Source organism: Eurosta solidaginis, chromosome 5 (genome assembly GCF_040869045.1).
Source record: "Eurosta solidaginis isolate ZX-2024a chromosome 5, ASM4086904v1, whole genome shotgun sequence".
In the NCBI taxonomy this organism is placed as follows: domain Eukaryota; kingdom Metazoa; phylum Arthropoda; class Insecta; order Diptera; family Tephritidae; genus Eurosta; species Eurosta solidaginis.
Window position 1 is genome coordinate 190,452,694 of NC_090323.1, and position 883,163 is coordinate 191,335,856.

General features: G+C 37.9%; 12 protein-coding genes, 1 long non-coding RNA gene, 1 other non-coding gene and 1 pseudogene across 31 annotated transcripts; 9 read left to right on the forward strand and 6 right to left on the reverse strand.

Moving 5' to 3' along the window:
- Nucleotides 1-4,547: 4,547 nt before the first annotated feature.
- Targ3 (Terminal ADP-ribose protein glycohydrolase 3) lies at nt 4,548-82,035 on the reverse strand. Of its 2 annotated transcripts, none has more exons than XM_067787047.1 (3): nt 81,834-82,035; nt 81,601-81,775; nt 4,548-4,742 (listed from the first exon to the last, which is right to left on the reverse strand). In XM_067787047.1, exons 1-3 carry the CDS (start codon nt 81,953-81,955, stop codon nt 4,548-4,550), a joined length of 492 nt encoding a protein of 163 aa, XP_067643148.1. In that variant the 5' UTR covers nt 81,956-82,035. The 2 variants fall into 2 exon arrangements, with proteins under 2 accessions (XP_067643148.1, XP_067643149.1); XM_067787048.1 differs by lacking the exon at nt 4,548-4,742 and adding an exon at nt 80,714-80,981.
- Nucleotides 13,490-78,853, forward strand: LOC137251947 (ADP-ribose glycohydrolase OARD1-like). Its single transcript, XM_067787005.1, has 3 exons — nt 13,490-14,046; nt 78,088-78,461; nt 78,532-78,853. The coding sequence occupies exons 1-3, from the start codon at nt 13,902-13,904 to the stop codon at nt 78,676-78,678; spliced, it is 666 nt and encodes a 221-aa protein (XP_067643106.1). The 5' UTR covers nt 13,490-13,901; the 3' UTR covers nt 78,679-78,853.
- Nucleotides 13,906-76,014, forward strand: Targ2 (Terminal ADP-ribose protein glycohydrolase 2). 7 transcript variants are annotated; one of them, XM_067786998.1, is made up of 6 exons: nt 13,906-14,046; nt 57,934-58,034; nt 67,851-68,247; nt 74,319-74,468; nt 74,544-74,846; nt 74,922-76,014. In XM_067786998.1, exons 3-6 carry the CDS (start codon nt 67,948-67,950, stop codon nt 75,159-75,161), a joined length of 993 nt encoding a protein of 330 aa, XP_067643099.1. In that variant the 5' UTR covers nt 13,906-14,046; nt 57,934-58,034; nt 67,851-67,947; the 3' UTR covers nt 75,162-76,014. The 7 variants fall into 7 exon arrangements, with proteins under 7 accessions (XP_067643099.1, XP_067643102.1, XP_067643101.1 ...); XM_067787001.1 differs by having other exon boundaries at nt 67,878-68,247; XM_067786999.1 differs by having other exon boundaries at nt 13,908-14,046; nt 57,918-58,034.
- Nucleotides 82,036-86,350: 4,315 nt separating the features above from the next.
- Nucleotides 86,351-90,245, forward strand: park (parkin). The gene is made up of 6 exons (XM_067791713.1): nt 86,351-86,751; nt 86,805-87,039; nt 87,657-88,002; nt 89,238-89,574; nt 89,638-89,745; nt 89,807-90,245. Exons 1-6 carry the CDS (start codon nt 86,494-86,496, stop codon nt 90,011-90,013), a joined length of 1,491 nt encoding a protein of 496 aa, XP_067647814.1. The 5' UTR covers nt 86,351-86,493; the 3' UTR covers nt 90,014-90,245.
- Nucleotides 90,246-118,444: 28,199 nt separating this feature from the next.
- LOC137251963 (dnaJ homolog subfamily B member 13) lies at nt 118,445-597,435 on the reverse strand. 6 transcript variants are annotated; one of them, XM_067787043.1, is made up of 5 exons: nt 248,497-248,719; nt 246,411-246,762; nt 245,880-246,280; nt 241,882-242,039; nt 118,445-118,987 (listed from the first exon to the last, which is right to left on the reverse strand). In XM_067787043.1, the coding sequence occupies exons 1-4, from the start codon at nt 248,717-248,719 to the stop codon at nt 241,900-241,902; spliced, it is 1,116 nt and encodes a 371-aa protein (XP_067643144.1). In that variant the 3' UTR covers nt 118,445-118,987; nt 241,882-241,899. The 6 variants fall into 6 exon arrangements, 2 of the variants coding, with proteins under 2 accessions (XP_067643144.1, XP_067643143.1); XM_067787042.1 differs by lacking the exon at nt 118,445-118,987 and having other exon boundaries at nt 241,700-242,039; XR_010953404.1 differs by lacking the exons at nt 118,445-118,987; nt 245,880-246,280; nt 246,411-246,762; nt 248,497-248,719 and adding exons at nt 389,525-389,707; nt 597,032-597,435 and having other exon boundaries at nt 241,915-242,039.
- LOC137254354 (transcription factor kayak) lies at nt 173,934-228,641 on the forward strand. The gene is made up of 5 exons (XM_067792003.1): nt 173,934-174,126; nt 176,708-178,904; nt 201,419-201,612; nt 215,873-216,439; nt 221,343-228,641. Exons 2-5 carry the CDS (start codon nt 177,146-177,148, stop codon nt 222,036-222,038), a joined length of 3,216 nt encoding a protein of 1,071 aa, XP_067648104.1. The 5' UTR covers nt 173,934-174,126; nt 176,708-177,145; the 3' UTR covers nt 222,039-228,641.
- Patj (patj crumbs cell polarity complex component) lies at nt 272,876-276,452 on the forward strand. Its single transcript, XM_067787039.1, has 2 exons — nt 272,876-274,692; nt 274,866-276,452. The coding sequence occupies exons 1-2, from the start codon at nt 273,022-273,024 to the stop codon at nt 275,934-275,936; spliced, it is 2,742 nt and encodes a 913-aa protein (XP_067643140.1). The 5' UTR covers nt 272,876-273,021; the 3' UTR covers nt 275,937-276,452.
- Nucleotides 276,214-283,980, reverse strand: JTBR (jumping translocation breakpoint protein JTBR). Its single transcript, XM_067787049.1, has 3 exons — nt 283,395-283,980; nt 281,337-283,336; nt 276,214-279,814 (listed from the first exon to the last, which is right to left on the reverse strand). The coding sequence occupies exon 1, from the start codon at nt 283,877-283,879 to the stop codon at nt 283,406-283,408; it is 474 nt and encodes a 157-aa protein (XP_067643150.1). The 5' UTR covers nt 283,880-283,980; the 3' UTR covers nt 276,214-279,814; nt 281,337-283,336; nt 283,395-283,405.
- PolE2 (DNA polymerase epsilon subunit 2) lies at nt 288,420-290,336 on the forward strand. The gene is made up of 2 exons (XM_067791719.1): nt 288,420-289,247; nt 289,301-290,336. The coding sequence occupies exons 1-2, from the start codon at nt 288,545-288,547 to the stop codon at nt 290,182-290,184; spliced, it is 1,587 nt and encodes a 528-aa protein (XP_067647820.1). The 5' UTR covers nt 288,420-288,544; the 3' UTR covers nt 290,185-290,336.
- LOC137254355 (uncharacterized) lies at nt 397,100-404,104 on the forward strand (annotated as a pseudogene).
- On the forward strand, nt 400,340-400,421 carry TRNAS-UGA (transfer RNA serine (anticodon UGA)). The gene has a single exon. It is a non-coding gene; the product is annotated as a tRNA-Ser (tRNA).
- Spindly (spindle apparatus coiled-coil protein 1 spindly) lies at nt 400,907-852,806 on the forward strand. Of its 2 annotated transcripts, none has more exons than XM_067787040.1 (7): nt 400,907-401,273; nt 836,054-836,782; nt 836,855-837,020; nt 841,981-842,196; nt 842,261-842,402; nt 843,541-843,639; nt 851,769-852,806. In XM_067787040.1, exons 2-7 carry the CDS (start codon nt 836,243-836,245, stop codon nt 852,601-852,603), a joined length of 1,998 nt encoding a protein of 665 aa, XP_067643141.1. In that variant the 5' UTR covers nt 400,907-401,273; nt 836,054-836,242; the 3' UTR covers nt 852,604-852,806. The 2 variants fall into 2 exon arrangements, with proteins under 2 accessions (XP_067643141.1, XP_067643142.1); XM_067787041.1 differs by having other exon boundaries at nt 836,130-836,782.
- On the reverse strand, nt 479,122-480,660 carry LOC137233574 (PR domain zinc finger protein 8). The gene has a single exon (XM_067756675.1). The coding sequence runs from the start codon at nt 480,658-480,660 to the stop codon at nt 479,170-479,172; it is 1,491 nt and encodes a 496-aa protein (XP_067612776.1). The 3' UTR covers nt 479,122-479,169.
- Nucleotides 597,450-601,922, reverse strand: LOC137251967 (uncharacterized). 4 transcript variants are annotated; one of them, XR_010953411.1, is made up of 3 exons: nt 601,699-601,922; nt 600,792-600,897; nt 597,450-597,832 (listed from the first exon to the last, which is right to left on the reverse strand). It is a non-coding gene; the product is annotated as an uncharacterized lncRNA (long non-coding RNA). The 4 variants fall into 4 exon arrangements; XR_010953408.1 differs by having other exon boundaries at nt 600,792-600,900; XR_010953410.1 differs by having other exon boundaries at nt 601,286-601,922.
- On the reverse strand, nt 717,608-750,497 carry LOC137251955 (lopap-like). Of its 2 annotated transcripts, none has more exons than XM_067787016.1 (6): nt 750,362-750,497; nt 737,175-737,289; nt 736,917-737,050; nt 734,944-735,017; nt 734,775-734,870; nt 717,608-717,966 (listed from the first exon to the last, which is right to left on the reverse strand). In XM_067787016.1, exons 1-6 carry the CDS (start codon nt 750,382-750,384, stop codon nt 717,791-717,793), a joined length of 618 nt encoding a protein of 205 aa, XP_067643117.1. In that variant the 5' UTR covers nt 750,385-750,497; the 3' UTR covers nt 717,608-717,790. The 2 variants fall into 2 exon arrangements, with proteins under 2 accessions (XP_067643117.1, XP_067643116.1); XM_067787015.1 differs by having other exon boundaries at nt 734,935-735,017.
- Nucleotides 852,807-883,163: the final 30,357 nt, after the last annotated feature.

Here is an 883,163-nt window from a genome sequence, read left to right on the forward strand (position 1 = left end):
AAATATGGTCCAATTAACATTGCGATGTCCTAGGACTAGACCATATACTCCAGCTTAGCATTACATCAGAGTAATCCATGGAGTACTCCAGTATGACACAAGTGGACCACCTGATCCAACGATTTTTGCAGGGAAGGTATGTTGTTGCTGTAGAGATGAGCCAACCAGCTATCAAATTACTATTGTGTAAACTAAATTGAGTTGTATGAACACCACTCAATTTAAATCGAAATTGCCTCAATTTATTTTTCTGTTTGAATATAGTATTAAAATTTAAAATTTTTTATTCTTACTTAAATCCCTATACATACATACATACCACATGTGCCATAACCTAAAATTCGTTTTATCTACGATTATTTTTCTGAAGTATTTCATTTAGTTCGGACACCTCTGAAGTAATTGGTTTCAAAACTTTTCAATTTACTCACTTGCCGACAGTACTGTTATGGCGCTTGGCCAATATGTACCTAAAAATAATACATTCCGAGGGCTTTTTACATATGAAACAGGCGCAGAGTTTCCTCTAAACTGGGTACCTCCGCGAACAGAGCGTAAGATAAAAATAAAATAAATGTAAGGCGCGATAACATCCGAAGAGATCTGAGGCCGAGCTTCTCTTCCAATTTGCGTCTTGCTCCTCTTGATTTTCCCTACAAATTGGCCGGACGGGCCCTACATGATTTTTATGCCGACTCCGAACGGCATCCGCAAGGCAGATGAGTTTTCACTGAGAGCTTTTCATGGCAGAAATACACCCGCAGCGCTTGCCAAACACTGCCGAGGGGCGACCCCGCTTAGAAAAATTTTCTTCTAATTGAAAAACCTTATTTCTAAAATTTTTGATGTTGCTTTGCTCGGGGTTTGAACCCAGGGCATCCGGTGTGGTAGGCGGAGCACGCTACCATCACACCACGGTGGCCGCCAGCGGAGCGTAAGATACGGCGCCCAAAAAACAGGCTTGAGACGCGTCCGTGTGAACATTAGAGTACAATCAAAGTCCATCGAAGTTGAATAATCCAATCTTCCTAGGGAGACTCGCTTAACTTCGATCTAAATACTGTCATAGGCTAATACTTAATCCGTCAAAATTAAATCGTGACATGCATATTGCGTCTAAGGAAAGGCTCTGCGTAGTGTGAAACATGTCTTACCATACTCATTCCAAAAATTGCTTAAAACTATCGTGAGCCAATGTTGGAGACTATTACGCAGGTAGAAACTTGTCTTAGAGCCAGTATTAAGGCTATAAAAAAATGTGTGTGGTTGAATTTTTACTTGAAAACTTATCATCCAAGCTTAATCACAATGAAGCTTAAACCCAACAGCATTAAAGAAGGTGTAGCAGCAGACTTGCAACCTTCATCACTCCATGCTTTCTGACATCGTCATACAGAAAAATAATTTGTCAAATGAACTCATAAAGGCTTAATCTGAAATACGAAGGATCCTGAATGTTACAAATATTTTTTTAAGTCGCAAACTACATATTGTTGGGTTTGGTTTCTTTCTAACAGCGACGCTGCGGAAGAAATGTAAAACGGCCGAAATTTTGCTAAACTCGTATATTCTAATAGGAGCTCAGAAATTAAACACAAGAGGAAGCAATTGCATTATGAAATGCTCCTAAATGTATGCTACATATTAACAACGTAAAGCGGAAGCAATTCTGCTGCATTAATTATAAGTCGTACTGCTTATATAGAATTTTATGTTTATCCCCATTTGTTTGTTTTTGTAAATATGCTGTCCTTTTTTCCTGTCTTTTTCGATTCATTTTTGTATCGTTGCACTTATTTTTTATGTCTGTCTAAAATTTCTAATTTTCCATAAAAATTAGAAAATTGTAAGTTCCTAGATACCTGGTCCTCAAAACAGGCAACTGATTGCTGTAGCCTCACCTCTCAGGTTAATAAGGAGACGTGTTGGTAAACACTATAAAGAAATTCGGCAACCAAGAACTCATCCGATTATTCTAACAGAGCCGAGAAGACCCTCAGCCTTATCCTTGCACGGTCGGTAAATTCTTACGTCGAGCTATGGACGGTAAGAGGTCTTAGAATTCACTACCCAATTCTTACATTCTCAGGAGGAAAGTATACCACACAAGGACTCGCACCTCACCCTCGGCCAACCTCAATCTGAATATTGGTATAGACTAAACTTATTACTTGTACTGAATCAACCCTGACATACGTAACGTATTATATTTCTGTCTCCGCCAACCATCTGTTCAATGGTATTATAGAACCTTCACCTCTAACACCATTGTCAGCTTCCTTGGACTTATATTAGAGAATATGGGTATTGCCACAGCTATTGGATAGGGCGAAGATGGAAGAAACAGAGAACTTATCAAATTAAGCACTGAATAAATAATCTGTCTAAATTGAATCGTAACATGAAAACGCATGCTGCGACTAGGAAGTCCTTGCATTGTGTGATGTGTGGACCATACTCATTCAATAAAATGTATTAAAACTATCATGAGCCGAGTGTGTAATAGACTGTGTGGCTGTATTCTTATTTGAAAATTCATCATCACATCCCAATCTCAGATTAGCTTAAACCCAGCAGTATTAAAGAAGGTGTAGCAGCAAACTTGGAACCTTTGTCGGTCCAAGCAAAGTGTGAAGTTAAGCTGCTTTCTGACACCGTCATAGAGATAAATAATTTACCAAACGGACCCATAAATCCTTAACCACAAATTGGAAGGATCCTGAATGTTACAAATTTGTTTAGTACCAAACTATTGTCGGGTTCTTTCTAACAGCGACGCAAGAGAATGTAAAAACGTCCAAAATTTTGCAAAACTTGTAAATTGTAATAGGAGCTGAGAAATCAAACACAAGCTGCAGCGGAAGCAATGGATTATTATTTGCTCCTAAATGTATGCTACATATTAATAACGTAAAGCAGAACCATGTGTTCCACAAATGAGTAAATTTGTAGCATACATTTAGGCGCATTTTGTAATGCTTTGGATTCTGCTGCCACTTGCATTTAATTTCTGGGCTCCTATTATATAACAGGTAATTTTTGCTAAAGATTTTTTCGGAATTTCAACGCAACAACAACAACAGACCTAGACCCACAGCTTTACTGCATGACTAATAAATTTACTAGAAACAACCCCACACATTTTTTGATAGCCTTAATTGAACCATTTTATTTTTTATATTAAATCAGCTGTGAAGGCTTCTGTGAAAACGGTTTGGAACAAAAAAGGTAAGGGTAAAAAGGAATTCAACCGAAACCGTAACTATAACCGTTTGAAACTGCTTCAAAACCTTGGCCGAAATCATTATTTTCATTCAAAAAAGGACGCCACTGAAACCTCTTGAAACTGACTCCTACCGATTTTGGGAGAACTAAAAAATCAACAGCTTAATACTTCGTGTGTTATCTCATTGGATAATTGGATAATTTTTAAAATATATGAATTCCGTATTCTTTGTTTATTCAATTGAAATAAAATAAATTAAATTAATTAATGCTTAATCGCTAAATAAATTTACATTTCCATGCAATTGCGTTTTAATTACAATTTCAAAATTACGGATGCCAACAGCGGCGTGGTGGCCAAGGCGCAAGTGCGCTGACTCTGTACTCGATGACAGCAGGTACTTCGTTTTGTCCTCATTCATCACCAAACCCATATTTGCCCAATTAGGAGTAAGCTGCACGTACAACACGGGTACTCAGGCCGATGGTGTCAATTTCGTCAGCATACGCCAGTGATTGCACGCTTTTATAGAAAATTGTTCCAGAGCCGTTAAGTTATGCAGCTTGTACTATTTTCTGCAACATCAGATAGGAGGTCACCCTGTCTGAAAGCTCGCTTTGATTTGAACGGAGAGATCCGTCCCAATTCTGACTGAGCTGTTGAGGGTAGACATAGCTGCATATAGGCTGCGCTTTTTCACTGTGTTGAAGGCGGATATAAAATCGACGAAGAGATGATGTGTGTCAGTTGTTATTTTCCCAGGTCTCAAGCCGCATAACGTCCAATCAGCTGATTCACGGTGGGCTTCAATCTTTTAACATGCTTGACAGGACCGTATATGCGCTTCTACGAAGGCTAATCCCGCATAAGTTGGCGTAGTTTGCAGGATTCCCCTTCTTGTGGACTGGCCAAAGAACACTTAGATTCCAATCGTCGGGCATGCACTTGTTCGACCATATTTAGCATAGAATCTGACGCATGTGGCTTACCAAGTTCTCGCCGCCGTATCCATCAGCACCGCGGGCTTTCTAATGTGATTAGCGCTATTCCTACGTCGTCACAGTCGGATAGGGGAAGTTTATTCCATCATCATCGATTGCGGGCTCAGGTTCATCATCTTCCCTGTGCATTTCTTCGCTCTCTCCAATTAGCAGCACAGATTAGTGTTTCCTCCATATTATAAGCATCTTCTGGACTTCGGTTACCAGGTCGTCTTTTTCGTTTTTGCAGGAGTTTATGGGCGTTATTCCTGGTGGCTAGCAGCTCAATCTCAACTCGCTTACGCTTTCTGTCTCTGCCTTTTTCTTCCTGTAAAGGCGTCTCACTTCCATTTTCGACTCGTGGTTGCGTTCACTCTTCTTGTTGCTTTCCCTTTTAAGGTAGCCTTATAGGCAGCGTTGTTTCTTTTGGTTGCAACGCGGCATTCATCGTGCCAGTTGTTTTCACTTGTGCTCTCAGAAAGCAGGTGTGAGAGTCGAGTTGCGTAATAATTGGCAGTCTGTTGCAATTGCGATCCCTGTCAACAAAAATGAAAATGAATATTAATAAAAGTGAAAGAATTAAAAGAACTATATGCTTACACAACCATAACCACATACATATGTATGTTTATATGCATATACATATAGGTTTATATCTAGGTTTACATCTATGACATCAAGAAATTTGTCCTATCCTCTGTCTCCGCAAGACCCACTTTGTTCACTTTAATAAAATCTTCTGAATTACGCGCACTCCAGCATTCTGATCGAATCTGACTTTATTATTGGAAGGACAGACTACTGTATTCCTGTTGGTTCATTCACCTCAATGTTCTTTTAAGGGATGAATAGAGTAGGGAAATAATATGAGATGGGAGTCTGGTGAACTGTTCATGGATGGAGCGGGGTGGACTATCCGCCGCTGTTATTGTTAGGGAATCTAACATCTATTCAAGTTAGGCGGCTATGAAAGCGGCAAGCTTTGCCATCGTGAAGTCGGGGGCTTTGAGGGATTGCTTGACCTTGCTTGCAGTGGCATCTTATTACTTTTTGATAAAAATCATATGGATGCCAGCCCATAAGGACATCCCTGGCAACTGTCAGGCTGGTATCTTTGCACTTCTTTATCCCTGCTTTTTGCACAGTTCGGCCTCGAGTCGGTTTACAAAACGCTGGGCTGACGCCACTTCTTGCAGTGTGTTTGAAGCTGGTTGGTTGGCACGTTGTTGACTCCAAGCGCTTGGCGGAGCTTTACAGTCTACAAAAGCTCATCTATATGTTTTGAAATTTTAACAGGACACTGCCCAATGGGAGTCCATCAATGGCGGATACAGGGGGGGGGCGCTGGGGCGATCGCCCCCCCCCCCCCCCAGACCTACCTGAATAAATATTGGGCGTGCTTAATTTGCCAGAAATTGAAATGCATTTTTTAGATTTCCGTAAAATTGAGATTGAATGAAATATTTCTTATCTTCTTTTGTCTGCTTGTCTAGCGAAAAAAGGTAAATAATAAATAAGTGAGTTTTGCTTTTTCCGCTTATTGCCGCAGATATGCCATGGTTTGTGAATAAAATAGTTGAAACATCGTGACCTTGCAAAACATAAAAAAATTCTTCATATCACCAACCAACTTCATTTTTTTTTTATAAAAGTTCCGGAACACACCTAATATGTCGTTTCATTTATGCAATATCAGAGCCACTGATGACCTGATACGAAACTTTTCTTCTCTGGGGCTCGAAATCAGCTGTCTGTTCATTCAATTGTAAACAAAAGTTCATTCGTTTCCAAGAATGGGGCCTGAAGTCTTTTTTTCCTTTTTTGATTGCTGCAATAGATATAGATTCAAAATAACTCCACTTAGTTAAAGCCACAAGTGAAACTCTCTTATCAGAAAGAACTAGCTTCTACCTTTGAGCTGTATAAAATCATTTCTTGATTGTTTTTTGTTCGAATTCTTTCAATTAGTTGAGCTAATTTGAGTGCTTAAAGATAAATTCGATACGTTTATTTGTAATTATGTCAAAATGGTGTTCTGAAGTTAATCATTAATTTATATTACTGACTTCCATGGCAAAAATGGATTTTGAGCTTTCGGCCATGATCGGCCCCCCTCATCTGGAGACCTGTATCCGCCCCTGGAGTCCATGCGATACGCCTTAATATACTGGACAGCCCTAGGCTTGCCAGCGGTATAGCTGCCCAGCCTTTGCGAGGACGAGGCATAAATATTTTGGTCGGGACGTTTTCGACTCCTTAGAAAAGTCCCAAAATCTTAGTGTGCTGTATTCGTAGCTTTATCATTATATCATAGGGTAATAAAGGCAAACGTACAGGTGTTAGCAAACGTCGTAAGAAGTCGACCACAGTGGGTTCGTCAGCTGCATCTACATCAACTTCTGCATCTACATCAACTTCAACATCAATTTCTGCTTCGACAGTGGGCTCATCACCTGCATCTACGTCAACTTCTGCATCCACATCAACATCTATTTCTGCTTCGACAGTTTCCGTGGTGCAACCTGTTGGTCCTAGGGAGGTGACTGCCGTTCCGCCTCGCAGAGCAATTTTTGTTTCTCGGTTGCATGCTTCATTGACTGTCGATGATATTTCAAATTATATATGCTCTAAACTTAATATTAATAATTCTAGTGTTGAAGTTTTCAAATTTAACTTTAAATATGAAAGGGAAATTTCATCTTTTAAAATAACTGTGCCACACCTTTATGTTGATAGTGTTCTTGACAGTTCTTTTTGGCCGGAGCATTCTGTGGTGCATTTGTACAAGAGAAATACCAATATAGTGCCAAAAAACTCTATTACCTTCACCGCGGGTACAGCAAAAAAGCACCGACTCACTCTCTATAGTCGTTCATTACCAAAATGTTCGTGGTTTACGATCTAAATTAAATACCTTTTTTCTTAACAGTTTCGCTTTTACAGCGCAGGTTGTTGCTTTCACCGAGACCTGGTTAAAACCTGACAATTTTAACGCTGAGCTTTTTCGAGTAACTACGTCGTTTACCGGCGTGATCGTATATCTAGAGCAGGCGGTGTTCTTATTGCTGTGGACTCAAGTCTTTCATCCGAGTTGCTGTTGTCGGACAACGCATTTGATATTGAGTTTATAGCAGTAAAGATTTCAATGCGATGTTTTAACTTATATATTTGTTGCTCATATATTCCGCCCCGGTCGGATATGTATGTTTACAATTGCCATAATTTAGCTATTCGAAACTTGTACTCTCAGTTGCGAGACAAAGATCGCTTAGTCGTTCTTGGTGATTTCAACTTACCCTCGGTAAATTGGATTAGCCTGAGCGACTCAAACACTTTGACTCCCACCTGTCAGCATGATTTCGTTAAGAATATTTTAGATACATCTCTCGTACAGATCAACAATGTTTTAAATTGTAAAAACAAGATTCTTGACCTGGTATTTGTGGATGAATCAGTGGGTATTGCTCTCAATCGTATTTCTCCTTTATCTTTTCCAGAAGATCCCTTACATCCTACGCTTGAAATAGAAATTGATATTATTCAGCCTCCTATGGAGTTGTGCTTTACAAAATTAAAATCTCGATCCCGCTCAAGATGTTTTTATAAGGCGGACTTCATAAAACTCAACGAATTGATTGCTACTCATGACTGGTCAGATCTTTATTCGAGTAAGGACGTCAACTCAGCGCCTTCATTATTTTACGGTATTCTTGATGGCTTCTTTGAAAGCTGTGTCCCCCTTCGATGTGTTAGTGCTGGAACAAGTAAACCACCTTGGTTCAAAAGACAACTTATTAGACTCAATAATGTTAAATCTAGGCTTTATAAACGTTTCAAGAGATCAGGATCGTCTGCCGATTTTTCTAAATATTCGGTTGCTCGTTGCAACTTTCATTGTCTAAACCAACAATGTTATAAATTGTACTTAAGCAGTTGTAAATTTCAATTTTTCAACAATCCGAAAAGATTTTACAGTTTTGTTAATTCCAAGAGGAAAACATCTGGTTTTCCAGCTACTTTTTCTTTTGGTTGCAAGAATGCTAGTTCTGATAATGATATTGCGGAATTATTTGCAGAATTCTTCAGGTCGACCTACTCATCAAAACGTTTTCAACTCGGCCAACACTCCTACAACTTGGAAAGTTTTAATTGCATTCCTAATCCAGTAATTGATGAGAATACTGTTCTTCAGAGCCTTCTCGGTTTGAAACCGATTTTTTCTCCGGGTCCAGATGGTGTTCCTAGTTGTGTACTCAAATACTGTGCAGTTAACTTATCTGAGCCGATACATAAATTATTCCAATTATCTGTGGAATCTGACACTTTTCCATTGATTTGGAAGAAATCATTTATTATACCTTTACACAAAAAAGGTAGTAGGTCTAGTATCGAGAACTATAGAGGTATAGCTAAGCTTTCAGCTATTCCCAAAACATTTGAGCGAATAATTACATGCCAACTTCAACACATGTGTAGCTCCATATTATCGCCCTGCCAGCATGGGTTTGTGCCGCGTAGATCAACTACTACCAACTTGCTAGAGTTTACTTCTTTTGTAATGGATGGATTTTTAAACAATAGGCAAACGGATGTGATCTATACCGACTTCAGTAAAGCGTTTGACTCTGTCAATCATGAGCTTTTAGTTTACAAACTTGATTTACTTGGATTTCCAAAGCATTTGCTTGCATGGCTCGAAAGCTATCTCGCGAATCGGACTCAACAAGTTTTGTTTAAAAACAGCTTTTCTAGGTTGTTTGATGTAACGTCTGGTGTGCCTCAGGGTAGTCATTTGGGTCCGTTACTTTTTACCTTGTTTATAAATGACTTACCACAAACTCTCATACATTCCCGAACTCTTATGTATGCAGATGATGTTAAACTTTGTTACTCATACTTGCCTTCGGAGTCTTCCCGTGTGGAGTTTCTTCAGGCAGACTTGGACTGATTTCAATGTTGGTGTACTGCAAATTTACTAGTTTTGAATTGCTCGAAGTGTAAACTAATGACATTTCACCGAGTGAAGCCAAGTTTGACATTGTATACGTTAAACAGCACGCCTTTGGAGCGTATATCTGTCGTAAGTGATCTAGGCGTTCTTTTTGATCCTAAAATGACTTTTAATACGCATATCTCATCAATGGTAAGCAAAGCAACGGGTATACTCGGTTTTGTGAAGCGATGGGCTAAGGAGTTTAATGATCCGTATCTGACTAAGACCCTCTACACATCGTTGGTACGACCAATCTTAGAGTATTGTTCGTGTGTCTGGTGCCCAGGGTATCAAAACTTTATAAAGCGTATTGAGTCAGTACAGAAGCAATTCATTATATTTGCACTACGTGGTCTTAACTGGGATTCTAGTGTGCATTTGCCACCATATAGAAATAGGCTTCTCCTTATAAATCTGCCAACTTTAGAAAATCGAAGAACTTTACTCGGGGTAATGTTCATTCCCAAGCTCATTATGGGCGAGATCGACTCATCTGATCTTGTTAGTCGACTAAATTTTGCTGTTCCTGGTAGAACGTCCAGGCACTTTGTGCCTTTTTATTTACCACTTTGCCGGCAAAATTTTGCCAAAAATAATCCACTGCGAAGTTGGTGTTCGCACTACAACAACTTGTATAACTGCATCAGTTTTGAATGTTCGTTTTCCGAGTTGCATAATTTAATACTGTCACGTCTGGCCTGATATTTTGTACTTTCTTTCCTATGTATGGTTGAATTTAAATATTTGTAATTATAACATTAATTTTATGTTTTATATATCTTAGTAGTCGACCGCATTGTGTCTGTGTCGACTTTAATCCAAATAAATTAAATTATCACGCATCCATTTGTTAAATAACTGGAAGTCAGTTTCACTGTTAAAGTATGATGCAACACAACGGATCAACAAATAAGTATACCCCAAAGGGTTAAGGGACTTAGAATGTATCCTCGGCAGGTATACCTGTCATAAGAGGCGACTAAAATACCAAATTGATTCAAGGGGTTGTGTAGCGCAATCCAGTTTTTTTAACAGGCAAGGCTCTGACGACCACGTGGATCTAGGGGGTGGGAGGGCGGTATGGCCTAGAAGGCTTCATGTAGTCATACCAAATGTTTCCCGAGATGGTCGGGCTAGTACCCTAATGGTGTTTGTTACCGGAACGTACCGGATCTGCATCCAGCAAGGGACCATCAACATCGATAACACTCCCCACGGCCTTCAGGGAATGTCCTTATCGCCAAAACAACAAAAAAGTATTCTTAATTGGACAACTGCCACCCAACCTAGCCTAACTTAACACATATGAGCGTATTCAGTCTATGTGAGGTCTTTGCGACCGTTCAGTTCAACTTAACCTATCCATGCAATATAAATTTTTCAAAGCATAATGTTTTGAATACTGATTGCAACTTACTAAATAAAACAAAAAACTGCACTGAAGATGACACAACGCCGATACTGGTTTATATCCCAATCAAATTTGACAAGGACCGTCAAAGACCGTTCCAATACACATCAATTTCTAAAATTAAACTGGAAAGGTGAATAACGTTATAAGTACAAAACGATTCACCACTAATTTGTATCTAAAATGATCAAAGGACGCGTTTCGACCTCCTTTTTTTGAATTCGAAAGCGAAAATTAAATTCAAGGGGTTGATAAGCGCTATACAAAGCTTTATAACTGTACAGTTTCCGCAACCCAATTGTCAACCTCCCCTACCCGAGGAAAATCCTGTTACAAGTATGATTGTATCATACACATACATATGTATTTAGCAGGCGAGGCTTTGGTTCTTCATAGAACTAGGGGTGGGCTGGAAGGGGGCGGTATGGCCTAGAAGGGATAAGTGATATTAATGATTCCCGAGATGGTAGGGCTAGAAACTCAAAGGTGCTTGTTGCCGGAACGTACCGGATCTATATTCAGCAAAGGGCCATCAATATCGATAACACTCCCCAAAACCTTCGGGGAGTGTCTTTATCGTTAATACAACAACATCAACATGTGTTTTTGTAGTTTTCCAGATTTGTTGTACGCACACACACACTTATGCAGAAAGGTGTTCTGCACAGATATAATTTTGATCCTCAAACCGGTGTTGTTGTTGGGTTATTTTTATAAATCGCGGCCGAAGGCGCCAGCACAGAAAGGTTTTCTGTGAAAAAAACTACGGATTTCCCCCGATTTCGCACCCCCTAGGTGTAATTTTTTGGTTTTTTGTAAATATCATTCGACAGAAATATAATTGCCGCTTTCGGATTCTAAAAAAAGAGTTCGAAATGCGTGTTTTGATACCACCTTTTTTAAGTTTTGATGAAAATTAGGTGGTGCACTGTCTCGTAAAACGTTACCTAAAGGCTTAATTTCCTCGAAAGCTGTGCCGCTATACAGCGGCCGTTACATAGCGGTAGAGTACGTTGTGAAAAACATTGCAATGTAAAAGTAATTATGTGGAATCCAAGAAGACGGTACGTAACGTAATGTAGCGGCAGTGCAACATATATTACGGCCGTCATGACGGTAGAAACTCGTTCATCGACCTTTTTTCTCACCGCTATACTGAAAGCGATGATCATTTTGTCAAATAACTAAAAAATTAACAAAAATTCAGACCGCTAATGACGGTGATTATTTTTTTAGCAGTCGAGGGAACAAGCCTTAAATGTGAGCATTATGTAATAATAAAGGTGATGTCACCAACATAACCTCACTTTTTCGGTAGCTCTACTTTTCAGTATTTACTTGTATTACAAACGTATTAAATTCTGATTGCTTCTTTTTCCGTACAAAATTCCCCAAAAAAATTATTTTCTGAAAAATTTTTGCCATTTTCTTTTGGGGAACACAAAGTTACGTTAATCTTTTTGGCTAAATAATTCTAGTAGCGGCTTATATAGTTATAATCAGCCCAATTCTAAACAAAAATTCTGCGATAGTTTTTTCCCTTCTCCCATTCCTCGTATTCTAAATAAAAATTCATTGCGAGTTCTTTCACTTCTTACTTTCCTCCTATTATGAACAATGTGGAAATCGGTTATGGGAGAAAAGTAGGTATTATGAATGCGAGGGTTCCCCCCATTAATGCAGAAAACAAAAATTCGGAAACACATTTTTTCAGAAAACAATAGTCAGAACCCTTTTTTCAGAACGCCAAAATTCAGAAGTCAATATTCAGAAGCCAAAATTCAGAAAGTAATCAGACAGCAAAAAATCATAAAATTTTGCGCAAAATTTTATGTGAGTGAGAGGGAGATTTCTCTGCCATTTCTTAGGAGTTGTTTCACTTGTTAAATTAAAGGGAATGCATCAAAATAGTTAAAGGAAATTGGATCTTTTAAGAAAGAACACTTATTTGTACGAATTTGTGCTAAAATATGTACATTCTACCACAATATTCTTTATTTTAAGTCGAAAAGTATATCATAAGCAACGGAAGAGCTTTTGGTATATTTGATGCAGCCATCCAGAAATTGTGCAAGGAAATTTTAAGAAGCCTCAAATAGATTTTGGCATATGACCAATTCAACTCGACTTGGCAGCCAGAAAATTGCTTTGCTGAATGGAAGCAGGCAACTCCTGGTGATTTGTGTTATCCCGCCGTCTTCTTCTTATTATGCTCCTCTCTTGATGTTGCTGACACCAATTCATTACTCATTTCAGTGAATACCACATGAAATGCAATACTGTGTATGGTTTATATTTTATTTCGCAATTCAAACAAATTCGCAACAGTAATTAAACTTTTCAATTTTTTAAACAAAATAAGAAATGCGCAACGAAATTGTAATTGACAAAACAGCTGACTTCGAAAATTCGAAAATCTTATTCCCCAATTATTGTTCTCCCTAGGAGAAAAGAATTGGAGAGGAATTTTTCCGCGGGAATAAAAAAATCCGCGAGAACAAAATTCCGAGGGAAAATTTAGAATTGGGCTGAATATTTCTAAACGTATAGTAAAATCTACTCCGATCGTAGTACAAGCCTCTAAAATATGCATGCCGTGCTTGTCAGAATAGGGGAAATCGTCAACGGGATGAGAACACCTGAATATTCATCTCATCATGAGTGTGAGTTTTAAAATGTACACTTTTTCTTCATATAATTTGTATGAAAGAAAAATGTAAATTTCAAAACTAATACTGATTTGAATATTTTTTTTTTTAAATTGTTCGATATTATTTTTCTATGCTCTGACAACCCTGAGCAACTCTCATTTTACGGCGAATTGAAATGACAACGCACACATGCACATAAACACTTCCATTTAAAGAATTTTAAAAACAAAGCAATAAAATTCATATTTGCGACAAATAAATTAATATAATGAGCGACATTACTCTAATTAATTTTTTGCTCAAATGCTAATCTGTGTTGCCGACCTAACACACAAGCTAGTGAGCAAATTTTAAATTATTGCAAAGTTAATTCGCATTTGACAGTGAAACAGAACAAAAGAGCTGCTCGGAACGGAATCGCGTAAAAATTCTGAAATAAATAAAAAAACGTGTATTAGCGGGACTGAGCTTGTTGTTCGTAGCGTTTGCATTTAATTTAGTTCACATTTTTGGGTTTATAATAAAGTGAGTGGGCCATAAGAAAGTCAACAACAATTCTTGTATTACATTTAACCCACAAAAAGTGCATTTAAGGATGTTTCCAACGCGACAAATTTGTACAACAAATAATTCAAAGTAAATGCACGGAAGGTTAAATTCATCTTTATTAAATAAATATCGAATTGGTTGTGAATTTGTAAAAAGCCGCCAGTTTGGAACGCGCATGTGTCTGCCCGCATCAGTATCTGGAAGGAATAATCAGCAACAGAAGCAGCGAAATTTGTGTAAGTCCATTATTGAATTAACTTTGAAGTTAATTTTGCACTAATTAATGCTCTTTTTGAAACACAAGCAAGTACCTACATACACATATTTACGGTAATATATTATCTAATCCATTACATATTAAAACGCTAACTTGCAGTAATGACTCGGCTTTTGACCGGGCGTACTTGAACTTTTGCTACGCATACACAAGATTGTATGTACATATGTCAATATTCATTGTGGTACTTCCGCTCTCTTCCGTTCTCCAATGATAACACTATGCGACAAAATCAACTTTTTTTTTGGGTATTGGACCAAACCCACTTTTTTTTAGAGTTCGAGGCTTATGTAGACAAAGTACGATCTCCGTTTTTCGAAGTTAGGCTCCAAAAATTAGATATCGGCTTTCGAAATTCGCAATTCTACATTTCGAAATTTTATTTTTTTTTTGTTAACGCGTTCAGCAAATTAAAAAAGTAAAAATGTGGTCGTGGTCCGCTCTTTTCCCTTATTTGAAGGGTTGAATTCTCTTTTTGAGAAATTTAGTGTAACAGCTCTTAAACGAGGTAAAAAGTCTCTGCACTGGAATTGATCGTACTGTAATTTTTCAAAAAAGGAATTCAGCCATTCAAATAAAAAAAAGGCGGACCACCACCACATTTTTACTTTTTAATTTGCTGAACGCGTTAAAAAAAAATAAAATTTCGAAATGTAGAATTTCGAACTTCGAAACCCGATATCTATTTTTGGAGGCTAACTTCGAAAAACGGAGATAGTACTTTGTATACATAAGCGTGGAACTCAACAAAAAAAGTGGGTTTGGTCCAACACCCTGCCGGCTGTTGCACAGTGTAATGCATACACAACATACATACATACATACTTAGTTCTTATGCAACATAATTAGCTGTTTACACCATTCGCCGTCTAACATCTGCTAATAAAAAAAAGCTCCTAAACTCACATACAAACTAACAAAAGCTAACGCTCTGTTCTTGCACACTCAAATGTAGGTATGTTTAACGTTAACTCATTCATTTTTTGTTTTGGCGCTTATTTCGTATTTTCGTTGAATGCGTAAAGCTGGTTTTTTTGGCGTTTGTTGTCTTTGTTTTGTGCATAACTTCGTTTGCGCCCATTCACAATAGTGGCTTCCGTATAAAATTTTTTAACTTACCGCCCATACCATAGGTGGGTACAGTGCACTCATTTTGTGTGTAAACATCTTTGCTCACTATAAAGGGGAATCCTCATTGTAAGCGCAATGAATTTATCATCGAAAAATTGTCGATATGTTATCGGAGCGTTATCGATATATTATAAAAAGGATATCAATTTTTTTGGAAACATAAAGATTTGTTATCGCTTTTGTTATCAAAAATGTATAGAGTTCTTATCCGAGTGTTGTCAGTTTGTTATCGGCATGTCATCGATTTGTTAGCGACGACTCATCGGTTTGTTACGATACAGATACCTATAAAGCTTTAATATACATAAAATCGATTACAAATGTGTAGCCCTTCTATGACGAAAAGATACCAATCAAAAGCCGATGACTCGGCCATAACTAACCGGTTACAAACCGAAAAATCGGATATAGTTTTTCGTAATCTATAATAAGCCGATCATAAAACCATATGGGTTGCTACCAATAAGTAGCCTTCAAAGCTCTGTTCAAAAAGCCCGGAATTATTTGTTTCATTAAACCACAGCGAATTTCACGAGTGCTTGGTAGTCACGCCTTTTTTTCTACATACTGGCGGTCCTACAAGTTTTTTATGCAGACTCCTACTCTCTAACCGCAAAACATCAACGAATGTTATTGAGTATACTGAAAATTTTTAAAAACTTGTCCTTTTAATCATAAAAAAAATGTTATAATTAGAGTGTTAGATTGAATGTAAATCTAGATGTTAAGTATACTTTAGCCACATGTCTGTAAACTTTCGGTGAAGGAGATGTTGATCGAAAAACTGAGCAACTTCTATGGTCCAGTATAGACCAAACTGCCTTATCACTGCGCTATAAATCGTCTTCAGCAGTCGTTTTATCGGCAATTTGGCAGTTCAAATACGATTGTAGCAGAGTTGTCAAGGAATGCAATCTATTTGGAACAATTATTCATGTGATTGTAGCCAAAGGGGATTGCAATACTTTATTGTTAGTCCAGAATAATGAATAAGAACTTTTAGTCATTGTTCTTTTTTGCATTCCGAACTAATTATTCCTATTTTATTCCTCTTTTTTTATTCCATGGATTGCATTCATTGGAGTGTAATGGTTGAAGTATTGCATTCCTCAATCCTTTGCATTCCTTTTGCTTTTCAATATTATTATTCACTTGCGGAATGCTTTTGAATTTTGTTATTCCACATTAGAAATAGAAAAAGTAATAAGTAGTCTAAAAAGGGAATAATGACTAAAAATATGTGTTCATTATTGCAAAAAAAGGAATAAAGGCTACAATACAAAAGTGTTAGTTCAGGAATAGGAATGCAAAGATTTCATTCCGGGGTCGACATCTCCGTTTTACCGCTGGAGTAGGTAATTCACAACTTTATAAATAAATAAAAAAATAGCTTTAGTAGCATATAAACCGGCGAATAAGAGTCAATTTTCTTCATTGGCGATCCACACTATAACATTACCTAACATGATTCAATCACAAGAGGTTTGCTCCGCTGACAAAATTTTTGACAATTGCAGCCATCTTGCTCCCAAATATTAACATCCATTAAATGTGTTGTATCTTTGTAAATGTGTGAAAAAGATTAGTAGCAGGAATAGGAGGTAAACAGTTTGTAGAATACAGACTGAATTGCATTACTCCTTAATATTACTTTTTTTGATTTTATGGTAAGTTTATTAAATATATAAGGATCTATTTATTTGTGGGGGCCGAACAAAGGAAATTTTTATTTGAACTAACCCTACGAGGCATTCGTAACCTAAATCAAAATTCAAATTCATGGTTGAACGTCAAAAACTCGACTAGAAAATCGACTAATTAAAAAATCTCATTAGAATTATTGGAAATGCAATAACGAATCTTTTTGCTCATTGGGCTGTTACTTTATTCATTCGTCTCCATCTTGAGGAGTTCCGAATATTCTAAATTCGCGGTTTATCCAGAACAATGCCATGAATACATTTTTTAAATATAAACGACCTCTAGGCCGTTTATATTTAAAAAGTTATAATTCAAAGGCCGTGAACAACAAAAAAAATTCCATGAACACTTAAACGGAAAAGAGCTCTCCGAAGTTTCAGAATAAAAAGGTAGATGCTCCCTGTGTAGCATGACCGGCCAAAAGAAGAGTTTCCGTAAAAGTCAATGCCGGAATATAAAGTTCTAAGACAACAAGTAATTTTCTTTTATTTTTATATACAGCTGAGCAGAGCTCACAGATATTATTAATTTTGTTCGCATAACGGTAATCCGTGGTGTGATGGTAGCGTGCTCCGCCTACCACATCTTATGCCCTGGGTTCACACCCCGCGCAAAGCAACATCAAAATTTTAGAAATAAGGTTTTTCAATTAGAAGAAAATTTTTCTAAGCGGGGTCGCCCCTCGGCAGTGTTTGGCGAGCGCTCCGGTGTATTTCTGCCATGAAAAGCTCTCAGTGAAAACTCATCTGCCTTGCAGATGCCGTTCGGAGTCGGCATAAAACATGTAGGTCCCGTCCGGCCAATTTGTAGGGAAAATCAAGAGGAGCACGACGCAAATTGGAAGAAAAGCTCGGGCTTAGATCTCTTCGGAGGTTATCGCGCCTTACATTTATTTTATTTTTTAACGGTAATCCATAACGGCATAAACTAATCGAGATAGATATAGACTTCTATATATCAAAATGATCTGGGCGAAGAAAGAAATTCATTTAGCCATGTCCGCCGTCCGTAAACACGATGACTTGGGTAAATTGTGAGGTATCTTAATGAAATTTGATATGTGCACTCATCTCAGATCGCTATTTAAAATGAACGAAATCGGACTATAACCAGGCCTACTTTTTCGATATCGAAATTTTCAAAAAACCGAAAAAATGCGATAATTCATTACCAAAGACAGATAAAGCGATGAAACTTGGTAGGTGGGTTAACCTTATGACGCAAAATAGAAAATTAGTAAACTTTTTCCCGATGGGCGTGGCACCGCCCACTTTTAAAACAAGGTAATTTAAAAGTTTTGCAAGCTGTAATTTGGCAGTCGTGGAAGAGATCATGATGAGATTTGGTGGGAACGTTACTCCTATTACTATATGTGTGCTAAATAAAAATTAGCAAAATCGGATGACGAACACGCCCACTTTAAAAAAAAATTGTTTTAAGTAAAGTTTTAACAAAAAATTTTAATATATTTACAGTATATAGGTAAACTATGTCAACATTCAACCCCAGTAATGATTTGGTGCAAAAAATAAGAAAAATAAAAGAAAATTTCAAAATGGGCGTGGCCCCGCCCTTTTTCTTTTAATTTGTCTAGAATACTTTTAATGCAATAAGTCGAACAAAAATTTACCAATCCCTGTGAAATTTGGTAAGGGCATAGCTTCTATGGCGATAACTGTTTTCTGTGAAAATGGGCGAAATCGGCTGAAGCCACGCCCAGTTTTTATACACAGTCGACCGTCTATCCTTCCGCTCGGCCGTTAACACGATAACATGAGCAAAAATCGATATACTTTACTAAACTTAGTTCACGTACTTATTTGAACTCACTTTATATTGGTATAAAAAATGGCCGAAATCCGACTATTACTTTCGATATCGAAAATTACGAAAAATGAAAAAATAATTCTATACCAAATATGAAAAAAGGGATGAAACATGGTAATTGGATTGGTTTATTGACGCAAATAGAAAATACTTTGAAAAAAGGGTGTCACACCTACCATATTAAGTAGAAGAAAATGAAAAAGTTCTGCAGGGCGAAATCAAAAGCCCTTGGAATCTTGGCAGGAATACTGTTCGTGGTATTACATATATAAACAAATTAGCGGTGCCTGACAGATGATGTTCTGGTCGATATCTCGAAAACGCCTTCACATATACAACTAAGGGCCACTCCCTTTTAAAACCCTCATTAATACCTTTAATTTGATACCCATGTCATACAAACACATTCCAGGGTTACCCTAGGTTCATTTTCCTACATGGTGATTTTCCCTTATTTTGTCTCCAAAGCTCTCAGATGAGTATGTAATTTTCGGTTACACCCGAACTTAGCCTTCCTTACTTGTTTATTTTTGGTTAGTTCATTGCGGCTGCTGAGTAGAGTATCACCCTATGTCGGGTGGCATCGAAATAGTGCTAGCTGAAAATATTTTTAAAAAATTTCTCATTACAGCATTTGTCACAAGAATTAGATTGAATAACGCCTAATCTCAGAATTTTTTTCATTAACTCCCCCCCCCCCCCCCCCCCATTTCAAAATGCATAAAATTTATAAAATTTTGAAGTACGGCATTCTTCAAACAAATTCTAAAAGAATGACCAAATCAATATATGTAACTCTTTATCAATTCAAAAAATATTTAGTAGAAAGTTAGTAATTTCCCTAAAACCTGTTGGCATTTACAAATTTATTATCACTACTAAAGGCAGTTTTATACTACAACTTTCGCTTAATGGAATTGAATTATTCCTCGTTTTCCTAAAAGCAACCCGGCCTGATTTTTGATTCTGGGAGTGGCAAAGCTTTGTCATCATTGGCGAACAAACCTCTAGTAATTAAATCATAATTACCCAACAAACTTTTCTTTTGTTGTTTGAAATCTTCCTTGTTATTTTGTACTGAAAGTTTTGACTTCACTGGAATGCGAGTCAATCGTCTTGGAATGAGCGGGAAAAAATCTACTAATAATTTCTTTACGAAAGTAACTAACAAATATTCAGCGTACTGAAAATCTTTGTTAAGAGCCACTTAATGGTGACTTATAACCATAAAACCATAAACAGGTAAAACAGTTGATCGAAGCTACCTTATGGAAATCAATGTAATCGATTAATGGTGCCATACCATAACGCTAACGCCATAACCATACCATAGCCAACCAATTGGTTTTTGGTTTCTCGCCATATCCATAACCTAAAAATATTTGAGTTGGTGAATTTAATAACTTTTTGTAGATTTTATTCATTGTTTGGGATACGTTATGACTAAGAGACTTATTTTTGTGGAATATGTGTTTAATTTTTTGCGTTTTCTTAATTTTTATGAAATTTTCAAAATTTTTAGGTTAAGGTACTATTTATCGATCACATTGGAGATGGTTATGGATATGGGTATGGTTACGACCATAGTGTTAGGGTTAAGGAAGTTTAATTCACCCTTTAAAGTATAAAGACATTTTCTGAGTTCAAAACTTGTCGGCATGCGTAATTGTGAATTTCCTCTTAACAGAAATGCGCTCCACATTGGTTCGAAACAACAAAAGAGCACCAACTGTCGGACAGACTAATCAACCAACGTTCGTTAATTATGTGGTTGTTTTGTGTATGAACTTACTAAGTTGGCAAGTGGTTGGAAAAAGTTAAGCAACACTTGTTGAATTCTATTTTAGACAAAAACGTTGCGAGTGTTTCGCTTTTAATTTAAAATACGAGTAAAATACCAGAGTTACTAAGTATAACAGTGAAAGCATACAGTGTTGAATGCAAAATAATGAAAAAATTTAGTAAATGGTTTTTGTGTGACTAAATTGTTAATTAAAATGAATTTCAGTTGTTTTGGTTTGGTTAATTTGCGAAATTGAGCGAGTTTCTTTTTAACGGTAGCTGAGATCATCAATTTAAGAATAAAATTCTGGGTCACACGTCGCATCATAACAATGAGATTCACAACAGCGATTATAAACAATAGCCATAAACGTGAACATGGTGACATCTTTTTTTATTACGATATACAACTGTAGATATGTATGTCTGTATATTTATCCAGTTGTATGTAATCGAGTTCTCAAAACCAAAAAACAAATCAATAACCATAAATGAAAAAAGATCAGACAACAATTAAACTCACTGTTCGAAATTTACCATATAAGTAGTGATCGAGTTTCTGAAAGAAAAACAAAAACAGCTACGTATATAAATATGTGTAGTATGTAACATTGATGGAATTTTTGAAACTGAGTTAAATCAAACCAACACTGCTGGGATGTAACAAGAAGTTTAAGTAAAATGTCTTATCTACTTTTAGTCGAACAAAATTCTTTTCCAAATGTATATACATCGTATGTACACTGTACATTGTACAGTTGTGAACACGAAAATAGCAGCAGAAATTATTGAGAAATTTTATCCGTTATTTTCTTTTATAAATCTTGGTTACAACGTTTCTAAATTTTGAAAAAACTTGAATGCAATAACACGAAAATCAATTTCAAACTTGTTTTCGAAAAAATTCGAAAATTTCTAAGAATCTGCACAAAAATTTCCAGATTTCACTTAGAATTTCCAGAAACTTTTTGAATAGTAAATTTTTAGAACTTACCATTTCTTCTGGAGCACAAGCCAAAATGTCCGTAAAACCACAAGTAAAAAACCCCGAAATGTATAGAATATTGCCAATGCAGCGACTGAATTGAAAGTCGAGAAGATCGCGAGTATTACGAGTAATTCGAGATGCAAGAATCTCGCGTGCCTTACGAGAAATTCGAGATTGGAGAATCTAGCGAGCCTTACGAGTAATTCGAGATTCGAGAATCTCGCGAGAAGCCACTGGGCCACTCCGTCATAATCGGTTTAAAGGCTAGCTGGGTGGTTGACCACTGTAAGTTCCAGTTCCAAGCGGGAATCTGTCTTGGATTAACCCAATGGCTATTATTTTCTCGGCTTGAGAAACACCATTTTCTCTATGACTCTCAAGTTTAACCACTGTTGATAAACAACGCTTGAGATTCGTGAAGTATGCTAGTTATCAAATTGAGCTCTAATATGACTCAAACCCCAATGTTTATTGGGTAGTGGGTAGTTTCCACCTTGGAAAACATTTTTATTTTCAACTTCACCTCAACTTGATATCCTATGTATTAACTGGAAAAATGTGCTGGGTATAGATGTGAGAACTACAAGTTAATCAAAATTTCTCTTAGGTTTGAGAATAATTTGAGATCGATGTTGGGGATCAACTCGATAATTATAAATTTCACAAAATTTCTAAAAGGTTGGAGAATAATAATTTGGGAATGATGTTCGATATCAATTGGAGAACTGTATGCATTAGACTGGGTCCATTTATTAACCGATATCGCGCCATCGATTTTTCGATAGGATTTGGGCTCAAGAAAAAAAAGTACCACTACGCATACCCAAAAAAATAATTTTCGAGCCTGCGAAATTTCATTTTTTTTACTTTGATTTTTAAGCTTTTTTTCATGACCTACTAAAAAAATTTTCATTTAATTGTAAAATTTTCATGTATACCCTACCCTGTCCGACCCATATAAACAGTGCTGCTCAAATTTTTATACTCAGCATAAACTAATGGATATAGATATAGACTTCTATATATCAAAATGATCTGGGCGAAAAAGAAATTAATTTAGCCATGTCCGTCCGTCCGTCCCTCCGTCCGTAAACACGATAACTTGAGTAAATTTTGAGGTATCTTAATGAAATTTGGAATGTAGGTTCCTGGGCGCTCATCTCAGATCGCTATTTAAAATGAACGAAATCGGTCTACAACCACCCCCACTTTTTCGATATCGAAAATTTCGAAAAACCGAAAAAGTGCGATAATTCATTACCAAAGACAGATAAAGCGATGAAACTTGGTAGGTGCGTTGACCTTGTGACGCAAAATAGAAAATTAGTAAAATTTTGGACAATGGGCGTGGCACCGCCCACTTTTAAAAGAAGGTAATTTAAAAGTTTTGCAAGCTGTAATTTGGCAGTCGTTGAAGATATCATGATGAAATTTGGCAGGCACGTTACTCCTATTAGAATATGTGTGCTCAAAAAATTTTGCAAAATCGGATGACGAACACGCCCACTTATAAAAAAAAAATTTTTTTTAAGTCAAATCTTAAACAAAAATTGAATATCTTTGTAGTATATAAGTAAATTATGTCAACATTCAACTACAGTAATGATATGGTACAACAAAATACAAAAATAAAAGAAAATTTCAAAATGGGCGTGACTCCGCCCTTTTTCATTTAATTCCTCTAGAAAACCTTTAATGTCATAAGTCGAACAAAAATTTACCAATCCTTGTGAAATTTGGTAGGGGCATAGATTCTATGACGATAACTGTTTTCTGTGAAAATGGGCGTAATCGGTTGAAGCCACGCCCAGTTTTTATACACAGTCGACCCTCTGTCCTTCCGCTCGGCTGTTAACACGAGAACTTCAGCAAAAATCGATATATCTTTACTAAACTTAGTTCACGTACTTATCTGAACTCACTTTATCTTAGTATAAAAAATGGCCGAAATCCGACTATGACCACGCACACTTTTCCGATATCGAAAATTACGAAAAATGAAAAAAATTCCATAATTCTATACCAAATATGAAAAAAGAGATGAAACATGGTAATTGGATTGGTTTATTGACGCAAAATACAACTTTGGAATAAAACTTGGTAAAATGGGTGTGACACCTACCATATTAAGTAGAAGAACATGAAAAAGTTCTGCAGGGCGAAATCAAAAGCCGTTGGAATCTTGGCAGGAATAATGTTCGTGATATTACATATATAAACAAATTAGCGGTATCCGTCAGATGATGTTCTGGTTCACCCTGGTCCACATTTTCATCGATATCTCGAAAATGCCTTCACATATACAACTAAGGGCCACTCCCTTTTAAAACCCTCATTAATACCTTTAATTTGATACCCATATCGTACAAACACATTCTAGAGTCACCCCTGGTCCACCCTTATGGCGATATCTCGAAAAGGCGTCCACCTATAGAACTAAGGCCCACGCCCTTTTAAAATACTCATTAACACCCTTCAGAGTGACCTCTGGTCCACCTTTATGGCGATATCCCGAAATGGCGTCCACCAATAGAACTATGGCCCACTCCCTTTTAAAATACTCTTTAATACCTTCCATTGGAAACCCATGTCATACAAATACATTCCAGGGTTACCCTTAGTTCATTTTGCCTTATTTTGTCTCCAAAGCTCTCAGCTGAGTATGTAATGTTCGGTTACACCCGAACTTTGCCTTCCTTACTTGTTTTATATGGAAGTGCGAATCACAATACATGTACAAAATTGTATGTGCACTGAAACTTTTTTTGTATTTAAAATTTTTTTATTGTTTGAGTTGGAAAAAGTTGAATATAAAGTTTCAAGTTACAAAATATTTGATTAAAATAGCCAATAAATTTAATTCTTAAAGTAGCGAGAAATTACATTAACCTCTAGCCTCAAGTTTTGTGGGAACATACTAAAAGTAAATGTAGAGATTTCCTCGAATGTTGCATTGGAAATTGAATTTTAAAACTTTTGAAATGCTTAATTAGAGGGCTCCGCGTGGTTTGGTTTAAATTTGTGTTTTAATTTGCACACATATATTAGCAACAGAGATTACTGAGGTGCTGAAATACTACTTGGATTTAATAAAATGTTTAACAAGTAAATAATGGGCATGGTTGCGTTACGGTTCCTCCCACTTCCAGTCAAAAAATGTCTCATAACCAAGAAAAATAATATAACGAATTGAAATATAAAGTCATAGAAACTACCCCATGAGGAGAATCTCTAGTTCAAAAATAAGTTCATTTCTACTGCATTCTGAACCACTAATTGTTCGCCATCTATCTCTTTTACATGTTTTCAAATGGCGAATTCCTAGGCGGTTGAAAGTGTCCCCGCTGCTTTTACTTTTCACTAGTTCCTAACTATGTATATACAAAGTTCTTTTCGGTACTTTTTGAATTAGAATAAGCTCCTCTTGTTTCAATTATCCTCCTCTTGTGTCAATTATCTATTTTAATATTATTTATAAATCAATTTTGATCACAAATGTTTTTCAGTGCTATAATGTTTTTGAATAATTTTTAGTTGTCAAATTGTTAGTGTAAATTTTTTTATCATACACAAGTGCCTGAGCTTCATACGGGAGTGCTTTTTCTTGGCACTTTTATAAGAATTTTCATATGATTCGAAATTATATGTGAGGGCATATGGGAGTGCTATGCAATTTTTTTTTATATTCAAAGTGTGAATTTCAATCTGTGCCTATGATTCAGGGCAAAACAAAAACAAAAGTGCTACAAATGTATAGGGGTTGAGCAGCATAAATATTTAAAAATATTAATATTTTTTTTTTAAACTGTTATCGCCAACGTTTTTAGCGGACACTTTTGGGTCGCACCCTACATATGCAAATTTTTTTAGTAGTAAAAAAAATGAAATTTCGCAAACTCGAAAATTATTTTTTTTGGGTATGCGTGTGTGGAACTTTTTTCCTGAGCCCAAATCCTATCGAAAAATCGACGGCGCGGTATCGGTTAACTTTCGCCCATACAAATCGACCCACCCTAGTATACATACTTCTCGAAGACTGGAGAAGTATTTTTCAGATGTTTGCTGTAGGTCGCTATCAGTGAGCTGCAATTATTCATCTTTTAAGGTTATTAGTGGACTAACCAAAAACGGAGTATTAGTGCGTATGCAAACAAAAAATATCAAGCACTTATATCCACAACACACATTTACATAGGTCATGCTTCGTAAAATAAATAACCGCTCATAAGCTACGAAGCACTTCAGTACTCAATTATTGTCTTATTGAGCAAGAATGTCAACTGTGTTACACGAAAACACTAATTGGAATAAGTAAGACTAACAGTGCAATAAAATGAATAAAGTCATATCAGCCTTCTGACGCTAGCAACACAACGATGAACACGAAACTAAACTGAATACAGCGCCAAATTAAAACCGATGACAAACGAAGTATACAGTGCTACTGAGTTAAAGCGACTATAAAATCAGTTTATACTCAACAATGTCATATACGTATGAGTCATATGTCTTACGGGCATTCGTATGTATTTTCTATTTTATGTGCTAATCACTTATTTGTCTGTACTTGACTAAGTACACATTTAGACACAATTTTTTGGCTCATGACTAAGTGCACTAATTTTATTAGTATTCAAAGCAGATCTCTGGTCGCTATTGAAAGGCTTGGCAGACGCCACACTACAATTGAAAGAAGAAATAAACATCCTAGTATAATGAAACAACAAATTTTTACAAGGGCATTTGCAAAATCCGTTTCCCATATGTGGATGGTGCACCGTGCACCTGTTATCCAAGACCGCTAACAAAAAAAAAAAAAATACAAGTTGCGACTACCTCCGAAGAGATATTAGGCCGAGCTTCTCTTCCAATTCGCGTCGTGCTCCTTTTAATTTTTCCTGCAAAATGGCGGGACGCGGCCTACATGTTTTTTTGCACCTGCAAGGCAAATGAATTTTCACTGAGAAGCTTTTCGTGGCAGAAATACACTCGGAGTGTTTGCCAAATCACTGCCGAGAGGCGACTCCACTAAGGAAACTTTTTTTTTAAATTTTCGATATTACTTTGTCCGGGCTTGAATCCAGGATCTTCGGTGTGGTAGGCGGAGCACACTACCACCACACCACGGTGGCCGCCAAAAAAAAAAAAACCTTACAACCCGTAACCTTTATTGGAGTAGTCATGCAAATAAGCACAGCTTGGGTGTCTGGTTTATGTAGGGACTCTCTCCCTTCGTCACCCAATACTGTTCACGCCTGTTGACGAACGTCTCACTGCTATCCGCTTAAAGGTGAAATTTAAAGGAGAGGAGTAACGATGGGGTGAGCACCTGGATTGCACATACGAGCGCGCTGCCTTTTTGTCTTGCTAGGCGACTTTAGTGACGGAGAGGGTAAGGGAGGTGTATTTTGATTTGATTGAGATTGATCGATTTCGCCGATGCCCGAAACACGAATTTTCAGAATTTAGAAAGTCTAAAACACCCTTCGGGAAAAATGGTCAAAAATCAATATGAATTTTGAGAGACTATAAGCTTGTACTTTGTTAAACTAAAACTGATTAAGCTACAAAACTGCATACTCGGAAAAAAATCGAAATTTTCTTTAAAGATTTTCGAGATTTCGAAAACGTTTTTGAGATTGAATTATCGAAAAGTTCTTATTAGTATTATATAATATCAATTAGTATTTAACGGCGTTAAGTATACGAATTCTTAAAAATTAAAATAAATAAATAAATGTAAGGCGCACATCACAAAAACCAAGATTGCCATGAATGCTGACAACGGGAACATAAATTCCCCTCTTTTTTCTTTAGTTTAATACATACATATGTGCGTTGTTTTGTAATTGATATAATATTGCTAATATTTTCTATTTTGTTTATATTCTTGACTCCTTTGTTTTAGTAGCGCGTCGCTGATGATGGACAGCAGGTCTGTCCGAAATGCATTTGTTGTGCCAAATAAAAAATATATGTTGTTAGTGTATCAGTGTGTTTTTTATTTGACAAACTTATTTTGTAGTCAATAAAGGAAATTGGAGAAAAATCATTTTACGTGTTGTCAGACTACAAACCTTAGGTTCGGCTATTTTAATAAATAAATAGTTCTCACACAGTTTATGTAAGGCGCGATAACCTCCGAGGAGATTTTAGGCCGAGCTTCTCTTCCAATTTGCGTCGTACTCCTTTTAGTTTCTCCTACAATTTGGCGGGACGGGACCTACTTGTTTTATGCCGTCTCCGAACGGCATCTGCAAGGCAGATGAGTTTTCACTGAGAAGCTTTTCATGGCAGAAATACACTCGGAGTGCTTGCCAAACACTGCCGAGGGGCGACCACATTTTTTTGTAATTGAAAAAACTTGTTTCTAGAATTTTGATGTTACTTTGACCGGGGCGTGAACGCAGGGTCGTCGGTGTGGTAGGCGGAGCACTCTACCATCCCACCACGGCGGCCACCAAAATTAAGAAAATAAAAAAAGTATGAAATTTAAAAATCAAAATGTTACGACTGCTATTTTCTTTCGCATTCACACCTGTGTGTATTGCGAATAGTGTACAAATTTTTTTATTTAGTCACTACTGTCAATTCTTTTCGATGAAAGTCATAACCGTTTAGATCCCTGGTATGTTTACTTTTTCAAGTAGAGTTTATTTGTGCAATATCTTTAAATACTTGAACTAACTTTACTGTAGCTTATAATTATGTTAGTATGGCAGACTAAAATAATGTTTACTTTAGAGGAGGTTTTAGCTTTTTAAGTTCATATTCAACTACACAAAAAAAAATTGGTGCTTTTTTGGATTCAAGAAAAACTTAAAATTTAAGGGACGGCAGCAAATACGTCGGCAAATACGGTGACTTAATACCTACATACATGTGTACAGAAACTTATTTACCAAAAGGTATGAGGCTTTCCACGCCAACTCAACCTACCGATTTCAATTAAATTTGGACCGCTTTATTCTTTCAACCCAGACGTGTTAAATTTCCATTAGCATTAATAATCCTTAATTTCTTTGGCTTTTTTTAATTTTAATGATTAATTTTTTCACATGACCTAGCAATTAATAATTGAATGATTAAGATATAATCAAAAATAATCATGATTATTGGCCATTAAAAAATAATCCAAAATAATTGGAAAAATTAGCGATCGTTTTATATAAAAAATAATCAAGTAATTAAAAACTACTAAATGATTAAAATTAATCAACTAATGAAAATTAGTCAACAAATTTTCATTATTTTAGTTATTTAATTAAAACAGTGAAATATATAACTAAAATAATCAAAATTAATTGTATTAATCAAATAATTATATTAGTTCTCTTTTTAAATAATCAAAATAAATTAAAATAATTAAAAAATTATATTAATCATGCAATTTAAAGTAAATAATTCATTCATTTTTGGATGAAATTTATTAATTATTAACCGCTAAAAAGGTATTCCTACTGGCAATTTATTTATCATTAAATAATTGCTTGCAAACTACTCAATATAATTAATAATCATTAAAACATTTGATCATTAGTTAACAGGCTTGTTTCAAGCAAATGGGGGGATATACATCACTAAAAAAATTTGCGCCTGTGTTAGGTAGGTTATCATTTTTTTCTGAAACTGACACTAGTCAAACAATTATATCAATTTTGATTTTTTATAATCAAAACAATGGATATAAACGAAAAATTATACTAATCATTCAATTAAAAGTAATAACTAAATTAATTTTTGGGCGAAATTAATTAATTATTAATCATTAAGTAATTGCCTGAAGACTACTCAATATAATTCATTGAAATTTTTGATCATTAGTTAACATGGCTGTTTCAAGCAAACAGGAGATAAGATTTGCTTTTAATTTCAAAATTATTTTTGAAATTGCTGTCTCCTAGGTTGAACTGGCCGGTCCATGAGGTCCTTAGAGACTGAATGACTCCGTAGTGTGGACAAAAAAAATGTGGAACGCTTCACGATTTTGCGTGTCATGGTGCATCACTTAAAAAAATGTGCTCTCTGTCTTAAGTGGTTATCATTTTTTCTGAAACTGACACTAGTCGAAGAATTTATTTTAAAAAAATTCCAAAATTTTTAAAAACTCATATCGCCCCATTGGTTTAAAGAAACCAATTAAGAAAGAAATTATAAAAACATACAAAAGTGTATCCAAGTTTCAGCTACTCATAAGGCAATAAAATCGTTAATTACTAGGTAAAGCCACTTTTAAGTGAGTGTACTATTGTACACTCAATGCCTAGTTAGATCAATAGATATATCGTTAGCTTAATGGGAAAATGTGCTAAGTCACTTTTTACGAATTTTACAGGAGACGAAAAAAACTGAATCATTTTTTAAATAACATTTTTTTTCAAAACTGTGAATGAGGATACCTTAGTTGCAACACTTTTAAGTGTAGAAGCTTTGAAAAAGATAAATAAAAATGATGTATGCTAACCCAGAAGCTATTTTATGACCTGGCACAATTTTCTCACTCAAAACAAATTTTTTCTCCTGACTTAGCACTTTTTACTTAATATGTTTCCCCATCACTCCTCCCCTTTAATGATTGAAATATAACACTAAAACTATATATTTCACAAAAAATACTATTTATTTGTCAAACTATTTCTAACTATTGGCGACCACCGTGGTGTGATGGTAGCGTGCTCTGCCTACCACACCGAATGCCCTGGGTTCACACCCCGGGCAAAGCAACATCAAAATTTTAGAAATAAGGTTTTTCAGTTAGAAGAAAATTGTTCTAAGCGGGGTCGCCCCTCGGCAGTGTTTGGCAAGCACTCCGAGTGTATTTCTGCCATGAAAAGCTCTCAGTGAAAACTCATCTGCTTCGCAGACGCCGTTCGGAGTCGGCATAAAACGAGTAGGTCCCGTCCGGCCAATTTGTAGGGAAAATCAAGAGGAGCACAACGCAAATTGGAAGAGAAGCTCGGCCTAAAATCTCTTCGGAGGTTATCGCGCCTTACATTTATTTATTTATTTTATTTCTAACGGTTTTGATCTAAACTCTTTTGCCGGATGGTGCGCAGACAATAACTTATTTTTAAATTCAAACAAATGCTGTGTTGTGTCTTATTCCATAAAGACAACTGCCACATACTTTATCTACAAACTAAATGCTAAATCTCTTAATCGTTGTCAAGAGAGTAAAGATTTGGGTGTAATATTTGACTCCAAACTCTCCTTTTCTAGTCACATTAACTTCATTGTTTCAAAGTTTGTTGCAATGGTTGGGTTCAGTAGACGTAACACCAGTGACTTTACGGACCCTATGCCGTTGAAGGCACTTTATATATCCTTGGTCAGAAGTGGTATTGAATATTGCTCAATAATATGGAATCCTTTCTATGAATCTAACTTCTATAAAATTTAGAAAGTTCCAAAAATTTTTACAAAATTGCTTTACGTATGCTTCACTGGCCAGACGGCCTCCCATCATATACCATCAGTCACAAATTTCTTGGTCTTCAGGCTTTGCATGACAGAAGAACTTTTATCTCACTCATGCTTGCCTATAATGTACTAAACTTGAGCATAAATTGCTCTGATTTATCTACTTTGTTCAATCCAAATATTCCACTGCGTGATCTTCGGCAAAATAGATTATTTATCGAAATAACTCATAAAACGAATTATGGTATGAATGAACCTATAACTATGACTATACATCTAACAAATCGATTCAGTAGTGTTATTAATTTTAATAACAGTTTATATAAGTTTAAGCTTGAATTGTTTTTTAACTAGTCTATAAGAAAGCATGTAGTTATCGACATGTAAGAATTGAAGTAGATTATAGTCAGCGCAAAGCATTTATCATACACCAAAGGCATCTCTCAATTGATTAAATTAAATTTCAAGGGGTTGCCAGCACAATATATAGCTTCTCCAACCCAATTGTCAACTCACCTAACCGTGGGGAATCCTGTGTCATTGACAGCCGAGGCTCTGGCGACCCCAAGTTCCTTATGGAACTAGAGGGTGGGGAGGGCGGGTTGGCCTAGAAGGTTTAATGTGGTCATATAAATCGTTCCCGAGATGGTCGAGCTAGTAGTACCTTAATAGTGCTTTGTTACCGGAACGTACCGGATCTATATCCGGCAAAGGGCCATCAACATCGGTAATACTATTTTCACACAGACGGCTTATTGAATAATAAAGGCAGTTTTCTACATTAAGACGCTTATTGAGCTCAATCTTCCCTACAAAATTCGAATCTATAATTATTTCATTAGTAGCTAATCGAATGCCTAATGAAGTCGAAAGCACAATGCAACTCTGTTGGCCGCGTTCCGCTTCTTAGTTTTTGGTGTGTTCAGTGCTTAAAAATGTCATTTTTCAAAGTAAATGTCATTGTCTGCATGGCGGAACGATACAAGGCATTGTAAATTTTACCAAGTAGCGCAACTAACAGCTGATCGGTGAAAATTCGCACATTCACACGCACAGTTCTCGACTCAGTTTCAAAAAAAAAACTTTAGATTATTTAACTAAAATTTTAAAGTGAGATAATCTTTACGAATTTATGTATATAGAATATATAAGGTATTTTTGTTGTTATTAAAACAATAGTTTTATTTATATTAAAGCTTTTATCATTTTTTTTTGTTAACTTTGAAAAAACTCCGAACACCATTCCTTCATTATATGACATTCGACTGCCTAGTCCACCGCCTGCCACTCTATTCGCAACATAACCTCTATTTAAGCTGCCAAACTATATAGTAAACAATGATACAAGGTGGCCGCATCGAACAGCTGATTATAACCTTTTTTATTTGATTTAATACATCAACTACCGGCGCAGTACGATTTTGACATTTGTCCATCGAATTTACAAGTACATGGAATTTTTTTTGTTTGTAGGTATGTCACCATGCTGCCACCTTGTATCGTTCCGCCATGATTGTCTGTCATATAGCATTGTCATTTTATTCGCTTGACATTTCATCCTTCATACTAATCGAGCAGTTACTTCTGTGTGAAAGCAAAAAATTTACGATTTCATTAGAAGGTGAAATGAGATCATTAAGTTTCTGTGTGAAAACAGTATTACACTCCAAAAGCCTTCGGGGAGTGTTTTTATCGTTAATACAACCACAACAACAAAGCATGTACTTTTAGACTGAATGAATTAAATAAATAAATAAAATGCGCGCACAATGAAATGACTAGTAATTCAGATTGATATTACTGACAGATTGATTTAGCTTATTTTTTTAACAGCTGACGATTTAGCACATTTGCACATGAAAAAATTAAATATTTTTTGTTTTTTGTGATCGATGTATTTTGAATTCAGTTTTAAAACTGCATTAAAATTCAATTTTTCAAAAAAAGTGACTTAGCACATTTTCACATTAAGCTAACGACATATGGATGTAACTATGTAAACAAACCTAAAAGTTTTAACACAACTAGATATGTACGACAAATAGCCATGTAAATATGTATGTTTTGGTAGACATAACATTTAACCCAACTTCTTCACATTCGTCAATGCTTTCCTAAAATATTCTCGTAACTGCATACCCACATGCTTACGTAGTTTGCCATTGACTTCGAAATTTCAAGCGAAGAAGATAAAAACATAAGAATAACTTCATGCCATTAAAAAAAACTAGTAGAATTTAAGAGGTAAGTAAAATAAATTAAACAAGTAAGGAAGGCTAAGTTCGGGTGTAACCGAACATTACATACTCAGTTGAGAGCTGTGGAGACAAAGTAAGGGAAAATCACCATGTTGTAAAAAGAACCTAGGGTAACCCTGGAATGTGTTTGTATGAAATGTGTATCAAATGGAAGGTATTAAAGAGTATTTTAAGAGGAAGTGGGCCATAGTTCTATAGATGGACGTCATTTAGGGATATCGCCATAAAGGTGGACCAGGGGTGACTCTAGAATTTATTTTGTACGATATGGGTATCAAATGAAAGGTATTGAGTATTTTAAAAGGGCGTGGGCCTAAGTTCTATAGATGGACGCCTTTTCGAGATATCGCCATAAAGATGGACCAGGGGTGACTCTAGAATTTGTTTGTACGATATGAGTATCAAATGAAAGGTGTTAATGAGTATTTTAAAAGGGCGTGGGCCTTAGTTCTATAGGTGGACGCCTTTTCGAGATATCGCCATAAAAGTGGACCCGGGGTGACTCTAGAATTTGTTTGTACGATATGGGTATCAAATGAAAGGTGTTAATGAGTATTTTAAAAGGGCGTGGGCCTTAGTTCTATATGTGGACGCCTTTTCAAGATATCGCCATATAGGTGGACCAGGGGTGACTATAGAATTTGTTTGTACGATATGGGTATCAAATGAAAGGTGTTAATGAGTATTTTAAAAGGGAGTGGGCCTTAGTTCTAGAGGTGGATGCCTTTTCGAGATATCGCCATAAAGGTGGGCCAGGGTTGACTCTAGAATTTTTTTGTACGATATGGGTATCAAATGAAAGGTGTTAATGAGTATTTTAAAAAGGAGTGGGCCTTAGTTCTATATGTGGACGCCTTTTCGAGATATCGCCATAAACGTGGACCAGGGGTGACTCTAGAATTTGTTTGTACTATATGGGTATCAAATGAAAGGTGTTAATGAGTATTTTAAAAGGGAGTGGGCCTTAGTTCTATAGGTGGACGCCTTTTCGGAATATCTTATAAAAGTGGACAAGGGTTGACTCTAGAATGCGTTTGTACAATATGGGTATCAAAAGAATAGTGATAATAAGTTTTAAAAGGGAGTGGCCCTTAGTTGTATATGTGAAGGCGTTTTCGAGATATCGACCAAAATGTGGACCAGGGTGATCCAGAACATCATCTGTCGGGTACCGCTAATTTATTTATATATGTAATACCACGAAAACAATTCCTTCCAAGATTCCAAGGGCTTTTGATTTCGCCCTGCAAAACTTTTTCATTTTCTTCTACTTAATATGGTAGGTGTTACACCCATTTTACCAAGTTTTTTTCTAAAGTTATATTTTGCGTCAATAGACCAATACAATTACCATGTTTCATCCCTTTTTTCGTATTTGGTATATAATTATGGCATTTTTTTCATTTTTCGTAATTTTTGATATCGAAAAAGTGGGCGTGGTCATAGTCGGATTTCGGTCATTTTTTACACCAATACAAAGTGAGTTCAGATAAGTTCGTGAACTGAGTTTAGTAAAGATATATCGATTTTTGCTCAAGTTATCGTGTTAACGGCCGAGCGGAAGGACAGACGGTCGACTGTGTATAAAAACTGGGCGTGGCTTCAACCGATTTCGCCCTTTTTCACAGAAAACAGTTATCGTCCTAGAGTCTAAGCCTCTACCAAATATCACAAGGATTGATAAATTTTTGTTCGACTTATGGCATTAAAAGTATCCTAGACAAATTAAATGAAAAAGGGCGGAGCCACGCCCATTTTGAAATTGTCTTTTATTTTTGTATTTTGTTGCAACATATCATTACTGGAGTTGAATGTTGACTTAATTTACTTATATAATGTAAAGATATTAACTTACCTTTTAAAATTTGAATTAAAAAATTTTTTTTTTAAAAAGTGGGCGAGGTCGTTCTCCGATTTTGCTAATTTTTATTAAGCAGACATATAGTAATAAGAGTACCGTTTCCGCCAAATTTCATCATGATATCTTCAACGACTGCCAAATTACAGCTTGAAAAACTTCTAAATTACCTTCTTTTAAAAGTGGGCGGTGCCACGCCCATTGTGCAAAATTTTACTAGTTTTCTATTCTGCGTCATAAGTTCAACTCACCTACCAAGTTTCATCGCTTAATCCGTATTTGGTAATGAATTATCGTACTTTTTCGATTTTTCGAAATTTTCGATATCGAAAAAGTGGGCGTGGTTATTGTCCGATATCGTTCATTTTAAATAGCGATCTGAGATGAGTGGCCAGGAACCTACGTACCAAATTTCATCAAGATACCTCAAAATTTACTCAAGTTATCGTGTTAACGGACAGACGGACAGACATGGCTCAATCGAATTTTTTTTCGATACTGATGATTTTGATATATGGAAGTCTATATCTATCTCGATTCCTTTATACCTGTACAACCAACCGTTATCCAATCAAAGTTAATATACTCTGTGAGCTCTGCTCAACTGAGTATAAAAATACCAAATAAAGAATACTCGCGGTCATGTCGAGCCTTAACCGCCGAATGGGTGTAAGGGACAAAATATTGATTTTTTTTTTTTATTATCGAAGTCGATAGTGTTTGTCCTGATCTGTCATCTCCGAAAATTTCATAGTTCTATGTCTTACCGTTATAAAGTTATAGCAGAAACAATTTTGGTGTAAATGCGCAATACACTTTGTTTATATTTTTCCATGACCGCACATTGTTACTTACGTCAAAAATATATAGTGTGCTTTGTTGCTTGCAGCAAAAAATATTTAATTCTAATAAACTAAATGCGCTTCACGGAGATAAGTTATATATAAAATAACATAATAAATAGTTCTTTGTGCGAATAATGGAAGCTTTTGAACTAGAGGTAATTATTTTGGCTGCAAGCAATAGCAAAAATTATACCTTTCTATTTAGGGTTTAGTAATAAATGAGCCTATCGTTGTTTTCTTTAGTTTGCAAAGATACATGCTCTCGTCCCGTATAGTGAAAGTGAGTCCAATATTTCCATTGATGATGAAACGTGTGTTGGTAATAGGGGCTTTAAAAAGTCAAAAGTTATCCGAAAAAAACCGCAAAACAAGAGACGGAAATCCACTGGCATTAAACCGAACCCCTGTTTGAATAAAAATTGTGGAAACTCATGTTACGGAATCAGATCGTGTGGCAACAAACGAGCACTTCTGGGGTATGGGGAATAAAATAAGGCAGCGGGACTGGATACTTTCATGTACGACACGTAAGTGTATTAAAAGAAGAAAATCCGAAAGTACTAAAAGGAAGGGGAGTTTTGAGTACACAATAAGTTTTAATAATATAAAAGCAAAAGTATGCCAAAAGTTTTTGCTTAACACTCTCAATGTATCTCAAAACATGCTAGTCTATACTAGAAATAATGCACAGTGTCTACAAACAACCAATAAAGCAAACAAAAAATTAAAACCACACAATAAGTCTGATGAAAAAAAGCAGCACTTTTGAAATCTTTTATTACACAGTTGCCTGCTATACCTTCACATTACTCTCGTAATAAAAGCAGTAAACTTTATTTACCATCAGAATTCCAAAAAATATCAACTCTGTATAAGTATTATTTAAGTCATTTAAGTCACATTAATAAGGAATCATCTAAGTTATCTTTAAGAGTGTTTAGACAAATTTTTAATACCGACTTTCACATTGGCTTCTATATGCCCAAAAAAGATAAATGTGCTTTATGTGAAAAATTTAAGAACTCGGACAGTGAAACTCAGATTCTTTTAAGGCAAACTGAAGAATTTCAAAAGCACCTTAAGGATAAAGAAACGTCAAAACAAGTATTTTTAAATGACCAAAAGCAAGGTCGAACAAATTCTTCATTCTTATGTGCGAGCTTTGATTTAGAAAAGGTTCTTAATACGCCCTATTCAAAAAGTGTAAATTTGTTTTACTCGAGGAAATACGCCTACTACAATGAAAGCATTTATGAAAGTGTTACAAGTAATGGTTGTTGCTTTTTGTGGGGCGAAAAGGACGGAAAACGGGGATGTAATGAGATATGCACAGTAATTTTTAAGTACTTAAAACTCCTTGATAAAAAAGGAACGTATACCTTTATTAGCCTTTACTGTGACAGTTGTGCAGGACAAAATCGAAACAGAGCCATGCTTGCTATGTTCGCTTTTTTTTAAATCCTGTACAAATATAAAAACCCTAAAAATAACCTTTCTGTTACCCGGCCATACCATGATGCCAGTCGACTCTATTCATAGTACGATAGAGTCATTTACGCGCCAAAGAAATATTTGGGCTCCCAGCGAATGGTATACCGTTATTTCCAATGCGAGAACTAACCTAAAAAATTACGAGTGTATAATAATGGAATATTCCGATTTCAAAGACTGGAAAAACTTTGCGCGTACTATGTTCCCTACCTCAACCAAAATAGAATTTAACTCTCTTCGATCTGCTATGTTCCAAAAGGATTCCTCTCTTATGACTTTAAAGCATGGATACTGCAAAACTCACAGATAAAAGAATACAATCTAGCTTCAATGCGTCAATCCAAACGCAATATTTCCATTAGAAACGAAGGACCCCTTTCTCTGTATGATAAGCCCTTGAAAATTTCTTTAAAAAAGTTTAACGATTTAAAAAAACTTTGCGAAAAAGGCGCTATACCAAAACAGTTTCATAATGAGTTTTTAAATATGCAACAAAGCGCAACAATTACAGATGAGTTACCTGAAACTGACGAGGAAGATACATTTTAGGTTTTAAATAACAAATAATAAGTTAATTTGTGAATTTCGGATTTTTGGTTTAATTTTGGTTAGCAATTGTTATTTACGGTCCCTGACGTGCTTAATTTACGTTTAATGAACTATTCTTAATTTTATAAAATATACTGTAACGTTCTATGAATGAAATAAAAGTTTATATGTGAAACAGCTTTATGATTATTTTGATGTAAGTAACATAACATTTCAGCAGCAGGTGGTGAGTGTGCCAGCGAAATTGATGTAAGGAACAAAAAACACAACTACGACTTATTTTAGCTACTGAAATTGATTGCGTTATGTACTTAGAGCACAACTAGGGCCGTGTACAAAATTTAGTTAAAATTCTTTGCTTATTAACAGAGATAATTAAAAAAAACCTCCCCCTATATAATTTGTTATTTGTCCCTTACACCAATTTGGCGGTAAAGGCTCGATGTGATCGGTACGTTATAGAGGGTATATTTTTAAACGGTTTTATTTAGCTTGACTTGACAGACTGCACGGCCGTTGTGAACGAATTTTGTAATTAAAATTTTAGTGACTTCACGATAAGCTATAACCTTGAAACTTGGAATATAGTCCAGGGCCCGATGACAATGCAATAATATGAAAAAAACTCCGATAGGTCGTGCATGGATCGAAATATTTCAAAAAATCGTATTTGTGGTCCGATTTGGTTCATATTTGGAACGCATATTACATATATGAATAGAAAGCCACATATAAAAACAAGTAAGGAAGGCTAAGTTTGGGTGTAACCGAACATTACATACTCAGCTGAGAGCTTTGGAGACAAAATAAGGGAAAATCACCATGTAGGAAAATCAATCTAGGGTAACCCTGGAATGTGTTTGTATGACATAGGTATCAAATGGAAGGTATTAAAGAGTATTTTAAAAGGGGGGTGGGCCCTAATTCTATAGGTGGACGCCATTTCGAGATATCGCCATAAAGGTGGACCAGGGGTGACTCTAGTATATGTTTGTACGATATGGGTATCAAATTAAAGGTATTAATGAGGGTTTAAATAGGGAGTGGCCCTTAGTTGTATATGTGTAGGCGTTTTCGAGATATCGAACAAAATGTGGACCAGGGTGACTCACAACATCATCTGTCGGGTACCGCAAATTTATTTATATATGTAACACCACGAACAGTATTCCTGCCATGATTCCAAGGGCTTTTGATTTCGCTCTGCAGAACTTTTTCATTTTCTTCTACTTAATATGGTAGGTGTCACACCCATTTTACAAAGTTTTTTCTAGTTATATTTTTTGTCAAAAAACCAACCCAATCACCATTTTTCATCCCATTTTTCGTATTTGGTATAGAATTATGGCATTTTTATCATTTTTCGAAATTTTCGATATCGAAAAAGTGGGTATGGTCATAATCGGATTTCGCCCATTTTTAATACCAAGATAAAGTGAGTTCAGATAAGTACGTGAACTAAGTTTAGTAAGAATATATCAATTTTAGCCCTAGTTATCGTGTTAACGGCCGAGCGGAAGGACACACGGTCGACTGTGTATAAAAATCTGGCTTGGATTCAACCGATTTCACCCATTTTCACAGACAACAGTTATCGTCATAGAGGTGAATTTTTGTTGGACTTATGGCATTAAAAGTATTCTAGACAAATTAAATGAAAAAGGGCGGAGCCACGCCCATTTTGAAATTTTCTTTTATTTTTGTATTTTGTTGCAACATATCATTACTGGAGTTTAATCTTGACATACTTTACTTATATACTGTATAGATATTACATTTTTTTTAAATTTGACTTTTAAATAATTTTTTTTTAAATTGGGCGTGTTCGTCATCAGATTTTGCTATATAGTAATAGGAGTAACGATCCTGCCAAATTTCATCATGATATCTTCAACGAATGCCAAATTACAGCTTGCAAAACTTGTAAATTACCTCATATTAAAAGTGGGCGGTGCCACGCCCATTGTCCAAAATTTTACTAGTTTTCTATTCTGCGTCATACGGTAAACCCACCTGCCGAGTTTCATCGCTTTATCCGTCTTTGGTAATGAATTATCGCACTTTTTCGGTTTTTCTAAACTTTCGATATCGAAAAAGTGGGCGTGGTTATAGTCCGATTTCGTTCATTTTAATTAGCGATCTGAGATGAGTGCCCAGGAACTTATATACCAAACTTCATTAAGATACCGCGAAATTTACTCAAGTTATCGTGTTCACGGACAGACAGACGGACGGACGGACGGACATGGCTAAATGAATTTCCTTTTTCTCCCAGATCATTTTGATTTATAGAAGTCTATATCCATCTCGGTTAGTTTATGCAGTTACGGGGTACCGTTATGCGAACAAAATTAATATACTCTGTGAGCTCTGCTCAGCTGAGTATAAAAATCGCCGGCAGGTGGCGCAAGGAACAAGATCTTCAAAAAAATCGTATTTGTGGTCCTATTAGGCTCATATTGGGAACACATATTGCATAATGAATAGAAAGCGACATATGAAAAAAATCGCCACCAGGTGGCCCAAGGATCGAAATATTTGTGGTCCGGTAGAAGTGACATCAAAATATTTTGGAGTTTGAGGAGGGACAAGCATACGTGGCACCGAGTAGACTAAAGTCTTTGGGAGGATTATATGACCTAGATTGTAACAAATTGTCAGGAAGGAGTCCTTGTAACAATGCGTCACTAAATGAACTAAATAGAATGAGAAATAATAGGCAATTAAATAAAGATTAAAAGCTTGAAAATAAAATAATTTAAAAAAAAAAATTTTAAGTTAAACGGTTTTATTGAAAACAATACATAAAAAATAAATAAATGTAAGGCGCGATAACCTCCGAAGAGATCTAAGGCCGAGCTTCTCTTCCAATTTGCGTCGTGCTCCTCTTGATTTTCCCTACAAATTGGCTGGACGGGACCTACATGTTTTATGCCGACTCCGAACGGCATCTGCAAGGCAGATAAGTTTTCACTGAGAGCTTTTCATGGCAGAAATACACCCGGAGAGCTTGCCAAACACTGCCGAGGGGCGACCCCGCTTAAAAAAAATTTCTTCTAATTGAAAAAATTTATTTCTAAAATTTTGATGTTGCTTTGCCCGGGGTGTGAACCCAGGACATACGGTGTGGCAGGCGGAGCACGCTACCATCACACCACGGTGGCCGCCGACAATACTTACATTAAGTAATAATAATATGTACTAAAAGCCAGAAAATAATTAGGTAGGTCCTAGGTACTAATCATCACACTCCTCATCAATCTAGGGCGTTGATCAGACAATAAAAGCGTTGGACGCGTAAGACCAACTGAACTTTAATCAGGTTATGCTACGCCTAACTTAAAGTTTATTTTTTTAATTATTTTATTTATTTTATATTTATCTTAAAATATCTTAGGTATGTACATCTGTTCACTATATATTTCTTATCTTATACAGCCGATTATTTGGATATTACGAATGGGATAAGATTACTGTTCAGCCCCATTCATGAAAGGTATGAGTCCAGTCCTTACTTTTTTATTCTGGTTATTGTTATTCTCACTTCTTCATAATCGGGTGTGGGAACATTAATACCATCATCGTCGATAAAGGAATCGATCTTCATCGTGCCAGTTGCTTTTTCTTGGTCTCCGGTAGCTAAATTTTTCCTCGGCGGGGTACGAAGTACTTTACAGATATGCTCCCACGACTTCTGCATTCCGCCAGATTGACGTGAGCTCTCAGAGAGTCAAGTTACGAAATCATTGGCAGTTTGTTGCGATTGCAGTCTTTCGACGTCCAACTTTCCTACCGTGAAGCCAAAAACACATCTAACTCTCATTGTGTTTTTTGTTGCTTGCATTTAGCCTCGCTTGACTGCGACGAGGAAGTGATCAGTGAATGTAAGGTTATCGGTTCGTGCGCACATCTAAGACACTGGAGGCATGACGTCCGCCTATAATAACGTTGTCGATCTGATTGCGTGTACTTTCATCGGTGGACAGCCATATGGCTTGATTTATATTTTTTGCATGACCATGGTTAGAGCATCGGCGAAGCCTATCAGCATTAGTCCATAAGCAGAGGTTTCATTGTTAAGGCTGAACTTTCCGACCGTGTGGCCACCCTGACGTTAAAGTCGCTAAGCACGACTTTTACATCATAGCGGGGGTATCGCTAGTATGTGCATTCTAGACGTTCATAGAAAGCGTATTTCACATCTTTTCACTTTTATCCGAATAGTGGTGAGACGTTCGTCCACGGTCTGATCGCCACAGTGTGAACGTCAGTACATGTGCGATAAAGTCTATCCCACCACACATCCTCCGCCAAAGCTGCGCTTACTTGCATGACCAGTAAATTACTAACTTTTTGATTTTCTTTCATCTCTGCTTCGGGCATCACATTTCTCGGATGGCGGTGACGTATTCTTTTGCTTACACCAGGACATCAACCGGCCGGGCATCCGCACCAATCCCATTAAGAGAATGAACATTCCAGGTGCATATAAATGTTGCAGTGGTCGTCATAAGTAAAGGATTGTATTCTTCTCCGATGCCTTGTATTCCTTTTCATTGGAGTGTGGTTTTATGTGGCGGGGCCCAAGCCCAGCGAACAACCTGTTCAGATGGGATGAAGCAAGCACGTTTATATAGCGAGCCGCTGGATCAAAGACAGACGCCCGCTTGCAGCCGCATCTTATGGTGATTAGACGCTGATGATGAAGTCCCTCAGCTAGCCTTTAAATCATTTATGACTGACTGGCCCAGGTAGGTTGTCGCCTTCTGACCTGAGCTCACCACCCAACGGATGCTCAGTATCTACTCAGAGGATACTTGGCGGCAAGGGACCGGAAGAAGTGAGCTGCTTGAACCGCATGCAAAATAAATTCCTAGTTTATGGCGATCATAAGTTTTTCCACTTATGTTGTCTTTTACACACGGCTTTACCCTCCCTTTTAACGTGTCTCTTTTACGAACTTTTTGCATCGCCAAATCGATGGTATGATACTATAGGAGGGTGTCTGACTTAGACTCCCTTTTGGATCGAACGCTGGATTTTCTTAGTTAGAAACTCAAGAAGAACTAATAATACACACTCTTTTAGAAAATTATGTACATACATAAATGGTTTACAGCTGCCAGGCGTCCCGTGGGGGCTCCCATCTTAAATGATTCTTAAGTATTAGAAGCCCTCACGCGCGTAAAAAATTTCACACACACTTTTTTTATTGCTGTTGTAAGTAATCGTACAGAGATGTCCTATGAAATGGAACCAGCCCCTTTTCTCGGCAACCGGTGGTGAATTTATATATATTTTTTTTATAATAGATAGGCTAGGTTCGTTTATGGGACTTACATCGATGTGTTGATTCGAAACAGAAGGCTTAAGTTCTAGTGCCAAAAGTAAAATCTTTATAAGAGTAATTTATTGTAACTGTGACATAAAATGGAGCCTGTTGCAATTTATTAAGTTTTTCAGATAAGTGATTCATGGTCATAGCTTTCTCATGCAGATCACAAAAAACGTGAAACTTTGTTTCCGCTCAAAAAGTACCGATCTATTTTTATATTTTTTATATTTCTCGAAAATATGGCTTAAGTTGGTACATATGTTGTCCATATATAATATACTAGCCTTTACCCGCGTTCACGTCCGCAAGGAGAAAATGAAATATATGGGCTGTTCACGTTAGCCTGCTTATGAAGTTATCTGTTTAAAAAATTTTGTATGTCTAATGTATTTTATTTTTGTAATACCTTAAAAAAGAATTAAGTTAGCTGATAACCTGATAGGGTCCTCAAATGATCCCGAAATTATCCAGAAAAAGCCACGAAGTGACCCCGACGATATCGGTCCAGGAATAGTCCATAAAAATCCCGAAATGGCAACGACGCGATTCTAGACTGATCTAGAGACACACAGAAATTATCGCTGAAATGACCCTGACGGACTTCCGGACGGATCCCAAAGACCATCCAGAAAATATCCCGGAAGGGTCCCTAAATTATCCCGACATAGTCCACAAATGTCCCCGACGGGATCCCAAACGGATCGCGAAAGCAATCCAGAAATGATTCCGGAAGGGTCCTAAACTGGTCCCGAAATAGTTCCGAAATTACCTCGACAGGATCTCGAACGGATCCAGAAATGATCCCGAAATTGTCCCGAAATGACCCCGACGGAATCTCGGACGGATCCAGAAATCATCTCGGAAGGGTCCCTAAATGATTCCTGAAATAGTACAGACAAAGCACGAAATGGCCACAACGGGATCGGAAGGATACCGAAAACCATCCCGGTATGATCCCTGAAGGGTACCCAACTGATTCGGAAAATGTTCCGAAATTATCCTGACGGGATCTGGGATGGATCCCGAAAACCATTTAGAAATGATGCCAGAAGGGTCCCCAAATGATGCCGAAACAGTTCGGAAAAAGTTCCGAATTTACCGTGACGGGATCCCGAACGAATTCCGAAAACCATCCAGAAACGATCCCGGAAGGATCCATAAATTATCCCGAAATAATTCCAAAGAGTCCCCAAACGATCCCGAAATGACCCTTACGTGATCCAGGACGGAGCCTGAAAATCATCCAGAACTGATGCCGGAAGGCTCCCCAAATGAACCCGAAATAATCCAGAAAAAGTCACCAAAGAAAGGATCCCTGAAGGGTCCCCAAATGATCCCGAAATAGCCCCGAAATGACCCTGACGCGATCCCGTAAGAATCCCGAAAACCATCCAGAAATGATGCCGGAAGGGTCCACAAATGACCCCGAAAAAGTACCAAATAATCCGAAATGACCTGGGCGGGATCCCGAAAACCATCCAGAAATTATCTCGGAATACTTCATAAAAGGTCCTGAAATAACCCCGACGGGATCCCGGACGGATCACGAAAACTATTCAGAAATGACCCCGGAAGGGTCCCAAAATTATCCCGAAATAGTTCCTAAAGCTACCGAAATGGATCTGATGGGCACCCGGAAGGATCCCGAAAACCATCCAGAACTGATGCCAGAAGGCTCGCCAAATGAACCCGAAATAATCCGAAAAAAGTCTCGAAATGACCCCGACGGGATCCCGAAAACCATCCTGAAATGATTCCGGAAGGATCCCCAAATTATCCCGAAATAATTCCAAAGATCACGAAATGCCCTGATCCCGAAATAGTCCCAAAAAAGTCCCGAAATGACCCTGGCGGGATCCCGGACGGATCCCGAAGACCATCTAGAAATGATCCCGGAAGAATCTCGATATAACCCTGACGGGATTACAAATAAGGTGAAGCTAATTATAAAAGCATGTTAATAAGGCAGCAGGCGCGTTGAAGAGAATGAAGAGTTACAAACAAACATACAGGTAAAGCTAATAAAAGCGTGCTAATAAAAACAATTGAAGTAGAGCGGATGGCGAGAGGAGAATAATTTTTCCAAAATTGTTTAGATCTGGATTTGTATGAGCCATATACCAAAAATTATTGTTTTAGGAGAAAATGTATATTGAGTTATAACAATTTATAGATTTTGCAACAGAGGGGAGAGGGGAAAAAATTTTCGCAAGTAGAATATTGTCGATCTGTGTCCCAAATTTCATCAAAATCCTTTTAGCCGTTCGGAACAGCCGAAGACAATCCCGGCCTTTTTTCTTCTTTTTTGTTTTTGAGTGCAAATGTAGACTTCACTGACCTAAAATAGAAACCCAGTTCTGCGCACCTTTTTTTTACGAAAACAGGTGCAATCTAAATTTTAAACCAAATTTTCGTTGGTCGTATATGCAGTACGAAAAAGGTAAAGATTTATGCCCAAACTTTTAACCGTGTATTTAAAGTAGCTTCATAAAATACAAATGAGTCAGTTATTTTTCTGTTTCTTGTTTATTAAATCACAAATCGTATGATAGAACATAAAATTTCAATCTTATTGAAAAGGTTAAATCAGCACTTTATTTTCAAAAGAATAAAAGAAATTTAAAATTTTTCAAAGGTTAATTACAATTTTTTGTATACATACTTTCCACAGTTTATAAGATAAATTTTATTCGCACCAAAGTTTACTCTCATGGAACCTCCCTTCTAAATTCAATATATTTAGACATGAGCTGAAACGTTTATGAAATAAATCTGAAATGGAGCGTTCAGCCGAGATAGAGTAATAATTCACTCAGCACTGTAACAGTTCCAGATTGTTTCGAACAATCAAATCATTTATGAAAGCGTAAAAATATGGATTATTTACTTTTACATACAATTTCGGATTTTCGTGAAACTCGCGCGAACTTAGTCCCACGGCACAAAGTTGTCCACTCATGACGCCCGGTATCCCAACAGTTCCATCAGTAATTCCATCGCCACCTTTAACACAATACATTTTATCTCCTTCGGGAAAATTCTGACATTCCCCTGGTGCTACTATAGTTACGTCTTGTTGTAGGAAACTCTTCCATGTGTTTTTCCAACACTTAATCCTTTCTCTAATTTGCATCATATTGCCCACCTCAAGTTCTTTTTCGCAAAGTGGTATTGTCCCCATTCCGTAATCACTGCTAAAGGCTTGCTCCAATTTAACTGCAACTATTTCTTGATTCCATTTGTCATTTGGAAAAATTACCTCCTTCACTTCGCACCATACTTTGGGATAACCTTCTGCAAAGCCTACAACCTCCATATGCTTTAACTCACATTTAGTTTCCCAGTCTTGATTAGCTGCGATCACTATTTGCATAGTGACTAAAGAGCCAGCGCAAATGTAATGCTTCTTATAATATATCGATACCATATACTCGCCAAATTGCGAATTTATTTCGGTTAAAAGACCGCCGAGTACGACAACCAGTATTGCGAAATAATTGTAGAAATTCATTTTAGTGTCTTACTCTTTTCGGTGCTTGCGAAGTATAAAGTAACTAAGGCAAGAAAAGTTTTGTGGGCGCTATTTATATACAGTGGTGAAGCTGAAGAAATTGGGTGCAAGTGCACGGTTAAAAATCTGAGCCTAAATTTTTAACCATTTATCGGTTTAAACACTTTTTGAAACATTTTGCTACTAAATTGGAAACCTATAAATTTAATATTTTATTATAATCAGCTGAGCAGAGCTCACAGAGTATATTAATTTTGTTCGCATAACGGTACCCCGTAACGGTATAAACTAAGCGAGATAGATATAGACTTCTATATATCAAAACAAGTAAAGGTGTCTAAGTTCGGTGTAACCGAACATTATATACTCAGCGTGAGCTTCAATTGTACATTTCATTTCAGATAAATTACTTTTCTACATAACACGTGGCACCGCGTCTAAGGAAAATATGTGTACACAATTTCATTACGATATGTTAATTTTTCTTCGAGTTATGGCTCCCGAAACATAGAAAATTGCTTAGGCATAAAGGGGCGGTGCCACACCCATTTTCAAAAAATTTGAAGTTTTTCCTATTTATTGTTATAAATCTACTTGGGAAATGAAAACCATTGATATAAAGCTCTTTTTTGCAAAGATATAGCTTATCTTATTCGTCCACGATCCTTTTTTAAAAGTGGGCGTGGTCCTTAACAGATTTCGTTAATTTTTCTTCAAAGCATTCCTTATAATAAAGGTAATCTCTCTGCCGAATTTTGGTACGATAGGTTTAATGATTTTTGATTTATGATTAATTGTATTTGTAAAATTGATTTTACCACAAGTGGGCGGTGCCACGCCCATTTTAAACAAATTTTTATCAAGAGCCTCAATATCACTCCACATGTCAAATTTCAACTTTCTAGGCATTATTTATTAAATAATCAGGTTTTTTGTGTTTTCCAAAAGGTTATATATATAAAAAGTGGGCGTGGTTATCATCCGATTTCGCTCATTTTCAATACCAGATAAGCTCGTGTACCAAATTAGGCGAAGATATCTCAATATTTACTGAAGTTATCGTGTTAACGGACAGACGGACGGACGGACGGACGGAAATGGCTCAATCAATTTTTTTTTTTTCGATACTGATGATTTTGATATATGGAAGCCTATATCTATCTCTATTCCTTTAGACCCGTACGAGTAAAACCAAACGTTATTCCAAATTGGCAATTTATACTATTTGGGCAATTTATTACGCAATTTGTCATATAATAAATTGTAATAATAAATTGCCAATTTAAAAAAAATTGCGTAATAAATTGTTTCAAACTGCAAATGCAACAATGCAAAGTGTGTTTATTGAGTATATTTAAACGTCAATTACGCATGGCTGAACTATATGGTTGGCTCATCTCATCAGCTGATTTTACGTCCTTCATTTCACTGGAGTAGGGATTGTCAAAGGAAGATGGCAAACTCAAAATGAAACCAAAACATTGAACACGTTTTCTTACAACACACAAAAATTTCAAAGTTTTATGTTTTCATTCCATTTCATTCGCCCTATACCAACACGCACATTTTGACAGTATGAACAAAGGTATGTTCTTGCTGTAGAGATGAGCCAACCAGCTATCAAATTACTATTGTGTAAGCTAAATCGAGTTGTATGAACAGCACTCAATTCAAATCGAAATTTCCTCAATTTATTTTTCTGTTTGAACATAGTATAATATACTCTGTGTGCAAAGCACGCTGAGTATAATGATCTGGGTGAAAAAAAGAAATTCATTTAGCCATGTCCGCCCGTCCATCCGTTTGTCCGTAAACACGATAACTTGAGTAAATTTTGAGGTATCTTAATGAAATTTGGTATGTAAGTGCCTGGGCATTCATCTCAGTTCGCTATTTAAAATGAACGAAATCGGACTATAACCACGCCCACTTTTTCGATATCGATTCTAAAAACCGAAAAAATGCGATAATTCATTACCAAAGACGGATAAAGCGATGAAGCTTGGTAGATGGGTTTACCGTATGACGCAGAATAGAAAATGTGTAAAATTTTGGACAATGGGCGGGGCACTGCCCACTTTTAAAAGAAGGTAATTTAAAAGTTTTTCAAGCTGTAATTTGGCAGTCGTTGAAGATATTATGATGAAATTTGGCAGGAACGTGACACCTATTACTATATATGTGTTAAATAAAAATTAGCAAAATCGGATGACGAACACGCCCACCTAAAAAAGAATGTTTAAAGTCAAATATTAACAAAAAATTGAATATCTTTACAATATATAAGTAAATTATGTCAACATTCAACTCCAGTAATGATATGGTGCAGCAAAATACAAGAATAAAAGAAAATTTCAAAATGGGCGTCTTTTTCATTTAAATTGTCTAGAATACTTTTAATGATACAAGTCGAAAAAAAATTTACCAATCCTTGTGAAATTTGGTACGGACATGTCTTCTATGACGATAACTGTTTTCTGTGAAAATGGGCGAAATCGGTAGAAGTCACGCCCAGTTTTTATACACAGTCCACCGTCTGTCCTTCCGCTCGGCCGTTAACATGATAACTTGAGCAAAAATTTATATATCTTTACTAAACTTAGTTCACATACTTATCTGAACTCACTTTATTTTGGTATTAAAAATGGACGAAATCCGACTATGACCACGCCCACTTTTTCGATATCGAAAATTTCGATAAATGAAAAAAAATGCCATAATTCTATACCAAATACGAAAAATGGGATGAAACATGGTGATTGGGTTGGTTTTTAGGTTATCGAATCTTTTTCAAAAAATTTTGTGATACATATAAGGTGTTATGAAATGGTTTCTTACACAGTAGGTAGATCAACGATGTAGGAAAAATCTCTAGTTCAAAACTGGCGAGTTTCTAGTACATTCGGAATCTCTAAATTCTCCTTCTAGTACGATATTAGAGCATTTATCGAAACCTTCGAGCCAGTGGGAAAGTTTGGGAAAAGAAATCATACTCATAGTCGAAGTTACTTTAATCTGGTAGCAGTTTTTTTTGTAGATAACATATTTCTCAAATTAAATATGAAAAATAATAACCCACGCTGTCGGTTTTATAACTGAATAAAATTTTGTTAGTACCGAACTTGTACTTATTTGGCAATTTAGGTCTAGTTCCGAACTAAAAATGTGTATCACTAGTTACTGACTGAAAGGATTTCAGGGAAGCGCCCACTATTTTTATTTATTTATTTTTTTTGTTACAGCTTTAAGTTTAGACTTCTCCAGTTTCAAATTGAAACCCAGTTCAATGCACACACTTTCAGGAAGACCCTTATAATCTATATTTAAACAAAATTTGGTTTGATCTTATGTCTCAAACTTTTTACCGTGTACCTGCAAAAATCTCAAACCACTTATTAATAAAAAGTGGCCGCCGTGTTGTGGTGGGAGCGTACTTCGCATACCACACAGAAGGTTATGAGTTCAACATGAAAATTTGGAACAAGTTTTTAAATTGAAAAACAAAACAATAACAAGTAAAGGTGTCTAAGTTCGGGTGTAACCGAACATTATATACTCAGCGTGAGCTTCAATTGCACATTTCAGATAAATTACTTTTCTACATAACACGTGGTACCGCCCGTTTAAAAAAATGTCTCTACATTTCCTCTTACAATAAAACTTGATAAGTGAAGTATCATTGATTCAAAACTATTTTTTTAAGTATTTTTTGCTAAGTTATAGCTTATTATTCTAGTCTACGACCCTTTTACATGTTTTATATCCAAGTTGCCCTGGTCTTTGACCGATCCCGTTCATTTTTGCTAGAAATATTTTCTGCTATAGGGAAAATATGTGTACACAATTTCATTACGATATGTTAATTTTTCTTCGAGTTATGGCTCTCGAAACATAGAAAATTGCTTAGTCGTAAAAGGGGCGGTGCCACACCCATTTTTTCAAATTTGAAGTTTTTCCTATTTATTGTTATAAATCCACTTGGAAAATGAAATACCATTGATATAAAGCTCTTTTTTGCAAATATTTAGCTTATTTTATTCGTGCACGCCCCTTTTAAAAATATTTTATATAAAAGTGGGCGTGGTCCTTAACCGATTTCGTAAATTTTTCTTCAAAGCATTCCTTATAGTAAAGGAAAGCTCTCTGCCGAATTTTGTTACGATTTTTGATTTATGATTAATAATATTTGTAAAATTGATTTTATCACAACTGGGCGGTGTCACGCCCATTTTAAACAATTTTTCCAAATTTTTATCAAGAGTCTCAATATCAGTCCACATGTCAACTTTAAACATTCTAGGTGTATTATTTACTAAATTATCAGGTTTTTTATGTTTTCCAAAATTTTATATATATAAAAAGTGGGCGTGGGCGATTTCGCTCATTTTCAATACCAATCTATTCTGGGTCCAGATAAGCTAGTGTTCCAAATTTGGTGAAGATATCTCAATATTTACCCAAGTTATCGTGCTAACGGACGAACGGATGGACGGACGGACGGACATGGCTCAATCAAATTTTTTTTCAATACTGATAATTTTGATATATGGAAGTCTATATCTATCTCGATTCCTTTATACCTGTACAACCAACCGTCATCTAATCAAAGTGCAAAGCACGCTGAGTATAAAAATATGTCCAAGCGCGGTCGCTCGGCAGGGATTGGGCATACGCTCCAAGCATATTGCTACTATGAAAAGCTTTTCAGTGGAAATAGATCTTCCTAGCATCAGCTTCCGTTTGGAATCGGCATAAAACATGTAGGTCGCGTCTGCCAATTTGTACGGAAAATCAAGAGAGCAAGACGCAAATTCGAAGAGAAGTTTGGCCCAAATCTTCTCGGAGATAAATCGCGCCAAGCATTAATTAAGTTGTTTTTCTTTTTAATTTTTTTGTGGTTAATGCGTCAAGTGTTATACAAATTCTAAATCATTCAACAAACAGCTTTTGTTCTACCAAAATAACAAATTCAAGGTTGTTATGTTTATTCCACCGAAATGCAATTAGCGCGTATTTGTTAAAATATTTTCCTATTCTTTTTCAAAGAAAAATTTAATTGTACTTAGTTGCTCGTTTCTGTATTTGTACAGTTGAATTAAGTTATACGTGTACGTTAATGATAGGTGTACAATATGACCGTTTTTTTAACCCTTTGCCGCATATGGGACACCGGTGTCCCAAAAATATTTCCACGTATAGCAACATGTCAGCAATATTTTACTAGTTTTTTCGTTACAAGTTACTTAATCTTTCTGAATGCATACACCTGAACCGATTTTCATTTAAAGTGTTTATTATAAAAACAAAACGAAAGCTCATGGCAATTTATTATATATCAAGGAAAATTACCAGTGAAATACCATTTCGAAGAGTCCTTTATATTACGAGTTTAAACTACATAGGGACCCGATTTCTTATTGGATCTGTAAGATATCTAATTAGTGTTTTAAATTTTTTAAGCTGAATTAGTTCATTCAAGGACTGGTATATAAAGTTCTGGAAATTTAGAACTCGACTTTCAGGACGACCGTTATAATCTATATTTAAACAAAATTTGGTTTGATCACATGTCTCAAACTTTTTACCGTGTACCTGCAAAACTCTCAAATCACTTATTAATAAAAAGTGGCCGCCGTCTTGTGGTGGGCGCGTACTTCGCACACAACACCGAAGTTAATGAGGTAGGGGTTTGGCATACACTCCAAGCATATTGCTACTATGAAAAGCTTTTCAGTGCAAATAGATCTTCCTTGCATCAGCTTCCGTTTGGAATCGGCATAAAACATTTAGGCCGCGTCTGCCAATTTGTAGAGAAGAGATAGAGAGAGAAGAAGAGGAAGACGCAAATTCGAATAGAAATTCTAAAAATGTGAGGCGTAGCATAACCTAATTGAAGTTCAGTTGGTCTTATATATGACTATCAATAGAAGTTTGACGCGTCCAAAGCTTTTATTTAATTGTCTGATCAACGCCCTAGATTGATGAGGAGTGTGATGACTAGTACCTAGGACCTACCTAGCTATTTTCTAGCTTTTAGTATTATTATTATTTCATGTAAGTATTGTTTTCAATAAAACCGTTTAAGCTTAAACATTTTTTTAATTATTTTATTTTACGTTACATCATGTTGTACCCATTCTCGGTAATTTTCAAATAAAAAGTAGACAAATTCAAAGTTCAAAATTACCTGAAATAGTATTTATTGATTCCATATCTTTTTTAAAATACATTCCTCTACTTCGCCCACGGCAGGGGGTAACCCAGGATGTAAGTATAGGACTACACGCTTGAGTGGATATGAATGCAAGTAGACACCAAGCCAGTAAATGGAAACGAGCGAATTCAGAAAAAGAAAATCGAAGAATAAGTAAAGGAATAAGGGAAGAGGGAAATGAAAATGAAAATGTAGACGAAATGAAACAGAGGAAGGGGAGGAGAAAAAAATGTGTACAATTATGCGGAAGTCCTTGATATAACACTAACAACATCTGACTCCCGGGACCTTACGGTAAGAAACTGGGAGGTATTGAAAAAACTTTCAGGTGGCCTTTAAAGCCGCCTGTCCAATTTCGAGGAGCAGAAATACCTTCCCACCGTGGTGGGACAAAAATCTCAGCAACCTGAGGTCAAAACTGAGAAGGGTCTTCAACGACTGTCACTTCAGGAACGATTTCCAGGAGTACAGGAAGGCTCTGAGGGAGTATAAGAAAGCCATATGGACAGCAAAATCAAACTCCTGGCGAGAACACTGCGAGTCGATTGAGTCCACGAAGGACGCAGCCAGGCTGGGAAAGAACCTTGCCAAGAGTCATTCAAACAAGACATTTGTCAAGCGCGCCGATGGAACATGGCCAGGATCGGCGGCTGTGACTCTAAACATCCTTGTAGATGCTCACTTCCCGGATGGATCGGGGGAAGGAGTACGCGATACAGAGACAGCACATTAGGAAGTAACTGTTGTCCTCATAGACTATCTTTTAGCGGAGAAGAAAATTGCCTGGGCAATAGATAGCATATCTCCATATAAATCACCGGGTGTGGATGGTATTCTACCTATTATGCTACAGAAGACTCAGAAATCTTTGGTTAAGGAACTAAAGGAGATCTTGGAGACATGCATTCGTCTCAACCACATTCCGGTCTTGTGGACGAAAACAAGGGTGGTTTTCATCCCTAAGGCCGGCAGAAGGGGGCATGAAGTAGCCAAAGACTTTCGGCCAATAAGTCCCACGTCCTTTGTTCTGAAAACGTTCGAAAGGCTACTAGATATACATATACGGGAGCTTCTAGGCGGGGCTCCACGGCACAGCACGCGTACCTGAGAGGGAAATCCACAGAAACCGCGCTACATGAGGTAGTTCGAGCGGTGGAAAAGTCCCTTCATCACAAGCAGTTCACTCTGGCTGCGTTTGTTGATGTGGAAGGCGCGTTTATGTAAGAACCGAAGCGATTGAGGCTGCCCTCGGTAGGGCAGGGGTTGAAGAACCACTACGGCTTTGGATTTCAACCCTGCTTCGCAACCGCGAAATAACAGCAGATCTAGGTGGAGCTAGTGTTGGCAAGTAAGTATGCAGAGGTACACCACAGGGTGGGGTGCTTTCACCTCTGCTTTGGGTGATCACTATAAATAAAATCCTGGGAAAACTTAACGCAGGGGGGTTCAGATCGTGGCGTATGCCGACGACGTGGTGATCTTGGTTTCTGATCCTTTCCCCTCCGTAATGAGCGAAATCATGGAAAGGGCCTTGGCTAAACTCAGCAGGTGGGCACAGGGATGTGGCCTTAAGTTAAATCCCGACAAGACGGAACTGCTTCTCTTTACGAGGAAGTACAAGCCACTTGCCTTCAGACTACCATTCTTAAACGGCCAGCAACTAACCCTGTCATCGAGTACCAAGTATCTGGGACTAACAGTTGACTGCAAGTTGAATTGGAAAGTATGCATCCAAGAGCGGGTACGGAAGGCTTATATCACCTTCTATGCCTCCAAAGCAGTGTTTGGTAAGAAATGGGAACTCAAGCCAAGCATGGTACTTTGGATGTACGAGGCGGTGGTGCGACCGGTGCTTATCTATGGTTGCATAGTCTGATGGGAAGCTCTAAGTAAGGGCTACAATATCACCAGATTGCAAAAAGTCCAGCGCACTGCGTGTGTTGGTGCCATAGGGGCTGGACGCAATTGCCCCACAGCTACTTTGGACCCCATTTTCCATCTGATTCCGATCGACTTGCATATACTTTGTACATCGTCACAAACCGCACTGAGACTCAGGGAGTCTGGGTGTTGGAAGAATACTCAGCAAGGGCATAGTAGTTTCCTAAAGAAACTTCCGGATGGTACATGTAGTACCGAGACGGATTACTACCCTCGCAAACTGAAGTTTGAGTACGGTTGTAATACCGCCATTCCAAGCAGGAACGAGTGGAAGAGAAACTCGGGCATAAGGGTCGACGACATCTAAATCTACACTGACGGCTCCAAGATGGAATCGGGAGTGAGGGCCGGAGTCTACTCTGAGTCCCTAGATTTGTCTGCATCATTCAGACTCCCATCGCACTGCAGCGTGTTTCAAACAGAAATACTCGCGATTTGGCAAGCCTCAAATCACTGGAGGGCTTGAATGTAGCTGGTAAAGTTTGTATCCTGTGGGATAGCCAAGCAGCGCTAAAAGTGCTTTCCTCGCCACACATTAACTCAAAATTAGTGTGGGCTTGTAAGCGACTCATATCCCAGTTATTCACCACTCTATAACTATGCGTTGTCTGGGTCCCGGATCATAGGGGGATAGAGGGTAACGAGAAGGCCGGCGAGCTGGCACGCAGGGGCTCATCGGAGATGAGCGAGGAAATAACCAGTGTCGAAGTAGGCATACCCTTAGCAGTATCCAAGGGGAATATCCAAAGCTTCGACTTGAAGAAAGCACAAACAAAGTGGAATAACATCACCACCTGTGCAATATCAAAATCCATTTGGCTAAACTATGATGGAAAGAGGACAAGAAGTCTTCTGAACAAATCCAGGGCCAACACTCGCAAACTGATAGTAGTCTGCACCGGTCATTGGGCAGTAGGTACGCATGCGGAAAATATGGGCATTCCGTATAACGACTACTGCAGAAGCTGCAAAGATCCAAATGCCAGGGAGACAGTAGAACACTTTATATGTAAATGCCCGGCTCTAGCTACAGCCCGACTAAGGTTCCTTGGAACCCCGTTTCTAGAAGACCTCAGAGGTTTATCTGTGATAGCAATCCCGAATATTCTTAATTCTCTGGCTGGTTGTAATAAATTGACCGTAACATTCCGTAGGTTTTTGACGAGTTACATGGCATCAAAACGGCTTCAAATAGCTACTTTGGCGACCAGGGTCGCAGCCATTTCACCTACCTACCTACCTATGCGGAGGGAAAGGAAAGGAAAAGAAGGCAAAGGAAGAATATGAAAGGAAAGGAAAGGAAAGAAAGGAAAAGGAGGGGAAAGGAAAGTGATGAACGGAAATATAGAAGTGAAATAAGAGAAGGCAAAAAAAAAAAAGAGAGGAATGAAAGTAATGAAAGGAAAGATAGGTGTTGTCTCAACAGCTGGCGGCCCGTGAAGAAAACAATATTCGAGTCTCCGTATCATGAATTCAGTAAGCTAAAATCTTTATTCATTTCAGTTAATAAATATGACAATATGTGACTTATTTATACAAATTATGTATCTTACATTTTGTTTAACCACGGCGCCTGTGTATTCTTGGACAATCAGAAATTTATGACATGAAATTTGCAATTGATTTGACGTTTGCAATTAGCGAAGGTGGGAGGTAGAAAATTACGAAATAGCAATATGCAATGGGTTGCCAACGTAACTTTCGTAACAATAGGGAAAGGAAATGAGAGAGGGGAAAGGTATGGAAATGAAATGAAATAAAATGGAATGAAAGGGAATGAAACAAAAAAAGGAAAGGAATGGAAATTGAATGAAAATGAATCAAGAGAAAGGAAAGGAAAAGGAAGGTTGGTAAAGTAAAGGAACCCATAAGTCGCGACTCAAAACTAAATAGCAATCCCAACGGGGCCCAAACCCGGAATAGATACCTAAACTGAAACAAGAAGTGAAACCGAATCCTATACCGGATCCTAAACTGGAATCTTAAAGGAACATAAAACCGAATTGGAACCGACAACGGACTGAAACCGATAACGGAACCGAAACTGGAACATAAACCATGATGGAAACCGAAATTGCACTTGAAATTAAGACCTAAAAGGATACTGAATCCGAAGGTAAAGCAGAATTTGGGACTGAATTTGGAAGACAAACCATAACCGAAATCGAAACCGTAGCCGGAGGGAACATCGGCTTTGTGACGCTGTTTAAAATGAATATAAATTATTTTTATTTAGAGGGTGTGTAATGAAATTAAAAAAACGAGTTTGAAACAAGTTACACGCGAATACAATAAACGAATGTAAAAGAATATCATGCACATAGAAAATCATCATCGTCGTTAGGCTTCCTTCGGAATATGGAAGCGAATTCCACACTCCAGCAGCGTAGCCAGCTCCTGGTGCCCTTTAGGGTTGTTTATCATCTCCAAATGACCTTCTCCTTATCACATTCAGCTCCTACCGAAAGGATTAACCACTCTTTCTATAGATTCCCACACTAACTGAAAAGTTTTTGGAGAAAAATAATTTGGTAAAATTTGGCCTACCTTAACGTACATCAGTGTACGCATATGTATTGACTTCCTCTTACTTCCGTACCTTCATGTGCAAACGATTGCGCACCAAAGTGCTCACCCAACCAAACAACCGGCCGGCTTCGTCATCAAACTGTGTGCGTATGCAATTCATGCATTCGGTCGATGATCGTTTTTGTGTTTTTTCTTTTTTGGTATGTAAAAATGTCTACAGACCAGTATTAACTTTGTAATTCTCATTGGTATTTTGGTGATTTCAGTATTAAACCAACTCGCACAGTAGTAGCAACAGAACCAGAAATAACAGATACACACTCACACGTTTTGGTAGTTTAGCAGCCGAAAAGGCATCAATTAACCAACCAACTATACAAACAAGTTATAAAATAATAATAACAAAACAATTTAAGTGTTATGATTTTTATTTGTATGTTAATGAAATAGTTGCAAACAATTTCAGAGTGTGTGAGGACACAGCCGAACAATTAAATATATTAAAAAAAAACTTTGATAAAAGGTTAAATTATAGTGATTAAAAAAGTGCTTGGAAGCTGAAAAAACGTAAGTACGAAATAATTATTCCTAAATAATAACTTTTTTATGAAAAATATGTGAGCTCTAAATGCTGACTTAATGATGACACATTTGAAATGAATATTTCCCCTAACAGTATTGTGTATCTCAGCTTTGGTTGTTTGGAGAGCATTACCCCCTTCCCTTCTTCCTATATCATTTAAGTTGTATTCGAGGATGTAAAGTAGGCGATCGCCTTACCCTCTTCGCCAGTCTATCAGGTATTTGCGCTGTACTCGACGCATCTGGGGTCAATCAGTCGTGCCGATTTCCTGAAGCTAGCAGTCTTCCAGGCGGATATTTATGCCATAAAGAGAGAAGTTATACAATTGGACGAAAGTAAAGGCTCAAAGACCAATGTAACGATGCTTACTTACTTACTTAATTGGCGCTTAACCGTCTAAACGGTTATGGCCGTCCAACAAGGCGCGCCAGTCGCTCCTTCGCTCCGCCAACCGGCGCCAATTGGTCACACCAAGGGAGTTTAAATCGTTTTCCACCTGGTCCTTCCAACGGAGTGGGGGCCGCCCTCTACCTCTGCTTCCATAGGCGGGTTCCGATAGAAACACTTTCTTGGCCAGAGCATCATCTTTCATTCGCATAACATGGCCTAGCCAGCGCAGCCGCTGCGTTTTAATTCGCTGGACTATGTTGATGTCTGCGTATAGCTCGTACAGCTCATCATTAAATCTTCTTCGGTAATCGCCATCGTCAACGCGTAGAGGTCCATAAATCTTTCGAAGAACTTTTCTCTCGAACACTCCCAAAGCCGCTTCATCTGCTGTTGTCATGGTCCATGCTTCTGCCCCATATAGCAGGACGGGTACGATATGTGACTTGTAGAGTATGATTTTCGTTCGGCGAGAGAGGACTTTACTTTTCAATTGCCTACCTAGTCCAAAGTAGCATTTATTTGCAAGATTGATTCTTCGCTGGATTTCAGTGCTGATGTTGTTGCTAGTGTTGATGCTTGTTCCCAAATAAACGAAGTCTTTTACTATTTCGAAATTATGGCTGCCAACAGTAGCGTGGTTGCCAAGGCGCATATGCGCTGACTCTTTGCTCGATGACAGCAGGTACTTCGTTTTGTCCTCATTCACCATCAAACCCATCTTTACCGCTTCTTTTTCCAGCTTGGAGTAAGTAACGATGAACGATTATTAAAAGCCCAGCTGCTTTAAAATCAGAATCTTGATTAAATGGGATAACGTGCAGAAGTACTGAACTTGGCTAGAGCCCAAGAACATCTTGATGTCTCTTCTCGGATCGTCGAGCACAGCAATTTTAAAAGGAATGAATTCGCTGATGGGAAGGCCAAGAAAAGGAATACACTATGTTGTTGTTGTTGTATTAACGATAGACACTCCCCGAAGGTTTTGGGGAGTGTTATCGATGTTGATGGTCCTTTGCCGGATACAGATCCGGTACGTTCCGGTAACAAAGCACCATAAAGGTACTAGCCCGACCATCTCGGGAATCACATTAAACCTTCTAGGACATTCCGCCCACCCACCTTCTAGTGTGATGAGGAACTTGGAGTCGCCAGAGTCTTGCCTGCTAAATATGTGTATGATACATTCATATTTGTAACAGGATTCCCCTCGCGTAGGTCTCTTAAGCTAGCCCAACCTTTTCAGCCCAATCAAAAAACGAGACCGTACTAAATTGCACAACATTTAATGCTAATTTAATACGGGTTAATTAAATTTATTACATTTGTATTTTAAAAAATATCGAGGTCGGTTAAGCTTAAACTTAACTTCGTTTTTTGATTGGGCTGAAAAGGTTGGGCTAGCTTAAGCGACCTCCCCGTAGGTGGGGTTGACAATTGGGTTTCGGAAGCTTTGTATTGCGCTTATCAATCCTTTGAATCCCAGGAATACACTATAAGAAATGATTGGGAAGTATCAAAGTCTTTATGGCCATGTTTTGGATAGGAAAGAAGTGATCTTTCTTCTCAAGTTAACTAAGTATGCAGTTATAGTACTTACGGCGTCATCACAAGTCAATCTTTATTTGCACAGATACTTTTACGATGCTTCAGGGTGAGAAGGAAATGGAGTCTGTCTGGGAAGCAGAGACGTAAAGGTAAAGAGAACCGTCAACAGAACGAAGAGTGGGAAACAGTAAACAATCAAATCGCGGGAGATAATTCACCATTGGGGAAATGTGGCATAAAATTCGTCAATTCCAATGCTAGAAAAATTTTATTTTGATATAATAACCACAATTTAACTATTTTTTAACGTTTTCAATAACTTTTTTGTGAAATTTTAACGAAAACATCACGGATTTTGCTAATCTTCAAGTAGGTAATGTGGTGAATTACCTACCGCCAGTTTGACAATTTCTATTGCTGTCCGTCGTTGGCGATTCTCTATAGCTTTACGTCTCTGGTGGGAAGTTGAATTTTTCGCTCCCACTTGAGTTCATATGAAATTGCAAGTGGTTTGTTGAAGGTCAATTAGGAAGTACCTGGTTGTAAGAAAAATCACGCTCTAGAAGGTGCTCTGCACACCTGTCCTGATGTATATAGACGATGTCGAGTGAAAACGGAATGTTGAAGAAAAAATTTTCTCTAATATCAATAAGTTCTCCGTGATGTCGACAGCGAGTATCGAAGGAGTTATCATAATGAGCTGTATGGGCTGTACGTAGATATGAAGAAAGTGCAGCTAAGGATTCGGCTGGCTAGATCATGTTATGCAAATGGATGAAGAGGCTCCAGCCAGATAAACCAATTTCATACATAAATCTCTGTTTGAAAACCCCATTTTATTTAGTTATACCAAAATATATTAAACAAAGTAATGAACTTGACAATTTTCTCTTTTCTGTTGAAGTTCCTGCGTATTCGTAAAAAAATATTGGAGATCAAGAACATTGATGCCTTGCACTGTTTGCGGAGTTTGTCAGGATACAGCAACCATTCGGTGCTTCTAGGCTCCTGGTTCTAACGCCAGTGAGTAAAGAGCTGTGGTCTGGCATTAAGCAACTCTTCCCGTATTCGCGAAAAACATTTTAGTTTTAAAGATTTTATTTACTTCTCAACGCAGGCAAGTGCTTTCAAAAAGGCGAGTTTATTCCCCAGTGCGGTACCTGCACCTTGCCAGTCGCATGTGTCTGAAGGGCTAAAAGTATTTCTAGATGAACCGCCCCTTTACGTATATAAAGAGCTATTGTAAAGACATGCGAAGACGTAGACAGTGCATAAGTAAAGTACTTAGGCCATCTTTTACTATCCTATATGCACATACATATGTATATAGCTTGAGGACTCCGAAACCACTTCACCGATTTTGTTAAAATTTTAATTCGATACAAAAAGACGAAGTCCTACACAAGTACATTGTTCTGCACCTATTCAGTGCATGACCTCCTTTTTGCCCCTTTCTCTAAACTTATTAGTTAACTTGATTCATTCAGGGACTAATCAAGTGAATGCAATAATAGAGCAGAAATATAACTCGAAGAAGCTTCTATGAATACTCTAATACTCATCTGATGTTGATTTCTATACAATATGACCCCTGTTTGGCTAACAAGGACTTTATTGCTAGATTAAGTACCTCCACAGTTGAAATTAGTACTTGTTAGCAAGAAGAGTTTCCCATGGGATTTCTAAGGGAAAATTATGGAGATGTGGGTTGCCAAGGAGACGAAGTTTTTGTTCCTTCCATAAAAAAGTAGTAAAATAAACGTATATGCTGCAATTAATTGTTCTCTAAAAACCTCTATTTCAATCCCTTTTGTAGGATTTAGCATACGTGATTTGCTTTTCGTATCAAATATATACGATCCGGACCCGTGCGCATCTTGCGCGACCAATATAAAAATCTCTTATCAAATATCAACAGAAATCAGCTGTTCTATCAATAAGTTAAAACTTACAGCTTGTGCTGCCATCTAGCGCATGATAGCAACTGCCGATAATGCAGTGCAAATATTTACAAGAGTGTCATTGCACAAATAGATTTTATTGTGTGCTCACAATCGTTTATTTTTAACAAATTATTTTAATAAAATATAGCTGAACAAAAGCACTACGACCAAAATTGCCCAAAGCTCGGTAATAGCCGAATCTCTATCTTTACAATCAAAACTGGTCATAGTCGGATTTCGGCCATTTTTTATACCAATACAAAGTGAGCTCAGATAAGTACGTGAACTACGTTTAGTAAAGATATATCGATTTTTGCACAAGTTATCCTGTTAACGGCCGAGCGGAAGGACAGACAGTCGACTGTGTATAAACACTGGGCGTGGCTTCAACCGATTTCGCCCATTTTCACAGAAAACTGTTATCGTCATAGAAGCTTTGCCCTTACTAAATTTCATAACGTTTGGTAAATTTTTGTTCGACTTATGGCATTAAAAGTATTCTAGACAAATTAAATGAAAAAGGGCAGAGCCATGCCCATTTTGAAAATTTCTTTTATTTTTGGATTTTGTTGCACCATATCATTACTGTAGTTGAATGTTGACATAATTTACTTATATGCTGTAAAGATACTGAATTTTTTCTTAAAATTTAATTTAAAAAATTTTTTTTAAAAGTGGGCGTGTTCTGCATTCGATTTTGCTAATTTTTATTAAGCACACATATAGTAATAGGGGTAATGTTCCTGCCAAATTTCATCATGATATCTTCAACGACTACCAAATAACAGCTTGCAAAATTTTGAAATTACCTTCTTTTAAAAGTGGGCGGTGCCCCGCCCATTGTCCAAAATTTTGCTAATTTTCTATTCTGCGTCATAAGTTCAACTCACTTACCAAGTTTCATCGCTTTATCCGTCGTTGGTAATGAATTATCGCACTTTTTCGATTTTTCGAAATTTTCGATATCGAAAAAGTGGGCGTGGTTATAGTCCGATATCGTTCATTTTAAATAGTGATCTGAGATGAGTGCCCAGGAACCTACATACCAAATTTCATCAAGATACCTCAAAATTTACTCAAGTTATCGTGTTAACGGACGGACGGACGGACGGACATGGTTAATCAAATTTTTTTTCGATACTGATGATTTTGATATATGGAAGTCTATATCTATCTCGATTCCTTTATACCTGTACAACCAACCGTTATCCAATCAAAATGAATATACTCTGTGAGCTCTGCTCAACTGAGTATAAAAATAGAGATTTAATTTTGTATTTTTCAACCACTATTGGAAGGTTTACTTTTGTAAACCACTAAGTAATGTTAATTGGAAAATGATTTTTTAATTTTTTTTTGTTAAAATGCACATTTGTTGGTTTGGCTTTGCAAAATTTGACATATATAATATTTCGTTTAAACAAAAATGGCACATTCGTGAAAGGTGGCTTATGACTCAAAAAAGAAATTGCGAGAAACAGCTGTTAAAGATAAACAATGCATTTCTTCAGTTTCCTAGTAGTAGTAATTTTTTTTTAGTCACAAGCCACCTTTTCATAGGCCGGGTCACATATTATGTATATAATACCCGAAAATATGCTTAGATCACAAAGGGTTAAAGCGCTTGTTTCCAATTTTTTGAACTAAGAACTCCTACAAAACAAACTCTAATACTGTCCTTTCTACCCATTTACTCTCAACTACCTTTTCTCTTCCGATTTTCTCACTTTCCTCGTCTTTATTTCTTAAGTATGTATTAGGGAAAGTAGGTTTTCAAGACTGCCTGAAACGTGTTGTATAAGATAAAGACATCATCCATGACGTAAATTGTGTTGCTTTTGGCCTTAATTTTTCAGCCCGATCTCTCAGTGTATCATTCCATTTTACCTTAGTTCCCTATCTGTACTTAGTTAATTAAAATTATCTTATGAAAGAACTGCTAACCAAACTTTTTAACTTTGTTTTTTTAATTTTTTTTTTTTTTTTGGTTTTGAAGCCTTCACCAATCATAGGTTTAGTTTAACGATCATTTCGTTTTATGCTTTAATTTGTGTTACCTTTCTCTCTTTTTTTGACACCGTTGGTGGCCGCATATGCAAATGTTAAGCTGGCATATAACAATTAACAAAAGGAATGTTAACTAGCTTTAAAATAAGCCGGCTTAAACTTTTGTTTTAAAGCGATTGGCTTGAGAAATTTTTCGACTGATTAGATTTGTATGTAAATTGTCGTAAAAGCTATCCTAGAACTTGTTTTGAGACATACTAAATTAATTTTGAAATGAATGCATGTTGGGAATATTTTTTTTGGAGCTTATGATTGCGAGCATTTCGGTCTCTTCGGAACTATATTGGAATAATCCCGGTAGGTCTGTAGGTATTTAAAAGCTATTTTGATTTCATAAAACGCCTCTAAACCCACTTCTGCCTGGTTTTTCAGTGCGGGCTTAAAGTTCAGTTAAAGTTGACTAGAGTTTAACCTTGCCACTTTGTTCGATAACATAAAATTTTGCTGCTCATCTCAGCTTAAGCGGCCAAAGTGGCAGGGTTAAACTCTAGTCAACTTTAACTGGAGTTTAAGCTCGCACTGAAAACCCGGGCATTAATGTTAAATGAATGTTTTAAAAAACTCAATAATATTCGTATTTCCGATATCCTTCGCAGATTTTTCAAAACAGTCCTTTTGAATGATTTTAAACGTGTTCTGGCTAAGTAGAACCGGGAATTTATACAAAAAATTCTCAACAGTTTATCTGGTAGTTATCTTTTTACAAGTTCTGCGGAATAACTTCCAATGACCTGTAGAGACCGTTATAAGGCGCCTCTAGATCTGCCCAGAAGACTCCTTGTTCTTTTCTCGTTGAAGTCTGGTCGTATGGTTTTTGATAATGCACTTCTTTCACTTTTATTGTGCTTTGTTCATGTAAAAATTTCGAATTTGCCACTTGATCACAACTTGGCTATCGCCTCATTTCTTTCAGCTGAGCCGCTACCTAACTTTACGTCGATTTACCTTATGACCCGAATCCCAGATAGTGTATATTACTACAGTGTCGGTGGCGCAGCTAAAAATGTCTATCATGCACCTACTAAGCTTGAAGCAACCATTTCTACTTGAAAGATTAGTATTGATTCCTTCAAACTTTAGTAGTGATGATAATGATCTTTATTGGAATTAATTTTGCCCCCCTGAAGTAGTACACTGCTAAGCAGATTTTAAATGCGCTGACCACTGGTCGAAATGTGGCTGCGATGCATTCTTGCAGTACAGTTCGCGTTTAGTATCTCAACCAATGATTGGTGAGTTTTATGCAACGGACTGGGAAGAGAGTACCATATAAAATTATTCATTGCACAGGAAATTTTCCCCTCGGCTAATATCATGTTCATTATCACGCTAAGGACTTCCTAATGTGCTGTGTCTGCTATTTCCGCTGCCTTCGAGGTGTATTTTGGAAAGAGAATCTCAGAATACTAAGGATGTGAAAGGTCAAAGCAGCTGAGCCTGCCCATGTTTCATCACAAAGGCTTATTTGGCAATAATCTTACCAAGCCTTGCCAAGTGCTCTGTGGCCCTATTCTTTGCACTATTTTGTTTTCGCAATGCGTACGTTATTTTGAAAATTTCTCTCTGAGGCTCTATACACCTGAAAGTATCTCCCCAAGTAGCTATCGTTGAAAACCGTCTTCAGGTTTGACCTTAGGTTGGGTTGCGCTCTCTCAACCCCATACTTCCAATTGCTTTCTCTGATTAACTAAGTAGAAGCGAAAAAACCACCCTCCCTACCTCTGCCAAACTGTCGAAAAACTATGTGCACAGAAATCTGAGTCGTCTTGTCTCCTCATTCCGACAGCTTCCCCATGGTCCCCATGGAGTCCTTTCCTATTCAAACATAACCATAAGAACCTTGAGACATCGCAATCATCCCGATTAGTCCAAAGCAAGACCCCTGCCCTAACATTATATTCCCGATTATCCCCAGGCGATAACACAGCGGTGGTGGTACGGAACTGTCTTTGGCATAGACCTCCTCTTGAAAGAGACTGCATGAGTAAGGAAGTCGGTGCGATTTGACCTGAAGTCGCTAAGGTTTTATCTCACTACAAAGGAAAGATCTTCCAAACATTGAACAGGCAACTTCGTATGCTGTCTGAAAATATTTATCTAGAGACCTTACCCGGTCGTCCAGATTTTCTGTAGTAGGGATGTTCTATAGTAGTAATGTGCCTGCAGAGTCCCTCGCTGACTATTCTATTTAATAGGCTCCAGGATGTTTTTTGTTTGGACTTGACCCAAAAATCATAAAAAGAGGCGCTCCATTTACGCATGAAAATGATACAAAGCGCTGGTTTTGAAAATTTAACTTTTTTAATTCTGTTTTTTTCTTTTGTTTTGTTTTGAGTTTTTTTGAATTATATTTCTCTTTAATAGCTAAAATATTATAACTTTGAATTAAGAACCGAGTACTTTTTTTAGAACGGCATACTTATTCAGACTGTGTACTTTTTAAGAACCGGATACTCTTTCAGAACAGGGTAGTTTTTCGGATCTGGATACTCCTTTAGAATCGGGTACTTTTCCAGAACCATGCTTTTTTCGGATCTGGGCACTTTTTAAGAATCTGGTAACCTTTCAGAACAGGGTAGATACGGGTAGTTTTTTGAAGCCAAGTATTTTTTGGATCCGGGCACTTTTTAAAAACGCATTCGAGTACTACCGGGTACTTTTTCAAATTCTTGTACAAGGCCTCGCCTTTCGTGCAAATACATATAATGGTGGAGAAGATAATTCTAGCAGCAGAACTAAACTTTGATGGTACAATCTATCATAAGACCATAGTGGCGTATGCTGACAATATTGCTATTATTGGCCTTAACAGACGCGCCGCCGTGAGGTCTAACTTCTCTGGATTAGATAGAGGTAAAAAGTTGGTGTTGCGGTAAATAAGGAAAAGACGAAGTACTAGCGCTGATCCAAGAAAGAACCGGCGCATTAGCATCTCAGCAGCCACGTTGACGGATATAAATTCGTGACTGTGAAAGATTTCGTCTATTTGGGAACCAGCATAAACAATATTAGCCTAGAAAGCAAACGGAGAACACTCTTGCCAACAAGAGCTACTTTGAACTGAGTACGCAATTGAAAGTTAAGTTAAGTTCCCCCTCGACAAACAAAAATTACGCTCTAAAAGTCCCTCATCATGCCTGTCCTGATGTATGGCTCAGAATTATGGACGGTGACGAGAGAAGACGAGATGGCTCTTGGAGTGCTCGAGAGTGCTCGAGAGAGAAGTTCTTCAGAAGATTTATAGTCCATGTCCGTGATTGCGACTGCGAGTATCGAAACAGGTATAATGTTAAGCTGTATGAGTTTTATGCAGTTATAAAGATAGTGCAACGAATAAAAACCCAACGGTTTCGCTGGTTAGGTCATGTTATGCGAATGCACAAACGCGCTCCGGACGAGTCGATGTCGATACCGCAGTTTGGAAGCAGAAGAAGTGGGAGACCTCCACTGAGTTGAGAGAGGCAGGTGTAGGAAGATTTGACCTCGCTTGGTGCTCCCAATTGGCGTCAGTTATCACGAAATAGGGGTAGGCAGTTAATTAATTATCGACTTGTCGATCAACCGAATAATCGATTGTAAACAAAATCCCTAGTGCGTACAACCATTCTTAAACTAATTTAATACAAATTTATAGTTTCAAGTCACTGCATAAAAGCGCTCTACATATTTTTCAATTCCCACGAAACTTTCGCAAAACCATTCACTTTTTCCAATTATTTAAATTTTCGTTTTTCTTTTACTTTCATATTTAAATTTAACTACATATATGAATTATACCTTCGGTGATTGATTGATGCCCCCATTACAAACGATTACACTTATATATGAATTGATGTGACGCTTGGCGCAAATAAGAAAACTGAACTAATCCATAATAATCAGCCAACAGTAGCAACAATATAACATTAAAAGGAAAAACAACTGTATGCTATAATATACAAAAACAATAAAAATGCATCAATTTAAATTAACTGAAATGAAAACGAATTTGCTGTATGCGCCCGAATCATATGCGCTGGCGCATGCCGTCTCAGCTGATTTGAATACCGTCAAAGGTTCACTCGCCTGGCAGTTCGCCGTAATATTTGGTAATTTCGAAGAGCTCAGCAAACAGCCGATGACAGTGGGCAATGTCGCCGTTATGGAGAATCAATCACGTTTCATTTACTTTTTGGTAACAAAAGAAAATGTCTACGAGACGACAAAGTATGGCAATTTGGAAGCGGCGTTAATTTGTATGCGCGAACATATGGTAAGTTAATTAATATCGTCTTTATTTTTATTTTATTATTTGAATGACTAATATTCGGCAGTCAAAAATTCGTGATCATGAGAAATAGGAAATATTTAACGGTTAACATGGCACGTGAGGTGCGCACGATTTGGACGATTTGATTAAAATTTTAGTTTTGATTACAGTTTTTGATAACCCTTGTTCAAACTCTAGCCGCGCTGCTGCGCACTTTGAAACTCGTGGAAGACTTGTCATCACGTGAAGACTGAAATAGTTTCGTCTATTTGGGAACCAGCATAAACAATAGCATCTGTCAGGCTGCCCTATGCCTTCAACTTTTCACATTAAACATCTCGGCGTTATCTTAGGCAAAAATCTGAACTGAAAGTAACTGTTTAGGTTAGGATAAGAGGCTTGCAATATTCTCGCGAAAATGCATTCCTGTCGTAAGCCACCACCAAAATACCACAGATCCAAAGGCTTCAGGGGTCAAAGATCGTTCCCACAGCAGTCGAGCTAATACTATAACGTAACAGCAAAGGGCTGTACATATTCGTAACACTTTCACAAATTTTCGGGGAGTATTTTTGGGGTCAAAACCACAACACAACCACAACAAAAACAGGATAAAACCAGGAAGCTTTTAACTGGCCTCTAAGTTTCCAAAGGATAAAATTTGGGGTCTAAAGCCTTATACCAAAACATCAAAATTTGGTGGTTAGTAAACGAAAAAAACAGCGGAATCTGCAGTAGTACGAAATTCTGCAGCTGCAATGCTTACCCGAGGAGAACATCCTTCAACGCCCACAAAGGCTCTGGAGTATTTGCTCAATCTTCTCCAATTAGTTCCATATGGCAAACTCTAAGCCCTACAGCACCATCAGATGTGGCCACGCCAAACACAGTTTCTCCCTCTTTAGACAACAAGTTCTCCATTAGGGTCCCAGAGATGTGCCAATGGGACGATATATCTATTCTAGTCAGAGTATCCAGGGATGGCTTCAAACAGGCCTGCCAAACCCCAACCCCATACCCCAGAACCGCTACAGCCTGTCTTCTTATGTCCCCAGAACACCATGAGGCGAGAGTACTTCCCATTGGGGAGAGAATGAAATGCTGAACAAACAGTTTCTCATTGAAGAAGCCCCACCTCCCAACGGCTTAAAGTCATCTCCGTAAGCATTATGAGGAAATATGATACCTGACAACGCAGCCGTATGAAGTATAAAAACACAAACAGGTCCTCAGAAATTTCCCGGCTAACCCAGTTCTTAAAGAAAAATACCCATTACTCGAAGAAGATGAACGCACTCTCCCCAGGGAGACGCGCGTCACTCTAGCTCAACTTCAAGCTGGATAGGGTAAACTCTTATCTGTCCAGAAACAACCCCGACATACATAATGTATGGCCTGCTTGCAATGTGTAACCACATGACACCAACCATCTCCTTAATTGCAATGTGGAAGCAACGCCTCTAACATCCCTCTCACTCTGGTCCACCCCTGTTGAAACTGCAAGTTTCCTTGGACTCCCGTTAGAGGATATTGATGACAATTTGTGATCGCTCGCGCCCATTGAATGGGGCGAAGCACTGCTACAACAACAACAACTTGTCACCATACGAAGACTGAAATAGTTTCATTCAATACGGGCTACACAATAGCATCTGTCAGGCTACCCCTCATAAACTGAGTATGCCTTCAACTTTTCAGATTTAACATCTCGGCGTTATCTTAGGCAAACCCCTGAACTGAAAGTAACTGTTTAGGTGCAGCGGGCTAAAGGCAAAAATCCACAGATCCGAAGGCTTCAGCGCAGCAGTCGAGCTAATACCACAACGTACCAACAAAGGGCTGTACATATCCGTAACACTTTCATACATTTTCGGGAAATATTTTTACGGTTAACACCATAACAACAACAGGACAAAACCAAAAAGCCTTTGACTGAACTCTGAGCTTCCAAAGGATACAATATGGGGTCTAAAGCTTTATTCCAAAAGTCAAAACTTGGTGGTCAGCAAACGAAAGAAACAGCGGAATCTGCAGGAGTACTTATCTGAGGACAACTTCCTTCAACGCCCACAAAGGCTTTGGAATATATTTTCAATATTCTCCAGTCAGTTCCATTTGGAAAAGTCTGGCCCTGTAGGAGTTATACATTAGAGTCCAAGTGATGGCTCCAAAATTAATGACAATGTGGGTGGTTTCTGCTAAGAAAGTCCTTCAATCTTCTCAAGTATAAGGCAATGGGCCCATTCGAGCGTCTTTCAGACGAAGTTAATAGCTATAAAGGAGACCGCTCAATAGCTGCTGTTTAAGATTTCCACATCCGTGGCAATTAGCTCTGACAGTCAAAAAGCAATACAAAACATTTGAGAAGACACCTCAACAGAAAGAAGGTCGCAAATGAGAAAAGGTACACTTTAAAATATAGGTTCTTAGTTCTAAGCGCCGTATTCTCAATGTCTACTTAACGCTGAAAGTTTACTTAACAGATCAGCGAACGATTTCTTTCAAATAAACTACCTCTCTGCATTAACCGCACCAAAAGGCAATATGAGGCGTATTACCACTGGTGAGCGCTAGGAAACCTTTCCCTCTCTTGTCACATTTTGGTTCGGAAAAGGTGATATCTACTATGTCATGTAAATAATCACCCTTACCGCGAGTTTTATTTTCACCCGAAAATATTCACAGTTTTCGTTCACCCTATCGCAGAGAGTGGCGAAACAATTTTTCATGTTCGAAAAACATTTCACCTTATCGGCAACTCTTTGTTCGGGCGAAATTAACAGCGGGGAAATCCAAATTTGTTCACTTATATTTTACAGGCGAACGAGAGGAAAACAAAATGTTAATAATTTTTTGTTTTAAAATTTGATACTCTTATAATTATATGTAGTTTTATTATTAGAAATAAATCAATAAATAATGCACAATCGGAAGCTGAGTGGAAAAAAGTGAAATTCCTGTATTGCTAAGTATGTAAATTATATTTTTTATGACAACGTATCAGTCGGCCAAGTTATCTATAGTGGACAAAGCAACGGTTCCAAAATGTTGAGCACCTCACTGAAACAAGATTGGCTAAGATTCACTTCATGGTCCTTTCCAACGCATTTTCCCTATGCGAAAAAAACGAAGGCATGTACTCAACTTTACAATTGGTGGAACTCCAAATTTTTGCTCCAATGGTGGCAAGGAGTTAGTAAGAATATCTAGCAAATATTAGAATGCCGGCTTGTTTAGCCTGTAATATTGGCGAAAGCTAATTGAAAAAAAAATTAAGTTGTTATTCAAAAGTGCTGAAAAAAGTAATTTTTAGCTTACAGTAAATCATTCAGCTCCAAACGGTTAGAACTGTCCCTTAATTGCCTCCGAATCGCTTTCACATTTATATTCTCCCCGCGCTCATTCAATACCAACCCAATTTCAATACTAAACATTATTTTATAATTCTTTTATCTCTGTTTTTGTTGTATTTTAAGGAAATATATGCTTGGTTACAAAATTTACGCAATTGTAAGTAAATTATTTGTTCACTGTCAATTCACAATATAGCATCAGCTGTTTCGAAGTGAACTTTTGTTCGTCCGAAATTGCCGATAGGCGGAAAAAGTTCACCCGAACAAAAGAAGTGAAGGCGAACACTTTTCCGCGTGAACTTCGCGATAAGGGTGAATATTAGTTTATGAAGCGGTACTATATCCTTGTGCTCTGCACAACATGTTGGTTGTAGCATCAGTTTCCGGCAGAGAATCAATCCCATTTTTATCAAAGTAAAAGCTAATTTTTGTTCTGTTTGCAATTTTAGTTTATATTTTTCCACACTGCTTCAATACTGGTTTTAGCTCGGCGCCAGTTAAAGCTTTGCGCTTCTTTCTCAAAAAAATTTATTAATTAAGTGTCAACGTTCCTGCAAAGCTTACTTAATTATTTTTACGTTATAAAAGTAGGAATTCTTTTTATCTGCTGATCCTGCACGGGCGCCGACTAGAGTCTGACTAACTACAATAAAATATCGACGGGAAACTGTGTTCTGGAAAGAACGAAGGATTAACATTATTTTAAAGTGTTGAACGCAACATTTGCTGGTTGAAGAATAAGATTAGTTCTAGTTTTTGCACTCCTTTTTGACTTCACCGTTTAATATTCCTCATTACTCCATTACCGGTTCCTGCTCGGGCACCAGCTAAGTACTGAAGTCTGACTTCAAAGTACAAGTTATTTCAAGCCTTAAAACTTCTGAAAGATCAAATGGTCCCTTTTTATTCGGTGATATAAAAAATGAGCATTCTTTGAAAGAAATTACTTTTGTCACGGTTATGGAGTGCCGATCATCTGCTCGGAAAGTGATCGTTTAGAATTTTTTCATTGTCCTTTTTATGTGGCAAATGGAATAGAATAGAATTGTTTGAGGTACCTCGTCCAAGCTAAATACCTTCAGAAAATCTGGTATAGCACTCGGCTTCATGGAATGTATGTCTTTGGCGTCAAGCTTGAGTGACCCGAACATGTTAAGTCTTCTTCGCGCAATGCCATCGTAGTCGAACAGGATATGCTGTTGTCTCATCCGCGTTGTCGCAGAACCGACAGATGCTGCTGCCATAGACTTTTGAGTGTGCAGTAACCTATAAGTATCACTGTTAGCATTCCTAATTTACTCCTTGCCTGTCGCAGCCCTGTTGTTGTTGTTGTAGCGATAAGGTTACTCCCCGAAGGTTTTGGGTAGTGTTATCGATGTGATGGTCCTTTGCCGGATACAGATCCGGTACGCTCCGGTAACACAACTCCATTAAAGTGCTAGCCTGACCATCTCGGGAACAATTTATATGGCCACATTAAACCTTCTGGCCAACCCTCCCTCCCCACCCCCAAGTTCCATGAGGAGCTTGGGATCGCCACAGCCTCGTCTGTTAGTGAAACAGGATTCGCCGCTCGAAGGTGAGGTTGACAATTGGGTTTGGAGAAGCTATATATTGCGCTGGCAACCTGAAAAGGTTGCGCTACACAAACCCTTGAATCCGGTATTTTAGTCGCCTCTTACGACAGGCATACCTACCGCGGGTATATTTTAACCCGCTAACCCGCTGGGGGCCTGTCGCAGCCCTATTTTATGGTTTCTCATATATGCCTCTTCCCTCCTCAGATCATTCTTTACTGTGTGACTTTTCATTACTATAAAGGGTTTAGACCTATTGATTTTGCCTGAAAGGCGCCTGACTAAGTGTAACGATGCTCTTGTTGGAGTACCTTGTGGCGAATACGTCCACCTGAAAATGCTTGGTAACTTTCCCATGGGTACACAATATGTCCCAATATTCCTGCTCAAATGCTTCTGATGTTTTCAAGGCATCTGTGTAACATACAAGTGTATGTTGCCTATTGAAACTCTCAACTTTAGAGGTGTCCCGCGTAACTTGATCTCCCAGCGCTATTTTAAACCTCTTGTATATCTTATCAATGTCGTCTCTCGATATTGCATTAGTAGGAGTTGCTGAGTGTAACCATGTTATGGCACTATACAAATACTTCCTACAGCTTAAAGACGAGTTCAAAGTGAGATGTTGTTATTGTTGTAGCGATTAGGTCACTCCCCGAAGGTCTTGGGGAGTGTTATCGAGTTGATGGTCCTTTGCCGGATGCAGATCCGGTACATTCCGGTACCAAGCCCGACATCTCGGGAACGATTTATTATGACCACATGCGACCTTCTAGGCCATACCGCCCTCCTGCCCTCTAGATCCGTGAGGAGTTCAGGGTCGTACCCTCGGCTGTTAATGGAACAAGATTCGCCACGGATAGGTGAGGTTGACAATTGGGTTTGGAGAAGCTATGTTTTGCGCTGGCAACCTGAAAAGGTTGCGCTACACAAACCCCTTGAATCCGGTATTTTAGTCGCCTCTTACGACAGGCATACCTACCGCGGGTATATTCTAACTCCCTAACCCGCTGGGGTTCCAAAGTGAGATAAACCTTCATATTGGTCGTCAAACGCCAATCTTGATAGGAACAAATATATTTCAAATTGAAATGTAACGGTGAAGTATTCTGAATTAATTTTACGATCACATTTCTTTTCACAGCGCATTCATGAGATCACAAAAATTGCTATGCCACGAATTTGCTGTGGCAGCGATAGTTTGGATTGGCAGCGAGTAAAACAGATAATACGTGCAGTTTTTGCCAAAGAGAACAACGTTGAAATTTTAGTCTGTACATACAATGAGCCAGTGGTAAGTTGTAATGGAGAGGCAAACGTTTTTTTATTGCAGCGAGTATAATTAATAAAATTTCACCTTCTATTGCAGAAAATTCCACCAAAATGCCAGATTATCGAAGTTAAGGGTAACATATTCAGCGCACCGCCAGATTTCTCAATGGTAAATTCGACTGGCGCCGATTTTGCTATGTCCAGTGGCATTGGATTGCATTTTAAATGTAAATTTGGACAAGTCAGAGAGTTAATGAAACAAAATAAACATGTTGGACATGTGGCTGTATTGAAGGATAACAATCGTTTCATTTACAATTTAATAACAAAGGAACGCAGTCACGATAGATGCACTTATCCAGTACTCTACTATGCGCTCATGGCAATGCGTGAACATATGGTAAAACAACTACAAAAAAAATTGCTTTGCTAATTGAATAGAAATCTTAATTCCTTTCTCTATTATTTCGCATAGGAACAAAATAATGTGACCAAACTTGCTATACCACGATTTGGCGGTGATGTCGATCGTTTAAGTTGGTTACGTGTCAAAAATATTTTGGAATTTGTTTTTGCTAATTATGCAGTGGAAATCATAGCTTATGTAATTGATCCACCTGAAGTGGTACGAAAACGTTCACGCGATTCGCGCTCACGCTCAAAAACAATGGAGTCTATGGTCAGCCGACTATCCTTGTCACGTGATCTTCCATGAGCTGGTCGGAAGTGTTGACTGCTGGTTTGATGGCATCAAATAAAACTTAATGTTAAAATATGAAATAATAATAATTTTAATTTGTTTAAGTAACATTTTCTCCAGGGACGGAATATAATTATTTTTTTCGAAAAAGTCCGGGTCAAAAAATTGTCCTAGGTCAAAATGTTTGAGTTCTCAGGTATCCCTATAGCAATATCATGTCGAATCATGTATCCTTTTTATTTTTCGAATTTTTTCCATAAAAGTCCACATATAAAAGTAAAATCTGTATTTTTATTTTTTGACTCCGTTAGTTAAACTCGGACTTTTAAAAATAAAAGTCCGGAAATAAAAGTTAAATCCGGACTTTTACTTTTTAAGGCCAAAATAAAACTTCCGCTTGATAACAAAGAAACGGCTGATCCGAAATAAAAAAAAAATGTTAAATATAAAATAAAAATTTTAATTCGGATAAGCCGTTTCTTTGTTATCAAGCCGGACTTTCATTTTGGCCTTAAAAAATAAAAGTCCGGATTTAACTTTTATTTCCGGACTTTTATTTTTAAAAGTCCGAGTTTAGCTAGTTCTATCGGACTCAGTTAATAAAAATCGGAAAATAATTTTTATCTTGATCCAAATATATTAAAAGTCCAAAATTAATAGTTTTGCAAGGAATTATTAATAAAAGGAATAAAAGTTACCGTCCCTGCTTTTCTCAAATGAACACTTAATTTATTAATATCTTTTAACTAAATATATAGTATGTAGAATATATTTTTATACCTAAAAAATTGTATTTAAATGCACAACAAGCTTGGGTTAAAAATACATTCCGCTGAGTAAATAAAATTCGGATCGATTTTGGAAGAAATAGTTTTTTGTGTAAATTTAGTATGCGGTTTTGTAGACCGATTTTTTAGTCTGATAAGGTTTAACTTGAAGTATCTCAAAATTTTGATGAATTTTTAGTTTTTTTTTTCCGAAGGGTGCTTTAGATTTTGTTTCTTATAAACAACAAAATTTCTCACACTTTGTTTGAAAGAAAAGCTCTGCTATAAACAAATATAGACCGCCCCTGAAGAAGATAAGGATAATTATCGAAACGTTGGGCTAAACGGTGGACTTGGCCCTAATAGATCAGTAAAGCTGAAAAACTACATATAAATAAATCAAACTGACCGGAAATTACCATTAAAAAGCTACTAAATGGTCAATTTTAGGTTGCGTTGAACTGGGCGGTCCGGGCCGTGAGCATCTCACATAGACTAAATGAGTCCATAGTGTTAACAGAAATTTTCAAAACGACCAAACTGAAAACCATATCAAAAAGCCAAGACCCTTCCTACATCCGATTAGGTCTAATTTAAAACAAGTAAAGAAGGCTAAGTTCGGGTCTAGCCGAACGTTATATACTCAGCTGAGAGCTTAGCTGTGTTGGTTTCGTAGGGTTTCGTAGATGGTTTATAAGGGACTTTTAATTTCATATCACATACGTTTGGGAAATATCGACCTAATTGTAGACCAAGGGTCTTTTCCAAAGGGTTTTTTGGAACGATTTTTCTTCATCCTTTGTCAAATAGGGGAAAATCACCATGTAGAAAATGAACCTAGGGTAACCCTGGAATCTGTGTGTATGACATGGGTATCAAATGAAAGGTATTAAAGAGCATTTTAAAAGGGAGTGGGCCTTAGTTCTATAGGTGGACGCCTTTTCGAGATATCGCCATAAAGGTGGACCAGGGGCGACTCTAGATTGTGTTTGTACGATATGGGTATCAAATAAAAAGTATTAATGAAGGTTTTAAAAGGGAGTGATTCTTAGTTGTATATGTGAAGGCGTTTTCGAGATATCGACCAAAATGTGGACTAGGGTGACCCAGAACATCATCTGTCGGGTACCGCTAATTTGGTTATATATGTAATACCACGAACCGTATTCCTGCCATAATTCCAAGGGCTTTTGATTAATATGGTAGGTGTCACACCCACGTTACAAAGTTTTCTCTAAAGTTATATTTTGCGTCAATAAAACAATCCAATTACCATGTTTCATCCCTTTTTTCGTATTTGGTATAAAATTATGGCATTTTTTTCATTTTTCGAAATTTTCAATATCGAAAAAGTGGGCGCGGTCATAGTCGGATTTCGGCCATTTTTTATACCAAGATAAAGTGTGTTCAGATAAGTACGTGAACTAAGTTTAGTAAAGATATATCGATTTTTGCTCAAGTTATCATGTTAACGGCCGAGCGGAACGGCGCAGACGGTCGACTGTGTATAAAAACTGGGCGTGGCTTCAACCGATTTCGCCCATTTTCACAGAAAACAGTTATCGTCATAGAAGCTATGCCCTTACCAAATTTCAGAAGGATTGGTAAATTTTTGTTCGACTTATGGTATTGAAAGTATTCTAGACAAGTTAAATGAAAAAGGGCGGAGCCACGCCCATTTTGAAATTATTTTTGTATTTTGTTGCACCATATCATTACTGGAGTTGAATGCTGACATAATTTACTTATATACTGTAAAGATATTAAATTTTTTGTTAAAATTTAATTTAAAAAAATTTTTTTTTTTAAGTGGGCGTGTTCGTCATGCGTCTTTGCTAATTTTTATTTAGAACACATATTGTAATAGGAGTAACTTTCACGCCAATTTTCATCATGATATCTTCAACGACTCCCAAATAATATGCGACGCCAGAAGGCAGTGTCCAGGCAGAATACCAAAAAAATTATACGAATTATAAGAGACCTCAAACTTGTACTTCGCTGCCTAAAACTAATTGCACCACAAAGCTGCATACTAAACAATGTTTCCTATAAACTTAAAAAAAAATCATAAAGAAATTATAAAACTTCACTAATTTTTGAATTTTTCGGTAGAAATTTTGAAAACACAATTCATTCATCAACTTTACTATTTCAAATTGTATTAATTCCAGACCTACAATCATTTCCCAATCACTACCTACTTCACACAACTTCTCAACATTTACGCGCCAAAATGTCAACAGATGCAAATGCGAAATTCAAATTAACAGAAATCGAAGGTGATCTCTTTACTGCACCACAAACCCATTCACTGGCGCATTGTGTTGGCGCTGATTTTGCTATGGGTGCTGGCATTGCAGTAAAATTCAAACAAATCTATGGACAAGTAGATGAGCTGTTAGCACAAGGCGTACAATCTGGCGGTGTTGCCGTGCTACAAGATAAAGATCGTTACATCTATTATTTGGTTACAAAGCCACAAAGTTGGGATAGCCCTACCTATGATAGTCTACGTTCATCTCTAACGGCTATGCGTGAGCATATGGTAAGTTAGTATTACAACTTTCCAATTACATGCAAAACAATTAATTTCTCTCTTTTATTGATTTAAATAGCGTAAACACAAGGTTCAAAAATTGGCAATACCCCGCATCGGTTGTGGCATTGATGGTCTTGAATGGGACAAGGTCAGCAACGAATTGTGTACAGTTTTTGGTGGGGAAGAACTTGAAATTGTTGTTTATAATTTTGTTCCTAAATAATGCACAGAAATTATAATTTGAGAAGTAACGATGGCTTGTTTTACATAAATTAATGTTAAACATCATTGAGTAATTTATATATGTCTATACTAATTGCATACATATCTACACACTTAAATTAATACTACATAGCAATAAATGAAAGACTTAATAAATGTTAAAGATTATATAAAAATTTATGTGGAATTTTATTTAAGAAATTGGAAATTTGTTTGGTAATAGATCATCTGCAACTTCCATACTGAATATGGCCTTCATGGAGTAATGGATATTTCTGCTGAACTGTCTGGTTAGTGGTGAGTTTGACGGAAAGTGGTGACGGTATTTAACTGCATCCGGGCCATTTCGATGCTTTAACCAAATATTCGTGGAGATGGCTAACGTGTAATATCATTGATCTCTTTCTTACCCACGCCCGTGTTATGAATCACGATATCTCACCAGAAAGTTCGTGGAGATCCTTTTCTCATGACATTCTACTTCAAACAGATAATGCTTACTGGCTTTTCAATCCCGAAGCTCTTATTATAATGAAAAATTAAAGCGGAGGAAATGGGAGAGAGCTTTGAGAGATATTAGTAGCATTCTGAGTTTGATCTCATAATACAACTGAGATTTCCTGACCACATATAAGCTGACATATAAGCATATAAGCTGTTATACAGTCAGCCCGCGCTCATGGCAATATCGGCAGTTGAGATTAGATCCTCAACATTGAGTGCGTGGAGAGTTTCAATCGTTTAGAGGGTAATAACACTATCAGTTTGGCTTGGATATCGGGCCACAGAGGGGTGGAAGCGAGCAGGCTGGCCTGGAAGGCATCGGCAGAAAGACCTATAGGGCCTAATGCCATCATGGCGAAATGGTCTCACACAATTAGGGAAGAATTCAGGCAGGAGGAGGCACGCCTGAGAGAACGACAATAATGTGATATTCCAGGATTTCGGCAACCAAATGCACTGATAGGAGGATATAACACAAAACGTTATAAAGCCATAATTAACCTCCCGAAAAGCAGCCTTAGAATTTTGAGAGGCATACTCACAGGTCACTGCACTTATTAGTCATATGATCACACACATCCTTCTTAAATGTGATGCCGCCACAAGAAGATGACCAAGGATCATTGTATCGCTAAATCTGGAAAAATAAGGAAATACATTCTCTGAAGCCGAGCCGAACCTTACGAAGCTTGGCTTGGATAAGGTGCTGTGAAGAGAATGCGGGCACAATAGACCTACTGATCCCAGTGCATTGCCTCACAATAATCTATCTAGCTATCGTGCCACGCCTTATAGCTCACATTGTAAGCTGTAATTTTATTTACATAGCTTCCAGTTGAGTAAACACCGACCTACCTAACATCTGTGAATTATCGAATTGAGTATCCGAACTTGGCTATTGTAAGTATAAATCAAGTGGAAGATATAAGAATAGAAAACATCTGCCTTCACACCTTGGCAATCAATAACGTTCTCTGTAGAGAGCATTGTATACTTGTACCATGGTAGAGAGACCGAATTGATTCATTTATTGCGATATATATTAGCTGCTCTCAGAAATGTCGTTTTGACGTGTTAGAGGGCAAGACAATATTAATGTCATTAATACAGGTATGCGGCGGCCGCTGTAGTGTGGTGGTAGCGTGATCTGCCTACTAGACCGAGGAGCCTGAGTGGGTGGTAACCTTATCGCTACAACAACAACAACAAAAACAAATTGCATTTCTGCATTAAAAGCTTCTCAGTGAAAATGCATATGCTTTTGCAGATGCCGATCGGAATCGGCATAAAATGTGTAGCTTTCGTCGCACCAAATTGTAGGAAAAATTGAAAGGAGCACGACGCAAACTGGAAGAGGTGCTCGGCCTAAAATCTCTTCGGAGGTTAACGCGCCTTGCATTTATTTTTTATTTCACATACATGTATATAAGAAAGTTCCGATTGATCACGATATGCTTAGCTATATTGAAATTGAACTTTATTAAAATAAAAGTTTTGGAAAGACACGTTCTTTCTTATATGATGTTGCGTTGTGTATGGATGTATAGGAATTCAACTAAACAGATGAAAATAAGTTATTTTAATTTTAATAAATAAAAAAGATTAAATTACTATTTTATATTATGCGTTACATTCAACAAAATAGTTGTTTAATATTTACGGTACGTAGTTATAGACAATTATTTCAACTGGAACTTCTTCGAAGACTTTATGCAGCATATTCTTGACTTTTTGCCAAACCAGACCGTCTAACCCGCAACCAATTCGTGGTATAGCCAATTTGTTAATATTATGTTTTAGCTAATTGAATGCAAAAAAGGTGTATATAATATGAAAGAATATCAACTGCAGGTAATGAAACAAGAAAAACCACAACAAAGGATTAACAGGTTCCCTGTCCCATATAAAAATATGCGTGAAGTGCTCCACGTCCAACGAGTTTTTTCAAGATTCGTAATTACGTTGGAACAAATATTGAAGATATAAGCTTTTTAAAGATTATAGTAAAAAAAAAATATACAAAAACAACAAAAAAAATTTGACGAATTTTAGGAAGTATTTGAAAATCACCTAATTTTTTTTAAGTTTTTTTTTTAAGTTTACAGTTTACAGTCTATACAGCCACGTCCCATACGAAAAACAGAAATAACTCACCACGTTTAAGTAATTTCCGTAGTATAAGGTATATATAAGGTTGCTAATATATGATACACGAACGTAGCGGACACGGTACAAAATTGCGAACATGAATCATATATGATACACGGGACAGGGAACCTGTTAAGAAAAGTTGGGCGTTACTCTATTTGACCCATTCGCCATGAAGTCCAACAACAGACTAATTGGAAACTTGTGGTAGTTAATAACATATTGCGATCACCAATTGTAAATATTTCTTAAATCAATTTCATCAGCTTACCATATGTATTTTCATAGCGTTCAAAGAATCATTCAGACTTTGGTATGTCGGTTTAGCCCAACTGCTCTCCTTTGTAACCAAATAATAAATGAAACGTGATTTATCTTGCAGCACTGCAACACCGCCAGGTTTTTGTTCCTGTTGCTTTAACGTGTGCATTTGGCCGAATTTCGTCCTAACGTTAGGGAAAACGAATTAAGCTGCCTAATAAAGAAATTTACAATAACATTTACCTAAACTTTACAGCTATTCCCTTCCCAAGTCGCATATCCGCGGCTACACAATGAGCCATTGAGTATGACTCATCTGCGCTAAAAAGATCGCCATTGACCTCTTTTATAGAACAAGTACACATTTTTTAAATAAATGTTTAAAATATCTAATTCAAACTAAACAAATCGAACTGGCAAAAAACCGCGAAGTTAAAATTTGCAATAACAGCTGTTTTGTCAAGTGTTCTCTTCACAACGAGTACGACGTAAATTTATAAAGGCCCACTTAAGCGCCAAATACACGACACGAACATTTCCGTGAACATTACGCAATCTTGTTCGCAGCTTTGGCCATACACCATACGAACTTTCGGCCGAACATTTCTTCTCTTTCAGAGAGCGATGAATACGGACAACAATTGTGCTGCAGCAATATTGCTCGCTGTGGCAATTAAGCGTAAAAAAAAAAGGGAAAATATCGCAAAAAAAGACATACATTTCAATAAATTCACTCAGAAAATTTTTATTGTCCATTTTACTTTTCCGCGCACGCCTGTTCCGTTCAGAAATTACTACGATTATGAGCTATTTCGCCACACACGCACGAACAGTTCAAAATATTTTAATTTTTGGCGAACATTTGCGCGAACTGGCAAACACCACCATACACGACAGAAAAGGTCGCAGAAACATGACATAACGGGAATGTCCTGGAAATGTTCGTGTCGTGTATTTGGCGCGTAAAACAACATACTTCAAATTAGAGCTGGATTTCAATTCGATTTTTAATCGATCTTTTTTCGAAGAATGAAGAATCGATTGTTTAAGCCTTCCAAGTTTTAATCGTCTTACTGTTATAATAAGTACAATTTACTATTGATTAATCAAAATGGGCAGAAAATATATTTATTGTAATTTACCTTATATAGCTCATACTCATAACAAAATAAAATAGTTTCGGCTTTATTTAGAACCATAAACCATGACTATGCGCCATTATGTTGGTGACTTCGAGTGAAGGGGGAAAGACGAGGAAGTTTTATCATCACCATCGACTAGCGTTCAACCGCCTAGAAGGTTTTGGTGTTGCATAAAAAACTATGCCAGCATCCCTGTTTCAACATAACTGACACCAAGGCAGACCAAGTCTTCTTACTGAAGGCCTCCCCCTTCGTCTGCTTCCAAATACGGATGCCGATAGGTATACTATCTGTGCCAGAGCGTCTTCGGGTGTTCCCTCAACATAACGTAGCGGTTGGCATCATAGCGAGGACCATAAATCGTCGCCAGGAATTTTCTCTCGTACACTGGACCATCCCATTGTCTCTGAACAAGGTCCATGCTTCCGACCCATACATTAGAAGAGGTACGATGGGAGATTTATACAGCCTTATTCACAAGAGCTTTTCTCTGCTTGATTTCTAAGCTAGCAGTGCAGAGAAGGCAGAATTTACTGAATAAGATTCTGCGTACAAAATGGAATATCCTAAACAAAAACTGTTCATGCACCTTGGTTGGTTTCTCTACTACTGCTATAAATTAACTTCAAAAGGTACAAAAAATAATGATATTTCAGTATCAAATTCACTAATAATCCCACTCCGATAGGACCAAGTGGAGAACCAGGTGTTACCCCTTGATTTGCAAGTTAGCGCCAGTTAACCAAAGAGTCAGAAACTGTCGGCCTTTTTAAACGATGAAAATCGTGCAAACAATTAAGCAGCAATCAAATTTTTTCGACTCGATTTAATCGATTAATTCGATTTTTTAAGAATGGAATCGAAAAATTCGATTTTTCAAAAAATCGAATCGAATCCAGCTCTACCTCAAAACTACTAGTTTCCGGTTTTGAGAAATGGCCAAATTGATGAAAGCTTGTGGCGAACTTGCCATATTGGATAATTGCCGTACACATTAAAAGAAGAAAATCCCAAAAATTGCTAAAGGGCTAATTAAACTTCCTTAAGCAAGGTGCACATGAGGTCACGCGTATTAGACGCTGCAGGAGAAATCTGTATGCTTTGAACACATGCACTTGAATGGAGAGCTGCACACTAGGCGTAAGCTGCATGAAAGCGACAAAGCATGAAAGCTTCATGTAGCTAAGCGTACAGCAGTGTTGGTCGCTGAACGTACGTACGCTTGAAAAAAAGGAAGAACAAGATGTTTTTTTTACATTTTTTGTATGCAAATTTGTGTAATTGGTTAGAAAATGTTATTTCAGTTAACAAAAGTGCGTGAAAGGTATATTACCAAAGCGAAAAAGAGTATTCAACACCATAAAAGCTTACTTAGACATTGTTGAAGTGATTAAAAGGCTAAAAAGTGTTGGAAACTAGAAATAATAGATAACCTCCGAAGAGATGTAAGCCCGAGCTTCTCTTCCAATTTGCGTCGTGCTCCTCTTGATTTTCCCTACAAATTGGCCGGACGGGACCTACATTATTTTATGCCGACTCCGAACGGCATTTGCAAGGCAGATGAGTTTTCACTGAGAGCTTTTCATGGCAGAAATACACCCGGAGCGCTTGCCAAATACCTCCGAGGGGCGACCCCGCTTAGAAAAATTTTCTTCTAATTGAAAAACCTTATTTCTAAAATTTTTGATGTTGCTTTGCCCGGGGTTTGAACCCAGGGCATCCGGTGTGGTAGGCGGAGCACGCTACCATCACACCACGGTGGCCGCCACGGTGTAAAATTGCCTTTCATAATTTACAAAGCCACGGGGATGCAAACAACTTCTAATACCTATTTTTCTTTCGTTTCGGGGCGGATATACCTGAAGAAATTTAATTTCTTATTTTTTCAATAATGGTTTGCTTTTTGTAGCGACGCTCGAAAGTAGCTTCGTGTGCAGATCTTGAGGCGTAGGGAAATCGTAGCTACATGTCATATCTTGTATGCGTCTTTTAAGCGACGACTCGTGTGCATCTTGCCTTAACCCTAACGCCATAGTCATAACAATGCCCATATCCATATCCATCTCCAATGTGATCGATTAATGGTGCCTTAACCTAAAAATCGTGAAAATTTCATAAAAATGAAGAAAAAGCATAAAGTTACAAACATATTCCACAAAAAAAAGTCTCTTAGTCATAACGTATCCAAAACAATGAATAAAATCTGCAAAGAGTTATTAGATTCACCAACTCAAATATTTTTAGGTTATAGTTATGGCGTTAGCGTTATGGTATGGCACCATTAATCGATTACATCGATTCCCATAAGGTTTTATCTGGTTATGGTATGGTTATAAGTCACCATTAATTGGCCCTTAACCAATTGTTTGGCTATGGTGTGGTCATGTCTAAGTCGTAATGGAAATGCGCCAATCCATAAGGTTGGTTGGATTAGCCGTATGAATATTGTTATGGCAAGTACAACTGTGCTTTAAGCAAAGAGGATACATATAATAAGAGACGTCACCCGTTACTTGTAGCCATTTGCTCGATGTTTTTTATGAGGTAGTCGCTGCTCTTTTTTTAGATGTGCATAATCGATTTGGTACTGGCGGTTTCTAAGGCAATTATGTTTTCACTAAAATTTTTGTTTTTCATTTATTTTTAACAGCCGGGAATACCAATTTGGATGCTTGATTATTATTGGCCGCTAATCAACATTTCAAACTTAGTCTTAGTCTTGTGCGCTAGTTGATAAATCGTCACAGTTTCACGTAATCGACTAATGGGTACGCTTACACAGCCACTGATAAACCGAAAAATTGCAAGCTGCTGATGAAATCGGCCGGGCTTGTTTTAAAATTGCAACCGATTATGGCCGGCAGCTTCTTTTCTTACATATCACTTTTTTGCAAAAGTAAGCTTGCGTTTATGCTTTTATGTGCTTATCCCATAAAAGGGTCCGTTTTTGTACACAATTAATCAATTTTTCAGTCCACCGCACAAATAATTAATTTTTCCCAGTAAATGCACACAATTTATCGGACGATAAAATTGAACACGCGCAAATTTATCGGCAGTGAAAAACGACCACGGCCGACAACAATTCGGTAATCGGTTGAAATGTACACACGCTCATCTAAATACATGTGTTTATTTTTATCGAACGATTACGACCGGCATCGGGCGATCAAAATCGCTGTCTGTGTAAGCGTACTCTATCTCAATATGCAAACAATTTATCTTAACGTTTGCTGGGTTGGAGCTGTTTTGGTCGATATGTATAAAGAAAAAAACCAAGAGTTTTTTACATTTCTCTTCTCTTCGTATCGCTGTATCCGTATCCCTAACGTAATCAGCTGTTTATCGTTACGACGGTAAACCAAAACCCAATTGGTTGGCTACGATACGGTTACGACCTTAGCGGCACCAATAATCGATTGCATTGATTCTCATAAGGTTGGTCGAATCAGCTGTTAAAAGGTTACCAATACGGTTACCGATAAAGCACCAATGTCTCCAGCTATAATGTATCTTAACGTTAACTTGTAAGTCTTTGATGTCTAAACGGGGACTTAGCGAACAAATACGAACCTTTTGCCTTAATATGGCAGCATCGCAGTCATATGGCGTTTGTTTTGGAAATTCATTAAACAGCTGTGTTTTTCTTACAAATGTTTACAAAATATATATTCCTACATTAATAAACTTTATTGTTAAAATAAATACAAAACAAGCGGAAATTCTAATGAATCAACGGGCATCCAGCTAATGCAAGTGAAATGAGTTTTGTGTTAGGGCTTTTACAGGCTTTTATCCAAAAGATGCTTGCGCTGTTATCATTTGGCCAAAAAACCATAACAAACTCGTTAAGTATTTATATAAAAACAAATACAGGACGCACTTTATCTGTAAACTTGGAACCACAATGGGATATAAAAAATGTTAAAGAGATTGTAGCACCACAGTTGGGCTTGCAGCCGGAAGAAGTAAAAATCATATTTGCCGGCAAAGAACTCAGTGACGCAACAACTATACAGGTGAATGCGCTTTGCACTATTTTTAAATCAGTATTAATTTGAGTACTTTAAAGGAATGTGATTTGGGTCAGCAAAGTATATTGCATGCAATACGTACGCGACCGCAACCACAGCGACAACGCTTACAATCCACGGTATTGGAGGAGGAGGTACCAGAAGCCACTGGCACAAGCACACCCACAGGGCGAGCGACGCCCTCACTCACAGAAGAACCATCAAAACCTTTATGTGAGACTTTGGTGGATTTGCAGCTTTTAAGTGATGAGCGAATTAATATAAACGAAGAAGGTATATGGATCGTATGCTTATCAGTGAACTGCAAAAATCACAATTTTCTTTATTTAATCAAACACTAAAACTTGCATTCACAATCAATCATGCGAATAAACTCATAATTGAATAAACTCTGCATCTGTCTTTACAAGACTCTGTTAGCATGATTGCGATCGAATTACCGAACAGGTTTTGCGTAAGATTGTATCGATCAAACGAAGGCAAGCTGAGAATAAAATCAAAGCACGAGAATTAGTATCGTTTAGTTCGGCAAACAAACAGAATATATAATTATATGTATATTTATATGTAGCTTGTCGCCGTGACGTAGGGGCAGAAGAATCATGCAAATATTCAGACGCATGGAGTTTTCATATTTGCCTTTTCATTCCGATGAATGTAATCGCCGTTGAGGCAAACGAGCAAACGGCTGAATTGAATATATTTACGCATGCAATAAGTTGGTTGATTTTAAATCAATGTCGATTATGTTCGTTTAAGCAAGTTGGATCATTGAACACGATCATGTTGCCGAATGTAATCGAACGTTGTTGTGTTCGATTTTTGCAGTTCATTGATGCTTATACAACGCTATGACACCCGAACTATTTTAAATAATCAACATCTTGCAGATCGTCAACGCACAAAGGCGCACTTTTATGTATACTGCACTCAATGCAATAAGCTTTGCAAAGGTAAATTACGAGTGCGTTGTTCACTATGCAAAGGTGGTGCATTTACAGTGCATCGCGATCCAGAATGTTGGGATGATGTTTTGAAAGCGCGACGCATAACTGGCCATTGTGAAAGCCAAGAAGTGGCTTGTTTTGACAATGCAACAGGCGATCCACCATACACTGAACTCTATTTCAAATGTGCCGAACATGTGTCTGGTGGTGAGAAAGATTTTGCTGTACCGTTGAATTTAATAAAAATTAATATAAAAGATGTGCCTTGCCTGGCGTGCACAGATGTTAGGTGAGTAAACCATGTATTTAGTATTTATGTGTATATAGCTTCTACAACAACTAAAAATCTTAAAGTCAATCATATGCTATAATCGGAAACTTGTACAACAAAGTGTTGACAACCTGTAAGTTTGCTCTCCAGTCGGAAGGACCAGGGTTGAGTGGCGCTCTGGGCGAAATTTTGAAGTATTTACCCTGAAACCAAATAATCCGTTGTTGCTCATTAATTGTGGGTTAGCTAGAACTAGTTGGTTTGGCTTATAAACCTACTTATATCGCGCATGGAGCATTTTGACATTTCCTTCAAGTCAGACATGCTCATATCTATGTTGTTGTTGCAGCGATAAGGTTTCTCCCCGAAGGATTTAGGGAGTGTTATCGATGTGATGGTCCTTTGCCGGATACAGATCCAGTACACTCCGGTAACACAGCACCATTAAGGTGCTAGCCCGACCATCTCGGGAACGATTTATAGGGCCACATTAAACATTCAGGCCATCCCCCCCTCCCCACCCCCAAGTTCCATGAGGGGCTTGGGGTCGCCAGAGCCTCTTCTGTTAGTGAAACAGGATTCGCCACGGATAGGTGAGGTTGACAATTGGGTTTGGAGAAGCTATATATTGCACTGACCTGAAAGGGTTGCGATACACAGCCCCTTAAAATTGGTATTTTAGTCGCCTCTTACGGCATACCTACCGCGGGTATATTCTGACCCCCTAACCCACTGGGGCCTCAAATCTGTCTAAGCTCTACAGAATGACACTATAAGAGAAAGTTAGTTACTGTTTCTTTATAAATCCTAATTCTAAAGAATTTTATTCCTAGTTCTCATTCGCAAGCCCTAAGTTATCTTTTTGTTATAGTCAGGCCGTGTTTGCTTTGTAATCTTATAAGTGTCCAAAGAGTACTAATGCAAAATGGCAAAGGGATTGCCTTGTTTTATATGTCCCTGTGAGTTGATGAATCACCGTGACTACCTTTTAAATTAATCTGAGGCACCCTGCTTTGACACTGCCTTTCGCTTTGTGCGGCAGTGAGATTAACTTCTCTTTACAAACTCTGTCGGTTCTCCAATCTCTCGAGCTTCTGTTTAATTGCAGGGAACGCGAGAGGGTATAACAACTGTTTTTGCAATCTTTATGAAAAAGTCTTATACAACTTAAGGGTGTAGGGATTTTCAAATTATGCTATAGATCTCCGTCTTAAGTTCTAATTGCAATAATAATATTTTGATTTTCTATTTAGTGAAACCATATTAGTCTTCCCTTGTGCATCGCAACATGTTACTTGCCTTGACTGCTTTCAACAATATTGCCGTTCACGTTTGTCAGAGCGGCAATTCATGCCACATCCCGATATCGGTTATACGCTGGCATGTCCAGCGGGATGTGAAAATTCGTTTATTGATGAAATACATCATTTTAAACTTTTGTCACCTGAGGAGTATGAGCGTTATCAGCGTTTTGCTGCCGAAGAGTATGTATTGCAAGCTGGTGGCGTATTGTGTCCGCAGCCTGGTTGTGGTATGGGTTTGTTGGTTGAGCCAGAGTGCCGAAAAGTCACCTGCCAAAATGGTTGTGGTGTAAGTTTTACATTTGCTGGTGCAAATTGTTTTTTATAACTAATATTTATATTTTGATTCTAGTATGTATTCTGCCGTAATTGTTTACAAGGCTATCATTTGGGCGAATGTTTGCTTGAAGGCGCAAATACGAATGCTAGCGGCTCTTGTGAATATGCTGTTGATCCAAATGTAAGCGCTTTCTTAACAAAAGAAACCCCTTCTAAATTAAATGCGAATCTCCTTAATATAGCGTGCAGCTGAAGCTCGTTGGGATGAAGCAAGTAAGGTAACTATTAAAGTTATGACAAAACCATGTCCGAAATGTCGTACGCCTACGGAGCGCGATGGCGGGTGTATGCATATGGTATGTACGCGTGCTGGTTGTGGCTTCGAATGGTGTTGGATATGTCAAACCGAATGGACGAGAGACTGCATGGGTGCTCATTGGTTTGGATAGGAAAACTAAATTGCATATATCATAAATGTATAGCTTATGGCTGCGAAAGTACACTTATACACAGATTTATATATTTATTATGCTATTTTATTAGTATGTTTTATGAATTCGATATAAATGCTCTTCTAAATCAAACATTTGTATATATTAAATCGTGTATAGTTGACATGTTTAAAGTTTTAAATCAGCGAAATAATTGTGCAATATAAAAAAGCAAAAAAAAACAATATAAGTTGTTTAAACCCTTCATATTTTTAAAAGCACTAGGTTTATTGTTAGAAAAATACCTTATTATTTAGTGAATTTGTATATAGTTGAGAGTTGTTACTTTTGATTGTCTCCCCAAAGCCTTCGGAGAACGTGCTTATCAGCAAAACAGCAGCTTCCAAAGGCAGCCGGTTCTATGTACCGGAGCGACTCGGCCATTTTTCGCGACCAAGTACTGTCATTTCAGTGTAACCCCATTTAATTTGTTGCGTCCCTCCCAGAAATTGTCATCCTCTCAGCAGCTCCTTACAGCGCGACTGCGCCATACTCTCCTGCTCCGGGAAGGTATCGAATCCAATCCTGAGAAATGGTTTTGCTGCGTCTGCCGGAAGAGAATCTTTTTAGGACGGTCATACTCTTGTCAGTGTGTCACGTGCAAGGGATGGTTGCATCGGACATGTTGTTCTGGGCTAGATCCCAAAACCAAACGTCCTCGTAACTTTTATAAATCTTTTGTGGCCCCAGCGCTATCCACTACCTTCCAGCAGCTCTGCTGCTCAGCAAGCCACAACAAGTACCCGCTGCTGACCGCGCCCTACCACGCCTCCAGCTCATACGGCCGCTCCCACTCATAACTACAATCTCCGTCGTAGAGTCGGTAGCAATGCCGAGCATCAGCCGCCGCCCCGTCTTCTTCCCACCTCTTTTCCGGCAGCAATCGTGCAGGTCAGGGAAACATACTCTTAGTCCCTACCACCTTTTGCACCGTTTGCCAGCACAGAATACATATGTTTGCGTCATCCGCTCAATGCAGCTCCTGCCTTGGACGGTGCCACGTTCATAGATGTTCTGGTCTCCGCGACGGCAACCCACCGACGGACTTCATTGCGCCATGTTGCCAAGCCGCAAACCCAACTACACCGGGCACCCTCGTGCTTACCCAGGGACGTCCAGTCCAAGGGCCACAACAGCAATTGCGTCCTGGCCTCCAGAGATATACGCCGCCGGTAAACGCCGCCGCCTCTGCTGATTAGCGTGGTTTTTCGCACGCCGCCGCCGAATGTCAAAAAACCGGCGTGGCGCGGCGGCGGCGGCGTTTGGCGGCTTACTATATTTTCTACTCTTTTGAGCCTGTTGTTGTTGTAGCAGTGCTTCGCCCTACCTAACAGCCGCGACCGATCACAAATTGTCATCAATATCCTCTAACGGGAGTCCAAGGAAGCTTGCTGTTTCAACAGGGGTGGACCATAATGAAAGGGGTGTTAGAGGGATTGGTTCCATATAACAATTAAAGAGATGGTTGGTGTTATGTGAGGACACATTGCAAGCGGGGCATACATTTTGTATGTCGGGGTTGATTCTGGATAGGTTAGATTTAACCTGTTACAGTATCCAGAACGAAGTTAAGCAAGAGTGACACGCGTTTCCCTGGGGAGTATGCGTTCCTCTTCCACAAGTTTTGGGTACTTTTCTTTGAGTACTGGATTCACCAGGCAATTCCTGACATAAAGGTCCGACGCCTGTTTGTGGAGTTTACCAAGGACCTGCTTGTGTTTTTTTGCTTCATACGGCTGGGTTCTCAGGTGCCGTATTTCCTCAAAATGCTTACGGAGATGACTCCTTAAGCCCCTAGGCGGTGTTGGCTCATCAATCAGATGTCTGTTTGGATGCCCAGGTTTCTGGGTGTTGTTGTTGTTGTTGCAGCAATGCTCGCCCACCCTAATAGCCGCGACCGATCACAAATTGTCATCAATATCCTCTAACGGGAGTCAAAGGAAACTTGCCGTTTCAACAGGGGTGGACCATAAGGAAAGGGGTGTTAGAGGCGTTCGTTCCACATTACAATTGAAGAGATGGTTGGTGTCATGTGGGGACACGTTGCAAGCGGGGCATACATTTTGTATGTCGGGGTTGATTCTGGATAGGTAAGAGTTTAACCTGTTACAGTATCCAGAACGAAGTTGAGCAAGAGTGACACGCGTTTCCCTGGGGAGTATGCGTTCCTCTTCCGCAAGTTTTGGATAATTTTCGTTAAGCACTGGATTCACCGGGCAATTCCCGGAATAAAGGTCCGACGCCTGTTTGTGAGTTTACCAAGGACCTGCTTGTGTTTTTTCACTTCATACGGCTGGGTTCTCAGGTGCCGTATTTCCTCAAAATGCTTACGGAGATGACTCCTTAAGCCCCGAGGCGGTGCTGGTTCATCAATCAGATGTCTGTTGGGATTCCCAGGTTTCTGGGTATTCAATAGGAACTGTTTGGTCAGCATCTCATTTCTCTCCCTGATGGGGAGTATTCTCGCCTCATTATGAAGATGGTGTTCTGGGGACATAAGAAGACAGCCCATCTGAGACAGCGATTCTGAGAGCAGTATTTTGGCAGGCCTGTAGTTTCTTCCAGTGGGTGATTTTTAGGCTTGGCGACCATATGGGTGACGCGTAGCACGTAAACGGCTGGCCAATTGCTTTGTATTTAGTAATGAGCGTTTCTTTATCTTTTCCCCAGGTACTGCCAGCAAGGGATTTGAGGATTTTATTACGGCTCTGGATTTTCGGAACAATTGCGGCTGCGTGCTCACCAAAATGTAGATCCTGATCAAACGTCACACCCAAAATTTTGGGGTGTAGGACAGTCGGTAGCGTAGTGCCATCGACGTGGATGTTCAAAATGGTCGACATTTTGGACGTCCATGTTGTAAATAAGGTCGCGGAAGATTTAGTTGGTGATAATACCAGGTTTCGCGAGGCGAAAAAACTGGAGAGATCAGGGAGGTAGCCGTTTATTCCTTTGCAGGGCTCATCGATCTGTGGGCCTGGGCCTCGGCGTATGAAACGATAGTGATTCCTTCTGGTGGTGAAGGTAGCTTAGATATGTAGAAATTAAACAAAAGTGGGGATAGGACACCACCCTGTGGCACTCCTTGTTTAATTCTTCTTGGTTTTGATGTTTCGTTTCTAAATTGCACCGATGCCTGCCGACCACCCAGATAATTTGCGGAGCAAGGGTAGACCCTTCCAGGTCTTGCAAAAACGTGCCATGGTTGACCGTATCAAAAGCTTTTGATAGGTCTAGCGCTACGAGTACTGTTCTATGGTGGGGATTTTGATTTAAACCGCAATTCATCTGGGTGCTGATGGCATTTAGCGCGGTGGTGGTGCTATGGGTTTTCTGAAGCCATGCGGATGAGAGGCTAGCTGCAAATTTGCTTGGAAATAGGGGAGCAAAATGGCTTCAAACGTCTTTGCTACTGGCGATAGGAGAGATATCGGACGATACGACTCTCCTATGTTAGCTGGTTTCCCAGGCTTTAGTAGCGGGACCACCTCTGCCATTTTCCATTTTTCGGGTATGACAAAGGTGGAAAGAGACAGGTTGAAGACATGTGCTAAGTATTTGAAACCCCTTTCCCTAGGCTTTTAAGCATCGGCATGGCTATGCCGTCTGGGCCCACTGCTTTGGATGGTTTAGCGTGACCAATGGCATCTTCAACCTCTCCGGCGGTGATGGTAATTGGTTGCGCGCTGAATTTATGTTTATGTGCGTGTCTGTTGGCCCTCCGTCTATCTTTGTCGACCGTAGAATGCATTACATATTGACGGCAGAAAGCGCTCGCGCATTTTTTCGAATCCGACAGCACTTTATCGCCGAAGGCGATGGAAACTTTGTCATTGTGCTTAGACGGATTCGATAGGGACTTTACGATGGACCAAAGTTTACCCCACCGGCAGAGAGGTTACAACCTCTTAGGTGCTCCTCCCATTTCGCCCGCTTGTATTCATCATTCAAGTGGGCCGAATTTCGGGAATTCTCCCGTCGGGAATGAAACGTGCCGAGGCGGATTCAATGACCTTGCGGAAAGCACGCTCCCCTTGGCGGGCATCAGTCGGGATAGGGAGGGCAGCAAAGAGGTTGTCTGTAAAATATTTGAATTCCTCCCACTTTCCTTTTTTAAAGTTTATGAAAGTGCGTTTTTCTGTAACGATGAAGTCGGCGGTACGCTCGAACGAAATTAGTATAGCCAGGTGGTCGGATGCCAATGTTACCATCGGCTGCCAGTTGACGCAGTTTACGAGTTCTGCGCTCACGATTGAGATATCCGGCGAACTGTGACAGCTTCCTACCATACGTGTCGGGGCGTCTCCGTTTATTGTGCAGAACGTTGTTTCTTCATTTGATCCACCAACATCTCACCCCTACTGTCCGCCCGCAAGTTTGAATGCCATAGATCGTGATGGGCATTAAAGTCGCCTAAGATAATGCGATTGTTGCCAGTGAGTAAGGCGCTAATATCAGGGCGGTATCCACTGGGGCAACAGGTGGCAGGAGGGATGTAGATGTTGATGATTTCTAGGTTTGCATCGCCTGACCGGACAGATAGGCCTTGACGTTCTAAGGCATTGTCGCTGCGGTCGATGCCAGGATCAAATATATGATATTGCACAGAGTGGTGGATGACAAACGCGAGGCCGCCTCCATTTCCGCTCATGCGATCTTTTCTGTGGACATTATACCCAGAACAGGTTTGCAGTGCAGATCTTGCTGTGAGTTTAGTCTCTTGAATCGCATCAATGCGGAGGTTGTGCCGCTTCATGAAATCGACTATCTCCGTGATCTTCCTAGTTAATCCATTACAGTTTAACTGCAGAATTCTGAAGTGCATAGGGGAGACGACGCCACTCTGGGAGTAAGTGACGGGTGACTACGCCTGGGTTGAGGAAGGCCAGGACGCAACTGCTGTTGTGGCCCTGGGACTGGGCGTCCTTGGGCAAGAATTGGGGTACCCGGTAGATTGGGGTTTGTGACCTGGCAACATGACGCAATGAAACCCGTCGGGGGGTTGCCGTCGCGGGGACCAGAACACCTAGGAAAGTGGCACCGCCCAAGGCAGGAGCTGCACTGGGCGGATGTCGCAAACATATATATTCTGTGCTGGCAAACGGAGAAAGAGAACATGGAGCAGTCCCGCTACAAGGAGCTGCTGGGAGGATGACAATTTGTGGGAGGGACGCAACAAATTAAATGGGGTTACACTGAAATGACAGTCCTTGGTCGGGAAAAATCCCGAGTCGCTCCGGTACATAGAACCGACTGCTTTGGGAATCGCTTTTTTTAAAAGGGAGTGGGCCTTAGTTCTATGGGTGGACGCCTTTTCGAGATATTGCCATAAAGGTGGACCAGGGGTGACTCTAGAATTTGTTTGTACGATATGGGTATCAAATGAAAGGTGTTAATGAGTATTTTAAAAGGGAGTGGGCCTTAGTTCTATGGGTGGACGCCTTTTCGAGATATCGATATAAAGGTGGATCTGAGGTGACTCTAGAATTTGTTTGGGCCTTAGTTTTATAGGTGGATGCCTTTTCGAGATATCACCATAAAGGTGGACCAGGGGTGACTTTAGAATTTGTTTACGATATGGGTATCAAATGAAAGGTGTTAATGAGTATTTTAAAAGGGAGTGGGCCTTAGTTCTATAGGTGGACGCCTTTTCGGGATATCGTTATAAAGGGACCAGGGTTGACTCTAGAATGCGTTTGTACATTATGGGTATCAAACGAAAGGTGATAATGAGTATTTTAAAAGGGAGTGGGCCTTAGTTCTATAGGTGGACGCCTTTTCGATATATTGCCATATAGGTGGACCAGGGGTGACTCTGTAATGTGTTTTTACAATATGGGTGTCAAGTTAAAGGTATTAATAAGAATTTTAAAAGGGAGTGGTGGTAGTTGTATATGTGAAGGCGTATCGACCAAAATGTGGACCAGGGTGACCCAGACCATCATCTGTCGGGTACCGCTAATTTATTTATATGTGTAATACCACGAACAGTATTCCTGCGATGATTCCAAGGGCTTTTGATTTCGCCCTGCAGAACTTTTTCATTTTCTTCTACCTAATATGGTAGGTGTCACACCCATTTTACAAAGTTTTTTTCTAAAGTTATATTTTGCGTCAATAAACCAATCCAATTACCATGTGTCATCCCTTTTTTCGTATTTGGTATAGAACTATGGCATTTTTTCATTTTTCGCAATTTTCGATATCGAAAAATTGGTCGTGGTCATAGTCGGATTTCGGCCATTTTTTATACCAATACAAAGTGAGTTCAGATAATTATGTGAACTGAGTTTAGTAAAGATATATCGATTTTTGCTCAAGTTATCGTGTTAACGGCCGAGCGGAAGGACAGACGGTCGACTGTGTGTAAAAACTGGGCGTGGCTTCAACCGATTTCGCCCTTTTTCACAGAAAACAGTTATCGTCCTAGAATCTAAGCCCCTACCAAATTTCACAAGGATTGGTAAATTTTTGTTCGACTTATGGAATTAAATGTATCGTAGACAAAACAAATGAAAAAGGGCAGAGCCACGCCCATTTTGAAACTTTCTTTTATTTTTGTATTTTGTTGCACCATATCATTACTGGAGTTCAATGTTGACATAATTTACTTATATACTGTAAAGATATTAAATTTTTTGTAAACATTTCACTTAAAAAAATGTCTTTTTTAAAAGTGGGCGTGGTCGTTCTCCGATTTTGCTAATTTTTATTAAGCATACATATAGTTATAGGAGTAACGTTCCTGCCAAATTTCATCATGATATTTTCAACGACTGCCAAATTACAGCTTGCAAAACTTCTAAATTACCTTCTTTTAAAAGTGGGAGGTGCCACGCCATTGTCCAAAATTTACTTGTTTTCTATTCTGCGTCATAAGTTTAACCCACCTACCAAGTTTCATCGCTTTATCCGTCTTTGGTAATGAATTATCGCACTTTTTCGATTTTTCGAAATTTTCGATATCGAAAAAGTGGGCGTTGTTATAGTCCGATATCGTTCATTTTAAATAGCGTTCTGAGATGAGTGCCCAGGAACCTACATACCAAATTTCGTCAAGATACCTCAAAATTTACTCAAGTTATCGTGTTAACGGACGGACGGACGGACATGGCTCAATCAAATTTTTTTTCGATACTGATGATTTTTATATATGGAAGTCTATATGGGGTATTCCATCCCATTTCGACCAATTTTGAACGGGGTCGGCCTTTAGAATTGGCTGAAAGTTTTTCTTCTTTTTCTAGCTTACGAAAGACGTTTTTCAGAAGTTTTTCAAATTTTTTCATCCAACTCAAAAAAAGTTATGAATTTAAAAAAAACAAGGTTTTTGTTTTCAAAATGCTACACCTTTTTCAAAAATTGACAGTTTGGGATCTTTTTTTTTAAATTTGTTTTTAAATGTACTTTTCCGAAAAAATTCAAACAAATTTTTAAAGTTTTTTTTTTGTAATTTTTCAGTTTTTCGAGATTTTTCGAATTTCGCCCTTTGTTTTTTTTTGTTTTTCTCATAAAAAACTTCAAACAATTCTGCAATCATCCCCACTAATCCCGGAGTGGGTCGAGAATTTTTTTTGTATTTTTTCCGAAAAGTACATTTAGAAACATATTTAAAAAACTAAAAATGATCCCAAACGGTAAATTTTTGAAAAAGTTATAGCATTTTGAGAAAAAAAACACCGTTTTTGGATATCTACCTCGATTCCTTTATACCTGTACAACCAACCGTTATCCAGTCAAAGTTAATATTCTCTGTGAGCTCTGCTCAACTGAGTATAAAAACAAGCGCTTACAATGGCGGATCTCGCATTACTGAATTCACCAAGTTATTAAAACAAAACACTTAAAGTAAGTTATATAATAAATTTAAATGCTCACTTGGCAAAATTTTTTCAAAAAATTAATAAAGAACAATGAATTTAAATAAAATCCCCCAAAATGTAGAACACATTTTCAAAATGTCCTCAAGTTGTTAAAAAAGCAAGTTACCCGCAAAAGATGCCGAATTGTATATCCCGAGTGGCTTAAAGAATAAGGGGGAAATCAGTGATGCAAAATCCTTTATTATGCTCAAGTGGTTTAAATTCTCCTTTGAAATGATTTTCAGCTCATACTTAAGTTGCATGTACATATCTTCAACATTGTATGAGAAGGGTTGGAAAACTCACTTTATTTGCTTAACTATAAAATAGCGTCTGAAATCTTAATTTTGAGTTTCACACTTCATCATTCGACACCCAAGTCTCCCGGTTTGGCATTTCCTAAAGTTAGTGGCCCTATCCCCAACTAGTATCTTGGAGTGAATCACATTGGATATAGCCTATCAACCGTGTTTATATCTCACCTACACGTTACGGCTCCTGTTACAAATGTGAATACGTAAGCACATATATTTACCAGGTGAGGAGGTGTCCTTCGCAAGAACACTCAAAGTGGTGAAGCAAAAGCTTTCTCAAGACAGTCGAAGAGTTGACCGGGTGTTCTTCTACCCTAACGTAGGGGATAGTCTGAAAACTGAAGGCGGTCTTCATATATAGGCGGTCATCCATAATGAGCTCTTATATCATAAGGTCGGAAATGAAGACTATTGAAGTAAATTTATCGAACACAAACGTATGCAAATTTTGATCTACATTTTAAAACTTTTATCCACGGTCCTTGCAAGTTTAAATAATGTAGATGCGCCAAGGATTATACGATTTTCACCCATGAGTTACGCAACTTAGAACCACTTAGAATGCTTATGATGTCGAGGGCGGCATCCTTGGCAGAATAGTTACTTCCTAATGTTTCAAGGTGTTTTTTTGGTTTAGCTCGGAAGCATAGCGCGACAAAAACATCCGTCAGAAAGTCTTCGGAGCTACACCTAGAGCTTCTAGGAAAGTGACGTCGACAAAGGTATGAGTTCGAAGTCGCAGTCCTATAGCTTCTGTGCTGGCATATTGTATAAGGGCCAGGATGCGTGGTAGCGACTGGTGGTCGGGATTGCTACTGTTCGCACGTCGGGAATTGTAGCTCTTAGAAACAGCCGAAAAAACTGAAGGCGCCCTTTGGCTCGATCAACAATAAGCCAGCATTGATGCCAATCGTTAAAACTGTGCCACGAGAGTCATGACTTTTAATAGACCATCAATAGCAACCGTCAGTCGCCTTTGTGCGTAACCAACAAGGGGCCATAAATGATTTAAGGAAATCGTGCCGACGACGGGTATTATTGTAAGCCCAGAACATCTCCTTCAGTGAAACTACGCTACAAAATGTTACCATTTTAAGTATTACTCCCTCTTTCTGCAAGAAAATTTTCCGAACGATCCGCGAGAGGCATCTTTCCGAAATGGCCGAAACGTCGTTTTTCTTAAATACATATAAACAAAATCTTTCCAAATATTATTTTTTAAAATTTTCGCTTTACAAGCCTCCCTGATACTCATCCGCAAGTTAATGATGTTGTTCCAGATGGTCAAACATACCATTGACGTCAGCAGTATGTTTCCATATTCATTAGTTGTGGACAATGTGAAAATGAAGTCCAGCCATTCAATTCAGAGGTTTACGCCGATCACTTTGTCGGCGCGCCGGACACGCCGCCGCCGCCGGTATATAATAGAGCCTACGCCGCCGCTGCTGATTAAGTGAGCGGCGTAAACCTCCACTGGCCTCCCACAACTCAGGCTTAGTCAACCGTCACTTACTCCTAGAGTGACGCCGTCTTAGCCGCCGCACTTCAGAATTCTGAGTTAAACTGTAATGGATTAACTGGGAATATCACGGAGATAGTCGATTTCATGAAGCGGCACAACATCCGCGTTGCTGTGGAAATGGAGGCGGTCTCGCGTTTATCATACACCACTCAGTGCAATATCATATATTTGATCGCGACATCGGCCGCAGGGACAATGTCCTGGAATGTTATGGCTTATCTGTCCGGTCAGGCGATGTAAACCTAGAAATCATCAAACATCTACATCCCTCCTGCCACCTGCTGCCCCAGTGGACACCACCCTAATATTAGTGCGTTACTCACTGGCGACAATCGCATTATCTTAAGCGTCTGGCCATACGAAATGTTACACTTTGAACTTTATCCACAAATATTTGAATTTTTATTTAAATTTTGAAGAAAACTCGTCGCACACTGTGATAAGTTTGAATTTTTATTGATAAATTTTGAAATGAATTTGATCCATGGCGGAACGATACAAGGTGGCGGCATGGGACAGCTGATTATAACCTTTTTTTATTTGATTTGATACATCAACTTCCGGCGCAGTACGATTTTGACATTGGTCCATCGAATTTACAAAAACAAAATACATGGAATTTTTATTTATGTTTGTAGGTATGTCACCATGCTGCCACCTTGTATCGTTCCGTCATGATTTGATCTATGAGGTTTTATAGCTTAAAAATATGTTCGTCTAGCCAGACGACAACGCTAAAATGTGACATAATCAACTTTGGTACAAAAAAAAAAAAAAAACATAAAATAATAAATAAATTATAAAGACCGCCTCTAAACTTAAAAACACACTAAAGCTTTTAATGATCGGGTGGGTAGCAGTAAAGTTATTCAAGAAAATAAAGCCTTCTCGTCTGACCAGACGCCACAATCTATCGGAGGGTTAATGAGGAAAGTTTAAAGATAAGAATAAATATTGATCTCACAATCCAAGGCATTTGCATGTGTCACACATTCAATGCTACCAACATTAAAAAATATTTTTTTTTTTAAATCGCAATTATAAACATTTATTTGTAGATAACACAAAAAGAAATATCGCCATTTCGACTGCTGATGGGAATATCACCATAACTCAGCTGCCGTTTCGGGACAGCTCTATCTTAGAATAATTTCTATATGCTTTGACGTGAGCTGCAGCGTGAATGAAATGGTGTGCTCAGCCGAGTATTGGTGATTTTCCACTCAGTAGTCGATTTATAACAACACCCCGCATTTAGCAACGATCTAAAAAGGCAATAATATCTGGAGTATTTGTGCGTGTAAAAACAATAGTTTCACCGATATTATATTGCATCACCGCACAAAGTTGTCCTCGCACAACGCCCGGTGCCCCAATAAATTCAACGTCCGCAATACGTGTATCAAAAACTTCAGGGGTCATTCTTTGTGTGAAAAATCCCACATCCATTAAATGCTTAACCTCATGTCTTCTTAAAGTAAGCACAGTAGATTGGAGTATATTCGAAGTTATCCCATTTACTGTAGTTGGATAACCCCATCCAGTAACTCGCATATGTGTGGTATCTGGAAATTTGCAATCGCGATATCTTATTGTTCCTAATGTTGGGCCCATTCTAAACATTTCACGTACTTTCACCACAGCAATACGCATATCTCTTGTGTGGGGATTAGCAGGACCTGGATGAAGTATTGTCTCCACATTGAGAATTTGTACATTTTCGTCACATAAATTCGTCACACCAGCTGCAACTTTGTAATTTGTATAGTCAGGATAATATGCCACGCAATTTGCAGCTGAAACCGCCTTGTCCATCTTGATTAATGACCCAACGCAGTGAGGTTTGTTATCATAAAGTATCGCCACCACATGAGCCTGATTCTCTAAATCGAAATTAGTGCTACCTATCATGCGATATTCCGAATTCGTGAAAGTCAAAAGGTAGCTAGGTATGACGAACAAGAGTACGATATAATTGCAAAAATACATTTTAGCTTACGACTATTTCCACCGATTTTTAAATTTAAAGTACAACAAGATCAATTTTGTGGGCGCTATTTATACATAATTTGGCCGTGTGAATAACAAATAAGCAAAAACGTTTCCTCCAGATTCCAGGAATTTGAACAATAACAAGTAAAGGTGTCTAAGTTCGGGTGTAACCGAACATTATATACTCAGCGTGAGCTTCAATTGTACATTTCCTTTCAGAAAAATTACTGTTCTATATAACACGTGGCACCGCCCGTTAAAAAAAAAGTCTGCCCTTTCCTCTTACAATAGAACTTGATAAGTGAAATATCATTGATTCAAAACTATTTTTTGCTAAGTTGTAGCTTATTATTCTAGTCTACGACCCATTTAAACTTGTTTTATATCTAAGTTGCCGTGGTCTTTAACAGATCGCGTCCATTTTTACTAGAAATATTTCCTGCTATAGGGAAAATTTGTGTATCCAATTTTATTACGATCCGTTAATTTTTCTTCGAGTTATGGCTCCCGAAATACAGAAAATTGCTTAGTCGTAAAAGGGGCGGTGCCACGCCCACTTTTTTAAATTTGAAGTTTTTCCTATTTATTGTTATAAATCCACTTGGCAAATGAAATACCATGGATATAAAGCTCTTTTTTGCAAAGATATAGCTTATTTTATTCGTCCACGACCATTTTAAAACTCTTTTATATAGAAGTGGACGTGGTCCTTAACAGATTTCGTTAGTTTTTCTTCAAAGCATTCCCTATGGTAAAGGAAACCCCCCTGGCGAATTTTGTTACGATAGGCTTAACGGTTTTTGGTTTATAATTAATAATATTTGTAAAACTGATTTTATCACAAGTGGGCGGTGCCATGCCCATTTTAAACAATTTCTCCAAATTTTTATCAAGATTTATGATTAATAATATTTGTAAAACTGATTTTTCAACAAGTGGGCGGTGCCACGCTCATTTTAAAAAATGTTTCCAAATTTTTACCAAGAGTCTCAATATCAGTCCACATGTCAAATTTCAACATTCTAGGTGTATTATTTGCTAAATTGCCAGGTTTTTTGTGTTTTCCAAAATTTTATATATATAAAAAGTGGGCGGTATTATCATCCCATTTCGCTCATTTTCAATACCAATCTATTATCGGTCCAGATAAGCTCGTGTACCAAATTTGGTGAAGATATCTCAACATTTACTCAAGTTATCGTGCTAACGGACAGACGGACGGACGCGAATTGGGGACGAACTTTTCAAAACCATATCACAAATATTAACCGATTTTAATTATTTTTGTACAGAAATTTTTGTAATTGAATTCTGAAGAGACTCACACCGCCCGATTTTTAAAATTAATTAGAAAAAAATTTCTTTAAAAAATTGTTTAAACAAATTAATTTTGCAAAACGAATGTCAATTAGCAATACCTACTATCTTTTAAAGTGTATATCATTCTCTTAAGTATTGAGCAAAAATTGTATGTCACGAAAGTGATACATAAATACGTATATAATATTCATTTCTGCAAAGAATAGGCTATTTTGCAACAAATTGTTTAATAAACAAATTAATTTGAAGAATCAAGCGATGTGAGTATCTTCAGAATTCAACTACGAAAATTTCTGTGTAAACATTGTTGCAATCGGTTGATTTTTCGAACCTGTAAGTGGTTTTGAATGAAAATAGTGCTTAACCCCCAATGTGGGGCAGACGGACATGGCTCAATAAAATTTTTTTTCGATACTGATAATTTTGATATATGGAAGTCTATATCTATCTCGATTCCTTTATACCTGTACAACCAACCGTTATCCAATCAAAGTTAATAAATATACTCTGTGTGCAAAGCACGCTGAGTATAAAAACACTTCCTCATTTGAATTAAATCAACATAATTTTTTTTTTTTCACTCAACCAAATGAGTTTTTGTTTAGAAGTGCCTAATTAAAATTTCAATGCCCTTAATGATGAAAAATACAAAATATTTATACAGCTTGTTAAATAGACATTTCTATAGAAAATTTTTATTATATAAGCTTTTTTATGAAGAGAACAAAGCGTACACTTAATTTTTATACTCAGCTGCGCAGAGCTCACAGAGTATATTAATTTTGTTCGCATAACGGTAATCCGTAACGGCATAAACTAATCGAGATATATATACCTAGACTTCTATATATCAAAATGATCTGCGCGAAAAAAGAAATTCATTTAGCCATATCCGTCCGTCCGTAAAAACGATAACTTGAGTAAATGTTGAGGTATCTTAATGAAGTTTGGTATGGAAGTTCCTGGGCACTCATCTCAGATCGCTATTTAAAATGAACGAAATCCGGCTATAACCACGCCCACTTTTTCGATATCGAAAATTTCGAAAACACGAAAAAGTGCGATAATACCAAAGACGGATAAAGCGATGAAACTTGGTCGGTGGGTTGTCCCTATGACGCAGAATAGAAAATGGGCGTGGCACCGTCCGCTATTAAAAGAAGGTAATTTAAAAGTTTGCAAGTCTGCAAGCTGTAATTTGACAGGCGTTGAAGATATCATGATGCAATTTGGCAGGAATGTTACTCTTATTACTATATGTGTGCTAAATAAAAATTAGCAAAATCGGATAACGAACACACCAAACTTTTTAAAAACAAAAAAATTTAAAAGTCAAATCTTAACAAAAAATTTATTATCTTTGTAGTACCTATATAAGTAAATTATGTCAACATTCAACTCCAGTATTGATATGGTGCAATAAAATACAAATTAAAAGAAAATTTCAAAATGGGCGTGGCCCGCCATTTTTCATTTAATTTGTCTAGAATACTTTTAATGCCATAAGTCGAACAAAAATTTACCAATCCTTGTGAAATTTGGTAAGGATTTGGATAGCTGCTATCCCGGTAACTGTTTTCTGTGAAAATGGGCGAAATCGGTTGAAGCCACGCCCAGTTTTTATACACAGTCGACCGTCTGTCCTTCCGCTAGGCCGTTAACATGATAACTTGTGCAAAAATCGATATATCATTACTAAACTTAGTTCACGTACTTATCTCAACTCACTTTATCTTGGTATACAAAATGGCGGAAATCCAACTATGACCATGCCCACTTTTTCGATATCGAAAATTACGAAAAATTAAAAAAAAAGCCATAATTCTATACCAAAAACGAAAAAAGGGATGAAACATGGTGATTGGATTGGTTTTTTGACGGAAAATATAACTTTGGAAGAAAGTTTGAAAAATGGGTGTGGCACCTACCATATTAAGTAGAAGAAAATGAAAAAGTTCTGCAGGGCGAAATAAAAAGCCCTTAGAATCATGGCAGTAATACTGTTCGTGGTATTATATATATAAATAAATTAGCGGTAACCGACAGGTGATGTTCTGAGTCACCCTGGTCAACATTTTGGTAGATATCTCGAAAACGCCTTCACAGATACAACTAAGGGCCACTCCTTTTTAAAACCCCCATTAATACCTTTAATTTGATACCCATATCGTAGAAACACATTCTAGAGTCACCCCTGGTCCACCTTTTTGGCGATATCTCGAAAAGGCGTGCACCTATAGAAATACGGCCCACTCCCTTCTAACATACTCTTTAATACCTTCCATTTGATACCCATGTCATACAAACACATTCCAGGGTTATCCTAGGTTCATTTTCCTGCATGGTGATTTTCCCTTATTTTGTGTCCAAAGCTCTCAGCTGAGTATGTAATGTTCGGTTACACCCAGACTTAGTCTTCCTTACTTGTTATACCTTTCATGAAAATGAAATGGTATATTAATTTCGTCACGAAACCGAAAATTGTAAGTCCTTAAAGGAAAATAGATAGACCCACCATTAAGTATACCGAAATAATCAGGTTGAAGAGCTGAGTTGTTTTAGCCATGTCCGTCTGTCCGTCTGTCCGTCTGTCTGTTTGTATGCAAACTAGTCCCTCAATTTTTGAGATATCTTGATAAAATTTGGTGAGCAGGTGTATTTGGGTGTCCGATTAGACATTTGTCGGAACCGACCGGATCGGACCACTATAGCATATATCCTCCATACAACCGATTTTTCAGAAAAAGAGGATTTTTGTAATATCTTACCCAATTTAACAGATTGAAGCTTCAAACTTCACCATATACTTTCGTATATTGAACATATTGTTGCCTGAAAAAATTTATGAGATCGGTCGTATATATAGTATATATCCCCCACAACAGATTGTTCAGATAAGGAACTTTTCGTAATTACTGCCCTATTTTAAGAGCTAGAGGCTTCAAATTTCAGCGAATGCTTACGTATATAGCATATATTGTTGTCTGAAAATATCATAAAGATCGGTGGTATATATAGTATATATATGGTGGTATATATAGTATATATATATATATTTTCGCAAATTTTAGCCCCATTTTAACAGCTAGAAGCTTCAAATTTCACCGAATATTTACTTATATAGCATATATTGTTGTCTGAGAAAATCATAGAGATCGGTTGTATATATAGTATATATCTCATACAACCGATTGTTCAGATAAGAAACTTTTCGCAATTTCTACCCCATTTTAACAGCTATAAGCTTCAAATTTCACTGATTGCTTACGTATATAGCATATATTGTTGTCTGAAAAAATCATAGAGATCGGTTGTATATATAGTATATATCTCATACAACCGATTGTTCAGATAAGAAACTTTTCGCAATTTCTACCCCATTTTAACAGCTATAAGCTTCAAATTTCACTGATTGCTTACGTATATAGCATATATTGTTGTCTGAAAAAATCATAGAGATCGGTTCTATATATAGCATATATCTCATACAACCGATTGTTCAGATAAGAAACTTTTCGCAATTTCTACCCCATTTTAACAGCTAGAAGCTTCAAATTTCACCAACTGCTTACGTGTATAGCATATATTGATGTCTGAAAAAATCATTGAGATCGGTGATATACATAGTATATATCTCATACAACCGATTGTTCAGATAAGAAACTTTGCGCAATCTCTGCCCCGTTTTAACAGTTAGAAGCTTCAAATTTCACAAAATGCTTTCGTATATAGCATATATTGTTGTCTGAAAAAATCATAGAGATCGGTGGTATATATAGTATATATCTCATACAACCGATTGTTCAGATAAGAAACTTTTCGCAATTTCTACCCCATTTTAACAGCTATAAGCTTCAAATTTCACTGATTGCTTACGTATATAGCATATATTGTTGTCTGAAAAAATCATAGAGATCGGTTCTATATATAGCATATATCTCATACAACCGATTGTTCAGATAAGAAACTTTTCGCAATTTCTACCCCATTTTAACAGCTAGAAGCTTCAAATTTCACCAACTGCTTACGTGTATAGCATATATTGATGTCTGAAAAAATCATTGAGATCGGTGATATACATAGTATATATCTCATACAACCGATTGTTCAGATAAGAAACTTTTCGCAATTTCTACCCCATTTTAACAGCTAGAAGCTTCAAATTTCACCAACTGCTTACGTGTATAGCATATATTGATGTCTGAAAAAATCATTGAGATCGGTGATATACATAGTATATATCTCATACAACCGATTGTTCAGATAAGAAACTTTGCGCAATCTCTGCCCCGTTTTAACAGTTAGAAGCTTCAAATTTCACAAAATGCTTTCGTATATAGCATATATTGTTGTCTGAAAAAATCATAGAGATCGGTGGTATATATAGTATATATCTCATACAACCGATTGTTCAGATAAGAAACTTTTCGCAATTTCTACCCCATTTTAACAGCTATAAGCTTCAAATTTCACTGATTGCTTACGTATATAGCATATATTGTTGTCTGAGAAAATCATAGAGATCGGTTGTATATATAGTATATATCTCATACAACCGATTGTTCAGATAAGAAACTTTTCGCAATTTCTACCCCATTTTAACAGCTATAAGCTTCAAATTTCACTGATTGCTTACGTATATAGCATATATTGTTGTCTGAAAAAATCATAGAGATCGGTTGTATATATAGTATATATCTCATACAACCGATTGTTCAGATAAGAAACTTTTCGCAATTTCTACCCCATTTTAACAGCTATAAGCTTCAAATTTCACTGATTGCTTACGTATATAGCATATATTGTTGTCTGAAAAAATCATAGAGATCGGTTCTATATATAGCATATATCTCATACAACCGATTGTTCAGATAAGAAACTTTGCGCAATTTCTGCCCCGCTTTAACAGTTAGAAGCTTCAAATTTCACAAAATGCTTTCGTATATAGCATATATTGTTGTATGAAAAAATCATAGAGATCGGTGGTATATATATTATATACTTCATATAAACTGTCATATTGACCCCTTTTTTACGGCTAGAAGCTTCAAGATTCATCAAATTTCATCAAATAGTTACGTTTACGTCTTATATTTTTGAAATACGTGATTCGTAGCCATAGTTTTTACATGCAGACCACAAAAAACGTGAAGCTTTGCATCCTCACACAGATTACCTACCTATTTTTATACCTTTCATGAAAATGAAATGGTATATTAATTTCGTCACGAAACCGAAAATTGTAAGTCCTTAAAGGAAAATAGATAGACCCACCATTAAGTATACCGAAATAATCAGGTTGAAGAGCTGGGTTGATTTAGCCATGTCCGTCTGTCCGTCTGTCCGTCTGTCTGTTTGTATGCAAACTAGTCCCTCAATTTTTGAGATATCTTGATAAAATTTGGTGAGCAGGTGTATTTGGGTGTCCGATTAGACATTTGTCGGAACCGACCGGATCGGACCACTATAGCATATATCCTCCATACAACCGATTTTTCAGAAAAAGAGGATTTTTGTAATATCTTACCCAATTTAACAGATTGAAGCTTCAAACTTCACCATATACTTTCGTATATTGCACATATTGTTGCCTGAAAAAATGTATGAGATCGGTCGTATATATAGTATATATCCCCCACAACCGATTGTTCAGATAAGGAACTTTTCGTAATTACTGCCCTATTTTAAGAGCTAGAGGCTTCAAATTTCAGCGAATGCTTACGTATATAGCATATATTGTTGTCTGAAAAAATCATAAAGATCGGTGGTATATATAGTATATATATGGTGGTATATATAGTATATATATATAGTATATATATATATATGTTTTCGCAAATTTTAGCCCCATTTTAACAGCTAGAAGCTTCAAATTTCACCGAATATTTACTTATATAGCATATATTGTTGTCTGAAAAAATCATAGAGATCGGTTGTATATATAGTATATATCTCATACAACCGATTGTTCAGATAAGAAACTTTTCGCAATTTCTACCCCATTTTAACAGCTATAAGCTTCAAATTTCACCGATTGCTTACGTATATAGCATATATTGTTGTCTGAAAAAATCATAGAGATCGGTTGTATATATAGTATATATCTCATACAACCGATTGTTCAGATAAGAAACTTTTCGCAATTTCTACCCCATTTTAACAGCTATAAGCTTCAAATTTCACTGATTGCTTACGTATATAGCATATATTGTTGTCTGAAAAAATCATAGAGATCGGTTGTATATATAGTATATATCTCATACAACCGATTGTTCAGATAAGAAACTTTTCGCAATTTCTACCCCATTTTAACAGCTATAAGCTTCAAATTTCACTGATTGCTTACGGGTATAGCATATATTATTGTCTGAGAAAATCATAGATACCGGTGGTATATATAGTATATATCCCATACAACCGATTGTTCAGATAAGAAACTTTGCGCAATTTCTTCCCCATTTTAACAGCTAGAAGCTTCAAATTTCACCAAATGCTTACGTGTATAGCATATATTGTTGTCTGAAAAAATCATTGAGATCGATGGTATATATAGTATATATCTCATACAACCGATTGTTCAGTTAAGAAACTTTGCGCAATTTCTGCCCCTTTTTAACAGCTAGACGCTTCAAATTTCATTAAATGCTTACGTATATAGCATATATTGTTGTCTGAAAAAAGCATAGAGATCGGTGGTATATATATTATATACCCCATATAAACTCTAATTTTTGCCCCCTTTTTACGGCTAGAAGCTTCAAAATTCATCAAATTCCATCAAATAGTTACGTTTACGTCATATATTGTTGAAATACGTGATTCGCACTCATAGTTTTTACACGCAGACCACAAAAAAACAGAAACTTTGCATCCTCACACAAAGTACCTACCTGTTTTTTATTTTATATTTATCTTAAAAATCGTTAAGGTATGCAGATCTGTTCACTATATATTTCTTATCTTATACATCCGAATATTCGGAGATTACGAACGGGATAAGATTATTGTTCAGCCCCATTCATGAAAGGTATGAAGTCTTCGGCACAGCCGAAGACAGTCCCGTTCTTACTTGTTTTTATTTGTTTCCAAACTGATTTTATGTTCTACTCGTATCGTATTTTGCCATACAACCCGAGTTGGGAGCAGTGCAATCAATTTTGAGTAACAACACTGCTCGAACTTAAGTGGAATGACATAATCAAGATCTTGTTCAAAGTGTTAATGAGACCTTAATTTGTAATGGATTAAAGCATCTTTCTTATGTTCGTAAAATTAATTTTAGACGGTTTCTATAGGAATTTGGAAAATGAGTTCACGTCGCCTCAAAAAAAAAAGAACTTTGCTACTGTGAGCTTTTTGATGTTTTTGCAGGAGAATGTAGGGTTCCAACTCCGGGAAAAGGCGCAGGTTCCACATTACAATTGAAAAGATAGTTGGTGTCATGTGGACACATTGCATGCAGGACATACATTATATATGTCAAGGTTGATTATAGACATAGTGTTTATTAATGAAGGGGTTCACCGAGCGCGTCCTGACAAAGGTGTTCACAGAATCTGTATGGATTTGGCTTAGGGCCTTTTTATGCTCGTCTGGATTAAACGGCTGCGTTGGCAGGTGCCGGATTTCATCATAGTGCTTGTGGATACTTTCCCTTAACCCTCACGAAGGCGAGGCTGAATCTATAAGTTGTTTGCTAGGGTGCCCCGGTTTGGGACAATTTAGCAAAAAATGCGTCTCCAGTATTTTGTTATGTTCTTTAATGTTGAGTTCTTTGGCCTTACAATGTAGGACATGTTCAGAGGTTTAAGGAAAATTACGGTGGCAGTTCTGATTGCAGCATTTTGACAGACTTGCAGCCTTTTCCAGTAGGTGTTTTTAGGACCATGTGACCAAAGTGGTGACGTGAAGCACATAAGCTTTCGTTTCTTTATATTTTCCCCAAGTTCTGCCGGCACTCAAGTCACTCGAAGATTTTGCTGCGGCTTTCTACTTTAGATACAATTTCGATGGCATGCGCCTTGAATTATAGGACATTACAACTGAGATCTTTGGGTAAGTGACGCTGGGTAGATCGTCTAATATTTACGTCATCTGTTGCTTTCACCTCGTAAACAGGGTGGCCGTGGAGTTGATAGGTGACAATGCCCGTTTGCGCAAGATGAAGAAACTAGCTCTTTATTCTAGAAACTAACTCATCTATTGAAGGGTCAAGTCCCGTTGCAATTAGTCAGCAAATGATTCTATCGCTTTCTGGAGGGGAAGGGAGCTTTAAACTGTGACGAATATTATCATCACTAAGCGGTACTATCATCACTGAGCCAATACTAAGCAGCCACTCGTATGTACGTAAACAAATCAATCATCATTTACACACATACATACAAGGCAGCGGAGAGATGCTCACAAATGCATGCCGACACTAGTACTCACATATACACACGCATATATGTAGCTACAAACTACAAATATACATGTATATGGTTGGTAACCAAGCATGAAATTCACGAAATTACTAGACCTTAGGAGAATGGGTGAACGAGGACACCGAGAGTATAAAAGCAGCGCAAGCTGAGGCATGACTAAGCAGCTTGATTTAAACACGCTATTGGTTGTGAAGTTAAGTGTTATTGTGAAGTACTCTCACAGTAGTCTAATGAAGACCAAATTTGCATTTTTGAATATTGGAGTTATTTATTCAACAGCTTAGCGATTCGAACGTTAGCAGAAGGTTTGGAATAAATGGAGTTTCACGAAATTCGTTACAATATGTAGAAGTGAAACAGAAACGGGGATAGGAAACCGCCTTCTGATACTTCCTGTTTAATTCTTCAAGGTTGACGAACAGTCAGATAATTTGCGTTCCATCTTTTTAGACAAGAGGGAAGGAACGAATATTCTTTGTCTTGAAGTAGCGTGAGGTAGTTGACTGTGCCAAAAGTTTTTGACAAGTCGAATGCCACGGACACCGTCCTGTGGGTTTTTCCTGAAGAAATGATCGCCGGAGCTATAGCTGTTGTTTCCAGTTCTTATCAGGAGCTTACCGTCCAAAAGCTTGCGGGCTAACAACAACACCACCAGCAGGGCTTTCGAAAATTATATAGCACAGTAGCCTCACTAAATGTCATTTTAGCTCAAATAAGTTACGTATTAAACTAAGATTCCCACTTAAGAACAGTACTCGTGGCTTAAGACATGCCAAAAGCTTTTGTCACGATTAATCAAGGCAAGTTGTTGACGGTCTGTCACCTTTCAATTGAACACATTTCTTAGTTGTGGTTGCATAACTTATGAACTGACTGCAAGATTTCGAAGGATCTACCTTTCGACCCAGTCTCATTTGAAAGGTCGCCATGCATCGGTCCAGTTTAGAAATGCAACATTCCAACCAAGGCGAACTAAACAAGGAGTACCTCAGGGTGGTGACCCTTTCTCAGTTTGGTTTAATTTTTATATCTCGAAACTCCCTTCCACAAAAAAAGGAGTTCTATTATTTCCTACGCCTATTACAGCATGATATTGGCAACAGATTTTGGTCGTGCATAGATGAGTTTTGCAGTGAAATTAGTAAATATCTCCTTGGTATCTCCAGTTTTTTTTGTCTCTCGTACTTGGCACTATCACAGGCGAAATTCCTCGTGACTTTGTTTATCACGCGGACGTAGCAAATGATGGCAATATTCGACACTCAACGGAACGGAACTGCGTTACCGAATGTCCGCGAACCAAAAACACTAGGTGGTCGCTAATGATCGTTAAGTCCCTCGCTACATGATCACAACGTAAAATTTTAACATTATTATTACCCTTTTCTGAAATGGTCATAAAATGAACTAATAAAGCATTCACATTGCGCCATTAACTCGAGTTTTTGGCCCATTTTGGAGCTTAACAGTACTGGTAACTTCCAAAATGGCCCATAAATCCGAGTTCATGGCGCAATGTGAATGCCATATAATATTTTCTCAAGCGGCCTTTAGATCATTTAATTTGTTTCGCATCTAGATTACAGGACATTGAACAATAAAAACACTTCCTCATTTGAATTAAAGCTACATAATTATAGAAAGGAAATTTTTTTTCACTCAACCCATTTAACCTTGAGTAAACTTTTGGTTAGAAGTGCCGAATTAAAATTTCAATGCCCTTAATGATGAAAAATACAAAATATTTATACAGCTTGTTAAATAGACATTTCTATAGAAAATTTTTATTATATAAGCTTTTTTATGAAGAGAACAAAGCGTACACTTAATTTTTATACTCAGCTGAGCAGAGCTTGTGAGCTCTATATATATTAATTTTGTTCGCATAACGGTAATTCGTAATGGCATAAACTAATCGAGATATATATACCTAGACTTCTATATATCAAAATGATCTGGGCGAAAAAATAAATTCATTTAGCCATGTCCGTCTGTCCGTAAAAACTGGAGCAAATTTTGAGGTATCTTAATGAAATTTGGTATGGAAGTTCCTGGGCACTCATCTCAGATCGCTATTTAAAATGAACGAAATCGCGCTATAACTACGCCCACTCTTTCGATATCGAAAATTTCGAAAAGCCGAAAAAGTGCGATAATTCATTACTAAGGACGGATAAAGCGATGAAACTTGGTAGGTGGGTTGTCCCTATGACGCAGAATAGAAAATGGGGGTGGCACCGCCTACTTTTAAAAGAAGGTAATTTAAAAGTTTTACAAGCTGTAATTTGGCAGTCGTTGAAGATATCATGATGAAATTTGGCAGGAACGTTACTCCTATTACTATATGTGTGCTAAATAAAAATTAGCAAAATCGGATAACGAACATACCCACTTTTTAAAAACAAAAAAATTTAAACGTCGAATCTTGACAAAAAATTTAATATCTTTGTAGTATATAAATAAATTATGTCAACATTCAACTCCAGTAATGATATAAATGAAATAAATGTAAGGCGCGATAACCTCCGAACAGATCTAAGGCCGAGCTTCTCTTCCAATTTGCGTCGTGCTCCTCTTGATTTGCCCTCCAAATTGGCGGGACGGGACCTACATGATTTTATGCCGACTCCGAACGGCATCCGCAAGGCAGATGAGTTTTCACTGAGAGCTTTTCATGGCAGAAATACACCCGGAGCGCTTGCCAAACACTGCCGAGGGGCGACCCCGCTTAGAAAAATTGTCTTCTAATTGAAAAACCTTATTTCTAAAATTTTTGATGTTGCTTTGCCCAGGGCATCCGGTGTGGTAGGCGGAGCACGCTACCATCACACCACGGTGGCCGCCAGTAATGATATGGTGCAACAAAATACAAAGTAAAAGAAAATTTCAAAATGGGCGTGGCTCCGCCCTTTTTCATTTAATTTGTCTAGAATACTTTCAATGCCATATGTCGAACAAAAATTTATCAATCCTTGTGAAATTTGGTAAGGGCATAGCTTCTATCCCGGTAACTGTTTTCTGTGAAAATGGGCGAAATCGGTTGAAGCCACGCCCAGTTTTTATACACAGTCCACCGTCTGTCCTTCCGCTCGGCCTTTAACATGATAACTTGTGCAAAAATCGATATATCTTTACTAAACTTAGTTCACGTACTTATCTGAACTCACTTTATCTTGATATAAAAAATGGCGGAAATCCGACTATGACCACGCCCCCTTTTTCGATATCGAAAATTACGAAAAATGCCATAATTCTATACCAAAAACGAAAAAGGGATGAAACATGGTGATTGGATTGGTTTTTGACGGAAAATATAACTTTGGAAAAAAGTTTGTAAAATGGGTGTGGCACCTACCATATTAAGTAGAAGAAAATGAAAAAGTTCTGCAGGGCGAAATAAAAAGTCCTTGGAATCATGGCAAGAATACTGTTCGTGAAAATACAACTATATAAATAAATTAGCGGTACCCGACAGGTAATGTTCTGGGTTACCGTGGTCCACATTTTGGTCGATATATCGAAAAGCGTCCACCCACTCCCTTCTAAATACTCTTTAATACCTTCGATTTGATACCCATGTCATACAAACACATTCCAGGGTTATCCTATCTTCATTTTCCTAATTGGTGATTTTCCCTTATTTTGTCTCCAAAGCTCTCAGCTGAGTATGTAATATTCGGTTACACCCGAACTTAGCCTTCCTTACTTTTTTTCATTTGTTTCAAAACTGATTTTGTGTTCTACTCGTATCGTATTTTGCCATATAACCAGAGTTGGGAGCAGTGCAATAAATTTTGAGTAACAAGACTGTTCGAACTTAAGTGGAATGACATAATCAAGATCTTGTTCAAAGTGTTAGTGAGACCATAATTTGTAATGGATTAAAGCATCTTTCACGTCGCCTCAAATAAAAGAACCTTGCTACTGTGAACTTTTTGATGTTTTTGCAGGAGAATGTAGGGTTCCAACCCCGGTAAAAGGCGTAGGCTCCACATTACAATTGAAAAGATAGTTGGTGTCATGTGCGGACACATTTCATGCAGGAGATTCATTATATATGTCGAGGTTGATTCTCGACAAGGAAGAGTTTGACCTGTTGCAGTATCCAGAACGAAGTTGTGCCAGAGTGACTAGTGTCTCCCTTGGAAGTGTGCTTTCGTCTTATGCTAGAGTAGGATAGTGTTTCTCAATAAAGGGGTTCACCGGGCGCGACCTGGCAAAGGTGTTTACCGAATCTGTGTGGATTTGGCTTAGGGCCTTTTTAAGCTCGAATGGATTAAACGGCTGCGTTGGCAGGTGCCGGATTTCATCATAGTGCTTGTGGAGAGGTTCCCTTATCCCTCATGGAGGCGGGACTGAACCAATAAGTTTTAAGTGCTAGGGTGCCTCGGTTTGGGACAATTTAGCAAAAAATGCCTCTTCAGTATTTCGTTATGCTCTTTTATGTTGAGTTCTTTGGCCTTACAATGTAGGGGATGTTCAGGGGTTTAAGGAAAAATGCCGTGGCAGTTCTGATTGCAGCATTTTGACAGACCTGCAGCCTTTTCCAGTAAGTGTTTTTAAGACCATGTGACCAAAGTGGTGACATGAAGCACATAAGCTTCCGACCTATTGCTTTGTACGTGGTTAGCAACGTTTCTTTATATTTTCCCCAAGTGCTGCCGGCACTCAAGTCACTCGAAGATTTTGCAGCGGCATTCTACTTTAGATACAATTTCGATGGCATGCACCTTGAATTATCGGACATTACAACTGAGATCTTTGGGTAAGTGACGTTCGGTAGATCGTCTAATATTTACGTCATCTGTTGCTTTCACCTCGTAAACAGGGTGACCGTGGAGTTGATCGGTGACAATGCCCGTTTGCGCGAGATGAAGAAACTAGCTCTTTATTCTAGAAACTAACTCATCTATTGAAGGGTCAAGTCCCGTTATAATTAGTCAGCAAATGATTCTATCTGTTTCTGGCGGGGAAGGGAGTTTTAATATTGTGACGAATATTGTCATCACTAAGCGGTACTATAATCACTAAGCCGATATTAAGCAGCCACTCGTATGTACGTAAACATATCAATCATCATTTACACACATGCATACAAGGCAGCGGAGAGATACTCACAAACGCATGCAGGAGAATGTTGGGTTCCAACCCCGGTAAAAGGCGTAGGTTCCACACTACAATTGTAAAGATAGTTGGTGTCAAGTGGGGACACATTGCATGCAGGACATACATTATATATGTCGAGGTTGATTCTAGACAAGAAACAGGTTAACCTGTTACAGTATCCAGAACGAAGTTGTGCTAGAGTGACTCGTTTCTCCCGTGGTAGTGTGCTTTCTTCTTATGCAAGAGTAGGATAGTGTTTATTAATAAAGGGGGTTCACCGGGCGCGTCCTGGCAAAGGTGTTTACCGGATCTGTATGGATTTGGCTTATGGCCTTTTTATGTTCGTCTGGATTAAACGGCCGCGTTGGAAGGTGCCGGATCTCATCATAGTGCTTATGGACACGTTCCCTTAACCCTCATGGAGGCGGGACTGAACCAATAAGTTTTTGCTAGGGTGTCCCGGTTTGGGACAATTTAGCAAAAAATGCCTCTTCAGTATTTCGCTATGCTCTGTAATGTTAGCTCTTTGGCCTTACAATGTAGGGCATGTTCAGGGGTTTAAAGAAAAAATACGGTGGCAGTTCTGATTGCAGCATTTTGACAGACCTGCACCCTTTTCCAATAGGTGTTTTTAAGACCATGTGACCAAACTGGTGACGCGAAGCACATGAGCTTCCCACAAATTGCTTTGTACGTGGTTAGCAACGTTTCTTTATATTTTCCACAAGTGCTGCTGGCACTCAAGCCACTCGAAGATTTTGCTGCGGCTTTCTACTTTAGATACAATTTCGATGGCATGCACCTTGAATTATCGGACATTACAACTGAGATCTTTGGGTAAGTGACGTTCGGTAGATCGTCTAATATTTACGTCATCTGTTGCTTTAACCCCGTAAACAGGGTGACCGTGGATTTGATCGGTGACAATGCCAGTTTGCGCAAGATGAAGAAACTAGCTCTTTATTCTAGAAACTAACTCACCTGTTTATTCTAGAAACTAACTCACCGTTGTCATTAGTCAGCATAGGAAATGATTTTATCTCCTTCTGTTGGGAAAGGGAACTTTGATATGTAGACATTAAACAGAAACGGGGATAGGACACCGCCTTGAGGTACTCCCTGTTTAATTCTTCTCGTTACCAGTTCAGTACTTTTCGTAAAATAAGGCGTGGATGACTCAAAATATATGGACATCGATACTGACACCTTTTGACAAAGAAATGACTCTTCAGAAAAGAAAGGTTATTTTATACGTCGACAATTCCGCGCCTCACAAGTTAGTAACTTTACAAAATGTATACCTCCATTACCTTCCAGCTAACACGACATCAATTTTTCAACCGCTCGATCAAGAAATTATCCACGCATTCAAAACTTATTATCGTAAAATCATTATAAGAAAGCAGATCATTTCTCTGGAGAGTGGAAGAACCATTGAAGAATTTAGGAAATCGATTAACTTGTTGACAGCAATTCAAATGATGCATCGTGTTTGGTGGTTGGTGGTTGGTTAAGCCCGGAACCATAGCTAACACCTTCAAAAAGCTATGACCATCCTTATGTTTTTTTGCACGATGTTTATTTTTATTTTTACAAAATGGAAATGTTTCAATGTAAATTCCGAGATAGTAGAAGGCGAGGACGAACTAGATGAGAAAAACGTTATGATATTTGAAAATGATCAGCGAGAACAAGAAGAGTTCAGAAATTTCGTTAGGATTGATAACAACCTTGCCAGCTACGAAGAATCTACTGACGATCATACGAGGGTTGCTACTCGTATTTATATTTTCAGCCTAATAATGAAAATACAGTAATTTATTATCGAAAATGGCTTTATTGTTTTTGGAAGTATTCTCCATGATAATCAATACACTTTTGCATGCGTTCAAACCAATTTTCGTAGCACTTTTTCCACGACCTTCGTCTCTGAGCGAACGGCGGCCATGATGGAATTCGTTATACCAGCGTTTCACAGTGGCAAAGGATGGGGCTTCATCACCAAAATTAGAAGTAAGTTGTTCAAAGCACTCCAGTCTTGATAATCTACGTCCAAAGTCGTAAGAGATCATCGCACGAATATTTTCACGAGTTAATTCCATTTTTTCGCTGAGATTCAATTTTTAAGTAACTGTAAACAATACAAGTTGTGCTCAAATGCCAAAGTTTTATGAAGAAGATTATGCTTAAAAACGTCAAACTTACAATTGAAAACGTCAGATGGCGCCGGCAAACAATTCGTGTTGCCAAGGCTCAAAATATAAATAGCAATCCCAGTATAATCGAAGAATCGTCCGATGATGAACCTCCTAATAGTGTTGCAGATAGTATTCCAAGCCGTAAGGAATACATTGTTTTCATTAATACTATCCGTAGGGCACTTATACCTACAAATAAATCGATAAAATTGAGCAATACTATTTCGAACTAGCTAAATTGAACATTCAGTCGAAAATGACAGACTTTTTTAAAAATAATTAATGAATTCGTAAATGCATCATATTCAGTACTTATATGTTAATATATATTAAATGAATTATCAGCTGTTCCTTTTTAAATTGGTTGTGTTTGAGGTACTGGTAATTGTGGCTTTCAATATAAGCACAGTTAGCGCTTATAAGCGGTCTTTCTATATAAGCACTCCCCGCTTATAAACACGGATGAATTAAATCAACATAATGTTTTTTTTTTCACTCAACCAAATGGGTTTTTGGTTAGAAGTAGGGCTCGAATATCCGGATATCCATCTGGATATCCGTTGACACGTATAAAATCCGGACGGCATGGATATCCGGTTAATATTCCTTTGTGAAACTATCCGGATTTATGAAGATCGGGGTAATTACCGTATTTTTGGATATCCAGTGAAAGCACCAAATTGATGTACCATATATGTTTATTTAACATTAATAACAATAAATTCGTGGGGCACTGAAATAAATTAACAGCGTTTTTTTCACAATATATAATATATACTGTTCTTATTTTCACTTGTTTGTAAAATTGTAGCTTTTTAATTTTTGACGTTAATTTAATAATCTACAAACATATTTTGTGAATAATTTTTCGATGTTTGCTTCGTTCAATTCTGATATGCAGATATTCAACTTTTATATTCCAGTATCCAGACATACGGATATCCGGATTTTCCGTTTGTGAATCCGGATATCCGGATAGCCGGATTTTTTGCTTAGCTATCTGGTTATTCGAATATCCGGTTTATCCGGATAGTTTAAAAATCGGATGCAGTTCACAGCCCTAGTTAGAAGTGCGTAATTAAAATTTCCGTGCCCTTAATGATGATAAATACAAAATATTTATACAGCTTGTTAAATAGACATTTCTATAGAAATTTTTTATTATATAACCTTTTTTATGAAAAGAACAAAGCGTACACCTAATTTTCAGCTGAGCAGAGCTAACAGAGTATATTAATTTTGTTCGCATAACGGTAATCCGTAACGGCATAAACTAATCGAGATATATATACCTAGACTTCTATATATCAAAATGATCTGGGCGAAAAAAGAAATTCATTTCGCCATGTCCGTCCGTCCGTAAACACGATACCTTGAGTAAATTTTGAGGTATCTTAATGAAATTTGGTATGGAAGTTCCTGGGCACTCATCTCAGTTCGCTATTTAAAATGAACGAAATCGCGCTATAACGACGCCCACTTTTTCGATATTGAAAATTTCGAAAAACCGAAAAAGTGCGATAATTCATTACCAAAGACGGATAAAGCGATGAAACTTGGTAGGTGGGTTGTCCCTATGACGCAGAATAGAAAATGGGCATGGCACCGCCCACTTTTAAAAGAAGGTAATTTAAAAGTTTTACAAGCTGTAATTTGGCAGTCGTTGAAGATATCATTATGAAATTTGGCACGAACGTTACTCCTATTACTATATGTGTGCTAAATAAAATTAGCGAAATCGGATAACGAACACACCCACTTTTTAAAAACAAAAAAATTGTTAAGTCAAATCTTAACAAAAAATTTTATATCTTTGCAGTACCTATATAAGTAAATTATATCAACTTTCAACCCCAGAAATGATATGGTGCAACAAAATACAAAGTAAAAGAAAATTTCAAAATGGGCGTGGCCCCGCCCTTTTTCATTTAATTTGTCTAGAATACTTTTAATGCCATATGTCGAACAAAAATTTACCAATCCCTGTGAAATTTGGTAAGGGCATAGATTCTATTCCGGTAAATGTTTTCTGTGAAAATGGGCGAAATCGTTTGAAGCCACGCCCAGTTTTTATACACAGTCGACCGTCTGTCCTTCCGCTAGGCCGTTAACATGATAGGTTAGGTTAGGTTAGGTTGGGTGGAAGGTCCGTTGTGATACCACATATAATAAACTAAACTAACGGTGACGTAGATATAACTACTTAGAGAATCGTTGGGTAGCAACGATAAAGTTCCGAATGATCCCGATCTCAACCTTGGATAGCTCCTCGGGAGATCCAAGTGAGTCACGACCAAAATACTTTCGCCTAGTTCTGGCAAAAGCTGGGCAGTCAAGCATAAAGTGATTTGGTGATTCCACCTCATCATCCTCCATACAGCTACAGCAGGATGGAGTTTCCAATATATTGAGACGTACCGCATGGATACCCATGGGACAGTGCCCTGTCAAAACCCCAATGACCATTGATAGGTGAGCCTTAGTGAACCCAATTATTTCAGCAGACATGATAACTTGTGCAAAAATCGATATATCATTATTAAACTTAGTTCACGTACTTATCTGAACTCACTTTATCTTGGTATAAAAAATGGCGGAAATCCGACTACGACCACGCCCACTTTTTCGATATCGAAAATTACGAAAAATGAAAAAAAATGCCATAATTCTATACCAAATACGAAAAAAGGGATTAAACATGGTGATTGGATTGGTTTCTGACGGAAAATATAACTTTGGAAAAAAGTTTGTAAAATGGGTGTGGCACCTACCATATTAAGTAGAAGAAAATGAAAAAGTTCTGCAGGGCGAAATAAAAAGTCCTTGGAATCATGGCAAGAATACTGTTCGTGGAAATACAACTATATAAATAAATTAGCGGTACCCGACAGGTAATGTTCTGGGTCACCGTGGTCCACATTTTGGTCGATATATCGAAAAGCGTCCACCCACTCCCTTCTAAATACTCTTTAATACCTTCGGTTTGATACCCATGTCATACAAACACATTCCAGGGTTACCCTATCTTCATTTTCCTAATTGGTGATTTTCCCTTATTTTGTCTCCAAAGCTCTCAGCTGAGTATGTAATATTCGGTTACACCCGAACTTAGCCTTCCTTACTTGTTTTTATTTGTTTCAAAACTGATTTCGTGTTCTACTCGTATCGTATTTTGCCATATTACCAGAGTTGGGAGCAGTGCAATAAATTTTGAGTAACAACACTGTTCGAACTTAAGTGGAATGACATAATCAAGATCTTGTTCAAAGTGTTAGTGAGACCTTAATTTGTAATGGATTAAAGCATCTTTCTTATGTTCGTAAAATTTATGTGTTTTAGACGGCTTCTATAGGAATTAGAAAAAAGATGTTTACGTCGCCTCAAATAAAAGAACCTTGCTACTGTGAACTTTTTGATGTTTTTGCAGGAGAATGTAGGGTTCCAACCCCGGTAAAAGGCATAGGTTCCACATTATAATTGAAAAGATAGTTGGTGTCATGTGCGGACACATTTCATGCAGGAGATTCATTATATACGTCGAGGTTGATTCTCGAAAAGGAAGAGTTTAACCTGTTACAGTATCCAGAACGAAGTTGTGCCAGAGTGACTAGTGTCTCCCTTGGAAGCGTGCTTTCGTCTTATGCTACAGTAGGATAGTGTTTCTCAATAAAGGGGTTCACCGGGCGCGACCTGGCAATGGTGTTTACCGAATCTTTGTGGATTTGGCTTAGCGCCTTTTTATGCTCGAATGGATTAAACGGCTGCGTTGGCAGGTGCCGGATTTAATCATTGTGCTTGTGGAGACGTTCCCTTAACCCTTACGGAGGCGAGGCTGAACCAATAAGTTGCATGCTAGGGTGCTCCGGTTTTGGACAATTTAGCAAAAAATGCCTCTTCAGTATTTTGTTATGCTGTTTAGTGTTGAGATCTTTGGCCTTACGATGTAGCGGATGTTCAGGGGTTTAAGGAAAAATACGGTGGCAGTTCTGATTACAGCATTTTGACAGACCTGCAGCCTTTCCCAGTAGGTGTTTTTAAGACCATGTGACCAAACTGGTGTGACGCGAAGCACATGAGCTTCAGACAAATTGCTTTGTACGTGGTTAGCAACGTTTCTTTATATTTTCCCCAAGTGCTGCCGGCACTCAAGTCACTCGAAGATTTTGCTGCGGCTTTCTACTTTAGATACAATTTCGATGGCATGCGCCTTGAATTATCGGACATTACTACTGAGATCTTTGGGTAAGTGACGTTCGGTAGATCGTCTAATATTTACGTCATCTGTTGCTTTAACCCCGTAAACAGGGTGGCCGTGGAGTTGATCGGTGACAATGCCCGTTTGCGCGAGATGAAGAAACTAGCTATTTATTCTAGATACTAGCTCATCTATTGAAGGGTCAAGTCCCGTTGCAATTAGTCAGCAAATTATTCTATCTGTTTCTGGCGGGGAAGGGAGCTTTAATATTGTGACGAATATTATCATCACTAAGCGGTACTATCATCACTAAGCCGATACTAAGCAGCCACTCGTATGTACGTAAACATATCAATCATCATTTACACACATGCATACAAAGCAGCGGAGAGATACTCACAAACGCATGCCGACGAAGTACTCACATATACACACGCATATATGTAGCTACAAACTACAAATATACATGTATATGGTTGTTAACCAAGCATGAAATTCACGAAATTACTAGACCTTAGGAGAATGGGTGAATGCGAGAGTATAAAAGCAGCGCAAGCTGAGGCTTGACTAAGAAGTTTCATTTAAACACGCTATTGGTTGTGAAGTTAAGTGTTATTGTGAAGTACTCTCAAAGTAGGCTAATAAAGACCATTTTGCATAATTGAAAATTGGAGTTATTTATTCAACAGTATAGCGATTCGAATGTTAGCAGAAGGTTTGGAATAAGTGGAATTTCACTAAATTTGTCACAATTGGTGTCAGAATAAATTCCGAAGATTTCGAATACAACGTGGACCTGACAAAGTTAAGTGAATTAAGGATCCATCAACTGAAAAAGGTGTTGGAGAACCGTGGATTGAATACAACCGGCAATAAGATCGAACTTCAAGCACGGCTACGAGAGGTAATGGAGTCGGAAGTAATTAATGTGGACGATGATGTCTTTCATCCTGATGGGGACGAGACAATAACAAAAATTTAAGAGAAAAACGAAACATCGCGGTGAGTTACGAGCACAGACTTGAACACGATTGTGGCTGCAATATCTGCTCAAACATCTACAGTAACATTCAAGATGGAAGCACAGGAGGCACGCATTTCAGAAATGTCGTCGCAAATGTCATCTCAACTGGCAGAACAAAAGACATATACGGCATCCCAGATGGCGGAAACACAGGAGGCACGTATGTCCGAAATGTTGTCAAATAACATCCAGTATTGAAGCACAGGAGGCACGTATATCCGAAATATCGGGACAAATTTCAGCACAGGTATCATCGCAGATCTCTGCACAACTGGAAGCCCGTATGGACAAAAAAATAATGCAGTTTGAGAAGAAAACTGTTTGGTAAGACCGCAACAGTGAAGAATTAGAATGCTGAAGATAAAGTTGCTGCATTATTCGTGGCATTGAAAGGACCTGCAGCTGAAATCTTACAGACCATTCCAGAGGGAGAACGAAACAATTACGAAACATTGATGGGCGCACTAGAGAGGCGATACGGAATCGAGCATAGGAGACAGATATACCAAACGGATTTACTGAACCGGTTCCAGAGGCCTGGTGAAACATTTCAAGAGTTTGCGTCGGATGCTGAAAGGCTGGCACATTTAGCGAATGCGGACGCAACCGTGGAATACACCGAAAGGGTAAAAATCCAGAGCTTTATTAATGGAATACGGGATATCGAAACGAAGCGAGCGACATACGCAAACCCAAAACCTACATTCACAGAAACGGTATCACATGCTCTGATTCAGGAAACAGCATCGCTTCTGTGTAAGCCAGCTTTCAAAGCACGCCGTGTGGAGGTAGAAAGACCAGACTGGGTGAACACAATATTGCAAGCACTGGAGGGATCGCAAAAGCGGAGTGAAAGAGTTATCAAATGCTTCAAATGCAGGAAGCCAGGTCACATTGCACACCATTGCGATCTGCATCCTAGTGGTTTGAACAGCATGGGTGGTCTTAAGGAGGAGGAGGAGATGAACAAGAGCGAGTCAGATGTAAAGATCGAGAACTAGCTCCCGCTATTGAATGTCCTGTGATATCTATCTCGCAAATTGGAAGAAAATCTAGCAGTCTTACCATCAAAGGAAATGTGGATGGCAAGGAGCGTGTACTGACTGTAGATACGGGCGCATCGCATTCTTTAATCCGATCTGACTTGGTCAACAGGAGAGTAAAGCCATTACCTGGAGCAAGGTTGTGTATGGTCACTGGCGAGTATAACCCAGTCCAGGGAGAAGTGATATGTGAAGTCTTAATTGTAAAAGTCAGGGTTCTACACAAATTCGTTGTGGCGGAGATCGTTGATAAAGTCATAGTGGGAGTGGACTTCTTAGTTGACCATGACATCAGGATCGATATGCAGAGAAGCATTATGCGCTATAAGAACAAGGATGTGCCACTTAACTTCAGTTTGGAGAAAGGGTTCAGCAGTAAGCGAGTGCTGGTGGAGGAGCTTCAACAGAAACCGCAAAAGTCAAAGAAAGTAAATCGGGCAAAGGTTGATGGAATGAATGGGCCAAACAAATCAAAACCGAAGGTACCCGCGAGAAAAACACTGACATTGACAAACCCTAATGGATGCACTAGGCGGTAAACCACGAAATAGAAGGGTGGTTCATTTGGAAAGGCTGGCAGCGTTTAGATCAGGAAGTTTGTATCGGGACGATCAGACTTAGGTGGAGGGCAGTGTGACGAATATTATCATCACTAAGCGATACTATCATCACTAAGCCGATACTAAGCAGCCACTCGTATGTACGTAAACAAATCAGTTGTAAAATACCCACTTTGTAACAACCCTGAATTACAAAACAGGTTATTGATATTGTAACAACCCTGTGGCGAAACATAAATGTAATAAAACCCTGAATAGAAGAAAAGAAAATAATAAAAAGAAGAGGAAAACACTTCCGGTTAATCGAGAAAAGAAAAAAAAAGAAAAGGCGTGTTTGATTTTCAAGGAAAATCCTAGATCGATTTGGATCGTTTGATAACCAACCAAAAAGTATTATATTTTATACAATCATCATTTACACAAATGCATACAAGGCAGAGGAGAGATACTCACAAATCATGCCAACGTAGTACTCACATATACACACGCATATAGCTACAAACTACAAACGTACATGTATATGGTTGGTAACCAAGCATGAAGCTCACGAAATTACTAGACCTTAGGAGAAATGGGTGAACGAGGACACCGAGAGTATAAAAGCAGCGCAAGCTGAGGCATGACTAAGCAGTTTGATTTAAACACGCTATTGGTTGTGAAGTTAAGTGTTATTATGAAGTACTCTCACAGTAGTCTAATAAAGACCATTTTGCATTTTTGAATATTGGAGTTATATATTCAACAGTTTAGCGATTCGAACGTTAGCAGAAGGTTTGGAATAAGTGGAATTTCACTAAATTCGTTACAATATGCAGAAGTTAAACAGAAACGGGGATAGGAAACCGCCTTGTGATACTTCCTGATTAATTTTTCAAGGTTGACGAATATTCCGATAATTTGCGTTCCATCTTTTTAGACAAGAGGGAAGGAACGAATATTCTTTGTCATGAAGTAGCGTGCGTTAGTTGACTGTGCCAAAAGCTTTTGACAAGTCGAATGCAATGAACACCGTCCTGTGGGATGTTCCTGAAGAAATGATCGCCGGAGCTATAGCTGTTGTTCTTATCAGAAGCTTACCGTCCTGCTCCCTTATTTCACAAAAAACTTGCGGGCTAACAACCACATCACCAGCAGGGCTTTCGAAAATTATATAGCACAGTAGCATCACTAGATGTCACTTTAACTTAAATAAATTACGTATTAAGCTAAGATTCCCACTTAAGAATAGTGTTCGTGGCTTAAGACATGCCAAAAGCTTTTGTCACGATTAATCAAGGCAAGTTGTTGACGGTCTGTCACCTTTCAGTTGAACACATTTCTTAGTTGTGGTTATGCAAATGCTTCTTATGAACTGACTGCAAGATTTCGAAGGATCTACCTTTCGACCCAGTCTCATTTGAAAGGTCGCCATGCATCGGTCCAGTTTAGAAATGCAACATTCCAACCAAAGCGAACTAAACAAGGAGTACCTCAGGGTGGTGCCCCATTCTCAGTTTGGTTTAATTTTTATATCTCGAAACTCCCTTCCACAAAAAAAAGGAGTTCTATTATTTCCTACGCCTATTACAGCATGATATTCGCAACAGATTTTGGTCGTCCATAGATGAGTTTTGCTGTGAAATTAGTTAATATCTCCTTCGTATATCCAGTTTTTTTGTCTCTCGTACTTGGCACTATCACAGACGAAATTCCTCGTGACTTTGTTTATAACGCGGGCGTGGCAAATAATGGCAATATTCGACACTCAACGGAACGGAACTGCGCTACCGAATGTCCGCGAACCAAAAACACTAGGTATTCGCTAATGATCTTTAAGTCCCTCGCTGCACGAAACGATCACAACGTAAAATTTTCAATCGTCACAATGTCAACAACGTAACATTATTTTTACCCTTTTCTGAAATGGTCATAAAATCAACTAATAAAGCATTCACATTGCGCCATTAACTCGAGTTTTTGGCCCATTTTGGAGCTTAACAGTACTGGTAACTTCCAAAATGGCCCATAAATCCGAGTTCATGGCGCAATGTGAATGCCATATAATATTTTCTCAAGCGGCCTTTAGATCAACTAATTTGTTTCGCATCTAGATTACAGGAATTTGAACAATAAAAACACTTCCTCATTTGAATTAAAGTTACATAATTATGGAAGGGACATTTTTTTTCACTCTACCCATTTAGCCTTGAGTAAATTTTTGGTTAGAAGTGCGTAATTAAAATTTCATTGCCTTAATGATGAATAAAAAATGATAAAAAAAATATAAGGTACCTTTATATAAATGGACCAAAAAATAGAAGGCAATTTTTCCTTTAATATAGACATAGTCTTGTTCAATTTTGACTAAAAAACTTTAACAATAGCTCTTGTAAAAGAAGTTTGGGATTTAAAACTATAAAGCTGTTCGATGTTCTTGATATTGGAGGAGAGGGTGAGTTGGACAAGGAGGATGAATGTGGTGAATGATTCTTGTTGGCGAGTATTCTCATAATTGGCGAAGTCGGATAGTGCAAAGCAATTATTGTTGGTGAATATGATCACAATTGTTGAGGAAGTATGTTCAACACAATTGATGATGTGGTGAATTTTCATTGCTGGTGAATGTGCATCATAACAAGAGAATTCCACCTCGTTTGTCAGCTACTTAATTTGGACAGCTGAAAATCGTGGTGAAATTCACAGACGACTGAAATTTTAAAAGAATCGTGGTGAAAGTCACGTGCGCCTAAAAGTATGCAAGGACGTGCATTGAGTTGGGCCTTCAACGCGGTGGAATTCTACAACGCCTGCAACACTCAGAAGGCTAGCCACGCAGGTATGGCCTAATCTTCTAAATAGTTCGACTTGTGCGTTACGTAGCTCGAATTTTTTGATCAAACATTGCACTGTCACCGAGTTTTAAACTATATTTCAGGTTTCAAATCTCTAGATATCCAGGAAATTTGTTAAAAATCGATTGCAAGATTTCCCATTTAAAACCAGTTTTCTCAATATCTCGACCCATGAGCCACCTAGCGGAATTTTTTTTGATAAAATATTGTATTGTCACTGGGTTCTGACTTACGGCCCAAGTTTCATGTCTCTAGCTCATCGGGAAGTTACTCGAAAGTCGATCGCAAGATTCCCCCAATTTTTAAAGGATTTGCAGTTATCTTGACTAGCGCGCGACCTAGCGGCACTTTGTTTTCTATAAATTTTATTGTCAGAAGGCCTCCAACTAAGTGCCAAGTTTCAAGTCTCTAGGTAACCGGGAAGTTAGTTAAAAATGGAATGACAGATTCCCAAATTAAAATTAATTTTCCTAATATCTCGATCCATGCGCCACGTAGCGGATTACATTGTCACCGGGTTTTGGCTTACGGCTCAAATTTCATATGTCCAGCTCACCGGGAAGTTACTCAAAAATCGATTGCAAGATTCCCCTCGTTTTTCAACGATTTGCAGTTATCTCACTTATTAAATTAAATTGTATTGTCACCATACACCTGGCTTTAGAGAAGCATTAAAAATATTCGTTAAGGGCCGATACAAATATTCCGCGCAACTTTTTAGAACAACAGAAGGAATGTTGTCGGGACCACTAGCATAAGAAGTTTTTAGGTTTTCTAGGTGTAAAAACACGTCGTTACAGGATATCGAAGGGGCTCGTACACCGCAAAGTAGTGGCGAGCTGAAAAGCACATTCGGTTGGACGGGCACGCAATTTTGTGCGTAGTTTGATTTAAAGAAATCAGCAAATATATCGGCAACTGTGCCATCGTCACTTGAAACCAAGTCTTTAAATTTCATGACGGATGGGAATCCAGTAGTCTTGCGTTTAGTGTTAACAAAATTGAATAATGACTTGGGATTAGAGGAAAGTTACAGCTTTATCTAATTAATGTAGACTTTGTAACACTCTTTGTTCAAAGAATTATATTTATGACTATAGTCATTTGGAAGTCCAGATTTTTTATATCTCTTAAACCAACGCGTTTTCTGATTTTTAGTAATTCGTGGACGTGATTTAGTTCCTTGGTGCACCAATAAGTATTTACTGAAACTCTAACGCTATTAGTTTGGGGATACAAGCACGGAATATGAGGTGTAAAGCACTAGTAAAATGATGAACGCTCTCGTCAACATCTCTACTATAATCGTGCCAAAATAGAACGGAAAGCTCATTTCTTAACTTCCTGAAGTCAGTTATCCTAAATAAAAACCAGCAGACGAATTATTATAGGTGTTACGTTGTTTTGGAAGGCTAAAGGTTTCAGCAATTAACTCAAATGCAGGATGATATACATCTTCAGGCAGTACCAACGGGTCAGTCCGGACTAAAGAGAATCTAGAATTATCACTATATGTGTCAGTCCAGGTCCAAGCATTTACCAAGCTTATTCAGAATGACGTTAACCTGATAAAGCTCACTATCTGCAAGGTTGTTTAAGAACTCATTAAAGATTTCTCGAGAAGAACAGGGAACAAAGCAACCATCAATCATATTCCACGTTACACACGGTAAATTAAAATCACCAAGAACTACAATCAAGTCAGGAGAAGTAGCCAAAGAAGTCACAGACATTATAATCGAAGCGAGTTTGTTGTATAACTGTAGGTCAGATTGCGGAGGAACGTAGCTAATAGTAATGTATAAATGCATAGATAAGAGTTTGATACGAACGCAAAGAAATTCGATTTCGTCAGCTTCATGAATCAGAATTTCTTCAGCAGATAGGCTAGCATCCGTTTCTTGCTGTTTTAAAGAGCCTAAAAAGATCCACCTCAGTAGACCGACACTTTGGACATACCCTCATTCAAAGCGTCAGCCACTCTTCCAGTCAAACCAGCACGTTTCACATGCCCGAGACTATCACATAACCAACATGCTACAAAACGCTCAGAGTCGCTGCTCTTCACATTACAATTTTCAAATACACAAGAAGTTGCCATTATAGTCGTCTTAAACATTTTAGCAAATAAAATGTAAATATAAACTTGAATATGGTTACTTTCGAAAAGGGTTAAAAACAAAAGTATGAAGTTTGAGAGCCACTGATATATCAAAGAAAGCTGAGGAATTTAACAGAATTCTTGTGTTTTCAGACGAATAACAGAATTCAGAATGCTTGTGTTTTGGCTGAGGAAAATAACAGAATTCTTTTTAGAGGCACTGGATTATCAGCTTTAAGACAATGACGGCTGGAACGCACTGAATGCACGCAAACAGCTGTTCCTAGAACAAAAAAGAAAGAAGAAAAGAAAATACGCAAAAATTAATGCACAAATGAATGTAGATATATGAACGTATGTACATACATATGTGTATTCTTGTGGAATACAAATGCAAACAACAAAAAATTTATAAAATTAAAAGCACTAAATTAGCAAAATAACTTCCCGAAGGCAGGATTTTACTTCACCACAATGCACAGAATTATGTAATGAACTATACTTAACAAAATATTTGGTATCACGGCACTTATATTATTTAAAATAAGAATATGAACTTAGGCAGCGACAAAAGCGACCGCACACAGCAAAAGCAAACAATTTTGCTTTATCTATATATATAAAAAGAAGTGTACATTTTGATTGTCACTCCATAACTCGAGAACGGATAGAAAGATTGCCATGAAATTTTTAGGAAAGATACAGGAAGGAGAGATGAAGGTTAGTTGATTTTGAAATCCCAAACTGGGAGGCTAGGGTCTCGAGATATAGCCCAAAACGTGGATCTGGGTGCCCCTAGAAGTGTGTGTATTACGGATATAAAATGAAAGCTGTTGCTGAGAGCTCTAAAGTTCATTGTGATATTCGATTTAGTCGCATCAACCTGGAAAAACTTATAAATATGCATGCGAAGCCGAAATAAAGACAAGAATTAATAATACCCACATACCTATTTACATACGTCCTATTCGATTTGCCTGAAATTTCGTATATAATTAATTTTTCGTATATCGTAATTTACGATGCTTTTTTCTGGCAAGTATACCAGAGACGGACTGGCACTGGGAATAGGACTAGGACTGGGACTGGGACTGAGACTCGGAATAGGACTGGAACAAAATACATACTGCCCTCTGGGACTGGCAATAAGAGATAAAGAAGAAGGAGAAAAACTTGAGAGAAGAGAAAAGAGAGGAGAAGACTGAGAAAGAGATAGAATGAGACGAAGATGGAGATGAAGCGAAAAAGACGGAGGGAGGAGTGAATAAAAAGATTAGGCAAAAGTGTAGAGGGGTAGGTCAGAGTTAGACGGAAAAAGCTTATGATCGAAGAACTTTACTAGGGGTAATGTTCAATTATAAGCTCATTATGGGCGTAATTGACTCCTCTGATCTTGTTAGTGGACTAAAGATTTCATAACAAGTCTGAGAAATACCTGTACATATGTGAATGGAACTGAACGAAAAATAAGAGTTAAAAAATAGAATATAAAGAAAATTGTTTTAAAAAACTCCACAACCGCCATATCATAGCCGCTGGGCCACTACAACTACTTTATAGCTTGTGCCAAATTTTGTATTTAACAATGTAGTGCACACGAATTATACCGTTTCTTTTTTCTAGAACTTAATTTAAGAACAGTGTTCACATTAATAGAACATTTGTTCATATTTTAAGACCAGCCGTTCTATTTTCAAGAAAATGGTTGTTAGTTGAAGAACAAGGTTGTTGTTTTGAGAACAAGTCGTTCGTTTTTCAAGCACAAAAAAGTAAGAATATGAAAAGCTTGAATATAGTCCGGTGGTGCTGGATTTTAGAACTGCGTTGTTCTCTGAGTGCAGCTACTAGGGGCGGTAGTGTTGCCACGCAGCAATTTGGCTAGGTCGTAGAAAACTTCTGGTATTTGCCAAGAGGACGGAGTAATTCTATACCATAAGTCCTGATACCTAATTGGGGGTTTTTTCCGTTTGGCCGTCGAACAAATTCTGGTAACAGTCTATGTTTGGACTTTCTTGACCGACCAGTTCAACCTAGCCTAACCTACTATATTAAAGCGCCGAGGCCGCGGTGGTGTGATGTTAGTGTGCTCCGCTTACCACACCGAATATCCCGGGTTCACGCCCAGCGCAAAGCAACATTAAAATGTTAGAAACAAAGCTTTTCAGTTAGAAGAAACATTTTCTAAGCGGGGTAGTTTGGAAACCACTCCGAGTGTATTTCTGCCATGAAAAGCTCTCAGTGAAAACTCATCTGCCGCTCGGAATCGTTAGTAGGTCATGAAAAAACCTTAAAAATAAAAAAAAAAGTCAAAAAAATTAAATTTCGCAGGCTCGAAACTTATTTTTTTTGGGTATGCGTAATGGAACTTTTTTTCTCGAGCCCAAATCACATCCCATCACTCCTCACCTTTAATGATTGAAATAAAACACTAAAACTATATATTTCACAAAAAATACTATTTATTTGTCAAACTATTTCTAACGGTTCTGATCTGGACTCTTTTGCCGGATGGTGCGCAGACAATAATTTATATTTAAATTCAAACAAATGCTGTGTTGTGTCTTATTTCAAAAAGACAACTGCCACATACTTTATCTACAAACTATATACTAAATCTCTTAATCGTTGTCAAAAGAGTAAAGACTTGAGTATAATTTTTAACTCCAAACTCTCTTTTCCAATTACCATTGACTTCGTTGTTTCAAAATTTGTTGCAATGGTTGGGTTCAGTAGACGTAACACCAATGACTTTAAGGACCCAATGACGTTGAAGGCACTTTATATATCCTTGGTCAGAAGTCGTCTTGAAATATTCAATAATATGGAATCCTTTCTATGAATATATCTCCTATAAAATTGAGAGAGTTCAAAAATTGTTTACAAAAATTGCTTTACGTATGCTTCACTGGCCAGGCGGCCTTCCATCATGCACCAGCAGGTGCAAATCGCTTGGTCTTCAGGCTTTGCATGACAGAAAAACTTGAATCTCACTCATGCTTACCCATAATGTAATAAACGTTAGCACGAATTGCTCTGATTTATCTAATTTGTTCATTCCATATATTCCAATGCGTAATCTTCGGCACAATATATTATTTATCTAAATAACTAATAAAACGAATTATGCTATCAATGAACCTATAACTAGGACTATACATCTAGAAAATCGATTCAGTAGTGTTCTTAATTTTAATAACAGCTTATACAAGTTTAAGCTTGAATTGTTTTCTATTTTTAACTAGTCTGTAAGAAAGCATGTAGTTATCGACATGTTAGAATTGAAGTAGATTATGGTCAGCGCAAAGCATTTATCAAACACCAAAGGCATGTCTCAATTGGGTGAATCCAATTTCAAGGGGTTGTGTGGGCAACCCTCTCAAGGGGTTCCTAGCGCAATATATAACTTCTCCAACCCAATTGCCAACCTCACCTACCCGTGGCGAATTCTGTTTCATTGACAGCCGAGGCTCTGGCGACCCCAAGTTCCTCATGGAACTAGGGGGTGGGAAGGACGGGATGACCTAGAAGGTTTAATGTGGTCATATAAATCGTTCCCGAGATGGTCGGACTAGTACCTTAATAGTTCTTTGTTATCGGAACGTACCGTATCTATATGCGGCAAAGGACCATCAACATCGGCCCAAAGCCTTCGGGGAGTGTCTTTATCGTTAATACAACAACAACAACAAAGCATGTACTTTCAGACTGAATGAGTTAAATAAGTAAATAAAATGCGCGCATAAAGAAATGACTAGTAATTCAGATTGATATTATTGACTGGTTGTCTTAGCACATTTTTTTTGAACAGTTGACGACTCAGCACGTAAAAGTTAAAAATTAAAATATTTTTTTCTTGTGATCGATGTGTTTTGAATTCAGTTCTAAAACTGCATTAAAATACAATTTTTCAAAAAAAGTGACTTAGCACATTTTCACATTAAGCTAGCGATATGGTAAAAAATGCCATGCGAAGTAAATACTGCAGAGTCAAAAAGATAAGGAAATTGTATTCATAATACTACATACTTACATATTAATCAATAATTTCTGTTATATTCAAGTTGTCTGCCAAATATTTATTTATTTATTTAAGTCTACAGTAACAAATACCTTACAGACTAGAAAAATATATTTTGATAAATCCCAAAAAGGGAAGTAAATATTATATAGAATAATACAAAACACAAATTTTTTACTAACAAATTGCATTAAGTGGTTTTACAAAGTGTGATTTTGAGGAAGCAAAGTCAACATGGTTTGTGATTGAAAATAAAGCGTTCATTTCACGTAATGCCCGAGCAATAGGCGCCATACTCGCATATTTTGTTTTAAAATTTTCTAAATAAATGGGGAACAATGTACGCAGATTTCTTCGCGGAACATTAAAATTAATACTCTCAAGTAAAACTGGACAATCAATTACGCCATTAATAACGATAAACATGAACCCAAGTGAAAGAACTTTCCGTCGTTTTTCCAAAGTATCCAAATTTATTAGCATACGTCTAGCATCGTACGAGGGAGCTGGATCCACAAACCGAAGGGAACGTAATGCGTGTTTCAGAAAAACTTTTTGCACCCGCTCGATCCTATTGATAGAAATGTGATCATATGGACGCCAAATAAAGACTGCATACTGCAAGTGTGACCGGACAAGCGACGTAAAGAGTTGTTAATGGGTGTAAGGGTCGGCAAATTCAGACGAGTTGCGATGAATGAAACCAAAAAGAGAATATGATTTCGAAATTATACCATTTAAATGACTGTTGAAATTAAACTTTGCATCAAACACAACTCCTAAATCCTTAAATTCTGTAACGGATTGCAGTACACCAGTACCAATAGCATACGATGTACTCAGATTGGACTGACGCTTGGAAAAAGATAAATGGAAACATTTTTTACTATTTAAAGAGAGGCGCGATTTCACACACCATCTATAAAGATTGTCGAGATCCTTCTGTAGGTTCATCGCGTCAACTAAGTTTCTAACATTACAAACAATTTTGAAAACGTCGGCATAAAGCAAAAACTCTGCATGTAAGAAACAATCACTTATGCCGTTAATAAATAAATAAATAATATAATAGGAGTGGTCCTAAAATACTACCTTGGGGGACCCCTGAATAGGCAACAAATTGGTTAGAAGACACACCATCAATCGTAACTACGTAGCATCTATTCATTAAATATGAATTGATCCACAATAAGAAAGATGAGTGAAATCCTACGCAGGCCAATTTACTAAGTAAAATTTTGTGGGAGACTTTATCGAAAGCCTTAGAAAAATCTGCATAAATACAGTCAACTTGGAGTAGAAACTGTTGACCGACCTGACACAAATCCATGTTGATTTGGGTTTATCAAAGTCGTAACAGCAAATTAGATTTTTTCCTTGGCTATGTATTCAAAAAGTTTTGAGATACATGAGAGCTTCGTTATAGGCCTGTAGTTGCGAACATCACTTTTACTTCCATTTTTTGAAAAATGGCGTTATGGAAGTCAGTTTCCAATCATTTAGGAATGTACCTGCGGATAGGGATTTATTAAAAATGATCAGGAGTGGACTAACTAATGCTGCACAACTTTTAAATAAAATAGCTGAGAAACCATCGACTTCTGTCTTAGAAGAAGGCTTAAGGTATGCTAAACCATCAATAACATCCTTTGAAGAAATCGCCAAGTTCCCAAAGTACAAGAATGACGGGATTTCAGCAGAAAAATTAGGGGGCACCCCGTGGATATAGTTTGACTTAAAAAAGTCTGCAAATTCTGTGGCAAATTTTCGTTCTGCTTCATACATTTTGGTAATTAACGGTATAACTGAAATCGATTTGAAAAATGTACATGCGTATATATGTTTGCAACATGCACAACCCGCTCACTCCCATTCCAACCATTTTTTGCATTCTTCAAACTTCTCTCATTTAATTGATTTTTGCTCTCCACATCAACCCTCGAAAAAAAACATTGCGATTCTCTGTTTTTGTTTTGATTTTGTTGCGTTGATTTTCGTAATCAATTTAACAATTTAGTAGCGCGCAATGTTACGAAAATGAGTGCAAAACATAACTGTAAAATTTGACTTATCTAGCTTTGGAGGGTTGTTTGCCTATACGTCCATGCACTTGAAAGAGAACTTTATTCGAGTTTTTGCTTCTACATACATTTTCTCTCTCTTTTTGCAAATTTTTCTTTGTATCTTTTTTAGCCCGATAGCTCGAACTTTTTTTGTACATACGTATTTATGTACTTGGCGCTCTTTATCTCAATCAATGCTTTATCAGCCAGCTTCCGGTTTGCTCTCACGCTTGCGTTTTTTGTGCGTTTGTAAAATCGTTAGACCATCGTTGGTTTCATATTACATACGCGCAGCACATAAATCGGGTCATAATTTTTGGGCGCGTATTTTGCACGGTTGTTTCAATATAGACAGTGGGCTTGTATCGATAAAATAGTAAGTTTTTATTTTGCGTAGTGGATATTCGATATATGTACATAAGTCAGCAGGCCTATTGTGCTATCACAATTATGCAGCCCTTTCTCATTTAGTTGTGGAGAAGACTAAACAATTTCGCCCGTCTTATAATTCGTAAAATATTGCCGATTACAACTCCGGTAAAACATTCCATATGCATTATGGTAGAGCATGGTATTGGCAAAGTGCTCGATATTAATGATATCTTCCTCGTCCTTGCATTATTTCACCATTTATTATTAGATAGTGCTCCGTTAGTACTGCAACCAATTGATATATATTGACCTCACCAATAGGGGCTGGCCTAGCTCCATATGATGTTTGATCTCTAAGTGATAGCACTTCTAAACAGGTAAGTACTTGCACGTAGCTAGAGAAAGAACGATGCTCCACCGAATTAACCACGACCGGATCAGTTTTAGTTAAAGTAGTGTTTTTTTGCTTTTCTTGTTATTTTTCTTTTTATTTGTTTTTCTGATTCATTTTGTAATATGTATTGCCAATAGAAAATTTTCCTTCAAAACATTTCTAGACATTTTTTCTTCCAACAATAATTTTATTTTTTTGTATTTAAGTTTAAGTTTTAGTTTTAACTTAATATTTCCTTTTGCTTCCCTATTCGGTTCGTGTTTCGGTTAATGTTTGGGTTGGTTTTTATTTAAGTTTTATCATTTTTTTTGGTTTTTTCCTTTTTATTTATGTTTTGTTTCTTCCTTTTTAAATATAACTTAATATAATTCAATAAAAAATGGTTTCTCAAAAAAGTTTCAGATTTTGTTCAAAGATTTTTTTGTATAGAATTTCAATAGAAAAAGTTTTAGTTTGTTTATGTTTATATTTACATATGTTTATCTTTAGGTTTACGTTTATGTTTATGTTTACGGGTATGTGTATGTTTATATTTACATTTACGTTAATGTTTATGTTTATATTTATATTAATCTTAATGCCTATGTGTTGAGTTCGAATTTTCAACCATGAGACATATGTATTTATTTATTACTACAAGGGTTAATGCACAATCATGCCAATCCTGTATTTATTGACATTTGCATTATCTCTATTCCTTTTGTTCACAATTCTTTCTTACATTCTGGCATACAGTCCACTTTTCTTATATATACCGCTCGCTATCGAATAATTGCTTTTGCTAATACTTGCCAATATTTTTGAGTACATTAATTTGAATTAATAAAGTTATTTGTTGTTAAGAATTAAAGTATTCTCGATTATTGATTTCGATTTGGAAACCACCGCATCAGAGCAGCAGAAGCATTTCTTGCCGTACTGACAACCCGCTACAGGTATTAGCCGCAAAAGGTAAATCTACAAGAGAAGGTAATAATCCGCACCATTTTTGGTCCTACGAACCGAATTCGCAGTAACAAGTGCAAGTACAATCGTATATACATTTTAATCGCCATATACTTGCATACTATTGTCAACGAAAAATCTAAAATTTCCCGCAATTTCGTCAGCAAGGTATCATACATTTTACATCTAAAACCGGCGTGACATTCATTTGCTCTTTTAACACTTTCCCTATTGCCGACCTTTCGAACATTTCGAAAGTTAATCTCGCCTGTGATTTGGCCTCTGCAAGCAGCAATAACGAAAACATCAGTGGAGAGCCTTACATACATACATATTCATTGTAATTGTTAACCACAATAAATAAATTTTTGCAATTCAATTATTAGTTAAAGAAAATGTCTACTTTCGTCAAAACGCGTGATTCTGCCCTCAACGCCACTAAGCGGTACATGACGAAAAGTAAGGACGACGATTTTATTTTGGATGTCGATAATGTTGAAAGTTATCTGACATTGTTGAGTGAGCAATGGGCTCGTTTCAACACCGCGCAAGATGCAGTAGAGGTTTCGTGTGTAGCCGACAATATTTAGGTGGAGGAAAATGCTCGCATACAGGCCGAAACCTGGTATTGCACGGCGTTGGCAAATTTTAAGCGCGTGCAGAAATGTAGAGCTGAGTCTGTGTCGCAACCAATTTCGTCGTCAGCAAACTGTGTCTGCATCCATTCGACTGCCCAAAATGGATCTTCCAACATTCGCCGGCGATTCAACTGAATGGATCGCGTTTTACGATGCTTTTTGTTCGCTAGTCGCTTGTCGGGCGGGCAAAAGTTGTATTATCTGCGTAGTTGTTTAAAAGGAGACGCCCTTAGCATAATAAGTGGCTTTAAGATAAGCGACGCAAACTATACTGAGGCGTGGAACCTGCTCAAGGCGCGTTACAAGGTTATGCGCGTCATCGTTGAAGCGGATATTAGGGCCTTAGGTGAGATTAAAAAGGTCACGAATGACTCTGCTGATGCCATCAAAAGCGTTCTTAATGCATTTCATCAGCACATTCGAGAGCTCAAAGCGTTAGGTAGGCCGGTCGAGTTTTGGGACGATTGGCTAGTCCACGAGATCGTTAACAAACTAGCGTTCGAGACCCGGAAGCAGTGGGAGTTGTCGCTGGTAAGCGATGAACCACCAACCCTTGATCAGTTGACTACCTTTTTAGAAATACGATGCCGCTCGTTAGCGATGCTAACTACGCCTGATTCCCAGACCACAGTAGGGAAGGTAACCCCGTCAAAATCAGCTGGAAAGTCAACAAAAGTTTTGCACGCGATCTCGGAACGAACCAATACGCGATGTCTATACTGCAATGCAAGTCACAGGATTTATGCTTGTGCGAAGTTCCGCAATCTAGATGCCACCGCCAAATCGAAATTCCTTAAAGAATCCAAAGCCTGTCTTAACTGTTTGAGTCCTGAACATTTCAAAGACCGCTGTAACAGTACCTCCGCATGCCGTATATGCCACCAACGGCATCACACACTGCTTCATGATATAGGAGTATCAACCGCTAGCACAACAACAGCTTATTTCATCGCTGAGGCTGACTGCAATGCAACGACTGCTCCATCTGCTATCCCCCTTACAACTTCGTCGACTAGTACCGCATCCACTATCGTTAAACCACCATGAACTTCCGCTTCCACATCTGTTTCGTCATGCCTGAGCTCTAAGGCTGACCCATTAGCCATAAGGCAACACGTCGTTTTGCTTTCAACCGCTGCCGTAAAGGTTCGCGATAGTTCCAATAGATGGCAGACAGCTCGTCTGTTATTTGATTCGGGTTCACATGCGACGTTCGTAACCGAAGCGTGTGTGCAGCGTTTAGGACTACCCCGAATATCGGCTTCCGTAGTGGTCACTGGGATCGGTTTATCCCAAGGAGGTCGCTGTAAGGGTGAGGCATCACTTTTACTCTCATCGAGTTTTTCGGATGACTGCTACTCAATAGATGCCTTGATTTTACAAAAAATTACAGGCGACTTGCCATCACAAAAGCTGGACATCCCTAAATGACCTCATATTCGGGGATTGATTCTGGCAGACCCGGACTTCATGAAACCCGGACGCATCGACATTTTGGTTGGAATGGATGTCATGGGCCGTCTCATCTGTACCGAACTTCGCAAAGGTCCACCCGGCACACCGATAGCGCGAAAACAGTATTCGGTTGGACTTTGTGCGGAAATGTTGATACTTCGCCGTCGTCAACCCAACAAGTACAAACGCACTGTGATTTGCAAATCGATCGAGCTCTGACTAGGATGTGGGAACGTGAAGAGTCTCCACGTAAACAGCATTTGGCGTTCGAAGAGCGCTTCTGTGAAGATCACTTCGCATCTACGCACTGCCGGTTGCCTGATGGTCGCTTTCTAGTGGATTTACCGCTGAAATTTGACGTGCCATTGGGTGACTCTCGCGACTTCGCAGTCTGCTGCATATGAACGCAGGATGACTCGTGACACCAAGTTGCAGGCACATTACAACGAGTTCATGCAAGAGCTTATAGAAATGGGACATATGGAAGCCGTAACGGGAACAACGAATAATGCTGTCTATTACATGCCGCATCATGCAGTGTTGAAGGAGTCCAGCATCACGACGAAGCTAAGAGTCGTTTTCAACGCTTCCGCCAAAACTTCGTCTGGAAATTCGCTAAACGACGGGCTGTTTGTTGGAACGCAACTGCAACAGGATCTGTATTCCATACTTTTACGCTTTCGAACTCATCGCTATGCTGTAACAGCGGATGTTGCTAAGATGTATCGTCAGGTATGCGTATCGTCGAAGCACGTGGATTTGCAACGCATCGTTTGGCGTTCTGATCCATCTTTGCCTATTCAAGACTACCGCATGCTACGAGTAACCTATGGTGTGGCGGCCGCGTCTCATTTAGCTGTAAAAGCCCTACAACAAACCGCTAAAGATTCGTCGAACAGCTGCGAAAGATCCGTTTCAGCGATTCTTAATGATTTTTATATGGACGATTTGCTCACTGGCGCATCCTGTAAAACTCATTTGCAATCATTACAACGGAACGTGTCGGAGATTTTGAAGGAAGGTGGTTTCGAACTGCAAAAGTGGGCAACGAATTGCAAAGAGCTGAACGAAAGTATCTCCGAGTCATCAGGAAGTATATCACACTACGTGGTGGATGGTAAGGACGTACATGCGCTTGGTTTAATGTGGGATACCGAGCAAGATCATTTCACCTTTGCAGTCAACCTGAAGGAGGAACCTACACGTTTAACTAAAAGATCGTTCTTGGCCGATGCCAGCACATTGTTCGACCCTTTGGGCTTACTCGCTCCGGTAACAATCAAATCGAAGATGTGGTTCCAAGCCGTTTGGCGCTCTGCAGTTAGATGGGACGACCTGATCCCAGACTCAATCTCCAGGGCGGGGCTCGATCACCGGTTTCAGCTGCAGAAACTGAGAGAATTGAGGGTGAATCGCTGGCTTGGATCTGGAACAACCGGTGCACTCACCGAGCTACATGTTTTTGTTGACGCTTCGGAACGCGCTTATGCTGCTGTTATCTACGCTCGCACCTTGCAATACGACGGCACGGTCACATTTTCTATCATTTCGTCGAAAACTAAGGTGGCCCCGCTCAAAACGACCACACTGCCGCGTCTAGAACTTTGTGCGGCGCATTTAGCTTCAAAGTTAGTTCGTAGCGTGTTGAACAGTTGGTGCGATCTCTGTTACCCGCTGTACGCTTGGGCGGATGCGACGATCACGTAGGCTTGGCTGCAAGCATACCCTAGCAGATGGATGACCTTCATAGCAAACCGAGTTGCCGACGTTCAAGAAATCTTGCCTCCCGAGTGTTGGAATCATGTGCGTACAGCATTGAATCCTGCTGATTGTGCTTCAAGGGGTATATCGCCTTCTGATTTGCTTGGACAATAGCTGTGGTGGAACGGTTCTGATTTTTTGAAGGGTACAAACCAGTTCTGGAAGGAAGGTTCCTTGAAGCCACACACAACCGATCTAGGCGTCCGCAACAAGGCCGGATGACCACTGGCCAGTCATTAGGAAATATTCGTCGTTTTCCAAGTTGCGTCGTGTCATCGCTTACATATTAAGGTTTATATCAAACTCTCGTGCTGCTGTCAAACGCCTCGATGAACAAAGAGCTGGGTCTTTAAGCGGTCTGGAGTTAATGGAAGCTGAACGCTGCTTAATAAAGTATTCCCAAACCCTTTACTTTGCTAACGAGATCTCCTGTTGCACCGCAAATCGGCCGATCCCGGTACGCAGTAGCTTGTTGCGCTTGCAGCCCTTTCTCGAGCCGAACGGTATCCTTCGGGTAGGTGGACGACTAAAATCCGCAGAGGTCACGAATGATGTCAGGCATCCAATAATTTTGCCTAAAAACTCCCCGCTATATCGATTAATAATTTCTGATATTCACCGTTTTACGTTACATGCTGGGCCGCGCATAATGCAGGTCGTATTGCAACGTCGCTACTGGATAATTGGCCTCCGCAGTTTAATCCGTAGCATTTATCATAAGTGTGTTAAGTGCACTTGCATCAATCGCAACGCCTCCAAACAGTCCATGGGTGACCTTCCAGCGTTTCGTACGACTTACTCTCGCTGCTTCACACGCACTGCGCTCGACTTCGCCGGCCCCTATTCGGATAAGTTTACCCATGGAAGAGGAGCGAAATCCATTAAGGGATATATTTGTTCTTTTATTTGTATGTGCACGGGTGCGATGCATCTGGAGTTCGTAGGAGATCTGTCGACCCCTGCATTCCTCAACGCGTTCAAGCGTTTTATTAATCGTAGAGGATACTGCAAGACGATGTTTTCCGATAATGGCACGAATTTCGTAGGAGCCGAGAAGGAGCTTCGTGTCATGTACGAAAAATGTATGGAAGACGATACGCTGCAGAATGATTCGCACACCGACCGCGCCTCACATGGGCGGATACTGGGAAACCGGTATAAAACGGATCAAGTACCATCTGAAACGCGTTTTAGGAGAAACCCTCTTGTCCTATGAGGAATTCAGCACGATATTAACGGAAGTGGAAGCTTGCGTAAACTCCCGTCCATTGTGCGAGGTTTCTACGAATGCACTCAACCTCGAAGCTCTAAAACCGGGGCACTTTATTATCCGCGAACCGCTTAAGTCTATCCCGGAGCCTGAGGGTCAAAGGTTCCGGGGAAATCTGCGGCAACGGTGGCAGTTGATATCATCCATAAGACAGCATTTCTGGCATCGTGGGAGAGACGATTATCTCGTGAGTTTACAACGCCGCACCAAGTGGTTTAGACCGACGCGTAACTTTGAAGATAGAGATGTTGTGGCTGTATTCGACGAAGCTACCCCTCCCACAAAGTGGACACTAGCGAGGGTAGTTCGTTGTCATCCGGGAGCTGACGGTCGCAAAAGGGTCGTCACGGTAAAGACGCCTAATGGCGAATACAAACGGCCGATTACGAAAATATGCCTTCTACCTACGAAAGGTGATTTATTTTGCGAGAACGAAGAATCATGAAGACACATTTTTTAACCATGTTAAAATTGCTCACAGTTTATATATTTTAAATATTGCTTTGTTAGTCGAATCTGAACATAATAGTCTAATTCTGTTAAACCTTTTTTTTATATAATGATTAAATTCTGTTAAGTTTATTTTTCTATTTTGTAAACATAAGAAATGTAAAATCAAATGTAATTTAAAGTTGAACGTATCATACGTAACTAGATAGTTCAAGGGCGGCGGTATGTTGAGTTCGAATTTTCAACCATGAGACATATGTATTTATTTATTACTACAAGGGTTAATGCACAATCATGCCGATCCTGCATTTATTGACATTTGCATTATCTCTATTCCTTTTGTTCACAATTCTTTCTTACATTCTGGCATACAGTCCACTTTTCTTATATATACCGCTCGCTATCGAATAATTGCTTTTGCTAATACTTGCCAATATTTTTGAGTACATTAATTTGAATTAATAAAGTTATTTGTTGTTAAGAATTAAAGTATTCTCGATTATTGATTTCGATTTAGAAACCACCGCATCAGAGCAGCAGAAGCATTTCTTGCCGTACTGACAACCCGCTACAGGATTTAGCCGCAAAAGGTAAATCTACAAGAGAAGGTAATAATCCGCACCACTATGTTTATTATTATGTTTAAATTTATGTTTATGTTTTTATTTTGTTTTTTGATTTTATCTCCAATTTTTTCTCCTTCTTTTTGTAGACAATATCTAGAAATTTTTTCTTCAAATAATTTCTTTTTTTTGTTTTTTGTCTTTAAGTTTAAGTTTTAACTTTATTTTTATTTTTGCTTCCTTAGCGGATCGTGTTTCGGTTAATGTTTAGGTCTGGTTTTTGTTTAAATTTTAGCTTTTGGTTTGGTGTTTTTCTCTTTATTATGTTTTGTTTCTTCCTTTTTTTCATTTCTAAATATAACTTCAATAAAAATGGGTTCTCAAAAAAATTTCAGATGTTTCTTCAAAGTTTTTTTTTTGTATTATGTTTATATTTCTAGGTTTATGTTTACGGGTATGTGTATGTTTATATTTGTATTTACGTTAATGTTTATGTTTATATTTATCTTAATTTTTATGTTTTTTCTTATATTCATGTTTTTATTTTGGTTTTTAATTTGGTCTTTAATTCCTCTCTCCTTTTTTTTTGTAAATTTTTGCTCAAAACAAATTCTAGAAATTTTTTCTTCAAATAACACAGGTTTACAGCCAAAATGCACCAGAGACGCCATTATGAAATTCCTATGTGAAATCACCCCCTTATTCTGAAAATCAAGGTTAGTTTTAATTCTATGGTAACGTTTTTGAGATATTTACGATGAACGGGTTTAAAAAAAAAAAAAAAAAATTGGATCCACTTAATCATATATATCTCAAGAACGAATTGAGCAATTCCAAAACGGCTTTTAAAAGCTAATAAAATATGCTATAAACTGCGCATACAACACTTTTTGCTAGGCCCTGCAGATTCAAAGATAACGAACAATCATTATGGATTTTTTCGATTTTTTTTGTAAAAATATAAAAAAATTTGTACTTTGCAAGGAAACTCGAAAACTTTTCATTTTTTTTTTCTCTCTCTAAGCTCTGTTTTATTACAAAAAAATAAGCTTTCACTCAACAAAATCGATGAGCCAATACAATAGTTATAAGCATTCAAATAAATATATCCATATAGTAAAACTTAAGTACCCTACAAATACTAGCATATATACATATGATTCTATCTTAACTCTATGATCTTATTTTATAATTGAAAAAGTTATGCGTCTTGTTTTGACGCTTATTTAGATTAGGATCGGTTTCCCTTATGAGAAACCAACAGTAGTCACTCATCATAGCGACATCCCAGAATCCTTGATACCGACTTTCAATCGTTTTCATTTGCTGGTGAAACCTTTCGCCATGCTCGTCACTTTCGTCGCCAAGATTTTGCGGGAAAAAATTTAAATGGGAGTATAGAAAGAGAATTTTTAAAGACATATTTACTCCTGAAAGAAAATAAAAAAGTATATTAGATAAATACATAAGTGACATATTAGTATGTCGGATCTGTCAATAAGTTTAGAGTATTGGGACATACTTTGATGAAGTGACGCGCACATAAAACACTTGTTGTAAGTTTACATACTAAAAATTAGTAGGCGAGAAAAACAATAATGAAAATATTGGAGTAGTAAAAAATATGAGGCAAAGTAAAATTCTTATTGGTTGAAAGTGCGTGCGCGTCAATTCCTCTTAGACTTTTGATAATGACTTCGCCTCCTGCGTCATCAGAAGTGGGCAATGAGCCAGAAGAGTTAAATAGTGAAAATAGTGTATGGAAAAAATTATACGAACAACAAAATAAAGGGTTTGTTTCGCTGTTAAAAACATTTGGTTCGACTTTTAGTCCAAATAGTGATGTGTAGCTACCGGAATTTGATCCAGATGGATTTAATGTAAGTGCACGAGCCTGGATAGCCACCGCAGATATGTGCATGGTAGAGAAGCCCTTAAAGGGTGCATCTTTAATGTTGGTTCTTAGTCGTGCTTTAAAAAGACAAGCTGCAAATTGGCTAACACACATTTCGTACCCCGATATGACTTGGAATGAGTTCAGAGATATTTTCGTTTCAAGATTCGACTTTTCGGAGACAAATGCTGCTTTCCTTATCAATTTAAGCAATAAAAAACCAAAAGAAGATGAGTGCCTTTCATCTTATGCAGCAACAATAATGACGTCATTCGACCAAATGGAAAAATTTGTCCACGGAAGAGATAGTCATTTCAACAGTGCTGGCACATGTGGCTCAGTTCGATCCTCATATTCATCGATTGGTTTTCACATCAAACGTGGGAACAAGAAAGCTTTTACAGCAAGAAATAAATTCGAATTCGTTTATCAAGAGGAAAATTTCAACAATGAGCAGTGGATGTGAACGAATTGATACCAAACGTCAGAAGCATTCCCCAGTTCCATTTGCTGACAAATGTTTCATCTGTGGTAAACCAGGACACAAAGCGGTGATGTGCAAATATAAATTGGATAAAGCCACACAATTAACACCCAAGAAGGAATTACCAAATAGAAGTTCTTTTCTTTTTCCAAACAAGGCATCAGTCAAATGTTATCGTTGTCAGGGTTTGGGGCATTCAAATGAGTTGTAAAGAATTAGTTTTTAGTAAAGTCGAAATTTCAGTAAATAGTTGTAAGAAGCACATAAAAACCTTCAGCATTAAAGATCTTAATACTGATATTCCATTGAAATTTCAATCGAAATTGGTGAATATTTTGAACAGGTTCAAAGAAAGTTTTACGGAAGGTACGCCTTGTACCTCTGCTGCTGTTACTCCTATGCAAATACGCCTTAAAGATCCGAATAAGACCGTTTGTAAATGGCCTTATAGACTAAGTTTTGAAGAACAGGGCATTGTTCGCGAAAAAATTAATGAACTATTATGGGTGGGAGTAATTCGGCCCAGCTGCTCTCCTTTTGCTAGCCCCATTTTACTGGTCAAAAAGAAAGATGGTTCAGATCGCATGTGCGTATATTATCGCCAATTAAATGATAATACTATTCCTGATATATTTCCTTTGCCTTTAATATCAGACCAAATTAATAGACTTCATGGAAGCTATTATTTTACTACTTTGGATATGGTTAGCGGTTATCATCAAATACCGGTGCATTCAGATTCTATAGAAAAAACGGCTTTCATAACACCAGAAGGTCACTTTGAGTACCTGGCCATGCCGTTTGGATTGCGAAACGCTCCAGCAATCTTTCAACGGGCTGTTATGAAAGTTCTTGGGGAGCTAGTTCATTCTTATGTGGTGGTTTACATTGATGACATTTTGGTATTAGGAACAGAAGATGTGTTGAGGAAAGTATAAAAAGGTTTGGCATTGTTTTACAAATACTCACTGACTCAGGATTTTCGCTTAATGTTAAGAAGTGTACATTTTTGAAGCGAAAGGTTGAATACCTTGGGTATGAAGTAAGGGATGGTCAAATTAGACCCAATCCAAAAAAAATAGAAGCTTTGGTAACTCTTCCTCCACCAAAAACGGTGACTCAACTACGTCAATTCATTGGTTTAGCTTCATATTTTCGGCAATTCGTTCCAAAATTTTCCCAAGTAATGTCGCCCTTATATGCCCTAACGAGTTTAAGTAAAGGAAATCTTATTTGGAGGACATCACATGAATATATTAGACAAAAAATTATAGCAGTGTTAACCGATTCTCCTGTTCTTATTATATTTGATTCAAATTTTCCTACTGAATTGCATACAGACTGTAATTCCCTGAAATCGGCACGTAGCAAGCTGGACTTGACACCTAGGGTACACAGATGGTGGGCATTTCTGCAGTCATTTAATTTTGATATTATACATAGGAATGGCGATCGTATGGCCCACGATGATTTTATTTTCAAGAAACCCCCAACGTACTTTAAACAAGCACGTAGATAAAGTTGAAAGAAAAGAAGTTAACATTGCGGATATTTCCGGAAACTAGCTAATTGCTGAACAGCATCGCGATGAGGAAATTCAGAAAATAATTTCTGATTTAAAAAATGGAAAACTTAGCGACAATTTATCCAAAACTTATGAGCTGCGGTCAGGTGTGCTACATCGCAGTATACAACGCAACTGCAGTACGAAGTGTTTGCCAATCCTTTCTCGCACCCTAAGATGGTCGGTTATAAATTGCGTTCATGATTCTTTAATTCATCTCGGATGGGAAAAGACTCTCGAAAAACTTTATGATATGTACTGGTTTGAGAACATGGCAAAGTATGTCAAAAAATTTATAGACAATTGTATTACATCTAAAGTTTCTAAATCTCATTCTGGTAAAGTTCAGGCAGAGCTACATTCCATTCCAAAGATCTCGACTCCGTGGCACACAGTGCATATTGATGCAACCGGTAAGCTTAGTGATAAGTGTGACCAAAAGGAATATGTTTTTGTGTTAATAGACGCATTCACAAAATTTGTAATTCTGCACCATACCTTACATATTGATTCAAAGAATAGTATTCAGGCAGTAAAATTCAGTTTATCACTTTTTGGTGTTCCTAAACGCATAATTGCTGATCAGGGTAGGTGTTTTTCTAGTTCTGAGTTTCGAGATTTTTGCAAATCTAATGGCATTGAATTGCATCTTATTGCTACTGGCAGCTCGCGGGCGAATGGTCAGGTAGAACGAATAATGAGTACTCTTAAGAATATGTTTACTCCTGTAGAGACAAGCAAGGGTCATTCGTGGCAAGATGCCCTTCCCGATGTACAGTTGGCTTTAAATTGTACGATTAGCAAAGCGGTAAATAGGTTCTCGGTAGGAGATTTTGTTTTGCTGCAAAATGAAGAACGCAACCAGACAAAGATTGATCCTAAATATAAAGAACCTTTTAAAATTATTGAAGTTTTGGATGGAGATAGGTACACTCCATCCGCTCCAAATTTATCCGTACTTATAAGTATGCACATGATCGTTTGCGTAAAATGCCTGATGGTACTATATTTATAGATGGCGAAGATGAAGAAACTGAAAGGAATGACATAGAAAAGTAAGAACACAATATCCGAAAATTGAACATATTCGAGTTATCTATTTAGTTTATTTTTAATGAAAAACAAGCAAGGAAGGTTAAGTTCGGGTGTAGCCGAACATTACATACTCAGTTGGCAGCTATGGTGACAACATAAGGGAAAATAACCATGTAGGAAAATGAACCGAGGGAAACCCTGGAATGTGTTTGTATGACATGGGTATCAAATCGAAGGTATTAAAGAGTATTTTATGAGGGAGTGGGCCATAGTTCTATAGGTGGACGCCGTTTCGAGATATCGCCATAAAGGTGGACCAGGGGTGACCCTAGAATTTGTTTGTACAATATGGGCATCAAACGAATGGTGTTAATGAGTATTTTAAAAGGGAGTGGGCCTTAGTTCTATAGGTGGATGCTGTTTCGAAATATCGCCATAAAGGTGGACCAGTGGTGACTCTAGAATGTGTTTGTACGATATGGGTATCAAATTAAAGGTGTTAATGAGTATTTTAAAAGGGAGTAATCCTTAGTTCCATAGGTGGACGCCGTTTCGAGATATCGCCACAAAGGTGGACCAGGGGTGACCCTAGAATTTGTTTGTACAATATGGGCATCAAACGAATGGTGTTAATGAGTATTTTAAAAGGGAGTGGGCCTTAGTTCTATAGGTGGATGCCGTTTCGAAATATCGCCATACAGGTGGACCAGGGGTGACTCTAGAATGTGTTTGTACGATATGGGTATCAAATTAAAGGTGTTAATGAGTATTTTAAAAGGGAGTGGGCCTTAGTTCTATAGGTGGATGCCGTTTCGAAATATCGCCATACAGGTGGACCAGGGGTGACTCTAGAATGTGTTTGTACGATATGGGTATCAAATTAAAGGTGTTAATGAGTATTTTAAAAGGGAGTAATCCTTAGTTCCATAGGTGGACGCCGTTTCGAGATATCGCCACAAAGGTGGACCAGGGGTGACCCTAGAATTTGTTTGTACAATATGGGTATCAAAAGAAAGGTGTTAATGAGTATTTTAAAAGTGAGTGGGCCTTAGTTCTATAAGTGGACGCCGTTTCGAGATATCGCCATAAAGGTGGACCAGGGGTGACCCTAGAATTTGTTTGTACAATATGGGTATCAAAAGAAAGGTGTTAATGAGTATTTTAAAAGGGAGTGGGTCTTAGTTCTATAGGTGGACGCCGTTTCGAAATATCGCCATAAAGGTGGACCAGGGGTGACCCTAGAATTTGTTTGTACAATATGGGTATCAAAAGAAAGGTGTTAATGAGTATTTTAAAAGGGCGTGGGTCTTAGTTCTATAGGTGGACGCCTTTTCGAGATATCGCCATAAAGGTGGACCAGGGGTGACTCTAGAATGAGTTTGTACGATATGGGTATCAAATTAAAGGTATTAATGAGAGTTTTAAAAGGGAGTGGTGTGAAGGCGTTTTCCAGATATCGACCAAAATGTGGACCAGGGTGACCCAGAACATCATCTGTTGGATACCGCCAATTTATTTATATATGTAATACCTGCCAAGATTTTAAGGGTTTTTTATTTCGCCCTGCAGAACTTTTTCATTTTCTTCTACTTAATATGGTAGGTGTCACAACCATTTTATAAAGTTTTTTCTAAAGTTATATTTCGCGTCAATAAAACAATCCAATTACCTTACCATGTTTCATCCCTTTTTTCGTATTTGGTATAGAATTATGGCATTTTTTTTCATTTTTCGTAATTTTCGATATCAAAAAAGTGGGCGTGGTCATGGTAGGATTTCGTTCATTTTTTATACCAAGATAAAGTGAGTTCAAGTAAGCACGTGAACTAAGTTCATTAAAGATATGTCGATTTTTGCTCAAGTTATCTTGTTAACGGCCATGCGGAAGGACAGACGGACGACTGTGTATAAAAACTGGGCGTGGCATCAACCGATTTCGCCCATTTTCACAGAAAACAGTTAACGTCATAAAATCTATGCCCCTACCAAATGTCAAAAGGATTGGTTAATTTTTGTTCGACTTATGGCGTTAAAAGTATCCTAGACAAATTAAATGAAAAAATGAAAATTTTACTTAAAAAAAAAATTTTTTTTTAAAGTGGGCGTGGTCCTTCTCCGATTTTGCTAGTTTTTATTAAGCGTATATATAGTAATAGGAGTAACGTTCCTGCCAAATTTCACCATGATATCTTCAACGACTGCCAAATTACAGCTTGCAAAACTTTTAAATTACCTTCTTTTAAAAATGGGCGGTGCCACGCCCATTGTCCAAAATTTTACTAATTTTCTATTCTGCGTCATAAGCTCAACTCATCTACCAAGTTTCGTCGCTTTAGCTGTCTTTTGTAATGAATTATCGCACTTTTTCGGTTTTTCGAAATATTCGATATCGAAAAAGTGGGCGAGGTTATAGTCCGATATCGTTCATTTTAAATAGCGACCTGAGATGAGTGCTCAGGAACCTACATACCAAATTTCATCAAGATACCTCAAAATTTACTCAAGTTATCGTGTTAACGGACGGACGGACGGGCGGACGGACATGGCTCAATCAAATTTTTTTTCGATCCTGATTATTTTGATATATGGAAGTCTATATCTATCTCGATTTCTTTATATATGTACAACCAACCGTTATCCAATCAAACTTAATATACTCTGTGAGCTCTGCTCAACTGAGTATAAAAAAATTAAGTTTAACCACTGGTGTAAGTGGTGGAGAATGAAATTGTGACCACTGGTGTAAGTGGTAAGATTGGAGATATAACCACTGGTGTAAGTGGAGGAAAATGATAACGTGGCTTAGCGGAGCGATATTTGTAATGAATTTAAATTTGTTTGTTTATGTTGAAAGAAAATTGTAGTCTTATTATAAAATGAATAAAAGAAAAACTGAAGGTAAGACTTTGAGTCAGTAATTGCCGAGTGAGAGACTCTTTGAAGTATATCACAAGGGGACGTGTGACTTGTCAGTATGGCCGTGTCAGATCTGTCAATAAGTTTAGAGTATTGGGACATACTTTGATGAAGTGACGCGCACATAAAACACTTGTTGTAAGTTTACATACTAAAAATTAGTAGGCGAGAAAAACAATAATGAAAATATTGGAGTAGTAAAAAATATGAGGCAGAGTAAAATTATTATTGGTTGAAAGTGCGTGCGCGTCAATTCCTCTTAGACTTTTGATAATGACTTCGCATCCTGCGTCAAGTATATAATTTTCTTAGGCTGGATTTGCCTTTCAATTCAGAACAAATTTTTTGTTTATATTTTTCTTGTTCTTGTTTGTTCGGAACTGGACGATGAATTTACATTCAGGGCTATATATTCTCATTTAAATTTAAAAATTTACATAAAAATTTTTTGTTTATCGAGCAGATAGGTTTTAAAGTTAACTGAGAAAGCGGTCTCAAATGTGTTTTTTTATTTACCCATTTCCGCATAGTTTTTGATTAAGTCGTTCACTATCATCTCGTAGTTAGGACTTTTGTGTTTGCCTAAAAAAGAAGTAACGACCTTTTCAACCCTTTTTTTTGAAATGGTTATTGGTCATTATTTTCCTTATTTGCGGTCACACAAAAATCCCTTCCTTTATTGTTGCTTCTGCAAAGATCGTCTTCAAATGATGAAAAGCTTCGCATTCTTTGTCCAAAGCCTTGAAAAAGTTTTGGATAAGGCCGAGCTTGATGTGGAGCGGAGGTAGAATTTTTTTTTCCTTCTTTATAAGTGAGGAGTATTTTATGTTATCCACCCCAACTTGAAACTCGATTCGTTCTGGCCAATCCTTTATGATATAGTGGTCTTGGCGAGCTCGGCTATCCCATTTGCATAGAAAGCAACAGTATTTTGTGTATCCACTTTATAGACCACATAGCATTCCAACGACTTTAAGATCGGGACATATTTTCCAATCATGTGCATGCGCGATCGGGATAGATGGCTTTTGGTTGCCAATATGCAATAATACGGCCTTTAAACTTAATTTATTGCCGTCTATGAACAATCGCCACTCTTTTAAATCATATGGTTCACCAAACTGTTTGAATAGACGCAATGTCTTTGCAGTAACAAGCACTGTCCTCCTTGGTATAGTACTTGGAAAATTGTTCGTGACGATTTCTATAATATGTTACCTTAACATCGGACGAAACAAATTTAAATTGCTGCATACGAGAGGCGTGTAGTTCGGCCTTTTCTTTGACAATTAAAAACCCTTATCCAATCATTGAGTTGTGCTTGTGGCAAAGAGTTTCTTTCGTTTTCCGTTTGAAATCCTGTACAACATGATGGCGCGTAATCAGATAATGCTGTTGACAATAAAACTGGAGCCGGCTAAAGTTAAATTTGATTCTGGCAATGTAGCTTCCGTTGAATTTAGTTCTGGTAATGACACTGTAGATATGCTCGCATAGGTTACTTTTATTGACTTTCCAACCCCAAGTACTTTTGTTGTACAAATATAGCAGTCCGTTGAATGGTAAGTTGGTTCCCTCCACTTCATTGGTGTAAAAAATTTCATATGTTGCCTTAATAGACAGTTTCAGAAATTTGTCAGCTATGCATTAAAAGGCAGCAAATTCCTAATTTTTACAACGCTCCTTTTTGTTCCGGTTTCCGAAAAAATCAATTCGACTCGACATGTGGTGCACACAGTGTTCGGTTTCCGTATTATAGTATATAACTTTCAAAGGATTTGAAAACACACGTCGCATCCTTTTAAGGATAAATTGACCGCAGATGAAACAGAACATATCTGGATCATTTGCAAACTCAAACTCTCGCGCCCTTTTAATCATGTTATATTTTTAAGTAAATGACGGGTTATAAACTGTAATTATCAACTGAACAGTATACGGCGAGCCTTGCAGATATTATGAAGGAACAAGGCGCATGTACTATTATTTATACATAGATCAAATAAAAATTCAAACCTACCTAGACAAAAAGGTTCCTTAGTTCTACAAAGAAAACACTACCTGCCTTAAAAATATGCTCTTGCCTGAAATGTACCTGGGTTTGAGAAAACGACACTAACAGTTTTTTGTATCTAATAACCCTTCGAAAATCTACCTGCTAACTAACTGATATACGAATACTAACACATATGTACCAGTAGGGTACTTAAGTATTAAATTGATATATTTACTTGAATGTTTATAACTTTTGTATTAGTTCATCGATTTTGTTGATTGAAAGCTTATTTTTTTTGTAATAAAACAGAGCTTAGAGAGAAAAAAAATCTGCAAAAAAATAAAAATTTTTCGAGATCCTTATTTGCAAAGTACAATTTTTTTATATTTTACAAAAAAAATTTAAAAATCGTAATAATTGTTCGTTATCTTTGAATCTGCAGGGCCTAGCAAAAAGTGCTGTATGCACAGTTTATAGAAAATTTTATTACCTTTTAAAAGCTTCAAACCGTTTTGGAATTGCTCAATTCGTTCTTGAGATACATATGATTAAGTGGACCCATTTTTTTGTTTTTTTTTTTTGGAAAAACCGTTATTCGTAAATATCTCAAAAACGTTACCATATAATTAAAAACAACCTTGATTTTCGGAATCAGGGGGTGATTTTACATGGGAATTTCATAATGCTGTCTCTGGTGCAGAAAAAAAATTGGAATTTGTGATCCGGCGTAACTTGTTTTTTGTGTTTTGTCTTTAACTTTAAGTTTTAGTTGTAACTTTATTTTTATTTTTGCTTCCTTATCGGATCGCGTTTCGGTAATGTTTAGGTTTGTATTTTGTTTAAGTTTTAGCTATTGTTTTGGTTTTTTTTCTCTTTATTTATGTTTTTGTTTCTTACTTTTTTTCATTTTTTTTAAATATAGCTCCAATAAAAAATGGTTTGTCAAAAGTTTCAAGACATTTTTTTAAACAAATTTTTTTTTGTATAGAATTTCAATAGAAAAAGTTTGTTTGTATGAGTTAATCGGGGATTGCCCGTATTGCTTTAAATGTATGAAAACATTTCAAGCAATTTTTAATTTTATAATTTATTTAATAATTTGGGAACAATTTAAACAACGTGACATCAGAACGGACAAGGCGACAGCTGTTTCGATTATACCTTGTAAATCTCTTCAAAGCCTTTTCTCCCGGGAGTGGGATTACATTTGAAAAAGTTTAAGTTAACTTATGTTTACATTAGATAATGTTTATCTTAAGGTTAACGTTTGTGCCTATGTTTATGTTTCTATGTTTAAGTTTACGTTTATGTGTATGTTTATATTTATGTTTACGTTAATGTTTATACTTATGTTTAAGTTTATATTTATCTTAATGTTTATGTTTATATTTATCTTAATGTTTATGTCTATGTCTATGTTCATGTTTATGTTTATGTTTATGTTGAGATTTCTATATTTTTATTTACGTTAATGTTTATGTTTGTGTTTACGTTTATGTTTATTTTACTGTTTATATTTATATTTATATTAGTGTTAATGTTTATGCTCATGTTTATATTTATGTTTATGTTTATTCTTTTGTTGATATTTATATTTATGTTGATATTTTTATTTTGGTTTTTAATTTTGTCTCTAATTTATTTCTCCTTTTTTGTTGTTTTTATACCCAGCGTGCTTTGCACACAGGGCATATAAACTTTGATTGGATAGCGGTTGGTTGTACAGGTATAAAGGAATCGAGATAGATATAGACTTCCATATATTAAAATCATCAGTATCAAAAAAAAATTTGTTTGAGCCATGTCCGTCCGTCCGTCCGTCCGTCTGTCCGTTAACACGATAACTTGAGTAAATATTGAGATATCTTAACCAAATTTGGTACACGGGCTTATCTTGACCCAAAATAGATTGGTATTGAAAATGAACGAAATCGGATGATAACCACGCCCAGTATTTAATATATAACATTTTGGATAACACAAGAAACCTGATTATTTAGTAAATAATAAACCTAGAAAGTTGAAATTTGACGTGTGGACTGATATTGAGACTCTTGATAAAAACTTGAAATTTTTTTTTTAAATGGGCGTGGCACCCAATTGTGATAAAATCAATTTTACAAATATTTATAATCGTAAATCAAAAATCGTTAAACCTATCGTAACAAAATTCGGCAGAGAGGTTGCCTTTACTATAAGGAATGCTTTGAAGAAAAATTGACGAAATCGGTTAAGGACCACGCCCGCTTTTATATAAAAGAGTTTTAAAATGGTCGTGGACGAATAAAATAAGCTATATCTTTGCAAAAAAGAGCTTTATATCAATGGTATTTCATTTCCCAAGTGGATTTATAACAATAAATAGGAAAAACCTCAAATTTTAAAAATTGGTCGTGGCTCCGCCCCTTTTATGACTAAGCAATTTTCTATGTTTCGGGAGCCATAACTCGAAGAAAAATTAACAAATCGTAATGAAATTGTGTACAAATATTTTCCTTATAGCAGAATATATTTCTTGTAAACATGGACGGGATCGGTTAAAGACCAGGGCAACTTAGATATAAAACAAGTTTAAAGGGTCGTAAACTAGAATAATAAGCTACAACTTATCAAAAAATTGTTTTGAATCAATGATACTTCACTTATCAAGTTTTATTGTAAGAGGAAATGGGGAGACATTTTTTTAAACGGGCGGTGCCACGTGTTATGTAGAAAAGTTATTTATCTGAAATTAAATGTACAATTGAAGCTCATGTTGAGTATATAATGTTCGGTTACACCCGACCCGGTTAGACACCTTTACTTGTTTTCTTTCTATTTAGCGCGTTATTTTATTTAAATTTTTTTTGTTTTGTTTTTTTTTTTTTCATATATAGCTCCAACAGCGAAATTTTCCCAAAAAAATATCTAAAAAAATTTTCTTTAAAAAGTGTACATTATTCTCAGTAAAAATAATTCTTATAAAAAATTGTATTTTTTTCGAAATATTCCCCAAATTATTTAACGCAATCACGCTATTCTTTCCTCTTCATACCACAGTGCACAACACGAAAATTTGATGGGGATTTCCCAGAACTTTTTGCATGTTCTTATGAGGAAACACACACGCATACAAACATACACTCGTACATACATATGTATTTAAGCCTGCGTGCTCAATATCCTCGCCGACGCACAACAACGAACTATACGTCACGAATTACGAATGTCGTGAATCGTGCGCAACGGTATGCCCCATTAGAGCTATGACTATGTGGTCGATGCCTGCGTTTGGGGATGACATTTAAAACAAACACACACATGCATACATATTAACATACATACATGTAAATGAATGTATTCGTAATAAGTATTGTGTACATTAAATGGGACAGCCGCTAGCAATCAGTTAGCCGGGTCGCCAAACATCGAATCAGTCTTCGTCGTACTTTTATAACCAATGGTCGTACTTTGGCGGATAAATCGCAAACTTTTTTCTACATTTACCATTTCATTGATTGTAGGTGCTTTGGTGTACCGTTATGTGAGTGTGAAAAGGTCAATATTTTCGGTAGTATTCTCTGGTTTGTCACTCAGTTGCGTATCCGTGACATAGTATGTAGATGCAAGTGTTTATAACTTTAGTAGTGATGAAGGTAAAGAATTGGGAATTTCGATCGCGTTGTTCCAACTTTTAAACGAGAATAGAGCAGCACATATATATTGTATGAGAATGTCAAAATGCACACATACATGTGCACATATGAGTGTATAGGGATTCAACTTCAAATGTAAGGTTGTTATACATAACGGTTAAAAATTTGAAATTAGCGTTGGAAACTGCGACTAAAATCAATATCGATTTCAAATATTAAAAATTCGTAAAAAATGTTAAATATTTTGAGTGAATAAAAGTGCGATAAAATGAGGATCGTTTGAGCTGCCACAAGAAATTAAAAAGGTAAATATTTACTAGTATAATGTGGCTTTTGGTTATCATTCATATACATATGTACAAATACTTATTAGCTAATATATATTTAAATTTATTATACTTCTAATGCTTCTATCAGAAATTCGAATTTAAAGGAAACACTTTTTGCTTAGAAACTCGCGGCGTGCGTTGCGTATGAGAGACATTTTCAGGCAGTAGCCAAAGCTGTATGCCAATAGCATTTATCAGAAAGTTTGTTTCAAACATGTTTGTATGCTTTTAAATAGTTTTTGTGTGTGTGCATACATTTGCATTGTCCCTTTGCAAATATGGTGTTTTATTTGGTAATACATTGCGTGATAGTCACTCAACATTGCGGCGGACAACACCCTTTTATCGCTTGTGATATGCCTGCGAGCTGAATTCGCATACAAATTTACCCAAGCCAAATGGCATATTTACATTCAAATACATACACTAGAGTGGGTCACCAAAAAAAAAAAACAAGGTGCATCCAAAATGTTTATTGATTTTATTAGTTTTGTTTACCTCTTACATATTAAGCTTTTTAGTCACACTGGAGTTAGTAATGAAGATGTGGTCAAAACATAAAACTTCTGAAAAGTTTTTATAGTTTTTTGTTTTTTTGAAAATTTTGCTTGTATTCATCCTCAAATTGTGGTACTGACCTTTCCACACACTAGTTTGCCTTTTTATACTCATTAGAGCAGAGCTCACAGAGTATATTAACTTTGATTGGATTACGGTTGGTTGTACAGGTATAAAAATCGAGATAGATATAGACTTCGATATATCAAAATCATCTGGATCGAAAAAAATTTGATTGAGCCATGTCCGTCCGTCCGTCCGTCCATTAACACGATAACTTGAGTAAATTTTGAGGTATCTTGACGAAATTTGGTATGTAGGTTCCTGGGCACTCATCTCAGATCGCTATTTAAAATGAACGATATCAGACTATAACCACGCCTACTTTTTCGATATCGAAAATTTCGAAAAATCGAAAAAGTGCGATAATTCATTACCAAAGACGGATAAAGCGATGAAATTTGGTAGGCGGGTTGACCTGATGACGCAGAACAAAAAAATTTGCAAAATTTTAGACAATGGGCGTGGCACCGCCCACTTTTAAAAGAAGGCAATTTAGAAGTTTTGCAAGCTGTAATTTGGCAGTCGTTCAAGATATCATGATGAAATTTGGCCGGAACGTTACTCCTATTACTATATGTATGCTTAAAAAAAATTACCAAAATCGGAGAACGACCACGCCCACTTTAAAAAAAATTTTTTTAAAGTGAAATTTTAACAAAAAATTTAATATCTTTACAGTATATAAGTAAATTATGTCAACATTCAACTCCAGTAATGATAAGGTGCAACAAAATACAAAAATAAAAGAAAATTTCAAAATGGGCGTGGCTCCGCCCTTTTTCATTTAATTTGTCTAGGATACTTTTAAAGCCATAAGTCGAACAAAAATTTACCAATCATTGTGAAATTTGGTAGGGGCTTAGATTCTAGGACGATAACTGTTTTCAGTGAAAAAGGGCGAAATCGGTTGAAGCTACGCCCAGTTTTTATACACAGTCGACCGTCTGTACTTCCGCTCGGCCGTTAACACGATAACTTGAGCAAAAATCGATATATCTTTACTAAACTCAGTTCACGTAATTATCTGAACTCACTTTGTATTGGTATAAAAAATGGCCGAAATCCGACTATGACCACGCCCACTCGATATCCAAAATTACGAGAAATAAAAAAAATGCCATAATTCTATACCAAATATAATAAAAGGGATGAAACATGGTAGTTGAATTGGTTTATTGACGCAAAATATAATTTTAGAAAAAAAGTTGTCAAATGGATGTGACACCTACCATATTAAGTAGAAGAAAATGAAAAAGTTCTGCAGGGCGAAATCAAAAGCCCTTGAAATCTTGGCAGGAGTACTGTTCGTGGTATTACATATATAAATAAATTAGCGGTACGCGACAGATGATGTTCTGGGTCACCCTGGTCCACATTTTGGTCGATATCTCGAAAACGCCTTCACATATACAACTAAGGGCCACTCACTTTTAAAACCCTCATTAATACCTTTAATTTGATACTCATATCGTACAAACACATTCTAGAGTCACCCCTGGTCCACGTTTATGGCGATATCTCGAGAAGGCGTCCACCTATAGAACTAAGGTCCACTCCCTTTTAAAATAATCGCTATCACATTTCGTTTGATACCCATATCCTGCAAACAAATTCTAGAGTCACCCCTGGTCCACCTTTATGGCGATATCTCGAAAATTCGTCCACCTATAGAACTAAGGCCCACTCCCTTTTAAAATACTCATTAACACCTTTCGTTTGATACCCATATTGTACAAACACATTCCAGGGTTACCCTAGGTTCATTTTCTTACATGGTGATTTTCCCTTATTTTGTCTCCATAGCTCTCAACTGAGTATGTAATGTTCGGTTACACCCGAACTTAGCCTTCCTTACTTGTTTTATTTTCATTTTGCTTGTGTCTTTTGTCATTTCCTTTAACTTTCCCTCTTCCTCCTCCTTCCCTTTTTCCATGCTACTGTTCTGTTCCCTTTCTTTTAAAGTTTTTTCATTTTTGTTTTCGTTTACTTCTCTCCCGTTCCTTCATCCATTTTTTTAGTACCTCTTTGGGAATAACTCAGTGAACTCATCCATACGCAAAGTTGGTTAAACATAAAAATTGTACTATCTTAGATCCACCTTAATATTTATGCGAACAATAAGCAAGCGAAGAGCCTAAAGCGGCTAGTGAAGCTTGTTAAGGCCCTTGTAGGGAGCATTAGTAGCAGTAGATTATCTTCCGCCTAAGTTCAATGGCATGCCTCCGCTTTAGCTACTCTCTTGTATGTTGGTACATCAAAGATCCTTGGGCTGAACATCATACATGAATTAACACCTAAAAAGTTAGACCGCTTCAAGTTATGAAGAAAACAACAATCAAATTTTAAAACTTCTTTTCTGTTCAACTTTTCGATTGATTTACCAATTTTTCATATCTTCAAGGGTTTCACTCTTACAAAAAGTTTAAAGCCATATGGAACAAAAAAAAAAGAGGCGTAGGTATATGAGCATAACAAAATCAATAAACGTCGACACTCTCATTCAGGGAAGGGCAAAAAAAAAAAACCAGAATAAAGCCAACACAAAATGCAAAAAAAAAAAACGTTAAAATATATCCAGAAGTTGTTGGTTAATTTCTTTTATTTTTGCAATTTGTTGCTGTTATTTGTAAGCTTTTTAGTTGCTTTCTCAGTCAAATATACATACATATTGAGTATTATTTTCCTACGACATTTTTGCTTCGTTATTACATGGTTGTTGGTTGCTCACTTGTGATACTAACTTGTAAAACATACATATTCATAATCATTAGGGTGGTCCTTGAAAAAAATAAAATGACCGCGATTTTTTAGGACCAAAGTGATCTGTGACTTAGACACAGTGATTTTTATACGGGACCGTAGCTGGAAAGTTATAGAAGAGTCCAAAATCATCCTTTTTAATAATCGCAGTCGTGAACATAATCTGAAATACCAGGTATTTGCTCCTGTGACGAAGGCTGTGATTGCTGTTATTGATAAGCGTCATAATAAAAGTGATGAAGATGTGATTTAAGACCTTCACCATACAGTTTCGCTTCATAGGTGGACGGCGTATTGGATGATTTCGAGGTATATCAAGGAAGCTTTCTTGATTCCAGGTCATCTCAAGAGGTAATGGTGACCATAGAACTGCTGTGGTGGACAGGTTTTCTTCACTATATTCAATATAAGACAGTTGAATCCGCCTTGTCAGACAGGTGATGTTGCGACTTATTTACGTAAATCAAATAGAAATCACTTAGTACAAGAATGATGAGAGATTGAGAAAGTGCTGCAAGCGATGACTTCGACTTGAAGAGAAAAGGTTGCAGGATTTATTGAGCTGCGTCAGGGAGTGGCGGGTGAGTCCGAACAGAGAGGAGTGGATAAGGATATGAAGAGGGGCTTAAGATATTTTCTTCCACAGTACCGGGTAGCAATATGAATCATCCAACGCTATGGAAATGTTGATACGACCGGGAAAGTTTTTCGCTTCTGCAACGCTTTTAACAAGCTGGAAGAACATAGACCCAAAGTCCTTACACAGGCTAGTCGCTTCAACAAGACATTTAGAACTAAAAATGAGGATATAGGGACCCCAACAGCGAGGAAACAACTACCTAGAAAAGTTCAATTCAAAACCGAAGCTTTGTAACTTCATAATCAAAATTTTGCGCAAACGAGGTGATGGCTTATACTGTCTATACTCATGTGGATCACAATTGAGATATCTTCCGAAGGCAAATATAATGGAGTAGTCCTGATCACCATACTGCTCTGGAGGTTTTCAGATAAGCAGACATCTGCAAAAATTTTTTTGGTAAAATATGGCGCCTGTCCACTAGAGGACTCTACACCTGGTTTACCAGCAAAGAGGTGGATATTGCTAAGGGTTGCTATTCATACTCCCGTCTTCTTTTAATATCACAAAATTTCATGGGACCATTGACGTAACTGAGAAGATCCTTTAATGTCAAGTTCATTGATGCCCAGCATTTGCTTACCTTCAATACTGAGCCTGACTCTTTCCACAACTGATTTTGTGTTAGGCTATGGGGTATGTATTATTATGGGGTATTAATTCTGACGAAAGCCACTTTTCTAACGAGGTGGATGATCCGAGCAGATTTAAGCTGAGCTTACCTTCCAATTTACGCGTGGTACTTTTTAATTTTAAGCAGATGAATTTTCGCTGAGAAGCTTTTCATGAGAGAAATACACTAGGAGTGTTTGCTGAGGCAGAAACAGAAAAATAAATTGAAGCAATTTCGATTTAAATTGAGTGGTGTTCATTCAACTCAATTTAGCTTACAAAATAGTAATTCGATAGGTGGTTGGCTCATCTCTGCAGCAACAACATACCTTTGTTCAGACTGTCAAAATGTGCGTGTTGGTATTAGGCGAATGGAATGGAATGAAAACATAAAACTTTGAAATTTTTGTGTGTTGTAAGAAAATGTGTTTAATGTTTTGGTTTCAATTTGAGTTTGCCATCTTCTTTCGACAATCCCTACTCCAGTGAAATGAAAAAAATTAAATCAGCTGATGAAATGAGCCAACCATATAGTTGAGCCATGCGTAACTGACGTTTAAGTCTACTCAATAAACACACTTTACAAGGTTGCATTTGCAGTTTGAAACAATTTATTACGCAATTTTTTTAAATTGGCAATTTATTATTACAATTTATTATTTGATAAATTGCGTAATAAAATGCCCAAATGGTATAAATTGCCAAATTGGTGTGTGTTTGTACATAGTATAAGGTAACTTAGATCGAAGTAAAGGTGTTTCAACAAAAAATTTCCTTTAACCCTTTCACCCCTGAGTTTTTTTTTCGAAACCAGGCGGTGTTTTAATCATTACGACAGCTAATCTTGTAATATGACTAAAATATAAGATGTTTGGCATACCTGAATCCTTACCGTTATCCTGGGATATATAATCCCAATAACATTTATAGGTGGGACGAATAAGTCCCAATAATACCAAAAGGGCCAAAAATGTGTACACATCTAAAGGTATAAACAAATATTGGGATATTATTATCCCACACAAATGCATTATTGGGATTATATGTCCCAATGCAGTTATAAATATAAAAAACTTACTTTTTTCATTATAATTTCTTTCCAATTTCGAAGGAATAATATTTATTCACACCTAAACTTTACAGCAAGCGGTATATTACGAATAAAAACGGTACCAGATAGACGCTTCACACTGAAATACAACGCGTTACTGATGAAATTTCGCGACATGTATGTGCCAAATATTGCGTAACGGGAAATTTGATGTCAATAATGACGGAATGCGGTTACTGATCATCAAAGAAGGCTTCAAGGTTTTATTGGGCATATTTCAATGCGTAATTGGATAAAAATTAAAAGTTATACACATATTTGAAGTTTGCTGGGACGTATTGTCCCAGTAGGGGCGAAAGGGTTAAGTATAAAAAAAATAACGCGCACTCTAATGTACACTTGCTTATTTATTTCGTTTTATTCCTTTATTTCGCATGTTTCATTTTACGCCCTCTTACATACAAACATACACTTTATGTGTGATGTTTATTGATTTATTTATTATTGTCGTTGTTATTGCTTTTGCCAAAAACAAAAAACAACATTTCCTCATAAAAGTTTCTAAACAAAAATTTTGCAAAATTACTACAAGCTGTGCTGATATCACTACATTCAATAAAGTGTTGATATCAAAGAGAAAATACAACAAACTATGTAACGCATACACACCACACGCAAATACACATTCATACATATGTATATACTTAGGTCCATCCACGTGTTATGAGTAAGTTGGCGTGAGGAAATTCCTTTCTTTAAAACCTTATATCTCACAAAAAAAACATATGTACGTATACATACATATGTACATATGTATCAGCATGTATGGGACATCTTGTTTGATCTGCGAATTTCTTGCTAATTTACCGTTAAATCTTTACCATCTGTACAGCGTCATCTAGAGATGGTGTTAGAAGCAGATATTGTTATTTATTGACTTTATCTTCAGCAGCTTTATCATGGCTTTTGGATATATGTATGCATGTGTATATGCTCTCTTTTTCTTATGTTCGCGCCTAATGCTCAAATGCACCCGAATTACCAACGTATAAATATTTGTATTGCATAAGCGAAACAAAGTTAACATTCAAATTGCTCTCTGAGTGGTGTTATATTCATGTTGTATGTGTGTATAACTTGGTTTTATTCTTCTTTTCTCTTTTCCTCATACATTTTAGCTCTTTTATGAAATTCTACTAATCAAACTTGTATAAATCGTTCTCATTTTGTTACTCTCCCTAGTAAAAAGGGTTGTTTTGGCTCCTTCTTTTATCATCATACCTCCTACCCTATATTTTTGGTTTTATTTGTTTTTGTAAAACATTTTTCAGCCAAAACTAAAATGATGGAACTAAGCTTATATAGTGAAACTACATATGCTAAGGCCTAATGCTCCAGCGAAGTGAGGGACTTAGAATATATAAGCGGTAAGACAAGGTTGGTTTAAGATCGTATAGTCTAAAAAATCGTCGTATATCTCCCAAAGCGTTTTAGCTGATAAACTTCACCTAGTTTGTTCTTCTATCATGTCGGCAATGACGGCAGGCATATATTATCAGTGTTCTGAATGTGCACACTATACAGGTATACTTTTCAACTCGCACCAATACCATCTGAAAGCGCAGGAAGTGACACATTTTTGAGATTTACTGTAAAATTGAAAACTATCTCTAGAGTCTTTTCAGTTTTATCACCTAACGTAACTTGACGGAATCACCGACCAAGTCTTCGGCGACCTTATTTATATTAAGGAACTCTTTTAGCCAATTATAATTGGCAATCCGCTTGTGTGCTACGCGTCTCCGATGTGTTCGCTGAACTTAAAAGAAACACGCTGAAAGAAGCTAGGTCTGTCGCAACACCGCGCTCAGAACTGCCACATGGAACGGATCAGTGAAACACTTCTGCTCTGAACATCATAGCATTTAACCGAGCCCGAAAAACCACTGGTACGATAAGGGATGTTGCGAAGAAAGAAGTACGCTGCCTACACGGTAATGTGTTTTTTGTGACACATCAAGGAAAGAGAGACAGCTACTTAGAACAAGAAACGTGTAAGTGCGCGGGTACACCGTATGTTTAAGTAATGAAGGGAATATTTATCCTCACTGGTGGATGGACCCCAAAGCCATAACATTTTACGAGGTAGGCGATGAAAAATCACAGACCCAAGACTTGGTAAACCTACATGTTGCATGTATGCTCCTATATTTTATTTGGAGCTCTTGTAAAGCTTACAAGAATTTGCCACGCCCCGTTGAGAAATGCCATCATACAGCTTAGAGCTATAAATGTTACCCAGGCAAGATTGAATAGTTATTGCTGTATTCGTGAGAAAGGGAAAATCGTAGGATTTGCAAATGATTAAAAATTATGCAGCCCCACGCTTTTGTTCACGCCTTTCCTGCTTTATGCAGCCCCTGTCTCCTTTTGGCTCACCAAAAGGGTTTGGAACGTTTATCGTCGGCTCAGCGAGTGCTGCACCTTCCTTTGTCAACTCATCAGCCATCTCGTTACCTTCTATCTCTTTAAGATCGAGAACCCAGTATAGATATATAGTACAGTCTGAACGAAGTCTCGCTAGTGCTTCTGAAAGCAGATAAAGGCGGAGAGCTTCATTCAGTTGGGAGAAACATATGGAGGGAAGCTTGATCTTGCTTTGTGCTCTCAAATTGCATAGGTTATCACGCAGCTGCTAAAACTGCCGGTATATTATGATATAGTGAAGATATCTACAGCGCTAAACAAAACACTAAGCAGTGAGAATTATTACCGAATTTCGTCAAATTATTTATTTTTTCTTTTATTTTTGAAAGTTTAAGAAACTAAGTTCAATAAATTGATAATTAAAAGTATGCAAATCAATTCCAAACATTTTTCGAAAAATTTGGAATATTCAAGAAAGCTCTATCAAAATTTCGAATGTTTCATTTGGAGTTCTCTGAATTTTTTTGAGTATGCAGTTTTGTGGCGCAATCGACTTTAGCCAAGCCAAGTACAAGTAATAGGTCTCTTGAAATTCGCACTGAATTTTGTGAGACCTTTTTTTAAGGAACATGTTTTTCCTTATACAAATTGTGACATATTTCTTTAAAAATTCCCGAAAATCAATGTAAGTTTTAGGAGACCTTTAACGTTTTAAGTTTGTTTGACTAAAATATGATGATGTTGTTGTTGTAGCGATAAGAACAATCCCCGAAGGCCTTGGAGAGTGTTATCGATATTGATGGTCTTTTTGTCAGATGCAGATCCGGTACGTTCCGATAACAAGCATCATTAAGGCATTAGCCAGACCATCTCGGGAACGATTTTGTTGGACCACATAAAACCTTCAAGGCCATCCTAGATCCATTAGGAACTTGGGATCGCTAGAGCCCCGGCTGTTAAAAAAAAAAACGGGATTTACCACGGGTACGTCAGGTTGACATTTGTATATTCCAGGCCTCCTAACCCGCTGAGGGGAGTTTAATGTGATAACTTTTTTTAATGTTATAAAACTTTCCGCTGCTATTTTTTAGTTCGCTGCTGCTGTAGCGAATAAATATTCGATTAGCTCCATATTAACACACTTTGTAAGTGGCTAAGTATGATATCGAATTGACAACTACTTTTGGATTTCTACTAGTTTACCATGTTGGCTAAGTCAGTTGGTTGTGTTCGTCGTTTAAGTGCTAAGTAAATCACTTAAAAATATTTCCGGTTAGGGGTGACATTATGTATGTATGTATGTAGCTGCAAGTGCTGTATAAATTTTTTACCGTATGATTGTGTTAGTATTCACTCTACTCAATATCCTGCGTTGCAGCAGCTGTAACCACAATTCAGTCACAAACACTATGCAAATTGAGTAGAATTTTTGCTTACCGCGGAATTTATGTGGAGCTAAGCAAAAATATCATGTTATGTGTGGGTGTGCATTAAAATCAAATATGATAATGAAAATTTTGTTGACTGAATTGTGGCATTGCCTGTGTGTATTAGAGTGGGATGTTTTAAATGAAGTAAAGCGATGTCAGTGAAGCTGTGCGTACAATAAAGTGGCCAATAGTTCATAAATGGATGTACATACTTATATACATATGTAAGGCCACAATGAATATTGAGGATCAATATAAAATATTGAAAAAAATAGAATAGAATTTTATTGGACTCATTCAATCTATGTAAATTCCTCGCGGAACGGCCAGGTCAACCTAACTACCCTGTTGTGCTATAAACTTATCCCATTTTGCATTAACTATTTGCTTTACTATCAATCCAAGTCCAATGAACTTTAAGTTCAACATTCTAAAGTTTTTGGCAAACACTAATCAGCCAATTAAAAAATTAAATCAAATCAAAAGCCTATTTTCACTGAACTAATTGAATTTGAACTTCCTACATACAAACATAAATGAGCAGATGACAGTTTAACTACCATAGAACTTGCTTTGATGTGGTTGCTAACTATGGTAATGGAGAAAGCACTAAGTGTGTGGTTTCGGCTAAAAGCTGAATAAAAAAAATTGGAATTGCATAAACATTTGTCAACTCTATTTGTCTCCCTTAATAATGTTAATTGCCCTTTTACTAAATTTGGTGAGAATGGGAGACTCGGAACGAAAAAAATGTCAACACATTTCTTTACATATGTATGTATGAAAGGGCTAAAACTTTTCAAGTGCGTTATCCAAAATTTTGTATAATCTCCGATTTCGATGTAACATTTTAGAATTGTCGTACTATTGGACCGCAACTCATACGCCAAAAAGCAAGACTTAATAACAGCGGCTTTATAATTTAATATTCAAAGTGTTAACAAACTACTTTGTTAGTACACAAACTAAAATAAAATTAAAAAACAAAAAATATATATAAAATGAGAATAAATTATATTAAATAAAATCAAACTAAATAAAATAAATTAGAATAAAACAAAGTAAAATTAAATAACTTTTAACAAAATAAAACAAAATAAATTAGCAATAAGTGAGACAGCTGTTATTAACACTACTTCTTTCTTGGATACTCATAAGTCTAATTTAAATTATACGTCTAATTTAACTGACTCTTTTTTTAATATTTTTTTATCAAAACGTTAGGGCTTGAACACTAAACTAACGGTTACTTTTCTCGAGAGTCATGATACTTATTATGACGTTCTTGTGTTTACTGAGACATGGTTGAAGCCAACTGTTTTTAACTCCGAAATATTATCCGAGTCGTTTGAGATTTTTAGAAAAGTTCGACTGGACAGAATTGGTGGTGGCGTGCTGATTGCCGTTCACACCAGTTTTTCTGCAGAGGAATTGCATTTTGCTGACTCTGTTGATATCGAGTATCTTTGCGTGCGTATGAAATTCTTCACAGCGTTTAAATATTTTATTTCCACCTATATACCACCCCAATCCGATATTTCCATTTATTTGAGACATTCCTCTTTAGTGAAATCAGTTGTTTCTATGGCTAGTTCCTCTGATTCTATCATATTGCTTGGAGATTGGGTTAATGGTCCCTACTTCTTCCCGGGATATATTCTTTCAGTTCTTAAATGAGCTGGAGGATGCAGGACTTTTCCAATTAAACAATGTTCGCACCAAATACGGGAAATTCTTGATTTGATGTTCACAGACGACGCCTCGAATTGCTCCGTTCATAGATGTGATCCATTTGTATTGCCTGAAGATGTTTATCATCCAGCTCTTGCTCTTTATTTGGAGTCGTATAGTCTTTCTAGTCAAAGTCAGAAGGTCGTGTGAGAGACTTCTCTACGGGTTCCATTCAAGAAAGCTAATAGGTCTGTGCTAATCAATGAATTGTCGAAAATAACCTGGCCCGATTATACCGGTGATATTGATGAACGTACATGTCACTTTAACAATGTACTCTACGCCTTATTTCATAAATGCATACCGCTAGCAAATATCTGTACGTTAATTAAGCAACTAAATTTTAGACTTATTTTATTTTGACTATGCGAATATAACTTTTAGTTAACTGTTTGCTTTTTGGTTTGCATAATTGTTTATTTGATTCGTTGACCGGTAAAAAAATAAATTATGTATATAATGCGCTGCATCTGAATTCTATGTATTTTGGTCTTATAATTATATAATTTTATTGTAATTTGTTATTTTTAATTTTTCTTGTACTTCAAATGGTTACCTATCTGTGAGGACTGCGTCCTGTAGGTAAATAAATAAATAAATAAAAAAACAGAAAATAAAAAAATAAAAATAAAATTATTTAAAATAAAATAAGATAAACTGAAATAAAGGAAATTAAAACTAAAATAACAAAAAAATAAATTAAACTAAAATATTATAAAATAAAGAAGATCAAATAAAATAAATTTAGACAAATTAAAATAATATAAAATAAAATAAAAGTAAAAATAAAATAAATTAAAATAAAATAAGAAATACTGAAATAAAATATATAAATATAAAATAAAATTAAATTAAATTAAGTATATTAGAACAAATTTATATAAAATAACATAAGATAAAATAAAATAAAATGAAAAAAGAAACAAATTAAAATAATTTATTATAAAATAATGTAAATTAAATTTAAATAGAATACAAGAAAACAAAAAAAAAAAAAAGGAATTAAAATAAAGTAAACTAAAATAAAACAAAAATAAAATAAATTGAAATAAAATAAAATAAAACAAGTTTAATTAAATAAAATATTATAAAATAAAGTTAAATAAAGAACCAAAAAAAATAAATTAAAATAAAATAACATAAAAAAATAATATGAAATAAAATAAAATATAATATAATAAGAAACATTCCAGGTAGAAAGATTCTGGAAGTCAATCTGGGCTGAAAGTGTGAGGCATAATGAAAATGCTCCATGGATTGGGAAAGAATACCAAAAGGCGAACAAATTTGAAGTTATGGAAAACGTAACCGTAAGTGAGAGGAATATAAGTGAAGCAATCAAAAACACCCATAACTGGAAGGCCACAGGCCCCGATAACATTCATAACTTCTGGATTAAGAAGTTCACATTACGCATATATATATATAGCGCAATTCTATACATTGTTTTTACAAAATAATACTTTGATACCTGGTTTTCTAACAAAAGGTCAAACATATCTGTTGCCAAAAGATAAGGATGATACTAAGGACCCTGCGAAATATCGACCAATAACATGCTTGTGTACGCTTTACAAATTGTTAACAGCATGCATTGCTAATAAGATCTACCACCATCTAAAGACGCAAAATATACTTGCTATTGAACATAAACGTTGTGCAAAAAATTCCCAAGGATGCAAAGAGCAGCTTCTTTTAGACTCCATTGTAATGGAACAAGCATACCACAAACAAAGAAATATATATACGGCATACATCGACTACAAGAAAGCCTATGACAGTGTACCCCACTCATGGTTAACTGAGGTGCTAAAAGTGTATAAACTAGCCCCAAACATAATAACTATTCTTGAACATCTTTCGAATACATGGGAGATAACACTTAATCTAAAAACAAAAAATGGACTCCAAAGTATTTCCACGATACCCATTAGAAGAGGCATACTACAAGGAGACAGCTTAAGTCCTCTTTGGTTCTGCCTCGCGCTTAATCCACTATCTACCTTGATTAATGATACCAAAAATGGATTTAACATAAAAGGAAGAGAAGGTGCATCGTATAAGGTATCACACCTCCTCTATATGGACGATATTAAGTTATACGCAGGGTCCGAGCGGCACATGAATGAGCTCCTTCAAATAACCGAAGATTTCTCATGAGATATTTGTATGACATTTGGGCTAGATAAATGTAAAAGACTGATTGTTCAGCACGGAAATGTAGTAATGCATAATTTTCCCTTAGCGAATAATGAAAAGATAGATGCATTAGAAGCAGATGAGTCCTATAAATACCTAGGTTATATGTAGGCCAGAAGAATACATCATAATGTCATGATACAGAACATCACTGACTGCTTCCTAGATAGAGCAAGATCACTCCTTAAATCCGGTATTAATGGCAGGAATTTATTTAAGGCAATAAACACGTTTGCGATACCAGTGCTAACGTATAGTTTCGGAGTATTAAAATGGTCTGACACGCATTTGGAAGGTGTTAAAAGAGCGACTCGAACACTGCTCACAAAATACGGAGCACATCACCCGAAATCTGCAGTGGAGAGAATAAACTTATCTAGAAGTCTAGGAGGGCGTGGCCTGATAGATATCCAACATCTTTGTAAAAAACAGATCGAAAACCTACGCCAGTATTTCTTAGCCAGCATTTTCACAGCACTACACCAAGCTGCATGCGGAGCGGATAAAAACTATAAGCCTTTAAACCTGTTTAATCTCGACATACAGAATGAAGAAAGCGATTCTATTCATTCAGCACGACTCATTGATGAATGGAAAATGAAAACACTCCATGGCAGACACCCCCATTCATTAAGTCAACCAGGGATCGATCCCGTTGCTTCAAACCTATGGCTGAAAAATTCAGGAATCTTTAAACTGAGGGCCTCACGATAGCAATACAGGACCAAGTCATCGCCACAAAAAATTACTTAAAGTACATTGTACGCGCTGAAATAGACAGTGACAAATGCACGAAGTGCCAACATACAGCATACAGCACATAACAGGAGCTTGCTTTATGCTCGCAGCAACAGACTATTTAGCACGACATAACAACGTAGCGAAAATCGTTCACCAGCGCTTGGCAATTCGTACGAATCTGCTTACAGAAGAGGTCCCGTATTATAAATATACTCCCTCGGCAGTGCTAGAAAGTAGCGAATATAAGCTGTACTGGGACCGCACTATACTTACACATAGAAGTATACCCCATAACAGGCCGGATATAGTCCTATTAGAAAAGAAAGAAAAGAGCGCGTATTTAATTGATATTGGGGTTCCCAATACGCACAACTTGAAAGACGTGCACACAGAAAAGAAAAGAAAGTACACAGGACTTTCTCAGGAAATGAAGCTGTTATGGCACCTTGATAAAGTAAGCATAGAGCCAATAATCATTTCATCAACAGGCGTGGTACCCAAAACCCTTATGACGACCCTGGAGAAACTAAAATTAGAAAATAAGCTTCTACCTATTCAAAAGGCAGCAATTCTATCAACAACATCCATTGTTCGTTCGTTTTTAGACATTGACATGTAATTTACAGATTATTATGAATTTACCTATGTATATTTAGTATAAATAGCTTTATATGTCTTGTTGTATACAACCGATGTATAATGTATAGCCCAAGGTGGAGCTCAAGGAAGAGATAAATGTAATAAAATAAAATAAAATAAAAATAATAAACTAATTAAAATAAAATATTATAAAATAAAATTAACTAAAATAAACTAAATTTAAATAAAGTACAATAAAACAAAAAAAAATTAAATAAAATAAATTAAAACAAAATAAAATAATATAAAATAAAACAAAATTAAATGGAACAAATCAATATAAAATAAAATAAAACACATTTAAATAAAATAAAACAAGTAAAATATAATAAAATAAAATCAAATAAATTACAATCAAATAAAATAAAACCAGCTTAAATAAAATTTAAAATAAATGAAATAAAAATTAAATTAATTAATTTAAATTAAATGAAAAAAAAATAATAAAAAAGTAAAAAAAATAAAGCAACATGAAATTAAATAAAAGTAAATTAAATTAAATAAACTAAAATAAAATAAAACCAAATAAAGTAAAATAAAAAAAAAAATGTAGGCCAGAGTAAGATTGTAAATTCTGCTATAAAACATATCTACTTTTTGCAGATGGTCTATCTCGACTGCCTTTTCTAATACATGTTTTGTACGTATAGATATGTGCATCCTTAATAGCCATTTCTTAATCTTTCCAAGCCATTAACAAACCATTACTTTTTTTTTATTTCTTTATAGAAAAATTGCGGTAACTTCGTGTATGGTGAACAAAAAAACCATACAAAATGGACACAAAGCCAACCATTGCTAATCAAAACTTTCAATGTGTAGACTGAAACAAAACAAACAAAAGATTTCTAAATATTCGACTCGATTAAATCAAAGTCAATGGATCTAAAAGGCGTCACTAAACGAAATCAGCGAGAAAAAAGTTCAACCAAAGTGTATGAGTGAGTGAAAATTTGCTTTGATAAAAAGAGTATGAACACAATGGTCAACGTCACTATGAAGAGCAAAAAGAACTCCTAGCGGAAGGGAAACCACATTTGTTCTTCTGTACAACAAAACAGAGAAAAAAGGAAACCTATGAAGAAAATTGAAATATACAGAGGTGTGAAATACGTGAAGTGAAGAAGTTAAGCTTAGAAATTGGATGTGTGGGGTGTACAAGCATGTAATACACCGAAGCCAATGAATTGAGTAAAGGAAAAAAAAATTGCACAACCTTCTGTATCCAGAAAATTAGTAGAGTACTCACACAAAAGGGGTGTCCGTGCATACCGCAAGAGATTTACTTTGGACTGACTTAGTCGAATGTGTTAGTGTATGTCCTTTCAGCATTCGAACGCTGCAATATCCTGCAGTCAAAACCACAAGTTATAAACTATGTACGTCTCATCTGCCATGAATCTTAAATATATTTCAATAGTTAGGCAATTGACTTCTTCCTTATAAGCACATATTCATATACTAGATACGAAAGTGACCTGCTGTAATAAATATACCCGTATCATATTAGTTCAAATGGACCTAAATAAATAACCCTGCAGAAAAAATGGGAGACTTTCACACAAAGCGACAGTTTCGCACCACTATCGGAAGCACAACGGGACAGCTGGTAGTCACACTTGTACCAGTAGTGCTGAAGTCTGAGCTAAAGTATTTAAGTTGGAAGTACTGCTAGAATTAGCACTAGTACTAGTACTTAATCCTTAAGTAGATCAGCCCATATCCCGTCGCTTTTTTATACTCAGCTGAGCAGAGCTCATAGAGTATATTAATTTTGTTCGTATAACTGTGCCGTTACGGGACATGTAAACTGTTCCGAACGTCCGGTCGTCTGTCCGTAAACGCGATAACTTGAGTAAATTTGGAGGTGTCGTAATGAAATTTGGTATGTAAGTTCCTGGGCACTCATCTCAGATCGCTATTTAAAATGAACGAAATCGCGCTATAACCACGACCACTCTTTCGATATCGAAAATTTCGAAAAACCGAAAAAGTGCGATAATTCATTACCACAGACGGATAAAGCGATGAAACTTGATAGGTGGGTTGACCTTATGACGCAGAATAGAAAATTTGTAAAGTTTTGGACAATGGGGTGGCACCGCCCACTTTTAAAAGAAGGTAATTTAAAAGTTTTGCAAGCTGTAATTTGGTAGTCGTTGAAGATATCATGATGAAATTTGGCAGAAACGTTACTCCTATTACTATATGTGTTCTAAATAAAAATCAGCAAAATCGGATAACGAACACGCCCACTTAAAAAAAAATTTTAAAGTAAAATTTTAACAAAAAATTTTATATTTTTACAGTATACAAGTAAATTATATCAACATTCAACTCCCACATTTGTCTCCAAAGCACTCAGCTAGGATATGTTCGATTACACCTGAACTTAGCCTTCCTTACTTGTTTTTCTTTGAGCTGAGATCATGCAATTTTCACTTCACATTACTCGGCAGGTGGAGCTGGTGGATTGTAGACTCTATCGGGGAAGTGTTTCATATTCAACTTAAGACTGTATCGAGGGGAATACTGATCTGAACGTCTGGTGCCAGGTCAACCATATTATTTCTGCCCTAGTTCTAATATCGTTATATACAAAAACAAGGTTTTATTAAGATGGGTTCCCGGGCATCAGGGACATGAAGGTAACAAACATACAGACTACCTTGCCAAGCAGGGTGCTTAACAAGCATTCTATGATCCAGAGTTCAGACGACACTGGATTGAATGCCCAGGTCAAAAGCAGGCCAAATATTATGATACTATAATTAAATGAGCGACGTTTACAAGAACCGAGCACTTTTTAACAATCGGTTACGTTATCAGAATCGGGAACTCTTTTAGGACCGGATACTTTTTTGAATCGGAGACTTTATTAGACTCGGAACTTTTTTTAATCGTTTAATTCATTGGAATTGGGCACCTTTTTAGAACCAGGTACTTTTAAGAACTGGGCACTTTTGCAGAACAGGGTAGTTTTTGGAATCGGGTACTTTTTCGAACTAGGTACTTTTTTAGAGCAGGGTATTTTTAAGAACCGGGTACTTTGGCTGAACTGGGTACTTTGGATGAAATACTTTTCTTAAACCGGACACATTTTTGAAACTTGGTACTTTTTAGAACCTGGTACATTTTCAGAACTGTATACTTTTTAAAACCGGATAATTTTTTAGAACCGCATAATTTTTTTTGAACCGGGTACTTTTTTCGGCCAACCAAATTTTTAATAAAAAAATTTTAAAAACAATTAATCAAATAACGAAAATTTTTCTCCGAGTTTAAAAAAAATCATAATAAGAGCCAAAATATTCAAAAACTCATATCTCCCGGTTATTTATTTTTTAATTACATTATCGTTTCATTCGTCCTATATATGGAACGTGGAACAAATCGTGGAAACCTTTTCCGATGAGTACCAAAAGAGGTATAAATTTATCCGAAATTGGTCATACAAAGTCCATCGGAAGGAGGAGTGGACATGGAATGCCCCAGATACAATTTCAAAATTTTATTATATAGGTCAAAGGATCTGATTTCAAACAAAAATGGCGAACATCTTCCATGTAAATCAATTAAGAAGTATAAATTATGTTGAAAAGATTCAAAAGAAAAATTACAATAACAGCAAAGACTAAAAACAAAAGAATTAAAAAACGTAGATTTTAACAAAATATGCATGTCTATTTAAATCAACAAAATTCGTTAAGCTTTGATCAGAATCGATGAGCAACTCCTTCCACGAAACCATGACTTACGAAGCTGTAAGTATATAAAAGGATATTACAGCAACATAGTGCGATCATGTATTATGGACATAATGAAAACATCCATAGCCCAATGCGTATTTGATAAGCGTTAATAAACAAGAGCAGTTACAATAACAACAAAAACAACTAAAATCACTTAAGGCCACTTCCGCATTTAGCTGAGAAAAGGCAAAATATAAAACCATAAACGATGCACTTCCCAAACGAGCTTCAACAACAGCAACAACAGCAACAGGAACAACAACAGCGCATTAAAGATTACCCTCCATCACCACAAACACCCAACATGAGTCAACCAACCAGCGCATTTTCACCGCACCAACGTTCTTCATATTCTCCTGGCTATGGCGCATTTGGTGGCGCTACTGCACATTTTAGCGGTATTCCAGGATATCCAGTGCACCAGCAACATTACTCTGTTGAACAGCAACAACAACTACAACAACAATTACAACGACATCATATGCAGTTACAGCAACAACATCACCTTCAACAACCACAACAACATGGACATTCGCATTATGAGAACACATTTGATGGTCGATTAATTGGCGCTAGCAGCAACCCAGCTAGAAATCCATACGCAAGTTTCTATAGCAATCGCTCACCACGTTACTTGCCATATCCGCAGAGCTTACCAGCACATCATATGCGTGGCATGTATACACCAGCTGGGCAACAGCTAATACCATCGAGCGTATTGCATTATCCACCACGTGGGCCGCCATATCAACAAAATTCAGCAACATTACAACAACAGCGCTTGATACAAGAAGAACAACTCGCACAACAACAACTGCAAGCGCAAACGCGACAGCAACAGGAGTCGCAGTCGGAGCCACATACGGAACCGCGTCCCGAGTCGCGTTTTGAGCTACAACCCAACCACAAAAACCCTTGTGGTGGAAATGAGCCACAAATTCGACATTGTAATGACATTACAAATAGTGCACAAGCAACACGGCCAACATCGAGCTTAAGTGGTAGTTCACCAGCGGTAACACCAAACCCTCCACCATCTCCTGCTCCGACAGTGTGCACATTGAATGCACAAAATGTTACGCGCCCGCCATCAGCTGATTGTAGTGAAAGCGCTTATTTGCAAATGCAAAGACAATTTCAATTGCAACAAGAGCAACAACACCACCAACAAAAGCTACAACACCAATTCCAGCAACAACAGCTTTACCATCAACTACAACAACAACAATATCAACAAACATCACTCGCTTCCTCATTAGCCCCAATCAACCAAGCCAGCATACCTACTACCAATTCACAGGAACCCGAACAAGGCACCGACACACCACCTCTGCGGTCCCCCATTGTGCAAGCACAACCTGCAAAGAGCTTATCTTCCAAGTTGCCAACTAAAATCGAAAACGCACAAGTGAATTTACACGAATGCCACGCGTCAGAGCAGCCAACAAATGCACCCCCGCATACGCATTCTGCTGCCAGCAGTGCGATGGCTTCGAGTGCCACAAATGTGCCCAACACAAGCAACATTTATTCACCACAGCTGACACCGAGTACCGATTGTTTGACCACATCACCACCATTAATAAGCGCCACCGGCACAGACAGCGGCATCAGCGTGAGTAGTTGTAGCACACGCGGCCGCAGTGACAGCACACAAAGTACACCAGTCTATAATGGCGAATATCCAATGTCGGTGGGCTCATCATCGGGTGTATCCTATCATTGTGCGGATATAAAAGATTTTGAGGAATTTGGAAAAGATAAAGAGGGACCGCCTACGTTAGCCAATACGCTGAGTGTAAATAAAGGCTTGCAATTGAAACAAGAATTTGTGGAGGATGAAGTCAACGCCGAAAGATTAAGAGAGAGTGCGGCCAATGGGCCTAGTATGTCCGGCGTTAAAGTGGAGAACGAGGAAAAGAGTAGTGTGACGGATGGTGTGGTGATAGAGACAACGAAACAATTAGGTGAGTAACTTTAATTTATAGTAAAGTAAGGCTAGGTTAGGCTCGATTGGGTGGCATGTGCTGCAGGTATAGATGAGCAGCTCACTTAATGACTTTTACGGACGTTGCGATGCCACATTATCTAACTCCGACTCTGATTTCCAGTAATTGAACTATAAACTGCGTAGGAGGGATGAGATAAGATAAAGGCCATTACGTCAATTGATCTTATGACCACTTCAAAAGGGCACAAGATCAATTTATGTTATAATCCCATGAAATGGTCACAACGTCCAATCTGAAATGATTATAATGTCAACGATATTGACATTATCGCAATTTTGTTTTTCTGATATGGTCATAATATGGTCACCCACTGATATAGCTTCAACAAATATTGATCTTGTATATTCTCTCCGTGGATTCGCATACATCCAATACGAGATATTTATACCTTTTCATTGCAAAAACTAGGCCACCCCGCCATTTTCGATGCATGTAACTTATATAGTTGGGCTTGACCAAAATATTGAGTCATACCGCAAGAACTCACATCGAGCAGTAAGCTGGCAACACATCAGTTACTGTTAAAAGATGTGCCTTGTTGAACCCTAGTACCTTCTTTGAATGCATGATATTAGTAACCCACCGAATAGATCATCGAAAACTGAAAAGAAATATTGTCAGTGTAGCGCTTGCTTAGTTATCTAAAGGCATACGGGCTAGAGAGTTGATTACTTGCGGTCGCGTTGAGAATAATCTCCGGTATGGAAGAGCTTAATGATTTATGCTCCGCCTGACTATCCGATGGATGCTAAGGAGTTTACCTGACAGCTAACGCGTTTTAAGCCGAGCTTTTAACAAAATTCTCCCCCTAGACGGATAAATGGTGCACTTGTGTTCAATGGGCGTGGCCTTTGCACAAAGTGCTTTTGGCCGTCTTACCCAGAAACTTTGGGAAAATAGTCAGTAGCGTTATGCCATCAACGTAGATGTCTACATGTTTTGTCTTCTGAAGGGTTCACGTCGCGAAAAATCTGACCGTCGATTTAATAAGTCGGAAACCCGGGCCCGTTTTCATAATTATGAAATGGTCTGCGTAGAAGTTGAACAGAAGTGGGGATAGGAAACCAACCTGTTACAGGGTCAATCCTTCTTGTATTTTATTACTTCCGTAGGTTTTGGGAAATGTTTCGATATTGATGGTCCTGTGCCGGATATAGACCCGATACGTTACGATAATACCATTAATGTACTAGCCCGAGTATCTCGGGAACGATTTAATATGACCACCTGGAATCTTCTAGATCATCTCGCCCCACTCCTAAATTATATAAGAGCTTGGGCTCAACAGAGCCTCGCCTGTTAAATATGTGTATGATACATTCATGTCTGTAACAGGATCCTTTGCGGTAGGTGAGGTTGACAATAGAGTTTATTGCGCTTAACTTGAATCCCACTGGATAACTTCTCTCTGAGGCCGTTATGGTAATGGGCGTAATGTTGTTTTTATATTTGATATAATTTCATTGTGTTACGGTGGGTTTCACGAGGCCTTCACGGTCGGCCAGAGCTTACGAGCAACAGCGGAGAGGTTGCAGTTTCTGATATGTTTCTCACATTTGGCTCTTTATTTAAGGTGCTCTAATCTAAGAATTTAGCACCTTTATTTGGATCTCTTGTGGGTTTAGTCGCACAAATCACGTTTCCTCGCTAAGGCTGCAAGTTCAGCTGGGAAGGTTGGCACAACCGATGATCATGCGAAACTGAAATATGTTCTTTAAGCCGTGCCAAGTTGCTATTTTAAATTGAAAGCTTCCCATCATCTATACGATTTACAAAGTCATGCCTCCCACCATGATCTTGCATATGCGAAAGCCAGAGGTCATCGTGTGCATTAAAGCCGACGTAAATTATACGACTTCCCACCATGAGTATACGTCTATCAAAGAAGTTGGAGCTTATTTTGGTGATGTAAAAACAGCAGCTAACTTATAATTCGTGTTTTCTTTACGCTTATTTAACGTGTCGAATCGAAAACATAACCTACACTACAATAGCCACGAATGTCATGACATAACCGGCAACAACAGCTTCCGTTCAGTGAAAGTGAAATTACATATTTATAATTCGTTCCTACATTTTATGCAAATTTATTCATCCGCAAATTTGTTTCAATGTTGTTGCGATTCATATATATCTAGATATACATACAAGCATAGTTCAATTGCATGTTAACCCAGTCAACAAAAGGAAAAAAGTCACAAAAGTTTTCACGCACCTTAACTACAAGTTACGAAAAATGAAAAAATATTATTTCGGTTACATAGTTGTTCAGTCATGTTTGATATGGGTTTGAGAAGATGAAATTTTTTCCCTGTTTGGACAAGTAAGAATATAACAATTGAATCCATTTGAATCGATAGTAGCTTACATTAGAAGATCAAACTAATTGCCAAATTATCAAATAACTAACGGATGGTCATATACGGGCCCGTTTTCATTATTATGAAGTGGTCTGCGTAGAAGTTGAACAGAAGTGGGGATAGGAAACCAACCTGTTACAGGGTTAATCCTTCTTGTTTTGTATTACTTCCGTAGGTTTTGGGAAATGTTTCGATGTTGATGGTCCTTTGCCGGATATAGACCCGATACGTTACGATAACACCATTAATGTACTAGCCCGAGTATCTCGGGAACGATTTAATATGACCACTTTGACCCTTCTAGATCATCCCGCCCCACCCCTAAATTATATAAGAGCTTGGGCTCATCAGAGCCTCGCCTGTTAAATATGTGTATGACATATTGATGACTAACGGATGGTCATATATGGCTTACTTTTTTGCTATTTTTATACTAGTCGTTTTTATATATGTATTAATATTGATAATTTACAACACAGTTTGATTTGATTACAGTCATAATACCTTGTAATCTTAGCGTAACTACCTTGCAGCAGCGAATCACACTAGTTTCCAAATAGCGCAGAACTATTTCTGTTGCCTCGCAGTGCTTTCAACTGACCCACATGGTCATGTCCTAAGAAATGACAGTTACTATTATTTGCAGACCTTTAGAAGACATTACTTCCATTCCATTAACGCGTGAACCAGATACGGATAGAAATGTATCATGCAAATGCAACAACAACGTTGCGATCATGATATTTATCTGGTTCAATTTCTGATCCGTATAGCAGTTTTGTTCGTTTCGTTTTCGATAGTCGATTTTTTGACAGCTAACCACTTTTGAGTTGTTAGGACCAGGCATGCTTAACCAACGAAACGATATCATTTCGTTACGATAATCAACGTTAATAAACGAAACGAAGTCATTTCGTTTCGTTTATTAACGTTAAGATCGTCAAATTAACGAAATGATTTCGTTTCGTTTTCTGCCATATCAAAACGAAATCAAATCGTTTATGTTGATTATTAATTTCAAACTATGCTGGCAAAGCTGATTGATGGCGGAGTCATTAAAGGTGAAAGCATTATCCAAGCTGATTGCAACTTTTCTCATGAATTTTGACAGTACGAACATTTCTCAGAGTATTTTTGACATTACCACCAACGAATTACACAAACAAATTACATAGAGTTTGTGTGTGTATGTGCGCTCGTTGTTGCCACCTTACGGCTTCACCATGGCTATAGCATTGCCAGCACAATTCAAACATAAAGTATCACGTTTCTGTTAACGTTTTTAACGCTAACGAAAGCTTTTCGTTTCGGTTAAAAACGAGAGACAATATCTTGATAATTTCTTTATCGATAATATTTCGAAGTGTTTCAACGGAAACGGTGGACATTTTTTGATAAACGATTAGCTTAACGTTAAGGTGCATCCCTGGTTAGGACTAATGCTCAACCATATGGTTGGCTCAGTTCTACATCAACAACATACCTTTGTTCAGCGTGTTGGTGTTAGACGAATGGAATGGAATGAAAACATAAAACTTAACAGCTTTTGTGTGTAGTAAGAAGATGTTGTCAATGTGTTGGTTTCATTTTGAGTTTGCTATCTCCTTCTGACAATCCCTACTCCAGTGAAATGAAAAAAATTTAAATCAGCTGATGAGATGAGCCAACCATATAGTTGAGCCATGGAAGCACTGAAATAAATATGTCTACATATGTGTATACATAAAAGATTTTGCCATATTTAAAAGCAAAAACACGGAAAGAGTAAACAAATTGAAGCAAATATAAAGAAAATAAAGAGTTTACGTGCGAAACTATTTACATGTTAATAATTCTATTAGTACCTTCAATTTTTGTGTACGTTTCTTCTTCTTATTTTCAACAAAACTGATTTTTTATATTAGTGCTCCAAGCTCTCATTAAGTTGATCCAGATCGTTTCAATGAGATTTGTTCGTGAGCCAGAGCTCGATAACTCAATGGAACGCTCCTATTAATTCCGTTCCAATGACGCGTGAATCAGATACGGATAGAAATTCAACATGCAAATGCAACAACAACGTTGTGATCCTGATATTTATCTGGTTCCATTTCTGATCCGTATAGCAGTTCTGTTTCGCTTTCGATAGTCGATTTTTTGACAGCTAACCACTTTTGAGTTGTTAGCACTAATGGCTCAACTATATGGTTGGCTCAGCTCTACAGCAACAACATACCTTTGTTCAGATTGTCAAAATCAGCGTGTTGGTGTTAGACGAATGGAATGGAATGAAAACATAAAACTTAACAGCTTTTGTGTGTAGTAAGAAGATGTTGTCAATGTGTTGGTTTCATTTTGAGTTTGCCATCTCCTTCTGACAATCCCTAATCCAGTGAAATGAAAAAAATTTAAATCAGCTGATGAGATGAGCCAACCATATAGTTGAGCCATGGTAGCACTGAAATAAATATGTGTACATACATAAAAGATAGTATCTTCAATTTTTGTGTACGTTTCTTCTTCTTATTCTCAACAATACAGATGTTTTACATTAGTGCTACCAGCTCTCATTAAGTTGATCCAGATCTTTTCAATAAGATTTGAGCGTGAGCCAGAGCTCCTTAACTCAATGGAACGCTCCTATTCTTAACTTGCTGAAACGAACGTGGTTCAGATGTAGTCGCTGCTCGAATAATGATTAATTTAAATACATATCCTGTAGGGAAGTTAGTAACTAGTAAAATACATTTTTGGGTCAGAACTATAGCTGAGAAACCAAATTGGAACTACATAGTTCGATTGTAGTAAAATTTCCACTTGTGCGGAACTATAGAAAAGGCAATGCAGTGGGGGACTGTTTTCAACGCTTAGGACAGCGATATGTTAAATTCGCCAGTTCAAAGCATCTAAAACGGATTCGGAATGCACTAGAAATGGACCGGTTATGAAATAAACATTTTCGTTTAAAAACTGTCTCGCTGTGCTTTCCATTAGCACCAGTGCAGAGGTATTCGTTAAACCTGTATTGCTTAACTGTCGATTGTCATGACTGTCTAAAATTTTTTAGTAGGATCGGTATAAAAGTTCGCCTTAAACCTTGCAAACGTTATCAAAAGTGTTTCAGGTTGGACAAAAATGTTTATTGTGTTGCGCAAAGAGTTCGAGGATGTTAGATTTGACGGCCGTTGTTGGCAGGCGAATTATTTGAGTGCAAAATTGTGTTTTGATGATTTCCTAATATACATCCTGTTTATTTTTTTTTGTGCATTTTGATTAAGATAAATAATAATACGTAGTGGCGCGTGTTTACTTCGTTTATCACGCGCTTCTATTTTTAATAGCATTACATTCACCTATGAGCAGGACCACATTTAGAATTTTGAGGCGGAGGGGCCGAATGTGTTTGGCATCTTCAACATTTTTTAAATTACAAAGGTTTTGAAAGAACAATATTCATATGACAACCCATTTGATATAAACTGGTATTCCCTTTGAAACAGCACTGCCATATCCTTAAAAAAGGCCTACGATGACATTTTCATTTGCAATTATGTGGGCCTATTTCTTATATCAAAATAAAGCGAAAATCATCTGAAATATGTATTGAAGGATAAGAAAAGTTATTACGTAAGACTTAGGACCTCTTTGTACGAACCGCTTTTTGGTCTAGGGGGCATTGAACACAAAACCAATCCAAGGACATATACCTATTCGGTTCAACTAACAGACTGCTTGTTACTGGTGTGAGGGTTTAGCCGAACTCCACAGTGCCCTCCTGTGTAACTGAGCGCCCTGATGCATGTATTGCGCGGTATTTGAACAGAGCCTTCCCTTCACTGGGCCACCATGCGAATTCACTTTACCGCAGCAAGCGGCGCGGCCGCCACGAAGGGATTGATAAGTTCAAGGGAGTTAGCAAAGCGACTCCGGTGTACTAATAAATTTTGAAAAGGAGCCAACGCCACGACTCCGGTTGTGACCAAGAAGATGAACGAAGCAGATCCTCAGTTCCTGACTGTGGCAATAATAAATCGCAATTATACCTTAAGGGCAGATATCTATCAAAACTTTCGAGATCTGAGGAAAGAGAGATGTTTAATGACATGGTCAGAACGTTGCGGGACAAGCCAAATAAACCGCTATCACACTTCGATCGATTCAGTAAGGACAATGAAGTTAAGCTTTTTTTTGAGCAATATTAGCACCTTGAAATAGCTGGAGGGAGATTTTCCAAACTTCCAAAAGGCAAGGGCTGAGCCAAATGTGGGGTGAATTCGAAGCATCCGAACATTAATATACCTACACGGGATTGGAAGGCGGTTCGCATATATCTTCTTCCTAATTAGAGCTTAACCGCTAAAACGGTTATGGCCTTCCAACGAGGCGCGCCAGTCGCTTCTTCGCTCTGCCAACTGGCACCAATTCGTCACACCAAAATTATTTTCCACTTGGTCCTTCCAGCAGAGTGAGGACCGCCCCGTTCCTCTGCTTTCGCCTATAAAAATATTTTCTTAGCCGAAGTGTCATCTTTCATTCGGAAAAAATGTCCTAGCCAGTGTAGCAGCTGCGTTTTAATTCGATGGAATATGTTGATGTCTGCGTAAAGCTCGTACAGCTCATCATTAAATCTTCTTCGGTACTCGCCATCGCCAACGCGTAGAGATCCGTAAATCTTTCGAAGAACTGCTCTATCGAATACTTCCAGAGTAGGTTCATCTGATGTTGTCATGGTTCATGCTTCGCATATATCCATCCTCCAAATAAACAAGAAGGTGGAGTATATGTTACACCCATAGCAAAAAAAAAGGCGTAGTCGCAATATCCGAAATGTTGGAGGGGGACTAAAATCAATGTAGCGACAAGTGTTAAAGATCAAATTCCTACACAGTAAAGTGGTTTGGAGCGAACTTGTCTTTGCTATTGAGGAATGATCGGTGTGATTCTAATAAACTGGCCATGGTTCTGATCTGATGAAAAGATCGGACCTAAAGTTCATGTCGAAGGTGAAGTTGGGTGCAAGATAGTCTGATTGAGAATACTGCTTAGCATATCATTGTGGCCAGTGGAAGGTAGACAAGGATTCCATGCATGTAACGGGGTCTTTGAACAAGACCTGAGTGCCCTTTGCTATTTTTTGCACAAGAAATAAACACGACATTTTCCTTAAGCGTTTTCTTCTCATGAAAAACTTTAGGCTGGGGCCACGGCAAAACGAGCCCTGTACAGAAAGTTAAAGTTACCTGCACTGTGATGTGTTATGAAAATAATTGCTTAATTAATTTGACAGTTTTTGCCGTGTTATGTTTGTAGAAGGAAGTTGGTCATGCGTTTAATTGGAAAAAATTTACATCACCTAGAAATATGATAATGTGAAAATGAAGACTTACACGATTCGTTATATATGTGAAAGAAGAGGAAAACCCAGACTATTCTATTTAAAAGTGAATCCACTGAAGAGGTTCCGGAGGAGAATTACCGGTAGGTGGCGCCGAGATCGAGGTATTGGAATTTATATATTTTTTGTCACATTTGAGTCATACTTGAAAACACACGAGGAAAAGGAAGGAAATCCATGAAGTGAAATGCATGTCACCGTGATTGAAATATTGACAAAATGTTTCTTTATCATCTGCGTGGAATAAATATTAGTTTCAACAAGAAAGAAAAATTATTAAAAGTGTCTAAGTTCGGGTGTAACCGAACATTATATACTCAGCGTGAGCTTCAATTGTACATTTGATTTCAGATAAATTACTTTTCTACATAACACGTGGCACCGCCCGTTTAAAAAAAAAGTATCCCCTTTCCTCTTACAATAAAACCTGATAAATGAAATATCATTGATTCAAAACTATTTTTTGCTAAGTTATAGCTTATTATTTTCGTCTACGACTCTTTTAAAAATCTTTTATATAAAAGTGGGCGTGGTCTTTAACCGATCTCGTCCATTTTTCTAGAAATATTTGCTGCTATAAGGAAAATATATGTACCTAATTTTGTTACGATATGTAAATTTTTCTTCGACTTATGGCTCCCGAAACATAGAAAATTGCTTAGTCATAAAAGGGGTGGAGCCACGTCCAATTCTTAAAATTTGAGGTTTTTCCTATTTATTGTTATAAATCCACTTGGGAAATGAAATACCATTGATATAAAGCTCTTTCTTGCAAAGATATAGCTTATTTTATTCGTCCACGACCCTTTTAAAAATCGTTTATATAAAAGTGGGCATGGTCCTTAACCGATTTCGTTAATTTTTCTTCAAAGCATTCCTTATAGTTAAGGCAACCGCTCTGCCGAATTTTGTTACGATAGGTTTAACGGTTTTTGATTTATGATTAATAATATTTGTAAAATTGATTTTATCACAAGTGGGCGGGGGCACGCCCATTTTAAAAATTTTTTCAAATTTTTATCAAGAGTCTCATTAGTCCACACGTCAAATTTCAACATTCTAGGTGTATTATTAACTAAATAATCAGGTTTTTTGTGTTTTCCAAAATCTTATATATATATAAAAAGTGGGCGTGGTTATCATCCGATTTCGCTCATTTTCAATACTAATCTATTCTGGGTCCAGATAAGCTCGAGTACCAAATTTGGTGAATATATATTAATATTTACTCAAGCTATCGTGTTAACGGACAGACGGACGGAGGGATAGACGGACGGACGGACGGACGGACATGGCTCAATCAAATTATTTTTCGATACTGATGATTTTGATATATGGAAGTCTATATCTATCTCGATTTCTTTATATCTGTACAACCAACCGTTATCCAATCAAAGTTAATATACTCTGTCTGCAAGGCACTCTGGGTATAAAAAGATATATAAGCTTGGTACTGTTTAATAGGCATGTGTAAGCATAAGCGTAGTCTTTGGAGGTGGTATGCTGTATCCCCATGTAAACGTAAGTGTAGTCACACACTGAACCGAAATCATACAGCGTGTAATCAGTTTGTAATCGAGATGTTAACGGATTGTTATCGACGAGTTATAGACATGTTATCCATTTATTATCGTCAAGGTATTGATTTGTTATAGGTGTGTTATCGATCACGTATAGACAATATATCGAATCGTTATCGATGACAGAGGTTATCAATGATTTACCGGATTTTTTATCGATAACTCGGTTTTGTCGAATAGTTATCGATTTATTATCGGAAAGTTATCGACTATTTATCGAAAAGTTACCAATATGTTATTATAAAGTTAACGATTTATCGTAAAGCTATCGATATGTTATTGGAGTGTTAGCGAGAAAAGTGTTCAGTTTCTTATCGAAAAGTTTTCAATTTCTAAACGAAAATTTATCAAATTTTTATCAAAAATTTATCGATATGTTATCGAAAAACTATCGATTTGCTACTGAAACATTTTTTTCATCAAAACATGATAGGCTGGATATCGCAAGGTTATTGATTTCTTATTGGAGTGTTTTCAATATGTTATCGGCGTGTTATCGATTTGGTATCGACGACTTATCGGTTTGTTATGAAACATATACAATTTAAAACTTCAATATAAACTCGACGACACATTTGTCACCCAGCGATGGCAAGTCGAAACCAATAAGAAGTCGAAGACTTAGCGATAAGAAGCCGATAACAAATTGATCAAACATTGATAAATCGACGATATTAATTCGTTATGGATAATTTGTCAATAATAACACACAAACGCATATTTGAATAATTCTAGGAAGTATTTTACCAAGCCTAGCTGAATTTGTCGTGGCCTCAAGCATTTCACAAAGTTCTTGGTAGAACTATTTATTCCATCTGGGAAGCCCCATCCTCCTGAAAGTCACACCGCAAAGGGCAGTCGTTGGAATTCTGCTTGAGATATGACCTTAAGTCACTATATGCCATCATGAGATAGGCCTTCTCATTTCTAGCCCTTGCTGCATACAAAGAGATCATTTGAAGGGCATATTGCGGATTCCAAAAATTATATACCTATCTTAAACATAAAGGGCTGGCAAAGTAACTTATTCTGTAAGTAAATCGATAAGTCATTTAGAACTTAGCGCCAGTTTGTGCAGTTGTTGCCTTATCATCTAACTCTCTACTCTTATGTGTATGTGGTCTATATATGAAAATTGCACAGTGCTAAGTACTTTGTAATACATACGTTTACTTTGAGCCATAACAGTTGCATTGATAGGTAGGCAGACCATTTGACAGTCAACTGGACATACACATAAGCATATATGTATGTACATATGTGTGTATATTTACGTATTGCACTTGCTTTGAAGCAACCATTATATGGAAGTATGTACATATGCATACATATTAACATATATGCGCTTAATATCATAATGTCCTGCAAATGAACTTTCAAAAGGCAAACAGAAAAACTAAGTATTTGACTAGGCTCACAAAAATCCATATAAACCCTGAAGGCGCATGTCGTCAAACTCGGACTGGATTCAGTTTACTACAATCGTGAAAACATAAAAGCAATTTAAAAAGTCTGTGCGACAGAAAAAATCAATGACAGAAAAGTGTATAGACAAAAAATGTGAAAGGGATGACATTTCTTTTTTAAATAATTTACACTACACATATTAATTTATGTATGCATGAAGCTTAAAACTGGAAGTAAATTGCATTTATAAGTGCAGTGGTGGTGGATTCAAAAAATGCTATTTGTGTTCATGTCTGTAGACATTTCAACTCACTCACTCTTGTATCAAATACATGCATACTTCCTTTTCCATAAAAAGCGTAGTAAATTGCCCGTATTGTATGAGAATGTTATATGTGCAGGCGTAAAAGAGCGTAACTGTTGGATGGAAGTGGAAAACGATTGACTTTAACGCCTCCACAGTTTGATGCCATAGGCAATTCATTCTTAAGCCCGAAGCTATTTTCTACTGCATTCGAGTGTATTGCAGTTTTGTTGGCTTCTAGGTGATCGAAGGATTGTAGTATGACTACGATTGCATGAAGAGTAATAAAAGCTGAATATTGTAAAGAATTCTGTGGATTTCTGATATTTATGCACCTTCTGCTAACGTTCGTATCGCTAAACTGTTGAATAAATTACTCCAATATTCAGTATTGCAAACTGGTCTTTATTCAGATTACTTTGAGATTAGTACTTCATAATTATACTTCACAACCAATAGTGTGTTTAAATCGAAACTGATTATTTATTACTCAGCTTGCGCTGCTTTTATACTCTTCGTTGCTTCATTCGCATATTTCTACTAAAGTCTAGACGTTTCGCCTTCTAGAACTGCTGTATCTCCTGCTTGGTAATTGAGCTACATATATGCGTGTGTATGTGTGAGCAACTACTTCGGCTGATGATTACATGTGTTTGTGAGTATCTCTCCGTTGCCTTGTATATGTGTAAATGATGATTGATTTGTTCATGTACACAAGAATGACAGCTTGCTTTATTGTTGTTGCGCGATTATTTACTAACAGCCCAGTGATGCCAATATTCGCCATAATATTTATAAGACCACCTTTTTTATAAGCGAGCCAAAACGGAGGGTTAATTTAATTCCGACCGCGAAGTTTTTATATTTTATATCAAAATCATCAGTATCGAAAACAAATTTGATTGAGCCAAGTCCGCCCGTCTGTCCGTCCGTTCGTTAACACGAAAACTTGAGCAAATATCGAGATTCGATTTACAGCCTTATCTGGGCCCAGAATAGATTGATATTGAAAATGAGTGAAATCGGATGATAGTCACGCCCACTTTTTATATATATAACATTTTGGAAAACACAAAAAGCCTGATTATTTAGTAGATAATACACGCCGAATGTTGAAATTAGAAGTGTGAATTGATATTGGCACTCTTAATAAATATTTGGAAACAATTTTGAAAATGGGCGTGGCAACGCCCACTTGCGATAAAATCAATTTTAAAAACATTATTTATTATAAATCAAAAACCGTTAAATCTATCAAATTCAGCAGAGAGCTTGCCTTTACTATAAGCAATGCTTCGAAGAAAAATTAATGAAATCGGTTAAGGATCACGCCCGCTTTTATATAAACGATTTCTAAAGGGGTCGTAGACGAATAAAATAAGCTATATCTTTGCAAAAAGAGCTCTATATCAATTATATTTCTTTCCCCAAGTGGAATTATAATAAGAAATAGGAAAAAATTCAAATTTTTGAAAATGGGCGTGTTACCGCCTCTTTTATGACTAGGAAGTTTTCTATGTTTCGGGAGCCATAACTCGAAGAAAAATTACCGGATCGTGATAAGATTGGGTACACATAATTTCCTTATAAAATAAGAAATAAATACACAAATGCAAGGCGCGATAACCTCCGAAGAGATCTAAGCCCGAGCTTCTCTTCCAAGTTGCGTCGTGCTCTTCTTTATTTTCCCTACAAATTGGCCGGACGGGACCTACATGTTTTATGCCGACTCCGAAGGGCATCTGCAAGGCAGATGAGTTTTCGCTGAGAACTTTTCATGGCAGAAATACACCCGGAGCGCTTGCTAAACACTGCCGAGGGGCGACTCCGCTTAGAAAAATGTTCTTCTAATTGAAAAACCTTATTTCTAAAATTTTGATGTTGCCAGGGTATACGGTGTGGCAGGCGGAGAACGCTACCATCACACCACGGTGGCCACCGCAGGAAATATTTCTAGAAATAATGGACGGGATCGGTTAAGGACGACCCACATTTATAGAGACTTTTTTGAGTTTTTTACGGACAATGCAAGTCCGGCATAAATTAGTTATATCGTGATCATAAATATTAATTCTGGCATTATCTCGACACGTGTGCCATCCAGGGGAATTTTGTCTCCTTTTTAGTACGTTGTCATAACCCTCTGTAGATTGAAACAAGTTTCAATAGCAAGATTGTCCAATTTCGCACTCAAAACATGAGTTGGGTTGAAGAGCCACGAAGCGTCTCAATAAATTTACTATTTCAAATTATAACTTTTATAAAGATCTGTTGAGGATCTACAAGCGCGAAATCCGGCGAAATTCGGCGAAATGAGCGTCATTGAAAAATGTCTGCGCAGGCGATGTGCTTCAGCGAAACATCGTGGGTAGGGGGGGCTCATAAAGAAAGAAAAGGGGGACTGGCACCGCAGTGATGAAGAGTCCCTTGAAATGCTTCTCGATGCACATCCATCAGGGAATTGTGCGGGGTAGAGATGCGGACCGGGTTTTGACGGTCTGGTGACTGATACCACGATAGAATGGGCGGTGAAGATTTTTTGTAAGTTTATATCGCAGGGTCCAGACGAAATATTCCCTGTCATACTATAAATATCTCTAGCAAAGCAAACGTGGTATGGATAAGAATAACATTTGACGGGGCGGGGAAGATCATTCATTTGTATCCGACAGACTACAAACCAATTAGCTTAATATCGTTTCTGCTCAAAACCTTTGATAGGCTAAAAAAACTGTTCTCTAAACACAACATGTGTACACCAAAGACAAGTCTGCAGACACGGCAGTGCTTAGGGTGGTTATAAACAGAAGTCATCCTAGACGTTGCCGGGGCTTCCATGGAGGGTCTTAAGTACATTGAAGTACATCCAGCCCTAAGAAGGTCGATCGGCTGCATGCCTAAATGCAGGAAAATTACATCGCAGGGGGCGTTGTATGAGGCACGACGTAGGAGGGGTGACCCTGCAGAAGACACCATGTACAAAATATCAAGGAATCATTCTATACACTAAGTTATAGTAAAAGCTCTACGTGGAGGAGACAGTGAATAAATCCTCGACAACACCATTGCTATTATTTCTCTTCTTGTCTTCCAACGTCGTCTAGCTTTCTTCTATTTACCAGCTGCATTTTCCTTACCTTTGTCGGTTGAATCCACCCCTTGAGTCTTACTTTTGGTGTATAATTGCGTTTATATAAGCTTTAGCATTTAGTAACGCGTAGTTCGCTGCATTCAACCATGCCGTTAGCAAGGATGCTTACATATCAAAAGCAGGAATGTCAGTGGCAACAAAGAAAACAAGCTCAGAAAACGGTCGTCACAGAAACGAGTTCAAATTGATTGAATTTCATATAAAATATTTATTTTGTGCTCGCCAAGAAGATTATTTTTATTGAACCAAACAACCGCACACAATACTGATAAACATCTGCTTAACCAAACCAGCTAAAGACGCATTCATATTATTGATTTACGTCACAAGTATGGGTACTTATGTACATATGTACATCATTACGGTGACCATAAATAAGATGATGCAAACGATTAAAGCGGCTTATATGAGTCGTTTATTTTGAAAGTGGTTTAAGTCCCTTTTTTTCTTATATTGAGATATTTAAGATCGCGGGCTTGAATCGAGCTCAAGGCCTAACAATAATATTTTTTTCTTTATTATTTTTATGATAAATTTTTTCTTAATTGAAAAAATTATTAAATTAGAACAGAAGAAAGAAAAAATTTAGACAACTGCCAAAGCTCTTTGTATAGATCCATTTCGGGAACTGCTAAATTCCTACATCGGCAACGTTTAGATATTTAAGGGTTTGTGTTTGATTTGTTTCAAAAATATTGTTAAGTAGTAATAATTTTTTTATGGCTTTGTGACCTTAAACATGTTAAGCTGTGTTTCAGAACCTCAAATGAACTTAAAACACTTCCAAATTAATAAAATGACTATTTTGTTTGTGAAAAGGTATAAGTCCACTTATTTTTAAGCAAATAAATAATAGAAATTGTAACTATTTTATCTTTTTGAGCTGATAGCCTGAGTAGCCAATGCTCTTTTAGTTAGTTCTGATATTCATACCAGTACCTAACCAATAATAATAAAATAATAATATTTTATCTTTGACGTAGATGAATATAATAGCTTTAAAATAAATAGGAAAGTTTTCAAGTTAGATACAAATTTTTATTTATGTAATTAAAAAAATGTTTTTGAAAATAAATATTAATTCATTTATTAAAAATTAAATTTACATTCATACCGCATAACATCAAACTCTGCTTTTTTATATGTACATATATTATATATTTTGACTTACCAATATTTGAATTCCTTAAAAATAGATTTCAAAAACATATCAAACACTAAACGCAAAATTAATTGGAATGAAAAATTTTAAATGGGTAATTCCAGCCTATAGTATAAGGAATTGTTATGACAATTAGTGAAATCGAGAACTAAGTTATTAGGTCGAGTATCTTCATGCGCCGAATTATTAATTTCAAACATTTTTTTAGTTATAAACTATGAAAGTCTCACAATTTTATAACATTCCAAAAACTTGTAAATTTCACGAATGACAACTGTCAGTTGGTTTAATTAAATGTCAACTTACTTCCCTAAGCGCCATCTGTTGGTAAGTAGTTAAATGGTTAAATGTCGTTTTCAAATTGAACGTAGGCCTCTAGTGTTCAACGGTAGCAAATTACCATGGTGAGATATATTTTTGCTATGCTGAGAAATCTTTCTAATAGCAATCTGTAACAAATTGCAATTATTCATTTGATATTTGCCAAAAATATGCATTTAAATATATTTTCCTAGAATTATCCACGGTGCCTTCATATTGCATTTCAATTTTATAAGCGTGTGTGAAAATAAGAAAATTAAGTGGAATCATGTGTAAGATTTTTTACGAAGATTTTTAACTTTAATGTTCTCCTTTAAAGCTTTAATGGAATATGAGTAAGTAGAGTACTATTTCTAACTACCCCAACCCTAAATGGAAACCCTACTCAAAAATGTCCCTATTGTAATGAGGAGTGAAATACCTTTCGTTTGATACCCATATCGGCATATCTCCTGCAATATTTTTTAATTTCAAATAGATGGCAACCCTAAATGGAAACCCTTCCCAAAAATGTCCGTATTGTAATGCGGAGTGAAAAAACTTTCGTTTAATACCCATATCAGCATATCTTTTTTTATTTCGAAAGGTATTTCACTCCGCATTACAATAGGGTCATTTTTGAGTAGGGTTACTAAATGGTAAAAAAAATAAAATAAATAAATGTAAGGCGCGATAACCTCCGAAGAGATCTAAGGCCGAGCTTCTCTTCCAATTTGCGTCGTGCTCCTCTTGATTTTCTCTACAAAATGGCCGGACGGGACCCACATGTTTTATGCCGACTCCGAACGGCATCTGCAAGGCAGCTGAGTTTTCACTGAGAGCTTTTCATGGCAGAAATACACCCGGAGCGCTTGCCAAACACTGCCGAGGGGCGACCCCGCTTAGAAAAATTTTCTTCTAATTGAAAAACCTTATTTCTAAAATTTTGATGTTGCTTTGCCCGGGAGTTGAACCCAGGGCATACGGTGTGATAGGCGGAGCACGCTACCATCACACCACGGTGGCCGCCAAATGGTAACCCTACTCAAAAATGTCCCTATTGTAATGCGGAGTGAAATACCTTTCGTTTGATACTCATATCGGCATATCTCATGTATTTCTTTTTTATTTCGAATAGGTGGCAACCCTAAATGGCAACCCTACTCAAAAATGTTCCTGTTGTAATGCGGAGTGAAATATCTTTCGTTTGATGCCCATATCGGCATATCTCATGTATTTCTTTTTTATTTCGAATAGGTGGCAACCTTGTGAAACATTCTGAGTGGCAACACCTAGGTAGAAAGTCTTAGAAGGTGATACATTATCTTTGTGCCAAATTGCATTTAAATCGGTTGAACCGTTCTCGAAATCGTTCGGCTATACAAACATACAAATATACGAATATACAAGAATTGCTCGTTTAAAGTTATACGTTATTAAAATATTCATGGTGCGTAGGTTATATATTAGGGTGGGTCGATTTGTATGGACGAAAGTTAACCGATATCGCGCCGTCGATAAAAAAAACTGTAATCGCCAACGTTTTTAGCGGACATTTTTGGATCGGGATTTGGGATAAAATGGGACGTATAATGGTGTTAATTTTATTTTGTTGAAGTTCCTTCGTCTTCCCCGACAAGGTAATAAATCAAGTATTTTGAACTCTTTATCCACTTCCGTACATTATTTATGAATAATTTTATAGGGTGCATTTTTTATAAATCGCATCCAACGAATCCTTAGCAAATTTACAGGTTCGCCACTAGAGTTTTTTAATCTTTTATGAATTGCTTCTTCCAGATAATAATTAATAATAATAAATTTTAAATAAATATTAAATAATAAGTTTTATTTCAGTGGATTTAAACCAGTTTCAGAATATTATTTTTTGGGTATTTTGTTAGCTGAGTAATTTTCAAGTTCCCAAAATCATAGCGATTTTAATGATACTAGACTTAAATTGTTTATAAAAAAAAGATTATATAGGATTGTGATTATTATTATCATTAACTCCATTTTTTTTTTAACGGACTTAAACCACTTTCAAAATAAACTACTCATATTATGATCAGTAAAATTCAGATTATTAATAATCAAATATATTAATCCTTCACAAAAAATGAAAAAGAACACAATGTTTTTCAGTTAAAGATAAAGGCGCATAGTCATAATAAATAAAATAGATTTAACATTTAGTTGCAACTTCTTGACATAATTTTCTATGAGCTATCTGTCAAAGGGCTGCATCTAAATATAAAACCTATTTTATTTTGACTATGACTATGCGCCAAAGTATACTGAACACGCGACAGCAAAACAGAAGTCTTGCAAAAAAAAATAAAACGTATGGTCACCGCATATATACTACATATAAATGTGCACGTATCCCCTTGCAAAATAAAAGCCATATGCAGTTATCTTAATATTCATCTTAGCATTTACAATCGCCATCATCTTCCCTATGACCACATACTCTGCAGGTGCTAGCTGCGACTAAGAGTTAATCGATATCTCCTAGAAAAAAATTCTGCCTGCCAACGCACAGTTTTTTAGATGTGTATGTATGTACGAATATATATAAATACATTAGGGTGGTTCTCTGCGTTTTGGTAAATGAAAGTATACAAGTATGTGTACAAAGCTTTTATATAATAACGATTTTCATTCGTCCTAAAGAAACCCCAAAAAAATTTTATGGAAATTTCGGTCCTCTCTGGAAAAGCATAAATATGTGGTTAGAGAAGGAATAAGGGTTAAGAGAGTAGAAAAGAAGGGTGAAATGTTCGAAAATTAAAAGCCAGTAGTTGCACTGGATTGGGTATATGTGTCTTATAGACAAAGTAGCACCCAATTTTAGGAAAGTGGGGATTTTCCCGACGCTTATAGAACAGATTCTAATTCACAACACTTTATGAATATTTCAGGTAGATATCCGAAATTTTGTGATCCTATATGTGAAGGAGTGTGAGAGGATGAGGAAAAGGAAAATGGGCAAGGGATGGAAAAGATGATGCAGCGAGATAGTGGGGAAGAAAGGTCAGGACGATGTGGAAAAAATATAAGCAAAGCGAAGGGCAGGTGTAAAGAAAGGGAATAAGGAACAAGGAGGAGAACGGTTAGAGAAAGGCATATTATAATGGAGAGAGAGACAGGATGAGGGAAATTATTAGAGATATAAGAAGAGTAAGAGAAAGAAAGTGAGAGAGGAGTGAAAAAGAAGCGTGAGAAGAAAGGGAATGGTATATTAGTAGAACAAAAAGAGGGAGGGGGAGGGAGAAGACAAAAAGAAGTAAGACACGGATATCGAAAGGAGAGGACGATCGCGGGTTCGAATCGAGCTCAAGGCCTAACAATAATTAGTTTCTCTTATTATTGTTATGATACGTTTTTAAAGGAGAGAATAAAATGGGGAACAAGGGGAAGGGATGGTTAACAAAAAAGCACCGAAGGGTAGAGCATGGTAGGGAGCTGAAAAACGAAAAGAAGAAGGAGGGAAATATAAAAAACAAGGCAAAGAGAAAAAGAGTGAGGAAGGGGAAGCAAACCGGATAGAAAAGAGCAGAAGAAACTCAGGAGCAGTTAGTGGGGAGGAGAAGGGAGTGAAATGGAAGAATAAAAAACAGAACTAAGAGAGTTAGACCGAATGGGAGTGTAGGAGAAAAATGAGGAGGGCGGGGAAAAGAAAGCAAAAGAAGACGAAGAAAAGAGGAGGGATAGTGAAAATAAGGACAAGAGTTCAACTACAAAGAAAATGGAGCGGCAGCTGGAGGAAAATCGGCAGAGGGGAGTTATTTACAATGATTTAGATAATTTAGGAATTCTTATATTAGACTAAGCCAATACGAAGCGAGAAAGGGGTTGCTTCCTACCGAGTACATCACATGGGTCCTTGGGAACTTACTTATTTGACGCTTAACCATTGAAATGGTTTTGGCAGACTCACAAACTACGCCAGTCGCTTCCTCGCAGAGCTAACTACCGGCAGAACATGAAGGTAGCTTATATCGCCTTCCACATGCAGAGCCGCCCTTTCCCCCTGCTTCCCTAGGCAGATTCCGGTAAGAATACCGTTTGGGTCGTAGCATAATTTTCCATTCGCATTACATGACCGTAGACATAAGAACCATCCAATTAACGTGTGGCAGTCTTTATGAATCGCGCAGTGTCTTACATTATTGGGCCATATGCATAACAAGCGAGCATTTGGCCAGACTCGACTTTTTAAGTAAATGGTGGTTTGTTTATTTTTTTTTTTTTTTGTTTGCTGCAAAAACCAGAAAACCAGCTTTTTCTCATAAGCTCGAGTCTGAGCAAATGCTTTTTATGTATGAAGCGCATTGTCTTGATCTAGCATCGGATCAGTCGATTTATGTTAGGTTATTTAGTCCTATAGGCGAGCAGAAAGCTTCTTAATATTTTTGGCGGGTTAACTGAGCATGCTATGTGGAAATATGTAATATCCGGGGAATGTTTTTAGAACTTTTTACAGCACTCTTCAGGGAGCTCGAATTGCATACCTTGACGGCTCTTCTGTTGCGTTTTATTATATGTTCACATATATATAAATATGTAGGTATGTATGATATTGTACATACATATTTATATATAGCTAAATATCTTCAAATGCTTACTTAGTATTGATTACATTTTTGTGCGCATGTCGCTCTCTAAAGAAGTTTACATTTTTGCAGATAACAAGTCACGAGCTTCTTTCTCCCACATTACAAATTCTCTTACTGTTTCTTTCATAACCTCTCTACTATGCACTTATTCATTCTAAACTTTGGTATGTTACACATGCGCTTTGAACTTCTTAGTGAATTGTAAGTTTAACACCTTGTTTGACATACATTCATAATAAATGACACACACACACACACGCAAACACGCACAGCCAGCAATCATAACGAAACAAACTTAAAAAGGACAAATGCATAGAATGAACAAACAAACAAAGAAATATAAAACTGATGGGGCATCTTGTGCAACAAGTTGTGAAAATCTCTCTTGGAGCTCAATGTGATGGCTGCGTGGTGTATCAATAAGTGGATGAGCAGCGACAAGCGATTGGGGAGAGTAATGCTGCGTTTTGAAGGGAAGAAAATTCAATATTACTCAACTTTTGCCGAAAGCAATTCGGTTAGATTTTTTGGCGTTGCTTGTGAAGAATATGCCATTATATATCCCTATTTTAATTTTCTTCTCGGTACGCACAGTGGTCCATTTGGCCTCGCTTGCGATGGAACATTTTTTACTCCCAATGGATTCAAATTTTTTTAAACTATTTCATAGATGAGTTAAAGAAAAAGATTATATCGAAAAAAGTCGATAAGTTATCGAAAAGTTATCGGGTTGTAATCGATGTTTTATCAAGAATTTACCTATTTTTTATACAAAAAAGAATCTATTTGTTATCGAAAAGTTATCGATATGTTATCAAAAAATTTTCGGTTTGTTATCTGAAAGTTATCGATTTGCTAACGAAAAGTTTTCGATTTTTTATGTGAAAGTTATCGATTTGTTAACGAAAAGATGTCGATTATATATAGAAATTTGGCGATACATTATCAAAAATTTATCTATTTTTTATAAAAAAGAAGCCATTTGTTATGTTGTTATGCTATCTAAAATTTATCGATGTTTTATCGAAAATTTATCTATTTTCTATAAAAAAGTATATATTTGCAATCGAAAAGTAATCGATATGTTATCAAAAAGTTTTCGATTTGTTATCTTAAAGTTATCGATTTGTTATCGCGTCAAAGTACAAGAGAAGGTGGGACTCCTGCCAAACTTCAAATTAGCTTAGTTCTACCATATGCTTCAACGAGACCGATCTGGAGCCTTCTCGGCCATTCCAACTTCTGTTCCATTAAGATTTTAGAGTCGCCAAAGTTGTCTGCTCGGCACAAACTCATTATTTTGTTTTCAGTGAAACTAGAAAAATAATCTACTTAAACTTTATCTTTTATATTTATACAGATTTTCTGCACTCCCCTCTTTCTGTGTCAATTAATTTTCCTTTCATCTAATTAGTTATCGCTCACTTACCTGTACCAATTCTGGCGAAAGTTGTATGGATAGTAAGGTCGATTATGACTCGCTTTATATTAGGTCGTTTTCATGTTTCCATTTCAGTACAAAATTTGGAAATCTTGCAATATATTTTTGAGGTGCAACTAGAGTCTTAAAATTTGGAACATGTCCCAGAGCCCGATGAGAATGCAGCTAAGAGGAAAAGGAATTGTAACGTCTTGATAACATTTCTAATCCTTAGAATAAAAAAAAAATGTTCAGATGTGGCATAGATCGATTTTTTGAGTATTTAGAGAAGCCATTGAACTAGAAATCTTATTAGTTCAGGGCAACATGGCACCGTGACAATGCAACAAAAGAAGAAAATATTTTCGCTAGGTGACGCACCAACGAGGCTCAGTACCCCGGGCGGCTTAAGCATAGATCATACGTGGTATAGCGTCATCAATTACAGGACGAAGAGACTACCTGATTTCATACGTGAGCTTCGAAGGGGTTCTTAGAGCCATAAAAGAGTTGGATGGTTAACGCAAGGGTACCCAAATGGCGGACGAGGCGATATACTTGCACACCGATGGTTTCAAAGTAGTGGTAGTGGTCTGCGGTATACCGTGCTCATGCGGAAATTTACAGATCTTACAAGGAATTAAGGCAATAATGCCGCTTAGATAGGTGGCGCCCAGGAAGATTATCTAAAAATTTCGTACCAGACGGGGGGTTTTGCGACCGACTTTTTTAGTATTTTCAAACTTTCCCAAATATGTATTTTAAATAAAAATAAATTTTTATTTGCAGATGATAAGAGAAACAAAATCGATGCTGAAGATGTAGCTTCCGAATGCCCTGTAGTATTTAAACCAGCTAATGCGAATACACCCACGGACTTAACATATTATTCGCGAATGAATTTATCAGCAATTGGAAATAGTAGAGCACAAAATGCAGAATCCAATAGTACAATAAAGGCAGTAAATAGCGGTGTACAAGAGGTAAGTTGAAAAAACTACACACAAAATAGAAGTTAAAATCAACTGAAAGTTCCCCTTTCGGATTCGGAAAGGGCGCTACGTAAGTAACATTCCGTGTTTTAGTGGCCATGCGCTTTTCTTAACATTTTCAGAGAGTCGCCAGATTCCAATGTCATACAGATCGGCAATTTTTAATGACAATAGATCTACTGGGATTTTCCGAGATAAAACAATGATCGCGTCATCGGATACCTTCCGATGAGCACTTGCTATTCGTATAGCAGTAGCTTGGTAGGCTGCCAGTATATCTTTTTAGTAAATCCGTGTCACACTGGTGCAGCGTATAATATTGCAGAGATGGTTACGTTACGCCACCTGGTCCGCCGATATTGGGCACTATTCGCATTAGGGCTCCACTAACATCAGAAACTTTCTCTCGCCCCGTTCTGAAGTGGTACTTAAAAGTAAGTTTAAGAATCAATATTTCAAGTATCGCTCTGAATTGATTTGGTTTTCTCTCATGGTTAGGACTAATCCATCCACAGCCTGCTTTGACGTCACCAAAACCTCTTCTGTCTTATCGCTAGCCATATCCGGCCCCATGTTCGTCAGCGATGCCTCTATTTTTTCTACGGCGTCAGTTTCTTGGCCAGTGCTACTAGTACAATATCATTTGCATAGTCCATAATTTGTGTTCCTCCGGGAACACACCGTTATGCATCGCATTCCATATCGTTGGCCCTAGAAAATATTTCTAATGGCAGCCGCCTGTGATGTTGTGCTTTCTTGGTCCCTCGTACGTTTCAAAGAAGGGTACTATGTCGCTAAAATGGCTACCAACTATTCTTTTAAGGTAATCAGCTGTGCGAAAGTTTTGTAGCGCTGTCATTATCTACATCCAGTGCTTAAAAGCATTCCTAATATCCAAAGTAATCAGTGCACAGAGCTTCCATTTATATTAACCTCCAATTATGGCGTCATGGGCTACATTGGCAATTGTTTGCATTACATTTATCGTCGATTTTGATTTTCGAAATCAAAACTGACTATTTGACAAGCCAGTTGGGCCTTCCAGGGTCTGCAACAGACGTTCACTGATAATACGATCGAGAATCCCTCCTATGGGTAATGTGGGATCAATATCACTCATACGCCATGTCATCCCATATATTTCCTAAGATGTAATACAACAAAATATTGCTCGCCGTTTTTTCATTATTTTACAGTAGCAATTTTCAATCGATAAATAATTTAACTGCGTTGTGGCCAAGCTATCAACCCTGCATTTACTTTTCTTCACTCATACGGAAATGCACTTCAATACATTCACATCATCCCATTATTCCTTTACCTCTTCCTACCCACACAAATATGTGCTCCACAAACGCAACGAACTTCATCATAAAAAAATGTGTTTTTAGGCGTGTGCATGTGTATGAAACAAAATTGCAAAACAAAAACAATGCATAGCGCCAAATACGCATGTGCCTGTTTAATAGCTTGAAAAAGTAGAGCAAAAGCGCATTTCGTGGGACAATCAAAAGTCAGGCATCAAAAAGGGAACCCAGCGTGATGATAGTTTCAAGCTACTGGTTTGATGATGATGATGATGATGATGACGAGTTCTTGATTTATATGACAACGCCAACGAGTACGTGCACCTACACGCATACGAGCACGTTCGAAAAAAGAGCATTCCCAGGCACTAACTGCGTTGAGATAGCGAAGGCTAATACTAGCTTTATCGACCGGCAACGATTTTTTTTTTGCACCAACTTGTGTCTTGTTGATTTGTTTTTGTGTTTGTTTTGTGGGTAGTTTTTTTTGCTTTAAGCATTTATTAGCAGCAACATTTAATTGCATGACTGAGAATGAATAAATAAACCAAAATATGTACAAACATATACACATACATATATACATGTATAAACCAAAGAGAAATATTTAGTAAAGAGGCGATTGACTGCAGAGAGTTTTTGGAAATAATGATAAGCTAGTAAGAGAAATAAGGCCGGCAATAACCTGAGTATGTAGGGTGGTGTAGTAAAAAGTCAAAGGGAAGAGGTAACCAAAATCAACAAATTAATTCCGTTATCGATTTCTCTTTAAAAAGGGAGTAGGTGGATGCTGTGAGCTTCGTCTTCGAACAGCAAATTCACAATTGATGACGTGAGACAAGCGCGTAAAATGTTCCAATGGAGCTATTATCAGGACTGTTATATAAAAATATGTATTTACGCATTAGGGTGGCATGAAATATATACTTCACGTTCAAACATCTTTTCTTGCGGTATTGGGAAGCCCATTGATTTACGCATAACTCTTTATAATTAATCGAAAAAGTTCTGATGTGTTCTAGGAAAAATTCCTTGCAGATGCTAAAGATTGAAAAAAATCGCCGATTACAATAAAGTGGTCGGTTCCAAAAAAGTAACCTGCTCAAAAAAAGTCACCGGTTCTAAAGAAAATCTGTTACAAAAGAGTCACCGGTTACCATATACTGGAAACTCCATCCTGCTGCAGCTGTATGGAGGATGACGAGGTGGAATCACCAAATCACTTTACGCTTGATTGCCCAGCTTTTGCCATAACTAGGGAAAAGTATTTCGGTCGCGACGCACTTGGATCTCCCGAGTATTTATCCATAGTTGAGATCGGTATCGTTCCGAGCTTTATCGTTGCTACCCAACGATTCTCTAAGTAGCTAGATCTAAGTCACCGTTATTTTTGGTGTATGTGATATCACAACAGACCTTCGTGTTGTCCAAGTGAGCTCTCCTCATCAGGGCAGCTACCACCTAACCTAACATAACCTAACCGGTTCCCAACTAAGTGCAGACTCAAAAAAAATTGATGAAAAGTCACCCTTTACAAAAATTTGCAAAAAATCACCAGTTCCAAAAAAGGAAACTGTTTCAAAAAATCATCGGTTCCAAAATGTTACCGGTTTCAAAAAAGTAAATGGTTCGAAAAAAATTTCCGATTCCGAAAAAATAACCTCTTATATTATAAAACTAACCAATTTCGAAAAAGTTAAGTAACTGGCTGAAAAAGTAGCCAAGACCAAAAAAGTAAGCGGTTCAAAAAAAAAAACCAAGCGGTTCGCTCGAAATGCGCTTGTTCCGATTTCCACTAAACTAATCGATTTCAAAAAAGTAACCCGTTTTGAACCGGCTCCAAATAAGTAACAGATTTTGAAAAATTAACCCTTTTCGAAAAATTAAACGGTTCGAAATAAGTAACAAATTTCAAAAACTAACCGATTCGAAAAAAGCTGCCGATTCCAAAATATTGGCCGGCTGAAAAAAGCTACCAGTTTCAATAATAAAATCGGTTCCAAAAAAGAAACCGATTGCAAGAAAGTTACTGGTTCCAAAACAGGAACTGCTTGCAAGAAAGTTTCAAATAGTAACCCGTTTCAAAACATGACGGGCTCAAAAGTAATCGGTTCCAATGTAGTAACCGGCTCCAAAAAAGTTTCTCTAAACGTTATGAGCAACAATCCCCCTAGTAATTCCTACATTGTGGAAAAGCCATGACAGGGAACCCTTAAATTTCAAATTTAGGCGAGTTTACAAAGATTCAGTAAATATCTTCAACAAGACATGCAAGAAGGACCAAGGTGATTCTTGGAAAAAAATTTGTGACAGTATAAAAGACAAATCGGAGACGAACAGGCTACGCCTAAATGCACCGAGCAACATATACCGAGAAGTCCGAAGCCATCGAGCAGGAAAATGTGAGAAGTTCTATCGAATACACACTTTCCAAACTGCTCCATAGAACCATTATCAGCTGTCAATCCCCGGTAAGTTACCAATCTTTGTGGAATTTGATCACTCTTCAGAAATAAGATTTGAGCATCAAATCATGTGACCCATTTACATCTTTCCGACCTGCTAACATATAAGTGTTAGGCGCTTCCTGTGCAGATGCTCTTATCTGACCCGGACACATATGGAATGTCCGATCGTACACTTCATTGAGGACTGTGCGGCTCTTGGCTCTCTTGAACTTCAATTGAAAACTATCACATATTTATGATGGCATCATAATAAGCAAGCCGACCTAAATGTCCCCCTCACTATAGAACTGGAACGATGATGAACTCAGAGATTCGGATTTACAGTTGTCATGGACGGATCTAAGGTGACCTTCGAAGTAGAAATTTGCAATACTCCCGGCTGCGCTTGTATTAATGCGGCTCCCGAATTCAGCAAGTGTATATCTCTATCTCCCTGGTTTTTCGTTATCTAGACGCTTCAAGAGCTAATAGGTTCTATGTTTCATCGAGGGTTGAAGTTCTCAGTACTGCCATAACAATGCTGACGGAAGGCTTTTATAACCTGTCCAATCCAGTTTTATATTCGAGTCTATGGCCTTACTTGAGATGTATAGCACTGAACTATTACGGCTCGTGCCACCTGGATACAATGTTTCAGTTCGTGGCCGAAATCTTTCGGAGATGCTAGTAACCGTGGAACAATTACTGTTCCGATTGTTTACAATACTGCCGTCATTGAATAAAACTCATTCCGGGGTCTCAAAAGGATACTGAAGCACTTAAAATTCAATTGATGGCCGGGGGTACGCTTATTACGAACCATTTTCAGGACCTGATGAAGGCTACCAATCCATTAATATCCTACTCCCCGATCTGGCGCAGATTACACAGAAAGTGAGCTCCCAGAAAGTCAGTCGTCCGCCACTTAGCGCCAGGCAATTGCTTTGAGGTGACCCACCGTTTCCTTCTGTTCGTCCTCTTTACAACCCTAGGGAGTGGGTGTAGTGAGATGAGATCTCCATTAACGCTTTTAAATATTCGTTATTCCTCTTGCAATATTTTCAATTGCTTAATTCACGAAGACAAAGAAGAAAACATTCATTTTTATTCTCCGGACCGATAACTAAACAATAGGGATTGCATGAGGCTACGAAATCAGTAGAAAAGGGCACGTCAAAGGGGGTTTTATCACTTCTGCTGTGGATGATGATCATCAACCAACTGCTCAGGCAGTTCGATGAGGGATCCCTGATACTTACAGCTTATGCAGATGATGTTGCAACTGTCACAAGTGGAAAGTGACTTCCAACGATTAGCTCTTTTATGGATCGGAAGATTAGCTATTTTATGGAGAGGGCGGATAAGGTCTTGTTATCTAAGAGGTACAAGGTCCTTAAGTGGACTAGGTCTTAGCCTGGAGAGATGACCCTGAATGAAGAAGCCTTGCACAAAATATCTAGAAACCGTTCTAGATAGTAAGTTGTTGTGGAAGCTCAACGCAGAGGGAGTGAAGAAGGCATATAAAATAATAGTGAGGTGTACGTGGGGTATTTACAGCGATTATAAAGCTTACTACATACTACGGAGTCCTTGTTTGGTGGACAGCCATGCAAACTATCAATTCTTATCATTATGGAGGCCCCGACAGCTGCACTGTATGCCATACTGCATATTCCACCTGCAGACCTGGTGACTAAGAACATAGCGTTAACAACTACAAAGAGGCTTAGTACCTCTGGGCAGCTTGAGTGCAGACCATACGGCCATAGCTGTAATTGCGTCATCAATTACAGGATCAACGGACTTCCTGATTCCGTATCTGCACTTCGAAGGGGCTCTAAGATCCACAATAGAGGTGGATGGTTGGTGCAAGGGTGCCCAAATGTCGGACGAGGCGATACACGTGTATACCGATGGCTCCAAAGTAGTGAAAGGAGTACTGTCTGTGGTATACAGGGCTGATCCGGAAATAAACAGATCCTACAAGCTGCCAGATCACTGTAGTGTTTTTCATGCGGAATTAGTGGTCGTAAACAAACCTGTATAAATACTGGAGGAAAATAGCTTAAACCGCAGCCGCTTTAACTTTTATATTGACAGCAAAGCAGCAATTAAGGCAATAATGTTGCATAGCCCAGCATCTAAAAGTGTGTTAGGGTGTAAGCAAGCCTTGGAAATAATCAGGACAGGGACAACCATACATCTATGTATATTGCGTCCCAGGGCATATGTGAATAGATGGGTATGCGAATGAACTAGCACATCTCTCGAAGCTTGCTCCATAGACGTCCCAATTAGATTGAGCGAGATTCAGTGAAGGCGTGAAGTGCACATGATCGACCAAGCGGGAAAGGCGTGGACCCAAGCGCGGGACTGCAAAGGGTCAAAAGTTATGTGATCTTTCAACCTTGGAATAACAAAGTTACTTCTACCGATAAAAAGAGATGACTGTAAACTCGTGACGGATATTCTGACCGTACACTGCCTTCCGGCGTCACATGCTTTTATGTTAGGCTTGGTTAGTGATAGCAGATGTAGGAAGTGCAGGTTAGAGGAGGAAAGGCTAAGACTCCAGCTATTAGCAGTGATAAAGGTGTCAGATCTAGAACCGCAAGTGGCAGAGGCCCTAGAAAGTGGCCTTGAGGACGGAGTTATATTATAACATACGTCCTGGTATTTTATAGTATTTTTCAGTTTGATCGCTAAAATAAACATCTAGTAACACTGCGGACTCATTCAGTCCATGTAAGGTCCTCACGGACCGCCCAGTTTAACCTAACCTAACCTTACCTATTCTCCCGACCTAATATATCTATAAGTACATAGATATTTGGGTGACTCGGTCTTTCCTCACAATATTGCATATTCAGCAAATGGCCAAAGAACCCTTCTGAGGAACTGCATACTTAATATGTCATTACAAATCGCATGGTAGAAATCGGTTTTAGAGCACAGTTGCTAAGATGGGTCAAAAAAAAAATCGACGCCTCTAATAAATATAAGTAGAAATTTATTAACTGACTGACATATAAATTAATGTGACAAAAGTTTATTTCCCTCGCTTAACTCACAGCTGGCAACAATAATTTACTTTGAACATGTTTTTCTCTCTCCTGCAATTCGCTTGGGTGGCATTGTCTTCTCCATCTCTTAAAAACTTTTCTTTTTCTTCCTTTCTACACTCTGACCTCTTCAGTTTACGTTGCACGCGCTCACGCACTGTAAAAGCAGAAACTTTTTATTGTATGCGTCATCGTCGTTAAAACAAGCGCAAAGTAATAGTAATGAATATTGACGGTTTTTCAAACTCTTTTCGACTTCCAACACCACTCGCATTTGTGTGATGATTTTCATGCGATTGTATTTATTATTGGCTTTGAACTTAAGTACTTAGTTTTTCACAGTCATCATTAAATTGGCATTAATAAATTATATCTAAAGTTTGTTGAGATTCTGGTTGATTTAATTAAGGTAGATTGACTGTTAAACAGAGCATGACACCATGTCGTATGAGTAACTTTTGTTTGAAGGCTTTGCAATGAATATGGCGATATGATAATAAGAACGGTATAAGTTGGACACATTGTGCTAGCAACACTAATTTCATCTAACGGACGTAGTTATTGGTGTTTCGAGAAATGTCACTATAATAGCAAAGTGAAATTGTTACAAAGCCATTACTTTGACCAAAATGGCCGCAATATGTAATTTTGTCCAGAAATAAGCCTGAAAAACAATTGACCTTTAGATAACCAACCCTAGTGCAAACCATGCTTCCCAATATTGGTTGATTGGTCACCGAAATATTCTTTAAACTGTTGTACTCTAAGGTCGACTTACTCAAACCATGTTCTTTATGTAGCATTTTGATACCGCCTTTAGATCGGACCTAAAGTTCTTGTCAAACTTCGAATTGGGTGCAAGATAGTCTGCACCGCAATCACAATGAGAAGACTGCTTAGCGTGCCATTGTGGCCAGTGGAAGGTAGTCAAGGATTACATGCATGTAACGCGGTTGTTGAACAAGACCTGAGTGCCCTTACCCTCCTTCAGCAGCAAAATACTTTGTTTATTCTTGAGCATTACTGACGCGGCCGCCGTGGTGTGATGGTAGTGTGCTCCGCCTACCACACCATATGCCCTGGGTTCACACCCTGGGCAAAGCAACATCCAGATTTTAGAAATAAGGTTTTTCAATTAGAAGAAAATTTATCTAAGCGGGGTCGCCCCTCGGCAGTGTTTGACAAGCACTCCGAGTGTATTTCTGCCATTAAAAGCTCTCAGTGAAAACTCACCTGCCTTGCAGATGCCGTTCGGAGTCGGCATAAAACATGTAGGTCCCGTCCGGCCAATTTGTAGGGAAAATCAAGAGGAGCAAGACGCAAATTGGAAGAGAAGCTCGGCCCAAAATCTCTTCGAAGGTTATCGCGCCTTACATTTATTTTTATTTTTTACTTATTGCTGACGTATCGACTGCTGACAATGATATTATCTTATTTCGAATGTCTTTTCTAGAACGTTCTATCTCACAAAACTTTTGGAAAACGCCTAATTCCAGATCGTTAGTTCGGCGTTTATAAAGGAAATATCTTGGATAGCGGGCGCTCTTCAAATAGTTTTGACGTAAAGTGGTTCTTATTTTCAATTCAACAATAAAATATATAGACAAACAAACGGTCTTGGAATGGGAAGCCTCACATCAGCAATTCTTATGGAAGTGTTCATGCAAAATCTGGAAGAAAAGTACACACAGGAGATGAAGTCCAAATTAGGCGTGTCATTTTATGCTAGATACGTGGATGACATAATATGCGTTTTAACTACTAATAACGAAGATCTTGTACTGGAGTACCTCAACAAACAGCACGGAAATATAGAATTTACAATGGAAACCGAAAAAGACGGAGGAATCAGCCAAAGATATAACTATGACATATATAGACAGCTAACGGCCAACGGCCACCGACACAATAATACACAATACCTCAAATCACCCCCAACAGCATAAAAATGCAGCATTAAGGCACTTGGTACATAGACTTGAAAGAACACCTCTTACACAAGAGGCCTATAAGAGAGAACTTGAGGTCATGTATAATATCGCTGCAAACAACGGATATAAAAAGGCACTAGTAGATAAGCTCAGAAGGACAAATGGAGAACCAAAAAGAAATAATGAAAAGGAAATAAATAGCTGGATGACTATGACATATACTGGAAAAGCAACATATAAATTGGCAAACTTCTTTAAAAAATACAACATTAACACAGCATTCAAAACATCGAACAATCTAGGGCGAAAACTAAGAACTAACACTAACTCAGAGGATCCGTTTTAGCAGACACGGTGTATACAAGCTTACTTGCGGATGCCAGCATAGTTACATAGGACAAACAGGACGGCAAATATGAACGAGGTTCAGAGAACATATTAGAGATTACAACAAAAAAATACGGAATCCATACATTATACCCGAGTCTAACTACGCGAATCACATGGTCGAGAATGAGTGTTCCCCAGCAAACATCAATAAAACAGTTAGGGTTTTTCACATACAAGCAAAAGGCCAACGTCTCAACAAACTCGAAAACTTGGAAATCTACAAACAGAAAACATTCGACGGTAGAATAATAAACGAGCATATAAATACAATTTCTGACACAATATTCAAGCCTTTAAAACTTGTTTACAAGAAACAAAGTAATCACACAGGTACAACACATGAACCAATAAACAGATCCCGCATCAAAAAATGAGAGAGCAAAAAATCATAGTTAGCCGTGAAATAAATTTCCTCGGCGTGACGTCACGCTTTTGACAACATGTTTCATTACTGACGCAGTGTTCACACTTTATTCCAATCGGAGTATTTTGCTCCGTTCTTACCTCCTACTACATTTTTTGTATCTCAAAGGTTTATTTGGGTCGAGTTGAAAACTAAATAGTATTACTACCTAATATCTTTTGGTTGAAGTTTTTATTGTATACGTATGAAAAGCCGATAGTTTAAAAGTGACAATTGGATGAAATGACGTGAATTCTATGTTTATGTCTTCATACATGTTTCTTCACATTTTACTCACAGTTTTGTACTTTTTTCGTACGGAATGAGAAAAGAAGAAGTAAAATGTAAGCAAAAAATGTGTCCGGACGCGATCTGTAAATCCCGCCAAAATTCAACATACAGCACTTCTTGAAATTTTATGTATATAATGAAGTACGTTGTGTCAGTGAGGTAAGCTAACCCTGTTTTGCGATAACAGTCGCCAGTTGGGAGCACCAAGCGAGGTCAAAGCTTCCTCCAACTCTCTCCCCCAACTCAGTGAAGGTCTACCCTTTCCTCTGTGTGACTTGTAGAGCGAGAATTTCGTTCGTCGAGAGAGAACTTTACTTTTCAATTGTTATTCTCCGTTTGATTTCTAGGCCAACGTTGTTTTTGCTTTTAATGCTGTTTCCCAAATGAACGAAATCCTTCACAGTCTCGAATTTATATCCGTCAACAGTGACGTAGCTACAAAGGTCACGATGACAGCAAGTACTTCGTCTTGTCCAAATTTACTGCAAGACCCACTTTTTTTTTGCTTCTTTATCTTCGTCTCCATGTTTGAACAGCCCGGCGGGTATCACGTCATTACTTGGCACCTTGTGATTTTTTAGCCGTGATATTGGATGCCGGGGAGTGTTTTTCATCATCGGCGATCGGGGTATCGGGTTCGTCTTCTCCCACACTCTGTACGTCAGTTAAGAGGTCGCCATTATAGTTCCTACAGGAATCTGCCCCGGTCCTGAAACCTTCTGTCATTAAAAGAGCATGAAACATGTATGGTAACCGAAAATAATAATATTTTTGCGCGATAAATATCCGGGGATATAGAATTTGGTGTATTAATGGGAGCACTAATTGGGCATCCTACACGTGCATCTGATAAGGCAGATAACTTTTTTTACTAAGAAACATTTTATGGCAAAAACACAATGGAAAGGTTTGCCAAGCCACCAAATCAATTGGATGTTAGTTGTTCGCCCGCTTTCAAAAAGGAAGAAAAAATATACTCCGAAAATTTTATTTTACTCCGGCGTAGTCGTTTGCTCAGGTAACAGTTTTAAATACTCCGAACACTGGTAGCGAAATGCGAAATATGAGAGAAATGTAAAAAATCGAAAAACTTCAAAAGCGCTACGTCATCAAACTTTTTTTCAAATTCGATTACAAATACAACAATTCCTGAATACGGGATCTTGGCTCATTCGATTATGGGTACAACAGACAAACACACAACAACAAATAAGCACAAAACAATTAACACGCCAAAACAACAAACCCACAAAGAAGGTCGAACGATTAAAATCATGGACTTTTACCTACCCCAGTCAGCCACACAAATCGATTAGTAAACCACCCTCGGTTCTGAATGGACACGCAGCATATACACAGACATCAATTTTGATAATATCTGCTCATGTACCTACGAAGGACAAACGACAACAACAGATCAGAACGAAAATCGACACTGATGATGGCACAACGCCGAAACCGGTTTGTCTCAAAACTAAATTTGTCAAGGGATGACGGAAAATCGTTCCAATATACATCATTTATCCACCCTGTCGGAAAATCAACAAAACGAGATATAAAGCTCGTTTTTGCAAAGATATAACTTATGGCGGCCACCGTGGTATGATGGTAGCGTGCTCCGCCTACCACACCGTATGCTCTGGGTTCACACCCCGTTCAAAGCAACATCAAAATTGTAGAAATAAGGTTTTTCAATTAGAAGAAAATTTTTCTAAGCGGGGTCGCCCCTCGGCAGTGTTTGGCCAGCGCTCCGGGTATATTTCTGCCACGAAAAGCTCTCAGTGAAAACTCATCTGCCTCGCAGATGCCGTTCGGAGTCGGCATAAAACAAGTAGGTCCCGTCCGGCCAATTTGTAGGAAAAATTAAAAAGTAGCACCACGCAAATTGGAAGAGAAGGTCGGCCTAAAATCTCTTCGGAGGTAATCGCGCCTCACATTTTTTTTTATAGCTTATTTTATTCGTCCACGACCTCTTTAAAAATCTTTTTTATAACCGATTTCGTTAATTTTTCTTCAAAGCATTCCTTATAGTAAAGGCAACCTCTCTGCCGAATTTTGTTACGATAGGTTTAACGATTTTTGATTTATGATTAATAATATTTGTAAAATTAATGTTATCACAAGAGGGTGGTGCCACGTCCATTTTAAACAACTTTTTCAAATTTTTATCTATAGTCTCAATATCAGACCACATGTCAAATTTCAACATTCTGTATTATTTACTAAATAATCAGGTTTTTTGTGTTTTCCAAAATGTTATATATGTATATATAAAAGTGAGCGTGGTTATTATCCGATTTCACTCATTTTCAATACCAATCCATTCTGGGTCCAGATAAGCTAGTGTACCAAATTTGGTGAAGATATCTCAATATTTACTCAAGTTATCGTGCTAACGGATGGACGGACGGACGGACATTTGAGCCATGTCCGTCCGTCCGTTTTTTTTTCGATACAGATGATTTTGATATATGGAAGTCTATATCTATCTCGATTCCTTTATACCTGTACAACCAACCGTTATCCAATCAAAGTTAATATACTCTGTGTGCAAAGCATGCTGAGTATAAAAATAAATGCAAGGCGCGACAACCTCCGAAAAGATTTTGAACCGAGCTTCCCTTTCAATTTGCGTCGTGCTCCTTTTAATTTTCGCTAAAAATTGGCAGAAATGCACTCACTGCCGAGGGGCGACCACGCTTTGGAGAACTTTTTTCTAGTTGAAACAACTTGTTTTTAAATTTTGTAGGTTGCTTTACCCGGGAATTGAACCCAGGATCTTCGGTGTGGTAGGTATTTGGGACCATTTAAGATAATTTCTAGACTGCTTGGCATAATTTCGAGACTTTTTTGTAATAATGTTATAACGACTATTTCGGTTCATTACGGAATCACTTTGGAGTCATCATGGTATTGTTGGGAAAAATTTATTTATGAACACCAAAGATTATCGGGCTGATATTATTATCGCCTTGTTATCGATAATTACTGGTATCGAAGACTTATCGGTACCAAGCCGACGAGCTATCAACGTGCTGTCAGTTTATTATCGGAAAGCGATCGATTTGTTATCAAAAAGTTATCGATTTTTTATCGAGAAATTACCGATTCGTTATCGATTTTTGTAGAAAAATATCGATAACTTTACCGTAAAATTGTTTTCTTTTTCGATAAAAACGCCGTAATTTTTAGATAACAAATCGATAACACATCCATATTTTTCATTAAAATATCTATAAGTTATCAACAACTTTTTGATAGCAAACTGATAACATTACCTTTTCCTTTCCTTTCCTTTCCTTTCCTTTCCTTTCCTTTCCTTTCCTTTCCTTTCCTTTCCTTTCCTTTCCTTTCCTTTCCTTTCCTTTCCTTTCCCTTCCTTTCCTTTCCTTTCCTTTCCTTGCCTTTCCTTCCTTTTCCTTTACTTTACTTTTCCTTTCCTTTGCGTTCCTTTCCTTTCTTTTCCTTTCCTTTCCTTTCTTTTCCTTTCATTTCCTTTCCTTTCATTTCCTTTCCTTTCATTTCCTTTCCGTTTATTTTCTTTTCTTTTCCTTTCCTTTCCTTTCCTAACCCTTCCGTGCCTCTCCTTTATTTCCTTCCAATTGTTTTTTTGTCCTTCCCATCCTTTTTCCTTTTCTTTTCTTTTATCATTCTTTACGCTATATCCCCTTTTCGAATGAAAGAAACATTAAACCTTCTAGTTTTTGAAGCATCACCAGGTTGACGTCATAGAGAGACTGTTGATTGCGAAACTTATAATTTTCTATGTATTATCGAGTCCGGCAACCCCTCTGAGGGCCAAATTCTGTTTTTGGTGTCATAGCATTCCGCAAAGTGCGTATTTATGAGGGTGTCCCCAGCTAAATCCTTCGAAATTGATCGCAGTTGGAGCTGTTATGTCGTTATTTGTTTTTGTGACAAGGCCCATGGTTTTTTCCACAGTATCTCGAACATCGCAGAATGGGTTTGCTAACTTTATTCTCGATTATGATGTTACCTTAGTAGACCAGTTAAGGATCAGGGATCTATAAGCTGGCCAGAACACGCTAAAAAAAAATAATAATAAATATATGTGACCGGCCTATGAAAAGGTGGCTTATGACTAAAAAAAAAAGAAGAGCACAAACGTCCTGAAGAAATGCATTGTTTATCTTTAACAGCTGTTTCTCGCAATTTTTTTTTTTTTGAGTCATAAGCCACCTTTTCATAGACCGGGTCACATATATATATAAATTAACAGCAGACTACAAACATAAGGTTCAACAATTTAATAAAAAAATAGTGATAATATGTTTCAACATGGTGTTCTTGTTAATTCTGATCCCCTCCTTTGGCACACCTTCATGAGCCATGTTCCTGATTAACATAAATACATATCTATATTTTACTTCCTTATTTCATACACTTTTTCTTATTTCAGATTGCTTCCAATAGCCCACAAATCGACAGCGGGTCTATGCAACAAATAAAGTTGGAAATAAATCAGCAGAAAAAGCAAAACGAATCTGACGAAATTAGCCAACACCACACACAAGCAATTACGAATATCCCGCTGCATGATAATAACAATGGATCATCAATGCAGCAGGCACCACCACAAGGCTCACATTATGTACCAACGCTCTTACAACCACAAGAGATATCATCTCCGCCCGTAACTCCAGCACCACCGCAAAACTCACCAGTAGATTATTGTCTAACAAGAGCCAGGCCTAGTATGAATACATTCTCATATGCTCCAGTGCCAAATATCATCAGGCCTTCAAAACCATCTACGTCGGCAGCTGCCGCAGCAGCAGCAGCAGCGGTAGCGGCAGCGGCGGCTGCAGCAGCAGCGGCTTCAATACGAACAAATAAAAGTCGCATTACAGAATCTGATTTGATACCAAATAAAAAAGCGAAACGAAAGATGCATTGGTTGTCTAATAGTAGGCATAAAGATTTGGAGGGAGGAGAGGCGGGCGGCGAGAGTGGCAAGGAGAAGAGGGTAGGTAGTATATATGTAATTATGAAATCTAATACTGTTTTCACACAGAAACTTAATGATCTCATTTCATCTGCTAATGAAATCGTAAATTGTTTGCTTTCACACAGAAGTAACTGCTCGATTAGTATGAAGGATGAGACAGCCAATCATGGCGGAAAGATACAAGGTGGGAGCATGGTGACATACCTACAAACAAACAAAATTCCATGTACTTGTAAATTCGATGGACAAATGTCAAAATCGTACTGCGCCGATAGTTGATGTATCAAATCAAATAAAAAAGGTTATAATCAGCTGTTCGATGCGGCCACCTTGTATCGTTCCGCCATGCAGACAATGACATTTGCTTTGAAAACTAAGAAACGGAAACGGAAGCGGAACGCTGCCAACAGAGTTGCATTGTGCTTTTGACTTCATTAGGCATTCGATTAGCTACTAATGAAATAATAATAGATTCGAATTTTGTAGGGAAGATTGAGCTCAATAAGCGTCTTAATGTAGAAAATTGCCTTTATTATTCAATAAGCCGTCTGTGTGAAATTAGTATAACATAACTTGTTATCTTTAACCTTGGCTCTTTTGGCAATAGCGTTTTTGGCAGTGATCGAGAACAAGCGATTACCGAAAAAAATAAATCACGTTCTTTTAAGACGTAGAATGCATGTATGTTAGCTTTAAGAGTTGTTCTGAACGAATAACATATTTTGTAAATTATCGACGTTCATGGGGATGTTATGCATTTATTTTTGATCGGTAATCGGTTATTATCCATTTGTTTTCGATTTGTTATCGGTGAGAGTTATAAATTTTCTGTCGATAGCAAAACGGTATCTATAAACGGTAATTATAAATTTAATATAGAAAATTTAATGTAGAAAAGTTATTGAAAAATTTCTCATACAAAACTCATACAGCTCGTCACTATACTCCTTCGAAACTCGCCATCGGACAGGACTATAAATCTTCCGAAGAAATTTTCTCTCGAACACTCCAAGGGTCATCTCATCTTCTCTCGACACCGTCCATGATTCCGAGCTATACAACAGAACACGTATGATAAGCAACTTGTAGAACGTAATTTTTGTTCCTCGAGAGAGGGCTTTACTTTTCAATTGCCTACTCAGTCCAAACTATCACTTGATAGCAATACTTATTCTCCGTTTCATTTCTAAGCTGACATTGTTTTTATACTCAGTTGAGCAGAGTATATTAAGCAGAGAGAGTATATTAAGTTTGATAGGATAACGGTTGGTTGTACAGGTATAAAGGAATTGAGATAGATATAGACTTCCATATATCAAAATCATCAGGATCGAAAAAAAATTTGATTGAGCCATGTCCGTCCGTACGTCCGTTCGTCCGTCCGTTAACACGATAACTTGAGTAAATTTTGAGGTATCTTGATGAAATTTGGTATGTAGGTTCCCGGGCGCTCATCTCAGATCGCTATTTAAAATGAACGATATCGAATTAATTACCAAAAACAGATAAAGCGATGTAACTTGGTAGGTGAGTTGAACTTATGACGCGGAATAGAAAATTAGGAAAATTTTGGACAATGGGCGTGGCACCGCCCACTGTTAAACGAAGGTAATTTAAAATTTTGCAAGCTGTAATTTGGCAGTCGTTGAAGATATCATGATGAAATTTGGCAGGAACGTTACTCCTATTACTATATGTACGCTTAATAAAAATGAGCAAAATCGGAGAAGGACCACGCCCACTTTTAAAAAAGAATTTTTTTTAAAGTAAAATTTAAACAAAAAATTTAATAACTTTACAGTATATAAGTAAGTTATGACAACATTCAACTCCAGTAATGATATGGTGCAACAAAATACAAAAATAAAAGAAAATTTCAAAATGGGCGTGGCTCCGCCCTTTTTCATTTAATTGGCCTAGGATACTTTTATACACAGTCGACCGTCTTCCTTCCGCTCGGCTGTTAACACGATAACTTGAGCCAAAATCGACATATCTTTACTGAACTTAGTTCACGTACTTATCTGAACTCACTTTATCCTGGTATAAAAAATGAACGAAATCCGACTATGACCACGCCCACTTTTTCGATATCGAAAATTACGAAAAATTAAAAAAATGCCATAATTCTATACCAAATACGAAAAAAGGGATGAAACATGGTAATTGGATTGGTTTATTGACGCGAAATATAACTTTAGAAAAAACTTTGTAAAATGGGTGTGACACCTACCATATTAAGTAGAAGAAAATGAAAAAGTTCTGCAGGGCGAAATAAAAACCCTTGAAATCTTGGCAGGTATTACATATATAAATTATTATAATAGCGGTATCCAACAGATGATGTTCTGGGTCACCCTGGTCCACATTTGGGTCGATATCTGGAAAACGCCTTCACATATACAACTACCACCACTCCCGTTTAAAGCTCTCATTAATACCTTTAATTTGATACCAATATCGTACAAACACATTCTAGAGTCACCACTGGTCCACCTTTATGGTGATATCTCGAAAAGGCGTCCACCTATAGAACTAAGCCCCACGCCCTTTTAAAATACTCATTAACACCTTTCATTTGATACCCATATCGTACAAACAAAGTCTAGAGTCACCCCTGGTCCACCTTTATTGCGATACCTCGAAATGGCGTCCACCTATAGAACTAAGGCCCACTCCCTTTTAAAATACTCATTAAAACCTTTCGTTTGATACCCATATCGTACAAAAAAATTCTAGGGTCACCCCTGGTCCACCTTTATGGCGATATCTAGAAAAGGCGTCCACCTATGGAACTAAGGATTACTCCCTTTTAAAATACTCTTTAATGCCTTTCATTTGATACACATGTCATACAAACATATTCCAGGGTTTCCCTCGGTTCATTTTCCTACATGGTTATTTTCCCTTATGTTGTCACCATAGCTCTCAACTGAGTATGTAATGTTCGGTTACACCCGAACTTAACCTTCCTTACTTGTTGCTTTTAATGCTATTTCCCAAATAGACGAAGTCCTCCACAGTCTCGAGTTTATATTTGCCAACAGAGATGTGGCTGCCAAGGCGCGAATGTGCCGATTCTTTCTTGGATGACAGCAAATACTTCGTCTTGTCCACGTTTACCGCAAGCCCCACTTTTTTCGATTCTTTATCTAATTTGGAGAAGGCAGAACTCACAGCGCGTTTGTTCAATTGGGTTAGTTATCGAAGAAATATATTGATTTACTAAAGAAAAAAAAAACAGACTTGTTATTGAAAAGCTGTCGATTTGTTATCGAAAAGTTTTCGATATTTTTCGAAATCGATAACAAATCGATATTTTTTTCTAAAGCATTAATATTTATTATAATAATTCCATAACAAACCAATAACATGCCGATAAGAATCTGGTAATATTATTATTATTATTATTATGATTTATTAACATAATTAAAACAATTAATTAGTTACCTTAATTAGTGAGCATTAGCTGCCAGGGCTATCGGCCCGATAAGTTTTCGTATTCATAAATTAATTCCCCTTTTAGTCTCGAAATTATCCCGAAGTAGTCGTGTAAATAATCCTGAAATGTTCGCGAAGACCTTCCCAAAGTTATCTCGAAATAGTACATAAAACAGTCCCGAAAAAATCAAAAATAAATCCGAAATGATCTCAAAATAGTCACGTAATGATTTCAACATTACCACAAAATTATTCCAAATTACTCCGGACCAGTCCACCAGCGATATCGAAACGGCCCTGGGGATAGTCTCTGTACGACCCCAAAAATATACTATCGGGACGTAGTTAGGTTTTTCTGGTTTAAATTTTGGGGAATAAAAATTATTTGTAGACCCTGGTAATAACATAATGTTTTATATCTTGCTAATTCTGGCTGGACAGAAGAGAGATTTACCATTCCCGAAACCTATTTCGGTAATTTTTGGAAATCGGTTGTTATTCGTGATAAACCGTACTGTTGTTCTTGGTTAACCGTTAGATGCAATCTCTGCTTAAATCCGTCCAGACACAGTCCACAAAACAGTCACAATATAGCCCCGAAATTATGCTAGTCGAGGATATACTAAATACCATTCAGAGTTTTACTGATTAAAAATACTAGAGTTGAAGAGCACCTATTCCAAGGGGCATGGGACCCTTTCCCCTTTTTCATAGTCAGGGCTGTTGAGTAATTGTTTGGAGAATTTCATCCAAGTCTGTCGAGCCTGGTGTGATTTAAGTCCCAAAAGAAAAAACATCTGAACAGCCAGACATTCAAAAAATCAGTAGGGCAACTGATAAAAGCTTGCAAACCTGTTGGAAAGCTCTTAAACCGAGTGAACCTCGCAAACTTATGTGAAAAAGTCCTATCACCTGCTTTTTTTTCATGGTAGGGAGGCAATGGCGAGTTTGAGTGGGTTGCCTTTTCAGCTTTATTCACAGATAATGGAATATTCGTAGTCTTAAGCATGCCCGTAATAGCGTATAGGCATAACGCTAATTATATAAGTAAAATAGTATATAGCACAGGGGCATATTAGCAAGGTCGTAACAGCATACATATATGCTCAAGGCTAGAAGCATAAAGGCGTGTGAACGTGAAAGCGTATCGAAGCATTAGCGTAAAAGCGAACTAGCGGTAAAGTATACTAAAAAGGACACTATCGTAAATGTGCATATGAGCGTGAAGGCGTATTATCGTAGTGTCGTAAAATCGTATTAACGTAAAATACATTGGCGTGAAAGTGTAACTGCATATTAACCCGAATCCCGTCAGCTTTTCATTCAATACATGTAGAGCTCTGCTGACAAAGTGTTTTAGAACCCTTAGTAACCCAAGCTTCCCATTTTTATCTTAAGTTATATTGAAACGAGTTAATATTTAGTTGGCCCCCAACAATATTTTCATATTAGCTCAGAGTTTTTTTTTCGCTCTTTCCAGGATATGACACCATTACCCGGCTTCCAACAGGCATTTGGCTCTACGGAAATTGGGCGCTTTTTCGATACATTTCTGCTCAATCCGCCTGATTGTCATAGTTGTGGTGACAGTTATGAGTCATTTGCGGTAGACGAGCAATTGCAGCAAATTCAACAACAGCAACAAAAACAAAAAGAGCAACAACAACAGCAAGAGAAATTGCAAGATCAACTAAAAATACAGCAAGAGCAGCAACAAATGAAAACCAGTCAAATTCAAGAACAACAACAACAGCAGCCGCCTTCGCACTATGCATCAGCACATGATTATTACAATCGCAGATATTCCGAACTTAGTAATTATCACACGCAGCGATTACATCCTCATTACCCACAACCACATCCACAACCACACCCACATCTATATCCAACGCATCCCTCCTACTACAGAGGTGGACATGCGCATCCGTATGCATACAATAGTGCCAACAACAACAGCTATCGTGATAGTATGTGGGTGTATGGACGTGGTTCGCCATCACCTTATAGCAGCACGTCTTACGATTATGATGGTTCACGTTCGAGTAGTAGCGGTTCGCCTTCTTCACCTTACGAAATGCCGCTGAGTGTACGATCGCCGTATGCTTCCTCCTATGATCGTTACAGTTATGGACGTATGAATGGTAGTTTTAGTGGAATACGTTGTAATGGTTATTGAAGGGTGCAAATGTGTGTGAAAAATAACGGTTAAAGATGAGTATGAATGAAAAATTTTCAAATTACAAAAGAAATCCAATATCTCTGAATTAAATATCGTTGACTGAGTAAAAGATTGCGCTATTTGGACTGCCGATGGAAAAATATTATGATTTTTAAGAACTTTTTTAAAAGTGTTCATAATTTAATTTAAAAACAAAGAAATGTTTTTAAAAGTTATTTTCGAAATTTAAATTCAAACAGTAAGATAGAAAATGAAACAGTCGTTTTATTTAAAAGATTTGTTGTAGCCTTTGACAGAGCGAAAAGAAGTTGCTTGTATGCTGCGTTTAAGTTTCATGCAAAGTTAATAAGGCTCCGTGAAGATTGGGAGAGACCTCTCCGAGCCATTCGAAACGAAATGAGGCTGTGAGTTCTGCCCTCTCTGGGTTAGATAAAAGAGCAAAGAAAGTGCGGTAAATGAGGACAAGACGAAGTACTTGCTTATTCAAGGAGGAATCGGCGCATTTGCGCCTTGGCAGCCACGTCACTGTTGACGGATGTAAATTCGAGTCTGTGAAACCAGCATTAACAGCAAAAACAATGCCAGCTTGAAACCAAACGAAGAATAACTCCTGCCAACAAGTGCTAATTTGGACTGAGTAGGCAATTGGAAAGTAAAATCCTCGCTCGGCGAACAAAAATCTCGCTCTACAATTCTCTCATCACTTGTCCTGATGTATGGCACGGAGTCATGGACGGTGTCAGGAGAAGATGAGCCGGCTCTTGAATCGGCTTCGCTGGCTAGGTCATGTTATGCGAATGGAAGTAGGCCATCCGGCCAAGAAAGTATTTGAGCCGACACCGCAGTTTGAAAGCAGAGGGAGACGGAGACCTCCACTGAGTTGGGAGGGGCTGGTGGAGGAAAATTTGATCCCTCTTGATGCTGGCAATTGGCGTCAGTTATCGCGGAACAAGGATAGCTGGCGTGACTTGTTACGTATCGGCAAAAATCGCTCGGCGGTTAAGCCCTTAATGTTAAGTTAATCAAGACAATCTGAAAGTTTTTCTATGCTATTTCTGAATAATTCAGGATCGTTTCGAGATAATTTCGGGGTCAGTTTAGGATTTTTTCGGTGTCATTTTGAGGTCGGGTTTGTTTAGGGATAATTTTGGAATTGTTTTCGGAGATTTTTCGTAATCAATGCGAAACCATTTCAGAATATTTAGGGACTGTTTTCAAGACAGTTTTGGTTTCCTTTTTTGGATTACTTCGAATAATTAGTTCAGGAATTTTTCGTCATCAGATATGGATGATTTCGGGACTCTTTTGGTTTTTTTGGCATTTTTTTAGACAGTTTTGAGACTATTTCGGAACCACTTCAGAATCATTATGTATTGTTTTCGGCATCATTTTGGGTCCACCTTGAGATGATATTAGGAGCAATTCGATATCATTCAGAACTCATTTGGGGATTGTTGCATCGTTTTGGGATCATTCCTGATTGTTAACGAACCAGTTAAAGATTATTTTCAGTATAATTTCGGGCCTACTTTGAGATGACCTAAGAAGCATTTCGGGATCATTAAGGATTAGTTTCGGTATCAATTCCGACAATTTCGGGATTATTTTTTGCATGATTTCGGAATGAGTGCTCGTTTTTATTCGGCATAATTTTTAGTGTTTCTTGGGAGTACTGCAAGGTAGTTTTGGTTCTTTTAGGAATATTTAGAAATCAATTCGGAACCAATTTACGATCATTTAGGGATTGTTCTGAAATAACTTAAGGATAATTTCAGGATATTTTGGGATCAGCCAGGATTTTTCGGGATCATTGTGGGACTATTTCAAAACTGTTCCGAGATGAATTCAGTATCATTTCAGAATCTTTAGGGATTGTTTTCACGATAATTTTGGAAAGATGACTTAAGCAACATTCAAGATTACGAAGTTTTGGGATGGACTCGGGCCTATATACTAGATATAACTCTGGAAGCTTTACAGATTTTATTTCGGCATCACTTTTCATAGAATTTCGAGATGAATTCAGAACCATTTCAGACTTATTAGGGATTATTTTCAGGATTATTTTCAGGATCATTTCGGGACTACTTTGTGATGATATCGGGAGCATTTCGAAAACATTTAGGATTAGTTTCGGGATATACCCGGACCAATTTTGGGATTATTTTCTGCGCAATTTCGGGATCAATTGAGGGGATGTGTGGAATAATGGTATAAGTCGAGTTACACCGTTTTTCCATAAATCAAATAAATAAAAAGAGCACGATTACATACACATACCATATTAATCTTAGAAAATAATAGTGATATTTAACAAAGATATTAGCTTCATTTATGGAAAAACGGTATAACTCTCTAATAAAATGTTGCAGTAGTGAAGCATCGAAATAATATGAAAATATATTCAATGTCGTAGACCAAAAAGAACTGAAAAATAAAAGAATTGAAGTGGTTTCAAAAACGACTAAGCAGACAGAGAACTCCATTGTTAAAAATAGAAAAAGTTTAAAAATGATAAAAGTAGTAAAAAAAAGATTGCTAAAAATAACAAAAGGAAATAACAAATAGTTATAAGCATTTCTAAATAATAGAATATAATGTATTTAACAATGGTTATTAATGTATCTACTATTTTGTTTAATAAAGTATCTCAATCAAAATATTTGATATTCGATCTATGGAATAACGGTATAACTCAAAAAAAAAACAAAAAAGAAATCATCCATTTTCTAATCAAATTATGTATATATAAAATTTGTTACTTTTTCTTATCAAAGAATCATACTATCTAAACTCCTACCAAGTAGGATTATTATAAATTTATTTTTACCTGCATTGTTAAGTTTTTTTCACTTTTCTCAAAAGGTTGATTAATTAGTTATACTGTTATTCCACACATCCCCTCCATTTTGGATTTTATTCGGCGTCATTTTTGGATTAATTTTGGACTATTTCGAGATCATTTTGGAATTGTTCTGAGGAATATTTTGAAATTTATGCGGCCCGATTTCACGATAGTTTATAGAGATTGTTTTTAGATGTTTTTGAGAACAGCTCAGAACAATTTCGGGATCATTCAGATTTAGTTTAAGGATAGTTTCAGGATCAGTGCAGATTTTTTTTCGACACTATTTCGGAATGATTTCGGGACTGTTTCAATATCACTATGGAATTGGTCTAGGGACTTTATCGAGATTGATTCGGAATAATTTCAGCAACACTTACATACTGGTTTCAGAATAATTTCGGAACTATTTTGAGATGACATCAGGGATGATTAGTTTTGGGGAATTTTTCAAAATAATTTCTGCATTGTTTCCTGGATGCGTTCGGGATTATTTCGAATTCAGTTCTATATTGTTTTCGGCATCCACAAATTTGGGGTAAGAAGCAAAAGTTTACCTTTTATTTTTGACTTTTGTAAAACGATAAATTGTTTACGATAATTTTTTACTTTTATGACGAAATTCAAGCTTAAACTTTTATTTCTGATTTTTATGATAAAATTCAAATTTTAATTGCCATTTTTTGTGTTTTTAAATAAATGTTTAAACGTCATTTATACCCGCTACAGCAGCTGGTTGAAATTTTCAAAAGATTACCTGAGATACACGATTTTTGACTACGTCGCCTTGATAGCGCAATCTTCTACTTCACTCATTCTCTTAAAATAAAAACAACAAAAACATGTACATAAGTAATTGTTAACAGTAATAAAGCAAATTAATTGTACTATAAATGTATTTAAGCATCGTTTTACCGCGATCATTTTAAATATTGATCATGTGAACAGTTAATATATGTGCCTTTTCGGACAAAATTCTGGAACATCCTCTTCAGTTCAAATAAACACTATCCAACAAACAAAAAAAAAAAAAAGAATACCAAAACTTTTGATCAAAATTTAACAAAATTGAAATTATTAAAAATTGCATTTTTGCATGTATTTATAATATTTTACTTCAAATCTTAATCGTAAGTTGGTAAATATGTATTTACAGTTACTTAATTGAAAGAAAAATTAAATATTATGGAAGCGCTAAATGTACATACCAAAAAAAAAAAAGTTGCATCGATCGAAAATAAAAACACATATTTATGTGGTAGAAAAAAAATAAAGAAAAAAATAATTAAGACTACAATTTTAGGACGATATATGTAGATATTCAAAAAATAGTATTACGAAATTTCAAAAATAGTTAAATGGTTTTACATTGTATTGAGAGATATGAAGTTAATAACCTTTTCAACTTTGACATCAACATTTCTATATTGCATCAATTGTATTCATTCGCCGTTATTTTTTAGATTATTCATACTAGGGGTGTTGACTGTTATTTATATTGTAACAAATTTTGGAGCGCTAACGTTCCAATCGCTGAACTGTCGAGTAAATAACTCCAATATTCAGTAATTGCAAAATGGTGTTTATTTAGACTAATTTAGGAGTAGTACTTCACAATCACAATTATACTTCACCAATAGCGTTTTAAATCAAACTGATTAGTTATTCCTCAGTTTGCGGTGCTTTTATTCTCTCTGTTGTCTCGTACGCATATTTCTCCTAAGGTCTAGACGTTTCACGACCATGCCTTCTAGAACATTTGTATCTCATGCTCAGTTATTTAGCTATATACATGCATATCTGTAGTTTATGTTTTTCTTCTAGCCATATGCGTGTGTATATGTGAGTAACAACTTGTGCTCTTAACTGCCGGCTACATATACATATGTATGTGAAATAATCTCCCTGCTTTAAGCTGCTGGTTATGTGTATGGAATATTCTTCGTTGCCTTGTACATAAGTGTGGCTGCTTGCTGTTTTTGTTGTTATGATTATTTACTAACACCATAGTGATGCTAATAATCACCACAATAAGATGTCCACACAACTTCCCTTATTCACAGTTCACTCCTCTAATCGTAGATCGATCTCGAACTACGTGTCGAGCTACATTAAATTTTATATACAATTTTTAGCTCAAAAGATCGATAATTTCTCTTTTTTATTAAAATTTAAAAGAAGGTCCATACAAACAATTAAACACAAAGAAACAGAGCAATGAAATGAAAATGAACGCCGAATGAATTACGTAGGCCGGCGCTGTGTGACTACGGCGAGCTCCATGAATTACATCTCTCAATATGGCGCCATCCGGACAGCATATAAATATTACAAGCTTTTTAAAGAGTGTTGACACGACCTTTAGTTTGGTGTAAGCATTTGATAATCTCCCGGCGCCACAATGAATGCGCTGTGTGGACAGAACATTAATTTCAACGTACAGCTTTTTATACTCAGTTAAGCAGAGCTCACAGAGTATATTAAGTTTGATTGGATAACGGTTGGTTGTACATATATAAAGGAATCGAGATAGATATAGACTTCCATATATCAAAATAATCAGGATCGAAAAAAAATTTGATTGAGCCATGTCCGTCCGTCCGTCCGTTAACACGATAACTTGAGTAAATTTTGAGGTATCTTGATGAAATTTGGTATGTAGGTTCCAGAGCACTCATCTCAGATCGCTATTTAAAATGAACGATATCGGACTATAACTACGCCCACTTTTTCGATATCGAAAATTTCGAAAAACCGAAAAAGTGCGATAATTCATTACAAAAGACAGATAAAGCGACGAAACTTGGTAGATGAGTTGATCTTATGACGCAGAATAGAAAATTAGTAAAATTTTGGACAATGGGCGTGGCACCGCCCACTTTTAAAAGAAGGTAATTTAAAACTTTTGCAAACTGTAATTTGGCAGTCTTTGAAGATATCATGATGAAATTTGGCAGGAACGTTACTGCTATTACTATATGTACGCTTAAGAAAAATTAGCAAAAACGGAAAGGACCACCCCCACTTTTAAAAAAAAATTTTTTTTTAAGTAAAATTTTAACAAAAAATTTAATATCTTTACAGTATATAAGTAAATTATGTCAACATTCAACTCCAGTAATGATATGGTGCAACAAAATACAAAAATAAGAGAAAATTTCAAATGGGCGTGGCCCCGCCCTTTTTCATTTAATTTGTCTAGGATACTTTTAACGCCATAAGTCGAACAAAAATTAACCAATCCTTTTGAAATTTGGTAGGGGCATAGATTTTATGACGTTAACTGTTTTCTGTGAAAATGGGCGAAATCGGTTGATGCCACGCCCAGTTTTTATACACAGTCGTCCGTCTGTCCTTCCGCATGGCCGTTAAAACGATAAATTGAGCAAAAATCGACATATCTTTAATGAACTTAGTTCACGTGCTTACTTGAACTCACTTTATCTTGGTATGAAAGATGAACGAAATCCGACTATGACCACGCCCACCTTTTCGATATCGAAAATTACGAAAAATGAAAAAAATGCCATAATTCTATACCAAATACGAAAAAAGGGATGAAACATGGTAAGGTAATTGGATTGTTTTATTGACGCGAAATATAACTTTAGAAAAAAACTTTATAAAATGGTTGTGACACCTACCATATTAAGTAGAAGAAAATGAAAAAGTTCTGCAGGGCGAAATAAAAAACCCTTAAAATCTTGGCAGGTACTAGATATATAAATAAATTAGCGGTCTCCAACAGATGATGTTCTGCGTCACCTTGGTCCACATTTTGGTCGATATCTGGAAAACGCCTTCACATATACAACTACCACCACTCCCGTTTAAAACTCTCATTAATACCTTTAATTTGATACCCATATCGTACAAACACATTCTAGAGTCACCCCTGGTCCACCTTTATGGCGATATTTCGAAACAGCATCCACATATAGAACTAAGGCCCACTCCCTTTTAAAATACTCATTAACACCATTCGTTTGATGCCCATATTGTACAAACAAATTCTAGGGTCACCCCTGGTCCACCTTTGTGGCGATATCTCGAAACGGCGTTCACCTATGGAACTAAGGATTACTCCCTTTTAAAATACTCATTAACACCTTTCATTTGATACCCATATCGTACAAACGCATTCTAGAGTCAACCCTGATCCACCGTTATGGCTATATCCCTAAATGGCGTCCACCTATAGAACATGACCCACTCCCTCATAAAATACTCTTTAATGACTTTCATTTGATACACATGTCTTACAAACACATTCCAGGGTTTCCCTCGGTTCATTTTCCTACATGGTTATTTTCCCTTATGTTGTCACCATAGCTCTCAACTGAGTATGTAATATTCGGTTACACCCGAACTTAACCTTCCTTACTTGTTAACTTTTCGGTTTAAAACTTTCTTTACAATACATACATACGATCACGGATCGAAAACTATTTGCACTCAAGCGATAAAAATTAGGCTATCCAACTATCTAAAAAAATAATAATGTATTATGGATCTAGTGAGTAGGCGTTATCCCTAGTTCAAATATTTCATTTATCCGATACACCATTCCGGAGCTATTATGATTTAAAAACCTGCATCCGATCACGGATCGTATGTTTCGATTCGGCTCCAGTTTACATTAATCGACTTCTGAATCAATTTCTGAAAATTGCATGGTATAAACGAGTGTGCGATAATTGCATGCAACAAAGTTGGTAGGCAGTCAACTTTTGAATCAACTAAATTTTTTGATTTATGCAACAATGCGTTTATTTTCATTTTGGCACTTACAAAAACAGTTTAATCAATTTCGACGATTTAAAAAAAAAATTGTTATTGTTTGCAATTTGGAATGGTAAATTTTTTTTTATAAATTGTTGTGCCTGAAAAAAAGTATGTACGTTTAAGAAAACAAGGTAGATCTACATTAACGTTGTTGGACATAACTGTAGCTGCCATTCAGTGAGTTTCTAGCTCCATATCAGGCTCAATTCACACGGGAATGGTATGATGCTCTGGATCATTGGATTGGAGACTTTAAAAGCAGAGATCGTGATATTTTTATACGCCTGAGTTGTGACAGGCAAATGTCGCCGTTGTGTTTAATTTACGCCTAAAGGCCAAGAAGCGACATCTATTTTTTAAAATTACACCGTGGTGTGATGGTAGCGTGCTCCGCCTACCACACCGTATGCCATGGGTTCGCACCCCGGGCAAAGTAACATCAAAATTTTAGAAATAAGGTTTTTAAATTATAAGAAAATTTTTCTAAGCGGGGTCGCCCATCGGCAGTGTTTGGCAAGCGCTCCGGGTGTATTTCTGCCATGAAAAGCTCTCAGTGAAAACTCATCTGCCTTGCAGATGCCGTTCGGAGTCGGCAGAAAACATGTAGGTCCCGTCCGGCCAATTTGTAGGGAAAATCAAGAGGAGCACGACGCAAATTGGAAGAGAAGCCCGGCCTTAGATCTCTTCGGAGGTTATCGCGCCTTACATTTATTTTTATTTATTTATTAAAGGCAGTGTTGCCAAACTAAAGACCAGAAATTAACAAATTATTTGGCTCACAAATTTAACCAGACTTCTATTTGGATTTATCTGGCTTAAATCGTTGTTGTTGCATTGACATGCGAAATTATTTATTATGCTCGGGATCTTTGCAACCGGATGATGGCTTGTGTTTGTTTTCAGTGATAAAATTCAAATACTGAAAACGCAATACCACCTTAACAAAATTATGTTCTGAAAATTTTTAATTTATTTTCTTTTTTTGGTATTTCTATTCAACTATCAATTTTAACATCACTAAAATGAATATCTAAAAAAAATAAAATCTGTATAGGATTTAACGGAGAGTAAAGCATTTTGCTTGTCCTCCTCAAAATATAAATATGTCGTCTTTGCTCCGGGTACAACATATACTCCGTCCATTTGCTTTCTTCAGATCTTTAAGTTGCGATAGACATTTGGCCATAGGAATCTCTGCGATCTATTAGATCCAAAGTCAAGAACTGCTTCGTCGTTTCGTTCATCTTCTTATGGCCAAACGGAGTTGCAGCGTCTGGCTTTTTCTAGAATCTCAGAATAAAACCAGAGTCTGCGGGTTACCTTCTTTTAAGTTATCCAACACTTTGTAGTCGCAGCACGCATTTCTGCGACGGGGCTACCATTACTGCACAAAGGCGGCCCAGTGAGGGGAAGACTTAATTCAAATACAGTGGAATGCACGCTTACAAGTACCTAAGCCACTCAGCTACATAGTACATGTTCCTGGGCCGGTGTTGGGATCACATTAGAGATCTTAAATCGTACGCAATACTTTTTGCTGTACTTTCCGCTTCGTATAAGTATAAGAAAATTCAAGTAGAATCTCAAAAAAGTATATCATTTTGGGACATTAGGGGGACTCATGTAACCTTATAAATGCCTCATAAAGTGTATAAACGTATAAATTTATCTAGTGCGTAAACGAGCTGTCAAATTTTGTATGAAAAATCGTTTACACAATTTGTATAAATTTACACGCAGATTTCATTTTGTAAACACGGTAAACTCAAAGGAATGCAACCTTGCAGACATTACAGCAGGCATTTTCATCAGAAATCTCCAACATCTGCAAGTCATTTACTAGTATATCTTAGTAAAGACGTTTTAGTTTTGATTTTTCACTCAGTCTTGGCATTTTTTAATTTGTATAACAATCAAAAAATTTTGTTTGCCAATAATACAGCTGATAAACAATTAAGTTTATCAAGAAGATTACCAGGTGCGTTCATATAACAGCGTGTGTAAATGGATATAATTTTACACCTTATAAGTTTATATGCTTTCATGAGTCCCCCTATTTATTTTTTTAGGATATGGTAGCGCTACTACAAAAGGGTATGTCAAAAACACATTTTTTGTCAAATGGGGGCAATGGCGGTCAAGAAGAAGAAGTGGAACTACCTATACATACTGTATCATAGTTTGTACTGATATTACTTTTTCTTCAAATTTAATTCAGTTTCTTTTCCAAAGATATTTCATTCTATCAAACAATTTTCTAAAAAAAAATCGATCAATGTAAACGGGTGAATCAATTGTTTGCATCAACTTTTTTTATGCATCGCCAAATTTATGCGATATTATTATTTATAAACAATTAGTTTTTATCAAAAAAATAAAAACCACAAAATAACAGAACTTGACGCATTTGAAACTCCAATTTATAAAAAAAAAATCGTTTAAACAAGGAAAGTTTTTAAAACTCAAAATATTATAATAATTTGTTGTATAAACTATTTAAATAAAAAAAATGCAGTTTATACTGAAAATTATAGCAAAAATCAAAAAACTAGATTAAGCAAACTAAATGAGCGTATATCGAATTCTCTCAGTAAATAAAAAAACTTAGTGGTAAGCAAAATTTTAAGGTGTAAATCATATAAATTAATATTATGATCATGAATGTGCCATTTAAAAAATTTAATAATTGTATGAACACTTACTTTTTTTTATAGAATTAAGAAGAAAAGTAGACAAATTTATGTGAATATTTATGTAAAAATATGTGTTGAAGTTAAATAAATTCATACATACAGTCAATTCGATTTTAAATAATATATTCGAATATGACAATAGACGACAACTGTTATTCGTTTAACAGTATTTGATTAGCAATTTGCTCACACTGCAATATCGTTTTGGGGGGGACAATTATTACAACTTAGAACCATTTTCACCATATTCAGTTAGTCTCTCATCTATAAGTTATCCGAATTCTCGTGTAAGGCAAAAGTATACACAAAATTCATCTGTTTTGTTCGATTTTAATCGCACACCAAAATATAACCGCTCGCTCACCATCAAGATATCTCAAAAATTTAGGGACACGTTCAAACAGAAAGACGGACATGGCTAAATCAACTCGAGGATCTGATTATTTGGGTATATTTCTTGGTAGCCCTAACTCTTTTCCTTCATGGATTTACAATTTTGAGATTGCGGACAAGCTTAATATACCATCTCATTCATTAATATACCAATTCATAAAAATTTTCCCTCTTTGATAAAGTAAAAATATTTTTCCGGACATTGAAAAACTTAGTATGTGCAAATTTCAACATCTACTTTTAATGTTCTGAAATGCCTCATCGAAATTTTCGTTTATCCATACAGTTTCTATGGGAAAATGTGTCTTTTTTTAACGGTTTTATTTAGCTTGACTTGACAGGCTGGCTGGCCGGCACGAATTTTGTAATTGAAATTTAAGTAACTTCCCGATAAGCTACAAGCTTGAAACTTGGAATATAGTTCAGAACCCGAGGACAATGCAATAATAAGAAAAAAATCGCCGCTAGGTGGCGCAAGGATCAAGATATTCACAAAAATCGTATTTGTGCTCCGATTTGGCATATTTGGAACACATAGTACATATATGAAAAGAAAGCGACCTATGGAAAAAAGTCGCGCTAGGTGGCGCAACGATCGATATATTCAAAAAAATCGTATTTGTGGTCCGATTTGGTTCATATTTGGAACACATAATACATACATGAGTAGAAACCGGCCTGTGAAAAAATCGCCGCTAGGTGGCGCAAGGATCGAGATATTCAAAAAAATTGTATTTGTGGTGCGATTTGTTCCATATTTGGCACAAATATTACATACAGTCCTGTAGAAGTGACAACAAAATATTTTGGAGTTCGAGAAGGGACAAGCATACGTGGCGCAGAGTCGAGTAAAGTCTTTGTAAGGATTATGTATTGAGGACTTAGATTGTAACAAATTGTCAGGAAAGAGTCCGTGTAATAATGAGTCACTAAATGAACTAAATGAGAAATAATAGGAAATTAAATAAAGACTACAAACTTCAAAAAAAAAATAATAATAATTAAAAACAAGTAAAGGTGTCTAAGTTCGGGTGTAACCGAACATTATATACTCAGCGTGAGCTTCAATTGCACATTTCATTTCAGATAAATTACTTTTCTACATAAGACATGGTACCGCCCGTCTCCCCATTTCTTCTTACAATAAAACTTAAACTTAATAAGTGAAATATCATTGGTTCAAAACTATTTTTTGCTAAGTTATATCTTATTATTTTCGTCTACGACCATTTTAAAAATCTTTTATATAAAAGTGGGCGTGGTCTTTAACTGATCTAGAAATATTTCCTGCTATAGGGAACATTTGTGTACTCAATTTTATTACGATCCGTCAATTCGAGTTATGGCTCCCGAAATATAGAAAATTGCTTAGTCACAAAAGGGGCGGTGCCACGCCACTTGGGAAATGAAATACAATTGATACAAAGCTCTTTTTTGCAAAGATATAGCTTATTTTATTCGGCCACGACCCTTTTAAAAATCTTTTATATAAAAGTGGGCGTGGTCCTTAACCGATTTCATTAATTTTTCTTCAAAGCATTTCTTATAGTAAAGGCAACCTCTCTTCCGAATTTTGTTACGATAGGTTTAACGAGTTTTGATTTATGATTAATAATATTTGTAAAATTGATTTTATCACAACTGGGCGGTGCCACGCCCATTTTAAAATTTTTTTCCAAATTTTTATCAAGAGTCCCAATATCAGTTCACATGTCAAATTTCAACATTCTAGGTGTATTATTTACTAAATAATCAGGTTTTTGTGTTTTCCAAAATATTATATATATAAAAAGTGGGCGTGGTTATCATCCAATTTCGCTCATTTTCAATACCAATCTTTTCTGGGTCCAGATAAGCTCGCGGACAGACGGACGGACATGGCTCAATCAAATTTTTTTCGATACTGATGATTTTAATATATGGAAGTCTATATCTATCTCGATTCTTGTATACCAGTACAGTGTACAACCAAACGTTATCCAATCAAAGTTAATATACTCTGTGTGTTGAGGCGAATAAAAGAAGACTTTCTTTGAACGCGCGGTACAACTGAATTCAAATTTTATTTAAACAATAATATACATATAAGACATTGAAAAAGAATTTATTAAGTTATCAGCGACGTTAAAAAACTTGTCTTCTCTTGCCTATGTCTGAAGTTGCCAAAAAATCCGCTATTTTTTCTTTCGTATGTATATCAACTGTCATGAATTACAATTTTCTCACTCCTTTCATTGCCCAAGCAGAAGTTGCCACGTTGACAGAAGCGCGAAGTTTGGCAGGACACAAGTTTATCCGTCATTCATAGCTTGTCACTCACGATGAAGAGTTACCAGATCTTTCTCAACACTCTCCCCTGGTGTAACCTGACCAGGTTCCACCAACTCCTTTACCTCAATAACGGTTAACTTGGTTGCCGGTCTCTCATATAGCCCGATTATCGTTTGAACGGTCGCACTCCTTACCTGTCCATCGCTGCTTAGCCGACCGTTTGTAACTTTGCCTTTAGGCCAACAGTTGCGTGGACTGTTAGAGTCAACAATATAGACATGTCCCCAGATTCTATGGGCTTCACATTCTCGAACCATTTCGATCGCCGTGTAATAACTGGAAGATATTCTTTGAGCCACCGCTTCCAAAAGGTATTTGCCAGTTGCTGAGATGCCTTCCATCCCCTGCGAAGTGTGGTTCCATCTGCTAAGAGTTCCAAAATAGGCTTGGAACTGACTGGACCACCAAGGAGGAAGTGATACGGGGTAAGGGCTTCGTCTTCGTCATGAGTTATCGGCATGTATGTTAAAGGTCGAGCATTAATTACAATTTCTGCCTCTGCTAGCGCTGCCCGCAATAGCTCGTCGTTTGTTATACGCCCGTTTAGTACGTAGTATAATGCATTTTTCACGGAGCGCACTAGCCTTTCCCATACACCACCCATGTGCGACGATGCTGGTGGGATGAATTTCCAACTCATAGCCGGACCAGTAAACTCCTTGATGATCTTATCTTTATCCATTAGATCGAATATCCCTTTCTGCTCCTTTCAAATTGGTGCCGTTGTCACTATAAATCTCCACTGGATTACCTCGTCGTGCTATGATATTCCTTATTGCGATTATACAGGAATCAGTCGAGAGGCTGTGAGCGATTTCAATATGAACTGCCCTTGTCGTAAGGCACGTAAACAATACACCATAATGCTTCTCTTGGCGTCTTCTAATGGATACCGCCAGTGGTCCAAAGTAGTCTACTCCAACGTATGAGAAGGGCCGATGAAAGGCGGCAACCCTGACCGTGGGCAAAAGACCCATTCTCGGGGGATGCGGTCGTGCATTGTTGACTTTACACCATTGACACTGGTGTTGTATCTTTCTAACAACAACTCTCAACCGTGGCACCCAATACTGTTGACGAAGTTCATTCACGACTGTTTCCGTATTACCATGATGATATTTTTCGTGAAAGTCAACAATGATAAGTCGTGTTATTTGGTGGTCTTTAGGGAGAATGACTACGTCGTATTCACCATTCGAAGATAACCGCGAGCTGATTCGTAAAACTTTGTGATCATCTAGGTAAGGGGATAACTTGTAGAGTGAACTGGATTTTTCAACATATCTATTATCCATCAGTGAAAATATCTCGTCTTTGAATGCATCAGCCTGTGCTAGCCTCCACAAATTTATTTGAGCAGATCGGAAGTCCTCCGCTTGTGGCGCGGTGTAACTTATATCTGATGTGGTGCACTTGGCGCGTTGTTTGACCCGGCTTAACCATATACGGGCACAACATACTACCGCTGCTGTTATTGCTAGAAGACGCCGCCAAGATGAGTAACGATTTGGTTCTAATATAGTAAATGCGTTCAATGTTTTTGCATGGTGGACACCTATATACTGTGCTCGAAGTTCTTCCGTAGTGACAACCTTCAGTGGTGTGGTCGGTGTTGGCCAATCTTGCGTACACCAGCGAGTATCTGAGCTGATGTCAGGAATCTTCTTCCACTTGGTTTCTTCGTCAGCAACATTGTCGTCTGTGGATATCCAGTGCCAATCAGAAAAGTCTGTGGTTTCCAATATTTCGCTGACGCGGTAAGCGACGAACTGCTTATAGCGGCGGTGATCGCTATTGATCCATGAAAGAACTGTACTAGAATCGGTCCAGAAGTAGCGCTTCATTATACGAACTGAATGAGAGTCAACAATATTATTTGCAAGCCGAAAACCCAGTACTGCGGCTTGCAATTCCAACCGAGGAATTGTTAGGATTTTCATCGGGGATACCCTAGTCTTCGAGGCAACAAGCGTACATCTGACCACACTCTCTTTTCTATATCTAAAGTAGCTTACTGTTGCATAGCCATTTTCGCTGGCGTCTACAAACGTATGTAACTCCAATTCCGGATACACACAGATCGACTGTACATAACATCTTGGAATTTTAAGAGACTCCATTTTCGGAAGATTTTGTATCAATCGTAGCCATTTTGAGTATACGTCATCAGCAACTTGTTCATCCCAAGCGCAACCACTTCGCCATATCTCTTGCATTATTACTTTTGCGTACATAACGTAGTGTCCCATAAGGCCTAAAGGGTCATATATAGTCATAATCAAACTAAGAACCTCTCTCTTTGTTGGCCGCCGGTTATTACGTAGTATGTCGCTATCTTTCATTCGTTGTGACATTTTAAATGTGAGCATGTCTTCTCTGGTCGACCACCACATTCCTAGCACCTTTTCTGTACTCATGTCATTTTCAATGTCGAGATTAATGTTGTCTTGGATATTGGCGTCAAGAGCCTTTAGTACCGTTGCAGAGTTTGACACCCAATTTCGAATTAGAAACCCACCGTTGGCATGTATATGCTGCACGCTTTTAACTAAGTACAATGCATCTTCCTCGGTGCCTACACTGTCGAGCATATCGTCGACGTAATGGTTCTCAATAATACTCTGCACGGCCCTAGGATACTCATTTCTGTATTGTTCGGCATTTTTATTTTTAATATATTGCGCACAGCTGGGGGAACAAGGGCACCAAACGTCATAACCCTCATGACATATGTTTAGGCCCTTTGTCGTTATGGTCATACTATAGAAAGCGCTGGAACCTTTGATCCTCTGGTCTGATGCCCACTTGGTGGAACATTTCGGCTATGTCACCACCGATGGCAATTCGTCGTTGTCGGAACCGATACAATACTGACATTAGAGACGTTAGTTGGTCCGGTCCCTTTAGAAACAATGAATTCAATGAAATTCCATTGACCTTAGCAGCAGCATCCCAAACTAAACGCACCTTGTTGGGTTTGTTGGGATTTACGACCGGAAATATAGGTAGGTACCAATATGTTTGTGATTTCTCTTCTTCCGGCAGTAATTTCCGTATATACCCTTTATTGACGTAGTCTATAATCTTATCCTGTAAGATTTGAGACAAGAGAGGGTCTTTTTGCATTTTGTTGCGCAAGCAAAGCGCTCTACGTTTAGCCATTGGAAAGCTGTCGGGAAGTCTTATGTCGGTTTCATCGTATTTCCATAGCAAGCTAGTCTCAAAACGATTTCCAATGCGTTTGGTGTTTTTATCTAGCTGGTATGATGCGTTTTGGTCTTCTTCTGACATATTCGCTGCGGGTTTAGCAGCAACGCCCAAATTATCCATGCAAATATAAGTCTTAAGCGTGTCGAGTAACTCTGAACAAGCGGAACTTTCGCAGTCACATATGTGAAAAACATTATAATGGCTGTAGAAACAGTTTTTCCCAATTGCCCTTTAACTGTCCAGCCGATACGCGTTTTCTAAGCTACTGGCTCGGATAATGCTCCTATTCGACTCTTTGTGGTTGCTAGTAACGCACTGTTGTTAACACCGATCAAGAGTTTTGGTTTTATGTTGTGGTATGAATAAAGCGGAAGATCTCTCAAATGTTTGTGAACGGACTTCAGGGACGCGACATCAAGCGACTGGCTTGGCAAATCCAAATCACGTATAGAATGCACGTCTTTAAGTGTAAAATGTTTTCCGCTTGATGAAGATAATATTATATCGCAGACTTCCGACCTCGTACCGATGGGTTTGGAACAACCATTGGCTAAAATGTTCCAAATTGCTTTCGTTCAATGTTAATTTGTGCATTCCCCAGAAAGCTTGGAAGATGCTAGGCAGCTTGCCCACCAACCTTTGTTCCAATTCAGGGTTATTCAGATGAGACTGTAGCCCAGATGCTTTCATGGTTGCGCATACGTTTTGTACCTCTAAAGCAAAGTTTACAAGGGTCTCTAAGTTGTCAGACGTTGGGGGTCGCATGTTTTTAATTTGCTGTAGCAAAACGTGAATGATGAGTTCGGCTCTGCCGAATTTCATTTTTAAAGTTTCAATTATTTGTGGCACGCATTGGACGTGCAATAACAGATTTTTAACTGCTTGCCGTGCTGGACCATCTAGGGCTTTTCTCAGACGTAGGAGGTTCTCGTCTTGTGAAAACCCACAAATTTCTATGGTCTGGTTGTATGTTGCTAAAAATAAGGGCCACTCTTCCGGTTTCCCAGTAAACTTTTGAAGCTCTTTACCTACACTGGTGCGCGCTGCTAGTTGGTTACGTGTTAGCCGGCGATGTTGAGTTGGTTGTGGTTCATTCCTGCGTGTATTGGCTACGGCTGGTTCACAGTTTGGTGGGAGTAAATTTGATACCCATTGTGGAGGTAGTGTCAGATTATTTAGCTGGCGTGGTTGGTTCCGCTGGGATATTTCATTTGGTCTACCCTGTTGGAATGCTCCCTCAAAGTTGTCGTCGTCGCAGTCGCTATCGGAGCTTATTTCATCTCTTTGCTCTAAAATTTCCTTTCGTCTATTCAAAAGTTCTTGCCTTTGCCTTAGAATGTCGGCTTCTTCTTTTAAAATCTGTTCTTCTTCGAGCAAACGACATTTGACGGCTGATGAAGGACGCGATGCATTTGATCGGACGGATCTCGTTCTGCTCGGAGGACGTAGCTCTTCCATTTGCGCTAGTAGGCTTCGCAATGGTGATGTCGCTGTAGCAGCCTGGCCCTGAAGTGCTGGTAGGCTGGGAAATAATGGCAATGAGGCTGCATGTGTCAAGCTAGCTCGTTTACGTAGCGATTTTTCCAAGTGTTGGTTGTCTACGAACAACTTCGTTGTTTAAATGTGCGCTGCTGTTTCAGTTGTAGTGGTAAGTGAAAGACTTGTATCTGCATGTCCCGGCTGAGTTGCTGATGCGCCATTGGCAGGATTCGCTTTAGAATCATGTGTGACTGGTGCTCTAGTGATCTGGCTAGGAGATTCGAGGGTGGAGCAGGTATTGCACACCCATTCCGGTCTACTCACACTTCTGTCGACCACAGCGCACTTTTTATGGTATTTTCGGCTGCATTTCATGCAACGAACCATGTGCGGATTGTCTACTGCTTTGCAAAGACCACAGCTATAGATTTTCAGGCTTGCGCGGCTGCTTTTCTTGTCGTCAGACATTTGTGCAAGAAAAAGTTTTTTAAGATGTTGAGGCGAATAAAAGAAGACTTTCTTTGAACGCGCGGTACAACTGAATTCAAATTTTATTTAAACAATAATATACATATAAGACATTGAAAAAGAATTTATTAAGTTATCAGCGACGTTAAAAAACTTGTCTTCTCTTGCCTATGTCTGAAGTTGCCAAAAAATCCGCTATTTTTTCTTTCGTATGTATATCAACTGTCATGAAATGCAATTTTCTCACTCCTTTCATTGCCCAAGCAGAAGTTGCCACGTTGACAGAAGCGCGAAGTTTGACGTTCATCGATTACTGCTGACTTGTCAATCGCAGCTTGACACGTTGGCAGGACACAAGTTTATCCGTCATTCATAGCTTGTCACTCACGATGAAGAGTTACCAGATCTTTCTCAACACTGTGTGCAAAGCACGCTGAGTATAAAAAAATTTTAAGTTAAACGTTTTTATTGCAAACAATACTTACATGAAGAAATAATAATACTAAAAGCTAGAAGATAATTAGGTAGGTCCTAGTCATCATACTGCTCATCAATCTAGAGCGTTGATCAGACAATTAAATAAAAGGTTTGGACGCGTAAAATTTCTATTGATAGTCATATATAAGACCAACTGAAGCTTAATAAGGTTATGCTACGCCTCACATTCTTAGAAATTTCACACGCCCAATGCTTTTATTCAATTGTCTGATCAACGCCCTAGATTGATGAGGAGTGTGATGACTAGTACCTAGGACCTACCTAATTATTTTCTAGCTTTTAGTATTATTATTGCTTCATGTAAGTGTTGTTTTCAATAAAACCATTTAACCGTTTTTTAATTATTTTATTTTAAGTGTAACTGACAGTTACTAACTGTGCTTTAACTGATAGTATCTCCCCAAAAACTAAATTCTTCTATGCCCTGAACAATATTTGCCCTACTTCAATACTTTAAAGGAAATATTCTTTTTATACGGACCACCCTAATACACAGTCATTCTATGTCGCTACCTTAAAGGCCAATTAATGCTGACATATAACCATAAACCATAACCAGATAAAACAGCTGATCGATCCTACCTTATGGAAATCAATGTAATCGATTAATGGTGCCATACCATAACGCTAACGCCATAACCATACCACAGCCAACCAATTGGTTTTTGGTTTTTCGCCATATCCATAACCTATAAATATTTGAGTTGGTGAATTTATTAACTTTTTGTATATTTTATTTATTGTTTCGGATACGTTTTGACTAAGAGACTTATTTTTTGTGGAATGTTTGTAATTTTTTGCGTTTTCTTAATTTTTTTGAAATTTTCACTATTTTTAGGTTAAGGCACCATTAATCGATCACATTGGAGATGGATATGGATATGGGTATGGTTACGACTATGGCGTTAGAGTTAAGGAAGTTTAATTTGGCCTTTATTAGGTATGTACGTGTGGACTAAAACATGTATTAAACATTTTATTTGAAAAGATTCGGTCGTAATACTTCTTTGCAATCACATTCAATTTAAATTGAAACCAAATTAAAAATTAATTAATAATTTCCGAAATAAAATTATTTAAAGTTTACATTTGAGGTTTTCAAGTTATTTGGTTAAAAATAATTTGGTTCTGGTCCTACCTGTTGTTCTTTTAAGAATTATTTATTTCCTTTCTTTTTCATTAGTTTATGTATTGGATGTGGTGCCTCTTCAGCCTCATTTTCTAACTCTTGCAATTCCTTAAAGAAATTTTTGGTCAAAGCACGCATTTTGTGAGTCATCAATTTTGGAAATTCAACTGAAAAAGAAAATTTTAATTATAGTTTGTTCTAATAACATTTCTTAAACAAATATAATGAAAACAAAATTTAAAACTTTTGAAATTTGCAATCACAAAACATAAAATAGATTGCAATCTCTTGTGATTGCATTCAAAATTACTTACTTTTATTGAGATTGTAAAAATTAAAATCGCAGATTTTTTTGTATATATGTATAAAGTCAAAAACATTAATCAAATTTTACTATTGCAACCTATTTTCAAACAGGTTTTTTTGTTGGTTTTTTTTTACTGCAAAACCGAAATGATTACAAAGTTCCCATACAGGAGCGTAGTGATCCACGCCACTAAGAAAAACCACACCCACTCTTGCCAACACAAAATTCGGCAAACGGACTATAAATATCATAGGGAATGTGCATAACTTAAATGAACGTGATCGTCACTCCCACTTTTCTATAAAAGATTTTTATAACGATCGTGCGCTGGAATAATGGGCAATTTTTTTGGCGAATAATAACTTTAAGCCAATGGTGTTTAACTCTCAAAGTTTCTTTGTAGTAAGAATTGGGAATAACACAATTTTTTAAAATTGGGAGTGGTACTCCTTTTTTTGAGAAAAGACTATGTTTCTGGAACCCTAGCTCGAAGAAAAATTAACCTGTCGAGACAAAACTTTGTACAACTAGTTCCTTTATAAATATAAATATTTCTCGTATGTTTGTTTAATGGTGTGTTCAGTTTATACTTATATTTTAAGAATTCATGAGCTTAACACCGGCTTATAATAATTGAATTTCAATTATTATGTTTTCTAAGAGAAACTGAAAAGAAAGAAACATTTAAGCTCATGAATTCTTAAAATATAAGTATAAACTGAACACACCATTAAACAAACATACATAAATATGTAAAACTGAGCCCGAGTTTACAAAGCTTCTCATTCGCAACGAAGAAGAACTTTACAAAAACAAATCTACATGGCACACAAATCAATACAGAGACAAAATGTCTCAATTGTGTTGTTAGTGTAGAGATGAGAAAAACTGAATTAAGCATGAAAACAAATACCAGCAGGATGGCCTAGTGGTTAAAGGCTACTGCAGTTTCACCATGTGATTCACGGTTCGAATCCCGGTGAAACCTTTGATAACATTACAAAATTGCCTGATGATGATTACGTTGGCGGTTTTCGAAATGGGTCCATCGCAATATGCCAGTAAATGTTTCTTTCTTTTCAGTTTCTCTTAGAAAACATAATAATTGAAATTCAATTATTATAAGCCGGTGTTAAGCTCATGAATTCTTAAAATATAAGAATAAACGGAACACACCATTAAACAAACATACATAAATATGTACAACTGAGCCCGAGTTTACAAAGTTTCTCATTCGCAACGAATAAGAACTTTACAAAAACAAATCTACATGGCACACAAATCAATATAGAGACAAAATGTCTCAATTGTGTTGTTAGTGTAGAAATGAGAAAAACTGAATTAAGCATACAAACAAATACCAGCAGGATGGCCTAGTGGTTAAAGGCTACTGCAGTTTCACCATGTGATTCACGGTTCGAATCCCGATGAAACCTTTGATAACATTACAAAGTTGCCTGATGATGATTACGTTGGCGGTTTTCGAAATGGGTCCATCGCAAGATGCCAGTAAATGTTTCTTTCTTTTCAGTTTCTCTTAGAAAACATAATAATTGAAATTCAATTATTATAATCCGGTGTTAAGCTCATGAATTCTTAAAATATAAGAAATATTAAAGTGAGCAAATCCAGTCAAGAACCACGCCCACTTTTCACAATATTTAGTGTCAAAAAACTGATGCTAGATGAACTGAATGAAAGCTTACAGTTGAGTATATAATTTTCGGTTACGTCCGAAATTATACTCAATTAATTCCATCTCTGTTTATCTGCCTTCGCTCTTTCTTTTGACTTTTTCCGTCATTTTGCGCCTCCTATTTGCCTTACCATATGCATGCCTCTCGCCGGCCCTGACGATAGGTATGATGAGAGGCTTTTAGAATGTGCTTTTAAATCGTCAGGAGGTGTTAACGTTTAAATCACCTGCGCAGTCTAAAGTAACACTTTTTAGTAAATGATTTTTATCAGGTAAGCTGCCTTAAAGTTGAAGAAGAAATGGTGGCCGCTGATTCAAGGATTGGGTTTTCATGTTCAAAATCTCCTTCGCCATCTAGCAGTGAGTATAAGTGTTCCATACACAACTTAAGCACACTCTGTATGCCCATTATCAGTAGGCGTCTACCTTCTCTCTTCGGGTAACCTTAACGCCGCGTGGCGCGGTAGACAACGCTCCTTTCTTTCCAGGCGGGCCGTCATTCCTCAAAGTATCAGTTTTTTTGCGTGCACACTAAAGCCTTTTTGTCGCCAGACCAAAGTTTTAATGTGAAATCTGCTCGCACTGCTCGGTTACATCACCAAGTCGAAAATTTCTCTCAGTGAGAAAATGTTAGAGCTCAGTTGAAATCTAATCAGCTGTCTGTGCCGTGGGCGACTACTGGATGGAACATTTTCTGCCATTTTTTGTCATTACGTGCGAATTTTTCGCTGCACAGAGACGTGTGCATATTTTGACTGTTACAAGGTAATGGTGCGAATGCCAAGTCGGTCGACTGGTGTGTAGTCCCGTTATTTTGACGAAGGGATCTACACAGATAGCTCGAAAATGGAAAAGCGAACTAAAGCTGAAATATACTCAAACCATCTGCACATAAATCAGTTGTACAGACTTTCTGACCCATGCATTGTCTTCCAGGCGAAGGTATATGGCATAGAGAGAACAGCCCGACTTCTTCAGGACTGTTCGGTCAAAGACGCCATGTAACGATCCTTGTCAAAGTTATTAGAATGCAACATGATAAAGTATGCTAACGTGGGGAGGTGTGGAGCATCGCTGGCGTCAATAAGGCATCTCAATGTCTCCCTTTGCTGGATTCCTGGGCACAGCAAATATTGAAGAGAATGACTTGGCAGATGAGAAGGATCCGAAATGGATATAAGCGAGGCGGATAGCTCTGTACCACCACCGCTGGGTTATCTTCAGAGGAATATTTAGGAATATGAAATTGGGGAAACGGACTTGCTGTGAACCAAGCGGGGTGATAGCGACGTATCGAGCTCCTTATGCTCATTTTAGGATATTAAAGGCGCTAAATTCCATCTTAAGCTAAACAAATCTGCAGTGAGAGGACTTATGGGTGCCATCACAGATCATTGCGATTTTGCAACAATACTCTGGCGGTGGCGCATACAACAAGTTCCTTCTGCAAAAGCTGCCAACATAAGCAGAAAGAGGAGTCGATTCATCATCATCAGGTTAGACTGAGAAAAAAGTGGAGGAGAAAGGGGATAGTAAATGGTGGGAGAGAACGTAGTGCGCGGGTTGACAGTGCAATTTAAAGCATTCCCAACTCAACTTTCAACCTCACTTACCCATGGTAAATCCTGGTTATTTAGCATGCAATGCTATGGCAACCCCATGTTCCCCATGGAAGGAAGAGGTTGGATGACCTAAAGAGATCTACGTGGTTATATGAAATTATGATCGAAACTGTCATATCCAGTTTCCCGTTTCCGTTCTTAAGTTATGCTCACAGCTCAACACTCCTTGAGTGTGAAAAACTTTACTTTCTCCTAACTATTCGCCTGACCAGTCCGTACATGGTATCGGCGGCTAATATGAGAGAGATCAGTTCCATTTAAGAGAATTTTTTTCGAGAGCCTTGCAATTCGGGTAACCGTAACCTACACGTCTCCCTGCGAACTCCGTCGATTGCTTGGGAAAGTTATGTCAGACTGATATTAACGGCACCCATCGCCTTACCTTCAAATTTAATAATCAAGTCGCCATATCTGCTCTTCTTCGCACCGGTAGGCTTCATATCAGGAGCTATTGATATATCTGCACATATCGGCAAACCTTCTTCTGGCATCACCTTTGTATAGTTGGGATGAACCACATCGGATATGCTTATTTTTAGGTTGCGCTTATCCAAAGTTTTAATTGTAAAACTAAAACCAGCCAATGCATCCTTCAACGAAATTTTATGAGTGTATCTTAAATGATGTTGGTGATAACGCTCGAAAACGGGATGTGGCTTATCGGCAGTAATAAATATAATATCGGCTGGAATTTTTGTAGGGCTACGATCTCCTTCCTCTTTAAAACAATATCTAGTACCTTCGGTAGTGCCGGGTTGTATTTGAAGTTTAAGCGTTTTTTTCCTAATTATAGTTATTATTTTAGCAAAATGAGGTGAACTGCTTTCACAAACAAGTAAGAAAGTTTTAGTTCGGATGATGACGTTGGGGACAACCTGATCTTCAACTTTTTACTTGTTTGATTTGCACTTACTTTTTCTCTGTGCGCGTTTCTTTGGTATCTATAAATTCCTGTCTCCAGACGTGCATTAATTTTGTACAACCCTTATAGACTTCTTCCAGCTCTATGTTTATTATTTTCTCGACCGGTGCATCCTTCTTTTTGACACCAATGCCATGTTCCAATGTTGAATACAATAAAGGTGGATTAGTTACCACATCGATGATATTCGCATACGGTGAGTAACTACCAAAGACGTCATGATAGACTTTCATATTATCGCCATGATATTGATAAGGTGGGAAATAACCATTGGGCAATTGTATACCCTGAAAGAGACCAGCCTCGCCAAAACGATCGTAAATGGCGCGATACATATCGTTGCCTATATAGACTGGACTATATTAGCATGATATATCATTGGCTGGATATTAAAACTTGGTTATGCATACTCATCAGTGTAGTGAATGAATTAAGGGCTGTAATTTTGACAGGCTGACCAGAGTGTTTCCGTCTTTTAAGTTCTGAGCTGTTAAAGGAATGTAAACTTTCCAGGGAGTAGGCAACATAGACGTCGATTCCAATGCTTTTCCCTGAGGTCGTGTAGAAACTTTTTATAAGGACTATCCAAAGAAGTCTGAAAGATTCCACTATAACACGGTAAATGTCGAGCAGCATATCGCAGCCTAACAGAGCAAATCTGAATAAAATGACCTTACTAATGAAACTTGAAAGGACTAGTTGCCAAATCGTTGCAACCGCGTGGAGTGCTGATGATTTGAAAGCGGCCTCTAATCTGTTTACCCAGCTACTACAAAGATGGTTCTCAAATATTCACCGGAGATTAAATACTTCGGCGTTCGCTTGGACAGTAAGCTGAACCAGGCCAAGAAGGTTGTAATATCTACGGTTCTAAAATAGATGTGAGGAACTAATTACTACACCGCCCAATATCCTCTCGATAGATTCGCAAGGTAGTGTAGACCCGCCCTGGAGAGACATTAGATTTGGTCTTGCGGGCATAATGCGGACCATTCCCGAAAACTTGCATCAATGACATTATGCTACACTGACTCTCCCTACAAACAAGTTCTCCAATATAGCCCCAGAGAGGCTGAAATTGGCCGATATCTCTACTTAAGCCGCTGAGTTCACAGCCGTCTTCACGCATGGCTCCTAACTTAATACCAATGTGAGTAATGATATCTGCTCAGGGAGTCCTTAATTCGCCTTAAGTGTAGGTCTGCCGGGCCACTAAAGCGTATCTCAGACGGAAATAACGGGCAATAATTTGGCCGCCCATCGCCTGTTACCTGAGAACATCACATCCGTTTCATTCATACTGACAGACAAGCAGCTATCGAAGCCTTTTAAAGCAGGAACACTTTATCGGGGGAATATTCCGTCAAAGGTACCAAACCGTAAAAGAACTGGCCCTCGTTGCATTACAGCGTTGATATGAGTTCCAGGTGGCTGTGGTGAGCTTTTAAATTATGATGTTTCTGCCTTGAAATAAAGTATCTTGTCTGTAATACCATATGGACTCTAGAACCACCAAAACTGGACCCATGTAAGTGAGAAACGCAATAAGCTCTTTACTAAACTTATTCGCCTCTACTCTGGTACATTGGTTGAGATGTATGTTAGGAGTACACGGCGAGGGGCCGAAGAGATGGAAAGTGTTGATCACTATCAATGTGCGGTTTGTTAGTGCCTTCCCGAGGAGCGGACCCAGCCCTTCTTCACAGTTCTTAAAGTCGTATCCTCATCATTAATTAATTGGTACAAAACCGCCTACGCGATTTTGCCGTTTCGTAACAAGTCACACCTATCCGTGTTCCCCGATAACTGACGCCAATTGAGAACACCCACGAAGCTCAAGTCTTCCTTCATCTGCCTCTCCCATTTCCTTAGAGATCTTCCCATACCTCTACTTCCAAACTACGGTGTCGATTGAAATAGTTCCTCCGCCGGAGCATCTTAGTCCATTCGCATAACATTACTTAGATGGTGAAGCCTTTGGACGTATCCGCGTAAAGCTCATACGGCTTGTTATTATTGTCATATGCGTCATCCTACCTTAATATGCATACCTAATAGTTTAGAATTTTTACTTTACCTAAAACATCGTATGCTATATTTATATAGTCCCATTGGCGATTTTCCGATAATGGTTGCATATGTGTTGGGCCCAAATTGGGAACAAAGTCACGTTCATATTTCGGATCACGATGTGGACACAATTGTATGGCTAACTTACGATAAGCCAATGTTATATCCTCTTTGGGTGCATCTCGTGGAACATTTAAAACGGCGTAATAGTCGAGTTCCATGCGATTCATATTGATTGATCGATTTTTGAAAGTTGGGAACGATGAACGATATGGAGATGAATTAATTCCTTTCTGGAATATTTTGCTTTAATTTATTTGATAAAGTCAACAATTTTTTTTTTTAAAGAATAAAATAAAAAACTTGAATGACACTGCAGCTATTATTTGAGCAAACCAGTTTTGGAAAACTATCCGAAGTCAGGGACCGATGAAATTTTCTTGAGCGAAAAGTTCTTTACTTTATTTATTAGCTCAGAACATCTTCCGCATCGGGAGATCCCAAAGATCTACTTCTTGCTTTAAATTAGGGCTGTGAACTGCATCCGGATTTTTCAAATATCCGGAAAAACCGGATTTTCGAATAACCGGATAGCTAAGCAAAAATCCGTATATCCGGATTCGTAAATGGAAAATCCGGATATCCGCTGTTCGGAAATACGGTTATTAACCGGATCTTCATAAATCCGGATATCCGGATAGTGTCACAAACGATTATTAGCAGGATATCCATGCCCTCCGGATTTTATCCGTGTCAACGGATATCCGTATGGATATCCCGATATTCGAATATGAGGATAGTCCCAGCCCTACCTTAAAGAAATCCGTATTTGTCTTCAATTTTTGAATCTTCGGTATGCTCGTACTCCTCAAAGCCTGCGTAGCAAGGCATTCAGCTATTGCCCCTCCATGCCTGTTGACTGTAATGAAGTATATCGAGCCCTTCCCACAATTTAAGTGTAACCAACAAAAATACAAATATTAGTTTTTTGCTGGAAACCGATAGTTTTGCATGATTTGAATCATCTCACAAATTTTTATACTCAGTTGAGCAGAGCTCACAGAGTATATTAACTTTGATTGGATAACGGTTGGTTCTACAGGTATAAAGGAATCGAGATAGATATAGACTTCCATATATCAAAATCATCAGTATCGAAAAAAAAAATCGATTGAGCCATGTCCGTCCGTCCGTCTGTCCGTTAACACGATAACTTGAGTAAATTTTGAGGTATCTTGATGAAATTTGGTATGTAGGTTCCTGGACACTCATCTCAGATCGCTATTTAAAATGAACGATATCGGACAATAACCACGCCCACTTTTTCGATATCGAAAATTTCGAAAAATCCAAAAAGTGCGATAATTCATTACCAAATACGGATTAAGCGATGAAACTTGGTAGGTAAGTTGAACTTATGACGCAGAATAGAAAACTAGTAAAATTTTGGACAATGGGCGTGGCACCGCCCACTTTTAAAAGAAGGTAATTTAGAAGTTTTGCCAGCTGTAATTTGGCAGTCGTTGAAGATATCATGATGAAATTTGGCAGGAACGTTACTCTTATTACTATATGTCTGCTTAATAAAAATTAGCAAAATCGGAGAACGACCACGCCCACTTTTTAAAAAAAAAAAATTTTTTATTCAAATTTTAAAAGAAAAGTTAATATCTTTACAGTATATAAGTAAATTATGTCAACATTCAACTCCAGTAATGATATGCTGCAACAAAATACAAAAATAAAAGAAAATTTCAAAATGGGCGTGGCTCCGCCCTTTTTCATTTAATTTGTCTAGGATACTTTTAATGCCATAAGTCGAACAAAAATTTACCAATCCTTGTGAAATTTTGTAGAGGCTTAGATTCTAGGACGGTAACTGTTTTCTGTGAAAAAGGGCGAAATCGGTTGAAGCCGGGCCCAGTTTTTATACACAGTCGACCGTCTGTCCTTCCGCTCGGCCGTTAACACGATAACTTGAGCAAAAATCGATATATCGTTACTAAACTCAGTTCACGTACTTATCTGAACTAACTTTGTATTGGTGTAAAAAGTGGCCGAAATCCGACTATGACCATGCCCACTTTTTCGATATCGAAAATTACGAAAAACGAAAAAAATGCCATAATTATATACCAAAAAAAGGGATGAAACATGGTAATTGTATTGGTCTATTGACGCAAAATATAACTTTATAAAAAAACTTGGTAGAATGGGTGTGACACCTACCATATTAAGTAGAAGAAAATGAAAAAAGTTTTACAGAGCGAAATCAAAAGCCCTTGGAATCTTGGAAGGAATACTGTTCGTGGTATTACATATATAAATAAATTAGAGGTACCCGACAGATGATGCTCTGGATCACCCTGGCCCACATTTTGGCCGATATCTCGAAAACGCCTTCACATATACAACTAAGGGCCACTCCCTTTTAAAACCCTCATTAATACCTTTAGTTTGATACCCATATCGTACAAACACGTTCTAGAGTCACCCGTGGTCCACGTTTATGGCGATATCTCGAAAAGGCGTCCACATATAGAACTAAGGCCCACTCCTTTTTAAAATACTCATTAACACCTTTCATTTAATACCCATATCGTGTGTAGCGCAATTCAGGTTGCCAGCGCAATATATAGCTTCTCCAAACCCAATTGTCAACCTCACCTATCCGCGGCGAATCCTGTTTCACTAACAGACGAGGCTCTGGCGACCCCAAGCTCCTCAAGGAACTTGGGGGTGGGGAGGGAGGGATGGCCTGAAGGTTTAACGTGGCCATATAAATCGTTCCCAAGATGGTCGGGCTAGCACTTTAATGATGATGTGTTACCGGAGCGTACCGTATCTGTATCCGGCAAAGGACCATCACATCGATAACACTCCCCAAAGCCTTCGGGGAGCAACCTTATCGCTACAACAACAACATTTGATACCCATATCGTACAAACAAATTCTAGAGTCACCCCTGGTCCACCTTTATGGCGATATCCCGAAAAGGCGTCCACCTATAGAACTAAGGCCCACGCCCTTTTAAAATACTCATTAACACCTTTCATTTGATACTCATATCGTACAAACAAATTCTAGAGTCACCCCTGGTCCACCTTTATGGCGATATCCCGAAAAGGCGTCCACCTATAGAACTAAGGCCCACGCCCTTTTAAAATACTCATTAACACCTTTCATTTGATACCCATATCGTACAAACGCATTCTAGAGTCACCCCTGGTTCACCTTTATGGCGATATCTCGAAAAGGCATCCACCTGTAGAACTAAGGCCCACGCCCTTTTAAAATACTCATTAACACCATTAACACCTTTTAAAATACTCATTAACACCTTTCATTTGATACCCATCCCCCCAGCGGGTTAGGGTATACCCGCGGGTCAGAATATACCCGCGGTAGGTATGCCTGTCGTAAGAGGCGACTAAAATACCAGATTCAAGGGGCTGTGTAGCGCAATTCAGGTTGCCAGCGCAATATATAGCTTCTCCAAACCCAATTGTCAACCTCACCTATCAGCGGCGAATCCTGTTTCACTAACAGACGAGGCTCTGGCGACCCCAAGCTCCTCAAGGAACTTGGGGGTGGGGAGGGAGGGATGGCCTGAAGGTTTAACGTGGCCATATAAATCGTTCCCAAGATGGTCGGGCTAGCATTTTAATGATGCCGTGTTACCGGAGCGTACCGGATCTGTATCCGGCAAAGGACCATCACATCGATAACACTCCCCAAAGCCTTCGGGGAGCAACCTTATCGCTACAACAACAACATTTGATACCCATATCGTACAAACAAATTCTAGTCACCCCTGGTCCACCTTTATGGCGATATCCCGAAAAGGCGTCCACCTATAGAACTAAGGCCCACGCCCTTTTAAAATACTCATTAACACCTTTCATTTGATACTCATATCGTACAAAATAAATTCTAGAGTCACCCCTCGTCCACCTTTATGGCGATATCTCGAAAAGGCGTCCACCTATAGAACTTAGGCCCACTCCCTTTTAAAATTATCATTAACACATTTCATTTGATACCCATATCGTACAAACAAATTCTAGAGTCGGGCCTGATCCACCTTTATGGCGATATCCCTAAATGGCGTCCATCTATAGAACTATGGCCCACTTCCTCTTAAAATACTCTTTAATACCTTCCATTTGATACACATGTCATACAAACACATTCCAGGGTTACCCTAGGTTCTTTTACAACATGGTGATTTTCCCTTACTTTGTCTCCACAGTTCTCAACTGAGTATGCAATGTTCGGTTACACCCGAACTTAGCATTCCTTACTTGTTATAATAGAGAATAGTACCGTTATCAAGCTTAATCAAAAAGAAATTTTAGTGTAAGTGAATTTTGAGGTTTGTTTACTTTTTTTGTGACCGCAAATTGCTACTTACCTCAAAAGTGCTTCTCTGTGATATCTTACGAGTAATGTTTATTTTCACTTTTATCGTGTATATTTATATTGTTCGCAAAAGCACTTGTTGCAATTATACTGTATATGCATGATTTAAGCAACCATTTTGCAAAACGAAAAAAATATGGCTGAAAACCAAAATATATATTTTAGTTGGATACAAATCATTTCTGCTTAAGTTCGTGAAATCCAATAAAATTGTTTTATTATTTTAATATGGAGCTTTTACAAAATAAGGTGATTAATTATTTTTTTATATTATCTTTAAAATAAAATAACAAAACTGTGTTTTTATACCAATGAACGATCAAGAATAACTCACTGGTGCCATATAGCGATACTGAGTCTAAAAAAACATATTCTGGGGAATTAGAAAACGAGATATGCGTTGGAACAAAAGGGTACAAGAAGAAACGAAAACATAAAATGCACATACGGGACAGAGATAAATCAAAAGAAATTTTCATAGAGGACCAAAGAAAATGCAAAGAGAATGGGACGTATATCTGCGCCAGCTTCGATCTTCAGAAAGTATTAAATACACCACACGGAAAAAGCGTAAACCTTTTCTATTCAAGAAAATATGCTTTTTATAATGAAAGCGTTTACGAAAACGGCACAAGAAACGGTTATTGCTTTTTATGGGGTGAATCGGATGGAAAACGTGGATGTAACGAAATTTCCAGTGCAATTTTCCAATACTTAAATATCGTGGATGAAAGGGGGACTCATTCTGATATAAGTCTATATTGTGATATTTTTGTTGGGCAGAACAGGATCAGAGCTATGCAAGCAATGGTAATATATATCTTAGAGAAGGCTGCTAACATAAAACACATTAAAGTGTTACAATTATTCGGACGCAAGAACTATCCAGAAAATTATACATGCATTTCAATTCACAATTCGGATTTTTTTTAAATATATATAATAATAACGTAAAAAAGGAAGAAAAATTACAAATTAGTAAAAATCCGAGTCAATACAAAAAAAAGGACGTGTGGCACTCGGGGACTGCCGCGGTAAAGATATTGCATATTATCAACTTATGCAATTATAATATTTATGCAACATTTTGTTTTCTTTGATATTAATTCAAGTTTTGTCTTTAATATTAATTCAAGTTAATCTTTTTAAGCGGGGTGACCGATAAGAACGCAAATTTTTTACTTTTATTGAATAAATGAGAAGTTAATATTTAACTTTCACTTTAACTTTAACTTTATTTTTAAATTTAACTTTAACTTTCACTTTAACTTTAACATTCACATTAACTTTAACTTTAACTTTAACTTTAACTTCAACTTTAACTTTAATTTTAACTTTAACTTTAACTGTAACTTTAACTTTAAATTTATCTTTAACTTTAACTTTAACCTTAACTTTAACTTTAACTTTAATTTTGACTTTGACTTTAACTTTAACTTTCATTTTAACTTTAACTTTATTTTTAACTTTAACTTTCGCTTTAACTTTAACTTTCACTTTAACTTTAACTTTATGATCCGGGGTGGGCGTGAGCTTAGCACCTGCTAACAAGCCAACCTAATATAAACCCACGCAAGTCATTTTCTGCCAAAAATGTCTCATGCACATACAACTTGTATGAGAGCAACTCAAATTGAATTTGCTGCGTGAAAACCTAACTCGATTTCCAATTTTTGTTCTGCGTGACATTTAGATTTGACGTTTGCCCACATGCTTTACATTGTCGCAACGCATGCTTATTTGGGTTAGGGCAAAAAACGCCGGTTGTTTGCGTGCGCTAAAAAAACGTAGTGCGGTTTTATTAGGTTGGCTTGTAAGCGACCATATATGTATACGATAAGCGATAGCACAATGGCAACTTCGTGAAAATCAACGACAGCTCTTTTAGTTTGATTTCGATGATCGTACGGTGAGGAAGTGTCGCACGCGCGCTTAAAACAGAGTACCAAAGAGTGCGTGTGACACGTCTTCACCGTTCAAGCATTGAAATCAAACTAAATAAATAATTGATTTTGCTTTCGTGCTCGCTACGCGTTCGTGTTTACTAACACATTCTCAATTTGGTAACCTGCCCACCGCTGATTATGATAGAGGTGCAATATTATGTATTTGGCCTGTTGCTAACACCGAACCTTTACGAACCTTTTCGAGCCTTTTCGGATCTTTTTTGACAAATATCCGTTACGATTTTTTTTTGATTTAGTCGCCAAGCCCGCGATAAAATCTGTGCAATAGATATGAATGAGTATTGGAAGTCTTGCAACTTCCTCCAGTGAGTCGTGTTTAGATAGAGAGTTCATATTTGCAACGCGTAGCACAAAATCGGCTAGCTAAAGGCTCTATATGTCATCAGCAGTGTGGCCTTTGGTCTTGGTCTTTTCCCCAAATCCTTTCAGAAAGCGACTTGGGATTTACTTCGACCTTGTACTCTGAAGGCAGTTGCGGGTGCATGGCTTAAGGCAAAGACTATGATCGAAAGATTTTTGGTTGTTATTGTTGTTGTAGCGATAAGGACAATCCCCGCAGGCCTTGGGGAGTATTATCGATGTTAATGGGCCTTTGCCAGAAGCAGATCCGGTAGGTTCCGGTACCAAGTCCGACCATCTCGGAAACGATTTGTTATGCGACCTTCTAGGCCATACCGCCCTCCCACCTCCTAGATCCATAAGGAGATCGAGGTCGCCAGAGCCTCGGCTGACAATTGGGTTTGGAGAAGCTATATATTGGGCTGGAAACCTGAAAGGCTTGCGCTATAAAACCCCTTGAATCAACTTGGTATTTTAGTCGCCTCTTACGACAGGCATACCTACCGCGGGTATATTCTAACCCCCTAACCCACTGGGGGAAAGATTTTTGGTTCTGTACATCTGATAGCGGTCCCAGCACATGATTTGACAGTGTCGTTTTGACAGTGTCGTTTTTACAGTGTCAAATCACGTGCGGGGAAATCCCTAGAGAGACATTAGAGCACAGCTCATCATCGGAAAGCCCATGTCCATTGCCATTTTAGCACAGTCGTCTGCATAAAAAAACTTTAGTGACTCCTTCTGGTGAAGTAAGAAGTTGTTGTTGTTGTTGTAAGAAGTCTGGATATATAGTGATAAAACAGAAGTGGAAATAGGACACAATACCCGAAGGCAACCCCTGTTAAGTTCGATCTGTTTTACAACGTTTGATTCAAAATCATGTAGCCGTCTTCCTGGCTTTCAGATAATTGTCGGACCACCAGGGGAGAGAAATTATTTCTCAATGGCTTGGATTAGAGTGCAACTGTTCACAGATCGAGTGCCATTAACACTGTCAGGTAGTTTGATTTTTTTATGTGGTATGTTTCGGTACATCCAGTGAGAAGAATTTCCTCAAGTCTCTGTACTCTTTCTCGTTTTGGAAGGCTTCATGAACCTACGAGGTCGTGGTGGTTATGGCATCGTTTTTGCGTTTGTGCTCCTTTTCCGCATCCCGCAGGAAATGGCGAGTATTACCAATAACGAAGGTCCTTTGCCGGATATTGATTCGGTATGTTCCAGGTATCAGCACCCGACCACCTCGAGAACGATTTTATAAGATCGAGCCGACCTTCAAAGAATATTCTCAGCCCCTTAACCCACTGTGCACTAGTTTTATGGATTACCGCCTGACTTTGTCAACAAAAAGATATAAGTTGTTGCCAAAAAACGCTCAGACATTTTACAGGGTCCGACAAAACTTTGTCGATAAAGACGATTGATATTTTGTTAATCAGATCTATGAATTTATCTTCCTTATTTGGGTTCTGTCAGTTCGGCCGTCGCATAGCGGGTTCTCCAGTACTAATTGCCGCTTGAACTGGAAAGGCAGTGCGTATGAAGCGAGTTGAGACGGAATCGATAATCTGACGGAAGTTTGTTTTAGTTGGTATGGTTGTTGTTGTAGCGATAAGGTTTCTCTCCGAAGACTTTGGGAGTGTTATCGATGTGATGGTCCTTTGCCGGATACAGATCCGGCAAGTTCCAGTAACACAGCTCTATTAAGGTGTTAGGCCGACCATCTCGGGAACGATTTATATGGCTTCAGGGACGCATTAAGCAAACAGGCTAGAGGTCGATATAAGTATCAAGCACAAGATTTCAGCACTACCGACGGAATTTGATCCGGACCACTAGAGTAAGAAATTTTTAGATTTTCCAGATGAGTTAAAACATCATCAGTACATATATATGGGACTGCCTGGGAATCCACAGGAGACAATCTGAAAGGATAATTCGATGACGGGTAATCGTAGGTGTTTGAATAACTAGATTCGAAGCATGTTAGCAATTTCGAAGCTATCGTTGGAAATCTGATCATTTAGCTTCATTGTAGAAGGAAACCCTTTTATCTTCCTTTTTGAATTAACAAAGCTGTAAAACGACTTAGGATTGACAAAAATTTGGCTTTTAATCCTACTGATATTCAAATTCTGTTCAATGTGTTATATTTGTGAGGTAAAATTGAGTAGGCGGCATAGTCAGTCATTGATCCAGAAAGTTTGTAACGTTTGAATGAACGCGTCTTCTGATTTTTCAGGCGTTTCAATTCTTTAGTGCTCCAAGCCGATGATGATATAGCAGTGGTTTCGGACGTAGGTATGCATTTTTTAAATATTCCGTATAATACATTATTAAAATGGGATATACTCTCATCAATATCCCCATCGTACTCAAGCCAATTTATTCTCGATACTTCGAATATTACTTTAGACCAATTGGCTTTTCTAAACAGAAATCGTTGAGGGGTCTTTCGCTCTACGTTGGGGGAACGTTCAGATAAATTATGAGATTCCATAAACATCTCGAGAGCAGCATGATACACATCTTCAGGCAGGGCAAGGGGATCGCATCGATTTACAAAACAATTTGAATCGTCTGAGAGGATTAAATCCAAGAATTTACCGAATTTATTCTGAATGTTGTTAACTTGAAAAAGTCCAACATCTGCAAACTCGTTTAGGAAATCTTAGTGGATAGCGTGAAAAGAAGTAGGGACTAGCTTCCCGTCGATAAGACTCCATGACACACATGGCAGATTAAAATCGCCAAGTACAGTGACAGAATCACAGGCCCTGGCAGTACTGCACACAGATTTCACCATTGAGGAATGATTCAAATATAAGGAAATGCCAGATTGTGGGGGAATGTAGTTGGCTATAAAATATTTGTAGGTTGAGGAAAGTTTTACTCTCACACAAAGAAGCTCAGCATCCTCAAAGTCAGGAAAATGTAGTTCCTCCGCGGAAAACCTAGTGTGAACGGCAATTAATACACCTCCACCAGCTCTGGCCAGTCAGTCATTTCTAAACACTTGAAACGAACTCGATAAAACTTCAATATTAAAAACTTTTGGTTTTAGCCAGGTTAGGTTAGGTTAGGTTGAACTGGCCGGTCCATCCTCACATAGACTGATTGAGTCCGTAGTGTTACCAGAAGTTTGTTTTAACGACCAAACTGAAAAACCCTATCAAAAACCAGGACCTATGTTATAAAATAACTCCGTCCTCTTGGCAAATACTAAAAGCTTCCTAGGACTTAAGCCACTTGCTGCTTCTAGATCTGACAGCTGTATTACTCCTAATAGCTGGAGTATTAGCCTGGCAAGTGCAGGGCACGAGCACAGAACGTGCTCGATTGTTTCCTCCTCCAACCCCCACTTGCTACATCTGCTATCACTGACCAAGCCTAATTTAAAGGCATGTGACGCCAGAAGGCAGTGTCCAGTCAGAATACCCGTCATGAGTCTACAGTCCTCTCTTTTTAATGATAGAAGCAACTGTGTTAGTCTAAGGTTGTAAGACCTACACATAATCTTCGACACTTTACAGCCCCGCGCTTGAACCCACGCCTTTCCCGCTTGGTCGATCATGTGCACCTCTCGCCTTCGCTTAATCTCGTCCAATCTAATTGGGACGTCTACGGATCAAGCTTCAAGGGATGCGCCCTTTTAGCTAGTTCGTCCGCTTTTTCATTCCCATCTATTTCCATATGCCCTGGGACCCAATATAGATGTATGCTTCTCCCTGTCCCGATTCTCTCCAGAGACTGCTTACACTCTAACACGCATATAGATGCTGTGATATGCGAGATTATTGCCTTAATTGCTGCTTCACTTTCAATATAAAAGTTAACACGGTTGCAGCTTAAGCTATTCTCTTCCAGGGTTTCTACTGCTTTGGTTACGGCTAATATTTCCGCTTGGAAAACGCTACAGTAATCCGGCAGCCTGTAGGATCTGCTTATTTCCGGATCAGCGCAGTATACCGCAGAACCTACTCCTTCCACTACTTTGGAACCATCTGTGTACACATGTGTCGCCTCGTCCGCCATTTGCGCACCCTTGCGCCAACCGTCCACCTCTATTGTGGCCTTATGAACTCCCTCGAAGCGCAGATAGAGAATCAGGTAGTATGTTCGTCTTGTGGTTGATGACGCTATACTACTATAGCCATATGGTCGGCGCTCAAGCTGCCCCGAAGCACCGAGGCTGGTTGCGGTCGTTAATACTTTGTTCTTTGATACCAGGTCTACAGGTGGAATGTGCAGAATGGCATACAGTGCAGCCGTCGGGGTTGTTGTCAGGGCTCCCGTAATGCTAAGCATCGATAGTCTGCATACCCCCTCTAATTTTTTGAGGTATGTTGTTTTTTGTGTAGCTTTCCACCAAACAAGAACTCCATAGTATAGAATAGGGCTTACAATCGCTGTAAAAACCCAATGAGAAAGAGAGGGCGATAGGCCCCACGTACACCCCAGCATTCTTTTACATGCATAGAGTGCCGTTGAGGCCTTCTTGAACCTCTCCTCCACGTTGAGCTTCCATGACAGCTTACTGTCTAGGATGATTCCTAGATATTTTGTGCAAGGTTTATCCTGTAAAGTCACCCCTCCTAACTTAGGCCTGGTCTAATTTGGGACCTTGTACCTCTTTGTAAACAAGACAATATCCGTCTTCTGCGCATTGACTTTCAACCCGACATTAGATGCCCAGGTATGAATATCCCGAAGCGCCCGATCCATCAAAGAACTAATCCTTGGAAGGCACGTTCCACTTATTACAATTGCAACGTCATCTGCCTAAGCCGTAAGTTTTACGGGTCCCTCATCGAATTGCCTGAGCAGTTGGTCCTGGACAATCATTTTCCCGATGTCCCAGTTGCGCAGGGATCTTCGCCTGCATGGTCGGCGGTCGTTGGCCATGCAGAAGTGCCTGCCATTCCAATACGGGAAAGTCAGATAACCTGGGCTATAGGGTCGTTCAAGCCCTATAAGTCTCCGGGCCCGGATGGAATCATTCCTGCGCAGCTTCAAAGGTCTTTGGGGATTTCCTGCCGCTGGTTGGCCATCATATATACTAACTGCCTCAGGCTTAACTATATCCCGAAGTCTTGGCACACGGTTAGGGTTATTTTCATTCCGAAGGCCGGCAGAAGCTCTCATGTATCACCTAAGGATTTCAGGCCAATCAGTCTCTCGTCGTTTCTTCTTAAGACGTTTGAGCGGTTGATTGACCTGTACCTACGGGAAAGGATACCTCGGGGGTTACTGTCGGCTTCACAACATGCGTACTGCAAGGGCAGATCGACGGAAACGGCTCTCCATTCGATTGTAAAGCAAATAGAGGGGTCCCTAGAACACAAAGAGTATGCTCTGGGTGCCTTTCTAGACATCGAGGGAGCTTTTAACAATGTCTTACCGGGGTCAATCGAAAGAGCTCTGGTAGGTTTAGGAGTCGAGGCGGCTCTGGTTGAATTTATTAGCAAACTTCTATGCGGCAGAATTGTCGCAGCGGAGTGGGGAGGGGCCATAATTAAGAGGAAGGTGTGCAGGGGCACGCCACAGGGGGGTGTCCTATCTCCTCTCCTCTGGGTTGTGGTAGTCAACGAGCTTCTTGTGGAGCTGGAAGCCAATGGTTGTCGGGTGGTTGCCTATGCAGATGACCTCGCTATCCTAGTCAGAGGCAAATTTCTGGGCGCCCTGCACGATGTTCTTCAGGGCTACCTGGATACTGTGGCTAGGTGGGCTGAATCATGTGGATTGGCGGTCAACCCGGGAAAAACGGAATTGGTCCTTTTCACAAGAAGATATAAGGTGCCCGATTTCAGAACTCCCTCGATTGGAGGGGTACCGTTGGTACTTTCTGATAGGGTTAAATATTTGGGGATTGTTTTGGACAAGAAACTGTCCTGGAGACCCAATGTGGAAGATCGGGCCAGGAAGGCCGCCATTGCCTTGTACTGCTGCAGAGGAGCTATCGGAAAGAGATGGGGACTCTCGCCAAGAATAGTACACTGGCTTTATGAGATGGTGGTCAAACCGATTCTGCTATATGGGGTGCTGGTCTGGTGGAAAGCACTGGACACGGCGAGCACCTCCAAAATGTTAGTGTCAGTGCAACGGACGGCGCTGATCGGTATCAGTGGCGCTCTCAGAACAACGCCTACCTTGGCACTGAACGTCATGCTGAACATATACCCAGTAGATATTGCGGGAAAGGCGGCCGCGGCAAGGTCGTTGGTCAGGCTTCGTGATATGGGATATAGACTTTCTGACCGCGGACACTCTAGCCTTCTTACCAGTTTCGACTTCATCCCGGACAGAACGGACTACTGTATGCCGATAACAGCTCCCTATACAACCTTCACCCCAGTTATTCCAGAGAGAGAGGATTGGGGAAGAGGAATTATCTGGGGCATGGGACCGGTTAACTTGTTCACGGATGGGTCAAAGCTGGATGGAAAGGTTGGGGGGGGGGGGGGGGGGGGGGGTCTTTTGTCAAGAGCTAAATTTAAGCCGCAAGTTTAAGTTGGCTGATCACTGCAGTGAATTCCAAGCGGAAATTGCTGCGATTAAGGATGCGGTGGATGGAATGCTATCCAGTGCTACCACGGTTAGGGAATTTAACATCTACTCTGATAGCCAATCGGCTATCAAGGCCTTGAGCTCAACTACAGTGCGATCGAGGGTGGTCTGGGAGTGCCTGACCTCGCTTGCGATTGCATCGAATTATTTTACAATTAAGATTATCTGGGTCCCGGGCCATAGTGATATCCCGGGTAACTGTCAAGCGGATCTCTTAGCCCGCATCGGTACAACTGAACCGGATGAAGATGGCTGTAGGGACTTCGGGATCCCGCTGGCCACCTGTGGATTGCTCCTCCATAGCTGGGCCTCGAATCAGCTCAGCAAACGTTGGGCGGATACCACGTCTTGCAGGGTAGCAAGATCTTTCTGGCCGAAAGTGGATGGCAGGAGGTCTGCTGAAATAATTGGGTTCACTAAGGCTCACCTATCAATGGTCATTGGGGTTTTGACAGGGCACTGTCCCATGGGTATCCATGCGGTACGTCTCAATATACTGGAAACTCCATCCTGCTGCAGCTGTATGGAGGATGATGAGGTGGAATCACCAAATCACTTTATGCTTGATTGTCCAGCTTTTGCCAGAATTAGGCGAAAGTACTTCGGTCGCGACTCACTTGGATCTCCCGAGGATATATCCAAAGTTGAGATCGGTATCATTCGGAGCTTTATCGTTGCTACCCAACGATTCTCTAAGTAGCTGGATCTAGGTCACCGTTATTTTTGGTGTATGTGGTATCACAACGGACCTTCGTGTTGTCCAAGTGAGCTATCCTTATCAGGGCAGCTACCACCTAACCTATCCTATCCTATCCTGGTTGATGACCAGCGTCCACAGTAGAGGTGATATCACCCCTCCCTGCGGCGTGTCCACTGATTTCGTGGCCTCGTACAATCCCCATTGTGATGTAATCTTTCTGCAATTTAACATGCAGCCGATCCATCTGATTAAGGCAGGATGAACTTTCACGTAATTAAGACCTTCCATTATCGCCCATTTAGCAACATTATTGAAAGCCCCGGCAATGTCCAAGAAGACTCCTAGAGCATACTGCTTATATTCCAGGGATTTCTCTATGCTTATTACCACCCTATGCAATGCGGTGTGTACCGACTTGCCTTTGGTGTACGCATGCTGTGTTGTGTAGAGCAGCTTTTCATCCACGTTGGACTTTATGTACACATCTATCAGTCTCTCAAAGGTTTTGAGCAGAAATGATGTTAAGCTAATGGGTCTATAGTCTTTGGGATACACGTGACCAATCTTCCCCGCCTTTGGTAGAAAAGCTACACGAGCAGTTCTCCAAGAGTGCGGTACATGATTCAGTCTTATGCACCCATCGAATATTATTTTAAGCCATTCCACGACCGCCCTACTTGAGATTTGTAGCATGGCCGGGAATATCCAATCTGGGCCCGGCGATTTAAACTTAGAAAACGTCTTCATTGCCCACTAGATCTTGGTATCGGTCACCAAGCCCGGCACTACTATCTCCGTGATCGAAGTGTGAGTGATGTCTGCTGGCTCCTCTAAACCGTCTCCCGATGGGAAATGGGTATCGAGAAGCACCTCAAGGGATTACTCACTATTACGTGACCATTCCCCGTTCTCTTTCTTTATTAGTCCCTGGACTATGTTTCCCTTTGCTAGGACTTTTTTCAACCGTGCTGTTTCACTGGAGCACTCTATGTCCGTACAGAAACTTTTCCATGAGTTTCTCTTCGCCCTGGTAATTTTACGCTTGTAGATCCTCAGTACATCCCTGTACATCCCGTCCCGACACGCTTCGCTTTCCGCGGTCTTTGCGAGCTTATACATTTCTTTTACTTGTCTTCTTAGAAGACTCAGCTCATTGCTCTATTATGGCGGCTTTGCTTTTCCTCTGAATCTTCTTAGAGGGCAAGCTTTGTTATACGCAGTCATAAGCGTCCGTGTTAGGAATTCATTCGACTCCTCCAGTTCCTCTACATTAGCAACCTCTTTGGGTTGTCCCAGTTTTGTTTCTACATGTTTCTGGAATTTAGTCCAGTTCGTTGACCTAGGGTTTCTAAAATTCCTCCCTTCTCTACCCTCTTTAGGGGGATGCTGAAGCTGATATACGCATGGTCGGAGAAGGATGGTCTATCAAGAACCATCCAATCATACCTTGATATATCACGCTCGGAGTTCAATGTAATATCCAGAACATTGCTGGACGTTGGACCAATGTATATAGGGACATTTCCCCTGTTGTCTATCTGCAAATTGGTTTGCAGGATGTAACAAAACAGAGATTCGCCTCTCTCGTTCGTATCTGCTATTCCCCACGCATTGTGGTGCGCATTTGCATCTGCGCCTATGACCAACCGCCCTTTGCGCTCTTCCTCCTGTACTAGCTTTTTGCACTCCATCGGTGGAACCTCCGCAGCATGGGCCATGTAGCAGGACGCCAGGAAAAATGCCTGCTTATTCTTTTGCTCGACGGCCACCGCTACGAGATCCTCAGTGGTGTAATTAGGCAGCATATATGAATGCAGCTGTTTCCTTACCATTACTACAGCTCGCACCCGTCCTTCCGTTTGCGCGTAGTAAACGCCAAACCTGCGCGCGCTAAGTCCAGAAACCTTTCCTCCCGATGAGAGCCACGGCTCCTGGATCAGCGCCACGGCTCCTGGATCAGCGCCACGGCTCCTGGATCAGCGCCACGTCAAACGAACCCTCCTCAAGGGTTAGGTGGAGTTCGCTCGACGCCACTTTACTGTGTGGGAGGTTTATCTGTAGGACTAGCAGCACCATTGGGCTGTTTGTCCCCCTCCAGCACCTTCGTCTTGACGTCGTCGTCCTCCCCTTGCCCTTTTGGTTTAGAGTATTCGAGGCCCCCTTCAGCCTCTCGTGACTCTTGTGCCGGGTGTTCCTCTGTGCGACTCACAGCACCATTTAGCGGTTTGTCCTCTTCTAGCACGTTCGTGGTGACGTCGGGGACCTCCACCTGTCTTTTTCAACTTAGGCTTTTGGGGTCCTTTTCGACTTCGCCCACCTCTAGCGTGTTAGGGTTTTTATCCTCGGCACTTCTTTTCCTGAGTCGCATGTAAATTTTGCCAGTTCCAAAAGCATTTTGCCAAGCTGCGTGTACAAAATATCCTCCGCCTGCTTGTTTATTTGGAAGATGTAGAACTGACCACCCTCGGTAGGCCGAGATACAGTAAGTAAGGTGGTTTTAGCCAAGTTTCAGTAAAAACGAGTACATCATAAGAACTCTCAAGACTCAGTAGAAAAATTTCCGTTAGTTTGGTATTCAACCCCCTAACGTTCTGATAAAATACACTAAGTGAGATATTATTTACCTTTGATACGACATAATTTAAGTTTGTACCACTTCTGGAGTGTAGCTCGGTCACGGTTCGACTTTCTAGTAAACAAATGCACCACAGAGTGTTTCGGCCAGAAAGTAGAATCGAGTACCCATCAAAAAATTTTTCAGGCACTAAGATTCTGAAGAAGAGATCTCTCTCCCAGACTTAAAATTAAACTTATAAACATTAATATTGCTGTTAAGTTCAACCAAAGTTCAATTTCTCTGGTTGTATTGAGAATATCATCAGTATTAACAGGTGCTGTCAATCGTTTAGCATAACACATTTGTGTATTGAAATCACGCGAGGGGGTGGCTGAGTGTACACAAAAAGGCTCACTATTGTTATCAGCAGAAATTGAACTTGCATAAACAGGTGATCGGGCGAGCAAATGGCAATGTATACATGGCTGCATTAGTGTAGGTGAAATCGATAGAGTATGAGGTTTGAGCGCGAGTTATGAGTCCGTGTTGAAAGTTGAAATAAAAATATAAGCAGAAGCTTCTTTCAATCTTCGTTTATTTTCAGAACTAACTACATTTTTGTGTTTACTTCTATTTATACTAATTCTAAATATTGTTTGTTTATTGATAAGGTTGTTATTCGAAAGATGTTTACATGTTAAGTATAATGTTATCAAAATGCTTTGTTACTTATGAGACAAACAAGATTATGTTTCTTTGTTTGTTCTTCATTATCTCTTGAAGGGAAAAAGGTTATTGTTATTGCTTACAGATATTTTAATTCGTAAACAATAATTATGTGTGTGTTTGGTATGTATATATGTATATATCTATCTACTTAGGGTCTAAAGGTATTAACTCTCCCCTGTGTTGAAAATGAAATGTCCTCATTTCAACAGCTTAGGTTTTGTATTCGTTGTAATTCGGTTAGATAAGCTAATTCGAAGTTTCTTTGGCGGTTAATATTTAATTGCAATTGCCGATAAGCATAAAATTTTATAATTGAGTACGTAATTAAAATTAATATAAATATTGCTATGGTCATATATAAAGTAAAATTCCAAGGATGTTCCTCAATTGGCATTAATAATTTATATATTTTTTGTATGTTAGTAAACTTATAATGTGTTTCGGAGTTTAGAATTCTTAGTACATTGACCATTTCATTCTGGTGAGCATGTATTGCATTTTTTATTTCTTGTTTGTGGTTAACATAAGTTTTATTATCAATTGTTGTATTAAAATTAAATTGGATTAAATGTGGACCATTTATTTTAAGTCCGTTCCATGTGTGTTCATAGTCGATAATAATGTTACCGTCGTCTATTACTTGTAAGGGAATATTATTTTCTTGAATTATATTACAATGTGCTTTTTGTTTTAATAATAAAGGAATGGTACAATTATCATTTGGTTCTTTTTTACAAATATAAGTCCCTACATAATTTTTACATTTTGATAAGTTGGTGAATTTATTATTACATAAAGCAATTCTATTATAAAGCTGATATTTTCCATATTTAAAGGCTAAAGGAGTAAGATTATACATTTTACATTTTTCGATTATTACAGGATATTTGTAAATTGTAATAATAGCATCATTAAAGGTACATACGTGTATGTCGGAATATTCTAGTACATTTATTATGGGAATATCATATATTTCGTTTTTTATTACTTGCTGTATATCTCTAAAATTAAGTGTACCAGAGAAGAAATTTCCTGTTTTCGCAAAGTTAATGGTATTTGTAATAGTTAATAATTCGTTATATATTTCTGTAAGTACTGACTGATCAAAAATTAATTCTGGATTTAGTGTTGCTAAAATTTTTTCAAACCTGGAATTTATTTTCCTTTGTTGATTATTATTTTCAATAAGCTGGTTAAGTCCTGTTTTAATTTCTACAAGATCATCGTGATCTGGTATTCCTGTTACAAATTTTAATACTGATCCTAAAAGATTTATGATACGTTTGACACGATACTCGGATGGTTTTAACTGTGACTTCAAAGCTTCTATTTTTTCAATTAATATATTTTTTTCTTCGTTTTGAGTAGGGTCATAACTAGTTAGCACAATTTTTTCATACGGTTCCAATATTATAGATAAGTTCGATATATGGTAAAGGTAGGATGAACTCTCGTAGGTATATACACTATCTAACTCTGTAAGAACATATTTCTTACCAGACAAGTCTGTGATCTTATCGCAAAATCCGTAGGTAGCTATTATTAAAATTAGGAAGCCTATTCGTTGCATGGTGTGCTAGTTTTCCTTATACTGTCCTTGTGAATGATTTTTCCCCTCGCTGTTAGGATTGTGTCCCCACGATCTTCTTTTACTTTGTGATTATTGTACTTTGTTGCAAGTTTATTACGCCGATCTCTTCGGCTATAAATTGTATCACCTGGTTTATATATAATTGTTTTCGTTTTTTTATTATGGTGCCTGAGGAGTTTCTCTTGTTTATCCACAAGTATGTCCTTGATATTAGGATATTTGTCTCGGTTGTAAAAAACCTCTTCGGGTTTATATCCTGTTGTGGAGTGTATCGTCCTATTGTATTGGCGAACTGCGTTGAATAATTCGTCACCGAGAGCAGTATTATTTTCTGCAGCTAAACTTTGGCAAAGTTCAATTAGAGTGCTATGTATCCGTTCAACTTGAGCGTTTGATGTTGAATGATGTACAGGCGTAACTGAGTGTGTTATTTGTAGCCGGTTGTACAAGAATTTCGTTATGTTGCTCTTAAATATACTTTCTTTATCAGTCATGAGGTACTTGGCATTTGAGTAGACTTGTGTGAGTACTTCTTCTATGTATTCGTGGCAGTTTGTCCTTGTGTCCAATTTTCGTAAGAAGCAGTATTTGGAATATCTATCTGTAGAACTAAGGTATTGTTTGTTGTTGATATGGAAAATATCCATCTGTATATACTCTCCTACTTGTGTTGGTATTGGACTTTTTCCAATAGGTTGTTTATTTGGCTGTCGTTCGTATTTATGCTGTAGACATATTTCACAGTCTACGGCTAGTTTACGGCACATTTCTTTAATATTGGGCCAGTATTGAGTCAACAATATTTCTTGCGTGTTATTTTTGTAGTTCCTATGCGCACGTTTATGTGTTTTTGTGATGATTTCTCTTTGTTCGTTTGGAGAAGTTACGTCGTTTAACTTCTTTTGGGCTACCACTAGGTTATAATTAGGGAAGGCGGAGACAATTTCTTGTTTTAGGTGAAACAGTATTTCCTCATCTATCTTTATCGCATTAGTAACTTTTGGGTTAAGTACATCTTTAAGTTTAGATAGTAAGTCCGGGGTTTCTCTATAAAATATTGTATGTCTAAACCGACCAGGAAATATTGTTTGACTGAGGACTTCATTCCTTTCATTATCTTGTAACACAATTATTTAATTTCTGAAAGCGTTAAGTGGTTGTTTAACTTTCTTCATAATTTCTACAGGAGAACTTTGTTGCGAATGGCCGGAACAATTCGTTGAAGTATTTATTTGTTGTCGCGAAAGCGCATCTGCAACGACATTCTGGTGTCCAGGTTTATATACAAGTTTGGCACCGTATTCTTCTATTCGGTTTTTCCAACGCTTTAATTTAGCATTCGGATTTTTTTCGGAAATTGAAAATATTAGCGATTGGTGGTCCGTGTAAATTGTCAAGTTTGCCACACCATACAAATAATTTCTAAGTTTTTGCAAGGACCAAACGATTGCTAGTAGTTCTTTTTCATTGGTACTATAGTTTTGTTCTGTTTCACTTAGAGTGCGTGAAATGAATGCGATCGGGTGACGATTTTGTGACAGAACTGCCCCTATAGCGAAATTACTAGCATCGGTTGTTAGACTAAATGGTTTAGAGAAATCAGGCTGGAACAGTTCAACTTGCTCTTGTAGAGCGTTTTTTATTTTTTCCAAGGCTTCTTCGGCTGCTGTATCTAATTGTATTGGTATTTTAGCACTTTGATTTTTTGATACCATTCCTAATTCTCCTCTCAAATTAATCGTTAAAGGTTTCGTGATTTTAGCAAAATCCTTTATAAACTTCCTGTAGTAACTAGCAATTCCTAGGAAAGATCTCAATTCTTTCAAATTTTTTGGTTTTGGGTATTTCTTTATAGTTTCGATTTTTTTTTTGGGTCTACCGTTATTCTATTATGTTTTATAATGTGTCCAAGGTATTCAACTGAATCCTGGAAAAAATTTGACTTTTCGTCAGAAATTTTCATGTTAGCATTATGAAGTGCGTTAATTATAATCCGGATGTGTTCCATATGTTCTTCTGGTGTAGATGAATAAATTAGTACGTCATCAATATAAACATACGCGAACTTTCCGATATACTCTCTAAGGATGTCGTCAACGCATCGTTGAAATATGGAGGGAGCATTCCTTAACCCGAATGGCATTCTGATAAATTCATACTTTGCGCCGTTGACAGAGAATGCTGTCTTTTCTCGATCAGGTTCTTTAATTAAAATCTGGTGAAACCCTGATTCTAAATCTATTGTGGAAAAAATCTTGGCTTTTCCGAGGTTTTGTATTGTCATATTAATATCTGGAATTGGATATCTGTCAGTGATCGTATGAGAATTTATCTTTTGGAAGTCAACAACCATTCTCCGTTTGGACTTGCCTTGGTCATCGGTGCCCTTTTTTGGTACAGTCCATATAGGTGAATTATATGGGCTTTTGCTTGGTTGTATTATACCGTCGTTTAAGAGTTTCTCAATTTCTTTCTTGACAAAGTCGTGATCGGACATGGGATACGGGTATTGTTTTGTCCATATAGGGTCTTCCGATTCGGTCTTGATAGCTGCTTGTATTGTGGTTGTAAAATGCAATTTACCATTTGTATTATTATTTCTATTCATAAGCTCTTCCACCTGATCTTTAAATTTTTGTTATTTATTGTATAATTAATCCTTGGTTCTGCTGCCAGGATCTTCTTCTTCTGATACTTCAAGCTATAGTCAAATAACCTAACTTCTGCCTTCATTTGGCGTAATCCCTGTTCTCCGAGTATCATGTCAAAGTCGTTTAGTTCCCTTATTTCATAGAACGTTAAATGATGCCCGTACATCGTTATAACTTTTTTAGAATTTACAATTGAGTAACCATGTAAGGTTTTGGTTTTAAATGGTTTTAATTTAATAGATTTTCCTATATTACAATTTATATTAAAGTAATTGTTAGTGGAGCCTGTGTCAATTAATAAGGTCAATTAATAAGGTAACGGGTGTGCCGGTTAGGCCGCATTTTGTTTGTAAGCAAGGCAACCCGTTTATTCGCCTAAAAAAGTACTGCCTGTTTCAAATTGTTCTTCATAATTAGGTACATCCACTGACTCTAGATCTTCTCTATTTAATTGGTTAATTCTTTGGAACATCCTATCTGGCGGAGAAGTGGCGTTATTGTAGCTAGATGCCCTATCTCTTTTATATACATGGTTTGATTTAAAAGTATTTTGACTTACGGCATTATTGTACTTGGTTGTCTGCATGAATTGTCTGGATTGGTCTATGTCCATTGGAGTAGGTGTGGGTTGTTGTTGTCGCTGTGGTGGTTGTTGTTGGTGTTGTTGATTAAAACTACTTGCCTGGTAGTTGTGATTCTGCATCCTTACGTTTGGCTTGTAATATCTTTCCTCTTTATGTTGTGAGTAGGTGTTTCGGTTTGTGCTGTGTTGATGCCGTCTGCTGTTACTTTCTAGTCTGGGCCGTGTCTCGAATTCCGCATTCTCATTGTCGTGAAAAATGGTAGAAGCTATCGCATATGCCGATTCCAAATTTTCTGGGTTATGGCTGTACAATGTACCGCTTGTATATTTGCAGTTTAACCCAAGAATAAACGTCCTTATTGCCTCCTGATTAGCGTATGCTATCATTCCCTTGCGATCATTGGACATCTCAATTTTTGATAGGGCTAAATTAAGTGCCTTACAAACATCGCTGTGGAATTCTGCAAGAGTTTTTCTACCCTGTATGATTCGCTTCATTTCATCCAGAAGCACATATAGTGGGCGTTGGTCTGCATATGTATAATCCAATCTATTAATGATTGAATAAAAATTCAATTGGGTGTTGTGGTTCGTCAGAACGTTAGTCCAGTAATTTTTGTGCGCATTATTCCCAGAGCACTGTAATATTTGGGGTGGTCTTGGAAGGTCTTTATAGCTTCCATGAATGTCCACACTTGCGATCTCCATGATCGGTATTGCTCCGTAGCCCCGTCAAATTTTGGTAGGAATTTGAAAAGCTCAAGGTCGATATCCTTGGCGTCAGTAATATTTAGTTTTACCTCTTCGTACAAAACTAATGCTTCCGGAGCGTTTCGTTGTTCTAGTGAGGCAATTTTCTCCATGAATTCCGTTTTTTGTTGCTGCATCTGGTTCGTCAGTACGGTGAACTGGGCATTTAGTTGGGCCAGTTGTTGTTCCATTGTACACTTATTTATGTTTCTGTGTTCGTCGTAGGATTTTTGCTTTTTTCCGCTCCGAAATCTCCGTAAAGTATCCAGATTTTCACTTCACTTTTTTGTCTCAATTTTTCAGAGATTTATTTTTTTTTTATTATTATTTATCCACTTTTTTCAATAAACGAGTGTTGGAAGTCTTTCTTCCCGTGGATTGATTTTTTCAATAGAAAAAAGGCTTAAGGTTCGGTTGAGCCCCCAGTTATGAGTCCGTGTTGGAAGTTGAAATAAAAATATAAGCAGAAGCTTTTTTCAATCTTCGTTTATTTTCAGAACTAACTACATTTTTGTGTTTACTTCTATTTATACTAATTCCAAATATTGTTTGTTTATTGACAAGGTTGTTATTCGAAAGATGTTTACATGTTAAGTATAATGTTATCAAAATGCTTTGTTACTTATGAGACAAACAAGATTACGTTTCTTTGTTTGTTCTTCATTATCTCTTGAAGGGAAAAAGGTTATTGTTATTGTTATTGCTTACAGATATTTTAATTCGTAAACAATAATTATGTGTGTGTTTGGTATGTATATATGTATATATCTACTTAGGGTCTAAAGGTGTTAACTCGCGCAACTAATATTACCACTACTCAACGAGGTCGGATTACTGATAGAGCTGACATTTTTTATTTTATTTATTCATTCATTGTTTTTGTTAGAGTCGTCTTCATTATCTTTTAAATGTTTTATTGTTTTAGTTTTATAATACAATCTGTTTTATTATTACCAAAAAATTTTTTACAATTTATAAAGATTTCCTAGAGCGCGCGACTATTAACGTTCCAAATAGGGGCGCGCCTACTGGAGTGTTAACCTAAAAATCGTGAAAATTTCATAAAACTGAAGAAAACGCAAAAAATTACAAACATATTCCACAAAAAATAAGTATCTTAGTCATAACGTTCCCAAAACAATGAATAAAATCTACAAAAAGTTATTAAATTCACCAACTCAAATATTTTTAGGTTATGGATATGACGAGAAACCAATTGGTTGGCTATTGTATGGTTATGGCGTTAGCGTTATGGGATGTCACCATTAATCGATTACATTGATTTCCATAAGGTAGGTTCAATCAGCTGTTTTATCTGGTTATGGTTGTATGGTTATGTCCCCATTAATTGGCCCTTAAATGCCTAAATTGAAATGTCCCATAAAAATTTCCTACGGAGTTTGACAGTCAAATTCCAATGTTTCGAGCGTATTTACGAATGATGCATGGAAAATTTAAAGCAAAAAAACGTCAATACAAAAGAACACACTGTTCTCAAAATGTTTGGCCACACTTTCTATTGGGTTTGGCAGCACTTTTCGTAATTTAATTAGTGAAACAAATCGAACAAGTGAACATTAGAAAATTTTTGCTTATTAGCTAAAGTAATAAATAAATCAACATTAAAACAAGTTAATTAAATACTTAATTAAGTAATTACATAAGTACAATATTTTGCAATGCATTTGGGAGCGGACATATCAAGTGCTCTACAGCAAATCGAGGCTGTTAAGAAGGGCATCGATGAATCGGATGATGCAAAATTGCAAATGCAAACGGCCGAGAGCCTCAAAACAATTTTGGATATATTACAAGATCCTGTTTTTCGCACAATCGTACATGTACAGGATTCGCTTTCGGAATTGAATGCACAGCTGGCGCAGCATCCATCAATGCTACCCAATGATTTCGATATAGACGTGGCTGGTAATTTGGTGTTGAGCATCAATGGTGGTGACGTGATGTATGATTTCTCGTCCGCCCCACTCTCACCACGTTCAGGACCCAGCAGTCCAGGTAGTGGAGAATTGACGCCAACAGCTTTGGGAAATGTAATCGATGGCGTCGATGAGCAAGGGCGTCCACAATCGCAAAATTCCAAAATGGCTAGTGCTGATCTCTTTGCAGCAGATTATGCGCAAATACAAGCAATTGAGTTGGTTAATGATGGTACTGGTTTGGGTTTTGGCATAATTGGAGCGCGTACAACAGGCGTAACAGTGAAAACCATTTTAGCAGGCGGTGTTGCTGATCGCGATGGACGTTTACGTTCAGGCGATCACATTTTACAAATTGGTGATGTAAATTTACATGATATGGTATCTGAACAGGTGGCAGCAGTGCTGCGGCAATCGGGTACGCACGTGCGTCTCGTAGTGGCGCGTCCTATAGAACAGTCTTCGCCTGGGCAATTTGCACTTGAACCCGGTAGTGCTATTGTGCCTACGCGAGTACTTGTCGATCCGGTTGAATTGGAACGCTATCTTATATCTACTGGCTTTCCAGAAATATTTGGTGAGAGCTCCACAGCGTCTACTCCGCAAACAACAACAGAAGATGAACGTTTCATTTATCGTTCGGATGATATTTCAAAACGGCCACCAATGGCTGTTCCCACCACAATTAATTTGGATGATTTGTTGGCTTTACCAGAAACTGAAAAACTGCAAGTTGAATTAACAAAAGATGCAAATGGTCTTGGTATAACCATTGCAGGTTATGTATGCGAAAAGGAAGAGCTGTCTGGCATTTTCGTAAAGAGCGTATCACCAGGATCTGCTGCGGATATGAGCGGACGTATACGTGTTAATGATCGTATTATTGAAGTGGATGGCCAATCATTGCAAGGTTTCTCAAATCATCAAGCTGTTGAGTTACTCAAGAAGTCTGGTCAAGTAGTCAATTTGCGTTTGGAGCGTTATTTACGTGGTCCCAAGTACGAACAATTGCAGCAGGCCATTGCTGCCAATGACAAGATACCAAATATGCCACCTACACCCGCAAGAGTGAATTTGCCGTCACCAATAGCACCTGTAACTGCCGCGCAACGTAACACATCTGTGCTTAAATCACTGCCTTCTTCGTATGCCCTTGACGAGGTGGCGCATGATGCTTCTTTGGATAGCATTGGAAATTTGTCATCACCACTTGCAGCACCAGATGCATTCATAGTTGTTACAACGTCAACATCTTCATCGTCGGTGGTGCCCACGACTACTTTTAGCAGTTTTGGTGCAGGCAAAAAAATGGTAGCTGTACGCGACTCTATTGATGGCACACCCAAGATTATACATACTGATATATCATTAAGCTCAATTGGCAAGTCGGAAAGTGAACTGACCGAAGTAGAGGTACGTTAGGAATCACATATACTAGCTTACTTATTTTTAAAGTGAAAGCTCTTAGGGACTTTATTTGTGATAATAAATTTCTCAAAAAAGTTTCACTTGCTAGCCCTGTAGGGTCTACATTCTTAAATTTTTTTAATCTTGCATTTATAATATATCATTAATCAATTTTCAAGGACCCACTGCATGCTAAGAACGCCACTTTAATTTCACGTCACAAATACTATACTGATCCAGAACTGACACCCGAAGCTGAGCAAGAAATCATACGAAAATGGAAAAAAATCGTTGGTACTGATATTGATGTTATTGTTGCACAAATTAAAAAGTTTGCTGTCGGCGGTTTGGGCATATCTCTGGAAGGTACTGTTGACGTCGAAGGTGGACGTGAAGTGCGCCCACATCATTATATACGCTCAATATTGGCTGACGGACCGGTGGGTGTAAACGGTGTATTGCGCTCCGGTGACGAACTACTCGAAGTAAATGGTGAACGTTTATTGGGCATGAATCATTTAGAAGTTGTTGCTATACTCAAAGAATTACCACAAGATGTACGCATGGTTTGTGGACGTGGCAAGACAGCATTAATGACTTTCTCCGATGATACACTCAAGAAATTGAGTAGTAATTTTGAAAATTTATTACCAACATCAGATCGTTTGGTGAAAGCCAAATCCGATGGCAGCTTAGCCACTGCAGGCTCGGTAAACGACGATTCATTCAACAAATTAAAGTCACGCTCACTCGAGCCACTTACTGGCTTGGCAATGTGGTCGTCCGAGCCGCAGATAATTGAACTGGTCAAGGGCGATCGTGGTTTGGGCTTCTCCATATTAGACTATCAGGATCCATTAGATCCAAATGATACATTGATTGTTATACGGTCGTTAGTGCCTGGTGGTGTAGCACAATTAGATGGACGCTTAATACCCGGTGATCGTTTGCTTTTCGTAAATTCAATAAATTTGGAGAATGCTTCGTTGGATCAAGCTGTACAAGCTTTGAAGGGTGCACCAAAAGGTGTGGTGCGTATTGGTGTTGCCAAGCCATTACCAATGACAGATAATTCTTTGAAATGTGCAAATGGCAATACGGCGAATGAATCGAAATGTGAAGATGCTTCGATGGATTCAAATGGTGGTGGTAGTGGTGTTGGAGGTAGCGGCGAAATGATATCAATGCAGCTTAGTAATGCTTCTACATTAATGATGGAACCGGATTTAATACCCGATTGGAGAAAATAAAGCAGCAACGAAAGCAATTAATTATATGTAAAACCATTTTGTGCACCTAACTGTATTCGCTTGTCACTGCTGTTGCGGTTGACCTAGCACGAATTAGACTTGAATATCACATTTCTTTAGAATTAGTAAATGACCTATTGATGTTTGAAATGATGTATTAAAACATGTAGTTGGTTTTTTGTGCAAGCGAGTAAACTCATGTTATTGGCCTTAATTCGACTTGCTATAGAAATGCACTTATTTAACAAGAATATTAGATCTATCTAAAGCGAATGTGAATTGTAAATGTACATCAAGTTATATTCTTACACGCATATGTATTATTACGTCTTATACATGCATTCCATTTGATAATACTTTTTAATGTCCATTTTTTTACACTTTTCGTTATTACAACACTGGGGGTATTTCCCAGTTACGTTTACATTTATTATATGCACCTAATTCTCTTTTGTTTATTTTGTTTATACTATTCATATGTAGTAATATTATTATATATCATCTAAAATAATTAAAGAGTTTATTTCTAATTGGTTTTAATGCATGAAGAGCGATAGATGGGATGGGGGAAGGCTTAGAAGGTTCCATGTGGTCATATTAAAACGTTTTCGAGTTGGTCGGGCAAGTACCTTAGTGATGAACTGGAACGTACAAGATCTATATCCAGCAAGCTACTATCATTATCGATGACATTTCCCAAAACCTTCGGGGAGTGTCTTCATTGCTACAACACCAAGAGGGATAGATAAATTTACGCCTGTGCTGTAGCGACGATCGCCAAATAACGTTATGCTACTGCAGTCTCCTCTGGTCTGACATAAATACTATTGAGCATATGCTACAACAACAACAACATGCTGTTGTTGTTGTTGTTGTCGTTATAGCGAATCGGTTGCTCCCCGAAGGCTTTGGGGAGTGTTATCGATGTGATTGTCCTTTGCCGGATACTGATCCGGTACGCTCCGGTAACACAGCACCATTAAGGTGCTAGCCCGACCATCTCGGGAACGATTTATGTGGCCAAATTAAGCCTTCAGGCCATCCCTCCCTCCCCTTGCCCAAGTTCCATGAGAAGCTTGGGGTCGCCAGAGCCTCGTCTGTTAGTGAAACAGGATTCGCCGCGGATAGGTGAGGTTGACAATTGGGTTTGGAGAAGCTATATATTGCGCTAGCAACCTGAAGGGTTGCGCTACCCAGCCCCTTGAATCTGGTATTTTAGTCGCCTCTTACGACAGGCATACCTACCGCGGGTATATTCTGACCCCCTAACCCGCTGGGGGAACAACAACAGCATCAAAGGAGTTTGCTCATCGAGTTGATTGAATTTATGTAAGCATTCATTGAACGTTGAATTTCAACTTCTTTGATTGAACCCATGCGATTTTATGACCCTGCCTCTTTCCTTAACCGAATCTTATTATGGGCAGACTCTTACGTGTCGACTTATTTTTGATGCGTGCCAATGTTACCAAAACTCTCTTGAAATCCTCATTTACTGCTTAGTAGCGTGCACTTCCAGCCGCCGTTATGTGGTGAAGGTCCTGGATTCCAGCCCCGGGCAAAACAACATCTAAAATTTAGAAACAACTTTTTTCAATTATAATCAGGTTTTTCTAAGCGGGGTTGCCCCAATTCAGTGAATTGGTAAACATTCCGAGTATATTTCTGCCATGAAAACTCCTCAGCCTTGCAGATGTCGTTCGGAGTCGGCGTAGAACGTTTAGGTCGCATTCCGTCAATTTTTAAGAAAAACAAAAGGAGCAGACGCAAATTGAATGAAAATCTCGACCTTAAACATTTTGGACGCTATCGCGCCTTGTATTTATTTCAGCGTGCGCTTGACCGTTGTTGTTGTAGCAGTGCTTGGCCCAGTGCCGACCACTCCCAAATTCTCATCAATATCCTTTAACGGGAATCCTAGGAAACTTACAGTTTCAACAGGGAGGTGAGGGGTGTTAGAGACATGTGGGGACACGTCGCTGGCAGGACATGCATTATGTATGTAGGGGTAGATACTGGATAGGTAAGAGTTTTACCTGTTACAGTATTCAAATTTTATTTGCTGATTTCTTTAAATCAACCTATTCATCTCAATGGGCCCAGTCTAATGTTTATCCATATTGCTTGGAAAGTTCTAATAATATTTTAAACCCATTTATTGATAAATATACTGTTCTTAATAATCTTCTTGCATTGAAACCGATATCTTCACCGGGTCCAGATGGTGTTCCTAGTTGTGTACTTAAGTACTGTGCTGTCAGCTTATCTGAGCCTATCTTTAAATTATTTCAACTGTCTCTGGAATCCGCATCATTCCCATCTATTTGGAAACAATCGTTTATTATACCTTTGCATAAAAGGGTAGTAGGTCTAATATTGAGAACTACAGAGGCATAGCTAAGCTCTCAGCTATCCCTAACTTTTGAGCAGATAATTACATACCAGCTTCAATACCTGTGTAGCTCTTTAATATCACCTTGTGAACATGGTTTTGTGCATCGGAGATCAACAACTACCAACTTGCTTGAATTTACGTCTTTTGTTATGAATGGTTTTTTAGATTGCAAAAAAACAGATGTAATTTACACTGACTTTAGTAAAGCATTTGACTCTGTTAATCACGAGCTCTTAGTTCACAAACTTCATCTTCTGGGCTTTCCAGCTCCTTTATTAAGTTGGATTCCAAGTTATCTTTAAAATAGGAATCAGGAGTTTTCTTCAACAACAATCTTTCAAAGTCGTTTGATGTAACTTCTGGCGTGCCCCAGGGTAGCCATTTGGGTCCATTACTTTTTACCCTGTTTATTAACGACTTACCAAAGGTTATCTTACATTCTAGGGTTTTTATGTACGCAGATGATGTAAAACTTTGTTACACATATCTGCCTTCAAACTTGTTCTGTTTTAATCAGCTTCAGGCCGACCTTGACTCAGTTTCAAAGCTGGTGTACTGCAAATTTACTTTTTTTGAATTGCTCTAAATGTAAGCAAATGACTTTTCACCGTATGAAGCCGGTCCTGTCATCTTATATACTTAACGGCAACCCTTTGGAGCGGATATCTGTTGTAACTGATCTAGGTGTTATTTTTGGGTGCAGTGTTATAAAGCCATAAGCAATAAAGCCATATGGTCTTATCTCTCAATGGAGTGTGAAATAAGGCCATATGGTTTTATTTCCATGTAAGGAGTGAAATAAAACCACTATGGTGTTATTTCACATTAAAATTTTTTTTTAAATAATTCATATTTATTTGATTTCTTTTGAGGTGAAAGGTGGTCTACGCAGAATCCGCATCCGCAGAATCACTGTGCATGTGTTAAATATTGGGACTTGTATCATTTTCTTCTTTTGGCAGTTTGTAACCGTAATAATTACACTGTTATGGCGTTATTTCCACTTTGGTCCCTCAACGATTATGGTGATATTGCACTTGGGTGTATGCAATAAAGCCATATGGTTTAATTTCTCGTTTCATTGAGATATAAGGCCATATGGCTTTATTGCCTATGGCTTTATAACACTGCACCTTATTTTTGACCCGAAATTAAGTTTTACCACACATATTTCAAACACTATACCATTAGGTTTTATAAAACGTTGGGATAAAGAGTTTGATGACCCTTATTTCACAAAGATCCTTTATACCTCGCTGCTACGTCCTATTCTCGAGTACTGTTCATGTGTTTGGTCTCCAATCTATCACATCCATGTTGATCGGATTGAGTCGGTCCAGAGACAGTTTTTAATTTTTGCATTATGAGGTCTCAACTGGGAATCAAGTACTAATCTTCCACCATACAGGAAGAGGCTTCTTCTAATTAATTTGCCATCTCTGGAGAATCGTAGAGTATTATTGGCGTGATCGACTCCCCTGACCTAATCTTACTTACTTACTTACTTACTTAATTGGCGCTTAACCGTCTAAACGGTTATGGCCGTCCAACAAGGCGCGCCAGTCGCTCCTTCGCTCCGCCAACCGGCGCCAATTGGTCACACCAAGGGAGTTTAAATCGTTTTCCACCTGGTCCTTCCAACGGAGTGGGGGCCGCCCTCTACCTCTGCTTCCATAGGCGGGTTCCGATAGAAACACTTTCTTGGCCGGAGCATCATCTTTCATTCGCATAACATGGCCTAGCCAGCGCAGCCGCTGCGTTTTAATTCGCTGGACTATGTTGATGTCTGCGTATAGATCGTACAGCTCATCATTAAATCTTCTTCGGTACTCGCCATCGCCAACGCGTAGAGGTCCATAAATCTTTCGAAGAACTTTTCTCTCGAACACTCCCAAAGCCGCTTCATCTGCTGTTGTCATGGTCCATGCTTCTGCCCCATATAGCAGGACGGGTACGATAAGTGACTTGTAGAGTATGATTTTCGTTCGCCGAGAGAGGACTTTACTTTTCAATTGCCTACCTAGTCCAAAGTAGCATTTATTGGCAAGATTGATTCTTCGCTGGATTTCAGTGCTGATGTTGTTGCTAATGTTGATGCTGGTTCCCAAATAAACGAAGTCTTTTACTATTTCGAAATTATGGCTGCCAAGAGTAGCGTGGTTGCCAAGGCGCATATGCGCTGACTCTTTGCTCGATGACAGCAGGTACTTCGTTTTGTCCTCATTCACCATCAAACCCATCTTTACCGCTTCTTTTTCCAGCTTGGAGTAAGCAGAACTAACAGCGCGGGTGTTTAGGCCGATGATATCAATGTCATCAGCATATGCCAGTAATTGCACGCTTTTATAGTATATTGTTCCAGTGCGGTTAAGTTCTGCAGCTAGTATAATTTTCTCCAGCATCAAATTAAAGAAATCGCACGATAGGGGGTCACCCTGTCTGAAACCTCGTTTAGTTTCGAACGGCTCGGAGAGGTCCTTCCCAATTCTGACTGAACTGATGGTGTTGCTCAACGTCATTTTGCACAGCCGTATAAGTTTTGCGGGGAAACCAAATTCAGACATAGCGGCATATAGGCAGCTCCTTTTCGTGCTGTCGAAGGCGGCTTTAAAGTCGACGAAGAGGTGGTGTGTGTCGATTCTCTTTTCACGGGTTTTTTCCAAGATTTGGCGCATTGTGAAAATCTGGTCGATGGTAGATTTACCAGGTCTGAAGCCGCACTGATAAGGTCCAATCAGCCGGTTCACGGTGGGCTTCAATCTTTCGCACAATACACTTGAAAGGACCTTATATGCGATATTAAGAAGGCTGATTCCACGATAGTTGGTGCATTTTGCAGTATCCCCCTTCTTGTGGACTGGGCAAAGAACACTTAGATTCCAACCGTCGGGCATGCTTTCGTCCGCCCATATTTTGCTAAGAAGCTGCTGCATGCGCCTTACCAACTCCTCGCCGCCGAACTTGAATAGCTCCGCAGGAAATCCATCAGCGCCCACGGCCTTGACCTAATCAGTCAACTAAATTTTGCGGTTCCTGCTAGGGCCTCCAGACATTTTGTGCCTTTTCATTTACCTCTATGCCGGCAAAATTTTGCTAGAAACAGTCCCCTGCGTTATTGGTGCTCGCGTTACAATGATTTGTATAACTGCATTGGCTTTGAATGTTCGTTTGCCGCTTTACATACTGCTATACTCTTAGGTTTAGCCTCATATTTTAATTTTATTTTTTCTTATACAATGTGATGTCAAATTTTTATAACATACTAATTTGCTATGTACATCTTTTAAACATTTTAATTTTAAGGATGGCTTTGTACATATATATCTGTCTATTACAATAATTAGTCGACCGCTTTGTGTTTGCGTCGACTTTAAATAAATAAATAAATAAAATAAATAAAAAAATCAAAGTTGAGCTAGAGTGACGCGCGTCTCCGTAGAGAGATTGCTTTCCTCTTCTGCGAGCTCAGGGTAATTATCTTAAAGAACTCAGTTCGCGGGGCAATTTCTTCACATTTCTCTCCCTAATGGGGAGTACTCTCGCCTTACTGTGTAAGTGGTGTTCTGAGGACATAAGAAGACAGCCCATAGCGATTCTGAGAGCAGTGGTTTGGTGCGCTTGACTATCTTATAGTGGTTTTAGTTCGAGAGGCGACTGAATGGTTCCGGACGAACATGTGCGGTGTCCTTTTTGATATTGTTGCAAATTATGTGCGGTTTTTTTTTGCAAATGCGGGCTTATTCATATAACAGTTCAATTTGGAATTAAACTTTTTGTCTGGATGTGAGGGTGAAAATAATTCGTTTGAACATTACATAAACCTGGAAATATTAGTAATGGAAACAAATTCGGCTCTTCTGATCACCATTAGGATCTAGGCAAACACCTGCATAACCACATAATCTCGTATGTACGTATGACTTATTTCCTTTTGTGCTGAAGATTCCTATCAGTTGCCGGATATTGATCCGGTTCGCTCTGGTAAATAGCACCATTAAGGTACTAGCCCTATCAATGCGAACGATATGACTTCGTTGAACCTCCTGTGCAATCGAAAATCTCATTCCGATAACCAAAGACTCACGTTAATGTTTGTTTGTTTAATGGTATGTTCAATTTATACTTAATATTTAAGAATTTATGAACTTAACAGCGATTGAATTCTCGATTCGAATCTCGGTGAAAACTTTGATAACATTACCGAAATGGTACCATCGCAATATGTCAGGAAATGTTTCTTTCTTTGCACTTTATCTTAAACAAATATAATAATTGAATATTCAATTATTAAACGCCGATGTTAAGCGCATAAATTCTTAAATAATAAGTGCAAGGACTCAAGTACTAACAGGATTCGCCACGGGTAGTTGGGGCTTAATCGGGTTGAAAGAGCTATACGCGCTACTCAACCCCTTGAGGCTCATCATACAAGGGATTTTCCCGCACATTATATGCTGAGTAATTGTTTCTAGAATTGGCTTCCTTGGAGAACGTATTTAGGTATTAGCGTAAGGTTCTTTCTAATTTGTTGGTAGTGCAGACTAAAAAAAATAAATGTAAGGCGCGATAACCTCAGAAGAGATTTTAGGCCGAGCTTTTCTTCTTTGTGTCGTGATCGTTTTGATTTTCCCTACAAATTGGCCGGACGGGACCTGCAAGGCAGATGAGTTTTCACTGAGTGCTTTTCATTGCAGAAATACACTCGGAGCGCTTCCCAAACACTGCCGAGGGACGACCCCGCTTAGAAAAATGGCCTTGTAATTGAGAAACCTTATTTCTAAAATTTTGATGTTGCTTTGCCCGGGGTGTGAACCCAGGGTATACGGTGTGGTAGGCAGAGCACGCTACCATCACACCACGGTGGCCGCCAAAATAAGGATAGGATTTATTACAGCTAGTAGGTAAGTCCAAAAATATTTACTTAATACGGGAAGCTTAGCTTACAAATCTCATTAATAAATATATTTATGTTAATCTACTTAAAACTACACTACAATATTGGAAGCTGAAAAATTAACAACGATTATTACAATAATACAAGGAAGGATTTCACCCTTACATACCTCACTCAATGCTATTTTATGCGATTTAATTGTCGTTCGATTTTTAAATGTGTCCGTCGTGTTAATATTCGATCTCGTGTATATGATATTAAATAACTAAATAATCCAATAACAAAGCATGTTATTTCAAATTTAATAAAATTTCGCTGATCAATGAGTGCTACGCGATCACAGCTACGTGTTACCGTCTCGCCACTTTTACAACGTAAAACCTCCTTGTAGTGTGTGTGTATGCATACACCAAGGCTTTTACTAATTATATCAAATTCTGTACAAGGATGACATTCTAGTATGACTGTATACTCCTCGCGTTGCCAGCAAGTGGAATTATTTTCGATGATGAATTGTTGTGCTCTTGAACGTCTTGAATTTTCACTATCGGGAAAACGTGACTCAATGATGAGCACAACTATGGTGGCGGCCACTAAAAGGCTGAGTCCAAGTAGCATATGTCGAATTTGGCAGGTTTCCAGCATCTTTACCATGTTATTTGTTGATTAAAAATACTGAATATGCTGTTTTTTATTTTTTTCTTTCGTTCTCAAAATTTTGCAATGTTTATATATATCTACCAAAAAGAAACAGCTGAGAAAGAAAGTGATGCCAAGTTTTGGAGTTTATACCCTACAAGAACATCTGCGAGTTCATTGTAACGGTCTACAAGTAGGATATGTAGCAGCACGCACATACACAGCCATGCTCACCTGATAAAATGCTTATTCTGCTGGTTCGGGTTTTCGTGTGGATGCTAATTGGCACTGTTGTATTTCTTAGGTCCAAGAAAAGAGTAGTAGCTGCTAACGAAAACTGCGCAAAATTTTTATTATAAAATTACAAAGAAATATCCATATTTACTTTCAAACGAGCACTTAATTACATATCTCTTTAAAGCCATATGTGTTGAACAATCTTAATTAACAAATTGTGATACCTACAATTACATATACAATTAACAAATTGTGATGATTACCGGGACGAATGCTAAAACATGACCAAAACCGTTGGGGGGGGGGGGGGAAGTATTAATTGACGCATTTTTGCCTCACTTCCAATAATTGCAATACTTTTTCGCCTTTGAACTATTGATAACAGGACAAAACACGTCTTTTCATTTCTCTTTCCACATTTTTGGATGGGTTATTGCAGTCGACCTCGGTTTCAAACTGTTTTTCGCGGAGAACTTTTGAACGGGTAGATAAGTTTAGCACCCATGTTTGTATTCTTAATACGCGTCCTCAGATACCCCAATTCAAGACTTTTGTATAATTTTCCGTTGGACCCATATAGGTGCACTACATTTTCATACTAAATTCTTTCAAAAAAATTTACCATCACAGCAACCCATATCTGATATTCTGCTCCTTTTTTTTGTTTCCCTGCGTCGCTTTCCACGACAGCAACCCCGGTAATATTGACACTGACCGAAGTGTCAAATGGCAGTGTGTTAGAAAGGAATTGTTTCCTTCTCATACATATCATACTTATAAACCTGTACTATGTTCGAGTTGATAGCTTTGGTTGGTCCAACCATAGTGTACAATACCAAGTGTGTCAACTAAGCGATAAATGTCAAAATTACAAACAGCTTCGCTCACCTGATGCAAATCTCAGGTCCAGAGTTGCAATTTTGGTGCGTGGGAGTATTTTGAGCTGATTTGCATTTGATAGTTTAATAAAACTTTGTACTATTTACAGTTGAAATGAGATTCATATATTTCCACGGAAATATAAATAACAGAAGACTTGTAGCCTCCAACAATGCGGAAACATACGGACAACAAAATTTATGTAAATTAGAGTCAAAAGTTTAGAAAAATTTTACGAAATATAAAGCGCCACACGTGTAACATTGTATTACAAAAATATAATGGACTAGATTATTGTATTGCACAAATATAATGGACTTGGGTACAGAAATTTAAAAATTATAGAAATTATTTTACCCATATACTTTGTTGTTGTGTTTAAAAAGTTTTTTCACAATAATTTGAAAAACTCTATGTTTTTATGCTTTTTACACTTAGAGGAGTAACCTCATGTAACACATAAAATTTTCAATGAAAACCATAACTCTGAATTAAACGATTTTCGCCATGAATAAAATTAAAATGCTGTGTAACAGGAGCAACACTTTTGTGACTACATAAACTCTGTTTCAGTCTTTTACGTCCTTGCACAGAACCCTAATTGACCGTTTTTAACCGAAACAACAATGGCAACCCAGATCTTCCCGTTCCTTGCAAAAATCGCGGGTACTCTAGGCATGCATGTATGGAGTACTCGCTATGGATCAACCGAGTGCTCCAAAATTAACCACAATTCATACAAAAAATATGGTCCAATTAACATTGCGATGTCCTGGACTGGACCATATACTCTAGCTCCGCATTACATCAGAGTAATCCGTGGAGTACCCACAATCCAATAAACATTGTGTAGTGATTACAATCGTTAAAAACGAGCAATGATCGGCTTACAATATGTTCGTGTAGAAACATGAGTTGTCCATTGCTGCATTACAGTGGAGTATAATGGTAAGTACTCCAGTGGACCACATGATCCAACGATTTTTGCAGGGTTATGTTAACTTAAGCGAAGAAGGAAGTCAACATACTTGTACTTATCCACAATGGGTCCAACCCTCTTCACACAAAAACTTGCACATTCTAGAACAGTGGTGGATGGAATCCACTAACTTTTTTAACCACATTTGCAATCGCTTTATTTGCGAATCGATAACTATAACGATTTCGTTATTCAGTAACTATTTTGTATCGATATTTGTTTATTGACGATCAGCTGTGTTGTTAAATAAACGGCAAGTAAATTGGCTGCGTTAAAAATCACGAAATTAATATTTCTGACAATTTGAGTTAAAAAAGAAAATCCGAGCTTTAATTAAATACTTTCACGAAAAGCTGCTTTATTTATAGATAAAATGGGATTTGAGTACTGGGCGTACGTTTTATCACAAGATGAAGAATTACTAAGTCCATCGCCAGTGGACATACACCTTTTTAGAAAAGTAGATAACTTGAATGCAACGGAGTTTCGAAAGCTGTACCGAATGGATCCAGACTTGGCTCATGTTGTTGTTGTAGTATTGCTTCGTCCCATCCAATAGGTGCGACCGATCACAAATTGTCATCAATATCCTCTAACGGGAGTCCAAGGAAACTTGCAGTTTCAACAGGGGTGGACAGACTGGGATCATGATGTTATATCTCAACTCGATGGTCATATAAGGGGTACAATAATAATAATAAGAAATTAATACCGCATTTACTTACCTTTTGTTAAAATATGTAAAAACTTGCACAATAATGACTTTTAAAAGCAGTTAGTGTACGGAATTTATTTATTTTTGGCATTCCTTTTGTGCTTTTCGCATTTTTTAAGTTTCGTTGAGCTGTGCTGCCACCTTTCTACTATTTAAACGAAATTTAAATGTCATTTATTTCGAGTCGTTAAAACTAAATTATCATTTCATTAAAATCTCGACAAGTCGGATCGTTAAAAGTTAGTGAATTCCACTTCAGGTTTGGCTACTATACGAGTCCAAAAATAATGGAAGGGGTATAAAACGACGCGTCTTAGCATCAGTATAAATTATTGGAATTTTAATTGGTTAAAAAGATATTAACGAAAAACCGAAAAATTGCTCTGGATCCTTCTGAAATCGGTGGTGGGATCAATTTGGCCGTGCTTATAAAAAAATACCCTGGCCAGTCTACCAATGGGGTAGGATCAAAATTAAATCCGTGCAAAATCCCTTTGGACACGAAATTTTTTCAGTGCACAACAACATTACACCAACCACATGAAAATTGCCAACTTCAACTACAAATATCTTCAGGCAGAGATAAAATGTTTCTTTTCCGGCTTCGGATGATTGCTGTCGAAGTCAATACGCGTCTTTTAACACCTCTCCCGATATTTTTAGATGCGTATTATCAGTCGAATTGTGTTCTAGACTTTAACCTTTTCGTTTTCCTGTGAATATGCTTTTATGGAAGCAAAATTTTTCTTCCACTTTAGAATTCTTGATCCTAGGACCAAAATGAAGTTTTTGGTATCTACCCATATTGCCATTTTATAACAATCCTTTTCAATAGATGTGAGCAAATTTCGGAAAATTATCAGCCCAATTCTAAATAAAAATTCCGTACGAGTTATTTCCTTTCGCCCATTCCTTGTATTCTAAATAAAAATTCCTTGTGAGTTTTTTCACTTCTCCCTTTCCTCATATTCTGAACAACGTTCGAAAAAGCGGAAACTGGTTATGGTAGAAAAGTAGGTATTATCAATTTGAGCGAGAGGGAGATTTCTCTGGCATTTCTTAAGCGTTTTTTTCACTTAGTAAATTAAAGGGAATACTTCAAAATAGTTAAAGTAAATTGGTTCTTTTAAGAAAGAACACTTATTTGTACAAATTTGTCCCAAAATATGTACATTCTACAACAATATTCTTTATTTTAAGTCGAAAAGTATATCATAAGCAAAGGATATATTTGATGCAGCGATCCAGAAATTGCGCAAGGATTTTTTAAGAAGGCTTAAATAGATTTTGGCATATGGCGAAAGGCGACTTGGCCGCCAGAAAATTTCTTTTTTGAATGGAAGCAGGCAGCTCCAGCGCATTTATATTATCCCGCCGTCTCCTTCGTTTTCTTATGCTTCTCTTCTGATGTTGCTGTGGCACCAATTCATTACTCATCTCAATGAATACCACATGGAATGCAATATGTACTTTGCATTGTTTATACTTTATTTCTTAATTTCGATGAAATTCGCAACAATAATTAAACTTTTAAATTTTTTAAACGAATAAGAATTGCGCAACGAAATTGCAATTGACAAAACAGCTGACTTCGAGAATTAGAAATTCCCATTCTCCAATTATTGTTCTCCCTAGAAGAAAATAATTGGAGGAATTTTTCCCCGAATTAGAATTGGGCTGCATATCTTTTTACGAAAGGAGTACGCGAACACACCAAACCACTTTTAAAAGTTTATTTACGACTTGGCAGCACTGTGTAGAACCAATTTATTTTGGCGGTTTTTTGCCAAGTAAATAAAAATAATACCTTTATGTTGTTGACGAGTTATTAATAAATTAATATCCTACTTATTGGACATTTTACGGCACAATGGATGAATTGACTAAACTGAAAAGGAAAATCACTACCTCATTCAAATTAAGTGGATTTGTAATACGCTCGGAGAACAGCGCTTACTTGGCGGAGCAGCTGCTTCCATTTGATGAGGCAGAACGTGAAAAGTGGTTGACGGTTATCACAGACAACTTGCAAGGACAGCGTCTGCAAACGGCGCAAGTAGAGCGAGGCGCACTTGAAAAGGCAATAAATGAAATCAACCGAGTTGGCTTGGATGAAGGCGAAACTGTGTTTGCGGTTATTGACGCTTTCAAGGTACCACGGTACCATTACAATACACAATATAAGAAATTCGAATTAAATCAAGAAGCACGATGCATTCTGGCGCGGCCGGCATTAAAGGCGGCACATTTGCGTGACCGTTATGCCATGTTGTTACAGAAAACTTTGCGACATGAACTTTTTGCACCACAAATAATACAAGGCGGGGTGTCGACAGAGTCGCAAGTAAAAAAGTTCAAGTTGCTATATGCAGAAAATTTGCTTGCGTCCTCCACGGTTAAGGAAGCTGTTATACTTGGATTGTTGACACAGCTGAAAGAGGGCAAGTTTTATTTGGAAGATCCTACAGGCAGTATTGAATTGGATTTAAGCGCAACGCGTTTTCATTCGGGTTTCTTTTGCGAAGGTAGTTTCGTGTTGGCTGAGGGTTCCTATAATAATGGTGTGCTTAAAGGTTTGCATACTTGGGTTTTGCAATATTCTTTCTTACTATTTCATTAATTGCAGTTGACGGTTTGGGTTTCCCGCCAGCAGAGCCGGCAACAAGTTCACGTGCCTTCTTTGGTACCCAAAATAGTTGGGGTGGTGACTCTTTAAAGCTGCTAAAATACTCCGTGCGATTGCAAGAGTTGGAAAATACCAACACAGAAGCTACGCTTGTCTTCCTTTCTGATGTGCGTCTGGATAATCCTGTTGTCTTAGAGCGCTTGCGTATGTTATTTGTCGGTTATGATTCATGCCCACCAATTGCAATCGTCTTAATGGGCCCATTTGCAGCTTCAAATAGTAATTATCATGCTTTATCACAACATTTAACTGCGCTGGGCGCTTTAGCTACTGGTTGTGATGAGTTAAAGAAACAAACTGATTTAATTATTGTTCCATCGTGTGAGGATCCAACGGCACCGAATATTTTACCACGTGCGCCTCTACCTGAATCGCTTACGAGTGGTCTGCGTAAAGCGTGGTCACGCACAATTTGTGCAAGTAATCCTTGTCGTTTACAATATTGTACACAACAGATTGTAGTTTGTCGGTTGGATTTGATGGCGAAGTTTTGCCGTAATACTTTACATTTTCCCACCGACACTGATAATATCGAACAACATTTTGCACGCACGCTTATATGTCAAAATCATTTAACACCTATACATCCGATTGCTATGCCAGTTCATTGGGGTTATGATGCAGCGTTGTGGTTATATCCTTTACCAGATTTGGTGGTGATTGGGGATTCGTGCCAAAGTTTTTCTACAACTCAGCATGGCTGTACAGTGCTTAATACGGGATCATTTGTTAAGTCGAAATTTGCCTTTAAAGTTTATATACCAGCGACGCACGTTATTGAAGACTCGGAAATTCCAGATGATATGACTTCATTGTCAGCGTAAAGCAAACTGATTTTATGTTAATTTTATTTAGATGAAGCTAGTATGTAGCATAAATGTTATATGTTTGTTTTTGTGAAATAAAATTATAATTAATACTTAACTTTGCATATTGCACCTACATAAATAAAAAATCTTTTTAAAAAATGTCTAAATGCTATGAGGGTTTCTCGCTCATCTGATCAGTCATTATACTTATTTCTTCCTCGGACCACCGTCGTACCGACGCGACTGCTCTAACAACAACCTTAGAACCAAGCCATGCTTAGCGATTATTTAACCGCGAAAATACTCTCCGAAGTTTGTAGGGAGTTGTTGTAGTTAGATAGTTGTCAAATTATTTATCTGGGGAACTGGGTTGGTCCGCCGCGGCAGAGCCCTTAACGCGGTAAGGCCATGATTACTCCCCAAGGTGGCCCGGTGTTGGGGAGGCGCCGTTACGTATCCAGAACGAAGTTGAGCAAGAGTAACTCGCGTTTCCCTGGGGAGTATGCGTTCCTCTTCCGCGAGTTTTGGATACTTTTCTTTGAGTACTGGATTCACCGGACAATTCCCGGCATAAAGGTCCGACGCCTGTTTGTGGAGTTCACCAAGGACCTGCTTGTGTTTTTTCGCTTCATACGGCTGGGTTCTCAGGTGCCGTATTTCCTCAAAATGCTTACGGAGATGACTCCTTAAGCCCCTAGGCGGTGCTGGTTCATCAATCAGATGTCTGTTGGGATGCCCAGGTTTCTGGGTATTCAACAGGAACTGTTTGGTCAGCATCTCATTTCTCTCCCTGATGGGGAGTATTCTCGCCTCATTATGCAGGTGGTGTTCTGGGGACATAAGAAGGCAACCCGTGGCGATTCTGAGAGCAGTATTTTGGCAGGCCTGTAGTTTCTTCCAGTGGGTAATTTTTAGGCTTGGCGACCATATGGGTGACGGGTAGCACGTAATCGGCTGGCTAATTGTTTTGTATGTAGTCATGACCGTTTCTTTATCTTTTCCCCAGGTACTGCCAGCGAGGGATTTGAGGATTTTGTTACGGCTCTGAATTCTCGGAACAATTGCGGCTGCGTGCTCACCAAAATGTAGATCCTGATCAAACGTCACACCCAAGATTTTGGGATGTAAGACAGTCGGTAGCGTAGTGCCACCGACGTGGATGTTCAAAATGGTCGACATTTGGGACGTCCATGTTGTAAATACGGTCGCGGAAGATTTAGTCGGTGATAATGCTAGGTTTCGCGAGGCGAAAAAACTGGAGAGATCAGGGAGGTAGCCGTTTATTTTATTGCATAGCGCATCGATCCTTGGGCCTGGGCCTGTGGCCATTATTGTGCAGTCATCGGCGTAGGAAACGATTGTGACACTCCTTCCGGTGGTGAAGGTAGCTTAGATATGTAGAAATTAAACAAAAGTGGGGATAGGACACCGCCCTGTGGCACCCCTTGTTTAATTCTCCTTGGTTTTGATGTTTCGTTTCTAAATTGCACCGATGCCTGCCGACCACCCAGATAATTTTCGGTCCACCTTTTAAGACATGGGGGAAGGGTAGAACCATCCAGGTCTTGCAGTAACGAGCCATGGTTGACCGTATCAAAAGCTTTTGATAGGTCTAGCGCTAAGAGTACTGTTCTATGGTGGGGGTATTGATTTAAACCGCAATTTATCTGGGTGCTAATGGTATTTAGCGCGGTGGTAGTGCTATGGAGTTTTCTGAAGCCATGCTGATAAGGTTAGGTTAGGTTGCAAGGGCTGAGCTGAGCACTATGGTAACAAGCTCACTACTTAGGCCACTAATGGGCCCATTGTAATACCCTGTACGGTCTCAAAAAAGGACCCCTACCCTGCCTAAAGCGGGTCAAACCACCTCGTGGAAATTATAAATGTTGCCAGAGCTTTTATTTCATAGCAAGATACCTCAGCGAGGTCATGTAGAAAAGGTTTACCGAGGATAGCCAACCTACGCCTACTAAGCGCTGGACAGTGACAGAGAAGGTGCTGGACGCTCTCTTCCTCTTCTGTACATCCGCAGCTGCGACATTAGTCGAAGGTCGCTACCCCCATTCTAGCACCGTGCGTGCCTATTAAGAAATGCCCTGTTAGAACCCTTATCAGGGACGATAGAATTGATTTGTTTAAAGTCAGAAGCGCTTCTGTGCGCCCCTTGTCATATGAGGGCCAGGTTTGCCTGTATGTCTCACACGAATATATGGCTGACCATAGTCCATTTGCGATTCTTAAAGTGCTTGTGCTCACACGAAGCCTGAAAGTGGCCATGGGTATGCCTACCGAATCATTTCCCGGAAGGATATGGTCGGTGGTGCCCCTTCTGGCCAGCTCGTCTGCTCTGCAATTGCCTTCAATATCCCTGTGCCCAGGTACCCATATAAGGCTGATACTGAAGTGCTGAGCCATCTCGTTAAGAGATCTGCGGCATTCAGTGACCGACTTTGCGTTGTCGACGAATGAGTCCAGGGCCTTTAATGCGGCCTGGCTGTCAGAGAAAATAAACATCCATTTACCATCCTTAGGCATAGACCCGAGATGGTTCACAGCCCTGTGTATTGCCAGCATTTCCGCTTGGTAAACACTACAGTGATCTGGTAGGCGAAATAAGACCCCTAGACCTTCCCGTCAAGCTTAGAACCATCCGTAAATATGTTGATGGCACCCGGTACCGTATGTTGCCTGGTATTCCAGTCCTGTCGCGATGGTATATATATACTATAATTTTTAACGAAGACGTTATTTGGCGTGCAGTAGTCAGTGCGCGCCGGCATTGGGACTGGGGCGCTCGTGCCCAGGATTTTCGCATGTCCACTAGATCCATTTGACCAGAGACCTGTTTCACTTATGCGTAGAGCGGCGATGACCGCTATTTCCTTCGCCACCAGGTCAAGAGGTGGAAGGTATAGCATTGTGTTGAGTGCTTCAGAAGGAGTGGAGCCGAGAGCCCCGGTGATGCAGAGCTCCGAACTCCGTTGCACCTTTTGAAGCGTCTTAAGATAGGTAGTTTTAGCTAGTGCAGGCCACCAGACCAAGGCACCATAAAGAAGAATCGGGCGCACAATGGCTGTATAAATCCAGTATGTCACTTTGGGGGAGAATCCCCAGGAGGTGCCAATTGCCCTCTTGCAGGTGAACAGCGCTGCTGCTGCCTTCTTGCATCGCTCCACTATATGGTCACTCCATAATAGCTTCTTATCAAGAATTATTCCCAAATACTTGACTCGATCGCTAAACGTTAAAAACGTACCCCCAATTCTTGGCGGTGTTAGATTTGGCACCTTATACCTCCTCGTGAAGAGGACAAAGCCTGTGGCTGTGGCCCAGTGCGAGATTTTGGATAGTGCCCCTTCCATTAGGTTGCAAAGAGTTTGCGGAAATTTCCCCCGCATGGTGACACAGATGTCATCTGCATACGCGATCACTTGGTGACCTTCCGATTCCATGAGGCGGAGTAGTTGGTTGACGGTAACCACCCAAAGTAGCGGAGAGAGAACACCTCCCTGCGGAGTGCCTCTGCCGACCGGTCTGCGGATCACACATCCACCTAGCTCAGTTCTAATCTGCCTACGCGTAAGCAGATTGTATATAAACTCCACCAGGCACGCGTCCACCCCCAGATCGGTCAGCGCCGAGGTGATGGACTCAGGGAGAACGTTGTTGAAAGCACCCGCTATATCTAGAAATGCCACCAATGTGTATTCCTTGAGGTCTAGTGACCTTTCGATAGCGGATACCAGTGAGTGCAAGGCCGTGTCAGTTGACCTGCCCTTAGTATAGGCATGCTGTGCTTGCGAAAGAAGCCACGGCTCAATCCTCCTCCTGATGTGGTCCTCTAGAAGTCTTTCAAGCGCTTTAAGCAGAAAAGAAGATAAGCTTATAGGCCTATAATCATTTGGTTTAGAGTGGGAGGGTTTCCCTGCCTTGGGGATCAAGACCACGTTGACTTCCCTCCACGATACTGGTAAGACTGCTGATGAGGGGCTAGCTGCAAATTTGCTTGAAAATAAGGGAGCAAAATGGCTTCAAGCGTCTTTGCCACTGGCGATAGGAGAAGTATCGGACGATACGACTCACCTATGTGAGCTGGTTTCCCAGGCTTTAGTAGCGGGACCACCTTGGCCATTTTCCATTTCTCGGGTATGACAAAGATGGAAAGAGACAGGTTGAAGACATGCGCTAAATATTTGAAACCCTCTTTCCACAGGCTTTTAAGCATCGGCATGGCTATGCCGTCTGGGCCCACTGCTTTGGATGGTTTAGCGCGACCAATGGCGTCCTCAGCCTCTTTATCGGTGATGGTGATTGGTGACGCGCTGAATTTGTGTTTATGTGCGTGTCTATTGGCTCTCCGTCTATCTTTGTCGACCGTAGGATGCATTATATATTGTCGGCAGAAAGCGCACGCGCATTTTTTCGCATCCGACAGCACTTTGTCCAAAGGCGATGGAAACTTTGTCTTTGTGCTTAGTCGGATTCGATAGGGGACCAAAGTTTACCCACACCGGTAGAGAGGTTACAACCTCTTAGGTACTCCTCCCATTTCGCCCGCTTGTGTTCGTCTACAAGCAATCTGGTGCGTTGGTTTATATCCCTTATTTGGGGGTCGCCTGGATCAAGCTGTCTTATAAGGTTACGTTCTCTCGCTAAGTTTGTGGCCTCCGCCGGGAAGTGGGCCGGATTTCGGGAATTCTCCCGGCGGTAATGAAACGTGCCGAGGCGGATTCAATGACCTTGCGGAAGGCACGCTCCCCTTGGCGGGCATCAGTCGGGATAGGGAGGACAGCAAAGAGGTTGTCTGTAAAAGATTTATATTCTTCCCACTTTCCATTTTTGAAGTTTATGAAATTTCGTTTTTCGGTGACGATGAAATCGCCGGTACGCTCGAGCGAAATAAGTATAGGCAGGTGGTCGGATGCCTATGTTACCATCGGTTGCCAGTTGACGCAATTTACGAGTTCTGCGCTCACGATTGAGATATATGGCGAACTGTGACATCTTCCTACCATGCGTGTGGGGGCGTCTCCGTTTATTGTGCAGAACGTCGTTTCTTCTATTTGATCCGCCAACATCTCCCCCCTACTGTCCGCCCGCAAATTTGAATGCCATAGATCGTGATGGGCATTGAAATCGCCTAAGATAATGCGATTGTTGCCAGTGAGTAAGGCTCTGATATTAGGGCGGTATCCACTGGGGCAACAGGTGGCAGGAGGGATGTAGATGTTGATGATTTCTAGGTTTGCATCGCCTGACCGGACAGATAGGCCTTGACGTTCTAAGACATTGTCCCTGCGGTCGATGCCAGGATCAAATATATAATATTGCACAGAGTGGTGTATGATAAACGCGAGGCCGCCTCCATTTCCGCTCTCGCGATCTTTTCTGTGGACATTATACCCAGAGCAGGTCTGCAATGCAGATCTTGCTGTGAGTTTAGTCTCTTGAATCGCAGCAATGCGGATGTTGTGCCGCTTCATGAAATCGACTATCTCCGTAATCTTCCCAGTTAATCCATTACAGTTTAACTGCAGAATTCTGAAGTGCATAGGGGGAGACGTCGCCACTCTGGGAGTAAGTGAGGGGTGACTACGCCTGGGTTGAGGTAGTCCAGGACGCAATTGCTGTTGTGGCCCTGGGACTGGGCGTCCTTGGGTAAGCATTGGGGTACCCGGTTGATTTGGGTTTGCGACCTGGAAACATGGCGCGATGAAACCCGTCGGGGGGTTGCCGTCGCGGAGACCAGAACATCTAGGAAAGTGGCACCACCCAAGGCAGGAACTGCATTGGGCGGATGTCGCAAACATATATATTCTGTGCTGACAAACAGGGCAAACGGAAGTAGGGACTAAGAGTCTGTTTCCCTGACCTACACGATTGCTGCCGGAAAAGAGGGGGGGGGGGGGGGGAGAAGACGGGGCAGGGGATGATGCTCAGCATTGCTACCGACTCTACTACGAAGATAGTAGTTATGAGTGGTAGCAGCTGTTTGAGTTGTTGGCGCCGTGGGGGGTAGCAAGAGAATAGGGTGCAGTCCTGCTGCAAGGAGCTGCTGGGAGGATGACAATTTGTGGGAGGGACGCAACAAGTTAAATGGGGTTACACTGAAATGACAGTCCTTGGTCGAGAAAAATCCCGAGTCGCTCCGGTACATAGAACCGACTGCCTTGGGAAGCGATGAAAGATGTGTTAGAGGCGTTGGTTCCACATTACAATTAAAGAGATGGCTGGTGTCATGTGGGGACACATTGCAAGCGGGGCATACATTTTATATGTCGGGGTTGATTCTGATTATGTAAGAGTTTAACCTGTTACAGTATCCAGAACGAAGTTGAGCCAGTGACTCGCGTTTCCCTGGGGAGTATGCGTTCCTCTTCCGCAAGTTTTTGGTACTGTTCCCTGAGTACTGGATTCACCGGGCAATTCCCAGCACAAAGATCCGACGCCTGTTTGTGGAGTTCACCAAGGATCTGATTGTGTTTTTTTTTTTTTTTTGCTTCATACGGCTGAGTTCTCAGGTGCCGTATTTCCTCAAAATGCTTACGGAGATTACTCCTTAAGTCCCTAGGCGGTGTTGGCTCATCAATCAGATGTCTGTCGGGATGCCCAGGTTTCTGGGTATTCAACAGGAACTGTTTGGTTAGCATCTCATTTCTCTCCCTGATGGGGAGTATTCTCGCCTCATTATGTAGATGGTGTTCTGGGGACATAAGAAGACAGCCCGTGGCGGTTCTGAGCGCAGTATTTTGGCAGGCCTATAGCTTCTTCTAGTGGGTAGTTTTTAGGCTTGGCGACCATATAGGGGACGCGTAGCACGCAAAAGGCTGGCCAATGCTTTGTATGTGGTAATCAGCGTTTCTTTGTCTTTTCCCCAAGTACTGCCAGCAAGGGATTTGAGGATTTTGGATTTTCGGATCCTGATCAACCGTCACACCCAAGATTTTGGGGTGTAGGACAGTCGGTAGCGTAGTGCCATCGACGTGCATGTTCAAAATGGTCGACATTTGGGACGTCCAAGCTGTAAATAAGGTCGCGGATGGTTTGGTCGTTGGTGCCAGGTTTCTCGAGGCGAAAAAACTGGAGAGATCAGGGAGGTAGCCGTTGATTCTGTTGCAAAGCTCATCGATCTGTGGGCCCGGGCCTGTGGCCATTATTGTGCAGTCATTGGCGTAAGAAACGATAAAAACTCCTTCCGGTGGCGAAGGTAGTTTTGATATGTAAAAATTAAACAAAAGTGGGGATAGGGCACCACCCTGTGGCACCCCTTGTTTAATTCTTCTTGGCTTTGACGTTTCGTTTCTGAATTGCACCGATGCCTGCCGACCACCCAGATAATTTTCGGTCCATCTTTTAAGACATGGGGGAAGGGTAGACCCTTCCAAGTCTTGCAGTAACGTGCCATGGCCAAAAGCTTTTGATAGGTCTAGCGATACGAGTACTGTTCTATGGTGGGGTTTCTGATTTAAACCACAGTTTATCTGGGTGCTAATGGCATTTAGCGCGGTGGTGGTACTATGGAGTTTTCTAAAGCCATGCTGATGACAGGCTAGCTGCAAATTTGCTTTGAAGTAGGGGAGCAAAATGGCTTCAAGCGTCTTGGCTACTGGCGATAGGAGAGATATCGAGCGATATGACTCTCCTATGTTAGCTGGTTTCCAGGCTTTGGTAGCGGGACCACTTTTATATATCATCATCATCATCCTCCTCAACTCCTATTGGAGCATAGGGCCTCGACCACCAACTTAAATCTTATTCTGTTAGGTGCAGTTCTTGTGATGTCATTCCACGTATATCCTGCGTCTTCGAGTTCTTTATCCACAGTTCTGCGCCAAGTTTTCGCAGGTGCACCAGGTCGTCGGCTTCCTTGTGGATTCCATCGCAATGCTTGTCTGGCTATATTTACTGGAGGTCTTCTGAGAGTGTGACCAATCCACGACCGTTTACGCTTGGTTATTTCTGTGGCAGCCTTAGGTTGATTTGTTCTAGACCATAAGTCGTCATTTGAAATTCTTTCCGGCCATCGAATTTTCAGGATTCGGCGCAGACATTTATTAATAAAAACTTGTAGACGTTTCTGAATTGAAGTTGAGCTTTTCCACGTCTCGCAAGCATAAAACAGTACTGATTTAACATTCGAATTAAACAGTCGAAGCTTCGTTTTTAAAGATATTTGGCTGGACCTCCACACGTTTGCCAGTTGCCCAAAAACCATTCTTGCTTTGTTTATGCGAGACTGAACGACCTCATCTGCACCGCTCTTATTTGAGACAATACTACCAAGATAAACAACGGACTCTACACCTTCGATTTCATTTTCGTCAACCGTAAGTATCAATGGCCTTGATGAAATACTATAGCCGCATCTTATGACTTTGGTTTTCGCTGTATTGATGCTTAGTCCGGCCTCCTTTGCATGTGTGTTGACAGCTGTTGAAGGTCAGTACTTCTGTGGCTTAGCAGACAGACATCGTCTGCATATTCTAAATCCCCTAGCTGAGTGAAATGCGTCCATTGTACACCGTGTCCACCATTTTCTGCGTTCCTCATAATCTCGTGTAATGCCAAGATAAACAAGAGCGGCGAGAGTATGCATCCCCGTTGCACCCCGCTTTTAATTTCGAAGGGTTCTGAGAGGCACCCATCGTGACTGACCCGGCACTTAAATTCGGCATACATTGCCTTTATAATGTTGATTATTTTATTGAGCATCCCTCGTTTTCGTAGTATTTCCCAAATATATTTCCTGTCGAGACTATTAAAAGCCTTTTTAAAGTCGATAAAAAGTAAATAAGCTGATGGTCTGTATTCACAGCATTGTTCAACAATGATTCGGACGGTATTTATTAGATCAATACAGGACCGGTTTTGTCTAAAGCCAAACTGATTTTCTCTTGGAGTTCCGTGCACCGCCTCTTGAATTCGGGACAGTAAGATCGTGGAGAACACTTTGCTAGGAATCGAGAGTAAGGTGATACCTCTGTAGTTGTTACAATCAGAGATATCTCCCTTTTTTGCGACTTTTACAAGTATGCCCTCATTCCACTGACGAGGGTATGATTCTTCTTCCCATACCTGACGGAAGATTGGAAGTAAGGTTTCAGCTGCGGTATCTGGATCTGCTATGAGGTATTCAGCATATATGTCATCAGTTCCTGGGTCCTTGCCCTTTTTTAAGGACTTGATTGCTGAAATTATTTCATTTTTCGTAGGGGGCGCGCTGTTTACCCCATTGAAGTGGGGTTGGTTGTTGTAGTTTGCAGCAATAGTGTTGGAATTTAAGGTCGCTTCACCTGCAGGATTCTTGGTAGATATTATTAACGGAGTCTAGCCTGTCACCTGTACTACCACTCATGTTTACCTGTTCAACACGTTCGCGTACTGCGGCATTAAAGGCATTTTGATAATCTTCATGCTTAAGTTTCTCAATATCAATTTTCTTGCTAATTTTTTGAAGGTTTTTCTGTACTGCGGCTACCTTAAATCTTAAACTACCAGCTACAAGGTTGTGATCGCTACCAATATCTGCTCCTCTTTTAACGCGCACATCTAGCAAGGATGACCTCCATCTGCTGTTTATTAGTACGTGATCAATTTGGTGATTAGTGCGTTGATCCGGAGACGTCCATGTTGTTTTGTGGACTAATTTATGTGGGAATAAGCTTCCACCGATCACCAGACCGTTTTCACAACAAAATTCTATAAGCCTACTACCATTGTCATTCCGGGTACCAGGGCTGTGTTTACACATGTATATATCTATATATGAGTGTTTATTTAATTAATGAAATAACTTAATTGTTACATTTTAAAGTTAATGCGTCAAAGTATATCAATTGAAAGATAAAAAAGTAATAACGAAGAAGATAAAGAATGTTCTAGCAACACAGTTGCCAGATGTATATATAAATAATTTATTGTCGTGGCGCTGCCATCTCGTTTCATACATAACATTTTCCCCTCCTCTGCAAGGGCTAAGGTGAGTATCCGACAGGTGCCCTTCTATGTCTGGTTGATCGCCGTGGAATTTGAGGTATCCTACTTGTTTCGGGTGTTGTATGCGGTGTCGATGTACGATTTTGCCCGATTGTAATATTGGCCGAAGCAAAGCCTTCAAAATCTTCCGATCCCCACGATTCGTTTTGCGCCGTTTCAGTAACCACCGGTTGCGTTATTGCTTCAGTGCTATCTACTTCAGCTGATGCCTCGGTTTCATTAGTGTTGTCTTCAGTTGACAGCCTCGCCTTGTAATAATCAACTTCCCGAGCTGTTTTATCAGGTCCCATCGGGGCTTTGCGTATTTGGTCCACATGCCGTTTTACAATTTTCCCATTGAAGAGTATTTCATAGTGCAGATCACCTAGACGTGCGTTTATGGTTCCCCTGAGCCACTTACAAATTCGTGGATTTCCAGACAAAAAGTAAACATTTTGATTTGGTTCAAACTCTCTAATAGTTTTCTTGGACTTTACGTATTGCTTCTCTTCTACCTTCTTTGAAATTTCCTCTGGTCGAATCAGATTCAACCTTGTGCGCAACTGTCGCCCCATAAATAGTAGTGCTGGTGATGACCCTGTGGTTGCATGCGGTGCGTTTTTGTATTGCCTCAAAAATTCATTCAAATTTGTCTTTAATGAACTACTCGTAGTACCCATCGCTTTCAATGCTTTCCTGACTGTTTGTACGCTACGCTCTGCTTGTCCGTTAGTTGCTGGGTGATACGGCGCTGAATATTTGTGATATTTAACACCAACTGCTGTCAGAAAGTTGTTAAATTCTGCAGAAGTGAAATTTGTTCCATTATCAGAAACGACAGTTAGCGGCACGCCGTAAGCCGCCAACACTTCGTCCAACAACGCAATTGTCGCCGTTGCTGTTATAGATTTAGTAACTCTCACTTCTAACCACTTACTGTATGCGTCCGACATTACCAGTAACATCGCTCCCTCGAAAGGTTCCGCATAGTCGATATGAATACGTTCCCATGGTCCCTTGGGGTATTCCCAATGATGATCCTCACTTTTTGCCGGTTTGTTTGCTTGTCTTGCACATGCATCACATTGGTTCGCAATATTCTCGATATCATTGTCTATGCCCGGCCAGTATATGAATGAGCGAGCAATCCCTTTCATCTTAACAATTCCTAAATGCCCCGTGTGTAAATTGTCAAGCAGTTTGTTTCGATATTTTGGTGGAATAACAACACGATGTTCGAACGTCAAACATCCGGAGGACAACTTATAATTGACTTCTGGGGATTTGTACCCTGCCCTTTTCAAGCACTGACCACTTTCCAGTAGTTTTATTATTTTACCCATTCGTTCATCTTTTCTGGACTCTCTGTCCGTGTGTCTGTGTGTTCTGAACTTAGTGGCAATTGGTTGATTTGGCGAATCATGAAGTGGTCGAACTCATCATATTCGTCTAGATTCGTCATGGCTGTCTGCTGCAACTGCTTAGTGTGTAATGATTTCGGTGGCTGAAAGTGGGTGCGTGAAAGATAGTCGGCATTCGCGTTCGCCTTTGAGCTCTTGTACACTACCTCGTAATCAAATCTGCTTTAAAATGTCTGCGTAGTTCGCCATTCTACTTATGCATAATACTGGAAGCGATTTGTCAGGTTGTAATATTTGTGACAATGGCTTATGATCGGTGATTAGTGTCCAATGACGCGCGTATAAATATTTGAAAAATTTCTGAACCGCCCACACAATTGCCAATGCCTCTTTGTCTATCTGTGGATAGCGTTGTTCAGTAGCATTCAACGTTCGACTTGCGTATGCAATTGGCCGTTCGGTCCCGTTCTCTAAACGGTGTGAAAGCACGGCTCCTAGTCCTGTTGGACTCGCGTCTGTTGCCAGTAGTACAGGTAGTGTTGGGTCGTATAGCATCAACACTGGAGGTGAAACCAACGTCTCTTTCAATAGGGCAAATGCTGGGTTTGCCTCCGTAGTCCAGAAAAATTTCTCTCTTTTCTGCATATCCCGCAATGGTCGTGCACTTTTGGCCAAATCTAGAATAAATGCGCTATAATACGTGGTTTTTCCTAAAAACAGCTGTAACTCTTCGAAAGTCGTTGGCTTGGGAGCGTTTAGTACCGCTTCAATGTGTTTTTCGGATTTATGTATGCCCTGTTCGTCGATGCGGTGGCCAAGGAACTCCACCGATGGTGTCGCAAAGACACACTTTGACTTGTTCAAATGCAAGCCATGTGATTTAATGCGATTTAGTGTCGTTTCCAAAACTATCAGTAGCTGCTCGAAGTTTTCAGCAAACACCAAGATATCATCAAAAAAATTTAAAACATTTGGGACTCCCTGTAACACAGTCTCCATTTTTCTTTGCCAGATAGCTGGAATATTTGCTGCTCCATATACCGCACGAGTAGGTCGTATTAACCCATGCGTCTCTGTATTTAATGTCAATACATGCGCAAACTCATCGTCAATTGTTAAATGCGTATATGCATCTGTTATATCTAAGTGACAAAATATTGTAGCGTTTTTCATTTTATTAAACAAATCTTCTGCTTTTGGAATCGGGTGTTCGTCGATGATCATTTTTGGATTGACAGTGGGCTTATAATTACCGGTAATGCGAATACCCCCATTCTTTTTTGCTACTACGTGTGTTGTTGAGGCCCATTCTGAATGCTCCACTCTCTTGTAAAAACCTGACTGAATTTTACGATCTATTTCCTGGGCATACTCCTCTCTCAGCGCCATCGGTACATCGCGCGCTCGCGCGAAAACTGGTGTTGCTCCAGCTTTGAGCTTTAATTTTGCAGGTGACCCACTCAACTTCCCAGCTGTCGTACTGAAGATGTCCTCAAAACGTGTAATGAGATGCTGCAGTCGCGTTTGTTGATTTATTGATAGTTTTGGTGCTGTTGAATTTATAGTATTGATTCGGTTAGACGATGAAAACAGTTCAGTGAAGTTTATTTCTCGTGCGAATTGCGATATCCATTCTCGGCCGCAAAGCGTATCACAATCTCCTTGAACGACATACAAATTAAGTCGTCGTGAAGTTTTCCCCATTGTCGCAGTTACTACGACCCGTCCAATGCAGTTCACCTTGTGGCCCGTATAGCTTGTAAATCGTCGATCTGTCTTTAACAACCTGAAATTTGGTTTAATCGAACGCAACGTTTTGCAATTCATTACTGCACATGGTGCACCCGTATCTAATTCCATCTGAATTTGTTTCCCATCTATATATATAGGAACTATTTTTCTACTACTGCATGTCATGCATTAATACTGTTTAGTTTTTGAACTGGTTCACATTCATCCTCTGAAATCTGATCTAATTTGGTCTTACACACTTTGGCGATGTGGCCCACTCTTCCACATGCAAAGCATTTGGAATTGTTAAATTTGCAGTCTTTTCTAAGGTGCTACCCCCCACATCCGTAACAATTGGACCCTTTCTCTTTTGTCCTCTGCATCGGTTTTTCGCCACTCGGGTTTTTCGAATTTGTATTTCTTTTTGTTTTAACTAGTGCGTATCCCAGTTTATACGTTGGCTCGCTTGTTTGTATCACTTCTGTGCACTTTAGGTCTGTTGTGGCGTTTTGTGTTAATTCGATTGTACGCGCAATTTCGTATGCTTGAGCAAAACTTTTTGGTTTCTTTGCAATAACTTCATTACAAATAACTCGTGATTCTACACCATACAACAATTGCTCTAGTAGCATTCTATCTAAGAATTCTCCATACTCACAGTGTACAGCCGCTTCTCTTAACCGAAGTGCGAACTTGCAAATCGGCTCTCCCTTTTCTTGTTTGTTTTTCCGGAACTTGATACTTTCTGAATACTTATTCCTACAGCCATCAAAATGGCGAATCAAGATATTTTTTATTTCGCTGTAGTTGAGCGAGTCTGGTGTTTTTGGGCTAACGAGAATTTTTAGCGCTGTATTAAGCTCTGCCCCCATGTGTACACATACGAACTTGTGCTGTTCCGCTTCTGGAACCTTGCTCAACTGTAATGCCCAATCTACACGTGTGAAATAATCATGTACTGAGGATTTATCTTCTGATGTGTATTCCGTAATACTAAACGGTGGCGGTTTGGGTGATACCGAACGATTTACGTTTGTATTTGCCGCATCATTCTGTGCAGCCTCCTCCACAGCTCCTCGGATTGCTCATGCTAGCGCATACAACACTGTTTTTAAATCCTCCGGTGTAAGGCTCATTTTAAAATACACTTCTGACACCACTTTTATATATGAGTGTTTATTTAATTAATTAAATAAGTTAATTGTTACATTTTAAAGTTAATGCGTCAAAGTATATCAATTGAAAGATAAAAAAGGTAATAAAGAAGCAGATAAAGAATGTTCTGGCAACACAGTTGCCAGATGTATATATAAATAATTTATTGTCGTGGCGCTGCCACCTCGTTTCATACATAACAACCACCTTGGCCATTTTCCATTTTTCGGGTATGACAAAGGTGGAAGGAGACAGGTTGAAGACATGTGCTAAATATTTGAAACCCTATTTCCCTAGGCTTTGAAGCATCGGCATGGCTATGCCGTCTGGGCCCACTGCTTTGGATGGTTTAGCATGACCGATGGCATCCTCAACCTCTTTGGTGGTGATGGTAATTGGTGACGCGCTGAACTTATGTTTACGTACGTGTCTGTTGGCCCTCCGTCTATTTTTGTCGACCGTAGAATGCATTATGTATTAGCGGCAGAAAGCGCTCGCGCATTTTTTCGCATCGGACAGCACTTTGCCATTGTGCCTAGACGGATTCGATCGGGACTTTACAGGGGACCAAAGTTTACTTACACCGGCAGAGAGGTTACAACCGCTTAGGTGCTCCTCCCATTTCGCCCGCTTGTGTTCATCCCCAAGTAATCTGATGCATTGGTTTATATCCCTTATTTGGGGGTCGCCGAGATCGAGCTGTCTTATAAGGTCACGTTCTCTCGCTAAACTTGCGGCCTCTGCCGGGAAGTGGGGCCGAATTTCGGGAATTCTACCAGCGGGAATGAAACGAGCCGAGGTGGATTCAATGACCTTGCGGAAAGCACGCTCCCCTTGGCGGGTATCAGTTGGGATAGGGAGGGCAGCAAAGCGGTCGTCTGTAAAGGATTTGTATTCGTCCCACTTTCCTTTTTTTAAGTTAATGAAAGTGCGTTTTTCTGCGACGATGAAGTCGGCGGAACGCTCGAGCGAAATAAGTATAGGCAGGTGGTCGGTTGCCAATGTTACCATCGGCTGCCAGTTGACGCAGTTTACGGGTTCTGCGCTGTGACTGCTTACTCCCATACGTGTGGGGGCGTCTCCGTTTATTGTGCAGAACGTCGTTTCTTCTATTTGATCCGCTAACATCTCACCCCTACTGTCCACCCGCAAGTTTGGATGCCATAGATCGTGATGGGCATTGAAATCGCCTAAGATAATGCGATTGTTTCCAGTGAGTACGCCGCTGATATCAGGGCGGTATCCACTGGGGCAACAGGTGACAGGAGGGATGTAGATGTTTATGATTTCTAGATTTGCATCGCACGGCCGGACAGATAATCGTTAACGTTCTAAGACACTGTCCCTGCGGTCGATGTCGGGATCAAATATATGATATTGCACAGTGTGGTGTATTGTAAACCCGAGGCCGCCTCCATTTCCGCTCTCGCGATCTTTTCTATGGACATTATACCCAGAACAGGTCTGCAATGCAGTTTAGTCTCTTGAATCACAGCAATGCGGATGTTGTGCCGCTTCATGAAGTCGATTATCTCGGCGATCTTCCCAGTTAATCCATTACAGAATAACTGCAGAATTCTGAAGGGCATAGGGGGAGACGTCGTCACTCTGGGAGTAAGTGACGGGTGACTACGCCTGGGTTGTGGAAGGCCACAACGCGATTGCTCTTGTGGCCCTGGGACTAGACGTCCTTGGGTAGGCATTGGGGTACCCGGTGTATTTGGGTATGCGGCCTGGCAACATGGCGCAATGAAACCCGTCGGGGGGTTGCCGTTGCGGAGACCAGAACATCTAGGAAAGTGGCACCGTCCATGGCAGGAGCTGCATTGGGCGGATGTCGCAAACGTATATATTCTGTGCTGGCAAACGGTGCAAAACGAGGTAGGGACTAAGAGTCTGTTTCCCTGACCTACACAATTGCTGCCGGAAAAGAGGGGGAAGAAGGCGGGGGCAGGGGCTGATGCTCGGCATTGCTGCCGACTTTATTATGGAGATTGTAGGTATGAGTGGGAGCAGCCGTGTGTGTTGGTGGCGCTGTGGGGCGCGCGAGCAACAGCGGGTACTTATTGTGGCTTGCTGAGCAGCGGGGCTACTGCAAGGTAGCGAGGGGGAGGGGGGCGGCTCTAAGGCGCAGATTACGGGACGTCCTAGGACGTGAACAGCAAGGAGCCACAAAAGATTTATAGAAGTTACGTGGACGTCTGATTTTGGGGTCTAGCCCAAAACAACCTGTCCGATGCAACCATCCCGGCAGATGCAGCAAAACCATTTCTCAGGACCGTGGTCAGGAGATGAACCCGGATTGGATTCGATACCTTCCCGGAGCAAGAGAATATGGAGCAGTCCCGCTGAAAGGAGCTGCTGCGAGGATGACAATTTGTGGGAGGGACGCAACAAATTAAATGGGGTTACACTGATATTGCAGTCCTTGGTCGGGAAAAATCACGAGTTGCTCCGGTACATAGAACCGACGGCCTTGGGAAGCGTTTTTAGTGTGTTACAGTCCTTTGCAGAATACAAAGCTGTTATGCTATTCTAGTACGGCTGCCATTGAGTCTTCAAGTATATGGGTTTTTGTCGCCTTTTACGTCAGTTGTTGTTGTTGTTGTTGTAGCGATAAGGTTGCTCGCCGAAGGCTTTCGGGTGTTATCGATGTGATGCTCCTTTGCCGGATACATATCCGATAACACAGCATCATTAAGGTGCTAGCCCGACCATCTCGGAAACGATTCATATGGCCACATTAAACCTTCAGGCCATCCCTCCCTCCCCACCCCCAATTTTTATGAAGAGCTTGGGGTCGCCAGAGCCTCGTCTGTTAGTGCAACAGGATTCGCCACGGATAGGTGAGGTTGCCAATTGGGTTTGGAGAAGCTATGTATTGCGCTGGCAATCTGAAAGGGTTGCGCTATACAGCCCCTTGAATATGGTATTTTAGTCGCCTCTTACGCAAGCCATACCTACCGCGGGTATATTCTGACCCCCTAACCCGCTGGGGGTAAGTCTAGGGCGTTGACGAAACGAAGTTGTCGCCTCGTATCTCTGGGCTGCTTAGCGCTCTGCTCGTGTTAAACTTTTACATTGTGTAACTTAGGTTGGGTTAGGTTAGGTTGAGTTGTAGCCACCTTGGCAGAGTGAGCACAGTTGGACGACAATGAAGGTCAGTTATAAATAAATCTCCATTTAGAAATGAGCTTTAAACCATCCAATAAATGCGGCTTGCTATCCTAAGCCAGGCAGGACTTTTTGATGGCCTGAGACAGGACAGGACGGCTGTGCTAGCTAGGCCATGTTATGCGAATGAAAGATGACGCTCAGGTCAAGAAAGTGTTTCTATCGGAACCCGCCTATGGAAGCAGAGGTAGAGGGCGGCCCCGTTGGAAGGACCAAGTGGAAAACGTTTGAAACTCCCTTGGTATGACCAATTGGCGCCGGTTGGCAGAGAGAAGGAGCGCCAATTAAGTAAGTAAGGGACAGGACATTGTAGTTGATGTCTGGGGCATATTTGCTTTGACAACTTTAGGAACAACTACGGAACAGTAACCGTTTAAGATAGCCATACCGGCTATGAATGGATGTGCTGAGTGCCATGGTGAAGCACTGATACAACAACAACAACTAAGTTATCAAGCGGCTGGAAAAGAATAGGAACAAAAACATCTCCAACAAGAACTATGACAAATCTCTGTTCACACAACAATCGGATCTAAGCAGCCATATTTGTAATCACAAACTTCCATCACATCGATAACACCCGAAAGCCTTCGCAGAGCTTTCCAAATTCGTTTGGAAGTGTTTTTCACCATTCTGATTCATGTCCGGCTTCTAATTCATTGTATCTCGGCTCTGCCTGCAGCAGTTTGGATTATGATTTTAGCAGTCGTTCGAACCCGCTATCACCACAACACGGCGGCCGCTCATTCGGTATGACTTCAGAATCGCTTTCAGGTTTGCTAGGCTAGATTAGGTTAACAGGATGTGCAAGGAAACTATTCACATTCCCAGAGTGTCGAAATACCGTGCGTCGTGTCCTCGATATCGGCAGAAAAAGTAATGAATGTACTCTTCCTCCTGATCCTAACAGCTTCTGTAGAGGAAGCTTGTTGGTACGCGGCACCGTCGGAGTATCGGTGTAATAGCGCAAGGTGAGGACACCCGTAATTACTCTCACTACATATTTCTTTAGCTTGAGAAGGAGATCAGTCTCTTTCCTGGCTAAACATGGCCAAAGGGCTTTAAGACCTCGGAATCGTCCTGGTTGGCCCACAGCAAATCCGTTGCCCTAACCTCAATTACCTCGATTTTCCTCAGGAGATAACCAAGCGGTAGCCAACCTCCTTGCGTATGTCCATTTCGGAATCTTTACTGATCTTCCCATCTGCAAATTCAATTCATTCAGTACCGCTGTTTACAGGGATTTAGCAAATGCAGATATTTGGCGAGAGCGAGGCTCAACACCTTTGTATGACATCCGCCTTCTCTATAAAAATCGTTACATTGGTGTCTGAAACCGTGCTATCCTGGAGCAGTCTAGCTGCTCTCTCTATGGCATAGACTTCCCCATGGAAGACACTGCATGAGCCAGAAAGTACGTACGACTAATTTACCTGCAGATGCTTTGAGTACAGCCCAGCTCTAGTTCCCTTTCCCATTTTCGAGCCATCTGTGTAGATTTTAATACCTCTACCAATGTCTAGGTGTTCCACCCATTCCTCCCTCGAAATATAGAGTAAATTCGATTTCAAATGGTTTGAAGGATATCCAAGCCATTCTATAACTTAGTTTATAATTTTTTCTTTTCGCCCTTCCATATGAAGATATTCTCATACTCAAGTCCCTTTCGTGTCGCCACTACCAATCTCATGTGATTCCATATTTCGTTTTTTGACTACGAGACTCCATTTATTGTATTCCACCCCCCTGTATATGCATATCCATAGTATACTCACATGTTCAATACGCAAGTGTTTAGCTAGCAATGGGCCAAACCATCACCACCAAGGACGAACCATTAGTTCCTATTTTCCATGTGCAACTGAAGAAACAATATTTTTCTAAATCGGCTTAAGGACATAAAAAATAATAAGTTCCTAGCACAGCAGCGCATATGCGAAACAAAAAATTAAGACACACTCCAGCTCTAAACGTTTCTTGACAAATATGTATACCAACAAACTAAAAGCTTTAAGCCATTAGAAAAGGTCTTGCTTGCTCTCTATGTCTTATCGAACTTAATCATGAAAAGTGAAATGTATTAATAGAACATTCTTAATGAGACTAAAAGTGTATCCATAGATCTGCTGTGGGGAAGCGTCCTCCTCGAACTTTGCGCTGCAAAGCTCGTGTTTGTTGGCAGTTTTCTTGGAGTAGGACAACACATCTTCGACCACTCTTTGGGAGGCATGTGGCCGCTGTGTCGCCAGTAGTGATACAGCTCCCAAATGCGCCAATCATTGTCTTTAATATGTCGTCCTCTTGCCACATTTAATGTTCCATGATTGTTTGAGGACCAAACGAAAGGCTCTAATGTGGCCGCATTACTCGCTAAACTATCCCTCTGCTCATTTCCGTCTACCCATTTGTTGTCCGTAAACCAGTTCAGCATTGGTTTTTTTTAAAGTTATTTCAAGACTGTCCCTGATTTCATGTTTCCCGAGAAAACCGCCAGGAATTCGGTTTGACTGCCGACTGCTCATACTGGAGCCTATAATGCCAACCTACTTCCCCAACCCTAGTCTGAATCTTAATTCAAATATTATCTCTCAGAACTTGTGAAATTGAGATCTTCCGTGTAACCCAAGCTGACATCTAGCTAGCCCTCCTGGAGAACTACTGAGCGAAGTATTCACCTGTTGTAGTGATATGATTACTCCCCGAAGGCTTTGGTGAGTATTATCGATGTGATGGTCTTTTGCCGGATACAGATCCAGTACGCTCCGGTAACACAGCACCATTAAGGTGCTAGCTCAACCATCTCGGGAACGATTTATATGGCCACATTAAACCTTCAGGTCATCCCTCCCTCCCCACCGCCAAGTTCCATGAGGAGCTTGGGGTCGCCAGGGCCTCATCTGTTAGTGAAACAGGATTCGCCGCGGATAGGTGAGGTTGACAATTGGGTTTGGAGAAGCTATATATTGCGCTGGCAACCTGAAGGGTTGCGCTACACAGCCCCTTGAATCTGGTATTTTAGTCGCCTCTTATGACAGGCATACCAATCGCGAGTATATTCTGACCCCCTAACCCGCTGGGGGACGAAGTATTCACCTAATTAGGTATTCACCTAATGCCTGGCCATCAGTTTGATGGCCAAAGTCGAAAGTTAAAGCTAGTTGTGTGCCCACAAAGGGATATTCAGAGCACACTCGAGCATACTATTTAGGCCTCGCATTGCTAAGTAACCTTATATGATTCGACACGACAGACTTTTTTGTTAAGCATCAACTCACATTTCCGAAGCAATTTTGAAACAGACAGAGGACGCCAGTGCCTTTGACGTAGTTTCACTCTGCAATTCCACTTCTTATTATTCACTCAATACCTCTGGAGCGTGACCCAGATAAGATATCTTTATTATCATAATGCCAGTGTTGAGCCTTCGTTATCCTTAAAGGAACGAATCTTTTCAGTAAAGATAGTAGGGCCGTTTAATCCTCCTTCTTCTTCTTCTTGTAGCAGTTCTTCGTCACTTCCAATAAATAAAAAAAAAACCCATTGCAATTTAAAAGAGGATTGGTATCATTTTACAAGCGGGGCATACATTGGGTTTGTCGGGGTTGATTCTGTATATGAGAAGAGTTTAATCTATTGTAGTAACCTGATCGAAGGTGGGCCAGAGTGACTGCATCTCCCTGAGAAGTCTTTTTTACCATACAACGAGTTTCCTGTATTGGACACTGGACGGAATTTGCTGGGCATTTATGGGCATAATACTTTCCAGCTTCATTGTGGATGAGGTTCAGAGCCTGTTTATGCAATTTTTGGCTCAAACGTCTGAGTTTAGTATATCGGATCTCTCAATAGTGCTTTCGGATATGATCCCTAATGTTCTTGCAAGCCGGGCCCTCTTCAATTAGTTATCTGTTCGGATGCCAAGGCTTCTGAGTATTTAATATAACCAGTTTGTTCAGCGATTTGTTTCTCTCCTTTTTGGGGTTTTCCCGCTTCACTGTGTAGATAATATTCTGGCGACATAAGAAGACATCCTGTGGAAGTTCCGAACGCGGTGCTTCGGCCTGCAGCTTATTCCAATATATTTCTTTTAAGCTCGGCGCCCATATCAGAGACGCGTAGCATACAAGCGGCTGGGAGATTGCTTTATACATAGGTAGCTATAAGCGTGTCTTTGTCCTTCCCCCAAGCGCTGCCAGCGAGTGTCTTGAGGATTGTGGACAAAAGCTTTTGATAAGTCTAGCGCTAAAAGTACTGATCCATGGTGGGGTTCGTGGTCCGATTCGCAATATATTTGTGTGTTGATAGCTTTTAGCACCATTTTGATGCTATGTAATTATCGGAAGCACTGCTTGTGGTTGGCAAGTCGCAGGATTTTTTACAATAAGAAACCAGGGCGAAATGTCTTGGATACAGAGATGACAAAAATATTCAGAGACGGGCTTCTGTTCCCGTTTTACAGCTCGCTCCACTCTTTTAAATCTTGCACACGACCTTAATTAGTTTCAGGTGTCTTGTGTGAAGTATCAGCACGTCTGGTTGTTGTTGTTGTAGCAGTACTTCGCCCCATCCAATAGGTGCGACCTATCACAATTTGTCACGATCACAATATCCTCTAATGGGAGTCCAAGGAAATTAGCTGTTTCAACAGGGGTGGACCATAATGAGAGGGGTGTTAGAGGCGTTGGTTCCACATTACAATTAAAGAAAAGGTTGGTGTCATGTGGGGACACATTGCAAGCAGGGGAATACATTTTGTATGTCGTGGTTGATTCTGGATAGGTAAGATGTTACAGTATCCAGAACGAAGTTGAGCTCGAGTGACTCGCGTTTCCCTTGGGAGTATGCGTTCCTCTTCTGCAAGTTTGGGGTATTGTTCTTTGAGTACAGGATTCACCGGGCAATTCCTGACATTGAGGTCCGACGCCTGTTTGTGTAGTTCACTGAGGACCTGCTTGTGTTTTTTGGCTTCATACGGCTGAGTTCTCAGGTGCCGTATTACTTCATAATGCTTACGGAGATGACTTCTTAAGCCCCTGGGCGGTGCTGGCTTTCATTCAGATGTCTGGGTTTTTGGGTATTCAACTCGAACTGTTTGGTTAGCATCTCAATTCTCTCCCTCATGGGGAGTATTCTCGCCTCATTATGTAGATGGTGTTCTGGGGACATAAGACGACAGCCCGTGGCGGTTCTGAGAGCAGTATTTTGGCAGTAGCTTCTTCCAGTGAGTAGTTTTTAGGCTTGACGACCATATCGGGGACGCGTAGCATGCAATCGGCTGGCCAATTGCTTTGTATGTAGTAATGAGCGTTTCTTTTTCTTTTCCCCAAGTACTGCCAGCAAGAGATTTGAGGATTTTATTACGACTATGAATTTTCGGTACAATTGCGGCTGCATGCTCAACAAAATATAGATCCTGATCAAACATCACACCCAAGATTTTGTGGTGTAGCACAGTCGGTAGCGTAGGGCCATCGACGTGGATGTTCAAAATGGTCGACATTTCGGAAGTCCGTGTTGTAAATAAGGTTGCGGAGGATTTTTTCGGTGATAATGCCAGGTTTCGCGAGGCGAAAAAACTGGAGAGATCAGGGTGGTAGCCGTTTATTCTGTTGCAAAGCTCATCGATCTGTGGGCCTGGGCCTGTGGCCATTATTGTGCAGTCATCGGCGTAGGAATCGATAGTAACTTCTTTTGGTGACGAAGGTAGCTTTGATATGTAGAAATTAAACAAAAGTGGGGTTAGGACACCACCCTGTGGCACCCTTGTTTAATTCTTCTTGGTTTTGATATTTCGTTTCTAAATTGCACCGATGCTTGCCGACCATGGTTGACCGTATCAAAAGCTTTTAATAGGTCTAGCGTAACGAGTACTGTTCTATTGTGGGGGTTTTGATTTAAACCACAATTTATCTGGGTGCTAATGGCATTTAGCGCGGTGGTGCTGCTATGAAGTTTTCTAAAGCCATGCTGATGATAGGCTAGCTGCAAATTTGCTTAGAAGTAGGGGAGCAAAATGGCTTCAAGCCTCTTGGCTACTGTCGATAGGAGAGATATCGGGCCATATGACTCTCCTATGTTAGTTGGTTTTCAAGGCTTTAGTAGCGGGACCACCTTGGCCATTTTTAATTTTTCGGGAATGACAAAGGTGGAAAGAGACAGGTTGAAGACATGTCAGCACGTCGTAATGGTATTCATCGCATTGTATGCATTTCTCCAAAAACAAGCATTATTATATCCATAGGCTCGACTAAGAAAAGTCAGAAGTGAATCAATTACCAACGAATATAGTAAGAAGAAAATTCGTATTCTTTGGGAATAGTTCCATCTATGTGAACCTTGGTGTTGTTGTTGTAACGATAGGGACACTCCCCGAAGGCCTTGGGGAGTGTTATCGATGTTGATGTTCCTTTACCGGATGTAGATCCGGTACGTTCCGGTACCAAGCCCGACCATCTCGGGAACGATTTGGTATGACTATATGCGACTTTCTAGGCCATACCGCCCTTCCACCCCCTAGATCCATGAGGAGTTCGAAGTCGCCAGAGCCTCGACTGTTAATGAAACAGGATTCGCCACGGATAGGGGAGGTTGACAATTGGGTTGCGCTACACAACACCTTAAATCTATTTGGTATTTTAGTGGTCTCTTACGACAGGCATATTTACCGCGAGTATATTTTACCCCCTAACCCGCTGGTGGGCGGCTATCTAAACCCTAGTGACCCTCTGTGAGAATTTCGCAAGAAATACTTCGATTAGTATCAACAAGCCGGCAATCACTACTCAACTTCCTGAAAGAATGCGATGAAAATTGACTTTCGGCTGGAATCACTTCTCTGTAGTAGACCCGACAATGATCAGAATATACTGATTATTGTAAGAAGGAATTAATTTTCTTCTAAAACTTTCCTCATCATTTTTTTGTCACGTGGGATATACCACATCTTCGTTTACTCACTAAGGAAGGTGAGTGATATCACACCAAACACAGCTACCCGGCAGTAATACTTGACACAATTTCTTTCGCCCGCTTGGAACCGTAACAGATTGTGCGATGCGTACAAACCGCGTTAAGATGATTTTTTACAACATTTTCACATACTGTTTGTGTGCTAGGGAACACATGCTGTGCCCTTGTTACCGATTTCAAACCTTCTGATAGTGAGCCACCGCCATACACATTGCTAATATGAGTTTGTTTATAATGATGATGATGATGGCACAGCTAATACTCGTTGATGATTATGCAATGACTTCCTATTCTTATCATAGTCAACACACGCCTCTGGTTTGACGTAAAAATATGCCAAAATATATACCAACATATAAAAGGGAGATGGTGCGGGGATGGTAATAATTTTTGCAATTTTAAGCAGAAAACATATGAGACAAACTTTGATTACTCATTCGGATTTAAAAAAATGGAAACATTAGACCAACATTCATACTAACATGAACGTGGACATATGTGCATATATCTTCTTGCTTCACAATCTTTTGACAGTTCTTGCCTTTGTGTTACAAATAAAAAGTGAACCACCGCCTTCTCTGAACTTTTCAGCGGAGTAGCATCAACGGCTTAGCGAAGCTCTTCAAGTCAATCTTTACATCCTGTCATTGAATCTGGTTATCGAGCGGCGGCAACGTCAGCCCTGCACTTAATGGAGCTATCCTTTTGGAACAACAAGATCACGGGACACTCTAGTATACTAAAAAAATACAATTTTCTTCCTCCCAGCAAGGATCGCTGTGCGACCACAACAGTTGCGGAAACCAAGTTTAAGATAAACATTCCCAGAGATGACTGGACGGAGTCGGATAGGTGCCTTGATGTTGACAGCAGTATTTCCATATACACGGACGGCTGTAAGCTATGTAAGCTAAACGGTAGAGTTGGAGGTGGAGTATACTCAAGGAACCTTGACCTCGAGCTCTCCTTCAGACTACCCAACCACTGCAGCGTATTCCAGGCAGAAGTTTCAGCCGTAATGGAAGCCACAGTTAGGATAGCGACACACAATGTCGGCAAAGAAATCTTCATTTTCAGCGACAGTCGGGCTGCCATAAAATTTCTTGGCTCCTACTCGTTCAATTCTGAACTAACACTAAACTGTCGCCGATCTCTTCAAGAGATGACCCAACAGAACAGTGTACACCTCACATGAGCGCCTGGAAATAGGGACATCGAGGGAAACTGAGGCATATTCTTACTGGCTAGGAACTTTAGGTATGCCCCTAACCATATGCAACCTAATGCTAAAAGAACATATCCACCGTCCAGCCGACGAAAGATGGCTACAAACACCGGGGTGTCGGAAATCGAAGGATACCACGGCAAAATGGGATCCTAAAAGATCCCGTCACGTGTACAATCTAAGTAGGGATAAAATTTCCACACTTGTGGGGGTACTAACTGGGCATTGTCTTATAGGTAGACATGCAGAAAGATTAGGAGCGCCTCATACTAGATGCTGCAGGAGTTGTAAAGAGGATGAGGAAGTGGAAACGGTGGTTCACCTCATCTACAACTGCCCGGCACTAAGTGGCGCACGACAGCGCTTTATGGGTGTTATTTCTAGATAACCTGAGCCAGGTTGCGGAGTATGACGTCAAGGACCTAATAGCTTTCATCAGGCCCTCAAAATGGTTCGAAGAGGAAAGGTAATGGTGTATTTTTGTGGTATCACAAAAGACTTCATATCACTGGCCTATGTATGCTCTCAGGCAGCCACCACCTAACCTAACCTAGCATGAAGGGCGGTTAGTGTGTGTTGGGCGCAGTGAACAAAATCAAAATAATGATACCGCTAAAGACTGTTACTCCGACAATTGAATATATATGGCTCTGAACGTCTCTTTAGCCTCAACCTCACTGTGTCAAACACACAGATCTAATTGCATAATCAGTGGGCCAACTATCGGCTCCATGTTCCCTGATCATAGCCGAAATATTGGTACCAAATTAACTTGCAGTCGGGTGTACAATCACAATGCCTTATCTTGGTAAGATACGGAGTCTATCAAACCTCCTTACCATTTTAAGAATAATGACATCCGGTTGCAAGGTAGCTCCGCCGTGAGTTCCTTTACCATTCTATTTTAAACGTAAATAATTTGCTGCATCTGTTCTGACACTTGGAACACCGCCAGATACATGAAACCGTTCCAGAATTTTAATACAAGTATAAAGGGATGTAAACAACATTTTCTGAGCACCGGGGTGTCGGTGATTACAACCTTTCCGACACATTGAATTGAAATGTCCGTTCGCTGTAAGATAGTGTGATTTCCCAGTTACTAATCATATTTACTCTAGATGCGATGCCACCGTTCAGCATAGCCTAACGCAGTTTCAAAACATTTCAAAAAGAAGAGTGAGCACAAACCCACTCTTAAAATGTATAACTTTTATCCACAAACGATAGGCATTTGCTTCCAGGTTACACCCCACAATTTAAGGATGTGTTCAATATTTTCTTTTACCTTTGGCAGAAAAATCTTTCCAACGAAGAATACCGCATTACACCGAAGAGAATGCTTTATTGCAAACTTCCCAACGAAGAAGCCGGCATTACTCTGGAGAGAATACTCTATTGCCAACTTTCCAACGAAGAAGACCGCATTACACCGAAGAGAATGCTTTATTGCTAACTTTCTTACGAAGAAGACCGCATTACTTCGAAGAGAGTTATTTATTGCCAACTTCAGCGGAGAAGAGACAGCATATCTTCATTAAGTATGGTTCATTGGCAATTTCTCCATAATTGAACTCCCCCGCCCCATGTAAGGAAAAAACCAACTATGCGAGATGAAACCACAGCGTACCGTGAAGCTCCCACTAGGGGGACGATCCCAAGGACAGGAGATGAGACCTCTATACAACCATCAATCTATACATTATATACAGGTCACAATTGGATTTTCCTGCTGCCCACGGTACAGATTTTATAGACCGTGATAGGGTCGCGCAAGTGGTGCACGTGCCCACATTGCTCCCTCTGAGTTAGCACCATTCGAGATTGGATAGCCTTTTGTTATTTTATTCGCCTTTTACTAACGATGTATTTACCTCGGGCATATTCTTAGCCCCATGTCCATAGGGGGATATTACTCCGACAGCAGTCCACGGTTGTATCTGCATCATCATTCGTTATTTTGCCCTAAACACCCAAGGCGATTTTGGTCGCTACATAACAAATCACGCCAGTTGACCCTTAACTGCGGAAGCTGAAGGTAATTGGGAGTACGAAGTGTTTTTAATTCTTGCTCCATCTGTGCCTCCCAACCTACTAGATGTTTTTACTTCCTCTGCCTCCAAATACCCTCCAAGCCGGAGGATCTTCTTTCATTTTCATGAACTCTTTAGCTATTATTCGTTGCACGGTGCTCATGTCTGCATAGAGCTCATATAGCTCATTATCGAAACACCTTCACGGACATGACTATAAGTCGCCGGTAGAACAATTCTCTCAAATCTCCAAAAGGCTATTTTATGCTCGGCGAATCTTTCGTTGTTACCAGGCGCCTGCCTTTGCCTCACTCGGTATGTAACCAATCTAAGTTCGTCATAAAGGCGTGGCGGAAGTGAAGTATCGGTTTCGTCATCCCCAATGACATATAGCAAAGAGATAAGTGTTCATTATTGTTATCAGAAGCTTCTCATACCGTGTGCACATACATTGCACTGGTTCTATGCCTGTTGTCATTAACGATGTTATGGATTTGGTTTCGTGTCCCTCGATCAAGAGATAGCCAAGTAGCTCTCGTACTGCAAGCCGTGAACGACATGACTGTACTTTGCGATACGAAACACTGACGCCCTCAACAAATTCATTCGCCCTTTTGAGTGCGACTTCAGAACGGGTGAATCTTTTGTAGACCAGATCTTCATAGCCTGGAGAAGACTAATAAGAGAATCAACACTCAGTGTCACTAATCGGCCAAAATCGCTTAGGCCATTAAGCGCATAATAATGAATGAGTGATGAAGATATTTTAGGTTAGGTTAGGTTGAACGGGCCGGTCCATGAGGACCTCACATAGACTAAATGAGTAGATTACGAAAAGTTTGTTTTAACGACCAAACTGTAAAACCCTATCAAAAGGCAGGACCTATGTTATAAAATAACTCCGTCCTATTGGCAAATACTAGAAGAACTTAAGCCACTTGCTGCTTTTAGATCTGACAGCTTTATCACTCCTAATAGCACTTCCTACATCTGCTATCACTGACCAAACCTAATTTAAAGGCATATGACACCAGAAGGCAGTGTCCAGGCAGAATACCCGTCATGAGTCTACCGTCATCTCTTTTTAACGATAGAAGCAACTTTGTTAGTCTAAGGTTCTAGGACCTACACATAATGTTCGACAATTTACAGCCCCGAGCTTGAACCAACGCCTTTCCCGCTTGGTCGATCATCGCCTTCGCTCAATCTCGCCCAGTCTAATTGGGACGTCTACGGAGCTTCAAGGGATGCACCCTTTTTTAGCTGGTTAATCCGCTTTTTCATTCCCATCTATTCCCATATGCCCTGGGACCCAATATAGATGTATGGTTCTCCCTGTCCCGATTCTCTCCAGAGACTGCTTACACTCTAACATGCATTTGGATGCTGTGCTATGCGATATTATTGCCTTAATTGCTGCTTGACTGTCAATTTAAAAGTTAACACGGTTGCAGCTTAAGCTATTCTCTTCCAGGGTTTATACTGCTTTGGTTACGGCTAATATTTCCGCTTGGAAAAGTTGAAGTTACTTTCCTACCACAAAACCGTCATCGTGTCTCTGAACTGCATTTCTCGTCTTTTGGTAGACGTCGCAATGTTCTAATGTAGTTTTGCCTTGCATCGTCCAACGTGTTCCCTGGCATCATCCTGCTGGGATAAGGACACATCCAGAAGGTTTTGGGAAATATTATCGGTGTTGATTAATACGGTCCGTTGCAAAAAGGGCGAGCAATAAGGTAGTAAGTAAGTAGTTCTAGGTCATTCAATCTCCTCCTTGCGGGATGAAGAGGATACGCCACGAGTGAATGATGTTGACAATTGGGTTTGAGAAGTTTTGAATTCCTCTGGCAACGGACAACTGAGTTGTATTTTCGAGGCAAATCACCTTGTAACTTAATCGATTTGGGGTTGTTGAAGTTGAAGTCTTAATGCGCTCAAGCAGGGTCATAAAACTCGTAAATTTGCTATGGCATATAAAATATTTTTTACTGAAGTTTTAATCGTTTTGCATTTGAATTTCATCAGACAACAAAATAGCGTTCCCGTACTTAAAAATCAAAGCCGACCAATTCAAAGGACCAAGAAAAACAAGAAAAAAAATGATTGAATGAAAACCGCAAAATTGACTCTTTGGAGCATTTAGAAATGTTGTAAAACAAAACAAGTAAGGAAGGCTAAGTTCGGGTGTAACCGAACATTACATACTCAGCTGAGAGCTTTAGATACAAAATAAGGAAAATCACCACGTAGGAAAAGAAACCTAGGGTAACCCTGGAAGGTGTTTGTATGACATGGGTATCAAATGGAAGGTATTAAAGAGTATTTTAGAAGGGAGTGGGCCATAGTTCTGTAGGTGGACGCCTTTTCGAGATATCGCCATAAACATGGACCAGGGTTGACTCTAAAATGTGTTTGTGTGATATGTGTATCAATCAAAAAAAATAATAAAATCAAGTGTGGCCCTTAGTTGTATAGGTGAAGGCGTTTTCCAGATATCGACCAAAATGTGGACTAGGGTGACACAGAACATCATCTGTCGGGTACCGCTAATTTATTTCCATATGTAATACCACGAACCGTATTCCTGCCAAGATTCTGAGGGCTTTTAATTTCGCCCTGCAGAACTTTTTCATTTTCTTCTACTTTATATGGTTCACACCCATTTTACAAAGTTTTTTATAAAGTTATATTTTGCGCCAATAAACCAATCCAATTATCATGTTTCACCCCTTTTTTCATATTTGGTATAGAATTATGGCAAGTGGGGTCATAGTCGGATTTCGGCCATTTTTTATACCAAGATAAAGTGAGTTGAGGTAAGTACGTGAACTGAGTTTAGTAAAGATATATAGATTTTTGCTCAGGTTATCGTGTTAACGGCCGAGCGGAAAGACAGACGGTCGACTGTATATAAAAACTGGGCGTGGCTTCAACGGATTTCGCCTATTTTCACAGAAAACAGTTATAGTCATAGAATTTATGCCCCTACCAAATTTCACAAGGATTGGTAAATTTTTGTTCGACTTATGGCATTAAAAGTATTCTAGACACATTAAATGAAAAAGGGCGGAGCCATGCCCATTTTGAAATTTTATTTTATTTTTGCATTTTGTTGCACCACATCATTACTGGAGTTGAATGTGGACATAATTTACTTATATACTGTAAGGATATTAAATTTTTTGTTAAAATTTGACTTAAAAATTTTTTAAGCTATTGCATAGATTTTATCACGGGCTTGGCGAAAAAAGATCCGAAAAGGCTCGAGAAGGTTCGAAAAGATTCGAAAAGGTTCGATGTTAGCAACAGGCCAAATACATAAAATTGGATCTCTATCATAAACAGCGGTGGGCACCACTACATTTACACGGTTACCAAATTGAGAATGTGTTAGTAAACACGAACGCGTAGCGAGCACGAAAGCAAAATCAATTATTTATTTAGTTTGATTTCAATGCTTGAACGGTGATCACGTGTCTCACGCACTCTTTGGTTCTCTGTTTTAAGCGCGCGTGCGACAATTCTTCAACGTACGACCATCGAATTCAAACTAAAAGAGCTGTCGTTGATTTTCACGAAGTAGCCATTGTGCTATTGCTTATCGTATACATATATGGTCACTTACAAGCCAACCTAATAAAACCGCACTGCGTTTTTTTAGCCCACGCAAACAACCGCCGTTTTTTGCCCTAACCCAAATAAAGCTGGAGACATTAGTGCTTTATCGGTAACCGTATCGGTAACCGTATCGGTAACCTTTTAACAGCTGATTCGACCACCCTTATGAGAATCAATGCAATCGATTATTGGTGCCGCTAAGGTCGTAACCGTATCGTAGCCAACCAATTGGGTTTTGGTTTACCGTCGTAACGATAAACATCTGATTACGTTAGGGATACGGATACAGCGATACGACATACGGCACCAATGACTCCGGTTTAAGCATGCGCCGCGACAATGTAAAGCATGTGGGCAAACGTCAAATCTAAATGTCACGCAGAACAAAAATTGGAAATCGAGTTAGGTTTTCACGCAGCAAATTCAATTTGAGTTGCTCTCATACAAGTTGTATGTGCATGAGACATTTTTGACAGAAAATGACTTGCGTGCGTTTATATTAGGTTGGCTTGTTAGCAGGTGCTAAGCTCACGCCCACCCCGGATCATAAAGTTAAAGTTAAAATTAAAGTTAAAGTCAAAGTTAAAGTTAAAGTTAAGGTTAAAGTTAAAATTAAGGTCAAAGTTAAAGTTAAAGTTAAAGTTAAAGTTACAGTTAAAGTTAAAGTTAAAGTTAAAGTTAAAGTGAATGTTAAAGTTAAAGTTAAAGTGAAAGTGAAAGTTAAAGTTAAAGTTAAAAATAAAGTTAAAGTTAAAGTGAAAGTTAAATATTAACATCTCATTTATTCAATAAAAGTAAAAAAATTGTTTTCTTATCGGTCACCATGCTTAAAAAGGTTAACTTGAATTAATATCAAAGACAAAACTTGAATTAATATCAAAGAAAACAAAATGTTGCATAAATATTATAATTGCATAGCAATAGCTTTACCGCGGTAGTCCCCGAGTGCCACACGTCCTTTTTTATACTCAGTTGAGCAGAGCTCACAGAGTATATTAAGTTTGATTGGATAACGGTTGGTTGTACATATATAAAGGAATCGAGATAGATATAGACTTCCATATATCAAAATAATCAGGATCGAAAAAAAATTTGATTGAGCTATATCCGTCCGTCCGTCCGTCCGTCCGTCCGTCCGTCCGTTAACACGATAACTTGAGTAAATTTTGAGGTATCTTGATGAAATTTGGTATGTAGGTTCCTGAGCACTCATCTCAGATCGCTATTTAAAATGAACGATATCGGACTATAACCACGCCCACTTTTTCGATATCGAAAATTTCGAAAAACCGAAAAAATGCGATAATTCATTGCCAAAGGCGGTTAAAGCAATGAAACTTGGTAGATGAGTTGACGTTATGGCGCAGAATTGAAAACTAGTAAGATTTTGGACAATGGGCGTGGCACCGCCCACTTTTACAAGAAGGTAATTTAAAAGTTTTGCAAGCTGTAATTTGGCAGTCGTTGAAGATATCATGATGAAATTTGGCAGGAACGTTACTACTATTACTATATATGCGCTAAATAAAAATTAGCAAAATTGGATGAAGAACACGCCCACTTTTTAAAAAAAATTTTTTTTTAATTCAAATTTTAACAAAAAAGTTAATATCTTTACTGTATATAAGTAAATTAAGTCAAAATTCAACTCCAGTAATGATATGATGCAACAAAATCCAAAAATAAAAGAAAATTTCAAAATGGGCGTGGCTCCGCCCATTTTCATTTAGTTTGTCTAGAATACTTTTAATGCCATAAGTCGAACAAAAATTTACCAATCCTTCTCAAATTTGGTAGGAGCATAGATTCTGTGACGGTAACTGTTCTCTGTGAAAATGGGCGAAATCGGTGGAAGCCACGCCCAGTTTTTATACACAGTCCACCGTCTGTCCTCCCGCTCGGCCGTTAACACAATAACTTGGGCAAAAACCGATATATCTTTACTAAACTTAGCCCACGTACTTATCTGAACTCACTTTATCTTGGTATAAAAAATGGCCGAAATCCGACCATAACCACGCCCACTTTATCGATATCGAAAATTACGAAAAATGAAAAAAATGCCATAATTCTATACCAACTACGAAAAAAGGGATGAAACATGGTAACTGGATTGGTTTGTTGACGCAAAATATAACTTTGGAAAAAACTTTGTAAAATGGGTGTGACACCTACCATATTAAGTAGAAGAAAATGAAAAAGTTCTACAAGGCGAAATCAACAGCCCTTGGAATCTTTGCAGGAATACTGTTAGTGGTATTGCATATATAAATAAATTAGCAGTACCCGACAGATGATTTTCTGGATCACCTGGTCCACATTTTGGTCGATATCGCGAGAACGCCTTCACATATACATCTAAGGGCCACTCGCTTTTAAAACCCTCATTAATACTTTTAATTTGATATCCATATCGTACAAACACATTCTAGAATCACCCTGGCCCACCCTAATGGCGATATCTCGAAAAGGCGTCCACCTATAGACCTAATGCCCACTCCCTCTTAAAATGCTCAGTAACACCTTTCGTTTGATACCCATATCGTACAAACATTCTAGAGTCACCCCTGGCCAACCCTAATGGCGATATCTCGAAAAGGCGACCACCTATATACCTAATGTCCACTCCCTCTTAAAATGCTCAGTAACACCTTTCGTTTGATATCCATATCGTACAAACATTCTAGAGTCACCCCTGGCCCACCCTAATGGCGATATCTCGAAAAGGCGTCCACCTATAGACCTAATGCCCACTCCCTCTTAAAATGCTCAGTAACACCTTTCGTTTGATACCCATATCGTACAAACATTCTAGAGTCACCCCTGGCCCACCCTAATGGCGATATCTCGAAAAGGCGTCCACATATAGACCTAATGCCCACTCCCTCTTAAAATGCTCAGTAACACCTTTCGTTTGATACCCATATCCTACAAACATTGTAGAGTCACCCTTGGTCCACCTTTATGGCGATATCTCGAAAAGGCGTCCACCTATAGAACTAAGGATTACTCCCTTTTAAAATACTCATTACCACCTTTCATTTGATACCCATATCGTACAAACACATTCTAGAGTCACCCTGGCCCACCCTAATGGCGATATCTCGAAAAGGCGTCCACCTATAGACCTAATGCCCACTCCCTCTTAAAATGCTCAGTAACACCTTTCGTTTGATACCCATATCGTACAAACATTCTAGAGTCACCCCTGGCCCACCCTAATGGCGATATCTCGAAAAGGTGTCCACCTATAGACCTAATGCCCACTCCCTCTTAAAATGCTCAGTAACACCTTTCGTTTGATATCCATATCGTACAAACATTCTAGAGTCACCCTTTGTCCACCTTTATGGCGATATCTCGAAAAGGCGTTCACCTATAGAACTAAGGATTACTCACTTTTAAAATACTCATTACCACCTTTCATTTGATACCCATATCGTACAAAAACATTCTAGAGTCACCCCTTTCCCACCCTAATGGCGATATCTCGAAAAGGCGCCCACCTATAGACCTAATGCCCACTCCCTATTAAAATGCTCAGTAACACCTTTCGTTTGATACCCATATCGTACAAACATTCTAGAGTCACCCCTGGCTCACCCTAATGGCGATATCTCGAAAAGGCGTCCACCTATAGACCTAATGCCCACTCCATCTTAAAATGATCAGTAACACCCTTCGTTTGATACCCATATCGTACAAACACATTCTAGAGTCACCCCTGGCCCACCCTAATGACGATACCTCGAAAAGGCGTCCACCTATAGACCTCATGCCCACTTCCTCTTAAAATGCTCAGTAGCACCTTTCGTTTGATACCCATATCGTACAAACATTCTAGAGTCACCATTGGTCCACCTTTATGGCGATATCTCGAAAAGGCGTCCACCTATAGAACTAAGGATTACTCCCTTTTAAAATACTCATTACCATCTTTCATTTGATACCCATATCATACAAACACATTCTAGAGTTACCCCTGGCCCACCCTAATGGCGACATTTCGAAAATGCGTGCTCCTATAGACCTAATGCCCACTCCCTCTTAAAATGCTCAGTAACACCTTTCATTTGATTCCCATATCGTACAACTGGAGACACCCCTGGTCCACCTTTATGGCGATATCTCGAAACGGCGTCCACCTATGGAACTAAGGATCACTGCTTTTCAAAACATTCATTAACAGCTTTCATTTGATACCCATATCGTACAAACATATTCTAGAGTCACCCCTGGTCCACCTTTATGGTGATTTCTCGAAAAGGCGTTCACCTATAGAACTAAAGCCCATTCCCTTTTAAAATACTCATTATCACCTTTCATTTGATACCCATATCGTACAAACACATTCTAGAGTCAGCCCTGGTCCACCTTTATGGCGATATCCCTAAATGGCGTCCATCCATAGAACTATGGCCTACTCTCTCTTAAAATACTCTTTAATACCTTCCATTTGATACACATGTCATACAACCACATTCCAGGGTTACCCTAGGTTCATTTTCCTACATGGTGATTTTCCTTATTTTGTCTCCATAGCTCTCAACTGAGTATGTAATGTTCGGTTACACCCGAACTTAGCCTTCCTTACTTGTTTTTTTTAAATTGGACGTGTTCGTCATCCGAAATTTCTCATTTTTAGTTACGGATTACCGTTCTGCGAACAAACTTAATATACTCTGTGAGCTCTGCTCAGCTGAGTATAAAAATAAGAGTCGTGATAAAACAACAATAATAAAAAACAATATTTAAATATTTTCAAAATAGTACTTAGTATGTATGTATGTGTGTGTGTTTATACAGATATTTAATGCCACCACAAAGGCGACAAAAGAAAAGTGTTTACGAATTAAATGAACCAGAAGCAAGATTGTCACAACGACGAAGGGTAATTTATTTAAATTGGCCTTTGCCATGACAATACGACATTACGCCACTATATCATAAAACTTTAACTCACAGCATTGCATGTGATTGGATTCAGAAGTTCAGTTGAGCGCAGTGGGTGGTGGGTGATTGGTGGTTGGTGTGATGTGATGTCTGCTCTTGCTCGTCCTTGCAAAAAGCTTAGAATGGTGACAAAGATAAGAATTGAAAATATGTGTTTAAATTTTTCAGTGAGCTTCTTACGCCATTATTATTACTCGAGCATATTTAGTGCTTTTATAATTTTTTTTTTTTTTTCATATCAACTCATTCAACTTATGTCCTGCTCGCATACCTTTTTTTCTTACTCATAATCAATGTGTGTGTGTCTGTAGTGTGTTGCGACAAAAAGGTGTCTAAATTGAATTTTAAGCTGAAGTAAGTCGATTTTTTTCTTCTATGAAATTGACACTTTGTTCCAAATCGCCTTTCAATTTTGCGCCAATAACTCATAAATCAATAAAACACTTGTCCTTTTCCACCACCACCACTAAGCAAACATGTATTCACACATATACATACAACACACCCTATGCGTACATATGAGTTCGCTGGCCATGCCAAACGATATTCAGGATATTCTCTCAATCAATTGAATTGTTGGTAAGGGGAGGTCAAATCAATACTGCAACAAAAAAGTGTGTTAATGATAGTTTCGAAAACGATTTTGGGGGATAAAAAATGTTTTATTTATACAGATTAAACTTACTTGCTTGTGAGTTTTCAAACCTGTAGGAAAACTTTACTTTGTTAGGTTAGAAATCCTCAATTTGAATGATAACTTCATACACTTATGATCCTGAATACTTTCTCTATGAGAACTTTCTAACTAAGCTAAAAAGATCCTAGTCCTAAGTACAACGCATGACAAAGGCAGTTCGTTGACAGAAGCTTGTAGGATGAAGTGATTTCAGGTGGATGAAGAGGCTTCAGGTGGAATGAAAAAGCAGTGATTAGCTGAAGGCAATAAACACGATTTATGGAACGGAATTGACTGCAAGATAGTGGACACAGGTCCCGGACATCGCATCGGTGAGCTATGTAATAAAATAAACAGCTATCTTTCTGATTTTTCCAGTTTTTTCGCCTCGCGAAACCTGACATTGTCACTGGCCAAATTATCGGCGACCTTACTAGCTAAAAACAAAAATACGCTCATTACCACTTACAAAGCAATTACTCTCAGCAGAAAATACAGGCCTGCAAAAACACTGCTCTCAGAACCACTACGGCCTGTCTTCTTGTGACCCCAGAACACCACCTACAAAATGAGACGAGAATACTCCACATTAGGGAGAGAAATGAAATGCTGAGGAAACAGTTTCTCTTGAATACTCAGAAACCTGGTTATCCCAACAGACATCTGCTTGAAGAGGCCACATCTCCCAGGGGTTTAAGAAGTCATCTCCGCAAGCAGCCGGATGGAGTAAAAAAGCACAAATAGGTCCTCTGTGATATTCAAAAACTGGCGCCGGACCTTTATGACAGGAATTGCCCAGCGAACCCAGCTCTTAAAAATAAATACCCTGAGCTCGCGGAAGCGAAAAGAACCCTCCATAGGGAGACGCGCATCACTCTAGCTCAACTTCGATCTGGATACTGTAACAGGTTATACCCTTACCTATCCAGAATCAACCCGACATAGACAATGTATGTCCTGTTTGCAATGTATCCCCACATGCCACCAACCATCTCTCTTATTGAAATATGGAACTAATGCATCTAACTCTGGGCCACCCTTGTTGAAACTACAAGTTTCCTTGGACTCTTATTAAAGGACATTGATTACAGTTTTCGAGTGGTCGCCCCTATTGGATGGGGCGAAGCAGTGCTACAACACTGACAACAACATTTATAGAATCTTAAGGATCGGTCTATTTATATACCGCTCACTATATTGTTTAAATTGTAAATAATTGATTTACTACATAGTAATACTTGCCAATATTTTTGAGTACGTTAATTTTTTTAATAAAGTTTTTTATTAATAAGAATAAAAGTATTCTCACTAGTATTGAAACATTTCTTGCCGTTCTGATAACCCGCTACAAGTATTAGTCGCAAAAGGTAAATTTCCGCTACGAAAAGTTAATAATCCGCAACATTTTCTGGAATCAGATCCGTGAGTTCAGACTCTTTGATAAGACATGCAAGGCTACGGTGTTATCGAGTAAGTCAGAGAAGGTAACGCTATGACCATGGCTTTCTTCGAGGTGATAAATGGCATGACGAAGCATTCTGTGATGGTGTCGATTGGGCCGATATCTTCCAAGAGTTTGAAAACTTCAAAAAGTGGAGAGAACCGAGTAAACTGCTATCCTTCGATTCACTGGGCAGATACAATGGAATAAGGCTCCCCACAGGGGTTTCGAATGTTCCCGCGGTAGGCATGCCTGTCGCGAGAGGCGACTAAAATCCACAAACTCGAAAGTTTCAAGAGTCTCAAAATTGGTACCAAGGCAGTAGCGCTAATACCAGAAGGCTCTAAAAACGAATTTACGCACAATGGTTTGTAGATTAATGTAGCAATCTCATGTTAACTGTCGCTGTTTTGACCCTGATCCCACCAGAATCGAAGTTAGACCGAACAGGGCTAAATTCAGCTAGCTTTTTACACTCAGTCAGCTGTTAGCTTGGATTTTCCTACATGGTATCACCAAAAAAATGGAGCACATACCTACATATGCCTATGAAAAAGCAAATGAGAGACAAAAATTACTTTTTAAAAGGTTTAACATCTTGATGCCAATATAGGACAAAATATGTCCTTAGGTCATAGCGGACATCAGGTTGCAAGAAAAATGTAACTGGGTTATTGGAGATGTAGACATATCATTTATGAAATCTCATGAGAATTGGCCCAATCCTATTTACTTATTGTGCGATTTGATATGAGTTTTTAACTGCATTTATTGAGATAAATATGTATGTATATGTGTTTGGTTGGTTAGGTAAATCTTGTATGCAACATGGTTCCTCGCAGGTTAGGATTATATATACATAGGTACATACAATTCTATGAAAAACTTTTTCGCCCAAAGTTAGGTGGTTGCTGCCCTGGTAGGAGAAGCTCACTTGGATAGCATGAAGGTCCGTTGTGATACCACAAAAAATAACAGTGACGTAGCTATAGCAACTTAGAGAATCGTTGCGTAACAACGATATAGTTCTTATGAGGCCGATCTCAACCATAGATAAATCCTCCGGAGATCGAAGTGAGTCGCGACCGAAATACTTTCGCATGGCAAAAGCTGGGCAATCATGCAAAAAGTGACTCGATGATTTCACCTCATGATCCTCCAAAAAGCTGCACCAGGATGGGACTTTCAGTATATTGAGATGTATCGCATGGATTTCAATTGGACAGTGCCCTGTCGAAACCCCAATGACCATTGCATTGCAGGAGTTGACCACAGGTGGCCAGCGGAATCTCGAGATCACTTCAAAAGTACCGATGCAGGCTAAGAGATCCACTTGACAGTTGCTCGGGATATCACTATGGCCCTGGACCTAGATAATCTTAATCATAAAATAGCTCGATGCAATCGCAAGCGAGGTCAGGCACTCCCAGACCACCCTCGATCGCACTATAGTTGAACTTAAGGCCTTGATAGCCGCTTGACTATTAGAGTAGATGTTAAATTCCCTAAACGTAGTAGCACTGGATAGCCTTTCATCCACCGCATCCTCAATCGTAACAGCTTCCGCTTGGAAGACGCTGCAGTGATCAGCCAACTTAAACTTGCGGTTTACATTTAGCTCTTGACAAAAGAGAAGACAACTCTAAAAACACTGTGGAACAAATACAGGTTAGCAAAAGTTAGGTCGATTCTGAGATTGAGGGGTGAAAATAGAGGCTAACTTGGAAGACCCGTATCGCGGCGTTTGTTTATGTTAGTTCGAATTTTTTTAATCGAACTTTGCAGTCAATTGCCGACTTTCAGTATATTGTTTGTATGGATTTGGCTATAACTCGTCGACTAATTGATATTTTTTCAATCTGTTAAAGCCAAATTATTGCTAGAGACCTGTGTAACAATTAAAATTAAAAAAAAATTGATTTAGAAAATTTTTGCAGTGCTTATGAAGCAAAATGTTGGACATTTTTTTTCATGCTTTTTGAACAAATTTTCCACAAAACTAATTCTTTTTTCTTTCTGTTTGATTTATATTATGTTTCTCAGTTTCTTCATAAATTTCATTTGAAAAGAAAACAATCATAATACAAAATTTGCGTTTTCCAGCTTAATATTAATTTACTTCTCATTTCTTATGTACCAATTTTTTCAGTGTTGGTTTTGAAGAAACATTGAAAAAGAAATTATAAAAATACGGAAAACAAGTAAGGAAGGCTAAGTTCGGGTGTAACCGAACATTACATACTCAGTTGAGAGCTATGGAGAAAAAATAAGGAAAATCACCATGTAGGAAAATGAACCTAGTGTAAACCTGGAATGTGGTTGTATGACATGTGTATCAAATGGAAGATATTAAAGAGTATTTTAAGAGGGAGTGGGCCATAGTTCTATAGATGGACGCCATTTAGGGATATCGCCATAAAGGTGGACCAGGCCTGACTCTAGAATTTGTTTGTACGATATGGGTATCAAATGAAATGTGTTAATGATAATTTTAAAAGGGAGTGGGCCTAAGTTCTATAGGTGGACGCCTTTTCGAGATATCGCCATTAGGGTGGGCCAGGGGTGACTCTAGAATGTGTTTGTACGATATGGGTATCAAATGAAAGGTGGTAATGAGTATTTTAAAAGGGAGTAATCCTTAGTTCTATAGGTGGACGCCTTTTCGAGATATCGCCATAAAGGTGGACCAAGGGTGACTCTAGAATGTTTGTACGATATGGGTATCAAACGAAAGGTGTTACTGAGCATTTTAAGAGGGAGTGGGCATTAGGTCTATAGGTGGACGCCTTTTCGAGATATCGCCATTAGGGTAGGCCAGGGTGACTCTAGAATGTGTTTGTTCGATATGGGTATCAAATGAAAGGTGGTAATAAGTATTTTAAAAGGGAGTAATCCTTAGTTCTATAGGTGGACGCCTTTTCGAGATATCGCCATAAAGGTGGACCAAGGGTGACTCTAGAATGTTTGTACGATATGGGTATCAAACAAAAGGTGTTACTGGGCATTTTAAGAGGGAGTGGGCATTAGGTCTATAGGTGGACGCCTTTTCGAGATATCGCCATTAGGGTGGGCCAGGGGTGACTCTAGAATGTTTGTACGATATGGGTATCAAACGAAAGGTGTTACTGAGCATTTTAAGAGGGAGTGGGCATTAGGTCTATAGGTGGACGCCTTTTCGAGATATCGCCATTAGGGTGGGCCAGGGGTGACTCTAGAATGTTTGTACGATATGGGTATCAAACAAAAGGTGTTACTGAGCATTTTATTTATTTATTTATTTATTTATTTATTTATTTATTTAAGCCAATTAAAAAAGAATCTTATAGGCTAATTATAAAAGTGTAAAGTAGTTAATAATGTATAATAATATAAATTACCTTACTTATAAAAAGTATTTAAAATACTCAGAAAGCCATCTTTCGAACAAGAAAAATCTATCTCACAAAATTTAGAAATTCTATTGAACTCAATTAAGGCTCTAGTAATTGGAGCATTCCGCGCATAAAGAGCCCTGAGAACACCAATATGAAAAAACTCAGAAGCACGAAGAGCTCTAGCCGGTATATTAATGAAAATCCTCTCCAAGAGCACAGGGCAATCAACAACCCCACGTAACAAATCGAAAACGAACGACAACGATAAAATTGTCCTCCTGTCCTGCAATGATTTTAAGTTGATCAATAAGCAACGAGCTTTATAAGTCGGGACAGGATCCGAGAAGCGCAGACTGCGTAATGCAAAGCGTACGAATACTTTTTGGATTCGTTCAATTCTTGCAACATGGCAGGAATAATACGGAGACCAGATGAAACAAGCGTATTCAAGTTTGGATCGCACAAACGCAGAATATAAAAGCTTTGGCGTATACGGGTCACTGAAATCCAAGGTATGACGCCTAACAAAAGCTAGCATGGCATACGACTTAGCAATGCACACATTAATATGACTTGAAAACGAAAACTTCGTGTCAAATATTACACCCAAGTCCTTAATTTCACTAACCCGCAACAGGGGCGAGTTTGATATTTGATACACGGTATCAATCAAGTTGACACGCTTCGAAAAAGTTATTTGAAAGCACTTTTTTAGGTTAAGTGATAACCGATTATTATTACACCAGTTACTAAGTTTATCCAAAGCTTCTTGCAACAATACCGCATCATGAAGGCTATGAATAGGCAAGTATATCTTCAGGTCATCTGCATACAGCAAGAATCTTACTTTAGAGAAGCAAGAGCGAATATCATTAATAAACATGACAAAAAACAGTGCACCCAGGATACTACCTTGTGGAACACCGGAGGAAGCAACGAATGGACGAGACCTAACACCATCAACTACAACCATGCAGCGACGCTTAAATAAGTAGGATTCAATCCAACTCAAAAATACTGAGTGAAAGCCCAAACAGGCTAACTTTTTTATCAAAATAACATGGGAAACCCGATCGAATGCCTTGGAAAAGTCAGTATACACAGCGTCAACCTGATATCCTGCCTGAAAAGCTGCAAGGCAGTCATCCGAGAAAATAGTCAGATTAGACACAGTTGAACGTCCTGGAAAAAATCCATGCTGCTCAGGACACACAAAATTCTTTACACAGAAACGTAATTTATCTTGGATGATACATTCAAAGAGCTTCGCAATGGTGGACAGTTTTGAAATAGGCCTATAATTAGTAATATCATTTTTATTGCCGCTCTTGAAAATAGGTGTAATGAATGCTACTTTCCACGCATCAATAAAAGTACCTGTAGATAACGAATTATTAAAAATTAACAACAGTGGATAGACTAGGGAATCACATTGTTTAAACAGAATTGCAGAGAACCCATCGATATCGGTAATATTCGACGTCTTAAGCCGAATAAGCCCATTAAGAACATCTTCCTTAGACAATACTACATTACCGAAGTCAATCGAAGCCTGAATATTAAAAGTAATGTTATCATGATTGACAGAGTCAGAAGTGAAATTGTTCATAAAGTATTCAGCAAAAAGATTTGCAGCATCCTCCGGAGTATCGACAGCTTCTTCAGCAAGAAAAAGAGAGGACGGAATATTCGAAACTGATTTCTTCGAGTTGACAAAGTTCCAAAATGATTTTGGGTTAGATTTAAGATTTTCCTCAAAATTTAAAATATAATTTCTGTGTAAGAATTTATCCAGACACGCGAATTTCTTATCATACTCTTTATACAAGTTGAAAAACGTTGGATTTTGAGTTCTTTTAAATTTACGGAAAAATTTATTTTTCAACTTCCGGAGTTTCATCAAGGCTCTATTATGCCAGGGCACCTTGTACTTCTTTTTGGAAGCCAAGGGAATGACATTTCTACAAATTTGCAGAACAGTAGACTTAAATATCTCAAACCTTTTAGTGGTATCAAGACTGCAAAACAAATTATCCCAATTTATTTCCAGCAAAAGATTGTTCAAGTTCGAAAAATCACATCTCTTAAAATTAAAAGAAAAATTAGAGCTGGTAGTACTCGCTTCGGCAAATTTATAAAACTCAAGATCAAGAACTAATGGAACATGATGCAAATCGGATTTTTTAATAGGAGAAATACATTCAAAAAGTGAAAAATTTAGATTATTAGATAAAAATATCAAATCCAAAGTACGACCTAGTCTGTTTGAAAAACGATTAATTTGTTTAATATCAATACTTAAAAAACTATCTATTAAATATATTTCACTGGAGCCAATGACCTCACATGCTATTAAAGCCGAGTTTGATAGAGTCTGTGACCATTTAACATTACCCAGATTAAAATCACCCAGCACGCAGAGATGATCACCACCAACTTTGTTCAATGCCAGTGACGTAATATTATCGACATGTGCAGTGTATAAGTCGTAGCTACTATTAGGCGGTATATACGAAGTACAAACAAAAACAGTGTCTGATGAGCCTCGAATGCATACACATAGCTGGTCAAAAAGCGCACTGTTATTTTCCAGTATGATTTCAGAAGCATGATGTTTGGAATGTACCGCAATGAGAACTCCACCACCTCGTGCACAACCAGTAAAGTTTGAATTTCTGTCTTTGCGAAAAACATTGTATAACATAGGATCAAAATATTCCTCGCTGAAAAAGTTTTCATTTAGCCACGTCTCAATGAAGACAAAAACATCATATTCTTCATGGCAGCTAAATAGCCGCACCAGCTGGGATTTTGTTCTAACACCAGCCATATTCTGCATATATAATCTTAGGTGATTATTTCTTCCATCTAACCCAACCGATTGCCGTCGGACATCGGTTGGTTTTCGTCGTTTTTTGGCTTGAATTTAAATGGGCGCACAACAATATTTGCAGGCCATAGTTCAGGCCGCAACAGCATCGCATATGAGTTGGCATTAACGCCTAACTTGAAATTAAGGTGTCTCAAAGAGCTCGGATCCACACCTTTCTTGCTAAGACTACTGCAAATAATGGAGTTTTCTTCCATACCAGTATGTCTAGCAATATATTTTTTTACCTGGTCAGCTGTTGCTGAAGTAGAAAAGGGAGATATATGGAGCCATTTTCTTCTGACAACAGCTCGTAACTCATTACTCATTAAGAGGGAGTGGACATTAGGTCTATAGGTGGACGCCTTTTCGAGATATCGCCATTAGGGTGGGCCAGGGGTGACTCTAGAATGTTTGTACGATATGGGTATCAAACGAAAGGTGTTACTTACTTACTTAATTGGCGCTTAACCGTCTAAACGGTTATGGCTGTCCAACAAGGCGCGCCAGTCGCTCCTTCGCTCCGCCAACCGGCGCCAATTGGTCACACCAAGGGAGTTTAAATCGTTTTCCACCTGGTCCTTCCAACGGAGTGGGGGCCGCCCTCTACCTCTGCTTCCATAGGCGGGTTCCGATAGAAACACTTTCTTGGCCGGAGCATCATCTTTCATTCGCATAACATGGCCTAGCCAGCGCAGCCGCTGCGTTTTAATTCGCTGGACTATGTTGATGTCTGCGTATAGCTCGTACAGCTCATCATTAAATCTTCTTCGGTACTCGCCATCGCCAACGCGTAGAGGTCCATAAATCTTTCGAAGAACTTTTCTCTCGAACACTCCCAAAGCCGCTTCATCTGCTGTTGTCATGATCCATGCTTCGTCCATGCATATCGCCATTAGGATGGGCCAGGGGTGACTCTAGAATGTGTTTGTACGATATGGATATCAAATTAAAGGTATTAATGAGGGTTTTAAAATGGAGTGGCCCTTAGATGTATATGTGAAGGCGTTCTCGCGATATCGACCAAAATGTGGACCAGGTGATCCAGAAAATCATCTGTCGGGTACTGCTAATTTATTTATATATGCAATACTACTAACAGTATTCCTGCCAAGATTCCAAGGGCTGTTGATTTCGCCTTGTAGAACTTTTTCATTTTCTTCTACTTAATATGGTAGGTGTCACACCCATTTTACAAAGTTTTTTCTAAAGTTATGTCTACTTTGCGTCAAACAACCAATCCAATCACCATGGTTCATCCCTCTTTTCGTATTTGGTATAGAATTATGACTTTTGTTTCATTTTTCGAAATTTTCGATATCGAAAAAGTGGGCGTGGTCATAGTCAGATTTCGGCCATTTTTTATACCAAGATAAAGTGAGTGCAGGTAAGTACGTGGGCTAAGTTTAGTAAAGATATATCGGTTTTTGCTCAAGTTATTGTATTAACGGCCGAGCGGAAGGACAGACGGTGGACTGTGTATAAAAACTGGGCGTGGATTCAACCGATTTCGCCCATTTTAACAGAGAACAGTTACCGTCCTAGAATCTATGCCCCTACCAAATTTGAGAAGGATTGGTAAATTTTTGTTCGACTTATGGCATTAAAAGTATTCTAGACAAACTAAATGAAAATGGGCGGAGCCACGCCCATTTTGAAATTTTCTTTTATTTTTGTATTTTGTTGCATCATATCATTACTGGAGTTGAATTTTGACTTAATTTACTTATGTACAGTAAAGATATTAATTTTGAAGTTGTTAAAATTTGAATTTAAAAAAAATTTTTTTTTAAAAGTAGGCGTGTTCTTCATCCAATTTTGCCAATTTTTATTTAGCACATATATAGTAATAGTAGTAACGTTCCTGCCAAATTTCATCATGATATCTTCAACGACTGCCAATTTACAGCTTGCAAAACTTTTAAATTACCTTCTTGTAAAAGTGGGCGGTGCCACGCCCATTGTCCAAAATCTAACTAATTTTCTATTCTGCGTCATAACGTCAACCGATCTACCAAGTTTCATCGCTTTAACCGCCTTTGGCAATGAATTATCGCATTTTTTCGGTTTTTCGAAATTTTCGACATCGAAAAAGTGGGTGTGGTTATAGTCCGATATCGTTCATTTTAAATAGCGATCTGAGATAGTGCCCAGGAATCTACATACCAAATTTCATCAAGATACCTCAAAATTTACTCAAGTTATCGTGTTAACGGACAGACGGACGGACGGACATGGCTCAATCAAATTTGTTTTCCATACTGATGATTTTGATATATGGAAGTCTATATCTATCTCGATTCCTTTATACCTGTACAACCAACCGTTATCCAATCAAAGTTAATATACTCTGTGAGCTCTGCTCAACTGAGTATAAAAATATAATTTTGAAATGTAAGTTACGAAAAGTTTTAAGTAAAAAAAATTAAATAAATTAAATTAATGATTTGGCCAGTCGCCGTTAGCAGGCGGCTGTGGATCAACATCACTGCTCTCTCTAATATCTTGGTCATCGTCATCATCATCAGAAAGGTCGATAAATTCGTCCAACTGATATTCTGGAATTTCGTCTTTGTCTTCCCCTTCTTCCTCGTCTTCCTCTTCTTCAAAGGTGCTTTTATACCACCAAAAAATTTCAGCGAGTATTGCATCTGGAGATTTCTTTCCTCTGTACCTGAAACGAAAATAGTTTTCAATCGTTAACATGTTTAAATTATGCACTCTGACAAAGATATTAGAAAAATCTAGTTACCATTTGATTGGTGATAACGTTCGCCTTGCTCATCAGATTCAGTTGGCAACTGTTGAGCGGGTTGATCCAGATGCTGATGCAAGAGATGAACATTTTAGAGAGAGACGACATTTTAACCCAATTTCGTCGAAAGCTGCCAACATGTTTGCAACAGGTTCCTTGTAGTTGTCTCTGCGTTTTTTACCCAAAAGTCCTTTAATGACTGCTGTCAATGCGAGCCATGCATTAATTCTCGGTCTGTCAGAACTTGGTCAAAATCTTGACGACTCATTAGTTTCCGTATCTCGGGACCATTAACAACCCCTTTCTGAATTACTTAGTCTTGGGAAAATGTCTTTTAAGCGGTTGAATACTGCTTGTCTTTTTGCGATACATTTCAAAAAATTTGTAGCAATGCCATGTTTAATGTGGAGCAACGGCAACAAAATTTTCATTTCAGGAACAAGACTTTCCGTCCAATGCGACTATTCCAGTTATGCTGTTTGTACTGGTTTCTTCCTGTAATACCTACTCCGTATCGTGAATCCCAATCGCACAAAAAACACGAATATTTTGGACGGCCAGATGCTGTTAAGCCTGTAATCAATGACACCATTTTCAGGTCGCAGCAAATGCGCCACTGGTGTTGGTTATATTTGACTACTTCCAGAATGTGTTTCAAATTATCGAAAATTTCACTAGTGTCAGTGCTATACGCAATTGGAACAGAAGGCATTCTATTCGTCTTGCGCAAAAGCACAACTTTTAAGCTGATTAGTGAACAATCGATGAAAAAACGCCAATCATCTTTTTTATAGGTTAACCTTATCGTCTCGATTAACTTTTCGATATCGTTGCAATAAGCGACATTTTTTGCACCATTCACATTGAAGAACTTTTCTAACTTGTTTTGGCGTTTTCGATATGCTGCTACTTTGGTACCTTTCGCCAGCAAATTATTTCCTTTCAAAAATGAAGCCAGTTCTTCTGATTTCTTCTGAGTCAAACACAAAATTGCAACAACTTCATCCAATTGGTTTTGTGTGACTAGGATTGGTCCTTTGATGTTTCATAGGATGTACCTTCACCATGGTCGTATTCTGAGAAGAAATGCATGGATATAGCAGCGGCGGTTGTAGTACTGATATCTGTTTGAAGATCAATACTTCGGTATCTTCGCTTGCTATGAAACGTCCACAAACATTACAAAAATGGTCGATTTTACATTTTGGTTCCGACATTTTTAATCTGAATATATAAAAAACACGTGTCACAACATTTTCGGCCGCGATGGACTCCTAAACTACTGAACCGATTTTGAATTTGTTTTGCACCCCGTGTGTAGTTTGATCTAACTTGAAACATAGGATAGGTTATATCTCAGTTTATAGTCGTAATATTATTTTATTGCAATTTTTGTATTTGTTTATACGTAATAATAAAATGTTACGTATACGCAGTGGCACTCATATTTTCAGGTGGTGCGGATATACTTCCGTGTAATTGCTTGGTGTTTAATTAAACAACCTGCTTATCAATAACAAATATTATAGCGAATGATATCAAGTATAGCACATCTCCAGGCCCGCCGAGGGGGGAAGGTTCTGAGGGGGCCCGCGATTTAGAGGTACTATGACATTTTTTTTTAATTCAGGAGAGTCTTTAGTTGTGTAGAGGGTAAGAATGAGAAGAAATTGAGAGAAGAGTAAAGAGAGCAGGAGAAGGAGATTGAGAAAGAGATAGAATGAGACGAAGATGATGATAGATGAAACGAAAAATACGGAGGGAGGAGTGAATAAAAAGATAAGGAAAAAGTGAAGAGGGGGAGGGCAGATTCAGACGTAAAAAGCTTATTAAAATGTATGCAGATAGGCCAAATTTAGGGCAGGACAACGTCTGCCGGGTCTTCTAGTACAATATATATTATACAATGTTGTTTTTGTTATTTTTATGAAATCGATGCACTTAACTTAAATCACTCACAAAATGAAATAAGTTCCAAAAAAATTAATAGCGAATTTTATCACCACCGAGCGAAAATTAAAAGACATCAGCTTCGGCTGAGTTTCGAGTCTTAACTGAATCTTTATTTTTGATATTAGTTCGCATGTACGAAATAAATAAAAATCGCTACATAACTTTAAACAGGGAGAAGGATTTATCTAGATTGCGCACATACTAAATCTTGACATGACATCAGGCCGCCTCGGGAAGTAACGGTGAAAGCAGTTAGCTGACGAGAGCTTTATTGATCATAAACAAGTTGGGATGGAAATGGTCTCGGGCGGAGTGAAGAGACAGGCCTGCTCTCAAGATGCGCATGGAATAGGAGAAATAACCCTGCGATAGAAAGTGAGGTTTGCTGCTATGACGGGTCCTCTAAAGCTACATGATAAAGAGGTAGGGAGAACTGGTGTTAACAAAGATTCATATACCACGAAATATAAAACGCAAAATGACGAGGGAGATAGTTGTAGAGTCCCAACAGAAATGTGGTGGGTTTGAGTGATTGATTTTCCAAAGGAAAGCAACGTTGACAGTACGGGTTATGCCAAAGGCAGGCAACGGCGTGTTTCCAGAGCAACTTTCTATGTAGTTGATCGCAGCTATCCTTACGAGGAGATATCTTCTCCCAAGAGTCTACTTACTGGAAGAAGAAAAGGAAGTGTGAGATGCAGGATGAAATGATTTAGAATTTTTGTGTTCGCGTCCTAGGCTCGACAGATTAAGATTTTCGCTATAACGAGTGGAAAATTCACTTATATAGAAGCAGCAAGTAATGTGGGGCATTCAAAACGTCTAGTATTCGAGGATATATATACTTAAATACATAATCGTGGCTTAACAGCGAACATAACAGAGTTATTTCATGGCATGAGTTTAGGTATTTGATGGGGTTTTAATTTGGTCGTCAAACAAACTACCGTTACCAGAAGAACACATTTCACCTACTTAAACGCCGGCCAGTTCAACCTAACCTTACCCTCGAAAATTTTTGTTTCAAGTGTCTCTCATCATTACCGACCTGATATATTTCGCAGAAGCTGGGACGAAGATGATATATGACTGTGGTGCCTACGAATAGTACCGAAGCAAATTGCGTATGCTTTAAACAAAAATATGTTTAGTTCAGTGGTCTGCACCAGCGACTGCGCTGGATAGGCCATGTTATTAGAATAAATGAAAATACTCCGGCCCTAAAGTGCTTTCATCGAAACCCATCGATAGCAACCGCTCTTGGTATTGTTAACTGGTCTCAGTGGTCGCAAAGCTAAAATGAATGGCGACATTTTTGTTGAGCTTGGACAAACCGTCTAAAGGCGTATTTACATAAACGCTTTTGTCGCGTTACCTCGCTTTGACGCGTTGAAATCGCCATAACATAACTAAGAAACACCTTGCCGTTTTTTCCCCTGTGAAGAGACCAAAGCGTTTGTGAATATCCGCTTTAAGCGAGCAATAAAATAATATGATGTTTGGTCAATCTTAGCGACGGCGGAAACCCTGTTAATCTAACCAGCATAAATTAATGTGTGTACGCACTTTTGAACCAACTGCTGAAGTGGAAGCTGCGAATTCATACAGGAGTGGATAAATTTATTTAAAAAATCTAAGTTTGAACAATTAATAATTAAATTGTCTTTATTAAAGAAAATAGAGTAGATATAAGTGAATATAAGTGAATAAAACACAACAAGAAAGAGAAGAAAATCATTTTATATAAATAAAGCTTTGCCAAAAAAATTTCTTTATAACACAAGGCGGTAAGTTACAATTAAAGCTTAGTGCGTTCAAAAATAGAAACAAAATGGCGGACGCTTCGGCGTCTACGCACGCCGATAGTGAAGATATAGGGACACATAGCGGTTCTAAGAAAAAGAAAAAAAATAATGCTGCGGCCCATGAAATGCATCCATATAAAGAGAACAATTCGAAAAATCAAAAAAATTTACAAAAAGATACCCCAAACATGGCTGCGCTGCAGATTCCCATGCAGGGCATGCTTGTACCTAGAGGTACGTATAAAAATTTTTTAGAAAAGATTGAAATAAAAGACATGCGCCCCTCTAAAAGTGATGTGCAAAAAGAGACACAACACATTCAGTTATCTGACAAAAATAAACCTGATCAAACTGTACCTGAAAGGATGAGTACTGATATCAGCAACAAAAAGTTAATGGTACAGCCTGCAAAGGACATTACCAATGAATCTTCAGAAATACTACCCAAATGTGACGAAAAAACTAACAACTTAACTGACATTGAAGTAATAAAATATGACAAAAACCACAACGGTGAATTTTGTGTATTTTTTGATACGAGTCAAAGTGAAAATTTCAACAACACGTCCATCAAGAATGGCCTTTTCCTAATAGACAAAATAAGAAAATTTAACATACCAGGAATCAAGAGAGTAAGGGCAATTGGACGTTCCTTATACAAAGTCTTCTTTAATACACGTATAGATGCCAATAACACAATTGACAATAAACAACTAAAAGACAATAATATCAGAGTTTTCATACCAAAAAGCATGGTGGAAACCTATGGTGTTATAAAACAAATTCCTCAAGACTTCTCCGACAAAGAAATTATGGAAAACATAATTTCAGAAATAAAAGTTACGTCTGTAACACGAATTCTTAGAAGAGACATAGACAACAAAGACAATTTCATACCAACATTCACAGTCAAAATAAGTTTTGCAGGAGTAGAAATACCTGAGTCAGTAAAGATTTTCTTTGTAGACATGAAAGTCCACTACTTCATACCCAAAGTAAGACAATGCTACAACTGTGGTAGACTTGGACACACCAAAAAAACATGCAAATCAAAAAACATATGTATACTTTGTGGAAATGAAACAGGTTGTGAATCAAAATGTGTAACAGGGAACAACAAATGTATTCTGTGTGGTCAAAATGGACATGATTCACATCAAGACAAATGCCAAAAGTGGACTCAGGAAAAAAACATTACAGAAATTATGGCTATAAAAAAACTCTCCAGAAGGGAGGCCTATGACACGTACAAGCAACTGAATAACTATACAAATCGTTTCGATTTGCTTGATGAAGAACAATTCCCAAATCTTCCAACACAGAAACCTAAAACTGTCAACAGAGACAATATAATAAACAGGAAATTTACGAAAATTAAATATAGCAAGGTGGTAGAAATGCCAGAAAATAATAACAGAGCAAGGGAAAGAGATATGGTTGCAAAAGATGCTCTGAAACACAATCCATCATTTGCCTCAAACGAATGGTTTAAAGTATCAGAAATTGAAAAACTAGTGACACTCTTGTGTCAAAAATTTCAAATAAACTCTGAAGAACCTATTGTAAAATTGTTAAATAATCTGTACAAAAAAAATGCAAATGAGAGACTAGCGTCAATCAGCACAGAAAATTACATACTAAATGATAATGCGTATTCTGCAATATAACTGTCAAAGCTTGAAATCCAATAAAAATTACATTGACTTTTTCATCCAAAAATATAACATTGATATAGTAGCACTACAAGAAATATTTTCACATGACATTGACACTAATAATCACAAACTAATTGATTTTAATCTTATTAAAAAAACTCGGCCTGATGGTTACGGAGGGGTAGCCATAGGCTGCAGGAAAAATATTCTTTTTAAAAAAATTAAATATTCTACATCGTATGACATCCTTATGATAAAAACCACTAGTCTACAAACCAATTTAACTGTATGCACAGCATATTTCCCACCAAATTTAAACTGTAACATTTTTCAACAGGAAGTAACCAAGCTTTTTGACAAATTATCCACACACTCTAATGTACTTATCCTGGGTGATTTTAATGCTAGATGTCTGACATGGGGTGATACAATAACAACGACGAAAGGAAAAATTTTGGAAAGCACGGTTCAATTATACAATTTTATGTGTCATAATGATGGCACTATAACACACAATATTGACTCAAACACTGGCTCAGTCTTGGACTTGAGTTTCTCTAATCTCAGACAAAATGTTCTTTGGACTTGCAGCCAATCCTTCATAGGAGGAAGTCGCCATCACCCTATTATAGTTGAAGTTGAAGACATAAGAAAACAGCCTATTCACTTTATTGCCAAAAACAAACTTAGTGCTAAACTAACAAAAATATCTAATGCCAACTGTTCTTCAAATATAGAAAACTCTATTAAAAACGCAATCAAAAAGGCTACAATCCATCTGAACAATTTCAAACACACCCCAAAGGCATGGTGGGATGAACAGATGGAAAAAAATTATCGAGTTCTTATTGCAAAAACCAAAAAAGCAAGACTAACAGGAAGAATTGAAGATATAAATGATGCACTAGAGGAAAAAGTAAAATGGAAAAAGGCTGTAAAAAGGCAAAAAGCCAAAGCTATAAAAACAGAATTGAAGAACTCAGTCGAGATCCTCATAGTAAAAATGCATGGAAATTTGTACCCAATGTGAAAGGAAATGCCAGCTTTGCAAAATGTAGCTGGCCGGAAGAAAACAATACTCCCTACCTATATTTCCTAAAAGAACAAGTCACTAATCTTACAGACAACAACTTAGTCATTAGACAAATTGATAATGATGACTATATTAATTTCACACAAGAAAAATTCGATGATATACTTATCAACAAAAGATCGACAGCTGGAGGACTTGACCGGATAACATATGAGATGCTGAAAAAATTGCCAGTGGAAGCTAAAAAAGCACTAGCTCAAATGCTAGAGAATCATCTAAACAGTAATAATGTCAAAGACAGTTGGAGGAGAATAAAAATAGTACCTATTCTAAAACCAAACAAAAATCCGGACGATATTACAAGCTATAGACCAATAGCCCTAATCTCTGTCATTGCAAAGACTGTGAACATGTTAGTGAAAGAAATCCTGGTACAACATTTGGACACAAATAAAGTGATACCAACCAAAAGCTATGCATACAGAAAAAATAGATCTTCAGTCATGTGCATAAATGAAATAACACATTATATTGCTGATCAGAAAAGAAAGAAAAGGCATGTATTTGTATGCGTATTAGATCTTAATAATGCGTACAACTGTGTAGACCTAACAGCTCTAAAATCTATGTTAATTGAAATACACACCAATCCTACTATAACAACGTGGATTCATAACTTCTTTTCAAGAAGGTACTATATCTTAGGAAAAGAGTCGATAGAAATAAATAATGGACTGCCTCAAGGCAGCTGTCTGTCACCAATTTTATTTAACTTATACACAAGATATCTACATAATATCAGTGATGAGTCTACGCAACTATATCAATATGCAGATGATTTTGTAATAATATGACAATATTGAATCATGACAATATCAAAGAAAGAGCACTTAATACACTACAAAACAAAATCATTAATTTTCAGGACATATGTAATTCACTTAAACTATCATTTAATTTCTCAAAAACAGAATACTCCAATTGTACAGGCTGATGAAATAAAAATATTAGGTAGAGTTATGAATTTTAGATCCACTATAAAAGATCATGTTAACAAAATCAAAAAAGAAGTTCAGAAAGCAGTAAACCTTATATCAAAGCTAACTACAATTAAGGCAGGACTAAGTCCAAAATATAGTTTAAACTTCTACAAAGCCTTTGTGAGAACAAAGACTGAGTATGGTTGTACTACCTTCGCAAATGCGCCTAAAGGTTACAATTCAAAACTTCAAATAATCTCTAATGAAACTATAAGGAGATGCTTAGGAGTACCTCCAAGTACTCCAATTCACAGTAGATATGCATTGGCAGGAGAACTACCGCCATTAACAAGAGCTAAATGGTTGACAGCAAAGGAGCTAACCAAACAATGGTTTATTAATGACTCACTTATATCTCAACTCCAAAACAACCCGGAAATAAACTCTAGTTACAGCTACATATACAATAAGTTTAAAAATATCTTTGACAAAATAGACACAAACATCACATTCCGTAGACACTGTACTCTACACCTATTAGGCACGAACCTTGACAGCTCAAAAAATCAGTATTCTAAAGAACAACTTAAAGCTATGTACAATGAAATAAAGACAGACTTACATAACAAAGGCTTTTTTATTCTTGCAACGGATGCTTCGGTAACAGAAAGCAGCACAGGCTGCAGCATACATGATATATACAAAAATTTATCATACTTATACAGGCTTGATGATAAATACTCATCTACCTTTGGGGAACTGACAGCCATCAAACAAGCGATAAAAATTGCAACAATGGAAAAATGTAAGAAATTGGCCATCTTCACAGACAGCCTATCCTCAATAAATGCTCTAAAAAAGAAAACAACAAATAATTTCATAGTTGCAGAGATTCATAATAAATTGAATAGCTCAAACCTGGATGAAATCCGAATTATTTGGACGCCCAGCCATGTTGGAATTTTGTTTAATGAAAAGGCGGATATTGCTGCCAAAGAAGCTGCTACAAGAGGGGCAGCAATAGATACTGCTCTGACACCTCAAGAAGCTCTAATAAAAATAAAACAGATTTTAACAAATGAATGGAACCACGAATTTCAAACAATAAGTATCTCCAAAGGTACTTATTTTGCAACAATATGTTCAGACACGTATCAGAACCCCTGGTACAATAATAAGCAAATTCATATGGATCCATATGAAATTAAGCTCATTAATAGACTCATTACAGGACACACGTACTCGCAAACAATATTTAAGCAGCTTCAGGCATGATGTGTCTGAAGTATGTTCATTTTGCACCTCAATAGAAACGCCAGAGCATCTTTTATTTGAATGTACTAAGTTTGACACGCTGCGAAACAATTACAATATTTTTAAAAATTCCACATCCTTATTAGAACTACTCATGATTCAATTACTAGAGGTTTGTTCTTCAATGATGACAGATCTTTGACACTCCCAAATTGAAAAATCTGGACGGGTTGCTTTTACGAAGTACGGAAAACGGGGAATAATTCAATCCCCTTCAGTGAAATTGTAGTAGACAAGTATCTTTGGTAGTATATTAGTAGTGATAATAAATTTATAAATGCCAAAAGATTTTGGGGAAATAATTCATTTTGCTCTAAATATTTCGTGTTATGTTGGTTTGGTCCTTCTTTCAGAAATTGTTTGAAGAATGCCGTACGTTAGAATTTTATTCAAAAATGCACTATCTCAAAATTTGTTCCCAGAACTCCCTACATGAGCATAAGTTCAATGCATTTTGTCATAACAGGTGGTTAATGAAAAGTATTCTGAGATGAATCGTTCTTCAATCCAACTCTAATATAGGGCGATTTTGTGTCAAATCCTGAATTGGGAAAATTTTGAAAAATATTTTGAGATAGCATGATTTTGAACAGGCAGCCGACATTGGGTGATATGCTACTCAGTAGCCGCAATGAACTGACAAAAACAAAAATAAAAGCAAATGGCTTATTGTCTTAAAACTTTATACCTACCTTGACTTTGACAGAAGAGTTAAGCTTTTGTTCGGTCCTGCTACACAGGGAGTATTCACCTTTTTATTCTGAAATTTCGGAAAGCTCTTTTCCGTTAAGTATTCATGGAAGCGTTCCGGATAAACCGTTAATTTAGAATATTCGGAATACGTTCATTTGATACTACCTCACGAGGTCCGAATATGCATAATATTCCAAATATAATCCGATTATCCAAATTCTAAAATGAAGACGAATGTTCCGAACATACGGAATTAATAGAACAGAAGATCGACATTTAATAAACGCCCAAAAATATCGAGGGAAGTGTCGAAAGACGCGTATTGACCTCAATAACAATAATTCGAAGGCGGAAATTAAAATTTTAGCTCGTTCAAAAGATATTGACGAAAAACCGCAAAATGACCCCGGGTTGCGGCCTTCAGCCGAGCTTATAAAAAATTACCCTGGCCGGTCCACTAATGAGGTGGGATCAAAATAAATGCGTGCAATATGCCTTTGTACACAAAATCTCTTTCAGTGCACAAAAACATTACAACAACCACATGAAAATTGCCAACTTCAACTGCAAATATCTCCGGACAGAGATAAAATTTTTTCTCTTTCGCCTTAGGATTATTGTTGTCGAGGTCACCTCTCTCGATATTTTTGGACGCGTATTAGCAGTAGACTCCTGTTCTAGACTTTTACCTGAATAAGTTAAATGCACAATGAGTACATTTCGTTATGGCGTCTCCATTGTTTACTAATGACATTTTTACGTGAATCGATTTAATAGTCGAGGTTTTGACGTTGAACGATGAATTTTGAATTAGTTTAGGTTTGTATGTTCATAGGTATACGAAAGTGCACGATTCCTTGGTGTCCGTACTTTTCATAAAACCTATGTTCAGCCACACTAATAGATCATGGCATAGTTAATAAATTCATCATAAAATTAAAATAAATGTTGTAAGGAATTATGCAGTTAAGTACTTATCGGGTATTTGTAAACTAATTGCTTCCTATTTCTACTACTATTATTTTTCAAAAACTCCCAAAGAAACAACACAGTTAACGGATGTCAATTCGATTTGGGAGCAAAATGGCTGCAATTGTCAAAAAATGTGTCTGTCGAGCAAACCTCTTGTGATTGAATCATGAGAACTACTTAAATCAAAAAGTATAAATATATATGAAGAACTTGTTAAATTTATATGTGAGGCACAGCTTTCTAAAAAGTTATAAGGTGTGTTTAATAACCAACACATAAAAATTTTTGAATTATTAGATTTAGAATAAAATCACAGATTTTCTTTTCTCGCTTTACATACATAAAAATATAAAATACAAATACACAATGTAAATATATATTAACAAACATCTAAATGTAATGTAATCATAGAATATAAGTTATAATTAATATCGAAATGAAGAAATTAGAGTAGATATAAAAATATTATTAAAAAGAAAAATTCAATGTAAATCCACTCCAAAACATCCTCTGTTGGTTTTTTGGCAACATAAACAACTCTACAAAAATCTTGTTACATGGTGTATAAGGTGATATCAAAAACATCTTAACCAACCAGCTGTATTCAGATGAATACAGAAAAATCCACAAAAAAAAAAATAATGTGTGTACGCTTTATAGGCGCCCAAGGTTTTTAACCGTTCTCGCCGATATTTTTACAATAAGTTTATGTGATTACTTGCTATTTTTAAGCCTATATGTGATTTTGAAAAGGTTGGGCCTCTACCCCAGCCAATTTAAATTAATTGTTTGCAAAAATTCGCCTACCCTACGGAAGGTCCTAGGTTCAAGTTCCAGACAAAGCAACATCAAAAATTTAGAGACAAGTTTTTTCAGTTATAAAATCGTTTTTTTTTACGCGGGTGGTGCCTCGACACTGGTTTGGCAATCTCCGAGTGTATTTTTTTGTTTGCTCTGAAAAGCCTCTCAGTGAAAGCTCAGCTGTTTTGCAGCTGCCATTCGGAGTCCTAAAAAAAAATTTAAGAAAGAGGCACGACGGAAATACGAACAGATGCCCGGACTTAATCTCTCGGAATTAAATCGCGGCAAGTCTTTATTTATTGCGGCCGGCGTGGTGTGGTGGTAGCGTCTACCACACCCGAAGGTCTTGGTCCCTCGGCAGTGATTTGGCAAGCACTCCGAGTGTATTGCTGCTATGAAAAGCTTCTCAGTGAAAACTCATCTGCCTTGCAGATGCCATTCGGAGTCGGCATAAAACATGTAAGTTCTGTCCCGCCAATTTGTGGGAAAAATTAAAAGGAACATGCCGCGATATGAAGCTCGGCATAAAACCTCTTTGGAGGTTATCGCGCCATGCATTTATTTATTATTTATTATATGTACCACGGCTGGCATTTATTTTTTTTTACATCAATCAGGTTAACTTTACCATGCCTCCCTAAATTTTTGAAGCAGGTATTCAATTTTTGTTGTAGAGATTCTACATATGTGTGAGGGAGTTATATTAGAATAGGTATGAGAATGGAAGTAGGGATGGGAGTGAGAGTTAGAATGGGGGTGACAGTGGGAGTGAGGGTGACAGTGGAAATGGAAGAGGCAATGGTGTGTGTAGGAGTGGGAGAGAGTAAGAGTGGGAATTGGAGTGGAAGATGGGGAAAATGCGATGTCGAGAACTAGAGAAAAATAGGCAGGGGAAGAGCGTAAAAGGAGCGAAGGAAGGTTCAAAAGTGGACAAGCCAAATTCAGTGCAGGACAATGTCTGTCGCTTATGCTAGTATTGAAATAACTTTGTCCTATAATGAATAAGATGGCATCTAAAAATACACCGATTTCTATTCTCGAATTGTATGCCAATCAATCACCATCTTTATTATAAAAAAAAAAAAAAAATCACACAAATCCACACACTTATAAAACCTGTAAGTGATTGAGTTCCGTTTCCAATTGCCAACTCAAATCGATGCATGAGAAATTTGAACAATTGCCAATTCGTTTCAACATCCTTTGCTTTGGTTAAATTGACCGCTGAAGCATAGCAAAAGGTGTTAACAAGCTTGATTATAATTTGCCAGTAGAGAAATCTTAAATAATGAATGATATACAAAAACATAAGTAAAAGGAATGTAGAGAGGTAGGTGGGTAGATAGATTATTGACATGTGGTAAATGAACTTATATCGCCAAAAGCGAAATATGCTTAGTACAAGCACACATGAATGAGAAGCCAAAAAATCAAATCCTGACTGTTCGCAATCAATGATCAAAGTAAATCAAAAGGAAAGGGTGAGTCCAGCAAGGAAAGGAAATCCGTATGGAAGGGTTGAATATTACACTTGTGTAACCACAAAACGAAAATCTATTTCTTAGCATGTGTATTTTTTACAGTTATTTGCTTTGTGATCGCCGCTAGGGCAACCCCTAATTTGAACATCTTCACGCACCATATGCCAAATGCCACAGACTAACTGGGTACTAATGTCCATAATAAAAAAATATAAAAAATTGTATATGACTTTGCGAGAGAACCAAAAAATAAAAAGTCATGCTCTAATTTTTTTTTCACATTTTGAATCATAAATAATTAAATGTTTAATTATTTGAAGTGTGTAATATGTTCACAAAATGATATACTCTTACCTTTTGTATATCCTTCCATAAAACCCCACCTCGTGCGGTTTTTTTCTTTGTTGTTTCAACACATATGTTCATATGTTAAGAAAAATGATTTCGAGTTGATTTTAATATGCCGTGATTTTATCTGCTTTGAAATGATTTTCTGAAGTATAAAATAGGAGGAGAGTTTCAGGCGTGAAGTAGATGGGATTTCGAAGGAATTGAAGGCATATCCGAATTCTTCACAGCCACGGTATAAGTTCTTGTATTCAGCATCCAAATTCCAACTTTCGCTAACACTAAAACTCCATCGATAAATATACCTAAAACAGTATTGCGCAGAAAAGTATGCAACAATTTTAGCGAGGGAGTTTTAGCGTTAGCGAATGTTGGAATTTGGGGCAGCTCTATTTATACAGAGGGTACTAAACGCTAACCGCATAACGGTGGTTGGTAATGAAGTAAAGAAATTGAGGTAACTCAGACTATATATAGCATTTTCAGGTAGAATGAAACTTTCTTCATTTCAAATTAAACTTTGTTTCTAACCAAATTAAACATTTTTCTTAGCAAATGAAACGTTTTTCAAATCAAAGGAAATTTTTTTCAAATAAAATAAAACTTTTTTCAAATTAAATTAAACTTTTTTCTGTAAATCAAAATCAAACTTTTTAATATCAAATAAAACTTTTTTCTTATCAAATTAAACTTTTTTCTAATAAAATTAAATGGTTTTCAAATCAAATGAAACTTTCAAATCAAAGTAAAATTTTTTCTAATCAAATGAAACGAGTTTCAAATAAAATTCAACTTTTTTCAAATCAAACAAGTAAGAACGGGACTGTCTTCGGCTGTGCCGAAGACTTCATACCTTTCATGAATGGGGCTGAACAATAATCTTATCCCGTTCGTAATCTCCGAATAATAGGATGTATAAGATAAGAAATAAATAGTGAACAGATCTACATACCTAAACGATTTTTAAGATAAATATAAAATAAGAAATATGTAGGTACTTTGTGTGAGGATGCAAAGCTTCACGTTTTTTGTGAACTGCATGTAAAAACTATGACTACGAATCACGTACTTCAAAAATATATGACGTAAACGTAACTATTTGATGAAATTTGATGAATTTTGAAGCTTCTAGCCGTAAAAAAGGGGCAAAAATGACAGTTTATATAGAGTATATAATATATATACAACCGATCTCTATGATTTTCTGACACAACAATATATGCTATATACGTAAGAAATCGGTGAAATTTGAAGCTTATAGCTGTTAAAATGTGGTAGAAATTGGGAAAAGTTTCTTATCTGAACAATCGGTTGTATGATATATATACTGTATATACAACCGATCTCTATGATTTTTTCAGACAACAATATATGCTATATATGTAAGCATTCGGTGAAATTTAAAGCTTCTAGCTGTTAAAATGGGGCTAAAATTGCGAAAATATATATATATACTATATGAATATACTATATACACCACCATATATATACTATATATACCACCGATCTTTATGATTTTTTCAGACAACAATATATGCTATATGCGTAAGCATTCGTTGAAATTTGAAGCCTCTAGCTGTTAAAAAAGGGCAGGAATTACGAAAAGTTTCTTATCTGAACAATCGGTTGTGGGGGATATATACTATATACACGACCGATCTCATCAATTTTTTCAGACAACAATATGTGCAATATACGAAAGTATATGGTGAAGTTTGAAGCTTCAATCTGTTAAATTGAGGAAGATATGACAAAAATCCTCTTTTTCTGAAAAATCGGTTGTATGGATGATATATGCTATTGTGGTCCGATCCGGCCTGTTCCGACAAATGTCTAATCGGACACCCAAATACCCCCGCTCACCAAATTTTATCAAGATATCTCAAAAATTGAGGACTAGTTTGCATACAAACAGACAGACGGACATGGCTAAATCAACTCATTTCTTCAACCTGATTATTTCGGTATACTTAATGGTGGGTCTATCTATTTTCCTTTAAGGACTTACAATTTTGGGTTTCGTGACGAAATTAATATACCATTTCATTTTCATGAAAGGTATAACGAACTTTTCTCGAAAATGAAATGAAACGGGTTTCAAATCAAATGAAACATTTTTCAAATCAAATGAAACTTTTTTCCTAATCCAATTAAATTTTTTCTAATCATTTCAAACTATTTTCAAATCAAACGAAAGTTTCACATAAAAGGAAATTTGATTTGATGAAATGAAACTTTCGAATCAAAGTAAATTTTTTTCATATCAAATACAACTTTTTTTTTATCAAATTAAACTTTTTTCTAATTAGAAGAAACGGTTTTCAAATCAAATGAAATTTTTCAATCAAAGAAATTTTCTTTTTAAATAAAATCGGGCGGAAGTGGTAGACGTGCTGCAACCGCGTCAATCGATTACATTGGCAGGATCATTAAAGCCACGCCTCCGCAAACGGAAATCTGAGTCAACAAGTAAGTACACGACGGTACTGTCATCTACTGGTACTAGTCCGACCCTTTCAAACCTCCAAAAAGTGGATTTTAGTCGACTATTACGACAGGCGTGCCCATAGCGGAAAATATTTTAAGCGCTGCTTGTGGCGTACTAAGAATATCATATATTGATGGTGAAGTCTTTAACAAATTTTCACTTCTATATCGCACCAGAGATTCTTCAGATGCCGTTCTGATATCTGATATTGCTTCTTTGCAACCTGATCTCCTGAAGGCTTTTGAGTTTAAGTCACCACATATATTGGAACCGTGTTCTTGAAATCAACGAGCTTCTATTGGAACTCCAGTATGATATCGCTGGTTGTGTTGGCAGCAGATTATTGTTTGACGGGAGCCGAAGTACTGCGGTACCAGTTTTCCTGCGTAAAATTAAAGATTTGTATTTTATTCTAGGATATCTTTCCAAATCATTTAATCAATTGCTATTTTTTTAAATTAATGGTTCCAGAATTTATGAGCCATTATTAGAAAAACTCATTACGCTTCTAGAATGTGAACGGGCCTAATTAAGCGTACCTGTAGAAAAAAAAAAAAAAATCGTGACTAATTAAGTTCCAGTCAAGTCTTCACTTAAGTCATTCAAGTTTAAGAGCTTCAGGAGAAATAAAACAATAAAATGCTAAACCTAACCGCTTATTATGATTTCTTTAAAATTCAATTAAGTATGAACAGAAGTGTGAGAGATGAGCGTTGTCGCATAGCTCTCCAAGGAGTAATTATTCAATATTTACTGTTTGTCTCATTTTTTTTCATTTGCTCATTTCTTATGAATGCACGAAGCGTAGACTGAAAACGTGTCAGCTTGAAGTGAGAGATAAAAACAAACTAAGTACGCTACAAACGGATATCCTGTATTACGGTAATTTGTAATATTTCCTTTTAGTATTGTTACAACAACAATGAAAACAATGTAGTGGAAGGTGCGTATTATGTAAGCAAACCTTGCCACCAATGGACTATAGGCACGTGTCCTGGTTTGCAGCAAATCTCTGTAGAAATGGTATATTGAGAAGGAGTAAGTATGTATGTACATATGTGTGTGTGTATTGTGACAAAGCTCGCACAAGCTCAGCATTAGTATTCAATTGTTGGGTATTGTGGTGCGATTTGATTGTTAGATTGGTTGGGTGGCTATAAATTAATGGGCGGCACGTGCCACCCACCAAATGGCAAACGTTATGACAAATCTCGGCTACTCGTAAATATAAGTGGTAAGTTAAAGCGCTAATGGAGTTGTACTATGAGCTGTTGGCACAAAATGGATATTTGGAAAATGTTTCTAATAACTAAATCTTATTTTTTTTTTACTTTTATGATACCAAAAAGGTCTTTTTAGCATTCGCACAATTGAGAGGTGGTTGCAATGGGCCAAGTGTAGACATACTATTTCAATTGAATATGAGTAGAATGGGTTATCTAACAAAGCTGAAGGCCACCCATGGTCAGTGTATGTCGTGTGTGTTAATCAGTTTTAAATAGTTACCACACTCTTAGATGTTATCATGAATACGATTTGTAGATAAGCTTATGTTCATTAAATTGTGCTGATTTTTATTTGATGGTTTGTGGCTTAACTTGGTTTTGACAACCTGTCATCTATTGATAACGTATGGAGATGCGTCTCAGAGGTGCTCATTCTTGCTTAAACCCTTTTAATTCTATGCCGGATGCTTATATTCCAACACGTCAAAAAGTGGGAGTTAACAAGCAGGTTGACAGGACAATATCTCTTTTGTAAATGATACATCTAAGACATTACAAAGTTTGCTCGGTAAGAAAGCACAAAGTTGTTGGTGGGTTTAAATCCAGTTCTAATCGCGTGGAAGGTTTGGTAAGGTTGACCTGCTCGGTCCGCAAGAACCTCACATAGATCAAATGAGCATATAATGTCACTAGAAGTTTATTTGATCATCATCATTAATTAGCGCTTAGCTGCCTACACGCCAGCTATGCCTCTTTCGTGATAGTTCATACCAAACAGAAGCACTCTGGGAGTTCAAGTCTTCCTCATTCTCTTCATATGACGTAGGCATAGCGGAGCCTCTGGGATTTTACTCTTTGCTCTGTGCTTCTATCGGTGGCCGCAGTGATGTGGTGGTAGCATGCTCCGCTTACAACAACGAGGATCCTGGGTTCAAGTGCCGGACAAAGCAACATCAAAAATTTAGAAACAAGTTTTTATAATTAGAAAATAGTTTTTCTAAGCTCGGCAGTGTTTTGGAAAGCATCCCGACTGTATTTCTGCCATGAAGAGCTTCTCAAATAAATTCCATCTGTCTTGCAGATGCCGTTTGAAGTCGGCATAAAACATGAAGGTCCCGTCCCGCCAATTTGTACTAGAAATTAGAAGGAGCACGAACCAAATCGGAACAAAAGCTCGGCCTAAATTCCTTCAGAGTTATATCGCGCCTTGTATTTATTTACTTTACTATGCGCGTGTTTGCCTAAAGCTCTTAGAGACAATCATTAAATCTCGTTTGGTACACGACGATGGCATCACGGATAGGGTTATCTTTGAAATCTTCTAAGGAAATATAGCATCAAAGAATAAAATCAACTATTTAGGAGTCAGATTTGGGCGCAAATTTAACATGCGATTTGAGAAGGCATATAATCAGATTTCTTGGCTAAGCAGTTTGGTGGCAAGCAACAGAAGATCAACAAAGAGCAGAAGGAAGCTGCTAATGGGCATTACACCATCCATATTACGGCTCCGATTTGTGAGCAAAGACACTTAAGAAGATTTTGTAATCTTCTAATAGCTCTGAGAGTAGCCTTCGGTTATTGCACAGTATCAGAACCAGCCGTACAAGTGATTACGGGAACAGTCCCCATTTACCTATTAGCGCTAGAAAAGTCGTAAGTAAAGAGACCAGCAAAGTATGTTTAGGGTGGGACAAGAACGATGGGAAAATGAATAAAAGGCAGATGGACAGCTAGATTAATCATAGACGATGAAGCACCAAAAGCTTTGTTGAGGTAAATTACTACGTTGCTGTCCTGAGACAGGTACTTAAAAAAATACCTGCATAGAATAAAAAAACCTTAAGATACTAAGTGCGTTTATGGTGATGCAGACGCGGACGATACTGAACACACTTTCTTTTAAAGCTCGCAATGGAGCCGGAGCCGACAAATGCACGAGGAAAGAATCAACCATATCACAGTCGATAATGTTACAGAAAAAACAAGTAAGGAAGGCTAAGTTCGGGTGTAACCGAACATTACATACTCAGTTGAGAGCTGTGGAGACAACATAAGGGAAAATCACCATGTTGTAAAAAGAACCTAGGGTAACCCTGGAATGTGTTTGTATGACATGTGTATCAAATGAAAGGTGTTAATGAGTATTTTAAAAGGTAGTGGGCCTTAAATCTATAAGTGGACGCCTTGTCGAGATATCGCCATAAAGGTGGACCAGGGGTGACTCTAGAATGCTTTTGTACAATATGGGTATCAAACGGAAGGTGTTAATGAGTATTTAAAAGGGAATGGGCCTTAGTTCTATAGGTGGACGCCATTTAGAGATATCGCCATAAAGGTGGACCAGGCCTGACTCTAGAATTAGTTTGTACGATATGGGTATCAAATGAAAGGTGTTAATGAGTATTTTAAGAGGGCGTGGGCCTTAGTTCTATATGTGGACGCCTTTTCGAGATATCGCCATAAAGGTGGACCAGGGGTGACTCTAGAATTTATTTTGTACGATATGGGTATCAAATGAAAGATATTAATGAGTATTTTAAAAGGGCGTGGGCCTAAGTTCTATAGGTGGACGCCTTTTCGAGATATCGCCATAAAAGTGGACCAGGGGTGACTCTAGAATTTATTTTGTACGATATGGGTATCAAATGAAAGGTATTAATGAGTATTTTAAAAGGGCGTGGGCCTAATTCTATAGATGGACGCCTTTTCGATATATCGCCATAAAGATGGACCAGGGGTGACTCTAGAATTTGTTTGTACGATATGGGTATCAAATGAAATATGTTAATGATAATTTTAAAAGGGAGTGGGCCTAAGTTCTATAGGTGGACGCCTTTTCGAGATATCACCATAAAGGTGGACCAGGGGTGACTCTGGAATTTATTTTGTACGATATGGGTATCAAATGAAAAGTATTAATGAGTATTTTAAAAGGGCGTGGGCCTAAGTTCTATAGATGGAGGCCTTTTCGATATATCGCCATAAAGATGGACCAGGGGTGACTCTAGAATTTGTTTGTACGATATGAGTATCAAATGAAAGGTGTTAATGAGTATTTTAAAAGGGAGTGGGCCTTAGTTCTATAGGTGGACGCCGTTTCGGAATATCGTTATAAAAGTGGACCAGGGTTGACTCTAGAATGCGTTTGTACAATATGGGTATCAAACGAAAGGTGTTAATAAGTGTTTTAAAAGGGAGTGGGCCTTAGTTCTATAGGTGGACGCCTTTTCGGAATATCGTTATAAAAGTGGACCAGGGTTGACTCTAGAATGCGTTTGTACGATATGGGTATCAAATGAAAGGTGTTAATGAGTATTTTAAAAGGGCGTGGCCCTTAGTTGTATAGGTGGACGCCTTTTCGATATATCGCCATAAAGATGGACCAGGGGTGACTCTAGAATTTGTTTGTACGATATGGGTATCAAATGAAAGGTGTTAATGAGTATTTTAAAAGGGAGTGGGCCTTAGTTCTATAGGTGGACGCCTTTTCGGGATATCGCCATAAACGTGGACCAGGGGTGACTCTAGAATGTGTTTGTACGATATGAGTATCAAATGAAAGGTGTTAATGAGTATTTTAAAAGGGAGTGGGCCTTAGTTCTATAGGTGGACGCCGTTTCGGAATATCGTTATAAAAGTGGACCAGGGTTGACTCTAGAATGCGTTTGTACAATATGGGTATCAAACGAAAGGTGTTAATAAGTGTTTTAAAAGGGAGTGGGCCTTAGTTCTATAGGTGGACGCCTTTTCGGAATATCGTTATAAAAGTGGACCAGGGTTGACTCTAGAATGCGTTTGTACGATATGGGTATCAAATGAAAGGTGTTAATGAGTATTTTAAAAGGGCGTGGCCCTTAGTTGTATAGGTGGACGCCTTTTCGATATATCGCCATAAAGATGGACCAGGGGTGACTCTAGAATTTGTTTGTACGATATGGGTATCAAATGAAAGGTGTTAATGAGTATTTTAAAAGGGAGTGGGCCTTAGTTCTATAGGTGGACGCCTTTTCGGGATATCGCCATAAACGTGGACCAGGGGTGACTCTAGAATGTGTTTGTACGATATGAGTATCAAATGAAAGGTGTTAATGAGTATTTTAAAAGGGCGTGGGCCTTAGTTGTATAGGTGGACGCCTTTTCGATATATCGCCATAAAGATGGCCCAGGGGTGACTCTAGAATTTGTTTGTACGATATGGGTATCAAATGAAAGGTGTTAATGAATATTTTAAAAGGGAGTGGGCCTTAGTTCTATAGGTGGACGCCTTTTCGGAATATCGTTATAAAAGTGGACCAGGGTTGACTCTAGAATGCGTTTGTACAATATGGGTATCAAACGAAAGGTGTTAATAAGTGTTTTAAAAGGGAGTGGGCCTTAGTTCTATGGGTGGACGCCTTTTCGGGATATCGCCATAAACGTGGACCAGGGGTGACTCTAGAATGTGTTTGTACGATATGGGTATCAAATGAAAGGTGTTAATGAGTATTTTAAAAGGGCGTGGGCCTTAGTTGTATAGGTGGACGCCTTTTCGATATATTGCCATAAAGATGGACCAGGGGTGACTCTAGAATTTGTTTGTACGATATGGGTATCAAATGAAAGGTGTTAATGAGTATTTTAAGAGGGCGTGGGCCTTAGTTATATATGTGGACGCCTTTTCGAGATATCGCCATAAAATGGACCAGGAGTGACTCTAGAATGTGTTTGTACGATATGGGTATCAAATTAAAGGTATTAATGAGGGTTTTAAAAGGGAGTGGCCCTTAGTTGTATATGTGAAGGCGTTTTCGAGATATCGACGAAAATGTGGACCAGGGTGATCCAGAACATCATCTGTCGGGTACCGATAATTTATTTATATATGTAATACCACGAACAGTATTCCTTCCAAGATTCCAAGGGCTTTTGATTTTGCCCTGCAAAACTTTTTCATTTTCTTCTACTTAATATGGTAGGTGTCACAACCATTTTACCAAGTTTTTTTCTAAAGTTATATTTTGCGTCAATAGACCAATACAATTACCATGTTTCATCCCTTTTTTCGTATTTGGTATATAATTATGGCATTTTTTTCATTTTTCGTAATTTTCGATATCGAAAAAGTGGGCGTGGTCATAGTCGGATTTCGGCCATTTTTTACGCCAATACAAAGTGAGTTCAGATAAGTACGTGAACTGAGTTTAGTAAAGATATATCGATTTTTGCTCAAGTTATCTTGTTAACGGCCGAGCGGAAGGACGGTCGACTGTGTATAAAAACTGGGCGTGGCTTCAACCGATTTCGCCCTTTTTCACAGAAAACAGTTATCGTCCTAGAATCTAAGCCTCTACCAAATTTCACAAGGGTTGGTAAATTTTTGTTCGACTTATGGCATTAAAATTATCCTAGACAAATTAAATTAAAAAGGGCGGAGCCGCACCCATTTTGAAATTTTCTTTTATTTTTGTATTTTGTTGCAACATATAATTACTGGAGTTGAATGTTGACATAATTTACTTATATACTGTAAAGATATTAACTTTTCTTTTAAAATTTGAATTTAAAAAATTTTTTTTTTAAAAAGTGGGCGTGGTCGTTCCCCGATTTTGCTAATTTTTATTAAGCAGACATATAGTAATAAGAGTAACGTTCCTGCCAAATTTCATCATGATATCTTCAACGACTGCCAAACTACAGCTTGCAAAACTTCTAAATTACATTCTTTTAAAAGTGGGCGGTGCCACGCCCATTGTCCAAAATTTTACTAGTTTTCTATTCTGCGTCATAAGTTCAACTCACCTACCAAGTTTCATCGCTTTATTCGTCTTTGGTAATGAATTATCGCACTTTTTCCGTTTTTCGAAATTTTCGATATCGAAAAGTGGGCGTGGTTATAGTCCGAAATTGTTCATTTTAAATACCGATCTGAGATGAGTGCTCAGGAACCTGCGTACCAAATTTCATCAAGATACCTCAAAATTTACTCAAGTTATCGTGTTAACGGACAGACGGACGGACGGACATGGCTCAATCGAATTTTTTTTCGATACTGATGATTTCGATATATGGAAGTCGATATCTATCTCGATTCCTTTATATCTGTACAACCAACCGTTATCCAATAAAAGTTAATATACTCTGTGAGCTCTGCTCAACTGAGTATAATTATGAGTGGCCCATAAGTGTGCCTTCAACTTCATAGAAGGCACACTCAAATAAAAAAATAGCGACTTTGAAGCGGAGACAACAGAAGGCTCTTAAAAACCGAGAAAAATAGAAAGCCACCCTGAAGTAAAGCGAAAAAGGGGTGGTTTTTAGTCTACGTACACGCAATTGCTATGACGACAGCAATTATGGTGCATTATTCGTTTTTCATCCCAATACACAAGAAAAACTTCCGTCTTCTCTCGACAGGTATGATGAGAGAATTGTAGAGCGTAAATTTATTTGAGTTTTAATTGCCATCTTATTGGTGGAGATATGCTTCGTTTGATATCAATATTGAAACTGTTTTTGATGTTAAAGCTGGTTCTCAGATAAACATAGCCTTGCACAGTTTCTAATTTATATCCGTCAACAATGACGGCGGGCAATAACGCTGGTTCGTTCCTTGGAGACAGCAAGTCCGCAACATCCAATTTCTTATCCTCTTTATGTAATCTAGAGAAGGCAAATCTTACAACGCATTTTTTAAGGAGCTTTGACCATGAGTTAAGCTTTTTTTCACTACACTTTAAAGACTTTCCACTGACTTTCTTACTGGTTCGAAACTATCAAAAACGGCCCGCCTTGATTGGTTACAAATGGTTCGCAGAGGTCGTTGGTAAATTTACCAGGTTTTAAGGCGTACTTATAAGGTTCATTCGACTTTGGCACAATACAGTAGAGAGATCCTTATATGCGATATTGCTTAGGCTGCTTCCCCCGAAGGCCTTGGGGAGTGTTACCAATGTTGAGGGTCCTTTGCCGGATGCAGGTCCGGTACGTTCTGGTAACAGGCACCATCTCGGGAACGATTTAGTAAGACTCCATTAAACCTTCAAGGCCAGACCGCCCTCTATATCTATGAGGAATTTGGGGTCGCCGTGGCGGCTGTTAAAAAAACAGGCCTCGTCACGGGTAGGTGCGGTTTACAATTGTGTTGGAGAAGCTATATATTGCGCTGGCAACCCTTTGATAGGGTTGCGCTACACAACCCATTGGATCAATTTGGTATTTTAGTCGCCTCTTACTACAGGTATATTCTAAGCCCCCTAACTGGGGCTCTTCGCTTCGTCTGCCTTCCAGTTGCCGTTCGGCGGCATGAAATAGGTATATAGGAAATTAAAAAGGAGCCAGAAGCAAATAGAGAAGCTCGCCCCAATCACCTCGGAGGTAAATTGGGCCAAGTAGTTATTTATTTAAACTCGCCAAGCAGAATTTTGATGACTTGTTATCTCACAAAAGCAGTCCTCATCCACTTTGATCACATCAGCCTGGGATCTTTACCATCTGATACAAGCGTTCGAACATTCAGCTACATGCCCTGATATCGTAGTCTGTAAAACATTTGATGTGCCTATCATCATATAGAGATCTCCTTCCAGTCTTGTTAGGTTTTTTTTTATCGGTAGGGGTATTTGAATTTTACTTGTCTCTTACGCTTGGCATGCGCGGACAAATTCTAAGCCTCCTTAACACACTACCTTTGGTAGTACCAGTAGAAAAATTTAAACCTTATTTTCAATGCAACATTGTTACTTCTCACAATAAATAATTTAGTACGAAATAAATTTTCGCACACATTTTTTATTGCCCTACTTTTCAACTCACTAAACGTCAGTAAAAAAATTATTAAACAAAATTTACTATGTCATTTTTAAGGTTGCATAAAAAAGTACTAAAATATGTGAAACTTCACGATTGCAGCAACTAAAAATTTTGTTACATTTTAGCATTGCCAATCACACAAATACACACATTGAAACAACAAAGTTGCATTTTCATAATGCCATTTAAATACTACGCTCACTTCCTGCCCTTTTATGCCTTTTTTATGTGTGCGACTACTAAAAAAAGTTATTCTCATTGAGCCACTCAACAAAACTAAAATTTAATATTGCAATCGAAAACAAATCTGATTTAAGAAGATAATAATAATTGTAATAGTAATAAAAAATAATAAAAAAATAATATGACCACATCACTACCAAAGAAATAGTAAAAGTGAGAAAAGCAATTAATTTTATATTTTGTTATCGCACTTAATCGGATGGTGATAAATAAAAAAAATGAGTGGCGAAAAAAATGTGTAATATTCAATCGAAAAACAAGTAAGGACGGGACTTCATACCTTTCATGAATGAGATCATGAATAGGGCTGAACAATAATCCTATCCCGTTCGTAATCTCCAAATAATGGGATGTATAAGATAAGAAATATACAGTGAACAGATGTACATACCTAAACGATATTTAAGATAAATATAAAATAAAAAAACGGCGAAAAATCCCTTATCTGAACGATCGGTTGTATGGGATATATATTATATATAGCTCCGATCGAAATGATTTTCACAGGAAATCTTCTATGATATATTCGCATAAATATCACCAAGTTTAACGTTTTTATATTGGAAATTAAGGGAGAAATTGCCAAAATCTTCCTATCTGAACAATCGGTTGTATGGGATATATACTATATATAGCTCCGATCAAATTGATTTTTTCAGAAAATCTTCTATGATATATTAAAATATATATCACCGAGTTTCACGTTTATACTTTCTAAATTGCGGCAGGAATGACCAAATTCGTCTTATCTGAAAGATCGGTTGTATGGGATATATATTATATATAGCTCCGATCGAAATGATTTTTACAGGAAATCTTCTATGATATATTAGAATAAATATCACCAAGTTTAACGTTTTTATACTGGAAATTAAGGGAGAAATTGCCAAAAATCTTCCTATCTGAACAATCGGTTGTATGGGATATATACTATATACAGCTCCGATCAAATTGATTTTTTCAGAAAATCTTCTATGATATATTAAAATATATATCACCGAGTTCCACGTTTATTCTTTCTAAATTAAGGAAGAAATGGCCAAAAATCTTTCTATCTGAACGATCGGTTGTATGGGATATAACTATATATAGCTCCGATCAAAGTGATTTTTTCAGTATATCTTCTATGATATATTAGAATACATATCACCGAATTTCACGTTTATACTTTCTAAATTGCGGCAGGAATGACCAAAATCGTCTTATCTGAACGATCGGTTGTATGGGAGATATATGTTATAGTGGTCAGATCCTACCGTATCCGACAAATGTCTCATATAATACAAAAATACATCTTTGTGCCAAATTTCATTGAGATATCTCAAAATTTGAGGGACTAGTTTGCGTTCAAACAGACAGACATACGGACGGACGGACAGACGGACATGGCTATATCAACTCAGTTCGTCGCCCTGATCAATTCGGTATACTTAATGGTGAGTCTATCTTCTATATATCTCAACGTTACAAACATCGGACCAAAGTTAATATACCATTTCATGTTCATGAAAGGTATAATAAATAAAGCTGGCTGACTACAACAAAAAAATCAGTGCTGCACTTGTCGCACGAAATATTTATTATGTAGGCACTTAAAATGCATGCGACACAAGGTTAAGGCGATTTCATCAACCCCCAAATGCAACACTTCATCACTCAAGCAATCTTTTTACTCTGACTCTCTCTTTGCGTGAAATCATGTTAACCATCATCACAGTTCAAAAATGCGTAAAATTGAATTTGTTGGATTTTACGCAGCTTATGTTTTTTAGCAATTATCAACCACATTGCAAATCATGTCCGCTTAAGCCGCAAAAAGGACAACACTTTTCATTTGATATTTGTCGTTGTCATCATTTGACATTTTGATGGGATGTTGTGAGTGATAACATCATGTCAGACACATAAATCGCGTGATGTGGCAGATTTTTTGTGTGGTTATATATAGATCGATGGAGATAGAAAGAGTTGGGGTATATAGCATCGTAGATGCTATACATGGCTAAAAGGAAATTACCATAGTTGAAGCGCTCACCCTATGCTACCATTAAGCAATGCATTGGTAATATCACCAAAGGTACATCTAGAGATGTGCGATTATGAATAATAAAGAACTTGGGTCTGCTCTCATTGATGCAACGCGAAATTTCCACATCTCGGATCTGATATTTCAGTGGCGGCCCAAAGCAGTCTATGCACACGGCAATATGACACTCGCTGTTCCTCAACTGGTTAAGCTCAGCTGGATCAGGGGCGTTTCTTACTAGATCATTGAAAGTGCAATTCACACTCATACCGTTGTAACCTGGGACCCCCACAGTAGTGCCCAAATGAAGTCAATTGGTTTATTGAATGCTTCATTCCATTTATTTAGTTTGATCCTTACGCGCGTTCTCTATGACGTCCTTAGTGGTATAGGGATTAGCGCCGTTTTGGAAAAATGATAGTGACAACAGAACTTGGCCCACTCCTATCAATGGGAGGGTCACAGCACTTCACCAGGTGGGAGATCTTCTGTCGTCTTCAGTATTAAGATTTTAACTGTAAGATTATGCAAATTAGAGTTTAGCAACATAACATAACCATTGCATTGAAGCGCTTCATCGGCGAAGACTACTGAATAGAGCGTTGTAAGGTATGCTTCCTTATAATGAATAAATCAAGCCGACTTTAGAAACTTACAGTCCAAAGAAGATAAAACTAGAAGTTTCTTCTCCTTCTGAAACACACATAAGCTTTAAAATATTGTGACGAATATTAGCATCACTAACCTGATACTAAATAAATAATCCCGCAACAATAAAAAAAAAACATGAAGCAGCCACTCGTGTGTACGTAAACAAATCAATCATCATTTACACACATACATATAAGGCAATGAAGAGATACTCACAAACACATGTAATCATCAGCCGAAGTAGTACTCACGCATACACCGTCATATGGCTATAAGATAAACATATACTACATTCATACATGTATATAGAAATTACCAAGCACGAGATACAGCAGTTCGAGAAGGCGAAACGTCTAGACTTTAGTAGAAATATGCGAATGAAGCAACGGAGAGTATAAAAGCAACGCAAACTGAGTAGTCAGTAATCAGTTTGATTTAAACACGCAATTAGTTGTGATGTATAAGTGCTATTGTAAAGTACTCTCAAAGTAGTCTAATAAAGACCACTTTGCATTACTGAATATTGGAGCAATTTATTTGACAATTTAGCGATTCGAACTTTGCAGAAGGTTTCCAAGAAGCGGAATTTCCTAAAATTCGTTACAATATATTCCCATCTTTTTATACCTTTCATGAAAATGAAATGGTATATTAATTTCGTCACGAAACCCATAATTGTAAGTCCTTAAAGGAAAATAGATAGACCCACCATTAAGTATACCGAAATAATCAGGTTGAAGAGCTGAGTTGAGTTAGCCATGTCCGTCTGTCCGTCTGTCTGTTTGTATGCAAACTAGTCCCTCAATTTTTGAGATATCTTGATAAAATTTGGTGAGCGGGTGTATTTGGGTGTCCGATTAGACATTTGTCGGAACCGGCCGGATCGGACCACTATAGCATATATCCTCCATACAAACGATTTTTCAGAAAAAGAGGATTTTTGTAATATCTTACTTAATTTAACAGATTGAAGCTTCAAACTTCACAATATACTTTCGTATATTGCACATATTGTTGCCTGAAAAAATTTATGAGATCGGTCGTATATATAGTATATATCCCCCACAACCGATTGTTCAGATAAGAAACTTTTCGAAATTACTGCCCTATTTTAAGAGCTAGAGGCTTCAAATTTCAACGAATGCTTACGTATATAGCATATATTGTTGTCTGAAAAAATCATACAGATCGGTGGTATATATAGTATATATATGGCGGTATATATAGTATATATATATATTTTCGCAAATTAGCCCCATTTAAACAGCTAGAAGCTTCAAATTTCACCGAATGCTTACATATATGGCATATACTGTTGTCTGTAAAAACATAGAGATCGGTTGTATATATAGTATATATCTCATACAACCGATTGTTCAGATAAGAAACTTTTCGCAATTTCTACCCCATTTTAACAGTTATAAGCTTCAAATTTCACCGATTGCTTACGTATATAGTATATATTGTTGTGTCAAAAAATCATAGAGATCGGTGATATATATAATATATATATGATAGTATATATAGTATATATATATAGTATATATATTTTGTTTTGCGATTTCGGCCTCATTTTAACAGTTAGAAGCTTCAAATTTCACCAAATGCTTACGTGTATAGCATATATTGATGTCTGAAAAAATCATTGAGATCGGTGGTATATATAGTATATATCTCATGCAACCGATTGTTCAGATAAGAAACTTTGCGCAATTTCTGCCCCTTTTTAACAGCTACAAGCTTCAAGTTTCACCAAATGCTTACGTATATAGCATATATTTTTGTCTGAAAAAATCATAGAGATCGGTGGCATATATATTATATACTTCATATAAACTCTCATTTTTGCCCCTTTTTTACGGATAGAAGCTTCAAAATTCATCAAATTTCATCAAATAGTTACGCTTACGTCAAATATTTTTGATTCGTAGTCATAGTTTTTACATTCAGACCACAAAAAACGTGAAGCTTTGCATCCTCACACAAAGTACCTAACTATTTTTTATTTTATATTTATCTTAAAAATCGTTTAGGTATGTAGATCTGTTCACTATATATTTCGTATCTTATACATCCGATTATTCGGAGGTTACGAACGGGATAAGATTATTGTTCAGTCCCATTCATGAAAGGTATGAAGTCTTCGGCACAGCCGAAGACAGTCCCGTCCTTACTTGTTTTACTTTGCAAACATTTCTACCTGTACTTTAAGTAAATGCTCCGAAATCAATGAGTATTACCACATTTAGGAATAATCTTAATCGAAAGCAAGGACAGAGTGACAAACAATAAATTCCGCAATTACACAAAGTCTAATTTATACCACACTTTTGACCCTTTTTGTTTGCCTTTGTTTTCCTAAGGCAAAATGAAAAAAGTAATAATTACATATGCAAAAAAAAAACAACAAAAACAATTGCTACAACACTAATATGTCAGTGATACAAGAAACATCAGCGCCACAAAATTTGGGCAAATGTGTGTATGTGTGCTACCGATTAACATTCATGATGCTTCAAAATATTTACTTTGCTACTTGTGGAGGGTGGTGGGCTTTCGAGCATAAGTCTTTGCATTTGCAAGGTACCTACATACATATATCACGATGCAGGCTGGTGAGGGTTGCTATTGCGCTTGCGGCTTGCTATCATAAACCCTCATCACCATCGCATCGCTATCGTCCTCATCAGCTTGAGCAGCTTTTGCGGCATCGACAAATAGGCAAATGCAGGTAATCGCATTTATACGACAATGAAATGTTCATATATCATATTCAATAAACATACGAACATAGGTGCATTAGACAGGGCCAAAAAAAATACAGCGCCTATATTTGACGCTTAACCTTCCTATACTCGCGCCAATTATTGCAACATCTGTACTCGCGTACGTTCTGACAGACCGATAGTTCATACCCCCTACAATATACATATTTTTTTACATACTTTGTTTTTTTAAATATTACAATTATTTTAAAATTTAGGAGATATTGAAACAAAATAGTGTGCATAATAATTCATTTATTAATTATTTTACAGACTTTCAGTCTATCACAAATCAGTCTTCAAATTTGAGATATTTTCACCTTAAAAACAAAATAAACTTCTTAATAAATTAAAATACATATCAAAGTATATATATTTATCAATGTTTGGCCAAGTTTTGAGCTTCACCGTAACAATCAAGGCATACTCGCGTCGGTCTCATGGACCGATTGGCGCCAAATCTAACAACACGACGCACAGCGTGTACTAAAACAAAGTAAGCCACAAATCCGACAGCCAACATAGAGTTCGGCTTCTCCAGATCTTCGTGCATAAAAATAATTACGAAAATGTGTTTCGTCGGTCTGAGAGACCAATGCGCGAGTATAGGAAGGTTAAGTGGAGAGGATCATATCGTTAGCTTAATGTGAAAATGTTTTAAGTCACTTTTTTTGAAAAAATTAATTTTAATGCAGTTTTAAAACTGAATTCAAAATACATTGATCACAAAAAAAAATATTTTAATTTTCCATTTTTACGTGCTGTGGGCAATGATCAGAGAGCTGTTAAAAAGGATGTGCTAAGTCAACCTGTCAATAATATCAATCTGAATTACTAGTAATTTCTTTGTGCGCGCATTTTATTTATTTATTTAATTCATTCAGTCTAAAAGTACATGCTTTGTTGTTGTTGTTGTGGTTATATTAGCGATAAAGACACTCCCCGAAGGCTTTGGGGAGTGTTACCGATGTTGATGGTCCTTTGCCGGATATAGATCCGGAACGTTCCGGTAACAAAGCACTATTAACGTACTAGCCCGACCATCTCAGGAACGATTTATATGATCACATTAAACCTTCTAGGCCAAACAATTTTTGGAACTCTCTCAATTTTATATGAGTTAGATTCATAGAAAGGATTCCATATTATTGAACAATATTCAAGGCGACTTCTGACCATAGGGTCACTGGTGTTACGTCTACTGAACCCAACCATTGCAACAAATTTTGAAACAATGAAGTTAATGTGACTAGAAAAGGTGAGTTTTTTTTTTTTTTTTTTTTTTTTTTAATGGACGTTGTGGCAGCGCGCTGCCCTCAAGTGGCCCAATGAAACCAGGCTAATCCTGTTCACGCGATCGATTTAAATATATATATAATAACTTTTTTTTTTTTTTTTTTTTTATTTTGCCGAGTCTTTGATGGGCAGCGGTTTGTCAAGCGTCACGATCTGAGACTGCTCAGCTACAGAAGAAATTTCATCAGCCAAGCGTAATACTTAAAGAGAACAGAAGCAAACGTATTATACATTAATTTAGAGAGGTGAGAACAATCTTTTTTATAGAAAAAAGGGAGTCCGAGCTATCAAATGTGTGTGAGTGAGAGTTATAATCTTGGCATAAACGCCGAAAAGGTTCATTTTGTTCGAAATTCGTTCTACATTGTTTCAGGAGAAGAGGTTTGAAGTGTCTCGATGTCCGAGAGGGAACGCAAAAGTTCACTTCATTCAGAAGGAATGGGCTCGAAATTGATCCATTTAAAAGTTTTGTCATAAATATCACACCAAGCATTTCCCTTCGACTAGCAAGAGTTGGAAGATTGATAAGCTTTAATCGATTAGTATAAGGTGGAAGATTAGTTAAAGAGTCCCATTGGAAATTTCTTAAGGCAAATAGTAAAAATTGTTTTTGTATTGATTCGAGACTGTCTGCATGGACTTGATAACGCGGATTCCAAATTATCGAGCCGTATTCTAATATTGGCCTAACTAATGTTGTAAAAAGTGCTTTAGTTATGTAAGGGTCGTTAAATTCTTTTGACCACCGTTTAACAAATGCAAAAACACCTTTGCCTTTATTCACTGTAGCATTAATATGAAGATTGAAACTAAGTTTGGAATCCATCATGACTCCCAAGTCAATAAAATTATTTACAGTTTCTAGACTATAGTTGTTAATTGTATATGAAGCTGGTGGCGAAACTCTCCGAGAAAAACACATGAATTTACATTTTTTGAGATTGAGCGGCATATAATTTACATTGCACCAGGTAACCAAGTGATTTAAATCCATTTGAAGCAAGGAATGTTCCTCAACCGAGGCACATGATTTGAAAAGTTTTACATCGTCTGCGTACATCAAGATTTTTGAGTATTTAATTGTACCAGATATATCGTTTATGAACAACAAGAACAGAATCGGACCAAGATGGCTGCCCTGAGGAACACCAGAAGAAACATTGATGACCCCAGAAAGTGTATTTTTAAAGATTACTTTTTGCGTACGATAACCAAGATACGAAGAAATCCAACATATAAGACGGGGTTGAAAACCGAGTTGACTGAGCTTATGAATAAGTAATGGGTGTGATACTTTGTCGAAAGCTTTACTGAAATCGGTGTAAATTACATCAGTGTGAAGGCCTTTTCTAAATCCATTAGAAACGTGGGTGGTAAATTCTAGTAAATTGGTGATAGGTGATTTGCCCTTACAGAACCCATGCTGCGAGCTTGCAATTATGGGGGAAATAGGGAATGTTAGGTGGTGGGTAACAATAGCCTCAAATAACTTTGGGATAGCGGATAACTTTGCTATGCCCCGGTAGTTTTCTATTGAAGACCTGCTTCCATTTTTATGAAGCGGAATAAGAAAAGATTCCTTCCATATTGTTGGGAAAACGCCATAAATTAAAGATAAATTAAATAAATCTGTTAGCGGCTGATAGATGTTTGCGGCACATTTTTTAAGAAAGTGTGTCGGGATCCTGTCGGGGCCGTATGAATATGATACTTTTAAAGTTTTTAAATAAGATAATACATCTTCTGAAGATATAAATGGAGCTCTGATTGAATAACATGAATCAATATGGTATGGGTATTCATTAGGTGGAACATTGGTCTCAATAGAGTAATTTGATTTGAAAAATTCCGCAAAGAAGTCGGCGATCTCTGGAGTCAAAAATTACACTCAAATCTTTACTCTCTTGACAACGATTCATTGTAGATAAAGTATGCGGCAGTTGTCTTTATGGAATAAGACACAATACAGCATTTGTTTGAATTTAAAAATAAATTATTTTCTGCGCACCATCAGGCAAAATAGTCCAGATTAGAACCGTGAGAAATAGTTTGACAAATAAATAGTATTTTTTGTGAAATATATAGTTTTAGTGTTATATTTCAATCATTAAATGGGGGAGTGATTCGAAAACATATTGAGTAAAAGTGCTAAGTCAGGAGAAAAAATTTGTTTTGAGTGCGGAAATTGTGCTAAGTCATAAAATAGCTGCTGGGTTGGCATACACGATTCTTATTTATCTTTTTCATGTACCAGTATGGTTCTTAAGTATTAAATAGATATATTTACTTGAATGCTTACAACTTTTGTATTAGTCCATCGATTTTGTTGAATGAAAACATATTTTTTTGTAATAAAACAGGGCTTAGAGAAAAGAATCTGCAAAAAATAAAAAGTTTTCGAGTTTCGAGATCCTTCCTTCCAAAGTACAAATTTTTTTATATTTCTACAAAAAAATTGAAAAAATCCGTAATTATTGTTCGTTATCTTTGAATCTGCAGGGCTCAGCAAAAAGTGTTGTATGCACAATTTATAGCAAATTTGATTACCTTTTAAAATCTTCAAACCGTTTTGGAATTACTTAATTCGTTGAGATATATATGATTAAATGGACTAAATTTATTATTTTTTTTTTGTAAAAACGGTTATTCGTAAATATCTCAGAAACGTTACCATAGAATAAAAATAACCTTGATTTTCGGAATCAGGGGGTGATTTTACATAGGAATTTTATAATGGCGTATCTGGTGCATTTTGGCTGTAAACCAGTGAAATTATTCATTTTTTTTTCGTCTCCTGTAAAATTCGCAAAAAGTGACAGCACATTTTCACATTAAGCTATTTGTTGATCATTGTAACTGCCGGTGACATTTATTTATTCACATATTTCCCCCGTTATATCCTTTTGCGCTTCGAGGACGTTTTACATATTTGAGAAGAGCTCCATCAGCTTCTTATCGACAACAACAGAACCTACCTAGATATTGTTGTATTATCAGCTTATTATCTGTAGCGAATTATTATTTGATTTTTTATCGGCTTGGTATCGTCCAGTCCTCGGCTTCGCATTAGCTTCTGATGCGCCCTTTATCAACGGTTTACAGATATGTTATCGATTTTATATTGTTCTTTAAACTATCTATCGATAACAAATCTATAAGGCTCCGATGGCAAATCGATAATTTTTGCGATAGCATGTCAATAACACGCCGATAAAAAGTTGATGGCACTCCGATATAAAATCGATAACATTTTGATATTATATCGATCAACTTTTAGATACATAATCGATAACTTCTTGATAACAAATCGATGACTTTTTTGATAACAAAAATAAAGTTTTTCTATAACGAATCGATAATTTTCTGATGGCATATCGGTAACGGCTTCTCATTTGTTTCTTATCCGCCCTTTATCAACGGTTTACAGATATTTTATCGATATTATATTGTACTTTTATCGGTATCTGTTACATAACAAACCGATGGATCGCAGATAACAAATCGATAACACCCGATAGGAAATCGATTATTTTTCGATAGCAAGTTTCTAACGCACCGATAACTATCCGATATAAAATCCTCTAACTTTTTGATAATATATCGATAAACTTTTCGATACTTAATCGATAACTTTTTGTTAACAAATCGATGACTCTTTGGATAACAAATCGATAATTTTTCGAAAACGAAGCGAGAAATTTGAGACAAAAGTCGATAACGATGAATTTACAATTATTTATATTTAGTCGATAACTATTCGATAATACAGCGATAGCTTTTAGACAACAAAGCGCTAGCTTGCCGATAAAAAATTGGTTACTCATTGATAAAATTTGCTGGCGATAGCAAATTTATAACACTCCGATAACCAGTCGATGACTCGCCTTTACCTTGTATTCCTGTGTACAATATGCCGAAAACTCGTCGATATGAAATGGATAATAAGCCCATAACCAGTCGATAATAAACCGATAACTCATCTATGGAAAACCGTTAACACTTGGTAGGGGGCGGGATTGCCTGCAAAGTTCAATGTGGCCATATTAAATTGCTTCCAAGATCGTCGCGCTATTAGCTTAATGGTGCTTATTAGCGGAACGTACCGGTTCCAAAGGACCACCAACATCGATAACACTCTCCAAAGCCTTCGGCGAGTGTCCTTAACGCTACAACAACAACAACAACTACGCTTGCACTTACATTTTTGATCTGCCCATATCCTGAGCAAAGATGACGAAGAAGACGAAAAATGCAGTGGTATTCAACAAGGATAAAAATAAATTTCCGACATCATCTCAACTTTTCAATCCAGTCTAATATACATACATAATAAACTCATCTGCAAAGGTACACATACGTACATTGTTTTCAAGTAGCTAGGAAAATCTGCTGAAATGCCAAGAAAATATTTTCCGAAAAATCATCAAACCTTTCCGCTCTTAACCTGTCGTATTTAGCCCAGCGGCCATTTATCCGTTTATGGTGAAGTGTCACTAGAACGATAGCATTTCATTGTTGTTGGTAAATGTCATTCTTACCCAATGGACAAACGTTGGTATCTTAAATCGGCTTATGTCACCAATGGTGATGGGTTTCCAAAGATTCTGTTTGTAATGCAAAAATACAGCTGTGAAGTAGACCACGTGTTGTTGGTATGGTTGTGGGTATAAATGGGGATTTATGAGGAGATCGCAAATATTTTTGGACAAAATGGACTGTTGTTGGATATCGTTGGTCACTTGTTCACATTTGATTTATTACATGTAGTTTTTAGGTCTTTGAATTTAGATTTTTTGAAATTTGTAGGTTATGTATGGACAGTGCACATTTTGGTGGTGGCTGCTGCTGCATAACACACTGGAATTTCAATCTTAAAGCATAACCGTCCGACCCTTTTGTGCATCAGACTTGATTAGATGGCGTGTGCCAACTCTACTACTACTCAGTTCGTCATAGTCGGGTGTCGAAACGTTTATCTGTCGTCAGGAATTGTGGTACTGTATTTGTCATCTCCCTCGCTATCTAGCAACAGGGAGAAGTGATCTCTCCATAACTAAAGCACACTCGCCATTATATCTCTAGCAAGAATATACCTCCGTCTGGAAACCTTTTAACCTCCGCCGGATTTTCTGGTAGAATTTTCGCTAACTAGGAGGCACGTAGAGCTTTACTGGATAAAATTAATGCACTTGGTACTGGTAGTAGCCATCCACTCCAATAGCTAAGTGACTCTACGTTTCTCGGGCTTTGATTATAATACCAAGCCGGGTTGGCTTGTGTCAGGAGTGAGACATGAACCTGGCTAGTCGACATGACGTTTATTTTTTGTCGCAGGAGCGAAGAAGGTCCTTCCGCCGCTGAGACTCATTAAGGCTGGCAGCTCTCAGGTGTTAACGAGGCTAACAATAGATGGACTGCAATGAATACCAAAGAACCAAAACCCTTTTTTAAATTAGGCAATTTTGGTGGACCGTTGCTTGCGACACAACAATTGAAAGCTGAATCGCAGGGACTGACTGCGACAACATTTGCGTGTCGTTCACAATCACACGTGCGAACCAATCCCAAGGCGACAACATGAACCAATTAAACTTTGATTTGTGCTATTTAGGCGTCTCACAGGTTACTTGGCCTTCTACTTCTACTTGGTCATAGTAAATATCACAAATTCAATTATATTTATTATGGTCGGAGCTATTGTGTCTGGGAGCTCTGAATGCGTCTGTGAGTGCGACTACTGAAAGCGAGATTGTGAATTGCACACAAACGAAGTTATTCTTCCAAATTTGCGGGATTTGCCCATTCTACCCTACATAGGTTTTAAATCCGCTTATCAATAAGTCAATGTAGGACCATTACTCTATTTTTACCTGTGGACATGTGCATTTGTGCCGCGCTTAAATTAACCCAACAGATGCACCAATATATTACGCCCAATCGGCGGGAGGGGCCCATTGTCGTGCGGATTTATTGTTATTAAAATTAGGGTCCCGAGGTCCTAATAAGACATCCCGTGGTAGTTTTGAGGTCGGTTCTTTGTCTGTCTCTCGTATTTGGTTTCTTTGTTTCTTTAGTCCAGGGGATCATTTTGAAGGAGCAGGTTAGGTTGAGCAAGTTGGGTGTATCTGCCACAGTAGGAAGAGAGCAGAGCCTGAGCGGCATTGAAGATTTGAATATAACAGATCTCCACCATGTGGCAATCTTCCGGAGATCTAAGCTATCCCAAGAAAACTTGGCCAAAGTAATTTTTGCCAGTTTTGGCAAAAGCTTGACAGTCAAGTAAAAAGTGGCTCAATGAGTCCACCTCATCATCACCCATACAATTTCAGCTGGAAGCGTGTTCTACTATGTTGAGACATGCCCCATGTACCTCCATTGGAAAGAGACCTGTCAGAGAACTCAAGTCACCAATGATACATGCGCCTTAGTGAATCCAATTAGGGATTTCGCCACCCTATTACAGGTAGTGTCTGGCAATCGTTTGTTTGGTGCGCATCTGTACAAGAACAGATGACATGTATCAAGTGGAACTCCGAATTTAATACAGTCCGCATTCCAGCTTACTCACTCGCAAAAAGAGATCCGCTTGACAGTTGCGTGTAAAGTTGTTTTGCCTTGGAAGCCAGACGAACATAATATTAAAATAATTAGTGTCAATCAAAAATGTGGATCATCTTCGATCATACTACATTCGAGCTAAGAGCCTTGATTATCAAATAACCTGGCCTCATAAAAGCCCGGACTGATGTCCGCAATATAAATCGGATGTATGTTCAGCATCACATTTAGGGCCAAGGTGAGTGTTTTTTCCGGCGATGTAAACTGAATGGACACCAACATTTTGGAAATGCTCAGTATAATTCCTATATATATTTAACTTTATCAGATGGTACCCCGGAAAGCAGGTATCTCATATTTCCTCGTAAAAACCAGTTCTATTTTTCTATGGTTGGCAGGAAATTCCCATCCCTGCGCCCACCTCCAGATAGCCCTGTAGAACACTGTATTGGGTGTCCAGAAATTTAGAGCTAACTAGGAATACCAGGTCATCTGCGTAGGAAAACCATTCAGCAGCCACTGGCTGCTAACGGCAGCAGAAGCACGTTTACTATCACAACCCAGAGTAGAGGAGATAAAATTCCCCATTGTTTTATGCCTCCACATACTTTTTTCTCAACTGTGTCACCTCCTCATTCCACTGAAATAGTTTGTTAATGATTTCAACCAGAGCACCCTCTACACCTAAGTCAAACAGGAGTTTTGCGATGGATTCAAGCAAGGCATTGTTAAGCGCCACTTCTATGTCTAGAAAGACACTCAAGGCAGGTTCCAGAGGCCCCTCTATTTGGTTTACAAGAGTCATACTGCGATACCAACAGTAACATCCGATTAGTTCTTTCCAAAATATACAGGCTCATCGTTTTAGGAGAAATGACAAAACCCTGATTGGTACAAACTTCGCTGGTGATAGGCGAGAGCTCCTACCCACCTTACGATTGAAAGTTCTTTAGGCAAATTTTCCAAGACCTCACTAATCCGTTCGCTAGATCACAGTTAGGTTATGTTGAACTGGCCGGCCTATAAAGACCTGACAGAGACTGAATGTGTCCATAGTGTTACCAGAATTTTTTTTACGACCAAACGGAAGAACCCCAATCAGCTGACAGGACACATGTTATAGAATAACCCCGTCCTCTTAGCAAATAATAGCAATTTTCTAGGATCCAGCTTAATTGCTGCCTCAAGATGTGGCAACTCTGCCGCCCCTAATAGCTAGAGCCTTGACCTGGCGAGCGCAGGGCATGAACACAGAACGTGCTCAACCGTTTCTTCCTGCAGCTCACACTTCCTACACTTGCTTTTACTAACGAGGCCTAACTTATAAACATGTGACGCCAGAAGACAGTGTCTAGTCAGTATGCCCATCGTGAGCCTTAAGTCTTCTCTCTTCAGAGATATGAGCCACTTTGTGAGTCTAATATTGTAGGCTTTGCACATGATCTTAGACATTTTGCAGCCCCGCGCTTTTGTCCACGCCTTTCCTGCTTGATGGATTATATGCAACTCCTGTCCACTTTTGATTTCTCCCAAACGGATTGGGACGTCTATCGTCGACTGAGCGAGTGTTGCACCTTCCTTTGCCAACTCATCGGTCTTTTCGTTACCTTCTATCCATTTATGACCGGGAACCCAGTAAAGATGTATGGTCCGGCCTGAGCGAAGTTTTTCCAATGCTTCTTTGCATTCCTTAACACTTCTTGGTGATCACAGTACATGAATAAAAAATTAAATATATGACCGCTGTTGAGTAACGCGTTACTTAGAAGCATGGACCTAAACTTTTCCCGAGTGCTCAAGTAAAGTCATTGAACGCCTACAAATTAGGACTCATCGACAACCTGTCGTACAATATGGCATCCTACTAATTCTCAGTGAGTTCTCGGAAAAGGAGAACTGATCTAAATTCTTACACCGACGGACAAAATATTTCATTGAAATTAATTCCGCAGCTCCTACGATGATTTAAATTTTCTACACTAAAACTTCCGTGAGCTCACAAAATATTAGACAATGGAACACTATAAATGCAAAAATGAGGTAAGATTAATTCGAAATCGAAAATTTTATATCAGAATTTAGATTGAGCATGCGCGAAAATTTTGAAGAGCAAAACCATGCTCTTGTTATATATTTGGCACAGAGCAAAAAGAAAGAAAAAACACAACCTCACTGAAGGCGGAGCCAACTGGAGCTGTAAGTCTTCACTAGCAAATTCAAAATGGAGATTTGATGTATGCGCATAGCACGTAGTGAGATGACCTCAGACCCCAACTCAAGCAACTTCACCATGTAAAACTTGTGGATGAAATAAAAGAGGAAATTGATTGGAGGAGAGCAACGAAGCGAACGTAACGTTGGAAAGTACATACCGTAGGTACATATAGAGTAAGGAGGCAGTAGTAATTGTTGAACTCAAAGGATGTGAGAGCCAACCATCCCACAAACTTTATATGCCTTGCAAGCCCATACCGCAAATTTCCGAAGCACAAATATTACATATGTTATGGGAGTTCATCGTTCTCTTTTTCTCTAGGTAGTTTTCCTTCTTAAAAGAGGACTGTGAGTTGGTGCTGTTTTGAGGTCCTACCAGACAGACATGTTACCAGCTTCTGTTGCTGATATGAATGCGATATCGCTTGCAGGCAACATACGTGTGTATTCGCTAAAGAACATGTGTGATATGTGGCAATCCGTATGGACGATCTCTTCTTGGCGTGCACATATGTGGAGCACATACGATGCGATGTAAATAAAACATACTGAAATTGTATATTTGCAACACGCTTTTGTTATTTTATATTTGTTGTGTGTAGATTGTTTTTTGTTGGTGCGTGTTGCTACTGTTGGTAGCTCCTCTGGCCGTAGGAGCTCGCATTATCAATTTATTTTATGCGAATTTTTGACATCCTAAAAACAATGGCTGCCATTTGCCAAATATGTTGGGCACAGTGGCTCCTTTAAATTATTTTGTCGAAAGGTTAGGATGGGTTGAGGAGGCGTCTATGGGAATGTTCACACTTCACTCGTAGCTGTTTAGTTTATTGCAAAATCCCTTGATGGGTTCCTTAGTGAATGCCTTCCGTGAGTACTGGATGGGAGCACATTCGTCCTTTCTAATTAGTCTTTTGTAAATAACTTGCTTTCCATATGAAGTAGGACCAAAAGATTTACCGCAAGTCTGTCGTAAAATCGTGCGCCTAGTCCACTGATTAGTCGTGTTTATAGTTCTCGGCATCGGCAAAGATAGTGACGAATCAACTGCTCTTTATCCTCACTCCGCAACCTTTCGAAGGTAGCTTAGTGGTGTTCGTACCGAACTGTGCGTGATGCATACCTTCATATCGCAGCCTTTCTAAAGCGACTTAAATCCAGAACCTTCGGTGTAATTGACGAGCATGATGACTCCACACCGCGGCAGTCATCAGATGATCTCTACTTGACCGAACCAAATTGACTAGGCTACAGATTGCTGCAGCGTCTTTCAGGCGGAAATTATAGACGTGAAGAAAGCAGCAGAAATTCTGGAGGAAGCGTGCTTGGGCTGCAGCCGCATCAACGTATATATTGATAGTTAGGCGGCGATTATGGCAAAAACTTCGCTCACGCCGGACCATACATCTATACTGGGTTCTCGACCATAAAGGAATAATGAAAAGGTCGATGAGTTGGCAAAGGAGGGTGCAACACTCGCTGAAAGGACAGTAGACGTCTCAATCCGTTTGGGAGAAATTAAAAAATACAGAAGCAGCATATGATCCATCAAGCAGGAAAGACGTGGACAAAAGCGCGGGGCTGCAAAATATCTAAGACCATGTACAAATCCTACGATATTAGACTTACAAAGTGGCTCATATTTTTAAAGAGAGAAGACTTAAGGCTCACGATGGGCATACTAACTGGACACCGCCTTCTGGTGTCACATACTTATAAGTTAGGCCTCATCAGTAATAGTAGATGAGGAACTGCGAGCTGCAGGAAGAAACGGTTGAGCACGTTCTGTGTTCGTGTCCAGCGCTCTCAGGTCAAAGCTGCAGAGTTGCCAGATCTTGCGGCAGCAATTAAGCTGGGTCCCAGAAAACGTCTATTATTTGCGGGGTGGAGTTATTCTATAACATAAGTCCTGGTATCTGATTGGGGTTCCTTCGTTTGGTTGTCAAACAAATTCTGGTAACACTATGAACACATTCAGTCTATGTGAGATATTATTGAACGACCAGTTCAACCTAACCTATACTAAATTTCGGTAGCGTGGCCAATAGATTCCTTGATCTTATTAGGAAAAACCAAGGGGCTAGAAGAGGCTTTCCAAGCATTAAGAGAGCGTTTGTGCACTGCTCCAATATTCAGATATTCGATTCCAGGAACAATGTTCATTTTGGATACAGATGCGATTTGGCATGCTATAGGCGGCGTTGCACGGAGCGAGCTGTTGGCATTGGAAATCACTCTGACTAACTGTGATGACATCTGCGTCTGGTTTGCAATTTATTGTGAGATAAAAAAGTGAACAAAATCTTGCATTTATTGATCCATATTGCCTAATCTAATTGTTCCTGCGATAAAAGATGTTTTTGGGTCTATGATTGCTATTTTAGACGTGATTATGCGCTGAGAATTGAACCGTGTTGATTTTCTGTCACTGTAAAGTTACAGTCACGAATAAAAATCACTGCGAATAAGAAAGCACAGTCTCACATACCGTAAATATATATATTAAACTTGTCGACCACAAAAGTTAATTAGATATCCAAATTATGTTAATAACATCCCACTGTTCACTTTATCTTAGAATCATATTGAAATTATGCATTGGCGAGAGCCTTATACCATCCGGATAACAACAACTTCTTTACTTCTCCAATCTGAGATACTAGAAATTTATTTTGATAATAATTGCATGAGTAGAAAATGTTGCTTTTTGGCTAGAAATTGGACAAGGAATTGTTAGTCGCATATACAAAGAGTATATATTTGTTAAGAGGCGTCACTCGATACTTTGTTGTTGCCAAAGCAACCCTGTCATGTCGAATGTGATTCTCAAGGAAGTTTTGTTTAGTTTTTTTTAATTGAATCCTATATAGTTATGCGGTAAAGTGACTTTGCATAATTACGATTTTTGGAAAGAGAATTAATTAATTAATTTAATACAATCAGTAAAATAAACACAAATACCCCACGAAAATGTATAGAAGGCGTTTTTATAAATACATCTGATAAAAAAAAAACAACGACTACCTTGAGAAAACCTTAACGTTAAGCTAAAAATATTATTTTTTGTCCAATTTGGCTCATATATGGAACACATATGCATTACATACCGAAATAGAAATCGATTTATAAAAAATTCCCACTAGGTGCCGCAAAGATCGAGATATTCAAAAAAATCGTATTTGTGTCCGATTTGGCTCGTATTTGGAACAAATATTACATACAGTCCGTACCAGTTAATACATTCCTAATCAATCTAGGGCGTTGATCAGACAAATTTCTAAAAACGTGAGGAGTAGCAAAACCTCATTAAGGTTGGTCTTACTCATACATATGTACGTATATGAAAATATCATTTGTAAAGATATGCGCGGTTGACTATCAATACAAATTTAATACGACCCGCGCTCTTATTTATTTGTCTGATCAACGACCTAGATTGATGAGAAGTATGATGACTAGTACCTATGACCTACCTAATTATTTTCTAGCTTTTAGTATTATTATAACTTAATGTAAGTATTCTTTTCAATTAAACCGTTTAACTTAGCCATTTTTTTAACATTTTTTAATTTCCACTAGCTTGCAAAAAAAGGCAGCTTATATCTATGTAAATTACGGAACTTCCTACACTTTACTCCAAACTTCCATTGACAGCCATTGATTGTTTCTCATTCACTTTTGCTTCTGTTACAAAACACTTCTCTTACATCACAAAAATACTTTACTAACTCACTTGTACCTACTTCATTGACACCCCTTCTTCCATTTTTTGTTGGTTGCTTGTTTATCTATGATTTATGTCATGTTTCTTTTGATTGATGTCCTCTGTGGTCCTTAACGGTCCTGTCCGTCCGTTTAGCTTTCGTATCATCAACCTGACATTTATGTACTGGTTTCGGTTGGACAACAAAGTTATGTTTGCCTTGAGCATTATTGCTTAGCAGATTTATCTTCTGTTTGTTGTTCGTACATACATACGACTTAATAAAACATTTATTTACATTATTAAGTCGTATGTATGTACATTTGGATATTAGACCGTTTCAAAAAGATGATTTTTTTCTGCCGAAACAGGCTTCTCACTATAAGATATTCCACATTTAATAAACCCTCTTACCCATTTAATAATACCTCTTTTCTAGACTAAAACGCCCTATCTAAGAACTTCTTTCAAGAAAATGCCATCTCTGGAGTTTTTTCTAAACATTTAATAATTTGATTATCTGATGGTTTGCCCAAGAATTTGTTAAAAAACGCCTTATCCTATAACTGTGTTGAGGGCAGCTGTATATCAGAATTTTTTTCCACAACGCCATATATATGTATATCAGCTCAAAGTTTATTGTATTTATGCTGAGATATGTAGGCAATTCACAGGGTCTCCTATTCGCATTATGTGCTTTAATCAAATTTTATATTGAAAACCATGGAAACAACTCAAATCTTAAAATTTTACATGATTACAACACTCTTTTGATTTGTCCAAGGAGTGTTTTTGAATTAAAATCTGAAAACTAAGGCGTTCTTAAAAAAAAAATCCGGTATAGAGCGTAGAGCTGGATTTCGATTCGATCCTTAATCGATTTAATCGATCTTTTTTTTTAGACAGCGACAATTTTATCACTATCTGCTTTAAGGATGCTTTAGGAACTACATATTCTGTAATTATACTCAGCTGAGCAGAGCTCACAGAGTATATTAACTTTGTTCGCATAACGGTACCCCGTAACTGCACAAACTAACTGAGATAGATATTGACTTCTATATATCAAAATTATCTGGGCGAAAAAAAAAAAATTCATTTAGCCATGTCCGTCCGTCCGTTCGTCCATGAACACGATAACTTGAGTAAATTTTGAGGTATCTTGATGAAATTTGGTATGTGGGTTCCTGGGCGCTCATCTCAGATCGCTATTCAAAACGAAATCGGACTTCAACCACGCCCACTTTTTCGATATCGAAAATTTCGAAAAACCGAAAAAGTGCGATAATTCATTAACCAAAGACGGATAAAGCGATGAAATTTAGTAGGTGCGTTGACCTTATGACGCATAATAAAAAATTAGTAAAATTTTGGACAGTGGGCGTGGCGCCGCCCACTTTTAAAAGAAGGTAATTTAAAAGTTTTGCAAGCTGTAATTTGGCAGTCGTTGAAGATATCATGATGAAATTAGGCAGGAACCTGCTGGCAAGACTTCAATTCACTAGCACATGATTGATATAAGCTTTAAGGGCCAATTAATGGTGACTTATCCATAACCAGATAAAACAGCTGATCGAACCAATGGAAATCAATGTAATCGATTAATGGTGCCATACCATAACGCTAACGCCATAACCATACCATAGTTAAGGTTAAGGAAGTTTAACTGGCCCTTTAGGAGAGACATCTTTTGACAGCTGTTGTGTTAACAGACATTTAACCTTTTAACAGCTCTATTCGGTTATTACTCATAATTAACTCAAGAACAAGAAAGAAAAGTGCTGCGCAACGGTCGAAATCACAACCAATATCATAGAACTCAGGCGATTATTTCTTTCTTATGTTCGTATGCTAAATTACCAGCACTGTCATCATCAATTCAGTATCACCAGCAGAGCCAATAACACCAAATTCGTGCCTGATACACAAATATCATTCGACTCAATGGCGCAAGTATTGCCACCAACTCACTGCTAAGCAGTGTCAAAAATTGATGCTTGGTGCTATAAGTTACTCACAGAGTTGACACCGGCCTTGATTTTGGTGTTATGGCGTTAACACCACAGAAATACGCCAATATCCAGTCTTACTAGAAACTTTTGTGTACTGCATTCAGTTATCGCTAAAAGTATATAACACCAACAAAACCAGTAGTGGAATTCACTAACTTTTTTTAACGACATTTACGATCGCTTTGTTTACTAATCGATAGATATAACGATTTCGTTATTCAGTAACTATTTTGTGTCGATATTCGTTTATCGACGATCAGCTGAGTTGTTAAATAAACGGCAAGTAAATTGGCTGCGTTAAAAAACACGAAATTAATATTTCTGGCAATCTTAGTTAAAAAAGAAAAACGGAACTTTAATTAAATACTTTCAAAAACGAAAAGCTGCTTTGTTTATAAATCAAAGGGCATAGCAAGATGAAGAATTACTAAGTCCATCCCAGTGGACAGACACCTTCTTAGAGAAGTAGATAACCCATTCCACTTGAATGCAACGGAGTTTCGAAAGTTCCACCGACTAACCCCAGACTTGGCTCATATATTATTTCTCAACTTGATAGTCAATTAAGGGTGCAAGAATAACTGCGAAATCAGCAGAGAAAAAAGAAATTAATACCGCATTTACTTTCCTTTTGTTAAAATAGGTAAAAGCTTGCACAATAATGAATTTTAAAAGCAGTTAGTATAAGGAATTTATTTACTTTTGGCTTTCCTTTGTGCTTTTCGCATTTTTTAGGTTTCGTTAAGCTGTGCTGCCACCTTTCCACTATTAAAACGAAATTTAAATGTCATTTATTTCGAGTTGTTAAAACTAATTTAGTGAATAGTACAATCGGTAAGGCAAGCGGCAAAATCTTTAATTAAAATCTCGACAAATCGCATCGTTATAAGTTAGTGAATTCCACTACAGGTCCTGCTTCGCTGAGGATCTTGTATGAAAGTCATTGAAAAGTAATCAAAGCCATTGTGCTGTTAATCCTTCTACCTTTTATGATATCTCCCCATCTGCTTCTTCGTTTTCCCTGCAGTGCTACCTTTTTTCCTATTCTTATCTCCCTTTTATTTCCTTTTCTCTTCGCTTTTCTTCTTTTCTATCTTTTTCTTTTTCCCTCATTCGCCATTCTCTTTCAATTGCGCTTTGACTCTTCTCTCATCATACAAGCGGTCCTCGTATTCCACATTGTTTCCACTGCTTATAACGCAGTGCTATAAAATCCAATGTCACTGATCAAGTTCTGTTGAACGTGCCAAAAAATATTCAACACAGTTTGGGCTAAAAAGATATATATTATAGTAAATTTTTAAGAGGGCGAAATTTAATTGCAGCTTTTTGACTAATTTCCTAAGAAGTAGTGTAATTCAGAAACATGTCCTAGCTATCATCGCCGTGTTAAAACTTTATATCAATAACAACATCAAAAGCTTAAGAAATTTTTTCTAGAACGGGTTCGCTCGTCGGAAATGGCTTTTCGAGTGTAATTGTGTCATGAAAAAGAAAGTTTAAATGCAGCATTGGAAGAGAAGATCGAACCTAATCTCCTTGCAGATATACCGCGCATGTTTGGAAGAAAAAAATTAAACGGTCTAATGCACATACTAGAGTTATAAGTTTATGTTCTACCTATTACCTTTTTCTGGTGCTTTTGGTAGTTTGTGTTATTTGATGGATGATGTGATTTGTTTTCCCAACTATTTATGAAAATATCAAAATTTTTGTAATATAAATTTGGCAGCATGTATTGATCTTTATGGTAGTGGTGATTATGATGTTTGTTATAAACACTATTTTTCAATACTATTTACTATAAAGATTGCTCAAGATTACTTTGCAGTGGAGGTTGTTTGAGGCCGAAAAGTTGGTGGACAGGCGCACGCCGCAGGGCGGGGTATTTTAAATAGAGAACTTGTAAATTATAGAAAAGTAAAGAATCAAATCGCTAGAAGGTAATTCATCACTGTAGTAACTTTACATGTAATTCGGCAAGTTTAATTTTCGTAACACTTATGTTGAAACGATTCCAAAACAACTCAAACTTTTATGTTGTCGGAAACCTCAACATTAAAAAAGGATGTTTTTTATTATCTGATTAAATTCGTTTGCGTGAGTGAAAATTCGTAAAAACTTGAACAAAATTTTACTAACTTTGGAAAAATCCTGTTCGTTCAAACAAAACTTTTGCAACAAGAGGGCGCAATTTTCGCTTGTAGGAGAAGTTGCAAAATTGTACCCGAAAAATAGGTGTCCCGCTATCTCATAATTTTTTGCACAGTAAATTCAAAAAACGTTTTGTATTGATAACTGAAAAACTAGTTTTTTGTTGTTTTCCCATTTTGTGTGTTTTTCGATTTGGTGGTTTTCTTATTTTGGTATTTTTTTTTAAACAAGTGGCACCATCGTCATAAGTACAAAGTAGAGAGCGTAGTGAGCGTAAAATTCTCTTTGAAATTTGCTCATGTATTGACTGTTCATCGCTGTTGAAATGACCAGTGAGATCAGTTGTGTTAACAGAAAAATCAGTTAGATTGACCAAGAATCTGTCAATTTTACAGAATTTTGATAACTTAAGAGAGACAATGTCTCTTCTGTTGAAATGACTAAACTAATTTGTTCGTTTGACAAAGAACTCGGTCGAATTAACCGTAATTCGATCAATTTCACCGAATCTCCATTAAGTCAAGAACAACAGAAGGGACTTGTTGATTTTACTAGCACCATTTCTTTCAGTGGCGGCCACCGTGGTGTGATGGTAGCGTGCTCCGCCTAACACACAGTATGCCCTGGGTTCAACTCCCGGGCAAAGCAACATCAAAATTTTAGAAATAAGGTTTTTCAATTAGAAGAACATTTTTCTAAGCGGGGTTGCCCCTCGGCAGTGACTGGCAAGCGCTCCGGGTGTATTTCTGCCATGAAAAGCTCTCAGTGAAAACTCATCTGCCTTGCAGATGCCGTTCGGAGTCGGCAAAAAGCATGTAGGTCCCGTCCGGCCAATTTGTAGGGAAAATCAAGGGGAGCACGACGCAAATTGGAAGAGAAGCTCGGCCTTAGATCTCTTCGGAGGTTATCGCGCCTTACATTTATTTTTTTTTATTTATTTCTTTCAGTGTACGCAGATGACGTTGCAGCTCTCATAAGTGGAAAATGTCTTCCAATAATTAGCTCTTTGGTAGATCGGGAACTTCGGGATATTAATCCCTGGGCGTCTAATGTCGGATTAAGCGCCAACGCAGAGAAGACGGATATGGTCTTGTTTACAAGGAGGTATAAATTCCCAAATTAGTCTACGTCTAAACTAGGAGGTGTGACCCTACAGGAGAAACCTTGTGCTAAGTAAATAGGAATTATTTTAAAAAATAAGTTGTCGGAAGCTCGAAAAATTTTAGAGGGTATGCAGGCTTTGAATGCTTAGCACAACGGGAGTCTTGAAAACAACCCCTACGGCTGCACTGTATGCCATTGTACATATTCCGCCTGTACACCTGGTGACCAAGAACGTAGCGTTAACAACTGCAACGAGACTCGATGCCTCGAACCAGCTTGAGCGAAGACTATACGGTCATAGTTGTATAGCGCCTTCAAATATTGGACGAACAAATACCTAGTTGCCAACCTGTGCTTCTATAGAGGTGGAAGTCTGGCGCAAGGGCGTGCAAATGGCAGACGAGGCGATACGTGTATACCGATGGTTTCAAAGTAGTAGAAGGAGTAGGGTCTGCGGTATATTGCGCAGATCCGGAAACAAGCAAGTGCTACAAGCCGCCAGACCACTGTTTTGTTTTTCAGGCGGAAGTAGTAGCCGTGAATAAAGAAGTAGAAACTGTGGGGGAAAATAGTTTAAACTGCAGCCGCATCAATTTTTACATTGAAAGCCAAGCAGCAATTAATTTCTCAAAGCACAAACATCTAAAAGTGTGTTATAGTGTAATCAATCCCTAGAAAGGATCGGGATAGGAAAAAATATAAATCTATATTTGGTCCCTGTGAATATGAGAATAGATGGAAATGAAAAGGCGGATGAGCTAGCTAAACAGAGCGCATTGCTTGGACCTTGTACCGTAGACGTTCCAATGAGATTGGGCGAGATTAATAGAAGGCGAGAGCTGCATATGATCGACCAAGCAGGAAAGGCTTGTACCAAAGGCGGGACTACATAGTGTCGAAGATAATGTGCAGGTCTTACAACTTAGACTAACAAAGTTACTCTTATCATTGAAAAAAGGAGACGGTTAACTCATGATGGGGACACTGCCTTCTGTTGCCATATGAATTGGGCCTTGCCGGTGATAGCAGATGTAAGAAGTGCGTGTTAGAGGAGGAAACGATCCAGCAGGTTTAGTGCTTGTACCCTGCGCTCGATAGGTTAAGATCCTAGTTGTCACAGCTATCAGATCTACGAGAAGCGCTAAGAAGTATAGCTCCTAGAAAGCGTCTAGTATTCGCCAAGAGTATGATGTTATTTTATAACATAGGTCCTGGTTTCTGATAGGGCTTTTTCAGGTTAGTTGTTGAGCAAACTTCTAGTACACTATGGAGGTCCTAAGGGACCAGCTAATTCAACCAAGCCTAACCTAAGACTGCTCAATGCATTTGCGAATAAAAGATGTTGGTCCAGCTAAGAAAGTATTTTTATAGGAACCTGCCCCTGGAAGCAGAGAAATTGGGCGGCGGTGGCTGAGAGGCATGCTTAACTCCTTCTTGCTACCGCAGTACTTTGCTCTTCCAGGATATTATGCACGTAATTTACCATTAAATTTTTCCTTCAGTTGCTATCAAAGACATTATTTAACTTAGCAGTTACCTACATACATACAAATTTTATCTCATAAATTTTTTTTACCAGTGAATCAAATGAGCTTAAATAATTACTAAAACGTGACAAGTATGTAAATTAATTATACAAAAATATATTGAAGTAAATCAACATAACGGAAGAGACACAATCTGCTCAATAGACTGGGTCGAAAAAAACTTGCAAAAGTGTTAGAATTTTTTTTCTTAATTTGTTTGATCTTTACAAATACAACCCAGAAAGTGCCTCATATCACTGAAGAGAAGACTTAAGGTTTGTGGTGGGAACTGGACACTGCCTTCTGGCGTGAAATGCTGATAAATTAGGGCTCGTCAGTAACAGCAGGTGTAGGAAGTGCGAGCTGCAGAAATAAATGGTGGAGCACGTTCTGTGTTCGTATCCTGCGGTCGCCAGGTCAAGGATCCAGCTATTAGGGGCGTCAGAGTTGCCAGGCCTCGGGTAGCAATAAAGCCTGGTCGCAGAAAGCTTGTAGTATTTGGCAAGAGGACGGAGTTATTCTATAGCATAAGTCCTGCAACCTGATTGGGGTTCTTTCGTTTGGTCGTCAAACAAATACTGGAAGCACTATGGACACATTCAGTCTATATGAGGTCTTTATTTACCGGCCAGTTCAACCTAACCTAACTTAGTCAATTCTGTTTTTTAAGGAAATATTAATCTCTAAGATCCTTTATGGTCTAGGATTTTTTTCAACGTTTTAATATATTGTGACGAATATTAGCAACATTATGTTGTTAGTAAATAACAACAACAATAAAGTAAGCTGCCACTCCTGTGTACATGAACAAATCAATCATCATTTACACATATACAAGGCAACGAAGAGATACAAACACATGTAATCATCAGCCGAAGTTCTTACACACGCATACACACGCATATAACTAATTACCAAGCAGGAGATACAAGAGTTCTAGAAGGTGAAACATCTAAACTTTTGTAGAACTATGCGGGCGAGGCAACAGAGAGTATAAAAGCAGCGCAAGGTGAGTAATAATCAATCAGTTTGATTTAAACACGCTAGTAGTTGCGAAGTATAATTGTGAAGTATAATTGTACTACTCCCAAAGTAGTCTAATAATGACCATTTTGCAATACAGAATATTGGAGTTATTTATTCGACAGTTCAGCGATTCGAACGTTAGCAGAAGGTTTGAAATAAGCGGAATTTCCCTAAATTCGATACAATATGTTAAATCATATTGAAAAAGCAATGCAAATATCTATTTACTTTATTTTTTCCGTTTGAATTTTATGATATTGTTGTTCGTTGCAGTACAAATATTTAGAGTAGATTAGACGTAGGCAAAGTTCAATATTTCAGTCCGACCCCAATAGATTCGTTACAACCGTGGCTTCTTGGCGATTACTCCTCTGTATATAGTGCTGAACAAAATAAACAAGACTCCCGTTTCTAAAAATGAATGAATGAGAAAAAATTTAAAGTTTCGATGTATGTATTTTGTAAAATGTATAAGCATTACAAAAGATAAATTAATAACTTGTACATCGTTTAAATTAAAGAAGTTTCCCCTTTCCAATGACATACATATATATAAGCTTTGATCCTAAACTAAACAGAAATGAAGTTACAGGCCGAATACTCTAGGTTCAAGTTCAATGGAATTTTACATCAAAACACTTTAGAAAAAGGTTGCTCTAGACAGGGTCGTCAGTCAGCAGTAATTTTAGAAACACTTCGAGCGTCAAAAGCTTATTCACAAAACTCATCTGGCTCGCAGATAACGCTTGTAGCCAGCAGAAAAAGATATTGGTACCGGGATTAAAGAGAATTTCGGGCAAATCTTTCCGGTTGGCGATCGCGCCAAGTTATTATTGTGACGAATATTTGGATCACGAAACTGTTAGTAAATAATCACGCAACAACAAAAACTTGAAGCAGCCACTCTTATGTACATACGTGCACACATTAAAGATAGCAACACTTAGGTAGAAGGCGACGAAGAGCTATCTCACACACACAGATATAGTCATCAGCCGATGAAGTTACTCACACATACAAACGCATATGGCTATAAACTACAAATATACATGTACTTATAAAGCTGGTAACTAACCAAGCAGGAGATACAAAAGTTCTAGAAGGTGAAACATCTAGACAATTGGAGAAATATGCGAACGAAGCAATAGAGAGTATAAAAGCAGCGCAATTAGTTTGATTGAGTCTCGCTATTGTGAAGTGAAGTATAATTGTTAGGGCGGGTCGATTTAAAAATCGCTCATTGCTCTGTGAAAATCGTATTCTAGGGATCAAAATAAGAAACTTTGCCGAAGGAACCATACCTCTAAAACGAATTCTGGTGTCCCCCAACTTTTGGTTAGGGGCAAATTTTGAAAAATCCCACTTTGACCCATTTAGAGTGCTCCAATCGAGTCCAAATGTATGACCGAGCCCCACTAACTTTGGAGGCCCGACCCACCGATGCCAGTGGCACATCCCCTGGAATCCCCCTGGGGGTTCACCATACAAACATTTCAAAAATCCCCGGTTTTGCTTTACATGAAAAAATTAGCTAAATGGCTATGTTTTTTCTTTATTTTTATTTATTTATTTATAATAATATTTATTATTTATTTATAAAAATATCTATTTTTTCTCTTAAGAAATTTATTTAGTCAGAACATATGTAAATGAAAAAATTTATTTAAGTGAGTTATAGAAAAGAAACTAAAAAAAATTATTGTTTGAAGTCTTTTTTACTTTCAAGTCTGGGCAATTTCGCACGGCTCTCTAATGTCGTCGCCATAACAGCCTCTACGTTTTCCAGTATAAACCGTTTGGAAACGCTAGCTTGCAATTGAACATGTCGTTCCGATCCTTGTATGTGGAATTTTTGGATCATTAAACCGTGGATCATCTTGATTTAAATATTCTTTCAATGTATCGTACGGAATGCTTCGCGTGAATGGTGGTTCAAATTCAGAATTGGGTTCCCTCAAAATAACAAGATGAGGTTCTTCTACCATCCTAGTATGATAATTCTCATCAATTTTATCTATCGTTAAAGTATCATCTTTTCTGCCATCGAATGAAAACGCTAACAAATTGGTATCATCTAACCGTTTGCGGAGCACTTCTTGTCTGCATTTCTCTTTTTCTCTGCGAACTTTCGATTTATCCATGATGAGAAGTTTCCCATGCTTATCTTTAATTTTAAAATCTTGTAAAAGAGCGGTTCCCAATGCTGATGCTACTCTGTCAGGCACACCAAATCTGTCACATACCAAGGCAAATTTAAAACAATCGTATCTATCTGTGTATTGTGAACTTGTGCTTCTATCCCTATCTTCTTGAACCGGTGGCGGTGCGTATGTTGAATCATCGGGATCTTGGTATGTTGGCATTGATGACATAGGCGTTGCTCCTTGCTCTTCAGTTTCCATCATAAATGCATCCATTGTTAGTCTTCTCTGATTATGTTGATCGTGCATGAACTCTTTGAGGCGTTCGGGAACCCAGCCGCATGCACATGGAGCTGCCTTCAAATCGCATTTACATGTTCCAATGTAAAAAATTGTTTCCAGAGATTTTACATACTCTGTAAATTGTTGGGTGTTGTTTCTTCTCTTGATTTGCTCTTGATATTTGTCAAGCAATTTATTCAATTTATTAAATACACTTTTTTCAGCATTATTTCCATACCAAGTTTTTCCCAAATTCCAATCAACTTATCTTGTACTTGATTAGTGAATGGTTTATGGGAAAACTTTTTCTGTTCTGTTTTAGCACGTTCGCTTAAGTAAAAATAATATCTCAAGATATCCAAATGGGTTGGTAAATTAAGATCAGTTAAATCAGTAGACATACCAAAAAACAGTAACATCATGCTTGGGTATATGACTCATTGGGTTTTCGATAGTTGTTGATGTAGTTGCTTCACCTTGCGGTGTAGACGATGGTGGATTCATTGTAAACTTTTTGATTTGGAATGGTCACTTCACTTATTATTTTTTTTGAAATATTTTTTTATCTGAAATTAGCACTTCACACTTTGAGTTCTTCACAACGACTTAATGCATTCACAAAAACTGTTGCGTTATATATGGTTTACGAGACGAGGTAATAAGAATGAAATGGTAATTTCAATTCTACCTGCTGTGTCTTGTGCTGGCTTAAAAAAAACAACACACGCAATTGTGTCACAGTGATACCTTTATTTTTTAAAACGGTTGAATAAAAAACTCACACAACTATGTTTACGACATGCAAATGCATCACAGTGATGCCTTGGTTTTAAAAGGGTTGTAAAAACGCTAATTTCTAATAATTTTTTTTAATTTCTTTTCTATTACTAAGTTAAATTCATTTTTTCATTTACATATGTTCTGACTAAATAAATTTCTAAAGAGAAAAATAAACTCCAAAAAAAAAAAAAACAGGCATTTCGCTGATTTTTTCATGTAAAGTGCAAAACCGGCGATTTTTTGAAATGTTTGTATGGTGAACGGGGGTTCCAGGGGGTGTGCCACTGGCATCGGTGGCCCGGGCCTCCAAAGTTATTGGGGGTCGGTCATACATTTGGACTCGATTGGAGCACTCTAAATGGGTCACTGTGGGATTTTCCAAAATTTGCCCCTACCCAAAAGTTCGACCCAAATTGGGGGACACCAGAATTCGTTTTAGAGGTATGGTTCCTTCGGCAAAGTTTCTTATTTTGATCCCTAGATTATGATTTTCACAGAGCAATGGGCGATTTTTTTGCCTCCCCACAAATCGACCCGGCCTAATAATTGTACTACTCTCCAAGTAGTCTAATAAAAACCACTTGCAATACTGAATATTGGAGTTATTTATTCAACAGTTCAGCGATACGAACGTTAGCAGAAGGTGCGTAATAACCAGGATTCCCTAAATTCGTTACATTAATATTAGGTATTGAAACAAAAATGGAATAAGAGTTAACGACCAGTTTCCAAACAGGCAGTCCGATTATGCATGTACCAATTTTCGAAACCTTGTTAAACTTCTATAATAAAGGCACAAAGTTAAGAGCTTAGATTTATTCTGATTTAAGCTAAGATTTCTATAAAAAATATTGAGTGAATGGCCAAGTGCAACGAATTACGATGGAGGGAGTTATTTCGCGTTTGTTAAGTGGACGAATGCAATGGAACGCATTAATTTTCAAAATTTTTCTATCAAAATGATACAGATTGTGCAGTGTACTAAATTCGTATATATTGGCCTCAGATTTAAAGGCGACCTTACACCGCAACTACTTTATTTCATGACTTGGTTGGAGAAGGCCCTACTTCAAAAATATATTGAAAAGTGCCTTATCTTCTACTAATTTGTTTGAAAACCGTCCCATAATACCATTAATTCAAGACACATCGATATATTTTGGAACGGTTTTCCGTCATCCCTTGTCAAATTTGGTTTCGAGACAACCCGGTTTCGGCGTTTTGCCATCATCTGTGTCGAATTTCGTTATCGATTTTCGACGCAAAATCGTTCCAAGATACATCAATTGGCAACTTTGTCGAAAATCAACAAAACAAAATAAGCCAGCATACATTCATATCTCCAACATAGATTTACTTAGGGACTGGCTGGATTTTAATCTTAAACTAGACAAGGTTAGGTTAGGTTGAACTGGCCGGTCCATGAGGACCTCACATAGACTGAATAAGTCCGTAGTGTTACCAGAAGTTTGTTTTAACGACCAAACTGAAAAACATTTCGATTGCAAACCGATAACTTGTCGACAAAATATCGATAACTCTTCTGAAGTCTTTGTTATCCATAGAAAATTCACAGCATTATGATAAGAAATCGGTAACTCGTCCATATAAAAAGGATAGTAAAATTATATCTCGTCGACAATAGATTGATAATACGCTCATATCCCGTGGATAAAAAAACGATAACTTATTGATAACAAAACGCTATCAGGTCGATAATAAATTGCCAATGCGCCGGTCGGTTTCGGTACCGGCTTCGGTGTTCATTTTTAACCCCTCCTTTTCTTTTCTTTTCATTCCTTTTCTTTTCTTTCCTTTTCCTTTTCCTTTCTTTTCTTTTCTTTTCTTTTCTTTTCTTTTCTTTTCTTTTCTTTTCTTTTCTTTTCTTTACTTTTTCCATGGCAGAAATACACTCGGAGTGCTTGCCAAACACTGCCGAGGGGCGACCCCGCTTAGAAAAATTTTTTTCTAATTGAAAAATCTTATTTCTAAAATTTTGATGTTGCTTTGCCCAGGATGTGAATTATAACATTCAATTAGAAAACACTATGATTTTTTAAAATGGGTGTGGCACCGCCCCTTTTTTCTAAGCAATTTTCAATGTTTCGGAAGTCATAACTCGAAGAAAAATTTACATATCGTAACAAAATTGGGTACACATATTTTCCTTATAGCAGAAAATATCTTCAGTAAAAATGGACTAAATCGGTTAAATCGCCTTCTTTTGTATAAAAGATTTTGTAAAAGTGCGTAGATGCAGGTAATAAGCTATTTCTAGCAAAAGTTGGAAAATTTCGTTAATAACCCTGCCCTTTTTTTTGTAATAATGCTTTTTAGTACAATGGCACTTGTGTGTTTATGTTTAGTGTTCTGTTATATCTTTATTTTAAAACAAATCTGAAGAAAAACTGCATTATTACCCGCTCAAGGTCATTGGTGTTAGCCTCTGTATCCTTCTTGCTTCTTTTAAACGAAAATTAGTTCAGAATAGAATCATATGTATGTATATGTATTAATGCGCAGCCTTGTAACACTATTAAGCACACAAAACAAACAACAACAGCATTTCAAATGTACAGCTGGGTATGTAATGTTCGGTTTCACCCGAACTTAGTTTTCCTTACTTGTTTTTTTCCCTTCGTTAAAACTCATTAACTGATTTGCTGTCTGATTTAGCTCATATCAACTCTACCACATATATTGTGCGTACAAACCGATATTTTTTCATAACGGAATCCAGTTTATACTTTTCCGAAGTATGTGCCCAGTCTGTTTTGATACTAAAAACAACTAAGGACGGGACTGTCTTCGGCTGTGGCGAAGACTTCATACCTTTCATGAATGAGATCATGAATGGGGCTGAACAATAATCCAACCCGTTCGTAATCTCCAAATAATGGGATGTATAAGATAAGAAATATACAGTGAACAGATGTACATACCTAAACGATTTTTAAGATAAATATAAAATGAAAAATGGCAAAAAACCCCCTTATCTGAATGATCGGTTGTATGGGATATATATTATATATAGCTCCGATCGAAATGATTTTTACAGGAAATCTTCTATGATATATTAGAATAAATATCACCAAAGTTTAACGTTTTTATATTGGAAATTAAGGGAGAAATTGCGAAAAATCTTTCTATCTGAACGATCGGTTGTATGGGATATATACTATATATAGCTCCGTTCAAAGTGATTTTTTCAGAAAATCTTCTATGATATATTGAAATATATATCACCGAGTTTCACGTTTATACTTTCTAAATTAAGGGAGAAATTGTGAAAAATCTTTCTATCTGAACGATCGGTTGTATGGGATATATACTATATATAGCTCCATTCAAAGTGATTTTTTCAGAAAAGCTTCTATGATATATTAAAATATATATCAACTTTTCATGTTTATATTTTCTAAATTAAGGGAGAAATGGCCAAAAATCTTTCTATCTGAACGATCGGTTGTATGGGATATAACTATATATAGCTCCGATCAAAGTGATTTTTTCAGGATATCTTCTATGATATATTAGAATATATATCACCGGGTTTCACGTTTATACTTTCTAAATTAAGGGAGAAATGGCCAAAAATCTTTCTATCTGAACGATCGGTTGTATGGGATATAACTATATATAGCTCCGATCAAAGTGATTTTTATAGGATATCTTCTATGATATATTAGAATATATATCACCGAGTTTCACGTTTATACTTTCTAAATTGCGGCAGGAATGACCAAAATCATCTTATCTGAACGATCGGTTGTATGGGAGATATATGTTATAGTGGTCCGATCCCACCGGATCCAACAAATGTCTAATATAATACAAAAATATATCCTTTTCCTTGAAATATGAAATAACTCCGTCCTCTTGGCAAATACTAGAAGCTTCCTAGGACTTAAGCCACTTGCTGTTTCTAGATCTGACAGCTATATCACTCCTAATAGCTGGAGTCTTAGCCTGGTAGCAGCGCAGGGCACGAGCACAGAACGTGCTCGATCGTTTCCTCCTCCAGGCCGCACTTCCTACATCTGCTATCACTGACCAAGCCTAATTTAAGGGCATGTGACGCCAGAAGGCAGTGCCCAGTCAGAATACCCGTCATGAGTCTACATTCCTTTCTTTTTAATGATAGAACTTTGTTAGTCTAAGGTTGTAAGACCCACACATAATTTTCAACACTTTACAGCCCCGCGCTTGAACCCACGCCTTTCCTGCTTTGTCGATCATGTGCACCTCTCGCCTTCGCTTAATCTCGCCCAGTCTAATTGGGACGTCTACGGAGAAAGCTTCAAGGAATGCGCCCTTTTTAGCTAGTTCATCCGCTTTTTCCTTCCCATCTATTCCCATATGCCCTGGGACCCAATATAGATGTATGCTTCTCCCTGTCCCGATTCTCTACAGGGACTGCTTACATTCTAACACGCATTTAGATACTGTGCTATGCGAGATTATTATCTTAATTGCTGCACGATTGCAACTTGGGATATTTTCTTCTAGGGTTTCTACTGCTTTGGTTACCGCTACTATTTTCGCTTGGAAAACGCTACAGTAATCCGGCAGCCTGTATAATCTGTTTATTTCCGGATCAATGGAAAGTGAAAACGCATTAAGGCTTTTAGACATTAGCATTGTGAGTAATATTGATTTTTCTACTGACGATTCGGTTGTTGCTCCAAATTTTAATATAAGTGATTGCACGTTGCCCAGCTCGGATTCAAAAAGCGAAGTTGTAAGTATTTTATTTCTAAACAAATTGATTGGCTGCGTATAACAAAAACTAAAATTTAGAAAAATTCGGAAAGTGTTGTAAACGAAGTGCTAACAAATAAAACCTCGCACAAGTTACGAAAACAATTAAGAAACCTCGGGGAAAGTTATACTTCAAAAGCTGGAAAACTTATTCCTACTCGTGTTGTGCGCCCGCTGGAAAAAGATGCGTTGATAGAATAACATACGGGGAACAGCAATTCATATACAAGCAGTATTGGCAGCAAGGCTCCTATGATTTACGTAAGGCATATGTTAGTGGCTTAATTGAAATTGAGGAAACGACTACTGTAAAAAGAGTTAAACACGATAAAAACCCTCGAAACAGAGCACATTCATACTATTATTTTTGAGAGGTTGAGGCTAACAGAATTTCAGTTTGTCAAAAAAGCTTAAGATTTACGTTATCTGAGACAGAACAATTTATAAAAACGATTGCAAAAGCAAAACTTGAAGGAGGCAGTGTAACTGCAGATTTGCGCGGAAATATACGTACTCTAGAAACCTTTCTGTGGCAAAATAACGCGAAATTGTAGATTTCATAAAAAGCTTTCCATTATATGAGTCGCATTATACTCGACGTGATAACTCTAAGCGCTACCTGCCGAGTGATTTGTCTGTAGCTGAAATGCATCGCCTCTATGGAGATAGATACAACAATTCCATATCCCTTTCAAAATTTGCTTAATTGTTTGGAACACTAAATCTAAAATTTAAAAACCCAAAGGTTGATATTTGCAACAAATGTGATTTGCTTCAATGTATAATATAAGTTGCCAAATCTGAAGAACTTGAATCTCTAAAACTAGAGCAAATGGAACATCTCAATCTAGCACAACAAGCTTATGATGCCAAGAAAATGATAAGGAAAAATCTCTAAATGATATTAAACTCAAAGTGTTTTGTGTTGATCTTCAGCAGTGCCTTCCTACACCTCTGTTGAGAACTTCACTCTCATTCTACAAAAGGCCATTATAGACGCTTCAGCGTATTCACTCATTTATTGCAATTAAATGCCAATGTAGATCATGTTGTTTTCTATATTGATTGCTGCACAGGTCAAAACAAAAATTCATTTATTGCAACTATGTTTGCGATTTTCGTGCAATTAGACAACAATGTAAGCATTATATATCATAAATTCATGATCCCTGGTCACACGTACATGGAGTGCGATAGTGACCATGCTGCGATAGAGAAAATGAAAAACAAATTTTCAATAAAAATCCATCATACCCGGGATTGGTTTTAATTTATAAGAACAGTCGGAGTAAAGAAAAAAATTTTGGTTAATGGAATGGATCAATCAAATATATTAGATTTTGTACATGCATCGAAAAATGTCTTTACATGGCGAAAAGTAGATGAAAGCGGTGATAAATTCAGCCGCCAGGACATTAAGTTGTTCAGATTTACTAAGAAATATGGTAAAATATATTTTAAAACATCTTTAAATGGAGAAGATCCTTTTAAATGCATAAATACAACAAAGCGAGGAATCAGTTGTGTTGAAATAAAAGACTTAACAAATTACTATGTCTCACCAATAAAAATTAACACAAAAAAAAAAAAGGATCTCATAGATAAGCTTCCGCTAGTGGATGAAGTTTATAGAGAGTTTTACATGAACTTCACATCAGAAGATATGTTAGATTGCCATCCGGATCTAACCGAATATGAGGTTAATGCGGATAATTATTTACAAACTTATGGAAAGACTTGAATATTACTTTTTTAATTATACAACTATGAATTCTTGTTTGTTTTAAATAAAAAAAAATAAAAAAAACAAGAACTGAAACTATATTTTTTTATCATAATAGCTTTTGTTAAAAAATTATTAAAAATACAAACTTCCTATCTCTATTTACTTACTCGTTCTAATTTTACCAAAAATCTTATGTCCACTTGTACATTTTCAAACGCTACTATCTCTTTTGTAACAAAATCTTAAGTCTAATTAAGGCGTCCTTTTTCTTTTGATTTCGTTTTACAAAACACCTTAACTGCAAAACAATGAAAAAACAACATTTCCAAAGGATATTTTTTTAAAAGATAGTTGATTTTGTCTGTAAAAATAGTGAGACTTCTTCCTGGGTTAAAAATATTTTTAAAACTCTAACAGAATAAATTTTAAACACAATCTTTAATATCTCCAAACAGATATATATACCATGTAACTTGCAATTTTAAGTTTGTTAAATAGATCCGAATGAATTTTGTTGTTTTTATACTTCAGACTTTTATTTGTTAAAATTTCACCTCCGTCAGGCCTTGAGTTGGAAAAATTATGGCAAACCTACCCTGCAAAAATCGTTGGACCATGTGGTCCACTGGAGTACTTACCATTATACTCCACTGTAATGCAGCAATGGACCAACTCATGTTTCTACACGAACACATTGTAAGCCGATCATTGCTCGTTTTTAACGATTGTAATCACTACACGATGTTTATTGGACTGTGGGTACTCCATGGATTACTCTGATGTAATGCGAAGCTGGAGTATATGGTCCAGTCCTAGGACATCGCAATGTTAATTGGACCATATTTTTTGTATGAATTGTGGTTAATTTTGGAGTACTCGGTTGGTCCATAGCGAGTACTCCATACATGCATGCATGGAGTACTCGCGATTTTTGCAGGGTACCTATTAATACAATTTAATAGTTTATTAGTTGTAACACAATAAAATGTGTATACATTCAAACATATGAACAGGTTACATACCTACATTAATTGGCAAATCTATTTTTTAAGCACATACAAAAAAATTCGTATTAACATACTTATCTACATACCTATTACATAACTAAATATAACAGCACATCGAAATATAGCAACAGCGCCACATACTAACAACAAACACATATCTACGTACATACATTAACTTATCTTGCCAACAATTCTTCTGCTAAACCAAAACAACAAACTCATTTTGTCTTTGTCCCTCTCATATGCTATCTTACTTAGTTTTTCTCTCTATTTGTCTCGCAGACTATTGCTCTCTCGATTAATGTTGCTTTGCTTTTATGCCCATTTTGCCAATATTAATTTAGTAGCTGCGGTGTCCGAGTGGTTAAGGAGATGGACTTGAAATCCATTGGGTTCTGCCCGCACAGGTTCGAGTCCTGTCCGCAGCGTAATATTTTCAAAATTGATTTTTTTATTAAAAATGTGAATTATATTAGTTTTCTAAAAATATTTTTCCTTTTGGGATAGTGTTTTTCAGGCATGCTTAACCAACGAACCGATATCATTTCGTTACGATAATCAACGTTAATAAACGAAACGAAGTCATTCTATATACAACATTCACGTTTTAATTTGAAAGCCATTACTTTGAGAACGGCTTAACCACGAATACATACATACATACAAGTTATGTATGTTTATGTTCATTCTCACTCTCACCATAAACTAATTACCTAACTCAAGCTCCTCATTATGCACTCAATATGTATTCATAAGTACTCTCGATTTACTTCCAAAACATTTTATCTATTTGACCGAATGCTTAGCGGTCTCATTAAAGAGGCTATAAAGAGATCATAAGTAAAACTCTAAGTTAGTTAATATTCATAGTCAGTATTCATATAGCACACCATCGTTTCATGGTCATTGTTGTGTTAATGGTTAAATGTGAAAAATATAAGTTTAAATAAAAGTTAAATAATTAAAAAGTTATACAAGAAATATATAACAAAACCTTAAATCTTCTATTTATCGATTCGTTCGCGTGCACCCCTCTAAACCCCGTGAACGTATCTTACATACTTATAGTGACTTACTTACATCATTCTTCGCAGGCACTAGCCACTGAGGATGCCTATACAAGTTTGATGTGGATTACTTTTAGGATCAGGGTTACAATAGGTATTCTAAATTAAAAGAGATATACCAATATGAAGTGTGCTTAAGTTGTGGAGGAACCACTTTTTCTCATTGTCCTAAGAATCGAATATATATGTGGATCCTACGATGGTAATAGTAAGGTAACCCGATCTGGATGAATGTACTGTATAACATTTTAATATTTAAACATAGTAGCTTGGTAAAACAAGAACGTGGAAATATTATGGACGAGGGTTGCGGCAGTGGCGTAGTTACCTTGGGTGGCACCCAGTGCCGAAGTTGGTGGTGTCACCCCATCGAAAGTAAAAAGCGATAAATTGTATATGATCATTTATTATTTATAATATTGAAGAAATAACAAAACACCATAATAACTAAGACAGAAAAGGAATTGTTTACAATTGCTTTGACAGCTGCAAACTCAGCAATTACTTCATCGAAATTTATATTTTGTATTGCCTCGTGTTCGATGGCTAATATACCAAGATTGCTAAGTCGCGATTGGGTCATTGTTGCCCGCAAATAGTTTTTTATTAATGTTAATTTACTGAAACTTCGCTCATATGAAGCTGCGGACACGCAAACCGACATGAACAATTCATAAGATGAGGAAGAGATTCTCTAAAATCCCATTCTTATTCTTGATGGAAAGTTAATGAATTCATTCTGTATATATGGTAACAAATATGATACTTTTGAAGTTTTATCTTCCCCTAATTTCATCATGTGTTCTTTCAACACTAAATAATACTTTGACAATAGTTTTGCTAATTCCAAAAAATTGCCTTTATTTTTAGAGTCTTGTCCTTCATCATGTCCACGAAACGCCAAGTTTTGTATAGCCAGAAATAAAGTTATATCCAGTAATCTTGTCAAAAGATGCTTCCACTTCTGCTTTTCTACATCCATCAATTGCAAAGCTGCATCATCTGTTGTTTTATTCAATTTTAGTCTCATTCCTAAAGTTTTCTATTTCTAAAGATTTTCTAGATGTTCATTTGAACATTCGTGGTCAGCTACTTTCGGATTTAATTTCCACCACTTTTGAAATCCAGTCGTAAATGTTCCCGCATTGGTATTATTGGCCACAGCAAATAAACGATAGCAGAAACAATACAGGTTATTAGAGCTGATGGAATAAACCATCCATTACCGTAGAATTTTTTCACCATTAGGCATAATTTTATAAAACCAATCTTTTGAGAGATCACGAGCGTCACCTTTTATTTTGGTTCCGTGTCTAGAAACAGTAGCAAATGTTCCTTCTTTGTTTTGGAAATATTCACTTCCATTTTTAATTATTTCAATGCGAACATTGTAAGGAACAGGAATACTCCATTCAGACACATCATTTAGTTGAGGAAATTGTTCATTGATAGCAATAATAGTACTGCTACTATTATTTTCAACATCTTCTTCGTTTGTGCTAATTAATTCTATACTGTCGGTGTTGCTTCCTGAAGATGAGCTGATATTATCTAAATCATCTCTTGCATTTGTATCAAAGTGAAAATGAATTTCTTTTGATGAACTTTGGCTGCCATCAGTTTTTGTAACATACTTAAAAATCGATCCAGACATACTTTGAGCTACATCTAATCTAGCATGTTTGGCTTTCCTTTGCTGAAATCCATTTTTTCATTTGGATATATGCACTCCCCGGGGCATTTTTGACTTGATGTTTGTTTCTTACACTAAAACAAAAAGCCAGTTGTTATGATCTATAATGTGAGAGTATTTTCTCATAAAGTTAACTAATATGAAATTCAATTATAAAATTACATACATATCTTGCCTGTAAAATATTCAGCGTCAGAGTCTTGCGGGAGTCCCCGAATTATACATAGAGCTGAGCTAGTGCTAGTTTTTTTGTGCTAGAAATTTTTGTGCTAGCGATTTTTTTTGTTTGTACATTGTTCTTAAAGTTGAGATACCGGGTGGGTGTCACCTCAAAAAAGGTGACACCCGGTGCGGACCGCCCCCGCCGCCCTGGGTTGCGGTCTTATGCTTAAACGAATATCGATGGGAACTTTTGAGTGCAATGCTTTGATAGATACAGGATCCAGCTTGTGTTTACTCAGGGAAGATGTTCTAAGGAAGATAAGTTTAGGTGAAAATTTAACAAAAGAAAAACATATTTTACATGGTTTATGTCATAGTGAGTTGACTATTATTGGATTTGAATTAATGAATATTTTGATTGACAATTTAGAGATAATGTTGAAGTTTTATATGGTAGATGAAGATGCAATTGATTATCAATTCATTATAGGAAATACAATTTTTGAGTTTTTAGACGTGAAAATTACTAAGAGCGGTGTTGAATATTTTAAGAATTTCAACATGAAAGGCATGAAAACTATAAAGAACAAAAATTTATAGAAAAGGACTGCGATGAATTACTTAATGAACTCAGCTGTCTTTGCGCGGATTATAAAGCTGAGACAACACCTAGTGATGAGGTAGATCTTTTTCAACTTAATGTTGTACAATCATGTGAAGCAGGGGCGTTGCGACGGGTTTTGGTTTTTTTGGTTTGGGTTTTGGGCGTTTAAACCTGCCCCTTGCCTCAGGATCATATGATTTTTTAGGTCGTTACAATTTAAATATTTGATATTTTTATGTCTATGTTAATAAATTTCTTTATAATTCTGCTACGTATTTACTTTGTTGGTGATATTATATTTTTAATATGCAAGCATATGTATGTACGAAGTGAACACTTATATTTTAGTTATATTCTGTTTCATAATAATTCTGCAATTTATTAAATATCCAAATGTACATGTTAACTTTTATTATAATTTCATAAAGAAGTTTCCTTATAAATTTGCCTAACGACCATGTACATACATATCAGAGAACTGCAGAAATCGAACACAACAATGTTCGATTACATTCGGCAACATGATCGTGTTCAATGATCCAACTTGCTTAAACGAACATAATCGACATTGATTTAATATCAACCAACTTATTGCATGCGGTGAATATAATCAATTCAGGCGTTTGCTCGTTTGCCTCAACCGCGATTACATTCATCGGAATGAAAAGGCAAATATGTAAACTCCATGCGTTTGAATATTTCTTTGATTCTTCTGCCCTTACGTCACGACGACAAGCTACATATAAACATTGCTTACGGTTCTGTTTGTTTGCCGAACTAAACGATACTAATTCTCGTGCCTTGCTTTTATTCTCCACATTTAAATAATGTTAAATTTACAGCATTTTTTCGAAGTATACATTTCCTACTTTGAAACATAATGCAAATTTGACATTATTTTCCATGTGGAAAACACATTATTATAATGTAATCTCTACCTTTTTTTATACCAAGAACACATTTCAAAAATGTTAAATTCAAATTATTTGGTAAATGAAATAATAATGTGTTTTTCACATTTTAAAATGTAAACAACACATAAGTGCTTTTTCCGTGTAGATATGACTTTTTTAAATCAAATTTTTTTCTATTCGATCAGTTTTTTTCTTTTGAATTTTATATACGTATACGTTAGATCTCATGCATAGGCTCAAAAAGCATGAATTCTACTTATTCCTGAAGGAGGTACTTCGGTTTTTTTTTATCAATTTATCTATGATTAATATTGCAGGAATGCGATCCTGTGGCTTTTCCTAATGTTCACATGTTGTTGAAAATCTTGTGTACGCTTGCAGTAACAACGGCAACGAACGAGAGATCTTTTTCAACTCTTAGGCTGATTAAAAACTATTTGAGAAACACTATTTGAGAAACATCGTGATCAAATTGTTACCGTTGATGAAGTTTTAGATGAAATGGCAAAGAAAAGCCGACGCATGCGCTTGAGTTTTTAATGTAACCTTTTTCATATTATATTCTAAATACACGTACTTTAATGTTAAAGCTAAAGACATTTTTTTTTTTAATTTATTTAACTGAAAAAAAAAATTTTTTTTATGAGATGGGTTTTTCCACGTACCAATGGAAAAAGAGTCAATGAAATATACTTCCTTTGTAACCCATAGCGTCATTTAAGGATCATTCCATTAAAACATGTTTCAGGTGGTTATTGTACCATACCGTTTTAAAAACTTAAGTGTATTCTTCATACTTTGGATCATTGCGGTTTTATTTGCGGACTATTTCGCTATCGCGTGATATAATTTCGGGATCTTTTCGGGACTGTTTCATGATCATATTGCAGGTTATTGCAATTTGTATTACATATATGCAACAAGTTAGTGAAACAAACCGATACCAAAAAATCGACAACTCATCAAATTCATGCATATCTAGACTGTGATGTGATTTTACAAGCCAACGTCAATTGAACAAACATATCCCGCAATCTAGTAGAGCTTCTAAGCGCTGTCACAACTTTGTAAAAAAAAGACCCCCATTCACCCCAATTATAAGCTGCTACAAATTCTCACCACAAATGATTTTGACAATATTTTACCTAAAAGCTTTAAATCGCGTGTGAAATGAAGCATGCAAGTTAAAACTACGCTCGAAGGGTTACAAACAGATTTTAAATATCCTTTCACATATGATAATTTTAGCCGCAAATCATATCTTACAACAGAAACGTCTGCTCGAGAGGACATTTGTTAGTGCGAAAAAGAGGACAGAATTTGAACTAAAAAACAAGGAAAATGGAGACTAAATAAGAAAAAAAAAATTGGAATAAAAATTTGCGAAAGTTTTGGTAATGACAACTCGCAAGGAAACAAAACAATCGTAAATATTCATAAAATTGTACGCAAAATTCATTTAAAACGACAATGAGCACAAAATCATAGAAAAGGGGGTTTCAGCCAGCACGAGCTGCCGTGTCAATAGATGCTGGTAATCAGAGCTCACAGATAACTCATGAATAATTGAAAAGGTCACATATAAGAGTTATTTAAGAAGAGATGCATTGTGGCCAACAAAAAACTGTTAACATTTTTTAAATTGTTTTTTTTTTTTCAGTTTCTCTTAGTGAGAAACCTTTATTAATCCAAACGAGCCTGACCCCTGCGCATCTTGCGCAACCAATATAAAAGTACCTTATCAAATATCAACAGAAATCAGCTGTTCTATTAATTTACAGCTTGCGCTGCGATTATAGCGATAATAGCAACTGCCGTCAATCAATTAAAACTTACTGCTTGCGCTGCTATCTAGCGTACAATAACAACTGCCGGTAATGCAGGGCAAATATTCACAATAGTACCATAGTACAAATAGATTTATTTGTGTGCTCACGATCGTTTATTTTTAACAAATTATTTTAATAAAGTATAGCTAAACAAAAGCACTACGACCAAAATTGCCCATAGCTCGCTAATAGCCGGAATCTCCATCTTTACAACCAAAACTTTATTTATAGACTTGGATTCCAAATAAGAGCGAAAAAAGGACCCGTACTTAAAAACGGCAATTATAAGTAATATATATGATTTTATTTTCTCTTAATAAAGAAGATATATCAAAGAGGAATAGAAAGTCAATTTTTGAGAAAAAAGCAAACGACTCGAACACTTTTCTTACATCCTAAATGAAGTATGTCAGCAACACTGATAATAAAAACAAATATAAGTCATAAAATGAGCTTAAAAAGTTTGACGAGCAGTAGCTTTGGCTTAAACGTTGTCCAGCTCGCATTTGCATGCTGTATTTCTCTCCTTCAGTTGCAATCTCTTAGCGAATTGCTTCCAACTCTCACTCTTTCCCCCCTACTCACGATTTTTTTTCCTACTATTCCGTCTCTCCCCTCTTCCTCTTCGTGCGGAGTCCTGCCTCACTGTTGATAGTTTTTTTTTACTTCGCCTTCCCTATTTACCTTTTGCGTCTCTATATCTTCCATATACTCAGCTGGCCTCTGCCATTTCATCGATTTATCTCTCTTTTTCCACTTCTCACCCCTTCTCTCCCCCTTGCCAAGATATTACCTTAGCCAAGTATGTACCAAGTTTCAAGCAAATCCTACACATTCTATTTTTTTGAAGAGTTCGGGGCCTTGTGCATATCCCCGAAAAAATAATATTAAAATATTCAAATATTTAAATATTCATCATGAAACGGACTGGAAATTACCCTTATTTTGGGGATCCCGAAAGAATTTTATCTTACATATTAACCTAGGCTACTCGCTGATATGTTGCCGTACTGAATTGGTTCGAATTCCCCCATGCCATTATGAACTGTACTTAGGTCGACTTTTTGTTCAAGAATTTGCAGATTCTGGCCGCACATAAAGGTGTGTTTGACAGCACCTTCATCTGTGTTGTAGAAATTTTGATTGCCGCGTCAAAAAAGACATGTTTTTAACAGCAGTGCAGTCTCTTGGCAGTGGTCGGCATCTTATTCTTGAGGCAATTCAAATTCGAGTACTAATCAATTCAAAGTGAAGGCCAAGTCAAGTCAAAGATAAGCCAAAGGCGAGTAAATTACAAGTCAAAGTTAAGTCAAGGAAAAGTCAAGTCAAAGATAAGTTAAAGTCAAGTCAAAGACAAACCAAAGTCAAGCCAAAGGCAAGCCAAGGTCGAGCAAAAGTTAAGTCAAGTGAAAGTTAATGCAAAGTCAAGTCAAAGTTAGGTCAGAGAGCCGAGTGAAAGTTAAATTAAAGACAAGTCATAGTCAAGTCAAACTTAAGTCAATGTTAAGTCAAAGTCCTTTCAATTTAAGTTAAAGTGCGGTCAAAGTCAAGTCAACGTCAATGCAAAGTCAAAGCAAAGTCAACTAAAAGTCAAGACATAATCAAGTCAATGTCAAGTAAAAGTTATGTCACAATTAAGTAAAAGTCAAGTCAAAGTTGAGTCAAGGCAAACGTAAGTCAAAGTTCCTCACAAGATAACCCACACTCAAAAACACAGATGCCTCGAGTATAGCACAGTACCAGTTCCAGTTTTTAATTTTTGAGCCATCTCTCTAAGTCCTCCTCCCATTCCATCCTCGAAGGATACCTGATCTTTAGTACGTGAAAGTCAACAACTGCCGCAATATAGGCCGTGTCGGATGTTGGTCCGTTTTGATACCGTATAGTTGACAATTGCGGTCGGCTGATTTCTACACTTTTGCACAAACAGAGGCATCAAGTGAAAAATGACGTTTTATTCTTATTGAAAATTCAAGAAATGTCCTGGAGTGCAAGAAAGCATTGGAAAACTTCGGTTAGCCCGGACCATACATACATATATACTGGGTTCCCGGTCATAAAGGAATAGAAGATAACGAAAAGGCCGATGAGTTGGCAAAGGAAGGTGCATTCGCTGATTTGACGGTAGACGCCGCAATTCGTATGGGTAAAATGAAAAGGAGACAGGAGTTACATATGATCCATCAAGCAGGACAGGCGTGTACAGAAGCGCTGGCTGCAAAAGTTTTAGGATCATGTGCGAATCCTACCATATTAGATTCACAAAGTTCCTCATATATCTGAAGACAGAAGACTTAAGGCTCGCGAGGGCATACTTACAGGACACTGTCTTCTGGCGTCACATGCTTATGATGAGTTAGGCCTCGTCAGTAACAGCAAATGTAAGTAGTGCGAGCTGCAGAAAGACACGTTTGAGCACCTTATGTATTCAAAGCTCCAGTTATTAGGGGCAGCAGAGTTGCCAGATCTCGAGACAGCAATTAAACTAGGTCCTAGAAAATTTCTAGTATTTGCCAAGAGGATGGATTTATTGTATAACATAAGTCCTGGCATCTGATTGGGTTTTTCCGTTTGGTCGTCAAACAAGTTTTGGTAACACTAAGGACACATTCAATCTATGAAAGGTGTTTATTGACCAGCCAGTTCAATTTGAGGAAAGGACTTTTGTTTTCTAGTGAACAGGTCAAACTTTGTTTTTGTGGTGTTCAATGTTGTAAAGTGCCGTTCCCATGAGTTCATTAGTCGTTGGAAGGAATTTACCTGTGATTAGTATTACTGAGTATTATCTAGTTCATTCTGCTCTGAAGGACTCCAAGATTTCGTTGACTACTAGTATCTGTAGGAGGAGCAACTGCATGCTTCCCTGAGGGAATCCCAGTTTTGTATTTCTAAATACCACGCCCGCGTTTAAAGTGTTTTTTGACGGAAATGATTACGGTACTAGCACCATGTGGTACTAATCCAACTGCCAATGACCTTGCGATCTTGCAATCTGTGGATTTTAGTCGCCTCTTACGACGGGCATGCCTCCCGCTAGAATATTCTAACCCCCTTAACCCGCTTGAGCAGCAGATGGTCTCAGTTTAAGAAGAGCTTCAAATATGTCTTACTTCTACGCCTCTTAGAACTTTCACAAGTGCATCTGGAGTAGGAAATGAAACGAAGAAAATCATTCAAATTAGGATTCCCATTAAGTCGGCATATACGGCGGACATTATTTTTATAAATTAATATAAAAGGAGATTTATACTAGAGGTTTATTTATTTCTCCTATTGAATAACTATTATTTGGCGTAAAAATAAATAAATATCTTTGAGAAAGCTTTAATTTTTAACACTAAGCTTGTTGTAACTGAGCAATCTTTATTTTTTAAGTGAAAGACTCGGTCATTAAGTGTAAAGTTTTACATGAGTACCTGGTCTAACCCGGGTACATCCAAGCATACATGTCCAGCCCAAACTCGCTACCTTGGTTCCAATCGATGATGTGAGTGGAGACACCATCACCTTTGTGGTGTTGGAGGCCTATCTAACACCTTTTCCATTCTAAGGGTCGTGGCACCCTGTTGCAATGCAACTCCACATTCGAGCTGACAAACTCCTACCGCATTCGGATATCAACCACAGCCATCACGATGCTCCCAAAAGGGGCCTACCTCAAATGTGCAGAAACGGAGCAAGCTCCGCAGGCTATCTGCTTCCCGTGGTACCCCTTTAAATTCTTGGCATGACTTTCTTAGCCGAAGCTACTACCGGCTGAGTATCCACCTACTCGGTCAGTAAGATATCTCCATTTACTAAAAATCATTGATAAATTGAAACCTTATTTTTGGTTAACTATTATTTTGGAGCTCTGTTTGTAGTACTTATCACTCATACTACCGTTAACTAGCGAAACACACTTCCTTTGGCGGCAAGTGGAGCGTACAGAGCCGCGAAAAATTACTTGAAACGGAACAGCAAAAGTTCGCACAGTTAGCGTGTCCTTATGCCAAGGGTCGTCAAGCGTAGACATTTGCATAATCAAATAATAAAAATTTGCATAATTTGGATTTTTATTATTGTTGTAGTTTTGCTTTGCGGAAGCATTACTTGTATTGCATATTTTTGTTGTAATTTTTTTTTTCGTCTTTGCTTTAAAAAGGCCAAAGACATAACAATCTTCCAAGTTCTATGCAAAATAGTTATTGCTTCTTGTGGTGGGCTTGCAACAAAAATAGTGTCAATATTTATTGAGAAACCTGTTCGTTATCGATGAATTCTATTTGCAAGTTTTAACAATAAAAAAATATTTATGATTACTCACTAAAATTTAGTCTAATTGGAAGTTAACATAAATTTGTGAGTCACATTTTGATTTGTAGTCTAAAAGTCATGGATAAGGAGGGAACAAATCGTTAAGTCAAATGCATTGGTATAGTTGTAAGTGACGCTTCAATTCATACCAAAAGCTCTGCGTTCGATTGTCGCATCTTTACAGTGGTCGGCATGTTATTCTTAGGGCAAGTGTGGCTCTCGTCTTAGAGCACCGAAAATTAAGGGACACCGAGCGAAACGAGAAAATGCAGCGGGTTAGTGGGCTTATAATATACCGAGGCGACTAAAATACCAAATTGATTCAAGGGGTTTCCAGCGAGATATATAGCTTATTGTAGAATATTGCACAATATAATATCACAAACCTTTATCTATGTAAACCACCTTAATAATCTATTATTATCTTCTATTACCACCTTTACTTTATACATACATACATAATACATTCATGTTATCATATATATACTAAATAAAGATGATTCATTCTTTTTTCTACCTTTGTGTTATAAGTAGAGCTTACGATTTCTCGAACTTGTTCGAGAAGAGATTTCTCGCGAGTCGCGCCTTCTCGCAAGATTCTCGAATCTCGAATTATTCGTAAGACTCGCGAGCTTCTCGATATTCAACTTAATCGATTCATTAGCTGTTTTATATAGAGCTTACGACTTCTTATGAAGCAAAAGCCAAAATGTCCGCAAAACCACAAGTAAAAAACCCCGAAATTTATGGAATATTGTCAATGCAGCGACTGAATTTAAAGTCGAGAATCTCGCGAGCCTTACGAGTAATTCGAGATTCGAGAATCTCGCGAGAAGCCGTGTTCTTGATGTCTAGTTGAAAAATAAAATATAGCGAACAAAATTATATGTATAATGAATATGTTTTGTGTTAAATGTCATTGAAGCAATATAATCAACAAAAAAGTCACAAGTAAAAAAAAAAACCAAGTGTATAAATACTGTCCATACAGCGATTAAGAAAGAATGTCGAGAAGCTCGCGAGATTTACGAGTACTTCGAGACACGAGAATCTCGCGAGAAGTCGAGTTCTCGATTTCTCGGGTCTCGAAAATCTCGCTTGTGTTCGAGAAGAAATCGTAAGCTTTAGTTTTAAGCATCGTCTTTCATTTTTGCTGCAAAGACATTATACTTATCCAACCCAATTGTCAACCTCACCTTCCCGTGGCGAATCCTTGGATCTAGAGGGTGGGAGGGCGGTATGGCCTAGAAGGTTTCATGTAGTCATACCAAATCGTTCCCGAGATGGTCGGGATAGTACCTTAATTGTTCTTGTTACCGGTACGTACTGGATCTGCATCCGGCAAAGAACCATAAACATCGATAAAACTCCTCAAGGCCGTCGGGGAGTGTCCTTAGCGCTACTACAACAACAACAACAACATGAGAAACGTATAGAACTTAATTTTTTTTTGCGAAGTGGTTCTAATTAGTGCTGGTTCCCATATTATCGAAGTCTTTCACAATTCTCGAGAACCGTTTTATTCAAAAGAACACGTGTCGGCTCACAACCGTATTTACACAGAGTTATTAAAATAAATAATGCCAGTCGCGCTAACCTCCGAAGAGATTTAAAGCAGAGCTTCTCTACCAATTCGCGTCGTGAGATTTGGCGGAACGGGACCTACATGTATCATGCCGACTCCGAACGCCATCTGCAAGGCAGATGAATTTTCACTAGGAAGCTTTTCATGGCAGAAATACAATCGGAGTGTTTGCCAAATCACTACCGAAGAGTGAGCCCGCTTAGAAACACTTTTGTTAATTGAAAACACTTTTCTCTAAATTTTCGTTGTTGCTTTGGCTGGAAGTTGAACCCACACGCGGAGCAGATATTATTAGAGATTCGACTATTACTTATCTAGAACTACGCCCGGCTTACGTGTCCTGCATACTGACCTCACATGTCACAGACAATCTTTTCAATGTGGAACCAACGCCTCTAGATGCAAGTTTCTAAGGACTCCCGTTAGTTGTATTTGAAGTGAATGATTTGAAAAAGTTAAATTTGATTTTAAAAAAGTTTCATTCGCTTTACAAAAAATTTTTTTTTTTTTGATTTGAAAAAGTTTCATTGGGAATTAAAAAAGTTCTTATTGGTGCAGAGTTTTTCAGTTTTTCTTGGAAAGCTTGTTTTAACATTAGTTTATGTTTTGAGGATAATTGACTAAGAATATTTCCTTATGTCCTTACTGAGTTAGAGAAATCTCTTGGGTCCCCTGTGTCTATGTGCGGTATAGAGCGTCTAAAGCCATTGTGGAGTAGGTGTGAGAAGCTTCAGAAGCGCGAGCTCTTTAGTGAGAAACTTTTTCTGCAGGCTATTAGGATTGAAGTTCTTCCGGAAAGCTACCCAACAATACTCTCTAGCATCTTGTTTGACTTGGGGTCCAATTTCTTAACCAACATCTCCGTTACTTAGTACTTTTGGCATCTATATTACCCAACTCTATTACAAATAATTCAAAGATCTTAAATTACTTTTAAGCTGTAGAGACATTTGAAGTTCATATTGACGTCCGACAGTAAACATCTATCGTCATCAAATATTATACCTTTTCGATCCACTTTTTTATCCTCCTTTTTGAGGAAATATCATTTCCCACTCTAAGACATACCTTTAGCATTTGAGCCACACTTTAGAATTCATTAGAAGCAATTTAGACTACCACAATAAAGGGACGTGGCCAACCTTTTCAACTGAAAGATGGCAGACCGCCCTAGCGGGTTAGGGGTCTTAGAATATACCCGCGGCAGGTATGCCTGTCGTAAGAGGCGACTAAAATACCAAATTGATTCGAGGTGTTGCCAGCGCAAAATATAACTTCTCCAACCGAATTGTTAACCTCACCTACGCGTGGCGAATTCTGTGACTTTAACAGGCGGGGCTCTGGAGACCGCAAGTTACTCATGGATTTAGGGGTGGGAGAGCGGTGGTCATACTAAATCTTTCCCGAGATAGTCGGGCTGGTGCCTTAACGGTGTTTGTTACCGGAACGTACCGGATCTGCATCCAGCATAGGACCATCAACATAGATAACACTTCCCAAGGCCTTTGTGGAGTATTCTTATCGCTACAATAACAACAACAACAACAGCGATCATCTCGTAAATCATTTTCAGACTTTTTCGGGACCAATTTGGAACAATTTCAGGATCACTTCGGAGAAGTTGACCCGAAATAGTCTCAAAGGGATCCTGAAATAATTCTGTGACTCTCTGAAATAGTCTCAGATCCAGAAGTTGTCCCATTGATACCCATAAAAATACCGAACTAACCATAGAATTGCCCCAAAATTGCATCGAAATAATACTTAACGATATATAAAATAATCCTTAAGTAAGTGATTACTTAACAGCTCGAAAATGGTTTCTAAATAGTCGAGAAACCATCCTTGAATAATTTAGAAGTTGGAATTATTCCAAATTGGACCCGAAATGATTCCTAAAATCGTCTTGAGGTAATCCTGAAATCGCCTCAAAATTGAAATCGCCGAAATAGTTCCGAAATGATCCTTAAATAATCCAGAACTAATTCTGACATTGTTCCAAATTGCTACCAAAATCCTAAAATCGACTCAAAAATGCATCGAACGAATTTCGAAACAATCCTTAAAATAATCCCGAAATGTTCATAAAGTCATCCCGAAATGCTAACGAAAAAGTCCCGACGTAGTCCCAAAAGGGCAGTCCTTAAAAATTGATCGAAGTCCGTAATTCCTCACCATGGATAAAGGTTTCACATAGTTCCATCCCCACCTTTACTGAACAACAAGATGTGTCCACTTTTAATTGAATGATCTGGTATGTCTTCTTCCTACAGTTAGAAGAAAACTTGATGTACCAGTTCTATTATACATTGAACTCTTTGTTTTTTTTTTTTGTATGTAAATTATGATGACCCCAATATTTGGTCCAGTGACAGCAAATACGCACATGTCACTTATCATTTTGGCGGCGAAAAAGTTTCAAAAAAATCTCCATTACGAAATTATGAACATTAAAATGAAGAATGACCACTTAACAAAATTAACAATCTGTACAATTCATATGTGTGTACATACGTGTGCATGCAGTTTACTACATATCTCATATCAACCCCATCTCCCAATCTGAATATCCACATAAACATTACGACCACCACCATTAACAGCTTCGAGGACATCAGCGATATCACTGCATTAACATATGAGTTGTTTGGCGCATTGGTTTATGTAGAGAAATACAAAAACAACTATTATGTTTGCGAATATGCAGGGGCATAGTCAGGTTTCCATCATTCGAAGGGCAGGTCTTATGTAAACGGAAAAAGTGATCCTCAATGGCATAATATTTAACTTTGTGTAGGTAAGCTAAATATTGGAACACACTGATCAGCTATCGGGGGATTGTTTTTCATATTGTTATGTCACCCAATTCTGAATTATTATACTCAGCGTGCTTTGCACACAGAGTATATTAACTTTGATTGGATAACGGTTGGTTGTACAGGTATAAAGGAATCCAGATAGATATAGACTTCCATATATCAAAATCATCAGTATCGAAAAAAAATTTGATTGAGTCATGTCCGTCCGTCCGTCCGTTAGCACGATAACTTGAGTAAGTATTGAGATATCTTCACCAAATTTGGTACACTAGCTTATCTGGACCCAGAATGGATTGGTATTGAAAATGAGGGAAATCGGATGATAACCACGCCCACTTTCTATATATATAAAATTTTGGAAAACACAAAAAACCTGATAATTTAGTAAATAATACACCTAAAATGTTGAAATTTGACATGTGGACTGGTATTAGGACTCTTGATACAAATTTGGAAACATTTTTCCAAATGGGTGTGGCAACGCCCACTTATGATAAAATCAATTTTACAAATATTATTAATCATAAATCAAAAATCGTTAAACCTATCGTAACAAAATTCGGCAGAGAGGTTGCCCTTACTATAGGGAATGCTTTGAAGAAAAATTAACGAAATCTATTAAGGACCACCCCCACTTTTATATAAAAGATTTTAAAAAGGGTCGTGGACGAATAAAATAGGCTATATCTTTGCAAGAAAGAGCTTTATAGGGGGTATTTCATTTCCCAAGTGGATTTATAACAATAAATAGGAAAAACTTCAAATTTAAAAAATGGGCGTGGCACCGCCCCTTTTATGACTAAGCAATTTTCTATGTTTCGGGAGCCATAACTGGAAGAAAAATTAACGGATCGTAATAAAATTGGGTACACAAATTTTCCCTATAATAGAAAATAGTTCTAGTAAAAATGGACGGGATCGGTTAAAGACCACGCAACTTAGCTATAAAACAAGTTTAAAAGCGTCGTAGACCAGAATAATAAGCTATAACTTAGCAAAATTTTGAACCAATGATACTTCACTTATCAAGTTTTATTGTAAGAGGAAATGGGGAAACATTTTTTTTTACACCCGAACTTAGCACTTTTCATTGTTTTCACAGTTCTTAGTGTTTAGCTGACCGGGATGTTAATTAAAAGTCGATGTCAGAGCTCCTTAATTGTTAGGAAACTTTCTAAATGTCTCAAATTGTGGGCCACCTAGCGGAGTTTGTTGTTGTTGCTGTTGTAGTGATAGGAACACTCCCCGAAAACGCTGGGTAGTGTTATCGATGTTGAAGGTCCTTTGCCGGATGTAGATCCGGTATATTCCGGTAACAAGCACCATTAAGGTACTAGCTCGACCATGTCGGGGACGATTTCGTACGACCACATAAAACCTTCTAGGTCATAACGCCCTCCCACCACCTAGATCCACGAAGAACTTGGGTTTGCCAGAGCCTCGGCTCTTAAAGAAAGGATTCCTTACGGGTAGGTGAGGTTGACAATTGGGTTGGAGAAGCTATATATTGCGCTGGCAATACCGTGAAAGGTTTGCGCTACACAACCCCTTGAATCCATTTGGTATTTTAGTCGCCTCTTACGGCAGGCCTACTTGTCGCGGGTATATTCTAAGCCCCATAATCCGCTGAGGGTTGTATTTTTTGTAATGTATCATCTTCGGGTTCGGTACTGTGATCCAGAGTTGATGCTCTTTTTACTGGCAAGTTTTTTCAATATTCGTCACTACATTTCCCAATTTTGTACGAATTTTCTGAATATCTTCATTCGTAAGCAACCCAGCGAATTTTTCCCTTTCATGTTGCAAGGGCATTGGGTTCTGAGCTGTGCTTCATGTTTAAGGTGAATGCTCGCGCTCGCATAGGTTTTTTGTCACTTGTCAAAAACTGTTCGAACTATAAATTATTAAATCCGACTATTAATAATTCCGTAAAATATCATTTGGAATGAGTTCAAGCAGCTATATTTCTCGTCGCCATGTAGCGGGTAGGAGCGCAGTCTATGGGTAATTAGGAGGAGTGCATCTCATTACATTACTAATACCAGAGGTAACCAAATCCGATTAGTATACTTCCTCCTGTGACTGCAAGTACCTTAATTCAAGGGATTGAGGTTCCCGTGTCAATGAAGGTTGATAATTGCCTTGTATTGTACTCTAATCGGTCTTCTCCGATGCAAAGCAACGCCGGTGATATAAAAGCTTTACCCACGCAAAGAAACTCTGCGGGCGAGTGACCAACCAACAGTTTCTGGCTAACAATTGGGCATATAATGAGTCAGCACAATTAAAAATTTAAGAAACTGGCCTAGCAAGGATGAGAGCCATATCCAACACAAACTACTCATCTACGTACGTGACACGGACAAATACAGAGATTACAATGATTTTGATGATTTGAACTTCCAGAACACCCCCGCCATAATTGACGAAGTCCGAAGAGGAGACGTTTCTAGCTTCCATTCAGGAGACTATTATTATATTCGCGTCTCGGCATTCAACCAGTAGCAGGTCCACCACCAAAAATAGTGCACTTACTTCTAAAGTGAATGAGGAAGAAGAAACCCATAAACTAAAAAACAGCGACGCCGAAGGCAGATTCAAATATATCCCTTACTATAAAAGGATGTACATCTTCACTACGAAAGTTTTCGAAAGGTGCAACCGACTCCTCAACACAAAATGCATACTGATCCATAATGCTTATCGGACGAAGTCGAAGAAGCCCAAACAAGAGAGGGTGGAAGAAACATTAAGGCGACATTTGCCACGGATCACCTGTAAGTTGCTGTTGTAGATGTTAAGAGCCGCTCGCCCAGTCATTCAACCATACATGTCGGAAAAGACGACAACAATCCAATTCGGAGCGTACCTTAATAATATCCGAAAAATTACTATCCGGGGACTATTTTTGCGGTTGCAGCGATAACAACAAAAATTTAATAGAACCATGTGTTGATCGAATCCGGTTTTCGAAGCTTTGAAACTTTAGAGAATTGGTATTTTGCCGGATATGAATCCGGTATGCTCCGGTTCGACCTACTGTCGGAGGATTGCATGGGAGGGTGCGAGGTATGCATTTTTCCAGATAGTCTAGATGCACTCATGGCACTTAGCTCCCCATAACTTCGTGTGAGGCTGTAAGCCGCTGCAAGATGTCGCTTCGTGCTGCAGCTACATTGAGGGTGGCTAATTGGCAGACGAACTTTAAAAGTAAGACATTGCTGGATGCTGCGTAAGCGGTCGAGATGCATCATCCACTCACATCAATCCCAACTAACATACATAGCAGTTTCAAAGAGATAGCGGTCTCGACCTGCTCTTCTCATACACCTGCAAGACAACCTAGCAAACAAGACCGACTTACGACAGTAGAAGAACACAGGACCTGCTAAATAAATGAAGGAACTAATCCTTAGGATTACTGCAACAATTACGAGACACTGGTCATTTGGCCTGCATGCTGAGATAATGGTGATCCCTTTCAACAGCTTTTGAAGGAACTGGGACGAGGAAAGCAGCAAAGAAAAAGTCACGTGCTATCTGTGCGAATGCCATTCTTTAGCATACACTAGGTTTCGCGGGTAGTTAAAAACTGTCGAAGCTTCAGGAAGTTGCTAAAAGCTCCGATGTTGTAGCGATAAGGACACTCCATGAAGGTTTTGTGGAGTATTATCGATGTTGATGGTCCATTGCGAGATATCGATCCGGTATGTTCCGGTAACAAGCACAATTAAGGTACTAGACTGACCATGCGGAGCTTGGGGTCGCCAGAGCCTCGTCTCCTCTGAACCTACGTGTGTGGGTGGGGTTGACAATTTGACTAGAAGCTATGAATTGCACTTATCAACCGCTTGATTCCCTAAATGCTCCGTGAAAGATAGCAGCAGGTTTATTAACAGAAATGGTTTGAACAGAGCACGGACTAGCCCTAATAGAAAGAGCAACAATTCGTTATAGGAGAAAGCGCATCTAAATGGGGCACCGTGCTCTACTCGGGCTCGGGTCCTTAGTAGCCGGACAGCACTGCAATCAGCCAATCAACATGCTGCGGTATTAGCACCTTCTCATATTTGCCAGACTGCCTCGAGAACTTTGTTTAACTCTTCGAACCCTTTGAATCTGTGGGTTTTAGTCTCCTCATCCGATCGTCATACCCATCGCCTGAATATTGTAAGCCCCTTAATTCGCTGGTAGCATCAAACCAAATCATTTGATTTGAAGTGGGGAGGAGGTAGTAGCTGAATGTAATGGATCCATATTCTCTCCTGAATATCTTAGTTTCGCTTTTTTGCGCTTCATAAACAATAATGACCATTCACCATTTGCCTTGTTTATGATCGAGCGCAAACATTTGTCAAGGTGGGGGTGCAGCAACCCCTTTAGTTGCCCCTTCCAGCATTATACGCCCATGTGTATATTGCATACAAGTGGTAGTGAAATGGAATGGAAGAAGGGTTCATACGAACATTTATCAATACCAATGTGATAAGCGTCACTGGACGCGTACGTAAATACGTTTTCTGAGGTAAGCAGTCTGCAGTGCGTATACGCAACTTCGAATTCGAAATTGAATTTATGGCAATTTGAATATGTAATACATAAATATTTGGAATGGGGGGGATGTTTGAATATTTATTTGCGACAAAATATGATAAACGGCATGTGTTACGGTATAACAACAACAACAGCGGCAGTAGTTCCAGCAAAATAAAAACGAACAAGTAAGGAAGGCTAAGTTCGGGTGCAACCGAACATTACATAGAGCTTTGGAGACAAAATTTTTTTTTTCATGGATACATACAAATGGTAATACTAAAAAGTGGAGCAACTTGCCTTTGCTATCTTTCTTCGGCTATCAATTCGTTTTATTTTAATATTATTTTAAATATGAAAATATGGTTAAATTTGAACGCATTTCCTTATCATTTTTTTTAAATCACCCCTGAAATTTTTTTTGAAACGCTCCTAATTATGAGTTCGATAAGAGTCCGAAATTGTAGACGATGGGTAATATTCGATTTTCCTCCATCCTTTGGCAAATAAGGCAAAATCACCAAGTAGAAAAATGAACCTAGCGTAACCCTGGAATGTGTTTGTATGACGTGCCATTAAATGAAAGATGTTAATGAGTATTTTAAAAGGGAGTTAGTTCTATAGGTGGACGCTTTTTCGAGATTTCGCATAAAGGTGGACCAGGGGTGACTCTATAATGTGTTTGTACGATATGGGTATCAAATTAAAGGTATTAATGAGGGTTTTAAAAGGGAGTGGCCCTTAATTGTATATGTGAGGGCGTCTTCGAGATATCGACCAAAATGTGGACCAGGGTTACCAGAACATCATGTGTCGGGCGCCGCTAATCTATTTGTATATGTAATGCTACGAACAGTATTCCTGCCATGATACCAAGGGCTTTTGATTTCGCCCTGCAGAACTTTTCCATTTTTTTATACTTAATATGGTAGGTGTCACACCCATTTTACAAAGTTTTTTCTAAAGTTATATTTTGCGTCAAAAAACCAATCAATCACAATGTTTCATCCCTTTTTCGTATTTGGTATAGAATTATGGCATTTCTTAAATTTTTCGAAATTTTCGATATCGAAAAAGTGGGCGTGGTCATAATTGGATTTCGCCCCTTTTTAATACCAAGATAAAGTGAGTTCAGATAAGTACGTGAACTAAGTTTAGTAAAGATATATCGATTTTTGCTCAAGTTATCGTGTTAACGGCCGAGCGGAAGGACAGACAGTCGACTGTGTATAAAAACTGGGCGTGCCTTTAACCGATTTCGCCCATTTTCACAGTTATCGTTATAGAATTTATGCCCATACTAAATTTCGCAAGGATTGGTAAATTTTTGTTCGACTTATGGCATTGAAAGTATTCTAAACAAATTAAAAGAAAAAGGGCGGAGCCACGCCCATTTTGAAATTTTCTTTTATTTTTGAATTTTGTTGCACCATATCATTACTGGAGTTGAATGTTGTCATAATTTATTTATATACTCTAAAGATATACAATTTTTTGTTAAAATTTGACTTTTAAATTTTTTCTTTAAATGTGGGCGTGGTCGTTCTCCGATTTTGCTAATTTTTATTAAGCATACATATAGTTATAGGAGTAACGTTCCTGCCAAATTTCATCATGATATCTTCAACGACTGTTAAATTACAGCTTGCAAAACTTTTAAATTACATTCTTTTAAAAGTGGGTGGTGCCACGCCCATTTTCCAAAATTTTACTAATTTTCTATTCTGCGTCATAAGGTCAACCCAACGTACCAAATTTCATCGCTTTATCCGTCTTTGGTAATGAATTATCGCACTTTTTCGGGTTTTCGAAATTTTCGGTTTCGTTCCTTTTAAATATCGTTCTGAGATGAGTGCCCAGGAACTTACATACCAAATTTCATTAAGATACCTCCAAATTTACTCAAGTTAACGCGTTCATGGACAGAGATATGTGAGCTCTGCTCAGCCGAGTATAAAATAATAAACAAGAACGTGGAAGAAGTTGGGAACGTTGAATTTGAAAGTATGTACATGGGAATATTTAGTTTTTATATGTAGATATGGTTGCATATGCATAATAATAAACAAATATTTATGTTATAATACACTTTGGCGACGATTTGAGAATGCCACATATGCCACAGCGCAACTAACGATGGGCGACAAAATTCTGCAAGTCTAGAGCCAAGAGCTTGTCCTTCGTCGTATTTTTGTTCTAGCAAAAGCCTAAAGTTGTGCGGCAGCCAAAATGCAAATATGGCATTTGACGTGGTAAATATTTCTTGGTTTTGCAAAAAAAAAAAAAAAAAACTCTCATACTTCGTATGTTGTAAACGGCAATCGAAGCATCTAAAAACAATAGCGCAACAACAACATGCTCGTACTTCTAAGTGACACAGGATATGTGTGCGTTTGCGTTTTGAACAGTCGTAATTCAATTTCCGTTTCCGCAATTTAGCAGAAAAACACAAGCTCATACAACAACAACAAGCAGGTCTAAGTATATTGTGTTATGAAGTCTGATGCTGCACTCTTTGGTATTGTCGTTGTTTTTTGTTTTGTCGACATTTTCCACCTTTTGCACTTTCCAGCTTTCTGAAATAAATCAGTAAAATGCTGTCAAACCAAAACAAAGTAGACATTGGTGTATTTGTGTTTGTAATACACAAGAATATACCGCTTACGTATGCACTTGAAGGGGGTGGTTGGGGCAACAAAAAAAAATTAAATTGTGTATCGAATACAATCAGCACGCTCCGTCGAGGTAAGGATATCAAATTAGTGACCAGGTAGAATGAAAAAGAAAGAAAAGGATTGTGTTCGGCTATGCCGAAGATTTTATGTCTTTCATAAATGGAGCTTAACAATAATTCGATGAAATTTCAAAAATGCATTAAATGTGAACCATCAGTTGCATGGGATATATATTTTGTATATGACCGATCTTGAAAAATTTTTTAGACAATATTTGGTGCCTCATATGTTGTTGTTGTGGTGTTGTTGTAGCGATAAGGACACTCCCTGAAAGACTTTGGGAGTGTTATCGATGTTGATGATCTTTTGCAGGATGAAGATCCGATACGTTTCGGTAACCATTTAGGTACTAGCCCGACCATCTGGGAAACGATTTGGTATGAACCCGTGAAACCTTCTAGGCCATCCTGCTCTCCCACACCCTAAATCCATGAGGAACTTGGAGTCGCCAGAACCTGAGCTGTTAAAGAAACAGGATTCGTCACGGGTAGGTGAGGTTGACCATTGGGTTGGGGAAGCTATATATTGCGCTGGCAACTTCTTGAAATGGTTGCGCTACACAACCAATTGAATCATTTCGATATTTTAGTCACCGCTTACGACAGCCATACCTGTTGCGGGTATATTCTAAGCGCCTAACCCGCTGGGGTTGGTGCCTTATATGTAAGTCTTCTGTGAGATTTCTGGCTTCAAGCTTTTGAAATGCGAAAAAAATGACGAAAACCCTCTTATCCGAAAATTCGGTTGTATTGCAGATATACATATGCAATTATGGTGCGCTCCTGGCGGTTTAGACAAATGATTATTCGGACACCCAAATTTATCCGCTTACCAAATTTCATCAAGATATCAGCCGTGTTGGTAGCATGCTTGCAAATGTTATTCGGAGTCGGCATAAAACATGTAGGTCCCGTCGCTCGGCCCAAAATCTCTAAGAAGGTTATCGCGCCTAGTACTAGTTTTTTTAATTTTTTTCTAAGAAATTGAGGGACCTGTTTGCGTTTAAATAGACAGGTAGACGGACACGGCTTAATCCATTCAGCTCGTTCCCGATCATTTTAGTATACTTATTGGTGGGTCTATCTCATTTCCTTTAAAGACTTAAAGATTTAAAAATTCGAAAAAAAACTTAATATACATAAGCACCATTTAATTTTCAAGGACGGTATAAAGAGGATGGGAGAGGAGACGAACCGAAACCGGGCAGAAACTATATAACTATAACCGAGGACGACGGCGTACCCAAATCTAAAACGTAAGCGAGCCGAATTCAGGTAGAAACTGGGGACAAATCAGACCCGAAACCCAAATTGTACGGAGATCGAAACCTGAATCAGAATCGAAACCTAAGCCGCACAGAAAGAGGACCTAAAATCTAAACTGAAACAGAAAGCGACATAGAAACCAGACCGAAACCGTAACCAGGAGTAAGGGATCCGGAGCGGGATAGAAATCGGTAGCAAGATCAGAACCGCAAGCGTACTGAGACCTTAATCGAAATTGCACAGAAGCCGAGCTGCGCTGTAATCAAACCTCTAACCGGGACCATTGCAGAGCGGAAACCTAGACCGCCACTAAAACCGAAGCAGCAGCCTAAATTTGGAACTAAGGCGGAATAGCTAACCAAACCGAAGCCGCGATAAAAACCAGACAAATCCGCGATGGAATAAAAATAAAATTAATACAAGGCACGATATACTTGCGAGGAGATTTTGGCAGAGTTTCTCTTCAAATGTGCGCCGTCTTCTTTTTACTGAACTTTCGCTGAGAAGCTTTTCATAGCAGAAAAGCACCAACCATTTGTTGAAATCAAAATCTTCATTGGATCCCACGCCTCGCGAAGGTTGGAAGAGGTAAATTTCAGCAACATTATCCTCCCTCAAAGGCAGCACCTGTGGCAAAGACAAAAAAAGCTAATAGCTACCTGTTAAGTAATTGGTCAGTAGCTCGTATGCTACGCGACTCCGATATGGTCGAAGAGCGTAAAAGAGAAACCAATTTGCGGAAGCTGCAGCCTTGACACAGCGTTCCGAACTGCTACAGTATGTCTTCTTATGATGTCAGAACATCACCTGCACAAACCTAATGATGAACAAACAGGTTCCGTCAAATACTTAAAAATCTGGGCATCCTAACAGACAACTTATTGATGAGGCCACATCTTCCAGGTATATAAAAGGACATCTCTACAAGCACTATGAAGATATCCAGCGCATTGGAACTGTAGTATTTGAACCTGATGAGCATAAGCAAGCCCTATGCCGATAAATCTCCGGCGAACCCTATTCTCAATGTCAAATACCCGAAACTCGCAGTGGATAAAAGCAGTCTTCCCAGGCAGTCGAGCGTCACTGCGGCTGACAACTTTGATTTGGATACTGTAAAAGGTTAAAACTCTTATTTATCCCGAATCAACACCTACATACGCAATCTGTGTAGGGCATGTTATGCGTCTCAATATGACACCAGCTATATTATCAATTGCAATGTTGAACCAACACGTGGTTACTCTTTCGTTAAACCCCGTTTAAACTGCACTTCCGTTTGAAGATATCGATGAGAATGTATGAATGCTCGCTTCTATAAGATGGGGCGAAGCGCTGCCATAAGAAGAAAAACTAGAAGAAGTTCTACCAGAAGCTCTTTTACCACCGCAACCCAGAGTACAGGATCCGCGTGCCTATCCCCTCTCACATGTGGCCACTTCCCACTGTACTGCGACAATTCTATTATACAAAAGGTTGCTAATAAATTCAACCGGAGCCCTCTCGACTGCTACATTGTTCAACGCTACTTCAATGTGGAGAGCAGCACCCAGAGAATAACTTTTTTGCTCTAAGGACCGTCTATTTTCTTTCAAATCGAGTGGAGAGCTGCTTCCGTTGGCCTGCTGGATGCGAGAAACCCCCGAGGGCTGCAGATTAATGGGCTGCTTCCATGATTTTAGGAGAAATGACGAGAGACTGATTGATCTTAAGTCCTAAAGGGATACCTGAGAGCTCTTACCAGCCTTTATAGTAAAAGTATGCTTAACGAGTTCAGTATATAGCGCCATTCAAGGCAATTCATGTAAATAATGGCCAATCAGTGGCAAAAAATATCCAAGAAATCTGGAAGCTGCGCAGGAATAACGCCAACCGGGCCCGGAGGTTGAACTGGCCGGTCAATAAAGACTTAAAATAGACTGTATGTATCCATAGTGTTACCATAACTTGTTTGGCGACCAAACGGAAGAACCCCAATCAGGTGCCAGGACATATGTTATAGAATAACCCCATCCTCTTGGCAAATACTGGAAGTTTTCTAGCACTTAGCTTAGTTGCTGCGTCGAGATGGGGCAACTCTGCCGCCCCTAATATCTATCATGCCCGGAAACTTGAATGGTTTGAAAGAATTTCCAGTCCGCACAAATTGGACTTCTTGCAGGGAAGTCAGCAGCCGCTAGCGCTACAGGTAGAAGTTCTTGCGCAGCTGGAACATCAGAAAAATGATTATCCAACAGAAGCTTAAGAGATTTCTCGCTACTCAAGGTCTCTCATATACCTCAGGTATCCCAGCTGACAGGATTCTGAGATAACTTTGTCCTGAGCTTCGAGAATTCATTACAGCCAACCACGTTTTCGCTTAAGTTTCTATACAAATCTTGCTTGACTAGACTTATTCAATACTTATAAATGTGCAAATTCACCTTATAGAGCTCCCAGTCTTCGAAAAGTTCACTCCTGGCTCCATTCAAGAGGCGCTTATTGAAAGTTCTAAGGTCGGAAAGAGATTCCGATCGACAAGGGGACCTCCTATAAGTTTTCATCGTGCCGGAATGTCGAAAGGTGCGGTTGCATGCCGATGTGAAGTTTTAAAGCTAAAAACAATTGCATTGTTTTATTACCTTATTTAATCTTCCTTCACTCACTTCCTAGCATCCAGCTACACTCCTTTTACAACAATAACTTTTCAGCTGCTCCTATGAATTGTAAAATATTTCCTGCGGTTGTTTGTTGAATAATTAGAAGTGTCCGCGCATCATTCATTTTCGTTTACAAACAAAGAACAAAAATTAAGCGCAGAACTTTGTCCTATTCATTATAAGTATGTTGAGCCACAAAATTAACTACCTGCAAATTTAATTGACTAAAAGCGTACAAAAGCCAAACAAACAACTTTAACACCAACGATTACGCGGTGCTTGAATGGCGCCGCTAACAAAATTTAGACTTTCTACAGTGAAAAAAATTAATTAGGAAATTATTAATAAAGGGATGGAAATTTGTCTTGGCTACCTTGGACGGCGTACGATGTCCGTTGTTGTTGTTGTTCTAGTATGATCACATGAAACCATACCCCCCTCCACCCCTAGGTCCATGAGAAGCTTGGGGTCGGCAGAGCCTCGGCTAGTAAAGTAACAAGATTCACCACGGGTATGTGAGGTTTCTAACTCGGTTCGAGAAGTTATACTTTTCGCCGGAAACACCTTGAAAGAGTTGCGTTACACAACCACTTGAATCAATAAGGTATTTTGGCGAATGTTGACATCACTAGGCTAGTTAATAATCACGCAACAACAAAAACATGAAGCAGCCACTCTTATGTGATTGTACAAATTAAAGCTAGCCACACCTATGTACAAGGCAACGAAGAGATACCTCACACACACAGATGTAGTCATCAGCCGAAGTTGTTACTCACACATACACACGCATACATGTAGCTCAATTACCAACCAGGAGATACAGCAGTTCTAGAAGGCGAAACGTCTATACTTTAGTAGAGATATGCGAATGAAACAACGGAGAGTATAAAAGCAGCGCTAGCTGAGTAATCATGATTTAAACACGCTATCAGTTGCGAAGTAAAGTATAATTGTGAAGTATAATTGTACTACTCCCAAAGTAGTCTAATAAAGGCCTTTTTGCAATACAGAATATTGGAGTGATTTGTTCAATTGTTTAGCGATTCGAACGTTAGCAGAAGGTTTCAAATAAGCGAAATTGCCCAACTTTCGTTACAGTATTTTAGTCGCCTCTTACGACAAGCATACTTAAAAAAATAAAAATAAATGTAAGGCGCGATAACCTCCGAAGAGATCTAAGGCCGAGCTTCTCTTCCAATTTGCGTCGTGCTCCTCTTGATTTTTCCTTACTTGTTTTATGCCGACTCCGAACGGCATCTGCAAGGCAGATGAGTTTTCACTGAGAGCTTTTCATGGCAGAAATACAATCGGAGCGCTTGCCAGACACTGCCGAGGGGCGACCCCGCTTAGAAAAATTTTCTTCTAATTGAAAAATCTTATTTCTAAAATTTTGATGTTGCTTTGCCCGGGAGTTGAACCCAGGGCATACGGTGTGATAGGCGGAGCACGCTACCATCACACCACGGTAGCCGCAAGCATACTTGCCGCGAGTATATTCTAAGCCCCCTACCCGTTGGTCCGTATTTCTAGGAATAAATGAATTTTCAAGGAAGAAATTGCATCGAGTGGTTAATTGGCAGAGGGTAGTTATTTCAGTGGAAAACGTTTATTCCAAAACACATTTTCCAGCAGAAGGTAATCAATTTACTGCTGCTGCTGGTTTATTCAGAACTCAATTACGAAGTGTTTTTATACTCAGCGTGCTTTGCACACAGAGTATATTAACTATGATTGGATAACTGTTGGTTGTACAGGTATGAAGGAATAGAGATAGATATAGACTTCGATATATCAAAATCATGCGCCCTACATACAAACCCTCCTCAAGAGTCAGGTTGGAGGTTTGCAAGACTCGCAGCGCCATTGAGCTCTATATTTCTTTGCCGCTGATTTCAGGTTTTGTGGGTCCGTTTCTAGCTCCCCTGGTCGTAGCGTTTTATGGTTATTTATCCACTTCCAACACCTCCGCATCAGCGTCTATGCCATCGTCACTTGCTGTTACCTTAAGATTATACAAATATTTGTGTACCTCATGCGCTATTTGTCTTAACAAATGGTTTACTGCCTGCGCTCCAGGATGTTTTCCCAAATTGTAAGTGCAACACATTCCTCGATTCCTTACTCATTTGAAAGGTGTAGTGCTGGCCCCTCTCACGTGAGTCCAAAAATGCGAAGTGCCTTCCAATCCCGTATTCAGGCTTTGACGCTGCAATATTTTTAGCGTGTGCTCCGGTTTTACTACACGTGGTATCTAAATCTTGGCCTTTGGTATCGTAGAGTTTCGTGCTCTATCCACCATCCTCAAACTTTCGCCTTCTTGCCTTTGAAGGTCTGAAGCAATTCTGTGCAGCCATTCTAAAGTCGTGTTATTGGTGTAGATTATCAGCTTAACCCCATTGTTGTCTTGTAGCGTTTTACTTGATTCAGCTCCCATTCTACGGATCTCCACTTTTCGGTAAACATCTGCCAATTGGAGTTGCTGAAATCGAGTAGTATTGTCTCGGCATTAGATCTTCCGGCATCACAGAGTAAGCGGGAGTCTGGTCGTTACCTCCCTTCAGCTTATTAATCTTTTCGTCTTTTCTTCTTATAATCTAGCTCCACGAGAAACTACTCTACATACAATTTATTATTGTACAATCAAATTATTTTTTACAGTGCCTTAACATAAACTAAAACTATTTGTTATTTGTTTGTAGGATGCTCACCATGAAAGTGAGAAAAGTTACAAAAGCAGAAAACCGCCGTTAGAACCGCAGAAAAAGTAACCTCCTGAAAACTACTGACTTTTGGCCGTACAAAATTGTAAACATACAACTAAATATGTAGTAACGCTTCAAAAATATTTACCAAAAAAAAAAAATTAAGCACAAGGTAGTGAAGCGGCTTACAAGCGCCATAAATTTAAATTTTGGCATTTACCAAAAAAAAAAAACATGACCAAATGAAGAGGCTGAGTAGAATGCCGGCTGTTTCCGTCAGAGAGAGTTTCAAAACTGAAAGTAGTGAAGGTAGGAATGTAGGCGGTAAGTTTGTGAAATTTGCACCAAACTGGACATACTACATTACATAAGTATGTAGATATGTATGAACATAGCTTGAATACAAATATGTATCCTGTATCTGCAGAAGGATGACTAGAAGTTGAGGTATGAAGTACATGCACCAGCGACAGCAGCTTTGTTCTGTTGTCTACTACCTTGATGAAGTTTCCGATGAGCACTGCATAAATGTGGTTGTGTAAATGTTGTTATATAGATTTCCGCCAGTTAGACTCTAGCAAATACAAAAAAAGTAGAAGAATACAAGTAAGGAAGACTAAGTTCGGGTGTAACCGAACATTACATACTCAGCTGAGAACTTTGGAGACAAAATAAAGGAAAATCACCATTTAGGAAAATGAACCTGGGGTAACGCTGGAATGTGTTTGTACGATATGGGTATCAAATTAAAGGTATTAATGAGGGTTTTAAAAGGCAGTGGACCTTAGTTGTATATGTTAAGGCGTTTTCGAGATATCGACCAAAATGTGGATCAGGGTGACCCAGAACATCATCTGTCGGATACCGCTAATTTATTTATATATGTAATACCACGAAGAGTATTCATGCCATGATTCCAACGGCTTTTGATTTCGCCCTGCAAAACTTTTTCATTTTCTTCGACTTAATATGGTAGTTTTTTCTAAAGTTATATTTTGCGTCAAAAAACCAATCCAATCGCAATGTTCCATCCCTTTTTTCGTATTTGGTATAGAATTATGACATTTTTTTAATTTTTCGAAATTTTCGATATCGAAAAAGTGGGCGTGGTCATAGTCGTTTCCCACATTTTTATACTCAGTTGAGCAGAGCTCACAGAGTATATTAAGTTTGATTGGATAACGGTTGGTTGTACATATATAAAGGAATAGAGATAGATATAGACTTCCATATATCAAAATAATCAGGATCGAAAAAAAATTTGATTGAGCCATGTCCGTCCGTCCGTTAACACGATAACTTGAGTAAATTTTGAGGTATCTTGATAAAATTTGGTATGTAGGTTCCTGAGCACTCATCGCAGATCGCTATTAAAAATGAACGATATCGGACTATAACCACGCCCACTTTTTCGATATCGCAAATTTCGAATAACGGAAAAAGTGCGATAATTCATTACAAAAGACAGCCAAAGATGAGTTGAACTTATGACGCAGAATAGAAAATTAGTAAAATTTTGGACAATGGGCATGGCACCGCCCACTTTTAAAAGAAGGTATTTTAAAAGTTTTGCAAGCTGTAATTTGGCAGTCGTTGAAGATATAATGATGAAATTTGGCAGGAACGTTACTCCTATTACTATATGTACGCTTAATAAAAATTAGCAAAATCGGAGAAGGACCACGCCCACTTTAAAAAAAAAAATTTTTTAAAGTAAAATTTTAACAAAAAATTTAATAATTTTACAGTATATAAGTAAATTATGCCAACATTCAACTCCAGTAATGATATGTTGCAACAAAATACAAAAATAAAAGAAAATTTCAAAATGGGCGTGGCTCCGCCCTTTTTCATTTAATTTGTCTAGGATACTTTTAACGCCATAATTCGAACAAAAATTAACCAATCCTTTTGAAATTTGGTAGGGGCATAGATTTTATGACGTTATCTGTTTTCTGTGAAAATGGGCGAAATCGGTTGATGCCACGCCCAGTTTTTATACACAGTCGTCCGTCTGTCCTTCCGCATGGCCGTTAACACGATAACTTGAGCAAAAATCGACATATCTTTAATGAACTTAGTTCACGTGCTTACTTGAACCCACTCTATCTTGGTATGAAAAATTAACGAAATCCGACTAATGCCACAATTCTATACCAAATACGAAAAAAGGGATGAAACATGGTAAGGTAATTGGATTATTTTATTGACGCGAAATATAACTTTAGAAAAAACTTTATAAAATGGTTGTGACACCTACCATATTAAGTAGAAGAAAATGAAAAAGTTCTGCAGGGCGAAATCAAAAGCCCCTGAAATCTTGGCAGGAATACTGTTCGTGGTATTACATATATAAATAAATTAGCGGTATCCAACAGATTATGTTCTGGGTCATCCTGGTCCACATTTTGGTCGATATCTGGAAAACGCCTTCACACCACTCCCTTTTAAAACTCTCATTAATACCTTTAATTTGATACCCATATCTTACAAACTCATTCTAGAGTCACCCCTGGTCCACCTTTATGGCGATATTTCGAAACGGCGTCCACCTATAGAACTAAGGCCCACTCCCTTTTAAAATACTCATTATCACCTTTCGTTTGATGTCCATATTGTACAAACAAATTCTAGGGTCACCCCTGGTCCACCTTTATGGCGATATCTCGAAACGGCGTCCACCTATGGAACTAAGGATTACTCCCTTTTAAAATATTCATTAACACCTTTCTTTTGATACCCATATTGTACAAACAAATTCTAGGGTCACCCCTGGTCCACCTTTATGGCGATATCTCGAAACGGCGTCCACCTATGGAACTAAGGATTACTCCCTTTTAAAATACTCATTAACACCTTTCATTTGATACCCATATCGTACAAACGCATTCTAGAGTCACCCCTGGTCCACCTTTATGGCGATATCTCGAAAAGGCGACCACCTATACAACAACCACCACTCCCTTTGAAAACCCTCATTAATACCTTTAATTTGATACCCATATCGTACAAACACATTCTAGAGTCACCCCTGGTCCACCTTTGTGGCGATATTTCGAAACGGCATCCACCTATAGAACTAAGACCCACTCCCTTTTAAAATACTCATTAACACCATTCGTTTGATGTCCATATTGTACAAACAATTTCTAGGGTCACCCCTGGTCCACCTTTGTGGCGATATCTCGAAACGGCGTCCACCTATGGAACTAAGGATTACTCCCTTTTAAAATACTCATTAACACCATTCGTTTGATGCCCATATTGTGCAAACAATTTCTAGGGTCACCCCTGGTCCACCTTTGTGGCGATATCTCGAAACGGCGTCCACCTATGGAACTAAGGATTACTCCCTTTTAAAATACTCATTAACACCATTCGTTTGATGCCCATATTGTACAAACAAATTCTAGGGTCACCCCTGATCCACCTTTATGGCTATATCCCTAAATGGCGTCCACCTATAGAACTATGGCCCACTCCCTCATAAAATACTCTTTAATGCCTTTCATTTGATACACATTCCAGGGTTTCCCTCGGTTCATTTTCCTACATGGTTATTTTCCCTTATGTTGTCACCATAGCTCTCAGCTGAGTATGTAATGTTCGGTTACACCCGAACTTAGCCTTCCTTAATTGTTAATACCAAGATAAAGTAAGTTCAGATAAGTACGTGAACTAAGTTTAGCAAAGATATATCGAATTTTGTTCAAGTTATCGTATTAACGGCCGAGCGGAAGGACAGACGGTCGACTGTGTATAAAACTGCGGGTGGCTTCAACCAATTTCGCCTATTTTCACAGAAAACAGTTATCGTCATAGGAACTATGCCCTTATCAAATTTCACAAGGATTGGTAAATTTTTGTTCGACTAATGGCATTAAAAGTATTCTAGACAAATTAAATTAAAAAGGGCGGATCCACGCCCATTTTGTTTTATTTTTGTATTTTGTTGCACCATATCATTACTGGAATTGAATGTTGACATAATTTACTTATATACTGTAAAGATACTAAATTTTTTGTTAAAATTTGACTTAAATTTTTTTTTTTTTAAAGTGGGCGTGGTAGTTCTCCGATTTTGCTACTTATTATTAAGCAGACGTATAGTAATATGAGTAACGTTCCTGCCAAATTTCATCATGATATCTTCAACGACTGCCAAATCACAGCTTGCAAAAGTTTTAAATTACCTTCTTTTAAAAGTGGGCGGTGCCACGCCCATTGTCCAAAATTTTACTAATTTTCTATTCTGCGTCATAAGCTCAACTCATCTACCAAGTTTCGTCGCTTTATCTGTCTTTTGTGATGAATTATCGCACTTTTTCGGTTTTTCGAAATATTCGATATCGAAAAAGTGGGCGTGGTTATAGTCCGATATCGTTAATTTTAAATAGCGATCTGAGATGAGTGCTCAGGAACCTACGTACCAAATTTCATCAAGATACCTCAAAATTTACTCAAGTTATCGTGTTTACGGGCAGGCGGACGGACGGACGGACATGGCTAAATGAATTTCTTTTTTCGCCCAGATCATTTTGATATATAGAAGTCAATATCTATCTCAGTTAGTTTGTGCAGTTACGGGGTACCGTTATGCGAACAAAATTAATATACTCTGTGAGCTCTGCTCAGCTGAGTATAAGAATATATATTCAAATACAGTTTCAGAAACAGCAAATAACGTGAGATCGTAGACGAAGTTTTCATATGAGCGGAGGTATTCAATGAAGACACCAGTAGAGTTGGTTGTGCTAGGTGAGTGGGGATTATAAGTGGGAGGATGGATACTCGGCTTTATTTTGCAAAAAATGGATAGAGTGAGTCTTACGGAGTGTTGGCTTAAATTTTTGAAATTTGGTAATACGGGGACTTTTTCTTGCCCATTCCAGCCAAATTATCTCTTAAATAAATGTATTTTAAAGTTAACAATACTTTTCCGTTTTTTTAATGTGTGCCTCTCGATTTGCATGTGGATATTATTTGTTAGAAAAGTTCGAATGGAATGGCTGACATAAGTTTAAAAAGTTTAACTCGAATAGTTGAGTACGTTGTCTTTCTGTAAAATATTGAATTTATTCAAGCTGTTTAGTTTACCTCGAAATAGAGTTATAAATGTCTTCGACTTTATCCGTTGAATGTTAGACATTATTTAAAAGGAGGGAGGAGAAGGCAAGGGTAAGAGATGCCGAAACATTGCCGAAATAAAAAGAAAATGAACACGAAAACAAAGCAGTTGGGAATTGTTCTCTATCTGGTAAAGATCTCGAAACGGTCTCCAAATTATCCTCAAATCTTTACAACATCATACCAGAGGACAATCAAAATTATCTATAATTATAGAAATCATCCAGAAATAGTGCAAAAATACGACAGTATTAACGAAATAATTAAGAAATAATATCGAAATTAACCAAATACAATTCAGAAACAATCCAGAAATCCAAAATTTCCTAATTTCCTTGAAATGGTTGTTGTTGTTGTTGTAGCAGTGCTTCGCCCCACCTAATAGCTGCGAGCGATCACAAATTGTCATCAATATCCTCTAACGGGAGTCCAAGGAAACTTGCTGGGTGGACCATAATGAGAGGGGTGTTAGAGGCGTTGGTTCCACATTACAATTAAAGAGATGGTTGGTGTCATATGGGGACACATTGCAAGCGAGGCATACATTTTGTATGTCGGGGTTGATTCTGTATAGGTAAGAGTTTAGCCTGTTACAGTATCCAGAACGAAGTTGAGCTAGAGTGACTCGCGTTTCCCTGGGGAGTATGCGTTCCTTTTCCGCAAGTTTGGGTACTGTTATTTGAGTACTGGATTCACCGGGCAATTCCTGGCATAAAGGTTCGACGCCTGTTTGTGAAGTTCACTGAGGATCTGCTTGTGTTTTTTTGCTTCATACGGCTTAGTTCTCAGGTGCCGTATTTCCTCATGTTGCTTACCGAGATGACTCCTTAAGCCCCTAGGCGGCGTTGGCTCATCAATCAGATATCTGTTGGGATGCCCAGGTTTCTTGGTATTCAACAGGAACTGTTTGGTTAGCATCTCATTTCTCTCCCTGGTGGGGAGTATTCTCGCCTCATTATGTAGATGGTGTTCTGGGGACATAAGAAGACAGCCCGTGGCGATTCTGAGAGCAGTATTTTGGCAGGCCTGCAGCTTCTTCCAGTGGGTAGTTTTTAGGCTTGGCGACCATATAGGGGACGCGTAGCATGCAATCGGCTGGCCAATTGCTTTGTATGTGTTAATGAGCGTTTCTTTTTCTTTTCCCCAAGTACTGCCAGCAAGAGATTTGAGGATTTTATTACGACCCTGGATTTTCGGTACAATTGCGGCTGCATGCTCACCAAAATGTAGATCCTGATCAAACATCACACCCAAGATTTTTGGGTGTAGCACAGTCGGTAGCGTAGGGCCATCTACGTGGATATTCAAAATGGTCGACATTTGGGAAGTCCATGTTGTAAATAAGGTCGCGGAGGATTTAGTCGGTGATAATGCCAGGTTTCGCGAGGTGAAAAAACTGGAGAGATCAGGGTGGTAGCCGTTTATTCTGTTGCAAAGCTCATCTATCTGTGGGCCTGGGCCTGTGGCCATTATTGTGCAGTCATCGGCGTAGGAATCGATAGTAACTCCTTTTGGTGGCGAAGGTAGCTTTGATAATGTAGAAATTAAACAAGAGTGGGGTTAGGACACCACCCTGTGGCGCCCTTGTTTAATCCTTCTTGGTTTTGATGTTTCGTTTCTAAATTGCACCGATGCCTGCCGATCACCCAGATCCAAGGAAGAATCGAACCCAATCCTTAAAATGGTCTGAAATAATCTTGTAATGATCTCAAAAATACTTGAAACTAATCCTGAGCGTAATCCAAAAAAAAGGTTGCCGAAATAGTCCTTAAAGCAATACCGAAGTTCTACCGAAATTGTCTCAATATGATCTCCAGAAATGTTTTCTGATAGACGTTCAAATGGTTCCATCAAATCGCATCAAAATAGTCTAGAATTTATTTGAATAAAGCACCGCAATTATTCGAAGTTGGTCTGAAGGTAATCGCGCAGTGATCACATTCTCACATTTTGACTGCGGTTTCAAAAACGCGATCTGTCTGAAAACTTTTGACTAAAGCCCTATTTCAGAGTTTGTTTTAAAAACTCTCTTAAAAATAATTAAATGCAAGGCGCGATAGCCTTCGACTTGGCGGGACAGGGCACATGTTTTATGCCGAATCTGAGCGGCATCTGCAAAGCAAATGAGTTTTCACTGAGAAGCTTTTCATGGCCAAAATACACTCGGAGCGCTTGCCAAATCACTGCCGAGGGGCGACTCCGCTTGGAAAGACATTTGTCTTTGATTGTGGCACTGATGTTAAGGGTTTCTTTCCTTGATCTAATTAGTATGTCCTCTGTACTCCTACTATAATAATTGGGCTAGGTTTGCTTGCAGGTGTTCGAGGAGCACAGCTGAATACCGCTAACTTCTTGAATCTGCCATATCTGTTTCATTTGTTTGATATAAGTAGATGATGCATCTCGACCTATGCAGCATATTGCCTTTTCAAGTTTGTCTGCCTTTTTGTTGCCCTCAATGTTCCCGTAACCAGGTACCCACATAAGAGTAGTGTTTGCGAAATAATCTGCGGCTTGAAGCAAACTTTTGCAGTTTCTGACGGCCTTAGACTTAGCGATGGGGAGTTGAGCGCCTTTTCTTTCCTGTCCTCTACTTTTCTTTCCTTTCAATTCCTTTCCTCACCCCTTCCATTCCTTTCCTTTTCTTTCGTTTCGTTTCCTTTCCTTTTCTTTCTTTTCGTTTCGTTTCCTTTCCTTTCCTTTCTTTTCCTTTACTTTCATTTCCCTCTCCTTCCTTCACTTTCCTTTCCTTTCTTTTCCCTTCCATTTCATTCTTTTCCTTTCCTTTGTTTCCTTTCTTTCATTTCCTTTCCTTTTCTTTCCTTTCAATTCCTTTCCTTTCCTTTAATTTCCTTTCCTTTCCATTCCTTTCCTTTCTTTTCTTTTCCTTTATTTTCCTTTCCTTTCCTTTCCTTTCCTTTCCTTTCCTTTCCTTTCCTTTCCTTTCCTTTCCTTTCCTTTCCTTTCTTTCCTTTCCATTCCTTTCCTTTCTTTTCCTTTTCTTTTGTTTTCTTTTTTTCTTTTCTTTTCTTTTCTTTTCTTTTCTTTTCTTTTCTTTTCTTTTCTTTTCTTTTCTTTTCTTTTCTTTTCTTTTCTTTTCTTCCCTTCCCTTTCATTTCCTTTCCATTCCTTCCTTTCCTTTTCTTTTCTTTTTTTTCTTTTCTTTTCTTCCCTTCCCTTTCATTTCCTTTCCATTCCTTCCTTTCCCTTTTCTTTTCTTTTTTTTCTTTTCTTTTCTTTTCTTTTCTTTTCTTTTCTTTTCTTTTCTTTTCTTTCCTTCCTTTTACTTGCCTTTCCTTTCCTGTCCTTTCCTTTTACTTTCCTTTCCTGCCTTTCCTTTCCTTCCCTTTCCTTTCCTTTCCTTTCCTTTCCTTTCCATTCCTCTCCCATCTCCGAAAAATTAAAAGAGAGCAGTCTACATACATTTAATATGCAAACTAGACGTGAGCTCATGCTTCCGGAAAAAGTTTATATCATTAGCATCCCACAATACTGGGTTAGAACAACGAGTTCCACCTTGTTGTTTGGTGTTTACAATTAAATTAAATTGCCTGCAGTTAAAAACACTTCACAAATTAAATACCGTGCTGAGCATAAACAAACCACAAACAAAGGCGCCTTTTACTCTATGGTAGCTAAATATTTGAGTGCCGCAGGTTAAACGAAATTAGTTATGGCGATGCTCAAAATGGCTCATTTGATGAAGTCATAAAAGCGGATGGCAGCCACCCATTTTTCGGCTAGAATGATAAATAGAACAAGCAAAAAATATAAAGCTACAACAAACTCACCGGTCATGTGATAATTCACATGTGATATTTGAATATGTATTTTTGTATGTGTGATTGAAAATAAGCAATTGACGCGTACGAGAGCTCCACTTTCCTTTCGAGCCGAAATGAAGGGTTGATTTGAGTCAAAACATTTGAATGAACGCGTGAGGGTGTGTGTGTTCCTTTATGAGTGTAGCTGCTGTAAAATGGAGTAAAAATATTTGCATACTTCGCAAGATGAAAGCGCTATTACCCCCACACGCCCATACCAGCACACAAACACAACTCCAATCCAACTCCATTTTATCTGCTTTCGTTATGCTAAATGGCAATCATTATCACAGACAAAGCTACTGATGGTGTTGTTAAAGCCCCCTGGGCGTTTGTTTGTGGGGCGTATACTTGTACCGTTATGAGCTGGGCAATTTGCTTACGATTATAACGGTATTTGCATTGTATTTAAAAGTATTTAAACATGTTTTTGCTTATGCTGTAGGAGATTGAGTAACAGATTTTGCGTGAGTGGGTGTAGCGAGAAGAGATTGATAGCTTCAGTGGATGGACTGATTGTAGACGCATACGGTTACATACCTAGATATATATTTACATAATAATAGATGCATAAAAAGGCGTCAATTTATGGCTTAGCCTAACATCCCTGCAAAAAATGCCATTAGTCTAGGATGAGTCCGGGATGAGTCGCAAATGAGTATGCGACTAATGCCAGTTTTGATCCATTCCACTGTTCCCTTTTGTTTGAGCATGCAGAGACCAATTGTATCCATTTATACCCGAAGAGAAACGATAGGACCAATCCCCTTTGTACGCATATGGGAACGAATGAAGGCTAATCTCTTTTCAAATCAAAAAGTGTTAGCTTTCGTATGGTACGAGGTTATGTACATTTTAAACGTAATATTAACTGATTTCTGATAGGAGTTCTACAGTTAGATCGTTGCGCAAATTTCTGGTAAAGCTACGCACTCATTCAGTCTATGTGTGGTTCACACGGACCATCCAACCTAAGAAATTATGGTTTGGTTTTTTTCTAAGTACTTATATTCCAAATAACTTCTTTGCCAAGTTTTCCATCACGGTCTTCCATTTGCTTCCTTCACAGTTTATATCTGCACTCATCTTCCCACGTTTACATTCTGGATTCTCCCGTATCGTGACCAAAGATGTTGAGACATCAAAAATTTAATCTGTTTGCAATGTCTTGTGTTTTCATATTTATATACTGATCACATTTTAATGGCCAGATACTGTACAATAATTGCACTCAGGAAATTCATTTATTCATTTAAATTTTCCCACAATTATCCCTGTAAAAAATATTGCGCATGTGTGGCCTAGAGCTCGAAAATTCTTCTTAATATAACTTTTGAAAGGCCGGAAATAAAAACAACAATTATTCCTTCAATATTAGCTCTACATATTGATGTAAAATATGGATTAGGACACATTTTTCTCATAATGCCAGACAAATATCAACATTTTGCTTACTAACCCTCTTTAACCTTTTTTTATTCATTTTCACTTACTACTTTTAATTGTTACAAATGAAATACTGATTTGCAGCTACCAATATTTTCGCACAACTTTCGCCCTATAATAATCGAATAATCGATAACTGTGACAGCATCGCATTTCAGTGTTTCTTAAATCGTTCTCTAATCAAATTGTAACCAAGTACTCTGACCTAGTTTTCGATGAGAGATGCACCAAAGAACAACTTTACAGTTCTAACGTTAGATACTGTGCTCGCTGGGATGGTGGTACCGTGCTCCGCCAAACACACTGAAGACCTTGCGTTAAAGTCCCGCGCAAGGCAACATCAACAACTAAGAAAAACGTTGCATCAATTATAAAACAAGTTCTGCAAAGCGGGGTGGCCCCTTGGCAGTAGTTTTGCAAATAATCCGAGTGTACTTCTGTCGGCATTAAACATGTAGGTCCCGGCCTTCCTATTTATAGGAAAAACAAAAAAGAAGCACAACGTAAAACTTTCCATATTCATAACGCCCAATTCGTAAACATGTTTTGTTTTAACCATAGATATACATACATATATATACTGGCATTTTTTATTGGTGCCTTAACCTGAAATATGTGATAACTTCGTCAAATAGAAAATGTAAAAAATTTCGAAACGAAAAATATCCGTGAGTTATGCTGGCTCGAGGTCAGGTGTAATAAAACACAAGAAGTTCTTGTATAACCGATATATTTCGATTACCTGCGGTAATCGTCCTCAGGGTAACTATTAACAATAAAAAACAACATGAAAATTATAATGAAACAATATATCACAAATAATAATAATTTTTCTTTAAAAAACTAATTACATACATTTATATCACTTTTACACTGTCTGACGTGGAGTATTATACTGTTTATTTTTTGTCAACAAGTGTCTGCATGACTGTGCAGTATTATCAATATTTGTTTTGTAGTTAATTCGTATGTTTGAAGGTGTGTTAACGATATGTAACATTTCTAATGTGTACCTCTTCTTCCATTTCTCTTCTTTCTCAATAACTGAAGCGTCGTCGAAGTTCGGACTGTGATAACTGCTGGCACAGTGGGCCATAAGAGCTGTTTTATGGTTGTTAGTAGAATTACATTGTTTATAATCAGATTTGTGTTGGTACTGTCGAGTTTTTAATTTTGCTTTGGTTGTGCACACATAAATCTTATTGCACGATTCTTTATCATTACCTTTGCAAGGAATTTTATATACAACATTGCTTTTTTCGGTGTTTGGTATTTTTGATTTTGTTTTATTGAAAATATGTTTTAGAGTGTTTATTGGTTTATGGGCAATTTTTGTTTCTTCGCTATTATATCAATCTGATTTGGCAAGTCGCTCTGATAAACCAGGTACGTAAACAACAGATTTAAATATTTCTGTGGTTTTTGGTATAAGATCTCGGTTTGTTGATCGCTTTCTTCTTATTAAAATTTTTATAATATTCTCTGGAAAATAATTATCTCTTAATAGTAATTTAATTCCTTCTATAATTTCTTTGTGGTATGTGTCGTCCGATATTTGTAGCATTCGTATTATACAGCCCGTTGCTGTATTGATAATCATCGTCTTTGGGTGTTTGGAGTTAAAATTGATGATGCGTCCTGATGATATTGATTTCTTATACCACTTTAATTTAATTTTATTGCCTGCTCTTATTACAAGTGAGTCCAGGTAGGGTAATTTTCCAACTTCTTCGAATTCGGTAGTCAATTTTATATGTCGATCAAAGGAATTTAATACGTCAAGTGTTTTGTACCTCGGTTTCTTTTACTATCGCTAAAATGTCATCAACATATTTTGCTACAAATCTTGGCTTTTGTACTAGCTTTTCAATGCTATTTTCCAAGGCTAACAGCAAAATTAAAGTAAAAACAAGTAAGGAAGGCTCAGTTGAGAGCTATGGAGACAAAATAAGGAAAATCAACATGTACGAAAATGAACCTAGGGTAACCCTGGAATGTGGTTGTATGACATGTGTATCAAATGGAAGGTATTAAAGAGTATTTTAAGAGAGAGTAGGCCATAGTTCTATGGATGGACGCCATTTAGGGATATCGCCATAAAGGTGGACCAGGGCTGACTCTAGAATGTGTTTGTACGATATGGGTATCAAACGAAAGGTGTTACTGAGCATTTAAGAGGGAGTGGTTTTTAGGTTTATAGGTGGACGCCTTTTCGAGATATCGCCATTAGGGTGGGCCAGGGGTGACTCTAGAATGTTTGTACGATATGGGTATCAAACGAAAGGTGTTACTGAGCATTTTAAGAGGGAGTGGGCATTAGGTCTATAGGTGGACGCCTTTTCGAGATATCGCCATTAGGGTGGACCAGGGGTGACTCTAGAATGTTTGTACGATATGGGTATCAAACGAAAGGTGTTACTGAGCATTTTAAGAGGGAGTGGGCATTAGGTCTATAGGTGGACGCCTTTTCGAGATATCGCCATTAGGGTGGGCCAGGGGTGACTCTAGAATGTGTTTGTACGATATGGATATCAAATTAAAGGTATTAATGAGGGTTTTAAAAGCGAGTGGCCCTTAGATGTATATGTGAAGGCGTTTTCGCGATATCGACCAAAATGTGGACCAGGGTGATCCAGAAAATCATCTGTCGGGTACTGCTAATTTATTTATATATGCCATACCACGAACAGTATTCCTGCCAAGATTCCAAGGGCTGTTGATTTCGCCTTGTAGAACTTTTTCATTTTCTTCTACTTAATATGGTAGCTGTCACACCCATTTTACAAAGTTTTTTCTAAAGTTATATTTTGCGTCAATAAACCAATCCAATTACCATGTTTCATCCCTTTTTTCCGTATTTGGTATAGAATTATGGCATTTTTTTCATTTTTCGTAATTTTCGATATCGATAAAGTGGGCGTAGTTATAGTCGGATTTCGGCCATTTTTTATACCAAGATAAAGTGAGTTCAGGTAAGTACTTGGACTAAGTTTAATAAAGATATATCGGTTTTTGCTCAAGTTATCGTGTTAACAGCCGAGCGGAAGGACAGACGGTGGACTGTGTATAAAAACTGGGCGTGGCTTCCACCGATTTCGCCCATTTTCACAGAAAACAGTTATCGTCATAAAATCTATGCCCCTACCAAATTTAAGAAGGATTGGGAAATTTTTGTTCGACTTATGGCATTAAAAGTATTCTAGACAAACAAAATGAAAATGGGCGGAGCCACGCCCGTTTTGAAATTTTCTTTTATTTTTGTATTTTGTTGCATCATATCATTACTGGAGTTGAATTTTGACTTAATTTACTTATATACAGTAAAGATATTAAATTTTTTGTTAAAATTTTACTTTTAAAAAATTTTTTTTTAAAAAGTGGGCGTGTTCTTCAGCCGATTTTGCTAATTTTTATTTAGTACATATATAGTAATAGTTGTAACATTCCTGCCAAATTTCATCATGATATCTTCAACGACTGCCAAATTACAGCTTGCAAAACTTTTAAATTACCTTCTTGTAAAAGTGGGCGGTGCCACGCCCATTGTCTAAAATCTTACTAATTTTCTATTCTGCGTCATAACGTCAACCCATCTACCAAGTTTCATCGCTTTATCCGCCTTTGGCAATGCATTATCGCATTTTTTCTGTTTTTCGAAATTTTAAGTGGGCGTGGTTATAGTCCGATATCGTTCATTTTAAATAGAGATCTGAGATGAGTGCCCAGGAATCTACATACCAAATTTCATAAAGATACCTCAAAATTTACTCAAGTTATCGTGTTAACGGACAGACGGACGGACGGACGGACATGGCTCAATCAAATTTTTTTTCGATCCAGATGATTTTGATATATGGAAGTCTATATCTATCTCGATTCCTTTATACCTGTACAACCAACCGTTATCCAATCAAAGTTAATATACTCTGTGAGCTCTGCTCAACTGAGTATAACAAGAGAGTAAATATGAGAGACGAAAAAATTAGTACAGCAACATTTTAGTCGACAATAAACAATATTGGTTTATAAACAAAACGAAAGTGGATTTCCCATCGGACATAAAATCGCTCTTAGCTAAGGGTCCAACATTCGCGCTACCAATTGAAAGCAACAGTTTTCCTATATTTAAATATATCGCGGAGGGGGAAGAGCTGATACAAACACACAAAATCAAAGAGCAGCAAGAAGAAGCTCGCACAAAGCACAAAGTTTTCTCTATTAATAAAAGAATATAGAGCAAAAAGCAAACCAAGTGCAATAGATCGTGCAATAGTGGACACAGTGGAACGAATACGTAAATTTCTTAGGCAAAATGACAATATTAGAATTCTAACATCTTACAAAGGCAATAAAACAGTAGCAATGGAAATTGACGATTACAACAATAAAATGAACGATATACTTAATAACTTGACCATGCACAGAGTACAAAGGCAAGATCCTACGTCTAGACTTCAAACTAAAAATAATCTATTAGTTGACGGATTGTTTAAAATGGGACTTATTTCAAAGCCTGAGAGGAACAAGATGATTACAACAACGGCATTACCACCGAGGATTTACGGGCTACCTAAAATTCATAAAGAAGTTACACCTCTCAGGCCCATATGTTCAACTATAACATCGCCATCCTACGGCCTTTGTACATATATTTCAAACATTTTAAAGAAATTAACATTAAATTCGAGCTACAACATAAAAAATGCCATTGATTTTAAAGAAAAAATAAACAATAAATTTATTTGTGACGATGAAAAACTTATTTCTTTCGATGTTCTATCACTGTTCCCTAGCATACCCACACAACTTGCACTTGACGTAATAAGAGAAAAATGGACAATAATAGAAGAGTACACTAAAATAATAGAAAATTGTTTATGAAAATAGTAAAGTTCTGCATTGGGGAAAATATATATTTTAAATTTAATGACAAGATATATACTCAACTCCAAGGATTACCAATGGGATTACAGACCTCACCTATCATAGCAGACATATTAATGGAAAAGTTGTTGGAAAATAGTATTGAAAAGCTAATACAAAAGCCAAGATCTGTAGCAAAATATGTTGATGACATTTTTGCGATAGTAAAAGAAACCGAAGTACAAAACACACTTGACGTATTAAATTCCTTTGATCGACATATAAAATTGACTACGGAATTCGAAGAAGTTGGAAAATTACCCTACCTGGACTCACTTGTAATAAGAGAAGGCAATAAAATTAAATTGAAGTGGTATAAGAAATCAATATCATCAGAACGCATCATCAATTTTAACTCCAAACACCCAAAGACGATTATTATCAATACAGCAACGGGCTGTATAAGACGAATGCTACAAATATCGCACGACACTTACCACAAAGAAATTATAGAAGAAACTAAATTACTATTATGAGATAATGATTTTCCAGAGAATATTATAAAAAGTTTAATAAGAATAACGCGATCAACAAACCGAGATCTTATACCAAAAACCCTAGAAATATTTAAATCTGTTGTTTACGTACCTGGTTTATCAGAGCGACTTGCCAAATCTGATTGATATAATAGCGAAGAAACAAAAATTGCCCATAAACCAATAAACACTCTAAAACATATTTTCAATAAAACAAAATCAAAAATACCAAACACCGAAAAAAGCAATGTTGTATATAAAATTCCTTGCAAAGGTAATGATAAAGAATCGTGCAATAAGATTTATGTGTGCACAACCAAAGCAAAATTAAAAACTCGACAGTACCAACACAAATCTGATTATAAACAATGTAAATCTATTAACAACCATAAAACAGCTCTCATGGCCCACTGTACCAGCAGTTATCACAGTCCGAACTTCGACGACGCTTCAGTTATTGAGAAGGAAGAGAAATGGAAGAAGAGGTACACATTAGAAATGTTACATATCGTTAACACACCTTCAAACATATGAATTAACTACAAAACAGATATTGATAATACAGCACAGTCATGAAGACACTTGTTGACAAAAAATAAACAGTATAATACTCCACGTCAGACAGTGTAAAAGTGAAATAAATGTATGTAATTAGTTTTTTGAAGAAAAATTACTAGGGGGACTCATGATAGCATATAAACTTATAAGGTGTAAAATTATATCCATTTAAACACGCGGTTATATGAACGCACCTAGTAATACTCTTGATAAACTTGGTTGTTTTTCAGCTGTATTATTTCCAAAAAAATTTTTTTGATTGTTATACAAATTAAAAAATACCAAGATTAAGTGAAAAATCAAAACTAAAACGCCTTTACTTGCTGATGTTGGAGATTTTTAATGAAAATGCCGTCTGTAATGTCTGCAAGGTTGCATTCCTTTGAGTTTACCGCGTTTACACAATGAAATGTGCGCGTAAATTTATACAAATTGTGTAAATGATTTTTCATACAAAATTTGACAGCTCGTGCGTAAACTAGATAAATTTATACGTTTACACACTTTATAAGGCATTTATACGGTTACGTGAGTCCCCCTATTGTTATTTGTGATATATTGTTTCATTATAATTTTCATGTTGTTATACTCAGTTGAGCAGAGCTCACAGAGTATATTAACTTTGATTGCATAACGGTTGGTTGTACAGGTATAAAGGAATCGAGATAGATATAGACTTCCATATATCAAAATCATCAGTATCGAAAAAAAATTCGATTGAGCCATGTCCGTCCGTCCGTCCGTCCGTTAACACGATAACTTGAGTAAATTTTGAGGTATATTGATGAAATTTGGTATGTAGGTTCCTGGGCACTCATCTCAGATCGCTATTTAAAATGAACGATATCGGACAATAACCACGCCCACTTTTTCGATATCGAAAATTTCGAAAAATCGAAAAAGTGCGATAATTCATTACCAAATACGCATTAAGCGATGAAACTTGGTAGGTGAGATGAGCTTATGACGCAGAATAGAAAACTAGTAAAAAATTGGACAATGGGCGTGGCACCGCCCACTTTTAAATGAAGGTAATTTAGAAGTTTTGCAAGCTGTAATTTGGCAGTCGTTGAAGATATCATGATGAAATTTGGCAGGAACGTTACTCTTTTTACTTTATGTCCGCTTAATAAAAATTAGCAAAATCGGAGAACGACCACGCCCACTTTAAAAATTTTTTTTTTTTAAATTCAAATTTTAAAAGAAAAGTTAATATCTTTACAGCATATAAGTAAATTATGCCAACATTCAACTCCAGTAAGGATATGGTGCAACAAAATACAAAAATAAAAGAAAAATTCAAAATGGGCGTGGCTCCGCCCTTTTTCATTTAATTTGTCTAGGATGGTTTTAATGCCATAAGTCGAACAAAAATTAACCAATCCTTGTGAAATTTGGTAGAGGCTTAGTTAGCTCCTAGGACGATAACTGTTTTCTGTGAAAAAGGGCGAAATCGGTTCAAGCCACGCCCAGTTTTTATACACAGTCGATCGTCTGTCCTCCCGCTCGGCCGATAACACGATAACTTGGGCAAAAATCGATATATCTTTACTAAACTCAGTTCACGTACTTATCTGAACTCATTTTGTATTGGTGTAAAAAATGGCCGAAATCCGACTATGCCCACGCCCACTTTTTCGATATCGAACATTTCGAAAAATGAAAAAAATTCCATAATTATATACCAAATACGAAAAAAGGAATGAAACATGGTAATTGTATTGGTCTATTGACGCAAAATATAACTTTAGAAAAAAACTTGGTAAAATGGGGGTGACACCTACCATATTAAGTAGAAGAAAATGAAAAAGTTTTGCAGGGCGAAATCAAAAGCCCTTGGAATCGTGGAATGAATACTGTACGTGGTATTACATATATAAATAAATTAGCGGTACCCGACAGATGATTTTCTGGATCACCCTGGTCCACATTTTGGTCGATATCGCGAAAACGCCTTCACATATACATCTAAGGGCCACTCGCTTTTAAAACCCTCATTAATACTTTTAATTTGATATCCATATCGTACAAACACATTCTAGAGTCACCCCTGGCCCACCTTTATGGCGATATCTCGAAAGGGCATCCACCTATAGGACTAAGGCCCACTCCCTTTTAAAATACTCATTAACACCTTTCATTTGATACCCATATCGTACAAACAAATTCTAGAGTCACCCCTGGTCTACCTTTATGGAGATATCTCGAAAAGGCGTCCACTTATAGAACTTAGACCCACGCCCTTTTAAAATACTCATTAACACCTTTCATTTGATTCCCATATCGTACAAACACATTCTAGAGTCACCCCTGGCCCACCTTTATGGCGATATCTCGAAAGGGCATCCACCTATAGAACTAAGGCCCACTCCCTTTTAAAATACTCATTAACACCTTTCATTTGATACCCATATCGTACACAAAAATTCTAGAGTCACCCCTGGCCCACCTTTATGGCGATATCTCGAAAGGGCATCCACCTATAGAACTAAGGCCCACGCCTTTTTAAAATACTCATTAACACCTTTCATTTGATACCCATATCGTACCAACAAATTCTAGAGTCACCCCTGGTCCACCTTTATGTCGATATCTCGAAAAGGCGTCCACCTATAGAACTTAGGCCCACTCCCTTTTAAAATACTCATTAACACCTTTCAGTTGATACCCATATAGTACAAACAAATTCTAAGTCACCCCTGGTCCACGTTTATGGCGATATCTCGAAAAGGCGTCCAAATATAGAACTAAGGCCCACGTCCTCTTAAAATACTCATTAACACCTTTCATTTGATACTCATATCGTACAAACAAATTCTAGAGTCACCCCTGGTCCATCTTTATGGCGATATCTCGAAAAGGCGTACATCTATAGACCTTAGGCCCACACTCTTTTAAAATACTCATTAACACCTTTCATTTGATACTCATATCGTACAAACAAATTCCGCCCTGGTCCACCTTTATGGCGATATGCCTAAATGGCGTCCACCTATAGATCTATGGCCCACTTCCTCTTAAAATACTCTTTAATACCTTCCATTTGATACGCATGTCATACAAACACATTCCAGGGTTACCCTAGGTTCATTTTCCTACATGGTGATTTTCCTTATTTTGTCTCCACAGCTCTCAACTGAGTATGTAATGTTCGGTTACACCTGAACTTAGCCTTCCTTACTTGTTTTTTATTGTTAATAGTTACCCGGAGGACTATTACTCGAGCCAGCTTAACTCACAGATACATTATTAAAGGTCACTAAATTTACTTAAGAAAAATATAATCTCCAACATGTGAAAAAATTCGCCAGCGCAAAAATTTATAGATTATGGCTATGGGTGAAAACCAAAAACTAATTGGTTGGCTATGGTATCGTTATGACTAAGGCGTTATCCTATGATTTCAATAACCTGTTACATTTACTTCCATACAGTTGGTTGGATCAGCTGTTTTACACGGAGTTTGCCAGGGCCTCAAAAAAGTTGTTGCGCAATTTTCTTTTTATCTCAGAATCTATTCATACACGAGGGAACTTTACAGTAGTGATCAAACTTAGGTCTCACAATTTAAGGCATTTACATAGGTACCACTTTCATTGCACACAATCAAAAATATTTATTTATTCTCAATTGTAACCATTTATTTGTACATTATATATAAAATAAATATCGGTAGTTCGACTGTTGAGTGGAATGTCACCATATCTAAACTGCTGTTTCGAAAACGACCCATCTCAAAATGTTTAGAAATTCGATGTTCTATCGAGAAAGGGTGACATTCCACTCAACAGTGAATTTATAACCACACACTTTAAGATGTATGTGGTTTTAAAAATTCTTGAATTCTTGCATTTGTTAAATTTGTAAATAACTCCGGAATATCGAGCGAACCAGCAGTAAAGTGTGCCACCGCACAAAGTTTGTCATTCACAAGTGCCCCTGCTCCAGCATCTCCATAACCCAGAGTACTTCCACTACATCCAGCACAAATAATTGTGTTTGGTAGAATTAATGATGGAAATATATTTTTATAATGGTCCCGGCATTGATTCGTGTGCTCTATAGGCATTGTAGTAGTTTGGCGATTTGAAAGATAATCATATCCACTTGAAATTATTGAACCCCATGCATTAACTCGCATATCCATGCCCGGTTCTAATGCGGTATCGCAAAGCTCTACAGGCATTACTTTATTAGGCTGCCTTCTAAAATTTCCATCCACTTTAACTACAGCTATTTTCAGAAACGGTGATTGTTGATAACACTCAGGATCAAAAATTATATCCTGCACTTTGAGTCGTTGACCACTTTCCGTGTTTATATCACTTATGTCGTCTGCACCAGCTAGAACGTCGAGATTGCTGAATTGTTTCCCGAATACGCATTTCGCGTCTGTAACCACGGAATTCAGAGAGATTATGGAACCAACGCAAATATGAATCGAACAATGAAATATTGCCACCACATGTGCGCTGTCCTTTATGGCTATATATTCTCCATTTATAATGCGAAATTCCGCATTCGTATAGGATAAAAAGCAGTGTAGAACGACAAAAAGATTCGCGAAAAGAATGCGAGAATTCATTTTTAAGAACTTTTTAAACACTTTTTATGTATTAATAATATAGTATAATATACCGAGATTAATTCTGTGGGCGCTATTTATACCAAATTGAGCAATGTGAATAAAAAATAAGCAAAAACCTTTCAGTCAAAATTTCATGAATTTTAAATAGCAACAATACATCTTAATTGAGTTTAAGACTACATAATAAAAAATCTTATTTGCTTACACTCGGTTCATTATAAATAAAAAAAATAAATGCAAGGCGCATAACCTCCGAAGAGATTTTAGGCCGAGCTTATCGTTCAATTTGCGTCGTGCTTCTTTTAATTTTTCCTACAAATTGGCGGGACGACACCTACATGCTTTTACGACGAACGGCATCTGCAAGTCGGATGAGTTTTCACTGAGGAGCTTTACATGGAAGAAATATATTCGGAGTGTATGCTAAACACTTCCGAGAAGTGACGCCGATTAGAAAAACTTAAGGCCGAGCTTCTCTTCCAATTTGCGTCGTGCTCCTCTTAATTTTCCCTACAAATTGGCCGGACGGGACCTACATGATTTTATGCCGACTCCGAACGGCGTCTGCAAGCAGATGAGTTTTCACTGAGAGCTTTTCATGGCAGAAATACACCCGGAGCGCTTGCCAAACACTGCCGAGGGGCGACCCCGCTTAGAAATATTTTCTTCTAATTGAAAAACCTTATTTCTAAAATTTTGATGTTGCTTTGCCCGGGGTGCGAACCCAGGGCATACGGTGTGATAGGCGGAGCGCGCTACCATCACACCACGGTGGCCGCCAGTAATATATGGAATTGAAAAAAAAAAACAAGACAAATGGGACTTTCAGAACTATGGCTGCCTTAAAAACTTCGGTTATCTCAACACGTAAAAATTGATTGCAGAGTTGGGTTTGGTTGTTATTCCTTTACTATTCTTTTATGTTATCTTTAGGGTTGGTATTTTTGGATACGCCTGGAGGAACCGAAAAAAAAAACATTTCTGTTTAATTTGATATTAATTGTTGTAAGAGCAAAAAGAGAAATCACTATGGCAGTTGCTTTCTCAGATACCGCGGATACCCTTTGTGTGGTGGACGTACCACTTCGCATTTAAATGACCAATGTCTGCAAACATCTAATACACCGATATGCAACATAAGCAAAAGGTCAGGCCAAAGTGAGGGCGTGCGATGTGTATCGCTGCAAGTTATAGACCGAACCCTTAAGAATTTAAGGTGTAATGATCATCCCAAAGGTGGTGCTTTCCTGTTACTTGCTGGAACAGCCGCAGTGGAAGTAAATACGTGCTTTTTCGTCTATAGACGGCTTTACGTAGAAAAATTTACTCTCTTTAGAAATATGAGAGGGCATTTTGGCGGAAACACTTCAGAAGCAGCTTTTGCTAAACAACTTCCTGCAATTTTTGAGAAATTATGACATCACCTAAAGCTTTTATAGCTAATGTTTCTTCAAAATATTGAATCTATCTTTACAAACTATAAATGGCTTCGAGAAAAGGCATTTTAGGAACCTAAAAATGAAGATGTTAATATCAATAAAACCAAGACAACTTATCACTCTATTAACACAGTCGTGAAAGAGTTCCAAGCTGTGCATATCCGATTGAGTTTATTAGCTCTTTTGAGCTATCAGAAATTCCTCCTCATCGATTGATGCTTAAAAAAGGGCCCATAATATCATAATATTTATGCTTCATTATTTCGATTCTCCGCGTTTATGTAGTGGGACAAGGCTTTTCATCACAAAACTTTTACGAACGTCATTGAAGCAGTTCATTTTATTGGAAAATTTCGAAAACAAAAAAGTTTAAAAGCAAGGATTCCATTGATACCGATAGATTTGTCTTTTCAATTTTAAATGCCTCAAATTTCCTATCCCTACCAATGAAGCTCAAGGACGATCATTAGCTGCGAATCAATGGATTGATGAGCGCAATACAAACCTTTATGGCTTCAGAGCTTCTGCAACTGAATTGTCAACCTCGCCTACGCGAGGGGAATCCTGTTACGAATATAATTATATCATACAACAACAGTCATTAGCTGTAGCAGAAGGCTTTCTTACCAACTTATGTTTTACCCATGGCCAGTTACGCATAGCCTGCATATTTTTATAGAAACGTGGGGTAAAACCCAAGGGCATAAGCTAGTATATTATAAAAATGTGAAATTTGGGATGTTCGATGTCTGGATGAACCAAAGTAATAACGACTTAGGAAAACGATTTTAGGGGCAGAGGGGATGTAACTGTTCATTTCATCAAAAAATGTATCCTTATATAAACATACATATGTATATTCTTGCTGAAGTTTGATTTTAAAATTTTGACATAGATATTGTAAAAATATTTATGAGAAATGAAAATATAAAGGTGGAGAGCAATTAATTGACTATATTTATATTGATAAGTTGACTCCTTTTCTGACAACTTTCCAATCCAAGTAATGTGCGCTCCACTTTTACATACATCATATATATTATTTCTAATTGCTGTTTTTATGTACGGGTCCCTTTTACGCTCTTATTTAGAATCCAAATTTATAAATAAAATTTTGGTTGTAAAGATAGAGATTCGAGCTATTACCGAGATTCGGGCTATTTCGGCCGTAGTGCTTTTGTTTAGCTATATTTTATTAAAATAATTTATTAAAAATAAAGGATTGTAGCACACAAAGAAATCTTTCTGTACTATGGCACTATTGTGAATATTTGCACTGCATTACAGGCAGTTGCTACTATACGCCAGATGGCAGCGTAAGCTGTAAGTTTTGATTGGTTGATAGAACAGCTGATTTCTCTTAATATTTGATAACATACTTTTATATTGGTTGCGCAAGATGCGCACGGGTCCGGCTCGTATATTTTTATTTCTCATAAATATTTTTACAATTTCAATGTCAAAATTTTAAAATCAAAGTTCAGCAAGAATTTTTGCTGATTTCGTCCATTTATATAAAGGAAATGTTTACAATTTTTTAATTTTCTTTTTATTAAGTTTCTTAAAATGTGTGACATCAATTTCATCCTGACTTATCTCAACTTTACCCAAAAGGGACTAGAGGGGATCAATTATGCTCCAATTTAAACAAAAGGGATCAATCGGAGACCGCTCTCTTTGGCGATTTGTCGCACTATTTTTTTGCAGGGTAAATGTGGGAAATTTGAAATGAAATATTTCCTGCATGCAATTACTGTACAGTATCTGGTCATTAAAATAAGGTCTGTATATAAATATGAAAACACAAGATATTGCAAGCAGATTAGGTTTTTGATGTCTCAACATCTTTTCTCCCGATACGGGAGAATTCAGAATATAAACGTAAATTAAGTGTAAACGTGGGATGATGAGTTCAGATATAAATTCGAAACTATGAAGGGAGGCAAATGGAAGATCATGATGGAAAACTTGGAAAAGAAGTTATTTAGAATATAAGCACTTAGGAAAAAAACCATAATTTCTTAGGTTGGTTGGTACGTGTGGACCACACATAGACTGAATAAGTGCATAGCGCTAACAGAAGTTTGCGCAACGACCTATCTGCAAAACCCCCATTAGAAATCAGGACCTTTGTTATAAAATACCGTCGCCACCTTGGTAATAAAAATAAAAATAAATGTAAGGTGCGATAACCTCCGAAGAGATTCTCTTCCAATTTGCATCGTACTCCTTTTAATTGTTCCTACAAATTGACGGGACGAGATCTACTTGTTTTATGTCTACTCCGAACGGCATGTGCAAAGCAGCTCAATTTTCACTGAGAGCATTTCATGGCAGAAATACAGTCGGAGTGCTTGCCAAACACGGACGACCGTGCTTAGAAAAATTTCCTTCTGATTGAAAAGCCTTGTTTTTAAAATTTTGATGTTGCTATGCCCGGGGTGAGAGCCAAGGATCTTCGGTGTGGTAGCCAGAGTCTTAGTCTTGCGAGCGCAGGGCACAAGCACAAAACGTACTTCATCGTTTTCTCCCCAAACTCGCATTTTCTACAACTGCTATCACAAGTTTTTAATTTAAAAGCATGTTACGTCGTAAGGTAGTTTTCAGTTAGAATATCCATCATGAGCGTACAGCCTCCTCTTTTCAATGATAAGAGTAACTCTTTTAATCTTAGGTTATAAGAGCTGCACATGGTCTTCGACAATTTGCAGCGCCGCTCTTGGTCCTACGCCTTTTCTGCTTGACCGTTTATGTGCAGCTCTCGTCTTCTTTTAATCTCGCCCAATCTGATTGGAACGTTTACAGTACAAGCTTTGAGCGATGCGCCTCGTTTAGCTATGCCATCCGCTTTTTTTAGTTCCATCTTTTCCCATATTCTCTGGGACCCAATATAGATGTTTATTTTTCCCTATTCCGAATCATTGCAGGGATTGCTTACACTCTAACATACATACTTTTAGATGGTGTGCTATGAGAGATTAATTCCTGCTTGGCTGTCTTTTCATTATTTTGGAACCATCGATGTACACGCGTATCGCCTCGCCTGCCATTTGAGCACCCTTGCGCCAAACTTCTACTTCTATGGTGGCTCTAAGAGACCCATCGAAGCGCAGGTGGGGAGCTAGGCAGTCTTATGTCCAATATTCGATGACACATTGAGGCATTAAGTCTCACAATGCACGTGTCGGGTTTGTTTTCAGGGCTCCCGTTATGGTAAGACCTGATAACTCCTCTTACTAAAAAAAAACGTACTTCAACTTTTTTGAGTGGCCATCCCCCAAACAAGGACTTCCTCCATAGTATAGGATGAGCTTTACAATCGTGTAAGTATCCAATAAGAGAGAGAGGACGATACACCCCAGCATTATTGTACATGCATTTAGTGCCTTCGAGCCCTTTTTCACTCTCTCGTCCACGTTCAGTTTCCACGACTTTCTTCATTATTTGTTAACTTGGCTATTTAATATATGTCTCAATTTATTTCCACTGGTTTAATCGGTCATTTCTCAGTGGGCAGATACTGTATTTTAATTGTAGAAAGATTAAGCAATACAAGCTGTTGTTGTTGTTGTAGCAGTGCTATACAAGCTCTAAAGCGTTCTTGTTACCACCAGAATAAACGACTTTTTGAAATGAACGCGTAATTTATTACGGTCAAAATGTTGTCCAAACAACTTCAGCGACTTTCCAAAAAAAGTCTAAAAAAAATTTTACAAAAATAAAGTTATAAAATGTTAGAAAGCTCTCTTATAGTACGTACATATTTAAGTGCACACCAAGCACTTGTTGGGGCTACAATTACACTTCGTGCTAATACTTGGTTTAACCTTCCTCCATTCCACGCTCGGTTATAGATTGAGGCAATTTGTTTTGGCGCAAATGTGATAAATATGAAATGCGATTATTGTGGTTATTGTTTTAGGAAGTATGTACCTACTACGAGTATGCATCGAACAAAGCTACCAACAAACAAAGTGAACACAAAAAGTTCTTACCGTCATTTGGTGTGTGTGTACGGAGTTGTTTGAAGTGCTCGTTGATGAGGCTTATTAGTGTGTTGTGTAGAACAAAGGACACAGGATAACTGAAGTCATATGAGCTACAAAATGTTCATATATTGTCTACATGGTTGTGTTGGATGTAAATACTTATGTGTGTGTTCCTATCAACTGGGGAGCCTGTAGCGATTGCGGACTTGTCTTTAGCAGTGCAATGAGTAAATATGATTTTGATGATGTGTTTGCTTTATGTTAACAAACCGGAAAAGAAGTCGGTAAATTTTATTAGCGTAATTAAGTTGTTAGGTTAAAAATTAGCTACTTCAACTTATATTGCTGTCATATAGAGAAAGTACTTATATATTTAAGAGTATCTTAATTTTGTCTTTTCATTTCCTTATATTAGTGGTATAATGGTACGAAGATGATAGCGTGCGACAACATCGCGAGCTTGCGGTGGCTGGAGGAAGTGGTTCCAAACCTGCAAAGGCAAGGTACGAACGCACGAATTGAGGTGGTAGATAAAACGCAAATCCCCACGGTACCAAAAGTTGAGGTATGCATACCATGCGTAATGAAGTCAGACTCTGAACATACCGACACAGGATTGAAAGGTACTTACTGTATTTCGGCCTACGGAGGAAGGTCAGTTCTACATCTACCAAATAAATAAGCAGGCGGAGGATATATTGCACACGCAGCTTGGAAAAATGTTCTGGGGTACAGGCAAAATTTACATGCAACTCAGGAAAAGAAGTCTTGAGGATAACAATCCTAACACGCTGGAAGTGGACTAATTCGAAAAGGACCTCAAAAATCTAAGAGAAAAAGGACAGGTGGAGGTAGCCGACGTAACGAAGAACGTGTTAGAAGAGGACCAACATTCGAGCTGGTGCTGCGAGTCGTACAGAGGAACACGCGGCACAACATTTACGAGAAGCTGAAGGGGCCTCGAAAACTCTAAACCAAAGGGGAAATAGGAGGGCGAAGACGTCACGGCGAAGTTGCTGGAGGGGGACAAACAGCCCAATGGTGCTGCGAGTCCTACAGATAAACCTCCAACACAGTAAAGTGGCATCGATTGAACTCCTCCTCTACTACGTGCAAACGGAAGGATGGTTGCGAGCTGTAGTAATGGTAAAGAAACAGCTTCATTCATATATGCTGCCTGATTACACTACTGAGGACCTCGTAGTGGTGGCCGTTGAGCAAAAAAATAAGCAGGCATTTATCCTGGCATCCTGATACATGGCCCATGCTGCGGAGGTTCCACCGATGAAATGCAAGAGGCTAGTACAGGACGAAGGGTGCAAAGGGCGGTTGGTCATAGGCGCGGATGCAAATGCGCACCGCTATGCGTGGGGAGGAGCAGATACGAACGAGAGAGGCGAATTTCTATTTTGTTACATCCCTCAAACCAATTTGCAGATAACCAATAGAGGAAATGTCCCTACATACATTGGTCCAACATCCAGTTCTGGATATTTCGTTGAGCTGCGAACGTGATATATCAAGGTATGATTGTATGGCTCTTGATAGACCATACTTCTCCGACCATGCGTATATCAGCTTCAGCATCCCCCTAAAGAGGGTAGGGAGGGGAGGATCCTTTAGAAACCCTAGGTAAACGAACTGTAATAAATTCCAGAAACAGGTAGAAACAAAACTGGGACAACCCAAAGAAGTTGCCAATGTGGAGGAATTGGAGTAATCTAATGAACTCCTAACAAGGACGCTTATGACTGTGTATAACAAAGCTTGCCCTATATGAAGATTCAGAGGAAATGCAAAGCCGCCATGGTGGAGCAATGAGCTGAGTCTTCTAAGAAGAAAGGTAAAAGAAATGTTTAAGCTAGCCAAGACCGCGGAAACCAAAGCGTGTCCGGACGAGTAAAGGGATCTACTGAGGATCTACAAGCGTGAAATTTCCAGAGCGAAGAGAATCTCATGGAAACGTTTCTGTACGGACATAGAGTGCTCCAGCGAAACAGCACGGTTGAAAAAGTCCTAACAAGGGGAAACATAGCCCAGGGACTAATAAAGAAAGAGAACGGGGAATGGTCACGTAATAGTGAGGAATCCCTTGAGGTGCTTTGCGATACACATTTCCCATCTGCAGATGGTTTAGAAGAGTCAGCAGACAGCACTCACACTTCGATCACGGAGCGGGTAGTGCCGGGCTTGATGACCAAGATCGAATGGGCAGTGAAGACGTTTTCTAAGTTTAAGTCGCCGGACCCAGATGGTGTATTCCCGGCCGTGCTACAAGTTTCAAGTACAGCGGTCGTGGAATGGCTTAAAATAATATACGATGGGTGCATAAGACTGAATCATATATCGCACTCTTGGAGAACTGCTCGTTTGCGTGTCAGAGTGTAAGCAGTCTCTGGAGAGAATGGGTACAGGGAGAAGCATACATCTATATTGGGTCTCAGGGCATATGGGAATAGATGGGAATGAAAAAGCAGATGAACAAGCTAAAATGGGCGCAACCCTTGAAGCTTGCTCCGTAGACGTCCCAATTAGCCTGGGCGAGATTAAGCGAAGGCGAGAGGTACACATGATCGACCAATCGGGAAAGGCGTGGGTTCAAGCGCAGAGCTGTAAAGTGTCGAAGATTATGTGTAGGTCTTGCAACTTAGACTAACAAAGTTGCTTCTATCATTAAAAAGAGAGGACTGTAGACTCATGACGCGTATTCTGACTGGACACTGCCTTCTGAGGTCACATGCCTTCAAATTAGGCTTTGTCAGTGATAGCAAATGTAGGGAGTGCGCTGCGCATGCCGGACTAAGAGTTGAGCTATTAGGAGTGATATAGCTGAACTGACTGACAGACCTAGAAGCAGCAAGTGGCATAGGTGCTAGAAAGCTTCTAGTATTTGCTAGGAGGACGGAGTTATTTTATAGTATACGTCCTGCTTTTTGATAGGGTTTTTCAGTTTGGTCGTTAAAACAAACTTCCGGTAATACTACGGACTCATTCAGTCTATGTGATGTCCCCATGGACCGGCCAGTTCAACCTAACCTAAAGGTAAGTTAATGTGTAATGTGCGTATATAAAATGTTTATAATTAAATTTTGTTGCACTTAATTCACAGTTTTAGGGATTTTGTGGTGATGGTATTAATTGGGTCGTTCCTTTGTCCGCACTTCAAAATTTTTTAATGGTTTTTTATTTCTTTGAAACTTCTTCCGCTGTGCCGACGACTTCACACCTTTCGTGAATCGGGCTGAACAATAATCTAATCCCATTTGTAATATCGAAATAATCGGCTGTATAAGATATGAAATATATAGTGAACAGTACAGTGTACATATGTACCTAAACGATTTTTAAGATAAATATAAAATAAACAAGTAAAGGTGTCTAAGTTCGGGTGTAACCGAACATTATATACCCAGCGTAAGCGTCAATTGTACATTTAATTTCAGATAAATTATTTTTCTACATAACACGTGGCACCGCCCGTTTAAAAAAATTTCTCCCCATTTCCTCTTACAATAAAACTTGATAAGTGAAATATCATTCATTCAAAACAATTTTTTGCTATGTTATAGCTTATTACCATTTTAAACTTGTTTTATATCTAACTTTTCGTGGTCTTTAACCGATCCCGTCCATTTTTACTAGACATATTTTCTGCTATAAGGAAAATATGTGTACACAATTTCATTACGATCCGTTAATTTTTCTTCGAGCTATGGCTCCCGAAACATAGAAAATTGCTTAGCCATAAAAGGGGCGTCGCCACGCCTATTTTTTTAAATTTGAAGTTTTTCCTATTTATCCACATGGGAAATGAAATACCATTGATATAAAGCTCTCTTTTGCAAAGATATAGCTTATTTTCTTCGTCCAGGACCCTTTTAAAAATCTTTTATCTAAAAGTGGGCGTGGTTCTTAACAGATTTCGTTAATTTTTCTTCGAAGCATTCCTTATAGTTAAGGAAACCTCTCTGCCGAATTTTATTACGATAGGTTTAACGGTTTTTGATTTATGATTAATAATATGTGTAAAATTGATTTTATCACAAGTGGGCGGTGCCACGCCCATTTTAAAAATTTTCGCTCATTTTAAATACCGATCTATTCTGGGTCCAGATAAGCTCGTGTACCAAATTTGGTGAAGAAATCTCAATATTTACTCAAGTTATCGTGTTAACGGACGGACGGACGGACGGACGGACATGTCTCAATCAAATTTTTTTTAGATACTGATGATTTTTAGATATGGAAGTCTATATCTATCTCGACTTCTTTATACCTGTACAACCAACCGTTATCCAATCAAAGCCTCTGCATCATTTTTGCTTCTTTTGGACGAAAATGAGTTTCGAATAGAACCCCATACATACATATGTATGTATTATTGCGCAGCCTTATAACACTAATATTAACCACACAAAGCAAACAACAACAGCGTTTCAAGAGCACAGCTGGTTTCAAGTGTTCGGTTTCACCCGAACTTAGGCCCAGTTTTGCAGTAGAAGTTCAACTCAGTTTGTCACATAAAATACTCTTAAACTTATTCTGCAGTTTTTTAGTCTACTTTAACAGAAGTTTAAGCTGAGCTTAAGCGGCCGAGGTGGCAGGGTTAAACTCTAGTTAAAATATCAGTTATTTGCGTGCGTTGGAAATAACGTCGAATATACCCAACTAGAATTTGGGCTTGAGTACCATTAGAACTCATGTTCATAACTAGGCATACTTCTGAAATCTCAAGAGTCGTTTCGAAACAGTGGCTCAACTCGAGAATCATAGCGTACTCAGCAAAAGAGGGAATTTTCTATAAAGCAAAAAATATATTACTTAAGTTGAAATTAAAGATGATAAAAAAATTTTAAGGACTACCTTTATATAAATGGACCAAAAAAAAAGAAGGCCATTTTTCCTTTAATACAGACATAGTCTTGTTGAATTTTGACTAAAAAACTTTAACAATAGCTCTTGTAAAAGAATTTTGGGATTTAAAACTATAAATGTGGAGCGAAATCTTTCAATTTAAAGCAAACCATGTACTTGGGATTAATAATTAATTATTTAAAATTTAAACACGCACTCTACCTTTATAATTTTAAATCCCAAAATTCTTTTACAAGAGCTATTGTTAAAGTTTTTTAGTCAAAATTCAACAAGACTATGTCTGTATTAAAGGAAAAATTTCCTTCTATTTTTTGGTCCATTTATATAAAGGTAGTTCTTAAAATTTTTTTATCATCCTTTTATTTTCAATTTTTTAGTACTGCCTACAAAAAGGCAATTGCAACTTTTATTAGTAATTTAAGTAGTTCCTAAGTGAAAATTCTTATATTTATTTATTTGTTCAAAGTAGCAAGATTTAAGAGAATTAGTGGAATTTTTGCAACAAAACACAGAGTTCCACCTCGCTTAATAACAAGAGAATTCCACCTCGTTTGCCAGCTACTTAATTTGCACAGCTGAAAATCGTGGTGAAATTCGCATACGCCTGAAAGTCTAAAATAATCGTGGTGAAAGTCGCGTACGCCTAAAAGTATGCAAGGACGTGAATTGAGTTGGGCCTTCAACGAGGTGGAATTCTACAACGCCCCCAACACTCAGGAGGCTAGCCATCAAAGTATGGCCTAATCTTTTAAATAGTTCGACCTGTGCGTTACGTAGCTCAAATTTTTTGCTCAAACATTGCACTGTCACCGAGTTTTCCCACCTAGCGAATTTTTTTGGATCAAATATTGCATTGTCACCGGGTTCTGACTTACGGCTCAAGGTTCAAGTCTCTAACTCACTGGAAAATTTATCAAAAACTGATCGCAAGATTCCCCTCGTTTTTCAAGGATTCGTAGTTATCTCAATTAGCACGCCACCTAGCGGAACTTTGTTTTTGTCATCGGCTCTCGAACTATGTGCTAAGTTACAAGTCTCTAGGTAACCGGGAAGTTAGTAAAAATGGATTGAAAGATTCCCAAATTAAAATTTGTTTTCTTACTATCTCGATCCGCGTACCACCTAGCGAATTTTTTTTGATCAAATGTTGCATTGTCACCGGGTTCTGACCCACGGCCCAAGTTTCAAGTCTCTAGCTCACCGGCAAGTTACTCAAAAATCGATGGCAAAATACCCCTCGTTTTTCGGGGATTTGTAGTTATCTCAATTAGCACGCCACCTAGCGGAACTTTCTTTTCTATAACTTGTATTGTCACCGGGTCTCGAAATATGTGCTACGTTACAAGTCTCTAGGTAACCGGGAAGTTAGTAAAAACGGATTGGAAGATTCCCAAATTAAAATTAATTTTCCTAATATATCGATCCCTGCGCCGCCTAGCGGAATTTTTTTGACAAAATATGACATTATCACCGGGTTCTGACTTACGGGTCAAGTTTCATATCTACAACTCACCGGGAAGTTACTCAAATTGCAAGATTGCCCTCGTTTTTTAAGGACTTATAGTTATCTCACTTATCGCGCCACCTAGCGGAATTTTGTTTTCTGTAAATTGTATTGTCAATAAGCCTCGAACCGTGTGCCAAGTTTCAAGTCTCTAGGTCACCGGGAAGTTAGTTAAAAATGGATTGAAAAATTCCCAAATTAAAATTAATTTTCCTAATATCTGGATCCATACGCCACCGAGCGGAATTTTTTTGATAAAATATTGCATTGTCACCGAGTTCTGACTTATGGCTCAAGTTTCATATCTACAGCTCACCGGGAAGTTACTCAAATTGAAAGATTCCCCTCGTTTTTCAAGGATTTGAATTTATCTCGCTTATCGCGCCACCTAGCGGAATTTTGTTTTCTGCAAATTGTATTGTCACCAAGCCTCGAACTGTGTGCTAAGTTTCAAGTTCCTAGCTCACCGGAAAGTTAGTTAAAAATAGATTGAAACATTCCCAAATCAAAATTAATTTTCTTAATATCTCGATCCATGCGCCACGGACGGACGGACATGGCTCAATCAAATTTTTTTTCGATCCTGATTATTTTGATATATGGAATTCTATATCTATCTAGATTCCTTTATATATGTACAACCAACCGTTATCCAATCAAACTTAATATACTCTGTGAGCTCTGCTCAACTGAGTATAAACATATTATATACACGCATATACAGATAACATATTAGCATATGAAGGGCTTAGAACAAAAAGGATCTAAGTAACATCGACGTTGAATTGAGATAATTAAGGTTAATGTAAATTACTTATTGTAAATTCTGGGTAAATGCGTTTGAAATGATTCTCGTCTAAACGAATGCAGGTTAGCCAACTAATTCAAAGAATGTTTACTGCAGATAGAAAATAACTGTAAATTTCCAAAAATTATTGCAAAAATTTCCAAAAATTATTGCAATAAAATTTCGAACGTTGATTGTTCGGCCAAAAAGAACATGTAGAATTGTTTCGAGTATGCAGTCTTGTAGCCCGTTTAATTTTAGTATAATAACTTGCTAAACTTAAGTTCGTAGAATGTATCGCTGATTTTTGGCAATTTTTTTTCTTACGAGGATAAGGACTTTTTTCCATCTAAAGAAAATTACGTTAAAAAATTCCTATGGGGTATAACTCAAGAAAAAAATTGCCAAAAATTAGGGAAATTTTTTACAAAACTAGGATTAACTCACTTACTGGCTTCAAAACTGCTTACTCAAAGGAGTTCTAAAAATCTTGAGAAAAAAGTTAAAAATTCGGCAAATTTTGCGCGAATTTGGCATACATTAGGCATAGTGACATTATATTAAGTATTTACAGAAAATATTCAACGTACAGTTGCAGTTCAGCAAAAAATTTGCTATTTTTAACCCAGATATGCCTAAAGACTTATTAATACAAGAAATCTTAAAATTTTTCTTTAATTACGATACTTAAATAGATATTAGAGCAAATCCGGAAAGAAACTTAAAAAAGGATAATTTAAATCGGTTTTATAGGCCGTCCTTTTTACAGGACACCAAAAATTTTTTGTGGCGCTTTTCAGCAACAAAATCGTGTAATTTTGCAAAACTTTAATCACTATCATAATATTTTGTTTATAAACCATTCTATTTTGTCAAAAGAAGTAGTTCTTGTTGAAATTTGCATTTTTCATGGTGGACGATTTGGGCTGTGAACCACCGTGTGTCTAATTATCGTAATCAGATAAAAGAGTGTCAGTTTCATTTTATTTTATTTTGTCACTGCTATACGATGATGCATTTTCGTGTAAGCCTGCTTTTACATTAGTCAAGTATTGAACCGAAGTCTGCGGCACAGACGAGAGAGGGGAGAGGCTTCTTCACCTCTTTCAAATCAGTGAGACTTCCTACGAACTTAAGTTTAGCACTTTATTATACTAAAATTAAACGGGCTACAAAACTGCATACTTGAAAAAATTCTGCATGTTCTTTTGGCCGAACAATCAACGTTCGAAATTTTATTGCAATAGTGTGTTAGAGTGTTAAGCATACCGTTGTTGTTGCGTGAATGGTGTACCCACAGAGATATGGAGAGGGAAAATTTGGCAAATAAAATTCATATGGATGGGGTTCTAATATCCAAATGGCAAGACCGTTGGGCATGCAGTTGTAATGGAAGGGTAACGTTCGGATACATCCGGACGTTTCGTTTGTAGCAGAAAATCCAGATTTCAGATTTAATCTGAGTCTGGGTTTTCTGTTAACAGGTCATGGTTCTCTCAATGCATTTTGGCATAAGAGAGCCCTGAGCGAAACGGAGAGTTATGTGTGTGTGGCTTTGTGTGAAAGTTGAGTGCATATTTTGGTGTGAATGAGTATGCAGCGGAAGTTTCTCGACAGCGTCGCATATTGGTGTCTAATGGTGGTTCGAGTGATTGGTTGTGTGTCTGTGTGTATGAGGTGAGGCTTCAACTCCATCTTATTTTTCTTTTTATTATTTTTATTTTTTCCATGCGCCGGCCGGAGTAGGTGGATACTCAACCGGTAGTAGCTTTAGCTGCGAAAGTCATACCAAGACTTTAAAGTGGTACCACGGGGAGCAGATAGCCCTCGGATCTTGCTCCGTTTCCTCTCATTTGCGGTAGGTCCTTTTTGGGAGCATCGTGGTGGCTGTGGTTTATATCCGAATGCGGTGAGAGTTGGTCAGCTCGAATGTGGAGTTGCATTGCAACCAGTTGCTATGACCCTTACAATGGAAGAGGTGTAAGATAGGCCTCCAAACCCAACAAGGTGATGGTGTGACCACATCATCGATTGAGACTACGGTAGCGAGTCTTGGGCTGGACATGTGTACCAACAATGGCAGGTACTCACGCAAAACTTTGTACTTTAATTCCAATCTTAAGGGAGTAACGGTGCTGAAGCGCGAACGAGCTGCTGTTGCAACACATACTAATCTGTGCAGCATGGGATTAAGCCAAAGTCTATCAACGCCTGACTTACTTTAAACTTCCAAGTCCATCAAGATCTGCAGTCTTCTGACTTACTTTAAAGTTCCAAGTTCATTAAGAACTGCAGTCTTCTTTTGGCATTGGACCGGTAGATACCTGCAGTTTGATGCGATACGATAATAAGAATGCAGCTCTTGATGAGCTCTGGCAGGAATTTTAGCGTTTGATAAGGATGTAATGACATGATCTCTTCTTGGAGTTAAATATAAATATCTCCTTATGCAAATTATGTAAAATTTTAAAAGATGAAGTGGTACTATTGAAAGTGACGCTTTCCCAGAATTTATCGGCAAAGCAGTTTACACTGGCTAAACGAATCAAGTAAGAATTTCCAGTAGAAATATGTAAATCGGTCTGTGGATTGCTCAATATCGAATAGAAGTATTGAACCAACGAACTTCGAGTGTGGAACTACGGAAAGCCACTACAGGACAAAAGTCTGACAAATGTATCTTCACAGCTCCAGCCGAGTTATTTCCAAAATGAGGTGTAATCATAAAATTACTTTATACTTGATTGCCCAGCTTTTGCCAGAACTAGGCGAAAGTACTTCCGTCGCGACTCACTTGGATCTCCGGAGGATTTATCCAAGGTTGAGATCGGTATCTTTCGGAACTTTATCGTTGCTACGCAACGGTTCTCTATGTAGCTATAGCTATGTCACCGTTATTTTATTGTACGTGGTAACACAACGGACCTTCATGTTGTCCAAGTGAGCTACCACCTAACCTAACCTAACCTATTTCAAAGATAACACTTTGTAAAAAAATCTAGAATAACTTTTTAAATTTATCAAATATAATTTGTATGTATGTAATTTTGTATATTCTCATACAAATTCCGCTAACACTTCAACACATTGCTACCAAAATCTGTTTCCACGCCGAAAACCTTCTGCTACATTTAACTCAAAAACTTGCTAGCCAAAACGGCCTTATCGAAATCGGAACGCATGCAAGAATATGTTTCGCTTTGTTAGCGCATTCAGATGAAAAGCGCGACGAAAAACACATGAGCCCGTCATCCAAACAACTCCGGCCGATATTAAGAACGCATGCAGAAATTTGTTACAGTAAAAGCAATAACAAGAAGACATGTGACCATTTTAAAATAACTACATATGAAGGTCCATCCACTTTTTTATTTTTGGACTGAAATGATTGAAGAAGAAGAAGAAGAAGAGAGAGAAAAAACATAATGAGCTGCATATGATTTTGAATGAATTCTCAGTGTGGCAGAAGCATGGGCATAAGTACAAACATATGTATGTAAAGGGCAGTAGAATGGACAACATTACATTCTTATGCTCGACAAGCTTATACCCAGTTGTACCAGAACAAGATATATACTTGAAAAGGTCGAACTCTTTTAGAAGAAGATAACGATGCCCGGCTGTTTCGAATGGTTGTTGACCTCGACATAAAGGAAGTATGAAGTTTATAAAAGTGGCCGTAATCGACGGCAGTTCCAGTGTCCTGAACGTGTGCACCTTACGAGGTTTAAATATCGACTCGGACCGCTATTTTATGGCAGCCAAGCCTTTATGCAGCAAAGTGCGTGCACTCAATGACATAAAAGAAGTTTTCCTGCGAAAAGCTGTTCCTGAAACAGATAGCTGATGACTACACTGAGATCAATATTTGACCTCACGATGTAGCAGGGCGGTGGGATCATATTTTCCTCCCATTACATGCTACCGATGCTGACACCATAGGTTTCCAGCGAACCCGCAAAACAACTGGTATTATGAGAAATGTCGCGCTGCCTCGGAAGAAAGACGCTGCCTATAGATGCACCATGTGTATGGGCGCGGCAACGTGCAGTATATAGATGCGTTATCGAGACGCGAAGAAGCAAGAGAGATGCCTATTTTGAAGAGAAAAACGATAGGCAGACCGTCGTGTATGCGAAAAGCTTCAGATGCAGGCTGATAGGATGACTGAAGGTTTCAAGATTGGGGCAGATTCCAGCAGGAAAGATAATGGCGACTTGGTAACTTACGCTCATTGCTAGTTAGCGAGGTAGAAGATAATCCCGATACTCTAATCGCCGATGCTGGAAAACATGTTACGGCACCCAACTTTGACGCAGAAAGTATGGCAATATCTCCCATAAACAACGAGAAAGGCGCCGGGCAACAGCGGACTATACGCCGAGCTGTTTAACCACCTAGGCGAATACTTGATTAAGAGCATGCATTAACTTCCAGATTAGAATTTAAGTCTGCTTTGCTTAATCCAATATCGCAAACCACGCTATTTAACGTGCAATCAGCCAGGTTCTGCCTAGCGTACTGTGCGGAATGCTGTAGCCTACACTCATGTTGTTATTGTTGCAGCTCCCCGAAGGCCTTGGTGTGTTATCAATGTTGGTGGTTCTTTGCTGTATGCAGATCCGGTACGTTCCGGTACCATGCACCATTAAGTACTAACACGACCAAATCGTTGACGATTTAGTATGACCACATGAAACCTCCTATGCCATACCGCTCTCCCATCCCCTAGATCTATGAGAAACTTGGGATCGCCAGAGCTTCGGCTGTTAAAGGAGTGGGACTCGCCACGGGGAGGTGAGGTTGACAATTGGGTTGAGAAAGCTGAAAAATGCGCTGGCAACCCCTTAAAAGGGTTGCGCTACACAACCCTTGAATTATTTTGGTATTTTAGTCACCTCTTACAACAGGCATACTTACCGCGGGTATCTTCTAAGCCCCCTAAACCGCTGGCATAGCCTAAAAGTAATCAAACTGTTTGGACCTTATCAATGCGGCTTCAGACCTGGTAAATGTACTATCCTCCATCTCTTCACAATGAACCAGATCCTGGAGAAAACTCACGATAAAAGATCGACACTCAACATATTTTTTTCGACTTCAAATCAGCCGTTGACAACGCGAAAAGAAGGTGCATGTATGCTGCTATGCATAAATTGAAGTTCCCTGCAAAGTCAATAAGGATCTGCCAAATGATGTTGAGCGACACCACCAGATCTTAAGGATTGCGAAGGATCTCTCCGAGCTATTCGTGACCCTCGCGGTAAATGAGGATAAGACAAAGTAGTTGATGTCATCCTAGGAAGAATCAGAGCATTCGCGCTCTGGCAGCCACGTTACTGTTGACGGATATAAATTCGAGACTGTAGAGGACTTCATCTATTTGGAAACCGGCATTACCAGCAAAAACAAATGTCAACTTAGGAATCAAACAGAAAATAACTTACCAGCAAGTGCTACTTTGGACTGTGTAGACAATTCAAAAAAAATCCTCCCTCGAAAAACCAAAAATCCAGATATCCTGTCTTGATGTATGACTAAGAGGCATGGACGGTGTCGAGAGAACATGAGAAGTGTTAAAAAGTTAGTTCTCCGGAAGATTTACGGTCCTGTCCGTGATAACGACGGCGGCTTTCGAAGGAGGTATAAATATGACCTCTATGCAGACGATAGTGCAGCGTATAAAAACCCACATTCTTCGCTGGTAGGTCATGTTATCCGTTTGGTCTTCAAAATAATTCTAGTAATACTATGGACACAAGTGAGGTCCTTATGGCCTGGCCAACCTAACCTACCCTTATGGTCACTTGAGAAAAAAAGTGCTGACTTTATGCCTATTTTGGTAAAGCACATGGTGATAACTTAAATTGACTTTGTGGTCATTTGAAATGGTCATAAGGTCAATTGACGTTATGGCCGTTGACCTTTTGTCACTCCTCGCTCTAAAACGGCAAAAACTTTGTGTGAAAAATTTCATCCCACAACTGAGTATATAATATGCGTTTCATTCCAAATTTACACTGCCTTACTTATTACTCTTACTCATCAAAGCCTTTTAGTATAGGACTTGATCGCAGCGGCACGCTTTTCTACAAAACGGTAACGAAATTATTTTTGAATTTCCATATTTCTTTATTTATCTGCGTGTTTGGCAGAACGAATATCCTTATGCGGCAGTTACTCACGAACGTACGTACCAAAAACGTGTCAGCTGACACGACCTATCTTATGAGTGTGCAATGTAAACGAAAACTCACCGACGTGCAACGCCCGTACGTACGTAGCCCGGAACGTAGAAATCAAAACAATTTTGATTTTTTCCGTAAGAACGTGTCAGCTGATCGCTCTCTCACTAGACAGAGTTGCCTAGTAAATTTTTGTACGCTAATTTTTGACCGTTTGCAATTTTAAGCAAAAACGCCTAATTAAAGTTTGAAAAATTGTGAAAATAATTCGAAATAATTATGTAAAAGTGCTGATTATAAATATTTTATCTATTTATACTTATTTAATATGTATTCCGGCCTTTTACAATATCAAAAATTAAATTGGAAAAAGTTGATGTTTCCATAAGCATACATGCAAAATGGTCAATGGCAACAGTGCTTATCTGTAAACAATACACACACAAATATGTTATGTACATGTACACAGACGCACACATTGATTCCTACGGGCTTGAGAGTTCGGTCAAACGTGCTTCGTACGACAAACGTCCTTACGTACGGCACACGTCGGTGGGTAACTGCCGCATTACAAATCAACCACGTCGGCTATAGACAATAACCAAATCGCCAAATTGTACATCCTTGTTGACTTTATTTAACCGTTAAGCACTTTGTATCAATTTATGCTGGCGAATTTAGTTCCCATGCGAATGGCGCGCACACACACTCACTCACACGCACATTTGTTGAGCGTAACAAATTTTTACACAGCGTAACGAATTCCTCGACATTTTCGAAAAAAAAAAACAAATCTTCAAAGATGCTTTGGGGTTGTTGGCACTTCCGCTAAGCTACTGCTAACAAGGACATCACTTACAATGCACTCACACACACACACACACGCGTACAAGCAAATGCATTGAAGCCGGCGCTATAAAAATGCCTGCGTGATGATGGCTCACTTATGAGCTTCCATCGCATTGTTGTTGTGTATATGGGCACTGCGCTGCTCTATGTACAAATGAGCCACGGCAAATTACGTTGATTTAGCGTATCCAAATCGCGTTAGCTTATAGATTATTCCCAGCGGATGAATATCACTTGCTGGCTCTGAATGAAATTTGCCATTGCTCATTGAATGTTTAACATTGAATTGCTGATATATCAATTGATATGCGATTGCTTGACTGCTTTGTTCCCATGATGAGATTATGTTTTTACGCTTTTGTGTTTTGAAAATTTTTTGGCTTTGTTTTAGACAAAGATGCGGTATTTGAGACGAACATATTTGGCATGGCTTTGTTCATAATCAATTATTGCCTTCGTATTTTGAATATGGTATTTTGGCAACATTTTTTCCCGAGAGTTAGGTTAGGTGGAACTGGCCGGCCAATAAAGACCTCACATAGACTGAATGTGTCCATAGTGTTACCAGAACTTGTTTGACGACCAAACGGAAGAACCCCAATCAGGTATCAGAATTTATTGTATAGAATAACTGTGTTCTCTTGGAAAATACGAGAAGTTTTCTAGGACCTAACTTAGTTGCTGTCTCGAGATGGGGCAACTCTGCCGCATCTAATAACTGCTGCCTTGACCTGGCGAGCGCAGGAAACGAACACAGAACGTGCTCAACCGTTTCTTTCTGCAGCTCGCACTTCCTACACCTGATATTACAGACAACACCTAACTTATAAGAATGTGACGCCAGAAGACAGTGTCCGGTTAATATTTTCCTCGTGAGCCTTAAGTCTTCTTTCTTCAGAGCTATAAGCCACTTTGCGAATCTAATATCGTAGGATTTGCATGTGAAATAAGACATTTTGCAGCCCTGCGCTTTTGTCCACGCCTTTTCTACTTGACGGATCATAAACAGCTCTTGTCTTCTTCTAATTTCTCCCAAACGAATTGGCACTATTAACATTGATCGAGCGAGTGTTGCACCCTCCTTTGCCAACACATAAGCCTTTTCGTTATCTTCTATGCCCTTATGACCGGGAACCAAGTGTGGATGTATGGTCCATTTTGAGTGAAGTTTTTCCGCGTGTTATCTCAATATAATATAATCCGGACGCCGTAGTGTGGTGATAGCGTGCTCCGCCTACCCTACCGAAGATCGTGGGTTCAAGCCCCAGGAAGAGCAACATCAAAAATTTAGAAAGAAATTTTTTAATTAGAAAAAAGTTTTTCTAAGTCTGTTCGCTCCTCGGCAGTGATTTCGCAAGCACTCCGAGTGAATTTCCGGCATGAAAAGCTTCTCAGTGAAAACTCATCTGCCTTGCAGATGTCGTTCGGAGTCTGCGTAAAATATGTAGGTTCCGTCCCGCCAATTTGTTGGAAAATTTAAGAGGAGCACGACGCAAATTGGAAGAGGAGCTCGGCTTAAAATCTCTTCGACGGTTATTACACTTTGCATTTGTGTAATTTGATATGATCCATACTATAATCGTCTTTAGTATCAAGTGCTATCATATGGGGATCTACCAAGCCACCTGATTCCTGAACAATATATCAACTCAACAGACCTAATACTAAGGTCTTTGATATATTCCGGCCAATATTTGCACTCCTATCAACATACATAATTATCAGTGGAGAAGCTGCTGACACATAAGTAGCTTATGGGGATTAGGGGCTTGGAGTATACCCGCGGCAGATAGGCCTGTTGTAAGAGGCGACTAAAATAGCCAAATGATTCAAGGGGTTGTGTAGGCAACCCTTTAAAGGGGTTGCCAGCGCAATTTATAGCTTATGTTGGATATCAATTGTTAACCTCACCTACCCATGGCGAATCCTGTATCTCTAACAGCCAAGGCTTTGGCGACCCCAACGTCCTTATGGAACTAGGGGTGGGGCCTAGAAGGTTCAACGTGGCCATATTAAATAATTACCGATATGCCCTTTCTGATACCTTAATGGTGCTTGTTGCCAGAACGGGCCAGATCCATATCCGACAAAGGACCCAATCAAACCACATTTACGCCCAACTTGTACCTGGCAAGTTTTGGAGCGGAATATAATCTCGGCTGCCGTATAGAAACTTACTTACTTTGGAGTTGATGTGACAAACGACGATGACCATTTAACTCCGTTAGAAATTATTTTCTTATTTGCTATGAAAAGCACTTTGTCACTGGCGGAAGAGCTTGATGGCGTTCGACTGTGGGTTCGGTGGTTTGGGCTTTTACCTATTCTGTTCCGGAGGGCGGTGTTATGCAGACCAGATAAACTCTATGCCTTGCATCCAAAGGAATATATTCAAAACAGGGCTTCCAGATGCCCGACCACCTCGCAGTGCTACAGTGACCTTCCAGTGGATCACTGTTAAGCCCGCCTTGTCGAGCATGAGCGTGATCAATTGTAAACTTTACAAACGAAGTAAGGATGGAGAGAGAGGGACAGTATCAGTACAGTATCAAGCATTCGCACACGAGTTTACTACAAGTGATGAGTCTGCCTTGGGAAGCGTGGGAAGCGTGGACTCAGTGAGTAGCTTCCGAGCCTGAACAATGAGTTATAATAGAAAACGGTGGTAGACATATAGGGGAGGATACTCCTGTCAGAGTACTGGTCTTCCCGTCCGACTGGGAGGTTGAACTTGGTACAGGCGAGGCTGAAAGCAGGCTAAAGACAATTCACCGCCAGGATTTATAGCAGGCAACGTAAGATATTTGAACTGTTTGAGTGGGAAGACAACTAGAGCAGAAGAAGTCGAAGAGATTGAATAAATGCGCCAAGTATAATTTCAAGACGACCAAAATTGATGGAAAATGGCCCTTTTCAGAATAGTAAGCTAGTAGTTGCGAAAACCGTGCATCTCTAAAATTTTAAGATAGAGTAATGATGGTACAATGATCTTCAATGATCTTCAATGATCAGACATTGGAAGTAATAAAACCAAACTACCTTACGACGGAATATTTATTTGACGGTACTACCGCCGTGACTAGAACTTCGATGGTAGGAAATTAAGTGCGGTTGGAGTCCCACACTGACTTTGAATCTTTCGAAGCTTCGTCAAATGAAAAAATAGCGTCCTCTATGTACTCTTAGTTTGGCCCAGACGCACGCCCATTTTTTATCTGAGCTTCTAGAACAGAAGGTCTAAAGAAGGAATCTCGATAGAAGCAAAGTAGAGATAATGGGACCTCGAGAACTAGAAATTTGAGGAACAGAATGAGCAGTCTGAAGATATATTGATTTTACTATGCCAGGAAAGTCTTTTGAAAACAATCAGAAATAAAGCATTTATTAAAAACTAGCATACCCAGCAGACGTTGTTCTGCCCTAAATTTGGTCCATCTGCATACATTTTAATAAGCTTTTTCCGTCTAACTCTGCCCTCGCCCCTCTAAACTTTTTCCTAATCTTGTATTCACTCCTTCCTCCGTAGTTTTCGCTTCATATATCTCCATCTTCGTCTCATTCTACCTCTTTCTCAGTCCCTTATACTTCTCCTTCTCTCTTTTCTCTTCTCTCAAGTTTTTCTCATTCTTCTCCATATCTTATTACCAGTCCCAGAGAGTGGTATGTATTTTGATCCAGTCCCATTCCGAGTCTCAGTCCCAGTCCCTCTCCGAGTATCAGTCTCAGTCTCAGTCTCAGTCTCAGTCTCAGTCTCAGTCTCAGTCCCAGTCCTAGTTCTAGTCCTAGTCCCAGTCCGTCTCTCGGATATGGACACGATTTCAGGCAAATCGAATAGGACGTATGTAAATAGGTATCTGGGTATTATTAATTCATGTCTTTATTTCGGAGTATCACAACGAAAATTACTTTAAAGCTCTCTGCAACAGCTTTCTTTTGATATCCATAATACACACACATTCTAGGGGTATCCGGATCGTCCGATTTCGCTCATTTTCATTACCAATCTATTCTGGGTCCAGATAAGCACGTGTACCCAATTTGGTGAAGATATCTCAATATTTACTCAAGTTGTCGTGTTAACGGACAGACGGACGGGCGGACATTTGAGCTACGTCCGTCCGTCCGTTTTTTTTTCGATACAGATGATTTTGATATATGGAAGTCTATATCTATTTCGATTCCTTTATACCTGTTCAACCAACCGTTATCCAATCAAAGTTAATATATTCTGTGTGCAAAGCACGCGGAGTAAAAAAATACCAGCTGCAACATTTCATCAAAGACGCTCTCTGTTGAAACATACAAAGAGCGTGAATATAGCCTTGGATAGTATAAAAAGGCAATTTGCGCCTAGAAACATGCAACATATTTTTAAATCAAATCAAATTAAATAAAGCATACAAGCTTTTTGCATACTTCAATGCCGAAAATAGTCCTTTATCATCGCAGTGCTCTTCCCTGGTTTTATACCTTTCATGAAAATGAAATGGTATATTAAGTTTGTCACGAATCGCAAAATTATAAGTCCTTAAAGGAAAATAGATAGAGCCACCAATAAGTATACCAAAATAATCAGGACGAAGACCTGAGTTGATTTAGCCATGTCCGTCTGTCTGTTTGTATGTAAACTAGTCCCTCAATTTTTGCGATGTCTTGATAAAACTTGCTGAGCGGGTGTATTTAGGTGTCCGATTAGACATTTGTCTGAACTGTCCGAATCGGACCACTATAGCATATATCCTCCATACAACCGATTTTTTAGAAGAAGACGATTTTTGTCATATCTTCCTCAATTTATCAGATTGAAGCTTCAAACTTCACAATATGTTTTCGTTTGTTGCACATATTATTGTCTGAAAAATTGATGATATCGGTCGTATATATAGCATATATTCCCCACAACCCATTGTTCAAATAAGAAGCTTTTCGTTATTTCTGCTCCATTTCAAAAGCTAGATGCTTCAAATTTCACCAAATGCTTACGTTTACGTCATATATTGTCGAGATATTGATACATGGTTATAGCTCTTTCATGCAGACCACAAAAAACGTGAAACTTTGCATCCTCACACAAAGCACCTATTTTTTATTATACCCAGCTGTACTTGTGCACAGGGTATTATAACTTTGATTGGATAATGGTTGGTTGTGCAGGTACAAAGATAGATATATAATTCCATATATCAAATCATCAGTATCGAAAAAAAATTGGTTGAGCCATGTCCGTCCGTCCGTCCGTCCGTCTGTCCGTTAACACGATAACTTGAGCTATCTTCACCAAATTGGGTACACGTGCTTATCTGGACCCAGAATAAATTGGTATTGAAAATGAGCGAAATCGGATGGTAACCACGCCCACTTTTTATATATATAACATTTTTGAAAACACAAAAAACCCGATAATTTAGTAAATAATACACCTAGAATATTGACGTGTGGGCATGGGCGTGATACCGCCCACTTGTGATAAAATCAATTTTACAAATATTATTAATCATAAATCAAAAATTGTTAAACCTATCCTAACAAAATTCGGCAGAGGGGTTACCTTTACTATAAGGAATGCTTTGAAGAAAAACTAATGAAATCGGCTACGAACCACGCCCACTTTTATCTATAAGATTTTTAAAACGGTCGCGGCCGAATAAAATAAGCTATATCTTTGCAAAAGAGAGCTTTATATTAATGGTATTTCATTTCCCAATTGGATTTATAACCGCCCCTTTATGACTAAACAATTTTCTATGTTTCGGGAGCCATAACTCGAAGAAAAATTAGTTTAGAATAGAACCATATGTATATGCATTATTGCACAGCTTTTTAACACTATTAAGAACACAAAACACACAACGACAGGATTTCAAGTGTACAGCTGGGTATGTAATGTTCGGTTTCACTCGAACTTAGATTTCCTTACTTGTTTATTTTATATTTATCTTAAAAATCGCCTAGGTATGTACATCTGTTCACTATATATTTCATATATTGTACAGCCGATTATTTGGATATTACGCATAAGATTATTGTTCAGCCACATTCATGAAAGGTATGAAGTCTTCGGCACAGCCCGTCCCGTCACTACTTCTTTGAACATAGATTTGCTCTGAGAGTCCGCCAAACAATTTTCTAAAGGAAATTAACCCCTTAGCGACCCTTTAGGTAAGATTTTATACGAGCTCGCTAATAAAAGGTAACGAGTTAACATATTCTACCAAATAATTTTACAGTTCTAGATTTTACCATACAAATTTTCATTCTGCGTTGATTTTTTTATCGAAATTGCTAGCTTATTAAGTCGCCTTAACGGTAACCAGGGCCGCGGAGAGGGACAATTGCCCTGGGGCGCGGAAGGTTTTTGGGGCTCGGCAAGGCAAAGCAGTATTGACAGTACTTTAAATAGGATTTCATAGATACATACAAAATTTTTGATGCTCTTCAGGTTATTCTAAAGAAAAAGGTTGGAAGAGGTTACACGACAAAATTCCTGAACATGAAAATAGTCAAAATCATAAAACATGCTATACAGAGTGGCGCCAATATGAAATGAGAATTCGAAATGCAAGTTCAGTGGATTTTCTCTTAGCGGAAACCCTTAAAAATGAAGCAACTCGCTGGAGAGAGATACTTCGCAGAATTCTTGATGTTGTTTTATTTCTTGGAGAAAAAGGATTAGCATTTAGCGGGGATAATTAATTGATCGGAAATCCAAATAATGGAAATTTTCTTAGTATTTTGGAACTGATCAGCAATTATGACCCCCTATTGCATGAACATTTGGAGAAGGTGGGGAATCTCAAACGAAAAAGAATCGTCTGATGGAATACAAAATGAGTTCATAGAAATCTGTGCAAGTCAAGTAATTAGAAAGATAGAAAGCGAGAGAAAGTCCGTCAAGTATTACACAGTAATAATGGATCCAACCCCTGATTCGGTGCATATTGAGCAGACTGTTTTTATATTGCGTTATGTTTTATTAGACAGGGACTCCGGAAAACGGAAAATCCAAGAACGCTTCTAAGAGTTTGTCGATTGTAACGCAAAAACAGGAGAAGCTATCGCTGAGCTGATTCGCATCACTCTAAAAAAGCACAATATTCCACTAGATGACTGCCTTGGGCAAGGGTATGATAATGACAGTAATATGAGCGGTCATTACAAAGGAACGCAGAGTCATATCCTGAGAGATAACTCCCTGGCAGTATTTTCACCTTGTGCTTGTCATAGTTTAAATTTATGTGGAGTGCAAGCTGCTGAATGTTGTGCAAAAGTCATCACATTTTTCGGTATTATGCAGAAATTGTATAATATCTTTAGCGCAAGCCCTCAGAGATGGGAAATTCTCAAGGAAAAAACTAATTGCTCCTTGCACAGCATGTCACAAACACGATGGTCTGCTTGTGTGGATAGTGTGAAACCTTTCGCAACTCACATTCCCCAAATATTGAAAGCTATTGATGAAATCAAGCTTTTGAATCTTAGTTCAGAAACAGTAACGGATTTGAAAGGTATTGAAGTATATATGAGGAAATTTGAGTGTATCCTCTTAGCCTCCATTTGGCTCAAAGTGTTGACGGTAATCAACCATCGAAATCTGATACTGCAATCTAGAAATGCCACACTGGATGTGGACACAGAAAATATACGTAGCCTGATTGATGAGTTGAAGACTTTCAGGGATCAATGGTCGATCATACTTCAAGAATGTAAGGTTCTGGCAGGGAGTAGAGGAATTGTGAATACCTTCGCAGAGAAAAGAAGGAAGATAAGAAAGCGCCGGTTCGATGAATTACCTGGCGAATCATCTGAGTGTGATTCCGAAACTCAATTCAAACAGCAAGTTTTTTACGTTCTTTTGGACTGCTTGATTGGTAACATGACAAGACGTTTCCAAGCCGTAAATGACAATGCGATTAAATTTAGTTTTTTGTGGAAGTATCAGGATCTGACGGAAGAAGAGCTCAGAGAAAAGGCAACGGCATTCTGCACGATTTATGGCATCGATATTTCTACGGATCTAATAGATGAAATCATTCATCTCAAATCCATCCACTTAGCAAATTTGGGATGTGATTCGCTGCCACCATTTCAACTTCTGAACAAATTTCATGACTTGAAGATGGAAGTATTATTTCCTAACATCTGCATAGCATTAAAATATTTTGCACACTTCCAGTCAGTGTGGCTGAAGGGGAACGTTCTTTTAGTCTATTGTCTTGCGTGAATTAGTCTATTGTCTTGCGTGAACAATTTTTTACGTTCTACTATGAGCCAAAATCGCTTGACAAGCCTTGGAACATTGGCGTTGGAGTCCAGCCTTGCTCGCAGCATTAGTTTTGAATCGGTAATTTCCATATTCGCAGACTGAAAAGCACGGAAGGTTTTCCTTGGCTGATTCAAGCTCTTAAAATGTACATATTTAGAAAAAAGTTAATGTAAGGAAATCAAACAATGAAATCTAACATTTCGTTTATGTAAGCGCTCCAGTAAATCTTATTTTAGATGAAATAAAACTGACAATATGAATTGAGAAATTTATGTATGTTATGTTATTTTTTTACTGGATTGCGTTTATTTTTTTAGGGGGCCCGTAAAGCGAACTGTCCTAGGGGTCCGGCTCGGCTCTCTGCGGCCCTGACGGTAACACTGCACTCAAACACTCCTTTTCTTCAGACTAATTCAAATATTCATCTAAAAAACAAACACAAAATCCTGTTTTACTTTCAACATTTTGTGATATTTATTTTATAACATTTAGTGCATTTTTTATATATATTTATGTGTATATATTTATTTTTGTATACATTGAATTACAATATTTTAAAATTTTTACTCCCAGTGCTAATGAGATCCTTCAAATTTTTTCAAATTTATTTACATACCTACATATTTTTTCCTTTTCTTTTTGGAATATCTTAATTATTTTATATTCACTAACAATTTTTTTCTTATTTTCCTTTGTCAATTTAAATTGCACTATACAGTTAATTTATTTTAAATTAAAATATCATTTTTTTTACATCTGCAGCTGGATTCAAGTTTTTGCTATCGCTCTCATACCATATACCATATCAATACCATATTGCTATCGGTATAGCTGAAAAGTTAACAACAAAATACCTAAAGCGGGAGTCATTGGTGCCGTATGTCGTAGCGCTGTAGTCGTATCCCTAACGTAATCAGCTGTTTATCGTTACGACGGTAAACCAAAAACCAATTGGTTGGCTACGACACTGTTACGACCTTAGCGGCACCAATAATCGATTGCATTGATTCCCATAAGGTTGGTCGAATCAGCTGTTATAAGGTTACCGATACAGTTACCGATACGGTTACCGATACGGTTACCGATAAAGCACCAATGTCTGCCGCTTAAAACAATAAGCTACGCCTTGAATTATGCAACATTTATTATAAAATGTGCTCAATAGCAGACATACTTTGCAAATCAGCTGATAGCTTTTGGCCTTGTATAGTTTCAGGCGAACTTTTTTCACTTTATATTCTTATTATATTCTCCCGCAGATTTTTAGTATAATAGTATAAATTATGGGGATTAACTGAATCCACGAGTTGACTTTATTGGTAGCAACGTTTAGCGATAGCTTAAATAAGAATCCAACTGCTGTATTAAATTAATATCACAAATGCACCTAAAAGTATACGCGCTCTATAAACTTAATATCAATACAGCTTTGTACACACACAAAAAGTAATCACGCTTGATCTCTATCAATTAAAAATATCCGAAAAACTGTCTCGATCATTTGCTCACACCCGGAATTCGCGACGCTTGATGACGCCCACTTACATTACACAAATTATTGTGGACGACACGCTCCGTACTTTCGCTCGTCGTCGGCATAGCTGCATTTGGCGTAACTTGATCACTTTCCTTATCCTGATGCGCTGTCATATGGCGTGTGAGATGATGACGTTCACGAAATGTTTCCTGGCAAACAGGACAACGTAATTTCTCTTCACGCTTACGACGATTTGGATCACAGGCGACCTCACTCTTATGATGTGAACGCATATGATAAACCAAATCGCTTGTCATACGAAAACTGATATTACATTTGGCGCAAACATTTTGCGCTGTCAACGAAAATGTCGAAGCTAAGGTAGGCGGTATAAGCGTTGTCAATATTGCTGCAGCGGCAGGATTTTGTGCAATGCGCGGTAACTCTGGTGGCGCAACAGCAGCAAATGGATGTGATGCAGCGCCTGAGAATGGAAATGTTGAGTAGGCGGGCAGAAATTCAGGTGGTGTGCCTGAGCTGCCATTCATGTGGGAACCGGCGGTGTTGTGTGCAGCAAGCGCTGCTGCGGGCCCACCACCTAAGGGCGTGCGGTAGAGCAATTGTTGTTTGAGACGTTGCGCTTGCAGCATATGCACATGATTAACAGATTGAAATGCGCCATTGAATTGATAATCAGGACGAAAGTTTTGATAAATGATATTCGGATTAAGATGGGGCGGTGTTGGAACGCCGCCGCCGCCGCCGCCGCCACCACCACTGCTACCATTCGAGAGGCTACCATTGCCAGCGCTATTGGTGCGTGGTGGTGTTGTAGCCACAGGTGGGCTCATGGATGAACAACTCAATTGATCGGGGCTTAAGGGTGGCGCAGGTTGTACTGGCGACTCTAAACGCATCGAACAAACTTTAGTGAAAGCGCTTTTTAATGGCATACTTTCAGGCGACTCGCTGCCCACTGGAATGACGAGTGTTGGATCATCGTAAATGCGTGGTGAATGTACAGTGATTTGTGGATAGCGACGTGTATCTTGCATATTCGAAAAAACCGATTCAATCATTGGATTAAGTAGCGTCTGTTGAGTTTGTGCTGGCGTAATTTGTTGTGTTGGGGAGCTTTGCGTTGAACGTGGTGATAGATCTGTTGGGTATTGATGACGTTCTGTGTAACCTGTGAGATGTGCATGCTTCTGCTGTTGCTTCTGCTTGATACGCTCATCTGGCATCATTAGAAAAGCCACATCGAAGGAGCGTTTTAAGGTTGCTTTGCTATTATTCAAATTTGTAGCTGTTATTGTAGCTGGCGATCTACTTGCAATGTCGTTGTTGTTGTTATTGCTATTGTTATGGCTCAGAAGCGGACTTAGCGGTGCATTTGGTGGTGTTGTAGAGACGCATAAGTCGGCGCGTTGTGGTGACGGCAAAGGCGGTGTGCCTTGCTGTAGATGCGGTTGGTTAAGGTGATGATGATTAGTATCCATGATCATGTTCATCAGTTTTTGAAAAACACGCACTTTAATTTTAAAAAATCTCTTTATTAGTGCTGTCTTTATTCAAGCCTAAAGTTTTTTTTTTTTTTATTTGTTTCTTGAAACAGCACTGCACTTTCTTTAATTAACACATTTTTTGGTTTGGTGTTTCTTTATTTATTTATTTTTTTTTACCAATAAAGTTTTCTGGAATCACTTTTGTTCTAAGCATCAATTTCGAAATATAACAGCAGACTGGTGCTTCGCAACAATCTGTTCTTGCTTAAGTAGTAGCCAGTAGCAATGAGTCCAATTCGTATCCTTACTACCACCACCAGTCAATACAAATCACCACCCGCAAGCAACAAACATCACCGATTTACCACCCCCATCTGCGCTATATCCAGTTGAGCTTTTGTGTTCCTATACATTAAATCAGCAAGCCGCATAGTACACGCACATCTGTGCAAATTCCACTTGCTTTGCATTGCCATTTCACACGCCACTTGCTCGTACACCAACAACAACTGTAACGCAACAATACGTTCACAAGTTACACCCTTATGTTGCTCAGCACATTGTGCTCGATGGAGTAGTAAGTAGTAGCAACAACATTGCATGCTCTGAGAGACTAACTTACTGTTGCTCAACATCCCTCCTCTTCAGCATATGTATGCATTTTTTCTTGTTCGAAAAATATTCCATCTGTTTTCGAAGTCACCAACATATTCTCCTATTTTAGTGAGCGTAAAAAATGTTGAGAACACATGTGCTCTTTGCTGGTTGGTTGAAGTTTTTCTTTTACATATTTATTTACAAGCATTTTGGCGTAGTATTTTATTTTAATCAATCAATTCTGGGCCCAGATGACACGGTATACCAAATTTTGTAAAGATATCTCAATTTTTACTTATGCCATCGTTCAATCAAAATCTTTTTCGAAGCTGGTAATTTTGACATAAGGATGTTTATATGTCATGGCCAACAACCGTTATCCAATTAAAGGAATAATACCCTTGTGTACACGCTGCGTGCAAAAATTGTCTAGACTCCGACCGAATGTCATTTATCTAGGCCCAAATAGAAAGAGTTATGACGTTTTACCGATGTTGGGAACCCACACTCTCTTGCAAAAATATACAAAAAGTCACATTTATAACTAAAAGATTATGGATTGTAAGTTGTTTTATTTGAAGCGATGGGAAGTCAATTTCTATATTCCTTTCGAAGTCGTCTAAAGCTCATTAAACAAACTAACTTTTCATCAAAATTTAACACAAGATGTTGATTATGTCAGTACAATTACTTTACTTTGTTAATTCCTTGTTTTATTAGCATGGAAATGCATATTTATATCAATGAAAGGTAATACAATAAGGACGAGACTCTCGACTGACTGACGAAGACTTCATACCTTTCAAGAATAGAGTAGAGCAATAACCTTATCCCATTTGTAATATCCGAATAATCGGCTCTGTAAGATATGTGCTATAATTATATCGAACAGATATACATACCTAAGAGAAATTTTTGATAAATATGTATAAAATAAACATATGTGCACTTGAAACGCTGTTGTTGTTTGCCTTGTGTGGTTAATAGTGTTAAAAGGCTGCGCAATAATACATATTTACATATATGATTCTATTCTGAACTCATTTTCGTCCGAAAGAAGCAAAAAGGATACAGAGGGTACCACTTATGAAGTTGAGCGGATAAAAATACAGTTCAACAGTTGTAACTATGAAAAGAGGTTTATACCAAACTTCGTTCGGAATGGGATATTTTTGTTCGACTTATGGCATTATACGTATTTTGGAAAGGGTACCAAAAAGAAAAGGGGTGGGTCACTTCTATTTTCAAAATTTGTTTAAGTTTTGTCCTTAGCTCAACCATACCACTACTGATGTTTCTACCTCAAATGTAGTTAAATATAGTTAGTCAAACTTTGTTAAGGTTGAACCTTTAGGAAAAGCGGGAGTGGCCGTTAACTGATTTTGATTATCTTCACTCAGTCAATATAATTTGTAAAGGATAATGCCTTTGCCAAATTTCAATGTGATATCTTTAACGGCCGTAAAGCATGTTAAACTTCCAAATTTTCTTCTTCTAAATGTGGGTGATGCCACGCCCATATCCAAAAATTTTGTTTGCGTTTTTCTATTATTTCGATAACGAAAAAGTTTGCGTGGTTATTGTCCGATTTCACTCATTTTCAATACCAATTTATACTGGGTCCAGATAAGCCGGTATACCGAATTTGGTTTAGATATCTCAATATTTGCTCAAATAATCGTGTTAACAGACGGACGGACATAGCTTAAGCAAATTTTTTTTCGATACTGATGATTTTGATATATGGAATTCTATATCTATCTCGATTCCTTTATGCCTGTACAACCAACCATTATCCAATCAAAGTTATAATACCCTGTGTACATGTGCAGCTGGGTATAAAAATGCTATAAAACACCAATTGACTATGTCATACTTAAAAATTTATAGGGAGTTCTAAGTTTGCAGAACTTTCTGTACCAGTTCTTGAATGAAATACTTAAGCTTAAAAGATTAAAACCTCTAATTAGATATCTTACAGATCCAATAAGAAAGCGGGTTCCTATGTAGTTTTAACTCGTAATATAAAGGACTCTTCGAAATGGTATTTTACTAGTAATTTTACTTGATATTTAATAAATTTCCATGAGCTTTCGTTTTGTTATTCAGCCCTATTCTGCATTTCGACTTGGATTGGAGTTTTTTCCATTTGGCAATTTTGGTATTCTGTGTTCCAATCTCTTTCGATCCAAATTCGAATCGTTCGATTTTATGTATTTTGCATTTCGATCGTATTTCCGTTTTTCTAAGTTGCAAATTTGTTGGTGGAAAACTATTTTCTTTTTATTTTTTTATTAATTTATAACAGAATTTTAACAAAAATGTAAGTAAAACTTGTTAAGAAACGTAAAAGTCTTGATGATAATTTTTGTTTCCAGGTCAAAAACAACATGTCGATGTCGAAGTCCTCGGACGTATTTGCCCCGCAAAAGTATCTTACACATATTTGAAAGCATCCTTATTAAGTCGAAAGATTTTTTTGAACCTAAATAAGAAAATAAGTCATTAAACTTTACCACTTTTAAGTTCAATTTCTTACAATTCGCCACTCATCTCAAATGGATTACACAAATCTCGCAATATTTGCCTTTCCATTCTCGCCTGGCCATTTTCGTATGCGTTGCTTTCCAACTCCACAAATAACGCCGCGGATATTGATTCCAGTATAATTGGCAGTATAATTTGTGTCTGTTCGTTGGGTCCAGTTATATGTCATAGCAAGCTGCCGGAGTAGAGGAAGGTGAAGCGAAAACGTAAAAAATCCTTGCGGAAAGAATAAATAAACCTTCATAAAGTATTTTAGGCCAGTGTAATGAAATTAGCATCTATAAAATTCAGAAAATGTCAACTATATTCGTGCAGGAATCCGTTTTAACAAAACTTGGTGGCCACGGCAGGGAACTGGCCAAAAGAACGACAAAAACACACATACAATTATGAAAGCACTTCACTCAAAAAAATATAACACTGCGGCAATATATTCTATTGCTTTTTTTTTTTTGTACAAAATGGCGTGGATAATAAAATATAAACGTTTTTCAGTGTTTTTTACAAATTTTCTTTAATTTGTTTTGTTCCAGGTTTCACACATTCCGTAAAAACAGCTGATTTCGAAAACTCTTTTGCTCTTCCTCTTCTTATTACGATTCCGTCGAAATGCAGAATACCCAACTTCGATTAAAGCGGAGCGTAGAACGGGAACGTAATCGAAATGCAGAATAGGGGTGATTATAATAAACACTTTAAATGAAAATCGGTTCGGATGTATAAATTCAGATAAGAATAAGTAACTTATAACAAAAAAACTAGTAAAATATTGGTAGCCTTCTTGTTATACAATTAAATATTTTTGGAACACCGGTGTCATATGCATGAAAGGGTTAAAAATACGGTCATATTGTACACGTGTCACTTAACCTATGTGAATTTAAACCACCACTCAACTGCGCAAATATAGAAACGAGCAACTAAGTATAAACAAAATTTTCTATGAAAAAGAATAGGAAAATATTTTAACAAATACGCGCTAATTGCAACCTTGAATTTGTTATTTTGCTAGATCAAAAGCTGTTTGTTTAACTGATTTCGAATTTGTATTACGCTTGACGCATTAACCATAAAAAATTAAGAAGAAACAAATAATAATTAATGCTTGGCGCGATTTATATCCGAGAAGATTTAGACCGAACTTCTTTTCGGATTTGCGTCTTGCTCCCTTTTGATTTTCCCTACAATAACCAATATAAATTCAGATAAGGATGAGTAACTTATAACGTAAAAACTAGTAAAACATTTTTTTTATTTAAGTCAATTGTTTACAAAACTCTCAAACTAAGAATTAATATTTAAAAAATTTATGAATAGTACAAGCATAGTATTGGTTTGAATTAATTACGATTAGCAAATTTATTTCTCTAGATAGCAAGTTAAATTGAGTTAATAGTCTGATAATAGGTTCATTCTTAGCATACTTTGCTTTGCAAAAGTCAACTGCAAACGAATCATTATGACGCAGACATCGTGTTGGAACATTAAGTTTTATGCAATGTAATAAATAAGGACAGTCGATAGCTCCATGAAGAACTACTAGACCGGAAATCTTCTACTGGCAAGAGTATGCAAAATAATCAATTTGCTACGAGAAACATAAGTTGGAATAGGTAAATTGAACCTAACACCGGACAAGGGGAATTTTAAAAACCTTTTTTGAAGCCTTTCAATTCCTTTAGTATGTACTTCAATTTAGATCTTACAAAAGTATTATAAAGCAATTTTTTCGTATATGGATCCTTAAATTCAGAGCTATTGCGCCGAATATACCCTAACGAGGAATATGCCTTAGGTATGACATAATTCAAATGTTCAGTAAATGTAAAATTTGAGTCAAATACAACACCAAGGTCTTTGATTTTATTACTGGATTTAAGGACCTAATTTTACAGAAGGTAACCGAGCAACATTTATCAATATTAACAGATAGTTTATTACGAAGGCACCATTCTTGAAAATTTTTGATTTCAAACTGTAATGTTTCAAAATCAGAGAGAGTTTTTATCTTTTTGAACATCCTTAAGTCATCGGCATAAAGTAGATGTTCACACGCTGTAAAGCACTTTGAGCAATCATAGATGAAAATAGCAAAAAACAGGAGACCAAGAATACTTCCTTGAGGAACCTATCTATATTAAAATGATTTTACACCATCAACAACAACAAAGTTAACTCTGTGTGTTAGATATGATTTCACCAAGGCTAAAAGTGATGAGTGAAATCCAAATAACTGTAGTTTGTGAATTAATAAGGTATGAGATACTCTATCAAATGCTTTATATAGATCCGTTAGATGGAATCGACTTGCAAACCATCTGCAAACGCCGAGATGCAGTAACTGAAAAAAAAAGTAAGGACGGGACTGTCTTCGGATGTGCCGAAGACTTCATACCTTTCATGAATGGGGCTGAACAATAGCCTTATCCCGTTCGTAATCTCCAAATAATCGGATGTATAAAATAAGAAATATGTAGTGAACAGATGTACATGCCTAAACGATTTTTAAGATAAATATAAAATAAAAAATGGCAAAAAACTCCCTTATCTGAACGATCGGTTTCATTAGATATAAGATATATTAGAATATATATCACCAAGTTTCACGTTTTTATATTGGAAACTAAAGGAGAAATGGCCAAAATTTTTCTATTTGAACGATCGGTTGTATGGGATATATATTGTATATAGCTCCGATCGAAATAATTTTTTCATGAAATCTTCCATGATATATTAGAATAAATATCACCAAGTTTAATGTTTTTATATTGGAAACTGAGGGAGAAATTGCCAAAAATCTTTCTATCTGAACGATCGGTTGTATGGGAGATAAATGTTATAGTGGTCCGATCCTACCGGATCCGAAAAATGTCTAATATAATACAAAAATACATACTTGTGCCAAATTTCACTGAGATATCTCAAAATTTGAGGGACTAGTTTGCGTTCAAACGGACAGACGGACGGACCGACAGACGGACGGACAGACGGGCTATATCAAATCAGTTCGTCGCCCTGATCAATTCGGTATACTTAATGGTGAGTCTATCTTCTACATTTCTCAACGCTACAAACATCGGACCAAATTTAATATACCATTTCATGTTAATGAAAGGTATAAAAACAGAAAGATTAGTAACTGTAGATCGAGCTAGTATAAAACCATTTTGGGAAAGCGATATTTATGGTTTGATAGTAAATGAAAGCTTTGAGCTAATGATCTTTTCAAACAATTTGGCAAAATTAGTTATTTTAGAAATTGGTCTATAGTTCGATGCATCATTTTTATTTCCGGATTTAAAAACTGGAATTACCGATGTAACTTTCCGCTCATCCAAAAAGTTACCTGATCTAAGGGACAAATTAAATAAGATTAGTATTGGTTCCACCAAAGATGAAATGCATTGTTTGAGAAAGAATGTAGATAATTGATGCACATCTACTTGCTTAGAACACTTTAAATTTTTTATGGCGTCGGTGATGTCCTCCTCCGCTAACACTAAAGAACCAAAGTCAAGCGAAGATGGAATAAACTGAACACTCGTGACATCATCCGGTATGCCGTCATTACCAAAATTAGATCTAAGCAAGTAAATGTGCCTACGTTCGGGTGTAACCGAACATTATATACTCAGCGTGAGCTTCAACTGGACATTTCATTTCAGATAAATTACTTTTCTACACAATACGTGGCACCGCCCGTTTAAAAAAAATTTTATTATTCTAGTCTACGATCCTTTTAACTTGCTTCATATCTAAGTTACCGTGGTCTTTAACCGATCCCGTCCATTTTTACTAGAAATATTTCCTGCTATAGGGAAAATCTGTGTACCCACCGTGGTGTGATGGTACCGTGCTCCGCCTACCACCCCGGGCAAAGCAACATACAAATTTTAGAAATAAGGTTTTTAAATTAGAAGACAATTTTTCTAAGCGGGTTCGCCCCTCGGCAGTGTTTGGCAAGCTCTCCGGGTGTATTTCTGCCATGAAAAGCTCTCAGTGAAAACTCATCTGCCTTGCAGATGCCGTTCGGAGTCGGCATAAAACATGTAGGTCCCGTCCGGCCAATTTGTAGGGAAAATCAAGAGGAGCACGACGCAAATTGGAAGAGAAGCTCGGCCTTAGATCTCTTCGGAGGTTATCGCGCCTTACATTTATTTATTTATTTAATTTTATTATGACCCGTTAATTTTTCTTCGAGTTATGGCTCCCGAAACATAGAAAATTGCTTAGTCATAAATGGGGCGGTGCCACGCCCATTTCTTTAAATTTGAAGTTTTTCTTATTTATTGTTATAAATCCACTTGGGAAATGAAATATCATTGATATAAAGCGCTTTTTGGCAAAGATGTAGCTTATTTTATTCGTCCACGACCCTTTTAAAAATCTTTTGTATAAAAGTGGGCGTGGTCCTTAACCGATTTCGTTAAGTTTCCTTCAAAGCATTCCTTACAGTAAAGGCAACTCTGAAATCTCTGCCGAATTTTGTTACGATAGGCTTAAAGATTTTTGATTTTTGATTAATAATATTTGTAAAATTGATTTTATAACAAGTGGGCGGTACCGCGCCCATTTTAAAAAAAGTTTCAAATTTTTATCAAGAATTGAGACTCTTCAGTCCACACGACAAATTTCAACATTCTAGGGGTATTATTTACTAAATAATCAGGTTTTTTGTATTTTCCAAAATGTTATATATATAACAAGTAAGGAAGGCTAAGTTCGGGTGTAACCGAACATTACATACTCAACTGAGAGCTTTGGAGACAAAATAAGGGAAAACTACCATTTAGGTAATAAAAGAGCCTAGGGTAACCCTGGAATGTGTTTGTATGACATGGGTATCAAATTAAAGGCATTAAAGAGTATTTTATGAGGGAGTGGGCCATAGTTCTATAGGTGGACGCCTTTTCGATATAACGCCATAAAGGTGGACCAGGGATGACTCTGTAATGCTTTTGTACGATATGGGTATCAAATGAATGGTGTTAATGAGTATTTCAAAAGGGAGTGTGCCTTAGGTCTGTAGTTGGACGGCTTTTTCGTGGTATCGTATAAAGGTGGACCAGGGGTGACTCTAGAATGTGTTTCTACGATACGGGTATCAAATTAAAGGTATTAATGAGAATTTTAATAGGGAGAGGCCCTTAGTTGTATATGTCTACGGGTTTTCGAGATATCGACCAAAATGTGGACCAGTGTGAACCAGGGTACCGGTACTTTATTTATATATGTAATACCACGAACAGTATTGCTGCCAAGATTTCAAGGGCTTTTGATCTCGCCCTGCAGAACTTTTTTATTTTCTTCTACTTAATACGGTAGGTGTCACACTCATTTTGCAAAGTTTTTTTCTAAAGTTATATGTTGCGTCAATAAACCAATCTAATTCCATGTTTCATGCCTTTTTTCGTATTTGGTATAGAATTATGGCAGTTTTTTCATTTTTCGAAATTTTCGATATCGAAAAAGTGGGCATGCTCATAGTCGTATTTCGGCCATTTTTTATACCAAGATAAAGTGAGTTCAGATAAGCACGTGAACTAAGTTTAGTAAAGATATATCGATATGTGCTCAAGTTATCGTGTTAGCGGCCGAGAGGAAGGACAGACGGTCGACTGTGTATAAAAACTGGGCGTGGCTTCAACCGGTTTCGCCCATTTTCATAGAAAAGAGTTATCGTCATAGAATCTATGCTTATACCAAATTTTACAAGGATTGATAAATTTTTGTTCGACTTATAGCGTTAAAAGTATTCTAGACAAATTAAATGAAAAAGGGCGGAGCCACGCCCATTTAAAAAATTTCTATTATTTTTGTATTTTGTTGCACCACATCATTACTGGAGTTGAATGTTGACATAATTTACTTATATACTGTAAAGATATTAAATTTTTTGTTAAAATTTTTTTTTAAAAAGTGGCCGTGTTCGTCATCCGATTTTGCTAGTTTTTATATAGAACATATATAGTAATAGGAGTAACGCTCTTGCCAAATTTCATCATGATATCTTCAACGATTGCCAAATTATAGCTTGCAAAGCTTTTAAATTACCTTCTTTTAAAAGTGGGCGGTGCCATGCCCATTGTCCAAACTTTTACTAATTTTCTATTCTACGTCATAAGGTCAATCCACGTACCAAGTTTCATCGCTTTATCCGTCTTCGGTAATGAATTATCGTATTTGTTCGGTTTTTCGAGATTTTCGATATCGAAAAAGTGGGCGTGGTTATAGTCCGATATCGTTTATTTTAAATAGCGTTCTGAGATGAGTGCCCAGGAACCTACATACCAAATTTCATCAAGATACCTCAAAATTTACTCAAGTTATCGTGTTAACGGACAGACGGATGGACATGGTTCAATCAAATTTTTTTCGAAACTGATGATTTTGATATATGGAAGTCTATATCTATCTCGATTCCTTTATGCCTGTACAACCAACCGTTATCCAATCAAAGTTAATATACTCTGTGTGCAAAGCACGCTGAGTATAAAAGTTCGGCAAACAAATTTGCACTTTCAAAAATACTATTTGATTTCTTATCATTGTAAGATATTAAGGCCGGGATAATCGATGACGAACGTTTTAAGTTAATAAAACTCCAAAATGCCTTGGGACTGGATTTATTATTACTTTTGAATCCTAATAAATAGTTTTTATAAAGAAATTTATTATGCCAGTTATACTCCACCATGTCTTTCTCATACATTATTTTATGTTGCAAATTACCAGAAGTTTTATAAAGCTTGTGGAATTTATTGCGTAGATTTATGACCTTTTTTAATTGTGTATTATGCCATGAAATTTTAAAAACACCACGTGAAAAACGGGGAATATTTTCCATAAAGATTTTAGCAATTTTAGTCGTAAATATATCAAAAGATTCAGAAAGACTACGATCCGCGAATAAGGTTAACCATTCCTCAGATAAGATAAGATTATTAATTCGATTGAAATCACAACGCGCATAATTAAATTTAGGAGTAGTAAGTATCTCCGCGATGGCTACGATGTTTGTAAAATCCTAGTTCCATAATAAGTGGAATATGGTGCTTATCAGTGGGAGATATGGAATCGAGAGACTCATGTATTTTAAATTTTAAATCAGGACTAATAAAGATTAAGTCCAAAATCCTATTAATACCATTCGCGAAATGATTTCTTTGCATAAGTTGTAGGCTAAATAAACCATCAGTAAAATATATTTCACACGCACTGTTTACATTGCTAGGAATGAGCATATTATCATTTATATGATTAGACCACATTATTCTATTTAAATTAAAATCACCCAGTACACGCAATAGGGCATACACATTAGGCATATTTAAATTTAGGATATTATCTACATGATCAAAATATAAACTATCAGAACTACTAGGCGGAATACGAGACACACAGATAAGAAAAGTAAGTCATCCTCGCTAGCAATGGAAACACAAATTTGTTCAATTAAGGGATCAGCTTTTGTTAGTGCTACTTCAATTGCCCGTAAATTTGACTTCACTGCAATTACGACACCACCTTCACGCGTAGTATTCAACGACACACCATCTCGGTCTCTGCAAAAAAAAGTATAGAGGTTTCTATCAAAAAAATCTTCACTGCAGAATTCAGGATTAAGCCAAGCCTCAACTAGCACGAAGACGTCATAAACACATTGGGAATTGTATCCAAGCTTGATTCTAAACCTATTAAATTAAGTGTTTACAAATTTAATTTTAAGTATGAAATGGACATCTCGTCTTTTAAAATATCAGTGCCTGATGCATATTTTGACAAAATTCTTGAACAGTCTTTTTGGCCGAAACATTCGGTGGTACATTTGTTCAAAAAAAAAGGCAAATGTAAGAGTTTCAAAAAACTTACCGGACTCGGCAAGAATACCACAGACGTAAATATCGGTTTGTCTTATATATCTATTCATTATCAGAAGGTTCGTGGCTTACGATCCAAATTGAGTTCGTTATTTCCAAACAGTTTTTCGTTCACAGCGCAAGTGATAGCCTTTGCTGAGACCTGGCTTAAGGAAGATAATTATAACTCAGAGATATTCTCGTGTAACTATGTCGTGTATAGGGGCGATCGTGTATCTAGAGCGGGTGGTGTCCTTATAGCCGTAGACTCTAGCCTACCTTCAGAATTACTGTCGTTGGACTATGACTCTGATATTGAGTTTATAGCAGTAAAGATCTCATTACGTAGTGCTAGTCTATTTATTTGCTGGTGCTATATTCCACCACGTTCGGATATGCATGTTTATACTCAACATAGCTTATCTATGCGTAGTGTTTACTCTCAGCTTCGAGATAGGGACCGCCTGGTGGTGCTTGGTGACTTCAATTTGCCTACAGTAAGTTGAATTGGCAATAGTGAATTAAACTTTTTGACGTCCACCACTCAGCATGATTTTTGTAAGAGTCTGCTTGATATACATTTACTACAATTAAACAATATATTAAATTGCAAAAATAAAATGCTGGATTTGGTATTTGCAGATGACCCTGTTGGTATTGCCCTCAAGCGAATTCCCCCATTATCACTTCCAGAGGATCCACTTCATCATACACTTGAGGTAATGCTTGATTATGCTCAGCCTGTGTTGTTTGATGCAGCAAAAGTAAAATCTAGCTTTCGATCAAGATGTTTTTGTAAGGCAGCTTTTAATAAGCTGAATTATCTTATTTCCACCCATGACTGGTCGGATATATATGCTTGTAAAGATGTCGAGTCAGCAACTTCTATTTTTTACAGTTCTCTCGATGGTTTCTTTGCATGCTGTGTGCCTCTTCGTCATGGCAATGCTGGAACGGGCAAACCGCCATGGTTCACAAGACATCTTGTAAGACTATATAATATTAAATATAGGCTATACAAGTGATTTAAAATATCAGGAACATGCTCCGATTTTTCTAAATACTTAGTTGCTAAATCAAACTTTCATCGTCTTAATCAGCAGTGCTATAAACATTACTTAAATCGGTGTAAGCTTCAATTTTTTAACAACCCGAAACAATTCTTTAGTTTTGTCAATTCTAAGAGAAAAGCCTCAGGATTTCCGTCTGCTTTGGCCTATGTATGTAAGAACGCAAGCTCGGATGATGATGTTGCCAACTCATTTGCTGAATACTTTAAGTCGACCTATTCATCTCAACTTTTTCAAACGGATCTCTATCCTTACACCTTAGAAAGTTCTAAATGTATTCTGGTTCCTGTCATAGATATAGATATTGTTCTGAAGAGTCTTCTGGAGTTGAAACCAATTACCTCTCCGGGTCCAGATGGTGTTCCTAGTTGTGTTCTAAAGTTTTGCGCTGTCAACTTACCTAAGCCGATCCTTAAATTATTTACACTATCTCTTGAATCTTCTGTATTCCCTTCAATTTGGAAGCAATCATTTATTATTCCCTTACATAAGAAAGGTAGTAGGTCCAATATCGAGAACTACAGGGTCATAGCTAAACTTTCGGCTATTCCTAAAATGTTTGAAAAGATCATCACCTGCCAAATTCAATATGCATGTACTTCTTTATTATCACCCAGCCAACATGGATTTGTGTGTAGAAGATCAACCACAACCAACTTGTTTGACTTCACCTCTCTAGTCATGGATGTATTTTTATCCAATAAGCAAACCGATGTTATTTATACCGACTTCAGCAAAGCATTTGATTTTGTTAATCATGAGCTTTTAACTCATAAACTTGATTTACTGGGTTTTTCGAAGAATTTATTACTTTGGCTTCGCAGCTATCTCTTAAATAGAACTCAGCGAGTTATGTTCAAAACAGTCTCTCAGAGTCGATAGAAATAACTTCTGGTGTGCCTCAGGGTAGCCATCTGGGTCCATTACTTTTTACCCTCTTTATAAATGACTTACCAATGGTTATCTCGTATTCCCGTGTTCTAATGTATGCAGATGATGTCAAACTATGCTATTCATACTTGCCTTCTGACTCTTCCCGTTTGGATTTACTTCAGGCCGATTTGGACTCATTTCAATTATGGTGTACAGTAAATCTACTAGTTTTGAACTGCTGCAAATGTAAACTAATGACATTTCACAGAGTCAAGCCAGTTTTAAAATCCTATATGCTAGATGGTGCTCCCTTGGAGCGTATATCTGTATTATGTGACCTAGGTGTTCTTTTTGATGAGAAACTGAGCCTTAACATGTATATTTCATCTATTGTAAACAAGGCATCGGGTGTACTCGGATTTATTAAAAGATGGGCTAAAGAATTTGATGATCCTTATTTAACCAAGACCATTTACACATCTTTGGTTCGCCCAATACTTGAATATTGTTCCTGTATTTGGTCCGCGGGGTATAAAAATCATATAGATCGGATCGAATCGGTACAGAAGCAGTTTCTAATCTTCGCTTTACGCGGTCTTAACTGGGAATCAAATCAACAACTTCCAGCTTATAGAAATAGACTTAGTTTGCCAACTTTAGAGAATAGAATAACATTACTCGGGGTAATGTTCCTTCATAAACTGATTATCGGTGAGATAGACTCCACTGACCTTGTAAGCGGACTAAATTTTTCCGTTCCTGCGAGAACTACAAGACACTATGTACTCTTTCATTTCCGTAAGGAAATACTCTCACGTCTGGCATGATATTTTTAAAGATTTTTAAATAAGATGTCAATTTTATTTCAATATTAATTTTAACTAATCTTTATTTTTGATTTGATTTATGTATTAATTAAAATTTAACTTAATTAATTTGATTGTTTATTATTTAAGTTTTTACATTAAATTTTGTTTTTTACGCTTATGTTTTCTTTCCTTGTTATATGTATTGTATCTTATATTCAGTAGTCGACCGCTTTGTGTCTGTGTTGACTTCAACAAACAAATAAATAAATAAATAAACAAATTCAACTGTGCAAATATAGAAACGAGCAACTAGGTACAATTAAATTTTTCTTTGAAAAAGAATAGGAAAATATTTTAACAAATACGCGCTAATTGCATTTCGCTGGAATAAACATAATAACCTTGAATTTGTTATTTTAGTAGATCAAAAGCTGTTTGTTTAACTGATTTCGAATTTGTATTACGCTTGACGCATTAACCATAAAAAATTAAGAAGAAAAACAAATTAATTAATGTTTGACGCGATTTATCTACGGAAAGACTTAGGCCGAATTGCTCTTCGAATTTGCGTCTTGCTCCCTTTTGATATTCCCTACAAATTGACAGACGGGGGACCTACATGCTTTATGCCAATTCCAAACGGAAGCTGATGCAAGGAAGATGCACTTTCACTGAAAGGCTTTTCCAAATACGCTTGGAGTGTATGCCAAATCAGTGCCGAGGGGTAACCGCGCTTGGATATGTTTTTTTTTTCAATTGAAAAACATTATCTGAATTTTTGATGTTACTTTGACCGGAACTTGAAATCAGGATCTTTAGTGTGGTATGTGAAGTACACTCCCACCACACAGAGGCGGCCACTTTTTATCAATAATTTGTTTGAGATTTTGGCAGGCACACGGTAAAAAGTTTGTGCCTAAATCTGAAACATTTTGGACATAGATCAAACCAAATTTTGTTTAAATATATATAATAACGGTCTTCCTGAAAGTGAGTGCATAGAACTGGAGATGTGGGCGGTTCCCAGGAGTCCTTTCAGTCAGGAATTAGTTATACACATTTCTGGTTCCGAACTAGACCTAAGTTGCCAATTAAGTACAAGATTTTACCCAGTTATAAAATCGACAACTTTGCGTTTTTATTATACTCAGTTGAGCAGAGCTCACATAGTATATTAACTTTGATTGCATAACGGTTGGTTGTACAGGTATAAAGGAATCGAGATAGATATAGACTTCCATATATCAAAATCATCAGTATCGAAAAAAAATTCGATTGAGCCATGTCCGTCCGTCCGTCCGTCTGTCCGTTAACACGATAACTTGAGTAAATTTTGAGGTATCTTGATGAAATTTGGTATGTAGGTTCCTGGGCACTCATCTCAGATCGCTATTTAAAATGAACGATATCGGACAATAACCACTCCCACTTTTTCGATATCGAAAATTTCGAAGAATCGAAAAAGTGCGATAATTCATTACCAAATACGCATTAAGCGATGAAACTTGGTAGGTGAGTTGAGCTTATGGCGCAGAAAAGAAAACTAGTAAATTTTGGACAATGGGCGTGGCACCGTCCACTTTTAAATGAAGGTAATTTAGAAGTTTTGCAAGCTGTAATTTGGCAGTCGTTGAAGATCTCATGATGAAATTTGGCAGGAACGTTACTCTTATTACTTTATGTCTGCTTAATAAAATTTAGCAAAATCGGAGAACGACCACGCCCACTTTTAAAAAAAATTTTTTTTTAAATTCAAATTTTAAAAGAAAAGTTAATATCTTTACAGCATATAAGTAAATTATGCCAACATTCAACTCCAGTAATGATATGGTGCAACAAAATACAAAAATAAAAGAAAATTTCAAAATGGGCGTGGCTCCGCCCTTTTTCATTTAATTTGTCTAGGATGCTTTTAATGCCATAAGTCGAACAAAAATTAACCAATCCTTGTGAAATTTGGTAGAGGCTTAGCTCCTAGGACGATAACTGTTTTCTGTGAAAAAGGGCGAAATCGGTTTGAATCCACGCCCAGTTTTTATACACAGTCGACCGTCTGTCCTTCCGCTCGGCCGTTAACACGATAACTTGAGCAAAAATCGATATATCTTTACTAAACACAGTTCACGTACTTATCTGAACTCACTTTGTATTGGTGTAAAAAATGGCCGAAATCCGACTATGAGCACGCCCACGTTTTCGATATCGAAAATTACGAAAAAAGAAAAAAATGCTATAATTATATACCAAATACGAAAAAAGGAATGAAACATGGTAATTGTATTGGTATATTGACGCAAAATATAACTTTAGAAAAAACTTGGTAAAATGGATGTGACACCTAGAAGAAAATGAAAAAGTTTTGCAGCGCGAAACCAAAAGCCCTTGGAATCTTGGAAGGAATACTGTACGTGGTATTACATATATAAATAAATTAGCGGTACCCGACAGATGATGTTCTGGATCACCCTGGTCCACATTTTCGTAGATATCTCGAAAACGCCTTCACATATACAACTAAGGTCCACTCCCTTTTAAAACCCTCATTAATACCTTTAATTTGATACCCATATCGTACAAACAAATTCTAGAGTCACCTCTGGTCCACCTTTATGGCGATATCTCGAAAAGGCGTCCACCTATAGAACTAAGGCCCACACCCTTTTAAAATACTCATTAACACCTTTCATTTGATACCCATATCGTACACAAAAATTCTAGTCACCCCTGGCCCACCTTTATGGCGATATCTCGAAAGGGCATCCACCTATAGAACTAAGGCCCACTTCCTTTTAAAATACTCATTAACACCTTTCATTTGATACCCATATCGTACAAACAAATTCTAGTGTCACCCCTGGTCCACCTTTATGGCGATATCTCGAAAATGCGTCCACCTATAGAACTAAGGCCCACACCCTTTTAAAATACTCATTAACACCTTTCATTTGATACCCATATTGTACAAACAAAGTCTAGAGTCACCCCTGGTCCACCTTTATTGCGATACCTCGAAAAGGCGTCCACCTATAGAACTAAGGCCCCCTCCCTTTTAAAATACTCATTAACACCTTTCGTTTGATACCCATATTGCACAAACGAATTCTAGAGTCACCCCTGGTCCACCTTTATGGCGGTATCTCGAAACGGCGCCCACCTATGGAACTAAGGATTACTCCCTTTTAAAATACTCATTAACACCTTTCATTTGATACCCATATCGTACAAACATATTCTAAAGTCACCCCTGGTCCACCTTTATGGCGATATCTCGAAAAGGCGAACACCTATAGAACGAAGGTCCACTCCCTTTTAAAAATACTCATTAACACCTTTCATTTGATACCCATATCGTACAAACAAAGTCTAGAGTCACCCCTGGTCCCTTTATTGCGATACCTCGAAAAGGCGAACACCTATAGAACGAAGGCACACTCCCTTTTAAAAATACTCATTAACACCTTTCATTTGATACCCATATCGTACAAACATATTCTAAAGTCACCCCTGGTCCACCTTTATGGCGATATCTCGAAAAGGCGATCACCTATAGAACGAACGCCCACTCCCTTTTAAAAATACTCATTAACACCTTTCATTTGATACCCATATCGTATAAACATATTCTAAAGTCACCCCTGGTCCACCTTTATGGCGATATCTCGAAAAGGCGAACAGCTATAGAACTAAGCCCCACGCCCTTTTAAAATACTCATTAACACCTTTCATTTGATACCCATATCGTACAAACATATTCTAAAGTCACCCCTGGTCCACCTTTATGGCGATATCTCGAAAAGGCGAACACCTATAGAACTAAGCCCCACGCCCTTTTAAAATACTCATTAACACCTTTCATTTGATACCCATATCGTACAAACATATTCTAAAGTCACCCCTGGTCCACCTTTATGGCGATATCTCGAAAAGGCGAACACCTATAGAACGAAGGCCCAATCCCCTTTAAAAATACTCATTAACACCTTTCATTTGATACCCATATCGTACAAACAAAGTCTAGAGTCACCCCTGGTCCACCTTTATTGCGATACCTCGAAAAGGCGTCCACCTATAGAACTAAGGCCCCCTCCCTTTTAAAATACTCATTAACACCTTTCGTTTGATACCCATATTGCACAAACGAATTCTAGAGTCACCCCTGGTCCACCTTTATGGCGGTATCTCGAAACGGCGTCCACCTATGGAACTAAGGATTACTCCCTTTTAAAATACTCATTAACACCTTTCATTTGATACCCATATCGTACAAACGCATTCTAGAGTCAACCCTGATCCACCTTTATGGCTATATCCCTAAATGGCGTCCACATATAGAACTATGGCCCACTCCCTCATAAAATACTCTTTAATGACTTTCCTTTGTAACACATGTCATACAAACACATTCCAGGGTTTCCCTCGGTTCATTTTCCTACAATGTTATTTTCCCTTATGTTGTCACCATAGCTCTCAACTGAGTATGTAATGTTCGGTTACACCGGAACTTAACCTTCCTTACTTGTTTTTTATTTAATTTGAGAAATATGCTATCTACCAAAAAATGCTGTCAGGTTTAAGTAACTTCAACTATGCGTATGATTTCTCTTCCCAAACTTTCCCAGTTGCTCCGAGGTATCGATAAATGAACTAATATCGTACTAGAAGCAGCATTTAGAATTTCTTTTGGGTCGAAACCAACGAAATAGTACCAAGAAAATAACTGTAGTTTGTCCACTAGTTTGGAACTGTGGTAATAGTTCCAGTAAACCAACTAGTTCTAAAGTGGAAATATGTATCTAGTTGGGAACTATAGAAAAGCTAATGCAACTCGAACCAACTAGGACATATCCTTATTAAATTTGACAGTTGGAAGCATGTAAAAGATATCGCCCTCTACTCGGAACCTCTAACGAATGTACTAGAAACGCACCAGGTTTGAACAAGAGATTTTTCCTACCTACTGTGTAAGAAACCATTTCATAGCAGCTTATATGTATAAAAAAATTGTTCGAAAAACATTCGATAACGTGCAGCACATTTCACAAATAAAATTTCTTATTTTTGAATTTTCAGAACCAAATTTAAACTCTAGCGATAAGTTTTAAAAGCAGAGGCTTCTATACCAGTTTCTATTTTTAGATTTTTGAAACCTTTTACTTTTGTTTCAAACCCAGAAGTGACTACAAGTTTGTATTTAAAAAATTTTTTTTGATCTTATTGTTTAAACAAGTTTTGAATCGAATAAAGTTAAAAAAGACAATAGTAAATTGAGAGGTATCCAATTTAGAAGCAAAATGTTTCAAAAAGTGTTTAATCCGATGGATGGTTCAATATTTAGGCTCAGATTTCTAACCGTGTACTTGCACCCAAATTTCATCAAGCTTCACACCAGGGCCGGAAAATAATAATTATTTTTTTCGGAGTCGAAAAAGTCCTGGTAAAAAAATTGTCCTATGTGAAAATTTTTGAGTTCCCAGGTATCCCTAGAGCAATATCATGTCGAATCATGCATCCTTTTTATTTTTCGAACTTTTTCCATAAAAGTCCACATATAAAAGTAAAATCTATATTTTTATTTTTTGAGTCCGATAGAACTAGTTAAACTCGGACTTTTAAAAATAAAAGTCCGGAAACAAAAGTTGAAAAATTATTTTGATTTCGAATAAGCAGTTTTTTTGTTATCAAGCCGGACTTTTATTTTGGCATTAAAAAATAAAAGTCCGGATTTAACTTTTATTTCCTGACTTTTATTGCTACGGGCTGGCGATGACGATAGGCTACTACCTCAATAAGCAAGGGTGACACCTTGCCGAAACGGCTGGTAGTTTAATATCGGCATCGTCTCCGTCTCGTTAAAACCTTGGCAGAAGAGCATAAGGACCTGTGTCAACCCACGCGTGGCCTCCCTGCTTCTGCAAAGATAACCACGGGAATTGAAGACGGCGACTGCACATCGTGCGGAGATAGCGGCTTGAAGCGGAGACCCAATAGAACAAATGAGCAACAAAATAAAAACAACAAAGGAAGATAAAAGTATAGAAAGCGAGAAAGAAAGGGGCGATGAAGCGGTGTTCAAGAAGAGCACTAAAGTGCTGAGATCGCCAGTTTTAACAACCCCCGCTAAAGCGACCTTGTCGGTAATGCCCACACAAGGCACCGAATCGGCGGAAAAGACAAAGGCGGCGAAAGCACAGCTGCGCAATAACCCCAGCCAGTCAACACCTGCTACTGCAAGGGAAAAAGCGTCGGTCAGCTCACCCAGTGTCGCTGCACAGCGCGCTGTTGGGAAGGAGAAACGTGCGACTCCGCCAAGAGGCTCACTCTCATATACAAGCCTCGAAGGGAAGAGCCAAGACGAACTGCTGGAGTACGCGGTATCAGTGCTGCGCGAGATGCAGGAAACCGCTCTCAAGCAGAAGACCGTGTCCAAGGACATAAAAACCGGTATGGCTCTTCTCGAGGAAGCGTTAAGCTGCATGGGATCGTTAAGGGCCCAAAAGGTAGATGAGAGCAGAGAATCGGGCCGAAAAAGCAAGAGGGTACGAACGAGCTCAGATTCCCAATCGGAGGACTTGGAAGCCAAAAAGAAACGAGATGAAAGAACAAATACGCTTTCACAAGGTGAGTCTTGGTCCAATGTAGCGCGCCGGAGGCTGAAACAGCGGGCCCAGCCAGCCCAGCAGGCAATCCCCGTCCAAGCTCCTAAAGCTCAAAAACGGGCGAGGAAGAGGAGACAAGCAGCAACTTTTGTGGTAAAACCTGTGGAAGGCAAAAGCTATGCCCAGGTACTAGGGGCCATACGCGGCCAGCTCCGCCCTAATGACACAGGTACGGTGGTACGGTCAGTACGAAAAACCAAATCTGGTAACGTACTGATTGAAACGGTGCACTGCAGTGACCAGACGGCCTTCAGAGCAGCTATAGGTAGTGCAGTAGGAGAGGTCGGTGAAGCACAACAGCTCTCCAAGCGGATGAAGTTGGAAGTACTTGGCATGGACTGTCTCACAACTGAAACAGAAATCCAAGACGCAATAAGGAGGGAGGTCGGAAAAGAAGAAATCACTAGACCTCCCGTGTCTCTGTGTTCGCAGCAAACCAAAGAGAACAGAAAATGGCGGTCGTCGAAGTGGACGAGAATATTGGCAACGCCCTACTCAAAAAAGGTAAAATTCCTATCGGATGGATACAGTGCCGAATCAGACAGCGAGCAGAAGTACAACGCTGCTTTAGGTGTCTCGGCTACGGACACCGGAAGGCAGAATGCAAGGGTCCAGACAGGAGTAACGCCTGCTGGAAGTGTGGGCAAAGCGGCCACAAAGCTTCGGCCTGTACCGCAGCTCCAAAATGTTACCTGTGTAATACACAGAAGCTCGATCATGTCCCTGGATCTGGAGCATGCAGCATTTTCAGAGCGGCACTCGCTGTTGCAAAGGCCAAAGTCTCAATTCAATAGTGATTAGTTTTATCCAAGGCAACCTAAACCGGAGCAGACTTGCTGATGAGATACTACAACAGTTGGTCTTAGATCATAAAGCTAACAGCGTTATCATCAGCGAACCCTATAGAGCCCGAAATGATTGGCATATAGACAACACTGGCAACGCCGCAATCTGGATGACAGATGCAAACGCCAATATTGTGAACCGTGTTGCCGGACAAGGCTACGTCCGCCTAACTACGAATAATGCCACAATAGTAAGCTGCTACTTGTCCCCGAATGACCCCATTCAAACGTTCAGGGACAAGCTTGAACTTATTGAAGACGACCTGAGGGACTTAACTAGTAACCTGGTTGTGGCGGGAGACTTTAACGCAAGAGCCGTCGAATGGGGAATGCCGCAGACTAACACCCGTGGAAGGTTAGTCCTTGAGATGGCAGCCAGGCTCGGTTTGAACGTGCTTAACACTGGTACGACCCCTACATACCGACGGCCAGGCTTTGGATACTCGATCCCCGATGTAACACTAGTGTCAGAAAGCCTGCTGCTGACCGCTGCTGATGGAGAGTCATAGAGGATCTGACTGGCAGCGATCACAACTACATCACTTTCCACCTAAACGATCCTGGTCAGAGGCAGATTCCGAACGGGCCACGCAGAACAAAAGCATGGGACGCATCCAAGGTCGACTCTGCCACGTTCTCCACATCAGTACTGGGGGATGCCGGACGGATAATCAACAACTCCAGTCCGACGGAAGAGACGGTTGAAAAGACAATGAGCTGTCTTTGCCACGCTTGCAACCTCTCTATGCCACGGAGGGGAGTGTGGAGGGGTAAAAAGCAGGTATACTGGTGGAATAGCGAAATCGCGGAGCTGCGGAAAATATGCCACGGGATGCGAAGGCTAGCAACTCGCGCGCGCAGCAGGCCTGAGGCTCTAGAAAAGTCGGAAGCGTACAAAGGAGCGAAGAAAGCTCATAGTGCTACCATTAAGCAAAGCAAGCTTAAGTGCTGGAAAGCGCTTTGCGAGGAAGTGGATCGAGACCCATGGGGGCAGGGATATAGGATAGTAATGAACAAGTTCCGTCCGCCAAACCAGCTGATGGACGAGAACCAAATAAGGAACATTGTGGATGGCCTGTTTCCCACCCAACTGCCTAGGGAGGGCGGGTACGTTACCCATGAAGATCGCAACGTGGAACCATTCCAAGAAGAAGAGCTTAAAACTGCCGTGCGAACTATGAAACCTAAGAAAGCATCTGGGCCCGACGGAATACCCGCGGAGGCAATTAGACTAGCTGCAAACGACTTCCCAGAACTTATGTTGCACATGTACAACAAATGTCTTGAAGAAAGAACTTTCCCCACCATATGGAAGACAGCACGACTGGTTCTCATTCCAAAAGGGAAAGGAGATCCCAACTCTCCATCATCCTACCGTCCCCTATGTTTGTTGGACACAGCAGGGAAATTGATGGAGAGTCTCTTGAAGCAACGCCTCACCAGAGCGTTACAGGACGCCGGAGGACTGTCGCCCAGACAGCATGGTTTTCGGAGGGGGCACTCCACAATCGATGCCATAGCAGAAGTTATAGACGCAGTCAAGAAAGCCGAGACAGCGTGCCACAGAGCAAGACCTATAGTGTTGCTGGCCACGCTGGACGTCAAAAACGCTTTTAACTCAGCTAGGTAAGAGGACATGCTTCAGGCACTAGAAAGCACTTTCCAAGTACCGCAATATTTGTTAGAAATTTTAAGGGACTACCTAAGAGAGAGGTATCTAATATATGAAAGTACTAACGGTCAAAAAAAGGTAAAAATAACAGGTGGAGCAGCCCAGGGTTCGGTACTAGGTCCCGATCTCTGGAATATAACTTACGACAGTCTTCTTCGATTAGAAATGCCAGAAAGCACCTTCCTCGTTGCCTTTGCAGACGACGTGGCAGCTGTGATAACAGCACCAAGCTGCAAGCTGGCACAGCTAAAATTAAACCAGGTCATGCGTAATGTAAATAGGTGGATGGCTGAGCACGGTCTCCAGTTAGCAACAGCCAAAACGGAGATCGTCATCCTCACAAAGAGACGTATTCCCACTACCAGGAACATGATGGTTGGGGACCAGCCAATAGAAACACTCGCTTCAACGAAATATCTGGGAGTGAGGTTAGACAGCAAACTCAACTTCTCGGATCACATACGAGGGGCCTGCGAAAGAGCTGCGCGCATAATAGCGCAGTTGAGTAGATTAATGGCAAACACAGGTGGCCCAAAGCCATGCACAAGGAAGTTGCTTGCATCAGCCTCGGATTCTATACTCTTATATGGTGCAGAAATCTGGGCGAACGCAATGAAATACCGGAAGAAACGAGTCGCCTTCACCTCGGTCCAACGCAGAGGGGCGCTGCGAATATCTTCGGCTTATCGCACGGTATCAGCTGAAGCTGTCCTGGTCGTTGCGGGAACCACACCGATATATCTTCTCGTTGAGGAAAGAAAAACAATATATGACAACGGATCGCAAGCAAGTAGAGCTGCTGTTGCCATGCAGGCGCGAGAAGAATCGATCCGATGTTGGCAAGATCAGTGGAGCAACAGCATCGTAGGAAAGTGGACTAGGGAACTAATCCCTGAACTTGATCCATGGTTGAAGCGACCGCACGGAGAGGTAGACTTTTACCTGACCCAGTTTCTAACGGGACATGGTTACTTCCGCAAATACCTACACAGAATGGGTAAGGTTGATAGCCCGAGCTGCCTGTACTGTGGGGAAATAGACGATGTACGCCACACCTTCTTCGAATGCAGGCACTTCTCCCATCAGCGAAGGAGGGTAGAAGAGGTACTTGGCGACCTATCCCCGGGCAGTGTTATTAATAACATGACCTGTCGAAGAGACAGATGGGATACGGTCAGCACATATGTGAGGCATATACTTACCAGTAAACGAGAAGACGGATGCCTAGCCCATTAGCGTGAGAGTAGCCATAGAGCTCACGTAGCGCGCACCCGTACCCGAAGTAATGCTAAACGCGGTCCCAGGTACGGGGATTTGCGCGGGCCGTGGGAGGTTAGGTTTTAGTGGGTAGGCCTTCATGGAAGAAGGGAGTCCTACACTCGGAGAGTCTAGCAGTGAGGCTTAAATATCCCGGTCAGTGCATAAAGCATTTCCTCCATCCACGAAACACAAAAAAAAAAAAAAAAAAAAAAAAAAAAAACTTTAACTTTAACTTTAACCTTAACTTTAACCTTAACTTTAACTTTAACTTTGACTTTAACGTTAACTTTAACATTGACTTTAACTTTAACTTTATTTTTAACTTTAACATTCGCTTTAACTTTAACATTCACTTTAACTTTACCGTTAACTTTAACTTTAACTTTAACCTTAACTTTAACTTTAACGTTCACTTTAACTTTCACTTTAACTTTAACTTTAACTTTATTTTTAACTTTAACTTTCGCTTTAACCTTAACATTCACTTTAACGTTAACTTTAACTTTAACTTTATGATCCGGGGTGGGCGTGAGCTTAGCACCTGCTAACAAGCCAACCTAATATAAACGCACGCAAGTCATTTTCTGTCAAAAATTTCTCATGCACAAACAACTTGTATGAGAGCAACTCAAATTGAATTTGCTGCGTGAAAACCTAACTAGATTGCTTGACATTTAGATTTGGCGTTTGCACACATGCTTTACATTGTCGCAACGCATGCTTATTTGGGTTAGGGCAAAAAACCCCGGTTGTTTGCGTGCGCTAAAAAAACGCAGTGCGGTTTTATTAGGTTGGCTTGTAAGCGACCATATATGTATACGATAAGCGATAGCACAATGGCTACTTCGTGAAAATCAACGACAGCTCTTTTAGTTTGATTTCGATGGTCGTACGGTGAAGAAGTGTCGCACGCGCGCTTAAAACAGAGAACCAAAGATTGTGGGAGACACGTGATCACCGTTCAAGCATTGAAATCAAACTAAATAAATAATTGATTTTGCTTTCGTGCTCGCTACGCGTTCGTGTTTACTAACCATTCTCAATTTGGTAACCGTGTAAATGTAGTGGTGCCCACCGCTGTTTATGATAGAGATCCAATTTTATGTATTTGGCCTGTTTCTAACACCGAACCTTTACGAAGCTTTTCGAACCTTTTCGAGCCTTTTCGGATCATTTTTGACAAATATCCGTTACGGTTTTTTTTTTGATTTTGTCGCCAAGCCCGCGATAAAATCTATGCAATAGCTTAAAGCAGCTGGGTACAAAAATGCTATAAAAAACCAATTGAAAAATAATTAGTTCAAAGCCGACTATGTCATACTGAAAAATTTATAGGGAGGTTTAAGTTTGCAGAACTTTCTGTACCAGTTCTTGAATGAAATACTTAAGCTTAAAAGATTAAAACCTCTAATTAGATATCTTACAGATCCAATAAGAAAGCGGGTCCCTATGTAGTTTTAACTCGTAATATAAAGGACTCTTCGAAATGGTATTTTACTGGTAATTTGACTTGATATTTAATAAATTTCCATGAACTTTCGTTTTGTTATTATAATAAACACTTTAAATGAAAATCGGTTCGGATGTATAAATTGAGATAAGAATAAGTAACTTATAACGAAAAAACTAGTAAAATATTGCTAGCCTTCTTGTTATACAGTTAAATATTTTTGGGTGTATCATATGCATTAAAGGGTTAAAAATACGATCATATTGTACAAGTATCACTTAACTTATATGAATTCAAACCACCACTCAACTGTGCAAATATAGAAACGAGCAATTAAGTACAAACAAAATTTTCTATGAAAAAGAATAGGAAAATATTTTAACAAATACGCGCTAATTGCAACCTTGAATTTGTTATTTTGGTAGATCAAAAGCTGTTTGTTTAACTGATTTCGAATTTGTATTACGCTTGACGCATTAACCATAAAAAATTAAGAAGAAACAAATAATAATTAATGCTTGGCGCGATTTATATCCGAGAAGATTTAGACCGAACTTCTTTTCGGATTTGCGTCTTGCTCCCTTTTGATTTTCCCTACAATAACCAATATAAATTCAGATAAGGATGAGTAACTTATAACGTAAAAACTAGTAAAACATTTTGTTATTTATTTATTTAAGTCAATTGTTTACAAACCTTTCAAACTAGGAATTAATATTTAAAAAATTTATGAATAGTACAAGCATAGTATTGGTTTGAATTAATTACAATTAGCAAATTTATTTCTCTAGATAGCAAGTTAAATTGAGCTAATAGTCTGGTAATAGGTTCATTCTTAGCATACTTTGCTTTGCAAAGGTCAACTGCTTTGCAAAGGTCAACTGCAAACGAATCATTATGACGCAGACATCGTGTTGGAACATTAAGTTTTATGCAATGTAATAAATAAGGACAGTCGATAGCTCCATTTAAGATAGCATGAAGAACTACTAGACCGGAAATCTTCTACTGGCAAGAGTATGCAAAATAATCAATTTGCTACGAGAAACATAAGATTGAATAGGTAAACTGAACCTAATACCGGACAAGGAGAATTTTAAAAACATTTTTGGAAGCCTTTCAATTCTATTAGTATGTACTTCATAAATCAGGTTCCAGATAATAGAAGCATATTACAATTTAGATCTTACAAAAGTATTATAAAGCAATTTTTTGTATATGGATCCTTAAATTCAGAGCTATTGCGCCGAATATACCCTAACGAGGAATACGCCTTAGGTATGACATAATTCAAATGTTCAGTAAATGTAAAATTTGAGTCAAATACAACACCAAGGTCTTTGATTTTATTACTGGATTTAAGGACCTAATTTTACAGAAGGTAACCGAGCAACATTTATCAATATTAACAGATAGTTTATTACGAAGGCACCATTCTTGAAAATTTTTGATTTCAAACTGTAATGTTTCAAAATCAGAGAGAGTTTTTATCTTTTTGAACATCCTTAAGTCATCGGCATAAAGTAGATGTTCACGCGCTGTAAAGCACTTTGAGCAATCATAGATGAAAATAAAAAAAACAGAGGACCAAGAATACTTCCCTGAGGAACCTATCTATATGAAAATGATTTTACACCATCAACAACAACAAAATTAACTTTGTGTGTTAGATATGATTTCACCCAGGCTAAAAATGATGAGTGAAATCCAAATAACTATAGTTTGCGAATTAATAAGGTATGAGATACTCTATCAAATGCTTTATATAGATCCGTTTAGATGGAATCGAGTTGCAAACCATCTGCAAACGCCGAAATGCAGTAATTGAAAAAAAAAAACAAGTAAGGACGGGACTGTCTTCGGCTGTGCCGAAGACTTCATACCTTTCATGAATGGGGCTGAACAATAACCTTATCCCGTTCGCGATCTCCAAATAATCGGATGTATAAAATAAGAAATATGTAGTGAACAGATGTACATGCCTAAACGATTTTTAAGATAAATATAAAATAAAAAATGGCAAAAAACTCCCTTATCTGAACGATCGGTTGTATGGGATAGGTATATAGTATATACATATAGCACCGATCAAAGTGATTTTTCAGGAAATCTTCTATGATATATTAGAATATATATAACCGAGTTTCACGTTTATACTTTCTAAATTGCGGCAGGAATGACCAAAATCGTCTTATCTGAACGATCGGTTGTATGGGAGATAAATGTTATAGTGGTCCGATCCTACCGGATCCGACAAATGTCTAATATAATATAAAAATACATCCATGTGCTAAATTTCATTGAGATATCTCAAAATTTAAGGGAGGGACTAGTTTGCGTTCAAATGGACAGACGGACGGACAGACGGACATGGCTATATCAACTCAGTTCATCGCCCTGATCAATTCGGTATACTTAATGGTGAGTCTATCTTCTACATTTCTCAACGTTACAAACATCGGACCAAAATTAATATACCATTTCATGTTCATGAAAGGTATAAAAACAGCAAGATTAGTAACTGTAGATCGAGCTAGTATAAAACCATGTTGGGACAGCGATATTTATGGTTTGATAGTAAATGAAAGCTTTGGGCTAATGATCTTTTCAAACAATTTGGCAATATTAGTTATTTTAGAAATTGGTCTACAGTTCGATGCATCATTTCATATTTCTAGATTTAACAAGTAAGGAAGGTTAAGTTCGGTTGTAACCGAACATTACATACTCAGTTGAGAGCTATGGTGGCAACATAATGGAAAATAACCATGTAGGAAAACGAACCGAGGGTAACCCTGGAATGTGTTTGTATGACATGTGTATCAAATGAAAGGTATTAAAGAGTATTTTAAGAGGGAGTGGGCCATAGTTCTATAGGTGGAAGCCATTTAGGGATATCGTCATAAAGGTGGATCAGGGTAGACTCTAGAATTTCTTTGTACGATATGGGTATCAAATGAAAGGTGTTAATGAGTATTTTAAAAGGGAGTGATCCTTGTTTCCATAGGTGGACGCCGTTACGAGATATCGCCATAAAGGTGGACCAGGGGTGACCCAAGACTTTGTTTGTACGATATGGGTATCAAATGAAAGGGGTTAATGAGCATTTTAAAAGGGAGTGGGCCTTAGTTCTATAGGTGACCGCCTTTTCGAGATATCGCCATAAAGGTGGACCCGGGGTGACTCTAGAATGCGTTTGTACAATATGGGTATCAAACGAAAGGTGTTAATGAGTATTTCAAAAGGGCGTGGGGCTTAGTTCTATAGGTGGACGCCTTTTCGAGATATGGCCGTAAATGTGGACGAGGGTTGACTCTAGAATGTGTTTGTACGATATGGGTATCAAATTAAAGATATTAATGAGGCTTTTAAAAGGGAATGGTGGTAGTTGTATATGTGAAGGCGTTTTCCAGATATCGACCAAAATGTGGACCTGGGTGACCCAGAACATCATCTGCCGGGTACCGCTAATTTATTTATATATGTAATACCACGAACAGTATTCCTGCCAAGATTTTAAGGACTTTTTCATTTTCTTCTGCTTAATATGGTAGGTGGCACACCCATTTTACAAAGTTTTTTCCAAAGTTAAATTTTGCGTCAATAAACCAATCTAATTTCCATGTTTCATGCCTTTTTTCGTATTTGGTATAGAATTATGGCATTTTTTTCATTTTTCGAAATTTTCGATATCGAAAAGGTGGGCGTGGTCATAATCGGATTTCGGCCATTTTTATACCAAGATAAAGTGTGTTCAGATAAGCACGTGAACTAAGTTTAGTAAAGATATATTGATTTTTGCTGAAGTTATCGTGTTAGCAGCCGAGAGGAAGGACGGTCGACTGTGTATAAAAACTGGGCGTGGCTTCAACCGATTTCGCCCATTTTCATAGAAAACAGTTATCGTTATAGAATCTATGCCCCTACCAAATTTCACAAGGATTGGTAAATTTTTGTTCGACTTATGGCGGTAAAAGTATTCTAGACAAATTAAATAAAAAAGGGCGGATCCACGCCCATTTTGAAATTTTCTTTTATTTTTGTATTTTGATGCACCACATCATTACTGGAGTTGAATGTTGACATAATTTACTTATATACTGAAAAGATATTAAATGGTTTGTTAAAATTTTACTTTAAAAAATTTTTTTTTTAAAGTGGGCGTGGTCTTTCTCCGGTTTTGCTAATTTTTATTAAGCGTACATATAATAATTGGAGTAACGTTCCTGCCAAATTTCATCATGATATCTTCAACGACTGCCAAATTACGGCTTGCAAAAATTTTAAATTACCTTCTTTTAAAAGTGGGCGGTGCCATGCCCATTGTCCAAAATTTTACTAATTTTCTATTCTGTGTCATAAGGTCAATCCACCTACCAAGTTTCATCGCTTTATCCGTCTTTGGTAATGAATTATCGTATTTGTTCGGTTTTTCGAAATTTTCGATATCGAAAAAGTGGGCGTGGTTATAGTCCGATATAGTTTATTTTAAATAGCGTTCTGAGATGAGTGCCCAGGAACCTACATACCAAATTTTATCAAGATACCTCAAAATTTACTCAAGTTATCGTGTTAACGGACAGACGGATGGACATGGTTCAATCAAATTTTTTTCGAAACTGATGATTTTGATATATGGAAGTCTATATCTATCTCGATTCCTTTATGCCTGTACAACCAACCGTTATCCAATCAAAGTTAATATACTCTGTGTGCAAAGCACGCTGAGTATAAAAGTTCGGCAAACAAATTTGCACTTTCAAAAATAGTATTTGCTTTCTTATCATTGTAAGATATTAAGGCCGGGATAATCGATGACGAAGGTTTTAAGTTAATAAAACTCCAAAATGCCTTGGGATTGGATTTATTATTACTTTTGAATCCTAATAAATAGTTTTTATAAAGAAATTTATTATGTCAGTTATACTCCACCATGTCTTTCTCATACATTATTTTATGTTGCAAATTACCAGAAGTTTTATAAAGCTTGTGGAATTTATTGCGTAGATTTCTGAGCTTTTTTTTATTGTCAATTATGCCGTGGAATTTTATAAATACCACGTGAAAATGGGGAATATTTTCCATAAAGGTTTTGGCAATTTTACTCGTAAATATATCAAAACATTCAGAAAGACTACGATCCGCGAATAAGGTTAAACATTCCTCAGATATGATAAGATTATTAATTCGATTGAAATCACAACGCGCATAATTAAATTTAGGAGTAGTAAGTATCTCCGCGATGGCTACGATGTTTGTAAAATTCTAGTTCCATAATAAGTGGAATATGGTGCTTATCAGTGGGAGATATGGAATCGAGAGACTTATGTATTTTAAATTAATGGAAACACAAAGTTGTTCAATTAAGGGATCAGCTTTTGTTAGTGCTACTTCAATTGCCCGTAAATTTGACTTCACTGCAATTACGACACCACCTTCACGCGTAGTATTCAACGACACACCATCTCGGTCTCTGCGAAAAACAGTATAGAGATTTCTATCAAAAAATTCTTCACTGTAGAATTCAGGATTAAGCCAAGTCTCAACTAGCATGAAGACGTCATAAACACATTGGGATGTAGCAGCATACAACGAATTTGCTTTTGTCCGCATTCCAGACATGTTTTGGTAATAAACATTAAGGCTAAATATTGCTAGCCTTCTTGCTACACAAGGAAATATTTTTGGGACAAAGGTATCTCATATGCCTGAAAGGGTTAAAAATACGAGTATATTGTACACGTGTCACCTAACCTATGTAAATTTAGTACCACAATTCAACTGTGCAAATATAGAAACGAGCAACTAGGTACAATTAAATTTTTCTTTGAAAAAGAATAGGAAAATATTTTAACAAACACGGGCTTATTGCATTTCGCTGGAATAAACATAATAACCTTGAATTTGTTATTTTAGTATATCAAAAGCTATTTGTTTAACTGATTTCGAATTTGTATTACGCTTGACGCATTAACCATAAAAAATGAAGAAGAAAAACAAATTAATTAATGCTTAACGCGATTTATGTACGGGAAAATTTAGGTCGAACTGCTCTTCGAATTTGCGTCTTGCTCCCTTTTGATATTCCCTGCAAATTGGCAGACGGGGGACCTAAATGCTTTATGCCAATTCCAAACGGAAGCTGATGCAAGGAAGATGCACTTTCACTGAAAAGCTTTTCATAATAGAAATACCCTTGGAGTGTATGCCAAATCACTACCGAAGGGCGACCGCGCTGGGACATATTTTTTTTCCAATTGAAAAATTTGTTCTCAATTTTTGATGTTGCTTTGGCCGGAACTTGAAATCAGGATCTTCGGTGTGGTATGTGAAGTACACTCCCACCACACAGAGGCGGCCACTTTTTATCAATAATTTGTTTGAGATTTTGGCAGGCACACGGTAAAAATTTTGTGCCTAAATCTGAAACATTTTGGACATATGATCAAACCAAATTTTGTTTAAATATATATTATAACGGTCTTCCTGAAAGTGAGTGCATTGAACTGGGTTTCAATTTGAAACTGGAGATGTGGGCGGTTTCCAGGAATCCTTTCAGTCAGTAATTAGTGATACACATTTCTGGTTCCGAACTAGACCTATGTTGCCAATTAAGTACAAGATTTTACCCAGTTATAAAATCGACAGCTTTGCGTTTTTATTTTTTATTTAATTTGAGAAATATTCTATCTACAAAAAAATGCTGCCAGGTTTAAGTAACTTCAACTAAGCGTATGATTTCTCTTCCCAAACTTTCCCACCTCGGAAGTATCGATAAATGGACTAATATCGTACTAGAAGCAGCATTTGGAACTTCTTTTTGGTCGAAACCAACGAAATAGTACCAAGAAAATAACAAAACTATAATTTGTCCACTAGTCTGGAACTACGGTAATAGTTCCAGTAAACCAACTAATTCTAAAATGGAAATATGTATCTAGTTGGGAATTTTTTCTTATTTTTGAATTTTCAGAACCAAATTTAAACTCTAACGATAAGTTTTAAAAGCAGAGGCTTCTATGCCAGTTTCTAATTTTAGATTTTTGAAACGTTTTACTTTTGTTTCAACCCAGAAGTGACTACAAGTTTGTATTTTTTAATTTTTTTCTAACTTTTTTGGTTTTGTTTTCAAACAATTTTAATATTTTAAACTTATTGTTTAAACAAGTTTTGAATCGAATAAAGTTAAAACAATTTAGTAGCAAAATGTTTCAAAAAGTGTTTAAACCGATGAATGGTTCAAAATTTAGGCTCAGATTTCTAACCGTGTACTTGCACCCAAATTTCATCAAGCTTCCCACCAGGGCCGGAAAATAGTAATTATTTTTTTTCGGAGTCGAAAAAGTCCTGGTAAAAAAATTGTCCTAGGTGAAAATGTTTGAGTTCCCAGGTATCCCTAGAGCAATATCATGTCGAATCATGCATCCTTTTTATTTTTCGAACTTTTTCCATAAAAGTCCACATATAAAAGTAAAATCTATATTTTTATTTTTTGAGTCCGATAGAACTAGTTAAACTCGGACTTTTAAAAATAAAAGTCCGGAAACAAAAGTTGAAAAATTATTTTGATTTCGAATAAGCAGTTTTTTTGTTATCAAGCCGGACTTTTATTTTGGCATTAAAAAATAAAAGTCCGGATTTAACTTTTATTTTTAAAAGTCCGAGTTTAACTAGTTCTGTCGGACTCAAAAAATAAAATTCCGAAAATAATTTGTATCTTGATCCAAATATATTTAAAGTCCAAAATTAATAGTTTTGCAAGGAATGATATTATAAAAGGAATAAAAGTTTCAGCCCCTGCTTCCCACTGCATTTTGGCGTAGTATTTTATTTTAATCAATCAATTCTGGGCCCAGATGACACGGTATACAAAATTTTGTAAAGATATCTCAATTTTTACTTATGCCATCGCTCAATCAAAATCTTTTTCGATGCTGGTAATTTTAAAATAAGGATGTCTATATGTCATGGCCAACAACCGTTATCCAATCAAAGGAATAATACCCTTGTGTACACGCTGCGTGCCAAAATTGTCTAGACTCCGACCGAATGTAATTTATCTAGGCCCAAATAGAAAGAGTTATGACGTTTTACCGATGTTGGGACACCACACTCTCTTGCAAAAATATACAAAAAGTCACATTTATAACTAAAAGTTTATGGCTTTTAAGTTTGTTTTATTTGATGCGATGGGAAGTTTGTTTCTATACTCCTTTCGAAGTCGTCTAAAGCTTATTAAAAAAAACTAACCTTTCATCAAAATTTAACACAAGATTTTGATTATGTCAATACTATTAACTTCGGGCAGATTTAGTGCACTATTCCTAACTCTGGCTTTTGTGGCAGTATGCGATTGAACATATTAACAGTTTGGAAACAGATAGCACTGTGTTAAGTCATTAACGCATTTACGTTTATAACTAAAGTCCTTGACTGTACAAAAGTTCTGAATATTAAAATATCTTCCTCTATACATAAGGACTGGTACACAAATTCTGCAAATTGAATAATGATCCTAAAGTGCTAACAGTTACTTTGTTAGTCCTTTTTTTATTAGCATGGAAATTCATATTTATATCAATGACAGGTAATACAAGTAAGGACGGGACTGTCGACTGACTGACGAAGACTTCGTACCTTTCATGAATGCAGCTGAGCAATAACCTTATCCCATTTGTAATATCCGAATAATCGGCTCTGTAAGATATGTACTATAATTATATCGAACAGATATACATACCTAAGAGAAATTTTTGATAAATATGTATAAAATAAACATCTGTGCACTTGAAACGCTATTGTTGTTTGCCTTGTGTGGTTACTAGTGTTATAAGGCTGCTCAATAATACATATATGATTCTATTCTGAACTCATTGTAGTCCGAAAGAAGCAAAAAGGATACAGAGGGTACCACTTATGAAGTTGAGCGGATAAAAATACAGTTCAACAGTTGTAACTATGAAAAAAATGATTAAATCTACAAACTGGCTCTAGGTCAATAAAAAAAAATGTTTATACCAAACTTCGTTCGGATTGGGAGATTTTTGTTCGACTTATGACATTATAAGTATTTTGGAAAGGGTACCAAAAACAAAAGGGGTGGGTCACTTCTATTTTCAAAACTTGTTTAAGTTTTGTCCTTAGCTCAACCATACCACTACTGATGTTTCTACATCAAATGGAGTTAAATCATGCGCGGTTCCAGGGGGGGGGGACTTTTTTGTATTGACTGTAATGAAGTATATAATACTAATCTACATAGTAATTTCTTATCACAAAACGGATTTTTACTAATTTTTAATTTTTCTTGCTTTTTTTACTTTCCTGGGGGAGGGGGGGGGTGCGAATTTTTTTTAAATATATATAATAATAACGTAAAAAAGCAAGAAAAATTAAAAATTAGTAAAAATCCGTTGTGTGATAAGAAATTGCCATGTAGATTAGTATTATATACTTCATTAGAGTCAATACAAAAAAAATTCCCCCCCATCCCCTGGAACCGCGCATGGTTAAATGGAGTTGGTGCAAACTTTGTTAGGGTTGAACCTTTAGGAAAAGTGGGAGTGGTCGTTAACTGATTTTGATTATCTTCACTCAGTCTATATAAATTGGAAAGGATAATGCCTTCTATCTTTAACGGCCGTAAAGCATGTTAAACTTCCAAATCTTCTTCTTCTAAGTGTGGGTGGTGCCACGCCCATATCACAAAATTTTTTTTGGTTTTTCTAAATTTTCGATAACGAAAGAGTTTGCGTGGTTATTGTCCGATTTCATTAATTTTCAATACCAATCTATACTCGGTATCTGGAGCCAGCCAGTATACCGAATTTGGTTTAGATATCTCAATATTTGCTCAAATAATCATGTTAACAGACGGACGGACATGGCTTAATCAAATTTTTTTTGATACTGATGATTTTGATATATGGAATTCTATATCTATCTTTATACCTACACAACCAACCATTATCCAATCAAAGTTATAATACCCTGTGTACATGTGCAGCTGGGTATAAAAGTGCTATAAAACACCAATTGAAAAATAATTAGTTCAAAGCCGACTATGTCATACTTAAAAATTTATAGGGAGTTCTAAGTTTGCAGGACTTTCTGTACCAGTTCTTGAATGAAATACTTAAGCTTAAAAGATTTAAAACTCTAATTAGATATCTTACAGATCCAATAAGAAAGCGGGTTCCTATGTAGTTTTAACTCGTAATATAAAGGACTCTTCGAAATGGTATTTTACTGGTAATTTTACTTGATATTTAATAAATTCCCATGAGCTTTCGTTTTGTTATTCAGCCCTATTCTGCATTTAGACTTGGATTGGAGTTTTTTCCATTTGGCAATTTTGGTATTCTGTGTTCCAATCTCTTTCGATCCAAATTCGAATCGTTCGATTTTATGTATTTTGCATTTCGATCGTATTTCCGTTTTTCTAAGTTGCAAATTTGTAGGCGGAAAACTATTTTCTTTTTATTTTTTTATTAATTTATAACAGAATTTTAACAAAAATGTAAGTAAAACTTGTTAAGAAACGTAAAAGGCTTGATGATAATTTGTGTTTCCAGGTCAAAAACAACATGTCGATGTCGAAGTCCTCGGACGTATTTGCCCCGCAAAAGTATCTTACACATATTTGAAAGCATCCTTATTAAGCAGAAAGTTTCTTTTGAACCTAGATAAGAAAATAAGTCATTAAACTTTACCACTTTTAAGTTCAATTTCTTACAATTCGCCACTCATCTCAAATGGATTACACAAATCTCGCAATATTTGCCTTTCAATTCTCGCCTGACCATTTTCGTATGCGTTGCTTTCCAACTACACAAATAATGCCGCGGCTATTGATTGCAGTATAATTGGCAGTATAATTTGTGTCTATTCGTTGGGTCCAGTTATATGTCAAAGCAAGCTGCCGGAGTAGAGGAAGGTGAAGCGAAAACGTAAACAATCCTTGCGGAAAGAATAAATAAATCTTCATAAAATATTTTAGGCCAGTGTAATGAAATTAGCATCCATAAAATTCAGAAAATGGTAACTATATTCGTGCAGGAATCCGTTATAAGAAAACTTGGTGGCCACGGCAGGGAACTGGCCAAAAGAACGACAAAAACAAACATACAATTATGAAAGCACTTCACTCAAAAAAATATAGCACTGCGGCAATATATTCTATTGGTTTTTTTTGTACAAAATGGCGTGGATAATAAAATATAAACGTTTTTCAGGGTTTTTACAAATTTTCTTTAATTTGTTTTGTTCCAGGGTTCACACATTCCGCACAAACAGCTGATTTCGAAAACTCTTTTGCTCTTCTCTTATTATTACGATTCCGTCGTAATGCAGAATACCCAACTTCGATTAAAGCGGAGCGTAGAACGGTAACGTAATCGAAATGCAGAATAGGGGTGATTATAATAAACACTTTAAATGAAAATCGGTTCGAATGTATAAATTTAGATAAGAATAAGTAACTTATAACGAAAAAACTAGTAAAATATTGGTAGCCTTCTTGTTATACAATTAAATATTTTTGGACACCGGTGTCATATGCATGAAAGGGTTAAAAATACGGTCATATTGTACACGTGTCACTTAACCTATGTGAATTTAAACCACCACTCAACTGCGCAAATATAGAAACGAGCAATTAAGTACAAACAAAATTTTCTATGAAAAAGAATAGGAAAATATTTTAACAAATTCGCGCTAATTGCAACCTTGAATTTGTTATTTTGCTAGATCAAAAGCTGTTTGTTTAACTGATTTCGAATTTGTATTACGCTTGACGCATTAACCATAAATAATTAAGAAGAAACAAATAATAATTAATGCTTGGCGCGATTTATATCCGAGAAGATTTAGGCCGAACTTCTTTTCGGATTTGCGTCTTGCTCCCTTTTGATTTTCCCTACAATAACCAATATAAATTCAGATAAGGATGAGTAACTTATAACGTAAAAACTAGTAAAACATTTTTTTTTATTTAAGTCAATTGTTTACAAAACTCTCAAACTAAGAATTAATATTTAAAAAATTTATGAATAGTACAAGCATAGTATTGGTTTGAATTAATTACGATTAGCAAATTTATTTCTCTAGATAGCAAGTTAAATTGAGCTAATAGTCTGATAATAGGTTCATTCTTAGCATACTTTGCTTTGCAAAGGTCAACTGCTTTGCAAAGGTCAACTGCAAACGAATCATTATGACGCAGACATCGTGTTGGAACATTAAGTTTTATGCAATGTAATAAATAAGGACAGTCGATAGCTCCATGAAGAACTACTAGACCGGAAATCTTCTACTGGCAAGAGTATGCAAAATAATCAATTTGCTACGAGAAACATAAGTTGGAATAGGTAAATTGAACCTAACACCGGACAAGGGGAATTTTAAAAACCTTTTTTGAAGCCTTTCAATTCCTTTAGTATGTACTTCATAAAACAAGTTCCAGATAATAGAAGCATATTACAATTTAGATCTTACAAAAGTATTATAAAGCAATTTTTTTGTATATGGATCCTTAAATTCAGAGCTATTGCGCCGAATATACCCTAACGAGGAATATGCCTTAGGTATGACATAATTCAAATGTTCAGTAAATGTAAAATTTGAGTCAAATACAACACCAAGGTCTTTGATTTTATTACTGGATCTAAGGACCTAATTTTACATAAGGTAACCGAGCAACATTTATCAATATTAACAGATAGTTTATTACGAAGGCACCATTCTTGAAAATTTTTGATTTCAAACTGTAATGTTTCAAAATCAGAGAGAGTTTTTATCTTTTTGAACATCCTTAAGTCATCGGCATAAAGTAGATGTTCACACGCTGTAAAGCACTTTGAGCAATCATAGATGAAAATAGCAAAAAACAGGAGACCAAGAATACTTCCTTGAGGAACCTATCTATATTAAAATGATTTTACACCATCAACAACAACAAAGTTAACTCTGTGTGTTAGATATGATTTCACCAAGGCTAAAAGTGATGAGTGAAATCCAAATAACTGTAGTTTGTGAATTAATAAGGTATGAGATACTCTATCAAATGCTTTATATAGATCCGTTAGATGGAATCGACTTGCAAACCATCTGCAAACGCCGAGATGCAGTAATTGAAAAAAAAAAAATAGCAAGATTAGTAACTGTAGATCGACCTAGTATAAAACCATGTTTGGACAGCGATATTTATGGTTTGATAGCAAATGAAAGCTTTGAAATAATGATATTTTCAAACAATTTGGCAATATTAGTTATTCTAGAAATTGGTCTATAGTTCGATGCATCATTTTTATTTCCGGATTTAAAAACTGGAATTACCGATGTAACTTTCCGCTCATCCAAAAAGTTACCTGATCTAAGGGACAAATTAAGTAAGATTAGTATTGGTTCCACCAAAGATGAAATGCATTGTTTGAGAAAGAATGTAGATAATTGATGCACATCTACTTGCTTAGAACACTTTAAATTTTTTATGGCGTCGGTGATGTCCTCCTCCGCTAACACTAAAGAACCAAAGTCAAGCGAAGATGGAATAAACTGAACACTCGTGACATCATCCGGTATGCCGTCATTACCAAAATTAGATCTAAGCAAGTAAATGTGCCTACGTTCGGGTGTAACCGAACATTATATACTCAGCGTGAGCTTCAACTGGACATTTCATTTCAGATAAATTACTTTTCTACACAATACGTGGCACCGCCCGTTTAAAAAAAATTTTATTATTCTAGTCTACGATCCTTTTAACTTGCTTCATATCTAAGTTGCCGTGGTCTTTAACCGATCCCGTCCATTTTTACTAGAAATATTTCCTGCTATAGGGAAAATCTGTGTACCCACCGTGGTGTGATGGTACCGTGCTCCGCCTACCACCCCGGGCAAAGCAACATAAACATTTTAGAAATAAGGTTTTTAAATTAGAAGACAATTTTTCTAAGCGGGTTCGCCCCTCGGCAGTGTTTGGCAAGCTCTCCGGGTGTATTTCTGCCATGAAAAGCTCTCAGTGAAAACTCATCTGCCTTGCAGATGCCGTTCGGAGTCGGCATAAAACATGTAGGTCCCGTCCGGCCAATTTGTAGGGAAAATCAAGAGGAGCACGACGCAAATTGGAAGAGAAGCTCGGCCTTAGATCTCTTCGGAGGTTATCGCGCCTTACATTTATTTATTTATTTAATTTTATTATGACCCGTTAATTTTTCTTCGAGTTATGGCTCCCGAAACATAGAAAATTGCTTAGTCATAAATGGGGCGGTGCCACGCCCATTTCTTTAAATTTGAAGTTTTTCTTATTTATTGTTATAAATCCACTTGGGAAATGAAATATCATTGATATAAAGCGCTTTTTGGCAAAGATGTAGCTTATTTTATTCGTCCACGACCATTTTAAAAATCTTTTGTATAAAAGTGGGCGTGGTCCTTAACAGATTTCGTTAAGTTTCCTTCAAAGCATTCCTTACAGTAAAGGCAACTCTGAAATCTCTGCCGAATTTTGTTACGATAGGCTTAAAGATTTTTGATTTTTGATTAATAATATTTGTAAAATTGATTTTATAACAAGTGGGCGGTACCGCGCCCATTTTAAAAAAAAGTTTCAAATTTTTATCAAGAATTGAGACTCTTCAGTCCACACGACAAATTTCAACATTCTAGGGGTATTATTTACTAAATAATCAGGTTTTTTGTATTTTCCAAAATGTTATATATATAACAAGTAAGGAAGGCTAAGTTCGAACATTACATACTCAACTGAGAGCTTTGGAGACAAAATAAGGGAAAACTACCATTTAGGTAATAAAAGAGCCTAGGGTAACCCTGGAATGTGTTTGTATGACATGGGTATCAAATTAAAGGCATTAAAGAGTATTTTATGAGGGAGTGGGCCATAGTTCTATAGGTGGACGCCTTTTCGATATAACGCCATAAAGGTGGACCAGGGATGACTCTGTAATGCTTTTGTACGATATGGGTATCAAATGAATGGTGTTAATGAGTATTTCAAAAGGGAGTGTGCCTTAGGTCTGTAGTTGGACGGCTTTTTCGTGGTATCGTATAAAGGTGGACCAGGGGTGACTCTAGAATGTGTTTCTACGATATGGGTATCAAATTAAAGGTATTAATGAGAATTTTAATAGGGAGAGGCCCTTAGTTGTATATGTCTACGGGTTTTCGAGATATCGACTAAAATGTGGATCAGTGTGAACCAGGGTACCGGTACTTTATTTATATATGTAATACCACGAACAGTATTGCTGCCAAGATTTCAAGGGCTTTTGATCTCGCCCTGCAGAACTTTTTTATTTTCTTCTACTTAATACGGTAGGTGTCACACTCATTTTGCAAAGTTTTTTTCTAAAGTTATATGTTGCGTCAATAAACCAATCTAATTCCATGTTTCATGCCTTTTTTCGTATTTGGTATAGAATTATGGCAGTTTTTTCATTTTTCGAAATTTTCGATATCGAAAAAGTGGGCATGCTCATAGTCGTATTTCGGCCATTTTTTATACCAAGATAAAGTGAGTTCAGATAAGCACGTGAACTAAGTTTAGTAAAGATATATCGATATGTGCTCAAGTTATCGTGTTAGCGGCCGAGAGGAAGGACAGACGGTCGACTGTGTATAAAAACTGGGCGTGGCTTCAACCGGTTTCGCCCATTTTCATAGAAAAGAGTTATCGTCATAGAATCTATGCCTATACCAAATTTCACAAGGATTGATAAATTTTTGTTCGACTTATAGCGTTAAAAGTATTCTAGACAAATTAAATGAAAAAGGGCGGAGCCACGCCCATTTAAAAAATTTCTATTATTTTTGTATTTTGTTGCACCACATCATTACTGGAGTTGAATGTTGACATATTTTACTTATATACTGTAAAGATATTAAATTTTTTGTTAAAATTTGACTTAAACAAAATTTTTTTTTAAAAAGTGGCCGTGTTCGTCATCCGATTTTGCTAGTTTTTATATAGAACATATATAGTAATAGGAGTAACGCTCTTGCCAAATTTCATCATGATATCTTCAACGATTGCCAAATTATAGCTTGCAAAGCTTTTAAATTACCTTCTTTTAAAAGTGGGCGGTGCCATGCCCATTGTCCAAACTTTTACTAATTTTCTATTCTACGTCATAAGGTCAATCCACGTACCAAGTTTCATCGCTTTATCCGTCTTCGGTAATGAATTATCGTATTTGTTCGGTTTTTCGAAATTTTCGATATCGAAATAGTGGGCGTGGTTATAGTCCGATATCGTTTATTTTAAATAGCGTTCTGAGATGAGTGCCCAGGAACCTACATACCAAATTTCATCAAGATACCTCAAAATTTACTCAAGTTATCGTGTTAACGGACAGACGGATGGACATGGTTCAATCAAATTTTTTTCGAAACTGATGATTTTGATATATGGAAGTCTATATCTATCTCGATTCCTTTATGCCTGTACAACCAACCGTTATCCAATCAAAGTTAATATACTCTGTGTGCAAAGCACGCTGAGTATAAAAGTTCGGCAAACAAATTTGCACTTTCAAAAATACTATTTGATTTCTTATCATTGTAAGATATTAAGGCCGGGATAATCGATGACGAACGTTTTAAGTTAATAAAACTCCAAAATGCCTTGGGACTGGATTTATTATTACTTTTGAATCCTAATAAATAGTTTTTATAAAGAAATTTATTATGCCAGTTATACTCCACCATGTCTTTCTCATACATTATTTTATGTTGCAAATTACCAGAAGTTTTATAAAGCTTGTGGAATTTATTGCGTAGATTTATGACCTTTTTTAATTGTGTATTATGCCATGAAATTTTAAAAACACCACGTGAAAAACGGGGAATATTTTCCATAAAGATTTTAGCAATTTTAGTCGTAAATATATCAAAAGATTCAGAAAGACTACGATCCGCGAATAAGGTTAACCATTCCTCAGATAAGATAAGATTATTAATTCGATTGAAATCACAACGCGCATAATTAAATTTAGGAGTAGTAAGTATCTCCGCGATGGCTACGATGTTTGTAAAATCCTAGTTCCATAATAAGTGGAATATGGTGCTTATCAGTGGGAGATATGGAATCGAGAGACTCATGTATTTTAAATTTTAAATCAGGACTAATAAAGATTGAGTCCAAAATCCTATTAATACCATTCGCGAAATGATTTCTTTGCATAAGTTGTAGGCTAAATAAACCATCAGTAAAATATATTTCACACGCACTGTTTACATTGCTAGGAATGAGCATATTATCATTTATATGATTAGACCACATTATTCTATTTAAATTAAAATCACCCAGTACACGCAATAGGGTATACACATTAGGCATATTTAAATTTAGGATATTATCTACATGATCAAAATATAAACTATCAGAACTACTAGGCGGAATACGAGACACACAGATAAGAAAAGTAAGTCATCCTCGCTAGCAATGGAAACACAAATTTGTTCAATTAAGGGATCAGCTTTTGTTAGTGCTACTTCAATTGCCCGTAAATTTGACTTCACTGCAATTACGACACCACCTTCACGCGTAGTATTCAACGACACACCATCTCGGTCTCTGCAAAAAAAAGTATAGAGGTTTCTATCAAAAAAATCTTCACTGCAGAATTCAGGATTAAGCCAAGCCTCAACTAGCACGAAGACGTCATAAACACATTGGGAATTGTATCCAAGCTTGATTCTAAACCTATTAAATTAAGTGTTTACAAATTTAATTTTAAGTATGAAATGAACATCTCGTCTTTTAAAATATCAGTGCCTGATGCATATTTTGACAAAATTCTTGAACAGTCTTTTTGGCCGAAACATTCGGTGGTACATTTGTTCAAAAAAAAAGGCAAATGTAAGAGTTTCAAAAAACTTACCGGACTCGGCAAGAATACCACAGACGTAAATATCGGTTTGTCTTATATATCTATTCATTATCAGAAGGTTCGTGGCTTACGATCCAAATTGAGTTCGTTATTTCCAAACAGTTTTTCGTTCACAGCGCAAGTGATAGCCTTTGCTGAGACCTGGCTTAAGGAAGATAATTATAACTCAGAGATATTCTCGTGTAACTATGTCGTGTATAGGGGCGATCGTGTATCTAGAGCGGGTGGTGTCCTTATAGCCGTAGACTCTAGCCTACCTTCAGAATTACTGTCGTTGGACTATGACTCTGATATTGAGTTTATAGCAGTAAAGATCTCATTACGTAGTGCTAGTCTATTTATTTGCTGGTGCTATATTCCACCACGTTCGGATATGCATGTTTATACTCAACATAGCTTATCTATACGTAGTGTTTACTCTCAGCTTCGAGATAGGGACCGCCTGGTGGTGCTTGGTGACTTCAATTTGCCTACAGTAAGTTGAATTGGCAATAGTGAATTAAACTTTTTGACGTCCACCACTCAGCATGATTTTTGTAAGAGTCTGCTTGATATACATTTACTACAATTAAACAATATATTAAATTGCAAAAATAAAATGCTGGATTTGGTATTTGCGGATGACCCTGTGGAAATTGCCCTCAAGCGAATTCCCCCATTATCACTTCCAGAGGATCCACTTCATCATACACTTGAGGTAATGCTTGATTATGCTCAGCCTGTATTGTTTGATGCAGCAAAAGTAAAATCTAGCTTTCGATCAAGATGTTTTTGTAAGGCAGATTTTAATAAGCTGAATTATCTTATTTCCACCCATGACTGGTCGGATCTATATGCTTGTAAAGATGTCGAGTCAGCAACTTCTAATTTTACAGTTCTCTCGATGGTTTCTTTGCATGCTGTGTGCCTCTTCGTCATGGCAATGCTGGAACGGGCAAACCCCCATGGTTCACAAGACATCTTGTAAGACTATATAATATTAAATATAGGCTATACAAGTGATTTAAAATATCAGGATCATGCTCCGATTTTTCTAAATACTTAGTTGCTAAATCAAACTTTCATCGTCTTAATCAGCAGTGCTATAAACATTACTTAAATCGGTGTAAGCTTCAATTTTTTAACAACCCGAAACTATTCTTTAGTTTTGTCAATTCTAAGAGAAAACCTCAGGATTTCTGTCTGCTTTGGCCTATGGATGTAAGAACGCAAGCTCAGATGATGATGTTGCCAACTTATTTGCTGAATACTTTAAGTCGACCTATTCATCTCAACTATTTCAATCGGATCTCTATCCTTACACCTTAGAAAGTTCTAATTGTATTCTGGTTCCTGTCATAGATATAGATACTGTTCTGAAGAGTCTTCTGGAGTTGAAACCAATTACCTCTCCTGATCCAGATGGTGTTCCTAGTTATGTTCTAAAGTTTTGCGCTGTCAACTTACCTAAGCCGATCCTTAAATTATTTACACTATCTCTTGAATCTTCTGTATTCCCTTCAATTTGGAAGCAATCATTTATTATTCCCTTACATAGGTCCAATATCGAGAACTACAGGGTCATAGCTAAACTTTCGGCTATTCCTAAAATGTTTGAAAATATCATCACCTGCCAAATTCAATATGCATGTACTTCTTTATTATCACCCAGCCAACATGGATTTGTGTGTAGAAGATCAACCACAACCAACTTGTTTAAGTTCACCTCTCTAGTCATGGATGTATTTTTATCGAATAAGCAAACCGATGTTATTTATACCGACTTCAGCAAAGCATTTGATTCTGTTAATCATGAGCTTTTAACTCATAAACTTGATTTACTGGGTTTTTCGAAGAATTTATTACTTTGGCTTCGCAGCTATCTCTTAAATAGAACTCAGCGAGTTATGTTCAAAAACAGTCTCTCAGAGTCGATAGAAATAACTTCTGGTGTGCCTCAGGGTAGACATCTGGGTCCATTACTTTTTACCCTCTTTATAAATGACTTACCAATGGTTATCTCGTATTCCCGTGTTCTAATGTATGCAGATGATGTCAAACTATGCTATTCATACTTGCCCTCTGACTCTTCCCGTTTGGATTTACTTCAGGCCGATTTGGACTCATTTCAATTATGGTGTACAGTAAATCTACTAGTTTTGAACTGCTGCAAATGTAAACTAATGACATTTCACAGAGTCAACCCAGTGTTAAAATCCTATATGCTAGATGGTGCTCCCTTGGAGCGTATATCTGTATTATGTGACCTAGGTGTTCTTTTTGATGAGAAACTGAGCCTTAACATGCATATTTCATCTATTGTAAACAAGGCATCGGGTGTACTCGGATTTATTAAAAGATGGGCTAAAGAATTTGATGATCCTTATTTAACCAAGACCATTTACACATCTTTGGTTCGCCCAATACTTGAATATTGTTCCTGTATTTGTTCCGCGGGGTATAAAAATCATATAGATCGGATTGAATCGGTACAGAAGCAGTTTCTAATCTTCGCTTTACGCGGTCTTAACTGGGAATCAAATCAACAACTTCCAGCTTATAGAAATAGACTTCTTCTCATTAGTTTGCCAACTTTAGAGAATAGAATAACATTACTCGGGGTAATGTTCCTTCATAAACTGATTATCGGTGAGATAGACTCCACTGACCTTGTAAGCAGACTGAATTTTTCCGTTCCTGCGAGAACTACAAGACACTATGTACTCTTTCATTTACCCATTCTACGGCGTAATTTTGCCAAATATAGCCCTCTTCGCAATTGTTGCTCGCGCTATAACGAACTGTACAACTGCATTAGTTTTGAGTATTCGATTGCTGCTATCCGTAAGGAAATACTCTAACGTCTGGCATAATATTTTTAAAGATTTTTAAATAAGATGTCAATTTTATTTCAATATTAATTTTAACTAATCTTTATTTTTGATTTGATTTATGTATTAATTAAAATTTAACTTAATTAATTTGATTGTTTATTATTTAAGTTTTTACATTAAATTTTGTTTTTTACGCTTATGTTTTCTTTCCTTGTTATATGTATTGTATCTTATATTCAGTAGTCGACCGCTTTGTGTCTGTGTTGACTTCAACAAACAAATAAATTAATAAATAAATAAATTCAACTGTGCAAATATAGAAACGAGCAACTAGGTACAATTAAATTTTTCTTTGAAAAAGAATAGGAAAATATTTTAACAAATACGCGCTAATTGCATTTCGCTGGAATAAACATAATAACCTTGAATTTGTTATTTTAGTAGATCAAAAGCTGTTTGTTTAACTGATTTCGAATTTGTATTACGCTTGACGCATTAACCATAAAAAATTAAGAAGAAAAACAAATTAATTAATGCTTGACGCGATTTATCTACGGGAAGATTTAGGCCGAATTGCTCTTCGAATTTGCGTCTTGCTCCCTTTTGATATTCCCTACAAATTTACAGACGGGGGACCTACATGCTTTATGCCAATTCCAAACGGAAGCTGATGCAAGGAAGATGCACTTTCACTGAAAGGCTTTTCGAAATACGCTTGGAGTGTATGCCAAATCAGTGCCGAGGGGTAACCGCGCTTGGAATTTTTTTTTTTTTCAATTGAAAAACATTATCTGAATTTTTGATGTTGCTTTGACCGGAACTTGAAATCAGGATCTTTGGTGTGGTATGTGAAGTACACTCCCACCACACAGAGGCGGCCACTTTTTATCAATAATTTGTTTGAGATTTTGGCAGGCACACGGTTAAAAGTTTGTGCCTAAATCTGAAACATTTTGGATATATGATCAAGCCAAATTTTGTTTAAATATATATAATAACGGTCTTCCTGAAAGTGAGTGCATAGAACTGGGTTTCAATTTGAAACTGGAGATGTGGGCGGTTCCCAGGAATCCTTTCAGTCAGTAATTAGTGATACACATTTCTGGTTCCGAACTAGACCTAAGTTGCAAGTACAAGATTTTACTAATGGCCACTCCCTTTTAAAACCCTCATTAATACCTTTAATTTGATACCCATATGGTACAAACACATTCTAGAGTCACCCCTGGTCCACGTTTATGGCGACATCTCGAAAAGGCGTCCACATATATAACTAAGGCCCACTCTCTTTTAAAATACTCATTAACACCTTTCATTTGATACCAATATCGTATAAATAAATTCTAGGGTCACCCCTGGTCCACCTTTATGTCGTTATCTCGAAAAGGCGTCCACCTATAGAACTAAGGCCCACGCCCTTTTAAAATACTCATTAACACCTTTCATTTGATACCCATATCGTACACAAAAATTCTAGAGTCACCCCTGGCACACCTTTATGGCGATATCTCGAAAGGGCATCCACCTATAGAATTAAGGCCCACTTCCTTTTAAAATACTCATTAACACCTTTTATTTGATACCCATATCGTAGAAACAAATTCTAGAGTCACCCCTGGTCTACCTTAATGGAGATATCTCGAAAAGGCGTCCACCTATAGAACTAAAGCCCCCTACCTTTTAAAATACTCATTAACACCTTTCGTTTGATACCCATATTGCACAAACGAATTCTATAGTCACCTCTGGTCCACCTTTATGGCGGTATCTCGAAACGGCGTCCACCTATGGAACTAAGGATTACTCCCTTTTAAAATACTCATTAACACCTTTCTTTTGATACCCATATTGCACAAACGAATTCTATAGTCATCTCTGGTCCACCTTTATGGCGGTATCTCGAAACGGCGTCCACCAATGGAACTAAGGATTACTCCCTTTTAAAATACTCATTAACACCTTTCTTTTGATACCCATATTGTACAAACATATTCTAAAATCAGCCCTGGTCCACCTTTATGGCGGTATCTCGAAACGGCGTCCACCTATGGAACTAAGGATTACTCCCTTTTAAAATACTCATTAACACCTTTCATTTGATACCCATATCGTACAAACGCATTCTAAAGTCAACCCTGATCCACCTTTATGGCTATATCCCTAAATGGCGTCCACATATAGAACTATGGCCCACTCCCTCATAAAATACTCTTTAATGACTTTCCTTTGATACACATGTCATACAAACACATTCCAGGGTTTCCCTCGGTTCATTTTCCTACATGGTTATTTTCCCTTATGCTGTCACCATAGCTCTCAACTGAGTATGTAATGTTCGGTTACACCCGAACTTAACCTTCCTTACTTGTTTTTTATTTAATTTGAGAAATATGCTATCTACAAAAAAATGCTGCCAGGTTTAAGTAACTTCAACTATGCGTATGATTTCTCTTCCCAAACTTTCCCAGTTGCTCCGAGGTATCGATAAATGAACTAATATCGTACTAGAAGCAGCATTTAGAATTTCTTTTGGGTCGAAACCAACGAAATAGTACAAGAAAATAACTAAACTGTAGTTTGTCCACTAGTTTGGAACTACGGTAATAGTTCCAGTAAACCAACTAGTTCTAAAATGGAAATATGTATCTAGTTGGGAACTATAGAAAAGTTAATGCAACTGGAACCAACTAGGACATGGCCTTATTAAATTCGCCAGTTGGAAGCATGTAAAAGATATCGGCCTCTACTCGGAACCTCTAACGAATGTACTAGAAACGCACCAGGTTTGAACAAGAGATTTTTCCTACCTACTGTGTAAGAAAACATTTCATAGCAGCTTATATGTATAAAAAAATTGTTCGAAAAACATGCGATAACGTGCAGCACCTTTCACAAATAAAATTTCTTATTTTTGAATTTTCAGAACCAAATTTAAACTCTAACGATAAGTTTTAAAAGCAGAGGCTTCTATGCCAGTTTCTATTTTTAGATTTTTGAAACGTTTTACTTTTGTTTCAACCCAGAAGTGACTACAAGTTTGTATTTTTTAATTTTTTTTTTAACTTTTTTGGTTTTGTTTGCAAACAATTTTAATATTTTAAACTTATTGTTTAAACAAGTTTTGAATCGAATAAAGTTAAAACAATTTAGTAGCAAAATGTTTCAAAAAGTGTTTAAACCGATGAATGGTTCAATATTTAGGCTCAGATTTCTAACCGTGTACTAGCACCCAAATTTCACCAAGCTTCCCACCAGGGCCGGAAAATAATAATTATTTTTTTTCGGAGTCGAAAAAGTCCTGGTAAAAAAATTGTCCTAGGTGAAAATGTTTGAGTTCCCAGGTATCCCTAGAGCAATATCATGTCGAATCATGCATCCTTTTTATTTTTCGAACTTTTTCCATAAAAGTCCACATATAAAAGTAAAATCTATATTTTTATTTTTTGAGTCCGATAGAACTAGTTAAACTCGGACTTTAAAAAAAAAGTCCGGAAACAAAAGTTGAAAAATTATTTTGATTTCGAATAAGCAGTTTTTTTGTTATCAAGCCGGACTTTTATTTTGGCATTAAAAAATAAAAGTCCGGATTTAACTTTTATTTTTAAAAGTCCGAGTTTAACTAGTTCTGTCGGACTCAAAAAATAAAATTCTGAAAATAATTTGTATCTTGATCCAAATATATTTAAAGTCCAAAATTAATAGTTTTGCAAGGAATGATATTATAAAAGGAATACAAGTTTCAGCCCCTGCTTCCCACTGCATTTTGGCGTAGTATTTTATTTTAATCAATCAATTCTGGGCCCAGATGACACGGTATACAAAATTTTGTAAAGATATCTCAATTTTTACTTATGCCATCGCTCAATCAAAATCTTTTTCGATGCTGGTAATTTTAAAATAAGGATGTCTATATGTCATGGCCAACAACCGTGTGTACACGCTGCGTGCCAAAATTGTCTAGACTCCGACCGAATGTAATTTATCTAGGCCCAAATAGAAAGATTTATTACGTTTTATCGATGTTGGGACCCCACACTCTCTTGCAAAAATATACAAAAAGTCACATTTATAACTAAAAGATTATGGCTTTTAAGTTTTTTTTATTTGATGCGATGGGAAGTTTATTTCTATACTCCTTTCGAAGTCGTCTAAAGCTTATTAAAAAAAACTAACCTTTCATCAAAATTTAACAAAAGATTTTGATTATGTCAATTCTATTAACTTCGGGCAGATTTAGTGCACTCTTCCTAACTCTGGCTTTTGTGGCAGTATGCGATTGAACATATTATCAGTTTGGAAACAGATAGCACTGTGTTAAGTCATTAACGCATTTACGTTTATAACTAAAGTCCTTGACTGTACAAAAGTTCTGAATATTAAAATATCTTCCTCTATACATAAGGACTGGTACACAAATTCTGCAAATTGAATAATGATCCTAAAGTGCTAACAGTTACTTTGTTAGTCCTTTTTTTATTAGCATGGAAATTCATATTTATATCAATGACAGGTAATACAAGTAAGGACGGGACTGTCGACTGACTGACGAAGACTTCGTACCTTTCATGAATGCAGCTGAGCAATAACCTTATCCCATTTGTAATATCCGAATAATCGGCTCTGTAAGATATGTACTATAATTATATCGAACAGATATACATACCTAAGAGAAATTTTTGATAAATATGTATAAAATAAACATATGTGCACTTGAAACGCTGTTGTTGTTTGCCTTGTGGGGTTACTAGTGTTATAAGACTGCTCAATAATACATATATGATTCTATTCTGAACTCATTGTAGTCCGAAAGAAGCAAAAAGGATACAGAGGCTACCACTTATGAAATTGAGGGGATAAAAATGCAGTTTAACAGATGTGACTATGAAAAAAATGATTAAATCTACAAACTGGCTCTAGGTCAATAAAACAAAATGTTTATACCAAACTTCGTTCGGATTGGGAGATTTTTGTTCGACTTATGGCATTATAAGTATTTTGGAAAGGGTACCAAAAACAAAAGGGGTGGGTCACTTCTATTTTCAAAACTTGTTTAGGTTTTGTCCTTAGCTCAACCATACCACTACTGATGTTTCTACATCAAATGTAGTTAAATCATGCGCGGTTCCAGGGGGGGGGGGGGGACTTTTTTTTTTGACTGTAATGAAGTATATAATACTAATCTACATAGTAATTTCTTATCACAAAACGGATTTTTACTAATTTTTAATTTTTCTTGCTTTTTTTACTTTCCTGGGGGAGGGGGGGGGTGCGAATTTTTTTTAAATATATATAATAATAACGTAAAAAAGCAAGAAAAATTAAAAATTAGTAAAAATCCGTTGTGTGATAAGAAATTGCCATGTAGATTAGTATTATATACTTCATTAGAGTCAATACAAAAAAAATCCCCCCCCCCCCCATCCCCTGGAACCGGGCATGGTTAAATGGAGTTGGTGCAAACTTTGTTAGGGTTGAACCTTTAGGAAAAGTGGGAGTGGTCGTTAACTGATTTTAATTATCTTCACTCGGTCTAAATTTGAAAGGATAATGCATTTGCCAAATTTCAATATGATATCTTTAACGGCCGTAAAGCATGTTAAACTTCCAAATCTTCTTCTTCTAAATGTGGGTGGTGCCACGCCCATATCCCAAAATTTTTTTGGGTTTTTCTAAATTTTCGATAACGAAAGAGTTTGCGTGGTTATTGCCCGATTTCATTCATTTTCAATACCAATCTAAACTCGGTATCTGGAGCCAGCCCGTATACCGAATTTGGTTTAGATATCTCAATATTTGCTCAAATAATCGTGTTAACAGACGGACGGACATGGCTTAATCAAATTTTTTTTTGATACTGATGATTTTGATATATGGAATTCTATATCTATCTTTATACCTGCACAACCAACCATTATCCAATCAAAGTTATAATACCCTGTGTACATGTGCAGCTGGGTATAAAAATGATATAAAACACCAATTGAAAAATAATTAGTTCAAAGCCGACTATGTCATACTTAAAAATTTATAGGGAGTTCTAAGTTTGCAGAACTTTCTGTACCAGTTCTTGAATGAAATACTTAAGCTTAAAAGATTAAAACCTCTAATTAGATATCTTACAGATCCAATAAGAAAGCGGGTCCCTATGTAGTTTTAACTCGTAATATAAAGAACTCTTCAAAATGGTATTTTATTGGTAATTTTACTTGATATTTAATAAATTCCCATGAGCTTTCGTTTTGTTATTCAGCCCTATTCTGCATTTCGACTTGGATTGGAGTTTTTTCCATTTGGCAATTTTGGTATTCTGTGTTCCAATCTCTTTCGATCCAAATTCGAATCGTTCGATTTTATGTATTTTGCATTTCGATCGTATTTCCGTTTTTCTAAGTTGCAAATTTGTTGGTGGAAAACTATTTTCTTTTTATTTTTTTATTAATTTATAACAGAATTTTAACAAAAATGTAAGTAAAACTTGTTAAGAAACGTAAAAGGCTTGATGATAATTTTTGTTTCCAGGTCAAAAACAACATGTCGATGTCGAAGTCCTCGGACGTATTTGCCCCGCAAAAGTATCTTACACATATTTGAAAGCATCCTTATTAAGTCGAAAGATTTTTTTGAACCTAAATAAGAAAATAAGTCATTAAACTTTACCACTTTTAAGTTCAATTTCTTACAATTCGCCACTCATCTCAAATGGATTACACAAATCTCGCAATATTTGCCTTTCCATTCTCGCCTGGCCATTTTCGTATGCGTTGCTTTCCAACTCCACAAATAATGCCGCGGATATTGATTCCAGTATAATTGGCAGTATAATTTGTATCTGTTCGTTGGGTCCAGTTATATGTCAAAGCAAGCTGCCGGAGTAGAGGAAGGTGAAGCGAAAACGTAAAAAATCCTTGCGGAAAGAATAAATAAATCTTCATAAAATATTTTAGGCCAGTGTAATGAAATTAGCATCCATAAAATTCAGAAAATGGTAACTATATTCGTGCAGGAATCCGTTTTAACAAAACTTGGTGGCCACGGCAGGGAACTGGCCAAAAGAACGACAAAAACACACATACAATTATGAAAGCACTTCACTCAAAAAAATATAACACTGCGGCAATATATTCTATTGCTTTTTTTTTTGTACAAAATGGCGTGGATAATAAAATATAAACGTTTTTCAGTGTTTTTTACAAATTTTCTTTAATTTGTTTTGTTCCAGGGTTCACACATTCCGCACAAACAGCTGATTTCGAAAACTCTTTTGCTCTTCTCTTATTATTACGATTCCGTCGTAATGCAGAATACCCAACTTCGATTAAAGCGGAGCGTAGAACGGTAACGTAATCGAAATGCAGAATAGGGGTGATTATAATAAACACTTTAAATGAAAATCGGTTCGGATGTATAAATTCAGATAAGAATAAGTAACTTATAACGAAAAAACTAGTAAAATATTGGTAGCCTTCTTGTTATACAATTAAATATTTTTGGAACACCGGTGTCATATGCATGAAAGGGTTAAAAATACGGTCATATTGTACACGTGTCACTTAACCTATGTGAATTTAAACCACCACTCAACTGCGCAAATATAGAAACGAGCAATTAAGTACAAACAAAATTTTCTATGAAAAAGAATAAGAAAATATTTTAACAAATACGCGCTAATTGCAACCTTGAATTTGTTATTTTGCTAGATCAAAAGCTGTTTCTTTAACTGATTTCGAATTTGTATTACGGTTGACGCGTTAACCATAAAAAATTAAGAAGAAACAAATAATAATTAATGCTTGGCGCGATTTATATCCGAGAAGATTTAGACCGAACTTCTTTTCGGATTTGCGTCTTGCTCCCTTTTGATTTTCCCTACAATAACCAATATAAATTCAGATAAGGATGAGTAACTTATAACGTAAAAACTAGTAAAACATTTTTTTTTATTTAAGTCAATTGTTTACAAAACTCTCAAACTAAGAATTAATATTTAAAAAATTTATGAATAGTACAAGCATAGTATTGGTTTGAATTAATTACGATTAGCAAATTTATTTCTCTAGATAGCAAGTTAAATTGAGCTAATAGTCTGATAATAGGTTCATTCTTAGCATACTTTGCTTTGCAAAAGTCAACTGCAAACGAATCATTATGACGCAGACATCGTGTTGGAACATTAAGTTTTATGCAATGTAATAAATAAGGACAGTCGATAGCTCCATGAAAAACTACTAGACCGGAAATCTTCTACTGGCAAGAGTATGCAAAATAATCAATTTGCTACGAGAAACATAAGTTGGAATAGGTAAATTGAACCTAACACCGGACAAGGGGAATTTTAAAAACCTTTTTTGAAGCCTTTCAATTCCTTTAGTATGTACTTCATAAAACAAGTTCCAGATAATAGAAGCATATTACAATTTAGATCTTACAAAAGTATTATAAAGCAATTTTTTTGTATATGGATCCTTAAATTCAGAGCTATTGCGCCGAATATACCCTAACGAGGAATATGCCTTAGGTATGACATAATTCAAATGTTCAGTAAATGTAAAATTTGAGTCAAATACAACACCAAGGTCTTTGATTTTATTACTGGATCTAAGGACCTAATTTTACATAAGGTAACCGAGCAACATTTATCAATATTAACAGATAGTTTATTACGAAGGCACCATTCTTGAAAATTTTTGACTACAAACTGTAATGTTTCAAAATCAGAGAGAGTTTTTATCTTTTTGAACATCCTTAAGTCATCGGCATAAAGTAGATGTTCACGCGCTGTAAAGCACTTTGAGCAATCATAGATGAAAATAGCAAAAAACAGGAGACCAAGAATACTTCCTTGAGGAACCTATCTATATTAAAATGATTTTACACCATCAACAACAACAAAGTTAACTCTGTGTGTTAGATATGATTTCACCAAGGCTAAAAGTGATGAGTGAAATCCAAATAACTGTAGTTTGTGAATTAATAAGGTATGAGATACTCTATCAAATGCTTTATATAGATCCGTATAGATGGAATCGACTTGCAAACCATCTGCAAACGCCGAGATGCAGTAATTGAAAAAAAAAAAATAGCAAGATTAGTAACTGTAGATCGACCTAGTATAAAACCATGTTTGGACAGCGATATTTATGGTTTGATAGCAAATGAAAGCTTTGAAATAATGATATTTTCAAACAATTTGGCAATATTAGTTATTCTAGAAATTGGTCTATAGTTCGATGCATCATTTTTATTTCCGGATTTAAAAACTGGAATTACCGATGTAACTTTCCGCTCATCCAAAAAGTTACCTGATCTAAGGGACAAATTAAGTAAGATTAGTATTGGTTCCACCAAAGATGAAATGCATTGTTTGAGAAAGAATGTAGATAATTGATGCACATCTACTTGCTTAGAACACTTTAAATTTTTTATGGCGTCGGTGATGTCCTCCTCCGCTAACACTAAAGAACCAAAGTCAAGCGAAGATGGAATAAACTGAACACTCGTGACATCATCCGGTATGCCGTCATTACCAAAATTAGATCTAAGCAAGTAAATGTGCCTACGTTCGGGTGTAACCGAACATTATATACTCAGCGTGAGCTTCAACTGGACATTTCATTTCAGATAAATTACTTTTCTACACAATACGTGGCACCGCCCGTTTAAAAAAAATTTTATTATTCTAGTCTACGATCCTTTTAACTTGCTTCATATCTAAGTTGCCGTGGTCTTTAACCGATCCCGTCCATTTTTACTAGAAATATTTCCTGCTATAGGGAAAATCTGTGTACCCACCGTGGTGTGATGGTACCGTGCTCCGCCTACCACCCCGGGCAAAGCAACATAAACATTTTAGAAATAAGGTTTTTAAATTAGAAGACAATTTTTCTAAGCGGGTTCGCCCCTCGGCAGTGTTTGGCAAGCTCTCCGGGTGTATTTCTGCCATGAAAAGCTCTCAGTGAAAACTCATCTGCCTTGCAGATGCCGTTCGGAGTCGGCATAAAACATGTAGGTCCCGTCCGGCCAATTTGTAGGGAAAATCAAGAGGAGCACGACGCAAATTGGAAGAGAAGCTCGGCCTTAGATCTCTTCGGAGGTTATCGCGCCTTACATTTATTTATTTATTTAATTTTATTATGACCCGTTAATTTTTCTTCGAGTTATGGCTCCCGAAACATAGAAAATTGCTTAGTCATAAATGGGGCGGTGCCACGCCCATTTCTTTAAATTTAAAGTTTTTCTTATTTATTGTTATAAATCCACTTGGGAAATGAAATATCATTGATATAAAGCGCTTTTTGGCGAAGATGTAGCTTATTTTATTAGTCCACGACCATTTTAAAAATCTTTTGTATAAAAGTGGGCGTGGTCCTTAACAGATTTCGTTAAGTTTCCTTCAAAGCATTCCTTACAGTAAAGGCAACTCTGAAATCTCTGCCGAATTTTGTTACGATAGGCTTAAAGATTTTTGATTTTTGATTAATAATATTTGTAAAATTGATTTTATAACAAGTGGGCGGTACCGCGCCCATTTTAAAAAAAAGTTTCAAATTTTTATCAAGAATTGAGACTCTTCAGTCCACACGACAAATTTCAACGTTCTAGTGGTATTATTTACTAAATAATCAGGTTTTTTGTATTTTCCAAAATGTTATATATATAACAAGTAAGGGAGGCTAAGTTCGGGTGTAACCGAACATTACATACTCAACTGAGAGCTTTGGAGACAAAATAAGGGAAAACTACCATTTAGGTAATAAAAGAGCCTAGGGTAACCCTGTAATGTGTTTGTATGACATGGGTATCAAATTAAAGGCATTAAAGAGTATTTTATGAGGGAGTGGGCCATAGTTCTATAGGTGGACGCCTTTTCGATATAACGCCATAAAGGTGGACCAGGGATGACTCTGTAATGCTTTTGTACGATATGGGTATCAAATGAATGGTGTTAATGAGTATTTCAAAAGGGAGTGTGCCTTAGGTCTGTAGTTGGACGGCTTTTTCGTGGTATCGTATAAAGGTGGACCAGGGGTGACTCTAGAATGTGTTTCTACGATATGGGTATCAAATTAAAGGTATTAATGAGAATTTTAATAGGGAGAGGCCCTTAGTTGTATATGTCTACGGGTTTTCGAGATATCGACCAAAATGTGGACCAGTGTGACCCAGGGTACCGGTACTTTATTTATGTATGTAATACCACGAACAGTATTGCTGCCAAGATTTCAAGGGCTTTTGATCTCGCCCTGCAGAACTTTTTTATTTTCTTCTACTTAATACGGTAGGTGTCACACCCATTTTGCAAAGTTTTTTTCTAAAGTTATATTTTGCGTCAATAAACCAATCTAATTCCATGTTTCATGCCTTTTTTCGTATTTGGTATAGAATTATGGCAGTTTTTTCATTTTTCGAAATTTTCGATATCGAAAAAGTGGGCATGCTCATAGTCGTATTTCGGCCATTTTTTATACCAAGATAAAGTGAGTTCAGATAAGCACGTGAACTAAGTTTAGTAAAGATATATCGATATGTGCTCAAGTTATCGTGTTAGCGGCCGAGAGGAAGGACAGGCGGTCGACTGTGTATAAAAACTGGGCGTGGCTTCAACCGATTTCGCCCTTTTTCAAAGAAAACAGTTATCGTCCCAGAATCTAAACCCCTACCAAATTTCACAAGGATTGGTAAATTTTTGTTCGACTTATGGCATTAAAAGTATCATAGACAAATTAAAAGAAAAAGGGCGGAGCCACGCCCATTTTGAAATTTTCTTTTATTTTTGTATTTTTTTGCACCTTATCATTACTGGAGTTGAATGTTGAATGAATTTACTTATATACTGTAAAGTTATTAACTTTTTTTTTTAATTTGACTTAAAAAAAATTTTTTTTTTAAAAGTGGGCGTGGTCGTTCTCCGATTTTGCTAATTTTTATTAAGCATACATATAGTAATAGGAGTAACGTTTCTGCCAAATTTCAGCATGATATCTTCAACGACTGCCAAATTACAGCTTGCAAAACTTCTATATTACCTTCTTTTAAAAGTGGGCGGTGCCATGCCCATTGTCCAAAATTTTACTAATTTTCTATTCTGCGTCATAAGTTAACTCACTTACCAAGTTTCATCGCTTTATCCGTATTTGGTAATGAATTATCGTATTTGTTCGGTTTTTCGAAATTTTCGATATCGAAAAAATGGGCGTGGTTATAGTCCGATATCGTTTATTTTAAACAGCGTTTTGAGATGAGTGCCCAGGAACCTACATACCAAATTTCATCAAGATACCTCAAAATTTACTCAAGTTATCGTGTTAACGGGCAGACGGACGGACGTGGTTCAATCAAATTGTCTTCGATACTGATGATTTTGATATATGGAAGTCTATATCTATCTCGATTCCTTTATGCCTGTACAACCAACCGTTACCCAATCAAAGTTAATATATTCTGTGTGCAAAGCACGCTGAGTATAAAAGTTCGGCAAACAAATTTGCACTTTCAAAAATAGTATTTGATTTCTTACCATTGTAAGATATTAAGGCCGGGATAATCGATGACGAACGTTTTAAGTTAATAAAACTCCAAAATGCCTTGGGATTGGATTTATTATTACTTTTGAATCCTAATAAATAGTTTTTATAAAGAAATTTATTATGCCAGTTATACTCCACCATGTCTTTTTCATGCATTATTTTATGTTGCAAATAACCAGAAGTTTTATAAAGCTTTTGGAATTTATTGCGTAGATTTCTGAGCTTATTTTATTGTCAATTGTGCCATGGAATTTTATAAACACCACGTGAAAAACGGGGAATATTTTCCATAAAGGTTTTAGCAATTTAACTCGTAAATATATCAAAACATTCAGGAAGACTACGATCCGCGAATAAGGTTAAACATTCCTCAGATATGGATACTTTATGGATACTTTATTTCTTTATTTCAGTCTAAGGCATTTAAAGCCCTTACAGACTAGATAACAATGTTAAATTAAAATTAGATAATTATTTAATAAACATTTTTGTTGTTATATCGGCCTACTGATTTTAAGATCGCGGGTTCGAATCGAGCTCAAGGCCTAACAATAATTTTGTATCATTATTATTGTTATGGTGGAGGTATGACTTAATCCATGATAAAAACATCGAGTGGAAGCCCACGCGAGTCAATTTAGAAATCAGGTTAGAATGACTAACTTTATCAAATGCTTTTGAGAAGTCGGTGTACACAGTATCAACTTGACAACGGTCATTAAAAGAAGATATGCAAAAATCAGAGAAGATAGATAGGTTTGTTACAGTGGATCTACCGGCCATAAAACCATGCTGATTTTCAGTGGTTAGAGGTTTAACAGCAAAGTACATTTTTTGTTTCACAATGTACTCGAATAATTTTGAAACAGATGACAATTTTGCAATGGGCCTATAATTCGCGACATTTTTTTTGCTACCACACTTGAAAATAGGGCTGATGAAGGTTATCTTCCACGTATCAATAAATTCGCCGCACTCTAAAGATTTGTTGAAAATTAAAAGGAGGGGAAATGCCAGAGCCAAACAATTTTTCAAAAGATAAGACGATAAGCCGTCAATATCAGTATGCGTAGATGATTTAATATTCTGGATTCCATCGACCATATCTTCAATTGATAGAGTCAGCGCACCAAAGTTAATGGGACTGTCAACCACAGTGGGCAACTCCTGCGGGTCTTCCGGTGGCGTTACGAAATTGGAGCAGAAGAAGGCTGCAAAAAGATTGGCCGCTTCAGCTGTTGATGAAGCATGCTCAGGATTATAGGTGACTGAGGCAGGGATAATTGAGCATCGTTTTTTGGAATTTACATAAGTCCAGAATGCCCTAGGGTTTTCCTTAATGTCGGATTCAAAATTACGAACATAGTTACCATAGAGCCTCTTGCCTAACGCTTTGAATGATTTGGAATAATGCAGGTATTTTTCTTTATACGCCATTAGCTTAGTGGCCTTGAACTTTTTGTAAAACCTATTCCTCTGATTCTTAAGCCTCTTTAGTTTTCTAGTAAACCATGGTATTCTGTAACACCGCTTCATTTTCTGAGGTATATTGTTTATGCAGATTTGATTTACAACGTTTTTAAATAAGCTGAAGCATCGAGCAAGATCACATCCCCGAAACAGGGCTTTCCAATCAACGGAAGAAACTTCCTGATATATACAGTCATAATTTCCACGTCTAAATGAAAAAGTAGGATCCTCATTCAGAGTTCCAATACTTTCGAAGTTATAGAATTCTACTTCGAGGATAAGTGGAATGTGGTGCAAACCAGAGCACGACAATGGTTCCAGGCATTCGGTGACCGTACAGCTAAAATTATTATTAAGAAAGACAAGATCAAGAATTCTCGACAGTTGATTGGTGAAGCCGTTGATCTGAGAAAGAATAACACTTGAGAAACTGTCAATAAGGAAAATCTCAGAAGTGGTGTTTACATTGTTCGGAACCAATGAGTAGTTATTATCGACATAAGAGCATTCAATATTAGGTAAATTAAAGTCACCCAATATGCAAAAGTTACCACTATCACAAGAACGAACTAAATCAGTAATATTATCTACATGAGACTTATAAAGTGAGTCTACTAGACGGTGGAATGTATGACACACAGATAAAAATTTCAGAGATGCCGCGAACTGAGACACACAGTTGGTCCAAAAGCGAGTCTTGATCCTTCAGCTCCACAAGCGACGAGTTGATGTGCCGGCGTATGGCAATTAAAACTCCACCGCCTCTAGAGAGTCCAGTTTTGGAAAAATCACGATCCTTTCGATAGACAGTGTACAGGTTAGAGTCAAAAAACTCATCATCAAAAACTCAGGATTTAGCCAGGTTTCGATAAGAACGAACACGTCATAGTCCACAAGCGAACTCCTATTGTACATTACGTTAGACTTAGTTCGCATTCCGGAGACATTTTGAAAGTAGACACTCAATTGCTTTTGGGTGCCATTTATGGAAATATTATCAACTCCCTAACCTTTTGAACAGGACGGTAGACAGCTATCAAGGTATGTGCTGCTCACACAGCACAGGTCTCTTAGTTTTTTGACGTATTGATATGCTTTTTAGAGTATACATGAACCACAGAATGAGTCGGCCAAAAGGAAGTATCCAGTACCTTATCAAAATATTTATCAGGAACCGATATTTTGAAGGAAGATATGTCTCTCGCATATTTAAAAGTAAACTTGAAGACATTGATGCCACTATTTTCAACTCCAAGCTTAGAGCAGATATAATTAGAAATGTTTTCTTCCGATAGTGATGCATGCAACCTTGATACAAAGATCACTTTACGAGGCGGAACAGCTGTCACTTCTCTTCGAACATTCTGAAAAACAGCAGGCTGTGTTGAAATGGAGGCCAAATGATTAAGATCTTGGCCCAAAATGCCAGCAGCAGTTATGCCAATGATGTTTGCAGAGTCCATTCTTCGGGACGCAGCCGGAGAGACAGGGCAGCCGTCAGTAGAAACAGCAGCAGGCCCTGCAGACGGAGCAGCAGAAATAGATTCAACCGTATTAGTAGCATGGTTAATTGACGGCGCACTACTGATCACGGCAGTATTAGTATTGTCTGTATTTGTAGCAGCATTAATTTTAGGATCAGTGTTAACAGGGTTATTAGCAGGAGTGGTAGCCAGATGTGCAGTAGGGAGAGTGCGTGAGGTACTGGGCAAAGGCGAGAATGCCAAGAAATCGACATCTGCAGAGCGACAACTATCACAATTAATATTATGATTGCTTTTAGCACTAAAAGTACGACAGCTAACTACATCTGTCTTTAGAGCATTTATTTCTGCGGCTAATAAAGCCGTATTAATATTATTTTCGTGTTGTTTTGCCCTTTTTTGGTGTTTTTTGCTATTTTTTGCACCATTATTGTCAGTCACATTACTTTTATTGGTTTCGTTGTTGTAATGCAACGGCACTATGTTCATATTAGCTTTTAGAGTATCAATTTGCACGGCCAAATCTTTGAATTTAATTTCAAAGGCAGTCATCAGTGCTTCTAACCCACTTTTTTGTGCAGCAATCCCAGACTCAAATAGTTTACAGAGTTTTTCAGGCCCATTAGCATAGTCTGGGCACAGGTACCGAATATTATGGTTAGATTTCATCAGGTTCACGTCATATTCGGCGATAGGCCCTGCACAGCAGGCGCGATGGAAGAGCTGTTTGCAATAGCCACTACATGGGACAATCATAGAATCAGATCTACCGAAACTTTATTGCACTTTCCACAGAAATCATCCATTGTTTATAGCAAGCAAAACGATAAATTAAACGCAAAAACAAATGATAAGATTATTAATTCGATTGAAATCACAACGCGCATAATTAAATTTAGGAGTAGTAAGTATCTCCGCGATGGCTACGATGTTTGTAAAATTCTAGTTCCATAATAAGTGGAATATGGTGCTTATCAGTGGGAGATATGGAATCGAGAGACTAATGTATTTTAAATTTTAAATCAGGACTAATAAAGATTAAGTCCAAAATCCTATTAATACCATTCGCGAAATGATTTCTTTGCATAAGTTGTAGGCTAAATAAACCATCAGTAAAATATATTTCACACGCACTGTTTACATTGCTAGGAATGAGCATATTATCATCTATATGATTAGACCACATTATTCTATTTAAATTAAAATCACCCAGTACACGCAATTGGGCATTTACATTAGGCATATTTAAATTTAGGATATTATCTACATGATCAAAATATAAACTATCAGAACTATTAGGTGGAATATGAGACACACAGATTAAAAGTAAGTCATCCTCGCTAGAAATAGAAACACAAAGTTGTTCAATTAAGGGTTCAGCTTTTGTTAGTGCTACTTCAATTGCACGTAAATTTGACTTCACTGCAATTAAAACACCACCTCCACGCGTAGTATTCAACGACGCCGCATCTCGGTCTCTGCGAAAAACAGTATAGAGATTTCTATCAAAAAATTCTTCACTGCAGAATTCAGGATTAAGCCAAGTCTCAACGAGCATGAAGACGTCATAAACACATTGGGATGTAGCAGCATACAACGAATTTGCTTTTGCCCGCATTCCAGACATGTTTTGATAATAAACATTAAGGCTAAATATTGCTAGCCTTCTTGCTACACAAGGAAATATTTTTGGGACAAAGGTATCTCATATGCATGAAAGGGTAAAAAATACGGCCATATTGTACACGGGTCACTTAACCTATGTGAATTTAAAACCACAATTCAACTGTGCAAATATAGAAACGAGCAACTAGGTACAATTAAATTTTTCTTTGAAAAATAATAGGAAAATATTTTAACAAATACGCGCTAATTGCAACCTTGAATTTGTTATTTTGCTAGATCTGTTTGTTTAACTGATTTCGAATTTGTATTACGGTTGACGCGTTAACCATAAAAAATTAAGAAGAACAAGTAAGGAAGGCTAAGTTCGGGTGTAACCGAACATTACATACTCAGTTGAGAGCTATGGAGACAAAATAAGGGAAATCACCATGTAGGAAAATGGACCTAGGGTAACCCTGGAATGTATTTGTATGACATGTGTATCAAATGGAAGGTATTAAAGAGTATTTTAAGAGGGAGTGGGCATAGTTCTATAGGTGGACGCCATTAAGGGATATCGCCATAAAGGTGGACCAGGGGTGACTCTGTAATGTGTTTGTACGATATGGGTATCAAATTAAAGGTATTAATGAGGGTTTTAAAAGAGAGTGGTGGTAGTTGTATATGTGAAGGCGTTTTAGATATATCGACCAAAATGTGGACCAGGGTGACCCGTACCATCATCTGTTGGGTACCGCTAATTTATTTATATATGTAATACCACGAACAGTATTCCTGCCAAGATTTCAAGGGCTTTTGATTTCGTCCTGCAGAACTTTTTCATTTTCTTCTACTAAATATGGTAAGTGTCACACCCATTTTACAAAAGTTTTTTTCTAAAGTTATATTTTGCATCAATAAACCAATCCAATTACCATGTTTCATCCCTTTTTTCATATTTGGTATAGAATTATGGCATTTTTTTCATTTTTCGAAATTTTCGATATCGAAAAAGTGGGCGTGGTCATAGTCGGATTTCGGCCATTTTTTATACCAATATAAAATGAGTTCAGATAATTACGTGAACTAAGTTTAGTAAAGATATATCGATTTTTGCTCAAGTTATCGTGTTAACGGCCGAGCGGAAGGACAGACGGTCGACTGTGTATAAAAACTGGGCGTGGCTTCAACCGATTTCGCCCTTTTTCAAAGAAAACAGTTATCGTCCCAGAATCTAAACCCCTACCAAATTTCACAAGGATTGGTAAATTTTTGTTCGACTTATGGCATTAAAAGTATCATAGACAAATTAAAAGAAAAAGGGCGGAGCCACGCCCATTTTGAAATTTTCTTTTATTTTTGTATTTTTTTGCACCTTATCATTACTGGAGTTGAATGTTGAATGAATTTACTTATATACTGTAAAGTTATTAACTTTTTTTTTTAATTTGACTTAAAAAAAATTTTTTTTTAAAAGTGGGCGTGGTCGTTCTCCGATTTTGCTAATTTTTATTAAGCATACATATAGTAATAGGAGTAACGTTTCTGCCAAATTTCAGCATGATATCTTCAACGACTGCCAAATTACAGCTTGCAAAACTTCTATATTACCTTCTTTTAAAAGTGGGCGGTGCCATGCCCATTGTCCAAAATTTTACTAATTTTCTATTCTGCGTCATAAGTTAACTCACTTAACAAGTTTCATCGCTTTATCCGTATTTGGTAATGAATTATCGCACTTTTTCGATTTTTCGATATTTTCGATATCGAAAAAGTGGGTGTGGTTATAGTCCGATATCGTTCATTTTCAATAGCGATCTGAGATGAGCCCAGGAACCTACGTAGCAAATTTCATCAAGATACCTCAAAATTTACTCAAGTTATCGTGTTAACGGACGGACGGACATGGCTCAATCAAATTTTTTTTTCGATACTGATGATTTTGATATATGGAAGTCTATATCTATCTCTATTCCTTTATACCTGTACAACCAACCGTTATCCAATCAAAGTTAATATACTCTGTGAGCTCTGCTCAACTGAGTATAAAAAAAAATATTAGTGCTTGGCGCGATTTATCTCCGAAAAGATTTAGGCCGAACTTCTCTTCGAATTTGCGTCTTGCTCCCTTTTGATTTCCCATACAATACCCAATATAAATTCAGATAAGAATAAGTAACTTATAATGAAACAAGTAAGGACGGGACTGTCTTCGGCTGTGCCGAAGACTTCATACCTTTCATGAATTGGGCTGAACAATAATCTTATCCCGTTCGTAATCTTCAAATAATAGGATGTATAAGATAGGGATAATATAGTGAACAGATGTACATACCTAAACGATTTTTAAGATAAATATAAAATCAAAAATGGTAAAAAGGCCCTTATCTGAACGATCGGTTGTATGGGATATACATTGTATATAGCTCCGATCGAAATGATTTTTACAGGAAATCTTCTATGATATATTAGAATAAAAATCACCAAGTTTAACATTTTTATATTGGAAATTAAGGGAGAAATGGCCAAAAATCTTTCTATCTGAACAATCGGTTGTATGGGATATATACTATATGTAGCTCCGATCAAAGTGAGTTTTTCAGGATATCTTCTATGATATATTGGAATATATATCACTGAGTTTCACGTTTATACTTTCTAAATTGCGGCAGAAATTACCAAAATCGTCTTATCTGAACGATCGGTTGTATGGGAGATATATGTTATAGTGGTCCGATCCTACCGGATCCGACAAATGTCTAATATAATACAAAAATGCAACCTTGTGCCAAATTTCATTGAGATATCTCAAAATTTGAGGGACTAGCTTGCGTTCAAACAGACAGACGGGCGGACATGGCTATATCAACTCAGTTCGTCGCCCTGATCAATTCGGTATACTTAATGGTGAGTCTATCTTCTATATTTCTCAACGTTACAAACATCGGACCAAAGTTAATATACCATTTCATGTTCATGAAAGGTATAAAAACTAGTAAAATATTGCTAGCCTTCTTGCTATACAAAGAAATATTTTTGGGACACTGTCTCATATGCATGAAAGGGTTAAAATACGGTCATACTGTACACGTATCACTTAACCTATGTGAATTTAATACCACAACTCAACTGTGCAAATACGGAAACGAGCGACTAAGTACAATTAAATTTTTCATTTGAAAAAGAATAGGAAAATATTTTAACAAATACGCGCTAATTGCATTTCGCTGGAATAAACATAAAAACCTTAAATTTGTTATTTTAGTAGATCAATAGCTGTTTGCTTAACTGATTTCGAATTTGTATAACGCTTGACGCATTATCCATTAGGAAGAAAAACAAATTTATTCATGCTTGTCGCCATTTATCTCCGAGAAGATTTAGGCCGAACTGCTCTTCGAATTTGCGTCTTGCTCCCTTTTGATTTTCCCTACAAATTGGCAGACGGGACCTACATGTTTTATGCCGATTCCAAACTGAAGCTGATGCAAGAAGAAGCATTTTCACTGAAAGGATTTTCGAAATACGCTTGGAGTGTATGCCAAATCACTGCCGAAGGGCGACCGTGCTTGGACATATTTTTTTTTTCCAATTGAAAAACTTGTTCTGAATTTTTGATGTTGCTTTGGCCGGAAGTTGAACTCAGGATCTTCTGTGTGGTTTTCAAAGCACACTCCAACCACACAGAGGCGGCCAATTTTTATCAATAAATGGTTTGAGATTTTGGCAGGCACCCGGTAAAAAGTTGGAGCCTACATCTGAAATATTTTGGACATATGATCAAACCAAATTTTGGTTAAATATAGATTATAACGGTCTTCCTGAAATTGAGTGCATAGAACTGGGTTTCAATTTGAAACTGGAGATGTGGGTGGTTCCCAAAAATCCTTTTAGTCAATAACTAGTGATACACATTTCTGGTTCCGAACTAGACCTAAGTTGCCAAATAAGTGCAAGGTCGGTACTAACAAGATTTTACGGTTATAAAATCGACAGCTTGGCGTTTTTATTTTTATCTAATTTGAAAAATATGCTATCTACAAAAAAATGCTACCTGGTTTAATTAACTTCAACTATGCGTATGATTTCTCTTCCCAAACTTTCCCACCTCGGAAGTATCTATAAATGGACTAATATCGTACTAGAAGAAGCATTTAGAATTTCTTTTTGGTCGAAACCAACGAAATAGCACCAAAAAAATAACTAAACTGTCATTTTTATACTAGTTTGGAACTACGGAAATAGTTCCAATAAACCAACTAGTTCAAAAGTGGAAATATGTATCTAGTTGGGAACTATAGATAAGTTAATGCAACGCGTACCAACTAGGACATCGCCAGAGGGAAGCATGTAAGAGATATAGAGGGCGCAACCGAACCCCAGCGGGTTAGGGTTCAGAATATACCCGCGGTAGGTATGCCTGTCGTAAGAGGCGACTAAAGTACCATATTCAAGCGGCTGTGTAGCGCAACCCTTCAGGTTGCCAGCGCAATATATAGCTTCTCCAAACCCAATTGTCAACCTCACCTATCCGCGGCGAAACCTGTTTCATTAACAGACGAGGCTTTGGCGACCCAAGCTCCTCATGGAATTTGGGGGTAGGGAGGGAGGGAATGGCCTGAAGGTTTAATGTGGCCACATAAATCGTTCCCGAGATGGTCGGGCTAGCACCTTAATGGTGCTATGGTACCGGAGCGTACCGGATTTGTATCCGGCAAAGGACCATCACATCGATGACACTCCCCAAAGCCTTCGGGGAGCAACCTTATCGCTACAACAACAACAACAACAGGGCGCAACCGGAACCTCTAACGAATGTATTAGAAACGCACCAGGTTTGAACTAGAGATTTTTCCTACCTACTGTGTAAGAAACCATTTCATAGCAGCTTATATGTATAAAAAAATTGTTCGAAAAACATGCGATAAATTGCAGCACCTTGAACAAAAAAATTTCTTATTTTTGAATTTTCGGAACCAAATCTAAATTATAAAGATATTTTTTGAAACCAGACGTTCTATGCCAGTTTCTATTTTGAGTTTTTTGAAACCTTTTACTTTTGTTTCAAACCCAGCAGTGACTACAAATATTTGTCTTTTTGTTAAACATTTTTGGTTTTGTTTCCAAACAATTTTAATATTTTAAACTTATTGTTTAAACAATTTTTGAATCGAATAAAGTTAAAAAAAAGACAATAGTAAATTGAGATGTTTCCAATTTAGTAGCAAAATGTTTCAAAAACTGTTTAAACCGATGAATGGTTAAAAATTAGGCACAGATTTCTAACCATGCACTTGCACCCAAATTTCATCAAGCTTCCCACTGTATATAAATAGCGCCCACAAAACTTTTCTTGCTTTAGTTACTTTATATTTCTTTGTACTTAACAAGCAGAGGTAAAAGTAAGAAAAAAAAAAATGAATTTATACAATTATATCGCAATACTGGCTATCATGCTAACCTGTTTTTTTACCCAAATAAATTCGCAAACCGACGATCGGTATTTGGTAGCATTACTTAAGGGAGAAGAATATTATTGTGCTGGGTCATTAATCACTATGAAAATAGTGCTCACAGCTGCGAAATGCATGACCCGTGTAAACAAAAATGTAGTCAGAGTTGTACCTAATGTAGAAAATAACCGCAAACTACGTCGCAAAGTGAAGACAGTATGCGAAAAAGACGGTATGGACATAGTTGGACTTGAACTGAATAAAGAGTTTACAGATGATGATGGAGTGAGGACAATACAACTTTGTGAAAATCAACTTGATGAGGGCGCACAAATGAAAGTTAGTGGATGGACTCCACAACCACAAAACACGCGTCCTTTTCAACTCGTGGCGCATTACGTAGATATAGTAACACCATCAGAATGTCGGGATTACCAGAATAGAAAATATGTGTATTGTGCTAAAGGTGTCGATGGATTTTGTAAAGGAGATTCTGGAGCACCGGGCGTCGTGGAGGGAAAACTTTGTGCTGTGGGAATATTTAATATTCTTGGGAACCACAAAGATCCGCAATTTTATGTGAATATAGCTCATCGAGAAGTTAAAATTTTTATGGGTGAATTGTTTGATTATAAATCTGGAAGTTGTTCTTGTATATAACTGCCGAGTAAATTATTACTCTATCTCGGCTGAACGCTCTATTTCAGATTTATTTCATAAACGTCTCAGCTCACGTCAAAATATATTGAATTTAAACTGATACAAGGCGTTTTGGAATAAAATACTGAAGGGAGGTTCCATGAGAAAGTGAACTTTGGATTGTATGTATACAAAAATTTCAATTTAACCTTTAAACAATTTTCAATTTCTTTTATCCTTTTTAAAATAAAATGTGGATTTAACTTTTTCAATAAGGTTGAAATAGTATGTTCATGTCATACCATTTGTGATGTAATAAGAAAAATAACTAACTTAACTTATTTGTACTTAATGAAGCTAATTTAAATATATGATTAAAAGTTTGAACTTAAACCTTTAACTTTTTCTACTGAATATACGACCAAGGAAAATAACTAATAATAGCTGTGTTTTTGTTTTTTTTTTTAGATTTATTTACATACTAGCAGACCCATCAGACGTTGTTCTGCCCTAAATTTGGTCTATCTACATAAATTTTAATAACCTTTTTCCATGTAACTCTGCTCCCCTCCTCACTTTTTTTATTCCTTTTATCCACTCCTCCCTCCGTCTTTTCGCTTCATCTATCCCTATCTTCGTCTCACTCTATCTCTTTCTAAGTCTCCTTCTCCTTCCATCTTTTCTCTTCTCTCAAGTTTTTCCCATTCTTCTTCATCCCTTATTGCCAGGCAAATCGAATAGGACGTATGTAAATAAGTGTGTGGGTATTATTAATTCATATCTTTATTTCGGCTTCGCATGCATATTTATCAGTTTTACCTGGTTGATGCGACTAAATCGAATATCACAATGAAAATTACTTTAAAGCTCTCAGCAACAGCTTCCATTTAATATCCCTATTACAAACAAATTCTAGGGGTATCCGGGTCCAGGTTTTGGCCTATATCTAGAGACCCTAGCCACCCAGCGGTATAAAAATTACTCTGTACTAAAGAACTCATCAACAGCTTCAATTTGGTAACCATAATGTAAAAACACATCCTAGTGTTACCGTGATCCACGTTTTGGACTATATCTTGAGACCCTTCACAAATAGGTATGAAAACTACCCTGTACTAAAGCACTCATCAACAGCTTTCATTTGTTATCCATATTGTATAAACACTTTCTAGGGGTACCCGGGTCCACGTTTTCGCTTATATCTGGAGACCCTAGTTATCCGCGGGTACGACAAATACTCCGTATCAAAGTACTCATAAACAGCTTCCATTAGATACCCATATTGTACAAACATATCCCAGGATTACCCAGGTCCACGTTTTGATCTCAAGAGCCTAGCCAGAACGGGATAAAAATTATCCTGTGTCTGTCTCCTGGTTCTAAGCCACCCATCCCAGTCAAATATGTTCATCCATTCCTTCCTCTTCAATCACTCTTTATCTATTAAAAAAAAGCGCATCAAAATCCGTTGCGTATTTTTAAAGGTTTAAGCATTCAAAGGGACATAGGGACAGAAAAAGCGACTTTGTTTTATACTATGTAGTGATGTACATCCATACACACCTATAAACCTACGCACGAAGTTAAATAACGCAGCGAATGCTATATATGTACGTATGTATATGTCGCATCATGCCTCACTCAAAAGCAATTAGCGCTCACAGTTCACAGCGAACAACCACACAAACACATTTTTTGGTAAAAATGTTACTTTTGTTTAAGCAATTTGGCTGATATAAGAAAGGAACCAAGTATTTTTTTTAATGCAGAACGAAGATAAATATTTCAAAGTTTTACTGCAAAGTAGAATTTTTCAAATCCATCCATCCGTTTATGAGTTATAGCTGTGTAAACAAAAATTTTATGATTTTTTACTACATTTTGGCAATTTGCCACGCCCCTATAATATATATCTTCAAATTATATTAACTGTACCATCTCACGTAGCTAAGCTTTCAAATGCCAAAAACCGTTTTAAAATGGGAGCATTCTGCGTGAAGTTATGTGCATACATGGCATTTAGCGACTTTATTTTATAAGATTTAATATATATATATATATATATATGGGGTATTCCATCCCATTTCGACCAATTTTGAACCCGACCCCTTTAGAATTGGCTGAACGTTTTTCTTCTTTTTCTAATTACGAAAGAGGTTTTTCAGAATTTTTTCAAATTTTTTCATCCAACTCAAAAAAAGTTATGAACTTAAAAAAAACACCGTTTTTGTTTTCAAAATGCTATAACTTTTTCAAAAATTGACTGTTTGGGATCTTTTTTTTTTAAATTTGTTTTTAAATGTACTTTTCAGAAAAAATACAAAAAATTTTTTAAAGTTTTATTTTTGTAATTTTTCAGTTTTTCGAGATTTTTCGAATTTTGCCATTTTTTTTTTCTCATAAAAAACTTCAATCAATTCTGCAATCATCCCCACTAATCCCGGAGTGGGCCGATAATTTTTTTTTGTTCTATTTAATTGAAAAAAATTTTTTGTATTTTTCCGAAAAATAAATTTAAAAACAAATTAAAAAAAAAGATCCCAAACGGTAAATTTTTGAAAAAGTTATAGCATTTTGAAAAAAAAACACCGTTCATAATTTATTTTGAGTTAAATGTACTTTTCGGAAAAAATACAAAAATATTGTTAAAGTTTTTTTTTTCAATTAAATAAAAAACAAAATATCGGCCCACTCCGGGATTAGTGGGGATTATTGCAGAATTGATTGAAGTTTTTATGAGAAAAAAAAAAAAATAAATGGCGAAATTCGAAAAATCTCGAAAAACTGAAAAATTACAAAAAAAAAAACTTTAAACATTTTTTTGTATTTTTTTTGAAAAGAACATTTAAAAACAAATTAAAAAAAAAAGATCACAAACGGTCAATTTTTGAAAAAGTTATAGCATTTTGAAAACAAAAACGGTGTTTTTTTAAAAATTCATAACTTTTTTTGAGTTAGATGAAAAAATTTGAAAAAATTCTGAAAAACGTTTTTCGTAAGCTAGAAAAAGAAGAAAAACTTTCAGCTAATTCTAAAGAGGTCGGGTTCAAAATTGGTCGAAATGGGATGGAAAACCCCATATATAGAATAGATACGCTTAAACTTTATATGAATTGCTAAGCGTTAAACTTTATCTACTCTTCTGAAATTGCTGCGCAGAAAATTAGTACTCCTAAATTTCAATACGCATTATATTCAGATGCAACTGAAATATGTGTCTATGTTTCACCTCTACACTACCTCTATGTATTACCCCTCTACAAATGGTGTGTGTCCACTATTCACCGCAACCGATTCAGCTATAGGTTATACACTATGTCTAACATGTCATACAAACACATTCCAGGGTTACCCTAGGTTCATTTTCCTACATGGTTATTTTCCCTTATTTTGTCTCAAAAGCTGTTAGCTGAGTATGTAGTGATCGGTTACACCCGAACTTAGCCTTCCTTACTTGTTTTTATATATATAGATATCGATCAGTATGTAGTGGACATAGATCAGATCTAACCGCAATTAGGACACCACCACCCCTTTCAAGACCGGTTGCGTTAGAGCAACGATCATTACGATATACATAATAATAATTATCGAAAAACTCATTAGATATAAAATTTTCGGTCAACCACGTCTCCGTCAAAGCAATTATATCATATTCATGTGAGATGACATTACTATATAATTGCGATGATTTCGTACACATTCCACTTACATGCTGATAGTAAATGACTGAATAGCTCTAAGGATACATAAGTTAGATTCAATAGTTACTATTTCCGAAGAACTCGTTTTTGGCGAAACCGAAAAGCGCAAACAGCCCACCAGTAGGCCAGAGCACAGGTTTGAGCGTACTGTTGAACCAGGATTCGGGAACACCAAGTTTAAAGGTGATTCGTTTTAATGATTCTGTAGTATTCCCAGAATACGCTTTTACACATAATTCAGTCTAATGCATATACAAATGCATATTCAAATCGACCACACGCATTCAAGTCATAGCGACCGTAATAAATTATATCGAACCCGGCATGAGTTTAACATCATACGGACATGCCGGCATACAATGCACATATCTGTTTACATTTGTCAACGCTAATTGTCACACTGACTAACACACTTATCGATCAGCGCGACTGATCGACATTGTCGGTTTGACACAATATGCGTTGAGCGATGATAACTTTGACCTTGCCTGGGAAGCTTTACAGTCACGATACGAAAACAAGCGGATCCTGGTTGATAACCAGATCAAATCCTTACTGACTCTTGCCACTATTCAATCCGAAAACAGTGAGCAACTTCAGAAATTGCAAAATACAATCAACAACTGCCTATCCGTCCTTCACTCCCAAGGAGTTACGACAGATAGTTGGGATCCGATACTGGTGTACATTTGCTCATCAAAGCTCCCCGAAACAACCCTGTTACTTTGGGAACAATCTCTCTCTTCTCGAAGAGATCTACCCTCATGGTCACAAATGAACGACTTTCTCACCTCGAGATATGAAGTCGTTGAAAGAGTCAGTAGGCTTCAACCAAGCAAACAAAAACCAGTCGCTCATCAAAATTGTGCGCAAAACAGGTCCTTCAACAGGACGCAAACCCTTGTGGCAGAATCTAAAAAGGAAACTTGCCAATGTTGCAACTCCCCGCACCTTATTAGATTCTGTCCACGTTTCAAACGAATGTCTGTGCAAAATCGGACACAATTCGTAAAACAAGCTAAGCTGTGTACAAACTGCCTTAGCAGCACTCATATCATCAATGAGTGCACGAGCAAGTGGTCATGTTCGACATGTCATCAACGGCATCACACGCTGTTGCATGCGAGCCCACAAGCTCAACGTTCCACCCCGCGAACGAATGCACCAAACGTGCAGCACACAACTGCTGAGTCAACATCTCCAGTTCGACAAACGCAAAATAGCTCCGATTCTAGCGAGCTACCGTGTTGTTCAAAACACGCACTGGTTCAATCATTGCATGCAGCCAATGATAACCAAATTCTCCTTCCTACTGCTATGGTCGCAGTTGAACACGAAGGGGAATTATTGCAACTGAGAGCCCTTATTGATCAGTGCTCGGAAAGAACTTTCATTTCCTCGAAAGTTCAAAAGCGGTTGAAACTTCCATTCGAACATTCAAAGTTCGAAATCTCTGGCATGGGTAGACAAGTCGTACGAAAGTCCTCCAAGCTTTGTCCTTTGACACTGGTTGCATCCAAGACCATGAAAAGGGTAAAGGCTCATGCCATTGTGTTGCCGAAACTTACAAAAAATCTACCAACATCCACCATTAGTCGCAAAATCTGGCAGCAGTTCAAACTCCTTGAGCTCGCTGATCCCAGTTGCCACATACCAGGTCAGACTGACATGGTCATTGGCAGCGATTTACTTCCACAAATTCTGCTGGAAGGCATAAAAAAGGTGTGCGGTAGCATCCTTGTGCAACAAACCATTTTTGGTTGTATTCTCAGTGGTCCAATAACTGAAAATGTTGTGTCATTCTCGACACAAGTCCAAGCGTCAAACGAGACACTCAGTTCTCAACTGAGAAAATTCTGGGAAGAGGAGGAAATTCCACAACCTCCACAGATATCCCCCGAGGATCAAGCGTGTGAGCAGATATACGCAACAACCACGACACGTGCACCAAACGGTCGATACATTGTGCGACTTCCATTCAAGGAAGAGTTTCCTGAAAAACTCTCCCTCGGCAAATCCCGCCCGGCTGCTCTGCAGCAGTTTTTCAGCATGGAACGATCGCTTAAGAAAAAGGGGGAGTTAGGTACAATGTACAACAACGTGTTGCAAGAATATCTCGACTTTGATCACATGGAATCTGCCGACCCATGCGAAATAACTTCGAATGGCAAGGTCTTCTTATTTTACTTGCCATATCATGCGATAGTCAAACCAGATAAGGTCACCACCAAAGTTCGGGTGGTTTTGAACGCCTCTAAAAAATCTGGGTCAGGAAAATCCCTGAATGACGTGCTATACACTGGTCTAACTCTCCAACCAGATCTCATGCTACTAATTCTAAAGTGGGGTATGCATAAGTATGTGTTCAATGGAGACATTGAAAAAATATACCGTCAGATCCTCATACACGAGGACGATAAAGATTTTCAGCGAATCCTATTTCGCGAATCAGCCAACTCCATTGTTAGCGATTTCAATCTAAAAACGGTTACATTCGGCGTCAATTGTGCACCATATCCCGCTATTCGTACGTTGCTCCCCCAGCGGGTTAGGGGATCAGAATATATCCGCGGTAGGTATGCCTGTCGTAAGAGGCGACTAAAATACCAGATTCAAGGGGCTGTGTAGCGCAACCCTTTAGGTTGCCAGCGTAATATATAGCTTCTCCAAACCCAATTGTCAACCTCACCTATCCGCGGCGAATCCTGTTTCACTAACAGACGAGGCTCTGGCGACCCCAAGCTCCTCATGGAACTTGGGGGTAGGGAGGGAGGGAATGGCCTGAAGGTTTAATGTGGCCACATAAATCGTTCCCGAGATGGTCGGGCTAGTACCTTAATGGTGCTATGGTACCGGAGCGTACCGGATTTGTATCCGGCAAAGGACCATCACATCGATGACACTCCCCAAAGCCTTCGGGGAGCAACTTTATCGCTACAACAACAACAACATTCGTACGTTGCATCAACTATCCGATGATACGAAAGCAAAATTCCCGTTGGCTGCAACAATTCTCAAGACGCAGACATATGTCGACGACATTTTATCAGGAAGTCACACCATCGATAACGCCACTGAATCACTCGTTCAAGTGATTAAAGCCCTAAAATAAGCTGGTTTCATACTAAAGAAATTAACGGCTAATCACCCGGCCATATTAGAACAGTTTCCGAAGGAGGATCTTCTAGACTCCAAATTCTTGAATTTGAGAGCACTTCCAATACCAAAACTCTTGGCATTCGATGGAACGCGCTCACGGATAAATTTTCATACACCATTCTGCCGGAACACGCCCAAAATGCGGTCACAAAGCGACAAATTTTATCTTCTGTTGCAAAACTTTTTGACCCGGCAGGATGGCTGTCGCCAGTTATGATTCAGGCCAAGATGCTTCTCCAAGAAATCTGGCTGGATGGCAGCGATTGGGATGAAAGCGCCAAACCCGCAACATTATCAAAATTGCAACATTTCGCAGAAAATCTGCCAGCCATTTGCCACATCGAAATCCCTCGATGGATTAATGTCGTTCCAGCGCAAGACACCCAAATCCACGGGTTCTGTGATGCTTCGGAAAAAGCATATTGCGCAGCGATTTACATCCGCACACATGTGGGCAACCAAATAAAATCTTCACTTTTGGTTGCGAAAAGCAAAGTTGCCCCATAAAAACTGTAAGCTTACCCCGCTTAGAGCTATATGGTGCAGTCCTACTCGCCAAACTGGCTTCAACTGTTCGAAAACAGCTCGACTTACAAGCATGCAACACATTCTTGTGGTCAGATTCTGAGATTGTACTAGCCTGGCTAGAAAAATCTCCATCGACCTGGAAGACTTATGTGGCCAACTATACCTCTCAAATTCGAGAATATCGTCCCAGCGGCACCTGGCGCCATGTATCTAGCCAAGACAACCCTGCTGATCTTGGCACACGTGGTTGCAAGCCGCATGATTTGATAGGCTCTTCACTTTGGTGGCACGGACCGCAATGGCTTTCTTGCCACATTTCGGCATGGCCAAAGCCGAAAGCAGGTAGCGCTTCTCCACCCGAGAAACGCAAGGTCGAAGCATATCACGCACTCGAGGAAGAGGACGATATTGTTCAACGTTTCTCCTCATACTCTCGAGCTCTCTGTGTGATTGCATACGTGTTCCGCTTTGCGAACAATGCCTGCAACAAATCCAAATCGGTGGCAACAACACATAATCCCCATCTGACGTACAAAGAGTTGTAACATGTGAAAACGCGGCTTGTGGCAATGGCACAATCTCGCCATTTCGGGGCGGAAAAGAGCGCCTTACAAAACAATATGCCAATAAGTAAAAAGAGTTCCCTTCTGGCTCTTGACCCATTTCTGGATGGATACGGGGTTGTTGTTGTTGTTGTTGTAGCGATAAGGTTGCTCCCCGAAGGCTTTGGGGAGTGTTATCGATGTGATGGTCCTTTGCCGGATACAGATCCGGTACGCTCCGGTACCACAGCACCATTAAGGTGCTAGCCCGACCATCTCGGGAACGATTTATGTGGCCACATTAAACCTTCAGGCCATCCCCTCCCTCCCCACCCCCAAGTTCCATGAGGAGCTTGGGGTCGCCAGAGCCTCGTCTGTTAGTGAAACAGGATTCGCCGCGGATAGGTGAGGTTGACAATTAGGTTTGGAGAAGCTATATATTGCGCTGGCAACCTGAGGGGATGTGCTACACACCCCTTGAATCTGGTATTTTAGTCGCCTCTTACGACAGGCATACCTACCGCGGGTATATTCTTACCCCCTTACCCGCTGGGGGGATGGATACGGGGTCCTACGTATCGGTGGAAGATTGGAACATTCCACAATGCAATACAACGAGAAGCATCCAGTAATCCTTCCTCCGGATTCAAGGCTCTGCCAGTTGTATCTGGAGTATTTACACCGTCTGCTTCTTCATGCAGAAATGCGGTTAATGCTCCAAATGGTGAGGCAAGAGTACTACGTACCAAAACTAAAGCCTCTTATAAAGAAATGCATTTTTCAATGCAAATCGTGCACGCTTTTCAAACAGAAAACGCGCACGCAAATAATGGCAGCTCTACCACCTGAGCGCTGCAATTTCTCACTCCCCTTTTCCACAACAGGAGTAGACTTTGTAGGTCCATTCCAAATAAAAGCATCGGTTCTGAGGCCGACCACTATCATAAAAGGGTACGTGGCTGTATTCGTCTGTTTTTCCACAAAGGCAGTACACCTCGAGCTATGCTCCGACCTTACCACCGAAGCCTTTCGCGCAGCATTCGCCCGATTCGTTGGCAGACGAGGTTATCTCTCAAAAATGATGAACGACAATGGTAAAACGTTCATTGGCGCTCAGCGCGCACTCGAACGCGACTTCGTTAAATTTCTTACCGAATGCTCCGCGGACATTGTGCAGAAATATGCCCCCCAGGGAATAAACTGGCAGTATATTCCACCCAGTGCCCCTCAAATGGGCGGCTTCTGGGAATCCGCAGTAAAAAGTTTTAAAACCCACTTCAAAAAAACCGCTGCATCCCACAAGTTTACATTCGAAGAATTCACGACGCTGTTGGTACGTATTGACGCAGTTCTCAATTCGAGGCCTCTAACCTCACTATCCCAGGACCCAGCTGACTTCACAGCGCTCACTCCGGGTCACTTCCTTCGAAGTGTACCGCTATTAGCCATTCCTGAGCCAAACGCGGAAGACCTCTCCTGGATAAATCGATGGGAAAAACTCAAATCGCTTCATCACCAATTCAGTCGACGCTGGAAAGAGGATTATCTGAAGGACCTTCAGAAGCGCTATAAATGGCAAACGCCACAGCGAAATCCTCAACCAGGCGACCTCGTCGTAATTAAAGAAGATTCGCTCCCACCCACCGAGTGGCGTCTGGGACGAATCGAGAACGTTCGCCTCGGCCCGGACAACCATGCTCGGGTTGTAGAGGTTCGCACCCAAAATCGGTTTGTCATGCGCCCCTTAGTTAAACTGTGCTTCCTGCCAATGGAGCACTCTTCGAGCACAGCGCTCTAACTTATATACGTTTCCCCTGTATAATTAAATTTCCGTTTATCATCCACTGTATCCAACTACTTCTCGTTTCTCTGTCTGCTCTTATACTTCCAGGACGACACCCATCTGGCTCCCACGGCAGAAACCGACAGCTGCCTTCAGTGTCGGCTCTGCCTCCACTACTACGCGCAGCGGGACGATCGAAGAAACCAGCGGCAACCCCCAAACCGGAACATATGGCCAAGCGCACGATCACACGCACCCCACAAGGCCTGCCAACGACGTAATATAGCCAGTCGCGCTTCAAATATCACCATCCGCGCCTTGCAGGAGCTACAGAAGGTCCTTACAAGCACCTTCCTGCAGGGCGGGCAGGATGTTTAAGCCGCCTCCATCCCCATTAGATGGCGGAAATTCCTATGCGCAGCCGTGCGCGGTGAATGGAAAGGCGCCAACGAACACCCACCACTGCCATCGGCGATGAACAATATTCCATTCGCTAGTCAAGCATTATCACTCGGCAACCGCGGACGCGCTCTTGTATCTATTTTTTTTTTCTATTTTTAATAGTTAAAGTCAAAAGCTAAAGTTTTAAGCAAATTATTTTCTTTCCATATCGTGGACAATTTAAAAGATAACCTGTTAAGTTGAAGTTTGTGAAGAGTTGAAATTAATTTGCAATTGTTAATTATTACATAAATAAAAACTGAATTATAACGTTTTATGAAAAAAAACTTTGAACCCTTTTTTTTAGTGCAAAGTGAAGCGAAGAAAGACCAGGTGAGATTTATTCATATATAACCGATGAGGTAAAATATGTCAACAAATGCAATATAGTAACCGAAGAAATTACCAACTTCAACGTATACAAAATCAGTGAAACTTCAGAAAATACAAAACGTCTGGAATAATTAAAAAGTGTTCTACAAAAACAAATGCCAAAATATGACCAATGCCAATTGCTTGATTTATGCCTAAAATATGCCGATGTATTTGCTTTAAAAATGGACCGTATGACTCTTAACAACTTTTACGAACAGAAACTTAGATTGACTGACAAAAATCCGGTTTACATTAAAAACTATCGTTTGCCTTATTCACAACGGGAAGAAATAAATAGACAGGTTGATAATTTACTGCAGAACGATTTAATAGAGCCAAGTTTTTCAAATTACAATAGCCCACTAATTTTAGTTCCAAAAAAAATCCCACAGGTCAAAAGGCATATCGTATGTGCGTAGATTTTAGAGCGGTTAATAAAAAGCTTATCGCTGACAAATTTCCGTTAGCACGCGTGGACGATATACTTGACAACCTTGGTAGGGCAAACTATTTTTCAACTTTAGACCTTTTTTCTGGTTTCCATCAAATTCCATTGCATCCTAACTCCGGGAACGTAACATCTTTTAGTACTGATAGAGGAGTTTTTCGGTGGAAGGTCTTACCTTTTTGTTTAAATGTAGCACCCAATTCATTTTCGCGTATGATGTCACTAGCATTTTCAGGCATCACGCCTAATCAAGCATTCATGTATATCGACGATATTATCGTCATAGGGTGTAGCGAGACACATCATTGTAAAAATTTAGAGAAAGTTTTTGAAACTTGTAGAAAATTCAACTTAAAGCTGAATCCCAACAAATGTAATTTCCTTCGTTCCGAGGTAACTTTCCTAGGACACAAATGTTCCTCGAAAGGATTGCTGCCAGACGATTCTAAAATAAATGCGATTAAAAAATATACAAAGCCTACTGACAAAGATGCCGTTCGGCGCTTTGTCGCCTTTGCAAACTATTATAGACGATTTATTCCGAATTTCGCATTGCTGGCAGCACCTCCCAATCGTTTAAGTAGAAAAAAGTGGACTTTGTTTGGGACGAAGCTTGTGAAGTTGCTTTTTCGAAATTAAAATTAGCTCTAATGTCTCCTCAAATTTTACAGTATCCTGACTTTAGTAAAGAGTTCATAATTACAGTTGATGCTTCAAAAGTTGGATGCGGTGCTATATTAAGTCAAAAGCATGGAGATGCTGACTTACCAATCTGTTTGGCTTCAAAATTTTTTAACAAAGCAGAACAGAAAAAATCTATCATTGAGTTAGAACTTTTAGCAATATATTTCGCAATTAAACAATTTCGTCCGTACGTTTACGGTACACTTTTTATAGTAAAGTCCGACCATCGACCATTAGTTTATCTATTTAATATGAAGGATCCGTCATCCAAACTTACAAGAATAAGATTATAACTTGCAGAATATAATTTTACAATAGAATACGTTGAGGCAAATCGAACGTTGTGGCTGACGCGCTTTCACGAATAACGATAGACGAAATAAATGATATAGCTAAATTCGTTAAAATTTGCAATAAATGTCTTTTAAATAAAGCGAAACCTAAAACAAAAGAACAATTAGTTATTACACCTACACCTTGCAAACCGTTTGATATTTTAATAATAGATACAATAGGACCTTTACCAGAATCCAAATATGGTAACAGGTTCGCAGTTACCATGATTTGTGATTTAACTAAATATCTGGTAACAGTTGCAATACCAGATAAGTCAGCTAAAACATTAGCATCAGCTATTTTTGACAGTTTCATTTTAAATTACGGAATAATGCAATCCATTAGATCTGATTTAGGAACAGAGTTTAAAAATGAAGTATTTTTCGAATTAACCAAGCTTTTAAATATTAAACATGATTTTTCAACGGTCTACCACCATGAAACGGTTGGTTCAGTTGAAAGAAATCATAGAGTTTTTAATGAATATTTAAGGGCATACCTAGATGAAACATTTTCCGATTGGGACACATACCTGAAATACTTCACATTTTTCCATAACACAACAACACATACAGCTTTCAATAACCAATTTACTCCCTTTGAGTTAGTATTTGGAAAAAAGGCTACACTGCCACACGAATTAAAAAAAGAACAAAAAGATCCCATTTATAACGTGGAAAACTATAGTAAAGAAGTCAAATTTAGAATGCAAAAATCACATGATTTGGCAAAACATTTAATAAATAAGCATAAAATGCAAGCTAAAACACATTTTGATAAAACGGCACGTCCGTTATCTATCCAAGTAGGCAACAAGGTTCTTTTACAAAAAGAGCCTCATCAAAAACACGAAAATATATACCAAGGCCCATTTACGGTAACTAAAATAGACGGGCCTAATGCAACAATTTTTGATGAAACAAATAAAAAGGAAAAAGAAGTACACAAAAATCGACTTATAAAAATAAAGTAATATTTTATACAAAAATAAATCCAAAATATTCTAATAATTTTATTGTTAGGTAAATAAGCACTGTTAAATAGCCAAGAAGGCACAAAAAATCTTGAAGAAATACTAATTTAAAATGTATATACTTATATTTTTCTAATGTAAAATCAAGAAAATGAAAATTCAAAGTTAAATTGTAATATCAAAAATGACAGAACCAAAAAAAAATAATCTCTAATGTATAATGTAATGGTAACTATAAAAATGAAAAAAAAAAATTTTATATAAACCAAATCGTTATACTAAATTGAATATATCCAATTTGTAAAATTTTTTCTAATATATATGTTAGTATAAATGTAAGAAGAGGAAATTCATACAAAATGATTTATATATGTACATAAAAGAGAAAAAAAAACAAAACGAAAATTCAAAAACCCTAATGTAGTTTAGATAACAATAAAAATTTAAAATTGCTTCTAATGAACGAATTCAAAAGGAAGGTGCACCCTAATATATTCGTTCACACGAACCAATTAATTATATAGAATGCAAAATGAAGAATGTGGCAAAAATGATCAATTTGCCAATCTCTTCTTTTTTCAAAGGAAGTGTGATGTAGCATTAGCAAAAATACAATAAGGTATCCTATGTGGTTGGGGCTTTAGTGGTACTTGATAGGCGCACGCAGTGGCAACACGCATGTCAAGTAAAACTGCAGCCAACGTCACACAAAACAACATGTAGATAAGATATATAAAAGAAACGAGTGACATTCCAATTTTGATCGTACATCTGCAAGTTCATGAATAAATTAAACGCTGTAATTAAAAACAAAAACGGTTGTGTTCTTTATCTTATTTATTGGAGATAGTAAACCACCGAATGTTCTGGAGAAGAAGGCTTCCATTGTGGAACGCCACATATGATTCTGTCTTAACTCTATGATCGTATTTTATAATTGAAAATGTTATGTGTCTTGTTTTGACCCTTTTTTAGATTAGGATCGGTTTGTCTTATGAGAAACCAACAGTAGTCACCCATCATAGCGACATCCCAGAATCCTTGATACCGACTTTCAATCACTTTCATTTGCTGATGAAACCTTTCGCCATTCTTGCCACTTTCGTCGCCAAGATTTTGCTGCAAAAAATTTAAATAGGAGTGTAGAAAATGAATTTTTAAATACATATTTACTCCTGAAAGAAAATAAAAAAGTATATTAGACAAATACATAAGTGACACATTAGTATATAAATTCTTTGTTTACATTTTTCAAGAACTGTTCAGAACTGGACGATGAATTTAGATTTAGGGCTATATATTTTCATGTAAATTTAAAAATTTTCGTACAAATTTTTTGTTTATCGGGCAGATAGATTTTAAAGTTAACTGAGAAAACGGTCTTAAATATGTTTTTTTATTTACCCATTTCCGCATAGTTTTTGATTAAGTCGTTCCCTATCATCTCGTAGTTAGGACTTTTGTGTTTGCCTAAAAAGAAGTAACTACCTTTTCAAAAGAATCCCACGCTGCTGCCTCCACTGCTGAGAATAGTTCTTTGAAATGGTTATTGGTCATCATTATCCTTATTTGCGGTCCCACAAAAATCCCTTTCTTTATTTTTGCTTCTGAAATCTCTGGAATGATTGTCTTCAAATGATGAAAAGCTTCGCCTTCTTTTTCCAAAGCCTTTACAAAGTTTTTGATAAGGCCGAGCTTGATGTGGAGCGGAGGTAGTATTATTGTATCCTTCTTTATAAGTGGGGAGTATTTTATGTTATACACCCCACAAATTTAAATTGTTGCATACGAGAGGCGTATAGCTCGGCCTTTTCCTTTGACAATTCCAAATCCCTTATCCAATAATTGAGTTGTGCTTGTGACAAAGAGTTTCTTTCGTTTTCCGTTTGACATCCAGTACAAGATAATGCCGCGTAATTAGATACTGCTGTTGACAATGAAACTGGAGCCGGAACTAAATTAAATTTGATTCTGGCAATGTAGCTTCCATTGAATTTAGTTCTGGTAATGACCTTGCAGAAACGCTCGCATAGGTTACTTTTCTTAACTTTCCAACCTCAAGTACGTTTGTAGTACAAATATAGCAGTCCGTTGAATGGCAAGTTGGTTCCCTCCACTTCATTGGTGTAATAAGTTTCATATGTCGCCTAAATAGATAGTTTCAGAAATTAGTCAGCTATGCATTAAAAGGGAGCAAATTCCTAATTTTTAGAACGCACCTTTTTGTTCCGGTTTCTGAAAAAATCAATTCGACTCGATATGTGGTGCACAAAGTGTTCGGTGTCCATGGTTCTTCATTGTTTTTAGGCTCAATTCCAAAATACTTATAGTATATAACTTTCAAAGGATTTGAAAACACACGTCGCATCCTTTTAACGATAAATTGACCGCAGATTAAACAGAACATATCTGGATCATTTGTATACTCAAACTCTCGCGCCCTTTTATTCATTTTATATTTTTGAGTAAATGACGGATTATAAACTCCAATTATAAACTGAACAGTATCCGGCGAGCCTTGCAGATATTATGAAGGCACAAGGAGCATGTACTATTATTTATACTTAGATCAAGTAAAAAGTCAAGCCTACCTAGACAAAAAGGTTCCCTAGTTCTACAAAGAAAACACTACCTGCCTTAAAAATATGCCCTTGCTTGAAATGTACCTGGGTTTGAGAAAACGACACTAATAGTTTTGTGTATCTAATAACCCTTCCAAAATCTACCTGCTAACTAACTGATATACGAATACTAACACATATGTACCAGTAGGGTATTTAAGTATTAAATGGATATATTTACTTGAATGCTTATAACTTTTGTATTATTCCATCGATTTTTTTTGGATTAAAGCTTATTTGTTTGTAATAAAATAGGGCTTAGAGAGAGAACAAAAAAATCTGCAAAAAGACAAAAATTTTTCGAGATCCTTCCTCGCAAAGTACAAATGTTTTTATATTCTTACAAAAAAAAAAAATTGAAAAAATCGGTAATGATTGTTCGTTATCTTTGAATCTGCAGGGCCTAGCAAAAAGTGCTGTATGTTTATAGGAAATTTTATTACCTCTTAAAAGCTTCAAACCATTTTGAAATATCCAATTCGTTCTTGAGATATATATAATTAAGTGGACCCTATTTTTTTTTTTTTTGGAAAAAATCGGTAATTCGTAAATACATATCTCAAAAACGTAACCATAGAATGATTTTGCATAGAAGATTCATAGTGGCGTCTCTGGTGCAGAAAAAAAATTGGAATTTGTGATCCAGTGTTTTCTGCGCAGCAATTTCAGAAGAGTAGATAAAGTTTAAGGCTTAGCAGTCCATATAAAGTTTAAGCCTATATGTATATAGATGTAAAAAACACAGCTATTATGAAGATTAAGATTTATGTAGCTGATTACTGGGATATTACGAATGGAATAAGTTTATTTCTCGGCTACATTCATGAAAGGTATGAAGTCTTCGGAACAGCCGAACACAGTCCCGGCCTGTCTGACTTAAAATATATACCCAGTTCTGCGCACCTTTTTTCACGAAAATAGGTGCAATCTAAATTTTAAACCCCTATTTTCTTTAGCCGTATATGCGGTACAAACAAGTTAAAGATTTGGGTTCAAACTTTTAATCGTGTATTTAAATTAGGTTCATTAAGTACAAATGAGTTTAGTTATTTTTCTATTACATCAGAAATCGTATGACATGAACATACTATTTCAACCTTATTGAAAAGTTAAATCCACATTTTATTTTAAAAAGGATAAAAGAAATTGAAAATTGTTTAAAGGTTAAATTGAATTTCTTGTATACATACAATCCAAAGTTCACTTTCTCATGGAACCTCCCTTCAGTATTTTATTCCAAAACGCCCTATATCAGTTTAAATTCAATATATTTTGACTTGAGCTGAGACGTTTATGAGGTGGGTTTGGTCAAAGGCTGAGGTATGCTCAAGTCAATCCAGAGTCGGATGGAGGTCCCACTTCCCCCACCTAAATAAATACACAGTAAATTAGTGTTTTGATTTCGAACACACACACACACGCGGCTCTCAGGCTAAAATATCCACAACCTTTAATCCAGGAGAGAGAGAGAGAGAGATGTTCACTAGGTAGTGTCGCTGACAATATAGTGTAACCCAAGGACGACGGCTCTCCACAGATAGAGGGAGATAGAGTGCTAGCTAAGCGGTGGCTGAGATGGTGAAGACGACGGTGGCTCTCGCTAAGGGGTGCTAACGGCGGTAGTAATGACGGCGGTAGTTAGGATCACGCCCGAAGAGAGATTACTGGGTGACGGTGGCTCTCACCAAATAGCTATGATGACGGTGGTGGCTAGACTGCGGGATGGGATGTCCAAGGATCGGGATGGCGATGATGTTGTACCTACGGCGAAGTGTCTATATTAGTATGAGGCTAACTAACTACAATATATTGGCTCGGGTATTCGGCTAGGGTAGTAGGGGAGTTTGTCCCGCCGCAGGCGTTGGGAAGTGTTCCCCTCTTACCTGAGCCGTATATCCGTGCATTACCCTTCCTCTGAGTAATAGGGGGGGTGAGTCCCGTCTTACTCAGAGGAGATGATAGCAAAATATTAGGGTTGCCCAATAGGCCGGGGGGGAAGTACCATCGGCAGAACCGACCTTGTAACTTTACCCCCCTCGACCCAAAGGGAGTCCCTGGAATATGGGTAGGGCTGCCCAATAGGCCTGGGGGGGAAGTACCATCGGCAGAACCGACCTTGTAACTTTACCCCCCTCGACCCAAAGGGAGTCCCTACAATGTATTTATATTGGCTCGAGCAGTCTACTAGAGTAGTGGGGAAATCCGCCCCGCCAATGGCGTTGGGACGGGTTTCCATCCTACCCGAGAAGGCTGCTCGTGCATTACCTTTCCGATGAGTAATAAGGGGTGTGAAACCACCGGTGGAACCGACCTTGTAACGCACCCTCCTAACCCAAAGGGCACCCCTTGTCGACCACCAGTGGCGGCCGACACGCACTTCACTTACCTACGGCGAAGTGTGCCTGGTGTATTCCGGCCAATCATCTTATTCATAGGTAACTATGAACACGTTGGGAATTATGCTCGCATTGTCGCGCACAGCGCGCCACGAATGAAAATTCCCAAGCATTGTGCGTTCACCATCGCTGGCTTGCTTTGTGCTTGCGCGATGGTTGTTGGGCCGGTATGTATGTATATATGTATGTCGGTACATACACTACTAGGGGTGGGCAGTAAATGGAAAATATGATGTTAGGGGTGGGCGCAAAATAGGAAATAGATATTGTGGCGTAGCATTTGCTACGTTACACGTTTATGAAATAAATCTGAAATAGAGCGTTCAACCGAGATAGAGTAATAATTTACTCGGCAGTTATAAACAAGAACAACTTCCAGATTTATAATCAAACAATTCACTTATGAAAATCCGAACTTCTGGATGAGCTGTATTTACGTAAGATTGCGGATTTTTGTGGTTCCCCAGAATCGTAAATATTCCCACCGCACAAAGTCTTCCCTCCACGACGCCCGGCGCTCCAGAATCTGATTTACAAAATCCATCGACACCTTTAGCACAATACATATAATTTCTATTCTGGTAACCCGTACATTCCGATGGTGTTACTATAGCTACGTTATGTGTTACGAGTTGAAAACGATGTGGGTTTTGTGTTGGTGTTTGTGGAGTCCATCCACTAATTTGCATCTGTGCGCCCTCCTCAAGATGATTTTCGCAAAGTTGTATTGTCCTCACTCCATCATCATCTTTAAACGGTTTACTCAGTTCAAGCCCAACTATTTCCATATCGCCTTTTCTGCATACTCTCTTCACTTTGCGACGTGGTGCGCGGATAGTTTCTACATCAGCTACAACTTTGACTGCATTTTTTTTTATACCGTTCAGGCATTTCGCAGCTGTGAGCACTATTTGTATAGTGATTAATGACCCAGCACAATAATATTCTTCTCCCCTAATTAATGCTACCAAATACCGATCGTCGGTTTGCGAATTTATTTGGGTTAAAATACAACTAAGCATGATAGCCAGGATTGCGATATAATTGTATAAATTCATTTTATTTTCTTACTTTTACTGCTGCTTGTTAAGTGTAAAGAAGTATAAAGTAACTGAAGCTAGGAAAGTTTTGTGGGCGCTATTTATATACAGTGGGAAGCTTGATGAAATTTGGGTGCAAGTGCACGGTTGGAAATCTGAGCCTAAATTTTTAACCATTCATCGGTTTAAACACTTTTTGAAACATTTTGCTACCACGGCTTGGGTTTTCAGTACAAGATCAACTCAGTTTGTCAGTTAAACTACGCTCAAACTTATTCTGCAGTTTTTCAGTCTACTTTAACTGAAGTTTAAACTGAGCTTAAGCGGCCGATGTGGTGGGGTTAAACTTTTGTTAACATATCAGTAATTTGGGTTCGTTCGATATGGCATCGAGTATACACAACAAGCATTTGGGCTTGGGTTCCATTAGAGCTCATGTTGATAACTAGGCATACTTCGAAAATCTCAAGAGTTGTTACGAAACAGTGGCTCAACTCGAGAATCATAGCGTACTCAGCAAGAGAGGGAAAGCAAAAAATGGTATTATTTAAATTGAAAAAATTTAATTACCAACTTGTGGTTCTCTACCTGGACTCAAATGTAAGATTCCATGCAACAGTATTTTCACGAAAATAAAATAAAATATTGTTACGAAGTTTCATTTAAGTTATCAGTCAGTTTGGTAGCTAGTTGCAAAGTATAAGTATTATTGTGAAGTACTTTAATAAAGGCCATTTTTCCATTATTCAATATTGGAGTTATTTATTCAACAGTTTAGTGATTCAAACTTAGCAGAAGGTTGCAAATAAGAGGATTTTCAGTAAATTCGTTACAATATATGTAATTTATTTTCGATTAATTACGGTTCATTACTGCTTTCAATCAGGTTTTTCTTCGGATGTGTTCAACAGTTTAGCGATTCGAACGCTAGCAGAAGGTTTCAAATAAGCGGAGTTTCCCAAAATTCGTTACAATATTAAAATCGGTTGAAAACAAAACCAAAAAAGTTTAAAAAAATTCAAATATACAAAGTTGTAGTCACTTCTGGGTTTGAAACAAAAGTAAAAGGTTTCAAAAATCTATAAATAGAAACTGGCATAGAAGCGTCTGGTTTTAAAACTTATCGTTGGAGTTAAAATTTGGTCCTGAAAATTCCAAAATAAAAAATTTTACTTGCGAAAAGTGCTGCAATTTATCGAATGTTTTTCAAAAAAAATTTTTATACATAAAGGTGCTATGAAATGGTTTCTTACACAGTAGGTAGGAAAAATCTCTCTCTAATTCAAACCTGGTTTCTAGTACATCCGTTAGAGGTTCCCAGTACGCCCTCTATATCTTTTACATGCTTCCAACTGGGGAATTTAAATGGCGATGTCCTAGTTGGTTTGAGTTGCATTAACTTTTCTAAAGTTTCCAACTAGATACATATTTCCAGTTTAGAACTAGTTGGTTTATTAGAACTTGTGTAAAATGAAAGTTTATTTATTTTCATGGTACTATTTATTTGGTTTCGACCAAAAAGAAATTCGAAATGCTGCCTCTAGTACGATATTAATTTATTTATTGATACTTCGGAGCAAGTGGGAAAGTTTGGGAAGAGAAATCATACGTATAGTTGAAGTTAATTAAACCTGGTAGCATATCTTTGTAGATAGTATATTTCTCAAATTAAATAAAAAATAAAAACACAAAGCTGTCGATTTTATAACTGGGTAAAATCTTGTTAGTACCGAACTTGTACTTATTTGGCAACTTAGGTCTAGTTCGGAGCCAGAAATGTGTATCACTAGTTACTGACTGAAAGGATTAATGGGAACCGCCCACTTCTCCAGTTTCAAATTGAAATCCAGTTCTATGCACTCACTTTCAGCAAACCCTTTATATAATCTATATTTAAATATAATTTGGTTTCATCATATGTCCAAGATGTTACAGATTTAAGCTCAAACTTTTTACTGTGCGCCTGCCAAAAGCTCAAACTGCTTATTGATTAAAAGTGGCTTACTCTGTGTGGTGGGAGTGTGCTTCGCATACCACACTAAAGATACGGAGTTCAACTTCCGGCCAAAGCAACATCAAAATTTCAGAACAAGTTTTTCAATTGAAAAAAAAAAATATGTCCAAGCGCGGTCACCCCACGGCAGTAATTTGCATTACCCTCCAAGCATATAGCATTTTCAGGTCAAATGAAACTTTTTTCAAGTCAAATGAAACCATACTACTAAGGTAATTGTCAAGATATATTTATATCGTACTTTATAACGCTATTTATCAAATTTTTCTTTAAGATATTTATTTCTAATTAGCCACATTGAAGGAAAAATTTTTGCTTCAATTTTCTTTGTGAATTTAATCTGCAGTCAAGGTCGGTTTAGTTTAACCTTGCCTTTTGATCGTTTCAATTTTTTAATAGATAAAGTAGCAGGGTTATACGCTAGGCAACTTATATACTACAGTTTAACCACCCACTGAAAATAAGCACCTATATTTTTTGCGTGTATCTACTCTTATATGTATACCCTGTCCGACCCAAAAACGTCCACTAAAAATGTTGGTATACATGAAAATTATACAATCAAATGAAAATTTTATAGTGTTCATAGTGTTTAATGAGACAAAGTGTACCACAAATCGATGGCACCGATTTTCTATGTAATTAATGGTGTAATTTTTGTAAATTTTATTTATGTTTCATTTGTAATTTTGTGAACCGCCACATCTAAAAATATTACGCCCCTGATGATGCCATGGAAATTTGGCGAAACGTTGGGCCGTAAGGTGGTATAAACTTTGTTTTTATTCGCACTACAACGAAATAGATCAGAATAGTTTAAAGGAAACTTAATCTCCGAAAAATTTTTTTTTTTAAATCAAAGTAAAAAGTAAAAAAAAAAAAAGTGAAGTTTCGCAGGCTCGAAAATTATTTGTTTGGGTATGCGTAGTGAAACTTTTTCCTGACTCCAAATCCTATCGAAAAATCGATGGCGCGATATCGGTTAATAAATCGACCCATTCTAATATACATATTCTAAGTATTACATTTAAATACAATATTCAATGAAAAATAATTGCATAAAAACAAATATATATGTTTTCAAAGGCCCAAACGAGTGAAGTGCAATGTAACTACGCCATAGAGTAGAAAATATCACTTTTTACCGTTATTTTTTTCAGCATAGTTAAAAAAGATCTCTCTACAGTCCACATGCTCTACGATATAGTTGGTAAAAGTAATGTTTCTGTCAATACCTTGCTATCGTTCTATGTTGTTTGGTAAGACGTTGGTCAAAGAGAAAAGCATAATACAGAGGATTCAACCGATGTGTTAGTTGGTGTCAGACAGTGAATAGGAGATACATCATGCTCTGTGGTTCCTTATATTTGTTCTCTACGTTGCTTTATTCCTACGTTATTAACGAAGTATATGTAGAAGAAGAATGTGCTTTGAATATAAGAGGAGTAGATACAAGGGGGACTCATGATAGCATATAAACTTATAAGGTGTAAAATTATATCCATTTACACACGCGGTTATATGAACGCACCTAGTAATACTCTTGATAAACTTGATTGTTTTTCAGCTGTATTATTGCCAAAAAAAATTGTTTGATTGTTATACAAATTAAAAAATACCAAGATTAAGTGAAAAATCAAAACTAAAACGCCTTTACTTGCTGATGTTGGAGATTTCTGATGAAAATGCCTGCTGTAATGTCTGCAAGGTTGCATTCCTTTGAGTTTATCGCGTTTACACAATGAAATGTGCGCGTAAATTTATACAAATTGTGTAAATGATTTTTCATACAAAATTTGACAGCTCGTGCGTAAACTAGATAAATTTATACGTTTACACACTTTATAAGGCATTTATACGGTTACATGAGTCCCCCTACAAGTAAAAAATATAGGTGCTTATTTTCAGAGGGTGGTTAAACTGTAGTATATAAGTTGCCTAGCGTATAACCCTGCTATTTTTATCTATTAAAAAATTGAAACGATCAAAAGGCAAGGCTAAACTAAGCTTACCTTAACTTCAGTTTAAATTCACAAAGTAAATTTAAGCAAAAATTTCCCTTCAATGTGGCTAATTAGAAATAGTTGTCTTAAAGAAAAATTTGAGAAATACTTAGCGTTATAAAACACGATATAAATATATTGACAATTACCTTAGTAGTATGGTTTCATTTGACTTGAAAAATGAAAATAGTTTCATTTAAAATGAAAAAAGGTTCATTTGACTTAAAAAAAGCTTCATTTGACTTGAAAATGCTATATTTATACTATGAAAAGCTTTTCAGTGAAAATGCATTTTCCTTGCATTCGGTTCCGTTTGGGATCGGCATGAAACATGTAGGTCCAGTCTGCCAATTTGTAGGGAAGATCAAAAAGGGATCAAGACGCAAATTCGTATAAAAGTTCGGCCTAAAGCCGAATGGCTTTGTTAATGCGTCAAGCATAATACAAATTTGAAATCAGTTAACCCTAATCTCCTAAAGTGAGCCTTTCAGTCTCACTTTGAAATTTAAGTATTGATTATTCCTGCACCAAATAATATTTTGATTTGAAATTTTGGGTATTCCTCCAACTGATTATAATTATTATGATGTATTTATTATTTTTTGGATAGTGTACGTATTTCTACCATTTTTTTGCAATTGTAACGTTAATCCTAAAGTGAGCCTGGGGGACTCACTCTTCGCATAGTAGGCCTATCATTTTTAAATAGCATTAAAATTTTAATTCGTGAAATGCAAAAAGTCGTAGTAGCCACTGTGTTTTTTAACAGATGAAGAAATATACAAATGTATTTAAATTCTTTATAGTTTTGCTGATTGTGCTCACGTGTATACTTGTAATTTGTTATTTCTCATTTATATAAATACGTAATTATATAACTGTGGCAAAATTTTATTTTACGATGGCTAAAGTTTAATGAGTAAGAGTTGGAGGAAATTTTGGAACATTGGGAAGCGGAAGATGAGTCTTATGGTGAAGTCAATGACAACAATGATGATCATTATAATGATGCCGAAGTGGACCAGATGACTGAAGCATCTGAAGAAGAAGATGAGATTTCGGATGAAAACGAAAATGCAGATATGGAAGACAATGAAGCCAACTTTTACGTTGGTAAAGAGTCTACTCTTTGGAAAAAGTCTCCACCACCTTCATCTAAAATTAGATCAAATAATATCCTCAAATGAAAGGTTGATACATTTGTTTTACCTCCAGGTAAGTAGTAGAGACAGGGGTAGCTTCGTCTCTTTTCCTTTTAGCCCTATATCTCGACAAATGTTTTAGGAATTGAAACAGATATAAGTTCATTCCATCCCCCAAGTACATATAGAATAAAATGCTAAATAAACATTTCTTGAAATAGTAATGGAGGCTGAATTTTTTAACATTTTATGAAAATTGTTGATTTCGCTGAATGTGCCCAATGGCGGGGTAGCTGGCGGCATCGATGGGGCAACTTCATCAGGCGCTGTCATCTTTGTCCGACGAAAATATCTAAAATGCAGAAACAACTTTTCAACAAATGCAAAAAAAAAAAAAAAATATCTATAACCAGCATTCTACAACTGCGAAAATTTGTGAAAAATGTAATGAATAATTTTTCCTTAATTACTTTATAAACAAAATTTTTTTAATGATATGTATATAAGAATTTTTAAAAAATGAAATAAATACGATTGGAAACGTTTTGGAATTCGTTACTTCATCTGCACATATAAAATAAATTACCAAAACTTTGTTTTTAAGCATTTTTCTCTAATTGTGCTTCGGAGCCTCACTTTAGGATTTGTGTAACTTTTTAAAATTGTGAGATTAGGGTTAAACAAGCAGCTTTTGATCTACCAAAATAATAAATTCAAGGTTATTATGTTTATTCCAGCGAAATGCAATTAGCGCGTATTTGTTAAAATATTTTCCTATTCTTTTTCAAAGAAAAATTTAATTGTATTTAATTGCTCGTTTCTATATTTGCACAGTTGAATTGTGGTATTAAATTCACATAGGTTATGTGATACGTGTACAATATGACCGTATTTTTAACCCTTTCATGCATAAGATAGATATAGAATTTCATATATCATAATCATCAGTATCGAAAAACATTTGATTAAGCCATGTCCGTACGTCCGTTAACACGATAATTTGAGTAAATATTGAGATATCTAAAACAAGTTCGGTATAGGGGCTTATCTGGGACCCAGTATAGATTGGTATTGAAAATGAGTGAAATCGGACGATAACCACGCAAACTTTTTCGTTATCGAAAATTTAGCGAAAGGCAAAAATTCTTGGGATATGGGCGTGGCACCACCCACATTTAAAAGAAAAAAATTTGGAAGTTTAACATTCCTTGCGGCCGTTAAAGATATTACATTGAAATTTGGCAAAGGCATTATCCTTTCCAAATTATATAGACTGAGTGAAGATAATCAAAATCAGTTAACGACCACTCCTACTTCTCCTAAAGGTTCAACCTTAACAAAGTTTGTACTAACTCTATTTAACTACATTTGAGGTAGAAACCTCAGTAGTGGTATGGTTGAGCTAAGGACAAAACTTAAACAAATTTTAAAAGTAGAAGTGACCCACCCTTTTTCTTGGTACCTTTCAAATACTTATAATGCCATAAGTCGAACAAAAATCTCCCAATCCGAACGAAGTTTGGCACAAACATTTTTTTTTAGCTACAACTGTTAAATTGCATTTTTATCCGCTCAATTTCATAAGTGGTAGCCTCTGTATCCTTTTTGCTTCTTTCGGTCGAAAATGAGTTCAGAATAGAATCATATATGTATTATTAAGCAGCCTTATAAAACTAGTAACCACACAAGGCAAACAACAACAGCGTTTCAAGTGCACAGATGTTTTTTTATACATATTTATCAAGAAATTCTCTTAGGTATGTATATCTGTTCGATATAATTAGAGTACATATCTTATAGAGCCGATTATTCGGATATTACAAATGGGATAAGGTTATTGCTCTACTCCATTCATGAAAGGTATGACGTCTTCGTCAGTCAGTCGAGAGTCCCGTCCTCACTTGTATTACCTGTAATTGATATAAATATGCATTTCCATGCTAATAAAAAAAAAGGAATTAACGAAGTAAAGTAATTGTACTGACATAATCAACATCTTGTTTTAAATTTTGGTGAAAAGTTAGTTTGTTTAATGAGCTTAAGACGACTTCGAAAGGAATATAGAAATTGACTTCCCATCGCTTCAAATAAAACAAACTTACAATCCATATCTTTTTGTTATAAATATGACTTTTTGTATATTTCTGCAAGAGAGTGTGGGGTCCCAACCTCGGTAAAACATCATAACTATTTGTATTTGGGCCTAGATAAAAGACATGCGGTCGGAGTCTTGACAATTTTGACACGCAGCGTGTACACAAGGGTATTATTACTTGGATTGGATACCGGTTGTTAGCCATGACATTTAGACATCCTTATTTCAAAATTACCAGCATCGAAAAATATTTTGATTGAGCCATGTCCGTCCATCCGTCCGTCCACGATGACATGAGTAAAAATTCAGATATCTTTAAAAAATTTGGTATACCGGTATGACTTTTGCTATTATTGTGGGAAGATCCTCCTGGGGTTTTTGGGGGTAATTTCGGAATGGTGTTTGAGGTTCCCTCGGGATGACAAATATTTCTATTCTGTGCATAACTTGACAACTCTAAAAAGCTATAAAACCTGTGCTTTTCACCATACTGTGGTGACCTAAATAAAGTAAACCGAAATCAGCTGTTTAGTGCAACAATCGCGAAATGGAATAAACGTAAGAATTACATATTGTTCATAATTATTTGTAAAAAATATTTTACAATCACGGTTTTTTGAAGGAAATCAAACGTGGAACGTGCTGCGTATGAGCAATTGGAGCGATATGTCTCATTTTATGCTGCTAACCCCGAAATGGGAATAGGAAAAAATAATCGGCGGGGGTTTTTCGGGGTCATTTCGGAATGGTTTTGGAGACTCCTTCGGGGTCATTTGGGGGTCATTCTTGGATGGTTTTGGGGGCTCCATCGGGTCCTCCCGGAGTCATTTAGGGGACATTCTGGGATGGTTTTGGGGACTCTGTCGGGGTCATTTGCGGGTAATTGCGGGTAGTTACGCCACCATAGATGTTGAGGTCCAACATATTGATGCCTTATTAGCTGATTTGAAGTTGATTAGGAACCAATACGAAACAATTTTAAACGAATGCAAAACAGTTGCAATTCAACTGAACATCTCGTCAAAGTTTCCGGACATACGAAAGAGAAAACCCAAAACACGTTCTGAAGATAATTTAAATGAGATGATTACGGATGATTCAGCTTCTGATTTTAAGAACAATACTCTCCTGGTGATCGTTGATTTAGTAATCACTGGCATTACTGAACAATTTGCAGCTATGAGAAATTTGAACGAGACGTTTTCCTTGTTGTGGAAATTTGAAGACAAAGCTTACAATGCGAAATAATTCACTTGAAACACATTTACGAAGCAAATTTTGATAAGGGTCTGTCACCGTTGGAATTGCTAAATGCCATCTACATATGTTTAACATCTGTATACGATTTTCCCCAACACTTGTGCATCTTTTGCACTATCCCTGTCACTGTACCTAGTGCAGAACGTTCTTTCAGCGTCCTTCCAAGAATAAAAAACTTTCATAAATCGTGTTCATCTCAAGAGCGAGTTTCAGGACTTGCCACGCTTTGTGCTGAATCCGTTTTGGCAAGACAGTTAAATTTTGATATTATTATAAAAAATTTTGCAGAGAAATAAGCAAGAAAAGTCACTCTTTGGTATCCGAACTTTCTATATTGAATAACTAAAATTTATAATCATCATTACATTTATCAGAAATGTATTAAAATGTTACAAAATAACTAGAAAAGATTATTTGAAGCGATATGTGGCTGTTAAAAGATAATTTTATTTCTACGTTACAATAAAACAGTATAAATAGTAAATATTCTGTGTTAATTTTATTGCCAGCTCTTAGTCTAAAAATCATTTAGTTGATTTGGCAAAAATTATAATAATAATGATTTATGAATGAGACGACATTATTTCAAATTAATCAAATGTATTATAGGGGCCCGTAAATTGTTTAGCCCCGGGCCCGGATTTTCTCTCTACGGTCCTGAGTGCACGGTTAGAAATCTGAGCCTAAATTTTTAACCATTCATCGGTTTAAACACTTTTTGAAACATTTTGCTACTAAATTGGATACCTCTCAATTCACTATTGTCTTTTTTTAACTTTATTCGATCCAAAACTTGTTTAACCAATAAGTTTAAAATATTAAAATTGTTTGAAAACACAACCAAAAAGTGAAAAAAAAATTCTAAAATACAAACTTGTAGCCAATTATGGGTTTGAAACAAAAGTAAAAGGTTTAAAAAATCTCAAAATAGAAACTGGCATAGAACGTCTGGTTTCAAAACTTATCTTTAGACTTTAAATTTGGTTTCCGTAAATTTAAAAATAAGAAATTTTATTTGTGAAAGGTGCTGCAATTTATCGAATGTTTTTCGAACAATTTTTTTATACATATAAGGTGCTATGAAATGATTTCTTACACAGGAGGTAGGAAAAATCTCTAGTTCAAACCTGGTGGGTTTCTAGTGCATTCGTTAGAGGTTCCGAGTTCGCCCTCTATATGTTTTACATGCTTCCGTCTGGCGAATTTAATATGGCGATGTCCTAGTTGGTTCGAGTTGCATTAACTTTTCTATAGTTCCCAACTGGATACATATTTCCACTTTAGAACTAGTTGGTTTACTGGAACTATTTCCGTAGTTCCAGACTAGTGTAAAAATTACAGTTTAGTTATTTTCTTGGTACTATTTCGTTGGTTTCGACCAAAAAGAAATTCTAAATGCTACTTCTAGTACGATATTAGTCCATTTATCGATACTTCCGAGATGGGAAAGTTTGGGAAGAGAAATTATACGCAGAGTTGAAGTTAATTAAACCTGGTAGCATTTTTTTGTAGATATCATATTTATCAAATTAAATAAAAATAAAAACGCCAAATTGTCGATTTTATAACTGGCTAAAATCTTGTTATTACCGAACTTGTACTTATTTGGCAACTTAGGTCTAGATTGGAATCAGAAATCTGTATCACCAGATACTGACTGAAAGGATTTATGGGAACTGCCCGCATCTCCAGTTTCAAATTGAAACCCAGCCCATTATAATCTACTATATTTAATCAAAAATTGGTTTGATTATATGTCCAAAATGTTTCAGATGTAGGCTCAAACTTTTTACCGTGTGGCTGCCAAAATCTCAAACCACTTATTGATATAAAGTGTCCACCTCTATGTGGTGGGAGTGTCCTTCGCAAACCACACCGAAGATCATGAGTTCAACTTCAGGACAAAGCAACATCAAAAATTCAGATAATGTTTTTCAATTGAAAAAAAAAAAAAACATATTCAAGCGTAGTTACCCCTCGGCAGTGATTTGGCATACACTCCAAGCGTATTTCGAAAAGCCTTTCAGTGAAAATGCTTCTTCTTGCATCAGCTTCAGTTTCGAATCGGCATAAAACATGTAGGTCCCGTCTTCCAATTTGTAGGGAAAATCAAAAGAGAGCAAGACGCAAATACGAAGAGAAGTTCGACCTAAATCTTCTCGGAGATAAATGGCGACAAGCATGAACAAATTTGTTTTTCTTCCTAATTTTTTATGGATAATGCGTCAAGCGTAATACAAATTCGAAATCGGTTAAACAAACAGCTTTTGATCTACCAAAATAACAAATTTAAGGTTGTTATGTTTATTCCACCGAAATGCAATTAGCGAGTATTTGTTAAAATATTTTCCTATTATTTTTCAAAGAAAAATTTAATGGTACTTAATTGTTCGTTTCTATATTTGAACAGTTGAATTGTGGTATTAAATTCACATAGGTTAAGTGATATGTGTACAATATGACCGTCTTTTTAACCCTTTCGTGCATATGAGACACCGGTGTCCCAAAAATATTTAATTGTATAGCAAGAAGGCTAGCAATATTTTACTAGTTTTTTCGTTATAAGTTACTTATTCTTATCTGAATTTATACATCCCGATCGATTTTCCTTTAAAGGTTTATTATAATAACAGAACGAAAACTCATGGAAAATTATTAAATCTCAAGTAAAATTTCCAGTCAAATACCATTTGGAAGAGTCGTTTACATTACGAGTTTAAACTACATAGGGCCCCGATTTCTTATTGGATCTGTAAGACATCTAATTAGAGTTTTACATTTTTTAAGCTGAAGTATTTCATTTATGGACTGCTACAGAAAGTTCTGCAAACTTAGAACTCCCTATAAATTTTTTAGTAATGACATAGTAGGCTTTGAACTAATTATTTTTCAATTGGTGTTTTATAGCATTTTTATACCCAGCTGTACTTGTACACAGGGTGTTATAACTTTGATTGGAAAATGGTTGGTTTGCAGGTATAAAGATAGATATAGAATTCCATATATCAAAATCATCAGTATCGAAATAAAAATTGATTAAGCCATGTCCGTCCGTCCACTAACACGATGATTTGAGTAAATATTAAGATATCTAAACCAAATTCGGTATATGGGCTTACCTGGACCCAGTATATATTGGTGTTGAAAATCAGTGAAATCGGACAATAAAACGACAAGAAGCACATTTTTCAGAAATGTCGTCACAAATAACATCGAAGATTGAAGCACAAAAATAGCACATATCATTGCAGGTGGCACAAATGTCTTCGCAGTTAGAAGCACAGGATACGAAAATTGTACAGCTCGAGGACAAAATTGATGCAGAGATAGAAGCTTTGAGAGGTCGTATACAGAAGTAGCAAATAAATCGTCCAGCAGTTTCAGCCAGTAATCCAAAGGTAAAGACACCATCCTTTGAATGTTCTGTTCCTTTCCAGGTCTTTAAACTACAGTTTGAGAGGACCGCAGCAGTGAACAACTGGAATGCTGAATATAAAGTTGCAGCTCTATTCGTAGTATTGAAGGGCCAGCAGACGAAATCCTACAGACGACTCCTGAAGGAGAGTGGAACAACTATGAAGCATTATAAACTGCTGTAGAGCGTCGTTACGGAAGCGAACACAGGAAGCAAATCTACCAAATATAATTGCAAAACCGCTACCAAAAATCTAACGAGACTTTGCTGGAGTTTGCTTCAGATAATGAAAGATTGACTCATCTTGCAAATTCGGACGCACCCGTGGAATACACTGAAATGGTAAAGATTTAGAGTTTTATAAAAGGCATACGGGATGTCGAAACGAGCTACATACGCAAACCCAAAGCGAACATTTGCGGAATCGGTATCACATGCACTGACTCAGGAAACAGCCTCACTTTTGAGTAAGCCATCGTACAAAGCCCACCGTGTGGAAGTAGAAAGGCCAGATTGGGTAAATACAATTTTGCAAGCACTGAAGGGATCACAACAGAAAAATGCTGAAGTTATGAAATGTTTCAAGTGCGGCAACCCAGGCCACATTACACGTCATTGCAGCACCGGTCCTGGTAGTTCTAACTTGGATGGTCGTAAACGCAAATCTGGAGGAGATACGCAAGAGCGAGTCAGATGTAAAGATCGAGAACTTGCCCCAGATATTGAATGTCCTGTGATATCTGTCTCGCAAATTGGAAGAAAATCGAGTAGTCTTACTGTCAAAGGAAATGTGGATGACAAGGAGCGTGTACTGACTCTAGATACAGGCGCATCTCATTCCTTAATCCGATCTTATTTCGTCAACAGGAGAGTAAAGCCATTTCCTGGAGCAAGATTGCGTACGGTCACTGGCGAGTATAGCCGAGTCCAGGGAGCAGTGACATGAGAAATATTAATTGGAAAGGTCACGGTTCTACACAAATTCGTTGTGGCGGAGATCGTTGATGAAGTCATATTGGGAGTGGATTTCTTAGTTGACTGTGACATCAGGATCGATATGCAGAGAAGGATTATGCTCTATAAGAACCAGAATGCGCCACTCAACTTCAGTTTGGAGAAAGGGTTCAGCAATAAGCGAGTGCTGGTGGAGGCTATTGGACAAAGACCATCAAAGTCAAAGGCAGTAGATCGGACAAAGGTTGATGAATCGAATGGTCTAAATAAAGCGAAATCAAAGATACCAGCGAGAGAAACACTGGCATTGACATAATCAAATGGACGCACTAAAATGAAAGAAAGAATTTCCCAGAAAGAATGCAGGGGTAGTTTCAAGCCAGGGCGCACTACTGTTGTGAACCGTCAAGACGATACTGAGGATGCAAAGTCAATATGTCAAGATAAAGCTCTGCGAAGCTGTTCATTTGCCAAACAAGAGAGTTTGAGGGAACGGTCCAGAATAATGGGTAGTAGGATCAAATACAGGCACGCCAAGAACATTTTCTGGAGGGAGGTTTGATGCTGTTATACAACCCTCATCGACGGAAAGATGTTCCATCCGCATCTAAATCATTGGGAAACCAAGAAATAGAAGGGTGAATCATTTGGAGAGGCTCGCAGCGGTTAGATCGAGAGATTTGTCTGATTGGGACGATCAGACTTACTACTACTTAGTTCCTAAGTAAATGCACAACAACAAAAAACATTAAAGCAAGCTACATAAACACATCACCATGTACCTACATACATACAATGCAACTCACACACAGATGTAGTCATCGGTCGAAGTAGTACTCACATATACACGCGCATATTGCTATGCGAGAGGCTATAAACTACAGATACACCCGTATAGCTGGTAACCAAGTAGAAAATTCTAGCAGAAGAAACATCTAGACATTTGGGCAGAGAGTATAAAAGCAGCACAAGCTGAGTAGTCAGTAATCAGTTTGATTGTGAAACTAAGTGTTATTGTGAAGTACTTTCAAAGTGGTCTAATAAAGACCATTTTTGCATTATTGAATATGGGAGTTATTTATTTAACAGTTTAGCGACTCGAACGTTAGCAGAAGATTTGGAATAAGCGAAATTTCACTAAATTCGTTACAATATCTTATACAGCCGATTATTCGGATATTACAAATGGGATAAGATTATTGCTCAGCTCCATTCTTGAAAGGTATGAAGTCTTCGTCAGTCAGTCGAGGGTTACATGCTTACTTGTACTCTGTCATTGATAAAAATATGCATTTCCATGCTAATATAAAAAGAGGACTAACAAAGTAACTTTTATCACTTTATGAGCATTTTCCAATTTGCAGAATTTTTATACCAGTCCTTATGTATAGAGGAAGATATTTTAGTATTCAGAACTTTTGTACAGTCAAGGACTTTAGTTATAAACGTAAATGCGTTAATGACTTAACACAGTGGTATCTGTTTCCAAACTGATAATATGTTCAATCGCATACTGCAACAAAATTCAGAGTTAGGAGCAGTGCACTAAATTTTAAGCAAAAACTCCGCTCGATGTTAATTGTACTGACATAATAAACATCTTGTGTTAAATTTTGATAAGAAAATAGTTTGTATAATGAGCTTTAGACGACTTCGAAAGGAATATAGAAATTGACTTCCCATCTCTTCGAATAAAACAAACTTACAATTGTAAGGATGCCGTTAAGAAAAGATATATGTATGTTCTTCGCATTAATTTGAACGCAATCAATAAAAAACTAATTTATTCCGTTTTCTTTGTACAATAAACTTCGACTGAAAATATTTGAAAAACATTTTAATAATTTAATATTTTTTGACTCGTCGTTCATTGGCTACTTTGTCGTGAACTCAAAAGTGAGGGTAAAGTAAAGTAGCACAAAGTGGTTTTCTGGATTGCCTTACAACTCGGCCATACCTGCAGCTTCGGATCGACCTCGATTCGTGACCAGTAAATTATCAGTATCCTCGTCGCCGATATTATCTAAATCATTATCAAAAATACCGGGAAGTGCGCATCATGGTTTAATTTTGTCACTTGAGTGAACTGAAAAGCAATGCTTTCGAGTTCGTTAAGCCCCAGGTATGTCTTGTACGACATACCGATCATTACCAAGAACTCGTGATATTTGTAATGGACCCTTGTACCGCGGTTCAAGTTTGCGTTAATTGCCAGTACTAGGTGGCTCGTATTCAACCACTACCAAATCGTCGATGTTATATAGCGTTGTTTGCTTTTATAACGTTCCTTCTGTATACTTCTTCGTTTATCAAATTCTGATTCGTTGATTCGTCATTTTGTAGCGTAAATACTATTATATTTTTCAAAATATCGCGTGGTTTAAAACTGAATAATAACTCCTGAGATGACCTCGATATAGTTTTATTACGCAGGCTGTTGATAATCCATTGAATTGTTCGTAATGCATCGTTCCATTTCTCTCTCACTGTTAACCGAAGGCAGTAAGATCGAAAGTATTGTTTTGTTACATCTCTCCACCAATCCATTTGCCCTTTGTGTTCGAACAGCGTTACAAATTTGTTGGATTTCATTTTCTTTACAAAAATTCTTAAAATTCTTGGACGTAAATGCCGTTCCGGAATCTGAAATGATTCTAGCTAGCATCCCCACGTAACTACTTAATTCATTAAATACCTCGATAACGTGTTTAGTTGCTGTACTCTTTACTGCGCGCATAATAGTGAAACGTGTGAAAGCATCGACAATAACAAGAATATGTTCATTGCGCTTTGAACTTTTCGGAAAAGGACCTAGGTGATCTACGTGTACAGTTCGGAATGGTATAAGTACTATTTCTCCAATATGAAGTTCACCTTCGTTTTTGTACTTTATTGTACGTACAATCAATGCGTGATTTAAAGTACGACTTAACAAAATTGCGCTTGCGCGCAAGCCACATATGCTCATTTATTCGTGCAATCGTTTTCTCCAATCCGAGATGTCCTGCTTAACAATTTGCCAGCGTAATGCTTTTGGCACCACCCAAAGATTCTTCCCCTTTACTTTTTTGATTAATCTACCATGATTTAAAACAAATTCTTTGCTTACCATAAGATTGCCTTGTTGTAACTTTTCTACCAATTCTTTGATTGAGCTAGCTTGGAGTTGCATTCCAAATAACCAATAGTCGTTGCTAACTTGAATTTTGTCAATCCACAAAGATGCCGTTTTAAGTCCCGTGACTCTTCGACAGGTGCAAAGCTCAATGCATCTATATGCGTGAGTCATTCAGGTCATTTGCTGACCAGCGCGATGTTCAATCGCAATATCATATTCTTGGATACGAAACCACCACCTTGCTATGCGTAGTATAAGTTCACGCTTACTCATAACTGTTTTAAGTGCATTACAATCTGTGATAAATTTTACCCGTTTGCCATAAATATAATATTTAAATCGTTCTACGGATTCAACCACTGCGAGAGCCTCAAGCTCGTAGCTATGAAACTTTTTCTCGTTGTCTGTAGTTGGGCGACTATAATAGATAACCGCTTCCGATCGTCGCCCTCTTCGTGCATTAATGCACCAGCTAGGCCCACTGCACTCACGTCTGTGTGTACTTGTTGCTCAGTCTCAACACTATAACTAGGCAGCAATAACCGGAAAGGATACGAGAATTCCCTTTATCTTTTCATACGCCTTCTGCTCTTGATCTGACCACCTAAATACTACATCTTTCCGCAATAATCGATTCAACGGAGCAGCGATAATAGCATAACCCGGTACAAATTCTAAAATATCCGCTTAAACCGAGACTCTGTCCAACTTCGGTTATACACTTTGGAGTTTTAAACTCACGCACTGCCTGTGTTTTAGCTAAACCAGGAGAAATACCATCAGGAGTTAACTCGTGACCCAAAAACTATATCGCTAATTTCAAAAATTCACACTTCTGTAGATTGAGAGTAACGTTAGCTTTTTGTGAAACTTTCAAAACACGCTCCAACTTTTCATACATTTCATCCACGGTTAAACTACCTATAAGCATATCGTCCATATAACTTGTCACGTCATCAGGTCCGAGTTCTTCTTTAATTTTCGCGATGAACCGTTGAAAAACGGCCGGGCATTTTTAAGCACAAACGGCATGCGCTTAAATTTATATAAACCGCCTGTCGTGATAAAAGCGGTAATCCCCAGCGGGTTAGGGGGTCAGAATATACCCGCGGTAGCTATGCCTGTCGTAAGAGGCGACTAAAATACCAGATTCAAGGGGTTGTGTAGCGCAACCCTGCAGGTTGCTAGCGCAATATATAGCTTCTCCAAACCCCATTGGTAACCTCATCTATCCGCGGCGAATCCTGTTTCACTAACAGACGAGGCTCTGGCGACCCCAAGCTCCTCATGGAAGTTGGGGTGGGGAGGGAAGGATGGCCTGAAGGTTTAACGGGGTCATATAAATCCTTCCCGAGATGGTCGGGCTAGCACCTTAATGGTGCTGGGTTACCGGATCTGTATCCGGCAAAGGACCATCACATCGATAACACTCTTCAAAGGCTTCGGGGAGAAACCTTATCGCTACAACAACAACAACAATATAAAAGCGGTAAATTTCCCTCTATTCTCCTCAATAGGAATTTGATAGTAACCACTATTAAGATCTAACACCGAGAAGTACTTAAACGCTTTGCGCGTTGTAAATCTACATACAATCTTTCGCTCCCGTTTTTCTTTTTTACTAAAATCCTAGGACTAGCATATTCGGAATCAGACTTACAAATTATATCATTATCGATAAGTTATTTTAACATATCCGCGATTAACTGTTTTTTAGGCTCTGGAACACGAAATGGTTTTTGAACAATAGGATTGTTAGAATCCACATCGATTTTCATTGTTACGAGCTCTGTACGTCCAATTTCACTCATGTCCGTTGCAAATACATTACGATATTTATTTATCAAATTAGCCAACTTATTTATTTTATCATTTTCGTCCACACCGCACTTTATCTCATCGACATTAATTATTTTGCTATTATTTATGTTAACGTTTTTATTGCATATATTTATAACACTAATTTTTCCGTTCGAAATCACCATTTGCATATTTTTAAACACATCTTGTCCCAATAACACATCTACCGTCAAAAATGTATCACCAACTATGTAAGGATACACATCTTGCTCAATACCGTCAACCTTCAAATTGACACGTACTCTTGAATGTGCATGAATGGCACCGCCACAAACCCGCTTATCCTTAAAGCACACTTTTCTTCGACGCCTCTTATTTGATCTGCCCCTGTTTGACTGATCATACATACTATACTCACTACCTGCATCTATTAGGGCTTTGAACGTTTTATCATTTATTGTAACCACTTTCTCAAAATCTTATTCAGGAATTACCGTTTCATATTCCGTTTTGGTCGTACGCGTCGAAGCACTTTTCTTGCCACAATTTTCAGGCTCAGTTTTAGGATGCACTTCTTGAGAGTCGTTGCACCTACGTCTACGTTGTGGCTGAGGATATTTCCATGAAATGTGCCCCTTCTGTTGAAAATTTAAAAATATTAACTGTTTATCACTTTCACTTTTTTCACCGTCTCGCGTTTCACCGGATTTTGTTTCAAAATTTGTCTATTCAGGTTTAAACGACGCACGGATAAGTTTTTAGAGTAATCTATTACTCTTTGTCGAAATTCGCGCATTGAACTAAACTGCTTTTTTGCAATAGCAATTTGAAACTCACGTTGTTTAATACCATCTCTTGCGTATTTAACAATAGAGGATTCACTTAGCCCGAATCTCTTACCTAACGCACCGATACGGAAACAGTAGTCAAGGAGACATTCGTTTGGTTTACGCGTCGTTTGAGACATTTTAAAATGTATAGCAGCTTCATCTGGCACACAAATAGACTCTTCACATTAACCTTTTGGATAGTTCACTCTAACTTGAATACAAGTTTTCAGTGGAGTCCAGCCAGAGCTTTGCTGCACCTTTGAGTCGACTATACACCGCTAATAAAAACATGTTTCCTCCCTCTGTTGAGCTTGGACCGCACTATTTACGCGTTCTACGAACTGTTCAACAGATACCGAGTATTCGTTTGTTGCATCAAATTCCGGAATAGTTTCGGCGATTTCCTTCACTGAGTAGCCACTACGCCCAAACGTTGCAATGGAACTACCAGCAGAAGAAGTTGCCCGCTCTTGATCACCACGCGTAGTCGTTGCAGTTACATTTTGATTGCAATTGATGCATCAATGAACTTAGCATGTCCCGTAATTAATTAATTTGGTCCTGTATATTCGCACTAGCGATCTCGATACTATCCCACCAAACAGCCTCGCACAAACGCAAAACTAGCTCATTTTCAGGCCTTCAGTAGACAAACCTTTTTATACTCAGCGTGCTTTGCACACAGAGTATATTAACTTTGATTGGATAACGGTTGGTTGTACAGGTATAAAGGAATCGAAATAGATATAGACTTCCATATATCAAAATCATCTGTGTCGAAACAAAATTTTGATGAGCCATGTCTGTCCGTCCGTCTGTCCGTTAACACGATAACTTCAGTAAATATTGAGTTATCTTCACCAAATTTGGTACGAGCTTATCTAGACCCAGAATAGATTGGTATTGGAAATTAGCGAAATCGGATGATAACCACGCCCACTTTTTACATATATAACATTTTGGAAAAAAAACTTAATTATTTAGTAAATAATACACCTAGAATGTTGAAATTTGATGTGTGGACTGATATTGGGACTCCTGATACAAATTTGAAAAAAATTAAAATGGGTGTGGCACCACCCACTTGTGATAAAATCAATTTTACAAATATTATTAATCATAAATCAAAAATTGTTAAACCTATCGTAACAAAATTCGGCAGAGAGGTTGCCTTTACTATAAGGAATGTTTTGAAGGAAAATTAACGAACGGTTAAGGACCACGCCCACTTTTATATACAAGATTTTTAAAAGGGTCGTGGACGAATAAAATAAGCTATATCTTTGAAAAAAAAAGAGCTTTATGTCAATGGTATTTCATTTCCCAAGTGGATTTATAACAATAAATAGGAAAAACTTCAAATTTTAAAAAATGGGCGTGGTATCGCCCCTTTTATGACTAAGCAATTTTCTATGATTCGGGAGCCATAACACGAAAAAAAATTAACATATTGCAATGAAATTGTGTACACATATTTTCCTTATAGCGAAAAATATTTTTGGTAAAAATGGACGGGATCAATTAAAGACCACGGAAACTTAGATATAAAACAAGTTTAAAAGGGTAATAAGTTATAACTTAGCAAAACAAAGGTTTGAATCAATGATATTTCACTTATCAAGTTTTATTGTAAGAGGAAATGGGGAGATATTTCTTTTTTAAACGGGCGGCGCCACGTGTTATGTAGAAAAGTCGTTTATCTGAAATGAAATGTACAATTGAAGCTCACGCTGAGTATGTAATGTTCGGTTACACCCGAACTTAGACACCATTACTTGTTCGTTCAAAATTTCTTTTAAATCAGTTAATTTTAACGTATTTATCTTAGCAAGAAGCATTTTGATTACTTAGACATATTGTGAAGAATAGTGATATTCACGATGCAGTGAAATAACTCCCAAATGAAATAAGTCCCAATGAAATAAGTCCCAATAAAAATGAAATAACTCCCAACTTTAATAAATTAAATAATTCCCAAAGAAGGAAATGAGATAACTCCCAATATTTGCCAGTTATTTCATAATGCAACCACAAGTCCAAAAAAAAAACAAAAATGAAATAAGCCCCACAAAAATTAAATAAATCCCAAATCAAAATTTGAAATGGTCTCTTTATACTATAAAATCAGTTACAATTAGATTTGAAAAATACAGCAAACTATTATATACCTATGTAAAAGTTACAATTACAAGAAAACTTGAACAATGTCGTCGACCTTTTCACGGGAAATTGGACAGTTAAAGCTTTCTAGTCCTTCGGAAATACTCTTAGCTTGCAGCACTAGAACACAAGCGTTGCATATTTTTAAATGTTTGCACGGCATCAATAGTACATTGGGCTCAACCTCGAAACAAATTACGCATAACATTTCAGAGCGCGGTATTTCTGATGGCTTTGAGGCGGAATCTTGTTATTCCTCCACCTCTTCTTCAAGATACGCTTGATCGTAAAAAAATTCTTCTTCTGGCTCCATTTCACTGACAATTTTATTTTTTGGGTACACCATTGCATTAACAAACGCAGTATCTGTTTTGATTCCAGAACGTAGATTTTCGTTGGCTTTCGCAATCAGTTCAGCTTTTTCAATAAATTTCCGTCTTTTTTTATTTTTTCCCAAAGCTCCATTACTATTAGCCAGCATTTCGAAATTTCGGGACATATTGAACTCCTGTTTTGGTATTATTTTTGCCAGCGCTATATAATAGAGCATTTTCAGGTCAAATGAAACTTTTTCATTTCAAATGAACTTTTTTCATTTCAAATGAACCTTTTTTCATTTCAAATGAAACTTTTTTCAAGTCAAATGAAACCATACTATATACTAAGGTAATTGTCTATATATTTATATCGTACTTTATAACAGTGGAGAGATCTTTTTTAACTTTGCTGAAAAACATAACCGTAAAAAGTGATCTTTTCTACTCTATGGCGCAGTTGCATTGCACTGCACTCGTTTGGGCCTTTGAAAACATATATATTTGTTTTTTTTTCCATTATTTTTCATTGTATATTGTATTTAAATGTAGTACTTAGAATATATATATTAGAATGGGTCGATTAATTAACCGATACCGCGCCATCGATTTTTCGATAGGATTTGGAGTCAGAAAAAAAAGTTTCACTACGCATACCCAAAAAAATAATTTTCGAGCCTGCGAAATTTCATTTTTTTTTTTACTTTTTTTGACTTTGATTTTAGGGGTTTTTTCATGACCCACTAAAAAAATTTTCGGAAATTAAGTTTCCTTTAAACTATTCTCATCTATTTCGTTGTAGTGCGAATAAAACAAAGTTTATTCCACCTTACGGCCCAACGTTTCGCCAAATTTCCATGGCATCATCAGGGGCGTAATATTTTTGATGTGGTGGTTGACAAAATTACAAATGAAAAATAAATAAAATTTACAAAAATTACACCATTAATTACATAGGAAATCGGTACCATCGATTTGTGGTAAACTTTGTCACATTAAACACTATGAACACTATAAAATTTTCATTTGATTGTATAATCTTCATGTATACCAACGTTTTTAGCGGACGTTTTTGGGTCGGACAGGGTATACATATGAAAATTTTTTAGTAGGTCATGAAAAACCCTTAAAAATTAAAGTCAAAAAAAGTAAAAAAATATGAAATTTCGCAGGCTCGAAAATTATTTGTTTGGGTATGCGTAGTGAAACTTTTTTTGCTGACTCCAAATCCTATCGAAAAATCGATGGCGCGATATCGATTAATAAATCGACCCATTCTAATATATATATTCTAAGTATTACATTTAAATATAATATACAATGAAAAATAATAGAATAAAAACAAATATATATACTTTCAAAGGCCCAAATGAGTGAAGTGCAATGTAACTACGCCATAGAGTAGAAAAGATCACTTTTTACCGTTATGTTTTTCAGCATAGTTAAAAAAGATATCTTCACATTCCACATGCCCTACTATATAGTTGGTAAAAGTAATGTTTCTGTCAATACCTTGCTATCGTTCTATGTTGTTTGGTAAGACGTTGGTCAAAGAGAAAAGCATAATACAGAGGATTCAACCGATGTGTTAGTTGGTATCAGACAGTGAATAGGAAATACGCTCACATCATGCTCTTTGGTTCCTTCTATTTGTTCTCTACGTTGCTTTATTCCTACGTTATTAACGAAGTATATGTAGAAGAAGAATGTGCTTTATATATAAGAGGAAATATAGGTGCTTATTTTCAGAGGGTGGTTAAACTGTAGTATATAAGTTGCCTAGCGTATAACCCTGCTAATTTATCTATTAAAAATTGAAACGATCAAAAGGCAAGGCTAAACTAAGCCGACCTTAACTGCAGCTTAAATTCACAAAGAAAATTTAAGCAAAAATTTTGCCTTCAATGTGGCTAATTAAAAATAGTTGTCTTAAAGAAAAATTTGATAAATACTTAGCGTTATAAAGTACGATATAAATATATTGACAATTACCTTAGTAGTATGGTTTCATTTGACTTGAAAAAAGTTTCATTTGAAATGAAAAAAGTTTCATTTAAAATGAAAAAAGTTTTATTTAAAATGAAAAAAGATTAATTTAAAATGAAAAATGTTTCATTTAAAATGAAAAAAATTCATTTGAAATGAAAAAGTTTTATTTGAAATGAAAAAAGTTTCATTTGACTTGAAAAAAGTTTCATTTGACCTAAAAATGCTATATCCCTCGATAGCCGATGTCGTCCGTGTTTTTGTCGCAGACTGACATTCCATCTGGTCCAATCTTTCTTCGATATAAATAAGAAGCAAAAAACAAAACCAACAACGAACTATACGCAAGACTTGTATGAGATTTCGGTAAAAGTCTAGTTGAGGGGTCGACTGCTAATACGTGTCCAAAAATATCGAAAGAGGTGTCAAAGTTACGGTGGTAGCCACGGTTATACCACACACTCGGACTTAGCATGGCGTAGCCCGGTAATTTTTTATAAATACTATGGATTCGACCCCCGGTTTCGGAGGGACCCGCGGGTCATTTTTCATTTTTTCGTTAATATCTTTTGAACGGTATAAAATTTTTCTGTTCCGCCTTCGGATTATTGTTGTCGAGGTCATTACGCGTCTTTTGACACCTCTCTCGATATTTTTGATAGGGTATTAGCAGTCGACCCGTCAACTAGAATTGTACCGAGATTTCTTTAATAGAGCTTACCTTCTTTAGCCATTGTTTCCCGAAATATTCCAAAAAGCTTACAAAGTGGAAATGACGCTCGAGTTTCCAATATTGTCCTTAATTTTTAGAAATGTGGCCACTATATGCTCGGCGGGCAACAGAGGAAGTGACAAAAGCTTGTGGTATTCCAATGACGCCTTACTGTTTTGTCGAATCAATTAAGCAAGTTGTTTATGCTTTGTAGTTATTTGCCGTCGTACCGCGTGGCAAAAATGGAACCAACAGCCGTACAATTTGAATCTAAAAATGAGGCTTTAATAGCATTCCTTAGGCTTGCTTCATAATCGGCGATGAAGGTCGCACCATTTAAGTTCAAAAGATTTGAATTTATGTAGTTGAATAAATGTGTATAGTATTTTGTTGACTTTTTATTTGTCAAAATAAAAAATACTGGAAAAGCCTAGTAAAACACGAAATTATTTTGGAATCTTATTAATTAATATATAAAAAAGGATGAGGAAGGGGTTGGGCGGCGTGACGCCGACGCGACCGGGCGTACTGCGCCGCTTCCCGATAATTTGCTATTTCTTCTTTTCCACTCACTACTTCAAAATCAAGACTTGACATTTTTTTGCACTCTCACTAAGCACCGATCTATAATAGTAAAATTCTAACAAGAACTGATGGCGTACAGATTGATATTTGAAATATAAAATTAAAGAAAATTTTTTTTTTTAAATAAGCTTTTATTATTGGTTAATAAAATTAATTAAAAAGTAAACAATAAATTGACTCTAAAGAAATATAACACTTTATAAGTTCATTGTAACCTTTAACGATAATTAGGCTTTTTCGTCTGCGACAAAAAAATTCTGTATTGTACATAATTATATATTTTTAACATTAAAACTTTACACCTAAATTATTAAATCTAACAGTTTATATCACAGTCCTAATTGTTCTAATAAAAAACGTGTTAAATTTTGATGGTATAATTAAGAACATTTAGGATCTCCTTTTCTTGCTATTGCAATGTAACACGCTTTTATTAGAACAATTAGGACTGTGATATAAACTGTATTTAATAATTTAGGTGTAAAGGCGATATGAAATTTTTATACACCCTCATATCAATCAGCCCTCGGCACGTGCTCACCTTAGCATTGGGTCATAAATACTAATAATAAATCAGAAAAAATCCACATTCATAACCAACAAATTTTCTCTGTGGCAGAGATCGGCATCAGGTAACTTTTTTGATACTCTAATTTATCCACAGCAATTTGAGTATGAGTACGTATAAAACAACCAAGCGCAGCTAGCCTGATCTATTCTTTTACATACAAAAATTATTGTATAAATATAAGCTATGATGCATATGGATACAAGCTACAACGGTCTCTCACGAACTATTCTCCTGTTTGGTTTGTTTTCGTATGAAATTTTAATTGAAATACGAAGCAACAGTTTGCTTCGAATGGTGAATTTCAAAGCGCAACTGCTAGCTCAGCTAATCAGTTATCAGCTGAGTGAAAGAAATTGTGCTTTTGAAACTATGCGTTGAGCCAACTGTCAACCCCATGAGTGAATGGGGCAGAAAATTTTTCTGCTCACTAATTTGCCGCAAAGTTGCAACTCTGCGTTCCAAGAAGTTATCACTCATCAACTTCGCCAGCAGTGTTGCTTTTGGAATGCGCCCTATGCTTTGTTCAACTCATTCAAATGAATTTGTACATATGTGCATACACATGTTCACGTGTTCTTGCAACAACAAAACGTTAAATACATACATACATACATATGAATATACAGATTTTCGAGAAAACATATCGTATGTGTTTGTCAAAAGTAGCTTCACTTCGGATATCAGCATCTTCGGTTGTCAGATCTTTCGCGTTCAACGCTAACGCGGTTTCAGGATGAAAAAAGACTCTCAACCAAATTACTGATACGAATCGCTACGTTTGAATAATCCTGACTGAGTATGAGTACACAATTTTTTATATCATGATCCAAATATATTGGGGCATATTCATAATCGAAATAAAATGTGACTAAGTTAGTTGAAGCATTTTTTACAGAAAGCAGTTGCCTAGTAAACTTTTGTAATTTTTGATCGTTTGCAATTTTATGCAAAAACACCAAATTAAAGTTTGAAAAATTGTGAAATAATTCGAAATAATTATGTAAAAGTGCAGATTATAAATATGTGATATATTTATATTTATTTAATATTAATTCCAGCCTTTTACAACATCAAAAATTAAATTGGAAAAAGTTGATGTTTCCATGAGCATGCATGCAAAATGGTCAATGGCAACAGTGCTTATCTGTAAACAATACACTCACAGATATTTTATGTACATGTACACAGCCGCACACATTGATTCCTACGGGGTTGAGAGTTTGGTCAAACGTGCTTCGTACGACAAACGTCCGTACGTACGGCACACGTCGGTGGGTAACTGCCGCATTAGTCGCTTACTAGCCAGCAACGAGCTAACAACAAGCATATATATCGCGCATAATTTTTCATACATATTTTGATACCGATCAGCCGATACCCACCACCGATGTTGCTACGCCAAGTGACAAGCGACGACTAAAGCTGGAGTCATTGGTGCCGTATGTCGTATCGCTGTATCCGTATCCCTAACGTAATCAGCTGTTTATCGTTACGACGGTAACCCAAAACCCAATTGGTTGGCTACGATACGGTTACGACCTTAGCGGCAACAATAATCGATTGCATTGGTTCTCATAAGGTTGGTCGAATCAGCTGTTAAAAGGTTACCGATAAAGCACCAATGTCTCCAGCAACAGCTGATTCGACCAACCTTATGAGAATCAATGCAATCGATTATTGTTGCCGCTAAGGTCGTAACCGTATCGTAGCCAACCAATTGGGTTTTGGTTTACCGTCGTAACGATAAACAGCTGATTACGTTAGGGATACGGATACAGCGATACGACATACGGCACGAATGACTCCGGCTTAAAGCTGGAGACATTGGTGCTTTATCGGTAACCGTATCGGTAACCTTTTAACAGCTGATTCGACCAACCTTATGAGAATCAATGCAATCGATTATTGGTGCCGCTAAGGTCGTAACCGTATCGTAGCCAACCAACTGGGTTTTGGTTTACCGTCGTAACGATAAACAGCTGATTACGTTAGGGATACGGATACAGCGATACGACATACGGCACCAATGACTCCGGCTTTACTCAATTAACGACGACAGAGCGAATCATATGCGTGTGAATTGAGAGGGCACAATTGTGCTATGAAATGAATAGCCCTGCTTTAATGTCGCGCCTCTTTGTGAAGCTGAGTGCGCTTGATTGCACTGTTGGGAGAGTGCAGCAAAGAAAGATGAAAAAATTGCAAATATGAGAGAGGTTGAGAAATTTGATCAGCAGTACACAACTCTCGTTGCTAATGTAGCTATATGTGCTGGGAGAATGTCGCTGGAAGAGCGACTTGAACGTGTGAGTAAACACGTATGATGTTCTCTGAGTGGAGAAGTATGAATGTTGGAAAAGCAACTTGAAATTATTTGTACATGTATGTAAGTATGTACGTATGAATATTGTGATTTTTATATATACTGACAGGCAAGAAAAAATGGCTTGGAAGAAGTTGAACTGTATCGACAAGTTCAACGCTCTGTGCGAACAACGGGGTAAACACAGCTGTAGAAGAAATTTTTGCTGATGTTGTTCTTGCACAGTGGGTTTGAGTAGGCAAGTAAACTGCAATTTTTTGTTGGTTAAATACCACTAGAAATATGTATACATATATATATATATAATTGGCGGATTTTGCCTATTGGTATAGCGGAATATTTTCTACCAATTTTTGGTTGCAAAAAAGTTGCAGTAAAACCAACGGTAAGAAAATTTCCGCAATATTCATGTATAAATGTGGATATATATATATATGCTTTTGCAGTTTACAAAAATAATATAACTTTTGTGGAAAAAAGTTGTATTATTTTCTATGTTTTTATGAAAAATAAAAAAACTGCCTACTCACCGATTTCTGTATTCTGTTCCTTATGGGGTTGTTGTTGCTGCCTGGTCGCTTGTTGTTGATTCTGCTTAGCTGGCTGTTGTTGCTGCTGCTTGGCTGCTGGGTGGGTAAAGATGATTTTGGTGATTTTTTGATTGTTCTTTGAAAATTGAAATTTTTTCGCAATTTTTTTGTAAATTTATAAGTGTATGTGTATATATTTTTTTAATTGCTTTTTAAACAAGCACTTTAAAACTCGGTTGTTTTTTTTTCGTAACTTTCTTTTTGGAAAAAAATTTTTGTTCCAAAATTTCATTTTTTTTGTCAATATATATGTTGATATGTATGTGTATATTTTGAACACACACTGTAACTTTTATTTTATATATTCCTTTTTTTTTGTTTTCCAACAGAACACTTTGAAATTCCTTCACTGCTCAGTTTTCATTTGTTTTATAGTTATATTGTATATATATTTCGTTGTATAGATATATTTTTATGTACACACTGTAGTTTTGTTTTGTGGCACTTTTGTGTAGTTCTTGTTTTATATTTTTATTTTTAATTTTTTGCACGAACGAAAATTCGAATTAAATTGATAAGTTTTGTTATAACTTTAAGGGTGGGCCAAGGATGGCTGCGAAGGACCATGAATAAATCTCACCTGGTCTTTCTTCGCTTCACTCTGCACTAAATAAAAGGGTTCAAAGTTTTTTTTCATAAAACGTTATAATTCAGTTTTTATTTATCTAATAATTAACAATTGCAAATTAGTTTCAACTCTTCACAAACTTCAACTTCACAGGTTATCTTTTAAATTGCCCACTATATGGAAAGAAGATAATTTGCTTAAAACTTTAGCTTTTGACATTAACTATTAAAAATAGAAAAAAAAAATAAATACAAGAGCGCGTCCGTGGTTGCCGAGTGATAATGCTTGACTAGCGAATGGAATATTGTTCATCGCCGATGGCAGTGGTGAGTGTTCGTTGGCGCCTTTCCATTCGCCGCGCACGGCTGCGCATAGGAATTGCCCCCAATCTAATGGGGATGGAGGCGGCTTAAACAATATATAAAACTTTTAAAATTGGGTTATTTGTGTAAACAATGCACTTTGCGGTAAAAACACCACTACAAATATCTTGCGCGTCAACAAAAACAGGATTTTTAGATTTTTTCAAATTAAACAACCGATAAACTTCACATCTTGGAGGAATCACTAAAGTGTCTGTGGTCATACCATGTACAATTTTTATACTATGAGTTTCTGTCCCAATGATAATTGTTATGCTATTGTTTGCATAGTCGATTATGCACTTATATGTTTTTAAAGAATCCTTGGCGAGTATGCCGTCCGAAGGTATGTAAAAATCGTCACTTGCTACGTGTAATTTATGCGGAATGAAAAAAATTGATGCAATTAAATTTGTATTTACTGTACCTAACGTTGAAACCGAATCTGTTGTTACACCTGTTATGTTAATAATATCTTTACCGTTAATTTGAACTCTATCTGTTAAACTTGAAAATTTAATTAAGGAAATATCAGCTTGACAATCTACGAGAAAAGTGCATGGCGTATAAGAATCACTACATTTTAATTCGATGAAATCGGAATAGTTGAGATTCAAACAGTAAACAGCGTTTTTAGGAAAGTTTTCATCTAGTACTCTTGCTCCCCCAGTGTTCGCTCCTGAGGGGCAGACACGTTTAAGGGACGCACATTAGCATTATTACTCGCATTTCCACGTATGTTACTATTGTTTCCTCGAGAACTAGACCGATTGTCCGAATTATTGTTATTAGAATTATTACTGTGGCCTCTTCTACTATTGTTATTAAACCTATAACTGTTTCCATTATTATTGTATCTGCTGTTATTGTTATTGAAACGGCTGTTATTGAAACGACTGCTATTGTTATTGAACCTATTACTGTAATTATGCCCCCTAAATCCGCCTCGAAAACTATTTGGCCTATTAACACGCGACTTAAACGCTAGCACTTGACGTTCTTTAACCTCATTATTACGCTCAACTACCATGAGTGTTCAGCCTACATACGATAACTGTTTGCTATACAGCCATTTCGTTAGCTTTCGCTTGCGTCATACCTTCAATGATCAGGGAACGTTCTAATGAGTCTGACAATTCTTTAACACGCTTGGCAAATTCCGAGTAGTTATTGTTTACCACATGTAAAGACGCGATTTTACCCCCGACAACTTTTGAATTGTCGGGTTTAATTCTACTTCGTAACGCGGCTTTTATTTGGCTAACGGAATTTACCTCAGTTGGAATTGCTTCGCGTGCTTTACCCTCGAGTTTCGATTTTAGAAATGATATGAAAGTACCAGTTAAATTTTCATCGGCGAACTCTTCAAGTAATTCAATTTTGTCTATAAAAGACTCAAGTGCTAAAGGATCGCCGCTGTAGTTTTCTCTAATAGAAGTAGCACACATTGTAATGAAGGATCTCTTTTGCTCAAGTGTTGCCATGATTTGATCGTTAAGATCTGAAGCTGAATTTAAAGAATTTGAGGCAATGTTTGGACTAATTGGATCGTTAAGATCTGGGTTTAAGTTAGAAGAAGTTGAAGTTAATTTTGCACTATTGGAATCGTTGAGATTTGACTCTAAATGAGAAGTTAAATTTTTGCTAGAAGAATCTTCGAAGCCTTGGAAATCTGCTGACAAAGATAATTTATTTTCCTGTTTTGTGACTTTTTCGGTCGACGATGAAGTTAAACTTTCCGAGCTTGACGTTAATTTATTGGAATATGGTTCTGAATCTGAAGTTTTGTGAACTCGCTTCCTATCTCTAAGGTTGTACATGAGAAGGTTGTGTAAGAAGAGCAAAAGAATTAAGTTTAAACTACTATGAAATTAATGAAGCACTTATTTGAATGTATACTTGAAGCTGAAATGTTGAAAGGAAAAAATTGGAAAGGGAACTGGTTTACAGTGAATTGTCGCTAACGAAGTATTTGTAATTTACTGGAGAATCCAATTGAAACAAAAATATTGATACTAGAAAGCTGAAAGAAGAAATTTAATTTAAAATGGGCTCAAAAATGTATAAGTATGAATGGCAAAAATCTCAGTAATGTGGTAATCACGGACGCACCGCTTTGTTTAAAAAAATCTCATTTGGTTTTTCACGGAATCACCGTTTATATCAAAAAAAAAACAGAATTGGTTTTCCACAAACCAACGTTTATATCAAAATTCCAACATTTATAGATTACACGTGAACTGCTTTTCTAGTTCACTTATATAGTGAAAAGAATTTTTGGAGAATGTAAGTATTAAAAAACTGAAGTATAATGAAAATTTTCGAAATGGAAATACAGGCATGTGAAACTTTGAATGAAAGATGTGTGAAATGATTTGAAAATTTGAAATTAAAATTGAAGCTTGAGAGTATGGGAATTTGTAAAATGAATTGAGAAGCTTTTAAATTAGAAATTTGAAAATATTAAAAATTTGAAGAAAATGTGGATTCGTAAAATGAGTTGAAACTTGAGGAAAAAATTTGAATGTAAAATTGCAAATGTTGAATTTTATAAAATGGTTCGAAAATTTTAGAATTGTTGAAAACTAAAAAATTATTAATCGGTAAGTTTAGACGGACGCACCGCTTTAATCAAAAATGTATTTGGTTGTTCAACGGTACCACCGTGTTAATCAAAATTCCAAAAAAAAATTATATACGTAAATGTGTGTATGTAGAAAGCAAAATTTGCACAAAAAACTACATATATGTACATATGAAGGTAATATACTTAAGTGCTGCTTCCAAGGTTCTGCCTTAGCCGCCGCTGCTTCTTCTGCTGGGCTGCTGCCCCGATGTTGGTCCTGCTGCTGCTACTGCGCTACCAGTATTATGCGCTGCTGGTGTACAAATTTTATATGGGGTCATTTTCGCGCCGTTATGCGTATATATGTATGTACCATAGCGGAACGATACAAGGTGGCAGCATGGTGACATACCTACAAACATAAATCAAAATTTCATGTACTTTGTTTTTGTAAATTCGATGGACAAATGTCAAAATCGTACTGCGCCGTATTTTGATGTATCAAATCAAATAAAAAAAGCTTAAAATCAGCTGTCCCATGCTGCCACCTTGTATCGTTGCGCCATGGTATGTACATATGTATATGGCGTGGTTTTCGTGCCGCTATATGAGCAAGTGGAGGAGTGCCGTTATGAAATTTGGTGACTGGTGGTACAGTTTGCGAATTAATTCCGCACTTTTAAATTATTTTCGTATACCTAAATTAATATTGAAAATTTTTCTGCTTTTCTTAATTTTGTATTATCTCTGTTTGTTTTATTTGGTTTTATTATATCGAAGATTTTGTGTTATTTCCGTTTCGATTAAAATTTTGTATTATGGTTTTACTCTTTTGTTAAATTTTGTTACCTCCTTTCTCATTAAAGATTTCGTTTATAATTGTCTTATTTCTGCCGTACTTAAATTTTGTACTTAGTTTTGTAAAATTTTGATTATCTCCGTAGAATTTAGGTTTTTTGTATATTATAGATTAATTTATATTCTTTTATTTCTGTAAAATTTAGTCGTTTGTATTATTATTTTTGATTATTTTAAATTTATTAAGTTGTGTTAAATTTGCTTGTATTTCACTGCACCACCACTTTTCACTTTTTCACTTCAATCTGCTCACTTTTAGACTGCCAAATTTTAAAATTACCGAGGCTCCAGCCTCACGGTCGCCATGTGGCGTTCCACAATGGAAGCCTTCTTCTCCAGAACATTCGTTGGTTTACTATCTCCAATAAATAAGATAAAGAACACAACAGTTTTTGTTGTTAATTACAGCGTTTAATTTATTCGATGAACTTGCAGATGTACGATCAAAATTGGAATGTCACTCGTTTCTTTTATCTATCTTATCTACATGTTGTTTTGTGTGACGTTGGCTGCAGTTTTACTTGACATGCTTGTTGCCACTGCGTGTGCCTGTCAAGTACCACTAAAGCCCCAACTACATAGGATACCTTATTATATTTCTGCTAATGCTACAATATGCTGTTATTTGTAGGGTACTTAAGTTTTACTATATGGATATATATATTTGAATGCTTATAACTTTTTTATTACTTTATCGATTTTGTTGAATGAAAGCTAGGTTTTTTTTTTGTAATAAAACAGAGCTTACAGAGAAAACAAAAAATCTGAAAAAAATAAAACGTTTTCGAGATCCTTCCTCGCAAAATACAAATTTTTTTATAATCTTACAAAAAAAATTTTTTAAATCCGTAATGATTGTTCGTTATCTTTGAATCTGCAGGGCCTAGCAAAAAGCGTTGTATGCACAGTTTATAGAAAATTGTATTACCTTTTAAAAGTTGCAACCATTTTGGAATTCCTGAATTCGTTCTTGAGATATATGTATATGATTAAGTGGACCCATTTTTTTTTTTTTTTTTTTTGAAAAAACCTTTATTCGTAAATATCTCAAAAACGTTACCATAGAATTAAAAATAACCTTGATTTTCGGAATCAGGGGGTGATTTTACATAGGAATTTCATAATGGCGTCTCTGGGGCATTTTGGCTGTAAACCAGTGAAATTAGTACTCAATCCGCATTATACTCAGATGCAACTGAAATATGTGTCAATGTTTCACCTCTACACTACCTCTACGTATTACTCCTCAACAACTCAACGATTCAGCTATAGGTTATACACTTTGTCTAACAGAGGTGTGTGTCTCCGCTTTTCGGTACAACCCGTTCTGCAGCTAGTTATTTAAGCTGCAGACGTTGGTACTTTATTGGTAACCGTATCGGTAACCTTATAACAGCTGATTCGACCAACCTTATGGGAATCAATGCAATCAATTATTGGTGCCGCTAAGGTCGTGACCGTATCGTAGCCAACCAATTGGTTTTTGGTTTACCGTCGTAACGATAAACAGCTGATTACGTTAGGGATACGACTACAGCGATACGACATACGGCACCAATGACTCCCGATTTAACCACTGCCGCTAGATAGGTCTCCTAAACATTACCTAAGTGAGGATTAGCGTGTTTTTACCCACAAACGTAGACGTATATACGTATAAAAAAAAACACGGCTAATATTATAAATGCGAAAGTTTGGATGTTTGTGTGTTCAGACGTTTGGCTTTGTGACTTAATCACGCAAGAACGACTGAACGGATTTGGATGAAATTTGGCACACATCATCCAATAGTCTAGAAGGATCTACTAGCTATATGTTTTTGAAAAGGGGAAAGGTCCCCACTCCATAGGAAAAGTTAGAATTTAATTATTATATTTTTCGTTTTTGTGACTGAATCACGCCAGAACGGCTTTTGATGAAATTTGGGATACATATAGACAATAGTCTACTGCCGAAATTTTTTTCGGAAATAGAAAGGGGAGGGGGGCGGGGAGGTGGGAAGGTCCCACGACCCTTCGAATCAATATTACAAACTCAGTGGGTCAAATAAGTCGAGGGCTTACAAAGTGAGCAGTGACACCCTCCGCCCGTCAGGGAATCCCGTCGGGGTCCATTCGGGACTTTTACGGGATCATTTCTGGATTGTATTCGGAATCCGTCAGGCATCACGTCGGGATCATTTCGGAACCTTTTCTGGACTATTTCGGGATCATTTTGGGACCCTTCCAGGAAAATTTCTGAATGATTTTCGGGATACGTCCGGTATCACGTCAGAGTTATTTCGGGATTATTTGGTGATCCTTCTGTTATCATTTCTGAATAGCTCTCGGGATACCGTTCGGATAATTTCGGGATCATTTCTGGGATTCCGTTAGGCTAATTTCGAGTCTTTTTCGTGACTAATTCGGGATGATTTTGGGACCCTTCCGGCATCATTGCTGGGTAATTTTCGCTATCCGTCCCCGTTCCCGTCATGGTCATTCCGGGACTTCTTTGGAATCATTTCTGAATAGTTTTAGTGATCCATCTGGGATCCCGTCGGGGTTATTTTGGTATTGTAGTGTTCATATTTTCTTTATAACTTGTTCAACTTAAAACTTGCAAAAATATCCTTCCGGGATCATTTCTGGATCCCGTGAGGGTCATTTCGGTACTATTTCAGGATTATTATGGGACCCTTTCGGCATCATTCATAGATAGTTTTCGGGATCAGTCCGGGTACCCGTCAGGGTACTTTTTCGGAACTATTTCGGGATCATTTTGAGAATCTTCCTGGATCATTTCTGAATCTCACACAGTACTTCATCAAGAAGTGTTCTGGAATGCAGGGAAGCTGTAGAAATCTTCGCATAGCCCCGACCATACATCTATACTGGGTTCCCGCTCAAAAATGGATAGAAAGTACTAAAAGGCCGATTAGTTGGCAAAGGAGGGTGCAGCACTCGCTGGATTGACGGCAGTTGTCTGAAACCGTAAGGGTGAAATAAAAAGGCGGCAGTAGTTACATGCGATCCATAAAGCAGGAAGGACGGGGCATCTAGGATCTTCAGAAAATCTCACGATATTAGGCTCACAAAGTGGCTCACATCACTGAAGAGCGAAAACTAAAGGCCTACGATGGCCATACTAACTGGACACTGCCTACTGTCGTCACATGCTTATAGTGTCTGTGCTAGAAGTGTCTGTGGAGACATGGGTACCTGGTCTTCGTTATCATTCCATTTCACTCATTTTCAAAACCAATCTATTCTGGGCCCAGATAAGCCGGAATAACAAATTTTGTAAAGATATTTAAATTTTTACTCATGTCATCGGGGACGGACGGATGGACGGACATGGCTCAATCAAAATCTTTTTCGATGTTGGTAATTATAAATTATAAAAAATAAGGATGTCTATATGTCATGGCCAACAAACTTTATCCAATCAAAGTAATAATACCCTTGTGTACACGCTGCGTGCGAAAATTGTGTAGAATCCGACCGAGTGTAATTTATCTAGGCCCAAGTACAAAGAGTTATGACGTTTTACCGAGGTTGGGACCCCACACTCTTTTGCAAATACGTACAAAAGTCAAATTTATAACAAAAAGATTATGGATTGTAAGCTTGTTTTATTTGAAGCGATGGGAAGTCAATTTCTATATTCCTTTCGAAGTGGTCTAAAGCTCATTAAACAAACTAACTTCTCATCAAAATTTAACACAAGATGTTGATTCTGTCAGTACAATTAGTTTACTTTGTTAATTCCTTTTTTATTAGCATGGAAATTCATATTTATATCAATTACAGGTAATACAAGTGAGGACGGGTCTCTCGACTGACTGACGAAGACGTCATACCTTTCATGAATGGAGCAGACCAATAATCTTATCCCATTTGTAATATCCGAATAATCGACTGTAAAAGATATGTACTCGAACAGATATACATACTTAAGAAAATGTTTCGATAAATATAAAATAAAATTAAAGAAAAAAAAACTTTTTTAAAAATAAGCTTTTATTATTGGTTAATAAAATTAACTAAAAAGTAAACAATAAATTGACTCTAAAGAAATATAACACTTTATAAGTTCATTGTAAGCTTTAACGATAATTAGGCTTTTTCGTCTGCGACAAAAGAATTCTATATTGTACATAAATATATATTTTTAACATTAAAACTTTGCACCTAAATTATTAAACCTTACAGTTTATATCACAGTTCTAATTGTTCTAATAAAAAACGTGTTGAATTTTGGTGGTATAATTAAGAACATTTAGGATCTCATTTTCTTGCTATCGCAATGTAACACGCTTTTATTAGAACAATTAGGACTGTGATATAAACTGTAAGGTTTAATAATTTAGGTGCAAAGTTTTAATGTTAAAAATATATATTTATATACAATATAGAATTCTTTTGTCGCAGACGAAAAAGCCTAATTATCGTTAAAGTTTACAATGAACTTATAAAGTGTTATATTTCTTTAGAGTCAATTTATTGTTTACTTTTTAGTTAATTTTATTAGCCAATAATAAAAGCTTATTTTTAAAAAAGTTGTTTTTCTTTAATTTTATTTTTTACTTTAATTTTATTATATCATAATCCGAATATATTGGGGCATATTCATAATCGAAATAAAATGTGACTAAGTTGAAGCATTTTTGGCAGAGAGCACATATAAAATTATGTCAAACAGTGTTAAATAACTTAACTTTGCCTATGGCGCGTTCAGTTTATAACTACTCATTGCTGATCTCTCCTATGTGGGTTAATCTGTTTTAAAATAAAATTCTACTTTCGCTTAGCTAAAATTCCATCGCCAAAAATCTGTAAAACAAAATCAAGTGCGCAGAAAAGTATGCAACACTTACCGATAACAGCCTAACGGCGTTAGCGTTCGTTGTATCACAGAATTTTTACACTTTGAAAATGACGGCTGTTGTTTGCAAGGTTGCATTCCTTTGAGTCTTCGTTTTCACCATCTGGATTAACAAAGTCATGAGCCTGGACATTCGTGCAATTTTAATGATGTAAATTGCATGGCGCCAGCGCCAATACGGTGCCAGCTCAATGGTAGCTCATTGACGAAATGACTCCAATCGAATATTTGACGTTACTTAGTAGTGAGTGCGTAGTACATTTCACTTGCGCTATTGAGTGAAACGACTTTTGTGTGTCAGGCACGAGTTTGGTGTTATTGGCGCTACTGGCAATGATGACAAAGAGATGATGGCGGTAGCGCTGGTAGTTCAGCTTTTGAGTTGTATATTTTAAATTTAATGCACAATTAATATGGGTGTGTTTGAGCGGCCAAATAATAACAGTAGTATTGCTAAAGTGCTGCTAAGTTGATGGAATGTCGCTAATTTCCTAGCGATTATCAATAGATTGTCAATATTTCGTTCAACGGGCACGCGTAATTGCCACATCTGCTCAAATTTTCCAAGTTTTTCCATTCTTGATTTAACTTAAGCTGTTATGCCAATATTTTTCTGCCAGTTTTATTCAAATACGTAATTTTTCCAAAAGCAAAATAAATTACAGAAAAGATTACAGAGTTAAACAGCCTTCAAAATTCAGCTATGTTGGTTATACACAGAAATACAACAGAGGGTTGTGTCTCCGCTTTTCGCAGGCGTTGAGATTCACCAGGCGTGACTCGCGTGATTCACCACGTCCAAATATCACAATCCACGGATAGGTACCGGCGGGTTTGTATGGGACTTAGGCTGTTATGCCAAAGTAAATACAAATCTTTACCGATAACTGTGTTATCGATTAATTTATCAAATTCTAACAAAGTACTATTGCATTGTCATCGGAGTTATACATGTGTGCAAAATTTCAGCTCAATCGGACACCGGGAAGTGTATCAAATTTAACTTGCAAAATTCCATTACAGACAATAAAAGTGAAACTAAATAAAAGCTTATAATAAACAACTGTGCACATGAAACTCTGCTGTTGTTTGCTTTGTATGGTTAATAGAGTTATAAGGCTGCTCAGTAATACATATATGATTATATTCTTAACTCATTTTCGTCCGAAAGAAGCAAAAAAGATACGGATAGATATGGCATTATAAGTATTTTGGAAAGGGTACCAAAAACAAGGGGCGGGTCACTTCTATTTTCAAAATTTGTTTAAGTTTTGTCCTTAGATCAACCATACCACTACTGAGGTTTCTACCTCAAATGTAGTAAAGTAGAGTTAGTACAAACTTTGTTAAGGTTGAACCTTTAGGAAAAGTGGGAGTGGCGTTAATTGTTTTTGATTATCTTCACTCAGTCTATATAATTTGGAAAGGATAATGCCATGTTAAACTTCCAAATTTTCTTCTTCTAAATGTGGGTGGTGCCACGTCCACCATTTTCGTTAACGAAAAAGTTTGCGTGGTTATCGTTCGATTTCACTCATTTTCGTTACCAATCTATACTGGGTCCAGATAAGCCCGTATACCGAATTTGTTTTGATATCTCAATATTTACTCAAATCATCGTGTACACGGACCAACGGACATGATTTAATCAATTTTTTTTTCGTTACTGATGATTTTGATATACGGAATTCTATATCTGTCTTTATACCTTAACAACCTGTAGTATTGCGTGGAATTCACCTCACTTCAAACACGCTTAATGTTACAAATATACTTACAAACAAATGCAACCACATGAGTTCATTCGCATTTGCCAAGTCGCCCAATATATTGATGCGTCATACCAAACTGCTCAAGCGGGAATCATATTGACGATATGTAGGTCAATATAATAATTTGCTGACAGACCACTATTGCGTCATGCACCTTTAGTATGTAAATATTAATGTAAGTGTGTATATACGTATAGGTTAAGAACTTTTGTATAAATAGTAATGAATTTCGTCAATAAAGAACAATTGCTATCCAATGCTACTCATCTGTGTTCGTCTCTCAATCATTTTGTTTAACTTTCTCTACAAACCAACTATTATCCAGTCAAAGTTATAATACCCTGTATACAAGTGTAGCTCGGTTTAAAAATGTTATAAAACACCCATTGAGAAATAATTAATTCAAAACCTAATATGTCAATACTAAAAAATGTATAGGGAGTTCTAAGTTTGCAGAACTTTTTGTAGCAGTGCTTAAATGTGCTTAAAAGTGCTGAAATACTTCAGCTTAAAAAATGTAAAACTCTAATTAGATATCTTACAGATCCAATAAGAAAGCGGGTTCCTATGTAGTTTTAACTCGTAATATAAAGAACTCTTCGAAATGGTATTTTACTGGTAATTTTACTTGATATTTAATAACTTTCCATGAGCTTTCGTTTTGTTATTATAATAACAGTTTAAATGAAAATCGTTTCGGACGTATAAATTCAGATAAGAATAAGTAACTTATAACGAAAAAACTAGTAAAATATTGCTAGCCTTCTTGCTATACAAGGAAATATTTTTGGGACACCGGTGTCTCATATGCCTGAAAGAGTTCAAAATACGGCCATATTGTACACGTGTCACTTAACCTATGTGAATTTAATACCACAATTCAACTGTGCAAATATAGAAACGAGCAATTAAGTACAAACCAATTTTTCTTTAAAAAAGAATAGGAAAATATTTTAACAACTACGCGCTAATTGCATTTCCAACCAACCAACCCAACGGATTAATACCCTCCAAAACCCGCCCAACCGACACGAGGGGCGCATCCGCATGACGCACGGATTTGCTTTTGTTTTTGCCGAGTTGTTGATAGGCGGATGTTTGTTAAGCGTCGAGATCTAAAACTGCTCAGCTACAGAATAAAAATCATCAGCTGAGTATTATATACATAACAGTTGAAAATTATACATATAATAAATTGTGAAATAACTTAACGATTTAGCATATAAAGATTTTTATTTTTATACTCAGTTGAGCAGAGCTCACAGAGTATATTAAGTTTGATTGGATAACGGTTGGTTGTACATATATAAAGGAATCGAGATAGATATAGACTTCCATATATCAAAATAATCAGGATCGAAAAAAAATTTGATTGAGCCATGTCCGTCCGTCCGTCCGTCCGTCCGTTAACACGATAACTTGAGTAAATTTTGAGGTATCTTGATGAAATTTGGTATGTAAGTTCCTGAGCACTCATCTCAGATCGCTATTTAAAATGAACGATATCGGACTATAACCACGCCCACATTTTCGATATCGAAAATTTCGAAAAACCGAAAAAGTGCGATAATTCATTACAAAAGACCGATAAAGCGACGAAACTTGGTACATGAGTTGAACTTATGGCGCAGAATAGAAAATTAGTAAAATTTTGCACAATGGGCGTGGCACCGCCCACTTTTAAAAGAAGGTAATTTAAAATTTTGCAAGGTGTAATTTGGCAGTCGTTGAAGATATCATGATGAAATTTGTCAGGAACGTTACTACTATTACTATATGTACGCTTAATAAAAATTAGCAAAATCGGGGAATGACCACGCCCACTTTTAAAAAAAATTTTTTTTTAAAGTAAAATTTTTACAAAAAATTTAATATCTTTACAGTATATAAGTAAATTCTGTCAACATTCAACTCCAGTAATGATATGGTGCAACAAAATACAAAAATAAAAGAAAATTTCAAAATGGGCGTGGCTCCGCCCTTTTTCATTTAATTTGTCTAGGATACTTTTAACGCCATAAGTCGAACAAAAATTAACCAATCCTTTTGAAATTTGGTAGGGGAGTAGATTTTACGACGTTAACTGTTTTCTGTGAAAATGGGCGAAATCGGTTGATGCCACGCCCAGTTTTTATACACAGTCGTCCGTCCGTCCGTCCGTCTGTCCGTTAACACGATAACTTGAGTAAATTTTGAGGTATCTTCATGAAATTTGGTATATATGTTCCCGGGCACTCATCTCAGATCGCTATTTAAAATGAACGATATCGGACAATAACCACGCCCAATTTTTCGATATCGAAAATTTCGAAAAATCAAAAACGTGCGATAATTCATTACCAAATACGCATTAAGCGATGAAACTTGGTAGGTGAGTTGAGCTTATGACGCAGAATAGAAAACTAGTAAAATTTTGGCCATTGGGCGTGGCACCGCCCACTTTTAAATGAAGGTAATTTAGAAGTTTTGCAAGCTGTAATTTGGCAGTCGTTAAAGATATCATGATGAAATTTGGCAGGAACATTACCCTTATTACTTTATGTCTGCTTAATAAAAATTAGCAAAATCGGAGAACGACCACGCCAACTTTTTAAAAAAATTTTTTTTTTAATTCAAATTTTAAAAGAAGAGTTAATATCTTTACAGCATATAAGTAAATTATGCCAACATTCAACTCCAGTAATGATGTGGTGCAACAAATTACAAAAGTAAAATAAAATTTCAAAATGGGCGTGGCTCCGCCCTTTTTCATTTAATTTTTCTAGGATGCTTTTAATGCCATAAGTCGAACAAAAATTAACCAATCCTTGTGAAATTTGGTAGAGGCTTGACTCCTAGGACGATAACTGTTTTCTGTGAAAAAGGGCGAAATCGGTTGAAGCCACGCCCTATTTTTATACACAGTCCACCGTCTGTCCTTCCGCTCGGCCGTTAACACAATAACTTGAGCAAAAATCGATATATCTTTACTAAACTTAGCACACGTACTTATCTGAACTCACTTTATCTCGATATAAAAAATGGCCGAAATCCGACCATAACCACGCCCACTTTATCGATATCGAAAATTACGAAAAATAAAAAAATGCCATAATTCTATACCAAATACGAAAAAAGGGATGAAACATTGTAACTGGATTGGTTTATTGACGCAAAATATAACTTTGGAAAAAACTTTGTAAAATGGGTGTGACACCTACCATATTAAGTAGAAGAAAATGAAAAAGTTCTACAAGGCGAAATCAACAGCCCTTGGAATCTTGGCAGGAATACTGTTAGTGGTATTCCATATATAAATAAATTAGCAGTACCCGACAGATGATTTTCTGGAGCACCTGGTCCACATTTTGGTCGATATCCCGAGAACGCCTTCACATATACATCTAAGGGCCACTCGCTTTTAAAACCCTCATTAATACCTTTAATTTGATATCCATATCGTACAAACACATTCTAGAGTCACCCCTGGCCCACCCTAATGGCGATATCTCGAAAAGGCGTCCACCTATAGACATAATGCCCACTCCCTATTAAAATGCTCAGTAACACCTTTCGTTTGATACCCATATCGTACAAACATTCTAGAGTCACCCCTGGCCCACCCTAATAGCGATATCTCGAAAAGGCGTCCACCTATAGACCTAATGCCCACTCCCTATTAAAATGCTCAGTAACACCTTTCGTTTGATACCCATATCGTACAAACATTCTAGAGTCACCCCTGGCCCACCCTAATGGCGGTATCTCGAAAAGGCGTCAACCTATAGACCTAATGTCCACTCCCTCTTAAAATGCTCAGTAACACCTTTCGTTTGATACCCATATCGTACAAACATTCTAGAGTCACCCCTGGCCCACCCTAATGGCGATATCTCGAAAAGGCGTCCACCTATAGACCTAATGTCCACTCCCTCTTAAAATGCTCAGTAACACCTTTCGTTTCATACCCATATCGTACAAACATTCTAGAGTCACCCCTGGCCCACCCTAATGGCGATATCTCGAAAAGGCGTCCACCTATAGACCTAATGCCCACTCTCTCTTGAAATGCTCAGTAACACCTTTCGTTTGATACCCATATCGTACAAACATTCTAGAGTCACCCTTGGTCCACCTTTATGGCGATATCTCGAAAAGGCGTCCACCTATTGAACTAAGGATTACTCCCTTTTAAAATACTCATTACCACCTTTCATTTGATACCCATATCGTACAAACACATTCTAGAGTCACCTCTGGCCCACCCTAATGGCGATATCTCGAAAAGGCGTCCACCTATAGACCTAATGCCCACTCCCTCTTAAAATGCTCAGTAACACCTTTCGTTTGATACCCATATCGTACAAACATTCTAGAGTCACCCCTGGCCCACCCTAATGGCGATTTCTCGAAAAGGCGTCCACCTATAGACCTAATGCCCACTCCCTCTTAAAATGCTCAGTAACACCTTTCGTTTGATACCCATATCGTACAAACACATTCTAGAGTCACCCCTGCCCACCCTAATGACGATATCTCGAAAAGGCGTCCACCTATAGACCTCATGCCCACTCCCTCTTAAAATGCTCAGTAACACCTTTCGTTTGATATGGCGATATCTCGAAACGGCGTCGACCTATGGAACTAAGGATCACTCCTTTTCAAAATACTCATTAACAGCTTTCATTCGATACCCATATCGTACAAACATATTCTAGAGTCACCCCTGGTCCACCTTTATGGCGATTTCTCGAAAAGGCGTTCACCTATAGAACTAAAGCCCATTCCCTTTTAAAATACTCATTACCACCTTTCATTTGATACCCATATCGTACAAACACATTCTAGAGTCACCCCTAGTCCACCTTAATGGCGATATCTCGAAAAGGCGTCCACCGATAGACCTAAGGCCCACTCCCTCTTAAAATGCTCAGTAACACCTTTCATTTGATACCCATATCGTACAAACAAATTCTAGAGTCAGCCCTGGTCCACCTTTATAGCGATATCCCTAAATGGCGTCCATCAATAGAACTATGGCCTACTCTCTCTTAAAATACTCTTTAATACCTTCCATTTGATACACATGTCATACAACCACATTCCAGGGTTACCCAGGTCCATTTTCCTACATGGTGATTTCCCTTATTTTGTCTCCATAGCTCTCAACTGAGTATGTAATGTTCGGTTACACCCGAACTTAGCCTTCCTTACTTGTTTTTTATTTTTTTGATTTTTTTTACGAGTTAAGATAGGATAGGACAGTTTTCCTTATAGTAAAAAGTGAATACGTTATATCAAATGAATTCGAATGAGAGTTAAAATCTTGACACGAACACCGGAAAGGTTCATTTAATTCGAAATTAGTTCTGCACTGCCTCAACAGAAGAGGTTTGTAATGTCTTGATGATCGTGATGGGACATTGAAGTTTACTTCGTTCAAAAGAAAGGGGCTAGAAATTAGTCCATTCAGTAGTTTAGCTATAAATAATACGCCTAGCATTTCTCTATGACAAGCGAGCGTTGGAAGATTGATAAGCTTTAACCGACTAGTATAAGGTGGAAGATTATATGCAGAGTCACAATGAAAACTCCTTAAAGAATAAAGTAAAAATTGCTTCTGTATTGACTCAAGCCTATCTGCATGAACTTGATATCGTGGATTCCAGACTACTGATCCGTATCCTAGTATCGGTCTAACTAATGTGGTAAAAAGGGCTTTGGTTACATAAGGGTCACTAAATTCTTTAGACCATTTCTTCACGAATGATAGAACACCTCTAGCCTTATTGGCAGTAGTCATAATATGAAGGTTGAAACTAAGTTTAGCATCTATCGTGACTCCCAAGTCAACAAAATAATTTACTGATACAAGACAAAAATTATCAATTACGTAAGAGGCTGCTGGCAAAGATCTCCGAGAGAGGCACATGAACTTACATTTATTGATGTTCAGCGGCATTGAATTCGCGTTGCACCAAGCAACTAAGCAGTTTAAATCCGCTTGAAGCAAGGGACGTTCTTCAATAGATGCATAGGACCTAAAAAGTTTTACATCATCAGCATACATTAGAATTTTGGAAAATTTAATTATGATACAAATATCATTAATAAATAGCAAGAACAAAATTGGACCGAGATGATTGCCCTGTGGGACGCCGGAGGGAACATTAAGACATCTGAAAGAGTATTTTTAAAAATAACTTTTTGCGTTCGACCGCAGAGATACGTCGAGATCCACTGGGTGAGACCAGGTTAGAAACCAAGCCGATTAAGCTTGTAGATAAGCAATGAATGGGAAGCTTTGTCAAATGCTTAACTGTAATCAGTGTAAATAACATCGGTGTGAAGATTTTCTCTAAAAGCATTAGAAACATGAGTTGTGAATTCAAGTAGGTTGGTAATGGTAGATTTGCCTTTACAGAATCCATGTTGAGAGTCTGCAATCAATGCAGAAATGGAAAATGTTAGCTGATTGGTAACAATGGCTTCAAATACCTTTGGGATGGCAGACAATTTTGCAATTCCTCGATAATTTTCTACACATGACCTACTGCCGTTTTTGTGGAGGGTTATTAGAAAAGATTCCTTTCAAGCAGAAGTAAAAACTCCATGTTTTAGGGACATGTGGAATAAATCAGTTAGGGGCTGATAAATGTGTTCTGTGCATTTTTTGAGAAAACATGTGGGAATTAGGTCAGGACCGTATTTATAAGATTCCTTCAAAGAAGTTAAATATGTAAGAACCTCTTCTGGAGATATTGATGGAATATTAATTGCGTTAAGTGAGTTAAGTTGATACGGGTATTAGATTTAAAAAATTGTGCAAATAAGTTAGCAATACCTTGATCGTCGCTAGAGAAATCATCACGGTAATTCATACCAGAAGGAGAGCCTTTAACCCTACGTTTAGAGTTCACGAAATCATAGAAAGCTTTCGGATTGCAAGTTATTTTCTTTTTCATCGCACAGAGATAGGTATTGTATCACTTTTTATTTAATTCGGAATATTTATGACGCAATATAGAGTACTTCAAGTAGTCGGAGTGTGAACCCGTCTTCTTGTACAGCTTGAAGGAACGCGATTTTTTGTTTTTTAAAGATTTCAGTTCTTTGGTGTCCCATTTTTGGACTAGTTCAGTGGAAACACGTTTACGCTTAGGTACATGTCTGTCCAGAATAGCGTGAATGACAGCGTTGAAGTCAGAAACGTTTTTGTCAATATCTGCACCGTATTTGGGCCAAACTATTGTAGATAACATTTGGTTGAGTTTATTAAAATTAGCCTTCGTGAATTCGAATCTAAAACTAGAACCGTTTTCTGTGGTAGTGCAACTCCGAGAACTTTCTTCCGATTCGTAAACTATTTCCAGCGAAGGATGGTAAGGGTCCTCAGGTACAGTAAGAGGTTCACCCCTCCTAAGAATGGATTTTGATGTATCATCAACAACTACCAGATCAAGTACCCTCCCGAACATGTTTGGAACTATATCTGTCTTTGGCAAAGTTCAGTTATTTCTGCTAAAAAGTCGATGCTGGACGATTTTGCAGAAACCGTTACAATACCATGGTCGGATTGGTCCATGATACGTGCGGAAGATTAAAGTCACCAAAGACAATTATCGAGTCAATAGGCTTCAACATTAAACTGATATCTTTCAGTAACGAAATATGGTTCATATACACCGAGGGATCTGAAGATGGTGGCAATATAGGTAAAACCTATTCCCAGCTGGGTTCTAATGCACTTAAATTCCGTAGCTTCAATAACAAGTAAATTTACCTCAGGGTAGGTATAGAAGAATATACCGCGAGCAAAACTCCACCTCCAACTCTGTTCAAGCAGTCATTTCTATATATTTGGTAATCATTGCAAAGAATCTCCTAATTAAAAATATGAGGCTTTAACCAAGTTTCAGTAAGCGATGATAAGGTAATTACAGTTAAATGATCTCAAGTATAGTTCAGTTAGTTTCGTGTTAAGGCCTCTTACATTTTGATAAAATATATTAAGGACAGATTTAATATTTAGTTTTTTGCAGCATTATTGTTATGAGGAACGGTAGCAAGATTACGAATATTAACGTTGCGTCTATGCTCGAATTCACGCACAAAGGCTCCGGGTGGCCAAATGAATTATTCAAAATTGTTTCAAAATATTGCGCTGATACGTCAATCCTAAATGACGTAATGTCTCTAGGATAATTAAAATTAAATTTACGAATAGGCACATTTTCAGATTTAAATTTACTTATGATGTACGACTTCACGTCCTCTTCTCTAGTGTCTCTCTCGAATCTGGGCACGAAAATCGACTTTTTAATCGGGACAGTAATCAATCTACTAGCCGGCGGTTCAGATTCCGCAGAGGGGTTTTTGGGAACCTTTTCTTTTTGTGGAGGGTATGGTAGATACAGCTGAATGAGCCTTCGATGTCGATGGTTGAACTGCTAAGGGACTCGGAGAGGACAGATTTATCAATTCAATAGTTGGGGGGTGGAAGATCTGGAGGTGAAGGAACTTTGGGATCCGCATCCATAGTCGGAGCTGGAAGGGAAACATCGATAGACCTACGATTATTATCCGGAATATTTACATTTGAATGTTGCAAAGACTTAAATAAGCTTTCATAATGCTTAAACTTCTCGGATAAAGCGGAAATCTCTATTTCAGAAAATCCATCTCGGGCCGTTTGAAGACCTTGAAAAGATCAATTTCGGTAGGCCTACATTTCAAACAAGCCCAACGTACTCCCTTATCGTTATCGTTAAGTGCGTCAACCACTCGTGCTGATAAACCGGAGCACTTCATATGGGCAAGCCCATCGCAAAGACAGCATGCCACAAAGGGATGTGGTTTACTTTTTACTAAGCAGTTAGGATATAAACACGACATTCTTGATAAATTTAAAGAGTATGAGGAATAAATATATATATAAATGCTACAGAAAACCGAGAATTAATAAAATAGGAAAAGTATGAATATGAATATTAATTGAACGATAGCACAACGGGTTATAAGAAAAAATACAACAGTTTGAAAGTAGCTGTTAGAAAGAGATATGCTGTATGAGTAGTTTGAGATGCACTGCAATAACACTGAACAAACCGCGCAAACAGCTGTGACACTGAGGAAAGAATGTGCACGCAAAAAATAAAAAATAACAAGTAAGGAATGTTAAGTTCGGGTGTAACCGAACATTACATACTCAGTTGAGAGCTATGGTGACAACATAAGGGAAAATAACCATGTAGGAAAATGAACCGAGGGAAACCCTGGAATGTGTTTGTATGACATGTGTATCAAAGGAAAGGCATTAAAGAGTATTTTATGAGGGAGTGCGCCATAGTTCTATAGGTGGACGCCATTTAGGGATATAGCCATAAAGGTGGATCAGGGTTGACTCTAGAATGCGTTTGTACGATATGGGTATCAAATGAAAGGTATTAATGAGTATTTTAAAATGGCGTGGACCTAAGTTCTATAGATGGACGCCTTTTCGAGATATCGCCGTAAAGATGGACCAGGGGTGACTCTAGAATGCGTTTGCACAATATGGGCATCAAACGAAAGGTGTTAATGAGTATTTTAAAAGGGAGTGGGCCGTAGTTCTATAGGTGGACGCCGTTTCGAGATATCGTCATAAAGGTGGACCCTGGGTGACTCTAGAATGCGTTTGTATGATATGGGTATCAAATGAAAGGTGTTAATGAGTATTTTAAAAGGGAGTAATCCTTAGTTCCATAGGTGGACGCCGTTTCGAGATATCGCCATAAAGGTGGACCAGGGGTGACCCTAGAATTTGTTTGTACAATATGGGTATCAAAAGAAAGGTGTTAATGAGTATTTTAAAAGGGAGTGGGCCTTAGTTCTATAGGTGGATGCCGTTTCGAAATATCGCCATAAAAGTGGACCAGGGGTGACTCTAGAATGTGTTTGTACGATATGGATATCAAATTAAAGGTATTAATGAGGATTTTAAAAGGGAGTGGTGGTTGTTGTATAGGTGGTCGCCTTTTCGAAATATCGCCATAAAGGTGGACCAGGGGTGACTCTGGAATGCGTTTGTACGATATGGATATCAAATTAAAGGTATTAATGAGTATTTTAAAAGGGAGTAATCCTTAGTTCCATAGGTGGACGCCGTTTCGAGATATCGCCATAAAGGTGGACCAGGGGTGAACCTAGAATTTGTTTGTGCAATATGGGTATCAAAAGAAAGGTGTTAATGAGTATTTTAAAAGGGTGTGGGGCTTAGTTCTATAGGAGGACATCTTTTCGGAATATCGCCACAAAGGTGGACCAGGGGTGACTCTAGAATGTGTTTGTACGATATGGGTATCAAATTAAAGGTATTAATGAGGGTTTTTAAAGGGAGTGGTGGTTGTTGTATAGGTGGTCGCATTTTCGAGATATCGCCATAAAGGTGGACCAGGGGTGACCCTAGAATTTGTTTGTACAATATGGGCATCAAAAGAAAGGTGATAATGAGTATTTTAAAAGGGAGTATTCCTTAGTTCCATAGGTGGACGCCGTTTCGAGATATCGCCATAAAGGTGGAGCAGGGGTGACCCTAGAATTTGTTTGTACAATATAGGTATCAAAAGAAAGGTGTTGATGAGTATTTTAAATGGTGTAGGGCATAGTTCTATAGGTGGATGCCTTTTCGAGATATCGCCATAAAGGTGGACCAGGGGTGACTCTAGAATGAGTTTGTACGATATGGGTATCAAATAAAGGTATTAATGAGAGTTTTAAAAGGGAGTGGTGGTAGCTGTATATGTGAAGGCGTTTTCCAGATATCGACCAAAATGTGGACTAGGGTGACCCAGAACATTATCGGTTGGATACCGCTAATTTATTTATATATGTAATACCTGGCAAGATTTTAAGGGTGTTTTATTTCGCCCTGCAGAACTTTTTCATTTTCTTCTACTTAATATGGTAGGTGTCACAACCATTTTATAAAGTTTTTTCTAAAGCTATATTTCGCGTCAATAAAACAATCCAATTACCTTACCATGTTTCATCCCTTTTTTCGTATTTGGTATAGAATTATGGCATTTTTTTCATTTTTCGCAATTTTCGATATCGAAAAAGTGGGCGTGGTCATAGTCCGATATCGTTCATTTTTCATACCAAGGTAAAGTGGGTTCAGATAAGTACGTTAACTGAGTTTAGTAAAGATATATCGATTTTTGCTCAAGTTATCGTGTTAACGGCCATGCGGAAGGACAGACGGACGACTGTGTATAAAAACTGGGCGTGGCATCAACCGATTTCGTCCATTTTCACAGAAAACAGTTAAAGCCATAAAATCTATGCCCCTACCAAATTTCAAAAGGATTGGTTAATTTTTGTTCGATTTATGGCATTAAAAGTATCCTAGACAAATTAAATGAAAAAGGGCGGAGCCACGCCCATTTTTAAATTTTCTTTTATTGTTGTATTTTGTTGCACCATATCATTACTGGAGTTGAATCTTGACATAATTTACTTATATACTGTAAAGATATTAAATTTTTTGTTAAAATTTTACTTTAAAAAAATTTTTTTTTTAAAAGTGGGCGTGGTCCTTCTCCGATTTTGCTAATTTTTATTAAGCGTACATACAGTAATAAGGGTAACGTTCCTGCCAAATTACATCATGATATCTTCAACGACTGCCAAATTACAGCTTGCAAAAGTTTTAAATTACCTTCTTTAAAAAGTGGGCGGTGCCACGCCCATTGTCCAAAATTTTACTAATTTTATATTTTGCGTCATAAGTTCAACTCATCTACCAAGTTTCGTCGCTTTATCTGTCTTTTGTAATGAATTATCGCACTTTTTCGATTTTTCGAAATTTTCGATATCGAAAAAGTGGGCGTGGTTATAGTCCGATATCGTTCATTTTAAATAGCGATCTGAGATGAGTGCTCAGGAACCTACATACCAAATTTCATCAAGATACCTCAAAATTTACTCAAGTTATCGTGTTAACGGACGGACGGACGGACGGACGGACGGACGGACGGACGGACATGGCTCAATCAAATTTTTTTTTGATCCTGATTATTTTGATATATGGAAGTCTATATCTATCTCGATTCCTTTATATATGTACAACCAACCGTTATCCAATCAAACTTAATATACTCTGTGAGCTCTGCTCAACTGAGTATAAAAAGAAAATACACTATTAAAAAGTAAGGAAGGTTAAGTTCGGGTGTAACCGAACATTACATACTCAGTTGAGAGCTATGGTGACAACATAAGGGAAAATAACCATGTACGAAAATGAACCGAGGGAAACCCTGGAATGTGTTTGTATGACATGTGTATCAAAGGAAAGGCATTAAAGAGTATTTTATGAGGGAGTGCGCCATAGTTCTATAGGTGGACGCCATTTAGGGATATAGCCATAAAGGTGGATCAGGGGTGACTCTAGAATGCGTTTGCACAATATGGGCATCAAACGAAAGGTGTTAATGAGTATTTTAAAAGGGAGTGTGCCACAGATCTATAGATGGACGCCATTTAGGGATATCGCCATAAAGGTGGACCAGGCCTGACTCGAGAATTTGTTTGTACGATATGGGTATCAAATGAAATGTGTTAATGATAATTTTAAAAGGGAGTGGGCCTAAGTTCTATAGGTGGACGTCTTTTCGAGATATCGCCATAAAGGTGGACCAGGGGTTACTCTAGAATTTATTTTGTACGATATGGGTATCAAATAAAAGGTATTAATGAGTATTTTAAGAGGGCGTGGGCCTTAGTTCTATATGTGGACGCCTTTTCGAGATATCGCCATAAACGTGGACCAGGGGTGACTGTAGAATTTGTTTGTGCTATATGGGTATCAAATGAAAGGTGTTAATGAGTATTTTAAAAGGGAGTGGGCCTAAGTTCTATAGGTGGACGCATTTCGGAATATCGTTATAAAAGTGGAGCTGGGTTGACTCTAGGATTTGTTTGTACAATATGGGTATCAAATGAAAGGTGTTAATGAGTATTTTAAAAGGGAGTGGGCCTTAGTTCTACAGGTGGATGCCCTTTCGAGATATCGCCATAAAGGTGGGCCAGGGGTGACTCTAGAATTTTTGTGTACGATATGGGTATCAAATGAAAGGTGTTAATGAGTATTTTAAAAGGGCGTGGGCCTTAGTTCTATAGGTGGACGCCTTTTCGAGATATCGCCATAAAGGTGGACCAGGGGTGACTCCAGAATTTGTTTTTACGATATGGGTATCAAATGAAAGGTGTTAATGAGTATTTTAAAAAGGAGTGGGCCTTAGTTCTATATGTGGACGCCTTTTCGAGATATCGTCATAAACGTGGACCAGGGGTGACTCTAGAACGTGTTTGTAGGATATGGGTATCAAATTAAAGGTATTAATGAGGGTTTTAAAAGGGAGTGGCCCTTAGTTGTATATGTGAAGGCGTTTTCGAGATATCTACCAAAATGTGGACCAGGGTGATCCAGAACATCATCTGTCGGGTACCGCTAATTTATTTATATACGTAATACCACGTACAGTATTCCTTCCAAGATTCCAAGGGCTTTTGATTTCGCCCTGCAAAACTTTTTCATTTTCTTCTACTTAATATGGTAGGTGTCACACCCATTTTACCAAGTTTTTTTCTAAAGTTATATTTTGCGTCAATAGACCAATACAATTACCATGTTTCATTCCTTTTTTCGTATTTGGTATATAATTATGGCATTTTTTTCATTTTTCGTAATTTTCGATATCGAAAAAGTGGGCGTGGTCATAGTCGGATTTCGGCCGTTTTTACACCAATACAAAGCAAGTTCAGATAAGTACGTGAACTGAGTTTAGTAAAGATATATCGATTTTTGCTCAAGTTATCGTGTTAACGGCCCAGCGGAAGGACAGACGGTCGACTGTGTATAAAAACTGGGCGTGGCTTCAACCGATTTCGCCCTTTTTCACAGAAAACAGTTATCATCCTAGGAGCTAAGCCCCTACCAAATTTTACAAGGATTGGTTAGTTTTTGTTCGACTTATGGCATTAAAAGCATCCTAGACAAATTAAATGAAAAAGGGCGGAGCGACGCCCATTTTGAAATTTTCTTTTATTTTTGTATTTTGTTGCACCATATCATTACTGAAGTTGAATGGTGGCATAATTTACTTATATGCTGTAAAGATATTAACTTTTCTTTTAAAATTTGAATTAAAAAAAAAAATTTCTTAAAAGTGGGCGTGGTAGTTCTCCGATTTTGCTAATTTTTATTAAGCAGACACAGAGTAATAAGAGTAACGTTCCTGCCAAATTTAATCATGATATCTTCAACGACTGCCAAATTACAGCGTGCAAAACTTCTAAATTACCTTCATTTAAAAGTGGGCGGTGTCACGCCCATTGTCCAAAATTTTACTAGTTTTCTATTCTGCGTCATAAGCTCAACTCACCTACCAAGTTTCATGGCTTAATGAGTATTTGGTAATGAATTATCGCACTTTTTCGATTTTTCGAAATTTTCGATATCGAAAAAGTGGGCGTGGTTATTGTCCGATATCGTTCATTTTAAATAGCGATCTGAGATGAGTGTCCAGGAATCTACATACCAAATTTCATCAAGATACCTCAAAATTTACTCAAGTTATCGTGTTAACGGACAGACGGACGGACGGACATGGCTCAATCGAATTTTTTTTTCGATACTGATGATTTTGATATATGGAAGTCTATATCTATCTCGATTCCTTTATACCTGTACAACCAACCGTTATGCAATCAAAGTTAATATACTCTGTGAGCTCTGCTCAACTGAGTACACACAGCTTGACGTGTGCGTAATAAAAAAAAAAATAAACATAACAACCTTAAATTTGTTATTTTGGTAGATCAAAAGCTGATTGTTTAACAGATTTCGAATTTGTATTACGCTTGACGCATTCACCATAAAAAATTAAGAAGAAAAAATTAACTGATGCTTGGCTCGATTTATCTCCGAGACGATTTAGGCCGAAATTCTCTTCGAATTGGCGTCTTAATCCCTTTTGATTTTCCCTACAATACCCATTGTAAATTCAGATAAGAATAAGTAACTTATAATGAAAATAGTAGTAAAATATTGCTAGCCTTCTTGCTATACAAGGAAATATTTTTGGGACATCGGGATCTCATATGCATGAAAGGGTAAAAAATACGGTCATATTGTACACGTGTCACTTAACCTATGTGAATTTAAAACCACAATTCAACTGTGCAAATATAGAAACGAGCAATGAAGTACAATTAAATTTTTCTTTGAAAAATAATAGGAAAATATTTTAACAAATACGCGCTAATTGCATTTCGCTGGAATAAACATAATTTAACGAATATTACCATCTTTAAGGTTATTAAATAAACCCACAACAACAGAAACACTAAGCAAGCTACATAAACACGTTAATCATCATTTACCCAGATAACTCACATACAGATGTAGTCATCGGTGGAAGTAGTACTCACATATACACGCGCATATGGCTATGCGAGAGGCTATGAACGTGTATACGGTGGTTGCGTATAGCTGGTAACCAAGTAGAAAATTGTAGCAAATGAAACGTCTAGAAACAGAGTATAAAACAGGCATCGGCAAATTGAAGATCCATATGTGTTAGTGAGAGCACGATAATCGCGCACATCACTTGATGCATCGTTTTGCTTAGTTCATTCGCTTATTAGCAAGCAACAAGACAAGATCGTTTGTTATTATATTTTTAATGCGCACAATGGGAAGCAAAAGGTTTATACAATTAAATACATTGTTTTTGTGCAAAAGGGTTGGTCAACATTAAATATATTTCGCTTGTGCGCATTGTAAAAATTAACAAACGATCTTTGCTGGTTGCTTGCTAATAACATCGTCAACATTGCGAGCGAAGCACACAATCGACGATGCTGCGCTAAATGCTCAGTGACTACTAAACTAAAGAGAATAAGAATACGTGTGAATTGAGTGTGCACAAATGTGCCACTAAATGCCAATGCCTGGTGTAAAAGCAGCGAAAGCTGAGTAATCTGTAATCAGTTTGATTTAAGCAGGCTATCAGTTGCGAAGTGAAGTTTAATTGTGAAGTATAAGTACTCTCAAAGTAGCCTAATAAAGACCAATTTTTAATACAGAATATTGGAATGTTTTATTCAACAGTTTAGCGATGCGAACGTAAGCAGAAGGTTGCAAATAGGCGGAATTTCACTAAATTCGTTACAATAACAACCTTGAATTTGTTATTTTGGTAGATCAAAAGCTGTTTGTTTAACTGATTTCGAATTTGTATTGCGCTCGACGCATTAACCATAAAAAATTAAGAAGAAACAAGTAAGGAAGACTAAGTTCGGGTGTAACCGGATATTACATACTCAGCTGAGAGCTTTGGAGACAAAATATGGGAAAATAACGATGTAGCAAATGAAACTAGGGTAACTGTGGAATGTGTTTGTATGACATGGGTATCAAATAAAAGGTATTAAAGAGTATTTTAGAAGGGAGTGGGCCATAGATCTATAGGTGGAAGCCTTTTGGAGATATCGCCATAAAGGTGGACCTGGGGTGTCTCTATAATCTGTTTGTACGATATGGGTATCAAATTAAAGGTATTAATGAGGGTTTTAAAAGGGAGTGGCCCTTAGTTGTATATGTGAAGGCGTTTTCGAGATATCGACCAAAATGTGGAACAGGGTGACCCAGAACAATATCTGTCGGGTACCACTAATTTATTTATATATGTAATACCACAAACAGTATTCCTGCCATGATTCCAACGGCTTTCGATTTCGCCTTGCAGAACTTTTTCATTTTCTTCTACTTAATATGGTAGGTGTCACGCCCATTGTACAAAGTTTTTTTCCAAAGTTAAATTTTGTGTCAAAAAACCAATCCAATCACCATGTTTCATCCCTTTTTTCGTATTTGTTATAGTATTATGGCATTTTTTTCATTATTCGAAATTTTCGATATCGAAAAATTGGGCGTGGTCATAGTCGGATTTCGCCTATTTTTAGTACCAAGATAAAGTGAGCTCAGATAAGTACATGAATTAATTTTAGTAGAGATATATCGATTTTTGCTCAAGTTATCGTGTTAAGGGCCGAGCGGAAGGACAGATGGTCGACTGTGTATAAAAACTGAGGGTGGCTTCAACCAATTTAGTCCATTTTCACAGAAAACAGTTATCGTCATAGAATCTATGCCCCTATATCGAAAAAACTAGTAAAATATTAATAGCCTTCTTGCTATAAATACAAGGAAATATTTTTGGGACACCGGTGTCTCATATGCATGAAAGGTTACAAAATGCGGCCACATTGTACACGTGTCCCTTAACCTATGTGAATTTAGTACCACAATTCAACTGTGTAAATATAGAAACGAGCAAAGAAGTACAATTAAATTTTTCTTTGAAAAATAATAGGAAAATATTGTAACAAATACGCGCTAATTGCATTTCGCTGGAATAAACATAACAATCTTAAATTTGTTATTTTGGTAGATCAAAAGCTGTTGGTTTAACTGATTTCGAATTTGTATTACGCTTGACGCATTAACCATAAAAAATTAAGAATAAAAATTGATTGATGCTTTGCGCGATTTATCTCCGAGAAGATTTAGGCCGTACTTCTATTCGAATTTGCGTCTTGCTCCCTTTGGATTTTCCCAACAAATTTGCAGACCGGGTACCTACATGCTTTATGCCCATTCCAAACGGAAGCTAATGCAAGGAAGATGCACTTTCACTGAAATTTGAGATTTTGGCAGGCAAGCGGTAAAAAGTTTGAGCCTCAATCTGAAACATTTTGGACATATGATCAAACCAAATTTTGTTTAAATATAAATTATAATGGTCTTCCTGAAAGTGAGTGCATAGAATTGGGTTTCAATTTGAAACTGGAGATTTGGGCGGTTCCCAGAGATCCTTTCAGTCAGTAACTAGTGATACACATTTCTGGTTCCGAACTAGACCTAAGTCGCCAAATAAGTACAAGTTCGGTATTAACAAGATTTTACCCAATTATAAAATCGGCAGCTTGACGTTTTTATTTTTATAGTTAATTTCAGAAATATGATATCTACAAAAAAATGCTACCAGGTTTAAGTAGCTTCAACTATGCGTATGATTTCTCTTCCCAAACTTTCCCACTTGCTCCGAAGTATCAATAAAAGAACTAATATCGTACTAGAAGCAGCATTTCGAATTTTTTTTTGGTAGAAACCAACGAAATGTTACCAAAAAAATTAACTGTATTTTTTACACTAGTTTGGAGCTACGGAAATAGTTCCAATAAACCAACTAGTTCTAAAGTGGGAATATGTAACTAGTTGTGCATTATAGAAAAGTTAATGCAAGGCGAACCAACTAGGACATCGCCAGTTGGAAGCATGTTAAAGATATAGAGGGCGAACTCGAAACCTCTAACGAATGTACTAGAAACACACCAGGTTTGAACTAGAGACTTTTCCGACCTATTGTGTAAGAAATTATTTCATAGCACCTTATTTGTATAAAAAAATTGTTTGAAAAACATTCGATAACGTGCAGCACTTTTCACAAATAAAATTTCTCATTTTTGAATTTTCAAAACTAAATTTAAACCCTAACGATAAGTTTTAAAACCAGACGTTTCTATGCCAGTTTCTATTTTTAGATTTTTAAAACCTTTTACTCTTTTTTCGAACCCATAAATGACTACAAGTTTGTATTTTTGAATTCGTTTAAACTTGTTTGGTTTTGTTTTCAAACAATTTTAATATTGTAACGAATTTTGGGAAATTCCGCTTATTTTAAACCTTCTGCTAACGTTCGAATCCCTAAATTGTTGAATAAATCACTCCAATATTCTGTATTGCAAACTGGGCTTTATTTAGATTACTTTGGGAGTATTACTTCACAATTATGCTTTACAACCAATAGCGTGTTTAAATTAAAACTGATTAGATATTACGCAGTCTGCGCTGCTTTTATACTCTCGGTTGCTTCGTCCGCATATTTCTCCAAAGGTCTAGGCGTTTCACCTTCTGGAACTCTTGTATATCTTGCTTGGTAGTTTGTTATATGCGTGTGTATGTGTGAGTAAGAACTTTGGCTGATGATTACATCTGCGTGTAAACAGCAGAATTCCACCTCGCATCATAACAAGAGAATTCCACCACGTTTGTCAGCTTCTTAATTTGTAATATAAGTTGTATTGTCACCAGGCCTCTAACCAAGTGCCAAGTTTCAAGTCACTAGGTCTCCGGGAAGTTAGTTAAAAATGGATTGAAAGAATCCCAAATTTAAAATTGTTATCTTACTATCTCCATCCGCGTGCCACCTAGCCAATTTATTTTGATCAAATGTTGCATTGTAACCGGCTTCTGACCCACGGCCCAAGTTTAAAGTCTTTAGCTCACCGGTAAGTTACTCAAAAATCGATCGCAAGATTCCCCTCGTTTTTCAGGGATTTGTAGTTATTTCAATTAGCACGCCACCTAGCCGAACTTTGTTTTCTATAAATTGTATTGTCACCGGGTCTCGAACTATGTGCAAAGTTACGATTCTCTAGGTAACCGGGAAGTTAGTTAAAAATTGATTGAAAGATTCCTAAACAAAATTAATTTTCTTAATATCTCGATCCATGCGCCACCTAGCGGAATTTTATGATAGTGTTTCTGGTTAATAAAAAAAAGAGAAAAACGATTTATGAATACACGAACTTTATTGGAGCAATGTACGATAACGATAGTCAGCAAATTACAATGATAAAGAAGAAAAAAAAATGAAAGGCTTAAAGCACAATAGGCCAACCAATGCTGCTTGTGATTGGGAATTATCCCGGCCATGGCGTTACCATACTATATCTAACATTTGTGACCAGTCAATTCCGACTGAACATCCTGCCCCCGTTGAAAGGATCCTTTCAATATCCTGATGGTAATGGGGCTAGTTTATGAACTGGTCGGCGAAGAATTCCCTTTGCTGTTTTAATTTCCACCACTCGGACCTTTTTGTCTGGACCTGGGATAACGTTCGTAATTCGGCCTAATGGCCACTGGTTAGATGGTATATTATCTTCATATAAAAGTACAAGCTGATCAAGTTCTACGTTAGCTTGGTCAGTTAGCCATTTGGATCGCTGCTGCAGCTCATGGAGGTAGTCACGCCGCCATTGTTGCCAAAACAGATTTTTTATATGGGTGATGCGTTGCCATCGTGATAAATATGATAGCTTGTTGGTGTCACAATTGGGTTCGGGTACGCTCCTAATCGCTTCACCAATGAGAAAGTGAGATGGCGTCAAGACGCTTCCATCATTAGGATCGTTTGACATTGTTACCAATGGACGAGAGTTAAGAATGCCTTCTGCTTCAACTATGACTGTCAAGAGTTCCTCATACGTGAGACCACCTTGGGATAAGTATTTGGTAAAAAGGTGCTTTGCTGATTTAACCGCAGCTTCCCAGAGCCCACCGAAATGCGGCGATCGCGGTGGGATAAAATGGAATTCGAAACCTGTGATGGACGAAAAGTCGGAAATTTCCTTTCGACTTTGATCGCACAAGTAGCGATGGTAAAAATCTTGCAATTTGTTGTGAGCCCCCACGAAATTTGTTGCGTTGTCACAGTAAATTCGATGTGGAACGCCTCGCCGGTTTATAAATCGTTTGAGACAGTATATAAACGCATCGGCACTTAAATCGGAAACTAATTCCATATGTATTGCTTTCGTCGAAAAGCACACAAAGATCGCCACATAGGTTTTGTAGGGAACTTTACTCCTGATAAGGTAACTGGTAAGGAAAGGTCCACAGAAATCCACTCCGCAAATATAAAATGGCCGCTCTGTATGAAATCGGTCCGCTGGTAAGAGTCCCATGATTTGTTGTTGCAATATTGGTCGATATTTGAAGCAATGAACACATTGTCGCACAACCTTGCGTACCGTTTCTCTAGCCCTCACAATCCAAATGCGCTGTCGGAGCAAACCTAATAGAACCTTCGGTCCAGCGTGAAGATTTGTGCGATGTAAGTGCTCTATATAGAGGATTATGAAACGATGGTCGTGAGGCAGTATTAGCGGGCATCTTGCTTCTATTGGAATAGGTGCTTGCAACAACCGTCCGCCTACTCTAACGACGGTGTGCATCTTCTTAAATATTTGCAGTTGGCACAAGAGTGGCGACAGTTTCTGAAACGATGGAGGTATATTTTTATTGTTCTCTAATGCATTAATTTCTGAAGAGTAGAAATCGCGTTGTAAGGTTACGGCAACAAAATTGAATGCATTATTGAGTTCCGCAGCAGAAATGGGTTCTACATCTTGTATTTGCATCTTTCTTTGCGGTGGAACTGTGTTATATACGCGATGAATAAATGCTATTATGCGAAGGATGCGGATGTATGAGGAATTTCGATTGACGATATCATTTACAATGTGTGTTATGTGATTTGTTTTATAGCATTGAGTTCGTTTGGGCTTACGCTGCTCTTCCACTGGTGCGTCGGTGACGACTACCAGCTCCGGCCAATGTTTTGACTCCTTACTAAGGAAGAATGGGCCAGAAAACCATATTGTGCTACATAGATCAGCAGCACTGCAGCCGCGTGAAATTAAATCGGCCGGATTATCCTTCGATGGAACATGTCGCCATATGATGCCCTGCGAATGTTCCTGGATTTCCGAGACCCGGTTGGCGACAAATGAAGTAAGAGTCGAGGAATGAGTTTTTAACCACTGAAGGACCGTGGTTGAATCCGTCCAAAAATATACTGTGTTAATATTCTGCTTGAGGTTCACTTCAAACTTTTTCCATGTTCGTATTAAAAGCAATGCAGCGCACAGCTCCAACCTTGGTACAGACTGTGCCTTTACTGGAGCTACTTTAGACTTGGCAATAAGCAGATTAATTTTATACGTACCATTGTGCCAAATTCTGGTATAAATGCAGCATCCATAAGCTCGCTCAGAGGCATCTGAAAACCCGTGCAGTTCGCCTCTCTGTGACGGTGAAGTAAATGCGTAGCGGGGAACGGAAATTGTGTTTATTTTAGGTAGATCATCTTCTATGCTAGCCCATAAATCGGAAAGTGGCTTGGGCACTTCCTCATCCCATGAGGCACCGTGTAACCAAAGTGCTTGGAGAAGCATCTTGCATCGAACTACAATTGGACTCAAAAGCCCTAGTAAGTCATATATCTTTGCTGTCTTCGAAAGAATCAAACGCTTTGTAGTATTCCTGTGGGGTTCGTCATTAAATTGGAAACAGAATTGATCTGACCTTGGTTTCCATAACATTCCCAGTGTACTAGTAACGCCGCTGGCCAGCTGAATGGCTACCTCATCTGAGTTCGTGAAAAGTTCAATGCAGTTGCTGTTCCATTTAGCGAGTTCGAGTTTGGCCATCGCTAATAACTGGGTTAATTCGAATTTGCGTTGCTTTAACTCCTCTAGAGTATCGGCGCCTGTAAGGACATCGTCTACATATAGATCGGATTTCAAAACGTGTGCGCCAAGAGGATAAAGATTGCCATACGTTTCCGCAATAAAAAATAAACTGCGGATTGCTAGGAACGGTGCTGAAGCCGTTCCATATGTTATAGTATTTAATTCATAGAACTGTAAAGGAAGATGTGGTTCATCCCTCCATACAATTAGTTGAAATTGTCTGTCCTTCGGTGACATCCCGAACTGGCGATACATTTTACAAATGTCAGCAGTTAATGCATGTTTGTAAAGGCGAAATTTAAGCAAAGTTGTTATGAGATCGGGCTGGATCGTTGGGCCTACCATAAGTAAATCATTGAGGGATACGTTAGATGAGGTTTTTTGAGATGCGTCAAATACGACACGCAATTTGGTTGTTACATTTGTTGGGCGAAGCACAGCATGATGCGGTATAAAATAATGATTTGGACTGATGTCGACCTCACTGATCGGAGACATGTGCCCAAGTGCTGCATACTCCTTCATAAACTCGGTGTACGATTTTCCTAACTCTGAGTCTCTTTTGAAACGGCGTTCTAGAGATATAAACCGCCTGTAAGCATTCTGAAACGAATTGCCAAGTGCTTTAGGTGAGCCAATAAATGGTAAGGAAACCTGAACCCGATTGTCTGCTGTGTACGTAACATTTTTGACGTAATGGGCTTCGCACGCCACATGCTCTTCAGAGAGTTGTTGCTCTTGTTTATACTCTTCGATTTCCCAAAAACGTTGTAGTTGGGCGGATAAGTCAGGTGAAGATAGTGATTTCGTAAAGTAGCATGCATTCGACCGCAAGGTACTGTGATTCTCGTATTTCCCACCTACTATCCACCCTAGAAGAGTATTAACTATAAGGCATTGATTCCCATCGAGAGACAATTTTCCTTCATCGAGAAGTTGGAAGAAAATGTCTGTTCCGATAAGCAGATCTATTTTATGTGGCTTAAAAAAATAGGGATCCGCCAAATTGACGTTTGGAGGAAATTCTAAACTTTTTGTATCTATATATTGGCTAGGCTGTCTTGATGAGATCGTATTGACAACCGCAAACTCTGCAGTACAATTAAAATTTGAAAACCGTGACTGCATCGTGGTTTCTACCTTAGTGGATACTCTTTCGCTAGCGCCTGCGATCCCTGCTACTTCCTGATTGAAACGAATTTGATGTAGACGTAAACGCTTTGCAGTTTCAAGCGTTATAAAATTCAGCTCCGAGCAAGAATCCAATAAGGCACGAACTGGTTGGAAGATGCCGCAAGCATCCTTAATCAAAACGATTGCTGTTGGAATGATAGAGCAACCAGTAGCCCGTGCCAATAATGTAGTAGGTGTTTGCGATGTAAAATTTTGGGTGGTTGGTTGGTTTGAGCCGGACTTCCATGCTGGAGCTGAACCAGAGTGCGAAAACGAAAAGGTCGATGAAGATGAAAGAGGTGTCTCTCCAGATGAAGGCACTCTATGTAGCAATGTATGGTGCAAAGTGTTACACACCCGGCATCGCGTTTGTGATGGACACTTAGCGACCACATGACCTGTACCCAAACAATTAATACATAGGGATGATAGCTTAGCTAAGTCAAATCTCTGGGCCACACTCATGTTGCGAAATTTCATACATCGATGAATGAGATGGTCGCCTGCTTGGCAACAGACACATTTTGATTTGGAGGTGACGAACGCTTTTGATTTGCTTACCTTTGAATTGGGAATGTGATTAGCCACGTCAGGGGAGCGCTTATTCCAACTCTCGAGAAGTTGACAACGATGGCTTAGATTAGTGTAACACTTTTCAAACGATGGGAGTTCTTTAAATTCTTGGCGTTCATCATAAGCCTTTTTTGAGTCAGCATCTAACCTGGTTAAAATAATATCAATTAGCAACGCTTCCATTATGTCCTTCTCGGAGCCAATCGATAATAAAGCCCCTTTAATAGAAGCAACGTTGTCGATAAGTGATCGCAAAGCGATGTGATCGCCTTTATTCATTGATGGCAACGTGTGCAGAATCTTTATATGTTCAATAAAAATTAGGGTTTTATTGTCAAAGCGCTCTTTTAATCTTTGCAGCGCTCGCTGATAGTTTGCTTCGGTAACGTCAAATGGTTCAATAACTGCTCGCGCAGCCCCCGACAAGCAATCAAGAAGATAATTAAATTTGTCAATTTGTGATAAGGACGAGTCCTCGTGTACCAACGACTCAAACGTATGTATAAATCGAGAATATTCTGTGTACTTGCCGTCGAATTTCGGCAACTTTAATTTCGGCAAGCGATGTGAAGAAAGCGAAGGGGTCGTTGTATTAAAATAGCTTAATTCAGCGCTGCTTGATCGACGTGCTTTGTTCAAGAATCCTAATAATTTTGACTTGGTCGTGATGAAGAGTTCCTCTAAATCACTGCGGCCATTGTCTGTAAAGCAAAGTTTTTCAATTTGGGTTTGTATATGACATACTTGCTTGAAATATGATTCCAATATTTGCAATTGGCACTCTAGAATCGTGGCGTCAGCTGTAGCACCTTCCCTTTCAATTTTAATTTTAAGGTTTGTGATATTCCGCTTCATTGAACTGCGTTGTTGACGCAGCGGTGGCAATTCCACCGATGTATCATTGGTATCATCGTCCGTCGGCATGCTGCCGGCTTTTAGATCTCAAAAATTGTGTGTTGATTGTTGTTTCCTCAAATTTATTTAATTTGCAAACTGCTTGTTCCCGTATGAAAGTAAAAAACAAAACGTGCACACGGACTGAAGCCAAAGTAAAGCACCAAAAAATAAAACGGAGATATGGTGTGATATTTTCGCTGAAAACAGTACTTTTCCCTTTATATGCAATCTGCTTATTACCGTATTAAGCAAAAACAAACCGTGCGAATGCGATTGAGGGCAATGTAAAGAACCGCAATATAAAACAATATGCTTGCGATTATGTGCGTAGGCTGTGTTCAGGCAAATTCAGCAATAATTACGATATATATGTACATATACTCAGAAAACCAAACAGTGCAATATAAAGAACCGCAATATAAAACTATATGCTTGTGATTATGTGCGTAGGCTGTGTGTATTATACCAATGCAGCACTAATTACGATATGTATACGAGAACATGTACTGCTCTGTATATTAAAATTTGAGGCTCCAAATTGTTCTCTTTTCCATGTACTCCACCTTGTTTGTGTTCTTGACGGCAGCGAGCACCTTTATTTTGTTTTTTATAACGAAATGCTTGCTTCACCGTCCTGTCACGGTCGCCAATGTTTCTGGTTAATAAAAAAAAGAGAAAAACGATTTATGAATACACGAACTTTATTGGAGCAATGTACGATAACGATAGTCAGCAAATTACAATGATAAAGAAGAAAAAAAAATGAAAGGCTTAAAGCACAATAGGCCAACCAATGCTGCTTGTGATTGGGAATTATCCCGGCCATGGCGTTACCATACTATATCTAACATTTGTGACCAGTCAATTCCGACTGAACAGATAGAATATTGCATTGTCACTGGTTTCTGACTCACGGCCAAAGTTTCAAATCTCTAGCTCAGCGTGAAGTTACTTAAAAATCAATCGCAGATTCCCTGCGTTTTTTCAGAGATTTTCGTTTATCTCGATTCGTCTGCCACTTGGCGGCATTTTGTTTTCCACGAATTGTAGTGCCATCGACTCGCAAACTATGTGCTAAGTTTAAAGTGTCTGGATCACCGAGAAGTTAGTTAAAAGTCGATCGCAAAATTTCCATTTTAAAATTAATTTTCATTATATCTCGATCCGTGCGCCACCTGGCGGATTTTTTTCACTTGCATTGTAATGTCTCCCAGATCTGAACTATGTTCTAAGTATCAAGTGTCTAGCTCAACGCGAAGTTACCGAAAAAGACTTTTCCGTGGGTCAAAAATTCGTATGGAAATGAGGTGACAAACACGAAAGGGACTTAATATAAACGTATAAAATATAAATAAAGTTAAAAAAATACAATTGTAAATTGAGAGGTTTCCAATTTAGTAGCAAAATGTTTCAAAAAGTGTTTAAACCAGATTTCTAACCGTGCACTTGCACCCATATTTCATCAAGCTTCCCACTGTATATAATAGCGCCCACAAAGCTTCTCTTGCTTTAGTTACTTTATACTTCTTTATACTTAACAAGCAGCGGTGAAAGTAAGAAAATAAAATGAATTTATACAATTATATCGCAATCTTGGCTGTCATGCTTAGCTGTATTTGGACCCAAATAAATTCGCAAACCGACGATCGGTATTTGGTAGCCTTACTTAAGGGAGAAGAATATTATTGCGCTGGGTCATTAGTCACTATGGAAATAGTACTCACAGCGGCGAAATGCTTGAACGGTATAGATACAAAAGTAATCAACGTTGCAACTGATGCAGAAACTTTAATCGGACCACGTCGCAAAGTGAAGAGTGTATTTTATCAATATTATTTAATATGCAGAAATACCGATATTGATTTAGCTGGAATTGAATTGAATAAAGCGTTTAAAAATGATGATGGAGTGAGGACAATACAGCTTTGCGAAAATCAACTTTTGGAGGGCGCACAGATGGAAATTCGTGGATGGACTCCACAACTACAAATCCCACCTCGTTTTGAACTCGTAAAACATGACTTAACTATAGTTAAACCAGAGGAATGTTCGGGTTACCACAAAAGACAAATACAAAAAAATATGTATTGTGCTAAAGGAGGCGATGGATTTTGTAAAGCAGATTCTGGAGCACCGGGCGTCGTGGATGGACAACTTCGTGCGGTGGGAATATTTTCGATTATTGGGAACCACAAAAATCCGCAATTTTATGTAAATACAGCTCATCCACAAATTTTGCTTTTCATAAGACAATTGATTGTTCATAAAAAATCTAAAGGTTGTTTTTGTTAATAAGTGCTGAGTGAATTATTGCTCTACGCTCCATTTCAGATTTATTTCGTAAACTTGTCAGCTCACGTCAAAATATAAATTTAAACTAATATAAACTCCCTATAAAAAATTGAAGGGACGTTCCATGAGAAAGTGAACTTTGGTGCGAGAAAAATTTATCTTATAAGACTAGTAATTGTATGTATACAAAAAATTAAATTTAACCTTTAAACAATTTTCAATTTCTTTTATTCTTTTTGAAATAAAATGTAGATTTACCTTTTTCAATAAGGTTGAAATAGTATGTTTTGTCATACGATTTGTGATTTAGCTAAAAAAAATTTTAACCTAAATCTTAAACTTTTTTTGAATGTAGCCGAGCAATAACCTTATTCTAATCGTAGTATCCGAGTAATCGGCTACATAAAATATATTGTAACGAATCTTGGGAAATTCCGCTTATTCCAAACCTACTGCTAACGTTCGAATCGCTAAACTGTTGAATAAATAACTTCAATATTCAATAATGCAAATTGGTCTTTACTAGACAACTTTGAGAGTACTTATACCTAACAATTATACTTCACTTCCTAATTAATAGCGTGCTTAAATCAAACTGATTAGTCATGCCTCAGCTTGCGCTGCTTTTATACTCTCGGTTTCCTCGTTCACCCATTTCTCCTAAGGTTTAGTAACTTCGTGAACTTCATGCTTGTTTACCAGCTATATTCATGTATATTTGTAGTTTGTAGCTATATGCGTATGTATGTGTGATTACTACGTCGGCTGATGATGACATGCGTTTGTGAGTATCTCTCCGCTGCCTTGTATGCATGTGTGTAAATGATGATTGATTTGTTTATGTACATACCAGTGGCTGCTTAGTATCCATCGGCTTAGGGATGCTAGTATCGCTTAGTGATGCTAATATTCGTCACAATATTATATACACTCAGCGAAAAACGTCGTTCTAAAAAACCAGCACCACCGGACTCAATTCAAGCTTTTCATGTTCTAATTTTTTTGTTTTTGAAAAACGAACGACCAGTTCTTAAAACAACAAAATTGTGCTTCAACTGACACCATTTTCTTGAAAAGAGAGCGTCTGGTCTTAAAATATGAACACATGTTCTATTATTGAGAACAATGTTTTTAAATTAAGTACAATGGGAAAAATACCGAAACGCTTCGTTACATAGAACTGGCTGCGATGGGAAACGTTTTTTGCTCGATTTTCCCTGAAGGATGCAAGAACGGTGTTATTAGTGATATCGGATTTAGATTCGATACGTTCCGCACATTAAGGGACTTGTATCTCTATTATACTTAATATCTCTTGAACCATTTGATATCATCCCACCACCCCACCTCCTTTCGTAAAGAACTTCGGGTCGCCAGAGCTTTGTCTGTGTGTGTTCGTATACATACTCAACTGTGGCACCTCGTATGGATAAGGTTGACAATAGAGTTGGCGAGACTGAATATGGAAAACAACATTAAAGATTCTGCTTTTGACGACCGTAATAAAATAAACAACTATCTTCCTGATATCTCCAGTTTTTTCGCCTTGTGAACTCTGACATTGTCACCGACCAAATAATCGGCGACCTTATTTACAACATGGACACACCAAATGTCGACCACATTGAACATCCACGTCGACGGCAGTACACTACCGACGCACAGTGTTTCGTGTAGACCAAGCTAGCTGGACAAAAACAAAGTTCTTATTCCAAGAAAAGTGTAATGAGAAATGAAAGAAAACAAACAAGATAACGGGATTTTAGCTTTTTTTTTGATATTTTTGCTCATATACATATATTGAGTAATTGAAGTAAGAAGGTAGGAGTGGCCGTAAAATGCATTGATTAATTTGCAAAATTCTTGTTGCATTTTAAGCTTCATATTTCTTTTAAGTGAACACTTTTATTTAATTTTTTGATGGATTCTAAGCTCGAAGGTAAGTAAAATTTTTTAATAGTAATTCTTTCGCAATTAGAGTATTTTCAATATATTTAACATTCCGTTATTAAGAAGAAAAGGTATTTTTTCTCTATATTTTTAACTTTAGGGACAAAAAATTTACATACATCCTCTGACATCCGGGCTAAATTTTACATATGTTATAGTCGCAAGTATTCTCTAATAGCCGAAAGAAAAACCATTGCGAATTCTTTGCACATCTATTTTTAATTTTTTTTTTGTAGATTTAGTTATCTCTACATATAAAATAGGGTGTATGTACGTACCAGCTCCGACGAGATATTTGAACCTTTAAAGCTGATCTACAAACGGCAAAACCAATTCCCAGGTACAGGAAACAAACACGTAGCCATAAACACAAAAATAAACGCGCAAGGTCAACAAGAGCACACCAAAAGCAAAAAGGCGAAGGTCACTGACTTCAACCTGCCACAACCTACCGCATCAGTCACCAAGGCATAAAAACAGGTACATACAAAGCAATCCTAATGCAGGTATAACCACACAGGAACGCTACACAAAACAACCCCATTTGGTGGCATCTATACCAATACCTTAATGCAATATAAATACTGCACAACTGATAACAAATCAGAACGATCAACGACACTTAAGATGGTAGCACAACAATCATCAACTATTCACCCTGTCGGAAAATCAACAACACAAAGCAGTTTAGTTATAACCGTACCAAGAACGGAGTTTTTGACATTTGGGTTCAACATTTGAAGGAAAGCAGATATAAAGAATTATTGAGGCGTCGAGTGGATGACCTCTTGCAATCTAGAAGTCCTGGTGAGTTACTTTATGCGGCAGAAGTACCAACGCGTATGTCCGGCAACAAAAATGTTGCTAACATTATAAAAAAATCACAAGAAACCACTCAAGTATCCGGCAAAAAGATAACATGTGAGACAGATGCAAGATGCGTGAGCAATGTAGAAGCTTTAGCATACTACGTAAATAGAAATTCGACGACTCATGGGTACAAAACGACTCGGCAGTGGAGCATCAAGGCAGACCATAAGGTTTATCCATCATTTTATAGTCTAAAAAAAGCTAAGGCAGAATGATATCCAAATGAAATTGATGTGGGTGAAACACGTGCGGAAATTAAAGTCCAGTCCGTATTAAATAAAACTGTTGAGCGAGAAGTTTTTGTTAGCTTATTACCTACAAACTTGACGTATACTTTAATCAGCAAGTGGGGTTGCGATGGAAGCTCTGGCCATAGCACATATAAGCAAAAGTTTACATGCAGTTCTGACCCTGATGAGTTTTTGTTTATATTTTCTTTCGTTCCTCTTCAATTACAGGATGAAAAAGGTAACATTGTTAGGCAGAATCCTCGACCTTCTTCTACCATGTATTGTCGTCCAATTAAATTTATTTTTTCTAAAGAAACAAAAGATTTTATTGATTTTGAAACAAACACGGTTTTGATAAATGCGTTGTTGCCAACAAAATACATGCTCGAAGAATACGAAGTTTCCGTATATCACAACATGATCCTAACAATGGTTGACGGAAAAGTTTGCAATGCTTTGACTGAAACTTCTTTCGCACAAAAGTGTTATATTTGTGGTGCCACTCCAAAAGATATGAATAACGAGTTACGGGATTTTACGCCTAACCTAGATAATCTTGGTTTTGGTTTGTCTACTCTCCATGCATGGATAAGATGTTTTGAATGCTTGCTTCATATAAGTTATCGCCTCGAAGTAAAAAAATGGCAGCTTAGGAATGATGCAGATAAAGAGAGGGTAAAGCTACGTTCCAACGAAATGCAGAATAAATTTAAAAGTGTAGTTGGATTGATAGTAGATAAACCAAAACCAGGTTTCGGCAATACCAATGACGGCAGCACTGCTCGTAGGTTTTTTGAAAATTCTGAGGCTAGTGCTGAGATTACGGGATTGGATGTAACGCTCATCAAAAGATTCGACACTCTCCTTCGCGTATTAGCATCTGGGTACAATATAAATATCCAAAGATTTGAAAAATTTGCGGTCGAGACTAAAAAACTATACATAGATCTCTATCCATGGTTTAATATGCCTGTTACAGTTCATAAAATCTTAGTGCATAGTACTGATATTATAAAATCAGCAATTTTACCTATTGGTCAACTTTCTGAAGAAGTACAGGAAGCCCGTAACAAAGATTTGAGACGATTCAGGGATGATAACACACAAAAGCAGTCGCGTGAAGCCACAAATAGAGATCTTATGAATATGTTGCTTATAACATCGGATCATTTTGTTAACAGTTTTAGGGAGATACCTAAGAAAAAATTTAAAAGTCTGACTTCAGAAGTCTTAAATTTACTGTCCCCCGATAATGTTGAGGAGTAAATAAATACCCCAGTTATTTCAAGCTTTCACAGTAGTGTTGCTGATGCTCATGACTATTCCACAAGCGACTCATCGAATGAAAGTGATGATAGCGAATAATAACATAATTATAAAAGATAACCTACCCTATAACTTTTTGTTGGATCAGGTTTTATTTAATTTAAATCTATTGTATTTTCTACTTTGTATGATACTTTACTTTTAAGTTTTTGTAATGAGTAATTTTCACATAATTTAATTATTTACATTGTTATTATTATTATTGTAATTCACTTTTACATTCCTGACTGGTACTGTAAAATAATTTTGTAAAAATTGTAGTGCCAGGATAAATACTCAAATAAATGGAAAATATATATATACATATGTACAGTCACTCACATAAATAAGTACACACCTTTTTGGACAATTCTTACAATTTTCGCTTTCGCAAATTTATTTTAACTAATTTCCCATAAGAAAATTTTTCACGATCTATAACAAAAACTAAATTATATTTAAAAAATGTTTGAAAAATTCGACCAATTTTCATATTTTAACTAATTTCCCATAATAAAACAGATCTATAACAAAAACTAAATTATATTTAAAAAATGTTTGAAAAATTCGACCAATTTTCATATTTTAACTAATTTCCCATAATAAAACAGATCTATAACAAAAACTAAATTATATTTAAAAACTGTTTGAAAAATTCGACCAATTTTCATATTTTAACTAATTTCCCATAATAAAACAGATCTATAACAAAAACTAAATTATATTTAAAAAATGTTTGAAAAATTCGACGAATTTTCATAAAAAATTTTATTTTTTTCCGAATTTTTAGATTTTTTTAGAGTATTGAGCTTTGTAATCCATTCAATTTAAGTACAATAAAGTAAATTTTTTTGGATATACATATGTCACTTATTCACATGAGTTACTGTATATGAAATAAGCAAATGTATGCATATGAAGTAAAATTTGGAAAAAAATAAAAAAAAAGAACATATGGCTGAAAAAAATGACGTAGTTGAAATAAATGACTGCATATGAAACGGAAAATGTCATAAAATAATTTTGTCCAGCTAGCTTGTTCTACACGAATGCCTGTGCGACGGTCTTCCAAAAATCTTGTATGAAGTTCGATGAGGATCTACATTTTGTAGAACATGCAACCGCGATTGTACCTAAAACCCAGAGCCGTAATAAAATCCTCAAATCTCTTGCCGGCAGCAGTTGGGGTAAAGACAAAAAAACACTCATTACCACTTACAAAGCAATTGGCCGCCCGATTGCATGCTACTCGTATCCGATATGGTCGCCAAGCCTAAAGGTTACTCACTGGAAGAAAATACAGGCCTGCAAAAATACCTCCTTCATAACCGCTACGAGATGTCTTCTTATGCCCCCAGAACACCACCTACACAATGAGGCGACAGTACTCCCCATTAGGGAGAGAAATGAAATGCTGAAGTAACAATCTCTGTTAAAAACTCAGAAAGCTGGGCATCCCAACAGATATCTCCTAGGTGCTTAAGGGGTCATCTCCGTAAGCATTATGAGGATATACGGCACCTGCTAACAAAGCCGTATGAAGCAAAAAAGCACAAGCAGTTTCTAAGTGATATCCACAAACAGGATTCGGACCTCTATGTCGGGAATTGCCCGGCGAAGCCAGTTCTTAAAGAAAAATACCCAGAACTCGCAGGAGAGGAACGCACTCTTCCTAACGCGCGTCACTCTAGCTCAACTTCGACCTGGATACTGTAATAGGTTAAACTCTTAGCTATGCAGAATCAACCCCGACATACAAAATGTATGTCCTGCTTGCAATGTGTCCCTACATGGCACCAATCATCTCTTCAATTGTAATGGGGAACCAACGCCTCTAACGCCCCTCTCACTATGGTGCACCCCTGTTGGAACTGCAAGTTTCCTTGAACTCGCGTTAGAGGACATTGATGACAATTTGTGATCGGTTGCACTTATTGAATGGGGCGAAGCACTGATACAACAACAACGAAAACAACCGCACAAGTCCGCCGGACGGTAAAAAAAAATATTGATAATATACATAATAAGGGAGTTCAGAATTTTGTGTATTTGGTGTTGGAAACGTTGCTATACCAAATGAAAGCTACGGATCGTGCACAACTTTTTTTAGTTTTAAATTTTTTCTTTGCTAATTTTTTTTTGTTTTGACAGTTGTTAATTTGCTATTCAAAATTGAAATAATTAACTACGGCTTTTGATGCTGCGTATTTGCTGTGACGTATCAAATGCATAGCCGTAAAATTTTTTTGGTGTTTTGTGTAAAAATATTACACCAGTTTGCAAATGCACTGATGATAGACCATTTGCATAAAATCCTGAATTCCGCTATTAGCGATTTTTTATGTTTCTCTACAAAAATTGCTCCTTCATGTTTTACACACAGCGAAATGGCCGGAGTTTGAATTAAAAATGCTAACACCAGTTAGACTAAAAAAGGCATGATTCCCAAGTGCCCATGAAGGAAAAGTATGTAAACTTGAAGCTGTACGTTCCGTAAAAATAAGCCTGTAAATGGTCGATTAAAAGTTGATAACGTTGTCTTTTTTTATACGGTTTTATTTAGCTTGACTTGACAAGCTGGCTGGCTGGCCGGCACGAATTTTGTAATTGAAATTTAAGTAACTTTCCGATAAGCTACAAGCTTGAAACTTGGAATATAGTTCAGAACCCGATGACAATGCAAAAATAAGAAAAATACTCCGATAGGTGGCGCATGGATCGAAATATTTAAAAAAATTGTATATGTGGTCCGATTTGGCTCATATTTGGAACAAATATTACATACAGTCCGGTAGAATTGACATCAAAATATTATGGAGTTCGAGGAGGGACAAGCATACGTGGCGCATAGTCGAGTAAAGTCTGTGGAAGGATTATGCATTGAGGACTTAGATAGTAACAAATTGTCAGGAAAGAGTCCTTGTAATAATTAGTCACTCAATGAACTAAATAGAATGAGAAATAATAGGCAATTAAATAAAGACTAAAAACTTGAAAATAAAATAATTAAAAACAAGTAAGGACGGGACTGTCTTCGGCTATGCGGAAGACTTCATACCTTTCCTGAATGGGGCTGAACAATAATCTTATCCCATTCGTAATCTCTAAATAATGCGCTGTATAAGATAAGAAATATATAGTGAACAGATGTACATAACTAAACGATTTTAAGATAAATATAAAAAAAAATGGCAAAAAACCCCCTTATCTGAACGATTGGTTGTGTGGGATATATATTATAAATATTTTTTCATGAAATCTTCTACGATATATTAGAATATATATCATCAAGTTTCACGTTTTTATATTGGAAACTTAGGGAGAATTGGTCAAAAATCTTTCTATCTGAACGATCGGTTGTATGGGATAGGTATATACTATATACATATAGCTCCGATCAAAGTGATTTTTTCATGAAATCTTCTACGATATATTAGAATATATATCACCAAGTTTCACGTTTTTATATTGGAAACTAAGGGAGAAATGGCCAAAAATCGTTCTATCTGAACGATCGGTTGTATGGGATAGGTATATAGTATATACATATAGCTCCGATCAAAGTGATTTTTTCAGTAAATCTTCTATGATGTATTAGAATAAATATTACCAAGTTTAACGCTTTTATATTGGAAATTAAGGGAGAAATTGCCAAAAATCTTTCTATCTGAACGATCGGTTGTATGGGATATATACTATATATAGCACCGATCAAAGTGATTTTTTCAGAAAATCTTCTATGATATATTAGAATATATATCACCGAGTTTCACGTTTATGCTTTCTAAATTAAGGGAGAAATGGCCAAAAATCTTTCTATCTGAACGATCGGTTGTATGGGATAGGTATATACTATATACATATAGCTACGATCAAACTGATTTTTTCAGGAAATCTTCTATGATATATTAGAATAAATATCACCAAGTTTAACGTTTTTATATTGAAAATTAAGTGAAAAATGGCTAAAAATCTTTCTATCTGAACGATCGGTTGTATGAATATAACTATATATAGCTCCGATTAAAGTGATTTTCTCAGGATATCTTTTATGATATATTAGAATATATATCACCGAGTTTCAAGCTGATACTTTCTAAATTGCGGCAGGAATGACCAAAATCGTCTTATCTGAACGATCGGTTGTATGGGAGATATATGTTATAGTGGTCCGATCCTACCGGATCCGACAAATGTCTAATATAATACAAAAATACATCCTTGTGCCAAATTTCATTGAGATATCTCAAAATTTGAGGGACTAGTTTGCGTTCAAACAGACAGACGGATGGACAGACGGACGGACATGGCTATTCAACTCAGTTCGTCGCCCTGATCAATTCGGTATATTTAATGGTGAGCCTATCTTCTATATTTCTCACCGTTACTAACATCGGACCAAAGTTAATATACCATTTCATGTTCATGAAAGGTATAAAAATTATTAAAGTTAAACGGTTTTATTGAAAGCAATACTTACATTAAATAATAATAATACTAAAAGTTATAAAATAATTAGGTAGGTACATAGGACCTCCTCATCAATCTAGGGCGTTGATCAGACAATTAAATAAAAGCGTTGGACGCTAGGACTTACCTAATTATTTTCTAGCTTTTAGTATTATTATTACTTAATGTAAGTATTGCTTTCAATAAAACCGTTAAGCTTAAAATTTTTTTTAAATTTTATTTTCATTTCCCTTTCTTTCCTACCAAGCATTACGTCAACAATTATCCCACACTTACATTCTGGATTTCCCGCTACCGTGATCAAAAAATTTTTACACGTCACAAGCAACAACAAAATGTAAATGAAGCCTAAATTTCTAATTTAAAAGATCTTCCTAAACATATGCTTCAGGGATGGGCGTTATCAACAAATTTGAATAACCATTGACGAAAAAATAAAAAATAAATTTTTATTCATTATTCAAGAAAACTTGAGTAGTGAATAACATAGTATTTTTTATTCAAGCATTTCGTGAATAATGAATAACATTTTCTCGTTATTCAAAATATTCTAATTGATGATAAACGCCCATTCTTATTTTTGCAAATTTTGAATAAAGAGTTGAGTTATTATTCATTATTTACAAAATATGGAATAACAATAAAATTTTAGTTTTTATTCAGTTATTCAAAAATAAAAAAATAAACAATCGAGATGCCCTGAAAATATACCCATATGCGTAACCAGTTCGCGTGTAGTTCTGAAGCTTCTTAGGGTAATATTGAGATGATTTTGGGGAGTATTCGCGGGGTTTTTTGGGGGCCGTTTGGGGGTAATTTCTGGGACACTTTGGCATGGTTTAGGGGAGTACATCGGGGTCCTTCCGGGGTCATTCCGTGACCTTTTTGGGACTCCCTCGGGGTCATTTGGGAGCATTTCGGGATCGTTTTGGGGACTCCCTCGGGGTCATTTGGGGGTCATTTCGGGATGGTTTTGTGGAATCCCTCGGGGTCATTTGATGAATAGTTTTATTTTAAAACAATTCATAATCCCAATAATAGCCTCACGCTGAGCGAGGACTATATTTGGGAAGCGAAAACACAACTACTTAAATGTATATGTACTTATGTAAGTATTTTACATACATGCATATGTATGAATGCCTATATTTTCATATACCACTTTGTTCTTACAAAAAATGGGCGGAGTTTCACGCTCACTGGGCATAAGCATATTCATTATCCTGCTGTCTGTCCATTTTACTACCCTCTCTCTGTCTCTCTTACATAACGCGCTCATTCTCACAACTCTCCACGCTCTCGTTTTTCGAACATCACACCACATTTAAACGCCTGTCGATAGGCTATAGGCATTGGCACATATTTAACACAATGCCAAAGTCCTTATTGCAAGTGTTAGTGAACAGGTTGTTTTTGTCGATTTTTTTGTTGTATGATTTTCCTAGATTCTCGTGCTATGTTGCTGCATGTGCGGTGATGGTAGTGGTAGTAGTGCAGTAGCAGCTGCTGATGTATTTTTTTTTTTTTTTTGTATTCAAGCCTAGTGTGTGTGTGTGTGTGTTTGCTATTGTTGTTTCTTTTTCATATTGTAGCGCTGGCTATATCCTTTTAAATTTGCTTATGCGACAGCCCTTTTCAGCCCACCTGCTGCTGCTAACGCCACCGCCCATTTACAACAATTTATCTTAGCTACGATAGTTGACATATAGTCCTGTTGCAGTTATCGCATATACTCATACATACATACTTGCTGAGGTTGGTGGGAATATTCGCTTCGCAAAGGCAGAACTTCGATAATAATTTAAATATTCGTTTATGCAAATTTCAAAAGAGACGTTATTAGATCTTGATTTGTTTTCCAGAAAAAAAAAAATACTTTGGGCTCTTTGGGACAACATCATGTTTTATTCCGCGACCAGACCTGATATTATTGGGACTGCGCATAGAGTACTTCTAGGAGCATTTTGATACTATTTTCGCAATAATATCTACTTCAAGTGTGCTTTCGCGATAGTTTCGGACTTATTTCGAAATCTGTTCGGAAACACATCAGGACCCATTGTTACCAGAGCCATCGCCGGACAAAGTAAGTTTTTTTTCGGGTTCTTTGACCCAACGTCACACTCAGAGAAAAACGCCGTTCTAAAATCCAGCATCACCGGACTCAATTCAAGCTTCTCATGTGCTTACTTTTTTGTTCTTGAAAAACGAACGACCTTTTCTCAAAGCAACAACCTTGTTCTTGAACTGACAGCCATTTTCTTGAAAAGAGAACAGCCGGTCTTAAAATATGAACAAATATTCTATTAATGAGAACAATGTTCTTAAATTAAGTTCAAGAAAAAAGAAACGGTACAATTCGTGTGTACTACAATGTTAAATACAACATTTGGCACAAGTTATCAAGAAGTTGTAGTATCCCAGCGGCTATGATGTTGCGGTTGCAATCGGCGCGAGTTCGATCACCATCAAACTCTGAAGTTTTTAAAACAATTTTTTTATATTATAGTTTTTTAACTGTTATTTTTCGTTCAGTTCCATTCACATATGCACAGGTAGTTCCCAAACTTGTTATGAAATGTTTTAAATATATATTCAGACTGCATCATCAAATAAGAAAAATTTCTCGATAAGAGAAATACATGAAAAAATGCGTATTATGCATTTTTTCAAACGTTTTGGCTTTTAATAAAAATTTTTCTGTTATTAATATTTTTTATTAATAACAAAAAAATTATTTATTAATAAAAAATAAATAAGTAAATAGATAATAATTAAATAAATTACGTTCCTCCCACCAATGATCAAGCACAAATCGTTCTTGATTTGCGACCAAAACGTTCTCGAAGGGTGAGAACGAAAAATCTTAAATCAAGCCCAAGGAGTGCTTGAAATGAGCACAGAAGTTTCACGCATCAATACCAAACTGGTCATAAAATACGAACAGTGCGCTTGGAAAAACTGTTCTTAAAACAAGCCCATCGGTCAAGAGTTAAGAAAAAAACGTACTTAACAGACTTTTGTCAACGGATGTTCTTAATTTTGAACTTGTTTCGTTCGTTTTAGAACGATTTTTTCTCTGAGTGCAGGCTTTATTACAGGTCGAAATCGTAGATTGTTTAATGGATCATACAGGATCTACTTTCGAGGCCATTTTAGGATCACTTAGGAATCACTGTGCGGTATTGTTACTGGAACAATTTTGAAAATGTTTAAATATTGTTACGACATCATATTGTGACCGATTCCTGAAAATTTTTGGTTTTTATCTGGTCCTTTGCAATGGTGTTAGAGATTATTGCGCATTCATGGGTCTGACACAATTTGGAGATCATTTCGGGTTTATATCGGTATTATTTTGCGCCGATATCGAAATCGTTCGTTACCGTTGCCAGATGAAATAAGGTTTCCTACGGTTCCTATGGGATAGTCAGAAACAATGCAGAAACTATTTTTGGATCACTTCAGCATTGTTTCTGGGACCATTTTATGTTGATTTCGGATTGACTTCAGGCCTAATTCGGTAGTGTTGGGACTATTGCCGGACTGGTTTTGGGATTATTTCGGAATAATATATGGCATTGTCAAATAGTATATATTTCGAAATTATTTTTGGTTTACTTTGGGTAAGGTTTGGTATTACCTCATCTACGCTTCCAGTATTATAATGTTAAAAGTTATCATGATTTGATCTGCGCTCTGACCTTTTTTAAAGTTTTTTCGGCATCTTTAATTTTATGCAAAAAAAGTAATTTTGTCCAAAAAAAAGCCAAAACGAACAAAAAAGCAAGACCGAAAACGAAGAAAACCCGCTATATCTTACAAAATTCAAGTTAGAACACTTTGCAAAACCAATTTGAAAAATGAGACAGAACCGTTAGAGCTTTGAACAGTTAAACAGAAACCGCTAGCCAAATAATTTTGAATAACCGAACCATTTTTTAAAACCGAAAATGAACTAAATATGAAGAGTGAAATCATAACAGAAACCGAAATAGAAATAATGTTGAAAAATAGGAACCAAAATATTTTCAAGAGTAAATCCAAATCCGACACCCATATAATCCGAGGATCGGAACTTAACCCGAAATAGTTTGAAAGGTGAAGCTAAGACCAAACACAAGACTGAAAGCAAAATTATTAAAAAAAAAAAAACAGAGAATTGTTTAAAGCTGAGACCGCAATATTGTAAAAAACCAAAACTGTAGTAATTTTGAAGAGTGAAACCGAGAACGAAATGGAACTAGTTTTGAAAGACCAAAGCATTTTGGAAAACCGACCCTATCAGACTCAAAAAACCGAAGAATTTGGAACAGGGGAACCAAAACTGAACTAATATTGACGAGTGGGTCCGAAACCAACACCGATATAATTTCGAAAAATTGAAACCAAAGTATTTTCAATGAATGAATCCAAAGCCCACACGGATAAAGACTGGATCCAGATCTGAAATAGTTTTGAACGGGGAGGCTAACATCGAAACGGAATTAATTTTGAAGTGTGAAAGTTTTGAAAAAAACAACGAAATACTTTTTTGGAAAAAACCACAACGGAACACTTTATAAAACCAAAACAAAAGAATTCTGAAGAGGGGGAAAAAAGCGAAATAAATTTGAAAAATCGAAGCCAAAATAATTTTGAATAAAAACGAAATACTTTTTTGGAAAAAACTAGAACGGAACATTTTATAAAACCAAAACCAAAGAATTCTGAAGAGGCGGAAAAAATCGAAATCAATTTGAAAAATCGAAACCGAAATAATTTTGAAAAAAACAACGAAATACTTTTCTGGAAAACCAAAACCGAAGACTTCTGAAGAGAGGGAAACAAGAAAGCGAAATAAATTTGAAAAATCGAAGGTGAAATAATAAAAACAAAAACGAAATAATTTTTTGGAAAAAACCAGAGCGGTACACTTTATAAAACCAAAACTGAAGAATTCTGAAGAGGGTGAAACAAAGAAAGTGAAATAAATTTGAAAAATCGAAGCTGAAATATTTTCGAAGAGTAATTTTAAAGTCTGCGTCTATATAATTTTGAAAATTCGAACCAAATCTGAAATATTTTTCAACGGTGAAGCTATGTAAAAGAGTTTTGAAGTTTGAAACCACAACCGCAACCAAGATACCTTTGAAAATTGCAAACATTTTTGAAAGCCGAAGACGGAGGAGTTTAAAAAACTAAAACCTAAATAATTTTGAAAAGCCACAACATTTTAGAAAACTGTAGAATTTCAAGGAATGGAGCCATGACCAAATCCAAAATAATTTCTAAAAACTGAAATTTATTGGAAAACCGAAAGAGGAACACTTTAAAAAATCTAAACCGGAGTAATTTGGAAGGATGAATCCAAAACTGGTATTATTATGAACGGTTAAACGAAATCGAAGAAGAAAATGATACCGATATACTTTTCAATATTGGAGTCAAAACCAAAAAAATTTATAATTTTAAAGAGTCAAACCAAAAACGCAACCGAACAAATTTTGAAAAACTGAAACATTTTGGAAAGCCTAAAATTTGGACAGAAACCGAGTCCAGAGCCATTTAAAAAATCGAAACCAAAGATGTTGCAATGCGAAAACAAATAATTTAAAAAAACCAAAACATTTTGAAAACCTGAAAACATAGAATTTGGAATTACGAAATGGAAGTACTTTGAAAAACCGAGAAATTTCGAAGAGTGAAAAAAAACCGAAGTCGGAATAAATTTTACAAACAAAAGCCGAAGTTATTTCGAAGAGTGAGTCTAAAACTGTCCCCGACATAATTTTGAAGATTATACCCAAAGGCGAAATAATTTTGAACAGTGAAGCCAAATTCGAGTAGACACAAAAATAATTTTGAAGAGTTAAACCAAGGCGGAGACCTAAATTATTTTGAAAAATCGAAACACCTGAAAAACCGAAACCGAGGAATATCGAAGTGTTAAGGCAAAACCGGAGCCGAAATACGTTTGAAAAGCCGAAACATTTTGGTAAACAGAAACCTGAACACTTTAAAAAGTAGAAACCAAAGAATATTAAAAGTAAAGCCAAAACCGAAATATCTTTGAAAACCGACATATATTTTAAGTCCGAAACTATGAAAAGTCGAAACTAAAGAATTTTGTAGACCGAAACAGTAAAAATTTTGAAAAATCGAAACATTTGATTAATTGGAAACCGGAGCACTTCAAAAACCCGAAACCGAAGAGTTTTGCAGAGTGAAATCATGAGTGAAATTGTTCTTAAAAATTAAAAACAAAGTTATATTAAAGAGTGAAACCGAACCGACATCTAAAAAAAATTAGAAAACGCTTCTCATACACAACAGCAGTTTTCTACGCCACATTCGTGACATCACTTTAACATACCCAAATACTCCGTTATGCTTTTCTCTTTATACAAAAAACGGCTAACATCCTGTCCTGTGTTGAATTGTAAAAGCTGCACAATGGCGTCGTCTCTCTACTGTTGACCAACATCTGCGTTAGCAATGGCTCCAAAAGCTTTGTGTGTGTGTGCGTGCGTGGCGTGTATGTGGGGGGAGTTTATACGAGTATTTGTAGGGCGGTCAGCTATTGTTATATATATGAAAATTTATGTGGCAGCGCATCCTGTTGCCGTTGTTTATTTGCTATTCGTTGTTGTAAATTTTTCTACTCCACCCTCTTGTTGGCGCAACGAATACAAATATATATGCATATGTAAATATGTATGTGAATATTCTATAATGTGGACAGGATATGCTTTCTGCTTTCTGCTTCCATGTTGTGCGAAAAATATGTGCGAATTTTATTATGTGAGCGTTATGTTTATGTGTCTAGCGCGCGTTCGACCATTTCCCCCAGTGCAGTTATATGTATGTGTGTGTGTGTGTAAATTAGAGTTTAAATCTCTGTGCATGTGTACATTTCTACATGTCCGGATGGCACTTACACATTTTATTTAAATTAGTTGGCATTGTTCTGGTTTTTTTCTTCATTTACCAAAAGCAGAGCAATGTTTTTCAAAATAATTTTCGTTTTTTCGCATGCACATGCATATGTTCATATGTACATATGTATGTTTGCTTGCAACTTTTTCTCTATATGCGATTTTTTTGTCGTTATGTCATTTTAATTTTCGCATATTTTCAGGTGCTAATTGCTCGCTTGGCCATATGAAATTAAAATAAAATTTATTATTACAACTTGCGTGTGGTCGCAGTTTATATTTGTCTGCTAGCCACTATTGTTCTGGTGTGTGTAGTTTGTTGTTGTTTTTTTTTTAATATTCATCCATTTACATAACATAAATGCGCATATGTGCGCATATGTATGTATGTATGTTGTGTATGTTATTTAATGTTAAACACATGATTGCTTTCGACATTCACTTTAAATTGAAAATATTGTTTAGCTTATCGAATTTAGTTAATTACATTCATAGAGAAATATATAGATTTTTTGCAATTAGTGATTTTCATTTAAATAAACTTTGATAATGAAATGAAATTTTTTGTTTGTTAATTTTTGTTGGGTCAGCATTAAATAACAGATAAATATTGTGGTGAATATTAGCAGTTTTATACATCACTATGCTGCTACTAAATAAATGCACAACAACAATAAAGGAAGCAGCCACACATACACATAACCAGCAGCTTGAAGAAAGAGAAACAATCACACATCACGTTATCATCAGCACGGTTGCCACACCATGTTTTTATTTGGGACCAAAATTCATCGAAAAAAAGACCAAATGTTTGTCTTATTTTATTGGTATATAACGAGGTATACATGAGTATTGTATTCGTTTGTAAAATATAAAACGTTTGAATGTTTCCATGGAACAAAAAATAAAATAAAATGTAGTTCATGGTATTATATTTTCACATGTCTAGAATAAGTCTATATCGTTCACCAACCTAACGGTGTGAACCTAGTTTTGCTCAAAATGATTTAAGTTCCAGCATTATGTTGTTGATTGCAATGAAATAAAATATATAGCGCAGTTAATTTTTAGTACGGGACGGTTAAAAAATTTGCGTTCTGGTGTTGCCGAACTATGTGGAAAACTCAGTAAAGCATAAATGAAACTAAGAAATTTTGTTAGTGCTATTTTTATAGATGCTTACTTTTTATACTCAGTTGAGCAGAGCTCACAGAGTATATTAACTTTGATTGGATAACGGTTGGTTGTACAGGTATAGAGGAATCGAGATAGATATAGACTTCCATATATCAAAATCATCAGTATCGAAAAAAAAATCGATTGAGCCATGTCCGTCCGTCCGTCCGTCTATTTAAAATGAACGATATCGGACTATAACGACGCCCCCTTTTTCGATATCTATAATTTCTAAAAATCGAAAAAGAGCGAAAATTCATTACCAAAGTCGGATAAAGCGATGAAACTTGGTAGGTGGGTTGAACTTATGACGCAGAATCGAAAACTAGTAAAATTATGGACAATGGGCGTGGCACCGTCCACTTTTAAAAGAAGGTAATTTAAAGCTTTTTCAAGCTGTAATTTGGCAGTCGTTGAAGATATCATGATGAAATTTGGCAGGAGCGTTACTCCTATTACTATATGTACCCTTAATAAAAATTAGCAAAATAGGAGAAGGACCACGCCCACTTTAAAAAAAAAAATTTTTTTAAAGTAAAATTTTAACAAAAAATTTAATATCTTTACAGTGTATAAGTAAATTAAGTCAACATTCAACTCCAGTAATGATATGATGCAACAAAATACAAAAATAAAAGAAAATTTCAAAATGGGCGTGGATCCGCCCTTTTTAATTTAATTTGTCTAGGTTACTTTTAATGCCATAAGTCGAACAAAAATTTACCAATCCTTTTGAAATTTGGTAGGGGCATAGATTTTTTGATTTTAACTGTTTTCTGTGAAAATGGGCGAAATCGGTTAAATCCACGCACAGTTTTTATACACAGTCGTCCGTTTGTCCTTCCGCATGGCCGTTAACACGATAACTTGAGCAAAAATCGACGTATCTTTACTGAACTTAGTTCACGTACTTATCTGAACTCACTTTATCTTGGTATAAAAAATGAACGAAATCCGACTATGACCACGCCCACTTTTTCGATATCGAAAATTACGAAAAATGAAAAAAAGAACGCCATAATTCTATACCAAATACGAAAAATGGGATGAAACATAGTAATTGGATTGGTTTATAGTCGAGAAATATAACTTTAGAAAAAACTTTGTAAAATGGTTGTGACACTCACCATATTAAGTAGAAGAAAATGAAAATGTTCTGCAGTGCGAGATAAAAAACCCTTGAAAACTTGGCAGGAATACTGTTCGTGGTATTATATATATAAATAAATTAGCGGTATCCAACAGAAGATGTTCTGGGTCACCCTGGTCCACATTTTTTTCAATATCTGGAAAACGCCTTCATATATACAATTACCACTACTCCCTTTTAAAACTCTCATTAGTACCTTTAATTTGATACCCATATCGTACAAACAAATTCTAGGGTCCCCCCTGGTCCACCTTTATGGAGATATCTCGAAACGGCGTCCACCTATGGAACTAAGGATTACTCTCTTTTAAAATACTCATTAACACCTTTCATTTGATACCCATATCGTACAAACAAATTCTAGAGTCAACCCTGATGCACCTTTATGGCGATATCCCTAAATGGCGTCCACCTATAGAACTATGGCCCACTCCCTCATAAAATACTCTTTAATGCCTTTCATTTGATACACATGTCAAACAAACACATTCCAGGGTTTCCCTCGGTTCATTTTCCTACATGGTGATTTTCCCTTATTTTGTCACCATAGCTCTCAACTGAGTATGTAATGTTCGGTTACACTCAAATTTAACCTTCCTTACTTGTTTTCATATTATATACACATATATACATGTATTCGTATATGTAGAGATATACGCAACAGAAGACATCATTGAGTTGGAGGACGAAAATTGTGTTGCCAAAAAGCTACGAAGTACAAAGTCAAGCATTTGGATCAATTTTGACAAAATCAGTAATACTTTTGCAATATGCCACAAATGTTATAAAACTAGTGGTAATACGTCCAATTGGTTTGACCATCTAGAACGATCGCATACAACTGCAAATTTAGATTCACATAGCTCGCCAAATAATATTGATTTTTATATGAAAAAAATATATGAAGATCCATCATCACGTAAAAAGGCTTTTGACAGCACCCTAATAGGGTTTAGTCACCGAAGACGTTCGACCTTTTCCCATAGTGGATGACAAAGGGTGTTGTAACTTTGTATATACCCTCGTTTGGCTGTATAAGCTACCATCACGGACAACTTTGCAGAATGTGTTTTACGGTGGTTTCGAAGTTATGAAGACAATATTACTTATATATATATATATATATATACATATCTATATATATTGTATTAACATAAATGCCTGATATATACCTGATATTGTTTTTAAATTGAGTAAGCGCCTTTCACTATAAAATAATTCGATATATATCGATACCCTCCCTCTTAAATATCGAAAATATCGAGTAAGCCCAATATCGATACTTTTGCAGCTCTACTTTAAACCAGCTCTTATAAATTAATAAGTATCTACGTATCTACATATTGACGAAAAGTAACACTTACAACATTTTTTCATAGGATTTCTTTGCAAAAAATTTTAAAGTGTTACTTTTCATACTGCACGTCGATATTTACAAAGTGAATAAATTAATATGTGTGTAAGTTCTCTGAACTTGAAATCAGCCAGTACAAATTAAATCTAAGTTTATGCTCTGTAATGATTAAAACTAAGTCATTTAAATAAATTCAATTTGTTTTATCCCAAAAACTATGTTTATTACTGCATTTTTCAAATTTGAAAACCGCTTGGAAAAGTTAATATTTCGGAAAAGTAAACTACCCTTGGGATATTTCGGTTAACTTTTTCGAAATTCTACTGTATACATTAGAGTTGTAAATAAAGGAGATATTACTATCCTAAATATTTGAGTTATTTAATCGATAGTTTAGCGATTCGAGCGTTAGCAGAAGGTGCAAAGCAAACAGGAATTTCCAAAATTCGTTACAATATACATTTGTGCATTTAATGTGTTTCCAGGCTGGCTAGTAAAACGTAAGAAAAAAATCATCTTTCTGCCCAATAAGAGTTTTGGAGGTTTAAGCACTTTCCCCAGGGAGTCTTTTTATAAACATTTAACAAATCATAAAGCAATTACAATTGCAAGTGCCGTCATTCGGGAATTTTTACTACACGTGACATTCTGAATATGTGCGTTAGACTCGTCGAAGATTATACAATGCATGACCAAAACGCATACCCGCAACAAAAAAAGGCCAGAAGAAATAAACACACTATTAACTTATCTTTACTTCCTTTCATTTTTGTTAGCGATCGATTTTTAAATAAGTTCTAATTGACCTAGAAACTTGAAGTTTTACAAATGTACTAAATAAAGGGAACAAACTCCGATAGGTGCCGCTCGGAGCTAGCTTTTTAGACATTTCGCACTAAACGGACGAATTTGTCAATCAAGATTTAAGAAACTCCCCGTGCAATCTCACATTTAGATTTGAGGTCCAAAATACTGCAACAGAAGGCGAAAAAATTCCGCGAGTTGGCTCACGAGGCGGGATAATAAAAAAAGTTATACGAGGTAAGGTTTCTTTCGATCGATTTTTTTGTAATTTCACTGCAAATATCTGTCACGAAAAGTGCAGGTAGAAGAAGCACGGTTCACAGTATTTTAAAAAAATATTAAAATCAACTCATCCGTTGGGAGCTTGGGGATTTTTGTTTTTTTATATTTCTTAAAATTTATACCGGCACACAAAGTAAATATACCAAGCCACGTTTACTTTAGACACCTTCAAAGGATTCAAGGGATGTAGAGTTTATCTACTCAGCTTCTCTTACCCAATAGTTAGTCTAACTTAAACAAGACGAATTCTGTTCGCAAACATCTGCGTCTCTGTAGAAGAGTCACTTACCAGTAACTCTAAGGTTGCTCATAGATTGCATCATGTACATAACTCCTGAAATGTATTATACTCTCTTCCGGCCTCATGGAAGTTGTTCAGGCTATAGCTACTTCAACTTTCTACGAAACGCGCCACAAAAGCATTAATTTTATGTTTCTAGAAGATATTACACATGTACGTAAATCGTATATAGAGATTTGAATATATCGACGATCAAAGAAATAGTGTTCGTTAAGAACTTTTTAACCCGATATCTGATTTATTAGCTCTCTACTAACCAGAGATAAAACCAAGAACTCCTCCCTTACCGGCGGAACAAAAGGCGGGTTATTCCCGTTGTTACATTTGCAGAGATCCTCATCTACAATAAAAGCCAATAAAAGCTCAACTCTCGTTTGGGTATCTGGGAGCCCTCAGATGCTATGATGTGCACGCTTTGCTTCGTAGGTAATCTCGCGCAAGCTAGCAGCTTGATACCCAGTTTAACGCCTGTTGTTGTTGTTTTTAGCGATAAGGACACTCCCAAAAGGCCTTGTGGTGTGTTATCGATGTTGATGGTCCTTTGCCGGATGCAGATCCGGTACGTTCCGGTAACAAGCACCATAAAGTACTAGCCCGACCATCTCGGGAACAATTTGGTGTGACCACGTGAAACCTTTTAGGCTATACCACCCACCCACCCTCTAAAGCCATCACGAGTTCGGACTCGCCATAACCTCGGCTGATAATGAAACAGGATTTGCCACGGGTAGGTGAGATTAACAATTGGCAACCCCTTGAGAGGGTTGCGCTACACAACCCCTTGAATCAATTTGGTATTTTAGTCGCCTCTTACGACAGGCATACCTATCGCGAGTACATTCGAAGCCCCTTAACCCGCTGGAGGGCAGTTTAACGCCTCGCTCCAGCTTCCAGCTTTTTATTGTTATCAAATAAGATAAGCAAAGCATTTCGTATTGTGACGAATATAAGCATCTCTAGGCTAGCTAATAATCACGCAACAACAAAAACATGAAGCAGCCACTCTTGTGTGCGTAAACAAATCAATCATCATTACACACATACAAACAAGGCAAGAAAGGCTATAAGATAAACATAAACTACAAATATACATATATATAGAAATTACCAAGTAGGAGATACAACTATTCTAGAAGGCGAAACATCTAGATCTTAGCAGAAATATTGAGGCGAGGCAGCAGAGAGTATAAAAGCAGCGCAAGCTGAGGCATGACTAATCAATTTGATTTAAACACGCTATCAGTAGCGAAGTGAAGTATAAATGTAAAGTACAATTGTTCTACTCCCAAAGTAGTCTAATAAAGAACATTTTGCAGTACTGAATATTGGAGTGATTTATTCAACAGTTTAGCGATTCGAACGTTAGCAGCAGGTTTCAAATAAGCGGAATTTCCCAAAATTCGTTACAGTATCTATAAGAGATAATTCGCCACCTTGCCAGTATTCACATATTCGCACACGTAATTTTTAGTTGGGAAAGGATTTGACTAACATAGACAAATAAATTCATAAACTTTATGTCGAGCAATTCTTGCGTATGCCTAATAATAACTAAGAACTTCCATATAAATTTATTTAAAAAAAAATTCCTATATCAAATTCCCTAATGCGTAATCAAATCTCTGCATATTTACATTGAAAACTAATTGTCTGCAAATTCTTTATAAATGAAATCTACGAGTATCATAACCACAATCTCATTTTAGTTTTGGGCACGTGTACACATATTAAGCAACGATTTGGCTCAATACCGGCTCCCAAAAGCACTACAGTCGACACGTGACTAACACGTTTGAATGAAAACAAGAAGAATCTGCGCGAAACCTCAATAAGATACATTTTGAACAAATCAAGCAGAAAATCATATGAAACAACAAAAAAATTTACGCTAATACATATTTATTGGGAAAATTTACCCTTTCAAATCAGCGCCCAACTTTGATTTAGAATAAGGAACAATTAACTTTCAAGTTAGACGAAGGGTAAAAGGGAAATATATAAACAGAAACAAGTGCAGCTGGGTGCTAAATACATAAATACATTGAATCGATGACATACCCCAGAAAATATAGCTAAAATAGTTGCTGATGAGATGTCAGATATATGGCATAACATCAATACATCAAAATAAGCCAATGAAGGGGATATTGAGGAGAGAAGGTAGAAAGAGGTTGACGTTGTGACACTTTGTGTTCGATCGTGGCGGTGGTGACAAAGTGATTTTTTCTAATCAGCAATATAACATCAAGAATATTGTTAAAACAAAAACACCAACAAGAAGAGCGATGATGACAACAAGACTGACAATGTCCCAAATCAGGATATGTAAGAAGCACAGAGGCGTGAAATTGTTTTCATATCGTGTCACTGTGGTGTGATTAAGTCGAGCCGCAGTGCATTTGAATTGTATAAACACATTAATGTGGAACGATTATAGAAAATTATCGTTATAGTTGGTAATGCGGTGTTCTTTTTACCATAACAAATATAGTGGGGCCGGTACAAGAAAATTCTCCACAGCGGGGCCACCCTCCGTAGGGATTCGCAAATCATTCGATAACATCGCTGCCATACAAAAGAATTTTCAGCTAACACAATGATACTATCTGTAGTTGTTGGTGCTGTAGTGATAAAGACATTCTCCTTATAATTTTTTCCTTATGTAGATCCGGTACGCTTCAGTAACAAACATTGTTAAGGTACAAGTCCGACCATCTTGGGAATATTCAATATTCATATTCAATGGCCACATTGAACCTTCTAGGCTATCCCGCCCCTACCGCCTAATGAGAAACTTAAGATCACCAGAGCCTCGGCTGCTAAAGAAACAGGACTTGCGACGGGTAGGTGAGGTTGACAATTGGGTTGGAGAAGCTATAAATTGCGCGACCCCTTGAATCATTTGGGTATTTAAGTCACCTAAAACGACAGGCGTACCTGCCGCGTGTATATTCTAAGCCCGCTAGCCCTCTGGAGGACGAAGCTATCTGTCTTGGGAGATACCGATATCGAAGAAATCTGTAGCGAGTTAGTACCAAGGTAGCCAGATCCTGGGTACTTTAAGAAGGTGTACGTATGCAATATATGCAAGATTTTTGAAAGTATTCGCTCATTCATTTATGTAAGAATGACAAATGGGTAAAAGAAGCTAAGTAGCAATAAAACTAATCCCAGTCAGTCTTGGTGATTTGGTTTGACGCTTTTTGACCGAAAGGTATCTGAATGGCTAATTACGGATAAGGCGCTTGCAGTTTGTCGCTATATATCTCCTGTTTTCCTTATGTTAGGCAGTTTGGTTGACTCCAAATGCTTCAGATAACAAAGGAGCATCGATGTTAGTCGAGGCTAAGATAAATCGGTCATGCGTCTATCACGATATCAGGGTTCATATCCGACAAAAGCCTGCCTTTAAATATAGCAAGCGCTCTCCTAAACTTTCCGAAATTTTTTCCATTGCAACAACAAAATAATAATATCTTTGCCTGGGGAGAGATGTTGCTTTGTGGAATACTTGCAATGCTCCTGACGTTATAAAGCACGACTTTGACAATTCCTTACTTTCTTACTTAATTGGCGCTTAGCCGTCTAAACGATTATGGCCGTCCAACAAGGCGTGCCAGTCGCTCCTTCGCTCCGCCAACCGGTGCCAATTGGTCACACCAAGGGAGTCTAAATCGTTTACCACCTGGTCCTTCTAACGAAGTGGTGCCGCCCTTCACCTCTGCTTCCATAGGCGGGTTCCGATAGAAACACTTTCTTGGCCGGAGCATCATCTTTCATTCGCATAATATGGCCTAGCCAGTGCAGCCGCTGCGTTTTAATTCGCTGGACTATGTTGATGTCTGCGTATAGCTCGTACAGCTCATCATTAAATCTTCTTCGGTACTCGCCATCGCAAATGCGTAGAGGTCCATAAATCTTTCGAAGAACTTTTCTCTCGAACACTCCCAAAGCCGCTTCATCTGCTGTTGTCATGGTCCATGCTTCTGCCCCATATAGCAGGGACGGGTACGATAAGTGACTTGTAGAGTATGATTTTCGTTCGCCGAGAGAGGACTTTACTTTTCAACTGCCTACCTAGTCCAAAGTAGCATGTATTGGCAAGATTTATTCTTCGCTGGATTTCAGTGCTGATGTTGTTGCTAGTGTTGATGCTGGTTCCCAAATAAACGAAGTCTTTTACTATTTCGAAATTAGGGTTGCCAACAGTAGCGTGGTTGCCAAGGTGCGTATGCGCTGACTCTTTGCTCGATGACAGCAGGTATTTCGTTTTGTCCTCATTTACGATCAAACCTAACTTTACCGCTTGTTTTTCTAGTTTGGAGTAAACAGAACTTCCTTCCTTTTTTTGCTCTTATTAAATAAGTTCTTGGTCGGGCAGCTCTGCTTATCAGTAGTGATATGAGCGTATGTATATTGAAGAATATCACTTTTATAAATAATGTGTCAATGAAGCAGTACCTTTCTTGGGATAAGTCAAACACCACAGCTTCTTTCCCTCTATTTGCATTGCTAATGTAGTAGGTCCAGTTGGCAAACTTTGAACGGTACTTTAAAGTTCTTATTCTGAAAACATGACCCTTAAAATTTTCAGTTTGATGATCACTTTAAGGTAAGTATATCCCCAACCCATATGGTTGATGTTATGTCAAGGACATAAGCCGGGCTGTGGTATAGACAAAAGTATTGACCACCTCTTGTTGGGCTGCGATCTGCTTAAGTAATTAAGCCCTCGCGGACCTACAAACTTCTCTGTCTACTGAAAACTAAGGTTTATCTACAAGGACCATGAACTAGAAGGCAATGATTAATAATGGCCGCGCAAGAACAGCCCGAATTATAACCACATTCCATTCAACTTTTAGCTTAAGAGTGCTACCCACAACTGAGTAGGCAATTGAGTAATGTGTTCCTAAATCAACGACCTTAAAGCGCGACTATGTATTGATATGTTAGAATAATTCCTCAGAGCAACATCATATATCAGAGGACATTTCCTATCAGCTTCTTCAACAACAACAACCTATCCACTCTAATAAAAGTCATCCATATCTACCTTCTTCGTTGGGAAAGTATGAAAATGCCTAGCCTAGAAAGAATCGCCATACAGCTTTGATAAAAAGAGAAAAAGGACAAGTTTCGTATTGAATTCAGATAAGCTAGGCTCAGCGGATTATAGGGAAACAAATTCCAATTGATGTATCAGTAATTCCCCCCGATTAAGCGGCACGTGACGAACTGGTTAGGATTAAACTGGAACTAGAAGACCCGATAGGCTTTGTTATGCTTTAACTATGGTTTAGTTGCATAGTTTTAATAATTTCCAAAAAGGTTTGATCTGTCACTGTGTCTCTCTCTTGTTCTCTGCTTCACAATCTTCTCTCCCTCCGCTAATACGGGCAATCAGTTACATATGCATTGCCCTGCCGAGTCTCAAGTAAATCGAGCCATAATTACGATTTTTTGGAATGAATCGACCACTCTTCCCTTTTCCGGATATAAGTACTTTATGTGGCCGGTCCGTAAGGAGAACACATGCATGCATGGCGTACTCTCGATTTTTGCAGGGTTGTAAGCCGATAATTAATCGTTTTTAACGATTGTAAGCGCTATACGATGTTTATTAGACCGTGGGTACTCCGTGTATTACTCTGATGTAGCTGGAGTATATGGTCAAGTCCTAGAACATCGCAATGCTAATTGGACCATATTTTTTGTATGAATTGTGGTTAATTTTGGAGCACTCGGTTGGTCCATAGCAAGTACTCCATACATGCATGCACGGAGTACTCGCGATTTTTGCAGGGAAGCAAATACTCATTTTGTTTAGACACACTAAAAAGGGTGATGAAAAAGAGTCCGAAATTATTCCGAATCCGTTGAATTTGAAGAATTGTGGATTTTTGATATACATTTAAATGATTTTCCGTTATCCCTTGTCAGACTTGATTTGGAGGGAAACCGGTTTCGGTGTTGTGCCATCTTCAGTGTAATTTTTTGTTCTCAAGGAAAATCGTTCCAATATAGAGCTAATGCTTACTTTGGGATTTTTCGCTGGAATAATAAATCCGTACAGTTTACCAACTCGTCAATTCCATGCTTTAATAACTCGACGGATAATCAGTAAAATTACTGGTCGTAAGACTCATATTTTAAATTCGATCCACCTTAATGTAAATACTCAATTTGGTTTACTAACAAGTAAGGAGCGTAAAAGAAAAAAAGCCTATCAAGATGTAAACGCTCATTCGCTATGGAGTGAAATTTTAATTTTCTTAAGCGTACCAATAACAAAGTGCATTTACGACAAAGTAGGAAGTTTGTATCTATAATAGGATGGGTCGATGTGTATGGACGAAAGTTAACCGATATCGCGCCATCGATTTTTCGATAGGATTTGGGCTCAGGAAAAAAAGTTCCACTAAGCATATCCAAAAAAAATAGTTTTCGAGCCTGCGAAATTTCATTTTTTTTTTTACTTTTTTCGACTTTCATTTTTAAGGTTTTTTCATGACCTACTAAAACAATTTTCATATGTATACCCTCTCCGACCCAAAAATGTTCGTTAAAAACGTTGTCGATAACGGTTTTTTGAAAAAAAAAAAATATATATATATATACTTATATACGTTTTTAGCAGACGTTTTTGGGTCGGAGAGGGCATACATATGAAAATTGTTTCAGTAGGTGATGAACAAAAAAATGAAATTTCGCCAGCTTAAAAATAATTTTTTTGGGTATGTGTAGTGGAACTTTTTTTCCTGAGCCCAAATCCTATCGAAAAATCGATGGCGTAATATCGTTTAATAAATCGATCCAGTCTAATGTATAACTTGTAACTGAATTTCTAAATGAAAAATAAAACTTAGATAATCTAATGGTAACAAGAGTAATTAAACTAGGCGAGATAGCGCGTTGTTGGTACGAGTTGCTACTGTAAGCGCGTGACGTATGCTGCCTGAATTTATACCGCAAGTACTCGTAAGTAGCTACATTGTTGTTGGATCCTAAGAGTTTTGTGCATTTAGAAGCAAAACAGTTTACTTTCATTTATGCGCTGATTTAATTTGGCTGATATGCAACAAACAATGCAGAAATGCTTGGTTACACCTTGAATTCAAGTCTAAAGTCCCACCCAACAACCTCGCCAAGCTCTTTACCTCCGCTGCTTCCTCCTTTTCACTTGGTCTGTACGAAACTTTAATTGTCTTGTAGATTTTCTTCACATTAACTACAAACACCCAAGAGTTTTGGCAACAAACAGCTTGATTAGCAATTTCATTTGAATTTTCTTCGTCTTCACTTGTTGTTATCTTTCAAACAGAAGTTCTTACTGTTGTTGCTGTATTTGTTGCTTTGAAGTTCAGGTGTGAGTTGTCAAGATTTTCACCGCCACCGGAGACAGCCGACACCTTCAGTTGTCGCTATTGCAGTTATTTTGTGGCATGAGGTTCCTTGTATAATTGCGAGTGAGCTATAATAATTGTTTTTGTTTTTGTTGTAGATTCTCATCTTTCATGCATAAATTATATATCATTTTCTTAAATTTTATCTCTGTGTATATAGCTTTTGTTTCATATTCTGTTAGTTAAATGTCTTAGAATTAATTAATTTATGTGATTGGATGCCTTTTGACGTCTTTCTCTGTATGGAGAAAGGTGTTTGGTTGCATTAGAAGATAGTGGACTAGGTGTATCATGCTTCCTGCATAAGTCAATTAGAGAGTTCCAGTGAGCATTTCCAAAAGAAATCACTCAAAGGTAAGCGTCAACAGCATATAAAAACCAAAGAAGGCTATTTGAGTTTATAAAACTCTACGCCAGTCGAATTTTCAAACTCGGGACCGTATCGTCTTAAGAAATTTCATATACAATTTGAAACTTTCTATTAAATTTGACAAATATCACCTGGCCTCTAATCGCAAACCTTTGAAGAAAGAAGACTTGGGCAACCAAAGGAGGTTACTTCTATAGAAGCGTTAGATTAGATCAAGAACATCGTAACCGATAGAGACGTTACCAAATGTGTGCAATAAATCCTGCCCTCTAACGATATCCAGGAGCGTAGTAACCCCTCTCAAGGGATTGCCAGCGCAATATACAGCTTCTACAACCCAATTGTCAGCCTCACATACCCTTGGCGAATCCTGTTTTTTAACAGCCGAGGCTTTGGTGACCCGGAACTCCTCACGGATCTAGGGGGTGGGAAGGTGGTATGTCCTAGAAGGTTTCATGTGGTCATACCAAATCATTCCCGAGGTGGTGGAGCTAGTACCTTAATGGTGCTTGTTACCGGAACGTACCGGATCTACATTCGACAAAGGACCATCAACATCGATAACACTCCCCAAATCCTTCAGGGAGTGTCCTTATAGCTACAGCAACATTAGTGGTGGTATAACGAATATCTCCGAATTTTTAGGAAGTATGTGAAGCATATTTTTAAGCTGGCAAAAACCGTGAACCGTGATGAGTGCTGGGACGAATATAATGAACGGTTGACGATCTACATACGGGATATTTTCTTACGGCGGCCGCCATGGTGTGGCGATAGCGTGCTCCCCCTATCACACCCAAGATCTTGGGTGCAAGTTTCAGACAATAAAACATACAAAATGTAGAAAGTTGTTTGAACTAGAAAAAAGTTTTTATAAGCGACAGTGATTTGGCAAATACTCCGAGTGTATTCTGCCATGAAAAGTTTCCCTATAATGTCTAAACAAAGGTCGGCCGCCGTGGCTTATTGGTCTGTCTTGCAGATGCCGTTCGGAGTCGGCAAAAAAGATGTACGTCTCGTAGATGACGCAACGTGGAAGACCAGTTCGGCATTAATCTCCTTGCAGGTAATTCCCGCCAAGCTTTTCGAGTAGCACAAAGAGGTGATTGCCCCAGCATACTGTCGAAGTTCATAAACCGCAACTGGATGAATATACTGTGTGATCTTCTTTTTTTAAGTATGTTGTTATGAAATTCCCTGATGCCAGCAAAACGAGGAGACCACAGCATTCTGCGCACTGTCTTTTGTATTACGGTTTCATGGCAGCCTTATGCTCAGTATAGGAAATTTTAATCATTTACCAGAAGTTAAGTACCGTTCTAGTTCAGTTCTCTACCAGTTTATATAATATAGACCGTCCACCTCTCCTAACTTAGCAGCTTTTCATAAAGTAGCGCACAATACTCAAAAAACTTTGCAAAATCATCAAGTTACTACTTTAATCACTATGTTTCTAGTTCTGATGAACGTCGTTTACTGCTCAGCCGTGACTTATAGATGAGTACATATAACCATGCGTACAGTCTGCTTGTGCTGAAGATACATATATTAGACGGAGATTTCTCATCAGAAGTTATCTAAAGCATTTGCCCAAGGCGATTTCGTTATCAGTAATATTTTGCCTCTGCCCGTCAGTTCCATATACCAATATTGATGACTAATTCCACCGCCTGCGAAATGGCAACAGTGCCTTAAATAGCGTGATCCGTTCTCCACGCCTATGAAAGTTCTTGGAAAAATAAGTAAGGAAGGCTAAGTTCGGGTGTTACCGAACATTACATACTCAGCTGCCAAATTACAGCTTGCAAAACTTTTAAATTACCTTCTTAAAGTGGGCGGTGCCACGCCCATTGTCTAAAATTTTACAAATTTTCTATTCTGCGTCATAAGGTCAACCCACCTACCAAGTTTCATCGCTTTATCCGTCTTCTCCAGTTATCGTGTTTACGGACAGACGGGCGGGCGAACGGACATGGCTAAATGAATTTCTTTTTTCGCCCAGACCATTTTGATATATAGAAGTCTGTATCTATCTCGATCATTTTATGCCATTACGGGGTACCATTATGCGAACAAAATAAATATACTCTGTGAGCTCTCCTCAGCTGAGTATAAAAATAATCTTTATTATAATGGTGTGCAGGAAACAAGCTTTAGCATATTTAAATGTTTATTAGCATCGTCCTTTTTTCGTGTTAATGTGACGGCAAACTACCCGTCAAACAAAATCCCCAAACACTCTTGTAAATGCCAACCAACCGCGACAGTCACATCGTGTCTTTAAAGTTACGCTCTGGGGAATTCCCTGTAGTATTTCAGCGGAAGTGCATTCTTAAATACAAACCACAGTAGAAAAGCAAAAAAAAAAGTAACTGAACTGTCTTCGACTTTCCCGTATTTCTTATACCTTTCATGAGTATAAGTTATGTAGGTCTAATTCAATAATCTGCTAGAATATTAAGAAGCTTGCATATCAGAGAACGAGTCAATGACCTAAACACATAAGTTAAGAGCGCCTTTCCTAAGCAGGGGAGAGATGAAGAAAGGAGTGATAAAATGTGATATACGAGTGTCTGACGGAGAAATGCAGAAATAGAGGAGGAGGGGAGATTAGCTAGAGGAATATTCGTAATGTGAGAGTGAGTAAGAAATAGTTGGTATACACTCTAGTGTAAAGAAACGAAATGGAGTACGAAATAGTACTAAGTATAGACACTATATTATATATTTTAAAAGAGAGTGAGGAGGCGGTAAAGAGAGAAAAAATGTATACATAATGAAACAAGATAAATGTAGAGTTATGGCGATAGAGTGATGTGCAACAAAGATCCAAAAGAATGGGAAAGTATGCGATCGACGCTGAGTTTGGCTTAATCAAAAATTTTGGAATATAAAGATATTGCATGTGCGAACTTCGGTGGAAAGCAGCGGAGCGTAACAAAATTCTAGTAGGTCACTTTCACCACACCAAAAACTTTAACACAATTTTTAACATAATTTAAGCACAGAAATACACTGATTGGAGTTTTAGTGAGTAAAAGTTAAAATTCTGAACACATTAGCTGAATAAAAAGTGTACAAATAATTATTAAATAACAAATACAGACAGTGGTAGTTTAACAAATTCTGTGGTAAGTGGTGAATGTGACCTACTAGAATTTTGTGAAGCTTGCCTCACACAATTTTTCGTCTATGCAATGTCTCTCTATTATATCGTTTCTGGCTTAATCACACCAGAAGGGCGAGCAGATTGGAAGAAATGTAGCAGTCAGATAGCTAAAAGGAAATAAATAAATACTTTGCGCAATTTCTTTTCGAAGTAATTTAGGGTCAGATCCTCTTCCAACTTTTGTCGTGCTCCTTTAAAATTTTCCCAGAAATTGGCGGGACGGATCCTATGATGTTTTAAGCCAATTCTGAACCGTAGCTCTAAGTCAGATGAGAAGGCACTGAAAACCTTTACAAGAAGAAATACACACAGAGTTGTTGTCAAACGAATGTCGAGGGGCGAACCAGCTCCATAGTTTTGCTACCACTTCATCATGGCAGGCGATAGTCTGGAATTATCTAAAGTCTGTAAGACTTTTTTGAAAAAAAAAAAAAAAACCGACGTCCCATGGTGCTATTCGCCCATTTTGGACCCGTTCATTTAAATATACTCCGCGGACATTCCGGATATGTTTTTGGGATCATGTCGACAATATTTTCGAAACATTGCATAATTGTTTTCGGTATAATTTCGCGACTTTTTCGGAACTTTTTTAAGAATCATTGGAAATATTTTGGGACTATTCTGGAATTGTTTTGGAGTGTTTTTAGAATTGTTGTGGAACAATTTCAGAATAGTTTGGGACTATTTCGGAGGTGTTTCGGAACCTTGTTGAGACTTTTTCGGAATGGTTTGAAAATCATAGCGGAACTATTTCAGAGGTATTTCGGATTGCTTTCTTATTAATTTCGAAATTATTTCATTTCAAATCATTTCTAACCTATATCTGAATAATTTGAATACTATCTAAGAAATAAATCGAAATTATTGCGAGATATATTTCTGGATTAGTTCGGGACCATTCGTAACGATTTACTTTGAAAATATTTTGGGTTCACTTCAGGATCAGTTAAGGGTATCTTCGTATAACTGCGGGAACATGTTTGGGATCACGTTAGCAATAGTACCGAGCCATTTAAGAATTATTTTTTGGATTGTTTCGGAAATTTTTTGAGAATGATTGGAACAATTTCGGCAATACTTTTGTGATTGTTTGGGAATTGTTTCGACACAATAGCAGGATAATTTGGGAGTATTTCGGAATAGTTTGAAACTTTTTGAAAACTTTTAAGTATTGTTTTGAGCATAATTATGGGACTATTTTAGGAAAACTCTGGGATGGTTTTCGGTATTTAAAGACAACTTTGGACCATTTGTATTATTTCAGGGATCTTTCCATGAGTGCTTCACGATCTTTGCTGAACCATCTATGTATCATTTTATGACTATCTTAGAAATAAATGCAAACTATTCCGGTATAGGATTAGCTCGAAACCATTTCAGACCGTTTCATTTCGAAAATATTTCTGGGATCCTTTTATCTATTCTAATCATCATATCGGCAATATTTCCGAGTTATTTAATCATCATATCGGCAACATTTCCGAGTTATTTCGGAATTATTTTCGAGACTATTTCGGAACTTTTTAAAGAGCAATTACAACTATTTTGGGATTATTTTCGGGCGTTTTTGTGATTGTTTTGGAATAATCTCAGGATAATTTTGTTTATATCGGAATAGTTGGGAACCTTTATGAGACCTTTTCGGCACTATTTCAATTTAACTACGGAATAGCTTTGGGTATCGTAACCAAACCATCTTGAGAACATTCCACATTGTTCTTAAAATTATTTCGAGCTTTTATTTCTGGATTATTTTGGAACTGTCTTTGGATCATTTAGTCTTAGTCTTAGGGTTACATCGAAACTATAAGGGAATTGTCTTTCGATCCTCCTCTGGGAACAGTTATTAAAATTCTTAGGTTATTCGAATTTGATTAATTATATTATACTAGTGGGTTTTTATCTCTTCTTCTCTTGGCCATTGCACCAAAGTTATTACACAAAAATTGCAAAGTTTAGAAGCGGCGATTGTTACTAAGACATGTTTCTGAATTTCACTCCTTCATCAGCTGAGCTTTTCGAAATATGAGTATTGAACTCGAAATCTCCAACATTCATACTTTATACTAGTGTACTTTGCACTTGTTCTCTAGTATCAATAACAAAAACAATTGCATAAAGCAATACGAGCATATCTCGCTGATAAAATACAGCTGACAAAGTTATTACATAATTTCAATTTCATGAAAGGTATAAAAGTATGTAAATTCATATATTCGAAAAATTACAAAAGTCCACTAAAATACTTTTCACGCATTAAAATGGAATTCAAATTGGATTTTTTCATTTGTAATTCAAAGTTTTGGGCATCATTTTTTTTTACGCTTGCTACACCTCACCCCACGACAAACAAGGCTTCCTAAGAACAGCCATCCTATACTGCCAAACTGAACGAGTACAACGCAGTTCAACTCTCAACTTATTTGGACGCTTCTTCGATCTTATTCCCTAACAAGTTCAAGCAGGGTTGATGGGTTGATTGCTTGTGCCTCGTTGATTTGATGCATAAAGTCGAATGGGTGAGTGCGTAATATTGTTTGCATTGCTATTCATTGTATTTGTTACGCATCCTGTTACAGTTTTTGTTGTTATTATATTTTTTTCATATGATGTATTGTTTGTCGCCGGTTTAAATACCGTATATAACATGTGGTTTTTTCAAAGCATATGGCAAGAACTTGTTTACAATACAAGTATGTTCGGATATAGAACAAATATTACAGCCTTGCGGGCTTTGCACATCAAATCCTCCAATTAGACTGTCATTCATTTAAACGGATTAAAATCGGAGCATACGCGCTGGCGCAAAACTACTGGCACCACCCCTTGCCTTGTTGTTGTTACCTTCCACTCTGCTCTGGATTGTTGCTTCGTTTTGTTGCTGAAATAAAGCCAAAATGATTTGCTAAACGCTAAGTAACCAGTGAATAATGTTTGCGGTGGACTGGTAGTAGAGGTGGTGTACGAGTGTGGTTGTAGTTTGCCCCTAGGCACTGATCGAACAGATGATTTCAGCTGTTTTTGCTTTTTGTTTGCAGAAGCTGATTATGGTGGTTTATGGTGGTGTTGGTTTATGGTTGCCTTTGGGCACCAATGCTGGCTTGCTTTTGTTTTCAATCATAAGAATGGATAAGCGGATAAGTTGTCAAGTGATGTTTAAGTATTTGGTGCATAAAATTAACCAAATTTATTTGTTGTTGTGATGGCCGTGAATGGATTTCTGATGACTTGTTTTGTCGATTAACTTTGATGTAATCAAAAGCATAAAATTGTAGTTGTAAAAATTAATTAAAATATGAATCTGATTAGAATAGTTATAACAGGTGGAAGCCAACATGAGAAAAATAGCCTTCATTTTAGTGCAACACCGCAACAAGAAAATCATCTAGGACTATTGACCTAAGGCTTTCATTATCGATTGAATGCAAGCTTTGTCTCAAATGTTGCCACCATACGATCTGCTGTGGTCTTTGGGTCACCACAAGGAACTGCTCTTAGCCTCGTACTGCCAATACATCGAAGTCATCAGGATATATTCTGTTAATGTGGTTATGGAGGTTGTACACGTTTGTGTCATTGGTTTCAGCTGATGAAACCATTCCCTCCATCAAATACCATTCAACTACTGCGAATGTTGTATCTTTCTGCTGAGCTATGCTGCCATATACCTAATTCCGTATCTCCCCGTGACAATCCCAGCGGCTAGAGTCCATGACTCACAGAGCGTCGTTCATTACTCGTTGCAGCTCAATATCACCGGACCAATTGAAAAGTCTGTATGTAGTGGTAACTAATGAATCGCCGACTTTGCTTGTCTATATCTACTCTACATGGGTAATATCTTAGTACCAGTTCTGACTTTTAAAGATGCATTAGTTTCAAACTCCATACCAAAGACCATAAAATATACAATAGTTGTGTCCTTGTGTTCATGATCCAAAGCTTTTGCAGAGGTTTTTCGATTATTAAGCCCTTTTTAACGAATTTGAATGCGGTGTCCTGGCATACTTTCTCCACATCACCCCATGGTACTAGCCCGAAAGTAAGAAGAGCTTATGACAAGTGTGAAAGGTTGGGCTATCTTTAACTAGTCGGTGTTCTTATTGCTTAACAACAAAGTGGAAAACCCCAACAAAGTACAACGTATTATGTTATAAGATAGCTCCGTCCCCTCAGCAATAGGGCTCAAGCCATTCAGTGGTTTGCTATAGTTGAAATATCTAGATTTCACGTGATGCTCTAAGCTAAATAACTTTGTGGGAGCACTAAAGTGCCAGTATCTTCTTCGCTGGTGTCTGCTACTTAAACTAGACCGCATAACCTTGGTCAACACGACGAATCACAATTTTCAGTCATTAACTTTCGCGACTGCTAAGCATCGCTTCAGACCGCTTATTCAGTTGAGAATTGAGTTGACCGTTGGCCAATGCTAATTACCATGTGGTTTCACAAATATAAAGGCAATGATGCACCTTTTGCCATACCACCGCAGAAGTTCAGTAAACCATTAAGGCGAACTCATTCGCCCTGACGACAACTCCACTCTGAGGCTGGATATTGTTGCGACAGATTGGTAAGGCTTCCTAATGACTAAGCTTGTCTGATTAATCTTTACAATTCTAAGATATGGATAGGGTGGGTCCACATTAATAAACTGAGGTAAAATGGGAAAATAATATTAAGTCACCTGTGTCGATAACTCTCTCCTTCCCAGCAGCGGTATGACAGCGTGAATTTTGTGGAGGACTAGTGGTTGTCAAGGCTCTGCAAATATTCAATCCCGTACGTTGGATAATCACAGCTCCCATCGGAATTAAAGATATGGTTCGCGAACTATCTGAGTGATAAGAGAGATAAAATGAAAATAAAAAAACTCAAAAAATGAAGTAAAACGTGTGTCATACTACCGCCTACCCAATTAAAATGCAGCACTTGGAAATGAAAGCAACTCAATCCAAACTGCCCCTCACGAACTCATAGACAACACAGGAAGATTAATTCAATACAAGTTACACACCTTAGCAGTCTTTCCACACATAGAGCGTTAAGCAGAATCCTAGAAGAGAAATCAGGTTTCAGGCCCTGGTCGCTAAAAGTGGGCTCAATAGTAACAGCGGTGAACCGAAACAGATAATGTTCAGTAAACAAACCAAAACCTCAAAATGTCGGCTTCCTTTACTCAACTGCGAAGCACAGTCACTTTTCTCCACACAGAATTGAAAAAAAAAAATAATAGTCAGCATGAACTACGGCCTGAAACCAAAATTTAAGGCCTTGCTATTCACAGGAACGTGGAGCAGTGAGACCACAACGGTATCCAGCATGGACATCGGTGTGAGATCACAACATGAGACAATCACTTACCTTGTCTGAAGTTTAACAGGAGCTTTCTTCTCGATGAGAAACTAGTGAGGCGATAGGGTTTGTTAAGAGAAAGTAAGCGCATTTTAGGTAGAATGGCTCAAAACGGTTTGTATTATCGTTGTATGCACTTTCTCAAATCAATTGCAGGTTGCGCTGCCCAACTGTCGCGCTAAATAGCCTACTCACAGAAGTAAAATTAGACTTATCTAACAACTACAAGACGATTGTAATAGGAAATTAGTGCTCTTGCTGGTTTAGTTTTAAGAGTATCAAGCAAACATGGCACGTTTACAATAAAAACAGAACCGATAACCTGCTAAGAAGATCTTGGAAAGAAATCTTTGGAACCACAGCCACAAAAACAGAGCGCTCGTTATTGGACCAATACGAGGAAGGAAAGAGGAACTCATACAATGAGGCCGTAAGAGATGCGACCTTGAATGTTACAAAAGCAAGAGTCTTTCCTTTGCAAGTGTACTGCTCTATCTATTAATAGGCACCAAACCTGTGGTGGCTTTGTGTTGCCTGATTACAGTATCAAAATGCACCAAAAATTATAACGTAGCTTAAAGCAAAATCAAAATCAAATGGGAAGAAATCTCAATAAATTTACAACAACCAAAGAACGAACTTTATGGTTAGTGCACCAAAATGGCGCCTCTCGTGCTAACTAATCAACCAAACACCACTTTCAAAACCACCATGGATCCCTCTCTAAAGCGAGATGTGCAGGCTTACAGCTTAACAGCTAAAGGGTCCAACCACATATAGTCCCAACATTCACACAATCTGTCGGATGCAGTTACGTCAGGCGCATGATATACCCAATATATGTGATGAGCCCCTGCACGACATCAAACTTCTCTTAACAGTTCCTACGTACAAAAAACCCGAAACTTTGACAAGTGACCTGGCATATATAATGCCAAATATTACGCATGTTCAAATTTCAGATTCGTAATAACTTATTCATTGAATAAGGGTCTTCACTATGTCCATCTCAAATACGATTTTTCTTTATAGAGTTTTGTTTAAAATTATTTCGAAAACATAAGTTTCAAACTCTAATCAAATGAACCACTTATAAATACATACAAACAAACTCAATAAATAATATCTAACAAGTGTACTCACAGTTTCCTCTTGATGTGATGGCTTATGGTGGATTTGTGTGCCTAATTTGTTGTTAACTTTGACACAGCAAGTAAACTATTGAGGGTTGAAAATTTGAACCAAATATTCGTGCTTTCAATCTACTTTATGAAAATATTCTTAAATTCGATTCAAGTGAGTATTATTTTTTGTTGTTTTTTTCTGGTTAAATCACCAACGCCAACCACTAGGCCATATGTTGCATTTCGTGTAAGGAGCGAACCTTGTTAGCGATGCGGATTTGTCATTTATGTTGCACAATATGCTTGGTGAGCGCTGAAGGCGGTACTACAGTACGAGTGTATCAGCATATCCTGGCCTTAAAAAATAGGTACTTTTCATTTGAATAACAGTAATGCGAAATTGTATTGTTAATATGATTTAATATGATATAGGTATATTGTAAATATGTATATAACTGCAATTGAATTAAGATCACCCCTTATAAACTCTGAAAGACGTGCATAGTTATAGAACTATACGAGTACTGAGTATGCAGTATCGGTACTTTTCCAAAAAATACTCAAGTATTTCCTACTCGATACTTTTTTCCAAGTACTGAGTAAAGTATCGATACTTTAACTCGATACTTTTCCCCGATACTTTACCTAGTGCCGATGGTCTATATGTTTAAGATCAACAAAGTTCAATCCATTAACACAATAACTTTGATTTTATGTTCAGGAGATCGTGGACGATGCGGTAAAAGCTCCGCATTCAATTTGAACCGACTTTTTATAATGGCTGAATAAGACACGATTTCTGCATATGGTAAAAGGAAGGTTCGTGTTTATTTTACAGAATCACTAGCCCCAACAAAATAATGAAAAGCTGCTAACTCCATAAAATTTCAATACAATTAAACATGTCATGCAATAGAGCTTTTTCGTTCTTCTATGAAACTTTATTGGATGGAGTTAGTCGAAATAAGATTATATCCACGCCCACTTTGGAAAATGGAAAAAAAGAATAATGCTTTAACAATTATTGATGAAGTGGGGGAACTGGACGAATGGATAAAAAAAGTTACGAGGTACAATATAAGTTTGCTAGCCGAACTCGTGCCCATCTTGCGCAACAAATATAAAAGTTTGATATCAAAGATCAACAGAAATCAGCTGTTCTATCAATCAGTCATCTATCAATAAAAACTTACATGCGCTTGCGCTGCCATCTGGAGAATGTTAGCTACTGCCGGTAATGCAGTGTTAGTTCTAATCAAATATTCACCATAGTGCCATAGTACAAATATATTTCTTTGTGTGCTCACAATCGTTTATTTTTAACAAATTATTTCAATAAAATATAGCTAAACAAAAGCACTACAAACCAATATTATTGATTACTAGTATTATTGATATAACTTCCGAAGTAGTAACTTGGATCGAGTATACTCGATACTTTTTACTGGGTATGAGTACTAGCATCGATACTTTGATCGGAGTATCTTATATGAGTACCGGTATCGATTCACCGGATTCGCCGAAGCCTGTGGACTGATTTAAAATATTTCATTGCAAAGCTATACGATAATCGTATTTTAGAAATATTTGAATTGCTTGGATTATGCGTTTGGCAATCGATCATTTTCTTGAAGTTCGTACGCAGCGGTAGAAAGATTATAAATAAATAAAAAACATTTCCTTTATAAAATGGATCAAAACGCTGCGTAAGTCAAACTCTACTTTTATATTTTTCTTTTTGCTTAGCAGCTTACAACATCTATTGTAAAAATTTCAAATTCAAAATTAATCCGTATAATGTTTGTGCTTAAGGACACAATTTCTGCAGCGTTTACGTTCATCTAATATATAAAATTCTTCTGTCACAGTTTTAGAGGCTGAACTCCTCCGAAACGGCTGAACCGATTCTCATGAAATTTTGTGAGCATATTGGGTAGGTCTGAGAATCGGCCAACGTCTACCTTTTCTTTCGCTACGTGTCTAGGGTCTTGAGATCAAAACGTGGACCAGGGTACCCCTAGAATGTGTTTATACAACATGGATATCAAATGAAAGCTGTTGATGAGTGCTACAGTACAGGATAATTTTCATACAACTGGGCGCTATGGTCTCGATATATAGCCCAAAGCGTGGACCCGGGTACCCCTAGAATGTGTTTATACAATATAGATATCAAATGAAAGCTGTTGATGAGTGCTATAGTACAGGATAATTTTCATACAAATGGGAGGCTAGGGTATCGAGATATAGCCCAAAACGTGGACCCGGGTACCTCTAGAATATGTTTATACAATATGGATATCTAATGAAAGCTGTTGATGAGTGCTATAGTACAGGTTAATTTTCATATTGGGAGGCTGGGGTCTCGAGATATAGCCCAAAACGTGGACCCGGGTACCCCTAGAATGCGTTTATACAATATGGATATCAAATGAAAACTGTTGATGAGTGCTATAGTACAGGATAATTTTCATACAACTGGGAGGCTAGGGTCTCGAGATATAGCCCAAAACGTGGACCCGGGTACCCCTAGAATGTGTTTATGCAATATGGATATACAATGAAAGCTGTTGATGAGTGCTATAGTACAGGATAATTTTCATACAAATGGGAGGCTAGGGTGTCGAGATATAGCCCAAAACGTGGACCCGGGTACCCCTAGAATGCGTTTATACAATATGGATATCAAATGAAAACTGTTGATGAGTGCTATAGTACAGGATAATTTTCATACAACTGGGAGGCTAGGGTCTCGAGATATAGCCCAAAACGTGGACCCGGGTACCCCTAGAATGTGTTTATACAATATGGATATCAAGCGAAAGCTGTTGATGAGTGATTTAGTAGAGGATAATTTTCATACAACTGGGTGACTAGGGTCTGAAGATATAGGCCAAACGTGGGCCCGTGAACGCCTACACAATGTTTTTACATTGTGGGTATAAGATTGAAGCTGTTGATGAGTGCTTTAGTACAGGGTAATTTTCATACCTTTCGGTGACTAGGGTCTCGAGATATAGGCCAAAACGTGGATCAGGGTAACACTAGGATGTGTTTTTACATTATGGGTATCAAATTGAAGCTGTTGATGTGTGATTTAGTATAGAGTAAGTTTTATGCCGCTGGGTGACTAGGGTCTCGAGATGTAGGCCAAAACGTGGACCCGGATACACCTAGAATGTGTTTTTATATTATGGGTATCAAATTGAAGCTGTTGATGTGTGCTATAATACAGAGTAAGTTTTACACCGCTGAGTGACTAGGGTCTCGAGATATAGGCCAAAACATGGACCCGGATACCCCTAGAATATGTGTGTATTATGGATATCAAATGAAACCTCTAAAGTTCATTGTGATATTCGATATAGTCGCATCAACCTGCCAAAACTGATAAATATGCATGCGAAGCCGAAATAAAGACATGATTAATAATACACAAATATCTATTTACATACGTCCTATTCTATTTGCCTGAAATTTCGTATATAAATTTGCTTATATTAATATTTACGATGCTTTTTTCCGCGAAGTATACCAGAGACGGACTGGGACTGGGATTAGGAGTAGGACTGGGACTGAGACTGACACTCGGAGTGGGACTGGGACTGAGACTCGGAATGGGACTGGAACAAAATACATACCACCCTCCGGGACTAGCAATAAGAGATGAAGGAAAAAAAGAAAAACTTTAGAGAGGAGAAAAGAGAGAAAGAGACTGAGAAAGAGATAGAATGAGACGAAGATGGAGATGAAGCGAAAAAGACGGAGGGTGGAGTGAATAAAAAGATTAGGAAAACGTGTAGAGGGGTAGGGTAGAGTTAGACGGAAAAATCTTATTAAAATGTATGCAGATAGGCAAAATTTAGCGCAGAACAACGTCTGCCGGGTCTGCTAGTTTAAGTATATAAAGGAAACGTTTCGAAATTTTTTGTATCTTCATTTAATTTTCCCCTTTCGTTGCATTGTCTCGGTGCTGTGAACTATGTGTGAAGTTTCAAGTTTATTTATCGAAATACTCCAAATCTCGTACGACTTTTTTCTTACCCCTTATTGTTGCATTGCCTTGGTCCTCACAACTGTTTGTTAAGTACAAGGTATGTAGCTCAACGAAAATATTACATTTTGTTTCCCTCTTTCGTTCTTGGCAATCCTATCCCTTTCCGCTGCTTTTTCGCCCCTTCCCCTCCTTCTGGTTTTATCTTCTCAATATATGATCTTCCGCTCGCCTTCCTTTCCACTCCTTTCTCATTTTCTTTCCGTTCCTCTACCTGTTTTTCTTCCTCTTCTTCATGCGCCCTGCCTGTCTCTTCCCCTCTGTCTATTTTTCACTCTTCTCCCTCTTCGTACAGCTCTTTAAGTCTTTTTCGGTATTAGTCGTCGCCCACGCGTAGATACCCATAAATCTTTCGAAGATATTTTCTCTGGAATACTCCCAGAGCCGGCTCATCTGGTGTTTTTATGGTCCATGCGTCTGTGGGTCGAGGGCGGGTATAATAAATAACTTGTAGATCATGATTTTCGTATGCCGAGGGAGGACTTTACTTTTGAATTGCCTACCTCGTCTAAAGTAACATTTATTCAAAAGTGATTACCTGCCACAAATTTAAAAAAGGCAGCTTATGAATATTAAGACTAGCGGAGCGCACGGTACAGCTCATGAAGACTTTGGTTTGAGATATGGGCTGTCGTCAAGGTCGAGATAAGGTTCCGTTGAACTGGCCGGTCCGTGAGGTCCCCAGACTGAATTTGTGCATAGTGTTACCCGAAGTTTGCTCAATGACTAAACCGTAAAACTCTACAAAAAACCAAGATCTATGTTGTAAAACAACTGAAGTAATTTGAATCTTTCGAATACACAAATTTATCGCGTGGATTGATGGATAAAGCCCCGTTTCCCCTTCTCTGCAAATGCATCACCCTGGCAAGGCAGATACTTTCCCATCTATGTGGTGTGACTCGTAATACCTTCGTGATAAGTAGTTAAAAGCCTGAAGAGGGTTTTAAATGGATTACATGCTGAATAAATTGATATGCTGAAAGATCAAGCACAATAGATCAAAATAGGGGTATCGCAGTGATCGAGACGTAATAATAATATAAAACAACTGTGTACTCTTGGCAAACACTAGGAGCATTCTAGGACCCATCCTACTATCTGCTCCCGCTGACGAGACCAAATTTAAAAGCATGAGAAAGCCCTCAGTCGCCTTTTCTTAGTGATAAGACCAACTTTGTTAGTTGTAAGATGAAAATACCTACACATGATCTTTAATCTTTCTACCCCCGCGCTGGGTTAAATGCCTTTCCTGCTTGTTCGATCATAACCAACTTTTGCCTTTCTTTTATCTCGCCCAATCTGATTGGGACGTCCGGAGCTCAAGCTTTTGAGGGAAGCTTTCTTCTTAGTTAGCCTATTGCATATTCATCTATTCCCATATTCCCGGGAACCCAATATAGATGTGTGTTTCTCCCTATCCCGATTCTTTCTAGGTATTTTTACACTTTCACACACTTTTGTGCTATCGTAGATTATTGCCTTAATTCCTACTCAGCTAGCGTGGCTGCACTTTAAGCTGTTTTCCTCCTTTATACTGCTCTGGTCACGGCTGCTAATCTGGTCTAGTCACAGCTACTAATTCCGCCTACACTGCAGTGATATGGCAATAGCACAGTATTCTCAGACCATACTCTTTATATCAATTTGGAAGCATCGGTATACATGTGTATCGCCTCATTCGCCATTTGAGTGCCTTTGGGACAACCTTCCACTTTTATCGTGTATTCGATGTGTCATCGAAGCACAAGTAGGGTACTAGGTAGTCTATCTGTCCACTATTTGGTCCCGGGATACTACATTGAAAGTATGGTCTGAGCTCAAGCTGTCCCGAGGCATTGAGTATCGTTGTAGTTGTTAACGCTGTGTTCTTCGTCACCAGGTGGAATATGCAGAATGCCTTACAGAGCAGCCGTCAGGGTTGTTTTCAGCGCTTCCATTATGCTAAGCATTGATAGCCTCTCTTGAAGTACGTCCTTTTTTGTGTTATAGTCTACCAATGTATAGGATGGGTTTTACAATAGGTGTAAATACCTAATTAAAGAGAGAAGGCGATAGACCCCACGTACACCCAAGCATTTTTCAAACGCATAATGTGCCGTCGAAGCCTTCTTCGCTCTCTCCTCCACCTTGGGCTTCCGTGGCTTTCTAGTGCCTAATACTACGTTTCCACCGAACTTAAACTCCGTGTTTGCCACCCTTTTTATGCTAAATATCTCTTGACAGAAATTGAATTTCTGATTTTCGCTTTAGAATTATTGATATCGAGATTAAAATATGTATTTCGACACCTCTCTCTATATTTTTTGGCATGTTTTAGCCGCCATATGAATTAGGCAAACACGGAGTTTGGGTTTGATGGAGACGTAGTATTAGAGTGATTCCTATGTATTTTGTATAAGGTTTCCCCTGTAGGGTCACCCGTTAGGCCTAGTGCGATTCGGGACCTTAGTAAACAAGACCATATCCGTCTTACCCGAGTTGACGGTCAACCCCACATTAGATGCCCTTTTATGTATATCCCGAAGCGCCCCATTAATAAAAAAACTAATTGTTGGAAGGCACTTTCTACTTTCCCCTTATGACAACTGTAACGTCATCTACCAACGTCAACTGGGGACGAGGTAAATTGGACGGTACCCCCTCGAGCAATCGACTGATAGATGATAACAAGCGTCCATAGCATGTCCAACGATTTGGTGAAGGATGAACTCGGGATTAGATTTTTTGTTTCTTCCTTCCACATGTTTACGCGTACATACTAAACAAAGGCCCATCTTGACAGACCCACATAAACATGATGCCGATAATTCTTTTATTTGCTGATATGCGCAAAAATTTAATACAAAATTTTCGTATTTATTGCATGGCTTTCGAAAATTTAGGACACATGCCTGTTATTTTTATGTTTTAATTATCTTATTTGTTCTTTGCACGAAGTTCTTTTTTTTAGCTTATCCCTCCGCGTCTGTCATGGTTTCGTAAAAATGCAGTTGCATCAAATTCATTAGGGAGCGCTTTGTGTTGCAAGGTGTACGGATTGCACGGATTGTTCATATCTAATGACACCGCAAGCCTGCGAGAGCACCGCATTGCGAAGTTATAGCGTGTATCAGTAAGAAATTACCAAAATGTTGGACAAAAAAAAAATGCACTGAAAAATATGAAAAACAATTGCCCAATCTTTTTGAGAGCGAAATGGGCGGTTTGAGCTGTTGAAGCAGGGTTGATTTATTTTCAACCATTAAAAACAAAAGATAAGTGTAAGGCGCGATAAACTCCGTTGTACTCCTTTTAATTTTTCTACAAATCGGCGGAACAGGACAAACTTGTTTTATGCTGCCTCCGAATAGCATCTACAAGGCAGATGAGTTTTCACTGATAGCTTTTCATGGAAAAAGTACACTCGGAGTGCTTGCCAAACACTGCCGAGGGATGACCCCTTTTAGGAAAATTTTCTTCTAATTGAAAAAACTAAAACATATATATTGTAACGAATTTTAGGAAATTCCACTTATTCCAAACATGGTGATAACGTTCGAATCGCTAAACTGTTGAATAAATCACTCAAATGTTCAGTATTGCAATATGGTCTTTATTTAGCCAACTTGGGAATAGTACAATTATACTTCAATATCACGTACTTCACAACAGCGTGTTTAAATCAAGAACGATTCCTGACTACTCAGCTGGCGCTGCTTTTATACTCTCCGTTGTTTCGTTCGCATACTTCTTCTGAAGTCTAGACATTTCGCCTCCTAGAACTGCTGTACTCCTGCTTGGCAATTGAGCTACGTACATATATGCGGGTATATGTGTGAGCACCAAACTTCAGCTGATGACAACATGTGTGTGCATGTGCGTTATTCTTCGCCACCTTTTATGTACGTGTGTAAATGGATTAAATTCATGTAAATGAGAGTGGAAGCTTGCTGTATTGTTATTGTGCCTTTATTTACTAACAGCTTATTGTGGCTAAGATTCGCCATAATATGTAGGTTTGAGCATACTATAAATTACATATAATTTGTTGAGTGTATTTTGTTGTTGTGACTTAACAATTCGTGCAATCCGTGCATAATTCGCAAGACATAGCGAATCCCCCAATATTTTACATATTGACACATGTGTGCTAGGCATTTGGTACCTTTCATTATGTCTATTTCATTTCTTATCTAAAATGCTTCCGCTTGATGTCATTTGCATGTACTTTTAAAAATTTGTAACACCAATGCATGCACGGTGTTGTTAATTGAATTTGTTAGTGAAATAATATCTCTGCGAATGGGAGTGTACTAATAATTGGGCGTGGACCCACTGTGCCTTGCTTTCATATGAATTGCTGAATATTTTTTTACAAAGTTTCCGTACCTAAACTATCACGAATTATGTTGACGCAGGCAAGCTTTTTAATTAATATCTCATTTTCACAAAATGTACATACATATGTAGATATGTATATGCATTTTATGCATTATATGCCATTTACAAATTGTAGCTTTTCATTGAGTCAACTTCATTCATACGATTGTCATTTTATATTTGTTAAATAAAACATTTTTGTTGCCATATGAATTAAATTGAGCATATTTAATATGACACACTCATACACACGAAACATAATGGCACATAAATTCAAAGAAGCATTAATGTCCTTTTAACCCCACATACATCATACCTTCATACAAGCATACATAAATGTCCTGCACACGACAAACCAACAAACATCTGTATGGAGGTACTAAAATCTCGAATTTCTAGTAAAAAGTCAACATAATGTCAAGGATGCTCAACCTGAAATGAATACAAGCACGAGTACAAATACTTCAATTCATATTCATATGCACTTGACAAAAACGGATGAGTGAAAGTACAGGGCTATGTGTGGGACGTTCTTTGTTGAATGCGACATAATTTTGGTAAGGCATCGTGAAATTTTTCATAATTCTTTTTATTGTCAGTTTTGGATTCATGAAAAGCGTTTTTTAATGTCTAAACAGCTTTGGACATGGTAGGGGGAATCTGGTTACAAGTGTGTGGTAAATGTAAATGCAAACGTAGTCGTTTTCGGGAGTGGCATACACGAGTTGTATATTTGTTATCGAAGTGGTATAAATGTGCTATCGGTAAGAAATGTTATTAATTTGTTACCGATGCTTCACCGTCTAGTTCTCGGTCTTGTTATCGAAAACTAGTCAATTGCTATCGAAGTGTTATCGATATGTAATTAAAAATATATCGATTTGTTCTCAAAAGTTTATCGATTTGCTATTTAAAGTTATCGATTTATTGTGAAATATTAATCGAAAAGTTATCAAAAGGTTATTAAAGAGTTATCGATTTAGTACCAATCAATTTGTCGTTAGAGTGTCCCACATTTTTATCACGTGTTATCGATTTGCTATCGAAAAATTATCGATATGTTATCGAAATATTATTGATTTACAATCGAAAAATTATCGACTCGTAATACAGAATTTATCAATTTGATATTGAAAAGTTACTGATTTCGGCGTGATATCGATTAGTTATCGACAACTAATCGGCTTTGTATAGAGCAAATACGGATACAACTTTAAAACGGAATCTAATCTGGTAAGTTATCCCCTCTTATGGTTTAACTTCAGCCTCTGGGCGGGCCCTAAGTTATGTGTTGAGAAGCGTCGGCAAGCAGACATGATTGCCTTCCAGGCTAACTCAACGTGTTTGGGCGAGGTTTTTCACCAGAGCCACATGCAATTAAAGAGACTTCATTCATGTTTGTGATTTGTAAAAAAATATGAAGTATACATTGGGAGAAAAGTACAAGAAGTATAACATGAAGCCTGTCCTCTTAGGTAGAGCTTATCAGTGCGGCCTGATCACTTTGCATTCCAACAGGACTTCCCTACACACCAAGATAAATGATAAGAGAATCGACACACACCATCTCTTTGTAGACTTCGAAGCAGTTTTCAGCAGAAATTACTTGTATAACGTAATGTATGAATTTGTGTTCCCCGCATAGTTTATAAGGCTTTGCCAAATGAGCACAATCAGCACCGTAAGGAAAGGGAAGGATATAGCCGAGCTACTCGAAACCAAATGATGCTTTGAACAGCACCGTAAGGAAAGGGAAGGATATAGCCGAGCTACTCGAAAACAAATGATGCTTTGGTCAAATCGCATCTCCATCGTAAGATTTCTTCACCCTGTTAATAGAGTGAATTCTTCTTTGGATTGGATAAAAGAGCTAAAAAAATGGACATTGCCGTGAATGAGGGCAAGACGAAGTATTTGCTCTCATCCAACAAAGAAAGGGAGCATTTTCACCTTGGCAGTCACGTCACTGTTGATGTATATAAATTCGAGACTGTGTAGGACTCGTTTATTTGGAAACCAGCATTAACACTAAAAAGAATGCCAGCCTGGAAATGAAACGGAGAGTCTCACCCAAGTTATACTTCGAACTGAGTAGGCAATTGAAAAGTAAAGTTCGTTTTCGGTGAGCAAAAGTTACGCTCTTTAAGTCTCTCATTATACCTGTTCCAATGTACAGCTCGCAATCAATGACGACTAGGGAAGGAATATGGTCATATCGTTATTGACAGTGGGGTATCAAAAAAGGGTTAGTGATGACGTAAATGATCCTTTGATATTAAACATTAGTATTCTTATCTTAATGTGTATAGGATTTTGGAAAAGTGCACGGTCCCACAATTCCAGTTATCCTATATTTGGTATAGAGATTCTATATATGAGGAAATTGAGGGATAGAGGGAGTGAAGTTAAAAGAAAAGGGGGTGGACAGCAATGTGGGAGTGGTAACGGGAAAGTTAGTGGGAATGGGAAAGGTAGTAGAAGTGGGAGTGGAAATAGGTGTAGAGTTGCGAGGGGGGTTGGGAGAAGAAATGGGAATGGGAGTTTGAGTCGGAGTGGGTTTGGGAGTGGGAAGGTGAAGAAGAATGAGAAGGGAATACAAATTCTGCGAGGATGGGATTTCGGCAAATCTCTGAAAATTCTTGCGATATAACATTTACTAGCCTGGAGGTATACCGAAAATGGTTTAACGCTTATTCTGAAAACTGTTCCAAAATTACACCCCAAAGTCATTTTTAGATATTCCGAACTTAACCCAAAAAGGTCCTTTTCCTTAAAGATTTTGATCCCCAATGATTCGAAAAAACTGAAAGAAATAATTTAGGTTTAAAATAGTCCGAAAGTTAACTGAAAGTGGACCTCTTATAATAAAAATAAGGAGAGGAGATTTAGGCAAACTTTCTCTTCAAATTCGTGCCATGCTTCTTAAAATGTTTTCCTGCATGTTTTATTCGAAAGTTATCTGCAAAGGAATACTATCGTATGTCTAGTGAAACAACTACCGAGAGCGAGCCCGATTAGAAAAACACTTTCTACGTTATTTTGAAGTTACCTTTCCAAGGACTTGAGCTTAGACTTTGCAATGGTAGACGAACAAAACACCGCCATCTAAAGAGATATTCATGTGGGTAAGCCTGCTTTCAATTTGTACTAGGTTAGGTTGAACTGGCCTGTACAAGAGGGCCTCACATAGACTGAATAAGTCCGTAGTGTTACCAGAAGTTTGTACTAAGAAGAATATACGATTTAGGGCGGAATGCCCCATCTGCATACCTACTCGCCCTTTAGAGAAATACATATGAACGTAAGTACTCGTTTATGGGGTGCCAGCTTAGAGGATATGCAGCGTATGTTCAGTGAAGCTGAAGCAAACTCAAAACCACCAAATAAATAAAACGCATAAAAGGCGATAACAATAACCACCACAACTACCACCAGCAACATCATCACCAGCACCAACACCATCATGTATGTACATTAACGACCCCTGGCACTCATACCGCTCGGTACACTTGCTCAAACGATCCGTTTATAGCTCCTATTCTAATAAGATCTCTGCCCACTCTGGCCGCTGCGCCCGCCACTATTAGTGTTGCTCACAATTGTTGTCCACCCAAGTGCGGCGCGCAGCAACAGTCCTTTAGGCCTCTCCATACACATAAATATTATTTAGTAATTCATCATTCGCAGTGTAAAGTGGTTGCAATTCTTTTTCATATCATCTCGTCGTTTCGCATCAAAACTTATACAATACGTTTCTGGTGTGTAAATTGCGTTGGCACATTTAAATCACATATTGTCCAATGTTATTCTCTATTAGAATGTTAGATAAAATGCAATCGTGGGTTGGTTAGTTGGTTGGCTTTGTGTCCTTTCGGTCGTGTATTATTGTGCTGCTGCGCTTACATGTCCTTGAGTTGAGTTAAACAGATTCTGCTGGTTGTTTGGAACAGCAGGTTACTCTATTACTCTGATTACAATGGGCCCGATGCGGTAGTTTTCATTTTCATTCGATGTGAGCATTTAAGGGTTCCTCCTTTTTTGTTTCACGCTAAATACATTTCTAAATGAAAATCATATCTAATCAGAATCAAATGTATGATGCACAGTGGGCTGAGATGGCAATTTCAAACCCAAAAATTATTTAAAATCATCTCTTTGAGAAGTTCTCGTCACTCTTCTAATCATTCCACCATATTTCCTTTGAATATATTTGAAATCTGAGAATATTTTGTTGTGGGCCCTGAACAGCTGTATTTTATTTTGGCTAGATAGCCCTTCTTAACTAAAGTAAGTGGTCTCATTATATATTCTCTATGCTCAGTCCAATTGAGTATAGAAAAATGTTCTCAGAAACTCGGCTCGTTAGGGTTGCGGTCCTTTCAACAAATTTCTTAGTATAGGTCCCCCAGCAACTTTTACAGCTTACAGTGTGAGTCGAATGTTGTTGCCATTGCCAGATATGCGCGTTGAACATCGTGGTAAGGTCTACTGGACTGTAAGGCTTTTGGATGATTTTAAACCAAGTTTTTCTCTGTCTGGATTCAACGGTCGCTGAAAAAGACTCATTAGTGTTAGATGCTGAGCTTAGCACGGCGGCACAGGGCCGTGGAGAGGGGGGGGGGGGGGGGGGACAGCCAGGGCAATTGCCCTGGGCCCGGAAGGTTTTGAGGGCCCGGAAAGGCAAAGCAGTATTGACGGTACTCTAACTAGGATTTCCTAGATACATACATATTTTGTCGCTACAAAAAATTGTTTTAAAATTGAAAATCACTTAACTAAAATCATAAGCATCCGATCAAATACTATGGGGCATAGTCAAAGTCGAAATAAAATGTGATTTTAAGTTAGATGCTTCAACTAACTTATAATCACATTTTATTTCGACTTCCCAACGACTTAAGTGGTCGCCATTTCCTTCAAATCATACTCCATACTACTCTAAAAAAACGGAGAAAAGTAAAGCGTGATTGGCTCGTTTGGAGTTTCCATGCCGGATTTTCAGCAAAATTTCCGAAAATACCCGATCAACTTTGACAAAGTCTTCAGCTTATTCTAAAGAAAAAGGTTGGAAGAGGTTACACGACAAAATTCCTGAACATAAAAATAGTCAAAATCATAAAACTTGCTATATAGAGTGGCGCTAATATGAAATGAGAATTCGAAATGCAAGTTCAGTGGATTTTCTCTTAGCGGAAACCCTTAAAAATGAAGCAACTCGCTGGAGAGAGATACTTCGCAGAATTCTTGATGTTGTTTTATTTCTTGGAGAAAAAGGATTAGCATTTAGAGGGGATAATTCATTGATCGGAAATCCAAAAAATGGAAACTTTCTTGGTATTTTGGAACTGATCAGCAATTATGACCCCCTATTGCATGAATATTTGGAGAAGGCGAAGGAATCTCAAACGAAAAAGAACCGTCTCCAAGCACATTATTTGTCTGATGGAATACAAAATGAGTTCATAGAAATCTGTGCAAGTCAAGTAATTAGAAAGATAGAAGGCGAGAGAAAGTCCGTCAAGTATTACACAGTAATAGTGGATGCAACCCCTGATTCGGTGCATATTGAGCAGACTGTTTTTATATTGCGTTATGTTTTATTAGACAGGGACTCCGGAAAATAGAAAATCCAACAACGCTTCTTAGAGTTTGTCGATTGTAACGTAAAAACAAGAGAAGCTATCGCTGAGCTGATTCGCAGCACTCTAAAGAAACACAATATTCCACTGGATGACTGCCGTGGGCAAGGGTATGATAATGGCAGTAATATGAGTGGGCATTAGAAAGGAGCGCAGAGTCATATCCTGAGAGATAACTCCCTGGCAATATTTGCACCTTGTTCTTGTCATAGTTTAAATTTATGTGGGGTGCAAGCTGTTGAATATTGTGCAGCAGTCATCACATTTTTCGCTATTATGCAGAAATTGTATAATATCTTTAGCGCAAGCCCTCAGAGATGGGAAATTCTCAAGGAAAAAACTAATTACTCCTTGCACAGCATGTCACAAACACGATGGTCTGCTCGTGTGGATAGTGTGAAACCTTTCGCAACTCACATTCCCCCAATATTGAAAGCTATTGATGAAATCAAGCTTTTGAATCTGAGTTCAGAAACAGTAACGGGTTTGAAAGGTATTGAAGCATATGTGGGGAAATTTGAATGTATCCTCTTAGCCTCCACTTGGCACAAAGTGTTGACGGTAATCAACCATCGAAATCTGGTACTGGAAGCTAGAAATGCCACACTGGATGTGGAAACAGAAAATATACGTACCTGATTAATGAGTTGAAGAAGTTCAGGGTACAATGGTCGATCATACTTCAAGAATGTAAGGTTCTGGCAGGAAGTATAGGAGTTGTGAATACCTTCGCAGAGAAAATAAGAAAGATAAGAAAGCACCAGCTCGATGAATTGCCTGGCGAATCACCTGAGTGTGATTCCGAAACTCGATTCAAACAGCAAGTTTTTTACGTTCTTTTGGACTGTTTGATTGCTAATATGACAAGACGTTTCGAAGCCATAAATGACATTGCGATTAAATTTAGTTTTTTTGTGGAAGTATCAGGATCTGACGGAAGAAGAGCTCAGAGAAAAGGCAACGGCATTCTGCACGAGTTATAGTATCGATATTTATACGGATCTAATAGATGAAATCATTCATCTCCAAGCCATCCACTTAGCAAATTTGAGATGTGATTCGCTGCTACCATTTCAACTTCTGAACATTTTTCATGACTTGAAGATGGAAGTATTATTTCCTAACATCTGCATAGCATTAAGAATATTTTGCACACTTCCAGTCAGTGTGGCTGGTTCCCCGCTCCCCGTTCTTTTAGTCTATTGTCTTGCGTGAAAAATTGTTTATGTTCTACTATGAGCCAAAATCGCTTGACAAGCCTTGGAACATTGGCGTTGGAGTCCAGCCTTGCTCGCAGCATTAGTTTTGAATCGGTAATTTTCATATTTGCAGACCAAAAAGCATGGAAGGTTTTCCTTGGCTGATTCAAGCTCTTGAATTGTACATATTTAGAAAACGTTAATGTAAGCAAATCAAACAATGAAATCTAACATTTCATTTATGTAAGCGCTCCAGTAAATCTTATTTTAGATGAAATAAAACTGACAATGTGAATTGAAAAATTTATGTATGTTATTTTATTTTTTTTACTGGATTGAGTTGATTTTTTAGGGGGGCCCGTCAACGCGAACTGTCTTAGGGGCCCGGCTCGGCTCTCTGCGGCCCTGCGGCGGCATACAAGGGGTTGATAAGCGCAACTTACAGCTTCCGCAACCCGATTGGTGGAATGGCCTAAAAGTGCAATGTGTTCATATTAAATCGTTCCCGAGATTTTCGGGCTAGTACCTTAATGGTACTTGTTACCGGAACGTACCGAATCTATATCCAACAACATCGATAACACTCCCCAAAGCCTTTGGGGAGTATCCGTATCGCTAGAAAAACAACCACAAGTTTTGCTTAGACAATATTTGAACTTAGAAGTTGGAGTTAATGAAATCGACAGGGAAAAGTTAGAAGTCATTTTGCTTCGACATAAGAGGACCAAAAAAATAGGTTCATTATCGTTTGGGTAAATAATGGATTATTAAAATTTGCGTCCTATCTCAGGTGGGACGCTGTTTTATTTCAAGCGGGTTTTTGTTGGGCTGTTCCGAACGGTGGCATAATAATGTTAATAGCTTAGCGAGGAGCCTCGGAGGAGGTTAAGGTCGACCTACTTATCAACTAATGTAAAATAAGACTTTCAATACAATTATCTAACTTCAGCCGTCACAGAACCGACACAGCCTCTAGGACCATTTGTCTGGTTTGTGTATGTTGCTTTTGAGTCCGCAGTGAGCTGGAATTATGTATGTTAAAATTCTCAGCGTATTTAATCGGCACAATTCCTTGACTGTGAGAAGCCAACGCTTGCACTTTTGATCTCTGAGATACACCTCCTCCTGCCGGAGCTTATTAAGTGGACGTTATTATTATGTTGGATTCGGAACCTTCAGTCTGGAAAATCCTTCATTAGTTGGTTGGACTCGTTGGCTGTTTTGTGGCCGAAGATAGCCAGCGTGTGGGGTTTTGGTGAACCGTTCGACCCTGGAAGAGACCAGTGGCTCTGACCTCCATTCCAACTTTGAATATCGATCCATCTTAATTCCAATATATATATCACTACCTATCTAGGGCTTAATACTATTTCTGTATATGAGGGCTTCGTCAAACAAACCCTCCCTGAATAAAAAGTATGTGCTGAGATAGAATACGTGGGTACATGGCTCGAGGACTAGGAGGGCAGCAGCTTTTCTTTCTAAAAGAGCGAGAGAACGAAGTCACCTGGCTTCCTTGTCTGCGACGGACGGAATAGTTGAGGGGGGACGGTGTCAGATATTGCTTATGGGATAACTGGCGGTAGGTAATTATTGGGAAAACTAACAAGAAAGGGGGCAGTGTTGAGGGTCGGAGAGATACGTTAGAAAAAATTCTCTTCTTAAATAGCCAAACTCAGAAACCACAGCTATTGGCTGTTAATGATTATCGCATGTGCTTCAAGGAAGGTAATAGGCATGTTAACACTTGAGAAAGTGGACCGAATGCCAAAAAACTTATTTATGGGGAGTTTTGTTTGAACTTTCGTACAGTAACTTTTCGACCTTTTCCTTCCGCAAAGTGGACAAGGGACCGACCCGACTTATTCTAAAAAGGCTTATTTTTGATGCCATTGGAATTATAGGAATAAGGTAAAGATTAGAAGAAAAGAGGAGAAGAGTAAAAAAAAACAGGACAGAAAAGGAAGGGAGAGAGAGTGGAATAGAGATGGAGAGAGAGAGAACTTTAGAGTAAGAAGAAGAGGGGAGGGAGAGAGGAAACAGATGTAGAGGGAAATTGAGAGGTATAAGATTAAAGTAAGTAAAAGAGAGAAAGAGAAGATCGACAAAATAGAGGATAGGTATAAGATTATTATGTATAAAAGGTTAGGTTAGATTAGGTGGTAACTGCCTTGATAGGGCAAGCTCACTTGGATAACATGAAGGTCCGGTGTGATATCACATACACCAAAAATAACGGTGACATAGATCTAGCTACTTAGAGAATCGTAGCAACGATAAAGTTCCGAATGATACCGATCTCAGCCTTGATAAATCCTCGGAAGATCTAAGTGAGTCGCGACCGAAGTATTTTCGCCTAGTTCTGGCAAAAGCTGGGAAATCGAGCATAAAGTGATTTGATGATTCCACCTCATCATCCTCCATACATCTACAGCAGGATGGAGTTTCTAGTATATTGAAAGGTACCGCATTGATACCCATGGGGAAGTGCCCTGTCAAAACCCCAATGACCATTGATAGGTGAGCCTTAGTGAACCTAATTATTTTGGCAGACCTCCTGCCATCCACTTCCGGCCAGAAAGATCTTGCTCCCCTGCAAGATGTGGTGTCCGCCCAACGTTTGCTGAGCTGACTCGAAGCCCAGCAATGGAGGAGCAAACTACAGGTGGCCAACGGAATTCCGTAATCCCTACAGCCATCTACATGCGATTCAGTTGTACCGACGCAGGCTAAGAGATCTCTAGGGCTCAAGATATCACTAGGGCCCAAGACCCAGATAATCTTAATTATAAAATAGTTCCACCCTTGGTCGCATTGTAGCTGAACTTAAGGTCTTGATAGCCGCGCGGCTATCAGAGTAGTACCGGAACATACCGGATCTGCATCGGGCAAAGGACCAAAAACATCAATAGCACTTCCCCTTAATCGCAGCAACTTCCGCTTGGAATACACTGCAGTGATAAGCCAACTTAAACTTGCGGCCTACATTTGGCTCTTGACAAAAGACCCCACACCAATCTTTCCGGCTTACTTCGAATCATCCGTGAACAAGTTAACCGATCTCCTGCCCCAGATGAGGGCTCGTCCACACTCATCTCTCGGAGGAATGACTGGGGTGAAGGTTGCATAGGGAGAAGTTATCGGCATACAATAGTCTGTCTTGTCCGGGATAAAGTCGAACCTGGTAAGAAGGATAGAGTGTCCGAAGTCAGAAAGCCCATAGTCCACATCACGGAGCCTGGCCAACGACCGAGCCGCGGTATGTATATAAGAAAAGAGGTTGAACATAAAGTAGGGAGAAGAAAATATGATGAGAAAATCGGGAGAAAAAAGGCAGTGTGAGAGAGTACAGTATAAGAGTTGTAACTAAATAAATTGGTTTTTTAAAATACAGACTGTATGAATAAGAGCAAAATTATGAGGTCAGACAATCGCACAGGCACACCGAGACAGATCGGAAGAGGGGAACCGATATAGATAGGAAAGAATCAAGAAGTGCTCTTTTTCCACCAATATGGGGGTAAGCAAAACATATACTTCAGGGAGACTTAGCGTATCAATAATTTTGTTGCTATCAAATGGAAAAATGAAATTAAGCTTTTTTGTACCACTGTGCGATAAACTACTAAATTGCATTAACGTAATTTACGAATTCCAACTGTGAACAAGGAACAAACGATGAAAACTACCCTTTAATTGAGTGCCACCAATGCCATCTGTGCACTTTTTTCCAAAACAATACTGCTTTTGTTGCTGTACTCGCACAAGGAAGGGAAGTGCATACAGAGACACCCAGCATTTAGAGATTGATGTCGGGCAAGACATTTAAAAGCGTCGCCCTGTATGTAACGCCCATTTAAAAAGTGTTTAGTTTATGGATCATTGATGGCTTTGTTAACTTTTGTGTGCGTTTGCTGTATAGTGCATTGCACTGTGCGAGCAAATATGTGGCAATGCTGGCTGCGACAGACAACCCCCGAACGATGCATAAAACACCTTACGGTTTTTCGACATTTACTATCTGTCAGAGGAGGTACGAGTGTACTTAAATATGTTAAAAAGTATACGATATGCATGGAAAAAAAAGAAGAGGGGTGGATGCGCGCAGCCTGCTAACATGAGACTGATATTCATAGATTCGAGCCCATTATGCTCTTCGCTAAACTTTTTGATTATCTGTGAAACCGCAGTGTTATTCTTCTCTTATGTTTAAGGCTGGTTAGTTTTTGTTGTTTTTTTTTTTGTTGTCATTTTCAAATCCAATTCAAATTGGAACTCGATGTGTAGTTTTAAGATCGTCTGATGTTGGCCGCTCTCGCGCAAATGTTGGCATATGTGCACAAAGTACTTGCGAATGCATCCCCCGGGTCTTTGACTCTGATTAGAATTGGTGCAATGATAAATATTTACCAAAAATGTTCACTGCATGGTACCTGACTGACAACAACAAAAAGAAATTTTAACAATCGACATATGTATGTATATGTGGGGTGGGGTGTGGGTAGTATAAAAGAAGATGCGCTCGTCCTTCGGCACTTGACAAGTGAGTTGTTTATCTAATGTGGCATCAACATATGCTGTTGTTGCCGCAAAATTGCAGTCAATTTCATATGCATGTGCGTGTGTGTGTGTGTACGCAAAATATTTTTACAACTTCTAGTTGTAGTTTTGCGAAAATGCTGCTTTGGTGGGTTTTACGTTGTCTCGCGGGACAAAGTCGCTGTGTTGCCTCATTTATGATGGACCCACACTGATTAGAGGCGCGCTTGATGCTACTTTTGTATGGTCTTGCACATTGACATCATTTAAGATTGACATCTTATTTACGTCGACTTGGGATTTTACAAGCAATTTTCGAAATATGTTACCATTTTAGAATTTCTTCTTGATTAGCGCGATAAACTCTGTAGAAGATTTTGTTTTGCAATAGAGTTTTAGTCCACTCACAAATAGAAACACGCTGCTTTGTGTTCCCTGTTACTAAATTTACGACCCTCTTACGTGGTTCACTTTCTTTAAAATATTGTATACTTTTCTATACCAAGAAAGCTGTAACCTCATCAGCGCCTAAGACCACACTATAACAAGCATAAATGGAGGAACGCTGTAACGACGCTGGTCAATTTTAACTTCAAGGGATGCTCTTACGCTTGAGCAGACGGTCGCTTCTCCTCAGCTCTATTTTCGGGCGTAAGCCGATAAGTATGACTAAAGGGGAAGAGAGGTGACTTTTGAACACCTACGTAGCGTGGAAGTATAGAGGCGGGGTATCCAGCGAGGGTGCCAGCAGTCCTCTTTTTTCTCTATGATTACTATCCCGTAGACGAGATCTGGTAAAAAGTGAACAACTATCTCCGTGGCTGGGATCCAGGTTCGGGTTCGTAGACTGTAAGGGTTCACTTTCCAAATCTGTATGAGTTTTAAGCGAGGATTGCTTTAAATGTATGAAAACATTTATTTGAAGCAATTTTTATACTCAGTTGAGCAGAGCTCACAGAGTATATTAACATTGATTGGAGAACGGTTGGTTGTACAGGTATAAAGGAATCGAGATAGATATAGACTTCCATATATCAAAATCATCAGTATCGAAAAAAAATTCGATTGAGCCATGTCCGTCCGTCCGTCCGCCCGTTAACACGATAACTTGAGTAAATTTAGAGGAATCTTGATGAAATTTGGTATGCAGGTTCCTGGGCACTCATCTCAGATCGCTGTTTAAAATGAACGATATCGGACAATAACCACGCCCACTTTTTCGATATCGAAAATTTCGAAAAATCGAAAAAGTGCGATAATTCATTACCAAATACGGATTAAGCGATGAAACTTGGTAGGTGAGTTGAACTTATGACGCAGAATAGAAAACTAGTAAAATTTTGGACAATGGGCGTGGCACCGCCCACTTTTAAAAGAAGGTAATTTGGCAGTCGTTGAAGATATCATGATGAAATTTGGCAGGAACGTTACTCTTATTACTATATGTCTGCTTAGTAAAAATTTGCAAAATCGGAGAACGACCACGCCCACTTTTAAAAAAATTTTTTTTTAAATTCAAATTTTAAAGGAAAAGTTAATATCTTTATAGTATATAAGTAAATTATGTCAACATTCAACTCCAGTAATTATATGTTGCAACAAAATACAAAAATAAAAGAAAATTTCAAAATGGGCGTGGCTCCACCATTTTTCATTTAATTTGTCTAGGATATTTTTTATTGCCATAAGTCGAACAAAAATTTACCAATCCTTGTGAAATTAGGTAGAGACTTAGATTCTAGGACGATAACTGTTTTCTGTGAAAAAGGGCGAAATCGGTTGAAACCACACCCAGTTTTTATACACAGTCGACCGTCTGTCCTCCCGCTCGGCCGTTAACACGATAACTTGATCAAAAATTGATATATCTTTACTAAACTCAGTTCACGTACTTATCTGAACTCACTTTGCCTTGGTGTAAAAAATGGCCGAAATCCGACAATGACCACAAACACTTTTTCGATATCGAAAATTACGAAAAATGAAAAAAATGCCATACTTATATACCAAATACGAAAAAAGGGATGAAACATGGTAATTGTATTGGTCTATTGACGCAAAATATAACTTTAGAAAAAAACTTGGTAAAATGGGTGTGATACCTACCATATTAAGTAGAAGAAAATGAAAAAGTTTTGCAGGGCGAAATCAAAAGCCCTTGGAATCTTGGAAGGAATACTGTTCGTGGTATTACATATATAAATAAATTAGCGGTACCCGACAGATGATGTTTTCGATCACCCTGGTCAACATTTTGGTCGATATCTTGAAAACGCCTTCACATATACAACTAAGGACCACTCCCTTTTAAAACCCTCATTAATACCTTTAATTTGATACCCGTATCGTACAAACACATTCTAGAGTCACCCCTGGTTCACCTTTATGGCGATATCTCGAAAAGGCGTCCACCTATAGAACTAAGGCCCACGCCATTTTAAAATACTCATTAACACCTTTCATTTGATACCCATATCGTACAAACAAATTCTAGAGTCACCCGTGGTCCACCTTTATGGCGATATCTTGAAAAGGCGTCCACCTATGGAACTAAGGCCCACTCCCTTTTAAAATACTCATTAACACCTTTCATTTGATACCCATATCGTACAAACAAATTCTAGAGTCACCCCTGGTTCACCTTTATGGCGATATCTCGAAAAGGCGTCCACCTATAGAACTAAGGCCTACGACCTTTTAAAAAACTCATTAACACCTTTCATTTGATACCCATATTGTACAAACGCATTCTAGAGTCACCCCTGGTCCACGTTTATGGCGATATACCGAAAAGGCGTCCACCCATAGAACTAAGGTCCACTCCCTTTTAAAACACTTATTAACACCTTTCGGTTGATACCCATATCGTACAAACACATTCTAGAGTCAACCCTGGTCCACCTTTATAGCGATATCTTGAAAAGGCGTGCACCTATAGAACTAAGGACCACTCCGTTTTAAAATGCTCATTAACACCTTTCATTTGATACCCATATAGTACAAACAAATTCTAGAGTCACCCCTGGTCCACCTTTATTGCGGCACTGAAAGCTCGTCTGCTTTCGCGAATAACGTTTGTAGGCGTTTGCTGATATTTTTTACAAATATGCTCGTAAACCCTGCTAAAATCTTTCAACACTGTCTTCCAACTTTGTGGAGTGATGCTTTTAAGCGGGTGCTCCCCTGTCCCGTACCGCGAGAGTACATGGTCCTAAGTAACCTCATTAAAGAAATTGTAAGAGCTGCAAATTAAGGGCTATGTCTTTTGAATCCAACAGAGATGTTTTCCTTATAACGCTGTCTATTAGAAGCAAGTGCCTTGAGTCCATGCTAACCTGACTTGCAGGAAGAAGCCTCCCATACTACTTATGAAGGCTTTTTATTCCTCCGTTATTTCGTAGTAAAACCTTAATTTTTTATAGCCGATTTCAATAGACTCTGACGGCGGAAGCAGTTTTCTTAAGCCTATTTACCTCGATTGTGCACCACATTTGACTGCTGTTGCGTCCGCAATTATCATTTGGGTTATCTCAACACGTTTGCCCGCAATGGACGTGTAGAGGTAGGGCCGCTCGCTGCTCGATGAGCTGGTGGTTTGGTCTTTTCGGGTGGCATCCCCCTGGGAGCTTGGCTACACCAATGCTTCGGATCACCGAATCAGTTTAATTGGTACCTGTGAAGGCCTTCTTGTCGTCGATGTGGATGATCTGTGCGCAGATGCATTTAAATTTGATTTAAAGCCTAGATCAGAGGCAACATGGCTACGCGTTCATTGAGTCCGGCTTAATTTTTATGTTTATTCATCATTCTGGAGCGGTTGACTTTCACAGAGTTTTGCTTTTGAATACTGCCAGATAAATCTTGTCGGGTATGGGCAACGTCTAGGTTCATATGTGCTTCCTTAAAAAAATATGGGAAAAGATGGGAATGAAAAAGGGGATGCGCTACCGAAAAAGGGCGCATCCGTCGAAGTTTGTATTGTATACATTCCAAACAGATTGTCCGAGATTAAAAGAAGGCGAGAGTTGACATGATCGATCAGGAAAGACGTATAACCAAGGGTGTTGCTGCAAAGTGTCGAAGAACGTGTGCAGGTCTTACGAACTCAGCCTAAAAAGTTACTTTTAACGCTTAAAAGATAAGAATGTATGCTCATAAGGGGTACTATGACCGAGCACTGTCTTCTGGCGTCACTTGCTTTTAAATCAAAGCTAGTCAATCACCGACACATGTGAGAAGTGTGAACTACGGCAGAAAACGATCGAGCAACACAGCTATCAGTTCTAGAAGCAGCAAGTAACGTAGGTCTTAGAAGACTTCTTATATTTGCAAAGAAGACTGAGTAGTTTCATAACATAGGTCCTCGATTATGATAGAGTTTTTCAGTTTGGTCGTTAAGCTAACTTCTGGTTACTACTAGGGAGGAATTTAGTCTATGTGAGGTCCTCACGAACCGGCCAGCTCAACCTTATGTAACGTTAAAGAGAGATACCATACTTAACACAGCTGCACTAATTCCCTATGCGAATTTCTGCCCCAATCATTTAGATTTTTATTTCCATTTCTGTTCATTTTTGGCCTCAAACATTATATATGTTAATATGTAAGTACTTTTCGATAAGCCGCCAATTGATTTCCCATTTCCTTTGCCTTTTAAGTTTGTATCAGTAAATTTCTTTGAATTCGATGTTATACAATTCCTCCATGGTTTTTCAATTTTCGCCATTATCATATTTAATGATGCACCGTGAACACCGCTTTACCTTTCGCAAACGGAAAAAAGCAGAGGAGATAAGAAGAAAAAAATCAGTAATTCTAGAACAAATATTTGTTAAATTTTCTTATTTTTATTTCATGCATTTAAAGCTCATCAAGAGAACACAAGAAAAAAGACGAATCAATGGAGACAAGCACTTGGCGCTGTACCTACAGCTCTCTACTTGCTCGTCTGAAAATTGAATCTGGAATTAATCATGTGGAATAAATTTACTTATACGAACATTTGTTAAATGAATCAGATGCTGGTTTGGGGTGCCCAGTGCAAGAATATCGACTACTTTCATACTTAAGAAATATTTTTGTTTTTGTTTTTTTTTTTTTTGCTAAATGATTTTTGGTACTTAGTATTTTCAATATGCAATTTCATGTACCCATACAAGCTTTGTTTGATAGCTATTGCATGTATTTTAGAAACTCATTAATTCGGGTAAAAATTCAAACATTTGTTGTTAATTTCATTTAAAGCCCATTAACCCATTTAAAAGCTGGCATTCCATTTAGCACGCATTGTGATTTTTTTTCTATTCCAACATTTTAATATGTTTAAATGGTATTAAAGGATATACTCACATAAGCATATTCAATAACTTACACATTTGTATGTATATGTACGCGCGAATACCCAGCGGTGAAAAGGGGATGTAAAGCAACCTGTATTTCTAGATTCGAAAGTACCTCCGTTGCAAAGTGTTCCGTGTGGAACAAGATGGACAAAAACAAAGTTTTTATTCCAAGAATATTGTAATGGAAAATGAAAGAAAACAACAAAATAACGGGATTTTTGCACACATTTGTTTTTTTCGCTTATTATATCTTGAGTAATTGAAGTAAGTAAGCAGGAGTGGCCGTAATTTGCGTTGATTAATTTACAAAAATAGTGTTGAATATTACTTTTCATAATACTTTTAATTAACCACTTTTACATAATTTTTGTGATGGATTCTAAGCTCGAAGGTAAGTAGACTTTTTAATAGTAATCTTTTCGCAATTAAAATATTTTTAATATATTTAAGATTCCGTTATTAGGAAGAAAAGGTACTTTTGACCTATATTTTTAATTTTAGAAAGGGAAAAGTTATATGTACCCGCGTGTACCCGCGCCAATGTTACATATGTTATAGTCCCAAGTATTTTCTAATAGTCGAAAGAAAAAACCATTGCGAATTCTTTGCACATCTATTTTAAACCTTTTTTTGTAGATTTAGTATTAACCATACCAAGAATGAAGTTTTTTGGAATTTGGTTGAAATATTCGAAAGAATCGAAAAATAAGAAGTTATTGAGTTTTATTTTACTTAAGGCTGATTTAAGAGAAGTAGCTGAGCATTTGTTAAGAAATTTAAGTCAACAAATTTCAAAATATTCGTCCAACATCGATGAGAAATGGAACAGCTCTGGAAGACATCGGGTTCGTCCAACATCGATGAGAAATGGAACAGCTCTGGAAGACATCGGGAGCGATTTTGTAATAATAACTCGGAGTGGCTTTCGGGAACAGATTCCAAGTTTACAATTACGATCAAGGTTGCCATCAGAGCAACCAGCTTTGTCTTCAGGTAACCCTGGACCCGGAAGACCACAGAAGGACTTTCTGCTTTCCATTCAAAAGACCAAACGTCGTCGAGTGAACGACCTACTGCAATCCAGAAGTGCTTATGAGTTAGTTTATGCGGCAGAAGTATCAACGCGGATGTCCGGAGACAGGAATATTGCTAATATTATAAAAAGTTCACAACAAACCACACAAAAAACGACGAACAAGCTAACATGTGAGCATGGTGCAAGATGCTTGAGCAGTGTAGAAGCTTTGGCATACTATGTAGACAGCAAGTCGACGACTCATGGGTACAAAACGACTCGGAGTGGAGTACCAAGGCAGGCCATAAGGTTTATCCATCATTTTATAGTTTAAGAAAAGCTAAAGCAGAATTCTACCCAAATGAGATTGATGTGGGTGGAACAATGGCTGAAATTAAAGTTCAAGCCGTATTAGATAAAACTGTTGAAAGCTTAATTTTAACAAATCAAGAAGTTCTTGTTAGTTTGTTACCTACATCTGTGTCATTTATTTTAATCAGCAATTGGGGTTTGCGATGGAAGTTCTGGTCAGAGTACATATAAGCAAAAATTCACATGCAGTGCTGACACTGATGAGTTTTTGTTTATAATTTATTTCGTTCCTCTCCAGTTACAGGACGAAAAGGGTAACATTGTTTGGCAGAATCGTCGACCTTCTTCTACGATGTATTGTCGTCCAATTAAATTTATTTTCTCTAAGAAAATAAAAAGATTTTATTGATTCTGAAACGAACAAAGTTTTAGAGGAGGTAAATGCTTTGTTGCCAACAAAGTACTTCCTCGAAGAATGCGAGGTTTCTGTAAATCACAACATGCTCCTAACAATGATTGACGGAAAAGTTTGCAATGCTTTGACTGAAACTTCTTCCGCACAAAAGTGTTATATTTGTGGTGCCACTCCAAAAGATAAGAATGATGAGACACGGCTTTTCATGCCTAACCGAGATAATCTTGGTTTTGGCTTGTCTACTCTCCATGCCTGGATAAGATATTTTGAATGCTTTATTCACATAAGTTATCACCTCGAAGTAAAAAAAAATGGCAACTTAGGAATGAGGAAGATAAAGAGAGTGTTAAGCAACATTCCAACGAAATCCAGAATAAATTTAAAAGTGAACTTGGATTGATAGTAGGTCAACCAAAACCAGGATTCGGCAATACCAATGATGGTAATACTGCTCGAAGGTTTTTCGAAAATTCTGAGGCTAGTGCTGAGATTATGGGATTGGATGTAACGCTCATCCAAAGATTCGATACTCTATTCGCGCATTAGCATCTGGGTATAATATCAATATCCAAAGATTTGAGATATTTGCGAGTGAGACTTAAAAACTATGATAGATCTCGCGGTTTTGTATGCCTGCTACAGCTCATAAAATCTTAGTGCATAGTACTGATATTATAAAATCAGCAATTTTGCCTATTGGTCAACTTTCTGAAGAAGCACAAGGAGACCGTAACAAAGATTTGAGACGATTCAGGGATGATAACACACAACGCGTGTAGCCACGAATAGAGATCTTATGAAAATGTTACTTATAACATCGGATCCCTTAGCTTAAGGGAGATACCCAAGAAAAAATTTAAAAGCCTGACTTCAGAAGTCTTACATTTACTGTCCTCCGATTATGTTGAGGAGTCAATAAATACCCCAGTTGTTTCAAGCTTTCACAGTAATGATGCTCATAACTATTCCACAAGTGACTCATCGAATGACAGTGACAATAATGAATTGTAACATAATTATAAAAGAAAACTTACGCTATAACTTTTTCCTTGATCAGTAAGTAGTAAAGTAAAGTAAAAATTAAAATTTTAGAAAAAAATAAGAAAATTGTAATAAATGACTACATATGAAACTGAAAATATCAGAATATCATTTTGTCCAGCTAGATTGTTCTACACGAAACACTGTGCATTGGTAAGATAATGATATAGGAATGGTTTCGAAAGAGTCAAAATGGTTTCGAAGTTGTCTCGAAATGATACCTAAAATAGTCTCGAAATGATATCGAATCGTTTCCGAAATAGTCTCTAAATAATTCCGAGAATAATTCTAAAATGATCCGTCACGAAATGATTTCGGAAACTGTCGCGAAGTAATAACTAGAACAGTCTTGATATGATCCTGAAGTTGTTGCAAATTGGTTCCGAAATAGACATAAAATGGTTTCGCATTAGGCTCGAAATACTAAAAAAATTGTCAGGTATTGATGTCTAGAACAATCTCGTAATAATCCTAAAATTTTTTCAAATCGGTCCCAAAATGGTTTCGAAATAATTCCGTAATAGTCCTGTAACAGCCCTAGAAGTTTTACCAAAATAATACCTGGAAAATAATCCCGGAGTTAACTTGAAGTTTTTCAAGATTGGTTGCGAAATGGTTTTGAAATAATCCTGAAGTGATCCTGTTACTGCCTGAAATGAGTTCCCATTGATCCAGAATCTGCCCCGAAATGATACCTAGAATAATGCCGAAGTGAATTCGAAATCGTTCCACATTGGTTACTAAATAGTCTCGAAATAATTCCCACACTAACCCTGTAACTGTCCCGAAATGAGCTCGAAATAGTCTCCAAACAGTCCAGAACTTGTCCCAGAGTGATACCCAGAAAAATCCCGAAGTGATTTGAAATCGCTCCAAATCGGATCCGAAATAGTCTCTAAATAACAACTAAAACAGACCCCAAAATGATCCTGTAACTGTCGCGATTTGAAGTTAGAAAAATATCGAAGTGACCCAGAATTTGAAATGATACCAAGGACTATCTGATCCTGAAACTTTTCCAAATTGGTTCCGAAAGAGTCTCGATATAATTCCGAAAGGATCCTGTAACTGTCCCGAAAAGAGTTGGAAATAGTATCGAAATTATTCAGAAGTCTTCCTAAAATGATACATCGAAAAATTCTGAAATGATCCTGAAACTGTTCTAAAATGGTTTCGAAACAAATCCGGAAGCAATTCTGCAATGATTATGTAACTGTTCAGAAATCACTTAGAAATAGTCTCGAAATGATCAACGCGTAGTCTCCAAATGATTCTAAAATAACCCAGAAGCGATGCTTAAATTAGCCGAAAAGTTGCGCCGAAAGAGTTTCGAAATCATGGTTAAAATAATCCAAAAGTGTTCTTGAAGTCATCACCAAATGTTCACAAATCAATATCAAAGAACACTGAAAATGGTCCCAGGAAACACGATACACCACTTTCTCTCACGGGGTACTAGACAGAACACTGTAGTCTAGGATATCACCTAAGTAAGTTAAATCAGTTCTAAACACAAACTTGTTACTGAAGGATGAAACGCCGGCTCACATTATCTGCGAGTGCGTCGTTTAGACAAAGCAGATACTCTTCTCTCTAGCCGGCGTGAACCTAAAGGTAACAACAGCTTCCTAGTCCGATCCTCAAATCCCAATATATAAATTGTAACGAATTTTGGGGAATTCTGCTTATTTGAAACGTTCGTTCGAATCGCTAAACTGTTGAATAAATCACTCCAATATTCTGTATTGCAAAATGGTCTTTGTTAGACTACTTTGGGAGTAGTACAATTATACTTCACAAGAACACCTATACTTCACTTCGCAACTGATAGCGTGTTTAAACCAAACTGATTAGTTATTACTCAGCTTGCGCTGCTTTTATACTCTCTGTTGCCTCGCCCGCATATCTCTATAAAGGTCTATACGTTTCACCTTCTAGAACTCTGTATTTCCTGCTTGGTAATTAATTATATGCGTGTGTATGTGTGAGTATAAACTTCGGATGATGAATGTGTGCAAATGATGATTGAAGTGTTCATATACAGAAGTGTAGCTTGCTTTAATGTTTTTCTTGTTCTGCCTTTATTTACTAACAGCTTAGTGAAGCTAAAATTCGCCACAATATAATAGAGCTTCCTCAAAAAATCACCACAAGAACTAACAATGATCATCGTGCCCTTTATTGAGAATTCGTAGCTTAAGTCTCTTGAATGGTAAAAGTACGGGATAAATATTGTCCTGGCGGAATATATGAAACCTCATGCGAAATACGAGATGCTTATGTACCTAAACACAGCACATTTGGCAACGCTTTCCGCACCCTGCAACATTTATAACCTTACATAGAGTACATTCAGGCGCATTAGATCGGCTTATTTTCTTCTGTGACACATTTTGCACCACTGGGTTATGAATACAATAAGATGCACTCTTGATGTTGTATGTGTGTTTGTGTGTATTTGCATTGATTTCGTATTTAATATGCATATGTGCATAAATAAATTGCTAAAATTCTGAAGAATACAACAACAATACATATACGATGCGTGTATGCGTGTAAGTCCCCATTGACATAATATTTGCGACCAATAAATAACCATGACATTTCGCAACCCTTAGAGGATTAAGTTAAGTACAATATCCATATTTTACCATTTAGCAACGATTTACCATATTTCACTTAAATATCTATTGTACATACATGTGTGTATGTATAAATATGTATTAGTTTCATATCCTTTGTACGCATATACATATGCAGGCATGTATGCATGGATCTGATCAATCTATAATTGAATTAAAAATTTGTTGTACAAAGATATGATTATGTAGGATTTAGTAACCAAATTACAATATGCCTAATTTAATTTCGTTTGCGCCATTTCGAGTCTAAACTTAAGTCAAAGCTTACGAGAGCTTTACTTTGCCACGGTATTCGAAAATAGAATATCCTTTAAGCGGTCAAAGTGCTAAGGTAAAACAATATTTAAATTAAAGTGGAGGTTAAAATCTCACTGAAAGACTGGGTTAAAGGCTACGCCAATATACCAAGTGCTGCCACAAGGTTATGCTGTTCCTTACTCACTTTTACTTCAACTTCTTTACCTTGAAATTATGAACTCCATAGGAACATGAATAATACCATACCAGCCAACCGAATCTTCTATGCTGATGAATGACTGATAAAATAAATAAATGCAAGGAACAACAACTCCGAAGAGGTTTTGGGTTGCGCTTCTCTATTCACCTGCGCCATGCTCCTTTTAATATTTCCTACTAGTTGGCGGGATAGGACCTACATGTATTACGCCACCTACTACGCTATATTCGGTATGGTAAGCGGAGCGCCCTACCACCACCCAATCCCCTGATAAGGACATAAATATTGATCAGCCTTTCTCGATACGACTTTGATATATTTTGAGTTTCTCTTCTTCCTTTACTTATTACAAGTTGATGTGAAGATGGGCGAGAAGGTTTGTGACTTTCAATCAGCATCACTTCTCCCTCTCTAACGAAAGTATAGGCCAATAGCCAAGCTCTCATGATCAAATGTTTTTGCTAACATAAAAGACCATTGGTCGTCCTATCTTAAGCTATGCTGCACCCAGATTGTCTCCACAAAAAAAAAAATGTTATATGGATAAAGTAGTAAGTCTAACATAAATTGATCTCAGAATGGCCACGGTATATATACCCTATGACACCATTCAAGGTTTATCTATTGAATTTTATACGAGAGAAAGTTTATGTCGTTGGCCTTGTGATAGACCCCTCAAATGGAATGCTCATGTTGATGCTCCCTCAAACAAAGCAACAAGAGCTTTCTTCGGATTGCGGATTAAATCAAAACCCCCACCATAGGATAGGTGCAATTCAGGAACATAACATCTAAGCCCAGGAGAATTAATAAGTACCACAGGGTGGTGTCCTATCCCCACTTCTGTTTAAATTCTACATATCGAAGATAATTTCACCACCAGAAGGAGTTCCTATCGTTTCCTACGCCGATGACTTCACAATAATCGTCACAGGCCCAGACCCACACATCGATAAGCTTTGTAATAAAATAAACAGCTATCTTCCTGATATCTCCAGTTTTTTCGCCTAGCGAACCCTGACATTGTCACCGACCAAATAATCGGCTACCTTATTTAAAACATGGACACGACAAATATCGACCATATTGAATATATACGATCCACGAGGAACCCACTCTACCAAGGAGAACGCGAGTCACTCTAGCACAACTCCGATCTGGGTACTGTAACAGGTTAAACTCTTACCTATCCAGGATCAACCCCGTCATACAAAATGTATGTTCTGCTTGCAATGTACCCCCAACCATCTCTTCAATTGTAATGTGGAACCAACGCCTTTAACATCCATCTCACTATGTTCCACCCCTGTTGAAACTGCGAGCTTCGAGTTTCCTTGGACTCCCGTTAGAGGACATTGATGAAAATTTGCGATCGGTCGAACCTATTGGATGGGGCGAAGCACTGCTGCAACAACAAGATTTCTCCGCATACACTGAAATCTATAACAAAACATGAAAATGGTTTACTAGAGATTTGGTAATGTTGTGAAGCCAATATTCACTTGGACTTCCTCAGTTTGGTCACCGAAGACGATGCAAAAAACAGCAATAACAAAATTAAGCAAACTGCATCGACTAGTTTGTATTGGCATAACGGGTGCGATGAGAACGCCCCCTGCTGATGCACTTAGCGCCTTAGTGAGAATAATTTCGTTCCCTGTTCTATTCGAGAAAGAGCCAACGTGTTAACGCTGCTCTAGGATTTCAAAATATCTTTGAGCTAAAGAACGAAAGCAGACTGTGCATATGAAAGTGAAGAGAAAATTTATAGAAAATCCAGTGTTACAACTACTTGGTGCAATGGCCTCCACGCTCAGAATCTCACGGAATTTGTAGGTGTTCAATGTGAACAGAACTCTTTGGGCAACAGGTAGACCATATTCTGACTCAGAGGTCTGCTTCACGATGGATCACATATTAATGACGAAAAAACTGGGGCCGGCATCTATTGGGCGAATCGGTGGGATTCTATCCCACTATTTTCTAAGCAGAAATCCATGCCGCAGAAGTTGGCGGTAGAGAATATTTACAAAGAGGATTATCCTCGAGAAGTATCTTCATTATGTCAGACATTCAGGCGGTCTTACGTGCCTTGCTTGACTACCTAGGGCAAACTGTTTATACTTCCGGAAACGAAAGTATCAGCCAAACTCATTAATCCAAGTAGGGAAGACCTACAAACCCTCACTGCATAATATACGGGTCACTGTGCTCTACGATATCACCTAAGTAAGTTAAATCTATCCGATACTCAAATCTGTAATTTCTCTGTGAGCTGAGGGATGAAACGCCAGTTCACATTCCCTGCGAATGCGTCGATTTGGCAAGGCAGAGACTCTCCCATCTAGGTGGTGTGACTCTTAATTCCTATGTGATATGGAGTAAAAGGCCTGAAGAGGTACTTAGATACATCAAAAGTCTCTACATAAAAAATTAGGCGGAAGGGTCATGCACAATAGATCTACACAAAGGTCACAGTGCTTCTAGGCCTAATAATAGTAATAATAATCTGGGAGCTTGTATGATCTATTTACTTCCGGATCAGTACATTATACAACAGACATTATACTCCCTCCACCACCTTGGAACCATCGGTATACATTTGTATCGCCTCGTCCGAAATTTGGGCACCCTTGTGCCAACCATCCACCTCTACTGTGGCTCGGAGAGCCCCTTCGAAGTGCAGCTACGGAATCAGGTAGCCTGTTCGCCCTTTAATTGATGACGCTATACTACCATGGCCGTATGGTCTGGGCTCAAGCTGCCCCGAGGCACTGAGCGTCATCTAATGAGGCCAGAGTTGGTGACTAACTCAAATCATACACACGGCAGTTTCGAATAAATCACAAGCTCCACGTGCTAAGGAAAAAAGTCGGCGTGCTGTAAGTATCGCTTCCAAGTCATTTACAGTTACAAAATCAATTCATCTGTCAACGTGAAAACACTCTCAATTTACAAGATTAAATAAATGGTAATAAAAGTAGGAAAAACTTGAATACATATATGTATGTGAAATATCATTAACAATAACTTCGAAAGTATGAATATTTATAGCATAACATGAAAGTAGAGAAATGAGGGTGAAGGAAGATGATTCAAAAAGATGTCAATGATTATAATAACAATGCCTTTGTTATTGCTGTCTTCGGCCATAAAGACAAATGAAAAATATGGATTTGAATACTGTGTAAATGTGGGTTAAGTAGCAGTATGGCCATAGTAACGGTTAAACGGGAAACCAAAGTCAAAGTTGCCTTTGCCATAATCCATTTGTGAAATTGTATAAACATTCAAAATGGATGTTTATTAGAGTTCTATCCTAGTTTTTACTGGACACAAAATGCCAATGGGGAAAGATAACTACGAATAAGGAATCGAGATGGTGTTGGATATGATGCTTTTGAGATAATAAATAGTTTAACAAAATAGAAAGTGAGGAACGTTATAAAGGAAAAAATAATTCGTTAACTTATTGAGTGTTTGTTATGTGCAAAACAATATGATTTGGCAGAAAGAAATATTAAACTAGTGTAAGGACGAGATGACCATGAGATCAATAATAAATATAATTAATAACAAATATTTTATGTTTGTAGTTGAGCTAAGTGGATAGAAATTGTTGATATAAGTAGTTTCAAAAACTTCTTATAATTAGTCACCACCCGAAAGCTTTGAAGACTGTTACGTTAGTGGATGTCTGTTATAAATGACCTTGTTCTGATCTAGCTTTGTTCTATCTGCATAACTTTTAAGCAGTTTTTACCTCTCACTCTCCCTGCTCCTCTCTCCACCTTTTGTTTATCTTTTTATTCACCCTTCCCTCTGCCTTTCTCTTTTTCTCTTTCTTCCTCCCAGTCTTTTCCCTCACTTCTTTTCCGCTCAATCTATACCTATATCTCTATCTTCGTCTAAGTCTACCTCTTTCTTCTTCTCTTGTTTCTTTTCTCTTACTTACTCTTCTGCATTCCTTGTTCCCAGTTCCAGTCCCAGTGCCAGTAACAGTCCCAGCCCTAGCCGGTCCCTGGTCCATTTCCCGAAAAAAGCGTCGGTAAAACTTCTCTAGGCAAATGGCTACATATATTCCAAATTTCAGGCAAATCGAACCATGAATAGAAAGGGCTACCTACATACTAAATTTCAGGCAAATCGAACCGAAGGAAACTTCACAGAAACTCTATCATATCTTTCAAGTTGGATCAAACTTCTCAAGGTGTGCAAATTTGATTGAAATCCCTTAAATAGTTTAGGAGTCTATCCCGGATACAACGTGACACGAAAGTTATATATATTAAGATAAATGTAAGGCGCTTTAACCTCCGAACGGCATCTGCAGCACATATGAGTTTTCACTTGCTTGCCAAATTACAGCCGAGGGGCAACCCCGCTAAGAAAAACTTTCTGAAAATTTAAAAACGTTGTTTTTTAAGTTTTGATGCTGTTTTTTCCGGGGCGTGAACTCAGTATCTTCGGTGTGGTAGGTGCAGCACGCTACCACCACACCACGGTGGCCGCCAGTAGATGTCTCTTGCTGGATGAATATCCAGTGCGCCCAACCTAGCACCTTCAGTTGGTAGTAGGTCTGCCGTTCTGCGTGATAGATTCTCGGTATGCTTCGGGACGGAGATGACATATTTCTATCTCAAAACAGCTCGAGGCATTCAAGAGTTTCGTCGTTAGTTCACAGAGCATCCTAAACCACAACCCTATTGAGGTCTCAACCTATATTGAGTGAATGGAATTTGTAGCTTACCTCGAGCGCCTCAAGGAACGTTCACCAAAGGTGCTCGTAGGACAGAACGACTTTAGCAGTGCTAGACATGCTTAGTCCGCTCTTCACACAACTGCACCATAGAAGAGTGACGCAGTGGCCTATAGCGAGAGGTCTAAATTCTTTCTAACGCCTCCTTTTACAACACTTCCAACGATATGGTTATATCTTTCAGTGAGCTTTAATGAACATTTCTGTTCAGACTAATTCCGAGAAAGATGAAAAAAATACCATATATCTACTTCAAAAAGAAAGGGATCTGTTTGCATAGGGCGATAGCCACTGGACACGGCTCTGTCCACCTAGTCACTAGGATACCCAGAAGACCTGTTTTAACCAATATTTGTCTGAATTTGTAGGCGGTTGCCGTTTTCTTCAGGTTCTTCAAGAAGGCCAACCCAACTTCCCATAAAGAGTACTTTTTTTAGGATTGTGGTCTAACCCCAAAATTCGATTTCGCATTTGTCGTTAAAAAAATAAACCAGATCTCTCTTGATCGAACGAATGCTCTTCTGATAAGCCTAGACTTGAAGTTTGAAAAGAAAATGTTTTAAGTAGATATCTAAGCCTTAGGATGGTGCTTTATCTGAGAGGATGAGTTGAATTGAAGAGATGAAGGGGAGGAAAACGGTGAAGAGGTCGGAGAGATGATGTAGAGACAGGGGAAGGAAATGACGAAAGCGGGGAAATGGGGAAAAGAGAGAGAAAGGTAAATCTCTAGGGAAAGGAATAGGCAAAGGGAGGGAAGATAAATAGGAAAGGAAAGAAGAAGAGTTAGGGAAGGGATAGGGGAAAGGTAGAAAATAAGAAAATAAAAAAAGAGCAGAGGAAAACGGAGAGCAGGAAGGATGGGAAGACGAAGGGCAAAGTAAAGTGAACAGATTTTGCGTTCGGGATCTGTGCTCACCAGATTGAGACTCAAAGAGATTAAGAGCCTCAAAGCTATCTAATAAGCCTCTAATATTTGCCAACAGGACAGAGATTTCTTATTAAATACCTTTCAGTTTGGTCACCAAACAAACATCTGGTAACAGTATAACAAATTCCATGTGAGGTCCTTAGCGACCGGTCAGTATAAAACTACGCGTTTCGTTTTGCTCAAAGTTGGCTCAAAATAGCCCAACCTAAACCGGCATGATTTATGCCGACTGCGAGCGGTATATGCAAGGCAGATAAGTTACAACCGAGAAGCTTTTCATGGCAGGAATACACGGTGTTCGCCAAATCACATCCGGCAGCCAGCAAAGATCTTGGCTTCAATTCCTGGCAGTTATATTTTATTTACTGTAAGATATTTCCAGTTCAAAATATTCGATGGGCCCAGTACATAGTTTTAGTACTTGCGACACAGAGCCCAGGAAGAAGTGCGAAAAATATAGAAACAGTGAGATTACGAGCGTCTGCTGTCGATCCAGAAATAATATATATATTGATCGTCAGACGGCGATTAAGGTAATAATCTCAAACAGTGCTTCATCAATAAGTGTCCTGGAATGCAAATAAGCATTAGAAAATCACGGACCAAAATCTGTACTGGTTTCCTGGTCTTGAAGGGATAAAAGGTAACGAAAAAGTCGATAAGTAGGCAAAAGAGGGTGCAGCACTCGCTGAATCGACGGTATATATGCTCCATCAAGCCGAAAAGGCGTAGACAGAAGCGCGGGGCTGCAACATTTCTAAGATCGTGTGCCAATCCTACAATATTAGACGCACAAAGTGGCTCATATCTCTGAAGAGAGAAGACTTGAGGCTCACCGCGGACATACTACCTAGACACTGCCTTCTGACGTCACATGCTTATAATTTAGGCCTCGTAAGTAACAGCAGATGTTGGAAGCGCAAGATGGAAAAAGAAACGGTTGGGCACGTTCTGTGTTCGTGCCCTGCGCTCGGCAAGTCAAGGCTCCAGCTATTAGGGGCGGCAGAGTTGCAAAGTCTTGAGGTAGAGGTTCAGCTAGGTTCTAGAAAACTTCTAGTATTTGCCAAGAGAACGAAGTTATTCTATAACATAAATCCTGGCACGTGATTGAGGTTCTTCTGTTTGGACGTGAAACAAATTATGGTAACACTATGAAAAAATTCAGTCTATGTGAGGTCTTATTGATCGGCTCGGTTGAACCTAATCTAACCTATGAGTAAGAGCGAAAGAAAAGATATAAGAAAATTTGGTACGGTAGACGAAAATGGCTCGATTAGGTTGAACTGGTCGATCCATGAGGACCTCACACCCATTGGGGACTTCACATACTGAATAAATCCGTAGTGGCTTCAATTATTATTAAACGGTTTTATTTAAGTTGACTCTGTGTAGCGTATAGAATTTTGTAATTGAAATTACAGTTACTTCCCGATAAGCTACAAGCTTGAAACTTGGAATATAGTTCAGAACCCGATGACAATGCAATAATAAGAAAAAAAACTCGAATAAGTGGCGCAAGGATCGAGATATTAAAAAAAATTGTATTTCCGGTCCGACTTGGCTCATATTTGGAAGGTGAGGAGTACCATAGCCCACTCAGCATTTAGATGATTAAATTTTGAATCTCCCTATTTATAAATACAATTTGATTACTCTTTCTGACTAAATAATGAGTTATCATACAATTGAACAAAAGAAATAATCAAATATGAATACTTTTGATGATCAAAAACTGAAAAGCATTTTTCGATCACTTTTTGGAATCAATTTTGAAGTCCTTTGATGATTAAATTTTAATCTAAATATATAAAAAGAAGCGTACATTTTGATTGTCACTCCATAACTCGAGAACGGATAGAAAGATTGCCATGAAATTTTTAGTTTGGTATATAAATTTGCCTATATTAGTATTTACGATCGTTTTTTTCGGGAAGTAGACCAGAGACGGACTGTGACTGGGATTAGGACTAGGACTGGGACTGAGACTCGGAGTGGGACTGGGACTGAGACTCGGAAGGGGATTGGAACAAAATACATACCACCCTCTGGGACTCGAAATAAGGGATGAAGAAGAATAAGAAGAACTTGAGAGAAGAGAGAAGGAGACTGAGAAAGAGATAGAATGAGACGAAAATGTAGATGAAGCGAAAAAGACGGAAGGAGGAGTAAATAAAAGGATTAGGAAAAAGTGTAGAGGGGGGAGGGCAGAGTTAGACGGAAAAGGCTTATTAAAATGTATGCAGATAGACCAAATTTAGGGCAGAACAACGTCTGCCGTTTCTGCTAGTATTTCATAAAAACCAACAAAAAAATAATCAAATATGCTTGCCTTTGATGATCAAAAACTGAATATAGTTTTTCAACCACATTTTGGAATCATATTTGAATCAAATATGTTTACTTTAGGTGATCAAAAATTTATAATCATTTTTAATTAAGCTTTCTGGATCTTTTCTAACTATATTTGTTGACTGAATAATGAGTTTTATACTTGTTAAAATTTAACTTTTTATTGAAAATCTTATTTTTTTTTTCACATACACACATTTTTCAATCATGAAGTTCTGAAAAAATATGTATATAAAATTTTTATTATTAAGACATTCTTCAAGAAAATGCAATGCAAATGCTGCTCGTGCCCGAAGATTTCCCCAACCATTTCTCCACCTTCGACTTCCCAGAAAATACATACATACAACGGTTGTGAGCTATTTGAACCCCAGGTAAGTGAAGCTCTCTTGACATACATATGTACCTGGATATGTCTTCAACATCCGGTACCGTATCGTATTTTAAGATGTTGACGATCATAGCTGATGTTGGATGTTGTAGTCGCAGGTGTATATCGGTCAAGTTTGTTTGCGAGTTACCTGTGGTTCAAATAGCTCACTTCCACATGCTTTTTTCCTCTGATGAAATATCTTATTTTGAATGAGATATGAAGAATAAATGCATTTTAATGGCATTCAAAAATGATTCAAAAATTTCAACCAAAACGATTGAAATATGTTCACGAATATGATCAGAAAATGACTATGAAAAGCGGTCAAATATTACTCTAAAACAATTAAAGCTCAATTTTACAATGATATCAAATATGAATAAAAAGCGTTTCGAAAGAGGAATCATAAATGATTATTCAAGAATAATCACATTTAAGGTACATTTTTCTCCCGACGATACATAAATTTTCGAACAGAAAATGCTTTTAATTTTGAACGTCTTTAATCATCTTGGGGTAAGATATTTAAATATTTTTTGCTTACAATTTTCAAAAAATTCTGGCTGGGGACCTGATTAAAGTTCAGTTGGACTTACTTATACATATATGAAAATATATGAGCGGTTGACTATCAATAGAAATTTGACGGCACCCACATAATCATTCCAAAGACTATACTCGACTGAGAGTTTTTTCTTATTTTTATTGCATTGTTATCGGTTTCTAAACTACATTCCAAGTTTGAAACTTGTAGCTTATCGGGAAGTTACTTTTACCAATTACAAAATAGGTAAACAACGCTCGGTACACAGATTCGTGAAGCTAAATAAAACCGTTTAAAAATGCTCAAAATCGCCTTCAGAAACCTGCAGTAAAACCTTTTAAGCAGGGACGGAAAATAATAATTATTTTTTTTTTCGGAGTCGAAAAAGTCCTGGTCAAAAAATTGTCCTAGGTGAAAATGTTTGAGTTCCCAGGTATCCCTATAGCAATATTATGTCGAATCATGCATCCTTTTTATTTTTCGAACTTTTTCCATAAAAGTCCACATATAAAAGTAAAATCTGTATTTTTATTTTTTTAGTCCGATAGAACTGGTTGCACTCGGACTTTTAAAAATAAAAGTCCTGAAATAAAAGTAAAATCAAATAAAATTTTTTTTAATTCGGATAAGCCGTTTCTTTGTTATCAAGCGGGACTTTTATTTTGGCCTTAAAAAATTAAAGTCTTGATTTAACTTTTATTTTTAAAAGTCCGAGTTTAACTAGTTCTATCGGACTCAAAAAATAAAAATCCGAAAATATTTTTTATCTTGATCCAAATATATTTAAAGCCCAAAATTAATAGTTTTGGAAGGACTTATATTATAAAAGGAATAACAGTTTCAGCCCCTGCTATTAAGAGAGCCATGGCTCATAATTAAATCAGTTCTATAAAACACAGAAGGCAAGCGAACCTGCATTCGACATACATATAATCACACTTAAAACTGAATCATCATTTATTTGTTTGTTTGCTTCATTTTTCACAGCTCATGCATCTTTCTTATTGGATTCGTTTTCTTTTAGTGGGGTCGGCAGCTACGACCATGATTACATTTGTCATTTTACCAACCAACTAACAACTGTTCATGATTATTGTTTCTTTCAGCCTAACATTTTCCTTTTTTTGGACAGCCTCTTGTGAAGGGTGCCTTTTACAAGCACAAATAAGTTTTACTTCTTTTATTCGTCGATTTTTTTGTTGTTGTTTTTTTCTATTTGTTACAATCGTCCTGTCGTCAGTTCCTTTTGCCTATTTGTAGTCAAAAAAAAAAGTTTTTGGTGCGGCTTCGAATTGTTTGTTTAATTTTTGATTTATGCACTTTTAAGCGATGCTTATTGTTTTTAACCATAAATTCGTAAATTTACTTTCTTTAAGATATTACTCCTGCGATATCTAAATATTTATCTGGGTATTTGGCAGTGCGGAAACGGAAGCTGTAGGTAACCCTTTAACAACGAATCTGAAGGGTGTCGCATTTGATTTATGGTGAAGTATAAGTGTGGATTAACATTACAATATTTTCAAGGACATCATAATTTAGAAAAACCTATTGTCATTTCAATTTACTACTTTTGAATATACATAAGTACATAGTTGTTTATTTCTCGCCAATGGATTTATAAAAACATTGGTTAAGATACTCAACTCTTTAAAAAGTGCAAGATGTGGTCAAAAAATATTGTAAATGAATTGAAATACTAATAAGGCAGAAGCGGGCAACTTGCGAGTGAGTTGACTATGGAGGATACTGTGACGAACATTAGCATCACAATGCTATTAGAAAATAATTACAACAACAAAAACAGCAAGCAGCCACACTTATTTACATGCACACATTAAAGCAACCAGCCATACTTATGTACAAGGCAAAGAAGAATATTCCATACACAAAACCAGCAACTTGAAGAAGCAGAGAGATTATTTCATATACATATACGTAGCAGGCAGCTAAGAGCAGAAGGTGTTACTCACACATACACATGCACATGGCTAGAAAAAAGGCATAAACTACAGATATACATGTATATAGCTAAATAACCAAGCATGAGATACAACTGTATTTCAGCAAATTTCAGCAAATCGAATAGGTCGTATGTAAATAGGTATGTGGGTATTATTAATTCTTGTTTTTGTTTAGGCTTCGCATGCATATTTATCAGTTTTGCCAACTTACTCTGTACTAAAGCATACATCAACAGCTTCAATTTGATACCCATAATGTAAAAACATATTCTAGGTGTATCCGGTTCCACGTTTTGGGATATATCTCGAGGCCTTAGCCTCCCAGTTGAAAATTGGCCTGTACTATAGCACTCATCAACAACTTTCATTTGATATCCATATTGTATGAACACATTCTAGGGGTACCCGGGTCCACGTTTCGGGCTATATCTCGAGACCCTAGCCTCCCAGTTATATGAAAATTATCCTGTACTATAGCACTCATCAACAGTTTTCATTTGATATCCATATTGTATAAACACATTCTAGGGGTACCCGGGTCCACGTTTTGTGCTATATCTCGAGACCCTAGCCTCCCACTTGTATGAAAATTATCCTGTACTATAGCACTCATCAACAGCTTTCATTTGATATCCATATTGTATAAACACATTCTAGGGGTACCCGGATCCACGTTTTGGGCTATATCTCGAGACCCTAGCCTCCCACTTGTATGAAAATTATCCTGTACTATAGCACTCATCAACAGCTTTCATTTCATATCCATATTGTATAAACACATTCTAGGGGTACCCGGATCCACGTTTTGGGCTATATCTCGAAGACCCTAGCCTCCCAGTTATATGAAAATTATCCTGTACTATAGCACTCATCATCATTTTTCATTTGATATCCGTATTGTATAAACACATTCTAGGGGTACCCGGGTCCACGTTTTGGCCTATATCTCGAGACCCTAGTCACCCAGGGGTATGAAAATTATCCTGTGCTATAGCGCTCATCAGCAGTTTTCATTTGATATCCATACTGTATAAACACATTCTAGGGGTACCCGGGTCCACGTTTTGGGCTATATCTCGAGACCCTAGTCACCCAGGGGTATGAAAATTATCCTGTACTATAGCACTCATCAACAGTTTTCATTTGATATCCGTATTGTATAAACACATTCTAGGGGTAGCCGGGTCCACGTTTCGGCCTATATCTCGAGACCCTAGTCACCCAGGGGTATGAAAATTATCCTGTACTATATCACTCATCAACAGCTTTAATTTGATATCCATATTGTATAAACACATTCTAGGGATACCCGGTTCCACGTTTTGATCTCAAGACCCTAGGCACGTAGCGAAAAAAAGGTAGACGTTGGCCGATTCTCAGACCTACCCAATATGCTCACAAAATTTCATGAGAATCGGTTCAGCCGTTTCAGAGGAGTCCAGCCTCTAAAACCGTGACAGAAGAATTTTATATATTAGATGTACTCGGTAAACTGCTCAAAAGCATTTAAATGATCCAAGTTTTCGCAATGTTTTCTCCTACAGATTGAAGCCGGAAAAGTAGCGTCCTTTGAGCGATATGTTTTTCAATATTATCACCAGGTTGTAGCTTAAAATTACATATTGAATGCATCAACTTCACCTTAACGCTCAACGTTGCTTTCTCACGATATTCTCGCAAGACAGACCAAATATCCTTTGCATACTTACGGCTGCTTATCTGAAACCAATCCAATAATAATTGAAACATCCGTGTCTCTCTGCTTCCATGAGGCATCTGGAGATTCAGGAACAGGACCTTCAATGACATCCCAAAACTTCTCCCTCTTCATAATAAGCTGCATTCTATATTTGCACAGCTCGTAGTTATCGCGATAAAATTTCGTAATCGCCAACTTTAGATCAGCCATATCGTAAAGTATCAATAGAATTACCGAACAAACAAATTGCAAATTTAAAACATTTCACAATGCAGGCCCATAACCTATTGCAAAAATATTAACATGTAATAAAATATTTGGTATTCAGATTCAAGAACTTTCAGTTTTATAATAATATGTCTAATAATTACAAATGAAAACTATTATACATATACTATATAATAAACATATATTATATATTATATATATAAACGTACACAAAAAGTATATGCAAATGTAAAGTAGACATTAATCAAACATATTTAACACGTTTCCCCTGTCACTTGCTCTGCTTCTGTGCGATTGACTCTTTCTTTATTTCAAAATCTTCGCAATTCTCTTGACAGGTCGATGCGAGCTGATGTGTAGAAATCCCTAGGCGATTTAGATCAGCCATGTAAGTCTCTTTAACTTCCTGGGTTGGATTACGGACTCGTGTATGTATCCAAACGTATTCTAAATTTTGGAAGAGAAAATAATGTTATAAATGTTTATATGTGATTTTTGAATGACATGTAAAATTGTGACTACGTTCGTCCATTTGTCCTGCATTTTTCGAATTATATTAAAGGTACAAATGGATTGTTGAACTCGAATTAATTACGTAGACTTTTGGTTCAGAGACTATGTTGAAAATATGTATGGGAATTATTTACCCACATCTCTTTTCGAATTTGATTTATTAACGAAATTATTACAATGTTGGGCCATCTTCAGTGTCATTGTTTTTTCTGCTTTCCATCGTGTATAAAAATCAACAAAACAACTGCATTAATTATCTCTTCATCATCAGATGCCGTGATCTCTTATCTTCCAGTGATATCGGCAAGTGTAAATATTTTCTAGAAAAAATAGCTAAAACCTGTTGCAAATGCAAATACACGAAGCCCAACAAAACAGATGTGTTTTGCTTAATGTTTGACGTATCTTAATTTGAGAGTTGGTGAAAATCCCATATTCAAAATTTGCCGAAAAATTGTTCTTGGAGATTCTTTCTAGAGCTAACTTTGCAGGTTTGAGAACAAGGCTGACGTTAATTTGGGATTTTCAATTAGAATTCTCAAACCTGGCCGGAATAGTGTGGAATCAAGGCGATTTTCTTACATGTTTCTTAAGTTGTAGTGAAGTTTGAAAATTTTTTAAAAGAGTGTTTGGTTGGGAACTAAATTTTTCTAAATCTTTTGAGATGTTTTGTTCTGTTGCTTCCTTGGAAGCCAATTTCTCTTCTCTGCTATGCTGATTATTGATTGCAATAATAAATAGATAGTAGTTTGTAAAATTATTAAAAATGTATTTGATAAAAATAAGCAGACATATTTTTTTTTTTTAAATTAATAAAAAATTTTGTAAAAAAAAATTGTTAAACAAATGAATTTAATTAAATTATAAAATAAATAGCAGAAAAAATTTTTATAAAAAATTAGCAATTAAAAAATTTAAGTAAAACAAGTAAAGGTGTCTAAGTTCGGTATAACCGAATATTGTATACTCAGCGTGATCTTTAATTGCACATTTCATTTCAGACAGGGCGATAGAGAGTAAATCCGGGCCCGGGAATAAACAATTTACGGGCTCCCTATAAAAAATCCACTAATACATTTGATTAACTTGATTTAATGACGTCTCATTCATGAATCGTTATTGATGGATTACATCAAAAAAATTTTTGCCACATCAACTAAATGATTTTTGGACTAAGAGCTGACAATAAAATTAACACAGAATATTTACTATTTATACTATTTTATTGTAATGTAGAAACAAAATTCTCTTTTAACAGCCACATATTGTTTTAAATAATCTGTTCTAGTTATTTGGTAACATTTTAATACATTTCTGATAAATTTAATGATGATTTTAAATTTTAATTATTCAATATAGAAAGTTCGGATATCAAAGAATGTCTTTGCTTGCTTTTTTCGCTGCAAAATTTTTTATAGTAATATCAAAATTTAACTGTCTTGCCAAAATGGATCCACCACAAAGCGTAGCAAGTCCTAAAACACGCTCTTGACATGAACATGATCTATGAAAGTTTTTGATTATTGCAAGGACGCTGAAAGAACGTTATGCACTAGCTACAGTGACAGGTATAGTGCAAAAGATACGTAAAGCAACACAAATGCTGGGGAAAATTGTATACATATTTTGAACATAGATGGCATTTAGAATTCCAATGGTGACAGACCTTTATCAAAATTTGCTTCGTAAATGTGTTTCAAGTGAATATATATATATATTGGGTATTCCATCCCATTTCGACCAATTTTGAACCCGACCCCTCTAGAATTGGGTGAAAGTTTTTCTTCTTTTTCTAGCTTACGAAAGACGTTTTTCAGAATTTTTTCAAATTTTTTCATCCAACTCAAAAAATAATGAATTTTTAAAAAAACACCGTTTTTGTTTCCAAAATGCTATTATAACTTTTTCAAAAATTGACCGTTTGGGATCTTTTTTTTTTTAAATTTGTTTTTAAATGTACTTTTCGGAAAAAATACTAAAAAAAAATTAAAGTTTTTTTTCACTTAAAAAAAAAAAAAAATCATCGGCCCACTCCGGGATTAGTGGGGATGATTGCAGAATTGATTGCGAAATTCAAAAAATCTCGAAAAACTGAAAAATTACAAAAAAAAACTTTAAAAATTTTATGTATTTTTTCCGAAAACTACGTTTAAAAACAAATTAAAAAAAAAAAACAGATCCCAAACGGCCAATTTTTGAAAAAGTTATAGCATTTTGAAAACAAAAACGGTGTTTTTTTTTAAATTCATAACTTTTTTTGAGTTGGATGAAAAAATTTGAAAAAATTCTGCGTTAGCTAGAAAAAGAAGAAAAACTTTCAGCCAATTCTAAAGGGGTCGGGTTCAAAATTGGTCGAAATGGGATGGAATACCCCATATATACCTTCGCCTTGAAAGCTAGACCTTTTTCACCCAAAAATTGAATTAGATTTTGTAAAGATCGCCATTGAATATAACATTTACGCCCCGATTCTGTGCGTTACCAGTAAAATAGTACCCAGAACATAATGTAACCGAATATCGTTAACAGTTCTTTTATCCGCGATTCTGGCCCAAGTGGTAACGCTGTCATCAGCGAAAAACTCATCAGTGTCTGTGGAGAAATTTGAAAGGTAGTTTTCTTCGCTTTCACGGTTGCCACTTCGGTCCACTTGGACCAAAAATGGGCCCTCCCAACCCCATTTGGTCCGTTGGTCCCTTTTCTTCAATTTTGGTCCTTTTTAGGCAGTAGCCACGATTTGTACTTTTCATTCTTTTTCACTCAGGTAAAAATTCACAATATTGCCCAAAAATTCGCCACATTTTCGTTAGCCCCCATATAATTTTGAATTTACTTCAATGGAACTCTCACCATAAAAAATTGCTCAGTCAATAAAATGTACCAGAACAATGACATTTCACCTAGGATATAATTTATGCCATGCATTAAAAAGAAAAGTGTTGGCAAACACATTGTCGTTAATTGTTGATGAAATAACCGACTTATCAAAAAAAAAAAAACTCTTGTTTTATAATAATATTAATAATGGCTAGATATTTCGATCGGTTATCAAACACTATGTAAAATATATGAAAATAAAAAGTGCTTCTCGCCTAGAATAGCTTATAGTGAGCCCTCTGCCGTGAGCCTAACACTTTCAAAACTTACACAAAGAAATTCTATGCATTACTTCTCATTTGGCACGTTGATACTTAAATCTATCTCACCCAGCTAAATGATTTCAAGGAATTCCAGGACTATTGTGGTGTTAAACCAGGCAAGGTAATTGACAACTAAGTATCTTGGCACAAGAAATATTTTAACTCGAAGACAGAAGGAAGCAAATGCAAAAGAGATTTGATTTCGGAAGAAATGTTTTGTATAAAATTATACCCGTAGGTGCTGGAAGAAGTCTGGGATCAAAACTCACACTTACTGAATCTAGGCTCTGATATGAAGTTTAAACGTTAAGGGAAAAAGTAAGTATCTATAAAAATAGCACTAACAAAATTGCCTAGTTTCATTTATGATTTACTGAGTTATCCACATACATAGTTCGGCAACACCAGAACGCAAATTTTATTTCATTGCAATCAACAACATAATGCTAGCACTAAGAGATTTGTGAACAAAACTAGGTTCACAACGTTTGGTTGGTGAAATATATAGATTTATCCTATGTCAAAATATAGTACCATTTTTGGTTGCATGCACATATATTTGTTTGTTCAGCTTGAATTAAAAGAAAGTCTTCACAATGTTTAGTAAAATTTTATATGGAAGCATCCTAAAATTTTGTATTCTATACTAATAAAATAAAACAAAAATTTTGTCCTTTTTTCGATGAATTTTGGTCCCAAATGAAACCACGGTGTGGCAACCGTGTTCGCTTTACCGAAAATGTCTCACTTGTAGATACGAGGTTAACGAATAAACGGGACAATGTGTATATGCATATTATGCATGATAAGTTTCTACATAGGTATATTGTAATTTATTCTGTGAAAGTACATAATGTAAACAAATAGGTATAGCAAGAGGAAACACTTTTTTATACTCAGCTGAGCAGATCTCACAGAGTATAATAACTTTCATTGGATAACGGTTGGTTGTACAGGTATAAAGGAATCGAGATAGATATAGACTTCCATATATCAAAATCATCAGTATCGAAAAAAAATTTGTTTGAGCCATGTCCGTCCGTCCGTCCGTCCGTTAACACGATAAATTGATGAAATTTGGTATGTAGGTTCCTGTGCACACATCTCAGATCGCTATTTGAACTAAACGAAATCGGAATATAACCACAACACTTTTTCGATATCTAAAATTTCGAAAAACACAAAAAGAGCGATAATTCATTACCAAAGACGGATAAAGGGATGAAACTTGGTAGTTGAGTTGAATTTATGACGCAGAATAGAAAATTAGTAAAATTTTGGACAATGGGCGTGGCACCGCCCACTTTTAAAAGAAGGTAATTTAAAAGTTTTGCAGGCTGTAATTTGGCGGTCGTTGAAGATTTCATGATGAAGTTTTGCAGGAACGTTACTCCTATTACTATATGTATGCTTAATAAAAATTAGCAAAATCGGAGAACAACCACGCTCACTTAAAAAAAAAAAATTTGTAAGTCAAATTTTAACAAAAAATTTAATATCTTTACAGTATGTAAGTAAATTATGTCAACATTCAAATCCAGTAATGATATGGTGCAACAAAATACAAAAATAAAAGAAAATTTCAAAAGGGGAGTTACGTATAATTCCCCTACTCTACCAAATAAGGTCAATAGCTTGCCAAGTTATATAAGTGCAGAGTCAGCAGCAGACGATATTGACCAATTCATTTTAAAAATCACAAATAAACAAATGTATTAATATCCGGTCTAAATTAAAGTTGCAAACTGGCAATTCTGGGAATTCTGCTATTTAACAAAATATTAAGTACTCAGCTAGTTATTTCTACTTAGTAAGCAATAATATCATTCAGTTAGGAATAAGTATTAATATTATTATTAGCAAATTTTAAGTTTCATTATTGATTATAATAAAGTGAAAGTTCAGTTTGATTCGGAGTTACACCCTAGTCAGTCGTGTTGATTTTCTTAGCGTATTCTGCCTTTAGTTTATATCTTCCTTTTTAAAAAGCCCCTCCGCGACTTGAGCAACCAATATTGGGCGTGGCTCCGCCCTTTTTCATTTCATTTGTCTAGGATACTTTTAATGCCATAAGTCGAACAAAAAACAATCCTTTTGAAATTTGGTGGGGGCTTAGATTCTAGGACGATAACTGTTTTCTGTGAAAAAGGGCGGAATCGGTTGAAGCCACGCCCAGTTTTTATAAACAGTCGACCGTCTGTCCTTCCGCTCGGCAGTTAACACGATAACTTGAGCAAAAATCGATATATCTTTACTAAACTCAGTTCACGTACATATCCGAACTCACTTTGTATTGGTATAAAAAATGGCCGAAATCCGACTATGGCCACGCCCACTTTTTCGAATTCGAAAATTACGAAAAATTTAAAGAATGCCATAATTCTATACCAAATACGAAAAAAGGGATGAAACATGGTAATTGGATTGGTTTATTGACGCAAAATATAACTTTGGAAAAAAACTTTGTAAAATGGTTGAACACCTACCATATTAAATAGAAGAAAATGAAAAAGTTCTGCAGGGCGAAATAAAAAGCCCTTGGAATCTTGGCAGGAATACTGTTCGTGGTATTATATATATAAATAAATTAGCGGTACCCAACAGATGATGTTCTGGGTCACCCTGGTCCACATTTTGTTCGATATATCGAAAACGCCTTCTCATATACAACTACCACCACTCCCTTTTAAAATCCTCATTAATACCTTTAATTTGATACCCATATCGTACAAACAAATTCTAGAGTCACCCCTGGTTCACCTTTATGGCTATATCTGGAAAAGGCGTCCACCCTAGAAATAAGGCCCACTCCCTTTTAAAATACTCATTAACACCTTTCGTTTGATACCCATATTGTACAAACGCATTCTAGAGTCACCCCTGGTCCACCTTTATGGCGATATCTCGAAAAGGCGTCCACCTATAGAACTAAGGCCCACTCCCTTTTAAAATACTCATTAACACCTTTCATTTGATACCCATTTCGTACAAACAAATTCTAGAGTCACCCCTGGTCCACCTTTATGGCGATATCTCGAAAAGGCGTCCACCTATAGAACTAAGCCCACGCCTTTTCAAATTCTCATTAACATCTTTCATTTGATACCCATATTGTATAAACGCATTCTAGAGTCATCCCTGGTCCACCTTTATGGCGATATCTCGAAAAGGTTTCCACTTATAAAACTAAGGCCCACTCCCTTTTAAAATACTCATTAACACCTTTCATTTGATACCCATATCGTACAAACAAATTCTAGAGTCAGCCCTGGTCCACCTTTTGGCGATATCCCTAAATGACGTCCACCTATAGAACTATGGCCCACTCCCTCTTAAAATACTCTTTAATACCTTCCCTTTGATACACATGTCATACAAGCACATTCCACGGTTACCCAAGGTTTATTTTCCTACATGGTGATTTTCCCTTATTTTGTCTTCATAGCTCTCAGCTGAGTATGTAATGTTCGGTTACACCCGAACTTAGCCTTCCTTACTTGTTACTATTATCTTTACTTATTTGCGCTTACAATTTTTATTTTTCAGTTTTGTCTTTTTCTAAATAACAGCTGTTGTGTGGTTATTTCTATGTAACCACCTACTTTTGTGGGTAAAAAATTATCCGGCTACTTTCGCTGGTAGAATACTAAAAGGGCGTAAAAGTTGCCACATGATTTCGTTACCATGGTAAAGAATGTTGTTACCACACTAGAATCGGGGCGTTAATGTGATCTTGAGTATTATCGTGTGATGGCAGTTTATCGTATAGCTTCTTCCATACCTGGAATTTCGAATATCCGCACAACAAATTTTAGGTCGATTTAAAGTATTGGTGCTTAAAAGACGACATGGTAGGCAATAGAAAGCATTGCCACTGGCACTCCGTCGAAGTCGTTTAAATAATCTGGACCTTGATACAGAGTTGGTGGTATTGTTTGAAGACTTTTTGAAGATGAACCTTCATCAGTGTCACCACGAAAACTTTACGATTTCGGATTCATGTAAACATACATTTTTGTTTGATGTTTTTCTCGTCTCCCCACGCCCAGGTAAAAAATCATTATCAATATTCGTTACTTTTGAAATTCGGCTTAAAATTTGCACAAGGAACAACTAGACTCTCCTGAATAAAAAAAAAAAAATGCTTAGCACCTCTAAATCGCGGCCCCCTGAGAAACCCAGGGCCCGGGGGAAATCCCCCATCCCCCCTATCAGCGGACCTGATTTCAAATAAATTACATTTCTACATAACACGTGGCACCGCCCGTTAAAAAAAAAAATCCTCCCCATTCCCTCTTACAATAAAACTTGATAAGTGAAATATCATTTATTCAAATCTATTTTTTTGCTAAGTTATAGCTTATTATTCTAGTCTACGACCCTTTTAAAATTGTTTTATATCTAATTTGCCGTGGTCTTTAACCGATCCCGTCCATTTTTACTAGAAATATTTTCTGCTACAAGGAAAATATGTGTACATAATTTCATTACGATATGTTAATTTTTCTTCGAGTCATGGCTCCCGAGCATAGAAAATTGCTTAGTCATAAAAGGCACAGTGCCACACCCATTTTCAAAAATTTTATTGTTTTCCAATTTAATGTTATAATTCAATTTAGAAATTAAAATTCCATTGATCCAAAGCTCTTTTTTGCTAAGATATAGCTTATTTTGTTCATCCACAACCATTTTAAAAATCTTTTATATAAAAGTGGGCGTGGTCGTTAACCGATTTCCTAAATTTTTTTTCAAAGCATTCCTTATGGAACAGGTAAACTCTCTGCCGAATTTTGTTACGATAGGTTTAACGATTTTTGATTTATGATTAATAATATTTGTAAAATTGATTTTATCACAAGTGGGCGGTTCCACGCCCATTGTAAAAAAATTTTTATCAAGAGTCTTAATATCAGTCCACATGTCAAATTTCAACATTCTAGGTGTATTATTTCCTAAATAATCAGGTTTTTTGTGTTTTCCAAAATGTTATATATATTAAAAGTGGGCGTGGTTATCATCCGATTTCGCTCATTTTCAATACCAATCTATTCTGGGTCCAGATAAGCTCGCGTACCTGGTGAAGATATCTAAATATTTACTCAAGTTATCGGGTTAACGGACGGACGGACATGGCTCAAATTTTTTTTCGATACTGATGATTTTGATATATGGAAGTCTATATCTATCTCGATTCCTTTATACCTGCACAACCAACCGTTATCCAATCAAAGTTAATATACTCTGTGTGCAAAGTACGCTGGGTATAAAAGTAGGTAGGTACTTTGTGTGAGGATGCAAAGTTTCAGGTTTTCTGTGGTGTGCATGTAAGAACTATGAGTCACCTATTTCAACAAAACATGACGTAAGCACAAGTACTTGATGAAATTTGATGCTTCTAGCCGTAAAAAAGGGGCAAAAATGAGAGTTTATAAGGGGTATATACTATATACACCACCGACCTTTATGATTTTATCAGACAAAAAGATATGCTATATACGTAAGCATTTGGTGAAATTGTAATGTTCCAGCTGTTAAAATGGGGCAGTAATTACAAAAAGCTTCTTATCTGAACAATCAGTTGTGGGGGATATATGCTATATATTCCACCGATCCGATTTTTTCAGACAAAAAAATATGCAATATACGAAAGCATATGGTGAAATTTGAAGCTTCAATCTTATGAATTGAGGAAGATATGACAAAAATCCTCTTTTCCGGTTGGTTGTATGGCGGATATATGCTATAATGGTCCGATCCGGCCGGTTACGATAAATGTCTAATCAGACACTTAACTATATCCGCTCACCAATTTTATCAAGATATATCAAAAATTGACGGAGTAGTTTGCATACAAACAGACAGACGGACAGGCGGGCATGGCTAAATCAACTCAGCTCTTCATCCTGATCATTTCGGTATACTTATTGGTGGGTCTATCTATTTTCCTTTAAGGACTTACAATTTTGAGATTCGTGACGCAGTTAATATAACATTTCATATTCATGAAAGGTTTAAAAATTTGTAAGAAAATTGGAAAATAAATTATTAAATTATTTATTTAAAATTAATTAAAAGCTTTTAATGTAATGAGTAAAAAAGAATTTATGAGAGAATTGGTAAAGAAGTAAAAAAAATAAAATTTTAACTTATAAAACTTGATAATAAAAAGAAAAATAGAAAAGATTTTAATGAAAACTTGATTTAATTAAAACTAGTACAGAAATTTGATTTGACTCTAGAATGCGTTTGTACGATACGGGAATCAAATGAAAGTGTTAGTAAGTATTTATAAAGGGAGGGGGCCTTAGTTCTATAGGTGGACACCTTTTCGAGATATCGCAATAAAGGTGGACAAGGGGTGCCTCTAGAACGTGTTTGTACGATACGGGAATCAAATGAAAGTGTTAATGAGTATTTTAAAAGGGAGTGGGCCTTAGTTCTATAAGTGGACGCCTTTTCGAGATATCGACATAAAAGTAGACCAGGCGTGACCCCAGAATGTGTTTGTACGATATGGGTATCAAATGAAAGGTGTTAATAAGTATTTTTAAAGGAAGGGGGCCTTAGTTCTATAGGTGGACGCCTTTTCGAGATATCGCAATAAAGGTGGACCAGGGGTGACTCTAGAATGTGTTTGTACGATATGGGTATCAAATGAAAGGTGTTTATAAGTATTTTTAAATGGAGGGGGCCTTAGTTCTATAGGTGGACGCCTTTTCGAGATATCGCAATAAACGTGGACCATGGGTGACTCTAGAATGTGTTTGTACGATATGGGTATCAAATGAAAGGTGTTAATAAGTATTTTTAAAGGGAGGGGCCTTAGTTCTATAGGTGGACGCCCTTTCGAGATATCGCCATAAAAGTAGACCAGGGGTGACTCCAGAATGTGTTTGTACGATATGGGTATCAAATGAAGGGTGTTAATAAGTAGTTTTAAAGGGAGGGGGCCTTAGTTCTATAGGTGGACGTCTTTTCGAGATATCGCAATAAAGGTGGGCCAGGGGTGACTCTAGAATGTGTTTGTACGATACGGGAATCAAATGAAAGTGTTAATGAGTATTTTAAAAGGGAGGGGGCCTTAGTTCTATAGGTGGACGCCTTTTCGAGATATCGCAATAAAGGTGGCCCAGGGGTGACTCTAGAATATGTTTGTACGATACGGGAATCAAATGAAAGTGTTAGTGAGTATTTTAAAAGGGAGTGGGCCTTAGTTCTATAGGTGGACGCCTTTTCGAGATATCGCCATAAAAGTAGACCAGGGGTGACTCCAGAATGTGTTTCTACGATATGGGTATCAAATGAAAGGTGTTAATAAGTATTTTTAAAGGGAGGGGGCCTTAGTTTTATAGGTGGACGCCTTTTCGAGATATCACAATTAAGGTGGACCAGGGGTGATTCTGGAATATGTTTGTACGATACGGGAATCAAATGAAAGTGTTAATGAGTATTTTGAAAGGGAGTGGGCCTTAGTTCTATAGGTGGACGCCTTTTCGAAATATCGCCATAAAAGTAGACCAGGGGTGACTCCAGAATGTGTTTGTACGATATGGGTATCAAATGAAAGGTGTTAATAAGTATTTTTAAAGGAAGGGGGCCTTAGTTCTATAGGTGGACTCCTTTTCGAGATATCGCAATAAACGTGGCCCAGGGGTGACTCTAGAATGTGTTTGTACGATACGGGAATCAAATAAAAGTGTTATTAATGAGTATTTTAAAACGGATGTTCCTTAGTTCTATAGGTGGACGCCTTTTCGAGATATCGCCATAAAAGTAGACCAGGGGTGACTCCAGAATGTGCTTGTACGATATGGGTATCAAATGGAAGGTGTTAATAAGTATTTTTAAAGGGAGGGGGCCTTAGTTCTATAGGTGGACGCCTTTTCGTGATATTGCAATAAAGGTGGACCAGGGGTGACTCTAGAATGTGTTTGCACGATACGGGAATCGAATAAAAGTGTTAATGAGTATTTTAAAAGGGAGTGGGCCTTAGTTCTATAAGTGGACGCCTTTTCGAAATATCAACATAAAAGTAGGCCAGGGGTGACTCCAGAATGTGTTTGTACGATATGGGTATCAAATGAAAGGTGTTAATAAGTATTTTTAAAGGGGGGGGAGGGCTTTAGTTCTATAGGTGGACGCCTTTTCGAGATATCGCAATAAACGTGGCCCAGGAGTGACTCTAGAATATTTTTGTACGATACGGGAATCAAATGAAAGTGTTAATGAGTATTTTAAAAGGGAGTTCTATAGGTGGACGCCTTTTCGAGATATCGCCATAAAAGTAGACCAGGGGTGATTCCAGAATGTGTTTGTACGATATGGGTATGAAATGAAAGGTGTTAATAAGTATTTTTAAAGGGAGGGGGCCTTAGTTTTATAGGTGGACGCCTTTTCGTGATATCGCAATAAAGGTGGGCCAGGGGTGACTCTAGAATATGTTTGTACGATACGGGAATCAACTGAAAGTGTTAATGAGTATTTTAAAAGGGAGTGGGCCTTAGTTCTATAGGTGGACGCCTTTTCGAGATATCGCAATAAAGGTGGACCAGGGGTGACTCTAGAATGTGTTTGTACGATGTGGGAATCAAATGAAAGGTGTTAATAAGTTAATAAGTATTTTTAAAGGGAGGGGCCTTAGTTCTATAGGTGGACGCCTTTTCGAGATATCGCAATAAAGGTGGACCAGGGGTAACTCTAGAATGTGTTTGTACGATATGGGAATCAAATGAAAGGTGTTAATAAGTTAATAAGTATTTTTAAAGGGAGGGGCCTTAGTTCTATAGGTGGACGCCCTTTCGAGATATCGCAATAAAGGTGGACCAGGGGTAACTCTAGAATGTGTTTGTACGATACGGGAATCAAATGAAAGTGTTAATGAGTATTTTAAAAGGGAGTTCTATAGGTGGACGCCTTTTCGAGATATCGCCATAAAAGTAGACCAGGGGTGATTCCAGAATGTGTTTGTACGATATGGGTATCAAATGAAAGGTGTTAATAAGTATTTTTAAAGGGGGGGGGGGCCTTAGTTCTATAGGTGGACGCCTTTTCGAGATATCGCAATAAACGTGGCCCAGGAGTGACTCTAGAATATTTTTGTACGATACGGGAATCAAATGAAAGTGTTAATAAGTATTTTTAAAGGAAGGGGGCCTTAGTTCTATAGATGGACGCCTTTTCGAGATATCGCAATAAAGGTGGACCAGGGGTAACTCTAGAATGTGTTTGTACGATATGGGAATCAAATGAAAGGCGTTAATAAGTTAATATTTTTTTTAAAGGGAGGGGCCTTAGTTCTATAGGTGGACGCCCTTTCGAGATATCGCAATAAAGGTGGACCAGGGGTAACTCTAGAATGTGTTTGTACGATACGGGAATCAAATGAAAGTGTTAATGAGTATTTTAAAAGGGAGTTCTATAGGTGGACGCCTTTTCGAGATATCGGCATAAAAGTAGACCAGGGGTGATTCCAGAATGTGTTTGTACGATATGGGTATCAAATGAAAGGTGTTAATAAGTATTTTTAAAGGGAGGGGGCCTTAGTTTTATAGGTGGACGCCTTTTCGTGATATCGCAATAAAGGTGGGCCAGGGGTGACTCTAGAATGTGTTTGTACGATACGGGAATCAAATGAAAGTGTTAATGAGTATTTTAAAAGGGAGTGGGCCTTAGTTCTATAGGTGGACGCCTATTCGAGGTGGACGCCTTTTCGGGATATCGCAATAAAGGTGGACCAGGGGTGACTCTAGAATGTGTTTGTACGATATGGGTATCAAATGAAAGGTGTTAATAAGTATTTTTAAATGGAGGGGGCCTTAGTACTATAGGTGGACGCCTTTTCGAGATATCGCAATAAAGGTGTACCAGGGGTGACTCTAGAATGTGTTTGTACGATATGGGTATCAAATGAAAGGTGTTAATAAGTATTTTTAAATGGAGGGGGCCTTAGTACTATAGGTGGACGCCTTTTCGAGATATCGCAATAAAGGTGGACCAGGGGTGACTCTAGAATGTGTTTGTACGATATGGGTATCAAATGAAAGGTGTTAATAAGTATTTTTAAATGGAGGGGGCCTTAGTACTATAGGTGGACGCCTTTTCGAGATATCGCAATAAAGGTGTACCAGGGGTGACTCTAGAATGTGTTTGTACGATATGGGTATCAAATGAAAGGTGTTAATAAGTATTTTTAAAGGGAGGGGCCTTAGTTCTATAGGTGGACGCCTTTTCGAGATATCCCAATAAAGGTGGACCAGGGGTGACTCTAGAATGTGTTTGTACGATACGGGAATCAAATCCAAGTGTTAATGAGTATTTTAAAAGGGAGTGGGCCTTAGTTCTATAGGTGGACGCCTTTTCGAGATTTCGCAAAAAAGGTGTACCAGGGGTGACTCCAGAATGTGTTTGTACGATATGGGTATCAAATGAAAGGTGTTAATAAGTATTTTTAAAGGGAGGGTGCCTTAGTTCTACAGGTGGACGCCTTTTCGAGATATTGCAATAAAGGTGGACCAGGGGTGGCTCTAGAATGTGTTTGTACGATACGGGAAACAAATGAAAGTGTTAATGAGTATTTTAAAAGGGTGTGGGCCTTAGTTCTATAGATGGACGCCTTTTTGAGATATCGCCATAAAGGTGTACCAGGGGTGACGCCAGAATGTGTTTGTACGATGCGGGAATCAAATGAAAGTGTTAATGAGTATTGTAAAAGGGAGTGGGCCTTAGTTCTATAGGTGGACGCCTTTTCGAGATATCGCAATAAAAGTGGACCAGTGGTGACTCTAGAATGTGTTTGTACGATACGGGAATCAAATGAAAGTGTTAATGAGTATTTTAAAAGGGAGTGGGCCTTAGTTCTATAAGTGGACGCCTTTTCGAAATATCAACATAAAAGTAGGCCAGGGGTGACTCCAGAATGTGTTTGTACGATATGGGTATCAAATGAAAGGTGTTAATAAGTATTTTTAAAGGGGGGGGGCCTAGTTCTATAGGTGGACGCCTTTTCGAGATATCGCAATAAAGGTGGACCAGGGGTGACTCTAGAATGTGTTTGTACGATACGGGAATCAAATGAAAGTGTTAATGAGTATTTTAAAAGGGAGTAGGCCTTAGTTCTATAAGTGGACGCCTTTTCGAGATATCGACAAAAAAGTAGACCAGGGGTGACTCCAGAATGTGTTTGTACGATATGGTTATCAAATGAAAGGTGTTAATAAGTATTTTTAAAGGGAGGGGACCTTAATTCTATAGGTGGACGCCTTTTCGAGATATCGCAATAAAGGTGGACCAGGGGTGACTCTAGAACGTCTTTGTACGATACGGGAATCAAATGAAAGTGTTAATGAGTATTTTAAAAGGGAGTAGGCCTTAGTTCTATAAGTGGACGCCTTTTCGAGATATCGACATAAAAGAAGACCAGGGGTGACTACAGAATGTGTTTGTACGATATGGTTATCAAATGAAAGGTGTTAATAAGTATTTTTAAAGGGAGGGGACCTTAATTCTATAGGTGGACGCCTTTTCGAGATATCGCAATAAAGGTGGACCAGGGGTGACTCTAGAATGTGTTTGTCCGATATGGGTATCAAATGAAATTGCTAATGAGTATTTTAAAAGGGAGCGGACCTTAGTTCTATGAGTGGACGCCTTTCTACGATATCGCCATAAAGGTGACTCTATAATGTGTTTGTACGATATAGGTATCAAATTAAAGGTATTAATGAGGGTATTAAATGGGAGTGGTGGTAGTTGTATATCTGAAGCCGTTTTCGATATATCGACCAAAATGTGGACCAGGGTGACCGAGAACATCATCTGTCGGGTACCGCTATTTTATTTATATATGTAATACCACGAACAGTATTCCTGCTAAAATTTCACGGGGCTTTTGATTTCGCCCTGCAGAAATTTTTCATTTTCTTCTACCTAATATGGTACGTGTCACACCCATTTTACAAAGTTTTTTCCAAAGTTATGTTTTGCGTCAATAAACCAATCCAATTACCACGTTTCATCCCTTTTTTCATATTTGGTATAAACTTATGGCATTTTTTTAATTTTTCGTAATTTTCGATATCGAAAAAGGGGGCGTGGTCATAGTCGCATTTCGTCCTTTTTATACCAAGATAAGGTGAGTTAGTTGAGAAGATATCATACTTTACTCAAGTTATCGTGTTTACTTTTCGCCCAAATCATTTTGATATATAGAAGTCTATATCTACGTCGATTAGTTTATGCCGTTGCGGATTACGGCTATGCGAACAAAATTAATATAATCTGTGAGCTCTTCTCAGCTGAGTATAAAAAGTTTTTGGATATGTTATATATATTAAATAGATCTTTCTAATAAAAATATATTTTATTTTAAAACACTTGGCCTTTGAAATTTTTTCCAAGTTTAAATTTTATTTTTGAAACAAAAAATTTTTCAGTGTAATAAAATTTTTTTAAATTTTTACAGTATATATTCTCGAAAACTGATTCGAATACCTTTCCAATGGTATCAAGATCTTTGAAATCGGGTAAGCCGTTCCGTAGTTATCACAGCTAAAAAGTACCGTAATTTTTCACGCATTTTTCACAACTTTGACACAACTTGCCACTCCCACAATTTTTCCAAAATGCAATTTCTAAAAATGAGGTTGTGTTTGTATAGGTAAAGTGTGCCTGTATGCAAAATTTCATGAAAATCTGAGGGGGTCGGGTTCAATGCGTATCGGTTTTGATAGGAAATTCATAAAATGTGTTCCAAATATGAGCCTTATCGGAGCACAAATATGATTTTTTTGAATATCTCGATACCTGCGCCACCTAACGGCGATGTTTTTCTTTCATATGTCGCCTCCTATTCATGTATGTATTATGTGTTCCAAATATGAGCCAAATCGGACCACAAATACGATTTTTTGAAATATTTCGATCCAAGCGCCACCCATCGGGGTTTTTTATTGCCTTGTCATCGGGTTCTGAACTATATTCCAAGTTTCAAGCTTGTAGCTTATCGGGAAGTTACTTAAATTTTAATTACAAAATTCGTTCACAACGGCCGGCCGGCTTACCTGCCTCTCAAGTCAAGCTAAATAAAACCATTTAAAAGTTTGCAAAATTAAATAATAAAATAAAATTATGAAAAATATTTCTTAAATAAAGTAAACACAAAAATAAGAAAAAAAAGTTGTTTTACTCCATACATTGCACGACGCTATGGACTCATTCATCTTATTTGAGGTCCTCACGGACCGGCCAGATCAACTATACATTGCGGTACATTTAAAATACATGTCCTGTATGTGAGAGAGTCGCATTAGCGTGTGCTCCTATATTTTCCTTACTGCCTTTATGGCATAGAGAATGAGAATAAGTCGGCTTAAGTAACTTTCAGCAAAATGAGACATTGTGTAAAAAAAGTAAGATTGAAAAAGTTTTCACTGGTACTGATTTTCCATCAATAAGAAAACCGCTTCTATTTATACTTATATCGCTCAAATGCAGACTTGCAGACCATTCGCTTTCGGTGACGAACATGCATAATAGGGACCTGGTCTGGCGGCGTTCGGACACAGACAAAAATCGAAATGGCTACTCAAAACAAAAAGTACTAACCGAAGTGTTTATTATCCAATGGTAAATTCTGGCAGGCATAGATGATAATATAATTGTCGCAATCAAGACTTAGAATTTTGTGATCAAAAGGCAAAGCTGCAAAATTTAAATAAAAGTTATAGTTTAAATTTCTTAGAAACATATGATTATAATAACTTACCATTTGGATCATCATCATATTGAACTCTAAATAGTCCATGCTGTAGTAATGTAAGTCTTCCGGTTCCAACCCTTCCGGAATCGCTAATAAATGTAAAAAAAATGTGTTAAACTGCTGTGTATATTTTCAAAGTAAACAACAAGAAGAGTATGGGAACGCTACTGGGAGCTGAGAGAGGAAGTGAGACGCATTTGCAGCAGAAATGAAGCAGGAGGATGACGCCTGCAAATTTTAGAAAAAAAAAAATTCGATGACAAACGAAAGGATCTTAGTCCGGGGTAAAATACTATCAGAATGAAAACGGTGACCTTTTAACCGATATTCAGAGAGTACTTAGATTATGTAGGAAACACTTCTCTGACCTTCCAAATGGAGACAACGATGTACCTATCGCCAAAGGAAGATGATGACTTTCAGCCCGCAAACGATGAATTTATGGAATTTATGTTCCTCCACCTGGCTATGACGAAATCAGAATATCAATAAACAGATTACAACAAGATCGCTGGCGCTGATGGTCTTCTTGCGGAGCTATTAAAATACGGCGACGAGGAGTTGATAAAAACCGCACGTATAAGCATTTGTGCGAAATACCATCGAACGAGTGAATGTCTCACACATGGAATCCAAGTATTCTTTGCCCAGTCTGCAAAAAGTGGGACTGCAAACTGCAGCTTCATACCTGGTAAATCCCCAACCGACCAGATTTTGACTATACGCCAAATTTTGGAAAAAAGTCGCGAAAAACGAATTGACACACATTAACTCTTCGTCAATTGTAAAACCATCTTGGACAGCACGAAAACGAGCAGTCCATATGCGTTATTCATTCATTCATTCATTCATGATTAAACGAAAATTCAGACAAGGCTCCGCTGGAAGGACCAGATGGAAACCGATTTAAATTCCTTTGGTGTTACAAAGTGGCACCCGTCATCCAAATGAAGAATGGAGCAACTTTTTGGATGGCAAATGCCGTTAAATCGAACGAATTAAGTAAGTAAAACCTCGAGTAAGTGAATTCAACAAGGAGAACTCATTCGTAGCGACGATGTGTTTTCAAATATCACTAAATTAGACCATGGATATATCCTCCGGAAATTTGAGTAAACTGAGAACAAAATACTATAACCTAGCGCCGAAAAAAGTTCTGAACCCTTAAAGCATGATTGAATCTCATCGTCCTCAATGCAGCTTCAACACGAAAAAGTTTTGAGTATTCGTCAGATCCCTAATCAATATTTTCGGAACCCTAATCACCAGGGCTGCATGAGCTTTATTTCGATCAATTATTTCGGCAGACCAGCTCTCCAGTCCAGTGTTTGCTTGGCTGATTTGTGGCTTAACTTTTAACTTCACAAGAAATTTAACCAGGATGTCTAGGTCATATATGCAGGCAAACACTTGCCAGCAATAGTTTTCGAGGTCCCTGTGTAGAGCATACTGTACACTGCTTTGACGTGACTCTGCTCTCACCCATCTCCGCTGCGACAATTCTTTTGCATTGAAAATTATTGGTTCTATTTCGGGCCATATCTATAATATAAAGAAAAGCGTAAAAGAATATTTTTCCAAAATCAAATTTTATAGTTAAATTGTTTTTCTTGTTTCGTTCTCGATAAACTGCACTAAATTGTATATGGGATAACGCCGAAACCGGTTTGTCTCAAAATTAAACTTGACAAGGAATGGCGGAAAATGGTTTCCATTCAAGTAATTGATATATATTGGAACAATTTTCCATCATTCCTTATCAAATTTGATTTGAATACGAATGGGCCTCGGTGTTGTGCCATCTTCAATGTTATTTTTTGAGAACGAAAAGGGAGACAAATATTTTACCTATGCACTTGGAATTTGAGAAAAGTTTCTTTTGACACAAAAGTCTTCCATTTTACACCCTGTCGAAAAATTAAGAACACAAAAGGCAACATAACTTTCATCTAAAACCAAAAGCTTTGCCTGCAATTAAAAATACTTACTCTTCATTTTTTATTTCGAAGGTTCTTATTGTATATTCATTGTTAGGTTCAAGATTGTAATCAGTTTCTTGGCAGCGGTAAAACACATCGTCCAAGAAGGGATATCTAGTTTGCATATACCAGGTACCTTGGAGCTGTAAATAATTAAAACATAAGTTTTTAAAATGGTGTTAAAGTCTATGCATAATACTATAAAATTGGCGTAGCTTTGTAGAGCTGACACTTAATTTATTGAAGTATATAGAACTTAATACTCACCGGTTGTGATTGCACGTTTGACAAATAGTTTATATTTGGACACAAGCCTTCTCTTCGAACTTGTCCGGCCACCAAACATGATGATGTCAAAAAAATTAAAATTGACAAACGGGCACTGAAAAAAAAATGTGAAATTAATTAAAAAATTATATTATATTGTTAAAGAAACTTGGTGGGCTCAGTATATTATTTTATTGCATTTTATTTTGCTTTTGATTTAAAAAAATTTGTTTAAGCTTAAAATGATACTATTTTTAATTAGTTTTATATACATATTTTTATTTAATTCTATTTTTTTTTTCAATTTATCCTTTTTATTTCATTTTATTTTGTGTATTTCTTTTTATTTTATATTATGCTATTTCGTTATTTTATTTTTATTTTAATAAATTCTCTTTTGTTAAATTTTTAAGATTTCATTATATCTTAGTTTGTTTTATTAAATAAAATTTTTCTATTTATTATTTGTCTTCTTATTTTATTTTATTATATTTTCTTTTATTTATTTTTATTTTGTTTTAGTTTATTTTGTTTTATTTAATTTTATTTTATTATAAATATTTTCATTATTTTACTATTTTTTTTATTTATTTTTTAATTTTATTTTATTTAATTGTTGTATTTAATTTAATTGTGGAGGGTGGAGCCGTGTGTAGAAGTCCACGAAAGTGAGAAAGCTTCTGACCGCCATTCACCTGGGAATGGCCAGAGCGATTTTTTTGCATGCGGTTCAAGCAGCTCACTACTGCCGGTCGCTTGCGGCCAAGTATCCTCTGGGTAGCCGCTAAACATCCGTTTAGCGGTGAGCTAATGTGAGAAGGTGACAACCTGGCTAGGCCACTCTGACATAATCGGTTTAAGGGCTAGCCGTGGGAGATCTAATCGGCATCGTCTGTACACCTCTAGGTGCGGCTGCAAGCGGTCGTCTGTCTTGGAGCAAGCGGCTCGCTATATAAACATGCCAAGTAATATTTTCACCACCGCAGAGCGAGTTGTGCGCTGGGCTTGGGACCCGCCACGTAAAACCATACTCCAATGAAATATAACAACAAGCCTCGGATAAATACACTCTCTATTGATGACGACCATGGCAAACGTTTAAAGGACAATGAATTGAGGGCATGCACCTTGAACGTCCGCTCCCTGAATGGGATTGGTGCAGATGCCCGGCTGGTTGATGTCCTCGTCAAAGCAAAATCTAACATCACCGCCATCCAAGAAATGCGTTGGACGAAGCAAGGAAGAAAGAAGATCAAAAATTGTGACACCTATTGGAGTGGTCATACGAATAAGCGCAGTTTCAGCGTCGGATTCGTGGTGGGAGAGAGACTTTGTCGCCAAGTGCTGGCGTTCACGCCTGTGGACGAGCGTCTTGCCGCTATCCGAATAAAAGCAAAGTTTTTTAATATACCATTCATCTGCGCCCATGCGCCGACAGAGGAGAAAGACGATGAGGTGAAAGACACGTTTTATGAACAATTAGAACGCATATACGAGCGCTGCCCCCGTCATGATATAAAAGTCGTGCTTGGCGACTTTAACGCCAGGGTGGGCAAAGAAGGTGTTTTTGGCCCTACAGTCGGAACGTTCAGCCTACACAATGAAATTTTTCCTAACGGACTGAGGCTGATTGACTTTGCCGGTGCTCGAAACATGGTCATATCCAGCATGAGGTTCATGCATAAAAAGATACATCAAGCTACATGGCTGTCTCCTGATCGAAATACTCGCAATCAGATCGATCACGTTGTGATAGATGGACGGCATGCCTCCAGTGTTTTAGATGTGCGCACGATCCGAGGACCTAACATCGACTCGGACCATTATCTCGTTGCAGCCAAAATACGCACCCGCCTCAACGCGGCTAAAACCAATGAACAAAAAACATAAGGAAAGGTAAATGTCGAAAAGCTTCAATCACAACATACTGCCAATGATTTCGCAACTCGACTGTCACACCTGCTCTCTGAGAGCACAACTCATCCTGAAGGAATACAGGAGCAGTGGGAGCATATCTCCAAAGCACTTCGTACTGCCGCCGAGGAAAAAATTGGTTACCGGCGGCCACCAAAAAACAACTGGTACGATGAAGAATGCCGCGTTGCAACCGAAAGAAAAGACGCTGCCTACAGGGCTACGTTAAAAGGGAGCGCGACAAGAGGAGTGTGTGAACGCTATCGTGAGTTGAAAAGGGAAGCAAGACGCCTTTTCAGGAAGAAAAAAGCAGAAGCAGAAAGGCGTGAGTGCGAGGAGCTTGAGCTGCTAGCCACCAGGAATAACGCCCGAAAATTCTACCAAAAAATACGGCGACAGACGGAAAGTTTTAAGACCGGGGCAAGCTCCTGTAGGAATGAAAACGGCGACCATGTAACTGACGTGCAGAGATTGCTTAGATTATGTAGGGAATACTTCTCTGCTCTCCTAATTGGAGGCAGCAATTCACCGCGCAGAGATGAAGAACCCGATCCCGCAATCGATGATGATGGAATATATGTCCCCCCGCCCGATTATGACGAAGTTAGAATAGCAATAACCAGATTGAAAAACAACAAGGCCGTGGGCGCTGATGGATTGCCTGCGGAGCTATTCAAGTACGGCGGCGAGGAGTTGGTAGGGCGCATGCAGCAGCTTCTTAGCAAAATAGCGGACGAAGGCATGCCCGACGGTTGGAATCTAAGTGTTCTTTGCCCAGTCCACAAGAAGGGGGATACTGCAAAATGCACCAACTATCGTGGAATCAGCCTTCTTAATATCGCATATAAGGTTTTTCAAGTGTATTGTGCGAAAGATTGAAGCCCACCGTGGACCGGCTGATTGGACCTTATCAGTGCGGCTTCAGTCCTGGTAAATCTACCATCGATCAGATTTTCACAATGCGCCAAATTTTGGAAAAAACCCGTGAAAAGAGAATCGACCTACATCACCTCTTCCTCGAGTTTAAAGCCGTCTTCGACAGCACGAAAAGGAGCTGCCTATATGCCGAATGTCTGAATTTGGTTTCCCCGCAAAACTTATACGGCTGTGCAAAATGACGTTGAGCAACACCATCAGCTCAGTCAGAATTGGGAAGGACCTCTCCGAGCCGTTCGAAACTAAACGAGGTTTCAGACAGGGTGACCCCCTATCGTGGGATTTCTTTAATTTGATGCTGGAGAAAATTATACTAGCTGCAGAACTTAACCGCACTGGAACAATATACTATAAAAGCGTGCAATTACTGGCATATGCTGATGACATTGATATCATCGGCCTAAACACCCGCGCTGTTAGTTCTGCTTACTCCAAACTGGAAAAAGAAGCGGTAAAGATGGGTTTGATGGTGAATGAGGACAAAACGAAGTACTTGCTGTCATCCATCAAAGAGTCAGCGCATACGCGCCTTGGCAACCACGCTACTGTTGGCAGCCATAATTTCGAAATAGTAAAAGACTTCGTTTATTTGGGAACCAGCATCAACACTAGCAACAACATCAGCATTGAAATCCAGCGAAGAATCAATCTTGCCAATAAATGCTACTTTGGACTAGGTAGGCAATTGAAAAGTAAAGTCCTCTCTCGGCGAACGAAAATCATACTCTACAAGTCACATATCGTACCCGTCCTGCTATATGGGGCAGAAGCATGGACCATGACAACAGCAGATGAAGCCGCTTTGGGAGTGTTCGAGAGAAAAGTTCTTCGAAAGATTTATGGACCTCTACGCGTTGGCGATGGCGAATACCGAAGAAGATTTAATGATGAGCTGTACGAGCTATACGCAGACATCAACATAGTCCAGCGAATTAAAACGCAGCGGCTGCGCTGGATAGGCCATGTTATGCGAATGAAAGATGATGCTCCGGCCAGGAAAGTGTTTCTATCGGAACCCGCCTATGGAAGCAGAGGTAGAGGGCGACCCCCACTCCGCTGGAAGGACCAGGTGAAAAACGATTTAAACTCCCTTGGTGTGACCAATTGGCGCCGGTTGGAGGAGCGAAGGAGCGACTGGCGCGCCTTCTTGGACGGCCATAACTGTTTAGACGGTTAAGCGCCAATTAAGTAAGTAAGTAAGTAATTTAATTGTTTTTATTTCATATTATCTTATTTTGTTTTAACTTACTTTAATTAACTTATTTATTTTATTTCATTAAATTTATTTAATTTTATTTTAGTTTATGTTGTTATACTCAGAGTGCTTTGCACACAGGGTATATTAACTTTGATTGGATAACGGTTGGTTGTACAGGTATAAAGAAATCGGGATAGATATAGACTTCCATATATCAAAATCATCAGTGTCGAAAAAAATTTGATTGAGCCAGGTCCGTCCGTCCGTCCGTCCCTCCGTCCGTCCGTCTGCCGTTAACATGATAACTTGAGTAAATATTGCGATATCTTCACCGAATTTGGTAAACTAGCTTATCTGGACCCAGAATAGATTGGTATTGAAAATGAGCGAAATCGGATGGTAACCACACCCACTTTTTATATATATAACATTTTGTAAAACACAAAAAACCAGATTATTTAGTAAATAATACACCTAGAATCTTGAAATTTGACGTGTGGACTGATACTGAGACTCTTGATAAAAATCTGAAAAAAATTGTTTAAATGGGCGTGGAACCGCCCACTTGTGAAAAAAAAACAAATTTTACAAATATTTTTAATCATAAATCAAAAAACGTTAAACCTATCATAACTAAATTCTGCAGAGGGTTTGCCTTTACTATAAGGAACGCTTTGAAGAAAAATTAACGAAATCGGTTAATGGCCACACACACTTTTATATAAGAGATTTTAAAAAGGGTCGTGGACGAATAAAATAAGCTATATCTTTGCAAAAAAGAACTTTATATCTATGGTATTTCATTTACCAAGTGGATTTATAACAATAAATAGGAAAAACTTAAAATTTTAAAAAATGAGCGTGGCAGCGCCCCCTTTATGACTTAGCAATTTTCTATGTTTCGGGAGCCATAACTCGAAGAAAAATTAACCGATCGTAATAAAATTGGGAACACAAATTTTTCCTATAGTAATAGAGTATAGAAAATATTTCTAATAAAAATAGACGGGATCGGTTAAAGACCACGGCAACTTAGATATAAAACAAGTTTAAAAGGCTCGTAGACTAGAATAATAAGCTATAACTTAGCAAAAAATGGGTTTTGAATCAATGATATTTCACTTATCAAATTTTATTGTAAGAGGAAATTGGGAGACAGTTTTTTTTTTAACGCGCGGTGCCACGTGTTATATAGAAAAGTAATTTATCTGAAATGAAATGTGTAATTGAAGCTCACGCTGAGTATATAATGTTCGGTTACACCAACTTTAATTTATCTTTAATATATGGCGTTTTCCCAACAATGTGGAAGGAATATTTTCTTATCCCGCTTCATAAAAATGAGAGCAGGTCTTGAATAGAAATTTACCGGAGCATAGCAAAGTTCTCCGCTATCCCAAAGTTATTTGAGGCTACTGTTACTCACCACCTAACGTTCTCTATTTCCCCCATAGTTGCAAGCTTGCAACATGGATTCAAATAAACTATCACCAATTTACTGGAATTTACAACTCACGTTTCTAATGGATTTAGAAAAGGATTTAGAAAATTATATGCAGCTCAATCCCAAATAATGTAAATTCATGTGTTTTTCTCGGAGAATTTCGCCACCAGCTTCATACACAACTAACAACTATAGTCTAGAAACTGTAAATAATTTTGTTGACTTGGGAGTCATGATGGATTCCAAACTTAGTTTCAATCTTCATATTAATGCTACAGTGAATAAAGGCAAAGGTGTTTTTGCATTTACTAAACGGTGTTCAAAAGAATTTAACGGCCCTTACATAACTAAAGCACTTTTCATCCACTGTATCAAGTTCATGCATACAGTCTCGAATCTATACAAAAACAATTTTTACTATTTGCCTTAAGAAATTTTCAATGGACTCTTTAACAAATCTTCCACCTTATACTAATCGATTAAAGCTTATCAATCTTCCAACTCTTGCTAGTCGAAGGGAAATGTTTGGTGTAATATTTATGACAAAACTTTTAAATGGATCAATTTCGAGCCCATTCCTTCTGAGCGAAGTGAACTTTTGCGTTCCCCCTCGAACATCGAGACACTTCAAACCTCTTCTGCTGAAACAATGTAGAACGAATTTCGAACAAAATGAACCTTTTCAGCGTTTATGCCAAGATTATAACTCTCACTCAAACACATTTGATAGCTCGGACTCCATTTATTCTATAAAAAACATTGTTCTTACCTCTCTTAATAATTAATGTATAATACGTTTGCTTCTGTTCCCTTTAAGTATTACGCTTGGCTGTTGAAATCTCTTCTGTAGCTGAGCAGTCTCAGATCGAGACGCTTGACAAACCGCTGCCCATCAAAGACTCGGTAAAAACAAAAACAAAAAAAAGTTATTATATATATATATATATATATAAATCGCTCGCGTTAAGAGGATTAGCCTGGTTTCATTGGGTCATTTGAGGGCAGCGCGCTGCCACAACGTCCATTGAAAAAAATAAAAATAGAAAAAAAATAATCTTAGCGATCTTCTATTCATCACTTACGATTTTAAATTCAATAAGGTTAATGAAGACTATACATATCGTGATTTTAAGAATATAGATCTTTCTGCCTTATACGATAAAATTTCACAGGTTGATTGGGGTTGCTCATATTGCATGCCGTCTGTAGATGATCAACTTCAGTTTATTCAAGAAAATATTGAACAACTCTTCGAAGAATTTGTTCCCATGAAAACGAAAAGGAAAACAACAAATTACAACCCTTGGTTTACACCTGAAATTAGATGTTTAATTGAACAACGTAATATAGCTTACGCAAGATGGAAGAGGTTTAAAACCTCTGAACTGCATTCTGCTCTCCGCACAATAAGAAACAAAGTCAATACAAGTATAAAAATTGCCAAAACATTATACTATAAAACAAAATTTAAAAATTGTTTAGATAGTAAGGGGAAATGGAGTGAAATGAACGTAATGTTGGAATTATTGGAAAAGCAGTAGATAGTTCAGATGATTTAGATGTTATTGATTTGAACAGCAAATTTACGAATTTACCATTGTCTACGGCTGATATTTGCTTATTACAAGAACTATGCCAAGCTAAATGATCAAAATTGATTTTATTTTAGATGTTTCACTGAAACTGAAATATTTCAAAGTTTTCTAAGCATAAAGTCCAATGCTATTGGCTGTGATGGAGTCCATCCAAAATTTATAAAAATTTTATTTCCTACTATTTTACCATATATCACCCACCTGTTTAATTCTGTAATAACAAAATCATTATATCCCACTCAATGGAAGCATGCTAAAATCGTACCTATACCCAAGACAGAAAATGAGTTTCGGCCAATTGCTATACTTCCCATTTCTAATATACTTGAACGCTTAATGCATAACCAAATCAATAAATATATTCCGGATAACAAATTACTTACTCCCAGACAATCTGGATTTCGACCACATCATAGTTGTGTAACTGCTTTGATTGATGTTACGGAATATTTAAGATCACAAATTGATAATGATAAAATAGCTTTTCCTATTCTCTTGGACCACTCAAAGGCTTTTGATACCGGTAATAATGAAATTTTGATATTCAAGTTAAACAAATTACTTAATTTTTCGCCTACAGCTGCGAAACTGATAACTTCTTATTTAAGGGCAGATCACAATCGGTTTCCATATTAATAAAATGTTTAGTAGTGTGGACTTAACAAGAGGTGTACCTCTATTTTAGGTCCATTATTGTATACTGCTTATGCAAATGATCTTCCGAGTAGATGTACAGCTCTTTATAAGCTGTAAAGCATCAGATATTAATGATTGTGTACGCAAATTTAATATTGATTTGGACAGTGTAAGAACGTGGGCTGCAATTAACGGGTTATGTCTCAATCCAAGCAAATCCAAATATATATTGGTTACCAAAAAAACACAAATTGTAACATTAGTTCAGAATAGAACCATATGTGTATATATTATTGCGCAGCCTTGTAACACTATTAAGGACACAAAACAAACAACAACAGCATTTCAAGTGTAAAACTGGGTATGTAATGTTCGGTTTCACTCAAACTTAGACTCCCTTGCTTGTTCGGTTTTTATTTTTGTAACCACAAACACATAAAAGCAAGTTGATTTACATATATAATCCCTAAACTATTTTTTAAAATGTAAATCTGGTTTGCGAGTTTTGGTAAAGTGTGAACTTGTTTGAATGTTTGTCTGGTAATTTTGAAGTTTGTTTATTTAATAAACAAGAATAGCTTAACATATTAGGATAACTCATTATCGTTATGTCCCGTTTCTTGTCAATGGGATACGTTTGAAGCGGACCATCTAAAATTATTCGAGCACATCATGAAAAAACGTTAATTTTTGCCGATTTTCAAACTGGTCTCATTATAAATTTTAAATGTCTAAATATTTTTAATATATCACACTTCAACTTATTTTAATAAACCTTGATCTAAATATTACCAGAGCTGAGTTTTGGAATTTTCAAATATTAATGAAATTTGACCTGGCATTGATAACAGTTTGCGTGTTTTTTTTTTTACTAGAATGTTAAGCATTTTAAATTACTAATATTTTTCAAAGAATATTATTTAAAAGAGAAAATAAGTCTCAAAACTGACAGATCTTTAGGTAAAAAGTACTCAAGTTACGGAATAAAAAATTTAGAAGAAAACGTATGAAAATTATAAATTTGTGTGACAACGGCAACACTGATCAAAGAAGTCTTCTTCAAGAATAAGCTGGTATAATCGACCGAGTTACACGTCCACGCAACCGATATAATTTTACATTTTTATCCTTCACAATTATCTGTTGAACAAACTTCGCACTAGTTGTTGATTCTAAATTAAGTGTTTCAACAGTCAAATTAACAAAAAAGAATTTTTTCTAATTTAAAAAAAACTTTTTTCTAAAGCTTTTGATATTGCTTTTTCTATGGCTTGAAGCTATTGCCAAACGGTATGGCATATCTAACATTCAAATTTCCTTTGCTAACATGTTTATTTATTTATTTATTTATTAACATATAAATGGTTATATTGACACAACAATTTACAACAATTACAACGTGTTATACAATTTAACTTCTTAGGTGTAATTAATTAAACAGAAAGAAAGGATGAAAGTAGTAGCAGAAGTAGAGAGAAGGAAAGAGAAATATACGAATAATAATTAAGATTAACATATTGGAGAAAATAGATATATATATATATATATAGATTGTAAAAGAATACATATATGTTCATATATAATCGTGCTGTACATAACTAGTATTTACCCATTATTGTAATTATTGTAAAAACTGGTTACCTCGTTTTTGAAAAGCAGTGTATTAATTAGTTGCCTTAATCTAACAGGAAGAGAGTTCCAAAGACGAACCGCACTTATAAAGAACTGGCGTTCAGAGATGAGAGTTCTGTCTCTAGTATAGACAAGCTGAGCTGACCTTGAATATTGGAGAAACTGCAGCCTTTGAAACAGGTAGCTTGGCTCCTTAGTATGGATAACCTTATGTATGAATACTAGCGCTCTGACTTTTAAGAGGTTTTCAAAGGAAATGTTTAGCAACTTTTTGGCATAAGCAGACACATGGTCAAGTCGTTTAAGCCCAAATACTTACCTAGCAATATTGTTATAAACAACATTAAGTTTTTTCTTACATACATAGTCACAGTTAGCAAAAATCTCACATCCGTACAGAAGCGTAGGTATTAGGTACGATTTCGCAAGAATAAGTCTAATGTTGAAAGGAGTGAAGTACTGTGCTAATAAGAGTGTACGAAGCATTCCATACACTTTACCTACTGAACTAAAGATGCGATTATTCCACGTCAGAGTATTGTTAAAGATTAGACCAAGATTTTTCTCTGTGTCAATATATTCAATGACTGCTCCGCCCAACATTACCTTGTTTAAGGCTTGTGTATCGAAGGTCTTCATGCGAATGACAATACATTTTGATTTGTCAGGATTTATTGACAAGCCATTGTCAGATGCCCATGTACCTATTTGGTTCATGTTGCCAATTTATTTTCGTTTGCCCAGAGTCCTCCCATCAATAAATAATGCTAAAGTGTGTGAAACGAGAAATAATGAGATGGGTTGTGAAATAAATGAATACAAGATTTTAGCGTGGGTTTTGGTTTATCGATTTAGTGTCTGTAATGTGACCTAATGGAATCGCTTTTGACCCCAACCCTACAGCGCGTCAGCTTGAGGAAGTTTTTGATGTCAGTCCTTTCGACCTCAGGAAAACAAACACTCCGTCGCCGAAATCTACTCTATGATAAATCGCGCCAAGTATTCATTTTTTTTCATTATTGTGTCCACGCTACAAATTGTATTCATTTTTATAAGTTACTGCTTGGCTTTCATTAAATCAAAATGACTGACATCAAAACTTCCCTTCCGCTAGCTATTAAGTCGCAGGTCAAAGGAGTTTACATTATGTTTCATAATTGAATGAAAGTCGATAAAACAGTGTGTGATGAAAACCCAATCTAAAAATTGTATGTTCATTTATTTACAAACCCGTTTCACAATTTCCATTTGTTCCATAGTTTCCCTTTGTTTCAGATGATGTGGCATTTTAAATTGATGTGACGTCAGTTGGCAAACGAAAATTGCCAACGTGTTGGCAAAATAAAGTTTTAATGCCATATTTTTATAAATTTAGGCAGTTTCCGTTTTCACTGAATAGTCAATTTAATTGCCAATATGTAGTAATTTTGATATACGATGCTATTTGATTTACTAATTACACATTTACACATCTTCACGCTGCCGTTCCCGTTAGTCCGATGATGTTTATTTTTTAACTTTTAGACTTTATTTTATAATATGTACAGTTCGGGCATATTAAGTACACATGTTAGTACCTTTTTTGGTTAAAATATTTTTTTATATAAATAAATTATTTTTACTTTCAACATTTGTTTATTTAAGGGCTAATACTACATTTCCACCGAACCCAAAATCTGTGTTTGTCAACGGTGTAACGCAAAATATTGTTACGAATATTAGCAAAACTAAGTGGTGCTGCTATCTCTAAGCCGTTGCTAAGCAGTGACGTGAATTCACATTAATAATTCAATCATTATGTATCTATCTACGTAAACGAAACAATAATTGCGTCTACACATACATATGTACCATGTACGTATACGAGCTGCGGAGAATCAATGCACAAACACATGCATATATCTGAAATACTCCTGAAAGTATGAAATGAGAGAAGCTATAAAATCGTGCAATTGTAGTTACAGCTGAGAAGTTTGAGAGCTGATGGCAACTAGTAGATTCTGGAAGCGCCTAGAAGATGCGAACGTTGAAATCGGAGAGTATAAAAGGCAGCAAATGTAGAGGCGCTGGAATTCAGTTTGAGTTGAGCTATCAAGCAGTTTCGATTAAGACGCTATCTAGCGAGCCATATCAGTATTATTTTGAAAGTAGAGTTTCATTTGAGCTATCAAACAGTTTGGTTGTTAAGCCAGCTATTTGCAAAGTATAAGTGTTACTGTGAAGTACTTTAATAAAGGCCATTTTTCCATTATTCAATATTGGAGTTATTTATTCAACAGTTTAGTGATTCGAACTTAGCAGAAGGGCAAATAGGAGGATTTGCAAGTAAAATCATTACAATATTTTTGACAGAAATTAATTTTTTTTCGTTTTACTGATACAAAGGGTAAAGCGCGTCTTTCCTCTATACCGCTCACAAATTTCTTTAGGCATGTCGCACGAAACAGACAAGCACGGAGTTTGGGCTTGGTGGAAACGTAGTATGTATATTGAAAAAAAGGCGAGTATTTAATTTAATTTCCAAATCTTATTGCCAAAGTCACATTTTTATACTCAGCGTGCTTTGCACACAGAGTATATTAACTTTGATTGGATAACGGTTGGTTGTACAGGTATAGAGGAATCAAGATAGATATAGATTTCCATATATCAAAATCATCAGTATCGAAAAAAAATTTGATTGAGCCATGTCCGTCTTTCCGTCCGTCCGTTAACACGATAACTTGAGTAAATATTGAGATATCTTCACCAAATTTGATACACGAGTTTATCTGTACCCCGAATAGATCGGTAGTGAAAATTAGCGAAATGGGATGTTAACCACGCCCACTTTTTATATATATAACATTTTGGAAAACACAAAAAACCTGATTATTTAGTAAATAATACACCTAGAATGTTGAAATTTGACATGTGGACTGATATTGACACTCTGGATAAAAAAAATTTTAAAATAGGCGTGGCATAAAATCAATTTTACAAATATTATTAATCATAAATCAAAAATCGTTAAACCTATCGTAACAAAATTCGGCAAAGAGGTTGCCTTTACTATAAGGAATGCTTTGAAGAAAAATTAACGAAATCGGTTAAGGACCACGCCCACTTTTATATAAAAGATTTTAAAAAGGGTCGTGAACGAATAAAATAAGCTATATCTTTGCAAAAAAGATCTTTATATCAATGGTATTTCATTTCCCAAGTGGATTTATAACAATAAATAGGAAAAACTTTAAATTTTAAAACATGGACGTGGCACCGCCCCTTTTATGACTAAGCAATTTTCTCTATTTCGAGAGCATTAACTCGAAGAAAAATCAACGGATCGTAATAAAATTTCCCTATAGCAGTAAATATTTCTCGAAAAAATGGATGAGATCGGTTAAAGACCACGGAAACTTTTATATAAAAGATTTTTAAAAGGGTCCTAGACTAGAATAATAAGCTATAACATTTTTGATATTTCATCGGGCTTAATAAGGTTATGTTAGGTTGAACTGGCTGGTCCGTGAGGACCCCACATATACTATATGCGTCCATTCTGTTTTTTTAACGACCAAACTGAGAAATAATATTTCAAACCAGGACGTCTCTTATAAAACAACTCCGTCCTTTTGATAAAGCTTTCTAGGACCTATACCAATAGCAGTATAAAGATCTGTTTTAAACACAGGAAAAATTCAAAAACAGGATGTATATGTTTCTCTAAATTTAAAACAAAAGGACATATATGTCCTTTACTAATATATCGACCCATAAATATCTTTTAATTTACAACACTATTGTTTTTTTTTCATAAATCTGAAATGATAACATTAGTTTAGTTACTTACATATCAAATTGATTCTTCTGCATTTTGTATAGTATTATTTCGAAGAAATCACAAACCAAATATCACTTGCGTCTTCGACACTAAAACTGACTATGTGATATTAAAATTTTTCACACCTTTTATACTTGCACTCTTTGCCGATTTTTTCAGTGAAAATTCCACACACACACAAAACACATTATACCATTCCAAATAAAAAACCTAAAATAGTAAGTAGCCTAAGTTCGGGTAACATTGTATATACCCTACAGAAAAAATGAGAGACAGTCACGCAAAGAGAAAGTTTCGCAATAGGTTTAGGTCCGTCACTTTTTTATATGATACAGAATTTTCATTTTCTACATACTTGCGTCTCTGTTGTGTGCATTTCCTAACACAGTGTAAAAAAGGAAGCTGTTTGGCCAATTTTCGTGTATTCACAAAAGACGCTTTGTTGTAAAAAATTGCCCAATTTAGCGATTAACATTTGGTTGGTTACCCTGTGTTGGTGAAAACATAAATGTCAAATTAATCTATCTGATAGGTAGCTATCCTCCAGATAAAATCTAACTTAACTGGAGATAGTAAAGCGGCCCTTAATGACTACCTCCGAACTGGTGCTAATCGGATGCATATCGGCAGAGTGGGTAGCCACACGTGTATCAACAGCGCTTAAGTCTGAGCAATATGGATTTAAATTAATTATTTGCGGCTCTTTCAGAAAAACCTAAGACTGAACCAATTAGGAACTCTTTAAAAAGGTCTACACTGCCTTGCCAACTTGCTTTTGAACGCGTCGTTAACTAATTCATTCGCAGGTGGTGTGAAATAGTCGCTAACTTTGATTAATTTATTTAAATATATATACCTAGCTCGAACCTAAGCGCTATTGGTATAAGTATGAGTACTAAATGTCCCGTTCTTCATCCGATTTGTACCTGTTCAGCACCGTTCATTTTTTCTACTGGGTATTCATTTTTGTTCTAAAAATTATTTATTTTTATGATTCAATAACACAAAATACTACCTTGGTTTCGTTAAAGTTCTTAGAAAAGGCAATTATAAGCTTAAAAAATAAAATATTTACCTTTAAGAGACACGTATTGTTTAGTTTATCTCATGCGTACACTTTTTTGCATATATTGAAAATGAGCCAAGCAAACAGAACATAAAAAGTTCTAAAAAGTGAAAAAATCAATTTTCATCTGTTTTATCTATAAATATAAGCAGACGCGGCAGACGTTGTTCTGCCCTAACTTTAATCTATCTATATAAGTTTCAAGAAGTTTTTATCTCTCACTCCCCCACCCTTTTCTTGTCTTTTATTCAGTCCTCCCTCCATTTTTTTGAGAAATATTTCCTGCTATAGGGGAAAATTGTGTACCCAAATTTTATTACGATCCGTTGATTTTTCTTCGAGTTATGGCTCCCGAAACATAGAAAATTGCTTAGTCATAAAAGGGGCGGTGCCACGCCCATTTTTTAAAATTTGAAGTTTTTCCTATTTATTGTTATAAATTCACTTGGAAAATAAAATACCATTGATATAAAGCCTTTTTTACAAAGACATAGCTTATTATATCCGTCCACGATCCTTTTAAAAATCTTTTATATTAAAGTGGGCGTGGTCCTTAACCGATTTCCTAAATTTTTCTTCAAAGCATTCCTTATAGTAAAGGCAACCTCTCTGCCGAATTTTGTTACGATAGGTTTAACGATTTTTGATTTATGATTAATAATATTTGTAAAATTGATTTTATCACAAGTGGAAGGTCCCACGCCCATTTTAAACACATTTTCTATGTATCCCTTTCTCAGTTTCCATCTTTTCCGATCTATCTTCGTCTAACCCCATCTCTTTCTCAGTCCTCTTCTCTGTCACTCTTTTCTCTCTCCAGTTTTTATTCTTCTCCATCCATTATTCCCGTCCTCAGTCCCTGTCAAAGCCCAAGTCCCAGTCCCAGTCCTTCTCCTGGACCCATTCGGTCCCTGGTTCGATTCCCGAAAAAAAAGTCTCGTAAATAATAATCCAGACAAAGGGCTACCTCAATACCTAATTTCAGGCATGTCGAATCGTGAATAGAATTTCTTCGATTAGATCGTTCCCGGGTCCTCTTTCCGGGAAGAAAAAGCTTTGCCATGAAGCGACTCATCAAATTTGATCAAAATCGGAGAGTGACTTCGGAGTCCATAAGTTGCATGCAAACATACATCCTTCTTTATATGTATACTAGCAGACCGGGCAGACGTTGTTCTGCCCTAAATTTGGTCTATGTGCATACATTTTAATAAGCTTTTTCCGTCTATCTCTGCCCTCCCCCCTCTTCATTTTTTCCTAATACTTTTATTCACTCCTCCCTCCGTATTTTCGATTCATCTATCTCTATCTTCGTTTCAAAAGTAAACAAAGAACTATTTTTTAAAAAAAGTAAAGGTGTCTAAGTTCGTGTGTAACCGAACATTATATACTCAGCGTGAGCCTCAACTGTACATTTCCTTTCAGATAAATTATTATTCTACATAACACCACCCGTTAAAAAAAAAAAATTTCTCCCCATTTCCTCTTACAATAAAACTTGATATGTGAAATATCATTGGTTCAAAACAATGTTTTGCTAAGTTATAGCTTATTATTCTAGTCTACGACCCTTTTAGGAATCTTTTATATAAAAGGTGCCGTGGTATATAACCGATCTCGTCCATTTTTTTGAGAAATATTTCTTGCTATAGGGAAAATTTGTGTTCCCAATTTTATTACGATCCATTGATTTTTCTTCGAGTGATGGCTCCCGAAACATAGAAAATTGTTTAGTCATAAAAGGCGCAGTGCCACACCCATTTTCAAAAATTTTAGTGTTTTCCAATTTAATGTTATAGTTCAATTTAGAAAGTAAAATTCCATTGATACAAAGCTCTTTTTTGCAAAGATATAGCTTATTTTATTCGTCCACGACCCTATTAAAAATCTTTTATATAAAAGTGGGCGTGGTCCTTAACCGATTTCGTTAATTTTTCCCCAAAGCGTTCCTTATAGTAAAGGCAACCTCTCTGCCGAATTTTGTTACGATAGGTTTAACGATTTTTGATTTATGATTAATAATATTTGTAAAATTGATTTTATCACAAATGAGTGGTGCCACGCCTATTTTAAAAAATTTTTCAAATTTTTATCAATAGTGTCAATATCAGTCCACATGTCAAATTTCAACATTCTAGGTGTATTATTTACTAAATAATCAGGTTTTTTGTGTTTTCCAAAACGTTATATGTATATATAAAAAGTGGGCTTGGTTAACATCCGATTTGCCTCATTTTCAATACCAATCTATCCTGGATCCACATAAGCTCGTGTACTAAATTTGGTGAAGATATATCAATATTTACTCAAGTTATCGTGTTAACGGACAGAAGGACAGACGGACGGAGGGACGGACGGATATGGCTCAATCAAATTTTTGTTCGATACTGATGATTTTGATATATGGAAGTCTATATCTATCTCGATTCCTTTATACCTGTACAACCAACCGCTATTCAATCAAAGTTAATATACTCTGTGTTGCAGAGCACGCTGAGTATTAAAAAGATAGTAGCATTAAACCTGCAGAAATTCTCACTTATTCTCAACATCCAATCCTTGGCAATTGACTCAATTAGCGTTATAATAATCTATAATTGGTTTTCACTTGGACAATTTTGATCAAATCAATAAAAACTGTTTGTCATATATAGATAGATAGATAACACTGTTCAACAATGATTTTGGTGCAGCTCTACTTGTAACCAAATTTGGTAGTACTCGGTACCCTGATAAAAACTTTATACTTACTTTTTTAATGCTACGTACAGTTTTCTAGATAGGGTTAAGAACCGCTTTTTAAGAGGTTAAGGCATGTATGGCCCCATAACTTTGTTTCTGTTTATTTTATCAGCACAGAAAGAGTACATTTCGTCGCTTCTATCAGTATACAAGTTGTTAATATATCTTCATAAACGTCAGAGAAATTGCAAAAATAATGTGAAAAATTCAATTTTTTGTAAACATTTTTTCATTTTTAATCACGGTTTTCTCGAATTATTTGTCAACCAGTGCATATGTAAATTATTTTAAAACAATCTCCTATTAATACTGTTTTCAAAGACATACACCTTTTTTATATCCGCGTAGATCTTCCTAATATATTATATTTTAGTAAATTTTTACTGTGAATAAAAAGTGTTTTGTTATTTATTTTATTATTAACTTTTTATTTACATAAAAACTTTCGTTTACTTGATTTTCGTGAATGAGGTATGGCAAGACAATCACGTTGCATTCCCCAGCAGTAGTCAGCCATCATATGGTGATCCCATCGGTCTTGGCACCTCTCTTCCATAGTTTTTAGGTCCTGGTGAAACCGTTCGCATTGTTCTTCGCTATAGGAACCAAGATTCTCCGGAAACTGGTCAAGGCGGCTGTGGAGATAATGGACTTTGATGGACATGTTACATCCTAAGTTTTTGTAATTCTCTAGCACGTTGTTAACAATATCAGAATAATTACTTGACTTGTGATTTCCCAGAAAATTCTTAGTAACTTCAACAAACGAATTCCACGCAAGCAGTTCCAAACTGGTCATTGAATTTGAAAAATCAGTATCTTTTATCAACATTCTTATCTGTGGGCCATCAAAAACACCCGCTTTTATTTTGTCTATGCTTAGCTTAGGAAATTTTCTCGTTATGTAAAGAAAACATTGTCCATTTTTATCTAACGCCTTCGCAAGTTGTTTCATTAGACCCAGTTTAATGTGTAAGGGTGGCAAAATAATTGAATCTCTTGTAACTAAAGGTGGGTCTATCACATTCTGCTTTCCCCTTTCCAACATCTCACGTACAGGCCAGTCCCTTTCTGTCCAGTGATGGTGCTTGGCACGACTCTCCCACAGGCAATAAAAACATGAATATTTGGTGTATCCACTTTGTTGTCCTAACAAAAAGTTAACCATCTTTAGATCTACACAAATACTGCAATTATGTGCGTTATACTTGATTTTGTCTAAAACAAGTGCAATATTTTGATATTCTTCCTTTAAATTAGTTGAATGAGCAATGGGAATGGAACCATATTGGTTGCCATTGTATAAAAGAACACACTTACGGCTTCGTTTAGAGCTGTCTATGAAGAGACGCCATTCATTTGGGTGGTGTTCTGAAAGACCCATTTTGGGAAGGAGGCGTTGCACATCTGAACAAAAAACTATATCATTTTCCGAATTAAAAAATGGCAGCAAGTCTTGCTCTCTTGTACGGTAGAGAGTCACCTTCGTACCTGTAGCCAACAAGTTTTTTTCTTTTAATCTAGAAGTCAACACTACTGCAGATTCCCTAAATAATTCAAGATCCCTTATTAGATCATTTAATTCTACTTGGGTAAAAGTTGTTGGTTCAGTAGACGCTATTTCTTCGATATCACTATCGCTAGACACTTCACTATTCGATGATTGACGGGTAGAATAAAATGTTGGAACAGGTGCTTCCTCTGAATGTGGTAAAGGTCTCTTAACGGATTGAACGTTTGGATATATCATTTTTTTAACATTAACACCACGCAAATCGACACAGCAGAAGTAACAGTCATCGAAGTGATTTGTTGGTTCTCTCCATTGCATAGGCACCCCGAATCTCATATGGCTTATTTTACCATTGACCCACTGTCTCAAGTGTTCACAGCATATTTTGCAAACTATTCGAGGTATCCACGGCTTGTTTTTGTCTACAACTTGCAATTTAAAGTACAAAAAATAAGCACTTTTTATAAAATCTGTTATAATTTTCCTGAATTTTTGGACTGTGTATTCCCCACAAATGTAGCAAAACACATTTGGGTCATTGACACAAATACCTCGTGATGAAGACATGATATTGAAATGCTTTTATTTATTTATAGACAGGCACTAACCTTGAAACCGCGCTCCCGAAAGTACTAATTACAGAAAATTTAAAAAATAAAGGGGAAGGAACAAATTTTTATAAAACATAATTTTTTTTTTTCACAGTAGAAATGTACTAAAGTAAAAAATCCCAGGAATATCTACGCGGATATAAAAAAGTTAAATGTCTTTAAAAACAGAATTAATAGGAGATGGTTTTAAAATAATTTACATATGCACTGGTTGACAAATTTGTCGAGAAAACCGTGATTAAAAATGAAAAAATTTAACAAAAAATAGAATTTTTCACATTATTTTGGCAATTTCTCTGACGTTTGTGAAGACATATTAACAACTTGTAAACTGATAGAAGAGGCTTTACTCTTTTCAACGACATCAAAACTGTGTTGATAAAATAAACAGAAACAAAGTAATGGGGCCATACATGCCTTAAACTCTTAAAAAGGGGTTCTTGACCCTATCTAGAAAACTGTACTTAGTATTAAAAAAGTAAGTATACAGTTTTTATCAGGGTACCGAGTACTACCAAATTTGGTTACAAGTAGAGCTGCACCAAACTAAAACTTTTATTTTGTTGACCTGTGTAATTAATTGAGGATCGCGCTGCGACCATTGGTCTATTGTGCCCTCAGCTGCTTCACGGCTTGACATACAACGTCAAATGTGTTTGCGGTCTGATTTTACTACAAAGCGATAATTAAATTGGTTGCTGAATTTCGGCAACTTCTCTTTTGGAATCCTTTATCATATTTACATACGGCTACTTTTTTATACTCAGCGTGCTTTGCACACACAGAGTATATTAACTTTGATTGGATAACGGTTCGTTGTACAGATATCTCTTCAACTATAAAATATTCTAAAATCTTGATGTATGCTGATGATGTAAAACTTTTTAAGACTTATGCGTCGATTGAAGAACGTTATTTACTTCAGACGGATTTAAATTTCTTAGCTGCTTGGTGCAATGTGAACCACATGCCGCTTAATCTTTAGAAATGTAAATTTATGTGTTTTTCTCGTTGGACTTTACAACCAGCTTCTCACACAATTAACAACCAAAACCTTGAAAGTGTTAATGTTTTTGTAGACTTGGGAGTTACAATGAACTGCAAACTTAGCTTCAACACTCATATAAGTGTCACTGTCAATAGAGCTAAAGGTGTCTTAGCATTTGTGAAAAGGTGGTCAAAAGAGTTTAGCGACCCCTACGTTACGAAAACCCTCTTCACAACATTGGTTAGACCGATATTATAGTCTGGAATCAGCGTTTTCAAGTCCATACTGAGAGGCTCGAATCAATACAAAAACAGTTTCTGCTATTTGCCTTAAGAAATTTTCAGTGGGACTCTTCATTTAATCTTCCACCTTATAATAATCGATTAAAACTTATCAATCTCCAACTCTTGCTAGTCGTAGAGAAATGCTTGGCGTATTATTAATGACAAAACTACTGAATGGATCGATTTCAAGCCCATTTCTTCTGAGCGAAGTGAACTTTAGAGTTCCCTGTCGCACTACGAGACACTACAAACCTCTTCTTTTAAAACAATGTAGAACGAATTTCGAACTTAACGCACCTTTCCGATGTTTGTGCCAAGATTATAACTCTCACTCAAACACATTTGATATATATTCTATAAAAAAGACTGCCCTTATCTCTCTTAATCGTTAATGCTAATATATTTTTGTTTCTATATTCTGTTAATTTAAGTTTTACCCTCAGCTGATGATATTTCTTCTGTAGCTGAGCAGTTTTAGATCTCGACGCTTGACAAACCACTGCCCATCAATGACTCGGCAAAAAAAAATTATAAATATGTAATAAAATTAATAAATAAAAAAAAAATAATGAACAGGATTAGCCTGGTGTCATTGGGCCACTTGAGGGTAGGGCGCTGCCACAACGTCCAATTATTATTATTATTATAAAGGAATCGAGATAGATATAGACTTCCATATATCAAAATCATTAGTATCGGAAAATTTGATTGAGGCATGTCCGTGCGTCGGTCCGTCCGTTAACACGATAACTTGAGTAAATATTGAGATATCCTCACCAAATTTGGTACACGAGTTTATCTGTACTCGCAATAGATTGGTGTTGAAAATGAGCAAAATCGGATGTTAACCAAGCTCACTTTTTATATATATAACATTTTGGAAAATGATAGTAGACCGCTGGGTCGACGATAGTGGAATATATGGTCCAAATCAATTTGGTTCGGTATAGGGCTATTGTTTAGGCAGGATGCCTAACTTTTCCGCATCTGATTGCGACCCCCCCAATGCAACTCTGCAAATCGATACTCGACTTAATTCACAACCACCCACACCATCACCCTCATGCATGTGCATGCATGTACATGCACGTGTATGTGTGCTTTTTGTCAGCACTCATGCATATGCATGTCGGGGTTGATGTGTGGGTGCCTTTCCCCTCCAAAACGGAGGATTTTCCGGGTCAACGGTTGTAGCTTGCTATACAACCGGCCTCTTTGATTTCAACAGCCAACCAGCACGCATCTGCCGCCAACGATCTCCACTGTTTTCCAGAATATATTCAGGTAATATTGTAACCAGGTTATATATATATTCACATAATAAAGTTCACCCATTATAACGAGGAAAATCCTCCCGTGTTCTTCTTTCTTTTCTATTGAGTGAATCATCCATTGAGCGAGATCGACCCTTGTGCGCCTACCCACTGCCGGTTTACGACGCACTCAGGCCGAACATTTGGTCCTTCGAGCCGGATATGAACCAGCGACCCTCGATATTTTTTCGATATCGAAAATTACGAAAAATTAAAAAAAATGCCATAATTCTATACCAAATACGAAAAAGGGATGAAACATGGTAATTGGATTGGTTTATTGACGCAAAATATGACTTTAGAAAAAAACTTTGTAAAATTGGTGTGACACCTACCATATTAAGTAGAAGTAAATGAAAAAGTTCTGCAGGGCGAAATCAATGGTGTAACATATATAAATAAATTAGCGGTACCCGACAGATGATGTTCTGGGTCACCCTGGTCCACATTTTGGTCGATATCTCGAAAACGCCTTCACATATACAACTACCACCACTCCCTTTTAAAACCCTCATTAATACCTTTAATTTGATACCCATATCGTAAAAACACATTGTAGTGTCACCCCTGGTCCACCTTTATGGCGATATCTCGAAAAGACGTCCACCTATTGAACTAAACCCCACGCCCTTTTAAAATACTCATTAACACCTTTCATTTGATACCCATATCGTACAAACATATTCTGGAGTCACCCCTGGTCCACCTTTATGGCAATCTCGAAAAGGCGACCACCTATAGAACTAAGACCCACTCCCTTTTAAAAAAGACTCATTAACACCTTTCATTTGATACCCATTTCGTACAAACAAAGTCTAGAGTCATCCCTGGTCCACCTTTATGGCGATGTCTCGAAAAGGCGTCCAACTATAGAACTAAGCCTCACGCCCCTTTAAAATGCTCATTATCACCTTTCGTTTGATACCCATATTGCACAAACGCATTCTAGAGTCACCCCTGGTCCACCTTTATGGCGATATCTCGAAAAGGCGTCCACCTATAGAACTAAGGCACACACCCTTTTAAAAAACTCATTAGCACCTTTCGTTTGATACCCATATTGCACAAACGCATTCTAGAGTCACCCCTGGTTCATCTTTATGGCGATATCTCGAAAAGGCGTCCACCTATAGAATCAAGGCCCACTCCCTTTTAAAATGCTCATTAACACCTTTCATATGATACCCATATCGTACAAACATATTCTAGAGTCACCCCTGGTCCACCTTTATGGCGATATCTCGAAAAGGCGTCCACCTATAGAACTAAGGCACACACCCTTTTAAAAAACTCATTAGCACCTTTCGTTTGATACCCATATTGCACAAACGCATTCTAGAGTCACCCCTGGTTCATCTTTATGGCGATATCTCGAAAAGGCGTCCACCTATAGAATCAAGGCCCACTCCCTTTTAAAATGCTCATTAACACCTTTCATATGATACCCATATCGTACAAACATATTCTAGAGTCACCCCTGGTCCACCTTTATGGCGATATCTCGAAAAGGCGTCCACCTATAGAACTAAATCCCACGCCCTTTTAAAATACTCATTAACACCTTTCGTTTGATACCCATATTGTACAAACGCATTCTAGAGTCAAACCTGGTCCACCTTTCTGCCGATATCTCGAAAAGGCGACCACCTATACAACTACCACCACTCCCTTTTAAAATGCTCATTAACACCTTTCATTTGATACCCATATCGTACAAACAAATTCTAGAGTCTACCCTGATCCAACTTTATGGCGATATCCCTAAATGGCGTCCACCTATAGAACTATGGCCCACTCCCTCATAAAATACTCTTTAATACCTTTCATTTGATACACATGTCATACAAACATATTCCAGGGTTACCCTCGGTTCATTTTCCTACATGGTTATTTTCCCTTATGTTGTCACCATAGCTCTCAACTGAGTATGTAATGTTCGGTTACAGCCGAACTTAACCTTCCTTACTAGTTAAAATTGGACTTAAAAAAAAATTTTTTTTAAAGTGGGCGTGGTCGTTCTCCGATTTTGCTAATTTTATTAAGCATGCATATAGTAATAGGAGTAACGTTCCTGCCAAATTCCATCATGATATCTTCAACGACTGCCAAATTACAGTTTGCAAAACTTTTAAATTACCTTCTTTTAAAAGTGGGCGGTGCCACGCCCATTGTCCAAAATTTTACTAATTTTCTATTCTGCGTCATAAGTTCAACTCACCTACCAAGTTTCATCGCTTTATCCGTCTTTGGTAATGAATTATCGCATTTTTTCTGTTTTTCGAAATTTTCGATATCGAAAAAGCGGGCGTGGTTATAGTCCGATATCGTTCATTTTAAATAGCGATCTGAAATGAGTGCCCAGGAACCTACATACCAAATTTCATCAAGATATCTCAAAATTTATTCAAGTTATCGTGTTAACGGAGAGACGGACGGACGGACATGGCTCAATCAATTTTTTTTTCGATACTGATGATTTTGATATATGGAAGTCTATATCTATCTCGATTCCTTTATACCTGTATAACCAACCGTTATCCAATCAAAGTTAATATACTCTTTGAGCTCTGCTCAACTGAGTATCAACATTGTAAGCATCATGACCTTTATATAAATGGACAAAACCAGCGAATTTTGATTTTAAAATTTTGACATAGCAATTGTAAAAATATTTATGAGAAATAAAAATATATACCCTGGATTGGAAAGTTGACAGAAAGGGAGTCAACTTATCAATATATATATAGTCAATTAATTGCGCTTCACCTTTATATTTTTATTTCTCATAAATAGTTTTAAAATTTCTATATCAAAATTTTAAAATCAAAGTTCAGCAAGAATATGTCTTTATATAAGGATATATTTTTTTTGATGAAGTGAACAGTTGCATCCCTTTGCCCCTAAAACCGTTTTTCTAAGTCGTTATTACTTTGTTTCATCCAGACATCGAACATCCCAAATTTCACATTTATAATATATGTATTCACCGTTCAAGGTTTATATAGATGTCAGTCTAAAAGATTGAGTCTTCTGGTTACCTACAGTACAATCTCGGCATCATTCCGGGATCATTTCCATACTCCCGAGATTATATTAAGACAGTTTGGGATATTTTTCAGTATGAGACCGGAACTATTTGGGCCATTGTATAGAATCTTTTCGAGACTACTTTTAGATTACCTCAGGATTATTTCGGGATTGTGCTCGAAATCTTTTTAGAACTATTTATAGATTAGATACTTTGAGACTATTAAAGTCCGTTTCTGGATTATTTGAGGAACATTTTCGGGACTATTTAAAAATTTTCTAGGACTATTTCGGACTGTTTATAGACTGTGTTCGAGATCTTTTTGGGGTTGTTTTGGATCCGTTTCTGAATTTTTTTCGTAATAACATCGTTGAGACTTCTTGGGAACTAAGATTCTTTTCGAATGTACCTATTTCACGATTTTTTAGGGAATCATATCCGAAGAATTGCCACCGCATATTTTTTTAAATTTCGCCGGATCTGTTCGTCGTTTTCGGAATTATTTCAAGGTCATTAATATAATACAGTCATTGCAGACATATCTATTTGCAAACACAATTCAACTGTGCAAATATACATATATTCAAACAAGCAATTAGCAGTAACATTTTCTTTTGAAAAAGTATAGCAATGTTTTATGAATCTGTTTGTTTAACTAATTAAAACTCTCCATTATAGTTAAGCATTAATTAAACAGAAAATTTATATAGAAATGTTATTATAAATGCTAAATAAGCATTTTGTATTTGCCATAAGTAAAATGTTAATTTAAAGTGTTATGATAGCATGCTCCGCCTACCAACCCGAGGGTTCTGGTTTCAACTCCCTTACTCTGTAACATCAAAAATGAAGAAAAACGTTTTTTAATAAGAAAAAAGTTTTTCTAATCGGTGTCACCTCTCGGAAGTGTTTAGCATACACTCCGACTGTATTTCTGCCATGTAAAGCTCCTCAGTGAAAACTAATCCGACTTGCAGATGCCGTTCGGAGTCGGTGTAAAAGCATGTAGGTGTCCTCCCGCCAATTTGTAGGACAAATTAAAAGGAGAACGACGCAAATTGGGGGAGAAGCTCGACCTAAAATCTCTTCGGAGGTTATCGCGCCTTACATTTTTTTTATTACCAACGGGACGAAGGTATTTTATAACAAAGGTCCTGATTTCTGATGATGGTTTTGCAGTTAGGTCGTTGCGCAAATTTTTGGTAACGCTATGCACTCATTCAGTCTATGTGTGGTCCACACGGACCAGCCAACCTAGCAAATTATGGTTTGGTTTTTTCCTAAGTGCTTATATTCCAAATAACTTCTTTGCCAAGTTTTTAATCACGGTCTGCCATTCGCTTCCCTTCACTGTTTCGAATTTATATCTGAACTCATCTTCCCACGTTTACACTTACCTTAAGTTTACATTCTGCATTCTCCCGTATCGTGAGCAAAGATGTTGAGACATCAAAATCTAATATGCTTGCAATATCATGTGTTTTCATATTTATATACTGTTCTTATTTTAATGACCAGATACTGTACAGTAATTGCATGCAGGAAATATTTCATTTCAACTTTCACACAATTATCCCTGCAAAAAATAGTTATAGTTAATGGGTTGTAAGCTTATATAATTGATATGAATATATTTAAATGCTTCTTATAATAATTCAAAGCCTAAGCTAAACTAAATTTTCGCTATCACTTATTCCTTCATCAAGGTGCATTCACAAGTCCCTGAAGATGATTTCTAATTGAAATCGAAATATCGACAAAATAAATAAGTACAACATATATGGTATAATTCATTGCATTTTTATTACTCATAACTATATATGTGTGACCTAGAGCTCGAAAATTCTTCTTAATATAACTTTTGAAAGGCCGAAAATAAAAACAACAACAATTATTCCTTCAATATTAGCTCTGCGTTGATGTAAAATATGGATTGGGGCACGTTTTGATTATAATCAGTGGCGGATCGCCCCTCGCCCCCCTCCCCCCCCCCCCCCCCCTCTGCAACTTATGAAAATTATAAAATTTTGTTTTAATTACATACAAAACTTTAAAATTTTTAGATTTTATGTATGTATTATCTATAAGCTCATCCTAATCGCACCCCCCCCCCCCCTGCCAAGATCTGCAATTTATAATACTTTGGTTGAAATATTTTATGAAATGAATAGTTTAGCTATATAGTCATTTGCAATTTGGCAGCCTTGGTCACTATTTCATGATCACGGTTGCTACACTACATCTTTTTTCTGGACGAAAATTCCTTTTGAAAAAATAAAAGAAGGAACAAAATTTTTAAAATGTCACAAAAAAATTATTTATATAGGCCTTCGCGAATTTCAGTCCCTACGTCGCGTTAATGTGTTACTATTTGGCAGCAGTAATATATTCACGCCAGGAAATCTCCATTATTTTGGGAATTGTGGCACGCTCTGATTTATACTATACATAATTCTACATAAAGATAAAAAAAAAATATGTAAAATTAAGTCAACCTATAGTTCTTTGGGCAGCTCTTAGTGGTTGATGGAACCTATCTTCCTCCGGTCCGAAATTCGGTTAATGCAGCAGAAATTCTTTGAAAGTCGAGGGCTCGTACTTTATGAACATTGTGGAGAGTTGCTTAAATGTGGATTAACTTTTAGTATTTTTCAGCTAAGATAACTAATAAAAATAGTCGTGAATTAGCCTAACTGACACATTTATAATGTTTCAAAACTTGTATAAGAGCTTTCAATACACAACCCGAAAAAACGGAATAATAAGATATGCTTTCCAACAGGTTGTTTACGGTTCACTATAAGTGTAAGTTTTTCATGAAACATAAACTTTCTCATCAAAAACAAGTGAACACTTGTTATTTTCATCTTATAATTATTTAACCGGAATTTAAGTTTAACTTATTGCTCTTGCTGATTCAAGACTCTGGCGGCGCCGTGGTGTAGTGGTAGCGTATTCCGCCTACCACACCGAGGTTGCAGGGTTCAAGCTCCGTCTTAAAATGCTGTAATAATTATTTCTTTGTGCTAAAAAATCTGAGAGCGTGTGTTAAGTGATCCCATTGCCCTACTATGAAAAAAAGATATACATTAGGCCGGGTCGATTTGTGGGGAGGCAAAAAAATCGCCCATTGCTCTATGAAAATTATATTCTAGGGATCAAAATAAGAAACTTTGCCGAATGAACCATACCTCTAAAACGAATTCTGATGTCCCCCCCTTTGGGTCGAACTTGCAAATTTTGAAAAATCCCACTTTGAAATGCCTATGTTTTTTCTTTTTGGAGTTTATTTTTCTCTTTAGAAATTTATTTAGTCAGAACATATGTAAATGAAAAAATGAATTTAACTTAGTAGTAGAAAAGAAATTAAAAAAATTATTAGAAATTAGCGTTTTTACAACCCCCTTTTAAAACTAAGGCATCACTGTGATGCATTTGCATGTCGTAACCATAGTTGTGTGGGTTTTTTATTCAACCGTTTTAAAAAATAAAGGTATCACTGTGACACAATTGCAGATCGTAAAATTGCTTGTGTTGTTTTATTTAAGCCACCACAAGACACAGCAGGTAGAATTGAAATTGCCCCTACCCAAAAGTTCGACCCAAAGCGGGGGGGGGGGGGGGGGGCATCAGAATTCGTTTTAGAGGTATGGTTCCTTCGGCAAAGTTTCTTATTTTGATCCCTAGAATACGATTTTCACAGAGCAATGAGCGATTTTTAAATCGACCCGCCCTAATATACATACATAAAAATAAATACTTTATTTCATAGTTTTGATATCGGCTGACACTTCGGCCAAAAAGCCGCCTGAATATGCATTTCATTTCATTTCATTTCATATCTTTATAAAGTCAAATGGTAACAACCTTACTGACTAGATTACAGGTTAACTTAGTACTAGTTTAACAATTTTAAAGTAAGATTTACTGAGATAAGTAATAGTACTCAATGCGTGCCTTAAACAGAGACCTTGGCATGGCAAAATTCAGGTCAGGGCTTCTGGATAGGCGATTAAAATCTACAAGACCTCTTGGATAAGAGGTGCGAAACTGAAGTAATTCGAACGCAGCACTTCAACGCGGAATGTACTGTGAAAGCGAAGAGCTCTGTTAGGGACATTGAAAGACAACTGCCCAAGTAGTTCTTAGCAGTCAATGGCACCGGATATTATGTCAAAAATAAACATTACGTTTTGAACAAGACGTCTAACTTCAAGTCGCAAGACATTGATAAGCATGCATCTTGCATTGTAGGGTGGCAGTTGATTAACAAAGTGCAGAGGTTGAAGAGCAAATCGTATGAACTTGCGCTGAATTCTTTCAATTCTTAAAGAGTGTGAAGAGTATATGGGATTCCAAATGACTGATGCATACTCTAACTTGTAACGCACTAAGGCATTGTATAATATTTTCCTGGTATATGGGTCCTTGAAATCCTTGGCATATCGTCGCAAGAAAGCTAAGTTGGTATAAGCCTTTGGTATGAGAAAATTTACATGATTACAAAAAGTGAAAGATGAGTCAAAAGTTACGCCAAGATCGCGAAACTCATTAATTGACGCAAGGGTTACATTTGAAATCGAGTACGCGAATGAAACCACATTCATAGACTTAGTATACGTCATGTGACAGCATTTACAAATATTGAGTCGTAGATTATTTTGACAGGCCCAATTATTTATAGCATTCAGATCTTCTTGCAGACGCAATGCATCAGAAGTACAGGAGATTCTCCGACAGAGTTTTAAGTCGTCCGCATAAAGCAAATAATTCGAATAGTTTATGCATGAGCCAACATCATTAATAAACATTAAGAACAAAATAGGACCAAGGATGCTACCTTGTGGTACACCCGAAGTTGCTGAGAATTCATAAGACTTAGTTCTCTCGATTTCAACAAAAGATATTCTATTTTCCAAATAGGACTTCAACCACGACAGAAAGCTTGAGTGAAAGCCCATGTTTTCAAGTTTCCACAGAAGTAATTTGTGCGAAACTGTGTCAAAAGCCTTGGAAAAATCCGTATATATGGTGTCAACTTGACATCCATCCTTAAACGCAGAGACACAAAACTGAGAGAAAACAGCCAGATTTGTAGCAGTCGAACGTCCCGCAATGAAACCATGCTGACACGGATCGACTATATTATTTATAGCGAATGATACTTTGTTTTTAACTACTTTTCAAAAAGTTTTGAACATGCTGACAGTTTGGATATTGGCCTGTAATTCTTTACTTCATTTTTATTGCCTGACTTGAAGATAGGAGTGATAGACGCCAGCTTCCAGCGATCAACAAAGCCTTTTGATTGATGTCTGTAAGGAGGATATACCCAAGATAATATCGGTTTCAGACACGGACAGAGACCCAAAGTCTAAAGGTTTGGGGCTATCAGTAAGATACTTGTTATCAAAGTTATCGGCCTGAACAATAAACGTAGGTTTGAAAAAATTAGTAAAAAGATTTGCCGAATCTAGGTAGGTATATTAGAACAACCTTTTTTTGAACGAACATAGTTCCAAAAAGATTTAGGATTAACTTTCCACTCATCTTCAACTCGAGAAACGTATTTATTGTATAAAAACTTATCAAGAACATTGAACTGCGTCATATAAGAAGTATACTGATCTTTAAAAACAGTTTGCTGGTAGCCTTGTATAATTTAAAGTACTTATTTCTTTGATTTTTCAACTTTTTCAACCTAGCATGGCAATGTGATATCTTGGAGAAAAATCTATAATTTTGTTAATCGGTCTTGGTTTAAGTATATATTTTAGTGGCGCAAACAAATCTATTTTTTTATCACTTTTGCTCTCTCTTTCGTACAAAGAACCAGACTGGAGGAAAAGTGGCCATCAGACCAAACCTAAACAAAAAGCACCACTTTTGTATAAATAGATCGAAGTGGTAACCGTAGCCTCTATGTCAAAAGTACCGTTCTTCGAATCTGCTATGAACAGTGTTGTCGTTCCACACAGAAGCGTGCCACAAACTTTGTGTAGCAGGACCGCACCAAAATTATATATTCAACTGATCCGTTAAAGTCAAGCTCTTAGCAATGCACCTTTTAATTGAAATTTTTAACAGCTATAAGCTGTAAATCAATTTAAAAGGACTAATAAAAATCCTTCTCTACATTAAAATACCAAAAAAAACTATGGCCATATTCATAATCAATGTTATGTAGGTAGGCTTTTTAAAATAATTTGCTATGGACAATATGTCAAAAAAGCTATGACCAAATTTAAAGTATAGGTAACTATATTTCGACTTAGAATACGCACGTTTATTTTTAAGTTCTGAATTTCTTATAAATTCGAAAGGATATAATTTCTGAATCATATTTCTATAGATACTTCTTAAAATAATCACGTGCATTTTTAATCTTGATGTTTATGACAGGGTAAGATATTGAGCCACAAAATAGTTCTAAAAATATTTGAAATAGTTTTCAAAGTAGCAAAATGTTCTAAAAAGGATGAAAAATCCGCAAAGCGACACAAGAGCAACACTTTGTGTATGTAGGTACATATGTATTTCAAAAAATCTCTCTTTGATTGTCCGCAAACGTTCATGCAAAACCCCATCTGAGAGATAAATTCTAAAAATTCTTACTGCAAGCTAAAAATTTGCATGAAAATTCCCGAATTTTCTAAAAAGGCTTAAGTGTATATTTGTATTATTGGTGTTATATAATAATACATACTTTTATAAAAATATCGAAAATAATGAAGGTCGAAGCAAAACTTAGTTAAAACTGGAAAAATCTGAGTGATGATGACTTTTGTAAATGAGTGTAGATATGTATGTGTGTTTGTATAAAAAATTTTTAGTTCACTTTATCTTACTTAAAAAGTTGACTTAAATGGCCCTCCTCCTCCCAAATCGTGCTGGATCCGCCCCTGATATCGGGAGAGTGGGTAGCCACACTTGTATCAACAGCGCTTAAGTCTGAGCAATATGGATTTAAATTAATTAATTGCGACTATTTCAGAACCACCTAAGACTGAACCAATTAGGAACGTTTTAAAAAGGTCTACACTGAACTTGCCATCTTGCCTTTAGAACGCGTCGTTAACTAATTCATTCGCAGGTGATTTTTAAATAGTCGCAGCCTTTGATTAATTAATTTAAATATATATACCTAGCTCGAACCTAAGCGCTATTGGTACAACTGTGAATACTAAATGTCCCGTTCTTCATCCGATTTGTAACTGTTCAGCACCGTTAATATTTTCTGCTGGGTATTAATTTTTGTTCTAAAAATTATTAATTCTTATGATTCAATAACACAAAATTTTACTTTGGTTTCGTTAAAGTGCTTAGAAAAGGCAATTATAAGCTTCAAAAATAAATTATTTACCTTTAAGAAACATGTGTTGTTTAATTTATCTCATTCGTACACTTTTTTGCATATATTGAAAATGAGCCAAGCAAACAGAACATAAAAAGTTCTAAAAAGTGAAAAAATCAATTTTCATCTGTTTTATCTATAAATATAAGCAGACGCGGCAAACGTAGTTCTGCCCTAACTTTGATCTATCTATCTAAGTTTTAAGAAGTGTTTATCTCTCACTCTCCCACCCCCTTTTTCTTGTCCTTTTATTCACTCCTCCCTCTGCCTTTCTCTTTCTATGCATCTCTTTCTTCCTCTCCGTTTTTTCCGATCTATCTTCGTCTAAGTCCATCTCTTTTTCAGTATCTTTCTCCATCCGTCCGTTATTCCCAGTCCCAGTTCCAGTTAGAGTCCCAGTCCCAGTTTATCTTCTGGACCCAGTCGGTCCCTGGTCCGATTCCCGGAAAAAAGTATCGTAAATACTAACCCAACCAAAGGGCTGGCTCAGTACCTAATTTCAGGCAAATCGAACCGCGAATAGAATTTATTCGAATAGATCGTTCACTGGTCCCTTTCCGGGAAGTGAAAGGTTGCCATGAAGCGATCCTGCAAATTTTATCAAAATCGGAGAGTGATTTCGGATAGATTAAATATATGGATAGTAGACTGGGTCAACTTATTAACCGATATCGCGCCATCAATTTTTTGATAGGGTTTGGGCTCATGAAAAAAAAAGTTCCATTACGTATACCCAAAAAAAAAATAATTTTCGAGCCTGCAACAAAAAAATTGCGAAAGGGACAATTTTTCGACCAAAACAATCCCCACAACCAAAAAAATATTTTATTTTTAAAAAACTGTTATCGCCAACGTTTTTACAACAGTTTCTTAAAAAAAAAATATTTTTTTTGGTTTTGGAAAGTGTTTTGGTCGAAAAATTTACCCTTTCGCCATTTTTTTCGCAGGCCCGAAAATTATTTTTTTCAGTATGCATAGTGGAACTTTTTTCCCTGAGGCCAAATCCTATCGAAAAATCGACGGCGCGATATCGGTTAACTTTCGTCCATACAAATCGACCCAGGTTAATAGATAGATTTCCTTAGTGCACAAACAATACAAAATAAATAATAGTTTAAAAAAACTAAAAAACACGCTTTTATAGCTAACCGAACTAAAAAATAGAAAATAATTTTCAATTAAAAAGAGTGTATATAACATTAGTAGAAAGTCAAACAATCATTTATAGTTAATCACCTCAAAATAAAATTATAGTGGATGCGTGGGTGCATTTGACTAAATTTCATATCTTTCCTCTCAGATAGTTGCCAATAGAATGATTGTAACATTCAATATCAAGCACCCCACGCTTTTAACTGTGAATTAAATTATTCTGTTAATAACTTCAATTTTATTATACTGTATAGACTTTCTACTACTGTTATATAAACTCTTTTTAATTGAAAATTATTTTCTATTTTTTAGTTCGGTTAGCTATAAAAGTGTGTATTTTTAGTTTTTTTAAATTATTATTTATTTTTAATTTTTTAGTTCAAGTAATTTTAAAAGTTTTAGTCGAGAGTGATGAAACCTTGAAACGCCAGCGGTCCATAGATGAATCCAACCCCACGGCACCGAAAAGGGCCAAGACGCAGGGAGGCTGGACGCGGTCTTTCGCCGAAATTGTCAAGGGGCGGCAGATCATTGGCATTATAGACGAGAGCAGCGAAGATGGCAGGATCCCGAAACAACAGTGGAAGTGGATCGAGGCCGCGCTCGCTACGGTGGCCGTTAAGGTTAAGAAAGACAACCCTGGTCCACCACCATCTTACACCGATGCAGGGTGGCTCCAGGGCAATGTCAAGCTAATTGCCTGTGACGACTCCAGGTCGGTAAACCTCTATAGGGCCGCCGTCACGCTGATAGGGGTGGTATATCCGGGCGCGCGCCTCAAAGTAGTGGAGGCGCGAGATATCCCCTCACGGCCAAGGGCTAGAGCCTGGGTTCCAGTGACGCCAACGGATCCAGCTGACATCCTGGAGCTGCTCCAGAAGTACAACCCGGGTCTACCGACCAAGAACTGGAAGGTGGTCAACGTGGAGAAACCTGACCGGGCCACGATGCAGATAGTCCTGTTGCTCGACAGAGCTAGCGTCGAAGCGCTGAAAAAGCAGGACTTCAAAGTAAGCTACGGCTTCAAAAATATAAGCCCTAAGATTTATAAGGCTGATGTCGAAGCCTTGGTAAAGCTTGAGTCTCGCACGGAGGTGGTTGAACTCCCCCCCCATTGAAGACGAGATGGAAGTAGACGAGGGCGACGAAGGTAGTGGCTACGCTTCGTCAGGCTCGGCTGGAAGCTTGGCTCTCAGGAGGTTGTACTCTGAGGGTCAGCTTCTGGGGGATGGCGACTCGGATGCGACGCTCACGGAGGAGAGCGCAAACATTTTATGATCAGGGTCCTCCAAATTAACCTGCATCATTGTAAATCAGCATCAGCTGCACTCCTACTGCAGCTGTCATCAGGTGCGGTAGACATCGTACTAGTCCAGGAGCCGTGGATCACTGGCAATAGGACCTGTGGCCTGCGGACGCCAGCGTATAAGCTCTATAGCGCTCAGGAAAAGGGTAAGCCTCGCACATGTATATTGGCTAAGTCTACTCTTAATGTTTTTCTTTTACCCAATTTTAGCGACGGGGATCTGACAGCGGTTAACGTCGAGATGCTAGGGAGGAGCTTGAAACTTGCTTCCTTCTACCTAGCCCACGATCACCAAGGCTCACTACCACCGGATAATTTCAGGGAGTTCGTGAGAGCATCAAATCCACGAAATGACTTCATCCTACTAGGAGGCGATGCCAATGCCCACCATACCCAGTGGGGCAGCAGTGATACAAATGACCGAGGGGAGTCTTTATTTAACTATCTTTTAGGAACTAATCTAAGTATATGTAATAAGGGAAATGACCCCACCTTCATTACGAGGAACCGCGAAGAGATTCTTGACATAACCCTGGTCACAGATTCTTTCAGTGACCTGATCGTTTGATGGAGAGTTCTAAAGGAGCACTCCTTTTCTGACCATAGATATACAAGCTTTTCTATATCGCAGGCGCACACAAGTCCTAAGTACATACAAAATATTAAAAGAACGAACTGAGGCTACTATAAGAAGATAATAGGTAAAAAGGTATCTGAAGAGGTGCGAGCCCCAGAGAGCGAGGAGGAGGTGGACGTGTTTGTAAATAATTTCAGTCAAAAATGTAGGAATGCTTTAAATAGGGCTTGCCCGACTAAAAAGGTTATGGAAACTCACAAACCACTATGGTCGTCGTCCGATCTTGATAAACTTAGGAAGTCATTTAGGACGGCCTTTAATAAAGCAAAGCATGACGGACACGAATCCTCATGGGCTGCTTATAAAACGAAAATAGGTATATATTAAAAAGCAATCCGAAATGAAAAGCGATCGTCCTGGAGGGATTTCTGCGGCAGGATTGAATCCACATCAGCGGCCTCCCGCTTAAGGAAGGTGCTATCGAAATCTCCAACTCAGCTAAGTTACGTCCAAAAGCCGGATGGGCACTGGACGGACTCCAGTGCTGAAACCATAGACTTGCTTATGGATAGACACTTCCCAGCAAGCGCGGGCGTGTCTTGTATTGTTAGCGGAGGGTCACTTAATGATCAGCTAATAAGCGAAATCACAGATGATAAAAGTATTGATTGGGCTTTACAGACCTTCAAGCCCTATAAATCGCCGGAGCCGGATGGAATTTTTCCGGCTCAGCTACAGTATACTGCCGAACTTATAAGGCCCTGGATAAAAAGGATGTTTATAGGTTGTCTTAGGCAAAATTTCGTACGAGCATCGTGGAGAGAAGTCACCGTGGTCTTTATCCCCAAGGCAGGGAAAACCTCCCAATCTAAACCAAATGATTATAGGCCTATAAGCTTATCTTCTTTTCTGCTAAAAGCACTCGAAAGACTCCTAGAGGACTACATCAGGAGGAGGATTGAGCCATCGCTTCTTTCGCAAGCTCAACATGCCTATACTAAGGGTAGGTCAACTGACACGGCCTTGCGCTCACTGGTATCCGTTATCGAAAGGTCACTTGACCTCAAGGAATACACACTGGTGGCATTTCTATATATAGCAGGTGCCTTCAACAACGTTCTCCCTGAGGCCATCACCTCAGCCCTGGCCGATCTGGGTGTTGACGCGTGCTTGGTGGAGTTTATATACAATCTGCTTACGCGCAGGCAGATTAAGACTGAGCTAGGTGGATGCGTGATCCGCAGACCGGTCGGCAGAGGCACTCCGCAGAGCGGCGTTCTCTCTCCGCTACTTTGGGTGGTTACCGTCAACCAACTACTACGCCTCATGGAGGCAGAAGGTCACCAAGTGCTCGCGTATGCAGATGACATCTGCGTCACCATGCGGGGGAAATTTCCGCAAACTCTTTGCAACCTAATGCAAGGGGCACTATCCAAAATGTCGCACTGGGCCACAGCCATAGGTTTGGAAGTGAACCCGGATAAAACCGAGCTTGTCCTCTTCACGAGGAGGTACAAAGTACCAAATCTTACCAAGAATTGGGGGTACGTTCTTAGAGTTTAGCGATCAAGTATTTGGGAGTCATTCTGGATAGGAAGCTATTATGGAGTGACCATATAGTGGAGCGATCCAAGAAGGCAGCCGTAGAGCTGTTCACCTGCAAGAGGGCAATTGGCACCTCCTGGGGATTCTTCCCTAAGGTAACCTACTGGATTTACACATCCATTGTGCACCCGATTCTTCTTTATGGTGCCTTGGTCTGGTGGCCTGCATTAGCCAAAAGTACCTATCTTAAAATGCTTCAACCACCATCACATTATTGCATTGCCATCGAGCCTTGATACGTGTGCAAAGTTTCAATCAAACTTTTGGCCCTTCAAAGTGGTAATAAGGCCAATTGACCTTATGGCCGTTGACCTTACGTCACCACACCATCACATTAATGCATTGTCATCGAGCTTTGATACATGTGCAAAGTTTCAATCAAACCTATGGGCATTCAAAGTGGTAATAAGGCCAATTGACCTTATGGCCGTTGACCTTATGTCACCACACCATCAATTCAATGTGGTAATAAGGCCAATTGACCTTATGACCGTTGACCTTATGTCACCACACCATCACATTAATGCATTGTCATCGGTCCTTGATACGTATGCAAAGTTTCAAATTAATCAGACTTCTAGAAACCGGTGAAAATTAAGCTCAAAGATTCCGTTACATACATAGATACAGGCCAAGCTAATAAAAGCGTGTTAAAAATGGTTTGCCATACAACAATAAATGGTTTGCCGTCCATTTTGACTACAAAATGACAACTAACTTGACCAATAACTGAAAACAACAAATACGCATTTACCATTCAAACTTCATTTGCTAACATGGTTGCATTTTATTTTCGTTTGCCGACTGGCGTCCCATCAACATATAAAAACAGAGCATGTAAAATAATTGGAAACAATAAACAATGAAATAGGTTGTGAAATAAATGTATACAAAATTTAGCTTGGCTTTATCCAGGGGTGTTATGCGGACTGTGCCTATTGGACGATTTGCAGGCAGGGGATAAATTCGGCTGTATTCGAAAGGAGCCTTCCCGATACCGGGCCACCTCGGGAAGTATTAATGGCCTTACCACAGTAAGGGGCGCTGCTGTGGCGGACGGTTCTTTCCCCGTATATAATACTGGACCGCTGAGCCCGCCTTGTCGGGCAGGTGGTCGTACGACCAAGATGAAGGACTCATTACCTGATTGTAATAAGGACGATGTAAAGAGGAGGACTGAGTCGCAATCCAAGGACGACAAATACGAATTAAGCGATGCGTCGGACTCGGGGAGCGAGAGTAGTGCTGATTCAATGAACTCCGTGTTGGAGAAGCACACAAATGAAAACGGATTAGAAGAAGAAGGGTACAGAGCAACGCTTGGGAGCAGTGGTCGACCCAACAGAAGTGGAGATCGAGCGCTTGGAATGGGCCCATGAAGCGGTAGAAGTAGGTCGAAGGCAGTTCAAAAGGTTTGCTGTGAGAAACCCTCGGTTCTGCAACCGGTACGAGGAGGAAGAAGCGTCAAATGGCAGAATGAAGAGGCAACATTCGGCAGAAGCCGACAAGCCTGCTTTCAAGAGGCAGAAAGGGCCCAGTCCTAGAGCCGCGAGGCAGGGCAGTCGCATAGACAAGACAAGTAGGCCCAAAGCTGTAAGACAGATGGGCCCCAATAGCGAGGTAGCAACTACCTCGAAAGCTGCGAGTCAGAGGGAAGTTCCAATTAAGGAAGTATGAGATAAGCCAAAGGGAGATAACGCTAAGACTCCGGCTTTCTCGGAGGCGCTAAAGGGAGTTAACGCTAAGACTCCGGCTTTCTCGGAGGTGCCAAAGGGAGATAACACTAAGACTCCTGCTTTTCCCGAGAAGATGAGTGATGTGGCAAAGCAGTCACTGACTGTGGCGCTGGTTGATCGTAGCAGTCCTTTCGGACAAATGACTACTGAAAGGTGGAGATCTGTGGAAAGGGAGCTTATTAGCTTAATGCTTAAGATGATGCGGGGACAACCAAATAAGCCTCTTCCAACCTTTGATTCGGGGGGATGGTATAATGGTGTGAAGATGATAGCGTGCGACAACATCGCGAGCTTGCGGTGGCTGGAGGAAGTGGTTCCAAACCTCCAAAGGCAAGGCACGAACGCGCGGTTTGAAGTGGTGGATAAAGCGTAAATCCCCACGGTACCAAAAGTTAAGGTATGGATACCATGCGTGATGAAGTCGGAGGATACACTGCGACTTCTGCAGAATCAGAATCCGAACATACCGACACATGATTGGAAGGTACTTACTGTATTTCGGCCTACCGAGGATAGTCAGTTCTATATCTTCCAAATAAACAAGCAGGCGGAGGATATAAAATGTCCTTTGGCACTGGCAAAATTTACATGCTCATCATGACTCAGGAAAAGAAGTCCCGAGGATAAAAACCCTAACACGCTAGAGGTGGGCGAAGTCGAAAAGGACCTCAAAAGCCTAAGGAAAAAAAGACAGGTGGAGGTCCCCGACGTCACCACGAATGTGCTAGAAGAGGACCAACCGCTAAATGGTGCTGTGACTCGCACAGAGGAACACCCTGCACAACAGTCACGAGAGGCTGAAGGGGGCCTCGAATACTCTAAACCAAAACGGCAAGGGGAGGACGACGACGTCAAGACGAAGGTGCTGGAGGGGGACAAACAGCCCAATGGTGCTGCGAGTCCTACAGATAAACCTCCAACACAGTAAAGTGGCGTCGAGCGAACTCCTCCTAACCCTTGAGGAGGGTTCGTTTGACGTGGCGCTGATCCAGGAGCCGTGGCTCTCATCGGGAGGAAAGGTCTCTGGATTTAGCGCGCGCGGGTATGGCGTTTACTACGTGCAAACGGAAGGACGGGTGCGAGCTGTAGTAATGGTAAGAAAACAGCTGCATTCATATATGCTGCCTAATTACACCACTGAGGATCTCGTAGCGGTGGCCGTTGAGCAAAAGAATAAGCAGGCATTTATCCTGGCGTCCTGCTACATGGCCCATGCTGCGGAGGTCCCACCGATGGAGTGCAAAAGGCTAGTACAGGAGGAAGGGCGCAAAGGGCGGTTGGTCATAGGCGCAGATGCAAATGCGCACCACAATGCGTGGGGAAGAGCAGATACGAACGAGAGAGGCGAATCTCTGTTTTGTTACATCCTGCAAACCAATTTGCAGATAGCCAACGGGGGAAATGTCCCTACATACATTGGTCCAACATTCAGCAATGTTCTGGATATTACATTGAGCTCCGAGCGTGATATATCAAGGTATGATTGGATGGTTCTTGATAGACCATCCTTCTCCGACCATGCGTATATCAGCTTCAACGTCCCCCCAAAGAGGGTAGAGAAGGGAGGAACCTTTAGAAACCCTAGGTCAACGAACTGGACTAAATTCCAGAAACATGTAGAAACAAAACTGGGACAACCCAATGAAGTTGCCAACGTAGAGGAACTGGAGGAGTCGAATGAATTCCTAACAAGGCCGCTTATGACTGCGTATAACAAAGCTTGCCCTCTAAGAAGATTTAGAGGAAAAGCAAAGCCGCCATGGTGGAGCAATGAGCTGAGTCTTCTAAGAAGACAGGTAAAATAAATGTTTAAGCTCGCAAAGACCGCGGAAAGCGAAGCGTGTCGGGACGAGTACAGGGATCTACTGGGGATCTACAACCGTGAAATTACCAGGGCGAAGAGAAACTCATGGAAAAGTTTCTGTATGGACATAGAGTGCTCCAACGAAACAGCACGGTTGGAAAAAAGTCCTCGCAAAGGGAAACATAGTCCAGGGACTAATAAAGAAAGAGAACGGGGAATGGTCACGTTATAGTGAGGAATCCCCTGAGGTGCTTCTCGATACACATTTCCCATCGGGAGACGGTTTAGAGGAGCCAGCAGACATCACTCACACTTCGATCACGGAGCTAGTAGTGCCGGGCTTGGTGACCGATACCAAGATCGAGTGGGCAGTGAAGACGTTTTCTAAGTTTAAATCGCCGGACCCAGATGGTATGTTCCCGGCCATGCTACAAGTCTCAAGTAGGGCGGTCGTTGAATGGCTTAAAATAATATTCGATGGGTGCATACGACTGAATCATGTACCGCACTCTTGGAGAACTGCTCGTGTAGCTTTTCTACCAAAGGCGGGGAAGATCGGTCACGTGTATCCCAAAGACTATAGACCCATTAGCTTAACATCATTTCTGCTCAAAACCTTTGAGAGGCTGATAGATGTGTACATAAAGTCCAACGTGGATAAAAAGCTGCTCTCCACAACACAACATGCGTACGCCAAAGGCAAGTCGGTAGACACCGCATTGCATAGGGTGGTAATAAGCATAGAGAAATCCCTGGAATATAAGGAGTATGCTCTAGGAGTCTTCTTGGACATTGCCGGGGCTTTCAATAATGTTGCAAAATGGGCGATTATGGATGGTCTTAATTACATTAAAGTACATCCTGCCTTAATCAGATGGATCGGCAGCCTGTTAAATTGCAGAAAGATTACATCACAATGGGGATTGTACGAGGCCATGAAATCAGTGGACAGGGGCACGCCGCAGGGAGGAGTGCTATCACCTCTGCTGTGGACGCTGGTCATCAACCAACTGCTCAGGCAATTCGATGAGGGACCCGTAAAACTTACGGCTTACGCAGATGACGTCGCAATTGTCATGTGGAAAGTGCCTTCCAACGATTAGTTCTTTGATGGATCGGGCGCTTCGCGATATTCATACCTGGGCATCTAATGTCGAATTGAAAGTCAATGCGGAGAAGACGGATATGGTCTTGTTTACAAAGAGGTACAAGGTCCCAAATTGGACCAGGCCTAAGTTAGGAGGGGTGACCTTACAGGAGAAACCTTGCACAAAATATTTAGGAATCATCCTAGACAGTAAGCTGTCATGGAAGCTCAACGCGGAGGAGAGGGTCAAGAAGGCCTCAACGGCACTCTATGCATGTAAAAGAATGCTGGGGTGTACGTGGGGCCTATCGCCCTCTCTTTCTCATTGGGTTTTTACAGCGATTGATCTTGTTTGGTGGAAAGCCACACAAAAATCAAAAAGGGGGTATGCAGACTATCGATGCTTAGCATTACGGGAGCCCTGAAAATAACCCCGACGGCTACACGGTATGCCATTTTCACATCCCACCTGTAGACCTGGTAGCAAGAACAAAGCGTTAACGACCGCAACCAGGCTCGGTGCTTCGAGGCAGCTTGAGCGCCGAACATATGGCCATAGTAGTATAGCGTCATCAATCACAAGACGAACAGACTACATGATTCCCTATCTGCGCTTCGAGGGATATCTTAAGGCCACAATAGAGGCGGACGGTTGGCGCAAGGGTGTGCAAATGGCGGACGAGGCGATACATGTGTAGTGGAAGGAGTAGGGTCTGCGGTATGCTGCGCTGATCCAGAAATAAGCAGATCCTACAGGCTGCCGGAATACTGTAGCGTTTTCCAAGCGGAAATATTAGCCGTAACCAAAGCTGTAGAAACCCTGGAAGAGAATAGCTTAAGCTGCAACGGTGTTAACTTTTATATAGACAGTCAAGCAGCAATTAAGGCAATAATCTCGCATAGCACAGCATCTAAATGCGTGTTAGAGTGTAAGCAGTCTCTGGAGAGAATCGGGACAGGGAGAAGCATACATCTATATTCCCAGGGCATATGGGAATAGATGGGAATGAAAAAGCGGACGAACTAGCTAAAAAGGGCGCATCCCTTGAAGCTTTCTCCGTAGATGTCCCAATTAGATTGGGCGAGATTAAGCGAAGTCGAGAGGTGCACATGATCGACCAAGCGGGAAAGGCGTGGGTTCAAGCGCGGGGCTGTAAAGTGTCGAAGATTATGTGTAGGTCTTACAACCTTAGACTAACACAGTTGACCTATCATTAAAAAGAGAGGACAGTAGACTCATGACGGGTATTCTGACTGGACACCGCCTTCTGGCGTCACATGCCTTTAAACTAGGCTTGGTCAGTAATAGCAGATGTAGGAAGTGCGGGTTGGAGGAGGAAACGATCGAGCACGTTCTGTGCTCGTGCCCTGCACTTGCCAGGCTAAGACTCCAGCTATTAGGAGTGATACAGCTGTCAGATCTAGAAGCAGCAAGTGGCTTAAGTCCTAGGAAGCTTCTAGTATTTTCCAAGAGGGTGGAGTTATTTTATAACATAGGTCCTGGTTTTTGATAGGGTTTTTCAGTTTGGTCGTTAAAACAAACTTCTGGTAACACTACGGACTCAATCAGTCTATGTGAGGTCCTCATGGACCGGCCAGTTCAACCTACCTACCTTAGAGTGGATTTTGATCACGAACTTCTTTATCGACTTTGAGTTAGTCATGTAACAGAATGAAACGCCTTTAACCCCAACTGACCACAGGGTCAGCTTGAGGCAGTTTTGATGTCAGTCATTTTGACCTGATATAAAACAAGCATTAGATTTGTTTGTTTTGATTTGTTTTTTAAATGCTTTTTATTGTTTTTGTTAAAAGGGATGAAACATGGTGTTTGAATTGTTTTTTTGACACAAAATATAACTTTAGAAAAAAACTTGGTAAAATGGGTGTGACACCTACCATATTAAGTAGAAGAAAATGAAAAAGGTCTGCAGGGCGAAATCAAAAGCCCTTGGAATCATGGCAGGAATACTGTTCGTGATATTACACATATAAATAAATTAGCGGTAGCCGACAGATGATGTTCTGGGTCACCCTGGTCCACATTTTGGTCCATATATCGAAAACGCCTTCACATATACAACTAAGGGCCACTCCCTTTTAAAACCCTCATACCTTTAATTTGACAACCATATTGTACAAACACATTCCATAGTCACCCCTGGTCCACCTTTATGGCGATATCTCGTAAAGGCGTCCACCTATAGAACTAAGGCCCACTCCCTTTTAAAACACTAATTAATACCTTTCATTTGATACCCATGTCATACAAACACATTCCAGCGCTACCCTAGGTTCATTTTCTACATGGTGATTTTCCCTTATTTGACAAAGATGGAATTAAAAAACACTTATGAACCATCTACGAAACCCTACGAAACCAATGCAGCTTTAATAAATACTCAGATGAGCGGAGCTCACAGAGTATATTAATTTTGTTCGCATAACGGTATTCCGTAACGGTATATACTAATCGAGTTATATTTAGACTTCCATATATCAAAATTAAAAATACATACTTGGCACACGGCTCATAATTTCCACCTTATAGGAGTCATATATGAGTCTTTTATAATTATAGGTTTAGATTTGCTCGAGGCACATATTTTTCGCATATTTCGGACAAATAATTAAGAGCTCTTCGAAAATATTTCAGAGGTAATTTGAAAAAAAAAGATAAAGAAATGCGTTAAAATTTAACCAAATTTTCATATTTAAAAAAAATATTCAAATAAAACGAACTAATAGCTGAAGAAAGATAGCAAAGGCAAGTTGCTCCACTTTTCAGTATTACCATTTCTATGTATCCATGAAAAAGACAATTTTGTCTCCAAAGATCTCAGCTGAGTATGTAATGTTCGGTTACACCCGAACTTAGCCTTCCTTACTTGTTTTTAAGTTATTATTTTTCTAGTTTTTGCCATTTGTTTATATAAAGCAAATAAAGCACGTTAATTATGCTTTCAATTTTGAGGTTTTAGAATTAATCACCTATTTATTTGAGCAAAAAAAAAAAACTGTTTTTAAGATATTTTTCACCTGTTCAAAAGTAAATAAAGAAGTATTTCTTGGAAAACAAATAAAGTGGCATTCAACCTTGAGAATTTATCACTTATTCCCAACATCAAATTAGCGTTATAACAATCTATGGCTTGATTTTCACTTGGACAATTTTGGTCAAATCAATGAAAACGGCTTGTCATACAACGTCAAGTGCGTTTGCGGTCCGATTTGACTACAAAGCGATAAACTTATCTGCCTCGCAGATGCCGTTCGGAGTCGGCATAAAACAAGTAGGTCCCGTCCCGCCAATTTGTAGGAAAAATTTCAAAAAAGGAGCACGACGTAAATTGGAAGAGAATCTCGCCTAAAATCCCTTCGAGGGATCGCGCCTTACATTTATTTATTTATTTTATTTCTAACGGTTCTGATCTGGACTCTTTTGGCGGATGGTGCGCAGACAATAATTTATTTTTAAATTCAAACAAATGCTGTGTTGTGTCTTATTCCAAAAAGAAAACTGCCACATACTTTATCTACAAACTAAATACTAAATCTTTTAATTGTTGTCAAGGGAGTAAAGACTTGAGTGTAATTTTTGACTCCAAACTCTCTTTTTCTAGTCACATTGATTTCGTTGTTTCAAAATTTGTTGCAATGGTTGGGCTCAGTAGACGTAACACCAGTGACTTTAAAGACCCTATGACGTTGAAGGCACTTTATATATCCTAGGTCAGAAGTGGTATTGAGTATTGCTAAATAATCCTTTCTATGAATCTAACTCCTATAAAATTGAGAAAGTTCCAAAATTGCTCTGATTTATCTACTTTGTAAATTCCATATATTCCATTGCGTGATTTTCGGCATAATAGATTATTTATCGAAATAACTCATAAAACGAATTATGCTATGAATGAACCTATAACTAGGACTATACATTAACCTGGGTCGATTTGTATGGACGAAAGCTAACCTATATCGCGCGATCGATTTTTCGATAGGATTTGGGCTCAGGAAAAAAAGTTCCACTACGCATACCCAAAAAAATAATTTTTGAGCCTGCAAAAAAAAAATCGATTTTTCGACCAAAATTCTTCTAAATCTCCGTAAAAGAAATTTTTTTTTTTTCAAAAAACTGCATTTACCAATTTTGCATTTGCCAATTGACACGAGAAAAAATACATAAGAAATGATTTGGAGCCTTGAAAATGAAAAAATGCATAAAAAATCGAAAAAATCATTGAAATTTTGCAGGCTCAAAAATTATTTTTTTGGGTATGCGTATCGGAACTTTTTTTCCTTAGCCCAAATCCTATCGAAAAATCGATGGCGCGATATAGGTTGATAAATCGACCCAGTCTACTATCATCTAGCAAATGGATTCAGTAGTGTTATTAATTTTAATAACAGCTTATATAAGTTTAAGCTTGAATTGTTTTCTATTTTCAACTAGTCTGTAAGAAAGCATGTAGTTATCGACATGTAAGAATTGAAGTAGATTATAGTCAGCGCAAAACATTTATCATACACCAAAGGCATGTCTCAATTGGGTAAATCCAATTTCAAGGGGTTGTGTTCGCAACCCTCTAAAGGGGTTGCCAGCACAATATATAGCTTCTCCAACCCAATTGTCAACTCACCTAACCGTGGCGAATCTTATTTCATTGACAGCCGAGGCTCTGGCGACCCCAAGTTCCTCATGAAACTAGGGGGTGGGGAGGGCGGGATAGCCTAGAAGGTTTAATGTTGTCATATAAATCGTTCCCGAGATGGTCGAGCTAATAGTACCTTAATAGTGCTTTGTTACCGGAACGTACCTGATCTATATCCGGCAAAGGGCCATCAACATCGGTAACACTACCCAAAGCCTTCGGGGAGTGTCTTTATCGTTAACACAACAACAACAACAAAGCATGTACTTTTAGACTGAATGAATTAAATAAATAAATAAAATGCGCGCACAAAGAAATGACTATTAATTCAGATTGATATTATTGACAGGTTGACTTAGCACATTTTTTTTAACAGCTGACGACTTAGCACATTTACACATCATTGCCCACAGCACTAAAAATGAAAAATTTAAATATTCTTTTTTTGTGATCGATGTATTTTGAATTCAGTTTTAAAACTGCATTAAAATACAATTTTTGAAAAAAAGTGACTTAGCAGATTTTCACATTAAGCTAACGTTATGTTTTTAGAACTTTCATTGCAGGTTTTGTTCCGATTGGAGGGTTTATTTCAAAAATTCATTAAAGCACGCCCCGTATAGAATTTTTTTTCAAAAACGCTCAATATCTCATCACTATTCCGATGCTTATTTAGCAGGGATATCGTGATTCTTTTCGAGATCAATCTAATTAATTTAGAATCTCACCGCAAGAGTTTTTGAGTCGAGTCCCCTTCTTGCAATGGTTTTCTGGTAAATTGAACATGAAAAGGTTCGAATTTATTTTGAAACCCTTAATGGTGCTTGTTACCGAAACGTATCGGATCTACATATACCGGCAAAGGACCATCAACATCGATAACACTCCGCAAAACCTGCGGGAAATACCTTTATCGCTACAACTTTCCAAGATAGCTTTGGCGACTCCCTCGGGGTCTTTTGGGGTCGTTCCGAGATGTTTTTGGGGACTCCCTCGGGGTCATTTGGGGATCGTTCCGGAATATTTTTGGAGACTCCCTCGCGGTCCTCCCGGAGTCATTTGAGGGTCGCTCCGGGATGTTTTGAGTACTCCCTCCGAGTCATTTGGGGGTCCTTTCGGGACTCCCTCAGGCTCATTTGGAATTAGTTCCGGAATGTTTTGGGGACTCCCTCGGGGTCTTTTTCAGAGTCATTCCGGGATCTTTTTAGGGTCTCCCTCGTAGTCATTTGGGGGTCATTCCGGGATGTTTTTGGGCAGCCCCTCGATGTCATTTGGGGCCATTTCGTGATCATTTTGGGATAATTTCGGGATCAGTGCGGAACTCTTCCGGGATCCTAGAATCCACGCGAAACTACATCATCAGGATGTATATTTGGACAATTCAAACAAGGAGAGACCGCGCTGATAGGCCCGAGCCCTTAACATCTTCGTTTTATTTTATACCTTTAGAAAGCAGTGTTTTCTCCGAAAAGTTAAAAAGCCTTATATTTATAAATCGGGATCTATAATTCATGTATTATTTGAAAAATTTTGTATATGCATATATAGAAACATATGTATATATGTACATACATTTTACTTCAAATGATAAAAATAAAAAACTGCGAATTAAATTGTCACAGTGGTAGCGATCTTACACAATAAAGTACAATAAACCACGTAAGAACGTCCAGTGGCATAGTGAGGGTGGGGCAAGGGGGTCATCTTGCCCCGGGCGCTTATTACAGGGGGGCGCCAAATGGTCCGCAAAGCAGAACTTCATGGATAATTTGTATTTTTATCATAACTGATTTCTGGAAAAAAATTTTCTTTACTAAAAATGCATGCATATATCCGGAACACTTGTGACAGGTTGTGGAATAATTAAAAGCATATATCTTTTTTCTCACGTTCAACGTTAAATCTGAATCTGAAATGCTATGAAGCGCCAGAATAAAAGCGGTTAGCGTTATCGTCGATGGGCTAGAGAATGTAGTAGTATACCTGGAACACTTAGCAGAGGACACTAACACCACAAGTAGCGAAGCTACATACAGTTCTGTTGCAAAGAATACTAAATTTTAGTTTCATAACATTAGTTCATTTTTGGTATGAAATCTTAAGGAATATTGATCGTGTGCAACTCAGATTACAAGATCCAGGGATAAATTTTAGAGAAGCGCATCATGATCTTAAATCATTATCGACTAAACTATCAGAAATTCGAGACACTCTCTGTGAAGAAGCAATAGAAAAAGCGAAGTATCTTTGTGAAAAATGGGATACTGATATAGTACTTAAAACGTGTAAGGCCAATGCCCGAAGAATCGGCTAGAGATGTTGGTCTTTCCGCAGAATGTGAAACTTCTTCCGTTATGAAAAATGTCCTCGATCGTCTCCAACAGGAAATACTTGCAAGATTTACACCACTAAATGACTTTAATTTGAGATTTCTCTTGAAAATTTGTTAAACAAGGATAATAACGACGAATAAGGACTTGGGAGAATTTTATAATACAGATTTCGATGGAACAGAACTTTTTATCGAAATATGTGACAGTGTGGAATGTATAATTTACATCTTTCATATGTTCGTTAAAATGAGAAAAAGAAGATTTCCTTATTGGAAAGAGTTTTATCGGCGTTATTATTTTGCAAATAAAAGCCCATTTACCTCAAACATATAACGAAAACTTATAGACAATAGTGGAGTTATCATGTATCTTTCATATTAAAACACAGTTAGCATCTGCTAATTATTTTTTTTTTTTTTTTTATTTTTTATGAAATTGGAGTAAAAATTAATTTAAGGTTTTTATTCTGTTATGTCTATTAAGAAAAAAAATTAATAAAACGCATAGAAATTTGCCTTTGACTTTTAGCTTTTTTTCTTTACCTTACAAATTTTTATTTAGCCTTTTTTAGCTTTTTATTTTTATCAATCTGGCTTTTTTTCTCAAAAAGTTCTGGCAACAATGCGTTCATTCAGCAAGTTAAAACTTATTTTGACATATTTACGATCAACGATAGGGCAAGGTCGCCTAAGTGCCCTTACATTATTAAGTATGGAAAAAGAAAAATTTTGATGATATCATTGATAGATATATTTGCTTCCTTAAAGACGAGGAAAATTTGCACATATGTAGATATTAGTTTTATTCGCACCGGGCGCAAGAAAACCTCACTACGCTACGGAGAATTTCATTTTCATTTCATTTATTTAACAAATTTTTACAACTAAGAACTTAAAGTCTTTTATATGTACATCAACTGACATTAAAAACTTATGCTAATACATTTTATGTAAATGGGAAGTTCAATAACAATATAAAATTTAAAGAAAACTAAAATTTACGTACTGACATAAAAGTATGCGTTTTATATATGCATTTACCTAAATTAATCTTATAACTATTACAAATTAATCTAGACACATGAATAGCAGAGGTACAGAAAACAATGAGAGGAGAAACAAGGAAATTACATGACATAAAGATTATTTTAGAAATAGTTTTTTTGTCAAAATATAGAAGAAATATCAACATTAGCGAAATATTTCAGTATAATGCTTTTGAAGTTGCTATTATTCAGCCCTACTTTAATTGATTCAGGAATTGAGTTCCAAAGTCTAACAGCGCTAATAAAAAACAATCTGCTAGACGTTAAGTATTTGAACATTGGAACCACCAACTTACGGTTTCTTTCAACCTGGTAAAATGCTGTTTGTCATAAAGATACTTGGAGGCCTTACATTCTAATAGTTTAAACATAAACATGCAGTTTCTGGCAGCCAAGTAATTAAGGATGTTGCATCCCAGAATTTTATCCCTCCAGAGTGATATGTGATCGTATCGACCTACCCCATACACGTACCTGGTAACATTATTGAAGGTTACATTGATCTTGTTGGCGGACTCCGAGTCAAGTTTAGTATACACAAGTTCAAAGTATGTGAAGTGGGGTACAATTAGCTGCATTGCAAGCTTGCGACGAGTTTCCTGTGGTGTGAACGGTGCCGATATGCGTAAGGTCCGCAGTATTACATAAACATTGCGGAATACTTTATTAACATGGTCGAAATAAGTTAATTTGTTATTTAATACAAAGCCTAAATTTTTAACTTTGTGGGGGGTACTAAGAGCCTGCGAGCCGATCTTTAAAGATGGAATACTTTCAAGGTCGATTTAATTTTTGGATATCGGCATAACGTACGAGTTTGTAGCGTTAAGACATAAAGCGTTGTTTTTAGCCCAACAGAAATCAGCAGACAGATCACAGTTTACTTTGAAGCATAAGTCTTCAACGAGACCAACACGATTAGAAAGGTACAACTGAATATCATCAGCATATGGGTGGACGTTAACGTTAATGTCTGTGATTATCTAGATAGTAGTCTATAATATAAAAATAAGTCGGGTTTTACTTCCTAACGCTATAACTCCAGAACGCACGAACCGATTTCCACGGAAAATTCGGGATCGACGCAAAGGGTCTCGAGATATAGGCCAAAACGTTGACCCGGGTACCCCTAGAATGTGTTTATAGGATATGGATATCAAATGAAAGCTCTTGATGAGTGCTTTAGTAGAGGGTAATTTTCATACCCCCGGGTGACTAGGGTCTCGAGATATAGGCCAAAACGTGGACCCGGGTACCCCTAGAATGTGTTTATAGGATATGGATATCAAATGAAAACTGTTGATGAGTGCTTTAGAGAGGGTAATTTTCATACCCCTGGGTGACTAGGGTCTCGAGATATTAGCCAAAACGTGGACCCGGGTACCCCTAGAATGTGTTTGTAGAATATGGATAACAAATGAAAGCTGCTGATGAGTGCTTTAGTAGAGGGTAATTTTCATACCCCTGGGTGACTATGGTCTCGAGATATAGGCCAAAACGTGGGCCCGTGAACGCCTAGATAGTGTTTTTTACATTATGGGTATCAAATTGAAGCAGTTGATGAGTGCTTTAGTACAGGGTAGTTTTCATACTTATTTGTGACTAGGGTCTCGAGATATAGGCCATAACGTGCCCCCTGGATACCCTTAGAATGTGTTTATAGAACATAGATAACAAATGAAAGCTGTTGATGAGTGCTTTAGTAGAGGGTAATTTTCATACCCCACCCCTAGAATGTGTGTGCATTATGGATATCAAATGAAAGCTGTTGCTGAGAGCTTTAAAGTAATTTTCATTGTGATATTCGATTTAGTCGCATCAACCTGGCAAAACTGATAAATATGCATGCGTCCTATTCGATTTGCCTGAAATTTGGTATATAAATTTGCCTATATTAGTATTCACGATACTTTTTTCCGGGAAGTAGACCAGAGACGGATTGGGACTGGGATTAATACTAGGACTGGGACTGAGACTGAGACTAAGACTCGGAGTGGGACTGGGACTGAGACTCGGAATGGGACTGGAACAAAATACATACCACCCTCTGGGACTGCCAATAAGATATGAAGAAGAATGAGAAAAACTTGAGAGAAGAGAAAAGAGAGAAGGAGACAGAAAAAAATAGAATGAGACGAAGATGGTGATAGATGAAGCAAAAAATACGGAGGGAGGAGTGAATACAAAGATTAGGAAAAAGTGTAGAGGGGCGAGGGCAGGGTTAGACGGAAAAAGCTTATTAAAATGTATGCAGATAGCCAAATTTAGGGAAGAACAACTTCTGCCGGGCCTGCTAGTTATTTATAAATTTATTTTGAGAATAATTGTACATACATATGTAAATTAAAGTTTATGTTGGGTAAAATGAGTTTTTAAAAATCTCTTGAACTTTATTTCAATGCCGCTCAAAAACTGACTAAGCTTTACATTTTACTCTTATTTATAACTTACAAATAGTTTACAATAGGCATATTGAATAGGATGTTTATCTTAATACGATACCTTAGAAATTTTACTCCTGGCATTGCATCAGCTGGCTAACGCAATGTCAGTATGTGGGAATGGAATGTTAGAACGGATTTCGTAAATAAATCAAATAGCAACGTTTAAAGAATTTGTTTATATTTGCCACCTGATTTGAGTGGAGTCATGTTCCTTAACTTGTATGTACATATGAGATGTAGACATATGGGAAATATGTAAACAAATATTCTTGAATTGAGTTGGTTATCAAACGTTTTTAAAATTATAGCAAATATTTATACCGAATAAAAAGTTTTCATTGATTGAATAATGAGGGAGTACCTACTGTGAGTATAGGACTACTCTCTTTTATTTCTATGTATAGGAATGCAATTTTGCATAGCGGCTTTTAGCGGCCAGCGGCTTTTAACCAACCATCCTACTGGTTCCATAGAAATTTTCCTCAATTCGAAGAACCTTTTTTAAGGGAGTGTTTTCCTCATTTTATGTAAGTGTTTTTTCTCAGTGTATGTTGTTTGCCTTTACTATTTACGCTCATGCCAGTCTAGCGCCAATTTTTAGAACTATTACATTTTGCAAGAACGCGTATTTGAAAATTATGGTCCTTAAGCCTATTATACCGAGGCACGTTGTGCATCGTTGCGTATGAAAAAAGCATCTCTACCGCTGCTGAGGAAGGCAACGGGGTGTTGCGTTATTGTATTTAAGGAAAATTTTTTTCAAAATCGGATAAACATCCACTGCTAAAAGATTATTCGTTACAGATTCGTGTAAATATTTTTTTAACTGAAGTTGCGCTCCAGTGTTACGGAAGATATCAACTTCACTAGAGGTAGTGCTGGGGATGTTACCGAAAGAAAAAACTCATCTACCTTGTTTGATGTATTTGTCGTTGACGACACTACGGCTTCCGCATCCCTTGCAACAGTCATCACATTAACTTTTTTCTGTGCTTCGGTCGAGAGGCAACCTATCCACTGAGTTTTGATTGGTGGATGGATTACAGCTGCAATAGCTGCCCATTTTCCGCAATCCTCAACTTCGAAAAAGTCCCAAAAGCGGTGCTCCACTCCTTCAGCATCAATGCAAAAGGTTGTGCCGACGTTTTTTTTGACTTCTAGCAACTTACAAAATTCCTCACCTTCCAGTTTATTCAAGTCATCAATAAGGGGTCGTGTGCAGTTCAAATAGTCTTCTAAATATTAAAAATCAGTATCTTGCATGGTGTTTGTTATTCCCACCGCCTCACTGAATGTAATAATTTCGTCGCGTAGCGAAACAATCAATGCTAAGCTATCGAACAAAGAGTTCCACCTAACACATACTGGCTTGTCAGAGGTTTTCCAAGATATTCTATCATTATTTCTCTCTGTTTCGGGGAACGTAACAAAGACCATAGAGCCTGACAGCGGCTAATCGGTTCAATATGTTGGGAAGACAGAGTGGCTGACTGCTTTATGAAGGAAGTAAAATCAGTACAGGCAATTAAATTAATCGTATGACTGGTGTATCTTATATGCACCGATAGCGATGGCTTTGGTCGGAACTGATGACGTTCATCTTCGGGTAAGACTGGTTCATCATCAAATGATAATTGGGATGATGCATTATTGCCGACATATGGATCAATTGTATCATCGTCTTCGTCATCATCGGACATAAAATAAGTAGCGCCTTCTGCAAAATTAAGTTTAAAATTAAGAAATGTTGTTCCGAAATGTGGTTTCTTTCGAGAGACTCATCAAACTCGAAGAGGGTCTACACACGCTGAATCTTATAGCGTTTTTTTTTCTGGCAAAAGTGTTACGCTTTTTGTACGCCGCGCAAGGGTTGTAAATATATTTTGTTCTATTCTAAAAAGCAGGTAACGCCTTTACGGGGTATTTCGTTCTTTTGTGAGAATTTTTGCCTGCTCGCAACGCAAAAGCGTTACACTTTAACCCTCCATAAAATGGCGGTGTGGCAGTGCAACACTGCTTAACTACTCTACAAGAATACTGACTATCATATGACTATCATCTGATTGTCAGCAATGTCAGCCTAACGATCAGCGCCTCATACAAACTTTCTATCACAAACTTAAGGGGCTTGCGCAAATGTGATGTAAACAACTGTATACGTGTGAGTTTTTGTCTCCTTCTTATACACCAACATGGCCTACTGATTAACTATATAGCCGTACTGCTCACTCTCATTCCTTTTCCTGGATCAGTGCTGACACTCTAACTATCAAAAAGTGTCATAAATGATAGTTTACTGTAGATATCAGGTTTGACTCTTATACTATCATAAATAACCATTGTTATATTCCGCCAAAAATGAAACAATGCTTTTTGCTTTTCATTTACTTTATTTCATTACGTTTTTAATTTTGTACGTGATAAAAGCATACGCGTTTCTTATTTGCTTAAAATAAATAGTTTTATAAGAATTCGAGTTCAGAATGTTCAATTTAAATTCAGAAAATAACAAAACAGCAGAAGAGCGCTTTCCTCATGCGGAAACACATTTAAAAATGAATCATCACTAACCACTATTATTTTTCGCGTATCAATTTTTTGAGTGCGCCCCATACATTCCGACAGCTTTTGTATTTTTTAATATTATTTTATTAATATTATTTTTTATATGGTTTTCGTCGGTTGAAAATGGCGGAATTTAAAAAATAACAAAACAACCGTGATAATCATTTGATTGTCATATGACAGTCAGTAGTGACAACATGATTAAATCGGATAAACTGTTCTCGCATACATAAAATTCCGTTGAGAATTATGTATCTGTCTCACATGCATAATGGTGTCTGCTGTATGTTCTTTTGTTCTGTACCAGGTGTCCGAAGCTTTCCCAGTTTGAGTCCTTTTTCATGATTATAGGCTGTCGTTGGAAACATGCGGACATGCGTGAGCGAACAAAGGAACATACATAAATTTGAGTATCAATGTTTACGTCATTGCAGGATCAGCATTGTCAATTACAAGTGTGAGTGTATTAGTAAAACTATCAGCGTTTCTTGTAGGGTAGCTGATCGTGAAAATTTATTTTCGTAACTTCACATATTTTTAGGCGAATATATCTTCTGCATAGACGTCAAACTTCCAAAGTGATTGGATCACATGATTTGTAATTGACTATCGCTGTCTCATTCTGTATCTCTTTCTATCACCCGCTGAAGATAGCCGGCTCTATTCGCCGCCATATTGAATACCCTGTCAAAACGCTAAAAAGTAGCCATATTGAACATCCTGTCAGGCAGTTGACAGATAAGATATCACACTTAGTTTGATTCACAATGATTGACAGCGCGTTTGTGAAAATCAGCTTATACACGGTGTGGCCATCTATGTTCTTTGCATGCACTATAAATGTTGAACATTTTCTGGGGTAGGAGTAACTCTATTAAGGCTTTACCATTTACTTAGGTAACAATTTATTTCAGAAAAGAAAACGCTATTAGTGATGACAGTATCGCTTGGTGATACTAATATTCGTCACAATATTTTATAAGAGCATATAATTACTATCGTATGATGATGATATTAATATTATTGACGTTAACAAATGTACCGTGAGTTCAGCCTTATCTGGATAAGAAGAAGAGGCAAAAAAATGGGATTTGCGGTAAATGAGGACAAGACCATGTACTTTCTGTCGTTCAAGAAACAATCGTGTCTTGGAAGCTACGATACTGTTGACGGATATAAATTTGAGACTGTGAAGGACTTCGTCTATTACAGCGAAAACAGTGTCAGTTTAGAAATAAAAGCGGGAACACTACTCGCCAACAACTTCGACTTTGGACTAAGTAGGCAATTGAAAAATAAAGTCCGCTCTCAACGAACAAAAATTCCGCTTTACAAGTCGTTCATAATACCTATAGTTATGTAGGGCTCGGAATCTTGTACGATGTCGAGAAGATGAAATGATTCTTGGACTGTTCGAGAGAAAAGTTCTCCGGGAAATTTATAGTTATGTCCATGATGCCGACAGCAAGTATCGAAGGAGATATAATCATGAGCTGTATGATCTTTATGTCGACATCAACATAGTCCAGCGAACTAAAACACATCGGCTAAGCTGCTTATGTCATGTGATGGGAATGAAAATTGATACTTCGGCCAAAAAGTATTCTTATCAGACCCCACCGATAAGCAGAGGAATAGTGTGGCCCCCTTCGTTTGAAAGACCAGGTAGAAAAAGCTTTAATTCCTTTCGAATTGGAGCCAGTTGGAATAACGAAGAAGCTGTTGGTGTCCCTTGTTGGACAGTCATTACCCTTTGAATAGTTAAGCGCCAATTAATACATATCATCCGAACGCACCTCGTTGACACATATGTATGTGATGTATGTTTCCAACTTCATCAACACGTCACGCTTCATGCAATTTCGACGATATGTCAGTTACGCTATTTCACCTTCCACATACGTTTTTTTTGCGATTGAAAATATCATCAGCTATTCAGCATTGGTTGAGTGACCTTCGTCCCCTACCCTTTGGGTGAAACCAGATTGAATTGAAAACGTGCTGATGCGTTAAACTGTTTGTCAACTGTTGCGAACGTAATGACATATGAAAATTTGTAGTCTTGACAAGTTTTGCCATCTGAGCAGTCATTAGGACGAAAGATGGAGAACGGAAGTATTTCGCCTACGCAGACATATTTACAATTTGTGTTAGTTAACTTTTTCAACTATTCTACTTCTGAAAAGTTATCTGTTGATACGTGTTGCCCTTTTTTATATAAGTAGGTATTTTATATACACACATACTCAATAATCAAGCAGTTTACCTTTCAACTCACACGCTGAAGCCTTTTGAAGTTGGCGCGTGCGAAAATTTGTCACCCAACCCCTTACACAAGTACGTACATTGCGGGCAGATCCCTCATGTTTGTATATGCACACTTCATCATTTTAACCATACACTTCTCAAATCCCTAATGATCAAATTTAATTAACAAAAGCTTATGTGTATGTGGTGTGGAAAGTTTATTTAATGCAGTCACTTTATCTTCTTTTCATGGACTTTGGAGATGGGACTCGAAATGTGTTTATAATCGCCAACGTAAGCATGTGAAAGGACATTCATTATCATCTTGAGTGTATAGAAGAAGATACTGCATAGGTATGTTAGTGTTAATATGAACGAAAGGATGTGTGTCACTTTTTTGCTATTCCCATCACGTAGTCTGCTTGTTTTCTGTTAGTTGTGTGGACAGCCTTTTGCTGATATTCGTGTATAAGTATATTTGTGAACTCAATTGTATACCAGAACCCAAATGTCTGCAGTCTTAAACATTTAGGGCTAACCCAGAGGCTAAGGGAAGCTGTGGATGTCTCCGCTGCAAGGCATGTTTGTCTAAAGAGGCAACTATCGACCAGAAGGAGGTTAGGTTAGGAATATGAATGTATCATACACATATTTAGCAGGCGAGGCTCTGGCGACCAATAGAAACGGGGTGGGCCGGCGGGAGTACCTTTAAGATAGGCAAAAGGCCATAAACATCGATAGCGCGGCCTAAAGCCATCCTGTAGTGTTTGGACTGAGCTTGGGTTCGGCCGCGTTTTAGGACAATACTTTCAGGGCATTTCCTTGAAATGTTCGCACACTTGCAGGAGAAAATACAGCTGCCTAGCTAGTTGGTGTCGTACTCAAGGCAAAGTATGACATCACCTCCCTATAGGAATCCCCACGGACGGTGAAAGGCAATACGACAATATGATATTTCGACGCCTAACGTAATGGCCATCAGATGCTATTAGCTTCAATTTGAAACCACAAAGTTTTTATTAAGGTGGTAAAAAGACTTCGTCGACAAGGACTGGCGTTCACATTTGTGAATGAGCATTTCGCAACGGCACGCATCAAGGCGAGGTTTTTCAATATAACATTTATTTTCGCCTACGAATTATGATAAACCCAATGTGAATAACGGTGACTTGTATGAGAAGCTGCCTCTCCCAGTACTTTTATGCGAAGGGTGGATCTTGGTCCTAAAAGCGGAAACTTTAGCCCGCCAACAGGTTGAGGTTGATTGATTTCGCCGCGACTGGAAATATGTTCATCTGCAGTGTCAAGTTTCAGCTACTTGGTTTTATACTGGTTGAAGGAAGCGAACCGGACGGACAGCAGTCCTAGATTTGCACACCCTACGTGGTACAAATACCGACTTCGACCACGGCCTTGTGACAGCCAAGATACACGCACGCCTCGCTAAGTACGAGCTCAGCAATTCGCATTGTATTGACACAAACGTGAAAGAGAGACTCCTACCCAGAAGAAAGGAATGTGAGGCAGAATGGTCTGAGTGCGAGGTTATTCAGATGTTGGCATGTAGAAAAAGTTTCATAGAATTTTAACAGAAAATTCGGTGGACGAGCGAAGGAATCAAGGCCGAGTAAACTCCTGTCAGATATATAATGGCTAACTTTTGACTGACATACAGATCGTGCTCAAGTTATGGAGGGAGCTTTTTCCATCATTGCGAGACAGCGAGGGAGTTAACAAAATCAATATCCCAATCGCTGATGATGGAAAACACCATTCGGAACCCGATAATGACAAAGTTAGAATAGCAATATTCGGGCTAGAAAATAACAAGGCAAATGGTAACCATGGACCATCCGCCGATCCGTACAAACACAGAGGTGAGGAGCAGGTAAAGAGCTTGCACCAACTACTATGCTATATATAATTGCACGGGTCATGCATGTAGATTGGAATAATCAATAAATACCGCAAATAAAATTAGCATATGCGGCTTAACATAAAAGTTTATATCCGTCGTACTGTACGTAGGACGGAATCCCATTGCTGACGAAGTGAATGAGCCTTGTCAGAACAGATTCAGAACTTTTAAGACTACTATCGATCATATCATCACACAATCGGATTTTCACTATGCTCGCCAAACCAGAATCGACACTTATAATCTTTTTGTCGACTTCAAACCATCCTTTGTGGGGCCACAATAGAGCCGGAGAGTTTACGCAAGGGTGCGGAAATGATAGAACATACTATACACGTGTATACCGATGATTCCAAATTAACGGAATGGATCGGTTCTGCTGTTTACTGTGTTTGATTCAGAAATATGCATATCCTAAGGGCTGCCATATCACTGTACTCTCATCAGGCGGAAATTGTAGTCATTATGAAAGCAGCAGCAATTCTGGAGGATGCATGCTTAAGCTGCGGTCGCGTCAATATACGTATATTGATGGTCAGGCGGTGATCAAGGCAATAATCTCAAAAAAATATTTCATCATGATATATCATGGAATACAAAGAAGCATTGGAGAGACTTTGCTCAGGCCGGACCATACATCTAATTCGGGTTCGGTCACAAATGAATAGAAGGTAATGAAAAATGCCCATGAGTTGGCAATGGAGGTTGCAGCACTCGATGAATCGACGATAGATACGCAAATTCGTTTGGGAGAAATCAAATAGAGAGACGGGCTGCAAAAGTTCTAAGATCGACCTAAGATGATGCGGCACACGGGGTGGTCCTATCAGCATCCAATAAGCAAGGGAAGAGGAAGGGCTAAGTGGGAAACCTTCGAGATCTCTTGCAAAACTGTCACCACAAAAAGAAGAGGAAGCTCCCTTGCGAAAATGAGCAGCTTGAAATATTACCATACTTTAGTCCATCTATGAGACTCCGTCTCATCTTCTTTATACAAGTTAAACTCCTCTCCAGCTCCATCTCTTTGCACACATGCATAAATACGGCATATTCAAGCAACTCATCCTCCGCCCCTAGCCCACAACGCTTACTAATATATGGATGTGTTTACATAATTTTTTCTAAAATATAAGCCCAATAAAAAAGAAAACTCGTTCACGTCGTCAAAATATGCCTTCCTTTACACAGAAAAAGATATGAAAATAATGCAAGGACGAAATTAAGTATCTCACTTTTATTGCAGTTTAGCTCTGTTTAACCGATTTTGTTTCAAAACGCCGCAACCATACACTCAAATATACATCTACCTTCAAAAGGCCTTTGGATAGGGGGAAATTGTAGGCGTGGACAAACAAAAAGGTATTCAAACATTTGCATAAGTGTAGCCGCAAGTGTTTGGCGTGAAATGAGTTTGTGTTGCGGATGTAAATGAAGTCGGGAGTTTAAGTGTAAAACAAATAATAAAATTGACTTTGGGTCAAGTGAGGAAATATGTGCTTATATGTACAAATGTATGTATTATTGTTTATATATGTATAAGTACATGAAATACAATTGGGGGATATTCAGTCTTAGGTGCGGTTCTTCAGTAAAAATTAAACTCAGTTTGTCAGTTAAACTACGCTTAAACTTATTTTGCTGTTTTTAGTCTACTTTAACAGAAGTTTAAACTGAGCTTAAGCGGCCAATCCTGATGGGTTAAACTGTTGTGTTGTTGTTGTTGTAGCAATGCTCGCCCCACCTAATAGCCGCGACCGATCACAAATTGCCATCAATATCCTCTAACGGGAGTCCAAGGAAACTTGCCGTTTCAACAGGGGTGGACCATAAGGAAAGGGGTGTTAGACGCGTTGGTTCCACATTACAATTAAAGAGATGGTTGGTGTCATGTGGGGACACATTGCAAGCAGGGCATACATTTTGTATGTCGGGGTTGATTCTGGATAGGTAAGAGTTTAACCTGTTATAGTATCCAGAACGAAGTTGAGCAAGAGTGACACACGTTTCCCTGCGGAGTATGCGTTCCTCTTCTGCAAGTTCTGGATATTTTTCTTCAAGTACTGGATTCACCGGGCAATTCCCGACATAAAGGTCCGACGCCTGTCTATGGAGTTCACCAAGGACCAGCTTGTGTTTTTCCGCTTCATACGGCTGGGTTCTCAGGTGCCGTATTTCCTCAAAATGCTTACGGAGATGACTCCTTAGGCCCCTAGGCGGTGCTGGTTCGCCAATCAGATGTCTGTTGGGATGCCCAGGTTTCTGGGTATTCAACAGAAACTGTTTGGTCAGCATCTCATTTCTCTCCCTGATGGGGAGTATTCTCGCCTCATTATGCAGATGGTGTTCTGGGGACATAAGAAGACAGCCCGTGGCGATTCTGAGAGCAGTATTTTGGCAGGCCTGTAGTTTCTTCCAGTGGGTGGTTTTTAGGCTTGGCGACCATATGGGTGACGCGTAGCACGTAATCGGCTGGCTAATTGCTTTGTATGTGGTCAAGAGCGTTTCTTTATCTTTTCCCCAGGTACTGCCAGAAAGGGATTTGAGGATTTTATTACGGCTTTGAATTCTTGGAACAATTGCGGTTGCGTGCGCACCAAAATGTAGATCCTGATCAAACGTCACACCCAAGATTTTGGGGTGTAGGACAGTCGGTAGCGTAGTGCCATCGACGTGGATGTTCAATATGGTCGACATTTGGGGCGTCCATGTTGTAAATAAGGTCGCGGAAGATTTAGTCGGTGACAATGCCAGGTTTCGCGAGGCGAAAAAACTGGAGAGATCAGGGAGATAGCCGTTTATTTTATTGCATAGCTCATCGATCTTTGGGCCTGGGCCTGTGGCCATTATTGTGCAGTCATCGGCGTAGGAAACGATTGTGACTCCTTCCGGTGGTGAAGGTAGCTTAGATATGTAGAAATTAAACAAAAGCGGGGATAGGACACCACCCTGTGGCACCCCTTCTTTAATTCTCCTTTGTTTTGATGTTTCGTTTCTGAATTGCACCGATGCCTGCCGACCACCCAGATAATTTGCGGTCCACCTTTTAAGACATGGGGGAAGGGTAGACCCTTCCAGGTCTTGCAGTAACGAGCCATGGTTGACCGTATCAAAAGCTTTTGATAGGTCTAACGCTACGAGTACTGTTCTATGGTGGGGATATTGATTCAAACCGCAATTTATCTGGGTGCTAATGACATTTAGCGCGGAGGTAGTGCTATGGAGTTTTCTGAAGCCATGCTGATGAGGGGCTAGCTGTAAATGTGCTTGGAAATAAGGGAGCAAAATGGCTTCAAGCGTCTTTGCCACTGGCGATAGGAGAGATATCGGACGATATGACTCACCTACGTTAGCTGGTTTCCCAGGCTTTAGTAGCGGGACCACCTTGGCCATTTTCCATTTCTCGGGTATGACAAAGGTGGAAAGAGACAGGTTGAAGACATGCGCTAAATATTTGAAACCCTCTTTCCCTAGGTTTTTAAGCATCGGCATGGCTATGCCGTCTGGGCCCACTGCTTTGGATGGTTTAGCGCGACCAATGGCGTCCTCAACCTCTCTAGCGGTGATGGTAATTGGTGACGCACTGAGTTTGTGTTCATGTGCGTGTCTATTTCCTCTCCGTCTATCTTTGTCGACCGTAGGATGCATTATATATTGTCGGCAGAAAGCGCTCGCGCATTTTTTGGCATCCGACAGCACCTTATCGCCAAAGGCGATGGAAACTTTGTCTTTGTGCTTAGTCGGATTCGATAGGGACTTTACGGTGGACCAAAGTTTACCTACACCGGTAGAGAGGTTACAACCTCTTAGGTGCTCTTCCCATTTCGCCCGCTTGTGTTCGTCCACAAGCAATCTGATGCGTTGGTTTATATCCCTTATTTGGGGGTCGCCTGGATCAAGCTGTCTTATAAGGTCGCGTTCCCTCGCTAAGCTCGCGGCCTCCGCCGGGAAGTGGGGCCGGATTTCGGGAATTCTCCCGGCGGGCATCAGTCGGGATAGGGAGGGCAGCAAAGCTGCTGTCTGTTGCAGATTTATATTCTTCCCACTTTCCTTTTTTGAAGTTTATGAAAGTGCGTTTTTCGGTGACAATGAAGTCGGCGGTACGCTCGAACGAAATAAGTATGGGCAGGTGGTCGGATGCCAATGTAACCATCGGCTGCCAGTTGACGCAGTTTACGAGTTCTGCGCTCACGATTGAGATATCTGGCGAGCTATGACATCTTCCTACCATACGTGTGGGGGCGTCTCCGTTTATTGTGCAGAACGTCGTTTCGTCTATTTGATCCGCCAACATCACACCCCTACTGTCCGCCCGCAAGTTTGAATGCCATAGGTCGTGATGGGCATTGAAATCGCCTAAGATAATGCGATTGTTGCCAGTGAGTAAGGCCTCGATATTAGGGCGGTATCCACTGGGGCAACAGGTGACAGGAGGGATGTAGATGTTGATGATTTCTAGATTTGCATCGCCTGACCGGACAGATAGGCCTTGACGTTCTAAGACATTGTCACTGCGGTCGATGCCAGGATCAAATATATAATATTGCACAGAGTGGTGTATAATAAACGCGAGGCCGCCTCCATTTCCGCTCTCGCGGTCTTTCCTGTGGACATTATAACCAGAGCAGGTCTGCAATGCAGATCTTGCTGTGAGTTTAGTCTCTTGAATCGCAGCAATGCGGATGTTGTGCCGCTTCATGAAATCGACTATCTCCGTAACCTTCCCAGTTAGTCCATTACAGTTGAACTGCAGAATTCTGAAGTGCATGAGGGGTGACGCCGCCACTCTAGGGGTAAGTGAGGGGTGACTACGCCTAGGTTGTGGAAGGCCAGGACGCAATTGCTGTTGTGGCCTTGGGACTGGGCGCCCTTGGGCAAGCATTGGGGTACCCGGATGATTTGGGTTTGCGACCTGGCAACATGGCGCGATGAAACCCGTCGAGGGGTTGCCGTCGCGGAGACCAGAACATCTAGGAAAGTGGCACCACCCAAGGCAGGAGCTGCATTGAGCGGATGTCGCAAACCTATATATTCTGTGCTGGCAGACGGTGCAAACGGAGGCAGGGACTAAGAGTCTGTTTCCCTGACCTGCACGATTGCTGCCAGAAAAGAGGGGGGGAGAAGAAGACGGGGGCAGGGGCTGATGCTCAGCATTGCTACCAGCTCTACTACGAAGGTAGTAGTTATGAGTGGTATCAGCTGTGTGAGTTGTTGACGCCGTAGGGCGCGAGCAGCAGCGGGTACTTGTTGTGGCTTGCTGAGCAGCGAAGCTGCTGGAAGGTAGTGGGGATACGCTTAGGCGTAGACTACGGGACGCCCTTGGACGTGAGCAGCAAGGAGCGACAAAAGATTTATAAAAGTTACGTGGACGTCGGGTTTTGGGATCAAGCCCAGAACAACCTGTCCGATGCAACCATCCCTTGCACGAGACACACTGAACAGAGTATGACCGTCCTAAAAAGATTCTTTTCTGGCAAATGCAGCAAAACCATTTCTCAGGACCGGGGTCAGGAGACGGACCCGGATTGGGTTCGATACCTTCCCGGAGTAAGAGAATATGTAGCAGTCCTGCTGCAAGGAGCTGCTGGGAGGATGACAATTTGTGGGAGGGACGAAACAAATTAAATGGGGTCACACTGAAATGGCAGTCCTTGGTCGGGAAAAATCCCGAGTCGCTCCGGTACATAGAACCGACTGCCTTGGGAAGCGGATGGGTTAAACTCTAGCATTTGGGCTTGAGTACCATTAGAGTTCATGTTAGTAACTAGGCATTCTTCTAAAATCTCAAGAGTTGTTTCGAACCAGTGGGTCACCTCGAGAATCATAGCGTACTCAAAGAGGGAATTTTTTATAAAGCAAAAAATGCTATTACTTAAGTTGAAAAAATTTAATTCTCAACTTGTGGTTCTCTAACTGTATTCAAATGTAAGATTCTATACTACAGTATTTTCACGAAAATCAAATAAAATATATATAATTTACTAGCAGACCCGCCAGACGTTGTTCTGCTCTAAATTTGGTCTATCTTACTTATTTACTTAACTGGCGCTTAACCGTCTAAACGGTTATGGCCGTCCAACAAGGCGCGCCAGTCGCTCCTTCGCTCCGCCAACCGGCGCCAATTGGTCACACCAAGGGAGTTTAAATCGTTTTCCACCTGGTCCTTCCAACGGAGTGGGGGCCGCCCTCTACCTCTGCTTCCATAGGCGGGTTCCGATAGAAACACTTTCTTGGCCGGAGCATCATCTTTCATTCGCATAACATAGCCTAGCCAGCGCAGCCGCTGCGTTTTAATTCGCTGGACTATGTTGATGTCTGCGTATAGCTCGTACAGCTCATCATTAAATCTTCTTCGGTACTCGCCATCGCCAACGCGTAGAGGTCCATAAATCTTTCGAAGAACTTTTCTCTCGAACACTCCCAAAGCCGCTTCATCTGCTGTTGTCATGGTCCATGCTTCTGCCCCATATAGCAGGACGGGTACGATAAGTGACTTGTAGAGTATGATTTTCGTTCGCCGAGAGAGGACTTTACTTTTCAATTGCCTACCTAGTCCAAAGTAGCATTTATTGGCAAGATTGATTCTTCGCTGGATTTCAGTGCTGATGTTGTTGCTAGTGTTGATGCTGGTTCCCAAATAAACGAAGTCTTTTACTATTTCGAAATTATGGTTGCCAACAGTAGCGTGGTTGCCAAGGCGCATATGCGCTGACTCTTTGCTCGATGACAGCAGGTACTTCGTTTTGTCCTCATTCACCATCAAACCCATCTTTACCGCTTCTTTTTCCAGCTTGGAGTAAGCAGAACTAACAGCGCGGGTGTTTAGGCCGATGATATCAATGTCATCAGCATATGCCAGTAATTGCACGCTTTTATAGTATATTGTTCCAGTGCGGTTAAGTTCTGCAGCTAGTATAATTTTCTCCAGCATCAAATTAAAGAAATCGCACGATAGGGGGTCACCCTGTCTGAAACCTCGTTTAGTTTCGAACGGCTCGGAGAGGTCCTTCCCAATTCTGACTGAGCTGATGGTGTTGCTCAACGTCATTTTGCACAGCCGTATAAGTTTTGCGGGGAAACCAAATTCAGACATTCGGCATATAGGCAGCTCCTTTTCGTGCTGTCGAAGGCGGCTTTAAAGTCGACGAAGAGGTGATGTGTGTCGATTCTCTTTTCACGGGTTTTTTCCAAGATTTGGCGCATTGTGAAAATCTGGTCGATGGTAGATTTACCAGGTCTGAAGCCGCACTGTTAAGGTCCAATCAGCCGGTTCACGGTGGGCTTCAATCTTTCGCACAATACACTTGAAAGGACCTTATATGCGATATTAAGAAGGCTGATTCCACGATAGTTGGTGCATTTTGCAGTATCCCCCTTCTTGTGGACTGGGCAAAGAACACTTAGATTCCAACCGTCGGGCATACTTTCGTCCGCCCATATTTTGCTAAGAAGCTGCTGCATGCGCCTTACCAACTCCTCGCCGCCGAACTTGAATAGCTCCGCCAGGCAATCCATCAGCGCCCACGGCCTTGTTGTTTTTCAATCTGGTTATTGCTATTCTAACTTCGTCACAATCGGGCGGGGGGACATATATTCCATCATCATCGATTGCGGGATCGGGTTCTTCATCTCTGCGCGGTGAATTGCTGCCTCCATTTAGGAGAGCAGAGAAGTGTTCCCTCCATAATCTAAGCACTCTCTGGACATCAGTTACAAGGTCGCCGTTTTCATTCCTACAGGAGTTTGCCTCGGTCTTAAAACCTTCCGTCTGTCGCCGTATTTTTTGGTAGAATTTTCGGGCGTTATTCCTGGTGGCTAGCAGCTCAAGCTCCTCGCACTCACGCCTTTCTGCTTCTGCTTTTTTCTTCCTGAAAAGGCGTCTCGCTTCTCTTTTCAACTCACGATAGCGTTCACACACTCCTCTTGTCGCGCTCGCCTTTAACGTAGCCCTGTAGGCAGCGTCTTTTCTTTCGGTTGCAACGCGGCATTCTTCATCATACCAGTTGTTTTTTCGTGGCCGCCGGTAACCAATTTTTTCCTCGGCGGCAGTATGAAGTGCTTTGGAGATATGCTCCCACTGCTCCTGTATTCCTTCAGGATGAGTTGTGCCCTCAGAGAGCAGGTGTGAGAGTCGAGTTGCGAAATCATTGGCAGTCTGTTGTGATTGAAGCTTTTCGACGTCTAGCTTTCCTTGTGTTTTTTGTTCCTTGTTTTTAGCCGCGTTGAGGCGGGTGCGTATTTTGGCTGCAACGAGATAATGGTCCGAATCGATGTTAGGTCCGCGGATCGTTCGCACATCTAAAACACTGGAGGCATGCCGTCCGTCTATCACAACGTGATCGATCTGATTGCGAGTATTTCGATCAGGAGACAGCCATGTAGCTTGATGTATCTTTTTATGCATGAACCTCGTGCTTGATATGACCATGTTTCGAGCACCGGCAAAGTCAATCAGCCTCAGTCCGTTAGGAGAAGTTTCATTGTGTAGGCTGAACTTTCCGACTGTAGGGCCAAAAACACCTTCTTTGCCCACCCTGGCGTTAAAGTCGCCAAGCACGACTTTTATATCATGACGGGGGCAGCGCTCGTATGTGCGTTCTAATTGTTCATAAAAAGTGTCTTTCACCTCATCGTCTTTCTCCTCTGTCGGCGCATGGGCGCAGATGAATGATATATTAAAAAATTTTGCTTTTATTCGAATAGCGGCGAGACGCTCGTCCACAGGCGTGAACGCCAGCACTTGGCGCCAAAGTCTCTCTCCCACCACGAATCCGACGCCGAAACTGCGCTTATTTGCATGGCCACTCACACTTTTTGATCTTCTTTCTTCCTTGCTTCGTCCAACGCATTTCTTGGATGGCGGTGATGTCAGCTTTTGCTTTGACGAGGACATCAACCAGCCGGGCATCTGCACCAATCCCATTCAGGGAGCGGACGTTCCAGGTGCATGCCCTCAATTCATTGTCCTTCAAACGTTTGCCATGGTCGTCATCAATAGAGAGCGTATTTATCCGAGGCTTGTTGTTATGTTTCATTGGAGTATGGTTTTACGTGGCGGGTCCCAATCCCAGCGCACAACCCGCTCAGCGGGGGTGAAAATATTACTTGGCACGTTTATATAGCGAGCCGCTTGCTCCAAGACAGACGCCCGCTTGCAGCCGCAGCTAGAGGTGTACAGACGCTGCCGATGAAATCTCCCCCGGCTAGCCCTTAAACCGATTATGTCAGAGTGGCCTAGCCAGGTTGTCGCCTTCTCACATTAGCTCACCGCTAAACGGGTGTTTAGCGGCTACCCAGAGGATACTTGGCCGCAAGCGACCGGCAGTAGTGAGCTGCTTGAACCGCATGCAAAAGAATCGCTCTGGCCATTCCCAGGTGAATGGCGGTCAGAAGCTGTCCCCACTTTCGTGGACTTCTACACACGGCCCCACCCTCCTTTGGTCTATCTGCATACATTTTATTAAGCTTTTTCCGTCTAACTCTGCCCCCCCTCCCCCTCTCTCACTTTTTCTTAATCCTTTTACCCACTCCTCCCTCTGTCTTTTCGCTTCATCTATCTCTATCTTCGTCTCACTCTATCTCTTTCTCAGTCTCCTTATCCTTCCCTCTTTTCTCTTCTCTCAAGTTTTTCCCATTCTTCTTCATCCCTTATTGCCAGGCAAATCGAATAGGACGTATGTAAATAGTTATGTGGGTATTGTTAATTCATGCCTTTATTTCGGCCCCGCATGCATATTTATCAGTTTTTACAGGTTGATGCGACTAAATCGAATACCACAATGAAAATTACTTTAAAGCTCTCAGCAACAGCTTTCATTTGATTTCCATATTACACACACTTTCTAGGGGTACCCGGGTCCACGTTTTGGCCTCAATCTCGAAACCCTAGTCACCAATAGGTATGAAAACTACCCTGTACTAAAGCACTCATCAACAGCTTTCATTTCTTATCCATTTTCTATAAACACATTCTAGGGGTACCCGCGTCCACGTTTTCGCTTATATTTCGAGACCCTAGTCACCCGCTGGTACGAAAAATACCCCGTATCAAAGTACTCATAAACAGCTTCCATTTGATACCCATATTGTACAAATATATCCCAGGATTACCCAGGTTCACGTTTTGATATCAAGAACCTAGACAGAACGGGATAAAAATTAACCTGCGCCTGTCTCCTGGTTCTAAGCTACCCCTCCACCAATTTTCAACCAAATATGTTTATCCGTTCCTTCCTCTTCAATCACTCTTTATCTAGTAAAAAAAGCGTATCAAAATCCGTTGCGTATTTTTAAAGGTTTAAGCATTCAAATGGACATAGGGACAGAAAAAGCGACTTTGTTTTATACTGTGTAGTGATGTACATCCATACATACCTATAAACCTACGCCCAAAGTTAAATAACGCAGCGAATGCTATGTATGTATGTATGTGTCGCATCATGCCTCACTCAGCAGCAATTAGCGCGCACAGTTGACAGCGAACAACCACACACACATTTTTTGGGTAAACATGTTACTTTTTTTTTTTTTTTGATGCAGATCGAAGGTAAACATTTCTAAGTCTTACTGAAAAGTAGAATTTTTTAAACCCATCCATCCGTTTAAGAGTTATAGCTGTGTAAACGAAAATTTTATGATTTTTTACTACATTTTGCCAATTTGCCACACCCCTGTAATATATAACTTCAAATTATATTAACTGTACCATCTCACGTAGCTAAGCTTTAAAATGCAAAAAACCGTTTTAAAATCGGAGCATTCTGTATGAAGTCATGTGCGTACATGGCATTTAGCGACTTTATTTTATAAGATTTATAGATATAGATAGATAGATATAGAGGAAGATTTTCATTAATAACGCTTCATAACTGCTATGAACCAGGTGTTTTCTCACAAAAAATAGCTGTTGGTTTTGGTGGTACCACCTTGGAGATTTTTTTTCAACTTCACCTCAACTCGATATCCAATGTAGGATATCAACTGGAGAAATGTGTTGAAAACTCCTTTGAGAACTGTACATTTCTTAAAATCTCTCAAAGGTTGGATAAAAGTTTAATAATAATAATAATAACGTTGGAGGTCAACTCGAGAACTCTAAATTTTACAAAATTTCTCAAAGGTTGGAAAGTGCTTAGAGAATGAAGTTGTATATCACCTCGAGAACTATCTGGTTTAAGAATACTTAAATAATGACTGTGAATATCACCTCCACTAGATATATATTTCGCTGGAGAAATGTTTTTTCCATGTTTTTTGGGTAAACAAAATCCAGCTGTTGCCGTATCTACAAATTATCTAGATAATAAAAACCAATGTTGCCGGACAAAAAAGCCTGCCTCAATAAAAATAAAAAAAAATTTTACTAGAGTTTAAGCAGACTTAGTTTAAGCTTGGCTTAACCAACTACTGAAAAACCGGCCCTTATTAGCGTAATTTTTTCACTCCCTCAAGCAGTTTATAACTTTACCAATGCTATTTAATCCAAGTTTCTCTTATTTTTTATGGTTGTTGTGAGGTTCATAACCTAGCCCAAGTCCGGTTTCTAAGTTGTGTGCATCACTAGAGCATACAATTCAATTACAAAGAAAATACGAGTTTCGCTGTAAACGTTCAAATGTTACCTGCCTTTCTTGAAACCTCGTATGTGGATATGCATTTATGTACATTTTGCCACAAAGCCCGTGAACATTTGTGCAAAATTGTGTGTTTACCACAAAAATTCAAAGCCATTAACATTTGTTTAACATCTGAAAGTAAAATATTTCCAATAAATTTTCGAATTTCCCAGGTAAATCCAATCAGAGGTATTCAGTTAATGTGAATTACAAGGAAGGAACTGCGGCTGATACTCAGTATATTTAGACCTAGTACGTTTTAGTTGTTATCATTGCAAACAAGGCAGAGAGGGGAAAATGTTAAATGCGACTGTACAATCCATGGCGGAACCATACAAGGTGGTATTTGGGCGACAGCACACACATTCATAATCAAACACGCACATTTTCTGGTTCAAAATAAAAATCCTAATGCATCAGACGATTAAATGTCAAATTATTTAAAAAAGCAAGAATCAGCTGCATTATTCCACTTATTATTGCTAGTTATATCCTTTCTTACTTGCTATCTCGCTATGCGCATAACAGCGCTTGAGGTTATCCTCGACCTAACCCCGCTACACATAGCGATAGAGCAGTCAGCCAAGCTAACCCTCCTGAATATTGCCAAAGAGGGTTCAGGCAAAGGTAAAGTCATATCGTCCCGGAACATGGAGGGACTGGGAGAGAAGATCCCAATCTCTCAACTCCAGAGGGATGATATCCTCCGGCAAACAGTTTTGGAGAAAAGGTATAAAGTAGAATTGGAGACAAGAATACATGGAAGGAAAGTAGACTGGATATCATTCAACGGCTACACAAGAGCACACTGATGGCTCGAAGACGCCATAGGGGATTGGAGCCAGAGTCTTCGGAACCAGAGCCAAGATATCAGTACCTCTGGGAGCTTACCCGAGCATTTTTCGAGCGGAAGTATTCGCCATAAGCCAGTGCGCTGACCAGAACCTCCCGCGGGCATACTCAAATGAAACAATCGCCATACTCAGTGACAGGCAGCACCCAAAACAATCTCGGCGTTCGAAATTAAGTCAGCACTGGTCCTTGTGAGAAATGCTGAACCAAATGGGAGCACACAACGTAGAACTGCTAGCTTGGGTTCAAGGCCACAGGGAAGTTGAAGGTAAAAAGCAGATGGACAGCCTGGTCAGAGAAGCAGCAACGACACGAACCATCGGTCCCGAGGCGTTCCTGCCAGTAGACCCACAGGAAATTATGGGGTATTTATTTGTAGAAGATATGGAAAAGAGAGAAGAACACTGGTACAGTATGCCAGGTTTGAGACAATCTAAGTTACTGTTAGGAGGTTATAGTACAATTCGCTACCTAAGAAACATGTATTCTTACAGGACATTGCATCCACATGCAGACCCTAGGCATACTATCTAATAACACATGCCGATTTTGTGATCGATCAGCGGAGACGGCAGACCATATCTTCCTGGAGTGTGACGCAATCTCAAGACGCAGAGCTTAGTTTATGGGCTCACTATGTCCAGAGCATACCCATATTAAATCCTTCAGGACAAGTGAACTGCTAAGGTTCATCAAGGATATCCTCTTGAATGAGGTGCTGTGAAGGATATGGGGGCACAATAGATTAATGATGACAGTGCAATCCTCAATTAATTATATATCTATCGATCTACTTGCTACCCCTCTCTTCATTTTCACCGTTTTTTTGTTTCACATTTCCTCTCAAAAACAAAAAAGGAGAAACCAGGAGAACTGAATTCAAAATTCGTATTGTGACGAATATTAGCAACACTAAGGGATACTATCATCTATAAGCCGATACTAAGCAGTCACTGGTATGTACATAAACAAATCAATCATTATATCCACACATATGCACATACATGCAGCGGAGAAGCAGAGGAGAGATACGCACAAACACATGCATATATCTGAGATACTCAAAAAAGTATGCAATCATCGGTGGAAGTATTACTCACATATACACGCGCATATTGCTATGTTTCGGGAGCCATAACTCGAAGAAAAATTAACGGAACGTAATAAGGTTGGGTACACAAATTTTCCCTATAGCAGGAAATATTTCTAGAAAAAAATGGACGAGATCGGTTAAAGACCCCTCCCACTTTTATATAAAAGATTTTTAAAAGGATCGTAGACGAAAATAATAACCTATATCTTAGTGAAAAAGAGCTGTGTATCAATAGAATTTTACTTTCTAAATTGAATTATAACATTAGATTGAAAAAAAACTAAAATTTTGGAAAATGGGTGTGGCACCGCCACTTTTATGACTAAACCATTTTCTATGGTCGGGAGCCATAACTCGAAGAAAAATTAACATATCGTAATGAAATTGCGTACACATATTTTCCTTATAGCAGGAAATATTTCTACAAAAAATGGACGAGAGCGGTAAAAGACCACGACAACTTAGATATAAAACAAGTTTAAAAGGGTCGTAGACTAGAATAATAAGCTATAACTTAGCAAAAAATAGTTTTGACTCAATGATATTTCACTTATCAAGTTTTATTGTAAGAGGAAATGGGGAGACATTTGTTTTTAAACGGGCGGTGCCACGCATTATGTAGAAAAGTAATTTATCTGAAATGAAATGTACAATTGAATCTCACGCTGAGTATATAATACTCGGTTCCACCCGAACTCAGACCCCTTTACTTGTTATCAATGACTTTGCTGAGTTTTTCCATGGAGTGTGGTTTGACGTGGCGGGTCCAAGCCCAGCGCACAACCCGCGCAGTAGTGATGAAAATATTATTTTCACGTTTATATAGCGAGCCGCTTGATCCAATAGAGACGCCCGCTTGCAGCCGCACCTCGCCAATGAGAGATCCCCCAGCCAGCCCTTAAACCGATTATGTCAGAGTGGCATAGCCAGGGGTCAAATCGTAACATCCGTGATCGTATAACTCGTCACGTAAAAATATGATTTTCGGATTATTACATACGTGAACGCACTACTTCGATCGTAATTTTGGATCGCAACATACGTGACGAGTGACTGAACGCACACGTTCCGTTCCACTTTCTTTGAACACAAACTGGCGATCGTATATTTACAAATTTCATTGATATGTAATTAAGTTGTCTTTCCGTTCTAGTCGTTTCGTCAGAGTGGTCGTGCAGTGTCAATCTCGGCTCAACTGCAATTTTTCGGTTGAGCTGAAAATTTAAATAGGCCTCAAGGTTGGCTTTGTGCTTCCTTCTGGTGTTTTGGCGGAGTTAGGAGATGCAATTCTTCATTGCCCTGGAGTCAGGGTGGTGGTTTTGCACTCCTAACAGGAATCAGGAATTTATAATTGATCGCTTATTGAAGTTTAAACACTGGCGTGGTGCCATATAAAAACCATGGTGCCATAAAAAAGCTCTATATATATAACGGATCGTAATGGGGCAAACAAACTACGGCATATAAAAGAAAATTGCTGAATAAGCAGCTTGTTTTACATACTATGCAATACTCAGTGCATACATCAAACTGCAATTTTTATTGCAAAAATTGAAATTCACTTTTTTGTGAACATGGATAAATAAATTTGTCATATTGAATATAACCAGGCGTGGTGCCATTTAAATACCAATCTCAATTGAAAATACGAACAATTACAAAAATTAATACCAAATCGCAAGCTGCTACACGTGGTTCTGGCCTGTATGGTGGTATTACCATTGTGTACTGGTTGTGGAAAAATATATTTAAAAAAAATTACTGATTTTGTGACTGGCGTGGTGCCATTTAAAAACCTATTGAATTGAAAATACTGGCGGAATATAATCTGGTTTTATGAGGATCTCAAGATTCTCTACCACAGAAATTATATCTCTAAAAAAAAGTAAGTTGTTAAAATAGATGAATAAATAAAATATAATAACAAATTTTAAACTCTTATTATTAAAAAAGGTTAAATTGAAATAAGCTTGATTCAACCCAAAAAGAAATAATGGCGGAATTCATGGCCATAGTACAGGTACATACAGGGTCGTAGAGAGAAAATCCGGGCCCGGGACTAAACAATTTACGGGCCCCCTATAAAAAATCCACCAATACATTTGATTAATTTGAAGTAATGACGTCTTACTCATGAATCATTATTGATTTATTACATCAAAATAAATTTTTGCCACATCAACTAAATGATTTTTGGACTAATAGCTGAAAATAAAATTAACACAGAATATTTACTATTTATACTATTTTATTGTAACGTAGAAACAAAATTCTCTTTTAACAGCCACATATTGTTTCAAATAATCTTTTCTAGTTATTTGGTAACATTTTAATACATTTCTGATAAATTTAATGATGATTATAAATTTTAATTATTCAATATAGAAGCTTCGGATATCAAAGAGTGACTTTTCTTGCTTTTTTCTCTGCAAAATTTTTTATAATAATATCAAAATTTAACTGTCTTGCCAAAACGGAGTCAACACAAAGCGTGGCAAGTCCTGAAACTCGCTCTTGAGATGAACACTACCTATGAAAGTCTTTGATTCATGAAAGGGCGCTGAAGGAACGTTCTGCACTAGCTACAGTGACAAGTATAGTGCAAAAGATACGTAAAGCAACACAAATGTTGGGGAATATTGTATACAGATTTTGAACATAGATGGCATTTAGCAATTCCAATGGTGACAGACCGTTATCAAAATTTGCTCCGTAAATGTATTTCAAGTGAATTATTTCGCAGTCTAAGCCTTGAGAAATGACCGACTTGTATTTTTCGACAAATTTTGCAGCGCTCGCCCGAACCGTAGTTTCATCCATGTCTTCAAATTGCCACTAAAAGGAAAACGTCTCGTTCAAATTTCTCATATCAAATCGTTCAGTAATGCCCGTGATTACCGAATCAAAGATCACAAAGAACGTATTGTTTTTAAAATCAGACGCTGAATCATCTGCAATCATCTCAATTAAATTATCTTCAGAACGTCTTTTGGGTTTTCTCTTTCGAATGGCCGGAAATTTGGCGAGATGTTCAATTGAATAACAACTGTTTTGCATTCGTTTAAAATTGTTTCCCATTTGTTCCTGATCAACTTCAAATCAGCTAGTAAGGCATCTAGATGACCTCAACATCTATGGTGGCGTATCTAGCTTGGAGGACCACGTTTCTTTTATGAATGGTAGTCAGTATTTTGAACCAAATTGAGGACAGCAAGATACATTCGAACTTGTTGAAGTACTGGAGAATGACTACGAAGAGAGCTCGATGCATTTTTTTTGAGGATGTCCCATCGTTGTGGTGTGCTGCAAAAAATAGTAAAACATTTTTGTACAACTCCGAAGAAAGTAATTGCAGCCGTACAACATTCTACAGCATCAACACCACATAAATTGAGGCTGTCGGTCGTACAAGGCGAGTAATCAGCATTCGGGTTTTTGTCGAGAATGTGATGTAGTGCTCCTTTGTAAGCTCCTTTCATATTGGCGCCGTTATCGTACCCTTTTAATGGGATTTCATGTTTACCTAGAGTATGGCAAATTAGATCAGCGATTTTCTGACCAGTTTTTTGGTTACAATTCACGAAAGCCAAAAACCGTTCCTGAATTGCAAAATTTGTTGCTTTCGAATTGAAATGGAGTTAGCGCAAAATGAACGTAGTCAGCGTAACTAACATCAGGCATAGCATCAACGATAATAGCAAAATACTTGGCTTTCTTGCCTTGATCTATAATATAGTTTCCCTCACGTGCTTTGCACAAATTTCTACAAACTCGTTCTGAATGTCTGGGGAAAGATAGTGAACTTGTAAACTTTTGCGCTGCCGTTGTGAAATCCTAACTTTCTCCAAATTATCTCCAAGTATCGGATCATAATGGCTTATGAGATCTTAGATGCCCAAAAAATTTCCATTGTTTCGTTCACCAAGATATATACTTTCGCCTTTGAAAGCTAAGCCTCTTTCACCCAAAAATAAAATAGTGTCCAAAATTCTATATAAAATTTCTTTCCACTTTCGAGTTTCAGTGATTAGCTGTTCATTGCTATCAATTGTAGCCTCCTTTTGAATTAGATTTTGTAAAGATTGCCATTGAATATAACATTTAATGTGATCTTGAGTATTTTCGTGTGATGGCAGTTTATCGTATAGCTCCTTCCATACCTGGAATTTCGAATATCCGCCAGGACAACAAATTTTAGGTCGATTTAAAGTATAGGTGCTTAACAGACGACATGGTAGGCAAAAAAAAAAAGCATTGCTACTGGCACTCCACACTAACCAGTCACGCTCCACTTTCTCTCCATTTGGCAAGAATCTGTTTAACAACGAGGTAGGAAATGCCTCGTCATGACAATCACGTGGAAAAATAACAGAGCATTTTTGATGACCTCGACGAATTATTTCGTTGACTTCTTCAGATCGCAAAAACTCATTATTCACGGTACCAATATCGAAGTCGTTTAAATAATCTGGACTTTGATACAGAGTTGGTGGTAATGTTGGAAGACTTTTTGAAGATGAACCCTAATCAGTGTCACCACGAAAACTTTACGATTTCGGATTCCTGTAAATATACATTTTTGTTTGATGTTTTTATTGTCTCCTCAGGCCTAGGCAAAAAATCATTATCAATATTCGTTGCTTTTGAAATTCGGCTTAAAATTTGCACATGGAACAACTAAAGACTCTCCTGAATTAAAAAAATGCCTTAGTACCTCAAAATCGCGGGCCCCCTGACAAAGTCCGGGCTCGGGGGGAATCCCCCCCATTCCCCGCACCCTCTCGACGGGCCTGTATCTATATATATAAAAATGAATGTTTGTATGTATGTCATCGATTAACTCAAAAACTACTTGACCGATTATTATGAAAATTGGTATATATATGTATTTTTCCACGGGGAAGGTTTGTATAATGAGTACTTTGATACCGGGTGACTAGGGTCTCGAGATATAGACCTAAACGTGGACCCGGGCACCCCTAGAATGTGTTTATACAATATGGATACCAAATAAAAGCTGTTGATGATTGCTTTAGTCAGGGTAGTTTTCATACATATTGGTGACTAGGGTCTCGAGATATAGGCCACAACGTGGACCCGGGCACCCCTAGAATGTGTTTATACAATATGGATATCAAATGAAAGCTGCTGATGAGTGCTTTAGTACAGGGTAGTTTTCATACCAATTGGTGACTAGGGTCTCGAGATATAGGCCACAACGTGGACCCGGGCACCCCTAGAATGTGTTTATACAATAAGGTTATGAAATGAAAGCTGTTGATGAGTGCTTTAGTACAGGGTAGTTTTCACACCTATTAGTGACTAGGGTCTTGAGATATAGGCCAAAACGTGGACCCGGGTACCCTTAGAATGTGTTTATACAATATGGATATCAAATGAAAGCTGTTGATGAGTGCTTTAGTACAGGGTAATTTTCATATCTATTGGTGACTAGGGTTTCGAGATATAGGCCAAAACGTGGACCCGGCACCCTTAGAATGTGTTTATACAATAAGGTTATGAAATGAAAGCTGTTGATGAGTGCTTTAGTACAGGGTAGTTTTCATACCAATTGGTGACTAGGGTCTCGAGATATAGGCCACAACGTGGACCCGGGCACCCCTAGAATGTGTTTATACAATAAGGTTATGAAATGAAAGCTGTTGATGAGTGCTTTAGTACAGGGTAGTTTTCATACCTATTGGTGACTAGGGTCTCGAGATATAGGCCACAACGTGGACCCGGGCACCCCTAGAATGTGTTTATACAATAAGGTTATGAAATGAAAGCTGTTGATGAGTGCTTTAGTACAGGGTAGTTTTCATACCTATTGGTGACTAGGGTCTCGAGATATAGGCCACAACGTGGACCCGGGCACCCCTAGAATGTGTTTATACAATAAGGTTATGAAATGAAAGCTGCTGATGAGTGCTTTAGTACAGGGTAGTTTTCATACCAATTGGTGACTAGGGTCTCGAGATATAGGCCACAACGTGGACCCGGGCACCCCTAGAATGTGTTTATACAATAAGGTTATGAAATGAAAGCTGTTGATGAGTGCTTTAGTACAGGGTAGTTTTCATACCTATTGGTGACTAGGGTCTCGAGATATAGGCCAAAACGTGGACCCGGGTACCCCTATAATGTGTTTATACAATATGGATATCAAATGAAAGCTGTTGATGAGTGTAGGGTTCTTATTATTTTCATTTAACTTTGTGTTTAAGTTACTTTGAACTTTGTAATTTTAATATGTTTTACCAATATTTTAATTTTCAATATTGACTTTGTAATTATCAAAAATTTTGATTACAAATAAAATTGGATTCAATAGAAACGATTTAATAAATATAAAAATCCAATAAATATAAAAATATATTAACCAACCATATCATATATCTACAATTGGCGATCTTGCCTAATAATTACAACGCTGATTCGTATTCCCCCTGACCATCATCTTTACCATCCATTATCATCTTTACCGTGAAATTGGTGTATAACAAAATAGATAAAAAAAACAAAGAATTGAGAATTTCATTGATACCAAAATACAAAAAGTGAATGCTGCGACAAGGCTACAAAACAAATTCATAACATCTATGACAAACCAAATTTGGCAGGAAATAAAAATTATTAAAATTTGCGAACAAGAATATGATATTGTAAATGAAAGTTAAAAAAGAAAAAAAATAGACAATATGAAGTTAACAAAATAGAAGTCAAAATTTGAAAATGTGAAGAAATAGAAACAATAAAAATTGGAACATATACGTACATTAAAATAAATGAAAAAATATATGTTTTGAAGTTATTTAATAGTTTGACAAATGAAATGTTATTTTAAAAGAAAAGAATATTGATTGCTTGAAATTCAAAATTCAAAATAAAAATTTAGAAAGAAAGTCGAAAGTTGGTGATACAAGACTATTAAAAGTTAGTGAGAAGGAACAAAAATAGAGGTAAATAAATAAGGAAACTGAAACGTATATATTGTGCATTCTGAGCTTGTAATCGAAACAAACGTATCTACAATTGGCAACAACAAGAAAAATAAAGGTATGAAACTGATAGAACAATAAATTTACATCAATATTTATAACAACAATCAAAATAACAGAAAAGCCAACATAAGAGCAATACGTAACTATTTATGTACAAAAAGTATATATTGATTAACCTATTATATTTCATCCAGTGATATGCGAATTGATTTGATACTGTTTTATAATATCATTTATGTATTAATGTCTTTCTTTTTCTAGTTTAATATTACTTTTGAGCAATTCTGTAACTCAGATATAAATTTACATACTATTAATTTTTCTTTTCGTCAATAATAAAGATTTATTTTATTTTTATCTGGTAAAAGTTTTAAATTGTAAACGCTCTTTTCCAGAGATCTTAAATATTATTTTTAATTATCACCAATAACGTCTACTTTTGAGAATTTATTTCAATTAATTTAATTTATTATGTTTCATACACCACCACACGACAGACATTTATCTACACCAACACACCGGGTTAACGATTCGCTTATTGATTTAGAAGATGGTTCTTCGCAAAATGACCTAATAAATCCATATGCGAATCAAAACAATAACGAAATTTTTTCTACTTCAGTAAAACTTCCTCAATTTTGGACAAATTGTCCTGAAGCATGGTTAATACATGCTGAGATGCAGTTTAATACTAAAAAAATTACTCAAGCAACAACTAAATACGAGTATATTATTACTGCATTACCTCAGGAGGTCATAATGACCATTTTAGATTTTATTCAAAATCCACCAGAAATAAATAAATATTCTGCATTAAAACAAATTTTGATTGAAAGACATTCCTTAAGTGAGAATGCGAAGTTAGATAAAGTGTTGTCTGATTCTGAAATGGGTGATCGCAAACCTTCGGAATTTTACCGATCTTTGGTACTAATTTCTGGTTCTAATTTTAGCCAAGAAATTTTAAAGAAACTTTGGATGCGAAAATTACCCAAAAACTTGAATATAATTTTAACAAGTTCGAATTTCAATGACATAAATGATCTGACTAAATTAGCTGATAATGTTTGGGAAATTATCAGTAAAAATGAAATTGCTTTGATAAACAGTTCTCAAAATTCTAAAGGAGAAAATTCTATTATTACTAATTTGGTTAAAACAACATCTTTAATTTGTGAAAATTTTCAAAAATTATCTTTGGAATTAAGTGAAATTAAGAAAGAAATTAGTCGGAATTTTTCAAGACCACGTTCAACAAGTAGAAATAATTATAGAAGTCCTGTTAGATATCGTTCGAAATCTCGTGATAATCCCAACTGGTTATGTAGATATCATTACAAATTCGGGAATAAAGCTAGGAGATGTGAAGACCCATGTGCGTTTGTAAAAAATAGTAATCCAACAAACTAAAATGTTCCGTTGTTGCAGCGACAAATAACGGAATTTCAGAAATATCAACTCGTCGCTTATTTATATTTGACAAAGAAAATAAGTTAAAGTTTTTGATTGATAGTGGGGCAGAAATTTCAGTGCTTCCAGCTTCGAAATTCTCATGTACAAAAAAATCATCAGATATTATCTTAACAGCAGCTAATGGTTCGACGATTTTTACATATGGAAAAAAACTTCTAAATGTTAATTTAGGTTTAAGGCGGGAATTTCCTTTTGTGTTTTTGATCGCTGATATAGCGAAACTGATTATAGGTGCAGATTTTTTATGCAAATACGGACTTCTTATTGATATTAAAAACAAATGTTTAATAGATCCATTAACAAATTTATCAGTTAACACAATTTCGTACTATTGTAACATCTCTCTTCCAAAAATTTTTTCAGTAGAAAATCAATACACAAAATTGTTGAAAGAATTTCCTTCTCTTATAGAAGAGCCAAATTATTCAAAACCAGTTAAACATACCACAATTCATAGACTAGTTACAGAAGGTAATCTTCCTTTCTCAAAGCCCAGACGTTTAGACCCAATCAAATTTAAGGTAGCTAAAACTGAATTTGATTTTCTTGTAAAAACTGGAATTTGTGGACCATCAAATTCCTCTGTAGCATCACCACTTCATTTAGTACCAAAAAAAGAGAGTAATGATTGGCGTCCCTGTGTTGATTTTAGAAGACTTAATACTGTTACTGTTCCTGACCGCTTTCCTTTACCATATATTCAGGATTTTAATATGAATCTAAGAAATAAAAAGATATTTTCAAAGTTGGATCTTGTTAGAGCGTATCACCAAATACCAATGGCAGAAGAAGATATTTATAAAACAGCGATTACTACTCCTTTTGGTATGTTTGAGTTCATTCGAATGCCTTTCGGTTTGAGGAACTCAGCACAAACTTTTCAAAGATTCATCAATGAAGTTGTAGGTAATTTAGATTTTGTTTTCACGTACATTGATGATCTTTTAGTTGCAAGTGAGAGTGGAGAGCAACATTTTAAAGATCTACGTATACTTTTTGAACGTTTGTCTGAATATGGTTTAAATGTTAAACCAAATAAATGCATTTTTGGCGTTACTAGAATTGATTTTCTAGGACATAGTATTTCTGAATTAGGAATATGTCCATCTGACGATAGAATAAAAGCTATTCGAGATTTTGAACAACCAAAATCCATTAAGCAAACACAAAAGTTTATTGGTATGGTTAATTATTACCATAGATATATTTCACAATTAGCAGAATTTACTGGAGTTATATATGATTTAATTAACAAATCAAGTAAAAACCGGGACAAAATTCTAGTTTGGGATGAGAAATCTATTAAAGCGTTTGAATGCATTAAAGATAAATTTGCATCTAAGGTCTTGTTAAATCATTTTAGCAAAGATGCAAAATTAACTTTAACAGTAGATGCATCCAATACGGCAGTCGGTGGAGTTCTACAACAGAATTTCAACAATAAATCTGAGCCTCTCGCATTTTATTCGAAGAAACTTTCTCCAGCTGAAATGAAATATAGTGCTTTTGATAGAGAGCTATTAGCAATTTATCTTAATATTAAGCATTTTCGATACCTATTAGAAGGATGAGAATTCACTGTGTTTACTAACCACAAGCCTTTAATTTTCGCTCTAAATTCAAAAACTGAACGTAGTCCACGACAAACCAGACATCTTGAACTTATTGCACAATTTACAAGTGATATCCAGCATATTACTGGACAAGCAAATGTGGTAGCCGATACTTTATCTAGGGCATTTGAAATAGAAACAATTCAAAATTCAGAACTTAATTTTAAAATTTTAGAAAAGGAACAACAACAAGATGATGAACTAAACAACTTCGTATCTCAACAATCATTTCAAAATTTAAAATTAGTTAAAATTACTGTTTTAAATTTCAATATATGGTGTGAATCATCTGGAGATTATCCTAGACCTTTCATTCAAAATAATTTACGAAAAACAGTATTTGATAAGTTACATGGAATAGTACATCCGGGTACTAAAGCCACTCGACGTCTAATTATAAAAAAATATTTTTGGCCAAACATGAATAAAGAAATTAATAGATGGTCCAAAGAATGTATTAGTTGTCAAAAGTCTAAAGTTTATCGGCATACGAAATCACCAGTTAGTAAAATTTCAATACCGAACAAAAGATTCGAACATATTCATTTAGATATTGTAGGACCTTTACCTATTTCAAAGGGACATCGCTATATTTTGACTATTATCGATAGGTTCACACGTTGGCCAGAAGCATACGGATTAAGAGAAATTTCTGCAGAAACAATTGCAAATAAATTTTTACGTGAATATATATCTCGGTTTGGTGTACCTCTAGAAATAACTACTGATCAGGGTGCTCAATTTACTTCAAAATTGTTTACAGAATTAACAAAGTTATTAGGCAGTCATCAAATTACAACGTCAGCTTATCATCCTCAAGCGAATGGCATGGTAGAGCGATTTCATAGGCAATTGAAATCTTCTTTAATGGCTACAAATGGAACCAGAGATTGGTATGGAGAGCTACCTCTAATACTGTTAGGCTTGCGATCAACATTTAAAGAAGATATTTCGGCTACACCGGCTGAAATGGTTCTTGGACAGAATTTACGATTACCCGGTGAACTTATTGTTCCAACATCTAAAAATTCATCGTCAAATGAAATTTTGGGTAAATTACGTGAAAAATTTAGAAATGTTCATTCGAGTTTAAATCATCATAACTCTAATGTTGGTTTTTATGTTCCGAAAGATTTACAAACATGTAAATTTGTTTTTGTTCGTTTAATTAATAAGCGTTTTTTACAACAACCATATGAAGGTCCATACAAGGTACTTGAAAAAAATAAGAAGTATTTTAAAATTGAAATTGATAATGAAATCAAAACTATCCCGATTGACAGGCTAAAACCAGCGATAATTGAAACGTTACCTAACAATTGTAACACTAATCACAATAACATTGGAACAAAAAAGAAAGTCACATTTAATTTATTTAATGTTAATTCTCTGGAAGGGGGAGTAATGTAGGGTTCTTATTATTTTCATTTAACTTTGTGTTTAAGTTACTTTGAACTTTGTAATTTTAATATGTTTTACCAATATTTTAATTTTCAATATTGACTTTGTAATTATCAAAAATTTTGATTACAAATAAAATTGGATTCAATAGAAACGATTTAATAAATATAAAAATCCAATAAATATAAAAATATATTAACCAACCATATCATATATCTACAATGAGTGCTTTAGTACAGGGTAGTTTTCATACCTATTGGTGACTAGGGTCTCGAGATATAGGCCAAAACGTGGACCCCGGTACCCCTAGAATGTGTTTATACAATATGGTTATCAAATGAAAGCTGTTGATGAGTGCTTTAGTAAGGGTAATTTTCATATCTATTGGTGACTAGGGTTTCGAGATATAGGCCAAAACGTGGACCCGGCACCCTTAGAATGTGTTTATACAATATGGATATCAAATGAGAGCTGTTGATGAGTGCTTTAGTACAGGGTAGTTTTCATACCTATTGGTGACTAGGGTCTCGAGATATAGGCCAAAACGTGGACCCGGGTACCCCTAGAATGTGTTTATACAATATGGATATCAAATGAAAGCTGTTGATGAGTGCTTTAGTACAGGGTAGTTTTCATACCTATTGGTGATTAGGGTCTCGAGATATAGGCCAAAACGTGGACCCGGGCACCCTTAGAATGTGTTTATACAATATGGATATCAAATGAAAGCCGTTGATGAGTGCTTTAGTACAGGGTAGTTTCATATCTATTGGTGACTAGGGTTTCGAGATATAGGCCAAAACGTGGACCCGGGCACCCTTAGAATGTGTTTACACAATATGGATATCAAATGAAAGCTGTTGATGAGTGCTTTAGTACAGGGTAGTTTTCATACATATTGGTGACTAGGGTCTCGAGATATAGGCCAAAACGTGGACCCGGGTACCCCTAGAATGTGTTTATACAATATGGATATCAAATGAAAGCTGTTGATGAGTGCTTTAGTACAGGGTAGTTTTCATACCTATTGGTGGCTAGGGTCTCGAGATATAGGCCAAAACGTGGACCCGGGTACCCCTAGAATGTGTTTATACAATATGGTTATCAAATGAAAGCTGTTGATGAGTGCTTTAGTACAGGGTAGTTTTCATACCTATTGGTGATTAGGGTCTCGAGATATAGGCCAAAACGTGGACCCGGGCACCCTTAGAATGTGTTTATACAATATGGATATCAAATGAAAGCCGTTGATGAGTGCTTTAGTACAGGGTAGTTTTCATACCTATTGGTGACTAGGGTCTCGAGATATAGGCCAAAACGTGGACCCGGGCACCCCTGGAATGTGTTTATACAATATGGTTATCAAATGAAAGCTGTTGATGAGTGCTTTAGTACAGGGTAGTTTTCATACCTATTGGTGATTAGGGTCTGGAGATATAGGCCAAAACGTTGACCTGGGCACCCTTATAATGTGTTTATACAATATGGATATCAAATGAAAGCTGTTGATGAGTGCTTTAGTACAGGGTAGTTTTCATACCTATTGGTGAATAGGGTCTCGAGATATAGGCCAAAACGTGGACCCGGGTACCCCTAGAATGTGTTTATACAATATGGATATCAAATGAAAGCCGTTGATGAGTGCTTTAATACAGGGTAGGTTCCATACCTATTGGTGACTAGGGTCTCGAAATATAGGCCAAAACGTGGATCAGGGTAACACTAGGATGCGTTTTTACATTATGGATATCAAATTAAAGCTGTTGATGTGTGCTTTACTACAGATAACTTTTTATACCGCTGGGTGTCTTGGGTCTCGAGATATAGGCCAAAACGTGGGCCCGTGCACCCTTAGAATGTGTTTATACAATATGGATATCAAATGAAAGCTGTTGATGAGTGCTTTAGTACAGGGTAGTTTTCATACTTATTGGTGTTTAGGGTCTCGAGATATAGGCCAAAACGTGGACCCGGGCACCCTTAGAATTTGTTTATACAATATGGATATCAAATGAAAGCTGTTGATGAGTGCTTTAGTACAGGGTAGTTTTCATACCTCTTGGTGAATAGGGTCTCGAGATATAGGCCAAAACGTGGACCCGGGTACCCCTAGAATGTGTTTATACAATATGGATATCAAATGAAAGCTGTTGATGAGTGCTTTAATACAGGGTAGTTTCCATACCTATTGGTGACTAGGGTCTCGAGATATAGGCCAAAACGTGGACCCGGGCACCCTTAGAATGTGTTTATACAATATGGATATCAAATGAAAGCCGTTGATGAGTGCTTTAGTACAGGGTAGTTTTCATACCTCTTGGTGAATAGGGTCTCGAGATATAGGCCAAAACGTGGACCCGGGTACCCCTAGAATGTGTTTATACAATATGGATATCAAATGAAAGCTGTTGATGAGTGCTTTAGTACAGGGTAGTTTTCATACCTATTGGTGATTAGGGTCTCGAGATATAGGCCAAAACGTGGACCCGGGCACCCTTAGAATGTGTTTATACAATATGGATATCAAATGAAAGCCGTTGATGAGTGCTTTAGTACAGGGTAGTTTCATATCTATTGGTGACTAGGGTTTCGAGATATAGGCCAAAACGTGGACCCGGGCACCCTTAGAATGTGTTTACACAATATGGATATCAAATGAAAGCTGTTGATGAGTGCTTTAGTACAGGGTAGTTTTCATACATATTGGTGACTAGGGTCTCGAGATATAGGCCAAAACGTGGACCCGGGTACCCCTAGAATGTGTTTATACAATATGGATATCAAATGAAAGCTGTTGATGAGTGCTTTAATACAGGGTAGTTTCCATACCTATTGGTGACTAGGGTCTCGAAATATAGGCCAAAACGTGGATCAGGGTAACACTAGGATGTGTTTTTACATTATGGATATAAAATTGAAGCTGTTGATGTGTGCTTTACTACAGATAATTTTTTATACCGCTGGGTGTCTTGGGTCTCGAGATAATGAAAGCTGTTGATGAGTGCTTTAGTACAGGGTAGTTTTCATACCTATTGGTTAATAGGGTCTCGAGATATAGGCCAAAACGTGGACCCGGGTACCCCTAGAATGTGTTTATACAATATGGATATCAAATGAACTGTTGATGAGTGCTTTAATACAGGGTAGTTTCCATACCTATTGGTGACTAGGGTCTCGAAATATAGGCCAAAACGTGGATCAGGGTAACACTAGGATGCGTTTTTACATTATGGATATCAAATTGAAGCTGTTGATGTGTGCTTTACTACAGATAACTTTTTATACCGCTGGGTGTCTTGGGTCTCGAGATATAGGCCAAAACGTGGGCCCGTGCACCCTTAGAATGTGTTTATACAATATGGATATCAAATGAAAGCTGTTGATGAGTGCTTTAATACAGGGTAGTTTCCATACCTATTGGTGACTAGGGTCTCGAGATATAGGCCAAAACGTGGACCCGGGCACCCTTAGAATGTGTTTATACAATATGGATATCAAATTAAAGCTGTTGATGAGTGCTTTAGTACAGGGTAGTTTTCATACCTATTGGTGACTAGGGTCTCGAGATATAGGCCAAAACGTGGACCCGGGTACCCCTAGAATGTGTTTATACAATATGGATATCAAATTAAAGCTGTTGATGAGTGCTTTAGTACAGGGTAGTTTTCATACCTATTGGTGATTAGGGTCTCGAGATATAGGCCAAAACGTGGACCCGGGCACCCTTAGAATGTGTTTATACAATATGGATATCAAATTAAAGCTGTTGATGAGTGCTTTAGTACAGGGTAGTTTTCATACCTATTGGTCACTAGGGTCTCGAGATATAGGCCAAAACGTGGACCCGGGTACCCCTAGAATGTGTTTATACAATATGGATATCAAATGAAAGCTGTTGATGAGTGCTTTAATACAGGGTAGTTTCCATACCTATTGGTGACTAGGGTCTCGAAATATAGGCCAAAACGAGGATCAGGGTAACACTAGGATGCGTTTTTACATTATGGATATCAAATTGAAGCTGTTGATGTGTGCTTTACTATAGATAATTTTTTATACCGCTGGGTGTCTTGGGTCTCGAGATATAGGCCAAAACGTGGGCCCGTGCACCCTTAGAATGTGTTTATACAATATGGATATCAAATGAAAGCTGTTGATGAGTGCTTTAGTACAGGGTAGTTTTCATACCTATTGGTGATTAGGGTCTCGAGATATAGGCCAAAACGTGGACCCGGGCACCCTTAGAATGTGTTTATACAATATGGATATCAAATTAAAGCTGTTGATGAGTGCTTTAGTACAGGGTAGTTTTCATACCTATTGGTGACTAGGGTCTCGAGATATAGGCCAAAACGTGGACCCGGGTACCCCTAGAATGTGTTTATACAATATGGATATCAAATGAAAGCTGTTGATGAGAGCTTTAATACAGGGTAGTTTCCATACCTATTTGTGACTAGGGTCTCGAAATATAGGCCAAAACGTGGATCAGGGTAACACTAGGATGCGTTTTTACATTATGGATATCAAATTGAAGCTGTTGATGTGTGCTTTACTACAGATAATTTTTTATACCGCTGGGTGTCTAGGGTCTCGAAATATAGGCCAAAACGTGGACCCGGGCACCCTTAGAATGTGTTTATACAATATGGATATCAAATGAAAGCTGTTGATGAGTGCTTTAGTACAGGGTAGTTTTCATACCTATTGGTGACTAGGGTCTCGAGATATAGGCCAAAACGTGGACCCGGGTACCCCTAGAATGTGTTTATACAATATGGATATCAAATGAAAGCTGTTGATGAGTGCTTTAATACAGGGTAGTTTCCATACCTATTGGTGACTAGGGTCTCGAAATATAGGCCAAAACGTGGATCAGGGTAACACTAGGATGCGTTTTTACATTATGGATATCAAATTGAAGCTGTTGATGTGTGCTTTACTACAGATAATTTTTTATACCGCTGGGTGTCTAGGGTCTCGAAATATAGGCCAAAACGTGGACCCGGGCACCCTTAGAATGTGTTTATACAATATGGATATCAAATGAAAGCTGTTGGTGAGTGCTTTAGTACAGGGTAGTTTTCATACCTATTGGTGATTAAGGTCTCGAGATATAGGCCAAAACGTGGACCCGGGCACCCTTAGAATGTGTTTATACAATATGAATATCAAATGAAAGCTGTTGATGAGCGCTTTAGTACAGGGTAGTTTTCATACTTATTGGTCACTAGGGTCTCGAGATATAGGCCAAAACGTGGACCCGGGTACCCCTAGAATGTGTTTATACAATATGGATATCAAATGAAAGCTGTTGATGAGTGCTTTAATACAGGGTAGTTTCCATACCTATTGGTGACTAGGGTCTCGAAATATAGGCCAAAACGAGGATCAGGGTAACACTAGGATGCGTTTTTACATTATGGATATCAAATTGAAGCTGTTGATGTGTGCTTTACTATAGATAATTTTTTATACCGCTGGGTGTCTTGGGTCTCGAGATATAGGCCAAAACGTGGGCCCGTGCACCCTTAGAATGTGTTTATACAATATGGATATCAAATGAAAGCTGTTGATGAGTGCTTTAGTACAGGGTAGTTTTCATACCTATTGGTGATTAGGGTCTCGAGATATAGGCCAAAACGTGGACCCGGGCACCCTTAGAATGTGTTTATACAATATGGATATCAAATTAAAGCTGTTGATGAGTGCTTTAGTACAGGGTAGTTTTCATACCTATTGGTGACTAGGGTCTCGAGATATAGGCCAAAACGTGGACCCGGGTACCCCTAGAATGTGTTTATACAATATGGATATCAAATGAAAGCTGTTGATGAGAGCTTTAATACAGGGTAGTTTCCATACCTATTTGTGACTAGGGTCTCGAAATATAGGCCAAAACGTGGATCAGGGTAACACTAGGATGCGTTTTTACATTATGGATATCAAATTGAAGTTGTTGATGTCTGCTTTACTACAGATAATTTTTTTTATACCGCTGGGTGTCTTGGGTCTCGAGATATAGGCCAAAACGTGGGCCCGTGCACCCTTAGAATGTGTTTATACAATATGGATATCAAATGAAAGCTGTTTGATGAGTGCTTTAGTACAGGGTAGTTTCCATACCTATTGGTGATTAGGGTCTCGAAATATAGGCCAAAACGTGGATCAGGGTAACACTAGGATGCGTTTTTACATTATATTTATTTATTTATTTATTTATTTGAACATATTTGTACAAGTAAGACTATGTCTTTTAGATAGTACATCAATCCGATCTTACAACTACAAATTACATATAAAGAGGAGTTTTCTTGAAGAATAAAAGGTAAAGTAGATAATAACATTTAAAAAAGAAAATCTATTAATTTTTATAAGTACATTGTGTGAAAGGAGCATCCTTGGCCCATTAGTTGAATAATCAATGATAGAATTATATAATTTAAAGTAAGTTGATAGAATTATATAATTAAGATAAGTTATGGATTAAGGAAGGATATTACTGCTAGTTTGAAACATCTGGCTTTTCCAGGGATGCACCTTAACGTTAAGCTAATCGTTTATCAAAAAATTTCCACCGTTTCCGTTGAAACACTTCGAAATATTATCGATAAAGAAATTATCAAGATAAATTGTATCTCGTTTTTAACCGAAACGAAAAGCTTTCGTTAACGTTAAAAACGTTAACGAAAACGTGATACTTTGTTTGAATTGTGCTGGCAATGCTATAGCCATGGTGAAGCCGTAAGGCGGCAACAACGAGCGCACATACACACACAAACTCTATGTAATTTGTTTGTGTAATTCGTTGGTGGTAATGTCAAAAATACTCTGAGAAATGTTCGTACTGTCAAAATTCATGAGAAAAGTTGCAATCAGCTTGGATAATGCTTTCACCTTTAATGACTCCGCCATCAATCAGCTTTGCCAGCATAGTTTGAAATTAATAATCAACATAAACGATTTGATTTCGTTTTGATATAGCAGAAAACGAAACGAAATCATTTCGTTAATTTGACGATCTTAACGTTAATAAACGAAACGAAATGACTTCGTTTCGTTTATTAACGTTGATTATCGTAACGAAATGATATCGTTTCGTTGGTTAAGCATGCCTGGGCTTTTCTGATTGCTTTCGTCTGACAAAGAACATTCTGGAGGATGTCACGTACTTAAAGTTAGGGATCAATAGATTGAGAGTCCGAATAGACTGACACAAAGTTAGTTTATTAAATAAGTAAGGCGGATATTGAAAATGTAGTAGTTTGTGTAAGAAACATTAATTTCTAATTTTTAGTAAAGTACAAACGTCGCTTCCGAGAATTTGGGCAGCTAACGAAGATATATGGTAAAATTTCCTCTTAGAAAATACGAAACGAGCAGTATTGTTTATGGCTAGCTGCAATTTATTAAGCGACAGCGAATCAAGACTACCATAAATAAGTTCTCCATAAGAAATATGAGGTATTATAAGAGCTTTGACTAGCTTCATTTTAGCGTCTCGCGGTAATAAATAGGCTGTTCTGTATAAGTTACGAAGGATATTATAGATTTTACCAACCACAAAGTTGATATAGTCAGTGCAGATCAGATTTGAATTGATTTTGAATCCTAAATTGGTGACAGCATCGTGAAAAAATATTTTATCGCCATTAAGCATAATTTCAGGAAGGCTGCTTAAATCATATGTTATGTTCGATACTGCCATCGCCTTAGATTTCGTAGCATTCAGAGACAAGTTATTTAAAAGAGCCCAGTTCCCGATGCGTCTTTAATCATCATTCAGCCTAATAAATAAATCTTCCGAAAGCCCGATCGGACGAGATATGTAAATTTGGGTATCGTCAGCATAAAGATGAATAGACACATTATGGCAGCAAGTGACTATATCGTTAATAAACAGAGTAAACAATATTGGGCCTAGGATAGATCCTTGCGGAACACCAGACATTATGGGCTTCAAATCAGATAACTTATCATCACACTGAACTTGCTGAAAGCGGCCAGTGAGATAGCTTTGCATTAACTTAATTGCGAAAGGGCTGAAGTTATATGCTGTTTCAAGCTTGCGAAGTAATATTTTATAATCAACCATGTCAAAAGCTCTTGAGAAATCTAGAAGAACTAGAACTGTGAGTTCATTATGGTCGTAGGCTGGACGTATGTCCTCAAGAATTTTTAACATAGATGTAGCACAACTATGCCCTCTTCTAAATCCAGATTGAGCCTCAGATAGTAAACGGTTATTATAAACATAGTCAGTTATCTGCTTTGATAGTAATTTCTCGTATACTTTGGATAGCGCAGGTAGCAAGTTTATTGGTCTAAAGTCTTTGCATGAAACCGGAGTCTTTCATTTAAGAACCGGAATGACATTAGCCCTTTTCCACTGAGTAGGAAACCCACAGGATGTGATGGAAAAATTAAATATATGCGTTATCGAGGAGATTACATAAGGAAGAAGAAGCTTGATAAAACGCGCGCTAATGCCATCGATTCCTACTGCATTGGACCTAATAGCCAAGATAGCATCCACAACATCACCCTCTGTTACTACTGTGAAATCAAAAATATTGGTATTCGGTCTATTCTTTACCGCAATCATATCTTCGTTATCCTTATTGACATTAGCATTAGGTGTACTATGATTTGTATGATCACGTAAGAAATGTGCATTCAAAACATTTGGGGTCTACGTTGCATTGCAAATATTATTTTTAGATATGCCGAAACAACGAAGATTTTTCCAGAGAATTTTGGAAGGAAGTTTGGAATCAAATCTAATGATGAAGTAAGCTACCTTAGCATTTCGGATGCAGAGGTTGGTTTGGTTCCGTAAGAGACGGTAGGCTTCCCAGTGGTAATCATTCTGGCATCGCTTCCACACCCTGTAAGCTCTCTCTCGTTTTTTTTATTAATTTCAAGATCTCTGATGTAAACCACGGTTTTTTATGGCTCTGGATTTTTACGGTCTTTAGCGGGACGCATGTATTAAACAGGTAATTAACGTGGTTATTAAAATATTGTAATTTTTCGTCTAACTTAGAAAATGACAAACATCCACTCCAGTCAAGACGAGAAGCCTCTCCACTAAGGGCTCCTAAGTTTACACCATTTTAATTCCTATACGTTATTTCAAAGCCGGGTTCTTTTACATTGAATTGCAAATCATATGATAAGAACAGCATTTCATGGTCAGATATACCTTCCATAGGGAGTTGGTCAAAATGATTTACGTAATTGGCATTGTTAACACAAATTAGGTCAAGCAAGGTAGGCTTACTGTTATTAGCAAAGCGAGTTGCTAATGGATTTATAATATTTAAATCACACGCTATAAAGTTATTTATGAGGGACTTACTACGGGAGTCATTATTAAGAATATCTATATTAAAATCCCCGCATATAATCACATGCTCATAATATATAGAAAATTCCGACAATTTCTGAAATAGGACTGTCAGGTCATTGGACCTATTAGGGTTGTAGACACAAGCAACAAAACATTTTACCCGAGCGTCACCTATCTCAATAAAGATGCTCTCAACTTCACTTTCATGCTCTGACCGATACAATATTTTTGGATGTAAGGAAGCTTTACAGTATATAGCAACACCTCCACCTCGAACGTTGTGTTTCCTGTCGTTTCTCAATAACACATAATTACCCATTTTGTATGCGTGATCATCAACATTGGATCTAAACCAAGTCTCCGTAATACAAATCAAGTCAATGTTGTGGCCATCAAATAAATACGAAAGGTAGTCCAATTTATGTGCCGTAAGACTACGAGTATTCAAATGGCACATATTAAATGTTTTATGACTTTTGCAAATTTGACCCAAAATACACCTCACATGCCCACTGTCAGCACAATCATTATTCAAATTACCTATAAACATAACAAATAAGCGAGATGTTGTCAACAAAGCAGTATGAGATAATAAAGAGTTTTGGAGAGAGGAAGAATACGGTAAGAGGAATAAATAAAGAAAAATTACCAATAACATAAATTGAAAATAATCTATTTACTACAGAGAAAACCATTATATTAGAATACATGTACAAGTGAAAATATTGCATCAAATATCATCGTTGATGTTACTGCAATTCGGTCAGCGCTCTCCTGTCACTAATTTTTATTGCTTCGCCTTGCTGTTGACTACGCACATACACATCTCCGCGCAAAGAGAAGACAGAAAAAAGCCGCTTCTGTTTTTTTAGTTGCAGTGCATGCTGTAATATCTCGCGGTTGTGCTTGGTAAGGCATTCATGCACAAAGATTTTACCACTTTCAGCGTGCCCAATATCATTAAGAGCAATTTGTCTCTTGCTTGATTTACAAAACCTTGCAATTGATCTTAAAAGCAAAGAGCGGTCAGTGGGAGAATTGGATTTTATTATTATCGGCGAGCTACCAGTTTTGCTCTTACGAATGCGAAAGGCAGAGCGTATTGGCGGTGTATTTAATTGGACAGTGCGACATATTCTATCAAACACTTCACTTAAATTTTCATTAGGGATTTGGGGAACTCCACTTATTAATACGTCTGAAAGCAAAGCATTAAGCTGGAGACATTGGTGCTTTATCGGTAACCGTATCGGTAACCTTTTAACAGCTGATTCGACCAACCTTATGAGAATCAATGCAATCGATTATTAGTGCCGCTAAGGTCGTAACCGTATCGTAGCCAACCAATTGGGTTTTGGTTTACCGTCGTAACGATAAACAGCTGATTACGTTAGGGATACGGATACAGCGATACGACATACGGCACCAATGACTACGGCTTTATTTTGGCATTCATTTATTTGAATTTTTAGAGTGTTTATCTCCGCTCTAAGCTGCCTGCACTCGCTTTCCGCTGACTCAACCCTAGTTTCCATACATGAGTAATTATTTTTTAAATTCGCGATCTCTGCCGCTAACTCACCAACTCTCTGAAGAACTCGCTGCTCTGATTCTCTTAAGTTTTCCTTTATACGCTCCGTCAATTCCTCTAATATGCTCTCCTTCCATATAATCATTTTTGCTTCAAGGCGGGAAATTTCACTTGAGACTGGCGGTGGGCTCTCAAGTTTAGAAGGTTTTGCGAATGTTGGAGTGCGATGAGGGGAAGAGGAAGCCGTTTGCCGTGTAACTTTTGGTTTTGCTGGAGCCATATTCATTAACATTTTTAAATATGATTACTAATTTGTGATAAATATTACAGAAGAATTCCACGCACTAGTCGCAAACCACTTTACAAAAGAATTGTTCGCGTATTTACAAAATTAAAGTGACAGATTATTTAAATAAATGCTATTTTATTGCAGCGAAACGAATCACACGTCTACTCTCTTTGCATATTTTATTATTATAATATTATTAATTATATTATTAATTTCAAACAAATTCGCAACAATAATTAAACTGGATATCAAATTGAAGCTGTTAATGTGTGCTCTACTACAGATAATTTTTTATACCGCTGGGTGTCTTGGGTCTCGAGATATAGGCCAAAACGTGGGCCCGTGCACCCTTAGAATGTGTTTATATAATATGGATATCAAATGAAAGCTGTTGATGAGTGCTTCAGTACAGGGTAGTTTTCATACCAATTGGTGACTAGGGTCTCGAGATATAGGCCATAACGTGGACCCGGGCACCCCTAGAATGTTTTTATACAATATGGATATCAAATGAAAGCTGCTGATGAGTGCTTTAGTACAGGGTAGTTTTCATACCAATTGGTGACTAGGGTCTCGAGATATAGGCCAAAACATGGACCAGGATATCCCTAGAATGTATGTGTATTTTGAATATCAAATGAAAGCTGTGCTGAAAGCTTTTAAGTAGTTTTCATTGTGATATTCGATTTAGTTGCATCAACCTGTCAAAACTGATAAATATGCATGCGAGGCCGAAATAAAGACATGAATTAATAATACCCACATACCTATTTAAATACGTCCTATTCGATTTGCCTGAAATTTGGTATATAAATCAAAATACGTACCTACATGCCTCTGTGCAGAGAGATAGTGCGCGTAGTAACACAAGCAAAGTTTTCCGTCGAAAAGCTGCTCATGAAACCGACAGCTGATGATTACCCCACTCGGCTCTGACCCTTGCTCGCTGAAAGCAATCTTAGACCTGACGATGTGACCGAGCAGTGGTTTCTCATTCATTATGTAATGCGGGTGCCCACCGTGGTGTGGTGTTAGCGTGCTCCGCCTATCACATCGAAGATTCTGGGTTCAAGCCACGCGCAAAGCAGAATCAAAAATTTAGAAACAAGTTTACTCAATTAGAAGCTTTTCTAAACGGGGTCTCCTCGGCAGTGATTTGGCAAGCACTCCGAGTGTATTTCTGTCATGAAAAGCTTCTCAGTGAAAACTCATCTGCGTTGCAGATGCCGTTCGGAGTCGGCGTTAAACATGTAGGTCCCATCTCATCAATTTTTAGAGAATATTAAAAAGGAACAAGATGCAAATTTGAAGAGAAGCTCGGCATTAAATCTCTTCAGAGGCTATCGCGTCTTGCATTTACGTACCCCCGCTGCAGGCACTATAAGTTTCCAGCGAGCCAAAAATTAACTGGCACGATGAGAAATGGCGCGCTGCCTCGTAAAAAACGACGCTGCCTAAAGGGCATCGATGCATGCGGGGGCAGCAACGCGCGGTATGTTGGAGCGTTATCGTGACGGGAAGAAGGAAGAGGGACGCCAATTTAGGAAGAAAAAACGTGAAGCATAAAGGCGTGAGTGCGAGGAGCTTCAGATGCTGGTGATAGGAATAAAGCCCAAAAATTCTACCAAAACATCCGACTGATAACGGAAGATTTAAAGGCAGTCGCAAATTTCTGCAGGGTCGATAATTGCGATCTGGAAACTGACGTTTAAAGTGTGCTTAAGTTGTGGAGGGGCACTTTTGCTCATTGCAGAGACGAAGAGTTGGTAAAGATCATGCATGAACTAATATACAAAATATGGCCGGCCGAGCTTACGTGGCCAGTTTGGAATTTAATTGTGTTCTGGCCGACAGACAATAAAGCCAATCCCGCTAACTGTGGTAACTACCGCCGAACCAGCCAGAGTAATATCGCAGATGCTCTGTCTGACGTAATCTGTGAAAGACTGAAGCCCACAGACAACAACCTGCTTGGACCTAATCACAATGCGACAGATCTTGGAGAAGATTCACGAAGAAGTTGCTTATATGCGTCTATGTCTTAATCTATGTTCCTAATTACGTTGATCAACACCACTCGGTAACCCCAGCGGGTTGGGGGGTTAGAATATACCAGCGGTGGGTATGCCTGTCGTAAGAAGCGACTAAAATACCAGATTCAAGGGGTTGTGTAGCGCAACTTTTTCAGGTTGCCAGCGCAATATATAGCGTCTCCAAACCCAATTGTCAACCTCACCTATCCGTGGGGAATCCTGTTTCATTAACAACCGAGGCTCTGGCGATCCCGAATTCCCCATGGATGTAGAGGTTGGGAGGGCGGGATGGCCTAGAAGGTCGCATGTGGTCATAACAAATCGTCCCGAGATGGTCGGGCTTGGTACCGGGACGTACGGGATCTGCATCCGGCAAAGGACAATCAACTCGATAACACTCCCCAAGGGGGCTGGCCCTGGTGTGAATTACGCTGTTTGTCATGTTCGATCATGCTTCGACACACATGTATACTCAATTGCCACAAGAGTTCATAATCGCAACTTCTTTACGTTCTAAACTAGAGATGCCACGAATAGTGAATTGGCCGAATACCGAATATTCGGCAACGCTGTCGGCCGAAGCGCCGAATATTCGGCGGCCGAATACATGCTTGTCTGGGCGCGTTAGCTGGATTAAGACAAGTGGACACCTGTTTTCCTGCTTGTACATAACAGATCATGTAACTTTAATAAATGTGACAATGGGAACTATTGGAACAATGTATCAAACTCCTCAAACCATTCGAAGAGATTACAAAAATAACGAGCTCAGGTATCTGTTGCATCTCTGAAGTGATTCCACATGCAGTAAATTTATTAAAATATCTGGGAAAAGCAGAGACAGCTGAGAAAGTACCAAATTTAGTAACAATGAGATCTTCATTGCAAGGCGAGTTTGAAAAGCGATTCAGCTTCGATGAAAAAAACAAATATCTGGTTGCTGCTTTTCTGGATCCTCGCTTCAAACCGTGTTTCCTAAGATTGGTTCAAGCAGAAAGAGCAAGACAAAAAATTTTTCTAGAAGCTCTGAAAATAGTACCGATAACGATTCTTCTCCAATTCGTAAGAAAAGAAGCCTGAATGAAAATGATAGGAGTACTGAAATACACGACAGTTTCTGGAACTGCTTTGAGGAAGTCGCTACAGATAATATGCGAAATGCTAATGATGAGGAGAACGTGGAGAAGAATGCTGTGGCAAAGTTTAAAAGTTTGGTAAAGTTTATCTTTCTTCTCCTGGAAGTAGCGTGTATAGTGAGACCTTATTTTCTGATGCTGGTAACATTTACGATGAAAAGCATAATCGTTTACTACCCAAAAATGATGAAAAGCTTATTTTTGTCTAACATAACTTACCACTGATCAATTTTAAATACTAAAGTGTTGTAATTTGGAAATAAGTACATAATTTTGAGTAATATAGCGTGTCTTTTTTACATGATATGGTATGGAATAGCAAAAAAAGTGGCCGAATACCGAATAGTTGCCGAATATTCGTGACAACTCTATTCTAAACCTCTTGAAACTGCTTAGTTTCCTTGAATTTCCGTTGGAGCCAGTCATTGTTAATACAACAACAATGGGCATTTTAACTATTTCCCTTCTTCCAAAATTGAAGTACATATTTAAAATACGCGCCATATGCATTACATTTCCGGCGTCCTATTGTAAACAAATTTGTTGTTGTTCAGTGTTCAGGTAACAATGGACAAACATAAGAGGCTAAAGTGTCTCTTTTTTTCTTAACAACATCATATGCGCAACACATTTATCGTACCTGGAAAATTTGCCGAGTTAAATGTAACCACGCCTCCACGCGTCCATGTGTGTTGCAAGTACTTTTGCCAAGTAGTGTAAGTACGGCGGCCAGGTAAAAAAAAAAGTTAACCGTTTAGTGAAGCTGACTGCAATAAATGAGGTTAGAAGTTATGCGGCGCTCTTAATGCTTTGCCAGTCAGCAGTCAATGAGTTTGCAACTCCTCTGCCAATTTATTTTCACAGTTATTATCACAACAAAACTTTATTTTAACTGCACTGTTGGAAATATAAATAATTTTATTTAACAAATGACGCTTTAAGTTAGTCACCGGCGGAAGTATAATTAAAACAACCAAGTGCTGCCAATAAACTATAAACTAATTAGCGCTCCATCTAGCGCGAATTTATTTTGCTAACAGAAACGAACAGTGCTATGACATGAGCTGTCAACCGGGCTTCGCATTTTAATTTAAAAGAAAAAAGTGTGTGACATTTTTTTAAACGATTGTTATGGAAGACGATTTTGAAATCGAATTCATGTCGCTGCCACTCGAAGATTTACAGGATTATTATGGAAAGCTGTTTGAGCGCTATCGTCAAATGCGTGATGACGCCGAAGAGGACACTCAACGCATCTATGAGTTGAAGCGCACATTGGAAACGGCGTATGCTGCCCAAAATTATCTGTCGCAAGAAATTGAAGATTTAATGCAGACACTTGCTTCCATCGAAAATGAAAGCAAAGGTCAAACAAAAGCACAAACAGAATTGGAAGATTTGCGCCGACAGCATCACACTTTAACCACAGACTATACAACTTTGCAGCAGGATTATGCGGCTATGGCGGCCGAGAATGCTGAATTGCGCAAACAGTTGGAAACTGCCAAGTCGGAAAAACGGTTGAGTACATCATCTATAATAGATGCTGGTACAGAAGAATTAACTAAACGTATTTCAATATTGGAAGGTGAAAATTTTTCTCTAATGCAAAAATTAGAGGAATTCCAGGATAATGTTGTAAAGCAGACAATGGCTTTAGCGGAACGTGAAGTGAGTGTTTGAGTTTGCCCAAATTTGTTTGTGCATAGTTTTAACTGAATTTTTGTATTTCTTTGTTTTTAGAGCAACATTGAAATTTTGCGCGATCAAGTGACTTGCTTGGAAGAGAATATACGTTCGAAACGTGATGATTTAAATGAAAAAACTACGCTGCTGGAGAGTACGCAAGAACAATTGGCAGAATCGAACGCACGATTGGCTTTGCTAGAAACTAAGCCAGAAGGAGTTGGTAAGTTATTAGGGTTGCAGTACAGAGACACTTTAGTACACTTGGAGTCATCATAATTGTGTTACATTAATCTCTTCATAATAGTTTATATAAATTCTCTTTTTGAAGTCAAGTAAACTTCAACAGAGTTGGAACACTAGCGGCGGTGTGACACCTCCCAGTTGAAAAGGTCGGCCGCATCCCTTAATTGTGGCAGAACAAGTCTGAAATTACAGAAGGGTTGAAGAAACTGATTGAAATTTGAGTTGAACCATTAGCCGTTAGTTCACAGATAAAATTGCAATTCCATTGTAGGATCTGGTATTTGTTGATGATACGTCAAAATCCATTCTTAGGAGGGGTGAACCTCGTACTGTACCTGAGGATCCTTACCATCCTTCGCTGGAAATAGTTTACGAATTGGAAGAAAGTTCTCGGAGTTGCACTACCACAGAAAACGACTCTAGTTTTAGATTCGAATTCGCGAAGGCTAATTTTAATAAACTCAACCAAATGTTATCTACAATAGTTTGGCCCAAATACGGTGCAGATATTGACAAGAAACGTTTCTGCCTTCAACGCTGTCATTCACGCTATTCTGGACAGACATGTACCTAAGCGTAAACGTGTTTTCACTTAACTAGTCCAAATATGGTACACCAAAGAACTGAAATCTTTAAAAAACAAAAAAACGCGTTCCTTCAAGCTGTACAAGAAGACGGGGTCACACTCCGACTACTTGAAGTACTCTATATTGCGTCATAAATATTTTGAATTAAATAAAAAGTGTTACAATACCTATCTCTGTGCCATGAAAAAGAAAATAACTTGCAATCCGAAAGCTTTCTATAATTTCGTGAACTCTAAACGTAGGGTTAAAAGCTTTTCTTCTGGTATGAAATACCGTGATGATTTCTCTAGCGACGATCAAGTTATTGCTAATTTATTTGCACAATTTTTCAAATCTAACTATTCCGCTGAATTAATATCTTTGTCTAGTGAATACCCGTATGAACTTGACTCACTTAACGCAATTAATATTCCATCAATATCTTCAGAAGAGGTTCTTACATATTTAACTTCTTTGAAGGAATCTTATAAATACGGTCCTGATCTAATTCCCATATGTTTTCTCAAAAGATGTGCAGAACACATTTATCTGCCCCTAACTGATTTATTCAACATGTCCCTAAAACATGGAGTTTTTCCTTTTGCTTGGAAGGAATCTTTTCTAATACCCCTCCACAAAAACGGCAGTAGGTGTAGAAAATTATCGAGGAATTGCAAAATTGTCTGCCATCCCAAAGGTGTTTGAAGCCATTGTTACTAATCAGCTAACATTTTCCATTTCTGCATTGATTGCAAACTCTCAACATGGATTCTGTAGAGGCAAATCTACCATTACCAACCTACTTGAATTCACAACGCATGTTTCTAATGGATTTAGAGAAAATCTTCACCGATGTTATTTACACTGATTTCAGTAAAGCATTTGACAAAGTTTCCCATTCATTGCTTATCCACAAGCTGGATCGACTTGGTTTCCAACCAGGTCTCACTCAGTGGATATCTTCTTATCTCTGCGGTAGAACGCAACAAGTAATTTTTAAAAATACTCTTTCAGAGGTCATTAATGTTCCCTCTGGCGTCCCACAGGGCAGTCATCTCGGTCCAATTCTGTTCTTGCTATTTATTAATGATATCTGTACCATAATAAAATATTCCAAAATTTTAATGTATGCTGATGATGTAAAACTTTTTAGGTCTTATGAGTCTATTGAAGAACGTCCATTGCTTCAAGCGGATTTAAACTGCTTAGTTGCTTGGTGCAACGCGTATTTAATTCCGCTGAACATCAATAAATGTAAGTTCATGTGCTTCTCTCGGAGATCTTTGCCAGCAGCCTCTTACGTAATTGATAATTTTTGTCTTGCATCAGTAAATTATTTTGTTGACTTGGGAGTTACGATGGATGCTAAACTTAGTTTCAACCTTCATATTATGACTACTGCCAATAAGGCTAGAGGTGTTCTATCATTCGTGAAGAGATGGTCTAAAGAATTTAGTGACCCTTATGTAACCAAAGCCCTTTTTACCACATTAGTTAGGCCGATACTAGAATACGGATCAGTAGTCTGTAATCCGCGATATCAAGTTCATGCAGATAGGCTTGAGTCAATACAGAAGCAATTTTTACTTTTTTCTTTAAGGAATTTTCATTGGGACTCTGCATATAGTCTTCCACCTTATACTAGTCGGTTAAGGCTTATCAATCTTCCAACTCTCGCTAGCCGTAGAGAAATGCTAGGAGTATTATTTATGGCTAAACTACTGAATGGACTAATTTCTAGCCCCTTTCTTTTGAACGAAGTAAACTTCAATGTCCCATCACGAGCGTCAAGACATTACAAACCTCTTCTTTTGAGGCAGTGTAAAACTAACTTCGAATTAAATGAACCTTTCCGGTGTTTATGTTATGATTTTAACTCTCACTCGAATTCATTTGATATAACGGATTCACTTTTTACTATAAGGAAAACTGTCCTATCCTATCTTAACTCGTAACAAAATAAAAATAAAAAAAAAAATAAAAATCTTTATATGCTAAATCCTTAACTTATTTAACAATTTACTATATGTATAATTTTCTACTGTTATGTATATAATACTCATCTGATGATTTTTATTCTGTAGCTGAGCAGTTTTAGATCTCGACGCTTAACAAACCTCCGCCTATCAACAACTCGGCAAAAACAAAAACAAATCCGTGCGTCATGCGGATGCGCCCCTCGTGTCGGTTGGGCGGGCTTTGGAGGGTATTAATCCGTTGGGTTTATTATTATTATTATTATTATTATTATTAAAAACTGATAGTTCTCCTGATTTTTCGTTATTCTAGTACCACTTCCTATGTGTGCTTTAACTGAAGAGGAGGAGTGCTTTTGAAACAAAACCATAACATGAATGTTTATTCTAATATCTTTTTCGCACCATCACTTACTTTACAATTCAAGTAGATTGGTTCATCCTAATGTCTAAACTTGGAAGGCCCAATGCCCCTAAGAAATCTCCAGATCGGAGTCATGCAGTTGTGTTGTTGTTGTTGTAGCAGTGCTTCGTCCCATCCAATAGGTCTGACGAATCACAAATTGTCATCAATGTCCCTTAACGGGAGGCCGAGGAAACTTGCTGTTTCAACAGGATGGACCATAATAAGAGAGGTGTTAGAAGCGTTGGTTCCACATTACAATTGAAGAGATGGTTGGTGTCATGTGGGAACACTTTGCAGGCACGGCATACATTTTGTATGTCGGTGTTGATTTTGGAAAGGTGAGAGTTTAACCTGTTACAGTATCCAGATCGAAGTTGGGCTAGAGTGACTCCCGTTTCCCTAGGCAGTGTGCGTTCCTCTTCCGCATGTTTAGGGTATTGCTGTTTGAGTACTGGTTTCACCGGGCAATTCCTGACATAGAGGTGCGACGCCTGTTTATGGAGTTCACCAAGGACCTGCTTATGTTTTTTGCCTTCATACGGCTGTGTTCTCAGGTGCCGTATTTCCTCATAGTGCTTACGGAGGTGACTTCTTAAGCCCCTGGGCGGTGTTGGCTCATCAATCAGATGTCTGTTGGGATGCCCAGGTTTCTGAGTATTCAACAACTGGTTAGCATTTCATTTTTCTCCCTTATTGGGACTATTCTCGCCTCATTATGTAGATGGTGTTCTGGGGACATAAGGAGACAACCCGTGGCGGTTCTGAGGGCAGTATTTTGGCAGGCCTGTAGCTTCTTCCATATAGGGAACGCATAGCACGCAATTTGCTGGCCAATTGCTTTGTATGTGGTAATGAGCGTTTCTTTGTCTTTCTGTTGTTTCTTTGAGGATTTTATTACGGCTCTGGGTTTTAGGAATAATTGCGGCTGCGTGCCCCTGATCAAACGTCACAGCCAAGATTTTGGGGTGTAGGACAATCGGTAGCGTAGTGCCATCGACGTGGATGTTCAAAATGGTCGACATTTAGTTAATGGGATTGTCAGCTCAACTTCCAGGCAACTTTGAAACAAAACTCATCACTTGGTTTATTTGCCGCCAATAATCACCGGCACATAATATATTTAACTCTTTAGGGTAAAGAAGGAATTCATCGAAAAAACAAACAAAAGTATAGAGGCGACCGTTGTTCAATTCACTTTAGTTAAGCTGTTTTATCCCCAAACTTTGCAGAAAACAGGAGAAAACATTCGTTAGAAAGCTTGGTTCCTAGTTTCCAAGATGTTTGCCTCGGCATATTTCCATTTGGCTGAAGGTCATAAACTCCATAGTAGATTCCTTTTCTTAGGAGGATGACGAGAGTTGCTTCATTGCTTTTATGTTTGCGTATATTCTTTTCTCATCAATTCTTCCCCATGAATTGCTAAAAAAGCTACTTAGCTATTGTTGTTGTTGTAGCGATAAGGACACTCCCCGAAGGCGTAGGGGAGTGTTATCGATGTTGACCGTCCTTTGCCGGATGCAGATCCCGTACGATCCGGTAACAAGCACCATAAAGGTACAAGCCCGACCATCTCGGGGACGATTGGTATGGCCACATGAAACCTTCTAGGCCATACCGCCCTCCCACCCCCTAGATCCATCAGGAGTTCGGGGTCGCCACAGCCTTGGCTGTTAATGAAACAGGATCCGCCACGTCTAGGTGAAGTTGACAATTGTTGTTGTTGTTGTTGTAGCAATGTAACACCAGTGTGACAATTGGGTTGGAGAAGCTATACATTGCGCTGGCAACCTTGAGAGGGATGCGCTACACAACCCCTTGAATCATTTTGGTATTTTAGCTTGAAGCACATGACTGAGTTCGAAACTACAGAAAAAGAGAGAGGGGGGATTTCAAAAAAAATTCTAATAAAAATATTCAGCATACGTACCACTATTTTAAGTTTTTTACTTTTTTTCTGTTTCTAAAATAAATCTTCAATTTCCCTTGCAGATCGCAAAGGCAACTCACTCTTCGCCGAAGTAGACGATCAGCGCCAAGCTATGAAAAAACTTTTAGCTGCACAAAAGAAAAGTTACATGGATATGAAGAAAGTCTTCCATGACAGTCAATCTGAAATAAGACGTCTAAAGCGTGAGAATGTCGCAATGCATACTGAATTGCGTGAATGCAGTTCTATATTTTGTGCAGCCGATCGTACATATCAAAGTAATTATAATAAATTCACATGAAATTAGAATGTTGCATTTAAATCTCATATACTATTTTACAGGTAAACTAAACGAACGTATACATCAACTACTCAATCAAGTGGAAGAGCTAGAAAAACAATTGAATGTAACGCAAGGACGTTTGCGCGATTTGGCGAGCGATAAGGGCGTTGCGTGGCTTGATTCAATGTTGAGTTTTTGCAAGTACGCATTACCAATTAGATTAGTTAAATTTGTTTTGCGTTTAAGTAGTGGAACATGGAATATCTTTAGTAGGAGTCGTGTATATTGTATATTTAAAATGGGTGTTACAATGGGCTAAATTATGAGATTTTTTCTTAAATTAATTTGTAAGTTATTTATTTTAGCTTCTAATTTATATATTTTTGTATATATTATTGTAAATACTAGTACTTAATTTATTTGCCCGTCGTACTATGTTTTGACATAAAATAGGAACTGCGGGTCCTGTGGCGTAACTTTTCCTTTTTTATTAATATATAAAAGTCCCGACTCCATATTATTCGTAAAATTTGAATATTGGTTGATAAATATTTGAAAATAATTATTGGCAAACCATAAAATAATTGGAAAATATAAACAATAAACTTAATTTTTTTAAATAAAGAGTTTGTGTAGTTGTCAAATCATTAGGTCATACAAAAATTGTATTGGTAACGTTGCCTAGTTGACTTTGTGTACCCATTATTTGTGAAAGACTTACTTTTCACGATTATTGAGCAGTAGGCCCATTTGCATTGTCACAATTTATCTTTATAACCCAGAGTTAGCTACTCGTGAGGGCTAACCCTCCGTCAAATTTTGAGAATTTTTAAAATTAGCTGAGTTAAAAAGCTCCTGCTAGTGCCCTAAGTCTTTGAATACATATAACACAATTTTCATAATGATTTCAAAAAATTTCAAATTCTATAAGCCTTTAAAATATGTTAATATATATTCTCTGTGAATAAAAGAAAAGCAGCTGATGATAACAACTAAGATTTTGTATGGCTTAAGCTTCCATTACTCATACTTAGCATATACTTGACTTGACCATGATTATACTTCAATTATCACATACTTCCTAGTTCAGCCAGGTATTTCTAAGTGTTGAGTAATCAGTTACACGCAAAGCTCATTAAACGGAACCGTAAGTAACAGCTCTCAAGTGTATGCTAAGTATTACTAATGTATGCTTTAGCATATGTCAAGCTCATAACAGATTTTCTATGCTTGCAAAAATTGGAGTAGTGCGCCAGTACCACATTACCCAAAGTTCCTCTATCTATAGTTCTGGCTCATTTGTGTTTCACATTAAAGTAACTAATTTACTTTTGTTTAGACAAGAAACCGATGACCTTAAGAAACAATTGCATGCTGTACGTCTTAAGAAAGCAGATTTGGAAGAACAGTTACGCGACGTACAACAAGAAATGACAAGGTAATTTTTTTTTTAATATTATAATGAGCTTACACACCAAGTTAAGTTTTTGTACACCAGCGCAAACGTAATTGCATAAAATATCAAATCAGTTTCGAGGAAAAGCCATACTTGAGTAAAAGTAAAAATTATTCCATACTTGGAGAAAATGTTTTTCAGAAAAGTGGGGCCAATGAATTTATTTATTCATGTCGAAAAAACAGTACATAATTAGGAACACATCTGTACTCAAGCATGAGTAGAGTCAGGGTAATAGGAACCACTGCCTTGCAACGGGCTTTATTATGTAACACGATATTCGAAGAAATATGTATGTGATTTAACAGCTTTCGAATCGCTTTATATTTAAATCAAGTTACAGAATATGGCCTCAGCGCCCTCTTACATGCATACAAAGCGGTGAAGCCCATATGATGCTCTGGATTTTCAATCTGAAGTAGTAATGTGCAAACATTTCTGCTGGAATAGAGTTGTAAAACTTTAATAGTACATAAGATCATCAATATTTTATGATCTTTGAAAAAAACAGATTTTTTGAAAAATTAACATTGATGGTCCTCGATTGTGTCATCGATCGTCAACTCCAATCTACAGCCCCAATAAGGTCTAATTGAATTCTGGACTCCACACACATTACCGATGATAGTTGTCCATACAGCTACATTTCGTGAGTTCGAGTAGTCCCCTGTCAATCTGTCTAAGAAGTTACTTAATGAATAGTGTCCACAGCAGTGGTGGATATTCGTGGTTTATATATATACCAGATTCCGTAGTAATGCAGCTTAACATGCTGCAGATCCAATCCTGCCGCTTCTAGGTATTGCTGAAAGCGTCGGCGATATCCAGAAAGGCTACTAACGTATATCTCCGGTAGTTCAGCGCTTTATATAAGTTGATGCATATATCTAGGCAGGTTGTTGTTGTAGCGATAATGTTACTCTCCGAAGGCTTTGGGGAGTGTTATCGGTGTGATGGTCCTTTGCCGGATACAGATCCGGTACGCTCCGGTAGATAGATAGATAGATAATTAATTGAGGATCGCACTGCGACCATTGGTCTATTGTGCCCTCAACTGCTTCACAGCACCTCATCCAAGCCGACTTCTCTGATGAACCCTAGCAGTTCACCTGGCTTGAGGGATTTGATGTGAGAGTGCTCTGGCCATGGTGAGCCCAAAAACTTAGCCCTACGTCTTGAGATTGCGTCACATTCCAGGAGTATATGGTCCGCCGTCTCCGCTGATCGATGACAAAATCGGCATGTGTTGTTCGATAGTATGCCCAGCTTCTGCATGTGGCTGTTCAGTCTGCAGTGTCCTGTAAGAATAGCTGTTAGGATCCTCAGGTTATCTTTCGACAGGCCCATTAATGCCCTATATCGAGTTGTGTTGTAGCCCCCCAGCAGTAACTTAGATTGCCTCAAGTCTGGCATATTGCGCCAGTGTTCTTCCCTCTTATCCCTTTCTTCTAATAGTAGATGCCCTCTGATTTCCTGCGGGCCTACTGGCAGGAACGGCTCAGGACCAATAGGTCGTGTCGTTGCTGCCTCCCTTGCCAGGCTGTCCGCTTGCTCATTGCCCTCCACTCCCCGGTGGCCAGGAACCCAGGCCAATAACAGTTTGTTGTGTGCTCCTAGTTGATTTAGCTTTTCAACGCACTCAAGTACTAGTGCTGATTTTATTTCAGACGTCGAGATCGCCTTGAGGGCGGCCTGACTGTCACTGAGTATGGCAATTGTCTCGTTGGAGTATTCGCGCTGAAGGTTCAGGTCAGCACACTGGCTTATAGCGAATACTTCCGCTTGAAAAATGCTCGGGTGTGCTCCCAGAGGCGTTGATATCTTGGCTCTGGGTCCAATGACTCCAGATCCAATCCCCTCTGGCGTCTTCGAGCCATCTGTGTACCATACTATTCTATTTAGCCGATGAATGTACACAATTCTGCTTTCCTCCCACGTACCCTTGTCTCCCAATTCTACTTTGTACCTTCTCTCATAGACTATCTGCCTGAGGATATCATCCCTCGGGAGTTGAGAGATTGGGATCTTCTCTCTCAATTCCTCCATGTTTCGGGACGATATAACTTTACCTATGCCCGAGCCCTCCTTAGCAATATTCAGGAGGGTTCGCTTGGCTGACTGCTCTATTGATATATGCAGCGGGGTCAGATCAAGGATAGCCTCCAGCGCTGCTGTAGGGCATGTGCGCATAGCTCCCGTGATGCATACACATGCCAGTCGCTGAAGTTTTGACAGCGCTTGCCTCGTCGTCGCCCGAGTTGTTTTCGATGCCAGGCTATCGAACCGTATGTTATCATAGGTTTTACTATCATGGTATACATCCATCTTAGCACATGCGGGCTACAGCCCCATGATTTGCCTGCTAGACGTTTGCATATCATGATGGACCTCGTGGCCTTAGCTCTCATGGAGTCGAAGTGCTGTTTCCATAGGAGCTTGGTGTCAAAAGTGACCCCCAAGTATTTCACCGCGGTTCCATGTTCTAGTGCCACGCCATTTATTGTAATTGCTCTCAGGGCTGGTAGGGCCCTTCTTCTGGTGAAAGGGATGATGGTCGTTTTAGATGGGTTGATGTTAAGCCCCACACTGGCACACCATCCCTTCGTAATATTCAGTGCTCTCTGTATTATGTCACAGAGCGTACTCTCGAACTTACCCCTTTCAATTATGACGATGTCGTCAGCATATCCCTGGCATCTTATGCCACTGTCAGATAGCTTTTGCAGGAGTTCGTCCACTACTAGGCTCCACAGAAGGGGTGATAGAACACCTTCTTGAGGGCACCCCCTCGTGGTATTAACCTCAACTGCGCTGTTGCCTACATGGACTTCAGCGATTCTTGTGCGGAGTAGATTGTCAATCCATCTCTAGATAGGCATCTGAATTCCTCTTCTCTGCAGTGATATGTTTACGCTTTCATGAGATGTGTTGTCAAAGGCACCCTCAATGTCAAGGAAAGCGCAAATCACTGTTTCCTCTGTTTCGAACGCCCTCTGTATTTCAGATGTTAATTGGTACAGAGCTGTGTCCGTGGACCTACCCGCTCTGTACGCATGCTGGCTATGATGTAAGGGCCAGCTCTTAAGGGCGTTTGACCTGATTTCTTGGTCCAATATCTTTTCCATTGCCTTCAAGACAAAGGAAGTTAGACTTATTGGTCTGAAGGACTTTGCCTGCGAATAGTCCTTTTTTCCTACTTTTGGTATGAAAACCACTTTTTCTCTTCTCCACATCATGGGTATGTATCCCAGTGCCAGGCTATCTCTCATGATCCTGGCCAGATGTGGGATAATCTGTGTCCCTTGCTGCATTAGCACCGGGTAGATGCCATCCACCCCGGAGATTTGTATTTCTCAAAGGATTCCACTGCCCATCTGACTCTGGCCTCACTGAAGAGGGAGTTGGCAAGTTGCCAGTCTGATGGGGTTGGTTTCACTCTGGGGAACACAGGTTCCGGTACTTGCGGAGAGGCACCCGGAAAATGCGTGTGTAGCAGGGCCCTAGCTCGCTCCTCCACCGTTCCGGTATAGGTACCGTCTGGAAGCCTAATCGCTAAGTTAATCTCCCTCTGCTCTTTGGCTAGGGCCTTGTGGAGCTTTGCCGCTGCAGGTGTGCTAGAAATTCCCTCACAGAAATTTCAGAAACTTTCCCTCTTAGTTTTCCTTATCTCTTTATTGTACTTTGTTAGATTTTGAGTGTATTCCTCCCAGTTGCCGGTTCTTCTTGCCCCGTTAAAGAGTTTCCTGACTTTCTTCCTTAGTAGTGTCAGGTCATGCGACCACCAGGGGGTTGCCTTCTTACCCTTAACTAAGGAGACTCGGCAACTGGAGTTGTAGGCATCTATCATTATCTGATTTGCCCTATCCACTCTGCCCTCTAACTCAGTACAGTTAGCGCTTCTGCTCTTATTTCTGAGACTATCCGCGTTAGCCTCTATGATACTTTTGTAGCTGCCCCAGTCTGTTTTCCTGGGATTTCTTTTAGGGCTGTATTGCCCCGATACAGCACCCAGCTCAAACCTTATGATCCTATGATCCGATAGGGAGGGTTCTTCTGAGACTCTCCATTTCGAGATCATATTCTCAGTTAGGTTGTTGCCAAATGTTATATCTAGGACCTCTGCCCTGACTCTCGTGACAAACGTCGGTTTGCTCCCGACGTTATATACATATATTCAAATCGTGGCTGACTATATATTCTAGTAAACACTCACCCCTTTGGTTGGTATCATTGCTGCCCCACTCCGTGTTGTGGGAGTTAGCATCGCTTCCTATGATCAACGGAAGTTTCGCTCTTCTGCAGTGCTCCACTAGCTTCTGCACGTTAACTGGAGGGACTGTGCTGTCGTCCCCCGGGAAGTAGGCTGCGGCCAGCACAATGCTGGTGTTGTCTCCATTCACCTTTGCCTCGATCTGCACCGCCACCAGATCCCGGCTTAAAAATTCTGTAATGCAAAAATAGTTAATGTTTGACTTAAGCATTACACATGCTCTTGGTTTCTGCTGTGAGAGATCCCAAATATCTTTGTTATTACTTACATTAAGGCCCCTCACCTGTCCCTTGTAAGCCCAAGGTTCTTGTATGAGGGCGATGCCCAGATCATCCGAGGCGAACCTCCTCACCAGTACAGCCGAGGCTGCAATGGAGTGATGGAGGTTGATCTGGGCTATTTTTATGCTTGTGCCGGTCATTTTGGCCCGGCCGGCCTCATCAGATCATCTTCATCCGACAATCCGCTCTCGCTTTCGTCCCGCCTATTCAGCTCCAGCTCCTGGAGGTCGAGGCCCTCGATGAGCTCTTGCGTGGTGGGGATTTCTTTTTCATCCCCAGGCTGCACGATTTTGTCCTTGCTTGCTGCGGTGGGAGGGTTTGTGGTCTCGCGAGCTCTGATGGTATCGGTGCTCGCGTCCGTCATGTTCTCGTCCGACAGCTCGCCTCTGTCGGTGCCCTCTGCCTCCGCCTTGTCTTCCGGCTGCTCACTATTCCCTGGTTGCCTCTGCCTCCAGGGTCTCACTAGGACCAGGCCGTACCTATAGTGCAGCTTAAGTCCGTTCCTGCGTATGATTTGATACGATTCCTCGTCTATGCCTACGTCGAGACGTAGGCCTGTTTCCTCTGCGCTACAATTAATGACGCGCCATCTCTGCGTCCTGAGGCCCTCATTTTGGTTGGCGAGGAGCCGTAACGCAAACTCTTTTGGGCGTTCCGCACTTCTGGGGAGGAACATAGTCACATTATGCGTTGGCGGTATTACATCCCCGCGTCTCGTGCATAATTGTGGCCCTGTCCACTCCTCAAGCGTTGGTATTACTTCAACGAGCCACTTAACTGTTTTTTCGTCCTCGCAGTCCACGAGGAGGAGCCCTGCTCGGAAGTATACCCCGCAAAAAACTAGGGCATGCCCACATCCCCTGAACACTCCGTCCATTATGATCTCTTGGAGATTCGTCAGGTCCTCTTGACTTAGGGCCTCCGCCGGGTAGTTACTGGGCAGAACAGCTATTCGGATACCCCTAAGGGCTTCCGAATAGCTCTGCTGCCTTGGTGCCATCCCAGAGGGTACCCCAGTCGCCCTGGCTTGAATCTCCCTGCCCGTGGGTGCAGTGTTCCTGGGAGCGTGGGCCCGTTGCCTTTTTGAGCTCGGAGTTTCCTCCGGCGTAATTTGCCCGATCCTGCGCTTTTCAGCGGGAGCGGGCGCATGTTGGTCAGCTGCCGCTGGCTGTGCTCTCCTTCCTTCTCTGCTTCCACTTTGAGCATTGGCTTTTCTCTGCCCGTGGTCTGGTTCATGCCTGCGCTCATCTGCCCTGGCTCTTGCCTCCCTGGGCGACAGGCCTTCCTCTAGATATCGGAGGTATCTTTTTACCCCAGCCCCACTTAGTCCAAAGCGTCTCTTGTTATCCAGCGCTCCTGGACTGCCCCGTGGTGGAAGTGAAGGTTGCCTGCCTCTGTTGTGCCTTCTGTTAGGCCGCTTCCACTCCTCCGAGTTCCGCTCTGTATTTTTCCCTTCCTGGGACCTTCCATAGGTGCTCTGTGAGCTGCTACTAGAGTCATCCTCCAACGGTGAACGCTTAGACTTACTCGTCCCTCTAGAGGGACTGCTAGAGTGGTGGTTTTCGTGCTTGGATGCACCGTCGTAGCCTCTCTTTGTCAGCTTTTCTCGCTCTCTTGCAGTTAAATCTTTTGTTTTCTCTTTCGGCCCGCGCTGCGCAATGGAGGTACTGGGCCCTCCATGGATCGCGGGTTTGTTTCCTGCCGCCGCCTTCTGCTCACCTTGTTTGACTTGCCCGCGCTGCTCACCAGTGGATAGGGGTCCACTGGGGATCGCGGGTTTCTCTGCTTCCTGGTTGGAGTGCTCTTCGGGCCCGCGCTGCTCTCCTTGGGTTTTGATGTTGCCCTTGGAGTTCGCGGTTTTGAGAGCCGGTTCTCTGTATACTCCAGTGCTAGTGGAGGGAGATTCATCCCTCTGATGCTCTAAGAAGAGCATTGCCTCCTCTCTCGTGAGGCTTTCCAGGAATTGTCTGGAGTACGTGCGTGGCCTGCTGCTTCTCTGCCCGCTGCTCTTCTTGGAGCCCGTTTTTTTTTGTTGTGCTTTTATTGTTATTGTTGTTGTTGGTTTTTTGTTGTTGTTGTTCGTCATTTTTTTTCTTACGACAACTTGCTTGACATGGCAAGCGTTGTTGTCTCTGCTTTAATTTGGGGAACTGGGTTGGTCCGCCGCGGCAGAGCCCCTTGACGCGGTAAGGCCATGGTTACTCCCAAGGTGGCTCGGTGTTGGGGAGGCACCGTTATAATACAGCCGGTGTTGTGGACCTCCTGGCTGCAAACTAGTCCAATAGGCACGGTGACGCATGACACCCTGGATTAGGAGGTGACAGTTCCTGGTTACCGATCGCATTCGACCACATCTGTCAGGTGAGCGCGGTTGCCCCGCTCCCATCTGACCAATTAGTATTATATGCGATCGGCGTAAGCCCCTGCACCGCTACAAGGTGACTGTCTTCGCAGGAGTACGCTCCGGTAACAGAACCATTAAGGTGCTAGCCCAACCATCTCGGGAACGATTTATATGGCCACATTAAACCTTCAGGCCATCCCTCCCTCCCAAGCCCTAGGTTCCATGGGGAGCTTGGGCTCGCTAGAGCTTCGTCTGTTAGTGAAACAGGATTCGCCACGGATAGGTGACGTTGACAATTGGGTTTGAAGAAGCTATATATTGCGCTGGAAACCTGAAAGGGTTGCGCTACACAGCTCCTTGAATCTGGTATTTTAGTCGCCTCTTATGAGAGGCATACCTACCGTGGGTATATTCTGACCCCCTAACCCGCTGAAGGAATCTAGGCAGGTCGCCTCTAGAGCATTGAAAAGCAATTCAACTAATGGGCCAATAGAACACTAATTTTCGCGCCTTTGGTATGAAGGCAACACGCTCCTTTCTTAAAAAATAAGTAATGTGGTTCAGTTTTGTACAGCCTTCAAAGATTGTTTTGGGTTTTCCTAAAGCCGTTCTACTTGCAATAACATGGTGAATCCCGTTTGAGTGCGGCAAGTAAGAAAATCTACAGTTTTTATGCCGACTACTCCGAACGGAATGCGCTAATCAGATGCATTGGACGAAATTAATGATATTTCGACACTTGCATAGAAAAACGGGCAGTGCCACACCCTCTATTACGAAAAGATGGAATTCGCTAAATCTCCGTAATTATTTGAAGAAGATTTCCTGTGTTGGTGGGAGTGATAGTGGGAGGGTAGTGGGAGTTGGGCAGGAAAGGGAGTGAGAGTAACAGTAGAAGAGTGAGATGGAGAAGGCGAAGGAGAGTGAAATTGGGAGAATGATAGAGGGAATGGGGTTAGGACAAAAAAAAAAAAAATAATAAGGAGATATGAAAGCTATAGTAGAAGAGGTTTTGAGAGGGAATGTTAAGCGGCGGAAGACTACTTTCAAAATATCGTCAAGCTAATTTCCGGAGAGTCTACATCTAATAAATAAATGTAAGGCGCGATATGCTCCGAAGAGATTTTAGGCCCAGCTTCTCTACATCTACCAGTTACAAAATAATAATATTTACTAAACTCAGCACTCAACATACTCAATCTCACTAAATATTTAGATGGCGCTTCGAAGCTTTAAAAACGCGTTGTGTTTTGCTCGACCGAGAGAATATTTTGAATGAAAATAACATCAAATTCAAAGCTATAAATGCCATGGAATTCAACATTTCTCAAAGCGAACAAGATGCTGCGCGTCCACGCATTGTACACGCATCACCTGTAACACTACAAGTAAATACCCCCATTGAGAAGAGATATGAAATACCTGGCACGCCATTATCAGCCACACCAACAGCAGATACTTCAATATTGATCATTACACCAACAACAAGTATGATAAGCCCTGCTGCCACAGTAAAACAAGATGAGCCTGAAAAAGAAAATGAAACTCCTGAAGCTACGCCAACGTTAGAAACAAATTTAAAAATGATATATAAGAAAAATATTGATGAACCTAAACAAAATCAAGCAAATGGAATGAGTCCTGTTCCTGTGGTGCATGATAAACCAACACCTGATGAAAATACGACCACTCCATTACACGAACGCACTGCTGACAATGCTTTGAAGAATGAACAAGTAATGCTACCACCGCAAAATTCCAAAAAAGTTCCACCAGCTTCAGACGTACAACCTGGTCGCTCGATTTTGTCCCGAAGGCGTGATGTTTTTATGGATTCCACGGAGAATAGCGAAAAGACTGTACAATTTTGTAGTCAAGATCCGATTGTTCATAATATAAGTGGCAATGTTATTATGGGTCAAGATACAAGCACAACAACGGATGCTACAAATACGGAGCCGCAGCCTAAAGCCTACATCAAGCAAATTCGTACAAAGTCTAATATTATCGTGCGCCATATACATTTACCATCTAAGCGTAAACCAACTTGAGTTGGTTTTAGATTATATGAAAATGAAATAAGTAAACCGTTAAAATGTATACTAAAATAGTTCCCGTTCTAGCTTGACCATTAAGAAATACTCTTAAAAAAATTGATGATGCGCTATAAATGTGGCGTATCATAAAGAACTTATTCATATATAAACTGTAATAAGATAAATGCAAAAAAGCCATTTACATAATAAATGTTGTATTTTCATATATAAATTTACTTAGTTGTTACTCTTAGGTTAGGTTGAACTGACCGGTCCATGAGGACCTCACATAGACTGAATAAGTCCGTAGTGTTACCAGAAGTTTGTTTTAACGACCAAACTGAAAAACCCTATTAAAAACCAAGACCTATGTTATAAAATAACTCCATATCCTTTTGGCAAATACTAGACGCTTCGTAGGACTTAAGCCACTTGCTGCTTTTAGATCTGACAGCTGTATCACTCCTAATAGCTGGATTCTTAGCCTGGGAAGTGCAGGGCACGAGCACAGAACGTGCTCGATTGTTTCCTCCTCCAACCCGGACTTCTTATATCTGCTATCACTGACCGAGCCTTATTTGAAGGCATGAGATGCAAGAAGGCAGTGTCCAGTCGGAATACCCGTCACGTGTCTACATTCCTCTCTTTTTAATAATAGAAGCAACTTTGTTAATCTAAAGTTGTAAGAGCTCGCGCTTGAACCCACGCCTTTCCTGCTTGGTCGATCAGGTGCACCTCTCGCCTTCGCTTAATTTCGCCCATTCTAATTGGGACGTCTACGGAGCAAGCTTCAAGGGATGCACCCTTTTTAGCTAGTTCATCCGATTTTTCATTCCCACCTATTCCCATATGCCCTGGGACCCAATGTAGATGTATGCTTCTCCCTGTCCCGATTCTCTCCAGGGACTGCTTAAACTATAACACGCATTTAGATACTGTGCTGTGCGAGATTATTGCCTTAATTGCTGCTTGACTGCCAATATAAAAGTTCACACGATTGCAGCTTGGGCTATTTTCTTCCAGGGTTTCTACTGCTTTGGTTACGGCTACTATTTCCGCTTGGAAAACGCTACAGTAATCCGGCAACGTGTAGGATCTGTTTATTTCCGGATCAGCGCAGTATACCGCAGACCCTACTCATCCACTACTTTGGAACCATCTGTGTACACATGTATCGCCTCGTCCGCCATTTGAGCACCCTTGCGCCAACCGTCCACCTCTATTGTGGCCTTAAGATCGCCCTCGACGCGCAGATAGGGAATCAGGTAGTCTGTTCGCCTTGTGATTGATGACGCTATACTACTATGGCCGTATGGTCGGCGCTCAAGCTGCCCGAGGCACCGATCCTGGTTGCAGTTGTTAACGCTACGTTCTTTGCTACGAGATTTATAGGTGGAATGTGCAGAATGGCATACAGTGCAGCCGTCGGGGTTGTTTTCAGGGCTCCCGTAATGCTAAGTATCGATAGTCTGCATACCCCCTCTAATTTTTTGAGGGAGGTTGCTTTTTGTGTGGCTTTCCTCCAAACAAGAACTCCATAGAATATGATAGGGCTTACAATCGCTGTAAAAACCCAATGAGAAAGAGAGGGAGTTAAGCTCCACGTACATCCCAGCATACTTTTACATGCATGAAGTGCCGTTGAAGCCTTCTTCACCCTCTCCTCCACGTTGAGCTTCTATGACATCTTACTGTCTAGGATGATTCCTAGATATTTTGTGCAAGGTTTCCCCTGCAGGGTCACACCTCTTAACTTAGGCCTGATCCAATTCGGGACCTTGTACCTCTTTGTAAACAAGACATTATCCGTCTTATCCGCGTTGACTTTCGTTGTTACTCTCAATTTGGGGATTTCTTGCCGTTAGTCAACTGTCATTTACACTAAATGGGATAACGTACCGGGGCTTGACACTTCATCAAAATTATCTTATGCGGAAGAGGACTCCTTCTTCTTGTAGCAGTGTTTCGCCCCATGGAAAAAGTGCGATCACTTATAAATTGTCATCGATATCTTCTAACGGGAGTCTAGGGAAACTTGTAGTTGGAATAGAGTTTGACCGAAGACAAATGCGTTGGTTCCACATAGCATCTGCAAAGATGGTTGGAGTAATGTGGAGACACATTGCGTATATCAGAATTGTTTCTGGATAAATCAAATTTCAACCTATTATAGTATATATACCGACGTTGTGCCAGAGGGTCTCCCTTTTTTATCGACATAAGACATTGTCAACTCTTTGTGGATGAGACTGAGGGCCTTTTAATACTATTCTGCTTCGAACGAATGAATTCCTGTCTGCCGGACCTCTTCGTAGTGCTTGCGTAGATGTCTCCTTATATCCCTGTTAGGCCGGGCTGGGTCGGTCTTTTTTTATTGGACATTTGGAGTAGCGCACTACCCTCAAGTGGACCAATGAAACCAGGCTAATCCTGTTCATCTGCCCGCACCCCGTGGGACCGCCGTTAGGCATAACGTCACGGAGGGAGGCGATTTAGTCGCCACTACCTCGTATGCGCATTTCTCTGCGCTCCCTATCAGCATGCATTAATTTCGTAATTACAATAGAGGCCATCTTGCTCACAGCAGTCCAACAATCTTTTTGTTCGCACATTCGTGGAACTAAATTCCTAATGGAAGGCTCCTCTCCAAAAACTCTGTGTACAGACAGTATTTCGCCGTGAAAACGAGGGCAGTGAAACATTACATGTTCTGAGCTTTCCAATTCGGAGGGACAGTGTGGACAGAAAGATCCTCCTCTATCCCACGCTTATGTAGATATTCCTTGAAGTCGCCGTGCCCGCTCAATATCTGTGTGAGGTGGTAATTTAGTTCGCCGTGTTTTCGCTCGTACCATTCCGTTATATTCCGGACTAGCGTGAAGGTCCAGCACCCTTTTCTCAAATCTTCCCACCGTTTTTGACACCTAACTATTGTTCATGACCTTGCGCTTTTCTTAGCATCTTCAGATGGTCGGCTGATTCCAATGCCATACAGGTCGGCCATGAGAGTAAATCTACTGGGATTTTCCTGGATAAAACATGGATCGCGTTATCGGACACCGTCCGATTAGCACATGCTATTCGTAGAGCAGTAATGCGGTAGGCTGCTAATATATCTTTTTGGTGGACCATTTTAGATCCGTGCCATACTGGTGCTGCATATAATATTATAGAGCTGGTTACGTTGGATAATAGCTGACGGGTAGCTTCGGCATTATTCACGTTAGGGCTCCACTAACTCTAGAAATTTTCTCCCCCACCGCCCTGAAGTGCTCCTTAAAAGTTAGTTTTGAGTCAATCATTACTCCTAAATATTTCAAGGAAGGCTTTGAATTTATTTGATAATCTCCTGGTTAGGACCAACTCATCCACAGTCTGCTTTGAGCTCACCAGAACCACGCTTCCCAAGGCAGTCGGTTCTATGTACCGGAGGGACTCGGGATTTTTCCCGACCAAGGACTGTCATTTCAGTGTGACCCCATTTAATTTGTTGCGTTCCTCCCACAAATTGTCATTCTCCCAGCAGCTCCTTGCAGCAGGACTGCTCCATACTCTCTTACTCCGGGAAGGCATCGAATCCAATCCGGGTCCGTCTCCTGACCCCGGTCCTGAGAAATGGTTTTGCTGCATCTGCCGGAAAAGAATCTTTTTAGCACGGTCATACTCTGTTCAGTGTGTCTCGTGCAAGGGATGGTTGCATCGGACAGGTTCTGGGCTTGATCCCAAAACCCGACGTCCACGCAACTTTTATAAATCTTTTGTGGCTCCTTGCTGCTCACGCCCAAGGGCGTCCCGTAGTCTACGCCTAAGCCTGGTCTGGTCTCCGCGACGGCAACCCCCCGACGGGTTTCATCGCGCCATGTTGCCAGGTCGCAAACCCAAATCATCCGGGTACCCCAATGCTTGCCCAAGGACGCCCAGTCCCAGGGCCACAACAGCAATTGCGTCCTGGCCTTCCACAACCCAGGCGTAGTCACCCGTCACTTACCCCCAGAGTGGCGGCGTCTCCCTTATGCACTTCAGAATTCTGCAGTTAAACTGTAATAGACTAACTGGGAAGATTACGGAGATAGTCGATTTCATGAAGCGGCACAACATCCGCATTGCTGCGATTCAAGAGACTAAACTCACAGCAAGATCTGCATTGCAGACCTGCTCTGGGTATAATGTCCACAGGAAAGACCGCGAGAGCGGAAATGGAGGCGGCCTCGCGTTTATCATACACCACTCTGTGCAATATTATATATTTGATCCTGGCATCGACCGCAGGGACAATGTCTTAGAACGTCAAGGCCTATCTGTCCGGTCAGGCGATGCAAACCTAGGAATCATCAACATCTACATCCCTCCTGCCACCTGTTGCCCCAGTGGATACCGCCCTAATATCAGGGCCTTACTCACTGGCAACAATCGCATTATCTTAGGCGATTTCAATGCCCATCATGATCTATGGCCTTCAAACTTGCGGGTGGACAGTAGGGGTGTGATGTTGGCGGATCAAATAGAAGAAACGACGTTCTTCACAATAAACGGAGAGGCCCCCACATGTATTGTAGGAAGCTGTCACACCTCGCCAAATATCTCAATCGGGAGCGCACAACTCGTAAACTGCGTCAACTGGCAGCCGATGGTAACATTGGCATCCGACCACCTGCCAATACTTATTTCGCTCGAGCGTACCGCCGACTTCATCGTCACCGAAAAACGCACTTTCATAAACTTCAAAAAAGGAAAGTGGAAAGAATATAAATCTTTTACAGACAACCGCTTTGCTGCCCTCCCTATCCCGACTGATGCCCGCCAAGGGGAGCGTGCCTTCCGTAAGGTCATTGAATCCGCCTCGGCACGTTTCATTCCCGCCGGGAGAATTTCCGAAATCCGGCCCCACTTCCCGGCGGAGGCCGCAAACTTAGCGAGAGAGCGTGACCTTATAAGACAGCTTGATCCAGGCGACCCCCAAATAAGGGATATAAACCAACGCATCAGATTGCTTGTGGACGAACACAAGCGGGCGAAATGGGGGGAGCACCTAAGAGGTTGTAACCTCTCTACCGGTGTGGGTAAACTTTGGTCCACCGTAAAGTCCCTATCGAATCCGACTAAGCACAAAGACAAAGTTTCCATCGCCTTTGGCGACAAAGTGCTGTCGGATGCGAAAAAATGCGCGGTCGACAAAGATAGACGGAGAGCCAATAGACACGCACATAAACACAAATTCAGCGCGTCACCAATCACCATCACCACTAAAGAGGTTGATGACGCCATTGGTCGCGATAAACCGTCCAAAGCAGTGGTCCCAGACGGCATAGCCATGCCGATGCTTAAAAGCCTAGGGAAAGAGGGTTTCAAATATTTAGCGCATGTCATCGACCTGTCTCTTTCCACCTTTGTCATACCCGAGGAATGGAAAATGGCCAAGGTGGTCCCGCTACTAAAGCCTGGGAAACCAGCTAACATAGGTGAGTCATATCGCCCGATATCTCTCCTATCGCCAGTGGCAAAGACGCTTGAAGCCATTTTGCTTCCTTATTTCCAAGCAAATTTGCAGCTAGCCCCTCATCAGCATGGCTTCAGAAAACTCCATAGCACTACCACCGCGCTAAATGCCATTAGCACCCAGATAAATTGCGGTTCAAATCAATACCCCCACCATGGAACAGTACTCGTAGCGCTAGACCTATCAAAAGCTTTTGATACGGTCAACCATGGCTCGTTACTGCAAGACCTGGAAGGGTCTACACTTCCCCCATGTCTTAAAACGTGGATCGCAAATTATCTGGGTGGTCGGCAGGCATAAGTGCAATTTAGAAACGAAACATCAAAACCAAGGAGAATTAAACAAGGGGTGCCACAGGGTGGTGTCCTATCCCCACTTTTGTTTAATTTCTACATATCTAAGCTATCTTCACCACCGGAAGGAGTCACAATCGTTTCCTACGCCGATGACTGCACAATAATGGCCACAGGCCCAGGCCCAAAGATCGATGCGCTATGCAATAAAATAAACGGCTACCTCCCTGATCTCTCCAGTTGTTTCGCCTCGCGAAACCTGGCATTATCACCGACTAAATCTTCTGCGACCTTATTTACAACATGGACGTCCCAAATGTCGACCATTTTGAACATCCACGTCGATGGCACTACGCTACCGACTGTCCTACACCCCAAAATCTTGGGTGTGACGTTTGATCAGGATCTACATTTTGGTGAGCACGCAGCCGCAATTGTTCCGAGAATTCAGAGCCGTAACAAAATCCTCAAATCCCTCGCTGGCAGTACCTGGGGAAAAGATAAAGAAACGCTCATGACCACATACAAAGCAATTAGCCAGCCGATTACGTGCTACGCGTCACCCATATGGTCGCCAAGCCTAAAACTTACCCACTGGAAAAAACTACAGGCCTGCCAAAATACTGCTCCCAGAATCGCCACGGGCTGTCTTCTTATGTCCCCAGAACACCGTCTGCATAATGAGGCGTGAATACTCCCCATCAGGAAGAGAAATGAGATGCTGACCAAACAGTTCCTCTTGAATACCCAGAAACCTGGGTATCCCAACAGACATCTGATTGATGAACCAGCACCGCCTAGGGGCTTAAGGAGTTATCTCCGTAAGCATTTTTAGGAAACACGGCACCTGAGAACCCAGCCGTATGAAGCGAAAAAACACAAGCAGGTCCTTGGTGAACTCCATAAACAGGCGTCGGACCTTTATGCCGGGAATTGCCCGGTGAATCCAGTACTTAAAGAAAAGTATCCAAAACTCGCGGAAGAGGAACGCATACTCCCCAGGGAAACGCGTGTCACTCTTCCTCAACTTCGTTCTGGATACTGTAACAGGTTAAACTCTTACCTATCCAGAATCAACCCCGACATACAAAATGTATGCCCCGCTTGCAATGTGTCCCCACATGACACCAACCATCTCTTTAATTGTAATGTGGAACCAACGCCTCTAACACCCCTTTCCTTATGGTCCACCCCTGTTGATACGGCAAGTTTCCTTGGCCTCCCGTTAGAGGATATTGATGACAATTTGTGATCGGTCGCGGCTATTAGGTGGGGCGAGCATTGCTACAACAACAACAGCTCACCAGAACCACTTCCGTCTTCTTGCTAGCCATATCCAGCCCCATGTTGGTCAGCCATTCCTTTATTCTTCCCACGGCGTCATTACATAATGCTTGGAGCAGATTAAGTTTCTTGGCCACTGCTACTACGATAATATCATATGCATAGCCGACAATTTCCGTGTCTCCGGGAAGGTCGATCTGTAGCACACTGTCATACATCGCATTCCAAAGAGTTGGACCTAGAACAGATCCCTGAGGGACGCCGCCCGTTTTTGTTGTGCTTTCTTGGTCCCTCATCCGTATCAAAAAGGAGTACTCTGTCGCTTAGATAGGTACGAATTATTCGGAGCAGGTAAGCAGGTGTGCCAAAGTTTCGTAGCGCTGTCATTATCTGCATCCAGTTCGTGGTGTTAAAAGCATTTCTAATATCCAAAGTTATCAGTGCACCTTTTACTTTGGCCTCCGGTTATGGCTCCGCGGGCAATATTGACAACTGTTTGTATTGCATCTATCGTGGATCTCGATTTTCGTAATCCAAACTGACTATTTGACATGCCACCTGGGCTTTCCAGGGTCTGCTGCAGACGCTCACTAATAATACGTTCGAGAATCTTTCCTATTGAATCCAACATACAAAGTGGCCTGTGTGCAGATGGCTGGTCGGGCATCTTACCAGGTTTCAGCAAAATAACCAGCCTTTGACGTTACCATGAGTGGGGGAAGACGCCTTCTTGGAAACAGGCGTTGAAGAGATCCGTATATACCGATGTTACAAACCTTATCGCTGATTTAAGAGCTATATTTGGCACTCCATCCGGTCCTGGAGACTTACTGTCCGCAACTCTTTGTGTTGCATCTAGCACCTCCTGCTCTGTTATTTCTGGGATTTCCATTCCTTCGAGAACCTCACTTTGATAGGTCCGGTATTCTTGTGTCGCCAAAGAGTTTCTACGATTCTTCTCATTAGTATCGGGCATGTAGGCTGCTCTGATTTCCGGCCTTCAATTTTCGCCATCACCGTTCTGTAAGCCAATCCCCAAGGATCAAGGTCAGCACTATCCCTCAGTTCCTTAAAGCATGCTCTCTTGCTCTTTTTTATAGTATTTTTAAGCGTCATTCTTTGGGCTATGTAGGTATTGTGTAGCTCATCATATCGTGGCGACGCGCGTGCCCTCTGTGCCCTTCGCCGTGCCTGGAATTTTCTACGCTCCTCCACTATTTCCTCGTTCCACCAATATACGGGAGTCCGGTTTACTTTTGCGCGACTTCTGGACATGGTAGCATCACACGCCATACCTAATGACTTAGATATTTGAACCGAAAGATCTTCCGCATGTGTCCTTCGTATTACGGAATCGTTCCATACAACATCAAATACTTCTGGTTCAAAAAGGTGTTGTTTCAATCTTCTTCTTTGCAGTTCGTTGAATGCGTTCCTTGGTGCAGTTTCCACTAGCTCTAGGCTAATAGCTTTGTGGTCGCTGGGCGTGTAGACGTTACAGATGTACCATTTTGCTCGTCTCGCTATTTCGCTACTAGCAAATGTGAGATCTATAATGGAGCGTCTATTGCCAGTGTCGAATGTATATTTCCCTGCCTTTTTTTAAAGTTCTAGCCTCAGGGGTGTAAGGCTTTCGAGAAGAGCTCTACCTCTATCGGTAGTTCTACTACTACCCCATACAGTTGACCATGCATTGAAGTCTCCACATATTATAAGCGGGTGTTTTCCCTGTGCCTCTATGGTCATCCAAAGAGTCATGTTGTCAAACTCTGTGCTAGTCATGCTCGGAGGTGGATAGCATCTAAAAATGTATATTCCTTTGATTTTTGCACACGTGAATAGTGCCACTGTCGGTGCCATCTTTTCCTGCGGAAGCAGTCTTCCTGATATCCAAATTGAGGCTTTCGCAGCCGAGCCGTGAGCCAGCCTTGCTCCTGCTTATTTTTGTATGGCTCAGAGAGTGCCTCCTTCAAACATTATTTGGGTCGCTTCAGAGTGGTTTAAATTGAGTTACAACAATCTCATAGGGCAATCCGGTTGCTTCCTTCGCATTTGGGGGCATCTAAAACTGCCTGCCGAATGTTGTCCCCCACATAACGCACATTTCGGTACGTTGGAGCAGTTCGCGGCCCTATGTCCCTCCTGACGGCATTTCCTGCAAAGTTTTGATCTATCTATAGTCTCTTTGCACTTCTGGGGCTATATGTCCATAGGCCCAGCACTTATAACAGTATCTCTCCTGTTTCACCTCTCTAATTCGACAAGATACACATCCTACTCTTATTCTTTGTGCCTTTAGAACAACTTTAGCATCATCCGCTGTAAGGCTTACAAGTGCTGATTTTGTACCGCTGTTGAATCAAGCAGTTATATCCTACATTGCTGATGGATCGCATCACAAATCTCATCCGGCGTAGTTATCTCATCGAGGTCTCTGAGATGTAGCGTGATCATTTAAGACTTTGCTGTGACCTTCGCTGACTCCTTTAGCACTGCGTCAATCTCTGCTTGCTACGTGCTTGTTTTTCCCTTTTGGGCTCTTTTAAGCTGCAGCAGCAAATCTCCATTTGCCGTTCTTCTAATAGTTTTGTCATCACCCCCTAGGGCTTTTAGTTCATCGCAACTCCTCACTTTTCGCAGTATGTCAGCATACGTAGCATCTCCAGCCTTCGAAATTATGATTCCATCCGGCCTAGCTTTAATCATTTTCTTCCTAATCGACTTTTTGGGTTTGGCTAACTGCCACTCTCCCGACTTTTGAGCTGTGGCGTCTTCTGTCCTTTCGACCTTTTTCTGGTTCAGTGACGCTTGGAATTTTACCCGCTTGTGACTCTCCTCATGTCATGTAATGTCCTTGGCTGAGATCGTGGAATTAGCTACTTGATTTTCCCTTGTCGAATTCTTCCTCGGTCTTTTTCCTGGGGGTGACGAGCTTCCATCCTTAGCCGTATCATTAGAAATTATTTTCTGCTTTAGTTCCTTTACCTCCAGCGCGGACTCTATGTACAATGCCTAGATTATGGAGGCTAAGCACTTAATTTCAGCGTGTATATTATTACGCCCTTTAAAAAACTCAAACAGATCATCAATTGATCTCCCTAGCTTGGTCATCTTGTTTTTGATCCCTCCTAAGGCCTGAGAATTTTGAAGATCTTGTGCAGTCTTCTTAATGATGTCACTTAATGAAGGAGTGCCGGTTTTAGTCTTCTCCTGTCTTGCCCTTGGAGTAAAAGCCGGAAAAGCTTCTTGCCTGCCGTTGGCTTCCACTCCTTTTGGTTTTGTCCTCTTGTGTGACGAAACATTTTGACCTACTGCCGATAGACCAGGTCCTTCTGAGGAACGAGGTAGCTTTCGTACCCATAAATGGGTTGAACGTACCTTCCCTATCTTGATTTTTATACCTTTCATGAAAATGAAATGGTATATTAATTTCGTCACGAAACCGAAAATTGTAAGTCCTTAAAGGAAAATAGATAGACCCACCATTAAGTATACCAAAATAATCAGGTTGAAGAGCTGGGTTGATTTAGCCATGTCCGTCTGTCCGTCTGTCCGTCTGTCCGTCTGTCCGTCTGTCCGTCTGTCTGTTTGTATGCAAACTAGTCCCTCAATTTTTGAGATATCTTGATAAAATTTGGTGAGCAGGTGTATTTGGGTGTCCGATTAGACATTTGTCGGAACCGACCGGATCGGACCACTATAGCATATATCCTCCATACAACCGATTTTTCAGAAAAAGAGGATTTTTGTAATATCTTACCCAATTTAACAGATTGAAGCTTCAAACTTCACCATATACTTTCGTATATTGCACATATTGTTGCCTGAAAAAATGTATGAGATCGGTCGTATATATAGTATATATCCCCCACAACCGATTGTTCAGATAAGGAACTTTTCGTAATTACTGCCCTATTTTAAGAGCTAGAGGCTTCAAATTTCAGCGAATGCTTACGTATATAGCATATATTGTTGTCTGAAAAAATCATAAAGATCGGTGGTATATATAGTATATATATGGTGGTATATATAGTATATATATATAGTATATATATATATATTTTCGCAAATTTTAGCCCCATTTTAACAGCTAGAAGCTTCACATTTCACCGAATATTTACTTATATAGCATATATTGTTGTCTGAAAAAATCATAGAGATCGGTTGTATATATAGTATATATCTCATACAGCCGATTGTTCAGATAAGAAACTTTTCGCAATTTCTACCCCATTTTAACAGCTATAAGCTTCAAATTTCACTGATTGCTTACGTATATAGCATTTATTGTTTTCTGAAAAAATCATAGAGATCGGTTGTATATATAGTATATATCTCATACAACCGATTGTTCAGATAAGAAACTTTTCGCAATTTCTACCCCATTTTAACAGCTAGAAGCTTCAAATTTCACCAACTGCTTACTTGTATAGCATATATTGATGTCTGAAAAAATCATTGAGATCGGTGGTATAAATAGTATATATCTCATACAACCGATTGTTCAGATAAGAAACTTTGCGCAATTTCTGCCCCGTTTTAACAGTTAGAAGCTTCAAATTTCACAAAATGGTTTCGTATATAGCATATATTGTTGTCTGAAAAAATCATAGAGATCGGTGGTATATATATTATATACTTCATATAAACTGTCATATTGACCCCTTTTTTACGGCTAGAAGCTTCAAGATTCATCAAATTTCATCAAATAGTTACGTTTACGTCATATATTTTTGAAATACGTGATTCGTAGCCATAGTTTTTACATGCAGACCACAAAAAACGTGAAGCTTTGCATCCTCACACAGATTACCTACCTATTTTTTATTTTATATTTATCTTAAAAATCGTTTAGATATGTTCAAATTTCACCAAATGCTTACGTGTATAGCATATATTGTTGTCTGAGAAAATCATAGATACCGGTGGTATATATAGTATATATCCCATACAACCGATTGTTCAGATAAGAAACTTTGCGCAATTTCTTCCCCATTTTAACAGTTATAAGCTTCAAATTTCATTGATTGCTTACTTATATAGTATGTATTGTTGTGTCAAAAAATCATAGAGATCGGTGATATATATAATATATATATGATGGTATATATAGTATATATATATAGTATATATATATAGTATATATATATTTTTTTTACGATTTCGGCCCCATTTTAACAGCTAGAAGCTTCAAATTTCACCAACTGCTTACGTGTATAGCATATATTGATGTCTGAAAAAATCATTGAGATCGGTGGTACACATAGTATATATCTCATACAACCGATTGTTCAGATAAGAAACTTTGCGCAATTTCTGCCCCGTTTTAACAGTTAGAAGCTTCAAATTTCACAAAATGCTTACGTATATAGCATATATTGTTGTCTGAAAAAATCATAGAGATCGGTCGTATATATATTATATACTTCATATAAACTGTCATTTTGACCCCTTTTTTACGGCTAGAATCTTCAAAATTCATCAAATTTCATCAAATAGTTACGTTTTCGTCATATATTTTTGAAATACGTGATTCGTAGCCATAGTTTTTACATGCAGACCACAAAAAACGTGAAGCTTTGCATCCTCACACAGATTACCTACCTGTTTTTTATTTTATATTTACCTTAAAAATCGTTAAGGTATGTAGATCTGTTCACTATATACTTCTTATCTTATACATCCGATTATTCGGAGATTACGAACGGGATAAGATTATTGTTCAGCCCCATTCATGAAAGGTATGAAGTCTTCGGCACAGCCGAAGACAGTCCCGTTCTTACTTGTTATTTTTATTTTGGTAACTCATTTATGTGATTTGGTCCACACTTGGGGCCGCTATCTTAGTCCGGATGTACAGTCACCTTCAATGATCCCGTGGTTATCTATGCGATGGCAGGGAGGCCACGAGAAGGTTGACGCAGTTCCGTATGAGAACCTCGTTCAGAGCCAGATCAGCGTTAACTGGGAGAATCTCAATCGAACCTGCACCACCAACTTAATGGTGACGGACTTCGAACGTACCCCAAGGACTGCCAAGGTTTTAACGGGACGGAGACGAATGTCACATTAGCCGGAAAGCCGTTTTGAAGGGGTGTCAAGCCGTGTACTAAAATTTCCGAATGTCACACTCGCCAGCCCTTAGCAAACATATCCAAATCGTTAAATATGCTATCAAATATAAGGAGAAATCCGCCAAACTTTGGTTTTTTGGAGAAAATATTTTTTTTTTTTGAAACATGGTAACACGCAAATATATTTTTGTTAGGAAAATTGAGGGGTAAATTGGAGCTATAGTGCATCGCCGTACTCCGTTACAAGATAGATATAGACTTCTATATATCAAAATGCTCTGGGCGAAAAAAGAAATTTATGTCCGTCCGTCCATCCTGAGTAAATTTTGAGGTATCCTGATGAAATTTGGTATATAGGTTCGTGGGTACTCATCTCAGATCTCTATTTAAAATGAACAAAATCGGACTATAACCACGCCCACTTTTTCGATATCGAAAATTTCGAAAAATCCAAAAAATGCGATAATTCATTACCAAGGGTAATAGCGATGAAGCTTGGTAGGTGGGTTGACCTTATGACGTAGAATAGAAAATTAGTAAAGTATTGGACAGTGGGCGTGGCACCGCACACTTTTGAAAGAAGGTAATTTTAAAGTTTTGCAAGCCGTAAATTGGCAGTCGTAAAAGATAACAGAATGAAATTTGGCAAGAGCGTTACTACTATTACTGTATATGTGCTAAATAAAAATTAGCAAAATCCGATAAAGAACACGCCCACTTAAAAAAAAAATTTTAACAAAAAACTGATTATCTTTACAGTATATAAGTAATTTATGTCTACATTCAACTCCAGTAATTATATGGTGCAACAAAATACAAAAATAAAAGAAAATTTCAAAATGTGCGTGGCTCCGCCTATTTTCATTTAATTTGTCTAGAATACGTGTAATGCCTTAAGTCGAACAAAAATTAACCAATACTTGTGAAATTTGATAGGAGCATAGATTCTATGACGATAATTGTTTCCTGTGAAAATGGGCGAAATCGGTTGCAGCCACGCCCAGTTTTTATACACAGTCGACCGTCTGTCTTTCCGCTCGGCCGTTAACACGATAACTTGAGGAAAAATCGATATATCTTTACTAAACTTAGTTCACGTACTTATCTGAACTCACTTTATTTTGGCATAAAAAATGGCCGAAATCCGACTATGACCGCGATCCCACCAACGATCCTGTACAAAATCTGGAAATTCATATAGTAAAATAAATTTATATCAAGCACCAAAATCAAAAGAAAGAAATTAAAGGAAAACAAACAAATATTAATAACGCAGAAAGTTTACGTCTTACCAAAAATCCAGTTATAAAAATGCCTTTAACAATTAGCCAAACCACTATAATTTTTAATCATTCAACGCATTGTTTATATTGAATTAACAAGAAGAATATTTCAAAAACGCAATTCGAATGAAGAGTTAACGTTAACTACAATCACTAAAACAAACAACAACATATTTCATTCAATATCAAAGAGCAATTTTACATACATATACAATTTAAGATTGACATCAGTGATTAAAGTATAAAACGGTGCAATTTTTAAAATAAAACCAATGAAAGATTAACAATTTCACTACTAGTCAACCATTTTCTTTTTATGAATTTATCATCTACAAAAAATATTTTTTTTTATGGATTCTATAAACCTTTAGATAAAAATTTTATTTAAAAATATTACAATTCACAAAATCGTGAAATTATAAAATAATAAAATAGTTTACTTAGTTTAATTAGATTGTTCTAATTTATAATTACATTAAATATATTTTAATTATATATACTTTTCCCCCAGTTTAAAAGGTTCAAAAATATATATCATTAACTGTAAGTAAATGTACAGCAACAGACATATAAACTCAAATTCATATTTTACCAATCTCATTTTCAATTAAAAATAACAAACAACTTAAAACTTTTTAAATCAAACTAATTACTATAATCAATTTTAAAAAATCTCAGAAGATTTCTTAAAATAATTTTTATTGACATATGTATGTATATCAATTCTTTCATATTGAAATTAAAATCATATAAAAAACTCAATTTATGCTCACTAACATAATATAAATCAATGACAATTTCACCCTCAATCAATTAAAGGAATCAACTTTTCATTCATCAACAACTTGGACATACATTATGCAGAGTACAATTATATATTGAACATATATTCTGCATAACACAAGTTTTAATTTTTGAGTAATTGTGCACACAAAGTTGCAATATACTATTATTCAACCTCATCCCAGGTTCTTCAATCACATCACGATAAATAACAATATTTCTCAAACAACATAGAAATAATACAACCAAATATTAATATACATAAAATATTCTAAAAGTCAGTTATCAAGTACATCAATTCATCAAAAGATTGGGTACTTACATCAATACTAACATAAACCTTTAACGCAATTAAGACACAATTCAAATGTTTTTCAAACTACAACACAAAATTCTTACAGTAATTAATATACAATGTAAATTAATATTTAAAAAATAAATTTTTCGTTTCACTGGAGGGGGAGTAAATATAGGGTTATCTACTTTAGTTATATATACTTTGTTTTTATAAATTATTTTGAAATCATTTTATTTTGTATAACATTTCAAAATGAAAATATTGGAAGTTATAAGAAAAACATCTTTTTAAAAAAATGAAGTTTCATATTTTCTAAATTCAAAATTAAAAATAAATAGTTTTAATTTAAACTATAGGTACACAATATTTTTGGTTTTTTCGTTCGGTGCAAAGATAAACAAATTTTTTAGCGTTCCAACTCTGGAGCAAGCAACATATAGCTGGCCATGGGAAAAGCATGGACTCTCTAAATTTAATCCTGCAACAGTCGGCGATTATCCTTGTGCTTTGTTGATTGTAATTGCAAAAGCAAGGCAAATCTGTAGGAATCATTGGGATCCGTGGTATGAGCACATTTTCAGTTTTGCTTTTACGGCTGATGACTGTTGCTTTGATTACATTCGGCATTAATTTCTTAACGCAACATCTGGTTCCATTGCACAATTTTGGTGGGTCTAAATTCCGAAGAAGCATGATTGGTGAGCCAATTTTCAAAGTTAATATATACGCAGGCATTCCAGGTGGTTGTAAAGAGTTTAGAAATTCAATTGGATAATTCACTTCACCAGAAATTTGGTTTTGAATGCGATCATTGATTTTGTATACATGATCATTTTTGGGAGCTAAGATTGCTTGTTCGCATAGCCAAAAAAAAATTTTAAATTTTAAGTTCTTAATTCTGAAATATGAAAAACCTCCGTCTTGATCGAAGGAACCTATAACCAAAATTTGGTGATGATCGAAGTATAGCAAACACGTTTTCATAGGGAACACACACACAGAATTTGACTTTTATAGAAGATGTAGATAGACTGAATCAAACATTTTTTTTAACGGCGGCAAATTACTAAATGTCCAAAAGGAATAACAGCCAAACTCAACAATGCAGTCAAACTTTAGGTGTTAAACGGCAGTGTACGGCAGCCATAGTTCTGAAAAATCCTATTTGTATCGAAGGTGCTACGACCCTTTTTTCAAAATGTCACATTTTACTGGAGGTGTTGGGACTTAACGTCATATAGCTCCTTACCAATTTTCATTATCCTACCATTACTACATCCAGAGATATGCAGTATGATATATTCCATTTGTATGGGAGGTGCCAGGCCCCATTTTTTCTAATTCAACATTTTCTACATACAGAGATATGTAGTATGATATATTCCATTTGTATGGCAGGTGCCGCCCCCCTTTTAGATTTCGGTTATATTTTAAATATCTTGATATAATGAATAATAACCACTTTTTCCATATATATAGGTAGCTGTACGTTGCAGTTTTGTACTAAAAACCGGAAGGAAAAAAGGTAATATGGCGATCAAAGCTCAGCTAGACGTTATTTTGAGTTTTATAAAACCGTTCCACAGCATTGATTTTCTTCCCGAATAATTGTGGAAAAAATAAGGTTTCTTTAGAAAACTTCTATAAAAATCTACCACATATTTTTAAGTTTGCTTGGTAGAAGTGGTAGAACTTATATTTCAGGAAAAATTGTGGTAGATCTACCACTTTAGTGGTAGAAGTCCGAACACTGTTCACAGTTGAACTGCATACAAATTAACGGAACATAAAGCGGCAATTACCCACCGACGTGTGCCGTACGTACGGACGTTTGTCGTACGAAACACATTTGACCGAACCCTCAAGCCCGTAGGCATCAATGTGTGCGTCTGTGTACATGTACATAACATATTTGTGTGTGTATTGTTTACAGCAAAGCACTGTTGCCATTGACCAGTTTGCATGCATGCTTATGGAAACATCAACTTTTTATACTCAGTTGAGCAGAGCTCACAGAGTATATTAAGTTTGATTGGATAACGGTTGGTTGTACATATATAAAGGAATCGAGATAGATATAGACTTCCATATATCAAAATAATCAGGATCGAAAAAAAATTTGATTGAGCCATGTCCGTCCGTCCGTCCGTCCGTCCGTTAACACGATAACTTGAGTAAATTTTGAGGTATCTTGATGAAATTTGGTATCTAGGTTCCTGAGCACTCATCTCAGATCGCTATTTAAAATGAACGATATCGGACTATAACCACGCCCACTTTTTCGATATCGAAAATTTCGAAAAACCGAAAAAGTGCGATAATTCATTACAAAAGACCGATAAAGCGACGAAACTTGGTACATGAGTTGAACTTATGACACAAAATAGAAAATTAGTAAAATTTTGGACAATGGGCGTGGCACCGCCCACTTTTAAAAGAAGGTAATTTCAAACTTTTGCAAGCTGTAATTTGGCAGTCGTTGAAGATATCATGATGAAATTTGGCAGAAACGTTACTCTTATTACTATATGTACGCTTAATAAAAATTATCAAAATCGGAGAAGGACCACGCCCACTTTTAAAAAAAAATTTTTTTAAAAGTAAAATTTTAACAAAAAATTTAATATCTTTACAGTATATAAGTAAATTATGTCAAGATTCAACTCCAGTAATGATATGGTGCAACAAAATACAAAAATAAAAGAAGATTTAAAAATGGGCGTGGCTCCGCCCTTTTTCATTTAATTTGTCTAGGATACTTTTAACGCCATAAGTCGAACAAAAATTAACCAATCCTTTTGAAATTTGGTAGGGGCATAGATTTTATGGCGTTGACTGTTTTCTGTGAAAATGGGCGAAATCGGTTGATGCCACGCCCAGTTTTTATACACAGTCGTCCGTCTGTCCTTCCGCATGGCCGTTAACACGATAACTTGAGCAAAAATCGATATATCTTTACTAAACTCAGTTCACGTACTTATCTGAACTCACTTTATCTTGGTATGAAAAATGAACGAAATCCGACTATGACCACGCCCACTTTTTCGATATCGAAAATTACGAAAAATGAAAAAAATGCCATAATTCTATACCAAATACGAAAAAAGGGATGAAATATGGTAAGGTAATTGGATTGTTTTATTGACGCGAAATATAACTTTAGAAAAAACTTTATAAAATGATTGTGACACCTACCATATTAAGTAGAAGAAAATGAAAAACCCTTAAAAACTTGGCAGGTATTACATATATAAATAAATTAGCGGTATCCAACAGATGATGTTCTGGGTCACCCTGGTCCACATTTTGGTCGATATCTGCAAAACGCCTTCACATATACATCTACCACCACTCCCTTTTAAAACTCTCATTAATACCTTTAATTTGATACCCATATCGTACAAACTCATTCTAGAGTCACCCCTGTTCCACCTTTATGGCGATATTTCGAAAAGGCGAACACCTATAGAACGAAGGCCCACTCCCTTTTAAAAATACTCATTAACACCTTTCATTTGATACCCATATCGTACAAACAAAGTCTAGAGTCACCCCTGGTCCAGAAAGGCCCACTCCCTCTTAAAATACTCATTAACTCCTTTCGTTTGATACCCATATTGCACAAACGAATTCTAGGGTCACCCCTGGTCCACCTTTATGGCGATATCTCGAAACGGCGTTTACCTATGGAACTAAGGATTACTCCCTTTTAAAATACTCATTAACACCTTTCATTTGATACCCATATCGTACAAACGCATTCTAGAGTCACACCTGGTCCATCTTTATGGCGATATCTCGAAAAGGCGTCCACCTATAGAACTAAGGCCCACTCCCTCTTAAAATACTCATTAACTCCTTTCGTTTGATGCCCATATTGTGCAAACAAATTCTAGGGTCACCCCTGGTCCACCTTTATGGCGATATCTCGAAACGGCGTCCACCTATAGAACTAAGGCCCACTCCCTTTTAAAAATACTCATTAACACCTTTCATTTGATACCCATATCGCACAAACGAATTCTAGAGTCACCCCTGGCCCACCTTTATGGCGATATCTCGAAACGGCGTCCACCTATAGAACTAAGGCCCACTCCCTTTTAAAATACTCATTAACACCTTTCGTTTGATGCCCATATTGTGCAAACAAATTCTAGGGTCACCCCTGGTCCACCTTTATGGCGATATCTCGAAACGGCGTTCACCTATGGAACTAAGGATTACTCCCTTTTAAAATGCTCATTAACACCTTTCATTTGATACCCATATCGTACAAACGCATTCTAGAGTCACCCCTGGTCCATCTTTACGGCGATATCTCGAAAAGGCGTCCATCTATAGTACTTAGGTCCACGCCCTTTTAAAATACTCATTAATACCTTTCATTTGATACCCATATCGTACAAACGCATTCTAGAGTCAACCCTGATCCACCTTTATGGCTATATCCCTAAATGGCGTCCACCTATAGAATTATGCCCCACTACCTCATAAAATACTCTTTAATGCCTTTCATTTGATACACATGTCATACAAACACATTCCAGGGTTTCCCTCGGTTCATTTTCCTACATGGTTATTTTCCCTTATGTTGTCACCATAGCTCTCAACTGAGTATGTAATGTTCGGTTACACCCGAACTTAACCTTCCTTACTTGTTCCATTTTAATTTTTATACTCAGTTGAGCAGAGCTCACAGAGTATATTAACTTTGATTGGATAACGGTTGGTTGTACAGGTATAAAGGAATCGAGATAGATATAGACTTCCATATATCATAATCATCAGTATCGAAAAAAAATTCGATTGAGCCATGTCCGTCCGTCCGTCCGTCTGTCCGTTAACACGATAACTTGAGTAAATTTTGAGGTATCTTTATGAAATTTGGTATGTAGGTTCCTGGGCACTCATCTCAGATCGCTATTTAAAATGAACGATATCAGACAATAACTACGCCCACTTTTTCGATATCGAAAAATCGAAAAAGTGCGATAATTCATTACCAAATACGGATTAAGCGATGAAACTTTGTAGGTGAGTTGAACTTATGACGCAGAATAGAAAACTAGTAAAATTTTGGACAATGGGCGTGGCACCGCCCACTTTTAAAAGAAGGTAATTTAGAAGTTTTTCAAGCTTAAATTTGGCAGTCATTGAAGATATCATTATGAAATTTGGCAGGAACGTTACTCTTATTACTATATGTCTGCTTAATAAAAATTAGCAAAATCGGAGAACGACCACGCCCACTTTTTAAAAAAAAAATTTTTTAAATTCAAATTTTAAAAGAAAAGTTAATATCTTTACAGTATATAAGTAAATTATGTCAACATTCAACTCCAGTAATGATATGTTGCAACAAAATACAAAAATAAAAGAAAATTTCAAAATGGGCGTGGCTCCGCCCTTTTTCATTTAATTTGTCTAGGACTTTTAATGCCATAATTCGAACAAAAATTTACCAATCCTTGTGAAATTTGGTAGAGGCTTAGATTCTAGGAAGATAACTTTTCCGTGAAAAAGGGCGAAATCGGTTGAAGCCACGCCCAGTTTTTATACACAGTCGACCGTCTGTCCTTCCGCTCGGCCGTTAACACGATAACTTGAGCAAAAATCGATATATCTTTACTAAACTCAGTTCACGTACTTATCTGAACTCTGATGTAAAAAATGGCCGAAATCCGACTATGACCACGCCCACTTTTTCGATATCGAAAATTACGAAAAATGAAAAAGATGCCATAATTATATACCAAATACAAAAAAAGGGATGAAACATGGTAATTGTATTGGTCTATTGACGCAAAATATAACTTAAGAAAAAAACTTGGTAAAATGGGTGTGACACCTACCATATTAAGTAGAAGAAAATGAAAAAGTTTTGCAAGGCGAAATCAAAAGCTCTTGGAATCTTGGAAGGAATACTGTTCGTGGTATCACATATATAAATAAATTAGCGGTACCCGACAGATGATGTTCTGGATCACCCTGGTCCACATTTTGGTCGATATCTCGAAAACGCCTTCACATATACAACTAAGGGCCACTCCCTTAAGTTGATACCCATATCGTACAAACACATTCTAGAGTCACCCCTGGTCCACGTTTTTGGCGATATATCGAAAAGGCGTCCACATATAGAACTAAGGCCCACTCCTTTTTAAAATACTCATTAACACCTTTCATTTGATACCCATATCGTACAAAAAAATTCTAGAGTCACCCCTGACCCACCTTTATGGCGATATCTCGAAAAGGCATCCACCTATAGAAATAAGGTCCACTCCCCTTTAAAATACTCATTAACACCTTTCATTTGATACCCATATCGTACAAACAAATTTTAGAGTCACCCCTGGTCCACCTTTATGGCGATGTCTTGAAAAGGTGTCCACCTATAGAACTAAGGCTCACGCCCTTTTAAAATACTCATTAACACCTTTCATTTGATACCCATATCGTACAAACAAATTCTAGAGTCACCCCTGGTCCACCTTTATGGCGATATCTCGAAAAGACGTCCACCTATAGAACTAAGGCCCATGCCCTTTTAAAATACTCATTAACACCTTTCATTTGATACCCATATCGTACACAAAAATTCTAGAGTCACCCCTGGCCCACCTTTATGGCGATATCTCGAAAGGGCATCCACCTATAGAACTAAGGCCCACTCCTTTTTAAAATACTCACTAGCACCTTTCATTTGATACCCATATCGTACAAACAAATTCTAGAGTCACCCCTGGTCCACCTTTATGGCGATATCTCGAAAAGGCGTCCACCTATAGAACTAAGGCCCACGCCCTTTTAAAATACTCATTAACACCTTTCATTTGATACCCATATCGTGCACAAAAATTCTAGAGTCACCCCTGGCCCACCTTTATGGCGATATCTCGAAAGGGGCACATCGAATTTGAAGCCCTTCGTATTTTTAGTCCCTGATAGGCTATTATCGTGCATAATCCAAATTTCAATACTCAGTTGCCTTAAAAAGCTATAAGCAAAAAGCTGTCAATATTGAAAATGACAAAAAAAAGTATCGCTACTTTGATTGATGATAGTTTTGAGTATTGGAGGGGCTCATACTTTTAGAATCTCCGTCTCAGAAACAACATTCAGTTTAAATTCCATAGCGTTTCAGCGATGCCTCAAAATTTTTTCGAAATAATTAAAAAAAAAAAAAAAAAATCAAGGGTATCGCTTGAAAAAGAGTAAAAATCGACGTTTTTCACGTTTCGAAGTTCTGCAAAACTTACTATCAACTTTCTTGATTTTTAAAATCATCAGATTGGATAGTCAAAAGGTCAAACTTAATGTCTTTGCACTTTTTTCTGGCCTTAAGTTTTTTGCCCGTGTGCAAAACCGGAGTATATAAAAAAGTAATAAAAGTTTTTGGGATTTGCCCATAAGCTTTCTTAATAATTAAGAATTGAGCTTTTTTCCTTCCCGAATGTGTATGTATCCCTCGCCGCGTAGTTGCCTCCCTATCTTGGATAGGAATTCCCTCTGTGCAGCCTCGATGTGGGTTGTGGATGCTTAAATTACGGGCGGCATCTACTCGCTCCGTCACTGGGGGTTCACAGGGTGCATGAGGCCTTTTAAGCCAAACCCTCCTCGCCAGCCGCTCTTGGTCAGGGGCTGCTTATTTGAGTATTCGCAGCTAACCTAAATTAATAGGCCGTCCACTGTTTGCCGGCTTGGCTTGAGCTCAGCAGGGCTGGGTCGGTCTGTTGTTTGTTAAGATACCCAGGGTTCTGGAAATTTAACAGTATATGTGTTTGAAGCATTTCTTTTCGCTCCCGCCTCGTTGTGTAGATGGTGTTCTAGCGTTATAAGATAAACATCCCATGACAGTTCTGAGAGCAGTGTTTTGAGAGGCCTGCAGTTTCCTCCAGTGTGTTTCTTTTAAGCTTGGCGACTATATCGAAAAAGCGTAGCACACAAGCGGCTGGTCAATTCCTTTTGTTGTTGTAGCGATAAGGACACTCTCGGAAGGCTTTGGGGAGTGTTATGGATGTTGATGTTCAGTTGCCGGATGCAGATCCGTGGTCCCGTATTCATTTCCCATATTACTCACTTAATTGGCGCTTAACCGTTTAAACGCTTACGGCTGTCCAACAAGGCGCACCATTCGCTTCTTCGCTCTGCCAACTGGCGCCAATTGGCCACACCAAGGGAGTTTAAATCGTTTTCCACCTGGGTCTTCCAGCGCACCCATCACTCTGTGGAATAAAATCTATTTTACCCCCCATCGGCTGCATCACGGTGCTCTGAAGAGTCAAGGCATATCTATCCGCTCAGCCGATGGAAATCTTGACATCATTCACATCTACACTTTTGCTGAACTTCCAATCCTGACTGATTGCGGTCAAGGGGAACGTGCTTTCGCAGGGTCATTTAATCAGCTCCGACTCACTTTAATCCCGCTGGAAAAACTGCGCAAGGCACTTGAAGTCGTCCTGCTCCCTTATTTAACCGTAAATCTAGGGCTTGCCAGTCACCAGCTTTCGAAAATTAAATAGCACCTCCACCGTGCTAAGCGCCATCAAGACATATTGACAATTCCACCAAGAAGAACACCACCACAGAACAGTACTCGTAGTTTTAGCCTTGTCAAAAGCTTTACACGCAGTCTCATCACAGCACGTTACTGTTAGTGAAAACTTGAGAAAGTTTGCCCTTCGTCCTAGTCTCAAGGTGGCAAATTATCTGTGTGATCGGCAAGCATCGGTTCATTTTAGTAGCCAAAAAGCCTACCTAGAAGATAACCCCCAGCGGGTTAGAGGGCTTAGAATATACCCGCGGTAGGTATGCCTGTCTTAAGAGGCGACTAAAGTACCAAATTGATTCAAGGGGTTGTGTAGCGCAACCCTCTCAAGGGGTTGCCAGCGCAATATATAGCTTCTCCAACCCAATTGTCAACATCACTTACCCGTGCCGAATCCTATTTCATTAACAGCCGAGGCTCTGGCGACCCCGAACTTCTAATGGATATAGGGGGTGGGAGGGCGAGATAGCCTAGAAGATTGCATGTGGTCATACCAAATCGTTCCCTAGATGGTCGGGCTAGTACCTTTATAGTGCTTGTTACCGGAACGTACCGGATCAGCATCCCGCAGAGGACCATCAACACCTATAACACTCCCCATGGCCTTCTGGAAGTGTCCTTATCGCTACAACAACAACAACCTAGAAGGATTAAGCAAGAGGTACGTCAGGACGGTGTCCTGTCCCCACTTTCGTTCAATTTCCACATCTCCAAGTTATCGTTTTCACCAGAAGGAATTTACATTGTTTCTTATGCCGATGACTGCTCTATAAGTAATGGCAACAGGTCCTGCCTTTTCCATAGATAAGCTTTGCTTTAAAACTAATGACTATCTCCGTTGGCTTTCCAGTTTCTTCACCTCACGTAACTTGATTTTATTACCGACCCAGTATACGGCGACCTTATTTACGACGTGAACGAAACAAACGTCAACACTATTGGATGGCAAACCTGCCGACTGTCCAGTACTCCAAAATATTAGGTTTCACGTTCGATAGTGACTTACTTTTCCATCAAGATGCAACCGCAATTGCTTCTAAAACATGGGCCTCCAAAAATTTAAAGTTACACTCCTTGTAAAGGAGACAAATGAACTGCTGAACAATCACTATCTGTTCAATTTTCAGAAACCTGAGCATCCTAACAGAATCAATCCCGTTCCCTTACATAATATCATTGTAGTTCCAATGTGGAACCACTAGAGGATATCGATGGCAATTTGTGGGTGATCGCTTCTATTGGATGGGGAGAAGCACTGCTACAAGAGGAAGAAGAAGAAATATAGTCGATGACGTATGTCAATCGAGCGATCTGCCACCTTAAAAGTTTAAAAGGCTTTCAGACTACACCTTTGTCAAAGTTTACCCTATTTTGGCTCCACATTTTCACCGCTACCGCGACTAAGTCAAACTCCTATTTTATGTATCAAGATAAAAAAACTTCAGAAACAGTTTTTCCAAAATCGGTGCTCATTCCTCACTGAAAATTCATCTACCTCGCAGATGTCGTTCGTAGTCGGCATAATTGTAGTAAAAATTAAAAAGTAGCACGACTCATAGAGATTCTCGGCCCACATCTCCTTTGCGTTATATTACGCTTTATATTTATTTATGTTATCCTGTTGTCGCTGTTGTAGTTCACAACATAACCTGCCTCAATATTCCTTAATGAGTGGTAGTTTTAGTATGGGATGTTTATAGTAGCTTGATGTGGGTATCTACCCCAAAGGACGACTCCAACTTTACAAACGCACAAACGCATGGCTTCACATTTTGTTCAGTGATGCTAAATTCGCGTTTTCGGAAATCGTTTTAGGTGCCAGCTTTCTTGGTTCGTTGTTGCTTACTTTATTTTTAATGGAACTATTTTTGCGTTGTTGACGTTTCTTTTGTTCCGGCATTCCTACAACAACACCATAATGGGTTTATTAGAGAATTATTTGAAAATGGGATGTGTTGGGCTAGGGCAGTGATGGATGCGTTTTGTTGTTTTCGGATTTATGTGGAGGAAAAATAGAAATTGTCACAAGAAAAGAAAAAAACAGAAAAAGCTTAGGAAAGTTTATGCAAGCTCGTTAACAAAAAAAAAAAAATACAGAAACTGTTACGCTGCTCCAAAGACAGACAACTCCATCTATTTCACTTCTTTTTTTCGTGCATCTGTAATGACATCGTGAAAATGCAATAAATATGGCTGGCATTTGGCCAGTTGGATGGAAGCTGGTTATTATAATGAAAAGTTGGGATTACAGTGAGAAATTAGCGCCATTAAATTTGTGACATATCGTCGCTGCGCTAATGAAAACAGATAGGTATGTGTTTTTTTTCCAAATATTTTCCTGCTCCGGGAGGGTATCGAACCCAATCCGAGACGTGTACCTGACCCGGGTCCAGAGAAATGGTTTTGCTGAGTTTACTGGAAAATAATCTTTTTAGGACGGTTTTGTCAGTGTGTCACCTGCAAGGGATGGTTGCATCGGACAGGAAGTTCGGGGCTATAACCCGAAACCCGAAGTCCTCGTAACTTTTATAAATCTTCTGTGGCTCCTTGCCAACTACACCGGGTACTCAAATGCTTACCCAGGGCGTCCAGTCCCAGGGCCACAACAGCAATTGCGTCCTGGCCTCTCTAAACTCAAACATAGTCACCTATTACTTACCCCCAGAGTGACGACGTCTCCCCCGTTGCACTTCAGAATTCTGCAGTAAAACGGTAATGAGTTAAGTGGGAATATCACGGAGATAGTTGATTTCATGAAGCGGCATAACATCCGCATTGCAGTGATCCATGAGACCAAATAAACAGCAAGATCTGCACCTGCTCTGGACAAAACGTCCGAGAGCGGAAATGGAGGGGGTCTCGCGTTTATCACCCACCACTCAGTGCAATATAAATATTTGATCCCAACATCGGCATCGCGTAGGTTTTACACAATAAAATCTTGGGTCGGTCGGTAGATTCTACACCCTAAAATCTTGGGTGTGATGTTCGATCAGGAACTACATTTTGGAGCGCTTGCAACCGCAACTGTACCGAAAATCCAGAGCCGTAATAAAATCCTCAAATCTCTTGCCGGCAGCACTTGGGGTAAAGAAAAAGAAACGCTCATTACTACTTACAAAGCAATTGGTCGGCCGATTGCATGCTACACGTCCCTGATATGGTCGCCAAGCCTAAAGGTTACTCACTGGAAGAAAATACAGGCCTGCCAAAATATTGCCCTCAGAACCGCTACGGGCTGTCTTGTTAAGTCCCCAGAACACCACGTACACTCTGCCATTAGGGAGAGAAATGAAATGCTAAGCAAAAAGTTTCTGTTGAATACCCAGAAACCTGGGCATCCCAACAGATATTTGTTTGATTAAGCTACACCTCCCAGGAGGTTGGGGGTTCATCTCCGTAAGCATTATGAGGAAACACGGGACAAATTTCATACATTTCCCTACCGCCAAAAGTAAATTTGAATCATGTTTGAAAACACCTATGTGCTATAAAACGGCGCAAATATTTATCACGTCATAATGGGTTAAAAAACATAATTTTTTCCATCACACATCAATAACATACTTTCCATAAAATATTTCAAAAACACGATATTTACAAAATTGTTCAAACGGACACCAGAGATAAGTTTTTTTTTGATCTCCTGAAAAGTTACTGAAAAACACATAACTGCTTTTGTGAGCGCAGCGACGATATTCTTATCTTTGTAGCAATAAGGAGACTACCCGTTATTAAGATACTAGCCATACCATCACGGGAAGTATTTGGTATGGCCAAGTTGAACCTTCTAGGTCATCCAACCTTCTCCTTCCGTGAGAAGATCGGGGTCGCCATAGTCTCACTTGCTGTTGCTTGTTATTAGTAGAAGAGAGGGAAAGAGAGAAGAACACTGGCGCAATATGCCAGGCCTGGGACAATCTAAGTTACTGTTAGGAGGTTATAGCACAACTCGATACAGGGAATTGATAGGCCTCTCGAAAGTTAACCTAAGAATCCTTACAGCTATTCTTACAGGACATTGTAGACTGAACAGCCACATGCATAAACTGGGCATACTATCTAATAACACATGCCGATTTTGTGATCGATCAGCGGAAACGGCGGACCATATCATCCTGTAATGGGACGCAATCTCAAAACGCAGGGCTGAGTTTATGGGCTCACTGTGGCCAGAGCATTCCCACATTCACTCCCTCAGGCCAAGTGAATTGCTAGGGTTCATGAGGAAGGTCGGCTTGGATGAGGTACTGTGAAAGAGATGAGGGCACAATAGACCAATGGTCACAGTGCAATCCTCAATTAAATTATCTATCTATCTAATGCTACATATTCAAGTGAATGAAGGGATCAGCTAATCTGACGACTTAAGAGTCGTAATGGATACATAGTTCAAAATAATATACTCTGTGTGCAAAGTACGCTGAGTATAAAAATATAATGCCTTTCACCTCTCACCATCAATTTTTTGCTTACTTGCGTTTTTAAATCCAAATAAATGTTTGAAGAAGCGATAGAAGAAGGTTGAATGATGTTGAACATTCAAAAGGGGCAAATAAGATAATTCGCTTGAGATTCAGGACAGTACCTAAGGTTGCTTCTAGCAACTTTTCATACTTCAACATAGTTTAGTTTTAGTTCGATAATTTTAGGCCTGTATTTTTCCAATTTCTTCGCCCTTCCAAAAAATGGGTTTCTCAAGTCTATCAAAAAAGGATTTTCACTGATGACCTCTTCATTTCCTACTCATTCAGGTTTGAAAACACGAAATGGCTGGTTGGGGCTAGGTTAGGTTAGGTTTAACTGGGCGGTAAATGTAGACTTCAGATAGACTGGATGCGTTCATAGAATTTCTTCGAAACTAAACGGAAAATTTCGGTTAAGTCTCTTGCTCTTGACAAGTACCCGACTTTATATAAAACCCAGCTTAATTCTTGACTCGAGATTCGAGACCTCTGTAGACGGATCCTTGGCCTAGCGAGCGGCGGACTTGAATACAGAATGTGCTCAATAGAGGTAGCTTAATCTGGAGAAAATGCTGGAGGTGAGGACGTCGATTACTTTAAGAATTTATTTTGGATCAACACCTTTCCTTCGCCAAATGCGGCGCTTCTGCCACAAAACTATAATGGTATTTTCTTAAAGCTCTGAACAGTAGTCTCCTGGGGTTTTTTTTACCCTTTTCAAGGCACGACACCTCCAGTTCCGAAAAAACTTAGGTTAAGTTCGTTTTGGGCGGCAGATTTATCTTGGACTGGCGCTTGTTCACCTGGCTAAATCCATCTCTTTAACTTCTACTGTGGTGTTATGGATTCACGGTTCGTTTACAGCAATGGTCTCTAAAATATCCGTACACGGTTGCGGATAATGGTCGAGCCAAAATGCCGAAAATGGTAAGAGAGTGTGATACTGACTGCGCAAACAAGCCCGTATTCCAGCTTCAACAGCAACGACGAAAAGCCTTGTCCGTCGACGAAGCGGGCTTGCTCACAGCAAGGGAGCTAACGCAGCGTGAAGAAGGCCAGATTCAAGAAGTAGAGCAAAAGCCATTCAGCGGTAGTTTTAGTATCGGCAAAACGCACTTTCAGACAGATTGGCAGATATTACTTTAGGAGAAGAAAACTACACTTCCCGCTTTCAACTGCGAGGAGGTATGCAGTGGCTGCAGGGCGGTAAATAGCGCGGTCTGTTTCTCGAGGGAGTTCCTTAAGAAATGCTAATATTAGAAACACATTTGGTAGTATTTCGTGTCATATAATACTGACTTCAGAGATTCAAAGCAGGTCTTGGGCGCCATTTGGTTGCTTACGTCAGAACAGGATGGGGAGAAACTTATCCAATGCTCAGGGCTATAGAATTAATGTGTTGCGATAGACTAATGGGCAGTTTACATAGTAGAAAACCCACAGAAGAATAGCCAGCCGAATAAGCCAAACTTCGACATCCGAGGTTACCTAAAAATGTCTTCTGCATTATCGGGATCCTCGTCGAAATCGGACTTAGGTGTAAGTGTGTCCCCTATATTAAGACGATGAGGGTGATAACATGACAAATGGGCCCCTAACACCTTACGATCCTTCTCTGAGGAGGAGGATATTGACATATTTCCAATTCGGTAAGAGTAGGTGTATCCATCAAAGATTGACCACTACTTACTACCTATTATACGCTCATGGAGACGGTAAACCGGGAGGCTATTCTTATGAATCATTTTAAATCTTTCTCTAATTTTAGTACTCCTGACGTTATGTGATCCATCCATAGAGATTTTAAATTTTAAGCATGATCTTTGGCTACGTTACGACTACAGATGTTAGGACTTTGGGGTGAGCCTAAAAACGGGCACGTACATACGTGCAATTTGGTACAGACTTCCGCTATCAAGAAAAATTTCTGCATAATACCCCATTCGTGTGGGTTCAGAATTAAGCGATCATTTCAACTCAAGTCTTCCCTATTCATATCAATTGTGTAAATATCTTGACGAAAATTTCTGCGGTTGTTCGGGT

Excerpts from the sequence above, each read along its gene's own strand:
- park (XM_067791713.1), top strand. The coding sequence starts at position 86,494 with ATGAGTTTTGTGTTAGGGCTTTTACAGGCTTTTATCCAAAAGATGCTT. Across the intron at positions 87,040-87,656 it reads AATTAATATAAACGAAGAAG|ATCGTCAACGCACAAAGGCG; the intron begins GTATATGGATCG and ends AACATCTTGCAG. Across the intron at positions 88,003-89,237 it reads CTGGCGTGCACAGATGTTAG|TGAAACCATATTAGTCTTCC; the intron begins GTGAGTAAACCA and ends TTTTCTATTTAG.
- Patj (XM_067787039.1), top strand. The coding sequence starts at position 273,022 with ATGCATTTGGGAGCGGACATATCAAGTGCTCTACAGCAAATCGAGGCT. Across the intron at positions 274,693-274,865 it reads GTGAACTGACCGAAGTAGAG|GACCCACTGCATGCTAAGAA; the intron begins GTACGTTAGGAA and ends TCAATTTTCAAG.
- PolE2 (XM_067791719.1), top strand. The coding sequence starts at position 288,545 with ATGGATGAATTGACTAAACTGAAAAGGAAAATCACTACCTCATTCAAA. Across the intron at positions 289,248-289,300 it reads TAATAATGGTGTGCTTAAAG|TTGACGGTTTGGGTTTCCCG; the intron begins GTTTGCATACTT and ends CATTAATTGCAG.
- LOC137251955 (XM_067787015.1), bottom strand. The coding sequence starts at position 750,384 with ATGCAGAAGAATCAATTTGATAT. Across the intron at positions 735,018-736,916 it reads TTCGAAATAAAAAATGAAGA|CGATTCCGGAAGGGTTGGAA; the intron begins GTAAGTATTTTT and ends TACATTTATTAG. Across the intron at positions 734,871-734,934 it reads ATATGATGATGATCCAAATG|CTTTGCCTTTTGATCACAAA; the intron begins GTAAGTTATTAT and ends TAAATTTTGCAG.
- LOC137254354 (XM_067792003.1), top strand. The coding sequence starts at position 177,146 with ATGCACTTCCCAAACGAGCTTCAACAACAGCAACAACAGCAACAGGAA. Across the intron at positions 201,613-215,872 it reads TAAATAGCGGTGTACAAGAG|ATTGCTTCCAATAGCCCACA; the intron begins GTAAGTTGAAAA and ends TTCTTATTTCAG. Across the intron at positions 216,440-221,342 it reads AGAGTGGCAAGGAGAAGAGG|GATATGACACCATTACCCGG; the intron begins GTAGGTAGTATA and ends CGCTCTTTCCAG.
- LOC137251963 (XM_067787043.1), bottom strand. The coding sequence starts at position 248,719 with ATGAATCGCATGGAACTCGACTATTACGCCGTTTTAAATGTTCCACGA. Across the intron at positions 246,763-248,496 it reads TATAGCATACGATGTTTTAG|GCAACGATATGTATCGCGCC; the intron begins GTAAAGTAAAAA and ends CAGTCTATATAG. Across the intron at positions 242,040-245,879 it reads CTTGATTATTAAATTTGAAG|TTGAATTTCCAAAATTGATG; the intron begins GTAAGGCGATGG and ends TTTCTTTTTCAG.
- LOC137251947 (XM_067787005.1), top strand. The coding sequence starts at position 13,902 with ATGCACGGAAGGTTAAATTCATCTTTATTAAATAAATATCGAATTGGT. Across the intron at positions 14,047-78,087 it reads ACAGAAGCAGCGAAATTTGT|ACCTACAATCATTTCCCAAT; the intron begins GTAAGTCCATTA and ends TATTAATTCCAG. Across the intron at positions 78,462-78,531 it reads CGGCTATGCGTGAGCATATG|CGTAAACACAAGGTTCAAAA; the intron begins GTAAGTTAGTAT and ends TGATTTAAATAG.
- Spindly (XM_067787040.1), top strand. The coding sequence starts at position 836,243 with ATGGAAGACGATTTTGAAATCGAATTCATGTCGCTGCCACTCGAAGAT. Across the intron at positions 837,021-841,980 it reads AACTAAGCCAGAAGGAGTTG|ATCGCAAAGGCAACTCACTC; the intron begins GTAAGTTATTAG and ends TTTCCCTTGCAG. Across the intron at positions 843,640-851,768 it reads GTACAACAAGAAATGACAAG|ATGGCGCTTCGAAGCTTTAA; the intron begins GTAATTTTTTTT and ends CTAAATATTTAG.
- JTBR (XM_067787049.1), bottom strand. The coding sequence starts at position 283,879 with ATGGTAAAGATGCTGGAAACCTGCCAAATTCGACATATGCTACTTGGA.
- Targ3 (XM_067787047.1), bottom strand. The coding sequence starts at position 81,955 with ATGTGTACTTGTTCTATAAAAGAGGTCAATGGCGATCTTTTTAGCGCA. Across the intron at positions 81,776-81,833 it reads GGAATAGCTGTAAAGTTTAG|GACGAAATTCGGCCAAATGC; the intron begins GTAAATGTTATT and ends CCCTAACGTTAG. Across the intron at positions 4,743-81,600 it reads ACGCTATGAAAATACATATG|GGATCGCAATTGCAACAGAC; the intron begins GTAAGCTGATGA and ends TTTTGTTGACAG.
- LOC137233574 (XM_067756675.1), bottom strand. The coding sequence starts at position 480,660 with ATGAACATGATCATGGATACTAATCATCATCACCTTAACCAACCGCAT.
- Targ2 (XM_067786998.1), top strand. The coding sequence starts at position 67,948 with ATGCATCAATTTAAATTAACTGAAATGAAAACGAATTTGCTGTATGCG. Across the intron at positions 68,248-74,318 it reads TTTGTATGCGCGAACATATG|CGCATTCATGAGATCACAAA; the intron begins GTAAGTTAATTA and ends TTCTTTTCACAG. Across the intron at positions 74,847-74,921 it reads TGGCAATGCGTGAACATATG|GAACAAAATAATGTGACCAA; the intron begins GTAAAACAACTA and ends TATTTCGCATAG.